This window comes from Anolis carolinensis, chromosome 6 (assembly GCF_035594765.1).
Source record: "Anolis carolinensis isolate JA03-04 chromosome 6, rAnoCar3.1.pri, whole genome shotgun sequence".
Classification (NCBI taxonomy): Eukaryota; Metazoa; Chordata; class Lepidosauria; order Squamata; family Dactyloidae; genus Anolis; species Anolis carolinensis.
The window spans coordinates 101,837,385-102,990,817 of NC_085846.1; the positions used below are offsets into that span (position 1 = coordinate 101,837,385).

A 1,153,433-nucleotide genomic window follows, 5' to 3' on the forward strand; every position below is an offset into this window, starting at 1 on the left:
CAAGAAAAGAATCTTTGATCAAAATATACAGATAGAGATTCCTGAACAACGTATTGATAAATAAAAATATTGCTTCCAACTTACATGGGAGCTGTCTTAAATGCAACAGCCATATAGGTATGAAGAATGCTACATCTATCAAATACAAAATAAAAGGTTTTCCATCTGGAAAAATCACAGGATCCATATGGAAACCTGCTCAGCATCAATGGTTTGTGAAGAACTCGGGACATTACTTTTGAGAAGCATGAAGAGAATGCCATGCTGAAGTAGGAGAGTAGTTACAGGGAAAGAAGTCAAAATGAAATTGCTGTCCTAAATAAGAATTCTGCCCCATCAAATGAAAATTCCCTGCATTTGCCGCATTTCTTAAACTTAAAACTCTAGTTGAGCATTTTAAAATATCCAAAGTAAGGACATGAGTTATCAAAGGATTCCACATACAGAAAATATGAAAGTTTAGACATGAATGAGGATAGGTGGATTGGATGTCTATTGAATAAAGTATGTTGTGGTGGAGGAAGGAATATCCCTGAAAATAGGTTAGAATGACCTTCTGCCCCAGAGTAAGAACCCTTCTACACTAAATTATTTGCTTTGAATTGGATTATATGGCAGCATAGACTCATGTAATCCAGTTCAAAGCAGTTAATGTTGGCTATCTGTTTTGATAACCTGGATTATCAAGAAGGGCTTAAATCTCAGTTCATAGAAGGCCTTTGTTCTTGATATATGAAGATCTGTCTGCACCACTCCATGATCTGATTTTTAGCAAGAGTCCTTTTCTCCTCTTTGGATGTGTCCATACTGGACAATTTGAAGCACTTGGAGGACATTTTAATTGTCATGGCCCCATTGTTTAGAATCCTGGGCATCTAAATCCAGGGAAGTCATGCTCTAGATCCAGGGAAGTCATGCTCCCCCTCTATTCTGCCTTGGCCAGGCCACACCTGGAATACTGTGTCCAATTCTGGGCACCGCAGTTGAAGGGAGATGTCGACAAGCTGGAAAGCATCCAGAGGAGGGCGACTAAAATGATTAAGGGTCTGGAGAACAAACCCTATGAGGAGCAGCTTAAAGAGCTGGGTATGTTTAGCCTGCAGAAGAGAAGGCTAAGAGGAGACATGATAGCCATATACAAATATGTGAGGGGAAGTCATAGGGAGGAGGGAGCAAGCTGCCCTGCAGACTAGGGCGCGGAACAATGGCTTCAAACTACAGGAAAGGAGATTCCACCTGAACATCAGGAAGAACTTCCTCACTGTGAGAGCTGTTCGGCAGTGGAACTCTCTGCCCCGGACTGTGGTGGAGGCTCCTTCTTTGGAGGCTTTTAAGCAGAGGCTGGATGGCCATCTGTCGGGGGTGCTTTGAATGAGATTTTCCTGCTTCTTGCAGGGGGTTGGACTGGATGGCCTGTGAGGTCTTTTCCAACTCTACGATTCTATGATTCTAAGTTTGGTATACACTAAGAGCACCAGGTCCATCTGTTCTTGGAAGCTAAACACAGGTTAGCCCTGGTTATTACCTGAATGGGAGATCTCTAATGAATCCCAGGTCCTGTTAGATATACACAATATAGCCTAAGAAAGCCACCTTGGAATATTCCCAACCTAAAAAAAACCCCTATAAAATTCATAAGTCAACTGGCAATTTGAAGGTACATTCACAGAGAGAAGGTATGAACTACTCCAAACTATAGCTCCCTAGATAACCTTGATTTAACCCCCAATCTGTTCCCCTCGATGGCTCGAGAAACATGCTGCCTCCCGGGGGCAAAAATACACCATATCACTCAGAGGCTCAGCAGGCTCCTAAAGCCCCATCACCCTCCCCACCTTATGTTGATTCATGTAGGTACCAATGACACCGCTAGGCATCCTTTTCAAAAGATCACAAATGATTTTCGAGCTCTGGGAACAAAGCTAAAACTGTATAATGTACATGTGATCTTTTCATCCCTCCTCCCTGTTGTAGGACACGGCTCTACAAGGGCCGGAAAAATAGTACAGGTCAATAACTGGCTCAGAAAATGGTGTCAAGAGGAGCATTTTGGCTTCCTTGACCATGGTCTACTCTTCCAAGAGGATGGACTACTGGCAAGCGATGGGGTGCATCTCACACAAGTAGGAAAACATCTTTTTGCACACAGACTCACAAACCTCATCAGGCGCACTTTAAACTAGATCCACTGGGGGAGGGGAACAACAGCCTGGCGAACACTATATTACCCACAACCACAGGGAACCGCCGAAAGGCTAAACGGAGGGCTGCACAAACACAGCAAGGACCAAGTACAGAGAACACAATAATCCCAAATAAACAGTTTGAGGGGAGGTCACAGGGGCTTACATGTCTTTACACTAATGCTCAGAGCATGGGAAATAAGCAAGACGAACTCCAACTCCTAGCACAGCACCACACATACGATGTCATAGGCATCACTGAAACCTGGTGGGATGACTCCCATCACTGGAATTTAACCATTGAGGGCTATAACCTCTTTCACAGAAATAGAACAAAGGGGAGAGGAGGGGGAGTAGCTTTATATGTCAAAAACAGTTACGTTGCAGAAGAAATGCAAGACTGTAATCCGGGAAACCAGCTTGAAAGCATCTGGATAAGAATCAAGGGAACCGGGACTCAAAAAGATCTTGTCGTGGGTGTCTACTACAGACCTCCGAGTCAGGATGAAGGACTTGATGAAGCCTTCTGTCAACAGCTGACCAAACAGGCACAAAGAAGAGATATAGTAGTCATGGGCGATTTCAATTATCCCGATATCTGCTGGAAAACAAACTCAGCCAAGAGTACAAAGTCCAACAAATTCCTCACTTGCCTTGCAGATAATTTTATGGTCCAGAAGGTAGAAGAGGCAACAAGGGGATCAGCAACTCTTGATCTAATCTTAACAAATGTGGAAGACCTGATCAATACAGTTGAAGTGGTTGGATCCTTAGGGGCAAGTGACCATGTGCTCCTGCAGTTTGCAATAGAAAGGAATGCTGAAACTAAGACAAGTCAAACACGCATTCTGGACTTTAAGAGAGCTGACTTCCAAAAAATGAAGGAATTACTGAGCGGCATTCCATGGACGCCGATATTAAAAAACAAGGGAGTTAAGGATGGATGGGAGTTTTTCAAAAGTGAAATACTCAAGGCGCAAATGCAAACAGTGCCAACAAAGAAGAAAAATAAGACAAGTGCAAAGAAGCCAGAATGGATGTCCAAAGAACTTCTAACTGAGCTAAAGCTCAAAAGTGACATGCACAAGAAGTGGAAAAGGGGAGAAATCACCAAAGAAGAATTCAAACGTATAGCCAACACCTGTAGGGAAAAGGTTCGCAAGGCTAAAGCGCAAAATGAGCTCAGGCTTGCCAGGGACATAAAAAACAACAAAAAAGGCTTTTTTGCTTACGTTGGTAGAAAAAGGAAGAAAAAGGAGGCGATAGGGCCATTGCAAGGAGAAGATGGGGTGATGGCGACAGGGGACAGGGAAAAGGCAGAACTACTTAATGCCTTCTTTGCCTCGGTCTTCTCAGAAAAAGAAAGCCATCTTCAACCTCAGCAACACGGAATGGACGAAGGATTGGGGGAAATCCAACCCCAAATAGGGAAACAAGTTGTCCAGGAACACTTGGCCTCTCTAAACGAATTCAAGTCCCCAGGGCCAGATCAGCTACACCCAAGAGTACTGAAGGAACTAGCGGAAGTTATTTCAGAACCACTGGCAATTATCTTCGAGAGTTCTTGGAGAACGGGAGAAGTCCCAGCAGATTGGAGGAGGGCGAATGTGGTCCCTATCTTCAAGAAGGGAAAAAAGAACGACCCAAACAATTACCGTCCTGTCAGCCTCACATCAATACCAGGCAAAATTCTGGAAAAGATCATTAAGGAAGTGGTCTGCGAACACTTAGAAACAAATGCGGTCATTGCTAATAGTCAACACGGATTTACCAAAAACAAGTCATGCCAGACTAATCTGATCTCTTTTTTCGATAGAGTTACGAGTTGGGTCGATACAGGGAATGCTGTGGATGTAGCGTACCTGGATTTCAGTAAGGCCTTCGACAAAGTCCCCCACGACCTTCTGGCAAACAAACTAGTAAAATGTGGGCTAGACAAAACTACGGTTAGGTGGATCTGTAATTGGCTAAGCGAACGAACCCAAAGGGTGCTCACCAATGCGTCGTCTTCATCATGGAAAGAAGTGACAAGTGGAGTGCCGCAGGGCTCCGTCCTGGGCCCGGTTCTGTTCAACATCTTTATTAACGACTTAGACGAAGGGTTAGAAGGCACGATCATCAAGTTTGCAGACGACACAAAACTGGGAGGGATAGCTAACACTCCAGAAGACAGGAGCAGAATTCAAAACGATCTTGACAGACTAGAGAGATGGGCCAAAACTAACAAAATGAAGTTCAACAGGGACAAATGCAAGATACTTCACTTCGGCAGAAAAAATGGAAATCAAAGATACAGAATGGGGGACGCCTGGCTTGACAGCAGTGTGTGCGAAAAAGACCTTGGAGTCCTCGTGGACAACAAGTTAAACATGAGCCAACAATGTGATGCGGCTGCTAAAAAAGCCAATGGGATTCTGGCCTGCATCAATAGGGGAATAGCGTCTAGATCCAGGGAAGTTATGCTCCCCCTCTATTCTGCCTTGGTCAGACCACACCTGGAATACTGTGTCCAATTTTGGGCACCACAGTTGAAGGGAGATGTTGACAAGCTGGAAAGCGTCCAGAGGAGGGTGACTAAAATGATTAAGGGTCTGGAGAACAAGCCCTATGAGGAGCGGCTTAAAGAGCTGGGCATGTTTAGCCTGCAGAAGAGAAGGCTGAGAGGAGACATGATAGCCATGTACAAATACGTGAAGGGAAGTCATAGGGAGGAGGGAGCAAGCTTGTTTTCTGCTGCCCTGCAGACTAGGACACGGAACAATGGCTTCAAACTACAGGAAAGGAGATTCCACCTGAACATCAGGAAGAACTTCTTCACTGTGAGGGCTGTTCGGCAGTGGAACTCTCTCCCCGGGGCCGTGGTGGAGGCTCCTTCCTTGGAGGCTTTTAAGCAGAGGCTGGATGGCCATCTGTCGGGGGTGCTTTGAATGCGATTTCCTGCTTCTTAGCAGGGGGTTGGACTAGATGGCCCATGTGGTCTCTTCCAACTCTACTATTCTATGATTCTATGATTCTATGATTCTTTTCCAGATGTTTTTCGAAACGGATGGACCCAAAACACCAGCATGTTTGAGCTTACATCACCTATTACCAGGAACTAAGTCTTAAGTGAGCCATTTCACCTTTTTCAAAAGGAAAATAAACAATAAGATGAGATACCACCAAATGATGGTATCATGAGGAAGGCAATATGTGTTGGAAACTGTCCTGAACCCATTTGGGAAGATAGGGCAGTCTACAAATAAAGCTTTATTATTATTATTATTATTATTATTATTATTATTATTATTATTATTATTATTATTTGATTACCTAGAGAATGCCAGAGAGATAGATTGGGACTTCAAGATGGCCATATTTGGACCAGGGCCTGTGTTTCCACATCCCTGGTATAGTATTTTTTTTAAAAAAAAAACTAGATCTGTTGCAGGAAAGTAATGGCAGAGATATATGTCATCCCTGTTCCACATTCCCAAACCAGGTTTCACCCAACTGCTTTCCAGTAAAGACCATTCACACCACCCGCTACAAGTGTCCAGTCATGCAGTAGATGTGATCAGTCATTCGATGATCTCCATGCTTGTAGGAGCCAGCCCTCTGTCTGTCTAGTTCTGGAGATAAATTAATTCTGGGTGGTCCTTTTTTTGTGCTGCACCATTAGCTCTCACTTTTTTTTAACCTCTGATCTCTTATTGAGTGAACTCAGTTGGCCAGAAGCTTGGGACTCTGGCCAGGTTTTCCACAGGAAGGATTCCAGTGTACCTTTGGGGAAGCTGCAATCCTGCTAGACTCAGTGGGGCTACTCCAATACAAGCGTTTATGAAGTCTCCTAAACCTTTAGATGAACTCAGCCTTTCAAAGAAACGCCGGGACATATTTATGATTCCAGGTGGGAATAAGGTAATACTGCGGTTTGCCATGTTTTCTTTCATAACCCCAAATCTACCCTAAATCACAAAAGTAGGCCAAGCTGAACTCTGAACTTCTGTGATTTGTGAATCATCCCTTGCAATTCTTATGTGGAGTTTGTGCACATTGTAGAAAAGAGGTGGCATGGTGGACCAGGGAGACAGCAATGGGAGTTGCTGAAAAAACCAGATGTTTAATGCAAAACCATCTGTTGGATTAGCGTTAAAGCTGAATTCATTCAGCTCTAAAATAAGCTCTGCTGCTTTCAGAAGGATGCATTCTTTTATGTATTTAAAGGCTTTTGACACTGCTGCTCAGAATGTGGTCTGTGGGTCATGTGAGGCTATTTAGTCGGTTCTGGGGGGAAAGTCAGTTGGGTTGACTTTTCCCTAAATCCAACTGAGGCAGTTGCTAGAGCTTGCAGAAGGTCCTCCAAGAAATGTAAATGCCTTATTTGTTTAATCTAATTTTCTCTCTGCCCCTGTCCCAGTACCAAATTGCCTACTTGTCAGTACTTATTATTTGTAAGTACTGCATATACTCATAAGTTGACCTCATAAATAAGTTGAAGGCAAGTTTTGGGGCCCAAATTGATTTTGATTGGGTAAATTCGGGGGTCATTTCACAATGATGGGGAAGCACCTATGTCACCTCAAGGGGCTAGACTAACCTGTCTACAATTTTTTCCACCCAGGTATTCAGAAAGACTGGAAGTAGCATCATGGCAGAGAGAGTAAATGTGGTCAGTGCTTCTTTCAGGTTCTTCTGGGATGGACTAAGCTCTTGTCTTTCACCACTCAGAAAGGGATAGTAACTTTTTTGAAAAGTGTTAAGGTAAGGTACAGCATTCACATTGAACCATGCATAAGTTGCCCCAGGTTTTTGAGCTGATTATTTGATTAAAATATCTAGATTTATACTTGAACATATAAGAACTGCAGTTGTTGCTTTTTTTCCTGAACCCACCAAGAACAGCAAGAATCATAGAATCATAGAATAGTAGAGTTGGAAGAGACCTCATAGGCCATCCAGTCCAACCCCCTGCAAAAGAAGCAGGAAATCACATTCAAAGCACCCCCGACAGATGGCCATCCAGCCTCTGTTTAAAAGCCTCCAAAGAAGGAGCTTTCACCACAGTCCAGGGAAGAGAGTTCCACTGCCGAACAGCCCTCACTGTGAGGAAGTTCTTCCTGATGTTCAGGTGGAATCTCCTTTCCTGTAGTTTGAAGCCATTGTTCCGTGTCCTAGTCTGCAAGGCAGCAGAAAACAAGCTTGCTCCCTCCTCCCTATGACTTCCCCTCACATATTTGTACATGGCTATCATGTACATGGCTAGCAAAATTTTACTTTTCCCTGCTGAGTTGAATGCAACTGAGGTAAGCTAAGGACAAAGGGGGAAAGTAGAAGGAGAGAAACCAGGACATTTTAAAAGAAATGGGATGACAAGATTAATCAGGACTATCTCTGCTAAAACAGGATAGTTGGAGAGTGTGTGGAGGTGCTATGTGGTCTATGGCTTCTGATTTAGTAAAACACACTATTCCATACCCAGTGTATGGAATCTGTATATAGAATGGGAAGGGCAGCTATCTTGTTTGTCATTTAAGGCAACAAAATGTCTTGGTTCAATCCTGTACATCAAGCAAACAATTTAAGCCAACCCCAGAGCAAACGTTTCATGCTTTGAATAGAGGAAATCAAACTCAAGAGAAAAGGGGTTGAAAGGGTTGCAAATGGCTTTGCTGAAAGCCATGCATTGGTAAGGTTTCTTGCTTGTGTAGTGCATGGATATATTTCCCTTCTCAGAAAGAGATATTGGAGGAAACAGACACAGCTATGCAAAGATAATGTTATGGTCCTTAGTCCATTAAGTGGGAGTGTCAAGCACCATGGGGCTTGAAGTGACAGCTCTGTAAATCAGGCTCAGGTTTGATTTACAGTCCAGTGTCCATGTTAGCTAACTTATGTGTGTGCGTACGCCTCTTAAGTGACTAAAAATACGCTCTTGATTAACTGCGCAGCATTTTTTTAAAAACAAATTCTCTTTACCACAAGTACATTTAAATTTTCAGGAACATGTGCAATATCATATTAAAGGCTACATCCCTACAGATAATGAATGTGCACTGTAATATTTGAATAAGTTGTTTTTTTTAGACTACAACTTCCAAAAGCACATAATCCATCATGACCACTTTTTGGAGCTATTGAACTGCTTTGCATTCACAAAAATTCCTGATGATCATGCAGAGTTGGGATGCAGTCAAAAATGTTACTTTCCCTAAACTCATTTTGACATTTCTGTGCTATTAATACAGGCATGGGCAAACTTTGGCCCTCCAGGCGTTTTGGAATTCAACTCTCACAATTCCTAAAAGCATATTGGCTGTTAGGAATTGAGGGAGTTGAAGTCCAAAATGCCTGGAGGGCCCAAGTTTGCCCGTGCCTGTTTTAATGCCAACTCTTTTCTTGATCACACCATTGCCTAAATAATATCATTGAGGACTGCTGCAATATAGCACTCTCTTCAACTCCTAAGTGGGCATGTACTTCAGCACATCTGGAGGCCACCAGATTGGATACCACTACACTGAACGCAAATCCTTGCACGTGTTCATTGGAGTGGGTTGCTTCCACTGCAAATTTAGCTCTTTCCATCCTACTCAGTACAGTGTGGTGGAAACATGTTACAGTCCAAAGCTCTTTTCTTTCTTTTCAAATTATGCCTGGTTATGCTGCCTTTTGATTGTTCAACGCATCAGGGTACGTTTGCAAATTTAATCAAGCAGTTAATTAACTATAGATGGAACAATACTTCAATGAATTCATCTTTAAATAGACTGCAACCCTGATTAATGTATTAATTTATAATGGAGCCTGAACTCTAGCAAGGGGCTTACAAAATATTTCACCATCTTAGCGAGTGACTGAGTCCTATGAGCGAAAGGGTTTCCTGAATATAAGCTAGGCTCAGGTCATTAAAGATTTACAGAGCACTCCTATATACCCCTACTCAGGCAGGGGCTTATACCCAGGTAAATGGGTATTTTATTACCTAGATATATTGCTCATCTGAATTAGAGCAGGACCAATTAATCGGGGGTCCACATATACAATGCTATTTTCTCAATTCTCTGTGCCATGATTCCATTCTATGGAATTGTGGGATTGTAGTCTCGTGAGGCACTGGAGAGAGAGAGACCTTTGACTGCAAATTATAGATACTGCAAATTTCATTTTAGCAACCAGTGAAAATGGAACTATAATGCTATTATTTATTATTATTTATTTAAAACATTTATATTCCACCCTTCTCACCCCGAAGTGGACTCAGGGCGGAGCACAACATATATACGGCAAACATTCAATGCCGGAGCATAAAATAAACCATAAATATACATAAACACTAAAGTCAGTTATCTTCATAAAGTATTAAAACCATTATTTAAAACCTGTAATGCTATAGCCTAGAAGTGTGATTGGACCACAGCTGCTGTACATCAGAGGGGACACTCACCATTTGTAGCCTCCCCTGGAATTCTAGAAGGTAACAGTTACGTATGTGTATCACTTCTAGTTGGCTTTTTAGATGGGGAAATGAGTATTGGTATTTCATGTTTGGATAAGACAACAAAGACCACCCCTCCATGGAGGAACACACAATCAAAGCACTCCTGACAGATGACCATCCAGCCTCTGCTTCAAAGCCTCCAGAGAAGGCCACCATGCTCTGAGGGAATATATTCCACTGCTGAACAGCTTTTATTATTGGGAATTTTTCCCGAAGCTCTTTTCCTGCCATTTGAATCCATTGCTCCATGTTCAAGTCTCTTTAGCAGCAGAAAACAAACTTCCTCCATCTTCAGTTCATTCAAATATTTCGTCATGGCTATCCTTTCCCTTATCAGCCTGTTCTTCTGCAGGCTAAACATACCCAGCTTTCTAAGCGACTCCTCACGGGGCTTGGCTTCTAGACTCCCTTCTCTGGACACATTCCAGGTTGTCAATATCCTTCTTAAATTGTAGTGGCAAAAATGGGACACAGTATTCCAGGTCTGATTGAAGTGGTACTATTACTTCCCTTGATCTAGACGCTATAGTCCTAACGATACAGTGTCAGGCAAGATCAGCCCAAATAGCATTTTAAAAAATATTTCAAAGCATTTTCTAGGATTGTTTATTCAACAGACAACAGCAGTTTTGACCTTAAAAATGAAGGTCCTGAGGGCTTAGAGGGTTAGTAGATGTCAATGGACACCTTCTAAAGTCTGTCTGCTCTACACAGCCTGCAAATCCTACTCCTGTTGCAAATCAACATTTACATATGCCCCATTGATTTAATGGTTTTGCCCTTGCTGGGATCAGCAGTGGGATTTACATCTTTAGGGACCTAGCTATAGAAAACTATGCAACACCACAACCATTAACCACAATGTGAATGCTTAGGAACTGGCGTCATGATATTTGACTTACCTTCTTCCATGAACGACAAGGCAGCTGCGTTTTTTATCACAGGCTCCCTCCTAGCTATGGATGTGAACATCTGCCAGTTATATTTTCACTATGTTTCTCAAAATCCCACTGGCATGCTCATCTTTTCCCAGTTCCGTACCAGGCGTTCTTCATCTTGTCTTTCCCATTTTCTTTGTGCTTACTTTAGTGTTCATTTTCCCCAAAACCTAAGCATCTTAGTGCAATTTCCCCATGGACTAAAACATGCTTGTCTGCTTTTTAATCTTTCCTCTTTATATTTTTATCCCTCCATATTTTTGAAATGCACAGATGGTTTAATCTGCTTTCCCTTCCTTGGAAACATCTATATTTCTAAAGGAAATTATTGTAATTATTCGCCATCAAGTCAAGTTTTAGTTATGTTGAATACAGACATCTCTGAACACCAATCTTCAGAAGCCCTTTTCAGGTCTTGCAAATTTGATTGGGAAACAAATCCATTGATAATGTGGTCTTCCTCTTTTCCTCCTCTTTTCAAGTGTATTGAGCATTCCCATCTTTTCCAATGAGTCATGCTCTCTAACGTTATGTCCAAACTACAATGGCCTCAGTTTAGTCATTGTGGCTTGTAGTGAGAATGACTCAATGAACTCTTGCACCCATTAATTTCTTTTGTAAAGACAAGATTATATAGGGTAGCATAACGCATGCCCAACAATGTTCTTCAATCTTTTTTCCAGCTATTTTAGATAATCTTGAAGCTGTACTTTCAACAGCCTCCTAGGCAAAACAGGACCCCTTCTTAAACATATCCTTCCACTGCATCAACTTACTTTAACTTGAGGTCAAGCATGTCATGGTTTACAAAGGCACTGTGTTGTGTGTGTGTTAACTGGAAAATGAAGTGCATGAAGCCGATTGGCTGAGCTTGCAATGATCTGGCAATTGATTTGATACTGTTTATGTTCTGCTGCTGCAGAACCAGTTTGGACAAGTTTTTCTCAGTGTACTCAGAGAAGCCTTTTCTATTTTGAGGGAGAAGAACCAGGACTGTATTCTTCTCTGAAGCAGATTTGTGGACTGAAAAAGGATTATTTATGACTGTGGACTTTTGTAAATTATCAAAGGGACCATTGTAAATACTGCTGTTTTGATCTCTTGTAATGAGTAAAGTTCCTGTATTTTTGTTCTGCAAACCTGAGTGGCATGTTATTGTGATTCTGGATTGTGGGCACATGTAAGACCTTCAATTTATCATCATCAATCCATAATAAAACATTTTATATATGCAAAGCCTTTTCTCTTGTTATTTTTTCTCTGTCATAAATATTTCCAGCACCAAGAAGAACATGAAGTTGTTCCCTGAAGACTTCCACTGCAAAATAATACCATCTCAAACTCATTGAGGTAGGATGAGGGGTCCATACTCTCTAAGTATCCTAATTTGACATCCCACTTGTCCAGCTGCTTTTGAAATGCCCCAGTTTCTTCTCAGTTCCCCCTTTGTCCGAAGGTGCATCTGCATTGTTGAACTAATGCAATTTGACATCATTTTACCAGCCCTAGCTCAGTGTTGTGGAATCCTGGGAATTGTACTTTTGGAAGGTCTTTACCCTTCACTGCTGAAGAGTGCTGGTGTCTCACCAAATGACAACTCCCAGGATTCCATAACATTGAGCGAGGGCACTAAAAGTGGTGTCAAACTGCATGAATTTGACAATGCAGATGCACTTACAGACTTACTCTTTTCACCACAAAATTCAAAATTAGTTTTCATTCAATCAGCTAGGAAAGCGGAGAGAGGAACTGGGCTCTCCAGCTGGATCTACGCTGCCATATAATCCAGTTTCTAAATCCAGATTATCTGTTTTGAACTTGATTAAATGAGTCTACACTGCCATATAATCCAGTTCAAAGCAGATAATCTGGATTCAGAAACTGGATTGTATGGCAGTGTAAATGGGACCTCAGCCTTCCCATTCAACTCAAGCAAAAGCAAGCTGCTGCCATCTTTTCTGATGGTGTGTTTGTCCTTGTTAGTAACTTTTGCCATCTTGACAACATTGAGATAGTTTGCTCACATGTTGGAGGGCATGGAGGTAATTGAAAAAGCAACAGAGGAAGGTCATGCTATATCTTGACTACAGCATTGTTTCGCTGCATGGGGGAGGGGGGGAAGACTCACTTTGTCAGCTGTTTGATGCCAACGAGCTCCTTGCTTTAAAACTGGGAATTATTGTCCCAGGCTTTCACAACAGATACCACAAAATGTCCCCAGATGTACATGAGGTGTTTTCCAGACTGTTTTACCCTGGAAGCTGAAAGATTACTCCAAGGTGTCCAAGTATTTGGATTGAACGCTTGAACGAGATGAGATTCTTTCCTCTCCATTCTGTTTTTATTTCAGTTTCACTCTGATGAGAAGACCCAGTTTTAGATGGAGGGTATGGCATGGTTTCTTGTTTGTTTGTGTCTGCTGATTTTGGCATGAGACGACATCCTGCTTTTAGATGGATGATGAACCTTGGCCCTTGCTACAGCCAGCTGGTGAACCCTCATAAGGGATTACCTTCCGTCAGAACAGATTGTTTTCTTTCTCATGCAAAAGCCAACAGACGTCTACACTAAATAGTCCAAAATACTGGAACTTCAGAATGCGAAAATCGGGGAGCAAGGTAGACAGAATTCAGATTGGGGTTAGGGAGCAAAGCTCTTCCATTTCTTGCAAACAACTACATCAAAGAGACTATACTCATAGGAGTGTCTGCTAAATGAATCTTGCAAGCCTTATCTCCAGATGGCAAAATGGCTGAGATTCTTGGGAGTTGTAGGCCAAAACACCTGGGGACCCACAGGTTGAGAACCACTGTTGCATACGCTGTGATTCTGACACAAAATATTATTTGCCCGCCTCTTTCAGTGGTGCATAAGACTACTCCTGTCTCATTCTAATGTCTTGTTTAAATCCAGTGACTTCCAAATGCTAGTCTGAGAGTTTGTCAATACTACCCAATTATAACAACTTGGCACCACTTTAACTGACATGCTTCCTTCCTATACTATCCCACTTTGCAACCTAGAATTCTGTACCAGGGGAGTATTAATGGTGTGGCATCAGTAGGGGAGTGCACTAGAGAATTTAAGTTATTGATCAAACTATAAATCCCAAGATTTTTTGGCATCAAGCAGCGATTTTTAAAGTTGGGTTAAAAAACAATGAAAAATCAACAACAGTGTTCTTTATGAATATGTACATTGAAAATTAAAAAACACAGAACTTGAAAGAGTTTTTCGTCAAAGTGCTAAATTTATGTAGTGTGCAGACCACATGTGTCAAAGGCAAGGCCCGTAGGCCAAATCTGGCCCGCCATGTCATTTTATGCGACCCATGAGGCTTTCAATGCCAGACCATCATATATAGTTAAGTTTATATATTACAAACAGCCCTTTAAAGACAACTGTAAGGCTTATGTGGCCCTCAGTGAAAATGAGTTTGACATCCCTGGTGTAGACAAACTGTAGGAACCTCGAGGCAGAGCTTGGAAACATTTTGCATAAAACCTTCCAGTATGAGAAAAAAAAATCCAAACCAATTATTTTTCCCCCAAGCTTTGGAAGTTATCCTTGAAGAGAGAAAGCACAAAATCCACAAATCTTTCTTCTTTCCCAAATATCTTCTTTTCATACTCTAAATATTTCTCCAGATATCTTCCATTCTGCATTTTCCTTCTTTAGATCAAGACACGGTGAACATACTGTACTATTTGCTGTCTCTCTCTCACACATCTGAAAAGAGTTGCGGTGTTTGTCTTGCTGATGGCAATGTAATTAAAAGCTGTTTGGCAGGCACAGATGTCTCTAGTAGCCATTTGGCGACGGCTACTGACAGCACTCCTCTGCTCAGCTTTGGCTGTTCTCCTAGATGTGGGACAGTTCAGAGAAACACACATTTGGCTGACTCAGGGAATAGCAAGGCGGGTTTTCTGTATCAAGCTTTTTGCATGGCGAGCCTACCGCCGTGACATTACAGAGCAATTTGGCTCTCTTATCACACTTTGCCATGGCGTGTCCAGATAAGATGCTGTAATAGAGGAATTAGGGTCTAGCATGTTTTATGAGATGTTGTATGCTATTCTTTCTCTCCCGGTTAATAACAGGTTTTTCCCCAGTTCACTGGGATACTGTTTTGACATCCAAGAGCCTTCCTTCATATCACAATTTGTATAGGGATTTACTGCCTTTGAGCTAAAGAAGAAGCCAAATGGGATTATGTATGATAGTTATCCAAGGTGCAATACACCACAAAGGGGGGGGGGGGGATTCTACAGTATTGGCAGCCCTAAGATCAAAAGAAGAGACCTATTAGAACAGACCAGAGGCCTATTGAGTCCATCAGACTATTTCCTACAGAGATCAATCAGAAATCATGGGACATGTAGTCCAAATAAAGAAACATTTCCAAGTTAGATGGCTGGAAAACTCGCAGATAAGATGGGTAGGTAAATGGAGACAGATAGGAGATTGTTCTACCAAGATGGAGGGAATCTTCAGGTAATGGGATGGAGTTGGTTTGGGTAATCATTGCTAAGTCACTGCAGGTGCATCTACACCAGTGGTTTTTACTCTATGGGTCCCCAGATGTTTTGCTCTTCAACTCACAGAAATCCTAACAGCTAGTAAACTGGCTGGGATTTCTGGGAGTTTTAGGCCAAAACACCTGGGGACCCACACGCTGAAAACCACCAATTTACACTGTAAATTGAATGGAATTTGACACCACTTTCTCTGCTCTGGCTCATTGCTATGGAATCCTGCATGTTGTAGTTTGGTGAGGTACTTTGCAAAACTACAACTGTCCTGATTTCATAGTACTGAACTATGGCAGAGAAAGTGGTGTCAAACTGCATCAGTCCCTCAGTGTAGATGCACTTGTAGTGACGATCAGCAATTACTGATATCAGCCCCATCCCATTGCCTGAAGAGTTCTTCCTTCTTAGTAGCATGATGCCTCCTGAAAGTAACAGCCTCAAAGAGAACAGAGATTTATGTTGAGCAGTATCACTCATGCTCACTTTTTTTATGTGAACTGGAGCCAAATCCATTGCACTCATACTTGCCAAACCAGTAGTTTGTTGTTATGTGCCTCCAAGTTGTTTTCTACATATGATGACCCTAAGGCAAATCTATCAGGGACGGGGTCTTGGTAAGAATTGATTAGAGGGTGTCTTTGCCTTCTTCTGCAGCTGAGACAATGTGGTTGCGATTCGAGAGACTTAGAACCCTTATCTCTAAAGTCATAGTCCAACACTCAGACAAGTTACTGAATTTTTATTGACTTGAATTGGAACCAAATAGGAGAAACTTCAGTCATAACTGAACTGGAACTAGAAATTGCATCTACCCATGCCCAGCATGAGGGCTTTGATTCCCTTTGTATGAACATAGCAATGGCAATTCCCATATCATTAAAAGAGGTTGGACAGATATTTGACTTTTTAATTTACTCAGTGGGAAAGGGAGTTCTTCATTATCCAAAATCAATCATATTTTCCCTTTAGAAATTCTTTGACTGCCATTTCATTTGTTAATTTACTACCTCTTTTTGATTTAAGCTTTTCCATAAAGCTCACTTTTCCATATAACTAAAAGCATCGAGATCCACATGATCAAATAAATACCACAATATATGCCCATTTGGCTCCCATTGGTAACTCCCCAGTTAACTCAAGGGGGGAAATTCTTGCGCTCTTTGTATCGTCATGTTTTGCTCGTATTAGAGATCCAAAGTAAATATCTATTAAAGCCATTTGAGAGCATGTTTTAAAGCCAGAGTAATTTTCAGTTGAAAAGGAATCAGAGTGAATATTATTAGTAGAATTTTGTTACTTTCCGATTTTCTGCACGTTGTTAATAGTGTACCTTCTCCACTAGTTAATTTGCCTCCCCTTTCCCTAGAAAAGAATCCAGGTTTTTAAAAATATAGTTGTGTAAGAGTCATTTCAAGTTAGAATGAGATTAAATTGTATACCACAATCATTCAATGAAATGGCATGATTAATATTCTCCCAGACACTGATATATATTTGGGCTGCTTTCCTACTTTAATATAAAGTATATCCCTCTGAGCACTAACTTCTAAATAATATTACTGAACAGAATGTCAATAACAGTTTTCCTTGTATCGCTTGCAGGAATATTGAGGCCCTGCCATTCCTACTGAAGAAAGTTTTCTAGGCAAATTACCCATAAACCTTGAAAATAGTACTATGGGTCTAGTAAATTATATTTGGGAAATGTTGCTATAGGATGACAACAGAGATTAAACATCTCATTTCAAGAACATCTTTGGGAACAATGATAAATTATAGCCTGCTCACAATCACACAGAAGGTAGCACAGAATACGATATACGATTGGCCCTGACAACTGCAGAACCTGCTTAAACGAGGCAATAAATTTGCCTAAATGGTGGGAAAGAGGAGTTAAGAATAAAATATTTTGTATTAATAAGCTCCAGGCAGATAGTTTAGAACAGGCATGGGCAAACTTTGGCCCTCCAGGTGTTTTGGATTCCAACTTCCACAATTCCTAACAGCCTACCAGCTGTTAGGAATTGTGGGAGTTGAAGTCCAAAACACCTGGAGGGCTGAAGTTTGCCCATGCCTGGCTATATATATATATATATATATATATATATATATATATATATATCCCTTCATTCTGCTTTACCTGGAGAATTCAAACATCTGTCAACTTTGCTGTCTGGAGTGTTCTCTGGAAGGCATAAAACAGGACAAAAATATTTTAAAACCCAAGCTCCACGTGTAAGAAGCAAGAGTAAAATGAAATTTCATTTGGGGTCCAGAAAGCTCATCTGGGGAGCCATGTTCTCATCCCCCCCCCCACACACACACACACACACACGCACATCTATAATCCTTGATGTCACTCATCCACACTTAGCACCTGAACAAAGCAAGCAAAGAGACAGCTCACTTCATTGTAATCTGGGGGGGGGGGGGGGGGGGGGTTGTGTCAAGAGCAACTTGAGAAACTCAAAGTGCCTCATGGGAAGCTGGAGCTGACAGACGGGAACTCACCCCACTCTCTGGATTTGAACCGCCCACCTTTCCGTCAGCAGTCCTGCCGGCACAAGGGTTTAACCCACTGCATCATCGGGGACCCTATTGTAATCTGTTGAGACACCAGCACTCTTTAGCAGAAAAGGCTTTTACCTTGTAAAAGTACAACTCCCAAGATTCCGTAGTATTGAGCCTGGCAGTTCAAGTGGTGTCAAACTGCATTCATTCTACTGCGTAGATGCACCCATGGTTGGTCAGATAGCCTGGTTCTAAACCACATAGGGACAGTTGTGTCATCAGAAGTCTCCAAAGTCTCCAATGGCCATTCAAAAAATCACGCAACACCCTGGGTCTGTGTTAGACCTTTTTTTCTGAACAGAAAATGATCTTGTGGATACTTCTGGTTTCGGTGAAAGAGCTGGGTGTTGAAATATATATACGCTTATACACAAGCACAGCATCCTTCTCCAACTGTCATCTTTCCATCAGCCTTTAAATGCACAGCTTTTTCTCCCCTTCTCCCACATGATGTCTTTGTTAATACACCTGTTTGAAGCTGTTCTCTAAAAGTGACATTTTTATTCGATCATACTTCCCCCCCCCCCCCCCAACCCTAAATATTATATAACCAGACCGGATGAGCTCACAATGCAGATTAAAAGGAGAAGTGAAATCCTGGGACTCTGCAGTTGGTGCAGCGATTTTCTGACTAAAGTGAAATCCTGTAAGTAAAAAAGAAAACATGTATATTTATGCCATGACATATAGCATTAGAACATCTGAAAACTTCTGACTAGTTCCAGTATCATCTTTATATTCCTTTTCATTATTTAAAAAACTGTCACTTTTCCTTCCTGCTTAAGATAATACCAAGCTGCAAGAAAAAAAATACATAAAGTAAAAGGTAGGCATTAAAACTCCCATCCGTTGAGCTCTTGTAGCAAATGATTTAGCCTGATTTTAGATTTTGGAGTTTTTACAATTAGGTTAACTTTTGGCTGTGAGCTTCTCCATCAATCCATCATTGGGTAGTAATTATGAACAAGAACCTATTCAGCGACCAATAAGCAGAGCCCAAAGATAGACTATAAAATATAATTAAATTAATTAGTCAATGAATCATTAATTGAATCATACATTGAATGAGCCTAAATTAATATTTTTTTTTTCAATCAATCAATAATCACCTGCTGCTGGGTGCTATATAAACCGGGATCTACAATGGTCATAATGTCTTATCATCCACTCTACATCATGTTAAGATTGGTAGAAAAGCTTCTTGAATGACAACTCTCATCACTTTTGATTGTCTGCCATGCAGACTGGGGATAATGGGAATTGCAACCCAACAACACTTGTGGCTCTGAGTTTGGGGAAAGACCAAAGGGCATTTTAAAGTCAGACATAATATCTACAAGCCTAAAGGTATTCTGGCTCTGGGTTGCATAGTTATGGTCCAGCTTTGGAATCACATTCCATGTTTGAGTTGTTGTGTCTGTTTTTGGGTTAGCTGGAGCAATATTTCCCAATATTTCCCTCTAAATACATTGGACTATAAGTACCAAAATCCACACCAGGGATGGTCAATGTTGAGCATTCACAAAGAGTTCACGCAACCATTAGGCGCATAGGAGCTGGTTGTCATTCCTGTGTATCTCTTCCTAGGATTACGTGCAGACACTGCTGTACTCACAATTACATGACTACGCTGCCAAAAAAGAAAGTGCTTTCAAGTGTTTGCTAAGACATGGGAAAATTTTACTCTGGAGAGTGACACCAGCTGCATACATTCAGCAAAGACACACACACACAGAAAATCCAAATGCTACTATAATCTGTGCTGGCCATCAGGTAACATCCTATGTTGAGCAGAGATTTCGCTGGAGGCAAAAGTCATTTTCGAGAAGTCTGGAAGGCAGAAGGTTGCGGAAGTTTGCTCCAGAGTTATTTGTCACTTTTGTTTGACCCCTTGTATTAAAATACCATTTTAACTCATCCCTGCGAAATGCTCGCTGATTGATGAAAATGCAGCCCAAATAAATAACCTACCACCCATTTATTGGGGGAGTCACTCCTTTGTGAGAGCCCTGTGATTTCATGTTCTCCAATGTATCACAGAAAAAAACTGGGAAATATGTGGTTAAGTGACATCAGAGGGTGTTCAAGATGACAAAAGTTATTAATAAAGAAATACAGACAAGATGGAAGATGCTGCAACAGTTTGCGTTTGCCTGGGTCTACAGGGAAGGATAAGGGCCGTTCTGCCTTCTGCTGTGTTAAACTGAATGCAAACTCCTTTTGCACTTTGAACTCCACTTATATCAATTAAAGTATGCTGAAGACAAAGGGGGAAGGTGAAAGTAGAGGAGAAACTAGGATTCTTTAATAGCTGGAAAAACGGGATAATGGAGGATTAATTGGTATTGCTCCTTCTTTCTTTTTTTTTAAAGGGAGTTCGACAGCTGAGGGGCCACCACTGAGAAGGCCCTGTCCCTCCTACTCAACTGAGAGAATTGATGGGCATATGACTGATCCCAGAGCTGCCTGCAAAAGAGATAGATAATCCTGATCTTTTGTGGTTTCAGATGGGCCACAGTTCCTATGATAGTGTTTTGGAAAGATGCATTCAGAGGTTTGCTAACCTCTTTTCCTATGGCAGAGAAAATGTGCCTTGCCCAAGGACTCTCAATAGACTTCTGTGGCTGAGCTTTAAACCCTGATCTCTTGGAGTCTTGAATTGACTCCTTCTGATTCTCTAGGTTCCTTCAGCATATCAGAGAATTGACAGAAAGGGAATGAATCTCTCTTGTGCCCTATTGAGCACAGTCAGCCCTCCGTCTCCACAGATTCTGTATCCATGGATTCAACCAATCATAGCTCAAAAATATTCTGAAAAGAAATCAGAACGTAAACCTTTATTTTCCTGTACATTAAGCACTGTCCTGCTGTAGCCTCCCACCATCACACTCTTTTTTGAGTTGTTCGCCATTTTATATAAGGGATGCCATTTTACTACACCATTGTATATAATAAGACTGTGGATTTTGGAATCCTGGAACCAAACCCCAGTGGATACGGGGGGCCACCATAGAGAATTAATTTGATAAGAGCAGACATACAAAACTATCTCAAGCCTGACAACCACCTGATTCCCATCCTTAGCCCAGCTTGCAGCCCACCGATTTTCACAAGGAAATGTATCTACTCTGGTTATAGGTGCTTCAATGATGCCTATTGTAATCTGTTAGTAGGTTCAATTCTTCATTTATATGAAGCGCACCACATAAAAATGTAGACATTTGGAAAGCAAGGCATGTTGCATTTCACAATGACTATCAGAAATTGAAAAATGTATTCTGGCATCAAGAATTTTGAACTTGCTGACACTCTTTTCTGTCTCTGGATAAGAGAGATCCCTTTTCCTTACCCAACAGATGAAAGAAAGGAGAGGATATGCATGTTACCCTGAGAAAGGAAGTGTATTAAAGGGCCAGCGAGACTCCCCTTTGTGAGCTAACAGGTCGATTTATGGAAGAATTGCAGCATGAATGGGGAAATGCATCTAGCTTTGAACAAATGATGCTGCCTTCTATGAGTCACTCAAATTGTTCCGTATTGACAATCTGCTGGCAATGATTTCAGAGAAGTATCTATCTACTGGAAAAGCACAGGTCAAGGCAAAAAATCCTTCCAGAATACAACTACCTTTTGTTTGTCAGTCTTCCCTGAATGATGCGATACAGTTGTGATAGAGAAAATTGTGGACTAAAACAACTTTGCTGTTATGGGAAATGTGCTTGTTGAAAAAACTCTCCCTGCATACATACAAGGAGAATTTGTATAGAAATATGTACAATATGAACAATGTATGCTTGAAAAAAAATAGTACTCTGGGGACGATATTTGATGTTTGGGTAGAAAACCAGAGTTGGTTGGGCACCATTTTAGTTGGCACAATTTATCTATTCTTCTCAGATGCCTGTACAATTGCCTGGCTTATAGAAAGCATGTGAAAAACCAACCCAATGCAGGTGAAATGATTGGGAGACAGACAGAAACAAAGGGAAACTGGGCCTTATAAGTTGGAACTGGGCCATATAAGTCTGTCTCCTGCCTATTAAAAAGGGATTATAAGGGCTACTTCTGTGAATAGGAGCCAATCACTATCAGGTCATTATAAGAATTCAGTACTTAACTATAGCTCACACCTGGGGCCCTCAGCCCTATCTCAGGGCCTCTTAGAGAGAAGGCTGTCCAGATCAAGAGGCAATGGGGGTTTTCATGCCCATCCAAGAGATAAAAAGTCACTTAAAGAAAAGGAAGGGCAACACAAAAGGGGACATCAGGCCAGGTAGAAACCATACAGCAGGAAGGGTAAATAGGGCCTTTGAATTGCATGCTATGTTAGGCACCTTAAGCATCATTAATCATAATTATTAACCATGAAAGGCATTGGGATTGCATGAAGTTCCTCAATCATTTGTCCAAAAAAACACAAGAGCCACACTAACCTAATTGCCTTTCCTCAGTAATACGGAAGGGCAGGTAGGGATGTTGTGTGTTGTTTCACTGTTTTGCGCTTTGCTACCGTGTTTCCCTGAAAATAAGACAGTGTCTTATATTAATTTTTGCTCCCAAAGACGCACTAGGTCTTATTTTCAGGGGATGTCTTATTTTTCCATGAAGAAGAATTCACATTGTTGAACCAAAAAAAATAACATTTATTATATACTGTACAGTAGTTCTCATCACAAACCAACATAACCGGAAAAACTGTGAATCCTATTAAGAATTTCTTGTTACTACCATTATTTCCATGTACAACTGGTATGTACATTTACCAATTCTGCATGCTCTGGTGTTCTGATTGGCAGGCGCCGGGCATGCTTCCAAACAAAAACCTTGCTAGGTCTTACTTTCAGGGGAGGTCTTATATTTAGAAATTCAGCAAAACCTCTACTAGGTCTTATTTTCCGGGGATGTCTTATTTTCAGGGAAACAGGGTAGTTATTGGGCGTCATGCCACCAAAGGGGAGAAATGGGAAAGGGCAAGGAAGTGCAGGGGATGCTGCCAAGGACAAGAGGACAAGCCAGCCAGGTCAGGAAAGCATAAACCAATTTGGCACAACCTACTCAGAAAAAATGAGAGGATTCGCATGAAGGGATGACAAAGAAAGGGAAAGGGCCCAAGGCCAGCAGCCCACATTGGTCCTCCAAAGATCATCTCAAATTGTTACTGGGAAAAAGTTGAAATCCTGGAGTTACAAGCAAGGAGACTAATCAGTTGTGATGCTTTGCCTCCAGCAATGTCAAGAGGTACACAAACCAGCAACAGACATCAACGTGGAGAAGAAAACACATAAGGCACCATTGGGCATAAAAGCCAGCGGCTCAAAAAGCTCAGAGAAGGCAGGACTAAGGAGCAAGAAGCCAAAAAGAAAGAGAAAAGGGCCCAAGAAGATATGTTGGATAATGAAGGACATCAACAACCAGACATTGGCAGACTGGACCATTAAAACAAAGGAAAAGAGGGAGTTCAAAATGCAAAAGTAGTTTTTACTCTATTAATTCAGCAGGAGAAAGCAGACCCTTGCCCTTCCCAGTAGACTTGGGCAAAGGGAAGTCGGTACAGCCTTTCCTAGCATCAATTGTGTGTTCTTCCTCATTAGTACCTTTTGCCATCTTGATCACAGCCTGACATTCCTTAGATACAGTTGCCCCAATTTGCATCTGTGAAATATCGAAGGGGATGCTGTACATCCCTCCCCAATTTCCCCAAGTAAGATCGTACTCATCATACAGGCAACTATGGCTAGAACGTTTGTGGCAGTTTAACTATTTCTTTCTTGAGCCTTTCTGAGGTTGAAGATTCAACTTGCTCCTCTTAAAGTTAGGAAGGCTTTATTCAGCCTATTTTGGAGCAACGTAGTCTCTTAGTGTGTCTCCTCCTGAGGGCCTGGGGCTTCCCAAGGGAATGGGCATGCATTAAAATAAAAGAGACAAGAGAGAAAGAGAGCAAGCGTGCAAAACACATTTTTGCCTCCTACATAACTCCTGTGTAAGATTGCCTTAGGAAATCTTTACCGTACTACTTTATTGATGCCAACTGATCAGAAGATGGAAGATTTCTGAGGGATTAGAAAAAAGCAAATGCTGAAAATACCAAGGCCACGAAGAAATGTTGTAAGGTCCAGTTCTATACATGAGCGGCCTATTAAGGGATAAGCATATGGAGCGGGGAAATCTCAGGGATCAGAAAAATAAATAGAATGGATAGTTTTTCTGCTTTGAAGGTAAAGGTCATCACTCTGCCATCCAATCTCTACATCCAAAGCTTTTGAAATTACAGTCACAGATCCATTTGCAGGAGGTAGGATGGCTTAAAGCGCCAGCTGTTGTCCCTGGAAACTGCGAAGGAAACGTTTGCTGTAAGAAGAAGTTATGCACCGTGTTGTCAGGCTAAGCAACCAAGAGGTCCTCTTGACTCAATTTTGTAATTGCTTCTTGTCAAATATGTCATTGTCAGAAGTCATATATAAAATATGCTTCAAGCTGGGTGGGTGGAATATTGTGCACTTCAGTCCCTGAAAGAAAAGAAACCCAGGTATATTATTCAGAAAGCATACAATAAATGGCTTTTTCCCTAATTAGAAATTTCCATAAAGCCTCCAGTAAGCTTTTGAAGTTAGAGTCTCCTAAGTTCTGTGCCAGGCCTTTGGCTCTCACTGGGAGCTGGATGTATTTCTGCTGAGTTAGACCATAAAATGGGCCAACCCCTGATGGCAAAGAATATAACTGCCTCCTTTATTACATTTCGCAAGCAGGGAGATCTTTTAGAGTTTTGTTGAATGTATTAGAAAGAGAAAAATCAGCACAACGGTAGTGGGACTCCAGTCATAGTCTTAGTAAAGATGGGAAAGCTGCCCCTGTTTGCCTTGGAGAGACTTTGAAATAAAACTCTGGGATTTCATGGGAATGGGTGGTGGGGGGGGGGGGGGAGAGAGAAATCATTCCATTTGGTTCCTGAGCTAATTTGCCAAAGGACTCCACTCAGACTGGTAACTGGGGTCCATTACAGGGCTATACAACTACAAAATTCAACTTGCTGCAAATGCTCCATTGGCCGTTGGTTTGTTTCCAAGCATGATTCAAAGTGCAAGTTATGACCCTGATGCTCAACAATGGTCCAGATTGAAAAAGATCTTATTTCCCCATAGAAGCCTCCCCACATAAACCTGCAGGGATCCTTACCACAGTTGGGGTCTAGAAAGGCTATCAAAGCTATGCCACACTTGCTCTTTATATTTTAGTTTTGTAAATATGCCTTGTTGAAATGCCCTCCTGTACCTCAGTTACAGACTACCTGGTGCCTGTGAAGGTCACTGCTCTCACCTGTGGACTAGTTTCGGGAGTGATCAATACTCTGTCCTGTACAAACACTGCTTCCTAACTTTCCTGAATAAAGGTAAGGTAGACCATCCTCACAGAAAATGTCAAGAAATGTGGTTTATGCTAGCTTTTCAGGGTGTTTTCTTTACACACAGGCATACACACACAATTGCCAAAAAAGGTTGAAACATTTGCTCCATTTGTAATTCTTTTGCTAATTGTGTGGAAGAATGAATTATAGCAAATGCCACTTTTCTCCTTGCTTGTAGTATTATTTTACAACAAGCTGCAGCTGTCCAAATCCTCTCTTCAGCACAACCATTAGAGAGGCAGAAGTCTTTTTCTTCACTGTCGCATTTAGTCCCCAGGAAGGCCTCCTGAAAGATTTTATCCTTCTCTAGTTTCAGGAGCAGCAAGAGAGAGCAAGAGAGGGCAGTGGGGTGACGGAGCCTACATTTGGAGGATTCAGTCCTGAAGCCCTTCCTTTTTGTAGGGATGGGGAACCCTTTGATATCTATATAGGCAAAGAAACATTTTATATATGAAATATAAGTTCCTGCTATCACAAGTAGGATAAGCAGAGCTCGTTGCATTTTTGAAAGGAAATACTGTAACGTTAGGTGCCGGCCCCTGCTTTTTCAAAGTTGCACACTTCTCAGTGGGTGACATCCTGTTAGTTAAAACCGTATGTCCACATCTCACCTTTTTTTGGTTGTGGTTTGGGCATTGCAGAGGTCAAAGTTCCCCTTCTTTCCTGGGGCAACTAAAGCCACATGATTCCAAGACTTACGTGAAGGAAGGAGAATCAAAGAGGTGTTCACCGTAAAGACACTACAAGTCAGAAATAATGTCAAGGCGCACGGCAAGAAATCATTTGTAAATGTACATTTATACCTATAAATCAACATGTGTGAATTTTATGCAAATCTGCTGTCTCCCCACCCCAAGTCATTTACTTTGCTGTGTGTTTGGGGAGGGGGTAAGTGTCCATACTCAGTATTTCTCTTTCTAGTTTTTTAGTATAAAATTGCTGCAAAAGGCAGTGATGCTCAACCTGTGGGTCCCCAGATGCTTTTGGCCTACAATTCCCAGAAATCCCAGCCAGTTTACCAGCTGTTAGGATTTCTGGGAGTTGAAAACCAAAATATCTGGGGACCCACAGGTTGGGAACCACTGGCCTAAAGGCAGGACTCACTGGCCAGCATACATTTTGGTGCCTCAAAAATTAGCTGTTTCTGAGTATATTTGACCTGCTGATTCCAAAAGTGGTGCCAGTTTCCACTATCAGCACTATTTCTGAGATGCAGAACTATGCCATCTACCTGTCACCATCTATCCTCCCAAAGAAAACCATAGCCATATCTAAGAAACAAGAGCTGGTATGATCTATCCAAAGAAATGTTCTGAATCAGTGCCCCAAATAACCCCGGGATCAGGCCTAAACATCAAGACACCATGACTTTTTAAAATTGGGCTGTGTAATCCTCGCACAAAGGTTAGGACTTACCATTGAAGAGAAAAGCTGTCATTGATTTTGTCGTCTTCCCCATTCACTTTCCAAATTCTCAGTATTTCTGATCTCGTAATTGTGTGTGCTGCTTAAGTGAGTTAAAATGCACGGAATCACTCTGTTAGTCTCACTTGAAGTTGAGAGATTAAAAATGAGTTCACTGTTTGATCCTGTGCTTAGGATTTCATTTGTTATTTAATTCATTTCTATGTCACCACTCTTAGATTTATCTAGGATTGGCAGCCCAGGTTTGTCCTAGGCTCTGAGGGTTTTAAGCCTAAATGTGAGATCTAAAGATGGCCCCTGGTAATGTCATGAAAGTGTTATATATTAGGTATCAACCACATTTGTTCACAACTTGTCACTTTAACACACACACACACACAGGGTGAGAGACGGGAGAACGAACACTTGTTCCTGTTTGGGATAAGGCAGAAATGTTAGCTATGGGGTTATTGGGAGATTAGGAAAATAGGATCAGAGGCCTTTAATCTACCCTTTTTTCCCCTTTAGCTAGAAAGTGGATGTAGAGCAGAGCAGAGGGTGAGCCCTGGCACCACAACAATTGATAGGGAAGGAGAAAGTTAAGAGCATAGAATTTGTGCATAGAGCACCTTTGCACATTCCAGCCACAAATCAACGAAGCCTTGTGTATTGCAGCAAGTTGCTGCTCTCTTAGCTGAGCTGGAGATCTATTTGCACAGAGCCCCTTTCCTCTAGCCAAGAGCTGAGCCCACCAAAACTGGAGAATATGTACCCTGATTTCTCAGCTGGAGAATGACTCACAAAAACTGGAAATTTAGGGCCAGGCCCTGAAATGTGGCAACCCTAAGTAGGTCCAAAATGTGGAAATGGGTAGCCTATTTTTTTTAAAAAAATCCAGGTCCCAAGAACCCACAATAAGGATACCAGAATCCAGACAAACGCATGCCAGAGAAATCAACTCTGCACTGTGAAGTAGACTGTCTGGGGTACTGTTTCTTTCAGAATTGCTTCATTGTTCCAGACTTCTTGGAAAGCTTTAGATCTGTTTCTCTTTAGGGGGAAGAAGTTGCCCGCAGTGGTGCAAGAGTTTGGTCCAGAATTAGGAATTTTTTCAGTGTTCTTTCTCACCCTCATGTGTTTTGAAAACCTTGAAGTGAAGAGGCTGCATGCCAACAGACCGAAAACTGGGGATCAGGCCACAAACGGGGATTTCTGAAGGAAGGAGTGTTCATCTCTGGTTAACATTTATGGAAACATTCTTGTTCAGCTCCATTCCCACATATTCAGAGCTTTTTCCCTGTTGTGAAATTCCCTAATGCTGTGGTATGTGTGCAAATGCCAGGGCCGTGTTGCTGGGGCCAAGTGGCTGTGGTTGTTCCCCACCCCATCATTGCCATGTCAGGGGATATGGTTGCCAGGTTTTCTGCAAACCAATAGAGGCCATGTAAGGCAGGCCTAGAAAAGGCCATTTCTAGTCTTGCATGAGGAAGGTTCTTGTGAACCACGGGGCTCCCATGAGATGTCAAAGCTCACAGGACCCAAATCTAGCCTTGCCAGGCCAGTTATCACAAGGTGAGAATTTTATACCAGGTGGAGAAGCAGTATCACGCCATTTGCAATACCAGCAAATGGACCCCAGCATTTGGTCAGTAACATTTGATTGTTACATATATGCCAAATGCTTGGAGGTTGGAACCCGATTAGGAGAGGAAGTCAACAGGCAGAAGTGAAATAATTGGCAGCATCCATTCTGCTATTAATACCACTCACTCACACTCACACTCTCTCATGTCTTGGAAATGTTGCTTTTGGAGGCATGCATTTCCCAGAAATTAGCCAGTGTGGCTAGTGGACACCAAACTAAAGGATTTCTGGTAATTACAGTCCCCAAAAGTTATTTGTCCAAGCTCCACCCTCTGCAGCAGCGTGGAACCAGGAATATGCCACAGAAAAGCAGATAGTATGTCACAAAAAAAACTATAGATAAAAACAAGTTTTGTTCATTTACCACTGAGTTTTTTTTATATCAAGAGATAGAAATTATGCCCTGAATTCTACTGAGGAAAAAAAACTATTGTGGATATTACAACTGATTCTTTATTGCCTCAGCCACTAGTTGGAATGCTCTGCCCTCAACTACCAGATACTACAAAAGTTTTCAGCAAAAAACTTAATTTTCCCCATCAATGAAACAAATGCAATTAGTGCTAAGTGTGCAATCAATATACATTTATTTCATGACAGGATAAAAGGATCTTGGCTTCCCTCTCCAAACTGTATTGCAAAGAAAAATCTTTTACTGGTGTGAGGTACCAGGTCCAGAGCTTGTTTGCATACGACTGTCAGAACACCCCTTTTTGTTCTACATTCTATAGATGTATAAAAGGTAAAGGTTTCCCCTGACGTTAAGTCCAGTCGTGACCAATTCTGGGGGTTGGTGCTCATCTCCATTTCTAAGCCGAAGAGCCGGCGTTGTCCATAGACATCTCCAGGTCATGTGGCCAGCATGACTGCATGGAGCGCCGTTGCCTTCCCGCCGGAGTGGTACCTATTGATCTACTCACATTTGCATGTTTTTGAACTGCTAGGTTGGCAGGAGCTGGGGCTAACAGCGGGCACTCATTCCACTCCCGGGATTTGAACCTGGGGCCTTTTGGTCCACAAGCTCAGCAGCTCAGCGCTTTTAACACACTGTGCCACCAGGGGCCCCTATAGATGTATAGAAAACAAATAATCCCCCCCCCCCCAAAACATACATTCCCAACATTTATCTCAACCATCTGTCTTATCTATCTAAACCAATATTGTCATGTTTGCTATTCCTTGCAGGCTACTAGTTCATTGACAGATCCCCCCTTTCTTGCATACGGATGTCTCCAATGTCTGTGGGGTAGACAGTCCACTCCGGGTACACCCAAAGTCTAGACCAGTGTCTTCAGTGGGAGGCCACCCCCAAAGTGGTTTGTTGGACAAGTTCCAACAATTATCCATTATAGAGAGATTTGGAGAATAGTTCTTCAACAGGCCTTACAACTTCCTCCTGTAGGAAAAGTGGAGGTCTGGCTTGTTGCAAACACAAATTGGCTGCCCCTTCATCCGATTTGCCCGCCGCCCTCTGACCTCATGAATGAGCCAAGAAGGGCAGGGGTCCAGCACATACATGACGGCTCCCACCTCTCCAGGGACCCTGCCCACATCCTCAGGCTGTACAAATTGAATGATATCCCATAACACAAGACAAGCTGAGACCAAGGTTAAATCTTCTGGAACAACATCCTAAATTTGAATGGATTCAAACAGTTTTATATCTATAATTAAGAGAATGTTGTGGAAATATTTCACCGTGAGCTGCTGAGCACTTAAATATTCATTATATTTTATTTGAGAAATGTATACGCCTCCAAAGACAGCTTAGAAATATAATTCAAACAATATATATTTGGGATGGGGAATAGACTACGATACAACTGCTAGTCTCAACTGGATTAGACCCAATGTATCAACTGCTAAACAACGGATCGATATTGATGTAAATCCTATCACTTCAGAGAGTCTAGTTGGAGCTTGTAATTGGTTTTGGGCCTCACAAAACAGTCCAATTACAAAATTAAAACAATGTTTCAGTTTAAAAGCCCATTACGGCACTTTTAGTAAAATACAGGTTGAAGGAAATAGAGAATCCAAAATTAGGCCATTAGAAGGATGATCTTTGTGTGTAAGGGTTTGAGTGAGGTATGTGTGTGCATTTCCTTTGTAAATTTAAATTATGTTGCTTGAAGGTTCGTAAATTATGAAAACAGCGCACCTTTCACTTGTATTGACAAAACTGCAGAATAGTTTAATAAAAATGCTCCCTTACCACTCAGCACAAATAATGGAAAGGCAGGGATACTTCATCTCCAAAGTAGCTGGAACTATACAAATATTTCTTGATAATAAAGCACCAACCCACTCCTGAGAATGCAGGCCTAGGTTTGCTGTATTTTCATTTCACGTTTGTGCAAAATGAAAAATAAGAAGATGGAACATTTCAGCGTCATCAATTGCACTATAAGAGGAAACACTAGACTTCCATGCACATTTACATAGTCCTGGTGGGAATCAAACATCCCATAACCAACATAGGCAATGGTGATGGGGATTGCAATATAACATCTGTAAATCAGCTCCTAGCGTAGAACAATAGTTGATTTCCATGGAAACAAAATCCAACTAACAGTTGAGATCCAACCCATGACTTCTAAAACCCAGAAATGGTGCTTGAAATTAGGTATTCCAGTGTTTTCCTCAGAGCTTGGCAAATTTATTTTTTCACTACCATCCCCAGAATCCCCATGCAGCATAGTCAATGGCCATTCTGGCTGGGAAATACTAGGAGGAAGAGTGCAAAAAAAATAAAATAAACCTAAGCTCTGTTTTTATGTAGAAACTATATACACTTGGTCCTCCATATCCATGGGAACTGCATTCTTGGATTCAACTAACCACAGCTAAAAGTACTCTTTTGAAAAATCCCGAAAGCAAATTTTGATTTTGATGTTTTATGTCAGGGTTGTTATTTTGCTACACCATTGCATATAATGGTCTTTAAGCATTCAAGGATTTTGGTATCCATAAGGTGTCCTGGAACCAAACTCCAGTTAATACTAAAGGCTTACTGGAATCAGTGGAGCGCAGAACAAAGAGACATCCAGAGACTTTGGTAAAACTATATACAAGTTTTACTGTAAGCAATAATAAACAAGACAAACAGACTTGCAGACGAACACAGGACTCTAGGCAGACAGCACTCGACTCAACTCAGAACTGAGCAGAACTGATGCAATCAGTAATGCATACACACTTGTGTCTGGACACTCCCCAGTTCCAGCCACACATCAAGGACATCACAGCTTCTTAGTAATTAACTCTTTCCAATCTATAATACACTCTGGATGATCAATCAGTATGCAATACAGGCAAGACACAAATTTCCTTTAAACACTATCAATACACAAATCCCACATTAACAATTTAAACTCCAAATATCATGTGTAGTGGAGTTCAAGCAGATGGATGCTTTTTCAGTCTGAAATACAGAAATGTATTGCTTTATAGAAAGCCAGAGACCTTCACACACAGCTCTGTCTGTATTAATTCATGGTGACTTTCTCGGGTTTTGAACAAGACAGCTCTAATTGTGTCTGCACCACCAAGCTACAGGCCTTTTCAAATATACCTACAGCCCCCTGTGTGCGAAGCATATGGTCTATAATGAAACTTTCAATATCAGAAGTTATTGGAATAGGTTCTGAGTTCAAAGAAAGAAATTAGCATCTGACATGTTGGCTTGGTCAGAGGATTAGACATTTTGAGTCCCCTTCGTGGGAAATAAAGAGGAGTATAAATAAATATCATCATCATCTAAACAGCCTAAATGGACCCATCTAATTTTGGAAGCTAAGCAGAGTAAGCCATGTTAGTGCTGTGATGGAAGACCACCAGTGAATATCAGGTGCTGTAGACTATGTTTAAGAGAGGGAACTGGCAAGCCACGTCTGAGTATTCCTTACCTAATGAAATCCATTGGATTGCTAGGTTGACAGGTAACTTGAAGGCATGTACATGTACACACATTTTGGCTTTGAAGTCTTGTTCTTTCCAAGCTTTCCTGTCTTGGATAACAGAGAGTGTAAACAGGGAGAAACAAAATAGTTATGGGTTCTTGGTATTAGATGTTGTTGGTTCCAGGACCCCCTGTGGATACCAAAATCTGTGGATATTGAGGTCCCATTATGCACAATGTCATAGTATAAATCATCTTATATAAAAAAAGCAAAATCAATGCTTACTTTTTTATTTAAAGCTATTTTAAGCCCTGGATGCATAACCCATGGATACAGAGGGCCAATGTATGTAGTCAATACAGCTTTCACCTGGGACAGAATAATGACTTCGGAAAAAAAAGTGATAACAAAACTCTATAGACATATACTGGAATGGGCTACTGAGGAAGAAACAGTCAAGGAATGTATGACAAAATGGGCAGTAAATTTTGGAAGAACAATTAGAATGGAGCAATGGGAAACTATGTGGAATCGTAAAATGAAGCAAATGTATTCATACGATCTGAAAGAAAATTTGATCAAAATGTTCTATAGATGGTATATAACGCCACAGAAACTAGGTTATTACTATAAAGACATGAATACCGCCTGTTGGAAATGTAAGCAGCATGAAGGAACTTTCTTTCACATGTGGTGGACGTGTGATAAGGCGAAAAAATATTGGAAAATTATATATGAAAGTATGCAAAAAAATTTAAAAACTAACTACCAATTCAAACCAGAACTTTTCCTCTTAGGAATCACGGAACTGAAGCTAACAGAAAATGAGGAACTGTTAATTAACTATATGACTACGGCAGCAAGGATCACATATGCAAAGTACTGGAGACAGGAGGAAATACCGGATGCTGACCAATGGCTACTCAAACTAATGGAAATTAAAAACATGGATAGGCTAACATATATAATAACAAAACACCAAGGAGTGCCCAAGAGATGTACAGACTGGAAACCAATTTTAGTCTATATACAACAAAGAAGAATGACAGTATGTATGTAGTGAGAAAGACTGAGACTTCAACTATAAGACACAGACTGATAACATTGGAAATTACGGAATATGTAAAGACAAGCTGACAACACGAATAGGTCGCGGGACTAGAAAAATTTTGCTATAGAGAAGCAGATCCAGAAATAGAAGGAAACCAATGCAGGAGTAAAAACCTGAGAGACAATCTGGTTTAGATATGGATGGAAGTCAAACCAGATGTGTGTGTTTTTTTTTGGTGTGTATTTATGTGTATTTTATTATATTTACAATCTCTTTTTTTTTCTTTTTTCTTTTTCTTTTTTTCAACCACTAACCTTACATCTCCTCCCCTACTATCCAATTTCCCAATTTCCTACTTTCCTATAACCAAAATGTTCCCCCACTTTTATTGTTATCTTATGAAATATAAATAAAAGTTTAAAAAAAAATACAGCCTTCACCAATCTGGTGTCTCTCGGATAATTTGGATTATACATCTCATCATTCCTGCAACTATGGCCAGTGAGATGATGGAGGTTAGAGTTCAAAATACCTAGAGGGCATAAGATTGGGGAAATCTTAAATAAACCGTATTCTCAAGGGCGCTGATCACAGTTGATTTTTCCATTTTGAAAAAAATGTCTTGGCTCACTGTTTGAATATATTTCTGGACAGTGAGATATTGAAATGGTTTGTAACTGAGTATCCCCTAGTCTTGTTTGAAACTGAAACCCTTTAAAATGCTCATTTGGGCAAACATTGTTTACACACACACCAATTCCCAAATAAGAAAATTCTAATAATAGAACTCTAATGGTAGTTATAACAAAGGTCTGGAACTGATGATCCTTTAAGGTCTGCTTCTCATCACACACTGGTTTGGGCATCAGTAGGACTAGGATGACTCAGTGGAAATACTGCTGAGTCATAAGGAGGAACAGAGACCGGGAGAGCTGGGCTCATCATTTTCATCTGGTACTGACAATAACTGAAGGATAGAAGGCACTCATGTTCTATGGTGTTGCTATGGGTAGAGAAATACGGCCTGGAAAAAAATATTTTTTCTGCTATTGCATGTTTCAGATGTAGTAGTGATCCTCACTTTCTCTCCTGCAATCTGCTTGATATTCATGAGGCAATTCTTCAAAGCCAGTTTGGTACAGTGAACTAATTCAGGTTTGCCTTTTTTGCCTTTTTTTCAACTTTATCAGTTTGTACCCATAATTTCTGGCATGATACAAAAACTTCTTGAAGCAATCCTAAGTCTTTCACCATGCTCAGTGTAATTGAAGCAATTGTGTCTTATATTATAGGGGTCTTCAAAAGCAACTGGACTGAAATTTCCATTATACTTCACCACTGGCTAATGCTGTCTAGGGAGTTGCAATCCAACAATAGTCAGAGAGATCCATGATCCCTAACTATATTATAGGAGGTAAGATGGTGTGTAAATGACACAAAGACAGTTAATGGCCCGCTAAACCTAGCTCTGGATGCCTATTATGAGTCTCAGCCTGTTGTTGATAACATTATTTGAACCAAAAGCAAGGAAAATAATCCAGAATTATTATTTTTGTTGAGTTAAATTCTGGGAAACAAAAAAAAACCCCTCTTTCACATTTTAGATATTGTAAAATTCCATTTTAAAAAAACAGATTTCTTTAAGTTATCATTTTATTATCATTAAGATGTATGTTTTTTTAGAATTTACTTAAGTAAATTGTTGAGTTATGTAAAGTGAAGATTTTAAAAACAACCTTTGCATGATTGTAAGTTGCCCTAGTGAGTCCATCCCTGTGTCATGGAAAATACTTTCTAAAAGGCAACACTTTCCAAGAACAGTATCAACCCAAAAGACCAAAGTCCCCCTTTGCCCACCAACGTGATCTCATAGACTCAGGTACCAGCAACTCTAAGTTTGCCTGTGTGTGAGGTAAAATACAATACAGGAATGCATGGGGAATGGCTCGGTTTTGCCGTTCTTTGCGAATGAAGCACCCTTTTGTAATAAGGTGGCATTTCCGTCCCTGATCTGCAAAGCGAGCCCGTCGAGTTCACAGCAAAAGCTGGCATTTGTGAGATTCCTTTTCTTTCCTTTTGTTTTGTTTCATTCTTCAGCCGTGCAATTCAGCTTTAACTGACTTAACACAACACACTCAAAACTTTGTTCCCTGACTCAGGAGCAGCTGCAAAAGTTCTTCCATTTCCCACATCGAACCCATGCTGGCTCACATTCCTGGCACGTCCAGAAGTGGAGAGGAATCTAGGAGAACAAGAAGTGCTTTCGTGGGGCTATCTGGTTTCAAGGCAGGTGGAAGGAAGGTGGCCGTGCTCCTCCTGAAGAGCAAAACAGCACTCCCTTCCCAGAGATCAAGGGTGGCTCCCATTTGTTCCTTCACTCTAGATTGCCCTGGAAAAGTTATATTTTTTTAATGAAAGAAAATATCCACAAACCTTGCCAGTATCCTTGTGTTACACTTTCCTCTCCTGACTAAGCCATTAACAAACACATTTTTGGAGTTCCTCTAGACAGTGAGAAACTATGATGTATAAAATAGCTCTGTGCTTGGACTGTTCTTCAACAAAGGAACTTGTTTGGAAAAGAAAGGATTGTGGCTTGAGAAATACTATGGAAACCCAATCAGGAAAACGGATGGAATAGGGCAAAAGGAAACCTCTTGGTCTCATCTGTAAGGATTATTATAATGATGATTTTGCAAACCCTGGAGTGGCTGCTTTCTAATCAAATTCTGGTCTGGTCTGATGACTATTCTTTTCGTTATTTTTTACATACACATCACAGCTTTCCTCTGGTTAGCTCAAGGCAGTTTACATGGTTCTCATCCTTTCTACTTTAGTCTTACAATAACCCTGGGAGATAGGCCAGGCAAGAGAGATTAGCCCAAGGTCAACCACTGAGTTTCATTGCTCCTTGTGAACAACCACTCCGATCTCCAAAGTCTTAATTCAACACTGGCCAAAACATCACACTGCTTTGCAAGAAGCAGAAAGCTATTAAAGGGAGAGAGAGAGAGAGAGAGAGAGAGAGAGAGAGAGAGAGAGAGAGAGAGAGAGAGAGAGAGAGAGAGAGAGACAGAGCGAGCGAGCCAGGGCTGTTTATCTGAAATGTTTACAACTTCATCAGTTAGGAGAATTAAGAGGTCCTAAATAACAGAACTGTTGGCAGAAATGGAATGGCAATATTCTGAATTGACTACTTAGTTATGATTGTGTAACATCTCCTGGCTTGACCTCCTCTCCATACTCCACTTTAAACAGCTAGATTTAGTGAAGGAAGTCCTCAAGGAGGATGACATTTTCATCTCCTCCAATCAGCAAATGAGGATTTATAATAGGGGTCCTGGTTCTACATAAATACAGAACAGATATAGATCTGTAATTCTGTGCAACAAAACCATAACTTCAGTACTGAATGCCAGCCAACCTTTTAGCCCACTGCCTTCACCAAAGCAGGGTCAACACCATAGTATTATTTTTATCTGGTCTGGCCAACCAAGAGGCATTCACATAGGCTATTTATGTTGGGCATTTTGAGTCCACTTTTTGGTCAAAATTATTCCCCAAATCACTTTCATACAATTAATAAAAGCAATCCTTGCCCTAGTCAAGCTTATAACCTAAAGCAGGACCCAAAACGGAAAAAAGGGCATGAGAAGTGAGAGAAACAAGAAATTTGAAGACTTATTTCTTCAAGGATTGTTCATTGTTTTATATTATTTGCATCCCACTTTACCACTAAAAATGCACTCCAAGTTGGCTAACAATGTTACTAAATAACAAACGAGCAATAAGATAATTAGAATTAGATAATAAATCTATTTTAAGGCAATGTTTAACATTAAAATGGTTTGGAAGGCCAATTTGAGATGTTGCTTTCACACATTGCCTGCAAGCATATAAAAAAGAACCGATCACAGGTCCAGGGGGATTACATTCCACAATCTGAAAGAAACACAGGAGAAAGCCTTCTTCTTCTACATGTCAGTCAAATAGGCCTCTGTAAATCATGGCATTCCCAAAAGAGCTTCTTTTGGTGTTCTAAATATCTAAACATGTTCAAAATGAAGTAGCATGTGATTTCTTAAACTCAGAGGCCCCAAGCTATTTATAGCTTTGAATCTTTAAACGAACATCTTGAATTGAGCCCAGAAAGCAACTGACAACCAGTTTATGATCTCAATGCCATGTTGCAATTGGCTGCTTTATTTGTTGCAACTGAAACTCTTTCCTGGACAGTCTTCAAGGATAGCCCCACTTAGGGTCCTTCCACACAGCCATATAACCCAGAATATCAAGGCAGAATAACCCATATCTGCTTTGAACTGGGTTATCTGAGTCCACACTGCCATATATTCCAGTTCAAAGCAGTTAATGTTGGATTTTCTGCCTTGATATTCTGGGTTATATGGTTGTGTGGAAGGGTGTCCTGTTTTGTCTTTCAAGAACAGCCTTAAAACACTGTGGTAAGTAAATGAAAACTGCTTTACTTCAGCAAAACATAAAGTACAACACACTCAGTGGAATAATGCAAATTGGAAGCAAGGAAGTCTTAGGGTAAATGCAGTTCTTAGTCGCTGTTAAATTCCCAAATCAAATAGCAGTCTTACTTCAGACAAAGAAACAGCAATAAATCCTTAGAAGCAGTTTCCCAGATACAGACTTGAAGCAGGCACAAGGGGCGCAAAGAGTCAGTTTGTTACTAGCAAGAGCTGGCTGCACCTGCTTCCACTTTATAGCCCTGAGTCCCCTATTCTAGCTGAATGACGTCTCTGCTCTGTTTCCTTTCGCCTCTCCTGAAACGTGGGCACTTGCAAAATCTCCCCCTCAGATTCCAACTCACCCTCAGATCCATGAACACTTTCCTGCTCCCCTTCCTCTTCTGAAGAAGATGAATTCCTAACAAAGGGCCCTTGGAGTAGGAGTAGTTAAGATGACACAAGTAAAAATAGGTGTCTGTTTCCAGCTCAACTCTGAAAACGTCATAGCTGGTTGACAAAGTCGTGTTCAGCTGCTATCATCTAGGAATCCAGCTTCTGGATAATAATGTGCTACTCAAAAGGAATAAAAACGTGGGGTTTTGTGTTTGTTTTTACAAAACTAGATTCCCTGGAGAATAAAAATTTAACAGCAAAAGAATATTTAATGGACAAGTAGTCTGAAATATTAGGAAAGGTTTTTGTTTTTGTTTGTTTTTTTTGTTTTGTTTTGTTTTGTTGGGGTTTTTTTGCAGCCTGAGCTGCTGGCAGTAGAATAGACAACACTGGAAGATTATGGACTCTCCTTTATTAGAGATTTTAAAGGAGGGGTTGGTTTTGAAAAATGGATCCATGCGTAACCCTAGTTTCCATGTCAATGAAGGGGTGAGCCTCCTCTGGGTTTTAGCCTCAAAAGGAGCTATCCAATGTACTGAACCTATTTAGAGACTAGAGTTCAGCGCTTTACATAATTCCTTTAAAATTCAGAATTAAACCTGGAGCTGATTCACTGCCCATAGCTGCCACTGTGAAAACAATTATTTTCTGAAACAGGGTTTCCCAGGTTTCTGATGGGAGGGGACAGCTTTTTTTCTTAATATTCTAGGTACTGGTTCCATATTTGTGCCCACTGGCTAAAACCCTTTCTTCTTTTCTGGGAATCATTCATGGAGCAGTAACCATGGACCACCAACAGTTCACCATACTGTTCTCAAACAGATACCTTTCGCCAACTTGCCACAACAGTGGGTTGGTGGGATGAATAGTCCAAAAGTGGACAAAACCGAGTCCCATGTTTGACAAAGCTGGTTATTCTAGATTTGGGCCTGGGTGATCATAGACAGGTAAGCAACATGAGGAACTCCTATTAAGGGGTTGCAGCATTAGGAAGACTGAGAACCACTGCCTTAAAGAGATTCCAGTCTCTTGTTAATGTATCTTCTTTGGATGCAGTAGTTCTATTTTGGATCATACAGAAAAGTGAGACACTTGTGAGCATCCTTTACCACCCACAGAGTATAGAGCCCATAGCTTAAAAATAAGGTCACTTTGTTTGTTTAGGCATTCTCCCTGTTTGCTGTTTGTAGAGGAACAGAACAACTCCAGGCCCACTTTTCAGACATTTACAAGAGACCTGCCGTGAACCTAATATTCACTAATGAAATCCAGCAGATAAATATTAATCTCTCTCATTTTCTTTCCTATGAAGGCAAGCCATTGTTCCTAGCCCATATATTTATTTAAAAGCAAGACTTCCAAGAATGCATGTGAATATACTTTTTGCATGTTGTCAGCTAAGACTTATATTCTCATTCTTTGACTTCTGCCAGCTGGTTTAGAGGTTGTCTCTGCAGATAAAAACATCTTGTCTCCATAACGGCAAATAAATAACTCCATAGCAGAGTAGGCTTCTCATTCAGATATCAATCTTCAGATTGTCAGAGGCTACCGAAATGCTTAATTAACACATCTTGCCTATCGCCTAGTATTAAACTTATTTTTATTACTTGTATGATGTGGTGTGGAATTTCTGCCAGGGCTGCAATTTAATCAGTGCCTGACAGTTGTTACGGCTGTCATGGTTTTCCCCGTCCCTTACAGGAAATTGGTTAGCCACAGAGCTAACTTGAAATAGACATTGCACAGAATGATTGTAAACTTGGTTACTTCTTAAAATGGACCCTGGGAAACAGATTTCTGCAAGTTCTATGGTGTGCAATACTAGAAAGAGGATTTCTCCTTTTGCCCTTTCTGACTTCCCACCTTCAGAGGAGGCAATATCTCTTAGTGTCAATCGTGTCATGGATATTATATTTAATTTAGGAGCACCTATAGCAGGTCCTTGTGTTATCAGATGTTTCAAACAACAAGTCCCATAATACCAGATCATGCTATGCTAACTGCTTTTCTACCTGGAAATAATAGGATCTGGATAAGCTGGATAGACACAAGCTCCCTGTGGACCAGAGCTTGGGAATATTTACTAGTTACTCTCCAAATTCCCCACTGAAAATCTGCAGTCCAAATAAATAAATAGACTTTTCCCAAACTCCTCTTTTATGGACTCGAGTCCTGACACCAGGGCACAGTTAAATAAAGCAGCAGTTCTGGGCAAATTGTCAGCATGGACTGTTTTTTTGCTCTTTCTCCCATTCCCCAGCCAAGAGTCCCACATAATGCAGTGGAGGTGAGAGAGTCCTTTTCAGACATCCCATATTCACAATTAGCCATCCAGAAATGGGGCTTGCTCAACTGCTTTGATCCAATTGGCAACTTCTCACATTTGTTTCTATTTATTCCTTTAGGTTTTTCGATAGGGTGGGGGGAGGTAGAAGTTTTCCTCCAAGAGAGATTTTTCTCTTTCATTTCAAAAAAAGAATTCCACTTAAAAAACTAATTACTGATGTACAAACGTCTGGCCATTTTGAGCTTCAGTGAATTAAAGCCTGGCAAAAGAAACAGCAAGCTTGGACTGCAAATGCTTTCAATAAAATGTCTCTTTTTATGGGCAGAACCATGATGAGTTTTCTCCTAGTAATCCCCTTTCAATCCCAGTTCCCATGAGAATCTACACTCGGAAGGTGAATCACTCTGAAAGGAGCAGGCTTGGGAGGATGGGCACCACTCCTGGCAAAGAAGGCATCCAGTGTGTTCTGGAGCTGGAAATGTGTCGTTCAGCTCTTGTTTCAGCTCTTTAAAGTACCCAAGACATAGCCTCAATTTCCTCTCAATGTTCTGCTGTTTTATTTTGATGCAATGTGTACAGGAGTGCATGTGACCAGATTATGTAGCAACACCTTTAAATATTTTTCTATTTGAGACCTAACTTTGTTTGTTTGTATCCATAACCTGTTCTCCAGCCAGGTTGGGTTTCAGAAATAGCTTACAATTAAAATCCAAATTAAAATACAATATAACTAGGTATATGTTGATGCGTAATCAAGGAGTCTCCTCCGCCCTCAGGCACTCCGTGTTGGTTATTTGGATAGTTGCATCCTAAAAGCAACTTTTCCAGGTTTTTCCAACAAATACAGAACCATGTCCAGAACCATGGCATTTAAACATATGTCTTGGAGCCTCTGGTGGCACAATGGTTTAAACCTTGTGCCGGCAGGACTGCTGACTTGAAGGTTGGGTTGCTGACCTGAAGGTTGCCAATTCAAATCTGGGGAGCACACAGATGAGCTCCCTCTATCAGCTCTAGCTACTCATTCGAGAATATGAGAGAAGCCTCCCACAAAGATGGTAAAACATCAAAATATCTGGGCATCTCCTGGGCAACATCCTTGCAGATGGCCAATTTTCTCACACCAGAAATGACTTGCAGTTTCTCAAGTCACTCCTGACATGAAGAAAAAAAACATATGTCTTAACCAAAGTCTGAACTATTAGAGTTAAGAAGAGATAAGTGCCAAGTAGGAAATAGGTTAATTGGGAAAGCACAATGGAGGATAAGAATAGAAGGGAAACACTAAAGCAGTGGTTCTCAACTTGTGGGTCCCCAGATCTTTTGGCCTTCAGAAATCCTAACAGCTGGTAAACTGGCTAGGATTTCTGGGAGTTGTAGGCCAAAACACCTGGGGACCCACAGGTTGAGAACCACTGCACTAGAGTCCTGAACAGAAAAATACAGGAAATATGTGAAAAGTCAGATCTGTAAGTAAACAACCACATCTGTTAGAAGAAACTTGGTGAAAGTAGGGGTGAACACTTGGCATTTATTATATACATATGATAGAAGACCATTTACCATGGTAGCTAGAACATCTAGGATTTTAAGTTTAAAACATCTGGAGATCCAAAGGTTCCTCAAACCATGTGTATGTGTATCACATGTATTTTTCTAAAGGATATCATCTAGTACTCAAGAAACAAAGGAGGACCTTGGGCTAGAAAGAGTGCTATTTTAATACTTCTGAGAAGATTGTAGAAATGTGACCTTGTAGCTTGAGAAACAGCATTTTGCCAGATCCACTTCAGGGCTTGCGATATTTATCTTAGGCCTAGCTATTCCTCCTATTCTCCCCTATTGAAGACTGCTGCCACACCACCAACAAAATAACTAGAAATAATAATCACTTGGCAGAATGGAAGACTTTGCTCTCTGAAATACAGCCCTGCCCAATGGCACATCCATAAGATCAGGAATTTGATAAAATTGGGATTTAATTAAGAGCTGTTGCAAATTGGTGAATCTCAAGGAATACATTCAGCATCAGTGCTGAGCTACAGTTAGGGGTTACAGGTCTATATTAGACGCCACTGAGACCTTGAAGAATTGCCTCACACCTTCAAAATATTGCCCTAATGCAGTTTTGCCACATTTGGGTGACTCTGAACCATTAACTCTGTCAACCTTTCAGTAACTTCTTGCAGAAAACAAGAGTTCTCTTCTGTGCTCAAAATGACTTTGGGACCTAAAAATCTTGCAAAATTGACCTTCATATTCCTTAGGTGGCATTTGGGGGCAAAAAAAAAAGAATGTGTTGCACGTAGCCCACTATTCCTGTTGAGCCTGCATTATTATTCCCTTCAAACCATCATTTGAGAATAAGTGGACACTATAAAAATGAATGGCTCAGAAGCATGAACATGTTATACCCATGTAACCTTTCAGAAACCTTTCAGAAATAGATTTTCTACTGAGCCATTGTTATTATTATCAAGTATTCCAGTCAGAGTGCTGAAGTACTTGATCAATATTAGACAAATTCAACTTTAGGACTATTTTGTTTGGATCCATTTGATCTCTGTGGAATCTGCATCCTGGAAACAATAGCTGTGTTTACTAATGATGGCCATTTTAGCTAACCCTAGTTCGTAGCCAATTCCATGCAAGCAGTCAAGTAAAAATACATTTCATTTCAAAAAGTACTGGGTTAAACTGACTTGGGAAGTAGGAATGCAAGGTCCTTTGTAATGCTAGGAGGTCCCAGGAAATTCTTGAGGATTAACCAAACATCATGTGGTTTGGTAAAATAACATTGGTTTCTACGAAAACAGATCCTAGGACTTTCAGAGAGGTTTTTTTTTTTTTTTTTGTCTAGAGGTGCAACTCATTTTCAGTTTCAGATGCATATTTATCTTCCAGGACATCTTTAATGGTCCAAGAAATGAATGAACAACCCTCGCTTTAGAGTCAGAGAGGATTTTGTTAGTTCGCATTTTAAGTAGCAGTTTTTGAGTGTACTCAGAAAGGAGGCACCATGGTTACTTATTTAATGTGTTATTATTGTGTTTTTGTTGATAGCAATGGTGAGTGATGCTTGTGTGATTTTCTGCCTCCTCTTTGGCTGGCTTTGGGCATTATGCACCTTTATCTGGTTGAACATGGAGCATGATTAGTTATTTTCCTCAGGCAACATTATTTGTTAGATTTGTATCCAGCTCTCCTCCCCAAAAATGGATTTGAAGTAGCCATAATGTCCAGTGGTCCAGCTGAAACCACTGAGATAATAGCTGCTTGCTTGGTCTGTCTTGCTGACCACAGTAGTATCTATTTCCGTGTTTGTTTCTTCAAGAAAACACTTAGCACTATACTCTTTATGAGTGGTTTGTAGGAATGTTTATAAGGTGGAGGCTAGGGCAATCCACTGGGTGACCTTCAGCTAGTTTTATTCTAGTCTAGTCTAGCCTCAGAAAAAGGCTTTAAAGGCACACACCATCTGAACAAAAAGAAAACCCCATACGGTGATTGGGTCACCATGAATAGTAAATGGCTTGAAGGCATACAGCAACAACAACACAAAACTTAAGTATCACTGATTCTTGTAAGATGAAGGGATGCCAGCATTGTGAAACAAGTCTGGTCCCCATACTCAGGAAAATTGCAACAGGCAGTTCTGGGCTCTGATCCACTATGATAATATTCACCTAATTACATGATGCAGGTTCCAAATAAAGGTCACAAGCAACACAAAAGAGAATGGATTCCATCTGTCTTCGACCAAAGGGCTCATGATATGTACCAAATTCAACACACTTCTTGTAAGCTAAAAAGGAAAAAGGAAGAGGAAATGTAGGGGCAAATGGAAATACAAGAATATGCTATCAAATATTTAGGATACCTTTAACTGGTCAACTGAGCAAAAGTAAGCTGAAACATAAATACTAGCAGGGAAGAAGCTTGAGTGAGCTACACATCTGGGACAGGATAAAGAGGGATGCCAGATAGCTTGCTGGGGACAGAGCAGTGAAAGAGCCAAGATGGAGACAGAAATGGCAGTAAGCTTTCAGAACCAGACGTACTAGAGAGAGAACAGGAAATGAATGTACTAATCACTGAGACTGCAGCTAAATAAGCTGTCTGAATACAGCAACCAGTGTGACAACCATTACTAGAGACAGCCAAGTTTGGGATCTAAGCATACTTTCAGTCTATGGAAAAGAAACTGAAGAGCAGGGGACACGAGCAATGGTTCCAAACTTTTGGTCCTCCAAGTGATTTGGACTTCAACTTCCAGAAATCCCAGCCAGCTCACCAGCTATTAGGATCTGGGGGAGCTAGAGTCCAAAACACCTGGAGGACTAAAGGTTGGGAACCACTGCTCTAGAGTACTGAACAGGAAAAGACTCCGTATGGCCTAAACACACAAGACTACTGATCTTGGAAGTGAAACAAGGCTAGCCCTTGTTACTACTTGGATGAAAGACTGCAAATGAATACCAGGTCATTATTGCTGCTGTTGTTATGTGCAACCAAGTTGTTTCTGATTTACAGTGACCCGATGGTAACTTATCGTGTGGTTTTCTAGGATTGAGAGTGTGTGATACATCCAAGGTCATCCACTGCATTTCCGTGGCCAGGTAGGGATTGAATCCCAATTTCCAGAATCATTTTCCAATGCTTAAAACAGTACACTCCACTAGCTCTGAATACTGGGTACCGTCATCTACCCTGTTTCCCCGAAAATAAGACATCCCCAGAAAATAAGACCTAGTAGAGGTTTTGCTGAATTGCTAAATATAAGGCATCTCCTGAAAGTAAGACCTAGCAAAGTTTTTGTTTTGAAGCATGCCTGCTGAACAGAACACCAGAACATGCAGGATCGGTAAATGTACGTACCATAGATTGTTGTAGATGGAAATAATGGTAGTAACAAGAAATTGCTGATAAGATTCACAGTTTGTCTGGTCATGCTGGTTTGTGATGACAACTACTGTACAGTAAAGGTTCATTTTTTTGTTCAACTATAAATGTGAATTCTTCATTGAAAAATAAGACATCCCCTGAAAATAAGACCTAGTGCATCTTTGGGAGCAAAAATTAATATAAGACACTGTCTTATTTTCGGAGAAACAGGGTATATATTAGAGGAAGGAACTGTTAAAACCACCTCTGAATTTTAATTGCCTAGGAAAAAGCTATGAAAATGTATATGATCTCCATAATTCAGCAGGTGGCTTGAAGACACACACACAAGGTCAGGAACACTCAATGGAAAATGTACCCTTGTGTTTTCTTTGGTGCCCTTGTGGTGATCCATTGAAGGGTGCAAACAACCAGTCAAGGAGAATCCTGGTGTGAATTCCCACACATTACTGCACTTAGATGAAAGATTTAAGTGACGTAGAGACAATTATAGAAACGTAAGGGCCTCATTACATACAGCCCCTGAATAGAAACCCAGAGGGAACAAAATGGGTTCTGGGAGAGAAAGTTTATATATGTAAAGAAAAACAAGTTTTCCCTCATCCCCAGTATATTGCCACCAAGGGAACTGGGAAATCACCAAAAGAAGATTTCTCATCCTTGCTGCAGCGGGTCATCCAAAAGCCCCAAAGCATAGATAAATTTGCTCAGAGTATTTGTCTTGTACTACAAGAGCACAATTTTGATTATATAAAACATCCAGATTTTCTGAGAGCAAATTTGTTTTTCTAACATTTGGACATTGCAAAACATTTCAAGGACTTGTGCTACATAAATCACACGTTTGTAAAAATGCTAGCTGTAGCAAGCAAGTCATCATTAGTGCCCTCAGCTTTTGGGAAGACAAGTTCATTCGAGTGCCAGTGTTCCAGAAATGACCTGGGACATCTTGGCCATGAAGCCCACACAGACCCTAAACCACAGATCTAAACCGTCATAGATTCAGTGCATGAAACCATACTGTACAGTAAAGCTGAATTTTACTGAACGCATAACAAAGCATTGCTATTTTTAGAACACGCTGCTCTTAAGTGGACAGTTTAAAGAGGAACCTACAAAAGTTACATGTACTTTCTGGTAGTAATTACCTCCTACAAATGTGACTCATTCCTGCAGTTTGAATGTATACGGTTGATGTCCCAAAATCAGCAGTCTTATAAATAAATCTCTGAATCACAGACTGAAAGCCTTAAGTGTTCAAATATTTCTGGCTGCTCTGGGAGGCAGTTTTTAGTTTAAGCTTTTAGCTTCATAACAAAATTCCAAAGTAACAATGTTGATATTTAAGGTAGGCAAATGCAGATAAAAGGCAGGCTGTACTTGGAGATGTGTGTAAGCATCTTGTCCTTTCGCTTGCCTTTTGCATATAGCTCTGTAAACACAGTGAGCCTTGCAAAGTTGAGAGGGGAAGAATGTTGTGGCTAGAATTGTTTCATCAAGGAACGGAGCTGTAACTCAATAATATAGTGCATGGGATGTCTGAGGTTCATTTTTCAACATCTCCTCCTAAGGTAATGGGCAATGATATATCAGAGCTCACAGGGCCACAGCTCCAGAATTTAGAAGGAAAAATGAAAGGATCTGCTTTTCCCACCACCAGACACATTTACTTTCCTGTTCCCTCTGACCTAGATGTTATCCTCACAGGGGTACAAATTATTTGTTTTAGTCACAAAACAATACATATATAAAGATATTTGGGGTATGGTTTGGCTTTGAGTGAGAAATATCGATCCATTAACTTTATAAAATACTAGCTGCGCCCGATCACGCGTTGCTGTGGCAAAGTGGTGGTGGTATTGGTTAAAAATTGTTGTGTAATTTTTATTTGACTTTATTTGCGTTTTTTATTAATTTTATTGTAAGTTATATTTTTATTTATTATATTTTATTATTTTCTTGTATTATTTTTAGTTATTTTCTGTTATTATAGTATTTTATTGTATTAATTTTTTAGTGTTTTTTATTATTTTTATTGGGTTGCTAGGAGACCAAGTTGGAGGAGCTTAGCCTTCTAACTGGCAGCAATTGGATAAAAGCAATTCTTCCTCTCTCTCTAATTAGGACTTTATTTTTCTTTTCTTTTTGTTGTATCAACCTAGAGGCGTGGATGATGGGTTGTGTTGTCAAATTTCGAGGTTGGGGGGCCTGTAATTTTGTTGTTTTGTGAGTCGCCATGATGCCATAACTCTTTTATATATATAGACCTGCTCCTCTTGGAGATAAAGACTGATTTCGTTTTTATGACGCAGGAACTGTTTTTGGATTCTCCTTGCATGTCTGGCTATAAGACTTTAAAGGACCTCAAAAGCTACCATTACCTCATTGATAACAGGATTGGGTCGGCACTTGGTTACATTCTTGAAAATTTATTGCTGGTCTGAATAGACCAGGCTAGTCTAGATGGAGCATTGGTTCACCTTTAGATGAGGCAGGTTCATATGTTCATTTGCTTCAGTAAAATATATTACATAAGGAGGATAGGAAAGAGGGCTGTGAAGTAAAAGGAAGTTTGCACACTTTTCTTAGGACTCCAAAAACATACAAGTAATAGGATTGAGTGGGGGCTGATCTAAAACACAAAATGGAAAGCTATCAAGATAATACAGCTAACACAACCATTGAGGAAACTGGTATGTCCACATCTGGTGTGTCCATATCTTGTATTATCTGTTCAGAAAATTAACAGCAACTCAGAGCTACAAGAATTGCCGAAATGAGGGTGTCTGGAAGATGCAGATAACCTTTCCTCAAGCAACATGAGTAAATCTTGCTCTTCATACTAGACTTACATGTGAGTCAATGAGGAAGAGATCCAGCATAGGATGATCATAAGCAAATGCTGATTGCGGGTGCTGAATGTTTTTGGATGATATCCAACTTGTTTCAACACTCCCTTTTTCTTTCCCTTTCCAGATCAATCATGTTGATCAGATCATTGAAAATGCCAGGAATTTTTGTTTTCTTTTCTTTTCTGGTTTCAACATGAAAAATATTGATTCAATCTTTAATATTTTCTCATCTTAATTATAATATTTCATTCGGCAGTCACTCTCGCTTTAAACCTTAGATCCAACCTAGAAATCTGCTATCCACATTGTTTATCTTCCTCACCATTACAATCATGTACCATAGAATCCCACATCTTACAGATGAAAAGAGTAATACTATTGATACTTACATAAGTGCAGATTTTATTTAATTTGCTATGGGATGTTGTTGATGATATTCGTATCCCGCTTTTATCTCTGTGACTGAGAACAAAAAATTATGCTGCATTGGCTGGATTACTCTTAAGGCTCTGTTCTGTTTTCCTTCTGTCCGATCCCCCTTCTCTCCCCACTCTTTTAGACGGCAAGGCACTCTGGACAGAGACCCCTTGTTTTATTTTTTGTAATGATATCTAGTATAATTATGGATGTTTGAAAAACAATGAATAAGCAAATCTGTTCTGCTGAAATGTATCCTGTTTTCTCAAGAAGAAACTGAGAACTTGAGAACATCCTGTATGGAATGGGAAGACCTCTAAATTAGAAAGTAATTAGAAAGTAGATTCTTACTCAATTGTGTATAAAGCTGTTGACTTAAAACAAAACTTTTGTTTAAAGTTTGTTCGTGTGCAAATAGCATATGGTATGTTACATTAACCCATGTCTTTTCTCAAACACATACATTTGCCCATTCTGTAGGTCTAAAATATGCTCAAAAATGCAGTCCTAAAACTGCTGAAGAAATCCATTTTTGCATGAGTTCTAAGAAGAAGAAATAGCATTATGTCTTAACTATAAGGGAAGAAATATGTGCATATGCCTTCAAGTTACCTGCCAACATATGACAACCCCATGGATTTTTTAGGCCTTTCATTATCTTAACAAAAAAGGGAGAGGGGACCTTGACACGCACTTGTTCCAATCTTAATGCTGGTCATTAAATCAATGTTTGACTCCTTTTGGAATTCCTTGCTGCCTTGCAGCTATTCTGTGTCGCGAGATTTGCCCACATGTCATTGAAGAATCCAACAAATTATTATTATTATTAAGAATCCAACAAAACACCAAGAGCTCTCCATCTGCAATTAGCGCCAAAGACAGGGAACTGCTACAAATGATGGTTCCTGCTAGTGGCTAAAAGTATATCACCAGATCTTCAGCATTCTCAACTTCCCTTCTAATGTCACCTATTGTTCTGCATTTTCTGTAAATGGTGTAGTAGACTTAAATGGCTATCTGGTTTATCAAAAGGCATTTCCTGCTTCCACTCACAGACGTCCACCTGGGTAAGGAAGCATGAAGGAGGCAGTTTGCTTTTGGTCCATTTCCCAATCCAGCCACAGAACAAGTTATGAAATCCTTCTTCAACCTAATGCCTTTCAGCTATTCTGGACTATAACACCCACAACCCTGACCACTGGCTATAACTGGTTGAGAATGATGGAGCTTGGGAATGGTATGTGTATGCCTTCAAGTCACCTGTTGACGTATGGCAACCTCATGAATTTCATAAGGTTTTCTTAGGCAAGAAATGGATATTCAAAGGTGGCTTTGCCAGTTCCTCCCTCTGAAATATAGCTTACAGCACTTGGTATTCATTAGCGGTTTCCCATCCAAGCATTAACCTGGTACTGGCACCTAAATGGAGCAGCAGGAATTTATAAACTGTTGCCTTAACATATAGTTAAAGTGGAGAGCTGCTTCATTACCTGACTCTGACACCAGGATTGAATTCCCTGCTGAGTAGTGCATTAACAAGGTTGAATCTCTTCCCATACTGTCTTCAATGAGATGTAGTTTGCTCCATAAACTTTTATTTAAATACACGCCAAATAATACTGATATCAGAGCAGAAATCTTTGTTTTCTTTTGATTTGATTCAGGTTTGCAGCGATCAGCATTCCTTGCTCTCAGTTGCCTTTCTTTTCATTTTTGTTGGACAATTTCATTTGTTGAAAGAATGGATTTAAAGGAAATGATTCCCAGTCTTTGTATATATGAAGGTAAATGTTCCAAGGCAATATTTTGGCCATTTAGTCTCATCTCCGAGAAAAGGGACAAAATCTCAGGTGGTTATTCGTAGTCATGTCTTTAAAAAAAAAAAAAAACCAAAGACATCCATTGCAGCCTATCAGTAACATCTGAACTTCAGAAGGCCTTATAGTTCCAATAAGGAACTAAGAATATGGTTAGGTTTGGCTTACGCAGCAGAACGGAGGTGGCAAAGTCCTGAAAAGGTACAACTGAATACCATTTATATGTCATTTGCATTTTAGGGGTACTCTTTGTTAGAACTCGGAAAAGTTTTTCCTTTATTGTACAGTGTCCAGAATCTTCAACCAGCAACCCTTGGAGGTGTGTTTTGGGAATTGTTGTTCTCAAAAGTTATTTTTTCCATTTCTGCTATTTGTAAATCCATAAAAAATTAGAAGTGCCATAAGCATCCAATTGGATGTACTAACAAAAGTTTTTAAAAGCTTACAAGCAGAATGGGTGCACATAGGGTAACCATATCTCAGGCCCTGGACCTTCGCCTCCACCAGCAAAAAGGAAGACTCTCAGGGCAACAATGCTCCCTTGAAATGTGTGTTTGCCTGTGTCTTCCTCATTACTTTGGCTATGTATTTATTTGAATGGCACTCTCTGTACAAATGTGGTTGATATTTGATGTATCATACTCAGTGATATCACCAGTGCCCAGCTCTGACCTCTGAGGGAGAGAAGAGCCACCAGACACAACTCCATCATCCCTTAGTCAATATAATTAATATAATAATAATAATATTTTAATATAATTTACAATAATATATAATATTATAATATATTGTATATGCATATAATATTAATATTATTTTGTAATACAATATAATACTTTTTCTTTTTTTCGTGTCAGGAGCAACCAGAGTTGCTTCTGGAGTGAGAGAATTGGCCATCTGCAAGGACGTTGCCCAGGGGACGCCCGGATGTTTTGATGTTTTTACCATCCTTGTGGGAGGCTTCTCTCATGTCCCCGCATGGAGCTGGAGCTGATAGAGGGATCTCATCCACACTCTCCCCAGGTGGGATTCGAACCTGGCAGCTTTCAGGTCAGCAACCCAACCTTCAAGTCACTTAGTCCACTATGCCATCTGGGGGCTCCAATATAATACTAATAATACAATATAATAATATTAATTATATATTATACATTACATGTAATATTATTAATAATATTACAATATATAGATATAGTACAATATGGTAATTTATTGCCAGTATTGTGCTATGCTAATAATATAATATTGTATGTAAATTTAATTTGTAAGCTGCTCTGAGTCCCCTTCGGGGTGAGAAGGGTGGGATATAAATGGATTAAATAAATAAATAAATAAATATTAGTCCCATCCACTGGTGACAGGACCTTCCTCCATTCCTACTGCCATCCCCTTTTTATTCTGGGGCCGGTCGTTTTTAGATTGTAACCCTGAGGACAGGAAGGATATACAGTAAATACTCTAAATCAGTGGTTCTTAACCTGTGAGTTCCCAGTTGTTTTGGCCTACAATTCCAAGAAATCCCAGCCAGTTTACTAGCTGTTAGGATTTCTGGGAGTTGAAGGCCAAAACATCTGGGGACCCACAGGTTGCGAACTACTGCTCTAAATAAATAGATAGACGGATGGATGGATGGATGGACAGATTCACTCAAATAATAGGTTCTATTTGTTTGGAAAAGAGAATTAGCCTGATCTCATAAGAGACAAATCTTTTAGGTTCAGTCGTCTCACTCATCATGTTGAACACATTCCTAGAACAGAATAGCTGTTAACTGCTTACTGGGATGATCTTTTGATGCCAGGACTTTGGCATCTAGTTTGAAGTTCTGGTTTTCAAAAGTCCTATAAAAGCTTTGTGCCAGATTGTCTCTCATACCTTCTTAAGATAGCCAGATGCATCTCAGGCTCTGCTTTAACTACAGCCTTATGAAAGGAGGCAAGACATGCAGCTAGAAAACAGAGAGCCTTTCCAGTGGTGGCACCCTGTCTGTGGAGTGTCCTCTCCAGAAGCAATGACCCGATACCTACATTATGCTCTTTTCAACCTCAATAGAAGACCCTTCTCCTATGCATTTTAAGAACTTTGTCTTTTTTTATTTTTGCACATTTGATTCATTCTTGTTATTGCTTCAGTTTTATCTATTATGTCATTTTTATCCTTACGCACTGTTTACCTCCATTGCTTTCTGATTTGATTTGTTTTAAATTTATTGGCATATATTGTGCCACCTAGAGAATTTTAAAACTGTTTAAAAAATAGATTACAGCTTTGTAAAACCTTCACGTCTTTCCTTCTACCCATCCAGGAACAGTTTTATCTCCATCTCTAGTATATTTTTACATCAGAGATACTATAATCATCTCACATTAGAACAGTTACCAGCCAAGCCCAGTTGCGGCATTAAAGACAATAATCTTCTCATAAGAAATGGTAAAGGCTGTGAGGTTGCTGTGATAACAGGGATCAAGTGTCCCTTTCAACTAGACTGGGGGAGTCCCAAATGGTTTGGGATAATGGCTTAAGTGAGCCAAGAGAGAAATTGATAAATTACCTAGACAATGAGACACTTCTGTCTGGGAAGCAGTTGCTGTTTCTATCTTCTCTCCAGATAGAGCATTAATTCCTTTCCTGATACTCTCAAGATCTCATGCTTTGGCCAGTGTCAGATTAATGTGCTGCACTTCAAAATATTTACAGTACAATGTCCTTAAAATGAGCCCAGAAGAGCATTAGCACTAGGATCACGGCGAACTTGAGAAAAGGAGCCAGGTCACGAAGTGTTTATTGTATAAAGTTTCCCAAACATGATTTGACAGACTACTAGGAGGCACAGGATCTTTCTTGGGGGAATTAAAGTATTTTTCAGTAGCCTACAAAACATATTGTTTGTGTAAGTGTGTGAAAAAGTCTAGAAACAGAATGATTCTGTTCTTGTTGCCATCGTGAGCCAGTCTTTCGCTTCCTTTCTTCCAAGAATCAGTTAATGAAAAGGTGCCTAGCAAGGGCTAAAGGCTATCAAGTAACTCCATCATTTCCTCTAATGCAGAAAACAACTACGATGGAACCAGGAGCCATTTTTCAGGTTGGCCAGGTATCCAAGAGCCACTCCTTTTGGTTCTTTGGATTTTTCACTTAAGGAACTGAAAAAATGTTTTAAAAAAATGTTTACATGTATGTACATTAATCTGGGGATGCGGAATTAATGGGTACAGATGCCCGACTGTACATCTGTTACATATTATTAACTTCATTACATGGATTGTAAAATAAATGACCTAGATGTGTTTTCTTTTTAGATTAATATTGCATCCGACATTGCTGTCAAGTTCCAGGGCCCATCCAAGACACTTTGGTGTATGAAGCACAAGAGAAGATCGAAGCCCATTCATCGAAATTCCATAGCAAGAACTGATTGGGCCAGCAGATGAATGAAGCCACAAGGGCTGTCTTTCTCTGTGGGCATGTGTTAGTGATTTCCAAAAAAGCAATAAGGGAATTTGAAATTGGTGACATGCAGAGTTGACAATCACAAAGTAGCTATTAACAAGTTGGTGTTCTAGGTAAAGGTAAACCTTTCCTCTTGACATTAAGTCTAGTTGAATCCAACTCTAGGTGTCGGTGCCCATCTCCTTTTCTAAGCCGAAGAGCCGGCATTGTTCATAGACACCTTCTAAGCCATGTGACCAGCATGACTGCATGGAACACCATTACTTTCCCATCTAAGCAGTACCTATTGATCTACTCACATTTGCATGTTTTCAAACTGCTAGGTTGACAGAAGCTGGGGCTAACAACGGGAGCTCACTCCGTCCGTGGATTCAAACAACCGACCTTCCGATCAGCAAGTTCTGTAGCTTAGCAGTTTAACCCACTGTGCCACTGCGGCGTTCTATCTAAATACTACTTGATTAATGTAAATTAGCCATGTGTTTCTTTATAAAATTGGCATATTGTCCATATTTATACATTTACATGATGCACACATTTCTGCTTTTATGAAGAGCCTTCACTTCAGATACAGGTTTGGCATTTTGTTCATTCTATATAAAAGAAACAAGTTTCCAGCCCTCAAATAAGGGACACCATTTACAATAAGGGAACTTGCCAATCTAATGAAGGATAAGATTTTTGGACATCAAATAAAGTACAAACCTTATAGTAAGGGACATCTGGCAACCCTAAGATGTAAATATATGTCTGTGTTTTTGTAAATAAAAAATGTATAGATTTCCAAGGGCTTTATTATAATTCAAAAAGTACAAGAGGTAAGAGACTACTTAATCTTTTCCTCTTCTTGAATGTTGTTTGTTATAATCGAAGCACCTGGAGGCTACCAAGATGGGAAAGATTGCTTTGCAAATTTTAATTTCTGCTGCACACTCTGTAAATGTTTTCTTTGCAAAGTGTGAATTGATCCCCAGTATGAAGAGATCCTCATGTTGAATATGGAATCTAAATATGCTTGTCTGAAATGACAATAAATTATCTTCTAAACCTGTTTGTACTTTACATATTGTAATAGTTGTTTTTCTAAAGTATAGATCAGAGCTGAATTATAAACTCAACAGATGTTTGTTTGTTTTTTTGTTTTTTTGCTTTTAACTGTGGGGAAAGGATGTCTTCCACTGAGAAAAGGAAGGAAAAAATTCCAGGAAACCCTTGGATGCACATATCGGAAAGCTAGATCTGCTGCTGGTTGGGTGGATTTTATTTGACAGACTTTTGAAGTGCATATGGAGAAATACTTTATAGAGTACCATTTAAGTAAGAGATGCACTATGCCTACAGGAATAAGCTTTTAAATGTGCCAAAGCCTTTGTAGTCGTGCATATTGCCTTGGTGCAGTGCTGTATATTTCCTCCGTGATTTATCATAATGTCTCAGGGTAGGGCTTGTCTTGCTGGAGTATTAGTGTTCATGCAAGCCAGTTTTTGCTATGGCTTTTAGCTTGAGGCTGCAAATTACATAACTTTTCTCTTTTTTTCCTTCTACAAAGCTGGCTTTTTAAATGGAGCTCTCTGTGTTCCAGTCTTTTGCTATAACCATTTTCATATGACATTTTCTGGTGTGTAAAACAAAGAGACACTCTAGAGAGTTGGGCGCTAGTAATTATTTGGGATGATTTTAAAGAATTATATAATTCCCCTCCATTGTACTATTTTTAAAGTGGCGAGTAGAAAAACGGTGAAGTCTGAAAGCAACTTGGTATCTTATAATTGTTGAAAAGCAGATATGGGGAGGCTAAAAGGCATATTATTCTTTCCATTTGAGATGTGTATATTGCTCACTAGTAGTAAAAGTAGTGGCAGATGGTAGTTCCTATTGCAATGGGGTGGGGGTGAATCCATGTCAGATTATAGTCTGGCATTTCAAGAAGACATCTGAGAAACTGAATCCATTTGGTGACAGAGTTCATCTTTGATAGCTCCTTTCAAGTCTAATCTAAAACCTTGTAGTAGATTCACCACCCTTCTGATATGGACAGCTACAGGTAGTTCCCAACCTTATTTTGACCAGCGACCACTCTCCAATATTAGTGCCAAAAGGGTTACGAATAAGATTTTGATCAGCTTTAGATTTGGTTTAGTTCTTTGATTCAGATAATTGCATCGGGCAGACCACATCAGCTCTAGTTTCTGATACAGAACATATGCCATCCAGTAGTCGCCATCTGCTTGCCCACAGAAAACCATATTTAATAATCTAGAGCTGATGTGGTCTATCCAATGCAATTTTCTGAATCAGCACCCTAAATAACCCCACTTCCGGGCATCACATGGAACGGCTCCACTCAGAGGGAGGGAGGGAGGGAGGAGAAGCAGGAGTCAGGAGGCTTGTTGTCACACCTTTCGTGGGTTATCAGCCTTTCCCCTCCCGACATCCCTATTGCCTTGGCACTCGTGTTGCAACGGTGTAGTAATGGTGAGGCCGTGGACCATATTTTAGTTCTTGGGGACCATGGACCACAGGTTGGAAACCACTGAGTTAGGGGATCAAGGTGCCCCTCTCTCCTACGTTTCAGATCAAATTATTTTGCAGAACCTATTGTTTTCTAGCCAGGTGCAGACTACCATAAAACCGCTGTTAAAACAACTGGGGGCACAACCTTACCTTCAATAATGCTCTCTTGAACTCTGAGTAGATAGTCATACTTTCGGCATTCATATAAGGTATGAGGTTTACATCTACTAAACTTTACAACAAATAAACTTCGTAGTTCGTACGTAGGCCAAAGGTAATAATCTCTTTATTTTAAAACAAGGGTCCTTTTTTTACAGAAATGCAATATTTTGGGAGTGTCCAGTTGGACGCCCAAAGTGGATGGGAACAAGTGATGAAATGAATGTTCTCAAGTGTAAACATAAATGCAGAGGAAAAGTTATTATTTTGGATTACAGTTTCTATAGAATGGGATTCTAAGAATGCAGTTCAAAAAACAACAAGGGTATAGCTATGGACAGAGTAAAATGAAGGTGTTGTCTCCCAAAATAAGAATTTTGCCCCACCGTGAAAATTTCTTTCACTCCCCATATTTCTAGCATCCCAAGACAGATACTGAAAATTATTTCCACCTGGAAGTCTTTTATCTGCTGCATTCAAACATCTTGGTCAAACTGCCTCACCCTTTTCTTTGGATGACTCAAATGTGTTTATAAATGCTCACCTAGAACTTAAGGCTATTGCAATGCTAGAAATTAGGAGCCAAAGAAAAATTTCATGAGGGGGGCAGTAATTTTATTTGGGAGAGACAATGTCCTCTGCTGCAGCCCTGACAATAGCTAAGAATGTTTTTGTACAACTGGACTGCTTTTCCTTTTTCATTTAGTTTCTACTCATAGTACTAGCAGTGCAAAGAAATCCTATTTGAGAAATACAAGACTTTAAGTCTACATGGGTCCTGGGTGTACAGTATTTCTATTTTTAAAATTTGTTTTAGCAGCTAATAATCGTCCTTGGCAAAAAAAAAAATAGATAAGGAAGTGGTATGTGGGCAGAAAGCATGAGGGAGAATGTACCAAGATCTGCAGAAGTAAAGGAGACTGAGTACAGAAGCAAAAAGGAACAGGGACAAACTAACAATTTGAGTCAACATTAACAAGGAAAGGCTCCCTGAAGGGAAAAAGGTCCTTTTCTCATGACTTCTTTGTTTATTGATTCAGATGAAAGAGGAGAGATTCCACACCAAGTTTGTTTAATTAGAATGGTGTTCAGAGATTTACAGTTCAAGCATTTGCATGTTAAAAAATCCAGAAGAAGCAAACCTTTTGTTTTGACTGCCTCTTGTTTAGTCTACCTTGACTGTTTTAGAAGTTTCCTATCAAAGTTGGAGAGCAGCTGGAGAAATGCAAAAGGACAGACTCTGCCTTTTTTGTTCACTTACATCAGGAGTGACCAACTCTTGGCTTTCCAGATGTCCTTGGACTGCAGCTCCCATCAGTCCTAGCAAACATAACCACTGGTGAGTGATGATGGGAGCTATAGTCCAGGAACATTTAGAAGTCCATGAATTGCCCACCCCTGACTGTCTGCCTTCTACTTTGTGCTAATCAGTTATTTAACTATTTTGGAGCACACACTGGCAAGCTGTATATCTGAATCAATTAGATGAGTATTTTGATGTCATTAAATCACTACAAATTCACTTATTACATTCTTAGACAGGGCTAAGTAGTCTGTGTTTCAGAAACATTTTCAGGAATGTCAAAAAAAGAGCACGCATTTCAAACATTTGTGAAAGCTGACTTCTGTGGTTCTCACTGAGTGATAATATTTACATAAACTAGATAGTTCTCCCTTTTAAAATGTAATCCTTGATCAGGTTGGCTCTTTTGCAATTAAAACAACAGAAGGCTATTTTAAAAAATGTATTGGGGGACATTTTTTGTTATTATTTAGTTATTATTTATTTCAGGCATTTATATCTCATCCTTCTCACCCCCAAGGGGGACTCAGGGCGGCCTTACAATTAGCAATCATTAGATGCTGAACAACATAGTATAAAAACATAGTATATAGTATATCTAATCTATATCAATCTGCTTCTAACAGTACACAGATTGGTCTTGAAACTGATATTCCTGAATTTGCTCTGAATACTAGTAGACTTCAGCAGTTCTTCTGGTCCATGGGATTAGGATTAGACAATTTAGGATACATTTGAATATACCCTTCCTGGAAGCAAGAAACACTGAAGTTAACAGGATTTTCATATGAACGGACAAAAAGGAGTGCACGGCTATTAACAGTCTACAAAGAGAAGAAATATGTCAACTGTCAAGCTTTGGCATCCTGTGATTTTTGTCCAAAAAAATTCAAACGCCTTTTGTGGACATGTAATCAAACTTAAGAAAGATGCATACATATTCAGTTTTCAAGTTACCCGAAACTGCATATGTAAATATGTCATCCATTTGTCATAATAACACTTGTGAATTGGATTTTCTTGGTCCTGAACTGTGTCTCCATTTAACTATAGAAACATCACATACTTATTTGCCCTTTGTGTATATTTAAAGAGAGAGAGAGCAGATGTGTTTCAGGCCTAAACCATAGATCACTGAAACTAATGGGAATAATAATTGGTTTCAGTTGGCTTTTGATCAGACTCTTGGCTTTTGAGTCCAGCATTGTGCTTTTTCATCTAGAAGTTACTTCCAAAAGAAACATATTTCAATTTATGTATTAGTATTTTATTAAGGCAGACAGGTGGATGAGTAACTACTGCCAACATTTTCCCTACAGAAAATAAAGTTTTAATGAATTGGTCGGTTACAGTGCAAAGCATAAGAACACATTGTTCCATGACATACTATGGATCTGGAAGAGTAAATCAAAATTAGGCATTTGGGATAGTAAAAGAAAAGCAGGGTGGGGACAAGGGCAAAACCCAAGAAGTTAGTTCCTTCAAGGGAGAGCACCAACAGCTTGCAATCAGTAAATAAACCAGACTAGAATAATTTACGTAATTTTATATGAAATCCCACATATAATTTTAACTGGTCATAACAGGGCTTTTGATTTCAGTCAGCCCAGGTTGGGGAAATTGTAGATCCATGACCATAAATAACCCGCAAAAGATACAAACCAGAAAAACCTGCAATTGGAGATCCCTTGCAAAAAATGTGCAAAAAACAGCAATTTTTTTGATCAACTCCCAGAACTGCAGATGACATGACACCAATTCTGGCCACACTGGTTAGGTTCATGAGGGAGGAAGGGAATGGCCTCTGCCTCCTTTGCAGTTGCCTCCATTTAAAGACCATTTAACATCTGATGATCCATTGGACCTCAAGGGTTTATTGATCTCTATTAAACATTTCTTTACACTGAAGTTCTACCACTATCACCCTCCCGTTTACCCTTTCAGAAAGGGATGTGCCATTTAAAGTTTCAAACTTATTTTCCCCAGAACTTTAGAAAAGCATGCAAATCCCAAAGGTATTTGAGATCTATATGTCCTGCAAAAGTAAGGAGAAAAGCAATTCTTGTACACACTTGAATTGTGGCGGGTCTGTCCCATTGATTTCAATGAGATCTATAAAATGTGTACTGTTATCCAAAATTTGACATCGTAACAATGAAATACAGTATTATCTGAGGCTTACAATGGGACTGTTTACAAGAGGGAAATATTAATGGAATATAGTTTTTGTGCTCAAGTAAAGCCCCTTTCAAGGACAATCCATATATCATACCACAGATTTAGTGTGGGGAGAGACAAGGACCATCTAGTCTAGCCTCTTGCCACACAAAAATAAACAAGGCACTCCCACAATAAAGCCATCCAACCACTATTTACAGACCTTCAAGGACAAAGAATCCAACTCCCTCCAAGATAGTCTATTATACTATCAACTAGTTCGTACTGTCATTGGCAGTCTCCCATTATCTCTACCTTCTGCACTAACCAAAACTGACCCTACTTACTTCCCATGATCGGAGAGGATATGTTGCCTTTAGTATATTTCAACCATCTACAGAAGTAGAGAGGGGGGGAATCTAAGTTCAAACTATAGCAATATTACAATGATCTTTCATGCTGAACAGAAATCTATAAAATCTAAACACCTAAAATCAGGAGAATTGAGAGGTATTTTGAATTACTTGATCACATAAGAACTTCATTTTATGTAATCAAGTTTACAAAGAGTTCATTTCCCACCTCCTCCACTCCAATAATATTTTTTCTAGAGGAAGGTTTCCTGGTTCACCAACACCAGGCATCCTGCCTCTCAGAGTGAGTGATTAACACCAACTTCCTCATTTTTCGTTTTTGTCTTTGTTAAGAGGCTCCTTTCCTTCAGTGAATAATATTCAGTAAGCAATGGGCATCCAGAAGGCTGCACAATTTTATGAGGTTAAAAAAATACTTAGGAAGAATGCTATTTTTGGAAAATTATTGAGATGTTTCTGCATTGGCTATTCCAGTGCTTTCAATTTAAATAAAAAAGGATTATGCAGTTGGCATTAGCACATTGTTGCTGAAACGTTGACACAGTATGATCCTCTTTTCCACAGTTTCACCTACCTGTGCTGACACCATACATGTTTGTGAGCCTCTGTAGGTCCTCCAGTGTGGTTCTATAGGAGAGCTTTCCAAACATTTCATGTTGGTGACACGCTTTTTCAACATGCATCATTTCGTGACATAGTAATTCAGTTTTACTAGCAAACCAGAAGGTAAACCAACTTCTTATAAGAGATATGGACTCATACATAAATTGCAATAACAAAATGTGTGGGGGCACAACATATCTCATGAAAAAATGCATATAAGTGCTACATATTTCACATAGACTCAGGGATTTATTACATTCGGCTGATGCACCTACACACTGCAGCTGACACATGAATGTGTCATGATACAGAGTTTGGAAAGCTCTGTTCTACAGTATTCTTCTGGCCCAAGCATACCAACAAACAGCACTGGAGTACCCAGAGAGGTCCACAAACATTTCCCCTGATGATACAGGGGTTGTCCTGTACCTACCTTTTTAGACATTCTTCCTCTTCTCTAGAAATGTTGGCACTTATACATGGAAAGTGGAATAAAATGTTCTGGTATGTTCTGTTTTCCCATTGTCAACTAAGTTGAAAGGTGGAGCTTTTCTAGAAGATACAGAGGCCCCATCTACCCTGACCATTTAATTAGAAGTTAGCGTCAAACTGTAGTGATGGGTTACCTGAAGCTTTTATTCCACTTGAGTTTAGACTACCACTCTGGACACCGGGGTTCAATTCTCCACTCAGCCACAAAAACCCACTAGGTGAGCTTGGACAAGTCACAGATACTCAGCCACAGGAAACCCCATAATAGAGTCACCTTAGGATCATCGTAAGTCAGAAACAACTTGAAGTCCACAATAACAGACTTCTAATGTAAATAAACACTAGCATTCATCTGGGAGCCATGGGTAATCAGGAGATGAATATAGGAGGGAACAAGGAATTCTATGCAGATGTCTATGCAGAACCAGTGGAGGAGAGATGAAACACTATTCTACTTTTACATTCACTAGCATAGAAAGGCAATTTGCCATCTTTGCTCTGACAGCATTCACTTGGTTGGAAAAGGGGTTTTGGTTTAGTAACTTGGGAAGAGGGAACTTGTTTACAAGGCTTTTCCCTTTCTTCTCCCACTACTGCTAAACGTACACCACTAGAAATGTTCAGTCTTACTGGCTACATACTGGCTTTCCCCCAGTGCAATTCATCATCTGCTCTATTGCTATTCAGTGACAGCTGGCACTGCTCTGGGGCATGATTTCCACCACAGTTGCTATTGCTGGGAAGCAACCCTGGAAACTCCCCAGCACAGGCAAGGCAACTTGTGAAGCAGTTGGAAAGCAGGAGACCAGAAGCAGGTGGCATGTATGCCAGGGAGGATGCGACCCATATTGAGCTTGACAAGGGACAGTGACGGGGTGTGAGTCATGTGCCAGCAGAGCAACAGCAGTGGCATATTAATTGTCATTAAGGAGACCAAATTGTGGATTCTGGAGAACAACGCATAATAAAAAAAAAACAAGAAAACTACCTGAAAAACAGAGTAAGTTTCCAGCTACTCTGTTGTTTTTACAAAACTCATATATACTACAAAATCAGATTATCAAAGCAAAGTTAAGAGTGGACAGATCACAAGCTACCAGACAAAGCATGAAATGTGGTTGAGAAGTAAATATAATAACATCTTTATAAAGACATGAACAAGAGCCTCTTCTGATTTCAGTGAGTGGGCAGCGGGCTTACACAGGAGAAGACAGTTCTTAAGTTATTCTGGTCCCAAGCCATTTAGAACTTTAAAGGTCATAATAACCATTGCTTTAAATTGGGGACTGGAAAGAAAACCAAGGACATGAGCTCTGCTGTAATGCTCCCAGTATGTTGGCTTCAGTCACGAGTTTTCCAGAGATCTGTAACAATTGAAGTATTATCATGCATTGATACATAAATTGCTTAAACCTTTACTACTGCTATCTCAGGAATTCTTAACTCATATTTGAGGAAAGGATGGACCCTTGAGTTTGTGGATAACAAAGCTGTAATTCTGTGCACATTTATGACAACAGAAACCTCACAAAACACGGAATTTTCTTCTAAATGTGAATAAGAACAAAGTATACAAATATATTCATGCTTATCTTTTCAACCACCATGAAGGTACTTATTTAATTATATCTAAAATTATTGGAAATTACCGTTTTTTCTTTTGCTTGGTCTCCATTATAAATAAGTGATTCAGCCATATACTTGCATTGATGCAAGGCTAGTTTCACTAGCAGTTGCATGTTTTCAAATGTTGAACATCTAATATAGTCTTGGTGTGACCACAGTTATGAAAGAGTTTGCCCAGCCACTTGCACTATGGTGTAAACTAAGACAACTGCATTCACTATCATTTCTTGCATTTGGGACTATGAGTTTCCTTACTTAGAATGACAGATCAGAAATTCTATATCCCAGAAGACTCGGGTCTGACCAGGTAGCACATAAGCAGCTTCCTTGATGCTCCAACAATTGTCCACACTTTCTCTTTCATCTATCTATCTATCTATCTATCTATCTATCTATCTATCTATCTATCTATCTATCCATCCATCCATCCATGCATTCATTGTCTGTCAGTTTGTCAATTTATCTATTGATAGTCTTGAGGGAGCAAAAAAAGCATTTAATCTGGACATGATTATGTTCTTGGACATTTCCTTGTCCATGGAAGCACGGTATGTGACAGATGATAGCAAGATTTCTGACTACAGAATGATAGCTATAAGCCAACTGCAGCTGCTACAAGTAGGCAAGATAAGACTGCTGTGTAAACACAGATGTCTATTCTAAACAATGTAATGAACTATATAACACAATAGTGGTATTCTAAGTTACAAACAAGGAATTATCTTTTTCCCAGATATAGTAGTAAACATATCTACTCACATGTTCGCAGTATCAATATGCTGCTGTGGATTTTGTGGTGCGAGCAGCCATTCATGGTCCCCTAGTGATCAGGTATTTATATCTGGGAAAAAGATAATTCCTTGTTTGTAACTTAGAATACCGCATATCTTGGGGTGCTTTGACATGTCTATTTTCACAAGGTCTATACAATTGATGATTTATATGTTATAAAGAGCACAACATTAGACAAATTTCCTTTTATTTTTATTTCTGTTAAGAATTAAGAATACCTGATGCAGAGCCATCAATAAAGAAATAATAAAACTTTTGCCGCTTACCAGGAGGGTTACCGAAACTGGGATAAAACCCGGGAACCAGTTGTAAACGGCATGCAAACGGTGTGAACGGATATATTACCACCTACTCAGGAGTTACATCAGCATTGACTCTGTCTACTTGGCTTCACTATTGATCCAAAACCTGTGGAGTCCTGAGGAATCCCTCCAGAAATTGCAGAGACTCTGAATCAGTTTGCCTTTTAGCCAATCCAAACCTTTTAGGACTGCAGAGACTTATATCATTTTGTTTGATTTATAATACTGAGTTAGATACTTTTGAGTTATATACCTTAGGACTGAGTATTGTTTCTGTGTATGTTATATGTATATGATGCTCTAATATACATATTGTGTACTAAGATAAGACTGCTTCCAACCCCACTCTGGTGGTAGGGTGCCGTGGTGCCAGATCCAGTTTTGGAGAATGTAGAGCTGGTCCTTTCAAAGGACTATGAAGTAGAAGCTGAGAAGGAAAGGTCCAGCTCAGTTGTTGAACCGGCTTCACTCCCCAAGTGGCAGGAATCACAAAGTTGTTGATGCCCATGTAGCTTTTATGAATACCATTCCTTGGTTCCCCCTTCCAGGTAGACTAACAGGATGGGATTATTGGATCCAATTCTATGGATCCATGCCTCATATTAGGCAAACTCTATGAACACAGAAAATAATGTCGTAACTTTTTGTTATCTAATGCAATGTATGTTTACTTGTTCCCTTTACTTGTACCTTGCTTGACCTGCAAACCAAGGATATGAAATTTGTGGCATGAAGTAGATTCCAGTAATTTCAGAGATTAAAATGTAAGAAAACCAATTAAATCCATTCTGTTGAATCTCAGAGACATCGATTTTGCTTTGCTCTGTTCAGGTCTACTGACTTAAAGTGAAATTATTGACTTAATATTGAAAAAGTCATTCTGTAAAAAATTAGAAATATGGAGACAAAAATAGTTGGATTTTTGGATGAAAACTGAGAAATGTTGTTCAAATACAGCCACTTACTCCTTCCTAGCAACTTTTTCTAGTCACTTATTTTCTGAGATTTCAAAAGACTGAATGGTTAGAGAAGAAGAGGATCTTATTTTCTTTCCCACAATGCTTTAGATTACATGAGAACGTCTCGATCATTGCTAATTTAGGCATACCTAACTTTTCTTAGAATATCTGGCTCAGGTTGATTCAAAGTATGTGTCTGTGTACATCTATTGTTTATGGCTATGCAAAAAAAGTATGTATCAATGCAAAAGTTTTTTGTTTGTTTTTTTGTAAAGTAACTGTTCCATGGAAGTCAAGTGAGCTTCATCCCTTTTGGCTTTCCAATGAGCAGCTACAGTTGTTTTTTGTTGGACTTCATGTTCTTAAGACCAGGAGTGGATGTGCTGAGACTTTCAACTATCTTATGATTTCAAAATTATTTTAGATCACTTGTTTCAATCACTTAAAAATGCTTTTCTCATATAGTTAATATTTTAAATATTTCTATTTGTTGAACACTCCAAGGATGACAGCCAACAATTAATGTCTTTAAAATGGCCTAGAGGACATCAGAAGGCTTTTTCAGTGGAAGATATTATTTTTAAAATATTTTATTGAGGTATGAAAAGAAGTGCAGCCGTCTGAGCTCTGGTTATGTAAGTATGCAATTTCCAAACCACATGCCTGCCCATTATAATGGATGAATAACATTTTCAATGATACCTACTTTCAAAAAAGAAGTTTTTTTAAAAAAAAATTAAGATTTGAAGAGTTGAGAAAGCCTACTGTATGGAAACTGTAATTAAGAAAATAGTTTCAAATGAAAGCCAAACAAGAAACATCATAATATTCTGGGAAAGCAATTAGTAAGAATTACTGTGTATAAAAGAATGAAGCCAGAAACAGCATGCAGATTGCAGAAGGCAACAAAAATATACCATATGGAGAAAGAGAAAATACATCCTCAACACATTAGTGTTTAATAACAAGGTAATGACAGTCCTTACAAAGAACAAATAAAATGTTTGCTTTGCATCAAACCTCTTTGTTTACAGCTACATCTTGAAATAAAACCATTTATCTTCAGCACATTACATTATTTGATCCTTTATAAGACAGGTTACTACTGATTTTCCAAGGAGAGCTACATATTGAGGCAATATGAGAATTACATTTTCTAGCAAGACCCAAGAGTGTTTGAAAGGCTGCAACGGTTATATTGGTTCTGAGAAAGATATGTGTATTATATTAAGGACGGTCATTTTAATGTGGCACAGGTTTTCATAAACAAGAGCCTATTTATTTTAAAAAGCGAAGTGGACTAGAATGGTGAGAAAATCAGGATTAGACATAGACAGACAGTATAGGTATAGTCATGAACAAAACTGTTCCAGTATGACTCCAGCGCCAGACAATAATCTACATGGAAATATATGCTTGAGACACTGAAGAATTTCAGTTTCAGTTACATTCAGCTTCAGTTACACAGGGAAAATTAAATATCATTTTATGCTCTGATGGTGATCTGCACAGGTACAACATTAATATCAATAGCGTATCTAGGTTCCCAACAGAGGGTTAATTTGATTTTTAAGGGGGGTAATTTGAGATTGAGTTATTAACAGTGAACCTTTTGCTTTTCTTACGGTTTTATTGATTTATTTATTTACTATACTTTTACCCCGCCCTTCTCACCTCTGAGGGGACTCAGGGCGGCTTAACAACATGGCCAATAATTTAGTGCCGTTTAAAACCATTACAAAGAAATTACAGAAAAGTCATTTAAAAATACATATTAAATTACAATAAAACACAGCTAAAACCATTAATATTACATGATCCAAAAGCAAGGTCCGAGCTGTTCCATTGGTCAAATTTCGAGTCTTTTATGTCTATTGTTGCATCAGGTTTTCAAAAGCTTGGTCGAAAAGCCATGTCTTTAGTTTCTTGTGGAAGATCAAGAGGGAGGGGGCTGATCTGATCTCCCCGGGGAGGGAGTTCCATAGTCGCGGGGCCACCACCGAGAAGGCCCTATCTCTCATCCCTGCCAGCTGCGTCTGCAAGGCAGGTGGGACCGAGAGCAGGACCTCCCCAGATGATCTTAAACTCTGAGATGGTTGATAGGAGGTGATACGTCTGGAAAGGTAAATTGGGCCAGAACCGTTTAGGGCTTTATAGGCTAAAGCGAGCACTTTGAATTGTGCTCAGTAGCAAACTGGCAGCCAGTGGACCTGGCGCAACAGGGGGGTTGTGTGTTCCCTGTACGCAGCTCCGGTGAGTAATCTGGCTGCGGCCCGTTGGACCAATTGCAGCTTCTGGACAGTCTTCAAAGGTAACCCCACATAGAACGCATTGAAGTAATCTATTTGAGATGTAACCAGAGTGTGGACTACAGTGGCCAAGTCAGACTTCCCAAGATCTGGGCGCAGCTGATGCACAGTTTTAATTGTGCAAAAGCTCCCCTGGCCACCGCCGAGACCTGGGGTTCTAGGCTCAGCAATGAATCCAGAAGAACCCCCAAGCTGCGAACCTGCATCTTCAGGGGGAGTGTGACCCCGTCCAACACAGGCTGTAACCCTATGCCCTGTTCGGCCTTGCGACTGACCAGAAGTACCTGTCTTGTCTGGATTCAATTTCAATTTTAGGGTCTTCATACACAGTATATAAATATATATTGTGACATACACATTTTAAAAATAATAATCAGAATGTACACAGTGGTCAGTTGGTGACAACAGAGTGAGGGAAGAGAGGAAGGAATGGGGAGAGCACCATTAACTAGAGAGTTCATAAGCCCAGAAAGGTGAGGCCACCTTCATTCCAAACACCCCACTCCTCTCAGTGTTCTTTTAACATTACAAGCTATACAAAATGTGCAACAATGTTTTTCATGGATGCTATGTGCTTTCAACTCTAGCACACAACAGTAGGATCAACTGTTCTTCTGATATAAGAGAACCTCTTTTATTAAGTCTTTACAGCAACAGGACAGAAAGTGTCATGGAAGCATACAGCTCCCTCGGTTCATTACAAAACCCATAGATCATCAGGCCCTTCATCTATTCAAGTCTGAAGCTCACACAGGATTCAATTGGAGGAAAAAGAACATGGTTCTCCCCTTCCCCATTCATGTACACAAAATTGTTCTGCCTACCTGCAACCAAACACAAATAAGAGTAACTCTGAACAGAAACATATACGATTGTATTTCACATGTTATATGCAGGATCAACATGTCTCTTGGAAACCATGTTTAACCCACATACTATATATTTCAAATAGGTTAAGGCACCAACAAGCCTGTGCAACAGTTTTAGCATGTGCAAGATCTATGCATGATATGCTAAGAGCTAAGTTCTATTCACCTGTGCACTATGTTTTCTTGAGTCAGCAACTGGCTCCTATTAGTTGCTAATTTCCCTTATACCAAGGATGACTCATTTAATTATTCTGAACTAATTTTGTACACAATTGTTGCTTCCAGAGTAAACAACACTTCAGAGAATAATTACTTATCCTCACAATGACTGAATGGCAAAATATTATTTGGGCTTGCCACCAGGTCAGAGCTTACTATATTAGAGCAGGACGGAAAGCATTCATGTAATACAATTGTTCAGAATTTGTTCATGATTTATCGGTTACAGTAAAACAGATCCTCACACATTGGACACACATTAATAAACTCTATTATCTCTGTTACTGAAGTCATAACATCCTAACATTTTTTTAAAAAAAACTATTACAATATTCATGAAACAGTACAAAATTAATTTTAAAATTCAACTCAGTTTGAATACATATTCCACATGAATATTTACTATGGGTCAAGAAAATCTCCCACATATTTAAATTCTTTTTATAAAATTTTGATGGAAGTTAAAAATTTGAGATCAATGTTTAATGGAGGGGTTGCAGAATCAAACAAAGATTAAGAAGCATTGTTCAAAATGGTTTCAAAAACTATTTGCATTAATGCTTGATCATTAAAATTAATCAGAAAGAAAAGCAGCTAACAGCTCCTGCGTTTTACTGGAAAGAATTTACAGCCCCCCCCCCCCCCCCCTTATCAGTAAAGATGTTGGAAACATTTTTTAGATCCAGATTTTTGCATGAACCTTTCAATTCACAAGGCAATTGGAATTTACTAAATTGAGGAATTCCACAATTCCTGTATTTTGCATCCAGTTTGTAACTAAAAAGAAATGAACCAACATTTGTACATTAAGGGAAAAAGTAAAAATACCTGTGTGTACTGGGGAATGTATACAAAAAAAATTCCATTATATTAGGGGAAAATATTTGTAAAAACGTACACACTAGGCAATGTATATACAAAAATGTTGGTACTGTATTAGAAAAAGATGGACTCTACTATATATAGTCATGCTTTGGTTAATTTCATGTATAAGTCATGGGCAACTTTTGGAGTCAAAATTATGGGTCTTAATATGACCCGTGCATAAGTCAAGAGTCATTCTATGGAGGGGGAAAAGCATAAATGTCTCCTCAGGGGGTCAGCTTCATGGTGCTTTCCCCTCTCCATAGAATTTATCCACATAGGCATTCAAAAAGGCCAGAAATGCCACCAAGGTGGAGAAAGTAGATGGTATTGGTGCTTCTTTAGGATTCTCCTAGGATGAACTATGCTCTTGCCTTTCCTCATTCTACTCAAGAGAAGGGAATGGTTACTACTTTAGTAAAAGTTAAGATACAGTACTCACACTGACCTGTGGATAAGTTGACTCAGGTTTTTTGGACTGAATTCCTAACATTTCTAGACGTACACGACTATATAGGGTTGCTTTAGTGCCAACTTTCAGCAAACAATGAAAACATAAGTCAAAACAAACCTGTTGAAGAAAATGAGAAATGTGGGAGAATAATGTGTAAATTCAGCAATTCCTGCTATTAGCCATTTGCCCAGAAATATGCCTCCACAGTTCTACCACATAGCTTAGAAGGGGAGCACTATGGGGCAGCATTTGGGCAAAGGATGCTGCTTTTATTATAGAATAAGACTTATTATAACCGAGAGAAAAAGAAAAAAATTAATCATCACAGTTTTTCCCCATCTCACAACTGGATTCCATGGACAATTATACAGAGAATGTATTATCTGTGTAATTGTCCCTGTTCTTGCTTGAGGCTTAAAGAGGTCTCAGCAGCATGGTTTACTGCTTTAAATTTCGTTTTAAAAATACTAAAATATCTAATCTTCCTTGACCAATAACTAGGGAGAAAGAAGTGTGTTTGAACTTTGTGATTCGTTTATATATGTAGGTCCCATGAAGTGCAAACGTACCTTTTTATGTGACTTTTTTAATGCAAAATGTATGCTGACGATGCTATATAAAATGCTAATGTGAAAAAGGTAATGCTTTGCAACTTTTCCATCTTTAGGGACTTGTTTAACTTAAACAGTGGCATATTAAACATGAAACAATTCTAATATGAGTGTATTTGTTCCCAAAGGGTTCCATGTTATGCCTGTGCCCCTGCAGCTTACACTTAATTCTTCAGAAAGCCTGAACTTGGAACAAAAAACCAATCTGCTTTTCAGAACATTCTACATAAGTACATTTGCACTTGTGCTTGTTACTATGGCAAAGTGTGATGTGAACACCCACCGCTGACTCATTATAATCCTCATCTACCACCAGTAAAGAAATGGCCCATGCTTTGGCTCTGTGATCCCTTCCCTTTGCAGAGGATGGACAATGGCAGTAGTAATGGCAGTAAATGAGGCAATCATTATGGTCCTTCAAGTCAACTCTTAGAATGATCCTATCCTAGGGTTTTCTTGTTGAAACTTATCCAGAGGTGGCTTGCCATTGCCTTTCTCTAAGTAAGAGGCAGACCCAGGTTTCCATGGCTGAGCAGGGTTTCAAGTTCCAATCTCTAGGATCATTGTTTAGCACTGAAGCAGCAGTCTGGAAGTCTTGGAGAACCAACATCTCTGTTCTATCTTTCCACAACAAATCAGAAGATGAAACCATGCCTGCTAAGATATTTCTTTGTAGTGCTGTCTTTTTGCTCATTGATCATTATATCAATTGATAAAATTATACTCAGTTGCTATCCCTTCTTTATTTTTGTATCAAAAACTTGGGGGCCATAATCACACAGCACTGCTGCAAGATGAACTTTCCAAATGTCAAGCTGCATATAATGGTCACTGGCATTATAGCTGGGGCATACATATAGTTGAGGCATGTTAAACAAACCTGGTATATACTACAAAGGAAAACTCTTTTATCTACTGACTAGTGAGTTTGCAGAACTTGATTAATTAATAACACCAGTTATGGATATTTCATTACAATAATCTTTTAAATACGCATCTTAAAGCCACATTCTAAAGAAATGTGTTATTCTTCAACAGCTTATCTGTGTTTCTACAGTGATATTTTCTAAAATATATTTTCATTGCAGCATCTCAGATGGATATCACCTGTTTCTTTTATCAGTTCTTGCATTTCTCTTATCAAACATTTTTGAGCTTCCAGATAATATAGCACTTTCTTACAGCTCTTCAAATGTCTAGACAAGGTTAGTTGATCTTTACTCCAGCTGAACCAAGCACAGCAGAAAGAGTATTACTTTAAAATGGTCTAGTGCAAAAGCCATAAATGGCATTTTAAGCACTTTAAACACAGGTAGAACGGCTTGTCTGTAAGAGTTGTTTAACAGCGGATCAGACTATCTAGGAGGAGTCTATTTTTGGAGGTCTTTGAACAGAGCTTGAGAGTGATTTGTATGTTGCTGCATAGCAGGGGGTTGGATGAAATGGTCCTTGGACTCCCTTCCATCCTGTGTCTGTATGTGCCTAGTGATTTATAGTGACTCTATGGATTTCACAGGGGTTTCCTATGTAAAAGATAGTCATAAGTGCTTTGAAATGTCCTTTTTCTGAAATACACAGCTATAATCATATGATAAAATGGATTACTACTATTTCTTAACTTTGTCATGTATTCATGTAACACATCTGATAGCAGACTCTATTCTTGAAACCCTTAAAGAATTTAAGAGTAGTCTTATACCTGAGAAGTAGAAGTTATGTGTCTTACCAGGCTATTGGACTGCTAATTTAGCCACCCTAGCCAGCAAAGCCAGTGAAGAGCAAGTCTCATTAAGCTCAAATTGTATACTTATAAGTTGATAGATGTGCTCTCCAAATGGTGTGGAACATGTTGTACATTTTTCAAGTTATGGCCAAATGCAACAGCCATCAGTATTCAAAATGAAACCTAACAGACTAGTGGCACAGCCAATTAAGAGAAGTGTTCCACTGTACACAAATCTGGTTCATCAAGAAATATTGTTGCTCAATTCATCTGAGATGTGAAAAGTGCTGCTACCTCTCAGAAAACACAACTCATCTAGTAGTTTTTATGTTGTTAAGGACTCTTTCATTCACATGTGTGAAATGCAAGACCCATGGGCCAAATCTGGCCCACCACATCATTTTATGTGGCCCACAAAGCGTTCAATACCAGGACAAAATAGTTACATTTATACAGTCTTACAATCACAGATGGCCCTTTGAAGGCAACCATAAGGCTGATGTGGCCCTTGGTGAGAATGAGTTTGGTACCCCTGTCTTAGTTGACTGTATTGAAAAAATACTGTTCTTGTTGAGAAGGCAGGTTTTTGAACAAAATGTAATTCTGAGTTAACTGTTCACAAAAAAAGTGCTGAAATGTGAAAACTCATAAAAATATGCAAATCCTCTTGCCAAGTGGGAAGACCTTTGAAATCATTCATTCTTGCATGCAAGAACTAAGTAACAAAAACATTAATCCCTGTCTAGAAATAACCAGAACTTTAATGTGTTATTTTTCTGCCACTTCTGAAAGTTGAGTATGGCGTTATAAGTTAGCAAGGAGCAGCAATTGACTATTTGGTGGAATTGTTGCTCCCATTTGTGGGTGGAGTGGTTCATGACTCCTTGTAGGTCACTAAACAGGTTTTAGGGACCACGTATACACTGGAAGCTACATTTTTCACATCACTGCACTAAACTATAGCTTATACCAATGGGACAGAACAACTATAAGCCTCAGGCTTATGTACCATTTTTTCACCATTTCCTCCAATGCAGCCATGAAATCATGAACACCAGCAATATTCCATGGTTTGGATTCATGTACAAGCAACAAAATCCCATGCTTGACCTGCTGCATGTCTTTTTGTTCTTCCCATGGCATGCTGTGTTTGATGTAAACATCTTGGCCTAAATTAAGCTAAAATTCCCTGATCAGATTTTGACTGATTCTTGAATTGGCCAATGAACATTAACCAACAATTTTCCAGTTTCAATCTCCACATCAGCACTTGGGGACCACCCTGGTTTACAAACCCACACAAAATATAACAATATAACAACTCATTTCCATATGTTGTTATACTTTCTATTTTAGCTTAAATTTGGGCCTGAACTGAAATTTCAACTAGCTTTTTTTATAAAAAAAAAATCCAGAATAATAATCAAAGCTTGACAGTGACTTGCTGAAACCACAGTTAATTCTCTTCATGGTTTGTTCTAGTACACATTTTCCCCCAAAAAAAGTCTTTAGTGAAATCCAATCTTCTGGAGTTTTTCATCTTTGAAGACTGTGTTTCTAACCCCCCAACCTGTAGGCTTAGAGAAAGATTTCATTATTAATAACAAAACCTTGACATTGGGCTGAAGTAGCAATGGGAGATTGAACTTAATTAGATCTATAGTCTCGTCTGTTGCCACCACAATTTACCTATTCTTCAGATTCCTTTCCTGAAAAACATTTCAGGCGCAGGTACCTGCCCTATCTCTTCCACAGAAAACATTAAGGCAAATAATTCATTCAGCACTTTTACCATGTAATCTTTTAATACATCTTCAACTCCCTTTTTGTCTAACGTTCCAGCTGTTAATGAATAAAACCAATGAATGCTTACAAATTCCTAAGAGTTCACTGGCATCTACGTTCTAGAGGCATTTTTTAAAAAGTTCTATAAAGTAATTAATGTTGACTATGCAAATTATTCTATGGCAATACCTAGACTTTTAAGTACATGACAAGTAAATCCCTGTCACTAATCTATAGAGGAGGCGGAGATGGCAATTAGACCAGATGAAGCTGCATTACAGATCAGAAGGAGGAATGACACTCTAATATAGTGCTTTCTAAGAAGGAGAACAACTTCATTATCATCCACCTAAGAAGATGAGCTTTATTTTCCTTGTGAAGCCCAATACTGTGCATGCTTACTCAGAAAGAACTTTTACTAACTTATTTATCAAATGACATTTTTCTCTAAGAATGCAGTTTCCTTCTGGATCAAAGTCCCTCTAGTCCAACCTTTAGTTTCCTACAAAGTCGCAACCAGAAATCAACAGTCACCTCCTCCAATTAATTTTTAAATACATAAAATCGAGCCTTCACATTCACTGGGATTTGGGGCAGAGGACCTCTTGAAGCTAGGAAAGGCACAAGTATAATAAATACTATTTTTTTTATCTGAGAGAACACATCTCAAGGAAACTCTAGGTCATCCAGAGATTTTCCATAAAATCATACTGAAGGATCTAGATATTCCTAAAGTGTCCTCTCTAGAAATCTCTAGAGCAGTGGTTCTCAACCTGGGGTCCCCAAACGTTTTTGGCCCAGAAATCCCAGCCATTTTACCAGCTATTAGGATTTCTGGGAGTTGAAGGCTAAAAACATCTGGAGACCCCAGGTTGAGAACCACTGCTCTAGAGGATGTGTATAATATGTACACAGGATAGAAATAAATTGGGTTTTTAGACTTGCCTCCTATCTCCAAGCTGCTTTGCATCTCAATTAAGAGAAAAAATGGTTATAAATATAATAATAATAATAATAATAATAATAATAATAATAATAATAATAATAATGTTACATACAAATATGCAAAAATCTGGAAAAATACAAAACACTCTCAAGCCTTTTGGATAAGGGTTACTCAATCTACATAAAGTCCCTTCACCAGATTGCAATAGCAAAAATGAGTTTCCACAATCCTCCAAAATATGAAATTGCCTACATAGCTCAGTGAACACAAACTTGGTTTCATGAACAAAAGTATGAAACTATTGTGTAAAAAGTTACTCCAGACTAGATCTACAAGGTGTATATGAAGAATAAATGAATGTCATGTTTAGGTTTGGCCCCCATCTCCAAGATTATCTATATGTAAGTATTTCAAAATCGGGGGGGGGGGGGGGGGGGGAATCCAAAGTATGGAACAGTTCTGGTCCTAAGCACTCAAGCTTAATAATGATATTAATAAGGTACATGACATGCATAATAATAATAATAATAATAATAATAATAATAATAATAATAATAATAATAATTTTTATTACCTGCCTCTCCTCGTGGTGGGTTACATTTCTAAAAACACATAACAATCATAAACATTATATAAAATATACATATTAAAACGTATTTTGACAAAATACGTAGATTACAATACACAAAAATTAATGATTAAAATGTGAGGGTTCTGTGGCTGCAAAAACACAAAATAATTTTAAAATATCATGTTTAGGTTATCTGAGCGTGTGTGGCGTTCACATTGTAGCGAATCAGATCGGACACAGGTATGTGCCTATATAAAGACTTACTCCATGGCAGTGGAGGCCGCAAAGAAAGCTTTCATTGCAGCCAACATTTTGTCTGCAAGGAATCATCCAGCCAAGCTGTTTTGAATGGTCAGAAGCTTGTTAAATTCCACCTCGTAAGACGGGATCACTGACCATTGGCCAGCTAGCTGTGTAGCATTTGCTCAATTTTTTGCGAATAAAGTTGCTCTGATCTGTTCCAACCTGGACATCACTTTAACTGCAGTCTCTGAAGATGTAGAATGATCATCTGTTTGTCTGATTTCAATGGATTTATTTCAATTAGTGCAACCCGAGGATCTGGACAAGATCCTTGGAGAGGCAGGAGTGACCAAATGCATCCTGGAGCCCTGCCCATCCTGGCTGATAAAGCAGATCAGAGGGGGTTTGGGTGAAGTTGGTGGTTAATGCCTCCTTACAGGAAGGCAAGATTCCAGCCAGCCAAAAAGAGGCTGTGATGAAACCGCTGTTGAAAAAACTCATCATTGGATCCCACTCAACTGAAGAACATTTGGCCAGTTTCCAATCTCCCCTTGTTGGGCAAAGTCTTGGAATGTGTGGTTGCCTCACTTCAGGTATTCTTGAAAAAACTGATTATCTAGATCCGTTGCAGTCTGGCTTCAGACCAGGTTATGGAACTGAGACAGCCTTGGTCTCAGTTGGACGATCTACGCAGGGAACTTCAGTGGGGAGTGTGTCCCTGATGGTTCTCTTGGACCTCTCAGTCTTCGATACCATAGACCATGGTATCCTTGCGGGAATGGGACTTGGAGGCACTGTTTTACAGTGCCTCCAGTCCTTCCTGGAGGATTGCACTCAGGTGTTGTTGGGGGACACCTGCTTGGCCCCGCAGCCTTTGTTCTGTGGGGTCCCGCAGGGTTCAGTACTGTCTCCCATGCTGTTTAACATCTACATGAAGCCACTGGGAGAGATCATCCAGAGTTTTGGAATTCGATGTCATCTGTATGCAGATGACGTCCAACTCTATCACTCCTTTCCACCTGCTGCTAAGGAAGTTATCCAGGTCCTGAACTGGTGCTTGGCAGCTGTGACGGTCTGGATGAGGGCGAACAAATTGAAATAGAATCCAGACAGGACAGAGGTACTCCTAGTCAGTCAAAAGGCTGAACAGAGTATAGGGTTACAGCCTGTGCTGGACGGGGTGACACTCCCCCTGAAATCACAGGTCTGCAGCTTGGGAGTTCTCCTGAATTCATCACTGAGCCTGGAACCTCAGGTCTTGGCAGTGGCCAGACGAGCTTTGGCACAATTAAAGCTTGTACGCAAGCTGCACCCGTACCTTGAGAAGCCAGACTTGGCCAGGGTGATCCACGCTCTTCTTGCATCTCGAACAGATTACTGCAACGTGCTCTACTTGGGGTTGCCTTTGAAGACTGTTTGGAGCTTCAAGTAGTCCAATGGGTGGCATCCAGATTGCTCCCTAGAACGGCATACAGGGAGCATACAACCCCCATTACATCAGCTCCACTGGTTGCCAGTCTGCTAGCGAGCACAATTCAAAGTTCTGGCTTTAGCCTATTAAGTCCTAAACAGTGGTTCCCAATCTTTTTTTGACAAGGTCCCACTTGATCAGGGACCACTGTGACCAGGGACCACTCTCCAACATTAGAACCAAAAGGGTTATGTATCAGTTTTTGGTCAACTTTAGATTTGGTTTGGTTATTTGGGGTGCTGATTTGGAAAATTGCATTGAATAGACCACATTAGTACTAGTTTCTGATGCAGAACATACAGTATGCCATCCAGTAACCATCTGCTTGCCCAGATTAATAAAATTAATTAAATAAATAAATAAAGAGGAAGGATGTTTGCGGACCGGATTTTCTTTCCCGCGGCCCAGCAGGCCCACCGGTTGAGAACCACTGCCCTAAACAGTTCCGGCCCAGCTTATCTTCCCAAACGTATCTCCCTCTATGAATCACCTTGGAGACTAAGATCTTCTGGGGAGGCCCTGCTCTCAGTCCCACCTCCTTCACAGGTGTGACTGGTGGGGACGAGGGACAGGGCTTTCTCACTGGTGGCCCCTTGTCTGTGGAACTCCCTTCCCAGTGAAATTAGATTAGCTTCCTCCCTCCTGACCTTTAGAAATTAAAAACTGGCTGTGGAACCAAGCTTTCTGAGAGTAGCACAGTACAAAAGGCAGCCATGAAATGATTGTAACACGACTGAAACAGCTCCTGGATTATGACTTTGAATCTTGTGTTGTGTTAAGAGTTTATTTTAATGTACTGATATGTCACGGTTGTTGTTGTTTTTTTTTTTTTGCGGATTTTAATGTATGGCGCATATTGTATTTATGCTTATGTTTGTTGTGGCATTGAATTATTGCCAACCTGGAAGCCACTCTGAGTCCCCTTTGGGGTGAGATAGAGCAGAGTAAAAATACAGTAAATAAATAAATAAATAAAATCTGTGTTTAGACTGGAATCCCATTTCCAAGGTACATATTATTATTATATTTATTTATACCCTGCATTATCTCTCCTCAAGATGACTCAATGCGGCTTAATGTAAAATTATTAGCATACGATTTAAAACATACAAATATGTAAACATTAAAACAGAATTAAATATAAACAGTATTTTAAAAATTCCCAGTTAAAAACCATTAAAACATATTCAAAGTTAAAATATTTCAGTGCGGGGGGCACCCAAAATGCAAAACACTCTCAATAATAATTATAATGAAGAAGAATGAATACATTTTCTTTGTTTATTTGAGCATTAGAATAATAATATTAATAATACATTTGTTTATTTATTTGGGCATCAGAATAATAATAATTACTTAGGCGATCCCTCATTGTCTGAGTATGATGGCCTTCCAAGGGTTTTATTTTTCTTGGAAGACACCTGTGCATGAGTTTTTTTAATGTGTGGAGGTCGGTGCACAGCCAATCAACACACAATATTCACAGAGTGAGGGTCCCAACCAGTGGCATGGTTAACATGATGACGGTGGCTTCTCAATCACACATGTACTATGCTATCTTCCGCCTGGTCTGCCATTGAATTCTTCGGATTGTGCTTGGGCTGGAACCTCCCCTGTGGCCCCTCCTGGACTGACTCCAATGGTTACGCCCACAGGTTCATTGGAACACACAAGCCCCCTCACCACAACAAGGTGACAAACCATCGAGGGGGCTTGTGTATTCCAATAAACCTGTGTGCGTAACATTTTATTTGTTTATTTGGACATCAGAATAATAATTATACATTTATTTGTTTATTTAGTTGGGCATCAGAATAATAAAAATACATTTTATGTATTTATTTATTTATTTGGGCATTAGAATAATAATAACAACAAAAACAGCAATAATATACTTTATTTGTTTATTTGGGCATTAGAATAATAAAAAATTGTTTATTTAGGAATTATAATAATAATAATAATAACAACAACAACAACAACAACAAAACAACACATTTTATTTGTTTACTTGGGCATCAGAGTAATAATATTTGGGCATTTGAATAATAATACATTTTATTCGTTTATTTGCAAATCAGAATAATAATAATAATGCATTTTATTTATTTATTTGGGAATCAGAATAATAATGCATTTACAGTATTTGTTTAAGGTAAGGTAAGGTAAGGTAAAGGTTTTCCCCTGACGTTAAGTCGTGACCGACTCTGGGGGTTGGTGCTCATCTCCATTTCTAAGCCAAAGAGCCAGCATTGTCCGTAGATACCTCCAAGATCATGTGGCCGGCATGACTGCATGGAGCGCCGTTACCTTCCCGCCAGAGCAGTACTTATTGATCTACTCACATTGGCATGTTTTTGAACTGCTAGGTTGGCAGGAGCTGGGGCTAACAGCGGGCGCTCATTCTGCTCCTGGGATTTGAACCTGGCACCTTTTGGTCCGCAAGTTCAGCAACTCAGCGCTTTAACGCACTGTACTTGGGCATTAGAATAATAGTATTTGGGAATCAGAATAATAATGCATTTATTTGTTTACTTGGGCATTAGAATAATAATATTTGGGCATTTGAATAATAATACATTTTATTTATTTGCAAATCAGAATAATAATAATACATTTTATTTATTTATTTGGGTATTAGAATAATAGTAAAAATAATACATTTTATTTTATTTTTTAAAATAATTTTTATTAAGTATTTTTGCATACAGGTTTAAAATACTGGGGTTCAAAAATGGGAGAGGGAAGTAGGGGTAGGGAGGAGGGGGTGGGGCTGGGAGAGAGGGATTATAGAAGAAGGGGGAGGAAAAAGGGGAAAGGGGGAGAAAGAAAAGCAAAGGGGTGGGTTTTAGGAGGGGGGAGGGGGCTAGAGAGAGATTTGGGAGGGTCGGTTGAGTCTTTAGATGTCAGAGAGTGGTCCCCTTGTGGTGTCAGCTATTCCGTGGGAAACTGTCAATTTGGGTGGGGGGTCAGTTTGCCTCCTGAAGCCACATGTTGTATTGCTAGGTTTGTATATTTCTGGTTGTTCTTATGGAATTTCTTCGGGGTATGTCCGTCTTTTCCTTATGTATTCTTCAAATATTGACCAGTCAGTTTCTTTTATTGGTTGTCCATGGTGTTTCTTCATCAGGAAGGTTAGTCTGTCCATGGTCTTTATTTCTCATACTTTTAATAGCCATTGATTAATTGAAGGGATCTGGTTTGTTCTCCATAATTTGGCAAAGACAAATTAGAATAATAGTAATAATAATACATTTTATTTATTTGGGCATCAAAATAATAATACCTATGTGGGCATTATGATAATAATAATAATGCATTTTATTTGTTTATATGGTCATTAGAATAATAATAATATATTTTATTGTTAGGGCATCAGAATAATATTTGGGCATAATAATTTATTTACCAAGCCCAATTTATTTGCCATTTATTTACCGAGCCCAATTTAAGGTGCAGGTGCTTACCTACAAAGCCCTGAACGGTTTGGGACCATCCTACCTCCATGACCGCATCTTTGTCTACGAAGCCACGCATTCACTTCGGTCATCTGGAGAGACCCTGCTCGTGATCCCGCCTACGTCATAAGCGCGGTTGGTGGGGACACAAGACAGGGCCTTCTCTGTGGTGGCCCCCCGATTCTGGAACACCCTCCCCAAGGATCTTAGACAGGCCCCTACATTGGCAGTCTTCAGAAAGAATTTGAAGACCTGGCTGTTCCAATGTGCCTTCCCAGATTAATAGGAAATCTCCAATACCAAGTCCCATAAGTTATTAGAACTAAGATCGCATATCGCACTCTGCACTTGCCCTATAAGTCTTATATATCACCTGTCACATCAGCACTTTTAATCTTGTACCCATTACTCTGGCCCGGCCCAGTTCTATTGTGTTCTAGCGTATTGTTATTGCTTGTGGTTTATACTGTTTTGTTTTAATTTGCCTTTTGTTTTGTATTGCTACATTGTGTGTTGAGGCCTTGGCCTTTGTAAGCCGCATCGAGTCCTTCGGGAGATGCTAGCGGGGTACAAATAAAGTTTAATAATAATAATAATAGTAATAATACATTTTATTTGTTAGGCATTAGACCCAAAAAGGCTTCCCTAGAGGCCTGCCATTGCAATACCAAAGACAGGCCTCTTAGCTCATGAAAAGGGGGGGGGGGTCCCCTTCCTTTATCTTTCGCCCCTCCCTTATATGATGTATAGATATAGATATAATAGAGGTTGTATATTGACAACCCCTCCCAATTCCCCCCTACAGTAGGCCCGCTGCGCCCCTTCCTCCGCCTTCTCCTCCTCCTCAGCGCCTTCTCATGGTTACCTGCCAGGCCTGAAAACTTTTCCCTCTCCGCTGGTTCGAACGGACGCGCTGCCGTAAAGCGGGCCCGGTCTCCCGTGGCAACGAGGTTCCGGCGGCATCGGCGGCCGAGCAGCCACTAGGTGTGGGAAGGTGATGTAAAAAAGTGAAGAGAGAGAGAGGAAAAAAAGGGAGCGCGAGGGGAGAGAGAGAGAGTCTGTCACACAGAATAACACATACACAGAGCACACCACCCAGTGTCGTAAAGTGTGAGGGAGGGGGGGAGGGGGAGGGAGGGAGGGAGGGAGGGAGGGGAGGGAGGAGGTGACTGGAGCGCGGAGACACCAGCGAGAGGATCATGGCGGATGGCCCCAGGTGTAAGCGCAGGAAGCAGGCGAACCCCCGGCGCAACCACGGTCAGTTGGGCCGCGAGCGGGGCTCTGGTCTCCCATGGATCTGAGGGGAGAGGAAGGGGGAAAGAGAAGGGGGAAAGGAGAGAAGTCGAAAGTAATTCCCTCGCTCCCTCCGCACCGTTAGGTCCGCTACCTGGGCTGTGCTGGGCTGTGCTGTGCTGCCGTCGCCCGCCTAGCGGTGCCTCCGCTCTCGCTCTGGCTCTGGCTCTGGCTCTCCCTCAGGCCGAGGACCGTTACTCGCCGGCTGCCCTTCCTCCCCTTCTTCCCTCTGTCCATTTTGTCCCTCCCTTCCTCCCTCCTGTGAGGGTGCTTTCGGGGCTGAAGGGAGAAGAAGGAGAGGAAGGACGAGGAGGAAGAGGCAAAGGAGGCCGCAACTTGGAAACTTATTCCCTGCCCCGAGGAGGGTCTCGGGCTGGATTTGCGGGGAGAGAGAACGGAAGGAGAGAAATAATAACTTTTTTCTCTCAAGGGAAGAAGAAGAAGAAGGGGGCGACATTAGGGGGATCCCCTTCTTCTTCCTCCTCTTCCTCCTCTTCTTCTCTTCCTCCTCTCCTTCTTCCACCCTTTCTTCCTCTTATTCCTCCTCCTCCTCTTCTCTTCCTCCTCCTCCTCTTCTTCCTCCTCTCCTTCCACTTTTTCTTCCTCTTCTTATTCCTCCTCCTCTTCTTCTTTTCTTCCTCTTCCTCTTCTTCTCTTCTCTTCTTCCTTCTCTTCCTCTTCTCTCCTCCTCCTCTTTCTCTTCTTCTTCCTCCTCATCTTCTTCCTCTTCCTCCTCTTCTTCCACCTATTCACTTCCCCTCTTTCTTTCTCCTCATCTTCTTCCTCCTTCTCTTCTTCTTCCTCTTCTCTTCTTCCTCCTCTCGTTGGGAGAGCCCGTCTTCTCTTCCCTGCCCCCGCCCCACATCGCACACGTACGGCTCTTGTTTCGTTATTATTATTGTTGTGATGATTATTTTCCCCACCCCGGCAAAGAGTTTTGTCGTTGTTTGCGGAGACTGGGAGGGCAAAGGGGGTCGGGGTGAATAAGCACAAACAGTTGGTGTCTCTATATCGTATGTGTGTGTGTGTACGCTCTCTCTCTCTCTCTCTCTCTCTCTATATATATATATATATACACAGGGAGTCTGTATGTGTATATATATGTGTGTGTGTGTGTGTATGCATTACACTCCCCACCCCAACAAGAGTTTTGTTGTTGTTTGGGAGGGCAAAAGGAGTCGGGATGAATAAGCACAACAGTTGGTGTGTCAATATATAGTGTGTGTGACATATATATATATATATATATATATATATATATATATATATATATATATATATATATATATACACATATACACACACACACACACACACACACAGAGACTCATTATACATAGAGTGAATATGTGTGTATATATATATATGATACACACGATGAGAGAATATATATGTATATATAGAGAATATATACACACTAGAGTATATATATATATATATATAATGCATACACTATATATGTAGAGAAAGTGTATAGTTTGTGTGTGTACATGCCTAGAGGTGTGAGGAGAGGCAGGTCAGAAAAAAAATCGTTATTATATTAATATGTGTGTGTTCATGCATGTATATATGTATATGATGAGCCGGGGCAAATAAGAACACCTTGGAAATGTGTGTGTGTGTGTGTGTGGAGAGTTTGTGTGTATATATAATGCTTGTGTTTGTGTGTATAGAAAGTGGGGTTGAACAAGCACAAACTCTTTAGAAATATGTATGTGTACAGTTTGTCTATGTCTGTGTGTGTATACATATGCATGCAAAGCGAGCCGGGGTGAATAAGCAGAAACACTTTGAAAATGTGTGTGTGTGTGCATATAATTATTTGTGCATCTCTATATGTGTGTAGTTTGTGTATATATGTAAATCTTTGCGTGTATATATGTTTGTTTGTGTGTTGTTTGTTTGTTTTGCGGGGAGTGTGTGTGTGGGGGAGAGAGAGAGAGAGAGAGAGAGAGAGCGTGGCGTGCTTTGGCCCCGGCAGGAAGAAGGGAAAGAAGGGGAGTGGAGGCCAAGCACTGTTGCTTGCTGCAGTGGGTATTGATTTTCCTTTTTTTGCTTGCTTATTTATTTCTTTTAGCGACGGAGGGGAAAGGGGGGAAGGAAAGCTCCCCCCCCCCTTGCGCCTGGAAAGGGACCCCCTCCCCTCCTTTTCTCCTCCCCCCCTTCACTCCCCTTTACTTTCGCCTCCGCCTCTTTTAGTGCCTGCAGTGCATGTTGATTTATCTCCGTAGCCATTGAACATATTGTTTCTCCTCCTCCTCCTCCCCCCGCCCCGCCAGCCTCCGGCTCTTGGCAGAAGTGTTAGAAGTGGGCTTCATTCCCCCCTTTTGTCAAAGGGGCGGAGGAGGGCTCGCCTGTGGGTTGGCGGGGGAGCCAAGTTGCTCCCTTTCCTCGCCCTCTTCTTGGATGTCGAGGTACCTGTTTGTGTAATAATCCTCATAACGGGTGGAAACGGCTTGGCCTCGACCGCCCCTCCTTCCCTGGCTGCTTGCGACCGACTCATACAGCCTTATATAGGAAGGACGCTTACTTTTCAGTTTTCAGGGCTGCCTTTTGCCTTTCCTCTCCCCCTCCTTCTCTGAGCACTACTTTGAAACGAGTTGGGAAGCTTCCTTGAAGTGTGTGTGTTGGGGGGGCGGGTAAATGTGCGAAACTTCCCCCGTTGTTTTGTAGGGGCTTTGGACCCATTGCGCCTGTTGGGAAATGTGTAGTCGGAGGCTTTCATGGCCGGAATCACTGGGTTGCTGTGAGTTTTTGGGGCTTTATGGCCATGTTCCAGAAGCGTTCTGTCCTGAAGTTTCACCCACATCTATGCTAGGGCATCCTCAGAGGTTGTGAGGTATATTGGAAACTACATTCTCCCACCCCAAACCTTCCACAGATATATAAACCCCCCTTACCTAGTTTCCAATATACCTCACAACCTCTGAGGATGTCTGCCATAGATGTGGGCGAAACGTCAGGAGGGAATGCTTCTGGAACATGGCCATACAGCCCGGAAAACTCATAGCAACCCCATAAGGGGAAAGCTGGTGACTTCATGGGATGGTTTTGTAACCTTTCTTGGCAATTCTTGAGCTTTGTGTGTGGCATTTCCTGTACTCTGTATACGGTTGTGTGGATAGGAAGCCTTTTGGCCCAGGATCATAATGTTGGTTTTTTTTTGCACTAGTGTTTTTTTTCTCTCTCTTCAAAATAACTCCCAGCAGGAATTATGGTTTTCCCCAGAGCAGGGAGGGCGCCACAGCTTCACCATACTTAACGTCTGAAACACGCACAACATAAACATTGCCTTTCCAGCCGACTCACAAGTTGATCTAACGGTTCTGAACCATCACCAGGCTCCTGTCCCCATCCCCACCCCACCCCCCCCATGGGTGGGTTTATAGAAAGCGAGGATCAGAAGATCTGTTTATGACATTGCAAATGCTAATAATGCCTTGCTTTAGACCCCTTGCTTGTTTACCTTGCTTAAACCTTGTTTAAGGTTGAGGCTGTATTACAGGTAAGTCCCGAAACTGCACCTCTCTCCCTACCTTGTTGGAAATGTTAATGATAGAGGAAAAGGGGCTTTTCGTGGCTGCTGACGACATGTGTGTGACATGCGAACCTGAACCACCCAGTCTCTGGGCAGGAGCTGTAAACATGTTTACCTGAGCAGGAGAGAAAATGGATTTTCCCCTAAAGATGCTCCTGATGTGGACTATCATGCCTCTAAAGCATATCAACAGATGCTTTGTGCCTGCTTGAATACCTTGCCTTTGAAATCGAGGGGGAAAGGGAATCTGAAGGCTGCAGCAAATGGCAACTTGTGCAGGTAGAAAAAAAATGGTGTGAGGTTTCTCTTGCATGCATGTCAGCCCTCTCCTGTCTGCTGCGTTCATTCTCAAGGGAGGGATTTATTTACCATGCTTGCTGTCAGTGTTTTTCCTTTGTGCTTAATATTAGAAAAACAGATTTAAGGCTGTGTGCAGCACAAACGTTCCCCCTGCAGTATGCATGACTTGTGGAAAACAAAAGGTGTGTGGGATACAATACCATTGTTTTTTTAAATTTTGTGATTTTGGGTTGAAATCATCATACCTGTGTTCACAGGTTTTAAAGAGCTTCCTACATGTATTATTAGGTGGTTCTAACTGTCACATAACATTTTAACAGATAAATAATAACTTGACTTTCCCTGTGTTAACCATCATTGGATTGGCTAGATAATAGATGCCAGATAATAGAGATTTCTCAGCAGTAGGTTCCTGTTTGACTTGCAAATGTTTACTGATCAAAATTGCTGGGGGAAGTTAACCCTTAAACCTTTGCCACAGATGGACAATTGAAATTGCTTCTCTGCCAAATCTCTGTCATAAAGAGGATGTTGATCTCTTGCCTTTGGAAGATAGGTACCATGCCTGCAGCTAATCCTATGCAATGATTTTTCTGCCATGAGATTTAAGGAGGACAAACTGTGATAAACTGACTTCCCTAACTGTTTTTTATCTAGTAACATCAAGTTATGTACTGCTGTTTTAATGGAGTAGTAGTAGACATCTCCTTTAAAGGAAAGATTTTAATAAAATGATATATTAAAATTCTTTCTCCCCCAAATAAAAATGTTTGTTATTTTTGTGTGTTAACACAGATGTAGCTGAAATATATGCCATTTTAACTCTCTAAATCTGTAATCCAGTACCTATTTACTTAGGAGTAAGATGTGTTGAATTCAGTAAGAATTACTTCTGTATACAGGATTATGATTTAAATATAATTACTTTGCTATACTCTTCTTGATTGGCTAACACACAGTACTCATAAGAGTACTAATAGTGCCATATTACTGTCAGAGGCATCTATAACCATGTTTAACATTTTGTGTCTGTTAGGCTAATTCTCTGTCAGGTATACATTTTAACATACTCCTATATAGTTAATTTACCTTTAAACTATCATTCAGTATGAATTTACGATTTTTGTGGCAATTTTTCTCCATCGTATTGATGTTAGAATGCGTGGTTTACCTACTCCTTTCTTTCAGTAGTTCATGGGGCAAGTAGAGTGTTGTGCTCAGGCTACTTCAACTAAAATTGCTTTTTTACTTTGTACAACTTATTTTGGAATGTGCATAGTCTATTAAATAGATTTGTAATGCAGCTCTCTGCCAAATAGGCCCTAAAGTTGTCCTGTGGTACGTATACACAGTTGGGATATGGCTGAGCTTCCATATAAAGACCTTTCCTTCTGAGGAAAAAAGGGAAATAGTTGATGTTCTATCTGATGGTGTGGCAGAGAACAATGTTGTTGCAGATGTATCTGTGTTCTCACTGACCAGATGTAGTGCTATAAAAGCTCATACCTGCATGTGTATATTTGTTTGCTGGAAATACACTAAATGATTTTGGCCCATTACCGACTACCTAAAACATGATCGTATTTATAGAATTATTTTTGAACATTTAAAGAGCTTATTTTCCATTCCCACTCATTACTAATAGACCTGTAAGGTTGGAGATAGAATTTTTCCATTTTATTGAGTGGGATAAAGATAGGAATAATTTTTCTAAGATAACTTAGGGAGTTCATGACTGAGTAATGTGGAACTATGTACCAGGGCCACTGAGCACTTGCACTGGGAAAAGATCAGATGTTTCTTTAAAGTTACTGTACATATAAAGAAATCGTGGAGCTCTCTGGAGTCTTACTAAGAAAAAGCCTATTGTTTTGTAGATACGGACTATTTCAGCAGATTTATTGGATCCAGTCTGCAAAAGCCTATGGTACAAACTTCTTTTTCTCGGTCTCAAAGATTCTGCAAGATCCATTTGCATGTTGATATAGGTTTGCCTTTTAAGTACAGTGAGCCTGCTATAACCACAAAGGGTTCTTGGATTCAGATACGAAAAAACATGGATGATTGCACCCCATATTCCCATATTATTGAATGGCAGAAATGTGAGCACAAGCACTCCAGCATGTCTGCATTCATGTCATCACCATTTATTAATATGAGGTGTGACAATCCATGATTGGTTGTATTTGCAGATCCGGGGGGCCCATTATGGTACTATAAATTAACAGAAAACATATATATGCTGAGATTTGGCAGCAGATATTAAAACTATCTGCTGAGATACCAAAATATAATATGAAAGTATTTTCTTTTTCTTTTATCTGTGAAGTCCCAGGAATTTTACCTTCACTGCTTTTTCTTAATCTAGGAACTTCCTTGCTCACAGTGCAAACCACTATTCTGTATAAGTCCTCATAGTGCCACTGATAGATACTGTATTTTCCACCAGATGTTTGGAGACTATCAACACTAAAGTTATAATTATTTTATACAATCCTATATCATAGAGGATGTGTTCTCACATAAACAGGGGTCCTCAAATGTTTTAAGCAGAGGGCCAGTGCACGGTCCCTCAGAGTGTTTGAGGGGCCAGACTATAGTTTTAAAAAATACAAACAAATCGTATGTACACTGCATGTGTCTTATTTGTAGTGCAAAAAAAAAAAAAAAACCAAAACAATGAAAGAACAATACAATATCTAAAAATAAGAACAATTTTAACCAACAAAAACCTACCAGGATTTCAATGGGAAGTGTGGGCCTGCTTCTTGCTGATGAGATAGTCAAGTGAATTAGAATTGTTGTTATTGTTGTGTACCTTCAAGTCATTTCAGACTTAGGGTGAGCCTAAATCTAAAATTGAGGGCAGGGGCCAGATAGATGACCTTGGAGGGCCGCATCCGCCCCATGGGCCTTAGTTTGGGGACCCCTGAGTTAAATCATGATTTAGTGTTTCAACAACAGGCCTGGGACTTGCATGCTTTCCTATTCTTTGGAATGGCTAAAGGGAAATTGAAAATTTCTGCTTTTGTTTTAAGAAACTGCCGTTCACATCTCATCTAAAATCTAAATATTAGTTAATTTCAACTAGTCAATTTAAACAAGCCAGCTTCATATATGTTGCCTTGAAATTGATTTGTTACAACCATTAGTTGTTAAAGTTAATCACTATTCAGGTTTAGCATAACAGAAAATAGTTTTATGTTTGCACATGTCAGACCAACTCATAATTATAAACCTTGCTCAAATAAAAATAATCTGTATGGGAAAACTGCCTTTCTGTTGAACTTCTTTGATGCTTTATGAGACTTTGCATTCTTTCCTTTGCCTTTTGGTCTCTTCCTTCCTTAAGAAAGTAACAGGTGCCTGGTTTTTTCTGTCTTTGGACCAAATTTCTTTTTTTATCTCAGCATACCCCTGGACTCCTCAGTTCCAACTAAAACTTTCCTCAATTTTATGGTGAAATCAATCCTTCCCTTTGCATTGTTATATGATGTGGTGCGGAACAGTATGTGGCATATATTTTTTGTGTAATCTTCAACATGTCATTATTTTACAATCTCAGTTTCCTGTCTATATATGATAATATTGCAACAAGGTGTTGAAAACAAATGCATGCAATTTCAGTGTTTGACTCCACTGAATGAGTTTGTTAAAATAACTGGCCTTTTTTGTGCCAACCGAACTTAAGTGTGGCTAGTTAGATAAATGAGATATATAGCACAATAAAATGTAAAATCAAAGCTCTTTGGGCATTTACAGAGCAATTAAAAATTGATAGCAATAGAATTATCACATCATAGTCAGATTTTCTCTCTAAAATAGTAATGCCTTGACCTGCTAACTAAGCCCTAACAAAAGACAACTCTTAAAGCAAGAGATTTTGAAGTTGAAGTGATGCTTCTGAAAAGGCCCTTTTCTCATCCCTGTTTACTGCACCACCAGTTGGAGCAAGGTCTTATCCAAGCATTTCAGGCTATGGGCATGAAATATGGATAACGTCATTAATCAGATAGCCTGATCCAAACTGTTCAAGACTTTTACACAACTGTCAATCTCACTTTTAATTTTAGAGGAGTTGTATGCATTGCTGATGTATGCATTTTGATATACTAATACTGAATGTACAGTATAATCACCGATTGTTCAGATTACATTATAAAAAGGTAAAGGTTTCCCCTGACATTAAGCCTAGTTGTGTCCGAATCTGGGGGTTGGTGCTCATCTCCCATTTCTAAGCTGAAGAGCCGGCGTTGTCCGTAGACACCTCCAAGTTCATGTGGCCAGCATGACTGCATGGAGCGCCGTTACCTTCCCGCCTGAGCAGTACCTATTGATATACTCACATTTGCATGTTTTCAAACTGCTAGGTTGGCAGAAGTTGGAGCTAACAGCGGGCGCTCAGTCCTCTCCCCGGATTCGAACCTGCGACCTTTCGGTCTTCAAGTTCAGCAACTCAGCGCTTTAACACACTGCGCCACTGGGGGCTCCGATTACATTATATAAATATTTAATTTCTGAGCCCACTCTTTAAAAGTTCTAAATCTGAACAATAGGACTTATTTTGTTTCTGATGGTTTCTGTCTAATTTCAGTTTTATTTTTCTACGATAAAAAGAAACCTATACTTTCTTAAGATATGGTAGCTTTACTTATATTTGTAATTCATGTTTGAATAGACTGAAGGTATGTATCATTCTATATTACGGCAGTATATATTGCAGCATATTATGTCCTAAAGAGTTGAACTTTTTAAAGAAAATAGCATTTATGTAGGCATAATTCTTTTTGATTTACTTCTGAAGGAGTGGAGTAAAAAGGAATGTGATATGAACATTGAAAAGAACCATGTGATCATTGCTGTTCTTGCCTTAACACAGGTGTGAACAAGGGTTATTTCCGGGCTATGCTTCCCTGTCCTGTATCCAGAAATTAAAAATGGTCACCAACATAGCAAATTTTGCCTTCCAGATGTATAATTTTGGGACTTCTAAGGTTTCAAACTGAGCACAAGCTTTCCAGCTCATAGAATGATATCACATTAGAGTTCTAAAGCACAGACCTGTATTTCCCAATTGCCCAGTTTGCTCCTGCAGAATTCTGGGAGATGTAGTTTAGGGAAGCCAGCACCTCTCTGGCTGAGAATTCCAAAGCTCAGCCGTAAACTACATTTCCCAGCATTCTGCAGGAGCAAACTGGGTGATTGGGAAACAAGGACCTGCGCTTTAGGGCTCTAATGTTATATCGTCTATAGTCATTGAGTGATTCTTTGAAATATTTAGTAGGAATCATAGACAAGAGCTATCCAGTCCAACCCCCTTCAATGAAGGAATAAATCAAGGCACTCCCAACAGATGGCCACCCAGCTCTCCAAAGATGGAGAGCCCACTACCTTCAGAGGTAGCGTCTTCGACTGTTGAACAGCTCTTACAGTCAAGAAATTCTTCATAATGTTTAGGTGGAATCTCTTCCTATAGTTCGAACCCATTGCTCCATGTATTAGTGTCTGGAGCAGCACAAAACAAGTTTGCTCCATTTTGAATATGACATCCTTTCAGATATTTAAAGATGGGTTATCATGTCACCTCTTGTCTTTTCCAGGCTAAATTTTACCAGTTTTCCTAAGGGGCTCCTCATAGGACATGGTTTTGATATCCTTTACCATGTTGGCCGTTCTCCTCTAAACAAATTCCAGTTTGTTAGTATCCTTCTTGAATTGTGGTGCCCAGAATCAGGCCTCACTTGGGCACAATATTAAAGGTGAGGTCTGACCAAAGCACAGTAGAGTGGTAATATTTATTGCCGTGATCTAGGTACTATAAAGCCGTGACAGTTTGAAGACATGCAATAACAAAGTTCTTCAGGAGTCCACAGGAAACACTATGTAAGCAACATTAGTACAGTAGAGTCTCACTTATCCAACGTTCTGGATTATCCAACGCATTTTTTTAGTCAATGTTTTCAATACATCGTGATATTTTGGTGCTAAATTTGAAAAATACAGTAATTACTACATAGCATTACTGCGTATTGAACTATTTTTTCTGTCAAATTTGTTATATAACATGATGTTTTGGTGCTTAATTTGTAAAATCATAACCTAATTTGATGTTTAATAGGCTTTTCCTTAATCCCTCTTTATTATCCAACATATTCGCTTATCCAACATTCTGCCGGCCCGTTTATGTTGGATAAGTGTATAGATAACTTATATCTTTTGGAAGAATGCCAAAAATGAATATAGCTAATATTGTAGTCTTAAACTTGTCACTTTGCAAACTCTTCCAATGACCAACCACAGTGATACACTGTGCTGATTTAGTTTGTGACTTTAGCATATCTGCTCTACAAACATAGTAGGAAGAAAAGTCCTCAGAACTTAGTTCTGACAGTATTATCAGTATTTATGTGCTACTTTTGAACAACACTCTTTATACAGTGGTATAGTAAATGGTGAATTATAAAGCCAAGCAAGGTAAAATATTCAGATTTCATTGTTGTGATTGTTTTGTGCCAACTACAGTGTCATATAACGTAATCCTGGTGTTGATAAGTGGGTTGTGTCTTCTAACGTTCTTAACAGATCCATTACTGGATCTAGCAGGTATAAGTGTGACTATCTAAATTGTAATTCTGTGCAATCTGTTAAAGCATAAATTGTTCCTATAGCAACCTCATTGGAAGAAGTCCAGTTAAAAAAAATTCAAATCATGTCAGTGCTCAAGAACAGAAACTTTTCTTCCTTGCTGTCTGTAACCATGAACCATATAATGTGAAGCTGGCTTTTTATGTTAGCTTTTAAGATCACATGACTAGGATTGTTCAGTGCTTAGTGCTTGCATACTAACAGGATTATTTTTCTTAGTTTTCTTTGTACATATTTGAAAATAGGAAATATTTTGATCATGACAAACTCTTTGAAGTAATTATTTTATCACATTGCACAATTTTCTTGTCCTTCTGACGACATTATTCTAAATATTTTGTGACTATAGGTTACTTCTGTACTGGAAATATGTCACATATGTTAATAAATAATAATAATAATAATAATAATAATAATAATAATAATAATAATAATATAAGAAGACTTTATTTATAACCCACCCTCTCTCCCCAAAGGGACTCAGAGTGATTTACAAAAATAACAAAAATGCCATCATTCAATGCCCAAAAACAGATAACAACAATCAAGGCAAAACAAGAAATAAAATAAACTCAATATAACTTATAAACAATGAATATATCTGTCGTTAAATGTTTTTGGAACACTAGTATTTTGGAGTTTGGATGGTTTGATATTGTATCTGTATTTATTGTTGAATCAGGCATTGAATGTTTGCCTTTTTTGTGTTGGAATCCTCCCTGAATTCCTTTGAGGAGATAGGGCAGAATATATATAAAGTTAATTCATTATTATTATTTATGACTACTTTTATCCCATCCTATGAGCTGCCTCATTCCCTTACCTATTTTAGTTGTGCATGACACTGTAGAAATTAAACCATGAGAGTCTGGTTCAAATTTAGAAAGTGACTTCCTTTTTAAATAAAATGTTTGTGTAGATTTCAGGTAGGAGGTCACATGCCTTTTGTGGGGTGGCAAGCTACTTTGACAGTTAGGTATTGGTGGGGTGAAGGTGGGAAGAGAACTGCAAAACAGTACCAAGAAATTGAAACTTTGCAGCATGGGGACCACAGCTGAGGCTTTTCCTCTAATGACTCATCTGCCTCAGGTTCAACCACAAGCAGGTGGGGTAACCTATGGAGCTGAAACCTTTCTGATTTAACTCCTAGCTGTGTATCATACAGCATTTGTCCTACTGATATCTGCTGTCTTCCAAACCCAAGGGGTACTGTCTCAATACCTAAACCTGTTAAAGTAGTTTAACATTTGTGTAAATTAACATAAGAATAAAGTGTGTATGTATGTTGCTTTTACAGTAGCTGGGAAACAGCGTGTTTATTAAATTCATCTGTTCTCATGAGGCATTTACCTTGACTTCTTCCATCTGCAGACTTCAAGTGGCTGAGGGGCTGTTCTGAGTGGGGAGTAGGGAGTTTGTTTTTTGAAACCCTGTATGTATTGTTTGAAGGCCAGCATGCTATAGTGGTCTGAGCATTAGAAACTATTATGGAGTCCAAGGTTTCAATTGGCCATGGAAACATGTTGGGTGACCTTCAGCACGTCATATGCTCAACCTCAGAGGAAGCAAAGGCAAAAACCCTCTGGGAAATCATGCCAAAAAATCCTGTCATAGGTTGGCACTAGGGTTGCCATAAGTTGGAAGTTACTTAAAGGCACTCAACAACAATGTATTGTTTGGTATACCTGTTTTGTTTCGTTATTTGTTTTTTTGCTTTGGTTTTTGGTACAAGTGAACCCAGAGAGACACCTCTTCCTATTTTCTTTTTTTGGAAGTAGTAGTCTTGGAAACAGAAGACCTAAATATTTGTGAGAAAACAGAATGGTTTTGATGACGTGTTCGTGCTCCTCTTCTGCACCTGTTTGTTACTGTACCTTCAAAGTGCTGTTAAAATGCTTGTCTAAGTCTGGATAAGTAAAACCTCCCTTAACTGTAACAAACTTGCATGCAGTTGTGCCTAAATGCACCAAGTAATATGAAAACAATGAGCAACAAAATGAATGAGGCATTTACACTGTACTTGACAGCTTATTCTATTAACAGTTTTGAGAGAGACCCATGCTTACTGTAAAACACTTGCTGCTTGTTAGTTATCTATCTGAGTACAGTAAGTGAGAGTTTTTACACAACAATCCCTAGTGGTGACTAAATTTCATGTGCACATTACCTTCTTATTTCTGATCCTTTTCAGTGTAAAATCATTAGTCTCCCCTTGTTACAGAGTTCTGTTGAATAATATCTTTGTCTTTGCTTTTTATTTTGTTGAATACATATCATATAGCCTCTAAAAATCATTTTCAAGCTTCTAATTTTATGTCTTTCATAAATTCATGTTCTGTGACCTACAGGGACAGGTGGGATGTTGCTTAAATATCCTGTATACAGGCAGGTCTCAATTTACATTACCCCATGTACAATATTTCAGATTTACAACATTCTCCAGAAATCAAATTTTATTCACAACATATAGCATTCCCAGTGCACCTGTGGGGGAGAGGCAGCATGGGTTGCTTTGGAGTTTGGGTGTAAGAAAAACTGATTGGACTGGTATTTTTTTTCTTTTTTATCTCTCTGCTATGGAGGAGCAAGGAGGGGGAGAAAGCAACTGCAATCTCGACATTTCCAGAAGGAAGGGGTTGCCTGCTTAGACAGGGTGTGTGTGAGGGGGAGGAAAAAAATGGAATCCTAAGGGTTTGGTGTGGCTGAAGGGGAAGGGCTTCCTCTGCTTGTTCTTAAGGATAACTTTATTAAGCACACTGCAGTAAAAATGTCAGGAATCCTGCAGTTACTGAAAGCTTGCTTATCACTGTGGACTGAGTGGGGAAAAAGAAATCAATGGGAATTTGGTTCAAACTTTTGTTGCTGCTGTTTGCTGTCAGGTTGTTTTTAATGTATGGCAAGTTTAAGAAGAGTCATGGAGTTTTGGGGGAGGCAATATTTATTCAGAGGTGGTTTGCTATTCCCTTCCTCTGTCCTCCCCTTTTATTCTTTTTTAGTCCAGGTGATTTCTATCAGATGTGCTGTCTCTTCTGTTGTACCTTCTTTACCACCTGCAGAAGACACAGCTGGGGAATGTACTGCCTTTCTCTTTCCCTTATCTGCTTGTTCTTCCTGGGAGGCCTCATGAAGAGGACATAGTAGAAGAACACAGTTCTTACAATTTGCTTTCTTTCTATGTGCTTCTGTGGAAAAAAACTGAAAAAAGGCTAGTTCACCCCAGCCAAGCCCCTTTGGGTTTAGTTGTTCTGTCTATTCTTGTCCCTCTGGAGAGCACCTGACATTTCTCTAGCCAAGAATAAATGAACACTGGTGTTTTATGCTTTAAACCTGTTTAGAATGGGTAGTGTGTTAAGTAAAATTGCCAACTCTATGGCAACTTCAGCTTTGTCAGAAAGCAACCCCCACCCCGCTCTCCAATTATTCCCTGTGAAATTAGCTCTCCCTCATTTACATCAGTATGTATCAGTTACATCTCAAGTCCAAGAATACAACCCCAACATAAACTTCTATGCATTTCTCTACTTTCCAGATGAGCAATTTGATTTCAACAAAAACTAGTAGCTATGTTGAGTATCATTAGCATATAAATATCTGTTCCAGCTAAAGTTACTTAAAATGTCTGTTAAACTAGCTGTGAAAGAAATAGAGTGTGGGATTTTGAAACCCACACATTAGCTCAAGCAGAACATCCTTGTCCTTCATATAAAATTTAGACTCACTTGTTGACCCTGTGAAACTATTTGCACAGAGGGTAACTTTCAGGGAGAAAAGCCTGCACAGTTCAAATCTCCATCACCTTTTATAATCAATTTTCTAGTAATTGAAGTTGAACACTGATAGTGAAGCACGCTTAAATGAGAATGGTACCTCTATCTGCAACACTTTTTTCAGCTCATCTTTCACATCTGCTACTTCAGCTACTAATATGTTGTTGCCATTGATTAGAGCAAGATCAGACCGAAAATCATTCAGTGCAACCTGAAACAATGTGCTTCATGTTTCCTGTGTATCACATTTCTTCTTCCTCACTTCCTCAATTCAGGGTGAAAGAATTTAACTTTTTCTTTATAACTCACCATGTAGCCAATTTATGCAAAGCATGACAACATAATCTGAAGCTATAAAATGTCACAAGTACTGTTTACCAACCAGGTCCATGAAGATTTTTGTACTTCTCTGGAGTTCACATTTCAGCTCCCCTCTCTGCAAGATGAAGGACAAACAGCAATGTTTTGAAGTTGACATAGGTTAAGTTTCCACGTGTAGTTCCACATTCTTACTTCTAGCATGATTCAGTAATATTATCAACTTCCTTCCTGTAGTGTATTAATAGCTATATCTTGAGAAGCAAAAAATCTCTGGCATTTTTATATTAGATAAACTTGAAAAATTGCTGGACTGATCGCAATGATGCTACATAACTCAATCACAACTAATTTCTTATGGAAAACAGTTTTAAGTCATTGCAGAATATTGTCATTTTTGATATTGACCTACTTTTCAAAATTCATAAACAGGGTCATTGGAAATTTTTGCTGCAGTGTCTTATTTCTGAAGTTTGTGCTGTAAAAACATGGATACTGGAGGTCTGTTAATATAGAAAATATTGTTTGTAACCAATCTTCTTTAGCAACTAATTATGGCAACTGATACCTTTGTATTCCCAAAATGGGTCACCTTAATTATAGTGATAAACTGTTATTGTGAAGCTTGTGCTAAAAACGAAGTAGCATAAATGAACAGAATTTTGTAGTTTACTTAAGTAACAACAGGTCTTATTTTAATTGGGAGTTCTTTTGTTTCTCTTCTTTAGAAAATCTTGTTTGTTCTGTTGAAGTACTCAACTAAAATTGTGTAAAGTATGTTGCTTGTGTTTAAATATTGTTACTAAATACAACATGAAAACATTTAATATTTTTGTAAAACTCAAGATTGCCTTTACAATTAATTGTTGTTAATATTTATTTTATATCATATTTTTGAGGATCTGAGGATGGCATAGAATACAACTTAATACAATTATTTTATTTTATTTTATTTTAGTTGATGTCATTGGATTCATGTGTTTATCCAGTTGATTGCATGGTTCCTGAGCTAAGGTTTGCTTCTACTCCAAAGTGCATAGAGAATCAGTTTGTATATGAGCTCATTAAAATCCATTAAACTTAAGTAAGCGTTCTTCACATATTTGGGTGAAGGCTTAAAACAGAATACCTATTCTGTTACTACAGTTATGAATATATGTGTATATTTTGCCTGTAATATAACCTTGGGGTCACCAATTTAGCAGCTGAACTAGAACTGCTGGGATAGTGCCCCCCCCCCCAGAGTTGTGAATAGAGAATCCCTTTTCTTGAATACAGAAAGAATGGTTTAACTCTTTCGACCCCATCATACAGGCTAATTTGCCTAGCTGCACTCTGGCCCCTCTCCCCTTTTGCCATGGAGCCCATTACACGACGTACGTGTACAGTAGAGTCTCACTTATCCAAGAGTCGCTTATCCAAGGTTCTGGATTATCCAACGCATTTTTGTAGTCAGTGTTTTCAATATATCATGATATTTTGGTGCTAAATTCTTAAATACAGTAATTACAACATAACATTACTGCGTATTGAACTACCTTTTCTGTAAAAATTTGTTGTATAACATGTTTTGTTGTTTAATTTGTAAAGTTATAACCTAATTTGATGTTTAATAGGCTTTTCCTTAATCTCTCCTTATTGTCCAAGATATTCACTTATTCAAGGTTCAGCCGGCCCGTTTAGCTTGGATAAGTGAGCCTCTACTGTACTTCCGGTGAGGCTCCATGGCGAAAGGGGAGAGGAAGCTTCCCATGTTGCATTTGCACATTGTTAACTTGGAATAAACACTTGCATATTGTTAACTTGGAATAAAAACTTCACTGAAATATACTTTACTGGTCTTTTTATTGTGTCAGAACCTATCCCTATGCATTCAGTGTTATCTTTGCCTCTGATAACAATATGTTAAAGAGGTAATGCCCAGGAACACACCTACTTACCTGGCTCATACTTGTAAAGTGATTGTAAGGGAATGGGCCTATCCTGCCAGGCTAGTATGTAGGAAACGTTCTAGGCCCTGGAAGAAAAGACCCAATCCAAACTAAAGGAGGAGGGAACAGCCTGCTCCTTATATGGTAGTGGTGCCTGAAGGTAGAGGGCACCAGTGAGAGGGAGAGTTTGGGGAGAGAGGAGTCTGAGGAGCAAGAGGAAAGGGTTTAGAGGTCGGAGAAAAGAACCTCTGTGAGGGGGAAATCAAAAATAACCTTCGGGGGGAGAAGTGCTATATTTTAGAGAGTCTCTAAGTCACAGAGGGCTGAATTTAGGAGTCTCCGGAAGGGAGGACTAAAGGGTTTTGGAAAAGCCCAATTAGTTCTTATGTGAGTGAACTTAGTTCTGTGGGAGACAAGTTAAAGAACCATTTTCTTTTAAGGAAACAGCTTGATAATCTTCTGAAACCATTCCGCATCTGAACCTCTCCTAATATCTGAGCAATCTTCTTGTTCTAGTTCAAATAAACTTCACAAATCTTTTCCAACTTCACCACAGGTATTCAGTGTGTCTTTCTGTGCGTCAACATAAGAAGGGGGCCTGTCTGCATAATAGCCATCACTCCTTAAGTCAGAGTTTCCCTGACTCCATGAAAACTGACTCCTGTGGTCGGTAGGCCAGTGGGACAGGGAAGAGTGAATGGCGTGGTTGTAGACCAATACAATTAGGTTGGTGGCCGCGAAGTTATATCGTGATATAATCAGGTGATCAGTGGTTGGGATCGACCATTGTAGTGATCATGGAGGGGATGTCACTTTCCTTAATTGGTATACACACATTATTTAAACAGTAAATAATAAATAGAATTCTGCAGTTTTTTAGAGATACACATTATCCAGAGTTCCAAGTTTCAATAACTTGCTTATTAATTATCCTATATACCAGGTATGGACAAACTTCAGACCTCCAGGTGTTTTGGACTTCAACTCCCACAATTCCTAACAGCCTAGTGGCCTTACACATGAGGTTGGCTGAACATGAGTATATATAGAGAACACCTTTAGATACAGAAGTAGCTCTTAAACTTGAGTCTTCATCAAAAGAATAGCATTCAAATTAATATGTACGTATGCAAGCAGCCCCCCCCCCCCCCAATGCTATTTCATCAGATGGTGGTTTCTGCAGATGATTCGTGAGAATGTTCTTTCCTCTTACTTCCCTTAAGGGTAAAAACTTTTAACAAATGGCTTCTCTTGCCAAATGAACATTTTGTGGCTGGTAACAAAAGTCCAACCTATCTTCAAGTGAAATAGAATAAAAAAATAACATATTAACTTAAATTTCTCCATTCTTTTCTGACAGAGCAGAGCACTAAACTTCAAAGACATGTTTAAATAATTGGGATGGTCAATTATCAGCAGCTATTGCACACATTAAAATCAATAATGACCTTTTATGTGTCCTGCTAATGTGATACTTCAGCTCTAAAATACTGCTATTCAAAGTGACGGTCTGTGGGCCAATGTTAATCCAGATCTAGACCATGGCAAATCTCCAGGAAAACTGTAAAGGTAATAATAATGTAGAAGTTTGGTATTGGTCCCAGGCACTGGGGCAGGGGAGAAACTGCAATCTATTGTCACAGATTGAGAATCACTGCAGTACTGCTCTTTTCTATTTTGCTAAAGCTAATTGGAATCCAATCATCTTTTGAAATCGATCATATGTGTTTTCAATCGCTTGATCCTATGGATTGATGGAGTTTATGCAATGTATGCATGCAAACTACTAGTATTTGCCTGCAGTTCCTATGTAAAGGCTTATCTGGTCTTTGAATAAATCTTATCCCATTCTCTTTACAGGAGTCTTAAGTAGTATTTGGTTCTTGCTTGCTTGTCTTTTGAGTATCGAATATCCAACATACAACCCTTTTCAGTGTTTCCCTAAGTTCATGGGCATTTATATAAAAGCAGTACAACTTAGAGCTTTCCTATGACTTGCATCTGCCTTAGATAAATGTCTAGCTGCCTAAAACCAAGTGTTCAGAGGAGTTTTGCATACTCATAATGACTGGTAACTGTTCTGTGCTGAGGGAGCTGCCTTTAAAATGTTGAAAGACAAAAAAAAGTGTTTCAGGAAATACACCCGAAATATAGACAGAAGAATGAATATTTGATTGATAGAGCCTATGATATGATGTGTGTTTTTCATTTATAGTTAGCTGTTATTACATAGGGATTCAAGGAATACTTTTTTGTCAGATATCAAGATAACATGGCTTGTATTGATATCTGAGTTTTGTTTAGACCCTGTGAACAAAGGTCACACTTGGAGTTGTTTCAAATGTTTCAGATGTTTGCACATTAATGTACCAGCTGTGGTGTATAGGTACAGGAACACACCTACTTATCTGGCCCATACTTGTAAAGTGATCATGGAGGGGATGTCACTTTTTTAAATTATAGTTTTCTATTTATTTTATTATACATTCCAGTATTACAATGTATGTATGTGGCCCCCGGTGGCACAGTGTGTTAAAGCGCTGAGCTACTGAACTTGCAGACCAAAAGGTTGCAGGTTCGAATTCGGGGAGCGGAGTGAGCGCCCGCTGTTAGCCCCAGCTTCTGCCAACCTAGCAGTTCGAAAACATGCAAATGTGAGTAGATCAATAGGTACCGCTCCAGCGGGAAGGTAACAGCGCTCCATGCAGTCATGCCGGCCACATGACCTTGGAGGTGTCTACAGACAACACCGGCTCTTCAGCTTAGAAATGGAGATGAGCACCAACCCCCAGAGTCGGACACGGCTAGACTTAACATCAGGGGAAAACCTTTACCTTTACTATGTATATGGCTGTATCTCTTATAAGGGGTTGGTTTAACTTCAAGTTTGCTTGTAAAACTGAATTCTCTGAATTCTGTGTCACAAAATGATGCATGTATAAAAATGGCGTGTCATGAACATGAAATGTTTGGAAAGTTCTGTTCTACAATACTGTTTTATATAACTCTTTTTCTTTGCTCATCCAAGCAGAGTAGGTTGCTGCCAGTTCCAAGCTTGCTGGGGAGTTGCACTTTAAAAAATTACCTTTTCTGACTTACAGACAAATTCAGCAAGAAAAAACCTATAGAAGCAATCTCGTTTGTAACTGCAATTGAAATGAGCTTCTTAACTGATACCCCCCACCATAGTCAAAATCAAGCACCCTACATAATTGGCAATGTATATTTCCTCACAAGTACCTACTCAGTCTTGAGTTAAATGTTATACTGGTCTGACTTGCTATCACTGGCTTTCCACATGCTGCCTTCATTCTCCCCTGCTGTAGGTAAAGGTAAAGGTTTCCCCTGATGTTAAGTCCAGTTATGTCTGACTCTGGGGGTTGGTGCTCATCTCCATTTTTAAGCCGAAGAGCCGGCGTTGTCCGTAGACACCTCCAAGGTCATGTGGCTGGCATGACTGCATGGAGCGCTGTTACCTTCCTGCCGGAGCGGTACCTATTGATCTACTCACATTGGCATGTTTTTGAACTGCTAGATTGGCAGAAGCTGGAGCTAACAGCGGCCGCTCATGCCACTCCTGGGGTTTGAACCTGGGACCTATCGGTCTGCAAGTTCAGCAGCTCAGTGCTTTAACACACTTCGCCACCAGGACTCCCCGCTGTAGTCAGTCATTATATTCTGAAATGTTATCTGACATGGTTTTTATGGGACCAAAGAAGCCTGCAGCCAAGAAAACACACATAGTGTGCAGACTCCAATACAGAATATAGCTCTATGCAATTATATCTAGAAATCCAAGCATTTTTACTATATAACTACTAGAAGATAGCTGCCTTTTGTCCTTCCCTCTGCCATGGAGTGATGCCATTATATTATAGTTATACCCACTACAATTGAGTCCCGTATGAGTGCAAGTATTTAGCTACTACCTCTTTCCTATAGGAATAGGAAATCCTTGTTATATCATAACCCCATGATGTGACTTGATTTAATTTGGTTTGATTCAGCTAATCACCTGGATCTAAAAGCTGCCTCTGCATATCTGATTACGATATTCCCTCCGCTTTTTTCACAATTTGCTGTGTCATGCATTTTTTCCATCTTTGAAGTCTCATTTGTTAAAAATTGAAGTACAGTACGTATTTGATTTAAATAAAGAAATGCATACATTTTGAGTGAAACAGAATTTTGGTCAACCCAGAACTATGAATCTATAACAAAAGCAAGATCTTTAACGTGATATCTTGACACTTGTACAAAGTAGAACCAAGGACAAAGACTTTCTCAATAGCATACAGAAATAGGATGCTTTATGCATACTAGGTGCTACATGTGCTCAGCAAACGTGGAGGCAATAAAATTCCTGTTGTCCTTTAGAGTTTGAAGGGATTTAAGATTTCCTTCCAATTTTAAATTAGGGAGCAAACCCACTGCCACAGATTTGGGATAAAATCCAGTGCTCATCCATGATTGTCTAATGTTAGATTTTGCTGAATCACAGCTGACACTGGTTAGGAAAAGAACTAGAATGGTAAAGAACGTGGTTTGCATATAGGCATTCCCAGTGCATAATCCCAGGCATCTTCCATTGAAAGGATCAAACAATAGGCAAGTGAAGGTTCTCTGATATTTTTTTCTTGTTGTGGTGCTTGCACCACCACCATCTAACTTTCATTTCTATTTTGGCTGTACAAAAGCCATTTCAGCTAAAGGACACTAATATACTCCCAAGTGCACCAAAAAGGAGCTGGCTATAACAACACTGCTCAGATCCAGATTATCGAAAGGACCATTACGTTCTTTCATTTATTTCCTGGGATTCAAGGCATCTTCCAAAAAGTATATGGAGCTAAAGAATATACCAAATTCCAAAAATATAATTAAAATTCCATAAAATTAAACCAGTTTTTTTTAAAAAAAAAAATTTTTTTTTAAAAAACAACAAACAAAAAATAAACAGCACAGTTCTGTGAGATCCAGTTCTCTTGGACAGTCAGTCTTCAAAGGCCTCCCAATTTTTTAAAAAAAAAGTCTTAACGTCTTCTGAAAGATAGCAAGGACAGTATCAGGTTAACTTCTCTTGGAAAGATATTTTTAAAATGGGCAGACTCATGGGAGAGAATACAATTCTTTATAATCTGGACCTGAGTTGAACAGGAATTTAAAACTAATAGCCAGTACTTTGAATTGTACCTGGAATTTTTCCAGCAACCAGTGGAGCTACAAAAAGACAGCTGTGTCTTCCTGTAGCCAGGTGCAGTGAAGAACCTGGCTGCAGCTCTTTGGACCATCTGTAGTTTCTGAACACCCTTCAAATGGAGCCCCATGTAGATTGTTATTATAAGAATAAAGTTATTATTAGAATAAAGTTATTGTGTTACAGAAATCTAACTGGAATGTAACTAAGATATTTATTTATTATTTATTTATTTATCTTATTTCTACCCCGCCCTTTTCCACCCCGAAGGGGACTGGCAACCACCAGATGCCTTGAAAAACATACAGATAATGACTTAAAATCAACTAAAATTTAAAATTAATACATAATAAACATTTAAAGCATTTACAGATACCATATATGTCACCCTGGCCAGTTCAGACATCTTGAGGAAAGAGTGTAGCTGGTGCACAAACCTTCACTGTGCAGAGGCACTCCTGGCCAGCACATAAATTCTAGGCTCAGTGTTGAATCCAGGAGGACATACAAGCTGCAAAACTTCATCTTCACGGGGAGTATAACCCCATCCAACATAGATTGAATCCCTATTCCCTGATCTGCTTTCAATTGACCAGGGTCACCTGTCTTTTCTGGATCACCTGTCTTTTCAATTTGTTTACCTTCACCCAGTCCATCTCTGAGGCTAAGTGTCATCTTCATAGTGATAGCACCATAGTATGGTGACAGAACTGACTCCTGTGAGAGCCCACCGACTGACAGCTAAAGGGTTGGACACAGTCACTCAAGACTACATTCTGGGTTCACCTCTCCATATTAAATTATGTCTGCTCCATCCTTTAAAATTTGATATGAGCCTAGCCAGGCTCTAAGGTCTTGGGGTTGGGATGCTTCTCTCAATCTCACTACCTTCCAATGCATGTTCAATAGGAACCAAGGGGGCAACCCTCTCAGTAGCTGTTTCCTGGCTTTGTAACTTCCTCTTTTTATAGTTGGCATGGCTGCATCAAAGCTGTCCTTCTGTCAGCAAGTAAAGTTTTTTTTTCTATGTTCTGACTGGGGTTTTTTTTTTTCAGATTGACTGCCAGAGCTTTTAGTATTATGCTGTTTTGCTGATCTTAATGAATCTTAATGTTTTAAATGGATTCATTTTAATTGGCATTAATTTTTAATTTTTGCTCAGTTTTATCACAAAATAAGGAGACATATGGAAAGTGGAATGGGAAAAGTGTGGAGAGAAAGAGATAACCAAAAGAAGCAAATGGGGAGTGTTGAATATGTTCCACTTCATTATCCAAGCCATTACCAATCTGTGAGTAACAATAAACATACTAAAGTTTTGTTGCTGTTCATCCTAAATGATAATAAGCAATGAAATAAATAAATGGCTAGAAATCTTTAGAAGAGAACTGAAAGAATTTTCTCTTCAGAAAGCAGGTAGAGTTGAAGAGATGATGCCAAACACCATACGATTCCATAATAACCAGGGCTTCTAGAAAGCTGATAGATCGCTTCCTTTTCAGACCAGAAATGCCCTGTTTCCTTCCTTTTTTGCTCAATTGTGTTCTAGCTGTTCTACTAGCTTCCCAGAACCCTCTCTATCTTATTTTCTGTTCCCAAAGACAACCATGAAACAGTAAGCAGATACAAATACATATTATATATTCCTCTAATTCTAATCCTTCTCCTTAGGTCCTCCTATCTTACTGAATCTTCCAGAGAGAGCCATCCATTGTAATACATTCTAGCATGCTAAAATAATTAACTTGTTAAAGTACAGGATTAACTCTGGCCTTCTAGTGTCTTAAGTCATGTTAGGGGGAAAATCTAATGAGTTAATAACTTAAGATAATTGACTAGTTATTTCAACTCTGTGCTCTGAGGGAGGGCACTTGTTCCACTCTTGTTCCACTCAAGTTGAAGACTTAGACAAGAGCACTTGGGGGACACAGATATCCTTTTTGCTGTTATCTTTTATTTATTTAATACAATCTTGTTTTTGTTTCTGGCCTTCAAAGTCAGTTCTCATGGCAAGGGTGGCATTTAGACTTTAAAGAGACATTTGGGGTTTCTCCAGCTAAAGCTTCTTACATCAGCCAGTGTTACATACACTGAAAAATCAAGCACAAGTGTTTCAGGACTGGGATTGAAAAAGTATTTTGTACAGACCTGTGTAATCAAGGCAATAGTTCACTGATTTGAAGCAAGTTGTAATAATTCTGGAAAACAAAGCACCTCTCCTAAATGATTAAACTGCTATTGATGCACACCAAGAAAGCCATATTCAATTAGCGGTACTGTAAATCTTGGTCTTGGTCAGATGTTTACAGGTGGTTGAACTCATATTTCCAATCTGGTCTAGTTGTGAAATTACAGCTCAATTCAAATTTGGAGTTTGAAATTGGCTATGTATATTCATAGCAATGTCCAATAGATTATTTGAAAACATGAAAAATCTTTGCCATTTGGCTTTGCTAGAGGCGTGATAGTCTTTCTGCTTCATTTCCTGCTGAATAGAGCCTGAATAAGTGCTTTGATTACTTTATGTGACCTATGACTTGTACAACCATTTAAGAACTAATTAACCTGCTTGATTTTACTGGAGCCAATCCATAAAATTTAGGTGACTTTTCAGTTGTAACCGTGCAGTTGAAAATGAACATGAAGTTGAAAAATAAGTATGAAATACAAGTGGTTATTCTCCAGACTTATTTTTGATGTCTTATAGATAAATCTACAGTGTTTACTAGAGAGGCATGACGATTTTGTTCAGCATTTTGAAGCGAGCCCCCCCCCCCCCCCCCGATCCATGGGTGTCGTTGCAACTTTTGAAACTGGCAATACAGTTGTTGATTCTACAAAATGCCAGAATATGTATTTCATGATAAAATAAGGAAAATATATTTTGTTAAAAATATATTCTAAATTACATATCTAGGTTTGATTTTTCCAGTGTTTTTTTTTTTAAAAAAATACTGTATATAAAAACATTCTTGGATAGATTTAGGAATGAATTTACATGAAACTGTCATGGACTGGAAACAGATCAATTCATCCATTCCCAATATACATTATTGTATACAATTTTAACTGTCATATCTGCAAATTAAAAAAAATGCTGCTGCCTCACAGCCCATTTGTTTGGAGGGGATTATTACAGGTGACTGGTCAAGTGGGTATTTAGAAGCCTCTTAAAATTCATAGCTTGTGACCATTTGGTAATTAAGTAGAGTCATGCAGCAGTATGGTCCACTTGCTCCTTTGAAGAATTTCTTCAGGTGGAAATCTCAGTCCTGATTAGTTGAAGTTTTTTTTTTTTAAAGAACATATTCTAGAGTCTTTCATTTTAAGCTTAAAATTTTGATTCTATAAGCAGAAAGTACTTGAACTGTTTGTTGTCAAATGAATGCTCCACAGAACACAGCTCTAATACAGGACTAGGCCTTTTGAGTTTGGATTTTTGTGAAGTATTTAGAAGTGCATTGTAACATTGAGAAGCCTTGTACTGAATCAGACACTGGTGTACCTGCCTTTCAGCATTGTGTTCAGAGCTGAGCACTTCTCTCTGAGTTTAGATAGGACTCTTCCCCAGCCTTATTTGGAGATAGCAGTGAACATAGTTCAGCGTACTTTCATAGATTGTACTTTACAAGTGAACGATGGGTTTTTGGAATGTTTGTATCAAGTTATTAGAATCTGGAGGTTTTGCAAGACTTTTAGAGAGAGAATAGAATACGTATAAGTTGATCAGAGTGGCTTCCTCTTTTCTTTTTGCTAAAAAAGCGCTTCCTTGGTTATATGGGTAAATTAAACCTGCAGTGGTTAAAAGTAACAGTTAACAGATATTTTAATGAACAAACTTCATTTCTGCTTCACTAAAAAAATTACTGTTCAATCAGTCAGAAACTCATTAAATGTATAGAAATATATAGGCATATTTTAAACAGAAACTTTGATAGCACGAGTAGAAACAACCTGGAAAGATTGTGGATAGGCTCCTACACTGAAAAAAAAGAGAGCAGTTCAATATATTTCAGAAAACTTTTTATTCAAAGGTAGCACTATGCACATGTGAAATGAAACAACCAGGTCAGGTAAATCTTGCAAAAATATTTTGAATTTTCTCCAAGCCTTTTGAAAACTTCTTCCAGAATGCATCCCAGGATTACTATTAAACATACCTGAATAGTTGCTTTCCCATTTTCTTTCTGCTTTGCTCTTCATATGCTCAGTGAGTGATTCTGGAGGCAGCTCTTTGCCTGTTGAACATAAGCACACAACTACAGTCAGATCGCCAGACTTTCCCAGGTCAAGCTTTATTGCATTATTTACTGCAGAAGATCTATCTTTTTCCAGCCTTCCCTCAACATCCTCCTTATGCCAAGCTGGGGAAAAAAACCTTTCAGCTAAACAGAAAATAAAAAAGGGGGCTGGGATCCTGTTAAAAGACTTTGTAAAAGGGTCCTTCTTTTTCAGAGGCTTTTAAAGCTAAGGTATGCTTTTATAGTACACACATTATTTATTTTAAAAGCATCAGATATCTTTTTACCTGGATATCTTCTATCTTCTATACACATAATAAAAATGAAAATCTGTATATGTGTATGTGGCATGGGCGTCCATTTAGACAGACAAGGTCCCGCCTCCACAAACAGCTACAACTCCCAGTGCTGAGGAGCCACCACTGGCCCGCCCTCCAAGGAACATTGCAGGTTATAGGATGCCATTAACGTCTAAGAGTCCTGCCAATATCCTCCACAAGCACCATACTGCCCACCACCCAAGTGAAGGCTTTCATATGGGGACAGTTTCATCCTAGATTTTCTGTTTTTCCTCCACCAAAGACTCTTCCCAGTATCCTTTTCTCCCTCCATTGCTGTAGAATTTGCATGACCCCGCCCACTGCCTCTCCTATGGCACACAGCAAGCAAAGCAGGAGTTTAGTGGACTGACCTGATCCTCACCAACAATGGACCTGGACCTAATTTGGCACACAGAACCTCTATGACCAATTGAACATACTGGAGGGGTTTGAGGGGAACTAACCTTCATCTGGAGACACTATTTTTTTTTAATCATGTCACAAGCGAATTGAGAATATACTGCAAGTCGCTTCTGGTGTGAGAGAATCACCCATCTACAGAGACGTTGCCCAGGGGATGCCTGGATGTGTTACCATTCTGTGGGAGGCTTTGCTCATGTCCCTGCATGGGAAATTGAGGCTAACAGACAGGAGCTCACCCCGCCTCGCGGATTCAAACCACTTATGTTTAGGTCAGCAGTTCAGCCTGCACAAGGGTTTAACCCATTGCATTACTTTCTGCGACTTTCAGAGACGCTGTGACCCCCACGGACAATAGACCGGGACCAAACTTGACCCACAAAAACCCCATGACCAACTGAACCTATTGGAGGAAATTGAAAGGGACTGACCAACCATGGTGAGAGCTGTAGTTTACCTACATCCAGAGAGCACGCTGAACCCCACCAATGATGCATCCAGAGAGCAAACTTGCCCAACATGATAAACTTTAACCACTGATGGAATTTCAGGGGATTTACCTGGCATGATGTAAGTTGTAGGTCACCCACAACTTTATGAATTTTGGACAATTAAAAATGGACTTTTTCAAATGACCTGGGCATTTTTTAGTCCACAATTTTCCCATTACAATTGAGGGGGTATTCTGCTCCCCTAATCCCCACAAAAGCAAAGTTGTGTTTTGTAGTACCTTGGTAAATCTGAAAAATGGGATTTCGGTTGCAGAAATTAGTAGTGCTCAAGTGCCATGTACACAAGGGAGAACTTCATAGTTCCTGTTCTGAATGAGTAAGCTATTCTAACTAACAGAAAGTTTTGTTTTTCTAATGTCAGTACATTGTACTTTGTATGATTCTTTATAAAATAGAGGCTAAGGCAGTTTGCACAGGTAAATATTAAATTTTAGTAGAATAAATTTGACTCTAAAGCAGGGGTCCCCAAACTAAGGCCCGGGGGCCAGATGCGGCCCTCCAAGGTCATTTACCTGGCCCCCGCCCTCAGTTTTATAATATAATATGTTTATATCAGTTTCAATAATATATATTGTATATACATATAATATTGATAATAATATTATGCTATATAATATAACATATGGTATAATAGTAATACCATATAATAATATTAATTATATGTTATATATTACATATTATATAATAGTATAGTGGTATAGTTCAATATAGTAATATATAATGCTAATATTGTGTTATGCTAATAATATAATATATTGTATGTACATACAGCTGCTCTGAGTCCCCTTCAGGGTATAAATGTAGGAAATGTAGGGTGGGATATAAATGTAGTAAATAAATGCAGTAAATAAATAATTAATTTTAGACTTAGGCTCAGCCAAAGTCTGAAATGACTTGAAGGCACACAACAACAACAATCCTAATTAACTTGACTATCTCATTGGCCAGTAGCAGGCCCACACTTTCCATTGAAATCCTGATAGGTTTATGTTGGTTAAAATTGTTTTTTTAAATATTGTATTGTTTTTCGTTGTTGTTGTTGCACTACAAATAAGACATGTGCAGTATGCATAGGAATTTGTTTTGTTTTTTTCAAATGATAACTCGGCCCCTCAACAGTCTGAAGGATTGTGGACCGGCCCTCTGCTTCAAAAGTTTGGGGACCCCTGCTCTAAAGTGTTTAATACGCCAAAATAAACTTTGACAGTAAGGCATATCAATCATACAGTTCTAGGGAGATTGTGTTACAATTCATGAGAGTTTAGCTTTATTCTCTTCAATCAGTTCCATAGATTTCATGCAATATTCTTATTAATATTTAAGAATAGCTTTTCAGAATTTATATGGGTGAGAAAGGAGGGAAGATTGCCAGGAAGATTGCCATAACTTTCATATATAAATTGTATTTTAAAGTTGGTTGGAAATATCTCAGACAATGTTCATAAACTAAAGAAACATGAATGATACTTTGGCCACTGGAGGGCTCCCATATTTTTCCTGTTTTAACAGTGGATTCTGAATGCACAGATCATTGCAGTATTTTGAGTTGAATGATTTAATTATCTATATGCCTATCTGCTATTTCCAAAAGTGCACCTTTTGTAACATTATCTCAAATGGGCTGGACATTTTCTGGTTCTCATAGATATGTGACTTTTATACATATTTACTGCTTTCTTCCCAACAGCTTTGAATGACATTTAGGTCTCCTAGAGACTCCATAGTGATCAAGCTGAAGGAGATATTTGAAAAAGACCATTTGATTATGATTTAAGCCTTGGTTTCCAACCTCTAGTTCCAATACTCTTACCATACCAGATCCTTAGTTACTCATCTCGGACAGAAAAAAACCACAGCAATATAGAACCTTCTGCTGTACTGGGCCATTGGTCCGGCTTTTCTGATGTAATATTATCAACTTATATGATACAGAGTCTCCAGAGTAGGGTTTTTCCTAGTTCTGCCTGAAGATCTATGGTATTTCTTGATAATCTCTAGCATAGTGTAGTGGTTTGAGCAATTGAGACCAAAGTTCAAATACTGCTCAGTCATGGTAACATTGGCCACTCTCTCAGCCCTTGAGGAAGGCAAATTTGATATATTTGTAATAATGGTGACTTCATTGTTTTTATTTAAATTACTTTTTATAGCTGTTCTTGAGATCTACAATGAATTAACTTGTGTATAATGAATCCTTTCATTGCTTTTGAATGGTTAGAGATGTGCAATACTTTAAAACACTCTTTTTTAAAATAGATACAATGCTACTGCTCCTCTAACACCAGTAGCCTTTCTTTTGAAGTGTATTTGTACTTCTGTTCCTGGATTTTGATAGTATCATCTTTGAAATAGCTGAACAGCAAAGAAGTATCTTTCTAATTGGCCTTAAGAGACCAGCTGATTGAAATGTACATCTGCTTTGTAGCACAACTATTTTTAGAACTTGGAAGTTTTTATCTGATATCCTTTCTTGTAGATAATGGCTGCAGGTTAATTGGGAACACTCTTTAAAGATTTTAATGAAATTCAGGTTAAGCATGGTTAAATGGCTGAAAGACGCGCTTCATGTTGATTAATACCTTTTAACTATATTTCAGTTCTGCTTTTACACACACATGTGCACACACACACTTTGACATTAGCATTGTAACTTACTTGAAGCAAGAACCAAAGAAGCCTCTCTGCCTGTCTGCTCCAGTTACCTGGCTCAAAAGAACAATAATGTTGCGGCAATGCTGTGAGTGATGGCTGTAGCTTGGCAGTACATGCTTTGAATGCATTAAGTCATAGTTTCAATCTCAGGCAATTCAAATGTAAAGGATCACTTATAGCAAGGTTGGAATGATCTATCCAAGATACGATAAACTGCTTGTAGCTAGTATACTGATTAGATGAATTGACAGTCTGAGTAGCTGCAAAGCATTTTCATATACCAGATGTTATTGGTGTCCCTTGTTTGGAGTGTCATTGTTCATGCTGTAAAAAAACAGTGCACATCTTTCTCTTTTCTGTTAAAGAGCCTTTAGGGTCTGCTTCTTTGTCATCGTTCAGCCCTGTTGTGCCTTACAGAAGTATTCTCCTTGGATCTTTCTATGTATTATTGTGTTATAACATGAAATAGAAATGGATTACAATGACATACTTAGCATATATAAGATATTCAAAACCATTAAGATGTACATTATATTTATTGCACAAACATAAAGTAAATGAAAGCAAACTAGCACTTGTTGATTTCATAAGAAATCACTGTCTTTGCTATGTGCCTACGTGAACATTGTCACAACCCATTATCGCAAGAAATTACAGGAGTAGTGATGTGAGGGTGATCTGGCTATGACATCTGTCACCCCATTGATCGCCAGGTTGATTCGGCTGATCTGGCTAGCTAGGTGGGTGTCCCCTTCCTCCCTCAGTGCTTCATGTGCGTCCCTCCCGAAGCTGCGTGCTTGGTGGAAGAGGATAACGTCCCAGGTATAAAAGGAGTGTACCAAAGTCTCCAGTCTTCGGTCCCGGGTATACTATATCTGCACTCCCCTGCTAGAACCTCCAAACAAGCTCAAGGTCCATTTGTAGGAGAACATAGGGTAGTCAAGCTACAGGAATAGTGAAATAAAGTCCACCTAGAATCATAGAATAATAGAGTTGGAAGAGACGACATGACCATCTAGTCCAACCTCCTGCCATGCAGGAAAAGCACAAAGTATCTCTGACAGATAGCCATCCTGCCTCCAAAAGTTTCCAAGGAAGGAGCTTCCACCACACTCTGAAGCAGAGAATTCTACTGTTGAACAGTTCATACTGTCAGGAAGTTCTTCCTATGTTCAGGTGGAATCTCCTTTCCTGTAATTTAAACCCATTGTTTCAAGCACAGCAGAAAACAAGTCTGCACATTCTTCCTTATGACACCCTTTCACATATTTATACATGGCTATCATGTCTCCTCTCAACCTTCTCTTCTGTAGGCTAAACATATCCAATTCTTTAAGACGCTCCTCATAGGGCATGGTCTCCAGACCTTTGATTATTTTAGTTGCCCTCTTGTGGACACTTTCCAACTTGTCAATATCATTTTGAACTGTGGGCCCAGAATTGGACACAGTATTCTAAGTGAGGTCTAACCAAAGTAGAATACAAAGGCACTATGACTTCTCTCAATCTAGACATTATACTCCTTTTGATGCAGCCCGAAATCCCATTGGTTTTTTGAGCTGCTGCATCATACTGTTGGCTCATGTTCAACTTGTTGTCCACAAAGACTCCAATATCTCTCGCGTGGACTGTTACCAAGCCAGGCATCACCCATCCTGTATCTTTGCATTTCATTTTCTCTGCCTAAGTGTAGTATCTTACATTTGTCCTTGTTGAAATTCATTTTGTTAGTTTTGGCCAGCTCTCTAATCTGTTAAGGTCATTTTGAATTCTGATCCTGTCCTCTGAAGTATTAGCTATCCCTCCTAATTTGGAGTCATCTGCAAACTTGATAAGCATTCCCTCTAAACCTTCATCCAAGTCATTAATAATGATGTTGAACAGAACTGGGCCAAACAATCATGAAGCACAAGGAACTCAAAATAAGATTGGAATGAAGTAGTGCAAAACCTTAATCAGGGTTGGGCTATAATAAAGCTATCCCAAGCTAAGAGGTTCATCAACAGCACCACTACATCTGTTGTTAAAAATGGGAAGACCCTTTGATTGGGTAAGGAATGTGTTTGTCAGTGAACCAACCAAGGCCCCAATCTACACTGCCATATTTATTTATTTTTATTTTCTATAAATGCATATATGATGATATATTTTTATGACTGAATGTTTATATTGTTTATTTGCTTTGTTAATTTATTGTTTATTATTTCATGTTGTTGTCCATTATTTCATGTTGTAAGCCGCCCTGAGTCCCTATGGGGAGATGGGTCGGGATATAAATAAAGTTTGTTAAAGTTTGATGATAATGCAGTTTGAAAGTGCACTGTATGGTCAGTGTAGACTCATATAATGCAATTTCAAACTGCATTATATGACAGTGTAGTTGGAGCCCAAAAGACAGTGAAAACTCTGAATGATGTGAAAAAATCATCAGCTGAGGCTGAAGAAACTATCCATCAGATAACAATCACAAGAATACTCCGCAAAGCTGGAATTTGTGGAAGAGTATTGAGGCAAAGCCATTGCTGAAACAAACCCAAATCAAAGTTGATTCAGCTACTGCAAAAATGCATAGTAAATATGTAGAGAAAATCAGTTCTGTAGACTGGTGATACCAAAATTGGACTTTCGGGCCATGCCATAAAGTGCTATCTGTAGCACAAAGTGAACACTACTCATTGTCCTGAGAATATCATCCCCACGATGATGCATTATGTTGATACTTTTCCTCAACAGGAACTGAGAAACAGGACAAGTTGAAGGGATCCAGAAACAGGACAGTTCTGAAGGAAAATCATTTTAGTCCACAAGGGACTTGGATCTGGAATTATCCAGCAGGACTGTGGCCCTAAACAAAGGGCTAAAGTAGAATTGGAGTTTAATTGGTATTTGAAAGCAAGAACTTGATATCTTAAGAAGGCCCAGTCATAGTATAGACCTCAGTCAGATCAAGATTAAGACTGACGAAATCTCCCTATTCAGCCAGACTGAGCTGGAGCAATTTTACAACAAAGAATGGGCAAAATGGCAGGGTCAGACGTACATAGCTATTCAGCAGCCCCTGATATACTCTATCATACAGGGAAGCCAGTGGTGGCAATGCTGCTGCCTCAGAACTCTTGTAGATCTATAGCTGAGTCTTTTCAGCACTCAGTCGAGAATTCTTGACAAAAAGAGATGATGGGATTGGTCACCAGCTCTGAGTGAGTGGTAAGGGTACGTCCTCTCTGATGTGCTGGCTCTTACAAAAAATTAAAACTTAACATGCAATGGTATCAGCAGCAGAACAATACATTCTTTTGTGTACAACTTACTGAGATTTTGTGTTCATATACATTCTGGAATTTGCCTTAGAGCATTAAAATGAAATGTTCAGCTCCCATGAATCTATTTGTCTTGTTTGTTGGCTGAATGCCATAAGGATAGTTGCTGTGTGTGAAATGGCAGACTTGTCTTCCACTTAAACCTGTCACGTCAGATTTCTTTGAAGTGGGTAGAAAAGGCAGTCTCCAAACCTTTTGGGTATTGGAATAGGAAGATGTTAAATGCAATAGAGATGCACCATATTTGCAAAATTAACATGGTTTAGTTTCCCTAGTAACAGGCAATATCTGATGAAATTATAGTCAGTTGATAAGACTGTTCAAATACTAATACAACTTTCTGGCACAGGTTACTTGTTGATTGAACATTGAGAGGGCAGCACTTGCCTTAGAAACACATATTGAAATGCCTAGCAGTGTGGGAATAGTTCTGTTGACACTCTGTACATAATTCTTCATGTGCTTCATAAAGTTTAAGATGTTGATTTGACTCTTTTCTTGAAACTTGACATTACTTCTATCAATTGGCCCTGCTTAATTATCTTCCTTAATTACTGCAAAGTTTCTGATTTCAGTTCAAATAAAATTGAAAACTACAGGCAGTCTCCGAGTTATAAACATCCAACTTACAAACGACTCAGTTAAGAACAAGGGTGAGACAACAGGAAGTGAGAGAAGTCTACCCCTTGGAAGGGAAATTTACTCCTGAAAGAGTTGAAATCTTCTGAATGGGGGCAGAGACAGCAAAACAAACACCACGGGGTATTAACCCTTCCCTATGCTATCCAGCGCTGAAAAAGATATATTTTTGGGTGGAGTTGCACTTTAAAAATGCACCTGTCTGACTTACAAAATAATCAGCTTAAGAACAAACCTACAGAACCTATTTTTTCGTAACTTAGAAACTGTCTGTATTCTGAATCTGACCTCTATCTCAAATTGGTAAAATGTTATGAAACACCAGCATGAACAACGTTTTTTGCCACTGTGCTAAATAAATATCTCCATCAGTTTGGGAAGAAGGGATATGTCATGTCTTATCTTATTTGTATTAAATACTAAAACAATTAGATATTACTGGTGGAGCAACTAACATTTCGAACCTATGGAATGAAAATAAACTGGGTGGTTTTCTGTTTCAACTCAAATCTTTATTTTTTACTTCATATTTATGCATAAGTAAAATCTTACACAAAGCATTAATTGGTCTGAGCATAATGGTTGAAAAATTGCAGCTTTGCAAAAGGATGTTCGTATTATTCTCTTTTATTCGGAGATAAGCACTCTGGGTGGCTTTTTGTCACTTTTGTGGTTTACACGGTGCATTGCCCTTAGATTAGACATGTTACAGTGTTGTTGCAGGAACCTGCTGTTCTTATGCTGAAGGAACAATTATCAGTTTATGTGCATTTTCAAGTTTTGTTGACAACCATTGATGATTCACATGTGGGAATTACTGGAAACTTTGAAGCTTAAAACTATTAAAAACTTTTTTGCAGAAAAATAGAAGTTGAAACATATATATAACACTTGCGCAAACTTGGTTGACTACTTTAGCAGCAAAAGTGCTTCATTTATAACTTAGCAGGTAAAATTATATTACTCAGCCTATTTATGATATTTCAAAATATGTAAGTTTTATTAGATAATTGTGTGTATACATCCTACTAAAAAGAGTGCTACACTGCTGTCAACTTGTCCTATTTAAGTATCTTATTTTTTTTCATTTGAGAAGAAAAATTATACATTAAAATTCATAATTCAAAAAATAAACTGCATTATTTTAATAAAAACAATCACAATCTCAAGGATAAAGCAAGCCGCATATATGAATGTGAAATGTGACTCGATATTGAAAATATCGAACTCTTCAGTAATTTATTGCAAGACACAAAGATCTTATAATGTTTGTGAAGTTGAGTACAGAAAATGTATCTTGGATTTGAATATTATGTATGTCTAATATTGCACAGAAATTTCATTTCATCATCCCTATACTACTATACTTACACGTCTTTATATTATGCTGTTCCTAGTATTTTGAGTGAATAAAACTCTTTTTAAAAGCATTTCAGTGATTACAGAAAAAAATGTATTATCAGAGTGTTTTCCCAAGGTGTCCAATTTCTTTTGGGGGTAGGGGGAATATCCTTTCAGCCACAAATATTGCTGTTAATTCTTTTCTCCTGGGCTTTTATAGATGTACTTTAGATAATATGTCTCTCAAACTATTAAAGTAACATTCATAACCAATATGGCCAAATTAAAAAAAAATCATATATTTCAAAGTTTTTTGCCAAAAATATATTTTTACTTTGAGCAAGTTATTTCTAACCGATTTCCAGACTGGATAATCTGTATGTTAAGAATATTTTGAAAATAACTCTTGATAGATTGAAGAATGTTTGTGGAAGTCATTATACATTTTACTGTTTGATAGAATTAGACATCAGCTGTATTCAGACAGAATTCCATGGTTTAGTGCTAGAAGAACAACACAAAGAGATCTGCCTGCCTTAATATTGCCTTCTCTTTCCTTTCACTGCAAGGAGTTCAATAACATCTGGTGCTGTTTTAGATTACTAAAGTTTAGCATGCTATCTATCTAGTTAGTAATATGCTACTTTCCCACAGTGAACTGTGGACAAAGGGTCACAATAAGCAATTTTTAATAAAATACAACATTACTTTTGACAAAGCAGTGTTACAAGCATGTCAAGTGTAATAAAGTGAAATAACTCCATAAGCATAGCATAAATTCCATATTACAATTACATACTCTAAATATAATGCATAAGTACAAAGTGAAATAAAAATAAACTGGAAAGTAACCCAGCCTCATTGCTAGCTTTTCTTTCTTTTTTCCCAAGGAGCTATAGAAGCCTAAGTTAAATACTATATTTAGAGATTTTAGGGATGGGGTCTTCTCACTCAACTAACACACCTACCAACATTTCACATATGAAAATTTGGGCATGTGTGGCCAAATAACATCAGATTGAGTCAACCTGGGTTATTAATGAGAAAGAATACACAAGCTAGGAGAGGCTGCCATAGTTTTGCTTTTGCGTTTTTAACGGTTTGCACCAGCTGAAGTAAATGTAAAAGGATTAAAGGGGGAACTGGGAGGAAAAGATAACAACTGAGACATTTTTAAAGCAGCTGAAAACGTGGGAATTGTAGAGGACTAATAAGGACTGTCTCTATCAAATCAGGATAGTTGGAGTATATGGGCTAAATTATAGACAGCTGTGTCCCTCTTCTCTCCTCCTAGCCAAGTCTGGGAAACAGCTAGAAGGAAATGCTTGAGATAATGGTGGTAACACCCTTTTTCCCAGACTTCCAAATGGCCTGGCTGCTAGTGCTGCTCATACTTGTTCATGTTGACAAAGACATTTAAAATGGGATTAAAACTTGCATGGAAAATGTATTAAATTACACATAGCCACAGATCTTTATGTATGCATGCTGAAGTTGCTTTCCACCAAAAACAAGGTGCTTAAGGCTATAGTACAGATTTACAATTAAAACATAAATTTAAATCATAAAAACAACTATGGCAACAATAAAAAGAAATTTCAAAATCAATTAAACATCCTTTAGTATCAAACCAGCTTAAATACAGGATAAAAATATATTTGACTGCCAGCAAGACAAAAGAGAATAACCCCATTATTTTCTCTCTCTTGACTCTTTTTCATTTTCCTTAGCTGCTCTGAATTGTGGTTGTTTCTGAGCTGGGCTTTGCACAGCAATATTTATTAGACCAGTCCAAGAATGGCTTATGGAGTGCAAATGATGGCTTCCAGAATATCTTTTTCAGAATTTATTTTTTGAATCTTGGGTCTGTGGCATGTTGAAAGACATGCATGCAGGGCAGGTTGATGAAGTAAACCTTTTTGGTAATAATGTAGTTACTGCACTCCTCCCTCATGATTTCTGACTACATATATCCCACCAAAGCAGCTGTATTTTTACCAGTCTACTGTTACTCCATAAAAGATTGTGATTGTAAAGAACTTGACCTTGTTAGGCAGAATTTGGTACAAAAATTTACTTTCAAAAAGCAGTAGATCTTCCTGGCATTTATATCTTATTTACAAGTTTTTGAGGGTACGTATTTTCAAAAACCTTCATCTCACTATGGAGGGGGGTGCCAAGGATTAGAGATAACATATAAGAAATAATTTTTTGAAGTTAATCATTTGAATGTACTTGCTTAGATGAACTAATTTCTGCTTGTAGAAGTTGTTGTGTTTCTCTAATACTGTAAATGATACTGTGTGATTTAAACTTAGCTAGTTTTGCACAGCAGGAAGTACTTTCTAAAAATATTTCTTAAGATTTCCATATGCTTTCAGGGATTTTCAGAAATATCTATACTGCCCTCCACTGTTCTTCCAACTTTAAAACATTCTTGCAATAATCCAAGAGTCAAACTGAATCCTAGTTCACAAATCTGATTTTCTGATTGCAAGTCCTGGATAGTATATTTTATTAAAGGGAATGTATTTTTTATCCAGAACTGAACTGTTTGATGTATTTGCCTGTCTAATAGTTCTTTGCATGGATTTCTTTTTGCAAAGACCAAAGAGTGGGTTTAGACATGTCTATACTGCAAACCTTTCCAAATATGCTTTAGAACAAATCCTCCAGAATTTGGTTATTTAGAGTTTCATTGTCAAGCTAAAGACCCGACTCTTCTTAAAAGTGTTCTTACATGTATTGTGAAGCTAAATTTAACAGAATCAAATTGGAATTTCTATACAAAATAAAACATTGGTTACAACAATGGTTCTCAACCTAGGGTCTCTAGATGTTTTTGGCCTTCAACTCCCAGAAATACTAACAGCTGGTAAACTGGCTGGGATTTCTGGGAGTTGTAGACCAAAATCATCTGGGGACCCCAGGTTGAGAACCATTGGCTTACAATATACATACAAACTCTAAAAATGGTGACATAGCCTGTTTTTAAGGAAGAAAATAAAAATAAAAATGAGGACTTAAATCACCATTTGTCTCATCAGTTTCTTTTAATCTGTATTTGCATCCACTGGATTTTTGTGTGTGTTGTAGGTAGTGATACTGGTTTGGTCTGGTTCTTGTTTTGTTTTGTATGTGAGATTGAATTGAAGAGGACATCCTTACCATGAGTAGTTCCTGCGTAATTGCCATCAGTACCCTCCATTTTCTGAGCATCCCAAGCTAACACAAGGGCTGGATTCCACCAAAGGACCTATCCCTTATCCAGTCCAGAGATCTTCCCTTCTCACATGGAAAATAGGAACTCTTCACAAGTGCATCAAGGAGGCAGGATACAAAAAAGCATGAGCGAGAATGTCTGAGGCCCCTTTCTACACTGCTGTTTCATCCAGATTATCAAAACAGATAATCCACATTATCTACTTTGAACTGAGTTATATGAATCTATACTGTCACAAAATCCAGTTCAAATCAGATGATCTGGATTTTATATGGCAGTGTAGAAGGGGCCTCAGTTTCAAGTATCTTGGGCTCATCTCTGAGCCTGGATTTCCAGGTTTTGGTGGTAGCCAGGAAGCCCTTTCGCAAATTAAAACTAGTGCCCCATTTGTGTGTATTTCTGTAGATATCTTATCATACAGTTTCTGAAGGTACTTAATGGAAACACCATTTATATAGCCTGCCTGTAAAGACCAGAACCTGTAGCTAGTTCAGGATGCTGACATCTGACTGTTGACGGGCTAGTTGCAGAAAGTACACAACTCTCCTCCTATAACAGCTCTGACTACTGATTTTTCTTTTTTTATGTGTGTGTGTGGAGGGGGTGGGTTATATTTCAACGCTATATGGCATAATCTCCCCATATGAGCCAGCCCAGAGATGTGCAGGACAGGTCTTTTTCTCTATGTCACCACCATCCTGTGTGAGTGTTTCGTGAGAACATGGGAGAGGGCCTTCTTAGTGCCTATTGCAAGATTATTGAGTGCCTTAATCAGACAGTGTGTCATTTGACATTAATAATATTATTGTTAGTGGAGTGTTGTGTGGTTTCCAGGCTGTATGTTCTAGCAATATTTTCTCCTGATATTTCACCTGCATCCGTGGCTGACATCTACCATAAAACTTCTACCTTAAGTGTGAGATAATGTTATGTAGTGAAACTGCTCAGATATTTTTCCATTAACATTTGTTTGGTTTATATTTAATCTTAATTTAAAATTTCCTTCAATATCTATGTACTTATCTATGGATCTTCCTAATATTACAAAACCTGTTCACTTGCATAGCACTGTAAACTCAGACCACTAATGATAGCATGATCTGTTCAATGTATGAATCATGAAGCATGTTAAATATACAATACTCGGTTAAGGTAGTATACACAAAAGATATATTTCCCAGTTGATTTATTCTGTATATTACTTTTGCTGTGGAGGAGAGATATATGTATTACGAGCACAGTAAGGCATATAAGTGTTAAAGGAAAGATCAGCTGTTTTCTGTAAGTTTTTCACAAGTATTCTCTCTTCCTAGTTAACAGTGAGCAATTTTGCTCACATCAACTGAGAAACATTGGATTCATATGCTGTATGAGCTATCTCAAGTAGATGTTCTTCTTGATTAATAACCAAGATTTCTACTTGAAACACTTGTACTTCAGCATTGTCCACTATATACATTCATTAGGACCCAGACCTAGTAGTGTAGTACAGAGCCATTGAAACAGATTTGACTTAATTTAGCTATGACATAAGTTCCATTGATTTAAATGGGTCTACTGTATGCATGACCAAATCTGGATTTGACACACTACCTGGATAAATCTTTAATTATAGAAAATGTGACAATGCTTGTGCATTTCAGGATGATTTGACCAGTTTGTACTGATAAATCCTTAACTCAATCATTGGCTAATAAGATTTTGCTCTCTCTTTAAACTAATTGTGTTGAAAATGTTCAGTCTTCTATATTTTTTAACTTGAACTGGTTATGTTCTGAAATATTTACTTCTTTTTTCATTTCAGAATGACCTTATTTAAAAATGTATGAGGCTATTTATAATTGACTCTGTGGCAGTGATTAAAGAGGTGTGAATAATAGGTTATTGGACGTTGACAGCTCCTTGTTTGCTAGACTGCTGTTAGAACAGTTATGCTGCTCAATCTTACCTCATTTATTCTGAGGTGATATCTGCATTGTGACATGTGCATAGTAAGTTTATGTATTCCTGGAAGGGGGTTGAGTTTGGGGTTAGTGAATTTTATTTTATATTAACATGAATATTTCAGTGTCAGTTTTCATTTATGGGTCTAATGATAATGTGATGGTACTTATTCTAATTTTGCCTTAATCTACAGATTAGTAAGTAAATGTGAAATTTGCCCTTGAAATATACTTGATTTGGAATGTCTGATTATATATCTATACTGCAGTTCTTTTACCCTGAAACACTGGTTATTTGGCTCTTTTGTCCTAACCAAAATACAATTTTAAGTTAATTAAGTTTCCCATCAATAAAGAGGAACTGTAATAGAAAAATAACCAGAAAGCAATTAATTACTTGATTTGGTACTACAGTACTTTCTTTTATCCTTGCATATTAACTGTCTTGTAAAGTCTTTCATGTTGCTCTGAGCCAATGATTTTCCTTGTATGAGAGGGAAGCAAAAAATTGACACCCCCCCCCCAAAAAAATGCTGGTTTCATTATACACAAATGGGTGCGGTATATCTGACCACTGTAGCACCGCTTCTGATATTCTACAATGACTGCTCAAAAATACAGCAACTCTTGTTCTCTTCCTCGCCATGGTAGAAAAACCAATGGGGATCAGTGCTTCTTTTATAGTTTACCAGGAAAGACTAAGTTCCTTTCCTTCTGGTCTTCAAAGTAGGGAGGAAATATGCAAGTGGAGGATCACTCTTCCCCACTCTTGATAGCCAAGGAGGTGACAATGGCAATAGCCACAGACAGACAGCATTGGGTGAGATAGAACACGGCTTTAGCAAAGGAGTAATACTGCACACGTGAGTAAGCCACCACTTCAGACTGTGTAATTCATGTGTTAAAGTTTGTTGTAATTTGAATGACAACAAGATCTAACATATAAATCTGCACTCTGTATGAATAAAATATTTGACCCTCTAGAGACACTTTTTGAAACTATTTTGATATGTGGACTTTGTATTAATGCAAATGTATGTTGTTCACCTGCATGGCATTAGTGATTCCATTTAAATTTGATATAAATATGGAACTTTTTATTTCAGTTTTCTTTTAAACTCGAAAAACATATTTCTATTATTATTTTAGAATGCCTAACTCTAAAATACATGTAAACGTCTTTATTATTTCCATACTTTTAAATACACAATTTACAGAGGATGAAAAAAACCTGGCTTGATATTAACCACCTTAATCTTTAAATGCCTGTTTAAATAAAAAGGCCTTAGCCTGCTGCCAGAAGGACAGCAGGGTGGGGGGCCATTCCGACTTCCCTGAGCAGGGAGTTCCAGAGTCGAGGGGCAGCCACCGAGAAGGCCTGCTCTCTCGTTCCCACCAACCGTGCTTGAGATTGAGGTGGGACCAAGAGAAGGTCCTCTTGGCATAAGGACGGGGCCGCTCGCACCATCCTTGTGCCAGGAGGGCAAGACATGTGGTAGCTCAGAGTGCTCCAGAGGGCTCTCAGCTGCTGCGTGCCTTCCTCCCCAATCCTTTCTGCATAAGGATGCAGCGGGTCACTGTGTCCTTATGCCGAGAGGACAGGAAAAATGGGGAGGGCCTGAGGTAAGTGCACAGGGGGGCGCATCCGGCCCCCGGGCCTTAGTTTGCCCATGCCTAGTCTAGGGTCATAACCAGCACTTTGAATTCTGCCCAGTAACAGACTGGCAGCTAGTGATGCTGCTGCAAGAGGGAGGTTGTCTGCTCCCTGTAGCCAGCCCCACTGAGCAATCTGGTTGCAGCTCTTTGGACCAGCTGAAGTTTCTAAACATTCTTCAGAGGTAGCCCCACGTAGAGCTCGTTACAGTAATCCAGACAGGATGTAACTAAGGCATGTACGACCATGGCCAGATCTGGCTTCTCAAGGAATGGGTGCAGTTGGCTCACAGGCTTTAATTGTGCAAAGGCCCTCCTAGCTACCGCTGACACCCGGGCCGCCAGGTTCAAGGTTGAGTCCAGGATAACCCCCGAACTGCGAACCTATGTCTTCTACCCCTCAGAGAGAAATCTACCCCTCAGAAAGGAAATTCGCTCATGAAATAGTTATCATGGGGAAAAGGTGTCTCCACTGAAGCTGTAGCACCAATCCTTGTTTCCATAACAAGCCAAAGTTTACAAAATCAAATTATCACAGGGACAGAGGTGAAATCTTCTGAGCAGAGACACAGGACAGGTAAACAAATGCCACAGGAGTGTTAACCCATCACTCTATGATCCAAAGCTAAAACACATATATTTTTGACTGGAAAATACCTGTTCCAACTTACATACAAATTCAACTTATGAACAAACCTACAGAACTTATCATGTTCGTAACTAGGGGACTGCCTGTAATGTCCTTTGGACTACATAAAGATGGGCTCTCAGAGTTTACCAGGCAAATAGGAACACACTACAAAATACTGCACTATATTTGTGTGTGCGTGTGTGCGTGTGTGTATTACCTAAGCTGTAACTGAAGATGCTGAAAACAAGTAGCCCCTGGTTTAGCTTAACTAATATTTTGAGCACATTTTTGTTTGTTATTTTTTTTCTAAAACTATTCAAATAATCAGTGTGCATGGAGTCAATTGAGCATTTGGCTTTTGCAGAGATGGGAACTTCAAGAGAAGAGGCTTAACACATTTCATTATCTGTTACTTAACTTGGAAATCTAATTCGTTAACGTTAATGTTGAATGGGGAAGACTTTTAACATGTTACGTTGCCATATTGTTTATCACTGGTGTTGGCATTAGTGCTCATAGGGCTGACAGATAATATGACAAATAATAGTTTGGCTGACATTCTGGTACACAGTTAACATATTTTGTTTTATCTACACGAGTCTGTTTACATAGACTTGAATATTAGAATACAGGTGATATTGCCATTTAGAAGTTGTTGTCATAAATGAGCTCAGAATAATTGAATGATGTTTGTATTTTAAATTGATGGGTAACCTGATTCTTTACAAATTTTAAAAGGGCCCTGCCCTGTGACTTCTAAGCTGCAGTGTGAGTGGAAACAGTATACAACCCTTCATTTCTAAAATTATTTCACCTACTCATCATATAGTTAGTTTGTAGTACAAGCACAATCAATGCAAAATAGAGAGTGTGGCTGTTTCTTTAGCCCTTTTGGAAAGCCTTTCTGCTTTCTATATTTCCCATATCTCTATAGAAGTACTCCTATATCCACCATATAGGACATTATTCCTATGTGCTATATACATACTTTTAAAGACTTATATGCCTAATGCTATCCTGGTACAAGGAAAATGGTCACCACACAACCAATTGTAGAAGTCTACATTTCTTCTTTGTAATGTGTAGGATGATGTTATCTATATATATAAAAGAGTGATGGCATCACGGCAATTCACAAAACAACAAATGTACAGGCCCCCCAACCTCAAAATTTGACAACACAACCCATCATCCACGCCTCAAGGTTGATACAACAAAAAGAAAAGAAAAATAAAGTCCTAATTAGAGGGAGAGCAATAATTTTTTTTATCCAATTGCTGCCAGTTTAGAGGGCTAATCTCTGCCCACTTGGTTGCCTAGCAACCAAGGGACAGCCAGGTTTCAGTTAGGGGACAGGCAGATTTAGGCCTCACTTAGACTTCTTCCACAGATTATCAGATTTGCACTGGATTATATGGCAGTGTAGACTCAAGGCCCTTCCACACAGCTATATAACCCATTTATAATCTTATATTAACTGCTTTGCACTGGATTATCTTGACTCCGCACTACCATATAATCCACTTCAGTGTGCATTTTATACAGCTGTGAAGAAGGGGCCTCAGATAATCCAGTTCTGAGCAGATAATATAAGATTAGAAATATACAGTAGAGTCTCACTTATCCAACATAAACAGGCTGGCAGGATAAGTGAATATGTTGGATAATAAGAAGGGATTCAGGAAAAGCCAATTAAACATCAAATTAGGTAATCGTTATACAAATTAAGCACCAAAACATCATATTATACAACAAATTTGACAGAAAAAGTAGTTCCATGCGCAGTAATGCTATGTAGTATTTACAGTAGAGTCTCACTTATCCAACACTCGCTTATCCAGTGTTCTGGATTATCCACCGCATTTTTGTAGTCGATGATTTCAATATATCGTGATATTTTGGTGCTAAATTCATAAATAAAGTAATTGCTATATAGCATTACTGTGTATTGAACTACTTTTTCTGACAAATTTGTTGTCTAACATAATGTTTTGGTGCTTAATTTGTAAAATCATAACTTAATTTGATGTTTAATAGGGTTATCCTTAATTCCTCATTATCCAACATATTCGCTTATCCAACGTTCTGCCGGCCCGTTTATGTTGGATAAGTGAGACTCTACTGTACTGTATTTACAAATTTACCACTAAAATATCACAATGAATTTAAAATACTGACTACAAAAACATTGATTATGAAAAGGCAGACTGAGTTGGATAATCCAGAACATTGTATAAGCGAATGTTGGATAAGTAAGATTCTTCTTTAATATGAAATAATTACTGGGATAGAATAATGCAGAACAATATAATCTCTAAAACTAGGACAGTAAATAAACGGGAATTCCACACAGGAAACAATCAGGGCCAGCTAACACCTCCCAACAAAGTATTCCCATCATCAAAGTCTGGCAAATCCTGTTTTCTCAGGGCCACAGACAGTAGAAGCACATAAAATATCGCAAACAACATCACTCTGAAAACAAGGGTATTCCAGACAGGAAACAATCAGGGCCAGCTAACATCTCCCAACAAAGTATTCCCATCATCAAAGTCTGGAAAATCCTCTGTTTTCTCAGGGCCACAGACAGTAGAAGCACATAAAATATCGCAAACAACACCACTCTGAAAACAAGGGAATTCCAGACAGGAAACAATCAGGGCCAGCTAACACCTCCCAACAAAAAATTCACTCAGGGAGGAAACAGCCAGGCTTTAAAGCTGCAAGGCCATTACATCCTAATCATTTTTCCTAATTGCAGCATTCATACTTGCCTCCAACAAACAAAAAAAACCAATCAGAAATATTGTATATTCACAACCTTTAGGAAATAATATCCCCTGATGGCGCAGCGTGTTAAAGCGCTGAGCTGCTGAACTTCTGGACTGAAAGGCCACAGGTTTGAATTGGGGGAGCGGAGAGAGCCCCCACTGTTAGCTCCAGCTTCTGACAACCCAGAAGTTCGAAAACATGCAAATGTGAGTGCATCAATAGGTACTGCTCCGGCGGGAAGGTAACGCCGCTCCATGTAGTCATCCCACATGACCTTGGAGGAGTCTACGGACAACGCCGGCTCTTCGGCTTAGAAATGGAGATGAGCACCAACCTCCAGAGTCAGACACAACTGGACTTAATGTCTGGGGAAAACCTTTACCCTTGACCTTAACTACCACCAATTCCTCAATACTTTATTTCCCATACCACCAGACTTCGCCACAGCAACGCGTGGCCGGGCACAGCTAGTAGGTATATAGTTTATAGGAGCTGCTATCAGTCTTTTTGTGTAATACTGTTTTTTAAAATAGATTGGCAATATTAGGTAGGAACCCTCAGTAGCACAGCGGTTTAAGCTGCTGAACTTGCTGACCGAAAAGTCGGTAGTTCGAATCTGGGGAGCAGGGTGAGCTCCCGCTGTTAGCCCCAGCTTTCCAACCTACCGTGTTTCCCCGAAAATAAGACAGTGTCTTATATTAATTTTTGCTCCCAAAGATGTGCTAGGTCTTATTTTCAGGGTATGTCTTATTTTTCCATGAAGAAGAATTCACATTTATTGTTGAACAAAAAATGAACATTTTTTATATACTGTACAGTAGTTGTCATCACAAACCAGCATAACCAGACAAACTGAATCCTATCAAGAATTTCTTGTTACTACCATTATTTCCATGTACAACTGGTATGTACGTTTACCAATCCTGCATGCTCTGGTGTTCTGTTTGGCAGGCGCTGGGCATGCTTCCAAACAAAAACTTTGCTAGGTCTTACTTTCGAAAGAGGCCTTATATTTAGCAATTCAGCAAAACTTCTACTAGGTTTTATTTTTCAGGGATGTCTTATTTTCGGGGAAACAGAGTAGCAGTTCGAAACATGCAAATGTGAGTAGATCAATAGGTACCACTCCAGCGGGAAGGTAACAGTGCTCCATGCAGTCATGCCAGCCATATGACGTTGGAGGTGTCTGTGGAAAACATCAGTTCTTTGACTTAGAAATGGAGATGAGCACCATCCCCCAGAATCGGACACGACTAGATTTAATGTCAGGGGAAAAACTTTACCTCCCTAGCAATATTAGCATGCCTAGAATTGAAGCGGGTCTTTTCCGCAGGCTGTCTCCATGCACTTATTAGCACTCTTACTTGTGCATGTACTTGTAAGCAAATATTATAATCTATCTAGGCAAATCAACCGGCATATTAATTTTGATTTCAGGTTCCACAGTTTGGGCGATTGTGAATTGTATTCAGCAAGTAGTTCTTCTAATCGAAGGTTAAGTCCCCTTTGGGGAGATAAAACGGGGTATAAATAGTAATAATACAGTAGTAGTAGTAATAATAATAATAATAATAATAATAATAATAATAATAATAATAATTGTTTTTTTCTCCATTTGAGCTTCTATGGACAGAGTTGTCAGATTGGAATAACAAATAAGCATCTTTTCCTGTAGTTTTATGGAACAAGATTGCAGGGATAATGTCTTGTGAGGAATGTAGTAAAGAAAAGTGAGTATCGCTACTCACCTAGTTCCTGGAAAGAAAGAGAAAACATGGAACTCTAATGAGAGATAATTCCAGAATTGGGATTAGTCAGATTTTACCAGCTGTTCCTATAATGTTTAGCTGTTCTGAAAAAATATAAGTGGCCGCAGATTTTGTTTTCAGTGCATTTCAATACACCCTTGGAACAGAAAGTGTTTAAGGAAGTAGTTAAACTGAGAATAACTTGAAGGCTTTTCTTCTTCCATTAATAACTTTAACATACTGTATTACCAAATGTCTAGATTTAGTATTTGGTACTCTTACTAGAAGTTAACCACTACTGAACAGCATAGATAAATTTATCTTTCTTCCTTGTGTCTTTCCAGTTACCAATTACAACAACATCGTAGAAACAAATTCAGATTCAGATGATGAAGACAAATTGCACATTGTTGAAGAGGAAAGTATAACAGATGCAGCAGATTGTGATAACAGCGTGCCAGACGATGACTTGCCAAAAGACCCTACAGTATTACCAGAATGCAGTGAAAGTGCAAACAGTTGCTGGGAAGATGACGGTATGTGTCAAGATATGTGCCTTCACCTTATATTATACCTAATTTTATAACATTTTATTGCACTGAAAAGATTGTTTCATTCTATATTAAAAATGAAAGAAAGGAAAGTGTCGTGATGATTAATACAATAAATTGAAGACTAGTCATTTAACACCCTAGTTCAAACAACACTTCCTACATCCACCCCATGTAACTTGTGAAGAAAATTAACACTGCATGAGAGATGTTACCATCACATACCATGTTTCCCCGAAAATAAGACAGTATCTTATATTAATTTTTGCTCCCAAAGATGCGTTAGGTCTTATTTTCAGGGGATGTCTTACTTTTCCATGAAGAAGAATTCACATTTGTTGTTGAACAAAAAAATGAACATTTATTATATACTGTACAGTAGTTGTCATCACAAACCAGCATAACCAGACAAACTGTGAATCCTATCAAGAATTTCTTGTTACTGCCATTATTTCCATGTACAACACTCTATGGTACGTACATTTACCAATCCTGCATGCTCTGGTGTTCTGTTCGTTGGGCATGCTTCCAAACAAAAACTTTGCTAGGTCTTACTTTCGGGGAGGCCTTATATTTAGCAATTCAGCAAAACCTCTACTGGGTCTTTTTTTCTGGGGATGTCTTATTTTAGGGGAAACAGGGTAGAACAGGTAAACTATAAGTTCCCCAGGTCAAGAATTTGAGACATACTGCACTGTGAAAAACTACACAAAATGCATTTTGTAGATAAGTGAGAAGGGGACAGGAGGCACTTCAAGTGACAAAGTACAAGATTGCTGCTATAGATGGTGAAATGAACAAATTTTGGGTTTGCCACATTCGCATTTCCCTCTTCAATAGTTCATTTTGATCTGTGTTTGCATCAGTTTGTGAACATGACAAATTCATCCAAATAATTTGATTATTTTCTGAACATTTTTCAAATATAAGTAGACATCATTTAACAAAGTAGACATGTTTTTGTGCATTTCGTAGAAGAGGCAGAGATAAAATGGAAATAAAAGAGATAAGTTTATCCACACCAAAATAAGAGATGTTCAAACAGTTTCAGTAAACCTTTTGTACAAAACGAAGTTAAAAGCATGAACATGTGAAATGGTCTGGTTAGTGTGGCGGGACCAAAGACTTTGTGAAAAGGAGCTTTACCATCAGATGCATTAACTGAGGTACCTCCCCACCCACCCCCCACCCCCCCGGCCGCCAAAAGAAAAAATACTTTACCTACTATGCACACTTTTGCAATCATTTCTCCTTGGTATAAGTTATTTATTATTTCACATGCAAGTTTTATGCACACTATTTCTTAAAGTTCATACTTTTGAGTTGTGAACTGCACAGTGGGGAAAAGTCTGGGTTTATTTATTTATTTGAATTTAGTCTAATTTGCTTAGAGGTTTTTCAAGTCCAAATTTAGTGAGTTTGAACAAAATGCGGACTTGATGAGGTGCTCCTATGTCTCTGTGAATTGATTGGCTGCTCAGTGTGAAAAATAGGCTGGACAGCTTCACTCCAGCAATAACAAAACAGGTCTCACTAGGCATGTTCTGTAGTTTGACTGCTTTGTGACAACAAAATGGAAAAGGCTACACATCTGGAACCTATGCATCCCATACCTCAGGAGGAGAAGGAAGAAAGTCTTGTTCAGATTTCTGTAAATTCCCAGGACTCGAGTATAAGACGAACGTGGAAAATGGAGCAGCTACTGATAAATTTCAAAAATAAAAAATAGATACCAATAAAATTGCATTAATTGAGGCATCGGTAGGTTAAATGTTTTTTAATATTTATATAAAACTCATTTAAGATAATAATAAGTCTTTAATAAGATAAGACCGTCCAACTCTGATTACCTATATACTCAAGTGTAAGCCAATCCGAATATAAGTTGGCCATGACCTTCACTTGAGTATAAGCCGAGAGAGTCTGAAAAACTTGGCTTATACTCGAGTATATATAGTATGTGTTTTTTAACTTTTGTATTGCTGTTTTTAAACTGTTTGGTGTTGATAGATGTTAGCTGCCATGAATCCCCATGGGAAGAAAGGCAGGATATAAATAATAATAATAATAATAATAATAATAATAATAATAATAATAATAATAATAATAATGATGTCCTTTATTCATACACTGACTTTCTCCAGAAGTGGGACCGAAACTGGTTCACAGATAAAATTAGTTGAAAACAATACAACTAAAAACAGTATAAAATTATTTGGGGAGAAAAGATACAAAAGGTAAAAACACACTTGAAGGTTCAAACTATTTTGTTTACTTTTTCAAAGCTTGTTGTTTCATTTCACGTGGTCATGTTAGTTTTAAATTAAAACATTTGCTGAAACATGTGGAATTGTTCATCTTTTTTGTGATGTAGGAATTGATACTTACTCTTTCCATGTTATGTCTACCTCTGATACCCAATTTTCTGTTCAAGAAGTAATGCTCAGGAACATATCTACTTTGTTTACTCAGGAGTAACTGTACCTAGTTTAAATTGCCATCAACATGATTATTTCAATTTATATCTCGACTCCACCCACCCCCTTCAGATTATTTGTGGTTGAAAAAAAGGTGGGAGTAGCTGTGGGGAACAAGCTGAATGGTTTACTGGTGTCATCTACTCGCAATGTAAAATCCCATGAATGAGGCAGAGAGATTGCATATTAGAACTCTAGTGTGGAGGGACATTTATTTCCACTTTAAAATACATATTTGCAATTCCCTGCAGGACAGTGATATGAGAGGGCATTATCTATGTATTTGAGACATATATATTTATACTGTATATATCTCAGGCCAACTTTCAGTGGGGAAGTTGGATCTTGTTTGAATAATATGACCTTAAATAATGGCTCTTTTAATAAAAGTGCTCATCTAGTAGCTAGGTCATTTTCCAGGTAAGAAAGTAGAATTTCTGAAATGTGGATGTTGCCCAGGAGTAGTTTCACATTCTCTAGTGTCATGTTCAGGTTTGTGCTTAAACTTAATTTAATTTCCAGTCATATGTTTAACGCCAAGGCTATTTACAGAGGTATGCTGTGAATTTTTAGGAGTTGTCATGCAAATGGCATCAGCATCAGTTCCAAGTCCTTTTCCATAGTCATCCCTGCTCTTTCTGGTATGCTTTTTTCTGCCTTTGGTGGTCAAATAAGCAGTTTTAAAAATATATACAACAGTAAGGATATTGGATTAGTGTGTGGCATTTCACATATTATTCCATTCTCCATGTCTATGTACTTGTGATTTAGAAGATTCCAGATTTCTGCTACCCTGAAAACTTTTTTGTTTTTGTTTTTTTTATTATAGGATGACATATAACATGAATAAACAATACTTATTATTGAGAGGTGGAGTATATGTATCTATAGTCAGTGGAGGGTTGGTATTCAACATAAAAACTGCAATAGTTTTTCAGATTACTTCTAGCATTTCTTAGAATTCAATTTTGGTAATTCTATTTTACAAAAATGTTAATTATGGTTATTAAATTGATTAGCATGTATATTGCATACTTATTATATTTGAGTCCTGTCCTTCATTCAGTGTTTTCCACATTTTCTTTTAGCTTCTTGGTTTTAAGATTATTAGAAATCATACACCATTTTTCTTATTGCAATAAATACATACATTTAGTAATCTGAAAATTTCCTTACACCGTATCTGTTTTTCCTAATATGAGCAAAATGTGTATAAACAGCATATATGTTATTCATGACAAAGTGTAGAACATCTTATAATTAATATGCAGAAGAACTATTCTACTAATCTCTTTCTCCTGTCTTCAAATAATACAGGTGGTTGGCTCTATAAAAGTGTTCACAAAGCATGAGGTTTCTCTAGGATGAACGGATCTGATTTTATGTTTGAAATTTATATATTGTAATTTATATTGTATTTTAATAGTTTTTAACTGTTTATGCATTGTTTGATATTGATTTTATATGGGCATCTAATTGCTGTAAGCCGCCCTGAGTCCCTTCGGGTGAGAAGGGCGGGATATAAATGTGAGAAATAAATGAATAGCCTGAGGGTCTCTTTCCAGTAGGATTTAACATGGAATGCTAAGCAGTGCTTTGCTCTTGCCTTATGCAATAGTCTAGTTAATGAGCCAAGGCCATGGGGTTAATGGCAACCACAATTCTTGTTGCTTGATTTCCATTAAAATAGCAAAATCTTGTGTTTCTAAAAGCTGGATGACCGAAAACTTCTGCTCACATGATGACCATGGGCATCCACAGTGTTTCTGCCTCTTGGGGAGTACTTTTGACTTCATGAGTCTAAAATGTTTCAAGTGAAAGAGTTTCTGAATTTTGCAAATCTTCTGTTTCATTTTAGGTAGTAAAGAGGCAAAAGAAATCCTGGGGCCTGAAGCTCAAGTTGATGAATCTGCATGTGCAGGTATTTTCCTCCAAATTCCTTCATTTCTGTTTGTGATACCAGCATATCTTTGAGTTTTGCATCATTACTTGAGAAGGAAGTTCCTTCAGAAAGGAAGAAATTCTTCCTTTTGATCTCCTTTCATCTGTCTTGCTATCCAGCGGTGTGGCTATACACACTATACTTGAGGCTTAAGCTGCAGAAATACTGCTATTGAGGATGCTCAGCTTACGCTCCCATTAGAGCAGTTTTGAGGCGTTGCTAATAAATTATGCAATGCAATCCCTTCTCCTCATTGCTATAACTGCAGTCTCTTAGCTGCTTTTTTGGTTCAAGGAGCAAGTGCACTAGATGAACAATTTATGTCTGGTCTGCTGCAGATAACAACAGAGTATTGAGTAGCTGAGGTAATATTAGCTATAATGTCATAATACTACATTTTACGCTCAACAGTGTTCATAAAATTAGCTTGCATAATCAGCCACCCTTTAACAGGACAGGTTTATTTAGTCCTTTTCTTTTAAGGTATTCATATGAAAAATAATGAATCATTTCATAAAGTTTTAAACTAGCTCTATATCATAATTCTTGGCTGAATAATGTACTCTTCCATCATATATGTGATCTCCTATTGTCTTGATGTATCCTTTGAGCTCTTGCGTATATCTTAAGAATATACACACTGATTATGCAGAATCCAAAGTGTTAGAAGAAAAATAAGAAATTTAATACACAAAAAAGGAAAGTATTCTACCAGAATGCAGTTTTTTAGATTTTTCTCTGGTATCATAAAAGGCAATGAACTCTCTTTAGAAATTAATATTCGTTACTAAATATTGGTTTGCTATTACATCTGTTAATGCTTTACATGTGGCTCCTCCTAGCTAAAGAAGATGAATGTGATTCTGATGCAGAAAATGAACAAAATCATGACCCTAATGTTGAAGAATTTCTGCAGCAAGAAGATACAGCGGTTATCTACCCTGAAGCACCTGAAGACGATCAAAGACAAGGCACGCCAGAAGCCAGTGGCCAAGATGAAAATGGTAAATACTGCCAATTTCTGATTCTATGAAGGTTATTTGGAAACTTAAATTTTAAATAGTACATCTATAACAGTAGAAGCATATAAGAACTGAACCAGATTGAGATATTGGTACCTAGACTAGCAGAAGCTATGTCTGTGCCCTATCCTCCCCGTAGTAGCTGCCCTGGCTTTCTGAAAATGGTACAAAAAGTATGTGTAACCATGATGAATGGGGTAAGTCGGAGAAAGACTGGATAAAGGCAGCTTCCATGATCCTATGGATTCATGGGAGGTAGAGGTTTATGGAATGTGTCTTCATGGAAGGCAGATCCTGGGCCTAGCCCATGATACTGTAAGTGCAGAAAAGATCCCCTTGGTGCTCAGAACTTTTATTTATCCTTAGGATGTCCTATTTAGAATTTTTCATAAATTCATAAGGAATCCATACATCTTGCCACCGTAACTGCATATTGAAGAGATCTTCCATGGTCTGTTGGTCTATAAATTATGAAATTACGAAAGAAACGGTTCATGTTTTAGCTGTATACTAGCCTTTAATATCCTCTGAATCCAAGTATGTATTTGAACCCAGAGGTTTTTTCTCACACACAAGTCCAGCACGTTGCTGTTCACATTTCGAACAAATATTCAAAGCTCGATTATACATTTTTGACAACTTTTAATGTAAGCCACTTTGAGTATCCTTTGTATGGGGTATAAAGCAGGATAAAAAACATAGTAATAATAATATCAACTTTTCTGGGATCGTATACTACCAGTACATCGTTCTATAAAAGATTTTTATGATTGCAATACTATGTGAACTTTAAGCCCATTAGGCACATCATTTTTCCTCATTTTATCATACACTTGCACTTTTTCATCATTGGTACCTTGGAAGGAAGTAACTAATTTATGAGCCTAGCTAGCAAACTATGTTCTGGAGTACCATAGTGAAAATCTTGGCTGTCATCTTCATGGAAGTATTGATTATTGTAATTCTCTATATGGTAGGAGTGCAGAAATATGGACAAGTATTTCCTTACATTCCAGTTGGATGATTTCACCAAATATTATCCTAAGAATTTAGAACTTTTTGACACCTTGCATAAGTCCGACACCCATCTGAGAGTCACATCTAGAATGTTATGATACATTAGTTTCTACCCTGTTCTTTAATTAATTCCAAAGGAAAAATGTTTTTTCATTTTTATTCAGGCACGCCAGATGCATTTTCCCAGCTGCTTACATGCCCTTACTGTGATAGAGGGTACAAACGCTTTACCTCTCTAAAGGAACATATCAAATATCGCCATGAAAAAAATGAAGATAACTTCAGTTGTTCTTTATGCAGTTACACATTTGCATACAGAACGCAACTTGAACGCCATATGACATCACATAAATCAGGAAGAGATCAAGTAAGTGATTCTGTTGTATATCCAATTATCCATTGTGTGGTTAGATACTTACAATTATTTTCTTAAATGTTATTGGTTTTGTGTTGTGTGTTCCAGTTTGATTTTATGTATATCTAAAAACACCATGGTCATTGCAATGTCTTATACAAAAGTGTGTTCAGTCATCTCTGTTATCCTTTCATAGTCTCACCGACTAATCAACTTAGTCAGTTCACCATGCTTTATCATTTATAAATTATAGAGTTGGAAGAAACGACAAGGGCAATCCAGTCCAGCTCCCTGCCATGCAAGAAAAGTACAATCAAAGCATCCCCATCTGACGGTCATCTAGCCTCTGTTATGAAGATTCATAATATTAAATATTCACTTCACCCTATCCTTTCTGCAAGAAATACTAATGGTTCTGATTTCCTTGTCTGAAATGTATATAGATTCTTCATGTAAATATGAAAACCATTATTTTTCTCTAAAGTGATACAGTCTTCAACCAATCCATGAAAAGGGTTTTAATTGTTTAAACATTTTTCTCTGTGGCATAACAGGCCTTTCAAACATAATGTGTCCAACTCTCCAAACCAAATCCTTTTAGAAATCATGAGTATGCTACAATTTGTGTGCTCCACTTTCTTGCATCAAATTTTACCTTGACCTCCATTTGAGTGAACCACAGCTTGCTTTTGCAATTGAAATAGCTGAACTTCATCTTGGACACCAAAAAATTGAATTAAACTACTTCAAACCATGGTTTTATTCCTTCATTTACAGGAAAAATAATATTTGCTAAAATCATGGTTTACTTAAAAGCTGTGTTTTAGTAGCAAAGCACTGTTCACCGGAAATCAGAAGTGGAGTGGTTGTTTCATCGAATGAGAGAAAGTATTGATGATCAGATAGGAAGTTGGGAATAGAGACATTAGAAAATGTTACATCAATTCCAAACTGACTGGGAATGGTACATCAGAGGTAACATGCACCAAAAGATGCCGATTTTCAACATTCCAAATTAAAAAAAACAGACTCCTAAACAATGGGTCCAAATATAGACATTGTCAAAATGTATAGCCACTTCAAGAGTTTAGTATGGTATATGACAAGGATCCAATAATTCATCAGCCCAGCTACTGGCTGATACTACCAGCCTAACCCACATTCTGTGAATAAAGTTGATAGGAGTGGCAAGAAACTCAGCTGTGCTGCAGTACAACTGATAAAGCAGTCCTGCCATGTAAGTATGTGGAGCAATATTCCAAAATTGTTTATAGTACTTCATAGAAGCAAGCTAGGCCCAGTACTTCCAGCATCATAGGAAAATAACTGAAAATAACTCATCTCAGTGAACCAGTATGATCACTCAGTATTGTCCCAGATGATGAACACAGTCTGTCCTGAACAAATCTGTCTTTTAAAAGTACATTCCTGGGTGCTGTGTTACATCACCACCCTTTTGAACTCTAGAATGGCTTAAAACCATGCTAATTTTCTTTCTAGTTCCATCAGCACTTGCAAAATCAGTGTCCTATTTCAATGACTTTGAATGCCAAGGTGGCCATAGAAAAATTGTATATAAATATAAGGCTATATTTCCTAGTTATGGCTCAGTAATAGATTTGAGAGCGTGACATAGTTCTGCCACAGGACTAGTGCAAAGTTTTGTATTCAGATGCTAAGCTGCACCGCTAATTTCATCCAGGTGTAAAATCTGAGCACTTGCACAGTCATCACTCAGGAACAAAAGATGATAATTCTCTTTTGATAGGTCTTCAAATGTGTTTTAAATTCTAACAGCTGATTTAGCTGTCAGAGCTCTTCCAGCAGGTCATTCCACAATCGTGGGGCGGCCAAAGAAAAGTTCCTCTGGGTGATGGTCACCAGCTGGGTTCTGGTGGGCTGGAATAGCCTCCCCCTAGAAGACCTCAAAGTTCAGGGCAGATTGTATGGGAGAAAGCAGTCCTGTAGGTAAGCTGGACCTAAACCATGTAGGTCTTTAAATGTCAAAACCTTTAAAGGTTGCAGAGATGATCAGACAGACATCCAGCATACAAACAATATACAATAATTGGATATCAGTAGTTGGTCAAGATAAAAAGAGTGTTACGCCCAACTAGAGTAGACTTACTGTATTATTGGACTTACATAATTATTGACTTATCGAATTGTCATTAGTTCAGCAAGTCTTCTCTAGCTAAACTAACAATAATTCAGTCTTCTGAGTATCTCAGGATTGTACAACTGATGAGAACTTTGATATCTTTTATTCAAGACCTTACATGCTGGACTTTAATTTTATACTTGGCTATTCTAGGGATGGAGCCCCCAGTGGTGCAGCTTGTTAAAGTGCTGAACTTGTGGACCCAAAGGTCCCAGGTTCGAATCCGGGGAGCGGAGTGAGCGCCCGCTGTCAGCTCCAGCTTCTGCCAACCTTGTAGCTCAAAAACATGCAAATGTGAGTAGATCAATAGGAATCGCTCCAGCGGGAAGGAAACAGCGCTCTGTGCAGTCAGGCTGGTCACATGACGTTGGAGGTGTCTGCAGACAGCGCTGGCTCTTCCGCTTAGAAATGGAGATGAGCGCCAACTCCCAGAGTCGGACATGACTGGACTTAATGTCAGGGGAAAACCTTCACCTTTACCCTACTCTAGGGTTAGATTAGAATCCAGTGGAATCATCCCCGAGGGATGAGCATGTTAGGGTTTCTTTTTTTTTTGTAAAAACTAACATTGCCATAAAATGAAAGGGGTAACATTAAGTCTGTCTTGTCTCTAGATGATATTGAAAACAAAAAAAATTGTGTGGTTGTGTTCACAGAAACTGACATTGACAGTTTGGCTCACTTTTTGGAAGTTCTCATTTTTAAGAATAATATCTTAAATATAAAAAAATCAACATGAGCTGTGGTTTGGAGCTCAGTTACTACATCTGATGAAATGGGCTGAAGGCCATGGAAGCTCATGCCAAATGTGTTAGTCTTCATGGTGCCACAAGACTTTTTGCTAGTTTTGCTGCCAAAGATTAACAAGGCTAACCTGCTGGAAGGATTCTTCATTTTTCACAGAAATCACAGCTCCTGAGGCTGATTGGCTGGCAATAGAGAGCTATCATACCTCTAGTTTCCAAGATGCCAAACTAATTCTGGTAGTTGTGTATGTCAGCCCCAGACTGATTATAAAAACTGCATGTGGTGTACCTCAGTGTACTCTTCAACTTGCATTCTTAAATAATCATGACTGCATCGTTAATGAATGTATGAACAATGATATTAATTCCTGAAGAAGACCAATTTCAGAATGAAAACAGCGAGACAAATTTTGTTTTTAATGTTTTTGCCATACTTTTTATTTCTGCTTTTACAAGTAACCCTAAATTGCAACCATACTATGTGGCCCTAGCTGGGGGGGGGGGGGGGGGGGGTGTAAAAATTCAGCCCCTCCCCAGATGTGTCAGGTTAAAAAAAAAACCTGGTTTACTCATAAATTGGTTAACAAGTTAAAATTCATGAATAAACCAGGTTTTTTTTAACCTGACACATTTCAGGGAGGGGTTGAACCCTTAACCCCCCTCCCTCCTCTGGCTATGGCCCTGGGCCCTACCATATATGTTATATTGTGTGATGTGTAGTGATTTGATTTGATTCTTTAGAATCAAAATTCTAAAAAATTTAAAATTAAAAAACTAAATGGTTTATTTGTGTGAAACCTAAAATTTGTAATGTGCCTCTTTATTTTTCTGTCCATAAATATCATCCAAATTTCTTCCACTCTTGGCATTGGAAACTTTTTGGCTAAACATTTTCCAGTTACAAATCCCAAGGAATCTTTTAAATAGAATGTTGTATTCTCATAAGAACAAATTGTCAGTATATGCTTTTCTTTATTACTGCTTTTCCTGCTCATTTGTTACAATGCACAATTAAGGTGTTAAGAAAATGATTACTGTATGCCTTCTGAATTAAGATATAGCTGATTTAGCTATTGATAACAGCCCAACCCAAAATAAATTCTTAGTGCTTTGGCTTTTAGGCCTGTTCCTGGGTTATTTGGGGCACTGATTTTGAAAATTGCCTTGGATAGACTGCAACAACACTAATTTCTTAGATAGAATTATGGAGGGTTTTGGCAGCTGGTAGATGACATATATATCCCCAAAACTAGAGCTGATGGAGGCAACTGGTGCCACTTTTGGAATGAGTAGGTCAAATATACCCAGGGCTAACAATGAGGCAAAATGTGTTGGCCAGCATTTCATCTGATTAGTAGCATTTTGCTATTTATATTTCATTGGCTACCAAGAGTTGCCAAACAGGGTCTGAATTAGTGCCTCTGTCTGAAAGTCTTAAATCGCCATCTCTAATCCCAGACAGAAAGGAAATAGCTCGCCATCCCTTTTGGAGAAGAGTGACGTACTGATGGTGCCCATCCTACCCACCATCATAGGAGAAGACAGGAGTAATGCCTGTATTCTCACTCCAAAAGGAGGGTACACTGGTGACATCCAGAAGAAAAATAAAAATGAGGAGAGAGAAGCAGCCATAGTGCCTGCCACCACGAGTGGCTGCTTCCTGAAGTGACTGCTTTTTGAATGCCTGGATCTGTGCTCAGTGCCAAACATTGTGGGAAAGGTCAGGAAAATCTAGAAAGTCTCTAGTCGCCCCTCCTTCCCTTTCTCTGAAGACTCAGAACCAGCCATTCATGAAGCAACTGGTGCTGCATGGAGAGCCAAATGCCAATGACAGCAGGAGCTGCTGGATGCAGTCACCTTTTCCTACTTCTTTGACAAAAGCAGCAGTGGTAGAGGACTTTGAGCCACGAACCATGTGAAGTGACAATGTTATTGAGCCTCAAGGCAGAGCCAGATCTTACTAATGCTTTGTGAATTTAGCAGCCTGAAAAGAGGCAGGAGAGTGTTAATACTGTAATGTGAAAAGGCATGTTTACAGCCTCCAGTCCTGGTTCAAAGGCCTCCATGTGTGCTTTCCCTTACTGCCAACCTAGTGGCAGCTTCTATAAGCTCTACAAGTGCTCAGGCAGGAAGGACTAGTGCAAACCTCAGTATCTAAGAAATGGGCATAGATAAAACACAGAAACACAAAAATGCTTAGGGCTCAAGCTCTGGTTAGCTAGATGCTTTTCATGTCCATATCATTAGAATCAGTGGTAGGTAATGACATAACTTCCATAGTTTCCTTGGGTCTACCCTAGTTGGGACTAACAATTGGATTTAAGCCCGTGTTACAGATGCTCTTAATTGCATTATGTTAGGTGACTGGGAGCTGTAGGTCATAATTTCAGTGTAGCAACCTTAATTCCACTTGTTTCTTTGTCGTTGTCAGGTATATTGGGCATTCTGTCATACAAATTGCAGGTACAATTCAATTCCATTAAAGTTAATGGGGAACTTTTCATTGCAAACCATCAGTAAATGCTGTTCACACTAAATGTAGATTAGTATTTATAGGGACACAAAGCAGTCACAATTAAGCACGTGCAAGTTCCATTAATTTCCGTAGAGAACCTAAGCATATGCCATCAGTGTCAATGGGACACATGCTACTCAGTCTTTTTGCTTAGAAATCATGTGGTATAAATCAATGGGATTTTTTTTTAACTGAATGTTGGCTAGATTGTTCTCTAATAAATTCATACTAGTAGTAAAGTAACACTAGCTCTGAACATTTTATTTCTTCTCACTTTTTAATGTCAGCTAGTTTTATTTTTTAAATAAAGCACATTAAAAAGAGATAAAAATATACTAGCCTTGGAAAATATGTGACCATTCAGTTGTTTTTGAGCTGCCTTTCCTATAAGCCCCAAATCATTTACTGTTCTAAGGCCAGTGAAAGTTGCTGTATAATCTGGAAAGCCACACATTCACACCACGCTGCACACCATTAATCTGGGCTGTCCCAAATTGGACATGGAATTTGGTGAACTGAAAAAAAGTATCAAACTAAACATAATAGGGAGTAGTCATTCCAGGTACAGCAACTTTTCTAAGAGTGCATCTCCACTGTAGAATTAATGTAGTTTGACGTCACTTTAACTGCCATAACTCAATGCTATGAAATCATAGGAGTTGTAGTTTTACAACTCTCTTTCTTTCTCTGCCAAAGAGACTTGATGCCTCACTACATGACAACCCCCAGAATTTCATAACACTGAGCCATGACAGTTAGGGTGGTGACATATTGCATTACTTCTACAGTGTAGATGCACCCTAAGACTGATGGGATTGCACCCCACCCTTCTTTGTGTAGTGCTCAGTTGAAATACCTTCTTGTGTAAGTAAGTAAGTAAACTTTTATTACGGTCAATGACTAGCTCATATCAAGGGTACCCAGTCCCGTACATCCATATGAAACCCGAGGGGTTATATACTTCAAACTTCAGTAATAATAAAGAACCATTATAAAATTGAATCATTGACAAAATTTAAAATCTAAAAACCACATACAAGTACTATTAAGACCCAACTCAGCCCACAGAATCATCCGAGGAAAGTCTAAAGGGAGGGAGTGGGGATGGCACCCGGGGGAGGGAATACCCATAACTAAATAACAGTCTATAACTATAAATATCGGTCTATATCTGCTCTCCCATGTATACTCTATAGGTGTCGTTTCCAACCTTCTTGTGTTATCTCCTGTTCCTGTAGTGCTCCGCATTTCTATATAGAGACATTTATATATATTGCACTGGTTGAATTATATGTATCCCTTAATTCATATAATCTACCATATAGGACCCAATTCTGAATTGCCATATTGCATGTCATGACCATCCAGCTTCCAGTTGTGTGAATTAGAGCCCCAGCAAGTTTTGAGCTGGGGAGGCATTCAATGGCTGACATAAAACTAAACTATTAAGTACAGGTGTGGAAAAGCATTTGATGTATCATCATTCTTTTTTTTTTTCAGGAAAGACCTCAAGAACCAAGATGAACAAAAATGTATAAATAACATAATTTGTTAAAAAATCATAACCTCAACTATATGTGTGTAACAAAAATGTTTTAAAGTGGGGAAATAGAACGTACTTTCCATGGAGAATTAAAACACAACTATCTTTTATTATACAGGATGAGCATCCCTCATCTGGAATTTCAAAATTCGAAATACTCCGAAGTCCAAAATTGCCCACACAGTGACACCTTTGTATTCAGTGTACACCACCTTTGTTTCATGCACAATGTTATTTTAAAATACTGTATAAAATGACTTTCAGACTACGTGGAGAAGATATATATATATATATATATATATATATATATATATATATATATATATGTAATGCACAAGTGCATTTTGTGTTTAGAATTGAGTCCATCTACAAGATAGCATATTATGTATGCATATGCAAACAGATGAATTCCAAATTCCAAAGAAAAAACATTAGTAGATACAATACAAGCACTTCAGATAAGGGATACTCAATCGATATATCTATTGCAGGCATCTGAGATTTCTCTCTGTTAGCTATGGCTATCCTAAAATAAGTGTGACACTAACACAAAGTTTCATTGAAAAAAGTTACATATGTGACAATAGACCCTCTTTTAAATGTAATGATTAATTTGGGGTGACATCATTTGTTACTATCAGTCTTTAGTTATAACTGCCACTAACTTTTGAAGTATGTTTCTGTGCACTTACCTGGAGAATGCTTTGTGACTGAGTACATTTGTTACTGGCCCATCTTCCCTAGAGCAGTCCTGTGATGTCGTTACATAAAGGAATTCAAGAGCAACAGTAAGAGCTGGAAGCATGTAAATGGAAAAATCAAGTTAAATAATTAAAATTTAAATAGGCTGAAATGTTTCTTTCTCTCGTAACCCAGATTCTTTGGTTGTCTTTTACAAACAGAATGAGGGAATGTCTTGCTGAATTTCCTAGGCATGTAAAATGACGATTTTCCTGAAATTTTGATACAGGGCGAAGTGATTTTTGCAGCTTACTTTTCTAACTTTGCCTACTTGTTTTCTTACTTGTTTATTTTTCACAAGCAGTACCTTCAATCATCTGATGATTTATTTCACTCTATTAAAATTTGAATTTATCTTTTTTTTCTGTAAATAAAGAGATTGTCATATGCTTTGTTTTGCCCATTTTCCTTTGTCTGCTGATTGATCTTCCCATTCTGCTTTTACAGAGACATGTGACGCAGTCTAGTGGTAACCGAAAATTTAAGTGCACTGAATGTGGAAAAGCTTTCAAATATAAACATCACTTAAAGGAACACCTACGCATCCACAGTGGTAAATATCCTATGCTCCTTGCCAGTGTTGTTCTAGTTTTCCTGTTACTTATAGTGCTATCTGTCTACCTCTACATTGCAATTTAAAGCTGTTTTATACACAGGTAGTCAGTAATCAGATAAAGTAAATGAAGTAAAAGCATATGGATAATATAAGGAGTTTCTATACAAGATAGAGCTACAGTAGAGTATCAAAACAGTTTAGCTGTATAGCTGCTATATTAGCTAAGTAGCAAAAATATGATTACTCTGTATGATGATATGTCTTGCATTTTGCCATTTGCTAAAGCTTTGTTCTTTGGGAAAGAAGTATGAACAGTAACATGTTATTACTTTAGCTGGGCTGGTGGATGTATATTATTCTTTTAGAGGCTTAACTTGAATGATGTAGAGTTCATCTAAACATTTCATCATATAGAGCAGTGGTTCTCAACCTGTGGGTCCCCAGATGTTTTGATCAGCAAGTTAAGCAGCTCAGCGGTTTAACCCGCTCGCCACCGGGGGGGGGGAGGCGTGTCTGTGTGTGTGTATATGTGTGTGGTGTCACACTGTCTCATAAGTACAAATGCTATAGATCAGGCATGGACAAATTTCAGCCCTCCAGGTGTTTTGAACTTCAACTCCCACAATTCCAAACAGCCTACCAGCTGTTAGGAATTGTGGGAGTTGGGAGTCCAAAACATCGAGGGCTAAAGTTTGCTGATGCCTGCTATAGATCCTAACCTTTCCAACTATGTCTTAAGTCTCATACAAGCTCTAGGGCTTGAAGCTATTTCTCCCCCTCTCTTGGTTCTTTGGAGCCGAGCTCCAACTTGTTAATTGAAATTGCTATAATTGTAAACTTAACTAAGATTATATTATCATGGTATCTCTTGTCTGTTTATATTTATATAGGAGAGAAGCCATATGAGTGCCCAAACTGCAAGAAACGTTTTTCCCATTCTGGTTCCTATAGCTCCCACATTAGCAGTAAGAAATGTATTGGTCTGGTGCCTGTGAATGGACGAACACGAACGGGACTGAAGACATCTCAGTGCTCTTCACCTTCCCTTTCTGCATCTCCGGGTAGCCCAGCAAAGCCACAAGTACGACAAAAGATAGAGAACAAGCCCTTACAAGAACAACTCCCTATAAACCAAATTAAAACTGAACCTGTGGATTATGAATTCAAGCCCATAGTGGTTGCTTCAGGAATCAACTGTTCGGCCCCTCTGCAAAATGGGGTTTTCAGTGGTGGTAGCCAATTGCAGGCAACCAGTTCTACTCAGGGTGTGGTGCAAGCTGTTGTTTTGCCAACCGTTGGTCTGGTGTCTCCAATAAGTATCAACTTAAGTGACATTCAAAATGTACTCAAAGTTGCTGTAGATGGCAACATTATAAGGCAAGTATTGGAGAACAGTCACGCCAATTTTGCATCCAAAGAACAAGAAACAATCAACACTGCATCCATACAACAAGCTGGACATTCCCTCATTTCAGCTATCAGTCTTCCTTTGGTTGACCAAGATGGAACAACCAAAATTATTATCAACTACAGCTTGGAGCAGCCCAGTCAGCTTCAGGTTGTGCCACAGAACCTGAAAAAAGAAAACTCTGTCCCAGCAAACAGCTGTAAAATGGAGAAGTTACCAGAAGATCTTAGAGTGAAGTCTGAAAAAGAGAAAAGCTTTGAAGGAGAGACAAAAGATAGCACTTGCCTTCTAAATAATGACTGTCCAGGAGAGTCTAATGCACTTCAAGAATCAAAGCACTATAATATCAAAAATCCCACTCAGCTGTCTCAGCTCAGTGACGTAGAAGCTGAGAAGTCCAAATCGGCTGTTTCAACAGAAGCAGGAGAGGCTAACCTTTCCCCTGGTCAACCCCCTTTAAAAAACCTTTTATCCCTTCTGAAAGCCTATTATGCATTAAATGCACAGCCAAGCTCAGAAGAGCTCGCAAAAATTGCAGATTCAGTAAATTTGCCATTGGATGTAGTACAAAAGTGGTTCAAAAAAATGCAAGCTGGCCAAATTTCTGTACCATCATCTGGACCATCTTCTCCTGAGCCCGACAAATTAAAAGATACCATTGATCAAGATGACCATTCAGGACTTACAAATGAACACCAGGACATCACGTCTGGTTCTGTAAGCCCTCTCAAGGCAGATAAACCACCAACTGTTTCCACAGGATCCACTCAAAATGGCTCACAGAATAACACACCACCCCCATCACCCCTTAACCTCTCTTCCTCTAGAAATTCACAGGGTCATTTGTACCTTAATGAAGATGCCCAAGAAGAGCCACAAATAGAACCTCTTGATCTTTCACTACCAAAGCAACATGGAGAGTCATTGGAACGATCTACTATAACTAGTGTTTACCAGAATAGTGCTTATTCTGTCCAAGAAGAACCTTTGAACTTGACTTGTGCAAAAAAAGAACCACAAAAAGACAGCAGTATTACAGACTCTGAACCAGTTGTAAATGTAATCCCACAAAGTGCCAATCCCATTAATATTGCTATACCTACAGTCACTGCCCAGTTACCTACAATTGTTGCCATTGCTGACCAGAACAGTGTTCCATGCTTACGAGCTCTTGCTGCCAATAAGCAGACTATTCTTATCCCACAGGTAGCTTATACTTACTCAACCACAGTTACTCCTACAGTTCAAGAAACACCAAAACAGATGCAGGCAAATGGAAGTCAGGTACCTAACCTTATATCTGTTTATATGTAAACAAAGGTCCACTTTAAAAGGTCACAAATATAGTTGAGAATTTGCGGTATTTGCTTTGCTGTTTTTATTGTATGTGGCCAGATAAAAGATGTTAATTTTGCCCATGCAAGGATCATATAGACTAGATGTCATTCAGTTATATCATGTAACCTGTTATCAGAAGAACTGGACACAGATTAGATCCAAAATTAGAAGCTGATGTTTCATGTAATATCACTCTTGCTTGTGGAAATGTCTACACAATGTTACTTTCAGGCCTCCAAAACTGGTGATATCACAGACATGCTTTATTTTGTATTTATTCTATGCTAATACACTTCCAAAAAAGATCTCAATGTAACACTAAGCATGTATGATACTTTGTCTGTCTCCACAAAATGACTGCTTTTATCATTATATAACAAAAAAGATAGTCTGCCAGATATTCTCCTGACAGAATCCCATTTAAAACATTGGAACACATTATTGGAAAAATATTGGTCCCACCAATAATTGAATTGTTTCCAGACTTTTTGGCATTGTTTCCTCCATAGCACTGCTTTGTAAGAGCTGTTTTTCTCTTTGTTGTCTTTATCTTTATTGTTCTTTGCTTCGTTTGTTACACTTCCGCAATATCTCATATTCTGTTTGGGTGAGCCAAATGATTTTTCTACATTGCCTTGTAACTATGTTATGATGTTGTCAGAGGCAAATAGTTTAATGGCAGTAAGGACAGATGAAAGTAAAAGTAATGTTTGCACAAAGACATGTGAATGTGGGACATGGGATTTGGGTATGTGATTACTCAGGTGTGTAACGGACAGCACAATAAGGCATATCAATTCTAGCTGCAAAAGCCATCACCACTTTCTCAATACAGATTGGCTTTGGAGGACTGTAGGGCTTCTGCTATCATCAAGTGTTCATCCATTTGAAATATGGAAGCCGACCCAGGTTATGTCCAGCCAGGAAGCAAAGGAGAAGAGCCTCTATTGCCACATCAGTTTCTGCTGTGCACTAATACCCCTAACAAGCTGAGGGATAAATGTCTATGCTTGCAAACCATAAACCCATTTTGTAAGGTTCTTTTTACACAGCATGTGTGGTTGAGGGCAGAACCCTGTCAAACGAGTCTAGTTTTTATTTGATTTTCTGCTCATGGGGGAGTTCTTATTCCTACATGAATATTACTTAGCTTTCCCACTCATCCAGCACGATGCAACTAATATTATTATGCATCTGGTCTAAAACTAAATCTAATCTTACATTATTAGGGAAAAGACAGTTTGTAAATGGCTGATTATGTAGTGAGCACATTCTTATAAGAATTTATTGTTATCTGGTTTCTGTTTTTAGCTTCTTGATAACATTAGAAAATGCTTGCTTAAGCTGAAATTTAAATGATTTTCTGGATTTCGCCTTAATGTTTGAGCATGAAAGCCTAATGCAGATGCATTAGAAATGCATACAGATTTGTTAAGGGGAAAGTATGTAATACTTAAACAAATATTCAATGTTTCTAGCACCATAAAATGAAGGGATTTTTTTCTTGATAAACAACAACAACAAAAAAGCAATGTGATCTGGAGCACCAAAATTATATATTACTATAAGACAGAGTAAAAGAGATATTAAGTGGCAGATGACCCAATTACCTCAGTCTGGAAACTCCTTTTCTGTGAAATGCTTTTTGTATTACATTGCTATTTTACTATAGCTTCCACTTACAATAGCACTACCTGGAAGTCTTTCTTTCATATAAATATCTGCTACTGTGAATGCACCATTTTGTGGCTTTTACAGAACTATTAGGAGGGTTTGTAAGAACAAAGCTATTGCACTACATAAATGTTGTCTTAGATTCCAATGAGTTGCCAAAGTGTAGTAAAACTAAGCATTGATTTTTCCCTTTATTATACAGCCTTCCATGAACATTGCATTTTAATCAGTTTAAGAATGTTGTTCCTTGACTTCTTAGGATGAAAGACAGGACACTAGCTCAGAAGGGGTATCAAATGTGGAGGATCAGAATGATTCTGATTCCACACCGCCGAAGAAGAAGATGAGAAAAACTGAAAATGGAATGTATGCTTGTGATTTGTGTGACAAAATATTCCAGAAGAGTAGCTCACTCTTGAGACATAAATACGAACACACAGGTATGTGAATAAGAAGATCAATGTCAAAGGCTTATTATTGTGGTGTAGATCAGCCTCCTGGTATGGACAAATAAAACTAATAATAAATGAATTAATATAATAATAAGTAAAGGTAAAGGTTTCCCCTGACGTTAAGTCCAGTCATGTCTGACTCTGGGGGTTGGTGCTCATCTCCATTTCTAAGCCGAAGAGCCGGCGTTGTCCGTAGACACCTCCAAGGTCATGTGGCCGGCATGACTGCATGGAGCACCGTTACCTTCCCGCCGGAGCGGTACCTATTGATCTACTCACATTGGCATGTTTTCGAACTGCTAGGTTGGCAGGAGCTGGAGCTAACAGCGGCCGCTCATGCCGCTCCCGGGGTTTGAACCTGGAACCTTTTGGTCTGCAGCTCAGTGCTTTAATGCACTTCGCCACCGGGGCTCCTCAATATAATAATAGTAATAACAATAATTTAATTTTTTTACCTGCCTCTCCTTGTAGCTCAGGATGGGCTACAACATAGCTAAAAGCACATAATTATTATATAAATGCACATATTAGATCATATTTTTACAAAATGCATATGTGAAAATACACAGAACAATGATTAAAATATAGTGGACACAAGACACGAGTTTAAAATTCATAATTAAAACTGGCTGGGTCATGCATAACAGTTAGTAGGCCCAGATGGGAACATGCACCTTTCATGTCAAATCAGCCAACAATGAAATCTGATAAGCAAAGTACACTGATGGAAATTGTCATCCAGGTACATATTTATCATAATGGTTTCAAGAATTTTTTTCAAGAACATAGCAGGGTGCATCTAATTCATTAATTACCAGCATCTATATTTGTAAGAGTAGGGAGAGAAATCATATGTTGGTTAAGTTGGCTGTGACACCCAAAAGTAACACAAAGTCACCAGTCATATTTATTTATCATCTGTATTCCTCACTCAGTTTTAGACTAAGAGATCATGAGGAGATCATACTAGGAGGAAATGCCTGATTTCTTAAACTACAGTAAATTATTCTACTGTAAAAGTTAGACATTAATTTTTATATGTCTAACTTTTACAGGAGCCGGCACCTATATATTGCAGCCCCTTTATATAGTTTCACTCGTAGTCTGTACAACAAGTTATCTCTAATTGATCTGCTTTAGTTTTTCACATTGATACTAATTAATCAAAATTATCTATTTGAAACTATCACTTAAACCACTGATTTCTCAATCTTTCTCTAAGGAGAATTAACTTTTTTTTTAATTAAGTTTAAGGTCTTTTTCTTTTGCACCATTGTTTTTTCCCCCCAAAATTAGTTTTACTACCAAGTTTGTTATCTTTGCCTACATTCAGATAATTTTCAATTAATGATGGCTACTTGGATTGCCTATGGTGTTGCTGTAATCTACTGCTCCACTGAGTAGATTGCAATCCCACTTGGGTTACACTAGAACACAAAACGGTTGTGAGATACAATTATTTTTCTTTTTCAGGTAAAAGACCTCATGAGTGTGGGATCTGCAAGAAAGCATTTAAACACAAACATCATTTGATCGAACACATGCGATTGCACTCTGGAGAAAAGCCGTATCAGTGTGACAAATGCGGCAAGCGATTTTCACACTCGGGGTCTTACTCTCAGCACATGAATCACCGCTACTCCTATTGCAAAAGGGAAGCAGAGGAACGCGACAGCACAGAGCAGGATGAGGCGGCACAGGAGCACCTGAGTGGGGAGCATGGCGAGGCTGACGCTTCTCCCTCACCGCTCGACTCCGATGAGAGAGAGAGCTTAACGAGAGAGGAAGAGGAGGAGGAGGAGGAAGAAGAAGACAGTGAGAAAGAGGAGGAGGAGGAAGACAAAGAGGAGGAGGGGCTGCAAAAAGAAAAAGAATGTGAAAAATTACAAGAGGAGGAGGAAGATGAGGAAGAGGAAGAAATAGTAACTGAAGGTAACTTGAAAGTTGAAGAAACTGTAAATGAAGAAAGCAGTATTAAACAAGAAGTTGTACAGAAAGAGGAGCCAATGTTAGATGGAGCAGCAAGTGAAGCTTAACTGAGGATGTGGTTTTGTACAAGGAAAAGAAATCTCAACCGGTAATGAAGTTTGTTCTATACTCTACATGCTTTTCATGGAAGCACAGTAGCCTGTGCACTGTGAGTCCTGTTCACTACTGTGTAACAAAAATGAAAAAAAGAAAGAAACAAGAAAATATAAAATATATATATATCCAGGTGTGCCTGAACCTCAAACCTAATAATTTTTCACACAGTTTTCAAAGTTAGGAACAAGTTTGTGACCTGAAACAGATTAGAAGAACATGGTGGCTCTGGAAGCAAATAGTTAACATGTTGTAGGAAACATGTTTTATTTGATATGTGTTGGACATCAGTTGGTTTTTATCAGTATTATTTTTTTATTTTTTTGTTGTTGTTGGATTAATTTTTCAATTGTACAATTGGGAGAGATTTATGTTGTTGTTTTTTTAAAGAAAAATATCAGTGAAAAATTCTGCTAATTCCACTTCAGTATTTTATTATATTTTTTAAAAATGTGAGAACTTCTGCACTACAGAATTCCCTTAAGCAGAAAGGTATGATGCAGTTCCAAACAGTGCTTGACTACCTTTGTAAATTCAGCATAGAAGGTAGCGGTTTATAACATTTAGATGTTGTTCGTAGATACATTTAAAGTGTATTGTTAGCCTTAAGAAAGCAGCTGATAGAAGAACTGAAGTTTCTTACTCATGTGGTTGAAAATGTAGTTTGAAAAGATTGTGGTGGGCTTCTGATTGCAGGGACTAACAGTGTTAATACTGGTGAGGACAGCCAAGTTGTCAAAATCAGTGTTTGTAATTATGTTCTGGGCTATGTAGTAAAACACAAAAAAATATGAAGGATATGACATGAAGCTTTGTATCTCCTTTGGCCTTATGCAAGACCTTGTGTGCTGTAAGTGCCATTTCTCAGTATTTTAAAGGCTCTGACTAGCCTTTCTCCAATGTGTGGCCTACAATAACTAGCATTTGTTGATTTGTATTGAACTTCTGTAAATTAAATCATGGGGGGAAAACACTCAGCCATTAGAAAAGTAAAAGCACTGGTACATTTCATAATGCAATTCTTCAGTATTATTATTTTTTCTTTAATAATTTACTTGGAGAATTTCTCTAGAGTAATTACGAAGGGAAATGTCTAATCTGTTTTATCGGTTCACTTAATTTCAGACACATACGTAATATGTTATTGGGCTCATATGTTTCCAAATGTTAGTTATTCTGGACCCCATTTATTGACAATGTTAGCTGATTTTAACCTATCAGTATTATTTTATTTCTTTTAGTTTCTAGATCTGTGCAACATTTTGTACTGTATGTTTTCAAACCTGGCAGTATTAATACCCTTCTTACTGACATATGTACCTTTTTAGTTTTAGAAAACTTTTATATTTATGTGTCTTATTTTTATATTTCTTTATTTATTACACAGTGTAGTGTATAATACGGTAGTTTGTATTAATACAATAATATATTTTAGTATGAAAATTTGGAAAGTTGATAAGATTTAAAGTAGAGATGCAATTGGTTCTCTTGCATTGAGATTTGATTTAACAGTGTTATGTTAACATTTATACTTGCCTTGGACTGTAGAAGAGAGGAATTAAAACGGGAATGTATCAATTTTACAATTGCAATCAATTCATTTTATCTTTTCCCAGTTTTTAATATAAAGCTCTTAAATTTTGAAATTCACTGTGTGTAATAGCATGATGCTCTGCGGTTTTATTAAGAGATTATCCTAACCATAAAACACTCATTTTCTTAGGTAAGCCAAGCTAGAATAATCTTCTAAACAGTGTTGGGAACAATGTTTAACATTTCTGTGCCAATTTGTTCCTGTTTTCATGTATGTGAGTTACAAATCTGAAACTTTTTTTTAAGTTTCTTGTTACATCATGGTCATTTTCTAGTTTTTTACCAGACTCCCCATCTCACAATAAAAAACGTCAACAAGCCTGACTTACTGTCGTTATTGCCATAATAAAGGAAAAGGATTCAACTGCTGAAGTGTTGAAATGAACAACAAAAAAATCTGTGAAAAGTACATTTTAAACCAATCTGTTCAAATCCGTTGATACTGGAATTGTGTCTAATAGCACCTGCTAAGAGCGCCAAGCACAAATTGACTATGAAAGGAGACAACAGAAATCCTGTTTCAATATTTATTTTGTCAGAAACAAATTGAGGGTACAGTTAGAATGTTTTAAAAAACTCAAAGTTAAAAAATTTCCTTTGATCAGAAGCTGGCCACTTGGAGTGCCTCTGGTGTCATTGTAAGAAGGTCCTCCATTGTGTATGTAGTGGAGTTCAGACTGCATTTTAGTAGGTAGTCTGTGGTTTGCTCTTCCCCGCGCTCGCATGTCGTGGACTCCACTTTGTAGCCTCATTTCTGAAGATTGGCTCTGCACCTCTTGGTGCCAGTGCGCAGTCTGTTCAGCACCTTCAAAGTCGCCCAGTCTTCTGTGTGCCAAGGGGGAGTCTCTCAGCCGGTAATAGCCATGGATTGAGGTTCCAGGTTTTAGACTGCCACTTTTGGATTCTCATTTGCTGAGATGTTCCTGCAAGTATCTAGCATATTTTAGCCTTTTTATTTATTATTTATTTACAGTATTTATATTCCAACCTTCTCACCCTGAAGGGAACTCAGGATGGATCACAATGCACATATACATTACAAACATTCAATGCCATTAGAGAGATGACACATAGACAGACACAGAAGCCATTTAACATTTTCCAGCTTCATGAGGGTATGCTCGATTCCGGCCACAGGGGGAGCTGTTTGTGACACCAAGTCCTTGATGGAGACTTCCTCATTCCTTTCTGCACGCTGCTAGAAGTTTTATGGTGTCATAAATTAGTTAAATTAGCCTCGCCGCATAAAGCGGTACCTAAATTTTCTACTCTACAGATTCAACTGTCTTTCGAGCTGTTTAGGTCAACAGCGAGCTAGGCTATTAAATAATCAGGGGCTCATTCCGACCCGGGTTTTCATCACATGACCTCTTGTTCAGTAGTGATTTATTGCAACTGGCTACTAACCAGTTGCGCCGTAGCTCAGCCCCTTACTGCAAATCGCTATGTCTTTAGAGAGTCTAGTCAACCTTTTAGAAGAGAGGGATTGAAGAAAAGCTGAGACCCTCCAACAAGTATTGCAGCAAAGAAGGAATGATGTTTGGAACTATCTTTAAGACTTAAATTCCCTTCCTCGGGTCTTTGATTCACAACCAGAACTGATATCTTGGCCTGGCTCCCATTTACAAAGGCAACAGAAGTAACTTCGTAAAAGTTGGGAAATGAGAGTATTTGGAAACAAATGTCCTCTGTTGTTGTCTACTGAATAAATACTAGTGACATCTGTAACTCACTCCACTTCTGATTCTAGTAGCCATACTCACTACTCAAATATGGAATCTGGTAAGTTTTGACAAGAAAAAAAATCCTAATATTGCATCCTTATGATAACTTTAAATAATCAGCTATGTGGTAACTATATAAAGTCTTTGTTGTTGCCTATGTACTTTGTCTAGCAAAAAACCCAACTAGATATACAATTAATATTTTTTCTTCCACATTCACTTTTATCAATCTGTTTGTTTAAATATTTGTAGCATGAGATTTCAGAGTGGCAAACAGTAAAACAATACAGGCAGTCACTGAGTTACTAACACCCGACTTACAAACTACTCATAGATAAGAACGGGGGTGAGAACAGGAAGCGAGAGAAATCTACCCCTTGGAAGAGTCATCATGGTGAAAGGTCTCCACTGAAGCTTTATCACCAACCCTTGTTTGCACAAGAAGCAAATTTTTTTCAAAATCTAATAATCACAGGGACAGAAAGTGAAGTGAAATCTGAATGGGCACAGACAGCAAAACAAACACCACAGGGTTGTTAACTGTAAATTACTGAACCATGTCCAAATTGAAATCAACAGATAATTTAAAGAAAATACAAGACATATCCAAACAATACCAGTAAGAGTTTAAACTATGCATGTACTTAGAACTAAATCAGATCCCAATGAGTTTAATAAAAAGCAATATTTGGTGTCAAAAAGAAAGTAATGTTGGTGAGAATTGGGTTCACTGGGGATGAAGGGATTCTATACGTGGAATGCAAATGCACTGATTTTCTTCAATCCTATTTTAAACCAATGTTTTGACTATATATACACGAAAGCAATTGTTAGAAAGCAAGGCTGGTAATTAGATGAATATAGAAATCCAAAAGGTAAGATTGGAGGGTTGAAATTGAAATAGTGTCATGTATATTGTCTTACATTCTTTATTTTAAAAGTTCTACATGAATACCTTGAACATCGTAACTCCAAAATAATGAAGTCTTGAATTGCCAAACATAGGGTTTGTATCTTCCTCTTCCACCACAGGAACAAGCTGTCTTGTCTATATATCGCAACAAAACTATTAAGCATGATAGGTTATGAATAAAAACAAAGGAGTGTAATAATAAAGCAACTTTTTAAACTTATATGGTGCTTTGAGGTTAAGGAAGAAGATTCCATCACGCATCCCATCTCACATCATGACTTCTTGTTTTCATTTGTCATCTCTTTTGCAGAGTTTACCACACAATTGGGGCCGTTGTTTTCATGATCTGTGGCCAGTTTTCATCTACCTCATCTCTGACCCACAGTCACTTTGTTTTGTTTTTATTTTATTGGTTCATTTTCAGTGATTCATTTCTCGTCCTCCGAGTTATTTTCAGCATCTTTACTATAAGTTTTCGAATTTCCTATACATTCATTCTGTCATTTTTTCAATATAGTTCTTCAAGACATTGCAATTTCTTCACTATAATGTTTTTGCCCATACTTATGCATTTTCAAAAAAATCAAGTTGCTTAATCCTGCTGTAAATGGGTGGTTATTTCGCATGCGTCTTACGACCTTTTATTTCATAATACAGCTTTGAGAGGAGACTTGTCATGAGAGCTGATCAGATTGGAAATCAGTCATTCCTATCTTACTCATTAGAAGAGCTTTTAAATTGTAATTACAATTCTGCTATGGCATTCAACAAGTCTTCAGTATGACAGATTATTTAATAAAAGCAGGATAATGCTAAAACCCTCTATGGCATCTTTTCATTCTCACTTCACAACTATGCAAATTCAGCATAAATTGGCTTTGCTTTCATTTGAATGAAGTATTCTTCAAGATATTTACACCTATGTATTCTGCCAATCAAAAATTCAATCAGAATTGTAAACTCTTGATTTACTTTTTACTTTCATTCAGATGGCAGCTAGGTCATTTTCACAGACAGGAGCTCTTGTGTTAGAAACAAAAATAAATTAATTAAGGATCTTTCTCATTCCTGGATTCATCTTAAATATTTATCCTAAATCAAAAATCAGAAGAGTGCCCAATAGAACACAAGCTTTTCATCAAATGCATCTTATGTGTTAGGTAATCCTTAATTGCCAAACCTGGACTGCAAAGAATCTTCCTCACAAGTAGTAGTAGATGTTGATGATGATTATGATGATTGCCTGTCCTTATTGATCAAAGAAAATTCCAAAGTCCACAAAACACTCTTCCTTAAGTGTCCTTATTAAGCACTAGTGGCTATTATCAAAAGAGCATTGTTGACATCTCTCATGTATCTACACTAGTGGTTCCCAACCTGTGGGCGGCTGCCCACCAGTGGGCTGCGAGACCTAAAATAAGGGCTGCAGGACATGGAGGAAATCAACTTTAAATGATCAAATATGGTTTTCTGTGGGTGAGCAGGTGGCAACTACTGGATGGCATATTTTCTGTATCAGAAACTAGAGTTTATGTGGTCTGTCCAATGCAATTTTCTGAATCGGCACCCCAAAGAACCAAACCGAATCTAAAATTGACTAAAAACTGATTTGTAACCCTTTTAGTACTAATGTTGGAGAGTGGTTCCGGGTCAAAGTGGTCCCCGGTCAAGTGGTCCCTGATCAAAAAAGGGTTGGGAACCACTGATATACACTAATGCCAACAATATGTTGTTAGTGTCAGTCTTTGTGACCTAAAAGCCAGAATGATCTTGGTGCTGTATCCAGGAGTAATGCAAGTATCTCATCAGATATTGCCTTAGGATTTATATGGTACCTCCTTGCATAATAAGTTTTCTTGGAGCCCCATCATGGCAATCAAATAACTGCCAAGCACAACTCCATTCCCCAATCCAAAAGGGTAGACATCAATTCATTCAATTTATATCCAGCCAAGCCTCCGATGACTCAGTGTGTTAAAGCGCTGAGCTGCTGAACTTGCAGATCGAAAGGTCCCAGGTTCAAACCTGGGGGGCAGAGTGAGCGCCCGCTGTTAGCTCCAGCTTCTGCCAACCTAGCAATTCGAAAACATGCCAATGTGAGTAGATCAATAGGTACCGCTCCGGCGGGAAGGTAACGGCGTTCCATGCAGTCATGCCGGCCACATGACCTTGGAGGTGTCTACGGACAACGCCGGCTCTTCGGCTTAGAAATGGAGATGAGCACCAACCCCCACAGTTGGACACGACTGGACTTAACGTCAGGGGAAACCTTTACTAAGGCAGCTTACAAAATTTAAAATAGTTGACTAAAATGTACATTACAACAACACTACCATTTACAACAAAAACGGTAGAAACATACCTTTTCCACCATATAATTTAAAATCACTCAAGGTGAAAAAGGTAAAGGTTTCCCCTGACGTTAAGTCCAGTCATGTCTGACTCTGGGGATTGGTGCTCATCTCCATTTCTAAGCCGAAGAGCCGGCGTTGTCCGTAGATACCTCCAAGGTCATGTAGCCAGCATGACTGCATGGAGCGCCGTTACCTTCCTGCCAGAGCAGTATCTATTGATCTACTCACATTGGCATGTTTTCGAACTGCTAGGTTGGCAGAAGCTGGAGCTAACAGCAGGCGCTCACTCCGCTCCTGGGATTTCAACCTCGGACTTTCGGTCTGCAAATTCAGCAGCTCAGTGCTTTAACACACTTTGCCACTCAAATGCCTGTCTAAATAAGATCTCAAGAAAGACAACTGGGATGGGGCTTATTGGACTAGCCACGGACAGGGATTCCACAGCCTGGAAGCAACCATGGAGAAAGCGCTGTCTTGTGTCCTTGCCAAAGAAATGTGTACAATGGTGGCAGGACCAAGAGAAAGCCCTCCCTTGAGGATCCTGGGACTCAAGGTGGTTCAGATGTCATCCAGGGGAGTCGTGAAAGCCCGCAGCCACAATTGCCACACTCCAAAATTCACCTTTATGTGTGATTCACATCAGAGAAGGACTCTGTCAGAATCGCTATTAAATTCAAAATAATCCAATCAAAATGTTACTCTACTCTGCTTGGCTTGATCTAAAGTACTCCAGTTCATATTTTAATATGTTGGCCAGGGCAACTAAAGGGACAGTGTATACACAAAGATGAAAATGCATTTAGCATTTATGGGAAAGAAAAATGCAATGTATGAAGACATTTTGAAAAAACAGAAACAGATGCACCCGAATATCAATATTCTTTTCAAATAATATCAGCATACTCAAAACTAAGATTTTAATATAAATTGCCAAACACTGAAACAGAATGTAATTGAAGGCTGGGACAAACACTTTTAGAACTGATGTAAAACTTAACATTGAATTAAAGTCCAGGTCCTTTAAAGCATATTAAGCTATTGGACCTTTTAAGGAGTCAGTCTGTACATTGGCTGATTATCTATGTCCTAAATGTCCTCTCTAAAATACTGAATAAAATTTAATGATGTACATTTGGTATGACATCCCTTTGGATGGAATATGTCCTGCGCTTCCTATGCATTCTCCCCTACTAGGATTATTCATACTCTGGCAGTGGTTTTGTGTTTTTGGCATTTAAAACAACTCCACCACCTGTGTGTATGTTGCTGTGTTGGAGCCAAGAGGGAATGGAAGAGAGTCTCATTTCTAATCTGAATACAGTTGCTCCAATCAAAACCTCTAGTTCTTGGATCACACATGGTCCATGCAAATTGGGCACAAGTTTCAACTTTTTTTAATCATTCTGGTGTGGCGATATAGAAGTGAGCTCAACAGTTCCACACTTTCCTCACCTCCATATAAAAGTGTCCAGAGAAACCATTTTTCCATCTTTCATAGACGAAAATAGAACACTGAAAGCCACGTTTGACTTAATTATTATTATTTCCCTATTTAGACATTTATTCAATTTTTTCTACAGTGTTTTGCCATGTAAATGCAATACAGGCTGAGTATTCCTTATTCAAAATGCTTGGGACCAGAAACATTTGGGATTTTGAAATACCTGTCTTTGCATACATGTACATAACTAAAAGCCTTTGAGATAGGACCCAAGTCTAAACACAAAATTAATTTAGTGGAATATCCACATTAGACACATAGTCTAAAAGGCTCATACACAATATTTTTAATAATTTAGTACATGAAACAAAATGCATACACATTGAACTGTCCAAAAGCAAAAGTATAAGTGTCTCAGCCAACCATGTGGACAATTTTGGATTTTGGAGGATTTGGGAATTCCGGACAAGACATACTCTACTTGAACCCAAAAGCAAGGTTGACTGTCTCACACCATCATGTGAATTAATAAGCTAATTTGTCTGTCCTGTTTTGTTATTGCAGCTTTTCCATCATACAGGGAATTCTGAAGTGAATTATCTCATATGACTAATTCACAACTGTTAAATGAGACTGTTGAACTCTGGCTTTCTCTTTTGCAATTAGCATTCTGTCAAATGATATTTAACAGGTACGTATTTGTGTGACCAACCCTTGAAGCTGATGTATCAAATGCACTTCTTTTAAGCTGATGCATACAGGGCGCTGAAATTATGGATCTATTCTTTCTACAGAAATGTTTCCTGGCAATAAAGTAGACATTATTTGACAGGACATACCACATGTCCTCATGGCAAGGGCTCGATCAGTCAGCATCTTTGTTCTTATGGACCCTGGTTCACATATCATAAAACAAATGTTCCGTTTGCCAAAGATTGGAGCTGATCTCCTATAAAATCCTATTTAGCGATGGAGGAAGAAAATTTTATAAAGACTGAGAAAATGATCTTGCCTATTTCTTCCCATTTCTTCACACCAGTGCATTATATATATTACTCATATTTTCACGAGGGAAGGCTATACATCAAAATTATGGTTACATCTTCCAACATTACACATTACAAAAAATTCATGTTAATTTGCTATAAGCCTAGGTTAGTCTGATATTTCATCTGAAGAGAAGCAGGGATCTTAAGATATTTTATCAAGCATTGTTTTAAAATGTTTGTGGGTAAATACTGTAAACTGTGTTCCTGGTATCAATGGATGAATAAGATTTAATAGCCTCTGTTTCTATGGGTTATATATGCAGTGATAAAGAAGACCATTTGCAATAACAGAGTGGAAGTCAGTCTGGGTTAATTGGTGCAGTGGAACCACATAATGCATTCAGACATAAATAATTGCTTTGAATTTCATTATTATTTGCTCTGCTTTATTTATACGTTGTCCTCAAGATCCATCCTTAAAACTCCCTTGTCATGTCCAGCAAGATTCCAAATAAACAACCAGAAGCGATCAGACTGTTTTGCATCATGTGTAACATCTTCTAAATCAATATTTTGAAACTCTCCTCAACTGGCCTTCCTCTCTCTCCTTTCTTGATGATATATGATGGCAAGTCAAGAATCAGCAGTACATCAACACAACTTTATGGTTTAGGAGTTTTGATAGATTTATGGGCTCTGTTATAGTTCAGCTGCCTTGCTTTCAATTAATTGATTAAACTGATTAAATAGCAGCAGCTCTCTATTTCTTAATGTAAGAGGTATGTTGCAAGATACTCAATTTTTGTTGGCTACAAAACATAGACAAAATGTTCTCAAATGCATTCCTGAATTAAGTCATCACTTTATATAAGGAGAGATAGACGGAATCATTGTAATTGCCTTATTTTTTTCTAAGGCAGAACCTTTGTTTAAGACAGCATGCTTCATATTGATGCTCAAGCTGTAATATTCAGTTGATATTCCCAATCCCTGTTGGTTTATTTATAACCAATTTACCAAAAAGAGCATTGATGTATCTATTAAAGTAGGAGCAGACCACTTTTTCAGGTGTAGGAAACTGAACTGAAATCCTTTAGAGACTTCTGTGGCATCAATTAGCACCTATGGTTTCTGATGCCATTACCTAAACTCATTGTTCAGTTTCCAGCCAAAGTTTGGCTACAGTAACAGAGGCTCTCAGTGGTGCTGGATCGTGCTAGAGAGCAGGGACTCCCAAATTTTGGTCCTTCAGGTGTTTGGGACTTCAGCTCTCAGAAGCTTGGTCAACAGTATGGAATCCTGGGAGCTGAAGTCCAAACTTTGAGAATCACTGTGGCTTTTGCACCATACAGTTCTGCCAATCCATTGGAATGTTCATCTTTATTCTTTCTGGATGTAAGGATGAGAAGGTTTATAGGGACTGTACAATCACCAATTTTCTTTAGAAATATTTCTCTGGCAATGACAAGCAAGAGCGTCAACTGTTTTGCTGGTTCATTGACCAGTTGTTTGTATTTTGTTTTTCTCCATTTTAAAGACAATTAACTATGATATTTCTACCACAGTACTTTGGGCACAGTTGAGTTAATGATTCCAGAAAGTAAACAGCACTGGGCCTTGTTAGTCCTTGGATGGGAGACCACCAGTTGATACTGTTGTGATTTAGTTAAGACTGTGGTTAGAGAGTCTGTTCCTGGTGAGGATATGCTAAACCAGGTCAGCCAGGACAGAGAAGACAAGCTACAGAGATTTATGACGATTTGGCCAAATAGGATGCAAGTACAAGGAATTTGATTCAAATTGTATAAGCATGAAATCACAGAAAAATACAAGACATCTTAGATAGTTCTGACAGTTATTCAGAATTTCCATTCCCTCCCTTGATTGACTGAAAAAGAGGCAGGCTAGTATCTGCTCCCAGATTGGCCGGGGTTCCCTTGATATCACAGCCTGCAGGAGGAGTTTTCCAGGATGGAAAAAATAGCAGCCAGTGATTGGTCAGTTCAAAGAACCAATCCATTGGAAAGACGCCCCCAGGGAGGGCACAGTCCATGAGGAAACAGTAGTGTGGATATGCAGATGCATCTCTGATTAATTCAAGTGTCCGGTTCCGTGCATGGTGCTGAGCCCAAAATACAGTTGTTGGGTTTAAAAAATCAAAGACTTGACTTGGCATAGAAAGTGAATGAATGAAACCCCCTCTTCTGCTGGAGCAGCAGACTCTCAGCCTCAGGTTAAATGGACAAACACCCTGAGTTTATTTTGTTGGTACAAAGGATCATCTATCTATGCATACACACAATTGTTTTGATAGTTAGCTGGCTTGGGAAATAGCTGGAGGGATCTTGGCCAAGGTCCTCTTTCCCAGGAGATTATGCAAACGGGGCATGAAGAGATGGCTGCTTTTAAGTTACATTTTGATACATATATTAGGAACAGTTTATTCACTCCATCTAGTCGGAATTGACAAGTGAACAGTATATAAAAGATGCAAGTTATATAAAAATCATCAAATTAATACATTTTATTAAAGGTTAGACACAGTGGAATTTGTAGGGTACAGCTGCTCCTAGTTTATTCCAGAGCCTCTAGCACTTTAGTATTTCGCAAATCCAGATATCCAAAAAAAGGTTTTAAAATAAAATTATTATTATTATTATTTGCTTGCAGTCTCTTGATAAACTATACATCTTTTGTGGGATAGGGTAGCATGGCTTGACAACAACACCTAGGTAATGCCTCGATCAGTCAATGATGTCAATCAAGGTTTAAAATATTGGCTAGATGGACCAGTGGTCTGGCTCAGTATAACATGTTTCTAAATATCAGTGTGGGAAACTCCAGCAGGTCCAGGGAACTTTCCCCCCTTCAAGCCCTGAAGAAGCCTCATGGACTTCTACGAACAGCCTTAAAGTGAAGTGGCCAGCAGACCATTTCTGGTTGTGACAATCAGGGACATTTAATATTAAATACTATATTTTAAAACCAAATTACCACTCATTGAGGCTTCCAAAAGAGGGCATGCCCCAGAAGAGACCATAGTGTTGTTGAAATTGTCTGTGTAAATAGAAATTGCTAACAACTCAGGCCAGACTTCACAGTGCCCACTTTTTTCACCTCTTGTACATCAGTTCAATTTCTGGGCTGTGACTAGTTCTTTAGATTGACTAACAAGAAGTTTGGATATTACTTTCTCCTTTGAAGTGCTTTCTCTTTTTCAGCCACAATGAATGAAATGAATGGGAATGTTTTCCATGGTGAATACGAGAAAGATGTCATTGCGTAACTCCTCCATAGCATTTTCTAAAAAAATTAAAGCATGAACATCTATGCTCTTTTCCCATTGTCTGTAATTAGACCAAATTAATATTCTCAGCTTGATAGTCTCTTATATAGGTTTTTATATTTTAGTACAATAAAATATATTGTCAGAGGAGCAATATACTGCAAATTAATCAGTTTTAATGTCTGTGAAATTGTTTCTGTGTGATCATTTGGTTAGACGGATCTTCCTTGACAGTCTACAAGAAATTCCGATATTTAAACTTTCCAGTCCTGAAAAATCGCATGTATTCACAATGTGGAGATAAAATGGAACCCGGTGAGATGTTTGAGTGCCAATCAAATTAATATTGGTTCGGAATAGGCCCCCCACATGCTGCTAACTCATTACCTGCAGCTAAATTGCAATCAGAAAAGTGCAACAGTTTTTCCTGTCTGGAGGAGGAAGGGAATTGGAATCAAGTTATAAAAATGTTTTTTCTCCTTCCAGTACTAAGCCTCTGTGGGGTTTTAAAGCACAAATGTGAGTAAACCTGAACCCAAGGGAACTAGCTTTCAGAAAGCAAGCCGTAATCCAAGTAGACATTATCTCAGACAGTGAAAGCAATGGGAATTGAGTTCCACTCATAGGAAAATGGAAGAAGTAGTCATTAAGAGTAAGGTAGAAGCAGGGCCTGATGCTTTTCCTGAAAATAAGGGGTGAGGTAATAAGGTGTGTGTGTGTGTGTACTTTTTATTCTACAATAGCAATTTCCTTGTGAAGGTACTACAAAATATAGAGGTGATCTTATAATGACCACATTCATTGTATGAGCAGCTGCTTATATGGTATTTGGAATTTCCTAATACGGTATAACCCCTATATCCATGGATATAGGTTCCCAAACTTGCAGTGGAAATGGAAAGTGGATAACAACAAACCCTATTAAAATGAACAAGTTTTGCCTGAGTTCTTACCTGCAATGACATTTAAAGCCCCAGGTGTCTTGGGACCTTGTTGCTTGAGGCCTCTCCCTATGCCTGCCTGCCTGCCTGAGGATTGAGGTCTGTTGGGGAGTGTCCTCTCAGTGAAGATGTGGGAGAAGACCTTCTCGGCCATGGCACACAATTGTGGGATGCCCTCCCCTTGGAGGCCCAATTGGTGTCAAGACTGGCGTCCTTAAGTGCAGTGTAAGAAATGTGCTATTGATACACATCTGCATGGTGTGCAGCAGTGTGAAGCGTGTTGAAGGAAGTGAAGGGGATGGGAGGTATGACAGATAGTTTAAGGTGCAAAAGAAGATAAGTTCATCAACAAGAGGTGAAAAGAAAGGGGGGGAAAGATGGAAAGGAAGATGTGACGTACAAGTGGCAGTGAGTGCATGTACACTGTTGAATTATTGCCGCTGGGCACCACTTTAACTGCCATGGCTTGATACTATGGAATCAAGAAAGCTGTCATTTCACAAGGTGTTTATCCTTCTCTGTCAAAGGGTGCTGGTAACTTAAAGGTAAAGGTAAAGGTTTTCCCCTGACGTTAAGTCCAGACATGACTGACTCAGGGGGTTGGTGCTCATCTCCATTTCTAAGCCGAAGAGCCAACGTTGTCCGTAGACACCTCCAAGGTCATGTGGCCGGCATGACTGCATGGAGCGCCGTTACCTTCCCGCCGGAGCAGTACCTATTGATCTATTCACATTTGCATGTTTTCGAACTACTAGGTTGGCAGGAGCTGGGGCTAACAGCAGGCACTCATTCTGCTCCCGGGATTTGAACCTGGGACCTTTCGGTTTGCAAGTTCAGCAGCTCAGCACTTTAACACACTGCGCCACCACCAAAGTACAAATTCCAGGATTACATAGCAATGAGCTATGACATTAAAAGTGGTGTCAAACTGCATTAATTCTAAAGTGTAGGATCACCAGAGTGCAAGAAGCAAGAGAGGAGCATGACAAAGGTATTAGGTCAAGTAAGGGAGGGAAATATGTGCAATGGCAGTAGAGGTAGAAGCATATGGTGATGGAAGTGGTGGTAACACAAGATGAGCCAAAGAAGGGAGAGTAATGCAGTTGCAGAGCAAAAAGTCAACACTGTGAGACGAGAAAGCAGAAGGGAGAGCAAAGAAAGAGGGTGCAAGAAGTAAGACAGAGTCAACTACAAGGTAAAGCAAGTGTTTGTACATTTGTCCTTGCTCTCCTTCTCATTTTCCCCTGTGAATCAGATACTCCCAAGGGCAAAAATGGTACAGTCAACTGATCAGAACAGAATCATTGACAAAATGTTATTGCCACCACACCAGGAATTTACACAGCCATTTCACACGATTCCTGGCTTGCTGTTAATCTTCAAAATAAGTATTTAAAACCGATTTGCTGAAAGGCAGTGATGCCCCAAGGTCATGTGGTAAATTCCATGACCAAGCAGGAATTTGAACTTGGGTTCCAAGCCCAGCCCTTAGAAATTATTGTAGACTAATTTTCTCAGGTGAGTAGTTACTATAAAAAATAATACCAAGACCAGGGCAGTGGTTGTAAACAGGCAACGATTAATGTGCTGCATTTGCATAATTGGAATGCAAATCAATAACACGCATCATTAGAAATAATATGCAAATTAGATATCCAGCTTTGGAAAACTGGAATAATGTAATCCTACCGTAGTAAGGTTAAAATATTCCATTTGTCCAGTGGAGGATGCTTTCCTTGTCAAGATGAAGGAGATCTTCCATCAGAGAAAGGGAACCTTGGGATTGAACCTCCTATGAATAAAGACTGCAGCAGTCTGTACCAGATAAGATAAAGTTTCCTCAAGAATTGTTGGCAGTAACCAAGGCACTCTTTCAGTACTGGGACTCGGACCAAGGCATTCATTTAACTGACAGATATTATGAGAAGCCAAATAAGTCACACATACATTTAAAATTGAAACTAATTAATGTCTTCAGTCCACTCCCTGACCCTAATGTAGGAAATGGAACAGGATTTTTTTTTTAAAAAAAAAAACATGTAAAATGTGGCTCTCTGTCATTGAATGGTCCTCCTGGGTTTTTGGGGGTTTTTTGGTTGGAAGTCCTCCAGCAAAGACAGTACATAAAAGAAAGGATTAGAAGTGTGCTTTCCCAATTTAACTGGCAATTTATAGCTATCCTTGATTTGCAAACGATTCTATCTTAAATGTGAGATAAAGCTGTAAGACTGAAAAATACTGTTGCTGTTGTTATTGTTGTTGTTATTATGTGCAAGTTATTTAGACTTATGGACTAAGGTAACCGTATCACAGGGTTTTCTTGCCAAGATTTATTCCAGTGAAGTCTGCCATTTCCTCCGTCTGAAACTGTCAGGACACTAGAGCTTGGATCCACTTTAAATCCACTTCAGGAAGGGGGCTTTAAACAGCTCAGCTAGACAGGTCCTGGGCCTCAACAAACTGCAAATCCCAGAATTCTGCAGGAGGCAGAAATTGGATTTAAAGTGGATGCATGCTCAAGTGTGATGAGGCACTGAGAGAGTTAAAGTCACAAACTGGATTTCTATGGCTGAACTGGCATTCAAACCCTGGTCTCCAGCATCAGAGGACTTTATCACAGTAACCCACTATTCTGCCCCAGTCAAGTTAAAGTGAATTAGGACACACGTGACATTAAACACTTTCAGTATTGCACCTTTCTTCAGTAGCGGAAACTGTGCCAGTTTGCTGATCCATGATCCCACAATCAGACTTCTGCACATTTTTGTAACCCAGCCTTTCTGTTCCTTTATTTTTTATTTTTACTGCAACTGAGGCATACAAAACCAAAAAAAAGCAATGATACAGTATATGGAATAAAAGGGAAACGGGCAGCTTTGTAACATCAAGAGGGAGGAGGAGGAGGATTACTGTACATGTCAGCACAGAAATGTGCACAACCTATTACACCATGGTAGGTAGTGGCAACGTTGCAGAAGCTACTGGTTGCTATTTACCATCAACAGATAAAGATGGGAGAATCACAGGTGGAGGCAAACTAATAGTGGGATGTACGTATACTGTATCATGTGTTAGAGACAATACTGAAGATGCTCAATGCTGCAATTCTAATTTGCCCGCCTGCTGTGATAAAGTCCAATGCTCAAAGCACCACACCGCATTAGCTCCCTACTGTTATATGCCTTCAAACTCTGACTTAAAGTGACCCTACCTTTGGATTTTTTTGGCAAAATTTCTTCACAGGAGGTTTCCCTTTGCCTTCCTTAGAGGATTGGAAAAATTACTTTTTGGATTATGATTAACAGAATGTCCCAGCTATCAACTAGTTGTAGTCTCCAAAGTAACTCGTCCTCCACCAAGCTCTGTCTTTTTCATGTGCCAGAAAAAAAGCTCTGGCAATCTCAAAAGTATGGTCACATGTGCCAAATAAAGATGGTCATAAATTGATAAGTAGACAGTTTGATTATGGCACATTATGTTGCCCAGATGACTCATGGAATACAATACACTGATTGAAATTGACATCCAAGGAGGAGCTCTATCTCTGAGGGTTTACTGCTCTTTCTGTGCTTATTGAGACTCGGAATATGTTAAGTTGTCATACCAGAATGAAGACTCTGTTTTTCTCATTCCCACACCTCTGCTTTTTATTTCTTGTGTATCTTGCTCCAAAACTGGGAGGGAAATTGTGTTGAAGACAAGATTAAGTTTGCCACGGTCATCCTCAATTCCTTCTTGGCATCCCACACTAGAAAACATCATGTTAGTTAGAGTGTGGATATACTTGGCTTGAATAATGTGGCTGTACCCTTAGATCTTTCCAGAATGGTTAATGTCTTTTTCTTTTCTTTTCCAACCCCCTTCCTTTGTTTTTCTTTATTTGAAGTTCTAGGAACCAGAGATGTGCTTAACCCACATTGCCCTTTCTGTCCGAAAGCAAAAGGGAAATGTTTTTAAAATGTTAATGTATTGCACAACAAATCAAAGATTTCTTACCTACACACAGAGCAGTGGCTCACAATTATTATTTTTCTCTCTACAAAGCAATATGCACACATTTGAAGCCATATGTCATGAAAGCCTGACAGAAAAACTGTAAGTCTAGACTTAAATCTCTGAATTTTTGCTTTGCTCGTTTTTGGCACATAGCCAACAACAGCAATATATGAGCTGGCTTGAAACAGCCACCATCAGCAGCTGCACTGCAAATGCTGGGCACAATCCACCAAAACATAATGCGTAATCTCTATTTGTATCACTTGCATGGTGGGACACTAAAGACACCATTCATATAATTATGAGAGTATTAAAATTATGAGAGACCACAGGGTCATCTCCATCCATGTGGCAGTCCTGGGGATGGAGGGGGGCAAGGTTATTGCATCCCTTCTTCACATGTTGATTTTTATCTAGCAAGTGCATAAGGCTTATCTCTCAGTCCTATTATATGTAAATTATAATACTGATCTACTTTATATGGATTAATAAAATGTTTGAAATATCTTATTTTAAAAGTAGACATGTAAGTGATTAATCCTATGACTGTATTGCTCACTAGCCTTGTCAGTTAGATGTTTCATTTATTCTCATTTCCTAAACACTGCAGCTCTTTCATATACCAGATCTATGCACTTGGCTAGTTCTTCCTTTGGCCGTGGGAGAACAAGAAGAAGAAAGAAGTATGGTCACAGTTTAGCCAAGAAGAATGATTTATTTATCGTGTCAGAAGCAAACCGAGGGTATAGTTGTAGTGTATTTAAAAACTCAAGCAAACTTAAAAACTTGGCATTATACTAAAAGTTCTTTGGCCAGTAGCTGGCCACTTGGAGTGCCTCTGGTGTTGCTATTAGAAGGTCCTCCATTGTACATGTGGCAGAGCTCAGACTGCATTGTAATCGGTGGTCTGTGAATTGCTCTTCTCCACATTCGCATGTCATGGACTTCACTTTGTGGCCCCATTTCATAAGGTTTGCTCTGCATCTCGTGGTGCCAGAGCGTAGTCTCTTCAGTGCCTTTCAAGTCACCCAGTCTTCTGTGTGCCCAGGAGGGAGTCTCTCATCTGGTGTCAGCCATAGATTGAGGTTCCAGGTTTTAGCCTGCCACTTTTGAACTCTTGTTTGCTGAGGTGCTCCAGCGAATATCTCTGTAGATCTTAGAAAACTATTTCTTGATCTAAGGCATTGGCATGCTGGCTGATATCTGAACAGAGGATGGTCCGGAGATGTCATTGCTTTGGTCCGTTCATTGCTGGCTGCTATTTCCCAGCGGATGTCAGGTGGTGCAATACCGGTTAAATAGCATAATTTCTCCAGTGTTGTGGGGCATAGACATCCTGTGATAATGTGGCATGTCTCATTAAGAGCCACAACCACTGTTTTAATGTGATGAGATGTGTTCCACGTTGGGCATACGTACTCAGCAGCAGAGTAGCAAAGTGCAAGAGTAGATGTCTTCACTGTATCTGGTAAAAGAAAAAGAATGGAGAAGAAAGACTGACTTGGGTCTATTTGTTAGGCTACAGCAGCAGTGTGGGTATCTGGAAGCTTCCATTTTTCTTGGCTTCCTCTTTCTGGGCTCCCTTGCTATGTGACTTTGCTTCCTCTTTCTGGGCTCATTTCTGCCATTACCACCTGGATAAAATGAACCTACCAGTGTGTGTGGCTGTCGGTGTGTGTTTCCCAGGCACCTGATCTGCAGAGCCCAGTTTTCCTTCTGGCACACTGCCAGAAGCTTTGGTTTAGGATGCTTTCCTTCCCGCCTTTCCTATATTATAGGCCTGTTTACTGGCATTTGTCTGAACTCTTGTTTGTGGTGTTATTTTCCTGTTTATTAATGCATGCCCAATGGTTGGTAACTTAATTTGAGGAACACCTGTCACAGGGTTGGGGTGATGCAGCAAGGAGCAAGGTGGAGGTTCAAGGTAAGTTGGGACTTGCAGCCTATCATCCATCAGTACATGGAGTCCAATTATAGGATGGGGTGGAGGGTAGAGGCTTACAGGTAACACTCACATTGAATGGACATGCCTCGTCTTCTAATGGTGGAGAATCATGCCCAAATGGCTTTGCAGTTAGTATTTTCTTTGTTGATTCCTGTTTCAGGTCAGGAGTCCAGTAAGCGGTGAATGCTTCTGGTCATTGCCAGACACTGGATGTGTGCCTCAGGACAGGCCAAGCTATACAACTGTAACCCATAAAAGTTCTGGCCATTTCCTGCCAGCACTTGTGTGGTCTAACTGTGTGTGATATGCGGATTGTGTTGGCCTGCACTGGCCTCTTGCCACTAGACTTGCAAAGCAATCCCTACACTTGTGAGCAGCTTTTTGCAACCTTGGCTTTGTGCATCCCTGAAACCTGACACCTCTAGTGCAGTTTGATTTTGTTTCCTTCCAAAGTGCTTAGATGTCTGACGAAGGTGTCTTGACATTCACATTCATTATGGGGACAGACTGTGAAAATACTAGTAATTTAGCTCAAATCTCTTTCATACTCTGTCACATGCTAATGGAGGAATCCCACTCAAACATTTGCAAATCAAACTTGCTAACAGCAGCCTTCACACTTGGTTAACAGACATGGGTTCTTTTTTCCACCCTGGACATTCCACAGGTATATATACTCCTCTGCTTTTACCACCATCAGATCCTCTGAAGATGCCAGCCACAGATGCAGGCGAAATGTCAGGAGAAAATGCTGCTAGAACCCATCCATACAGCCTGGAAGCCACACAATACCCCACTATGCTGGTATTCTTATTTAAAGGGCCTTGGGTCGGTTTTCTCCTGTTCCTCAGACTGGCTATGGTTTTTCTGTTGGGACAAAACCACTGAAAAGTTCCCAATATTTTGAACAGTGGAATCATATATTGGGAACCAGATCGGCTTCATTCAGTCTCAGCTGGAGGGAGTCTGTAAATAAGCGTATCCTTTCCCTTCATGTGGTAAAGAAACATTTGCTCTGGAGCAGATGTGGTTGGGAACATATTTTACCGTCATATTCCTGGCTTTTAGAGTGCCGATGTTTTAAACGTGAACATTAAAGACTGCTTCAGACTGTGAAGGCTGTGATAATTATTTCGTTTCTCAGTTTATCACTCCTCCTAGCAGATCTCTCCAGGGATGCGACTGCAGAGGAAATAAAAAGAGAGAAGATGAGAAAACAGAGCAAAGAGAAGAGTGAGGAAATAGGTAATGCTACCACAGTACAACAGGACATGCTGTGAAGATCATGACTGGAAGAGATCTGTCAGAAGCAGACTATTTTTTAGACCTGGAAAGTTCTGATTTATAAATGTGTATATTGGTATTATTTACACATTCACATAGACATATATACACAGATACATAAATACATTTCATCTTTAACAACTGAAGAAGCCTCATGTTTTTGCTCGTGCTATATTTTTCAGTTCTGTTTGTTAGTCACTTCAATATATATAGAGGGAGAGAGAAGGGGGGATTAAATGCATTCTTCTGGGATCCAGAACAAATATGAGGTTTTCTCTGCAAATTTATTTCATTTTTGCCTCCCTCTGGCTTGCCCAAGTCAACTCATGGGTTTCCATGAGTGTCTTCAGAGTCATTACACTACTCTGGCTTTTACTTTTTAATCATGCACACAAGCACACACATATATATATATACACATCTACATACTGCATTTGTTTTAGTATAATAAGAGAACAACTCCTTCGTTTCCATTGGTCATGCTGGAGTTGCAATCAACACTACCTAGAATACTGTGGGATTTCTGCCCTTGTGCTCTATTGTGGTCTTTGCCACACCTGGATGATTTGAGTCAGGCAGCTTCTGATGGGAAAGACTCAGTTATGCATGCTGACTCCACTTTTCTAGTAAGCTGTAACACTCACCTTTGGGAAACATGTACATTATTTATTATGTATATCAAGGATGGGCAACTTGTGAGTGCCAGGTATGATTTGATAAAAGTTCCTATCATACTGTGGCCCAAAGAAGCCCGCAGAGAAACATGATTTCATTGAGTTCATATCTATTAAGATGACACTTTAGGTTATCGGCACTGTTCTGAGTTCAAATTGTTCTTTTATATACTAGTGTTTTTATTTTGTATTGTACTGTGTGTTTATTTTATGGGTTGTTTTAAGCACCTTGTGCCATATGTAAGCTGGCCCGAGTCCCTTCAGTAAGATGGATGAGGGGTACAAAAATAAATGATGATGATGATGATGATGATTATTATTATTATTATTATTATTATTATTATTATTAGGAGTACTTGAGCAAAATGAGACCTTGGGTGCATCTACACTGTAGAATTAATGCAGTTGGACACTATGGCTCAATTTAATGGAGCACCAGAATTATTTGGCAGAGAAGACGAAAGATCTTGCAAATCTACAGCTCCCATGATTCCAAAGCATAGGGCCGTGGCAGTTAAAGTAGTATCAAACTGCATGAATTTTACAGTATAGATGCATCCTCAAATGTCTGAGAACATCTGGCCCTTCTAAGCCATCTAAGTCTTTAGGAGAAAATACTGACATCCTGAATTATACATAGAAGCAAATTGATACAGCACATTTCATTTCCAAAGCATAGGGCCGTGGCAGTTAAAGTAGTATCAAACTGCATGAATTTTACAGTATAGATGCATCCTCAAATGTCTGAGAACATCTGGCCCTTCTAAGCCATCTAAGTCTTTAGGAGAAAATACTGACATCCTGAATTATACATAGAAGCAAATTGATACAGCACATTTCATTTCTGTCTTGGGTCAAGGGTGGAGATTGATCTTTGCATGTTTTCTAAGTGTCTTTCCTGCCTCACAGATATCAGTATTGTGTTACTGGGCATTCAACTAGTCTAGCAGATATGGCGTGCCGGTTTTGCTTTTATTTGGCTTTTTTATGCCAGTGGGGCTCAGATGTTCTTCACAGTGGAGGTTGCAATACATTGTTGTGGATTTTTTAAATGTATCTTAGATGTGAGAAACACCACAGGCTTAAAAGTTGCCATCAGCAGCCTTATTTCTGGAATTCTCCCATCCACCTGCTCGTTTCTAACAGAACAGGAGAAAGAGAAGTTTATAAAGAGGAATGCGGTGGGGTGAGGGGAAGATGTGTGAAGACAAAAGGTGGGCGTCAGTTGAAAGCAATGGAAAGAAGAAGAAAAGCAAAGAGAAAAGTGTGAGAAAGAAAAGAGACCAAAAGCCAGCCAAGACTTCAGAGCCCCTGGGCTCTAAAGAGCGTGTGATGTATGTTTATTCTTACCACAATGTTCCCGTTTGAAATGGTTGAATCCACAGCTGTTTTGAAATCCCTCGGTACTTTTGAGACAAATGATCCAAGTCAGACTGTGCTAACAGGGTCAGCTTGGAAGCCAAGCGAGAGCTGTGACTGATGTCAAATCACAGCAATTCCATCCCTTTCCGCATCAATCACTGCTCAGTGGAAATCCTGGGGGACGTCAGGCTCTCATACAATACTGTTTACATTAGAAGATGATGTAAAGCTCCTCCTGAGCTCCTCTCGGATTATAATCCAGGCCAACCGGACAGGGACAGGTTATTGTTGCAGCTGTAGCGGGACTGGCGGCAGGCATCAGAGAGCAGCTTCCCTCAATCCATTTCTGAAAGGACGACCAATGTTTTTATAGAACAGGCCCATTGTGTCATCTCTGGGGGGCAAATATTATCTCTCCTTTCCAATTACTAGGGAGCGCCCCAGGGGTGAATGTATGCCCCAAATGCTCCTTACAGTAGCTGCTCCTCACATTGCTGTAATTGCTAAAAGAGCTTGAATGCCTTTCTTCACAATAGCCATTGTAATTCGTTTTAAAAAGGAGTTCACTGTCAGGAAAATAATATTTTGCTCCAGAGATTCATGCCCTAAGGTGGCAAATGTGCCCTAAATGCCAGAGCCAATCTATCTTGGAAGGTCTCTTTTCTCCTTTTCTTTTCTCTCTTCCATTATTTCTTGTTCTCCTTTCTCATTGTCCCATATTTGGATGACAATCTTCACCAGAAAGGCAAATACAGATTTGTGTCCGTGTACAGATTTACAATAAACTCTCAATTAACTAGAACTCAAGCTACAGGCAAAACATCAAAGAAATAACACTTTAAATAAAAATGAAAATATTTTTTAAAAATACAGTGATATTATTTTTATAATACAGTAAAACTGTATTACATTAGGTTTTGTCTCTATTTGCTCCTATTCACATTTAATTGTTGTATTGTAATACTAATATCAAGTCAATACTTCCCCGGTGGCGAAATACGTTAAAGCACTGAGCTGGAGACCGAAAGGTCCCAGGTTCAAACCCCAGGAGCGGCGTGAGCGGCCGCTGTTAGCTCCAGCTCCTGCCAACCAAGCAGTTCGAAAACATGCCAATAGGTACCGCTCCGGCAGGAAGGTAACGGCGCGCCATGCAGTCATGCCGGCCACATGACCTTGGAGGTGTCTATGGACAACGCCAGCTCTTTGGCTTAGAAATGGAGATGAGCACCAACCCCCAGAATCAGACATGACTGGACTTAACGTCAGGGGAAACCTTTACCTTTTTACAGAGTTTATGGCATGGTATAGTATGGGGTATAGCATTAGCTGCACATATTTTTAATAGTAACTTTCAATAGTATCCAGAAGCTACATTTATCTGGCATCTACCAATTCCCATCAGTATTGGTTAACTAAGAGGCTACTATAAGGGTGTGTGTACGTGTGGATGCTTTAAGGATCAATTTAAGAATTAAAAACAATAACAGCAGCAAGTAAACAGTGTAATTCTATACTGGATAGATTCAGCGGAATGAGCTTTCGTGTAGCCTAGTCATTGTGGATACAAGTAAGGGATGATGCATTATATGGATGATGCATTACATGCATTATATGGGTCTAAAATTGCTTATATAATGCAATTCCAAACTGCATTAAATAGCAGTGTAGATCCAGCCTCAGTCAAAGCTTCTTTAACTATGGGTCACAACCCCTGAAGAGTCGGAAATGACTGAGTGAATGAAGAAGAAAGACCCATCAATGTACTCCACACATCCCACAATCACACAAGGTAGAAGGGGCTGCGGATGTTGTTGAAAGAGAAGAGGGGCCAAGGCCAAGGCCATATGGATGAGGGAGAAAGAAGGAAGAGGAGGAGGAGAGGAGGAGGGTGTGGGTTGAGGAACGGCAGGAGAGATAAGAAAGGGTGAAGGAGGAGAAACCGGAAATCCCAGCAAGCCCTTCCAGACATTCACTGCCCTTCTTTTTCCCAAACTGCACCCCTTCGCTTGAAGGAAATCAGATCATTTATTTTGTTATTTTAAGAATTGCACCTTTATCTTCAGCAGAGCTTGGCTTGGAATAGGGTGATCCCTCTGTATCCACAGATTCATATATCCACAACTTGAATATACACACACACAATCATATCCTTTATTGTGTCATTTTATATATGGGATACCATTTTACTACACCATTATATATCATGGGACATGAGCATCCACAGGTTTTGGGAAACAGAGGATCCTGGAGCCAAACTGTCTAGCAGATACTGTCTTTTACTTGAGGTCTTGGTTTTTATATACTTGGGAATTAGACATGCCCTAATTTTTATTGCCCTCTGTATCCACTGATTTAACCATCTGATATTTTTTTAAAATTTGATTTGTATATCTATTTTATATACCTGTATACCCGGAATCACATAAACATTTCTCCAGTGAAAAAGGGTGACGAGTGGAAAAAATTAAGAGACCCTGGTCTAGATGAACAACATTTCTGAGTTTGCATAAAGCTGATTCCTATGTTATCTACTCTACCTGTTTAAGTATTAACTGTTAAAGTGAAAAGTTTGCTTCCCTGTGTCCTTTACAATACTACTGTTTAATGCCTGCAAATTTATCACAATATTTTAGATTCAGTCAGAGCTCTGTAACAGCAGTCAAAGCACACCTAGCTACTTCTAGAAGTATTTTCATTCTTTTTAAAAAAATATTCAGGAAAAACACATTGAGATGTTGAATTGCTTTAACTGCGCAGAGAACGGCATAAGGTGACTTGGCAGTGTTATCTTAAAACACACACAGGGTGATTCTTCACCTTGCCATATGTTTGATCAGACATTTGTTTGTCACCTGAACAAACTGCATAGCACCCTGGAAACTTCATAAAAGCTGCATTCAATTTGCCTGAAATGTAATTAAAACGCCACATTTATGTATTTATTTAGCCAGCATTGCTTCCTCCTCCTGGCCTTTTATGTGTTCAGATCAGCACAAAACTCTTTCCTGATTTAGGGTATCCATAGGCATATCTACATAAGATATCTACATAATATCTACATGCACACTTGTGGGATAAGTCATATTCATTGAAATGGATGTTTTGCAAGGGGGGGATACCTAATCAGTTATTCTTAATAGCATGAAACATAGCAGCATGGTGCTGCTGTTTAAGAAAAAGCACATGCAAACAAACCCCCATGGGTTCCCAGTTCTAATTTCATGGTTCTTTAGATCTAAGTGTAAGGCTGGGGTACAAATTAAAACTATTTTATACATGAATGGGACAGACAAGGGAACAGCAATCATTGTTGCCCCCATTATGTCTAGTCTGAACCTCATCCTCCCCTTTTCTGCACTTAAACAGGTGACAGTCTTCTAGTTGCTGCTCATGAGATGAATTCTCCACTTATTTGATATGCACAATGTGATGGTAGGAGGTGGTCGCTATCTAAATTGACTTGCTTCGGACTGCTGAATGGATTAGAAAAAAGTATTTGATTTTTGCATATTAGAAAAAATGCAAACATCTTACATGTAGTAAACTGGGTCATTTCAAAAGAGCATTTAAAGCAGTCATCACCATTATTATTTTTATCTTATTACATGCAGAGAATTGTTTTAATGTGACCACAGACATTAAAAGGGTCACTTTTCATCTTTATTTAGAAGTGATGACATCCAGATTCTTGACACTTTAGGTACCATATATTTTTTTCTGTGTATTTCATGAGTCCAAAGCTGCTCCTTCTTGTGGACTGACTTCATAAAGTCATTAGATGATGCTTTAAACTGAAACAGATTTTTGGTCCAGTTTACTCAGTATTGTCTACTATCAAATGCCTGATCACCATCTTCCAAAGCAGTTACTTTAACTCCAGCTCAAGAACAAAAAATGGAATGTCAGTGGATAGCAAAATATATTTAAAGATGGGCTTAAAGCTAATCTTAAAAAATGTGGGAAGAGAACAGGGAAGCCCTGGCACCAGGGCCGGCCCCACTAATGAGGCACCTGACGCCGCCGCCTCGGGCGCAGGCCCGGGGGGGCGCCGTCAGGCTGGGCGGGAGGCGGGGCACCGCCCTGACGGTGCCCCGCCTCCCGCCCAGTGCGCCCTGGCCCGTCTGGTCTTTTCTAGTAGGCCAGACTTCAGCGGAGGTCCCTGCAGGCCGCAATCGCGGCCTGCAGGGACCTCCGCTGCAGTCTGGCCTGCTAGAAAAGGCCAGACGGGCGAGCGGGAGTAGAGTGGGAGGCGGAGCCAGCTCTGACGCCGCCCCCCCCGCCCAGCGTGCCTTGGCCCTGCCTCCCACGCAGCGTGGCCCCGCCCCCTCACTATTCGCCCTGGCCCCGCCTCCCACACAGCATGGGAGGCGGGGCCAGGGCACACTGGGCGGGGCCAGGGCGCGGGAGGCGGGGCCAGTGGCGGGGGCGCTTTTCAGCGCCCCCGCTTCACACCAAAAAATATCTCCGGCCGGCCCTGCCTGGCACTCAAGCTGGAGGTCAGCTGTTATCAACAATGTTATGGATTTTAAGGAGGCACAAATAAGTGCGAAAGGGAGAAACGTGCCAAAAGGAAGATGCCTCAAGTAAACCTTTTTTGGGATCGACTTCCACCTGGAAACCTGTCTTCATCATGAAAGACCATGCATATCCAGAACAGGTCTCTACAGTCACTTACAGACCCATCGAGAAGACTCTATCCCTGGTAGACTATAATACTTGACAACACGGGATGATAGATAGATAGATAGATAGATAGATAGATAGATAGATAGATAGATAGATAGATAGATAGAGTAGATAGATAGATAATGTCCAAAACCAACGTTTCAGCCAGAAGTCCTTCTTAACTCACCTTGAAGATGCCAGAAATTGACCATGATATTTTATATAGAAAAAGAATATGATCTGTCAGTCATGATGAGGGAGTTCTCCATGGTTCAAAGAATGACAACACAGAGTATTGGATGTGTTTGCATCATGAAAGGGTGACACACCTTTCCGTCCTTTTGGAAATATATGATATAAAGCAGGTAAGCATTCCTGATACATCTTTTCTTCCCATATATTTTTACACAACACGGTTGCTGGCAATCTATCAGGAGAAATATTGAAATGTTTGACAATTATTCTACATTGGCTACAGGCTGGATATCTCTCATTCAAAATGCTTGGGACCAGAATTGTTTTGGATTTGTGATTTTTCACTGATTTCACTGATATATACATAAAGACATATCTTATGTTTCCTATACATTTTATATACCATATTTTAAATAGCTTTATGCATGAAAAGGTGTTTATGTACATTGAACCATCAGAAAGCAAATGTGTCACTCGCATGATTTTAACTGTTTATTTTTTAATACAGTACATCCTATTTTAGTGTTTATATGTTTTTTAAGTTGTAAATTATATATTCTATTCTTTCGAGTGTAAGCTGCTTTGGGTGTCCTTTTAGAGCAGGGGTCCTCAAACTTTTTAAGGCGAGGGCCGGTCCACAATCCTTCTGACTGTTGAGGGGCCGGATTATCATTTGAAAAAAAATACAAATTCTGATGCACACTGCATATGTCTTATTTGTAGTGCAACAACAAAAAGGACAAGAACAATGAAAGAACAATGCAATATTTAAAAATAAAAACAATTTTAACCAACATACATTTATCAGGATTTCAATGGAAAGTGTGGTCCTGCTTCTGGCCAATGAGATAGTCAAGTTAATTAGGGTTGTGGTTGTTGTTGTTGTTGTTGTTGTGTGCCTTCAAGTCATTTCAGGCTTTGGGTGAGCCTAAGTCTAAAATTTATTTATTATTTAATAAGTGGCACAGCTGGTTAGTAACCAGCTGCTATAAATCACTACTGACCGAGAGGTCATGAGTTTGAAGCCCGGGTCGGGTTAAGCCTCCGACCATTAATAGCCCTGGCTTGCTGTTGACCTATGCAGCCCCGAAAGACAATTGCACCTGTCAATTAGGGAAATTTAGGGACGCTTTATGCGGGAGGCTAATTTACAACACCATAAAACTGCCAGCAAAACACGAGGAAAGGAATGAGGAAGTACAGCCACAACTGGACAGTGAAGCAACAGCTCCCCCTGTGGCCGGAATCGTGAAGCTGGAAAAATGTTAAAAATGCCCCTGAGTCTGTCTAATGTATGTTGTTTGTCTGTTGGCATTGAATGTTTGCCATATATGTGTTCATTGTAATCCGCCCTGAGTCCCCTTCGGGGTGAGAAGGGCGGAATATAAATACTATAAATAAATAAATAAATAAATAAATACTGCTTTTATTAACTACATTTGTATCACACCCTTCTCACCCCAAAGGGGACTCAGAGTGGCTTACAAATTATATGTACATACAATATATTATATTATTAGCATAGCACAATATTAGCATTATATATTACTATATTGAACTATACCACTATACCGTAATATTATTAGTAATATTATATGTAATATAGAATATATAATTAATATTATTATATGGTATTATTATTAGTGTTATATTGCATTACATTATAATATTATTATCAATATTATATGTATATACAATATATTATATTATAAAACTGAGGGCGGGGGCCAGGTAAATGGCCTCGGAGGGCCGCATCCGGCCCCCGGGCCTTAGTTTGGGGACCCCTGTTTTAGAGAGATAAAGCAAGATAGATAAAGCATCATCATCATCATCACTGTGGACAATTTTGGAGGACTTTAGAATTCCACATTAGGGATACTCAGCCTGGATCTAAAAACAAGGTCCATCAGCTTGCACCATCATATGGTTTAATGAGCTAATCTGTCTGCCATGTTTCTTACTTTATCTTTTCCATCATGCTACATAATATACCATATATCCCTCTACAGTGAATTCTTCTCATATGAGTAATCCACAACTTTTAGATGATATGGTTTGAGATTCTGAAGGATTTTAAAATTCTGGGTAAGAAAGGCTCGACCTGCATTTAGTTAATGTCTCCTGCAATCAGGGAGTTAGGATTGGATGGACGTTGTAGTCTCTTCCAACTAATGATTCTACGAAAAGTGAGAATTTCAAGGTAAAGGAGGAACAGAAGGTTTTGGCACAGAAATGTCACAAACAGAGGGAACAGAACTTGTAGATAAGAAACTTTCACAACTTGTTGCAAAAGCCAGCAAAGAAAGAAGTATAAACAGAAGATGCTGATTAGAAGAAGTTCAATAGGTTTATGAGAGAAGAAAAAAATATAAAAGGCCAGATTTAAGGCAAGGGGAGACTTTTGCTTTTTGCACTTCTGTAAAATGGAGGTGAGACAACAGGAAGTGAGCCAACTCTACCCCTCAGAAGAGAAATTCATATTGTACCCCAGACCTGAAGCCAACTAAGACCAAAGCATCACACAAGAGTCCGGAGTAAAGGCAAACAATTTATTGTAAAAACACGCAAAAGAGATATAGTAAAAAGCAGGGATAAGGTAAGAAGGTGTAGAATCCAAAAAGTCAGCAATCAATTGTTTCTTGTAAATCCAAAGACAAGGCAGTTCAAGAATAGTCCCAAAATCCAAAAGCAACTTAAATCCCTAAGCAAAACTTGAACAGAGAAAAACTCCCAGAATACTTGAATCTCAGAACCAAGACAAGAACTAGAGAATCCAAGCTTGGCTATAACTTGAAAGCCATGTTGCCTGAACTGAAGAACAGAGTGCCCGTTAGCTCCTAATAAGCAGACATGAAAGCATTACGTCTACCCTGGAACTTTTGCTTCCCATAAAGGCACGTTGACCGAGGAAGCTGGCTATCTGCTTAAATTTGCAGATGAGCCTCCTGGCTTAGGACACTTACGTCAATGTCATTAGGTGTGTTCCCATGAGAATTTCCCATCAATTCGTCTTCACTAGACTCCTTATCCGTAGATAATGATTCCAGCTCCCTTGACTGGACTTGAAGGTCTTGAGGTTCCCAGGCAATTCTCAGGCCCATCTGTGCCTGTCTCTCTGTCTAAAGCAGTTTAACTTTTTGGCTCTGCATCAGAATGAATCCCAGGAAAGCCCACAATTCCATCTGAGTCTAAAGTCATCAGTGAACTCATCAGCCCCTGCCTGCTGTGACTGCTGCTGGGCTACAATTCACTCCTGGAAGAGTTATCATGGGGGCTCCACTGAAGCTTTATCACCAATCCTTGTTTCCACAACAAGCTAAATTTTACAAAATCCAATTTTCATCGACAGAAAGTGAGGTGGAATCTTCTGAACTGGGGCACAGACAGCAAAGGAAACTCCACAGAGATGTTAACCCTTCCCTATGCTTTCCAAAGCTTAAATATATTTAGCTGAAGTTACACTTAAATAATGTACCTGTTCCGACTTACATACAAATTCAACTTAAGAACAAGCCTACAGAACCAATCTTGTTCATAACTTGGAAACTTCCTGTACAGGGCAGTTACAGATATGTAATTTTAGGTTATGAAACTATAACTGCACTATTGAATGCATTGTGTTGTTGAAGGCTTTCATGGCCGGAATCACTGGGTTGCTGTGAGTTTTCCGAGCTGTATGGCCATGTTCCAGACACAGTCTCTCCTGATGTTTTGCCCACATCTATAGCAGGCATCCTCAGAGGATGTGAAGTCAGGAGAGAATGCTTCTGGAACATAGTTGTACAGCCCGGAAAACTCACAGCAACCTATTGAATGCATGTTTTGCTTTGTTTTCATTGTTTGCATTTCACCTTCTGTCCAAAAACCCATGCAGTGATAATTACCTCAAAAGGTATGGAAAACTTAACTAACAGATGGTCATCTCACAAGTAAATATTGGAGCATTTAAGATGCACGGCTTAAATTGTGAGCATACAATTCACTAAGTAAAGTTCATTGCGCAATAAGATTTTATGAATATTTGTTAATAGTGTGTCCACGTTCATGCAAGCCAAAGTCTATGTTAGCCATGTTTTCAAATTTTGAGGATGTGTTATCCCACAGGCAATCAAAGAAATCAGCCTGTATTCCCCCAAATGTTTGTTCTCATGCAGACCTTTGGGCATGTTCTGCTTCAGGATCTGGTGGTTCGGGTAATAAATCAGGGATGATCCTGTATTGAGAAGAAATGGCAAACCATGATTTAAAAGAGCCAGAATGTGTAATTTGCAGCTTGTTGACTGTACTTTATGGAGATGTATTCGAACATAACAGGAAGCCAGAAATCAATAAACCATATGGCTGTCCACATGTCATGAAATCTAGCTTTCCATGAGTCAAAACAGCTCCTGGGTTTCATTTTGATATCATTCTGTTAACTGGAATTCAAACAATCATTCTCAGTTAACTGGAACTCAAGCAACTAGAACTCTCAAGCAACAGGCCTACAATCAAAAGAAATAATACTTTAAATCAAAATTAAAAATAAAATCAATTCCATAATAGAGTAAAATTAGTTTTCATAACACAGTAAAACTGTAACATTAAGTTTGGATTTATTTGTCTTAATTGGCTTTATTTGTATTGATTTTATTTACTGTATTTCAGTATTAATGTCCAGTTGACTGCTGAACTTGCAGACCAAAAGGTCCCAGGTTCAAACCCCGGGAGTGGCGTGAACGCCCGCTGTTAGCTCCAGCTTCTGCCAACCTAGCAGTTCGAAAACATGCCAATGTGAGTAGATCAATAGGTACCGCTCCAGCGGGAAGGTAACAGCGCTCCATGCAATCATGCCGGCCACATGACCTTGGAGGTTTCTACAGACAACGCTGGCTCTTCGGCTTAAAAATGGAGATGAGCACCACACCCCAGAGTCAGACATGACTGGACTTAACGTTAGGGGAAACCTTTACCTTTACCTACTTATTTTTTGGTCTTTTGAGAGTATGATTTAAAAACAATATACTTGATGGGAGAGTAGATCTTTTTGGGCAACTTAAAGCTATTGGCAGGCATGGGCAAACTTGGGCTCTCCAGGTATTTTGGACTCCAACTCCCACAATTCCTAACAGCCAGTAGAGATGAGCACAACTTTGGTGGAATATTGGATAAAGACATTCCCATTTAAGCTCTCACGTTTCAGTGGCACTGCTTATTTCACACAGACTCAGAGGTTTCTCTTTATGTTTGCATTACACAACTATGTCGGGGATTGCTGACATATTCTATGTATGTTAACTGGAAAATCAAATGCATAAAGTCGTTTGGGTGAGTTTGCAAGTACCTGGGGAATTGGTTTGTAACTATTGCTATCCTGCTGCTGGAGAACCAGTTTGACCAGGTTTCTGTGTGTGTGTGTGTGTGTGTGTGTGTTTCTTCTGAGTACTGGCTGGAAAGAAGATGGCTCTGTACTCAGAGAGGCCTGACTATTTCTGAAGCCCCATTTGCTTCTGATCTTTACTGAAGCAGATTCATGGACAAAGAAAGGATTGCCTATAACTGTTGATCTTTGTAAGCAATCAGAAGGACTATTGTAAATACTACTGTTCTGTTGATCTCTTGGATTTAGTCAATGTTCCTGTGTTACTTTGTTCTGCAAAGCTGAGTGGTGCATCATTCTGCAGGGTTTTTCTGGGCTCACGGGCACACGTAAGAGCTTCCTTCTATCATCCATCAATCCACAACAAACTACACTCTGCAGTCAACACACTGCTATAACACACTGCTGGTAGGCTGGTAGGAATTGTGGGAGTTGAAGTCCAAAACATCTGGAGGGCCCAAGTTTGCCCATGCCTTGTTTAAACACTAGTAAAGGTAAAGGATTTCCCCTGATATTAAGTCCAGTCGTGTCCGACTCTGGGGGTTGGTACTCATCTCCATTTCTAAGCCGAAGAGCCGGCGTTGTCCGTAGACACCTCCAAGGTCATGTGGCCGGTATGACTGCATGGAACGCCATTACCTTCCCGCCGAAACGGTACCTATTTATCTACTCACATTTGCATGTTTTCGAAACTGCTAGGTTGGCAGAAGCTGGAGCTTCTGTCATTTAGTTCTGTCATTTAGTTGGCAGAAGCTGGAGCTTCTGTCATTTAGTTCAGCATTTGTCAGGTAAATAACCACCGAAATCTGTTCTTCATCTCATTTAAACTGGTTCGCGTTTGGTTCCTTAGCAAAAGCACCACCTGAATCATCCTCATCCCTATAGTATATTTTAAAATGCAGGTGCTACTTACCCTAGTAGCCAAACAAAACAAAATCTGAGTTGCTAGGTATGTGGCAAATTTTGGGGTTGTCTTTCCAGTCTGAAGGAGAGAGCCTTCAAGTGTTTCAACGGGGCCTGCCCTAAATTAGAACATCAAGACAAAAGCGGACATCTGAATAAGCACAGTCTTTTCAACGCCTCCTCTCCCTCAGCCAACTGAATGGCAGATAAAAAAGGAGGCCTGAGGAGAGTGTGGAGTGCATTATTTATCTATCCCCAGGGGCCCTATACATTGGACCAGGTTGGGCTTTTACATCCAAGGCTGCAGGAGGGCCGAGCGGAGCCAAGAGCGGCGGCGGTGCTCCCAAAGCAGAGCTTTAGAGGCCGAAACAGCTTGCTCCCCTTTCTTCCTCGGAGGCCATTGTGAAAGGGGCCCAGGACAGAAGGCTTCAGCGCCATCCCGGTTGCCTTGGCAACGGGGCTCCCTAGGAAGCAGTGTGTAGGCCTCTGTGTATTTGCTCTCTTGGTCGCAGAAGGACCAGCCAGTCCAGATCCATCCTGCCATATAGGAATACACAATCAAAGCTCTCCCCACAGATGTCTGCTTACAAACACCCAGAGAAGGGGACTGTGCCACACTTTGTGCCACAAACAGTTATAATAGTCAGGAAGCTCTTCCTAACGTTTAGGTCAGGCACGGGCAAACTTAAGCTCTCCAGGTGTTTTGGACTTCAACTCCCACAATTCCTAACAGCCGGCAGGCTGTTAGGAATTGTGGGAGTTGAAGTCCAAAACACCTGGAGGGCTTAAGTTTGCCCGTGCCTGACCTAAGTATCATACTATATTATAAATCCATAGTGTAGATCACTACACTTTGCAAATTGTGTCACAACACCATAGTGTGTTGCCTGCAAGGTGTGGTTGTGTCATGCAAACCTAATGAGAAACCTCTGAGGGGCCCTTCCACACAGCCACACAACCTAGAATATCAAAGCAGCAAAATCCCACAATATTTGCTTTGAACTATGTTATCTGAGTCCACGCTGCCATATATTCCAGGTCAAAGCAGATAATGTGAGATTTTACTCAGCTGTGTGGAAGGGGCCTCAATCTGGGTGAAATAAGCAATGCTTATTTATCTGCTATTCCACCAAATATTCAAAAGTTGTGCTCATCCCATCAGCCTCACACATCTCATCACAATGGTAAGTTATTTTATTAGTATCATACTTTATATAGTATGTGTGTGTGTGTGTGTGTGTGTGTGTGTGTGTGTGTATATATATATATATATATATATAGCACATATTTACTGATTGTTACTCATCAATGACAAAAATATTGGAAATATACCTCACTGTCTTACAAATCACATACAGTAGAGTCTCGCCTACCCAACATAAATGAGCCGGCAGAATGTTGGATAAGCGAAAATGTTGGATAATAAGGAGGGATTAAGGAAAAGCCAATTAAACGTCAAATTGCGTTATGATTTTACAAATTAAGCACCAAAACAACATGTTTTACAACAAATCAACAGAAAAAGCAGTTCAATACATGGTAACGTTATGTAGCAATTACTGTATTTACAAATTTAGCATCAAAACATCGCAATGTATTGAAAACATTGAGCACAAAACATTGACTGCTAAAAAATTGACTACAAATAAAGATAGAATTGCATAAAATGGACTTACAGTAACACATTGTTAGAAGTTAAATCCATAAAAAGTTCAGTCCTTACTGCCTAGAGAAATATCTGCGGATCCAGGCGGGAGGTAGACTGCATTAGATAATCCAGAATGTTGGATAAGCGAAGGTTGGATAAGTGAGACTCTACTGTACCTTTTAAAATATAAGTGAAAGGTTTTCATGTGATATGGTATGTCCCCATACATTCCGTCATTACAATTTTATGTATGTTTCCATATCTTTTATAAGGGGTTGGTTGAGCCCCTGGTTTGCTAGTAAAACCGAATTACTGTGTCACAAAATGATACATGTCTAAAAAAAGAGTGTCACCAACATTTAATGTTTGGAAACTGTTTCTAAAGTATAATTCGTGCAAAATTCATTGCTATAATGGGAGTAACAAAATTTCGTTACTATTTTGTTATAATAATTGTGCATAGTTACTATAATTGGGGAAACTTCAGGGGCTCCTTTCTCCCTCAACTTTAAAGCTATTGAGTGAAACTTGCTACAATGGTAGAACATATTTCCCACCAAATTTCAGAACATTTCATTCACCTGTGGATTTTTGGGAAATTTTCAAAAATTTCATAAACAACATTTTAAAAAACTACAAGAGTTATCTACTTGAATTTTATATACAATGCACAAGATAACCAGGGCATCCATCCTGAGAAGTTTCAGAAAGATTCACACATCTACAGATTTTTGGGGATTTTTAAAAGTTTATACAAGAACAATTTATCCCTCCAAAAAGCGACAACAGCAATTCCCTTGAATGCCTGTCTGTCTTTATGACACACAACCACATAACTTCATCTTAGCACAGATTTATACTATTACTTACTTACTTTAATCCTCTTTGGAGATTCTGTAATTTTATTTATTACTATTAGACTGACTCTTAATGGCTAGTGTCATTGGGGCTTTCAGATGCTGAGCATTCTGGGAAATGTAGTTTACGGCAGGGCCTTTTGCATTCTCCCAAACTACATTTCTAGGAATGCTCTGTTCTCAGTCTCCCACCCATTATCTTTGCTAGTCCCACCCCAAGTGACTTTGGTTATGGCGATCGAGCCAAAGAAAAAGGATTGGTTTCTAATACACTTTATGTTCTCTTGGCTTTACCAGGGTTGCTCAATGTTTATACTGAAAATTAAACTGACCTTGGGAGGCATCCGAATGTTACAGAATCTTAACAAAAATTATTAGTGAGTATTTTCTTAAATTTCACCCCCACCTTTCCTGCATGTTTCTAATATCGATTCGTATGCACAAATCTAACAAATTTGATACGAAAAATGAATTAAAAATGAAATTATGCACACCCTTAGTAGGTAAATAGGCCCTGTTAACATTCCTATCTAGATATGTAGTTCTTTGAGGACAGCCTTTTCTAACTTTTTAAAGCTTGACTCTCCTCCTGAATTGCTTAAGCTCAGGCACTCTACTGAACTGCGGCTACTGCTGTTGCTGCTGCTTACCATTTTGAATGCCTTTTCTTATTTTTGCAATGAGCCGCACCCCACCACACACACACACACACACACACACACACACACACAGCATGAAGGTAGAATGAGGCCTAAAATTGAGCAATAATGCAAACTGGCTACAAACAATAACCTTGGCCAAAGCAACTACCAAGCCGATCACTCCTTCCAGCCCAATATACTAACAACACTGGTCAAGACAGACTTTATTTTATGAATCAGTGTTTTATAGGACTTCAGACCTTCAGATAAAACACAAATTACACATGAAAGAATAGCATGTGCCTGTTGCTGGAACAAATCTCACCAGTATGGTCATAAAAATATAGTCCCACATTTACATTTAGGTTAAGCATATAATTGTGATGCTTGACTAGAGCAGGACAAACAAGGATGAGAGGAACAGAAGGGGGGCGGGGGGAAAGAGCATTTACTTGTATTGCAACCGTTAGTTGCATTAGCAGTTAACCAGGTGTAGGCTGTGTGAATATCTTAGGTCTAATTTAATTTAGCACTTGCATGAAGTGTATGCTATTTATAAGCTAGCAAAACCAAATGCTTCCCCAGCACTCATAGCAGGTGGGAGCCAATTTAGTTCCAAGCCAGTGCACGTGGTGCATAATTCACAATTTTGTGTTGTTGCCTTGGATGGCGAATCCGGGAGACTTGTTGCTGGACAAACGCAAATAACTCAACTTGCGTCAGGAAGACATCAAAAGCTGCCTTGTTGAATGAATGGCCCTGAGAACAATTCCAGGCATACAGCTCTTCATCTGCATAGTCCCAGGGACATGAGAAAATTCAAAGTGGTTTATATTCCTGTTGGATATTTGTCCGATGTTGAGAAAAGATTCTAGATCATTCCCTGGGACAGAAGGAATGGGTTTTACGTAGACCATGATGGGAACTTGGGAGAGCAGTAGTGGATAATCTGTGCTCTGTGACTGATGAAGGTTATGTCTGGGGATGGAGCTGTAGCTTCTGGCCTTAAAGCAGAGCTGCGTCTAGACTCTCCGACTTTTATTAGCTCTAATTCAAGCTGGAGTCATTTGTGGCTCCAGCAGAGTAACTAAAGAAACAAAACAGAAGCGGGACAGAAGGATGATAGCTTTAGACTGGAGGATTCTAGCCTGCTGAAATCTCAGTGGGAGACAGAGCCAGTACCATCAAGTAAAGGGTAATAATTAGATTGTAAGCAGAACAGGAGAGCTGTTGATTTTGGAGAGAATATTTGGCACATTGGATGAAATCAAATTGCTCTTACAGGAACAATTGTTTTTCATAATAGCTGTAACATTTGACTAACATACAGAAGAGATCAATTCAAAGCAGTTTGTATCTCTTTGTATTAATTGGTTTGTAATATTTACGTTCCAATCTTGAATCAATTTGTTCTTGTTGTTGTTTATTCATTTAGTTGCTTCCGACTCTTCATGACCTCATGGACCAGCACACACCAGAGCTTCCTGTTGGTGGTCGCCACCCCCAGTTCCTTCAAGGTCAAGCCAGTAACTTCAAGGATACCATCCATCCATCTTGCCCTCAGTCGGCCTCTCTTTCTTTTTCCTTCCATTTTCCCCAGCTTCATGATCTTTTCCAAGCTTCCCTGTCATCTCATTATGTGGCCAAAGTACTTCATCTTTGCCTCTAATATCCTTCCCTCCAGTGAATCAATTCACTGATATTTAAATTGCACAGGGATTACCATACAAGGAATATGCATTTGAGAGAAAGGCTCACTATAGTGAGTAGGTTGACATGTTCCCTATCCACACTAACCTTCTACTTCAGGTGAAGTTCTGTTTGGATCTAGTTTATGGTTACTTATTTCCAGACAAATAAATATAGAATCAAGAGGCATATGACATGAAGAGACATGTTATTAAGCCTTCTGATATGTTTCTCCATATGAATTTGAATTATTGGTGAATTATTTGCTGCTGTCTTTGCTGCTGTCTTACACTTGTTACAACGGGGGTATATAATTGGCTCCTCATTTTCTCAGTCTTTTTGCAAACTTCTCAAGGCTTGAAGAGACTACAAGCTTAAGAGGAAGCTTATAAGTCCCTATTGAGTCTCCTAGTTGGAGAGAAAGGCAGGGTATAAATAAACATAATAATAATAATAACAACAACAACAACATAGGGCAGCAATGGAGCTAGTCCGCAAGTCCTGCCAGCTGCCCACTTCTGCCTTATAAAGAAATGTAGATTGAATCTGCAGATCATATTATATTTTGGGGGTGGGCTCAATATATTTCCAGTGTTTCCACTTTCATGGAAGATCTGTGCCACGGAAGTGGAGGATCGACTGTAAATCAACCAAAGAGCAAATCAAGCCTGAGCTCTCCCTAGAAGCCAAGATGATTAAACTGAGGCTGTTGTACTCTGGACATATCATGAGAAGATATGGCTCACTAGAAAAGACAATGTTTGGTAATGTGGAAAGCAATAGAAAAAGAAGAAACTGCATCCCGATAGACTCAATCAAGGAAGCCACAGTTCTGAGAACTTTGAAAACTAGCATTCTTCAAGATCCAGTGTTGCCATCAGAATTACATCACTGTAAGTACATTGATACATTATTGCAACTATGATGATATCAATCCATAATTGTAGTTTCAACTGCCATGTCTCCCTGAACCTATCTTTGCAGCCTGACAGTGTCTTTTCTGAAGTATTTCCAAGGCACTGGAGATAAGGGTGTTGGGAAATGGCTTCTGAACTACACTCCCTTTCATAAGGTGCCTTTCAAACAAGCAACTGGAGAGACAACCTGAAATCCAGCCACAACTGCTTGTCCCATGGCATCCCACAACCAGGAGTACAGTGCAGATGTCCTAGCACCCCAATCTTCAGCACCCCAAAAACATTTCAGGCAAAGTGCTGATAGGCTGCAAAGGCAGGCTTTTGGGGTCACATCCAGTCATTCATGACCATGAACTTGAAGTCCCTGCAGTTACAATGTCCAGATTATTATATTGTTAACTTCTGAACAGGATACCTGCCATTGTTTTTACTTTTTTTCTGTTGTATTTTGTTGAGTGGCTTCCCAAGGTCACATCTGCACTGTCATATAATGCAGTTTGAAGTTGCATTATATGGTCAGTGTAGACTCATATGATGCAGTTCAATGCAGTTAAATTGATTGTATGAATGTACATTGACCATATAATTCAGCTTCAAACTGCATTATATGGTTGTGTAAATGGTGCCTTAGTCCCATATTGAAGAAAGTTGGGATATTTAGTAATAAATAATTACATTCTCCAGTGACTTCTGAACATACTGAAAATGAAAATACTCCATGTTAACATGACACCTACAGAATGCTCTAAGGAGACGAGAGCTCTAATCCAGTGATGGCCATCCACTGGAGCAGCTCTAAAAGGGGACTGGATAAATTTATAGCATAAGTTATTCATGATACTACTCCAATGCCAGAGATAGCATGCCTCTGAATATCATTTCCAGGGAGTGTGAGCAGGAGGGTGCTGTAGAAGTCATGTCCTGCTTGCGAATTTCTCATGGGCAATCACTTGACCCCTATATAAATAGAATTTTGGATTAGATATCCTTTTTTTACAGATTGCAAGTACACAGAGTACACAGATAGCACTAGTTGTGGTTTGAGCCATTGCTGTTCTTAGCAATACTTTTTTTTGGAACTGCTGAAAAAAGATACTCACATTTCTCTGGTTCATTCAGTTATTTCTTTCCTGGCAGTACAGAGAAATTATGTGATTACATAACATAGCTTTTAGAGTCTATTATGCTTTCCTCAGTTAACTGTCGACTTCATTCACGTTCTTTCTATGCACACATTTGTCCTTTGGAAATGTCTAAAAGGACACTGCTTACCAGGAAAGTTAGGAGGCAGGAAAGTGGGAAATGGGAAGGAGACCTGTTCTGTTTTGTTTTGCCTTTGTTTTCTGAAACTGTTAGATATGGACCAGGATATATATTCCCATTATGAGAGAAAGATGGATATAAAGCCAATAAACAAACAAATATTCAATTCAAGAGTTGTGGTCCCCAAATGACCAGTCAGTGGTCTCTTCACCTAATCTGTTGAAGCATAAACTTGGAGGAACTGGAAGTTTGCACATTACTCCAAGTTCCTTGTAGGAATTGAGGAATAGAAATGTGATAGAGTAAGAAAATAAAAATAGTGATTTTCAATACCTCCTTTATGAAGAGAGAAAGAGAAAATTGAATTTCTTTAAAATAGTTTGGCCAAGGGGTGGGGAGCTAATCATTGTTCAATGCACCCAAGACAAAGGGTCTGAAAGGGATGTAGCTATGGGAAGAAATGAGGGTATTGTCCTCAAATAAGAATTCTACCCTCCCAAATGAAAAAAATTCCCTTGGGACCTTGCAGTAAAAACATCAGTTGAGAATCAAGAAATAATGTGGACACACAAAAATGGGACACACAGCAAATGGAGGGATTCTAGGTGTGAACGGTTGTCAAGATCTCACTCTGTGCAAAGCTAGAAATGTGGGGAAACAGAAAAAAATGTATTTGCTGGGGCATAATTCCTTCCCGCTTTTTGCCCCATCCCGTAGCTATAGCTGGCCAAACTTTCAATAGGCTATGCAGACAAACTGTTATTACATTGACGCTTCAGGCTGAGGGTGTTAATCTACTCACATCTAAAGCCCAGTCTGCGTTCTGCTTGTAACTGCTTGGCCCCATAAACGTGACTGTCATGCTGCCTTGGTCTTTAAATATCTGAACTCGAAATAGATGTCTGTGCAACATGTTGGGCCTGGCCCCATTGTTTTGTGAGGCAGTGTTATTCATTTAGCTTTAGCCAGCTGCTCTCTAAATTCAGCTTGGAGGAACGGGCTGGAATTTTTAACCAGACAGACAGGCTCAGAGGTTACAGACTATTCTCTAAGTTGATAGGAATACAGCAAACAGACACCCGCTGGGAATGTGTGTGGCCTCCAGAAAAAAATATTTGCAAAGTAAGATGATTTTCCCCTCCTCATAAATGATGAGATGAAACTTTATTTTCAGCACTGGAACCCTAGTGCCTACTGGATGTTGGACAAGGCGCGTTCCAGCAGGATATGGTAGTGTGAACAGATATTTTTAACCAACAGGGCAAGGAAGTGCACTCTTGTTTTGTTGAATGGGAAGCAGAATCCAATCCACTGAAGCAGTTTTGAGAAGGCTTCCCCCTCGTGGTAGACTCACAGCACTGTCAAAATTTTCTGACTATCTGATTCCAGCCTTAACAAAAAAGAGTTTCCTGCAATAGCCATAGAATGATACTGCATTATAAGAAAGTAAAAATGTGGATCGTCATCATAGATACAGCTACAAGGGAAATAAGGAGGATTTACACATACCTTACTACTACATGTTGATGATCTTTTATCCAAAGTGCTCATGTTTTGGATATTCTTTTTTTTTTCTTTCAAATTCTGGAATACACGTACAGTAGAGTCTCACTTATCCAACATAAACGGGCCGGCAGAAGGTTGGATAAGCGAATATGTTGGATAATAAGGAGAGATTAAGAAAAAGCCTATTAAACATCAAAATAGGTTATGTTTTTACAAATTAAGCACCAAAACATCATGTTATACAACAAATTTGACAGAAAATGTAGTTCATTATACATTAATGCTATGTAGTAATTACTGTATTTACAAATTTAGCACCAAAATATCACAATGCATTGAAAACATTGACTACAAAAATGCGTTGGATAATCCAGAACGTTGGATAAGTGAGACTCCACTGTATTTTCAAACGAGGTATCTTGGAGTCCAAACATAAAATTTACTGATATTTCATAGATACTTTATACACATAGCCACATATCCTGAAAGTCACTTGCATAATTTTGTGCATAAATTAAAGATTATGTACATTGAAGCATCAAATGTGCCACTATTATAGGATTTCAGAATTCCACATAAAGGTTCCTCAGCTTGTACTGATACCTGGAATTTTTGCACCTGAAGAAAGCAGTTATGTTTTGGAGTAGAGTTCCTCTGTTTAATACTTTGAAGGAAAACAAAGAAAAGGAGGCAGAAACAATACTGCCCTTTCTTTAAAAAAAATATTGCTTTAGATTAGTGTTTATATAACACTGACATTGCGCATTGTTTCAAGATAATCATCCCTTCCTCTCTATATGCCTGGCTGTGAATTGAAGTTTGAGACAAGAAGTAGGAATGCATTAGTCAGGAGAATCCCTAGTTCATAAACAGTCTGTCTTGTCCATATTGTAGACTTTTCTTAAATTTAGACTTTTCTTGAACAGAGTGGAATTCTCACATCTTATCCTTTCCGAAATTGAAACCTTTATGACCAAAACCGGGTCACAGTTCTTTCTTCACCTGCAAATTGTGGTTCATTGAGTTGAAACAAATGGGAAGGGAAACATTATTTTTTTATAGAAGACCACATTCTCCACCTTTATATTCTTATTTTTATTATTTTTATGAAAGTGCAAAACCATATAAGAAAGAAACCTGAGTGCTTGAACAATATAAGAGCCATGAGCCAATTGTGATTCTGCCCCTCTGCCCATTAATTTGTAGTTGCCCAAGGAAATGCCCATTGTTTGTGGTCCTTTTCAGTATCTTTGTGTGGGAGGAATTGAAGTTAGGAAAAAAGAACACACGCACATACACGCACACACAAACTTTCCATAGCATAGGGAAAGGTTAACATCCCTGTGGAATTTTTTTGTTGTCTGTGCTCCTGTTCAGAAGATTTCACCCCACTTTCTGTTCCTTTGATAACTGGATTTTGAAAAATTTGATTTGTTGTGGAAACAAGGATTGGTGAGAAAGCTTCAGTGGAGACACCTTTTCCCCATGACAACTCTTCCAGGAATGAATTTCCCTTCCGAGGGGTAAATTTATATCATTTCCTGTTGTCTCAGCCCCATTCTTATTATATGAGTAATTTGTAAGTTGGATGTGTTGTAACTCAGGGACTGCCTGTACACTGAAAAAGAAAGTTATCTGATAATTTAGTATAATTCTAGATTGATCTTATGGTGGCGAAGCAAAAGGAATGGTGTTTTTGTAATGTTGACAGATTTTAGTAAGAAGTTTCCATTCTATTCCCCCTCCTCAAAAAATGATTTCATAGCATCCCTTTGAGGTTTGAGACTTAAAGCACTTTGGAGTGTGCTGTGTTGTTTTGCCTTGACAGAATACTTAGGTACTTTCAGAGTTTCATAGCACAAGCATTTGGCCTTGAGCCTTCCAAAACAAAAAGTGTGTCTAAAAGAATCATATTTTTCTTGAGGCTCCATCCAAGACTTTGATCCATGCCAAAATATTGTCATACAGTCTATCAAAATAGAACTGGTGTGAACATCTGCTACGGCCTGACGTATGAGGGTGAAGCTTGGTCTCGGGAAAAGGATGCTGAGTGAGTAAAGCAGGAAGGAAGCTAGTAATAGATTGGCTCCTCATCAGATACAGTCTCAGTCAATGGAAATATTGACAAGAAGGCAGAGAAGGAACAGAGTTGCATGCAAAACACTGGAATACAAAGTATGGGAACAATGGGGTATGACTAATGAGACAGGAACATGCTACCTATGAACAAGAGGTTGACTTTAGCCCACTTATTTTAGAAGTGTGGATTTAATTAGTAAACACCTGAGATTATCCTATATAGTCATATATAAGTCTAGAAATTTCAGTTACAAAATCAATCTAAAAAACCTGGGTTGACTTATCTACAGGTCAGTGTAAGTACAATACCTTAATTCTTATCAAGAAAGGAACCATCCTCTTCTCTACATGGTAAAAAGCAAGAACTTAGTCCATTCCAGAAGAACCTAAAAGAATCACTAACCTACTCTACTCTCTCGGCCATGGCACTGCTTCTGCCTTTTGTGAATACCTGGGCAGGGAAATGACATCAGTGATCAGAGGCGGAATCCCCTCGCCTCGAAATAATCCTCAGCTTATCTATGGATCATATAAAAATCCATAATTTGCCCCCCCCCCCAAACCTGCCCTCAACTTATACCGGGGGTTGACCTATACATAATATACATAGCTGCTGTATGTAACTGGTTGGCTGATATATAGATATAATCATTTGAAAATCTAGCAGAGGGAAGGTGTTTACGCTTTGTCATTTTTATATACATGCCTTCCACCAATTTTATTTAACTGTAGGCTCCTCTATTTATAAGGTATCTGGATTAACAATGGCAGGAGTGATAAATATTTATCAGCACTACCGTGCTCCCATCCCAAAGGCCTGAGTCTCCTGTCAGGAAAGCGTCTCTAAAGGAAGCGGCGTGGGAGCACCGGGCCGATTAGTGTGCGCTGTCTCCTGCCAGTTCTTCCATTACCGATCCCCCCAGGGCCACATAAAAGATTTAAAAACAAAACACTCCAGACATTTCCTTATCAAATAAATAAATAAAAGCTGTCTTTCTGACTTCAGCCACTTCTTTGACAGGTGTGGAACATGGAATAAATAGAGAACATAGCAATGGTGGGGGGCATTTGTAATGGGAAGGCTTCAATTAAACACCTTGAGAAATTAAGAGTTGGAGGAAGAAAGAAAATGAATAGGTACATTAATAAAAGCGCAGGGAGGATAGTTTTTGGCACATTCATGTTAAAACATATGTATTTATTTATTTACTTGCTTCCTTGCACTTTTCTCTCCAAACTGGGGTTCTGTTGTCGATGATGTTATTATCATTATTGGCTGAGATCATGTTAGTAACCACTTTAGGGTAGTTATGAAGGACCCAAAGAATTGTCCTTTGGGACCCATCTTGAACTCAGAGAAGCTGCTCCAAGTAATGGAGGTCTGCATCATGGATAAATGGGATGCTTCGGGATAAATCTACAGATAACAGGAGACTAATCTCCATATGCTTGTACATGGACTGAATTTTTCCTTTAAAAAGTCCAAAACATTTCAGCCTGCACATAAATTAATTGGCCTTGTTCAGGGGCTAAATGAAGATAAACATTACTTATCAGTCTAGTAAATGGAGGATGTGAACATGTAATATCTGAAATTTCTGCTAGTGATCTAATTAATAGTATGCATTTTATTTAATTAGCTTAACATCTATTGCTAAATAACTTTGTGTTGGCCCTTTGTAAAAGATTTTAACTAAATATATATATTCCTGTTGAAGACTGCGCAAAGGCTTTTCTTAGTTAAGTATACCAGATAGCTGATACAGGATTCTAGCCAACATTAATAACAATGATGATGATGAAGATGATTATGATGAAGGGCATTTGATGTTTCCATGTGAAATACTGATGCATGTTTTTGTGTTGCATGTCCATATTTCTGTATGGCATTGCTCTGCATGTGGAGGAATTACTTCTAGTAATTTGCTCATCATTTTATAATGTATTTATTGTCTTATAGTCTGAATATGTATACAATGTTCTCTATGCCTTGTATAGTTGGGATTTCTATAGTTTTTCTGTGCAAATGTAAATATATAAGGCATTTAAACTCTTTAACTGGGATATTTTTCAGAGAGATTTTAACTGTTGAGCTGTAAACTGCAAGCTCCTGTGGCAGAATCTACACAGCCCTCAACATCTGTAACATGTTAGCTACAATAATAAAGAGATCTAACCTATAATCACAACAAATTATAGCATGGCAATACCAAAAAGGAGGAAAACCAAAGTTGGAGAAACCCAGATGTGCTTATGTGGGAAAATAAAATCAGTAAAATAATCTAAGGAAGTAAACTCTGCTGCATCGCCAAAGGAAAGAAAACAACAATAACAAGCCGAAAACACAATAACATGATTCTCCAGCTAATCTAATTAGAGGGCAATTTTTGCTTAAGGTATAACGATGAGAGCAAATCTAGTTAAAGTGAAGTCTAGATGAAGGTGGTGGCTCTAGACAGAATTGCTTTAGACCTTCCCAGAGTCATGGGCATATCCCAGAATGACTCAAAGGTAAGGGAAATTGAATAGACTTCCAAGGCCCCTTCCACATAGCTGAATAAAATCCCACATTGAACTGGAATATATGGCAGTATGGACTCAAATAAAACAGTTCAAAGCAGATATTGTGGGATTTTCCGCCTTGATATTCTGGGTTATATGGCTGCACGGAAGGACCCGAAGTTTCTTCTGGGGATGGGTGGGTTTGCAGTCAATATTTTGCAGTAGAAACTGGCTTTGACAATGGCAGTGTCACCATAGCTAACACTTGATAGTACTGCACAGAAAGAGGCACCGTAAATCCTTATTGAATTTCTTTTGCTATTAAACCCTATGACTAGGTAATCCAAAATGAAAAAAGAGATAATGCCAGAAGATGACACTTCCAGGTTGCTTCACAGTTGTTTCAAAACACAGAGGCACAATCTCCTCTAGTACAAACTAATCAGTCAACAAACACAAGATGAAGACTCACAGATTGGAAATGCTCAATATATATATTCCAATTACCAAGAAAAATATAACAGTGGGACACCAGTGACCACTATTGCATCACTGGTAAAGTTGAAAGGAATAGAAAAAGAAGAAAAAATTCAGGACCTGCCTATCTCCGTGATCGCCTCCTCTCCTATGAACCAACGCGAACCCTAAGATCATCTGGGGAGGCGCTCCTCTCGCTCCCGTCTTTGTCTCAAATGCGGCTGGTGGGGACGAGGGAGAGTGCCTTCTCGGCAGTGGCCCCCCGGCTCTGGAACTCTCTCCCTAAGGAGATCAGGTTAGCTCCTTCTCTGCCCATTTTCTGTCGGGAATTGAAGACATGGTTGTTCCCGAGCGCGTTTAAATGAACAGGCCCAAAAGAGCTGTTATTAGAATACTTCTTTCTGTTTTGAAAACATATGGCACTTTATCACTGCTACTTATTTCCATGATACAGCACTTTATGAACCTGTCCCCACTGGGTTGCTTTTAATTACTCTGATTTTATCTGCTTGGATTTTGATGTATTTGTCCATTATTTTATTTTGTGTATTGTTGGAATGTTTTAAGTTTATGTTAAATATGTTGTTGTTGTTCGGGCTTGTCCCTGTTGTGAGCCGCCCCGAGTCCCTTCGGGGAGATGGGGCGGGATATAAAAATTAAGTTTATTATTATTATTATTATTAAATGTTTAGACTAAAATCAAGGAAGCCACAGCCTTGAATCTGCAAGACCTGAGTGGGGCTGCTGTTGATACACAACAAGTGTTTTCACCATCATTATAATGCCATTCTCCATTGTGCAATACATGGCACACTTCCCAAACCTCATGGTGTTTACCCTCTAATTTTCTAGATTTTCTTTTTCAGATACTAAATTAAAATACCTCAAAACCACCTTGAAACATAACACAAAATATAAAGCGTAGCACACTTCAGTTAAAAGATCTTTCTGCCACAGTAACCTAAGACCAAAGGCCTCCTTAAATGAAACATATTTGCCTAGAGGGCCAATTTGAGCCTTCCATGACAGGGAACCCCTTAACTTGGAAGCATCTATCGATGAAGCCGTCTTCCTCCTCCTCATCAAATACACCTGGTAAGGTGATGAGACCGATCTTCAGAGTTTGAAGGCTCATTGAAGGTGGCAGGCCTTTCATATAGCCTGGACTGAATTCGTGATGTTTTAAATATTTTTCCATGCAGTACACATTTTGGTAAGTGCTAATCTCACAATGCTGATCTTGTTTGGAGCGGCCTTATCCTATAGAACTGGCCATGCAACATTCTTTCTTTCTTTCTTTCTTTCTTTCTTTCTTTCTTTCTTTCTTTCACTTTTTGACAATTGGTCAGTGATTCTGTTGAAAGGGAAAAGTGTGCTCTAATTTTTCTGCTAATCTTCATTCACAAGGGCACACTGTGAAACATTTAATTTCTCTAATTACAACTTAATTAAACTTCATTTGCCAGTCAGCGCTGACAGATCTCTACAGTAGGGAGTAACGAGTTTTTCCTAGCATTGTTGGTGGTGCATTTCAAAATCTTGTTAAGAAAAATATTGAATGAGTGACCATGCACTCTTTATAGTCTCACGCAGAGGTGCCTTTCAGGAGGTCAAGGGTAGGAATCAACCTTCATAGATCATCATTCAGCATCCTTCTGAATGGTGCCCCATCCTCCTTTTTCTCTCTCTTTGCTCCATGAAACAGCGTGTGAAATAAGTGAATTTCTCTGTCTCCGTTGAATGTGATAGCAGCTGGAATGTGTTTTCAAGTTTTTCTAATTATCCAAGCAAAGCAAAAGGAAACTCTGTTTGAAACAGAACAGGAGAAACATATTTTTTAAAAGTAGGGGCACTGTCTTTTCTGTTGGGTTGCAGAGGTTGAAATGCTTCTTGGAAGAGGGAGACAATGCAGCATAATGCAGTCCACATGTTGCAAATGCAAGGCCCATGGGCCGAATCTGCCCTGCTACGTCATTGTATGTGGCCTATGAGGCTTTCAATGCCAGGGCAACATAGTTACAAAGTCACTTTGGTAGCCTGGGGAACCTGGAGAGTGAGCCAGATCACCCCCAAAACCTCACCTAGCTCTTAAGTTATGCAGGTCAGTTAAAAATAAAAGACACATAATCTACTACTTCCTCAAAGATGAGGGAGCTGGCCTGGCATGCTTCACCAAGACTTTGCTGCGGGGTGATAGCTGTCCAACCTGGGTTCGGGCCTTCCCCCTTGATCTGGTCATGTAAGTGTTATTTATTGTTATAATTGTATTATTTTACTTTGTTTAATAATGTTTTATTATGTTGTTATGTAATGTTTGTGTTGCTTTTATGACTGTAAACCGCCCTGAGTCCCATCCAGGAGATAGGACGGTATATAAATAAAGTTTTATTATATTATTATTATTCCCAGATGGATGCTGTGTTAGTAAGCAGGTGAGGGAAAGTGAGGGGGAATAGTGGTGGTCTATAAAGACCATCTTAACTGGACTAGATTACCTACTAGGGAAATGACTTACATTGATTGTGTGTGCCTGAGTTTGAAAACCCTGGAGGAACTGATGGGCACCCTGCCGCCTAACAGACTTGCAGACATACCACTAGAGCAGTGGTTCTCAACCTGTGGGTCCCCAGGTGTTTTGGCCTACAACTCCCAGAAATCCTAGCCAGTTTACCAGCTCTTAGCGTTTCTGGGAGTTGAAGGCCAAAACATCTGGGGACCCACAGGTAGAGAACCTTCTGGTCAGGGTTAATATCACAGCTACAACCTACCCCTGAAATTTACTGCAGATTGGATCACTGGGAAATCATATCTGCAGTGCTCTTCCAGTCGCAGAGCACTTTGGATGCATCTGCAATGTGTAATTAATGCAGTTAGACCCCACGTTAACTGCTATGGCTCAATGCTATGGAATCTTGAAAGACGTAGTTTCATGAGGTTCCAGCACCATTAGGCAGAGAAGATCAAAGAGCTTGTCAAATTACAATTCGTATAATTCCACAGCATTGAGTCCTGGTAGTTAAAGTGGTGTCAAACTATTAATTCCACAGTGTAGATGCATCCAAAGTGTCCTGTGACGAGCACTGCTGATATGATCCAATTTTTCAGTTGGCGTGTAACCAGGTTGAAAGGGTAGGTTTTGGAGGCACATTTTCCACTTATAACTGTAAACATGAATAGTCTGCTGTTACAAAATTGTAAATCCAGTTTATTATCTGGTAGCTACTGAACAGGATGCCTGTCAGCCTTGCATAAAATGTACGGTTTTGCATTGTATTTCTGACTAAATCCCCTTCCTTAACAAAGAAAGCATTTGAGGTTCCTGTGCAAAACTAGCTTAGTGACGTTAACTGCTTTATAAATACTTACAATAGCTGGAAGTAGTATGATATCCTGGATTCTGGAACTTTGAATGACAAGTCTAAAAACAGACTTTGAGGGTGAAGAGATAAAGGCACTACTGTGTTTCTGTGCATTTGAACTGCCCAAGAACTGTTCATTGTTGAACATTTGGCTGCAGTAGTATATTCCCAGAATTCAGAGACCTTTATCCCATACTATCAATAATGTTAAACATTTTATTTTTAGTACCAAAAATGCACAACCATTTCTATGTTATCAGGGGATCCAAATTTCTTTTCTCAGAGTATCATGCCTCATTCCCAAATGCCATGTGTATTTAGACTGCTTTCTTCAGGATGACATTTCTGTTGCAGACTTATACAGTGCATAGTGCAATTCTGTGTGTGCATAAAATAGATGAGAGATTGTGAGTAGGGACTCACAATCTCTCGTCAATTTTATGCACACACAGAATTGCACTAGAATCCAGTTGGGAGACTGGCCAAGATGACAATGGGTTTGGTCTAGATCCATCACACCTTTGTGGTACAAATGGACAAATGAATACATTTACATACATACATACATACATACATACATACATACATACATACATGCTTTGACTTTTATATAAAGAGAAATCATTATTTTTCTTGAAAATTGCCATGGAAGGATTTCTTCTTAAAAATGGGAAATATTTGTGGGAAATTTCAGTTTTTCTTCCAACTATTTCAACTGCAAACCTGACACCATGAATACTGTGGGATCAACATGTCTCTCTAGATGCTTCTTTCAGTACATTCAGCTATAATAAAATATCTGGACACATCCCCACTCATCTAGTTGGAACAATGTGGAAATTGTTTGTTTGGTTTTTTGGGGTAGGGATAGGAGGAAGGCTACACTGCTTACAGGTTAAATTTGGGCAGGGGGGAGAGTAGCATTGGGAGACTCCAGACCAGGGGTCCCCAAACTTTTTAAACAGGGGGCCAGTTCACGGTCCCTCAGACCGTTGGAGGGCCGGACTATAGTTGAAAAAAAAACCCTATAAACAAAGTCCTATGCACACTGCACATCTCGTATTTTGAAGTAAAAAAACAAACAAACGGGATGAAATACAGCCTCAATGTTAATCATAATCATAATAAAAATAATAAAGAGGGTTGGAAGAGACACCTTGGGCCATCTTATCCAACCCCCTTCTACCTTTGTGCACCAAAAGCACAAGCAAAGCACCCCTGACAGATGGCCACCCAGCCTCAATGTTGTTAATCATCATCATCATCATCATACATCACACAGTCCTAAACACCGGGGAAGTGTTCAACTTGTGATTTTGTGATATGAAATCCAGCATACATATATATATCTCGTTTGCTGTGTTATGCTGTGTCTTTGTGCCAATAATAATAATAAAGAGGTTTGGAAGAGACCTCTTGGGCTATTTAGTCCAACCCCCTTTTGCCTTTGTGCACCAAAAGCACTGGCAAAGCACCCCTTAGTAAATTATTAATTAAATAATAATTAAAATACTATTATAAACAAGCAAAGCTTTAGAAGGTGTGCAACAGGTGAGGAAAGAGGTGGGAAAGGTGGAGGAGGGAGCCGCCGTCGTGGGGGCCAGATAAATGGCTTCGATGGGCCGCATGTGGCCCCCGGGCCTTCGTTTGGGGACCCCTGCTCCAGGCCATATCACACTACATTGTTATAGCACTATTAGAATCATAGAATAACAGAGTTGGAAGAGACCACATGGGTCATCTAGTCCAACCCCATGCCATGCAGGAAAAGCACAATCAACTATTCTTCCGCTTTAACTGCTATAGCTGCCTCCTGTGGAATACTGGGCTTTGTAGTTTAGTAAGGCCCAAGAGTTTTCTAAGATTTCTAAAGGGTCCACCTAAAACTACAAACTCCATGATTCCATACGAGGCAGTTAAAATAGTCTTAATTGTGCTATAACAGTGTAGTGTGATATTATCCATAGATACAGAGATGCGATACACATACGTTTCGCAGTCCATGATTTTGGGCATATAGTAGTTAAATAGCTGAATATGCATAGCAGTCATTTGTATTTTGATCATGAACTACTGTCAAGTGTAGCCCTTTCCTTTCTTATGGCCAACAACAATAAAAATCAACCCACTTTAGTACAAGTTTTGTGTTCATTTCCTTGTGAGTCTAAATCCTTGTAACTGTGATCCAACTGACTAATGCTTGCAGCTGTGTCATGTTGGCATGAGAACAGCTCCATCTGCAAGAGGTAATTAAGCCTGCTAATGCAGCATTAGCACAGCTTTAAATGTAAGGTTTAACTGTTAAAATAGATAGCACCTCCTTGTGGAAATTGATTCTGCCTGACATGCTTCACAGAGACTAGATGCAATGGTTGTCTACAAAGCAACATTGGCTTGTGATGCAAAACTTAGATCGTCTATAATAACCATATCTATTGTTGCATTCCTGCAGATGTCAGTATAGTATAAAAATACAGCTTGAAACTAAGAGTTAGAACTTAATAAGGCTGGTGCCTTTTATGGATATTTGGAAAGTATATGGAAACATATGGGAGAAAATGCAACTATGGCTATTGCAGCAAGGAAAACAACTGCAAAAAGCAGTTTGGTGAGCAACAGCCTCTCCCTAAAACTGCAAATCCTATGCTTTAAGAGATGTTGCCATGATATTAAAATAGAATCATAGTGCTATCATTATGTAGTATGAAAGGGGCCCCTGGTTGTATATAATACCTCAATTTTAGTTGTATAGGTGTTATTATTTTGCATTGTATTTCAATACTGTATCTGTTTGTAAATGCCTAGATAACTTGGGTTATTGGGAAGATATAAAAATACGGCAAATAAGTAAAGAAAGTGAGTAGGCAAATATGTTGAAGCTTCCAGTGATGACTATATAGCAAGATGGCATTAGGTTGGTAAAAGTTTTCTTTTCCTCACCACCTGCATGATATTATTTTCTTTAGATGTTGCCAAAGAAAATAAAAATTGTCATCTCTGCAACATAAACATATGTTTGCTCAACATTTTGATGGATCCCATTTATTTACAAGAACACTCCAATCAATAACGAAGGGAAAGATTTGTCCACATGCATTCTTTGTGCTCTTTCTCCTAGTCTGGATTCGCCTGTTTTGCTTTTTACAAACCATTTCCCCCAAAAATGTAACTTTATTTTCCTATTTGTATCTACACAGCAGTTCCCTATATTGTTTGTAATGTGAAGACACTGACCCACCCAATGAAAAAAATAGGAAGGGGAAGGAGTTGGAATACCTTAGGAATACATTTTATAAAGCAGTTACAAGTAGTTAGAAAGAAATGTCACCAGCCTCTTAGATGACACAGGAGGATGGTCAGTAAATAGCAGGTCGTTTTTCATGTGCTGATCTTTGAAAGAAGACAGCTTTTCTTCTAATGCCAGCTGCATTTTCTCTGCATGAAACCACAACTCTTTTGATGATGGTGGAAAATATTACAAATCCTCTCTCACCAGCCAAATCTTGCAGGCAGCTGGATAACCAAAGTCGTGACATCGCTACTTCCAAGTCATAGACTTAAAGGAACCACAGAACTAATCTATTGTAGCCTCAAGGCCACAATTTTGTGTGCATGGCTTATAATGTAAAATTCCGCCATGCTGTTGACAAAATGGCATTTAAAGAGGCCTCTGTGTAGCAAGGCAACAAGAGTGGGCAAATTTCATAGCTGGCTTTAGCTTCTCCCCTATTCAGCCCCTATTGGAGACCTGCCCGTGTGCAACAAATACAAAGAAAGAGAGAGATTATTAGCTCACTGCTCCTGGCTGTAGCACTCATGGGAAGCTCCCCCATTGCAGTCCCTACAGGTGACAGCATTTTCCTTGTTTTGTAGTAATTTCAGCTAGGACCACAGTTAGGAGGTCTGTGCCCAGTGAGCACCTGCTAAACCAGATCAGCAATGACAGAGAAACAAGCTCCCCATGTTGAAGGCAAAGCCACAGAAGTTTATTATGTTTCGGCCAAAAAGGATGCTGTCAGGACCATGGGGCAGAATGAGGATGAGGAGGAGGAGGGTTTCCTCCCAGCAGCAGAATCTAAGCCCCAGGAAGATGAGCAACCTGATACTGCTGAGAGGGACCTTCCAGGAATGGAAGTTCCTGAGCCTGAGCAGGAGGAGGAGAAAGAGCAGAAGTTAACTCTGCTCAGTTAGCTTCAGCTCAGGGTTGATGCCACCCAACTGCGGAGGTCCAATCGGCTGACTCAAAAGAGAATCTTGCAGCTGTAAGGACTTTTCAGGGGAAGAATAAAGGGCTGGCATTTGTAACATTTCATTGCTGGAAGCAATCATTGTGCTGGTGACCCTGTCCCTAGAACCTCGGACCACACTTTTTAGATATCAGATGTGGACTTGTTGGTGAAACTCTGTGTACTGGACCTTCTGGAATGGACATTGGAATTTGCTTTGCTTGCTCCTGTCACTTGGACAGACTGCGGCTTTGACCTCGATAGATGAAAGTCATAGAATCATAGAATAGTAGAGTTGGAAGAGACCTCATGGGCCATCTAGTCCAACCCCCTGCTAAGAAGCAGGAAATCGCATTCAAAGCACCCCCGACAGATGGCCATCCAGCCTCTGCTTAAAAGCTTCCAAAGAAGGAGCCTCCACCACAGTCTGGGGGAGAGAGTTCCACTGCCGAACAGCCCTCACAGTGAGGAAGTTCTTCCTGATGTTCAGGTGGAATCTCCTTTCCTGTAGTTTGAAGCCATTGTTCCGTGTCCTAGTCTGCAGGGCAGCAGAAAATAAGCTTGCTCCCTCCTCCCTATGACTTCCCTTCACGTATTTGTACATGGCTATCATGTCTCCTCTCAGCCTTCTCTTCTGCAGGCTAAACATGCCCAGCTCTTTAAGCCTCTCCTCATAGGGCTTGTTCTCCAGACCCTTAATCATTTTAGTCACCCTCCTCTGGACGCTTCCCAGCTTGTCAACATCTCCCTTCATCTGCGGTGCCCAAAATTGGACACAGTATTCCAGGTGTGGTCCGACCAAGGCAGAATAGAGGGGGAGCATGACTTCCCTGGATCTAGACGCTATTCCCCTATTGATGCAGGCCAGAATCCCATTGGCTTTTTTAGCTGCCGCATCACATTGTAGGCTCATGTTTAACTTGTTGTCCACGAGGACTCCAAGGTCTTTTTCGCACACACTGCTGTCAAGCCAGGCGTCCCCCATTCTGTATCTTTGATTTCCATTTTTTCTGCCGAAGTGAAGTATCTTGCATTTGTCCCTGTTGAACTTCTGCAAGATACTTCACTTCGGCAGAGTACTAACAATGTGCTAGCAATGTGCTTCAAAAAGTATAAGCATAAACTCACAGAAAAATATATGACATTTTATACAATTCTGACAGCAACAGATTTCCCACTCCTTCCCCTGATTGGCTGAGAAAGAAGCAGGCTAGGATCCATGCCCGGATTGGCCCGAGATTCCCTTGACATCACAGCCTGCAGGAAAAAATTCCCATGGTTGGAAGAACAACAGCTGGTGATTGGTCAGTTGGAAGCATATCCACACTACCATTTCCTCATAGACCAGTGGTTCTCAACCTTTGGGTCTCAAGTTGTTTTGGACTTCAACTCCCAGAAATCCCAGCCTGTTTGCCAGCTGTTAGGAACTGTGGGAGCTGAAGTCCAAAACACCTGGAGGGCCAAAGGTTGGGAACCACTCTCATAGACTGTGCCCTCCCAGGGGGACATTCCTGCAACAGATTGGTTCTTCTAAATAACCAATCACCAGCAACTTCCAAAGTCTCCTGAAGAGTTAATACTGCCCAGGTTTTCCAATTGCCCACCCTTGATCCTATAGAATGGAATTAGCACCATATGGAAGAAAAGCTTTTAATTAACTGATTAATAAATCAAAGCTAAATTCAAATCTTGATATCTCCAGTTAAAAAGGATCACGCAGAAAGTGGTAGAAAATATTTTTGTAGGGCTATTGACAGTCTAAGAAAAAAATACAGGATTGGAGGAATAAATTATCCTAGTATCAGACAGCTTTTTGTGTATGGAAAGAACAGCACCTTCTTATTTTCCTATCCAGTTTCTTCTATCCAACCCCATCATTTTTCTAAGAGAAAATATGCTTCTCTGGGTACCTGTCACTAGTGGGATTTAAAAATAAGAGTTGTTTACATAAGGTCAAGCAGATATTCCCACCAGTTCCAGTTCCCTCTACTCCAGTGCACTGTGTTGAATTTTCCTTGGATAACCCACCTCTCCCCCTGACCAGGACTTTCCAGAAAGTGTTTTGTATTGTCCGTCTCTGTCACTTAGGCAACCTGCAAATTCTGACTGCCTGCAGTTCCCCAGGGTGAATGCTAATCTGCTTTGTTGCCAGGAAAGGATGGAGTTGCCCAGGCCGAGTTGTATGATGTCATCTATGCCTTGCCCAGCTTTGACTAACAACTGAGCAAAGTGTGAATGACATCATAAGCTGGGCTTGTACAATAGCGGTTCGTTCATGTACCAAGGAGCAGCAGGGCCAGAACAGAAGATTTGCAATGCATGAGGCATTCCCTTATTCTGCTTTCTCACCTCTCTCCTACCTTGCTTTGTATCTTTTGTCAGATATGTATGTGTTATATGCATCCATGATGCTCACCTGGAAATGACCCATGAAAACTTGGCAAGCCTACCCACAATGCCTGTTCTGCAGGAGACTCATAAGAGTTCTGCCAATTGCTTTTTGAAAGCAGAAGTATAATTTCTAAGATGCGGAAGAGAGGAAAGAGAACCAGCTATCTTTGCATCCTACTATCTGAACTCCCACGGCAGGGCTGATCATAATCTACACCAACTTTAATGGTCACTGTAGTGGTCTTCATATGTCCATGGCCCCATCTAATTCTACAGTGACAGCAGTGAGTTAAACCACTGAGCTGCTGAACTTGCTGGCCGAAAGGTCGGTAGTTCGAATCCGGAGAGTGGGGTGAGTTCCTGCAATTAGCTTCTGCCAACCTAGCAGTTCAAAAACATGCAAATGTGAGTAGATTAATAGATACTGCTACGGTGGGAAAGTAACGATGCTCCATGCAGTCAGGCCAGCCACATGACCTTGGAGGTGTCTATGGACAATGCCAGCTCTTCAGCTTAGAAACTGAGATGAGCACCAACCCCCAGAGTCGGACACCACTAGACTTAATGTCAGGGGAAAACCTTCACCTTTACCTATGGACACATATTCATCCATAAACCACAAGTTTATGTTTTGTCTGAATATGTAAGCAGAACACAAAGATAAAAAATCTATAGTGAATTCATTTCAAGCTGTATTTCCAAATGAAAATGTGTGTTTCTGATCTTATTAGATCATAGTAACCATGAAAAAAATGAAGTTTATGCTTTGTGCTGAGGTGGTTGCCTTGAACTGGATAAATATTTCAAATCAGCTTGTGTTGTCACGAGGACCAGGGTTCACAAATATCCGCTTTGTGAATTATGGGAATGAATGTTCTATTGCTTTGACCTTTGGAAATGGCTCCAATGTGATTGGCCGGGCATCCTTACCCTTCCTCCCAGAGGTCAGGAAGGTTGTAAACATAGAAGCAATGGCATAGCCAGCTAATCAAATTTCAACTGTCTGCATGCAGTACAAGGCTGTCACAAGAAAGTAGAATTTCATCCTTATTAAAGGTTGCCTCCTCAGTACATAATTGTCTATGTCGCGGATGTGTGCAGTGACACCATGCAAGAAAACTGTGCAGGGTTTTTAAACATGTAGTGCTTTAAAATATAACTAGACCATTACCTGTTTACAATGTAGTGTATTAGGAGGAGAGGGAAAGAGGAAAAGAGTGGACAGCAAAAGCAAAATATGGTTATTCATTCCCAAGCCCAGATATTGCATTGTTTATTAATAATATCTGTGTGTGTGTGTGTGTGTGTGTGTGTGTGTGTGTGTGTGTGTGTGTGTACAGTATTTGCTGTTGTGCTGAGGTTTTTTTTAATGGAACAGTCACTGCCCTCAGGCTCACAATCTGTTAGGCACAAAAGGAAAAAAGCAATGGCAGAGGGAGACCAAAGTTGAGCATCAGTTCTTGGGTTTTTATAATGAACAGGAGATAGATAAAGGTGAAAGGGAGCCAAATGGCAGAAAGCTCTCTGCCAGTCAACTCTACTGTTCCATCTTTTTTCTTTCTGCTATGCTATAATCAGTTGGAAAGGTTCGTAATAGTTCAGCAAGGGAAAGATACAAAGAAAAGCAAAAATCACAGCGTCAGCACTCGGTTCTCCACATTAAAATATATCTTTGGACAGTCCATTTGTTCAGGCTGCTGCAGAGGAAGAGAAGGAAAACATGGCACTCTTTATTTAGCTCAACTACACTTTTTGGTTGTTCCTCTGCTTCAACTGTTTCCTAAGAGTTTCCTCCACCACCACCCCCTTTCCTTTCCTGCCTTATATTTTTGATTGCCTGCCACACCTTGAAGATCAGGTAAAAATGTCTGAAAATAAGAAAGGTCCTAGCTGAGCCCAAAGAGTGAACCATGGTGTTCTGCTTCTATTTCCGTTCTATAGCTTAACTATAGTACTCAGTTTCTGAGTTAGCATTCATATCGGCTTGGACTGTGGCGCAGGCTGGAGAGCAAGCCAGCTGTAACCAGCTGCAATGAATCACTCTGACCAGGAGGTCATGAGTTCGAGGCCCGCTTGGAGCCTATGTTTGTTTGTCTTTGTTCTATGTTAAAAGGCATTGAATGTTTGCTTATATTTGTAGTGTGGTCCGCCCTGAGTCCCCCTCGGGGTGAGAAGGGCGGAATATAAATGCTATAAATAAATAAATAAATGAGTTCTGCTGCCACCTTTCTTCAAGTTTACCAAAGGGAGTTTATTCCCATGGAAGTTATGTCAGTTTTATATCAGCAGTTATGTGTTAACTGTACTTCAGAAGCTTTACATCTGACTTTGAGCAGATTAATTCTACACTGTAGAATTAATGTAGTCTGACAACACTTTACCATGGCTCAGTGCTATATGCAATCCTGGGATTTGGTAAGGCATAATCATTCTTTGGCAGAAAAGGCAAAAGACCCTGTAAAACTACAACTCCCATGACTGCATAACATCCAGTCATGGCAGGTAAAATGGTGTCAAACTGCATTGTTTCTATAGTGTAGATTCACTCCATTTTAGGAAGTAAGATTGTTGCTTATCCATATATACTCGGTCTGGTGACTCAGGGTATAAATGAGGTTACTTGGGAGTTAAGTCCTACAGGAATCAGTAGCTTTACTTTTGAGGACATATGAGCAGGATTGAGCTGTATTTCTTTTCCAAACTCAGGTAATTTAGAAAAGCATATCTGTGTGTGTGTGATCATACCAGAGATAAAAGGAAGAACTTCACAACAGGATAGTTTAACTGTGGCATTTACTATCCCCATAAGTAGTGACGGCTGCAACTTGGACAACTTATGGAAGGTGATTGAACAGACCCAGAGAAAATAGGAGTAGCAGTAGATACAAGCCATGATGTTTCCTCCAGTACCAGAAATATCATTTCTTTGAATATCTGTTTCTGGGGAACACACGGGTGAAAATGAAGTTGTATTCATAGGAAAGCTGTTGGTTGCAGTGTGAGCAGAGTATTGGACTATCTGGTCCTTGGTTTGCTGCAGTGGGGCTTTTGCTCATCTAATGAAGCAACGAAGGAACGCCTTTTTAATTCCGTCCCAGAGCAAGCTACCAAAAGGTGTATCCAACTAAACATGAGCATATGCTCATTGTGCAAGAAAATCACTTAGCGTGCAAATTGGAAAATACATTTCTGCCTTAGCAATAGGATTGTTTCTCTGTTAAGATAACAGTACTTGAAGGAGTCCAATAGCAGGGGCATAATTAATGTTTACTTATAATCAGCATCTTTCTGTGCCAGCAATCATGGCAGGCTGAAATGAAGCAGAGGGAAGGAGCAACCCTGCTGTTTTCAGCTGTCTGGAGCAATAATTACCCAGTGCCACAGCACCTCTGGGAGTCTGGCACCATTTATCCTCCCGGAGTGTCCTCATTGGGCACCTGCCACGAGGCAATCTCCAAAACAGCCAATCCATGAAATCGCTTTCATACAAAAGGTGGAGAGAATCACAGCACAAAAGAAGAGAAATAAGGGGCTCTTCTCTGTCTACGGAAACGCTTGGGTTGGTGCCTTAAATGAGGTTAAAACGAGCTCTAATCAGAGACGTAAAAACATAACAAGACTGCTTAATCTTGTATAAATACAGCACAGAAGCAAGAGAGGGAGGAGAGAAGAATCAGCGTATCCTGTAGGGTTTCTCTAGAGAATAATTATTAGTTAGGCACTGAACAGACTGCACCGGGAGGAGGCTGCTTAGCATTCATGCCCTAGTGACTTGGGCACAGAGTCGCCGGCTAATTTGAATTTGAAGGTGGGCTTTCCCCCTTCCTCTCTGTCTGCGCAAAAGCACAAGCATCCTGATTCTTTTCCTGGACAGTGATGGATAAAATCAATAGCCTTCTCATCTGTGGCCTCGATGGGGTTTCATATGCAATGTAACTGAACGGTTATTTTTTTTTCCTGAGACGTAACAACATCCAATTCCTCTAGGAGTTCTAAGACTGCAGCCTTATATATATATATTTACTTGGTAGTAAGTGCCAATGAGGTCAAGGCAGCCCATTTCTGAGTAGATATGCTGGCTTTGCATGAACAAAGGTAACTAGCAAGGAGGGTTTTTCAAGCATAAGAATCACTTTTCCCAAAGCATATAATCTACATTTAACCCAATTTACCATTTGGTGATGTGCTAATACAGTTACTGCAAGATTGCTCCAGCTGCTCATCTCTAGATACACACTTCTAGGACGCTTCCTTTGGGCCTCATTCCCTGCTGAATTCAGTGAGGTTTCTTCAAAGCAGCAGCAACTCTGCTCGCCCATCAGCTTGTCTAAGTAGTGCTTAGAAAACTATATATATTTCCTCAACTTCCAGTATTTGCTAGAGGTGGGACCCAGATTTAGTTAGGTCTGAAGTAGATCACCTGACATTTATGGGCCCCATATATGACAAAGTGAACTTTAGACCAACAAAATCCATGCCATAATAAAGATTCATAAGGGTGAGATTCATCTGGCCTTTCAGATGTTGTATTGCAACTCCCATCATTCCTTACCTTTGGCTAGGATTGCTTGTGTTGCTAGAACTGACAGTCCAACAACACATGGAAAGCCACATGGTTTTGTTTTTGTTGTAACAGACTGTCACAGCTACTTGTCTAGAAATTAAATCCCACAAAATTTAGTGGGTAAATCTGGATTCATCCTATTGACTCCATGGCACCATAATGTTCTGAGATACTAGGTAAACTCATTTGGGCACATTAACATAGTTACTGTATGAGCTAGCCTGAGTCTGAGTGAAGCAATTATTCCATCAACACAATATAATTCAATTCTTAGCTCAGACTCTAGTCCAGGGATGGGCTAACTTCTGCCCTCCAGGTGTTTTGGACATCAAATCCCACAATTCCTAACAGCCTTAGGCCCCTTCCTTTTCCCCCACAACCCTCTTAGGTTAGGGTCCTTACCTTTAGGTTAGGATCTTTCCCTTTATACCTATTTATTTATGTATTTATTTATCATGTCAGAAGCAAATAGAGGATACAGTTATAATGTATTTAAAAACACAAAGTTAAAAACTTGGCATTATATTAGATTTTCTTTAACCAGAAGCTGGCTACTTGGAGTGGTGTCACTGTGAGAAGGTCCTCCAGTGTGCACGTGGCAAGGCTTGGGTTGCATTGTGGTTTGCTCTTCTCTGCACTCGCATGTCGTGGACTCCTCTTTGTAGCCCCATTTCCTAAGATTGTCTCTGCATCTCGTGGTGCCAGAGTGCAGTCTGTTCAGCACCTTCCACGTCGCTCAGTCTTCTCTGCACCCAGGGGGGAGTTTCTCATCTGGGGTCAGCCATGGATTGAAGCTCCGGGTTTTAGCCTGCCACTTTTGGACTCTTGCTTGCTGAGTTGTTCCTGTGAGTGTCTTTGTGGATCTTAGGAAGCTGTTTCTTGATTTAGGGCGTTGGCATGCTGGCTGATATTTGAGTAGAGGATGGGCCAGAAATGTCAATGCCTGGGTCCTTCCATTACAGGCTGCTACTTCCCAACGGATGACAAGAGGTGCAATATTGGCTAAACAGTATTATTTCTCCAGCAGTGTAGGGCGTAGACATCCTGTGATAATGTGGCATGTCTCATTAAGAGCCACATCCACTGTTTTAACATGGTGAGATGTGTTCCACATTGGGCATGCGTATTCAACAGCAGACTAGCAAAGTGCAAGGGTAGATGTCTTCACTGTGTCTGGTTGTGATCCCCAGGTTGTGCCAGTCAGCTTTCATATGATATTATTTCTAGCACCCACTTTTTGCTTGATATTCAAGCAGTGCTTCTCATAAGGCAGAGCACGGTCTAGAGTAACTCCCAGGTATTTTGGTGAACTGCAATGCTCCAGTGGGATTCCTTCCCAGGTAATACCTGAAAATATGTATTGTAGAATGCAGGTGAAGGTGAAAGCAGAGGAAGCAGGAAGGATCTCCTGTATTTGGGTCAAATGCTACGAAAAACAGATTAGCATTCAAGACCTGGCCTAATCTCTGAAGAAGAGTTTGTATAGTCTTTGGGGGGGGGGGGGGGGGGAAGCAATATAAGAGATGACTCCTTCTAGTTAAGTCCATTTGCCATATTCTGGCACCTTCCCAGCAGCACAGAACCAGGAGGGCATGGTAAATTGCCTTTTTAATATCGAAAGCATGTTAATTCTATATTTGTATTTACTGAGAACTGAGTAAAAGAGTCCTCACACAGATAAAACATGGATAGATAAAACACAGAAAGAACAGAGATATTACAATATAGTGCTAATTGGTGCACTAGGGCATTGCTGGTACTTAAAAGACCGGGAGCACAAGTGCAAAGGGTATAAATCTGCTTTAAATTTGCACATGCTAATTTATATCTAGACAAATTATAGATCTAAATTATATAGATTTTCATCAATACGCAAATCTGGAAATAAGTTACTCGAGTTATTTATATTTCACAGAAGGCAAAGTCAGCCAATTAATGTCTCATAAAAATCACCCTCAAATAAATTATTCAATGAATTTTCACCCTCTCCAGATCCTACCAAATGATTTGCTCAAATTAGAATGATTTATTTTTAAATTCAAAAAAGGGTAGGCAGGCTTCACGAGTCCCTTCATACACAAAAATAAAAGGGGCATCTTTTGAACTAAAATGAAATTTAAAGAACATTAACCCAAAATAAACCAAGGCTGAATCAGGAAGCTTGAGAACACAGAGCTAGGGAGTTTGATCATCTCTCAGAAGTGAGGAATGCCTTGGAGGTGGCTTTATGTCCTGTCAAAGCATGTAAGTTCAGCTGAAAGCTACAGCTCAACTGCTGGATCTATCCCGCAAGGACACTTTGGATCCACTTTAAGATGATCAGCCAAGGCAGAAGTCTCATAAGATCTGCTGAAAAGGCACAGGAAAGGCCATCCTTTTGGGGCTGCCAAGAGCTAAAGGTTACATCCCAAAAAGAGGGGAAATGAGATGACCCCATGATACCTGATGGCATGTGCTGGATCCTGGCCTTATTTCAACCCCAGGGAGGCAAAAATGAAAACTAAGGCTGCACATATCTAGACCTCTTAACTTAAAATGGGGAAATTGCAACCTGGTCCCATGTGCAAAAGGTGCTGTCAAATCAAGTTTGTCAATAGTGGGCAATACGGATCACAGAAAAGTGCTAGATTTCCATGTCATAAAACATCAAAATCCCATGAAAAGGTTTTTTGTTTTTTTGTTTTTTAAAAATGACTTGCTTTGCTTTTAGCCTTAGTAAAAGGAACCCCCAATCACGCAATGTACCCTTGTGTTGGCAGGACTGCTGACTGACAGGCCAGCAATTTGAATCTGGGGAGAGCGGGTGAGCTCCCTCTGTCAGCTCAGGCTCACCATGCAGGGACATGAGAGAAGCCTCCCACAAGGAAGGTAAAACATCAAACATCTGAGCATCCCCTGTGCAATGTACTTGCAGACGGCCAATTCTCTCACACCAGAAGCGACTTGCAAATTCTCAAGTCACTACTGACACAAAAACAGCCTTAGTAGAAACAAACAGAAGATACCAGACATTTTCTACACCATAAAATAAATGTATCTTGAGATGAAGTTAGAAATTTAAGCAAATGATGAATATATGATATTTTATACTGCTTCAAAATAGATATGGGGTACACTCTACTGACAGTAGGATTATATCAGTGTTGTTAAGGGTATATATACAAGGTGGATATAAAATGAATTTGCAGTAGTGTTGTTTCCCAGCGGGCTAACTGCCCATTCATCTCTCTCTGCTATAAATACCTTTCGGCTATGCATGTTTGAGAGTAAACTCCATTGAACGCAATGAGCTTTATGTCTAGTTGTACATGCATAGCGTTCTAAACAGGAAGGGGAAATTGTTCTCTTCCAAGTCCGTCTGATCAGTTGAGCAGCTCTCGTTTGCAGCCCAGGCTCATTAGCTGGCAACTGGAGGAAGTATCCCAGCCCTTTTTATACCGTCTGCAGGCCAAGCAGCAATCCCTGAGCGTTTGCCAGGCAGAGCACATTCCTGCTTACATTCTCAATGAAGAGATTGTACAAATAAGGAAGCAAACAATCTCCAGTCACACTGACTTTCAGAGCAGGCAAAATAACAGGTGGGTGAGTAAGGACAGGTTGCTCACCTGTAACCATGTTTCTTCGAGTGTACTCTGTGAATTCACACTAATGGAGAAGCTGCGCCTGCGCAGGTTCCGACGGAAACTCTTCCAAGCTGAAGTTCAAATTTTGGCGGTAACCACGCCCCCCCCTTCCCAAGGGGCATATAAGGCAGCCCCAGGCGCTCGCTCTCCAGTTCCTACGCCGCCAAGGCAACGAGAAAGGGAGAGGTTTGCCAGAGGGGAAGGAAGGGCGGGTTTGTGTGAATTCACAGAGTACACTCGAAGAAACATGGTTACAGGTGAGCAACCTGTCCTTTTTCTTCGTGTACTCTGTGAATGCACACTAATGGAGACTGACACGCTAAGGTCCCGGATGGTGGGACAAGGCAAACTCGACAATCAGTGAATGTCCAAACATATGTTTATTAGGACATATTGAGATAACAGTCCCAAGAGACTAGTGCAATAAATTGTCCGAAAGGACCAGTGCAATGCAAACATGAGCATAGTAGAAGAGGAAACATAACATAGAAATTATTCAATAAACATAATAGAAACACGCAATTGCGTATAGTGCATATAAACGCTCTCCCAGGGGGGAGAGGGGAAAGAACATCATGCCCTTTGACATACCCGCCAGGATCAATAAGGCGCTACAAAGCAACAGAGCAACTGCTCAACACAATCAGGGAAAAACATATCCCTAGAGGTAGGTATGGGGAAAAAGACCGGCCCAAACTTGAAGGAGAGGTATAGAGAGTCACCTGCGGGTGAGTATAAGGAGAAAAGACGTTTGAGAGTCAGGAGAGGCAAGATGAGAGTACTGATCTTGCGAAGGCCGAGTCCTTTAAGGCTTTATTGTCCAGCCTGTAGTGAGAGACAAACGTAAGAGGGTTTGACCAGATAGCCGCTTTGCATATGGAGTCAAGCGGAATACCCCTAAGGAAGGCGGTCGAAGCCGAGAGGCCCCTAGTCGACCTCGGGCGGATGGATGGAGGAGGAGGTCGCTTGGCTAGTTCGTAGGCCAACTCAATGGCCTGAGCGATCCAGTGGGACAATCTTTGGGAAGAGATGGGATTACCCAACTTGTCCTGGGCATAGGCGACAAAGAGTCTTTGTGTCTTACGGATGCCCTTGGTACGGTCCCTGTAGAAGAGAAGTGCCCTTCGAACGTCGAGAAGGTGCAGTTTTTGCTCGAGAGGAGAGGAGGGGTTAGAGAAGAAAGCTGGTAGGACAATGTCCTGGTTGAGGTGGAAAGCTGACACCACCTTAGGGAGAAAGGTAATGTCCGGGCGAAGAACAGCGCGGTCATGGTGAAAACGTAGATAAGGCTCGTCGACCCTGAGAGCAGCAAGCTCGGATGGCCGTCGTGCCAACGTGATCGCCACTAGAAAGGCCAGCTTCCAGGAAAGCAGACGGAGATCGGTCGAGGCAAGCGGTTCGAAGGGAGCAGAAGTGAGTTGAGAAAGTACAAGTTCGAGGTTCCAGCCCGGCGTAGGTGGTAGCGACGGCGGGCAGATGTTATTGTAGCCTCGGAGAAAAGTTTTGATCAAGTGGTGAGAGAAGAGAGATGGCTGACCGTGGCGTTGAAAGGACCAGGAAAGAGCTGCGAGATAAGCCTTAATAGAAGCGAGAGAGAGTTTCTTCTCGACGAGGGTCATGAGGAAGTCGAGGACCACCGATACCGAGGTCGGAAAGGTGTCGACATTACGGGATCGAAGGAAGGCGTGAAAGCGAGAGAGTTTATAGGAATAAGCCTTGGTAGTAGACGGCTTATGGGCTGCCCGAAGGACATCTTGCAGGTTCTGCGGAAGGGAGGCTAGGTAAGAATCCTCCATGCAGTGAGATGAAGGGAAGGGAGGTCCGGGTGAAGAATTTTGCCGTCCTCCCTTGAGAGAAGGTGCGGCGAGGGAGACAGAGGGCGAAACGTTCCTCTGGAGAGACGAAGAAGGGCTGGATACCACGGTTGGTGGGGCCAGGCCGGAGCTATGAGAATCGCTGTGACCGAGATCGAGAGAAGTCTTTCGAGAACTTTCGGTATGAGGGGAATCGGTGGAAAAAGATAAAGCATCTCCGCCGACCAGTCCAGTAGAAAGGCATCCCCTAGACAGCCGGGGAAGGAGTTCGGGGGCAGTCTCGCTCCGTAGCGGGGTAGCTGAGCGTTGTGGGGAGACGCGAAGAGATCCAGAGTAGGGCGTCCCCAGTGGAGGAACAGACCGTCGAGGATCTCGGGATCGAGCTTCCACTCGTGAGAGGAAGATGTCATCCTGCTGAGGGCATCTGCTAAGTCGTTTTGGGCACCCGGCAGGTGGATTGCAGAGATGTGTACGTCATGGGCTATGCACCAAACCCAGAGACGGGAGGAGAGGAGCATCAATTTCCTCGAACCCGTACCGCCCTGTTTGTTGATGTAGAATACTGCTACGAGGTTGTCCGATTGAATGAGGATGGACTTGTGACGGATGAGGCGGGAGAAAGCTTTCAGGGCTTTGAGAATGGCGAGAAGCTCGAGGAAGTTTATGTGGTTGGCCCTCTCGGATGGGGACCAAAGATCTTGAACCGTTAGACCGCTCATGTGGGCTCCCCAGGCGTAGGTGGAGGAGTCCGTGGTTATGGTTAGCGACGGCGGGGCTGGATGAAATGGGAGGCCCCTGCACACGTTCTGGTGAGACGTCCACCATGAGAGGGACTGGCGGACGAACGACGGTACCGACAAGTACTTGGAGTTGTGGTGGTAGAACGGCTTGAAAGTGTCTATAAACCACCTTTGTAGGACCCGAAGGCGCAGCCTGGCAAACGGGGTCGTGAGAACCGTGGAGGCCATGTGGCCCAGAAGGACTTGAATGGCACGGGCTCTGACCCTCCGGGCGGATCGACAAAGGGCGATGTGGTGGCGGAGAGCTAGGAATCTGTCGAACGGTAGTGAAACAGTCTCTGTGACGGAGTCGAAGAGGGCCCCGATGAACCGGATTCGGGTTGACGGGGAGAGATTTGACTTCTCGGAGTTGAGTTGGAGGCCGAGAGATTTTAGAAGACGCAGCGTGAAGGAGACGTGGTTTTTGAGAAGAACCGGATCGGGCCCGACGAGAAGCCAGTCGTCCAGATAAGGAAAGACCGTGATGCCATGTAGCCTGAGGTGGGCCGCTACGGCGGCGACGACCTTGGTAAAGACCCTTGGGGCCGTAACGAGACCGAAGGGTAAAACGGTAAATTGGTAGGTTTGGTCGAGAACTTTGAAACAGAGGAACCGTCTGTGCGCCTCCCGTATCACCACGTGGAAGTAGGCGTCTCGTAAGTCTATGGAGGCAAAGTAGTCTCCCCGCTGCAGCATCGGGAGGATAGAGGCAATAGAGACCATCCTGAATTTGGAAGGGCGAATGAATATATTGAGGGCCCTTAGGTCCAGAATGGGGCGTAGCCCGCCCCCCCTCTTCGGGACTGTAAAGTATCTGGAGAAGAAACTTAAAGGGTCCAGTTCGGGAGGGGAGGGACGGATGGCGCCTTTGGCCAGTAATGCATCGACTTCGGCCAGTATCTCTGGAGAAGGAGTTGAGTAGAGAATGCGACCTGTAGGTGGGAGGTCTGTGAACTCTAAGGCGTAGCCGTCTTGGACAATGCGAAGAACCCATGCATCTGAAGTAATGGACTCCCATTGATTGTAAAAGGGGGCTAGGCGGTCGGCAAAGGCACAGGAGGGTCGAGGCAGCGTGGGCTCTACAGCGGTAGCGGGCGAGGAGCTTTGGCAGGGGTTGGCGTCAGGTACGCCGGTTAGCCTGCGGAGGAGCGGGGGTGGTTCGACCGCGTTGCTTTTGCGGATGAGGTCCCCGACGAGGTTGGTGATGGGTTTGATTATTCGAGCCCGAGGGCTGCCTGAAAGAGTGGTGTCTGAAAGATTGCGGCGGGAAGCGGCGGGCGCGGTGCGGGAACCAGCGGGTGCGCTGAGGTTGCGGTTGGTCGCCACATTTAGACGCAAGAATTTTAAAGTCATGATTAGACTTGAGTTTGTCATCGGTACCGGAGTTAAATAGTCCGAGTGCATCAAAGGGAAGGTCCTCAATGACCTGTCTGGAAGATGAGGAGAGACCCGAAGACCTCAGCCAGGCGTGACGGCGGATGGATATCGCGTGGGCAATCATCTTGCCCGCAGTATCACCTGTATGTTTCGCCATTTGTATTTGGTGGTGAGCAAGCGAGTCTGCTTCCTGTTGGAGGGTAGTGAGGACGGAGCGGTCTTCGTCCGACATCTTAGCGAAGAAGGGCTGTGCCTTCTCCCAGATAATCTGCTGGTAGGCACCCATGCAGGCTCCATAGTTCGCCATGCGGCAAAGCAAAAGGGCTCCAGAGTAAAGTTTTCGACCCACGGCGTCGAAGCGCTTCCCTTCTCTGTCGGCCGGAGTATTCGACTGACGACCTGAGGATTGAGAGGCCTTAACGACCAGGGAGTTGGGGTCGGGGTGGTGTTTGAGCCACTCCAAGGTATCATCGTCGGTACGGTACCAAGTCTCGATCCTCTTCGAGGTCGGAGGAATGGAGGAAGGGGTTTTCCAGGAGGCCTGGATAACGTCCAAGAGATAAGGCAGGAAAGGGAGTAGCGTGGCCGGCGGAGCTTGGGCCTGCACCCTTTTGAAAACTGGATCAGACACTGCTTTGGAAGTCTGCTTGATCTCCAAACCCAGGGCGTCGGCCATTCTGACCATTTGATCAGAGAAAGCACGAATATTGTCAGTAGGAGAAGGCGGGTCCGCCTCATACGCATCGTGGGGAGGAGAGAGGTCGAGACCGAGAGAGACCACCGAGGCCGAGAGGACAGAGTCTGGGCGGTCAATATCAACATCTTCCTCCTCAGCCCCTTGGGGGGACTGAGGGGGAGAAGAAAGCACAGTCTCGGGAGGAGGCATGGCCTCGCGGGAAGAAAGGGCCGGGAGCCGAGGATCCTTAGAGGCTGAGGCCTGGGCTGCTCGAGCCAGGCGAGCCGTTTGTCTGCCACGCTCCGGTGTCGAGGTGGGAGGGAAGAGCTGTTGGCGCGACGAGTGAGGCGGCGCAAGGGGCTCCGGCACCGGCACCCTGACCACCGTTTGGGTAGAGTGGTGGGGTGAGTCCTGCAGCTCCCCGTCAGACAGGGGGTGCAATGGAGATTGAGATACATCTCTAGGCCTCTGGGCTGGCACAATTGGAGAAGACCTTCTCGAGGAGGTTGCCGAGGAGGACGGCGGGTCTCGCCTTGAGGAGGCCGAGGAAGAGGAGCGCTGAGTTAGCCGTTTTTTTGTCGGCGGTTGCTTAGATGCAACCCTCAAGGACTTGCCAGGTGTGGGAGGAACCACAGCTGAGTCAGATTGCGCTCGACGAGACTCCTCGTGAGCCCTCTTAAAGGCTATCTTAATGGCAGAGGAGGACGGCGGGGAACCAATACGGGAGCGGACCGAGGTCACCGAAGCCAGAGAGCTCGACGTCGAGGAAGGCCCCACCTTGCCGGAACGGGTGGAAACGGTAGCCGTCGTCACGGTACACGGCGGTTTGGCCGATTTAGCAGTCCTGGAAGCCCTGGACACCTTGGACGAGACCGAGGAGGCTTTAGTTGTCGGGGGCCTAGCTGGTGGCGCCGACATCGCTCTCAGAGCTGAAGAAGACGACGTACCCGACGTCGACGGAGTCGGTTCTGGCGCGAGAGATCTTTCGTAAAGCGCCGCTCTAAGCCTAGCGGCTCTGTTCTTTCTGGCCTGAGCTGTGAGAGCTAGGCAGAAACGGCAGGTACTGACCACATGAGCCTCGCCAAGACAGAAGAGGCACTTGGCGTGGCCGTCCGAGTCAGGAATTTTAGCAGCACACTGCGTGCAACACTTGAAACGAGTAGTAGACATGCGAAGAGTCCGAAGTGAACCTTGCAGCGGAAAAAAAGGAACTGGAGAGCGGGCGCCTGGGGCTGCCTTATATGCCCCTTGGGAAGGGGGGGGGGGCGTGGTTACCGCCAAAATTTGAACTTCAGCTTGGAAGAGTTTCCGTCGGAACCTGCGCAGGCGCAGCTTCTCCATTAGTGTGCATTCACAGAGTACACGAAGAAAAAAAGAGGGAGAAAATGACCCAGTGCTTACCAAAAAGGGGAAAGAAATGCAAGGCAATCAGGAAAAAGTGGTTTTAAGACGCAACTAATTTAGCAATTTAGAAAGATATATCAAAATTGTAAAAGGGCACTACAAAAATATTCTATTCTCGCTAAAATTTTAATATTATTTGCAGCTTAATCTTCTACATGTTTACTTGGAAGCTGGATTCGCCCTGATACATTTTGGTATGTTTGAGTCCTGCAGATAATAATACAACTTCAAATTGAACCTATGGGTCATGTCCAAAAACATGTAATTTACATACTCCAGTAACCACATTTGGAACTACTCTGAATTTGGACTCATGTGCTCCTACTTGTGTGTGCAGATGAAAAGATGGTGCTTTCAAGTTGCCTCTTGATAAAACTCTTGTCTTATATGATAACCCAAAATGTATTTCTTCCTGGTGAAGAAAATCTTAATGCACTGTCATGTCGATTTTCTATGACAACACAGAGATCTTTGGAGACCGCAGAGAAGAAGGATTCATAAAATAACAAGTATTCTAAAGTGGTAAGTGGTTGAGGGAGTCTCCAGCTGACAAGCTTTCAGTTGTTTCGTCTGCCTACATCTCTTTGCACCAAAAAGTATTAATTTATGTACAGCATTTATACTCAGCCCTTCTCACCCTAAAAGGGACTCAGAGTGGCTTACAGAACATACATATGGCAAGCATTCAATGCCATTATACAATTAACAAGGACAGAAAATACACATATAGAGGCAAAGACATTTCCCATCTTATTTCCGGCATCTTGGACACTGTGCTCAACTCTGGCCACGGGGGTTGCTGTTGCTTCGTCTTCCATGCCAAGGAGCTGTATCATCCTCAGACATCCTCCCAATCGATGTCCTTAAGGATGCTTTTTTATTACCTCCCTGCTAAAAGTGATACCTATTTACCTGCTCACATTTCTGCTTTCAATCTGCTAGGTGGGCAGGTGAGCTGAGGCTGACAGCGGGTACTCACCCCGACCTGCACTTGAACTGTCAACCTTTTGAGTATGCTTCCAAATACATTTTTCTGCAAAATAATCTTTAGCAGATCTGTGCATATCTGTCTCTCTCACCCTGATAGATCTTACAGATTTGTTGTGAAGCAAACTGCCCCATGGATCCTCTTCCAAAGAAGACAGAGTACACAGATATAAGCAGGAACAAAGTTGCCTTTGCTTCTCAATGGTTAGAATAAAATTTGAATTGGAAATTACCCATATCCACCAGTTGTACAGGTATAAAATTCACAGAATGCTAAATTCTGCCATAGACTTTCACACTGATTTCAAAAGAGCTTCAGATTATTTGTATTATATTTTTTGAACAATGTTCCTGTCAACTAGATATGCAATCAGAACTCAACAAATATCTTTCAATATCCAATGTTCCAAGAGAAAAATTCCAGAAAAAAGGTCACTTTGTATTACATAAATGGTTGGGTGTCAAATATTTGTTGCCAAGCTTCTCAAAAGAAAGGGAGATCACTACCATCGCTGCTGTGACACATTTTCATCTGACCACACTCTTCCAGATACCCAGTTATATGTCTTGTAAGAAATAAGCTCAGAAAAGGACTTTTAATTTAGCATTAGTGTATAATCACAACCAATGGGCAATAGATTTTTTCCCTCTGGAAAGTAGTGTTTGGCCAAATTCTATTGGCCACTGTTTGGGACTACAGTATACACAAATATGAGAAAAATTTAGCATAGGAGAAGAGTATGAACGGTACTATAGTTCCTAATGAACCCATTAAATGCTTCATTAAAATTTCTAGCCTCACTATAGAGTATAAAAATAATCTAGTTGCCTCTTGGTGTCTGAGGAATCCAGTAACATTTGGCTTCATCCACATCTCCAGGCATAAATCTTTCTGTAGGCATAACTGCTGTATGAAATGCTCATCCTCCCATAAAAATCATCTCATTGTGCTAAAATAACAGGACTTTGGTGCTTGATGGGTTTAGAGTTTTTAAAAATACAAAACCACTAGTGCCATGAAAAATAGCTCTATGCAATTACTTAAGGGAGACCATCTTGTGCTCTTAGGAATAATTCAAGACGACCCTGAATTGAGGAAATCATTTTGTATTCCCTAATGCTTGTAACCAAGAGGCTAAAGTTTTGGTATGGATGTTTGCGACTGGATCGGACTGCAACAAACTGCAACTTTCAATTGTAAATTGCCCTCCACTGTCTGCATTCTTCTAGCACCACCTGCTCTTGCAAGTCTCCAGTAAATAACTTGCAGGAAGTCAGTAGCATAAACAGCTGCTTTCTCAATGCTGACTTCGCCTAATTTCCATTATTTGGAGGAAGGGACAGGAGTCTCAAAAGACCGACTTTTTTGTTGCTTAAATATAAGGTTTCTTTTCAACAAGTAATTTCAAAAGGCATGATTAAATGGAATATGATATACGCTATAAGGCTTTAAAGAGGAGAATGTGGTAGAGCTATATACATGGAGTAAGATTTGTTTCTGTAAAACTCACAAAATGCACATCTGAATAGTCAACGAGAAAAAATGCAACCAGTGATAAAACCTCGTGTGTGTGTGTATGTATATATATATATCTCTTGAAGCAATTAAAACCAATCCAATGTACACGTCTATTACCACATTCTTATTCCTTGCATATGGATGAAGCGAGAAGTTGAAGAACCCAGATTCCCTTCTCAATGGATTCTTTCACAAATGCTCCCTTAAAGCAAAGTTGCAACATGGAAAATGTTCACTTCAGCTCTATTCTTCTTAGGGTGGACTGTTTTGTAAGGGTTGATCCCATGAAAAACAGCCTGGGCAGCTGCTCCTCCATGCAGATTTGCAATTGTGGAAGCTCATTAGGATTCCCCGGAGCAGCTCCCTCCTCGTCTTGCGTGGCTTAGGAATGCCTCATTAGACATTCAGAGCTCAGACCCTTCTTTGGAGCCCTGTGTCCAGCTGGTCCTAGCCAAAGTTTATGGGGTATAAATTAGCCATCGCAACAAATAGCTGCTCTTTTCTGCCTTGGCACAATGCTGCTTTTAAACATACAGACACAAACTCACAAATAACTTAATATTTATACTTATTCGTACCCATAATTGAGCCTTAGCTCTCATAAACTGAGGTTCTGACTTACACAGTTGCTTCCAACTTTTCCTCATTTTCAAAGTCTGTTATGGAGTCATGAATCTACAGAATTGCAATCTGGGCAAGGATGACATAAGGGAATTTCTGAGACTACTATAGCACAGCGTGCAGGACACGATTAAATGCAAGAGATTGCTTTGAGCTATATACATGCAAGAGTGAAGAGTTAAAAAGACAAACTTTTAAATATCAAAATAGCATCGGGGTTTTGTGTTTCTTTCTTCAAAATGCCTCCAGTAATCCATAGCGACTAAACAAGTTAAACTTAATTTGCAAAACTCAAGGTATTTTGAATGTCACTAATTAGCAGTCTCACTTCCAGCACCCTGAGGAAAACAAGGCCGCTTTTTCTAACAAAGCAAAGCCTGAGTTAGCAAAATTCATTTGTTCAGAGGCACAACCACACTTTAGGACAATAGATGCTGATCTGTCAGACCTGACAGCTTTGATATGCTAATGGAAACATTATGCTCTACTTTTTTCTTTTTGAGACACTCCTTTATACCTATGCTTTTATAAGTCTAGTTTGGATTACTTTTCTACATTAAATTATATATTTACCATCACTTCCTATTACTAAAATAATGACTAATTGACATTTTTAAAGCCTTTGAGAAAATGTAAAAGGCGGCAGGCTCTGTTAATTCTTAACACAACATACATCAATTTACAACACACTTTTAATGTTCACAGGAAACGGAACCAAAAGAAAAGCTCCAAAGATAATGTGATCCTTGTCCAGTTTTCTTCTCTGTGCCATTCAGAGAACTGTGAGGCCTACTATGCCAACTGGGACTATTTTTCCATTTATATGGTCCATTTATGCCAGGGCTCTTCATAGAATCATAGAATCATAGAATAGTAGAGTTGGAAGAGACCACATGGGCCATCCAGTCCAACCCCCTGCTAAAAAGCAGGAAATCGCATTCAAAGCACCCCCGACAGATGGCCATCCAGCCTCTGCTTAAAAGCCTCCAAAGAAGGAGCCTCCACCACGGCCCCGGGGAGAGAGTTCCACTGTCGAACAGCTCTCACAGTGAGGAAGTTCTTCCTGATGTTCAAGTGGAATCTCCTTTCCTGTAGTTTGAAGCCATTGTTCCGTGTCCTAGTCTGCAGGGCAGCAGAAAACAAGTTTGCTCCCTCCTCCCTATGACTTCCCTTCACGTATTTGTACATGGCTATCATGTCTCCTCTCAGCCTTCTCTTCTGCAGGCTAAACATGCCCAGCTCTTTAAGCCTCTCCTCATAGGGCTTGTTCTCCAGACCCTTAATCATTTTAGTCACCCTCCTCTGGACGCTTCCCAGCTTGTCAACATCTCCCTTCATCTGCGGTGCCCAAAATTGGACACAGTATTCCAGGTGTGGTCTGACCAAGGCAGAATAGAGGGGGAGCATGACTTCCCTGGATCTAGACGCTATTCCCCTATTGATGCAGGCCAGAATCCCATTGGCTTTTTTAGCTGCCGCATCACATTGTTGGCTCATGTTTAACTTGTTGTCCACGAGGACCCCAAGGTCTTTTTCGCACACACTGCTGTCAAGCCAGGCGTCCCCCATTCTGTATCTTTGATTTCCATTTTTTCTGCCGAAGTGAAGTATCTTGCATTTGTCCCTGTTGAACTTCATTTTGTTAGTTTCAGCCCATCTCTCTAGTCTGTCAATATCGTTTTGAATTCTGCTCCTGTCTTCTGGAGTGTTAGCTATCCCTCCCAGTTTTGTGTCGTCTGCAAACTTGATGATCGTGCCTTCTAACCCTTCATCTAAGTTGTTAATAAAGATGTTGAACAGAACCGGGCCCAGGATGGAGCCCTGCGGCACTCCACTTGTCACTTCTTTCCATGATGAAGACGACGCATTGGTGAGCACCCTTTGGGTTCGTTCGCTTAGCCAATTACAGATCCACCCAACCGTAGTTTTGTCTAGCCCACATTTTACTAGTTTGTTTGCCAGAAGGTCGTGGGGGACTTTGTCGAAGGCCTTACTGAAATCCAGGTACGCTACATCCACGGCATTCCCTGTATCGACCCAACTCGTAACTCTATCGAAAAAAGAGATCAGATTAGTCTGGCATGACTTGTTTTTGGTAAATCCGTGTTGACTATCTTGAAATGTTTCCCCTCGTGACCCCTTTTCACCTGAGAAATAGGTATATAGGTATACAAAACAGGTAAAAACCAAACATTTACTGCTAACAAACCAACATGTGAAAGGCTTGCTGAACAGGCTGATTTTCTTTTTTTATGAATTACACCTGAATCATCTTCTGCAGAGTCCACTATCAACACTGCACAACAGATTCATGTAGATATCTTAAACAGCCACTAAGTAACCATCAGGAACATATTGTGGTCAAAATTTTCAGAACCCCAACGTTGAACTAAAGGAGCCCATTTTGAGTTGGGATCCACAGTTTAAGAAGTTGTGATCAGTCTGCTATGTCCGATAGTATTTTTTTGGATGTTTCAGCACTTTGATAATATTCATCATCCAATCAAGCCATCTAAAATGTGCATTTGTTATATATTTAATATTTCTACAGATCACCCCATGAATTTTAGGACAATTATGGCTGAAACCTCAAACCAGGATTCTAACAAAAAGGGTCAAAATTACTTCAGTTTGCTTATTTTTTATGTGTGTACCTATACATGTGGAAATGCCAGATACCTTCTGTACTAAAATCAAAGGTGGTGACGACAAGCAAGTGGTTTTCTCTAGGGAAAAACCATTAATCTGTTTATGGACTGGGATCACATTTCCCTTGAAAAAGCCCATTTACATTCTGAGAGCGTCCCTTGGCTCGGCCTGACTCTTAGCAAGGCCTCTTGGGTATTCAGAAGTGCTTTTATCAGAGGCAGCAGCCATGCGCCTTCTGGGGGATAAGGATTTTTCCACTGCCATTCAGGCCTTGATAGCTTCGGTTACTGTCATCCACTTCGAAAGGGCTTGTCCTCAAAAACAAGTTGCAGGTAGAGAAGCATGTTATAATCATCTCTAAGTCTGTAGTGTTACAATAATCTTGAAGACTGGAATAGAAAGCATTTTATATCGCTCCTTGCTCAATAGAGAAGTTGGCTGCCAGATTTGATTCTGAGTGCTAGCATTATAAATGCCTTCAGCATCCTGGTCTCAGCATCTCTTAAGGAAATCCCTTTTTAAAAATCCAAGTCGCGGTCGCTATATGGCAGTATAGCCACAATTTGGGAGTTAGATAATCCAATAAAAAGGCATGAACAATAGTCATTCCACTTCTCCAACCAGACAATGGGAATAACATACAGCATTAAGAAAAAGGTTATTGTATACTCGGTATCCATGGTTTCAAGAGGACAAGATACTACCCAAATGTAGACCACCAGATTCCAAAACAGCTAACAGTTTTATTTATTCAGATTCCATGTAGCAAATGTCAGATACAGCAGTTAGTCTAGAAAAATACATTTTAAAAAATCTTCCGCGGACCATGTCTCCTGTAACAAAATCTCCTGAAACCTATTTTACAAATCAATCTATAATATTAATGTAAAAAGGAATCTTGAAATTCAGCATTTTCATTATATCCAGGTATCCATCTATTCAAACATAGGGTTCTGTTATTTATAGGCGTTAGAATTTGTAATACATTTACCTAATGTAGCTCCTATACATATTAAATAATATCAGAGGCATTGCTTGTAGTGCATTAACCACTGAAGCAAACACACTCAGTGTTATTCCAGTACCGGTGGCATTGCAATTGCTTGCATGCATATGTAATTGCCATTTAAAAGTACAGCTTCCCCAAATAGTTCATGACTGTCTGGAAACTCTTGAAACACCATTGATGGCGTAATAATATCAGTTACTAATTTGCACATGATAGCAATAGAAGACCAGAAAGTATTCTGAGACAGTTCCACTTCTGTATATAAATATTATAAAATCCAAACACAGTACGGTCTTCACATTCAAATTCACTACCACAGGTTCATACCAACAATTCAGTGTACTCTTCAAATCAACCTTTATAAGTTAGGATTGTTTGGTAAGATTTCATTTTAGATAAAAGTGTAGACCAAACATATCCTGGAAAAAAAAAGATTTTATTAGTTGAAAGATCTGATTCATCACAGACCATATAGTATATATCCTCCGTTGGATATAGGTACCATTTCAGTATCTGAAGCAATGCTACTGTGCATTCAAGAGAGCCAGCATGAATCTGTGTAACGAAGTTAAAACAATACCAAGAACAAAAAAGCAGACCTCTTGTGAGGAATTTCCACTGGCCACTGATAGCAATTATTTAAATCTGTCAAACAAACAGAAAAAACCCTGTGGACAAGATATAGGAATTATCTTACAGGCTGAACATATAAGCATACGTTGAAATTATTCACTAAAAATGCCCATGGAGGTTTTCCAAGTCAGTTGAGGGGCTTTATCTTCCCCAAAAGCAAGTGGTGAAACCAATGTTAAAAATAAATGTAAAACGCTATTCCAGATGATCCAGACTGACATTCAAATTCAGCTTCTCTCCCTATGGACTCCAGTGTGTATACATCTATATCAGATCTGAAGTTTTAAGTCTTACTGAATATATATATACATATATACATATATACACTTTGAGATAGTCACAATAATTAACTGTAAGTAAATTCAAAGTTTTTGTATTTTCCACAAAATTCAGCTAAAACAAAACACTCTTCCCTCTCCCACAAAAGTGCAAAAAACATCAAGTTGCTGCTTGGTCCACAAATAGCGCCACGTACAAAAGAGATGCGGTTTCTGCCAAAACAAAAGTAATAATTGTCGTCTTCCTCCTAAGGCCAATTTCACGGGGAAATTCAGCGTCCGAAGATGGAGTTCAGTTCTAGTAAGATTAGCTCTACAATCTGGTTCTGATACACTGTATGAACAGCTATGTTACATGTCTCTTTTTCTGGTTTTAACAGGGTTGGGCCAAAGACGATGGCTATGCTCTGATAGGTCATTCGGTTTCGCTCTCCATTTTCTACAATTCTGGAAAAAAGAAAGGGATGTGTATTTCAGATACTAAAACGAAAAATAACATAGCAGCTATCTAAGTAACTTTTGGATTACACTGTCCAGCACTCATTTTGGTGCCTCAAACGACAGACCTATTCCTATGTATACTTGACTTGCTGATTCCAAAAATGGCACCAGTTTCCCCCTATTAGCTCCAGTTTTTGAGATACAGAACATATGGATCTGTCAGTTACCATCTACTCGCCCATAGAAAATCATCTAAGAAACTAGTGCTGATGCAGTCTAGCCAATGCAATGCTCCACATCAGTGCCACAAATATTAGCGTGTATATTAAGTACATTGTTCCAAAGGCTCTGATGGGTACATAGACCTTTCCTACTGACCTGGATTTTCATTGGGATAAATAAAGTAATTTCTTTTTTTAAAAAAACCTACTATTCAATGGCATTCCTTGTTTATATTCTTATAGGTAGGATACCCTATCCATAAAATTAATGGCACAATCCAAGTTTATAGCTCTAGAGCGCTACACTAGCCTGGATGGTGTCATTGAAAATCCTACCTATAAGAACCTCACATTACAGTTAGTTGGACATGGCAGTTTCTTAGTGCCGATGCATTCAAATATGCGAACCAATAAACTACAATGAGTTTTAAAACATTTTCAAACAACTCACTTCCTTCATATCACACCTCCACACTCCTTTATACTGTGCTAGCACTCGGTTTTTGAGAAGCTGAGTGCAAGGATCTAGGCTGGAAGGGCAGGTTGACTTTATTTGTTCATCATGAGAAAGATAACAGTTACTCACTTCTTGAGATGCCTGAAGAGTACTTGCATGGTATCTTGGTTTGGCTTTGGCAACTGTTTGATCAGCTCTTTTACAGCATGCACGCGCTGCCTAGGTTCTTGCTCTGCACAGGAAAGGGAAAGAGGATGTCTGCATCTTTTGAACATAGGACATAAGCTAATATATGCTGCCACCTCGTGGCCAACGTTATAATTACTTACAACAACAAAATAATTGCTGTTGGTCTACTGCAGCATTAACTAGCAAGAGCATTAAGATTCTATAGTATCCCTACAAGCATAAGGCAAGTAACGTTAAGGGGGTATACATTACTAGCAGACACCACACTTTATTCGATGGATGAAATGCTCACCTAAGGCTACTTGTAATTACAATGTATGAAAACACTGATGATATTAAAGATATGTATCTTTCATAATGAGATCTAAACAATCTACCTGCAATGGGTTCTTTCCATTTTTAAAACAAAATATTATGTTGATACAGACAAGAAAAACATGGCTAAAGGCAAGCTGGAATGCATTTCCGTCCCCTAAGACTTTCTGTAGTAGTCATTAAAAATAAATAAAGCTTAAAAGGCTGATTTTTCTTCTGCATGACCTTACCAAGTTTAGAATTCATTAGTAACTGTGATGCTATGGAACCTGCTCTCAGTGAATCCTAGAAAAAATCCGCTTGCTAAAGAAAATAACTGCTCGCTTTAGTGTCCATTTGCATTAAATCTTGCTAGCCTCATCAATCCTAGGCGGAAACTGGACACAGTCACACTGTTTAAATTCTATGTTCATGACTTGATTTGTGCTCTAAGGAATGTAGGTAAGTGACTACTTCATGCATCTGACACCTGTCTACAAGAGTTAGTAATGAAAAATACTGTAGTACTGTACTAACAATGAATCCCAGTGTGGCACAGTGGTTTAAGCATTGGACTGTAACTCTGGAGACCAGGGTTTGAATCCTCACTCAGCCATAAAAACACACTGGCTGACTTTGGGCAAACTGCACTCTCTCAGACTCTAAGGCTGACCTCCTATGAACAGATCATGTCAAGAAGACCCATGAAAGATTCACCTTGGGGTCAACATAGGCTAGAAATGACACACAACAATTACATAATCACTTGTAATTGCAGCATGGCTATTTCCATGGTCAACCAGGAATCCCCACCCTAGTCTCTATGTCAGAACCTCAAACATTTTCATGTTGGTAACATACTTTTTAGACAAGCATCATTTTGCAACACAGTAATTCAGTTTTGCTAGCAAATTGGAGGTTCAACTAATCCCTTATAAGATATATGGGCACATATATAATTTGTAATGACAAACTGTATGGGGATAAAACATACGTTTTTGTTTATATTTTAAAAATATATGATTTGTTGATTATTTCACAAAGACTTGGGGGTTTCTCGTTACGTTTGCGCAACACATCAATAAATTTCAGCCGACACTGACGGGTTGCAACACAGTTTGAAAAGCTCTACTCAAGGTCACAGTCCACCACACTGCTCTCTTAAAGTGTATAGTGCTTAATTTATTATTAGGTTATACTGATAGCACTTTACAAAGCACTTTGCAACATACATTTTTCTCAACCTAACAATAACCCCAATGTTACTGGCATAGTGGTAGTGGGGAGGATAAAGTGAATATACTATGACATTTTAGGGCCAGCTGCTAAGTTAATAGCTCAAATGGGATTCATATGATGTTTAGATCAGTCTCTTATTTTTGTACAAACTACTAATTGAAATTAACTAGACAACATCCACAGGGTGAAAAGATTATTTCATGAAAGACTTACTGATGGCATTGACAAAATCATTGAAATGGCTGAAAGTGAATAGTGGCTCTGGAAGTTCCCTAAAAAACATTTTCAGGGCTCCTGTAATGACATGGATGTCTTCCCATTTACTGTCATTCAAATCCAGTTTTTCATCTGAAAGAGAAAAAAAACACATTGTTGGCTGGTTTAGATGCCTCAAAACGAGCTCCAATTGGCATGATTCATACTATGAAAAGCAATGTTTCAGTGAAGCAGCAAATGATAATGAAAGAATATTAAAGCTAAAGATTTAAAACCTTCTCAAATGCGGTTCAGGTTTTGCTAAGATCATCATTTCACCTCAGTGTTTCAGAATGAAAAGATAATGTGTTAAGATCCGCTGTGTTAAGCATTTATAGATTAAGAACTAACTCATTATAGCTCTTTTTATCAATTAGGAACCGAATTGCTAAATCCATTCTTTAGTTGGTTGTTATTAAGAGGACCTTACCGTGATTAACGGCAAATCTTAACTTCTGTATTACTGCAAGATTTCCGCTAACTCTGTACAACCCATCAACATCCAATCCTGTAAAAATGTACAAATATGTATGTTAAGAGGCTATCCTTTGGCTTTTTAGTTCTGACATCACACATACAGTTTCCTAATGTTTAAAAATGCGACCTCTTTACCCACAGGATTTTTTAACATTTACAAACCAACAAGAATACTTGGCTTCCTCAAGTTTTAAGAGAAAAATTCTAGACATATAAAGAGGAACGATAACTGAGACAAACTTGCATTTCTTACAGAACGTCTATTCTGTCCAAACAGAATTTATTTGACATATATGCAAAAGCTTAGTAAAATCAACAACAACAGTGTTCAGAATTAGTAGGTAAGTTGTATCTTCTTACCATGTTCTTCAACATGGTCAATACACAGCTTCACAAATTTTGGCACCGTGGTGTTCTCTCTTTGACACAAGCTGCTTAGATTGCAACCAAATACTTGATCTGAAAAATGGGGAAAGAAACAGTGTTTGCAAGTGAAGAACATTAGCTTGGATTTTGCTTTTTAAGTGGATCCCGTGATATAGAGCAATTCTCATATATCAGGAAAAGGAGAACTAGAAAACCACAGGCTCATAGGCAAAAGTCTGAGTTGGTCCCCTCTGGCTTGTCCCTGAGCTACAAACATCCAACTTACAAACAACTCATAGTTAAGAACAGGGATGAGACACCAGGAAGTTAGAGAAATCTATCCCTACGAAGGAAAATTCACTCCTGAAAGAGTTGTCATGGGGAAAAGGTGTCTCCACTGAAGCTATATCACAAATCCTTGTCTCTACAACAAGCCAAATTTTTCAAAATCCAATTATCACATGGACACAAAGTGAGATGAAATCTTTTGAACAGAGGCTACTTGTAAAAATCAAAGGTTTCACATTATATCTTTAAAAATTAAATTTTCATTCATAAAGATTAACAAGATTAACAAAGGGAAGCGTTACGTTTGTGAGACTGGGCTGGTGGGTGTACCTGCGTAACAAACATTTGTAAGGATCAGAAAAGAAAGGAAGAAAGGAAGGGAGGGAGGGAGGGAGGGAGGGAGGGAGGGAGGGAGGGAAGAAGGGAGGGGAAAAGAACGGCAGCCGACCACCTACTCAGTGCCTGCCATTTCCTTATTACTTTATTTACCAAATCCAAATATAAATAAATATCACAAACATTGTATTAAAGGGAAGGGCCTCACCTTTGATGTAGCCTTTTTCACGGACTGCTTGTAATGTAGGCCTGCGGGTCAAAAATTTCTTCAGTTTTGTTTTGGTCTTTTTCTGTTCAGAAGAATCAATGCTACCAGATATTTTTATTGCTGAAAGAAAAATGCATTATGCTTTAAGTGATTTGGCTTAATGTGTTGAGTGCTGAAATTGGAATTCTCCTAGGGAGGAAAAAAGCCTATCACATAGCAATATTAATAGGCTATGCTTTGTGCTACCTGTTGCATGAATGCCCAACAAGCAATTTCCACATGTTGATAGGAAAATGCTGAAATGCACACTATAGTTGCAATACTAGCCTTCATATTTGTAATGAATTTACAAAGTTTATAGAAGACTATTAGTATTATGATTCTCACATAATCTGTTGGTTCTATTTTGAGTAGAATCTAACTTCCAACAAAAATTCTTTACTTATGCACAGAATGGAAAGGAAGGCCTGACACTAGTCTTAGAAGGGTCTTGGAATACTGATATAGAATTAGCTTACTAGTGCTTCCTTCAAACCTGATGACACATCCCCTTCTCTGAAATAAATATTAATCACTGACAAAAAGATCTTTAGATTCACTCAGATAAGTAAAACTAGTGTAAATAAACACTGGTTGTATGTCAGCAATTGAAAACTGACCAAAAGCAAACACAAGACACCTTACAAGAACACAGACTAAATTCAGATGAAAAAGAGCAATATCTAATTATCAAGAAATGTTTTCCATTGATAAGATGTTACCTACAAACAATTTCTCATCACTACGCAGAGTCCAGAAATAATTTTTTTGTAAAAAAAAAGCCAAAGCAACAGAAATGCAACATACAACGAAGTTTTTTGGCATCTTTGTGGTCCTTTTCCTTGTCTTGTTTTTCCACCCCAGGAGAATCTGGCACTTCATCCTCTAATACTTCATCGGACTCTGAGGCCTATTGAGATGAAGAAAAAGATTCCACTAAGGATACTCTACGTAATGAAGAACACTTTTTAATAGTACATTCAAATTGCTGCTTCATAATGAAAGATATCATGATTTTATAAGTATTTCAATTTATTTAATAACTAAACATTAACTTTCAATAGGTTCTCACCCTCATAGTATACATGAATTGCTTCTGTCAGTTGAAGTTTAAGAAGTTCTGTCCTAGTCTACAACTCAAATTCTTCAAGTAAAACTTATGATCCAAAGTACATTTTGCAAACATTATCTCGGTATTCCTAGCAAACTATCTCCAGGTACATTGTAGTTCAGGCACAGTAACTTGCCTATGACCTTCTAGAATAGGCATGAGCAAACTTCGGCCCTCCAGGTGCTTTGGACTTCAACCCCAAGCTGAAGTCCAAAACATCTGGAGGGCCATACCTATTCTAGTAAATACATTATATCAATGGTCTGGGGTGAAGGAAGGCTGTGCCCTTCTCAACATGGACTGCAATGAGCATTTTGCAACCATCATTTATGGGTGGGAAACCTATAGCCCTCTTAATAAAACCAAGGGGCTGGGGAAAACCTAAAACTTGGGGTTGATTTCTGGGTAGCCTTAAAACATTAGTAGGCTGTACTAAAAGAGCTGTGACAAACTACAGAGGCATAGGGCAACATACCAGAGAGTTTTGGTGCTGAATACAAGCCAATGGCTGATGCTACACCTTTACCCAGCTACACCTTTACAACACCAGCTATCAAAATGATTTTGATACAGGAACATGCACCTTCAAGAATCAACTCAAGGAGAGAGGGTACCCAGAAATGATATTAGATATAGCTATTAGAAAAACACAATCAATAAGCAGGAGTGAGTTATTAAAAGGACACCCAAAAAAACAGAAAATCCGAATTGTTTGGCCTCTAACTTTTAACACCACATACCTCCAACATACAGAAAATCCTATCCAAACACTGGCATTTAGTACAGGACATTCCAGGTTGTCAAACAGTACCCATCATAGCCCACAAGAGATCCAGAAATTTGCAGGACATTATGATTCATTCAGATTTTATAACATTGAAGACAGACACCCAAGAAACAATTAAGGGAAACTTTGCATGCAGGCGGTGTGACTGCTGTTGCCAAATGTTAAACCACAAAGCATTTCATACATCCAACTTGTAATATCACAGTCTCCGTACAGAATCACACAACATGTTCTTCAGAAAACGTAATATATGTACTCCAATGTCCCTGCAACCTTCTATACATTGGTATGACAACCAGGCCCCTAAAAACTAGAATGTATGAACACCGCTCCTGTATTAAGAATGGAAATACTGACACCACCTTATACACACACCTTACGGAGAAAACACATTCCAGTCATAGATTCAAATTCTGTGCTTTGGAAAAATTACACGCTAAACCTCATTCAGATATGAAGAAACTACTTCTGCATATCTGAATGAGGTTTAGTGTGTAATTTTTCTGGATCTTTAAATTTAAAAATTTGGTTCCCCAGGGCCTTAACGACAAACTGGATTTCACTTGTTACTTGTAACATGTATTTAAGGTCTATCAGGATTATGAACAATTGCTTCTCATAGAATTTCCTACAGCAGAGTCAGTGATTGCCTAAAGAAATGTAAGCCATGAGAACATTACTTTGATTATTTTGTATTCAGTTATGTATTTTTCAATGTTAATATAATGCCACAATAGGGATGCTATGGCATATCTATTTTATGTATGTTGTTGTTCTCTTTATACATGTAAATATAGTGCCAGAGACTTATCTCCTACTGGAATTCTAAGTTATATCTAAAGGAACAGAGAAGAATCAAGCACCCGAAGGAGGTGTTCCAAACACTGAAACAAGGAATTTTCTACCCAGGATACCTTGTTGTAACCTTGGTCACTGTATAGAACCCTTCTCTGATACAACCATAACCTTGGATGCCACATATGGTCCTTCAGGATACCTATAAGTGACTTTTTAAATCTTCAGACATATTCTGTCAATATATTGGACTATTGTGTTTATTCAGAGGAGATTCATGTCTCCCATTTAAAATCTATATGAATAAGGACATTTATTCAGGATAGAGATAAGCTGATAAGATAGAGATAAGATAGAGATATAAACAATAAACCTGTCGTGTAATAACACAATTGATGTTTCAAAAATAACAATAACATAATACTTCGTATATCTTATAGATATCTGTGTTCTAAATATACAATACTACATCTTTCTCAATCCATGTAACAGAGATGGGCCTTGATAGTTTCACAATTGTAAGCAGGACTGGAAATAATTGTTGGCTAAAGTCATCTCAGGCAGAAGGCCAGACTTAGGCTGTTAAGTCAATGTGACACCATGACCTGCCAAGCCTTGAAAGCTCTCCTCTCTCTGTTAATATCAGATATTTAGCTGAATCATTCAGCTAGATATAATCTGCATAGGCTCCTTTCCAGTGCCAGATATCAATTCCAAACCCTGTGCAAATCAGGAAGCTGTTGGCAGCATCCCAATGAAGCTATGCACTTGTAACATGATGCTTGGGACTGTGTTCTGGGTTCACTGCCAGTTTACTAAAGAGCCATTTATGAAAGCTTCAGTAAACAGCATTAAGAAATTAAAGTTGAAAGTAAACAATGTGATTTTCCATTCTTGTGATAAAATCCTTTATCAAGCTGCAAGGAGTGTTTTTTCTCCTTTTTATGAATAAAACAGGCCAATGTTGCTCTTTTATATTCTGAGTCCACATAGGTACTGCATGTAAGTCTAAGCCAAAAGCAACTAAGTCTCTATTAGAAAGATGTAAATCAATCATAAACCTCTTTTCTCATATTATTTGCTCTTCAGATCTTAAAAGGTAATGTACAAACCCTGAAGAGAAAAAAAGGACCATAAAGATATTTTTTCAGTATTTTAAAAGTATCTCTGTCTAATCATCATTCCATTTTAAAGTGAACCACATGCACAACACCTTAATAGTTCACATCCTACATCAAATGAAATAACCCATTCTTTTTTAAAAAAAAAATCCTGCTTAGAATATCTGCATAATTTCCACCTCTGCAACAGAAGAAACAAATTGTGAACAACCAAGTGCAACCTCCCCCCCCCCACTCTAAATCATAATTCTATTACAAAATATGTAATCTTGCAGTTCACAAAAAGTTGCAGGGAAGACAGTTAGGTAGGATTCAAATACATACGTGTTTACTAATAGCATAGCTAAGAACTTTAAACCACTCAGTAACAGAAATGTCATTGTCTGATTGAATTAACAGCTCGGTTCCTTGTCTGGTTTTCACCTTCAAAAATAAAACAAAATTCGGTGTTAGAATCAATACACTGGACATCCATTCAATGTTTCCCCACAAGATATAGCCAAATATTAAGTAGTACCCAAGGACATAGGCATGTGAGTCTGTATCAGAATGCAAAGGAATCTTATAGCGAGACTGAGAGATAAATATCTGTAGCATGCTGTAACCATTCTAAAATACTTGTTTCTGCCTCTAATTTTGTTTTTTTGTTTTTTTGGACATCTTACAACAGAGCTTTCCAAACTGTGTGTTACAACAGGCACAATTCAATGCCAAACATACATAATATAAAAAATAAGAATTACTTTCAAATCACATAACTGAAACATATCAATCTTAAAACCATTATTTTAAAAATCACACAATTCAAACCAAATCCCTGAAGCCATTCCAGTTGTCAATAAGCAATAAATCATGTATTTTTAAAAATATAAATGAAAGGTTTTCCTCAGATATGTTGTGTTCCCATACATTTCGTTATTACCATTTATGTATGTCTGTATCTCTCACAAGGGATTGGTTTGCTAATAAAATTGAATGGCTGTGTTGCAAAATGATGCATGTCTAAAAAAATGTGTCACCAACGTAAAATGTTTGGAAAGCTCTGTCTTACAGCAATAAGAGCAAACATGTATAACTAATAGCAATGACAACATGTATTGTTTAAAGAAAAATCCTCTATATCGGGGTGTCAAACTCATTTTCACTGAGGGTCACATCAGCCTTATGGTTGCCTTCAAAGGGTCACTGAATCCATGGACAGAGAAGCCATAGATACAGAGGACAAACTATAATTATTTTATGTAGTGGTCAAGTGCTCTTTAGTTTTTATCCAGTTTGGATCCCCAAATGTTAGAGGATGACAATTCCCATCACTTTTGATTATCTGCCATGCAGATTGGGAATAATGGGAATTGTAACCCAAACGTATTTGTGTCTCTGCAATTGGGGATAGGATAAAGGACATTTTTAAGTTAGACGTCATATCTACATGCCTTGTAACTAAATTCAAATACCACTGTCCTGGCTAAAAAAAAATTACTTGCAGCCTTTCAGATGTTATTGTATTTCAATTCAATATTCCTTTCACCTCTTTAATCAAGTCTGCAAAAATGGCAAAAAGGGAAACAATTACCTCAATCACATTTTTCTTGCTAGACTTCTCTCTTGTAGCCCAGTCAATAAATGCCCCTCTCAGATCCACTGTGAACTCCGGCTTAGATTGGTTTCCTCCAAACTTCTAGGAGAAAAAAGGGAAGCATTTAGGGATTTGCGAACTTGAGATTCTGCTCATATGATCACCCTAGAAAACTTGAAACAGTTCTGATGACACAGAGAAATTCATTATGAAGTTTGTCCAGTTTGGAAAACTCACTTCTTAAGTATGTTACATGTTTGTGAGCCAGAATGTCTGTTAAACCAGCTGCTTACAATACTGCAGTAATTTCCATGGTTGCAGCTGCATTTTTAACCTACTTTAATCCCTTTCTCAAAGCTACTACTACTCCACATGATCAATTCAGAAGGTTTCGCCACAAAGCTCTTATGGATAGTTTCTGTATTCTTTTGGAAATACTATAATCTTCAAATACTTACCCAACTAGTCCCACCTCCTTGAGTCTTGGTAAACAACAATGATGGTCCCTGCAATACCGCCCACCATGGCATCCAATTCTTTCTGCAGAAGAAACAGAGATTTGTAAATAATCAACTATCTAATTAACCAATGCTGCTTGATAGCTTTAGTATTACTTGTTTTAAGGAATACTATTGGCAATGAAAAGCTAGTCTTAACTTCTTACGCCACAAGAGCATGAATGGTATGTAAAAAATGCTAAATGATCGAATAACTCATTACAATAGCTCAGTATTAGCAATCTTTATTTCAAATGTTCCTCTTACCATTCTAACAGGTTCCAAGAACCATCAATAACTACAGTTTTCAGCATAGAAAAGAAGTCTATCAGTATGACTGCTAAAATAGGAGAAATCATGAAGTGGTAAATATATGTAGTAGTTGAAACCGAAAATTCTTCTGCAAAACATGTTCCACAAAATGATTTAAAATTATGAACAAATGAGTAATTTCTACTGAATTCAACAAATCTTGCTGATACAGTTTTATTGACAAAGATGCCCACAGCTCTATATCACTTTGAAACTTTAGCCTGACCAATACAAAACTGTATTCTAAATAATAGCCACTATTTATCTAAATTCTTACCGAATATTCAGGGTTTTTTCCTGAAATAAAGGTTGGTAAAGCTTGAATCTTATTTAGATGTCCCAAATAGAGCTGAACTATGGAATCAATGTGTTTTCCTAAGTGATTAGAATCATTTATTCTAATTGAGAATGTTAATAGCATAGAGGCCTAAATTTATATTAGTTTTTATCTAAGCATTAAAAAAGTCTAAAGACTAGATCTAACAAGCAGAAATATTGTAATGATACTTGCCGAAGTTTCTTCCCATTTTCTGTAATTTTTGTCACATTTAATAGTCCATACTTCTCTTGATCCTGAAGGAGGAAAAATAGGGATCATTGAACGAGAAACATCTTTGTTTACTTACAACATGAAATAATCTCTCTCCTATTACAAACATGGCCATGAAGAGATAAATTAACTTGAACTACAGGAACTTGGTTCTTGAATAAAAAGTGCAATCCTTTATATTATTTAGCTCTGCCAAATATTTTAGATCTGAATGCATTTTTAAATACAGAAAGAATCACAGCAAATGGTAACATATATGAATACCTTTAATACATTAATAGCAATATGTCTCAATATGGTTATGGCAATTTAATAATACAAAAATCATACTGACTGTGGCTTGATGCTTAGGAGAAGAAGGAGAAGAAGGAGAGGAGTCATTTTCAGAAAAAATCTTCGAAGCAACTTGAGAATCCTACAAAATAAGATACACTGAAATGACACCAATACTCCTCAAGATTCACTTTCAGCAATATGACTGAATATGATGCTTGGTATGAAGAGAGTGCAATAATAACCATGTATAAATTAAACTAGCACTAACAATTCAGCACTAATTTTCATGTACAGTTTTTCCTTCCATAGGAAAGCTACTAATCATTAAATATTGTATATAAATAAATCATGCTTCAGATACTAACTTGCTTTGGGGATGTTGGAAACAAATATGCAGGATTAGGCAAGAGAAGTTCAGAGGAATTAGTTGGCAACTGTAAAAATATAAAAACTATTTTAATATATTATTATTCTTTCATAGTCTAACCTTTTACAATCCAAAAGGAAACTGATTTGCATACATTCGGATGCGAGTCACACCCTTTAATTAGCTGCTCTCAAAAGATTATGGGTGCTGGAAACAAATTAGGTGCAGGCATTTTTTTCTGCAGGCTATTGATGATTATTCTTTAAAAAAACACAATATAATTTGAGAAGCAATAAGTAATATGAAAATTAGCACTTCATAGTTACAGTTCCTTCCCTAAACCAGGAGCACTGCAATGCTGACAAGTGCAGCTAGTGTGATTGAGTATGCAGGACCAGAACTTGGAAGATTCAGCTTCTTGTCTTGGATTCAGACTAAGGCTGGATTGGATGGCCCTTGAGGTCTCTTCCAATTCTATCATTCTATGATTCTATGATTAATCTCATTGAGAAATTAATATTGGTCAGGCCTGATATAGAAGACTGGATGGCCTCAGCCCAGCCCAGCCCAGCCACTGTATCTCAACCTGATCCACCTCACAAAAAATTGTGAGGATAGCCTGGAAAAGCAAGACACAAACAACTTTAAACTTATTGAAGGAAAAGCAAGATATCAATGTAACAAATAAACATAAATTATAATATTATAATAATATTATAAATTATAATATTTAATTACTAGAAATTCTTTTAATTTCAATTGCAGATAAAGAGTTATACCATCATATCCATCACATAAAAAATCCTTGGCATTTGTGTTTGAGTACTAAATGTACTTCACATATATTACTGGAATAAACTTGGACATAAAAGAGTATAACCTCTAAAGATCCTTGTAGCATTGAGTATATGCCATTTCAATTCCAGGTTATAACACACCAAAATATGGAGAAATCAGGAGAGGGTGTGTGCAAATCACTAACATCAAGATGTGAGTGTTGAGGCTTTGCAGAAAAGAGGTGATTTGCCCCTGCCTCCACCCACCATTAGTTCTGGTCCCTTCCACAGCAGAATATCCCCAAGGGAAGCCAATCTTAATGGATAAAAGATTAAATATTCCAGTTCTAAACAAAGTAGGCCTATGAAATGTCAGTAATCCACTAATGAATCTGAGTCAAATAGCCTCCAAGAGTCCTCAGCTGCCTGACCCTCAAACTGTAAGCAGTATCCTTAATATGCAAGGAGTACTAATGGACATTTTGCCCTTTGTTTGGATGTTCTAATCTTTGAGGGGGGTGTACTGGTCATGTTCAGCCTGTACAAGCATTTTTTCAAAAACACAGAAGTAACTAGACAAACCTTTAAAAAGTGAGGCTAAAGGCTTGGAGTACGCTACTGACCACAAGGAAGGAAAAGATCCTGAATTCCAAAATTTCCAAACTATTAAAGAGGGGGAACACAGGGAACTACAAACTTCCGGTGTCCTACGTGGAACCAGTATTTTCCCCAAATGACAGAATTCCTCACTTTAAAACCCTCATCTGTCATCTTACATTAAATCTTCAATGGGTTAAACCTTGTGCCGGCAGGACTGCTGACGTGAAGTCTGGGTTGCTGACCTGAAGGTTGCCGGTTCAAATCCAGGGAGAGCACAGAGGAGCTCCCTCTGTTAGCTCCAGTTCCCAATGCGGGGACATGAGAGAAGCCTTCCACAAGGATGGTAAAAACATCAAAACATCGGGCATTCCCTGGGTAACGTCCTTACAGACAGCCAATTCTCTCACATCAGAAGTGACTTGCAGTTTCTCAAGTTGCTCCTGATACAAAAAAGCCTCTCATTGTTCTATATGATGTTTTGAGATTATTTCATATTGTTTCAGATGCCTTAAGGCATTTTAAAATCCAACAGTGGCATTTAAAATTTTAAAAATAAATGTCCTGCTATAGCAACTACTGACTTCAGGGAAAATAAAACCAAAAAGCGGTCATTACAGATATAGTTAGATGGCTCCCATTCCCAATGCTCAGAAATAAGGAAAAGGGAAAGTGTGCCTCTCCCCATCTCAGACATATATTCCCCTCTACTCTAGGCATTTTTTACTTTCATGGAAATAAACACTTTCCACTGACTTGTGCTGGACAAAGCAAACACAGTTTGCCATAGAGTATTCTAATAAGCACAATGTAAAGCACAATATATACAGTAATTACTACAAAACATTACTGTGTATTGAAATACTTTTTCTGTCAAATTTGTTGTATAACATGATGTTTTGGTGCTTAATTTGTAAAATCATAACCTAATTTAATGTTTAATAGGCTTTTCCTTAATCCCTCCTTATTAGCCAACATATTCGCTTATCCAACGTTCTGCCGGCCCATTTATGTTGGATAAGTGAGACTCTACTGTAAGACTAAGGCATATGCTTTGACATTACATTGATAAGTAAGGTTTTTAATAAGGAAGTTACCAGGAAAGGTGGCAGCACTTATGCTAAAGTCTACACAAAAAGGCCATATTCCTGTCACCTTTTCTTTCCTCCTTCTGAATTAATAACTTTTTAATTCAGTTTTCAGTAATTGAAGTAAATGGAGGACTAAGTGGAAAAGGAGGGGTAGGAAAAGAAACCAAGACATTTTAAAAGCAGGTAAAAAAGTGAGACAACAGACGATTAATCAAGGCTATCCCTGACAAAATTGAGACACTTGAAGGGTATTGCTAAGACCAAAAATGTGTACACATAACTTTTTCCCCAATGAAATCCACAGGATCTATTTGTAAGCAGACATATGCAGAATGCAATACATCTCACAATGATTTGCAATTAGCTAACAGTTTGGCATCAGGGATCTTGTACTTTTAGCAAATGCTATTTTTCAATGAACACACAATATCACTTTTAGATATTCCTACCTTGTCATTTGTGTCCAACATAATTGAGCTGTGCCTCCATTTTGTTAAAACGATTGGTTCCTGTAGCCTTCTGTCCAGACTCCTACTTTTAATTATCTCCCTTGGTTGTTGTGGTGAAGCGTTATACTAAAAAAGGTGAGAAAAAGGAAATGGAACACTGTAGGTGTGATCAAAACTGAACTGCCAATGAAATTGAAGTGAAATATGCAGTTTCTAACAGAACTGACAAAATATGTTTAGTGGCGTGAATTCAGCACAATGTTCTGTTATAACATCGTTTTATCAATTGAATGTAAGGGGTCTGGATAGAACCTTGAGTACGATAGAGCAAACTCTCTCCCTCAAAACCACACAAGCTTAAAAAAGCCATGGATCTGCTCCTATAAAAGCTGTAAGTCTCCCAGGCTACCCTTTGACAACCTGAATATTGAAGAGAAGCATTTACAATGAAGGTTAAAAGAAAATAGATTCAAAAGAATGCCAAGGCATGCAAGAATTGGAGAAATGAAGAACTGAGGAACATATTGATGTCCCACTCCATATAGAATCTATTTGAAGTCCCCACAACCCTACTTGTAATAGAAGCAACTTTATAGAACCAGTAATTTCCCAGATATCTTTGAAAATCTGATGGTAAAAATAACTGAAAGAAAGGGTTGTTGTGCGTTTTCCGACCTGTATGGCCATGTTCCTGTCATAGATGTGAGCGAAAAGTCAGGAGAGAATACTTCTGGAACATGGCCATACAGCCCGGAAAAGACAAGTAACTCTGTGATTCCAGCCATAAAAGCCTTTGCAACAAACTGAAAGAAAGATCTACTGTGTTTTATTTGATCAGTTACTGCAATTATTATAACAACATATATAGGTTGGGCAAATTTCTACATTTGAAGGGAATAACCTAACCAAAACAAAAGTGAGCCACATACTGTACAAGTTCAATAAACACCTGAAGATCATAGCAGCTCAATGCAATGTAATGTGTAAGGCATATGCTTCCAGTTAGAAACTGTCAGAGCAGTAACAGTTTTATAACCCAATAAAGAGTAAAGCAGCAATTTAAGACAAGCCAAGTACTACAAAATTACAATAATTAGTTACAAGACAATACAATGGTTAAACACTCCACCTTTATCAGGACATACCGTATTTCAGAAAAACACTGAATGACATGGATATTTTAAAATGAAGTGCTTGCTACATGCTTGTACTATATCACTGACATATACTACTTCAAGCATCCACACAACACATTTTTGGCCCTGTACCCTACATAAAATTGAATGTCCTCTCTCTCCCCAAAGTCAATAGCATTTCCTATAGCAGCAATTATTTAATAATGTGGGGATGGATTCATCTAATCTCCTAAAATCCAAAGTTGAGTGGGCATTTTGGGGTGCGAATTTCAGACGGGGGTGGGGGGCACAGAAAGATTGGCGATACAAAATGCCCCATGCTCAGTTCTAGAGCTTCTCCATATTAGAAGCTCAAACTTAAATCAATTTATAAATAATTTAAAATCAGCTGTGATTTAATCCATTTAAATAATTTAAACCAATTAGGAAAATGTTAATTTGAGTGACTCAACTATTTCCCACAGGCATTCTTTACATATTTTCTAAACAACGATGTGAACATGATCTCCAAATTATGTCTACTTGTAAATGAACAGGATGTTATTGATGCCATCTAATTCTTAAAGCCAGACTATGTATCTCTTTGTCACAGTATACATTCTAAACGCCTTAAAATCCCATCTGATGTTTGGAAGCAAAGTGGGGTTGGTTAGTATTTGGGATGGGAGACTACGAACAAACAGGCTATATATCAGATGAAGGAAATGGCAAAACAACATCTCAGGATTCTTTACCCTAAAACCCCTATGAAATTCATGGGGAATACCATAAGTTGCCAGGCAATATGAAGGGACAGGGAGTCTGATAGGACTGTTCCACTTTTGTTGTTAGCTGAGGAATGTGATCAAATTACAAAATCTCTGAGATAAAGCAAAATGGTTTCTACGTGAACTTCATAGCTTTAATCTAATTCTCAGATACATTCACTAGGTGGCCTCAGCATGCCACTATCTCTCAGGCTCCCTCTATATTTTATAGTATGGAAATAATAAAATTCTCTTATTTTACAGGGTTGCTGTAAGGATTATTGACCTAGTTAAGTCCTATATAATGCTAACTATGTTTTCTTCGATATAAATTGGCAGAACAATATTATTAGTCTTAGTCTTTCACTTATCAAATGATTTGCTTACAAGTTAGGACTTGCTATGTCTCCATACATTCAAAACAGGCTAGGCAATATTTATGTGAATTAATGTAATCCACATAATTTCACGCATTATGTTATCCATGCCAAGCTTTGTTTAAGCAGTTAATGAAGAGTTCTTAACTAGAATCTGCGGATGAGTTTTAAGGCATCCAAGAATATACTTTTTTTCTTTCATTTCTTTCCTGTTACTCTAAACTTTTCCTATCACAGTGAATTGCAAGGGTTAAAGGGTTGATCTTTTCATGCTACTAATAGGCCAGAAATTGAGATCTTTGATGCTATAAAGTTACGAATGTGTGGTCATCTCAGAAACAGATCATATTCTACTCCTGACTTGCCATATTGGAATATGGACTCTGGCTTGAAAGTACTGTATCTCCAATCACCTGTCCTGTTATTTTCAAGTATTTCCTGCATTCCTTCATGTTTCAAATATATATCTCATGCCTATTCCTAAAACTGGAACAGCTTTGAATCAACCTGCATGCATTCTACAGAGCTTTTTTGATGATTCTAACCTATTTTCTTCTGAATATTTTGCTCTACTATCATAATGGCATCATGAACATATAAATATGTCGGAAAGCTTTAAGAAAAGGTAATGCATCCAAAAAAAGAAAACCTAATTCCAGCTCTCGTAAATAAAAGTATGACACAGCCATCTCTAGGGTTATGTAAATATAGGAAACAAACAAAAATGAATCTTCCAGCATACACATAAAAACACAGCATATCCAATAAAATGATTATGGTTTCAACTGCTGCTTCTATGGGGCACCAAATGCCTATATTATTCTTCATGTACTTAAGATTCTGGTTTTGCTAAAGTCACTGTTTAAGAATTCAACACCTAAATTCAAAAGTACCAGAGGATTATCTGTCATTTCCCTTTTTTGTGACATTACAATAGCAAAGTTCAGATTTAACAAACAATGGGGTTGTTGTTAAAATCATGAGCTGCAGCATGGTTTGAACTTTCAGCATTTCCATCTCTTCTTCCTCCACATTCCCACAGAAGTAGAACAGATTAGAAGGAACTGAAACCCCAATAAAAAGGTACAGTGTCTGTCTGCCTGGCATATCTTTGCGGCTGAAGTCTGAAAAGTAGGAGTTTTCTCCCTCAGCCTGATCTGACCCTCAGATTGACATTAACAGTGGCCTCCTCTTGAAAGATTTCCATAACCTACTTTTCTTAGCACCAGCTTGGAAAGGGGGTATAAATACTTTTCTTAGCACCAGCTTGGAAAGGGGGTATAAATACTTTTCTTAGCACTAGCTTGGAAAGGGGGTATAACTATTATATGATGCAAAGTTGCTACATATTACTCTAAATAAGCCCAAATGTCAATCTACAGCATAATAAAATGTCATGGATAAGGCTACTACTTGTTTCAAGCTGTCCTCTCAGCTTCAGCCCAACACCTAAATAGTAACTGCAGGTGTTCTGCAAGCCACTGAAAGCCTGAACCTGGAGTGGTCTGTGTATATTACAGTCAGCCCTCCATATCCACAATTTATCAACCCACAGAGTCACCCAACCATAGCTCAAAATTAATCCTTCAAAATCCAAAAAGCAAACCTTGATTTTGTCGCCTGCTGAGCACGATGCTGATGTACTGGCATATCCTGCTGTAGCCTCCCACTATAGATCCTCAGGTTCTCTCCAGCACTTGTTTGAATTGCTTTCCATTTTATGTAAGGGGCACCATTTTATTACACCATTCTATATTATGGGGACTTGAGTATCAGTAGATCGTGATATTGAAAAGTCCTAGAATCAAATCCCAACGGATACCAAGATCTACTGTACAATGAGTTTTCATAAACTACTTTTTCTCAAATTCATTCCCCTTCAGCCTACATTTGGGTGTGGATGTGTAAACAGCATTTTCTTCAGAATTTGCATGAAGATGATTTGTCTGTAAAAGGTTTTACATTAAGTAAGAGTTGTATAACAATAAGCAAGAATTCCTCTTTTTTCCCCCTCAAATAGAGCCTATTTTTGCTATTAGGTAGAAGTTGATATAATAATTAAATGTATTCTAGAAATGAATCATGCATTAGTTGTACTGTGTAACTAAAAACACTGATGTCCTTTTTTATTACTCACCTTTGGCAGGGCCCATTCTGATCGAGATCCGTCTGTATTGTAGTAGTATGATCGACCTTGTTCATCTACATGTTTTATCCACTGTAGAAAAAAAATATCATTACATATTGCAAGAATTAAGTACATTTTAAGTATGAGAAGAAATGGAAATGCCCATAGTTTTCTACTCCTCTGAAACCAAACAAAGTAAGAAGCTTGATTGTTACTCCACAAAGCATAACATAAAATTTAAAGTTTTTTCATTATGCGACCAGAGCTACTATATTTTACTGTCTTTTATTTATTTATTTATTTGTAATATTTATATCCCGCCTTTCTCTGCTCCATTTCACGATTTCCAGATAAAATTATTGCACTCTGCTATTTATCAAAGGCCTGCTCCCACAGCCACGTTTTTACTCTCTTTCTAAAGGTCAGGAGGGAGGAGGCTGATCTGATATTGCTAGGGAGGGAGTTCCACAGCCCGGGGGGGGGGGGGGGAGCACCACTGAGAAGGCCCTGTCTCTCATCCCCACCAGTCGTGCTTGCAAAGGAGGTGAGATCGAGAGTAGGGCCTCCTTCAACTATCTTAAACTCTGAAGTGGTTCATAGAGGGAGATACATTAGGACAGGTGGACTGGGCTGGAACCGTTTTTCCATTTTTCATGAGTAGTCACATTGAACTAAAGATCATTATGAAATTTATAATTTCACTACAAAGATGATCAATTTTAAGGCCTGTTTTTAGATGACAAAAAAAAATAAATGTAAGAAATGCTATTATTCAGTTCAGGACTTCTTTCATACAGCAAACTCCTAAGGATCAGAACTTCTTCACTCAATATATTATTACCTTGCATTTGATAGTGTTATTTCTCATCTGAATTATATGTCAGTGTGTGGTCTGACTTCCGAGTTGTGTGGTACACTTTAGGTATTTTAGAATCCTTTCAGCTCACTAATGTCCACAAATTACAGGTGCATAACTAAGGGTCCTTCACTGGCATAACTAGTCATGTTAAATGATCTTGAATTAGTGTTGTTTAAGAACATGAAAAAGACGTCAAATCATTATAAATTTCACTTAGTCCAACATTGTCTGAGACTCCTAAAAAAGCACAATCAACATGTCAAAAGTTGGCTACTAGCCTGCTAATGGATTGCAATTTACCTTCTAAAGACAAAAAGTTGCTGGAAGACAAAAAGTAATTATACTTCCATGGACACAGAGAGTGCCTATAAAATCCAAAAGACTCTTAAAGTATGCCGCAGATGCCAGACTAGGACACCCTTGGGAGCAAAGATTTTAGTTTGCACCGCACCATACATGCATTAAGCATGTTGGAGTAAACAAAGAATTTATTAAAAGCAGCTATGAACTGAGCTGCATCATTTTTGTGCTGTTGCAAATAATGTCTACAATACAACACTGCAGCACATAACAAGAAAAACTAGATGTCAGTTCCCTTTTTACTTGTGATGGGAAAAGAGTTTACTTAGAGATAAAGGTTCTACTGCTTGTGCTGATTTAGCAAAGGGCAAAAATGAACAGGAAATGGAGAAGCATTCCCATTCCTCCTTCAAAGAACAGTTATAGACAAACTACAACACTCATTTAGTTTTCACCAAGAACAGTGCTAAAAAGGAAAGAATAAGTAAAGGAACAGGGAATTAAAGAACAAGCCTAATTTAAGCATGAGCCACAAGTAAATGTTATGATAAATTACATTTCTGTCAGTCAGTGGGCAATTTCAGTTTACTAGAGAATGGCCCAGAGTGGCTGAATAAGGAGTTCAGAGAAGTTTATCATTCCAGCACATTTTGTAGCATCTATCTACTGAAGATGGCATTATCAGGGACATATTCCAAAGAAATATGAGAAAAGACAGCCTGCTTTGAAGATCTAATAGACCTATTTGTCTGGAAAGCCACCAAATTTCATGCTCCCCTGGATAGAATACACTACAATACCCAGGGAGGAGAATCTAAACACTAGCCGTGTATGCTTCTACATTTCGGTCTACAAGGCCTGCTTTCCTGATGCACCAACAAAAGACACAACTCCCTGGCAATTTGTAGACATCTATAGCCATTCCCTCACTGTTCCTAGTCTTTACATTTCCAAAATAATTTCAATGTTTAGAAAGGAGAAGATGGGTTTTCTCATAGAGAATCCCATTATCAAAATATACTACAGTGTTCCATCACTTATCGCTGGGGTTAGGTTCCAGGACCACCCGCAATAAGTGAAAATCCACGAAGTAGGGACACTATATTTATTTTAATAGTTATACATTATTTTAGTAGTTATACACTATTTAAGTCTTTAACAACCAATCGTGTGTTGATAAATCGCCTCCTTCTCCCATTGCCGCTTGGGCTACTTTTCTCTCCCTTTGGCTTCTCCTTCCTCCCTTCCTTAGGCTGCAAATTGAAATTTTTATGGTCTATAATGGTCTTCTAGATTTTATTGAAAAACCGCAAAACAGCAAATCCAAGAAAAGTGAACCGCAAAGTAGTGAGGGAACACTGTATTAGCTATTCTCTCTGTCTTTCCTGTTCCCCTGCTTTTAATGAAAGAAAGAAAGAGTCGTATCTGCTCAGCTCTGGTATTTCTAAACCCACTGCTGAACAAGGTAAGAAATTAGGTTGATGCTAACCACAAGGCTTCCAAAGAGACATGTAGTATAGAATTTAATCAGATCATGGGAATATTCCCTATAGATCATACCCTCACAATCTAAGAAAATCCTACCAAGTACTGAGCTCTCAGTTAATAGAACTTTACTCTAGAGGTAAATCGTTCAGTCACTCCTTTCTTGTTTCTAGGAGGAGATAGGGAGAGAAGCTGTCACTCAAATTATTCAAGAATACCATAAGAAGAACACAGGTCTGCCTTGTCTTATTATCAAAAGACTCAGGCAACCCAGGACACTGTAATTTTCAAGAATGATCTAATACCAGCCCAAAGACATTTGACATGTTTTCAAAAACGTTTTTTCTGATTCCGATATTAAATGTTACATTTCTGAATAATTAGCAGGACAGTAATCTCTTTATTTCTGCCAGAGGAAATTAGGCACCTCCTTCAAACACCTTATTTACAGTTACTCTCATCAACACTGCTCCTGAAACAGAGTCAAGAGTTGAAATTACTGTTGACAGCTTTATCCAGTTCATTGATGAGAAAAATAACAGCAGTTTGCCAGATCAGAAATGGAGTTGGAATTATGTAGTCAAAAATAAGGTTGACTACCTGACAATAAACACTGACAAGACTTTGTTGGATTTATTTTTCAGGAGAAGCAGGATAGTCATTCTTAGAGAATATAGCTAGAAACAAACAAACAAAACAAATGGAAAGAAGATGCCAGGAATGAACACATTTTTACAACTTATGAAATAAAAACCGCATGTATTTGATTTCTTACCCACTATGTTTCTATGAGATTAAAAAAAAGTAGGTGATGAAGAAAAGTGTGTACCTTTTCATTAGTATAGTCACTGGTATATAGCGTTTGACCATGTTCATCCAATTCTTCTGACCACCCTTTGGGAGGAGAACCATACTGACTATCTGACTGGCTGTTATAAAAACTGTGGGAGTTTTCTTGTGGTGGAAGAGTCTACAAATGGTCAAAGATACAGAAGTATTGAGATGTAGTATCAGTTCAAATTCTAGAAGGGGCTAGCACTTATCTAGAAGTCAAAATCATAAATTGAGAATTTAAATTTTACAAGAAAGAAGTGGAAATAGCCACACTTTAAGGAAAAGAAATGACTGCTGAACTGAAAGCTTTTGAAGCAGAGGGATCGGATAGGACACTTATAGGTTCAATTGTTGTCAAATATAAAAAAGAATAATTGTTACTTAGCTTTCAGTTAGGGAAAGACATAAATCCTGATGAAGTCAACTTGTAGACTCTATCTACTGAACTATATCACAAATAGCTCCAATGACAAATGAGGATATAGACAGCAAGTTTAAAGGACAAATCATGGACAAGAGAGGAGTGACTAATTCCTCTCAAATAATCAAATAATCAAGTCAAATAATCTCTGCAGCTTTCACCATAATAGGCATTTTAATCTCTTTATTTTGGAGGTGATCTAGAACTCTGATTTCTATTCCCCCCCCCCCCCAGTTTCTTAATAAAAACTAGGGAGAAAACTGCTCTTGCCAAACATAACTCTAAAGCCTGATTAATACATGAAATTACCACTAGTATTCCAAAAATTCAAAACTGCTGCTCAAGGAAAACTTGAATGATATCCTGAAAGGGCCTTAAAATAGGGAAGAAATAGTATTACGAAAGTTACCAAAAAAGGACACATTCTAAGTGCTATAGACTGAAAGTAAGACATCCCAAAGAACAGAAAAAGGAAACACGTAACTCAAACAAAGCTGAAAAAACAATTTAAGTGTAACAAGTATGTAATGCTATCAAAAAACACATAAGCTCTACAGAATTCTGAAAGCAGAACTTTTTAAGAACTTTTTAAAAGAATCTAAATAAAATATAAAAGATCAAAACATGGACAGTTCAGAGAATCAATGTATAAAGGATATTTGGCTATAATGTATGAGGAAAAATGTATGTCTAACAAAGGTAAATGAACTGTTGATAAAGGACAGGTAAAGAGCGAAAATAATCAGAATATTGAATATTTAGCACTTATGCTGACAGGTGTTCAAAGAATATCACACACAATAATGCTCTCAAGATTTGAAACTCTGACTGGTTTGTGTTTGAATAATGAAATAAGATGTGACAGCTCAGATCAATCTGAAGAAAAATAATATGCAGCAACAAAAACTTTCTGAAATGTACTACACTAGAAATCAAATAAGTTACTGCATAGTGGTGGTGGAGGTACGGGCATTTCAGATTTGGCTGCAGAACATGCTACTTACAGTATCTGGACAACATACCACACAATTCAGCAACTGCAGCAACTACTTCTCTTCCTAAAGTTGGAGCAGATCAAACAGGACACATGGAAATCCTGCTTTCCCCAAAAAAGGAAAAGCTGTGCCTTAAACAAATCCTACACCAATATTAGGTTTCAAGGAAGAATTAGGGTTTCTATAGTGAGCTGCACTTAGTAACTGGCCATGGATTAGTCACTTCATTAAATATTTAAACCATGGATGGACAACACATAGCTTGCACGCTATATACAAACTGCCTGGATCACACAAATTCTGATGGCACTGAGAAATTATGCTGTTAATATTTGAGCAGAATGCTGACACAATATTTTTGTATTCTGGAAAGGAAGAAGACACTCTGCCCTGCCAACTGGCTGGTCTCTACAATATAGGAGGAGATCCTGGTACCATAGAGATCAAACAGAGCTATTACTGGATTTCAGAGGAAGCAATACTGTAGCCCTGTCTGACTTTTGGCAGGTTCCTTGTAGCTCTGGAGCCCACAGAAGATAACACAAAGAAGGTGATGTAAAGCCATAAACTTCAATATACTATAACTCCTCAAAAAGCACTTTGTGAGCCAGAGAATTATTCATCAGCATTAGCTAGCAAGAAAGCATCCATTTTCAAGGCCAAGGTGAAAATAAGGTGCAATCCAGAAGACGATGGATCCAGAAACTAATACCATGTAGAACTAACTTCAGTAACCACAATACTGTAGTTACATAGCTACCTATATTCAAAGTTCCCTAAGACTGGAATTCTGAAAAATATGCTTTTTGCTATTCTTATTTTTATATGGTTTGATGTTCTTAGACTAGAAAAGTAAAGTGCATTCAAAACCATGCCACTTTCAATGAAGAAGGAAACCCAGATGCATGCACTGTAATTAGTCTGTTGGTCTAGCACCTCTTTTACTACATAATTCGAATTTGTATCATTAATGTAAGTAACAATATGACTGACCTAAACAAGAAAGTGTCACTGTTCCTTCATTTGCCTATGGAAGCATGATAGAATTAAAATAAAAGCTCAAAGAACTAGTTCAACTACTCACATAAAAACTCTAATTGGGGAAAAATCAATGGTTTTTATAAATGCATATAATTCACCTGTACTCTAAGCTTACTAAGTATTGGTTCAAACTTACCTCATGATCTACTTGGTTCAAAGTGTCTCCTTTACTTATGCTTGGATCCCGAGTCAAGCGTGGCGGTTTCCAGGTTCTTTCCTGTGTTCCTTTGTTGTAATAGTAACAACGTCCTGTTGAGTCTTTATGAGTCTCCCATTCTCCGTTAATTTGGATTGGAAGAGTTGTAGGTATAGGTGGGAGTGCAGACTGAGATATTTTCAGTTCTTGCAAATTTGCATAAACTGGTGAATCTGGTCTTCCTTGGCTTGGTGGTGTGGTTGGCTATAACGTAAGATAAAAAGGTATGAATTGATTTGATAGAACTGAATCAATAAGTAAGGAAACTCTATTGGCATTCTGAATACAAAGAAATACATTAATTCAAAAATAGGTCAATGTGAAGGATTATATTCTGAAAATAAATCGTGATTCAATCTGGATTTGCCAAGTATCATTTTATTATAGCATCAGAACAAAGCTCTAATTTTGTGAGATATAAAAATCAATTTCATATGGCGATTATAAAATATTTATAGTTGGAATGTCATTTCTTGATATGTGATGATTTTATCATACTTCAAAAGAAGAATTAACTGTTTAAGACATGTAATCAAAAAAAGATGATAGTCTTAGTCCCAAAGGTGCTACTGGATTCCTTTATGCCTCTTTATAATAAATTATATAGCACAACATGCATTATTCATGGACCAAGTGCACAAGGAAAGCTTTCTTCCCAGTCAGCCTCAAGCATGCAACTGGATTATTTTATGTCTTTTTATGGTAACACGAAAATTTCATTGAATATATAATGATTCTTGTATAACCTGCCTCAGAAACGATTTTCAATGTTTACACTCACAACCCATAGCCAACCCATAACACCAAAAAACTCTCTTGATTATTTGTTGTTCCTGTTATTGCTGTCAAATCAACCTATGGCGATCCTATGAATGAGACTTCCAAGCATCAACAACCCCACTCAGTCTTGCAGAATGAGTAAAATGGCTTCCATGATTTGAATCTACCCATTCGAAATGCAGTCTTCCTTTTTCCCCTTACAAGTGGAAAGACTCAAAAAAGGCACAGTCCGAAGTCTGCCACCAGGTTTCCAATATTACATACACACATGTAGCTTTTGGCATTATATTTCATACTCTATATGCTATACTCCAAAGCTTACACTCAATACTTCATTGATCTATTACCAAGCCGCAATGTTGATAATCAAATAAGCCTGGCCTATTACACAATTATTAGGAATGTGCAAATTTTTAAAACGTTTGTTAAGTAATAAAAAATTCATTAAATCTGTACATCCAAAACCAATAACCAACACATGGGCGTGGCCTGTGCCAAAAAATTTAGAACTTAAGCTTACCCAATACATTTTTGTTTGTCTCGAAAGGCTCCCTCCCAAAGTCAGTTTCATTTATATGGCAAGCAAGCAAAGCAAGGCCAAAAAGGCTCCCATTCCTTTGAAAATTAATGGTCTCTCACCATTAGGAGAGGGAAAGGAGGGAGAAATAAGAGTTCCCTGGGAAGAAGCATGGAATTCTGGGAAAGGTAGTTTGGAAAGGTGAGAAGCCATATGCCAGAGAATTCAAAAACCCTTTCCTAAACTACATTTCCCAGAATGCATCAGCATCAGAAAGCCTCAATCAGGATAGGTGAGAAAGAGAGATTTGCCCCTCGGTAGCTAGCCAAAATTCCAATAAATTGGTTAATATTCTGCACTATGATTTTTGTTCCTGGATTATAAATGTGATTTCCTAATTGGCTCTAGCATAAAAAATGGGGAAAGTTTATTAGAATGCAAAAACTTGGTCTTTGTGGGAGGGACATGGAGCTATAGCGCTTTTGTTTTTCAATGAATATCTGATCATCTAGTCTCAAACAATTCAACATACTTTGTGCCATACAAACAAAATAGAACTACTTTCAAAGTAAGGACTACACCAGGGGTCCCCAAACTAAGGCCCGGGGGCCACATGCGGCCCATTGAAGCCATTTATCTGGCCCCTGAGGCGGCAGTTCCTCCTCCTTCGCCGAGGAAGGTGCGTACGGCACGGAATAGGAGGGAAAGGAGCGCTCCTTTCCCATCTCTTCCCTTGCCTGGTGAATGCCTTCCAAAGCTTTGCTTGTTTATAATGGTATTTTAATTATTATTTAATAATTATTTTAAGGGGTGCTTTGCTAGTACTTTTGGTGCACAAAGGCAGAAGGAGGTTGGACTAAATGGCCCAAGGGGTCTCTTCCAACCCTCTTTATTATTTTTATTATGATTATTATTAACATGGAGGCTGTATTTATTCCTGTTTTGTTTTTTTTTACTTCAAAATAAGATATGTGCAGTGTGCACTGCATAGGAATTTGTTCATAGTTTTTTAAAAAACTATAGTCTGTCCGTCCCTCCAATGGTCTGAGGGACTGTGAACTGCCCCCCTGTTTAAAAAGTTTCGGGACCCCTGGACTACACCATTAAACAGGAAATAACACTTTCAAAATAGGAACATGTTTTCTTTATTATAAAAAGAATGTTTTTTATAAAAACTTTGAAAATTCCCCAAAGATCCGTAGATAAGTGAAATGTTCCAAAATGTAGTGGGCTGACAGTGAAAAATGTGTTCTACTATTGTAGCAAGTTTCACCCCAATAGCTATAAAAATGAGAGCAAAAGGAACCCCAGAAGCCCCCCCAGGTGCACAATTACTGTAACAAAGTATTCCTACCCCTATTTATAAAGCAGGCATGAAGGACTTCATCTCCAGAGTGGTTCTAGACCTCCAAATTCCAATTCAAATTAGATTCACGTACTATAAAAAGCACTCACATAATTGCTAACTACCAAAAAAGGCATCCTTCATGCCTTCCTCTAATTTACCACCCTTTGTCCTCCCTGTTGCTGAATAGCCTTGGTCTTTGTCCTACCTTCTTTCTAGTAACACAGTTCCTCTTATCTCTAATCTCTGTATGATTTGTTCTCCCAACTAAGCTATTTCATTTCTGCTATAGAAAATGAACAGTCAACAATAGTCACACCTCTCTGCAAACCAATCAGAAAATGTGAATACAAATACAATTGTTTCCATCAGTAGTTCAAAACAAGATCAAGACAAGGCAAAAGTCAGAAATCAATGCAGAAATCTTTATTTTAAACAGCAACTACAATAGCAAGACTGCTTATAGCAAGGAATTGAAAAAGGGAAATGAATATACAAATTGAAGAGTGGTATAAGCAAGTATGGAAACTGGGCATAAATGATAAGCTGACATGCAAGTTAAAAGTTAAAAGAGGAATATGGAAACAAGGTACTTTTGATGATGTTTGGAGAAAATTTATTGAAAGAGGATTCAAAAAGAACGATGGAAAGTTACGTCCACAAGAGGAAATGAAATTTTGAACAGATGATATATAAAAGAAGTGGTTCTGGTGGTGGGATGGGACATGGTGGCGAGGGATAGAAAATACATGTTAAGTGTGAAAACAACAGTAGATGAAAAAAATTCATGAGATGTAGTGTAGATTGTATTGAATATTATGTGTCTACTGTGTAACAAATGATGAATAACAAATGTATTGAATTATGATAAAATAAATAAAAATATTTTTTTAAAAGCAACTACCAAAAAATAATGCCTGAAGATCAGACTGGTGATCTGTACAAGTGTTATCTTTTTTGCCTATCCATGATGTATTCCAGTAGTGTACCTAGTGCTATGGAATTCAAGGAGGCACAAATGGAGGGTGAAAAAGAGAAATGTGTCAAGAGGAAGGCACATCAAGCCAACCCCTGCCTTCCACCTGGAAATCGATGTACTCACTGCGAAAAAACATGCAGATCAAGAATAAGTCTCCACAATCACCTACGGACCCACCACCAAGACCCTACACTTGGAAGGCAAACATACTCGGCCATGACCATGATTGCCAATGATGATGATAGTAGAAAATTAGTTTATGTGCACACATGCGCTCCAGATTTCAAGACCGTATAGTCTTTTTCTAGATTGTAACAATGGCATTATAGAAACAATAATACAAGCAGAAAGCTCACCTCCATTCATCAAAATAGAGACACAAACCCCAAATATCCTAGAATCCCGTCACTTGAATCTTCTGTAAATATTTATTGCCAGCTTTGCAGAAACAGCAGTTATATTTATTTTTCCCAAATTCAATTTTCTTTTTCTTCTTCAGACTTCAAGTCAACTCATTTGAAATGGGGATGGTTCTGTGGATACTATGGGCTGCCATACAAACAAATAAATGGGTCCAAAACGAATCAAGACAGACTTCTCCCGTGGAAGCCAAAATGACTAAACTGCACTTTGGAAGCATTATGAGAAGATATGACTCACTAGAAAGTACAATACTTCTTGGTAAGACAGAAGGCAGTAGGAAAAGAGGAAGGCCACAATACAAGTGGAAAAATATGATCAAGGAAGTCACAGCCCTGAGTAAGTTTATTGCTAACAAAGACAATTGGAGACCTCTTGGTCATAATAATAATAATAATAATAATAATAATAATAATAATAATAATAATAATAATAAAAAAACTTTATTTATACCCCGCCACCATCTCCCCAATGGGGACTCGGGGCGGCTTACATGGGGCCATGCCCAGGACAATACAATATAGCAAAATATAAAAACAACATATCATAATACAGTTAAACAATACAATAAATAATCATATACAGTACAACACAAAATCAAAAAAAGCAATATAACAGGGCAGGCCGCATGAACACTCAGTTAAAACTTGGGGTGAGAAAAAGATAAGAATAAAAACCACGAGGAACAGGGACATGAGATAGAAGAACAGTCTAGAGGATAGATGTTGGGGGGAGTAACAAAAGAAGTGTATAACAGTTAATAGGTTCACAACAAGCTAAAGTCAGCTGAACAATTAAGAACAGTAAAAAATTTCAAAGTTGTAAAAAATCTTGTAGTACTCTAGTAAAGAGATGGGGAGAGCACAACAGAAATTTATTTTCAGGCCAGGCTGTTTCTCTTCAGTCATCAAACACAAGGAGGTGCAACTGATAAAACAAACATCTTTTTGTGTACTAAAAACTTTGACTGAGAAATCTTTAGCCCTAGTATGGTATCAAAAAGCAATTTCAAGGCATACTTCAGCTTCTACAAATCCCCCACTCATTTAGAATTATTTCACACAATATTTATACATTTTGGTTCAATGGTTTTCATGTAAAACGATGTTCTTATCCTAATAATTCCCTCAAACTGGCAAAATTCCTCACAGTGGCAACAAGGCTGAGAAAGAAACTACAGTAGAGCCCCAGTTAACCGAGGCTCTGGGTTATCCAAGGCACCCTTCCCTCTCCCTCTCCTTCTCTCGAGTTCGAGAAAAAGAAAGGGAGGAAGAAGCGTCCCGCGATAGCTGCTGCCTAGCAGCTATGGCGAGGCGCTTCCCAAAGGACGTGGTCTCACCCAGGAATGTCCCTCGGCGAGACCTTGCCCTATCCGACCCGTTCAGTTATCCGAGATGGGGCCCGCCCCTTTATCTCGGATAACCGGGGCTCTACTGTAACATCAGATAGTGGTATTACTTGAAACCATGTATATTAATTTTGGACAGTGAGGTGGGAGAATTTATTAATGGCTGTTGTTCACTGATAGATCCATGGACCGTAATAAATGTTGTTTTTGTTGTTATCCCAATAATTTAAAAATACTTTTAAAAGATAGTATAGTAAACAAACATTGTGACTTCTTTAAAGTTGTTTATTTAGGTTCTAAATCATTTTTTAAATATTCTTATTTATTTTTAATCTATTGTTTATTGCCTTGGGACCCTGTTGGACTGAGAGGCATACACTTCAAACAAACAAATACATAATATAGCTTGTGTATAGTTTATCTTTTTAGGCACAAGCCACACTGTATGATTTTAAATTCTCCATATGCATTTTAGAAAACTTTAAATGTTAGCAAATTAAGACACAATTCTAATTCACCAAGATGGCCAAGAGCCAGAAGAGCCAACACTAAGGTAGCTGGGGTTATGCTTAACGCAAGCCACTCTCACTTGGAAACTTCTTAGGACTATTTGTTTAAAACAAGTAAAAGGTTGTTTCAAATACAGGACGTATGTCCCTCAGCTGAAGAAGAGTTGGATCTTGTATTACTAGACTATTCCCTCCCTCAGCCCCTTTTCTCTCCACCCCTTTTTTGGGTCTTTTGCTGGTTGTTCTTCAAGATCAAGCAGCCAGAGGGAATTCTGCCGGCATAAGGGCAGTTCAACCAGCACAGGACCATTTCAACTGGCACAAAAGACTTTTCTGTTTTAAATAAGTTGTGGACCTTAGAACTGTATTTTAAAGGAGAAAATAATCCTAGCTGCTTCTCTTCCCTCATCCCTTGACAGACTCAGACACAAGTATATTTTATACAATAGTTGAAGTGGATTACATCTACAGTAGAGTCTCACTTATCCAAGCTAAATGGGCCGGCAGAACCTTGGATAAGCTAATATCTTGGATAATAAGGAGGGATTAAGGAAAAGCCTATTAAACATCAAATTAGGTTATGATTTTACAAATTAAGCACCAAAACATCATGTTATACAACAAATTTGACAGAAAAAGTAGTTCAATGCGTAGTAATGTTATGTTGTAATTACTGTATTTACGAATTTAGCACCAAAATATCACGATATATTGAAAACATTGACTACAAAAATGGCTTGGATAATCCAGAAGCTTGGATAAGTGAGGCTTGGATAAGTGAGACTCTACTGTATTTAACTTCTAGTCACTTGCTGTTCCTCAATAGCTGAATGAACTGTCTGTTCTGCTGGCCATGATATCCATTCAGAAATATCCCAGAAAGAGGGTCAATGACTAGTTTTTAGCTGTTTTGTGTAGGAGAGCTGTTTTCTGCCTTCTCTCAAGACTTGGGATGATAACCACATTTGACTGATAAAGCTGACACTGTGTTTACTGTCCCTGACACAAGCAGCAACCCTGTAAAAACACTGGTCTGCCTGAGACCTTGGAAAACGACTGATATTCTCAGCAGACAATATTAACTCAGACAGAGCAGTGATCAGATTTCATATAAAGCAATTTTATGTTCCAGACAATGCAGAGTGACTGTATTGTTGCTATTGCGGTAGCTGTTAACCAATAAAAAGCAGTGAAATAGAATTTGAGATAACTAAGCAGAAAGTCAAAATGACCTTAACATATTGGACTGCTAACAAAATTACCAAAATGAATTTCAAAAATAATACAAGTTACTGCATCTGAACAAGAAAAATTGGGAGATGGGAAACTCCTAGTCTGACATCTATCCATGTGAAAAGACCACAAGTTTAACATGAGCCAACATTATAATACAGCCAAACAAAAAGCCAACATAATTCTAGGCTAGATCGATAGAACTGGTGAACCTTCAGTACTTGAAGAGGCTTGGTTCCAAGACCGCACACAGTTTTAAAAAATAATGCTCTATTATGCTTTGGTGAGTCCTCACTTATATAACCCAGATCTCCTATTTGTGAGTGACAGTATTGTGCAGCAATGCACTAAATCAGTAGGACCACCAATACCAAACACACAGCATTGGCCAATAGTATGCCAACTGTTCCCAACTATAAGGCCTCAGGAAATTTGATTTAAACGAAGATTCAACTTCAGAAAGGCATATTCTCAGACATATTAGATGATAAGATCATATCGGTCACCCCAATCCCTGAGGAATACGAGCACTTTATCAAAATAATAAAAACCTGCTCACAGGCTTCTATACTGAGAGGATACAGAACACACTACCTTCAGGGCATTACTCCTGATACAGCTGCTCTGTTGGAAGACTATTACAGGCTCCACAACGAAGATCCATTTAGTGAACAAATTCTACAGGCAGCACAGAGCATTTTATCCTCCATATCTGAAGCCAAGAAAGAACAGTGGATAAAGCTGATAACAGAAGTTGAGATGAGCAGGAGCAGTCAGAAGGTGTGGAGGCTGTTAAGATGGTTGAGCAATGATCCCTCATAAACAAATACCCATACCAACAAAAAGGTAGGTCAAATAGTGCATCAGCTTCTGAAGAATGGGAAACCCAACCTTGCCACCAAAGTAGGAAGAAAGCCAACAGACAACCATAAATGAGAATAGCAACCTACATTAACCTTTTATATATTCTGAACTGGAGATGGCTCTCAACAAATGTAAAAAATATCCAAACAGCTGGCCTGGATGATCTACGGATAGAAAAAAAATCAAGAACTTTGGCCCAAAAGCAAGTTGCTGGCTGCTGAAGCTGATGAACAACTGCACTGTATCCTGTCAGATTTCCAAAATCTGGAGGAAAACAAGAGTCATAGCCAAGTGGGTGCTAGAAACAATATCATACAAAATCTGAGTGGCACAACCTGGGAATCACAACCAGATACAGTGAAGACACCTGCCCTTGTGCTTTGCTTCTCTGCTGCTGAATACGCATGTCCAGTGTGGAACACATCTCACCATGTTAAAACAGTGGCTGTGTATCTTAATGAGACATGCCTCATTATCAAGGGATGTCTATGCCCGACACCATACTGTTTAGCCGGTAGTGCACCACCTGACATCTGCCGGGAAGTAGCAGCCAATAATGAAAGGATCAAGGTAGTGACATCTCCGGCCCATCCTCTGTTCGGATATCAGCCAGCATGCCAACGCCTTAAATCAAGAAACAGTTTTCTAAAATCTACAGAGATACTTGCAGGAACACAACAGCAAGTGAGAGTCCAGAAGTGGCAGGTTAGAACCCAGAACCTCAACCAGTGGCTGAGATCGGATGAGAAACTCCCTCCTGGGCACACAGAAGACAGGGCAATGTGGAAGGTGCTGAACAAACTGCACTCTGGCACCACAAGCCAACCTTAAGAAATGGGCTCGATGAAATGTGAGTGTGGAGAAGAGCAAACCACAGACCACCTACACCAGTGTAGTCTGAGTCCTGCCACATGCACAATGGACCTTCTTACAGCAACAGCAGAGGCACTCCAAGTGGCCAGCTACTGGTCAAAGATTATTTAGTATAATGCCAAGTTTTTTTAAACTTTGTTTGTATTTTTAAATACATCACAACTGTACCCTCGGCTTTGCTTCTGATACGATAAATAAATAAATAAGTCCTCATTTAAAATCCTGTATCCAGAAGCAAAGTGACAAGTTTGAATGTTACCAAAATAGCAAAAGATCTGCATAGGAAAGATTTTCCTATGAGGAAAAACATAAGGGACTTGGGCATGCTTAATCTGGAGAATAAATTATTAAGAGATGATAAAACATCCATCTTTAGATATGTGAATGGCTTTACATGAACAAGACAGGGCTACTCTTATTAGTAGAGGGCCAACAGATTACACTGAAGGATTCCAACTAAAAATTAGGAAGACTTTACTGATGGTAAGAAGTATTTAACACTGGATTATCTTGGAAAATGGACAAATCTCCAAACTTCACTGGAAATTTTTTAACAGGGGTTAATGGATACTTCTCACAGGTGCTTTCGTTTATATTCCCAAACTAGGAGACAGATGGATAATTTTATGATGCCCCATACAATGTATCATGCAATTCCTACAACAAATATTATGTCTATAGCACTCGACTATTATGTCCAAGAACTCTGTCAATACTCTACTACCTTTTTAAATTTCTTCTTACTGTAAAGCCATGATTAATTTGCATAAACAATAAATTTAGCATATCAGATTCACTGGATTGAAAGCAACCAATACTAAGAATTTTCTTGTTTTAATCCATCAGGAAATATGCTGTATGAAAAAGTAAAATTGATGAAGAACAGCTATCTGAAAACTAGCTTAATATCTAAACCTAACTATCTTGTCTACTATTTTTATTCACCTGCTAGTAATCACTAAAGTAGTCCAACAAAAATATTTTAATAGTATAGCCAGTCAATACATTTATTAAAATGAACTACACAATCTGTATGGCAATCTTACTGTTATTATTCATTACTTGGTTTAGAAAAAAACAAAGCAAAGGGTTGCTCTTAAAAAAAAGACACAAATAACAACTATCTGAAACCACTATTTATTTTGGTCTCCTCAGTATAGAAACCTATCAGATCAACAGTACTCTACATCTGAGATGACAACAATTAGTTCTCTAAAGCTGACAAAGCAACATGGAGTAATTGGTGCCACATCATTCACAGATATTCACGTGGTTCACTTATAAAACCACACTCAGCATTCAGAGGATCAACTGCAACAGCAACTCTCTAGAACATTCCCATTTAAAACCTAAAATAATAGAACCTACTTTACAATAAAGCATTCTCACTCATGTATTTGTGTATCGAGTCATTGAGGGCTGTCAAAGAGTCTCAACCAAAAACTTCTGCATTCAAGAATGCATTAATTAAGTCAATTTCATTTCAAAGTAATGGTGATGAAGTCAAAAATAATGGTAACTTCTGGCTCCAAGGGTCAACTACGTCAAGGCAATCTCATCATGGGTGAACCAAACCAACTCCAAATGGGCAAGGCTACTCCACTACTGATTTGTTTGCCAATGTGCCATTCATACACATACAAACACACACCCTCACAAACATTGGAAGGATTTTTAAAAACCTCAACTGATTCCAACTTAATAGGATTCGCCTTTTTAAAGCTTCACTGCAGTAAGGAAAGAGTGGCTCAGGAGGAACAGCACTAGGGAGGATAAGCTCTTCCTTCCCCACGTTTTTAAAAACCTTGTTTATTTCCAAGAAGAAAGGGAAATCCTTTAACTCTGATGCAAGAGAAATGCTGCAGAGAAGCTTGAAATTAATTAGGGACTGCCTGAAAATTGTGTCAGCAGCAGGCTCTGCAACTCTGGACTAAGGCTTCCTTCCCATGCCTGCAAGTAATGTCATTGCACATACTACTGCAAAAAAGAAGAGGGGAGCACAGATACTAGTCCCATTTATAAAGCAACATCTGAAGGATTTTTTAAAGTATCTTTTAAGTCTTCAAACACCTTTAAATATTCAACCAAGTGCGGAAACAAAGAAAATGCCAAAGATGGAAGGAAATTAAGTAGCAACTTGCACACCACAGTAGCCCTGCTGGTTTACTGAAAACCGAAATGTACGTTTCATTGCTACAACACTGTAAATGACCACATCCTGCTTTAAGATGACAGTTGATCTTTTTACTTTTTTGGCGGATGGGAGAGCAGGCATATGATTCAGTTGTAAGTGCTGAAGCACCTCAGATAATCATTACACTTTTAGAGCTATAATGTGAACAAGACCAACTTTCAATTTCTTAGTACAGAAATGTATTAAAAGTTAAATTATTACTTGATGTCTGAAAGTGAATACTACTCAACTGTAACTGTTTCTCTGTACAGGCTGAGTTTCTCTTTGGATAACAGAGGCTCAATCTGTACAATCTATACACATAATAAAAGTGAAAATCTGTTCACACAGCCTCCGACCTCCACAAACAGGCAATAGTTCCCAGTGTTGAGGAGCCACCAAGTTACTCCCTCTAAGAACATTGCAGGTTACAGCAAGCACATCCCTTTCTCTTTTCATTCGCATGACCCCACGCACTGCCTCTCCCACAATCCTTTCCTACCCTTTCCTATGGCACACAGCAAACAGAGGAATTGATCAGCAACTGAACATACTGGAGAGAGAGGTTTGTGGAGAATTCACAATGATTTACAGGAGTTGTAGGGACTGGGATGTATAGTTCACCTGCTATCTAAAAGCACTCTGAACCCCACCAACGATGGACCTGGAACTAACCTGGCACACAGACCCAATCTGGCCAAATTTGCATAATGGCAGGGTTTGGCGGTGATTGACCTTGACATCCAGGAGTTATAGTTCACCCGTATTCAGAGAACCCTGAACCCATCTGATGACAGATCTGGACCAAATTTGGCACACAAATTCAGTATGGCCAACTGAGAATACTAGTGGACTTTGGGGAGTTTAACTCTGGGAGTTATAGTTCACCTGTATTCTGTGAGCCCTCTGAACTCCAATAGCACAACGTATGACCAAACTAATATTACCTAACATCCAAAAACAAACAAGGCCCTTTTCAAATAACCCAGGCATCACCTGGTACCCAAGCTAGTCATTTAATAAAAATTATGTTTTTAGGTAACTGAATGGCTTTAGCCTGGAATCTCATGTTTTCACTAGAACAGCCATCTCCTTCACACCTGCCCAAAACATGCATAGAGGACATGCAGAACTTGGCTGTCTGCCTCAGCAAGTTGCAACTACTGTTTAGCAGTTAACTACAATGACCTTGTGCTGTTCAGCAGGATTTGCTAAACAGACGGTGTCTTTAGTAACAGCTGTCATTAAGCTTCAACAAAAAGAAGGAACTAAATTTCCCATCAGTACGAAGTTCTTAGTTATTATAAATGTTGTTGATTAAGTCTGGGGTTGCTGTGGTTTTTAGTTTGAATATGTATGTAATTATTTTAACTGATTTTTTTAAATACCCATGATACTTAATTCTGTTTTAATACTGATATATTTGTGGATTTCAAATTGTACCAAAATGTTTTTAATGTAAACCGCTTTTAGTTTCCTTGTGAAGAGAAAAAGTGGGAGTATAAATAAACATAATAATAATAATAATGTCTTTCAGTCTGCAAAGGAACACAAACAGTTATTTATGAACAAACCATAAAATATGTTAGTCTACAGAAGCTGTACAAAAATATTAACTAATGGATAGATAAAGCAGAAGTTCATGTGCTCAAATCATTCTTTGATCCTATTCTCAAGTAGTCTGGTATTGATATGAGCATGGCTGGGGATTAATGATGATTTATCAAAGCATCCAAAAAAAATGAGAAATAAGTTTCTTAAGGATTATAGATTAGCTACAGAAACTTCCCCCTTTCCACTCAAATGACCTTTAGTTTGGTATCCTAAATGCACAACCTAAAACCAAAGCCTTGAATAAAATGACCTACATTAATTGTTACGCACATGCAAACTGAAAGCACATACACAAGAAATCTGTTGCCTTATCAATTCTTGCATTTATGTAATAAGATTTTTTTCAAAAGAGAGCCTATAAAACATGTCTCAACATGAAACCAAATTTTAAAAATGCATAGTCAGTGCTCAATATCCACAGATTCTTGATCCATAAATTCTGCCTTCCACAGCTTGAAGATGTCCCTCCCCACCCAAAAATTCCAAATAGCAAATCTTGATTTTTGCCATTTTATAATAAGTGACACCTTTTTATTGTGCCATTGTATAACTGGGACTTGAACATCCAAGGATTTTGGGCTAACAAGAATCAAACCAATGGCCCACTATATATTGACAAATAAAACTACAGAAATGTATCAGTTCTAGCAACCAACACTACAGTAGAGTAATTAAGACACATAAAAACACCAAAAAAGTGTAGAAAAAACTAAGTTGTGTGTTCAAAAAAAGTTTTCCATTTTGGAAATCAGCTATTTCCTAAACAAAAGCAAACTGAATTCCTTGGTATACCCATCAAAACTGAGAGTACAACTTAGTCAAAGCCTTTAATTATACATTTTACTTTGTAACTTAAATTAGAGCATATAAAGCCTTCACTTTAATTTTATCATGCTCACACTGATATACAACTAAAGTATCATTTATATCCCACAGCAGTACTGTCTCACATTAAATCCATTATGTTCCTCTAGTATAGCCTCTATCAACCTTTGTGCCCTGGAAGAATGTTTTTCAAGTTTCAGTAAACATCTGCATAATAATTACAACTGAAGGATGGTTTTTTTCTCATTCACACCTTGCAATCTCTTCATTAAACTCAAGGTTAAAACCCTCACTCTCGCCTTAATCTCAGGATGGAGTCCAAGAGTATGCTCAAACGATGAACCTGAGTTTTCAGCATAAATTGAATTGAATCCCTGTTAATCTGCCTTCTGACTGGCCAGGAGCACCTCTACCTAGTCTGGATTAACCAAAGAACTGAAGGGGAATGTACAGAACCTAAGAGGGCAAGAAATCAATAACAGCTGGTTACTATACCAAGCCAGAATGTTTGGATCAATGTATTATTACAAAGCCTTTATGCTACCTATGAAGATGGTCCAAAATGTTGATACACAACCCATGCATGTTTCTATATTGCAGCACAGTGTTCTGTTTAAAAAGGAAATCGATTTCATTTGTTCCTCTCTGTACATATACAGGAAAACAAACTTTTCTCAGTGCAGCATGAAATAAATCAATGCTTCTATGCTTTTGTCTGGTTCAGCAATTCTCCCAACCTCCCTTTTAATACATACCAATGGAAATAAAGAAATGCACAAGATAAAGGGGCACTCCAAAAACTAACCACATTTAGGAGATGGGGAAGTCTTAAGCCAAGTGCCCATTTAAGATGGGTAGTTACAGTGCAAAGTACTTGTATACAGTTTTAATCTTAATGTTTTCAGCTACATGAGATTTTTAAAAAATGAATCTTGAAAGCCATGTTCAGTTTCCAACTTGGGGAAAAGGAGGGGCATGAATAAAGTGATTGGTACTTGGAACATAAAGCAAAGGTATATTAAAATCACCCAATCACCATCACTGTTGATCCTAAGAACATACAATGTGCTAGTTCCTGGAGCTAATGTATTAGCTGCATCCTACTGTCTAGACAACATTTGCCAGTGTCTCACACTCAAAGTCTGTATTAATAATATGCACTTATCTGTTACCATAACGCTCAACCTCAAACAGCTCAAAAGTAAAGGTCACTAAAATACCACTTTGATACATTTAAAGATTTAGGGGGAAATACCTTAACAGATTATAAGCATTTGTATTAAGATCTTATTTAAATCAATGTGGTTTACAAACAGAACCAGTTCTTATAACATTTTAAAATAAAATAACTGATATAAACTGGACTTAATATTTAAAGCCTACTTTAAACAACCTACCTATCCTAAAAATATTGTTTATCTTACTCCATTTAATACAGGTTCTCCTGCTTCAAATGTCATTGAACATATATACAGTAGATTCATCTAACTGATCTGTGTCAGAGAGAAATGGAATTCATTTCCTTGTTATCAGGCACAGCTTTATATAATGCCAATGATTTCTCTGTGTGCTCACACCCAACAGGCAAGCAAAATGTAGTAGCAGGCTTAAATTTGTCATCCATCTAGAAAAAGAACTCCTGTAATTCATGGCACAGCAGGCTGAAAAAGACCTTCCCATGTTTTTCTTTCTCTCATCAATGCTTAAAATAATGTTGTACACATATTTTTTGCGTTCACTCTATGAACAACGAATCAATACAAAGTATTCAGAACTTTGTATTTCTTTTAAGGAAATTAAAGTCATAAAATAGTATTATTAATAGAAAGGAGTGGTAACTGTAGTTGAACTACCTTATATAATGATAAATCGTGTAAAATATGAAAAGGCGTCAAGTAGCATGTTTGGGAAAAGGAAATTTCTAACCTAATTTTTTGTGGGCTGCAGTCTGACTGATTGAATCTAAGAAGATGGACTGCAGTCCATAACAGCTTATACTAGAAATCTCTCATTCCCAGTTATTTTTAAGGTGTTATACTGGATTCTTTTATAAATACATTTTCAGAATAAAATAGACTAAGGCTATCTCCATGTGATGAAAGCCTTGTGAATGAAAATGGGGTTACAATGGTATACCACCTGGCACTAGGACTATTTCCTAAATTTTATCTCTTTCCAAGTTCGCATTCATTCTTCTCAGTGATTTCCTGTCTACACCTTTGGAAAAGCTGAAACAATTCGAGGGAAGTTGTTACAAACACAATTCCTGAAAGTACACTAGAGTCTCACTTATCCAAGCTAAACAGGCCGGCAGAACCTTGGATAAGCAAATATCTTGGATAATAAGGAGGGATTAAGGAAAAGCCTATTAAACATCAAATTAGGTTATGATTTTACAAATTAAGCACCAAGACATCATGTTATACAACAAATTTGGCAGAAAAAGTAGTTCAATACACAGTAATGTTATGTGTAATTACTGTATTTACGAATTTAGCACCAAAATATCAGGATATATCGAAAACATTGACTACAAAATTGGCTTGGATAATCCAGAAGCTTGGATAAGCGAAGCTTGGATAAGTGAGACTCTACTGTAGATGGAAGGAATAAGTAGACATCACCTCTCCTTTTAAAGTTCCTCTTTCAAAATGTGGTATTCACTAATTTGTAATACGATAGAGATGGATTATTTATCAACCTAATCCTATTTACGCCCTTCTGATATTCCTTTCTGCTATCCTTCGCAATAATCTCACATATCCCACATACAGTCAATTCTGTAACCTGTATTTCACATAAACAAGGTACCTGCATAACAGATAAATGAAGAGACTAGATAATTAAGCAGTAGGTGAGGTATGGCAGTGGGGGATAGGGAAAGAGATAGAAGATAAAGAGGATCTGAGCCACTTAACTGTACGAGAATAACCTTCAAATAGTTCCCAGAAAGTGGGCTATACACTGAAAAAAATATGGCCATCAAGGCCACTTGTAAAATCCATTTTATGTGCCCACCCTTGATATTCCATTGTGATGTTCTGCAAAGAGCAATGACCAGTTGGAAGCAATAAATGTGCAACTTTGCCCTAGGTCCAAATATGTTTTCTAAGTCTTAACATTTTCTAGTGAAACTGTTATCAACAGATAGCTGGCTACCAAGACACACATGTTCAGAAAAATTGCTATAAACTGAAAAACTGATATGTGGTTTATAATACTGACTTTCCCCCTCTTCTCATAAAAATATCATATGAAAGTATGTTGCTATGATATAGAATGGACTAATACAGAGAAAATGGAAAGACCATACTCAATGTTGTTGTGTGTTTTTCGGGCTGTATGGCCATGTTCCAGAAGTATTCTCTCCTGACATTTCGCCCACATCTATGGCAGGCATCCTCAGAGGTTGTGAGGTACACAGCCCGAAAAACACACAACAACTCTGTGATTCCGGCCATGAAAGCCTTTGACCATATACAATAGCTGAACAGAAATCTTTCTGTGAGATTTCATTAAATAAATTCTTGTCAAGGAACAAACATTTAAGATGTCTCATCAGCATTTAAATATCCATAACTAAAGGATTTTAGAAAGAGCAATTACACTGGACATGGACACAAACTCATACTGATCTTGAAATAAACAGAAGCAATTCTGAGATACAAAAGAAAATGGATCGTCATAATTTCTTATATACAATGAACAAAGATTCAGTCCCAAAATTCAATTTCCTCCTGACATTTTATGCAGTTGTAACAATATTACAATATATGTTAGATTAGTTAAACATTACATTTTAGTTGTAGAAATGGGAACAAAATCCAGGACGACAAAGTATAACAGAAATATTTTGGAAGAGTTTCACACCAAAACTATTATTCTTAGTAGTTCCTAATTATCCTGCACGCACAAAAGTACATATTTCACATATGTAAATTTATATAAGCATTCATACAAAAGTCACCAAAATGCCAACACGCGTACCCATAGCAGGAAGTTTAAACAGGAAAACAGAGTCATCAAACTTACTTGAAGTCTTTGCATTTCAAGAATTGCTATAACTTCTTTTTTTCATCAATTCGCTTTTTTTAGTCAAAACACCCCCTGATTAAACAAGATAAATGCTACCTAAAGGAAGTGCAGCAAGAATCTATTTCACTGGGAGATGAACATATAGGCAACGCTAATTAACACTCACAGAGAGAGCCAAAGTTCAAGAAGTCTGCTCCTTGGACTCCCAACATAAAAATCAGCAGCTGCCAACGCAGCATTTTGAAAACACTAATACTGAGAAAGGTTACCATGTTCAGTGTGTTCATGAAGATACGAAAAGGTTGGGCCTGATTAGACATAATAAAATAATATGTGGGTACCAGCAATTTTCCTTGCACCTTTAGCCTTAAACTCATGTTCAAGCCATATGAATCATATGAAGTCATACAAAGAATGCAATTTTTATAGACTTCCTGTATTGAAAAAACTTTACTAGTTATGCTATTCTATTTATCATATGCTATTAAATAGACAAAGTTTCTATGGTGCTTCATAAGCTATCTGTGTGAGGTACTGCCTCCCCCCCCCCCCCCAAATATATTTATGCCAGGGTTAAATATCATATTTATGATGGCTACAACTGTTTCTTTCTTATCTGAAAAAATGAGGCAGATCAGTCCATGCAAAGACCACTTTGAGTAGCACTGTTTTAGTTTCACCTTTCTTAGCTGTTTGAAGTTAATTAATAACTCTACATATGGTATCCTAAGCTGCTTCAATGAGGAGATGAATACAATATGAACTATATGCAGTAAGGTTGTTGCTGAGTAAAAACACTTCATCGTACACAAATAATAGAAAATCCATTTCAAATAATCTGTTTTTAGAAAGAAACTTTGCAAACTGAACTCCTTTGGCTATACAGTCATTCCTCCATATCCATGAAATCTGATGCCACAGATTAAGATATCCACAGCTTGGAAATATTTTTTAAAAATTCCAAAAAGCAACCTTGATTTTGCCATTTTATATGAGAGGCACTTTTTTACTGAGCCATTGTATATAACAGGACTTGATTGTTCCTTTTATTAATACATTGTTATTTATTTTTATAAATATAATGTACAGTATAGGTTTATATAATTTATATGAATAAATATTTGTATAATTTATATAAAATAAAGTGTGTTAAAGCAATGAGCTGCTGAACATGCAGACCGAAATGTCCCAGGTTCAAATCCTGGGAGCAGTATGAGTGCCCACTGTTAGCTCCAGCTTCTGCCAACCTAGCAGTTCGAAAACATGCCAATGTGAGTAGATCAATAGGTACCGCTCTGACGGGAAGGTAACGGCGCTCCATGCAGTCATGCCGGCCACATGACCTTGGAGGGGTCTACGGACAACGCCAACTCTTCAGCTTAGAAATGAAGATGAGCACTAACCCACAGAGTCAGACATGACTGGACTTAACGTCAGGGGAAACCTTTACCTTTTCCGGTAGGTTTATATAATTTATAGGAATAAATATTTGTATAATTTATATAAAACGTAAGTAAAATGTATTATTTGAATAACCGTACAACTTCTTTGCTCTGATGCTATTTCAAAAATAACACAGGGAGTCCTGAAACCAAACTCCAGCATATTTGCTGTTAAATAAGGATCGCTGGTCAACCTACCTATTATCCATTCAGTTATAAGTAAAGTGTCATGATACATTGGGGAGACAAAGAAGCCTGCTTTATTAATACAGATACACTAGGAAAGCAATGGTTTTAGCTGCACTCAATAAAACATCTGTTATCAGCAAAAATTAGGCTACTCCACTTCCTCCTTTCCAGCAGCTTAACTTCAGGGAACCATTTAACACTTTAGCTGCCTTCCTAGGCACACACTTGTTCTAGCTTTCAAAAATAGCATTTCTTTACTGACAAGGACAAATAATAGACTACAGAATAAATAAGAGCCTTCATTTTTCATACTGTTGTAATATATCAAACGATATTGTAACACACTGCATTAAAACAATCATCCACTACAAATTGGGGGTGGGTTGGGAATTCTACATAGTTTCACAAGGAACCTGTAAGACAATAAATAACAAAGAGTTATCTTTTGTAGTGTTCACAACATTAAAAAAGGAAACATTTTATTCTTTGCTCTGATTTTGTTTTAACAACTAACTAGCAATTCCAGAAGACCAACAATGCCAATGGGGGGGAGAGCAAAAAACTGATTGAGAATCCATGTTCAATAATGATATGGAATCTTTCTGCTTCCACAGCCATCATTTTTATCTATGTTATTGTTCGTGACAGAAAGAGATTATCATCTGCCACTTGATACAAGATAAAGAGTAGTTCTCAAAGCCATATGTCAGCATCTACAGCTGATAGTAATTAATAATAGTCTTGTTGACTCAGAGTACAAAATAGGACCATATATATTTTCATATATAAGAAATACATATTTAATATTATATAGTAGTGAGTATTAGCATTTAAGAAAGACCATTGCGACCATGAACAAATACAAACTATAAAAAAGTTCAAGATGAATATGGAATGAAATTTTCAAGTACTAAACATGATAGACAAATATTATTTGTAATTCCAGGGGACTAAATATCCTAAAACCACTAACCCCCATCTGATTTTGGAAGCTAATTTGGGCCAGCCCTGGTTAGTACTTGGATAGGAGATCAGCAATGAATTATTTGCTGCTATAGGTTAAATTTCAGAGAAAGTAAGAGGCAAAACTATGATATTAATGGGATTGCCAAGAGTCAATAAATGACGACACACATAAACCAAAATAGGCTACATCATTTTTGAAAAGCATTTGTTTCTGCATTTAACAGGGACTGTTACAGCCCACCTAATATAAACTTAATTGTGTCTCAGAAGGACATGTGCTCCTTTTATTCTGCCCCTTCACCACCTATGTAGCGACACATGATGCAGTGCAACCATGACAAGAAACTTTGAATTATATAAAGTACTTAAAACTAAGATTTAGGGTAGGGATTCATTTGAAACAACAGCCAATATTCACTCATGTTCCCTTAAAATATATAAATGATGCGATGTATCTGAACAAGGTTGTAAATTTCCAAGGTAAGCTTGCATGGATAGGAAAGAATCTATTTTCAAGAACCTTCCACACAAAATTCATCAAAGCAAGACATAGTCCTCCTTGTGATAATCCCCTTTAGTACTTCACAGTTTATGCAAGAGTCAATTACTAAAGAGGATGGAAGGCAGAACAATCTTTTCAAATAGGTCAGTGTCTATATTTATAATAATTAACACAGCTTTCTCCTAACAGTAAGTTTTCTAAAAATGAGAAAAGGTAATATTTTAGCATGACTAATAGCTTGCTTTCTCTCACACGCAAAAACCACCAGGTAAACATCATACAAAATTAGCTGAACAAATCACTATATTTCCAGTGTGTGCAAGTTTTCCATGTATTCATTTATCGATCTGTTTTATCCTATTTCTACATAGATTTACCTTTTATCTAATATAAAAATTGCATTTTTCACAAACACGTATTACAGAATATAGGTTTTATCCTAAAATACACTTATGTTGTATGCTTTAACAGCTACAAGCTGTTTCATCCTGATGTAGCTTGGGAAAAAGCATAAAAATATTAACAAAATCCACAGTCATCGTTAGAAAAAATTAAGCTAGCAGCAAAGCATTAAATACAAGTCATACCGAACATGCAGTCATGCATGAACTCTATTTACATACATTGTAAGGCATTCTGTACAGTGAACAGAGACATATTTTCAATTAGCTGAGTTGTATTCAAAAGGAAAACATTTTTAAAAGCAGCTCTCCAGAATCAAAGATGACCAAAGCTACCTGCAGATATTTATACTATTTATAAACTCTCCCTTATAAACAAACAGTGTCTGAGACCTACAGAAGATCTGTAGTACAGAGAAACTGCAGCTAATTCCTGAGTCCTCACTTTGTATGCCAGAGAAGGAAAGCAAGAAATTATTCCCCTGGGGGGATAGGGCGGGTTACAAATAAAGTATTATTATTACTATCATTACTATCATTATTATTATTATTATTATTACTAGCATTATACCAAATTAGATCACAGTCCCATCTCAGCTTTACATAACTAGCATCAGGTTTCCGGAGTTTCATATAGTCTTAACCAGAAACTACTAAACATGAAACTTGTATTTGGCCACTGACCTATGGTCTTTCCCCTTAAATACAAGTAGAAAATGTTAGTGAATAAGAACTGAAGGACTAACAGAAGCTTATACTATATAAATGCAACATTTGTGCAGATCACACAATTGTAAAAAATATAGAAATGCATGTATAGTTAAACACTTGTACATAAATATTCAAAGATGGATGAAGAGTCTAATATAGCTGGCTAGTTATACCCTGAGTCTATCCATAGGGTAGTGATACCATTCACAAAATGCATCATAATCAAGCCCTAAAAATCCAACTGAAGAAGAAAGAAAGAAAAAACCTAGATAAAGGATGATACGTGGGGCCACCTCATTGGCCATACTTGTTAAAAGTGCATTCAGATCAGTTTTGGAGTCTGGCATTACACCAACAGTTGCCAAGTAAATAACAGTTTGCAGATGTGGAGAAACTCTTAGGAACATACAAAAGTTATTTTCCAAAGTTAAATATGCTTTGCCTCAGTGCACCTTTAACATGAAATCATAGTTAGGCAGACCAGATATTTTTGAAGCCACTTTGAGCTAAAATTTCAGTCTGTTTCTGGAAAAACACAGGTTGTACCATCGTACGTAGATACACTACAATACAACAGTTAAAGCTCTGAAATTGAGAACAATAGTTCTGGGAGTCAGGGTTTAGCTGCTCTTGAGACAAATACCCAAACTGTAAATCATAATCAAACCCTACAAATACAACTGAAGAAGAGGAAAGAAAAAAGCCTGACTAAAGGCTGACATGTGGGCCATCCCATTGGCCATACTTGGAGCCAACTTTGCACTTGCAGAGGGGTGGAAAGGAAAGATTTCACCTCCCACCAGGTTTTATGTGTTCTTGAAAATACCTATCAAGTCTTCAGCCCTTTCTAGAACAGTGAAAGCCAAATAATGAAATCTGATGGGGATTCACCACTTCCTTTGCAGAAATCCAAACTAGTCCAAATGAACATAATGTCAATCTGAAGTGTCAATACTTTTTCTCATTTCTTCACCAGAATTAAATGAATACCTCCAGAAAAAATGTTGGAACTATCATGTTATCTCTCAAAAGATGTAAGGCAGGATTTATATACTCAGAGATGCTCTCATAGGTCACTGACACTGCAAATAAGCCTCCCAAAATTCACATTTTTCTGTATAACAAAAGTGCCTTAAATCCTCTTTAGAGATATAAAATTGAAATCAAAAGAAACATTTCCAGATCCTTATAGCAAAGGAGTAGCAATAATTCTTTAGCACAGATGGTATACACAAAGGCACATCATACACATCCATACCAGAGGAACTCAGTCAGTTGACGGCTTTCGCAATAAAGGGAGTTCCACTTAACCTCCTTATGTCATAACACAATGGAGTGAATGAGTTTTAACACACAGTACATATAAAGGAATCAAGAAAACATTGGCTGACATTTTAATATAGAGTACAGTGTCACTCCTTTACTTGAAACAGCTGCTGTGTTGTTGCCTTTGCGAATTTACAGATTTAAAAAGGATATGGGTCACAATGGTGATTATATGTTTTTAAATTTGTTATCAGTTTTTCATTCTGACAACAGATTACGTATTTGTTAATATGCTGGCAATCTCTTTGCAGCAACCTTAGAGTGGGCTTTCAATTGGCCAAGGTAAATAAACTTGGTTGCAAAAATGAAAAAAATAAGTAAAAGGCAGAATAATCCTTGTAATTAAAATTTGGCTTGGACTGAACAAAATTCCAAAGATATCCATAATGTACAAGGGAATTTTCATTCACCCCATCCAGGTTTTTTGACCATAGGCGCCCAATATATTCACATAAAAAAGGGAACAAACCAGCAAATGTTCAACACCACCAATCTTTTCCTACATAAATGATGCAATAGCAGAGAGAGTAGTGGGGCTGTAGAGTAACTTTTTCTTTGACCCATTTTCACAGTGAACTTACTTATGGGACTTTTTTCATGAGGCAAAGTACTTCAGAGGATTTTGGTGCTGACTGACACATCAGGATCCAGAACTCTAGTACTGGATCCTGGTCATGTTTGGTCATAATTTTAATAAATGAATTACTGTGAATATAATGTTTATTTCCAAATAGTTAATTAGCAAGTAATATTTGAGTAGCTACACTGCAATGCATTGTGTAAGCTTTAATATGGCATCACACATATGCTAGAAAAGCAAACATCCTCCTGTATTTTCAAAAGGTATCAAATAGAAATTCCAAATTAAGTATGTAAATAGACAAAGATTTAAATCCAGGACATTAATGATTCTAACACCAGAATCTGATCATGTTCTACACACAAATCTTCCTAGGACAATATGGTCTGAAATTCCCTGTACTATTCACACAAACAAAGAGCACAATGTCCAGTTGCAAGGTAAGAATACTCAGTCTGGGACTTTGTGTTCTGGCAGCATACAAACATAAGAACAGCTTGCTAAGCCCTTAATTTCTGAACAGCTGATTTCTACTACACAATGGTCATTATTTAAAGATTTATAGAAAATGTGGGTTTAGTACCAGTAAATCGAGCTGATGTTCAAATTTTTGGGCGAGTTTAATCTAGAAGAAATAAGTTTTCCCACTAGTGAGATAAATTTCTGTTGCTGATTCAGAGACTTTCAGAAAATATTTCTGACTTTGTGCCTGGAAGAGAGTCAGTGTTGTTTTGGTTTGATTTAAATTTCCTCACCTTGATAATAATTGTATTTATTTTGCTGAGGAGACCATGCAACAGAATCACTTTAATAGCCTATGGCATACAGTGAGAAAACTGTATTAGACAAAGAACAAGGATACTTGCTTTCTTTTCAAAATAATGATATACAGCTGCGAGTACAGTAGAATTCCCTTATCCATGGATTCTATATCCACAGCTTCTCTTATCCACACTCCTAAATACTATCCTGGAAGTTTTTGTGGGCTTCTCTAGCGCATTACCATGATAGATTTTCAGCCCAAGCATAGTCAAAATATAGGGCTCTCTATAATCCAATTTTAGGTATCGAAGGGTCTTGGACCATATCCCTTGCAATACTAGGGCTGGATCTACACTGCCAAATAATGTGCAGTTTGAATTGCATTTTATGGTCAATGTAGACCCATATAATGCAGTTTGGTCTGCATTATATGGATCTAAACCAGGCATCTCAAAACTCCAGCTCTCCAGCTGTTTTAGCCTCCAACTCCCAAAAGCCCTAGACAGCTTGTTCAATGGTGAGGAAATTCTGGGGCCTGGAGGCCCAATCAGCTGGAGGGCGGAGTTAGGGGATGCTTGATCTACACTGACCATGTAATACAGTTCAAACTGCATTATATGACAGTGTAGAAATCCAGCCTAGGATCATACTTTGTATCACCTCAAAATTCACAATGAGAATTAAAATATATTTTAAATGGTGTTATGCCATCCTGCCCATAACATAAGGCTAAGTATCATGATAAAATTATAATTGCAAGAAAGCACCCAGTCCTCCTGTCCACTAACAGGAGAGTACTACAAATAACACCTGCTACCTGCACTATATTCCAAAATCCAGGTGGCTTTTGTTGAAAAATCAGTCTTCAAGGTACTTCTTATTCTTTCCGCAAAGTTTAAGTCAAATTTGTTCCTACATCATCCTTTGCTTTAGTGTTAACTGTTCACAATATTAATCATATCAAGCACCTACTATTAATCCATTGAATCTCAGGGTTTTACTCCACTGCAGCTAATGTCCATGCATACAGATAAACATATATATTACAGCTCAGAATATATTCCTACAAATAAGTAGTTAAGAATAAACACCACAGAAGCCTTGGGAGTTAGAACAAAATAAAACCCAAATGGTATACCTAGCAAGTATCCCCAACACTGTTCATTAGGAAATCCTACACAGTATCAGGACTATTTTCTTTTTACAATTTCAAACTTCGAGAAATTAAAGTTAAACTTTCTGGAAATTTTAAAATGCAAGCCAATCACAGTCTATGTCTTAACAAGAAAATATTCACTACTCCACACTTGCTATAAACCACAGTAACTATTCTAACTTTATTTTTAGTCTTTTATATTTATTTATGATAAACAACAAATCAATATAACCAGCGTGGGGGGGGGGGGGGGGAGAACAAGAAAATAAAAAGATAAAAACCAGCAGCACTCACTATTATAATACATAACACACTAATTCACTATCATAACCCATGTTAGTAAAACAGGATCTGAAAACTGACATAGCTCTACCTCAGTGGTCTTTAAATTTAGCATATGAATAAAAAATGAGTGCTATGTGTACATAGCAGGATATTATGGAACGACATTTTAAAGTGCATTTTTCCATGGAGTAGAAAATATCTATTTGAAGCAAAAACCATGTATTGCAATGAACCTTGTCTTACCTGTGTTTGTTCTGTGGAACTGCTGCTGAGTTCATCTCCAGATTCTGAATCTTGATGGAGTTTTTCTGAGCTTTCTCCTGCAGAATCACAGGATAGCTCTTGCAAGAAACTAGTCTTTTCTATTTCCATACAATCAGAACAAGGGAAATGAGACACAGAGAAACTCTTGTTCTGAATGGAAACTTTAGGAAACTGGAATTCACTAAATTTCCCATTATTCTGTGCAAGGTCCAGGCTGAGACCAGTATTCTGACCCGGACTACTGTTTGGTCCCAGATTCTGATTGGCATCCCGAATTGGTCCCAACATTTGTACTGGAGATGATTTTCCAAAACTAGAAAGCTCTGGAGACTTGTTCACATTTTCTGTTGACCTCTGTAACCCATGCATAAGTTTCAGAGTGCTATTTGGTAGCACACTCAGTTGCTTAATAGGTGGCATTAGTGCTTTGCGAGTTACTTCTTTGACATACTGTGCTGGCACATAGAAGGGTTTGGAATTTTCTTCCTTTTTCACTTGCCACCAATCATCATTAGTCTTCTTCACTAAAATATATCTCTCTCCTTGCTTTATCACAATCCTTTTATCCTTTGCTTCATAGTCATAATCATACTCAACTTCAATGTATAATGGACCTGAAAGATTTTTTCCACTCTTGTCAGCCATTTCTCTTTAAAAACGATGTTCACCTTTCCAAGTGAAAAGTTAGCTGCATTATGGTTTTTCTTCCTTTTGTATCTCAACAGAGCTGTAAGGAAAACACATATATTACCAGTTTATCAGCAGTAAATTTTAACTATTATCCTCTGTTGATTTCAAATGAACTAACAAAATCTTTAACTTTATTTGTTATTTCCAACTTTATTTTGCATTTTTGACAAACAGTAATAAAAATCTGTTCATTTTTGCATGCAGTATAAATTATGTGAAATCTCTTAATAGCAAAAAGTAGCTTAACTGAAAAATTTATGGGATAGGGAAGATTCAAAGTTATTATTAACAAATACTTATAAATATTTAATACATGAGAACTCAATAGCATATTTCCCTTTTGTTGTTTATGATTAAAGAAAAAAATTAGGCATTGAGCAATGTTAACATACACACATGTGCACTCTCTGGAATAATCGTAAGAGGAGGGATTACAACCTGACCTTTGATTTGACAAGTGATTGATCCATTCCTACTGCCCCATCTGACTTATTTAAAAAACAATGCCTTTCTAAAATGAAGTGGGGAAATCCATTTAAACTTGACTGTACTCTCCCTGTGATCTACCATCATCCCCATTGCTATGCTTTTACTATAATTTATTTTAAGTATTTTTATTTTACTCATAAAACACATTGAAAGAATTTGCATTAAGGAGGAAGGATATTAATATAATAAATAAGTATTTCCATGGTACCATCACTGATTACAACCCATTTTTAGAATAATCCTACACATGTAGGATGTTAATGTTACTGAACTAGTGAATATTCTCTTACTGCCTAACCTTGATTTGAGAATAACTGCACAGTAATCTCAGGAAAGTAATATATATTCTGCCAAACACATACATTGGGCTGTAATTTTCCCCCATTTTACAGACCTAAAGTAATAAATTTAAACAACATTTCTGGATATGCATGTTTGTTGGCAACCAGCAAAGAGCAAGTGGCTAAGCCTATTGTTTCAGTTACTTAGCAAGGTGGATCAAGTCTTTTTTTATCCTAAGACAATCCCTTGCTTACGTAGAGGATTGATTTAGCACAAGTATTATTAAACGGGGGGGGGGGGGGGGGGGTTGTTTTGTTTATTCTGTCTTCTGTTCATAAAGCATAGATGACTCATGGACTGACAGGGGGACAGGTCTCCCAACTGTTTCAAGGTGAATACATAGACAAGCAGCGACAATCATTGAGGCTTCTTCAGCACACTTTAATTCTCAGCATTTTTCCATAATTTTCCGTTTTCCATCAAGCTAATAAATCAGAAATAATCAACAAATCAATTGAATTATATTATCTATGATGAAAATCATCTTGAGTTCTTGGGATTGTAAATTTACTCTCTTCAACCATGCTTAAACAGCACATGCAGAAAAGAATTTTAACAAGATACGGGTGACTCTAGATGTATATTGTAATCAGATATAGAAACAAGTTCTCAAAATTGCAGTGATCTAAACTGTTTTAACAAGGATTAAAGAGATCAGAGTTGTTAAATATAGATCAACCAGTCACCAGCTGGAAGACTTTACTGGAACGAATAGAACAGGAACTGACATTTGGGTCTTAATAACTTCCAGAATTCTTCTATATTTATAGCACCCTTCTTCCAGGGACCTTAAGGAAATATGCACAGACCTCCCACTCGGCGTTTCACTACACCAACTGATCTGGTTCACTTCTGCAAGTTAGATGCATTTTGTGTTTTAAGGTTATCATATTAATGGAGACATCAGCTCAACTTTCTTGGGGCCCATGTTTCATAGAAAGACTCAGAAAACCCATGCTAGAAAAGACCCAGCACTCCTATGACATCTGGATAGGGACCTCCATATATAAGCCTGGCCAAGATGATATGAAATGAGAGATTTCTTTATGTACCCAGGTCACAAGCTATATAAACAAAGATAGCCTTGCCATGATACTTGAGATAGCAGACCACAAAGAGTGGAACATGGGTCTCCTTAGGATCTCTTTCAACATCCCCTTTTCTTAACTACCACTGCTTGTACTTGCAATAGTTAGATCAAGGCATTGCTATTTCTCACCATCTGTACCTCTGGCCCTGCACCCAGAAAATGTCAGTGTTGGGAGTATAATACCATACTGAGAACCTTGCCAGATTGTGACTGTGTTTTGAAAATGAAAAGAAATTATTTTAAAGCTTCATAAATGAAAGAAAACATCTGTGTCCTATCATAATTACAAGAAACACTAGAACTGAAATAGAGTCACAATTATTTCAATTATTTCCTCCTGTAAGAGAGCAAGCAGAGAATCAAACCCATTTACAATCTCCATATTACGATATCTGGAATAATAGAATATGCCATACTCACCCCCTGGTATATCCACTAGGATTAGGAAAGACTCCTGCCAAAAAAATCATCAAAGCTACCACCAACAAATGTAGACTATTCTGAACAGATGGATCAATGGTCTGAGAGCATAAAGTGATTTCTAATATTTCATCTTCCTATATGATCTAGAAGGCCCTTTTTATGTTCAAGCAAAAGCCATATTCTAGATAATCACTTGATGAATAAAGAAAAACATACATGCCTGAAACAGACTGGTTGTATCTACACACAAAGCACACTCTTACTTCCTTTCTCCCTTCATGCAAGCCAAGAGACCTGAAAATTCTAATTATCTCTAACTTTCCATTACATATAATCAAGCTTTAAACCAGAGTTTGAAGTTAATTTACAAATCTTGTGCTTGTTCAAGAACAATAAGCCATACTTCACACATAAGAAAACTACTGTGAATTTCAGCTTCCTTGTTAGTATTTCTGCTTGTACAAAGAGGCCAGATATGTCCTCACACTCACCCTGCATATCAACTTTTAACTGCAGGACATACGTGAAAATAACTTTGTCTTACTACCCATTGATTTTGCTGTTGCATGTACATCATTTTCTCCTTGCACTTGTGCTACTAAAGCATTCAACATACAATAGGAAAGATTCCAGAAGAAACATGTAATTTAACATGTAAGTTATTAAAACATTTCTCAGATGTCCTTTCTTAAGAGTCTTGCTTTGGCTATTGCCAGTGTTGGAAAGACAGGACTAGAACACATTGGTGACAGGAAAATAAGAGGTATGCATCATCAATATTATGAGAGTTCTGGATTGTAATCCTCAAATCTCTTAGTACTGGGATTACATCCCATTGAATTCAGTCATGCTTATTTCTAAGCCTGAATGCATAGGATTGTTCTGCATGAATCAGAAGGGGGGAGGGCTTCATACAGCAAGTGGCATTATAAACTAATTTGTATTTTCGAAGTGTAGATGGAATGTAGGAGGCAATAAAAGCACAGTACCGTGACTTTAAAACCACACAATTCACTAATCTTATGCAAGACAAGGATGGGTATGCAAGATTTGAAATCAGTAAAAATTCGTATAATTTTCAAAGCAGAAAATGCTTTAACGAGACAAATCTTTAGCACCTTCAGAAATACTATTATTGTGTCATAGCACAGCTATAAAAGCTAGTGATCTTCTAGATTACTTCCTTTAAAATGAATCCTTTCATTTAAAATCGAAGTATTTTAAAACCAGTTAGAATGGCTAACGTAACTGGTGTCATATCAGAATTAATAGCCAAGAATCTAAGGCACAAATAATAAAATGTTAAATACGGTTCAGTATGGCCTTATGTTCAGTCTAGTACAATAGTTGTAACTTGTGATCTGCAGATCTCTTAAAGAACGCAATGTCCTCCCAGAAGATGAACGAAGGCTTGAGAGTTTTTAAAACAAATAATGGACATTTGTTTATTTCTTTATTGAATGTATATCCTGCCTTTCTCTCAAAGTGAGATCCAAGGCCATTTTATTGTACAATATCGTAAAGTGTCAAAAATATGAAAAGCTGATTGAAAGCAAAAAAATGTACTCAGCACTTGCTAACTCTGCACATAGTGCAAACATGCAAGTTAATTATACAGAATGGCTGAAAGAAAACATGTGATACTTCCTTCTACTGTGTATACAACTAGATATAAGGCTTGTAAGTGAAATACAGCAGCCTTCTCATTAATTACTTAATTAAAATTAACAAGTAATATTAGGACATATTGTTCTTGTAATTAGGATGTGGTTATTTTTGTTATTATTATAATAAATCCATATAGAATAATTCCAATAAAATTATAATAAGCGTGCATGCATTTACCTATTTCTTCTCTCCAAATTTGAAGACCTTTGATAAGCAATTTTAAACATTTTATGTATTTCAAGTTTTAAATCTTAAGTCTTAACTGTCCTCAATCACAAAAGATTTTTACTGTGGTCTCTGATAAAAAAAACATTAAGAATCTCTGATCAAGTATAGTAAGTCCCCAAATTATTAACAAGATAGGTTCTGCAGGTTTGTTCTTGAGTTGAATTTGCATGTAAGTCAGAACAGGTACATGTTTAAGTGTAACTCCAGCCAAAAAAAAAAAGTATTTAGCTTTGGATAGCATAGGAAAGGGTTAACTCCTCTACAGTGTTTGTTTTGCTCCCTGTGCCCCTATTCAGAAGATTTCACCTCACTTTCTGTCCCTGTGATAATTGGATTTTGAAAAATTTGGTTTGTTGGGGAAACAAGGATTGGTGATAAAGCTTCAGTGGCGACACCTCTTCCCCATGATAACTCTTTCAGGAGTGAATTGCCCTTCCTAGGGGTAGATTTCTCTCACTTCCTGTTATTTCACCCCATTCTTAACTATGAGTTATTTATAAGTCTGATGTTTGTAACTCGGGGACTGCCTGTATTAAATACTTTTTCTGCAAACTGTCCTCCTGAAAACACACATACACTTGTTTCATTCTTATACTGCAGGGTGTTTTGCTGGCAAACATTATTCCTCACAGCTGCAATGAACACATTAATGATGTTGTGAGACAAACAAAGTTAGTCATTGAAGCTCTGTGGGGGGACACTTGGATCCTCATTGTCATACGTTCTTACCAACTGAAGATCGGATGAAGTAAAATACAGCCAACTGCTATATAAAGAATAGATGTTTTCTGTAATGTTGTCACTAGTCACAATCTCACGAAAAAGCTTTAATTCAAGCACATTTCCGTTAAACACACGATTTCTGGGTAAATATCATGAGAACAAAATGCTAAGTTATCTCCCTGACACAACAGCTCTGCCCTTTATTCAGAGTCTTATATATCTATAGTCTCACTTCAAGCCAGGATTTTTTACCAGTAAAGAAGCGCAAAACAAAACTGCATTACTCCCAATGTTTATATCAAAATTTCTGACAATGATAAAGTAGACTGGATTCAGCTGGAGAAAGAATAGCAACATTTCTAGTCACCATGGCAGAAAACTAAATACAGCAGGCAGTGCCAAATCCATGGTTTTCATAATAGCGTTCTCTTCACATTTGCTGAGGGAAATCAATTTCACACACTAGCATTCCATCAGAATACTTTTTGTTGGACAGCTTGCATGAGTCATTTGTACTCAATCTGATATGAAATCATTTCAAAATGACACAAAGACATAAAATGCATATGGCAAGCACAGACAGCAGGAACTAGTTACCAAAAAGCAGGTCTAAACTTCATTTAGTGTGTTAATAACTTAAAGACAATACATTGTGTTTTATTTAGGAAGCTAAGCAGAGTCATTCTGGACTAGTCCTTGAATGGGAGATTGCCAATGTATATCAGGTACAGTAGGCTATATTTCAGAGGAAGGACTGGTGAAACCAATTGAGTATTCATTGCTCAAGAAAATCTTATGAAATTTATGAGATCACTGTAAGTCAACAGGTGACCTGAAAGCACATGCATACACACAAACACAGAGAAACAAAAACAATCTTTTCTGAGCAGCCACACTTTCTCAACAACCTGTCCTTTCAAAATGAAAGGTAAATTTTGGCTTATCAGCTTCCATGCAAGTTTATTACCAACAGGTTTTCCACCTTCTCAGCAGCATTTAAACATACCATGAAAATTATTTTTAAAAGCTGTCTTCAAAACCAAATAAAAAATAAAAGCAAACAACAATAACATCAGCTACTTAGGGAGCTGAAAACTATCAACAACTATAAATAGCTAGGAAAATCTGTGCCTAATATAATATAGCTGACTCAAAATAGAGAGTAGGCTCAAATCACTATAAAGCCTATTGGAGAGCCTAAATACCTTGAGATACCAGATCCCATCTCAACTTGGGTGTTAACTAGCATCTGCCCTGGTGAGGACTTTATGGGAGAGAATAGAGGAATATTACAGTTCAGAATATGGCAGCGGCAAACTACCTCTAAGAATAATTTGTCTAAGAAAACCCTATGAAACTAAAGGGGATGTCAAATATTGGTTGGTAACTTGGGGGCACACACACACAGAGGCAGCTGGTAGGACAAAACAAGACTGCCACAACTTTTCTGCCCCAAGTCCTCTGCAAAATAATCACTAAGCTATTTTCCACCACCTCCATACTCCACACAATGACTTCAAAATTTACCTTAAAAGGTGGAATGATAGTCTGCAAACCATTCTTACTTTATTTTGTATATATGTGCTTGAATTAATCATTTGATCAATTAAATTCTATCTACACTAGTGCAACTAAAGCAGTGGTTTCTCATCCAGTGCTGTTCCCCGAGTCACTGGCTGCCTGTCCTTGGCAAGTTTCTAAGAAATAAAGAAACAATTATACTTAAGGCACACAAATTTAGAATCAGACATAGTGGGGAGGAAATCATTTCCAATCTTCCACATAAGAAAAACACAGAACACAGAGATATAAAACATAGACAATCTTGACACCAAAACGTATTTTCTTCCATAAGTAAAAAAAGATTACAGTCACCCTCACTCAGCATCCCTTCCCCTATCAGCAAGTTAAATTAAGGCTGCAAGAGAAGAGGATATGAACCACACACACTAATGCTTCCAGATACAAACCAACCAGTGGCTGGTGAAGCCAAAAAATAAATAAAAGGATCTCCCTGCGGGAACATCTTACCACCAAGGTTTCTAACATATTTCCGGAAGCAGGTTGAACTAGTTGCAGAAGAACAAGGAACAACTAAAACCAGGCCTAAACAGCCAGAAGGCTGGGATTGCAGTTCTTTTGCCCTGCCTCACTTACATTCAGATACACACTCGCATAGCTCACCAGATAATTATAGAGCACCAAGAACTCATACACATTTACACGCAATCATCACCATTGTGAGTTCAAGCAAGTTTTCTTAAAATCACTGAGCAAAGATATAAATATACCTTAGTATCTCGCTGTAAGACAATGACAGAGACAGCAACAAACCTTTCCCCTACAAGACCTTGATTTGATCCTTAAAGCCCTTCCAACAAGCACTGAACAAGGAAATCTGGAAGGTCACTGTCTCCCCACCGTCATCGAGACAACAAAGCATTAACACACCCTAACATCACACAAAGTGTCCTTTAAATATGCCTGGCAAGCTTCCAGTAATTAATTGTTAACAGGAGTGGGTTTCAGTCACTCCTCTCACACCTTTCTTATTCCACCTGTAGCTAGTGTGGAGATAGTAACTTGTCTTGATAAGGATAAAATTGAAAAGGTGTGTGTTGCAGTGGTTCCTAAATCTTGGAGGACTACACTACTTGTTCATATGGGCAAGGCTGAGGAGGACACGAGTCAGATTCTCAGCAAATGAAAGGTGGGGGACATGTTTCTGTGTAGGGCCTCCATATGTGTGTGTGTGTGTGTGTGTGTGTGTGTGTGTGTGTGTGTGTGTGTAGGGGGGCTCTATATGTGTGTGAGAGCACAGGCTGTGTGTGTTTTTGTTCTCTTTGTGTATGTGTGTGTGTAATGTATCCATGTGGGTTTAATGTAGCATCTTAATCCTTCATCTAAAAAGTAGTAACATTGCTCCGGCTGTTAGGAATTGGGAGTTAAAAGTCCAAAACACCTAGAGGGCCCAAGTTTCCCCATTCTTGGTTTAGGGGATCAGTATGCGGGTAGATGTGTGTGAGTCAAGGCTCTGTATGTTGTTATGTTGTGTATATAGGGAAGTAGTTCTCAACCTGTGGGTTCCCAGACGTTTTGGCCTTCAACTCCCAGAAATTCTTACAGCTGGTAAACTGGCTGGGATTTCTGGGAGTTGAAGGCCAAAACACCTGGGTACCCACAGGCTGAGAACCACTATATAGGGAGTCCATGTGTCTAGCGAAGCCTATGTGTGTGTGAGTACAGATTCTCTCTGTGTGTAAGAACTGCGTTTGGTGCATGTAGAGCAGGCATGGGGCAAACTTGGTCCCTCCAGGTGTTTTGGACTAACACTTCCACAATTCTCAATTAGGAATTGTGAGGATTGAAGTTCAAAACACCCGAAGGCACGAAGTTCACCCTATGCCTGTTGTAGAGCCTCAATGGAAGGCTCCATGTGTGAATGTGAGAAGACACTGTATTGCTGTGTGTGTGTTAGGGCCCATGTCTTGAGTAGAAGGTGTGTATGGGTTTGCGTGTGGCTGTTGTTTGTATATGCATATATGTATGTGAGTACGGACTCCATGTCTGTAGTGTTGTGTATATATGTGCTGGGGGTTGGTCTCCATATGTGTGGGTTGCGTGTTGTTTGTATATCCATTGGTATATGCATCTATAACTGTGAGTAGGCACTCCATGTCTGAGGTGTTGTGTATGTCTGTGCTGGGGGTTGGTCTCCATATGTGTGGGTTGTGTGTATGGCTTAAAGGGGTCCCCAAGCTCTCCCTCAGCTCTCCAGATAAATAGAAAGACCCCTAGAAACCGCTTTTTCGCCTCAAGCCCCCCCCCCCCCCCAGCTCTCCAGAAAAAATAGCACCCCTAGAAACTGCTTTTTCGCCTCAAGGCCCCCCTCCAAGCTCTCCAGATAAATAAAAGGACCCCTAGAAACCGCCTTTTCCCCTCAAGGCCCCCCCCCCACCCGTCCTCTCCCCCTCCCGCCTGTCTCACCAAGGAAACGTCTCCTTCTGCGCCCAGCTCGCGCTGCCTGCTTCCTTGCTTGCTTGCTTGCTTGCTTCCTTCTCATCGGGCCCCGCCCCCTTCTCGGCCTCCTTCCTCGCGACCCAGCCCGAAAGCCACGCCCACCCACCCCCACAAAGCCACGCCCCCTCTCTCGTCCAGAGTCAGCCGCAGGGCACGGCGCGCGCGCGCGGCTTAGAGGCCGCAGAGGTCCCCCGTCACGTGACGAGGGAGGGCGGGAAGAAGGCGGGAAAAGGGATCTTTGCAGAAGTACAAAGTACATCCAGTAAGTATGGGAACCAACCAAACACTTAAATACTTTTAAATCCCCTCCTTCTAAAAGGTCATCCACATTCCTCTGCCGTAGCAACAGCCCTTGGGTGAACTACACACCCCAGAATGTCCATTGGGATGTTGCCATGGCAATTAAATGGGAACCATTTAATGTAATGTGAAAAAAGCCCTGCATCTGCACTATAGAATTACTGCAGTTTGAAACTGGAATCGTGGGGCTTTGTAGTTTTACATGGCCTTTGGTTCTCTTTGTCAAATAGGGCCGATGCCCCCAATTGCATGGCTGTGAGTCATGGCAGTGTGGTCAAACTGGGTTAATTCTGTAGTATAAATGCACTCTTATAGTTGTGTGCTCTCAGGTCATTTCCAAGTTGTTATACAATGTTTGCATATGTATATAGACCAGGCCTGGGCAAACTTGGCCCCTCCAGGTGTTTTGGTCTTCAACTCCCACAATTCCTAACAGCCGGAAGGATGTTAGGAATTGTGGGAGTTGAAGTCCAAAACACCTGGAGGGCCCAAGTTTGCCCAGGCCTGATATAGACACTCTTATAGGGGTGTGTGTGTATATATGCATATGTATGTATATATATATACATATGTTCATACACACTTTCATTCTCATGTATATGTGTGTGTATTGATATTATATATATATATCACTTTATTTTTATCACATCTCTCCCTATAGGGACTCAAAGTGGCTAACAATAACGTGAAACAACACAATAGAATTTTAAGGCAAATACATATAAATACAAACATTTTAAAAAACATTTAAATATTTGTATCACAGATAAAAAAATTGTATATATCATGTATGCATACACAGTCACAGAGATATACATATGTGTGTGTCTAAACATATATATAGGCATATATATCCACATGTATATAGAATCATAGAATTGGAAGAGACTTCATGAGCCATCCAGTCCAACCCCATTCTGCCAAGAGGCAGGAAAATCGCATTCAAAGCGCCCCTGACAGATGGCCATCCAGCCTCTGTTTCAAAGCTGCCAAAGAAGGAGCCTCCACCACACTCTGGGACAGAGAGTTCCACTGCTGAACAGCTCCCACAGTGAAGGAGTTCTTAATGTTCAGGTAGAATCTCCTTCCTATAGTTTAAAGCCATTGTTCCGCATCCTAGTCTCCAGGGCAGCAGAAAACAAGCTTGCTCCCTCCTCCCTGTGACTTCCCCTCACATATTTATACATGGTCATTATGTTTCCTCTCAGCCTTCCCTTTTGCAGGCTAAACATGCCTGGCTCTTTAAGCCGCTCCTCATAAGGCTTGTTCTCCAGATAATTTTTGTCACCCTCCTCTGGACACATTCCAGTTTGTCAACATCTCCCTTAAATTGCGATGCTCAGAATTGGGCACAGTGTGATTCCAGTTGTGATCTGACCAAGGCAGAATAGAGGGGTAGCATGATTTCCTTGAATCTGGACACTATACTCCTATTTATGCGGGCCAAAAACCCATTGACTTTTTTTGCCGCCACATTGCATTGTCGGCTCATGTTTTGGTTCATGTTTAACTTGTTATCCACGAGGACACCAAGATCTTTTTCACATGTACTGCTGTTGTATACACACACACACCAAATGCATAAAGAGAGAATAGAAAGCAAGACCAGATAAAACTTACATACAGACTATACAGACAGTAAGAAATATTTTATTCATGTGGGCCATTGGTTCAGGAAACTCAACAAGAATCTAACAGTAGATATGACAATCAACACCTTTTGTGTGATAAGAAATCATTATCACAAACCTCTAGGGATAACTGGCAATGTCCTACTGAATTACAGTCTCTGACTTTAGCATCACTTTGCTTTTCAGAACACTTCAATCTGTCACTGATTTTAAGGTAGATTAGGGAAATTGGGGACTTTGAGTTCCAATTCACGGTCTACAAAGCTCATGTTGTGATAAATGTGTTCTTAGAGTTGTAGTTGAAAGGGATAACCTTGTGTGTGTGGCTTTTTAAGAGACCAGGACTATTTTCTCAGTATCCAGGGTGCTGTGACTTGCCTCTTTTGTGCAGATATAAAGTGAATAGTATAATTTAATTCCTTTTCAAGTGAGTCAGAAGAACTCTGCCTGATTTCCCCTGAGTTGATGCATGTGTGGGGGTGTTTTGCCACATTAAACCGCAAGTGAGAAATTCATGTGCCGGAAGCCTTCCTGTGCAAAACTTTTGTCCCCCGCACGTCCTCTCCAAATGTGAAGGATCAAGAGGATCTCCTCTTGATGTAATCCAAACTGGCTCATAGAGGGATTTATATTGGATCACAATCTTGAACACGTTGAGGCTTTATGCAGCCAGTTAAATCAGTTCTTATCCTGGACTATATCCAAGTTATAGAAAAATATATAAATTTCTTCATAGCCTTTCCTTGATCATCCACTTCCTTTTTATAGTCATTCAATGATCATTTGGGATGATGCGTTTTAACAAGTCCAGGTCTGAAACCTTGGAGAGCTGCCTTCTTCTTGTTGTTATACATATAGAATGTCTGATATAAATCAGTTTCTCTGATACTTCCCAGCTTTCTAGTTTGGAGCATAACCTCATTGAGAATAGAATATACTTTATTTATATTCTCCTTTATCTCCCTGGAGGGACTCAGAGCAGATTACAGTACACATACAGACAAACATTCAGTGTCTTTTACATAGTGAACATGACAACATACAATACACAGACAAGGTAAAAGCCTTCCCCTTTTTTCATCTTTAGTGTCTGCACTACCATGGCCCCCTGGAAGATTGACTCATATCTATATAATCGCAAGATCACCTATATAAGTGATGGCATAGGTTCATCTACACTGTAGAATCGATGCAGTTTGACATCACAATTCAGTACTAGGAAATAATGGGCGTTTAGTTTGGTGAGGCATGACCACTCTTGGGCAGAGAATGCTAAAGACCTTCTAAAACTACATTTCTTATCATTCCATAGCATTGAGTTGCGGTAGTTAAAATGGTACCAAACTGCATTAATTCTACAGTGTAGATCAGGCATGGACAAACCTTGGCCCTCTTGTAGGCTGCTAGGAATTGTGGGAGTTGAAATCCAAAACACTCGGAGGGCCAGAGTTTGCCCATGTGTGGTGTACATGCACCTCGTGTCATCACCTATAGATGGGACTTTACTTTTATGGCAATCATTATCAGCAGGATGGGACCACGAAATGGGCCTGGGCTTGCAACTATTGCATAATTCTTCAAAGGAAAGTAATGATTGTGTAACTGGGGGCAGAAGAGCCATATATGGTGAGTTGCCTTGGGAGTCTGTTCCCCAGTTGGTACATTTTGCTTTCCCTTTTTTTTCTTTTTTTTTCCTGCCTTTTGTCAGTTCCCTCTCCTTTTGTTGGGTGTTGCTGTCTGCTGAGCAGAAAGATCACTGCCTCCTACTCCTTACATCTTTCTGCTGTCACTTACACTGAAGAACAAGGGCAGGAAGTTGCGAAGGCTATGTGAAGACAGCTCCTGTTTTGAGGAACAAAATATCCCTGACTGCAAAAATTTTAAATGCACTCACTCTCCGTGTGATTTCTCTGCAAAATCTGACCTCCAAATGCTAACATTCCTTCATTTTCACCTCCTCCTCTCTCTTTTTCATTAAATTCCCTCCTACTCACATTCTCTGCTCCAGCTACATTAACCTAAGACTCAACTACTCAGCACCCAGCATCCAACTGGCACTAAAAGCCATTTAAAACGATCTGTTTCGCTTGTATCCAACATGGTTTCTTAACATCACCCTGGGAGTTTTACCTTATTGTGTATTCCGTTTCAATGGGATAAAATTAATAATGCAGGCTGGCACCTTTTCTGTTTAGCCCAATCACTACTTTCCGATATGTTGCTAATGGGGATTTACAATACAATATCTCATTTTACAGGCTAAATAGTTCTATGTAACTGTTGCTGTACCTACCAAAGAAGGGGAAAACATTTTGGAGAATGCCTTCTTACACCATAAGCAGCATAAATTTGCATTTGATTGTGCACAGATAAGTACATGTTTTACAATCAAAATTCTGCTCATCATCGATAACAAATGTGTTATTGTTTACGTGTCTATTCAGTGTAAGGTGAATCAAGAAGCATCCATCTTGTGGTTGACATTCCTTGCGGCAAATAATTTTATTTATTTTATTTTTTAACAGTATTTATACCCCGCCCTTCTCACCTTGAAGGGAACTCAGAATAGCTTACAGAACACACATACAGCAAACGTTCAGTGCCGATTATACAGTGTACAAGGACAGACAACACAAACATAGGGAAAAGTAGTTTCCCCATATTTATTTCCAGCATCTTGGAGGAGTTTTCCTCCCGATCAATATCCTTAAGGGAGCCTTTATTACCTCCCCTCTAAAAGTAGCACCTATTTATCTACCTGCATTTCTGCTTTCGACCTGCTAGGTGGGTGGGTGAGCTGGGGCTAATGGCGGGTGCTCACCCCAACCTGGGCTCCAGCTGCCGACCTTTCAATTGGCAGGATTTTTCTGCAGCACAACAATTTAGCCTGCTGTTTTAAGCCCAGCCCAAGATGTGTAACAATGACATCAGATGCTTTGATTACCACCATTTATGTTGTCTTTGCTAATGTATATATAGAGCAACACACTGCCACAGTCCCGAACTTTAAATTGTCAACACTTCTTAAACTCTGGAGCAACAGTTGAACAATTGTAGTTGCCTTCAACAAAGGACTAGATCAGGGAAAGGAATATCATGGCTAAATTCAACTTAAAGTTATCTCCCTCTCTATTCTATCCATGTTCATTGATTATTTCATGTCTGTTTCGCTTCTTAGTTCTTATTAGAGCCAGTTCCTTCCAATTCCAGGAACAGAAAACTAAACGACCTAGCATATTTTCATGGCCAGGCAAATTTTCAAAATAATTGTCTCTCAGAGTCCTAGGGTTCATCTACACTGTTGAATTAATGCAGTTCGACACCCCTTTCACTGCCCTAGCTCAATGCTATGGGATCATGGGAGAGGTAACCTTAAAAGACCTTTAGCCTTTTCTGCCCAAAGAGTCAATGTTGAAGCCATAAGATGAACTCCAAGTCAGCATCTAACAGGAAACAATGTTCAAAGCAGCCATCAAACCAAGTCTTATTCTTCCTCCCACCATTTGCTTTGCTTACTGTTCACTCAAGTTCTGGAGGTTGCTAAAATATATTCAATAATTTGGCAATTAATCTTAACGATGTAGCCCAATTATGGATTCAAGTCCCGATAAAGCATTTAGAGTCAGTTGTACATCCAGTGATTTAGGCCAAATGCCAGGCTCATACCAATAAGCTCACACTTCTGCAATTTTGATATGCCTTTTGCCTCCAGATTCCGTTAACTACAATCTGTGTAGCAACTTTCAAGTCATCTGACTTGTGCTGACTTTATAGATTTTATAGGGTTTTCTTAAGCAAGGGGTATTCAAAATGCTTTTGCTATTCCTTCCTCATGAAACGTAGCCCACAGCACCTGGTATTCATTGGCTATCTCCCATCCAAGTATTAACCCAGGCTGATCCTGCTTAGCTTCCAACATCGGACAGGATATAATGCTCTTAGTATATTTATTTATGTCTAACCACAATTTAGTATTCCATGAATCCAAATGCTAAACAATAGTTAGTCTTACTCTGGTACGGAAACAACAAGCCAACTTGATAAGATATAATAGAAAGTTGGTTTATGTGCATGAGACATAGTAACCAAAATTTAGGCCAATTTTAGACATAACTGTAAACTGGCTAGTTAAAAAGTATGAGATGATGTTGGACACACACTGCCATGTAATCCAGTATCTGATTCCAAATGATCTGCTTTGAATTGGATAATATGATTCTACACGGCCATATAATCCAGTTCAAAGATGATCATCTGAATTCAGAAACTGGATTAAATGGCAGTGTAGATGGGGGCTGAACATTCTGGTCTTCTCTGAGAAGGAGGAAAAAGGGTAAAATACAACGCCAAGGCTCATCTTTGTCATAAGTTATTGTTACATTCAAATAAAGTAAATGCTTTTTTCTTCATGCATTGTGACTGCTGATTATAACTCTGTGACTGTCTTTTGGGATGAAAGAAGGGGTAAAATGAGTGTGCAATCCATAACATGGTGATTCCATGTCCTACTATACGTGAGTCTAATTCACTTATTGTATAATAGTTCTTCATCTTCCTTATAGACCAAAATCAATAATTTGTCACATAGGAAGTGAAAGAGGATAAGAAAACGTATAGTGGTTTTGGTTAGGTACCAAAACAAACCACTGAGTAGTTTCAAGTTCAACAGACAACCATATAATAGTGCAGAGATTTCAAACTCTATAGACTTTTCATTGGTTTGCATATAAATAGATAGTAGGGCCACCAAGACTATCAAAAATCTGGAAATCAAGGAATGACTTAAGGAATCACCGACAGGTGATATGATAACTATCTTTAAATATTTGAAGAAATGCCACGTTGAAAATGGAGCCAGCTTGTTTTCTGCTGCTCCATATACTACAACATGAACCAATGGCTTCAAACTAGAAGAAAATAGATTTTATCTTAACATAAGGACATATCTTGGGGTTGCTTTGTGCTAAATGCAATTCGGAACTAAATTTATATGGCTCAGAAGCAGCTTCTGTTAAACTCTATACTTGGGGTGCATCTACAATGTAGAACTGATGCAGTTTGACACCACTTCAACTGCTATGGCTCAATGCTATGGAATCCTCAGGATTGTAGTTTGATGAAGGACCAAACTTCTTTGGCTGAGAAGACTGAAAACCTTGTGAAACCACAAATCACCTAACCCCATAGCATTGAGCAATAGCAGGTAAAGTGGTGTAAAGCTGCATTAATTATGCAGTGTAGATGCAGCCTTAGTTTCAAATAGGATCTGGATACAAAGGGTCGACTCTTTTTTAATATTACAGTGTCAATAAGCCTCTATACCGTGGGTTGCTGTGAGTTTTCCAGGCTGTATGGCCATGTTCCAGAAGCATTCTCTCCTGACATTTCTCCCACATCTATGGCAGGCATCCTCAGAGGTTGTGAGATCTGTTGGAGACTAGGCAAGTGGGGTTTATATATCTGTGGAATGTCCAGGGAGGGAGAAAGAACTCTTGTCTGCCTGAGGCAAATATGAATGGTGCAATTGGCCAACTTGATTAGCATTGAATAGCCTTGCAGCTTCAAAGCCTAGCTGCTTCCTGCCTGGGGAATCCTTTGCTGTAGGCGAAACGTCAGGAGAGAATGCTTCTGGAACATGGCCATACAGCCTGGAAAAATCACAGCAACCCAGTGATTCTGGCCATTAAGGCCTTCAACAACACACCTATACCATATTTACTGATATTTGGAAGGTCTTTTTTGGCTCATATAAGACTAACTGGTTAGACAAATCCTCCCAGATGTATATATTTGATTCAGTTGCTTACAGAACCTGCAAATCTCAGGACCTTCTTGGTTTGCCTAACTGTATACCACTGTTCTTTTGTACCGCGAGGCTTCCGGTAGTCTAGTTAGACAAAAATCTTATTGAATGTTTAAAATGTGGAATTAAGAAAATGGATGGCAAAGTAAGTACCAGGGCTTTGAGATAGTTAAAGCAATTAAATTAAAGGGGTTGAACTGCACATGCTCTATTAATCCCATCACAGCTTCAATAACAGCATTAACATCTTAATTGCTCATGATCACCAATAAAGGGAGGAAGGAAGGGAGAAAGAAGGCGCAAAATCCACTGAAGGTGACAGCTGCAACTTGCCAAAGACACTGCCAAGAAGAGACACGTCAATATAAGCAGTTTGCAATAGAGAAAAGCCAAACTTTTTCATTTAAAAAACCCTTCTAAAATCTATTGTAAGAAATTTCCTCAGTGGATGAATCTTCTAAATACTGTCACAGTGAACAATAAAAAGCATGTTTAATTTCTTCATACTCATTTTTCCTGCAGCTGTTCCACTGACAATGATATGAATTGAAATGTGTCGCAAGGAAATAAAATGTGTCCCTTCCGCACATCCAGCTTGATGGTTTTGTCATAAGCATCCTGTGTTTCTCATATAGGGGTCTATGCTATGTATTACGTTAATCATGCCTTTTTAAAAAATGTACGGTACTTCAATTTACAAATCTTCTTTTGAGTGAAGATCAGCTGTAGGGCTCCCATCTGGTATGGATTGTGGCTGATGCAAGTTTCCTGATGCAATTTTCTGCCCCCATTGCTTTCCCCCCAAAGCAGTTTGCTCAACATACAGTGCACTGAGTAGCAAAAGAACAGCGTAGATCTGGGTCAATACAGAGAAATGGGTGAAAGAATTGGGAGACATATTATTCCTCCATAAGATAGAAGGAAATCATAGCAGTATAAATTAAAATGGCTTCGCCCATTCTGTTCAACTCTGGGAAATCTGGGTTTGTCTTCCCTGGGGAAGTTAAAGAGGAGATGACCCAATTCCATGCTAAGAAGCAATTTACTGAAATAAGCTGTTGAGATCGCATACATTTCATATATAAACCCCACCTTTAGGAGCAATTTTCCTTATTCGGTCCTTACCAAAAATGCTGCCTTTCCTGATTTAAAGAAGCTGCCTAAATAAACTAACAAGCAAATAAGCTGGCGCAAAGAGACATATTTGTTTTACATTTTTGGAAGTCATTTAATTTTCTTAATTTGTTTTAAATGAGTTATTTTAACCATTTTTATAGGGAATGTGGCACATCGGAGACAGAAAATACAATTCTTTGAAAAGTAGCTTTCTGGAACTGTTGTGGAACTGTTGTCAAAGGTTTTCATGGCCGGGATCACTGGGTTGCTGTGAGTTTTCCGGACTGTATGGCCATGTTCTAGAAGCATTCTCTTCTGACGTTTCACCCACATTTATGGCAGGCATCCTCAGAGGTTAAGGAGCCTGAGTTGTGGGACTGGTTGAGTTGTGGGATTATTTCAACACCTACCTTTAATGTCACTTTGAGTCATGACCAGAGCTGTCATGGCTCTAATCTACGCAACTCTGAGATTTGCAATTTGGTGTATTTAGACAGAGAATTCTAAATACAATAGACTCTCAGGCCCTTTCCACACAGCTGAATCAAATCCAACATTTTTGCTTTGAACTGGAATATATGGCAGTGTGGACTCAGATAACACAGTTCAGGTATTGTAGGATTTTCTGCCTTGATATTCTGGGTTATATGTCTGTGTGGAAGGGCTCTTAGTTAACTGGCACAATAGGGATTGATAGATGCCAGGTAAATATATTTTTTTCTTGTTTAAGACTTACTATTGAAAAAGGCCTAACTAATTCTATACTCCGTACTATACCATACTGTCAACTCTGTATTGACTTGATATTAATATTAAAATACAGTAATTAAAAGTAAATAAAGACACACACAACTTAATGCACTACAGTTTAACTGTATTACAAAAACAACTTTGTTAATACAATATTATTGCTTTTTGTTTTTGCCAGTTACTTGAGAGTCTATTGCACTTAGAAAACTACAAATCCCAAAATGGCAGTGGATGTAGCCATGGCAGTTACACACCAGTAACTGCTATACATGTGGTATAACTGTGTAATGTGAAAGAAGGTAGTGTGACTGTGTAGTCACCTGAAAGTCCCCTGGGCAACATCCTTGCAGATGGTCAATTCTCTCACATCAGAAGCAACTTGCAGTTTCTCAAGTTGCTCCTAACATGAAGGAAAAAAAACCTGAAAAAATGGGTGGCTAAATGACACGTGAGTGTTGAAGCAATCCTAGCACAGCCTTACCAAATACCTTCCTTCTACTTGTGGGTTTTTGGTCCTCATTCCAGCAGGAGCAGAGCTGAGGTTTGTGGTCATAAAGCCTTTATGAACTGTTATCACATTTGTTGCTAAATGTACCAGAAAAAGAGGGTGGGTAACTGGATTGTGTTATGAATTGATTGCCATTATTCAATGCTGGAAAAGGGAGAGTTAGCTCAATTTCGTACTACAGTCAGCCCTCCACATTTGCTTCGTATAATAAGAAGTAGACAAAGTAGTAGTAGTAGTAGTAGTAGTAACAGAAGCATTTGTTACAGTGAGATGCAACACATTTAAAATACATTAAAACATGTATATTAAAAGACAGACAAGACTATGGGGAATCCCCAGCAAAAATGGAAAAAATGGGAATAAGAAACCTCATTCTATAGGAGACCCTAATTACTATTTACAGTTGTAATTTATAATAATTCCTTCCTGTTTCTGAAGAGTAAGTAGAATAGCTACCAGTCACTAATCAATGTCATAAAACATACTTTCCTCTCATTTGCCATGTTGTCTTCTAAGTACCCGCAACAAAGGGTACATCTGCACTGTTGAATTAATGCCATTCAACCCCAGCAAAACTGCCATAGCTCAATGTTATGTAAGAACGGGAACTTCAATTTTACAAAGTCTCTAACCTTCTTTACCAAATAATCCTGACGCCTCCCCAAACTACATCTCCCTTGAGTCTATAACATTGAGCCATGGTAGTTAAAGTAGCATCAAACTGCTTTAATTTTACAGTGCAGATGCATCCAAAGTATGAGGCACAATATGTCGTTACATGAAGTGTGTGATATTTATTTTCTACCATTTATTCAGGCTATACCCCCATAATTAATAGGTAATGTTATACTGTACCACAAAAAGAGTGGACATCTCTTTTATTAAGTTGCAGTCATAAATCACTGTTTATATCGTACTTACTAATAAATTCAACTAATTAAGGGATTAATCAGAAGCAGGTATCTGTAACTACCATAGTTACTTTCCAGATCTGGCTGGAAGATATTAATATACAGACTCCCACTCTCCTTCAAAGAGGTATCTTCCCTTAACTCAAGTGCTATGGCATATAATATGTAAGTATCTAATTTCCTGGCATTTAACAGAAACAGCTTAATAAAGTAATTCTAGGAGTGAAGGATGTCTGACAAGTTCATTCCTGAGCTCTGACTGTACCTCATCAAAAGGCAAAGTGATTCAGGTGTCTACACCCAGTTATTTAATCCCCTCAAACCATTTACCCAACTCCCACAGCCATTGCATAAATTAAATTTCAAGCCCTTTGGGATGAAAAGTGCTGCATAATGAAAGGTGGTGTCATTTTGAAGGTTAGAAAGGATCAGATACAAGACTGCAGTAGCAAATCTATTGGGACATCCTCACAGAGATTTTTAATGGCTCCCTCCCTGCTCCGCGCTTTAAAGTTTTCGTGTTAACTTTCATTTGACACAGTTTCTAAAGCACATCAAGAAAATCTCCAGAAAGTATAACATCCAGTAAGTGATTTCCTTCTCTTATTAATGTCTTTATGGCAAGTTTGACTTCAGAAATGCAAGATTAAGTGTTTTATCACATGATGTCACTATCCTAAACCATTTATGTGATCAGGGATAGCAGTAACTTTGAGTCTCCTTTGGCAGATAAAAACTGGGTAATAATAATAATAATGATAATAATAAAACTAAAAAATATACGCATTAGTGAGAGAGCAGGATAATCCTACCACTTGACATTATGCCAACACAGATCTAGATCCTGGTTCATTGCACAAAGTAAGTGATGGGACCGTGAGATGATCGGGTTTTTGCAGGGAAATGACAGATAGGTTGCCCATAGCGTTGTGTGAAAGAAGCCACTAACAAAGGTAATGGTTCTGCTTCAATGCTTTGTGCAGTAAAGTCCAAAATTACATCTTGGTGTCTGTCCACAAGAACCAGCTTCATACTGCGTCAGATCATTGGTCCATCTTAGTAATGTCCTCATACTGACTGGTGGCATCTTTTCATCATTGCAAGATTACTTCCTAGACTTATCTGGTAATCCCCAATGATCTTCGATCCGAGTACTAGCCAGGCTTCACCATGATCCATCAATGACAAGTTTGGGAATGTTTGGGTTGATAAACACCCACCCTTCCCGAGTTGGAGAACTCTTCTATCATCCTTGACCATAGACAATCCTATCTGGGACTGGACAGACTTTGGGTTTAATCACAGCTGGATGGGATAGATACTCCATCTCTGAGCTAATGGTCATTGGAGTATTCGATTTAGCAGAGAACAGGCTGTATGGTTGACAGCACAGGATGGTCGCTGGATGGGATAGCCACTCCATCTCTGAGCTAGTGGTCATTGGAGTATTTGATTTAAAAAAGAACAGACTGTATGGCTGGCAGCACAGGATGGTCTCAAGCTCTGAGGCTTCCAAATCTGAGATGGAAAGACAGCCTCTGGTGATGTCATTAAGTACCAAACACTATGTATGCTTTTTATTCAAGCACACACATACACTGCGGAGGAGGACAGGGGGGAGGGTGCATATTTTCTTGTTTGGGAAATTGAGAGAGAAATCATAGCTAGAGGGAATGTTCCCAGATCAAAGAGAAATAGAGAGATTATTCCTTCCCACTTATTTAGGGAAATAAGGAACACTTAATCCTGTTTACCTTCTTCTAACCAAAAAGTGGATGCAGGGCAGAGAGCAAATCCTGTTGCCATCGTGACTGGGAGGGAAGGAGGAAGCTAACAAGGTGCTTGTACATTGTCTCTTAGAAAGTCCTTGCAAGTTACAGCAACAATTCAATTAGTCCTTGAAAAATGTAGCAGGTTGTTGTTTGACTAGGTGAGCTGGAGGTTTGCATCCAGCCCTTTCCTTTTGCCAAAAGCCCAGTCCACCAAATCTGGAGGATTCCCATTCTCATCCCTTGCCTGGAGATGGCCCATGAGAATGGGAGACTCAGGACCAAGCCCTGAGATCTGGCAAGCCTCATAGGACAGCCTTGGGCCCAGACCATAAGTAGCAGTTGCAATTAGGATAGGTATGCATGATCAAGATCAGCAAGCATCCATACAATTACGATGGAAGGAAATGAATTTCATGCTCAAAGATGACAAGAGCAACCAATGCGGTAAGAACCATGCAGATTTCTTGAAAACTGGAGTCTCCCAATATTGATATACTGTACATAGATTCATTGTTCCGATTCATGTTGTTTGTTTTTATTCTGGCAAAACTCGAAGTGGGTATCTCTAATAATGTTAGAGCATTGCAACTGGTCCTACTGGCCGGATAATGAATGCCAAAACAAAACAATACAATTGACGTTTGGGTAGGATTGCTCCCACACTGTCCTTGACACTATTATCATTTTTTAAATTATCCCACATTTTCTATCTTACACTGTTGAAAGACAAGTCAACACCAACCAGATATGAGTCCATAGCAAGAAATAGCTTCTCTTTATTTGGTAAAGACTACTATCCTCCTGATAAAGGATGATTTGTGTTACTTCTGTTTAGTGGTGAGCAAGTTAATGGAACTTCTGCATAGTATATATCTTGCATCTGAGAGTGAGATGTGAATAATAGTGAGATATGAATAAGAAAGGATAAACTGAATTAGTTCCATTACTCATGCAGAAAAATATTTATGATGTTTCAGCCTTGAAAGTGGCCTATATGAGCTCTATTCAGGAACTGGTGGTCAGATAGCCATGAAATGGCACCACCTTTTAATCACTTGGTTTATCATCTTTGGCCTCCTAAATGCACTGTGTCTTTCAGTGGGTTTTAACAAGCTGTTGCCTGTATTGTGACACATATCCCACCCCTGAGCCAGAAAAGTAGGAAGTGTCATTTTAAATCAACTGAAAACACAAAAACAGCATCGAGCTATAAAACAGGCACCCCTGAAGTTGCTGTGAATTGGTTATTTCCGAACTATTTACCAAGATGTTATTCCTAAAGCCAAGAAGTGAATCAGTGTTTTGTAACTAATAGTAACATGCTGCTCAAAGATAATTCTGTTTGTCCCTGTGATCATGTTTCCCCAATAAGAAAGGCTTGGCCGTACGTTTTTGAGGCCTGATGCAAGGCTATCCAGGGAATTCAGTAATGTTTATTCCTAAGTAAGTTGCATGGACTGCAGTCTTTGCTGTTGTTAATTAAGCATTATGTATCACCATGAGCATTGAAAGAGACAACACCTTTTCCGTTTGCTTCTTTGCTCAGTTCCTTGGCAGCTACATCCTTCACACTGCTTTAGATCAATATTTATGCTGCTGCTCCATACATAAACAATAAAACTATCTCCTCCTCTAGGTTCTCTTGAACAGCACACACAAAAAGTATTCTCATGTAATTTTCATTGAAAAAAATGTAAACTACTTTGTTTCCCTTTGGCTATCAGAAGAATGCTTTTAGCTTATGTTTAAACTTCTTCTAGGATATCTCAGGCCCTAGACTATCCCTTTGGAATAATTTCCTCTTCCGCCTCATTGAATAGAAGAGATAGGATGTCAGAGGAGAAGATATGGAGCTCAGCACTGCTATGTTTGAAACCAGAGTCTTAATGCAGAATTTAAAGCAGCAACCCAAGGTGTTGAACCCAGAATTGGCACAGCACCTTGAATGGCTGCATTAACGTTCAGGCTGATATTTGGAGTAGATTTAGCACTCAAATGATGTCATCAACCATCACTGCTGTAGGCACCACCCATTCAGTTATGTCATGCAATTAACTTATCTAGTGAGAAGTTCTAATCTACAAGACTTCATGTTATGAGAGCCAAGGTTCAACTATAGGCAACCATTGAGGGAAATCCAGAAATCATTCAGAGCCAGAACCAAAACAAGTCAGTGTCAGGTTTCGTGTGTGTGTGTGTGTGTGTCAGGAACAACTTGAGAAACTGCAAGTCGCTTCTGGTGTGAGAGAATTGGCTGTCTGCAAGGACGTTGCCCAGGGGATGCCCAGATTTTTTGATGTTTTTACCAACCTTGTGAAAGGTTTCTCTCATGTCCCTGTATGGAGCTGGAGCTGACAGAGGGAGCTCATCCGCGCTCTCCCTGGGTTGGATTCGAAATGGCAACCTTCAGATCAGCAACTCAACCTTCAAGTCAGCAGTCCTGCCAGCACAAAGGTTTAACCCACTGCACTACTAGGGGTTCCAGTGTCAGGTAAAGAACAGATACCCAGGCAAAGTCCCAATCAGAGTCTTGATTTCCCAGTTTTAGTTCCAGAAGCTTATGGTAAGAAGTGTCTCCTGCTTCCATCTCCTCTAGAACTCCCATTGCATCCCATGAAAATTCTTCGCATATTTTTTCCCATGCATATATCCAATTCATCTTAGTTCACACTTACAGCACTGTAGAGCAGAGCTTTGCAGACTGTGTGTCGCAAAATGTTAGTGTGTCAGCTGCTGTGTGTGTTGTGCAAACATAACAAGAAGCCTCTGAGTTTATATGAAATAAGCAATAAATCATATATTTTAAAAGGTTTTCATGAGATGTGTTGTGTCCCCATACATTTAGTTATTAAAATCTATGTATGTGTACACATCCCCCTCGATGGATTGTCACCTTGTCATGGTGAGGGGGCTTGCGTGTTCCAATGAACCTGCGGACGTAACCGTTGGAGTCATGTACTCCAGACCAAACACAATCTGAAGACCTGAAGACCTCAATGGAGAATCAGGTGGAAGACAACATGGTACACGTTACAACAGCTGTGAAGATGGAAGGTGGCTACAACAGATTGAGAAGCCGCCGTTGTCGTGTTAACCACCCTCTCTGAAGACTGTGTGCTGATCAGTTGTGCACCGACTTCCACACATAAAAAAAACTCAAGCACAGGCATCTTCCAAGAAAAATAAAACCAAACCAACCACAGTCACCTATGTATCCACCACCAAGACACTACACTTGGAAAGCCATCATACTCGGGCAATGAGGGATCGCCTAAGTAAGTAAAGTAAGTAGTGTGTACCTCCTGTTTGATAGTAAAACTGAATTACTGCATCGCATGTCTAAAAAGTGTTTCACCAATATGAAATGTTTGAAAAGGTCTGCTCTAGGGTTTTGTGTCCATTTCATTTGCTGGCATTAAACATCCTGGCACAATCTGAGGTGGGCATTGGGTCAGTTATTGCTGCAAGTTATTACTGCCACATTCAATGAATGTGGCTAGATAAATATTTGCAAAAAGCCAGGAATACAAGAGAGAAAGAAAACTGGAGATTGTCTGGAGATTTGTCAGATAAATGGTACCTTAGGTGTTGTTCCGTCCCCCAGGACGATGGTTTGCCTTACCTATTGGTCGTTTGTTTGTTTTCCCTCCTTTACATTTTGTTTGAGCCTCTGGCTGCAAAAGCCTAGGAAAAGTGGCTTGGAATCTGCAAGAGCTGGCTGCAGTTTTCTTTGCAGTGATTGGTCAAAGAGTGCAACATCTTAGGACCGCCCTTTTTACCAGGGTCTAGTCTCCATTTTGGAGCTTCATTCTGGCTATAGTCTTCCAACGTGCTGGAGCTGTGCAAAGCTAACTGGGACAAATCATCCTCAAAACCAGGCCAATCTAAGCCTATCCAAATTAGATAAGTATTGAATTATACTGATCTGGAATAGGAAATCTAGTTAGAGGAGCAGGGTTATTCTGTCGCTTCTAGAACTAATCTTTGCTGTAAAGATAGGGAAGGAAAGAGTTTCTCCTTCTAATATAGGCAGCGTGATTAGGGTATAGTGGTTTTATAATCACCTTTGCTTTCTGGAACCAGGGATAATTCTGTACCTAAAACCTATAGAAATTTGTTTCATTTTCTGCAACTTTAAGATCTGTGCCAGGTTTACAACCTTGTATGAATAAACATCCTTTTTTGAAGTTATCCAGACTCAGTCGTTCAATATCTATAGGACAGCTTATAGGGATTTGCAGTTCGCCCGGATAAAGGACAGCACGTTTCAGTTTTATAGTTTTTTATTGTCCGGCGGACGGCACAGGTGTGCATGAGCTGATCCGTATCCTAAATGTCATGCTAAAATGTGCTTGGCGACTCACACTTATCTGCATGTCTACATAGTAATGGCAGGAGCAAAGGCTGTCATAGCTAATAAGCTTGGATGCAGAAGAACATAGCTTATAAGTGTGTATACACACACACACACCTGTACAAAGTTTGAAAGGTGCCACCCATTGCAAATATTTGGTTAATAAGTACCAAAGTTTGGGCTGGAGTTAACCACTGAATGAGTGGCAAAGCCTTTGAGTTCACAAATTGTTGATTCTCTTCTCATCCAAAATCGTTTGCAAAATATTATGTGGATATTGGTATAGATCAGGCATGGGCAAACTTTGACCCTCCAGGTGTTTTGGACTTCAACTCCCACAATTCCTAACCGCCTACCGGCGGTTAGGAATTGTGGGAGTTGAAGTCCAAAACACCTGGAGGGTCAAAGTTTGCCCATGCCTGGTATAGATGCACAGCATTAACCCTCTCCCTTCAAAAAAGTTTTGTTAAATCTTTAGCAGACTTTCTTTTTTTTCAATTCTCACACTAATCAGAATGATTTGGGCTACTCCCCTGTTGTGGAACTGGTTTTGCTTACCTTCTTCATATACACTATTTACATAAGTACTTTGAAATTCTGAAAGGGGAAAATGCCACAGAAGTGCAGTGTAGGAAGTTTTGTTTGTACAGTATTAGCCATCCCAACCTTTCTGTGCTGAATCAGCAGCACAGTAAACAGCAAACCTTGCAGCCATTATTAGCCCGACTGATAAAAAGCACAGGAAATAAAGCAATTTTTATTTGATGAAACTGGTTTACTTCTTGGTGTGCTGTAGAAACAGCAGAAGCCATCTAAGGTGCTCCTGTGTTTTCCTGCAAGCTATTTGTTTGCTACAGAAACGTACTAGAAAATGTAGGGTATGTGCTTAGACTTGTGCTATACAAAACAACCAATTTTCAATAGTTTCAGAAGCAACTTGAGAATATACTGCAAGTCGCTTCTAATGTGAGAGAAATGGCCACCTACAGAAGTGGTTCTCAACCTGTGGGCCATGGCTCAGCAGTGGGCTGAGAGGACCAAAATCCGTACCACGAACATACTTTCTGTTTATTTATTTTATTTCCTTTCCTTTCCACAGAGCTGACCATTGCATTGGATAGACCACATCAGCACTAGATTATTAAATATGGTTTTCTGTGGGCGAGCAGATTGTAACTACTGGATGGCATATGTTCTGTATCAGAAACCAGACCTGATGTGGTCTATGCAATGCAGTTGTCTGAATGAGCACCCCAAATAATCTAACCAAATCTAAAGTTGACCAAAAACTGATTCGTAAATATTTTGGTACTAATGTTGGAGAGTGGTCCCTGGTCAAAGTGGTCCTTGATCAAGTAGTGGTCTCTGGTCAAAAAAATATTGGGAACCGCTGGTCTACAGAGACATTGCCTAGGGGACACCCAGATGTGTTAGCTGGGAGGCTTCTCTCATGCCCCTGCAAGCTAGAGCTAACAGATGGAGCTCACCCCATCTCACGGATTTGAACCGGCAACCTTCAGGTCAGCAGTTCAGCCAGCACAAGAGTTTAATCCAAGAGTTTACACCACAAGCGTTTACACCGCGGTTCCTTAAAACTACCAATGTTATACAAAATTATATTGTGTCATGTTACAGTTAGCTGCATTGAATCACTATTTCAGAAGAAAAGGTGGGATAGAATGAAATTAAAGTAAAGTAAGGAAGTATGTGTGTGCGTGTGGAAGGACACTTATGAATTACCTGGCAAACCAGCAATCTTGTGTTACTAAAATTATGGGAAAGCATTGCACATGAAGTACAGTAGAGTCTCACTTATCCAAGCTAAACGGGCTGCCAGAACCTTGGATAAGCGAATATGTGGGATAATAAGGAGGGATTAAAGAAAAGCCTATTAAAGATCAAATTAGGTTATAATTTTACAAATTAAGCACCAAAACATGTTATACAACAAATTTGACAGAAAAAGTAGTTCAATACGCAGTAATGTTATGTTGTAATTACTGTATTTATGAATTTAGCACCAAAAATATCACGATATATTGAAAACATTGACTACAAAAATGCATTGGATAATCCAGAATCTTGGATAAGCGAGTCTTGGATAAGTGAGACTCTACTGTAGCTAATTAACCAGCCAATTCTGTGTCACTTGAGGCCATAATCCTCAAATTGTTTCCAAAATCAAGCTTCACTTGAACTCCACATAAGCAGATGTTGAAAGAAGTGGTCAAAACAAGCAAAGGGTACAATTGTTCTTTTCAACTGGGAAAATGTCCTTCCAGATCTAAATCAAGTATGAGAAGAACTGCCTTTCAAAGACTGACATCATTAGGTTTCCTTCCCCGATCTGCTTCTGTTGGTGTGTTGTTTTCCTCATAATCTTGGAAAGATCTTAGTCTGTCTGAGCAGTTTTTGAAAATATATATTGTCGAAAGAAGAAAAAATGGTTTTAGATCCTTTGGCCAGCAGATGTTATGATAACACCGTTTTGATATTTTTAAACAGGAAGGTGTTTTTCATCTAATAATAATTTGTTTTTATTTCTACAAATTGAGCATTGAAAGACCTGTCTATCCCATGCATGGGAAAACTTGGGCCCTCCAGGTGTTTTGGACTTCAACTCCCACAATTCCTAACAGCCTACCGGCTGTTAGGAATTGTGAGAGTTGAAGTCCAAAACACCTGGAGGGCCAAAGTTTGCCCATAGCTGATCTATCCTTTTGACTCATTCATATAAAATTGGGTCAGATGTTTGCTTTGGACTATGAACACTTATGAACTTATGACTATCAGCCACACTGCTGCTCTTGGCTCTATGTCTTTTGTGCAGTTCTGGCAAAGCAGCCCTTCTGGATCTTGGTGGCCCCAACCGATTGGGCCATGTCTTTGTACTTACATTCGTAACCAGCCTTAAGCTCTGTTACGGCTGCACATCACAAGCTGCGAGTTATGTGATGGCTCTCCATCAGCGGCACACGAAAACACTACAAATTAGAGGATCCCCTGCAGGAGTTCTACTTATCATAGCTGTGATGCATAATTCACTTTGATGTGATCATAAGCTCTGATGTATAATTTATCTTGCCTCTCTTTCCTCCACCAGGTTTCTTTGTTCTTCTGACTTGGTCACTTGTGTAAATAAAAATGGCTTTCTTCCTCACATTCAAACAGGAAAGAGGCCCTACTACTTTCTGAGTAGAGAAAATATTTATTAAGGAAGCAGGATGGTTGACAATGTCCCTCAAAGCAAAAGCAGTTCTGTTCAGAGTGAGATATTGGAATAATGTGTTGTTATTGATTGCCCTGTACTATGCACGTACACAGCACATGTGGATTATGCAATATTACTATACAGTAGAGTCTCACTTATCCAAGCTAAATGGGCCGGCAGAAGCTTGGATAAGCGAATATCTTGGATAATAAGGAGGGATTAAGGAAAAGCCTATTAAACATCAAATTAGGTTATGATTTTACAAATTAAGCACCAAAACATCATGTTATACAACAAATTTGACAAAAAAGTAGTTCATTACACATTAATGCTATGTAGTAATTACTGTATTTACAAATTTAGCACCAAAATATCACGATATATTGAAAACATTGATTACAAAAATGCGTTGGATAATCCAGAACATTGGATAAGTGAGTGTTGGATAAGTGAGACTCTACTGTATATTAAAGTGTTAGAGACTAGGGGAAGTAAAGGAGAGAATTCCAAGAGAGCAATAAAACAAGCCTTTTATTGTTATCACAGCTGATGATAAGGCAAACAGCCATAGGCACCCACTCTCAATGAGTCTGTACTATGCAAATTGTCATCGCAACATGTGCGTAGCAAACAAAGAATATATACCTTTGGCTTATCTAAAATTGACCAATGGCTGAGGGTCTTTCTCACCTTCCACACCTACTTGGCATAAATGATACCTGTGACCTCACTTGTTTACTCTGCGCTTTCTTCTCTCTTTAGAACTTCCTGGAGAAAGGCACCAGCTCACAGGAAGGGAGGGGCATATGCAGAGGCAAAGCTACATAGGCAAAAGTTTACTATTTTCTGGCTTATGGTCCCTTCAAAAGTGTGTGTTTTAGCAATTCTGATCAGTGTTTCAGCCCCACACAGTAATATCTTGTCTTCAGCGCTGTATTGTCTTTCCTTTTATACTAGATTTAGTTTGAGTCTGGAACCCGGTTCCATATCTTAGAATATTTCCACATGAAACCACATTAGTAGACATCTGTACTAAAATATTGCTTTGAAGTAGACCTAAGGAAAGTTGTGCTTTGGACTACAACTCCCAGAAACCTGGCTTTTGATCATGCTGGCTGGGAGATCATGGGAAATGTAGTAGCTCCAAAATAATTATTCCAAGCTCTGTTCAAACAAAGAAGACACCAGGTTTATGGCTTTTGAGCACAAGACATCAAAATAGTTAACTATCTGGAAGAAAGATTATGCAGGAGGCAAGGTGCCAAAGAAAAGGGAAAGGATCGTTCTGTCCAAATCTGCTGGCTGCTAAACAAGGGCAGTTGTTAAAAATTCTGTCCAGCTGAGACTTGCTCATGGTTGCTGTCTTAACACTGTTTGTAAACCTAGAAAAGATAAAGCTAAGCAGCTCTGGTGCCAGAGGGGAGGAGAAGATCTTTTGTAAATATTTCACAGGCACCTGTGGATGTTCATTCCCACTAGGCCACACAGCTGGCTGAACTTTCTGACCACATTTTATCATTATTATTACCAGGTGAGAAGAGACAATTTCTCACATAGAGGAATATCTTCCCCCTGCCAGCTTATGTATTTATAGTGTCCCTCTCCCTGTAATCTCTCAAATACTTTTGGAATCAGTAAAATAAATGTGCAGGGACTCGAGTCTTCTTCATTCTTGTTTACTACTTGACCAATAAGCATTTTACAATCCCCCAAAATTTAAAAATACTTTTCTCAAAAGTAAAGTGCTTAACATAAAATAATGTGTTGATTATTTAGATATAAAAATGTCATCAGTTCTTGAATCAAAAGCCATACCAAAAGTTCCCATGAAAACATGATCTCCTATTATACAAACCAACCAAAAGAAGTATTCTTGGTGTCTTGGTTCTTAGTAGTGTTCCTGGTGTTATTTGGGGCCCTGAATCAGAATATTGCATTGAATAGACCACATCAGCTCTAATTCCTTAGATGTGGTTATCATGATTTTCTATGGATGAGTAGATGGTGACTGGTATAGGTATATGTCCTGTATCTCAAAAATTAGAGCTGATAGGGGGAAACTGGTGCCATTTTTGAAATCAGCAGGTCAAGTATACTCAGAAATAATAATATTATAACACTTTATTTATATGCTGCCCTCTCTCTCCAAGGGGACTCAAGACGGATCACAATATACATAACATTCAATGCTGTTTGGACAGACAGACAGAACAGACAGAAAAGTGGTATGTTGTGTTGAGGTCCAGCTTTGATGCCTTGGAGGATATGCTTGGATTCAGCCATTGGGGGGGGGGGTGCTGTTGCTCCATTCTCTATGACGAAGAGCCATTAGGACTTCCTCCTTCCTTTCGGTCCTGGCATTTATGGTGTCGTAAAATACCTCCCCCGCTTAATTAGCGATACCTAATTTCTCTACTTACATCTCTAAGCTGTTTTTGAACTGCTTAGGTAAATAGTAAGCTGGACTTGACAGTTGGGTGCTCACCCCGACCAGACTTCAAACTGGCCACCTTTTGGTTGATTGATCTTATTACTGCTGGTGATTTACCAGATGTGCTAAAACCTAACCCCCTAATAGGAAACAGGACTAACAGTTGAGGTACCAAAATGTGTGTTGGCCAGGGTTATTGTTGACAAGGACACTTGCCTGAGGACCTCTTCACACTGCCCTTTTGGGCCGTGCCGTTGCGCTGACAATTGCCAGAGAAAGGGAAGGTGTATGGTGTGGTTCATGGCATCCTTGCACCCTCCGTCATCACATGGAGGAGATGGGAAAGGGTGCTTTGGCATCAGATGGTAGGTGGCAGAAAGGGCGGCAATGTGCATTGCCCCGCTGTCCTTTGTCCCATCACACGGCAAAAAGGGCAGGAAAGTGCAGGTAGCTCCATTGAAGCTACCCAAACTTAACTTTCCTCCCCATAGTGGAGGAGAAAGTGGTTGTCAGAGCTTCTCCTTCACTTTGGGAGGAATGTGGGTGGGGCCTGCCGTACGCCGTGTGATGGCACATGGTAGGCTTCGTCCTTGCACTAATTAAAAGCTGCAAAATGGGGCAAAAATGCTCCATGTGGAGAGATTTATTTATTATTTACATCACTTTTACCCCGCCCTTCCCACCCATAGGGACTCAGGGTGGCTTACAACAATCTGCAATTTACATTGCCCAGAACACATTCAATAAAAAAATAACATCAATAAACATTACAACAATACCACATCAATTAAAAACTATTAAACTCTATTAAATTAGATTCTAAATCCCAACTAGAATAAGCCCACAGATTTAATGGGATGCATATAGACTGCTTCAGCAATTGATCCAATAACCCTCATCTTGTTGGTTTACCAATTAGACCAGTAGCAGCACTAGCTGGCTTTGTCATATCATGGCCAAGCCAAGGAGGCATTCTCTCCCCACAACCCAATACTTGGTCCTCCACCTTACTGTTGATGATACTTGTTGTCAATACTTTGCTCTGGTTTTCTTGATGTTATTTGCCTTCAAGTCATTTCTGACTTATGGTGACGCTATCATTTCGTTTTCTTGTGCTAGATTTGTCCAGAAGGGGGGTGATTTTGCCACCTTCTGAGCCTAAAAATGACTTGTTCATAGTCAACCAATAGGTTTCCACAGTTTAGCAGAGATTCAAACCTAATCCAATGTTCAAACCACTACTGATTGTTGTGGCCCTTGTTTTGATCTAATGAAGCAGGAGGAGGGAACATGTGGTCCATTAAGATGACTGCAAATCCCATTGCTCTAGACAGGATAGCAAATGGTTGGTGATCCAGTCCAACAACATCTGGTGAGTCACACATCCACTTTTCCTGTGATGAAGGTTTTTCATCTGGTGACATGCCCTTTAAAGCCATAATAGCTGGCTACTTTAATGCTGTAATAAGTCAGCTATGATTTAAAGATGCTATAAAGCTTTTTGCTAGATTTGCTGCAGCAAATTTTAACCTTAAATAATTGGGTCCAGCCCAATTGATATTTATTCAAAATGAAAAATATTTATTTGAAATATGTGCTTGTTCAAGCAGCTCAACCTGATGATGTCAGGCCAGTGAACAAAAAGCTCCATGTGCTACTGGTTTATGTTGCAAGCAATGTTACTGTATTTCATTTATTCTAAGATACACTTTTCCCCATATAAACATCTCTAAAAATAGGATGCATCTTCAAATCACAGGTGCTTTCATATATAGATTTTTTTTCTTTTGGTGGCACTGAAATTAGTGCACATCTTTCAATTGATAGTGTCTTAGAATCGAAGAAATACGGTATTATTCCCAAACTAAATTTATTGTTCCTTTTCTGCTGCCTCTGCCAGAACCCAGCTGTGTTGCCCGGTATTGTACTTAATCGAGTTATCATGCTCTAAATATGCAGAGGTCAGCTGGCCAGAAATATGAAAGAGAACAGATGGAAGCAAATCAGCCCAGACGTGGTACATTTGGAGTGCACCGTTCTTATGACCGTATTCATCACGACACCTTAAAAGTGTTTCCTGTATCAAAACCAGTAAACCACAGTCTGCCATGGCTTTTCTCTAAATGTGTGTTTTAATAAAACAATGATACAACACATAGAAACACACCAAGGTCAGGCCAGGATATAGTGGTAACACAGTGAACCACTTCTGGTTTTTCATTGCATCTTGAACATCTAGAATTTTTACTTCTTTGTTTACTGTTCAGGAAACAGGTTGTGGATCCATGTCTGCTACTGAAAATGTTTCTAGTTTTGTTGCTCTACAATAAGGATGTAATATCAGTCCTTCCAGATATTGTTGGACTATGACTCCCACACATTGGCAGCAATTACAAATGATGTGAAGTGATGGGAGTTGCACTGCAACAACGAGAAGAACGCAAGCTGCCCATTCCTCTGCTCTCCTTCTAAAAGAAGTGTTGCTATTGGGTATCCTACAAATAATCTAAAATTAACTAAATGCAGCATAAATCAATAAATGATATGTAGCGCACCATGGAGGAAACGCATCTCCCTGAAAAGTGCCAAAGTACAGGCATAATTTAGCAAAATACATCCAAGATTCATTTTTGTAATTTTTCCTCATATCCCATCTTAAACCACATCTTCCCAAACCCAAACAGATGGCCTTAAAACAACAGCAAATACCAGTTAACAAGGTTAGCCATGTTTTTCAGGTTCTTTAGATCCCCGACAAATAATCTTAATAATGCAGTGCTATGTTTCCATCTCCTCTCATCTTTTAAAGGCCAAAAAGACAAAGAAGCGTGTCTAGTGCAAATCCCACCAACAAGAGGATTAGAGATGAATTATGCATTCCTCCCTCCCCTGCACGCATGGCTCCAATACTTTTTCACAATCAATTATTTATTGTTTCTATGTCACAGTTTCTCTTGGAACATAGCGCTTTCTCCCCATTACAGCAATGGGAGCTCCTGGTTTCATGGTAATGTTCCACATCATCAGAACATTCCTTTTGTCCTGCTCATCCATTATGACTTATTGCCATCTGCCGGAAAGACAAAGTCGACTTCCAGATTCCTGCAAATAAAGTCACAGAACTCAAAGAGTAAACAGAATGAATGCCTATCTTTTTCCCCCTTTCCCTTGTTACCCAGGTTTCAAAATATAAATATTATATACTGGACAGCATGGCCTCCCAGCACATCTCTCTCTCTTGGATTCCACTTTTGTTCACAAGTCAGCAAGTCATGCAACTGGAATCCAACAAAAAGGTGTACACAAGCAGACACACACACACACACACACATACATACACATTGGCAAGACAGAGAGTTGGCAGCTGACTTCATCTGCTGTTTCAACTGAAGAATATATATGTCCCACGGGGCTACGAGTGACTCACATAAAAACACCCATATCGCCAGAATGACGGGGTCACTGCTTGGCTTTTCATCACAGCACGTTACAATTTAATTAGGCTGGAAGGCAGAAAAATCTTCTCTTTCAAAGATCTTTAAGTAAAATTATGCTTTTTATATAGAATTTTCACTCTTACCTAAACTGAAGCCAGCACAGCAGAACTAGCACAAATAATACATGTAATACAGTGGTTCCAAAACTTTTTTGACCAGGGACCACTCTCCAACATTAGTACCGAAAGGGCTACAAATGAGTTTTGGTCAACTTTAGATTCAATTTGGTTATCTGGGGTGCTGATTTAGAAAATTACATTGGATAGATCATATCAACTCTAGTTTTTAATGCAGAACATATTCCAGTAGTCGCCATCTGCTCACCCACAGAAAACCATATTTAATAATCTAGAGCTGATGTGGTCTATCCAATGCAATTTTCTGAATCAGCATCCAAATAACCCCAGGAACATGCTTAAAAATGAAGACAGCAAGGCGCCCCTGCTTCCAGGCGCCACATGGAACAGGTCCGCTCAGGGGGAGAGAGGAAGAGGAGAAGCAGCAGTCAGGAGGTTTGTTGTCATGCCCTTCATAGGGAATCAGCCTCTCCCCTTCCAACATCCCCATTGCCTCGGCACTATAAGAGGGTTCCGTAAGACCAGTCACTCTTTTTTTGCAATGCTGTAGTAACGGTGAGGATGTGGACCACATTTTAGTTCTTGGGGACCACAAGACCACAAGTTGAGAACCACTGGTGCAATAGAAAGGCAACAAGCAGTGCAGGAAGTTCCCTTTTCAGCATCTCAACTAATAACAATGGATTGCTTTACCAACATCCTAACAAGTAATGGAACCAAATGACTTTTAAAAAGTAAATTTCCAAGTTCTGAGATCAGAATACAGCCTACCCTTCTCAGAATGCTATAAAAACACATTGGGACCCCAAAGAAAAGAGAAGGAAATGAGCAGTGGAGGTAATGGAGGTGACTCTGGAAATACTGAGAACATGATCCAAAGCAAAGGATCTGGATAATCATCATGGAAAATTATAAAACTGCATAAGCTCTGGCCCAGGTTTTGCCTTTCAGGTCATAATCTCATATTCAGTAAAGGTCTCCAAGGCAGAACTTGGGTATGAAAGCACTGTGCCAGATAAGTTGGCTCAAGGGGAATGCAGCTGAAAACATTTGCTTTCGGCATCTGGACATTTCATTCAGCAGCAATGCTGACAGTGCATTAAAATGATGAAGAGAGGAGATCAATGATATTCCAAAACTAGTCCTATAGATACAAATAGGGGGAAATGTGTCATTTTCTTTAAAAATTTGTAGCACTCTCCACCAGACTTAGAGATTTAACTAGGAATGGATTTTAAGTCTTGCTTTTTCCCCCTGAACACACTATAATTTCAGGCCCACGGTCTGCAAAGCAAAGCAAAGCTAGAAGACAAATGGCTCTTTCAACGGGCCGTTTTCCCAGACTATTTTTTCCCTGAACATCTGCTGTCATTATCTGGCACTTATGTGTAAAACTTCTTGGAATTTCACAATGAATTTTTAATCCCCATGAGAAGCTCTGGGGATCAAATGAGGTTTATTAAGAGAAATGATACTCTTTCTGTCATAGGAATGCCTCCTTCCAATGTTGTGTTTTGGTGCATTGGGAAAACAGTCAGTGGGTGTAGTTGAATTACATTATGCTCGTCCTCCACTGTTTTGGAACAGAATAGGACACACACCCTTATGGTATTCCTAATTGCAATAGCATTAGCCATCAGCCCTTGTCAGCTACAGAGAAAGGGTGCAATCCAACTAGGGGTTATGATGAATTGTATTTGTATGAAAGTCTCCCAGTACGTTTAAAATTTGCTTTTCCTGGGGCTCCTACAAAACTCTTAGGAAGTCATAAGAGAATAGATGCTCTAGATAATTTAAGAAGATGGGAAGAATAAAGATTGACATGCATATATTCTTGAAAAGTATATTGTGCTGATGGAAATCCTGGGATCCTGAGGGGCTGCACTTCCCCAATATTCCAGTTTTGGATTTGTTGGACCATTGGGGGGTGCAAATAGCCACTTCTAAACCCACCTCCAATATGACTTGGGTCCTTAAGAGTTTTCTTCTGAAACTGGAAGGAACCAGATTGTCACTTCTTGATTTTGGGGAATGAAATGCATCTAACATTACAAAAAAGGATCGTGCCTTGAGCTCAAAAATATAACCAAGCCATCTCTCTGGCCCAGTTACTGTTGTAGGACAATCCCTCGTTCTACTCACCATGCCTATCTATAAACACATTCCTTCAGGCATAGGGACTATATATAGAAGCGAGTCCCTAAGATACCTATGAACCTTGGCTTAGAACTAATTCCAAGGCTCTTTGATGACTTAAGCGAGGAACATACAGGGATTTGCTAACATTGGAGCAGCATCTATCAGGTGTGGGAGATGGGTTTTGTGACATACACTGAGGAGAATGAAGGCAGCGGATTTGAGAGGCAGGTTTTGTGATCTATGCAGGCCAGCAGAAATGCAAATTACGTTTTGCACCAATCTCAGGTCATCTTTAGTGATGAGAGAGAGATAGGCTTGAAAACTGCATTCTCTTCTATATGACCAAATAGTAAAAAAAAATTGCTATGATATACACAGTTCACATAACAAAATGTCACATGCTAGCAAATGATATATGAAATTGCTGTATTATGTTCCAAGAGAACATAATATAGTAATATTATAATAATCTATATATATAAAAGAGTGATGGCATCGGGGCAGCGGACAAAACAACAAAACTACAGGCCCCCCAACCTCGAAATTTGACAACACAACCCATCATTCACAGCTCTAGGTTGATACAACAAAAAGAAAAGAAAAATAAAGTCCTAATTACAGGGAGAGGAATAATAGTTTTTTTCCAATTGTTTAGCTTAGAAGGCTAAGCTCCACCCACTTGGTCTCCTAGCAACCTACTCAGCCCAGGGGACAGGCAGAGTTAGGCCTCACTTAGGCCTCTTCCACAGATTTTCAGATTTTAACTGGATTATATGGCAGTGTAGACTCAAGGCCCTTCCACACAGCTATATAACCCATTTAGAATCTTATATTATCTGCTTTGAACTGGATTATCTTGACTCCACGCTGCCATATAATCCACTTCAGTGAGCATACTAAACATAAAGACAACCATACAACAGATATTCAATACTACCACTACGTCAACAATTTCTCACCAACACCACCAGACAACGCTACAGCAACGCGTGGCTGGGCACAGCTAGTATAATAATATAATAATGATAATAATAAGAGAACATCATGGTCCTTGTAGTAACATCTGTGCTCATTTTGGAGTGCAGTGTTCACCCGAGTTCAGTCTAAAGTTCAAAGCCCACCATGACAAAAACAATCGACAGAGTTCAATCCCTTCAGTCCTATTCTGGGTAATATTCATTCTGGAAAGCAATGCCAGAAGGTTTCTCCAAGCCCATGAGGAGGATGGGGTGGGATAAAAATAATGAAGTTCATATGCATGCCTTTAAGGGGGATTCGTATATTCATACTAGCAGTGAAAATCCCTGGAAATGGCTGATTAGAAAGATCTCTAAAACAGTTAGAGAAGAAAAAACACCCAGGGCTCATTAGACAACTTTCTTGTGATCTTAAGGACAGAGGGCATGGCAATGAGATACCGTAAGTGCTTGAGCAGTTTAAGTCAGAGGCAAAAAAAACCTTTTGACACATAAACTCCAAAACACCAGAGAATTAAAATATGACTGTTGCTATAGCTTATTACAAAATCTACTAGGAATAGAGCAGCCATTACATCAGAAAGAATAAATAATGTGTTTGCATGTTAATAAGGAGCACATTAAAAGGGAATTTAAATTCAATGTGTTTCTCACGATGTTGACACATCTGGTTTCCTGGGGTTTCCTCATGTTTTGAAGATCAAAGCTGCCCTATAACCAAGAATGATCCGGGAGTGCTAGCATTTATATGATTTGGGTCTATATGAAAATCCTGTTATGGCTGCTAAGTGGACGAGAGATCAATACTCCACCTCTTTCCAGGAGCATCACAGTACAAGTAGCTTGTGGCTATATCTGTGAGTCCTAGCAGCGCCCTGGAACATTTCCTCCAATTACACCCATAATAATCCGGCCTTGCTCTTGACTTTGAGGAGGTGGTTGATTGCATTTCACTTCTCATTCCATGCTCTCCATACAAGAAAAACAAGGAAAAGAAGAAGAAAACAACAAAGCTAGCTGCACACCCAGGATCCAGTGGGCGGGAGACAAAGCAACTGTTTGTAATTCATGCAGGAAAAAAGCCTAGGAAACGCAGAAAGGATCACAAAGTAGTCACTCCTTGCCATTTAACTACACTGAGAAAGACACCAGGGTGATGTTGGTGTAGACTTTGGGTAGACTTGTATTGTATATTGGCATTGGATTTTGCCAGATTGTGAGCTGCCCTGACTCCCTTCGGGTGAGAAGGGCGGGATAGAAATGAGGGAAATAAATAAATAAATAGACTTACTCCTGATATCAAGGGGTCACAGTGGCGCAATGGGTCAAACCGTTGAACTGTTGAATTTGCTAAACTAAAGGTTGGCAGCTCGAGGTCGCAAGTCTGGGTGAACTCCCACTGTCAGCCCTAGCTCCAGCCAACCTAGCAGTTCGAAAACATGCAAATATGAGTAGATCAATAGGTACTGCTTCAGCAAGAAGGTAATAAAGTGCCCAAGCAGCCATGCCAACAACAAGACCAGGAGGTGTCTACGGACAACAGGGTTTTTGGCTTGGAAAATGTAACAAGAGCAGAAAGTTGGGCACTGCCTCCAGAAAGCCGGAGATGAAAGGAGAAGCCTTTACCTTTGTTCTGTGTGTTTGTATGTCATTGTTATTCCTCTGTAATAAAGGCATTGAAGGTTTGCCTATCTGAGTATGTTGTAATCCACTCTGAGTCCCCTCGGGGAGATAGAGCGGAATATAAATAAAGTGTTTATTATCATCTGGGAAATGTCCCAGAGAGTAAACTCAACTTTGTATCAAATTTAGATCTTCAATCTCATGTTCTCCAAAAGTTTAGAAACACAGTCACCACCCCTGACCAGGGATGATGAAAGTTGGAGCCCTACAACATCTGGAGAACATAATGCTGGGAAAATCTGCAAGAGCATACAGAATTTCAGGGAAAAGAGAGAGATGCAGGTGGAGAACAAAGTGAATAAATGTTAGGGACTCCTGTCAAAAGTATTAGAGTTTATGACCATTTCCTCATTGAATGCACTTTATTCGATATAGCCACTGGGTTTATTCCCTTCTCAAGTTATCCTCCCACTAATCTGTAGCACTTTGTCACCTACCTCAGGTTTGATATTTATACGGTGCACTTTATTCAGCCAATTTTTAACTTTTGTGCTTTAATTATGTTATTAAGTTTGCTATTTTACCTGTATATGTAAATGTCTGGTTTTATAGTTGCACATGTCTTTGTACATTTGATGTGTTTTATATTGTTACTGTTTTTATCTGGGTTCGACCCTTGTAAGCCATCTTGAGTCCCTCCAGGGAGATGGAGGCAGGGTATAAATAAAGTATTATTATTATTCATCATAGGAGCCCCAATGGCGAAGTGTGTTAAAGCACTGAGCTGCTGAACTTGCAGACCGAAAGGTCACAGGTTCAAATCCCGGGAGTGGAGTGAGCGGCTGCTGTTAGCTCCAGCTTCTGCCAACCTAGCAGTTCGAAAACATGCCAATGTGAGTAGATATAGGAAGAATGGCCATCATTTTCTTTCTGAGGCTCTTGTTATCTTCAGAGCTGGGGAAGGAATATTTCAGGAATAGTTCCACTTTCCTTCTACATCACAAACCTTTCAATGCAAACCAGTTATGATCCTCTGAAAATTAGGCTGCCAATGGAATTATTGACTGACATTTTCTATATGCAATCTAACAATGCTCTCTAGGTCGATTATTGCTTGCAGGTATTTCCGGATGTTACCACATGATATGTGGAGTTTTTAAAAGTATATTTTTACTAATGTAGTTCAGTTATTGTTTCTAACATATTGGAATTGCAACTATTGACTCGTAACATTCTTATATAGCAATACACAAATAATGTACTACCTTAGGTAAAGATAAAGATTTCCCCTGACGTTAAGTCCAGTCGTATTCGACTCTAGGGGTTGGTGCTCATCTCCATTTCTAAGCAGAAGAGCCGCCGTTGTCCGTAGACACCTCCAAGGTCATGTGGCCGGCATGACTGCATGGTGCGCTGTTACCTTCATGCTGGAGCGGTACCTATTGATCTACTCACATTTGCATGTGTTCTGTTTTAAATAAACCTTTAATTTGTCAGTCAGCTAAAGACCTCATCGTAGAATTCTGCATCAGGTTTATTCCTAATTTAATGGACAGGAAGTTGCATGTATTGAGACACTATGGTAAATGCTATCTTAAATTTACATCCACAGATCAATTTATCTCTGTTAGACAGAACACTTCATCAACATCCTGGCAAGCTAAGGAATTTCTCTGAATCAAACCAAATTAAAATGATTATCCCTAAACAGAGTAAGTCCGAATCAATGGAACATGTTAATTCAATGGTTATGCTAACCCAGGCATGGGCAAACTTCGGCCCTCCAGGTGTTTTGGACTTCAACTCCCACAATTCCTAACAGCCTACCGGCTGTTAGGAATTGTGGAAGTTAAAGTCCAAAACACCTGGAAGGCCAAAGTTTGCCCATGCCTGGGCTTACCCCATTGACTGTATAGCTACGCTCTAGATAGCAAGATGCATTGCCTAGGACAGTGTTTCTCAACCTGGAGTCAGGACCCCTGGGTGGGGGGTCACGAGGGGGTCCCAAAGGGGTTGCCAAGACCATCAGAAAACACATATTTCTGATGGTCTTAGGAACCTCTTTGGCAGAGAAGGCTGTATATTTCTTTGCCTGTCCTTCTCTTCCTTTTTGAGACAGATGACAAATCCTCCCACCAAAAGCCCAGTTTGCCCAATTCTATCATTGGTGGGGTTCAAGGGACTCTTTGACTCTATAAATCCTAGCTTCCAAATGTCATGGTCTATTTTCCCCAAACCCCACCAATGTTCATATTTGGGCATATTGAATATTCATGCCAAATTTGGTCCATACTCATCATTGTTTGAGTCCACAGTGCGCTGTGGATGTAGGTGAACTATAACTCCAAAACTCAAAGTCAATGGCCGCCAAACCAAAGTATTTTCTGTTGGTCATGGGAGTTCTGTGTGCCAAGTTTGGTTCAATTCCATCGTTGGTGGAGTTCAGAATACTCTTTGATTGTAGGTGAACTACAACTCCCAAATGACAAAATCAGTCTTCCCTCCCCAGCCCCATCAGTATTCAAATGTGGGCGTTCCGCATATTTGTGCCAAATTTGGTCCAGTGAATGAAAATACATCCTGCAGATCAGATATTTACATTACGATTCATAACAGTAGCAATATGACAGTTATGAAGTAGCAACGAAAATAATTTTATCGTTGAGGGTCACCACAATGTAAGGTGTTGCGGCATTAGGAAGGTTGAGAACCACTGGGCTAGGAGAAAGGCATGAGTATTATCTGGAGACAAGAAGAATAGAGAAGTGAATGAACAGGATTGCTGTTGCAAGATTTAATAAAAACATGTTTGGGAAAAGTAATCTCCTGCCAACCTAGCAGTTCGAAAACATGCAAATGTAAGTAGATAAATAGGTACCGCTCTGGCGGGAAGGTAACGGCGCTCCATGCAGTCATGCCGGCCACATGACCTTGGAGGTGTCTATGGACAACGCCAGCTCTTCGGCTTAGAAATGGAGATGAGCACCAACCCCCAGAGTCGGTCACGACTGGACTTAACGTCAGGGGAAAACCTTTACCTTTACCTTTACCTTGGGAAAAGTAAAGCAAAATGGCTGCCTTGTGGTTTTTCTATTTGCTATCACTTTCCAAAATCTGTCTCACTTTGTGATCTTTCTTCAGTATCTTTACATGTCTGAAATCTAACAGAAAGTGATTGATCTTATAGAGAGAGAAAGTACCCAAAGGATTATCTGAGGGCATACTGAGATAATATTTTATTGGAAATGTCTAAATGGAAGATGTCAAGGGAGCTACACATCAAATACCAAAGCTGACTGAAACAAGAGCAGAATAAAAAGAGAACATTAGCAACGAATACAGAGCTTGGTAACATGAAACAAGGTACAAACAGAAAGTACAAAAAGAACAAACATAGTTCAACCAATTTACATAACTCGAGGTGAAATCCAACTGTTAGTCCCAGCTGGAATAAGCACATTAAATGAGTGAAATTTACATAAATGTCAACTTCTCAAATCCCCATCAGTTTAATGGATCTAACATAGGTTGGGCTAACAATTAGGTCTAGGGTATGTAACTTATTTGAGATTGTAGCTATTTGGGAAATATTCCAAAGAAATATTCCACCAGACTCCAAATTTCTACCATTGCAGTAACTTAAAACTTACTTGAGCATTTGTGACGGATACAAAACCTCCAGCCCAACCTGTTTGAGGTCTCCGTATTAATTCCCCTGGGGATCAGGAGAGTATTCCTATGAATCACAGCTATGCTATTCTTCCTGATTTGAACTCCACATGCTCTTCTTTGACTCTGCCAATTCGTGAAAAATTATTGCATCAGTTAATTGCAAGTAAAATTACTTCCTTTTGCCTTTGTTCCTGTTAAAGCTACGGAGCAGTTCTGTCACAAACAAGAAGGCATTACACAGCAAGATCGACAAAGATGCCTGCCTTGAGATAGACATATCCCTTTATCGTGGAAAGAGGGCTGAACTTTACCAATGTTCTTGCTACTTTGGGAGCCACATCGGTTGTTTAGTGTGTCTAGAGATGTTACCTTGAAAATATCTTAATTGGAGTCCCTTAGGCAAATCACATCCAGTAAGTCTCAAGGGAAGGAAATGAAACCTTTCCCTGGAACAAATATTTCCAGGAAAAGCCAGATAGGTTTGCCTTAGTGTCACCAAAGGATGGAAACAACAATTCAATACTTCTTGGTGTCTGTACTGACATGAAGGACACATCTTGAATCAAATGTGGATTGCTTCCTGTTGAGTCAGTGGAATTTTCTGAACTAATCTTGCACTGGGTAGGATGCTGTGGCAGTTGAATATTTTCTTTGGAAACGCCATTGTAAGCCACTGTGTTGTACAACAGACTTTTGGCACATTAACCCTCCTATTTATTTATTTACAGTATTTATATTCCGCCATTCTCACCCCAAAGGGGACTCAGGGTGGATTACAATACACATAACATCGCAAACATTCAATGCCATTATTAGATATACAACATAGAGACAATAGAGGCAAGTTAACATTTTTCCAGCTTCTGGCTTCATGAAGGTATGATCAATTCTGGCCACAGAGGGAGCTGCCACTTCATCATCCACTGTGACACTCAGTCCTTTTTGATGGTAGTACTTCCTCATTGTTCTTTCTCATGCCGGAAGTTTTATGGTGTCGTAAATTAAGTTAAATTACCCTCCCCACATTAAGCGGTACCTAGATTTCTCTACTCACAGCTGCAACTGTTTTCAAACTGCTTAGGTGGGCGGCAAGCTAGGCTATTAACAGCCGGAAGCTTAATCCCAACCCGGGCTTCGAACCAATGACCTCGTGGTCAGTAGTGAATTATTGCTGCTGGCTACTAACCAGCTGCGCCACAGCCCGGCCCAGCTGCGCCACAGCCCCACAGTCCTACTCGCTTCTTTGTGTGTTGTTTGTATCAACTTCTAGTCTTGGAAATAAACCCACATGCCCTAATTTTTACATGCCACCTAGCATAGCAAGAGAAAGTCTAAAGTGTTAGATAGTGATAATAATAATTGAACTAATTCAGTATGTTGCAGCTGATAAGTGTTCAGCTTGGATACAGGAAACATAACTTCACATTTAAGCACAAGCTTCCTTAAATAGAATGCTCCCTAGTTTAGATGTCTTGAAAGCAACATCTATTTTGGAAGAGGATATGTACTCCACCTACACAGTAGTTCAATGACACATAGGTGACTGTAAATCACACGTAGCTTGTAATGTGTGTTGTGGTCGCCAAAGGAAAAACAGATCTTAACATGTAAGAAAGGCAATTGCTTTTCCAGCTCCTGATATGACTAATAACTTTGCCCCAAGGAAAATGAAACACTTAAGCCCATGTGATACAGAAGCACCTCAATCATGCAAAATCCCACTAGCAAGTTGACAATAGCATTGTAACCTAATTCTATTGAACTACAATGCCCACCATCCCCAAACAACATGGATGCTCCCAATCCACACTTTTCTAAAGTATTAGGTTGTGTAAAGCTGGCTTACAGTATAAAGCAGGGGTCCTCAAACTTTTTAAGTAGAGGGCCGATTCATGGTCCCTCAGATTGTTGAGGGGCCGAATTATTATTTGAAAAAAAAAGTCAAACAGATTCCTATGCTCACCGCACGTCTTATTTGTAGTGCAAAAAAACAACCCAGCAACAATTACTTATTTATTTATTTACTACATTTATACCCCACCCTCTCTCATCCCCAAAGGGGACTCAGAGTGGCTTACAAGTTGTATGTACATACAATATATTATATTATTAGCATAGCACAATATTAGCATTATATATTACTATATTGTACTATACCATTATACCATAATATTATTAGTAATATTGCATTTAATATATAATATATAATTAATATTATTATATTATACAATATTATTATATTGTATTATTATTATTATTAGCCGCCCTGAGTCCCTTGTTAGGTGAGAAGGGTGGGGCAGAAATATTGTAATAAATAAATAAATATTATATTATATTGTATTACATTATATTATTATCAATATTCTATGTATACACAATATATTATATTATTGCCATATCATTCATTTACAATATTTAATTTACTATATTGGTAAAGGAAAGAACAATACAATATTTAAAAATAAAAATAATTTTAACCAACATACTGTAAACTTATCAGGATTTCAGTGGGAAGGGTGGGCCTGCTTCTGGCCAATGAGATAATCAAGTAGGATTGTTGTTGTTGTGCCTTCAAGTCATTTCAGACTTTGGGTGAGCCCCTGGTATAAAGCATAAAGCGAGGCCAATAAGTGTGGCCTCACAACTACATTCCCCATTGCTATTTCTTACCAGATTTGCAGGGAAAACTCTCGCTTCTTTTTCAGACATCATACAAATGGTTCTTTCCATGTTGAAGAGATGAAGGAAAAGGACCACCAGAATATGTTTTCATACATGTTCACATGGATATGTAGATATCCTTGGAGGCACATAATATGTGGTGAAGAGACTCACAGCACTGCTATTAGGCCAGGTTTGTTTGGTGTTTAACAATGTAGGATTGTTGCATGATTCAGAAACAAGTAGTTTGAGAGACCTTCCTAACTTAGACATTATTTGGTGGGATATGCAGGGTGTCTACAATTCCATGAATTCTATTTTTAAGGTTTCTGTATTGTTTCCATCTCTACTCTAGTGACTTTCCCGTTGGTACAGGTAAAGGTAAAGGTTTTCCCCTGACATTAAGTCTAGTCGTGTCCAGCTCTGGAGGATGGTGCTCATTTCTAAGCCAAAGAGTCGGCGTTGTCCGTAGACACCTCCAAGGTCGTGGCCGGCATGACTGCAAGGAGTGCCGTTACCTTCCCGCTGGAGCGGTACCTATTGATCTACTCACATTTGCATGTTTTTGAACTGCTAGGTTGGCAGAAGCTGGGGTTAACAGCACCTATGTAGTCTGCAGGAACTGTACCATTTTCATATTTAAAGGTGGTTATTTTGTTCATTTAACACAGACACACTGGCATAGACTACTGAGCTGCACATTAGTCCTAGTAGTCCAAGGTATAGTTGTAGTCATTAAAACAAATTGTTATTACAAGAACAATAATAAAAACTGAGGCTCCATGTACCTGCTCATTCAGAGCTGCAATAAAATTCAAGTGTTTCCAGCCCATCTCTGGGAGATTGTCACTAATTCTGAATTTAACCATCCCTGCCTGACTTCAGTCACTGAACCTCTACTCCACCTTGTGGCCACATTGCATTTTTTCTCTTTTAAAACACTTGGAATAGTACTTTTCCTCCACTTGCTAGTTTGTTGGTCTTCTGTGTATGCCCCAATTCCTAACTCCCCTATTAGATGTTTGTACATTAAATCACTTTTTCATAGTAACACTGCAGTAATCCTGATGCTTAGCTCCGACTAGAGTAGACCCCTTGAAAGAATTGTTGAATGGTGAGACAACATATAAATCCTTTTGATTCAGTGGATTTTCTATGTGAGCTGTATCATGGAACAATGTTGAGCATATTTGCATCCAGGTCAAGAAGTAACAATCTGGATCTGAACAAAGGTGCATCCATACTGTAGAATTAATGTAGTTTAACAACACTTTAACTGCCATAGCTCAGTGTTACCAGGTCTAAGCAGAAGATGAAATGACAGTAAAGTTTTCCTCAGTTTTCTCCACCTCTCCTCCATTTCCATCAGTTTTACATAGTTGTTTGTCATAAGATAAAACTATCCACTTAAATCTGTTTTATCTGTGTAACACAAGGAGGACCAATGGTTTGCCACAATCTGAAGAAAGGTAAAATTTATTCATGCAAATTTTACATGGCCAAAAGATGCAAGTTTTAACAGTGTGTATAGCACAAACAGGACTAGGTTGGTGCTTTGATAACGTATACTCAAGGTTGTTTGTTCTTCATTGAACTTGGTAGAAATAACCCAATTTCATTCCTCCAAACTCACCTTAGACAGATTAAGATAAATGCATTTTGTATTATTTTACTGTAGCAAATGAATTAATGTACATAGCAATCGTATATATTTACTTTTCATTGAATGCAGTGAGGCTTACTTCTGACCAAACTGGGTTGTTAAGTTTCAGTGCATCACTGTAGGATTTAAGAGTAATCTGCAAAGTAGTTGAAATACCAATGGTGGGCCAAAGTCCTTTTCAAAAGCAGTAGTAATGAAAGATTATGTTTTTTTATTGTGTCAGGAGCTATTTGAGAACATACTGCAAGTTGTTTCTGGTGTGAGAACTAACTGGCCATCTACAGAGACATTTGCCCAGGGGATGCCCAGATGTGCTACCACCCTGCTGGGAGGCTTCTCTCATCTCCCCGCAAGCTAGAGCTGACAGATGGGAGCTCACCCAGATTCAAACTGGCAATCTTCAGGTCAGCAACCCAACCTTCAGGTCAGCAGTTCAGCCAGCACAAGCGTTTAACCCATTGTACCACTGCGGCTTCAGATGATGCTGAGGATCTACCACTATTAGCATTTAAACTTGGACACATGTAAAAATAAAGCTAAACCACAATTTGTTATACATGGTGCTTCAAGATCATAGTTGATATTGCAAATTAATACCGGTATATGTTCCACTGGATAGGAATATTGCACATGCTAGTTGGGATGAATCAATAATCCTGAAATCGTTAATCCTTAATGGTGTGAATTTGTGCAAATCCCAAAAATCATTGCCGAACAGATGCCATTCTGCAAAAGCCTCTGTAGAAACCATATATTCTTTATGTCATCCAATGATAAAAGCAAAAAATCGTGTTTACAAGCCTTAGGGTGATGTTTAAAACAGAAAAGAAATGGATGTTATATTTCCTTTTCTGCCTCTCTTCCCAAGTGGGTATGATTTGGTTTTGATCTTTATTCCCTGCAACTCTTTCCGAGCTCTTCTTGTCCCCTGGAGGAACAATGTGTGCCTTGTTCCCATTCAGCGACCTGACGCACAGATTAACACGCTTGAATGACTATTTCACTGCACTCCATTGTGCTCATTCCCCTCCATGGGCAATGCTCTCCGGGAAGACAGAGAAGGCAATGGGACTGGCCTTCAGCTGCCATGATAGACAGCCATCTCTTTGGTTACTACTCCCCACACAGAAACATACCCCGTTCATACAGAAGATCAGAAATTGAAATGTAAAACAGACATTGTTTTTAGAAATTGTAGCAAACATTGAAGAAATCGGTTGAACTTCCCGTGCACAGTGATGTCCTTACACAAATTAGGAGTTTGGATACATAGTTGCCTGCCACTGATACAGACTAAGATTCAATCAGTAAAAGCTTCTCAGGATTTTTTTAAAAATGAGAAAGTATCTCTACATGAATTATTTAACTTTTAAGAACAGGTGCTTAAGCCTGAGTTTTCATCATCATTCCCACCTGTTCATGTTAGGTAAAGGTAAAGGTTTCCCCTGACATTAAGTCCAGTCGTGACCGACTTTGGGGGTTGGTGCTCATCTCCATTTCTAAGCCAATGAGCCGGCGTTGTCCATAGACACCTCCAGGTCATGTGGCCGGCATGACTGCATGGAGCGCCAATGTTACCTTCCCGCCGGAGCGGTACCTATTGATCTACTCACATTTGCATGTTTTCAAACTGCTAGGTTGGCAGGAGCTGGGGCTAACAGCGGGCGCTCATTCCGCTCCCGGGATTTGAACCTGGGACCTTTTGGTCCACAAGTTCAGCAGCTCAGTGCTTTAACACACTTGGCCACCGGGGCTTTTAAATATATAGTCACGGACTGTCTTGCTTCATTGGCTGCATGCATGCTACTTTGGAAGCCTATTCAGATCATGAATGACACAAACATGTTTAAGCTTAAATCATCAAGAAATTCATAATCCAAGGCATCATACTATATTCTGTAACAGATGCAAATATTAATTTTAAAAACATCTATTTCAGACTTATTCTGGCAAAGTGAAGGCTGTACAAGGCTTGTGGTGTTCTTTAGAGATGATGTTTTACTCTCAAATGCCCTGAGTGCAAATTCTACTTCACTTTCTAAAACTGTAGGTTCATCTCCAAACAGTTCTTCCTTGAATGAATACATCACATTTTCATCTCTTCCATATAGTTCTTCAGTTTATTGTTTCCACCGGCTTGTTTCCCCTACTTTTGGTTTAACTTTCCCTTTGGTTTCTCAGATCTTGTGGAAGCTTTTCTTGTTCTTCCTTTTTTCTTGTCATATTCACTTCTTCTGTACTGATTATTATAGTAGCTCTCTTTCTCTCTGTACACGTTGCCAAACACTGTTGGACTACAACTCCCATCAGCCCTAATCACCAGTCAGTCACGAGGGATCATGGGAGCTGTATTTTATAACTGAGGATGGCGGGGAAGGAATCTGATCACCTTTGAGCTAAAGCAATATTGGAACTTTCCAAACTTGTATTAATTAAATTTGGAGGAAGAGGCTTGTGGAGAATCCCATCCATCTTATTACAGAAAAGTTTTTGAGAAGTAGCAGTTGTAGAATGAATTACAAAGGACAGCAGGTGGAAACAGCATATAGAGCTAGAAACTGGAGTATTTTAAATAACTATTTTTAGCATAAAGATTTGGAATGGTATTTACAAACATTGTTCTGAATAAAGGTTGTTCTATTTATTTCCTTCAAGCTGGGATTTTGCAGCTGAAACTTCCCCCCTCCTTAGCAGTAGCTGGAATAAGTCCTATCTGCTGGATTTCCGTTTGCCGTGCAGCTGTTAAAAGCATAGGAGCCTTGCCTCAGGAGGACAACAGAAACCCTCTTCTCTACCTTTTATGGATAGTTGTAGTCTAGACAGCCTTCTGAAAATCCATCATAAGTGAAGGTCTTTCAAGGTCTTTCATAGGAAATGTAGCTGTTTGCAAGGCTCAAATGTTTTGTTCATATGCATTATTTATCACCCCAATTAGAAAAGAGGCAGCCATGAAAGACATGCTTTTTAGTTTTTTCAATAATTTAAGACTGGTTGCTCCTCTTCTGTCAGCTTTCCCCAAAGATGCAAGCAAAAATTAAAGAAAATTCTGTTTCTACGGTTACAAAGACCTGCCTAAATCCAGAAGAGTTTATAATCAATAAAATATGCCAGATGCCTGCTGAAGTCAGGCACTTTGAGTAGCCATCAACTCTTTTAAAAAGCCATTCTATCACCTTCTTCCTTCTATCAATCTCCACCTGGTAGTGGCCATTCATTCCATCAGGTAATTCCAGAAGAAAAGGAGGAATGCAGGGCCATCTAACTTTGCTAAGACACAATCTGCAGCTATTTCCCACCCCCACCCCCTTGACCAATCTATCTTATCGCTGAAACAACTAATGCCAGAGTTTGATTCTCCACCACCACATTACAATATATTTTTCTTTACTTTAGATATTAGGCTTTTGGGCAGGGATATTACTACTGATCTTTGTAAACCAACTTATGCATATTTTCAAAGGAGGATATAACGACGGTTTAAAATTTTCTTAAAGAGAAATATGAGGCTCAATTCCATTAGGCTATGAATTAGGTGGCATTAAATGTGACTGGAAGTGACAGTCTTGATGTGAACTCAGGATATAATACCGCTTTGTATTTGAGATTAGAAAATTGTTCCAGTCCAGCTCCTGCCAGTCTCCATGTTTTGACTGCAAATGTCTAAACAGGAAAGGGAGATGTGTTTAAGTGCATGCAACTATAAAGCTCCCCAAGACCGGGAATTGTGTTTTTGAGGCATCACAACTACAGAGCTTTTGAATGATGTCAACTAATGTAAATTGTTTCCACGGCATACTTCCCCCCTGAAAACTGGGAGACTGAATGAAGTATGGAGCATGCATCCCCATTCCCCTATTTAACGTACCTTTAAATATCTAGACAAGTTTTTTGGAAATACAATTTTGCAATTGTAAACAGGGCCAAGAGCCTATTTTAAACTTTGAAAATGAAATATGAACTTTATTCTACAACTTTATTCACTTTGGCTTCTACTGATTACTTTTATCTAGTGCACAACCTACAATTCTTGCCAACCTTACAAACACAAAAAATTGCTTTAATTCTAGTCTTCACTATCAAGGAACCCATGTTCTGCTAAGGATGGGGAAAATTTTGGCAATAGGTGGATGTTATTCTAAAACATGTGGCAGTCACTATTTTTATTCTTCCCAGCAGCAGTTCTAGGTGAAGATACCAGAAACCATCTCAGTTCCTGGTACAGCCTCATCTGAATGCCTGCAACTTCCTCACCCTTACTGTAAGACCAGATGCAAATTACATGGTTCAAATACAGTCACTTTTTTCTTTCATCTCCTACATGCTGCTCTGATTTGTTTAACATCTCTCCCAACAAAGGGTTATGAAGAAGTCAAATGCTAGTCACCTTTGAAATTGGCTAATAAATGAAGGTACATGAACAAACATTTTAGCATTTGCTTTTGGGCATCATGGAATCTTTCGCCTTTTACAGTAGACAGTGTCACGGTTTCAGTGGCTCTGAAATCCAGAGCTACATTTGGTTGCAACAGTCCATAAACCCTAATTCGGAATCTGACTCTCCCTCTTACTCTCCATTCAAATCGTAATTGATTCCTTCCATTTTCGACTTAATAATTGCCAGTCCCTTCCTGTGATTCAAAATGACCTCAAGTGAAAGTATGTGGTCTACTCAAGATGGAGACCACCACCATCTGAAAAAACTCCTCCAAGAAGTTTTGCACGTTATTCATGTGTATCTGCTGGGCTGATGTTTTAAAAGGCATTCAAGTAGGCCGGGGTGAATTCTGAGAAAGCCTGGTCAGTTTAGCTCAACTAGTTAGCAGTCTACTTGCTGAAGGAAGTACTTCACTTTGCAAGATCAGTTGCAGACCTATCCTTGCAATGTGTAAACAACTAACATCAACTACTATGCAGAGGTCTCAAGACACTTCAAAAGGGTCAGTTTCTCTTCACTGCTTTTCTAGCACCAAAGGTATTAAATCTGAATCTGTGCCGCCTTTCTTTGCTTCCATCATTCTCAAAGGTTTTAAAAAAGTGATTTCCTAGTATAATTAATAGGAAGGGCCATTGCACCCTCTAGTGGATGGTATTTTTAGCTTAATGGTTTTTAATTCTGTATGAGTATGTTGTGTCATAGTAATTATGCCGATGTTTTATTATGGTTGTGTTATATGTTTTTGTGTTGGTAATTGAATGTTTTTCTATGTTGGAAACCGCCCTGAGTCCCTTCAGGGAGATAGAATAAAACTTTATTTGTATACTGCTCTATTATTATTAATTCCTTGCAAAGCCATTAAATATTAGCTGGATCTAGTTCCTCAATATAAACCTCTTTTTAAACAAAAGAAGTCTAAATACATACAAATTACTTGCAAACATTAAAGCAGAGTGTTGTCGAGGGCTTTCATGGCCGGAATCACTAGGTTGCTGTGGTTTCCGAGCTGTATTGGCCATGTTCCAGAAGTATTCTCTCCTAATGTTTCACCCACATCTATGGCAGGCATCCTCAGAGGTTGAGACCCCATAACCTCTGAAGATGCCTGCCACAGATGTGGGCAAAATGTCAGGAGAGAATGCTTCTAGAATATGTCCATACAGCCCGGAAAACTCACAGTAACCCATTAAAACAGCTTCAGAATCGACAATTATTTTCTGGGCTACAGTAATGGGTATTTTTCAAGTCAAGACTCAGCTCTTTGGTATTCGTAAACCGAAGGGCCTAGTTTTATGTTTGAGGGTAACATGAGTGCAATTCAAACTATTCCAACAAAGATAATTTAGTTGATTCAGGTACTGTGCTGATTAATAACTATGAAAATCAAATAAATAATTAACACAGTAGATGCACAGGTTCGATAAAATTAACATATTGTGAATCACTCCCAAATATGGTAAAAGGTCAATTCAAGCATGAAATAAATACAAAGAAATACAGAAAGATCCATGTATCTGTGGGGGATGCATTACTTAATTCTGCATGGATATGTGAAACTGCAGATAATAGCAAACCCTATTGAAATGAACCACCTCTGACCCAAGAATGCCATATAACTGTGCTGCATGGATCTAGCCCAGAAACATATTTTGTTAGATGTGGATAAACAAAACCAGATACCAGTCCCGCTGATAGAGGGGTTGTACTATACCTATTCTCTACACCTAAAAGGAATCAGGACTGCAAATTGATATCTGCAAATTTGATACCTGTTTAAAAAATTATAAAATGAAGGCCGATATACACACATTTGTATCAACATGTCATACTCATACGATCTTTTTACATTTTTGTGGCCATTTATATTACTATAGCAAGAAAGATATAAATCACTGAGGTTCATGCCCACTTCCCAACAGTGGGACAGTGTATATAACTGAGAATTATATATTGATCAATCGAAGTCCCCTCCATATTGTTTACAACAGGAACAATACAATGCCATGATAAGGGGTTTATTTATTTATTGTGTCAGAAGCGAACCAAGGGATGTGAGAGAAGCCTCCCTGCAGGATCGTAACACATCCGGGCATCCCCTGGGCAGCGTCTTTGTAGACGGCTGTTTCTCTCACAACCAGAAGAGACTTGCAGCATGCAAACAAACAAACAAACGATCAAGGTGATCTCAACTCTAAATCCATTCTGAATGTCATCACCAAGCTTCCCAATGGACCCAATTCCTGTAGATCAGTGGTTCTCAATCTGGGGTCTATGAAGGACTGAAGAAATGTTGTGATTTTTCAGTTAAATCTAAATGAACAAACAAGTGAATGAATGAAAGAAAGCCAAATAGGGAAATGAAACAAAATCTTAATTTTCCATGCTTCTTTTGGAAAATTTGAAATTTGAAGGAAACTGAAATAATCATTTGATGCAGTCTAGTGCCTTAAATCTTGAATCAAGTCTTGGGGTCTGCGGCCACAAAAGGTATTAAAAAGGGGGTCCTGTGGTCAACAATAATGTTGAGAACCACTGCTCTAGATTACTCCATTTAAAGAGGCTGCTGTTCTTTTAATATTTAGGCTTCAGCCCTAAAACACTGGTATAGTAACCAGGCAGTAGGCATGCTTTTGTTGAACAAATAAAATAAGTTTATTAAATACAATTTAATATCGTTATGGATCATTACCATAAATCAAGTAGTGTTAACACAATCCTCAATCCACCCTCAGTATCACTCTTCCGCAATCAGATTGTCTCCCCTTTTAAATGTCTTTGTCCAAACTTTAATCCTGTTTCTCATCCATTTTTAGTCTTTTCCTATTATCCTTCCACTTTCTGCCTTTACTCTCTTCCAACATCCGCCAACCATATTCCTTTGCTATCTTGACTTAACTTACCCCTCTTAAATTACCCTACAACAAAATATAGGAAACACGGCCATAATTTATGCAATATTACAGTTACTACTTTAAAGGTGATGTGGGTCTCAATGAAGTTTGCTAAAAAAAATTCAAAGATTTTCTTTATTTAACACACAAAAACATTTACAGCATGCAGGTTGTTAACTATATGGCATCTTCTCCAAACCATTTATTCTTCAGTGCATTCTCATGAATTCAGAACAAACAACTGTGTCCACAGGAAAAACATTTGTCATTGTAAGTCTAAATTAGAGTCAAAGTATTTTAGAAGATTATGCAAATAATTTAGCTGGTCACCATGAATAAATAGGAGTTCTTTATTGTCACTCAGTTCCCGCCTGAGGCCATTATTATTATTTTTAAATGACCTGGAGGAATGAAAGAGCAAAGGACTTTAAAGTGGAACAGCAATGCATTTGAAATTCTATTGCAGATTTAAGGTTTTAAATTTACAAAACCAGGTGCTGTCTTGACCATGCAACCTACCACAAGTGATCCAAGAAACTGAAAAGGGAGTTCTTTTCAAAGTCTAGATTGCGGTTCTTGGTAAATGTTGTAAAAGGTTAAAATAATAATTAAAAAACAAGTATAAAAAGGATGTACAATTTGAGCTACATGCTAGCTACAGTTTATTTCACTGCTTAATTACACAGCCATGTCAGCACCAAAACCCGTGATACATTACTTACAAGAATGCACTACCATAAACAGCCATGAGAAAATATCCTGCTTCATTTGAACAAAATGCCAGGAAACCAGACTTGGAACTGTGTAAAATGATCTGGGACTGAAACTGTGTGCCTAATGTTAAGAACTGACATAGGCCATGGCAAATGAAAACACAAATATTTCTTAAATACCCCCTTTTCCCTTTGTACATGTCCCCTCTTACTTTCCAAAATGTTTCATCTTCAGTTTGGAGTGTTTTAATTCAAGCACAAAAAAGGGCAGGCCTACATTACGACCATTTAAACTAGCAAGGGTCTGACGGATTAAAAAATTCAACTTCTAAAGACTATTATTTAAAAAAAGACACGTCAGAAGTTAAGGAATAGAAAAAAAAACATTCTATCTTTTCTATTAGTAACCGCCTCCATAATACAAATACTTTAATTTGTAAAAAAAAAAGTCAGTCAAAGAGCTACAGGAAACCATTCCCTCCCCGAAGTGCCTGTGAATGTTCAGTACTAAGATATAAAACTGGCATCAACATACTCTGGAAAAGCAGTTATTCAGAATGTCTTCACTGTTGCAAAAGCTGATTCTTTTGCTTCCTACTTAACCTAGTGACTAACAAGAAAGCATTCTAAAACCTTTGGAATTTATCAAGCAGGAAGTCCCCATCAAAGGCATTATTTGAACTTCATGGCATGTAGTTTTCAAGTGCTCTTTTAGGGAAAGACTCAATGTTGTGAAGCAGGGTTAAGGATGTTGCTTGTGGGGGGGAAATTAAAAGGCAGCAAGATGTCTGACAAGATCTCTGGAGAAATGGCTATTTAAATAAATCTATTTTTACAAGAAAATTACAGTACATTTTCAGTGTAGCTCAATTCCCATAATCATTTGACATGTCTGGCCATGTTACAACACTTTGCTTGTTTCATTCAATTTGGTTCGTTCCAATTAGTTTATCAATTTACATTCACTTTGACTTCTAAGTTGGATAAAATAAAAATGGTGGATCAATAAAGCTAGAGGTGTTCTATAGTGTCCCAGTTTCTCATTACAGCAGAGAACCAAATTTGTATAGCTCTGGTCACCACTAAGAGGCTCATCAAGATGAAGCAGAATGTTTTCACCTCATCACACTATTTCTGTGTATCGTCAGGAACAGGACAGACGAAAGTCATTGCCAAGTTTTCCCATATAAACTTACACTACTTGCTATACAGTATTAACTCATTATTCCGATAACAGTTTTAAACAAACAGTTAAATAAGCCTCACCAAAACAGAAATTTGTAGTTCCAGGTTTCTGAGACTTCAGTGCCTAAAGGCAGTCTTTCTAATCAACCCGCAGGATTTGCATACTGTACAAATAAGTTTAGTCTCATACGCTATACAGCCATTTGGGCAAATTTAATGTACAGTGCTGCTCTATTTCAAGAGTGGGCCAAGTAGTGTTATTTAAAGTGGTAAAATTGAAACTTACTTCAACATTGTTCCATAACCCTAGGACCATTAAATATACATAAATTAAGCAAAGAATTTGTTTAAACTAAGATGTTGCTTAACATACATTCAACTTGGCACAGTGCAGACTAAATTTAAGACGTGAAGGACAGATCATGTAATGAGAGCTACATTTTAAGTTACACGTCAATTTTCCAAGAGGAACAAGCTTTTTCCTAGTTCTGTTGGGAATCAATCGGCCAAATTCATATCATGAGGAGAGCTGTACAGACCAGAATAAGTTTATACAATTTTCAAAAAAGAATCCTACAGTCCCCAGAGAGAGACAGATAAGAGATCACGGTCATGGAATGACTCTCAATGCGCGATATCCAGTCCTCTTCTTGCTGTATGTACTTTTCAGCATCTGGAAACAGCCAGAGAAACTTATGTGGAAACAGAAAAATAACATCACAAAAATTCTTCACAATCTGATTATAAGATAAGAAAATAAACAGTGTTCTTAACACAATTATTTATAGCTCTTTACATTCACACTATTTACAACCTAACTTTACCTGAAGATTTTAGTAAAGATGGTGTATAACTAGAGTGTACAGAAAATTAGGGCATCACAATGTTTTACTTACAATACATTATAGAAACGCAGGTACACAGACTATACAAAAGTCATTCACTGAAGACATTCTGAAGGAGAATTCTCATCTAAACTGATTGCACTTAATATTTCAATGTAGTTTTACAGGATTAATTTAAAACACGCTTAGTGTTACTTGTAGAACACCCAAAGACCAAAGTTAGTCTTGACTTGGTAGGTGACAAGCTACCATGATAATCTATGGCAAGCACACAAAACTGATAAGAAATACTAAATTAAAGATGGCACTTTTCGCAGAATAAGTAAGTAGAAAGCCTACCTTGGTAATGTCAAATTACACTTTCTCCTGCCGTGCTCCACCTCCACGTAAAGCAACTGGCTGGCTGTTTTGAGTAAAAGCGCCTCCTCCACGAATTGCACTTGGATGAGTTGGAGAAGCTGCAGGATGCTGACCTGGACGAATAGGCTTTGCTGCATGAAACAAACCTCAATGTTAAATTCTCAGGCAAAGCAACCTGGAAAATGCTTAATGAAACATAATATATAGGAGCAAGAAAAAAAAGAATACTTTTTTAAGACCTAGGAAAGTGATAGACTCATTTGTATTCAAGATGATCTTTTATAACTGGTTTGCCAATACATTTACAAACCTCACAGCTGTGCTTCTTCATTGTCCCAATTTTATTGTTTTATTCCCATGAAGGGAGATAAGACAACTGACTAAAGAGTTTTGTGACACTTTAAAGACCAGTCAGCAAATTACGGCCTAAGCTTTCAAAGGCTATTTACTTCAAGAGTCTCTTGGAGCAGGTTCTAGACAAAGATACTCCATCATGACTGTTGATCTTCTGACATCCCAATAACAACTGGCTGTTTATTATTACTGATACTTTTACTATACTGTTGGAAGCTGGGACTAAATCCAGCACTATGTTTGTGCTGCAAGAGCTGGAAAAGACTTAGGACAGTAGAGTAGACTACAAGGTAAAAAGGAGATTTTTCAGTCATTTAGGTCTAAGGAAGGTCCTTTTCCCTTCAACAGGAAGCAATCCTGAAGCAAAACATGAGAAAATGCCCCAGGGTGAGGAGCTGTGTGCCAACCATAGTCCACACTTTCACTAACCATACTTTAGACATTGAGTTTCATGAAGAAAGTCGTAAGAGACAGGCAGCACTATGCAAAAAACAAAACCTCCTGATCTATTTAACTAAGAAACTAGTATTTTACTTTTTTCAGTTCTCCCTTCTTCCCAATCTTCCTTCCTCGAGTGATGTTTTTTCACCCTCAATGTTAATCCTGCGTAATGGACTGTCTTATTCCTGCCCATTCTAAGCTGTTCTGAGGGCTATTTCAGCCAAAGAGCAAGATACGAATTCTTTCAAAAGAAATATGGTACTTATTTCTGCAACCAACAAGTACTCTGTGATTATTTATACTTCAATCCTTTTCAATAAAGACTCCGATAGGAATTTAAAGTAAATGAAAGGATTGAAATCCTAACAGAAATTACAGTTAATCCTGTGCTTTCTCACCCTTTCAAAACAAAACCACTGAGTGACCAAGAACCAGGGCCTGGCAATCAAGTGCATGTTCAGTTAGAGGACTAATGCCTCCTTTTCTCTACTAACCAATCTGTGCAGAATGTGCCTTTCTGATCATGTTCTTTGACCGCACAGCTTCCTTAATACGATCTACTTCTTGTTGATATCGTTTGCGGTCACGAGAGGCATTCTCTTTGGCTTCCTTTAGTGCTGACTCCAAAGCTTTAACTCTTTCAGCTGTAGCTCTAAGTCTTTTTTCCAGTTTTGGAAGCTCACAGCGAAGATCTGCATTATCTCGTACCAGCTAGGAAGATAGATAGATATATATACACACATATATATACATATATGCACACATAATATATTACCTTCATAGATCTTAGTTGTGCCCTCTCGTTCTTCATAATCTTGCATAACGAATATAACTGTTTGCTCATTATAATGCTATAACTTGGGTAACAAATATTAAGTGTAATTAAGAATTATACTAGCAGATATATAATTTTTTACTGCATATTTCGTACTTCCACAGGCAATCATCTTTCCTGGAAGAAGCAAAAGGGCTGCTGACTCAAAGTACCCTCATGTTGCTGCTTTCTCTCATCCTTCTATCTTGGTAATCAGGATGCTACATAAATATACTGGTGGATCGTGATGACCCAAAAGCTTTATACAAGATTTTGGCCTAAGTTCTTATTTTTACAAATTGAAGATAGCATAGTTTGAACCAAGCAAAAATGTCCCAATTTAATTTTATAGTCATGTATCAACAATCACTGGTGGAAATTCACGGACATCAATCCATAAGCCAAAGAACTTTAGGGCCTATAAAATAGACATCTATTTTAAATGCTATCGTTATAGAGACTTTGACATACTTTTTTCGGTTATGGAAGCCTTAGATATTTAAGAAGATTACTGTTACCTGTTTGTGGACTTTTGTGAGTTGTTCAAGATTATTCTCAAGAAAAGAAATCTTCTGCTTCTGGGCAGCACTGCCACCAGTGTCATCAGAGTCAATCTCAGCACTCTATGGAAAGACACACAACCCAGGATTTTATTTCTCAGGAACATGAATAAAGTATTGACGGAATGAAAGCAATAATTAAGTTTTATGTTACCTTTTTGACTCTTGTAGCCAAATCTTGAACAAATAGTTTTCTAAGATTGTGCAAGGTCTGAAGTTCTTTGGCCTGAAAAACATAAATATAACTTAACTGTAAAGTTCTTAATTGAGAAGTTCAAGAATCTGAAAGATATGTTCTGAATATACGTAGCTTACCACAGTCTCTTCCAAACCCTTCAAGTCTTGTCTTGCTTGTTCTCGCCTATCTTGCATAACCCTGGAGTCACACACACACAAAAATCATTAAAATAACTCACTTTTCCTTTGACTCAAATTTACTTCCTATGATAAAACCAGACACAGACAGACCAGCTATGTTCAAAGTCTGCTCAAGTGAATTGGGAAACTCTACAGAGTGGGATTTCGGGCAGCATGAAAGGCCACAGGGGAAGGCAAGACAATTTCAATGCACTGGTGCATGTCTGTCAGCACAATGCTGAATTCAGGTTAAACTCTGTAGTCAACATTATGCCATTTCCTCCCAAATAGGCTCAAATGGTGAATTACTGTATATACTTGAAGATAAGCCGAGTTTTCAGCCCTTTTTATGAGCTGAAAAACTTCCCCCAGCTTATAATCGGTCAAGCCGGCAGCAGAGCCTGGAGGCCGTTGCTTGCAATATATGACATATTTATTTCTCATCTTACCCTCCCTTATCAGTGTTGACTTTTCCAAAGCCTCCCTCGCTCTTAACCAAGGGAATGTTTTGAAAAGGGAAAGAATCCCTTGCAAGTCAGGAAGAATATATATATATATATATATATATATATATATATATATATATATATATATATACACCCATTAATCTTATTAAAGCATTTTCTCCTGAAATATTTGTTAATTTCTGCTACAGATATATAGGCATTTCCCCCTGCAAGCCCTTACAATCCCTATCTACCTTTATATTTGTATCTATCTATCTATCTATCTACCTACCGTGTTTCCCCGAAAATAAGACAGTGCCTTCTATTAATTTTTGCTCCCAAAGATGTGCTAGGTCTTATTTTCAGGGAATGTTTTATTTTTCCATGAAAAAGAATTCGCATTTATTGTTGAACAAAAGAATGAGCATTTATTATATACTGTACAGTACTTGTCATCACAAACCAGCATAACCAGACAAACTGTGAAATCCTATTAAGAATTTGTTACTACCATTATTTCCATGTACAACTATCTATGGTACGTACATTTACCGATCCTGCATGCTCTGGTGTTCTGTTTCGCGGGCATGCTTCCAAACACAAACTTGGTTAGGTCTTACTTTTGGGGGAGGCCTTATATTTAGCAATTCAGCAAAACCTCTACTTAGGTCTTATTTTCAGGGGATGTCTTATTTTTGGGGAAACAGGGTATATACATTAATTTTATATATGAATGTCCCCCTCACATGTTTGCAAGTCTTTGCAAATCCTATATACATATAGATAGCTAGAGATTTCCATGCACCTGTATATCTGTATCTATGTGTATACATTATTTTATATATGAATTTTCACCTCACATGTCTGCAAATCTTTTTCAAATCCTATACAGATATAATTATTTAGAGAGAGATGTCTAGATAGATATATATGAATATATAGGGCTTGCAAATATTGCAGGGGAAATGCACACGCACACAGATTTCCAGATAGATATAAAAGTAAATATATAGGGCTTGCAAATATTGCAGGAGGAAAATGCACATATATAGAGAGAGGATTTGCAAATGTTTCAGGGGAAAATGCATATGTGAAATTTAATATAGAATTATAGATCTATATCTAGCCCTGCATTGTTTATGTAGGCATTGAATGTTTGCCTGTTACTATGTTGGAAGCTGGCCTGAGTCCCCATGGGGACATAGGGCAGGGTACAAATGAAGTTATTATTATTATTAATTATTATTATTATTATTATTATTATTATTATTATTAAGTTATTAATACCATATTATTTTGTTGACCCTACTTTCCCACTTACAGAGCAAGTTTACTGTTTTTCTTTGAAATACAGTAAATATTCAAAAACTTTTAACCTACTGATGCCTCAATATAATTTCATTGGGATCTATGTTCATTTTGAAATTTACCAGTAGCATTTTCCACCCTTGGCTTATAATCGAGTCAATAAGTTTCCCCAGTTTTTTGTGGTAAAATTAGGCGCCTCGGCTTATATTAGGGTCAGCTTATACTCAAGTATATACGGTATGTCATTTTTACTTCAGACCAATCCTTTCTATCCTGTCTAGCAACACATTTCAGAACACATTTATACAATCCAATCCTGTAACTAATAACTTTGGGGAAACTTTTTTTTAGAGTTAAAGAACAGATACCCTTAAAGTAGTTCAGCAGCCTCCACTGCAATACAGGGTCTCTGTCATTTTCCAATTACTGCCATTAAACAGAAAAGCTCAAAGAACACTAATATTTTACCCATACTTGCACTGTATTAAATGCACAAGAGCAGGAACTTATTACTCAAAACATGTCAGAATGTGGTTTCTTCAGATCAATGTTAGACATTCTGAAGCGCGAATTGTCTCGATTAACTAGTCCTACTTACGTAAGTTCATGCAGTTTTCTGCTTTTCTCCTGATCTGTAGTTTTCAATTTATCATGCTCAATTCTGAGTCGTTCTTGCTCAAGCATCATTTTCTGATTTTGACTGGACACACAGAGGGAAAAAATTAAAAACATCATACAAGATCAACATATCCTCATCTTGTGAGGTGACAGAACAGATAATTCAAACAGCTCTTTTTCTGCCAATAAACAAGATCACAGGTCACAGAAGATAATATTCTGTTAGGGAAGACCACAAGACTGTCTACCAATACCTAGAATGAACAGTGAAATTTAGAGAAATTCAAACAACAGAAAATCCATGCCAATTTTAACTATGAATTTTTAGTACTGTTTGTATTTAATTCTGTATTAATGTTTTGTATATTTGTATATTTTAAATTGTATACTAATGCTTTTATGTCAAGCCGCTTTGAGTCCCCTCTGGGTGAGATAAAGCGGGGTATAAATGAATATAATAAATAATAATTTTAATTATACATTTTGATTCCTAAAACGTTAACATTAAAATTATATTATTTTGGGAAAACACAGCAAAATTAGATATGAATCAAGGCTAACTGATATTTATTTATTTATTGGACTTGTATACCGCTACTCCCAATTTGGCTCGGAGCGGTTCACAAAATAGATAAAACAATACAGTTAGCATTAAATAACAATAAGAACAGACATAGCGCCAAGTTTTCACCCTACTCTTCCACTATAAAATTAATTTTGCCCTTAGAAAGAGACTCAGAGTGCTATTTCCCTTTCTCGCATAGCATTGAATCTAGTAGTTTTTGCAAAACTTACTCTTGAAGTTCAGTAATTAGTTTTTCCTTAGATTCAACTTCATCTCTCAGGCTGCTAATTTGCTTCTGATGGGTCTCACGGTGACTTTGAATCTGCTGCTCAACAGCTTGCTAAAGAACCAAATGTTCTGGTTACTTTACATTACAATCAGAAATTACATTTTTTGCAAAGTGTATTATAAGATGCCAAGACTTCACTTGCCTTGACTTCATTTGCAGTCTGAACCTTGTTTAAATGTTCCTTCTCCATTTCATGAACTTTTTCTGGTGAGAAAAAGGAAGCTTTCAGCAGGTTGACAGAAGCAGGTGTTTATCTCAATCTATTCAATGGCGATTATTAAAAGATCTTCTTCGGCCACTCCAAAAATAATATGCAACTTATACAAATAACTGGCACCTTAAACAATAGAAGATCATTGCAGGACAAGACTAATGGATGATCTTGCTGAGCATTCTTTTCAAAAAACCAGTCAGATGGTTTTCAGAGCTTAAAAAATGTACCTGTTCTGACTTACACACAAATTCAACTTAAAAACAAACCTATCTCGTTTGTAACTTAGGGACTGCCTGTACATTTCTAACCATGAACATAAAAGTAATTCATACTTTGTGCTCGGAGTTCAACCAGTTCATCATTAAGGGAATCCACAGATTCTTCAAGTTGTCTTTTCTTCTGTTCCACATTCTGAAGGTACTCTGTAAGTGACTTGATCTTGGCTTCATGCTTCGAGGATAAAAATATTATCAGTATTACAAGAAGGCAGATAAATGGAAGAATTTTGAAATATTGGTACTTTTAATCTACAAAATCAAAATTTACTGACAGAAAAGCACATACAACAGGAAATACCTTCATTATATGTGAAAATGGTACCGCCTTTAAAAGCCACTCCTAAACTACACTTGTACCAAGACAAAATCATTTGGAGTCATTTTTCTAAACAGTAACATTGATCAGGCTATTTTAAAGTAAGGTGTTTCAATATATGTATTTTATTGTATGTATTTTATGTTGATGTGTTTTGACTGTGCTGTATTAGTCTTGAGCTATGAGAAGCAGGTAACGAAATGTTTTATTTGTGGTAGCAGTATTAAAAGAAACTAATTAATAACTTTGGTTGAAATAGCAAAATCCTACATAGTAACATTTGAGAAATGTAAGAAGACACACTACAGAAACTTGTTATTTGGCATCTCTGCCTTTTGGAGTTCACTAGTACTTGTGCTCTCTTCTAATCTTATAGTCTTAATCTAAAACAAATGTAACTTTGGCACATTAATAATCTATAGTAGTGAATATTTAGAAACAAGATGGTAAACCAGAACCTATATGAAGACAAAACAGGCAAGCAATCTCTTTACTGTACAACACACTGTGGCATTAGTCCTGCCTTTTGATAAAGTTTTTAGAAGTACAATCTTCCTACACATCAAAAAAAAATTAAGCAGATATTACTTAACTGGCAGAGACAAATAACATTTACCTGTGATATACGAAGCTGACAGGCTGCAAGCTCTTTTTCATTTTCTTCCATTTTCTTATTGCTCTCAGTTTGTGTGCTTTCTAACTGCTTGCAGCGTTTTACCATAGTTTTCACCTCAGATTTCATTTTGCTGATGTAGAGTCTTGCAACCGTAAATTCTTCGTCTATCATGCCAGTTCCTTCTGGCTGCTGTGAAAGAAAAACTAGTGTTTAATTCCAATCATTTCAAAATCTAAAAATTGTGCATCAAATTCCAAGTTCAGCAAAGTGGGATTTTTTTCTATTATGTGCCTGCCAGATCAACTGTAACAAATGCAAATCCTCCCTGCCATCTCATTTACATGTAGAACACTGAAAGGAAAGCAAACTGATTTTCTGCAAAGTTACTATTTGTGGCAGATAGCAACTTTTCTTGTCTAACTTTTGAAATTAAAATATATTAGCTTGAGAACCTATCAAGCTATTGGCTAGTCCTTACAGCTACTTTTTGGCATTATTTTTTTTTAAAAAAAATAAGTCATTTAATGTCATTCCTTCATGACAGCTTGCAACACAGATACAAACAAAACTCAGATTAAAAAGGAACTGTAATAAAAGGCACTTCTAAACAATTAAATAAGCCATCCTACTAAGAACAGCACTGATTTAAAAGAGAACGCCTTTCAAAATAATGATACCTGAAAGCAGCATTCCATGGGCACTTGAGTAAGTAAACAAAAGGCAGCACCTAAGAGAGGTTTTGCTGCTTTTGGCATATAAAACAGCACAAATTTTAAGCTCTTTATTTTAAAAAAAGAAAATGTTGCTATCCACAGCAATGTTAAGCCAGCACCTTTATTGCTCTCAAAATATTCCCTGTAAATTAATCAACAGCACCAATATTTGATGGAAAAGAAGCTGACAACTATACTTGATAGGATCACATATACTATACTGGAAAATAACTACATATTCCTATGAATTTGCATTCACTTATATTTGCAGACAGAGAAATTATCATAACTGTTTCAAAAGCTGGAATCTAGGGTGGAGGGTAAGGAGAGGGGCTAGAATTCAGAAATGTAGCTCAGTTAGCAATTACCTTCACATCGTTATTTCCGACAGCAATCCCTATTTCTGCAAGATCTTTCAATAGCGATGCCATCATTTCTGTTGCACGTTTCTTCTGATGATTAGTCATTTCCTTAAGTTTTTGAAGTTCAGCATCTATACTAGCTAATGTTACCTAGAGATGGAAGAGAAAGATTTATGAAATATTAATTCTCCACAAAAGATGCTAATATAAAAATCTAAAACTACTGAAATGCAGACAACAGTGAAAGGATTTCTTGACCAGCAGTTTGGAGAATAGATCAATTGCCTTATTGATACAGTTCCTGCAAATCTACAGAACAGATTGCCATTTATTTACTTCTTTTTTGTAAGTGTACTAATAATGGATGGGATTATACCAGGAATAAATTAGGAATGTAAGAGATCATTTTTGAACAGTGGAGCCCCCGATGGCACAATGGGTTAAACCCTTGTGCTGGCAGGACTGCTGACCAACAGATCAGCAGTTCAAATCTGGGGAGAGCAGAGTGAGCTCCCCATGCAGGGACATGAGAGAAGCCTCTCACAAGGATGGTAAAACATCAAACATCTGGACATTCCCTGCGCAACGTCCTTGCAGACAGCCAATTCGCTCACACCAGAAGCGACTTGCAGTTTCACAAGTTGCTCCTGACACACACGCACACACAAAAATTAGAACATAGAAGAAATTACAAATGCATGTCTGAAACACTGATATGTTTGTAGTGTAAATGGCACAACACTGTGCATACAGATTTATACAAATATTCAGTATATTGTTAATGCTGCACAAAGGAGTTATATTGCAGGCCCTTATTCTTTTTTTTGATTTCTTACCGATTTCTGATTCAATTCATCACTAAGCAGCTCATATTCTTTTGCCTTGTCTTCTACTTCCTGCGACTTTTGATCATAGTTGACAGCAAGCTCCTCAAGGGCCTGAAGTACTTCTTTTACTTCCTCTTTAGAGGCATCGTTTTCAGCTTGAAGGCGATTTAATTCTGCTTGCATATTATCTTGGTCCCGCCTGGTAGAAGCCAGAAGCTACACAAAACATATGTCGATAGTGTACTTTAAAGCAGCTTTTCAATTAAATCTAAATATGGATTTATAATTTATTCCTTGCAGAATTTGTAATGCAATTATCTGCAACTAAGCATATCCTTGCCTATATCCAATCCTGTTGCCCCCGCTGGCGCAGCGGGTTAAACCACTGAGCTGCTTAACTTGCTGACCAAAAGGTTGGCAGTTCAAATCCGGGGAGCAGGGTGAGCTCCCGCTATTAGCCCCAGCTTCTGTGAACCTAGCAGTTCGAAAACATGCAAATGTGAGGTACCGCTACAGTGGGAAGGTAATGGTGCTTCATGCAGTCATGCCGGCCACATGACCTTGGAGACATCTATGGACAAAGCTGGCTCTTGGGCTTAGAAATGGAGATGAGCACTAACCCTCACAGTCGGATACGGCTATACTTAACATCAGCGGGAAACCTTTACCTTTATCCAATCCTGCTAATGCTCCCACAGAAGTGGTTATTATGAGCACTAAGCAATTGGAAAGCAACCACTTCTCAGTTTTAAGGTCCTAAAAACCTGTAACTATTTAAATGGCAAGAAAACGCACCAGAGTAGATTTCAAGCACTGGAGAACAAGGACAATTGAAGACAGCAAAAATGGAGATGCTACCGCTAGAATCGATGCTTAACTCTTGTGGGCTTTTAACTAGTCCGTTTACTAAAAGGGTTTGTCATAAGACTGACTAGCAAATCCTGAAACACTAAAAATCTTCTAATAAACAAAAATTCATGTAAGTCAATGGCCTTTAAAGGTATTTTTAAAAGAATCTGCAAAATATTGATAACAAGGACTTCATTTCTCATACATCTATAACAAAATCAGACACCCTACCGATAAAACCAATACTAACTAACATATGGATCATTTATCTGTTCTCATTGCTATATAATTCCTTGTTTGCTATATGCAACTAAAATAGAGAAGCTTACCTCTTCCTGGTCCAACATCTGTGTTTTTAGCTTTTCTACCAATTGGCTCTGTTGATTTATTTCTTCATCCTGATTTTTAAAAAAAGACATTTTTTTCTATAGCTTATTAAAAGGCTTCCCATTGATTTCAGAATGTTGGATTTAACTCCTTTCATTAGCATCAAATGCTTATGGTCAATTATACATGTATTACACATGTATTATCATTAAAGAGAGCAGAATACAGTTAATTTCTGATCTTCTAATATCAATTATCAGTTTATTTTACTTTGTTTCCTAATACACTGTGATATTTCTCTTTCAAGAACAATCTACTGAACCAGAATGCACAGGCATACATGTTTATTCTGATGTTCCACTAAATTCATTAAGAATTACTTCAGATTTAAATGTAGAGAATTTCACATTTAGACTTTGTGATTCTAAGGAAACAGAAATACAGTATAAGATAAAATACATTCAAGCTCAAAGCTTACCTTATCATCTAACTGCTTATACAACTTAGCGATTTCCTCCTCACACTTTCTCCTTTCAGCATCAGTAAAGTTGCCAACCACTCCAATAGTTGCAGTTGGTGTATCATTAGTTATAGTAACATCCTTATCCACTGCAAAGGCTTCCAAATTGGCTTTTTCCTTGTCGAACTGTTCATCAACAGGTACAGTCTCTCCTTCAAAACAAAAACTTCCATTTACATCACTTGCTGGAAATATGTGTACAAACTGACCCATTAGAATGGTTTGGACATGAGAAATTCAATAAACAGCCATCCTTTACATTTGTAAGATCAAAACTCACCCTAAAATTATCTCTTGCTGAATTGAATAGCTCAGCTTTGATATAGTTTTGAACCTATTCTGAGTTTTAAAAAAAACAAACCTGCGTAGCATTTAGTAATAGCAGATATATCCTAACAAATAGTCTTGGGCTGTTATGATTGTAGAAACACAATGTTACACACCTAGCCATAAGCTTCCCTGAATTTTAATATGCTTCCAACATTTTTACTGTGACGTACCAAAATAAAAACACACCTGGCTTTGATATGTGTGACACAACTCACCATTACGCCACCTATTGAGTTCATTTTCAAGCCACTGTATGGTGTTGCGTAGTGTCTTGTTTCTATCTTTTTCTCTTTCATACTTTTTCTTCCACTGCTCTGCGGTTAATTCTACATTAACACATACTGTGTTCTTGATAGTCTTCGCTCTAGAAAGGCAGATTAGAATTCAGTCATGTTCAGTGATACAGGATACTTGCCAGCTCATATGGGAGCTAGGTTTTGATCTACACCAGGCATGGGCAAACTTTGGCCCACCAGGTGTTTTGGACTTCAGCTCCCACAATTCCTAACATTTGGTAGGCTGTTAGGAATTGTGGGAGTTGAAGTCCAAAACACCTGGAGGCCTGAAGTTTATCCACACTTGACAGTTTACATTCTTAAACTCTTTACTCACCTTTGACCAAACAACAGTGTAGATTTTGTTTCTGATTCATTATAGGATGATGGTGAGCAGCAAATGACGATTGTGGTTCTGCAGTTGCCACCTAATGAATCTTGTAAGATTCTAGTCATTTTACTATCGCGATATGGAACATATGTCTGTAAATAAGAAAAAGGTATCCAAAGTTTAATTTATAAAAACTATTTTTGTGGATAGGTTTAAACTTTAAACATATTCAAAAGAGAAATATACTTACACTGTTTTCAGCTAAAGCAGAGATGACATTTCCAAGAGCCGACAAAGATTTATTGATATTCTTAGCTTCATCCAATACAGCACCTTCTGCTCCTGTTTTACTAACCTGACAAAATAGCACAACATAGCATAAAACAAAATAACATGGAAATTTTAAGGAAGTTTAAATGAACTATGTTTTATTAGATGAACCTTTGGCCTAAGTTCAAAGAGCCACAAACAGTGTGCAGCGGTTCTTCATAAATATAAATATAATATATTGTATGTATATATATTTGTAAACCGCCCTGAGTCCCCTTTGGGGTGAGAAGGGCGGGATATAAATGTCACAAATAATAATAATAAATTCTTTCCTGTTGAAACATATCTACTTCAATAACAGAAACTGAAGATCAGGCTAAGAGGTGATGAATCTGCTAACATTTTAATAAGGACAGATCTAATTGTAAAATCAAAGCTCCTGTGGTACATTACAGTAACAAGACTAAGGACCCAAAATGTTCCACCCCTTAAGAAAAAGATTGAAATATATTAAATTATCCCTTCACCTAGAAAGACCAATTTGCTATACATATTACTCCCTCACCTAGACCCATTTTATAAGTGGCTTTTGAAAACAAAGACATCTTACAGGTAGCAAATTTGTCTAGATTTGGATATCAACACGGGAATGTTTTTGAACATCTAACTTCTGCTGATCAAGTACAATCCTGTGAAAGTTTTCTTTACAAAAAAGAAGCATCAATTCATGCAAGCACCTTTACTGTTTGAGAACAATTTAAACAATTATATTATCTGGCAAAGTAGACTTAGAATAGCTTTCAAATTAAAATGGATGTTTTTCATTCATAGCACTTTCATTCTGAATTTACTCAGCATCAGAAGATATATCATACTTGAACATTAAAAATGTAGACATTATGTCTTCTGTTGGCAAATAACTGAAAAGTGAGAATTTCAACTTCTAAATCAATCAATATCTTGTAATCTCTGTTACTAATTCACAGAATGTCATGTTCTATTAGAGAAATCTAAATTATAATATTTTCCTGATATACAGGCAGTCCCCAAGTTACGAACAATATGTGTGTGAGTTTGGTTGGAGTTACACTTAAAAATTGACCTGTTCTGCCTATATATAAAAGCTTTGGATAGCATAGGGAAGGGTTAACACCATTGTGATGTTTGTTTTGCTGTCTCTGCCCTTGTTCAGAAGATTTCATCTCACTTTCTGTCCCTTTGGTTGGACTTTGAAAAATTTGGCTTGTTGTGGAAACAAGGACTGGTGATAAAGCCTTAAGTAGATGCAGATTTTTCCCAGGATGACTCTTTCAGGAGTTGATTTCCCTTCCTGGGATCTCTCTCATTTCCTGTTGTTTCAACCCCGTTCTTAACCATGAGTTGTCTGCAATGTTAGGAATTGTAAATTACCCCGCATTTTTTAAGTGATCATTCCTCTGGCCTAACCACATGTGAAAGTGCTGTGTCACTGTAATCAGGGTGTGGAGGCTGATGTAATAGGGGAGGTATCAAAGTTGTGTTCTCCCTAATGAGGTTTGATGAGGAATGGATGGTGGTTGTTGGAGAGATGCTGCCGGAGTGGAGAGAAAAATTGTAAAGTTTGCATATATTGTATACACAGTATATATTTCTGCAACAAAGAAGAGAAAAGCCTTCCTGTGTATTTTTGGAAAGAACAACTGTGTCTGTATGTTCCTCTTACTGCAGAAGTCTACTACACCTGGTTCTGTAACTGGAGTCACTGGAGTTCCTTCCGCACTATCAGGTTTTTTTATTGTATAAATTCTCCGACATTGGCTATGGGCCAAATAAAACAACTGATATGCAAGTCGGATGCTTGTAATTTGGGGACTGCCTATTCCAATCCTTATTATTTTAGAAATTCTCAAAATGGTGCATTCTTGAATCAGAATAGTTAAGGATTTAAAGGCTGTAAAGGCTCTCAGATTACATAAAGTTATTCTGAATTATCACGTTATCTTAATTTTAACAACAAATGACAGAAAAAAAACACAACTAAAGACCTATTTCTGCTCATTAGCATATGGAGAGGAGGAGGATTAGTTAATGAGAGAACATTTCTGGATCCTGATTGAGAAGCATGCTGTATCTGGGCTCTGTTAGTCTATGTCAGCCCAATTTACCACCATAGGTTACATAATCCAACCCACACAATGGTGTTGAACTTCAGTTGGCTTTTGTAAATTACTGTAAACATTTATTTAGATTTTATGTCACTATAATAATTCTTGTTTGATTCTGTCTGACTATATTGGTTTAATTTATCAATGTTATGTTTAATTTGATGTTAGGTTTTTAACTCTGTTTCCATATGTTTTATGAAGGCATTGAATGTATGCTGTTGTTTGTTGGAATCCACCCTGAGTCTCTTTGGGGAGATAGAAATAAAGTTGTTGTTGTTGTTGTTGTTGTTGTTATTATTATTATTATTATATTGATAGACTGAATGAAGTGAGAGCTCATTTTCAGATGATTTGATAGAATAAGTATTCTCATACAATTATAAAAATATTTTTCAAGTACAAGCTTCTCTATAGAAAATAGCAAAACTCATAAATTCCCACTGGCTACCCTTGGGACCATATATGAAAAATAAGCAAGATCTAGGGGGAAAGAAGTTTAAATTATGTTAATAGGTGAAAAGCATTACAAAAGGAATATACCAGCAGTGGAGAAAGCAGACTATGGCTAGTGGTAAGACCAAATACTGAAAACGAAGATGCTTTGTTCAAATAGTCATTTCAAAATATAAAAGTATTACCTTTTCACTCCCTGCCAAGTCAACAAGGTAGAGCTTTCCACTCAATTTCTGCTCTGTTTGAGTATTTTCTTGTTTTACATTAATGAGAAAGATGCTATGACTTCGAGAGCTATGTTCATTCATGTCTGGAATAGAATTTTTTTAGAAATGTAAAAACATGCATTCTTTTAGTTTGAGAACCTAATAATCAAAATAGAAGAAGCCATTTGGCTAAGCTACAAAAATCACCTATATATTTGCTTCAGAACCGGGCCAAGAGAACTGATATACTCTGTTTCCCCAAAAATAAGACAGTGTCTTATATTAATTTTTGCTCCCAACGATGCGCTAGATCTTATTTTCAGGGGATGTCTTATTTTTCCATGAAGAAGAATTCACATTTATTGTTGAAAGAGCATTTATTATATACTGTACAGTAGTTGTCATCACAAACCAGCATAACCAAACTGTGAATCTTATCAATAATTTCTTGTTACCACCATTATTTCCGTGTATAAATCCATGGTACATACATTTACCAATTCTGCATGCCCTGGTGTCCTGTTCAGCAGGCATGCTTCCAAACAAAAACTTTGCTAGGTCTTACTTTTGGGGGAGACCTTATATTTAGCAATTCAGCAAAACCTCTACTAGGTCTTATTTTCAGGGGATGTCTTGTTTTCAGGGAAACAGGGTAGGTCTACCCAATATAGTTGCATACATCCTTCTTAGAGTCATATTTATTTTTCTTAGTAGAAGCAGAAAAGGAAACTGGTACTTCATTTCAAATAGCCCCAAACAACACCAAGTTTTTTTCTTGACAAAACAAATACCCCACCAACAGCAGAAAGGTTTCACACTTTTTTCAGAATGTGTAGAGAATTACATTACTGATAATGCATCTCCTGCTTCTAGCCAATTTGATGATGACAAATCCAACTTTTCTCCTCTTGCCCCTACAGAGAAATTTAGCTGTCTATGTTCAAAACCTCATGATTTGCAAATGAGGAAAAAGGCCACACTTAACATTTATTTTATATTTTCCCAAATAGGAAAAAGAGATCCTCTTTATTTAGTTCAGAACAAAATTTAGTAATTTTTCAAAATGCTAACACAGAGAACCTTATGTTTAAATATATATGGAAAAATGTATCACTTACTTGTAACGGCTACATGTCTGTTTGATTTTCCTTCATCTATAGTATCCATAACTTCATCTGGACTACATACAAAACGTTCAGTACAACCCTTTGAAAATACAAACAACATGTGATTAACAGATAAACAAGATCTCCAAAGTGCTAAAATACCTACCTAGTTCTTATACTAACCTTCACATAAGGTACTCTGTTTTTGTCCTCATGAACAGAAAGATTGGTCTTTGAGACTGAAAGAGAAACAAGTATTAGAAAAACTAAATTTCCTTTAAACAGAAAAGAGAAATATTTTGAAATCCTGATTTTGGCTGTGATAAACCAGATATCTTGGGATACCTCACATACAAGGTAAAATTATGATGGATATCCAATTTTGTTCTTCAGTAGAAATTCTGAATATACACTTTGTCCTAAGATCAAGGTTTAGTTAGCTGTCCTCACCAACAGCTGTTGATAAACCTATGCATCATAAACTTGTCTATATCTGTTTTAAAGCTAGCCTAGCAGTCATCACCATAATTTGTGGCAATAACTCTATAATGCAATGAGTAATTTATACAGCAGACCCTTAGATAACTGGCACCTGTGAGGATTGGTAGATGTCAGACAAATGCAGTTTCTTGTTGCTTGAGAATTATAAAAATAGATCCATCACTATACCTCATACTATACCATGCAATAAATCTTGTATTGACTTGGTATTAATATCAAAACACAATAAATAAAAGCAAATTAAGACGAAGACAAACTTAACTTCATGTAACACAGTTTTGCTGTATTACTGTATTAAAAAACAGGTTTTTTATTTAAAGCATTATTTCTTCAATGTCTTTGCTTGAGAGTTCTAGTTGCTCGAGTTCCAGTTAACTGAGAGTCTAATGTATACAAAATTGCTGATAATGAACTTGTTAATGACTAGCTACATCTCTTTCACTGCATCATGTCATTTTTTAAGGAAAATGCTTTAGTGAATTTTAAATTCTGCAGTTAAATGAGAAATATATACTCTCTAAATATATACTCTTAGCATATCCCAGGTGACATTTTCAGTGAACTTTCCATTAGAGCACCTTCTTTTTTCATAGGTTGTCATATCAAATATAGATCAGCTGATATATAAGTGAAGACATTTTTTCTCTAGTGTGTACTTGTGTAACGTTATTACAACTTGACAGATTCTGACAGACAGGAGGACAAAGTTCATGTTATTTATATTAAATGCATTTCCAGCTCCAGGCAGCTATATGCACTGAACAAAAGCTAATAAGCCTTGGAAATGTATTATTGATATCCCCACCAACAGACTACATAATTCTTTTTCTAATAATAGAATAATGTGACCTGCCTTACAGATTTGTTATAAAGGTTTCTAATGACATATACAAAGCTCTCAGAGTAGTTAGGATATATTTGACTTGCAAAATACCTTGTGCAAAAGCAAGCATCACTAAATTGACTTGGACTTTCATATAGTATTTAAAGGAATACTTTGCAGTACCATACACACATTACCAAACAAATGAAGACACGATATATTTGTATAATGTACCAAAGGTTTAACAAAGTGTTTTATTACACTTTAATTGCTAGCATTCTGCATTCACCATAGTACAAGCACAAGGTTTCATTATTAAAAGCCTGAGGCATCTGCCACAAGCCATGAGCTTTTAATTACCTTCTATTTTATAAACCAAACTAAATTTCCTTCTGCTCATTATCTCTTTCATTTTCTGACCTCTGTCACCTCTCACACTGTTACCATCCACGCATCTCACTACTTCCTCCATATGAAAGTACTACCCTCAAAATGATTCCACACTATCATGCATTGCTCTTAGTCTTCCCTTTCTTTCTGAACAATTTGGTTCCATTACACCATATTAGCAACACAAGAGTCGTGTGCCCTTAAAGAAAAAAAAATGCATATACTCACCATCCAAAAGATCCCTTATTTTATCCAGATAAATTTCAAAATATGATACCTGAAAGAATATAGAAATCTTAGGTCAACACAATACTCTTTCTACAGACAGTCAACTATTATTGTGATGGTACATATCTGTAAACCTGATTTTATTGCTGTCCACAATAATCTTTATATAGTTGAAACACAGTACACAAATATATTAATGAAGGGCTGGACAACGTATGGCTCGTCATAGTTATTCAACTTCAATTCCCATCATCCCTTTCTATTAGCTATGCTCATGAGAGCTGAGGAAGTCACAGTTCAGCAGCTTCCGGTGAGTCAAAGGTTGTTTGAGGTATGTCATTGTGGGACTTCTAAATTAAACAGGACACATCCATCTCCAGTTATGTCCTATACTGATGAATATCTTGAATACAAATTGAAAAAAATTACCTTAATATGAAACTCCAGATTTTCATCCATAGAATAAATATAATTGAAAATATCTTGAACTATCCTTGGAATGATCCCCATTCCATCTGGATCATGCAGTTTCCCCTTAATATAGAACAAAGATGAGTTAATTCTTGTAAAGTCCGCTTATTCCAAACATTTAAAGCGTTGCTAACGAGAACATTTTAAAAATTGTAACTAATTTATAGGATAAACTAATGACTATAATGATGCACAAATCTAATAGAACTCTCACAGTCATTTCAACTTTGGAAGGTTGCTACATGTTAAATTTTCTTAGGGAAATTTATGGAATGCACAAACCAATCATTCATGTTTTTAGTCAGAAATTTAGGTTTATATCCACAGCTTGAAAAAATGTTTTTAAAAAGCAAAGGCTACTGACAGTATCAAACTGCTGCTGATACCAAGGGCCCACTGTACTCTGTAAAATAGGATACTCTCTCCTCCCTCACTTTTGTTTGCCTAACCCATCTCACACCAATTACTGTTCAACATTAGGGTATTATATAATGGATCTCACAAATCAAAGCAGATTCAAACGAAAAGTGCATACAAAAGCAATCTCCATTTATGCACAGGACTCGATGGAATTATTATCATTAGGCTCTTCAATTCCCACAGAGGTATGAAAACCCACTGGGTGACCTTGGGTAAGTCACAGAAAAAGGCAAAAACAAAACCCTCTAAACAAATCTTGCCAATAAACTCCTATAATTGGGTTGCCTTAAGTCAGAAACAACGAACATATAAACAACAAACACCTGGAATATATACCTTTGGATTCAGAAATATGTTTCAGTTTTACAGAGGGGACTGAGGAAACACAGTAACATCTTACCTCCATAGTGTGAGTCTTCCCAGATGACGTTTGCCCATAAGCAAATATTGTACCATTATATCCTTCAAGTACATCTGGGAGAAAAGAAAATGCATACCAATGTCAAAATTTCACAAGAGCTCACATAAAGGCCTCTTGAAACCAATGTTTTTCCAGATGTTTTTAACAAGCCTTGCAACAAGGACCACATAATCTTGAGTGTAAGAAAGGAACCCTTCATACCTCAGTTGCTAATTCCAACTAGAGTAGACCCACTGAATCACAAGCTGAATAATACATTAATTTATTTTATTTATTCATCGTGTCAGAAGCGAAATGAGGATACAGTTATAATGTATAAAAAACCCACAGAGTCTAAAAAAACAGTTGGCATTATACCAAATTTCCTTTGACCAGTAGCTGGCCACTCGGAGTGCCTCTGGTGTTGCTATAAAAAGGTCCTCCATTGTGCATGTGGCAGGGCTGAGATTTCATTGAAATAGGTGGTCTATGGTTTGCTCTTCTTCACACTTCCATGTTGTGGACTCCACTTTATAGCCTCATTTCTTAAGATCGGCTTTGCATCTCATGGCACCAGATCTCAGTCTGTTCAGCACCTTCCAAGTTGCCCAGTCTTCTGTGTGCCCAGGAGGGAGTTTTTCATTCAGTATCAGCCACTGATTGACGTTCTGGGTTTTAGTCTGCCACTTTTGGACTCTCACTTGCTGAGGTGTTCCTGAGATCGTAGGAAGTTGTTTCTTGAATTAAGATGTCGGCATGCTGTCTGATATCCAGACAGAGAATAGGCCGGAGATGGCAATGCCATGGTCCTTTCATTACTGGCTGTTACTTCCTCAAGTATCTCAGGTGGTACAATACTGGCTAAGCAGTATAATTTCTGCAGCGGTGTAGAGTGTAGACATCCTGTGATAATGCGACATGTCTCATTACAGGCCACATCCAGTTTCAATGTGATGAGACGTATTCTATACTGGGCATGCGTATTCAGCAGCAGGGTAGCAAAACGCAAGGGCAGATGTCTTCATTGTTATTTGTGATCCTCAGGTTGTGCCAGTCAGCTTCCATATGATATAATCTCTAGCACCCACTTTTTAAACAATAATACATTAATACAATCATATAAATACCCTTTATTCAATTAAAGCAATCTAGTTAAGATTTGCAATTGTATTTAAACCATGGATCTAGACTTCTGTCTTCCTTATTTTAATCAATTTCACAAACGGTTAAACTATGTCAGGTTAATGGAGAATAAAAACTGAAGGGGAACTCCAATTTATTGCAAATCACTGACTAATTCCAGCACATACTACTACTACTACTACTACTACTAATAATAATAATAATAATAATAAACCTCATTTATATCCTGCTACCATCTCCCTGAAGGGACTCGGGGCGGCTTACAAAGCCACTCCAAGGTGTACATATAACATACAGCAAGTAAAAAAACCGTACATAAGTATAAACAAGTCACACTGAAAACATTCTGAAGTAGTGTCAGATTTAAGAAGCAAACCCGTTTTTTGTATGACCTGAACTATATTAATCACCTACTCTCCTTGCTATGATTTGTAGCTCAAAATCACAGATAAAAGATAAAATGGTTGGAGCATTATGTTCAAAATTTCATTTTGTCACTCATGCTTTCTATATGTGATTGTGCATGTGTGCCTAGATGTACATGTCAAGTACTCACCTTTGACAATCTTTTTTGCGCAGTCGTTATATACTTGCTCCTGTGATGTATGTGATTGGAATACACGATCAAATGCATAAGGCTTAGACTGGAAAAGAAAAGACTGCAATTAGAGCAAACCATTACCATTTCAGATAATATGGGCTTTAATATTATTTTTTTACTTCATAAGTCTTTAAAATAAACAATAGGGATAGGTGAGATATTGTCATTTTTAAAACGTACTATAAATTCTGGTAAAATGCATAGCTAATGCATGCAGTTTTTTTTAAAAAAAGGGATTACATTCTGTATTTTTAAATTGTCAAAGGTAAGACAGTTAAACTAACAATTATTCCAAAACAAATTCAAAAGGCTCTTTTGTATAATTCACTGACACATGGAGTATATTAGAAAAGACTGAAGTTTTTCAGACTCAAAGATATGCTGCTTACACACAAGAAACTATAAAGTCAACTATAAAATACAGATGAGAACATGTTTTTAGAAAAGTATCTGCTAAGCCAAGTCTTCACTCGTGTGCTCTTAAATACACACGAGTTTAACTCCAAATCTATAGAAAATGGAATTCAAATGAGTTCTATGAAAAATATGACCAGAAACAGAGTTTACAAAACTTACCTAATTGTGTTTTTAAGTCGTTATCTAGTAAGTGTCATAAAGCTGGCAACAGCAATCACTAATTCTGAAAATTACCCAAACTATGATCCAGTGTACAGTGCATTTTTATGGCCTAAACATTTGAGCTCACAAACTTACTTTGAATAATTTCAATAATATCTCAAGTGCAAACATTCTGTAGCTTGTTTTTAAGAACAAGTATAAACAGTATTAGCAAAATACATAAGCTTCAGAAACATTTTGTCTGTACAACATTTTCTGATATATAAAACCTATGACAAAATGATTTTGCAAGATGAGGTGCTCTTCATGCTCTATAAGGTAAAAAAAAAACTCAGACATGCAATTAGCTGGTAGACTTCTTGCAAGCATCCCACATTTCAAATGTCTGCCTGACTCCGATTCACTTGTTCAGTGAATACATTTAAGTGAAACAGAAATAATATTTCTCAGACTTCCCATCCGGCTCTATTCCCATTCTTTCTGAGGTGTGCTTCTACTTTATTCCAATCTCCAGTATATAGAGACTATGCACAATTTGAAGGACACATTTTTGGCAAATCAGGGTAGATGAAGCCAAGAAGCACTTGACATACAACTGCAACAAAATGCTGGAAACAAGCCAGTCAAAATTCCAAAAGAGAAGTAAAAACTTGGTCAGAAAAATATAAAGTCTGTGAAAGGCACTTTCAAGATTTAAAGTATCACAGACATCTTCCATGTGTTTTAGTACACAGAAATAATATATCAGAATTGACTGTGCTAGATTTCTCATTTTCACATCCACTCATTAGACAATTCACTCTATTAAACAGAAAACTTCAACATTTGCGGGGGGGGGGGGGGGACTAAACTGGTTTCAAAACTTTCAAATGTATGCCCAATGCGGACCGTGGATTAGGATTTGGGAGATCCAGGTCCAATCCCCACAGAACCATGAAAAGTGTTCAATGTTCTGCTGAGCCACCCTAATGAAGGTGAGTGATGATAAAAAGGGAAAGATCTCCCTCCCTCTCTATGAATCTATAAGTTTACTAGAATGGGGAGAGAAATTGAAATAATAAAACCAGTTGCCTTCCTAGACAATGATAGCTCCATTTCAGTTATCTACACACTACCCTAGAAATTATCAGGCTCATGTAATTAGGAGCTGCCATTGACAACTGTTCTGAAGCTACTTAGTACAAAATACATTTTCCTGATTTGGAATAGGAAAGCATCTCTGTACTCTTTCAAATGCAACATTGTCTCTTGCTTTGTTTGCAAACTCAACTGTGACATAAAGAATTGATCCTTAAAAACACTTGTAACCTAAAACCAGGTTATTAGCCCTGACTATTCCCCAATGTCAAGAGTATTTTTCCAGTGCGATAAACCAGGCCTTTGCCATTTGGATCCCTTCAGATGTCATCCTTAAGCCCCACCTAACAATAATCACACATGATGAAAGCTACTTCATGACATCTGGAGGAAGTGAAGATGAGGAAAGCCAATCTAAATAACTAAAGCGTGATAACTATGAAGAAAGGGATTCCAATATTGAGGTCCCCAACATGCAAAACACTTCACAAGCTGATTCACCAGGCACTCAGGCCTCTTCTACACTGCTAATCCACATTATCTGCTCTGAACTGGATTATGAGTCTACACTGCCATATAATCCAGTTCAAAGCAAATAATCTGGATTTTATATGGCAGTGTAGAAGGGGCCTAAGTCATCTTTACAGCTTCAGGAATAATGTCTTACTTTTCCAAACATTTTAATATTTAAAAGTTTAATTTATTAATTTTAGGCAATTATCCAGTTTCACTCATTTTAATGTTTCAATTACTCCTATATACTTTACTGTATCATTGTATATATTTTATTTAAGCATGTTATATTTGAATAGTAGGATCTCTATTAAATCATATAAGGGCAGTGCTCGCATATAACATCTTCAAATAAATTTAAATATTTCCTCATGATGATTATACAAAAAGTAGAAATTTCTTATTTGAACTGAGCTGCAAAAATCTCTATATTAGTCCAGATTACTTCTGTAGTCTCTGTTCAAAATAGTATTTTATACTGTGTTTATCATGACTTTTATGTGCCTTCAAGTTGTTTCCTACTTAAGGTTTCCCTAAGGAAAACATATGATGGGTTTTCTTGACAAAGTTTGCTCAGAATGAGTTTGTCTTTGCCCTTTTCTGAAGCTGAGAGAGAAGTTTGCACAAGGTTTCCATGACTGAGTGGGAATTTAAACCCTGGTCTCGAGTTTTAGTGTAATATTCTAACCACTACACTTCCTTTAAAAAGAAGATACTTCATACAGAAACATGGTGAGAACAGAATTATTCAAAAACAGCTCCAAATGGGCCTCATTTATTATCCTAGTAAGGATGGGAGTTTCAGGGAGAGCATGGGGCTTGAGCAAATCACACTGAGGAAACTTCATTGTGCAACTTCAGCATGTGGGCTGGAGGTTTCCCACTGGTGCTTCAGGAGGTTCACTAATTAAATTCGAAAAGTCAAAACATTAATTACTTATTTTTGCCCTAGATTATCATAGCTGCACCGGAAGCTATAACAAAGGTAAAGAAAGATTATGTTCTGCATTTCACTTGAAATTTTGCAGCAATTTGCAAAGTGGGGTGAAACTAACATAAGAAACTGATATAACTAAACCCCTTCAGGAACATAACACAAACATATGAAAAAAGAGGGAGAGAAACTACTTAAACTAAAGGATAAAGAACTTACATTGTACTAGCTGTGCCCGGCCACACGTTGCTGTGGCGAAGTATGGTGGTATAGCAAATAAAGCATTGAGGAATTGGTGGTAGTTAAGGTAAAGGGTAAAGGTTTTACCTTACATTAAGTTCATTATAAATGGGTTGTATAGCTGTGTGGAAGGGCCTTGAGTCTACACTGCCATATAATCCAGTTAAAATCAGATAATCTGTATTTTATAGGCAGTGTGGAAGAGGCCTAAGTGAGGCCTAACTCTGCCTGTCCCCTGGGCTGAGTGGGTTGCTAGGAGACCAAGTGGGCAGAGCTTAGCCTTCTAACTGGCAGCAATTGGATGAAAAGAATTATTCCTCTCCCTCTAATTAGGACTTTATTTTTCTTTTCTTTTTGTTGTATGAACATAGAGGCATGGATGAGGGGTTGTGCTGCCAAGTTTAGTGTTTCTGGGATGTGTAGTTTTGTTGTTTTGTCCTAGGCCGAAATTTCATTACCCTTTTATATATATAGATGTAAAAGAGACAGAAAGCAAATATAGCTATTTGTGATGGGTCTGCACAATAAAGACAATTTTTGACCGTGTTTAATAGATTTTAGATAAAAGAAAGAGAAACTTAACTGGAGTTATTTTGCCTTGCAGCAATAGCTACTGGCTAACACCCAAGCTTGTCTGTTCCTATCTCGATTCCTAGTTGCTGGAGTTTAAATACTTTTTAATTTTATTGCTCACTAACATCAAGATGTTTTTCAACTCCTGCGCATCATCTGAAAGCTATATCACGAATCCCATGCCAATAAGTATGACCTACATGGAATTACTCTTTCTCGCCCAAGGCTTGGTGAGGACACAATGTATTCTTTAATCTCTTGGAATCTTGCCATATGCTTTATAGCCTTTATATTGTTCTTCTTCACAGCAGCTACTTGAAAATAAAAGTATAATTTATATTTTACATATGGTTACAGAAAAGGGAGATATTGGATTTCTTTCACCCATAGCTGAGCTGAGATATGGATCAAAACTAATGCCTAACAGAGTCAAAAAGTCTTTCCCATTGATAACCACTGGTAATACAGGGCCAAGCAATGTTTGCCATTCTTCTATTCTCCCCCATTCTTTCACACAGCTCACCTAAATAAAAAAATTAGCACTGTAGATGGTTCCATATTCTTACTTCGTCCTATAGTTGAATTAATTTTATAGGTGAAGCATCCAATACAACGGAGTGGCAGGCATACTATGCTGTAAAATGAAATAGGTAGGCTTGCAGTGGCTTTTTACAGATGAACCTCTTCACTGGTTAGCAAGCCAATTACTAATTACCTGGTCTATTCCCATGTCAGGAATACCGGGTACATTCTCAATATATACTGAGTAAAACAAATTCAGACTCTATCTGCCATCTTAGATGAAGTTTTATATTGTACATGCAAACTTTCAGTTCAGAAAACTGTTTTACCAAATTGTCTGCAAGATGCCAAATGTTATTTTTAGATAGGTAGGTGTTAAATTGAAATAAACAAACTGAAGGACTACAACAGTGGTTATCAACCTGTGGGTCCCCAGATGTTTTGGGCTTCAACTCCCAGATATACTAGCAGCTGGTAAACTGGCTGGGATTTCTGGGAGTTGTAGGCCAAAAACCTGGGGAACCACAAGTTGAGAACCACTGGCCTACAAAAAAGGTTATTGGAATCCATTAAAAAAAACACAACTCCAGACTGAGGCCCCTTCTACATTGTCCTTATATCCCAGGATCTAATCTCAGGTTAATTTGCTTTGAACTGGATTATATGAGTCTCCACTGCCATATAATCAGGGATAAACAGATAATCTGGGATCAGATCCTGGGATATAAGGTCCATGTGGAAGGGGCCTGAGGATGGTGGTAAAAGCTTGAAAGCATTATTGAAAATATTTGCTTTCTGAGGGAAAAAAACATTTACCCTTACTCTACAAACTAGCACTATTAGTACTACCAATGTAATTCCTTTTCCCAAAGCTTTATTCTCTATCTTAAATAGAGATTTTAGCATCAACATTCTATTCAGTCATTACAGCAGAGCACATATCTTCTAAAAATACCAATAAAGATTACTTTTGAAATATTCTTACGATCGGTTTAATCAGCACTCTGAATTTACACATTTACTAAAAGGAGACTTGACTTTTGAATATTCTCCTACTAATTTGCATAGTGTGTTAGATTTTATCATCTCTACAATGCACAACTAACCAAATTCAATTGTTTTACGTAAATAATATTTGTCAAGTTTAAATTGATACAAGGCTATCAGTCATGTGGCTAAATCCAGACACTCAAGAGTAGATCCACATAAATGAATAGAACAAGTCAATCACACTCAAGCTCACCCCAACTGATTTTAACTGATATTGTTTTGAGTCTGGATCCAAGCCAATGTAGTTTCCACTTAACATCTGCAGTATGCTTTCAAGCCAACTGTCAAATACTGCTTTATAGTCTGACCACCTCCTCAGTGTACAGAAACTGTTCAACTTTACAGTTTGATGTTTTTCAGATGCTTAATTGCTAAAGACAGAATATCTTTCTTAGCATAAAAATATCAGCTGCTATCCACCTTCCTGCAGTGGAAGATAGACTATGAAACTGTCAAGACAATTCTTAGAGTGTGCTGAATGATCAATGTCAGTGCCAGTATTTTCTGTCCTTAATTTCTTTTCATGCATCGATGTCTACAATCCCATCCCCTACCATGTATACTGCATACATACTGAAAAGGTTGCATGCATCTTGCAAAATAGGCTACTGTATTTGAGAGCTTGCTGTTTTATAAACAACTCTTTGTTGTTTTTGCTTCTAACATATAGCTTAGTACCCCCCTCCCAAATACAGTGTTTTAGGCTTGCAATCCTGGAAAACACGGCAACAAAAGGTACTCATTTTGCTTTACACACTTGTGAGTGAATGCCCAAACTGAATGCTCACTCAGCAGCTAAATTTGTGACATCTGTTATAAGACACAAAATACTTAAAAGTTCAAAATGGTCCACATGGGTGGCTGAGATAGTGACACTTTTGCATTCCAATGGCTGACAGTACACAAACTATTAAAATACTGCATACATTATCTTTAGGCTATATGTATAATGTGCATATGAAATGTAAATTAATTTTGAGTTCAGTTTTGGCTGGCTTCAGGAAGAGCACAGATGCCCTGTTGCAACCACTCCAATGGCTGCCAGTCCATTTCCAGACGCAATTTGAATTATAGGTTTATAAGCCCCTATATGACTTGGATTCAGGTTATTTGAAGGACCACATCTCTACGATAACCTGGAGAGGGCCCTGTCCCACTGCCATCTCAAGCTCATTGAGTGGGAATAAGGAAGAAGGCCTACCAGACTCTGGAACTCCCTGCCTAGAGGGACCATCTGCAAATTTAATGAGTGTGCCTTCTATTCAGCCATCCAAGCCATTGATAAAGATGTTGAACGGCTCTGGTCTCATGAAAGACCCCACTGGTCACCTCTCTCTGGGATGCACAGAACCATTGGGCATGAGCACCCTTTGAGTTTGGCCAGCCAACCAATCCCCATCTACCAAGCTTGCAGGAGAGAGAAAGAGATAAGGTTAGTCTGGCGTGACCTGTTATTGGGAAGCCCTTGTTGACATTTTGTGACTGTTTAATATTCTGCTCCAGAATCTTTCCTGGTATTGATGTCAGACTGACTGGGAGGTCATTATTTGCCCCCCCCCACACACACACACACACTTTTTCTAAAAAGATGGGACTGGTGTTTGGCTTCTTCCAATCTGCTGGAACATTTCTTCAAAGAAGATTGGCAGTGGCTATCCCTCTCAATTTGCTGTCATGCACAAATGGGATAAGTGAGCCTTCTATTCCATCCCAAAAGCCCAAATTTCAAACACTTCTGGTCCCAAGCATTTCAGGAAACATGGGAGATTCAGGCTGTATGGATATGGGCAAACTTCGGCCCTCTGGGTGTTTTGGACTTCAACTCTCACAATGCCTAACAGTGGGAGTTGAAGTGCAAAACACCAGGAAAGCCTAAGTTTGCCCAGGCCTGGGCTAGACAATGCTACTGTTAGATGGATTGGGGATTGGTTGACTGGCAGAGCCCAAAGAGTGCTTATTTTATTTACCATATTTATATCCCATCTTTCTCTGCATCCCAGAGAGAGGCCACCAGTGGGGTCTGTCATGGGATAGTGCTATTCAACATTTTTATCAATGACTTGGATGGCTGAATAGAAGGCACACTCATTAAATTTACAGATGACATCAAATTGGGAAGGATAGCTAATAGCCCAGAGGACAGGATCTGAATGCCTGATCTACACAGCCATACAATGCAGTTTCAGGATGCAGACTGAACCAAATTATATGGCAACGGAGTCTCATACAAGGCATTTAATCTGCATTCTGGAACTGCTTTTATAGGATGATGTGGATCCAGGTGATACACAGCGAGGCCTTTTACACAGCTGAATAAAACCTCATATTATCTGCTTTGAACTGGGATAGACAGCAGTGTGGACTCAGGGCCCTTCCAGACAGCCCTATAAAATGGCATATAAAGACAGAAAATCCCACAATATCTGCCTTCTACTGGGTTATCTGAGTCCAGGCTGGCTAGAGGGAAGATATATAGAGGGATCCCTCATGCCCAATGACTTTGTATTTGTTGGTTGGGGGAAAAAATGGATGTAATACACTGTTACATTGCTCTTTGTATAATAACTCTAGAAACAATATTCTGGGAGCCCTTTTGGAAGAGAAGGAAGCATGGCATCAGTCAGCAGTTATCTGTGACTCGTTAGCGAATTATTCAAAAAATATAGCATTAAAGGCAGCCCAAATAAATCTGAGTAAAATTAGTAAAGTCCACAGCAGTGGCTAGAAATGGAGATAGTTTGGATGATACAAATCAGGCATTGTTATTGTTATCACATCACTATTACTGTAATTTTAAAGAGACAGTATATGGAATAGGTTTTAATGTTTATATTGAGAAGTGCTTATTGTACTTTTAAATGCTGTGTATTATTTGATGCCATGGCCTATGGCTGGTACAATAAACAATTCATTTATAACAGTCCGCATTGCCATATATCCTAGTCCAAAGCAGATACTGTGGGATTTTATTCAGGTGTGTGGAAGGGGCCTCAGATCACACAATTCAAAACAGATACCCTAGGATCTTTTGCCTTGATATTGACGGCTATATGGCTGTGTGGATGGGCCCTAGTGTTCTTTAGTCCCTCCCTTCGGTTCCATAGAAGGCCGGCTCTAGCCTCCATGCCGGGCATGAGCAAATTTGGGTCCTCCAGGTGTTTTGGACTCCAACTCTCACCATTCTTGAAAGCCTCAGGCCCTTTCCGCGGCTTGGGGGGGGGGGGGGGGAGGAAAGGGTCTGAGGCTTTCAAGAATGGTGGGAGTTGGAGTCCAAAACACCTGGAGGGCCCACGTTTGCTCATGCCTGCTCTAGGCCCCACCAATGGCTCTTTTCCCTCCCTCAATCCATCAACCCATCCCCTGCTTTCGCCCCATTGAAGGTCTCACAGCCGCCGCCCAAGCTCTTCTTTACCAGAGGCCTCTGCCCGCCTAAGCGCTTCCCTCGCTGCTTCAACTCACCGCAATGACCACGGTGTCCTCGGACTGGAACTTGGCGATGTACTTGTCGCCTCGGGTCACTTCGGAATCGTTGAGGGGCCTGAAGCGACACATCACTTTGATGTTGCACTCCGCCGGGTCCGCCATCTTAGGCCTCAGCCGCCGCCTCCTCCTCCTCCTCCTCCTCCTCTTCCCTCAGCGTCGAGTCAGGCCCAGCGGCCGCCTCGCCCCGACGTAAGACAAGAAAATCCTTCCCCAGAGTCAGGAGCCGAACCACGGTCCGAAGAAGGGCGGAGGGCTCCCGCTCCGCCCAGGCCTCCTCTCTCTTCCTCCTCCTGCACTCACTTCCTTTCCAATATGGCCGCCATGGCGGCACCTGCAGCCGGCGAATCCGGGCCCTCCCCTTCTGCGCGCGCGGAGGGGGCGTGGCTAACAGCCGGGCAGGGAGAGAGGTGACGTCACCATCCGCAGCGAGGACCGCCGCCTCGCGGGTACTGCGCAGGCGCAAATCGATCACAACAAGCCTTCCACAGGGAAATCCTGTCAGCAAGTCCGGGAGGAGAGATGTAGCGCGCAGGCGCAAAAGGAAAAGGCGAGAGCTGTGTTGCGCATGCGTTGACTATTTAGCGGGAAAGCGTGGCCAGGATTCTCTCTCTTCCTGGACTTCTAAAATCCTTTGAAGTTAGTGCGGTCGCTAGAAATCGATAGGAAATTCTGATTTCTTCCACGTAGAGATTGCGAGGCCCTTCCCACAGAACAAGATAGGATAAGGGTGTATCTTCACACTATAATATTATAATATACAGTAGAGTCTCGCTTATCCAACGTTCCGAATTATCCAACGCATTTTTGTAGTCAGTGTTTTCAATACATCGTGATATTTTGGTGCTAAATTCGTAAATACAGTAATTACTATATAGCATTACTGTGTATTGAACTACTTTTTCTGTCACATTTGTTGTACAACATGATGTTTTGGTGCTTGATTTGTAAATTCATAACTTAATTTGATGTTTAATAGGCTTTTCCTTAATCTCTCCTTATTATCCAACATATTCGCTTATCCAACATTCTGCCAGCCCGTTTACGTTGGATAAGCAAGACTCTACTGTACTAATACTATGTTATATTAATAATATATTGTATGTATATATATAATATTGATAATATAATGTAATACAATATAATAATACACTATTATAATTGTATATTGTATATTACATGTAATATTAATATTGCAGCATAGTGGTATAGTACAATATAGTAATTTATGATGCTAATATTGTGCTATACTAATAATATAATATATTGTATGTACATATAACTTGTAAGCCGCCCTGAGTCGCCTTTGGCGTGAGAAGGGCAGGATATAAATGTCACAAATAAATAAATAAATATAATTAATGCAGGGTTGCTGGGTTGTATGGCCATGTTCCAGAAGCATTCTCTCCTGACATTTCGCCCACATCCTCAGAAGTTGTGAGATCTGTTAGAAGCTAGGCAAGTGGGGTTTATATATCTGTGGAATGTCCAGGGTGGGAGAAAGAACTCTTGTCTGTCTGAGGCAAGTGTGACTGGTGCAAATGGCCAGCTCGATTAGCAGCTTCAAAGCCTGGCTTTGATATAACAGCATATTATTTGAGAACACAGAAATGCTGGACCACTCCAACAACACCATGTCAGACTACACAGATAAGCTATTGAAATCCACAAGCATGTAGACAATGTCAACAGAAAGGAGGAAACCATGAAAATGAACAAAATCTGGCTACCAGTATTTTTTTTAAAAAAAACTCTAAAATCAGGACAGTAAATAAAGAACAACACTCAGAAAAAAGAGGAATCCCAGACATGAAACAATCAGGGCCAGTTAACACCTCCCAACAAAGGATTCCCCCAGGCAGGAAGCGGTCAGGTTTTGAAGCTGCCAGGCTATTCAATGCTAATCAAGCTGTCCAATGCAACATTCACACTTTTCTCAGGCAGACAAGAGTTCTTTATCCCTGGACATTATTTCAAATATGTAAACCACACTTGTCTAGTTTCCAACAGACCTCACAACCTCTGAGGATGCCTTATGTGGGCGAAACATCAGGAGAGAATGCTTCTGGAACATGGCCATATAGCCCAGAAAACTCACAGCAACCCAGTCATTCACTTTCTTCCTTAACTGGAGAACAAGGTGATTTACCAAATTATAATATTGCACCCTTCTGATTTACACAGTGGTCAGATGCTGTTCAAATGAAATCTTAACCATAATGTAATTGCCTTATCATTTTAACTGTCATCCAGGTAGATAGATAGATAGATAGATAGATAGATAGATAGATAGATACACACATACACATACACATATACATATAAACCCTGCAAGATATTCTTGGAATTTAAAATGCCATCTGCGCAGAGTTTATAGGTGGAAAATCAGTAGAACAATTTGTTTGGAGTATTCATCTTGGTTTCTTTCTCTTTTTTTTTTTGCAAAAAGGCTCCATTTTCCCCCCAACTCAAAACAACCAAACCCTTGTGTTCAGCCCATCAAATATCCTAATGGCCTAATAACCCCTAAAGGAAAACAATGGCTGTTGCTTACTTGTAGGGAAACCTAATAGTATTGATATCAAGGGACAGTTTTCTACTTTGGCAACAATATCCTCCTAATAAATATATTATTACTTGAATGTAGTCCTTGGAGGCTAATTTCCCCCATGTGATATGCTGGTTTTCTTATCCACTGCCCTGTTGTAGAAAAAAGAGTGTTTGTGTGTGTCTTGTTCTGCTGAATTGTGCCAATGTATGTTAAGTCTTCATTTATTAGACCTTTTACCAGTTTTCCATCAGATAAAGCAAGCTGGACTCCCCATTGTCCAGGTAAATGTCTTTCTTTAGAAGATATGATGCCTTATCCTTGTACTAGCACCATGTTGTACGTCATATTTTTTTGATTTACTTAGAATACATGCTGGAATTTATATTTGCCTTTGAATTCCACTGGATGTTCATTAATGGTTAGATCCATACTTATTGTGTACTTATAGTTGACATATGGGATTTCACTGTACAAATGTTAAACTATGCAGGTGTATGTGGATTAACGCACACAGCCGTGATCCATTTTACTGAAATCTCCTAATGTTGATGATATGGTTTTGGCAGATTGGTTGCTGTTTGTTCATTAGTGATCTCCCTTCACTTTGGAGTATGATGTTTTAATATACAAAGGGACATGGCTTAATGCACTAAGGCAGGTTTTGGTCTTTGCCATGAAGATCTTGTTTCAACATATTCTTCTGACTTATGCAGCTGAAGCCTTAAGCGGTGTTCTCTCTTCATCTGAGCAGAAGGAGCTCTACTTCACAACCACAGAAATGCTGTAGGCAATCATTATTCACCAGGCGGTGGGTGTGATCATACCTTTTAAAAGGCCACTGTTCTTTGATGGAGTATGAGCAAATATTCTCAGAAAAGACAAAATTCTAAAGATGTGTTCATGCCTTCCATTTTAATGAAATGCACCATCATCTTCATCATCATAGACTATATCTTGTGGCTGAGCATGGGATTGTCTTCGAGAAGTAGAGTCTTGGCAATGGGTCCATAAGTGACTGTAGAGACCTATTCGGTCTGCATGGTCTCTCACAATGAGGACATCTATTTCCTATTATAATCTCTAAGACTCATGTGCAGAGCAGTGTCTCGAACAGAACTTTGCACATCTGGACACTATTAGTGACACCCAGAATATAGCCACCTTGGTTGGGATCTTCTGTGAGCAATAGTCTAATGAAGTATATTTTCCAAACTCTGGATATGGCAAATTTGTAGTTGTCCTTTTATTTCTACAAATTCGGTATCCATGGATTCTGCCATCCACAGCTTGAAAATATTCTTTTATAATCAAAAAGCAAATCTTGATTTTGCCATTTCATATAAGGCACAACCTTTTACTATGCCATTGTATACAATGAGATTTACACATCCACATATTTTGGAATCCACAAGGGATACCAAGGCACCACTATATAGTACGCTACATCACTGTGAGACTGATCGGTAGTGGATCAGCTGAGGATGAAAAAAGGGACTTGGAAGAGGACTGTTGCCCAGAACTCCAAAAACAAAGTCCAAAAGAAGTTACTAGTTGTCAGTCTTGGCTGCAGACTGCTTATAACTTATCATTTCCATGGGGATAGCACATCATGCATATTTGTAAGGAAGGGATGGATATCAGGCCACCTGTTGGCTGTACTGTTGTTGTTATGCACTCCAAGTCATTTCTGACTTGTGACGACCTTATTGCACACTTATTACAAGGTTTTCTAAGGGTGTATGACTTGCCAAGGTCACTTTGTGGGGTTTCGGGTAAATTGAGCAAGTGAATTGAGCCTGGTTCTCCAGAGTCTTAGTCCAATGCTCAAATTACTACTCCACGCTGACTCTCCATGAGCTGCATAGTGTGATCCAAACCCACACCAGGTCCACTATTAAGGCAAATGGCATAGAAAAGGACAGTTATGCCTGCCAGAAGCATCCAGGGGATGTGGTTGTCCATTTTGATGTTTATATTTAGTTTTTCAGGAGCACCACACAGCACATCTTAAACATCTGGTTTTGAATTAAGGGGGTAGTTGTCACAAGCACTATCCCATCACAGGAGAGTTTGCAAGCCTAGGATCAGTCAACTGAGGGCCAAATCTAATGTAAAACCTTATAGATCTGTAAGCTAAATAGATTTAAGGAAAACATAACTACTTTATCCTCATCCAAGCGGTTTGGTTTTTAATCGATCGAGGGTCTTAATCTGGAATATTTTTGACCCAAATATGAATTCCACTCTTTTGCATGGCATGAAAATGTTCTGTGCCCACAAATATGTTTGTGAATACAGCATGAAAAGTGTTGTGTGTTTTCTGGGCTGTATAGCCATGTTACAGAAGCATTCTCTCCTGATGTTTCGTCCACATCTATGGCAGGCATCCTCACAGGTTGTGATACCTCACAACCTCTGAGCATGCCTGCCATAGATGTGGGCGAAATGTCAGGAGAGAATTCTTCTGGAACATGGCCATACAGCCCGGAAAACATACAACAACCCTGAAAGCCTTCCACAACAGCATGAAAAGTATTCTATAATACTCAAATATCAAGGCCTGGAAACATATATTTACATGGAATGTAAGTCATATTTGTTTTAAGTAGATGTCAGTCATCCTTGTTTGAGAAAAAAATGTAGCTAACAACAATGCAGTTAACTTGCTTGAATAATTTGTATTGCAGACTGGAGGGTTTTTTTTAAATCTACATAGCAGCTGGCTGAAACTCAGGAACAATATTTACAACTGTTGTCAAATATTTACTGACTGCTATAAAATACTTATCTTGTAGATCTAGTTCTCTGTGAATTCTGCAACAAAACATGTGGCCAATTTACACTTTCCCAGAACAATCGCATGCATGTGTGTCTGTGCTTTCAAGTTGCCTGTCAATTTAAAGTGACCTCATGAATTTCATAGGGTTCTGCTGGTTCCTTCCTCTGAAATATAGCCTACAGCATCTGATATTTGTCAGCCATCTCCCCTCCAAGGACTACCCAGGTTTGACCTTGCTAGGCTTCCAAGATCAGATGGGATCTGGTGCCTTTAAGGTATTTAGGCCCCTTAATCTTCATTTAATTCAGTGGTATTTACTCCCATGTTAATTGTGAAAATCAGACTTGCACACTTTCATCAATTCATGCAATGAACTTTGAAATCAAAATCTATGTTTGTTGCTATTGCTGTATATTATAGAAACAACCCCTTTAGGCTTACATGGCGCAGGGATTCTGCCAATTTGGAGAATTGCTGTAGCTATGTAATTATGTAATTATCCTGTCAGAATTGGTTTGGCATCAGCAAGTTTAATCTGATGTAAAAAATAATTTGACTGAATTGTCAGCACAGGTGCACATACAGACTGAAATGGAATTTGTTTCCCTCGCCCTGATCTAAAAACAAGTCTGCTAGATTAATCATTATGTCGTGATATGTTAAAATTCAGAATACTACAAGCAAACAATATACTTTATTCAGGATACTTTAGAGAGCTTACTAGCATTTAAGGAATGTTTGATTTCCCTAGTTAAATAAAGGTTTTCCCCTGACATAAGTCTAGTCGTGTCCAACTCTGGGGGTTAGTGTTCATCTCCATTTCTAAGCCGAAGAGCCGGTGTTGTCCGTAAACACCTCCTAGGTCATGTGGCTGGCAAGACTGTGTGGAGCTCTGTTACCTTCCTGCTGGAGTGGTACCTATTGATCTACTCACATTTGCATGTTTTCAAACTGCTAGGTTGGCAGAACTTAATTTCCCTAGAATCTACAAAATATAATGTAAGCGAATTCAGAGAAATATGTCTGTGAGAATGGGAAATATGTGGCCCTCCAGATGCTGTTTTAATGCATGACCCATCAGAGTTGAAGTCCAGCAACATCTGATGGGCATACATTTGTAAATTTGGTGTAAATTGACTTTAATCAGGGATTTGGCTAGCCTTCAAACACTTTGCATTGTGTAGTGTTGATGTTATAACCATTACTTGTAGCCTCCAAAATTTAATTTATCCAAAAATGAATCCCCCCTAGGTTCCTTGTGTCTTACTCCTAAGTAAATGGGCATAGGATTGCAAAGGTAAACTACAACCTTATTTATGTCTACTTCTTGTATGGGCGAACCCATCCTTGCAGAGCAACCCCAACCCCTGGATCAGATGGTAGGTGAGATGAGAGGATCTCTTTCATGCTCTGCAGCAGAGCTTTTCAAACATTTTGTGTTGGTGACATACTTCTTAGGCATGCATCATTTTGTGACATACTAATTCAGATTTACTAGCAAACCAGAGGTTAAATCAACCCCTTATAAGAGATACAGGCAGATATATAAATTGTAATACAAATTTTATGGGGACACAACATATCTCGTGAAAACCTTTCATTTATATTTTTTAAAAATATAATTTATTGCTTATTTCACATGGACTCAGAGGTTTCTCATTACATTCGCACAAAACACACACTGCAGCTGACACATTAAGGTGTCGCAATACACAGTTTGGAAAACTCTGATCTATAGCTACAACATTTTGAATCCACTTTAGGAGTCCTAATATGACAAATCTTGGGGTTTGTTTATTATATTTAGAATTATTTGCCAAAGAGTTGCACTATAAAATAAAATAAAAATTTAATACCCATGATTCCATAGAATGTGACCCTGGCCACTGAAGTGTAATTATTGTGCAATAATTGTGTCCCAATGCCAAGGGAGGGGAGTTCAATCGATCATGGTGGGATTCCCGCTGGCCTAATGGGTCACAGTGTTTTCATAAAAATCCCATGAATGTAGATGAGCCACTACTAGCAGGTGCTACAACAGATTGTTCAAGGAAATAGTCCTCTGGCCAGTGTAATTGGAAAAGGTGTTAATGGGACTTACAACTTTTACTTATGACAGATAGGATCAGAGGGTAGGGAAAATAAATAAGCAGATTTGGTGTTGTGTGCCATTTCCAGTGTTTGGCAACCCTTGACAAGCTTTGTTCAGACAGTTTGCCTCCGCCTTCCTCTAAGGCTGAGAGATTATGATTTGCCTAAAATAATCCAATGGGTTTTCATGTCTGAGCAGGGATTTGAACTCCGTTCTCCAGAATCATCATTCAGTTCTGAAGACTCTACACCATGCTGAATCTTGAGTGGTTAGATAGATGCTCTCTTTTTTCACTTTGATGGGTCATAGTTGAAAAAGATAACTCTTTCAGCAACAAACATATTTTTAAAAGCAGATCCAGATTCCGTACTCACTGTGGCAAAACACATCTTAGGAAAATTAATCTCCCTTCTCCTTCCCCTTGTTAAGTAACACAAGATGTACAATGATCCTGTTTTCATAACCAGTATACTCAGTACTTTTCACTGCAGCAGTGTATATATAACTAAGCAAAAACAGGCATCACATGAATTTGGTTCCTTGCCTGACCAGCTTTTTTGTTTTGTTCCTGAACTATGTTTGTAAGATGTTGGTTTTGTCTGAATGGACGAAAAAGAAGGACAAGCTGATTGTGATATTCCTCAACAAGATTTAGTTAAAACTGCCAAAATCCCCCAGCCAAATGGATTAGAAACAGCCTAGAAGTTATCACAAAAGCTACATATTATGCATGGAGAGACAGTTGTTTCAGTGGTGGCTTTCCATGTGAGCCAGAATCCCAATTTTTCCACATTTTGGTTTGTATAGAGGTGTTGATAAATATAAAGATACCTAAGTTTTGTGTGGGTTTTGTTAAAGTTAAAAACATTTTTGTGCTTATACTCAGAACATTATAGTAATTGGCTTATTGGACCAGAACTATTCTGCATCACTCTATGCTGCAGTCTTTTTCTATTCTTTTCCCCCCATAAAATGATGTATTTGAGTATATAGAACCTTTAGAAAGTAAAGCTACTGCTATATTATTTACAAGATAGAATGTGCTATTTCTTTCTCCATCAAACCTGTGGGTTGTTGGTTAGGTTGGGCACTGGCTATTGCTTCTTCCTTGATAAGTCAGCTACTGAGCTTGAGAGGTCCTGTACTATTGCTTCCATTTCTCAGCACCAAGGCATAGGAGTGGTTACTGTGTTTACCTCCAATGCATAGGAGTGGATACTGTGTTTACTGAATAGGGAATGTTCTTTAACTGTTTTAATATTACTTTGAATCATGCAGCATTACAGGTAGGACAATAAAGCAAAGACTAAACCGTAGAGTACTGATTACATCGTTATAGCTCCCATGAGATAAAAATCTTCCATTAGGTTTTTTATCAGATCCATTTCACCTTAGAATTAACTGTGTTTCCATTGTTGATATTTAGAACTTTAGATAGAAATGGCATGACCTTCTAATTTAGTAAGGTCAAATGTATTGTGTGTATTTTTAATGAGGCACATTTTAATATAAAAGAAAGATAAGGCCGGGCTGTGGCGCAGCTGTTGAGCAGCTGCCTTAAATCACTCTGACCATGAGGTCATGAGTTCGAGGCCAGCCCGTGGCGGGGTGAGCACCCGTCAATTAAAAAAAATAAAAAATAGCCCCTGCTCGTTGCTGACCTAGCAACCCGAAAGATAGTTGCATCTATCAAGTAGGAGATAAGGTACCACTTATAAAGTGGGGAGGCAAGATTAACTAATTTACGACCTGGAATGAGGAAGTGCCGTCAGTGTGGATGATGAAGCAGCTGCTCCCCCCTGTGGCCAGAATCGAACATCCCCTCAGAAGAACGTTAACTTGCCTCTGCGTGTGTCTCTCAGTCTCTGTTTGATGTGTTTATGGGCATTGAATGTTTGCCCTATGTGTGTTATAATGTGATCCGCCCTGAGTCCCCTTCGGGGTGAGAAGGGCGGAATATAAATACTGTAAATAAATAATAATAATAAATAATAAGGGTCAGTGGCTTTAAAGATTATTCAATTGAACAGTGAGCCTGCCAATATGACGTTAGTTGTTTCTCTACAAGGACCCAGCAGCATTACTGCTCATTGCAGTTTACTGCAAAAGGATGTTAGGATAAAATAAACAAAATCATTTTAAAGTGCATACTAATGCATTAAGATGATTTTCTTAGATGCCATTAGTGTCCTATGATAAGCATCCTTGGGAATGAAAAGCAATATTTTAACACAGACTGAAATAACTAATTAAAGATGATATTATTTGCCTTGCCCCGTCAAGCCAATTACAACGGAAACAACAGCTATAAGATAATCAGCTTTGTCTATGTGTTGACTTATGAAGGCACTGCTAATGGTAGAATGTATTTCGCATTTGGCAAAAATAATACATTGTCATGCATGGTTTTAGGAGAAGATCCAAAGAGCCACTTTAAAAAAGACACATTGCCAGGGTACATCTCTGATACTTGAGAGGAAAGAAGAGAGGCTGGATTGCTGTGAGTTTTCCAGGCTGTATGGCCACGTTCCAGAAGCTGTATGGCCATGTTCCAGACAGGACTAGACTTAATGTCAGGGGAAAACTTTTACCTTTACCTATGGCCATGTTTCAGAAGAATTCTTTCCTGACGTTTTGCCCACATCTATGGCAGGCATCCTTTCAACGAAGAGAGGCTCTTAGTTAAATCTGCGAGTTCCACCCTGAATCCTGTGTCACTTTAGCTAATTATGTGCCTAATGTGTATTCTAGTACAGAAATATCTAAAAGACCAAGCATGAGAAATAAGTGACTCCCTCTACCCCATATAGTTTAAGAACTAACCTTATTTGTTTGTTGGTTGTTTAGTTGGTTGATTTAGCAGACATTAAAAACTGCTTTTAAATATCTTCATAAAGGTGTCTATTCAGTCCAAAAGTATGAAAGGTGTGTAGAAATATGGTTACCTCACATTTTTGTTGTTGGTGTGCACCCAGCCATATTACAATGTGTGCATATATGCTTGTGCTCTTCCACACAGCCATATTACCCAGAATATCAAGGCAGAAAATCCCACAATATCTGCTTTAGGTTATCTGAATCCACACTGCCATATATTCCAGTTCAAAGCAGATATTGTGGGATTTCCTTCCTTGATATTCTGGGTTATATGGCTGTATGGAAGGCCTCGTTGTTCTGTGTCTTCAAGGTGACTGTGACTTATGGCAGCACTATGGTAGGCTTTTATTGGCAAGATTTATTCAGGTGAAGTGTATAATTGCCTTCATTGAAGAATAAGACAGACTGACATGCCCAGAGTCACCTAGTTTATGTTCATGCTTTTTATTTCATGGTGGTTATTGGGTTTTTTTTAGTATTGTAAACTAACTAAATTGAGATTGTTCGCCATATAATGAGAATGACTCACTCAAAAAGCCAGCGATGCTTGATAAGCTAGAAAAAAGGCCATTGGCGAAAAGGAAAGACCACATTCATGTTGGATAGACCAAACTAAGGAAGTCACAACCCTGGATCTGCCAAACAAGAGCAGCCCTGCTGATCATAGGGCAAGGTTGGTTTTTAGCTTGGATGCTTCTGCAGGATGGGTTTTGGGGCAACCTTAAAAAGCCAGTTTTGGATCTCATCCTTCCAGAAAACACTTTAGAGAGAGCAAGAAGAGCTTTGCATGCTGGGAGATCTCAAATTACTCATGTTTAGAAGTATTCCTGGTAACAGGATTGGGAAAGGAGCAATAGAGAGATGTGGCCAATTTGGATGTGGGGAAAGGAGCAATAGAGATGTGGCCAATTTGGATGTGGTTCATTGGACTCTGCATCCAGTGGCTTCACACTTCCATCGTTAAACCCTTGTGCCAGCAGGACTGCTGACTGAAAGTTCGGAAGTTTGAATCCGGGGATCGGGGCGAGCTCCCATCTGTCAACTCCAGCTTCCCATGTGGGGACATGTCACGCACCAGGGCAGCGGAGCACCAAGAACCCAACACGGAGGCCAATAAAACTATCTAATATCTTTATTAAGGAAATATATAAGGAGGATAAAAACAAGTAGAGAATATAGTCCAGAAACAGACCTTTCAAAGGAGGCCTAAAATAGTCCAGAAATAGTTTGTCCAATAAATGATATTAGAGTTCAAAGGTAAAATCCAACCGAAACACACACTAATGCCAAGCAATAGTGTGGGGAATGGTCCAAAGTCTTTCAAGGCACAAGGTAAATCCGCAGGGAAGCTGAGAACAAGGCTTGAATCTGGGAAACAAGGTCCGTGGTTCAAAACAAGGCAGGCAGTCCAAAACTTGATTCAAGGAGCATAATCCGTGGCTAAGAATAAAGCAAGGCAATACTTGGATACTTGGATAGGCGAGGCAAGGAAACTGGATTGCGTACTTAGCAAAGTCCGCACTAGGCTGGGAACATGGAATTCACTCTCGAAGCTGAGCTGTTGTCTCCGCAAAGAATCAACAGAGTTTGATACTTTTATCTGGGTCTCGTTTCCCACCAAATGGGCGTCCTGCGTTCTCTTTCCCTAGAGAACAGGGAACGAAAACCCAGCTTGCAGGTGTAAGACTCCCTGGATTTTCCCAGGGGAAACATGGCTAATCAGTCTTGCTTGGCAGCAATTCGGGCACTCCTCCGAATTCTCTCTCTCGCTCCCCTATCCGCCGAGAAAGATTGCTTTCTAGCAAAGGGAGGTGAGCGTTGATCAAGGTCAGTTTTAATTGGTTCTTGGACAAGAACTTCAGGCAGCTGGAAAAACTCTGGCTCTGGCTGTTGATCCGGAGAAAACCCCATGTTTTCATCCTCATCTGTCACAATGACACTAGGCACAGGACTACAAGGCCCATGAGGCATCACAGGACACGAGAGAAGCCTCCCACAGGATGGTAAAACATCCAGGCATCCCCTGGGCAACGTCCTTGCAGACGGCCAATTCTCTCACACCAGAAGCAACTTGCAGTTTTTCAAGTCTCTCCTGACATAAAAAAATGGGGTCACCATCAATCAAATTTGACAAGACAGCGATTAACAACAATACTAGGCAGTATATAAATATTATAAGGAATAAAGAAAAATATTTCTACAGTGAGACATAACTTTAAAAGGTTACAGTTCTCATTTTACAAAAATTAACTTCAAATCTTAGGAAACTGAAAAAATAGCTCCAAGATAGCGAGCCTTAGTGTTTACCTGGAATACATTGTTCATTCTACCATAAAAATAGTGCGTAGGATGTTGTTTTGTTTTGCCTTTTCAGCCTATGCCCCTAGAGAGTTCTCTTCTAAGATCTTCTGGGAAGCCATCACCTGCATTTCTAAATGAAACCTGTAGTAATATCTTTGTTTAGATTTCTGATGAGCCATTTGGAGATATGCCACACCTATCACCTACGCACAGGCTACAACAATTACCTGGCTGTAATTTCTTAGATCCTACTTCAAAACCCATTGTTCACGTATCTAGTCTCTAGGAAGACAACCAGGTAACTGCCTCTGAAACGATCAACTTACAGATTTCATAATTCAGTAATCGGTGTTCTTATACACTTCAAAAATGTAGTCAGTCTTTATATACATTTTCCTGTCTTAGACCTTTGTAAACAGAGATTGAAAGAAATGTATATCCTTTTGCCAAAATGGCAAACTATTCCTTAGTCATTGGAAGATAGCTATTGAGAGCAATCAGCCAACTACATGAAAAAATGGAAAGGGTTTGATAAAGTAGGCAAATCTATTGAGACATGTCCATTAAAGTAGCCGTACTTTAGTACTAGCAGTACTTTTGCATCCATTACGTTCCACACCCCAAAGCATATAATATTATTTATGAGAAGATTTGCTTAAAAGTGGAACAGCCATTTTTTGTGGTTTTGTAACCACAATGCAGAACTAAACCTTTTTGGTGGAGAAGGAATATCACAGGATTCATGTGCTCTCTTAGGGCTCATCCAGACAGGCTTTTAACCTGAGACATGTCTCAGTTTTACCAGGCGTCGCCAAATGATGCCTCCAGTACAACTGAATTACTTTCCTACTTCGTTCCAAATTAATTCGATTCCTGGTAAGACCCAAATCTAAGGTAAGAGACGGGCCTTACCAGGTGTGAGCTCTGTGTGGATTGGGCCCTGGGACCGCGTCACATGATCCCTGGGCCCAATGCACACAGCCATCTGATTTTTTTGAGCTCCAAAAGCCCGAAAGACCAAGAGGGCACACACCCCTCCCCCAAAACACTCAAACAAGCCTTAAAAAATTTAACCAGGCCACTGTTAAGGCGGTCCTTCAGTCCTCCTGGTGCATAGAAAAACCTGAAAAGGGGCGGGGGGGGGGGGGAGAGCAGGAGCAATTTCCATTACATTTTTTATTTTAAGTTTTTTTGTGGGGAGGGGGGCTTCTGGGTGGCTGGATGCCATTCTGCTAGTTACCAGGATGGCATTTAGACAACCCCCAAGAAAGCCAGTGGGTTGTTTTTTTTTTGTTTTTTTTTTTGTGTTTTTTTTTGGGGGGGGGGGAACAGAAATGCGCACCAAAGCAGGTTTTTAAAACATTTCTGTCATGTGTGGAAGCGACCTTATACTTCTTCCTGACACTCACTATGGGTGTTGAAGCAATGACAAGGTGGAGAGTATATTTCTCAAAAAATAGAACAAATAAAAATAAATGTTAGCTCACTTATTATTATTTTTTTTGTGAAAACTGGAAAATAAGGGTGATTTTAAAAAGAGGTTAACTACAATGAAATTATAATCAGGAAAACATAGGTCTACAGTGTACCTTGGGTATCCATTGCGGTTTGGTTCCATGCAGATACCAAAATCTGTATCCACATGGATACATGAAGTCCCATTATATATAATCTATATATATATAAATGTAATGTGCATTTTATTGTGGAGTAAACAACAAAACTATTGAACCAAATCATACCAAATTTGGCCACAAAAGACATAGTCATCCAAAATATGTCTTTCAAACAAAAAAAAACCTTAAAAATAAAGTCCAAATTAGAGGACCAGGAAAAGCTGTCTCTCCCCCCCCCCCCCAAATGCCAGTTAGAAGGGTAGGCCCCGCTCACTTTGTCTCCTAGCAACCCACTCAGCAACAATGGAGCTCAGGGCCTAACAACAACAACCAGGGCCAGCTAACACCTCCCAACAAAGGATTTCCCCAGGCAGGAAGCAGTTAGCTTTGAAGCTGGAAGGCCATTAAATGTTAATCAAGGTGGCTAATTACACCATTCATACTTGCCGCACCAAGACTATTAATTGCTATTCAACCTTGCCAACCAAGAATTCCACAAGGAAGAAAGCAGCCAGGCTTGCAAGCAGCGAGGCTATTCAGTGCAATTCAACCTGGCCAACCAAGATTTCCCCTAGATAGAAAACTTTCAGGTTTTGAAGCCACGAGATTACTCCATCCCATTCAACCTGGCCAACAAAGGATGCCCCTATGTAGAAAGCTGCCAGGCTTTGAAGCAGCGAGGCTATTCAGTGCAATTCAAATTGGCCAAAAAACCATTCTCCTAGAATGCAAGTACCCAGCCTTCGAAGCAGAAAGCCTATTCCATTGTATTCCAGCTCACCAAACAAGGATTCGCATAAGAAGAAAACGGCCAAACTTTGAGGCTGCAAGGCTATTCACTGCTATTCCCCTGGTAAACAAATGATTCCCATAAGCCACAGCAACGCGTGGCCAGGCACAGCTAGTGGCATAATAAAAAGATGTCTACATTAACCATATAATGCAGTTTCAAACTGCATTTTATGGCAGAGTAGATGGAGCCCATGGGGCAGTTGGAAAATTATGCCTTTGCGGTCTTAATGTAGTGAAAAAGCCTAAAACCCCATGAGCCAAACTGGAGTGGAAGGCTTTTTCCAATCCTGCAGTGCTAGTATGGGAATCTTTTGACAATGCAATCAACCTGTCTGTATAATTTTGAAATGAGCTAAAGACCCCAGAGGAACAAGAACACTGGGCAAATGCAGTGCTGGTCAATTTTCTCTGCTGTTCTGCATGGTGTTGTCCTTGATATACACTATCAATCACCATTAAGATCATAACAGGATTTCAACAATTATCCCAATGACTGCACTCTGTGTTTTTCAAGGCGTGCTGTCTCATGATCCAGTCAGCTGCTGCTGTTAGTCTCACTGTTCAGTTTTTTTCCTGAGACATGAGATAAGTGTATATCAGGATTGTGGAGTAGTTTCTTCTCGGCTTACCTCATTTTTTAAAAAACCAAGTCCTATTTCTAATTTTGACACCGCTCTCTCAAGAAAGGTTAGTTAACAGATCAAGAGGCCATCCGCACAGCACACCTATAGCAGTTTGACACCAATTTAACTGCTGTAAATCCATTCTGTGGAATCCTGAGATTCAGTTTGTTGTAGTACTAGTGCTGTGGCAAAGGTGGTTAAAAATCTCACAAAACTATCAGTCCTAGAATTTCATAACATTGAGCCAAGGCGGTTAATTTGGTGTCAAATTGTAATGATTTTTACAATGTGAATATAGCCCAAGGATGCATTTACACTGCAAAATTTATCCAGTTTGACACCACTTTAACTGCCATGACTCCCCATGATAGGTTTAACTTAGCTCGGTTACAACTTGAAGGTACACAACAACAATAAAATATAATTAGCGGTTCCTAGCTAGCTGATGTGTGGATACTGTAAACATACAATTTTGACTACAATGTAGGAGAACAGTGATCTGATTCCACTCAGGGCCCTTCCACACAGCCATATAATCCAGAATATCAAGGCAGAAAATCCAACAATATCTATTTTGAACTAGGTTATCTGAGTCTACACCATATTCCAGTTCAAAGCAGATAATGTGGGATTTTATTCAGCTGTGTGAAAAGGGCCTTCGTTTCTAGCAGAGAAAACAATAATCATATTCTGAATTCTACTGACTTTTCCTAACTCATATTTTTTTAATGATACAACTTGAGTTTCAAATTGAATGCCTTGGAGCCTTCCTTTCCTTGGAATTTTACCAGTTGGCTTCTCATGGAAAAGATCAGTTTCCGTGAACGACAGCCAATACTACTATCAGTAATGGGCAGCTGCATAAGAGGACTGAGCAATTCCCAATTGGTGTATCTCACATTTTTAGCAGTGTTATCACTAGGATTGATACTTCTCAGTGCAGTAATCCATGATGCCATCTCCATGGAGCTTCTCTCATACCAGCTACACCACAATATTAGTAGTTAAAATACCAGAAAATTTGGCAGAACCAAGTGACTATATATATATTTTAAAAACCAGCAGCAACCATGTGCAGACAAAACCATGTGATTTGAATTATCGTTGTAATTGGGTAATAATGACAACATATACATTAGAACAGGTATGGGCAAACTTGGGCCCTCCAGGTGCTTTGGACTTCAACTCCCACAATTCCTAACAGCCTACCGGCTGTTAGGAATTGTGGGAGTTGAAGTCCAAAGCACCTGGAGGGCCCAAGTTTGCCCATGCCTGCATTAGAAGGTTCAAAAAGAACATTCGTGTAGAGTTTTAGCCTAGTAGATATATCATTACTGTACATATAAGTTGGATTTACGGAAAATGTTTTTGTGGTTATATTGAACTATGGGGATATTTAAAAAAAATAATAAAAATAGTACATTTTGTTGAAACACTGCACAAAAAATGTGTAGGCCGTCATTGGTGGTGTCACCCGCTCTGATGATGTCACCCGGTGCCATTTGCACCTCTTTGCACCCCTCAAATACTCTTTAACCAACCAGCACCCAAAGCTCTAGTCAACTTGCATGCTCAGCATTGGAGGCCTTGAGTTCTGTTCATGGAGGGAAATAAATAACCTCCCAGTAATATTGGGCAGTACCGTGCAAAAAGTGATTTCTCACTGTAAATTATGGCTCAGAATATGTTTCTGTGGTGCAATTTTTCTAGCAGACCATTTTGTGGGGTGGACGAGGGACATTCCTTGAATGTAATGAAAACCGCTGGTCTCAGCGAACCTATCACATTTCTATAGGCATGTTTAAAACACTAAATGCCCTTCCACACAGCCATATAACCCAGGATGCCAAGGCAGATAATCCACAATGTCTGCTTTAACCCGGGCTATCTGAGGCTCCTTCCACATCGCAAAATAAAATCCCACATTTTCTGCTTTGAATTGGAATATATGGCAGTGTGGATTCAGAGAACCCCGTTCAAAGATATTGTGGGATTTTCTGCCTTGATATTCTGGGTTATATGGCTGTGTGGAAGGGCCCTAAGTCAACACTGCCATATTATCCAGTTCAATGTGGATTTTATACAGCTGTGTGGAAGGGATCTCATTTGCTTCATTTTGATTAATACCAAACCCATTATTTATCCTGAGCTTTACTATCCACTCTGCCTCAATGCATCACATATTTTGTGGATGGCTGCCTAAGATGAACCCTCCTGTCATCTCCTCTCTGCTTGTTTAACAGATGTTGTTGCCATTTCACAAATGTCAGACAGCTTAATTTAAATTTTGATGAGTTCATTAACTATATTGTTCTGTCACCAAAGGCTTGTTTTTCTATTTTAAGGAGAGCAGGGGATCCGGAGATGTGTGCTGTGCTAAAACTGACTAGGAATATCTCCCATGGCGTCCTTTTGAATCAATTTCGCCATTCTTCTATGCTGTCATTCCAAAACTGCATTTGAATCCAATTTCTGAATGCATAATCTTTTCCCACAAATATATGTTATGCCTTGGACATCTTGCCATTATCTACAGTTTTTTAATGCTCTGTTTTTTAACCCTCTATCAGCTCCAGCTCCATGCGGAGACATGAGAGAAGCCTCCCACAAGGATGGTAAAACATCAAATCATCCGGGCGTCCCCTGGGCAATGTCCTTGCAGACGGCCAATTCTCTTACTCCAGAAGCAACTTGCAGTTTCTCAAGTCACTCCTGACACACAAAAAAGCTCTGATAATTATAATCCCTATATATTGTTTTTTATTTGTTTTTGTAGCCTAATATTATCGTTGCTGCATTGATTTTTATACCCGTTATGCCTATTTAAATGGGTCACAAGACCTTTTTGGAATACATGTTCTAATGCTTTTGAAGCATTTACTCTTCAATGCTGTCATTCACTGATATGAATGTATTATTGTGAACAATTTTATTGTAATATAGGCAGTCCCCAGGTTATGAACAAGATAAGTTCTGTAGGCTTGTTATTAAGTTGAAATTGTATGTAAGTTAGAACAAGTACATTTTAAGTGTAACTCCAGCCTATCTAAGCTTTGGATAGCATAGGGAAGGAATAACACCCCTGTGGTGTTTGTTTTGCTGTTTGTGCCCCTGTTCAGAAGATTTCACCTCACTTTCTGTCATTGTGATAATTGGATTTTGAAAAAGAATGGCTTGTTGTGGAAACAAGGATTATAAAGCTTCAATTGAGACCCCTTTTCCTCATGTTCCCTTCCGAGGGCTAGATTTCTCTCACTTCCTTTTATCTCATTCCCGTTCTGTTGAAAATAGCAACCTCTCAAGCCTCTCACTATTTGATATATTAATATTTGCTAACCTGTATTCTATGTTGATTTGCCAGTTTGACTTACCTCTTTGGTATGGGAGGAGTTATAGACATGTGATTGTACTGAGCGTGTTCAGACTCAGGACTCCATTTTGTATTCAGTATGTGTTTGGTCTTCTATGAGTGCATATTTTAAACTAAAAGGTTTTAAAGGGAGTGTATATGTTTTGGACATTTTCAACTTCAAAGAAACAACCATCCTCTGCTAACCAAATATATATTTTTGTAGTGCCATGTCTTTGTCCTTGGTAGTTCAAAGACATGGTTCTTCAGTTTAACATCTGAGTTACCTGTGTGCCATTATATGAATGCTTGTGAATATCACTTGTCCAAAGAATGGACTTCTAACAAGTTCATGCTTTTCTTGACTAGTGGTTTTCAAAAGGTAGTCTCCAGATATCCATGGAGATTCACATTTGCCAAAAGGATATGTGCTCAGAGACTGGGTGCAGTTATTTTCCAATATGTTCTTAACTAAGAGTCATTTATAAGTCAAATGTTTGTAACCCGGGGACTGTCTGTAATGCAGTTTCAAACTGCATGATATGGTCAGTGTAGACTAATATAATCAATGCAGTTAAACAGTGTAATATTAATCTACACTGACTATAAAATGCAGTGTAGATGGGGTTCTTGTTTCATGTCACATTTACATCTCGATATTTTGAATAAAAGGTTTGATGCGGTACTCTGAACTGCTATTATATCTACTCTTATTCTTTCAATGTTCTTTCTGCCTCTGGTATCAAATTTCAGATAAAGAAGAAATGCCCAGGAACATATTTACATTACTAACTATACGTGTGATACATTTGGAAGGGGCTTGATCTTGAATAAGGAAATTAAACTAAGGCTCCTTCCACACAGCTGCATAAAATCCCACATTATCTGTTTGAACTGGGATTCATGGCAGTGTGGACTCAGATATTCCAGTTCACAGCAGATATTGTGGGTAATTTTGCCTTGATATTCTGGGTTATATGGCTGTGAGGAAGGGCCCTAACTGACTAAAGCCTAACCCCATCTAGAAAGCTGAATGTCAAGTCAACACTTACATAAATTCTGTTGGTTTAATGGATCTAATCTATCCAGGTATTCGCAGCAGAATTTATACTTTGATTTAATCTAAAACCAATGTGTGGTAGAAATTAAAGCTGATTTGATGTTATGGATCAACAACAGCTGTATCCACTGCTGACTTTCCTTTGGGATGTGTCTATAAGGACTTCCTTGAAGAACACCAATGGTTGCACTGCTGGAGAGGAGACCTTTGGGTTTCAGTGTGAATTATTGTTGTCATAGAGTTGACTTTGACTTTGAATGAGAGAACTCTAAGACCCCAGTCATCAGTTGTCCTGATAGTTTTGAATGCAGTCAGAAAACATGAAGTTCAACATCTCAGATATGTTTTGTATGTGAATTATTTAGGATCAGAAATGACATATCTGCCAGAACTAATTTCTCTCTTAGCAGCTGGAGTTGGGGCTGGCTGACAGCATATCAACTGAAATGCCCAGAATGAAAGTGGACAGCTTTCCCTTAAATACAGCACTGCAAGACGCATTTGTTGGTTGACTGACATCACAATGGCATCTGTGGAAACAGTGTGGGATTCAAGAGCCGCACCACAAATGCCAGAGAGAGTGCTTAGTGGTACTCATTTCAAGCGGTAGTTTCCCACCACACCCTCTTAACCATTTGCCATTTATGAATGTATGAATCATAAACAAATCAAGCTGAGTAATCTAGTACACATTCTTTTTTTGAGCAAATAACTTTCATTAAACATTGTTATTTCAAAAATGCCTGAATCTATAATATCAAAAGAACATAACTTTAAAAATGTTATTTTCAAAAACAAAATCTTGCTTCAGATATATGGATCTGTAACTGTTTTCTGTTCAGTTACAAATCCAGACATGGAAATAGACTCTGGCAATAATAGTGACATCACAGAAATAAACTCCATAAATTCAAACAATGATAGATATATCTAGAATGGCACTTCTAGAATGTGGGATGGCTGCGTCTCTTCCATGATCAGCCATCTAACCCTATGTCTGAGCATTATTCACTTCTTGGCCATGCTTGTCAGTCTCCCAGTTGTTAGATCAGCTGGTTGCATCTTAATAGGGTTTATGTTTCAAGAGTGATATGCAGTCCCTTACAGATATATCTTTAATGTCACCTGAGTTAGATCAAAATGTAAAATCTTTTAAAGCCACACTGATTAAAGTGGTTGTCCATGGATTCTTATAAGTCCCTTGTGAATTTCCAGGAAAAAACCCACCAGGATCAATTGTAGACATTGGGCACAACTATGGTATCCATTCCTGACATATTGGGAAACCGATATCAAAATAGCCCGAGAAACTCTAGTTCAAAGGAAAATAAGGAGGAAAGCAAACCAATATTGTCATTATACTAGTAAAGCTAGATCTTTGAAAAGCAAAATAAGGACAACAACAGATTTGCAAAATAGGCATTGTAATTCAAAATCTGCATCATGATCCTCAAGACTTACAACCAGAGAATACTAAAAATAGTATAATAAAGCTTGTTCTGTAGACTAGGGATGATAGTATTTTATTGCTGGTCATTACCTTGAGCTATATAGCCCCCAGTGGCGCAGTAAATAAAACCGCTGAGCTGCTGAACTTGCTGACCGAAAGGTCGGCGTTTTGAATCCGGGGAGCAGAGTGAGTTCCCACTGTCAGCTCCAGCTAAACTAGCAGTTCAAAAACATGTAAATGTGAGATCAATAGGTACCGCTCCAGCAGAAAGGTAACAGCACTCCATGCAGTCATGCTGGCCACATGACCTTGGAGGTGTCTACGGACAACGGCGGCTCTTTGACTTATAAATGGAGATGAGCACCAACCCCAGAGTCGGACATGACTAGACTCTGGGGAAAACCTTTACCTTTACTATAGAGAGGCTAGGGTCCAAATTGTAATTCACCGAAGTCCCCATGACCAAATTAACAAATCATAAATGTTAAATGTTTGTGTTGTGAATGCATCCAACATCTGTAGTGTATTTCAGAAGCAGGGGCATGATGCACTATTTAAAGTTTTTCCCTCTGTGATAATGCAGATCAAAACATCTTCCCAAATTAACACCGAGAAGGGAGGAACATCATGCCATTTATTTTTACTTGGACTAAATTCTTTCAACTGTTAATAAATATGTTTTTTTTAAAATAACTATATATGTCTTTATAATGACCTTTCTTCAAAAGCCTTAGAGTGCTGCAGTTGTACTAGTTTAAATGTCAACACTCCAACGGCAACAAAGAGTTTTGTAAGAAAATTTTGTGAACCATTATAAAAAATTCCTTCTAATGGTGAAATTAAATACATATTGGTTTGGAAACTGGCAGCCCCGAAATTAAGTGATAGATTAAGTCAAAGTCTGGCAACATTGTCTTACACTTACAGAAAGCTAGCAACCATTGGGCCAAGAGAAAAGATGGCATAAAGAGTAAAAAGAAACTAGACATTTAGACAGACAACAAAACTTTTGGACCATTCTTCTGCACACAATGAACAACACTGAGCAAGAAAAGGTGCAATTTCATATTGTAAACTCTCTTACATTTCTCTGAACTGGGATAGTTCTGGTTGTTCCCACATCAACACTGGTCTCCTTTTTGGCATTTTAATTATCTCAAACCTTAAGCTTTAAAGCATTTGAGGGTTTTAATTTTTAATTCATTTGATTTTTTTGCCTTTTTATTTGATCAGAAGTCTAGGAATACTATAACTACCATTTACTGAAGATTGTCCAGGATGTTTATGGTGGGTGTCCAAACCATTAATGAAAAGTAGACACTGAGCTGGATATGTTACACAATTAAATGTTCAAAAAAGTAAAAATTAAGAATAATACTATGCCTGCCTGTCAATGGCTAATTGATGGTAACTTCTTGCAAACGGTAGTGTGCTCTGTTGCCACAAGATGGCAGGGTTTTGTGTCTTTAGATTTGTTTCCTAAAATGTTTCTTAAGGGAGTGTATTCAGGAAAAGTAAGAAGGTAGTAGGAGATGACTTGTAACCATAGCGCTACAGGAGTTCTTGAAATATTTCATAAAATATAATATTATTATTATACACATGAATTCCTAGCAGTTTTCCAGATTTGTATTTTAACAATTCCCTCTTTTTTAAAAAATGGCAATGATGTTTCCATACACCAAGAGCTAATAGACTGTAATTTCAGTGACTTTGTCAAAATAAGCAATATTACACACAGGTGGAAATCAGCAGTGGAACTCACTGTCTCGGGGTGTGGTGGAAGTCCTTCTTTTGAGGCTTTTCAATGGCTGAATGGCCATCTGTCAGGTATGCTTTGATTGAACTTCTCCTGCATGGCAGGGGATTGTACTGGATGATCCATGTAGTCCCTTCCAACGCTTGGTTTATGTTTTTGGTTTATGATTTTCAACATTCTTTATCGGGTTGATACTCTGCTTAGAGCTCCTTAAGAGTTGCAATCCAAACAACGTCTTGGGGGGTTTTAGGAATCTCACTTCTGATTTAACCACCAACAGTAAAATGCTATCCCAGTGACAGGAGTAGCAAGAGCCTTGCCCCTTGAGCATTACACTGAGAACGGAGGCAGAATTCCTTCCCAGTTTTAAAAAGTACCAGATGTAGTTGGAAATAGATGCAGAACCTATATGCAAAGAATTTGTTTTCAAACTAAAGATGAATCTGCACTATAGAATGCAGTCTGACAGCACTGTAAGTGCTATGGCCCAATGCCTTGGAACCATGGAATTTGTAATTTATTTAGGCACCAGCATTCTGGAAGAGAAGGCTAAAGACCTTGTAAAACTACATCTTCTGTGATCTCATAGCATTGTGCCGTAACAGTTAAAATGTTAACTGTTAACCCTAAACCTAACCCATACCAAAAACGGGAAATGCTAATGAATGCTCAAACTTTCACACAGTGGTACTTATTTCACATGCCAGTTAAGGTAATGCTCAAGATCTTGCAAGGTAGACTCCAGCAATACATGGAGCGAGAGTTGCCAGATATACCAGCTGGGTTTAGAAAAGACAGGAACGAGAGGCCAAATTGCCATTATCTGATGGATAATGGAGGAAGGCAGGGGATTTCAGAAAAACATCTATTTCTCTTTTACTGACTATTCTAAAGCCTTTGACTGTGTGAATCATAATAAATTGTGGCAAGTTCTTGGTGTTATGGGGATACCAAGTCACCTTGTCTGTCTCCTGAGGAATCTGTATAACGGCCAAGTAAGAACAGACCATGGAACAACAGACTGGTTCAAGATTGGGGAAGGAGTATGGCAGGGCTGTATATTCTCACCCTACCTATTCAACTTGTATGCAGAACATATCATGTGATATGCAAGGCTTAATGAATCCAAGGCTGGAGTAAAAATTTCTGGAAGATGATACAACTTTGATGGCTGAAAGCAAACAGGAGCTGAGGAGCCTTATAACCAAGGTGAAAGAAGAAAGTGCAAAAGCTGGGTTGCAGTTAAACATCAAGAAAACCAAGATTATGGCAACCAGACTGATTGATAACTGGCAAATAGAGGGAGAAAATGTGGAGGCAGTGACAGACCTTATATTTCTAGGCACAAAGATTACTGCAGATGCAGACCACAGCCAGGAAATCAGAAGATGTTTACTTCTTGGGAGGAGAGCAATGACCAATCTTGATAAAGTAGTGAAGAGTAGAGACATCACACTGGCAATGGAAGTCCACATAGTTAAAGCAATGGTGTTCCCTGTAGTAATCTATGGATGCAAGAACTGGACTATAAGGAAGGCTGATAGACACATTTGAACTGTGGTGTTGGAGGAATATTCTGAGATTGCCTTGGACCACGGGAAATTCAAACTAGTCCATACTCCAGAAAATAAAGCCTGATTGCTCACTGGAGGGAAGGATACTACAGTCAAAGATGAAAGTACTTTGGTCACATAATGAGAAGACAGGATAGCTTAGAGAAGAGAATGATGCTGAAGGAAATGGAAAGAAAAGGGAAGAGGGGCTGACCAAGGGAAAGATGGATGTGTGTTATCCTTGAAGTGACTGACTTGACCTTGAAGGAGCTGGGGGTGGCCACCATCGGAGCTCTGGCATGAGCTGGTCCATGGGGTCACAAAGAGTTGAAAGCAACTGAACGAATAAACAAGAGTCACCATATGCCAGGGAAGGACTTGAATGTGCATAGCAACAATAACAAAGTCACCCCGGGAGTCTTTCTGCATCAAGGGCAGGGTAGAAATACTCTAAATAAAACAAAGAAATACTAGCCAGAATGATGAAGAGGAGTTAATGCTTACTACATTCGTAAATTCTCCCAAGCAAATCTCATTCACTCTTCCAAATCAAATTCTCAACCTTTAATGTTGGCTAAAACCATCTGAATTGGATGAATCCACCACAGCATTGCATTGTGTGCCTGCTTGTCATGTCACTGTTAAACACAAGGCTCTTTTAATCCTTATCCAACATCACAGCAATAGCTGAACCTCTACAAATTCAAACCCAGGTTTTAAAATAAAAACAATCCAAAATTTGCTACTTTCTTCATAAATATGGAAGAACATACTTCAAAATCCTCTTTCTGGATAGAAGTATGTTCTTTCATATTTATGAAGAAAGTAGCAAATTTTGGATTGTTTTTATTTTTAAAAGGTGGAATTAAATTTTAACACATCTCTACACATCCCTTTTCTTTGAACGGTTAGCATATACCTCTTTCTCTTTCCTTTCATGACTCTACACCCACCATGTACTTTAAGACAAGAAATTGAAAAACTCACATAGTTTCAGTCACTGAGAATGAAGAAAAGGAGGATCAAGCTCTTTGTAATTCAACAATGCGTTTTTTCCCCCAAGTGCCATGGAAACGAGAAGATAAAAAATGCTCCAAAGCAGCCCCTGCGATGCTTCCACTTGATAAACAAACCAACTGATCACGGAAACCTCTTATCCCTGGAAAGGAAGACAATTTCCAAGTGCTACTTCTGGTCTGATTCTCAGATCTGACATAAAATAAATTAGCTTTGTACAAAAGATTTGCAAAATCGGCACAAGTCATCCTCAAGTCGTTCAAGCAATGACTCCTTGTACCTCCTTCTGTTATCTCGCATACCTCCTGACAATGAAATCACTGAGCCTGAAAGTCAGATGGGTACCGATATTGTTTCATTTTGCCTGTGACAACAGGCTGATGAGTTGTGGAATCCTTGTTAACACTATGGCCAAATGTTAACAACTTTCTAGTGCCATAGAAAGGGATGCTTTGTATTTAATGACATATGAAAACTAGGAATGGACTGGGAGAGTGAATTTTCCCTTGTTTGAGCAGTTATCATAACTGTGGGCGGTACTGACGGACATTTTCTTTTTCTTTGTTCACTTCTGTGCTACATAATCCATAGGAATTCATTTTCCTTCTATCATTGTCTGCGAGGGAATGTTACATTCCATCTATTAAAGGGCTGGAATGCTTTCCCTCCATATATCATTTGCAGAATCATTTACCACCAGACTATTCATCCCATCTGCTTCATTGCAGAGGTATAATGGCACCAGCATTCACAAGGTCAAAGCAATGGGAACTGACTCCACTGGAGTGGGGCAATGCATCTACTCTGGATTTAAGATAGAATTTGAAAAAAGTCATGTGATGGCCTCAAAACATGTTCAGGTTCTTGGATAGCTCATTTAAAGTTCATACGGAAGCATACCAATAGATTCCATAAAAATAAACAAAACAAAAAAAAGAGAGGAAAATATTAAGCAAATGCTATTGCCAGTTGATACGTCCATTGGCCACAAGCCATTGTAAACTCTCAATTAGTTGTGTGCCCAGAGGCTTGATATCAAGAACAAACTGAAAAGATTATGCAATCTGATAAATCGCTGTTAAGCACACTGATTTATAGCAAATGTAAATGTATGCCAAAGTAGTTCTTTTGATACTGTTTTCTTTGGCACACAGTGGGAAAACCTGCATTATAATGGCGACATGCAAAACACAGCTGCAATTTCCACCTGTTTGATTATTGTTAGTTTTGCTAGGGGATAATTTCACAGCTATGTTAGCTGGGTAAGAAAGTGTTTATAGCAAACAGAACCAAATTGCTACGATTAGTGTGATTAAATGCCGTGTCTTCATGGGTAATTGCAATTAGGAAAGGCTGACCTTGTTTACTGAATTTTCTATAGCCACAGGAAAAAGACACCAGTTTATCATCTGTTCAAGTTTACTTAATTAGCAATACTTGCCATGTGTGAACAGAATACCTATTGCAGAAAAAGCAAATCTGTGGACAAGAGGGACTACAAAGAAAAAGGCAACTGTTCTGCTGTGGTTTTGCAATGTATGGATTTGCTGTCTATGAAAACAATTGACTGGTTAATGAGGCTAGCAAAATAGAACGGCAGAAAGTGCTTGCTGTCAAACTGTCACTAAAATGACATAAAATCTACTTCTCTGCTATTCATTTTCCTTGTATTGTTTTCATTTTGTTCTACATTTGGAAAGGAACAAATCTCACAAATTCCATGTTAGTTGGCACAGTGACAGACACTACCCTCCTGAGTTGCATAGTGTCTCTAAGATGGAAGAATTTGTGTTACTGATACCAGATGCCAAATCTATAGGTTTTGTCACAGTGCAATGTATGAAATGACTTAATGTGAGCATATTGATTAACTTTTTATCCCAAGGGTTAGCATACTTTACAGTTCAAATATGTATGGTGCTGTTTCCAATGTCAGCACTAGCCAGAATGTTTCCTACTAAGTAAAAGGTCCTCCAGCGTTCTGCTATCTGAGGGGCCAGATGGTCAATTGCCATTTTCAAAAGAGTTGGATTTGTCTGGAAGTTACTGGGTGCAAACAAGTGCATACATTCTCAGGACTCATTGAATTTTAGGCTAAAATGTAGAATGAAGTCTCACTTGTCTGTAATGGAACCACAACACATACCTTTTCCCTCTTGTGCTACAGACTGTATTTACAGCTTTGCTTCCGACTGCCTTTCTAGTAATTCATTTTGCAAATATTCTGGTAATTCTTACTGAAGTGTACAGAGAGCACTTCTCACTCTTTAGTGGGTAGTCCATTAAGAACATTCCATTTCAATGGCAGGTGAATTTGCAAGAGTTTAATCCTGCCCATCATCCGATGGCTCATTTGAAGTTTGAACTAAACCCAGATTCACCATCCCACCAATGTTGAGAAATCTTAGGACCTGGCATTATTACTTCCAGCTTTCCAAATCTTTTTGTTGCTGAAGAGTTCTTTCGTGAACATCATATGCTGAGTGGAAAGTTTGGAAAGTGACTTTTGAGTTGAAACATGTTAAGTTGAACATTGTTAATTCAAATATTACTGTTATTGTTGTGTGCCTGTTATTGTTGTGTACCTTCAAGATGCAGTTTACAGTATGCCTCTCATAGGATGTTCTTGGCAAAATTTGTTTATTGCCATTGCCTTTTTCTGAACCCGAGAGCATGATTTGTATTTAATGCTACTTGGGGAGAGCAAAGTTGTATTTTCCAAAAACTAGGTGCAGCTGGTGTAGGAAGGGGAAAATGGAATACTCATTTAATGAACCTTCCGTAGTTGCCCATACTTGCCATATATAGTGCCTACATTCTCCACAAAACTATGAGCTAAGAACTTAAGCAGGTCAGTTCTCTCTCCTATTGAGCCTTTCCAACCAACTCTTGACAATCTGTAATTCTGCCTTTGAAAGCACTGATAAGTCCTTGTTAGGCTGTTTGATTAATGTATGTTAGTAATTGTACATGATGGAAGTATCTCCTCACCCTGCAAAAGAGCAGAAGTTACTTTTTTGAGGGAGTTTGACCCCAATTAACTGACAAAACATGCAAGGGACAGATCACTTCCCATGGCTGGTCCAAGTAAGGACAAGTCAGAGTTGCAATAAAATGCTAAAGCTTAGAATATCAATGTTCAGATTTAAAAGATTCTTCATCCCACTTCCACTCTTTCTGCCTTTATTCCATGTACACTGCCCATGCAGAGCATATGTTAAATTTGTGGATGGTATTTCCGTTTTCTAAAATTTTATTCTTCAAACCTCAAATTTTCCCCAAACATGTCCACCTCCTCCTCCTCCCAAGTGCTGTCATTTTGATTACACAACTAATGGCATGTTTTAGCTAAATAGTGTTTAAAATAGTTATCTAACTTTATTCTGTTTGTAGAATTTGTTTTTCTAAATGATGCATTTAGAAATATATAAAATGCCACTCAAACCAGGAATCTTTCTTCCCCAACACTTAAGGCTTCTGTTTTTTTTTACCTTTGTAAAAGTGAAGTCAGAACACATTTGGGACATTTTACTTCCTTTGATGATTGGTGGCCTGATTTAATGGCCCTGAAGAAATGAAGCATGGTAGCAGGACAAGAGGTAGTGTTATCTGATGATTTTAAATTGTTTGATCCAACTGTTTATTGTTTTAATTGTAAACAGAGCAGTATAGTGCTGAATTACTCTGCAGACCTTGAGACCAAGTGGATGGGATGGTCACCAATTGAATAAGTGAATAAAATGGGGTATAAAACACACGACACGCTTGTCTGTCAACATGTAATGCCCTGGGTTTATTTTGTGAGTGTTCTATCACAATTTTCCAGGTGGGATTAAAAACCTTAAGGATAATGTACGCCATTGGAGTGGGCATTCAGGCTTCGGTACTGACAAAGCACAAGTAGTAGAGTCTTAAGTACCAGTCTCTTCACAGAAGAGAGGGCAAATATTTCCAAAGGAAGGCACCCGACAGTTGTGGTTCTGGCCTCGCAGCCTTCTGGAGAATCTTAAACGGAAAAAAAGCTGGCTGTTTTCAGAAACTGGAATGATGATACACGTACAGCAATTACTGCATTTCTTTCTCCCTTATAGCCTTTTTCTTAAGAACAAGTAAAGAATGAAGTCTTTTAACAATTATACAATAAAAAAATATAATTTGTGATCAAAAAGAAGGGCAAGACAACATAAAAACTCCAGTTGTAAGGACTCCATTTGCATACTTGATTCGACACCACTTTCTTTTTTTGGTGCGCAAGGAAATGGGACAACAGAGGGGGCTGTATGAAGAGCAGCAACATAACTTTTAGTGCTTTAAGTACCAGAAACTGCTCACGTTTGTGAGCTAGTCAGTTGGTAGAATCCATGAGACTTCATTTTTAGCTTGTTACTTGCCTTATGATATTAAGAACAGGAAGATCCCATTGAATAGTACATTCCCCATTTTTAAATTGATGCCTTTTAAAAAAATTCTGTATGTATGTCACCATTTTTCACATGATACACAGAAAACTCAAGGACCCAGAGGGGGAACCAAGTTATGTTAATACCATTTACAAAATACCAAGGAGTCCACAGCTACCTAACACATTTACTACAGCACAGGAACCAATGAAGGTACAGTGTACAAAAAACTGTAAACACGGCACAATAAATAGATAAAACAGCAGGTTCCGCACCATGCACATGATGTGATGACACTTCATCTCTATACAATCTCACCTTCTCACACTCTTACTTTGTTGCAATTGTCCCTCCCGCCCCTCCCCTCCCCAGCCCCAAGTGCAAAGCATCACAAATGAACGGTTCTGTATTCAAGTAACGTATATACAAGGGTATTACAAATATGCAGTACTGTACAGATAATTGCTGTAGTCTTAATTTACAGGTGTTGATTCCTTTCCTATTAACAGTAAGAAAAGAAAAACCAAAGCATGAGAGATGTGCATTGCTGTCAAGTCCCCACAGCTGCCATGGAAACGCAATAGGCTGCATTTCACCATCCCTTGCATTCAAATTGCTACTGATGCATAGCACCTAAACAAGTTCCCAAAGGCTGCAGTTCCATTACTATAGAAACTACGTCACCTCCATTGCTACTGTATTGTCTGCTATATTGTTCAGTGCTGGCTTTTCTGTTTCATGGTTTTCCCTGTGGAAATAAGAAGGAAAGGGGGGGGGGGGGCAGTTAATATCAAAGTAGGACAAAAGAACCAAATCAATCTGTGAAAAGCCCCATTAAAAACACTGCTTCTATCTTTACAGTATCAATTTGCTTTAATCATATAATCTCCCATTTCTGCTTCACGTGCAAATGTAGACAAAAGGTCCATACACAAATATAAGATCTGATGGTTTTTAAAATTTTATTAAAAATATGCCAAAATGATACTCAAGACAGTTAATACAATACACACATAAAAGTAATACTGAAAAATCAGTCTAAAATACCATAAATAATATAACATATAGTAACAAAAAAGATCAAATAGATAAGCAATATAAAGTAGTTAAAATTCCTGTCAACAACAACCTAGTTTAAATGACAAAGACCTATTTGAATATTAATTATTTCTTTGACAGGGACTGTCAGAGCCTGAGAGTGACTACAAAATTTTAAAACTTAAAGGAGAAAAACCTTATAAAAAGCTCAATTAGGCTCAAAGGGGATCAAATACGGCATGACATAGGGAGGAAACCTCAACAACCAAGCTGGAGGGGGTACGGAATTGTGTAGGAAATATGATGGCTGGAAGAAAAGATGTTAAAAATTGATCTCATTGTCTAGATTCATACTGAGAAGCTGCCTGTAAACATCTCAAGGGACACAATAAAATGCTGCCAGGAAAATATTTAAGATAGCTGTATACAAGTGAGTCCTTTTAGCAACTCCTGCCAAAATGATGGGGAAAGATTCCAACATTTGACCACTGATTACTCTCCACAAGCACAGAAGGCCAACCAATTGGGAAGAATGGCAGGGTACAAATAAAGTAAATAAATAAAACATAATTTCTTTAAAAAACCAGTAATTCCAAAAGCAGAATATGACACTGCAAGGATCTGCAAGCTTTTGTGTTTTTGTGCAAACCTAACAAAGTTCCTCAAAGTGTTGCCATTTATTCAGAAGTGGATCTTGTCCATCTGAATGGTACTGGCGAATAAAGGTTTCAAAATTCAGAAGGAAACTCATGAGACCCCACATTGTGGACTTTCTAATTCAAATTTTATATAAGCAGTAACCAAAGTGTACTTGGAAGTCCAAATACATCTGAAGAATTAGATATTTGGATTATCATGAAAATCGTCAAAGATTTGTCCTCTTTATGACAGGATTATTTTTCAGCTGTTAGGAGAAGTCTCTGGACCCACTGGATTTCCATCACAAAGGCTTACCTTGGTACTGCGTCCACGGAGGATGAAGCTGGCACCTTGGGCACCTGACAGTTTGCTGCAGCCAGCTTTAAGGCAGATGATGGAACAGCACTTAAAGTCCTAGGTATGTGTCGTGCATTGAGCGTAGTAATCGAATTTGCAGTGGCAACAGATGAAGGTACAGTTAATCGGATGTTGTTCCCAAACAGAACCTGAGTTGTTGCAGAATTGGCAGCAGTTACTTGGTGACTCAGTGCACTGTGGGAACTTGAAGTCTGTGTTATATTTGAAGGCTGTAACAAGGTGGAACCTGCCGTTGATGAGGAGCTTGTATGTACAAGTGCTGTAGGCGTACTACTGCTGAGGTGTAAGCCCTTATATACTCCTGTGAAGAGGAAACAAAACATAATTGACATCTTTTTTAAAAAAATGTCCATGCCCATATACCAATGCAAACGCTTTGACTTGGAACATAACATGCAACCCAATCTTTATCCTTTCTCACCTGAGGCTTGAAGGATGCCATTCACCCCAATTCCAAGCACCACATCATCCTTCATTTTGAATCCCATGAGCTGTTCTGATGTAACTAGTGCTGAAGCAGCGAATTGAGCACTAACAGAATCCAATGTCTTGGAAATAAAACCCTTTAACGAAAGAAAAGGAAAAGTAACCAAAAAAAATAATGCTGAACTGTAACCCAAATATTTGTGTAAAATCAAACTAGTGGAACGAATACACTACTAAAATAATGGTAAGGTCACAAAGTTTGAATATAATTAGACAAAAATAAAAATTGCCAATTTCAAAGACAAAATTAAACCATTATTTTTACTTCATTGCAGAAACAACACCACCAATATCAAAAATCTTGGGCTCCACAGAAAGGGTATTTCCTTGATCTTGGGGACAATGTATCAAAAGCTGTTATCCAAACCTTAAACGCAAAAACTTTAGTGGCCAGACCAAGCTTTATCACTTCTGATATTTGCAGAAGTGATAAAGCCAGGCCTTTGTACTGTAGCATCAATCCACAACCATCCCCTGATCTTAAGACAGTTATTAAAAAACAAAATGAAACAAGACATTCAGAAAGTCAAGCACAAGAAATCCTAGAAGTGATCCCTATTCTTATTAATAGTATTAAAATCAATGTTAACATATTAATCTTTAAAGACCAGGGCATGTTGAAAAGGTCACTGGCATTTCGCAATAGTTAAGAGCTATGAATTTCAAATGGGAAAAATACACACACCAAACAAAGAAAACATGCAAGTCTAGATTACATATGTTATCTGAAGCTCTTTATGACACATATAACTAAGCCACCTCTTTTCTGTTAGGAGGGAGCAGAGGCAATGCCTACTATACTCACCTGTAGCATCCCTTCTAAACACTTTAGAGTATGGCTAAGATGTAGATTCGAGCGAAAGCCACTTTCCTGTTGGTTAGTTGCAAGGTGCTATGGCAACAGTTGACAATTAGAGATGAACCCTGGTGGAAAAAATGAGGGATAAATCATAATACAGACAACTCCCTCACCTGTGAAGCGTTCGCAGAAGAATTACTATTTGCTTGCTGCTGATGAATTTGTGCAAGCTGCTGTTTCTGCATTAGTGCCAGTTGCTGTTGATGTTGCTGGTATTGTTCGGCGGTAAATGCTGAACAAAATATAAAATAAAGAGAATACCACATCAAAATAAGGAAACCTTCTGTGTCTATTCCTTACACTAAAAAAAGAACACCGTACAGGTGTGAAGTGCAGCAAATTTATTTAGTGCTCTCATTCCAATGGGAGCTGATAATAGCCATACTTGCATAGTGTGTATAAGGAAAAAAAGAAACTGGCTTGCGCTTGCAGAGCAAGTAGTTGCTACATTATAATCCCTTTGCTAATAGAATTTGTAACCATAAATCTGTCCAATTAATTTATTTCTTGCTTGTAATTTAGATAGTATCTACATTTAATCTAAAGAATTTAATTTAGTAAGAATACAGTAATTCTGTTTCCTTCAATTAACCCATGGAAGAGGTTGAGATCCTGTCAACAAGAACAGAATTGGTCAAGCTAAGGTGTAATGATACTAAAAAAACTAGACTACACAACCTAGTTTTCAAATGTAGACTTCTAAACATGGGAAATGGATCATGTTTTTATTTCATTTACCTTATTGAAAAACTTGATGTTGCAAACTTTTAATGTGAATTCAAGATAAAGAATCAGAATTACATGCTAATTTCAGTCTTTTAATCTAATCTTCAATTTCTGATTTTGGTAGAGATTCAAAATATGAGCACAAATATTTTAGACCCTTCTATATCAGGTACCACCATCTTGAATCAAAATCTTCTAAAACAGTAAGACTCACAGTATCTCCAACCACATCAGTTCAGGATGCCTGGCACTACAGCCCAATCATTCTGGTAACACTTTAGAGAAGGCTGGCATAGGTTGTTTCCTTTATGCTCCAATTTTACATAAGCCATTTAGTTCTGCACAACTACTACCAATTAATAGAGATGAATTTCAAGTGCAGAGAAAGAAATATTGAAAGAAAATACAATGAAGATTTATGCACATTTTGTTCAGCCATAGATTAATTCATAACTGGAACATTTCAAATCAGAGCATACATGTTCTGTTGCCTACGTGTAATTATAAAAAAGTTCAAATGCATGGCTCTTACTATGCTAAAAGACAGAGGGCTACCTAGGCTTTTAAGATTCCCCCTCTTCTGCGCCAGACCTATTCAAATAATGACATTTAGACTTCAATTTACACTGCAAGCACAGGAGTTTGACAGCCTACAACACTAGATTTATTTAGATATAGATCTGCTCGTCAGCTTAGATCAGTTCTCATAAAGAGACCTAATTTAAATATCACTCGTGACTCTAGTCTTTCAGGCAGAAGACATTCTTTGCTTTCAGGTATTACATCAAAACGTTAAGCAAAACTATTTGAATTATACAAAATGACTGAATTAAATGGAAAAATGGTACAAAGCTCCACAAATAAATTTCCTTACAGATATGTATAAACAAGAAAATTAGATCATGGAATTAATCTATGTTTCAAATTGATGTACTGTTTTCATAGGTTCTACTCAATGAGGAGGTGAAACAGACAACAGAAATACTTGGGACAACACTAAAGTAGCATCAGCAAAATGTTGGCTGGAAGTAAAACCAGTTATTCTCGAATTTATCTATAATCATGTGTAGGTATATCATCACAAGAAGAAAAGAAAGTAGTCAGTGAAAAACAGGCAAGCTAGCAAGTAATGACTTATGGAAATGACCACTACCTGGTTCACATTATTACAGACTGGTTCACATTATTATGTTTATTTAAACTCCGCTTTTTCTCTTCACAAGGAGACTCAAAGAGGCATATGGTTGTTTATATTGAGTAGACGTTGTTGTTGTTATATGCTTTCAAGTCATTTTTGACTTATGGAGGCATTAACGAGAACCTATCATGGGGTTTTCTTGACAAGATTAATTCAGTGATTTCCCACTGCTTTCCTCTGAGGCTGAGAGTATGATTTGCCCAAGGTCACCCACTGGGTTTCCAGGCCTTAACAGGAATTCAAACCATGACCCTTCAGGAACACTGCATAGATTTACTGGAAAACAATACAACATAAATTTGCTCCAAACTAACATCTATATTTTGGTTGGGTCATCAAAAGATACTTCAGACACATAAAAGCTGACTCACATTCCCCATATTCATATGCTGTTGAAATTTGCCTGCAATTTCATATGTGTTTTCTGTGTGGCTTGTGCAGCTTCTATTTGAGAAACGAATTCTAAGTACCCTGGACCATACATACCTTAACTACGGACTCTGGTCCAAGGAATATTACTTTATTTTAATATTTACACTTTTACTATATGCAAGATGTCAATCAAAAGACATAAAAGAGACTGGTTCCTGTACCCATGGAAAAGCTAATCATGTATATATCCAAGTGAAGAAAATAACAGAATTTGTTCAATTTATTATTCCTCCAATTATAGCAGCAGTTAGTATTATACACCTGTTTCTAATTGCTCTAATTATAACAATGGTCAGAATTATACATCTATTTTGCATAGTAACATATGACAAGATTTACTTGTGAAATGCCTAGATGTGTTGGAGGAGGTTGTTCCCTGTATGTTATTTGTGAAATGTAATATCTATGGAATACACATTTGAATTGAATTTCCACTTTAACTGTAAACCTCTAGAATTAGGTCATCAAAATCCCTGATTAAAAATTAAGTTCCCAAAATAACAATCACTGATGGCTATGAAGGGGTAAAATTCACAAGTATATTGCCAAGGTAAGAATGGGCAAACCCAAAATATTTATGTAGGTTCTTTCAATTATAAAATTTACAACTGACATGGCACTTTCAATTTTTGCACTTTTTAGATTTTACTGTTTATGTAACACTAACCTGAATTTGTTTGTAAAGGTCAAAGGTTAAAATAGACTAAGCGAGCCTCTCTAGATACTGCTATGCTGTGACCTATGTTTTAGCTGCATAGAGGTGATGGGAGAAAAAAATTTGACACTTTTGAAAAAAACTGGGGCTTGGTTTTTAGAAATTTGGATGGTCTTATTTGGCAAAATTCTAATTGGGGATTTTTATTTTTTGCCATGAGGAAAAACAGGAAAGAAATAAAATTATTATTATTTTATTTTTTTGGAACAAGTGCCTACTGAACATTTTAAACAGTGCCCTAAAATACGTTTTTGTCTATTAACTAGTCTCTAGGAAACTCAAGCAATATTTGTCTTTGAAGTATAGGATGCCTTGCATTCAACTTCTAGTGAAATAATAATAATAATACCCCACTTTATCTCCCCCCAAAGGGGACTCAAAGTAGATTAACATAAAGCATCAGCATAACAATTTTAAAATACAGTAGAGTCTCACTTATCCAACACTCGCTTATCCAACGTTCTGGATTATCCAACGCATTTTTGTAGTTAATGTTTCCAATACATCATGATATTTTGGTGCTAAATTCGTAAATACAGTAATTACTACATAGAATTACTGTGTATTGAACTACTTTTTCTGTCAAATTTGTTATATAACATGATGTTTTGGTGCTTAATTTGTAAAATCATAACCTAATTTGATGTTTAAAAGGCTTTTCCTTAATCTCTCTTTATTATCCAACATATTCGCTTATCCAACGTTCTGCCGGCCCGTTTACGTTGGATAAGCGAGACTCTACTGTATACAAATATACGAACATTAAAACAGGATTAAATATAACCAGTATTTAAAAAATCAGAATTAAAAGCCATTAAAACACATTCAAAGTTAAAAACCACAGCACCCCCTTAATTGACCTTAAACACCTTCATATTTAAACGCCTGCCTGAATAAAAAGGTTTTAGTCTGCCACTGGAAGGACAGCAGGCAGGGCGCTATCCTGGCTTTCCTGGGCAGGGGGTTCCAGAGTCGAGGGGCAGCCACTGAGAAGGCCCTTTCTCTTGTTCCCACCAACCAAGCTTGAGATGGAGGTGGGACCAAGAAAAGGGCCTCTCCTGAAGATCTCAGGGTAGGGGCAGATTTATACAAGGGGATGCAGTTGGCCAAATAGCCTGGACTTGAACCATCTAGGGCTTTAAAGGTCATAACCAGCACTTTGAATTGTGCCTGGAAACAGACTGGCAGCCAGTGGAGCTGCTGCAACGGGAAGTTGTCTGCTCCCTGTAGCCAACCCCAGTTAGCAACCTGGCTGGAGCTCTTTGGACCAGCTTGAAATTCTGAGTACTCTTCAGAGGCAGCTGCACGTAGAGCGTGTTAAGTATTCCAGATGGGATATAACTAAGGCATGTACCACCTTGGCCAGATCTGGCTTCTCAAGGAATGGGTGCAGTTGGCACACAAGTTTTAATTGTGCAAAGGCTTTCCCAGCTACCGCCGATACCTTCATACTGAGTCCAGGACCCCAAACTGTGAATCCTGTGAACGTCTTCAGGGGGAGTGTAACCCCATCAAGCACAGACATGATCAGAGGCTGACTTCTAAAAATATTTCCCCACAAAGCCCAAGAAATAAATTTAAGACAGCTTTTGTTAGTGGATTATTTCAATAATTGGCAGGGGGAGGCTGCAAGCAACTTAATACAATGCTGTATTTTCAAACACATGCAACATTTTGAAGCTGCTTTAAGAGAGGCAAACTTCCAGAAATTGAAAAAAATCATTAGCTATTTTTTAAATTAATGATTATATCCAGATGTCTGAGGCAAGTAACTATGGTGGAGTATTTTTCTTAAAATCCTAAGTATGAATTTTTCATATAATATTACTAATATGTTTTCTGCTTTATTCTTGGCAACAGAAAAATACAAAATAGGAATTTCAGCAATTAACTTTTTCACTATGCAACATGGGGTTTCTGTTCATTTGAATACTGGCTGCATATGGTACAGTTTTCAGTTCCATGCTTGATATATCCTACAAATTTTCTTTTTCAGATTCAAGTAGTGAGACTCCAGTTACTGTTGCTACAGAGGATGCTCTATCTTGAGATTTTTGCTTGCAATTGTTCTCTATATGTTTGAGAACATTGGGGATATCTTATTAAAATATTTGTGAGTACGAGAATCTTCTATTATACTATAAATGCTGAAAATACTTTGCTTCTGACCAGAAGCTCATTCAATAAGTAACAGAATTATAATATCTGTTTAATACTTGGAAAACTGATTGTGCCTCAAGAATGATTTTAGGAAATAATTTTAGAGCATATAAAACATATTTTCACTTGGTCAGAATGAATTTAATTTTGTGCATAAGAGCTCAAGTGTATCAGAATAATCCATGCCATATCAACAGTTCCCCATGTCCTACCAAATTAGTGCCAAAAACAAAACAAAAGCAAACACCCCACTTCAGTTGGTTGGTTCAGGGGGCACATATGTTTAAGAAGCAACATTACCAGCAGTATGTCAACTAGTAAGATGAGTAAATGGAGGCTTTCAAGGAATAAATAATTGCGCAACATAGTTTGACAATTTGAAATTTTGAAAAATATATCAATCATTCATGATATTTCCTTCTGTAATCCATTTCAGATTTATCTTTTGCGCCAGTGTTGGTACACTTTTCATAACAGGCTTTCAAAATTGGTAGAATTAATGCAGTTTTGACACCACATTAACAGCCACAGCTCAATGCTATGGATACCTGGGATTTGTAGTTTGGTGAGGCATCTACACTCTTTGACAGAGAAGGCTAAAGGCCTTGTAAAACTACAGATCCCATGATTACATAGCACCCTAGTATTGCTCACAGGAGGAAAAAAACAGTTAAAGGGACTATTAAGTCTCTAGATTGAAAGACCATTCTGTCAGTTACAATGCCAAACCAAAACATCCCAACCAGGTCTATAGTTCAAACTTCTATTCTGTAAGTTCAATAAACATTTAGCTTGCTATGTAATATTTCTCTTAAGCTTGTCAAAATATTATAAAGTGAAAATTATCAACAAGCTCAAGGAAGTCACATAAAATTATCAGTTAGTGAAGTTCTTTCTATATATGATACCAACATTAAATTAACTGTGGCAGATCTACACTGATCCATAACCCATGGACAACTGGGTTATCTCCAGCAGTGACATTGAGTCATCCACCGCCTTTGCATGCTGGGATGCTGGCTGGGATGTCGGAACCCCCTCCTCTCCCTCCTTCCTTCCTAGCACATCATGGCACAAGACAATAGACAGATATGATCCGTCTTGCAGCTGGAGAGCACCACAATATGGAAGATGGGGGAGAGGTAACTACTACCCTATGGAGTGGCAGTGGAGACAGTTGTGGCTGGTTCCGTTTTGAAACCAATCCAACTGTTCCCACAGACCCTAAGTCAGGGGAAAGTCCAAATTCTACCAACTTTGGTTAATGTGGGATGAGGCTGCATTAAGATGGCCTTGCCTGCATCAACTCTATGAGAAGACCACCATGACAAAGAAGGGGGGGAGTCCGGCGGTGCTGATCTTCATCTGCAACAACCTATGATGCCAATGTACTTGGGGCCTTGGTTACTATTTGAAACCTTTCACCAATTGTTAGTTAAGAGGTTTTATCAGCACACATACTTAATAACGATGTATATTATGATCAAAACCAAATAATCATTCCATATGCCTAACACAGGTTTGGATTTATGTTCCTTGAATACTAATTTTCTCTTCGAAGCAACATACCATTTAATGGCAATTTCGAAAAGACAGGAAATATATGACATAATCTCCAGAGGGTACAGTGTAAAGGGCCCCTGCTCATCTGACCAAACCCAGCTTCCTAGGTTGTGATACATATCAAGAATAGATTTATTCAGCACTTGTCTGAAGCAGGACAAGATAAATTTTATTTCTGCTAATACTAAATGTTATATGCCGATTTATATCCTATGCTATGCAGAGTAGTACCTCTAGATCCAATATTTAGGAAACCTTACACTATAATTTCAAGATGAGAACAGCATTATATTGTTTGTTAGATAGCATGCCAAGAGACCAGGGTTTGAACTCAGCCAAGGAAATGCACTAGTTGACCTCAGCAAAGTAACTATCTCTCTGTCTCTGTCTTACAGCAATATTCCTTTGAACAAATCTTGCCAGGAAACTCCTTTGTCAAATCACCACCAACTCTTAAATTGACTTGAAGGCACATAACATTTGTAAAAAGATAGTTTTCTTCCCTTTGATGTAAGCAGTTCACTGGAGAAAGTTGGACAAAGTTGTCTGTTAAGTTCTTTCCACTATTTCACTGACATTACTACATATGATTTTTAGCACTACTAATTGTACACTGAAAGTAGAGTCCATACTTTTTCAAATGCAAGATCACAGCAAGAGGTTACTAGTAGGAATGAAACCAGAGTTCTAACAAAATGGATACATAAACTCTTTTAGAAATACTTCTTTAAAACTATGGTTAAATTATAAGAGTATAATGAAACTGCTTTATCAGATGAATAACAGGATTCTCAGTCTGACATAGAAGCAAGCCATACGAGTATATCTTTCATCTAACTTGAAGCGGCATAGGTTTTTTTGACACTGAAGAATACATTTATCAAAATTTAATAGATTGAATCAGGTTGGCTGAATTAGACTTCTTTATAACATTCTTTCTATGGCAATCCCTCCAGCCTCCTGATAATTCTATAAAGGAGGATTCCCTGAAACTAGACAGAATAGATTCACAGAAGACAGATCTGTGAATCTTTTCAATCTGATTGTGAAACATAGATCCACATGTGTATCTAGCAGAAATATTATAGCTCATGTACCAAACAAAGTGTGGAAGCTTTCCCTATTGCCAAATGATTAGCTTTCTACCTATGAGATATCCTAAAAGCACCAGATCCTGTCTGATAATAGAGGATAAGCAGTTTCTGGTTATTATTTGGGTGAGAGAAGGCCAATGAATACCAAGTACTGTAGTTCAGGAGAACGAAGTAGTAAATCTACTTCTGAGTATTCCTTGCCTAAGAAAACCTCTATGAAATTCATGGAGTCAAACTATGTTGATAGGTGAGTTGGAGGCACATAACACATGAAGGAGACTGCCTAGGTAATGCTTGTGCTAGCATCACATCAAACTAAGCTGAAGAAAACCAGAATTCCGTCTCTTGTGTCAACAGATTCCTGTCAATATTCTACATATTTTTGTAGATCAGTCTCAAAATGCAAACTTCTATTTCACTTTTTCCTATACTCAAGATATATTAACCAGACTAAAACCTTTTTACCTTTAACATACTATTCTAATTTCCAAATACTTAGGATGCAAATTATTCAAAGCTGTTAACTGGAAGTCTAACTTACATTTCTATGGCAAAACAGAATATGAGTAGGAAGAAAGGATGTTAAATACATCTACAAGGTATACTCAAAACTTCCTTAGCCTGTAATTTTCTTAAAATGATGATCATAAATGGCTATACTTCCCAGTATAATCTAGCACGAATATGCAATTATCACAATTATATTATGACATGATTTCTCAAATAGCAACTCATACTTCGGGGGAGGGGGTACTCCAGTCCACAGGTTACAAACTGATTCTCTATAACAACTGCTGCCCCAAAACTGCTATCTTTATTATAACGTGGCCTGCTCTTACATTCTCTCCCTGGCCATCCAGGTGGCACAAACTACAGGTCACTTTCAGGTTTTAACGACATGCACAAATTGTAATTTTGATGTAATCACTAATTAGGATTTTTCTAAGCAAAGGAGTACACAAATGGGGTGGGAAAACAGAGCTGAGAAGAGAGCATGTTTAGAGCAAAAGAGAAGAGCATAGATCTGAGAGCCATGCCAAGGTTGAGCCACTGTGTTCAAAACAGCCACTTATTCAACCTCAGGAATTAACATATGAATAATGTTGACTTTTAAGATTTCAGATGTTATTATCACCATCTTGTACTTCACAACGCTATGCAAACAGAACGGTTGTCTTGGAAACAGTTCTGTTTGTTTCAACTATAGACAAAAGAAGGATAAAGTAACAATGCAAACCTTGCTTGTTTCTACGGCATTTGCAGGGACTTGTTTCATAATGTGTTTAAAACTGGAGCCTAAATACTTATTTAGGCTGCAGCAAATTCCCCTTAAATTCAAACTATTTATACATATATTTAGAACTGTAAATGTTATAATAACTATTCACACCTGCCAGAAAGCCCTAATAAGCAAAGGAATTGTGCTGATTATTCTAGGTACAACAACAAAAATGTACAATAGCAGCAAGTTCTCTCACTCAAATAATGTCCTTATATTCTGAGTCAGTTAAAGCTTTCTTAATGTAGGCCCTACACAACTACTCAGAGCAAAATATACAGAACACTAAATTCTGACACTATTGCTTGTAATGGTATATATCTGGTGCTAATTTGCCTAATTACAGAAGTCGCCAATAATAATAAATGTCATGAATTCTTAAAATAATTAGATTATCAAATGTCTTAATAAAACCTCTAGGGACAACACTGTTGATACTCTTTTATTCTGAAATCATACAAGTTTTTCAAAAGACAGAGATATTCATTGCTACTAAAGAATTCAGCAGAATTAAAGACTGATGAGTCCTCAGCCTGATAATAGCTTCAAAGAGCAAGAATTCTACTACCAGAATATGAATATTAATGACAACATATACATCATCATTCTGCACAAGTCTGGAAATTGCTGCTAGGAACCATTCTTTTGGAAAACTAAACTAATAGGTTGCCAACAATAATTACAATCCACGTTTTTTGCTTGGTTATATACCAAATGCAGAAAATGCTTACGTAATCAACAATATAAAATGCTAGAAAACCTGGCCCTTCGAGTGTTTCAGTATAATATGCCTATTACTTAGGCAGAGAGTTTTATTCTTTACTTGCTATTCCACTCCATAAGGAGCCGCGGTGGCGCAATGGGTTAAATCCTTGTGCCAGCTGAACTGCTGACCTGAAATTTGGGTTGCTGACCTGAAGGTTGCCAATTCCAATCCGTGAGACAGGTCACCCTGTTTGTCAGCTCTAGCTTATGGGGACATGAGAGAAGCCTCCCAGCTAACACATTTGGGCACCCCTGGGCAATATCTCTGTAGATGGCCAATTCTCTCACATCAGAAGTGACTTGCATATGTTCTCAAGTCACTTCTGACAAGATTTTTAAAAATTCCACTCCATAGAGCTGGCACTGGAAGTCTGCCAATTACCCTACTTTCTATAAAGTTAGAGGCAACTGCCATATTAGATGTTTTCAATTACTTTTTTCCAGCTTTAAAATTCTAACACACAGTTAAGAGAATCTTGAGGTAGACCTGCTCATAGTTAGGTGTTCAATGTATAATGCTGGCTCAATTATTTTAACCTATCATTGGTCCCAGCAATTGCTTACTTTAATGCCTCACATTTTTACACTTTGGTTTGATAAATCTGATTGAAAAGCAAACAATGAATGCTCTATATCGTGAAATATTAATAAAATAGCACAGCCAGGACAGCAGTGAATACATGAAGGTAGGCATATCAGATTAGATTGATAAAAAACATTTAAAATATGTAGGTTTGATGAAACCATAGTTTCAATAAAGGAAATAGAATAATAATTCGTCATGACTAACCTGACCAAATCTGGAACTAGCATACTATTAAAGTTTAGATTTTAGTATACCAATTGCTTTATGCAGCAATAGAAACAGCCAAGAAAAATGAGGAATTAAACAGAAGCTGAAATATTTTTGCCAAAGTTATTTTTAGAATTAAGCTTATCAAAATCAACATACCAAAATGTGCTGAACCACTGCTACTTTTACTTTGTATAGAGGTACTGCATGTCTGGGTCCCAGGTTGTGTTGTGCCTGTTCGATTTACACTCCTGTGTAATTTCCTATAGGAAAGTTCATCACTGTCACTGTCATGTAGGGGTGGTGTCCGAGGCCTAAAATGCCGCCATCTACATGATTTAATATTAACTAGTATCTGACTGAGGTCTTTAGAGCAAGTTCTGTCCGAGGTATTTGTTTCTGAGGTATTGGCTGATTGATTGATTGAAGAGTGTAGTTGTGAGGAAAGCATTTCTGAATCCAGCTGGCAAAATACACTGTTGTTTTCTGAATACGCTCGGTCCAGTTGTACCCTAAAAAAAGGGAGGAGGCAACAATTAATTTTTATTGTTTGATACTTAGAATTACAAAATGTCTATACATCAGCACCTTCAGGCAGACAAATTTGGCAAATTTTGTGCCAAAAAACCTTCAAAATCAATTATTAATACAATGTATCTCTAATGTATACAGACATATCCATATTATTAAGAGCCATATTTGAAACAACCAATTAACCAGTTAATTTCTTACTGGAAAAAAGTATTACCATCATAGTATCATTACCTATATATCATTAAAATCTGGTTTCTAGATAATATTTTTATTATTAAGGTGTCCTATAAAAGCATGTAAAGATCTACAAGGAATAACTGTAAACTGCACATCATAAACTGACTTCAGGAACTATGAGGAGGTATCAAATACCTTTTCTAAAAGATCACAGGAAGATTCTGTCTTAAAAATATGCCTGAGATTTATATGTTTCCCTCTTCTACCCCTGAACATTGTAATTCCTTACTTTTTATTTAGGTTTGAAGAAAACCATGGTTTGAACTGTTGAATGAAAAGAAAAACCTGGTTGGTCTGAAACCAGATTGGGAATCAGAAAAATAGCACTCAGAAGAAGTTGATCGTCTACTACAAGCACCATAGAGCTGATAGGTGGTGAAATGAGAAAAAATAAGGTAAGGGAGTGATACACATTGTAAGAACTTTCTTTGTGAACTGAAGAGTACTCATGGTTGGTACTATTTTCAGAGTATGAATTACTATCTTCTTTTATAGAAACCGTTTACTATACTAATTGTTCAAGCTGCCTGTAATTTAATAGACCAAGCATGTACCATAGGCTTCCATTCATTTCCAGGTACCTTTAGTGTTCTCTGTTATTACAGCTTACTTGTGCAGCTACGATTAGCGCTAAACTCCAGAACACATGATTTGAAACTGCTTTGAAGGAGGTGTGAAAGTCATGACATAGTTAAGGTTTTAATAGTGATTTGAGGAATATACTGTAATTCAACTAGCAGACAAGCTCTGCATACAGAAATATCAGAGTAGAGTCACCTGGATTCTGGTAGGTATGGAAAACTTCCTGACTTAAACCATAATAGCTACCTACTCGGCGGTATCAAAAGTATTAGGAAAGATGGACTTACAATCTGATTTAGTAAAGGATAACTTCTTGTTTTCTTATGAAAAAGTGTTCCTGCATTCCTATATACAAAGGTGTGGGGTGCACTACAAATTTCACATGAAGAGATTAAAAAATAAAAAGTTGGTTGACATCTTTGTAATTGTTTTAAAAACCAAGCAAAACTAAATTACAATAATTTAATGCAATATTCAAATTCTGTTTTTATAGTAATATGTAACTAGCTAATTGTAAGATAAAGAAACCTACCTTCCACCACGTCCAACCCGTCTACGTGAAAACCCAATGCACCTCTGTGGCACAGTAAGGGTTGTTAAGCAGTATCTATAACGCTCATCCCCTGATGTTCCCCCTTTAGGACTACTCCATGGCCAGTCACCAGTTTGGTCTAAGTGAGGCTAAAAAAACCACAAAAATTGAGAATTAAGTCATGCTACTCAAATGAATACTGGCTTTCAAAAGTGCTTTAGAAACTAAAGACTTACGGCATAATACTGACAGCCTGCCTTCCTACGGAAAGCAAATTGACCATCAGGATCATTTTCTTCCTCAGCTTCCGAAGAACCCGACAAAACCTTTAAAACATTCAGGAAGAGGTTGCGTAAGAATAAGAACCATTTTTTTCTTTTCCCAAGCCAATGAAAATACAGAAGACGTACTTGAGAAAGAGGTTCCTCGTCAGAGCTGGGAAAATCATATTGATTCATATCTTTAGCATTAAAGACTGGCAGTGCAGCAGGAGTTGTCTGTTGAGTAGCAGCAGTAACTGATGAAGGTACGATTTTAGGTTTCTTCTCATATTTTCTTTTGGGTCGTATAGCATCAGCTTTCTCTTGCTGGAGGAAGAGAAAACAGGTTAACAGTTTTATATTAAGCTACAAAATGCTTGGTCAACAGAAATATAATAAAATGGAGCCAAAATACTAAGTTTTTTGTATTCCTTCTGTACTCCAATTATTTGACCAGATCTAGATTTAGAGGCTGACAGGAATCTGCCAACAAATTATTTGTATTTACAATTTCGTACACCAAAATTTTACTACTTTTAAAATAATAATAAATACAATAAATAAAATTCATGATTCCTAAGACCAACTGCCTTCTACTAAGTATAGCAAATGGGGTAATACCCACACAACAGAGACCAGTAACCCTATATAAATCTAGAATTTTAAGTCACATAATCAACCTAAAAAACTTGAGTTGAGTTATCCATTGATCAATGTGAATATTGTACTGTAACTCTTATTTTAAAAGGCTCTATCCCTTATCTGAGTACATTAGTGGAAGACCACAGAGGTTAGTCTGTTCCAGAAAAACCTGAACAAAGCACCATCACCCTCTATTCTCTCTATTGTGGTGCCACATCTTGCCTATTTTGAATGCCTCGGTGAGGAAATGGTGGCAGCAGCCAGGAGGAGGTGACCCCTGAGGCAGCATTGATGCTTTCCCTCTCCATAGAATGACCCTTGATCTATCCACAGGCCATATCAAAATCCATAATTTGGGCCCCAAACCGGCCTTTGACTTATACATGAGTATAAAGAGCACTTTTATATTTCACTGGCTATTACAAAAGGATTGATGTGTTTCTAGGAACATTTACTGCATGTAATTTCAAATGGCATTTTCCTGCACCAATATCCAATAATGTACTACACGTATTTAAAAAAAGAGTTAGTCACCTTGTTCACTTTAAATTCTTTGAGTTCCAAACTTTCTTGGTGTTTAAACTGAGTGCTATTAGGAACAGGAATAACAGGGATGGCATAGGTGGGCTTCGTGGGCTGTCGCTGTGCCATTACCTCAGACATGATATCTCCATTATAATCACCCAAATTATATCTGTAAATTAAGAATGAATACTTTAGATGCCACAGCTTTAGAATGTATAATATCTTATTATTTTTTCAATCTTTTATCTCAGGGAAGTAAATATGCATACAAAGACTATGAACCCAAGTTCAAAAGGAATTATTGCAGTAAATGTATTACAGAGGAGAGCAAATGATGTATATTCACTACCCTAAATCCAGTTTACTAGTATTAAGACAAAATGATAGAACAGAGTCTGAATAAAGTGACTTTTCTTATGGAGTAAGCTGACTGGTACGGATTATGAGTTAAAATTTAGTATATATACAAAGGTAATATTCTATATAACAGCAACAATAATAGACAGACGCTTCAAATTTATACTAGTGTTAAGAAACAATACTGTACATGATTCACAGGAATACAAAAATCTGCCTTATACCTGCAACATTAACAAACATTTAAAAAATCACACCCCACAAAATTGAAGCATCCTTTACCTCTTTTCCATAATTTCCAGTGTTAAATGCAGCAACTCCCTCTTGCTCTTTTCCCTCCTTTTTATCATCTCTAAAATGGTGACTGCACGACTCAAATCCCGACGCAGTTTAAGCATCTTTTCATAAGAAGCTTCATCATTCTTTCGATTCTGCAAAATATATAAACACATAAATAAACAAGGCAGGCAAATATCTTTAACTTAAATTCAAAGCAAGCATTGCCAGGTCATAACAAGGTCCATAGCCATTATTTTATTATTATTTTTACAGTGCTTTTTTTGAAATAACCTGAATGTGCAAGAATTTTATAAATATACAAACTTACCTTGCGAGTCTGCATCTTTTCTGTTCGCCTCCTAAATGCAACGTAAGGGTCATTTGTGCTGGAGCCATCACGCTTCTCCTGTTTCACTGCTGGGATAAGAGAGGGACCTCGACAGTTTTTCCTCTTTTTGATCCAGTACTCATATACTTCTCTAATCAGTTCATCATCTTCCTTCAACAGTAGTTTGGCCTCCTGCAGGCTAACTGGCTGAAGGCAAAACACAAATGTGTCATTTTCATATATTAATTTCTTGAGGGAGGGGAGGGATCATATATTTGAAATGGTGTTGTACCTGCTGACCACTCCCCTTTTCCAACCGATCTATCATTTCTTCAAATTGCAGAGGAGAAATATCAATTTTTTTCTTCAGCTTATTCACAAAGGCCTCATCTTCTGAATCCAAGTCATAATCTGGTTGCTCAGCATCCAAACTAAAAGCTGGGGAATAGAAAAGTAAGGTACATTTGTATTTAAAGTTAATAAAGAACAACACTCTGAAAACAGGGGAATTCCAGACCTGAAACCATCCGGGCCAGCTAACACCTCCCAACAAAGGATTCCCACAGGCAAGAATCAGCCAGGCCTTGAAACTGCATGGCCATTAAATGCTAATCAAGGTGTTTAATTACAACATTAACACTTGCCTTCAACAGTCAAGAGTTCTTTCTCTCATTCTGGACCTTCCACAGATATATAAACCTCCCTTGCTTAGTTTCCAATGTACCTCACAACCTCTGAGGATGCCTGCCATAGATGTGGGTGAAACGTCAAGAGAGTATGTTTCTGGGACATGGCCAAACAGCCTGAAAAACTCACAGCAATCTACATTTGTATTTTGTCTTTCCAAGTTTTTTTCTGGCCAAGAGTTAGTAAGATGGCAGAAAACAAACTATTAGAACTGTTTTATTGAGCAGATCAACTTAGCAACTGATCATTTTATAGGGGCCCAGTTAACATACACACTATCACGCCCCTATGTTAAACAAGAGGTATTTAAAATGGCCAATTCTGGGAGTTCTAGAAATACACATGTGGTACTGAGTACTGTAAACATACACGCTGTATTTCTACTGAATTCTGAGAATGCTCATGTAAGTCAAATTGACTATTTCTAAAGCCCAGTTAAGCAACTAAGTGTAACTGAAGATACATTATCAACACATAAAAGGGGACATCATGGGCTTTCATCACTGAGCTAACTTTGCAGAAAATGCTATTTAACTGCCTAATCCTCAGTCTGAGTGGCAAGAGGACACTTTAATGTTTGTTCCCTGTTCCCAACTCTTAGAATTTATGTCAAGATGGAGGCATTGGGAACAAATAGCTGAAGTGCTACATTACTACTGCAGATAAGAAAGTGGAGTGTCTCTTTGGGGGGAAAACAGCTATGTTCGGACTATAATATGAAATTACAACTTTCCTGTCCCTGTAATACCAAAAACCTCGCAACAACCATAACTTGATTTTGAGGGTGGGGAGAAAACAGATCCCAAAAGACAAATCTATTAAGTAAATAGCTGTATAAGAAACCAACAGCCCAATTCTAAAACGTCAAAGCAACAACAAACCTTGCAGAGAAAACACTGTAAACTTCCTTAGAAATTAGGTGTTTATTTTGGAATGATAAAACATGCTAGTATTCTGAAAACAATGGAAATGTGCTAGCACACTGAGAAGCACCGCCCAAATGCAAGATAAATTAAGATTTCTTTATGTAACAACCATCTCTTCTTTTCTCCCTTGTCTCAAAAATGTTTTTTTTTAAAAAAGCATATTGTTCCACTGAATCCTAAAAATCTATATGTACAGAAAAGCACATTATAAATATACAGTAGACTCTCGGTTAACCACAACTCAAGCAACCAAAACTTGAAAGCAATTGGAAAAACATTTAAAATAAAAAAATATTTTTAGTTAAAATATATGTAGGTTTAAGTTAAGTTTGTGTTTATTTGCTGTTAATTACTATATTTCAGTATTAATATCAAGTCAATATAGAGTTTATGGTATGGTGTACTATGGGGCATAGTATTAATTAGGTCTATTTTTAATAGGAACTCTCAAGTAACCCAAAACTACAGTTATCTGGCATCTACTAATCCCCATAGATGCCGGTTAACTGAGAGGCTACTGTATCAACATTTTCAAAATTTAAATAATCAATTTTTGAATTCCATGGCCAATTAGAAAATATTTGTAGCCTAAACATCAGAAAGCATCTGTGCAGAAACAAAGAAGGAAAGACCATACATTCAACAGTGGCACCCATGATTCTGAATGATCTATTTCCAAAAACCTGAGGCATTCTGGAAAGAGTAGTTTAGAGATTTCTAGTGCCATGAATTAATTGCCACTCCTCCCGGATTACATTTAGCAGCAAGAACTCAGCTAATAATAATAATAATAATAATAATAATAATAATAATAATAATAATAATAACAACAACAACAACTTTATTTTTATACCCCGCCCCATCTCCCCGAAGGGACTTGGGGCGGCTTACATGGGGCCAGGCCCGATAAAACAAACAAATAACAGTAACAAAGCAATAAAACAATTATCCCAGTAAAAAACATCAACATCAATAAAAACAATCATTAAAATCAACAAGCAGGATACAGTGTTAAAAACAGGAGACTAATTCGTAGATCCCAGGCGAAATGCAGAGTGTTACGAAATGGGAAAAGGAAATTTCAAGTTGAATGGGCAATAAAGTGCGGTATAAAATGGCAAGACAACAACTATTATGGAATGGACAGATAGATCAATCCAGCAACAACTAAACATCGAAGGCCTTTTGGAAAAGCCAGGTTTTTAAGCTCTTCCGGAAGGAGAGGAGGGTAGGGGCCTGCCTGATCTCTCTAGGTAGAGAGTTCCAAAGCCGGGGGGCCACGACGGAGAAGGCCCTCTCTCTCGTCCCCACCAACCGCGACTGTGAGGGTGGTGGGAGCGAGAGAAGGGCCTCCCCCGACGAACGAAGAGAAGGTGTGGGTTCATAGAGGGAGATGCGGTCTCTAAGGTAGGTGGGTCCCAAACCGTTTAGGGCTTTGTAGGTGATAACCTGCACCTTGAATTGCCCCTGTAATTTGCTCCGGTTAGAAGCCTGGCTGCCGAACGCTGTACTAGTTGTAATTTCCGGGCCGTCTTCAAAGGCAGCCCCACGTAGAGCGCATTGCAATAGTCCAGTCTAGAGGTAACTAAGGCATGGACCACCATGGTCAGATCAGACTTCTCGAGGTACGGTCGCAGCTGGCGCACAAGTTTTAGTTGTGCAAAGGCCCTCCCGGCCACGGCCGACACCTGAGCCTCAAGCGTCAGCCCCGAATCATTGAAAACAGGCTGCTTGGAGCAGGGAGTATAAACTAATTGCCTTTGTTGCTACTACTACCACAGAGACGGCAATAATTATATTTGTCCTGTCTGCTACAACTGGGACAAAGTAAAATAGTTAATATAGCACACCATTATGTTAGTATGATCCATCAATAGAATTCTGGCTAAGAATTTTTAAAAATTAAAATTTACTACCCAATGACCTAACCAAAATTGCAGCAGAGATATCTGAATGAAACAACAGAGCTACATGCAGAACTGATACTTAGTTGGTTTAATTCTTGCCAGATTATATCAGAGAACATGGCAAATTAAAGATTTTGAGACCACTTCCTTTCTTGAAGTATTTATTTGTTTCCTCAATCTAAGACATTACTTAACAAATATATGTGCTACTTTATATAAAGGAGATGTCAGAGCAGTTCAAAAAACAATACAAACAATACAAAAGAACAACAGAAATAATGACAGTTGATGAATCAATGGCGAAAACCGACAGGGAACTTCTGCTGATAGAAGTGCTTCTGTGAGCAGAACAAAGAAGAGACCCCCCCTCTACCCCAATTATCCTTCATAGGCTCCGAAAACCTCCTCTACAATATTGAAAATTCCTCTAGAAATGATTTCTGAGCATTACTGAAGGCTGAAATGGGGAAAGACAGATCATGCTGGTGTTGTAAAGCCAGAATGACCCTGCATTTAGGCCATTATTTTATGAACTGCTTTTTGTATTTAATGAACTCATGCAATTATAAGTACAAACATTTGCTGCAATAAGCCCGTTAGTTTCTTGTTATTACGAAACAACTCTTCTGAAACAACAACAGCGATACCCTCCTCTGACAAATCCAACCAAGATCCCACACACTGCATTATTTTTATAAAAATACTCACGCTGTATGTGAATAAGCTGCTTTGGCATCTTAAATTCTCCAGGGTATATGGATTCATAATAAGCGATATTACTTTCGGCTTCTGGGACTGGTATAACCATATTATCCCTCTTCTCTCCATAAACCTGCTGTGCTGAAATGGCCCGTTGAAGATGATGTTCCTGCAATTGAAAAGAAAATTATGAGGAACACTGGAAGCTAAAAGACACTCTACACATAAGTCAGTATAGGGCAATGTGAGCAGATTTCATAAGAATATTAAAATTATTTTAGCTAAGTGAAATAGAAGATTTGAAAGCAATATGCAAGAGGTTAAACAGATTCTCACTCTTCACTGGTGCGATTATTAGCATTCTTATTTGGTAAATGTTGCTAAGTGCTTAGGAATGGCAAGCCAAAATTGAACACAAATATTATCTTAAGACTTTATGGAGAAGTATTTCAGAAACATGGCAAAAATACAGTAAGCCACAGTATTCTACTGTTAAATATACTCTCTTACATTGTTTCTTCTACTCTATGGAGCCTCTCAAATATCATTAATTGAAGTGCCAGTATTATTATTAATTTGCTATGTATTTATTTCTATCCCAGAGCGGGATTCAAAGCAGAGTACAACATAACAAAGACAGATTACACAACATAAACCCCGACATATGTGAAATTAGCAATTTCCTATATTAAAAAGTCTACATTCCTGGCTCACATAAGACAAATAACATAAAAGCATAATTTCACATTCTAGTTTAAACCCCCATATGAAAATTTGATTTCTATGAGCCATAAACACACCATTGCCGAATCAGTAATCAGCTCAACTGCAGTTAAAGGAGAAATCTTCTCCTGAGAGAAAGGGCTTGGTACAATCTCAAGCCAGGATGATGTCTTATAATTTTTTGTCTACAGAAAGTCCATCAAGAAAATGCACAAGTTCTCTTTACAATTTTTTCAACTATGCAATAGAGCAGGAGAGACAACCCATGGACTTCTAATTGTTGCTGACATGCAAGTGCCATCTAAATCTCAGCCAGAAGGAATGATAAGAGTTGGAGTTCCACACTACTGGAGAGCTCGCAACTGTCCATCCTTACTTTAGAGCAGATGTAGACAAAATGCATGTAGATCATCAGATGCTGTTATATTATAGCTCCCAACACCCATCACCTCACTACTGACTGGGCTGGCTAGAGTTGCTGGGAACTGTAATATAACAACACTTGGAGGACAGTATCCAAAAGTAGAATTCTGTTGGCTGAAGAGCAGGATTAAAAACCAGGAAGAGGAGGCAATTCAAGTATAACTATTCTATCACCTCATGCACTTTTCACATTTGAATGTAGAGAGCTAGGTCACCCTTCAGAGGAATTCTTGAGCAGCATGAAGCAAAAACAGGGAAGGGAATTTTCTACTCCAGCTGCGAGAAGAATCCTGCCTTTTAGTCCCTGATGCTTAAAACCATAGCACCACACCCACTGGCAAGTCTAAATTTGCACTGGCTTAATTTATAACATTTCAAACATATGTATCTTAAGAATAAATCAAAGTCTCACCCACAAACACAGCTCTCCCACCATGCCTGAGTGAGGCAAAACAAAGAGAAAGAGCCAAGAGAACAAGAGTGAGTTGAGAAACTGACTCTTTGTGGAGTTAGATACAGAGTTCTCATGGTTGTGTTTTTTACCTTCCTAGGTTGGGGGAATAGGAAAAAGCAACTGCACAGATGAAGTAAAGGGGTTTCTTTTGCCTGCTTAGAAGGGAGAGGAGGAAACATGAATCTTGCGATTCTTTGGAAGAGATGATTTCCTTTGTCTGCTTAGAAGGGAGGTTTGGAGAAATCAACTTGAATCTTGAGATTTTAGTTGAGCTCAAAAGGGTTTCCTCTGCTTGCCTGGAAGCAGGGGCATCTTTGTCTAGCAAAATTGCTGGAAGGAGCAAAAAAGGAAATCAATTCTCCTCGCCATGTGCTTTCTCTACCTGGAAGGTCTGATGCAGAAACCACAACAGAAGAACAAAAATACTCCTAGTTGATGTTTGGCAGTATGCTCATCTGTGAATCAATTTTTGCCGTATAGTAAGCCAGATCCCCACAACAAGCCCCCCCCATTCTCAAAATCAATCAACCAAACCAACAACAACAAAAAAATCCAAAGGTATGCTTCGCTGAGCATTTTCACCATCACTGAAATATCCTTATGATATGAAGAAACCAGGGGCACACAACCTCTTTCAGGAAATTTAGATTATAAACCTTTCAAAATACTTCCAAATTCTTACATTTCCTTCTTTACTATTTTCAAAATTAATTCTAAAATTATATGTTTATAATATAAATTATATATATAAATTATATATTTAAGCTTCTGCCACCAAACATCATGCTAGTATTATGTTTACAAGTTAAGTAAATTTTCCCTTCATTAAATGCAGCCTATTTTTAATTAATTACATTAATTATTATAGAAATTGTTCAAGAATAATTTGTATTGCAGTAAAGTTTCTATCATTACTTTATTTATCCCACTGAAATAAATTCTGCTTATGTAAATTAAGTATAATGCACTCTCTGGCCAAGTCTTCATGATTGTCATGATGACTTTAATTGAAAAGTCAATTCAACCTGTGCTTAAGTGTAACCATAAATGTGCTTAGGAGTAGTGTCATTTTGTATAAATACAACTATAATGTACACCACTGATCCAGTCTAAATAGCACTCAAAAACAATATGTATCCAATTTTAAACACAAAGTGACTAGATCTTGTTTAAAAGTATTCCAAAAGGCAAAAAATCTAAATGTTTTTAAATTAATCATTTTATATCAATTTCCTAAAGCACTGCTAAACAGATATTGGTGTTTCAAACCAAACTGATTTGATGCAGTGCTGCTCTTGAGAATGGTTGGCAAACATGTTATTGACAATTTGAGACATGCATAAAAGTACAAAATTGTTATACTTGGAATTGTTCATATATCCAATACAGTACAGCTTGAATATTCCTATCTGGAATTCTAAAATCTGAAATACTTCAAAATTGTTCATATGGCTGGTTGAGATATTGAAATCTTTGTTTTCTGGTACATAAACTTTATATCATGCACATTTTTTAAAGAAATACTGTGTATATAATTACCTACAAGCTATATGTATAAAGCGCATGTGAAACATTACTTTCATGTCTGGACTTGGCGCTCATCTCTACATCATTATAAATATGCAAGTGTTCCAAAATCTAAAATATGGAACATTTCTGATCTCACTCATTTTGAATAAGGGATACTCAACCTGTATTTACAGACTTTTCCATCCTTCCTTCTGTTCACATACTTGAAAGTTCCTTGACCTGCACACTAAAATGCTAAAAATAAGCAGCGTATTTACAAAAAAAAAAAAGTCTAACAATGGCCAAAGGAGGAGTTTATATTGTTACAATTCATAAACAGGCATCACCTTTTTGGCATGCCTCCAACTCATCTCTTAACTTCAAAATGCAGCAATCTAAGAGTTAGGGGGACTTTTTACATCAGAAAAGCTCTAACATAGTTGCTAATGTAAAACTTATTTGTAAGTGCCTATATTATGGCTAATGTATGTAAATTCTACAAAGCAGGTACAAGATATATACAGAAAGTTTGGTCAAACACAATTAAGCCAGAGATCCACAAAAACTCTAGCTTATTAGCTATGAGCAGATATTCAGCAGTAGAGTAGTGGTGTGAGCAGTGAACTATGGAAAACAGAGTTTGATTCACCACTGGGCCGTGGAAACCCATTAGGTGACTTAGGCAAATAACATTCTCTCAGCCCCATGAAATTCAAAGGCAAATCTCTCTGACCAAATCTTGCAAAGGAGCCAGCCTTAGGGTTTCTATAAATTGGAACGCAACACCAACAACAAAGGTTCACGGTAAAGGTGTCAGCAATGTTTTCTTGAACATATTACCAATATTTCTTTCCCTTTCTGTAAAATATCCAATGAAAGAGGCTATTGGTGATTAGAAATGCAGGGGAAAGGATGCCAGAAGCATGCCAATACATTCAAAATCAGAAGCACCATCAGGGTATTACTATTTCAATCAAAGCAACATTTATTTATTTCCCACATTTGTGCTCCACCCTTCTCACCCCGAAGGGACTTTATACGCTACTTTGAATTGTGCTCAGTAGCAGACTGGCAGCCAGTGGAGCTGACATAGCAAGTGGGTTGAATGCTCCCTGTTGCCGCTCCGGTGAGTAATCTGGCCGCCGCCCATTGGACTATTCAAAGCTTCCAAACAGTCTTCAAAGGCAGCCCCATGTAGACTGCATTGCAGTAATCTATTCAGGATGTGACTAAAGCATGGACCACCATGCCCAAGTCTGACGTCCCAAGGTACGGGTGCAACTGGCGCAAAAGTTTTAACTGTGCAAAAGCTCCCCTGGCCACTGCCGAAACCTGAAGTTCCAGGCTCAGCGATGAATCCAATATCATTCCCAAGCTGCAAACCTGTGTCTTCAGGGGGAGTGTAACCCTGTCCAGCACAGGTTGTAACCCAATATCCTGTTTGGCCTTACAAATGACCAGAGTACCTCTGTCTTGTCTGGATTCAGTTTCAATTTGTTCGCCCCTCATCCAGGCCGTTACAGCTGCGAAGCACCACTTCAGAATCTGAACAGCCTCCTTAGTAACAAATGGAAAGGAGTGACAGAGTTGAACATCATCTCCGTACAGATGACATCGAACTACAAAACTCCAGATGATCTCTTCCAACGACTTCATGCAGATGTTAAACAACATGGGGGACAAAATTGAGCCCTGCGGGACCCTGCAGGTCAATGATTGCGGGGCCGAGTAGCTGTCCCCAAGAACACCTTCTGGGAATAGCCCTCCAGGAAGGATCAGAGCCACTGCAGAACAGTACCTCCAAGCCCTATCTATCAGAGTTTCATGACATGAAGTAGCTTTTGTGCTCTGATGACAGCTGAGGACTTCTATCTAGTCAGCAATGGTTCCCAACCTTTGGTCTTTCAGGTGTTTTGGATTTCAACTCCCAGAAAGAATTGTGGGAGCTGAAGTCGAAAACACCTAGAGCACCAGTGCTCTAGTGAAACTCCTCCAAATATCAAGCATCACTCCTAAGCAATCCTTTTTGAAGAATAATTTTTAAAGGTTTCTAAAACATAGGATAGTGTTTAAAGTAGTTTGTGTGGAAAGACAGGGCATGGGAGGTAATATTTGAGAAACTATGGTCACTGATATTCTTGTCATTTCAAAATTTCAAATTAGCATCTGAAATTGAACGAATAAATTGTATTTTTAAATTAAGCCTGTGCTGGGAGAAAGGTGGGATATAAATAAAAAGAAATAAAATACATCAACCTGGGATCCATTCACACCACAGCATTGTGAAATATGTACTTTGGACAGATTAAATGAGAAAGCAATGATAGACTTCTGAGAAAAAATAGCTACAGAGGTTTCTCTAAACATTGTCAAATGAAATTTTGAGAAAATGTGGGAGTGGGCAATTTATAGGGGCAAAGAAAGCTATCAGTACATGCTTACAAATTCAGTGTATTTACCAACTGCACCACCCCTTTAGGGAAGCTATAAGGCATTTTTTTTCAGATAGAGGGAGTTGTGAAGATGTTCTGGAAAGCCACAAAACCACTTGTAGATGCCTTATACCTTTCCAAACTAGATGCAGTTCTCCAAGGTCATTTACTTAGCCACTGCCCTAAACTTTAGACTTAGGGTCATCCTAAGTCTGAAACAATTTGAAGGCACACAATAACAATGCCAAAAGCAGACTCACATTTTCGATTTCAAAAGAGGCAAGTTTATGTTAAAATTGTTATTAATTATAAATATTGCATTGTTCTCTCACTTTTTTGCACTATGCATATGTGCAGTATGCATAGGAATTCATTCATATTTTTTCAAACTATAATCCGGCCCTCACAACATTCTGTGGGATGTGAACCAGCCCTCTATTTTAAGTTTGAAGACCTCTGCCTTATGCAATTCACTGGCCATAATTTACTCATCACATTTTTTCAAGATTTTAATTTAATTTGAGATTCTTTAAACACTGACTTTTAAATAGCACATCTCTGTTGTCATTGCAATTGATCAAGACAGACAGTTCAGTAAAGTTATCTCCTGGGCACACACAAGACTGGGAGACTTGGAAGGCACTGAACAGACTGCGCTCTGGCATCACGAAATGCAAAACCAACTTTAAGAAATGGGACCAGAAAGTGGAGTTCACGACACGCGAATGTGGAGAAGAGCAAACCACAGACTACTTATTACAATGCAGTCTGAGCCCTGCCACATGCACAATGGAAGACCTTCTAATAACAACACTCCAAGTGGCCAGCTACTGGTCAAAGAACATTTAGTATAATGTCAAGTTTAAAACTTTGTGTTTTTAAATACATTACAACTGTACCCTCGGTTCGCTTCTAATACAATAAAGAAATCTCTAAACTAGGTTGAACAAATTGCAGTCCAGGTCCCTATGGGAATAATTTTTTTGACCCTAAATGTGCTCTAGAGCAGGGATTTTTAAACCTTTCCACTCACAACCCCTTTTGGTCTGAGAAAATTTTACATGACACCAGATATATAGGTATATAAAATAGCTATAAAATTTAATGATAACAAATCAGCATTTGCAAGGCTTGCTAAACAGGCTGATTTTTCTTTTTATGAAGTACAACTGAAACATCCTCTGGAGAATTCACTGTAAACACTGCACAACAAATTCATATAAATGTCCAAAACAGCCACTACGTGATGTCTAGAAAACTTTTACTGTTGCCAAATTTTTCAGGACCCTATTTGGGGTCAGGGCCCACAGTTTAAGAAGCAATGCTCTAGGAAATGTAGGGATATTTTTGTCATTTTGGGGAAGTATGTCGTCTATTTAAAAACAGACACCAAAAAGAAAGGATTTGGTGCTGGGGAGCTTAAGCCCTCCAAGGTTTCACACAGGACCTAGAACAACTCCTAGCCTCCCAACCTTGCCCCAAACATGAAAAAACTCAACATCTGTCATATGTCTCAAAGATGTAATTTACTTACGGAGAAGTACAGCTGTATATGTTAAATATACAGTATAGTGGGTCTAAAGTCCTGTTGAATATAAACTGAAATTAGCTTTTTACTATCATAGTTGTATGTATAATGTATAATTTCTAAATTAAACTCATTTTTATTGTTGGGAGTATGGTTTTATTATGCCAGACTAAATCTTCCAGATAGCGAGAAGGAATGTTTTGATCAGCTGATGCCAATAAAATTATTACCTTTTAAAAAGTAACTGGAACTGATGTGTTTGAACTGAGAAAAGTATCCATTTGTAAGCAAACACCCAGATTCTCCATGATAAAATAATACAACCAGAATTCGATTACAGAATAAGTTATTCTACTATTTTTCTACTTCAACTTATACAAATGCAGGGTATTCTCTCGAAGCATCCACAACCCCATGACCCAAACAGATACATGAGTATATTAATTCATCTCTAAAGTGAAAGGAAAATGTGGAGTTTCACAATGGAATGTGAGAAGCATGAATCAGAGGAAGCTAGATATTGTAAAATATGAAACAGAACATAAAAATATTGAACCACTTATAATGAATGAGCTAAAATGGACAGGATTGAGATATTCTGAGTCAGATAATTACAACGTTTTATACAGTAAATGAAAAACCAAGAAAATGGAATGGCATAATATTGAGGGGAGATGTAGCAAAAGCAGTCAAGTCTGAATGAATTATATCAAGAGTTCACAAAAACCCCATAAATATAAACATAATCCAATTACAGAGTGAGAAGATGAAATGGAAAGACTCTGTCCTGGAATCGAAGAGGAAACTGATCACCCATCCAAACAGGACATATTGGAATATAAAAGTAAGGAATGGTATAGAATTAAAGAACGTCTTTTGCCTTCTTTCTCAAACAGTTCTGGTTCCTCACCAAACTAGATTTCCCATGATTCTGTAACATTGGACCATAGCAGTTCAAGTGATATCAAACTGCATTAATTCTGCAATGCAGATACACACCTAGGCTCCCTAAACAAGGAGTTCCAAAATCTGGAAGCAGCTACCAAGAATCCCATCCAGCTTGTTTCCCAAAATACCCGAAAAGGCATTGGGATAGAGAAAAGGACCTTTTCAAAAGATATTACAGCTCAAACAGGCTTTATAGGAAGAGAGGCCTTCAAAAAGCCCGGACTTATGTGTGTAGGGCTAATTTACCATTGACTATGAAATTTGGAATTTTAAGGAACCTTGTAAAATAGAATATAATTATCTGGAATAAAAGAGATTAACATGCAACCAACATTTTGCATATTGACCTCTACAACATTCAATATTAAAATTGTATGTCAGAGGATATCACAGGGATTATTTGCAGATTATTAATCCAAAATAGTAGCTCCTGAAAACAATATTAGCACATACTGTGAAATGCAACGAGAGTGCTCTGAAATATATATAAAGCACAACAACGAATCCCCTCACATATCAGAGGGGAAAATAATTTCTCTCCCATTTGCATGTTCACAGATTTGCACCAGCCTTGATAATTTCTGCTGATACTGTATATACAAAAAAGTTAATACATCAAACTACACTACAATTAAATTCACAGACCGAACATTCAAATTTTTATCCCTAAAATGTGCTATTATAACTCATCAGACTGCTTTGGAACATAGGACTCCCAAACTGTGAAGGATACCAACTGTATGAACAAAGCATGAGTCTTAGGCCCCATACCCACACAGCTGAATAAAATCACACATTATCTGCTTTCCACACTGGAATATATGGCAGTGTGGACTCAGACAAACCAGCTCAAAACAGATACTGTGGGATTATCTGCCTTGATATTCTGGGTTGTATGGCTGTGTGGAAGGGACCTTAGAGCTGTGGTAAGTTACTGATGTCACTGATTTCATTGGGATTGGCCTTAATAATTGTTGTCATCAGTATCACTGACTGAATTATGCAAAAATTATTTCCTTAATGACTTCAAAGGGTTAACCAGTTTTATCAGTATCTTCTAAAAACAGAAGCTAGGAACACTATCAAACTTTATGGGGGAAATCTCTTCCCTAAAACTCAAGTACTAATTAGTGTCTTGGTTCAAGTTAGGACAACTCAGCATGGGAAATCCTGATTACAAGATTACAAGTATTAATGTTTACATAGCTGTATATAGACCAAATGCAGAACTGGAAAAGAACTCAAGGAAAGCAGCAATGATAAGAAAAACAAAAACAACATATAGATTTGAGGGATGAGAAATGGATTATAGAGCCCTGATGCCTTGCTTTTGCTACATGGGAGTAAATGAAATACAGTAGAGTCTCACTTATCCAACATTCGCTTATCCAACGTTCTGGATTATCCAACGCATTTTTGGAGTCAATGTTTTCAACACATCGTGATATTTTGGTGCTAAATTCATAAATACAGTAATTACTACATAGGATTACTGCATATTGAACTACTTTTTCTGTCAAATTTGTTGTATAACATGATGTTTTGGTGCTTAAATTGTAAAATCATAACCTAATTTGATGTTTAAAAGGCTTCTCCTTAATCTCTCCTTATTATCCAACATATTCGCTTATCCAGCATTCTGCCGGCCCGTTTATGTTGGATAAGTGAGACTCTACTGTATACATTCAAGTGGGATTTATTTCCAATGAAATACAAAAAGGACTGGGACAGAAACAATTATAATAATGATATTGCAATCCTCTTTTTCAGAACTTCAAAAGTTCATTTTACATTTTACAACTATAACACAAGCATCTCAAAGAATTTAGCTAGATGGTAAACAACATAATTAGAGATGGGAAGGCCTGAAAAAAAAAACAGAAAAATTGGGAGGGGTGTTCCTTTTTTCCAATGCCCAGAAATATCGAAAAGTGTGTAGAATATGTTCTTTTCCAATAAGTAATATATTTGTGTCATGGTATTCAAACTATATAACATGAAGACCTTACTGAAAGATCTTTGAGACTTTTTGTCTACACATTTTCCCCAATTTTTCTAGAAAAATGGTTTTGGGGAAAAACCGAACCCCCGCCAATTTTACCAGGTTTTTTTCCAGGCCTTCCCATTTCTTAAATATAATATTCCAACACATACATCTATATCATGCATCTTCTAACTACGGTCCTCCAGCTATTTGAGTCTCAGACTCCTGACCATTTTAACAAGTTAGCTAGGGCTTCTTGAAATTGGAGGCTCAAACAGCTGGAGGGCTAAAGTTTGAAGATGACTGATCTATATTCTAGTGCACTCAAAAGAAAGCCAGAATCCTTGCAAAGTGGGAGATAAAATTACTACAAAGCAGGGACTTGGTAATAAGTATATTTTTTCTATACACCAATGTATATTTATACTGACAAAGATATTTGGTCCCTTGTATACAGGTCAGTAGGCCTTAAAGGCACATACACACACCCATCACTTCCGTAAAATTAACATGAGCAATGGAACTTTCAGAGTGCACCTCGTTCTTTCTTTGGTATCAGTCCTGTTAACTTTAAGATACAAATATTTTATTTAGACAAAATAAATACATAGTTAATTTAAACATAAGACAATTTAAAACATGATTATGGGAGGGAATGAACTTGGAGCCATATATATTATCATGGGTTTGGAATATGTATTCTACATTGCCATATATCCAGATTATCAAATCAAGGTAATCCACATTATCTGCTTTGTACTTGATTGTATGAGTCTACAACGCCATATAATCCAGTTCAAAGCAGATAATCTGGATTTTATATGGCAGTGTAGAAAGGGTCAAAGTCACATTGAAAACTATACTTAAATGCAAGATTGAAAGGTCAACTTTAAATCAGATGTCTTCTTCAAATATTATCATCTACCAATTTGCTAGGAACAGGTGAACCAAAATATAAGAGTTGTAGTAACCACCAAATCTCTAAACATGAAAGGCAACTTAAAATACAACCACTTGCATACCTGATGAAAATACTGAAGCATAAAAAAATGCTAATGGCAGCGAAGCCTATAGAATTGGGAAAAGGAACATGTGCGCCTTCATGTTTTATCCTGCTGCAATTCCCATAATTCCTAACCAATAAATCCAATGCTCATGCATGATGGGGCGTAGTTAACAACATCTGAGCAACCACACATTTCTGCTGCAAAAGCTCCCCCTCCCCAAAAGTCCAAAGACATACAAATCAGGAAAATTATGCTTCTAAAGTTCAGTGAGTCTGCATATTACACAAGGGATCAATTCCCTTCACATAATACAGTATTCCATACTCTGGATCCTTATTTTCCTTATCTGAATTGAACAATGAAGCATAGCATAATATAATTCTGGAGGACCATGAAATGCCAAGAGAAGTGTTTGCTCTAGGCCTCCAACGTGATTCTATGGTCAGCATCCGGTGAAACTTCCACTTAAAGTTGACCATAGAATTACACTAGAGGTCTAGAAAGAACACGTCTTTAGACAGTTTCTAGATCAGGCATGAGAAAACTTCAGTCCTCCAGGTGTTTTGGACTTCAATTCTCACTATTCCAAACAGCCTATGGCTGTTAGAAATTGTGGGAGTTGAAGTCCAAAACACCTGGAGGGCCAAAGTTTTCCCATGTGTGTTCTAGATCCTCCAGATCAATTATATGTTATTCAAAGCTCTTCATGTATAAATGAAACCACATTCAATAACCTTGCAGAATAATTGGGCCCACTATACTTGAGGCATCAAGACCAAGTTTATATAGAACTATAAAGCACAAACCTTAATTTAATATGATCAAGCAATATTTGCTCACAAAAAGTTAACTTCCTAGCTACAAACACTGATTCAGGTTCACTCTGGAATAAACAATATATCAGTACACTTTGTTCAGATGTCAAAAGAAGGTATTCTTTCCTGGTTAGTTTTATCCATTCATACGGAAGAATGACTGATGAAGCTGAGTGTATCAGAACTATATTTATACACAGTAAGCAACAATAAGCACACCATTATGTGTAAACACAACTGTTGAGATGTCAGTTTTGAAAATGTTCCCCTGAAGGCACACAGTGGACAGAGAGAGAGAAGATGGTTTAATCAGGTTTCTGACACAGTTAAGAGTACATAACAATGACAGGAGTAAACAACAGTGATGTCTCAGTTTTCAGTCATTGATGCTTTCTATTTGTACCTATATGATCAGGTTTGAGGTTGTCAGTCCATTAAACTACAATATCCAAAAGAAAGGTTAGTTTGCTTTATACCAGCATTTCTCAAACTATGCTCCTCCAGGTCTTTTGGATTTCAGCTACCACAAATCCCTGCCAGCGTACTAGCAGTTAGGAATTGAGGGAGCTGAAGTCCAAAACATATGGGGGAGCACAGTCTGAGAACAACTGTTCTATAGAAACACTGCATTAGAAGTTGCATGTTCAATGTCATTCAAAATTGCTACAATATGAATAATCTGCAGTTTTGCTTCTATAATGCCATGATACTAGATCATTTACAAATCATTCTATACTAATTACATTTTTTAAATTTTCAACCAAAACTTCTTTTCCTATTTGTAGTATACTAATCTGATTGAACAGTAGGTTCCATATTCAAGTACCTGTGCATTCGCTATGGTCCACTCCTTACTCATAACAATTCCACTTGAACACTTTTGCATGAACAGCTCAGAGCTGCAGAAAAATGTCTTGAGATCTTATGACCTTTCAAATGTTGTTGCAACTGCAACTCCTATCAATCCTAATCAACATACCACTGGTGAGATATTATGAGAGGGACAACGCAAGAACATCTACCCCTCTTACTTTACATTAATGTTTATTTTTGTTTTGGTTAACACACATCAGTTAAATAAATAGCATCAGTGCACACAAATATTCCTTCTCCTCTGCAGATCTCCAAGCCAGACTGAAGAACTAGATGAAGTCTGCCTTGACCAGGTGACCAAACATGCAGAAAGAAGAAATATAGTACAATGTTTCCCCCAAAATAAGACAGTGTCTTATATTAATTTTATCTCCCAAAGATGCGCTAGGTTTTATTTTCTGGGGATGTCTTATTTTTCCATGAAGAATTCACATTTATTGTTGAACAAAAAAAATGAACATTCATTATATACTGTACAGTAGTTGTCATCACAAACCAGCATAACCAGACAAACTGTGAATCCTATCAAGAATTTCTTGTTACTACAACAATCTATGGTACGTACATTTACTAATCCTGCATGCTCTGGTGTTGTTTGGAGGGAATGCTTCCAAACAAAAACTTTGCTAGGTCTTACTTTTGGGGGAGGCCTTATATTTAGCAATTCAGCAAAACCTCTACTAGGTCTTATTTTCAGGGGATGTCTTGTTTTCGGGGAAACAGGGTAGTAATGGGGGACTTTAACTACTCTGATATTCATTGGAAAACAAGCTTTGCCAAGAGTACAAAGTTCAACTAATTCCTCACTTGCCTTGCAGACAATTTTATTGTCCAGAAGGCAGAAGAGGCAACATGAAGATCAGCTATTCGGGATCTGATCCTAACCAACACTGAGAATCTAGTCAATGGAGTGGAAGTGGTGGGACCTATAGGTGGGAGTGACCATATGCTAGGGAGAAACTAACCGAAGTCAAACACGCATTCTAGACTTTAGGAGAGCTGACTTCAGAAAATTTAAGGAAATACTGAACATGATTCCATAGACAGGAATGCTAAAAGAGAAGGGAGTTAATGATGGATGGGCGTTTCTTAAAAGTGAGATCCTGAGGCACAATTGCAAACAGTGACAGCAAGGAGAAAATATAGGAGAAGTGTAAAACAACCAGAATGGATGCTGAAAGAACTTTAAACTAAGATTTAAAAGAGACATGCACAAGAAATGGAAAAGGGGGAAAATCACCAAAGAGGAATTCAAATAAATAACCAACATATGTAGGGAAAGGGTTTGTAAGGCTAAGGCACAAAATGAAATCAGGCTTGCCAGAGATTACAACCAATAAAAAAGGGTTCTTTGGTTATGTCAGCAGAAAAAGGAAGAAAAAGGAAACAATAGGGTCTTCTGCATGAAGAAGGTGTTGAAATGTTAACAGGACATAGGGAAAAGGCAGAGCTGCTCTACACCTTCTTTGCCTCAGTCTTCTCCCAAAAGCAGATTGGTGCTCAACCTGAGCAATACGGAGCAGACGAGGTAATAGGGGAAATGCAATCCAAAATAAGTAAAGAAGTAGTTCAGGAATTCCTGGCAACTCTTAATGAATTAAAGTCTCCAGGGCCAGATGAACTACATCCAAAAGTATTGGAGGAACTAGCAGAAGTAATTTCAGAACCACTGGCAATAATCTTTGAGAATTCTTGGAGAACAGGAGAAATCCCAGCAGACTGGAGGAGGGCAAATGTTGTTCGTATCTTCAAAGAAGGGGAAAAAAGTAAATCCAAACAATTATTGTAGGTCAGCCTGACATCAATACCAAGAAAGATTCTGGAGCAGTTTATTAAGGAGGCAGTTTGCAATCACTTAAAAAGGAATGCTGTGATTACTAAAAGTCAATATATTGTTGTCACAACCTGTTTCCAGGCTTGCCTCAATTGGGGGAGTAGTTGTTTTGCAGAGTGCCTTGCCACTAGAGGCGTAGGGTTTGGGTGAGACTTCTATTAAAGCTGTAAGGATGCTTTGTGGGGCAGAGCTGACGCTGGAGCTGGGTAACGCAGTGGATCGATATTTATTATTAGCCGACCCTGCTAATAGTCTGCTTTTAATTTGTTTTTATTATAACATGTTTTTAACTTGTTCTTTTATTTGACTTTTATGGGAACTGCAATTCCCCTTTTCGGGCACCTGTGCCCATTTTCATATATTCTGGTCATAGACTGTAATAAATTGCTGATACTGATACTAAAAGTCAACATTGATTTCTTAAAAACAAGTCATGCCAGACTAATCTTATCTCTCTCTTTTTTTTTTTAGTTACAAGCTTGGTAGATACAGGGAGTGCTGTGGATGTAGCATATCTTGGTTTCAGTAAGGCCTTTGACGAAGTATGACCTTCTTGCAAGCAAACTATTCAAATGTGCACTAAGCAATATTACTATTAGGTGGATCTGTAATTGGTTAACTGATCGAACCCAAAGGGTGCTTCTCCCCAATGGTTCGTCTTCATCCTGGAAAGAAATGACTAGTAGAGTGCCGCAGGGTTCGGTCCTGGGCCCAGTACTGTTCAATATGATTCCAAATTATACACCAGAGGAGAGGATCAGAATTCAAAAGGACCTCAACAGATTGGAGAGCTAGGCCAAAACTAACAAAATAGATTTTAACAAGGACAAATGTAAGATACTACATTCAGGCAGAAAAAATGAAATGCAAAGATGCAAAATGTGATACCTGGCTCAACAATAGTCCATGTGAAAAAGATGGAGTCTTTGTGAACAAGAAGTTGAACATGAGCCAACAGTGTGATGCAGCAGCTAAAAAAGCCAATGGGATTTTGGGCTGCATCAAAAGGAGTACAGTGTCTAGATTGAGGGAAGTCGTGGTGCCTCTCTATTCAGCTTTGGTTAAACCTCAACTGGAATACTGTGTCCAATTCTGGGCACCACAGTTCAAAAGAGATATAGTAGAGTCTCGATTATCCAACCTTCACTTATCCAACGTTCTGTACTATCCAACGCAGCCTGCCTTTTAGTAGTCAATGTTTTTGTAGTCAATGTTTTCAATACATTGCGATGTTTTGGTGCTAAATTCATAAATACAATAATTATTACATAATGTTATCGTGTATTGAACTGCATTTTCTGTTGATTTGTTGTAAAACATGATGTATTGGTGCTTAATTTGTAAAATCATAACGTAATTTGATGTTTAATAGACTTTTCCTTAATCCCTCCTTATTATCCAACATTTTCACTTATTCAATGTTCTGCCAGCCCGTTTATGTTGGGTAAGTGATACTCTACTGTATTGATAAGCTGGAAGGTGTCCAGAGGAGGGCAACTAAAATGATCAAAGGTCTGGAGATCATGCCCTATGAGGAGTGTCTTAAAGAACTGGGTATGTTTAGCCTGAAGAAGAGAAGATTAAGAGAAGACATGATAGCTTTGTATAAATATTTGAAAGGGTGTCATAAGGAAGAGGGAGAGACTAGGACTAGGAGCAATGGGTTCAAATTACAGGAAAGGAGATTCCATCTGAACATTAGGAAGACCTTCCTGACCGTACGAGCTGTTCAACAATGGAACTCTCTGCCTCCAAGTGTAGTGGAAGCTCCTTGCTTGGAAGCTTTTAAACAGAGGCTGGATGGCCATCTGTTAGGGGTTCTGTGATCGTGCTTTTTCTGCATGACATGGGGGTTGGCCCATATGGTCTCTTTCAACTCTATTATTCTGCGCACCTTGCAAATTTAGGCTGCAATTGTACACTGTTCAAATAGGAGTAGGCCCTTCTAAACTCAGTGGCTCCTACTACATCTTTTTAATTTGATTTTATTTCATTCATTTTTTTTCTCAGAAATAAGTATTACTACTTCTTCCTAAATTGAGTTTGATGCCACAAGGCTACTACCAACATGCTTGTATCTCTGTGTGTCAGGATACCAACACTCGCTATTTTAATAAAATATGCATTTTGTTAGCATTTATCACTCAAAAACAAATATTACTGAAATAAATGTAATCTTTAAAATGCCACTCCTAAAACGTTCCATTATGTTCAGTAACAACTATATTGCATGAATATCCTATGAATTTTTTTCGGGAAAACTACGTATATTTAATGAAAGCTTTTAAAAGTTGCATCCACAAACCATTCATCAGAGCTTTACATGATTGTAGAAGTTCCTACAAATTAGCAAGTATACCCAGGTGTATCCATGCACTTTAATCCACACATCTGCAATTCAAGAACTTTAAACTGTCACAGTTCCGGAATATTTGTACATTTATTCAAAAGATGTCATTTAAGGAAATTATGCTTTCTCACTGCACATTGTATGGACGATACTTAAAAACTCAAGAGAATGCTGTTCAGACACATTGAACGGACTTCCTTCTTAGACAGAAAGGATTGACTCCAGTTTAGACTCTAAACTTAATCTCCATGTTAAGTTTATAGGAAGTTAATAATGGTTTAACAAGATGCAAAACTGAGGGGACCTGTCACATCAGACATATTTTGCACATCAACACAAAAAAACACCTCCTGCTCTGAAATCCTTTGTGTATTAATCATTGAAAATTCTTGAACAAGCAAAAATAATGATGTGGTTATTCAGATTTTACTTTAACATGTTGAAGTCATAGTTGTTATTCTCACACTTTCTACATTTTTAAAGCATAACTTTCAGTCAAAACAAAAACATTAAATAATTTGGGCATGCTTTTATTTTTAACTATTGTTTCCTGAAAATAACACTACACAGTGTGACAAGAGGATCTACTTGTCCAACAGTTAAAACAGTATTATCTGGACAGAAGAATCACAAACAGCATGTACATCCCTTATCTGGAATTCGGAAATAAAAAAAAATACTCCAAAATCCAAAACTGTGCATGTGGTGGACTCAGACAGTGACACATTCACTTTCTATTAGTTCAATGTAAACTAACTTTGTTTCGTACACAAATTATTTAGCATATATTAGGTATAAAATTACTTCCAGACTATGTGCATGTGAAACATAAATGAATTCTACATTTAGACTTGGGTCCCATCTCCCTGATATCTAATTATTTACAAATAATAATAAGGTACAAAAAACATAAAAAATAAACATATTAGAAACAGAACAAAGATTAAAACATCAATACTAATAAAAAAGTAACTTTAAAATTCAAATTTTAAAACTGGCTGCAAATACATGTACTCCAATTTCCAAAAAACCCTTCAAAACCCCAAACACTTCTGATCCCAAGCATTTTGGATAAAGGATACTGACTCTGGTGGTGAAACAGCATTTAGATCAGTGGTTCTCAACCAATAGGCCCCCAGGTGTTTTGGCCTACAACTCCCAGAAATCCCAGCCAGTTTACCAGCTGTTAGGATTTCTGGGAGTTGAAGGCCAAAACATCTGGGGAGCTACAGGCTGAGAACTACTGGTTTAGATGGTAGCATCCTGCTTCATGAAGCTTTGTCAGCACTACAAAGTCCCAATCTAAATAATGTGAATAAGCAGGTATATTTACATCTACATTTGACAGCTCAAGAGCCTTAAGCTATGCTATGAAACTCGCCCAATTAATTCAAGACTCTCCCTGGGAAACTGTCCCATACAAATTGAGTTCTTGCACTGCATTATAAACTCCAAATAATGTGATTAGGTATAGGTGAGAGCTGCCTTGGAGTGTGGTGGGAGCTCCTTCCTTTGATGTTTTTAAACAAGAAGCTGGATGGCCATCTGTTGGGGGTGCTTTGTGCTTTTCCTGCATGGGAGGTGGTTGGACTAGATGGCCCATGTGCTCTTCCAACTCTATGATTCTGTGATTCTATGTATGTTTATGTATACATTGATAGCTCAATGTCCCAAATTGCACCAAGAGACCAGTGCAACAAATTCAAGGTGAACTCCCTGGAAAACTGTCCCATATAAGTTCAGTTCTTCGATTGGTTACAGGAACATCTAGAAGTGAGCATATTACATCTATTCTAAAGTCATTCCACTGGCTGCCAAAGTATAAAGTGATGGTTTTCATCTTTAAAGCCCTACATGGTTTGGGTCCAGGTTACCTAAAGGATCACCTTCTCCCGTACAATCCACCCCACACACTTCGGTCTTTAGGGGGCATCTGCTCCAACCAGCCAGAGCTTGATTGGCAACCACCACTCAGAGGACCTTTTCATTGGCTGCCCCAGGGCTGTGGAATGACCTGCTGGTAGAACTCTAACAGCTAGATCAGCTGTCAGAATTTAAGACACAAGTGAAGCCTTGTCTCTTTCGGCAGGCCTATCCAGGCAGTCTTTAAACACAAACATGAATTTTAATGCATGTCCTTTGTTTAATCCCAGTTTTCTCTGTTTGAATATGTATTCCATAGAGATAGGTTTTGGTATGTAACTTTTACGGAGGTATGTTTTAGTGTGTGTATTTGTAGTGTTTTTGCTGTGTTTATGTATTTTAATTGTTTTGTGACCTGCCTTGAGCCACGAGGAGAGGTGAGTAAGAAATAAAATTATTATTAGTTCTTGCATCGCATTATACCAGGAATGAGCAAACTTTGGCCCTCCAAGGAATTGTGGGAGTTGAAGTCCAAAACACTACATTGACAGCTCTAGACTCCTAAGTTGCATCAAGAGAACGGCACAACGAATGCAAGGCGAGTCCCTGGAAAACTGTCCCATATAAGTCTTGTTCTTAGACTGATTACAGGAACATCTAGGGCCCTTTCCCCACAGATGAATAAAATCCCACATTATCTACTTTGAACTGAAATATATGGCAGTATGGACTCAGATATTCAAAGCAGATATTGTGGGATTTTCTGCCTTGATATTCTGAGTTATATATGGTTGTGTGGAAGGGCCCTATGAGTGAGCATATTACACCTATCCTCCAAGGAATTGTGGGAGTTGAAGTCCAAAACATTACTTTGACAGCTCAAGCATCCCAAGTTGCAATAAGAGAACGGGCAAACTTCGAATCCCCCCCCCCCCCCGGAGGAATGGTGGGTGTTGAAGTCCAAAACACTTTGGAGGGAAGAAGTTTGCCCATGCCTGCACTATACACTCCAAATGTAAATAATGTGAATAAGCAGGTATGTTTTATGTCTACATCAGACATGGGGCTAACTCCCTCCAGGTCTTTTGGACTTCAACTCCAACGGCTGTTAGGAATTGTGGGAGTTGAAGTCCAGAACACCTGGAGAGAGGGCTGAAGCTGTAGAGCAGTGGTTCTCAACCTGTGGGTCCTCAGATGTTTTGCCTTTCAACTCCTAGAAATCCTAACAGCTGGTAAACTGCCTGGGATTTCTGAGAGTTGTAGGTCCAAACACCTGGGGATCCACAGGTTGAGAACCACTGCAATAGAAGAAATGTGTTGTCGAAGGTTTTCATGGCCGGAATCACAGTTGTTGGGTGTTTTCCGGGCTGTATGGCCATGTTCCAGAAGCATTCTCTCCTGACGTTTCGCCCACAACTATGGCAGGCATAACTCATAACCTCTGAGGATGTCTGCCATAGGTGTGGGCGAAACGCCAGGAGATAATGCTTCTGGAACATGGCCACACAGCCGGGAAAACACACAACAACTCAGAAGAAGAAATGGTGAAATCCGGGGATTGTGTATCCACACTCTACTTCAGGCATGAGCAAACTTGAGCGCTCCATCCAGGAACCATTGCTGTAACGGGAACGCGTCCCATGCAAGCCTGGGAAGTGAGGAAGGAAAACACGCGGGGCGCGCGCACGCGCAGCACATGGCCAGAGCCTGGGCTTCCTTTTCAGCTTGGCTCGCGAGGCGCAGGCGCCACCTAGCGCCCACTTGCCCGCGTTCCTTCCCTTCTCGCGCCAGGCCAGGCCCAGCCCTTCAACGAGCGCCTCGACAAAATGGCGGCCGCGTCACGTGACGCCCTTTGTGCCTTTCGGGGGCCTTTCGGGGGGCGCGGGAGGGGGCGAGAGAGGCCGAGGGGGCGACCCCGAGGGCGCGCGGAGGGGCCCCGGCGAGGTCTCCCTTCCCTCCCTCGGCGTGAGAGAGACAGAGGTCGGGAGAGGGGGAGAGAGGGAGGGGGAAAAATGGCGGCCATTTTGTGCCTGCGCAGAGGCGGCGATGGCGGCGGGAGGGGTTTGGTTTTCTCTCACGTACCGACTCCTCTTCCTTCTCCATGCCCGTGGGCATCTGCGGCACGGCCCGGTTGATTGAGGCATACTCGGCCAGGTCGGGCAAGTCCTCGCAGCGGAAGACGGGCAGCGGCTTAGACGCGTCCAGCGCCCGGGCCCGGAACGACAGTTTGCTCATGTTAGTCGGCGGCAGAGATGGCGGCGGCTGTGGAGGAGGCGGAGGCGGAGGAGGGAGGAGGACGACGACGGGGGGAGGCGGCGCTGCTGCTCCGCGCTGAGAGCCGGGCCCGGCCGCCGAGCGCTCGCATGGGGGGGCTTTTCCGCGGCGAGGCCAGGCCGGGCCGCCGAGTGCTCTCCTCCGCCGCCGCCCTCGCCCTCGCCGCTCCGGCTCCGCTCAGCGCGCCGCGGACAACATGGCGGACATTAAACCTCCTCGACTGGCCGCCTCTTCCAGCCAACCCCAGCGCCACAGCCATTCCCACACTGCATCGCGCAGGGGCGCGGGCACGGCGCCGCCAGGAGGGGGCGCGCGCACCAGGCAGGCGCGGGCACGAGGAAAGGAGGAAAAAAACCAAAACTCCAGAGCTCGGGAGGGAGGAAAGAGAGCAGCCTGGAGGGATGGAGACAGAAGGAACTCCTCACCGCCACTGGCTCCCACAAAACACACTTTGGCAGCGTTGTCTTTCCATTTTTTACATCTCTCCCAGAGAATTTTTTTAAACCCAACGGTCTCCTCCTTCTCTGTGACATCAAGCCGTTCTATAGAATTGACGGGGGAACCTTGTCTGGCTTGAAACTTCTAAGACGGATTCCTGCTTCGCCCAAACTTTTTTCCCCCCTGAGTTGCTGTGAGTTTTCCGGGCTGTATGGCCATGTTCCAGAAGCATTCTCTCCTGACGTTTCGCCCACATCTATGGCAGGCATCCTCAGAGGTTGTAAGGTCTATTGGAAACTAAGCAAGGGAGGTCCAGAGTGGGAGAAAGAACTCTTGTCTGTTGGAGGAAAGTGTGAATGTTGTAATTAATCACCTTGATTTTCCCCCTTTTTAAATCCAGACATTATTATTATTGTGAAAGGCTTTCATGGCCAGAATCACTGGATTGCTGTGACAGGAGTTGTTTCTCCCACCCTGGACTTTCCACAGGTATATAAGCCCCACTTGCCTAGTTTTCAACAGACCTCACAACTTCAGAGGATGCCTGCCATAGATGTGGGTGAAACGTCAGGAGATAATGCTTCTGGAACATGGCCAGACAGCCCAGAAAACTATCAGCAATCCATTATTATTATTATTATTATTTTAGGAGCATAGGATGCTCCTTTATATTGCTCCACGTCTAAGAACCAGTCCAAGTTGAGCATCCTTTAGAACATTCCTGGGCAAACTTCGGCCCTCCAAGTATTTTGGCCTTCAACTCCAATTCCTTATTGCGGAAGTTAAAGTCCAAAACACCTGGAGGGCTGAGGTTTGCCCATGCCTGCTCTAAATTCATAGAGTTGGAAGAGACCACATGGGCCTTATAGTCCAACCCCCTGCCATGTAAGAAAAGCACATCTGTATCCCTGACAGATGGCCATCCAGCATCTATTTAAAACTGGTTCCCAGGTGTTTTGGACTTCAATTCCCAGAAATAGCAGCCAGCTTACCAGCTGTTATGAACTGTGGGAGCTGAAATCCAAAACACCTGGAGGCCCAAAGGTTGGGAACCACTTATTTTAAAAGTTTCCAAGGAAGGAGCTTCCACCACACTACGAGGCAGAGTTCCACTGCTGAACAGCTCGTATACAGGTAGAAACTCCTTTCTTGTAAAATTGGAGCCAACTTCGACTCTCCAGGTGTTTTGGATTCCAACTCCCACAATTCCTAATAGCCAGTAGGCTGTCAGGAATTGTGGGAGTTGGAGTCCAAAACACCTGGAGAGCTGAAGTTGGCCCATGCCTGGTCTACAGTGCGTAGATGGAGCCCTTAGGTTGCAACCACTAATAATATGAAATTTCCCCCCCACCACTAATTTTCCCCCAACTACTACTAATATGAAATGCTAAACTAATATTTCTTATGTCTTTTGAATTAAAACCTTTCATTTTAAACTTCAATTATAGTTTTAGTTTTTGACAGGCACATAACCACACACAACTTCCAAAATGGTGCTGTCCGTCTAATTTGAGAAGTGTAATAGGGAATTAGAACATCTTAAATTTACTCTCTAAAAGCTGGGGTAGACCAGGCATGGGCTAACAGAGGAGTCAATAGAGCAGTGGTTCTCAACCTGTGGGTCCCCAGATGTTTTAGCCTTCAGCTCCCAGAAATCATAACAGCTGGTAAACTGGCTGGGATTTCTGGGAATTGTAGACCAAAACAAATGGGAACCCACAGGCTGAGAACCACTACAATAGAAGAAATAGTGAAACACAGGAATTGCGTATCCACACTCTACCCCAGGCATGGGCAAACTTGGGCCCTCCATCCAGGTGTTCTGGACTTCAATTCCCATAATTCCTAACAGCCTAGCTGTTAGGAATTGTGGGAGTTGAAATCCAAAACACCTGGATGGAGGGCCCAAGTTTGCCCATGCCTGGCGCAGACTGTGAGAGCTTATGACAAAGTATTCATTGCTTAAGAAAGAATCTCTACTCACAGAAAACACACAGGCCAGGAAGCGTTTCTGGTTAAGCTTTTCTTCAACATGGTATGTGTTTGTTATGTACATGTCTTTCGTCATATTCCAGAAGCACTCCGACACAGTAGTGCCTGACCAAACGTTGGTTTATTGTAACTTCAAACGAGTGTTTAAACTACAGCCATGTAAGAAGACAGATGAGGTGGACTGTCCTTCACGATCTTTGTCACTGCGATTTCTATGTTTAATAATTTGGTATAATACTAAATCTCTACAATGCATTGTGCGCCTCCTAATTTCTGAGACCACGTAAAGGAGATCCTTGTATTGAGGCACTGGTCTGCAAGAGTCATTTCAGTAGGACTGTGGGTGACGGGGGCCTATAAGACAGCCAAAAGATGAACAGAACTAAAGTGAAGTGACCACAAGTCCATGTTGCCTTTTGAAAAGCATGCTTTTTAAAATATAAAAACATTGGAGGAGTCACTATAGTCTATTCAGAAAGTGAATCGCTGCTCCTGGCATCTTCCAGGAGAAGCAATTATTCACCCTTTTTGCCTGAAAAAAGTATGGCACAAGCACGCTTGAGACCAGAAGACAGAAAGGCATGCAATCCCATGGGTGGCCTTCAGGCTTTTGTGGCTCAGGATGACACATTGAACTGATAGAAAAAGCAGGTACAGATATTTAAGATACCGAAAAAATACTGAGAAGAAATAACGGAGTAGTTTATAACTGTAATACAGTAATAAGTCTTGGGCTATCTTAATCTTTCATAATGCATATGTTAAAATTGCAATCCTGTACAGCCAGCCCTCCACATTCTTTAGGGTTAGGAGTACAGTGGCACCACAAAACTGGAAAAATCAGGAAGAAAAAAGTTTTTTCACCTAAAATAACACCTCTCTTGCAATCTCTAGAGCTTCCAGTGCAACTCTCTATGGCCATTTTCTGCTAGAAATTAGTCATAAAATCACTCTGGAGGACCTACAAATGCCTAGAGAAGTGTTCTCTCTAAGGCTCTCTAAACCTGTGGGTCCCCAGATGATTTGCTTTCAACTCCCAGAAATCCTAATAGCTGGTAAACTGGCTGGGATTTCTGGTAGTTGTAGGCCCAAACACCTGGGGACCCACAGGTTGAGAACTGCTCTAGGCGAAAGTTGACCAACAGAATCACACTGGAAGACCTAGAGATTTCTAGAGAGAACATATTAATTAAAACACTAAATAATCAAATTTACAAAAGTGAAACCCACAAACATAGAGGGACGACTGTACACCTTTACGAAGGGGTACGGATTACTGAGCTTTTGACTAGGAACACAAACACTAAAAATATACTAATTTCTGTGCAAATATTTCACATTCAATTAAGAAAAGCCATCTACCTATTAAAATATAATATGTCAAGCTATTTTAGCAGACAGTACACATGTGGAGGAAGCATGGGTCCCAGCAGCTTAGCAGTCTTAAAGCAGGAGATAGACTACATAACTCATTGGTTTATATCCAACATTTATTTCTATTTTTTAATGTTTCATCTAGAATGTCACTACTACACTCTGAAGTCACAATGTTTGCAAATTGGTCTGGAAAACTGGAGAAACGGGAATACCGAGAGTCATCTTGGCTTCTGAAGACCTTCCAAGTTTTAAAGCAGTAGGTAGACTGTAATACAGCAGGTATACGTACTACGTTCTAAGGAGTGAATGGTACCGAAATATATACTAACTGTGCACAGTACCAGTGGTAGAGGAAGCATTTCTAATTCAAATCATTATCACTATATACTCTGAACATCATTAAATCATTATTAATTTCAAGGAGTTTTAATCATCTTGTCCAGTGTTCCTAATGTAGTGTCTAGTACACAAAGTAGGCTGTAGTTGCTTTGTGGATTATGGGGAAATGCACTGAAAGCATGCTATTTATAAAGAGATGCTTTTTGAGTTGTAGTACAAGGTTTTCAATCATAATTGCAAGAACAACACACTACTGTTGTTCATGCAAAGACTGCACCAATTTACTCTGCTATTTACCTTATATCAAAGATTTCCATATGATAACTAAATAGGACTTGCAGGGTTTGGCATGTTTTATGTTACAAAGACAAATAATGTACCCTGGTCACAATTTACACAACCTTAGGTATTGCTTGTGAGTGATTTATATATTAATTAAAAGTTACATATTTTGTTAGGGTTATTTGCTCCATATCAAAATATCTATACTAAGTATGACATATTAGGGGAAAATAATGTTTTGATATATCTAGGAGGAGACATACAACCTGTAGTAAAACTTTGAAATATAAATAGAATTGCAGAAATTAGATTAATCTTGGATTGACCTTGATTAATCTCTGTATTTAAATCTGATCTTCTCTGACATCAGTTCTGGAGGAACCCTCGGTAACCTTTTACCTGCCTTTGGAACTTGACAGACCTAATTTTGTTCCCTCTCATGTTGCATCTGAAACAATTTAAGAAAATTACCAATACAAGGTGTCTTTCATAAGGACACTTGGAATAACTATTAATAGACAGGATTTCAACTCTTAGTTGAAAGGTGGGTCACAGAAGAGAAATTCAATATTTACTAAGTCACTAACTAAAGATGCAAATTCATATGAATTTGAAGGCTCAGCCTTCTATAGTAAGCAGGAGTGCATTTGCACACTTAAATGTTAGTGCAATAATTACGCCTATTCTTGGAAATGACTGCTCTGGCCAAAAAAATACATAGTTTAGTTACATCCCATTCAGATTATTACAATACATTCTACAGAGCTGCCTTTGAACATTGTTTGGAAACTTAACTTGATGCAAAAAGTTGCAGCCAGAGTCTTAACTGGCCTGGTTAGAAGAATCATGCAACTATCTACAAACATCTCAACGGGCTGCAGTTTGTTTCCAGGTACCAAACGGCTGCTTATAGGGCTGTAAAGGCCTATATTTGTATCTCTTGGCATGAAACTATTTGGGCGCCAAGATCCTCAGAAGAGATCTTTCTTTCAGTACTGCCACCTTCACTGGTACAGCTGATGGGGACCTAAGGAAAAGCGTCCCCAGTGGCTGCCCCTAGTCTCTGTTTACTAGAGAGATTGTGCTCTTCTTGTTATCTTATCAACAGACAAAGCTTTTTTACTCTAATAAACATTTAGAACATAAAGTTTTTACGGAAAGGATTTTTAAAATTGTTTTAACTGCATCATTTTAAATTGCTGTTTATCCTTTTAAAATCTACATTTAGATTTCTTCTAATATTGTTAATATTTTTATTTTTTAATTTTGACATTTTCTATGCTTTTAACTATATTGTGGTCATTTTAAACTGTAAGCCACATTGTGTGTTATTTTAGGGGGAAAGAAGAGGTATGGATCAAAGTGATAATGGAAACCTTTTGTGGCTGCAGCATTCTGTTCTCTTTAATGAAGAATAAAAACACATCTTACTAAAGCACCATCTATACTGCCATATAATGCAGTTTTGCTGCATTGAATTGTATTATATGAGCCTACGCTGCCATATAATGCAGTCTTGCATTTGGTCCCTTCCAGACAGGCCCCTTCCACACAGCTGTATAAAAGCCATATTGAACCAGATTATATTGCAGTGTGGACTCAATTGATCCAGTTCAAAAGAGATATGGTGGATTATCTGCCTTGATATTCTAGGTTATATGGCTGGGTGGAAGGGCCCTAAATCTGTGGTTTGCACAACTAACCTACTCTTAATCTGAGCAGGAGTATTTTACAGCCCATAGGTTCTTGTGGTGCTAAAGATGTTACACGTGACAATCATTCAATAGAATTCACAAGCTGTACTAATTTTCCCTAAACACAGAAGTATTACAATTAGTTTTTCTGCTCAACATGCTTATCAAGCGTGAGCTAGACCGAGATTTGGGGAATATAATAAATATGTAGATAAAAGGGTTGTCCACATATTAACAATATATTTCATTTTAAAGTGAATCGTGCTCCCTTTCTTTAAATGACTTTAAATGACTTCTATTTTTATTATATAAATGTAAATGTAGACACATTGGTGTCCTTCGGTATAATTTTTGGGGAGGTCAGGGTGCATGATCTACATGATGCCTTAACTGTAATACAGCAAAGGACTGATGGTATTGCTGAAGCTAAAACCCAAACTGGCAAGTAAGTTAACAATATGTCTATTTTCTGCTTTCCAGGTAATCCTGTATTAGAGTTAGTACAAAATGGTGCTTACTTCAGAACAAACATACATAAGCACTAGCAATATAAACTTTAGGTCAGTGGTTCTCAACTTGTGGGTCCCCAGATGTTTTGCCCTTCAACTCCCAGAAATCCTAACAGCTGGTAAACTGGCTGGGATTTCTGGAAGTTGTAGGCCAAAACACCTGGGGACTCACAGGTTGAGAAGCATTGCTTTAGGTTATATGTCTCAGGCCCTTTCCACACAGCTGAGTAAAATCCCATGTTATCTGCTTTGAACTGGGATATAGGGCAGTGTGGACTCAGATAACCCAGTTCAAAGCAGATATTGTGGGTTATTCTGCCTTGATATTCTGGGTTATATGGCTGTGTAGAAGGGACCTAAATATACACTGGCTAGAGCTATCCCTGTCTTTATCCTCTGCCACTGGTACATAAAAGGCCAATTACTATTCCACAGGCCAGTTTGGTTTGTATCCAGATAAAGGTAGTCTTATTCTGCTGTACCTCTCTCACTGATTTTAATATAAAGTTTAATATCCACTATAGTCTGCATCCTATCCATTTTGTTGAGATGTATGCTGCACTGATAATAGCTGAATTATTTCAATGTATAAGATTCTTAGGAAATACAGTTTGTTTTGTTTCATTTTGTAAAGAGCTATATATATCCTTTATACTATATAAGCAGTCCTCATGACTTCCAGGTGCTATATCTTGCTGAACTTCACACACACACACACACACACACACACACACACGTGTGTGTGTGTGTGTAAAAGTAAAAAAATCTTTCTTCTGATTGTGTATGATGGATTGTTTTATGAATGATATAATCCCTCTTCTGAATCAGGTAACTAAGGGCCCTTCCACACAGCCCTATATCCCAGAATAGCAAGGCAGAAAATCCCACGATATCTGCTTTGAACTGGTTTATCTGAGTCTACACTCAGATAATGTGGGATTTTCTGCCTTGATATTCTGGGCTATAGGCCTGTGTGGAAGGTCCTAAGATTAGTTTGAAGCACATTGCTCTTGCCTTCTCATTTCTTTTGTAATTGATTTTTTTAAGACAATGACTTGTATTAATTCAATCATGCCAGCTCTTTAAAAACTATTTATTACCAATTCTATGTTGCTTTTTGTTTAAAAATTTCTTTTCTAGGATATTGCTGCTTTTTTTTCAGACAGAAGACTTCCTTACAATTTCAGCTAACGTGCAAGCATCTGTAGAACAATAAAATTTTAATCTATAGATGTGCTAATCTAGAGAATTTGCATCGACGGGAAAATTAAGAACATATCACTGAAAATACATCATTTTTCATATTTTTAAATATTACCCCTTAAAAATATAACCCAGTTATTTTTAAACTATGTGCTAATCAACATTTATTTTAGTTGGGAATATATAGGGATTGGGAATGTTTAGGCATCTTGGTGGTGTTAGACTGTAACTTCCACAGTCCTAGTCATTTCAGTCCATGGTGAGGGATGATTGCAACCTAACATTCAGTGCACCATACATTATTTTTGTGGTCTCTGTGCTGAAATTTTAATGGGAGGACACGGATGACAGTTCGAAGAACGACAGTTATAGGTAAGCAACTTATTATTCCCTGTCCTTATTAGTATCTTAGTTTGTTCCCTTTTTACTACCTTTTTATACCATTGTGGGAGCTGTTTTTTAAACATAGAGATAATTATAATGGCTATTTCTACTACTACAATTGTTGTAGTTGTTGCTGACAATTATATTATGTTCTAATTAGAGAAGCTGATTATACAATTGTAGAGGCTAGGTATTTTCCAATCAACTGAATATTTTTCTCACAGCAATCCAAAATATTTTTAATTATGACTGCCCCCCCCAAAAAACACACAAAAAGTCATCAAAGTGGTAACCTTATTCTCCCAATGTAAATAATGCCAGATACAATACCATTTTCTTGTACTTCATTATAAAAGATAATTACATTATTTTTTTTCATTTCAGGAGCGACTTGAGAAACTGCAAGTCGCTTCTGGTGTGAGAGAATTAGCCATCTGCAAGGACGTTGCCCAGGGGACGCCCAGATGTTTTTGATGTTTTTACCATCCTTGTGGGAGGCTTCTCTCATGTCCCCACATGGAGCTGGAGCTGATAGAAGGAGCTCATCCGCACTCTCCCCAGATTGGATTCAGACCTGGCAGCCTTCAGGTCAGCAACCCAACCTTCAAGTCACAAGGCTTTAACCCACTATGCCATTGGGGACTCCATAATTATGTTATTAACTTCAGTTACGGTAAATCAGCTTTTCCTCAATCATAGAAATTAATGGAATTCCATGATTACATAATGGCTGTTAAAACACTGAACACATAAAGACTAGAGTTAGAAAATTGCACCCAGTATTTACACTAAGAAGCAAGTGTGAAGAAGAACATGAAGGGACAAAAGGAAATTGTTTTAGGAAGAATAAACATTGAAATGAATGCAGCTGAACATGATTTTAATAGCTGAGTATATGAGTCAGAACTAAAATCTGTAGACAAATGCAAAATTTCTGAGAACCTTCAGGGTAAATTCTCTGATTACTGGGAAAGTTAATGTTTCAGAATGAAAAAGGAACCAATTTAAGGCATCTCTCATAATTAATCTGGTATGCAAGCTTGTAAATTTTTTTTTTGGAATTTGGATGGTGCCTACTAGCCTAAAATTAAAAAAAATATTTAAGGAAACACATATACTATCAAAGAATATGATTTGTCGTGAGGTCTCTTTCTTTGGAGGTTTTTAAAACAGACTGGAAGATAATTTATAGGTGATGCTTTATATGTTCTTACATGGCAGAGGATTTGACTGGATGGCTCTTGTGGTCTCTTTCAACTCTGTATCTAGATTAGCTAAAGAAGTATTGTTCAGAGGCTCTGGCCATGTTCTTTTGTAAGAACAAAAACAGAATCCAGGTGATTAGGATAATACCATATTCTCTTTCTACTGCCTAGGAGCAGGCAAGAATAAGAAGCAAAATCACATCTTATTGCAGTATATGTGAACTGAGGCTCCTGATTTATCATTTGCCTAACTATACAGAGAATGAAACCAAAATGTAAAGCTGTTTCCCCATTCCTAGAATATTTGGAAGCAATATTCAAATTCCTGAAAGTTTGGGAGCTTAGTTTGAACATAATGTTAAACTGGCTAATTTGTTTGTACTTATTGGTTGGAAGAGATAAGCAAGACTAATCAGGTAGCATCAGCACACAGCTTGTCAATAGCAAAGCAGAATGTTGGCTTCTTGTTACATGTGATTACATATAACAAGGATTTTCAACAGCTTGTATTTCTGAATACAGGCTACTGATAATCCTTGCCTACTACTTTATTAGAAGGATCCTAGTCTAGTCCAATGACTTTTTGTGCAAGATGTGATATTATAACCATAGTGTTCTTCCAACTGTTAGCAACTTAAGTAAAGTATAACTGTCTGTTGACTTTGAAATACGTATAAACAAAAAGGGGAGAAATTGGCTCTCATCTTTGACAGGTCTGCCTGCCAACAACATCCTTTTTGAGGACACTACATTTTCATCCTTATCTCCCTTTCAGATATGCATATTTTCCCCAACTTGCATGCAACAGTTTGTGGTTACTAAGTTGTGCCTCTATTTTGCTATCTGGACTTTTTTTGTGTGTGTGTGGGGGGGGGGTTCTTTGCCCCTTAAACTTTTATAGCTAAAATACACCAAAACCATCTCTTTCTCAATGCTCCTTTTTTGTCTTGTTTCTTATAGATCCCGTATTTGCTGATCCCATTTTGCTAAAGTTCCTGAAGACCTCAGAACTAGTCTCACTTGCCTAGACACATTTATTCACTGCTCCCTCAACCTGGGAGTCTGGGAAGGTTGGGTCAGCCCAGCAATCATTTTCAGATATCTCATTTCTGCTGACATCTACCAATTAGGTTTGCTATTAGATGGAGAAATATGGAAATTAAGGAGATAATACATTCCTATTTGCTGATGTTTTGTGCTGTGTTACAAAAGAGTGCTACTGTCTATTGTTATTTTGCATTGCTATCTTGGATTTGACTGGATAAAGGTATCAGCATCATGATTTGTATATAGCTTAATGCAAAGGAGACAGCACTTTCTCTTATTTGGTTTCTTTTATGTTCTTAATGTTGGCTGACATGAGAGAATATCTGGTTGTTATATCCTTCCTGTTGTCTGAAAATACTGTAACAGATAGTTTAAGTCCCTAGTTAATGTATCCTTCTGTTTCTAACCTTGCTGACAGATTTATTCAGAGATTTTCTAAACATGTCATCTCTCCCCTTAATCTCTTCAAATTTATTTTCTTATTAGGTATGCCTGTTCTCAGAAGAACTCACTATAATGATGCTCAGCCACTCTGAAAATTTAGACTGTGCCAGGGAACCTCTGTCCCTCTGGATGGTGAATGATTCCTCCTGTGGACCCTTACAATTGGCCAGGCTAAGCAAACGTTTATGGGAACTGGTGTCCAGTAATGTGAGTACCAAGACCCCCTGGTTTCTGCCAGGATGACAGATGCTGAGAAACTATTTTGGTTTCTACACTTACAGTCCCTAGTAATTTTTAGAAAATAGCTAGAGTTGTTTGTTTAGGCAGAAATCTAAAGGCGTGTTTTTTTTCATCCCTCCTCCTCATTTATTTATGTACCCAGGAATCTAGGAGTTTGCATTTTTAATGGTTAAGAATTAAGAATAATATGGTGACTATTCAGAATGGTAAAAATGAGGGTAATAAGTATACATGGAACCAAGCTGTAAGTCAGGACTAACACAGGTATTACATGTCTCAAACAATGAAAGGTTTTTTTTTGCAGACACCATTCATTTCCGGGGTTTCTTCATAGGAATTTAAAGTTGGACTCTCTCACTTTTTAAATGGAGCTCCTAAGAAGGCCTACTCTGAAGATCCCCACTGCTGCACAGAATTCTATGTTTATGGAAGCAGGAAAGAAACAAAAACCTAATGTAATACCTTATATAGTATTTGTTTAAATTGAACATACTAGAGGAGCTCATTCTTATTTTAACTTATTTACTTAAAAACATCAAAGGTTCTTTGAATCTGAACAGATGCATTATGCTCTTTCTACACTTGAAGCCATCTTGAAAATGATACAAAATTATGCACTGTTGTTATATAGAAACTAGCTGTAAAGAAGCAGTTATCTCATATAACCAAACATTTAGGGAATAAAATATCATAACACCATTCAGTTTTGATAGGAACAAAGTTATATTCACTAGGGAAATATACACACACTATAAAGTTTACTTCCCAATGTGGAAGAACCACACAGGGCTCAAGATCATATTTATCCCCTCTATCCATCGCTACATATTTGCTCAGCCTGTATGCACCAGAGTAGTCTTTGAAGTAGGTGGTGTACACAGGCCTACCATGGGAATCCAGTAGCTTCAGTGTAAGGAATGTTTAATGCTGTAATTCTGCACACACTTACCTGGGAGTAAATACCACTGAATACAAACAGTGCAGCTTATTTTTGAGTACACAGTAGGACTGCACCATAAAGCTACTCAGATAGTAATGAAAAGGGTTATAATATAGACATTGTAACAAGATGAAAATAAATAGAACTGCAATTTATCTTCTCATAACTTAAGCATTACTCATTTATCACTCAGCATCATCAGTCACAAAAGATCTGAGAACACAACCTTATGCCAGCAGTGCCAGATGATCCTCTAGCTAATAAATGCTGAGAAGCATGCACAAATGGACCAGTCTCTGCCAGTTCTTTTCTGTTTACTTATGCTACATCAGGGATGGGTAAAGTATGGCTTCAATATTCCCTAAAATTGCTTATGATGGCTAGGTCTGACTGTTCCTGCATTCTAACATTCTACTTTGCCTACCTGTACTTTGTTATCTGTGATTTCCCATTTTAAAACGCAGGGGCAATCAGTTCATTGTTGCTATATGTTGGATCCTGCCAGATGCAACATTTGTATTTTATTATAACAAGGATATTCTGAATTAAAGCCTGTATCACTTCAGATCATAAGCACTCACCATTATCCAGAAACAGTCCATCTTCAAAATCAGTATAAATATAATTGTAGTTCTTCACAGCAGGATGAAAATGTATTTAAGAAGTTCAACGATTTGTAAAATTGAAGCCATTAAATCTATTTAAGAACTAAATACTAATGCAAATAATAGATTTGATTCTTACTGCTTTGTTTCTCTAAAAGTAAGCCTTCAGCAATGACATGAATGAGGGCTATATGGTATACGTGCAGTGTAAAGTATGTACCATGTTCTTATTCATATATAAATACCCAATTTTTAAAAAATAAAACGGATGCTTATATTTATACTTTAATATACATCACTGAAATATAAAATATTATAAAAGTATAATATTATATTTCTAATATTTTATATTTCAACTATGCATAGTTTTAATCTGTTGTTTTTAGTAAATTCTAATCCTATTATTGGAAAAGTAGGCTTTCAGTAGGTTGCAGTGTCCCATTTTTGATGAAAAGGGAGAATATACATATAAAATAATTACTACTACTACTACTAGATAACCTAAAGTCACATCTGATCCACATCCTGAACGCATGCAGGTTGTTTTGTGGTTATTCAGGCAGAAGGTCTATATCCTACTGAACAGGTTGCAGGACAAAGCCACACTGATCACAAACTCAAATAAAATTCTGCCCCAGACCACAACTTGTTTAGACTGCTGAAATTTTCCCTTCCCGGCCTTCCTTTCTGCACTATGTTCACTCATTTCAGGAAGTTTGCATTAAACTAGTGTTTTCCATAATCTATGCTTGAAGTTATCTTTTGAATCAGTTTCTGAGACTACAATATTTTTTAGTTAATGTCATTTCAAAACCTCCAATATCTTGCCATCTTTCATTTCTTGACTGTTTGATACATGTCTATTTTCACTGCTTTCTTCTGCATAAATTAATTGGGGTCCTATGTCACTATGTCTCACTCCTATATCTTGTCATATTAGTGCCTATACTAGGTAGGAGCAATCCTCCCTCAATTGGTACCGCATACATTCATGTATAAGTTGACCTCATATTTGTTGAGGACAGGTCTTGGGGCCAAAATTATGGATTTTGATATGACCTGTGGTGCAGCAGGTTAAACCATTGTGCTGCTGAAACTGCTGACCAAAAGTTCAGCAGTTCAAATTCAGGGAGCTGGGTGAGCTCCCATTGTTAGCCCCAGCTTCTGCCAACCTAGCAGTTCGGAAACATGCAAATGTGAGTAGGTCAATAGGTACTACTCTGGCAGGAAGGTAATGGCACTCTATGCAGTCATGTTGGCCACATGACCTTTGGTGTGTCGTCTCTTCGGCTTAGAAATGGAGATGAGAACCAACCCCGAGTTGGACACAACTAGACTTAATGTCAGGGGAAAACCTTTTACTATGGATGTCATTCCATGGAGAGCGGAATGCACCAATGTTGTCTCGGGGGACGCCTATCCCTAGTCACTGCTGCTGTTTTCCCACCCAGGTATTCAAAAAGGCCAAAAGTGGTGCCACAGCGAGAGAGTTGGTGTTTTTTTTAGGTTTTCCTGGGACAGACTAAGCTCTGTTATTTTAGCACTCTAATCAGACAAGGGAATGGTTCCTTTTTTAAAAATAAGGGTTAAGGGTCACACTGAACCATGGGTAAGTCAACATGGGGTGTGTGTGGTTTTTCTGGATAACATTTCTAGACATACACATATAGGGTAGCATATTTATTAAAGAAAATGCAGTTTCTGTACCAACCCATATACTGTATTAAAAAGCTCTTAACCCTCTCTTCATTGTATATTCAGTTTGACTGTTCTTGCCTTTAATTATTTTCTATTGTATAACTTACATTCTGCACAGAACACAATACCATGTAATTAAAAGAAAAGGGTGGATAATAGCTATCCAAGGCTTCCTTTAAAAACAAGTATTAGGCATCGAGTACTGTATACTATTAAATTGGTCATATGTACATGTTGTGTGCCTTCAAGTTGGTTCTGACCTGTGGCAACCCAGAGACAATATATCACAGGATTTCTTGGCAAGACTTGTTCAAGGGGTGCCTTTGCCTTCCTCTGAGGCTGAGTGTCATCCAATGGGTTTCCATGGCTGAGCAGGGATTCAATCCTTGTTTCCAGGACTATAGTTGGAGCCCCTGGTGGTGCAATGGGGAGAGTGGATGAGCTCCCTCTGTCAGCTCCACCTCCCCATGCAGGGAGATGCGAGAAGCCTCCCACAAGGATGGTAAAACATTAAACATCTGGGCGTCCCCTGCACAATGTCCTTACAGGCGGCCAATTCTCTAACACCAGAAGTTACTTGCCATTTCTCAAGTTGCTCCTGACAGGAAAAAAGGACCATGGTCCAAAGCCCAAAGAACTACATTGGCTCTTGTGTTGTGTGCCTTCAAATGAGCTGACAGCCTATGCTATCTACCAGTACTTTTATTGGGCTTTCTTAGGGAATGAATATTCAGAGGTGGTTTTGCCAGTTTCTTCCTCTGAAATATAGTCTCCCATCCAAATACTAACTAAAGCTGGTCCTACTTAGCTTCCAAGGTAAGATGGGATCTTCTGCCTTTAGGGTATTTTGGTCCATATGTACATAGGTATTTTTTCTGAGATGCAATACAGGTTGATACAGCTTTGCTGGTACAGCCTATGCACTTGATCTTTGGTAACTACTGAACCCAAAAAGAGACCTTTGGGTAGATACTATATTGAGATTAACAAAGGACCTGCTTATTACAGTTAGCACCAATATTAAAAGATATAGAACCATGAAGCTTTGATATATCCTGCATAAGGACCTGGCTGTGCTTAATTTATTTCAATTTGATCATGTCATTCAGGCCTGTAAACTAAATTAAGTTGCCTTACTTCACTGGTCAACACTTGGCTAGACTGACCAAAGTCTCAGGTCCATATGTTGGTACTTGAGTTCCCAAGACAGCAGGAAACGATTTTCTGGTTTTTACACATGCAGAAGTTATATGCTATCACCTTCACTGCAGATATTTCCTGTATATTGCTTTGAACCATTTGAGGGAAAAAGAGGAACACAAGAGTAACAATGCAAAAACTGTATGTTTCATTGTGAGTAAGTGTAAATGGAGACTTTCCTCACAGGATGGAGTGGGTGGAGAGAACAAATAATCTCTATTTGAACATGAATAACAGCTGATCCACCAGGGCCAGTCATGATATATTCACACACCTCTTTTACAGCTGTATGTACAAAGCACTAGGAGCTGCACCCATGTATCAAGGTGCCTGCAACACTGTATGGTGCAATCATGTGCTGCACTGCCCCATTAATGCGATGGAGGCTGCATGAGTTGCATTCTCAGATCTGCAAGAGAACATCCATGTCTGGCCTTTTCAAACAACCATTGTTAATCCAATGGGGCCCATAGCAAGTGAAAGCACTTTTAGCTGTTCATCTGCCCTCAGTTAAACTGATATTTTACTTAGATTCTCATGTGGAAATCCTCAGCAAGCCATTTCTGCAACTAAATTGCCTTCATCAACAAAGAACCGACCTTTGCTGAATGTTTTTACTTTGAAACCTTTAAACGGATAATGTAGCATTCAGCTCTTTGTAAAGAAATTTTGTTTCAAGGACAGGAAAGAATTATCTCAGAGCAGAGGCTAGAAATATTTCTGGCACAATATAAAAAGCAACAATGTCTTCTATAATCCTTGTGTTCAGCTGCATGTGCCACAGAATTATATAAATAAATTACTCATACAAAAGACTTCAGAGTATCACTCTGAGGAATTCCTAAAGAAAGAAAAATAAACATTCCTTTGCAATACTTTAATAGATTCCTTAACCTGTTGCATTTTCTAAGATATTTTGGTCATTTCAAAACTATGCATTTATAAGGTAAGCCATTTTATTGAATGGTTTTAGAATGTGCAGCTACATTTTCCCAGCCATTGCTGCATCTCATTAATACATTTTCATTTCATATATGAATACAGATATTTGCAGGGGACACTAGTGTATACATTTGTGTCTTTAGTTAATGTGTTTGTGGTTGCTAAACATGGACATACACACACATATATACACATACTAAGCATGGAGGTCTGCTTGGCAATTTGTATTAATGCTTGCATAATACCTGTCTTGTAAAGATTAATTTCCATATATAGGTAAATCTCAATTAAAACATGATCATCTCTAAAATATTCTTAAATATATAGCATTTTAAAGAAAGGGCCCAGCCCACAAATTTTGATCAATTTACCTACCTTTAAAAATACTCTTAAGCAAGGAAAAATGGGTTTACAACTCAACCAACATTTTTTCTAAAAAAACCTAACAATCTGATAATGAATATATATGGCACAAAAACTAACTATAGATGTCTGTGTATACATACATACATATACGCACACGGGCACACTTCACAGAAAATATGTAATCAGAATATGGAAAAATTCATTTTTAGAGCAGGGGTGAAAACATTACTAAATATTAGCATAAGTCTTCACATATTTCAAGAGGTATTTTTTAATCATGGGGCAAAATCTGAACCTTGCCTCTAGCCTCACAGAACAACAAAGGACTGTGACGACACGTCTGTTATGGTGTACAGTGTACTTGGGATACATTGATTGTAATACACAATATATATATATATATACAGAGCGACACACACACACAATGTGCGACATGATTATATGTTATTTTCCATGAGGAGAAAAGGAAATGACACAAAATATCAAACCTTGCCCCACCTTTCTTGCCCCCCCCCCCCCTTTCTTGGTGAAACGAACATAAAATTGTTTAGGAGCACCACAGCGCCACCAACACAGATCAATACAAAACAAAAAAAAAGATTTCTCACCGTGTGCCAAAAAAAAAAGCCTATAAAAATGCCCCCCAAAATTACAAAATGTCTCCCAAATGCACCTTCTCAAAAGAACACGACACCTAGACGAGGTCTGCTCATTCAGATCCTTTCTATAAAGAAGGCTTTAAGATGACTGACCGAAAAGGAGCTGATTGGCGAATAAAAAGGCCAATGTTTAGTAACAGACATAACTTAATTTAAAACCCTCTTATGTCAGTCTCCTTCTTCATCACACTAGGGGCAGTTCCTCTTGCACTTTTCCTCAAACCCGTCCACCCATTCACACCCCCCCCCCAATCATTTCGGAACATACATTTCCCAGGGCGCATTCCTTCCTCTAAATAAGCCACATATTGTGACCCCCCCCCCTTTTAAAAATATTTTGCTCTACACGCATTCATTAGAAATACAGGAGACCTCAGCCCCTCCGCCTTGTCGGTATTTCCGAGTCCCTGATTGCTCTAGAAAAGATGTAAGCACAATGTATGGCTGCAGTATAGAAATACAATTGTTTCCTAATGGTCTAAAACAATAAGGGCAATGAGTTTAAACGGGGGGGAAAGGCAAGCCTACCTTTGATGTATCCCCCCCACCCCCCTTAAAAGGATTAGAAAACTTACCTCGCCAAGAAGCAGACAGCTGCCTCCCCAGCACGACTGTAACCAAATAGGCTGGGCATAGTTGTTTCTGGCTTGCAAAGGCAGCCCAAGGAGCCCCAAACATCTTTAAAAGATCTTGGCGAAGAAGGGAGGCGATCTCTTGCGATGGGCGGCGGATTCCGAAGGTATTCCCCCCCCCCTTCTCCTCGGTATCTGTGGAGGCGTTTGGGGGGAAAGAAAGCGGAGAAATATCCAAAGAAGATTAAAAGCAAAGGCAGCAGCAGGAGCCAGAAGACTCTGGGGTTAACAACTTTGTAATGGCAAATAGGCGCGCGCTGATTGGTTAGGAGGGCAGTGTCCCTACACTGTCTGCACTATCCCCCGCGCGCCCGCCCTGCCTCCCTCCCTCCTGCAGCCTGGAAAGAAAAAATGCAGAAAGGCAGTGTGCCATTTTATACAGGCTTTTTAAAACACACACACACACATACACACACACCCCAATCTGTGCACCCCAAAAGAGCAGGCGGAGCCCGGGAGCCCCACCAAAGCGGCAGCTCCTGAAAAGATGTTGCCTGGATTGCCCCTCCTAACATAAGCCTGCCCTTGTTTGAGATGGAAACGGAAGGGGAGAAAGAAAGAAAGAGGGAAAGAAAGAAAAAAAAGAAAAGGCACGTGCACATATAATATCCCACTCCTTTTGGCCTCTTTCCTTCTATCTTGTTTTAAAAATCCAGGATTGGATGCCTCCCATGTCCTTGTATGTATGAAGAAGAAAAGGCACATGCACATGTAACCCACTCCTTCCCACACATGGGGCTTTAGGCCCTTTTTTGCCTTCTATCTTGTTCAAAAAAATCCAGTCTGAAACGCCTCCATGTCCTTGTCTGTATGTGTTCCTAAAGACAGGAGAGAGAGTGAGGAAGGAAGAAGGAAAAAAGGCACTGGCACCAATAGCCCCTCCTTCCCACACAGGGGCTTTGGGTCTCTTTCCATATTTCTTTTCAAGTCTCAAATGCCTCTATGAGCTCCTCTTTCTCTCTCCACCAATTTTGAAAGAAAACAGAGCCAAATTACTTTGCCTGGCACCTTAAAAAAGGCCAGTCACGCCTGGAAGAAAAATCTATGAAACTGAAAAGACTACAGAAAGAGGAAAGGGCAGCCTTTGTTTCTTTTATGTCACTAATCTGCACACCTACCGTGGTGCCAAAGGGCTGAGGATAATTGTGAGATACCTTCATTGTGGGAGGCGTAGTTCTCCCACAAAGCCTGTTCAAAAACCCCTCCTCATACTGACTGACAGAAACCTACCATGCTGCCCACAAACAAAATGGCTGTGGCACTGAGTTTTTTTGGGATCCTCCCACCATGCTCCCCCCCCCCCCCCGAAATCCAAAATAAACCAGCATTCAAAAGTACAATGTACAGTCCAGACAACACATCGTCTCAGGAAAAGGGGCTGAGGAATCTTGTCAAAATGTGCTGTTCTGTCCGCAAGGGATTTTTAAAACCTTGGGCATGCAATCCCAGGGAGTCGACTTGGCTGTGTAATGTGAACTTCCTGCTTTACATATGCATAAGGTCTTTCACCTCTCTTGGCCAGGTTTCAAGTTAAGGGCGCTGGGAAATTTGATGCTGTGTGGCTTTTCAGTGGCTGAGCTGAGTTGCTGCAAAAGGGCTGGAAAAAACGGTATCCTGGCCTCACAAAGAATAAAAACTAACATTTGGCATGTCCAATTTTCTCTGAGGTTTTTATTTTTTGGAAGGATTGTCATATAAAAATGTCATTAAAGGCAATTGGCTCTGCATAAATAAAAGCATTAAACTTTCTTTCCAAGCATTGTACATTATATATGAAGCTTAATAATTACTATTAAGCCTCCTTCTATACTGCCATATAAAATCCAGATTATCTGCTTTGAACTGGATTATATAGCAGTGTGGACTCATATAATCCAGTTAAAAGCAGATAACATGGATTATTTGCTTTGATAATCTGGATTATATGGCAGTGTAGATGGGGCCTGAGTCACAGGTGCTGCATGGATGGGTAAAAAGGTGTCCTGGCCAGCTTTATTCTAGGGCGTTTTAGGAAATTTTATAATTTTTACAATTTTATTAGCTGGGATTTTATGTGCTGGGATTTTATGTGAGTTGTTGTTTTTATACTTATGTCACTGTGTATATACGTATGTATAATTGTTTATAGGCAGCACTTGGAGTGTTTCTGTGAGCCGTCCTGAGTCCCTTCGGGGAGATTGTGGCAGGGTATAAATAAAGATTTATTATTATTATTAAGAAAAAAACTAACATTTGATCTATCTAATCCTCCATTTCTTTTTAATCTTTGGAAGGGTTATCACTTATACATGTGATCATAGAATACTGGCGCTGCATAAATACAAACATTACACTTTTTCCCAAGTACTGGCAATGTACAGTAGACTTTCAGTTAACCGGAACTCATGAGGATTGATAGATGCCAGATAAATTTAGTTTCCGGTTGCTTGAGTTACTATTAAATAGGCCTAGGTAATGCTATACTCCATGCTATACCATATTGTTAGCTCTTTATTGACTTAATATTAATATTGACATACAGTAATTAAAAGCAAATTAAGAGAAATGAAGACAAATGTAACCTAACTGTTTTATTGTATTATTCCATCAGTTTTTTATTTAAAATATTATTTCTTCTATTTTTCCAGTTGCTTGAGAGTTTAAGGTGCTTGAGTTCTAGTTAACAGAGAGTCTAATATATATTACATTTGCAGTTTAATAATTACTATTTATTTGGGAACAATCCTGAGGATCAGAAGCTGTTGTTTAGCAATTAACACCTAATGCCTGGTTACAATAAAGAAAGTATATTGTTTATTAACATTAAAATAAACTCTGAAACTACAAACATAAACACTACTCTTCATATGTTTAGACACCATAAACTTCTGAAATTACTCCACACGGATGGCTTTCATTTGTCTTCAAGTAAAACAACTTTAGTAGGAAGCCTCCAATTAGGCAGCAGTTGCCTTTGAAGATTCCCAATTCTGAGGATCACAGCTTTATAGAACAAGCCACACAAACCGCTTTGAAGGGGTTTTGCACTTGAAACTAGTTTAATTCCTCTGGTGGTAATAAACTACAATGCGACTCAAGTTGGCTAAAGGCGTTTCAATGGAACAGACTTAAAAGCAAGGGCCTTCTTAGAATTCTATCTAAAAAAACAGATTTGAAGTGGCTATTTTAACCAATGCAATGCTATCCACATTTGCGTGATTGAAGCTCTAGCTCTATAATTTCTGTACAGTGCAAGCTACTCTTCCCATGGAAAGCCTATAACCATCCTATTTTTTAAAGGGCTGAACATGACAAAATAGAAAATATTTGGATTTATTATAGCTCATCTATATATTGCTACCTTCCCAAGTAACAGTTTAATATTAATTTTAGCTTCTTTGGGATTGGTGACCTCACAGAAAGGGGTGGTAACAGCCACCCCTAACAAATAAATTAAACCACTCACAGTTGTTAATGTGGAGAAAGAGCGCGTAAACTAGAAAAGGCTGCAGCAGATTGCTGTTGCCTAAATATAAAGGGAAGAACAAGATTTCACCCCTTCCTCTCTTCTTCTCCCTGACAAGTTAACTGAGTGTAATTTTTTTTTTAATTTGCACTTTGAACTCAGTTTGCAACTAAGGCTGAAGCAGGAAATGGCAGGAGAAAAATACTGGACATTTTTAAAAGCACCTTAAAAATTAGATGACAGATAATAAATTGGGACAGTTGGAGCATATGTGTTGTCAGCTCTTGGATAAACTGCTCTCTACATACAAGGATGCATAAGATAACAAATTGGTATTTACATCAATCATGGGTTGTGATTGAATTTGTTTGTAATATGGCCCAGGAAATTGGTCTGTTGCAGAAGACATCTACTATAGGTCATTGGGGGAATCCCACCTGAACAACAGCCATGATGAAGGTTTGCTTTGATCATCTAAGGGGCATGAGCTAATGTTGCCTTTGCCTTAAGATTTTATTGCTGCATCCTATTTAAGATCTACGTGTAATAAATAAATCATTGCTTTGGAGCACCTGTGACCTCTTTCATTTATTCTAGGTATAGCTGGCTTGAAATGAAGTGGCGCAGATCCCTGGAATTGTTACAGTTGGTATCTGGATATGCAGGTCTTTCTTGAAATAAATTACCGGTATGCTGTTTAATGTATACTTCTGGTCAAATTCATTCCATACCCATGACCTAATTGTTCCCATAGAAAACAGAATATAATGTATGACTTTAATTTTTTTAATAAAATATATGTGTTATACAAATTGTTAACCAAAATAATTTAAAATGTAAATGTAACCAATTGAATACATTACAGAAAGTAATTCAGAAAGTCTAGAGAGTGGGATTCAAATCCTCATTTGGCCATGGAAACCCACTAGGTGAGCTTGGAAGAATAACTCTCAGCCTCAGAGGAAGGGCAAAGGCAAACTCCCTCTTGTCTGAACACATATTTCCAAGAAAAAATCTGGGGTAAGGTCACCATAAGTCAGAAGTGGTATTATTTTCCTCCTTTTCATTTTATTTGAGAATCCATATTTACTACCATGAAGGAGCAAAGATAATTTATGTTGCTGTATTTATCTAGTTTCTGTATACAAGCAGAATCTCAGCAACTTTGAATCCATGATTGTTACACAGCTGTGTATTGTTACAGTAGAGTTTATTTCTCTGAAAGTGACTGAAATAAAGTTACCAGTATCTAAAACAATTTTGAATAATATTATTGGAGTAAAGTACAAGGGTCATCCAGTCCAGCCTCTTGCCATGCAGAAACACACAATCAAAGCATTCCTGACAGATGGCATTCAGCTTCTGTTTCAAAACCTCCAGAGAAGGAGACTCCTCCACACATGTATTACCCCCCAATAATAAACAAAGAACAGCAACAGTTGGCCATGGATAACAAAACATTAATGGAGTATCCAAACTTTTAACTAAATATGTTCTTAAAGACCTGGGAAGAAACATGCTACCTTAGAACAGTACAATGTTAGAGCTGATTAATCTCTGCTAAAAGAGCGTTTCATATAGTGGACATAGCTCAGGGAGAAAGGCTCCTTGACTGTATGCTTAGCGTCATCAGGCTAGAGATCTAGTATAAGGCCCCAGTGATGCCAGGAATAACATAGAAGGTGATCCTAAGCTATTTATATATCAATACTAGTAACTTGAATTGAACCAAGAGACCAAGATGGTAGCTTTTACAACTCAATCTGAAGAGGCATTATTCTACTTCTGGTAGCTCTAAACAAATTATAATGGGGTTTTGGTGAGATTTGTTCAGAGGAGGAGCCCCCGATGGCACAGTGTATTAAAGCACTGAGCTGCTGAACTTGTGGACTGAAAGGTCGCAGGTTTGAATGTGGGGCGCGGAGTGAGCACCCTCTGTTAGCCCCAGCCTCTGCCAACCTAGCAGTTCAAAAACATGCAAATCTGAGTAGATCAATAGGTAACGCTCTGGTGGGAATGTAACAGTGCTCCATGCAGTCATGCCGACCACATGACCTTGGAGGTGTCTACGGACAATGACAGCTCTTCGGCTTAGAAATGGCGATGAGTACCAACCCCCAGAGTCGGACACGACTGGACTTAATGTCAGGGGAAAACCTTCACCTTGTTCAGAGGGGATGACCTTGTTCTTTCTATGAGGCTGGGTATGGCTTGTTCAAGATCTTCAGGTGGGCTTCCATGGCTGAGCAGGGAGTCTGGTTTCTAGTATTGACATCCATTACATAATACTGGAACTCTTAAAGAGGCAAACCACCAGGAAAAATATCTAGTTCCTATCATCAATCTAGCTGTCATATTTTGCAATATTTGTAGTGACTATGAAGGAGAATTTTGTAAGAGAGCATTACAGTACAGGTTGAGCATCCCTTCTCTGAAATTTGAAATCCGAAATGCTCCAAAATCCAAAATTGTCCATGTGCATGGTTTAGATAGTGACAGCTATATTCAGTGTAAATAGTCTCAGTTTCATGCACATATTTAAAAGGTTGTGTTGCCATGTCCCAGAAGCATTATCTCCTGACGTTTCATCCACATCTATGGCAGGCATCTGTTGAAATGGTCCACATGCTTGTGGATTTCAATGGCTTCTCTGTGTAGTCTGACATGGTGATTGTTAGAGTGGTCCAGCATTTCATGGTTTCCTCATAAAGGAGGAAACCATGAAAATGAAAGAAATCTGGCTACCAGTATTAAAAGAAACTCTAAAATCAGGACAGTAAATAAAGAACAACACTCAGAAAACAGGGGAATTCCAGACAGGAAACCAGGGCCAGATAACACCTCCCAACAAAAGATTCCCCCAGGGAGGAAGCATTCAGGCTTTGAAGCTGCAAGGCCATTAAATGCTAAACAAGGTGACTAATTGCACATTCATACTTGCCTCAAACAGACAAGAGTTCGTTCTTCCACACTGGACATTCCATAGATATATAAACTCCACTTGCCTAGTTTCCAATAGACCACACAACCTCTGAGGATGCCTGCCATAGATATGGGTGAATTGTCAGGAGAGAATGCTTCTGGAACATGACCATACAGCCTGGAAAACTCACAGCAGCCCAGAGTTATCTCTGTTATCTGTTTATCTATGAATGAAACATAAAATAATTTAATGTTTAGATTTTGGCCTCATTTCTAGGATATTTAATTATGCAAATACAACTATTTAAAAAGAACATTCCAGAAACACTTTTGGTCCCAAGCATTTTGGATAAGGAATACTTAACCTGTACTCTAATCTGGAATTAATTTGATTTGGGGTGACTGCAGCAAAGCCTACATATGACATAAATATAGATGGCAAGCCAATAAAAATAGAAAAATATACTTATAAATATGGCACTATCAGCATATCTGGCAAAAGTGCTGGATTAAGGACCACCCCACCCCCCAAAACGATGAGCCTGATTTTGTAAGTGCACCTCTTTTAAAGATAGACCAAACACACAATTCTGAAACAGATGCTTCGCTTTCTAGCAGTACTTATGCTTTGAGAAGATTATATTTCAGTGTTGTTTCCCCCACCCCTCACAGCTGCTACAATATATTACTTCTATTGTCTTCCTAGGATCAGATGAGAGATAGATCTGGGTATTATCTGCATGCTGATGATGTTGCGGCTCAGATCATCAGATGACCGTGTCCGCCATTTAATGTACAAGTTGAACAGCATGAAGTAAAAGACTGGGCATCGCAAAACCTACTGGTTCCTGTACTAGAAAAGAAACAATGGTGCCCCTGTATCATCTTCAATAGCTTCAGAATTATAGCATTTTGGCACTACATTAACTGCCATAGTTCTAAACCAGTGTGACAGCAAACCTAAAATCCCAGGATCCCAGCTATGGCAGTTAAAGTGGTGTCAAACGGCTATGCTTCTGCAGTGTGGATGGTCTCAAAGGGTGCACCTATAAAGCAGTTTGACATCACTTTAACAGCTACAGCTCTGTCCTATGGGAGAGGAGCCTCTGGTGGCACAGTGGATTAAACCCTTGTGCTGGCAGGACTGATGACTTGAAGTTTGGGTTGCTGACCTGAAGGTTGCTGGTTTGTATCCAACCTAAAGAGAGTGCGGATGAGCTCCCTCTATCAGCTCCAGCACCATGCAGGGACATGATAGAAGCCTCCCACAAGGATGGTAAAAACATCAAAACATCCAGACATCCCCTGGGCAATGTCCTTGCAGACAGCCAATTCTCCCACATCAGAAGTGACTTGCAGTTTCTCAAGTCGCTCCTGACACTGAATTGCTGGTTCAAATCCAACCTGGTGAGAGCGTGGATGAGGTCCCCCTATCAGCTCCAGCTCCATGCGGGACATGAGAGAAGCTTCACACAAGGATGGTAAAAACATCAAAACATCCGGGCGTCTCCTGGGCAAAATCCTTGCAGATGGCCAATTCTCTCACACCAGAAGCAACTTGCAGTTTCTCAAGTCGCTCCTGACATGGAAAAAAAAAATCCTATGGGATCCTGGGATTTGTAGTTTGGAAAGGCATAGCCCTATTTGGGAGAGAAGGCTAAAGATCCCATTATTCCATAGCATTAAGCCATGGCGGTTAAAGTGGTATCAGACTGCATTTTATTTCTACCCCGCCACCATCTCCCTGAAGGGACTTGGGGCAGACGACAAAATACAGCAAAGTGCTGCATATAGATGATACATAAATCTGAAACAATAAAACCACAGAATTACAACCACACGTACACATACTGTAATTACAATGTAAAACATTAACATTCATAAAATGCAAGTTGTATCAATTGACCTAGCCCAGTGCTGACATGGCGCCCACAATAAGTCCTCAGACTAATCCTTAAAAACCTATATAAAATCAAAGGCTTTTAAAAAAAAGCCATGTTTTTAAGCTGGAACGGAAGGCTTGAAGTAAAGGAGCTAGCCTGATCTCTCTAGGGAGGGCATTCCAGAGCTGGGGCGCCACCACCAAGAAAGCCCTTTCTCTTGTCCCCAACAACTATATTTGAGACAGTGGTGGGACCGAGACAAGGGCCTCCCCAATGCCCGAGCTGGTTCATAGAAAGAGATGCGATCTTGAAGAATTTTCTTCTTCTTAGGTGATCCCTCGTTATCCGAGTATGATGGTCCTCCAAGAGTAGTGTCTTGGCACTGGTACGTAGGTGACTGTGGGTCTTGAAGACAGGTTGGACCTGAAGCGTCTAGGGCTTTTTCAGACCATCCACATTGCAGAAGCATGGCAGTTTGACACCTCTCTAACTTCCATAATGCTATCCCATGGGACCCTGGGATTTTAAGTTTGCTGTGGCACTACATTGTAGATGCAACCTTAAGCTATCTGGTGTTTATGTAGCAAGTACTATTTTCTGAAATCCTACCAGGAACTGGCAACAATCCAGGGCCCACTCCTTCGAGGGCCTTTTCAGACAGGCCTATACTCCAGGATCTGATCCCAGGTTTTCTGTTTATCCCAGACTATTTGGCAGTGTGGACTCATATAATCCAATTTAAAGTTTAAAGGGGGGGGGGGAGTTGGCCCAGGCCTGATATAATGTAACATGGAATAATATTACAGTAGAGTCTCACTTATCCAAGCTAAATGGGCTAATGGATAAGCGATTATCTTGGATAATAAGGAGGGATTAAGGAAAAGCCTATTAAACATCAAATTAGGTTATGAATTTACAAATTAAGCACCAAAACATCGTGTTATACAACAAATTTGACAGAAAAAGTAGTTCAATGCACAGTAACGTTATGTTGTACTTACTGTATTTACGAATTTAGCACCAAAATATCATGATATATTGAAAACATTGACTACAAAAATGCCTTGGATAATCCAGAACCTTGGATAAGCGGGACTTTACTGTGTTTTAATGTATTATGACAATAAAGGTTAAGGTAAAAGTTTCTCCCTGACATTATGTCCAGTTGTGTCCGACTCTGGGGGTTGGTGCTCATCTCCATTTCTAAGCTAAAGAGCCGGTGTTGTCCGTAGACACCTCCAAGGTCATGTGGCTGGCAAGACTGCATGGAGCGCCGTTACCTTCCCGCTGGAGCAGTACCTATTGATCTACTCACATTTGCATGTTTTCGAACTGCTAGGTTGGCAGAAGCTGGGGCAAACAGCGGGCATTCATTCTGCTCCCCGAATTCAAACCTGCGACCTTTCGGTCCACAAGTTCAGCAGCTCAGCACTTTAGCACGCTGCGCCACTGGTGGTCCAAAAGTTATATAATAATAACACAACATAATAATATAACAATGTAATACAATATAACAATAATATAATAACAGTCTCATCTATAATAATAATGTGATAGAATAATATATTAATATTCTGTCATTAGTTTTGAAGTCTGTGTTAACTGGTTGATTTGTATGTCTTGTGTACTTACGTTTATTATTGCATTATGTTTAGTTAATGCATAGGAGCCCCTGGTGGCGTAGTGGGTTAAAGCCTTGTGACTTGAAGGTTGGGTTGCTGATCTGAAAGCTGCCAGGTTCAAATCCCACCCGGGGAGAGCGCGGATGAGCTTCCTCTATCAGCTCCAGCTCCAAGTGGGGACATGAGAGAAGCCTCCCACAAGGATGATAAAAACATCAAAATATCCGGGCGTCCCCTGTGCAACGTCCTTGCAGACGGCCAATTCTCTCACACCAGAAGTGACTTGCAGTTTCTCAAGTTGCTCCTGATACGAAAAAAAAAAGTTTTTGCGTGGCATTAAGTTGTTGTATGGTTTTCTGTTATGTTGGAAACCGCCCTGCGTCCCTCGAGGAGATAGGGCGGTATATAAATAAAGTCTTATGAAGCAGAAAACCTGGGATCAGATCCTGGGATATAGGGCCTGTCTGGAAGGGCCCTATGTGACACTCATACATAATGTTTGTTTGGGCTGTTTCCATCTGATACATATAACACTGGCGATACTAACCTGCTGTTGGTTTGGTCCTATGCTGTGAACTGGCTAATATAGTAGGCCTGGGCCTACTTGGGCCCTCCAGGCGCCTTGGACTTCAACTCCCGGCATTCCTAACAGCCCCAGGCCCCAGGGGCCTGGGGCTGTTAGGAATGCCGGGAGTTGAAGTCCAAGGCGCCTGGAGGGCCCAAGTAGGCCCAGGCCTGGTCTAGATTGAATGGAATCAGCTCTGCCACTGTTTCAGCCAGTGACCTTTCCAGCCGTTGGAAAACAAATGGCTGTTAACGGCGCGAGGGGCGCGCATGCGCGTTCTCCGCCTCCCTCTCGTGCACGCGCCCTTTGTTTCGGCGCCGCGCCTCATTCCTCAGAAAGAACAGCAGCAGCAAGGCGCCCAAAGCACGGGGCTGCAAGGAAGTCGGGCAGGAGATGAGTAATAGCACCTTGTGGAAATACTTAGTTAACAGCCAAAAGGAAGAAGCAGTCGCCTTGTTTTCGTTTAGGTGGGTCTTTTGAAAGTGAGCTGAAGAGGCACAGGCAGAAAGGCAGATGGAGATAGACATAATAGGTGCATATACACCAGGCATGGGCGAACTTGGGCCCTTCAGGTGTTTTGGACTTCAACTCCCACCATTCCTAACAGCCTCAGGCCCTTTCCTTTTCCCCCTCAGCAACTTAAGGAAAAGGAAAGAGCCTGAGGCTCTTAGGAATTGTGGGAGTTGGAGTCCAAAATATCTGGAGGGCCCAAGCTTGCCCATGCCTGATATACACAAGCACACAGAAATGGAGATATATAGGAAAAATACAAAACAACACATTTCTACTTTTAAAATATGATATTTTGCACAATCTTCTGGTGGATGTAATTTACTTTTAATGTGCAAATATTGCATCTAATTGTGCTAGGTAAAAGTGTAGAGAATTTTTCATCCTCAAAAAAAATAAAAACAATAAAAAACAAGGGCTCCTTACCAGGAAATTGTAGACATGGTAAGATTCATTGCAGTTGAAGGCTGTTTTCATACAAAATGTGCATTTTGTTTTGTCATTTTGTTATAAATACCCTATACCAAAGGAATAGGGTATTTTTATCTGTGCATAACATTCTATTCTTAGCCAGATGTGCTACCTATAACTTGGTTTTTTCTGCATTTCTGTGTATGTGTATATGTGTATATGCAACTAGCTGTATATGTGTATATATCTATATATATCTATATATATACTGTATATCTATATCTGCATTTCTGTGTATGTGTATATGCATCTATCTATCTATCTGTGTATGTGTATATCTCTATATCTATCTATATCTGCATTTCTGTGTATGTGTATATCTATATATTTATCTATATATTCATTTCTGTGTATGTGTATATGCATCTATCTGTGTATGTGAATATCTATATATCTATCTATACAGTGTTAGGTTCCAGGATTACCCGCAATAAGAGAAAATCCACAAAGTAGGGACACTATATTTATTTTGATATTTATACATTATTTTAGTAGGTATACACTATTTTAATTCATTATCAACCAATCATGTGTTGATAAATCGCCTCCTTCTCCTCCTGTTGCCACTTGGGCTCCTTTTCTCTCCTTTTGGCTTCTCCTTCCTCAGGCTAGAAATTGGAATTTTTAATCTATATCTATATCTATATATATAATAAAAGTCAATGTTTGTTTGCGAGTATGTGGCAGCTTTCTGATTGGCCGCCACTTTCACAGGCCACTGTGACTGCCAGGAATCACTGACGTGGCCCAAATTTGGCACACATAACCCCTATGACCCATTTTCTGTCCTGGTGCCGTTTGGGGGATGATGGGCCATGGAGGATGGGATTTGCACTACTTTCAAACACTTTCACTCCCACACACTACTGCAATGCCCACCAATGATGGAAATGGACCAAACTTGGCACACAGAACCCCTCTGGCCCCCTTTACGTCCTGATGTATATTAGGGCAGGATGGACCAAGGATGATGGAATTTGCAGTACCTTCCCTCACTTCTACACATCACAGCAACTGTCACAAATCACACAACTGAACCAAACCAGGCACACATATCCCAAATGACACACTTCACATGCTGCAGCAGTATGACGGAGGATGGACCAAGGATTATGGGATTTGCAGTACCTTCATCCAGTTCACCTCCCACAAACCTCTGTGATGTCCATCAATGACAAAACTGTATCAAACTTGACACACACGTGCAGGATAGCCCACTTTACATCCTGGTGCAGTTTGGGGAGGAGGGACCGTGGATGATGGGACTTGCACTATCTTCACTCACTTCCTGGGACTACTGTGACCCCCACCAATGACTGATCAAGACCAAACTTGGCACATACAGCCACCATGGCCCGCTCTACATCTTGGTGAAGTTTGAAAGAGCTTGGGCCTTGGATGATGGGACTTGCAGTATGTTCACTCACTTCCCGAGACCACTGTCACCCCCATCAATGTCTCATCAAGACCAAACTTGACACAGACAACACCCAGGACTCACTCTACACCCAGGTCCAGTTTGGAGGACGATGGACCATGGACGATGGGACTTCCAATACCTTCACTCACTTCCTGAGAGCACCGCGACCCACACAAATGCCTGATCAAGACCAAACATGGTACATGGAGCCCCCATGACCCACTCTACATACTGGCTGTGTTTGGACAGGGATGGACACTGGACGATGGGACTTCCATATAGGAGTTGGAGCTCACCCGCACCCACTGAACCCACCTGACATTGGATATAGCCTACACTTGGAACACAGGCAAACAATGCCTTTCTCAAATCACCCGGGCAACGCCGGGCCTTCAAGCTAGTATATATGCGTTGCCCGGGTGATTTGAGAAAGGCATTGTTTGCCTGTGTTCCAAGTGTAGGCTATATCCATGGTCTGTTGTTCCCTCAAATGATAGGAGGACGTAAAGTGGGCCAAATTGCACCTATATGTCAAGTTTGGTACAGTTTCATCAGTCATGGGCATCACAGTGGTCTGTGGGAGGTGAATTGGATGAAAGTACTGGAAATCCCATCATCCTTGGTGCATTCTTCTGCAAACAACACCAGGACATAAATTGTGTGACATTGCACCTGTGTGTCAAGTGTGGTACAGTTTCGTCTTTCATGGGTATCACAGTGGTCCGTGGGAGGTGAATCGGGTGAGGGTACTGCAAATCCCATCATCCATGGTCCATGCTGCACCAAACCGGATCAGGACGTAAAGGGGGCCACATTGCACCTGTGTATCAAGTTTGGTACAGTTTTGTCGTTCATGGGAATCACAGTGGCCTGTGGGAGGTGAATTGGATGAAGGTACTGCAACTCCCATCGTCCTTGGTCTGTCCTCCCCCAAACTGCTGCAACATATAAAGTGTGTCATTTGGGATATATATACCAGATTCGGTTCAGTTGTCATTTGTAGCAGTTGGTGTGGTCTCAAGAAGAGAGTGAAGGTACTGCATGTCCCATCTGTGTGCCAAGTTTGGTCCAGTTCCGTCAGTGGTGGGCATAGCAGTGGCCTGTGGGAATCGTAGTGATTGAAAGTACTACATATCCCATCACCCATGGTCCATCATCCCGCAAACGGCACCAGGACATAAAGCGCATCATGGGGTAGGCTGTCTGGAAGTCCCATCGTCCAGTGTCCATCCCTGTCCAAACACAGCCAGTATGTAGAGTAGGTCATGGGGGCTCCATGTACCATGTTTGGTCTTGATCAGGCATTTGTGTGGGTCGCGGTGCTCTCAGGAAGTGAGTGAAGGTATTGGAAGTCCCATCGTCCATGGTCCATCGTCCTCCAAACTGGACCTGGGTGTAGAGTGAGTCCTGGGTGTTGTCTGTGTCAAGTTTGGTCTTGATGAGACATTGATGGGGGTGACAGTGGTCTCGGGAAGTGAGTGAACATACTGCAAGTCCCATCATCCAAGGTCCAAGCTCTTTCAAACCTCACCAAGATGTAGAGCGGGCCATGGTGGCTGTATGTGCCAAGTTTGGTCTTAATCAGTCATTGGTGGGGGTCACAGTAGTCCCAGGAAGTGAGTGAAGATAGTGCAAGTCCCATCATCCATGGTCCCTCCTCCCCAAACTGCACCAGGATGTAAAGTGGGCTATCCTGCACGTGTGTGTCAAGTTTGATACAGTTTTGTCATTGATGGACATCACAGAGGTTTGTGGGAGGTGAATTGGATGAAGGTACTGCAAATCCCATAATCCTTGGTCCATCCTCCGTCATACTGCTGCAGCATGTGAAGTGTGTCATTTGGGATATGTGTGCCTGGTTTGGTTCAGTTGTGTGATTTGTGACAGTTGCTGTGATGTGTAGAAGTGAGGGAAGGTACTGCAAATTCCATCATCCTTGGTCCATCCTGCCCTAATATACATCAGGACGTAAAGGGGGCCAGAGGGGTTCTGTGTGCCAAGTTTGGTCCATTTCCATCATTGATGGGCATTGCAGTAGTGTGTGGGAGTGAAAGTGTTTGAAAGTAGTGCAAATCCCATCCTCCATGGCCCATCATCCCCCAAACGGCACCAGGACAGAAAATGGGTCATAGGGGTTATGTGTGCCAAATTTGGGCCACGTCAGTGATTCCTGGCAGTCACAGTGGCCTGTGAAAGTGGCGGCCAATCAGAAAGCTGCCACATACTCGCAAACAAACATTGACTTTTATTATATACTAGCTGTGCCCGGCCACGTGTTGCTGTGGCTTAGTCTGGTGGTGTTGGTCAGTCTACATTAGGTTGTATTGATGCTGTGACCTCCACCCTTCTTTATACTCACATTAGTAGTAGTATTTGAAGTCTGTTACCTTCTTCAATTTTTGTGTTGATTGATAATTGCTTGAGATCCCTGTTGTCTTTGGTTTGTTGTTAATTGTAATGTCTGATTCTGCTGAGTGCGGTTTATATTTTTATTGTGGTTCAATAGTCTTTTTTTGTTTTACCTGTGTAGGTGTTTATTATTATTGTTGTTGTAGTGATTATGAAGGTTGGATGTTAGATGCTACTGTATTGTTTTTTGGAGGCCCAGTGTAGCACTAACTGGCCTCTCAGCCTCAGTGCCTGGCTGTTTCTTGCCTGTGATGGTGTTGATTCTTATTGTTGTTGTTGTTGTCATTGTTATTATTGTAATTGTTTTTTTGAAGGCCAAGTGTGACTGTAGGGATTGGGGAGGTGGATGAGTTGTGTTGTCAAATTTTGTATTTGTTATAGTCACAATGCGTTGTTGTGAGTTTTGTGGGTCCGGATTGTGGTTTTGTGGTGTGGTTGTGTTGTTACAACTGAGAGGCAAGGCTTTTGTGTTGTCTTGCCAAGTTTTGTATTTCTGGGGCGTTTAGTTGTGTTGTTATAGTCACGATGCATTGTTGTGAGTTTTGTGGGTCAGGTATGGTTTTGTGGTGTGGTTGTGTTGTTACAACCGGGAGGCAAGGCTTTTGCATTGTTTTGCCAAGTTTTGTATTTCTGGGGCATTTAGTTGTGTTGTTATAGTCATGATGCGTTGTTGTGAGTTTTGTGGGTCCAGTGTGGTTGTGTTGTTACAACTGGGAGGCAAGGCTTTTGCATTGTTTTGCCAAGTTTTGTATTTCTGGGGCGTTTAGTTGTGTTGTTATCGTCATGATGCGTTGTTGTGAGTTTTGTGGGTCCGGATTGTGGTTTTGTGTTGTGGTTGTGTTCGTACAACTGGGAGGCAAGGCTTTTGCGTTGTGTTGTCAAATTTTGTATTTCTGGGGCGTTTAGTTGTGTGCCAAGTTTCGTATTTCTGGGGCATTTAGTTGTGTTGTTATAGTCACGATGCATTGTTGTGAGTTTTGTGGGTCCGGATTGTGGTTTTGTGGTGTGGTTGTGTTGTTACAACCAGGAGGCAAGGCTTTTGCATTGTGTTGTCAAGTTTTATATTTCGGGGGCGTTTAGTTGTGTGCCAAGTTTCGTATTTCTGGGGCGTTTAGTTGTGTTGTTATAGTCACGATGCGTTGTTGTGAGTTTTATGGGTCCGGATTGTGGTTTTGTGGTGTGGTTGTGTTGTTACAACCTGGAGGGAAGGCTTTTGCGTTGTGTTGCCAAGTTTCGTATTTCTGGGGCGTTTAGTTGTGTTGTTATAGTCATGATGCGTTGTTGTGAGTTTTGTGGGTCCTGTGTGGTTTTGTGGTGTGGTTGTGTTGTTACAACTGGGAGGCAAGGCTTTTGCATTGTGTTGCCAAGTTTTGTATTTCTGGAGCGTTTAGTTGTGTTGTTATCGCATGATGCGTTGTTGTGAGTTTTGTGGGTCTGGATTGTGGTTTTGTGGTGTGGTTGTGTTGTTGTAACCTGGAGGCAAGCCTTTTGCATTGTGTTGCCAAATTTCGTATTTCTGGGATGTTTAGTTTTGTTGTTATAGTCACTGCGCAAACAACTTTATCATTTTATATATATAGATATAGATATAGATATAGATTAAAAATTCCAATTTCTAGCCTGAGGAAGGAGAAGCCAAAAGGAGAGAAAAGGAGCCCAAGTGGCAACAGGAGGAGAAGGAGGCGATTTATCAACACATGATTGGTTGATAATGAATTAAAATAGTGTATACCTACTAAAATAATGTATAAATATCAAAATAAATATAGTGTCCCTACTTTGTGGATTTTCACTTATTGCGGGTGATCCTGGAACCTAACATTGTATAGATAGATATATAGATATTCACATACACAGATAGATGTATATACACATACACAGAAATGAATATATAGATAAATATATAGATATACACATACACAGAAATGCAGATATAGATAGATATAGAGATATACACATACACAGATAGATGCATATACACATACACAGAAATGCAGATATAGATATACAGTGTATATATATATATATATATATATAGATATAGATATATAGATATATAGATATATACACATATACAGCTAGTTGCATATACACATATACACATACACAGAAATGCAGAAAAAACCAAGTTATAGGTAGCACATCTGGCTAAGAATAGAATGTTATGCACAGATAAAAATACCCTATTCCTTAGGTATAGGGTATTTATAACAAAATGACAAAACAAAATGCACATTTTGTATGAAAACAGCCTTCAACTGCAATGAATCTTACCATGTCTACAATTTCCTGGTAAGGAGCCCTTGTTTTTTATTGTTTTTATTTTTTTGAGGATGAAAAATTCTCTACACTTTTACCTAGCACAATTAGATGCAATATTTGCACATTAAAAGTAAATTACATCCACCAGAAGATTGTGCAAAATATCATATTTTAAAAGTAGAAATGTGTTTTGTATTTTTCCTTTCACTTAATTATTTGGAATAACATATATTTTTTAAAAAAACATCTGCTCTCCAAAAGTCAATACAGCTTCAACAATGAAAACAGCAAAAGAACAAAAAGTAAGAATGAAAGAAATACTAGCCGGCTCTTCATCTCCTGGACCAAAGAAAAAAGAAAAACCAACGCATGAACCTCAGCCAATGGTTATAATCCCTACAGTTCCCACAGAGTCTATGGCAAAATATACTTTAGCTCTTCCATCAGCAAATAAAGATAGAATGCTTGATGAAATGGATATGCTTCGGAATATCACAAGCAATCTAAACGAGGTAGGTTATGGTAGGCATTCTCTTTTATATCATGTTAGTGTTTATGTGCAAACATTTGTCTGTATTGTATTAATTTTTTTACTCTTGAGCAGTAGTACAAGAGATAAATAACTTGTTCCAGGAGGCATCTTGTGTATTTGTGTGTAAGTGAGGCCCCTTCTACACAGCTGAATAAAATCCCACATTTTCTGCGTTGAACTGGAATATATGGCAGTGTGGACTCAAATAACCTAGTTCAAAGCAGATATTGTGGGATTTTCTGCCTTGATATTCTTGGTTATATGGCTACGTGGAAGAGCCCTGGACACCATATGTAGGTCAAGGCCAGGTTTGGGTCCAAAATTATCTTGCTTCCACCTCCATTTCAAGCGTGGTTGGTGGGAAGGAGGGAGAGGGCCTTCTCGGTGGTGGCCCATCGGCTCTGGAACTCTCTCCCCAGGTAGATCAGACTGGCACCTACCCTGTTCACCTTCCACATGGATGTTCCAGTGCGCTTTTGAGTGAACGATCCCACCAGATACCGAGCTTGTTTACAGTGTCTTATTGCACTTTTCACTACTCCTCATTTTTATAGATCATCCCTTCGCCCTTTCCTGATCGCCTTTATACTATTTATGAGCCCTGTCCAGAGTTCTACACAAGTTTCTTTCTCTGCACGTGTATTTTATGTCTAGGTTTTTGCAAAGCATTTGATGTGTTTTATGTCGTTTTATATTTATTTTGTCATATTGTTTTAATTCATAGATTGTGTTTTAACCTATATTAATGTTGGGCTCGTCCTCATGTAAGCCGCCCCGAGCCCCTTTGGGGAGATGGAGGCAGGATATAAAAATAAAATAAAATAATAATAATAATAATAATAATAATAATAATATATTTTATATGATCCATTTAGAAGTCAAGGGTCACTCTGCAGAGAAAAGAAAGCACCAGCATTGATGTAAGGGCCAATTGCCCCCGATTACTGACATTTTCCCACCCAGGACTCTTCCACACAGCCATTTAACCCAGAGTATCAAGGGAGAAAATCCTACAATATCTGCTTTGAACTGGGTTATCTGTGTCCACACCGCCATATAATCCAGTTCAAAGCAGAAAATGTGGGGTTTTATTCAGCTGTGGGGAAGGGGCCCCAGGCATTCAAAAAGGCCATAAGTTTGTGTATAGCAGAGAATAGAAGAGGTTGGTGCTTCTTCCAGGTTGTCTCAGGAAAGACTAAATTCTCACTTTTTGCCAGTTTTCTCAGAGAACAGATTTGAGAAGTTAAGGTATAGTACTTACATTGACTTGTGGGTAAGTTGACCCAGTTTTTTTGGGTCAAATTTGGGCTCCAATTTCAAGACTTGTTTATGAACATATACATTTTTGGTTATGACTACCCCCTGTGCTCGTTTACTAGTTTAGACGGGTTTAGTAAGCCTGCTTACCTATTTATGCTTTTAATTTCATCTCTAAAGTTGGTGAAAATATAATCTGGAACAATCTAGTAGTTTCAGTGGTTTACAAATGAATGGGTGGTATCGCATGATCAATGCATTTGCTGGCAATATCCATTAATTTTCTTCAATCTCATTGCAGGATTTCTAGTATTAAGGAAAATGTTAAATGTATCTCAGATTGGATAGTTTCCTAATTAATTGTTCTAAATAAGAATTCCTCTGACTGAATGTTTTCCTTAACTGAGTAATGCAAAATAATTAACAATAAAGACAGACAATAATAAATGGCATGGCATTCTAATACTCCAAAAGTAACTGGAGTGGCGCAAATGGGCTAAACCCTTGTGCCGGCTGAACTGCTGACCTGAAGGTTGGGTTCCTGACCTGAAGATTGCCAGTTTGAACTGCAAGATGAGGTGAGCTGCTATCTGTCAGCTTTAGCTTGCGGTGACATGAGAGAAGTCTCCCAGCTAACACATCCGGTCGACCCATGGGCAACGTCTCTGTAGACGGCCAATTCTCTCACACCAGAAGCGACTTGCAGTATGTTCCCAAGTCGCTTCTGACACAATTAAAGAGACTCTAAAAGTTAAGTTTGTTAAAACTAAATCTTATGCTATTAATGCTTTTGTTTTTTGTTTTTTTGAATATGTGCAGTGTTATACAGTGAAATGTAACTTTAAAAACTAGATCCTGTTTCCACTTTCCTGGCTAGTAGGACTAGATATAAATAGACTCCCTTACTTAAAATCAATTTCTTTTTTCCAGTTCTAGCCAATAAGTATGCCTCGCCATTTTCTCAAGAAATAGCAGAAAATAGTATTCTCCTTTAGCCACAATATTCTTGTTTGAGCCCAACAGGAAGAGATTAAATCTCTTCACATTTGAAAGGGCTGGAATGAAAGGAAATTAAAGTCTACCTTGAGAGGAGGAAACCTTTTAAGTCTATTCTTGAAGAAATAGCATAGCTACAACGAGAGCAGTAAAAAAAGCACAATTATGACACAACCTTATCATAACCTGCTCATCACTGCCCACATGACAAAAGATGAGACAGGAAGAAACATAGACTATTTTTCTGTGAACAGTAGAAGTGCTTATCATGCTAATAAGTTGTTTCAGGTTGTTCTGGTCAGGAAATGCTTCACCCACACAATTTAATGAGCATTAATATTAGTAGAACAGCTTAATAACAGTATTATGACATGATATCACAATACTATCACATTACACCATTGCCTTAAAATTAAATTAATAATTAAAATACGTTTTGGGAAAATTAACACTGGGGTGATATTACTGTGTCACCATAGAGAGATCTTAATAGTGACTTATAAAGGTTCCAACAAGTCAGGATTAGCCTATCATTGAGCTAGTAACAGCAAACTATATGTGTGTATGTGTATTAATAACTAAATCCGATAAGGGTATCATGAATATAGATGATAGAAATCAGATCAGGAAACACAGTTATTCTCTTGAGAAATCGTGACCTCCCTATCCAAGCATGAGATGTAATTTGAATCATCCCTGCCAGAGATCTCATTGGGAACCTCCAAGGGACAAATGCTTAGACCACACATGCACCATACCTATCATGCAGTCTTCTCTCACAATGAAGCAGAATGTGTGCTCAAACTGGTTATTGAAACAGATTGGGAAATAGGGTCATTAATAGATTATTTCTATCTTGGAAAACCTAATTCCCAGTGGCTCTGTAACACAGCAACCACTGGGAGAGTCACAATATGTCAGGACCCAGGCTGCAGAGCACCAATAACCATGCGCAGAGACCAGAATCTATCTAATATCTTTATTAAAGGAATATATAAAGTCAATAAAAACAAGTGAAGAATATAGTTCAGAAGTAGACCTTTCAGGAAAGGTCAAATATAGTCCAGGAAATCAATGTCCAATATGAGATATTAGAGTCCAAAGTTATAATCCAATAACCGAAACACACACTTTGCCGAGCAAGGTCCTTTAGTCCAATGGAGCTTGACAACAAGGCTGGGAAACAAACTAGATTCTTGGCAAACAAGACTTGATACGAGGCAACAAGAAGCAAGAAGCAAGAACAAGGTCCGTGGCGAGGTCCGGGGAACAAGGCAGGCTTGGAACTAGAACAAGGTCCGTGGCAAGGTCCTGGAAACAAGGAACTGGAGTAGCGTAGTCCACACACGATCTCACTCCTGAAGCTGACGAATTGACTCCGCAAGGATTTCTTTGCGGTGAAACACCTATATAGGATCTTGTTTTCCCGTCAAGGAACACTTTCCCTGGGGAACAAGAAGTGAAACCCAAACTGTGTCCAGATGCATGACTCCTTAAGATTTCCCAAGGGAAACAGGTTTAATCAGCTAATTGTCTGGCAGCGATTCTGGCGCTTCAGCGCTTCGCCTCCCTAGCGCCTCTATCTCTATTATAATTATCCTTACGAGAGAACGGGGGAGAATTCTGCCCAAGGCTTGTTTGGCTGACTTCTTGAGGGCAAACATCCTGCAGGTGCAGGGCCTCCGATTCTGGCTGAATCGGTGGGAAACCCAAGTTTTCCTCTTCGTCTGCCACAATAGTACTAGGAACGGGACTACATGGCCCATGAGTCATCACACAATATCATGTGATAAATTTGAGGAAATGGTACAGTTTATCCACCACTATAACACTATAACATTGTGTGATACACCTGTGTCACTACTGCCTTGCACTAGTAATCTTTTTCAGACTAGCATGAGTAGGAAGAAAAACTTGTATGTTCTTTGACCTCAGAGTCATGTACCCACTTAATAAAAGATAATTGTGTTGCTTCATGAAAGAAAAATAGATTGCCTTCTTGGTACTCTTGCCCCCATTATTATATAAAATGATGACTCTTTGGATCCAGGCTTCTATATATAACAAGTAAGAAGTATAGCTAACGAATGATTAATAAAAATAATTTGAAACTTTCCATAGCTCGTAAAAACCATGGAAGACGTGTATACAAAGGGTGAAGAAATGCCAAAAGAGGAAGGAGAAGGAGAAAGAGAAGAAGCAGAAACACCTTTTGTATGTTTTGTAATTCACATTATATGCCTCTTAAGTAGTTTCTACAAAGGTACAGATAACTGCAAATGACCAATAATGCAGAAGTACATTATTTTATCAAAACATTGTATTGGTGATTTAAACTAAGCTTTCTCGAAAAAGTGAGCTTCAGTCAGAAGGCATAGGCAATGGCATAATACAGATCCCAGGTTAGCAGCACTGCAGCTATGACTTAAACTGTCTTCTGCTGCATGAAGCATCAAGTTACTCAGTTCTATAGTCTACATGAGGGTATCTCTTTCCAAAAAGGCCACCTGCTGGCAACAATCCTCAACTGATGAAAGATATTCTGCACCATGGAGGCAATCGGAGCCTCTTGTCACAGAGCTACATCATTCAAAGATGTAGCTTGGTTAATCTGGATAAGTATGCAAAGGGATCTTGTAACACCTTTTATACTGAGAGAAATAAGTCCTGTGAGTATTAATAAAAATGCAGAACTCGTCATATGCTGATGAAATAACATTAAGTTATTTTCATTGTCTCTGACTCACACCAATGGGTCATCTGTGTCTGTAGTGCATCATTTGGAACGTCTAGAACTATTACATGAACATTTTCCTTTACAGAAAAGCTGTGCTGTGCTTTATTAGGATCAGTCTTTTAGTCTCAAGTTAAATTCTTCTTCCATATATGGATTCAATTTACATGAAATATCACTGTCCTCCTTGTGTCAAAAATGGATTGTTCCCAGGAATGAAGCTGGCCATCATAGATGTTTGCAGTGCTCTCCAGTTTAACTAGATAGGATTAGTGATCTCTGAGGTTTTCTGATTCTAAAGGTTGGAAAATATGGAAATCCAGTATTTTTAGATAAAGAATGATTAGTGATGTCTCATTCTATGATTCTACGATTCATGAAATCTTAAGAACACAGTCCCTGGAATGGAGAAATTACTGTGCATTTTTTCTTCTGAGGATAGTAGAAATACACCAACAGCTTTTAAGGGAGTCATTCTGTCAGTTCATACTTGTAAGGTGATGACCTGAACTTTGGTCCATAGACTGCAGATGTGGCATTTGAACTATAGGTGCTGCAGAAAGTTACTTGACATTATGTTGCTCATCCCTTCTTGCCTGCCTATTTGATCACTGCTCCAATAAGTCGGAAAGAAGCTTTTATGTGAAGCTTCTGAGAAAACTTGAATTTGTTCTTGCCATACATTTTTCTTCCAAAAATACTCTATAGAGAATGTTCCATATTCTCCATTGTATTGATGGAACAGTATGATTTTTTTTGAATTGGATAAATAGAAAACTCATAGAATCACAGAATACCTGTGATGTACTTTCATCTTGGGAATACACCTCAACAAACTTCGTTGAACTTATTCTATATTAAATGGGCATAGACTTCTGGCTAAATAAACTTTCACCCCCCCCCCCCCCCCCAATTTTACTAAATAATTCAGTAGCGATACTACTTAATTTCACAAAAACATCTCAAAGTAGTATTTTGAAGCTGGGAATAGCTGAATAATTGAAGTAAAATTAGTAAATAAACTTCACTAATATGTTTTCACCTGTGCTATCAGATTTTAAGAGAAATTACAGCAACATATATTCAAAAGTAATTTCTTTCTGTCATTAGAAAGAAGCATATGAAGATATGACCACTTTCCTGATATGTTGTACACACCTTAAAAATCAATTAGAAACTGCACTTCGTGAAGAAAAACAAGTATGTATTATGTATAACTATTTTTGGAAAGATTCTTCTGTGTAGTGTAATCCTTTTTTCTCATCTGCTGATTGATATGGTCTATGATGCAATGGGTATGTATTAACCTGTCTCAGGTATATAGAATAGTCAGGTACATAACCTACATTAGCTGATTAAATGATTGCTTTATAATAATTGAGGCCAGTCAATAAGAACTGGGTATAAATACAACTGGACAAAAACTTGAGTACTGTCAAGGTGCTAAGCAGCTGACATAGGTCCTGTCCCTGAAGTGCACTCCAGGATAGGAGAGGAGTATTATTTTCCTTTCCAAGTAGAATTATTGAGTACTGCTACAGTTCAGGAAGGACAGGATTATTGGCAGTTAATTCAAGCGGGCTGAATAACTTTGTTCTTTCCTTCTCTCGCCTACTCTGGCCCCATTTACACTGACCATTTAATCAGTTTTAAATTGTTATTAAAGAAAGTGGTTTTGCTGTGCAGATGATTTAATAAAAATCCTGGAACAAGATTGAGGCCTGGATAGTGATTATACCAATCACACATCATTGATGGGAAAGATTAAGAGCTTTCTTTTGTACGCTTTTGTGGGAGTATGTTGTGTAGCTGCTGCAGTTCGAAGCGAGCTTCAAACTGCATTAAATGGTCAGTGTAAATGGGTCTTCTGCTAAGTTTCAAAATAGCTGGGCCTTTTGAAATACATGCATATATCATATATATGTATATATACATATCTTGTGGGTTTCCTGTATGTATTATTTGTTTAATTTGGTTATCCATTGAACATTCTGCCTATGTGTTGCAGCATTAGTAAACTTATAGGAACACATAGTTACAAAATATCTAATGTGAAATCAGTGAGATCCTAAGATAAGGGAAGGAACCTCCCCTTTTAAACACCACCACCACCTCCGTATCCTCTCCAGGGACCCCTGGGGACTTGATGATATTAAGGGTGTTGTCATATCACCTGGCCTCTAGAAGGCTTGTAGCGAGAGAGTCCTGGTTTCAGCTTCTTTTCACATATTTACCTTTGAAGCTGGGAAGTATTGATAGTTGGTATGTTGGGCCTAGCTTGAGAAACATGGTATCATCAATCAAATGCTTTATTGTGTTATGAAACCTCAGTATTATTTTTCAATTTTTTTGTAGAAGGGTGATTTTGAGGGGAAATGTGGGTTACCTGATGTATATGGTACACCAGTCAAAATGTATTTGGAATTGCATACCATTAAGGGTTACAATGTATGTATTCACATGTTAGTTGTTCACAGATAATTTTTCATGCTATAATTTTTGCAGAAATTTATTGTTAAATTATCTTTCTTTATAGATATTAGAATCATTGCTTAAGGTAAGAAATTGTTCAAATTTCAATTTAAAATCTCTCTTTTTTTTGGGGGGGGATATATGGCAATCTGTAAATATCTAAATGTACTTATTTGTTTTTCTTTTAGTGGTTTGAAAAGGAAGTACAAGAGATGGAAGAGGTAAACTAAAATGTAGAATTTTGATTTTTCTTATTATTATTTTTATATTGCTATTAGGTGAGATTTAGGGATTTTCCCTAAAAAGATCATAAGCTCCATTTACAATGGTGATAAAATTAAAATGACATTGTTTTTTGATGTCTTAAATCAGAAGTCTCCAAACCTTTTAAACCAAGGGCTAGTTCACAGTCTCTTGGACTAGTGGGCAGGGGTGGACTATAACTTGAAAATTTTTTAGAAAAGAATGCACTCTGTGCATGCTACACACTATGCACACTGCACACATCTTGTTTGTATTGGAAAAAATCATTAAAGAATGCAGCATTTAAAATGAAGAACAACTTTAAGCAACATTAATGTAGCAGTATTTCAATGGGAAGTGTGGGTTTGCTTTTGATTGATTAGATAGTCTTGTTGGGATTGTTGTTGTGTGTCTGCAAGTCGTTTCAAACTCTATTAGAGTTTCCGTGTCAAGATTCATTAATTGTCTTCATCTGAGGCTGAGAGTGTGTGACTAATTTTAACAGACATGTTTTATAGTAAATAGTAGTTGGAGAATCCATCAATATTTTCTGCAACTAACTCATTTCCACAAAAGATGGAAGAACTTTTTGCATCCATATTTGTGGTGCATACAGCAATAAAGAAGCTCTCCAAAAGTTCTTCCCTTTATGCACCTCAACTCTTATTTCCATACGTAAGAGGGATTCATAGTTGGAGTAGCCTCTTCCTGTGGCTGGACTTTCCACCAGTGCCCTTCTTTCCTGTCTTAGACCTCATCTGAATTGACTGTTTAATACAGTTTGAAGCTAGCTAGCTTCAAACTGTGATGGCTAGACAACAGACTTTCAGAGAAGTGTGTGAAAGAAAGTCCTTAATGTGCACCAGTGCTTTGTGGTTGGTGTGATCACCATCCAGGCCACAAACTAGTTCCAAGATTTCCTATCTAATTATCTGCATAGTGAAACCACTTTCTTCGATATTGGTTTGAAACTGTCTTAAATGGTCAGTGTTGATGGGGCTTTAGCCAGGAAGGCTGAATTTTATTATTCTCCTTGGTCATTACCTGCATGGCTGCCATCACCTTTATTTCTCTCAAAAAGCAAAGAACCCCACTAAAAATAATAATTTGAAACCACAGTCCCTGTAGACATCTACTTCGCGCTTCTTCTCTTGTGCTTCATTCTTTCAGTTCCATAATTGTGGATAGGGCTGTAGTGTGCTACAGGAAGATCACAACCCCCTTGCATTCTGGGCACAATTTAAAGCGCTGGCAATGACCTATAATGCCTTCTGCTTGGAACAAAGTTGCTGGTGCAATAGGGAGTGTGTGCTGAAGGAGGGGCTGACACTCCTTTATCCCTGGCTGGAGGTAGCCGTAGACATCTCCCAGCTTAAGTCAATAGTAAAGGATGATAAAAATAGAAGTCTAACAATGTTTAGAGGGCCAGATTTCTTTTTCTTGCTTTGAAATAGATAAAATAACTTAAAGCTCAATTTTGTATTACCAAGGTTTCTGCCCTAATGTGTGTTGCTCAGATTACATATATTTCTTGTCCATGTTTTAATTAAATAATAGTATTTCTGATATGTGTGCTATTGTGCAGATGCACGGACACACATTTCAGCCTAGTATGTTAAACATGTAAATATATTAATGTGCAGCTGAGATATAACTCAATCTGTAAAACACTCAATTGAGACAAATCAATGAAAATGACAGGATATTATTCAAGTAGTTTGCAAAAACATCTTTTAATAAGGAAAGATTTTTTTTCGAAATACTTTGATATTGTTATGTTTCAGATAAGTATGGAACAACTTATTCCAGATTGGGAAGTACCAGTTGCTGATAAAACCATCACAGCTAACATTACTAAATTACGGGTTCGCATCCAAAGACTTGAAGACTTGAAGGGTCGTGTTCAGGAACTACCCAAGCTTATCCAACTTTCTGCACCCAAAATGTAAGAGGGTTGAGAATAAGAGAGAGATTTGGTAACAGTAAAATATAGATTATAACATTAAAATATTTGACATTTTCATTTGCTAATATGGAATTGCCATATTGAATTTATAAATTCTTAAATATTGCTAAAGTGTCCCTCCTTAAAAGTCTAATTAGATGTTATATATGGTCTGCTGAATACATCATTCCAGTTATATTGAATCAAAGAAATGCATAATTTGATGCTGTTTCGCTAGTTTCAGGGTCACTGCAAAAATAAATCTTCTGTTACACTTATATCCCTAAGCACTTGAGTATGTAAGTTTGTTTGTAGTTCTTCTCCCTCCTTTTGTTATCCTCACAACAACACTATGAATTAGATTATCCTGAGAAATATGTGATTGGCCCAATGAATTATCCAGTGAGATTCATAGAGAAGTTGGGCTTTCAGGTTAGGTTTTTCCATTTCAACTTTAGTTTTGTACCCAGCACATTATACTGGTTTATCTATAATCAACCATACCAGCTGTCAGCATGGGATTCAGAACCATATTCATTCTTCTGAATGTCAGACTTTATGATGCATACAATTTCAGACATTTTAGACAGAACACTGAGTGTTTCTCCCTGATATCTGAAATCATATATACTATATTTTAAGGAAACATTAAGGATGTGTTTAAAGATTCTCACACAAATGCAATATATCTGTAGTTTAGATGTCTCAACATATGTTTTGGCAGTCTGTTCCCGAAATGCTAAAGGACAGGATGCTTATTATAGGATTTAGAATTTTTATAGTGTTTATTTGCTGATTTTTTATCCCTATATGAATAAATACAAAGATAGCAATTATCTTTAGAATTTTGTTTGAACTGGCATCAAGGTTTTTTAAAATTAGAAATAACATTTACAATATTGTATATTTTGACAGAGATAAGAAAAAACCTCCCATACCTTCTGTTCCTAAAGATGCAAAACATGTTATTGAAGGTAAGGCATATGCTTTGAACAACTGTGAGCCTAAAACAGTGAAAGATAAACTTTGTTAGAAGGAACATGACTGAGTGAAATGAAGAAAAATAAAATGGCTTAGCTATTAATAATGTTGTATGGTACCTACTTTGGTTAGAGAAAGCAGGACTGAATAAGTAGAAAATCAGTGACTTTGAAAAGTATAAGCAGTGTGTCAGAAAATTTGCTTTACATTCAGGAGGTGAAATTCCTTTTTTCTTGACTGAAAGACTGGGGTCAGATCATATACAGGATCCCTCTTGCCGATTACTGATTGGTCTTGGTGGCGTGATCCATTCACTAATGAGATGGATCTATCGATCTGCTATACCAGGTCTGATGTAGTGTGATGCAGACTGGATTGGCCCTGAGATGGGTCAGCCAAGCACCTACTCAGCCGCTGTGGAGACTGGAAGTATACATGTTAACATAATTGGTAGTTATGCAGTTGAATGTTCTCAATAAGATGTTAGTCATACATTCTAAGATTGTGAACATGTTACTCCTCTGCAAATGAATCCACACCAGAACTATATCTTAGTTTCAGTGCATGGTATGCTGTGCTGATTTAACCCCAGTAGTATCACATGTACCTGCTATAATCCAAATACTTTCAGTGTATTTGAATAGCTGAAGGCTCATAGAGCGTCTGAAACTGAAGCATCTGTGTAGATATGCATACATACACAGAACTAAAAAAGAATGATAACATATGGTAAACTCCTTTGTCACCTCCCATCATTATTGTTGTTGTTTTTATGGTCGAGAAAGAGTACTTTGCTTGTGAATTACATACATTTGAAGATTGATTGAAAATTTTATTTTAACTAAATAGTTTTAAAATACTTTGTTTCAGAACTTGCTATGAAACATGGAACTGAGGATGTGATGAACATGGTACAGGTTTTTCAAGATGATACAGGACAACCACGTAAGATTTTAAAAATTTGACTGAAAAGTGAAAATATTTGGTTAAATGTCAACCATTTTTCAGGCCTTTTTAAACACAATTGTTCTCCTGAATTTGTAGAATTTTTTATTCTTTACAAGATATGCAACACAGAAAAAAAAACATTTATCTGCATACACGATCCAGGGCAGTTGTACATACTTGAATCTCTTGTTATAAGTAGGGATTGAGTGCATAATGCATTGCAAGGAAGTTGTACATACCTGTAATCAATATGTTGGAATCACAGACGCCTTAAAGGGCCAGACTTAAAAGTGTTTTCAAAACAGAGTTTATTGAAACAAAAAGAAAAGGATGCAGGGATACTTAATGCAGCTCTACTGGTCAAAAACTCAAAAACCCAAACCAGGCCTTGTTCAAAAGGGTAAACAGAAATGTAATACAGATCAACTGGATGCAAAAAGCAACAAGTCAAACAAAGTGCTCTAAGGCAAAACAAAAAGGCACAGTACACAAATGGTTAAGAGAGGGAGTTGCAAGAAGAGAAGCGTCGTCAGCCGAAGTCCAAGGTCGAAGCACGAAGAATCCAAAGCAGCGTTGCTCCAATGTCTGCAGAAGCAGCGTCTCCAGCCAAACCGGTTCAGGTCCAAACTGCAGATCCAAACATGAAACAGGCAGCAGCAAGACTACAAGAAACTTTCCCAATACCCAGCACACGAACACACATCAACAACTTGCCTTCTGCAAAGACCCCTCACCCCTGAACTCACTTTTATCTACAAACCATCAGAGGATGAACCGCCCACCGCCCCATCACCATCTCCCACAGCTGCTCCCAGCTCTTCATATGAATTATTTTGACTCTCCCCCCAATTCCTCCATCTCCTGTCAAGACTTAGATCCCCCCAAGAATCAGTTGGATCCCCTGATTGCCAGTCTTCACTCCCAGAGAACCCCATAAAGGTACCACTAGTTGTTGGTGCCTCACAAATAGCTTGCACTTCTCTTATCTTAGTCCAATCCATGGTGTCTTCTTCTCCTTCATTCATTGACCCATCATCCCCAGAGAATCCCTCAAATGACTCCTCATCTGTAGGTGCTGTAAGTATGTCCTGGATCCTCTTTTTCTGCTGCTCTTCATCAGATTCCTGCTCCCGAGTAACCCTTTCCCCCCCCTCTGGCACCCATACTACTGTTTGTAAGTTACTCACAGGCTCTACTACAACACAATAAGACCTGCAAAAACGCAATGCTGTCAGGTTATGCAGTGTCATGATCCACATTGACATAGATTTTTCACATTCTCACCTTGAAGGTATAGCAGATGAATTAAAGTAGTTTGCTTGTACAGTCAATCAAAATTAGTTGTGGGATGTGCAACTCCCTCCCCTTTCTACTGTTTGAAGTAAATTGCATGGATCCTTGGAAAGAAGGTGAACGATATGTTTCAGTGGCAGATCAAGTGGTTCTTTGTCAACCTGCACTTGTAATTGAACAAAGGAGCTTGCTTGTACTTGCTCCTCTTTTCAGTTAGTTGTAATATTCTGTTTGTGGTGTGTGAAGAATGCTTTCAGTAATGAAACATAGGCCTTGATGACCTATATGTCATACATATATTCTGTATATATTAATATTTGCATGTGTTGGATTACAAATCAAATCTATTTAATTTGTAACATTAATTATTTTATGTGTTATTGTATCTTATTGTATTATTAACTTGGAATTGGTGGAAGACATTGTGTGTGTATGCCTTCAAGTATAGCAACTATGGTTTTCTTAGGCATGGAAGTAATATTTAGAGGTAGTTCCTTTTCCTGAAATATAACCTACAGCACCTGGTATTAATTTGACGTATTTTGGAAGCAAACCTGAAGGCTCTAGGCTTAACCTTTAACTAACTTTGGTTTTTCTTCAGAAACAATTGAAGTGATGAACCATCGTATGCTAGAAATAATGAAAGTATTTGAAAGACAAACAAACAAGTTACATAGGTAATGTATTGCCATTTTACATAGAAAAAGATCTTATATTAATTATATGTAATGAGCATTATATATACCCTGCCAGGCTATCTCGTAATAATGAATATTTCCTTTTGGTTGGAAGGTCAGTATTTAATGTTGATTTCTGAAATGAAAAAGTAAAGTTTATTTAGTTATTTCGTGTCAAAAGCATTGCATAAATAAAAAGTAAAGTGAACTGGAATTACACCAATCTATTTGTTTTACACAAAACATAGATTTTTTCTTCGTGTACTCTGTGAATGCACACTAATGGAGAAGCTGCGCCTGCGCAGGTTCCGACGGAAACTCTTCCAAGCTGAAGTTCAAATTTTGGCGGTAACCACGCCCCCCTTCCCAAGGGGCATATAAGGCAGCCCCAGGCGCGCGCTCCCCAGTTCCTTTTTTTCCGCCGCAAGGTTCACTTCGAACTCTTCGCATGTCTACTACTCGTTTCAAGCGTTGCACGCAGTGTGCTGCTAAAATTCCTGACTCGGACGGCCACGCCAAGTGCCTCTTCTGTCTTGGCGAGGCTCATGTGGTCAGTACCTGCCGTTTCTGCCTAGCTCTCATGGCTCAGGCCAGAAAGAACAGAGCCGCTAGGCTTAGAGCGGCACTTTACGAAAAATCTCTCGCGCCAGAACCGACTCCGTCGACGTCGGGTACGTCGTCGTCTTCAGCCCTAAGAGCTATGTCGGCGCCACCAGCTAAGCCTCCGTCAGCTAAAGCCTCCTCGGTCTCGTCCAGGGCGTCCAAGACCTCCAGGGCCGCTAAGCCGGTCAAGCCACCGTGTACCGTGACGACGGCTACCGTATCGACCCGCTCCGGAAAGGTGGGGCCTTCCTCGACGTCGAGCTCTTTGGCTTCGGTGACCTCGATCCGCTCTCGTATCGGCTCCCCTCCGTCCTCCTCTGCTATCAAAATAGCCTTTAAAAGGGCTCACGAGGAGTCTCGTCGAGCGCAATCTGACTCAGCTGTGGTTCCTCCCACACCTGGCAAGTCCTTGAGGGTTGCTTCCAAGCAACCGCCGACAAAGAAACGGCTGACTCAGCGCTCCTCTTCCTCGGCCTCCTCAAGGAGAGACCAGCCATCTTCCTCGGCAACTTCCTCGAGAAGATCCTCTCCAATTGTGCCTGCACAGAGGCCTAGAGATGTTTCCCAATCTCCATTGCACCCCCTGTCCGACGGGGAGCTGCAGGACTCACCCCACCACTCTACCCAAACGGTGGTCAGGGTGCCGGTACCGGAGCCCCTTGCGCCGCCTCACTCGTCGCGCCAACAGTTCTTCCCTCCCACCTCGACACCGGAGCGTGGCAGGCAAACGGCTCGCCTAGCTCGAGCAGCTCAGGCCTCAGCCTCCAAGGATCCTCGGCTCCCGACCCTCTCTTCCCGCGAGGCCATGCCTCCTCCCGAGACTGTGCTTTCTTCTCCCCCTCAGTCCCCCCAAGGGGCTGAGGAGGAAGATGTTGATGTTGACCGCCCAGACTCTGTCCTCTCGGCCTCGGTGGTCTCTCTCGGTCTCGACCTCTCTCCTCCCCACGATGCGTATGAGGCGGACCCGCCTTCTCCTACTGACAATATTCGTGCTTTCTCTGATCAAATGGTCAGAATGGCCGACGCCCTGGGTTTGGAGATCAAGCAGACTTCCAAAGCGGTGTCTGATCCAGTTTTCAAAAGGGTGCAGGCCCAAGCTCCGCCGGCCACGCTACTCCCTTTCCTGCCTTATCTGTTGGACGTTATCCAGGCCTCCTGGAAAACTCCTTCCTCCATTCCTCCGACCTCGAAGAGGATCGAGACTTGGTACCGTACCGACGATGATACCTTGGAGTGGCTCAAACACCACCCCAACCCCAACTCCCTGGTCGTTAAGGCCTCTCAATCCTCAGGTCGTCAGTCGAACACTCCGGCCGACAGAGAAGGGAAGCGCTTCGACGCCGTGGGTCGAAAACTTTACTCCGGAGCCCTTTTGCTTTGCCGCATGGCGAACTATGGAGCCTGCATGGGGGCCTACCAACAGATTATCTGGGAGAAGGCACTGCCCTTCTTCGCTAAGATGTCGGACGAAGACCGCTCCGTCCTCACTACCCTCCAACAGGAAGCAGACTCGCTTGCTCACCACCAAATACAAATGGCGAAACATACAGGTGATACTGCGGGCAAGATGATTGCCTACGCGATATCCATCCGCCGCCACGCCTGGCTGAGGTCTTCGGGTCTCTCTTCATCTTCCAGACAGGTCATTGAAGACCTTCCCTTTGACGCGCTCGGACTATTTAACTCCGGTACCGATGACAAACTCAAGTCTAATCATGACTTTAAAATTCTTGCGTCTAAATGTGGCGACCAACCGCAACCTCAGCGCACCCGCTGGTTCCCGCACCGCTCCCGCTGCTTCCCGCCGCAATCTTTCAGACACCACTCTTTCAGGCGGCCTTCGGGCTCGAATAACCAAACCCATCACCAACCTCGTCGGGGACCTCATCCGCAAAAGCAACGCGGTCGAACCACCCCCGCTCCTCCGCAGGCTAACCGGCGTACCTGACGCCAACCCCTGCCAAAGCTCCTCGCCCGCTACCGATGCAGAGCCCACGCTGCCTCGACCCTCCGGCGCCTTTGCAGACCGCCTAGCCCTCTTCTACAATCAATGGGAGTCTATTACTTCAGATGCATGGGTTCTTCGCATTGTCCAAGACGGCTACGCCTTAGAGTTCACGGACCTCCCACCTACAGGTCGCATTCTCCACTCAACTCCTTCCCCAGAGATACTGGCCGAAGTCGAGGCATTACTGGCCAAAGGCGCCATCCGTCCCTCCCCTCCCCAACTGGACCCCTTAAGTTTCTTCTCCAGATACTTTACAGTCCCGAAGAGAGGAGGCGGGCTACGCCCCATTCTGGACCTAAGGGCCCTCAATATATTCATTCGCCCTTCCAAATTCAGGATGGTCTCTATTGCCTCTATCCTCCCGATGCTGCAGCGGGGAGACTACTTTGCCTCCATAGACTTACGAGACGCCTACTTCCACGTGGCGATACGGGAGGCGCACAGACGGTTCCTCTGTTTCAAAGTTCTCGACCAAACCTACCAATTTACCGTTTTACCCTTCGGCCTCGTTACGGCCCCGAGGGTCTTTACCAAGGTCGTCGCCGCCGTAGCGGCCCACCTCAGGCTACATGGCATCACGGTCTTTCCTTATCTGGACGACTGGCTTCTCGTCGGGCCCGATCCGGTTCTTCTCGAAAACCACGTTTCCTTCACGCTGCGTCTTCTAAAATCTCTCGGCCTCCAACTCAACTCCGAGAAGTCAAATCTCTCCCCGTCAACCCGAATCCGGTTCATCGGGGCCCTCTTCGACTCCGTCACAGAGACTGTTTCACTTCCGTTCGACAGATTCCTAGCTCTCCGCCACCACATCGCCCTTTGTCGATCTGCCCGGAGGGTCAGAGCCCGTGCCATCCAAGTTCTTCTGGGCCACATGGCCTCCACGGTTCTCACGACCCCGTTTGCCAGGCTGCGCCTTCGGGTCCTACAAAGGTGGTTTATAGACACTTTCAAGCCGTTCTACCACCACAACTCCAGATACCTGTCGGTACCGTCGTTCGTCCGCCAGTCCCTCTCATGGTGGACGTCTCACCAAAACGTGTGCAAGGGCCTCCCATTTCATCCAGCCCCGCCGTTGCTAACCATAACCACGGACTCCTCCACCTACGCTTGGGGAGCCCACATGAGCGGTCTAACGGTTCAAGACCTTTGGTCCCCTTCCGAGAGGGCCAACCACATAAACTTTCTCGAGCTTCTCGCCATTCTCAAAGCCCTGAAAGCATTCTCCCGCCTCATCCGTCACAAATCCATCCTCATTCAATCGGACAACCTCGTAGCAGTATTCTACATCAACAAACAGGGCGGTACGGGTTCGAGGAAATTGATGCTCCTCTCCTCCCGTCTCTGGGTTTGGTGCATAGCCCACGACGTACAGGTCTCTGCAATACACCTGCCGGGCGCCCAAAACGACCTAGCAGATGCCCTCAGCAGGATGACATCTTCCTCTCACGAGTGGAAGCTCGATCCCGAGATCCTCGACGGTCTGTTCCTCCACTGGGGACGCCCTACTCTGGATCTCTTCGCGTCTCCCCACAACGCTCAGCTACCCCGCTACGGGGCGAGACTTCCCCCGAACTCCTTCCCCGGCTGTCTAGGAGATGCCTTTCTACTGGACTGGTCGGCGGAGATGCTTTATCTTTTTCCACCGATTCCTCTCATACCGAAAGTTCTCGAAAGACTTCTCTCGATCTCGGTCACAGCGATTCTCATAGCTCCGGCCTGGCCCCGCCAACCGTGGTATCCGGCCCTTCTTCGTCTCTCCAGAGGAACGTTTCGCCCTCTGCCTCCCTCGCCGCACCTTCTCTCAAGGGAGGACGGCAAAATTCTTCACCCGGACCTCCCTTCCCTTCATCTCACTGCATGGAGGATTCTTACCTAGCCTCCCTTCCGCAGAGCCTGCAGGACGTCCTTCGGGCAGCCCATAAGCCGTCTACTACCAAGGCTTATTCCTATAAACTCTCTCGCTTTCACGCCTTTCTTCGATCCCGTAACGTCGACACCTTTCCGACCTCGGTATCGGTGGTCCTCGACTTCCTCATGACCCTCGTCGAGAAGAAACTCTCTCTCGCTTCTATTAAAGCTTATCTCGCAGCTCTTTCCTGGTCTTTTCAACGCCACGGTCAGCCATCTCTCTTTTCTCATCACTTGATCAAAACCTTTCTCCGAGGCTACAATAACATCTGCCCGCCGTCGCTACCACCTACGCCGGGCTGGAATCTCGAACTTGTACTTTCTCAACTCACTTCTGCTCCCTTCGAACCGCTTGCCTCGACCGATCTCCGTCTGCTCTCCTGGAAGTTGGCCTTTCTAGTGGCGATCACGTCGGCACGACGGCCATCCGAGCTTGCTGCTCTCAGGGTCGACGAGCCTTATCTACGTTTTCACCATGACCGCGCTGTTCTTCGCCCGGACATTACCTTTCTCCCTAAGGTGGTGTCAGCTTTCCACCTCAATCAAGACATTGTCCTACCAGCTTTCTTCTCTAACCCCTCCTCTCCTCTAGAGCAAAAACTGCACCTTCTCGACGTTCGAAGGGCACTTCTCTTCTACAGGGACCGTACCAAGGACATCCGTAAGACACAAAGACTCTTTGTCGCCTATGCCCAGGACAAGTTGGGTAATCCCATCTCTTCCCAAAGACTGTCCCACTGGATCGCTCAGGCCATTGAGTTGGCCTACGAACTAGCCAAGCGACCTCCTCCTCCATCCATCCGCCCGAGGTCGACTAGGGGCCTCTCGGCTTCAACCGCCTTCCTTAGGGGTATTCCGCCTGACTCCATATGCAAAGCGGCTATCTGGTCAAACCCTCTTACGTTTGTCTCTCACTACAGGCTGGACAATAAAGCCTTAAAGGACTCGGCCTTTGCAAGATCAGTACTCTCATCTTGCCTCTCCTGACTCTCGAACGTCTTTCTCCTTATATTCACCCGCAGGTGACTCTCTATACCTCTCCTTCAAGTTTCGGCCGGTCTTTTTCCCCCATACCTACCTCTAGGGATGTGTTTTTCCCTGATTGTGTTGAGCAGTTGCTCTATTACCTGGTACCGCCTTATTGATCCAGGCGGATATGATGTGTTTGTCCCTCTCCCCCCTGGGAGAGCGTTTATATGCACTATATGCAATTGAGTGTTTTTTTCTATCATGTTTATTGGAAAATTTCTATGTTATGTTTTCCTCTTCTACTATGCTCATGTTTGCGTTGCACTGGTCCTTTCGGACAATTGTTTGCACTGGTCTCTTGAGACTGTTATCTCATTATGTCCTAATAAATATGTGTTTGGACATTCACTAAGTTGTCGAGTTTGCCTTGTCCCACCATCCGGGACCTTAGCGTGTCAGTCTCCATTAGTGTGCATTCACAGAGTACACGAAGAAAAAGGACAGGTTGCTCACCTGTAACCATGTTTCTTCGAGTGTACTCTGTGAATTCACACAAACCCGCCCTTCCTTCCCCTCTGGCAAACCTCTCCCTTTCTCGTTGCCTTGGCGGCGTAGGAACTGGGGAGCGCGCGCCTGGGGCTGCCTTATATGCCCCTTGGGAAGGGGGGCGTGGTTACCGCCAAAATTTGAACTTCAGCTTGGAAGAGTTTCCGTCGGAACCTGCGCAGGCGCAGCTTCTCCATTAGTGTGAATTCACAGAGTACACTCGAAGAAACATGGTTACAGGTGAGCAACCTGTCCTTATTGGGCCCACATGTACATATTGTATGAGCAATTGATTTTCTGTTTCATGTGGTATACTTTTATGCTTGATATTTGTGATGCATCAAGTTTTTGCATCTTAATTAGATTATTAAGGTTTATAAAGAAAACAAGCTAAAACATATAATTCATGCTTTTCAGAGTTTCAAATGAACAAGAGGTGCTGGAAGGTGTGAGTATGCTGTACTTTTTAAGATTCTGGAAATGATTCAGAACTAATAATTTAATCAATTTTGAAACAGGTTCATGACTTAATTCTAAGCCATTCCAGGAAGTTTCAGTCTGTTAAGAATTCCACTTTTATAACTGAGATGGTCCTAAGGAGGGTACAGATGGCCACTTAAAGAACCACAGTGACAATTAAACAACCTGTTATTTAAAAAACCAACTCATTATTATTTTTAGATATTACTAGCTATATTTTCGTATTTTAAGATTTTTTTAAAACATGGAAAGGACCCAAATCCTGTAAAATGATTTCTCAAGAGTAACATTTTAGGAGTAAACAGTACTTGTTAAGCAAACAATTTTTAATGCTGCTCTATCATTGTTGTTACCTTTAAAATAACATTTCATGCTATTACTTGCAACATGTTATTTCATAATGCTTGTTCCTACAAGTTTCAAAAGCACATCTAATTTCTAATTTTAATGAAAATCTTTTTTCAGTAATTCTTTTTCTTTCTTTGTGTATTTAGAAATTACGAAAGATTCAACTAGAATTTCAAATGCTAGCAGAAGAGAAAGAGATAATGGAGGATGAACTTCAAAAAATGAAAGCTACTGAGGTATGAATGAATATCGTAACTAAGGTTGTAAGTACAAACACATTTGCTTGGGAGGGACTTAATTCTTATGACTGAGTGAGTTTTTTTCCTATGGGCTTAGAACAGGCACGGGCAAACTTCAGCCCTCCAGGTGTTTTGGACTTCAACTCCCACAATTCCTAACAGCTGGTAGGCTGTTAGGAATTGTAGGAGTTGAAGTCCAAAACACCTGGAGGACCCAAGTTTGCTCATACCTGGCTTAGAAGAACAATAGATTAAGTCAAATGTGTTATTATTCCCTCTATTGTGGAGGAAGTTTAGAGATGTCATGAGAGGTATCTTGAGATAAGATGTGGCTGGGGTTTTGTTATCCAGATCATAATTCCAGTGAAGGCAATATGCCATGAAATAACCTAACAAATGCATTTCTGTTGCCATCAGAAGGTTTCTTTATCTCAGTAGCATCTTTGTCAGCCAGGGCATACATATTTTGGATTGATGATTTATTTAATGATTTTGGGTGCATTTAGTCTAGACATGGGCAAACTTAGGCCCTCCAGGTGTTTTGGACTCCAACTCTCACAATTCCTAACAGCCAATAGGCTGTTAGGAATTGTGGGAGTTGAAGTCCAAAACACCTGGAGGACCCAAGTTTGCCCATGATTTATCTAGATTGTAGAATTAATGCAATTTGAAACCACTTTAATTGCCTTGGCTCAAAACTATGGAATCATGGGGTTATGGTTTGGTGAGGCCAGCACTCTTTGACAGAAAAGGCAAAATACTTCGTAAAGCATCATCTTACATCATGAAGAAATCACATGAGCGATTTAATTAATGCTGAAATGCAAGCCAGAGCTCAGTGTTCTCTAAATATTCAAAATATTTTAAACTCAAAGCAAAGTGCATTTACTTGAGCTAATTGGTATAATTTGTCACATTTGTCTAAAACAATTAATTTAAATAATTTAAGTATTTTCAATAATTTAGTAAGTTTAATGAATTTCCAATATACAGTTGGTTCAGTGATGCAAGTTCTAAGTCTTAATGATAGTATGTTGAATCCATCACAATTATAAATTTCTAATCATCAAATTAATAAATCAATTTTCTATATCCTTAGATCTCTGTACTAAGATCAATTTAGCTCTAACATATGTTTAAGCTAAAAAAAGAAGAAGCAAAAAATCCCATATTCATGATTACCAATTGTATCCATATATTTTGGCCCAAGTCCTCCTATACCATCAAGATAATTTCCGAAACCGCTTGAAAATAATATTTAACTCAAAATGACTTCAGTTTTAGCCGTTATGCAAAGTTCCACATGAACTGAGTCTAATTTAGTGTATTCAAGAACTGCCAAAACTTTTAAGTAAAATTTTATTTAGGCCTCTTTTTTAGTGCATCCAAATAAACACTTTCTAGCGCACCCAATAAGCACTGATCCAAAGAGACACCAGAATTAACAGCTTTGAGATATATCAAAACAAAAACATCTCTTTTTGTTTTTCTCCTTAGCTTTTTTCGTTTTAGTGCTATAGTGACAGCTTAAATACCTTAAAGGCACCAGATCCCATCTGATCTTGGAAGCTAAGCAGGTTGAGCTCTGGTTAGTATTTGGATGAGAGACTGCCAGTGAAAGACAAGAACTATCAGAATCACCTATTATGACCCATCTGCACTGCTCTATAATGCAGTTTCAGAATGCAGATTAACTGCATTAAACAGGAGTATATAGCATTGTACATACATATAATCTAGTTTAATGCAGTTCAGACTGTATTATATGAATCTACATTGACCATATAATGCAGTTTGAACTATATGGCAGTGTAGATGAGGCCAGAGTCTTCCTTGCCCAAAAAAACCCTTAGGAAATTCAAGAGGTCACTATAAGTCAGTGTGAAACTTCAAGAGACATACACACATACAAAGTGTACTACTACATCAGGCAAATGGCACTTTAACAGTATCACAGCAAACTTTAAGAAATTACATATGTGTGTGATGCGTCTTGATAAACGTGCTTCCAGTTATGTGGCTGCAGAAAGTACTAGTAATGAAACTACTAAGCTAACAACTTGAAATTCATTGTATATCTTTAACAGCCAGACAAATCGGGGGATACAAGGAAAAAAACATTACCAAAAATAGAGAGAATGAAACCCGAAGAGAAACCTCCTGCTGCTCCAGAAAGGTAAAGCCAATATTATAATCTTTAAACCAGGCATGGGCAAACTTGGTCCCTCCAGGTGTTTGGATGCCAACTCCCACAATTCCTAACAGCCTCAGGCCCTTTCCTTTTCCTTGAGGCTGGAGTCCAAAACACCTGGAGGGCCAAAGTTTGCCCATGCCTGGTTTAATAGAAGAGTATACATTCCAGGAGCTGTATACTGTTCTTCAAAACCTTCTGGAAACTGATGAGTAGGATTGGACTAAAGGCTGTCCACTCCTTGTTCCAAATATTAATATGTATAGATATGTTTTATTGTGTGTGTTCTGGTGCATTAATATGTTTTATAAGCTAGTTTGGAATCCTATTTATTAGTTACTGGGAGAGATATTTTCTGGCATTGTTCAGTAACTCTAAAATTGCCAGTATAGTCATCACAGTTAAATACCTTTTCTTCTGTAATGAATTTGCTTATATTGTTAAAAATACAGGGTACAAACTTTTCCTACAAAGCAGAAGGAACATCAGAAAATGAAAGAAGACCTAGGGAAAGCTCAGGTAAGCAGCGTAGCTTTTTGACAAAATAAAGCTTCCCTATAATTGTCTTTATCTGTTGGAGAATTTCACAATAAAGTATATCCTCAAAATGGGCTGAAGTAAAAGAAGAAACATTCCTACTTCAAATACAATTACTTAATCTAATCTTCATTTAGGTTCTACAGAAAAGGGATATTAGTAAAGGTTTTTCCCGTGACATTAAGTCTCATCGTGTCCGACTCTGGGGGTTGGTGCTCATTTCAATTTCTAAGTCGAAGAGCTGGCATTGTCCGTAGATACCTGCAAGGTCATGTGGCCGGCATGACTGCATGGAGTGTCGTTACCTACTCACATTTGAATGTTTTCGAACTGCTAGGTTGGCAGAAGCTGGGGCTAACAGCAGAAACTCACCCTGCTCCCCGAATTCGAACTGCTGACCTTTTGGTCAGCTAGTTCAGCAGCTCAGTGGTTTAACCCGCTGCCCTACCGGATTCTTCATAATATCATTTATTGTAAATCTAGACATTTTGGTCAGAAATTGACCTACAAAACCCAGGTTGAGTTATCCATGCGTCAATGTAAGAACTGTGCATTAACTCCAATAGAAAAGGAACTATTTCGTTCTCTGAATAGACTGGCAGAAGAACTTAGGCCCTTTCTACACAGCTGTATAAAATCCACATTATCTGCTTTGAGCTGGATTACATGGCAGTGTAGACTGAGATAATCCAGTTCAAATCAGATAATGTGGATTTTCTGCATTGATACACTGGATTATCTGGCAATGTAGAAGGGGTTTTAGTCAATCCCAGGAAAACCTGAAACGGGCATCAACCACTTATACTCTCCGCTATGGCATCACTTCTAATCTTTTTAAATGTTTGTGTGGGAAATGGCAATGACAGGTCTTTGGCGCTTCCATTAAAGAGCTCTGAGACATCACAGAAAAGCCAAACGATCAATTCATCTCTTTTATTGGAGTAATACATGTGCAGAAGGAGTAGAATATATTTTATATTTTACAATTTAAATATAAAAGAAATTCTTAAATATAAACGAACATGTAAAAATAAAACTTTGATATTGTAGGCAACCATTCAGTCGCTTGAAAATGAGAAGAAAATGCTTGAAGAGAAGCTGCAGAAAGTAATGGAGGTACTACTTTTAGCACATTTTGGTCTGTAAATATTGTAAAAAGATAGTAAATGAAAATAAGTTCTCCAAACTCAATATGGAAAACTCAAGTAATATGTGAAATGTAACCCTATGTCCACTGTACTACTCTTGATCCTAATTAAATATATAGGACTGTATTACAGTCCCAGTAGACTGTAGTAGTCCTCAACTTGTGGATCACAAGGTGTTTTGGCCTACAACTCTCAGAAATCCCAGCCAGTTTACCAGCTTTTAGGATTTTTGGGACTTGAGGGCCAAAACATCTGGAGAACCACAGGTTGAGAACCACTGGAGTAGAGTTTGCAACAGAAAGAATGACTATGGCAAGATTTAGACTTTTCTTATATCTTACAGTTGCTGGTTCACCAGGTCTTCCTAACCTGCCCATTTCTTGTCTATCCACTGCATCACTGCTCTTCTGTTAGGCAGTACAGTAGAGTCTCACTTATCCAACGTTCTGGATTATCCAACACATTTTTGTAGTCAATGTTTTCAATACATCATGATATTTTGGTGCTAAATTCGTAAATACAGTAATTACTACATAGCATTACTGCGCACTGAACTATTTTTTCTGTCAATTTTGTTGTCTAACATGATGTTTTGGTGCTTAATTTGTAAAATCATAACCTAATTTGATGTTTAATAGGCTTTTCCTTAATCCCTCCTTATTATCCAAGATATTCACTTATCCAACATTCTGCCGGCCCGTTTATGTTGGATAAGTGAGACTCTACTGTACTTACTTTTTCCTCAGATTACTTTTGAACAGTTTATCTTCTTATTGCCCTTTCATTCTTAGTGCTTTTTTATTAGTCATTTAAACCACCTGTATGTAGGCTGAACCATAGGTTGTTTTTTTGCCTTTTGATATTCAACCTTCAGCTTGTCCTGTAAACTACTTCTTTAAAAATATTAGTAAATATACTAATTACTTTGTTCTCCAAGCAGCTGAGAAGTTTATGAACATTTTTGTGCCATCAGATAATCAGATATTAGAAATGTCTGTCGTGACATAGCCGCCTCTTAAAGAACCACACACAATAAGAAAAGTTCACAAATGTTTATTAAATGATATTTCAAACTCAGAAACACTTAACTTCAGTGTTTCTTCTAAAAGTAAAAGTTTTAGCTCAAAAAGAGGTCAAAAAGCAGGAACAGAAAAATAATCCGGATTATCCGACTTGATAATCCAAACCAAATACAACTGAAACATCACCGGAACTAGCGCCACGCAATGCTGTGATGCTGAGGGCTAGTGAGGAGCAAACGCTCTTAAAACGAAGCAAACAGTACCGTAGTCAAAAGCCAGACCAAGTTCCAAAAAACCGAAGGGGAATCCAGAAACGCCAAATCAGGAGCAAGCACTATCGTCAGGAGTCAGACCAGGTTCAGAAGCCAGAAACGCCAGACCAAAACGCCAAGCTGGGAGCAAACATCGTCGTTGTCAAAATGCCAGACCGCATTCAGAAGCCAGAAACGCTGAAGCAGGGACGCCAAAGCAGGGTCACCAAAGCAAAGCGCCAAGTTGGAACGCCAAAGCGGGAATGCTAAAGCAGGGACACCAAAGCAGAACGCCAAGCTGGAAACACCAGAGCAGGAACGCCAAAGCAGGAACGCCAAATCAGGAACGGACGCTGTCGTCAGGAACCCAACGGGATGCAGGAGCCAGAAGTAGCCAGGAATGCCAAAGCCAGAAACGCCAAAGCCGGGAACGCCAAAACAGGAGCAGACGTCGTCGCTGGAAGCCAAACTGGAGTCAGGAGCCGAAAGAAGCCAGGAACGCCGAAGCAGGAATCAATCTGGATTAACATGAAGCTGTGCAGCCAGGACCCAAGGAGAACAGGCAGCGACAAAGCAATGTCCCCAAACAACACCTTGCCTTCTGCAAGGCAACAACTCTCTCAACTCCATTTTTAACTTACTCATCGGAGTCCGATGATGATGGGGCCTCCGCCCTGTCCTCATCATCCACAGCTGATCTTGTTCTCATTTGTGAACCTCGCCTCTCATCCCTCCAATCCCTCCATCTTCGTTCAATACTTAGATCTCCCCATGCCCCTGGAGTATGAGCAGCTTGCCAGTCCCCCAATGCAGCCCCATGAGCTGGCTCAGCATCCACATTAACTTGAGTCCAATCCACATTCTCCATCTCACTCCCAAACCCATCATTCCCAGAAAAACCCTCAAAAATATCATCCTCCGTGGGAGCAGTGAGTATATCCCGGATCTTCTTCCTTTCTCTTTCCTCATCTGACTCCTGCTCTCGAGTAGACCTTTTAGTTCCTCTATTCTCCGTAAAACCATCATCTTCCAGCATGGACTCCTAGTCACTAGAAAACCCATAAAACGTCTCATCCTCCGAAGAAGCCATAAGTATTTCCCCGACCCGTTTTGCTTGTTGTTCCTCGTCAAGCACCTGCTCTCTATTAGCCCTTTTTCTCCTTCTAGCACTTTCACCAGTAGTACCATTACTGCCCCAACTACAACAGTCTCCCCCTGCCTTGCTTCTTTAATACATTTCATGCTGCTGTACTGTGGGCTTTATGCTGAAATGCTGATAAACTTTATATAGACATTGAAAACTTTTCTTACCATGCACAAAATAAGTACATTACAAATTATTTAATCAGAAATCCTATGCTTTGTTTTATTTACTAGGAGGCTGGGTATGCAAAGGGTCAACTTGCAGAAATACCCCCAACTACGCCAGACTTCCAGTTCCCTTATAAAACAATTGTGGAAGATGACAAAGATGTTCCAAAGAAAGGCAAAAAGCCAACAAAAACTAAAGGCAAAGGAGAAGATGTAAAACTGGCTTCTAGCGGAACAGACAGAGCAGTCCATAAGCAGCAAAAAAGTGAGCCAGTAAAACCAGGTGAAATGCTTCCAGGAAAGGGTCAGGACCTTTCTGAAACAAAACCTAAGAGAAAAGTGAGTGGGATGCTAGAAAAAGAGCCTAGTCCTCCAACTGACAAAAAGGAAGAGTCAAAGAAAATGAAAGCTAAAGCAGAGACAGTAAGTAATGTTTATAGAGTATTTTTAAAAAAAATTTAATAGAGTGTTTTGAGTGAAGAATTGTTTACACATTATTTCTTTAATTCTTAGACACAGTTTTCCTCCATATAAACATCTCTAAAATGGGCTGCATTTTAGAATCACAGGTGCTTTCCTTATGCAGGCAGTCCCCAAATTACGAACAAGATAGATGGTGTAGGTTTGTTCTTAAGTTGAATTTGTATGTTAGTCAGTAGAAGTACATTTTTAAAGTGTATATGTATATGTATATGCTATCCCTATGCTATCCCTATGCTATCCAAATCTTATGTATATAAGCTTTGGATATCATAGGGAAGGGTGAACACCCCTGTGGTGTTTGTTTTGCTGTCTGTGCCTCTGTTCAGAAGATTTCACCTCACTTTCTGTCCCTGTGAAAATTGGATTTTGAAAAGTTTTATTCAATGTTAAACAAGGATTGGTGATACACCTTTTCTCCATGATTACTCTTCCAGGAGCAAATTTCCCTTCCGAGGGGTAGATTCTTTCTTTTCTTGTTGTTTAGCCTCCCTGTTCTTAACTGAGTCATTTATAAGTCAGATGTTCGTAACTTGTGGATTGCCTGTATATAAATAAAGCTTTTCTAGGGTTGCTGTGAGTTTTCCGGCTGTATGGCCATGTCCCAGAAGCATTCTCTCCTGATGTTTCACCCACTTCCATGGCAGAAATGCTGGCCCACTCTAATAATCACCATGTCAGACTACACAGAGAAGTCATTGAAATCCACAAGCATGTGGACAATTTCAACATGAAAATGAACAAAATCTGGCTACCAGTATCAAAAAACCCTCTAAAATCAGGACAGTAAATAAAGAAAAACACTCAAAAACAGGAATTCCAGGCATGAAACAATCAGGGTCAGCTAATACCTCCCAACAAAGGATTCTCCCAGGCAGGAAGCAGCCAGGCTTTGAAGCTGAAAGGCAATTCAATGCTAACCAAGGTAGCCAATTGCAACGTTCACACTTGCCTCTAACAAATAAAAGTTTTTTCTCCCACCCACAGATATATGAACCTCACTTGCCTAGGTTCAAACAAACCTCACAATGCCTCTGAGGATGCCTGCCATAGATGTGGATGAAACATCAGGAGAGAATGCTTCTGCAACATGGCTATACAGCCTGGAGAACTCACACCAGTGATTCCAGCCATGAAAGCCTTTGACAACACAAAGCTTTTCTTCTTTGCGGTCTCTGTGAACTTACATGTGTGAGTGTTCTGTGCATGCACAGAGCACTTTGGAACATTCTAGACCAGGCATAGGCAAACTTTGGCCCTCTAAGTGTTTTGGACATCAACTCCCACAATTCCTAACAGCTAATAGGCTATTAGGAATTGTGGGAGTTGAAGTCCAAATACCTGGAGGGCTGAAGTTTGCCAATGCCTGTTCTAGACCACTAAATTGATACTTTTTTTGGGGGGGGGGAGCTCCACTTTTTGGGGGGGGGGAGCCCCACCCACTCTCCCCACCCATTCTCCCCAAAGATATAAATAGGCCATTGTGCCAAAAGCTTCCGTTTCTTTCTTCTACTGTTGCAGCAGCACAGTCAGAAACCTTGGCTTTTTTGCATTCTTTTTCTCCAAGCTCTCTTCAGATTTTATGGCTTAGTTCACCTTCTTATGATTAGTAGCGTCTTAGAATTGAAGAAATATGGTATCTTTCTCCCACAACAATGTTGCTTCCCTTTCATTGGACTTTGTGTGAGTAAGCATACCTTTTGAAATACGTTCGTGTAGCAACAAGGCAGCTTAAGACTTTGGTTAAGCAGAAGAATGATTAATATATATGCGACATATACGTATAGGCCTATAATTTTATAATAATGTTTTTGCCTTCAAAGGCTGATTCCAAAGGCGTGCCAAAATCTAAGGACTCTGGGGAAATGAAAAAGCATCGAAAAGGGTAGGCATACTTGAAATTTCATACTATAGTGGTAAAATTACATAGAGCTGTTTTCCAGTATTTCCTACCAATGTGCTAGACACTCTTGGTGTTTATCAGCTTTGATTTCATGTTTAGATGTGTTGAAAAATGTTGAGCAATATCTGACTCCAAAGGCATCCTGTTGTCTCGAAGAGTCTTGGAATCACAGCTAGAAGCCACAATGACTTCTTCGTTTTGTGGCTTTAATTTATGGTTCCATTTGCAGAATCACACATATAGATTTAATATTACTATTTTCTAAGGACAGTTTACTTGAACCTTGTAAGCTATAAAAAATTTCTTTGACTGTTTTTTGCAGAACATTCCAAACAGGTCTTATTTTAAATATTGTGATGTTTTACATTAGGCTATATGTACAGGCAGTCTCAGAATTGCAAACATCCGACTCAGAGTTGCAAACAATTCATAGTCTCCCCTCCCTGCCTACCATGAAATCTTAGCACCGAGCCAAAACATGTCTGTATCTCTCCACCCTACTTTCCTTTTTTTCCCCTATCGATATCTCTCCAAACCCCTTTTCCATTTTCTTCCTATGGATCCCTCCAAACCACTTTTGATTCTTTGGCAGAGAAAGCTAAAAACCTTGTAATCTTGCAGCTCCCAGTATCCCATTGCTATTGGATCCTACGGCTCCCAGGACCCAATAGCAATGAACCAGCCCAGTTAAAGTGGTGTCAAACTGCATTGATTCTGCAACATAAGTACACCCCAAGGAAGCTAGTGAACACTAGTTGGCTGTTGTAAATTAATTATGGATGTTTGTTCAGATTTTTATGTTATTATGTAATTTTGTTTGTCTACGTGTAGTTTAATTTATTGATATTAGGTTTAATTTACTGATTTTTCTCACTTCCTGTTGTCTCACACCCGTTTGTAACTATGAGTCTGTTGTTAAGTCAGAAGTTTGTAAATTGGGGACTGCCTGTATACACTCATATCCCTCTTCAAACAGCATTTTATGTGAGTCAGAATGAGCTGTCTTTGATTAAACTCAGTTATTGTAGTTTCTTCCAGTTGCATTGAAATGCTGGTATATAGGGAACCTGTACCGTATGTTCTAAGTGCGTATTCTCCTAGTTCTTGTTCTATTTATGTTGGTGGTGAGCAACATTAACAACACTGAGAACCCCAACGGGTATTTTTAAATGGTCACATGACACTGTACTTAATTTTCACAAAATTCAGTTGACTATGTGGTATTTCATGATGTCTAAGTATTTCCTAGATATGTTATTGCAAAGTTATTTCACTCTATAATAGTGTAAATTGTATATTGTATTGTTTTTACTGTTAGAAAATGATCCTTCAAATATACAAAAAATGTGGGATGAAAAAATCATATTCATTTCATTCAGATTTTCTAAAATATCTCTTAACAAAGATCAATCAGGAATGATCACTTCTTAGGTTGAACCTATTTGACAGGGCAGAAAAGCCAATTCTGATCTAGAGTGAAGTACTCTGATCAGCATTGTCAGAGGCTGCACTACACACTGCCAGACTGCCTCAGCAATTGGATGGTGGCTGTATGGCTGAGCAGTATCTGAAACAGTTTAGCATCACTTGCCTGTGACCCTTATTTTGCCTCCCTTGATCTACTGTTTGCAGTGTCCACAAAGCACAAAAATTAACCTGGACAGTACTTGGCACCTGGATTGATAATATCCAGAGTACCAAGGAGATGCAAGAGAAGAAAGAGGGAAGGGAAGAATTGCTTCCCCCCCCCCCCCCCTCCATGCTTCCTTCTCCATTTGCTTTGGCACTCTGGATATCCATGACTCCGTGTGTCATGTAACCACCAGGGAGATGACCCTAACATGCCAGTAAAGATGCACCTTTAGTGGTTGTTGGTGTTGTTGGACTGAGCTCTGCTTTATTTATTTATTTCCATCATTTCTATCCCGCCCTTCTCACCTGAAGGGACTCAGCGCGGCTTACAAAACTGGCAGAATTTGATGCCAATACACAACAATACAAAAGAATAAAACATAAGCAATTAAATACAGATTTAAAATAGTACAAAATATTTGAGCCATTCATTTACATATTGTTACACGATTATTGCATTTCAGTATCGTAGCTTTGTGGTTCTAAGATAGCAACTAATGACTTACATTTGTCCTAATTACAGTAAATCCATTGAACTTATGAAATATGTATTAGGTTAGTTTAATTGATTCTGTGAGTTTATTCTAGGGTCATCTGTTAATCCTACTTGTTAAGGCCAATAGCAAAATATTTGTTCATATATCCCCCAACCAAGTACTTTGCTTGTCCTTCTCCTGGACTCTGTGGTTAACTTTACTTTTCTCATTTGTGGACTCCCAGCAGTTTTAAATTTGACAATATGTCTCCATTGATTTATCACAAAAGAAGAACCACTTATGAAGATTTAAACCTTTAATACTCAATTTCTATCTGGTTTTTTTTGTCTGCAGTCTTATGTCTTGAGTATCTGTCTATTGATAATATGATTTGCTTTTATTTTGTAATTTTTCAATTTTTAAATATATATTTTTGTCTTTTAATTGATTGTTACTTTGGAAAATATTAGAGAAAATCTAAATATTTAAAAAAGTAAATAATAGGTGCTGGAGGAGATTGGAAGAAACAAGTCTCTAGATGTTCATGCAATTTAGATATTTACTCAGAGCATATGTAGTGGCATTTCTTTTATATTGTGTTTTTAAAAAGAAGATTATGAGGTCACACTACTGATTGCTGCTTTTGAAAGATTGCATTCCAAATTAGACCTAATGCTAAACATATTTTGGATGTTTTTAAATTTGCAAATACTATAACAGGCATAGGCATGGGAGTGGTGGTGGGGAGTCAGTGCTCAAGCAATGGTGCTACAAAAAAGTGCCACTGTAGCTGGCATTAGCCACTTAAGAGAAGTTACTATTGGCAATATGTATTTCTATGATGTTCCCCTTCTTGATGTTTTACTAAACCAAATGGGAAATTGGATAGTTTTGTATATACCAAAGTTTTAAAAATAACATTAGTCTGAATTTCCTTGTGTAAGGTGGTGAGAGATGCTTTCAACTTTAACATAATAAATATAGGAAATATTAACTCTTAAGGGCACTGAAACAATATCCTATTAAAATTAATCCCGGGTTGCTCTTTAGGTTCTAAAAGAATTCCTGAAAACTTTTGAAGAATACTTCTCAAACTTCCATGCGGCGTGAAATAAAACCAAAACAGGATGCCGGGTCTTGCTGCTGAATAAATAAGATGGTTTGAGCTCCAGTATGTTCTGCAGTCTTATTAGGCATTAAGGAGACATCTAATAGGAATGTTTGATTCAGCATAAACAAATAATACATTCACCTTTCACCATTTGCTTTTAGTCTATGTGCATTAATTCATCATTTGAGTATGCATTGGCCACTTTTCCCAATCTGGCCAGAGTCTCACTTATCCAAGCTAAATGGGCCGGCAGAAGCTTGGATAAGTGAATATCTTGGATAATAAGGAGAGATTAAGGAAAAGCCTATTAAACATCAAATTAGGTTATGATTTTAAAAATTAAGCACCAAAACATCATGTTATACAACAAATTTGACAGAAAAAGTAGTTCAATACGCAGTAATGTTATGTTGTAATTACTGTATTTACGAATTTAGCAGCAAAATATCAGGATATAGTGAAAACATTGACTACAAAAATGGCTTGGATAATCCAGAGGCTTGGATAAGCGAGGCTTGGATAAGTGAGACTCTACTGTATTGCCATTGTGGTGTCAAATTCTGAGAGAATATAAAGAATTTTGAAGTGCCTGGCAATTTTTTCACAGCAAGCAACCAAAGTTTCATTCCTAGTCTCTGGGACTAATGCCAGCTGGCTTCACAATACATGGGATAATTCTGGGCAGCAAGCAGGGGCGGTTCAACCATTAGGCGAAGTAAGCGGTTTCTGAAGGTGCCATCGCCTAGGAGGCGCCATTGAGGCACCTCCACCCAGGCATGGCCTTCTTGCCTCCACAGCCTGGCCTGCCTCTGCGGCCGCGGCCTAGCCTTCACCCTCAAGGCCAGATCCCCAGGCTGCCTAGCCATGTTCCAGAAGCGTTCTCTCCTGACGATAAACCCACACCTATGGCAGGCATCCTCAGAGGTTGGGAGGTCTGTTGGAAGCTAGGTAAGTGGGGTTTATATATCTGTGGAAAGACCAGGGTGGGAGAAAGAGCTCTTGTCTGTTTGAGGCTAGTGTGAATGTTGCAATTGGCCAGCTTGATTAGCATTTAATGGCCTTGCAGGTTCAAAGCCTGGCTGCTTCCTCCCTGGGGGCATCCTTGGTTGGGAGGTGTTAGTTGGCCCTGATTGTTTCCTGTCTGTATTTCCCCTGTTTTCAGAGTGTTGCCCTTTATTTACTGTCCTGATTTTAGAGGTGGCCTTTTAATTCCTATGGATTCCTAAGGACCCTCAGGGCTCTTCCACACAGCGATATAACCCAGAATATCAAAGCTGAATAACCCACAATATCTGCTTTGAACTGGGTTATCTGAGGCCACACTGCCCTATATCCCAGTTCAATGTTTGGTGCTAAATTCGCAAATATAGTAATTCCTACATAACATTAGCATGTATTGAACTGCTTTTTCTGTTGATCTATATACAGTATATATAAAATGGTCTGTCCATTTTTACCTTAATCTAAACAAAGAAACTATAACACCCAGAACCACGAAACTTAACAACACAACCCAACCCCCTTGTGGCTGGGTTTAGACGACTAAGCCACAATTCACATCAATATCCGTGGCCAACACAAACCGAAAACCCCCCTAAAAACCATGTGCACTTGCACGGGACAGGCCCAGCACGTGAAACTCACCCCCCCTCCTCCACGCTCCTTCACTCGCCTCTCCATAATAATAATAATAATAATAATAATAATAATAATAATAATAATAATGATAACAATAACAATAAACATCGCATCACAGAATCAAACAGTTACAACAGACCCCTAAAGGCCATCCAGTCCAACCCATTTCTCCCATAGAGGACACAATCCAAACACTCCTTGCAGATGGCCATCCAATACCTCCACAATAATAACAATAATCCCATCAGACAATCATACAGTTAGGACAGACCCCTAAACCCTATCCAGCCAAAACCATTTCTGCAATAGAGGACACAAACCAAGCACACCCAACAGATGGCCATCCAGCCTGTAAATAATAACAACAATAATAACATCATGGAATCCTAAAGTTAGGAGAGACCCCTAAGAATCATCCAGTTCAACTTCCTTCTACCAATCCAAACACTTCTAACAAATGGCCGTCCAACCTCTACATAATAATGATAATAATCATACTTATAATAAAAACAATAATAATCATAATACTACCATACAATCCAAGAGTTTGGAGAGACCCCAAAGGGCCATCCAGTCCAACCCTTCTACCATGCAGGACACAATCCAAGCACTCTTGACAGATGGCCACCCACCCTCTACATACGCCACATGTAATGTTGTAAAACATGTTTTGGTGCTTAATTTGTAAAATCATAATGTAATGGGATGTTTAATAGGCTTTTTCTTAATCCCTCCTTATTATCCAACATTTTTCCTTATCCAACGCTTTTATTTTTCAGTGATTGGTTTGGGGGCGGGCCGCCAAAATTCTGTTTGCTTACACTTGAAAATTACCTAGGGCTGGCCCTGGCAGCAAGTCAATTATGCAATGCTATAAAAGTGATTTTTTGGTGGGGGAATACTTTCCATAGCTCTAGGAGAGTATCTGTTATGACATAGAATTTGTGTTAGACTTAATACTTCATTTGCTTATAAGATGCTCTCAAGCAGCCACAATGAACTAAAAAGACAATGGGAAACATGGGGATATCACAATACCTTCTCTAAATTACATATCAGCTGCTCCAGATAATGTCCTTTAAATATTGACATACAGTCAGCTAACCAAAAACATAGTAGAAATTCTTGTCAAGTTGGTGTCAATAATAGCTAATAATAGCAAGAACATGCACTCAGATAAGGATCTTGAGTTGTGTAACATTTAGCAAACTTTGGGACAACCCAAATCATATCCTTATGTCTCCAGGAGAGTGTCTTCTACTTCATGGCATAGAATAATGTGTGGCTCAGTGCTTCGTCAGGCATTAAATTGTCAGGTATCCAGTGGTGGTGGTGGTGGTGATGGGGTGGGGGGGGGGAGTCAGTGAGCATGTATTGTGCACTTTAGTTATAAAAATTGTACAAAGGCAGAAATATTATTCAAGAGCTCAGAATATGCCATTTCCTGTGCAACGTGAGGCCATAAAGTACTGAGAATTAGAACAAAACAGGCTACCTTTTCCTTGGCCTGCTTCTATTTGTGGGTATCCTATGTGGTGCTGTGTCAAATCCTATGACAGTGCAATCGTGTTGTTTTGGTCCTCTTTCACCACAATCACTGCTGCATGGAAGAAGAGTCAAGGCTTTGGAGGTTGAAGATTTCTCGATACATTGCTCCATATATTGAAATCCATGTATAATTAGCTATCCCCAAAAGTGTCAAACTATAAGCACATTAGATGCACTGTTGACTGATAACTATCACAGTGACTGTTAATATTTCCAAAAACAGTAGTGCTAATAAACATTTGGGCTGCTCAGAAAACATGGACTTTATGATTCTCCAAGCTGACAAACAGATTCATGACCCTTATCAATAAGTCGCATGGATTCGCCCCACATGAGGGTTAATCCATGGGCTCCTAGTGGGAGGCTCGGAGAAGCTGCCACTCCATGCCATTGCCTGTCTTACCTTGTCCCTCATCCCATGGGGGAAGTGTTGCTGCCCAGCTTCCCGCCACTGCAGGGAAGGCAACACAGGAATATAGCTGGGTGTGCATTGCTTTTGCTCTCTTTTTGGCATGGGGTCTGACTAGAAGCGCCTGTGCATCGTGTGTAGGGCTCCATGCCGAAAATGAAAAGGAAGCAGTGTACGAGGAGCAAATGGGCCCGTCTGATGAGTTGGTAAAGCAATGTTATAGTCAAAATGTTTTGATAAATGATAAACACCAAAACATTTCCAAGGCAACAAAAAACAGAACAATGATGGTGTGGTGGTTTAATCATTGGACTACAACTTTGGAGACCAGGGTTCAAATTCCCACTCAGTAATGGAAATCTACTGAGTGATCTTGGACAAGTCACACACTCAACTTCAGGAAAGTTAAAGTGAAACCTCCTCTGAACAAATGTTCACAAAACCCCCACAGAACCCTGTGATAGCTTTGCCTTGGGGCACTGCCAGACCGTGTCAAAATGCAAATTTAAAAAGCAGGGCAAAAATCCCGAGACCTGACAGCACAAGTCCACGTGTTTTGCAGAATACCTGCCATATCTTTAAGGAGGAAGTATGCTATGGATACCAGGCCAACTCACATATGACCTAGAAAACAGAACGAGTGTTCTCCAAATTCCTTGCTTCTTTCCAATTTTTTAACATTTATATTGTACAGTATAACCACCACATGTTCCAAGTTCCGATATGGACATCATATTAAATGAATTACTTTTAGAAATAACTAGAAAGAACTCCAGTGATTTGTTGGCTTCATTCACACTTCCAAAATACTGTTAATAATTGCAAGGTATTGGAAATAAATTTAGAAGTAAAATTTTGCTGCAGTAATGGCAAGTATAGGCCTTCAATAGGGTCAGTGTGGCATAGTGGTTTTAACATTGGATGAGGACTCTGGGGACCAAGGTTCAAATACTACCCGCTCATGAATGGAAACCCATTGGGTGACTTTGGGCAAGTCACACTCTCGCTCCCTCAGATGAAGAAGGCAAAGGCAAATCCCCTCTGAACAAATGCTGCCTAGAAAACCCCACCACATGTTCACCTTAGGGTCAACATAGATCGGAAGTAATATGAAGGCACACAGCAACACACACATTAAGGGAATCAATATCAATTTTTGGCATTTAATTAAATGAAAACATTGTGGAAGATTTTCCCGTAATTGTTTTAAAGTAGAAACATGTTTTACAAAATACTAACTGAACAACTGAATTGAAACACTTTTGTTAAACAGAAAAAGAGCACCAAGATACTTCCTTTTTGGTGCACAGAAACTAGAATAGGAGCAATGAATCCAGTTTTTATACAGTTGAAAAAAAATAAACAACTTTGATTCAAAGAGTAGTCCTAAACTCAACATCTTGTCCATGGTTGTACAGTTTGACAAGAGACTGATGGACAGAAAGCTACCATCAGGAGTGTTTCTGCCAGTGATAATATTTTGAAATGGGCATTTTGAAAATGGGATGACATGAATATGAACTGACTTTGGATTCAAAGGATACATACATAGTTTCTGCATTCTGTTTGATTAGATTTTAACACTTCAGGTATGTCAACCTAACTTTCCTCTGGATTGCTATTTATGGAAAAGGACAAGGGATAAAAAAATTGTAAGATTTATCAGGCTGAGAAACCTCTTGACATCATGTCCTAGTACACTTGATGTCCTAGATGGCAGAACATGGGGCTAGTCTTCATTTATGACCATTCTGCTCTACTCGTATGATCTATAATTCTGCAGTAAACAAAACCTATATAATTCAAATGTATCAGAATTCTTTATAACTCTTATTTGATAATATTGTTATTTCTTAAAGTGCAGGGAAATAAGTATTAGAACGCTCACATTTAGAACCATTGCCTCCTAGGGTAGAAAAGAAGCACTTGCCTGAATCCAAAGAAGTTGAGAAAGAAAAATTAATAGCAGTTTTAGATAAGTCTCCTGATGAAATGCTTTCACCAGACTCAAAAGAACAGAAAACGGAAATTACCCCTTCTCCTGAACTCAGTACTGAAGAAGAAGGGAAAGTTCCTGTAAGTGAAGAGAAAAGTTTCGTCGCTTCCTTCTAAATTTGAAGTGAAAATATCAACTGGACTGGAAGAAACTATGGGCCCATTCAGACAGGCTAAAAAACCAGGAACTGTCTCGGTTTTACCAGAGATGTCCAAACAATGCGTTTAGTAAAACCAAATTAATTCAGAATAATCAGGGTTTCACTGATTTTTTTCTGAATTAATTAAACACCTGGTAAGATCCAGATCTTAGGAAAGATTTGGGTCTTTCCAGGTGTGGGCCCTGTGTGGATTGGGCCCGGGGTCTGCATCATACAATCCCTGGGCCCAATCCAGACTGCTATCTCGTTTTTTTTGAATTCCATTCCCCTCCCCTCAACCCCCAAAATAACTCCTTAAAATAAAATAAAAAAACTTACCGGCCACTATGTTCCTCCTTGCACCTTCCTGTCATGAGGAAATGATGCACTAGGACACCTACTCGCACCCCATCTCCTGGCGCATAATTTTCTCACTCAAGCGAGTGTTTGAGAAGGAACATAATGGTGGCCAGTTAATGTTTTATTTTAGGGGGTTATTTTGTCAGGCATTGGGATGGCATGTAGCCACCCTCTCCAGGAAAGCCTGGGTTTTGGGGGGCTTGTGGGAACTAAAGCCCACACCGAAGTGGGGTTTCTAAACACGCTTTGGCGTGGGTTTTACTCCTGTCTGGACGCTCCCTATGTCTAAAAGACCTCCTTCATTTGGAATGACTCCTGTAATAAAAGGGACATTATCAGCTGCTTTCTCTCCAAAAAGGGAATGTACAACTGTGATTGCTGCAAAGGAGAGGATGTCTGTCTTTGTCAAGGAGTACAGGGTGCAGTATTATCTCTTGAAACAACTCAGTATATTTGTCTATAGAGTTACATTCAAATAGCAGTGAGAGAAAGTATTTATGATCAAGATAGCTGCTGGGTGAGAGAGTAGTGAAATCTTGTGGGTTTGAAAATAACAGTATTTTGTTTTGTTTACAAATACTCATGCATTGTTAGTGTATTCTGACCAGACAGCAGTCTTAATTTTTAGTTCAAATTTTCTAAAGCTTTACGTAAGACTTTCTTCATTGATCCATTTCAGTAGCATATTGATTGCATAATGTAGTATTAAAATAGAATAGTAAGGTAAAATTATGAGCGGTACCTACAAGCACATGATTCCCCAAAGTTGTATTTATTATTGTAGTTAAAGTAACACATTTTCGGCACGTACCAAAGGATGACTTAATTTTTTTTGGTGTGTATTAATTTTTCTTATTTTTCATAGTCTGTCATTTTAGAAAAAAAATTTCCGAGATTTCACAAAGATTCAGTAGAATTAACAGGTAATTATTATTTTTTTGTGTTTGAGTTGAAACAACTGTTCATAAAGGCACGCGAAAACATCTCTCAAGCTGTTTTTAGAAAACAGGAAATCACTGATACAACGATTTCTAGATTTTAGAATTTATTTTAGTTGCAGGTTGAAAACTGACTTAAGCAGCTGAGGGGGAAAGGAAGGGGCCTGAGGCTGTTAGGAATTGTGGGAGGGAAGGCCAAAGTTTGCCCATGCCTGCTATAGAAGCCTGCCAATGTGGCAATCAAAATAGTATGAGCTGAAAACAAGAAAGCATAATAAATATTTTGTCCCATACCCAAAGTGCATGCTATACTTTGATATTTGTTTATGCCATGTATTTATCTTGAGACTGAATGTTTTCCTTCCGCCTGTGCTACTACAGCTGTAGAAAGCAGCCTTGGGAGGTTCTTAAATTATAACTTCGCAGAGAATCTTTTTCTCCATGCAATTTAAGCACTAAAATAACATAGGACAAGTGATGAATCCATAAAGGAATGATATCACCCCACTGGAAATAGATCATCATATCTGATGCCATGCTCTTGGCACGAAATATAATTTCTTTATCTGTATAAATAAAATATGCACACATTTGAACAAAGTAAATGAAAATTGCTGTTTACAAACGTACAAATAACATTGTTCTAGTGATAACTTTAGTTTTTGGGGTTCTTTCGAGTCATAATAAGAGAAAACAGCAGCAAAATGCTTTTCTCTGTCATTTTTTTTAAACAGAGGATGAAGTCAAGGACTTGGTCAATAAGAAAATGCTTCAAGTTGCAGATCGTCTGATAGCGCTGCAAGGAATGCCTGAAGCAGAAACTTTAGCAAAATTTCTGCTAGAACCTGGCAAAGGGATGGGTAAGTATCGATTAGAGTTCCTTAGAATATGAAATCACAATTGTAGCAACATTACAGTCCCTGTGATGGAAGCATTCATATTCTCTGTTCAACCTCAATTAGCTACTTCTGTAATTTTGATACCAGTTCTACTGTCATAGTTCAATGCTATGGCACTGTGGGAGTTGTAGCTTAAAGAGGCATCAGTAAAGCTCTATGATTCTATAGCATTGAGCAAAGCCAGTTAAAATGGTAACAAACTGCATTAATGCTGCAGCGTAGATGCACCCTTAGAATTTATGGGGTAAATCCATTCTTAAACAATTTGAAGGAGCAATCCGCTACTTTTTAAAAATCGTGTCAGAAGTGAAGTCGCTTCTGGTTCGAATCCATGAGACAGGATGAGGTCCTGTCTGTCAACCCTAGCTTTCCATGCGGGGACATGAGAGAAGCCCCCTGCAGGATGGTAACACATCCGGGTGTCCCCTGGTCAACGTCTTTGAATACGGCCGATTCTCTCACACCAGAAGCCACTTGCCTCAATCCACTACTTATGGGTTATCTATCCTCTTGTGCCAAGCCGATCAAGCAAGCTAAACCGTAATACATGTTACTCCTGTCAACCAACTGGATTTACTTAAGTGTTGATTTGCCATCCAAACAATTTATTCAGTGGATCTGTAGTGGTTGGGGCCAGCAGTTGTATTCTTCTTACTAATTTTAAAGGAAACATTCTGTAATTGTCCCAGAGAGATGGAAAATCTCACAAAGTTTCCCTTCTGTCTTTAGTGGAAGTATAGCAGCAAATATAACATTTTATTAATTATTAGCATGTGACTCAAAACCTATCAGTAATTGTATTTCCCCATGATTCTAATCTTTCTATTTGCCACTCAAATCGAAGAAATATCAGATAGACAGAGACTGCAATTACTGGATCAGCTGATTATTCCAGATGGGCTAATGCAAATTGGTAAGTAGAAAGACAGTAACATCAAAAGCTAGCAAGTAATAATCGGTAATCTTGAGATATCGTTGTGTTACGTTTGCATTTATTAATTTGTGAATCTCTCTCTCACACACGCGCACACACACAAATATACATAATACTATTGACTACATCTCACATTGTTCCATAAATCTGTTAAATGGAAGTTTTGGAATGTTTGTCTTTTTTTTTAAAAAAACAAAGTACAATCTAGTACTCAATGTCTTTCTAATCTTCCATTTGGATTACTACAAAAAATGGCTTGTATGACCGATTGTGCATCAGGTACTAAATACAGTTTCTGCTATCTTTTCAAACTGCTTTGCTTCAAAATGCAAATTAATACCAGGAAGATCTAGATCAGTGGTTCTCAACCTGTGGTTCCCAGATGCTTTGGCCTTCAACTCCCAGAAATCCTAACAGCTGGTAAACTGGCTGAGATTTCTGGGAGTTGTAGGCCAGAAACACCTGGGGAACTACAGGTTGAAGACCACTGATCTAGATAAATCAGGTTTTCTCTTTCCTCCTCCATAGTGAAAGAATGTCAGTCAGACACTACATTAGAGGCACAACTAACTCCAGACAACTGTGCGTAACAGTTAATTCTGTGATTCATTGAATGTTTGCTTAGGAACAAATCCCAATGAATGCAGACTGTGGGTTCTAAAAACTGCATTTATGTACTGATGTTATTTATATGTTTTTCACAAAAATTGGTTCCAGAGTGGGATGCAATACATGCAATACAGTCTGAGATAATTTTCTTCTTACTAAAAGAGTGAGAATGTTATTTTTTTCTGTGATAATATGACCCCTTAGATATTTCACTCTTTGTAGGTGAAACAGATGATGAGCAAACAGAAAAGAAAAGAAAATTGTTTGGAAGTATTGCAGCAACACTACAACTTTTGCAGGAAATACATGCTCCTGAAGATTGCCAATCAGGTAAAATGTATGAGTCAATTGCAGGAAGTAATAGCTTGGGTCAAGACATATATTCTGGTATGGTATTGGTAAAGCCAAGGATCCTGCAGCATCAGCAACATGGAATGGACGAAGGATTAGGGGAAATCCAACCCCAAATAGGGAAACAAGTTGTCCAGGAACACCTGGCTGCTCTAAACGAATTCAAGTCCCCAGGGCCAGATCAGCTACATCCAAGAGTATTGAAGGAACTAGCTGAGGTTATTTCAGAACCACTGGCAATTATCTTTGAGAGTTCTTGGAGAACAAGAGAAGTCCCAGCAGATTGGAGGAGGGTGAATGTGGTCCCTATCTTCAAGAAGGGAAAAAGAAACAACCCAAACAATTACTGTCCGGTCAGCCTCACGTCGATACCAGGCAAGATTCTGGAAAAGATCATTAAGGAAGTGGTCTGCAAACACTTAGAAACAAATGTGGTCATTGCTAATAGCCAACACGGATTTACCAAAAACAAGTCATGCCAGACTAAACTGATCTCTTTTTTCGATAGAGTTACAAGTTGGTTTGATACAGGGAACGCTGTGGATGTAGCCTACCTGGATTTCAGTAAGGCCTTTGACAAAGCCCCCCATGACCTTCTGGCAAACAAACTAGTAAAATGTGGGCTAGACAAAACTACGGTTAGGTGGATCTGCAATTGGCTAAGCGAACGAACCCAAAGAAGTGGAAAGAAGTGACGAGTGGAGTGCCACAGGGTTCTGTCCTGGGCCCGGTTCTGTTCAACATCTTTATTAACGACTTAGACAAAGGGTTAGAAGGCATGATCATCAAGTTTGCAGATGACACCAAACTGGGAGGGATCGCAAACACTCCGGAAGACAGGAGCAGAATTCAAAACGATCTTAACAGACTAGAGAGATGGGCCGAAACTAACAAATGCAAGATACTTCACTTCGGAAGAAAAAATGGAATGCAAAGATACAGAATAGGGGACGCCTGGCTCGATAGTAGTATGTGTGAAAAGGATCTCGGAGTCCTCATGGACAACAAGTTAAATGTGAGCCTACAATGAGATGCGGCTGCTAAAAAAGCCAACAGGATTCTGGCCTGCATAAATAAGGGTATAGCGTCTAGATCCAGGGAAGTCATGCTACCCCTCTATTCTGTCTTGGTCAGACCACACCTGGAATAATGTGTCCAATTCTGGGCACCGCAATTGAAGAGAGATGTTGACAAGCTGGAAAGCGTCCAGAGGAGGGCGACTAAAATGATCAAGGGTCTGGAGAACAAGCCCTATGAGGAGCAGCTTAAAGAACTGGGCATGTTTAGCCTGCAGAAGAGAAGGCTGAGAGGAGACATGATAGCCATGTACAAATACATGAAAGGAAGTCTAGGGAGGAGGGAGCAAGCTTGCTTTCTGCTGCCCTGGAGACTAGGATGCAGAACAATGGCTTCAAACTACAGGAAAGGAGATTCCACCTGAACATCAGGAGGAACTTCATCTTGGAAAGAAGAACAGCCCTCACTGTGAGGGCTGTTCGGCAGTGGAACTCTCTTCCCCGGACTGTGGTGGAGGCTCCTTCTTTGGAGGCTTTTAAGCAGAGGCTGGATTGCCATCTGTCAGGGGTGCTTTGAATGTGATTTCCTGCTTCTTGGCAGGGGGTTGGACTGGATGGCCCATGAGGCCAACTCTACTATACTATGATTCTCTCCAACTCTACTATTCTATGATTCTATGAAAACATTATGGCAAGTGTTCTGAGAGTTTCACTGTTCACAGATAACATATTAAAGATCTCCTTGTGTAAGGAGTAAAGCAGCAGCAATAATGAATGGTGTTGTGAGTCTCTTGCCACCCGCTGTATTTGAAGTTCACCATCAAACCCAACATCTATCCTTCCCAATTCAGGCCAAGTCCATCATAGAATCATAGAATTGGACACAGTATTCCAGGTGAGGTCTGACCAAGGCAGAATAGAGGGGGAGCATGACTTCCCTGGATCTAGATGCTATATCCCTATTTATGCAGGCCAAAATCCCATTGGCTTTTTTCACCTCCGCATCACATTGTAGGCTCATGTTTAACTTGTTGTCCACGAGGACTCCCAAGATCTTTTTCACACGTACTGCTGTTGAGCCAGGCGTCCCCCATTCTGTATCTTTGCATTTCCTTTTTTCTGCCTAAGTGAAGTATCTTGTCCCTGGTGAAGGATTTGTCCCTGGCGAAATTCATTTTGTTAGTTTAGGCCTATCTCTCTAATCTGTCAAGATCGTTTTAAATTCTGCTCCTGTCTTCTGTAGTGTTGGCTATCCCTCCCAGTTTGGTGTCGTCTGCAAACTTGATCCAGAGCCACCTCTCCCTTTAGTGAGGATTTCTTAACCTTAAGGGATTATTTATTTTATTTATTTTATTTACAGCATTTATATTCTGCCCTTCTCACCTCGAAGGGGACTCAGGGCGAATCAGATTACACATATAGGCAAACATTCAATGCCTTTTAACATAGAACAAAGACAAACAAACATAGGCTCCAAGCGGGGCTCGAACTCATGACCTCCTGGTCAGAGAGATTTATTGCAGTTAATTGCAGCTGGCTTGCTCTCCCGCCTGCGCCACAGCCCGGGCCGAACAATCCACTTCATTGAAATGGAAAATGATCTTGGCTAGAATTAGTCATTTATTATTGTGACTGGCACAGTTTTAGATGCTAAAGAAGACTGTAGCTCCTGATACAGTTTTAAAATATTCCTGTTTTCACAGAGGAAGAAAGGAATGAGATGGCAGAGAGAAGAAGAGTTTTATTTCAAAATCTGAAATTAGACTTAGAAGATCTTCGACAAGCACAGGCTATGGAAGACTTTAAAGAAGACATTGGTGGGTATCACATTATATTACTTACATCTCAAAAGCATAATACAAAACTGTCAAAGTAAAATGCATTATTATGATTATTAATTAGTTCAAATATGTACACCATATTTTAGTCTCAAAAGTCTCAGAGTGCTTATGGTTAGAAAGGTAAAATGCATACAATAAAAGAAAATAATAAATTCAGAAAAATGCAAAGAAAAAAACAACACTGCAAAATAGAACAACAAAGTTATTCCTGGAAATCAGTTTAGTCATGAAAATCGCCCTATAAAATGTGTAAATCAGTTTTCTTATTAGAAGTAGGATAATTGCTTGCTGAGCTCCTTAGGAAAGTGTGCCAAAAAGTAACATTTCACAGAATTAAAGGACTTCTTACTTGTCACTGTCCGTAGCACTTCAGAAGACAAGAGTATTTGTAACAGGAGCTTTCCAATAGATGTTAAGATTTGGGTGGGAATATATGGGTATTTTTAGTTCTGAACCAGAGGTGCTTTATATAAACACAACTGTGCTAGGGTACTATTTTGTGTAGTTTTGGCACCAAAATTATGAAGTGTTTTCTTTATCATATTCTGGGGGCCCAAACTATATCAAGGATAGCAGAACATACATTGAATAGAAACTGAATATCCCAATCCATAGTTCTCTGTCATTTGGATAAAGTCAGGTTCAAGGATGATCCACCTGAAGCTGTCAAGTTTCTGGCTAAAGCATCCGCAGTTTTTCCACCTGGCACTGTAGCCAGGAGCAGACATCAGTTTCCTGAAGTGTTTCGTCCTTTGGAATATTAGACAAGTATGACAAACTTGAATTCCAGCACTGCTCATTGTTAAGGCCAAATTAAATATTTGTAAAATTGGATTAATAATGTATAAAACTTTGATGTAAACAGTAGTTCACAGGGGCCGGGCTGTGGTGCAAGCTGTTAAGCAGCTGCAATAAATCACTCTGACCATGAAGTCATGAGTTCGAGGCCAGCCCGTGGCGGGGTGAGCACCCGTCAATTAAAAATAAAAAATAGCCCCTGCTCGTTGCTGACCTAGCAACCCGAAAGATAGTTGCATCTATCAAGTAGGAAATAAGGTACCACTTATAAAAGTGGGGAGGCAAGTTTAACTAATTTATGACCTGGAATGAGGAAGTGCCGTCAGAGTGGACGATGAAGCAGCTGCTCCCCCCTGTGGCCAGAATTGAACATCCCCTCAGGAGAAAGTTAAATTGCCTCTGCGTCTGTCTGTCTCGGTCTCTGTTTGATGTGTTTATGGGCATTGAATGTTTGCCCTATGTGTGTATAATGTGATCCGGCCTGAGTCCCCTTCGGGGTGAGAAGGGTGGAATATAAATACTGTAAATAAATAAATTTCTGGGAAGGATGGGAAAGATTGTGTTGTCGAAGGCTTTCATGGCCGGGATCACAGGGTTGTTGTATGTCTTTCGGGCTGTGTGGCCATGTTCCAGAAGCATTCTCTCCTGACGTTTCGCCCACATCTATGGCAGGCATCCTCAGAGGTTGTGAGGTATGGAGAAAACTAAGCAAAGAGGTTAATATATATCTGTGGAAAGTCTAGGGTGAGAGAGGTCAGTGTGAATGTTGTGTAGTTAATCACTTTAATTAGCATTGAAAAGCTTATCTGCTGTCTTCTTCCTGCCTCTGGGGCATCCTTTGTTTAGAGTCGTTAACTGCCCTTGGTTGATTCATGTCTGGAAATCCTCTGTTTTCAGAGTATTGCTTTTTATTTACTGTTCTGATTTTTGAGTTTTTTAATACTGGTAGCCAGATTTTGTTCATTTTCATGGTTTCTTGGTTGGGCACAATCAAAGCCCTGACAGACCGTGCACAAAGAATCTGCGAACCTCACCTCCTCCAAGGTGAACTCAACCACCTAAACTGGGCTCTACAGGCCAATGGATACTCCATCACAGACATCAGAAGAGCTGCAAGGCCAAGAACAAGCCATGAGAGTCAAGACAAAGATCCACCCAGAGGAAAGGTGTTCTTACCATACATCAAGGGAACTACTGACCGCATAGGGAAGCTGATGAAGAAGCACAACCTACAAACTATCTACAGACCCACGAAGAAAATCCAACAAATGCTACGGTCAGCGAAGGACAAGAGGGATCCTCTCTCTTCTGCAGGAGTCTACTGGATACCATGCAGCTGTGGACAAGTCTACATAGGGACCACCAAACGCAGCGCCCAAACAAGAGTCAAAGAACATGAAAGGCACTGCAGACTAATTCAACCAGAGAAATCAGCCATAGCAGAGCATTTGATGAACCAGCCTGGACACAGAATACTATTTGAGAACACAAAAATGCTGGACCATTCTAACTACTATCATGTCAGACTACACAGAGAAGCCATTGAAATCCACAAGCATGTGGACAACTTCAACAGAAAGGAAGAAACCATGAAAATGAACAAAATCTGGCTACCAGTATTAAAAAACTCAAAAATCAGAACAGTAAATAAAAAGCAATACTCTGAAAACAGAGGATTTCCAGACATGAATCAACCAAGGGTAGTTAACGACTCTAAACAAAGGATGCCCCAGAGGCAGGAAGAAGACAGCAGATAAGCTTTTCAATGCTAATTAAAGTGATTAACTACACAACATTCACACTGACCTCTCTCACCCTAGACTTTCCACAGATATATATTAACCTCTTTGCTTAGTTTTCTCCATACCTCACAACCTCTGAGGATGCCTGCCATAGATGTGGGCGAAACGTCAGGAGAGAATGCTTCTGGAACATGGCCACACAGCCCGAAAGACATACAACAACCATGGGAAAGATTTCTAGCTGATGCCTGGGAAGGCCAGCCACCATAAATGATGAGCTAGATGGCTCAGTAATCTAACTCAGAATAACTTAGTTTTACATTCATGTGGATTTTTTAGACAGGAAAATCAGCGTATTGTCAGAAAAGAGAAGCTTATTGCTTGAAAGATTAGAATCAAATATGATGGAGTTGAAAGAAGCGCAAGCTCTTGCAGCTATTGAGCCATCAGAAATGAATGGTAAGTATTATCCGATGTTTGTATTTTAATATTTCACCTATTAATTTGGCACCACCTATTTTTCCATGCCTTAGTCCTATTTTCAACTTGAACTAGGTCTCCAAGATTGTTTATCATCATCGTCATTTTATTTTACCCCACTATTTCTCTCTAAAAAGGGTCTCAAAGTGGCTTACAGTAAAATTAATACAATACAATTTAAAACCTAGAAATATACAAACATTAAATAGGATTAAATATTAATGGTATTAAAAAGAAACAGTTTAAACCAGGCATGGGCAAACTTTAGCCCTCCAGGCGTTTTGGACTTAACCCAGTAGGCTGTTAGGAATTGTGGGAGTTCAAGTCCAAAACACCTTGAGGGCCAAAGTTTGCCCATGCCTAGTTCAAAACCTTGAGACCGATTAAAGACAAATGTAGATGCAGTTTGGAGAAATATGAAATACATTTTGCCATTTTGAAATCTAACAAAACAAGACTTTAGAGAGAAAGTGAAAGAAAAGTATAATGGCAGATTGCTAACTAGTGTAGTAGAAAAAGGAGTAATTTTAGCAAAACAGAGCCAGAATTGGTAGTGGGCTAGTCTTATTATTAAACAGGAATCATTGAATATAAGAGCCCAATTTTTTATTGTGTCAGAAGTGACTTGAGAAGATACTGTAAGTCATTTCAGGTGTGAGAGAATTGGTCGTCTACAGAGATGTTACCCAGGGTATGCCCGAATGTGTTACCATTCTCCTGGGAGGCTTCCCTCATGTCTTTGCAAGCTAGAACTGACAGATGGGAGCTCACCCTTTCTCGCAGATTCAACCAACAACCTTTAGGTCAGCAACCCAATCTTCAGGCCAGCAGTCCAGATGGCACAAAGGATTAACCCATTGCGCCACTGTAGCTCAATGAAGGGAAGGTTAGATCGTGTGTGCATTTGGCCAGATTGTGGGTAAATTGAAAGAGAGGTATATCAGAATTTAGAAAAGGATAAGCAAAACTATGTGAAAAGTGATTGCATATTTCAATCATGAAAAATTAAAATTGCTGAGTATTTCCCTGCACAAAAAGGATTTGCAGTCTTCATTCCAGGAACATCAGTTTCAATTATTTTTGTATAATATGGCAGAACCATTTTACAGTATTACCTGAGCCAGATGTTTCAACTGTGAAAGTAATAAGTTGATGAATTGGATTTATAATGGTTTTCTTTTTGAGGTTGCTTTGTGTTTATTTTGAAGGGTTACACACTCAATAATACAAATAAAATGTTTGCTTTTTGATTGTTTATCTCATATATCTCATTATAAGGTTCTGTCAATAATTTAAAAACTGTTACATGCAAAAAATGTTTTCCTTTCTACAGAGTACAGAGTAAAAGAACTGTTACAGGAAAGGGAACAGCTGGAAGCAAATCTAGAAGAAAATCTAAAGGATCTGCATAAAATAAGGACTCCTAAAGTTAGCTTAACAGAAAATGGCAAGTATGACAGATGTCAAAGATACATGTTAAATTAGGGAGGTTCTTATATGTAAAAATCATATCTGCAGTTCTGCCAGCTTTAGAAAAAGCTATGGGAGATCTAGAAATGGATATATATGCACATCCTGATTTAGTTCTGGTTGTGAACAGGTGAACACAGAGTTTGGAATCACAGTTAAGAACGGGGGTGAGAAAACACGGAGTGAGAGAAATCTATCCTTAGAAAGGGAAATTCTGAAACTCCTGAAAAAGTTATTATCATGGGTAAAAGATGTCTTCACTGAAGCTTTATCATCAATCCTTGTTTCCACAACAAGCTAGATTTTTCAAAATCTAATTCTCACAGGGACAGAAAGTGAGGTGAAATCTTCTGAAGAGAGATACTAACAGCAAAACAAACACCACAGGGGTGTTATCCCCTCTCTATGCAATCCAAAGTTTTATATATATGTGTGTATTTAAGTTGGAACAGGTACATTTTTAGGTGTATATATATATATGGAGGTACACCTAAAAATGTACCTGTTCCAACTTAAATACACATTCAGCTTAAGAATAAACCTACATAACCTATCTTGTTCATAACCTGGGGACTGCCAATCATGATTTCTCACAAAAACCTATTTGGTGAAGATTTTTGTTGTCCTTCTTTAATAAGCAATTATTACTGTTATCGTTCAAGATTTAAAGTTAATATATTCATATGTTTTGCCTCCTAAACCTGTTAAAGTGTTTCTTACCTTGCAGCAATGGAAATGAGTGAGCTCACAAAACAAAGAAGCATCCTGCTTGAAAATTTAAAATCAAATTTGAACGAGTTAGAAGAAGCTGAAGCTCTTGCAGTTACCGAACCGGGCAGTGTGAGTGGTAAGTACAGTATCAGTATAAGATCAGATATAGAAGGCCTTCTTGCTTCCTGCTGTCACATCCCTTGGTAGACTGCTGGCTGCTCCATTTTCTTCTTTCACAGCCACATCCTAGGTACTAGTTAATAAGCCATAGGATGCCCTGTCATCTATACAAGAGGATAAAAGATGGGTGCCTGCTGCAGTGGGCTTACCACTGGCAGGGTTACTGCCAAATCTGGGGGGGAATGACATCAAAGGTGGGTTTCCCCTTTGGTGGAGCTGCTTCAGAATGGAGGAGCAAGGGTTGGACCAGGAGTCAGGCCCTTTGATTGGGAGGGGGAGGATTGCATTGAGGTTTTTGCAACATTTAAATAATCTACCTGCTGGCAGAGGGAATGGGTCACATGGAGAGTGTAGGAGGGGAAGCAGCCCATGGAGCAGCCATTGGGACAACAGTGGCAAAGGAAAATATGGTATGGGGAGACAGTCTTATCACCATGGTAGAGGGGAGAGACATGATGTTTTGTTAAAAACTGGTCCCCACTTCACATAGTCTGAATAGTCTGAGCAACAGGCCTTGGCCTAAAAATGATCAATTCCAGGTCAGTGAATTAAAAACACCTTCAGTCATACACTTACTTTGTTATATGCAATAGAAGTACTATTCAGTTTGAACTTGATTGTTTACATTAAACATACAATGCATTTATGTTTGACAGATGAAAAGATGAACGAGCTACGAGAGCAAAGCAGGCATTTGACTGCACTTCTTGAAACAAATGAACAAGATCTGCAAAGGGCACAGGTTTATGCTCCAGGACTTGCAGAGCAAGGTGTGTGTCCTATGTACTGTTGTCACTAGAACTTCATCATAGAATTCTCATTCCTTGTTGTCAAGAAACCCATTTTCGCAAGGTTATTGAAACAGCACCCTTGCGATAATGAAAGGATAAAATGGAATCTGAAAACTATGATTATCTTTGGGGTGCCTTTGTGGTCCCTGTGAGGGGGGAATACACATTGTGATACCAAGAGGAAGGGGAGGAGGAGCTGGCCTCACACACCACTTTATTTACCCTGTGAGTCCTGACACCTTCTCCACTTCCTACATGCTGCGAGTGTCTGTTTTATCTGGGCAAAGAAAGAGAGAAATGGAGGGGACACATGACAAACAGAAAGATGAGGAACTGTTGCTGTGGGTGCTCATATCATCACTTACTCTATGGATACAGTTCATCCTGTTCTTGTGTGCCACATGTTTCTATCTCCCCTGATCTGTCCCCATCTTGTCCAGGAGGAAAAGAGTAACCGGATCCCCAGGGTCTGTGCCATTGTGGGCACAGGGTTGCTTCCTCACCTTCCTTCATGGTGCAAGTGTCTGTCTTACCTAGGCAAAGGAAAGGAAATGCTAGGAGAAACAGAACCACATGGCATGAATGCCTCTTGAAAAGACTCCTGTTCATCTCTTGAGGACAAGGCTGCCATATGAATGTTTCATGGCAAGCAAGCCCCTTTTCAGGAGTTGGGCATGGCCTGGGCAGTGATTCCTTGCTTCACTCCACTTCCTGAGGATGGGGTTGCTGTACAAGAGCAAGTTCTCACAGCAGCACCAAATTCGGGAAATAGGGACAGTGTTCAATCTCACAAATAATCAAAACAGAGTATTAAGTTCATGAAAGTGGAGGGGGTGACTGCATAAGCAACTGTTTCCTAATAGCACATGCAAGGCACTGACACCCATACCAAGATTTGGAAACATCTAGTTTGAACTATAGTTGTCCCTCTACTTTAGTGGAGGTTATGGATGCAGCTGTCCTGCAATAGTGGAAAAAATGTGAATAACTAAACCGGAGAGTGGGGGGAACGAAGCACCATAATTGGGAGTTTTAGTTTTACAAGGCCTTCTCTGCTAAAGAGTGCTGATGTCTCACCACACTACAAGTCCCACGATTCCATAGTACTGAACCATGGCAGTTAAAGTGGTGTTGAAGTGACCAGAAAAGACATTTTCACCTGCATGATGCCATTTGAGATAGTAGGGGGCGCCATGTCATCAGGGAATGAACAGTATGTTCCCTCTTGATTGCTTAAGCAATTTTAATCAATAGAGAAAAGTTACTGTTTTGTAGGTGTCAGGGGGCGGCAGCAATTTTTGTTGGAGTGATCCACTCAGAGGCCTGACTAGCCAAAATAAAAATGCATTATTCTTTTCCCACTTCAAGTAAGGCTTGTGGTGTATTCTAAGAACCTACCATAACAGTTTCAAAATGCATTAAATCTACAAAGAAGAGGCACCCATAAACAAAGTATGTAGCACATATGCTTACATAAACAAAGTATGTAGCACATTCACCCACATTCACATAATTTTCAAGGGATCCAGCTTATGCCATTTTCAGTTTATGTGTTGCATTAGGAACACATGTTTTACTACTGCTTTCTCCTACCAAAAAAGCATGCATTAAAGAGTAAAATTTGAATTATTATACAATGCCTTTTGATTTTTAATGATAGGAGTTCTCTTTCTGAAGGAATCTGAAAGAAAGCTCAGAAAGGATTATGATAGGTCTCTGAGCATTCCTGTAGGGTTCATTGCTGTTTATCATAGTGAGTCTCTGATATGTTGTTATGGTGAAATTATATGTGATTTCTGTTTGCAGAAAGGGAATTGTATAAAATGCATAAACTATCTGAAAAGAAACAATTGTTGTTAGAAAAGTTGGAGTCCAATCAGAAAGAGCTACAAGAAGCTCAGGAACTTGAGGCTATCCAACCAGGGAGTGTCAGCGGTATGTATGTTATCATCTCTCATGCTGTAATTATAGACTTAAATATAGGTATTTGGAATTGAGGTACTGCTTTACAGATATGTGTTTTTTCCCCATAGAATCTTATTGTTGGAAGGCACCACAAGGACCATCTAGTCCAGCCCCTGCCATGCAGGAATATACAATTACAGTAGAGTCTCACTTATCCAACACTCGCTTATCCAACATTCTGGATTATCCAACGCATTTTTGTAGTCAATGTTTTCAATATATCGTGATATTCTGGTGCTAAATTTGTAAATACAGTAATTACAACATAACATTACTGCGTATTGAACTACTTTTTCTGTCCAATTTGTTGTATAGCATAATGTTTTGGTGCTTAATTTGTAAAATCATAACCTAATTTGATGTTTAATAGGCTTCTCCTTAATCCCTCCTTATTATCCAACATATTCGCTTATCCAACGTTCTGCCGGCCCGTTTACGTTGGATAAGCGAGACTCTACTGTATATTCATTTTTCCTGCTTGGATGGAACTGATCTCCTTTGTTAGTTTGTGCCTAGCTCACCAATCTGTAAATATCATTTTGAATTCTAATCCTGTTCATTGGAGCATTCACTAGTTATTTTTGTGTAGGTTTACATTTTGTTATTAATTTTTTGTAGCACATAAGCTGGAGGAGTTGTCTGAGCAAAGGAAGCATTTGACTGCAGAACTAGAAGCAACAGTGGATGACATGCAAAATGTGATTCGTTATGCATCTGAAAAAGCTATATATATACCACCTATTGGTAAGTACAAGATAAAATAATTTAATCAATGGCACTCTGAATGTGGGTTAATTGCAATTTCCATCATCCTCTGTCATTGCCCCCAAAACCATCAAGTATTTAAAGTTGGACATGTGTGCCAAGTTTGGTCCAGATACATCTGTTGGTTATGTTGGGTATGTGTGAAATTATATGTGATTTTATAAGTGAATTTTTTATTAGATGGCTTTTAAAAATTCTGCTTGCAGAAAAGGAATTGTCTAAAATGCATAAACTATCTGAAAAGAAGCAACAATTGTTAGAAAAGTTGGAGTCCAATCAGAAAGAACTACAAGAAGCTCAGCAACTTGAAGCTACCCAGCCAGGCAGTGTCAGTGGTATGTATGTTATCATCTTTCATGCTGTAATTATACTAAATTATAAGTATTTGGAATTGGGTACTATTTCACAAGTATGTGTTATTTTCATAAAATCTCAGAGTTGGAAGGCACTACAAGGACCATCTAGTCCAGCCCCTGCCATGCAGGAATATACAATTACATTCATTTTTCCTTCCTAGTTGGAACACCTTACACATATCTCCTTTGTTAGTTTGGACCCAGCTCACTAATCTGTAGAGGTCATTTTGAATTCTGATCTTGTTCATTGGAGCATTTGCTAGTTCTTTTTGTATAGGTTTACATTTTGTTATTATTTTTTGTAGCACACAGACTGGAGGAGTTGTCAGAGCAAAGGAAACATTTGACTGCAGAACTAGAGGCAACAATGGATGACATACAAAAAATACCTCGCTATGCATCAGAAAAAGCTATATTTATATCACCTGTTGGTAAGAGCAAGATAAAGTAATTTGCATTTTAATCAATGGCACTCTGGGTGTGGGTGGATTGCAATTCCCATCATCCTCTGTCATAGCCCCCTCCCCAATTCCCTCCAGTTTTTTCTGTTGGTCAAAGAAGGGGGGTCTGTGTGCCATGTTTGGTTCGGATTCATCATCAGTGGGGTTCACAGTGCTGCCTGGATGCAGGTTGGATTACAGCTCTCATCATTCTGGGTCAGGCTCACTAAACCTCGCCAGTATTTTCTGTTGATCATTTTGGTCATTTGTGCCATGTTTGGTCTAGATCGGTCTTCGGTGATTTTCACAGTGCTCTCTGGGTGCAGGTTGACTCATGCTGAGTCAGTCCCAAAAAACCCTCCAGTAATTTCTGTTGGTCTTGGGTGGGTTGTGTGCCAGGTTTGTTCCAGATCTGTCATTGGTGGTGTTCATAGTGCTCTCAGGATGTAGGGTGGACTACAACTACCAACATGGTGGGCCAGTCCCCCCAAACACCTCCATTGTTTTCTGGTGGTCATGTTGGACATGTAGCAAATTTGGTCCAGATCCATTATCAATGGGGCTCACAGTGCTCTCTGGAATTTTTCCCTGGATGTGACGTGAACTGCAAATTCCCTCATCCAGGGCCAAAACCCCTGCTCAAATCCCTCCCGTATTTTCTGTTGGTCATGGAGGGTAAGTGTGAAATTATATGTGATTTTACAAGTGAAATTCTTTTATTTGACGTTTTAAAATTTCTGCTTTCAGAAAGGGAATTGTCTAAAATGCATAAACTATCTGAAAAGAAGCAACAATTGTTAGAAAAGCTGGAGTCCAATCAGAAAGAGCTACAAGAAGCTCAGCAACTTGAAGCTACCCAGCCAGGCAGTGTCAGTGGTATGTATGTTATCATCTCTCATGCTGTAATTATACTTAAATATAAGTATTTGGAATTGGGTACTATTTCACAATTATATGTTATTTTCATAAAATCTCGGAGTTGGAAGGCACCACAAAGACCATCTAGTCCAGCCCCTACCATGCAGGAATATACAATTACATTCATTTTTCCTTCCTAGTTGGAACACCGTACACTGATCTCCTTTGTTAGTTTGGACCCAGCTCACTAATCTGTAGAGGTCATTTTGAATTCTGATCTTGTTCATTGGTGCATTTGCTAGTTATTTTGTATAGGTTTACATTTTGTTATTAATTTTTTGTAGCACACAGACTGGAGGAGTTGTCAGAGCAAAGGAAACATTTGACTGCAGAACTGGAGGCAACAATGGATGACATACAAAAAATACCTCGCTATGCATCAGAAAAAGCTATATTTATATCACCTGTTGGTAAGAGCAAGATAAAGTAATTTGCATTTTAATCAATGGCACTCTGGGTGTGGGTGGATTGCAATTCCCATCATCCTCTGTCATAGCCCCCTCCCCAATTCCCTCCAGTTTTTTCTGTTGGTCAAAGAAGGGGGGTCTGTGTGCCATGTTTGGTTCGGATTCATCATCAGTGGGGTTCACAGTGCTGCCTGGATGCAGGTTGGATTACAGCTCTCATCATTCTGGGTCAGGCTCACCAAACGTCTCCAGTATTTTCTGTTGATCATTTTGGTCATTTGTGCCATGTTTGGTCTAGATCGGTCTTCGGTGATTTTCACAGTGCTCTCTGGGTGCAGGTTGATTCATGCTGAGTCAGTCCCAAAAAACCCTCCAGTAATTTCTGTTGGTCTTGGGTGGGTTGTGTGCCAGGTTTGTTCCAGATCTGTCATTGGTGGTGTTCATATTGCTCTCAGGATGTAGGGTGGACTACAACTACCAACATGGTGGGCCAGTCCCCCCAAACACCTCCATTGTTTTCTGGTGGTCATGTTGGACATGTAGCAAATTTGGTCCAGATCCATTATCAATGGGGCTCACAGTGCTCTCTGGAATTTTTCCCTGGATGTGACGTGAACTGCAAATTCCCTCATCCAGGGCCAAAACCCCTGCTCAAATCCCTCCCGTATTTTCTGTTGGTCATGGAGGGTAAGTGTGAAATTATATGTGATTTTACAAGTGAAATTCTTTTATTTGATGTTTTAAAATTTCTGCTTTCAGAAAGGGAATTGTCTAAAATGCATAAACTATCTGAAAAGAAGCAACAATTGTTAGAAAAGCTGGAGTCCAATCAGAAAGAGCTACAAGAAGCTCAGCAACTTGAAGCTACCCAGCCAGGCAGTGTCAGTGGTATGTATGTTATCATCTCTCATGCTGCAATTATACTTAAATATAAGTATTTGGAATTGGGTACTATTTCACAATTATATGTTATTTTCATAAAATCTCGGAGTTGGAAGGCACCACAAAGACCATCTAGTCCAGCCCCTGCCATGCAGGAATATACAATTACATTCATTTTTCCTTCCTAGTTGGAACACCGTACACTGATCTCCTTTGTTAGTTTGGACCCAGCTCACTAATCTGTAGAGGTCATTTTGAATTCTGATCTTGTTCATTGGTGCATTTGCTAGTTATTTTGTATAGGTTTACATTTTGTTATTAATTTTTTGTAGCACACAGACTGGAGGAGTTGTCAGAGCAAAGGAAACATTTGACTGCAGAACTGGAGGCAACAATGGATGACATACAAAAAATACCTCGCTATGCATCAGAAAAAGCTATATTTATATCACCTGTTGGTAAGTACAAGATAAAGTAATTTGCATTATAATTAATGGCACTCTGGATGTGGGCGGATTGCAATTCCATCATCCTCTGTCATAGTCCTCTCCCCCAATTCCCTCCAGTATTTTCTGTTGGTCAAAGAAGGGGGATCTGTGTGCCATGTTTGGTTCAGATTCATCATCAGTGGGGTTCACAGTGCTCTCTGGATGCAGGTTGGATTACAGCTCTCATCATTCTGGGTCAGGCTCATCAAACTCCTCCAGTATTTTCTGTTGATCATTTTGGTAATGTGTGTCCAGATCAATCTTCGGCGATTTTCACAGTTCTCTCTGGGTGCAGGTTGACTCATGCTGAGTCAGTCCTGAAAAACCCTCCAGTAATTTCTGTTGGTCTTGGATGGGCTGTGTGCCAGGTTTGGTCCAGATCTGTCATTGGTGGTGTTCATAGTGCTCTCAGGATGTAGGGTGGACTACAACTGTCATCATGCTGGGCCAGTCCCCCCAAACACCTCCATTATTTTCTGATGGTCATGTTGGACATGTAGCAGATTTGGTCCAGATCGATTATCAATGGGGCTCAAAGTGCTCTCTGGAATTTTTCCCTGGATGTGATGTGAACTGCAAATCCCCTCATCCAGGGCCAAAACCCCTGCCCAAATCCCTCCCGTATTTTCTGTTGGTCATGGAGGGTAAGTGTGAATTTATATGTGATTTTACAAGTGAAATTCTTTTATTTGACGTTTTAAAATTTCTGCTTTCAGAAAAGGAATTGTCTAAAATGCATAAACTATCTGAAAAGAAGCAACAATTGTTAGAAAAGCTGAAATCTAATCAGAAAGAGCTACAAGAAGCTCAGCAACTTGAAGCTACCCAGCCAGGCAGTGTCAGTGGTATGTATGTTATCATCTCTCATGCTGTAATTATACTTAAATATAAGTATTTGGAATTGGGTACTATTTCACAAGTATGTGTTATTTTCATAGAAACTTAGGGCTGGAAGGCACCACAAAGACCATCTAGTCCAGCCCCTGCCATGCAGAAATATAAATGTTTTTAAATGTTTAATGTATAATATAAGTTTAATTTTTTTGGAATTGTATATATTTTAAGGCATTGAATAATTTCCTCTGTGTAAGCCGCCTTGAGTCCCCTTTGGGTTAGAGAAAGGTGGGATATAAACAGAGTACATAAATTAATTAATATATGTACAATTTACCTTCATTTTTCCTGCCTAGATGGAATACCTTACACTGATATCCTTTGTTAATTTGGACCCAGCTCACTAATCTGTAAAGGTCATTTTGAATTCTGATCTTGTTCATTGGAGCATTTGCTAGTTCTTTTTGTATAGGTTTACATTTTGTTATTAATTTTTTGTAGCACACAGACTGGAGGAGTTGTCAGAGCAAAGGAAACATTTGACTGCAGAACTAGAGGCAACAGTGGATGACATACAAAAAATACCTCGCTATGTATCAGAAAAAGCTATATTTATACCACCTGTTGGTAAGTATAAGATAAAGTAATTTGCATTTTAATCAATGGCACTCTGGATGTGGGTGGATTGCATTTCCCATCATCCTCTGTCATAGCCCCCTCCCCAATTCCCTCCAGTATATTCTGTTGGTCAATGTAGGGGGTTCTGTGTGCATGTTTGGTTGATATTCATAATCAATGGGGTTCACAGTGCTCCCTGGATGCAGGTTGGATCACAGCTCTCATCATGCTGGGTCAGGCTCACCAAACCTCTCCAGTATTTTCTGTTGATCATTTTGGTCATTTGTGCCATGTTTGGTCTAGATCGGTCTTCGGTGATTTTCACAGTGCTCTCTGGGTGCAGGTTGACTCATGCTGAGTCAGTCCCGAAAAACCCTCCAGGAATTTCTGTTGGTCTTGGGTGGGTTGTGTGCCAGGTTTGTTCCAGATCTGTCATTGGTGGTGTTCATAGTGCTCTCAGGATGTAGGGTGGACTACAACTACCAACATGGTGGGCCAGTCCCCCCAAACACCTCCATTATTTTCTGGTGGTCATGTTGGACATGTAGCAAATTTGGTCCAGATCCATTATCAATGGGGCTCACAGTGCTCTCTGGAATTTTTCCCTGGATGTGACGTGAACTGCAAATCCCCTCATCCAGGGCCAAAACCCCTGCCCAAATCCCTCCCGTATTTTCTGTTGGTCATGGAGGGTAAGTGTGAAATTATATGTGATTTTACAAGTGAAATTCTTTTATTTGACGTTTTAAATTTTCTTCTTTCAGAAAGGGAATTGTCTAAAATGCATAAACTATCTGAAAAGAAGCAACAGTTGTTAGAAAAGTTGGAATCTAATCAGAAAGAGCTACAAGAGGCTCAACATCTTGCAGCTACCCAGCCAGGCAGTGTCAGTGGTATGTATGTTATCATTTCTCATGCTGTGATTACAGATTGAAATATAAGAATTTGAAACTGGGGTACTACTTTACAAGTATGTGTTATTTTCATAGAAACTTAGGGCTGGAAGGCACCACAAAGACCATCTACTCCAGCCCCTGCCAATGCAGGAATATAAATGTTTTAAAATGTTTAATGTCTAATATAATTTTAGTTTTTTGGAATTGTATGTGTTTTAAGGCATTGAATAATTGTCTCTGTGTAAGCTGCCTTGAGTCCCCTTTGGGTTAGAGAAAGGTGGGATATAAATAGATTAAATAAATAAATAAATAAATAAATACACTATTTACATTCATTTTTCCTGCCTAGATGGAGTACCTTACACTGATCTTCTTTGTTATTTTGGCCCCAGCTCTCCAATCTGTAAAGGTCATTTTGAATTTTGTTCCTATTCATTGGAGCATTCACTAGGTATTTTTGTGTCGGTTTATATTTTGTTATTATTATTTTTTTTGTAGCACACAGGCTGGAGGAGTTGTCCGAACAAAGGAAACATTTGACTGAAGAACTAGAGGCAACAGTAGATGACATGCAAAAAATGCCTCGTTATGCATCAGAAAAAGCTATATTTATACCACCTGTTGGTAAGTGCAACATAAAATAATTGGCATTTTAATCAATGGCACTCTGGATGTTGGTGAATTGCAATTCCCATCATTCTCTGTTATTGCCCCCCTTCCCCAAACCCCTCTAGTATTTAAGGTTGGCCTTGATAGGTATTTGTGCCACATTTGGTTCAGATCCATCGTTGGTGGGGGTCAAATGGCTTTCTGGATGTGGAGAGACTGCAACTCCCATCATGCTGGGTCAATCATCCCCAAAACCATCCAGTATATTCTATTTGCTATGAGGGTTGTCTTTGTGCCAAGTTTGGTCCAAATCTGTTATTGGTGAGATTCACAGTGCTCTCTGGATGCGGGGTCAACTACAACTCCCATGATGCTTGATCAGTCTGCCCAACTCCCCCAGTTTTTTCTGTTGGTCATGATGGTGGGAGTTTGTGTACCACGTTTGCTTCAGATTCATTATCAGTGGAGTTCACAGTGCTCTCTAGATGCAGGTTGAATTACAGCTCTCATCATGCTGGGTCAGGTTCATCAAACCCCTTCTGTATTTTCTGTTGGTCATGATGGTGGGAGTTTGTGTACCACGTTTGCTTCAGATTCATTATCAGTGGAGTTCACAGTGCTCTCTAGTTGCAGGTTGAATTACAGCTCTCATCATGCTGGGTCAGGTTCATCAAACCCCTTCTGTATTTTCTGTTGGTCATGTTGGGTATGTGTGAAATTATATGTGATTTTACAAGTGAAATTCTTTTATTAGACTGTTTTTAAAAATTCTTCTTGCAGAAAGGGAATTGTCTAAAATGCATAAACTATCTGAAAAGAAGCAACTATTGTCAGAAAAGCTGGAATCTAATCAGAAAGAGTTACAAGAAGCTCAGCAACTTGCAGCTACCCAGCCAGGCAGTGTCAGTGGTACGTATGTTAAGTCCAATTGTAGACTTAAACATAAGTATTTCGCATTAATATATTTTACTGCCAAGCAGTCCACTGTATAAGTGTGCTTTCTTTTCAAAGAAAAGCTATCTAGTCCAGCCCTTGCCATGCAGGAATATATAATTACATCCCTCTTAATAAATGGCCATCTGTTAAGAGAGACCCATAAAGATGAAAAGTCCACCACTCCCCAAAGAATTCTGTTCCACTGTTGAATAGCTCTTACATTAAAAAAATTCTTCCTAATGTTTAGATTAAATCTTTAGATGAAATCTTTTCTTGTAATTGAAGCTATTGATTTTAGTCCCTGCACAGCAGAGCACAAGCTGGCTCCATCTTCTACAATACTTCATGTATTTAAAGACAGCTATATAATGCTATCTCTTGTCCAAGTAAAACATGCCCAGTTCTCTAAGTTGTTTTTCATGAGGCTTGCTTCCAGACCTTTGGTCATCTTGGTCCTTCTGCTTTACATACAGTTTGTTAATATCCTTTTTGAACTGTGATGCCCAGAACTGGACACAATATTCCAGATAAGGTCTAACCAAAGCAGAGTACAACTACTATTTCCCCCTTTCTGGACACTATACTCCTGTATTTTCAACTCAGAGTTGCATTGAATGTTTTGGCTGCCATATCACATTGTTGACTCATGTTTAGCTTGTCGTCTACTAAAACTCTTAGATCTTGCTCACAGGTAATGCTTTCAAACCATGTGTTTTGGGGCTCCACAAGAAACTTTGGTTTCAAAAAGGGCTCCATGTCTGAAATTTATTTTAGAACTCCTGAGCTAGAAGGATGCTGTGAGTAGCAAAGGATTTAGTGCCATGTATCAATAGTGTTTGCATTATTATCTAACACACCTGGTTGGACTTTCAAAAGGCATGCTGTATGGATACCTGCCATTGGGTTATCAGCCAGTTCTTCTAATAATAATAGTAACAGTAATAATAATAATAATAATAATAATAATAATAATCTGCGCACACCATCCGAAAATACACCACACAGGCCTAGACACTTGGGAAGTGTTTGACTTGTGATTTTGTGATACAAAATCCAGCATATCTATTTTGTTTGCTGTGTCATACAATAATAATAATAATAATAATAATAATAATAATAATAATAATAAAAAATAGCTATCCCCACTGCTTTTCATTATTGCCATGATGCCTCTGTAAACAATCTTACAAAAAACAAACCTCAACTATCAAACCTCCAAGAAATCTCACAAAATTTCACATCTGATGTACATGGATGACCTGAAGCTGTATGGGAAAACTGAAACTGAAATTGAGTCTCTGACTGTCCGAATCTTTAGCGCTGATATCAACATGGAGTTTGGTCTAGAAAAATGTTCAACAGTGGCATTGAAGAAGGGAAAAATCATTGAAAGTGAAGGCATAAATATGCCTAATGGCCAAATGATAAAGTGTCACCAGCCAGAGGCCTATAAATATCTGGGCATACTACAGCTGGACAACATCAAACATGAACATGTAAAAACAAAGAATGGTCAGCAAAGAATACACTCAAAGGGTCAGATAAATTCTCAAAAGCAAGCTCATTGGAGGCAACATCATCAAGGCCATAAACACCTGGGCCTTACCTGTCATAAGATATACTGCTGGCATCATAAATTTGGACGCAGGTGGAACTGGACAATTTGGACAGAAAAACAAGAAATCTCATGACCATTCATCATTCACTTCATCCTCACAGTGATGTTGACTGGCTATATTTGCCTAGAAGATCTGGTGGCAGAGGACTTTTACAAGTAAAACAAGCAATCAAAGAAGAAGAACATGCTCTGGCAGAATATGTAAAGGAAAGTGAAGAACCTGCTTTGATTGAAGTCAAAAATCAGAAACTCCTCAAAGCACAGCAGACAAAAAATCAGTACAAGAAGACTGCACTACAGACTAGAGCTGACAGTTGGCACAACAAAGCATTGCATGGGCAGTTCCTTTACAAAATTGAAGGAAAAGCTGATAAGGAGAAGACCTGGCTATGGCTCACCAAGGGGACACTGAAGGAGGAGACAGAAGGCCCGATTCTTGCAGCCCAGGAGCAAGCAATCAGAACAAATGCAATTAAGGCCAAGATAAAAAAAAATCAGCTAATGAGCCAAAATGCAGACTGCAAGGAAGCTGACGAAACTATTGATCATATCCTCAGCTGCTGTAAGAAAATCGCACAGACAGACTACAAACAAAGGCACAACTATGTGGCCCAAATGATTCATTGGAATCTATGTCACAAGTACCACCTGCCAGCAGTAAAGAACTGGTGGGATCACAAACCTACAAAGGTTGTGGAAAATGAGCATGCAAAAATACTGTAGGACTTTCGAATCCAGACTGACAAAGTTTTGGAACACAACACGCCAGACGTCATGGTTGTGGAAAATAAAGTTTAAATTATTGATGTCGCCATACCAGGTGACAGTTGGATTGACTAAAAACAACAGGAAAAAACTCAGCCGTTATCAGGACCTCAAGATCGAACTGCAAAGGCTCTGGCATAAACCAGTGCAGGTGGTCCCTGTAGTGATCGGCACACTGGGTGCCGTGCCAAACGATCTCAGCTGGCATTTGGAAACAATAAACATTGACAAAATTACGATCTGTCAACTGCAAAAGGCCACTGTACTGGGATCTGCACGCATCATCCGAAAATACGTCACACAGTTCTAAACACTTGGGAGGTCTTCGACTTGTGATTTTGTGATACGAAATCCAGCATATAGATCTCGTCTGCTGTTTCATACTATGTTTTTGTGTTACTAATAATAATTTTATTTCTTACCCGCCTCTTCTTGTGGCGGGTTACAGAATAATTAAAACACAATTTTTGTAAAAATACCACAAATACACATATTTAAATGTATTACTATAAAAGATACACATTAAAATGTATTTCTATAAAATACGGATTAAAATATACAATCATATAGCTGAAATGTCGCATCATGTCAAAACAATTTAACACATCCCTTTCTAGATTAGCTACATGTAAACTGGGCGGTAGCCAGAGAGACAGTTATTCAGCATGACTTAGTGATCCAAGAAGTATAAACGTTAGGGAGTAATATTTGTCATAGCTCAGAAAATTTTCCAATATTTATCCCCTTATTTAAAGAATATAGTTATTTTTGTTTAAATTTTGTTGTGAAAATTGTGTAGCACACAGACTGGAGGAGTTGTCCGAGCAAAGGAAACGCTTGACTGCAGATCTAGAGGCAACAGTGGATGACATGCAAAATATGTATCATCATGTTTCAGAAAGGGCTATATTTGTACCACCTATTAGTAAGTACAAGATATATAAATTTGCATTTTAATCATGGCATATTCCTTAGGTGTTATTTTAATTATCATGGCAATGAGTGAGAAGCATAATCAGTCTGTTTTCCAATCATCTCTGACTCCAGGCATTCTCAGAACTTGATAATTTAGCATGACTCTACCTCAATTCTTTTTCTTGGGATGGCACGAGGAGCAACCCACAACTGCTGGGATTCCTCCCATGTGCCATCTGACTAGGTGGCCCAAACCATAGCTATGGGGGAACACCTCCAATTCATTTTAAAAATATGTATGTATTTTGTATTTTATTTGTATCAGTAAAGTATGTTTGAAAGTGCCTTGCTCCTAAGCACAGTGTTGGGATGGGTGGAGAGCTGTGTTATCTTGTAGAAACCAATCTTCTAGAAATTGTGGTCTAACATTTAGTGTAGCTCCCTATTTTATTAATATATAATATCTAATTATTATTCCTTTTTCATTGATACATTCTTGCAATTGCACTCATTTTTTATACATTAAATTTCATAATTAGCAAAAACATTTAACAAAGGTTCCTTTGTGGAATTGTGTATGTAATATTTAATATTTAAGCTTATAGATTATACCAGATGCAGTTAATTTGAGAATAAACAGAGCCCGAAAAATTGTAAGTGGTTGGTTGTTTAATGGAATTCAATAACTTAAAAACATTGCTCCAAATGTTCAGCTAATCATTTGATGACTATGCAGCAAAGTTTAAACAGTTAACAAGTTACTAGTGACTTTATTCGTGGGGAGTGTGGTACCCAATGAGTGACACCTTCAGAGAGAGATGACACCTGGCTGCATGGTGGCTCACCTTCCATATCAAGATCCCTGGTTGTTCTCTTCTTCCAGCTGGCTACTGAAATGACTGTTAGGGGGTTGGGTCCTACTGTCACCTAACGGTCCATTCCAAGTCTGGCAGGGTTTCTGGTTGGGCCAGAAAAGTGAGACAGTGGCAGTGGCAGTGGCAGCAGCAGTGGTGGCTATGGAACCCTCCCCTTGTCCAAAATGAAGTGCAGGGCATGGTAGCAGGGAAAAAGGCAGACAGTATAAGGCAGGCAGCGGTGTGTCAGGCCAGCTCTCCTTCCCACTTGCTGTTGCTTCTCTTTCCACCACTTTCTTCACTGTGCCCTTTCCCCAGGGTTGCTCATTCTGATTGTGGGCGGTTGGAAGAACTCCTTACTGGGGGGAGAGTTCAGGCAGGGTAAAGCAGCTACAAGGACAGCAGTGGCACCTACTCTTCTTTTCCCCTCCTTCTCAGCTTCTAAAGGGCCTGGGGTTCCCCAGGCCACCCCTTCTGTCTAATTTTTGCTCCAAGATGGGGAGAGAGAGCAACCAAATTCATATTCCCCCTTCTACTAGCTTCTCCCAGTTACTGAAACTGTGAGGTGCCTAGAGGTGACACCCTAGTGATGGCATGACAGATCACTCAACTTTTCTTAGTGGCATGGCTAGCTCTGGGTAAGGTTTAAATGCAATTTCTGGTAGGTCTTTGAGCATTTCTGTGGGGTTCATCATAGTGGATCTCCGAAATGTCATGATGAAATTATATGTGAGTTTACAAGTGAGATTTTTTAAGACGATTCTTAAAAATTCTGCTTGCAGAAAGGGATTTGTCTAAAATACATAAATTAGCTGAAAAGAAGCAAATGTTGTTAGAAAAGTTGGAATCTAATCAGAAAGAGCTACAAGAAGCCCAGCAACTTGAAGCTGCCCAGCCAGGCAGTGTCAGTGGTATGTATGTTATTGTTTCTTATACTACTATTATAGACCTAAACATAAGTATTTAGAATTAAGATGCTTACTGCAGCCTGCTTTATAAGTGTGCTTTCTTCTCTAAGAGTCATAGAAAGGACATCTAGTCCAGCCCCTGCCATGCAGGAATATACAATAGTATCACTCTTAACAAGTGGTCATCCAAGTGGTGCTTAAAGAACTCCAAAGATGAAAAGTCCACAATTGTAAATAATTCCGTTCTAGCATTGAACAGCTCTTACAGTAACTTACTCCCTAATATTTAGGTGGAATCCCTTTAGTAATTTGAAGCCATTGATTCTTGTCACCAGTGCAGCAGAAACCAGGCTGGCTCTTACACTCAAGCATTTAGACAGCTATAATGTCTTCTCTCAGTCTTCTCAGCTTCAAACAAAATCTGACCAATTCTTTAAATTGTTCCTCATAAATTTCTTTAACTGTGATGCCCAGAACTGGACACAGTATTCCAGTATTCCTAAGCAGAAAGGAGTGACTGTTATTTCCCTTGTTACATTATACTCCTGTAAATGTAACTGAGAATTGCATTGGGTATTTTCGCTGTCATATCACATTATTGACTCATGTTTAGCTTGTGTTCTACTAAGACTCCTAAATATTTTTGCAGGTACTGCTTTCACACATATGTCACTAATCTTATATTTGTGTATTTCACTTTTCTTGCTTAGTTGTACTATCTTAACATTGATCTGTGTTGAAATAGATTTAATTAGTTTAGGGCCCAGGTCTCCAAAGTCAATTTGAATTCTGGTCCTGTCCTCTGAGGTATTCGTTGAAATAATGTTGTGGGTGGCAAAGGAATTGGTGCCTTGAATCAGTTTCGTTTGCATTATGGTCACACACACCTAGTTGGACTTTCAAAATACATGTTGTATGGGCACATGCTATTGAATTATCAGCCAGTTTTAGAAATATTTAGCAGAAATAACCCAACAATTTAACATATCCTTTTCTAGATTAGCCACACACAAACTGGGTGGTAGATAGAGAGGTGGTCATTCAACATTACATAGTGACAAATTATAGGCGTTAAGATTCATAATACTTAAGAAAATTTTGAATATTCATCCCCTTATTTTAAGAATGTAGTTATTTTTGTGTAGATTTATACTTTGTTATAAATTTATGTAGCACACAGGCTGGAGGAGTTGTCTGAGCAAAGGAAACAGTTGACTGCAAATCTAGAGACAACACTGGGTGACATACAAAATATATATCGCACTGCTTCAGAAAAAGCTATATATATACCACCTATTGGTAAGTACAAGATAAGTAAATTTGCATGTTAAGAAATGGTATTTGTGATACATATCGCTTTAGAGTTATCTTAATTATTATGATGAGAAGCATAATCTGTTGTATGCCCATGCATGTTCCAGCAGCACAATACACAGAAGTATAATCAGTTTACTATTTGATCATGCCTGAATTCAGACATTCTCAGAACTTGATAGTCTAGCGTAGTGGTTCTCAACCTGGTGTCCCCAGATGTTTTTTGCCTTCATCTCCCAGAAATCCTAACAGCTGATAAACTGGCTTGGATTTCTGGGAGTTGTAGGCCAAAAACATCTGGGGACACCAGGTTGAGAACCACTGGTCTAGCATAAGTCTACCACAAAATGTATTCTAGGGAGAGCACGAGGAGCAATCTACAACTGCTGGGATTCCTCTCATGTGCCATCTGATTAGGTGGTCCAAACCATAGCTATGAGGGTATGTCTCAATTTTCTTTATGTGTATATATATGTATATGTATATGTATATGTATTGCATTGCATTGCATTGCATTGCATTGTATTTTATTTGTATTGATTGATGAAGTAAGTTTGAAAGTCCCTTACTCCTGAGCACAGCATTGGGATGGGTGTGGAGCTGTGATGTCTAGCAGAACCCAGTCTTCTAGAAGTTCGAGTAGAATATTTCGAGTAGCTCCCCGCTTTATTAATATGCAATATTTGATTATTATTCCTTTTTCATTGATACATTATTTCTATATTTTACAAATTACATTTCATAATTAGCAAAAACATTAAACAAATAATCCTCTCTGGATCCCATCTGTAGTATTTAATATTTAAGTCTATAGATCAGTGGTTCCCAACTATTTTTGAGTTGTGACCCCATTTTAAAGAGACAAAGTGACCTGAGACCCTGATACATTAAAAATAGGCTTTTTAATAGGGTAAACGTAAAAATGTTGAAAATAGATTTTCAGCTTAAAACGATTTAAAACAATGACATTTAAAGCAATGATTGAAATTGTAATTCATTAACAAGCTTAAACATTTGCAATTTCAGTTTTCGTTAATGGCAACCTTGATTCATTCTCAACATTTAATCTGTTTCTTGTTTTGGTTTTCAGTTGAAGAAGGGTTGAAAATCTGCTCTCACAAAGATATTAAAAACAAAGGGGATTAAAACTTGAAATGCAAGCAGGGTGACATTTGGTTGATGTGATTTTTGTTTTCCCTTTTTGAAATTTTCATAGCTCACTATTGCCTGATGATCCCACAGAAAACCATTTGCAACCCCATTTGGGAACCACTGCTATAGATTATACTAGATACAGTTCATTTGAGAATAAGAGGATGAAAATTAATTGTTGGTTTTTCACTACAATTCCATAACTTCAAATAATTGTTCCCAAAGTTTATCTAATCACTTGGAAGGCCATGTGACAAAGTTTAAACAGTTAACAAGTTACTAGTGACTTTAATAGTGGGGAGTGTGGTACCTACTGAGTGACACCATCAGAGAGAGATGACATCTAGCTGCATGGTGGCTCACCTTTCATATCAAGACCTTTGGTGGTGCTCTTCTGTCAGCTGGCTACTTAAACGGCTGTTAGGGAGTGAGGTCTTGCTGTCACCTGATGGCCCATTTCAAGTCTGGCAGGGTTCCTGGCTCGGCCAGAAAAGTGAGACAGTGGCAGTGGCAGTGACAGTGGTGGCCACGGATACATCCCCTTGTCCAGATTGAAGTGTAGGGCATGGTAGCAGGAAGAAAGGGAGACAGCATAAGGCAGCCAGTGGTGTATCAGGTAGCAGGGCCTGGGCAGAGGTTGTACTGGCAAAACAGGTGGGAGAAATGGGCATGTAGCCAGGCCAGCTCCCCTTCCCCTTTGCTGTTGCTTCTCCTTCTATCGCCTTCTTCACTGTGCCTTCTCCCCAGGGTTGCTCATGTAGCCGGGGGGGGGGGGGGCTTGAGGGGCTTCAGCCCTCCCCCCCCCCCCGTGAAATTCTCAGGGTGGTCCACAAGAAAACCTTACATTTAGTATTTAAACTGTTATGTTTATTCATATCATGATCTGCTCACCATGCTCAATATATCCCATATGCATGGGGGTATTGGGATAACGATACAAAAGGTTTGCTAGGGTAGACCCTCTCCCACTCAGACTCAGCCCCCCCCCCCAAAACCAAAATCCCAGCCCCTCCCAAAACAAAATCCTGGCTACGGCCCTGGGCTGGGAGATCCCCAGGCCACTCCTTTTGTCCAATCTTTGCTCTAGGATGGGGAGAGAGGCAACCAAATTGAGATTCCTTCTTCAGCTAGCTGGTGAAATAATATATGATTTTGTAAGTGAGATTATTTTTAAGATGATTCTTTAAAATTCTTCTTGCAGAAAGGGAATTGTCTAAAATACACAATCTATCTGAAAAGAAGCAACTGTTGCTAAAAAAATTGGAATCTAACCAAAAAGAGCTACAAGAAGCTCAGCAACTTGCAGCTACCCAGCCAGGCAGTGTCAGTGGTATGTATGTTATTGTTTCCCGTGCTGTAATCACAGACTTAAACATAAGTATTTATAATTAAGATACTTTACTGCAAAGCAAGGGTATCTCTTTTCTTGTTAATTCTGAATTCTCTCCTCCAGACAAAACATGCTCAATTTTCTAAATTATTCCTCATAACGCTTGCTTTCTCTACACACAGCTTGTTAACATTCTTGTTGAACTGTGCTACCCAAAACAGCACACAGTATTCCAGATAAGGTCTAACCAAAGCATAATAGGGTACTATTACTATTTTCCTTGTTCTGAACATTTTACTCTTATAGGTGGAACTCATAATTGCATTGAATGTTTTGGCTGCCACATCACATTGTTGAGGTTTAGTTTGTAGTCTACTAAGACTTCTAGATCTTGCTCACAGGTACTGCTTTCACACACGTGTCACCCATCCTATATTTCTACATTTCACTTTTTCTGCCTTAAATTGATCTCTGTTGAAATTGATTGTATCAGTTTGGCCCAGCTCTCTGAGATCATTTTGAATTCTGATCCTGCCCTCTAGAGTATTAGCTAAAAGAATGTTGTGGGTGGCAAAGGAACTGGTGCAATAGATCAGTTTTATTTGCATTATCATCAAATATATCTAATTGGACTTTCAAAAGGCAAGCTGTCTGGGTACAAGCCATTGGATTATCAGCCAGTTCTAGAATCTAGAAATGTCCCTCATGTCAAAACAATTTAACACATCCCGTTATAGATTACCCACACGCAAATTGGGTGGTAGATAGAGAGGTGATCATTAAGCATTACTTAGAGACCCTAGATGAATGCTAGTTAATAAGATTTTAATATTCATCTCCTTATTTTAAGAATCTTGTTATTTTTGTGTAGATTTACATCTTGTTATGAAATTTATGTAGCACACAGGCTGGAGGAGTTGTCTGAGCAAAGGAAACAGTTGACTGCAGATTTGGAGGCAACAGTGGATGACATGCAAAATGCATACTGTTATGCCACAGAAAGAGCTGTATTTGTACCACCTTTTGGTAAGTACAGGATAAATTAGTGATGCCATGGAAGGTTGCTTAACTTTTCTTAATGGCATGGCTTGCTCTGGGGAAGACTTATATACATCATGAGTGCACATGGTTGTCTTAGATCTAATGCCAATTCTCTATTTGAGTCATATCCTTCCCTAAGAAATCTCACTCAGCGTTTTTCATTATATGTAGTAATATAATATTTGGCTCATAAGTGATAACAAACTTTCATATTTTTAAATCAAAGTGCATGAGATTTGGTTTAACAAATCATTTTTAATGTATATTTCTGGACAATATTATTTTTGACCATATTTTTCAAGAAATTATGCAGAAACATTTCTGCTTACAGCAAGAGACTTAGATGAGCTCTCCGAGACGAAACAAGATTTGATGGGAAAGTTGGAATCAAATTGGAAGGAGCTACAAGAAGCTCAGCAACTTGCAATTTTACAACCAGGAAGTATCAGTGGTATGTATAACATGGAGTTAAGATCCTGTTTTAATTTTATTTATTATCTGCCTGAGTTTTTCTCAACTTCCATCTAACTTTAAACAAGGCTCACTAAACTGTTTAAAATGTAATTGTTTAAAACCTTTCAAACATCAAGAGTAACAATTAAAAGCAAAGAGAGTGGAGGAATTAGAATTCCAACAATCTTATTAAACATATTCAAAAATGAGGTGAAATAAAAATGCCTGCTGCTTAAAATTGGTAGATATAGGGCTAAGTAAATTATTTCAGGGGTCAATTTCACAGCTGAGATTCTTCCAAAGCAGTGGTCTGGAGTTTGCACTAGACTTCCTCAGGTGCTAGGAGGAAAAAAAGTTTCCTAATCAGTTTTACTAATTACTATAATGTTTATTTATAATGCAATTTCCCCTAAAGGGCAGAGCATCAACTATCACTAGAAATATACATAAAATTTCCCATATCCATTAACTACTACATACCACACAAGCTGAATTGACAAGTACTGGGGGAGTTTAGAATTTAAATTTCTTCTATCTGTTTCAGCTTCTGGAAAACAGCTCTTCCTGCTCTACTTAGCCCATGTTGATAATGGAAAATTCAAACAAACAAAGAAACAAGGGGAGGGGAGGGCAAAAGCAACAAACGTGAAACCAAGGCACAACAACCCACCTAGAATCTATCTGAGTCTTGCTGCAAAAGCCATTTCAGTTTTCTAGGCGAAAGTTTATACAATCCTGTCCTCTAGTGGTCACATGCCTTGATCTGAATCACTACCGTATTTGTATTATTCTTAAAGATAAAAGTTTGCCCCTAAAAAGAGCCCAATAATCATTGTTAATAGATTTGTTGCATTACTAAGAGAATGTTTGTGAAGGCACTGAGGCCTTTATGTGTTCTACAAAAATGCTGGTGTGCTATTGAGTTATTTATGGGTAATACTATATATTTATTACAAAATTATTTTGAATGCAATTATTTCAATCTACACTGGCATTCTGTTATAACAAGATGTACAATAATTCTCTAGATCATAAGCTGCGGGCATTATTTAACCAAAGAAGGGAATTGACTGAGAAACTACAGGCAGCGGTGCATGACATAGAAAAGGAACAGAGGCTTGCTGTAGAAGAAACAGGAATTATGCTGCAATCTGGTAAGAAGAGAATAAAAGATTTTACACAGACAATCTACGTGCATATTGTTTCAGTGCTGGCTCCATAACAGTTTTGATTATTGAGGCTAATTTATTTAAATTTAATTGCTGGAGTTCCTATCATTTTATGAGGACAATCAGATCATAATTTGAATTGATGATAAAATAATTCATTATATAATAATAATAATCATCATCATCACCATCATCTATATATATAAAAATGTTATGTTAATTTTATTTTGGAGTAAACAACCAAGCCAAATCACACCAAATTTGTCCACAAAAGACATAGTCATCCAAAATATGTATTTCAATAAAAAAACAAGAAAAAATAAAGTCCTAATTAGAGGAAGAAGAAGAACTGTTTTTTCCCATTGCTGCCAGTTAGAAGGGTAAGCTCCGCCAACTTTGTCTCCTAGCAATCCACTCAGCCATTTAATGGCGCTCAGGGCCTCTTCAATCAGGACTCTTCCACACTGCCTATAAAATACAGATTATCTGATTTGAACTGGATTATATGGCAGTGTAGATTCAAGGCCCTACCACACACCTATATAACCCTGAATGCCAAGGCAGGATAATCTGCTTTGAACTGGATTATCTTGAGTCCACACTGTCATATAATCCAGTTCAGTTTGAATTTTATACAGTTGTGTAGAAGGGGCCTCATATAATCCTGTTCTAAGCAGATAATATAAGATTATAAATATAATATATAATAATGACTATGGTATAATAATACAGAACAATATAATCTCTAACATCAGGACAGTAAATAAAGAACAACACTCAGAAGACAAGGGAATTCCAGACAGGAAAAAAATCAGGGCCAGCTAACACCTCCCAACAGAGGATTCCCTCAGGCAGGAAGCAGGCAGGCTTTGAAGCTGTAAGGCCATTAAATGCTAATCAAGGTAACTAATTGCAGTATTCATACTTGCTGCACTGAGACAATTCATTGCTATTCGACCTGGCCAAACAAGAATTCCACAAGGTAGGAAGCGACCAGGCTTGCAAGCAGCAAGGCTATTCAGTGCTGTTCAACTTGGCCAACCAAGATTTCCCCTAGATAGAAAACGTTCAGGTTTTGAAGCCACGAGGCTACTCCATCCCATTCAACCTGGCCAAGGAAGGATACCCCTATATAGAAAGTGGCCAGGCTTTGAAGCAGCGAGGCTATTCAGTGCAATTCCAATTGCCCACAGCAACGCGTGACAGGGCACAGCTAGTAATAATAATAATAATTTTATTTCTATCCTGTCCTATCTCCCTGTGGAGACTCGGGGCGGTTTACAACAAACATGCAATGCCATAAAGTGCAGGGAGAAATCAAAACAACCAAAGCAAACATAAATCAAAGAACATATGAAACATCCATATCAAGTGGTAATGGAAACATTATGACAAATTAGACATGCAATAATTAAAATTATGTTTTAACAGTGTCTGTGTGCATATTCCTTCAAGTTGACTGTTGACTTAGGGTGACTCCATGAACTTCATAGGATTTTATTAGGCAGGGAATAGTCTAAGGTGGTTCCATCATGTTCTTCCTCTGAAATATAGCCTGCAGCACATGCTATTCATTAGTGGTCTCCAACCAACAACCAGGGCACACTTTGCTTATAGCAACATAAACCCAGATGGATAGATAGCTGGCAAGATAGGATAGTAAAAACGAAGGAGAGAGGAGTCAATAAATATAACTGCAAAATAACTTTGGACTCCTGCCTCTAAAGCACATAGGAATATAACCCTGTGATTGTGGATTGTTCTGCTGAACATAAGCAAATAATATTGGATTGCTTCACCATGCCATCCCGATTATGACTATTTATAATAAGTAGCAATATTTGGGGTTGTTGTATGTCTTTCAGGCTGTGTGGCCATGTTCCAGAAGTATTCTCTCCTGACGTTTCGCCCACATCTATGGCAGGCATCCTCAGAGGTTGCCTCACAACCTCTGAGGATGCCTGCCATAGATGTGGGCGAAACGTCAGGAGAGAATACTTCTGGAACATGGCCACACAGCCCAAAAGACATACAACAACCCTGTGATCCTGGCCATGAAAGCCTTCGACAACAGTAGCAATATTTCATTCTTATTTCTGGGCTCATCAGCAGGATGGTTACAAAGAACAGTAATTGTATTGCCCTTGTGCTTTTTTTTCATTTTCTCATGTCAGAAGCAACCGGAGTTGCTTCTGGAGTAAGAGAATTGGCCGTCTGCAAGGACGTTGCCCAGGGGACGCCCGGATGTTTTTGATGTTTTACCATCCTTGTGGGAGGCTTCTCTCATGTCCCCGCATGGAGCTGGAGCTGATAGAGGGAGCTCATCCGCGCTCTCCCCAGGTGGGATTCGAACTAGGCAGCCTTCAGGTCAGCAACCCAACCTTCAAGTCACAAGACTTTTATCCCCTAGGCCACCGGAGGCTCCTAGTACAGCCCTTGTGCTGTACTTGTCATATTCTCAGCATGATAGAACTTGATTTATGTGCTGTGTCTTAAATTGTGTGGGGTTCAATGGCAGAGAAAAGGGTGACTTGTTATTTTTGTAAAATAATCCAAGTTTTGAATAGATTATTTAATTTTATGTGACATTCTCATCAACGATGCAATTTGAAGTTCATTCAGAAATCTTTCTCTGCAGGAAAGGAATTGTGTGAGCTGTCTGCAAAGAAGCATGAATTACTGGAACAGATGAAATATAATCAGAACGAGCTACGAGAAGCTCAGGAACGTGTAGCTACACAACGAGGCAGTATTAGTGGTATGAACTGTATGATTTTCATACTTTTCAGTCCAGTTTCAGGTACACTGGCTACATATCTGCTGTTGAAGAGTGTTCCCTTAGATAAAGCAAATGTATTCTTTCAAGCTTTTTGATACTACCTGTGTCTCCCGCTGTTCTGTTTTAAAGGCGACTTAGCATTGTTATGCTAAACAACCACATTAAAAAAAAGAAAGAAGAATTTTTTATAAAGTAGTCAATAGGCACATTGGCTTTTTTATCGTGTCAGAAACAAACATATTGCAAGTCGCTTCTGGTGTGAGAGACTCAGCCGTCTACAGAGAGGTTGCCCAGGGGACACCCGGATGTGTTACCATCCTGCTGGGAGGCTTCTCTCGTCCCTGCATGGGAAGCTAGAACTGACAGACAGGAGCTCACTCCGTCTCACGGATTTGAACTGCCAACCTTTAGGTCAGCAGTTCAGTCAGCACAAGGGTTTAACCCATTATGCCATCGCAGCTTACAGGCACATTGGCTAAAACATAATTTAAAAACTATCCCAAATGACAGAATGATTAAAAAACAATTAAATAATGAACCATTTAAATGTGTCATATTTTTTCTTTAGGATTACTTTATTTGTTTTAGCTAGAAGACTCCATGAAAATTCCCACATAATTATGTTTTTTCCTAGTCAGAATGATAGGGGAGACTATTTTATAGTGCAGCTACTTCAACATACAGTACATCAGAATTTCACTATGGATTTGCCTGGCATTATTTTGTAGAGAGTAAACTACAAGAGATAGTTGAGCAAGGAAAATATTTGAATGAAAAGCTAGAAGAAACATTGCGTGATTTAGTAAAAGTTGAACGCCTTGCTTCAGCGAGAGCACTGGCTGGAAAACCTGAGGGTAAGTAAATACTAAATGGCCTTTAAAATCGATGTTTGTTTTGCTGAGCACTAAATTGAGCACGAAACTGAACACACAACAATTTCTGAGGTCATTAGGTAAAGGTAAAATTTTTCCCCTTGGCATTAAGTCTAGTCGTGTCCAACTCTGGGGGTTGGTGCTCATCTCCATTTCTAAGTCAAAGAGTCGACATTGTCTGTAGAAACCTCCAAGGTCATGTGGCTGGCATGTCTGCATGGAGTGCCGCTATCTTCCCGCCAGAGTGATAGCTATTGAACTGCTCACATTTGCATGATTTCGAACTGTTAAGTTGGCAGAAGCTGGGGCTAACAGTGGGAACTCACCCCGCTCCCTGGATTCGAACTGCAGATCTTTTGGTCAGCAAGTTCAGGAGCTCAGTGGTTTGATCTGCTGCCCCACCGAGGGCTCCACTGAGGCTATTAGACAAAGTAAAAAACAGCTACCTCTCTGTTTTGCCTGGATCAAGAAGGATTGTTTCCTTCTTGCGGTAAACAACTTCTACAGGTTCATACAGTACCAAAGTGGATTTTTGGGTGGAAATCGTGTGGCATCTAGATGTAGATACATGCCAGAGAGGTGTTTTTTTTTTCAAGATACGTATATACTTTAGGAAAAGGCCCTAGAATACACCCATTTCCCAAAGTGTCACAACAGTTGTGGCCTATAATGTCCATTTTACAAAGTTTTCAGAAAGACCTGAAGACATTCTGGCTTTCTCAAGTTGTGTTTTTGAACTCAATCGTTCAATATATTTTCTAGCGACAATTATTTATTGAATTTCAGTATTTGTGAATGTTTGCTTTATTATAAGCTAGCTTTAATTAATAAATACTGGTTATAGCTAATTGTATTGTATTTTAAAATATTATTATGTAACTTTTGTCATGAGATAATTTTTAAAATATTTCTGTCTGCAGAAACAGAATTATATGAGCTATCTGCGAAGAAGCAACTTTTACAGTCATATTTGGATTCCAATTGGGAGGCTCTACAGGAAGCTCAGAATCTTGCTATTACCCAACCAGACAGTATCAGCGGTATACATGCTGTTATTTTTTTGTGCTGCTATCTATTCTTTTAAACATATATACTCTGAATTATGTAAATTTGTTACAACTGAACTGGTAGATAATGCTAAGGAGTCATTCATAAAATAATCTTAGAGATGGAAGGGTCACAAGGCCATATGGTCCAATTTCTTGACATGCAGGAAAGCACAACTAAAACACTTTTGAAAGATGCCCATTCAGATGTAGATAGAGTCTACATCTCAGGCAATTTGTTCTACTGAGAAACAGAAGTTTTACTTGGTGCTTTCTTGTATTTGAATCCATTGATTTGTATTCTAGTCTGTGAAGCAGCAGAAAATATTCTCACTCAATCTATAGAGGATCTCATCACACTAAAGCTTGGATCCACTTTAAATCCACTTTAGGGATTTAAGTAGCCAGACAGGTCCAGAGTCTCACCAAACTACAAACCCCAGAATTCTGCAGGAGGCAGAAAATGGATTTAAAGTGGATTCATGCTCTAGTGTGATGAGGCTCTTAGTGACAAGATAGCTATCATGTCATCACAGTTTTCACTTCTCCAAGCTAAACATACTCTGTAAGACTGCTTCTACACAGCCACACAATCCAGATCAGAATGTGGATTAAAGAAATCCACTTCTACTCCAGAGACTTTTAGCACTCACACAGAACCGTGAAAAAGCTCCTGTGATGTCCACAAAGCCTTATACCAAATTCGTTCAACAGAATGAGATATCTTTTTCTTACCACAGGGAGAGAGGGAGGGAAAAAAGTGTTGGCTTACCTTCCTGAGAGCACCATATTGGTTCCTTTATCTGAACTTTCCAGAGGTTGTGCTGCTTACGAGAGTGCATGTTCCTCCCAGATTTCTGCTCAGCACATCCACACATTGATCAGTTGCAGCATATTTTCACTGATTTTGGAATTTCTCTTTAGTTTTTTTTATCATATCTTTTCCATGTGGATGCCCATTTTCTAGCTACCTCCCCCCTTATAAATCCACATCATCCAGGAGCTGTAGAATTGCCTGCTGTAGACAAGAATACATAGCTACAGTAAGAATCAGATGAAGTAGAATCCCATTCCATCCCAGTTCAAGCATTATTATATTGTTTACTGCAGGCATGCTTCTGTAACCTTATACCAAAAATTTGTGTTTATCAATATGCTGTCAAAAAGCCTGCAGCTAGACAGAGGCCAAATAATAAAAGTGAGCCAGGTAGTCACAGAAAGACTTATAAAAAGGGAATTTCTTTGTCAGAAGCTTTGTTAACTGAGGTTTGCCTGCATTTCAGTTTCCAGATACAAGCAGTCTTTGAGTTACAAACATTTAACTTACAAACAACTCATAGTTAAGAAAAAGGGTGAGACAACAGGAAGTGAGAGAAATCTGCCTCTAGGAAGGGAAATTCGCTCCTGGGAGAGTTATCATGGGGGAAAGGTGTCTCCACTGAAGCTTCATCATCGATCCTTGTTTCCACAACAAGCCAATTTTTTCAAAATCTAATTCTCACAGGGACAAAAAGTGAGGTGAAATCTTCTGAACAGGGGCACAGACAGCAAAACAAACACCACATGGGTGTTAACCCTTCCCTATGCTTTCCAAAGCGCAGTGTGTGTGTGTGTGTGTGTGTGTGTGTGTGTGTGTGTGTGCATAGCTAGAATTATACTTAAAATGTACTTTACTACATAAAAATTCAACTTAAGAGCAAACCTATAGAATCTATTTTGTTTGTAACTTGGGGACTGCTTGTACTTGATCTGTAAATTGTATTGGCATATTCAACATACATTCTAATTGTTTTGAGTCATCCTACCATTTTTTGTAGAAGACAAAGTTCGGGAGCTTGCTGAGGAAAGAAAACAGTTGACTGCAGAGTTGAAGACAACTATGCAAAAACTACAAGAGGTGGAACGCCGTGTTTCTAAAAAGGACCTAATGGAAAGAACCATTGCTGGTAAAACAAGGAGGCACATATGTCATACCTCTAGAGTAGTGGTTCTCAACCTGGGTTCCCCAGATGTTTCTGGCCTACAACTCCCAGAAATCTCAGCCAGTTTACCATTTGTTAGGATTTCTGGGAGTTGAAGGTCAAAAACATCTGGGGACCCCAGGTTGAGAACCACTTCTCTAGAACATTCTGGATGCTGTAAGGCACAACTGATCCATTTATATGCATTCACATATAAGAATTCACAGAACTATAGTTACACCTAAGCAACCTATCCGTACATTTTTGAGTCCTGGAATAAAGGAGAACATAGTGTTAGCAGAGAGGCATGTGATGACTGTTTCTTAATATATTTTTTCACTACCTGGTTATCATAGCCTTTTGTTAGCAAAGGCGTGTATGTGGCCAGATGGAAACTGCTACCAGAGTTGGAAAGAATTCTCAGATGGTGAAATTGTGAAGATTGTTTCATTCATGAATGTGTCCAGCATTGTGCATATCAGTGCCTTTGAAAATAGACCCCACAACACTGCCAGATACATTTGACATTAAAATGTGGTGCCTAATGAAACCATCCTGCAGGTAAAATAATGTATCCTGAAACAAGGAAGGCTGCTTTACCTTTATTTAATAGTTTCTGTTGTCTTGTCTCAGTGTAGCTGCTTTCTACTAGACACGAAATCCTACATATATCACAAAATGAAATAAACAAGAAGAAAAAACCCAATCAGAAAAAGAAGGGCTATAGGATTTTGAACCTTTATTTACATCAAAGGCAGTGTTAAAGCAAAAAACTTATGTAATAAAATTTGATAACTGATTTTTGAATGATTTGCATCGGAGATACACATTGTCTATTTTACCCTTAATATATTTTAAAAAAGAGGCCAATGCAAAGAAGCTGTCAAATATACCTATATTTCTCAAAAGTCTCCATTTAGAGGCCAGTGTCTTCATATGTGTCAGGAACCATAGGTAGGTTTATCTTTGACCAGTGTTATTAAATGTTTCAGAATAAATGGAGATTTAGATAATTTAGATTATTTTGAATGAATTTTTCTAGGCTGCTGACAACATAGATTAAAAAAGATTATTTAGACCATAACCAGGCATTCTCATTTCCTCTGTTAGTGGTTTTTTGCCCTGCCCTAAGATGTGCAGTCTGTGATGGAAGATGAAAAAGTATTTGCCATTTCTAAAAAGAATCCAATTTTAAACATGTTTTTCTTCATTTTGCAAGATTGGATATTTGAAACTGTTTCTTCAAGAACATTTGTTTTCACAGACCGAAAATTATATGACTTATTTGAAAAGAAGCAGCTGTTAAAAGCAAATTTGGAATCTACTTTGAACGAGTTAAAGGAAGCTCAGGCTCTTGAAGCTGCTCAACCAGGCAGTATCCCTGGTAGGTTATGTTCTGGTTACTGATGCTCCCAGCTGCAACCTGAAATATATTTTGTCAGAAGGTGGCTGTGACAAAAGCATTGCAAACTGTAGATGATTGTTTGTCTAATAGTAAACAATGTGCCATACAATAAGTAATTACCATATTATTCCACACAAGGTAACACTAAACAATGGAATTAGAACTATGTGGCCCTACAAATGTTGAATTGCAAAATCAAAGGTCCTCACCAAGTGGCTGTTCTGGTTATATGCCATTGATTATTGCAAACCAGCATCTAGAGGACCATATAATATCCACTCCTGCACCACACCTCTTTCCTTTGGCATAGCTGTAAGGCAAAACTTTCAGTTATGTTGACTGCTGTCTTTCATGGTAATTTGTACAAACTGGTTAATTTCAGATTTTCAGCGATGTTTAATGGAAACTTCATATCACAGTAAATTAAGTTAGGTTGTAACCCTTTACCAATCAAAATACAGTTTTGGGTCTAGACAATATTATAAGTGGATAATGTACATTTTATTTAAATAATCTCAAATAGAATCAGAAATGTCTAATCTCCTTCTGGTCCTGCTGGAGGAGGAGAGACAAAAATGGGGGCTTTTTACATTCAAATATAGCCAAAACCAGGAAGGGTCTTTGCTTTACATACAAAGATATTACAGTTCCAAAGTAAAATGTTGTCAAAAAGGAAAAAAAATTGGAAGATGGGTTTATCACAATATATGTCATAATAGTGTTTTATTGTTTTTCATGGCCTCTGTCTAGAATAGAACTTTCTTAGATGCATGCCTAGCCACAAGTAATTCTAATATATATAATAAATAGGAAGTGAAGAAGGTACTACATAAGTGTCAAACATTAATGTTTCCAGATATTCAATTCATTTTTCCAAACACATCTTTCACCAACACACCAACATTAGTTGTACTTTTGTATGCAGTTTAGTTAATAGATCATATTAATATTTTGTTATGAATTATTCTGAATTTGTTAAATAGCGAAGAAACTGAAGGAACTAGCTCAGAAAAGAGAACGTTTGACTGAAGATCTAGAAAAAACTGTTCAGGATATACAAAAAACAAAGCTTTCTTCTTTAGGAAAAGGTCAAATTGAGAGACCTGCTGGTAAGTACAGAGCACATTATGTTGACTTTTAAAACATGATTAGGATTAAGGTTGTAATTGCTTCAGTGTTCCAAGCCCACTTATTACTCTCATTAGTCTGGTTGTCAGATATTGATGTATTGCCCTGATATTTCTATCATGCCTGGACTGAGTTGCAGTGTCTTCCTTCTCAAACTACAACTGCCCTAGGTGAGATGATGATGATGATAGTAATAATAATAATAATTATTATTAATTATTAATAATATTATTAATATTTTATATTATTAATTATTAATAATAATATTAATTATTTCATATTTCACTCCATCTCCCTAAGTGGACTCAGAGTGGATTACAGTACATATAGCAAACATTCAATGCATTATACAATTGACAAAGACAGACAGTACATAAGCAGAGACAAGGCTTCCCTCTTTTCATCTCTAGCATCCGGTTGTGCTCCACTCGGCATAAGCAGTTGAGGGGAGAAAAGAAAGGGCCTGAGGATATTAGGAATTGTGGGAGTTGAAGTCCAAAACACCTGGATGGCCGAAGTTTGCCCATGGCTGATCTAGAATGTAGTTTGTTGTCAATCTTCATTAACAGAAGTAGCATTCCTGCAAAAGCATAACAGAACATTTTTTTTACATACAAGCTCTCCAGCAGTGGTGATCAATGTGGGATTAATCAAGTTCATTTTGTGCTTCAAAATGATTTCAGGGGTTATTAAAGATGCATTTTTGTGTTTTATCAGAAAATTTACTAAGAAGACCCAGAGAAGACTTGGTACTTCCTATGGCAGTTTTTCCTTGGACCTATGGAGCCCATGTTAAAACCTGTGCTTTAACCAATCTTAGTGGGGCTTGAAAATATGTATTAGAGACTTAAATCAAGTTGTCTTCCAACACAACCAAAACAATTTAATGTAGATTATTTCTTACAATCTAGAATCTTGTCAAAAGAAGAAACACATATTTTTTTTAAAAAAACTGCCAGCTTTAAAATATTTTTTTCTTTTAAGCAACTTTTTAAGCAATAAAGACATAAAACAATATCCTCAAGAAATGCTTTAAAATTCCTTTTGCAGAAAGAGAATTATATGAACTATCACAAAAGAAACAGATGTTATTGGAAAATCTAAAAGAATTACAAGAAGCTCAAGCTTTGGCAGCTACCCAGCCTGGCATTGTTGGTGGTATGTATGGTGATTTATTGTTTCAGTTAAATGTTTAATACTTAATCTTAGAACTAAGATGCTTTAATTGCCAAGGCCAATTTGTGGGTATATACAATTTTCATTCCAAATTAAAATTTGTGAAAGTTGGATCTGCCCAAATAAAAAAGCTGTTTGGATGAAGCGTTTCTCAGCTCCCTGATAGACATGTGGCAGGGAATTCAAGCATCTTGGTAAGCCAAGTTCAACACAGATAAGTCTTTTGTGTCAGTAATCTACATTATTTGCTGGGAATGCTGACATGAATAAACTGAAAAGCATGGTGAAAGACTTAGTAAACACAGTAGTACAGTCCAGCTTTATAGAGTTCTACAAAGAAACAAGCCAAAATAAGCCAAAAATGTGCCCCAGAAGTAACCAGAGATTGAATCTGTTTGACCTCTGAGTTTTCTAGTCTATTTTCAGTTTCAAGTATTGGGTTGGTGGGGATGATGATGTTAAGAAGGAAATGTTTGAGATCATTTTTGCACCTGGGGGCTCAGGGCTTGGGGACTGCAAAAACTGCTAATTGAAATCAAATCATTTCAGATAATATTGAATATTAACAGCAGGGTTTATTTAGTGTCATTATTTCAAATAAAATTAATATCTTAATGAATTTGTCTAAACTCATTTTACAGAAGAAAAACGAAAGGAGCTAGCTGGGCAGAAAAAACGATTAGCTGCAGATCTAGAGGCAACTATGCATGATATACAAAAAGCACAGCGTGCTTCAGAAATGCCTGAAACACTAATAGATAGGGGTAAGTTGAGAATAAAAAACTTTTATTTTAAAATAGACTATATGTAATGTAAATATTCATAGCTGGCTTTCTGTCTGCTATATTTTGTTAAATAGATAAAGGCCTCTCCTGTGCTACCCATGGGGCCTAAAATCATGGGTGAATGTCCCCCAGTGTGTTTGTATGTCCCTCCAAAGCAGTGGTTCTCAACCTGGGGTCCCCAGATGTTTTTGGCCTATAACTTTCAGATATCCCAGCCAGTTTACCATCTGTTAGGATTTCTGGGAGTTGAAGACCAAAAACATCTGGGGATCATAGGTTGAGAACCACTGCTCCAAAGTATCCTGGAGGTGCTGATGTGGTCCTAGCCTCCCACAATTGCCTACCCTGGTATAAATAATAAAGTTAGATAGTGTTTTTGTTGTTTATTCATTCAGTCACTTCCGACTCTTCGAGACCTCATGGACCAGCCCACGCCAGAGCTCCCTGTCGGCCGTTGCCACCTCCAGTTCCTTCAAGGTCAAGCCAGTCACTTCAAGGATACCATCCATCCATCCATTTTGCCCTTGGTCAGCCCCTCTTCCTTTTTTCCTTCCTTTTCCCCCAGCATCATTATCTTCTCCAAGCTTACCTTTCTTCTCATTATGTGGCCAAAGTACTTTATCTTTGCCTCTAATATCCTTCCAGTGAGCAGTCGGGCATTATTTCTTGGAGTATGGACTGGTTTGATCTTCTTGCTGTCCAAGGCACTCTCAGAATTTTCCTTCAACACCACAGTTCAAAAGCGTCTAGTATCTTCCTTTGCTCAGCCTTCCTTATGGTCCAGCTCTCGCATCCATAGGTTACTACGGGGAATACCACTGCTATAACTATGCGGACCTTCGTTACCAATGTGATGTCTCTGCTCTTCACTATTTTATAAAGATTGGTAATTGCTCTCCTCCCAAGAAGCAAACGTTTTCTGATTTCCTGGCTGCAGTCTGCGTCTGCAGTAATCTTTGTGCCTAGAAATACAGCCTGTCACTGCCTCCATGTTTTCTCCCTCTATTTGCCAGTTATCAATCAGTCTAGATAGTAGTGTCTACTGAAATTCTCTCTCTTGATGCTGTTGTGTTGAGAACACTGAATCTGATATGTATTCATGGGTCTGGTATCTTCTCACTGCATCCCGATTCATCCTGGAGTTTACTGACACTCATTCTGTCTTTATGAAGTTGTAATTGCAGTCCCAATGCCTACAGGTTAAGACATTGATTTCCTTTGTAAAGTTACTTTATGTTCTGAGAATAAATTAAGTTTTTTTCTTGTCTACAACAACTGATAAGGAAGCAATTATTATTGTAAATTTTAAAATTCTGGCTATTTTTTTTGCTGGGTATTTCTGGCATTTGTCACTGAGTGATTGTAGAACATTTAATTTTGCAGAAAAGGAATTACATGAACTGTTGGAGAAGAAATACCTGCTACTAGAAAATTTGGCATCCAGTCGGAAAGAGCTACAGGAAGCTCAAGCACTTGCAGATGCCCAGCCAGGCAGTGTCAGTGGTATGTATGCTATCATTCTTTATGCTGTCAATTGACTTGGATGTGCATTTTCTTCAGTTTAATTCAATTTTTTACCCATGCTATTTTTATTCACACAAATAGACTATGATGTATCATGTCAATAACAGCCATGCTCTGCATCTTAAAATGACACATTTATTTTATATGTGATTTTAAAATATTTGCATCCGATATTGTCATTCCAAGGAAGCTATTGTGTTAGCAGTTCTGGGAGCAGCTAATAGTAGTTGAAAATAATGAAGCTATCAATTGAAAATGAAATAAATATGAAAAATAAAACAACCAAGCTAAGTAAGGAATATAATTGGACAACAACATCAGCAATCCAAAAGACCAAGCTGTAAAAGGATAAAACCTTTTGGACAACAAAAAGGGTAGTATCAGGAAGACAAACAGCATCAGTGATTTATCCAACCACAAACACATCCATGAACATTCAGATTTTCAGTAGGTATCTGAAAATATTGTTGAGGTTAGATAGCCCTTTTATTAATTATTATGATAAGGCTTTAATCTGTTTAGGATTTGTAACAAATACCACTTTAATTGGACAGAATTGAACAGATAACTACTGCAGAGCAAGCAGGCTGAGATATTGTACATCAGTTCATATTCCTTGACAATGTTTATAAGTATTTCCACATAGAACACGACTGTATTGCAGTGGATCAACAAGATGCGCTAAGTGTGAATATTAAAAAATTATAAATAATAAACAGGAGTCACAGTGTTGTATTTAGAGTATAATATTTTATTTTGTAGATCATAAATTACAGGTGCTAGCTGAGCAAAGAAAACAACTGACCAAAGAATTAAAAGCAACTGTGCGCGATATACAAGAAATACAACGCCATGCTTCACAAAGAGCTCCACCTAAAAGACCCAGTCGTGAGTAGTGATGGGAAGAATGTCTAAAAATATTGCTCAAAAATAGCTGAAAAACATGTTTATTCGGTCTTTAGAAATGCTAATGAGAAGATTCCTCGACTGGTGAATTTTTGCATTAGTGCAAGAAACAGCATTTTCTGTGCAAAATTTCTGTGTTATTATTTTCTGCACAGAAACCCCTGTGCAAAAATACCACTTGTGAATTTTGTACTGAATCCTGGACTGTGCATCTTCAGGGACTATTATAGCAAAAAGAAAAATGCTAGAATCACTCATTTCTTCCTTTGAGAAGAAAAGTGGAAAAAAATTACATACCAAGTAATGAGTAAAAGTAGATGGACTTGAGCTTCCTATTTCTTTTTTAAAAACTACAGTGTAAACCCAATTGTTGGCATCAGCCTTGATGCTTTCTAGAGAGAGGAAGGATATTGGCACTTAGTACATTGGGCCCTTGATATCTGCTGCAGTTTGGTTCCTGACCCCCCTTCCCCCATGGATATAAAAATAGATGGATGCTTAAGTCCCATTATTTGCAATGGCATAGTAAAAAGGTATCCCTTATATAAAAGAGAAAAATCAACCTTTGCTTTTTTGGATTTTTAAAAACTATTTTAAAGCCATGGATTCAGAATCTGTGGATTTTTTAAAAAAATCCAGAAATGCTGAAGAACAATCCAGAAATCCTGAAGATGCCATATCAGCATTTTATCATAATTATGCTAGGTATTTGTTCCCATGTTCTCTGACTCTCAAAACATCTAGGGAGAAATGTTGCCCTGATTTGATTTCCTTTTGAAAAAGAAATGGCTCATATTATTTTTATAATGTTGGATTTATTTACAAATATGCAACTGGAAGTAGGGAAACTGAGTGGTCTGGTATTTTGTTTTCAGCCACCACGACTTGCTGTGAGATTCATTTGGATTTGCTATGTAGTTGTATGAGTGAGCAATATGGACATTTGAAAGCATTATTCAATACATTATTTTAAAAATGCCTATTTTCAGGAGAATTGTTTGAACTATCTGAGAAGAAACAACTCTTGATAGAAAGTTTGGAATCCAAGCAGAAGGAATTACAAGAAGCTCAAGCTCTTGAAGCTTCCCAACCAGGCTCTATCGGTGGTATGAGTACAGTGATTTTTCATGCTTTCAGATGCAATTTTAATTTGCTTTCAGTAGGGTCTAGTCTAAATATGACAAAATATGGATCCATCCCATAATGCTAACTACACTTCTTAACTGTTATGTTTAAAATATATTAATATTTTATTCAAATTATTTTGTAGAAAGTAAGCTGCAGGAGCTATCTGAGCAAAAAAGACGATTGGCTGTAAGTCTAGAAGCAACTGTGCATGACATACGAGAAATACAGTGTCGTACTTCACAACCAGTTATTCCTGAAAAGCCCACGGGTGAGTGAAAAACATTATAAGATAACATAACCAAACTTTGAAAAGAAAAAAATAATAATATTTGAGCTTCTTTTTAAGAAATAATTTTAATATATTCTGATGTATAGAAAAGGACTTCCATAAACTATCTGAATGGAAACAACTTTTATTGGAACATATGGAATCGAATCTTAAAGAGCTACAAGAAGCTCGAGCTCTTGCAGCTACTGAACCCAGCAGAATCACTGGTATGTACATGCTGATTTCTAATGTTTATTTTGCGCAAGCAATGTTAGAATCTTGCAGTTTCGACTGAGATTAAGTATAAATTTAGGATCACTATCCAGCATGTTAAGATTAGAGTTTGCTGCTATAAACTAGCAGGTCAAATAAAATTGAACAAATAGATGACTTATATAGAATGAATTAAAAAAAAGGGAAGCCAACATAAACCTCTTACAGAAATTAAGAAAACTGTGTGCATGGTTAATGATAACAGTATAGAATAAATATGTGATCGGAGGGAGGGGTGAGGTGTGGGCTACACAGGTGGCTTTAATATTTAAAAATTAATTAAATGTTATTTTGTAAAAGGATGCATATAAGAAGACATATGTCAACAGCATGTTGAATGAGAGTGGAATGTATCATACAACATATGTACAACTGTTAAAGCTGTTATGTATAACACACTGATATTTAGTAGAACTGTACAAAATAAAATATATCGTCACATTAGTAAGAAGAAGAAAAAAGTCTTTATCAGAGATGCCTCTTATGTTCTGACCAGAGCTTGAAAAAGCAATTGCCCAAAAAGTAACTTTTCCAAGCCCTGGTTCTGACACGCATGCTAGGGAAAAACAGCAGCTGTGGGATTATCTTACATGATATTAATTTCAGATTAGCTGGACTGTTGTTCAGAGCAAATGAAACTGTATAGGCAGTATTACTTATGTACAGACTTAAATTCATGGATGAGAAAAATTAAGACTTTTCTTTAAGGATCAGAGTAAAGTAGATTTAGAATGTGGTAATCTAAATCTGTCCTCCATTTGGTCCCAAGAAGAGATAGCAACAAAGAAAATAGATTTTACTAAAAGAGCAGATGATAGCTAATGAGACTAACAAGATTGGCAGAGCAATTAGACCTTATTATTGTCTACAAATCTTTTCAGAAGAATATTTCTCTAGTCATTTTGGAGTGAAATACTGATTAGGACAGGCATTGAGGTAATGATCACTTGAACAATAGAACATTAATCTGAAAATACATTTTAAATTACTATAAAATATAATTGAATAAAAAATGGGAAAAAACATAAAATGGTATGTGGCATGCTCTCAGGTACATGAAAATAGGACTGCAACCAAAGTCTGGATCCAACCAGTAATATTATTTATGTGGTGATTTCAGAAATGTGGAACCTAACTAATATTAAGTAATAATTGAGCTTGTTTGAAATGTATTAAATCATGCAGAGAGAAAAATACAGGAGTTAAATGAGCAAAGAAAAATTTTGACTGAGAACTTGGAGGCAGTTGTACAAGATATGCAAGAAATGAAAGCTCATTTTTCACAGACTGGAGCAATAATAAAACCCATTGGTGAGTACAAAGTAAATGACTTTTATAAACAAAAATCACTAATTTATCTTAATGTACACCTCATTTAGTTATTCTGATTTGCTACATATTGGAGATATTTTTCTTAGTTCTCTTTCTACACTACATGGTCGTAACTTTAAATCTAAAACTATAGGAGAGTAGTTGGAATGTCATATAACTTCTGACCCCAGTGGTTTCTGGTTAGGAGACTGGGGTTTGGTCAGGAGAGGATGAATGGAACCAATTGATAGCTGATGGTTATCTTGATTATTCATGCAGAGTGATTACCCAGTCTGCTTTTGTTACCTCTTTATCAGTAGAAGGAGGCTTAGCTCCCCATATACAGATTCTATGTCTTAAGAATACTATGGTACTAGCGTCTCAAAAATCTAATTGGTGAGTGGCGTCTGTGGGAATTTTAATGCTGTGAATATCCAACTTAGGTCCAACTTGTATATTTATAAAATGAATACAAGTAATACTAATATAACACGCCTCTTTAGATTTCCTTTCAAAGAAAATTGGATCTCAGGTGGATAGTTTTCCCTTAAAATTTTCACTACTCAGAAATGAGTGCACACATATAATTTTTTGAACACTCTCACAGACTGCTTCTCATGTTCAAATGTTTATAACCTTGTCATTGTAGTAAAGAGAGCATTTCAAATGTCTGTTTTAGAAAAGGATTTAAATCAGCTTTTGCAGAAGAAACAGGCATTTCTGGAACATTTGAAATCAAATTTAGAAGAGCTGCAAGCAGCACAAAAACTTGCAGCAACTCATCCAGATGAAACCAATGGTAAGTGTTTACTTGCTTGAGGAAGTAATACCTTATGCACCTTTTTGTTTAATAATAAAACTTAAATATAATTTATATTATGAAATGAACAAAGTACATGAAGGATCATTCTTTCAGGGGAGGTGGAAAGCAGTTTATGAGAAACAGATGGAATTTAGACGTATCCTAGTGTACAAATGGACTAAAGGAATCAATTGCTAGCACAAAGTTTTGTGTCTTTCTAGCTACATTATTTTAGCCATTATCACTTTATTACCTTTTCCCTGGTTCCAGTTATAGTTCTTGTGTGTAATAAATGAAGTTTTATAATACATATATTTAGAAAATGTAAAAGGTTTGAGATCTAATAGGCTTTATAGTTTTGTGAGATGTTATTGTATGTATATATATAGTAAATAAAAAGATCATCTGATATCTTAACAGTAATAGTTTCAATGTTTATCATAAACACCTAGAAACTCAAATATCTGTAGATATACAGGCAGTCCCTGAGTTACAGACATCCAACGTATGTATGACTCCTAGTTAATAATGGAGGTGATACAACAGAGAGCAAATCTACCCCTAAGAAGGGAAATTCACTCCTGGAAGAGTTATTCTGGGGAAAAGATATCTCCACTGAAACTAGATCACCAATCCTTGTTCAACAACAACCCAAAAATGTCTAAATCCAATTACAGGGACAGAAAGTGAGGTGAAATCTTTCAGCAGGGGCAGACAAAAAAAACAACAACAAAAAAACCCACAAATGTCACAGGGGTATTAACCTCCTCCCTATGTGATCCAAAAGTTTTTAAAAGCATCATATATTTTTGTCTGGAGTCACACTTTAAAAATGTACCTGTTCTGACTTACATACACATTCAATTTAAGAACAGTCATAATGAGCTTTGTAACCTGCCTGTGTCTGCCTGCTTGTATTTTAAGACCACTGGGACAGGCTGTTCTCTTAAGTGTTATCAGTGAAATTTGTAATAGCTAGTAAAATAACATTTTATTTGTGATATCAAACTTTTTCATTTGTTTTTATTAAAATATTTTTTGCAGAGCAAAGGATTCAAGATCTTACTAATGAGAGAAGGCTTTTAGCTGCAGGGCTGGAAGCAATTATTCAAGATTTAGAAAAGGTACAAGAGGTAGTTGGAACAAGAAACAAAGGTAAACGTAGAAAAGTGCCTTAGGAAAATGTTATTTACTTTCAGAATGGATTTTTACTACATTTTGACAGCATAACAATAGTATTCGGTGGCTATTTGCACTCTGTTACTCATCAAGAGAAAGGTTCATCCTGTGGTTTTAGAGCAGGGTTTCTCAAACTTTTTCAGCCGAAGACCCTTTTTTGAAGCAAAAGTTTCTCGTGGAGCTTCAAGAAATGTTTATACATTATATTATAATATATTATATATTATTTTATATCATATATGTGTGTGTGTGTGTGTGTGTGTGTGTGTGTAGCCACGATGATACAGCAGATTAAACCACTAAGCTATAGAACTTGCTGACCTAAAGTCGGCGGTTCGAATCTGCGGGACAGGGTGAGCTCCCATTATTAGCCTCAGCTTCTGCCAACCTAGCAGTTTAAAAACATGCAAATGTGAGTAGATCAATAGGTACCGCTTTGGCGGGAAGGTAACGACGCTCCATGCAGTCATGCCAGCCACATGACCTAGGAGGCATCTACGAACAACGCCAGCTCTTCAGCTTAAAAATGGAGATGAGCACTGCCCCCCAGAGTCGGACTCGACTAGACTTAATGTCAACCTTTACCCTATATATATATATCTCAAACATGGGGCAAACTTTTGGACACAGGGACCACCTTGTGTTTTAAAATTTGACAAAGAGGCCAAGCCAGTGGCAGATGGAGAATGTTTGTGTGAATTAATTGATAAAAAACATGAACAAATTTCTATGCATCCTGCACATATCTTGTCTTTAGTGCAAAAAAAAAACACAATAAAAAGAAAGAACAATACAATATTTAAAATGAAGATAATTTTAACTGTAAAAACTTAACAGCATTTCAGTGGAAGACCCCAAGGGCCATCCATTCAAACCCCCTACTGCCATGCAGGAAAAGTACCATCAAAGCACCCCAACAGATGGCCATCCAGCCTTTGTAATAGTAGTAGTAGTAGTAGTAGTAGTAGTAGTAATAGGAACAACCCTAGGGGCCATCCAGTCCAATCCTTTTCTGTCATGCAGGGAAACCACAATCAAAGCACCCCCCAATGGATGGTCACCCAGCTTTTGTAGTAATAGAAATAGTAATAGGAGCAACCTCAGGAGCTGTCCAGTCCAATCCCCTTCTGCCATGCAGGAAAAGCACAATCAAATGTCCCCTAACAGATGGCCACCCAGCCTTGGTACTATTCCTATTATTATTATTATTATTATTATTATTATTATTATTATTATTAATAATAATAATAATAATCTCCATTGCTTCCCCCTGAAGAAGTTTGAGAAGAGGTTGGGCTTGTCAGAATGCTCAGATATAGACATTTTTTGTCAGGGTTGTTCATGATCCCATAGGGACTGACACATTATTGGGAGCCTTGGGTTGAGCCATAGACAGCATAGAGTTGATGTAAGAGATAATTCAAATATATTTGATTGCTATCCCAAATATAGAAAATATTTGGAGTTATATGAGTCCACTTTTCTTCAATGAAAAAGTATTTATTGGCTAGTATTAGGAAAGTTTTAGGAGAGAAAATCCTTGATTAGCCATTCTGTTTGTAGAAGAAATTTTGGAAGAACTATCGGAAAAAAGGAGAGTAATTTTGAAGGATCTGGCATCAAATGTGAAACGTCTGAACAAAGCAAAGGTTCTTGCTGCTGCTGAGCCAGATGATGTCAATTGTAAGTATTTTACTTGATTTGACAATTCAATTCGTAGTTGGATATCTGTTGTCAGTTTAGGATTCAGTCTTCACCTGTGGGCAACATGAACTACTAAAAATGACAGAACCTAACTAAAGTAACCAGGGGTTTATTTCTGGTTTTGAAAAATGGGTGTTTTCTTTATATCCAGTTGTGGGTGGAATGTCAGAAACATGTTGCACCTTGTGTGCTTTCTTTTTCTAGGCAAGTCAAGACGTTTTTGTTTCAATAAGTCTTTGAGCGCAGACTCCTTCTACCCTGCCCTATATCCCAGGATCTGATCCCAGATCATCTGATTATCACAGACTATATGGCAGTGGAAAGTCAAATAATCCAGTTCAAAGCAGATAACATGGGATTAGGTTATGGGATATAGGGCAGTGAAGATCCAGCCTCACTTGAAAGGACTTTTCATAATGTGTTGTGTTGTTTACTGTATATACTTGAGTATAAGCCTAGTTTTTCAGCCCTTTTTTTAAGACTGAAAAAGCCCCCCTCGGCTTATACTCGGGTGAGGGTTCTGGTTGGCTTATATTTGGGTCAGCTTATACTCGAGAATATATGGTACATTTATTAATTTTCTCTATTATTGTTGCTACTATTACATTTATTTTACTCTATTTTTATTATTATTAATACATTTATTATTTCACTCTGATCATATTATTATTATTGTTGCATTTATTATTTTACTCTATTTACAGTAGAGTCTCACTTATCCAACATAAACGGGCTGGCAGAACATTGGATAAGCGAATGTGTTAGATAATAAGGAGGGATTAAGGGAAAGCCTATTAAACATCAAATTAGGTTATGATTTTACAAATTAAGCACCAAAACATCATGTTATACAACAAATCTGTCAGAAAAAGTAGTTCAATACGCAGTAATGCTATGTAGTAATTACTGTATTTACAAATTTAGCACCAAAATATCACGATGTATTGAAAACATTGACTGCAAAAATGCATTGGATAATCCAGAATGTTGGATAAGTGAGACTCTACTGTATTATTACATGTATTATTTTCCTGTAATTATTATTATTACATGTATTATTTTACTCTATTATTATTAAAAGGATACATAAGCACATTTACATTGAAGAAGATGAAAACAATGATTTGATCAGAGTTGGACAGTCTTATCTTAAATTTGAGCTTTATGTAAATATTCAGAAACATTTAACCTACTTGATACCTCAATTAATGTAATTTTATTGGTATCTATTTTTATTTCTGAAATTTACCACCCTCGGTTTATACTTGAGTCAATGTTTTCCCAGTTTTTTTGTGGTAAAATTAGGTGCCTCGGCTTATATTTGGGTCGGCTTATACTCGAGTATATACGGTATATTTCTTGAAAATGCATCCTCTATTCCTTTTAAGTTGCGCTAAAATACATACACAGTCTGACACTGGTCTAGATAAAAAGACCAATTCAGTAGATTCCAGACCACTCCTAGGTTGCTTATAGATTACTTGGATTACATGAAAGCCACATATACACTGACCATTAAGGTTGGTGTAGGTGTGGAGCAGTCCCACAGTAGCCAAACACCATATGGGAGTTATCCTGGGTAATGCAGAGCAAGACCATATTAATGCGGCCTTACATCCCCCAAAGTTGGGGGAGTGCAAATTCTGCTGTAGGTTTTGGACCTTTGGGCTGGGACATAAAGTGAACCAGATGCAACTGTCCTCACTTTAACCCCATGTTTCTTGGACTTTGGCAGCCCAGTGACATGAGATGGCAGTTCCCTCTGCTCCCCATATTCTGTGGCCTCTTCTAGACTGCTGTATAATCCAGATTATCCAAACAGGCAATCTACATTATCTGCTTTGAATTGGATTATATGAGTCTACATTGCCATATAATCTAGTTCAAAACAGATAATCCAGACTACGATTTCTGCATGGTGTGATTTTAATATTGAATGTAATGTTTTAAATATTTAATACGTCTCAATTTTAATTTAATTTATTTTTAAGTTTATGCTTTGCATGTGTTTTAAGGCATTTAATAATTGCCATATGTAAGCTGCCTTGAGTCCCCTTCGGGGTAGAGAAAGGTGGGCGGGGTATAAATAGGGTAAATCAAATAAATAATAAAATAATCTGGATTTTATATGGCAGTGTAAAAGGGACCTGTGTCGCAGTGGTTACCAGTCACCACACAGGTGCTACTTGTTCTCCAACAGTCTAAAAACTCACTAAGCAATTTAACAATAACAATAACATATTTAAGAATTTAGAAATCAGAACAGACACAAATTTAAAGCCTGTATAGGGTTGGGCACAGAATCCAAAGGCTTTGATATCAAATGGAACAAAGAAGGCTGGTATGTAACATAGATCATTTACATTATGCAATATTTTCATATGTTTTATGTACCTTCAGGTTGTTTCCAGCGTATGGCAGTCCTAAGGTGGGTTCTCTTAGCAAGATTTTTTCAGATGGTTTGTTTTGCCTTCTTCTGACACTGTGGGGAAATGATTTGCCTAAGGTTACCTACTGGGTTTCCATGGCTAAGCAGGGATTTAAACCTGGTATCCATAGTCAGAATCAAATGTCCAAACCTATGCTGGCTTTCGGGGTTTTTTTAATACAAAATGCCTGATACATTTTGAAAGAGAAAATAACATGAACTACCAAAATATTCTTGAATGTAACTTGTGCTAATTTATTTTTAGATCAAAAGGTAGAAGAACTCACTGAAGAAAGGAGGCTTTTGGCTGTCGGTTTAGATGCAATTATGCAAGAAATAAAGGATCTGGTTTTAGATACAGCAGGGGTATTAAAACCCACTGGTGAGTATGGCTCTCAAAATATAATCAGAAGAAGTGATCACTGTTAAGCAATAGGACTAGCTGACGTTTAATCTCAAAATGGAATATGTTCTCTTTTCTCCATTTGAAGACTTGTGTTTCCTAGATGTGACAAATTGAAATATTACGGAGATTTTCTAGTCTGATGCTATATACTGTATCATCTTCTTTTTTTCTGCAAAAACAGTAAGGGGTTCAAAGTCCTTCGAAAAAGTCAGCAGTGATTTTTCTCCAGTCAAAGCAGACTCTTGTCAAAGTTTAGTCTAATGACAGGACAGTGTTGCTCTCCGTTTTCCCTGACACACACAGGGTTAAAGTGTGTCCCTCAGATAAAAAGAATAACAAAAGACTTGTGATATTTACATATCTACAGCATCCTCACATTCTATTCATTGTACCTGTCTAGTGCTTGCTCTTCATTACTGTCTCTCAGGTATCTTCCATATCTTCTCTTTCGACATTGATGTAGCTATTTCTAAATGATAAAGTTTTTAAGATAAAAATGCTGAACTTTTTCTCTTTACAGAAAGAGAATTAGATTTGTTTGAAAAGAGACTATTGTTTTTTGAAAATCTGACATTAAATGTGGAAGAGCTGAAAGATTTGCATGCTGCTGCAAACGCTGAACCTGGTGGTAAGTAAAGTGTTCCTACTACATTTCCCCAGTGGTCTTTTATGCCTGGTAAATAGGATAGAACCATGTGAGCACTGTGGCTACTAGAGCGTGAGACAGCAGAATGCAAGTGAAGTAAGAATTATCCCAATTGTTGGGTGTATATTCTGGTCAGTGATCAAGGCAAAAAATACCTCTAGTAAATTATACATTCATGAATTATTTAATAGAAACCAATATACAGAACATAATTGCACCTAATAACTTATTTACAAGGATTAATTAAACACAAGTTTCAGAAACCAATTAATTCATTATTTAATATTAGAGAGGTGAAAGCACAAGCACAAATAATTCAGAGCCAAACAAGCAAAACATTGATTAGTAATACAGAACATAGCAGAAAGGCATCACCATTGCTAAGATAGTTAAATAATAAAGAACGGACAAAGTGTACAAGGAAATGAAAGCTTTTATAAAAGCAGAACACTTCTGGGTCAGAGATGGAAGATGTTTTAATCGGGTCAGAAGTGAATTAAGAATATATTGCAAGTCACTTCTGATGTGAGAGAATCAGCCATCTACAGAGACGTTGCCCAGGGCATGCCTGGATGTGTTACCATCCTGTGGGAGGCTTCTCTCATGTCCCCACGTGGGAAGCTGGGGCCGACAGATGGGAGCTCACCCCATTTTGCGGATTTGAACCACCAACCTTCAGATCTTCAGGTCAGCAGTTCAGCCGGCACATGGGTTTAACCCATTGCAGTACCGCGGCTCTTAGAGATGGAAGATGATCTACAGAAAAGTGATGATCACGTGGGTAGTGGAGGAGGTGATTCCTCAGACCTTGATTCAGATAGGGACAATATTATGCACAGCTGCTTACAGTATTACAGTATTGGAAGTACAGTTTAGAAGTTTGTTGAGGATGGTGATCTAGACATTAGCATTATCTGTTAGTGACTCCATTGAGATAATGAGGAAGAAAGTACAACTATAGAATAGTAATGGTCTTGAGAAGGCCATTATCAAAATTCCACTGATAGAGTACACCCAATTGAATAGTACAGTTATTCCAATATTAACCCAAGAAGAGAGCATGGACAAAGTCTGAGCTGTTTATCAGCTGTCATCAATCTGATCTCTGGAAGGACAGGGGCCAAGTCAAAATAAGCAGTGTTAAATATTGCAATTTGCTGGGTTTCAGCGTCTTTGTATGCTAAGAGATCAAAGGTATGTTTGAAACCAATAAACAAGTACAAAATATTTGATTTTATTAAGAAGGCTGTCATTTGTTTCTTCTAATTTCTGGATCCTTTTTTCATGCAGTGATCATGTTTAGCATAATGGGCTCAGACACCTCAGTGCTTTTTCAGGCATTTTTTTCCAGTAATGATAGCTCTGGTGTTTATCAAACAGTTAAAAAATTCAAACGGTTTTAAAATACCAAACGGTAACATGATCATTTATTTTACACAGAACAGAAAAAGCAGGAACTAGCAGAGAAGGTAGCACTTTTGAATGAAAGTCTTGAAACTATGCTTCAAGAAATGCAAGAAGAACAGACTTCTGATGTATACCGAAGTGCAATGATGGGTCCAGACAGTAAGTGGAAATCAGCATTCTGGAACTGAACTCAGCTCTCCTCCCAATACGTCCGATTTAGCAGCAGCCTTTTCTCTCCATGGCCAGAGAATCAGGGACAGAGTGACATGTATAAGAGTCATAGATGGGATTAGATAAAAAAACTTGGAAGATTGGGTGGCAACTATAGGAGCTGTGCACTTAAATTGACTGAAAAGATAAAATGTAAAACACTGAACTCAAAACAGAAGGAAACACTTCTCTTTTGGACAACAACAACAACAACTTTATTTTTGTATCCTGCCTCCATCTCCCCAAAGGGACTCAGGGCGGCTCACAAGGGGACAAGCTCAGTCAACATAGTTTTAAAATATAAAATATAAACATACTAAGTACACACATGGTATATAGAGTGCATAAACAGTAACATAAAAATAGAGAAATAAAAACATTATAACAAAATAAATCAGTCATCAACCAAGACATTGAGCTGTGATGATCTAATAAGCCGTTTCTCTGATGCCTTGATGAACACAATTGTGTTTTGCTGTTTATAACTGCGGAATCAAGTAACAAACAGAGATTATAAATTACCGAAGATATTAGTTTAATATCCTGCAGCCTTGTTGTGTACTTTATTGACATACTTGATAGTAAAATATGTCATGTAAGATTTATTGTTCATTCTCCATCTAGATAATTCACATTTTGTTGTGTATGAGTGAATAAATAATTTAACCATAAATAAATGCTAATATTGGAAAACTATTCTAGATTATCCTGTTAATTTTCTTGAATTTCAAAGCTGCACATCCATATGTGTTCAGGCAAACTGTAACTGATTCAAGAGCAAATATTCTAACTTATTTTTTGATAGATGTGGAGGCACCATACTTATGGCACAATGACTACAATGATATGGGAGTATACATATGTGAGCATACATACAGAAACCCTATATATATATATTTGTGTGTGTGTGTGTGTGAGAGAGAGAGAGATATATGTTTATTAGGGACTCTGAACACCACTTTTCTAAGAATTATCATGGATTTTGCGTAATACTTGTGTTGAAGAAAATATTAAGTAATACTTTCAGTTATTAACTGCATGTATTATTTTATTTCTAGGGAAAGACTTTAATGATTTGATAATGCTTTCAAGTTTAGAATCAAAACTGGATGAACTAGAAGAATCAGGAACTCTTTCATCTATTCAATTGGATGGTATAAGTAAGTACAGAATGAAGAACATGTATATACTTTTAATAGGTACATGAAGCTGAATTAATCTGAATAGCTTTTTTAGACAACTGTTCTTAGGCTAGCTGAAGAAGCAGTACACACGATGGACTTGTTAATACAATGTTCTGTACAGCATTTGGACCCACAGTGTTTGCGCTTGGCTGCATAGGTTTTGGGAGAGTGATGTTGGAAAAGTGTTGCTATTTGGAAGCAGTGGTGAGCACAGTCATGATATCCAGGAAGAAATCCACACAGATAATATATTAATGTTGTGAAATGGGTCCAATTGATTCCTATCCACATATGAAAAGATTTCTGGTGGCTGCAGTTCTTTCAACTCATTTTACAATATATAGGTTTCCAACCTGGGATTTTAATCTATTTCTGAATGAGCTAACAGATGAATATTTTGAGCCACTGACAGTTTCATTGAGAAGTGTTTTTCTAGTGAACGAGATGTAAGCGAGAAGAGTTTCAGAATTAATGGTTTTGTCAGTCCATCCCATTTTTTTCAGATTTGAGGATGAGAGGCTGGTTTTCAAGTTGGCTCCATCAATTTATACAGGTGTCAATGATACAATATATTTTAAAAACTCCAGTTCAAAACCAAGATACGTTTTGGAGATATGAGACATGCTCTTAGAATATATTCGAGAAATTCAAAGGTTGTTAGACAGAGTGTTATGTTCATTTCAATCAGCTCAAAGACATTAGGATACAAGGTATCAAGCACAGTTATTATCATGTTGGATTAGGGGTTCTATATTTTTGTGCTATGACTGAGGTAAAACTCAACACACTCAATAAGATCAGTGTTGGTGCAGGCCCGGCCCAACATGGGACACTAGCCACGCCCCCGCGTTGGGCGCCATGTTCCCAAGGGGCGCCCTGCCCCTGCCTCCCGCATCACGCGCCCACTGCAGCGGGAGTCCTTCCAGGCCGTGGCCTGGAAGGACTCCTGCCGCAGCCTGGCCAGTGCAGGAGGCGGGGCCAGAGCTCCCCGCCTCCCAGGGGCTCAATAGCGCCCCTGGGAACATGGCGCCCAACGCGGGGGCATGGCTAGCGTCCCATGTTGGGCCGGGCCTGCACCAACACTGATCTTGTGTCAGTGCTGGCCAGAGCTGGCCAGAGCTGACCTCGCCTCCCGCCCATGCGCCCTGGCCCCGCCTCCTGCATGGCCCGTGCTGTGGGAGGCGGGGTCAGGGCGTCTGCGCGTGGCATGGGAGGCGGGGCTAGGTCTGGCTATGCCTCCCGTGGTGCGGCGGGGAGGCGCAAAACTTTTTGCGTACCCCTGGAAATTTCCTCGGCCCAGTCCTGTGTCGGTGTCTATGCTGTATTCTGTGACATCTTAATTGCAAGATGTATGTGAAATGGAAGGTTGGTCAGAACCAATCATGTTTATAAAACATTATAAATATAAATTGGGCAAATTTAAGTCAGCAAAGGAGCCCTTCAGGAAGTTGGTCTTGAAGTTAGTGGCTTACATTAGCACCCATCCATTGTTGGAAACTTGGGTAGGTTACTAACTGGAGCTGCTTACAGGGAGCGATCAACCCCCCTGTTCATGCAGCTTCACTGGTTGCCGATAATATCCCGGGCCCAATTCAAGGTGCAGGTTATTACCTATAAAACGTTCGGGACCTGCCTATCTTGGTGACCGCGTCGTCCCCGATGAACCTATGCGATCTCTGAGATCTTCTAGGGAGGCCCTGCTCTCGCTTCCGCCTTCCTCACAGTTATATTTGGTGGGGACGAGAGAGGGGGCCTTCTCGGCTGTGGCCCCTCGGCTCTGGAACTCCCTTCCCTAGGGAGATTAGGTTAGCGCCCTCCCTACCGTCCTTTAAGAAACAATTGAAAACCTGGATGTTTGGGCTGGCCTTTGGAGAGACAGCTATTGGATTATAATTCTATTCTGAATGTTATTAGGTTCCTTTCATCGGGGTATTTTAATCTAATGATTTTATCTTATATTGCTGCTATAGTCCCCCCCCCCCCCCCCACCTATGAAGTTGACTGAATTGCATTGGTGGTTGTTTGATATTATTACTGTTGTATAAACCTTTGTTTTAACTTCTGTTTTATCATCTTCTTGGGTTTTAAACTGTGTATATTGTTAATGTATTTGCGCTGTTACTTTTGTAACATTGTGAGCCACCCTGAGTCCCCACGGGGAGATGATGGCGGGGTATAAATAAAGTGTTATTATTATTATTATTATTATTATTATTATTATTATTATTATTATTAGATCCTAAGAATTGCTATTTTTGGAATCAACAAGTCAAATATACCCCAAGAAAGGTCTAACATTTGAGACACCAAAATGTATGTTGGCCAGTGTAGTCTATGTTACCTTTTCTTTAATCAACAGCCATAAACTATTGTAGTTGATAATCTTTAAAACCCTTTTTTTTCCACTGACTACATTAAAATTAGTTATTTTTGTAGGGAAAAAAGTGCGATTTTTAAAAGAAGAGAAGAAAAAATTGATTGATAAATGGCAGGTGCCTGCTGTAGAACAACCAAGAGCATATGCAGATGATAGTAAGTACTTAAAATATCTATATCTCTGGGCTACTGGAATTTTTATGTGGGAAAATGAAGTAATGGTGCTCCATGCAGTCATACTGGCCACATGATCTTGGAGGCATCTATGGACAACGCTTACTCTTTAGCTTAGAAATGGAGATAAACACCACATTCCAGAGTTGGAGATGACTAGGGGAAACCTTTACCTTTACCTTTACCTATGTTTCTTTTTATTATTCTCTCTTTGTGTCTATGGAGTTACTGGGAGGTTTTTAACTAAGTGATTGTGCTGAAATTTCATGGGAAAGGTGAGGTTTGTTATTGGACTTCCCAATGTTTGGACTAGCATGGACAGAATAATCTGTGGTAGGAGTATGACTGAGGATGATTCACCTGTGTATAGCAGGCCTGTAGCGAGGGGGCGGTTTTAGGGGTTCAACCCCCCCCCCCCCAAAATTTTTCAGGTTATAAAAAAAACCTGGTTTACTCATGAATTTTAACTGGTTAACCAAATCCCCATGCTAAGTCTATGAGACACAAAACATTAAGTGTCCCTCCAGGCACTATCTCAAGCAGATATTGACAGGTTTGTAGCGGGGAGGGGTGTGTGCTAGGGGTTGACCCCCCCCCCCCGAAATTTTCAAAACCCCTCCCGAATTTTTTTTCTGGCTACAGCCCTGGTGTATAGGAATTATTCAACCAGCTTTTAAATTAATGTTAGGTACATGCTTTATACTATGGTTTTAATTGATGTATACATTTTTGTATATTTTGATTTTTTTATATCACTTTAGTTTAGTTATATTTTATTGTATCAATTTATTACTCTGGGAAGTATCTTGGTAGGAGATTTCTTTGAAAAACAGAATAAAAAACATTAAAGCAAGTAAACAAATGCGTATTATGTTCTTATCACATGGAGTGTTTCCATGACATGGTTTCAAGTTTCTAGAGGAGGGTGTCCCTGGGATATCAGATGTGATTGATATTTAATATTTTTTTTAATGAAGGAAGCCATAAAGAAAAAGCGGTAAAAGAATTCATTGAACAAAAAAAGGATTTATTTTCATACCTTCAATCAACTATTAGGGATCTGGAAAAAAAAGGCATAATTCAAGAAAAAGGTATAGTTCGAGAAAAAGGCATAATTCCTGGTAAGTACAGTTTTATTCTTGATCATTATAATGTCATTTTTCACTAATCACTGACTTTTTTCAAAAAAGACAAACCTTTACAATTGAATTATAATCCTTGCCAAAAAGAAGTTTTCTACAGTCCTACAGAATTGGTTTGTTTTTATTATAGTTAAAGTCCAGGATTCTTTTTAGACAGCTCAGTGTTCATAATAGCTTTGTGAGCTAACATTGCATGTGAGAAACAGTGCTTTTCTCAAGGCCACTAATAAGCATTATAGATGATGAGTACTGCCCACATAAAACTGGATTCAGGCTTAGAACTACTTTGAGTAAATCCATTGACATCACTTGGACATTACCAGCAAAAAAATTCAGTTGCAGTTTGCAATATCCTGCCCTGGTTTGACCCCTATTTGTATCATAAGGACCCCTTATCTCTGGATTGAATGTGTATGGAAAGTGTTACAATATCTTCCCCACCCAAAGTAATGTCAGAACAAAAGGGTCCTGTCATATCTATGTGTGTGTTATATTATTTTCAGACACAGAACCTGCAACTCTGGCTTATTCTCCTTTTTGACATGTAGGAACCTATCAACTAATAGGCCTTCTTCCTGCCGATCTTGCCATTCACCTTGTACTCTTATTTTTGGAAAATGGCAGTTATAACTTTTGGAAAAACACCTTTTGGAGATCATAATTTCTTAGAGAAGCATGACCTTACAGAGAAGAGCCAAAAACCCTTTAGAATAGAATCTTCTCTTGTGGTATACAACCAGATATAATTATTCAAGGCAATAGTTTCAGTTGTTAGGCTGAATAACCTATTATCTCTGAACTGTTAGGAAAACAGTTTTACCAGTGCATAAAAAGCAGAGCTTTAGAAGTGCCCCAAAATATATAATCTCCCATAAAACAACTTGCTTTATATCATGCACTCAAGAGGCAAAAATGAAGTAGACTTTGATAAAAATAACATATTTGGTTTATTCACAACTTTCATGTGTTCAGCATACACAGATACAAAACTTACTAGTCCAATTTCAGATATGTTCCCTGTGCCATCTGACCAGGGCATCTCTTACAATAAAATAGCTATCAACGGGTCACATAGTCAAAAGGAGAGAGAGAGAGAGCGAGAGCGAGCGCGCATGTGGTCTGCAGCCCCTTTAATAATTTCTCAGGAACCATAGAGTAAAGGAAACTGCATACTAGAACATACATACAGGAAACAGTAAGCAACAGGATCACAGATTACTACAGAAGGCTTGAAGAATGTTGTCATTTCCAACACTTATTAGATGACACCTTTGTCTTATCCCCTTCCTTTAGTCATGCCCTAGTGAGTGATCATGAGTGAGCGAGGGAACTTTGAATGTCTCCTGACACACAGACACACAGGACAGAAGGTGGATTGTACTTTGGTATCTGATTCAGAAGATCTCCAGCATGGGGCGAGGGACAAGGAGAGAGCCAGGACAGATGGGTGGGATTGTGGCCCTCCAGGTATTTTGGACTTTAACTTTCACAATTCCTAACAGCCTACCAGCTGTTAGGAATTATAGGAGTTGAAGTCCAAAATAACTGGAGGGCTGAAGTTTGCCCATGCCTGATGTAGCATCTCCATCCTTTGTCTAAAACAGTGGTTCTCAACCTGTGGGTCCTCAGGTGTTTTGGCCTACAACTCCCAGAAATCCCAGCCAGTTTACCAGCTGTTAGGATTTCTGGGAGCTAAAGGTCAAAACCATCTGGGGAACCACTGGTCTAAAAAGTAACATTGCTCTTTTCCTCATCTGTCTTTGGCCCTGATTGAATGGCAACCCCAGTGCAGCGGGATTGTTCATTAGAATATTTCCATCAGACCTGGGCGACGTTGAAAAAGGGCTATGTGAAGAAACATGGTGTAGCTGTCAGAAATATTTTAAAAATAGGTATTTTTAATTACAAAAATCTGAGTCAAGCACTAAAAGGGTTATATGAATGCAGTGACTCAGCAAAAGTTGCAGTTCTATATACACAGGTGTGCCTGTAGCTTAGTAGACCTCAGTGTTAGTCAGCCTCGGTGTGAGATGGTCTGGTGTGAGATGCTTCAGTGAGAGAAGCCCCAGGTTGAAAGCCTCATGTGTGAAGCTCCAGTGTGAAGGCTGTTGCGTGTAAAGCTATTGTGTGAAGCTCCTGTGTAAGTCTGGTATGAGAGACTCTGTGAGAGTGAAGCTATTTGTCTGCATGAGAAAGAAGCCCAGCGTGTAAGCAAAGAAGGAAGTATAAAGAACTTTATTCATGTGTGTCATGTAAATAGTGCAACCATATTATTTTGCTACAAAGAACAGCCTCCTAAGGAAAAGATAACTTTGGTCTGTGTGTTTTCTTAAATGGCTACTGGTGCTGGGTCATTTTGCTGCTAATAAGTTACTCTGCTATATGTTTATGGAGAGGTTCTTTTGTTAATAAGCCCACTCACCCAACAGTAGCATCTTATGAAGGGAGCATTTCAACAGTGTTTCCAGAGCAGTGACAGAGGGAACATTTCACTGGTTCCTGTAAGAGTGGAGAAAGTGGGGTGGGCAGGGTGGCTACCTCACACTCCTCACCTGAGAAAGCCACTGCCTAGCCTTAACTGAGAACCTTGTGAGATAGACTTATCATGAGAAATATGGCTTTTAAAAACATTAGCAAGACTGGAAATTAATTTTAGGTGCTTCTATTAGGTTAAAAAAAATCAAACCCGTACTGGGTTGTTTCTCAATCCAAATAGAAGAAAGCAGAGAAATTGGGTTTCTTTGACTTTTGCTACTCAATTATATTGCTATTTATCTACATTCATAAATCAAATCTGAGGTAGGCAGAGTTAATTGATTAGTTATCTTGAGTTTGTGAGAAAGGCTAATATGCTAAGCCAGGCATGGGCAAACTTGGGCCCTTCAGGTGTTTTGGGCTTCAACTCCCACAATTCCTAACAGCCTATGCCTGTTGTAGGTTGTAGTTTGCCCATGCCTGTTGTAGGTTGTGGCTGTTGACAGTCTCCGATCTGCATTTCTTAGCCTTGCCAGCCCAGTTCAAAACACAGCTCAAGAACGAGGTAGCCACTGAGAGTGGAACAGCCATGCTTGTGCTAAACCTTCTCTTTATATTTGTTTTTAAAATCTTTCTGCATATAAAGTTGCTCAGGGTAGGATTCTAAAAATAGACTTTTAATGACATGAACAACACTGTATTTGAAATTGTGCACTATGCAGATACATTTGTTAGAAGAACTTGTACAGCTTCAGAGCACACCAATGAGAAGCTTTAGACATCTGCTACAGAATGTCTCAAATGGTTGTAAGGATGAAGACAAAAAATATGGTACTGATCTAAATCAGTTGCTTTTATAATGAGGCTGTATTTTTCAGTGTTTATTTAGTGTAATAATAAATATTCTTGAAGGAGAATAATTGAATGTATAAATGTTTTTGTGTGCAATTACTTCAGATGGTTTTTTATATGCAATACACCAAGGTTTTGAAGACACATCAAAAGAAAAAATGGCATTACATAAATATTTAATGACAGTTCCAGAAGATCTTCTGGAAAAAGAGGCTGCTGCTTTAATGGCTGAATATGGACAAGCAGGTGGGTGTAAAAGTGCGCCTCCTCTTCCTGTTCCCTAATAATAATAGTAATGATAATAATAATAGTAACAAAACAATCCCCTTTAAAAGATTCCTCACATCTTTACAGAATTTTTTTTACTTAAGAATTGTGTTGTTTTTCTGTATGAGAGGTAATCTACAGTTTTTCCTTAATGTGTTGTAATAAACTACTTCTCTAGTACATAAACACCATAAAAGGACTGAAGTATAAAGTCCAAAGCCATGATGTAAGTTAATGGTCCTTGCCTCACTGTTGCAACAAAAATATATAAAAATATATAGACAACACATCAAGGAATAACTGTTATCGATGTCGTGATTGCTTTTCAAGACATGGAGGGCTTGGCCTTTTCAGTCATTTGTTATATTCAATTCTTTTTGATTTTTACAAAGATTTTATTTCAGTGTCTGTATTGTTGTTGGTCTTGGTTTGTTGGACTCCATTTTGGTGTTTACAGAAAAGCTGTATACAAACACTATACCATACATACTAAATCGTAGTTTATCAGTCGTATCAGTGGCACTGGTTCAACTCTTTATTTTTCAGGCATTTTGATGGTATTCAGAATTTATCTATATTCCCTACATGCTGTTTCAAAAACTATAGGATTTTGTGTATACTTTTTATTTCTCATGCCATCACGAGAACAATTACAAAAATAGCCATGGTGTTCAAATGTTTTCCAAAAGCATCTTGTGCTTGTAATCCTGTACAGCTTGTATAATCAGAAACTTTGTGTCTAGATGAGAAAACAGCAAAACAAAGGGCTTTGGCTGCAAAGCTAGAAGCAAATGTTAAAGACCTGAAAGCTGTTTATGATAAGGAGAAATCGAAAAAAAAATATGCTGGTGAGTAAAAGCAACTCATATAGCATTTTTTAATTATTCAGTTACTGGAAATGCCATACTTTCTTGTGATTCTATAGAAAAAGATATATTTAGGGTTGACTAGAGTACTAAGAAATTTAACTCAGAATAGTGGGAAGCTGTGGTTTCTAACTATCTGAAAGATATGGTGCACCTATTGCTTGCATTTTACCCTCTTTTCATGTCCACGTTGCAGATTTCTTTTCTGCCTGATTTTAAACGTAAACCATGACATCCAAATTTGGGAAAGTGTGCTTTGTTAAAGCAAGAACAGGGGGATTATTATCTACAGAAATTGTTACACTGCATCTTTATCCATCTTAGCCAGCACAGCCAATGGCAATGAATGTTGGGTGTTGCAGTGTTAACATCTGGAAAACCTCACTTTGATCATATCTGGTTTAAACTGACATTTGGTCCCTTTCCCAGCTGATGTTGGGGGCAACAGCTTCTTTCTTTGTACATACATAGTTTCTGACTCTTCTGGATATTATTATTGACATTATTTGTTTATTACTGGACAATATGGAACAAAGTTTAAAGCTGCAAACTTTAAATGTAAGAGACATTGAATTACTGCAAGGGACTGTTGTCCATTATTTAACAGTGTTTTGTTTAGATTAGTACATGGGTCTACTGCATGTTTATCCTTTCCATGGCATACATGTATAATCTCTTTCAGAACCAGGAACACTAAGCAAAAGAAAAATGATCTCTGAGCCAGTCAGTCAGCAACAGGCCGTGAAACCATCATTGTCTGGGCTGCGAATACAAATCCTCAAAGCACCTAGTAAGAATAAAACATTTTGCTTAAAATATGGCTTCCTGAAAGTGCCCAACTATTTCTAAAGTGTATGATTTTTCACAGAGGAGCTGGGAGATAATGTTGTGACAAGAGAACAAGAGAATGCTGTTTGTAATGAATCTATAGCCACTTGTTTTCTTTTCTAGTCACTGACGGCTGAGCAAATAAGTATGAGCTAGCGATTCCACCACCGAAACCTTTAGCTTTAGTTGGTTGTAGTGTAAATTTCATTGATTTCATAGGTCAATTTTAACTGGGACTAAAATTAATTTTATATCCAAGTCTGTGTTGGGAAGAATACTTTGTTGCATTATTATGTGTGTTTAAGTGTTTATTTTGTTGTATGTCAATGTTACTATCAGTTACTGGAGGGATATAAATAATGAAAATAATATCTTCATATCTGAGCATTTTTAAATCTGAGTATTGTATAAATAATAATAATAATGCTAATTTAATCAAATATCATATTTATTCAATTGAAAGACCATTGATTATAAGGTGCAGCCTTATAAGATGCACCCTAATTTCAGTACCACCACCAACAAAAATACATAAGATACACCTGAGCAACGCCCTTGCAGATGGCCAATTGTCTCACACCAGAAGTGACTTGCAGTTTTCCATGTAGCTCCTGACATGAACCCCCCCCCCCCATTTTAAGATGCACCCCATTTTAAGAGATGCTTATATAGGAAAAATGTGTCTTAGAATTTAAGAACTACAGTAATACATATAACCATTTCCAAGTTGATAAAATGTATATAAATGGTCTCAGTAAAATGAGTGTGGTATGGAGTGTACACTTTTGGTGTGCAGGTAATAATAATAACAACCCCATCCAGGACTGGTTGACACACCTCCATCCCCAGATTAGGACCCTTGAAGGGAAGCATCTCTGTTTTATCTGGAGATGTCTTGTCAGATTTGTCTCCATGTGGCTGGAGATGGCATTCATTCAGAGAGACAGGCTATCCTTAGGTAAAGCTGTTTTTGAAGGCATGGAGAAATATATTTGGATGTCATCAGGATACTGATAGCACCCCACCCCACACCTCCACATGATCTCTCCCAGTGGTTTCATGTAAATATTAAAAAGCATTGGGGACAGAATGGCACCTTATGGGATGCCATATAACAGCTACTTTTTGAGGGGCAACTATCCCAAGCACCACCATCTGGAACCTGTGTGTGAAATATGACTGGAACTACTCCAACACAATCCCTTCAATTCCCAGCCTCTCCAGATATTGCTCTACACTTGTGAGTTTAATTATTGTTTCTTTTACCAGGGAAGTTTGCATGAAACCCTTAAGCCATGACTGTGCTTTCTAAATCTTTGGATACAAAATTGCGCATACCATTAATTTTGTGTACATACTTTCCCCGTGTGCTTACCCATTTAGTGATTGAGAAAGGCAGAACTGGCAGTGCTTCTCCATATCACAGAAAATCAGAAATGGAAGACGATACTTCAGTCCAGGAAGAGCAGGACATTTCTTCACGTAAGTAAGACTGAATTCTTATCGATGTGCCTGATTGAACCACTCGGGAGTCCTCCATATTCACTAGGAACATTTTGCACAGGGCCGCTGTAAAATTAAGCTAGGATTGATGTGGCCAAATTCACTTTACATAGAAAGGGCTAAAGCTGACACACCAACTGAAAATGAGTAAAGCTTTTTCTGGCCATAGCAGGCACTGGGCCATCCAGGAACAATCCTGGGTCTAGGGGTCCCCAAAGGTTCTAAACCAGGAGTGCACCTATCTAGAATGTGCAAGCATTGAATGTATAAGCATTCTCATTTAATTTAAGTGTATAATTGAGAGATCAGTAATTCAGGTCCTATGTAAAACAGGAGTTACCATGCAATGTACATTCAAACATATCCATTGCCTATGTAGCTGCTTAATTATTAGAGCAGTTTTATCAAATTAAGCAAGATAAGCTGCAATTGAGCCTCCGGTGGCGCAGTGTATTAAAGTGTTGAGCTGCTGAACTTGCAGACTGAAAGGTCCCAGGCTCAAACTCGGGGAGCGGAGTGAGCGCCTGCTGTTACCTCCAGCTTCTGCCAACCTAGCAGTTCGAAAACATGCCAATGTGAGTAGATCAATAGATACCGCTCCGGCAGGAAGGTAATGGCGTTCCATGCAGTCATGCCAGCCACATGACCTTGGAGGTATCTACGGACAATGCTGGCTCTTCAGCTTAGAAATGGAGATGAGCACCAACCCCCAGAGTCGGACACGACTGGATTTAACGTCAGGGGAAACCTTTACCTTTACTAAGCTGCAGTTATCATTTTGAAAACATGAGCTTGAAGTCAATCGCTCCAATGTGGAGAAAAACATTGCAGTAGCAATGATATTTCTCCTAGTTACTGCAAGTGTCATTTTGAAAACAAGTTATGCTACTTAAGAATTAAATTTGAGAAAGGCATCTCTAAGGTGATGGGAGGGGCTGCTTTGGAGTTGTCCTCAGACTGAGCATGCTCAGTGTCTCCATGGCCAGGGCTGAATGCCTCAAGTTGCAGAAATGTCTTAAAGATACAGTCAGCATAAAAATGTTTACGTAGTGCGTGTATGATGCCAGAACTATTTAAAAAACAAATGATTCAGTGTCTCAGCAATAAGTGAAAAAATTGTATAAGGTAATCACGATAGATTATTGTAACCTGCCAGTGCTTAATTAGCTGTATCTTGACCACTGTCCTTGCAGAAAGGGAGATCAAATTAGCATATAAAAGGCAAGCTACACCAGAGGAGAGCAGAAAATCATCGCTGCAATATCAAGAAATTAAAAGCTTTTTGCCACAATTGCCTGGCCTTTCAGATTTTGAAAGAAATGCAGGGAGACAGAGTGGTAAGCATAGATATTTTGGGGAAAGTTGTGTGTGTGTGTGTGGGGGGGGGCCTTGAAGAGTGAGAGGATGACAGAATCCAAATTGAGGCAGCCAATAAAGGTAAAAGTGTATGGCAAGAAAGAGCAGAATTCAAGATAAAAAAATACACCCTGTAGTTCGCAAAGTCAGTCTTCTTTGAAGTGAGATGTTCACATGCTGGAATTGCAGGGATTGAAATGAGAGGACGAAAAGACAGTAAATATCTGTCAATGATGGGGATTGCTAAAACAGAGAAAAAACGCCTTGTATTAAGACTGTAAATGCAATATCAATTGCACCAACTTTCTCTTTCCCATTTCCACTGCGGAGAGGATGAGATACAGTTGGGGAAAATGTGACAAATCTCAGAAGACTGCTACTTAGTTCCAGAAGCTTTTGGGCCACATTATACCTTATTAAGGTCTTCCTACAGACTAAGGTCAAGATCTCATATTGTAGCAGTGAACTACACTATTTAGATAGACTGATGTGGGGAAGATAGGACTGCACCCACAGGTTTTCCCCAAAGTGATATAAGTTGCTGTACAACTTGGGTGGAATGCTTATGTAAGCCCTAGTTTCTCCAACAAAAAACTAGAATTCAAACACTTGCATGGTTAAGTTTGTGTAAAGCCCTGACAGGATTCCATCTTTCTTCTTTTGCTGAAAGGCATAATCCGAAAGCGAGGGTAAATGATGTCTGATACACTCTCGTTTTAACTTCCTAAGCTTTTGTCATCGATAATGGGTCAATTCTTTCTCAAATGTATGCTTTCAGCTGGGGTAGATAAAAGAGGGGTAGATGAATAGCATTTTCCTTCATTTATTTCTTGCTGCAATTCTTTGGAAGTTCTCACTTTTGGACAATATTATGCATTCGCAAATGCTTAGCAAATCGAGAATGCATGCAAGCTTCTGTCATGTAAAAATGAGCTGGAGAACATTTAAGAGATTTAGCACATAGAAAAATGAGAAATTGAAGGAAAATAATATAGTTTTGAGATATGATTGGGAAAGGGCATGAATAATAAATGAACCTTTGCACATATGATACTAGAGGAAATTAGGTTCAAGGAAGAAGCCCACTGAAAAAACATGTGTCAAAAATAGGACAATGGGTTGCATAACCTCTAATGCTCAAGCTAAAAGTAGTCCCAGACTCCAAATGGTATGTTAATATTGTTGAGACATTGCTGATTCAGTACAAACTCTCTAAAACCATATCTGGATAGTGTATAGTATAGACAAGGTGTTATGATTGAGCCTCATGGCTCTGTTACTGACAGGCGTGGGCGTAAGACTCCTCGAGAGTCGGATACTCTCGAGGAGCGAGAGAGAAAAAGACTGCGAGACATATTTGCAGCACCATCTGACGAAGAATCTTTCGAAGGGTTTACGGAGAGAATGGAGGAAGGGCTGGTTAGCTCAGAGGAGGATGAGATGGATTGGACTCGGGTAAGGGAGGAATTGGGTGCCACTGGCCATGATGGGACAGAAGATGAATGGGGACCTTCAGGATTAGACCCATGGCTTAGCTGGAGGGATGGGACGGGATCCACAGCTGGAGATGCTGTTGGGCGTAGTCAGAGGTGTTCCAGCTCTGACGAGGAAAGTGATGAGGAAACGCCCGGGTTAAGGAGGACAGCTGACAGTGATGAAGATTTGTAACTGGCATAAAATGGGGCTTGGGAGCAATTGCAAATTGCGTCGGGCAAGGTAATCTGGGCAAACGCTTGGGATCCGTGTGTGTGTGGGACGCTTCCCTGAAGACTTGTGTGCTTTCCTGTGCTGTGACGTAAGTTGATTGAAATCCAGGGTCAGACGGCGGGAGGGATTGTGTGGGCATTTGTTTGTGCAAACCTGTGTTTACTCTTATTAGCTTGACCTTCCGTCGTCTTTCTGACGGACGCCATCTCCTGCTTTGAGAACCCGGACTGAACTGACCACGGCTTGTCTTCCCCCCTTCTTGGACTTGGAAAAACTACAAACGTCTGCTTCTGGCTTTGATTTACGGAACGGAACTGGTCTACTCTACTTCTACAATCCTTGGCTGAATTGCTCGTGTTGGAGATCCTGTCTACTGTGTGTGTGTGGGAGCGACGCAAGTTACTCTAAGCACAGTGCTGGCAGCAGAGAGGAATCTGCTGCCAATTAGTTGCATTCTTTGTATCTTTTGTTCCTTGGCTTTCGTTCTGTTAATACCTAGGCTGAAGCAAGCAGTTTGTTTTTACCCGGATTAAACTCCGGTTTAATCCGGTTTATCTTTTGAACATTTACTTTTGTCCCTTTTTGCTCCTAAAGGCAAAAACTGCCTGGCCCTTGTGTTTTTACGGGCATTTTTGAGTTCTGTAATCTAATAAACTCTGTTACTTTGAATCTTGTGGCGTTCTGTCCTTGACAGATTGCCCGACGCCCATAAAAAGTTTATTGCAGCAATAAACCCGTCAGGAAGACGATGGATGAGTTAAGAGCCAAAGTAGACCAATTGCAAACGGCCTTAAGCCAAACAGCTTTTGCTGTGAAAGGACATGTTTTGACTCCTGAACGCTTTGACGGAACCAGGTGCAAGTTGCCAACCTTTTTGGCACAAGTGGAGCTTTATTTTTCTCAGCTCAGTGCTCATGCTTTTCCTACTGACACTAGCAAGGTGGCTTTTATTTTGAGTTTGTTGACCGGTCCCGCAGGACAATGGGCCACTAATTTAATTTTGGGAAATGACCCAGTCAAGGACAATTTGAATAATTTCAAAAGGTTGTTAACTGATACTTTTGGGGATCCTCTCCGCACGGAGAACGCTGGGTGGGCTCTGTATCGGTTGAAACAGGGAAAGGGGACTGTTTTGGATTACTTAAATAAGTTTAACCTGTATCGCCACCAGCTGGATTGGGGGGAAAATGCATTCATGCTTTTATTTACTGCCGGGTTAAGTGATATGCTCCAGGATGAATTAGCACGCTTGGAGCCGGCTGAAAGCTGGGACGCCTTAGTAGCTAAGGTGTTGCGTTTAGACGCAAGGTTCGAGGCTCGTAAACACTCAAAAGCAATGTGTGCGCCACCTATGCATGTAACCAGGGCACCTGTGGTGATGGGGGAAGAGCCCATGGAGCTTGGGGTCTTTAAAAAACTGTCTACAGAGGAAAAGAGCCGTAGGAGGCAGCTGGGCTTGTGTTTGTACTGTGGGAATGCTGGGCATTTTGCCAAAAATTGTAATGTGAAACCTTCCCAGCTTTCGGGAAAAGGCCAGCCCTAGTGCGACGTGAGTCCAACGCACTAGGGCTCCTTAAGCAGTCAACTGAGGGGAGGAAGCATGTTTTCGTACCCATTACATTATCTGTTGGGGGAAGGGAACTTGTTTCTACTCTGGCACTGCTGGACTCAGGAGCTACGGTCTCCTATGTAGATATTGAGTTTGCTAAGAAGCATGGCATTCCTAGAGTGCGCAAGGCATGCGACGTGTGGGTGGAGGGAGCAGATGGGAGACTGCTGGAGACTGGGGTGGTTAACCAGGAAACCTCAGCAGTAACGTGGGAGGTGCAGGGAGTAACGGGAACGTTTGTGTGGGATATTACGAGCTTGCCTAGATATGATGTGATCCTGGGGATGGATTGGCTAGCTGTAGTAAACCCACAAGTGGATTGGGCAACACGTAAAGTGATCTTAAAGAGGCAGGATTGTTGCACTCTAAACGTTACTCATGCTGATATGGAGGGAGTGCCTGCTGAGTATGGGGAGTTCTCTGATGTATTTTGTAAAAGAGAAGCGGACAAATTACCACCGCACAGGCCATATGATTGCGCCATCAAGTTGGCAGAAGGTGCGAAACTGCCAGCAGGGAGGCTGTATGCCTTGACTGTACCGGAAAGGCAAGCTTTGCGAGAGTTTTTAGATGACAATTTAGCCAAGGGGTTTATTCGCCCATCTAGTTCTCCAACTGCGGCACCAGTATTCTTTGTAGCCAAAAAGACTGGGGAACTTAGGCTGGTCTGCGACTATCGGATCCTAAACAAATACACCATTCGGGATAGGTACCCGCTCCCTTTAATCTCGGAACTGTTATCAAGGGTGCAAGGGGCTAAGGTCTTTACCAAGCTTGACCTGCGGGGGGCCTATAATTTAATCCGTATACGGGAAGGGGATGAATGGAAGACGGCATTTAACACGTGTTTCGGATGCCACGAGTTCCGAGTCATGCCTTTTGGGCTTTGTAATGCTCCTGCGGTCTTCCAGAGGTTCATGAACGATGTGTTCAGGGACCTAATTGATCAATTTTTAGTGATTTATTTGGATGATATCTTGATTTTTTCTAAGGACGAGAAAGAACATCGTCAACATGTCAAGCAGGTTCTGCACCGACTGCGGGCTAATGGGCTTTTCGCCAAGGCTTCCAAATGCGTCTTTCATGTGCCTGAAGTGGAGTTCCTAGGTCATGTAGTGTCAGGTAGGGAACTTAAAATGGACCCACATAAGGTTGACGCCGTCAACTCATGGCAGGAGCTGAAAACTAAGAAGGATGTACAAAGGTTCTTAGGTTTTGCTAATTACTACCGGGAGTTTATTCCGAATTTTGCAAAGCTCACGGTACCTTTGACGCAGCTTCTGCGCAAGAAACAGCCATTTGTGTGGGGGCGGGAAGCTCACGAGGCGTTTCTACAACTTAAGTCTAGTTTTCAATCGGACAACATACTAACCCATCCTGATGTTGACAAACCGTTCGTGGTAGAAGCGGACGCTTCTAGCTACGCGTTGGGGGCTGTATTGTCTCAGAAGGATTCCTCAGGGACCTTGCGTCCCTGTGGATTTTACTCGCGGCAACTAACACCCTTCGAGCAGAACTATACCATATGGGAGAAGGAGTTGTTGGCGATTAAGGTGGCGTTTGAGGTGTGGCGGCACTGGCTTGAAGGGGCACGGCACCAGATCGTGGTCAGATCTGATCACAAGAATTTAGAGCACTTGCAAACAGCAAAGAAGTTAAACCAGCGTCAAATCCGATGGGCTTTGTTTTTCTCCAGGTTTAACTTCAAGGTGCAGTTCGTAGAGGGGAAGGCAAACTTGCGGGCCGATGCTTTATCCCGCAAGCCGGAGTTTAAGACCAATGAGCAGGTTGTATGTCAGACCATCTTGCCTACTGCCTCTCTGTGTGTTGTAGATAATGAGCTCGGGTTACATGACCAGATCCTTGAGGCTCAGAGGGATGATGTGTGGACACAGGAGCAACTGATGCTGCTCTCAGCAGGTAATCGTACCATACTGCCGCATCTACAAGATCAAGACGGAGTATTGGTACGCAGGGGGCAGGTCTACGTACCAGTGGGGGCCCTCAGGTTGGAGGTGATTAGAGCCCACCATGACGAACCCATGGCTGGGCACTTTGGCAGATTCAAGACCGTGCAGCTCATTACCAGGAGCTATTGGTGGCCAAAGATGCGGCAAGACATTCTGCGCTTTTGTGACAGCTGCGCCGTTTGCCAGCAGAGTAAGACGCCTGTTGGGCGCCCTAGAGGGTTGTTGTCGTCTTTACCTGTTCCGGACAGGCCATGGCAAATCATTTCCATGGATTTCATTTCAGATTTGCCTAAGTCTGGGGGTTATACTTGTATTTGGGTGGTGGTGGATTTATTTAGTAAACTGGCTCATTTTATTCCTTGTTCAACCATTCCGGCGGCCCCTACGTTGGCCTTACTATTTACTAAGCACATCTATCGTTTGCACGGAGCACCCGAGGTGATTATTTCAGATAGGGCTCCGCAATTTGTGTCACGCTTTTGGAAACATTTCCATGAGTGCTTGGGGACTAAGTTAAACGTTTCTTCAGCCTTTCATCCGCAAACGGATGGACAGTCGGAACGGGTTAATGGGCTCTTAGAGCAATATCTGCGTTGTTTTTGTTTAGATCAACCCACGGCTTGGGTGAAGTGGCTACCGGTGGCGGAATTTGCTTACAACAATGCGGTGCACACATCTAGTCAGCATACGCCGTTTGAGCTAACTTATGGTTTTCACCCACGGGGAGGTGTGGCGCCGTCGACCAATGTGGTCTCTTCGGACCCTGTGTACCGCTCTACGGAAATGGCTGCATTGCATGATGTTGCCCGTCGCTTACTGCTGGAAGCTAAGGCAACGCAGAAGACTCAGGCTGACCGCCACAGGCAGGCAGGGGAGGAGTTGGAAGAAGGGGATTTGGTGTGGTTATCTTCCAAACATATTAAACAGGCTGGGGGAAAGTTTGCGCCTCGGTATTTGGGTCCCTTTCCTATCGTTAAAAAGATTTCTTCCGTTGCGTTTCGTTTGCGTTTACCGTCTAGTTTAAAGGTCCATCCAGTCTTTCATCGTTCGCTGTTGAAACTTGATACCTCTAGTCGTCGTGGTGCTATAGCGGAGGGTATCACTGCCACTTCTCCGCCATCGGGGGAGGAGGCCTTTGTGAGAGGGGATAGTGTTATGATTGAGCCTCATGGCTCTGTTACTGACAGGCGTGGGCGTAAGACTCCTCGAGAGTCGGATACTCTCGAGGAGCGAGAGAGAAAAAGACTGCGAGACATATTTGCAGCACCATCTGACGAAGAATCTTTCGAAGGGTTTACGGAGAGAATGGAGGAAGGGCTGGTTAGCTCAGAGGAGGATGAGATGGATTGGACTCGGGTAAGGGAGGAATTGGGTGCCACTGGCCATGATGGGACAGAAGATGAATGGGGACCTTCAGGATTAGACCCATGGCTTAGCTGGAGGGATGGGACGGGATCCACAGCTGGAGATGCTGTTGGGCGTAGTCAGAGGTGTTCCAGCTCTGACGAGGAAAGTGATGAGGAAACGCCCGGGTTAAGGAGGACAGCTGACAGTGATGAAGATTTGTAACTGGCATAAAATGGGGCTTGGGAGCAATTGCAAATTGCGTCGGGCAAGGTAATCTGGGCAAACGCTTGGGATCCGTGTGTGTGTGGGACGCTTCCCTGAAGACTTGTGTGCTTTCCTGTGCTGTGACGTAAGTTGATTGAAATCCAGGGTCAGACGGCGGGAGGGATTGTGTGGGCATTTGTTTGTGCAAACCTGTGTTTACTCTTATTAGCTTGACCTTCCGTCGTCTTTCTGACGGACGCCATCTCCTGCTTTGAGAACCCGGACTGAACTGACCACGGCTTGTCTTCCCCCCTTCTTGGACTTGGAAAAACTACAAACGTCTGCTTCTGGCTTTGATTTACGGAACGGAACTGGTCTACTCTACTTCTACAATCCTTGGCTGAATTGCTCGTGTTGGAGATCCTGTCTACTGTGTGTGTGTGGGAGCGACGCAAGTTACTCTAAGCACAGTGCTGGCAGCAGAGAGGAATCTGCTGCCAATTAGTTGCATTCTTTGTATCTTTTGTTCCTTGGCTTTCGTTCTGTTAATACCTAGGCTGAAGCAAGCAGTTTGTTTTTACCCGGATTAAACTCCGGTTTAATCCGGTTTATCTTTTGAACATTTACTTTTGTCCCTTTTTGCTCCTAAAGGCAAAAACTGCCTGGCCCTTGTGTTTTTACGGGCATTTTTGAGTTCTGTAATCTAATAAACTCTGTTACTTTGAATCTTGTGGCGTTCTGTCCTTGACACAAGGACTTCAAAAAGTGTAAAATTATTAACTTAAATCTACCATTGCTTTTTCCAGTGGATATTGCTCTGCAAGAAATACTCAATTTAAACAAGATTTTGGGACAGAAAATAAATCTTCAACAAGCACTGCAAATTGCTCAGCAACAGTTACAACAACAGCAACCTTATAGCCAGGGTAGGTCATAAGTTAATGATACTATTCTCTACAAAGGCAGCCTTGAGATTTGTTATGTAGCATTTCTTTTTTCTTCAGTGAATACAGTAGTTCTATTTAAAATCGAAATAACACAGAATACTTGTAGAATATTTTAGCCATCAAATCAATAGCCAGTAATTGTTTTATTTTGAGAATATGTATTATTTACTATCCAGTTGTTTTTAAGGACTTGAACTTCGACATATTTAAGAACTTGTTCGAGGCCTGACTTCAACTCTTTAGTGTTCTACAAAAGTGGCCATTGTACATGTAGATGATTTCAGTTTTCAAAATATAAAATCATTCTGCACCATTTTATGTGCACATATTTTAATTTATTCTTCTAATGTTACAATATTTTAAGTGAAATGATTTTGAATTTGCAAATAAGCCTGGGAAATGGCTGTCTTATAGAACAAGACAGGAAAGGATGATGAAAGTAATCATGGAAATCAGTCTTTCAAAGACATGTAGCAGGAGTAATGGAACAATGAAAGGTTGCAAACTAATTTACCTGTAGAGAGAGAGAGGGCACTTGTTTTAAATTGTGTACCTTTTATACTTGGTCTTCGTATCTTATTGTTATGTTCTAGCAATTATCACATGACCAGATATTTTGAAACATAAATCCATTTAAAAATGGTTTTGTTGTATTTGTACATTTTTAAACTTGAACCCCCAGAAACTTCAACAGTTTCTGTGTCAAAGCAAATTGTTTTCTTCAACATGGCTGTGCCTCATTAGAACCCTTATGGTCACTTTTTGACTTTTCCCATTCACTTTTATAAAAGTAATTACAGAACTGGTTTCACACACTCTGTTGTGCATCACAAGTAGAAAGTTTTCTACTGGTAAAATCAACAGAACTGGTTTTAATTTTAAAATTTTGTGATCATTTGGATGGTTTTAAGAAGTGTTTTGAATATGTTTTCAGATGCATTTTTAGTTCTTATATTTCTACTACAAAAATGGGATGGAGATGTGATAAGTAAGTAATAATAAAATCTAATAGTGAACTATTTTTCTCTGCTAATGTTAGATTAAAAAAATTAGCCAGAATTTGAGGGAATGTTACATTTTTGAATTTTTAGGAAATGGATAAACATTAAAAAAAAAATCTTTCAGAACGATTGTGTTCCCTCTCTTCCTCTCCTTCCTGCTCTCTCAAACACACTGATTTGTTGTGTTTTAATTTATAGCTGAAAGGATCAGAAAGCTATCATTGACTCCCCAACTTCCTGGCACAACTAGATTCCATGAGTATCCTTCGCAGCCCTCAAGACCAGGTAACCTAAGGAAGTTTAGTTTTGCAGTAAAAAAGCGATCATATTCATACTACAGAAAATGAAGAGTTGTAATTAATCTAGAAATAACTATTCTCAGTGGATAAAGGTTGACCGAAAGGTTGGTGGTTCAAATCCGGGGATTGAGGTGAGCTCCCGCTGTTAGCCCCAGCTTCTGCCAACCTAGCAGTTCAAAAACATGCAAATGTGAGTAGATGAATGGGTACCGCTCCGGCAGGAAGGTACCAGTGCTCCATGCAGTCATGCCGGCCACATGACCTAGGAGGCGTCTACGGACAATGCTGGCTCTTTGGTTTAGAAATGGAAATGAGCACCAACCCTCAGAGTAGGACACGACTAGACTTAATGTCAGGGGAAAACCTTTACCTGTACCTTTACCTAATAGATAAAATAGAAAGTATACATTTATTTGCTGTAGCACAATTAAAATCTCGTACTTGAATGATAGAGTGGGGAATTAGGCTGTGAGTCAAATCATAGATTTACAGAATTGGAAGAGGCCTCATGGACCCTTAGTTCCAACCTCCTGCTCAATGCAGTTCTCCAGCTAAAGCAGACCCTTTTGAAAGATGCCCAGAGAAGGAAACCACACAGTCTCTAGGCCAGGCCAAGAGGCCACAGACCTCTTGGGAGGGGGGAGTCTATGGAAAGATTTCAGGGGGGATGTGAAAAACTTAGTCTTCATTTTATATCACATTACAGTTGTTCTTTGAAATTCTTTGAAATTACAACAGTTTTTTTGGTCTTCTGCTAGATCACACATAATCATAGCCCTGCTATGTACAAACTGTATTAGGTTATCAGATAATAAAATTGTGGGAAAGTTGTAAAATGTAATTTTGAATAATTCTAAAATTTAATGTAAAGACATACCAAAGATTGAGTATCATAAGACTAACTATCTGTTGCTACATGCTGAAAAGGCGCCCATGGTTTTCACCGGATTGGCATAGGGTTCCATGGAACAAATTGATTCAGAACCTCTGCTCTAGGAAGTTGATTCCATTGCTAAACAAATTTACTCTCAAGATATTCCTTCTAAAGTTTAATTAAAACCTACTCTTTTGAAACTTCAAACCGTTTAGACCTCATGGGGATGAACAGACTTGTTTCCTCCTCCCTGTGGTAGCCTTGTAGCCTTTGAGTACAATCATGTCACCCCTCAGCCTTCTCTTCACTTAAGCTGAACATGCCCAGATCTTTCAAACTTTCCTCGTATATTTTATTCTCTATACCTCTGATCTAGAATGTAACTAATTACTATCACTTTTAATCAGTTACCATAGATATTTATGGATTCAAAACAATATTTTAGTAAAGCACTGTATACTGTCTATGTATTTCCGTGCAGTGTGGGAAGCAAGCCAATTACCTCAAAAGGACTATGCCCACAAGCTGAATCTGTTAAAAAGAAAGATGTTGGGACCAGAAGTGAAAGGTAATTCATGAATTTGAACACAATTTTTGCCTTCTCCTACTTTATTTATATCCTGCCTTCCCCTGACATGGAACCCAATGCAGTTTGCAAAGCAAAACATTAAATGATATTTAAGAAATATGTACAAACTATTGGCATAAGCGACTACAGTATGTCTCTTTCTGTTGGCTCACAAAATGAGAACCATATATTAGTGAAAAGTGATGAATAGCTGTCTTTCCAGATGTACTCTCTTGTTCCTTTCAAACCTTGCAGAAAATTGGGAAAGGTACTATTAATAATTTATGAACTTCCTCACAGTCCATGTAGAAAGTAATTTACATGCTTAATCTGTAATAGGGACACAATAACAAAGGAAATGTAAGAAGTATTAATAGCATGATGGCACTGGTTAATTAGTTCAGTTAAAATTATTTTATTTTGAGAAGTCCATGGATAATACTAATTTTAATTCTAGGACCATTCCCCAATGTGTTGCTTCTATTATCAGCCATTTCACATCCTGCATTGCAGGAAACCTATAGCAGATTCTTGTCCTGGTTAATATATTTCTATGAAAGTGCTTAAGCTTTTGAGCACATGTGACTCTGGTTCCTATCATGTTCAGAAAAAAAATTCTGTGCAAGACAATGTACTGTTCGTGGACAAGCACATACTGTGGAAAAAGTGTGGAGGAAGACAGTCTCCCTGCTGTAAACAGTCTTCTAGCAGCTAGGCTTCCCTTCCACATGTCTTGCGACCCCTTAACAGGTTTGCCTTCCCCCTTTCAGCAAGGGTGCTTTAGTTACTGGTTTGCTCGTCCTGTCAGGCACTTCATTCATTCACTCATACACTCAGTTGTCCACCCCCTTTCAGGCATGGCACTGCATTCAGCAGCATGAAGCTACATGCCTGAAAACAGAATGGATGTGCCAGTGAGTGAGTGTATGAAGTGCCACCTCACTCACATTCCCACTTGCCTTTCGGGCATGGTGCTTCATGCAGCTGAAGTATCATTGCTGAAAGAAGGCAGGCAAGTGGGTAAAGCTGTTTACGGCAGTAAGACACATGGAAGGGAAGCCTAACTGCTAGCAGACTGTTTACAAAACTGTTCCTCAAAACTGTGTGCTAGTTGTTTCTCTGCAATCAGTACATTGGGGTGACAAATAAAGGATAGAACTATTATATGAGGAACACAAAAATGCCAATTTTGTCACCTAAAATAGGGCAAAAATGCAACTATTATGCAATGAAATATGGTAATATTGTTATTGTTGACTACATTGGTAGAAGACAGAAGGGCATTTGAATATGAAGCTTCATTGGCTTGCAGATGCTAAATTCCTGTTTCAAATTGCAGATTAATATTGCACTTAGAATATAGAAATATCTTGGTTGAGTTAAAACTGAACTAGTAGTACTGTGGAGCGCCACTTAGAAGCATTCCAACTTAAAAGATGCTATGAATTAAAAGCCATCACTTGGCCTGGGGGTCACTTTGACATATGAGCAGCATTTTGAGTTAAGGGCTAGCGCCAGAGGGAGCTCTATGTGAGAGTACAAGGTTTTAAGCTTTCAAGGGAGCAGCCTTCCTGCCTCGTACCTCGTACTCTTATCCGCCTTGGGAGATTGCTGTCTGTTTTGCTCTTTTCCACTTTGAGGAACTTTGGGTTATTTGATTTTGTGTGGATTTTAATCCTGGTATGTTTGACTTCACGAAGAGAGCAAGGGAGGGAGGGATGCTGGAATGAATACAGTATGAAGAAAAGGATCCTTCTGCCTTTTCACTTTGTGCTTCCTTGCCACAACTTTGTGCTTCTACCATTTTAAAGTTGATCTTTCTTTTTTATTGTTCTGTGTGAATGTGCTATTTTACCTTGCTGTTACAATGGCCAGCACACATTTTGTTGCTTCAAATGTACTTCTTTGCCACAACTTTGTGCTTCTACCGTTTTAAAGTTGATCTTTTTTATTGTTCCATATGAATGTGCAGGTTTTGTCATGCTGTTACACTGGCCAGCACACATTCTGTTGTCTCAAATGTGCCTCCTTGCCACAAATGTGTGCTTCTACCATTATAAAGTTGATAATTCTTTTTTATTGTTCCATGTGAATGTGTATTTATACATTATTTGTTATTTATAAAGTACATTTTCTTATTTAAAAACAAAAATGGTGGGTTGTGGGGGAATGGATTAATAGCATTTCAGTGTCAAAATTTGCTTTGAGATAAAGTGATTTTTAATTAAGAGCTCAGCCATGGAACAAATTAAATTCTTAACTCAAGGTATCACTGTATTGCTAGTCACTTTGGCAAAATTTGAGTGCTGCTGGGAGAAGAGAGGTGAGTGGACAGAGCTGCATCCCTGCAGATCTGGCATAGAGTCAGAAAGGAAAAGGGTCTTTTACAGAAAGCTTTCGGTTATCCATTATTTGGTTATTTAGATAACCTCTGTTGTTCAGCTCAGACCTGCTGGAGCCTCATCAATTCTCAAACAGGTAGGTTGTTTAACTTCTTTAACTTAAAGAACAATTGTCTTTGACTATGTAAAAATGTGTTGTCTGCTCCCAAAGTTCTCAGTTCAGTTCAGCAGTTTTCTCATTAGCCCCCCCTTTTTTTTTTGCCTGAACTTTGACATTCTTCACCTCCTTTGTTCTCTATAATGTGGTTTTCCAGTTTCCATTTCTTTTCAGATGGTGTTTTCAGGCATACAATTCATTGTCAGATTCCAGATATACAATTCATTCATTACAGTTTTGGGGCAGTTGATGAAAAGGTCCTCTGGGTGATAGTCGCCAGTTGGGTTCTGGCTGGCTGGAGTAGCCAACCCCAGAGGACCTAAGTGTGAGGGGTGGATTGTATGGGAGAAGGGGATCCTGTAGGTAACTTGAACCCAAGCCATGTAGGGCTTTAAAGGTCAAAACCGACACCTTGTACTTTTCTCAGAAACTAATTGCCAGCAACTTTAGTATCGGAGTGACTTTAGTATGGGTATTATCTATCTATCTCTATCAATCTATCTATCTATCTATCTATCTATCTATCTATCTATCTATCTATCTATCTATCTATCATGTCAGAAGTGAATTGAGGGTACAATTATAATGTATAAAAAAATCACCAAGTTAAAAAACCCCACAAACTGTGGGTATAATAAGCTTACTCCTAGATGTTCCTGTAACCAGTCTGGCTACCGATTTTGGTCCAAAGATAGGACAATGTAAAGTGCATTGCAGAAGTCAACTTTGATATTGCCAATGCATGCACTACTATCTTTAGTTTCTCCAAATCTAGGAAGGGGCATAGCTGGCATATCATGGTAGTAAGCATTCCTGACTGTGGCATCTACCTGTGCTGACATTTGGAAAAATGAACCTAGAAGCACTCCCAAGCTGCGAACATAGTCTTTCAGGGGGGATATAACCCTATCCAGAACTGGTTGACACACTTCCATCCCCAGATTAGGACCCTTGACAGCATCTCTGTTTTGTCTAGATTCAGTTTCAGTTTGTTCTTTCTCATGCAGCCCATTACCTCCTTCAGGCATTCATTCAAAGAGACGCACTATCCTTAGCTGAGGTTGTTTTTGAAGGCATGATATTTGGATGTCATCAGTATACTGATAGCACACCACCCCATACCTCCAGATGATCTCTCCCAGTGGTTTCATGTAAATATTTAAAAGCATTGGGGATACAATGCTACCTTGTGGGATGCCATATAACAGCTCTTTTTTGAAGGGCAACTATCCCAAGCAGCACCATCTGGAAACTGCCTGCGAGGGATGACACAGTGCTTTTGATTCCCAGCCCCTCCAGGTATTCCTCCACACTTGCAGGTTATGAATTTGTGATTTAATTATTGTTTTTTAGCAGGGAAGTCTGCATAAAATCCATAAATTATTATCACGTATTCTAAATCTTTGGATACAAAATTGTACACACCATTTTGTGTACATACTTTCCCTGTTTACATACTTTCGTGATGGAGAAAGACAGGTTTGGCCCTACTTCGCCACATTAGAAAAAAGCAGAAATGGAAGTTGATACTTCGGTTCAGGAAGAGCAGTACAGACCTTGATGTAAACAAGGCTGCATTCTCATTTATGCCTCAGACTTACGAGCTGTTTAAAAAAAACAACGTTTCAAGTTGTCTCAGCAATAAGTGAAATAAATATTATAAGATAATCAGGATACATTATTGTAATTTGTCAGTGATTACCTGTATCTTGACTATTGTCCTTGCAGAGCATGAGATCAAATTACTATATAAAAGGGAAGGTACGCCAGAGGAGAGTAAAGAATCATTGTTGCAATATTCAGGAAATAAAACATTTTTTCCACAAATACCTGGCCTTGCGTCTTCTGGCAGAAGTCCAGAGAGACCGAACGGTAAGCACAGATATTTTGGGAAAGTTGTGTGTGTAGGGGTGTGTGACTTGAAAAGTGAGAGGATGACAGAATCCAAATTGAGGCAGTGAATAAAGTGTATGGCAAGAAAGCAGAATTCAAGAGAAAAACATTAACCCTTTAGTTAGCTAAGTTGTGTCACTCTTCTTTGAAGTGAAATGTTCACATGCAGGAATTCTAGGGACTGAAATGTGAGGACAAAAAGACAGTAAATATCTACCAATGATGGGGATTACAACGAAAGAGAAAACCCGCCTTGTGTTAGGACTTCAAATGCAATATTGGTTGCACCAACTTTCAGTTTCCCACTTCCACTATGGAGAGGGTGTGATATTGTTGGGGAAAATGTGCCAAGTCTTAGAAGTTAGTTACTTAGTTCCAGAAGGGTTTGGGCCACATCAAACCTAACTAAGGTCTTCTTACATGCAAGAATCAGTTATTCAAATCCCTGTATCTGTTTTCCATTCAGGGACTAAAGTCAAGATCCAGTACACTATCTAGACCAGAGGTTCTCAAACTTTTTCAACTGTGAGCTCTTTTGGAAGCAAAAGTTTCTTGTGGAGCCCCCCCAAAATCTTACAGTTTAGTTTTATCTGTCTATGTTCTGTGGGGCATATTACACACTATATGTATATGGAAGTACAGATAATAAGGTATATATATTTGCTAGGAACAGAGTTGGGGTGAGCACTAGCACTCTTTGGCAGAGAAGGCCTTGGAAAACTACAACTCCAATTATTCCATTAATGCACATGGCAGTTAAAGTGATGCCAAACTGCTTTCACAATGCACCCTCACTACCAACCACATTTTGGAATTGTGACATTATTGAAGGAGAGAAAAAAGGGGGTGACAGTTTTGCAAAAGAGCAGTCCGATCTCCTGCAGGTCAAGCAGAGTCAGGGGTATTAAAATGTATCAATATAAATATAATGATACATTTTAATATCACTTCATACTTGAATCACAAGACACTGTACTTAAATTATGTAAAATGGATGGATAGATGGATATACCGGTAGATAGGTATTGCAATTTGGAATCACTTTCACCACCATGTCTCAATACAAGGGAATCCTGAGAATGGTAGTTTTACTATCTTTAGCTTTGTCATCGAAATAGTGCTGGTGGGGGGTGGCAGCAGCATGTGCATCAGGTCCTTCAGAGCAGCAGGGACGGGCCCTTCGTCGTTCTCCTCGTTGTTCTCCTCAGCAGCAGAGGTGGCAATGGTTCCCTCCCTCATAGTCTGGCATGGAAGTCACAACTTTACAGCATGCTGGCCAAGTGATCCTGATGGTCCTGTGGTTGCCAGGATCACGTGGAAAGCATGGTGAAAAGGAGTATATGGGGAAGGGAAGGAAGGGAAGTGATGGGCTAGAACGAGATGAGGTGCCCATGGAGCTCCAGAGTGACTCATGCAGAGCACAGTTTGAGAAACGTTGATCTAGACTGGTGTGGGGAAGATAGGGCTGCTCCCAAATGTTTTCCCCAAAGCGATATAGGCTGCTGTACAACCTGGGTGGAATGCTTATATAAGCCCTAATTTCTCAAACAATTAGAATTCACTTGCAGAACGACATGGTTAAGTTTGAATAAAACCCCAACAGGATTATAACTTTCTTCTTTTGCACAAATCCTATGTAAAATCATACTACATATTTCTGACATTAATATTGAAATCTGAAATATATACAGAAAGGCAAAATCATTTTACATTTCTAAGCTTCTGTCATCAATGTTGGGTTAATTCTTTCCCAAATGTATGCTTTCAGCTGGCGTACTTCTTGCTGCAATTACTTGGAAGTTCTCACTTGTGGACAAAATTATGCATTTGAAATGCTTAGTAAACCCAGAATGCATGCTTCTGTCAATGAACTGGAGAACATTTAAGAGATTTAGCACATAGAAAAGTGATAATTTGAAGGAAAATAATATAGTTTTGAGAAATGATTGTGAAAAGGCATGAATAACAATGAATAATAATAACCTTTGCACATATGATACTAGAGGAAGTTAGGTTCAAGGAAGAAGCCCATTGAAAAAACATGTGTCAAAAATAGGACAATGGGTTGCATATCCTCTAATCCTCAAGCTAAAATTAATCCCAGACTCCAAATGGTATGTTAATATTGTTCAGACATTCATGTGCAATTTTGATTCAGTAGAAATTCTCTGTAACCAAATCTGGATAGTATATAGTATAGAGAAGGACTTTAAAAAGTGTAAAATTGTTAATTTAAATCTACCATTGCTTTTTCCAGTGGATATTGCTCTGCAAGAAATACTCAATTTTAACATGATGTTACGACAGAAAGCAAAACTTCAAAAAGCATTGGAACGGTTGCAACAACAACAGCAAAATTATATTCTAGGTAGGTCATAGGTAAATGATAACACTCCCTACAAAGGCAGCCTTGAGATTCACAATGTAGGGTTTTTTCCTTCAGTGAATACAGTCATTCAATTTAAAATCCAAATAACTCAAAATACTTGTAGAATATTTCAGCCATCAAAGCCAGAAATTGTTTCATTTTTGCATAATATGTTGATTTTAAAGACCTGAACTTCAACATCTTTAAGAACTTGTTAGAAGCCTAACTTTAGCACTTCAGTTCTGCAAAAGTGGTCTGTGTGCATTTAGTCCAGGCATTGGCAAAATTTGCCCCTCCAGGTGTTTTGGAATTCAACACCCACAGTTCCTAACAGCCTACTGGATGTTAGGAATTGTGGGAGTTGAAGTCCAAAACACTTGGAGTCCCGATTTAGACGATTTCAATTTTCAAAATATAAAATCATTCTGCACCAATTTTTGTGCACATATTTTAATTTATTCTTCTAGTATTCTTCTGGAATGCTTCTGGAACATGGCCATACAGCTCGAAAAACTCACAGCAACCCGTTACTTTTAAGAGTTTGCAATCATTTGGATGGTTTTAAATTAAATTTTAAATTTGTTTTCAGCTGTATTTGTTCTTATATTTTTACTATAAAATGGGATGGAGATGTGATAATCAAGTCATAATAAAACCTAATATTGAACTATTTTTCTCTGCTAATGTTAGATTCAAAAAGTTAACCAGAATTTGAGGGAATGTTACGTTCTTGAATTTTTAGGAAATGGATAAACATTTTTTTAAAAAAATTCCATTAGAACGATTGTGTTCCCTCTCTTCCCCTCCCTCCAGCTCATTCTCTTTCAGACACACCAATTTGTTGTGCTTTAATTTATAGCTGAAAGAATCAGAAAGCTATCATTATTATCTCCCCAACCTCCTGGCACAGCTAGATTCCATGAGTATCCTACGCAGCCGACAAGACCAGGTAACCTAAGAAATTTTGCTTTTACAATAAAGAAGGGGTCATATTCATACTACAGAACATTAAGAGTTGCAATTAATCTAGAAATAATTATTCCTAATGGATAAAATAGGAAATATACATTTATTTGCCATAGCACAATTAAAACCAGGTACCTGAATAGTAGAGTGGGGAATTAGGCTGTGAATCAAATCATAGAATTACAGAATTGGAAGAGACCTCATGGACCATTAGCTCCAACGTTATACCCATCTACCTTGGGGAAAGATCCAGCCCAGTAATACACAAAGAAGAGGTTCTTGTAGATGTAGATATTATAATAATACATTTCTCCCTTACTTTTAATGCAGTGGTTCTCAACCTGTGGGTCTCCAGATATTTTGGCCTCAACTGCCAGAAACAGCTGGCAAACTGGCTGGGATTTCTGGGAGTTGTAGACCAAAACACCTGGGAACCAACAGGTTGAGAACCACTGTTTTAATAGTTGTGAACCTAGTTTTTACATTTATGCATTTGCCACCACTGTCCCTTTTTATAAAAAAATGTAGAGTGTTGATAGTTACGTACTATCAATTATGTATTTTGTACCTCTGTAGCTTTTATTAGCAAGAGATCTATAATGTTGCTAATTTCTATCACATCTATAAAATCAGTATTTTTAATCAGTTACCATAGATATTTATGAATTCAAAACTATATTTTAGTAAAGCTATGTATTTCCATGCAGTATGGGAAGCAAATCAATTACCTCAAAGGGACTACTTCCACAAGCTGAATCTATTAAGAAGAAAGATGTTGGCACCAGTAATGAAAGGTAATTCATGAATCTAAAAACAGATTTTTGACTTCTTCTGACATAGGAACCAGTGCAGTCTGCAAAGCCAAACATTAAATGATATTTTACAAATAAGTACACAATGTTGGCATAAGCAACTATGTCTTTCTGTTGGATCACAGAATGAGTGCCATATACAGTGTTACCTTGCATTAAGAGTTTAATTTGTTCCGTGACTGAGGTCTTAACTCAAATTGCTCTTATCTCAAAGCAATTTTTCTAATTGAAATGTATTGAAATGCTATTAATCTGTTCCAGCCCCCCCAAACCCCCTCCCCAATGTTTTTGTTACATGTTTTAAATAAGTAAATGTACTTTATAAATAAATAATGTATAAATGTACATTCATATGGAACGATAAAAGAAAGGTCAACATCTTAGAAGCACAAAGTTGTGGCAAGGAAGTACATTTGAGGTAACAAAATGTGTATTGGCCAGTGTAACAGCAAGGCAAAACCTGCACATTCATATGGAAAAGGAAAAAAGAAAAATCAACTTCCAAATGGTAGAAGCACAAAGTTGTGGCAAGGAAGCAGAAAGTGAAGAGGCAGAAGCATAATTTTCTTCATACTGTACACATTCCAGCCTCCTTCCCTCTCTTGCTCTCTCTTCCTCTCTCCCTTCATGAAGCCAAACATACCAGGAATAAACACCACACAAAATCAACTAACCCAAAGTTCCTCAAAGCGGACAAGAGCAAAGAGGATTGCAAAGCAGACAAGAGCATGAGGCCTGGAGGCCGCTCCCTTGAAACCCTAAAGTCCTGTACTTTCGTGCTAGTGCTCCCTCTGGTTCTAGCTCTTAATTCAAAACAATGCTAATATGTCAAAGTGAAACTTTACCGAGCAGCAGCTCTTAACTCAAATACTTTTAAGTTGGGGTACTCTTAAGTTGAGGTTCCACTGTACTGGTATGTAGAAGAGCAAGTTAGTATGAAGCTTCATTGGTCTTTCAGAGGTTTAGTTCATATTTCAAATTACAGATTAGTACTGCATTTAGAATATAGAAATATCTCCATTGAGTTTAAACTATAGCTAGTTAACACAGCAGTATTACTAGTCACTTTGACAAAATTTAATTGACATTTTTCCTTATATAAAAATCAAACCAGAAAACTTTCAAAAGGTATAATGAGACAATGTATTTTGTGTATAGCTGCGTGGGGAGCTCCAGCCTCCAAAACGACAAGTACTCCAGCCAATCAGGGTGAAGAAAAGGTAAGTGATTATGGATTATTTTGGAAACAGAAAACATCTGGCAGTTCTGCAGCTGCTGTCTTAATGAATATAGGAAGAAGTGTCTTGGAGCAATGACACATGGGGCTCATATAAAGGACAAAATAAAAGGCATCTATAAAAAGCAAAACCCATGAATAAATGTTATTAATTTACAGGCCCATTTTCAGTTTTAAATAATCTGCAGCCTTTTTCTGTTGCCAAAAAGTATAGAAAGGGAAATACATTTGTGATCATAAGAAAGTATTTCCTGCTTTTAATAAAATGTGTACCAACACTTAGGCTTTTCAGAATCCTAATTAATATAAAGGCTTGATTTAATTATACTAGAGATCTATTTAATTCACTATTTGTTTCCAGCAGTTTGTCCAAGCTGGTTCCAAAACTCCAACTCATAGGAATCTTGGCACTCACCCTGCTCTTGTTCCGCTAATTGTTCTGTTGCTGGGCCTCAGGTTGACTCTTTCAGTGTGAACTTATGGCTGTGTTGCTGTGTGGGGTCTTTATTTTTTCATATTGCAATAATAGATTTACTGACCACAGCAGGAAGGCATATTAATGCAAATCTTCTGTTCCCTAAGTTCCCCAGAAGGATAGGCGATTCCCTCTTCTTTCTCAAATCCGAAACTACTATTGTCTTTGAAAGAAACATGGTAGCATAGGGAATATCCAGCATTACAAAATAGATAAAACAACTATTCATCTAAAATATCAAAATATTATCTAGCATCACAATATAGGTAAGGCTGCAGATGCGGTTTTCCACAGAAAAGAATGTTAAGCTATTTTCTGAGCAGTTTTACACATGCCCTTAGGGCAGAGCTTTCCAAACATTTCATGTTGGTGACACACTTTTTAGTCATGCATCATTTCATGATACAGTCATTTGGTTATACTGGAAGTGATGTGGAATCGGCTATTTTGACCTGATTATGCTTATTGTGCAGTATCTGTATGATCCTTTGGCCACAGTGTGCATACATGAACACGACGGAAGGGGAATATACTAGTGCACCATACAAATTGGCTCTTTTGCTGTGTGAAAATGCATAAAAGTTGGTATTGTTTATTTCACATAGACTCAGAGGTTTCTTGTTACATTCATGCAACACACCTACACACTCCAGTGAGCATACTAATGTGTCACAACACACAGTTTGGAAAGTTCTGCCTTAGGGAATAGAAGGGTACATACCATATTATTGTAGATTGCTCTTCTGTGGTACATACCACAAGGGTAATCCTGAAGAGGTGCAGAGGAGCAATTCACAAAATTTTTGGATATAGCACTAGTAAAATACAAAGGACATTATAAAAGAAAACCTCCATTTGGCAAGACACTTCTTTTTTTTATTGATCTGTTGCAAATCCTACTGCCTGCTTGAGGGGAGGCTATCTAAGTGGAAAGGAGAGGAAGAGTAATTAAAAACATTCCAGTAAATATCATGTTCCTCTAGACTTGTTTCTTCCTCTGCATTTCTTCGTGGTAAGTAGCGAATACGGTATATACTCATGTATAAGTTTACCTCATGTACAAGACGAGGAGGGATTTGAGAGCCAAAATTATGGATTTTGAAATGACCCATGAATAAGTCAAAGAGGGGCACACCAATGCCACTGAGAGGGACAGCCACCCCTAGCACCATTTCCATGCCCAGGCATTCATGAACACCTGAAGTACCTCCATGGCAGACAATAGAATGGGTTGAGTGCTTCTTTTAGCTTCTTCCAGGAAGGACCTAATCTCGTTTTTATCATTGCTACTCAAAGAAGGGGATGGTTCTTTTTTTTGTAAGAGTTAAGGAGCAGGATTCACATTGACTGTGGATAAGCCAACCCAGTTTTTTGGAATTGACTTTTTTACTAAAATATTTTAGACTTATACATGAGTACATAGGATATTTCTTTCTAGCCCAGCTTAGAAATGTGACATGTATGTGATAACAGAACATAAAGCTTTACATTGTCATGTTAAATTGTGCTCAGCAGTATATCGATTGAGTTATAATTAAAATTGTTCTATATAATTATTTCATTTTTAGGATTCAATTGCTATTTTTGGAAAGGGATGGAGCCCCAACCAAAAACAAGCCACGATCCCAGCAATAAAGAAAAGGCTAAGATAAAACTAATTCTAATTGTTGTTGAAATTCAGATTTGCTGAATTGTTTAAAAGAACAGTCAAAACATACAGTGAAAAATGAATCTCTTTTGAAATCTATGGAGAAAGTTAACTGAACTGGAGCAGAAGCTAAATACATGAAATGTAAACCATCAGAACTCATGCAGATCACAAAATGTTAATGGTTTCAGCAGAACACAATCGCAACAGTCCTAATCAAAATTACAGCTTGCTTTCTTTTGTGGCACTTTTAGTTATGTAATCAGGTGTTTGAAACAAACCAGACTCTAGAATTCTCTGAGATCATTCATGAAATCTCTGAAGGAGCAGGTTGTCTTCCACTTACCATCCAGGAGAGGTAAGAACATCATATGAATAAAAGTAGCTTCCCTTGACTCTCCGTCTAGATCCTTCTTTGCCTTTGCATCTTTATTGAGTTTTAGGTCTTCCAGACACTAAGTGAAGGTCTGATGTGTCCTTAAAAAATCTAGCTTGGTTCCAGCCTGTTGAAATATCCTCAGGCATCTACTACATTATCTTTGTATTCAAAGAGGGAGGCAAATGGAAAGTAATAATATATGTTAAGGTCAAAAGATGACATTCTTAACTCGATAGAGGCACTCTATCAAGGGGAATTAATGGCCTCCACAATGGAGACCTAATTCTTTGTCCCTGTTACTCATGCAGTTCTGCTGTGATGTCAGCGGAACTGCATGAGTAACATACAAAGTCCTCCCCTTTGACCTGGTAGTGGTTAATCTTCAAATTCAATGCATTCTCCTGTTGAATCCCCACTGTAAAATAAAAAGACCAGACACAGAGGTATGGAGAAATAAGAGGCCATTTATTGACCTATTTCAAACTGGTAAATGGAACTAAGTAACTTTTGTGGGGAGAGCATTGCGACATGGGCAATGGCATAAGGCCAAGTATCATTCTCTGACTACCTGACCAGCCAGCCTCTGGGCGAAGCACCTGACATGGGGGCACTCCACAGAGATGCCTTGATATCCCGGCCAGTCATTACTGGAAGACCATCCCAGGGGTCCTCTCTCCTGAGCCTCAGAACCCAATAGGAGAGAGGTAAGCCCCCCAGATAAGCACCAAAGGGTATATTTTGGGAAACCCCTTAAGCTCCAGAACCTATAGAGGCCATTGGAAAGGTCCCCCTTCACCCCAAAAGGGTGAAGCAGCTGAGGGGGGAAAGGAAAGGGCCTGAGGCCAGGAATTGTGGGAGCTGAAGTCCAAAACACCCGGAGGGCCAAAGTTTGCCCATGCCTGATTTAACATGTCGTAGCTCGTGAATTATATTAGGGCTGCATGTTGCATTCTATCTCCAGACTACAAAAAACCAAACTTGAAAGAAACTGAGTTTGAGCTAAAACTAACTTGGATGGCCACCAGAAACAAAAAATATATTTACATGCTAAGGGGTGGAATTCTATTCCACTAATGTTTATTAAACAGACAAGCTTTCCTTGAGATTATTGTCAGTGGAAAAAGCACAATAGAAAGACATTTGAGTATGTTTTATATTTTTTATTTAATAAATAACTTCCATGATAGCACTGTAAAAAGTGAACATTTGTTAAAATAAAAGGCACTTAAAATAAGGACGTGGCTAGTATTCAGAAGGATCAAAGGCAAATATACATGGCAGAAACAGTTATCTGGCTGACAGTCATGGTACATGACAATTAAGTAATCTTAGTTCTCTGCTGCAAATCTACAACCGAGACTGTAAAAAAAAAAATCAAGATGTTTTGACAACAATAATCTTACACATAATGAAAGCAAAACACATTTTTAAAAAGGTGACAAAGCACCAGGCTTTAACCCAAATAAGAAAATTAAACAAGCGCATTAAAGAGTTAAGGCCCTAATACATTTCGAATATCATCTTGGCAGACTAATTTTTAGTTCTAAAGCCAGACTTGAATTTACAAAGAAGTTCTGAGGTTACTGTGCAGCTACAGCATGAAAAAGAATGGCACAACCGGTGAGGCTATTGTTTTGGGTCTATTTTTATATTAACATTTGACAGATTAAAATGCTTATGTACATAATAAATTGTCAATTTTACTGCATGATTTCCATCTTGTACCAAATGTATCCAAATGAGGTTTAATTTTCCAAACATTCCATTCAATATTCACAAGCTAAAGTTCTGTAGTTCAGAAAGAATTACGTGGCTGCACTTTAGCAGTGCAAACCAAGCCCTGATGTGCCTATAAAGTTAAAAACCAATCTACCTTTAATACTTAATGGCTAAGCAGAGCCCCTCCTTTTGATTGCTTTAGCCATTTCTCTCCAGGCCCAGGAGGGAAAGGTTCAAAAAGGCACCAAGTGACCTTAGCTGAGGAGGCTACGCAGTCTCAAGTTTTCTGTCAGTCCCCTGGCATTGTTCATTGCAAAAACAAAACAAAAGGAAAACACTTCAAAAATAAAAAAGCATACTGTACATTTTCAAAGTCTGCATAGGAAACAAACCTAATATGTAAGAAATGAATTAATAAATCCATTGCAGTACTGCCCTAAAGCTAAGTTACTGTGACTACAAAATTGCTACATTGCATACAGTGTTGAAGTTAAAAAGCAGTTTTCATTTTCCCTCATATTTTGGATTCACTACAGTTGTCACGGCACTCTTGTATATAGGATTTTCACCCTAGAAGGAAAGCAAAAGTAAATTAATATTAAGGTGACAAATTGCTGAAAGAGCTTTTTAAAGTTCACGTATTGGCAATATTTGCAGACATGGCCAAACCAATCCAGAGTCCCTTATGCATGTTCAACCCTTTGCTCCCACAAACCATCACTAGGTAAGTATTTAATTTTGGGGGGAAAAAAGTGACTGTGGTAACAACTTAATCTTTCATTAAGCCTCAAGTCTATTATAATTTATTATTTTAGAGTGTGCAAGAGGGTTAAGAAATGACGGTTTGCAATATTCCTTTGGTAGCACTTTTAACTGAAATATATACATTTATTTACATTAGTAAAAAGCATAATTAAAACATATGACAATTATATGAATGTCAGGCTTTAATTCATGCCTTTCAGAGGCCTCCACTCACTATCATGCACATGGAATTATATCAGGGTCTTTGGGCACATTCTTCCCAAATGCAAAACAAAACTGACACATCAAAAACATTCAGAAACTGGCAGCTTCATGTATATGGTTTTCATAATTGTTTCACTAATCCAAAACCGACAGAGGTGTGCAAACGTTCATGTTGTCTAGAATTCTTCCTCAGGGTAGGTGATACAAAATATAGGGGATAGTAGAAGAAGGAAAGTCCCAGAGATCAAGGCAGCTGAAGTGAACATGAGTTTGCAGGTTTGGCTCAGTTTCAGAATTGAAACTGCAAACCAAATGAGCTCATCACTGCACATCAATAAATATAGTATCCAACTGTTGATTTGAGTGTTTTTGCTCTTACAGACAAACATAGTTTCCTTTTGTATTCTAATGAAGATCAACATGCAAGATTCACAACAGGATTTAATAAGCTATATATATAGTGAGCTAACAAATAGTCAAGGATGAACACAATGTTCATCCTTGACTATTCAAGTGCAGAGCTGGAAAACCACAAAGCAGGCAGAAAAAGAAGGGTTATTACTCAGATACTAGCCCTCTGTGAATAAGCTAAGGAAGATAAGATTGGATTATACACAAAAATCAACCATTACTGTATTGAGTAAGGTGATTTTCCCCCAAGGGATATTTTATAGCAACTGAAGTGCTGGATACAGTATGACTTTCATATCCACCGAACTGACAAATGAGTCTGGCTTCACTTACATGCATTTGAAAAAATATGTTATCTCTAGGCATTTTTGAGTCCTCTAGTGTGACCGCATCATATATTTGGGCAAGAAGGCCTTCGTTTCAATAGGGTTTGCTATTATCCATGGGTTCATGTTTGAAAACGTATCCTTTGTGGATATGGGAGTCATACTGTACTGGCTGGAAATATGTTGGTATAGTTGACTAGTGTAGTTTAATATGCAAGTGAAAAAAGCAGAGGTATACTCTTGGTGTAAAATAAATATGGCAGTGGATAACCTTGTTGCTCAGGGGTTCTGCTTTGCCTTTCCCCACAATTGCTGCACTACTCTGGAAAAAATAGAATTATTTCCACTGTTTTCACACATGAAGACATAGCTAATTTTAAGCAGTGCCAACACTGTACTCTTATTTATTTGGCTTTTTTAGCTGCCACCATACATTGTTGGCTCATGTTTAACTTGTTGGCCACAAGGACTCGCAAGATCTTTTTCACACATATTGCTATAGAGCCAGACATCCCCCATTCTGTAGTTTCAACATTTCAGCTTGTCTTTTAATAGGCCAATCAAATGTTTCTATGCTCATAACCATGTGACATGTTAATGTACATATGTGCTCTAGAATTATTTCAGTTTGCTTATGGCAATGATTAAAAGCATATTCTAAGAAACTCTCACAATGTGTAAGACTATGCACATTTCTTTTGTCAAAATATATATTTAAACAGAAAACGTTAAGGAGAATATCTAGCGAAATGTTTTATTTATTGGGACAACATTCTGTTACTGTCAGATATATGTCCCTATTTCAAGGACAGTCTAGGTTTCCTTCACTTAGTACTTGGGAAGCATCTCTTTTCATAGCTTTCTGGTTGGAAAAGTGCTAGCTGAGCGATGCTGTAAACAACATGTTTACAATGTTTCTCAACCTGGGGTCCCCAGATGTTTTTGGCCTACAACTCCCAGAAATCCCAGCCAGTTTACCAGCTGTTAGGATTTCTGGGAGCTGAAGGCCAAAACATATGGGGACTTTGGGTTGAGAACCACTGTGTTAAGATATGGCAGCAGAACAACCATGGTCAGATGCAAGAGTAAATTGATCATGGAGATAAAACTAGGTAGAAACTGTATCTATGCAGTGGGTATTTATGTTTCTTGCCTTTTAGATTCACCTGGTTGTCTTTGGTAAAATGGATGTTTAATGTCTAGCCAGGTCCACTGCAACTATTTTGTGATGCTGCCTAATACATTTTCTTCACCGTTTCAATTTATGACCATAGGCCCGAAAACATTAGGGGGCATTGGCATGTAATGTGTTGCATTATCCAGAAATGAAGCAAGAATAAAGCATTCATGTCCTTTATTCTTTTCCACTGAGATGAAAGAGACATCATCATATGGACTGTGGCCATGCTTTAGTGACCTGGATTAGAAAGCTAAAGTATCTTCACATTTGCTTAAAGCCCCACGGTTGGAAAGAATCCACTGTACGAATAGTTGTGCTATTCTCCCTTCACATGGGAACATCTGAGGAGATTGTGGGCAATGCAAAAAGGTTTTTTTTTTAACATATCCCATCTTTTTTTAATGGAACTACTTGCCAAGAAACAAAGATTCTGTACGGACACTATATGGTGAGGCAAAAATTGGTGGCTCAGTTCAGTGGACATCTGAATTTCAGACTTAAGATTTTAAGTAGTTGCCCCCCCTCCTCTTTTCTCTCCCCCTATTTTTTTAAAGCAGCTGGTAAAATGTAAGAGTCAAGCAGTGGTTAGTTTAAGGTGCATACAGTGTGGCTGAAGAAAAGAACATGCATAGAGAAAGAAATGGAAAAGAAAATACGAACGGAAACTTAGAGACCAGCTTTACGTCCATAGTTTGGATTCTTGAAATTATTAATAGGACTCTTGTATATTGGATTTTCTTGCTGAGATAGACAGAAAAATGATGAATGTGGAATACAGAAGAGACAAAGCATTCTCAAACATAAAACAGGTCATGCTGTATCTATATAAACTTGTTAGTGTCTTAAAATATTTTTTCTACTAAAGCTTGATTCTTTTAAAGCCCTGCAGTTTACTAAAGATATACTGTGAAGGAACAACATTGTCTGCATGTGTGGGGAACCTCCTCATAGAGTGTGTTTGCATCTTCAGTACAATACAATTTCTGGATACCAGTTTTCAAAGTAAATTTAACATTTAAATAAGACATAACATATATTCTATATTTCACATATGTATCCTCAGCATATCCAAGCTACTTTATGACAAAAGGAAGAGCAGATACTTAATGAATGCAGAGAAATGACAACTATCTAGTTCTCTGACCAACTACTGTGGTCTTTATCTGGTAAATATAGGTAACATAACTGAAGAATTAAGTCTCAGAAAAGAGGCCATCCAAGTTATTTAGTCCATAGAACACTCTCTTCTCAAGGGATTGTTTGTGATCTATAGAGAAGAATGTTCTCTTTGACTACTTTTATCTGATGCAAAAATAGGTTGCACACTCCAAAAGCCGAATCACAATGTGACTTACTGTATCCCATTTTGCATTCATCTTTTCTTTCTCAAATTTTGCAAATTCTCTTCTGTCATGAATGATCATAAGCAGCTTCCAAATCAGTAGAAGAGCAAGACCTATAAGAACAATTCCAGCAACTACACCGGCAACAATGGGAATGATATCCGGACCTGTTGGACATTCTGGGGGACAAAATCATTGAAGTATAATGTAAAATCAGTGCTACAGAAATACATAGTACTTGTAACTAACAAGATATCCATAATTTCTATTGCCCTTAGAAGTATAAAAAGAATGCTCACTTATGACTTTAATCCTGACATTGATTATAATATAGTAAACTGACCAAGTTGTTTTTTAAATGTAAAAATCCTCTGACAAATGGTAACATGTAATCCCCTCAAACTGTGTGTCCTCAGGTGTTTTGGCCTACAACTCCCAGAAATCCCAGCCAGTTTACCAGCTGTTAGGATTTCTGGGAGTTGAAGGCCAAAACATCTGGAGACCCACAAGTTGAGAACCACTGCCCTAATCTATTTCTGCAACCCCCAGATACCACCACCAAAACAAACGATTTTAAGACTTTAAGACTAACAATTTTGGAGGCTTCCCTCAATGTTTTTTCAAATAAAGAGTCACCATCTGGTCAGTACTTTTTTAAGAAAAATTGAATGGGGATGGTTGCAGTGTGTGCTGCTGAGTGTAATCCCACCAAACTATCCCACTATTCCCACCAAAGTTGTCCACCACTGACCTAAAGGATCATCTTGAAAACATTTTTTCATTATTTAGTTGTCACAGTCTTCCGAGAGTAAATTTAGGCTCAAACTGCCTGCAGGCGAGAGTATTAATACCTGCATACAAACAAGTGCTTCCTTTCCCCGACGCTGATCAATTCAAACAGTGTCCCTTTGGGAATACTAGTGTGAACCCAAATTACATTAATAGAACTACAGGTTTTGCTTAAACCGCTGGATATTTACAAAGCACATGCAACTTAATTAAGAAAAGGGGTTTTTTTTGTGTCAGGAGCAACTTGAGAAACTGCAAGTTGGTTCTGGTGTGAGAAAATTGGCCATCTGCAAGGACATTGCCCAGGGGATGCCCAGATGTTTTACCATCCTGTGGGAGGCTTCTCTCATGTCCCTGCATGGGAAGCTAGAGCTGACAGACAGGAGCTCACCCACTCCCAAGATTCAAACTGCCGACCTTTCAGTCAGCAGCCCTGCCTGCGCAAGAGTTTAACCCACTATGCCACTGGGGGCTCCAGAAAGGGGTAAAAAACATTATTTTAATTTATTTCTGCATTTAATATTTTATATATTTCTTGGCATCATTACCATAATCTTCCCAAGGCTCACAATATAAAACAGTAAAAGTTTGCATTAGAATTGCTATTGAAATATAATATTATATCTGAGAAATGGTTGAGGAGTACTAAGTAAATACTTCACATGAAAAGGAAAAAAAAATACCTGGTGTCTTCACCACATGAACAACAGCTTTGTTGTTTGAATCAACTGAGTATGTGAAATAAAACCAGCAGTCATCAATATCCTTCTCCTTGCAATGGGTCAGGGCCTCATATTGCCCAGGCTGTGGCAACTTCTCTCTACGGTCTACCAGTATCAAGCTAAAATGTGAACATTCTTCCTCACAACGCTCTTTCTTTTCTCCTTTGTTAAAAGCTTTGCACTGGACACAATCCCTATGACAAAACAGATATATAGCAATATAACATTCGTCCAACTAACTGATATATATTGCATCTTTCTCTCAGGTCAGGAGTCAAGGCGGCTTACAAGAGATTGAAACAAAGAACATGCAAAGTCTACCAGCCCAAAAATTACAAAAAGCAATTCAACTATTATTCTATTACGAGGGTTATCCAGAAAGTTCATTACGTTTTGGAATTAAAAATAAACGAAGTATAGGAGAAAACATTTACCATATTCAGTTGAAAGCCAGACCCAAATACTATTTCTCACCATAGTCCCCACTGAAATCTAGGTAGTTATCATAGGGATAAAAGTGTTTGAAAAGCCCTCTTCCCCCCCCCCCCCCCAAGATTCCCACCTGGCTTGCGTCCTGAACCAGGCTGGCTTCCCTTCCCTCAGCTGTCAAGTGGTGCGCTCAGCTTTCCGCACGATCTTCCTCGATCGCTCTTTTGTTTTGCAGATGATTGCAAGGAAGGTGCTCTTCTAAGGTTTTGCAAGAAGCACACCTTTCCTGTCCCAAAAAACCTTCCTTGCAAGCATCTGCAAAACAAAAGAGCGATCGAGGAAGATCGTGCGGAAAGCTGAGCGCACCACTTGACAGCTGAGGGAAGGGAAGCCAGCCTGGTTCAGGACGCAAGCCAGGTGGGAATCTTGGGGGGGGGGGGGGGAGAGGGCTTTTCAAACACTTTTATCCCTATGATAACTACCTAGATTTCAGTGGGGACTATGGTGAGAAATAGTATTTGGGTCTGGCTTTCAACTGAATATGGGTAAATGGTTTCTCCTATACTTCGTTTACTTTTAATTCCAAAACGTAATGAATTTTCTGGATAGCCCTCGTAAAAACACAAAACAATGTAATATGAAAGGTAAAAGCATGGTGCAAATCAAAAGCCTGCCTTGATAAAAGAGTCTTTGTTAGCAGAAAGAGAGCCAAAGATTGGAAATGGAGCCGGCGTCGAAGAGATACAGGAAGCATAGAGATTTACAAAAGTCTTACTTGTGCTCTGCACACACTCCAAGGCAAGTCTGGCACAACTCGCATGTTGGTCCCTGAAATTTGGAATCCGTGCAGTTGCAGACTCCACACTCACAGATCCCTCTGCCATTGCAGATTTGACCATTGGCCGCTTCGCACGGGGTAGTATCCAGAGGGCACTCACACGCGGAGCCTGTGTAATTGGCCCAGCAGTCACACTCACGACATTTACATTCACCATGTCCTAGTTAAACACAGAAAAGGCATTAATATATTCTTTCAGTGAAATAAGTGGCATACATTTATTGTACCAGGAGTAAATCTCTGTCAGCTGAGCCTACAAGATGACTCTCTCCTTTTGATTCATTTGCTGAGAATTAAAATAATTTCCAAATTAGCAGATATGGATAACAGATGAGATAAGAAAGCAAGCAATGCCAGCTTAACTCTTAATGCACAATGTATTTGCACTGACATCTGTATTGCAAAAGTGTTCAGGTTTCTTTGCCAAATTATGATATCACTATATACCAAGTTGCATGCCAAATACTTAGCCAACTAATGAGATCTGCCATTAGATGTTAAAAGGCAAATATAGCATGGTATCCAAAAGTTCTCTTTTTGCAAAGGAAATTACCTTCTGATTCTATCCCGAACCTTGCCTTCTATATAGAATAATAAGCTATATTCCTGCATCATATTCCAAACATACCAGATTCATATGCAAGGCACCTATATTAATTAAAGCTTTCTGAACAAAGCAACATCCCACTGAAGTTCAGTTCGTAATTTGATAGATTCATCTCTCATTTATTAATATCTGCAACTATAATAAAATGTTTGTTTGTTTACAGCTTCTTTCAAAAGTTCAGTTGGTGGAAAATCAGTTAATTACCTCCACAAATCAAACCATCCGATCGATCACAGTTGAAATTATCACACTGGCAATACTGGCCAGAGTAGATTTCATTTGTATTCTCTCTTTTCTTGCAGACACACTGCCCACAGATACATTCCCCATTGTTACTGCATATTTCGGAACTGTTGGTTGCTCTGCAAGTTCCCGACATGTCTTCACTGTTCACTTCTTCTATGCTGCATTCACACTGTTTCCCAATGCGTCCTGGTTTACACCTAAAAGGAAAAATTGGCTGAGTTGTTGGAAATGGGATTTGTGCAAGCATACTCTACCCTTGTATCTCAAAAAATAAAAGCTTCAAAGGATGTATTAGTGCAAACATATAGAAAACTACAATTTCAACACAATTCATACAAGAGTCAGATATTTCCAAAGGCTATAAACAACTGATGCTTTTTCCACTGTTTATATTCTTTTGAGGAAAAATACAAAAAAGTTAGGATAAATAAATATATACCTGCAAGCGCCACATTCAAATGTTCCATTTCCATAGTGGCAAAGGTCACTGTCAGCAATCCCTTCATTGTGACAGTCACATTCACAGATGAACTCCAGATTAATTTCTACCTCTTCGGTAAAACCTAGCGGCTTGATCTTAATGGTTTCACTTTGTCCTTTTTCCGGACACTGGCTGGCTGTTACTTTAATTTCAAACCTAACCTGTAAGCAAAGCAAATAAGACAACATAAGCGATGTATAGGTATTTTATTGTAACAGATTGAAAGGGGGTGGAGAAGATTATACAGGACCATTCTTATGTTATGAGGCATCCACAACTTACACGGAACAAATCAAATTTTGCATGTATTCCCAATCATATAAAACAGTACCTCATCTCCAATTGAAATGTTGGAGCACTTTCTTCCTTCATCCCCTGTACCATTCACTCCGTTCTTGCAGAACGATTTATATTCAATTGCGACTTCTTTTGGCAGTTTGTTGTTTTCCAAAATAACTTCTGAAGACAGTGACTAAAATAGAACAGTGGGACAGTTTAAATGGAATCAGGAAGACATATCTCTTTAAATCATGTGCTTTCAAGGGACTATTCTCTTTTCTGTCACAATTAGTCACATACTGGTGGCTGTGCTACAGTTTTCCTGTAGGATTTCAGGCTAAAAAGAATCACATGTTCCTGTTAAGATCAGTGCTGTTCTTTCTCCCTTGCAGAAACAAAAACATACACATACATATATATGTATGCAGTCAGGCCTCCACATTCACTGGGATTAGAGGCATAGGATCCTCATGAAAGTGAAAAACCACAAGTATATTTTTTCTATCTGAGAGATAAGAATACCTAGCGTTTCCATCATGATGCTATAATCACCCTTCACCAAACTCCAGTGGCAGACTCAATTATTCCTTAAAAGGTGTTCTCTATAGGAATCCCTAAGTTTTCCAATATGACTTTATGATCAATTTATGGTTGTAGTTGACTGTAATGTCAGACTGGAAAACCTAGAGAGAACATTTTACTCAAATCCGCAAATGAGGAGGATTTACTAATTTGTATTTTCTTGTATATATGAAACATATCTGCTTCAGAAGCCTTAGGCTTATCTGTTCTTGTTTTCCTTGTCTCTAACATAGCTGAATCTATCAAATTGTCATTTTAAAGACATGCCTTCTTGAATAAGGAGAGATGTTTTTTAAACTTTAATCTTTACTTATGAATGATAAACCAAATATATAACAACAAAATAATAGAAAGGGGAAAATCCACCCTGAAGACAGTGGTTTCAATGTTCCAGAAATAAGAGGCAAGTTTGCCAAGTTTCTGCAAGTTTCAATAAAAGAAACAAGGGTTCAATCCATGAATGTTCAAAGCCTCTTATGTACTTACTTATTACATTGCAGCATAAAATGTTATAAATGCTAATCCTAAAGTCATGGAAGATGAATAACCCCTAGGAGCAGCTCGTCAATGGATTTCACCTATTACTTCCAGGCCTCTGCAAAGGTTCATGGTGGGACAGTTTGCAGGACAGACACACTTTTCAAAACACTATCTCTATTTTACATGACCTTACTTTCAGCAGCAATCCCATTACAGAGTGTTACAGTAAAAACCTTATACTGTCATTCTTTTAGGACTTATTAGAACAGCTATACCCTACATGTAATTCATATATAATGGAGGTGCTGATCAAGAGAGACAGGTCATATCCTTCATAAAACTAATGCTGCATTTGGCAGGAAAGCGGAAAGTGACTCACTGTAGCAGACTTACATTGTATGCATCAATAATCAGCTGGATCACGTTGCTGGAATTTGAAGAGAGTGTTCCCACTGCAGACTTTGGAATCAGATTCTTCAACTCCTTTACATACGAAAAGTGAAAACAGTATTACATTAAAAATGTAACCAGGACACAGAGATTAATAGTTCAGGTTGTTGGATATCAGGCTCAGTAGGCAGACTTAAAAAATATTCTTGATATAAAATAGTGCTTCCATTATTCACATTCGAAGATTAGAATAAACATACTATTTAGATTGGACACCACTAGGGAAGCACAATAACTGTTGCTATCCAATGTTTCAGGTTTCCTGTATATTCCAAAAGTTTCCTTAAACAAGCTATTTGTAAGATTGCAATTAAGTATTCAATAAATTCATAATAGATGCACAACAGAATAAACTTATGCTACTCAATCTTTACCTTATAAACAGGTTGAAATTCTTGGGTAACAGCAAATATGATCTGAATATTATTGTCACTTAACTTCTGAACAAGGTGAGCAATGGAGGGATAATCCTGAAAATGAAATTTAGGTAATATTAAGAAAAAAGTATGTTCTACACATTTTAATGTCATATGTAATATGCTATTTATGCAAGAAAAAATAGATCAAATGCTGGTCAAAATGTATTTCTTTTTAAAAGGAAATGAAGCTTCAAATATACTTTTGTCTCTCTATCTGTAGAAACACCCATGACATACAGACAATAAAACCATCTGGGAGTCTGTTAAGGATTATTAAAATTTTATTAAATTTTTGAGAGAATTAATCTACTGTCATTGATAAAACATCTAATTATGCTTATCTAATTAATTCACGTGAAAATATTGCCTTCCTGATAACTTTTTGGACCAGGAACCAGTAGGAGCTGTTTGGAATCGACAGTTAAAGCACAATACTGTACTATCTCAAAATGAAATAACATGCGGAATTCAAAAATATTTATGCATTTAACACAAAAGTAAAGGTGGCATAACAGCTTGTGCAGATCTTTCTTTCAATGCACCTGAAGAATCTGCATTCGTATTTGGATTTTCCTCAAAACATTACACTATGGAACATGATTTTTGTTCCTGGGTGATAAATGTCATTTTCTAATTGCTTATATCATAAAAACATGGAAAAGGTTTATTAAACTGCAAAAACTTTGTTTTTGCGAGATATCCTGCAGCACATTTTGCTATAGTTTTTCAATGGATATCTCAGAGTCTAAACCAATTTCACATAGTTTTTGGCAGCCACAAAAGGACAGGTTGCTCACCTGTAACCATGTTTCTTCGAGTGTACTCTGTGAATTCACACTAATGGAGAAGCTGCGCCTGCGCAGGTTCCGACGGAAACTCTTCCAAGCTGAAGTTCAAATTTTGGCGGTAACCACGCCCCCCCCCCTTCCCAAGGGGCATATAAGGCGGCCCCAGGCGCCCGCTCTCCAGTTCCTACACCGCCAAGGCAACGAGAAAGGGAGAGGTTTGCCAGAGGGGAAGGAAGGGCGGGTTTGTGTGAATTCACAGAGTACACTCGAAGAAACATGGTTACAGGTGAGCAACCTGTCCTTTTTCTTCGTGTACTCTGTGAATGCACACTAATGGAGACTGACACGCTAAGGTCCCGGATGGTGGGACAAGGCAAACTCGACAATTTAGTGAATGTCCAAACACATATTTATTAGGACATAATGAGATAACAGTCCCAAGAGACCAGTGCAATCAATTGTCCGAAAGGACCAGTGCAATGCAAACATGAGCATAGTAGAAGAGGAAACATAACATAGAAATTTTTCAATAAACATGATAGAAAAAAACACTCAATTGCGTTTAGTGCATATAAACGCTCTCCCAGGGGGGAGAGGGACAAACACATCATGGTCTTTGACATATCCGCCAGGATCAATAAGGCGGTACCAAGTAACAGAGCAACTGCTCAACACAATCAGGGAAAAACACATCCCTAGAGGTAGGTATGGGGAAAACGACCGGCCGAAACTTGAAGGAGAGGTATAGAGAGTCACCTGCGGGTGAATATAAGGAGAAAAGACGTTTGAGAGTCAGGAGAGGCAAGATGAGAGTACTGATCTTGCAAAGGCCGAGTCCTTTAAGGCTCTATTGTCCAGCCTGTAGTGAGAGACAAACGTAAGAGGGTTTGACCAGATAGCCGCTTTGCATATGGAGTCAAGCGGAATACCCCTAAGGAAAGCGGTTGAAGCCGAGAGGCCCCTAGTCGACCTCGGGCGGATGGATGGAGGAGGAGGTCGCTTGGCTAGTTCGTAGGCCAACTCAATGGCCTGAGCGATCCAGTGGGACAGTCTTTGGGAAGAGATGGGATTACCCAACTTGTCCTGGGCATAGGCGACAAAGAGTCTTTGTGTATTACGGATGTCTTTGGTACGGTCCCTGTAGAAGAGAAGTGCCCTTCGAACGTCGAGAAGGTGCAGTTTTTGCTCTAGAGGAGAGGAGGGGTTAGAGAAGAAAGCTGGTAGGACAATGTCTTGATTGAGGTGGAAAGCTGACACCACCTTAGGGAGAAAGGTAATGTCCGGGCGAAGAACAGCGCGGTCATGGTGAAAACGTAGATAAGGCTCGTCGACCCTGAGAGCAGCAAGCTCGGATGGCCGTCGTGCCGACGTGATCGCCACTAGAAAGGCCAACTTCCAGGAAAGCAGACGGAGATCGGTCGAGGCAAGCGGTTCGAAGGGAGCAGAAGTGAGTTGAGAAAGTACAAGTTCGAGATTCCAGCCCGGCGTAGGTGGTAGCGACGGCGGGCAGATGTTATTGTAGCCTCGGAGAAAGGTTTTGATCAAGTGGTGAGAAAAGAGAGATGGCTGACCGTGGCGTTGAAAAGACCAGGAAAGAGCTGCGAGATAAGCTTTAATAGAAGCGAGAGAGAGTTTCTTCTCGACGAGGGTCATGAGGAAGTCGAGGACCACCGATACCGAGGTCGGAAAGGTGTCGACGTTACGGGATCGAAGGAAGGCGTGAAAGCGAGAGAGTTTATAGGAATAAGCCTTGGTAGTAGACGGCTTATGGGCTGCCCGAAGGACGTCTTGCAGGTTCTGCGGAAGGGAGGCTAGGTAAGAATCCTCCATGCAGTGAGATGAAGGGAAGGGAGGTCCGGGTGAAGAATTTTGCCGTCCTCCCTTGAGAGAAGGTGCGGCGAGGGAGGCAGAGGGCGAAACGTTCCTCTGGAGAGACGAAGAAGGGCCGGATACCACGGTTGGCGGGGCCAGGCCGGAGCTATGAGAATCGCTGTGACCGAGATCGAGAGAAGTCTTTCGAGAACTTTCGGTATGAGAGGAATCGGTGGAAAAAGATAAAGCATCTCCGCCGACCAGTCCAGTAGAAAGGCATCTCCTAGACAGCCGGGGAAGGAGTTCGGGGGAAGTCTCGCCCCGTAGCGGGGTAGCTGAGCGTTGTGGGGAGACGCGAAGAGATCCAGAGTAGGGCGTCCCCAGTGGAGGAACAGACCGTCGAGGATCTCGGGATCGAGCTTCCACTCGTGAGAGGAAGATGTCATCCTGCTGAGGGCATCTGCTAGGTCGTTTTGGGCGCCCGGCAGGTGGATTGCAGAGACCTGTACGTCGTGGGCTATGCACCAAACCCAGAGACGGGAGGAGAGGAGCATCAATTTCCTCGAACCCGTACCGCCCTGTTTGTTGATGTAGAATACTGCTACGAGGTTGTCCGATTGAATGAGGATGGACTTGTGACGGATGAGGCGGGAGAATGCTTTCAGGGCTTTGAGAATGGCGAGAAGCTCGAGGAAGTTTATGTGGTTGGCCCTCTCGGAAGGGGACCAAAGGTCTTGAACCGTTAGACCGCTCATGTGGGCTCCCCAAGCGTAGGTGGAGGAGTCCGTGGTTATGGTTAGCGACGGCGGGGCTGGATGAAATGGGAGGCCCTTGCACACGTTTTGGTGAGACGTCCACCATGAGAGGGACTGGCGGACGAACGACGGTACCGACAGGTATCTGGAGTTGTGGTGGTAGAACGGCTTGAAAGTGTCTATAAACCACCTTTGCAGGACCCGAAGGCGCAGCCTGGCAAACGGGGTCGTGAGAACCGTGGAGGCCATGTGGCCCAGAAGGACTTGGATGGCACGGGCTCTGACCCTCCGGGCAGATCGACAAAGGGCGATGTGGTGGCGGAGAGCTAGGAATCTGTCGAACGGAAGTGAAACAGTCTCTGTGACGGAGTCGAAGAGGGCCCCGATGAACCGGATTCGGGTTGACGGGGAGAGATTTGACTTCTCGGAGTTGAGTTGGAGGCCGAGAGATTTTAGAAGACGCAGCGTGAAGGAAACGTGGTTTTCGAGAAGAACCGGATCGGGCCCGACGAGAAGCCAGTCGTCCAGATAAGGAAAGACCGTGATGCCATGTAGCCTGAGGTGGGCCGCTACGGCGGCGACGACCTTGGTAAAGACCCTCGGGGCCGTAACGAGGCCGAAGGGTAAAACGGTAAATTGGTAGGTTTGGTCGAGAACTTTGAAACAGAGGAACCTTCTGTGCGCCTCCCGTATCGCCACGTGGAAGTAGGCGTCTCGTAAGTCTATGGAGGCAAAGTAGTCTCCCCGCTGCAGCATCGGGAGGATAGAGGCAATAGAGACCATCCTGAATTTGGAAGGGCGAATGAATATATTGAGGGCTCTTAGGTCCAGAATGGGGCGTAGCCCGCCTCCTCTCTTCGGGACTGTAAAGTATCTGGAGAAGAAACTTAAAGGGTCCAGTTCAGGAGGGGAGGGACGGATGGCGCCTTTGGCCAGTAATGCCTCGACTTCGGCCAGTATCTCTGGGGAAGGAGTTGAGTGGAGAATGCGACCTGTAGGTGGGAGGTCCGTGAACTCTAAGGCGTAGCCGTCTTGGACAATGCGAAGAACCCATGCATCTGAAGTAATAGACTCCCATTGATTGTAGAAGGGGGCTAGGCGGTCTGCAAAGGCGCCGGAGGGTCGAGGCAGCGTGGGCTCTGCATCGGTAGCGGGCGAGGAGCTTTGGCAGGGGTTGGCGTCAGGTACGCCGGTTAGCCTGCGGAGGAGCGGGGGTGGTTCGACCGCGTTGCTTTTGTGGATGAGGTCCCCGACGAGGTTGGTGATGGGTTTGATTATTCGAGCCCGAAGGCCGCCTGAAAGAGTGGTGTCTGAAAGATTGTGGCGGGAAGCGGCGGGAGCGGTGCGGGAACCAGCGGGTGCGCTGAGGTTGCGGTTGGTCGCCACATTTAGACGCAAGAATTTTAAAGTCATGATTAGACTTGAGTTTGTCATCGGTACCGGAGTTAAATAGTCCGAGCGCGTCAAAGGGAAGGTCTTCAATGACCTGTCTGGAAGATGAAGAGAGACCCGAAGACCTCAGCCAGGCGTGGTGGCGGATGGATATCGCGTGGGCAATCATCTTGCCCGCAGTATCACCTGTATGTTTCGCCATTTGTATTTGGTGGTGAGCAAGCGAGTCTGCTTCCTGTTGGAGGGTAGTGAGGACGGAGCGGTCTTCGTCCGACATCTTAGCGAAGAAGGGCTGTGCCTTCTCCCAGATAATCTGCTGGTAGGCACCCATGCAGGCTCCATAGTTCGCCATGCGGCAAAGCAAAAGGGCTCCGGAGTAAAGTTTTCGACCCACGGCGTCGAAGCGCTTCCCTTCTCTGTCGGCCGGAGTGTTCGACTGACGACCTGAGGATTGAGAGGCCTTAACAACCAGGGAGTTGGGGTCGGGGTGGTGTTTGAGCCATTCCAAGGTATCATCGTCGGTACGGTACCAAGTCTCGATCCTCTTCGAGGTCGGAGGAATGGAGGAAGGGGTTTTCCAGGAGGCCTGGATAACGTCCAACAGATAAGGCAGGAAAGGGAGTAGCGTGGCCGGCGGAGCTTGGGCCTGCACCCTTTTGAAAACTGGATCAGACACTGCTTTGGAAGTCTGCTTGATCTCCAAACCCAGGGCGTCGGCCATTCTGACCATTTGATCAGAGAAAGCACGAATATTGTCAGTAGGAGAAGGCGGGTCCGCCTCATACGCATCGTGGGGAGGAGAGAGGTCGAGACCGAGAGAGACCACCGAGGCCGAGAGGACAGAGTCTGGGTGGTCAACATCAACATCTTCCTCCTCAGCCCCTTGGGGGGACTGAGGGGGAGAAGAAAGCACAGTCTCGGGAGGAGGCATGGCCTCGCGGGAAGAGAGGGTCGGGAGCCGAGGATCCTTGGAGGCTGAGGCCTGAGCTGCTCGAGCCAGGCGAGCCGTTTGTCTGCCACGCTCCGGTGTCGAGGTGGGAGGGAAGAGCTGTTGGCGCGACGAGTGAGGCGTCGCAAGGGGCTCCGGCACCGGCACCCTGACCACCGTTTGGGTAGAGTGGTGGGGTGAGTCCTGCAGCTCCCCGTCAGACAGGGGGTGCAATGGAGATTGAGAAACATCTCTAGGCCTCTGTGCTGGCACAATTGGAGAGGATCTTCTCGAGGAGGTTGCCGAGGAAGATGGCTGGTCTCTCCTTGAGGAGGCCGAGGAAGAGGAGCGCTGAGTCAGCCGTTTCTTTGTCGGCGGTTGCTTGGATGCAACCCTCAAGGACTTGCCAGGTGTGGGAGGAACCACAGCTGAGTCAGATTGCGCTCGACGAGACTCCTCGTGAGCCCTTTTAAAGGCTATTTTGATAGCAGAGGAGGACGGAGGGGAGCCGATACGAGAGCGGATCGAGGTCACCGAAGCCAAAGAGCTCGACGTCGAGGAAGGCCCCACCTTTCCGGAGCGGGTCGATACGGTAGCCGTCGTCACGGTACACGGTGGCTTGACCGGCTTAGCGGCCCTGGAGGTCTTGGACGCCCTGGACGAGACCGAGGAGGCTTTAGCTGACGGAGGCTTAGCTGGTGGCGCCGACATAGCTCTTAGGGCTGAAGACGACGACGTACCCGACGTCGACGGAGTCGGTTCTGGCGCGAGAGATTTTTCGTAAAGTGCCGCTCTAAGCCTAGTGGCTCTGTTCTTTCTGGCCTGAGCTGTGAGAGCTAGGCAGAAACGGCAGGTACTGACCACATGAGCCTCGCCAAGACAGAAGAGGCACTTGGCGTGGCCGTCCGAGTCAGGAATTTTAGCAGCACACTGCGTGCAACGCTTGAAACGAGTAGTAGACATGCGAAGAGTCCGAAGTGAACCTTGCGGCGGAAAAAAAGGAACTGGAGAGCGGGCGCCTGGGGCCGCCTTATATGCCCCTTGGGAAGGGGGGGGCGTGGTTACCGCCAAAATTTGAACTTCAGCTTGGAAGAGTTTCCGTCGGAACCTGCGCAGGCGCAGCTTCTCCATTAGTGTGCATTCACAGAGTACACGAAGAAAAAACAAAGTTTCTGAAGTATAAAAACTACTTTCAGAGTAAGTACCACACAATTCAACAGGAAATAATACTTTCAAACCAGGAACAGAAAATTTTCTATCCTTCAGGGTGACTATGTTCTGCCAGAAGTGACCATAGGATTTTACTGGAGAACCAAGATAATCTCACAAAGATCATTTCTCTACTCAATGCCCAGCATAAAGTGACCATATAGCCTGTAGGATCTAGGGATTCCAAGTGAGGTATTCTCTCAGGTTTAAAAATAGCATTTTTATTATTGTTTTTTCCACTTGCAAAAGTGGAGGGTCTAGTGTAGTGTCTGGTGCCTATAGTGTAGTGTCTGGTGTCTGGCATATAAATATGTGTACACACTGGAGTATTAGATAAACAAGCATTCCATTAAATATACTTACATAATAATGGCTCATTGTGTACATATTATCATCTAAATGACATTGTCCATCATTTGGCAAAACAATTCCACCAAGTTTCCCATCTCCAGCAAAATGGAATCCAGCATCCGTGGAAAACACCAGCAGGCGAGTGACATTTCTCCATCCGATTTTTGACTTAGAGAGAAAAAGAACTTTAATAAATAAGTACAGGTACACTTCAGTTAATGAAATAGATGTGTTCCTGGGCAACAACAAAATTAATACCAGAGGCAGAAATAATATGGAAAGAATAAGAACAGGTTCCAGCAAACATGTTATTGAATACTAATTACATGCACATATGAAATGAAACAAATAGGACAGATAATTCCAGGAGTTACTTTTTATTTTAAGAGCCCCTACTTTTCTTATAATTATCATGGTCTTCTATGAGGGGTTTTCAAAATGTTTCCACGCTTTTATATTTTCATTGGAAATCGTGAGGGCAGGAGGAAGAGTAATTGTTCATATTAAGAGTATCATGTGACTAGTCTGTCTGGCAAGCTGGGTGTAAAAGTTTTCATGCTGTGGTGAAGATGCCTGAGAAGTTTATAAATTGCAGTAAAGAGGAACAGTGTCATGTATCTTTGTAGGCAGGTATGCCAGGAGAACAAATTCATCTTTGCATCTGCATTCAATATGGGGATAAAGTTCTCTCCCGTAGAGTAGTCTATGAGTGGATTGAAATGATAAGAAATGACCATACTAGTATTAAGGATGTAATGGCTTCTGGATATCTGGCTACAGTTATGACCATGAGGAATGAAGAAAGAACCCTCAAACTGATTCATATCAATGAATCAGTGCATCAGTGGCAACCAAAAAGCATTTTTTGCTCAGGTATTCAAAAGTTCAATGCTGGGAAAAATGTTTCACAGAGGAAGATGACTATGTAGAAAAGTGATGTAAATTGTTCTTGAGATTCTTACTAAATAGAATTTTTTAAAGTGTGGTAGTGTTTTGAAAAACCCTAAAAAATCAAGTCTAGAAAAATTCCAAAACTAAATTGGGGTATGGGGGAAGGAAAAGTGAAGCTGATTGATAAAATTAGGTGTGGGGAGGATGTTACATATAAAAGTGGGAAGTCATTTTTACTATATTTTGCATTTAGAAGCACCAGAGGGGGCTATATAGAATCATTGGGACTTTATGGCCATCCCTACATTAAAGCATATTCCAAGATCTCCTGGCATCATATTCTCTCCTCATATAACTGGAATGAACATTTGGATATTGCTGGTTTTAGTACATTACCTCGTATTTTGGTCGCCTTGTGCAACCTGTGGTGGGCCACTGGGTGGAAACTGTAGACCTCTGGAATCTGCTCATTCCTGCATTAAAATGCTCAAGGCAGTAGGGTGTGTCCAAACCACCAGCCATAACAAAGAAGTTTGGGATATAAGGATCATTGGTCTGACTCTGTATAACTGCTTCATATGTTCATGTCAATCACTGAATTTAGGAGCTGCAACAAGCCCAAATGGACTTGCAAGAACTTGATTATTTTGAACGCACCCACAGACTTCCTTCATAACATTTTAATGCTTTACTGTTATAGCTCATGGTTAAACTGTAAATTATGGCATTGTAAGATTTGCAAACTTTTCTCCTGCTTTCCATTTCATTATTAATAATCAACATTAATAATATATATTATTAATGTGTATATCTTGTTCTTTATTATGGTTCACTAAAAAACACAAGTGGTTCCAACATTTCCATCCACGTTTGCATGGCAAACTGAAATGTAATAGATCCACTGAATCCTCAAACCAATTACAAGTATGCAAGCCACCTGCACTTACAACAGAAGTTGAAATAAATTAAAATATACTCACTCCACAAACAGCAACCTGCATTATGGCATCAAATCCACCTTCCGGAGAATCCAAATTGCCAGATATTTGTTGGTCACCTACAAGTTTATTGAAGAGACTTCCATTGCTGGTAAAATTGAGTACATTTCTGTAGCTAAAAGGACTGGTACAGTTGAGGTCACCTGTGCAAGGATTCCTGATTTTGGCAGGTGTGGTGCTGATGTAAGGCATTACAGTTTTTTCAACAAAAGAGCCAAAACCTAGGAACAAGACAAAAGAAAATAAAACACAATTATCTTCCTGATTGCATTAAAAGACCCATGTGGAATAAGATAAAATTGTTGATAGGTTGCATTTCTTTTTCAAAACAACGTTTTATTCCCCTACAAGCCAAGGGGAGTTTGGACAACCAGAAGCAAAATACATGGAGGCAACTAATTGAAAGACCAAAGAACTATCTGGTTCCTGTGAGGGTTTCTGGAATGTGTGTATATGGGAATCCAGCATGGAAGGAGTAAACTAGGTAAAGATTTTCTCCTGACATTAAATCTAGTCGTGACCGACTCTTGGGTGTGGTGCTCGTCTCCATTTCTAAGCTGAAGAGCCGGCATTGTCCGTAGATGCCTCCAAGGTCATGTGGCCAGCATGACTGCATGGAGAGCCATTTAAGTAAACTACATACTTAAAATTAAAACAATGCTATGGAATCCTAGGAGCTGTAGTTTTGTGAGACACCAGCACTTTTTGGCAGAGAGGACTGAAGACCATATAAGGCTACAATTCCCACGATCCCATATCACTGAGCCACAGCAGCTGAAGTGATGTCAAAATGCATTTATTCTACAGGATAGATGCACTCCTAATGGGACACAGCAGACAACAAAGCAAGCAATTTATGGGTAAAAAAAGCACAAAGTTCTAATGATCAAACATAATACTTACCAATTCGAAAGTCTGAAGTGATGTTCTTCATTTTACTCATTAGAGAAGTTCCAAGGCTTTTGACATTTTCCAAGTCATCTTTCATAGAGTAAGAGAGGTCCATAAGGTAATAAAGATCAATAGGGTAATCTTCAGCTCTCTTAAACTTTAGTGAAAATGTTTGTGGTTCCCCTAATGCAAAAAAGAAGTAATAATGGTAAGACAAGATTGCATTTTATTAGCAGTCAATAAATAATACAAAAATAAATGCTTTGCCTATGAATGTTCTTCCAACCCACATCTTAAAACAATTATCAGGCAGAAATCATCTTAGAGAAAAACAATTAATTGGTTGATAGATCTTCTATCAAATTTCTGGATTATAAATCTTAGAAGTTAGTCATCTGGTAGCCTAATTTCTTCACAAATATCCATTAGAAAGATTATTCAGATGTGAAAACCAACTGTGTAAAAATGCTTATTAATAAATTAGAACCTAAAATTTCACATAACCATATCAAGAGACTGGAATTTTCACAGATGGGCAGAAAATTAATGTTCTGGCTAAATAGGCAGTGGCAGTAATTATAAAGATTTTGTGAGTTCCAATAACTACATTATTAACAAATTATTCTCTTCATTACTGGCAAGTAACATCTAATGACCTGCTTTGCAAAATGCCTTCTTTTTGGAGCCACAAATATTAATGAAATTGTGCATCTCCAATGTGAAACTGCAGATATTTTAATTAAAATAGGACCGGGATTCATGTGACCCTCCAAATGTAGTTACATTGCAAGCCTCAGTAGCATTAAGCGGCACAGTCAATGATGAGGAATACTGGAATTAATAACCCAATATCCATAACTCCCACGTCTAGCTAAGAGGCTCAAACCAACTACCTCTTGATGTTGTGTTGTTGCATGCCTTCAAGTTATTTCCAACTTATGGGAACTGCAACACTCCCTATCATGGGGTTTTCTGGGCAGGATTTGTACTTTTGCCTTGAACAAGGTAAACCAGTGTGTTTCCATAGTTGAAGAGGGACTTAGTCCCTGGTGTCCAAAGTCATAGTCCTAAACTCAAACAACACTGGCTCCCTAAAATATTTATATCCCAGCTTGTATCAGAATATCTCAGGGTGGATGTAAAGTATGATGGGAGCATTTATCCCTTATAGTATTGGTCCAAGAAGCTAAACAATCCCTAGAACACGAACAATGGCTTCAAACTACAGGAAAGGAGATTCCACCTGAACATTAGGAAGAACTCTCTAACTGTGAGAGCTGTTTAGCTGTTAACTCTGATCTGGATTGTGGTGTAAGCTCCTACTTTGGAGGCTTTTAAACAGAGGCTGGATGGCCAACTGTTGGGTGTGCTTTGAATGTGATTTTCCTGCTTCTTGGCAGGTGGTTGGACTGAATGGACCATGAGGTCTCTTCCAACTCTAAGATTCTATCCAGGAGATCTCTGTAATATTGGGTAGGAATCATGTGCCCATGTGGATTTAGTTGGACTGCAAATTGGTAGCAAATGTAATGATAACAAATGCCAGAAGCTGCAGTCAAACAACACGCGAGTCCCACCGCTGCTTAAAAAGAATCCAAAACAAAATCAGATCACTTTAGAACAAAGAATTGTATTTAATGCAAATTTATCAGAGGACACTCATAAGCAATTGGGAGGAGCTCAAAATCTGAAAATGGGGAATAGGTTTGATGGAAACAAAATGTGCCACCAAAGTGCAGAAGCCCTAAATATTTCCTGTTTTTGAGCAGCACTCTTTTATTTTCTTGTAAATATGTTATAGCCATATAAAAATTCAGAATTTTGAATTAGCCTCAATTTGACCTGACATTTACCTATTAAAAATGTTCGATTTGCAAGTTTATGTGATCCTCTGCCTGCCATGTTCTGACTCCAAAACTAAACAGATAATCAGCTTTCCTTCACTTGTATCTTAAATCATTAACATGGAAATATTTCTAGCTTAAATTCTAACTATGTTCAGCTATGGTTCACTCCCATTAACCTTAGAACTAAGGCTGCCAGAACAAATATTGGATTTTTCCAAAACTTGTACAAACACACAGACGCGTATTTATATCCACAATAGTAAACTATATATCCCAGATATAAAGATTTCTCAACCCCCATGCTTAGAAATTTTCCTTGCATGAACCATATGGGCACAAGAAGAGAAATGATAGAAGATTCAGATATTTATTTATAGTTTACTTGGAGAGTACATGGGGATTAGTATGTTAATGAACAATCCATATGAAGTTTTTATTATTTTATCTACGAATTAGTCCCCTGTTTTTAACACTGTATCCTGCTTGTTGATTTTAATTATTGTTTTTATTGATGTTGATGTTTTTTACTGGGATAATTGTTTTATTGCTTTGTTACTGTTATTTGTTTGTTTTATCGGGCCTGGCCCCATGTAAGCCGCCCCGAGTCCCTTCGGGGAGATGGGGCGGGGTATAAAAATACGCAACATACTTAAGTGCTAAAACTACAAAATGAAATCAAGCACCTCTATCAAGATTGAAACACAAAAGAACAACAAAACTGCAGAAGACATTTGTCACAGAAATCAATGAACTAGGAAATGGTAACGTTCTCCAGATATTTGGAATCATGGGCAACTCACATCCTTCTTGATTATCCACTCACTACTCTACTTAGAGCCACATTTTGGAAGATAACTCTTGAAGCCTTTTAATGAATATCAAGACAATATAAGACATCGGTGATATCCTTACCTATCCGTAGCTTTAACCGTACTTGCTGGGGCTGAATCTGGGTAATGTCTTCTGGCCTAAGACTCTCAGCAGCTCCTTTGACACGATTTGTTACTTCTTTGTTTTTGAGCATCTCTTGAGAACCTCTGGGATTTTCTATTTCACCAGGAGGGCAGCCCTTAGTTTTTAAAACCTCCAAATCATCACATCGTGCTGAAGTAGATTCTCCTTCTTGTAAGAAAGTCTAAGAAACACAAACAAGATCAGCTTAAAATTATTAATGACTGGATATTTTGTACCCTAATTTTAGACAGAATAACTAAAATCAGTAATTCCACTCTTTTGAAGAAATTAAAGCTCCAAACCGTGGTTCTAGCAAAGGACCCCACACACCTGAGAGATGATATGTACCCAACGACTGTGAGCTTTAAACTATAACTTAAAATGAACAAACCTTTTTCATTTGTACAAGAATGATAGCATAATCAGAGCCACTTCTATCAGGTTTGAATTGTCATTATTTATTTTCTCTTTAAGAGCAGTAAAATTTAGTATATTTTTAAAATCTTTGTAGGAACACGAACTTCAGAATAAGACCTTCCTTATACTAGGTCAGACTCTTGATCTAGCGAACAATTACTCTTTTCCAAGTTGGAAGGTGTTTCTTTTCAACTATATCTATCTGATGCTTTTGAAAATGCAAATATCAGAAACTGAACCTAGGACTTCCTGTATAAAACCCAGTGCCTCTGCATTATGATTCTTTACAAATACAGGCAGTCCCTGAGCTATGAACATCCGACTTGCAAATCTATATATATAAAAGGGTAATGAAATTTCGGCCTAGGACAAAACAATAAAACTACACATCCCAGAAACACTAAACTTGGCAGCACAACCCCTCATCCATGCCTCTACGTTCATACAATAAACAGCTCCAGCTACTCCAGAACATGGCCAGGCTTTGAGACTGCAAGGCTATTCACTGCTATTCCACCTGGCCAACAAAGGATTCCCATAAGCCACAGCAATGCGTGGCCGGGCAAAGCTAATGACTCATTTAAAAAAAAAAGGGGGGGGGGTGAGACAACAGAAAGTGAGAGGAATCTACCCCTTGGAAGGAAAAGTAACACCTGGAAGTTATCATGGGAAAAAGGTGTCTCTACTAAAGCATTCTCAATTAACTTGATCCAGCCCTTGGAATGCAACAAAGAGTCACACCATGATTTCAATGACCTCATCTGCAAGAATCAATATGTCCTTCAATGGTATTTTGGAACAAAAGCCAAGTAAAGAGAACCACTCAATACAGTCTAAAACATTTTACATTTTATCCATATATTTTGTGGCTGACAACAATTCCTGTAATTGCCACAGAAGTGTGGTAACCAAAGCAGGAACTGCTGCTAGCTATCTCTGCAAGTTAGCCTACTTCACATATATTTCCTTCTAATCATGTATTCAAGAGAGAAAACTGAAATTACACAAAGCAATCTTCCAGCTTTCAGATGATATGGGATGCTAACATGAGTAACCTGCAGATATAAGATGTTCAAATTAAGCTTGGAAGAAACAACTCAGTAAGTTGAAGGTTTTTTTCTGGGATAAAGTAGTAGGAAACTACTCAGCATCTCAGTGATGAGTAGTCTGTAAAACTTATGCCTAGGCCGTGCCATTTCAGTTCACAGTAGTGGAGATTCTGGTGTTGGAATACCTTTCTGGAAAAAGAATGGGTTCAGGGGTCTAGTGCCCTGATATTACAACCCATACAACCATTTCCCAGCTCTGTGAAAATAGATGCACAGAAACTAGTATCAGAACATATGGCGTTTCAGAACTGAAAACAGACTTAAAATGTATATAAAATCCTTTGTTTTCCTGCCCATCCTCTTTGTCTGTATCTAAAGTTACTGGTCTTCTAATGTCACCGGAGAATATAATTAAATCCAGACACACAGACTCCGAAGAGCAATGGTTTTTAAATAGCTATGAGGGAATGCTCTATATGGAGAGTGGAGGGAATGGAAAATGGCTGTCCAACTGGAAAAGAAAGGGGACAAATCCCAAGATTAGCTATGCAATTCTCTCTTTGTTAATTCATACCCTGATATTTGTTTTTAAAACACACATTCTTGTCCATCTGCTCCCTTATTAAAAACAGAAATGGTTTCTAGTAGCAGAATCTGTTGTCATGATCAGTCTGTCTAATTCTAATGGATTTCTAGCCCTTTTCACCTGAGACTAAAAAAAACCCCAGCAGATTGTTTCAAGTATACATGTCAGTTCCACGTACTTGTGCAGTACACCCTCTCTCCACATGTATATATATAGGGGTCATATGGGGAAACCACAGTGTGAATGAAACTATATAGGGAAACAGATTTCAGCTTCAACAGTCATTTCCACTAGCTTTGTAAAATGGAAAAGATAGAGGGACATGTATAGAACAGAAACAGAGCTGCAGCACAGTTGCATTATGCTATTAGGTAACTTAAAAGCAGTATTTTGACATTAAGAAACATTCCCACTTTAGTTTATTAAATCCTTCTAAACTGGTGCATAAATGCGAAGGCTTTTGAGCATCTCCTCCCCTCCCATTCTCATCAAGGTCAACCTGCTCTTATTAAAAGTCTCCTGAAGGAGGACATACTTGTAAAATACTAATAGCTGTGGCTGGAAACCAAATACATTACATTTGTTGGACTGAATCCAGACTTAATCACACTTAGAGCAGATGCACTGAAATGAATGGAACCTGGAGTCAATAACAGCCAAGTATGACGTAATCAGGAACTAATTCATTATAGTGTGCTTCATGTATCCACAGATTCAATATTCATCAGAGGGTGGAGTTGGGTTAATCAAACCTCCCATTGGACTACTATAAGCTACTGCACCTAGAACTGCCTTGGAAGATAACCCAGAGGTTTCAAACAGCTCAATAACACATATCAGAATATTAAGATATATATAGCAGAGCAAAGGCACACTTTAATGATCCCATAGGAACTGCACTACTCACTTATGATGCTGGTGCTTTCATCCAAAGCCCTAAATAGCCAGGGTTCCAAATACGTAGACTGCCTCTCTACAGATCTGAGTATCCATTTCTGTAGGTCTAGTCAATGCTTCTGCTTATTGCATGGCAACTTAAGAAACAGCATTTTCTGTTTTGTGCTATATATGATATGATAAGTATGATTGTCTTCCAAGGGTAGAGTCTTGGTGGTGGGTCCATAAGTGACTGTGAAAACCTATTCTGCATCTGCATCTTTCACAATGAGGGCATCAGTTTCCAGATGCAAGGTGGTCCCTACAAGGTTGGCTTGGAGCACCTTTCTCTTGACACGTTTCTCCCTTCCATTCGTACCACAAAATCCACAGAGCACTGTTGGTAACCTCCAGCTAGAGAGCTCAAAAGTCGGCTTCCCAGTTCTCTGTGTTTATTCCACATTTTAAAAAAGTAACCTTTAAATCCATCTTTAGCTCTTTTGTTGTCCACTGACATCCTGTTTTCCGTTCTTGAGATCCTCCTCAGGGATGAAGCCATACCAGAACTTTTAATCTGCCTTGCTTTGTCACTGCATTCATGGCTTTCTCTGCTAATATCTTTTGATTAAAGAGTTTTAAGTATTCAAAAACACGGAATAAAAGGTATATTTAATAATCTCTTCCCAGTCCCTCCTGTCATTCTCTACCAACGTCTTAAGACTGTTCAGTTTGCTTTGGATCAATCATAACACACTTCTCATACAGTCAAGTTAGGAAAATGTATTTAACAAGTTTGACCAGATACAATGTCTCCACAACCTCTTTATAAGGATTTCTATTACAAATTGCTCATATCTCCTCTGCTATTTACCTAGAAACTGACTAAATCCAATTGTTTTCATTTGCAGTTACAACTACTTTGTTAATGGAAAAAGATTCTTAGCATTTTGTTTAGGACTGGTCACAATTTAGCATAGTAGAGAAATTAAAGCAATACATACTATATTTTTGCACCATCCACAATTTGGTCCAGCTTGTATACAATCAGCGCATGACTTTGCATTAGCTGCTATACAAATATTTCCACCTATAAGAAAATATTAATAGATTAATTTGTTTTGTTGAAATTATAATGGCACACTATTAATTTCAATCAACCCTACAAAGATATAACTTTTGTGGATTTGATTATTCTCAGATTTGATTAATATGTTCTCTTTAGGAAACTCAATATCTCACTATGTATATACAAGTAGTTTCTTGCATAAAATATAAATAATTGATGGTCTCAAACTCCAATTGGTAACACCTGGTAAACTATGAAACCAGTGAATAACAACAAAAGCAATGACAAATATTACTACTTACCTTGTTGGGCAAATCCATAGACTATGAGGCAGTTTAATAATCCAAAACACAGGAGAAACTTTATCTGCAAAATAAAATAGAGCAACATTAGTTTCTATTTTTTCAACTATTTACACCAGTTGTAAAAAATGTATCAGAGTCAGCTACTACTGTGAATACACAGTTTTATTCACTGCATTTTGAAATGATACAGTATCTTTACAATCTTAAAAATCTTACTATAAGGTAAGCATTCCATTACCAAGATACCAAGAGGACATATCTGCTATCCAAGACGTTTCTAAAAGTAAAATAAAGATCTCCACATTGCATTTCATCTGAGAATGTCTATGTTCTCGAAAGTTCCTAAATAAACTACCAGTAATTCCAAGAGAAAATGTTGCACCTGAGGACTTTTACTCTATGTTCTGTCAAGTTTCTATTTTTATATGTAAAGGAACAACATAGGTCATAACCAAATTAATAATTTTGGTCCCAAAACCTGCCCTTGACTTATTCCCTGAGCCTGATTTATACATAAGTTATTGCCTCTTTTAATGGCCATGTTTTACTCTGTTGAAGCTGTGTTATTGATCTACTGTGATTGTTACATATTTTATATTGTTGTATTTTATATTGTGTATTATATACTACTGTGATAGTTATGTATTTTATATTGTTGTATTTTATATTGTGTATTTTATACTGTTGCATTTTATTGTATGTTGTTGCGCTTGGCCCCATGTGAGCCGCCCCGAGTCCCTTCGGGGAGATGGGGCGGGATATAAAAATAAACATTATTATTATTGTTGTTGTTGTTGTTGTAAGTATATGCAGCAGTGGGTTCTTAATCTGTGGGTCCCCAGGAGTTTTGGCCTACAGAAATCCCAGCCAGTTTATCAGCTGTTAGGATTTCTGGGAGCCAAAGGCCAAAAACACCTGGTGACCCTAGGTTGAGAATCACTGTGTTAAGAGATGGCAGCAGAACACTCATGTCAGATGCAAGATTAAATTGATTATGGAGATAAAAGTAGGTAGAAACTGAAACTGTGTGTATCTATGCAGGCCAAAACATCTGGGGACTCAGGTTGAGAACCACTGATATACAGTATGTAGATTTTTCTGTAAGATGTAGTTTTGCCTGTTTTTTACTTTCTCTTGGCCAAACTTTTAGATAACTTAGGGCTTTCAGTTCTTAGGGGCATAAACACAAATAACTATACCTTTCTACCCTAATTTTGTAACAGAAAGTACACATGCCATGCACATATTCTTCCATCATATTGGAAAGGCATTTATATCTCCATAGGAAATGTACATAGTGCCTTCTTCTAGCTAGTTAGAGAGAGAATCACTGCAGAAGTTCATGTTCTGCTTCTTCTGCAGCAAATTTGACTTTTCCCATTATTTTTTATTCCCATGCCTTTCAGATCAGTGAAAGTGATCCCACAACCCAAAAGGATGACACAAACCTTATATTAAGGCATTTGTGCATGTAACTGGTATGTAGATCCTGCAGTACATGGTTGAGACACTTTAAGGTGAAATAGCCCTACAAGTTACAGTTATTTCAAGAGAATATTCTGCCTGTTTGATGTCACCAATCCAGTTATGTGGTAATGTGAATATGGTCTCAGGTGGTGCAATAAAGGTGTAGGAGGAAGATGAACTACCAGACATCATAATACAGATTTTGTTGCATTTGTTTATACAAGGAGCATCTGTTCAGACACAGTATGAATCAGGCTCAAATGGTGGCTTGCTTCTGTGAGCAAGGATCAGTTTTTGCACCTCAGAGCAACACTCCTTAATTGAGTCAATCCACACACCTACCAGGAAGCAATGAGTAATAAAGAAACACATATGCATATGGGCAGCAAGTCTAAATTACTTCTTAGTAAGAAGACTCACTTGCAGGAGTCAGCATGATGCAATAGTTTGAGCATTAAACTATGATTCTGGAGACTACGGTTCAAATCCCTGCTCAGTCACAGAAACCCACAGGCTGACTTTGGGCAAGGAACACTCTCTCAGCCTCAAAGGAAGACAAAGGCAAACCTCCAAACAAACCTTGCAAAGAAAACCTAATGATAAGTAAGCCTTAGGTCAACATATGTCAAAAATGACTTGAAGGCACACAATAAGACTCACTTAGCCCTTCTGAATACAAAATCCAAATCAAGGTGATACTTTTCATTGTGTAGACCAAAGGGCAATGCCTTATACTAGCTTTTGAAGTTCTCTGGCTTCTTCATCAGGCAAAAAATTATACAGAAGAAAACTGTCAATTCCAGGTTTGTCTAAGATCTCTGGTTTGTGTTTAAGAGAGTCTTGATGGGAAGCTAATGCAGGTAGAGGCGCCATGCCTTCTTGGTCCCAGTAGAAAAAGGAAGTGAGAATAAAACTCCCATCTCCAATGGCAGCAGAAATAACAACATTAATTGCTTTAGAGATCTAGACTGTCACTGTCCTCTGCAAATATACAAACCCCTTTCTAGGCAGAATATCTCAAGAAGCATTTGTACTGTTATAATTGGAAATACAGTTAAAAGTATCAATGACAGCCAAATTCAGATTATTTTACTTCTGTTGGAGATAGAACCTTCAGAGGCAATGTATGTAGACCAGGAAAATGTGCAAAGAAATCTGATGAAAGTTTATACAGTCTACAATCTAATATTTCATAAGAAAATCCAGAGTTCAAATGTCACTTCTATTGAATTTATCTAATGGATTTAGGCACTCCACTTTCAGCCTCAGAACTCTCCCGTGCAATATGTACCTGCAAAATGGGTAAACTATCTCCATCTTGCATCACAAACTATACAGCTAACAAACTATACAGGTCTCATCCACTTATTCAACAGAGTAAGGACCAGGGCACTTTCAAAAACCGAAAACAGCTGAAAATCATCCCTGAGTCTTTTATATTTTAGCTTGGAAATGAAAGCCTGAACACTAGATCATGCTGAGTTGACTGAGAGATTTAAAAGAAAACCCAGTGTGCAGAGTAGGCATAGAACATGGTTGAAGAAATGCACCAGGATCAACTGTGTTGTTGTTGTTGTGTGAATTCAAATCATTTTAGATTTATTTTACGGTAAGGGGGAAAAAGACCTCTCACCTGTTGGCATTGATATGGCTGATTTAGTTTTTCTTCTACTGAGCCCACTATCAAATACTTAGAAGCCAACAAATTACTAGGTGACAGCCACCTGTGAGAAGGTAGACAAGACAGATTCCTTGCAAGCCTGTATTTATTTATTTATTTACATCATTTTTACCCCACCTTTCTCCCCAGGGGGACTCAAGGCGGCTTACAATAAATAGGCAAAAATTCAATGCCTAAAAACAATACACAAAACAACAATTCACATAAAAGCAGATACCATTACAAAATAAAATCACATTATATAAAATTTTAAACATTAAATGTATTACTGTATGCATTAAATGCATAGGCACAGTTACATATACCTAATCAATACTTTCCTAAATTCTGAAATTATTTCATACCAAGAGTTGAACAACTAATTTAATTTAGCTTCTTTTCTAAACTGTCTGACAACTGGTATACAAAGTGCACACACATGCTAGACAATTAGATGAGGCATAAAGTGTTAACTTGGATTTGTAGATTGTGTTTTTTTTTCCACCTCTGGCAATCATTTCACACATTCAAAATATCCACATGTTGGGTAATTGAATGAAGTTCTGTTACTTTTCAAATCCCTAGAAGCTATTCTTCCACAAATGAAGCTGTCTAATCAGAATTAGAACTTTGCATACAGTCGCAATGTTAATTGTGTAGTACCATTAGCATTTGGTTATAGGCTTCTTATTATCCTATCTTCACTACCAATGAATTCTGACACATCACCCCAAGAATCATGACAGGGACATTTAGCAGAACATTTTCTCATAATTTCTCGTCGAAAGCAGAGACAACCCTTTATGCTTTAATGCAGCAGTTCTCAAACTGGGGCTCTTGGGGTTCTGTGAGAGGTGCTCAGGGGCTCTGCGGGGGTCCCACCTCCTCTGGAGTTTCTGCTATTATTATTAGGACAAAGGCTGGATGGCCATCTGTTGGGGGTGCTTTGATTGTGTTTTTCCTGCATGGCAGAAAAGTGTTGCACTATATGGCCCTGGGGGTCTTCCACTAAAATACTGTTCAGTTTATATTAGTTAAAATTGTTCTTCAATTGTTAAATATTGTAATTTTTGCAGTGTGCAAAAATACTCTCCATCCATCTGCCACTGGCCCGGCCCATACCTGATATGTATACATTATATATTATATGTAATATAATATATAAACATTTCTTGGGGGTCCACGAGAAACTTTTGCTTCAAAAAGGCTCCATGGCTGAAAAGGTTTGAGAACCCCTGATTTAATTAAATGACACCTTTCACATTATTTCCCTCCAATAGCTCCTTCTAGAAGAGGGTGTTCAGTTGTATATAATGTTCAAATCCACATTAAGAAACACAAAGTTGGATTTAAGTTGGATTAAGATACTGTGGCTTCTTGACTTGTATAAAGGGGCCGGGCTGTGGCGCAGGCTGGTAAACAGCTGCTGCAATAAATCACTCTGACCATGAGGTCATGAGTTTGAAGCCAGCCTGTGGCAGGGTGAGCACCCGTCAATTAAAAATAAAATATAGCCCCTGCTCGTTGCTGACCTAGCAACCCAAAAGATAGTTGCATCTATCAAGTAGGAAATAAGGTACCACTTATAAAAAAAGTGGGGAGGCAAGTTTAACTAATTTACAACATTGGAATGAGGAAGTGTCATCAGAGTGGATGATGAAGCAGCTGCTCCCCCCTGTGGCCAGACTCGAACATCCCCTCAGGAGAAGGTTAAATTGCCTCTGCGTCTGTCATCTGTTGTCTCTGTCTCGGTTCGATGTGTTTATGGGCACTGAATGTTTGCCCTATATGTACATAATGTGATCCGCCCTGAGTCCCCTTCAGGGTGAGAAGGGCGGAATATAAATACTGTAAATAAAATAAATAAATAAATAAATTATAACTCAAAAACATTTATCTAATTAGTTATGTGATGAGCTAAGTAAATCAGGGATGGGGGTGGGAGGGATTTAAATTAAATTGAACACATACTATGGCAGAAACGCCGGCATTGGGAGTCTCCTCCAATTATTGCCAACACAGGGCAGGATATAGAAGAGCTGAGGTTGCTTGGTAATAGTCTGGTTTTTTAAAAAAATAAAAAAATAGGGTGGAGTGTGTCTATCCTACAAAACACAGTCATTACATTTTCAAAGTAAAGTTTTTTAAAAAGGAAATGTTCATCCAAGTATACATCGTATTGATTGCTTTCTTTCTCTTCTGAAAAAGGAAGTTAGCAATTTCCTTTAGCAGTCTGCTTTTTCGATGTCTCCACCCAACAGATGCTCAGTGGGAGAGAAAACCTACCCATCGACCTAAACTATTGATATTAGATAGATACTCATTTCTGAACTGAATCACAAAAGCACAACTTCATTTTGAAAAAATGTGCTGTTGTATTAAGACTGTCTTGTAAAGTATCTTTCTTTTTATTTTCTTAGTGCTAAGGATGCCCAGTTCCTCCCTGGGTGAGACTCATCCATAGGTAAAGGGTAAAGGTTTTCCCCTGACATTAAGTCCAGTCGTGTCCAACTCTGGGGGTTGGTGCTCATCTCAATTTCTAAGCCAAAGAGCCGGCGTTGTCTGTAGACACCTCCTAGGTCATGTGGCCGGCATGACTGCATGGAGCGCTGTTGCCTTCCCGCCGAAGCTGTACCTATTGATCTACTCACATTTGCATGTTTTTGAACAGCGAGGTTGGCAGAAGCTGGGGCTAACAGTGTGAGCTCACCCACTCCCCAGATTCGAACCGCCAACCTTCAAGCAGCAGAGCAGTTTAACCCACTGCACCACTGGGGGTTCCATATAATGTTACAATTATGAGTGAACTGGAATGCAAGTTTGGGGTCTGTCATGCCTTTCTCCCAAACAGCCACCAGAAAGTGGTAGATGGTGGGGGACATAGCATATCACCAACAAGACCTGGAGGGTCTTGGAGGTGATGGAGGGTTTGAATTTACATAGAATGTCTGCTCAGATAACAGACACTCACTTCTCAAAAAGTCACTGCCTAATGGAAATGACTATAGATAGGGTGGAACTACATACAGATAAGACTTAAAATACCCAGAAGGCACCAGATCCAATGTCATCTTAGAAGCTGGTAAGTACTCGGATGTGGGAACACCAAGAAATACAAGGTGATGTTGGTTGCATTTCTGAGGAAGGCAATGGCAAACTACTTTGGGCTATTCCTTGCTTTAGAAAACCTAATGAAATTCAAGGTGTCATACACCGACAGTCAACTTCAAAGCTCAAGTACATAAACAAACAATAGATGGAATGGATAGGCTCTTAAAGGCCGATAGTTCATATAAATATAGGAGAATCAATTGCCTGATGCTCAAGTTGGCTTTAGAAAAAGCGGTGGATTTTTATAGCAATTTTCTCCCAAGCAATATCTTCCAGATTTCATAGATTATATTTGGTAGCAATTAATCATTATGATTATTATTATTATTAAACTTTATTTGTACCCCGCTAGCATCTCCCGAAGGACTCGATGCGGCTTACAAAGGCCAAGGCCTCAACACACAATATAACAATACAAAACAAAAGGCAAATTAAAACAATTAAAACAGTATAAACAACAAGCAATAAACAATACGCTAAAACACAATAAAACTGGGCCGGGCCAGAGTAATGGGTACAAGATTAAAAGTGCTGATGTGACAGGTGGTATATAAGGCTTCTAGGGCAAGTGCAGAGTGCGATATACGATCTAGTTCTAATAAAGTGCTTATGGGACTTGGAGTTGGAGATTTCCTATTAATCTGGGAAAGCACATTGGAACAGCCAGGTCTTCAAGTTCTTTCTGAAGACTGCCAATGTAGGGGCCTGTCTGAGATCCTTGGGGAGGGTGTTCCAGAGTCGGGGGGCCACCACAGAGAAGGCCCTGTCTCGTGTCCCCACCAACCGCGCTTGCGACGCAGGCGGGATCACGAGCAGGGCCTCTCCAGATGACCGAAGTGAATGCGTGGGTTCGTAGACGGAGATGCGGTCACGGAGGTAGGATGGTCCCAAACCGTTCAGGGCTTTGTAGGTAAGCACCTGCACCTTAAATTGGGCTCGGAAAGTAAATGGCAGCCAGTGGAGCTCCTTGAACAGGAGGGCTGACCTCTCTCTGTAAGGGGCCCCAGTTAACATCCTGGCTGCCGCTCGTTGGACCAGTTGGAACTTCCGAGCCGTTTTCAAGGGCAGCCCCACGTAGAGCGCATTACAGTAGTCCAGTCTGGAGGTGACCAAGGCATGGACCACCCCGGCCAGATCAGCCTTCGCGAGGTACGGTCGCAGTTGGCGCACGAGTCTCAATTGTGCGAAGGCCCTCCCAGACACCGCCGACGCCTGAGCCTCGAGCGTAAGCGATGAATCCAGGAGGACTCCCAGACTGCGAACCTGTGGCTTCAGGGGGAGTGTAACCCCGTCCAGCACAGGTTGCCACCATATACCCCGGTCAGGTTTACGATCGACCAGGAGGACCTCTGTCTTGTCGGGATTGATCTTCAGCTTGTTCCTCCTCATCCAGATAGACACAGCGGCCAGGCACTCGTCCAGCACCCGAGAGGCCTCCTTGGAATTAGGTGGAAAGGAGTAGTAGAGTTGTGCGTCATCTGCATAGAGGTGACACCCAACTCCAAAACTCCAGATGACCTCTCCCAGCGGTTTCATGTAGATGTTAAAGAGCATGGGAGACAGAATAGAGCCTTGCGGGACCCCACAGCTCAAAGGCCAGGGGTCCGAGCAGGCGTCTCCCAGCTTCACCATCTGGGATCGACCCTCCAGGAAGGATTGGAGCCACGACAAAACCGTGCCCCCGAGACCCATCCCAGAGAGTCGTCCCAGAAGGATACCATGATCGATGGTATCGAAAGCCGCTGAGATGTCCAAGAGAACCAACAGGGTCACACTCCCCCTGTCCAGCTCTCTATGGAGGTCATCCACCAAGGCGACCAAGGCTGTCTCGGTGCTGTGACCAGGCCTGAAACCAGACTGTGACTGATCTAGGTAGTTGATGTCATCTAGAAAGCCCTGGAGCTGGTAGGCAACCACTCGCTCCAGGACCTTACCCAAGAAAGGGAGGTTGGAGATTGGTCTGAAATTGTTCAGCACCGTGGAGTCAAGGGAAACCTTTTTAAGGAGTGGACGAACCACAGCTTGTTTCAGATGAGATGGAAAACCCCCCTGCTCCAACGATGCATTAATGATCAACACAAACCAATCAACCAGCCCCTCCCTGGCCGATTTAATTAGCCAAGATGGGCAAGGGTCCAGAGCCGACGTGGTTGATAATGATAATGTCGTAATTCAATATGCCTCTTATTTGTATTTCTATCTTTACAAATCAAGCCACATATGTATGGCTGATCATATAAAATTTGCTAGATAAAAACAAAAATACCACATTTCTTTGATTCTAAGATCCCATTGATTTTTTTTTGTGTGTGTCAGGAGTGACTTGAGAAACTGAAAGTCGCTTCTCGTGTGAGAGAATTGGCCATCTGCAAGGACGTTGCCCAGGGGATGCTTGGATGTTTTGATGTTTTTACCATCCGTATGGGAGGATTCTCTCATGCCCCTGGATGGAGCTGATAGAGGAAGCTCATCCGCACTCTCCCTAGGTTGGATTTGAACTGGCAACCTTCAGGTCAGCAACTCAACCTTGAAGTCAGCAGTCCTGCCGGCACAAGGGTTTAACCCACTGTGCCATCGGAGGCTCATCTCATTGAATGTAAAAAGCACACTAACTTCAGTTCCACCAACACAACATATATACATATACACAGTACATGCAATTCTAAGATGCACTCTGGTATTAGAAATGTTAATATGGTGGTAAATGTGTCTTATAATCAAAGAAATAGGGTAGTTGAAAAACATGAACTTTTAATCCAACCTTTCTTTCTTATATACAGTAGGATCAATTTTTTTTCTCAATGTCACAGAAGGCAGGATAGATTCTGAAATTTACAAAACGCCTACCAAGTTGAATATTATGATTTAGGGGGTAGGGGTTTACCAGAAAAGCATGCATTACACCATTAATCTCTAGGGGCATAAGCATGCTCCGTTCTATTATATATTATAGCCCTATAAAATATCTATATAGAAAGAAACCTGTTCTACCATCATACTCCAAGATCAGCATTATACTTCAACAATTCATTAACTATCTCCAGTTAATAAAGAACACTCAAAGCTTTCCAAACACTGGTGTGTCACTATGTAGTCCAGGAATTGAAGGACTCCAGGCTACAGGAGAGCTTTTTAACGCCTGGTCACATAGTCAACAGAGAAGAGTTTGAAACCTGATTGCAGATTTTTGAGATGTAGAGTTTGTATTTTACGCAAACAAGCTTAATGTTCTTCTTTGGTATTTTGTATTTTACAGAAAAACCGGAAGGTACCAATACACAAATAAAAATATTAATTAGAGAACCAATCAGCAGGACCAGTATGAGAATGCCTCTATGGACCAGACTCATCCCCAAATGAGACATCCAGATCTTAATATACGTTAGTGATCACTAAGCTACAGCAATCCCTCTGTATCCATGAATTCTTTATCCGCAGATTCAACCAACCCCACTGAAAAATATTCAGAAAAAATATCAAACAAGCAAATCTTAATTTTGCTATTTTATGTGCAAATCTTTCCCTTCCCCCTCAATCCCCTAAGGTGGTTTTTCTTTTTAGGCTATTTTATGTATGTAATATTCAATAAAAATTTATTTAATTTTTTTTGCTATTTTATATAAGGACTATAGTTTTACTAGGCCATTGTATAGAATGAGAGTTGAGTGTCCATGGATACTAAGTGCCCACTGTACAATTCAAAGACATATCCATGTTAAGCCTGGATCAGTATGCAAAAGCATCCTGTAGCACATTTGAGACCAACTGAAAGAAAGAAGTTAATGGCATAAGCTTTCAAAGGATAAATTTATTTTATCTGATGCTTCTCCTGGGCCATTCACTCCATGCATTTGATGGAGTAAAACTTGGAATCCTTAGGCTACCAACTTCTTTCTCGGTTACTCTCAAAGGTGAAACAAGATCCCTTTGCATTAAAAGTCAGATTGCAACAACATGTTCTGAAATGGATTGATCCTATTCAGGTTTGCAGCTAAGCCACCCAGCTTTAAAGAATACTTCATTCCATTTCACATATTTTTCAAAGTCAATCTGCAATCTCTACACACAAATATGCTTATCTGGAAATGAATGCTTTTGCTCTGCCAGATGATTCTAGGGATGTTTCCTCCTATTTTTCTTTGTGCTTCTGAAAACTTGGGAGTATCTCTTGGCCCAAGACAATTACAGACATGAAAAAAAATCTCACAGCATATTCCAACAAACTTGGGAGTTTTACACTTCTGATTTCAAATTTCACATTTTCTTAATATGGCCAAATATAGAGTTTAACTTACACAATGGAAAATGAAATCACATTTTGATCCTGGTTTGTTCGATCTAAGGGCCCTTCCAGACAGTCTCTATATCACAAAATCTGATCCCAGGTTTCCTACTTTAAACTGGATTATATGAGTCTGCATTGCCAGATAATCTGGGATAAACAGAAAACCTGGGATCAGATCCTGGGATATAGGGCCTGTCTGGAAGATCCCTAAGCAATAGGCTTGATCGATCCACGAAAAATTTGATTCTAAACTCGTTTCAAAACTAGAGGGGGGCAGCGTTTCGTTTCTGAAGGTATTTCCGAATTTTGCCCCCCAAAAAATTTGAAATTAACGAAAATTCGTTATTTTCTAAATTAATTCGTTAATGGCGGACGCGCATGCGCAATTCCCAAAAACAGCACAGAGGGAGGGGACTTTACAGGACTCTCCCACCCTCATTTTTTGAGTGATCTTCTTCAAACTTGGTACAGTGGTAGAACACATTTAACACTGATAGCTCACCAAAATTTGGAACGTTTCCCTTATCCTCTGATTTTTGGCGAATTTTCATAGCTTTTATAATAAACCATTTTTTAATGATTGCAGAAATCTGTTCTTGGTTTGAAAGTCTTATTTCCTGTTAAATTGGGTTGTCTTTACTGTGAAAGTCATTGTTCTACTTCAGAAACTTTGTTTTTGTGGCTGAAACTTTGTTAAATTGGTGTGTGTGTGATATATACTGTGTATATATATATATAGTCCCTGCATATGTGTGTGTGTGTGTGTGTGTGTGTGTATAGGTAAAGGTATCCCTTGATGTTAAGTTCAGTCATGTCTGACTCTGGGGGTTGGTGCTCATCTCCATTTCTAAGCCCAAGAGCCAGTGTTGTCCATAGACACCTCCAAGGTCATGTGGCCGGCATGACTACATGGAGTGCTATTACCTTCCCGCCACAGCGGTACCTATTGATCTACTCACATTGGCATGTTTTCAAGCTGCTAGATTGGCAGAAGCTGGAGCTAACAGCGGGCACTCACTCTGCTCCCGGGATTTGAACCTGGGACCTTTCGGTCTGCAAGTTCAGCAGCTCAGTGCTTTAACACACTTCGCCATCGGGGCTCATGTACATACACATACACACAATGTGGAGAATATGTGGAAAGGTAGATAGATAAGTTGGGAGCCACAGCGAAGGCACCTTCCTGGGAGCAAGGTCTAATAATAATAATAATAATAATAATAATAATAATAATAATAATAATAATAATAAAAAATCCCTTACAATATCCAAGATGGCTCACTGCTACAGAATCTTGGGAGGTTTAGTTTGGTATGGTACCATTATTGGCAGAGAAAGCCAAGCTGTAGGAGTTGAAATCCAATCATTTATCCTCCCTATAGAATCAATTTTATATGCATTTTTAGCTACAGAAAAGCTAAAATCAGGACAGTAAAAGAACAACACCCAGAAAATGGGAATTCCAGACAGGAAACAATCAGGGCCAGCTAATACCTCCCAACAAAGGATTCCCCCAGGTAGGAAGCAGCCAGGCTTTGAAGCTGCAAGGCTATTCAATGCTAATCAAGGTGACCAATTGCAACATTCACACTTGCCTCCCACAGACAAGAGTTCTTTCTCCCACCCTGGACCTTCCACAGATATATAAACCCCACTTGCCTAGCTTCGCACAGACGTCAAAACCTCTGAGTATGTCTGCCACAGATGTGGGTGAAACGTCAGGAGAGAATGCTTCTGGCACATGGCCATAGAGCCCGGAATACATACCACAACAGTGTGATCCCGGCCATGAAAGCTTTCGACAACACAACCACAGTATCCATTCAAGTTCATGTAGCGTGGTATGGAGACCTGTATTGGGGGGAGGGAGGGTGCGAATCTGGGCCCCTGGGAGTCGTAGTCCTCCCTCCCTCCCTCCCCGGGAGCAGCCGAGGACGGGCCTGGCCCACACCCCCTCGCATCCCGGGCCTCTTCCTCCTCACCGCCGGGCCCCTCTCTGTCTCTCTCGGTCTCTCCATTCCCGGCTCCATCCGCCGCCTTCTCGCCTCACAGAGAGACACCAGGCCTGAGCTGAGGCGAGGCGGCGGCAGCCATTTCCCCCCTCCGTCTTCCTCCTCCTCCTCGGCCTCCTTCCCCCTCGCCCCCTCCCATTGGCTGAGCCTGTGACGCCCCTTTTCTGAGGGGCAAAAGGAAAGGGCCTGAATGGTGGGAGTTTGGGTGATTTGCAAAAGCTTTTTTTTCCTAACGAAAAAAACGACGAAATAAGAAAAAACGGCCTCTCGCGATTCGAAACCGCGATATCCAGACGTGTGGACAATCAAGGCCGTATATTGCTTCAAAACAAACGAAAATAACGAAATAACGGGTAACGGGGAAATCGAATTATTTGAGCAAGCCTACTAAGCAATCCACTATTCTTGTTTTAGTCGCTGTGGGGAACTGCCATTTACTGGAATCTTTTGCGGTAATCCAGGCTTTCAACAAATCACCTTTAAAAATATGTAGTCCCTGCTGGCTGCAATTTTTAAAAACCTTGTCATCAATACATTATTTGCTGTCTTAGAAAAAAATGACTGCTTACTCATTTCCTTGAAATACGTTTTTGTGACGCAAGAATGAGTAATCTATTTTATCATAATTTGGTTATAGCATAGACCCATCCTAAAAAGTTCAGTGTCTCTTTTATGGTTCCTGGGTTGAAGGAAGGGATACAGACTTCCCCAACAAAATCAAATTATGTTGTTCCTTCTCCATGATCCCTTTTCCACAAAAGTGAAGAGAAGGAAAGAAGGGAGAAAGAGCATCTGAGTTGCTTTACAGCAGATTCTTGGTATCCGCTTGACTTTGGTTCCAGGATCCTCAGTGGATACCAAAATCCATGGAAGCTCAAGTCCCACTAGATTCAATGGCTTAGTAAAATGGAATTCCTTATATAGGATCACAGAATCATAAAGTCGGAAGAGACCTCGAGGGCCATCCAGAAACAAAGAACCCCTGACAGATGGCCAGCCAGCCTCTGCTTAAAAGTCTCTACAGAAGGAGCCTCCACGACACTCTGGGGCAGAGAGTTCCACTGCTGAACAGCTCTCACAGTGAGTAAGTTCTTCCTAATGTTCAGTGGAATCTCCTTTCCTGTAGTTTGAAGCCATTGTTCCGTGTCCTAGTCTTCAGGGAAGCAGAAAACAAACTTGCTCCCTCCTCCCTATGACTTCCCCTCACATATTTATACACGACTATCATGTCTCCTCTCAGCCTTCTCTTCTGCAGGCTAAACATGCCCAGCTCTCTAAGCTGTTCCTCAAATGGCTTGTTCTCCAGACCCTTGATCATTTTAGTCGCCCTCCTCTGTATATTGTATACTGTGAATGGTTGATTCCATGGATACAGAAGACCAACTGCATATCTAAACTGACTCACCATTCAACAATTGGTTCAGCAGGTCAACCCTAACTGGAACGAAACAATGTTTTAACCTAGCAAGAAATGTATTAAAATGTGGGAGACAGACAAATTAAAATCAACAGTAATATATCTATTAACTAAACTGGGTTTAATCTAGTTTTAAGACTACACTGTATGAAAGTCATATCTCAATGATTCACTTGATTTTTTAAAACATTAAATATTAAACTCAGGCGGAAATGAATCAGTGACTTTTCTACAGAACACAACCTTAAGTATCACCACATGATCTGCATCAGCAATCAATGCCAAAATATCTACAATAGATTATCTGAAAGGAGTGCTGAGTTTTACATTTTGTTCATGGAAATAGCTGCTTGTCTATGGGAGACAAACCCTTAAAAGCGATATCTTTAAGGCAGAGGCCACAATGTCACACCCACCAAGGTCCCTTGATGCCTCCCAATTTTTATTTTTAAAATCTGGATGCCTGAATGATTGTCTGAGTTGGAAAAGAAATGTTGAATGTGCTTGCACATTGGATAAATGGAGGGCATGACAACCAGAAATCTCTAGTCATGGTGTAACAAATATCCACAGACGGCTGCTTTATCCAAACCCAAACTACAATTTGTAAAAATAGTGTGCTTGTAGTACTCGATCCATTTCAAGTTTACACTATTGTGGTTCGAGCAAAAAATGGTTTCTGATAAGCACTGGCTGCTAGGTAGCAAACTGTGGTTTTCAGTAAATTAGGAACAACATTGGCTTTCTGCTAGTGTGGGGGCAAGTAGGAGTTCCGAAAAACTTTGGATCCTTTAAATCAGTGGTCCTCAACCTGTGAGTCTTCAGATGTTTTCACCTACAACTCCCAGAAATCCCAGCCAGTTTACCAGCTGTTAGGATTTCTGGGAGTTGAATGTCAAAACATCTGGGGACCCATAGGTTGAGAACCATGGCTTTAGATCAAAACCTTCCCCAATCATCTCCCAAAATAGATGTGAAATTTGTTGATGATGCTAACCTCTATCAAGCTGACTTCAATTTATGGTGATCCTATGAATGAGGGGCCTCTGAGTCTTCATATCATCAACAGCCCTGCTCAGGTCCCACAGGCTGCTTGATTGAGTCTATCCATCTGGAATGTGGCCTTCCTCTTCTTCTGCCACTTTCTACCTTACTAAGCATTGTTGTCTTTTCTAGTGAGTCATGTCTTCTCATGATATGCTCCAAATATGACTACCTCAGTTTAGTCATCATAGCTTCTCAGGAGAGATCTGGCTTAGTTTGCTCTAGGACTCATGTACCGTAGAGTCTTGCTTATCCAACATAAACGGGCCTGCAGAACGTTGGATACGTGAAAATGTTGGATAATAAGGAGGGATTAAGGAAAAGCCTATTAAACATCAAATTACATTGATTTTACAAATTAAGCACCAAAACATAATGTTTTACAACAAATCAACAGAAAAAGTAGTTCAATACACGGTAACGTAATGTAGTAATTACTGTATTTACGAATTTAGCACCAAAATATTGCAATGTATTGAAAACATGGACTACAAAAACATGGACTACAAAAACGCCAACTTCGTTGGATAATACAGAATGTTGGATAAGTGGAAGTTGGATAAGTGAGACTCTACTGTATTTGACTTTTTTATATCTTAAGAACTCTTCTCCAGCACCACATCACAAATGAACTTTCTTTCTTCCTATTCAGCTTTCAATGCATAGGAAAAGGAAATACAATGGCATGGTCAATCCTGACCTTAGTATTCAATTATCTATCTTTACACTTTGGGATCTTGTCTAGTTCCTCCATAACTGCCCTTCCAAGTCCTAGTCTTGTGATTTCCTGATTGCGGCCTCCATTCTGATTAATGATTGAGCCATAGCATAACTGAATCATGGGATAATCCCTCCTTTTTTTTCTTTTCTGAGTTTAGTTCTCCAAATGTCAGTAAAGCCAGACCCACAAAGGTTTCCAGAGTAGCTAGCAAGATCTACCCTAAATATCTCTCCCTTTAGGGAAACATTTCTCTCTCCAGGTTCAGAAAGGGAGAGCCAGAAAGCTGACTGGCCTCCGACACCATCTATGGGATCGTTGTATTAGAGCCTTAGAAACATAAAAATACAATAATAAAATTAACCAGCCCAGGAAATAAAAGTTTTAAGACACAATTAAAACATCAACTAAAGAAGGAGAAGGTGTACAAGCTAAAGGTCAACCACTGAGGTTCATGGTTATAGATAGAAATATGAACTTGGTAAGTGGTGAAAACAGTGGGGATGTCTCCATTTTTGTCTAAGAGCACTGCTGTGAATTCCAGTACTATCGACATTAATGTGATTTTTCTGAAGAGCTTGGTTCTGCTGACATCAATAACGAATAGCCTGCTAATTGATGAGCATGTTCTTTATTAGTTTTATTGTTATTTTTGTAACTGTAAGCAATTTTTATGAAGCAGGGGTGCTTGAAATAATAAATATATAGCCTAAGTATAAGTTGAGAGTCTATGATATTTAGTGTAAAATAAAAGCTGTAAGAAGCAATAAAGAGTAACACAAGTTATTAAAGCAGAAGCCTCCACAGATCACAGCTCAGTTCTGCCATGTGCATAAAGTGTTACTTTGATTGCATTATTATATAAATCGGTGTCAGCATAATCTTTCCAATAGTAGTTCTTCAATATGGGAAACATCGATTCAGGCTTGAGCAGAGGAATTCTTTGCTCAGCTATCAAACTCCCTTTTAACCCCTATTTACTTCACAAGAGGGTTGTGCGGTTAACAGCATGAGAACTTTAGTTTTTTAGAGGTATATGAGAAAAAGGAAATCATATAGATTATTAATAGCAAAAATATTTCTTAGCCATTGCAGCTGGGCGGGGTATAGAGATCAAAGAGGGAAACTGAAAAGTCCCTATAAGGGCATGTTAAAGATCGAAAAGCATGCATAAGTGTGATAATAAATGAGAAACTGTTACCACAAAATACACAAACTGCTTTGAGTTCCAGACTTGGAGAAAGATGGCACATAAATAAATGCAACAACCAGAATAGCAATAACAAAATATTATGGCAGAGAAGACCAGGCATCACTTCTCCAGGAAATAGCACACAAAAGCATCCTGAGGTGTCAATTACATGCAGTCGGAAATAATCTTCTACTCCAGGATACCTTGTTTTAAATCCCTGCTCAATGAAGGAAACCCAGTTATACGCTCTCAGCCTCAGAAAAAAACATGGCAAAAGCCCTTTGAACAAATCTTGCCAAGAAAGCCCGGTGATAAGGTCGCCATGAGCCAGAAATAACTTGAAGGCACGTACCAATGTCACCGGCTGAACAACGGTTACTTCTATGTCACTAAACTTGGGCATGGATTGTATGATTTAAGTCCATGCTAACTTCCAGCAAAATTAATGAGAGTGCCTTATAATCATAGGATTGGGCTGCTTAGATTTGCATTGCATACTTGCCTAAAGATATGCTACACAAGCATATATTCAGTCATGTTTAACACAGCTTGCTTCCAGGAAAAAAGTGCATTAGATCATGGGCTCAGTTGCAAACTTTAATGAAGTACAACAAATCCTCCTTGTAAGTTAGGCAGATCCCTCCCACCAACTGTGTAAGTCCTCTGAGAAAATGACATGGCATGCACTTCCTGCCCCTTCTCTACAGAGTGGCCTGCTTTGTTTTCCTATCCCTTTCCTATAGGCTGCAATTAACTCCAGCAACTTATAACCAAAGTGAAGTGTACAGGAGTGGAAGAGAAAGGGGGGGGGGGGAGAATCAGATTACCTTCTAGGGGTGCATCCACATGGTAGAACTAATGCAGCTTGACAGCACTTTAACTGCCCTGGCTCCAAGCTAGGGAATTATGGGCCTTCTTTGGCAGAGAAAGCTAAAGACATTGTCAAATGATACTTTCCACAATTCCATTGCCTTGAGCCATGGCAGCTTTAGTGGTGTCAAACTGCATTCATTCTACAGTGCAGATGCACCCCAAAACTTCTCAAATTACATCCTGCCCTTCCCTTTCCCTCCTCTTTTCCCTTTCAAAGGCACATTATGCTAACATCACTGATACCAAAATGAACAAAGGTTTGAAAGCCAAGCCCTAGTCAGAGGAGCGGTTGAGGGAGATGGATATGTTTAGCTTGAGGAGGAGACAGAGAGGGGACATGAGAGCCATATTTAAATGCTTGAAAGGGTGTCCCATTGAGAAGGAGGAAGCAAGCTTGTTTTCTGCTGCTCTGGATACTAGGGGCCCTTCCACACAGCCATATAACCCAGAATATCAAGGCAGATAAACCACAATATCTGCTTTGAACTGGGTTATCTGAGGGCTCTTCCAGGGCCCTTCCACACAGCCATATAACCCAAAATATCAAGGCAGAATAACACACAATATCTACTTTGGTCTGGGCTATCTGAGTCCACACTGCCATATAGGTAAAGGTAAAGGTTTCCCCTTATGTTAAGTCCAGTCATGACCGACTCTGGGAGTTGGTGCTCATCTCCATTTCTAAGCCGAAGAGCCGGCATTGTCCGTAGACATCTCCAAGGTCATGTGGCCGGCATGACTGCATGGAGCACCGTTACCTTCCCAACAGAGCGGTACCTATTGATCTACTCACATTTGCATTTACTCTATTTTTTTCATCATTTTTAAATGTATTTGTTATGCAATGCTTTTGACACGAAATAAATAAATTTGGATGTTTTCGAACTGCTAGGTTGGCAGGAACTGGGGCTAACAGTGAGCGCTCATTCCGCTCCCGGAATTTGTACCTGGGACCTTTTGGTCTGCAAGTTCAGCAGCGCAGCACTTTAACACACTGTGCCACCAGGAACCTTATTTATTTAACTGCCATATATCGCAGTTCAAAGTGGATAATGTGGGATTTTATTCAGCTGTGTGGAAGGGACGCCCCAGACTGGTCTTATATCCCAGGATCTGATTCCAGGCTTTCTGCATTAAACAGGATTATGTGAGTCTCCACTGCCAGATAATCTGGAATAAACAGAAAACCGGGGATCAAATCCTAGAATATAGGGCCTGTCTGGAAGGGCCTTAAATCCACACTGTCATATAACCCAGTTTAAAGCAGATTTATACTGTTGTGTGGAAGGGGCTTTAGGGCCCTTCCAGACAGTCCCTGATTGCAGGTTTTCTGTTTATCCCAAATTATCTGGCAGTGTGGGCTCATATAATCCAGTTTAAATCAGAAAACTTGGGATCAGATTCTGGGATATAGGGCCTGCAATGGATTCAAACTGCAAGAAAAGAGATCACAATTAAACAATAGGGAAAATTCCCTGACTGTTATACTAACTGTTGGATAGAATATCCAGCCTCTTGGTTTGATGGAGACTGAAACTGTATGGCCATCTGTCGGGAGTGCTTTGTGTGGCAGCATGGACTGGATGGCCCTTGAGGTCTCTTCCAACTCTAGTGATTTAGGAGTGACAGAAGGGTTGTTGTATGTTTTCCGGGCTGCATGGCCATGTTCCAGAAGTATTCTCTCCTGACGTTTCGCCCACATCTATGGCAGGCATCCTCAGAGGTTGTGAGGTATGGAGCAACTAAGCAAGGAAGGTTTATATATACAGTAGAGTCTCACTTATCCAACACTCACTTATCCAACGTTCTGGATTATCCAACGCATTTTTGTAATCAATGTTTTCAATATATCGTGATATTTTGGTGCTAAATTCATAAATACAGTAATTACTACATAGCATTACTGCGTATTGAACTACTTTTTCTGCCAAATTTGTTGTCTAACATGATGTTTTTGTGCTTCATTTGTAAAATCATAATCTAATTTGATGTTTAATAGGCCTTTCCTTAATGCCTCCTTATTATCCAACATATTCACTTATCCAACATTCTGCCGGCCCGTTTATGTTGGATAAGTGAGACTCTACTGTATCTGTGGAAAGTCCAGGGTGAGAGAAGAACTCTTTGTCAGTTGGGAGGACAGAAGGCTTTGCAGCCTCGGCTCCCTATGGAACGTGGAGCCACAATGAATCAGTTCGCCCACAAATCCTGCCTTTGCGGCAACACTGTTGCCTCAAAGGGACGTGGGGTGAAATGTCCCGGTATGTTTCAAGCAAATGGGAAGGAAGGAAAGGCAGGAAGGCGAGGCAAGGACTGGCATGGTCTCCAGCAATGCCTCCGCCACGCCTTGGCCTCGGGAGGGGAAAAGGAGGGCAGAAACGCGGCGCCCATTTCCTTCCTTTTCTGGGTTGGGAAAAGAAGGGGCTGCAAAGACAAAAGTTGCACTAATTCATGGAGCGAACTTGGGCCTTTTCTCTTCAGGTGTTTTGGACTTCCACTCCCACCATGCCGAACAGCCTCAGGCCCCTTCCTTTTCCCCCTCAGCCGCGGCTGAGGGGGAAAAGGAAGGGGCCTGAGGCTGTTCGGCATGGTGGGAGTGGAAGTCCAAAACACCTGGCCAAGTTTGCTCAGCCCTGAGGTAGCCGCACTGTCCTCTTACTTGAGCCATGGCGGTGGTGACTCTTCTCTTCTTCCTCCTGCTTTCCTCTCCAAGGGAGGCCCAACTCTGCGCCTCAAGGCTGGGAAGGGCCAGAAGCGCCTTCTTTCCTCCCTTCTCTGTTCTCCGGAGCCAGGCCGGGGAGAGGAGGGCCAGGCCCTGCTCGCTTCTCTGGCCGCCTCCGGAAACGCATTCCTGGCTGCTGCCGTCAGGCTCGGGGCGGAGCGCTGCGTGGAAGAGGAGGCGTGGGAGTGGGGCTTCCCCTCTCGCCGCCCTTGAGACTGAAGGAGACGCCTCCAGGGCAGGTTCTGCTTTGGCTCCAGGAAGCCGACTTTGGCCGCAACTCCACCAATGCAGCGCCACACCGCTTTGCCTCAAGGCTGAGGGAGCCTGGGATTTGTAGTCTGGCCTTCCTTAGGTAGAGAACTTCCACAACAACTTCTACAATCCCCTGCCATTGAAAAGGGATCCCTTCTCCTTTGTTCGCGCTTTAGGGAGAGCTAGGCCTCACAAGGCGCCAAGGCCCCTTCTACACTTCCCATATTACCCAGATTTTATTTATTTATTTATTTATATACAGTAGAGCAGGGGTCCTCAAACTTTTTAAGCCGAGGGCCGGTCCACAATCCTTCAGACCAGGGGTCCCCAAACTTTTAAAAATGGGGGCCAGTTCATGATCCCTCAGACTGTTGGGAGGGCCGGACTATAGTTGGCCAGGTGGCCACCAAGCAATAATAATAATAATAATAATAATAATAATAATAATAATAATAAGCAGCCCAACCCCTTTCTGTCTTTGTGCACAAGCAAAGCACCCCTGACAGATGGCCTCCCAGCCTCAATGTTAAAAATAATAATAATAATAACAACAACAACAACAACAAAAGAGGGTTGGAAGAGACCCCTTGGGCCATTTAGCCCAACCTCCTTCAGCCTTTGTGCTGTGGGGGCCGGATAAATGGCTTCGATGGGCCGCATGTGGCCCCCGGGCCGTAGTTTGGGGACCCCTGCTTCAGACTGTTGAGGGGCCGGATTATCATTTGAAAAAAAATACAAACAAATTCTGCACACTGCACATGTCTTATTTGTAGTGCAAAAATAACAACAAGAACAATGAAGGAACATTCCAATATTTTAAAATAAAAATACTTTTAACCAACATACATTTATCAGGATTTCAATGGGAAGTGTGCTTCTGGCCAATGAGATAGTCAAGTTAATTAGGATTGTTGTTGTTGTTGTGTGCCTTCAAGTCACTTCAGACTTTGGGCGAGCCTAAGTCTAAATTGTATTTATTTATTTACTGCATTTATTTACTACATTTGTATCACACCCTTCTCACCCCAAAGGGGACTCAGAGTGGCTTACAAATTATATGTACATACAATATATTATATTATTAGCATAGCACAATATTAGCATTATATATTACTTTATTGAACTATACCACTATACTGTAATATTATTAGTAGTATTATATGTCATATAGAATATATAATTAATATTATTATATGGTATTATTATTAGTGTTATATTGTATTACATTATAATATTATTATCAATATTATATGTATATACAATATAGTATATTATAAAACTGAGGGCGGGGGCCAGGTAAATGACCTCGGAGGGCCGCATCCGGCCCCCAGGCCTTAGTTTGGGGACCCCTGCAGTAGAGTCTCACTTATCCAAGCTAAACGGGCCGGCAGAAGCTTGGATAAGCGAATATCTTGAATAATAAGGAGGGATTAAGGAAAAGCCTATTAAACATCAAATTAGGTTATGATTTTACAAATTAAGCACCAAAACATCATGTTATACAACAAATTTGACAGAAAAAGTAGTTCAAGATGCAGTAATGTTATGTTGTAATTACTGTATTTACGAATTTAGCACCAAAATATCACGATATATTGAAAACATTGACTACAAAAATGGCTTGGATTATCCAGAGGCTTGGATAAGTGAGACTCTACTGTATTTATTTATGGTGTCAGAAGCGAATTGAGAATACAATTTAGAGATGTGTGAGATATTTGTTTCATCTGTTTCATTTAGTATCATCCATTCGGATTCACGAAACGAAAAATGCCATTTTCGGACGGGACGAAACGAAAGGCGGCACGAAAAAGAAAGCTGCATGGTCACTGTGCTTGCTTTCATTTTCCTTCAGTTTGAGGCTGCCTAACAATAAGCAGGTACTGACAGAGGGCTGCTTCCCCATTATCGCTGATGTGTACCAATGGGTGTTAATAATAATATTAATATTAATAACAATACAGTAGAGTCTCACTCATCCAACATAAACGGGCCGTCAGAAGGTTGGATAAGCGAATATGTTGGATAACAAGGAGATATTAAGGAGAAGCCTATTAAACACAAAATTAAGTTATGATTTTACAAATTAAGCACCAAAACATCATGTTATACAACAAATTTGACAGAAAAAGTAGTTTAATATGCAGTAATGCTACGTAGTAATTACTGTTTTTACGAATTTAGCACCAAAATATCACAATGTATTGAAAACATTGACTACAAAAAATGCATTGGATAATCCAGAACGTTGGATAAGCGAATGTTGGATAAGTGAGACTCTACTGTAGTTACTCTGGGACCCTAAGCTGGGTCTGAGAGAGGTCTGCTTCCCCATGACAACTGATGTGTACCAATGGGTGTTCATAATAATAACAATAGTTACTCTTGGGCGCTAAACTGAGTCTGAGAGGTCTGCTTCCCTATGACAGCTGATTTGTACCAATGGGTGTTAATAATAATATTAATAATAATCTCAGTAGTTACTTTGAGTCCCTAAGATGGGTCTGAGAGAGGTCTGCTTCCCCATGACAGCTGATGTGTGCCAATGGGTGTTAATAATAATATTATTAATAATATTATTAATGTTATATTAATATAATTATACCTTATACTTCCTAGGAGCCCTATTCAGAGTTCTACACAATTTTATCCTATGAATGTTTATTATTATTGTCTTGGTTTTAATTCTGTTGATGTGTTTTATTGTTTTATGTAGTTACAATGTTTTTAATTGATTGTTTTGTGTTTTAACTTGTGTTGTTAGGCTTGTCCCCATGTGTGTCACCCCGAGTCCCTTCAGGGGGATGGAGGCAGGAGACAGAAATAAAATTATTATTATTACAATTATTATAACAATAGTACTTTGTGGAAGACCCAAATGTTTTAAAAGTTGGTGGGCTAAAAGGTGTCGAAATGCCCTCCGTGTGTGGCAATAGTGACTCTAGTCCAAAAACTGAGCCGGGGGGGATGGGGGACAAATACAAAACTGATATAAAACTAATGAAATGAAACAAAACAAACAGCGATTCCATACAAATGCACACCAGTAGAATACATTTATAATGTATAGAAAAACCACAAACAAAGTTAAAAAGTTGGCATTATACTACATTTCCTTTGACCAAAAGCTGGCCACTTGGAGTGTCTTTGGTGTTGCTGTAAGAAGATCCTCCATTGTGCATGTGGCAGGGCTCAGGCTGCATTGTAGTAAGTGGCCTGTGGTTTGCTCTTCTCCACACTCGCATGTTGCGGACTCCACTTTATAGCCCCATTTCTTAAGGTTGACTCTGCATCTCGTGGTGCCAGAGCACAGTCTGTTTAGCGCCTTCTATGTTGCCCAGTCTTCTGTGTGCCCAGGGGGGAATTTCTCATTCAGTATCAGCCACTGATTGAGGTTCCGAGTTTTTACCTGCCACTTTTGGACTCTCACTTGCTGAGGTGTTCCTGCAAGTATCTCTGTAGAACTTAGGAAGCTATTTCTTGATTTCAGGCATTGGCTTGCTGGCTGATATCCAAACAGAGGATGGGCCGGAGATGTCAATGCCTTGGTCCTTTCATTACAGGGTGCTACTTCTTGACAGATGTCAGGTGGTGCAATACCGGCTAAAGAGTATAATTTCTCCAGTGGTGTATTATTAATGACAAGTTTTGGGGCTATTTTTCCTTCCCTGTTCTCTCTATATGTGTTGTCTTGAAGATTGTTGAAAATTTTCATGTAGAACATCCAGCCTAAAGAGTTATTCCAAAGTATATTATTTATCATTTCTTTGGTATGATGAGTATACTGGCTAATTATTTTTGTATTCCTGCCCCCAACAGACACTTCTACATCGTGGTTGAAAAAAACCCCCTCCTGGTCTTTTCATATGGAATAACACTAAAGAGCCTTGAGAAGGTGAATTCCCTTCCCTGTTTCCCCTGTTTTTCTTCTGAACTGCACTATCTATTCCAGACAATTAAGTAGTTTACAGTGTGCCATAAAATGTATACTAAGCATAGAAACAGTAGCCTTAATCACCATTAGCAGTAGTTTCTATTATTCCTAAGGTCTGTTGATGATCAAGAAACGTGATATTTTTGCAGCCTACTGCTTTCATTGTTTTCTGGAAAACACAGCCAGCACGAAGTTTGGCATTGGGCCTTAGTAAAATACCAAGGATGCTTGCTTAGCTTGCCTGGATAAAAACAGAATATTTTTTGCTATCATAACACAACTGACCAAATTTTGCTTCTCAAGTGACAGTTTAGATTGAAAGGCAGCCATCCTAAAGACTGACTGAGATTTATAGATATCTCCAACTTTCCACTTTCATATAAACAGTAATATGGGCTGCATTTTCTTAGAAGTAATTCAGGCTGGCTGTTTCTAATTACTATTTCCACTAGTGTAGGTTAAATATTTTAGAGTTTGAAAGAAACTGGGAAATCATACTAATGCTCAACATGAACCCAATATTTTGGGTTTACAAAAGCAATTCAAGATTTTTTTAATTATCACATTATGGCATTAGTATCAAGAATATCTGAATGTGTGTTTGGATGGCATATTACTCATGTTTCTCCACATTTGATAGTAAAACTGTGATTTAATTATATTCTTAGTTTGTGAAGTGATATATTATTGCTAAGTGTGTCCCAAGCCCTATTAGCAAATTGTGTGTATATATATGTGTGTGTGTGTGTATCTATCTCACTTCACATTCACAGTTCTTTTAAGTTAAAAAAAAGATCATGCCTTAATAAAGAATGTTAAAGACTCAAGAATACAAAATAATCATTTTGGGGATGGTTCCATTACAAATATGCACAGCAGTTAAACCCTGAAATTAGTTAAAAGCACTATTTATGATAAAGTTAGAAACATAAATATTAGACTACAGCTGTGGTTTTAAATTACTTTCACCAGCTCTGCTATCTCATACATTTAGCTTGTGACTGTACAGGAAACCATGACATTCAAAATAACCCGCTGCATGTAAAACAAACAAACAACACTAGTTCCTCTCTCATTTCTTCTCATCTATTCCAACAGAGCTACTGATACTGCATGAAAATTATTATTAGATTTCCAGTGATTCAAAATCATCTTCTCTGTTCATGTCACAACAGTTCATTTCAAAGACTTGAGAAATTTCCCCATCAGCTTAACCCATGAATTTCATATTTGTTTGGGAGAGGAGCAAGTAGTCATTTTGTGATGAGTGGAGGTTGAGTAAATATTCAGTTTGATATACTGGTATTAAGCAGTGATGTTAACCACTATATCATTATGGTTGATTGCAAGTATTGTATGTTTTCTTTCCCATGGAAAATAATGGCGTATATTGCTTTATTTCCTCCCTATCTAATCGATTCCTTTATGTTTCTGCTCTTTTGTCCCCCTTCTCTACATATATTTCCCTCCTTCTTCCATTCCATTCTCTCTGTAACTCATATTGCCTTTCTCCTACTCTAAGTTTTTGCTACTCTCATCATCTCCTCTTTCCTTTTCTTTTCATCTAACTCTTTCTCTTTTACTCCCGATGGCAACAATATTCTTGAAATGAGGATTGGGATACGTTGAACTCACCAGTCCCATTAAACTGGTAGGGCTTGCCTCTAAATGCACATGCATAGATAGGATTGCTCTGTTGGTCTTTGTTAACCTGTTGTTCTGTCATTATTACCCTTGTTGTTCTTATCATTGTCATCTTCATCTCCCAAATTGTTGTTGTGTGCCATCAAGTCATTCCTGAACTATGCCTACCCTTAGACAAGCTTGTCAGAAGTTATTCTTGGCAAGTTTCCTTCAAATGAGGGTTGCCATCCTCTGAGGCTGAGAAAGTGTGACTTGCTCAAAGTCACCCAGTGGGCATCATGGCTAAATGAGGATTTGAACTCTGGCCGCCAGAATCATAGCCCAATGTTCAAAGCACTACACCACATTGGCTCTGTCCCCCAGATAATTGGTGTATATCGGTAGCATTATCAAGATTTTTTTACAATTAAGGGATCAAGGAAAGAGCCTACAACTGGAGTGTACGGAAAATGTGGGCATGTAGTTAATGGAAATAAATATTTCAAAACAGTTTGAATATCCTTTTGTTTTTTCAGGAAAAAATATTTTGTCAGATGGTAGTTCCTATGTGTTGAAATCAATTCTGACAAAGATGAGAGAAGTTTGTTTGTTTGTTCAAAGCAAAACCTAGAAAACTTAATTTCTAATAAGAGAATTATTTGCTCATTTGCTAGAATTGGGTTTTTCTAGTATGAATGACTTACTTATGCTATTGTTGATGAGTACTGTAATTAAATCACCGGGGCCTGCCCATTTCATTGCACCTAGCCCTGGTAAGTTCACCAAGTACTAGCCCTGGATCTCGGGTCCTATCTTCACTGCCATATAATGCAGTTTGAAACTGAATTATATGGTCAGTGTGGACTCACATAATGCAGTTCAATGCAGTTAAACTACATTATATCACTCTGCACTGACCAAGACCCCATCTACACTGCCATATAATACAGCTTAACTGCATAGGACTGCATTAGGAATTCTGGGAGTTGAAGGCCAAAACACCTGGAGGGTTGAAGTTTGCCCATACCTGGTGTAGACTCATGGAATGCAGTTCAATTCAATTAAACAACCTAACGAAACTGCATTATTTGGCAGTGTAGATGGGGGCCATATAATGCAGTTTCAGACTACATTATAGAGCAGTGTAGATTGGGTCTCTGGGGTTTGCACTCCTGACTTGGCAGGCCTTGAGTGTAAGTATTTGACACATTGACCTCCAATACACAATAAAAGCACTAAACTCACTATGATATTCAATATATGCTTGTTTACAAATGATATTTCGCAACTATCTGAGAATCAATAGAAGCCTACGGTGCTTCGGGAAGTGGTATATGACATCACTCAACAACATCAATGAAATCTGAGTTTTATAAAAATTATAGCATGATGTCTGTATCCACAGAGGGATATGTTCATCCATGTGGAGACACAAAGCCATGAGTTATGGGGAATCCTATTGAAATGAAGGACTTCTGGCTCAAAAACTATAGTGTCAAGCTGTAAGATGTAGAAAATTCTACACATTTTGTCAGGCATGGATCAATGAAACTGCGGTTACTAGTCCCACAGATACAGGAGTAGTATTATTTTGATTTTCTCAAGTTCTGCATCCTTTGCCATTCCTCATGAAGGCAAGCTTCCGATTAGCACATTCCATTCTTTATATGTTTCTGTTACAAAGGCTTGTGTTGGGTTTGTCATAAGCTGCAACCGTCCCTTAGCAGTAAGCCTTGCTGAGTTACACTGAGTCACTTTTAAGGGCAGATTTATACACCAAGTTCTCCAGCATCTGGTTAAGATCATAGGCTGCTTAAACAATAGAGCCCGTCCCAAGGTTTTAAAATGTCAGATTCTCCCCCTTATTTGAACATTGGATTCCTTGCTTGTAGATATAAGCTATCAATCATATCAGCCGATATCTTAAAATGTGAAAAATATGCAATTTGACACCACTTTAACAGCCATGGCTCAATGCAATAGAATAATGGGAGTTGTAGTTTTACAAGGTCTTTAGTGCTTTGAGCCAGAGTGCTGGGGTTTCACCAAACGACAACTCCCATGATTCCATAGAATTGGCAGTTAGAGTGGTGTCAAATTGCAGGATTTTTTTTTATTGAACTAAGCAGAGGAATTTCAAGAATGGATGGCTTGAAAAGCTGTGACATTCCTCAGTTATTATGAGATGCTTATTTAAAAGGAAACTAATCAATTCTGGCATTATTTACTATACCAGTATTACCATTTTCTTGCAACTGATAAATGTTTGTTTCCATTTTTTTAAATAAAATGGCTGCAAATAAGAACGAGCATTTTTGCGATTCTTAGACGTGTAATACAGAGGACAAAAAGAATAGCTGTAAGGCATGTATCTTTCTAACTCGTGTTTCATAACCCTGCAAGTCAGGACAGCTCTCCTGAATGTGATGCCAAAGATAGTCAGGTATAGTATTTTTTTTAAATCAGGTGGATTGAAACAGGAACAAATACCCTGAAGTTTTTGCATCTACATTGTAGAATGGATGTAGTTTGATACCACTTTAATTGTCATGGCTCATTGCTTTCGAATGATAGAAGTTGTAATTTTACCAGGTCTTCTGCGAAACCGTGCTAGCGCTTCACTAAACTAAAACTCCCATGATTCTATAGTATTGAATCATGGCAGTTAAAGTGGTGTCAAATTGTATTAATTCTACATCGTAGATACATTATCACTTACCTTGAGTCCCATTTTTTTTGGAGAAAGGTGGGATATAACATCAATAAGGCAGCCAGTATAAATGTATATTATTGTTTCTTCATCCCAGTGAGCTGTTTAAGTTAGAAAGGACTCTGTCTTGTATTTAAGTAAGCTGTATACTTTTTAAATGTTTGCTGAAAATAGTTTTTTTGGAAGGTAGCCTACCAAAGCATGGTATTAACTGCTGTGCACTAAAGGTTAATTTTAAATCCATATTTCACTTCCTGCATAAAAGGCAAACCCTGGGAGTTGCTTCTGCTTATTACATTAGCCAAACCAAAGGCGAGGCAGGTCAACTCTGAATTCCAGATGCAAAGTTGGGAACTGACCCAGTTGAACTGACCTTCTCCCGCCTACGGCTAATTCGCTCCCTCTCTAGTTTGGCACTGAAATAAACACATCAATGAACACAATGAAATGTTCAAAGAAATTCAACCAAGAAAGGTAATAAAGAAGGAAGAGAGAAATTCTAGTAGGCTGAAAGGATAGCGCACATAAGCCTCTTTGAAGCATGGCTACTTGTTTTGTATTATGACTCCCAGAATCCTGAGGCCAGCTTGGAAATTGCCCAAGCTTTGACTCATTTATTGGTTTATTTATTTATTTATTTATTTACAACATTTATACCCCGCCCTTCTCACCCGAGGGGACTCAGGGCGGCTTACAAAAATTGGCAAAATTTAATGCCCAAAATGCAGTCATAAAAACAAAACAATATAAACAGATCCATTAATAACATTGTTAAAACACATGATAAAACCTTAAAAACGTATATATAATTAATTCCATTCGTCCGAGATCCTCATGCTTCATCCTTAAATCAGGCCATGTCAACTTTGTCATTTACTCATCAAAAGCTTGGGCACATAACCATGTTTTCATGACCCAGTTTTTCATGGTTCAGTTTTTATTCAGCCCTTCTTCCAAGGGACATTAGGTTGGTGTATATTATTTTCTGCAGTTTTATCTTGGTTGGTGTATATTATTTTCTGCAATTTTATCTTCGCAGCCACAATTTTGAACAAAGAGAGCTGTGTTAGCTATTAGTCAGTTGTGTAAAGTTAATGCAGTTTGATAGCAGTAAAATCAACAGTCTTGTGATGCCTTAAATATTAACATGTTCATTGTAATTTGAGTTTTATGGATGATAGTGAGGACAGCCAGGTCTTGTGAGTTTCCATTTTTTATTGGCCATCTTGGTTCAAATTCTTCGTCTATGTAATTGATTTGTTGCTACGATTTGGGATGGTTCTCCAGAAGTTCCACATACAGTATGACCCCCATATATGTGGAGAACATATTGGCAACAGATAATGGTCCTATTGAGATGGACTTCCAGCCCAATATTATAGAACCACCCTATAATGCTTGGAGAGGCCATGTTTTGTCAGTAGTGGATAAATAGAACCACATTTACCAGTCTCACAGATAAAGGGGCTCACCAAATTTCCTCCTTCCTTCCTAGTCACTGTAATGTCAGGGCTCATCCTCTGCTCTGCATCCCTATTCAGGTTAGACCTATATGAACAAGGAGTTCTCCTGTTCTATTTCTGAGGCGGTAATAAACTATCCTGTACTCTCCATAGAAAATTACAGTTAAAGACATTCAAGATACACAAAAATCGATTTGTTTTAAATGTCACATGGAGGTTGGTGATGCTGAATCAGAAGTACTGAATGCCTTTTAAACATCTAAACCAGGAATGGATAAAGTGTACCAAATACACAATTTTCAATGGAAAAATAAATAAAATGTAATTAGGATTCAAGAAGAGAAGAAAAGTGGAATTCAGCAAGGAAATATAATGAAACAACCCAGGTTGCCATTCTTCAATTCCATTTTGGCTTCAGGGCCTGGATGAAGACGCATTTGGGATTATGTCTGTATAAGGAATCTGGTGGAAAGAGAGCTTTGGATGCCAGATGCATGGCTTTTTGTGTGTGTATGTGCACAAGAGAAACTCAGAGCCAAGTCTTTATTATTCCAGGAACAGACCTGTGATTGATTTCTTGGTCTTATTTCAATGCTTCATGTAGCTGTAGGGTGAAGGGGAGAAGCTTTATTAATATCATGGCATGGAAATTGAGGTGTTTCACCTTCCCCAGAACTCCTTTTCCTGCTCAGAATCTCTATTCCATCTCTTCTGTTGTTATTTCTTTCTTTCTTTTTCTCCCATCATGGTAATGAAATTTAGATCATGATACATTAGTGACAAAAATCGTGGAGTCCTTCAGATGTTGCTGATTGGCAATTTTCAGCATTTCTTGCCAGTGGCTATGCTGGCAAGAAATGCTGAAATGCAGCATAGGGTTGCTTGGAGTGAAAATGGAAAATGGCTCCTGTACCATTAATGTTTGTGTGGAAAATTTTAGCAGATGTTGCTTATTACTTGATTGGGTGCCCAGCAACACCTGCTACAATGCTCTCTTGTACATGCAGCATAGAGTTGCCTGGAGTGAAAATGGAAGAGGGCTCCTGTACCTTCAATGTTTGTGTGGAAAATTTTAGCAGATGTTGCTTGTTACTTGATTGTGTGCCCAGCAACACCTGCTACAATGCTCTCTTGTACAATGCAGGGACACATTTCTGGACTTCCCATTTTTTTGTGTCTGGAGTGACTTGAGAAACAGCAAGTTGCTTCTGGTGTGAAAGAATTGGCCTTATGCAAGGACGTTGCCCAGAGGATGCCAGGATGTTTGATGTTTTACCATCCTGTGGGAGGCTTCTCTCATGTCCCCACATGGGAAGCTAGAGCTGACAGACAGGAGCTCACCTCGCTTCTCGGAATCGAACTGCTGACCTTTCGGTTAGCAGTCCTGCTGACACAAGGATTTAACCCATTGCACCACCGGGGGCTCCTGGACTTCCAATGGGAACATCAAATGGCAGGTACCCTTGTTCTTCTTTAATCATACTTTAATATTTACAGTTGACCAATTAAGTAATGCTGATATTTGAAGCAAAAAATCTCACAAATACAGTAGAGTCTCACTTATCCAACACTCGCTTATCCAACGTTCTGGATTATCCAACGCATTTTTGTAGTCAATGTTTTCAATACATCATGATATTTTGGTGCTAAATTCATAAATACAGTAATTACTACATAGCATTACTGCACATGGAACTACTTTTTCTGTCAAATTTGTTGTAAAACATGATGTTTTGGTGCTTAATTTGTAAAATCATAACCTAATTTGATGTTTAATAGGCTTTTCCTTAATCCCTCCTTATTATCCAAGATATTCGCTTATCCAAGCTTCTGCCGGCCCATTTAGCTTGGATAAGTGAGACTCTACTGTATTACATTAACTTTACTCTATTTTTATTATTATTGATACATTTATTATTTCACTCTGATCTTATTATTATTATTACATTTATCATTTTATTCTATTTATTATTACATGTATTATTTTCCTGTATTTATTATTATTACATGTATTATTTTACTCTATTATTATTAAAAGGATACATAAGCACATTTACATTGAAGAAGATGAGAGTAATGATTTGATCAGAGTTGGACAGTCTTATCTTAAATTTGAGTTTTATCTAAATATTCAAAAACATTTAACCTACTGATGCCTCAATTAATGTAATTTTATTGGTATCTATTTTTTATTTCTGAAATTTTCCTTAATCTCTCCTTATTATCCAACATATTCGCTTATCCAACATTCTGCCGGCCCGTTTACGTTGGATAAGTGAGACTCTACTGTACATGTTCTTTCTTCCTGGTCCTGAAAAAGACAATAATAATTTGAAATCTTTAATAATTTCCTGCCCTTCCAGGACACATCCAAACTCTGTTGTTGCCTCCCCACTCAACAGGTGCTTCAGTTGCCTTTAGTTTTGCATTTTTGGTGATGCTTATTGTTTTTATGCTGGGAGGTTGGCCACCGGAATAATCCAGTCTCCTTTGGCGCTCTGATATCTGTTATTTCAAAAGGGCAGCAGTTGTAGCAAATTGGACAAAGACTTTTCTTTGCACCTAACTGCAGCGTGAGCAATTTTATGCTAATGGCTTGCTTTCTTAGCCACATTTGACAAAGCAATAAATCTGTTAGCCTTTACAATCCTGCCCTATTCAAAGCATGTAAAATAGACACAATTCAATACCTATGGATAATAGGGAATACACATTTTTCTGAGTATTCTTTAAAAATGAATGGAGTCACCACAGGAAACGTGCTTTACGACATTGTTTTTTATTCCAAACTTTGTACTGTTTTTTTTACTTTACTAGCTTTGCCTGGCCATGTGTTGCTGTGGCTTATGGGAATCATTTATTGGCCAGGCGGAATAGCAGTGAATAGCCTTGCAGCCTCAAAGCCTGGCCGTTTTCTGGAGTAGCTGGAGTAATACCCTCAATCAAAGAGCCGCATTGAAGCCTGGCTGCTTCCTTTGTTGGGGAATCATTGTTTGGCCAGATTGAATTGCACTGAATAGTCTTGCAGCTTAAAAGCCTGGTTGCTTTCTACATAGGGCATCTTTCGTTGGCCAGGTTGAATGGGACGGAGTATCCTTGTGGCTTCAAAGCCTGTGGGTTTTCTACCTAGGGGAAATCTTGCGTGGCCAGGTTGAATAGCATTGAATAGCCTTGCTGCTTGCAAGCCTGGCCGCTTTCTACCTTGCGGGATCCTTGGTTGGCCAGGTTGAATAGCAATTACTAGTCTCAGTGTGGCAGGTATGAATGCTGCAATTAGCCACCTTGATTAGCATTTAATGGCCTTGCAGCTTCAAGCCTGTCTGCTTCCTGCCTGGAGGAATCCTTTGTTGGGAGGTGTTAGCTGGCTCTGAGTGTTTCCTTTCTGGAATTCCCAATTTCCCTGTTTCCCGAGTGTTGCTCTTTATTTACTGTCCTGGTTTTAGAGATTATATTGTTCTGTATTATTCTACCACAGTAATTATGTCATATTACAGTAGAGTCTCACTTATCCAACATTCGCTTATCCAATGTCCTGGATTATCCAACACAGTCTGCCTTTTAGTAGTCAATGTTTTGTAGTCAATGTTTTCAATACATTATGATATTTTGGTGCTAAATTCGTAAATACAGTAATTACTACATAGCATTACTGTGCATTGGACTACTTTTTCTGTCAAATTTGTTGTATAACATGATGTTTTGATGCTTAATTTGTAGAATCATAACCTAATTTGATGTTTAATAGGCTTTTCCTTAATCCCTTCTTATTATGTTAACTGCCCCGAGTCCCTTCCGGGAGATGGAGGCAGGATACAAAAGTAAAATTATTATTATTATTTTTATTATTATTATTGACGTCACTAATGCTTCAAGGCTCTCCTTCTTCATAATTCATTAGGTCCTAAGAGTGGGAAATGCTACATTTTATTATTCCACTATTTTATTATTGCCTAATTGAAACAAAGTTTAGTTTATAAAATCATGTTATTGCCCAATGTAAAATCTATTCTTCTAAATATGTTGCAAAGCAGACATGCTTTGGTCTTTAAATGTATTTTTCAAATTATTACTCATGAAATGCTTAATTTTGACATGGATATGGATGTTATTATGTCAAAATGTAGCTTCATAATGCTGTGTCATATGAAGGATAGTCTTGGCTTGTCTTATACAAATGGTTTTGTAAAACATGATTTTGCACAAGCCAACAAGTCTATTCTGGTAAGAAGTAAAATTGCCTCAACATGTTGCACTGATAAGAATATTTGTTGGTATTAAGTTAAAAAGGGACTTCTGGTGTGAATTTTGAGAAATTGAATTCTATGGCTGTAGCAGGAAAAAAAAACCCAAACAAGCCATCAACTTCCCTTCTCTTTCCATTGGCAGCCATCTCACCTAAAAAGAAGCCAATGGAAATAAGAATGGAAGAAGGAAATTCAACTACTACTAGTTTGCTGGCTGGGGGATTCTGGGAGTTTTAGTCCAAAATAATTTTTTCAAGATCTGGTTTCCCACCATCTTTCCTTCCCATATATTTCTGCTTCTGTGTCATGTCTTTTTTAGATTGGAATTATGCTGTCTGGGGATCCTTTCATTGGTTGTGTGTAATATCCTTCAGGAGTCTTTTCTGGCTGAGAAAGAGTCCTGTTCTAATGCTCAAACCATTCCACCTCACTGGCACTAATAATATACAAAACACCTAATTAAAACATTCTGCCATAGTCATCAGTTGTAGCTAAAAGCAAATAATTGCCCAACATAGTCTCTTGTGAAAAGAGTAACCATAGAGAACACCTTCTCTTATGTCCTATGTCACTCCAGTGACATCATCCACCTTCTATTTTAAATTAAGTGAGAGGGATGGATAAACTGCAAGACAAGACAGCTTCACATATTGTAGTCCTTTAAGTTATGAATAGACATTCTGGAGTTCCCTAGAACCTCTGTTGGTTCTCCTTGTGCCAGATTAATGCCTAGATGCAACACTTCCGCTATGCCACTGGCTGTATGTCGTGTGCACTGTTCACAGTGGTTTCAAGGTGGGGCCATTTTATTTGGCCTGTATAGACAAAGGGTCAAACATTTGGAAGGACACAACACCACTATGGAATTAATAAACAGGGCTAGTCCTACCATTAGGTAATTACCATCATTGGCGATCGCTCATGTCCAAGTATGATTGCCTTCCAAGTGTAGGATCTTGGCGGTGGGTCCGTAGGTGACTGTAGAGACCAATTCTGGACCTGCATGTTCTTCTGTAGTGAGGACATCGATTTCCAGGTAGAAGATGGTCCTGGTCAGGGTTGGCTTGACACACCTTCCTCTTGATTTGTTTCTCCTTTTCACCCTCCATTCGTGCCTCTTTGCCTTCCATAGCACTGTTGGTCACAGATGATCTCCAGTTAGAATGCTCAAGGGCCAGGGCTTCCCAGTTCTCTTTGTCCATGTGACAGTTTTTAAGGTTGGCTTTAAGCTCATCTTTAAATCTCTTTTCCTGCCCACCAACATTTCGTTTTCCATTCTTGAATTAGGAGTATAGTAACTGTTTTTGAAGATGGTGAGCAGACATTTGGACAATGTGGCCAGTGCAGTGACGTTGATGGCGGAGGATCATTCCTTTTATGCTGGTGGTTTTTGCTTCTTCCAAAATGCTGACATTTGTCCGCCTGTCTTCCCAGAAGATTTGCAGGATTTTTCAGAGGCAATGCTGATGGAATTGTTCCAGAAATCGAGTGTGATGTCTGTAGACAGCCTACGTTTCGCAGACGTATAACAGGGTTGTGAAGACATTAGGTAGTGTGAGGCAATGGTTTCAGTTATAAAGCTGTTGGGAAAATTTGGGAAGTCTTTTCAGGTGTTTCTCCTGACCCATTCCCATTTTCTGGAGGATAGTCCTGTGTAGACTATATAGCCTTTGTTGTATCCCATAAATTGAGTGTCTTTAAGAGTTGGAGGATCCAATCTCAGTCACCGGTCGTGAGGAATCCATGGAGTTGCCACACGTCAACAGGTGATTTAAAGTCACACACACACACAAGCTAAATGCAGCTTGCCAATTATGGAGACAGAAAAATCTGAACATTTTTGCTAATGTTCACCATTAATATTCACACATGTGTGTGTAAATGGGTGTCTCAGGCAGCAAAACATGCTCATAGGATAACGTCTCAGCTGAATGAGCCCCGAGTTTTCTAGCAGCTAAAAAGGCCTGGCAGTGAGCTCTGGGCTCAGAGAAACATCCGTCAAATCACTAGCTCAAGAGCAATAGTTCCACTAAGGCAACAGGAGAGTTACAGAGTACATAGCTAGAGATTGCAGCCTTAAATGGTAAGTCTCAGTACGGCACAGAGAGTGCTTTTTTTCAGACCCAGCCAAATGAAACAGAGGGCTGGAGTGCTTTGTAATAATACAACATAATTCATTCCTTTCTACGGTAGTTTGGAGCTCTAAGTATTAGGTCATCTTTTCCATACTTTTGCCAAAGCAGGATTATTGCACAGAGAAAGCTTTCTGAGGCTTTGTTTTAAACCTCTCTGAAGATGGGAGGCATATCATTTCTCTCGGAGGTTGCTCTGCAGTTTGAGAAACCTACCCTTTGGTAGTTGGCCAGATTTAGTCAAAATTAAGAAAAAAAATCTTGAATTTCTGTCTATATTTCAGAGGAAGAAGGTGGCAAACCACCTTTGAATATTTCTTGTTTAAGTAAATCCTGTGAAATTCATTGAGTTGCCATAAGTAAACAGGTGATTTCAAGTCACATACACACACAAGCAAGCTAAGTGCAGCTTGCCAGTTATGGTAACAGAAAAATCCTAATGTTTTTGCTGCCTGAATTGAATTGGATTGCAAAAAGAAGACGGATATCAATCCATATTTGTAGCCTGTGTTTAGCTTAGTGGCATACATTTTGTGCATTTCTAGTATAAAAACTGCACGTTTTTCAGTGATTAATGTAAAATAGACAATGAATGCTAATGCCTACCTTTCTCCATGACAAGAACAGCTGCTAGGTTAATCAACAGCAACATACATTATTTACTGGTTTGTTTCAATATTTTGCTGTTGCTAAATAGTAGGGTTGTGCATGGATTTGTTTTCAAAAATGGTCTTCAGTTGACCTTGCTGGTTCAGATGCTCGTAACAGCATAGACTCCACTGCCGTTTATTTCCAGCTGCAACAGAATGATGGCTGCCGAAAAATTGCTGCTTTTGGTTTCTTTTGGCTACAAGTGGAGTGGGGACGGAGACAGACATTATCCCCCATACCAAGGGCAGTACAATAGTTTAAAGGGTGCAGTGTAGGCCACATGGAACACAATTCTTTCCTTTAATAGAGAGCAATTTTGTAGGTGGTATTTATTTGCTGTCCCTCCATATAACTCATAATCTACCACTTGAGCCAAAGTTCTTATTTTGTTTAATGGTAGAGCTGGCTCTGTTTCAGTGTCAATTTGATAGCAGTTTGGTTAGTAATGATTACTTCCATTCCTATATGAGAACACGAACATCTTATGGCTCTGAAACGGTTACTTTTTGTTCAATAATGTGTGCATGCAAACAAAAAATGTTCATGCTATTCTAACCCTAGCATTACTTTTGTAAGCTCACTAGAGCTTGGAAAAGGTTGTGTGTTTTCCTTCCTCTTCTTTGACTATCGCAACTCAAATCTCGAAAATTCAGACTTGTGGTCCAAAAAAAAGTCACTTGCAAACTCTGCTTATTTATTGCCTTTCAGTAGCTGCGAACATAATACCTTTTCTTCAGGGACAAATGTGAGTTTTTTAGAAACTGCAAATTAAGAAATTCCATCCAAAAATACCATTAATGACATAGAATATAAATACTTAAATTGGACTCTATGAACCAGCGAGAGTTTCTTTACAAACTGCGTGCATTCAATGGGTCTACTCTAATTGAGATTATTTTGTGAGATTTAATCTTTGGTCTCTTTCTCTAGATTTGGAAATTACTGGTGTGAATATATTACTCTGTTTTTAAACAAAAGCAGCTGAATGGAACGACAATCTAAAATGGAAATTTGTGCGGAGGGAGAGGAAGTGTTAATGACCTTCTGGGTCATTTTCCCTTCTAGAATCACTCCCACATATCTTTTTTTTTTGCATTATGATCTGCTTTAGATTGCCACTTCCTGTGGTTGTATTCTGTAAAAAGAGCTGTTTTTGAAAAAAAGAAGAAAAACTAATGGAAAAATGTGTACGCAACTACAGTCGGATGCACTTTGATTCTCCCAAGGGTTTTGTAAGAATATATGAGATGAAATTTTTTTTAAAAAAATCTATATGGAATTAAAGGTAAAGATAACGTCTTTATTTGAATCATTACTAAATGTTTAGAAGCGTCTCCCTCTAGAGGAAAAATGGAGCAAATGCTGTCTAGTATTTAATTCCATTAGCTGACGTGAATTATAGACAGATTTTGCAGAATGCAAAGGAGTCTTTGATTCTTCATTCCTGTATTCATTGACAGCTGTAACCAGATACCTGTATGTTATTTGTTCAGCTCCCAAAAATCCTAACAGCTGGTAAACTGGCTGGGATTTCTGGGAGTTGTAGGCCAAAACACCTGGGGACCCACAGGTTGAGAACCTCTACCTTATATGTTCTTGTGTGCCTTCAAATTGTTACTGGCTTGTGATCCCATCACAAGGTTTCCTTGGGCAAGATTTGCTCAGAAGGTTATTGTCTTTGCAATCTGAGGGACTATTGGGCTTCCATGGTGGAGGGTGAATTCGAACCCTGAAGCTAACCACTATATCACACTAGCTCTTCCATGATCTCTATTTTCCAAAATTTTGGTTTGTTCTTTAGTCTTCTCTCATTGGTTATTTCCTCACTACCATTTGTCTTGGCTTGGACTGCTTTTCATGCCTTGTATGCTTTGCCCATTCTTCTGCTCTTATGGGCTTGTTTCTTCACTCCTTGTTTCCACACCTGTGCTTGCCACCCTGGAACAGGACGTGGGGATGCTATCTGTGACCATCCAGACATTTTTTCACTCACAGCTCCCATCAGCTATAGCCAGTACAGTCAGTGCTGAGCAATTGTGGGAGTTGCAGTCCAGAACATCTAGAACAGGGGTTCTCCAACCTTTTCAGCAAGGAGCCCTTTTTGAAGCAAAGGTTTCTCATGGAGCACCAAGAAATATATAGTATATTATATTATATTTAATGTATATATATCAGGCATGGGCAAACTTCAGTATTTCAGTGCAAGTCCCCAGGGGTTATCCATTCAAATCTCCTTATGCCATGCAGGAAAAAACACAAACAAAGCACCCCAACAGATGGCCATTCAGTCTTTGTAATAATAATAATAATAGCAACCCCAGGGGCCACCCAGTCCCAACTCCCTTCTGCCATGCAGGAAAAGCACAATTGAAGAACCCCCAGAGCAGTGGGAGGGAAATTGGGGTTTGGAAGCAACAAGGCGAGGGGAATTCATGCCCCATCTGCACTGCCACATAATGCAGTTTGAACTGCATTATATGGGCAGTGTAAACTCATATAATTTGATGCATTAGAATGCCAAACTCATTTTATTATCAGGGTACTGTATGAAACATCCTCCAATCCATTTCAATACAATTAAAAATTGCAGGTTATGGTATCTCCCAGCCAGCATATCTTGGCAGGAGGATACTGGGAGCTGTAGTCCAAAGAAATGCCTCTTCCAAGCCAAGAAAAAACTGCAGCTGCTCTATCCTTACTTGTTTAACATGTTTTTTTTTGCATCAAGCCACAATATGAAAGTACAGTAGAGTCTCACTTATCCAACATAAACAGGCTGGCAGAATGTTGGATAAGCGAATATGTTGGATAATAAGGAGGCATTAAGGAAAAGCCTATTAAACATCAAATTAGGTTATGATTTTACAAATAAAGCACCAAAACATCATGTTAGACAACAAATTTGGCAGAAAAGGTAGTTCAATACGCAGTAATGCTATATAGTAATTACTGTATTTATGAATTTAGCACCAAAATATCATGATATATTGAAAACATTGACTACAAAAATGCATTGGATAATCCAGAACGTTGGATAAGCGAGTGTTGGATAAGTGAGACTCTACTGTAGCAACAAAATTTGGATTGATGAGGGTTACAAATGAAATATTATGTCATTCAGAGCCCATCAACATCTGTGAGAAAAGATTTGCTTGGAAGCATTCTGAATTAAAAATAAACAATTAGTTTTTAAGCATTAAATTAACAGGTTCATTTAAGGAACAAGCGAAGTAGCAACTTAAATTAGCTTTAAACTTTCTTGGGTTTTGGCTCAGCTTCTGGCTGCAGTCGCCCTTTGTCTTTGAATTAATGACAAAAGCATCCCACAGCATTGTGGCCAAGGGAGCCATATGTTTGGCATACTGTTTCAACTAGAAATGACCTTGGACCGTAACACTTGTAGCTCCGCCAATTTTTATGTTTACTCAACTGTTCCGTCCCTTTTCTTCTCTCAGGGAAATGTAAAGGGACTTTTTTTTCCCTCTCGAGACAACTTTTAGAAGTTCCAAAAGCAGCCCTTTTTGGCTTCTGTGTGATAATGTAGCCTGTGTGAATCTTGCTATTATAACTTTTATCTTCTCATCTGATCTCCTGCAATCGCCTTCTTCATCTTTGCAATCCTGATATTCCTTTGATGCCATTGGCCAACTTGCTTTGATGTGCTTGGAGACCCAACACATGACAGAGAAACCATGGCTTCTCTCGGTGTCATTTGACAGCTGCAGTGATGCTATTAGAAAGAATGGAGATGCTTGGTTGAGGAATGGAATACAGGCATAATCAGGCCTCCACATTTGCAGGATACACTTTTGCAGATTTGATTATTAAGTATTTCTAGATCCTCCAGTGTGGCCCTATCATCAGATTCCTCAAGAAGGACCATAGATTTATGCTGAAGGACCTAGAGATCCCTAAAGAGAATACTTCTCTAGTGATCAAAAGATGCCTATGATGATTCCTAGAATATAGCACATACACATACATCCAATGGAGGGGATGGATTTATTTATGTAGGGCGAAGAAATAGATATATCAATCTACAAATGGAAAAACTCTGGGGAATAGAACAAAACAACAAATATATGTATGGTATGTATCAAAATGACTTCACTATATAAAATCTAGAACCAAAGGAACAAAAGTATAATGATGAAAGCTTGTTGCAAAATGTGAAATGAATTGTGAGGCAACTAACCAAGAGACAAAGGTTATTTTTATATTCATTAGCCCATAACAGCCAATATGATTTTCAGGACCTAAAGGATGAAACTTTCCAGCACTTGGTGTACATATAAATTTTCGACATGATGTGTCTGGAAAAACATAGTTTTTCCAGGGAGACTCTATTGTAACTTCTAGCAGAAGCATACCATAGAATTGCCTGATGACCGAGAACATTTCTAGAAGGACCATCCTCTGTTGGATGTGGATAGGTGAATCCATGGGTAACAGTCCCATGGGTATTGGGAGTCATACTATATATTATCAACAATGCAAAGTTAAATGAGTTTAAAACACATTTGAAGCATGATAAAAGGATAAAACACAGAACATCCCATTAAAAGCTATTTCTTCCACATGAATTAAGAGTAAAAAACCTCCCTAAATAAAAAGAGATCAAGAGGGGGCCAACTGAAACCTCAATGGGAAGAAATTCCATATCTTAAGAGAAGTCACCAAAAAGGGTCATGTAGGAAGATACAATCTTTTAGATAGCCTGGACCCCATAGCCAATTAAGGCCTTACAGGTCATTTCAGCACATTGAATTCTGCCTTGAAATAGACTAGCATTATAAAGCGGAGGTGCCCGTTTCCCTATTAGGTGGCTGCCTCTTGCAGAATTCTGGGAATTGTAGTTTAAGGAAGCCAAGGGCCCCTCTAGCTGAGAATTTCGAAGGCCTTAAACAATTCTGGAAGAGGTAGTCACCCGACAAGGAAACAGGCGTCTCTGCTTTATAACACTAATGTGATCTCGTCCTGGTAGGTAGGCAGTAAAGTTGTTTCAACAAGGGAATTACACGTTTGTGGTAACCAGACACAGTCAGCAGTCTAGCATTAGCACTTTGGACCTGTTGACATTTCCAAGAAGTTTCCAAAGGCAGCTCCATGTAGAACGTTTTACAATAATCTAACATTTCTGTGTCACCATTGCCAGATCTGACATCTCAAGGAGAATACATAAGCTATGTTGACAGAGGCATCAGAGGGGAGCTTGGATAAAGGGAATTATTTAGTTGGAACTTTGCACTTTGGGTTCTATCACTTCCAAGCTGTTGTGCTTTAGAACACTAATAAAAGCTGTTTTACATCACTTAAGTAACATTCCACATCTGTTACGACTTACATTGGCCACATTTTCAATGAGTGAAGGTTACTAAAAAATCTCTGTTGCTTTTGAATGAACTGAAAACATATCTGTTTGGCCCATTTGGTTATTCCTGCTTCTCCGAGCAGATAAACAAATCATGATATAGCGAAATTTTGGACAGAAGTTTTGAATCATAATTGTATCAGTTTATAATTCTGTCCTGAAAAAAATCCATAGATTTATACCTATGGTATCTATATTTGTATACACACATAATACACATGTATTCACAGATGCTATAAGTCTGCACCCTTGATCAGCATTGTCAATTTGACCACTTCCACCAGTTCAGACATCTTCACTGTCCAGCCTTTTTTTTGCTGGCACATTTGGGTCTTTCTGAACACAGATAACTCTTCCAACTGTAATCATGTATTGAAGTGTTCTTCCCAGTTTGGGGCTCTTTTTCAAAACTGGAAATGACTCCTATAGGATGAACAACTCATGGACTGAGCTAGGAGGGAACCATCATTATGTGGGGAGATGGGACCCAGATTCATCCATGAACCTTCCCTCTATTCTAACACATACAACTCTCCCTTTCAACAAAAGGTAAAATGTAATTGGGCTCAAGTGAAATAGACATCGAATTGCATCTCCCACCTGAGACTTTTTTTTGTCAGCCTGCTTAATGGTAGGGTTGACCCTGACCTGTGTACAAATACTAGTGCCAGGTGTGAAAGCCTTGTGACTCTAAGCCAGTGGTTCTCAACCTGTGTGTCCCCAGGTGTTTTGGCCTACAACTCCCAGAAATCCCAGCCAGTTTATCAGCTGTTAAGATTTCTGGGAGTTGAAGGCCAAAACTTCTAAGAATCCACAGACTGAGAACCACTGCTCTAAGCCAAGCTAAATATGTTCTCCAATAATTATTTTTGTTCATTATTCTGTTCAATGCATGACATTGGCATATGTAATTATATCCAGTATTTTATCCTGGCTGAAACAGTATGTTTACTTACGTTAAATCTGATTAATGGTGCAGGATTCTTTTGCCTTTATCACAGAGGCACTTCCTAAATCAAATTACTCTTTTTTGCAGATTTTATATTTCTTTGTTCCACTGAACATGTGATATGGGTGTTCAGGTTTATCTAACATGGCTTCATCCCAAAGAAATAATTATTTTCCACTGGCAATAGGCTTCAATTTCTTATTTGTTCTTCTGCCAGTGATGCTTTTAGACCAGGAGAGAGCAACTTTGGAGGTCCGGAGGACATTTTTTGCTCACCTGAACATGATCAGTTACATAAACCCTTCCAAATTAACTGTCTTTGATTAGACTTTGGCCTTTAAACAAATGTTGGTTGTGTCTCAACTGCCATAGTTACATCCTAGAGAATCCTGGGATTTGTAGTTTGAGGAGGCAGTAGAGCTCCCTGGCTAAGAATTCTAGATACCACGATTCCATAGAGCAGAGCCATGGCCAATAAAGTGGGAATCAAAGTGCTATAATTGTGAAGGACATTGTCCCTCTCATCAAAAAACTCAAAAAGGAAGACCCAGAAAATTATAGACCAGTCAATCTGGCTTCAATTCCAGGAAATATATTAGAGCAGAGTATACCGGAGTCTGTTTGCAAGGGTCTTGGTAACAATGCAGCAATGAGTAGTAGCCAACATGAGTTTTTTCAAGAACAAATCCTGGCAAATTAACCTTATACCTTTTGGTGATTGGATCGCTAGATTAGGTAAAAATGCTATGGATAAAATTTATCTGAATTTCAGCAAATCAGTTACAATCATTATATTGCAGCCCCTGGTGGCACAGCGGATTAAACTGTAAGCTGCTGAGCTTGCTCTCCAAAAGGTTGGTGGTTTGAATCTGGGAAACAGGGTGAGCTCCTGCTGTTAGCCCCAGCTTTTGCCAACCTACCAGTTTGAAAACATGCAAATGTGAGTAGATCAATAGGTATTGCTCCGGCTGCAAGGTAACGGCTCTCCATGCAGTCGTGCTGGCCACATGACCTTGGAGGTGTCTAGAGACAATGCCGATTCTTCAGCATAGAAACGGAGAAGAGTATCACATCCTAGAATTGGACACGACTGGACTTGATGTCAGGGGGGAACCTTTACCTATTACAACAATATAGCATTTGGATTGTTTATAGCAGTTGTTTATAATGTTATTTTTTGATTTTCTAGTTCTGTGACTTACCTTTGGAGAAAGACTGGATATAAAACCAAAGTATCCATTCCAATAAGTATCTCCAATAGCACCCATGTGTCTGGAAGGTACCACAGCACTCTATTTTTGCTGCTATAGGCTGACACAGTTATCCAGCTTTGAACTAGATGTCAAGCCATTTTAAAATATGTTGGTTTAACATTATCTTAAAGGGTCTATTTTGGGAAAACACACAATCAAAACATACATACTTGAACCCAAATTTATTCCCTTGCCAACCCTGAAATGTGCTGGATATCCTCTCACTCATTCTTCACTAAGTTAGGTGTTAGTGTGATCAAACAAAATTGCATTCCAGTGTATTTTATTTATGCTATAAATCAACAATACTGGCAAAAGGAAGTAATTTAAAAAAGATCCATGCTTTCCTCAAGGTATGATGATTAGAGAATTTTATTGGCTTTCACTAGGATCTTGTCATATATATCTAAAGACTTTGATACATTGCCAATTAAAGTGATTCATACACAATATTAGAGCAAATGTACTGTAACTGTTTATTCGCTGCTCTATTTGTATCCCCATCTATGACTCTATAGAGTCTCTACAGAACTCTTTTATATATATGTTAGCAAAAGGGCTATTTATACCAGTGAGCAAGTGGGCTGTTTTTGTTTGTTTTCCACAATGTATGCATTGTACTAGGCAGCCTAGCATCAAATTGAGTTTGAAAGCGCTGCAATATTGAGACAGTCAATGTTACTGTTCAGAGCAGCTGCTGATTAAAATGCCAGGCGTCTTGTCATTTCAATTGTGTATATTTTTAGTTCAGCAACGAGCACACTGTCTGAACTAAACAACAGTCTTAAATATTAGTACCAATAGTCTTAATTTGTATAAAGTGCATTGCTTTGACATTGGGAAAAACTGAATGCACACTTCAGGATAGAAGGAGATTCCTTCTTTTTTTGGCTTAAGGAGGGCTAAATTGACTACAGATAGCCTGAATACCCTAAAGCAGACATGGGCAAATTTTGGCCCTCCAGGTGTTTTGGACTTCAACTCCCACAATTCCTAACAGCCTACCGGCTGTTAGGAATTGTGGGAGTTGAAGTCCAAAACACCCGAAGGGCCGAAATTTGCCCGTGCCCACCCTAAAGGTACCAGATCCTGTCTGAACTTGCAATATAAGAAGAGTTAGCACTGGTTACTCCTTGGACGGGAGATAGGTGTTTATTTAGGATGTATTTCAAGGAACCCACTTCTGATTATTCCTTGACAAATCAACCCCTATTAACTTCATAAAGTCACCATAAGTTGAGTGGTGATTTGAGGGCACAAACACAAACAGGCAGGATAACAGGGCCATATGTCAGAAGTTGGTAGGGCACATTTAAAACTCCACACTGTCGACGGGGAGCCCCCATTCTCTTTATTGGTGGCTATTCAGGAAGTTTTCCCACCAGTGTTATAGAACAGAGGCTATTGTCTGTCAAATGTCTGAGTTGCTCCTGCAAAATTCAGGGAAGTGTAGTTCAGGGCACAGCCTTTGGAATTCTCAGCTAGCATTGGCTTTCCTAAACTACATTTCCCAGAATTCTTCTGGCGCAGATCGGATGATTGGCAGCATTCTATAACTCTGGACAGTTTTTTTTTCCATGTTAGGAGCTATTTGAGAAACTGCAAGTTGCTTCTGAGAGAATTAGCCATCTGCAAGGATGTTGCCCAGGGGATGCCTGAATGTTTGATGTTTTATCATCCTGTGGGAAGCTGAAGCTGACAGATGGGAGCTCACCCCACTCCCTTTCGGTCAGCAGTCCTGCCAGCACAAGAGTTTAACCCATTGCACCACCGGGTCTCCACTCTGAACAGTGACAACTGCATTGTTAGTACTCACACCAATTTACACAAATATGTCCTATTCACTCTATCTCACAAACACATCTAGCATTTGAAAATAGGAGGACATATCTTTACAGATTGTCCCATTCTCTAATGACACTGAAATGACTTTTTTTGGGGGGGGGGGGTCTATCTTGCTTAAAAAGTAGTTTGTGGGGTAGGCTTATAAAATGCATCTAGTGAGAGATACAATTGACCCTTTGTATCTGCAGATTCTGTTTGCATGGATTCAACCATCCATGGCTTGAAAATATTCCACCTCCCCAAAAAACCCACTTAACTTTTTGTGTTTTTTATAAGGGGTGCAATTTTGATATGCCATTGTATGTAGTGAGACTTAAACATCCCCCAATTTTCATTTCCACGAGGGTCTTGGAAACAAATTCCAGAAGATAACAAAGGCCCACTGTTATTATCTCCTGATACTAGTATGTCCAGTCAATATAAAAAACATACCGTATATTTCGTTACCGCTATGGGCCATTTAATTCTGTGGCTTTCTGACCTACAGTGATTGTCTGCCATCTAGTGCTCTGTATGGGAAAGACAGGTTGCCAAAATAATTATCTCAATCCAATATTTCACGTGGCTGATCTTCGAAGTGGTTTGCTAAAATTACCCAACACATTTTATGGACCAATAAAAAGGTGTTAAATTGCTTGGCAATTTTTTATTATAGCTTTTATAAAGATATTACTCTACTTTAACTTTGGATCTTACCACCCTATTGGATCAATCAGTTTTCTTTCCTTTTTGTCCAAAATGAACCAGTTATTCAGTTACAATGTACTTAAAACATATGAAAATAATCATGTGCATAAATCACGCCATAAGTATTTCAGAATTAACATTTGGTTATCATTGAGTAAAAAGATATCCCAAACAATCCTACATTTTAAAAACTACCATGCCAAGAATTAATATCAGTCGAGCACAAAGAAAAATGGCCAAGGTCCATGGAATTCCTTCCTGCAAGGCATTAAAAAACAGCTCTTCCTTGAGACAGATATATAGTATACTATCATGAGAAAATCTATGTGCTTGAAGGTAGCCTGCTTTGCCCCACATTCGCTCTAAAGCCCTGTCTACACTGCCATATAATCCAGTTTCTGAATCCAGATTATAGAATCATAGAATCCTAGAGTTGGAAGAGACCTCATGGGCCATCCAGTCCAACCCCCTGCCAAGAAGCAGGAAAATCGCATTCAAAGCACCCCGATAGATGACTATCCAGCCTCTGTTTAAAAGCCTCCAAAGGAGTTTCCACTACACTCTGGGGCAGAGAGTTCCACTGCTGAACAGCTCTCACAGTGAGGAAGGTCTTCCTAATGTTCAGGTGGACTCTCCTTTCCTGTAGTTTAAAGCCGTTTTTTTGTGTCCTATTCTCCAGGACAGCAGAAAACAAGCCTGCTCCCTCCTCCCTATGACTTCCCCTCACATATTTATACATGGCCCTCATCATGTCTCTTCTCAGCCTTCTCTTCTGCTGGCTAAACCTGCCCAGCTCTTTCAGCCGCTCCTCGTAGGGGTTGTTCTCCAGACCCTTAATCATTTTAGTCGCCCTCCTCTGGATACATTCGAGCTTGTCGCCATCTCCCTTCAATTGTGGTGCCCAGAATTGGACACAGTATTTCAGGTGTGGTCTGCTTTGCACTGGATTGTATGGCAGTGTAGATTCATATAATCCAGTTCAAAGCAGATTCTGAAACTGGATTATATGGCAGTGTAGATCCAACCTAAGTGATCAGTGTAGCCGCATCCTGGGATATTTTAAAATCAGCTTAAAAAAGTGAAACAAGACATTCCAGGTATGTTCTAATAAATACTATAATTTATTAAAGCGTCACTATATTCAAAGGTTCTAGTAACTTCTAAGTTTGACTGTGTCCGTTTATTGATTCTAAAGCTGCTCTTGAAAACTCACCCAGAATGTCTCCGAAACTGGTAACAGACTTTATATATCACTCCTGGTTTTGAGTTTTCTAAGGTCCCTTCCACACAGCAGAATAAAATCCCACAGTTTCTGCTTTGAACTGGAATATATGGCAGTGTGGGCTCAGATAACCCAGTTCAAAGCAGATATTGGGGGATCTTCTGCCTTGATATTCTGGGTTATATGGCTGTGTGGAAGGGCCCTTAGTTTATCAAATGCTTTGTTTTTTAAATTATAGGTTTTTCCTTTAAAAACCATGAAACAGTTTCAAAACAACATAGGGAGCATTTTATTCCATGAATACATAGGTAAAGGTAAAAGTTTTCCCCTGACATTAAGTCTAGTCGTGTCCGACTCTGAAGGTTGTTGCTCATCTCCATTTCTAGGCCGAAGAGCCAGCATTATCCGTAGACACCTCCAAGGTCATGTGGCCGGCATGACTGCATGGAGCACTGTTACCTTCCCGCCAAGGTGGTACCTATTGATCTACTCACATTTGCATGTTTTCAAACTGCTAGGTTGGCGGAAGCTGGAGCTAATAGTGGGAGCTCACCCCACTCTCTGGATTTGAACTGCCAACCTTCTGGTCAGCAAGTTCAGCAGCTCAGCGATCTAATCTGTTGCACCACCGGGGGCGCTCATGATTACATACAGCCCATTAATTTATATCAGTGCCAAGTAAGCTTTGATAGATTCTACATTTTCTTCTGGCCGTGCTGGCTAAAGATGATGTGGAAATCTGGTCTGGACCAGCTATTTATTATTGCTATAAAACTTGATGGACATTACTCAGTATCTAATCAAGAATGTATGGAATATTTGTTATGTGCTTCCAAGACAATTCTGATTTATAGTGACCTGATCACAATGGTATGCTTTTGGGGCTTTTTTGGGCAAAATTATTCTGAGGAGGTTTATCACTGGCTTCCTCTTTGGTTGAGAGAGTGTGACTTGCCCAAATCCAACAAGTTGTTTTCAAACTCTAGTCTCTTAGGGACCTAGTTCAACATTCAAACTAATACAGAACACTAGCTCTGCATATAAATCTCATATTGTAAGGATTACTTTTTTCTCATATTTGGCCACTGTGTGGCCCCCTCCACTTACAAATGTAAGTATCTGTGTGACTTTACCTTCTTGTTATATAGAAAAATATGTTAACATTGGCCCAAAAAAGGATTCACTAATTCAAAGGCAAGAAGAGAAAAAAAAATCTAAAGGGTTGAGAGTACAAAATATGTAAAAGGTTAGTTATAGAAACTGTGGGAATGTCACTTATTAAATATGTATTTGCTCAAAGGCATGAAATATACTTAAAACATATGAAAATAATCATGTGTAATCAGATAAATCACATCATAAGTATTTCAGAATTAACATTTGGTTATCATTGAGTATAAAGAGATCCCCCAAAATTCTACATACATTGTACTTTCTCTTTACTTTGAAAGAGGCCGATCCAGCGGTTTCAGAATTATGCCTCAATAATGAGTGATAGATGTGTGAACTCTCCTGGAAACAATTTGAGGACTCGCACATGAAACAAACAGGACACAGTCCTAACTGATATATAATTGCTTTCCAGGTGTAACAATTTCCTCCAAAAATTCCAAAAGCAAATCAATCTTTCTCCAGCATTAAAAATAATGGCTTCATCTCTTTTCTGCAGCTCTAAAAGAATGTGGATTTTCCTTCGAACTGGGAAGACAAATCCACAGTGATTGCCTTAAACTAAGGAATAATACTCTGTCTTCTCTGTCTTTATAACCTATTTGCTCCTCTCATGCATTAGTGACCCCATTTTGTGAATAGACAGTCACCATTAAGTTCATGGTATCCTCTTTCTTCACTGTTTTTAAGGCTATCAGTGTTGCTGGCACACATAACATGATGTACAGCCCTTGGGAAGGCCATATGTGTAAAGGATAGAGGAGACTTGTCAAAGTAAGCTCCATAGATGTTGGCGTATTTTACAAACTAGTAAGTACATGTCAAACTATAGGCATCTTGCACCTCTGGCACAAAATCCCTAACTGTTGTAGAGAATTTGTTCTGTGTATTTAATATATGTATTTGGAGATATATGTTTTATATGATGTTTATGTTGTAACCCACCTCCAGCCATTAGGAGAAACAGGTAATAAACAACAACAAAAACAATAATATTAGTACTATGCTGGCTGTTGTATTGGATCACACCTCATACACTTCTCAAGTGTCTACGACTATGTGATGTATCGGCGAATAATGTGTGCAGATCCGGGTAGGGTGGCCTTTTGCAGCTGACAGATGGTAATTTTGTTAATGCCAATTGTGTTTAGGTGCTGGCCAAGGTCTTTAGGCACTGTGCCCAGTGTGCCGCTCACCACTGGGGCCACCTTTACTGGCTTGTGCCAGAGTCCTTGCAGTTCGATCTTTAAATCCTCGTATTGTGTCAGCTTTTCCAGTTGTTTCTCTTCAATCCTGCTGTTGCCTGGGATTGCAACATCGATGACCTATACTTTGTTTTCTAACATGATTGTGAGGTCAAAAGTATTGTCAGTCTGAATTCGGAAATCCCAGAATAGTTTGATGTGTTCCTTTTATGTAACTTTTCAGGCTTGTGACCCACCAGTTCTTTATCACAGACAGATAGTATTTGTGGCACAAGTTCCAGTGGATCATTTGAGCAATGGTATTATGCCTCTGCTTGTAGTCCGTCTGCACAAATATGTGATCCATTGTTTCATCTGCTTCCTTGCAGCGTCTACACTTGGGATCTGTAGTCAACTTTTCAATTCTGTCTTTGATGGCATTTGTTCTAATTGCTTGTTCTTCGGCTGCAAGAATCAGGCCCTCAGTTTCCTTTTTCAAAATTCTATTTGTGAGCCACATTCATGTTTTTTCCTTGTCAATTTTGCTCTCAATTTTCCCCAGGAACTGTCCATGGAGAGCTTTCTTTTGCCAATTTCCTCTTCTACTCTGCATTTTATTTTTACGCTATTCACTCTTTGTCTTTTGCACTTTAAGCAGTTTTCTACTATTGATTTCCATCAGTGTCGGTTCTTGATTGTCTTTCACATAATCTTATTATTATTAGGGGCTGTCTTCACGTGGCACACTGGTAAACTGTTGCGACTTGAATCAAACTTGGCAAGATATTGCAACATGTCCTCCGACATATCACAGATGAAAACCAGGACATAGGTAGCCAAGTAACATCAAAGTGTGGTCAAGATGGGCAAAAGTTTTTAATGAGGAACAAACCACAAACTAGAAGAAGCTGCAGCAGTTTGCTTTTGCCTGAACCCAAAGAAAATAGTGTTTCTGCCACCTTCTCTATTTCCCTTGAGGTAATTGTTTGAAAATACTTTTGCATTTTTAACTCTGTTTGCAGCAATGGAACTAGGCTGAGAACAAAGGAGGAAAGGGGGAGGAAGAGTGAGAAATTGAGGTATTTCAAAAGCAGCTAAAGGAGTGGGACATTAGAGGCCCCATTCACACTGCCATATGATGCAATTTCATAATGTGGTTTAGCTGCATTACATGGCAATATAGACTCATGTGAGGCAGTTCAGTGCAGTTAAATTGCATGATGAAATTATGTTATATAGTAGTATAGATGGGGCCAGATAATTCATTAAGGGCACTTCCAGACAGCCTCATAATTCAGGACAAGAAGTGGGGCAAAAAAATCACAGTATCTGAAAGCAGTCTAAACACGGAGCTGTTGGTCCAGGCAGATAGTCCTCTGGCATCCTGAAAGATTTGTTTGTAGTGGATTTTAGAAACCTGCAAAATGGATGTAGGACATTCATCAGAAGTTTTTTTTTTTAAAAAAATTAACTCTCTGAGATGCACTGAGCCTCATAAGTGCTAATGCAGATATACAAATATGTACAAAAAAACAGATTTGCCATCGTCTCTCCTCGCCCCCTTTACGTTTCCTCTCTTGGACACCCTTCCTTTTGGAGTCGCTTGCTTGCCATGCTGGTGCCCGCTGTAAATTTCAAGCTCTGTTTAATTTCATAAATACGAGAGCAAAGGAATCGATGTAGAGTTCTCATGGGAATTCTTTTCAAATTGTCTTCTATTTAGCTACATGTGTGTCCATGACTCCATCTGTTTACAGCCCTCATCAGCTGTTCTTCAATTTTAAAATGCGCACATGCACTGAATCAGTCCACACCAGTGTATTGCAACAAATTTGTGTTTTTCTTGAGTGTAGGGATATACAGTAATGTGATTATGCACATTTTCAGCTGATCTCGGATTTTAAGTGCACCTTTTAAACCCATGTTTTTCAGCCGATGATGCAATTCAGTGTGCATTTTTGGCAAGCGACATCTAGCCACCCCCCTTTTATCATGGTTTCTCTCAGACTTTAGGGATTATGTAGAAGTCTAAGACTGTCCCTGCAGTCAGTAAGCTGGAGAGTATATTTCAGCACAGGTGCATAAACCACAATCTGCAGGTAGTACAGGGTCCCTGGACCCCACTTTTGCAGTTCTGGAACTCCTCCCCAGTTTAATAAAAGTTTTGCATAATTTCCTGACCAATGTTGCCACCTTTAACTTCTATCTATCGACATACATTGTACAGCCATTCCATTTGTCCTTCTCTAATGCATTTTCTATGGCAAGAATAAAGAAGGATGAAATTATGGGGGAGTTCAAAATGGAAGATGCCATTGTTTCAACAGCCCTCTTATAAAATCATGTAAAGAGGCAAAGCAAATACAATAAAAACTACTGCCAGAGCTATCTTTAAGGCCTAGGAAAACGTTTTCAATTAAGTGTCCAATTATAATTCTTTGTTTCTCCATGTCAAAGGAGTGGCTAAGCAAAGGGAACCCCAGGCTTGTAGAATGTGGTATATGAGTTAAGGACTTCATAAATCTGCCAAATGAAAGTGCTTATAAGTTTTAATAACGTTTGAACAATAATCCTGAGAAATAACATGTGATCTGTTATAGATTTTACCATAATCACATGTATAATTCAGAGCAGATGGCATGAAAGATTGGATTGCTTTTCGCATGTGTTACATATGAAAAATATTTTATGGGGATTTCGGTGGTTACTGAAGTCAGTTTTCCATTGTCCAGTTTGTCTTTATTCTGACTGTGCAGTGTCAGTTATGTATTTATTTGATTATTTGTCCATTAAAGAGGGAAATTATCATCCTGCCCACATTAAATATGAGTGTAAGCTATCAAAAGCATTTTGGAGAACATGCAAGCACATCTGTGGATGTGTATAAATTCTGGGATTTGCCCTGTTTTATTTGCCACAATTGTCTGTTCCATTTAATATCCTTGAGACTGAAACCAGCAATTTGAACCGAGTATATTGCTTTGAGATAAGCAAGATACAAAAAAACTAGTTTTTGCCAGTCAACAAGGAGGCTAAAGATTTTGTACTGGCAGAAGCTTCCAAGAGATTTTTAAAGGTAGGTCAAATCAGAGGGAAAGCCTTATTGTGTTCCAGATGGAAGTCATCAAGGTTTGAAAGAGCAGCAACTAAAGACAAAAGTGTGTCTTGCATTCATTCTACAGGATAAATCTGTTTCTGAACTTTTTATTTATGTTCACTCTGGTCCAGATCATCTCACAGGGTGGTAGGATTTCATGCTTCTTCTATCTGTTGCTTTTGTCCTCACACATCCAGAAAAAAAACAAAAACATATCTATTTCAATGGAAGGTTCTTCCCTGTCCAGAAAGGAGGCAGCTATTGAAGGAAGTCGCTTGGTTAGAGAAATGTATAAACCAAGGTAGAAGACCTTAGGCCTTGAGGTGAAATCTGGCTTCCTTGGGATCCAATCTGATTTTCTGGACTTTTAAAAATATCCAACAACAATAACAACAACAACAACAACAACAAAACTTTATATATTGCTCTATCTCCGATAAGGACTCGGAGAGGCTTACACATAATAAAAACAGTCAATACTTATACATAATCCAAAGTACCAAAACCAATATAATAGCAATTTACAGACATGTTTAAGATTCCAACATTTTAAAACGGTATAATACCTAATAAGGGCAATTGCTGATCCTATATAAAATATATAAAATTGACAAGACGGCAATATGGCCGAAATAGGACTTGTGGTAAAAAAGGCATAAAGCCAGGGTAAAATGTGACTGATAGCAAGGAACCTAGGCCAAAATTCCACACTTTGAACTACTGTATAGCTATCAGGTAGGACTAATAGAAGTAAGCACCATAACAAGATCAGAAGAGCGGATAAAGTACAGGACAAGTGGCTAAAGTGGCACCTGAGGCTACAGGATTAATCATTTCCAAAAACCTGTTGAAACCACCAAGTTTTCAAATCCCTACGAAAAGATGTTATTGATGGTGCTAATCCTAGCTCTTTGGGTAGGGTGTTCCAGAGGCAGGGAGCCACCACCGAAAATGCCCTCTCTCTTGTCCCCACCAACCGTATCTGGGGTGGCAGTGGGATCGAGAGGAGCACCTCACCAGAAGATCTAAGAGTCCACGCTGGGGCATAGGAGGATCTGCGATCGCAAAGATAGGTGGGGCCCGAACCGTTTAGGGCTTTATAGGTCATAACCTGCACCTTGAATTGGGCCGGGTAGCTGATCGGCTGGCAGTGGAGCTGCTTTAGTAAGGGAGTTGTTCGGTCCCTATAACTAGCTCCTATCAGGAATCTGGCTGCGACTCTTTGAACTAGCTGAAGTTTCTGGGCCGTCTTCAAGGGCAGCCCCATATAGAGTGCGTTACAGTAATCCAGTCTAGATGTAACCAAGGTGTGGACCACCATGGCCATATCAACAAACCATCCCTTGTGACTACATGGTTTCCCAGATTTGGTGTGGGCTTACAGCCATTCCGAAAGTTCCTCTCATCAGTTTAGTTGCTGCCAAGAAATTTAAACTAACATATATTGGTAAATTTTCCTTTTGCTCCCTGAGATTGAATTCAGACCTTGAGCTGAAAGGAGTTTTGCCTTGATTTGAAGATCCCTCTGAAACAGAGTCGTAATCTAGATTGAAGGCAGATATGTATTTGGGCATAAGTAAGGATGTGAGGGAAAGCTACAACCTGCCGAGTAAAGATAACCTGTCTTTTGGCCTTTACACAGAAGAAATGGGAAAATGTTGTGCTTGAGATTTTGGGGAGAATGGTAGTTGGTACAGACAATCATTAGTACAGAGGGATAGTTTATTTATTTTTTAAACTGTTGTGCCTTTAAAAACATTTTGTACTGTTTTTAATTTTTGAAATTGTGTTTCTTTGTTGTTGTTTATTCGTTCAGTTGCTTCCGACTCCTTGTGACCTTATGGACCAGCCCACGCCAGAGATCCCTGTCGGCCATGGCCACCCCCAGCTTCTTCAAGATCAAGCCAGTCACTTCAAGGATACCATCCATCCATTTTGCCCTTGGTTGACCCCTCTTTCTTTTCCTTCCATTTTCCCAAGTATCATGATCTTCTCCAAGCTTTCCTGTCTTTCCTGTGGCCAAAGTACTTCATCTTTGCCTCTAATATCCTTCCCTCCAGTGAGCAGTCGGGCATTAATTCCTGGAGGATGGACTGGTTGGATCTTCTTGTGGTCCAAGGCACTCTCAGGATTTTCCTCCAACACCATAGTTCAAAAGCATCTATCTTCCTTCGCTCAGCCTTCCTTATGGTCCAGCTCTCACATCCATAGGTTACTACAGGGAATACCATTGCTTTAACTGTGCAAACCTTTGTGCTAGTGTGATGTCTCTACTCTTCAATATTTTACTGAGGTTGGTCATTGCTCTCCTCCCAAGAAGGAAACATCTTGTAATTTCCTGGCTGCAGTCTGTGTCTGCAGTAATCTTGATGCCTAGAAATACAAAGTCTGTCACTGCCTCCACGTTTTCTCCCTCTATTTGCCAGTTATCAATCAGTCTGGTTGCCATAATCTTGGTTTTCTTGATGTTTAACTGCAACCCAGCTTTTACACTTTCTTCTTTCACCTTGGTTATAAGGCTCCTCGGCTCCTCCTCGCTTTCAGCCATCAGAGTGGTATCATCTGCATATCTAAGGTTGTTAATGTTTCTTCCAGCAATTTTAACTCCAGCCTTGTATTTCTTTAACTGATTTTATTTGTGAATCCCATTTCATGAGAAAGGCAACATAAAACAAACAAACAAACTTTGGCTAAAGCAGCCTTTCGTAGGACATCTACTTGGGTACCAGGTGCTGTGAGCTATATTTTAGAGGAAGGAACTGGCAAAACCATTTATAAGTATTCCTTGCTTAAGAAAACCTAATGAAATTCATGGGGTCACCCTAAATTGGCAGGTGACTTGAAGGCAATACAGACTCCAGCTGAAATCCATTGGAAGTACAGTAGAGTCTCACTTATCCAACATAAACGGGCCGGCAGAACGTTGGATAAGTGAATATGTTGGATAATAAGGAGGGATTAAGGAAAAGCCTATTAAACATCAAATTAGGTTATGATTTTACAAATTAAGCACCAAAACATCATGTTCAACAACAAATTTGACAGAAAAAGTAGTTCAGTACACAGTAATACTATGTAGTAATTACTGTATTTACGAATTTAGCACCAAAATATCACAATGTATTGAAAACATTGACTACAAAAATGCGTTGGATAATCCAGAACGTTGGATAAGCGAGTGTTGGATAAGTGAGACTCTACTGTAGCTGGTTCACAGTGGTGGAGACAACTTGGCACCCCCTATTTTTGTCCCTTTCCTTCCTTCCCATAGAGGTTTAATTGCATGCGAATATTCTAGCAGGGAAGGTAGCATATGCTAAACTAGGTCAACAGGAAGATTAATGGTGTTGTTTTGTATAGCTTGCAGGGAAAGAAAACCATAATACTTAAGGCATCCTTTCTAGTTGTGCTATTGTGCTTGAGATGTAAGTATCTCTTGCCTTTGTTTTATTCAGGACAATCGTGAAATATTTATTAATGAAAACAAAATTAAAAGCAAATATCACTGATATATTTAACCTTTTTAAACAAAAGAACTGATGCAGGAAATTTTCAAACATTTAGAAATGGCTTAAGCCTTTCAAGCACTTGGGTTTAATGAGAAGTAGGTTTGTTAGTGTAATACAGTCGCACACACCTTCTGAGTCCTTATAAATAAATTAATTAGGGACCAAGATTTTCGAAACTATTTCAGTTTCAGTTAGAATCAGGTGTGCATACCCGAGTCACTTATTAAGCTGCATTTGAAAGTCTCAGCCTTAAAGCACTATTCTGTGAAGGTTGAAGAGAAAGAAATGAGGAATATGGAAGTGGTTTTCCTCCCTGCATTTTCTTTTTCTATTCATCTGGGCTCCAATTTCTTTCTTTTCTGAGGAAAGTAGCAGTGTGTCCTTGCACAGACAGGCTTAGGGTGGTGCCAACAGCTCTTCACAATTCCGGGAAGACCGAGGCGAAAGAGCTCTAATGAATATGTTAGCATGAAATGTATACCTGGAGCCACCTGCTATCCAATGAACTGTGTCAGTGCCTGGCACAACTTAGATCCCAATGGGGCTCCTTGTCACTTTCCCCTCTTGTAGAAACCAAGTTGCTTTCCATAATGCATTTTGAGCCACCTGTAGACCTGTCCAGCTGTGTAACTTGTATAGCAATAAACATTCTAAAGAAGCTCGAAGAGGAAGTCATTTCCAAACATGACTTCTTTCATACAGAGATGAAAATGATGGTTTACATTCCAGTCCTTGCAAATAAAGGTGACTCAGTTGTCCAAATGGCTGATCAGCAGTATCCTTCAAATGCTACACTTGTTTGCTCAGAAACCCCTAAGAAATAGTTTACAGGCTTCATTGAACAGCTTCATAGAGAACAAAATACTGGGCATGATCCAGCCAATAGTCAACGTTCTTACACTTCAGTGTGGGTTTTTTGACATAGAGTACTAGAAACAAGGAGCCCCGGTGGCAAAGTGTGCTAAAGCACTAAGCTGCTGAACTTGCAGACCGAAAGGTCCCAGGAGTGAGTGCCCGCTGTTGCTCCAGCTTCTGCCAACCTAGCAGTTCGAAAACATGCCAATGTGAGTAGATCAATAGGTACCGCTCCAGCGGGAAGGTAATGGCGCTCCATGCAGTCATGCTGGCCACATGACCTTGGAGGTGTCTACGGACAACGCCGGCTCTTCGGCTTAGAAATGGAGATGAGCACCAACCCCCAGAGTCAGACATGACTTAACGTCAGGGGAAACCTTTACCTTTTTACTAGAAACAGTAAAATGTGCTGAATGATCTGGAATTAATGTGCATGCTCAGCAGCAAGAGATAATAGAGAGCGCATTGTTCAGCGTGACCACACAGACACCACCATGTTGGAATGCGAAAGGCCACAAACTTATTGGTTACAGTTCTAGAGGCTTGGCTTTTCCTGGACACGGGCCTAGATGTTGGCCAACCTATCTGCAGGCCAGTGATCTCAAGTATCAGTTCACCTGTTGGGAATAACCTGAAACAGGATTCTACCTGAGTTAACCCCCACCGCATGGCTCATTTGGAAACAAAGAACAATACAAGGCCACCAGTTTCCAAGTTGGTTGTGACTTTTGTCCTTTTTCCTCCAAAGACTTCCAACTGGCTGAGATGGGCATTCTAGTCTCTCCCCCATTACTGGATTCATTGCAATGGATAACCACGAAAGCTGTGAAGGCACCATAAATGGGAGGTATCTAATTCAAAAACACAAAAGATGGAACAAATTGACTGCAATAATGGTTAAGGAAGGATGAGTGGAAAGAAATTCAAAAGCACAGATGTGGTCTCAGCAAGGGAGGGAAGAGGTTTATCTTCCCGTAGCTGACCTGATTAAAGGTGTCGAGATAATCTGGGAAAGCCTAGCCTTCAATCAAGCAAGCTAAACTTAACTGGCCAGCCCAGTTAACTGGTCAGTTAACAGTTTGCTGGTCAGAGACCAGCAAAAATAGCAATGGATGGAGGCACTAGAGTTCCAAACTAGATTTTCCAGAGTCTTTACTGATCTTGTTACTCAGTACTATATGCCAGTTGGGATCCCAGGTTAGACCGGGGTCATTTCTTACCAAGAAGGAAATCTTATTGGTTCAATTACTACATAAAACTAAACTATAAGACAGAACTCTACATGAAGCTTCACATTTCTTTGTTGTCTCCTTGCCCTTCTTTCCCCATGATAATCATCTTTGTAGTTTCCATGCTGGATAATGGAAACAGCAATGCCAGTTTCTTGGAACCAAAAAGATTAAAAGAAAAATATGAAAATCATACTCCTCTGACTAAAGACCAAATAGTCAAATGAGGTTATAATTCAAATTAGATAACATCGGCCACTTAACAGTTGCTAAAATACAGCAAAGCAGTTTAAATGACTCAAGCAGTTCTCTCCTCTAAAGGTCAGCGCAATTGCTGCCTGTGTTTCTTCTTCTTCATTTTGTTCCTTGTGCAAATTCAAAAAGCCAAGGAAGTTGCTGTGAAGAGAAGTCATCCCATGGAGAAACAGTTTGTCATTCCATGAGAACTATAAGCATAAGTAGTAAAAAGAAGTATAAATAAGAATAAGTTGAAACACAAAATCATGGAGGGAACTGTAAGGACCTTCTAGTCTAAGCTCCATATTTTACTTTACTGGGTTATTGGGAGATGCCACCAAATCACATGCATGGAATTACTGTACTCAATTTTCAACGGTCATCCTCTCCATTCTTACATCCCCTTTTCAACTCTGATGACTGACAAAAGTGATGAATTATCCTGTTAGCATCCAGTATTCACCCACAGATCTGCAAACATGAAATGTCTTGGGATCTCGTAATGACATTGGCAGAACGACATTGTGGTGCTGTAGCTTGGAGTGTGATAACTTATACAGTAAACTAACTTAACCATTTTAGATGCCACCCTTCCTGTAACCTTTGTGTGACCTGCATGTAGCTCATTCCTTTTCAGCTCCTTTTGTTTCTCTAACCAGTGGGCGGCCAGAAACAGGAAGCAGGTCACTTTATGAGTTAGCCCTTCCTGTAGAAATGCCTTTGATTACCTGACTGGGACTTTGCTGCTTGTTTGTTTCCTTCGGACAAAAGATAAAACTGTGATAGTGGAAGTTGTAGTCAAAATACAAATGGCAGGGAAGCATGACGTGAACAGGCACTCTAGGAAGAGGGACAAGTCAAACAAAGCTAAAGTTAGCCGCAAAGATAGCAGGTTGCTGTTCCATCTGCCTATATGTTTACGCTCAAATTTATAAAGAGGATATGGCTTCCCTCTTTTGCAATTGCACTTTCTAAATATGAACTCTGGAAAAGCTCCGAAATAGTTGTTTTCAAACTGCAGCCTTGAAACCATAACCATTAAAATGCTCTATATAGCCAAACCGCTCCTTGCGTCTTATTATTGGCTTGGAAGATAAAATATTAAGGGAAAAATTGTTTTTGTGTGGGCCCAAACTGCAACAATGGGGCATCACTCTCAGGAGGGTTCTGGTAGACCCACTGATTCGCCCCTTGGACATCGGGCTGAGTATTGACATTCAAGAGTCCCCAATTCTAAGTCATGCTTATTCTACCTCCGAATCCCACAACAAGACTCCAGTCTTGTTTAGTCACCTTCCCATTCATGTTGATGATAAATCAACTGACCCCTCTCTCCCATTAGTGGAGAGAAGCTCCGTCTCTAAACAAACAAGTACCCTTGGAGGCTCTCCTTGCCAGAACAGCTGACTAGTCCCGGCAACTGGCAATTCCACCCAGTTTATCCATCAGGGGGAAGAAGGCTTTCATGGAGGTGGCCCCATTGAGGTGATATGGGGGAGGAGAAAGCACGGTCACTATCGACCCGGGGAGAAGCGCAACAGAGTTTTTGCGACCCTGGAGAGGTCTAGGTGCGGTAGTCTTCAGGACAGACCCCCCAACCTCAAGGTCCTGCTTTTGAATGCCAGATCCGTCAACGGTAAAACAGCTATCATCCAGGATTTGATCCTGGATGAGGGGGCGGATCTGGCATGCATCACCGAGACGTGGCTGGATGAGCTGGGAGGTGTGAATCTCTCCCAGCTGTGTCCTCCAGGTTTCGCGGTGCATCAACAGGCCAGGGTTGGGGGGCGGGGAGGAGGAGCTGCGGTGATCTTTAGGCAGTCCATCGCCCTGATCAGATGCGCCGTTCCGCAATCTCCGAGGTTCGAGTGTGTTTTCCTGAAGGTGGGAGCCCGAGACAGCTTGGGGATTCTGCTGGTGTACCGTCCACCCCGCGACCCAGCAGTCTCTCTGTCTGAGCTAGCAGAAGTGGTCTCCAATGCGGCTCTTGTCTCCCAACAACTGATAGTGTTGGGAGACTTTAACATTCATGCTGAGACCACATTGACAGGAGCAGCTCAGGATTTCATGGCTGCCATGACAACCATGGGGCTGTCTCAAATTATATCTGGGCCCACACATCAGGCAGGACACACCTTGGACCTTGTTTTTGTTGTGGACGGTGGGACAGTCAGAGTGGAAGAGCAAAATATTCTTCCATTGTCATGGTCTGACCATCATCTGATCTGTTTAAGTATCGCCGTTTCTTCTAACCTCCGCAGGGGTGGTGGACCCATTAAGATGGTCCGCCCCAGGAGACTGATGGATCCGGATGGACTTCTGAGGTCTCTTGGGGATCTTCCTGTCTTGGAGACTGGCGATCCTGTCGATGCCCTGGCTGATCGCTATAACAGGGAGTTGGCAAGGGCACTGGACACGATCGCTCCCGAACGTCCCCTCTTGCTACGTAGAGCCACGTCGACTCCTTGGTTCACTGAGGAGCTGGCTGTGATGAAGCGTGTGCGGAGGGGACTAGAGTGCATCTGGAGGAAATCTCGGGATGTGTCTGACCAAGCACGGGCTAAAGCCGCTATTAGGGCTTACTCCGTGGCTTTGCGAGCAGCCAGGAAAGCTTTCACGACTGCCCGCATAGCGTCTGCGGCCAATAGGCCATCGGAGTTGTTCCGAGTTGTTGGGGAGCTCCTACGGCCTCCTGAGACACAGGGGCTTCCCGATGACTCGGCAACTAGGTGCAGCGATTTCGCTCACCATTTTGCAGGCAAAGTTGCTCAGATACGCCTTGAGCTAGACTCCAGTTTAATTGTAGTTCCAGAGGAGGTAACCGAGGTACCTGTCTGTTCGATCTTATGGGATTCTTTCCGGCTTGTTCTTCCTGATGACGTGGAGGGGATTCTCGGGTCTGTGAGGGCGACCACCTGCGCTCTGGATCCTTGCCCCTCCTGGTTGGTCAAGCTGGCCAAAGATGGGTTGTTGGATTGGTTTGTGACCATAATAAATGCCTCTTTGGTTCAGGGGTCAGTTCCATCCTGCTTTAAGCAGGCTGTAGTAAAACCACTATTAAAAAAGCCTTCGCTTGATCCATCTATTTGTAACAACTACAGACCAATCTCCAACCTCCCATTTTTGGGCAAGGTGCTGGAGCGGGTGGTTGCCAAGCAGCTCCAGGAGTTTCTCGATGACACTGATTTTCTGGACTGCTCGCAGTCTGGCTTCAGGCCTGGGCACAGTACCGAGACGGCTTTGGTCGCCTTGGTGGATGACCTCCACAGAGAGCTGGACAGGGGGAGTGTGACCCTGCTGGTTCTCTTGGATATCTCAGCGGCTTTCGATACCATCGACCATGGTATCCTTCTGGGGAGGCTCTCTGGGATGGGGCTTGGTGGCACTGTGCTGCAGTGGCTCCGGTCCTTCTTGGGGGGTCGTTCCCAGATGGTGAAGCTGGGGGACTCCTGCTCGGACCCCTGGCCATTGACCTGTGGGGTCCCGCAGGGGTCTATTCTATCCCCCATGCTATTCAACATCTACATGAAACCGCTGGGAGATGTCATCCGGAGTTTTGGAGGGCGTTGCCATCTCTACGCAGATGACACGCAAATCCACTACTCCTTTCCATCTGAATCCAAGGAAGCCCCTCGGATGCTGAACCAGTGCCTGGCCGCTGTGGCGGACTGGATGAGGAGGAACAAGCTGAGGATCAATCCTGACAAGACAGAGGCCCTCCTGGTCAGTCGCGCGTCGGATCGGGGTATTGGGTGGCAACCTGTCCTGGACGGGGTTGCACTCCCCCTGAAATCACAGGTCCGCAGTTTGGGGGTCCTCCTGGACTCAGCGCTGACGCTTGAGGCTCAGGTGTCGGCGGTGGCCGGGAGGGCCTTCGCACAACTCAAACTTGTGCGCCAACTGCGACCATACCTCGTGAAGTCTGACTTGACCACGGTGGTGCATGCCTTAGTTACCTCTAGACTGGACTACTGTAATGCGCTCTACGTGGGGCTTCCCTTGAAGACGGCCCGGAAACTACAATTGGTTCAGCGCTCGGCGGCCAGATTAATTACAGGGGTGAGCTACAGGGAGAGATCTACTCCCCTGTTCAAAGAGCTCCACTGGCTGCCGTTCACCTTCCGGTCCCAATTCAAGGTGAATACCATCATTTATAAGGCCCTAAACGGTTTGGGACCCACCTACCTTCGTGACCGTATCTCCTATTATAAACCTGTTCGATCCCTCCGCTCATCCGGGGAGGCCCTTCTTTTGCCACTGCCTCTATCCCAGGCCCGTCTAGTGGGAACGAGAGAGAGGGCCTTTTCTGCTGTGGCCCCCCGACTGTGGAATTCATTGCCCTCTGAGATCAGGCAAGCCCCCACCTTATTGGCTTTTAAGAAAGATCTAAAAACATGGCTTTTTCGATGTGCCTTCGGGGAGTAAATGTTATATACCTTTTTGATTACTCCCCTTGGATTTTATCCTTTGGACTGTTTGGACTGTTCCATCTTATACCCCTGTTCTCTTTATTTATATGCCTCTCTCTCCCGAGTTTTTAATTAAATGTTCATGTGGCCCGCCCTGTCTGCTCTGATTTGTGTTGTAATGTATATGATTATTTTTGTACTATTATATTGTGTTATGATATATTGTCTTATTTTGTTATATTGTATGGTGTCTGGGCATGGCCCCATGTAAGCCGCCCCGAGTCCCCATCGGGGAGATGGTGGCGGGTTATAAATAAAGTTTTATTATTATTATTATTATTATTAAACATATATGGCTCCCAGTGCCCATGTAACAAGGGGTGCTTCATAAGGTAAGAAGCTGTATATGGAGATTAAAAGAAGAAAGATGGTACAAGCAAGGAGGCAAGCTCTAAGCCCCAAAATGAAGAACATGGAAACATTAATATTTGTATGGATAGGTTCAAAATTAAGAGCAAATGTTCATAATTATTAATGCATTCATTTTCACTTTTACAAAATTAAATAAAATTGCAACATATACTCCCAGTTGCTCCAAACAGCCTCAAGGTATCTTCCAAAGTAATGAATTCACTTGAAGCAAAATGTGAATTGTTACTCAGAAACGCTGAGATAGTTGCCACAGAGTGGTTAAATAATGGGCTTTAAAATAACTTTTCATACTAATGGAATGTTAAAAAATGAATTAGAATCGTTACCCAGTTCCATGGCATCCCAGCATAGGCTAGTGTGGATATACTTCTATTTTTAAATACATATATATTTTGTGAGGCAATGAGCAACAAATAAAAGTATATAAAAAGTACAGGTATGTTCAATATTATTAAAAATCTTTTAAAAATCTAAAAACTATCTACAAATATTTTTTTGAAATAAATAAATTAATTAATAAATAAATAAAATATAGCAGTTTCAAGGCCACATGAAAGAATATGTGGAACAACACTGAAAGTTCAAAAAAGATGGAGCTATTTACCTTCCTTTTACATGGAGTTCCACACTATAAGTTCAAACACCCAGGTTCACTGCAGTTGGAAGGTTGTCTGTCTTTACAACACACGGCTATTTCTGCTGACAATCTTGGAGTTTTTAGCTTTAACCTGGCTTTGCTTCGGGCAAGGTTGGTGCATATAGTCATCTTTTAGGGATTAGGGGTTCAGGGCCCGTGCAAAAGTGGATAAAATATGATCAAAAACAAACAAACTAATAAACAGGTATCTAGGTTCTTCAGTGCTACTCTGTGGCCAACCTCCAGAGGGAGATGACTATAGGATTGCACTGCAAGACCTACAAATTCATAGAAAAAATTATGTCTAGGAATCTCTAGGTCCTCTACCAGATCTCTGTGGTCAACCTCTGGCAGGAGTTGAGCACATATTTGCACTGGAGAATCTTGAAATTCCTAGAGATAACATGTTAATCAAATCCAGACAAGTGAAACCCATAAATGTGGAGGGTCAACTAAACTCTGGAGTTTGTTGGAAACTCCAGAATATCTTGGGGATTCAGAGCAATTTGGACAGCTGAATCGGGTCTGATTTGACCCAGTCCAATGTCCAGATGGGAAACCATCACCATCACCAATGAGTCATGGCTGTTACTGCCATCCCAACTCCTAGCTGGCTATAGAGCACCATGAGAGCTCCCGGTTGTTGTGGATGCCTCTGTCCTTTTTCTTTCTGATCTTGTAGGCACCATGTTCTGGTGTCAGCAGAGGCACTTGTGATGAACAGGAACTCTCATGAAGCTCTGTGGTCAGCTAGGAACAGTGGCAACTTGGAGGAGGTAAAGTTAGTGTCACGTCAGAGAAGTGGCTGCACTCCCTGGTTGTATAAACAGTGACCCTGTGCTCCAATGTACATTTATACCAGGTTAAATTGTCTGGAGTTGATGAGTCTTCTTATATGTTAAGGCTAGGGACCTCATTACATGTAAGTCTAGAAGCCAGGGGACAGTGTGGGAAACCATGGGGGAGCGACCAACTTTGTCCCCTTACTGTGGTTGGCTGTGGGCTGCCATCCCAAGAGACTTCCCGGCTGTCCCTGGCTTCTTCAATGAGGATACAGGCTCACTCTTAGAGTGCTGCCAACACACTGTTGGGATGGAGCCCAATGGAGCACCGCCAGAAGTGGTCGTGCATAATATGATGGGCTCCAGTGGACTCTGTCCTGGCAGCATGCTAGGACAGGGAAAAAACCACATCTGATGAGGTTGTAACTCAAAAGTAGCAGAGCCTGTCTGAATAAAAACAGCTTGTGCTTGAAATTCAGTTTTCATATCAGCTTGGGTGTGGGGTGAGTGAGATAGTGCATTACTTGTCTCAGCAGAGGGTTTGCTTTTTAAGAAGCCTGGGAAATAATAGCCACAACTGGTGTTTGGATGAACACAATGAAAATGAAGATAAAGAAGTGGAAGTCTGCTCTTTTCTTTTGCCCTCATAAAAAGTCTTCAGCGCCACGGTGGTGTCTGAACTCATAAATAAAATACAAAAGAAACTTGAACTTTGGTCTTCAACAGCACAAAGTAAAATGTCAATGCATTAGATATTTTTACATGATTGGATATTGAAAATGTCTAACCCCCATTTTTAAAGGAGAAGAGAAAGGTTTAGCACTTGGTCAGCACTGTAGGGAATCGGGATTTTCATTATGCTGAAATGGTACCCTGAGAGTGACTCATTTGTATCGCATTTTAGAAGGAAAGGATATTACAATTCAGATAAAAAAGTGTTCATCATATTTATATTAAAGAAGGGTACTTATCCAAAGGTTTCCTGAAACAAGAAGGGGATGTGGTTATTACGTTAAATGATGGCAAGAACTTCTTAGTCCTTCCTTCCTTCCTTCCTTCCTTCCTTCCTTCCTTCCTTCCTTCCTTCCTTCCTTCCTTCCTTCCTTCCTTCAATTGCCATCTTGGATGGCAAAGATGTAGCAGAACTGTGTATTCTTGTTCCCCTTTCAAAAATATGTCCATGGTTTTTAAAACTTGCTCCTAGCTTTTAGCCAAGTGTTAATTTTAAAAAAAAAATCTTCCTAGACTGGAGCCCCCGGTAGCACAGTGGGTTAAACTGATGAGCTGCTGAACTTGCTGATTGAAAGGTCAGCAGTTCGAATCGGGGGAGCGAGGTGAGCTCCCGCGGTTAACCCAACTTCTGCCAACCTAGCAGTTCGAAAACATGCAAATGTGAGTAGATCAATAGGTCCGGCGGGAAGGTAATGGCACTCCATACAGTAATCCTGACCACATGACCTTGGAGGTCTCTATGGACAACGCCGGCTCTACGGCTTAGAAATGGAGATAAGCACCAACCCTCTCGAGTCAGACACAGCTAGACTTGATGTCATGCGAAAACCTTTACCTTTCTAGATTTACTAGGGAAGAGTGTCAATGTACTAGGAGGTGAGTACCATTGTTGCTCCAGATGTTTTTGGACATTAAGTTCCAGAAGAGTCAACCAGCATGGCTTGCCAGTTTAGGTATTCTGAGGGTCATGTTAAAAACCTTTGGTGTACCAAAGATTCGTCACCAACCTCGTTTTCATTGCTGTATGACTACCATATTTTAGGGGGATACATTCCTGTACTTCCTTGAGAAAAACAAAACCACAGATAATAGTTAACCCTATTGAAATGAATGACTTTCAGCAGAGGCATCTCAATGAATCATGCTGGAAGGCCTAGAGCATGCCCATAGAGAACATCTCTCTAAGCATTGCTAGGTCCTCTAGTGTAACTCTGTGAACAATTTCTGGTGAAAGCATATTATAGAATCATGCTGAGGACCAACAAAATCCCAGGAGATAACTTTTTTGGAGATTGATAAGTGAAACCACAGGTACAGAGGTTATACTGTGTCTTTGATGCAACATCTGTGATGCTCACAGTCTTTAAAAGAGACAGTCCTTCCAAGACTTCACATGTCCTTAGGTGCCTCTCAAAGATTGGAAGATGAAAACTAAGACTGGACACCTGCATCAGGAGACATATGTGGCATGCAGCTATGTCTCCATATCTGTCTTCCAGTGATCACAGCACAGGCATTTTTGTGTTATTGGAGAGGGAGGAACCAACTGTTTCCCTTTAACCAAATGTGCTGCAGTGGGCATCTAAAGGAACCTCAAAAGTGCTTCAGGAAGTCCCTTCAGGAATGCGATTTCCTGCTTCTTAGCAGGGGGTTGGACTGGATGGCCCATGAGGTCTCTTCCAACGCTACTAGTCTATGATTCTATGATTCTATGATTCTGCACATTACATCCTTGCAGTATACTCTGCTATATGAAAATGGCCAGACCCATCTCTTCTGATCCCTCTGCTCTCCAACAAACATGGACATGCCTGTTTGATAAACATTGTTGTTGTTGTTTGCCTTCATGTCACGTCAGACGTAACTCTAAGGAGACCCTATAATAAAGTTTTCTTGATAATATTTTTTCATAGGGGGTTTCCTTTCGCCTTCTTCAGAGGCCGATAAAGTGTGATTTGGCCAAGGTCACCCAGTGGGCTTCCATGGGTGAGTTGGAGTCCAGTGCTCAAACCACTACATACAACATCCTGGCTCTTTTTGTGAGGAGAGCATTATTTAAAAGGAGCCTTCTTGTTGTGTTAAGAATTCCCATGTCCAAGTCAATTGTCATTGAGTTACTCTGATTTTCACCACCTTAATGCATTTATAGGTTTCCAGCCATAAGCTTCTCTATGTTCTAAACTAGCAGATTGAAGAAAAGAGCTATGTGAAACTTTTAACTCTTTGTGCTAGTTTGCAACACAACAGCAAAGGGGGTCTCATTTAAAAAGATCTCATACCCACCCATTCAACTTTAGTTTCCAACTAGATTATTTAATTAAAGGGCAGACTTATTGGGCATTTATTGCTTGTTTGTTCTGTTCAGGTGTATTTCTTTGCATTGGTTAAATCCTTGAATTGCAGTTTGTTTGATTGTTTTCTCAGAGCCCTTGACAGCATATTGAACAATTTAGAGGGCAGATCAATCCTGGTTTCAGCAATTGTCCACAAAGCTTCTCTGTCTTTTGTTCCTTGCTTCTAAAATGCAGCGTTGTTTATCCTGTCACCCATTCAAGAGTGCTATGAAAGTGTTTCAGAGATGTAAACAGCTTTGTAATTAAAGTAATACAGGTCGCATTTGAAAATACAATATAACATTTATCCAGCACTATCTTGATTGAGACATTTTTGCGCACCCTCTCAGAATGTGCTCGTGGGGTAGGTCACTATTATGCAGTACTTACAGTGAAAAAAACAAGGGAAAATGACACAGAAGGACTCTGTCACAGAATAAGGCATTCATCCATTTCTGCCAGCTCCAGGCTCCACACAATCTGGAAATCATTTCCTTTAACGGGGAGGGAACATGTAACTCTCCAAATGTGATTGGACTGCAGTCCAGAAGAGTACTAGCAGCTAGCATAGCCAAATTGCAGTCTCTCATGATAATATATTCACCAACTATGGAGTACTGTGAGATGTTCTTATGTTAATTCAGTATAAAGCAGGATCCCATGTTCACCTATCTAGTTGCAGCCCGTTAACAGGCAAACTAAATTAAAGGTGCAAAAGTAAATTGTAATCTAATAACTAAGTGGAGAGTAGAGGAGAAGTCATATTACCCTTCCCAGTAGGCTTGGGCAAAAGCAAACTGCTGCAGCTTTTCCTCATTTTTTTTTTTGCAACTTTAAATGTTTAATTAACAGCATTTCCCATCTTGACCACACTCTGATGTTGCTATGGATATACATACTCCAGCTTTCATTTGTGACTTGAGTATAGGTGAGCAGTCATGAGTTGGAGCAGCTTTGGGAAGGGTCACTCAGGGTGCATATACACTGTAGTGTTCAAGCAGTTTGGCACCACTTTAACTGTCATATCTCAGTGCTATAGAATCCTGGAAGTTGTAATTTTACAAGGTCTTTAGCCTTCTCTACCAAAGAGTGTTGGTGCCTCACCAAACTACAAATGGCAGTATCCCATAGCATTGAGACATAGCACTTAAGGTGGTGTCAAACTACACTAATTCTATAGTCTATATCAGGCTTGGGCAAATTTGAGCCCTCCGGGTGTTTTGGATTTCCTAACATAACGGCTGTTAGGAATTGTGGGAGTTGAAGTCCAAAATACCTGGAGGGTCCAAGTTTGCCCATGCCTGGTCTATATGTAACCTTTCTTAATCGTTTTCCTGCTGGACTTTTTGTGTTCTGAATAGTTCTCTGGTGTTCCAAATATTCAATGTATTGGTCTGGAATGAAGTTATACACCCCTCTCATTAAGTCTGCCCCAAACCCTTTTCTTCCCTTTCTAGCAAAATTGCCCTTGTAATTGTGTTTCCTGGGTTTTTCTGTGTATATATCCTTCAGATCTCTGGAGCGAGGTGAAGTTAATTTTCTGCAGGTAAATCAATGGCTTAAGAGTCTTAAAAGCCCTCTCAGCCAGGATCTAGCACCAGATTGAGTTGTAGTCTTTCAAATGATAACTGCTCTTGATTGCTTTTTTCCTGAAGAAGAAAAAAGGAGGATAATTGTGTTCTTAATGCAGTTGTTTACAGTTTGCTTTTGGACTGTCTGGCAGACAACAAAAAGAGTCCCTCTTATGTGCTCTGAAATAGGTCTCTGAGGCTTCTGGGTGTGTGTTTGTATGTATATATGCATGTTATTACGTGTATTTTATGTGAATGAGTGTTTCGAGAGGAATCCAATAAATACAATTAGCAGTGGTTAAACTATAGATTTCTCTGATCTATAAGTTGAATAAATAATTTTGGGGGAAAAGATGGGATAAGACTGCTGTGAAATTCTAGCCAACTCCTCCTGTTGCTTTGTAGTAGTGAAAGAAAAATAATATTCAGGAAACTGTAAAGTTTCCAGCAGATTCTTGAACACATATTATAGTTGTCACTGCTTATAGCACTTAATAATGTTTTTTTGAGATTAGGCTGTATTTACACTGTAAAACCAATGCAGTTTGACACCAGGCGCAGCTGGTGGGGACGAGGGACAGGGCCTTCTCGGTGGTGGCTCCTCGACTGTAAAACTCCCTCCCCAGCGATATCTGGCAAACCCCATCCCTCCTGGGATTTAGAAGAAAACTAAAAACTTGGCTCTGCGCCCAGGCATCCAGCGAATAAACTCATTGGCTGTTGTAATCGGGTCGCAAATCTGTAATTGTAGCAGTAGTGAATGACTGAGGATGGTGCAATATCGCTGCCTTGCAACGTTTTAATTTTTGTATACTTTTAATCATGTTTTTATCATGTTTTAATTGTTTTGTTTTATAGTATATTTGTTGCTGGCCCTCGTAGCAGAATGTAAGCCGCTCTGAGTCCCCTCGGGGAGAAGGGCGGGGTATAAATGCATGTAATAAATAAATAATAAATAAACTGACATGGCTGAATGCTAAGTAAAGCTGGGATTTGTAGTTGAGTAAAACCAGCACTCTTTGGTGAAGGCTAAAGACGGTGTAAAACTACAACTCCCAGGATTTCATAGCGTTGAGAAAGGGTAGTTTAAGTGGATTGTTGACCAGCCCTGGAGAGCCAGTGTTGTCTAGTAGTATGAGCATTATACTATGATTCTGTAGACCAGTGTTCAGTTCCCCACTTGGTTACCTTAGGCAGGTAACACACTCTCAGCCCCATGAAACCCTGTAATAGGTTCTCCTTAGTGTTGTCATAAGTCCAAAATGACTTGAAGGCAACACAACAACAGATTGACCTATTTTAGCAGGCACCATTTTAATTTGAGGGGAGTCATGTGGCAAAACCATTGGATACATTTGAGACAAAGATTGACAATGTATTCTTCCACAAATCTCCATGCAGCTGATGCATATTTTTTTTTTCCGTGTCAGGAGCAACCGGAGTTGCTTCTGGAGTGAGAGAATTGGCTGTCTGCAAGGACGTTGCCCAGGGGACGCCCGGATGTTTTGATGTTTTTACCATCCTTGTGGGAGGCTTCTCTCATGTCCCCGCATGGAGCTGGAGCTGATAGAGGGAGCTCATCCACACTCTCCCCAGGTGGGATTCGAATCTGGCAGCTTTCAGGTCAGCAACCCAACCTTCAAGTCACTTAGTCCACTACGCCATCTGGGGGCTCCAGCTGATGCATATAGCTGCTATATGCATCATACTATATGCAGCTGATGCATATAGTAAAACACTATGCTGTGGCACCCATTATAGCAAATTACCACATTGCCCATCAGAGATTAGGAATATGTGTCCTTCCAAATGTTGTTGGACTCCAGTTCCTGTCAGCCCTACCCAGTATAACCAATTGTGGAAGTAGAATCCCTATGGAGAGAAAGACTGGGTATAAATAAAGTAAGTAAGTAAGTAAACAAATAAATAAAAGAGAAAGATAGATGTCCACAACATTTGAAAGAACACATTTCCTACCTCCAACCACATTGCAAATAGTAATCTGAATCCACTTTTGGTTTCCTTATGGAACTATTAAAAGCACTCATGGGGACCCACCAACTTGATGCTGTTTATGTAACTGCTTATCCTGGAATGGAAGAAACACATGCAGACAGGCTTTGTCTGCTGAATCTCTTTCAACAACTTTCAACCGTTTCTAATTGTAAGTAAATAAGAGGTTGGAGGGAGTTCAGGAACAATTATTGGAGGACAGTAAATGGAATGAGTGCGCTCTGCTTGAGATTGTGTGCTGACAACCATTTGGCAATGGACATTTCTTCTGCATCAGTGCTAAAGTTGAGGAGTTGCTTTGAAAACAATCGCTGTCATTGAACAGCTAGCCTGTTGTCATAATGGTGTTGCTGTTACCAGGGCATAGTATTAGGTACATTGATTGTCATTTTCAAGGAACAGATATTCTGTAATGAAGGCTGGCTGATTATCTGAAGATACTTGTCAATTGTGAACATGTCTTGTCATGCAAATGGTATAATGGATATGTAAATCATAAGGCTTGAACAACAAAAGAACATATGCACAAACTGGGTTTTTTTTGTTGCTCCTGGAGCTTAAAAATAAATCCATCTGCTTATGATTTTCTTTCTTAGATGTGGAAGAATCAAATGAGCTGTTATTTACAGGTGCTTTTGCTTGCATTCCTGTAGCTAGAATGAGGATGTTGATATAATTAGTGTCTGCATCAAGCCGCATTGGCACTGAACTACTTTTCCCTCTCATGTTAATGGCCTCAGTATCTAGGCTCATTATTTTGGATTGATCTTTTGGTGGACCGAGAACACAGCTGACCAGTAGGTAGGTTAGATCTTTTCTTGGCTTGAATACAGCACTGAGGAAGCTGGAGGTAGCCAAAGAAACCTGGTGAAAATAAGAGATTGCTTAAGGACTTTATCACACCAACTGACTATTCCCCTACTGTCATATTAGCATACCGACCGGATTGAGCACATTTAGTATTTTACTTCTTTTCAGTAGTGCAATTGTGCCAATTAATGATTCCATGGTCATAACCCTGCCTTCCTGCACTACTGTGTTTCCTGTGTTTATTATCTTCTTGACCCAGTTGCACAATTCCATCGTTAAAATGGCATATAATACAGGGTAAATGGTGAGCATGGGAACAGTAAGAGGGAGAGTATAGAAAAGGCGAATCCTGTTTTCCTGATATCACGTTGCTGCCAGTATGTCGGCACGGAAGTGGAAGGGACCGATTGCACTAAGGCAAGTGATGGGAACATTGCAGGTTTGGAAGCTATGGACAGCGGATGAACTCGAGAGTCCTTGAGATCTCTTCAAACTCTATGATTCTATGACTACATTCTTCCATATGGGCTTCCCTGACTTTGAGATTGTCAGAGAAAGTCCGTTTCTCTGTTCTACCACATTCCGAGATACATCTGGTGAGAATATGGGAGAGGGCCTTCTTGGTGACTGCTCCCAGGCTTTGGAATCCCATTCCTTGAGTGGTTAGATCAGGTATGGGCAAACTTCGGCCCTTCAGGTGTTTTGGACTTCAACTCTCACAATTCCTACCGGCTGTTAGGAATTGTGGGAGTTGAAATCCAAAACACCTGGAGGGCCGAAGTTTGTCCATGCCTTGGTTAGATGGATGTTTTCCTGGCTAATTTTCCAAAAGCAGTATGCAAAGGGACATTAGAGACTGAGGCGGGATCTACACTGCCTTATAATGCAGTTTGTATCTCCATTATGGAGCTTCGGTGGCGAAGTGTGTTAAAGCACTGAGCTGCTGAACTTGCAGACCGAAAGGTTCAAATCCTGGGAGCGGGATGAGCGCCCGCTGTTAGCTCCAGCTTCTTCCAACCTAGCACTTTGAAAAGATGCCAATGTGAGTAGATCAATAGGTACTGCTCCAGCGGGAAGGTAACGGTGCTTCATGCAATCATGCTGGCCACATGACCTTGGAGGTGCCTACGGACAACGCCGGCTCTTCAGCTTAGAAATGGAGATGAGCACCAACCCCCAGAGTCAGACATGACTGGACTTAACGTCAGGGGAAAACCTTTACCTTTACCTTTTATCTCCATTATATGGCCAATACAGATCCATATAATGCAGTTCAATGTAGTTAATTAACCATTTAATGCAGTTTCAAACTGCATTATAGGGCAGTGTAGTCCCAGCTGGAGAAAACAAAATTGATAGCATGAGTTTTCATAGACTAAGTTTACTTCCTTAGATACAAACTTGATTCTACAAAAACTTATACTATTCTTTGAATTCTACTTTCATTGGCAGGTTTGTTTTGAGAGGATTTTGATGGTTAATTCCTCAAGGGGAATGGGCCAATTCAGAATGTACTGTATTGTCTGTATTGGTTTTTAAGACACTTTTAATGGTTATGTTTTTAACTGCTTTGAATTCTGTTGAATAAAGTGTAATGATATCTTAAGCTCTTTATAATGTAAATTTTAAAGCAGTTTTAAAGCTTTTTTGTATTATACCTTTTATTAAAATTTAAACAGAGGGTATTGAAGAGTACAACAGAGGTACTAAATATTCAAAAATAGAAGAGATGAAAGAAGATGAAAAAGAGAATACATGAATATATACATATAATAAAACTTCTATACAACTGACTACAGTTTAAACTAACCTGACACTCCACTACACTATAAGTAAGATTATATTAAGACACTAAACTAAACTCTAATTGCTAACTAACCATGCTGAGCCAGAGGGGAGTTGTGGTTTGAGTTTGACACTAGAGGCCAGGTTTCGAATCCCTGTTTTGCCATGACCTTGGGTGACCTTGGGCAAGTCACACATTTTTGGCCCCAGAAGAAGCCAATAGCAAGAAGACCCTGTGATTTTTTTTGCAATACGTTCAAAACAACTTGAAGACACAACAACTGCTGCCTTGGAGTATGGTAGATTCTCCTTCTCTGTGGGGTTTTAAGCAGAGGCTAGATGGCCATTTGTTGAGACTGCATTGATTGTGTTTTCCTACATGGCTCGGGGTTGTTTATGTGGTGACACTGAAGTGAACTTAGATCAATTTCAATGCTCAAATATATTTGGAGTGATTAAACATTATCATAAGGTGGTGGCAGCAAAGGAGGATTCTACAGCAGACTCCTCCAACGCAGATGCTTTCAAAAGTTATGTATTACAGTTCCCAACATCTCCAGAAAGATGGGAAATCAGAGCTGGTCTATCCCAGCTGGAACATCTAGGGTTGACAAGGTTGCTTTAGAGATGCAGGCAGTGCCTTGGGCCTGGATCTGGAAACCCTGCTGTCAACCACCCTCCCTTTCTGACCCAGATCTCTGTTACGCAGATGGCCTTTCTTGCCATGGTAAATGTCAAGCAGAAGCTCGTACAGGAGCTTCCCAGTGACCCTATCAATGCAACCCATTCAACTGTTTGACCTGCTGCTGCTGCCCATCAAGATGAGAGTGGCGCAGTCATCACTGTGCAGTCGTGCCCTTGAAGCGTATCAGTGCTAATTCAGAATGAAGGCCTGCACGGAAATGTCTAATTTGCAGCCACAAAAGCCAAGTTAGCAATGACGGCTGACAAAGGCCATTGAACGGGAGCGTCCTCCCTGCAGACTATGACAGTGGAAGTTTTGTTTAAGCCTCCTTCCCTCCATAAATTTCTTTCTTTTTGGAGGATGCATGTGTGATGGTACAAACTTCAGAGTTAGCAATCCAGTAACCTTACAGACATTGTGGCATAGCAGCTCCCACCAGCCCCAGGCTGCTTGGCAAGTGTTGAGGGATGAGTAGTTCATTAAAATCTGCAGGGTTACAGGTTCCCTACCTTGGGTTAAAGCTGTTGCTTAAAACCACAAAACTATTATAAGCAGCACTATTTGCCAAGTTTATAATTCACACTTACAACTCATCCTGGCTATTTTCAGTTGTAGCTTGATTCTTTTCTTCTTTCTGTTCCATTTGAACTACATTTGTTCCTCAGCATTCTCAATATCAAATGTGGGGAGAGATGCACACATCATCAATTATGTGACTCCAAAATTACAGAAAGTTTTATATATTACTTACAACATGTAGAAGCCAGGCATAGGCTAATATCTGCTCTGCTGACCAGTGTTTTCTACAAACAACTGCATGCCTTACCACCTTGGTGTTTGTGACCTAATTCAGAGTGCGCTGAGGCAAAACAAAGCTACAGAAATGCAAGTCACAATGGAGGTCACAGTATCATTTGGAGAAGACATGCACCATGGTAGAAAACAGAATTTGGAACAGTGCACTACCTTCTATGTAGCCTCCTCCCACCCCATCAGCTTGCCACCTTTGAAAAATTATGAAAAAAGGTCAAGAGTCCAGAAATCTCCAAGACTGTTGTAGACCAGCCTCAGACTGATGGGATCAATGATGTTTTAGAGAGGATTGTGGGATTGCCTGTAGAGTTTCTGGGGGCAAGAAGTGATAAAGATTTAAGTCAAGGAAATGATGCTTCTATCTGTGAAAAAGCTGACTGTGAATCTTTCTGTGAGAAAGTTGTCTGTGAAAGTGCATGCCTTCAAGGTCAGACCAAGCAGCCAGAGACATTAGATAAGGAAGAGTCCAGCGGAGAAGTAAGTAGTACCGAAGCACCTGGAGATATGGAAATCAGCACAGGCCTTCATTTACAGATCAGAGCAGACAATAGACATCACAGAGCAGAGTGTCTGCATGGGAAAGCTGGGGAGAGATTTCAGGGAAGACTAAATGCTTTCATGGGCGGGTTTTGATTGGCAAGTTGTTTACCTTCAAGTTAGTTAAGGCAACGTAGCGTTTGGCATAAGATGCTAGGCCTGAGTTCCTGGTCCATGTTTCAAGTCAAGCCTTTGATTTTGGGATTCAAGTATATTGGTAGTTTCTAGGTTCCTGCGATTATATTCATGATCAAGTTTTTCTAAGGATATTTATGCTGTTCTTGTGATTTTTGGCTATTCCTAGATTGTATTACCTTGGAATCTGTTTGAGATATTTGGACTCCTATTGAATTATTCCTTATTGTTAAACCCTTTTTGGATATACTTCTTCTTTCTCTATACCCGAATTTTTCCCCAACATTTTTGATATATTTTACAATAAACTGTTTGCTTATATTCTGGACTCTTGCATGGTGCTGTGATCATAGGGGTTTCCAGGCCTGGGGTGCAACAAAGACTTATTTCTCAATTTAAATGATACCCTCTGTGATGCCCACAAAAGACTCAAAACTGCATTTTTAGGATACTATTTTGGAAAAAACTAAGCTGATTTTGTAATTCATAAGGGATTGGTGTCTGCTACAAAACAGGGCAAGTATGGACCCTCTATGGTTGTCTGCCACTGGACCAGAAACAATGTGGTGTGGTGGTAAAAGTATTGGGTAACAGCTTGGAAGATCCAATGTCTAGTCTCCGCTGTGCTATGAAATCGCCCCTCTGACCTTGCAACAGTCATTTTCTTTCTCCACTTAACCCACCTCACAGGGTTGTTGTGATGGTGAAATGTGGAGGGACAGAGACAGCTGTGGTGCCTTGAGGTGATTAGCCATGCCACTAACTGTCCAAACCAAGAAATAAAAATCACAACAAAAGAATCAGAGAGAGGGCAAGTATGCTATATCTTTAACTAGATGTACAAAAGATACGGACGGTCTAGGAGCATAGCAACAGTTTCACCTGTTGAATTCCTGCCTGATGTATAGCTGCCAAACTATAAGGCACCAGAGCCTGTCCAGTGCAAAGGTGGCAGCCTTATGAATAGACATTAGTTGCCAGTTTCTCCTCCCTGCCAGCCCTGGTTTGTGCGTTTGGCTTAGCCTGGATCCATTTAGCACCTTGCTGTTCCCTCTAATGCTTGGTGACATGTTTCATTATGCAATGCATTGGCAGTTGGCACTTCTACTCAGCACGAGAATGAGATTTGAGCCTTCACAAAGCCAGGGTGGTAATGTATGCGTTGCCCGTGCCAAAGTGGAGACTATGGGTTGTAAAATGGCTTTGATACCTTATAAGTGGGAGTTAGCTGCCAAAAATCCCATAACAATGAAATATCATTTCAAAGCCGCCGGGTCTCCTCCCTCCATCTCCATTCCCCAAAGCTCTGTAAGTACAAGGAGTCCTTAATGAGGAGCTGAAGATCATTATGCAGGCAGGTGCCAAATGACAATGACAAGGATTTTAAATCAATCTCTCCCATTACATACTCACCTGCCAGCCGAGAAGGCTTCACCCCTTTTATTTCACACTGCCAAATGTCATGGGGGGTCAGACCTGTTAGCACGGCATTTGGGAGGGGGGCGTTTGCTAATCAACCTTTCACACAAATTATGACCTTTTTTGTTTCCCTGCTGACTGAGGCACTTTAGCTGTCACATGCGTTTTCGTAAAAGGTCTGTTCCTCCATTAAGAAGAGTGTGTTTCTTTTATTAAAATCAAAGGGAGCTGCTAGTCGAAGTAACAAAGTCATGCTGCATAAGTCTGCCACCCAGCCTGTCCTCAGCCCTGAAATCCTCAGGTATCATGAGGTTGAGGGAATCCAACTTCTACTTTCCAGGGCTGAAGTCAGACCCACCTCCCTGGTCAGTGAACCTTTGGACATGAAATGAAACGAGATAGGTGAGAAGGCGCTGTCCTTTGCCTCTGGTACAAAATTACTTGGGGTTTCTTTGCTTGGAAGAACATAAAGGCTTCCTTCTGCAAAAATAAGGAATTGTGGACAAATACTTCGAAAATACAATTTTCATTTCCACCATCAATTTTCACATTGTTGATTTTTTTTTTTGCCCTCAGCATATGGGCAGCATGTTTGTCACATGTTTATCCTCCCCTGGACACTTTATGCTCAGGATATGCCTTTAAAAACTGTTTCTCTTTGTTCACTTTCCAACTAAACTAAAAATGGTCCAAGGGGCCCCAATAGCATTGCCCTTGTACATCCCAGAAGGTGCTTGGGGGACATTTGGGGATAATTTTCATTTTTAGAAGGTAGAATTGGAGGATTCAGCCCAGTAGGATCTCTTGTGGAGCTAATGTGGGCCCTCTAGCTTTCACAAGTTGGCAGCCCTTGATATAAAGGATAGAATCATAGAATCCTAGAGTTGGAAGAGATCTCATGGGCCATCCAGTCCAACCCCAAGAAGCTGGAAAACCATATTTGAAGCACCTCTGATAGATGGCCATCCAGCCTCTGCTTAATAACAACAAAGAAATGAAAGGTATGCTCTGTGATGAATGCTTTCTCAAAATGAAGCAACAATAGATCAACAGACCTAGATAAACAGGCAGACAAGGCCATGTATGAATTGATTGTGTGTTCTAGAACACATCTCAGAGTCCTTTGCAATGGATTGGGTTTCTGTGGGAGGCCAGTAGATGTAGCAAGTGTTTCCTGAAGCTGGAAACTAGTGACATATTTTTCTCCTTTTCTCTTAATATTAGAACTGTAAATCAGCCAACTGAATTAAACAGGATTGTCACAGGGCTGAGAAACGTATGGAATGTGCTGCTATAGAATCGTAGAATCATAGTTGGAAGAAACCTCATGGACTTTCCAGTCCAATCCCCTGCCAAGAAGCAGGAAAATCGCATTCAAAGCACCCCCGACAGTTGGCCATCTAGCCTCTGCTTAAAAGCCTCCAAAGAAGGAGCCTCCATCTGATCCTACAAACTCAAATTGCTCTGAAGTGTAGTAATGGTTGCAACACAATCCTATGCACACTTACTTACCTTGGAGAAAATCACAATGACCTCAGTTGAGGATTTTCACACAGGATGACACTGTGTATACCACTTCATGGGATGAATTTCTTTTGCTGCCTTACCTTATCCACAGATCCTTCATCCTTGCTTCCCATGTTGGTGTTCAAGTCAACTTGAGGCAAGTCTGTTGTAGGGGTTTCTTGGCAGGATTTATTCAGAGGAGGGTTGCCACTGCTTTCTACTCATGCTGAGAGAATATGGCTTGCCTAAGTTTCTGCAGTGGGTTTGCATAGGGATTTGTACCCATACCCATAAGGGATTTGCGGCCCTCAGTTGTGGTGAGCTGTATAGGATATTAAATATGAGTAAAAATCTGTACCATATTCAATTTGAGTAAACTTCCAGTCTAAGAGATGGGGAGAATTGCTATCTTGTGTTTCACTGTATCTGACAAAACATATTTGCAGAAGTTCCAACTCCTAAACATATTTATCGGAAATTACATCCTTCAGTGTTCAGTTTAGATGGGTGTTTATCAAGACTGTTGGCTTTGCAGGCAGCATTTGGGAAATCTTGTTGGTTACACAGATTCATTGCCCAGGGACTTGGAAGGGAGAGGGCCTTTTGTTTGGTCTGAAAGGTATATGATGCTGTCATTTGCAGTATTAATGGGTGCTTTGAGAGACATGTTTGCTATTTCTCTGCTGTGTGGTGAGAAAAGTGCATTTACCATCTGTCTCCATGGAGAGAAGCAGGTGGGTGCAGAGAAACTGGGAACTAAATAAAGTCTTGAGAATTTGGCCTCATTCGGAGAAGCTCCATGAAATTCTCTATGGGGTTCTCTTATGCATTTTTGCTGGAATGCATAAACTTTTGCCAAAGGATATTCTTATTCTCACCTCATTTCATTAATCTGTTAGATGCTAGAGCTCCCGAAAGCATCAAAACTGATTAGATATTTAAAATGACTACAGGTGATATTTTTTCTTTTTCTTTTTACTTCGTTCATGCTTCATTTTACTTTGTGAATATCCACCCACTCACTCCGCAGAGTAATTGTGCATCTCAAATCAGCCATGGGAAAATGAGTTTCGTAATGCTCTAGGTTGGGATTAGAAATTCATGGCATCATTCTTAAAAGATTAATTCATAGAATTGAAGAATTGGAAGGCACTCCAGAGGCCCTCGAAACCTGCTCTCTACCAAGCAAATACTAGAAAGTTCTGGATTAATCAGGAATATGATTCACATCTTCCACATAGTTCTTGTGGCTGATAGAAGTGGCTTTCACTCACTTAAATCACCAGGATAGAGAGGAAAGGGAGGGATGAGCTCTTACCATTCCCAGTAGACTAAGGCAAAAGCAAACTGCTGCAGCATCTCCTAGCCTGTGTATTATTACTTATTTATTACTTTTGAAATCTTGGCCATAATCTGATATTGATAATACGTGTTCCAATTTTTATCTGATAAATGCTGGAGGCTGTGGGTCACAAGATTAGCACAGGGCAGAACTGTGCAATTCGATTGACTTTTTTGTTCTGTCATGTATTACATAGGCAGAAGTGGACAGTGCATCTGTTCAATTGATCTCAAATAAACCCACGGTCTTAGATGTCTTTGCACTAATGCCCAAAGCATGGGAAATAAACAAGATGACCTCGAACTCCTAGCAAAACGAAATGGTTACGATGTAATTGGCATAACTGAAACCTGGTGGGATAAATCCTATGATTGGAATATAGCAATATAGCAATATAGCAAACAGCAAAACCAGTTTGAAAGCATCTGGATTAAGAGAACGAGGGCTGAAAAATATATAGTTGTGGGGGTCTACTATAGACCTCCAAGCCAGACAGAAGAGCCAGATGAAGCCTTCCTTGACCAGATGACCAAACATGCAGAAAGAAGAGACATAGTAGTAATGGGGGACTTCAACTACTCTGATATTTGCTAGAAAACAAACTTTGCTAAGAAAAAATGAAATGCAAAGATACAAAATGGGTGATGCCTGACTTGACAACAGTCCATGTGAGAAAGACCTTGGACTCTTCTTAGACAAAAAGTTGAACATGAACCAACAGTGTGATGCAGCAGCTAAAAAAGGCAATGGGATTTTGGGTTGCATCAAATGGGGTATAGTGTCTAGATCGAGGGAAGTCATAGTCCCTCTCTATTCCGCTTTGGTTAGACCTCACCTGAAATACTGTGTCCAATTCTGGGCATCACAGTTCAAAAGAGATATTAACAAGCTGGAAGGTGTCTAGAGGAGGGTGACTAAAATGATCAAAGGTCTAGAGACCATGCCCTATGAGGAACTTCTTAAAGAACTGGGTATGTTTAGCCTGTAGAAGAAAAAGTTGAGAGGAGACATGATAGCCATGTATAAATATGTGAAAGGATATCATAAGGAAGAGGGAACAGGCTTGTTTACGGCTGCCCTTGAAGCTAGGAGCAATGGGTTCAAATTACAGGAAAGGAGATTCCACCTGAATTTTAGGAAGAACTTCTTGACTGTATGATCTGTTCAACAGTGGAACTCTCTGCTTCAGAGTGTGGTGGAAGCTCTTTCCTTGGAAAATTTTAAATAGAGGCTGGATGGCTATCTGTCAGGGATACTTTGATTGTGCTTTTCCTGCATGGCAGGGGGTTGGATTAGATGGCCCATGTGGTCTCTTCCAATTCTATTATTCTATGATTCTCATTTGAATTGCTACTTATTTGTCTCCTGCCATTGAACAGACTAATAGTTATTTTTTTACATACCAGGAACTGCTCCATCCAGAGGATCTGAGAGCCTTCAAAATTATATTGATGACTCAATTGGTGAGTTTTGCTAGTGGTCAGCTAGAAGAAGTAAGCTATAACTGAGCAACATGCTATTCACAAAGCATTGTCCCTTGGTTCAGACATTTTAGAGCATTCTGAAAGATTTTTGTTTTTTCTTCCCCTATAGTGTGCAGTTTTGAGCTCTTTTGCTGCTATGCACTACTTGGACTGAACTAAGGTATGTGGAATTGATAGTGAATAGATGTCCTGCCACACTGAACAAAGTTGGCTAGCCTTTGTTTTCCTCTAAATACAGAATACAAGTATTTGAGTGATCTCGGAACTACATCTGCGCTACATATCTACTCCTCCTCCCAGATGTAGACATTTCTCTGTTCTTTCATGCACATTCCATTTATCTCTTACAGGCATCATTACCAGCCAACATTAATTCTGTCCCAATGTTTAGCTATGTAACTTTTTTGTAGCTTGGCCATGAATCTAGTCTGCATGCTTTTCTTATCTCTTTCGTTGGAGATCCCAGACAATCATTCTTTTGGTCTTTCTGCAAAGCTTGTCATACCTGTATCATTGCTAAAGCCATTCCGTTGTTCTGAGCCTGAGAAACTAATAAATCTTTTAGATTTCTGTGGTCAAGTCATGAGGATCTCTGAATGCTTAAAGTATCCTGCTAGTCAAGATTTCCACTGTTTCTCCAGCAGCTATTAATAACTGGATGAGTTTATAAGAGTCTGGAAGTTAAAAAGAGAAAACAGATGATGAAGGAATGAGCCAAAAGATGCAGACATTTGTTGGCAGAAAAGGAGAATTAATAAAAAAAGAGGGCTTATTCTTCTGTTAAATCAGCCCTTACTCCAATCTGGACAGAATTTGTTGCATCGGCTGACGGTACACATGGTAAATCATTTTTGGGAATCTGCATCCACAAACCTAGTGTGCACATAGCTTTGCACCATGGATATTCTCAAAAAGTTCATGCATGCATGTTGGGCCTTTGTCAAACAGGGTGAACAATTTAAAAATTAGAATTTTATTCCATCTTTCCATTAAGAAAGTAATATTAACATTCAAGGTGGCTACTAACATCCTAAAAAACAAGATAAAAAACAAAGGGATTCAGATCAGTAAACACACTGTCCTCCTTCCACAGGGATATGAAAACCTGGCTGTTCCAACAAGCATTTGATAACAATTAGTCCCTAGATCTAAATGCCCAGTCCCTAGGTCACCAGATAGTACTCTGTTCTCTGCACCCTATCCATTTCTCTGGCCCTATCATAGGGTGTTTTGCCCTATCCCATGCCCGACCTGATGTAGTCATGCCTATGTCATTGGTTTTTGTTGAACATGGCTTGATGGAGCCTCAATGTTGCTGTTTTCCATTATGTTAATTGTGTTTTATACAGATGTTTTTATTTTAGGATGTTCTTATTTTATTTTACTGGTGGTTTTGTTTTAATGGATTGTTTCTTTTATGTATCTTGGACATTCTGTCCCATATGTAAGCCGTCCCGAGTCCCTTCAGGGAGATGGTGGCTGAGTATAAAAATAAAGGTGTTGTTGTTGTTGTTGTTGTTGTTGTTAATGCTAGGAATGGCGTTGTCCTCAAGCCCTCTTTGCTAGCAGGAAGAATGGAAACTGATTGCCGCTCAAAAGAAATGCATTCCACAGTGTTAGAGCTCAGAAAATAGGCATTGCATCAAACAAGGTTTATGTCTTTGGAAAAAAGGTCTGGTTGTATGAAAGCCACAAACAGGTTGTGTGAACAGTTTCATGACGAAAAATCTCATAAACCAGGTTGCGATCCAATTCCACATTTATTTATGATGGTACAAGGTGCTGAATTGGAGATCTTCTCAAAGCTGAGTTGGAGTTGCTTGGGAACAGATGTTTTTTGGATTTTAAATACCTGTACAGTGGGACCTCGATTTAAGAGCATCCCAAATTTAAAAGTGTTTTGAGTTAAGAGCCATTGCTTGGCTGGGTTTCACTTTGATATACGAGCAGTATTTTTTAGTTAAGAGCTAGTGCCAGAGGGAGCACTAGTGTGAAAATACAGGGTTTCAAGGGAGAAGCCTGGTGCCTCGTGCTCTTGTCTGCTTTGAGGAATTTTGGGTTAGTTGATTTTGTGTGGTTCTTATTCCTGCTATGTTTGGATTCATGAAGAGAGAGGAGAAAGCACAAGAGAGGGAGGGAAACTGGAATGAGTACAGTATGAAGAAAACAATGTTTCTGCCTCATCACTTTGTGTTTCCTGGCCACAACTTTGTGCTTCTACCATTGTGCCACAAGTTGATCTTTCTTTTTTTCATTGTTCCATGTGAATGTGCAGTTTACCGAGGTTCAAGCTCCTACCCTTTCATTTTGGGATCCAGGCTCTGGCTGACACAAAATAGAAATCTATGACAAATGAGAGATAAGCCATCTTCTTATGGGCAAATTCTGTTCTTAGTTTTCTACTCCGTTCTGCAATTTCCTGTTTACACTCACAGAGAAATGGTGCTGCTTCTGCTATCTTTCTCTCCTCTCGACACTTTTCTGGTGGATAAAAAAGAAGGATGGATGCATAATTGGAAAAATAAGGGTCAGTATGGATTATGATGTCACCTGGGTGCTACATAAAATTCTCTAACTGAGGCAGGGTGATCACCCAATGATTGTTTCATGTGGAATCACACCCAGATTAAAAAGACTATTGACATCTTTCATTTTGTGATGTTGTGGGTTAGAGCATTGAAATAAACTTTGCAAAAACATCAACAAGAAAACGGATGCATCTGTGACATCAAATCAAAAATAATGAATTGCAAAGTTTAATTTGGATTTCTAGTAACTGTGTTGAGTTTAATTAGTGCATGAATGAGGAGGAATTTAAAGAGACATGTGCTGTCAGAAGCTATTCCTGTCAAACACACTCTACAGTAGTGTAACACTGCATAATTTTGTTTTCCGTGCCATGTTGGGTTCAAGCCAAATCATACAGATGTGTTTCAAAATTTTCCTTGCTTCATGTTTCCATATGTAATATAGAGAATTTTGGCCTAGAACTCTTGGACATAGTCCTCAAGCACATTAACAACCTACTGCTGGCTTTAGATCTTCCAGGAGAACTGTCAGCTGAAGAGTTATTGGTCGATTTTTTTAAATTCCTGAAGCTTTATGTCAAGAATTATTATCCAAAGTCCTCATATATGACATTTTGAATTGTATTAGCCTTTGAATATGGCATTTTGAAGAACTGAAACAATTCATCAAGGGAGCTTGGATCAAGATTACAAGGAACCATCCGTAGCATCTAAGTGATTGCTTTGATCTTTCAAAGACATTACTCTGTGTCATATTGTCTTCCATAGTAATCTATATGTAGGATCTTAAGTACTGATACAGATGGTTTTGTGTATTATGGTTGGATAATACAGCTTGTTCTCTCCAGAACTCAATTCAAGGTGTTGGTTTTTTTTTGTGCATAGTTTGATAGTAATTTAATCAGCAAAAAAGTAATTCTACAGGTTTCCTTAGATATTGTTGGTACCGAAGGTTATAATGGTTATAATCCAAAAAGCTTGAGACCAAAAATGTTTGGGATAATAGGATTTATCAGGTTTTGGAAAACCAGGATTCACATATGTACACAATGAGATATCCTGGGGATGAGAGACAAGTCTAAACACAAAATTCATTTATGTTTCATATGTACCTTTTACATAAGGCAATTTTACGCTATATTTTAAATGATGTTGTGGCTGAAACATAGTTTGCTATACTGAACCATCAGAAAGAAAGGTGTTGCTATCTCAGGCACTTATGGGGACACTTTTGGATTTTGGAGTACGAATGACTCATACTTTACGGAGGTGAGACAACAAGAAGTGAGGGAAATCTACCTCTAGGAAGGGAAATTCACTCCTGAAAGAGTTATCATGGGAAAAAAGTGTCTCCATTGAAACTTTAGCACCAATACTTATTTCCACAACAAGCCATTTTTTTTTCAAAATCCAGTTATCACAGGGACAGGAAATTAGGTGAAATCTTTTGAAGTGGGGCATAGACAGCAAAACAAACACCACAGGGCTGTTAACACTTCCTTATGCTATCCAAAACTAAAAAGAATATATTTTTGTCTGGAGTAGCACTTAAAAAAATTACCTGTTTTGACTTACATAGAAATTCAATATAAGCACAAACCTACAGAACCCATCTTGTTTGCAACTTGGGGACTGCTTGTATTTTCCATTGCAAAAATCCAAAGAAGGGATGCTCAACCATTTAGTAAAAGTAGGACTAGCTACAGTAACGGCTAAAGCAGCAAGAGCTTAAGCATCATGTTGATTAGTGCCGTTATTCTAGAGGCCAGTTTCTAGAAATATCTTCACACCCACCAGGTTTTGCACTACAAATTCTAGGATCTCTGACATTGGGTCTCTTGGTTGGGACTTGTGGAAACTGTAGTCTGGAAAATTTGGGGGGCCAAAAGTTGTAATCTGCTGCTCCAGACCAATAGTAGTTACCAATCAACACTTCAAAGATGCCTGCCATGTTCAGTTCATAGGACTGCACCGAAGTCTTTCGCCTGAAGCCTTTTATTATAATCAGGGGAGGACAACTCATATTTTTATCATTGACCTGTAACTCTGGTCTTTGTCTGCCTTTTATTATTCATAAATACTCTAATTTAACAAAAAATCAATTCATTAGTTTAAGTTTCCCTTGAGCCACAATTTCTAAACTTGGTTCTAACTGTTGGATAAGTGTGAAATTTAGTAACATGAATGGTACTTCATCCCGGCAGTCCAGCTAATTCATATTACAGCTCATAATTACCTTATCCTACTCTTTGTGCTGAATAGCTTGTCGGTTCATGAAACAATGATTTGTTAAAAGCTTTAATTTCTTCCTGCCTGTTTTATTTCATCCCTCCAGTTACCTGCAAAACCACAATTTTAAAAATCTGAAGCTTTCATTAAATTATAATACCATATATCTTTCCAACTCTCTGCCTAGAGGTTATCTCATGAATATCTCAAGTCCCCTTAATTGCTCTACCACAGTGGTCTTTATCTGGAGGTCTCTGGCTATTCCACAAGGAAATTCCAGCAAGAAATTAAATGGAGACCATTGTTTCAGTCACATTAAAAATACCCTCAGGTGGAGACATGAAAACATACTTTTTGGCTAATAACTCCCAATGACTATGGGACTGCCTCATTAGCACAGGGCTAGATCCAGCCTTAATTTTGCTTTAGATTTGCTGCATTGACACAAGTGGAACTTTAATCTGAAACACTTAAATAATCTGTCAAGCCCCAATGATTTCAGTGGATCTGCTCTAACATGACTAATTACCTCACTAGACTGTCCAAATTCGGCAGCATATGCCGGTTCCTCTTCAGTTTTGCCACAGATCCCACTGGCTCCCATCCCACAACTTCTGGCAGAGCTCTGTGGCAAAACTGAAAAGGAACCAGCATAGGTCACCACAGCAGCAATGTGAGAGACTTCCCATATTGCATAGAATCAATGATGGGAAGCCAGGCGGTGAATACTTTCACCCATGGGATGGCCTAAGGGCAATGCAGGGCATGGGGTGATGGGTCCCCCCCACCGGGCACCACTGGATTCACCACAATCTGTGGCAATTCCGGTGGCAAATGTGATGAGGCCCTAAATCTGGATTCAACCCATTCTCCCACATCCCTGTCAGCATTCACCTCCTTTCTTGTGCAAAATAATTGCTTGGTAATAAGTGAAACTTATAACAAATTCTCATTTAAACATTCATCCCTTCTTCTTTTCGAGTTGCTCAAGTGGTAGGTAGATTTTACTGAAAGATGAGTCACTCAGTCACTGAATGAGCTTTATACATTAGTAAGGAATAGGAATTCATGTCTCCCCAGTTGTGGTCTAGCTCTTTAATTACTATGTCATGCTGCCATACTGCTGTCAAGGCGATGATAAGAAAAATGGCTAGAATTCTATATATGTTACATACCGCTTTCTTCGAGTATAATGTGCCATCAACACACATCTCAATTTTGAAGGTGCACATTACAAAAAAATAGATTTACCCTCGAATATAATGTGCCCAATAATGCAGGCACAGTGCACTAAGTAGGCAAGTGGCATGAATGAGGCCATCTGGGAAGCTGAGCTCCTCTGTCAGGTCAAGGTTGCCGACTTCACCAACCTTGTGAAGTTCCCAATGGATGTCATTCATGCGCCCTTCAAATCTGAGGGGGAGGTTTTGAAGGCCTTGTGAAGGAGGCCAGTTGGGAATCATGCAGAATTGAGCTGGGCTGATGGTGGTGGTGTTGAGAGACCCCGAGGGCTTCCTGAGAGGCAGGATCTGTGGCTAAGAGGCAGGAACAACTGGATTACGAGTCAGGCACTCCTCTTCCTTCTCCATGTGCCATAGACCACTGAGGCACAGCCTCTTCACATCCTTCCACCTTTCTGTCCAACCTCTGGGAGTTCTGGATTCTTCTGGGCCTTTTCATGAAAGTAGGTTTGTACATTCTAACATGCCATCTGATCTAATGGGCACCTCAATTTTGGTAATGCAATTTAGCCCCTGGTGATGCAGCAGGTTAAACTGCTGAGTTGCTGAACTTGCTGACTGAAAGGTCAGCAGTTCGAATCCAGGGAGCGATGTGATCTCCCGCTATAAGCCCCAGCCAACCTAGCAGTTCAAAAACATGCAAATGTGAGTAGATCAATAGGTACTGCTCTGGTGGGAAGATAATGGTGCTCCATGCAGTCATGCTGGCCACATGATCTTGGAGGTGTCTGCGGACAATGTCAGCTTTTTGGCCTAGAAATTAAGATGAGCACCAACCCCCAGAATTGGACATGGCTAGACTTAATGAAAACCTTTACCTATCTTTACCTAATTTAGCAAAAAAAAAAGTGAACATTAGACTTGAGTAAATATGGTAGCTAAGTTAGTGGTGTATCTAAATCGCATATTCTGGCCTGATACTTACTGGTCTCTTATTGATTGGAGCACAGTATACAGATGTTTCAACCCTTTCTTCCACCAACAGTCTTCAGTACACTGGGATCCCTTGTCATGATTTCACCTTACACTAGAAACCACTGCTGGAAGGAGTGTGAAATCATCAATCTGCTGCATCCTAATTAACAGGAGAACAGACCTCCATTGCTTGCAGTGGCTGCACCCTAGTAAGTCTGGACTTTGGGACTTCTACAATCTTTGTGTATTCACTACACTGTTGGGATTGTGAATATAAATAAATTATAAATGCACAACTCTAGGTTATGCATGTGTAAATGAGATGTGACTTCCAGCCATTGTTTCCAAGATCTGGTGTCGGGTAGTAGTTCTATGCCACCAATGGTAGCTCTGCCAGATTTATGTTTTTCTGTAATTCAGTAGACTTTTGCAAATAGCTCATCTGCAACCAGAAAACAATTTAAATGCAAAGGTTTTGTTCTCTGGGGAGTGTCAATCCCATCTATAATACATGAACTGCAATTTAGATTGCCATACTATAGTGTAGCCTAGGAATTCAATAAAGTTTACTTCTGCATAGGGATGTTCTGCTGACTTTCAGTTTCAGGGGATATGAATATTCAACAGCTAATATAAAGAAATGTAATGTTCATCTTCAGGTGCATTTGGAAGTGGAATTTCTTACAGTGGAACTTTGATTTATTCTTGGTGACAAGTTTTGTCTTAACAAATGATATCCTATAAATATGCTTTGAATGGGCATGTTTTAAAACCAGTACAAATGTAAGCATAATAAAAGTCATGAAGGTATGGGGTATTTTATGAAAATGTTTAATTCAACTGTTTCTTTGGAATGTAGTAGTCATTGTCTGGAAATTTAAATTACAATTCAATCCTATGTTTGCTTGTTTTTAATGCTACTCAGTGTCCGAGAATACAAACGTCATTTAAAGTTAAGGCTTTGCTGTTCATTTTTGAAATAACAATTTAAAAGTGTCATATTGTCATAGAAAATAAAAAATTTCTGTAAAAAAATTTGCACAAAGTTTTATAATGATACAAAACATGAAGCAATAACATACCAGTAAAATGAAAACCTTTCACTACAGAAGATTTTTATAGGATTTTTTTTATAAAGAAAAAAATACGTTATTTTACACTTTCAAAATTATGAAACAATCTAAAACAATATAAACTGAACATTTTGTAACACTGCCTTTACAAATTAATAACTTTATAAACATATAACTTTTAAATATATTTATCAGTGCAAGATAACTTTTTTCATTTAACGTTGCAGTATCACTTTTCCTTTGTTGAAGGGCAGTTTTGATTCAACTCCTATTTGAACAAATAGGTTCTTCAGTCTCTGCTCTAGTGTTTGACAGACACTGCAGAAATCCCTAACTCACTTCTCCTGGGTGTGTTTGACTACAACTCCCATAACTTCCAGCTAGAGATAGACATATGAAGGTAGCAGGCTTGGAGGTTGAGGCTGAGTATAAGAATGGATTGTCTTACTCTTCCCATGCAGTTAGTACTTCGTTACACTCAGGTTGTGATGATTGCTGGCTTCCATGCTAGCAGGACAGAAGGCCAAAAACATCTGGGGACTCCAGGTTGAGAACCACTGGTCCAGACTAAACCCCAAAAGGATTCATCGAACAATTGACATGGAAGATGCTAGCTGCCATGGGGCACATTATTGTGTATATGTCTAGAGATTTTAGTCAAAAGGTACACCCCGAATCCTGGATCAACTTATCCATGGGTCAATGTAACTATTTAAAAAAAGGAACAATCTCTGTCTCTAAGTAGAAAAAAGAAAGACGAGAGGTTAATCCTTTCCAGGAAAACCCAGAAGAACTGACCTTCTGCTTCTGGAGTTAAGTCCAGGATGAAGAAAGTTTTATTTGTGTGCAACTGGCACACAGAGAAACAAATTAAGGCGATATGGGGTGGAGATGGTTGGATTCAATCCCAAACCAACTAGAACAAAATAAATAGCTAAACCCACATCAATTTCAACAAATTGAAATGTGTGTGGAGGTAGGCTGGACCAAGTGTAGTTAGCCTTCTAGGAATGGAAGCATTTGTTTTCAAACAGGGAGGTGAGGGAAGAGATTCACACTATCATGTTCCATGATGTCCTATGAAAGCTGTTCATGGTAGTACATATAAAGGTCCAAACAACATTGTTTAAAAGCATTTGGTAGCCCTGTGTGCTTCCTTAGACTTAAGTCCCACTGAGCAGAGCAGAACTTACTTTTGAGTAAATATGCAGAGGATTGGACGGTGAGGCCAGGGGCAAGGAACCTGTGGTCTTCAGATATTGAATGACAACTCCCCTCATAACTTAAGATTCATCATGTCATCTAGGGTTGATGCTGGGTGGAATCCAACATCATCTCCTTGTGTTAGATACCCTGGTACAGTGAAGATGTCACCTCTGGCTTCTTGCACTGAATAAGCATTGAATAATAGTACAGGTTGTACTCTACTGGACTGGCAGTAGTTCACACTTGCGTATTAATTGTCTGTTGCTTTGTATCAACTAGTAATTTTTAACGTGTGTGAATGAGCTATAACAAAACAAAGCTTTCATATAATCAGCATCAGCTCAAGCACAATAATGCTGCAAGGCGACAGTTCACAGACTACTGAAAGTTATCTAGAGTTAGAGGGCTGAGTGATGAGAAGTTCAATGGTAGATTACATGCTCTGCATGCAAAAGGTCCCAGGATCAGTCTTTTACATCTCTAGTAGAATCAGAAATGACCTCTTTGTTTGACATCACAGAGAACTGCTACCAGCCAAAACAGACGTCGCTCTGCCAAAAGGACTCTGTAGAGAACTTGTGAACAAGTCCATTTTCATTTTCAAGAACCGTGATTGCCCATTGCTTCTGGAGTTCTGCCAGAGACAAGCTTTTATGTATGGCAAGCTCCACTTCTTAAATGATATTCGCATGCTTTTAAGTCGTTGATCTTAAGATGCCCATGTGATAACCATTGTTAAGGCAAAGCTGATAATTACGCAACTAAACATTAAATGATCCAAGTGAAGATGAAATTTTTTTGAGCTGGATCTTCTCTTTGGAATAATTAATTAGCAGAGTGTTTCAACCCATGTAATTTGGATAATGCATTTAGGAATTAAATCTGATGTATACAATACTTTTCCCTTGTGGTAAATGTTTAGCCTTGAATTCTGTTGGTTAGTTTTTTGTAAATCTGAGTTAAGTCCAGCTTTTATAGCTTCATTTTGATTTGATGGCTCCCAACTCTCACCACGTAAGGGCACATTTGATAGAAATAATTTCCATTGCCGTTAAACTGAAAAGGACAAAATCACTTGATGATTACTTAACTCCCAGTTGTCATTTAAAAACTCAATTACATATTTTGGAGAATACTTAAAATTCCTAAATGCATTGCATCCATTGTTGCTTTCTTGATATAGATGCCCATTTACAGTATCACACAATCTGTGTCTGAAAAAGAAAGAGAAATATAAATGTTCTACACAGTGTGATCTGATTTTGACTGGGCTTGTACATTCTTTACAATGTTATGGGTTTTTAATCTGTAATATTTTAACCCAGTTTCGTATTAATATGTTATACATTGATTTATTGATTTTTACCTTATCCATTGCTGACCAAGCCAACACAGCACCACTGGTAGCAGCATCAGTGTAACTCGAATTAAGGTGAACATGTCCTACATTGAGATAACCACTCTTACATTGGATAGCATGGCTAGTAGATGGCAAGAGACATTCTTTGTTTTGCGAAATAAAAAAACCATATTTTGCTATCTATTAATATGAAAGCCTTGCACAGAATTAAATGACCGATTTCATGGCTTTCAAAAGGAAAAAGAAAAGATACTGTCACTTTATGTTGCTAACAAGAAATCCAAAGTTCAACTCTGGTGTGTACAGTTAAGAAATCTCCCTTAATTAAAATACGGAAAAGAAACCAACAAAACAAAACGCGAGATCTAATAAATCCATTTTTTGCCATTACCAGCGAATTAAAGCTGCATTTTCCTTTCCTTGACAATGGCAAATACTTATGCAACAATCTACTTGAGAGAGAAGTAGAGAGAGATAGAGAGCTTGAAAGAGAGAGAGGAAGTGAGTGATTATATTTGAAAATACATTCTATATGAAAGAACAATAAAAGGAGAAGGGGGAAATATTGCAGCTTTGTACAAAAATGGTCCAGAAACATTAAATTGAAATACAGGAAGTGGAAGAATCAAGCCACGCTAATTTCCTTAGCCCTTGCCTTCCCAAGGTTTACTTACACTAAAATATACTTTCTTGTTAGTCAGTGAGCCCTCAGGCTAAGTAATAAGGACTTTAACTGGAGAGAGACAAAGGTGGAGTTAATGTTAACACAATGAGAAGCAGTACAAACAAAAAGGCACTTAGAGGACACACACTAGCCAGTGCCAAGGACTTTTGCTTTGTTTTCTTACAATTAGAGGCAGTACACTCGGTTTGCCGGTTGTTTCTGGATGATGGCACGTATTTCTTGTATGGAATTCACAAGCACAAGGTTTAGTACAACATTGAGAAACACCAATAAAATTCTGACTGTATTGCTTGTTAAACAGAGCTGACACACTATACTAGTACTGATGCTACAGTACTTTTTTTGTTTTGTTTTCAAAAACACCCTAACCCTCCTTTGCCTATGCACAACACAAGCAATTATACACAAATACAGGTTCAGGAACCCACTAAGCTGCTGTTACGTTGATATTTTTTCTGGGCACTGAGCTACAGACAGTATGTCCATCCAAAGGACCCCCACCAAAATACACTTTGTGACAGCATCTTGGATTTTTGCACAGTAAGAAATAATAATAATAATAATACTAATAACAAAAATATACAACAGGGCAGAGGGTGGGGAGGAAGGCAACAAAACCAAGACGGGAGGAAATTGGGGAAGGGAGGGAAGGAAGGAAGGACAAAAAATATATAGGAAAAGAAACATCCCCTCTTAAGTCAATCATACTTGGTCTCAACACCAGCATTTGATTATTTCAAATCAAAACAGAAACAGAAGTAGACTGTACATGATTCAGATTGTTTAACACAGATTGTTGTCCATGTTTTAGTACATCTGTTACACTCACTGAAGCTCCTGAGAAAAGCTTGGCTCAGCGTCCTCAACGCAGTTTTCAGCCTGTACAGTAAAAGAAGATCCACAGTTCCCCAGCATAAGCTAGCGATATGTCCTTCCATCTCAATTCTCCACGATCTCTTTAGCTATATCCTCCTCATGCCTCTGAATAAGTATTCTGTGCATTCAGTTTGTCTTTTTTCAATTTCACGCCATCCACAAGTTCGAAATTGTAGTTCTCCAGTGCAGATAAGTTCCTATCCGACATCCCATTGTGCCAACAAGCGCAGTACAGAATGACTCCACAGATGGCCCCCAGAAGTACTCCAAGCGAACTCATGGCGATAATGGTGATGAGGATGGGGTCAAGCGTCTTGAGGACATTACCTGGCTTTCTGGAGATGTCATCGTAGGGCTCCCCGTTTCCATGGTAATCTGGAGTAAACCCTGCAGTGGAATAAAGAAGAGCCGCTCTAATGGGATGCCGAGTAAATACACACAGGGATAAAAGAAAACTGGTTTGGAAAGCACGTTGGGCTCTATGGAGACAGTTGAAAAGGTAAAGGCAGGGCTGAAATTGGAGACCATATGTTATTTACTGAATTACTGTTTATTTTAAAGATATTATTTTACTATTACTTACTAGCTACTAAGGCAAACAGCTCTGTTTCCCTAAATTGTCTGCTATGCACAAATGCCGTTTTATACAGGCTCAATTGTGTTTGGAGACTGGTTTAATCATCAGGCTCTTAAAAAACAATGCACTTGTGCACTTTTTTTTTTTGGTGTCAGGAGCGACTTGAGAAACTGCAAGTCACTTCTGGTGTGAAAGAATTGGCCATCTGCAAGGACATTGCCCAGGGGATGCCCGGATATTTTGATGTTTTACCATCCTTCTGAGAGGCTTCTCTCATGTCCCAGCATGGGGAGCTGGAGCTGACAGAGGGAGCTCAACCGCATTCTCCTTAGATTCGAATCGGCAACCTTCAGGTCAGCAACCTCACCTTCAAGTCAGCAGTCCTGCCGGCACAAGGGTTTTAACCCATTGTGCCATCGGGGCTGCACCACTTGTGCACTTGCAGGGGTATTGTTGACTATCCCGAGATCATGCAGCTTTTAGATAATTTTTCCAGGCTCTAGATTATATACATACATAACATATATGAGACCTTCTGCATGTGCACTAGAGCTTCTTCCTTTTTAATTATGGAAGTTAATTTTCCTAGTTTTTCCCAAGAAGTTATTTTTAGGTGGCTGGAAAGAGGAGGACATGAAAAGGTTGGAAATGTGGGCATTTGATCATTACTCTGAATACAAAGGGCCCCCTACGTAGTGTTTTGAGTTAACATAAAGAGGCAACAAACCAGATCCCATTCTTGTGGACAACACAAGGGTATAAGCGTTACAATTTTATTTGCATACACCTAATTAAATAAGCTTTGTGGTCTGGGTTACTATCCTTTGCAAATCCTTTGGACATTAATCTTGTTTCCTTAATGTTGCTTGATATAGAACAACACTGTTGAGATGAAACTATTGGAAGTAGCTCTGAGCTCAGATGCAAGGCAAATAAGTCCTTGTTGTGCCCTTCTGAACAATGTTCTGCTCTTGCTGCTGCTGATTTCCCCAGACAGTGTTTGGAACACAACAATTCAGTAAAATCAGTATACACTGCGACTAATGGTGCCTCTCTCACACCACCTGCTGCCATGCCCTTAAAAAAAACAACACGCAAACTATAATTTCTGTCTCCAGGCTTAACATTTCAAGGAGATTTTTATACTTTTCAAAAACATGCATAAAAGCTAAACAATGTCTCCATATTAGTAAATAAAATCTATATAGATTCATGTAGAGGAGGCATTTTTAAGGACAATTACTGAAATGGAGACCAAAATAAGTTAATGCAATGCACAGATTCACACAACACTCAACGAAGTTTTTTTAAAACAAAAAGAGCGTGTTACCTGTTTGATTAATATCTGGCTCTACTTCGACTATTTCATTTCCTGCAAGCAACGAGAATTGACATTGATTATTAGGGTGACAAAATACTGATTGGCTTTCATGCTGGCAATAATGGTATTTAGGATTTTCCTCCTGTCTCGGAGCATGATTATGTCAGCTTGACATAACTGTTCATTAACCTGGTCTCCCATATTTAGCAAAGAAGAAAAAGGGGATTAGAAGTCCTCCCTCCACCCCAGCTTGGCTCGTTTTTAGAGTTATCAGCAGGGAGTTTCTGTCTCTGGAAAATGAAAATCAGTAGGCAAAATTAGCATGTTTCTTTCAATGCATTCATAATCTTGGAGCCCAGTGCTGTAAAACCCATAATCATATACCAGCAGCACTTAATCACAAAAAATAATACTGCTGGCTGCAATGCACAAAGAAGGATTTCAGAACAGTCAGACTTGTGGTTTGAACTGAAAGGTATACATCCTTTGATCACAATCACACATAAATTATTAGACCGAAGTGAAGTTAATTGTGGAATCGGCTTGTAAAGTCTAGAATCTAAACTGACAGGGAACAAAATTCTTGACAGCTCTATTTAAGTACAGATCTCTTATAAATAACCAGTTTTTCATGGGACTGGATATTGTGTCACATTCCTACTATTGTGCATTCTGTGCACAGAACAAGATGTAAGGATGGCAGAAAGGTACCTTTAAAAAATAACCAATTTATTGCATAGTTAGGCTGCAGTTTTGTGGTCCTTGAAACAATGTCCCAGGATTCATAACGTAGTGTAGCTTTCCTTTCATGGACAAGGAAAGACAGCAATAAACCACAAAGTGCATTGATATAACATCCCAGGTGAGAGCTAGTTTGGTGTAGTGATTTGAGTGTTGGACTGGGATTCTGGGGGACCAGGGTTCAAATCCTTGTGCAGCCATGGAAATCCAATGGGTGACCATGGGCAAATCATACAATCAGTCTCAGAGGAAGGCTAAGAGAGTGAAGCCGTCTCTGACAAATCTTCTGAAGAAAACTCTCTGATAAGTGTGCCTTAAAGTAACCAAAAATGGAAAATAACTTGAAGGCCCACAACAACATCATCCCAGGTTCAATAAATTGCATCTCTGCCTAAACAGTACCAAGTAGCAACTGGATTCTCTCTGTCTGAAATCCTATAAAGCTCTGAGTAGAAATACTAGGCTATATGGATAAAGAACATGATCTGGAGATGTGATGGCTTGAACTTGAGTATGTATACTATCTATTAATGACTTCTTCAGGGCCATCTCACACTACTTTATGAAGTCTGGAACACATTTCCGAAGATTATACAACTTCAGCCTAATTGTCTTTGTGGTCTTAAGGCAACGATAGCACAAGTTTGGAGAATGACAAGACTGATATGGTCAGATTCCAGCATAACTATGAAGTTCATATATAGTCTCAACCTAAATAGAATCAACTGCAAATCATCCCATGGAAATTGTCCAAAGGACTGAGCTATCAGCAATCTAATAAATTTCAATCAGATAAACATTTGCATAATGAGGCAAGAAAATAGGATCCTTGTATTTGTTACCAAGATGCCATATCAAGAATTTGTTTTGCGTGCAATGTTTTGTAGTTCACAGCAAGTTATACTTACTTCGGCATTCCTCCTGGGTGATGTGGCCATCAAAGTTAATGTCATCAACTGCAATTCCTCCAGTTCCTTTTCCTATTTCTCCTTCTACCATCACCTGGTAAAAGTATTGTATTTGTACAAGTTAGCTCTAATGGCCAGCAGAGCTTAGGCATTCCTATTATTTGATATCAATGAAGAGCATAAAGTGATACCATTTGACTAGCACGTGTCAAGATTAAGTCATGCATTTTCTTCTTCTTTTCTAATGTAACAAAAGAATGGAAATATAAAGTAGGAACTCTGACATGAGGGATAATTTGTAAAAATAGGTTTTCCTTCTCAATACATCTATGAAATATAATGCAATTTCCACATTACTTAGACTTAGCTGACCTTGGACATTTCCATATGATAAAGATCAAATCACCTCAGATCTTCCCTCATGCTATTTATGTTATCATCTGATCATCGTTAATGGAACATAGGAATTAGTAGAGAGATGCAATGAGCATGTTGATCAATATACATTTGATCTACACATATCTCTGAAGGAGGGACTGCTTTCAGCTTCACAAATGTAAATGTCCTAAGGCTGTTCGGAGGATTTCTGTATGTGATCAGTTCATATCTCTCGCAAAAGTGTTTTGTCTTTTTGTATTAGGAGGCAGTGATAGGGATGAGCAGGATGAGAAAATGAAGAGTCAAAGACAAAGAGACATATCATAGTTCAGTATTACAACATGGGCTTTATATGCAGAAGGTCCCAGATTTAGTCCCTGGAATCTCTGCTTGAAAAATTCTAAGGAGACCTTCTGTACACAAAACAACATCTCTTTCAAAGCTATATATTGGTACTTACTTACCTGGTAATGTTTGGCAGATTTATGAAGAAATACTCGCCCTTCTTTCCAGAAATTTCCCTGATTTCCACTAAGCGTCCACAAGACCTGATCATATTCTTTTGGTGTCTGGTACCGCAGTTTGATTCTTAGCGTGCCAACATGGTGGCCTGACATGTGATACCAAAAAGTCATGCAGAGTGCAGAGTTCTGCGGGTTGATGATGGGACTGATGAGCCGTGCAACTTTGCCTTTCTGGTTTTCATCAGCTTGTGAGTAAATGAAATTGCCATCTCCTGCTGTGACAAAAATACTGCATTAGAAATAATGGCTCACTTTTGGCTCTCTTAAACCTGATAAAGCTCAAGTACTCTGAAACTGATCTGGCCTTATCTGCAGATTTGTTACAGAACTACAAGTCTGCAAAGAAGACTTGAAGGTCACCTTGTAATGAACTCTTCTCTAATCTCCCCTTTCCAGCAAAGTCAACATTTTACTGGCATGAACATTCTTGATGCATCATCCCATGGGGGACAATGAATAACTCAGGGGATAGTATGGACAACCCCCCCTCTGAACAAATCTTTCCAGGAAAATTTATTTATTTATTTATTTACAACATTTATACCCCGCCCTTCTCACCCGAGGGGACTCAGGGCGGCTTACAAAAATTGGCAACATTTAATGCCCAAAATGCAATCATAAAAACAAAACAATATAAACAGATCCATTAATAACATTGTTAAAACACATTATAAAAACCTTAAAAACGTATATATAATTAATTCCATTTGTCCGAGATCCCGTGATAGGGTCACCAAAGGTCAGGGAATGAATAATACCAAGGTGGATAGCTATTTGATATATACAGTTGGCTCTCTGTATCCACAGATTCATGAATCCAAATATTCCCTGACTTCAAAATAGTAAAAAAAAATTAAAAAGAGACCTTGATTTTTGCCATTTTACAGAAGGGAAACCATTTTACTCAAAGCCACTTTGAGTCTCCATGTGGAGAGAACAAGCGGGATATAAATAAACATAATTAACATAAATAATAAACATAATAGTAATAATAATAATAATAATTATTATTATTATAATAATAATAAATTATTATTGGGAAACAATAGACATTGACAAAATCACGATCTGCTAACTGCAAAAGGCCACCCTACTGGGATCTGCATGCATCATCCGAAAATACATCACACAGTCCTAAACGCTTGGGAAGTGTTCGACTTGTGATTTTGTGATATGAAATCCAGCATGTCTATCTTGTTTGCTGTGTCATACAATAAAATAACAACAACACACAATTTTATATAATGGGACTTGAGCATGTACTGATTTTGGTAGACCGGAACCAAATGCCAGCAGATACAAAGTGTCTACTGTACTAGGATAGGAACCCTAATGACTTTTCACACACATTTTAGTCCTGTTGTAATTAATACTAAAATTAGCTGGCGAACATTTGATACATTCACGAGAAGAGCAAATGTTCCAAAGGAATTGAAGAAATCTTATCCCCGTATCTCAGAGGATTATGCTGACTCAGTCTACCCACTTGCATTTTGATAATGGCGACAAACAGTGCTTCTGCATTTAATTAATTAATTTCAATACATTTATGCTCCACTTTTCTAAAATACTTAAAGTGGCTCTTTGTGTGTCACAGTGTGAAACGGCAGCTGATTTTCCTCTTTAAATGCTAGCAAAATGAGTCTGAGCACTGCCAAAAATGTCACAGCAGAAAAGAAGAAACCAGACTCACAATGCTTCCAAGAAAACGTTTCCAGATTACAGCTCTTGGAATGTAAAAAGGCACCTGAAACTCTAAAGCCTAGTGATAACAAAACCTCATTTAAGAAATGTCATTTTCTTTCCAGGCCTTCAGTGAGAGGACAAGTTGTGCTTGTCTCTAGACACTCATGGCAAAGTTCAAATATTTTTCATTTCAAGAATATTATTGCAGCGCTGGGTCAGGAACTCTGCCTTCTTTGTCTTAATTAGAGCTCAACTTATGCATGCCTTTTAGATTTTGTCAGTCCTTGGCTAACATGGCTTTTAACCTCCCTTCAATGTCAGATCTTACTGAGTCATTTCATTTTACTTTGCATGATTTTTCCCCATTATCACAGCCTTCATTTCAGTTAACTGCCTTTCGGTTAATTTGATGCCATTTATTTGTACAGTGCCATTTATACTCAAAGTATTTTAAGTTTTCTCCCCCGTTCCCTAAAACTAAATGTACTTGTCTTAAGATTCAATTGAAAGTGTCTCTAAATTTAAGGAGCCCAATTTTGTCTAATTTCCTTGTCATTCTCATTAAATAAAGGAGTTGGAGGGGGGGGGGGCTCTGAAAGTGGAGATGTGGGGTGTTATTGCCAGCATTTTTGACTCATCTACATAATGAAAAAGAGAACAATAATTGAGATATATGAAGGTCACAAAATGGCCTTTGCTCAGTGGTCTTTGAATGTGTCGCTAAAATAACAAGTAGGAAACATGTGATGGATTGAAATTTTATTAAATAGGGACGTTTGCAAATGGGCTTCTAAAAGTACCTTGAAAATAGCCATTATATGTAAACGTCCTGGCCAAAGCTTGGGAAGTTGCACACTTCAAGAAAAAAGGGCTTCAGTACAAATAAATCTTGCCATAATTTTACCAAAACAGTTCTGTCCTTTACATCATTGTGGAAAATTGTAAACACAATGCACCTTTTCCCCTTTTCTTTCCATCCCACTGCACCCCAGTTTGGATGTGAACCCTACTTTACCTGTGTGGTCTTGAATGGGCCCTGTTTTGCTGGTAAGCACAGCCCACCTCAGGTCCAGTTGGCCATCATGCTCCCAACGGCAAATTGTCTTCTGAGAACTGTAGCCAAATCCACAGTTGAAACCATAGGCTGGGAGTTCTTTAGGAACAGCATGGGAGGGTTGGTAGCAGGGGAGGAAGAGAATGAATAAAAAATATGCATATAGGTGAATTATTGTGTCATTTGTTTATCCTAATCATTTCAAAGGTTCTGATAAAACCTATTTTATTAAAGTGAGGTCTTGTATCATTGACTGGGTTGCTGCTAGGTGAACAAACCTACAGCAACAATTAAACTAACTTATGTTTACAGTCTCGAATGCAAGAGAAGCACAGATCACATTTCACTGGTTTGGGTGTATAGGGTGTATCCTTTATCCAAAATGCCCAAAACAAGAATTATTTTTGATTTTGGAATACCTGTATTTGCATATACATACATAATAAGATATTATGGAGATGGGACCCAAGTCTAAACATGAAATTCATTTATCTTTCATATACACATTACACACAGAGACTGAAGGTAGTTTTTTACACAATATTTTAAAATATTTATTTATTTAATACATTTATATCCCGCCCTTCTCACTCCAAAAGGGGACTCAGAGTGGCTTACAAATTACATTTACATACAATATTATATTATTAGCATAGCACAATACTGGCAATAAATTACCATATTGTACTATATATATAGAAGCCCCGGCGATGAAGTGTGTTAAAGCACTGAGCTGCTGAACTTGCAGACCGAAAGGTCCCAGGTTCAAATCCCGAGAGCGGAATGAGCGCCCGCTTTTAGCTCCAGCTTCTGCCAACCTAGCAGTTTGAAAACATGCCAATGTGAGTAGATCAATAGGTACTGCTCCGGCGGGAAGGTAACGGTGCTCCATGCAGTCATGCCGGCCACATGACCTTGGAGGTTTCTACGGACAACGCCGGCTCTTCGGCTTAGAAATGGAGATGAGCACATGACTGGACTTAACGTCAGGGGAAAACCTTTACCTTACTACTATATTTATATATTGTAATATTATTAATTATATTACATGTAATATATAATATATAATTAATATTATTATATTGTATTATTAGTATTATATTATATTACAAAATAATTTAGAGCATGAAAAAGTGTATGTGCATTGAGCCATCTGGAAGCAATGGTGCCACTATTTCATGCGATTTTGGACTTTTGAGGATTTCTAATTTCAGAAAGGGCTTATCAATCTGTAATAGCAAACTAAGACATGGAGGAAGGGAAAGAAAACCAGTGCCTTTCAACATAGTGCCCTCCTCCCTGGCATCAATGTCCTCTTCCTACTGGAAGTGGTGGGCATTGAGTAACACAACCAGAAGTGTCTGTGGTGGCCACCCTCAATTTGCCTATTTTTTGATATCCCCATAATGCTCCAAATGTAGTATTGTTCCAAAGCATTGTGGAAACAATAACATGGCACCTCTTCAGTTTCATAAAGTGGCCATTTGGTAAACCTGGGCACAGAAATATGACAAAGTGGGGAAGAAGCTTATGAAGTCTGTGACAACTGCCAGGAAATTGCTAGCGACTTCTATTATACTTAGAGAGTTTTGCTTAAAGTATAGGAAGATGCCAAAAGAGAGAGTGAATGCACAGTTCTTGAAATTCATTGCAAACTCGTTCACAAAGTTCTAAACCAAAGTTGCAAATTATATGCCCCTGAGTCCAGATGATGTTGAACTGTGACTTTCAGCATTTCTCACCATTGGCTAAGAATGCTGATACTTACAATATCACAATATCTGGAGGGCTGAATGATTACTATCCCTCTTCTAAACCATGGTTAAGCATTTCATCTGAATTGTGTCATGCAGCCACCCGCTACTGATATTACTTTAAATTGTTCAGCTGCCTATCTTTTGCATTCAGCCATTGTATTTCCTCCCATGTAATTAGATTTTAAATGTTATGGCAGAAAAGACTACTGGTCCTTTTGCATTTTTAAAGGAAACACACCACAGTTTGTAACCAAGAATAGATTAGCTGAGCAGGTAAATTTTATTCAGGTAGCTTATATTCATATAATTGATTATTAATTACTATCAATTACTCTAAATTCTATAGATTATGATTCATTTTAGGAAGAAAACAGTATAGTATCAAAAGCAGCATGTTGTGTCAGCTTTTGAGTGTCTGCTTGAAGTTGACTTTGAGCTATGACATTGAGAAAGGGACCAGAGCTGAGCATTAGAGCACACGCTTTGCATGCAGACAAGTTTATTCAATGTAATGGAGGCTGTCCAGAGTCTTTCCAATATCAGAGACTGTTCCATACATGAAAATACTATTAGGAAAATTTCCCGATAGACCTCAATCCAATTTGGCAGTCACAGAAAGGTATTCTGTTCTACATTTAAATAATCTATTTCCCCCATCTGCTTCCTGAGCATATGCCTCAAGAGTTTCTCAAAATTCCAGCAAGACTCTTCCCTGTATTGGAAGAATGTTTGTTATGTGATATTTGGTTTCATTATACTTTGGCACCTTAATTCAAGTATGGAACCAAATTCAGGAACAGTTTGGTTAAATAAGTTGGATGTGCACCTGGATTCTGCTTTTGCATTCAGATGTGTGCCCAAATGCAGATGTTGAGAGTGCTGCTGTCAGCTGGACTTGTATTTGGATTCAAAGCCTACACCACATTATGGTACAACTCGTCAAACATAGGTATATTTAATTCAAGAACTATAGAGGCACGTGTGTGTTGGTCTAAGCAGCTTTTACAATACCATTAAAAGAATCACTAACTCAAGAAGAATTCCCAAGGCTCAAAAAATGTAGAAATAAATAAATGTTACACCTTTAGACTCTTGTCTCTTTGAGACACTAGTGCTTAAGTGTCCTGCTTTTACATGATAATGAATAATAATGTAGGTACTAATTAATAATCATACTTAAATAAAGCTTTCCACATGCTGTTTAACTGACCCACAAGATGGCAGCATTTAAATGACTAAACCTAAGAAAAGAATGAGACAAATGTGGCCTAGAGCCAAACAAATACAAAACAAGCTTCAAAAGAAGCTCCTTGTAAAACAAGGGAAGTCTGGTGCGATGTTGCTTATTTTGGTCAGGATGAGATCATATCTTGTTTTCAGCATTTCACCAGTTCTGCCCAATGGTCTTACATGAGACAGTTTATTGTTTTTTAAGTAGAGTCTTGAATTTGAATAGGAAAATAAAAATCCACTCAATAGAATGGGTAAAATTCCTTTGTGTTTTCCAAAACAGTTTCTAAATATAATAAATTCTTTTCTTGTAATAGAGAGTATTTGTAATGAAGTGTCTACCTTAAGTATGGACAATTTTGAAATGATATTCTTAACAATTAAGAGGGTCAGTGCCCAAAGACATAATTCTACTTCTTTATTACTTATCTTTAATTAAAAAAGGGAAAAGAAACTCCCATGAACCTCACGACAGGCTGAGCAACTCATGTTTGAAGAACTGTCTTGCTTTCATGATTAATTGTGTTTTGGCCTCAGCTAGGAAGAATGATAGCGCAACAATTCAATACTCTTTCAACAGGAATGACGCAGTGAAGGGCAATCCTACGCTAGAAGCATTCCTGCGATATTGAAAACATGATACATGGTACTAATGGACTCTGACCCACAGCTGCCTTCCTTGCCCATAATATTTTTTTGAAAAAATTAAAAATGGAAGACATTGGGGGGAAAGAGAAGGAAAATTTAATGAAATGGAGAAAAGCAGATAATATGCTAAAAAAGAACAAACACAAGTTACATATTGAGGGTTAAATATGGGTTAACAATAGTTGGCAAGTTTTTGGTGGTATGGGATACCAAGTCACCTTGTCTGTCTCCTGAGGATTCTGTATAACGACCAAGTAACAACAGTAAGAACAGACCAGGGAACAACAGACTGGTTCAAGATTGGGAAAGGAGTGCGGCAGGGCTGTATACTCTCACTCTACCTATTCAACTTGTTGTAGAACACATCATGCGATGTGCAGGACTTGATGACTCCAAGGCTGGAGTTAAAATTGCTGGAAGAAACATTAACAACCTTAGATATCCAGATGATACCACATTGATGGCTGAAAGCGAGGAGGAGCTGAGAAACCTTATAACCAAGGTGAAAGAAGAAAGTGCAAAAGCTGGGTTGCAGTTGAACATAAAAAACCAAGATTATGGCAACCAGACTGATTGATAACTGGCAAATAGAGGGAGAAAACATGGTGGCAGTGATGGACTTCATATTTCTAGGCACGAAGATTACTGCAGATGCAGACTGTAGCCAGGAAAACAGAAGACATTTACTTGGGAGGAGAGCAATGACCAATCTCGATAAAATAGTGAAAAGTAGAGACATCACACTGGCAATGAAGCTCCGTATAGTTAAAGCAATGGTATTCCCCATAGTAACCTATGGATGTGAGAGCTGGACCATAAGGAAGGCTGAGCGAAAGAAAATAGATGTATTTGAACTGTGGTGTTGGAGGAAAATTCTGAGAGTGCCTTGGACTGCAAGAAGATCCAACCAGTCTATACTCCAGGAAATAATGCCCGACTGCTCATTGGAGGGAAGGATATTAGAGACAAAGATGACAGGAAAGCTTGGAGAAGAGAATGATGCTGGGGAAAATGGAATGAAAAGAGGGGCTGACCAAGGGCAAAATGGATGGATGATATCCTTGAAATGACTGGCTTGACCTTGTTCTTGGGCAGATGGGAACTCTGGCGTGGGCTGGTCCATGAGGTCACGAAGAGTCGGAAGCGATTTGAACAACAACAAATAGATGACAAAGACTGAACATTACAGGTATATCATAGGTTCAGTGGTATGTAGTTAAGCCACGCAGACAAGTTTATATTACTAGATAGTTTGAGCATGAGAATGAAACATCAGATAACCACTTCTGCAGAACCAAAAGTAACTATCCTCATTGCTCATGATGTCTGCCTTTCCTAAGCAGAAAGAATGCTATTTGAATGTGTTATTGAAATAATTTGATGCTAATTTACAATGTTCTCTTTGTGATTTCAACACAAACTCACACACATATAGGTGCATGGAAGTACATAGTTCCAAACATACATAGGTCACTTTTTTCACCCCCAGTGGGTTGGGTGCTAGGGGCTGATAGTAGCCAGAGTCAAAGCTACCAGAAAAAAGAGTTCAAGTTTACTTTCCCATTTCTTTCTCTTTCATCACAGGCATGAAGAACTACCCCACCTTTAAGAATGTGTTGTATAAAATCATTCATCCCCATAAGGGAGATCAAATTTAATCAGTCTTCCCCTCCAGATTCAGGGCCCATCCAACTATTACATTTCCCATAGGAAGGAGAAAGACTCTGATGGTAATGCGGGGTGGGAAGCTGAGTGAGAATCTGTTATAGCCTTCATACTGATAGAGGTGTTGTTGTGGTGCAGCAGGTGTTTGAAAATCCATGATAATCTTCCTTGCTTAGCTGCCCCCACCTTCCTGATTTTTTTGGGGGGGGGGGGCAGGGGGCGGGGAAGAGAAGCTAAAAGGTAAGTCTGGTATAAAAGTCTGGTATAGTCCTCAAGTCCATTAAAGAACTGGAGGGAAAACAAACAGGGGCTAGATGAGGATTCCTTTCATTAGTGTGTTTGCACATTTGAATGGCCCCTTACCTTTACATTCTTTCAATTTGCCTACACAACACACTTACACACACATACCTTCACAAAGACAAGCATGCTATTATTACAAACTTGGTGCACTGCAATACTCAAGAACAGTTCACTAGATGAAAAACACTTTGAAAAACGTCAGACACACCATCCAAACAATACTTAATGAGAGAGCTACTGTCTTGGTTTAATGCAGCTAAAAGTAATCTTATTCAGTACTGTTTCTGCTTTGCTTAGTAAAAGAACATATAGTTTCTGGAATATTCCAGAAGTAGAGAGAAAAAGCAATAAATGCCAACGGCATCAACTTCCTAACAAGCTGTTTACATTAGAGTTGATGGGTGATGGTCTCGCAAAATCTCTTTAAAAGTGCAGACGGCTATATGGTATGGTGTAATTAAAACAAATCTGGCCTGTGAGAGTAGCCAACAGCTGCATTTCTTGGCCACATCTTTCTCACAGCTGGAATTGCTAATACTCTACAGGATACATCCAGCAGGCGACTTCTTTGTGAGACCATTCGTCTTTCTTAGTCCAGAGCTTTGACACATTTTGACAGTTCTACTGTTGGTAATAAGGGACAGGGTGCAGCAAATCACATATCCATTTTGAAACTCTGGAGAATCAATGCCATTTTCAAGTGTTATGTTATTATGGCCATCATAAGGAGGCCCTTTTTAAAGCACCCCACATGGAAGTTACCTGTCACCAAGTGGCAGCCACTCAGCACCCTGATGGAGCAATTTCCGCTGTGCCGCCACAAAAGTTACTTTTCAAAATAGTGTGGAGAACATTGATTGATCTGAGTGAGTAGGAGCTATAGTGGGCCAGCTGTTAAAGAGAACAATGTGGAAAAGCAGCCTTAGAAAACGATTAAGGCTACATTCTTATTCACACTTATTTGGGAGCTAGTCTCTTTGAATCCTGTAGGACTTAATGCTGATGAAACACACATAAGGGCTGGGGCTCCAAATGGTGTTTGTCAGGGAACAGCCTGGACATGGACTTTTAAATGTTATGCCCTATGCTTTTGATGTTGGTTGCTGGGAAATTTTAGTTCTTTTTTTAAAAAGTAAACTTCTAGTCCCAGTTTTCCAAATGTTGGATTTGTATGGTCACTTTGATGTACTTCTTTATCACTAGTCAGTACATTCTGCTGCTCTCAATGAACACATGCTTTGCTTATTCACTTAAAAAGCAAGATTAAATTTAAGAACGTGAATTTGACATGTGCTGAATTTACAGTTCTTGCATGAAAGAACGGAGGGAAAAAGCATGTATGGAATTTAACTTCAGCCTGGCCCACAATGCTGAACAGGCTGTTACCCTCCAATTGTCAATGACATTCAGCTAATGCTAGCAGTTCTTTATGAAATATTCCTTGCCCTTATTTCTTCCAGTAGATATCTCCCCACCCCCATGTTATATAGTGATAATTTCTCCTCAATTTTTATAATTGACTGTGCTAGTTAGGGCTAACTGTGTTGCAGTCCATCTGCATGTTAAGGACCAGATATTCTCCTCCTTGCCATAGTGGTAACTACTAGAGTTGGGCCTGAATACAATTTCATTTGGGTTTTTTAGGGGTTTTATGTTGTTCCGTCCATTCAGATGGCACAGAACGGTAGAACCCCCTTGGAACAAAAGGAGCAGCAAAACAGAAAAAAGGGGGAAAGGTAGCTCTTTGTTCAGCTGATTTTTGATGCTTGGCTGTAAGCCCTGGCTGGCAGAGCCTACAGCCAAATGCCGGCTCTTGATGCTCATAGGCCCTGCCTGCCGAGCCTGAGTGCTCAGCGCTTGACTGTAGGCCCTTCCTGCTCAATGTTGGTCGGCTCAGCAGGCAGGGCCTACAACTGAGAGTTCGATGATTGTAGGCCCAGCAAGCAGAGCCTACAGCTGAGTATTGGGCCTGTTTGAATATAAGTTCTGTCTGGTAAGCCCTGACACTTTGCCACCCAAGGCCAGAAAAATCTTCATTTTTTTTGGACCTTGGGCGGAAAAGGTCATTCATATAGTTGCCCGTTTCCGGAAGCGGCAGACAGAAATGGAAATGGGGCCTTATGAATGGTTCAAATAGAAACTGATAGTGATTCCATCCAAATGCACAAGACTAGTAACAACTAGAAAACACACAAAACAACAGGAGGATAGTTGGAGTTGCGTGAGTTCACAGATGACCATGTGAAGAACTGTACTTTCAGATGAGCAACCTGGACTCCTTCTCCATGTTCTCTGTGACTCACACAAATGATTGACTAGCAACCTACTACCCCTAGGAGCAGGGAATGTCATACCACATAGGAAAAAAGCACAGCCCAAGTTCTGCTTGAGATATCATGTCTCGTCTGTAGTGAGAAATAAAAGTCAAAGGTTGAGATTAGGTGGCTGCTCTACAGATACCAAGTGGAAGGAGCCCTCATAAGAAAGCTGCCAATGCAGCAATTGTTTCTGTCTTGTAGTGGCTTCCTCTCCAGTTTGTAGGACAGATAAATAGCTGCAAACCATTTAGAACATCTTTGGGGTGAGACAAACAAACTATTCTTAGGAGAATAGTAAAATAGGAAGAGGCTCTGGGATTTCCTAAACTAACTATTTGGTCTACATAAAAAGTAATGAACAGAATGCCCCAAATCAGTGGCAGGATTCTGCCAGAAAGAATACAGTATTCTGGTTTAGATAAAATGCTGACACTAACATTAGTAAAAAAGAATTGTCTGATCTGAGCACCACTTTGTCTTTGCAAAATCAAAAATAATATACTTTTGAGTTCAAAGAATCCATCTGCTCCACTGGCTGCAGAATTTCTATTAGAAAAGCAGTTTTCTAGGTATGTAATCTGAGGTCACAGGAGACTACGTGCTCTAAGGGTGAGAAAAGACAAGTCACAGTCTCTAATGTGATGTGGGCCCTACTGAGTGCAGGTTTTTATATACCTTTAGAAATCTCATGCATTTTTGGAGACTTAAATAAATAACCTAAAGGCATCTATGCAGGGTCAACCCTGGTTAGTCCTTGGATGGGAGACTACCAATGAATACCAGATGCTGTAGGCTATATTTCAGGAACTGGCAAAACTGCTACAAGTATTTCTTGCCTATAAAAACATGGATTTACTCCATGTAAGTAACATTGGATTTAGTCTAATATTTAGGATTCCAGACCTACTATGAATAACACAACTATAATTATAATGCCAGAACAACCTTTTTTTTACATCTTGGTGGTGTAAAAACAGATATAAATGTGTTTGTCTCAAGAAATGAGAGGACAGGATGTCTCTCACAATAGCATATGCTGACTGAACAAACTGAGGAGGAAGAAAATATTTTGAGGGAGAGGAAAATATTCACCTATGCGACATGGAAACTCAGAGGTTAAGAGACACAGCCTTGGAATTAATTACTTTTTCTTTTGGCTGATCATGCCTGTAACACTGTTGTCTTTCCGGGAGCATAATCGTTAGTACATTTATTTTTTTGCTTGTAGCAACCTCTCCAGTGTCATATTGTAAAGGAAACCCTGGTATACATATCCACACCCTGTTAATAAATTACTTTGAAGCCTATGCCTGATTGTGGTTTAAAGGAAATGGGAGAAACTGAAGAGTGGCCTTTCCCCTCTCTATAATTATTAACACAACAAACTGAAAAATGCTGATTATATGCTGAAACTTTTGGGTGAACTTACTTTTTTTTCTTTCTCAAACAAACCCCAGTACAGTAGAGTCTCACTTATCCAAGCTTCACTTATCCAAGGTTCTGTATTATCCAAGGCAGTCCGTCTTTTAGTAGTCATTGTTTTTGTAGTAAATGTTGCAATGTTTTGGTACTAAATTAGTAAATACAGTAATTACTACATAACATTACTGTGTATTGAACTGCTTTTTCTGTCAATTTCTTGTAAAACATGATGTTTTGGTGCTTAATTTGTAAAATAATGTAATTTTATGTTTAATAGGCTTTTTTTCTTAATTCCTCCTTATTATCCAAGATTTTCGCTTATCCAATGTTCTACTGGCCCGTTTATCTTGGATAAGTGAGACTCTACTGTATTAAAAATAGTCAGAATTCATAATATGAAACTCTGTGAAGCTGCAAATTAAAAGCTATTAGCTATTGTATTGATTGAGGGAACAGGACCAGCTGCCAGCAACAGCTACTTTCCTTTCTGCCCAAGTTTATGGTAGCAGTCTGCATGACCTCTTTTTAAGAATTCTTGCTAGAAAAGAGGAGTGTAGAACTGCTAATTCTGGGATTTGTGTACACTTAGGCATGGGATAGCACCCTCACGTTTGCAAACACTGCTTTGTTTGGTTATATTTTGCAAAATAGTAGAACCTATAAAAACATAGTTTCTATATTTCTTTATAGTACTATTCTTCAGTTTGCAAATACACAGTGTAGCATAGATAGGCTTGATTCCCACCCCCTATACGCTGTGATTCAGTCTGTGAATTTTTTGTTAGTACTGTCACAATTTGGCATGGGCAGATACAGACAGGAAGTTAGTTCTGCATTTCATATACATGTGGATGAAAGGAGTAAAATATTTACTGTACTGAGCTTGGAGACCAGATGCTACTTTATACTTAAGAGACTTGAAAGAAGAGAAAGCCAGAAAGTCCTGCAATTCATTATATTTGTCTTTGGCACAAGAGTCAATTGTGAAATATACAGTAGTGTAACCAGTAACAATTATATGAGTAAAAAAACCCATACCTGGCTGCACCGTAGTGTCAATTGCTGTTGACCTTTCTGTGATCATAGCTGTGGTACTGCCTGAAAAGGAATTCCATATGGTATGTCACACAAAGCAGCTAAGATAGACACATAAATCATAATAAAAGTTCTCTGTTTGTACACATAGCTATATGAGCATGCAGGCATGAATTCACCTAATCCTACCAGGTGAAGCAATAACACCTTGTTTGTTCACATTTTTAAGAGAGATGTTTGATGAAAAGTATTGCCAGTGTTGTTATCCTGCATATCAGCAGAAATGGATATCTTCTGATAACTTATTAACAGTTAACCCTGTATTTAACATTTCATTACATACATTGCAAAGACAGAGACATTGGACAATTAAAGGAGAGTGGAACACAGAAAGGTGCAGAATGCAGACACGGTGTTTTCTGATGTTATTCTTACCACTGCTGATATTTAAATAGATAGATAATAATGCTCTGAACTAAACTGTGAAGGCTTTAGTATCAACAAAACCTAAAATGACATTATGGCTGCATCTATGGGTGATTCTCTCTTTGCTGCTTGTGTAAATGACCCATTCTGATAACTCGCAAGGAGCCCTGTGGCCAGTGGAGACCAGCAGCAGTGACATGAGGATGAGCCATCCCCTTTCCTGCACCATGAAAAGGTCACGGCAGTGGTATCTGACTAGACAATTAACCTGATTCAACTATCCAGATGTCAAAAGATCCACGGGATATCCCAAGAAATTCTTGCAAACTCTAGACTATGCCTAAAACAGAGCAAAATTGGATTAAGGGTAGAAACCCAAGAGACTTGCTGTAAGTCCCCATGCATCATGTAGACAACCAATGCCAGGTGAGATCGGTTTTTTATGTAGACAGGTCCTAAGTTAGGTTTTAATTGTAGATGGAATATGTCCAAATTGTTCAGACCTCATCTAGGAACCATGGCAGTAATCCTGTCCTATGAGCAGCTTTGGGTTCTCATGGAAAGTGTCGAGTGGGTGCCACATACCACTCTTTCACTTGCATCCGATGCGAGACAAATGATTTGTGCAGATGTTTCACATCAAAATGATGTACGTAAAGTCTTATTTCTGGATAAGGACCAATCATGCAAGCAATGCTTTTAATTAATTAACTAATTAATTAATTAAGTATACCTTTCCTCCCAAAACTGTGACCCAAGATGGCTTGCAATTTGAAAACAATTTAACTTGTTTCACCCCAAATAAATGTGCAAGGTAAATACACCTGTGTTTCATTATTAATACACATTCACATATTGAGCCATTTTTTCTATAGTTTTGGAAGACAAACTTTTCTCTTTTTGAAACATATAGAATAAAACATCCTTTTTAAAACGGAGAACCAAAGCAGTATCAAGCAGTAAGCTGCTGATTACTACCAGCCAGGCCTTCCTCCCAGCCCTGCAGGGAAGCGCTGAAGTGCTACAGTGAGTATGATTGTGATGGGGTTTAATGAAGCTGCTTTACTTCTGCGCCTGGCAGTAGCAATGATGTAATAAAGTATGTGATGGGGATGTGAGATGTGCACGTTATTTATATCTACATCTCCAAAACAATAGATAGATAGACCAAATAGACATGTAGCACCAATGTTTGTCTTTACTAATAGAAATTCTTAATTGAGTCAGAAAAAGAAGCAATTAGCTCTAAGTTCAATTGCAATTATGTACTTAGGCAAGTTTATGTTGATGTGCTTTGATAATTACACTTTTCTAGATTTGTGCAATTTAATAGAACTGGAAGAGCACAATGCCTTAACACCCCAGATTATTTTTAGAGGTGATTAAAACATTCTTTGTACTCCCTGGTTTCTTTGTAAGTGGCAACATGTACAAATTCATTGACCTGCTGTGCAGTAATGTCGTTTTTAAAGTTCATGTGTGTCTTTCATCATATATAGATACTGCACAAACATATAGCCTTGTACATCCAATTGATTCTATATGTGACTAATCTAACCAGTTGTTCAGCATCTGACTTATGGCTAATCTATTATGGAATTTTCATGGAAATATTTTTTCAGAGGGCATTTGCCCCTGCCGCCTTCTGAATCTGAGGCTCCATCTACACCAGTGGTTCTCAATCTGTGGGTCCCCGTATGTTTTGGCCTTCAACTTCCAGAAATCCTAACAGCTGGTAAACTGGTTGGGATTTTTGGGAGTTGTAGGCCAAAACACCCGAGGACCCACAGGCTGAGAACCACTGATCTACACTGTTGTACAATGCAGTTTCAGAATGCAATTTAAGTACATTAAACTGGATCATATAAATCTACACTGTCATATAATGCAGTTCAACTGCATTCTGAAACTGCATTACATGGCAGTGTAGATGGGACCTTAGAGCAGGGGTCCCCAAACTAAGGCCCGGGGGCCACATGCGGCCCATCAAAGCCATTTATCCGGCCCCCACCTCCTCCCTCACTCGGTGCGTGCCTTCCAAAGCTTTGCTTGTTTATAATGGTATTTTAATTATTATTTAATTAATAATTAATTATCAAGGGGGTACTTTGCCGGTGCTTTTTGTGCACAAAACCAGAAGGAGGCTTGACTAAATGGCCCAAGTGGTCTCTTCCAATCCTCTTTATTATTATTATTATTATTATTATTATTATTATTATTATTGACACAAATACACAGTATAACACAGCAAACAAGATATACATGCTGGATTTCATATTACAAAATCACAAGTTCCCAAGCGTTTAGGGCTGGGTGCTGCATCCAACCCTTTTTATTATTTTTATTATGATTATGATTAACATTGAGGCTGTATTTGTTCCTGTTTAGGATTTTTTACTTCAAAATAAGATATGTGCAGTGTGCATAGAAATTTGTTTATAGTTTTTTTTTCAGCTATAGTCCGGCCCTCCAATGGTCTGAGGGACCGTGAACTGGCCCTGTGCTGGTACAGCTGTACCAGAACCTTCTATTTTACTTTCTTGCTGCAAATGTTTGCAGCCATAGGACAGGCCACCTGTCAATCACCATTAAGTTTGGTTCCGCCCCCTGTTCAGGGCTCTGGGAGGGAAGGAGCCATTTTTAAGTTAGTCTCTCTTAGGAAGCTCAGCTGTAGGACATAAACCAGCTCGTCCCGTAAAAGGCTTCCTATTTCAAGACCTCCAGGGATAAAGAATACCAGGGATAAAGACCTCCAGGGATAAAGACCACCGGGGTTAAAGACCACCGGGGATAAAGAGCACCAGGGTTAAAGTATACCAGGGATATTGACCGTCCCAGGATACAGAACTACAGCACAGAAACATCTGAAAGCCTCAGCTGGTAGGTCTACTCAACAACCAGACGCACTTGGGAGTTGGCAGTGGGTCCCAGACCAGCTAGGCCCAGATAATAGATAGCCTGGGAGGGGTTATAAGAGGGTTTCACCGTTATTCAAAAGCCTATCGCCTGTCCTGTGGGACAAGACTCCTTGAAGATTTATTATTTGTTTGTCAATAAAGACTTTGTTATTTCTTTAAAGACTTCAAGGCCATCTTTTCAGGAAAACTCCTCAACGACCCTTCTTTTAGGCCCCTGGCTTCCCGCTGGGCGTAAAGCATATGTCCTACATAACAGACAGTCAGTCACAGGCCCAGTGCGTGACAGAACATTGAAATAGGGAGCTGGTGGCTTCTGCCACCCGGGAGTAAAGTAAAGGACTTGAAAAAGCTAAAAGACAGTGCATAAGGGAGCCAGTTCAGGGCCATTCCAAGCCTCCATTACCTGCTATCCATGTGAATGTGTTCCTGCATTTTCGGCCATCTTGGAAGACAGCCCATGTGACCAGAAGGGAGGGGCCGGTGCATTCCTCCTTTCTTCCAAGTTTGCTACATTTGCAGCAGCCTCTGCAAAAGCAAGCCTTCCACAACAGTTTGCAACATTTTGCTCCAGCAACAGAAGCAAGCCTTTCCCGCCCTTTTTGAAGCAAGGCCTCACAGTTTGCTACATTTGCAGAGTTCCAGCCCTGCAGAAGCAAGTCCTGCACAGCATTTGCTACATTCGCTCTGCAGAAGCAAGCTTTCCACAGCAAATTGCAACATTTTGTTCCAGTAGCAACAGGACTAAGTCTGTACAGTGCTTGCTACTTCATCTACCAGGTGCCTGCAAAAAGGGGTTTTGCAAACTCCTTGGTGCTTGCAGGAGTTTGGTTTGCAACTGATTTATTGCTGAGTTCTTATTTCTTGATTTAAAGTAATAAGTTTTGAGTGTGCTTTGTAACTGCATTGCCATTTGGTTTGCTTAATTTGTGATTATGGCTCATACCCTAGGCTCTGCAAAATCAGAGGGAAAAGCTTATAGTTTGAGATCTCAGGGTTCAATTCATCCTACCCAAAAGGCTTTAGACCTGCTTTTGCTAGAAGAGGCTCAGCTGACAAATAAGGCTGAAAGCGTCTGGCTTTCTATTGTCAACCTTGATGGTCATCTAGAAGGTTCTAAAGACACTAGGGACTCTCAATGTATCAGGGCAAATATCAAGGTTCTGATTAACAAATGGAGAGCCCTAGTGGATGGCATCACACAGGTGCTTGGCAAAATAAACAACCAGGAAGCAGATCTTAGAGCTCTACAGTTTCTAAATAGTGTTAAACATAGGGAACTAAGTTATGCACACCTGTTTCATGTAGCTGACTTCAGCCCCTCCCCCAGAAGGGACAAAGATGGTCAAGCTACACCCACCCGTAGTGTGAGCCCCGAGCTCCTTAAACATTCCCTACAGGCCTTAAGTTTGAAGGATAGTCAGGGAGGCATGTCTGCCCATAGCAAACACAGCCACCCCAGCAAGAAGTTTGGCAGCAGACATAACTCTGCGCCTGGATCTTCTGTTTCAAGGAGCAGCTCCTCATCGATGGCGGCCTTCTACAACAAGGAAGCCAAGCGCATGGAGCTGCAGGAGAAGATCCTCGAGGCGGAAGCTGAGGCAGCAGCAGCAGAGCTAAGCCTGAACTTCGAGCAGGCTCAAACTGAATTAGAAGCAAAGTTAAAGCTCACACGCATTCAACAGGAGGCAGCTCAGAAAAGGGTCCGTGCCAACATCCTGGCGAAGGCTCTGCAAGGAGAGTTGTCTCAGGAAAACTTCAACCGTTTACCAACACCACCAACCACACCTCTTCTGCCAGCCCACGTTGGCTTCCAAGACAACAAGCTGGTGCAGGTGGACAGTGTCATCATGCCACGCAGGCAGGTCGAAGAATCCAGGGCCAGGAGCCCACAGCCACCAACTCAGGTTGCGAGGCCAATAGAAACTAGGGTTTCGCCCATACCTGAGATCACAGATGTTCCTCTGAAGGGACCTTCTAGTTTTGAGAAGAACTTCACCTTTACCCCTGACCAAACACCCCTTCCGTTTCTTCAGACTCCTCAGTCACAGCTTGAGTCTCTGTTTAGAAACCCGAAGAAGGATTTGAGGGACAAAGGTGTGGAGAAATTCTCTGACCGGCCAGAAGATTTCCTACTTTGGAAGAAGACCTTTCAGCGTGCCATACAGAACTTAAGACTTACCTCTGAAGAGGAACTAACTCTTATGGTTGCCTGGCTTGGTCCAACATCAGCCCACCAGGTGAGAAGAATCTTCTCAGCCCTCATCGACCAACCAGAAAGAGCACTGGACACTGCATGGACAAGGCTTAACCAGCGTTATGGGTCCAGCACCCAAATTGAAGCCTCGCTGATGGACAGACTTCATAAGTTCCCGGTGCTCAAACCTAAGGACTTTGAACAGCTTTGGGACCTATCAGACTTATTGGTTGAGCTTCAGTCAGCTAAGGGAAACCCACAGCTTCCAGGGTTTGCCTGCCTGGACCAGCACTTGTCCCAAACTGCCATCACTCAAAAACTGCCCTTTTTCTTGCAGGAAAAATGGGGCAGGGAAGTCTTCAGATACAAGCAGGCTAATCATCAGGTCTACCCACCATTCACTCATCTTGTGGATTTTGTTACAAATGCCGCCATGCAATTTAATGACCCACAGACAGGATTTCCAACTCTTTATGGGGCTCCAAGGACAGATAGGCCCATCAAAGAACCCAAGGAACCTGCAAAGGACAGTGGCACCAAAAGAAACATCGCCGTCAAGACTACGGAGACCATCCCGTCTCTACCTGATGCCAAGATGACACCAAAAGAAGTTTTGTGCCCACTGCACGCAAAGCCCCACAGTTTGGCCGACTGCAGAGAGTTTGCCAAAAAGCCTCACCCAGACAAAGTCAAGATCCTCAAGAAATCCAGGATCTGCTTCAGGTGCTGCGGTACAACTCCCCACCAATCAAAGTCATGCAAAGAAAAGGTAAAATGCGAGGTGTGCCAATCCGTCAGACATTGCTCAGCGATGCACGACAAGGACTTCGTGCCCTTCAAGGTCAAGAGCGGAGCAACCAGTCAATGCCCCCCAGAAGTGCATCCAGAAGATTCAGCTGAACCTTCATCGGGCACTGAGGCACCCTCTGTGGCCTGCACTCAGCTGTGCGGCAGCCCAAAGAAAGTTAGGATTTGCCATCCCATCTGTTTGGCAGATGTCTATCCCGCCAGCAAGCCATGGATCAAGAAGAGAATGTACGTGGCCCTTGACAACCAAAGTGACGGTTCACTGGCCACCCCTGACTTCTTCAGCTTCTTCAAAGGGCAATCAAAGACTATTGACTATTGTATTTCTACTTGTACGGGCAAACAAAGAAGACAGGGCCGTGTTGCTTCTGGATTTATCATTTCGCCATGTGGCAAAGACATTCATTTTGAGTTACCTGACCTTATTGAGTGTGCGTCCATCCCACGAAATAAGGACCAGATTGCTACCAGAGAAGTGGTGCAAGCGCATCCTCACCTGACTACAGGACCTCATTCCTCCCTTTGAGCCGGGCATCGACATCATCCTGCTCATCGGATCCAACTGCCCAAGCCTGATGAGCGTCCGGGCTGAAAAGAGAGTTCCTCCTGGTGCACCCTTGGCACAGAAGACTCCTTTAGGATGGACCATACAGGGACCTGTATGTGTCGACAGAATGCATCCTCCATCTTCTTTGTGTCCAGATCAGCCAAACACTCTCAGCTGTGGCAGAGTCACCCTCATGCAGAGTTGCCTCAGTCACATCTCTGTCTGCTGCCAAGGAGTTTCATCTGAGTTCTCATCCATCTTCGACGTATCCCGGGATGACGAGAACACAGCGCTCTCCCGAGACGAGCAAGCGTTCCTGAACATCATGAACTCCGAGGTCACCCTTAGTGAGGAAGGGAATTGGATAGCCCCTTTACCCTTCAAAGCAGACCGGCCTACGCTACCTTCCAACAGACAGGTGGCAGAGAAGAGACTGCAGTCTTTGAGACGCAAGATGCAGCGTGATCCCAAGACCAAGCAGCAAATCGTTCAGTTTATGGACGACATGTTCACAGCAAGGTATGCTGAGCCATCCAGCCCTGGCTCAGACAGAGAAGAGTCTTGGTTCCTTCCATTCCATAAGGTTACTCACCCTCAGAAGCCGGAAAAGGTGCGCATTGTGTTTGACGCCAGCGCCAAATGCAAGGACATCTCATTGAACGATGTGCTCTTGAAGGGACCAGATCTTCTGGACAGCCTTATTGGAGTCATACTAAGATTCAGGGAATCAAAGTATGCAGTCATCGCTGACATCTTTAAAATGTTTTATGTGTTCCTGGTCACACCGGAGCATAGAAAGTTTTTTAAGTTTTTATGGTTTGAAGACGCCCAGGCGCAAGATCTACACCAGTTGAGCATCCCGCGTCAATTCATGGCCAGGAGCCCTTTACAAAGCTTGCACACCGAACTCCACATTTTCTGTGACACTTCAGAGAAAGCCACTGCAGCTGTGGCTTATGCAAGACAAAGAGACTCTAGTTCTTGCGCTTTAGGTTTTGTTATGGCCAAGGTCAAAATTGCTCCATCTAATACCACTATCCCTAGGTTAGAACTGTGTGCAGCCGTGCTAGCCATCCAAATAGTTCAGATAATTAGGAGAGAAACTGCACATTTCTTCTCAGACACTTTCTTCCATACGGATAGTATGGTAGTGTTAGGATATTTAAGGAACACTACTAAAAGATTTAAGGTTTATGTAAACAACAGTCATTTGAGTTCTGAAAAGGTTACATGGCTGTTTATTGTACAGCATGCGTTTCACATGGGGGGGGGGTGTGGGAACATATGATTGATTTGTGTAGAAAGATACTGGACGCTATGTTTTTGAACTGTAAATATTTGACCCACGATGTTCGGGTCACCTTGATGGCAGAGGTGCCAGCCATTGTAAATAGCCGTCCATTGGTGCCCATCACCACAGATTCGGACAACCCACAGCTTCTCACTCCTGCATCCATTTTAACTCAAAAGACATCTGAATGGCAGGAGATTATGTATCCTGTCCCTGAAGGATCTTACAAAGCACTCTGGAAACAAACTCAAACTCTTGCCAATCAGTTCTGGAGACGCTGGAAGGCAGAGTACCTGGCTCAACTCCAGAGTCACAGGAAATGGAAAGACTCTAAACCCAACATCCAAGTTGGAGACATTGTACTTCTCAAAGACAAATCCTTACCTCGTTTCAAATGGCCTTTGGCCAGAGTTGTAGAGACCTTGCCAAGTCCGGACGGATTGGTAAGGAAGGTAAAACTAAGAGTGTGCCAAAATGGCAATGTTTCTGTTTTACACAGACCAATTTGTGATATTGTGTTGTTGTTCAATGTATAATCAGTTCATTACCAAATTGGTTTGTTAATGTTTTAGTGTAGATTTCTCATCATTAAGAAATCTAGGCCAGGAGTGTGCTGGTACAGCTGTACCAGAACCTTCTATTTTACTTTCTTGCTGCAAATGTTTGCAGCCATAGGACAGGCCACCTGTCAATCACCATTAAGTTTGGTTCCGCCCCCTGTTCAGGGCTCTGGGAGGGAAGGAGCCATTTTTAAGTTAGTCTCTCTTAGGAAGCTCAGCTGTAGGACATAAACCAGCTCGTCCCGTAAAAGGCTTCCTATTTCAAGACCTCCAGGGATAAAGACCTCCAGGGATAAAGACCACCGGGGTTAAAGACCTCCAGGGATAAAGACCACCGGGGTTAAAGAGCACCAGGGTTAAAGTATACCAGGGATATTGACCGTCCCAGGATACAGAACTACAGCACAGAAACATCTGAAAGCCTCAGCTGGTAGGTCTACTCAACAACCAGACGCACTTGGGAGTTGGCAGTGGGTCCCAGACCAGCTAGGCCCAGATAATAGATAGCCTGGGAGGGGTTATAAGAGGGTTTCACCGTTATTCAAAAGCCTATCGCCTGTCCTGTGGGACAAGACTCCTTGAAGATTTATTATTTGTTTGTCAATAAAGACTTTGTTATTTCTTTAAAGACTTCAAGGCCATCTTTTCAGGAAAACTCCTCAACAACCCTTCTTTTAGGCCCCTGGCTTCCCGCTGGGCGTAAAGCATATGTCCTACATAACAGACAGTCAGTCACAGGCCCAGTGCGTGACAGAACAGGCCCCCTGTTTAAAAAGTTTGGGGATCCCTGCCTTAGAGAGTGTGACTTATTCAAGCTCACTAAGTTGGTTCACATGACTAAGCAGGGATATGAATCGTAGTCACCACTACTCCACATTGGCTCTCTCTCTCTGACCCAATCTACACCAAGTAACATTATGAAATCTTGTATTAAAAATTAGTATTTCAGAATTCACAAAACTGAAGCAACCATAGTTTTTAAAATTCAGAAGAGCATTTTGTTACTTTTGGATTACTGCCTAAATGAGAAATAAAGTCAGTGTGACCAACTTTAATTTGTAATTTGTAAAAAAAAAAAAAAAAAAAATTGTAAAAAGCCCCCACAATGGACAGATTGCTTTGTTGTGAGCATTTAGGAAAATGTGTTGTGTTTGTGTAGGTCCCCCTCTTCCTGTTTAATAGCCCACTAAAAGGGGAAATAAGACCCTCCCCAAGCTTCTGAACAACGCCTTTGCTACCTGGTGAAGGTTATCTAAATTCCTTGGAGTATGCACTGCCAGATTTTATTGGGTTAGAAATGTAGCTTTGCAAGCTGTACGGATATATAGGCAACTATAAATGTTTAGCCTTCCAGCTCATCAGGGAGTGATCGTGAAAATAATACATAACAGAATGAAATTGAGGTCACTTATTTGTAGGTATCTAGGTCTGGTTGTAAAGAGGTCCTACATAGCAGCTCAGACATATAGTCTTTTGGGACAAGAGAGTTCCAAATAGCTACTTCAGTCAACCTCATTATATGGCACATAAAAGAAACAGATATACTCTGGTCTTCATAAAAATGAACCCATGAGAGATTTCTGCTTTCTGCAGGTTCTATTTCCTTCTAGCGGTATATAGATTTCATTGTGTCTTTTCAAAGGATTAAGAAGGATGGACCACTGGTCAATTTCAGTTTAGTCAGGGTTATTTCCTCCCGGTCCCAATGATCTCATTATTAAATGGAAATGGAACAAAATCTACCCCAGAGTAGAAGGTCCAGTGTTGAGAAAAGGAAAAATATAACTCAGCCAAAATCCCCATAGCACTAAATAAAAAAGTAATTAGCTATATCTTGGTGGTTGTGGTGGTGGTATCCCTGAGTATTTGACAATCTATACCAGGAATGAGCAAGCTTCAGCCCTCCAGGTGTTTTGGACTTCAACTCCCACAATTCCTAACAGCCTACTGGCTGTTAGGAATTGTGGGAGTTGAAGTCCAAAACACCTGGAGGGCCAAAGTTTGCACATGCCTGATCTATACATTGTGGCTAAAATTAAATTTAAAAGTCCTAAGATTTTACTACAATCTGTAATTGGTGGATTAATCAACTAAAATTTCAGGGGGTTAATCAGTAGAAGCGTATTTTAACCGATAGACTCAGAATGAAAATCCAAGCTGGGTTTTTTCCCCCAGAGGCTGCTGTGTTGTTAAAAAAAAGATGGAAAAAGATAGAGTTTCCTTTTCATTTCAATTTAATTTTTTAATCTTGATACTGCCTTTCTACACAGCTGTACCCAAAGTGAGTTATAACACAATAAGAGTGGCAGCTTTTGTTTAACAAAAATGTACCTTATTCCATACTTTCTTCACTATCTCTCCAAGGTGCAAAGAAAGGAGACTGCAATCGAACGGATTAATTAAGAGATTAAAAGGCAAAGAAGTGAGCAACTCAAAGTTCTTTATCAGGCTGAAAGCCTTGATTTTTTTTTTACACACATCAAAATGAATGGATTTGCACTGCGAGCACACTTTCCTGTCTAAACTGAAAGAATATGCTCTGACTGTGATAAAGGCAACTAAATACTGTAATTGTCAGTTGATGTGAATGGAAATGGTGTTGCTGTGAAATGTGGATGATTTTTGCACCTGTCAACTGGAAGTCATCACCTGTTCCACTGTGGCAGTTGGCTTGGTCATCATCACACTCGTCCACAAGGTTGCTGTCAGCCGTGGTTGGGACTGAAGTAGGTACTGAAATAAACCCAGTGTGACTCAGTTAAAACACACTCTTGGACCAAAGAGTTGACTCTATGATGAATGCAGTGCGTCTTACAGTAGCAAGACCTTTCACTTTGCACAGGAAACTTTCCTTCCTTTTTATCATCTTCCTATTCCCTGTCCTTCACCTTCCCATTAACATGATCTGTTGTTTTCAAGATGATGACCAGAGAGGAAAGAACAGGGAATCCAGTAAAAGAAAAGCTTATGTGGAGGCAGCAGGAGCTGATACAGCTATTATTGTTGGTATTTGGAAGCTTGGAAATAAACATACTTAGTTTATCTTGGAAAAGATTACTTATTCCTTATTCTTACTAAATTTTAAGTAGGCTAAAATAACAATCTTAGACTTTCAATTTTAAGTTCCACTCAAACCCAGAAATGGTCTCTTCCAACTCTACTATTCTATGATTCTATGATTGGTCCCATTGGTAGAATTAACAGATAATCCAAGTCGAATCTGAATTTATTGTGCCTGTTGTAGAGATAAGAGCTCTCAGCTGAAAAGAGAACAGTATGATCTCCTTATCCACTGACTTGATGTCCTTGGTTTCACTTGCCCATGCTTCAAAAATATTCCTTCTTGGACCTTTTTAGGTCTTCCATGGCTATTATATTGTATGCTTCTATCCTAAGTATGGTCTAATTATAGGTTTTGCTATTATCTGAGGTTTCAGGTATTCATGGGGACACGGGAATGTATCCCTGGTGGGTATGGGGTGATACTGTACTGCAACTCCACTATGTACGAGGAGATGTGTCACCAATGTAATGAATGGTGAACCCCCTGCTAGAGCAAGAGCAACCTGTGTCCAGCAAAAGGCAAAGTCTGGGTTAGGTTTCCTATAATTATGCCAAGATATTTATTTATTTATTTATTTACTACATTTATATCCTGCTCTTCTCACCCCGAAGGGACTCAGAGCGGCTTACAAATCAAATGAACATACAATATATTATTAGCATAGCACAATATAAGCATTAAATTACTATATTGTACTATATCATTGTAATATAATGCTATATTCCACCCCAATTGTCATGGAATATTGTGTTTTGTAATTTGGTAAAGTACTAGAGCTCTCTCACTGAGAATTATAAATGTCCTTGTTCCAGAATTTCATGGGATGTTGCTGTCATAGTGATAGACAGACAGTGGTATATCCTATCTAACAAACATTGAAAAGATGTAAGGGGTATCATAATTATAATAATAATAATGGCTACTAGACAAGCAAGAAACCAAATGTATCTCACTCTGTGGTATCATGAGCAGAACTACATGCAGGAAAGTAATTACTGTCTACAGATTAATCTTAGGTTGTGTAATTACCTTCAATTTCACAGCCCAGTAGTTCCATCCTCAGTCCCAATCCACCATGGGTGGCTCTTTCAGGATAAACACGAATGAATCTGGTTGTTATAGGTTCAAAGGTACGGAGTTCAGGAGTATCATAGTTAGTGTTGCCTTCAAATACCTGCAGAGGGTAGATGCACACACAAACACATTTTGTTTAATAACCACATGGCAAGTGTACAACCTACTAAGATTTTTAATATTTCTAACCTTAACTCCGACTCTCTCCACTTGCCAAGAGGCCGGCACATTTTGGTCGTATTGCAAAGATGCAATTTAATCTTTAGAGATAGTAGGGTAAGACTGATTCCTGTAAAACAAATCCTAGGAAAAGCTATTTGCTTATATGGTTACTACGTTCAGTCCTTTTTGAAGGTGCATGAGAATTAAGTCAACCATAGAGGCATTTTTCATGGACATTATTGCACTGCTGGTATCTCCGCAGCACAAACCTCAGTCAGGATGGAACTAATTTAAGGCCACCCTTTTGAATTTTGCTCTATTAAACAATTAAAATCCATGATCTATTGCATATACAATTTAAAATCTATGCTTTTGATACATACTTTCTTTTTACTTCTTAACATGTCCAAGATCTGATTACAAACCTGACATTCCTCACTCTTCATGTAATCTACTTCTGCAATGTATGAAGCACCCTTTAGTATGTTACAACTCCCACTTTAGAGGTTAATCATATGCATATGACCTATAGCCAGTATTTGATGATACTATCATCAAAATGTAAGTTTTATCAGCGCCGTAATCCTGATGCTGGAATCTCCCAAAATCTTTTGTCTTAATTTACCTGACATTACTGCTTTTGATTCTGTATTATGAGAAATTCTAAATTCTATTCCTGCACAAGCTAGTCAAACCTAGGCTCCTTAGAAATGAAAGATGCACAGAAATATGGAGAAAAGAAATGTAAAACATATGCATATGTTTTACATTTCTTTGAACAAAGGTTGGCTTGATTACAATCACAGTCTTTTGGAATCTAGACTGAAAAAATAATGGCATTTTAGGGAATCTCCAGATTTTAATCTTCCTTCTTCCATACTATACTTTGACAAGCACTTCAGCTGTCATAAACTGAAGTCCTTGAGGAGCAGAACAGCACATTCCTTCTTAATGACCCAGAAACCAAGAAAGTAGGGGACAAAAGAGGGGAAGAAAAAACACCCAGACTGCACTTCCTTTTCATCCATAGTAAATGTGAAAGGGGGGGGGGGGGGTTGTTACAGGAAAAGACCAATTACTGTTCTTATACTTTGTTTGTATTACTAGTTTCTCCATCAAAATGAATGTATAGGAATGCACTAGATTCTAGCAATTCCAGAAATGGCACCAGTTTTGTATATTAATATACTGACTTCTCAAACTATTGTGTCACTATTTATTCACTGTGTTTATCCTTTGGTGATATAGAGAAAGGGTGGATCTACACTGAGGAATTAAAGTTTGACACCACTTGAATTGCCATGGCTCAATGCTATGGAACTATGGGAGCTTTCATTGTGCAGGGTCTTTAGCCTTCTCTGCCAAAGAGTGCTGGTGCCTCACCAAACTACAAACCCCCAGATTCCATAGCATTGTGCCATGGCAATTAAAGTGGTGTTATGTTGAATTAATTCTAAAGTGTAGATGCACCTTAAATCAGAAATGGTAAACCTCTGGTCCATGAGGAAATTTTGACCCACTAAGTCAGCCTATGTGGTCCTTAGGATGATTCTATGCTATGCACTATGCATCCCCGAAGCTCCACCAACTCAAAGGAAAGATCAGGGGAGCAACAGATCCGTAGCTCTAAGGGTCCATCTACAGGGCCCAATTGAGTCATTATGGGGGTGGATGGACCTCATGGCACCCACATGATGCATAGGACTCAGTGCTGGAGAAGGCCATTGAACATGCCCTTGTCCCATATTTTTAAAAGTTGCAGGATGCTCTAGAACTTCCCTGAAGCTTTGGGGCTTGCCTGCATGTTGTGCTTCCTATTCAGAAGCAGCCCAATGTTGTTCACATAGCAATCCTGCTTTCCCTGGGCATGCAATTGTTTTGTGCTGGAAAGGTAATTTCCTATGCAGTAATTAACATTTTTTTCTGTGCAGAAAATAGCTATTTCCTTTGCAGAAAAATGCTATTCACACAGCAATCCCACTACACAAAATAAGCATAAGAATTTAACATTGAAAAAGTTTGCCAACTACAGCCTTTTCTGCACAGAAAATGTTGCTTTCTGTGCAAAACAATTACGTGTGATTTTTACTATTTGCATTTTAAATGTCTCATCCCATTAAGGTTTTAATGCGGACAGAATTCTGGGAAATGTAGTTTGGGTAGGAGAGGACCTCTGTGGCAAAAAATTCAAAAGGCCCTGCCCTAAACTACATTTCTCAGAATTCTGCTCACTTCAGAAGGCAGGGGTTGCCCATGTTAAAGCCCAATGTGATGAGGGTGTATATATTGGTTTAAATCTGTAATTTAAAAGGAAAATTGTTGGATAGTAATTGAAGATGGAAATGCATAAAGGAATAATAAGCCAACATTTGCCAGATTGGGCACTAGAACGAAGGTTGTAGAAACTGGGCTACATTAATTCTGTGTAGTACAACTACTTATTCAGACATAATAAATACTGTGCATTTATTCCAGAAATCCCCATTTATTCAGATATAAACGTATTGAAAAGCTATGTTTAGGACTACAGTCTCAGTGTCTCAAAATCTAATGGAATCAGTCGATTTCTTAAGAGCATTCAGTAAATACATCTCATTAAAGAGGATTGGGAGGGAGTGGTTATTTATCTCTAACTAATTCAGAGTTATTAGGATTTATTTTACAGTCAAATGTTGGTTCAAATATCACAAAAGCCCCCTGTTTTGAACAGGCTTTGAAGTGGAATGCTATTTACAGCATAGGTGCAGGCAATTGTAACTATGGAATCTAGCTTTAATTATCATTTAAACAGCAATATGTAATAATGGAAACTTTTCTATAAAAGGTTTCAGAATGATGTACTGTCACACAGGCACATAATTCAATAGTCATTTAATGGTCCCTTGAATCCTAATTAAACTGAATCATTGTCTTGTGTCAGCTGTGTAGTCTAGACCTATCTGTGATTTAATTATCACTGTTCATTCATATGCACCAATCATTTCAGAATGGAGTAAGGAGAGGAAAGATGATATTATTTCATTTACTGCTAGGTTTATTGGATTCCTTCAAAGACACTGAAAACATATTGATAACAGGGAAAAATGAAGCTATCTTATATTAAATTATGTAATCAAGCATTGTGTTGGTTACTAGTATCCAATCAGGTATTACATCACCAGCCATAAAAATCTAGTCCAGAGCCTGAAAGACTTACATTTTGACTATAACTCCCTGAATCCCTCAGTGGCTAAGATAGATGTGAGATATTGGGAATTATAATCTTAAAGTAACCTTTTCAAGTTTTCATCTACTCCGACTAGTAGTGCCCTTGCAGGGTCTCTGAAGGACAGTTCTTGGCATGTAGATGATCCAATCTCACTTTTTAACTGGTGATGACACAGGTTGAACCCGCTACAGCTGTTCTACCAGTGAATTATCTTACCAAGAAAAAGGGAAGTTTTTAGAGGTTCCAAAAGAGGAATGAGATTGTGGTTCCAGATTATCATAAATAGGACAGAGGGGACATGTCCAATAATAATTGCAAAATACTAAAAGAAGAGGGGAGGTAATGGCAAATGATTGGAAGAGAAAGATTCATGAAGTCTATAGAGAGCTATTAATGCAACCCCCCCCCCCCCAAAAAAAAAACAAAAAACAAAAACCAACCCCAAACATTCCAATATGACTAGGGAGCAGTTTTGTCATTTTAGACTTCAAGTGAAATACTTTGGGAGTTGGTTCAATTCAAAATCCCAAAAGAAAAGTGGACTGTCAACACTCATTAGAAAAGATGTGGAGAAGGACAAAGTCTCAATGTGTGGAAAAAATATTTTGTTCTTGCAATTAGTTCAATGCATTTCAGCCTAACAGGAGGTCTTCTCAAACTCTCAATTGGCAGGGATACGTTTTGGAGACACTCTTTCTGGAATCCCTGTTGGCAGCTTCAAAGTTGTATTCCCTGAAGAAAGTCATTAAATATTACTAAACTTAAATGCATAAGACTAACTGCAAGAATAAAATATTGTTTTCAATACCCTGAGACTGTATCTCCCTTCAATCCAAAACCTGCCAAAGTATGTCTTTGCATCTCAAGGGCCATTTGGTCCATATATTTTATGTGATGAAAAATATACAGAATTATAAAATATGTATTATAAGCCTGAAGCCTGAAATAAATGAAAAAGGAATAAAACCAAACCAACCACAATTTGTCTAGAGAGACTGTAACCACAAACCAAGATAACTTTTTAAACCACTTATTGAAAATTATTGTGAATATGATGTAAAATCACTCTATTTAACATTCTTGCACTTACGTAACCTAACTGGGATTTCTAGATGGAAGTGAATTTAAAGTAAAACACAATTACATGCACTTGGTAAAGGTTCTTTTCACTCATTTCTAAAACTTAAAATGCTTGATGGACATCTTGGGTGACTGAGAGAACCAAAATAATTTAAACATGAGAAAGGAAACTGCAAGCAGGTTTTGCTCTTCCGTAGTTTTCTCTGAAGCATTCTGGAAGGACCAAGATGCTTTGAAAGTTTACAGCTTGCTAATTGTATAGGGGGAACTGGAGCAGAGGAAGGAAGTTCATATTGTGCGAGTGAGGTGTATGGTGCCATTACTCTAGTAGCTCTAACTTTGTACCAAAACAATAGGATTTTCTGGAAAACTTACTTTTGTGTATTTTTACTATAGGTCTAAGCTGAGAGCAACAAAACAGCCCAAACAGTTGTTGGGAGAGAGCATTTATACAGAGGCTGTATACAAGGCCCTATAGAGGTTGCAGTATTCCTGCAGCATCTGTGATGCTGTATGGAAGACATCCTCTTGTGGAAAATTTTCCTACCTCCTTATAAACTCCCTTTTCTTCCAAATAAGTTTAATGGTGGCAGCAAAACTATGCAAAACTTTAAAAAGGCTATCAAAGTGCCAGAACAAATTAGCAGATAGGGTTCAGCATTGTTGATACTAGAACCCAAAGTGTATTCACCACTCTACTAACATGGAAGCCACCAACTGCAGCTGAAGGTAACTTGTAAATTTGTTTAGTGTTATAAAAATATTTTAAAAAATTGATATGGCACGCCTACGGTTTTCATCAGGATTTCACTGTGCTGGTACGAAAGGTTTTTCCCCTGAATAAAAACTGGCTCCACCTCTGCAGTTATTACAGCTACGGGGGAAACAATGCCATTGATACCAGCGGAAGCATTATTTTACATCCTGACAACTGCTTGGGATTTTTTTTTCTTGGAATGACTAAACCTTGCCTCTGCATATGCTATGGCTCCATTGAACATTCCAGTGTTCCTTGGACCACTGCTCTGTGTGTGTGTGTGTGTGTGTGTGTGTGTATAAATTCAGGTGTGGTTGCTAACAATGGCTAGTATCCTGTTCAAGAGTTTCCGAGGTGCTGAATTTTGAGTCAATTGAAAATTATAATAAGACCACTCTCCAAGTCGTGGAAAAAGCTGAGACAAGCAGCTGTAATAGAGTTACTGGTTTTTGGAGTAATACTGACTGAAGCAACAACTGAAGCATCTATCATAATGGAGGATACATGCTATTCAAATAATCACAGAAACACAGAATTGGAAGAGACAACAAGGACCAAACCCCTTCTTTGCAGGAATCAAGACATTCTAGTCCAAGGATTCTCAAACTTTTTCAGCCACGGAGTAAAGGTTTCTCATGGAGCCCCAAGAAAGTTTAATATAGTGTATTATATATTGTGTTATATATAATGTATATATATCAGGCATGGGCAAAACTTTTTGACGTATTGTGTTTTAAAATTTGACAGATGGGCCAGGCCAGTTGCAAATGGATTGAGAGTGTCTGTGTGAACTAATTGAAAAAAAAAAACAACAACCATGAACAAATTCCTATGTACACTGTACATATCTCACTTATAGTGAAAAAAGGAAAGAAAGAACAATACCATATTTAAAATGAAGAACAATTTTAACGAACATGAATTTAACAGCATTTTAGTGGAAGACCCCAGGTGCCATCCAGTCCCACCCCCTTTGCCATGCAGGAAAAGCACAATAAAAGAATCCCTTGAGTGGTGGGAGGGAAATGGGGTAATGGAAGCAAGGAGGCAAGGGAGGCAGGGAATGGGGAGAAGTTGAAAAGAAGAAAGACAGCTTGGAAGGGAGGAGGAAGAAACCACAGAGCCCCTCAGTATGCTTCGCAGAGTCCAAGGGCTCCGTGGAGCACACTTCTGAGAACTACTGATTTTGCTAGTTTAAAAACTCCAAAGAAGTTGATCCCACTGAAGTCCAAGGGAGCTCATTCCATTTGTGAACAGTCTTAGCATCAGAAGGTTTCTCCTAATGTTTAGGTGGAATCTCTTGTCCTGTAGTTTGAATTCATTGTTCTGTGTTCTAATATATGGAGCATCAGATTACAAGCTTGCTCCCTCCTCAATATGACACCCTTTCAATTATTAAAACATGGCTATCATACGGCTTCTTGCCCTCTTCTCCCTAAAACACACCTTTTACCATTGTGGTTGCCCTCATTGCACTTTCTCAGCTTGAGTCTCCTTGAATATCTTGTACAGAAAAATAATGAAAACATTTATTGAACCAACTGTACAGTGCAGCTAGTTGCTACTGCAAAATCTATTGTCTTGTGCTCGACTTCAAGCAAGATAGTGAATAGGCTGCATTTCAATTCAAGAAGCAAAACTACTTTTAATTTATTATTTTAATCAATGTAGTTACCCTTGCGTACAGCCAAGCTCGATTAACATTTTAAAAATACCTAGGTCCTGTTTTAAAATTCACCAGCATCTTAAATCCAAGGAAATTATCAAATTTCCCCATGGAAGAAACATATTTAAATGTGTTGAATATTTTAGTAGGATTATACGTGTTATAAAACATGATTTTTTTTAAAAAAAACTAATCTCTGAAGCTTATTTCTGTAAGAAATTAAAACTCTGGATGGACTTAATGTGTTTGCCAGTGTTCATTTTTGTCAAGACTGGTAGTTTTGACAGTGAAGGCAACTGCCTTGAATTTAATATTGGGAGGCCAAACAGCAGAAGGTATGGCACATCAAAAGCATATGTTGCTCTCTCTTTTCCCCAAGGGTTCGGGAGGATATGTCAAAACAACATGCATTTATTTATTTATTTATTTATTTTACAAAAAACAAGTGGTTAGCTCTCATTGCTAGATTGATTCACTCTTCACACTTTACAGTGAATATTTTACTTGCAGTATCAAGGTCATTTGAAAGCAGACTTGCTTTTGCATTTATTTCCAAGAGAAAATGAGAAGGAGATGAATGCAGCTGTTCTAAACCACCCAGAGTGGTTTAGTGATTGCCAGGTTGGATTGTGGTCATGGAGAACAAGGTTCAAATTCCTATGGAGGTGACCATGGGCCACTGCAAGAACCACACATCATTGTGAGGAGAAAATAAAATAAAATGGGGAGCAGCATTATTCCTGGAGAAGAACAGGGCATAGACATAACTAGTCAATACAATTTGGAAGAGCTAAAACACTCTAATGATATGGCAAAACTGTGTCAACAAACTGTAAGGACGTTTTTGGTGATTTCTTTTGCCGCAAGGGTGAGTGGGTGCGATACAAAATATGAGGAAGGTAGACATCTATGCATGGAAAGTAATAAAGCAGGAATTTGCTTCCATTTACCACTTTAGTTGCTTTAGCTGTATCAGTAAAAATATAAAGCACTCATTGCACACACCATCACAACCCTTCTTAGAGTAATCTTCAAATGTGTAGGTGCATTCATAATAAATATTAATCCTCTGAAATTGACAATGCAAGAATGATCTTGTAATGATCTTCAACATGCCACATGTTTGAGTTAGACTGAAAATAGGCCCTCTGAACAAAAGTTAACTCTGATATTTGACAGAGACATTTCTTCTCATTTGTTTCTTGATGTAACACAACATATAATCCAGCATGTTTACATAAGGCAAAGAAAAATATGGATTTGTTCATAGAATAGCAGGGTGACATACAAGATGCAAGGCCATTGTGATATGATCAGTCTAGACCAATAATTTTAAAATACAAAATCAGAACGGGTATAAAAGACTGGCAAAAGGTGTGCATCTAGATAATTTTCGGAAGACAAGAGAATCCTTTGCCAGGGTCCAAAAGACATGGCTGACTTGAAACCAAACAATTTGTGCTTTGAAGACAAACTCAACTGCAATGTGATGGTCGAAAATCCCAGTGGAAGGCACTCTAAATGAATGCTGAAGTGTTTCCCCCTCTCGCAGAATACCTGCCAATAATCATAAACAATATCTTCTATATGCATCTCATTCCTGTTTTCATCTTCTACACAGCGACAACACTTTGACTCTTTTCTAATTATGCCATAAACGGTCTCATACCAAGACAATTTAGTCCAGCATTGTCTCCTCTGACTACAGCAGCTTTTATATCACTTGCTACCAGATCATTTTAAATTGCAGATGCTAAGCACTGATCCTGGGACTCCCAGCATTCAAAACACAAGTCTGCATGCCAATTTCCACAACTCTTCTTTATCACACACTGATTACAACCTCACCTTAGCCTTCTTTTTGCTGGCATCCATAATCCACTTCCAGTCTGATCCATTGTAGCTGTACCCAAGCTTGAATTTCCTCATGAAGACTTTGTTCTCTCTGTGTTTGCCTCCCTGGACAATGATGCCTCGTACTATCTTCTCTTCACCGAGGTCTATTTGGAGCCATTCCTTTGAATAAGAGTGTGTGGCAGGAGGGGGTAATGCCCATCCTACCCGGCTAGTTATAAGACGGACATTTTCAGGGCTCCAGTTTCTTTCAAATTCATTTGAAGCAGTAATCTGAGAGTCCGTTATTAGACCTGACACCATACCCAGCATGCCAGAGCAAGGATAATCTAAAGAAAAAAGACAAGTGGGGGTGGGAGAGGAGGAGGAAGAATAATGTATTTATATATATAGGGCATTTAAGTGTTCAAAGCACTTTACATGAGCTTTGTAAGTAATTCTTTCAATAATCACATACAATAGATCAGTGGACTGGATGAGATTTGATCTACTTATAGGACAATCATATATCCTATGAATGTGGAGCATTCGATTAATGCTGTGAGCCAGAAACTAAAGGAAGAACTACTTGGCAACATTGGGGGAAAGGTTAGTGGACAATTGCCCCTATCATCTAACTCCATGCTTATCAAGTCCAGAAATATGTACAAATTTATTTATTATTTTATTTATTTACCATACTTGTATCCCGCCTTTCTCAACCCTGAAGGGGGCTCAAGGTGGCCTTACAAAAGCAACAATTCAGTGCCATATGTATACATATATCAATGAATAAACAGAACATTAAAAACCAATTAAAACATAACATTAAAAGCAAGAATTAAAATCACATCATCCATGTCATATTCCAAGGCCAGTCTGAGTCATCATTAAATTCATGTATAGTCTGTTATTGCACTGCTCAAAAGCCTGGTCCCAAAGCCATGTTTTTAGTTGTTTTCTGAAGGTCTGGAGGGAGGAGGCTGATCTAATTTCACTGGAGAATTTCTGAAAATGGCATTGAATTTTAATTGTTTTTGAAGTGTTGCGGTGAGGGTGTTCAATGGATTTGCAGAAATATGTAAAAGTGGGCATCTCTCCTTGGCTAGGTGATCCTACAGCACAATCATTTGCCTGTTTATTCAGGCATAAGTCTCACTGTGCTCGGCAGATTTTATTGTAAGGTAAATCTGCAGAAGACTGCAGCCTTTTTCTATTTATTTCTTGTTCTGTAAAAATATTTGTAAAATGAGAATAATGTCGGTTCCATTTGTAAGAAAAAGGTACCATATTTCTTACCTGTTATTTTGCATCCATATACTTCAAATCTTAGTGATATCCCGGTTTCCCAGCTTGCAGGTTTGATTCGAACAAAACGTGTCAGGACTGGTTTGGGAAATGGTCTGTAAGCGACATCAGTGGGATTGATGTTTCCGATGAACACCTACAGAAAAACAGGAAGCCATAAAAGTACTCTTGAATATATCTTTAAATAAATGATGGTTAATAACAACAAATAGGTTGTAAGGGATACGGGTAAAAAAGCATCACAGTAATTGAGTTCCTGTGACTTGTGAGGACTTTGTTCATGTGTGCTTTTGTTATCAAACTTATGGTGACCCTATTAATGTATTTACTTGTCAAGGTTTATTCAGAAGGGTTTTGGCTTCCTCTGAGACTGAGGGAAAGTCACTTGCCCAAGGACAACCAATGGATTCCCATGCTTGAGTGGGGTTTCAAACCCTGATGTCCATAGTCATAGTCCAATGCTCTAACCTAAGCATGGACACACTTGGGCCCTCCAGGTGTTTTGGACTTCAACTCCCACAATTCCTAACAGCCAGTAGGCTGTTAGGAATTGTGGGAGTTGAAGTTCAAAACACCTGGAGGTGCCAAGTTTGCCCATGCCTTCTCTAACCACTACAGCGCTGGATAAAATGAAAGCCATGACCATATATGTCCTATAAGTAGATCAAATCTCAAGGGTGTTAATGGTTTTTATTCCTGTTTAACTGGTTTTTAACAAACATTCTGTAGTATTTACTTATGAATTGGTATGTGTTTTTAATCTGTCTTTACTTAAAGTTTTGTAAGCTACATATGTCCCAAATTGAGGCAGGATATATACACATTTTCACTGAACTTCTCTCATCAAGTCAGAGAAACCGTAATGCCATACAAAGATAACATGCATCTGTTTTGATCGTTTAAAGAATATCTACAAAAGAAACCCAAATTCCCCATTGACTGAGTTTAAGGAAGGTGAGTAATTTCCTTCTTCATTAAACAATGCTAAACACCAATTTCCTGCTCTTATGCATTTTGCCTTTTATGGATAGTACTTCTTACACCTTCTCCGAGTTTCCTGTTTTGTCCTTTGCACAGAAAGGAATACACCAAAGGAAGTTGGTTATCTCTTCAAACGAACTACAGCCTATCAACCTGTGCACTTAACTTATTCTTCACCTTCATGGCAGAATCAACCCACTTAAAATTATTTGTTCTCTTTTACTGCACTGAATTTTCCATGGCTTGCACCTTCTATATTTGATCTGTTTTTTCCACTACTGTCTTGTTAAGAATGGCTCTTTCTTTCTAAATGGGAAGGAAGTGGCCATGGAAGAATATTAGTATAAATGTCTTGCAAACATTGACTATCTTTACTATCAACCATCTGTTCAAGTTATTAATATTAATTGCACAGGGAAGCTGGGCCAAGGACTGTTCCGTCCCCCAGGACGATGGTTTGCCTTACCTATTGGTCGTTTGTTTGTTTTCCCTCCTTTGCATTTTGTTTCAGCCTCTGGCTGCAAAGCCCAGGAAAAGTGGCTTGGAGTCTGCAAGAGCTGGCTGCAGTTTTCTTTGCAGTGATTGGTCAAAGAGTGCAACATCTTAGGACCGCCCTTTTTACCAGGGTCTAGTCTCCATTTTGGAGTTTCATTCTGGCTATAGTCTTCCAACGTGCTGGAGCTGTGCAAGGCTAACTGGGACAAATCATCCTCAAAACCAGGCCAATCTAAGCCTATCCAAATTAGATAAGTATTGAATTATATTGATCTGGAATAGGAAATCTAGTTAGAGGAGCAGAGTTATTCCATCGCTTCTAGAACTAATCTTTGCTGTAAAGATAGGGAAGGAAAGAGTTTCTCCTTCTAATATAGGCAGCGTGATTAGGGTATAGTGGTTTTATAATCACTTTTGCCTTCTGGAACCAGGGATAATTCTGTGACTAAAACCTATAGAAATTTGTTTCATTTTCTGCAACTTTAAGATCTGTGCCAGGTTTACAACCTTGTATGAATAAACATCCTTTTTTGAAGTTATCCAGACTCAGTCGTTCAATATCTATAGGACAGCTTATAGGGATTTGCAGTTCGCCCGGATAAAGGACAGCACGTTTCAGTTTTATAGTATTTTATTGTCCGGCGGACGGCATAGTTTTGAGGTAGATCAGCGGTTTTTCCGCTTCAGCTAGCTTGCACGGCTTTATAGTTTTTTATAGTTTAGGAAGTTTTAGTATAGGCTGCGGCTTTTCCGCCTGAGCTCAGTCTGCATACCTAAAGACTCTACCAGCGTCTGAGGCAGTGGAGCCCGCTCTCAGACCTGAAGGAGTCAATTAGTGGGGCTCTATTTCCTTGCTATTTGGCTCGCGTGTGCGCACGTAGCCCAGTGGCTTTCTGGGTTTGCACAGGCTGTGCAGTTCCCAGCAACGTCCAGGGCTCCCTCGGCGGTAGACCTCGAGCCGCGGAGCACCAGCGACAGTTCTTTGGCTGGCTCTGAGGCGTGAAGCCCACCAGAACCAGGCTAGAACCTGGACAGGCCTGGCAACGCTGCTGCGAGTTCGGCCGGAGCACTCAACCGGCTTTGACAGCCTCTTCATCAGGAGTTCGGCCGGAGCACTCGGCCGGCTTTGACCTGCCTCATGGTCCGGCGGTGGTGACCTGCCTCATCGTCCTGCGGTGGTGACCTGCCTCATTGACCTGCGGCGGTGACCTGCCTCATCGTCCTGCGGTGGTGACCTGCCTCATCGTCCTGCGGTGGGGACCTGCCTCATCGTCCTGCGGTGGTGACCTGCCTCATCGTCCTGCGGTGGTGACCTGCCTCATCGTCCTGCGGTGGTGACCTGCTTCATCGACCTGCGGTGGTGACCTCCCTTCACAGCGGGGAGGAGGCGTCTCTTCTCTCCTTTCCAAAGCCAGCCTCGGTGCTCCTTCGGCGGCAGGCCTCGAGCCGCAGAGCACGAGGTGCTTGAAAATTTGGCGAAGTCGCCATTTTGGCAGTTTACGTCACTCGGGCAAGGGAGGTATCAAGTGGCAAGTTGCTGTCAGTTGACATTTTGCAGCTTGCCCACCAAAGTCTGGCGCCAAAGGTCACAATCTTTGTAAAGTATAGTTACTTAGTGATATATATTGCTATGGTTGAGTGCTGTGAATTGTATTATATATTGAATTTGCTTTTATTGTAAATTTACTTGCAGGTATATTGCATTTGCCTTTGTTGTAAATTTACTTGCTATTAAGAATACATAATGTCTATGCAATTTCAAGATGATACAGATGGTATACCTCCTTCTGAGGCTGAAAGTAGGAATGAAAGGCCCCAAAGGATAAAGCACCCTTCAGCCAAGATGCTAGCCCATCTAATAGATGAAAAGGAGCTCCTCCATGTGAGGTTAGGTTCGGCATGGGAGCGCATTGTAACATTAATGGGCAGAATAGAGAGCTTGGGTATTACAAGGGTGCCATCCATATTACAGACAGACCTTGAAGAGACCTTCGGTCTTTGGAGGGGTTTGGTGTCTAAGATAGTCCAGGTCCTCGAGCGCATTAACGCCAAGGATTCAGAGTTAGAAATAGTGAGTGTTTTAGCTGACACTAATGAGAAAGAAAATAGGGTGAGGGCAATCCTAGCTTCCTTATGCAGCCATGAGACCAATCTTTTAAAATCACCTGCTGTGGCACTTAGTCTTAAGTCTAACCGCTCTAGCCAGGTATCTAAACTAAGGGAGTGTGCATCATCTAAACATAGCCACTCTAGCAAGTCTTCTGCTGCTGGGAGTGCCATCTCTTCCCTAGCTGCCTTGCACATTAAGGAGGCTGCACGTCTGGAGCTAAAGAGCAAGGTAGCGGGGGCGGAGGCTGATGCTAAGGCAGCTGATCTCACCCTTCCCTTTAAAGAAGAAGAGCAACGACTGCAAATAGAACAGGCCCGTAGACAAAGCGAAATGCAAATGGAACAGGCCCGTAGACAAAGCGAAATGCAAATGGAACAGGCCCAAAGACAAAGCGAAATGCAAATAGAACAGGCCCGTAGACAAAGCGAAATGCAAATAGAACAGGCTCGTATAGAGATGCTTAGAATAAAGATGGATGCCGCAGCCAAAAGGGTAAGGGCTGAGACTTTGGCCAAGGCCCTAATTGAGCCACTCACAGAAGAAAATGTAAGCCAGTTACCAATACAGGACCCTTCTGCCAAAGTGTTTGCGCACCTTGGCAGCATGTACAGTCAGTTTTCGGATGAGGAACAGGGAGACTTCTCTCCTTACCCAGAGCAGGGCCCCAAAGTCACTTTTGAGTTTCCTGCAGAGCAGAGCGTCATAGCGGGGAGCTCACCCTTGCTCGAGCTACCTGTGCCTCCTGCTAAAACCCTAGGTCAGTCAATCAGGGCCTCAAGGCCGAGCGCTAGTTGGCCCCTACAGACAGCTGCACAGGGAACCATCGATTCGTCAGTGGTCGATGTCATCCCTCCAAGAGGCCAAAGGTTGACGCAAGGTACACGGTGGGAGTCCACTCCACAACAGCAAACTCCTCAATTGTTCCCTTCGACGCCGGAGTCCCAGCTTGTCTCCATCATCAGAAGCCCCAGAAGAGATCTTAAGGACAAGGGTGTCGAAAAGTTTTCGGACAAGCCTGAGGAATTTCTTCTCTGGAAGGCCACCTTCCAGAGAGCAATCAGAGACTTAAAGTTATTGCCTGAGGAAGAACTGACTCTTCTGGCTGCATGGTTGGGCCCAGCCTCATCCTCACAAGTTAAAAAGATCTACGCAGCCCACGTAGCCGATCCCGACAAAGCCCTGGAAAAGGCCTGGGCCAGGTTGCAGCAGAGGTATGGGGCCAGCACAGAGATTGAAGCATCTCTTATGGACAAGCTCCAAAGGTTCCCAGCTTTAAAACTCAAAGACTTCAAACTCTTGTGGGACCTCAGCGATCTCCTTGCGGAATTAGAGTCGGCCAAGGAGAATCCAGAACTGCCCGGTTTGAAGTGCCTCGATCAGCACCTGTCCCAGAGGCAGATCTTGACCAAGCTGCCCTTCACTTTGCAAGAACGCTGGGGACAGGAGGTCTTCAACTACAAGGAGGCCCACTCCCAGGCATACCCTCCATTTTCTCATTTGGTCCAGTTCATCACCAGGGCAGCCAGAGAAAGGAATGATCCACAGACGGGCCTCCCCACCTTATACCAAGGGACCCAGCCAGAGAAGGCACCTGAAGTGGACAAGAAACCACCTAGAGAGGCCAATAGACCTGTCAGCGTAAAGGCAGTCGAAACTCAACTCAAGACTGACGAACCCAGGTCGGAGGTAAAAGAGTTGCTTTGCCCTATTCACCAAAAGCCTCACAGCTTGGCCAACTGCAGGGAGTTTAGTAGAAAGACATACAAAGAAAGGCAACAGCTAGTTCAAAAGCAGGGAATCTGCTTTAGATGCTGTGGAGCAACTCCACACTTTGCATCCAACTGCAAAGAAAACATCAAGTGTGAGAAATGCAACAGCCTCAAGCATTGCACCGCAATGCACAACTCCAATATCATCTCCCACCCCAAAGAGAACGCTTCACCAAAAGAAAAGTCAGCAGTCGAAGACACCGACAAGCCAGCCGCACCAGAGATGCAGGTGGAAGTTTCAGCAGTCGCCTGTACAGAGCTGTGTTCTGACTCGCACCAGTACAGAGTTTGTCATCCTATCTGCCTAGCGGATGTATATCCAGCCAAGAGCCCTTGGCTTAGAAAGAGACTCTATGTGGCCCTGGATTCACAGAGCGACGCCTCCCTGGCTACTCCAGAGTTCTTCCGCATGTTTGACCTTAAAACCAAGATGGTCGACTACACTATGACTACGTGTGCAGGAAAAAAGAAGTTGCAGGGTCGCATAGCATCTGGCTTCGTTGTCTCCTCTTGCGACCAGAAGAGACAGTTCAAGTTGCCAGACCTGATTGAGTGTTCCTCTATTCCCCGGAACAAAAGGCAGATTGTCACCAGAGAAGTTGTGGAGGCTCATCCACACTTGCGAAGGCTAAAGAATGCTATACCAGCCTTTCGGCCAGATGTGGACATTGCCCTTTTGCTTGGCTCGGACTGCCCGAGCTTGTTCTGTGTGAACGACCAAGTTAAAGGACCTCCAGGTGCACCTATCGCACAACAATTGCCATTAGGCTGGACAGTCATAGGCCCAGTGTGCATAAACAAGATGCACCCACTATCGTCGTTGGACTCCAATCAAGCACAGGTGCTTAAAGGTGGACGTCCTACACTTGTGCGCAGTTGCCTAAGTCATATCTCGGTCTACTGCCAAGCAATAGCTCCAGAGTATTCCTCCATCTTCAAAGTCTCTGAGAGAGACGAAGCCACAGCGCTCTCGAAAGATGAGCAAAGGTTTTCGGACATTATGAATGCTCAAGTCTCACGAAGTGCAGAGGTGAAAGCCTGCAAATCAACCACAGAAATCAAGATGGGCCAAAGATCTTGTCTGGAACGACACCATTTTGAACGTTTTTCAGAGTGGCACAGTCTTCAGAGAGCAGTTGCTAGGCTCATACATCGCTTAGTCTGCAAAGATAGTCAGCCTTTGCAAGTTCAGGACATGCTGAAGGCTAAGGGAGTAATACTCAGGTCAGTTCAGAGGCATGAGTTTAGTCTAGAAATAGCCAGGTTAGAACAAGGGCTTGACACCCCCAGCCGGAGTTTTTTGTGTGAGCTGAACCCATTTCTGGATAAAGAGGGCATTTTAAGAGTGGGTGAGAGGTTAGCTAAGGCTAAACTCAAAGTGTGTATAAAGAACCCTATCATTGTACCCCCCAATAGTCATATTGCTTTGTTGTTGGTTCGTCACTACCATGAGAAAATCCATCATCAAGGTAGAACTCTGACTGAGGCGACCCTTAGAAATGAAGGCCTGTGGGTGGTAAATGCTAAAAGTTTGGTCAACAGTTGTATTTTCAAATGTGTTAAATGCAGGCGCCTTAGGCGAAACTGTCAAAGTCAGTTGATGGCAGAACTACCTCAGGATAGGACTTTGACAGACCCACCTTTTTCCCATGTGGGAATCGATGTGTTTGGTCCTTGGGAGGTTGTCACTAGGAAAACCAGGGGTGGTGTTGTAAATAATAAAAGATGGGCAGTTTTGTTTACTTGTTTAGTAATACGAGCTGTCCATATAGAGGTTGCAGAGGGAATGGACACTTCATCATCCATAAATGCCTTGAAAAGGTTTGTAGCCCTCAGAGGGCCAATTAAGTCAATTTGGTCGGACTGTGGCACCAATTTTGCATGTGCAGACCTTAGCCAACCACTTCTGGAAGAGGTGGAAGGCCGAATACTTAAGCCAGCTTCCAACCAGAAGACTCTGGCAAACCCCAAAGGACAATGCCAAGGTGGGAAACCTTGTGTTGCCAAAGGACAAAGACTTGCCCCGCTATGCCTGGCCTATGGGCATTATACTAAAGACCTTTCCTTGCCCTGACGGTAAGGTTAGAAAAGTTCAAGTAAAGATTCATAGTAAGGACAAAATGTCTGTCCTGGACAGACCAATTAGTGACCTCGTGTTGCTTATTGGAGATGTTTAAAGTTTTATACTGTTGTATTGTTGTGTATACAAAGGTGTTTGTATGTTTTTGATTGGTAAATTCCCACATCCTGGGAATTTAGCGGGGAGTGTTCCGTCCCCCAGGACGATGGTTTGCCTTACCTATTGGTCGTTTGTTTGTTTTCCCTCCTTTGCATTTTGTTTCAGCCTCTGGCTGCAAAGCCCAGGAAAAGTGGCTTGGAGTCTGCAAGAGCTGGCTGCAGTTTTCTTTGCAGTGATTGGTCAAAGAGTGCAACATCTTAGGACCGCCCTTTTTACCAGGGTCTAGTCTCCATTTTGGAGTTTCATTCTGGCTATAGTCTTCCAACGTGCTGGAGCTGTGCAAGGCTAACTGGGACAAATCATCCTCAAAACCAGGCCAATCTAAGCCTATCCAAATTAGATAAGTATTGAATTATATTGATCTGGAATAGGAAATCTAGTTAGAGGAGCAGAGTTATTCCATCGCTTCTAGAACTAATCTTTGCTGTAAAGATAGGGAAGGAAAGAGTTTCTCCTTCTAATATAGGCAGCGTGATTAGGGTATAGTGGTTTTATAATCACTTTTGCCTTCTGGAACCAGGGATAATTCTGTGACTAAAACCTATAGAAATTTGTTTCATTTTCTGCAACTTTAAGATCTGTGCCAGGTTTACAACCTTGTATGAATAAACATCCTTTTTTGAAGTTATCCAGACTCAGTCGTTCAATATCTATAGGACAGCTTATAGGGATTTGCAGTTCGCCCGGATAAAGGACAGCACGTTTCAGTTTTATAGTATTTTATTGTCCGGCGGACGGCATAAGGACTGTAGTAAAGCCATGGCCTTCTCCTTTAAGAAGACAAACAGGATGAAATAGCAAGGCTGCTATCTTTTGTACATGATAAGAAAGTGTAGCCAAAGTACAAGTGTTGCTTTCTGCAAGGATTTTTGGAAAAAGCTAAGCATCAACACCAACAGCAAGGAACCTTTTAGACCACTGGTTCTCAACCTGGGGTCCCCAGATGTTTTGGCCTTCAACTCCCAGAAATCCTAATAATTGGTAAACTGGCTGGGATTTCTGGGAGTTGTACGCCAAAACACCTGGGGAAACACAGGTTGAGAACCACTATTTTAGACTTTGCTTAATCTTGGTGCCAGTATCAAATCAATCAACAGATGTATACCTCTTTCAATGATCAAAGTCTGTCTGTTGCTGCAAAAAACATAATCTTATGCAAATCCTTCTCTTAATAACATGCATACATGAAAAGGCTGTGACTTAAAAAGTATTTATAACCGGACTAACTTTGTGAAAACTGTGGCAATGAACTGGTGCTGTATTTGCCAACTGCCAGACCTTTTAATTCAATACAGGCTGTCACCAGGTTGTGAACAAGATCAGTTCTGTTGGTTTGTTTATAAGTTGAATTTGTCAGAACAGGTACATTTTTTAAGTGTAACTCCAGCCAGTTTTTAAAAAGTTTTGGATAGCATGAGGAGCATTTGTTTTGCTGTCTGTGCCCCCGTTCAGAAGATTTTGCCTCACTTTCTGTCCCTGTGACAATTAGATTTTGAAAACTTTGGGTTGTCATGGAAACAAGGATTGGTGATAAAGCTTCAGTGGAGAAACCTTTTCCCCATGATTACTTTTACAGGACCGAATTTCCCTTCTTAGGGGTAGATTTCTCTCAATTCCTGTTGTCTCAAGCCTGTTCTTAATGATGAGTCGTTTATAAGTCATTTGTAACACTGGGACTGTCTGTACTCTTCTTTCTGTCAGGACTCTACCATAAAGAAGGACTCAGTTCAAACAATTTGCCATATATACTTCTTTTACTCGGTCACTCTTCTGGGTAATAATATAATTTTCTCTTAGGGCAAACAGATGTGAAGTTAAGTTGGTTGTTTTTTAATTTAACAGCCATACAAAATGCAGTTATTAAAAAGTGGCAGAGTGAATAGTGCCACAATACTTTTAGGTCAGGTTACTACCCAATGAAATCAGATTTTGGAAAGGTTACTCTTCTGGATTCAGAATCGCTCAATCAGCAAACAAATGACTGGGAATGGTGCTCTAAAAACCCCACATTTAATCAGTTGAAGGCTGCTTCCATAGCTAGTTGCACAAATAAGAGATATTAAAAGCTAGCTGATGTCTTCTCACACAATGCCATTTTGCTACTCCCTCTTGCAGCCGTATTTATACAAGTTTTTATCTGTCAATACCATTCATCTTCATCCTGCCTTATGGCAACCCCATGAACAAGAAATACTCACAGGTGGTTTTGAAAGTTTCTTCCTCTAAAATATAACCGACAGTAGCTGGTATTCATTGTCAGTTTCCTGTCCAAATACTAACCAGGGTCAATCCTGCTTAGCTTCCAAGATCAGATGGGATCTGGTGATTTTAGGACATTTAGGCAGTTCACAAATTAAATAATAGTGAATCTTGCATGTTAGGTCCTGCTGAACCTAGACCTTTATAACAATATAAAGGATCAAAACTTTCTTAAAGAAGACTCTCTGAGGTTATCAGCAGCGGTCTTTCTCATCTGCGAACTGTCAAAAGCATTTAGGCTGGTCATAAGGGTCATAAACTTCTTTTAAAACGCACAGGTAGTTAAGATCATTGCATGGATGAAAACCCTTACCAATGGTTTATTGTTTCCATCTTTAACAGAAATCCAGTCTTCTCCATTAGAACTGATATCCACTCGGTATGTTTTCAAAAAGTATTTTTTCTTTGTTTCTTTTGAAATGGCTCCTTGGGTTCCAATGGCAGAAACGAAACGGAGGAGGCCTAAGTCCACCTGAAGGGATAAACACGGAGAGCAGTGAAATGTGACTATTGGTCCTAATGTCTCATGCTTTGATCCAACAAGTGTGACTATTTTTCATACACAAAAGATCCCTCCTTTTGTAAGGCGGGAACTGCAATTGGAACTGGAACTCATACATGTGGGAAAAGAAAAGAGTTTCCCACTGCTGTTCCAAGATAAACAATACTTGCATGGGTACATGAGCATAACCTATGAAGTGCACCTGATGTTTTCATGTTAATCTGCATCTACAGAATGATGGCTAGTAATGGTGCATGTAGCTGTCTAGTCCCAACTCCCCTAAAACTCCACCAAATTTCAAAAGGCTGTCTGGAGCTACAGTCTATGAGATGACAGGGGCTACAGCTGGAATGGAAAACCATCAAATCCCCTTAAAATGTGTGCAGGAAACCACGTTGTGTATGAATGCCGAGGTCTCTATGAATCCCACAGCGACAGTTTGCTGGAGAAGCAAATGGATCAGGAGTTAAATGAGAGCAGGAATTGAGGCTAAAACATTGTCTTCTGTATATGATTTTTTTAAATTAGGGAGACATGGAAGAGATGTTATTCATTTCTGCGTAAGACTATTTCACAACCAATCATACCTCTTTATCTTGGATTCCAAAATATGTGAAAACATTTATTTAACTAGCCATGAGGAACAAACACTTAAATAAAGGAATGCCTTAAGTATTGCTATAATCAAAACCAAACATCTCCTTTTGTTTTAAAATTGTAGTATTTAAGGACTAGCTATACTTGTTTGAGATCAAATTTTCTTTAGCCAGGTTCCCTCCAAGTATCATGCAGATGTTGGCATAGCGCTTTGACTCTGCATGTGCTAAAATGCCTTTTGCGCGTCACAAGATTTTAAATTATTTTTGAAACATGCAGGATGCAGATTGTATGTCTCTAGTGTCCCACAAGCATCCTCTTTCCTGGAAGTATGTCATGCATCCAAAAGCAAGTGTGGGGGTGAAGAGGGTGGGTGGATGGGTTAAATCAACATGCTTGGCATTCTCTTAGGGAAACTATGAAGGAAACCTGACTGAAGACAGAAGGCTGCTGTTTAGATTTGCAAGGCAAATATGCAAGTCCCCAGACATTAAAAAGCCAGTATCTTTGTGAAACAAAGTGCTGATTTTTGTGCCTTTGCTAAAACCTTTTTACGGCTATCAAAACCCAATCTTGCACATTAGAACTGTCCATGAAAATTCATCCTGTGTCTAACTATTCAGGAGAAAAGCCCAAACTGTATTGGTGGTGGGACACCAGCGTGGCCTTAAGATCAAAGTTGCCAGGCAAAACAAACAATTGAATAACAGTTTCAAATTCCTATGAGCATCCCTGTGCTTTTGTGAAGTGCTTGCTGCCTTGTTTACTGCTTCACTTGTTGTTGTTGTTAATGTTGTGTGCCTTTAAGAGGTTTCTGACTTATGGAAAACCTATCACTGGGTTTTTTGGGACTGAGAATTGCCCAGGACTATACAGCAGATTCTCATGCCAAGCAGGGATTTGAAAACTGATCTCCACAGCTGTAATCCAACACTCACATCACTATGCTAGGCTGGCTCTCATCTCCTCCAATAAGCAATATTAAAATTAGTCAATTCCGTCCTGTCTCTGCACCAAATGATTTTAGAGCAGAGCCACCTTGAGTACTTAAAGATGGAAAAGAATATGAAAGCAAATAAATACAATTGTTTCCAAAGTGCACACACACCTCGTCTACCCTCCCTTTAACCAAGGATGCCTTGATAAATAAATTCAACTACAGTGGAAGCATGCCTTTGGCCTTGTTGCCATCCAGGATGAAGGCATGCCCCAGAATGAGGTGTTTGATGCATAGAAAATAGAAAAGTTACTTTCTTGGACCAGGACTCCCTGAATAAGTATGGGCAATGGCTGTGGGTGGCAGTTCTCATTGAACGAGTACCTTTCATAAACTCTTCTTATGCAAACCCAGAGGTGGTGATGACTATACATCTTGTTTACATGTCCAAAAATGAGAGGTTTTGCAGGGCCAGAAGTGGTGGCAAATGCCATTTGAGAGCTGTCCCTGGATATTGTTCACCTTTGCTGCAAAGCTTTGATTAGAAGGAAGGAAAACACTATTGCTCTTACAAATTGAGAATATGAGGTAGAAGAAATCTATGGTGGGTTGTGTTTTTAATGAAGAGAATTGCTGTTTTCAGTTGAGTCTAGTTACAGCATTCAGTTCCTGGGCGAAGGCCTCTTAAAAAACTAGGTATTGAGCTGAGTTACCTAAATGAAATTTTTACCTCTGAAAATTCAAATAGCTCTTGAGTTTTGAAATGATTGAGTTCAAGGCTCATACTGTTCAATGTGATTTTGAAATAGCACTAAATGGAATTTTCGTGTAGGGGATTTCTTTCCTTCTTCCTCTTCCCTTTTTATTTTTCTTTCCCATTAAAAAAATCAGAAAGTGCTTCATTTTAAGTGAAGTCAAGTGATGGTCTGTTCTGAGGGTTCTACAAATTAGAAACCACAAAAACCCTTACACTCTGAGAAGCAGAAAATGACTACTTTATTATCTTTATCATCATAAAGAATTTGATGTGTTCCAATGGCCTTTTAGAGTGTTAAATGGTTTAAAATCTTGTAGGCATTAAGTTGGAAGTAAGCTCCACTGCATTTGATAAGGCCTACGTCTGAGTTGATATATGTACAAATGCATTGTTAACATGAATGAAGCTCTACTGTCACTCCAAGCTATTCCCTTCAGAAAAATACATCTCTTGTACTACAAAAATACTCAGTAAACACATTCTCCTTAAGTGGTTACACTTACAAACGGATAAACAAACATCCTTGCAAACTGCTCCTTGCTTCATGCTAACTATGGCCCTGCCTCTCCTTTCCTCCTTTTTAATTTCATTTTTGCAAGAAGAAATTGTCTAGACCAAGGGAAGTCATGCTATCCTTTTATTCTGCCTTGGTCAGACCACACCTGGAATAATGTGTCCAAATTCAGGCACCGCAATTTAAGGGAGATATTGACAAGATGGAATATGTCCAGAGGAGGGTGACTAAAATGATTAAGGGTCTGGAGAACAAGCCCTATGAGGAGCGGCTTAAAGAGCTGGGCATGTTTAGCCTGAAGAAGGGAAAGATGAGAGGAGACATGATCTATATATAAATATGTGAGGGGAAGTCATAGGGTGGAGGGAGCAAGCTTGTTTTCTGCGGCCCTGGAGACTAGGATGCAGTGGAGCAATGGCTTCAAACTTCAGAAAAGGAGATTCCACCTGAACATTAGGAAGAACTTCCTAACTATGAGAACTGTTCAGCAGTGGAACTCTCTCTCTGCCCTGGAGTGTGGTGGAGGCTCCTTCTTTGGAGGCTTTTAAACAGATGCTGGATAGCCATCTGTTGGGGGTGCTTTGAATCCGACTTTCCTGCTTCTTGGCAGGGGGTTGGACTGAATGGCCCCCGAGGTCAACTCTGATTCTATGATTATATCCTGTTCCTATCACCTCCGATTGGTTTCCTCTCCCCAAGACTATCTCCCACAAACTTTATGACCAGTTGGTAGAAAATATCCAACAGACGTAATGCTGGTGGTAAAGAGAGCTCATACTGGAGTTCTGTATTTGAGATCCCAACAAAATAGGGAATATACCAGGAACCATGCAGTTTCCTGAGGACACTCCTGTGTGTTTGTGGGATAACAGTTCCAGAAGTACCGTATAAGACATGCAGGAGAAGGGACATATATACAAGTAAACAAAAAGTCCTTTCAAACTTCATGTGTGAAAAAGGACTAGTTGTAGCTAGATAGCCAAACTTACACTTATAGAAATTAGAGCACCTGGCAGGGGGATGGGAATGTGGGTGAGGGACTTCTTCATGGCTGCCTCTACACCAGTAGGTAACTAAGAAGGTTCCCTCATTCCTGTCCTTTTGTAATCCAGTTTTGCCCATTCCATTTCAGCAGACCTTTGGAAACTCATATACTTGGTTAGAGCTGTGTTGGCGACTTAAATGTTTTATATGGTTTTGATTCTATAGACTGTTTAATATTATTTTAATTTCAACATTTCATGCATATGTTTCAATTGTATTTATTTTATTCTGGGAGCCAGCTTGAGGCCCACTCTTTGGAAAAATGTAAGATATAAATAAAATGATTGCAATTCCATTGACAGCTGCTTAATTCCCCAATATTGTTGTTGGGCGCCTTCAAGTCGTTTCCAACTTATGGCATTTCGAAGGCAACCCTTTCAGTTTTCTTAACAAAATCTGTTCAGAGGGGGTTTGACGTTGCTTTCCTCTGAGGTTGAGAGAGTATTACTTGCCAAAGGTCACACAGTGGGTTTCCATAACCAAGCAGGGATTCTCAAGTCACTACACCATATTGGCTCTCTCCCTTGCCCTGGCTTTAATTCCAGACTTTTCCAGTAGGATGTTAGGAATTGTGGGAGTTGAAGTCCAAAACACCTGGAGGGCTGAAGTTTGCCCATGCCTGCTTTAAAACAATTAGAGTAAGTTAAATTGCTAATATTAATGAGTAACACCAGCATATGGAGCATAAACAAATAAAAAACTGATAGTGTATAGGACTGGATGTATACGCTGAATAAAAGAAGGTGAAAGACAAAACAGTTCTTCTTTTTCCATCAGCCTTTTTATTTGGGCTCAGTGAGAGCAAAGTGGCTCTTTGTATGAAAGGACTACTGTCAATTCCCACAGTGAATCTTGGCAGCTAGTAAATACATTTTTACAGCTAAGATCTTATCATATATGCTGCACAGGGAATGTTTGTGTATATACACTAGGTCTGCAGAGTTTGTGTAACTCAGGAGTAGCTTGCCAGGTGTCCCTTATTGTAAGATGTCCCCTATTTGAGAACTGCAAATAGGGGACTTGTCCATGCTAAAGCTTTTATTTCATCTAGGATTCCAAAGTGTTTATTTTCATATCGAACACACATGATGGCAAAGCATCCCATATTTTGGGCAGTGGGCTCTTGATAAAGATCTATCCACATTTATCAATGTGGGAAATGTGTTAATTTGTATAGCGAAATACATGGCTATCAGTATTTACATTTGGTAAAAACCTGTTAATGGCTACTTTATCAACCTTGGAATAATTTCAACAGCACCTTATTGCTATTATGAAAACCTCTGCCAGCTTGTAGGGTTCCTAAAAGCTATTTTAAAGAACACACCTATTTTCCCTCCTAGTAGGGACTTGGAAATCAGGGCAAGGCGATCATCTGGTACTTCACAATACAAGACTAGAAGATGGTGATTGTTTTGGTATACACATTTCGTTTAGAATCACTTCTAAAGTAGGGCATTTAGCTACTGTGCAGTAAATCATCTAGCAAATGAATGGAAATGGATGGTTAATGGCTTATGCACAAGACAGGCTGTGAAATGCATCTTTCCGTCTCCAATAATCAAACAAACATAACCAAGCCATGAATGCAAAAGACTCATTTTCAAAATGAAAATCTGTTGTGCACAATAAAACACAATCCACTGAGGCTACAATGGCAAGGGAATGGTTGCCATTACCAGTCGTTTTAACACTCTCATGGTACAGTTATCTGTTCTGCTGCCTGAGAAAATAAAAGATGAAGGGCCAACATTTGATTAACAGGAAGCTTTTTGTTTGTGAGCATGTCTTGTGGCTTGGAAACCAGCAGAATCTGTCATTTGACCTCTTATATGTCAAAAAGTCAATATTTTCAGAGAATGGTGTCATTTCCTTAGGTAGCAAGCAATGGTCTATGTCCAATTAACAGTTATTGTATATTATTGTTCTAGTGTCTGTTGTACTACTCATGCTTACAATCAACTATATTTTATTTTCCTGACAAGATACCACCTTTTTTATTTAGAATTTGGATTTGATTCAGTTATGTTCAAATGCCACAGTGAGCCCCATTTGTTCACTGAAGTGCCGCTTTCACAATATCTCTCACCGTACATGCAAGGAGATGAGGAATTCTGAAGGAAATGTGGCTGAGAAAATTGGTTCGTGAAGATAAAATAAGTTTGGTATTTTTTTAAAAGGAAGCAATATCCACAAACAAGCATATATATTGGGGCAGAACTTGAAACAGACACTTTTTGAGTTCTAACTCCCCAAATCCACCAGACATCATGACCACTGGCTAGTCTGGGCAGGGATTCTGGGAGTGGTAATCCAAATATTTCCAAGCTCTGGAGCACTAACTATGTCACTTTGTAGGAAGTCACCCATTACCGTATATACTCGAGTATAAGCCGACCCGAATATAAGCCAAGGCACCTAATTTTATCACAAAAACTGGGATAATCTATTGACCCGAGTATAAGCCGAGGGTGGGAAATGAAGCAGCTACTGGTAAATTTCAAAATAAAAATAGATACCAATAAAATTACATTAATCGCGGCATCAATAGGTTTATTAATGTATATATATGGATACAGATATACAGGTACATGGATCTATATGTATATAGGATTTGCAAGGACCTGCAAACATATGAGGGAAAAATTCATATATAAAATTAATGTATATAGATAGATAGATACAGATATATAAGTACATAGGGATTGCAAACGCATGCAGGGGGTTAATGCCTATATATCTGTAGAAGAGATTAACAAATATTTCAGGGGGAAATGCTTTTATAAGATTAATGGATATATATTTTTTTTCTTCCTGGCTTGCAAGGGCTTCTTTCCCTTTTCAAAACATTCCCTTGGTTAAGAGCGAGGGAGGCTTTGGAAAACACACTGATAAGGGAGGGTAAGAGAGAAATATATTATATATTGCAAGCAATGGCCTCCAGGTTCTGTTGCCCGGCCTTGACCCCATTATAAGCCGAGAGAGGCTTTTTCAGCTCAAAAAAGGGCTGAAAAATTCGGCTTCCCTTCCAGTATATATAGTATTTGAGGAATGGAAACTTGGTGGACCTTGCAGCTTCCAACATTTTTCAAAATTGGCTGGGCTGGTTAGGACTACTGGGAGGTGCAGTCCAGCAATATTTTGAGAGGAACAAGATCCCCATTTTCTGTCAGCGCTTGCTTGGGCTCTGGAAAGCTGGTTTTTAGAGGCCTTCAGTGATCCCGTGTATACTTATATAGTCAAAGTATACTCTTTTTCTGCTCCAACGTGTTGGACTTGCCTCTCACTGTAGCGGAGTCTAATTTTCTTTCCAGAAAGGAGAACAAATCATCACTCAGACTAGAGTTATTACTAATCTTCAGTTAGACCAGAATGGATGGTCCATTTCACATGCTACCTTTGTCATTGTCTTATTTTCAAATAAATAGGAAAATGATCTTTTAGCAATGAAGAATGTGTGCGTGCTGTAAGGAACGGGACACGGGTGATTTTTCTTTCTGTCAAAAGCTAATACTGTTGTGCATTTCATTTCAGCACACGCACAAAATATATGCACGTGAAACTTTCACTCACAACATGATTTTGTCATGAGGATGGCATCCCTGTAAAAACCCACTAACATAGCTACTGGTGTGTTGCTTTGTCCCATTCATTTCTTCTCAGCCCCTTCTGAAAAATGGAAATAATAATGGTCTGTTTCATTGGGTTGTTGTGAACACTCTATGCGCTAGAACAGGGATGATAGATAACAACAAAAGGAAGACTTATTTTCACATGAAAATGGTTTTGTAATTGAAAATTTCACTGCAGATGAAATACAGAAAGGACCTTTGTCACTTGTCATTGGTATGCTCCTAAGCCTTGTCACCTCCTAAAATTATAAGGGAAATCGACTATCTTTTTGACAGGGAAAAGAGAATGCGTGTGTGGGCTGTGTCACATCTGGATTCATGGCACATTCTCCTACTCTTATGTTAATTTTTTTGCATAAATCAGAAGCAACTAATTAAAAGAGAAATATTTAATTCTGACATGTTCTTTGAACTGGCATTCCATCTGGTTCTGTTTTTGCACAGTAAAATCTGCCGTAGCTGTAAAAATTGGCAAGCAATACTCTAGTAAGGGGAGACAGTACAGCAGGTTCATACACTAGCTTGAGACAATTCCAGAAATTCAGCATACCAAACTGTTCCAGCATGAAAACTATAAAAATTAAATGTGAAAGAGAAAACAAATGCTATTCCTATCCTGGGAGAAGACAGTACTGCTGGTATACATTAGTTCTGTGTGGTATTTTTAGTCTTAGCCTTTGGAAAAATATTTGGTTGAGAAGCAACGTAGAATACAATACATCCCACTGAAACTCACTAAATGTGCTTTATGGCTTGATTTCACTGGCCATGTAAGCAATGGAGAAATATACGATTAAGCGGTAGTCCATCTGCAGACAGGCCTCAGGAGATATTATTTTTAGAAGAATCTGAGAATATATCCCTTTCCCTAGTTTACCTCCTGCTTGGCAAAATCTTAAAACCTGGGCACGAAGGAATAATACATTCCTATGACAAAGACTGCGAGTGCGGCAATCTAAAGCAATCACCTTCTTATGTAATTGGAAAGTTTTCTGCAGCAAGAACAGAGGCTGATTAACTCCTGGCATCTTAGGAAAAGATTGCTTTCCCTCTACAAGGACCACAGCTTATTGTAAAATATTACTTCTCTGAAGCCAAAAGCTTTGCTTTGGCACTACATTAGCTTGCAAATGTACACCTAGGACATTTCACAATCGCTGGGTCAACAAAAGAAAGAAATGTGAACAGGCTCCCCTCCCTTCCCTCAGGCTAAAGTTCTTAGAAACCCTTGTTAAGCCATAAATTATTCAGAAATGTAATACTTTTAATTAACATTTTTGAATACTTTTTTGTGATTTAGATTTAATTTCAAACCGTAGCTTAATCCTGCCATTTGGAATGCAGACAAGTATTTTGTACAGCCTGGATAAAACCTGTCTGGAATGGAGTTCAGAGACCATGGGACTGTGAAAGTCTCCTGCTGAACTGTATTCCTGCAGAAATGTACTCTCTGAAGAGGGAGTTTAAAAAGCCTTAGAAACTGCCAACAAGTGTTTCCAGGTCTCTCTGTTCATTTTCTCATAGGAAGTATTGCCATTTACATCTTTTCTGCCCATCACTTTCATAACAAACAAGCATAACTTATGGTTACAAAAAAGGCATCGATGGCTGGCAGGAACTACTGCTTTCTCAATTGTTGTCATGTTCATTTCTGTTGTGTTATTATATACCTTAAGCACGTACAAGAAGTAGGGATATGCATGGCACTCCTGGGCTGGCATCTTGTTGGTTTGTCCCAACTAGATTTACCCACTCCATCAGCTGTTGAATGCTAAGTCAACACATAGGTAAATCTCACAGATTTAATGGGTCTGCACCAGTCAGGACAAACAATAAGGAGCCCCCGGTGGCACAATGGGTTAAACCCTTGTGCCAGCAGGACTGCTGCCTGAAAGATTGGAGGTTCAAATCCGGGGAGTGGAGTGAGCTCCCGTTTGTCAGCTCCAGCTTCCCATGCAGGGACATGAAAGAAGCCTCCCACAGGATGGTAAAACCAATTCTCTCACACCAGAAGTGACTTGCAGTTTCTCAAGTTGCTCCTGACATAAAAAAGGACAAACAATAGGATCTAGATGTTGGTTTGTTCAGTTCAGCACAGATTAGTAGTTTGATATCTGAACACATTATAAGCCAACTGAGATTTTTCCCCCTAATTCTACTACTAGACATCATTTGAGCAGGAGAAGCCAAGGACTGAACTGAAAAACGTATTCAATGGAAACCGCATCTCCACCACATATCCACCAGTTGCTCCTCCCCATATCTGTATTGATTGCATCAGATTTTTTTTTTCGTGTCAGGAGCAACTTGAGTTGCTTCTGGAGTGAGAGAATTGGCCGTCTGCAAGGACGTTGCCCAGGGGACGCCCGGATGTTTTTGATGTTTTTACCATCCTTGTGGGAGGCTTCTCTCATGTCCCCGCATGGAGCTGGAGCTGATAGAGGGAGCTCATCCGCACTCTCCTCGGGTGGGATTCGAAACTGGCAGCCTTCAGGTCAGCAACCCAACCTTCAAGTCACAAGGCTTTAACCCACTACTCCACCGGAGGATCCTATTGCATCAGATGTAAACAGCTGTGATTGTTTGTGCTGCAGAAAACTTAAAGAGATGAAAGACCGTGTTGTCAAAGGTTTTCATGGCCGGAATCACTGGGTTGCTGTGAGTTTTCCAGATTGTATGGCCATGTTCCAGAAGCATTATCTCCTGACATTTTGCCCCCATCTATGTCAGGCACGCATAGAGGATGTGGGCAAAATGTCAGGAGAGAATGCTTTTGGAACATGGCCATACAGTCTGGAAAACTCAAAGCAACTCAGATGGAAAACTATTTCTCCTGCAGGACATGGAATCTCAACAGGCATGGCCATGAGATCTTAGAGTATTGTTCTGATCCCAGAGTAAGCAAGAAGTCTGTCCTTCCAGGCAAACACTTGTCTTATGTTTTTTTCCTACTATGAATGTTTTAAAATCAGAGTATGTTCTAAAACAAAAGATGCAGTTCTATTAATGAAGTGAGCTGTGTTGCTATGCAAGCTATCTGGATGGGTGATGGCCTAGAAACCATATGCGAACTGCTCTGAAGGAAGAGCTGCACAGCAATGTGATAAATAAATGAATAAACTTGATATTCACACTGGGTTGCTACTAAGAATAGTTTCAATATGTTCAGAAAAGCTAGATAGTGAAATCTAGAGATGTTTCCTTGTTCCACCAGAACAAGGCAGAACACTTCTAGTCACTCAAGAATTCAATTTCTTAACCTTTTCTCTTAGATTGGCCAGACAATGCCTGTTGATTCTGGCGGAACTGATATGATCTCAGTAAAAATGTCATATGGATCTGAAAATTTCATGTGGACTTGAGCTACAGCTTGTGAATTAATCACTCAATGGGCGGATGTGTATCATCTGGTGAACAGCACTGGTTGTACTACACAAAGAATAAATTTGATCTGGTGGATTCGGCACAGGAGGCCACACAGAAGAAAAACAACAGACTACATAGGTACCAGCTGCTTGTCAGATGTTAACTTTAAACATCCAGTCTGAATTGAAGCCTGGACTTCCTTCTAATAGACACAAGAGATGGGCTTCAGTTTGTTTAATCAAAGCTGGCTTTTTTTTTAAAGCTGCTGGAAACTGTTGTTTGTCAGACAGATGTGTAGGCACAAATGAGACCTTCTAGAATGCATTTTAAAGTAAAGGAAAAGAAAATCATTTCAAGGCTTATAAAATGAATTGTTTCTTAGTCCTGTCTCTATTGACGGCAGGAAGTAACATTAACAACAACAATGAAAATTCAAAAAAATATGAGTTTACAGAGGCAGGACGATGGCATGAATTGGCTTTGAAAGAATAGGTTATTGACTCAATGAAGCAAAGATCATTTGACCTGCTATGCCCTACCAGTACGAGAGTGCAATAAAGAGGGCAAAGTTCAAGGAAGGAATAAAGGAAAGCTGGAAAACACATGGATATGGACAGTGTATGAACAGAGAGTAAGAGACTTAATGGGATGTGCTGAGGTCGGAATAAGACCCAGATGGCCTCCGAACTCTCCTCCTTTCTTTCATAGTACAGATGTGGAAACAAGTCTGGGGAGAAATACAAAAGTGGAGCCTAAATGTGATGGCAAGCTGCTCTGTAATTAAATCTGCACAGTAGCAGATGTTGCACTATCAGTGTTTTCTTGTTTCCTGACAGCCTCCTTGCACCCTCTTCTTTTCATACATCTGACCTGCTATCACTTTTCCAGAGCTAGTGTCTTTGGCACTAAACAATGCCTAGGTTTCAGGCTGTGAATCCGCCTTTCCCCTTTTATCATTTGGGTCCTAATGGTGAAAACACTAATTAGCAACCAGCAGATCTTGCCAAGGCTGCCAATATTCTGATTTCTGACATGCAGAAATGAAGACTACCTGGGTTTCTATTACTTTAACAATAGCCACAGAAGATTTTCCTATCACTCTAATACAGGCAAGGGCAAACTTCAGCCCTCCGGGTGTTTTGTACTTCAACTCAAGTGGCTGAGGGGGAAAGGGCCTAAAAGGTGAGGAATTGTGGGAATTGAAGTCCCAAACATCAGGAGGGCCGAAGTTTGCCCACACCTGCTCTAATGTCAAGTTGGAAAAAGTTGTGCTCTTTGAATTCATAGAATTGTAACGTTGGGAAGGGCTCTATAATTCTATTTTCATATACATTATATTGAGTAGATGCTGGACAACTTCAAGGCAACTATAGTTGTGACAATCATGTCATTGGCTTATTTCAATGTTAGGATATATTTCCTATTTCCACAGATACCATTTAAGGCAGGTGTGTGTATTCATTTTTACATGAGGAGGGATGAAACCTTTTATATCCTCCATCAAGAGCCCATGCATCTCCTAGTTGGAAAATCAATTAAGATCCAACTTCAGATATCAATTGTCAGGTGATAGATATTTGAAACAAATAATATAATTACACATATAGATCTTGGATCTTGTCAAGCAAAGTAAATCCACCAAATCAGTTACTAAAATGGTGAGTCAATGCTTAGGTAAAGGTAAAGATTTTCCCCTGACATTAAGTCTAGTCGTGTCCGACTCTTGGGGTTGGTGCTTATCTCCATTTCTAAGCCGAAGAGCTGGTGTTGTCCGTAGACACCTCCAAGGTCATGTGGCTGGCATGACTGCATGGAGTGCTGTTACCTTTCCGCCGGAGCGGTACCTATTGATCTACTCACATTTGCATGTTTTTGAACTGCTAGGTTGGCAGAAGGAATCAATGCTTATTGGTCTTATTTTTGATTCCATGAGTCTACCTAAATCCATGCAAAGGAGAGGATTTGGGCCAAGATACAGTAGAGTCTCACTTATCCAACACTCACTTATCCAACATTCTGGATTATCCAACACATTTTTGTAGTCAATGTTTTCAATATATCATGATATTTTGGTGCTAAATTCGTAAATACAGTAATTACTACATAGCATTAATGTGTAATGAACTACTTTTTCTGTCAAATTTGTTATATAACATGATGTTGTGGTGCTTAATTTGTAAAATCATAACCTATTTTGATGTTTAATAGGCTTTTTCTTAATCTCTCCTTATTATCCAACATATTCGCTTATCCAACGTTCTGCTGGCCCGTTTATCTTGGATAAGTGAGACTCTACTGTATAAGGTCAACTGAATACAACGAGACTTAACATAAACAAATACACAAAGAGGTGGTTTGTTGCAGTTTGCGTGCATATTACTTAACTGTACAAAGATCCCACTTGGCCACCACGCTCACCAAGAGATGCAACAAAAGCAAAACATTCCCATCACATGCACCAGCTGTGGCATGTTCCGCTTTTTCACACAAAAACTAGACAACTACATCTGCTCCAAATGCAAACAGATGACTCTGATGGAGCAGAGGATCCAACAGCTCGAGCACCGTATTAAGACCCTTAAGGACATTCAGGCACTCGAGCTCTTCTTGGACACTGCACAACACGCTGCTGTAGATCAGCAGCCTGCATCACACCAACACCACCAAGACCATGATCAGGAACCTTATGGGGAGATCAACTCAAAGGTAGACAACCCTCAGGTTTGGAAGGAGGTCACCCATAGAAGGAGACGCAGGACCAGGCAGCCTCCGCAGAACTCCTCTGCTCAGCTGCATTTACACAACAGATTTGAAATTCTTACATCATTAACATACAATCAGGAAACACATCTTGTGGAGGACCACAGTTTCTTAGATACCACTCAGTGGACCACCCTGGATCAATGCGCAGGGGATAGCCCTGACGGGGACAGTGCATCACCACAGTCACACTTATGTAATCATGCAAATGCTCCATCCCCAATCATAGACCAGGAGCAACAGGAACATCCTTGGGAGAGTAATGGGCTCTCGGATGTATCTCAATGGATTGTCATTGATGAATGCACTGGGGATGTTGAGGAGGAGGACAACACTTTACACCTACATGATTCACTTCAACAGGAACACTCTTCAGGGGACATACACACTGTCTTGCACAAAAGGGACCCTGTCAATCGTCAAAGGAAACAGGTCTTGGTAGTAGGTGACTCCCTCCTTAGAGGAACGGAAGCCATCATTTCCAGACCGGATGGGATGGCTCGAGAAACATGCTGCCTCCCGGGGGCAAAAATACACCATATCACTCAGAGGCTCAGCAGGCTCCTAAAGCCCCATCACCCTCCTCACCTTATGTTGATTCATGTAGGTACCAATGACACCGCTAGGCATACTTTTCAAAAGCTCACAAATGATTTTCGAGCTCTGGGAACAAAGCTAAAACTGTATAATGTACATGTGATCTTTTCATCCCTCCTCCCTGTTGTAGGACACGGCTCTACAAGGGCCGGAAAAATAGTACAGGTCAATAACTGGCTCAGAAAATGGTGTCAAGAGGAGCATTTTGGCTTCCTTGACCATGGTCTACTCTTCCAAGAGGATGGACTACTGGCAAGCGATGGGGTGCATCTCACACAAGTAGGAAAACATCTTTTTGCACACAGACTCACAAACCTCATCAGGCGCACTTTAAACTAGATCCACTGGGGGAGGGGAACAACAGCCTGGCGAACACTATATTACCCACGACCACAGGGAACCGCCGAAAGGCTAAACGGAGGGCTGCACAAACACAGCAAGGACCAAGTACAGAGAGCACAATAATCCCAAATAAACAGTTCGAGGGGAGGTCACAGGGGCTTACATGTCTTTACACTAATGCTCAGAGCATGGGAAATAAGCAAGACGAACTCCAACTCCTAGCACAGCACCACACATACGATGTCATAGGCATCACTGAAACCTGGTGGGATGACTCCCATCACTGGAATTTAACCATTGAGGGCTATAACCTCTTTCACAGAAATAGAACAAAGGGGAGAGGAGGGGGAGTAGCTTTATATGTCAAAAACAGTTACGTTGCAGAAGAAATGCAAGACTGTAATCCGGGAAACCAGCTTGAAAACATCTGGATAAGAATCAAGGGAACCGGGACTCAAAAAGATCTTGTCGTGGGTGTCTACTACAGACCTCCGAGTCAGGATGAAGGACTTGATGAAGCCTTCTGTCAACAGCTGACCAAACAGGCACAAAGAAGAGATATAGTAGTCATGGGCGATTTCAATTATCCCGATATCTGCTGGAAAACAAACTCAGCCAAGAGTACAAAGTCCAACAAATTCCTCACTTGCCTTGCAGATAATTTTATGGTCCAGAAGGTAGAAGAGGCAACAAGGGGATCAGCAACTCTTGATCTAATCTTAACAAATGTGGAAGACCTGATCAATACAGTTGAAGTGGTTGGATCCCTAGGGGCAAGTGACCATGTGCTCCTGCAATACAAAGGAATGCTGAAACTAAGACAAGTCAAACACGCATTCTGGACTTTAAGAGAGCTGACTTCCAAAAAATGAAGGAATTACTGAGCGGCATTCCATGGACGCCGATATTAAAAAACAAGGGAGTTAAGGATGGATGGGAGTTTTTCAAAAGTGAAATACTCAAGGCGCAAATGCAAACAGTGCCAACAAAGAAGAAAAATAAGACAAGTGCAAAGAAGCCAGAATGGATGTCCAAAGAACTTCTAACTGAGCTAAAGCTCAAAAGTGACATGCACAAGAAGTGGAAAAGGGGAGAAATCACCAAAGAAGAATTCAAACGTATAGCCAACACCTGTAGGGAAAAGGTTCGCAAGGCTAAAGCGCAAAATGAGCTCAGGCTTGCCAGGGACATAAAAAACAACAAAAAAGGCTTTTTTGCTTACGTTGGTAGAAAAAGGAGGCGATAGGGCCATTGCAAGGAGAAGATGGGGTGATGGCGACAGGGGACAGGGAAAAGGCAGAACTACTTAATGCCTTCTTTGCCACGGTCTTCTCAGAAAAAGAAAGCCATCTTCAACCTCAGCAACACGGAATGGACGAAGGATTGGGGGAAATCCAACCCCAAATAGGGAAACAAGTTGTCCAGGAACACTTGGCCTCTCTAAATGAATTCAAGTCCCCAGGGCGAGATCAGCTACACCCAAGAGTACTGAAGGAACTAGCGGAAGTTATTTCAGAACCACTGGCAATTATCTTCGAGAGTTCTTGGAGAACGGGAGAAGTCCCAGCAGATTGGAGGAGGGCGAATGTGGTCCCTATCTTCAAGAAGGGAAAAAAGAACGACCCAAACAATTACCGTCCGGTCAGCCTCACATCAATACCAGGCAAAATTCTGGAAAAGATCATTAAGGAAGTGGTCTGCGAACACTTAGAAACAAATGCGGTCATTGCTAATAGTCAACACGGATTTACCAAAAACAAGTCATGCCAGACTAATCTGATCTCTTTTTTCGATAGAGTTACGAGTTGGGTCGATACAGGGAATGCTGTGGATGTAGCGTACCTGGATTTCAGTAAGGCCTTTGACAAAGTCCCCCACGACCTTCTGGCAAACAAACTAGTAAAATGTGGGCTAGACAAAAGTACGGTTAGGTGGATCTGTAATTGGCTAAGTGAACGAACCCAAAGGGTGCTCACCAATGCGTCGTCTTCATCATGGAAAGAAGTGACAAGTGGAGTGCCGCAGGGCTCCGTCCTGGGCCCGGTTCTGTTCAACATCTTTATTAATGACTTAGACGAAGGGTTAGAAGGCACGATCATCAAGTTTGCAGACGACACAAAACTGGGAGGGATAGCTAACACTCCAGAAGACAGGAGCAGAATTCAAAACGATCTTGACAGACTAGAGAGATGGGCCAAAACTAACAAAATGAAGTTCAACAGGGACAAATGCAAGATACTTCACTTTGGCAGAAAAAATGGAAATCAAAGATACAGAATGGGGGACGCCTGGCTTGACAGCAGTGTGTGCGAAAAAGACCTTGGAGTCCTCGTGGACAACAAGTTAAACATGAGCCAACAATGTGATGCGGCTGCTAAAAAAGCCAATGGGATTCTGGCCTGCATCAATAGGGGAATAGCGTCTAGATCCAGGGAAGTTATGCTCCCCCTCTATTCTGCCTTGGTCAGACCACACCTGGAATACTGTGTCCAATTTTGGGCACCACAGTTGAAGGGAGATGTTGACAAGCTGGAAAGCGTCCAGAGGAGGGCGACTAAAATGATTAAGGGTCTGGAGAACAAGCCCTATGAGGAGCGGCTTAAAGAGCTGGGCATGTTTAGCCTGCAGAAGAGAAGGCTGAGAGGAGACATGATAGCCATGTACAAATATGTGAAGGGAAGTCATAGGGAAGAGGGAGCAAGCTTGTTTTCTGCTGCCCTGCAGACTAGGACATGGAACAATGGCTTCAAACTACAGGAAAGGAGATTCCACCTGAACATCAGGAAGAACTTCCTCACTGTGAGAGCTGTTCGACAGTGGAACTCTCTCCCCGGGGCCGTGGTGGAGGCTCCTTCCTTGGAGGCTTTTAAGCAGAGGCTGGATGGCCATCTGTCGGGGGTGCTTTGAATGCGATTTCCTGCTTCTTAGCAGGGGGTTGGACTAGATGGCCCATGTGGTCTCTTCCAACTCTACTATTCTATGATTCTATGATTCTATGATTCTATGACTTACTTCTAAGCAAACATGGATAAGGTTGTACATGCCTAAGTGTTCCTAGACATATAGGGAAGCACATATTGAGAACTTCAGCCCTAATGTAGGGGTTCCTAGCATTGCAGTTAAAAAGGTAATATAGAAGATGATGGGAACAAACTGTTACTGGATACTGGAGGTCCAATGCACATTAGAGCAGAAAATCTCAGCTAAACAGAAAAATTGTTTTAACTGAAACAAAGCAGGATCGAGTCTTTCTTCTCAACAATGCCTAGAAAATAAACCTCCTTATCTATCGTAGTCTTTCCTTCTTTCTTTTTCTCCCCTCATGCACAAAACAAAGATATAAAACCAGCATTATGCTCTTTCCTTCTCAACTGAACAGTCTGTGCTGCTTGTTATAATTTTCTGGAGTGGTTCTGTGAAATGTGAAATGACACGAACTGAATAGATAACTTGTGTTCATGAAAGTGGGTTTGTTAAGGGGTGGGGGGAGAAGGTGCAGAGAGGAAATGAATTGACAGTAACCTGGCTTTCATGTCAGTGCACTCCCTAACGATGAGTAAGGCTGACAAAGAGGACTGTGAACTTCTGCTTTCAGGCAACCTTTCAAAGCCAGGGAAGACTTAAAAGCCACTCGGATTTATAGGTTTCATCTTATCCCAAGCAGTTGTTGTAAAATGCATTCATATATGGAGTGAACTTCTCCTCCAACGTGGAGTGGGTCGGGGGAAAGCAAGCAAAAACAGGCAGAGCAGGCTTTGCATTGCATTGAATATCCCTTTAGGCTCTGATGTGATGCATTTAGGTAAGTTCCCTCAGTGAAGCCAACCTAAACACCTGAATAAAAGAAGTGTAAACTTATTGGGAAACAGGACATGTTGTGTGCCAGCCATATTGGAAAATGTGTGTGTGTGCTAGTGCGCTTGCCATAGAAACAGACAGCAGTACAGATGTTGGATGCCATATGATAAACTGCAATTATTTTCAGACCTGCTGTTTGAATAAATCCCTTTTGCAGCAATGTTTATCAGCCCCACTCCCCACTGTAGTTATAAAGCTATAAATATTAAAGCAACATGGATTGCTCGATAATTTGAATGGAAAAGGAAGGAAGCTCTATTTGGGGGCATCCTTTATTTTGAGGAAGTACTCTATACCAATAAATGCTTTACACACAATCAATAATATTTGTGCAAGAGACAGAAATGTAAGCATTATTGATGTTTTAATCAATGGAAGCTGTTGGAGGAATTAATATCACCTAAACTGTTATCTCCAGTAGGGTTTTGAAAAGCAACAAGAACGGGAAATTAGGTTCTTCCTCATCTTGATTCCACCGAAGTATCAAATATCTGACCTATGATTAAAAAAAGCTAAGAAGATATTTTAATATTAAAAGGTAATTCATGAAGCTGCCAAAGAGCCTTCTGAAAGGTGATTGGTCACCAGAGCTCAATGCAGCAAAGCAGATACGTGCTGCCCTATCTCACTGTAGTTTTAAAGAGCAAAGGGGAACTAAGCAATGCGGGCATGGTGTGTGAGAGCTCACTTAAGGGTCTCTTTAGGTTTTCATTGCTAAGACTGGCTCTACCCCAGACATGAGCAAACTTTCTAACTTGGGGGCCCCATGATGGGTTGAAGTGGGGTGGGCGGGCCAGGAGGGAGGGGATTCTCCCCAAGCCCCCTCCCTGTCCTTTCTTCCTCTTCTGCTTCTCTTTCGGAGGCAGGATTAGCCTTCATCAGGATGAGATGATGGACGGGAGATGAAACATGTATCCATTAGATCCCATGTTGCCTACACCTGAAATATAATCCTAGAACTGGAAGAGACCCCCAAGGACCATCTAATACAATTCCCTGCGATGCAAGATGGCACAATGAAAGCACTCCTAATAGAAAGTCTCTGCTGAAAAGCCTCCATCACACTCCAAGGCAGTCTATGCCACTCTCCAGGAGCTCTTACTCTCAGGAAGTTCTCCCTAATCTTTTCAGTCAAATCTCTTTCTCTGCCATTTGCCCACTATCCCCCAGCTTAAGAACCTCCATGTGATGGTCCTTGGGGGTCTCTTCCAGTTCTAGGATTATATTTCAGGTGTAGGCAACATGGGATCTAATGGATACAGGTTCTTAAGCTGGGGAACAGTGTATCCATTAGATCCCATGTTGCCTACACCTGAAATATAATCCTAGAACTGGAAGAGACCCCTAAGGACCATCTAATACAATTCCCTGTGATGCAAAATGGCACAATGAAAGCCCTCCTAATAGAAAGTCTCTGCTGAAAAGCCTCCATCACACTCCAAGGCAGTCTATGCCACTCTCCAACAGCTCTTACTCTCAGGAAGTTCTCCCTAATCTTTTCAGTCAAATCTCTTTCTCTGCCATTTGCCCACTGTCCCCCAGCTTAAGAGCCTCCATGTGATGAGGTCCCAAGAGCATATGGTCAGAAAATCCTTAGCTCAATGCACATAGGAAAAAGATGCTAATAGGTCTTGTTAAGTTTCTCACAGCTGAAGAAATGCTTTGCTCTGGAGACTTGCCAAACCCAAGCCTGGAATCTTTTAAAAGCATTGGAAGTCCTATTTATTTGTAGGATTTTGGCAGCACGGATAAGACAATCTGGACCTACATGCATGTCAATATTAACACCACTTGAAAAAAGTGTTTTTGCTGCTGCTGCTGCTGACAACAGATGCAGCTCTGCATAGATGTCATGGTTTATTTCCACTTAAAAGCTGACAAAAACCCTCCTCAAAAAGGGAAATGATCTATTAGGTTCCAAGATTAGCTTCTAATACGCAGCATTCCTTGCTGTTCTCAATATGCACTGCACAATTCTTAAATAAATGAAATAGATGTTTTGTGCTAGTGCTCATGCTCATTACTTTTGTATTCTTCTTTCAAAATGGGTTGTGGCAGTGCTTCTTACTTTCCTTACTTAAAGACACCAGATCTCATCTGATCTTAGAAGCTAAGTGATCTCCTCTTTCCAGGGGCTTGGCTTCCAGATCTTTCACTATTTTGGTTGTCCTTCTCTGGACACATTCCAGCTTCTCAATATCCCTCTTGAATTGTGACGCCCAAAAATGGACAGTGTTCCAGGTGAGGTCTGACCAACGCTGAACAGAGTATTATGACTTCCTTTGATCTCAGAACTATACTCCTTTTGACACAGCCTAGAATTGTATTTAACAGTAACAAAGATCTGCTTTGTTTCTGCCTAAGTAAATAGTTGTTTTACTATATTTGAACATGTTGATTGTTTTTCTTGAACCTTAAGTAAGCAGCCCTGGAAACATTTTATTTGAAGGTCGAGTCATAAACAAACAAATAAGCTGCCTAGCTAGCAATTATACTGGAAATTCGTAGGACATGTGATGATTTGTATATACTATGAAAAGCACAGAAAGAAATTGCAATAAACATTTTGACTTACAACAACATAAAACAAAAAGGTTGATTTCATGCATCTCTAACAATCTGGTAACAGGCCTGGGTTTTCTGTCCTTTTATATGGAGCCTATTTACCATGGCCACTTGTCAGTTGCATAACTGTATGCAAACTCATTGCAGCCATATAATTATAAATTCTAAAGTTTAACATCCTATGCTTATGATATTTCTCTTCCTCCAACTCCCTTCTTATTCACAACAAGAACAGTGGCACGGTGAAAACCTCTGGCTAAGAATGAACAAAAATCAGCAATACATCAGTCCAAAAAACAAGAAACGTATGGTATGAACTATGTTTACAAACACATAGGCTTGGTTCAAGGGCTTCTAAACCATGACATAAAAGTTATATAAATGTAGTGGCTTCATTTGTGCTGCTTAAATGTAACTGTTGGTCTAAAATATGTGCACTAAATGTACTCTGTAAAAAATACAATTACTGCTGCCAGGAAAAAAAAATCTGCCATCCGTTTAACAGGAATGTAGTACTGAAACCCCAATCATAAAATCCTTACATGTTATGGATTTGATTAACATTTTACTCCCTTAGGATTCCCAATTGTACAATAACAGGAGTTCCTTAGTTTTTAAATACCACAGACAGGAACAGATTTCACTAAAACCAGATGTGGAACCCTTGTGTTGGCCTTCTTACTGGTTTTGAGAGCTAGAACTGTTGGTAATTGATACCTATTAGCATGTTTGTTGTTTAGATTGCAGAAATGGAAACATGATATTGTTTTTCCCATGAAAGGGTATGGTAATGAGGGGCAGTTAGACATACACTTGAACTGCAGTTCCTTACACTTGATTAAATTAAAGGGTTTTTTTTTGGGGGGGGGTCCTCATAATAATGCGACTTTGCCTTAAAAAGGAACCTAAACACTAGCAGAATATGAAATCTACCAGGTCTTGGTGAAGATAAAGAAGCAATTAAAGCTCCCTTTGGATTTTGTCCCAAATGGAATGTCTTTTGGATATTTTGCAGTGAAGCAATGTGGCTACCAAATACTAGAACTGCTATGGTGGTGGGAATAGGGTTTCAGACCAAAAGAGCAACATTTCAAAGCTTGGATTACATCCAACAACTTTACCTACTTTTGACAATGTATCTCACAAGCCTTCTGAAAGATAGGGACATCTCTGGAGGTATTTGCTGAAATGTTCATGAACACAGATTTGGGTATTCATCCTGACTACATATTACTGACAGCCAGAGACTGGTGCCAATTTTTCTGTGCATACATAGCATCCTGTTGACAAGTGTCTTTTAAAACACAGTTGATATGTTTGGATTGTTATCCTATACTGATTTTTTTGCGATTCAAAGCTGATGGAAATTTTACCGTTCTCTGGCTGTAAATTAGACTTCAATTACTTGAAGTTTGTTGTGTTGCAGATTTAGTCTTTGGGGAGAACAGACTAATCTTTTCCTTCAATTAGATGAGCTCCTTCAATTGTGCTCACCAAGAATTAATCTTTCTTAACACATATGAGTGATTTAAACAGAGATCCCTATTTATGTCCAATGTCACGTTCCTGAAATGTGGGGCCCATCATGTATCTTGCTAAATGTAGGTTTATACTTCTGCTAACATGCCAGTCTCATGCATATTTTCTCCCTTCTTTCCCCCCATGTTTTTCATTAAGAATAATATATAGGGATGAATAAACATACATAAATTTTGTTATCTAAGGATTCAAGGTGTCAGGTACTTTAGTGCATATTTGTTTCATCTTTAATCACGCACAAACTTGAGAATTATACATTTGTTGGAGTTGGTGCAGGATTCACATGAAATTGAAAAAAGCGAGTAAAGAATCCTATTTTTAAAGATAAGAGAGAACACTTTTTTAGGAATCTCTAGGTCTCCTAGCATAAGTATATGGTTAACCTTTGTTACATTGTGACCATAGAATTGTACTGGAGGACCAATGAATGTCTAGAGAAGTATAGAAATAGTCTCTCTAGGAATCTCTAGGTCTACTGGAAGTGTACCACAGAGTCATGCTAGAGGATTTAGATCAGGTATGCAAACTTCGGCCCTCCAGATATTTTGGACTCCAACTTCCACAATTCCTAACAGCCTCAGGCCCTTTCCTTTTCCCCCTCAGCCGCTTAAGGTTTGCCCATGCCTCCTATAGAGATTCATAGATTGCACAAATTAATTGAATCTTTGAATAATCAAATCTGCAAAAAAACTTTTGTGGAAGGTCGACAGTTGTTCACATTACTCATATTTAACAGGATTGAATCTACAAAGGTGACATGCCAAAATTAATAGCTGATTCTGAAATACCCTCTTTTGTACAATACTCTTAATCAGTAGCTTGATACATTTTGTTTGTTCTATGTCATGATAATGCTACACTCGAAATGCATTTAGTTCATGTTTCACACCATTTGGCATCCATATTATTACTTCTTATCACCTCTTCTGGAAATACTCTTTCTTTTAAAAATCTGTTTTCATTAGAATTTTACTATATTTAAATATCTACTTAGTAGTGAACACATACAAATTACAATTTGAGAGATATTTTTCTTTACTAACATATGCATTAGTCAATATGAGCAGAACATAAATTTTCTTTTGAAAAGAATGGGGCTATAAAAGATACAGAATGATTTTTTTTATGTTTCTTAGCCCTTTGTGGCTATAAGTGGCAGTGATTAAATCCAGCATCTAGAGTTAAGGTTTACCAGATTTTCCTACTTTTTATCCTTGGAGATTAAGAATCAACTGATTTCTGTTTGTCGTACTGAAGTGTGATTAAAATTATCATTTACAATTAACTGGTTTTCAGAAGCTCGGGATGTGTTGAGGCTCATAAGCAGGACACTTGAGAGTCCCAATGTTTACCAAAGGATCAGGAATGAAAGATTTCCCCTGACTTTCTTCCCCTTGCTGATTGCCACTCAACATGTTTTTAAGCTTTCTTGCAGACAGCAACTCTCACAGGAAATGCTGATGTGAACGCTCTTATCGACGGCTAATGATGCATTATTCTTATATGTCAGTTAGATATTTCCTATGGAAAACAATAAAAGTGCAAAGAATGCCCCAGCTAGTTAGAACTACTGCAAGCTTTTAATGCCGCATTAATAATCCAACAAAAATGAACATTTCTCTCTTGATTCCTACTATCATCAGCTGCATTTAAATCTCAACTTAAGGGGAAAAAATGAAGTTTCTAATTAAACAGCATAGGGAAAATGTTATGTTATTTATTATACATAAGTCTTTGAATTCTCATCAGACAGTTAAAAATACATCCTAACCATTTAAGGGTATTAATTTAGTCCAGGTGTGCAGTATTCACACTGATAATTTTAATGTAACCATACATAATAGAAAAATTGGGGAGATAGTTTTACTTTTGACCACATCAGTGCCACGAAAACACAAACCTACTGAGGAAGAGATCTGTTTCCTGCTCGTTGCTTTTCTCAACCATGACAAAATGCTATACAGCGGGGTTGTTATATCCATGGGGCTTTGGTTCCTGGATCCCACACAGATGAAAATACCACAGACCCTCAAGTCCCCTCATAGTAAATAGTGACAACGTTGATTAAGAAACTTCAGCAGTTTCCCAAAAGGGCTGCTGCTTATGCAGTCTGTTTTCCTCAAAACCCACAACTGTGAATCCAAGAACTGTGGCAAGACTTTCTGAGATATATATACATACACACACACACACACACACATCCATGTTGGGTTGAATGTATAGTTACATAGCCCGTGGTTATGGTGGGCCCACTGTATTTCAGTGATCTGGAATGAACGGGGATCATGAAGGCATAGACTTGAATCCAAAAAAGTTACTGCAGCAGCACAAGGTCCACTGCATAGCTGAAAATGACTTGTCAGGTCAGAGGGGAACGTTCTAGTCCAACCTTCTACTGTGCAACTGGTTTATAATATTGCAGATTAAACATTTTAAAAGAATTGCTAAAAATTTAGTATTGGGTCCTTGCCTTGCTCTTGCTTGCTTCCTCTATTAGGTAGGGACAACGAGAACCACAGTAATATCACAAGCATGATATTCAGTTCCACTGGGCAAAGCAGATTGCAAGTTTCCATTATTGCATGCACAATAGTTAAATATGCCAGTGATATTTTCTGTTCCATCACTGACATACTGGATCACCACTCCAATCTCTTTTAAAAGTCTAAAGCTGTCCGACACTACATCAGAAATCTTAGAATCATAGAGTTGGAAGAGACCTTGTGGGCCATCCAGTCCAACTCTCTGCCAAAAAGCAGGAAAATTGCATTCAGTGCACCCCCAATAGATGACCATCCAGCCTCTGTTTAAAATCCTCAAACAAGGAGCCTCCACCACAGTCCGGGGCAGAGAGTTTCCCTGCTGAACAGCTCTCACAGTTCGGAAGTTCTTCTTAATGTTCGGGTGGAATCTCCTTTCCTGTAGTTTGAAGCCATTGTATGGCATCCTAGTCTCCAGGGCAGCAGAAAACAATCTTGCTCCCTTCTTCCTTTGACTTTCCCTCACATATTTATATATGGCCATCATGTCTCCACCTAGCCTTCTTGATTATGAAAACCAGGGAATGTAGAAAGTGCATAGAGAAAATATTCAGACATAGTACCAAAGAACTGTTCTTTGGAGAATACAATTTAGAAAATTCACACACTAATACAATGTACAGTTTTAATTACAATTTTTGAATTGTGTGCATATGACCAGAGCATATTTTATTTTGTCCAAAAGGTTGCATGCAAAATGTGATTCAGAGGATGACCATCAATTAACACTTCCTGTGATATGCATGTGACAATTTTAATAATCCATTTTCTGCATCTTCCTGACAAGTGGCATTGAAAATGTTGTTGCACAAAAGGTACACACTTACAAACTAAATGCTTTTTATAGTTATTTGGCTCTTAAGTTCCCCTCTCTGTACACTGGGTTCTATACTCCTGCATTTCAGATTTTATTTTAAAATTTATTTTAAACTTACAAAGCCAACCACAATTTCCTCTTTCTTATGCCCTCTGGTCACATGCTATGTCAGTGTTTGATTTATGGGTACAAGTTCTCATGTACGAAAAACAATGGCCAACATCTCATGGTGCCACTGTGCAATCTAGTTCCAGACTATGTACATAAGTGGGAATACAACACATTTTCCATTTGTGTAACTGGTATTGGAAACAGTTGGCTGAATTGATTGCACAACTGGTTGCATGTCTAAGGGCAGTAAGAACATGTTTGCTATTACTTGGGCAGATGGAAAAACAACAGAACTGTACTGGCATGCTATTTTCCTTTACTGGTACTATAGACTAAGGCCAATATACTAATCCTTCTCTTTGTTAAACCTTGTGTAAGATTTTGGCCTTTAAAAGTAAAAAATCTTACTAGCACTTGAGTAACATTCAACTGAAAGCTAGGAGAGGCTGTTTAGCACATTGTTTCACCTTAAGTGTCTGTTAAACTAATATTGACTTTTCCCACTAAAGCAAAATCTCTGTTATTTGTACCCAGAAGACTTGGCAGGAAGCACCAGCATAAATCTTGACACGCACACATAAGCAACCCCCCATCTGGAAATAGGCCCAACACTATGGAGAATATGTACCTAACAAAGGGTGTTCAGGTGCAGTGCCATCTCTATTATGCAGACATATTTTTACTGATGTATCCCAGTGTATTTCTTTCACAAGGCACCATCTCAGTTTTTCCTTTTTTATGTCCCCCTGACAGAGTTGCAAGTTTTATTAGTATGGGTTGACAGTTTTTTTGTACCTGTATCCATTCTCTGCTGGAGTCTTCTCCAGGTGTCCATCCATTTTCAGGGTAATTTAATCGGGACCTTTCAGAAGACCAGTTGGTGCTATACTGGGAAGAGGCACTGATTTGGTCAGAATGAATTTCACCAGACTCCATCCCGAGTGGTTCGGCGCACTGGAAATCTGAAAGTAACAAGGTGTTCAGTAGCACAAACTTTCCAAAGTGAAGGACAACTATAACAAAAAGCAATGGCTGCAGCCCATTGGCAACTGAAGACACTGACAAATAATGGCACTAACATTACTAGCTCATTATTGCATGAATTCAATGAAGTCAAATTGTTTATTGCTGGCAGGTTTTGGTCTAATTCTGATACTGTGTTTTGGAAGCATGCAACATAGTGGCATTTATATTGTAATGTCAGAATAATCAGATATAAAAATTAAACCAGTTCATATTTTGATAATGCTAAAAATGAGTATTTATTTTTAATGTGGGATTGCTCTCGACTCCTGAGATGTTGGCAGTTTTCAACACAACCGATATATAATTTTCATTTCAAGATAAAAGAACAAAGACACTAATTTATTTTCGTTTTTCACAAACATGAAAACTGCCAATAGCTTTCTCCCTACTGGATAAGATTACAAGAATCTCAGTATAATCTGATTCTTCTCTCGTAATTTTGAGACTCTGATGTGAACATTACATTCATGCAAAAACATTGCACTTTGTGTAAAAATGATATCTTGTGTGACTTCAAGTCATTTCTCACTAATCTTGCCTTTCTCCTAGCATGGGACCCAAAAATGGCTTAGAATAAATAAAAAATACAGGTGAAACAATGAATAACACAAACTTTTTAAAAAAATCTAAATAATCTGATGAAAACATTTCAAATGGTTAAAACACACCCAAAGCACAGTACAGAACACCATATTAAAAGATCAATTTTCCAGCACCAACTGAAAGTGGAAGGTCTTTTTAAAATCGTGTCAGACACAAATAGAGAATATACTGCAAGTTGCTTCTGGTGTGAGAGAATCATCCGTCTTCTACAAAGATACTACCCAGGGGATGCCCAGATGTGTTACCATCCTACTGGGAGGCTTCTCTCATGTCCCCGCATGGGAAGCTATAGCTGACAGACAGGAGCTCACTCTGTCTCACGGATTCAAACTGCCAACCTTCAGGTCAGCAGTTCAGCCAGCACAAGGATTTAACCCATTGCGCCACTGTGACCCCTAGCTGAGGGCCTGCATAAAAAGGATCTTTAAACGGCTTTCCTATCAAAGTTCTATTATGCTCTATCTACATGACATTATGTTGGATATGAGCATTTCATATACAAGTATTATTTCCAGATTTAGTTGGATTTGTGAGATCCAGTTCTTTTGGCAGGGTGGGGGAATCAAATGATTTATTAACTTTTAATAAATTAATAAATTAAAAGTGATGCATTTTTATTATTGCAATGGTCAGATAATGGTGATCCTACCTAATAGCCACCTCCTTTCCATTTTTTTAAAGATAATAATGGAAGAAGACTCTAATTCTTTCAGCACTATATTGGGGCCCCCGGTGGCACAATGGGTTAAACCCTTGTTCTGGCAGGACTGCTGACTGAAAGGTCAGCAGTTCGAATCTGGGGAGCAGGGTGAGCTCCTGTCTGTCAGCCCCAGCTTCCCACACGGGGACATGAGAGAAAACTCCCACAGGATGGTCAAACATCCTTGCAAACGCCCAATTTTCTCACACCAGAACTGACTTGCAGTTTCTCAAGTCGCTCCTGACACAAAAAAGCACCATATTATTTCAGTGCTAGCACTATACTAGCACTGATGCCTCAAAAATAATACAGTGAAAGCAAAAATTTCAATATCATACCAACATCCGAAATGTTTGAGGTTTTCTCATAACATCCAGCAAAATACCCAGTGAACAAAAGGGAAAACAATTAAATATCATTTAAATGCAGCAGAGTGCCCGAGGCCGTCATACACTTCTTCTACAACTATCAGTCCCTATGACAAGCATTAAATTCAAACAAAAAAGGGGGCACTAAATCTAAGTGTAGCAATACATATTAACAAGAGACCTGCTGCGAAATGTTTTAAACATCAGGAAGTAACGGCAATGTGACAAGGGTATGATTAACCTTGCGTTCCCTACAATTTTAATTCTATTTGAAGATTTTAAAAAGCATTTTATTTTTAAATATATATATATAACCAAATGAGGTTTGGTCATCAACATTTTTTTGAGAGAGAAAGGATTTCAGAGAGGTTTAGTAACAGACAATCATGAATAAATCAGACTTCTTTATTATGTAGAATTGTACAGTAAGACATGAAACTATGAATTACGGTATTGTCCATCCCTCTACTTGGAACAGTGATAAGCAATGTTTCTTTGATCATAGAGCAATTTGTAAATAAGAGGAGTAATTTTCTGACAGTTGCAGTTGCTGGGCCATGTTGTATCCAGCAAGTTGTGCCATGCAGTCTAGAGTTGCTGAATCTAAACTTAGGGCCTTCCACACAGCCATATAACCCAGAATATCAAAGCAGAAAACCCCACGATATCTGTTGTGAACTGGGTTATTTGAGTCCATATATATATGCCATATATTCCAGTTCACAGCAGATATTGTGGGATTTCCTGCTTTGATATTCTAGGTTATATGGCTGTGTGGGAGGACGCTCAGAAACAGGACAGATAATATCCTCATACACAAAGTACCCAGAGTTACACCTAGTCTCACAATGAGAGATATTGCTTTAGACAGCAAGAAGTTTCACTATAATAGTAACTTAATGAATATTTCATTATTTTTGTACCGCAATTTTTAATTATATTACTAATTATAGAGGTGTCATTTTACTAAATGGTGGAACAAGAATATCATATGCTTCAAAGTAAAAATTTAATCCAGGTAATTTTTAGTTGAGTTGTTTTGAACTAGCTAATAAGTACAGTAGAGTCTCACTTATCCAACATTCACTTATCCAATGTTCTGGATTATCCAACACATTTTTGTAGTCAATGTTTTCAATATATCGTGATTTTTGGGTGCTCAATTCATAAATACAGTAATTACTACGTAGCATTACTGCATATTGAACTACTTTTTCTGTCAAATTTGTTGTATAACATGTTTTGGTGCTTAATTTGTAAAATCATAACCTTATTTGATGTTTAATAGGCTTCTCCTTAATCTCTCCTTATTATCCAACATATTCACTTATCCAACATTCTGCCGGCCCGTTTATGTTGGATAAGTGAGACTCTACTGTAATAATGTTAATAGTTGCTACATTCCACATACTCTAAACTTATCAAAGATTCCCTTGTGCCTTTTTCTGTTGAGACAGACCTTTCTGAATACTACTACAACTAGGATATATTTATCCTAATGCATATGCATAGGCAGGTGTGCACATGCCACCACGTCAATTCAGTATAAAGACTGAGAAGGAGGAAGAGTTATGTGGCACACTTAAAAACTAATTAACTTGTTTTAACATAGGCTCAGGCAGATTTAAGCCAAGATGCAAATGGGCTTATACTGTAATAAATTGGTTCTTCAACGTGCCATAAGCCTCTCTATTCTTTCTTTCTTTATATACTGAAACTGACTGTATGGCTAATGTATGAGCAATTTCAGTGAATAGCTTAGAAATTATTTGGAAGCTGCACAAAGCTTGAACTGAAGGCAATGCTCTCTTTGCAAGGCTCCTAGCTGCTGGTCATACATTCAGAAACAATGTTTGGTCGATTGAAATTTTGGACCAAATATATTGCCTTTTCATTTTTCAGCTTTTCTGGGGGCCTTTGCAATAATCAGATTCCCCAAATATGATACAATGGGTGTCATTTGAATATTAGACCTAGCCGGAATAGACCTTTTGAAATTACTAGAATGTTAGTCACATCACATAAATCCCATTGCCTAACAGATACTGTTTATTACAGTTCAGCCCAATGTGCTAAGAGGAGAGGTTTTTGGCTTCATAAATCCAAATTTCTCACAGCCTAGGTCTTGGTTTAGCTTTTACTATTTTGACCTGTTCTCCATTTCCACTCGAATGGGGGAGGTTTTCCACAACCTCCTGGCTTTTCAGAGGATAAATCTGAGAGGAAATGCCTTGTAGCATTGACAATCAAAGGTTACCCACTTAAAAAACAGGCAGACAGACCAATACACAACAAATGTCAGAGTCCTTATTTAGATAAAGTTTTGTTTAATATTTCATATAGCACCCAGCAGGAGGTGAGCCCTTACGGAGAATACGTGATGCATTGCTCTGTAGGATGTTTAAACACTGACCTTCTGATACACTGTTTTGCAAGGCAGTGTAGTTTGCAGAGAATCCTTCCTTTGCTATTGCACTGTCGGTGTAGAAAACCATAGAAAGAATGCCGGTTGAAGAGCGGATACGACCTGGTGTGTTTTGCCCACAGTATCGGCCTATGTGAGGCCCAACTAAAAGGAAACAAGAAAGCAATGGTTAAGTCTCTGAAAAAAATACAAGACTGCATACCATAGACCCCTGAAGAGAGGCCTTTAGAGGAACTAGGAAGTCCCCTACAGCGGTCCAACTTTATTAACCAAATACGATTTATTGTTCCACCCCATGACGACATCATTGTTCTTGAAACAGTCCAACTACATATGCTCAAGGATTTTGTTTAGTCTGTATTTTGAAGAACAGCTGGCCTGAAGCTCATTTTCCTGACTGATAAACACATTGGAATGCAGTTATCTTTCAGATATGTACATTTTTAAAGTATGAAATACAACACGTTGTACTCTTTTTGGCACTGAAAAATCCTTAGATTAATGTAGAAATGGCACAGAACAGATTCCTGAATGATCCACACATGAAACTGAAAATAGAAAGCAAAGGCCCAGAATAATAGTGAACCTTTGCTTCCCATTTTCAGCTACCAATGTACGTTCAGGAAAAACAACAGCAGCATATATTTCCAAAGAATGTATTTTTTATGATAATGACTGTAATTAATTATACACAATTACAAACACAATGAAATATCCTCCAGTAGGAACACTGGAGCCTTGCCGATAACAAATGGGTGATGTACACCATCCTTTCAAAAATCTACAAGTAAAGACATGTGAATTATATTGAAACAAACAATTCGTAAAAGAGATAAACTGCACTCTACAACATTTCACAGATGAAAACAAGATGTATGCTAAGCAACATAAGAATGTGTTCAAAATGGCAAACATTATTAATGACAAAGAAGGCACAAGCTAATTTGCTTTTGCCTGAGCCTACTGGGAAAGAAAATATTCTGCCACCACCTCTTTTCTTGCCCTTGCTAAGCTCACTGAGTACTTTTGCATTTGAACTTAATTTGCTACAATGGAGACAAAGACAGAAAGTAGGGAGAAGACAGAGAGTGACTGGAACACTTGGAAAAGGGGACTACTGAGGATTGATTGGGACTGCCCTCTCCATGCCAATCGGGACAGTTGGTATGAGCATAGGATGCAGGCAAAACAGAACAAAAGTGTAGTCTCTTAAAACAGATAATCAAAATGTATTTAAGATAAACTTGGAAATGTATTGGATACAGGTTTCAAGGGAAATAGTTTAGTCACCATTTCTCTTGAAATTAGTAGGATTTCTATTGGCCATAGCTGACATTGACTTCAACAGGGTGTAAGGTTGACTAGCTACCTAGTGAGAAACAGATGTACAATCAGTATAGTGCCATGACATGTGCCACACCTGGAAGTTGTAATATGACATGAGATTGTATACAATATGAGATTGCATGCAACAATCTCTTCATTTGATGGCTTTGATGAGACTGGTGTGTCTATGTAACATTTTCGAGTCAAGTTGTAATACTGGTAAGTTAAATACATCATATATTGTTTTCAGGGCCTATCTTTCTGTTGTTCTATTTGTGTATACATCATGGGCGGGAATCAGTTAGTGCTCCAGGTGTTTTTGGATAACTCCTGGCATTCCTAACCATTAGCTATATTGGCAAATGATGCTAAAACATGAAGGTCAACAGCATCTGGAGGTCAAACAAATTCCTATTCCTGCATCCTCTAAATACAGGGTGTGCCTCCCTAGGATCCTGTATTTTCAAAACCCCATGTTTGCAGGGCAAATGATAGGGGTTGTTTAGCAAATTCAGAGACATGCTTGAATGGCTCCAATTGCCCAGCAATCAATGATTCCCCCTCCACCTTGTCTGTTCCCATTTCCTTCAACAGCTTGAAGCTTGAAGCTTTCCCCTTTTGATCATACTTACTGTAGCTTGTGTCACTAAGGAAATAATTCACACTGAGTATGAAATATTTTATTTCCATTACGATAATATGCCTCAGAGGTATTCACTGAAGATGTATGCCATGTGAAGTCGCCTCTGGAAAGTTTAAGAATAACAAATCTTTTGCTAGTAAAAATCCGCAACAGGATTGGCTAAAGTTCCTAAACCTAAGAGCCTCTTACCACAATTTCCATATGGCCAGGAGCCAAACACTAGACAGATTCTGTTCTTTCCCAGCTATTTGCTATTTGCACTCACAAGAACTAAATCAGCACTTACTGCCTCTCTTCTCTCGGGGGCTTTCCCCATAAGGCTTCTGCCTCATCATAGCTTTGACACACACTGTTCCAGTAACCCAGAGGTGAGAGATGGGTTATATGCTCTTGGCATGCAGATGCAACTTTCAGCAGAACTAGTCAGTATAATGGGCCCTTGGTATCTACTGGGGTTTCATTCCATGATCTCTTCATGGATACCTCAATCCAAGGATGCCCACTTTCCATTATACAATAGCATAGTAAAAATGACATCCCTTATATAAAATGGCAGAATCAAGATTTGCTTTCTAGAATTTATTTTTAAAAGATTCCAAGCTATGGATCATATGAATTCATAGATACAGAATCCATGGAAACAGAGGGTTGACTACATATCCACTGGTGTGGGATGACAGGAGTTGTAGTTCAACAACACTTGGAAAGTCATGCATTCCCTATGGCTGGAGTAATCATTTGAATCTCTAGAAGTTAGATATGAGTAGGAGCCACATGCTCCAGCCACAGGGTTGTAAATGCATGTTGTGCGGTAGCACACTGTCTCTCTTCCATCTACTTGTAAATGCCAATCCAGACAAAAGAACTGCTAAATGTGTTTGAGTTGTGATTACTCAGTAAGAACCAGCAGCTCCGCTGTGAGACTAAGCATTCTATTAAACACTGCTAAATTAAATAGTAAACTACTTAGTACACCAAACAGTACCAGACTTCAAATATCTGCACAGGATAAGCTACTGCAGAATCAATGAAAAGCAGCCAACAGAAAGCCTTCAGTTCTAAAGAGCTATGGCTCTTTCTATGCCATGGCTTCATTCTCGGGATTTATAGTTTGGTGGGTCTGGAACTCTCTGGCAGATAACTTGAAATATCTCACAAAACTACAATCTATGGATGCCACCAGGTAGTGTAATGTTAGTAAATGTGGTATCAAAGGGATATAAATGTGTAGCGTGAAACCACATATTGCTATGGTTTCAGAAAGCTCATAGAATTATGCTTGGAGAAGGAGAGAGAGCGAACAAATATATGTGACAAGAATTCAATAACATTATTACATTAATCTTGAAATGGTGTTGAATTTCATCAGATCTTGATTATCTCCAGCAATAACTTCTCATTTAGAAATAATTTCCCCCCAGAAAGTTCTATGCTCTTCACATTTTTCTCCATCTCTTACAAAGCTAAGATAGGGTGGACTGATGCCATTGAACATCTTGATAAAAGCAGATATTAGTATACTGCATGGAGCAATTGGCTACACTAACAAGTATGCTTTCTCAAGGGGATAATGAGCATAGTTCCAAGTTGGCTTTTGTTTGGAACTGACATTTTTCTTCAACAAGGTACATATGGGAGCTTTCACATTTGATGTGTTATATCTGCACATAAGAGACTTAGAAGAGCAAGGAAAGAAACTACAGGCAGCCCCCGAGTCACAAACATCCAATTTACAAATGATTAATAGTTAAAAAGGGGGTGAGATAGTGGGAAGTGAGGGCCCTTCTACACAGGCCTCAATCCTGGAAGGAACTGGGATTGAGGTCCCACACCCACCCCAAACCTTAGGCTTTTCTTGGGGAGGTGGCTACACAGAGCCAGCCCCCAGCCTTCATTTACCTCAAAAATGTACATGAAGGGCCTGGCTAGATGCTCAGGCCCCTCTGGTGAAAGCTCCTAGTGTATGAAAATGGTGCGTCAGGAGGTTGGAGAGGGATTGTGAGTGTGCAGCCAGGTCCTTATGTCTTTGAAATAAATGGGGGGGGGGGGGCGCTAGGAGGTGATGGTATCATTTTGCTCCGAATCATGATCGCAGTTAAGATTGACCTGTGGGATCATGGAAGCCCACACCTGGAAAGATTCAGACCTTACATTAATGTCCATATCTTTCCAGGTGTCAAATTCATCTGGAGTAAACTGGGAAATCCCAGTTTACTCCGGATTAATTCAGGTTTACCTGAGGCATTATTTGGACACCTCAGTTAGAGACAGGTCCCACAGTTTGGGCATATCTGGAAGGGTGCTGAGGGAAGGGAAATTCACTTACATACAACCCATAGTTAAGAACAGGAATGAGACAACGGGAAGTGAGAGAAATCTCCCCCTCGGATGGGAAATTCACTCCTGAAAGAGTTATCATGGGAAAAACAGTTCTGGCCCAACTTATCTGTCTGAACGTATCTCTCCCTATGAACCAGTTAGAGTGTGAAGATCTGCCAGGGAAGCCCTGCTCTCGGTCCCACCTCCTTCGTAAGCGCGATTGGTGGGGATGAGAGATAGGGCCTTCTCAGTGGTGGCCCCTTGGCTATGGAATTCCCTACCCAATGGTATTAGACTGGACCCCTCCCTCCTAGTCTTCCGGAAAAAGGCTAAGACCTGGCTCTGGATCTAGGTGTTTGGGGAATAATGCAACATGGAATTGACCTGAATGCAGAAGCATGAAGGACAACCATGGGCTTAGGGTTATGTTTTAACAGTTTTATTGTATTCATATGTTTATCTGTTTTTATCTACTGTAATTTTTCAGCAATAGTAAGTTTCTGAGGTATTTAAATGGTGGTCCTGGTGTGAGATGCATGAACTTACCATGCTGAGCTGTGAGAAAAGCAAGATGGATGATAAGTAAAATTCACAAGAAATGCAATTTTGAAAATGTCCAGCGGTAGGCAAGTCAATGAGATGGGACATTTGCCCCTTACACCTCCCATGGAGATTCTTCTCTTGACAACTTTCAGCACTTGGCATCAGTTTAGCCTTGATCCTTTCTTTCCTAATGGTTTCTCCTCTTATGTGATCTATTGTGGATCAGTTTATTTCAACTTATGACAGGGAGCCTCTGGTGGCCTAGGGGATAACTTGAAGGTGACTTGAAGGTTGGGTTGCTGACCTGAAGGATGCCAGGTTCGAATCCCACCTGGGGAGAGCGCGGATGAGCTCCCTCTATCAGCTCCATCTCCATGCGGGGACATGAGAGAAGCCTCCCACAAGGATGCTAAAAACATCAAAACACCCGGGCGTCCCCTGGGCAACGTCCTTGCAGATGGCCAATTCTCTCACTCCAGAAGCAACTCAGGTCGCTCCTAATACACACACAAAAATCTACTGTAATGTATTTATACAGTGTGTATTTACAATGTGGCACCGAAATGGCCAGACTGTAAGCCACTCTGAGTCCCCTTCGGGGTGAGAAGAGTGGGGTAGAAATATAGTTAGTAAGTAAGTAAGTAAGTAAGTAAGTAAGTATATAAATAAATAAATGTCTCCACTGAAGCCTTATCACCAATTCTTGTTTCCATGGCAGCTCAACATTTTCAAAATCCAATTATCACAGGGACATAAAGTGAGGCGAAATCTTCTGAATGGGGGTACAGACAGCAAAACAAACACAGACAGCAAAAGGAACGCCACAGGAGTGCCATCCAAAACATACATACATACATACATACATACATACATACATACATACATATAGAGAGAGGCTGGAGTTACACTTAAAAGAGTACCTGTTCTGATTTACATACAAATTCAGCTTAAGGACAAACCTACAGATGTTATCTTGTTCATAACTTCGAAACGGCCTGTATCCAGGAATCTATGATAGGGTATGGCACGCTCTTAGAGAATAATAATAATAATAATAATAATAATAATAATAATAATAATAATAATAATAATTTTATTTTTGTACCCCGCCACCATCTCCCCAGAGGGACTCGGGGCGGCTTACAGAGAGAAGCCAATATGGTTTCAACATTGAGCAATGACTCTGGAGACGAGGGTTGGAATGCTGGCTTGGCCATTAAACCCATGAGGTGACCTTGGGCAAGTCACATTCTCTCAGCCTCAGAGAAAGGGAAAATCAACCCCTTCCTGAACAAATATTTCTAAGAAAACCCCATGATAGGTTCGCCTTGGAATTGTCATAGGTCAGAAACAAATTGAAGGCACACAAAACAACAACAAAGCACTCTCTTTATTGAACAACTTTGTATGGCCTACCTACAGCCACGGAAAAGGCCTGGCAGCTTTTACCACAGGAAACTCTTCGTTTGTAGCTCCTGTTTCCCTAATCCTCCCTAACATCCTCTGTCAAGTTTAATGTTTTGTCAGGCATCCAACTAGTCAATATCCACCCTTCTCCTCTCATTGTCTTTCCTCCTACAGTCCGATGGGAAATCTGCCCTTGCTCCTTTCCATCAGTTCCTTGATAACTGTAACCACTGGCATTAAGGAGGAAGACAAAGGAACTCACTGAATACTATACTGTAGTACTTATTGTAAGCCAGCATCTCAATCCAAATCCTCATTTCCTGCAGACAGGAAGCAACTTGCTTTAAGCAGATTCACACTTTTAAAATCCAGTGAGACTTGCAAATTTATAATTTTTAAAGACATACGTACTTGATAATTTAAAATGTCAGTATGTTGAATATTGCTGCTAGAAATCACAGCTGAGTTCTCATATCTAGCTGTGTCAATTCAGAAGCCAAAAGCTTTGCAGACGATGATATAAAGTACTATTGAATTTTCTTACACAACATGTAAGAGTTTGCCTGCTGTGCTAATGCAGTATTGATCTGATCTGAACTGGATGAAACAGAGGTTTTTAGTCTTCCCATATAAATACAGAGCATACTTAAACTTCTCTCTTTTTATTTTCAATTTCGGGCTACCAATGCTGCGAATGACAATAAATTACTTAATAATGTGTAAAAGGCAACCACACTAAATGGCTCACTGTGAAGAAAATATCTTGACCAATAATTTACGAGATTATATCTCTACCTGCTTAGCTACAATGTGGCAGACTTCTTTTTCTCTTTTTTTGGAAGGCTCCTATTAATCTTTCTTTGCCTTGTAATTTGTGAGCTAAGGGTCAAATGGATTTCAGCACAGCAAATCTATTCATAGCTGTTTAAATTGGAATTATAGAATTGCTAGGATCTTTTTGAAGTTATTGCTAGACATTATTGTATTTTAAGACTTTCAACATTTGGTCTTATCCTGAGAGCACCAGTTCTGAGACTATGAGATTTAGAGAATATAAATTTCCATTTAGAAAGAAAGAAAGTAAAAATGCCCTTTGTTCACAGAGAGTTTTTGAATGGTCTCAAAAGCTGAGCAGGGTCAGCTCTGGTTAGTCTCTGGATGGGAGACTGCCAACAAATACCGGGTGTTGCAGGATATACTTCAGGGGAAGGAACTAGCAAAACCACTTCTGAGTTTCCCTTCCAAAGAAAATCCTATGAAATTCATAGAGTGGGCATAAGCTGATAGGCATACACAAGGTACATACACAAGAGGTTACAATCTCAACAAGAACAAGTATACAGCAGGAAAAGGTACTACTATTTGTTTTTATTCAGTATTCCGGAATTCCAGTATTCCGGATGATGCAGCAAACCAAGATAAGTGCTCTTGACTTCAGTGGTAAAACAGACGTATAATTATATTTTCTACCGAAATCAATGAGGTTCAGAATTCCATATAGTTTACAATTCCATATTTCTACATGAATATACAATTCCGCATTACCTTTGTGTAAAGGTCAGTCACACCTGTGGCTGGCATCACTATTAGCTGCTCAGCCAAAGACAAGCACTCTTCAGTGAGAAATGAGGCACTCATCTTTTACACAGACATCAGTGGGGTTTAAGATTGCTTAGGGACTAGTTGCTTCAGGGGTCAGTGTAAGTTGAGGGTCACTATATGCTGAAGTCAACTTGACTGCAGTTATCAACAACAACAGTTCCTCCAGTGTAAGTATGTAAGTCTGTATTAGTAAAGACAGTTCACTCCCTTCTTTGAACAAAAAAGCACTCCACACACAAGGAAAAACCCCTCTGTGAAGGAAATAGGAAACTCCTTCAAGAATAGGACCGTGATTTTTGCCTGGATTATTCCAAAGATTAAACTTCTAGCCTGACACTTAGCTTTCTTCATCCAGCATCTTGCTTTGACATGGGTGAGTCAGAGCTCAGTAGCTAGAGCTTAAATGCTTTCCTTGCTTCCCGTGGCAATATCATGAAACTGGAGGATAAAATATGTGATATTCCATAATTAAACTGAATACAGAGTAATATGAAATAAATTCCATTTTTGCAAAATATGTCTATAAGACCATTGCTTGTCAGTGACCATTAAAAGACCACACCTGAACATGGCTACTCTGAATCACTGTGAATCAGGCCTTTTAGCTTTGTTTTTATATTAGCTGAACGAAGGAAGATAGACGCTTTTGAACTTTGGTGCTGGAGGGAAATATTGAGAGTGCCTTGGACTGCAAGAAGATCCAACCAGTCCATCCTCCAGAAAATAATGCCTGGCTGCTCACTGGAGGAAAGGATATTAGAGGCAAAGTTTAAGTATTTTGGCCACATCATGAGAAGACAGGAAAGCTTGGAAAAGATCATGATGCTGGGGAAAATAGAAGGAAAAAGGAAGAGAGGCCGACCAAGGGCGAGATGGATGGACGGTATCCTTGAAGTGACTGGCTTGAACTTGAAGGAACTGAGGACGGCGATGGCCGACAGGGAGCTCTGGCGTGGACTGGTCCATGAGGTCACAAAGAGTTGGAAACGACTATGCGACTGAGCAGCAGCATAAAATTTAACAGGTAAAAAAAAGCTTATCTACAAAGCCCTAAATGGTTTGGGTCCTGCCTATCTTTGTGACCACATTCCCCCTATGAACCAGTGCAGACTCTAAGATCTGCCGGAGAGACCCTCCTCTTGGTCTTGCCACTGTCACAAGCGCTGTTGGTGAGAACGAGGGCAAGGGCGAGGGCAAGGGTGGCCGCCCGGGTTTGGAACACCCTCTCCTGGGAGATTAGGCAAACCCCCACACTGTCTGCCTTCTGTAAGGACCTAAAGACCTAGACAAGCCTTTGAGAACACCTAGTCTCTAGTTGTGCTACACAACTGCTATGCAGCCTTGCACTACATCTCATGCCCTCGTCCCATGGCTGTACTTTTGCACTTATCCCATCCCTGCCCATTGTTTATAGCCTGGACATGATTACAGTTGCTTACCGCTAGATGAGCACTATTTTAATTGAGTTTTAACTTGTTTTATATGCCTATTTGTTTTATTTAATTGCATTTTATATTGTGTTTTATTTAATGTTCTGTTTTTAGGCAATTTGGTGCCGTGTGTAAGCTGGCCTGAGTCCCTTCGTGGAGATGGTGGCAGGATACAAGAATAAAGTTATTATTATTATCTTCATGCTTTGCTATTTCTTTATAGAATTCAGCTTTTTAAATGCTCAAGAGAAAGATGAAACACTTCTCTTGGTTAAAATGAAACTAATACATATCTACATGTATGTGCATGCACATACACACTCCGGAATAAAGATATACAGAGGAATCATTGCAATTACTTATAATACTGATGACAGCAGTAACGCTTTGCCTGCAATGTTCAAATGATATGTAAAGTTTCTCAAAGTGCCTTTTGAGCTTCCTTTAGGCATTCCATAGGTTAAGCTTCAAAGAGATGTTGTTTGATGAATATGTGTAATTCATCACATCAGTCCTGCATGGTTTGGAGCAAGCTATTTCTCTGAAAAGCATCAGTGGTTTGCTTTCAAGCTGGCTGTTTTTATATATACTTTCTTTTGCCTTAGGCTTCAGCATTCACTTTCTGCACACCAAATCATACATGTATAACTTTTTTGCTTAACTATTGACTGATGCCACTTTGTACTCACTTCTTATTCCATTCCAGTTGTTTGCAATGACTATAGTATTTTTTCCCCACTGGATTTTCATCCAAATGAATGGTGTGGGTAATAGTATGGTCTTTCCAGATGGCTTATCAAGGTTTTGAATCTTTATCTACATGAAAGTAGTAACCATAGTTACTCCAGCCATTCTGTAATCTGAGCAGTTACCTGCCCTGAAATATGTTGGTGGACTTTTAGATCTCTCGAAGCATCAGCCACAGCTTGTGAAACAAGATGGCTTTCTTGACAAGACTTTCCAGCATGGCTGTAGGGTCTCTTGTCTTTGAGCTTGTTTCTGCTTCTCAAGGATCGAAGTCATCATCCAAAGAAAGTAATCTCACACACTAAAGAACACTACACTATACCTTTTCAGTGTAGTTGCCATAATCCTTCACCAATAGCCGACTTGGGCTGGGGGCCACAAACAAGTGCAGGGTCACTGTTTCTAACATGTGTCACAGAAAGAGAGCAGCCAACTTTCAAGTTTAGTTTGCTAAAGGGAGAAATCCCCAGTAACTACTAGGCATGTGTGATCCATGAAAAAATGGTTCTAAACCATGTTGAAAAGTATGGGGCACTGGTGCTTCATTTCTAAAGTTCTTCCCGAAGTTTTGGAGTAAAAATTTTGAAACTCTAATGAAACTTATGAATCTTCGTAAGTACTTTGCTAATGGCAGTCGCGATTGCACAATAGGGAAAACATCACTGGCAGTGGGGAAACTTCAGAGACTCCCCTCTCCCTCATTTTTAGCTATCCTGATGAAACTTGCTACAGTGGTAGAACACATTTACCACTGTTAGCCCACCAAATTTCATGACAATTGACTTATCCATGAATTTTTGGTGAATTTTAAAGGTTTTAAAAATAACATTTAAAAAAATAAATTACAAGAGCTAGCTCCTTGCATTTTCTATCCAATGACACAAGATGAACAGGGGAGACCTTGGGAGACATTCAAATGTTACCTATTTTTTTTAAATGTCCTGTAAGTGATTCAAATTCTAAATTCCTCCCCCACCTTTCCTGCCTGCCTCGGAACTCACCTTCGTATGCCCAAATTTAACGAACCAGATCTAAGTTCCGATCTAGTCCAAAATCATGCTCAAGCCTAGTAATTACAGTACTATGAACTGCTGTTGTTAATGCTATCACACATAGTTGCTCTACTGATTTCAGCCAACCATTTGAATAGGAAAAATATTCAATTAAAACATCTTTTAATATGAAATATTAAATAATACGTACATGTGCTAAACCATGCATATCTTGTGAACTCTCTCATCCCGAGAAATATATGCCAAGGAGTTATAAAATACATATTTTAAATACAACAGTTCTGATTTTTATTATGAAAGCAAAAGATACTTTTAATCCAAAGACACATTGGGAAAACGCTAATGCTTGCTTATAATAGCTTCTGTTCACTCATTTTTTTTTGAACCAGAAAATTACTACTATAGTGGCAATAACCTTGACACTAATCTCTTTGAGATATTTCAAATAATTTGGCTGACTGGACTTTTTCTCCACACATGAGTTGAAATAAAAATTTCCACAGGAATTCACACTCGAAAGCATTTTGCTGCGGAGAAAAGCCTATTATTAAATTTAAAGTCATTGTTACACTACTGCTACAAGGCTCTTGTAATGGACAGGTTAAATATTAGATAGTCTTCAAGTCATTCTTTTGTTTGCTTCTTTGTTACAAAAAGGGATTTCAGAGAAACATGATGAAGCTATTTAATCTCAAAAACAAACACATGAAAACTTGAGAACTAGATTGCTATTTACTTTCAAAGGTCTAAAGCTTCTGTTAATAAGATGCTTTCTCAACAATGCATAAGCAAATCCTTGTTAAAATCTGCCAGGGAACAGCACATCTTTTAAAGATGATTGAAAGAAGTTCTCCCAAGCTAACAGTTTTCAGCCAAGAAGAGCACAACTAAGATTAAATATTGATTCTAAGAGAATGAGCCAACTTTTATCTTGCAAAGAATAAATGAAGGCAGAACTGTAGATTTTATCCATGCAGACTAAGAGGAGAGGAGAGATAGGGTATATTTGTTGTGATTTTTGAATTCTTTCTGATATTGTGAAAGCAAACAACTACAGAGAATTTTTTTAGTATCATGTAATAAATACATGTGGAAAATAGAGAAAAAAAACCCTGATGGGACACTTCCCTATTAATCTCTAGGGAAGCTTTTCACAGAGTTGCCCTGGAGGACCCAGAGACCCCTTGAGATAATATATTACTCAAATCCATGAATAACGAAATTTGTTCAACAAATATGGTGACCTCGCTGTCCTCGCTGTAGTTTGACCAGCACTAGTGGCTAGAAGGCTTAAGGAAGGGAATGTACCACAGTGTGAATGTAGGAGGGTCCTGTTTCCTCTACAGAGTTAGCCAAGCATTTTTGGGTACTCTGGGGTAATAATAATAATAATAGGTAAAGGTAAAGGTTTCCCCTGACGTTAAGTCCAGTCATGTCCGACTCTGGGGGTTGAGGCTCATCTCCATTTCTAAGCCAAAGAGCCGGTGTTGTCCGTAGACACCTCCAAGGTCATGTGGCCAGCATGACTGCATGGAGCACTGTTACCTTCCCGCCGGAGCGGTACCTATTGATCTACTCACATTTGCATGTTTTCGAACTGCTAGGTTGGCAGAAGCTGGGGCTAACAGCAGGCACTCACTCCGCTCCCCGGATTTGAACCTGGGACCTTTCGGTCTGCAAGTTCAGCAGCTCAGCGCTTTAACACACTGAGTCACTGGAGGCTCCAATAATAATAATAATAATAATAATAATAATAATAATAATAATAATAATAACTTTATTTTTGTACCCCACCTCCATTTCCCCAAAGGGACTTGAGGTGGCTTACATGGTACAAGGTGCCTAAAACAATACATAAAATAAACAGACAGTACAATACAAAATAAAACTAAGAGTATATAAAACAACAATTTGAACTCAGGACAGCACCCAATAACCTCTAGTATTATCTGTCGTAAAAAATGGCCAACTGTAAACAAGAAGAAAGGAAAGGGATAGTGCAAGTTGTAGCTAAGGAACAAGGGAATGGGATAAAAGTGCTGTGCTATATCATAATTGCAGACCAATAGGTTAGACATTCTCAAAGGCCTGTCTAAACATCCAAGTCTTCAATTCCCTCCGGAAGGAGGATAAGGCGGGGGCCTGCCTAATGTCTCCAGGGAGGGTGTTCCAAAGCCGGGAGGCCACCACTGAAAAGACCCTCTCCCTTGGCCCCACCAACCGTGCTTGTGACGGTGGTGGGACTGCAAGAAGGGCCTCCCTGGCAGATCTTAACGCTCACACAGGTACAAAGGGGGGGGGATGTGGTTTAGATCTTTAGTCTAAAGTAAGTAATATCCTTCCTAGCTCTGTTATTCTGGACTATGTTTTAATCAGTCTCCCATAGCTTCTTGGGTAATAGGAAAGAGGGATTCTCCTCTTTTGGTGCATTAATTTTGATTGATGTATGAAGGCTTAATTATGTGACAGTAATGCATTTATCCTATGTCTGTTGTGTTGAAGCTCCTGTTCTGTTCTGTTCAATTATGATGGATTTTGACAAGTTAGTGTTTGCTGTGAGCTGCTTTTCACATAGTTTGTTGCGAAAGAATGATACAGAAGGCAACTAACTAACCAACCAGCTTATTTGATTCATGAAGATTTGTTTGGTTTTATTAAAAAAAAACCTTTAGGAACATTTAGAAATAGGAGTTGCAAGTGATGGTGCAAGTGATGACAAAGAAGAAAAACCTATGATGGGGTCTTCATAAATTAGAGTTAGAATCAAAGTTGGACCACTTAATCCAATACCTGACCATGCAGGAATACACAATTTAAGAAATCAAGAGACAGCTGAGATCTCCAAAGAAGGACTCTCCACCATTTTCTGAAGCAGTCTATATCCACTGTCAAACAACTCTTACCATGAAGAAGTTCTTCCCAATGCTTAGGTGGAATCCCCCCCCCCCCTTTTTTTTTGTAATGTGGATTCACTGGTTGATGTTCTGGTCTCTTGAAGGCATAAAAGATCAGAACATCCCTTGTAGGTGGTGCTGTGAAGCAAAACACTACTCTTAACTTTCTGTAACAGAAAGTATGGATGGAAGCACTGCAAAGCCTACTTCTTAGATTACCTTTTCTTGTGCAACGCCTACTTCTTACATTACCCTTTCTCATGCTGGGATCCTGGTGCTCACTTTACCCATTCTCTAAAACCCACTCTTGATTATTTTAAGGGAAACAGAGTAATTTTGAAAAGTAACAATGGTATGTGTCTTTAGGTCTCAGTAGTGTGTAGATGGGACACAGTAACTCCCCTAAAGTAGTAGTTAGACAGAAAGAGTTTCATTTTCTAGGCTTAGGGGCTCAATATACTCAGTTCTTTCTTTTACAATCATATTCTTTGGAAGCGTCTCTGAACTTCAGCACTCTTCCTCCTAACCTTTTTCCTCTCAGCTGGTCAGGAATCACACTCTATGTCAAGCTGCCCAACAGTTTTGCTACTTTCCCATCTCTCTCCAGCTCTCTTTCACAACATTCTGTGGCCTCTGAAAGGTTGAATACAGGAAAGAACAGGTTCCACTTCAGTCTATCACAGCATGGCTGTGAAATGGATAGTAACTCCCACTGGTTAGCAAACTGAGCCCAATGACATTTAATCAACATAAAATTGATTACTATCTGAGCCTACTATCTTTCCCTGTGCAGTGTTCTGAACAGTTTTCAGATCCCTGGAAATAAAATACAAAAGATGTAATTTCCTTTGTCACTTTTTCTGGTCTTTGGACTTTCTTTCAAGTTGGAAAAAGAGAGACAAAAATATATCCCCCCAAAGGTGCTTCTCTTCCACTGTTCATTGTGCCATATGCACATAAAGCTATTGAAAGGCAGTTGCTTGCACATCACTATACAAGTCCCATGGCTCCATGAGATCTAACACTGGCACCCTAAGGGCTAGTGCTCAGCCTAACAGAATCCTAATGTTAAAGTCTATTAAACTAGTAACAGCAGCAGCAAGCCACAGGATAACACCATAAAATCCTTCAGTGCTCTCTTCATTAGTGCTAACAACATGCAAGATAAATCTCAAGAGCCTGCATCGGTGAACGTTTGCCATAAATGAACCAAGTGCAACTTCACTGAAATGAAAGGTGTTTCTACACATATGAATTTTAACATCAGGATGACTCTTTTAGAGCAAAATTTCTTGTTATCAGAAACACAGAGCTGTCACTGGAAATAGAAGCACAATGCCATGTGCCTGTCCCCCTTCATAACATCTATTTCAATTGACCTCATGTCCTAATGTCATTATGCTGCGAGAGTTTTTCCAACCCTCCATCCTTGACTACTACTGATGGAGGCAGTGAAATGTTCAGTTTAATGATAGTAAGACACAAGGGGAAAGTTGTGTTTCATCTAATGGAGGGTGTGGGGAACAATACAGGACTGGCATTTTCTGCAACAGTTTTGTGCTTCCGATAACACTGCTTGTCAAATGGACCTTTGAGCCCGTTTCAAGCATAGTGTCTCGCACAATTAACATTATTCTCCATCTTTAACTTTTAACTGCCTTTGTTTCAAGACAAGGCAGGGCTTCATACGTTAAAACACAATATGTTCTCTTCATCATGCTATGGAAATACAATCTTATGGCATGCAAACTCATTTTCTGTAAGTGTATCTTACCTTCAGGGAATCCATCCCAGATTTCTAATCGGTCATAGCGACAGAACACGCCTCCTGGAGGATTTGAGTCCGGCTCCAGTTCAAAGCTTTCAAATTCTAGTATTATCTCTGACATCTTTGGTGCAAAAACAATGTAAGTGCATTCAAGGCTATTGGGATATTTTTCAGGGAAACCTGGGGACCTGATCACCCCACTCATAGATGTAAAATTCCGGGAGCATTCTGGTCCTGCAGAGGAAAAGAAACAAATAAACACATTATAAGCTGACATCATTATGGTTAGCTATAAAAAAACACACTGAACCATTTAATCTTTCCAAACAGCAGAGTTGCTTTTCAGTTGAACACCCAGCTTACTCGATTCCTTCTATTGATAATTGGTATTAAAATATATTTCACTTTTATTGTATGAATTCCAATTTTCAATTTGTAGGAGAGTGATTTGAAAAAGAAAATTTGTGCTGGCTCTGAGGAAGGGGGGGGGTGTGGAATTATGACAAAGTCATATGGGAACAATGAATGTGCGAGCGGCAGAAATCTCGACAGCCCCTGGGAAATAATTATAGTCCCCTCAAGCTTAAATCTTTAAATCTTAAGGTTGACAGCCCTTTATTGGTAAAATAGAACATTTTGGAAGAGGTGGGGAAGGGATTCAGTGCGTGGAGCAGTGGTTTCAGATTCCTAGAGCAGTGACTCAGTAACTCTGCCAGATGTGACCTATGCCTCCTAGACAAACTAAATGTGAAAGGTAATTCGTACTTGTACCAAGGGTGACTGACTCATTCTGAGCGGTGTTGACACAGGTGCACCAGTAAAGTGTTGCTGTTAGTGAAGGCATGATAAACTGTGTGATTACTGGCAGTGTCAGTGGAATCCAACTAATATCAGTGTTGACACACTAACTTTTGGCTTATAACATCAGCCATGTTGTAGTCTTAGATGACTTCCACCAAATATTTACATTCAGAAATAATAGGCATGCCTCATATATGTTTTCCTGCAGTATTAAATAGCAACATTGGATGCTTAGTCTTACAAAAATATGTTTTTGCACTTGTTGCTCATGTTGTATGCTTGGATTCTTTACCTATGTAAAACATCACTTGATAAGCCTTGTTTTTTTAAAAAATAAGCAAGATAAAGCATTATGCATCATTATCCATCTGGCTCATCGAGGGAAGACGATGGTATATCCTGATGCTGGATACCACACAACATATTACTTGTTGAAACACGAACTACATATATACTTGTAAATATGAACATATATGGGAATGCAGAAGCCATTTGTCTCTTTTACTATCTATATGAGATAGCAATGGTACATAGGTTCAGCTGTGCAATGTTGATGATGTACTTGATGGGAATACAAATTTGAACACATAATTTCACTGAAAGTAATGGAGAACAGAAGTTAAGTTCCACAGTTTATTTGTATGTACAGTAGAGTCTCACTTATCCAAGCCTCGCTTATCCAAGCCTCTGGATAATCCAAGCCAATTTTGTAGTCAATGTTTTCAATATATCGTGGTATTTTGGTGCTACCCTGTTTCCCCAAAAATAAGACAGTGTCTTATATTAATTTTTGCTCCCAAAGATGCGCTAGGTCTTATTTTCAGGGGATGTCTTATTTTCCCACAAAGACGAATTCACATTTATGGTTGAATTTTTAAAAAATGAAAATTTATTATTTACTGTACAGTAGTTGTCAACACCAAACAGCATAACCAAACTGTGAATCCTTTCAAGAATTTCTATATTATATTTTATTGCTATACTGTTTTAAAGTTACTATTTTAAATTTCTGTTCGTATGTAAATTTATGTTGTTGTTGTTTGGCTTATCCCTGTGTAAGCTGCCCTGAGTCCCTTCTGGGAGATGGAGGTGGGATACAAGGATAAAGTTATTATCATATTATTATTATTATTTCTTGTTACTACCTTTATTTCAATGTACAACAATCTATGGTATGTACATTTACCGACCCTGCATGCTTCCAAACACAAACTTTACTAGGTCTTACTTTCGGGGGAGGCCTTATATTTAGCAATTCAGTAAAACCTCTACTAGGTCTTATTTTCTGGGGATGTCTTACTTTCGGGGAAACAGGGTAAATGCATAAATACAGCAATTACAACATAACTGGTATTGACATAAAAGTATTGAACTACTTTTTCTGTCAAATTTGTTGTATAATATGAAGTTTTTGTGCTTAATTTGTAAAATCATAACCTAATTTGATGTTTAATAGGCTTTTCCTTAATCCCTCCTTATTATCCAGCCTGTTTAGCTTGGATAAGTGAGACTCTACTGTACCGTAAAAACTCCATAACCCCAGAACCCATATCTGTCTGTGATTTCACTTACCTCACCTGGGGTGATCTCTCTAGGAATTTGCTAAGTTCTCCAGGCAATTCTATAGTATACTTCTCCTGTAAGTTGCCATAGAATTACCTTAGAGTATCTAGCATATTCCTAAAGAGAATATCTAGAGAGGATACAAGGAAATCATAATATTTAATAGTGTTCAGTCACATCTGTTTCAGGGAACCCATCACTCATGGATATGGGGGCATTACTGTTCTGGTAGATATTCAGAAACCTGCTTCCATAACCTAATCTTTGTTTCTAAATGGGAGCAGCAGCATTTATCAAGATTCTTCCAGAAGTCATAGTTTAAAAACTGCCACAGGGAGGGTAAGGAGTTGCTAATGGAGTTGAGCTATAATACTATAAGACTTTTTAATTTTCAAAGTTAGGTAGAAATGTTTGAACAAATAAAAAGTAAGCAAGTAGACATTGTGATCAAGTGTATGGTACACAATCAAGTTCTATCACTTCATAACAACCCCACTTATCTTGATTGAAACCCCACATTACCGCTGCTCAGAAAAAATGTTCATTTTCACTTTGATCCTACAAAGTTAAAAAACCATATACCTCTTGTTTGGCAATGATCAGATTATTTCTGTATTTTGCTTATAGTATTTAGTCATCCAGAAAGAACTGATTCATAAGAAGGAAATGTCAGTGACTTGCAGTAAGATTGAGAGTAATTTATATTTTCCATATCTACTGTAAATCCAAAGCTACAGTCACAATACTGTGAACATGTGGAGTTGTGATGATGTTTGAAATTGGCCTTCTTTGCCACCTTTTGCTTTTCTCTAAACTTTGTCTTTATTTGTCTTTAATGGACAGATTAATGGACAATACCTTTACCACATATGTTTCTAACATAAGATGCCAAGGTTGGAGACATTGGCACTTTTTTGCTTTTGTAAGCACGATTTCAAAACAAACATTAAAAGCAGTATTTTGGGGACTTTTGCAACCTAGTTTATTGCAGAGAAGTAATTTTTCCAAGCTCTGTTGCAAAATCTCTTGTCTAGGCCAGAAGAATAGCTAGGGGCTCCATTTCTGCAGCTGGATCCAACAGTCATCAAAGAGATGTGCTACATCAAAAGTTTAGCAACCTTCTTATAATAAAAATAAAGTATAGGTCTACACCAGCAATTGTATTCTCTTTGGAAATGGTGGCAGGAAGCACTATAAATGCTTAGATCCAGTCACTGATACAGGTATTTTCCCAAGAGAAGAATAGTCTGTTAGATAGATAGATATATAAATAATGGCACACCATGGGAAATGGATTCCTTCTGAAATGATATAAAACATGTTGTCTCTTCTTGATCTGGACATCATCCAGGTAGAGAGAATGTTCAGGAGACAATTAAGAAATACGGCTTTGTGTCTGTTCCTAAACAGGCTCTGAGACATATAAAATAGGAAATCCAGATCATGACAAAGAGGTTGTATTTTGCCAAAATGTACATTCTAAGCTTCCCTTGCTTTAGCCAACTCTGATTTAGGAAGCTAAATTACAATTGAAATAAATGTTTTGCATTTAGCTTCAAACACTGAGATAAAGAGACTGTTTGTGGTCCTGCCTTTCTCAGCAGAGTAACAATATAATGTAAACACTTCATTGCCTTTATTGCCTTTTTAGATCACCTTCCTGGCCACTGAACTACAATATCTCTTTGTGACATACTCTCTGATAGTCCCTATTGGCAGGGCTTGGTGTGTGCCATCAAGTCATTTCTGACTTATGGCAACCTTCAAACCTCAAAATCACAGGGTTTTCTTGGGGACATTGACAAGAGGGCGTTTGGCTTTGCCTCCTTCTGAGGGTGTGTGTGACTTGCCTAAAGTCTCCATGGAATTTACCTATGGGATTCGTCAAGCATCGTGGTGAATGTGGCGTGGGGCATGGTGAACCCATCGCTCCATACTGAGCTTTTTCTTTACTCCATCCCATGGGGGGAAGTGTCCACCGCCCAGCTTTCCCATTGTTGGCTATGCAACACGGAAGACTCCTGTTCATACTCTATTATACCACAGAGTCTCGCCAGAAGTAGTTTGATATTGTGGGATGGGAGCCGGAGGGCTCTGTGGTGCAAGTATAGTAGGACCGTCGTAGTGCAATGCTCAAACTCTTAGCTCTATTTGGCAAGAATAGTCCCAATTCATTCTCTGTCATCCCATATTTTCAGCTACTTTAAAATGCCCCGGTTTCTTTTTCTTTCTTCATGTTCCACCTTTGTCCTTGGTTTACTTCCATTGCTGCAAAATCAAATTCAAAGTGCAAAAGTAGTTTGCACTCAATATAAGTCAGTGGAGGAAATGACAGAAGTAGAATCCTGCCCTTCCCTAAAGATCCAGGCAAAAGCAAATCATTGTAGACATGTGTACAAGTTTTTATCTGTGAATTGATCACTACCTGGATGGCATTACAGACCATTTAAGATTGAACCCACAGATTCCACATCCTTGGAGAAGTTCTGGCGACACAGAAAATAAGGCACTTGTGGTCTTGTCACCCATATTATGTGAAATATTTAGTGGCCAGTTTCACAAGTCTTTGGCTGCCATTATCAAGGAAAAATGTCACTGATCTCAATGGGACATTTTCTGAGTAGGCAAATATGCTGTTAAACTATGCAACTTAAACTAGCTTTTAAGAAGCACTTTCAATGTAATGTTTTCTAAACTGATTTTGATGAGCTACCTTTTAAAAACTTAACTGTCATTTTGGACTCTCATCCATTTTTTGATCATTTAATGTGCACACACTGCTTTCAGCAGATACATTAGTTTAATGTTAATTAGAAAAAAACCATAATGTTGGGAAAACAAGAAATGCAAATTCTGTGATTTCACAGCAATTGTAACTCTTGAACCACACACGTATATGTAATCCTTTCCATTTCTGAACATGGCAATATCATTTCCACTTTGATATACTGTGACATAAACCTGAGTTAGAATTACTTTGGGAGCTATAATTTTGAATGTTCTGACTTTTGTGTGTGAAAGTTCTCATTTATAATATTGCCTTAATGTAACTAATGCCTTTCAGAGAAAGATTTAAGGGATCGTGCAAGAAAATAAATTTAGGGATTTGCAGAGATCACTGAAATATCAAGGAAAAGGGGCCCCTTTGAAAATGCTTGCTTTTGCTAATAGCTCATCTAGAAGTTCTTTAAGGAGTTTGCTCACTGCATACCAGCCATTAAAAGTGTATTGCTTAATTGGTAAGGCACTGAAACGGCAGCCCCCAAGAATCTGAAATGCTTTTGTTGTGGAAGGAAAACTTTTGTTCCTATAAAAGTTAACACCCTGGGGGTTTACTTTATTCATTAATTATCTAGTTTGGGTTAAGGGCCTTCATAGTTACTGAATGCGCAATTCATTAGTCTGCATCCAAGGACAGCTAAGGATTGTGCCAAAAAGTGATCTCACTACTACTTTGGGCCATTTATTCTACAAAGCATTTGACCACAGGGTACAACCATTTGCCAGTCTTTCTAACAGGAGGAAACCTTCTTGCCCCCTTCGGTGTTGTGTTCTGTTTCTAGAAATGCCTGCATTTGTCTTTCTTCATTTAAAGACAAGAGGTGATGCTTGACACCAACTGCAACTACTGCTCTTCTTTGGTCTCTTGAGAAGAACTCCTTAAAATTACTCTGAGAAACTTCCTTGCTTGTTTAATCTAAAAGATGTACATGATAAGCTGCTGTTTAGGTGAAAAATTTCCAAGGTAGGCTATGTGAATCTTAAGACCACATGAACAATATAATAACACAAATAATAAAAACAAGGATGAAAACAGGATAGCCAATGGAAGGCAGACAACAACATGTATACTACTATATTCTATTTCTAGGTAGTGATCAATTCACAGATAAAACCTTGCACACATTCATGGAGAGCACATGTTTAGCATCTGCCTGTGAGGATGGGTTCCAATATTCATAATTTCCTGTGGCAATCTAGAGCAGACACCACAAATCACAGACTACAGAGGTTATCACATCAATAAAAATTGAAGTGTAATAAATCATTCAGCAAAATAAATACTACCATGAAAGAAAATCAACAGTTACAACCTCATCACACTGCAACAAATTGCCCCTTTGCAGCACTTTGGGAAGCTGCTGAGTGCCATCACATGAATGGCCAAAGTGCCAAGGAAGTATTGCAAGATACTTCCTTTGCCACCATGCTTGGGTAAGTGTTTTTTGGGTAGCTCTGACAGAGATATCTGCTTGTTTTACCTAGTTTTTTTAACCTAGTTTCCCCATTTGGAATGTGTCCAGAGGCGACTAAAATGATCAAGCCCTATGAGGAGTGGCTTAAGGAACTGGACATGTTTAGCTTGTAGAAGAGAAGGTTGAGAGCAGACATAATAGCCATATATCAAGATGTGAGGGGAAGACATAGGGAGGAGGGAGCAAGCTTATTTTCTGCTGCCCTAGAGACTAGCACGTGGAACAATAGCTTTAAATTATAGGAAAAAGAGATTCCACCTGAACATTAGGAGGAACTTCCCCATTGTGAGACCTGTTCAGCAGTGGAACTCTCTGCCCCGGAATGTGGTGGAGGCTCCTTCTTTGGAGGTTTTTAAGCAGAGGATGGATGCCCATCTGTTGGGGATGCTTTGAATGTGATTTTCCTTCTTGGCAGGGGGTTGGACTGGATGGCCCATGAGGTCTCTTCCAACTCTAGGATTCTCTGATGGGGGAAAGAGCAATATGGCAACAGGTATTGCTGCCCTTTCCTGTATCTTATATGATGGGGGAAGGAGGGAGGGTGTGCAGAGGGCACTGTGCATCTGCCTTTTTGCTGGCAATTGCAGGCAAAACAGCTCAGGAGGGAGGTCTTTTGAAAAAAAAACTAAGTGAACTGTATCCTAAAAACAAACAAACAACTGGAACAAGAAAAAACATTGATGTGACATGTCTCATCAGCAGCACAGGAACAAATTCTATCAGTACTAGATGTAAACAACAGCTTCACCAGTTCTGTTCCTAAACATACTTGTATTTTTTGTACTGATTAAAAAAGAATATTTGGAATTCTGCAGTTCTTTATTTCAGCTTATGCATGGACAATTGTCAGAAAAACCCTATGAAGTCGAAATAAGATAAATGCACACAGAATATTTCTATCCATGGTTTCTACATACATAACAAGGCGGCATACCTCTGAATACCAAATGCTACTGGGAAACAATATAGCCTATAATTAGTCTTGAACAATAGATTCCCAAACTGGTGTCCTCCAGATGCTCTGGTCTACAGCTGCCATTGTGAACTGGCTGGTGGCAGAGGCTGTAATCTATCACAATGGTACTGTGTGGTGATGGGGGATGTAGTCCAATAACACATCTGGAGCCATCAGCTTGGAAAAGACTGCAATAAATGATGCCAATCTCCATAATCCTTGTCTCTCCAAACAAGACTTCATTATACATTTATTGAGACTGGCAGAACGACAGCAACTCGCTGAAGAGTATTCTCTGAGCTCTACATGGTGTATCCCAGGTGTCGCACAAACTCCACCCATCAATCTGCCATAAAGTGTTTTTGAATTCCCCCTTTTTCCCAGAGAGCACGTCTCTTCCGATTGAACAATCATAATTGTTAATTATTTTATATAAAAAATAATTAGTATGGCAGAAACACCACAAGCAAGGTTTCTTACCTCTTTTGAAAATTTCATAGCGAATGGAAAAGCCCGCTCCGTGAGTTTCGTAATCAGAGACAAACTTGATTAAGAGGTGCGGTCCTGTAGATATCACAGGAGGGGGGGCAATCTTGCCACAAAACTTTCCCCATACTCGCCCATTTGCGTTGTCTCCATCAATCACTTCAACATAATCGTACCTGGTAGATAAATTGAAGAAAGAAACTTTTAACTTCCAGGAAAGAAAAGAGAGCTAATTAATTTAGGAGCCATAGCCATACAGCATACATAATGAAGAAAAATGCTTGCCTGTTTGGAAGCTGCATTATGCTGAGATGTAAGCAAAATGAAATAATTAAAATGGACTACATCATGTCTGTAGACATCATCTGGCAACATGGAACTATTAGGAAGAATGGCGCCCATTATACTTACAGACAATGTCCGCTAAAGTAACCAATTAACAAGAAAAAGAAAATCTCATGAGCACAATTCTGTATTATTAAATTGCATTCCTTTGTCTATAGCAGTATTGTTATCAATACATAATACACAGAGTTCTTTTCATATGGAGAAATTCTTATCTGAATTCTAAAATGTCTTTTTTTGGCTTTCATTTCAGCGCAATACTTTAATATTTGTAGGCAATGCTCCAAACACAGGCCTAAAGAATAATAAATGAAGCCGTAAATATTTAACGTGCTTTCCCACTCCATTTTTTTTGACAACTCTATATCTAAGGACACATCTTTATTATATCGTATCACTTTAAATATAAGGCTGGATCTGTAACAAAAAAAGGATCTGGTTTTACATTTTGTATTAGCACTGGGAAGTTCTAAGTGAATGGATTGATTTATTGATATTCATACAGTGTATAACAATGGAAACTGAAGTCTTTTTATTCTATCATGCTATGATACAAATAACTCAGATGGAAACCATGGACCTGCTTTATACCCAATCAGGCCATTAGTCCTATCAAACCTATTAAGGTCTACTATGGCTTGAGGCAGTTTTCTGAGGCCTTAGAGCAGGAAATTCCTAGCTCTGCTTTTCAATAATCTACTCAACAAGAATGCTAGAAACTGACTTCAGAACACTTTCCATCCAAGAAATGGGGGTTACCAAATAATAATACCCTGTTTTATCACAAATGTCTGTTTGCTAGCATGCAAGAATGAAAGGAGTGGATGTAGGATTTCTGAGTTATGGTCAGGATTCTGAGAATGACAGTAGTTCTGAACAACTCGTGAGACCTAAGACCAGTGGTTCTCAACCTCAGGGTCCCCAGATGCTTCTGGCCTACAACTCTCAGAAATCCCAGCCAGTTTACCAGTTGTTCAGATTTCTGGGAGTTGAAGATCAAAAATATCTGGGGACACCAGGTTGAGAACCACTTCCTTAGACCTTTATTACTTGAAATCTATCACCACAAAGTACAGTAGCCCTCAAAGAAATAATGTCTAGCATAGTGTCCTAGATACTGGCATGCTGCCATCTAGTACATCAACATGGAGGAAAAGTAACATAAATAAATAAATACATAAACAAGGGTCCTCTTTTCTGCCCTCCTCCTTGGTTTCATTTCTATCACAGTTATAAATACTTCACAGACACAGAAAGAAAATGGTTATTTGGGTGGAGGCAGGTTTGTGGACAACGTGTTTAAGGGTTATAAGAGTAAGAGCTTTGAGTTCATGAATGGCCACAGTGGTGGGATTGCATGTGATTGTAAGGTAAGAGGTTATGTTAATAGCAGCAGTGCTGTTGATGAGGTCTTCCATGTGGGATATGGTTTTGCTGAGGAGCAAAGCTATTGGGCGGCAGCAGTAATGGGAGATGACACTGGTGGAAAATTCCTTAGAGACAAGGGCAGTGGCACCCATATCTAATGCTTAGTACTGCAGAAGAGGCAAAGTAGACCCCCCTTTTGTATGTCTTTTACCCTACAGCCTAGAAAGAGATAATCCAAAATGAATCAAGAGCTAGTGCCAAAAGAGGAAACTCTCAGGTCAGATGTCATTCAGCAAGCCACTGGAGCACACTATGAGTAGTGCTGTGGCTAATGATGCAAGTGGACTCAGGCTGATTTCAATTTTCAGCAACTGAAATTAGCTGATGGCAGAGGGGAAAAGTATGAAGTGCAGAGAGAAACTGAGCTACTGAAATAATGATTTGACAGATGATTACTTGGGATTGTCACTGCCACATTGAGACAGTTGGATGGTAGAGAAACGGGTGAAATAGACAACCACACTTGCAGAAATAACTATATGCCTTGCATGTATGTGCATGCGCATAGTGGTTATCGGCTATTGGTCCATCTAATTCAATGTTATGAATTCAGACTGGAGACTGCTCATTGGAGTTTCAGACAATATTCTTTCCAAAGCCTGCCCGAATGCTTGGTGATTTCCACCCAAATACCAGACCCAGCCCTGTTTCAGGAATTCAGTAAATTAAACTGGGCATGTTCAACATTGACACCATTAAACTTAGGGTTGCACTACCATAATACTTTGAACACACCCAATAAGTAGTCTCTGATGCCATTCTTCTTTATATGATAGAACCTTGATGTAAGAGTTTCCCAACTTAAGAGCATTTTGAGTTAAGTGCCATTGCTCTCCCCAGGTTTTGCTTTGACATACAAGTAGCATTTTGAGTTAAGAGCCAGTGCCAAAGGGAGTGGTAGCGCGAGAGTACAGGGCTTTAGGGCTCATGCTCTTGTCTGCTTTGGGAGACTGCTGTCCACTTTGCTCTTGACCTCTTTGGGGAGCTTTGGGGCAGTTGATTTTGTGTGGTTTTTATCCCTGGCATGTTTGACTTCATGGAGAGAGAGGGAGAGAGAGTAAGAGAGGGAGGAAGGCTGGAATGAGTACAATATGAAGAAAAGGGTGCTTCTGCCTCTTCACTTTGTGCTTCCTTGCCACAACTTTGTGCTTCTACCATTTTAGAGTTGATCATTCTTTTTATTGTTCCATGTGAATGTGCATTTATACATTATTTGTTATTTATAAAGTACATTTTCTTATTTTCTTATAAAAATGGGGGGGGAGGTCGGGGTCCAGAATGGATTAATAATATTTCAATTGGAAAACTTGCTCTCAGATAAGAATGATTTGAATTAAGAGCTTGGTCACATAACAAATAAAACTCTTAACTGAAGACGTCACTGTATTGTTTATTGCCTTTTATGTATGGACGGATGTTCTCTGGCTTGACGTCATTTCCATCTCTTCTACCTTTTCCTCAATTTTCTCAGCTATGTGGCCAAATACAAAAGACCACAACCTCATATTTTTCACTCCAAAATATACAATTCACTTTAATAAGATTTCCCTTTGGTGATGTTGCTTTGCAGATATTCTAAAAATAAGATTCTATACTGACTATCATTTATTTACTGATTTAAAATGTCTCTGAATGATGCTTCAACTCAATGATTGTTTAAAGTAATTGAAAATCAAACCATAAACAGAATAAAATGCAGTTGCAAACAAAAGATACAATTGATAGACTAAACAACAAAAGACTAGAATATTCAAAAAGAAAAGATCAGTGTCAACCAACAAAGACTACAGCAAACTATACTTAATTTTTACTAGTCCCTTCTCCTTTATTTGACACAGAGTTTTATTATTCCTTTAAGCTCTTATCATTTCTAAGCCTGACTTGGAAGTATTACTGAAGCATTTTGCCTTGAAGTAGATTAAAACCACAGCAATCCCTTGGCCTGCCATAAACAACCCATTTACCCATGTGTAAACAACAAAAGGTTATGACACCTTTAAGACTAACACATTGATTACATCATGAACTTTTGTGGATCACAACATACTCTCTCAGATGTACAGGAGCAACTTCCCAATAGTCCCTTGCTTCCCAGTAATAGTATAAATTGATGGTACAGCCTGCTCATCATTTTGTATTATGTCAGCGATAATCCCTGATCACATTTCTGTTTCCATTCCTTTCTTTCAAGTTTATGTTATTACCAAAGTTCAAGACTAGTAGTTTAGAATATGAATTCTGCATTTAGTTTTAAATACTAGACTACATTACAAATAAAGTGGCATTTCTCCAAGACAATTTTCTTTAGCTACAGATACAAAAATAGAATCCACAATATTCTGAGCATGTTTCATTAGCATTCAGCAGATGCAACTGCTAAAGCCAACTTCTTTATACATGGCACATGCACAAAACCTTTCATTGGCTGCTTGAAATCTATGACTAGACTAACCAAAACACCATTTATTTTGTGAGGATCTTCTCTATTAGAATTATACTTTCCTTATTGTTTATTGCAAGCATTTGATGTGGTTGCCTTTCAAATCTAAAACTCCTATTCCTGAAAACACTGATATTGATATTAACTCTGCTGTACTGTTAGGAACTGTACTTTATGCAAGACATGAGTGTACTTCCATGCATTGCAAGAGAACATTTTGAATATGGAAAACAGCATCACACACAGAAGATATGAAATGCCTTTTATTCATCTCTTGGTAAACAGAATACGGATCCCCTGGGTGGCACAGTGAATTGAACCACTGAGCTGCTGAACTTGCTGATCGAAAGGTAGGCGGTTCTAATCCTGGGAGCGGAGTGAGCTCCCGCTGTTAGCCCCAGCTTCTGCCAACCTAGCAGTTTGAAAACATGCAAACATGAATAGATGAATAGGTACTGCTCCAGCAGGAAGGTAACGGCGCTCCATGCAGTCATGCCGGCCACATGACCTTGGAGGCATCTACGGATAATGCTGGCTCTTCGGCTTAGAAGAGCACCAACCTTCAGAGTGGGACACGACTAGACTTAATGTCAGGGGAAAACCTTTACCTTTACCTAAACAGAACAAAATCTAAGTTTTAAAAATACAACTGAGCCCAGGACTGTTCAGACTTTAGAGATAATATAAGGACAAACTGTTCTTCCTAGTTTCTATCCCAAAAGTGGTATCATTTTTTCCTTCTCAGTCTCTCTCAAGGCCTGCTACCACTGAGACCTTCAGACACAACAAAACACAACAGAATGGCCTACTCTCTAACGGTTTCAATGTTGATCATGCAATTTCTGCTTCTCCTTACTAGAGTCTTTCTTTGGTTTATGCAACCCTCCCCCTCCCACCATTTAGACCAGGCATGGCCAAATTTTGGCCCTCCAGATGTTTTGGACTTTAATTCCCATAATTCCTAACAGCCTACCTACCGGCTGTTAGGAATTGTGCGAGTTGAAGTCCAAAACGCCTGGAGCGCTGAAGTTTGCCTATGCTTGGTCTAGACTAAATACCATACTAACTTTTGTTGTTGGTAATTCCTCTAGAAGAGATTCCTCTAGTGAGGGATATTTTATATTTTAATCGCAGAGGTTCTCGTTTTACCGACACCATGTCTACGTTCATAATATTTATATAAGTGCCCCGATGGTGGGAGTTATTTTAATTTTAGAAAATATATGCAAACATGCAGTGTAAAGAAGGAAAGGTTGTATGTGTGAATAATATATCTTAAGATATGTATCCATTCTGAGAGTTAAATAACCCCTTAATGAAACAATATGTAAAAAAGAAACACTTTAATACTCATCTGAGTTTTTGTTAACTCAGCACAAGAGATCTGTGGATTGTAACTGGCTTTTGTGTTTTTCCAGAAAGGAAATAGCTGAGCCTGAGAGCCATCCATCTTCCTCAAGTCTGAAACTTGAGGAAACCAGTTTGTAACAAATCGGAAAGGTGGTGGAGACGCAGACAGTTCTTCCCCTCTGTTACCAAGGCATTTAACATATATAATCTTCCCCCTGACTAGGATTATAAATCTTCACTTATTTTACTCTCACTTGCAAGAATGCAAGTTTTTGCCTTGCTGGGTGAGAATAATGATCTGGTTTTTTTTTTGGCCATTTAGCATTTTTAAAGAAAAAAATGTGTTTGAGCTAATCCAGTGTTTTATATAGGAGTCACTATTCTTCTGGACAAAACCCTCATTTCTGGGCAAACACCCAACATTTTTGTGTAAATGAGCTTCACCCTTAATTATATTTAAAAACATCACAACAATCTACCATTTTTTCATTGGGGTATATATTGAGACACCTTTTCTCACAAAGAATGAGACAATTTGCAGTACATTAGTCTCTCACTCATCTAACATTTGCTTATCCAACGTTCTGGATTATCCAACGCAGTCTGCCTTTTAGTAGTTAATGTTTTTGTAGTCAATGTTTTCAATACATTGGTATTTTGGTGGTAATTCGTAAATACAGTAATTACTACATAGCGTTACCGTGTACTGAACTACTTTTTCTGTAAAATTTGTTGTATAACATGATGTTTTGGTGCTTAATTTGTAAAATTGCTTAGTTTGATGTTTAATAGGTTTTTCCTTAATCCCTCCTTATTATCCAACATATTCGCTTATCCAACGTTCTGCTGGCCCTTTTATGTTGGATAAGTGAGACTCTACTGTATTATTTATGCTCCTATCCTTGACCCAGTTCTGTTTTAAACATTCACCAACAGTTGAAGGTGCTTCTACATATACTTGTATGAACTCAAGAACAGATAATTCAAGAACTGTGCCTATAACAGGGCTTACAATTTGATTGCAGTGATTATGGGAAAATGTGGGTGCTGTTAAGGTGATTCGCCTTAAAGAAAAAGTTGGGAAGTCATGACATTTCATTTCATTAGGGCTTATTTTTTAATATTTAGACATCGACCAGAATAGAAACTGTTTCAGTAAAAAAAAAAAAAAAAAACAACATAAAATTCTTTATGTTGCAGTAAAACCTTTTAAAATTCATTATGGCATTTTATCCAAACAATCACATTTTCTTTTTGTTATCCTATTATAACTGACATTAATATGTTGTATTAATTTGTTCTAGCCATTTCTTTCTATTGCTATGCACACTGTAATGTTCCAAATTATATCTATGTGTGGAGAGTGTTTTTCTTTAACTGGCAGTAATGTAAACAGCATCTGACAATTTTGAAGTAAGCCAAGGAAACAAATGTCTTTTCGATGACCAGTGCCACCCTTAACAATGCAGTTTCAAACTGTCTGGGGCCCATTAGTTATGTTTACATGAGATCTCAAGAGACAACTGCAAAGATGATATCACTAGTTAAAGTGGACAGCTAAAGGCTCTCTAAATTAAAAATGACATTACCTCACCGGTTAAAATTGTATGCCAGCTTTGGTATATATCAAATAGAAAATAAAGCTGACACTGATGGTACTGTAAGCATTAACATATGTGAAATATTGTGCTAACAGCATTTCCTCTTCTATGTCTGATGTTTTAGTAGCCATTGATCAGCATATTAGCTTCGCTGTCCTATTTCACAGACAAGGAAACAAAAAGGAAATGTTCAGTTAGTTTTGCAGATGTTTCATGCGGTTTTGCAGGCCTGCAAAGAGATCAGAAAGGTGGATTTTTGCTACAGTTGCCTTCCTGTTTCAAAAATAAAAACAAAAACCTCAAACTGAGATTTGTTATGCTCATTCTATGTCTAGGCTGTTGAAAAATGTTCAGTTCAGATAACAGCAGCAATATTTCCAGAGTTTGGGGTGAGGCATGTGAGTTTCATGGCTTCACAGATTGCTCATGAGTGCTGATTGTTTACGTAGACATCATTTCTCTTGCTCTGAATCCTAAAATATTTATTGTTAACTAAAGTTAACTAAAAGAAACAAGGAATATAAAGCAACCAGCTGTTCGCTAAATTTAGAAAACCAGCTGCTTGATATGCAACCCAATTGAGGTTATAACAGTAGGATTTGAGATGATTAAGAGCTGATTTGGCAGCTCCCAGTAGTTCTAGCCATAGCAGTTCACAACCAATGGTCAGGAATGCTGGGAGATACAGTTCAACCACAACTGGTGAGCTGCAGGACTTTCACTGCTGATGTACAATTACCAAACTGAAATGGTAACGAGACTGACATGTCCAGCTCACATTGTCCAACCCACAAGAAAACAAAAGGAATGGAAAATGTAGCCCGTAATCTGCATGCAAGATCAACTCCCCACCTCAGGCACTCAAGTCCCTCCAAAACCCCAAAGCTTCTGTTGCTTCTTCTTGTTGTGTACTTTCACGTTAACAATAAGCACCTATGGTGACCCTATCAGCCATTTTTTAGCCAAAAGCACAAAAAAACAAAACAAAAAAAAACCCTGCCCCAGGATTTTGAAGTAGACTGGAAATTCTGGTCTTCTCCACAATATGCATTTGGAGGAGGTTTGCCATTGCTTTCTTCTGAAGGTGAGATGCTGTGAATTGCCTCATTTCCCCCAGTGAGTTTCCATGGTTGAGCAGAGAGTTGAGCCCATCTTTCCCAAAGTACCAGACCAACATTCAGACGACTAAATCATGCTATGCTAGCCCCCCCCCCCCTTCCCAAAAATCTTCAACATATGCACAAACGCAGTAAGTGAAGTTGTGGTAACCTTTAAAACATTTCCAGTCTACCTCAGGATTCAATTTTTGTTGTTTGACTGGAAAATAACTGAAAACCCAAGATTGTAAACTAAACGGGAACCTCGGGGCCATTCCATACAGTCATATAATCCAGAATATCAAGGTAAAAAATCCCACAATATCTGCTTTGAACTGGGTTATCTGAGGCCACACTGCCATATGTTCCAGTTCAAAGCAGAAAATGTGGGATTTTATTCAGCTGTATGGAAAGGGCTTCATTTGCAGGCTGAGTATTTTCAGCCAAATACTAGCAGGTGTGGCTTGCTGTGGGCATGAAGATTGCCCCCTGTTCTTGTTACGCTTCCTTAGTCTTGCTTTACTATGGCTCACTACTTTTCAAAAGATTTGCTGTGCAGTGGTATATATGGTCTGCCTTGAAATCAATTCAAGCATGAGACACATTGATCCAGTTTAGATGACACAATGCCTGTTATAAAGAGTGTGTTTACCTGTTACAAGAGGTCTTCCCATCCCTCCCCCAGGATCAAACACACCTAGAAATAAGGGGATGGTAGAAAATTCATAAAGAAGGAAGGTTAAAATGTTTTTCTTCCACTACTCACTGAAAATTGAACATTGAGCCAGTCACTCGAGTATTTGACTGGAGTTTGGAGGAATTAGGTTCAAGTCTCCAAACAGCCACTAAAATTATTGATTGATGTTTGCCTAATCACTGTCGAAGTAATGTAGTTTGATACCATTTTAACTGCTATGGTAGGATGCTATGGAATCCTAGGATTTAGCTTGATGAGGCACCAGCACTCCTGGGTAGAGAAAACTAAATACCTTGTAAAACTACAGCTCCCATGATTCCACAGCATTGAGCCACAGCAATTGAAGTAACGTCAAAGTACATTAATACTACTGTCTCACAATCCTTACAATCTTACACAGTTGTTGACAGGATAAAGTAGGATAAAAAGTAGTTGTTGTGAGGATTAAGTGAACTCATTGGAGGAAAAGCAGGATATAAGGTACCAAACAAAAATTTAGATTAATGAGGTGTATGTGTTGTTTTATCCTTGGCTATCGGTAGAAATAAGCTTAACTAACATTGATGACCAGACCTAGGACCGACCTGGTGACAAAGTGTGTTAAAGCACTGAGCTGCTGAACTTGCAGACCAAAAGGTTGCAGGTTCAAATCCCGGGAGCAGAGTGAGCGCCCGCTGTTGCTCCAGCTTCTGCCAACCTAGCAGTTTGAAAACTTGCCAATGTGAGTAGATCAATAGGTACCGCTCCGACAGGAAGGTAACGGTGTTCCATGCAGTCATGCCAGCCACATGACCTCGGAGGTGTCTACGGACAACGCCGGCTCTTCAGCTTAGAAATGGAGATGAGCACCAACCCCCAGGGTCAGACATGACTGGACTTAACGTCAGGGGAAACTTTTAGCTTTACCTAAGACGTATGTGTTGTTTTATCCTTGGCTATCGGCAGAAATAAGCTTAACTAACATTGATGACCAGACCTAGGACCGACACTCAAGTACAATAGGACTCCACCAGTTTGCCCTTGAGCTTTTTACATTTAATTCCTTTCCAGAATCAACACCTTCCAGAATCCTACAAAGGCCATTGTTTAGAGCCAAAAGGATCTCCACGATGCCTGTCAATTCCCTTGTAGACACAAAAGAAAACTCAAATGCTTTAGCACTCAGTAGAAACAGCCAAATTGTTTTCACAGATGTATTCAAATCACAAAGAATGTGCTCCAGCCTATCACAAATTCTGTATATTGTTTGACACAATTATTGCTTTATAAATTCTGTGATGGCCGCATGACAAGCTGAGCTGTGTGAGTCTGTAGATGGGGAAAGGGAAATTGGGAACAGGCAATGGTCTATGAAATCTTGCATCATAGAGACTGCAATTCAATAATTATAATTTCCTTAAAATAAATTATTCAGTATGAAAAGTATCATTATAGCAATGAATGAGCATCTAGTTTATTGGGAGTTCTAAATACAATCACACCTGTTATTTCAACATTTATTTTAAAATAGCACCGAAGATCGAAGTGTAACAATACAAAACAACAAAAACAGACAAATGCATCATTACGGCTATTGTTACTGAAGGAGCTAAGAAAAGCAGCTTGCATGTCCCTCTGGAGCTGGTACCAGTTCCACCCCATAAGTTTGTCATTAGGAAATGCTGTGCCAGGGATGCAGTTGGCACACTGGCATTCCTCTAAGGAGACTAAATGTGTCACTTCAGCAGCATACCCAGACTGGATTGGCACATATCCCAGGATGCTGAGCTTGCAACTGTGGATCTCTCAGCCAGCAAATCGTTGCTCTGTTATCGCTATCAATGGCATGGCAAATATTTTTACAACATTATACCTCCATGGGGTCCAGAAGAGCACAGATATCTCAGCGTAGCCAAACGCCACTTAAAGCTTTGCGTTGTAAACAGCAGTGGCATTTGGGGAAACAGGAGAAACGAAACCTGACTACTTGTGGCTTTTGTGTTTGGGTACATGCCCAGATAATGGTAAATAAACATAACCGTACAATCCCTAGATCCTCCTGAGAACTCTCATTTCCATATTCTTTGGAGGCCCTAACACTGCAGAAACACTTTCTTGTTTTAAGACAGGCTGCATATGGCTCCCTGTTATACAGTAAGCAGCTCAAGGGCAATGTGAGAATTTCTTCCTGCCATCTCAACCACTTTTCCAATTCCACAATCAGTGCTACTACTAGACAGTCCTAATTTTATGGTTCAGTAAAAACAATGTCTGGGAAAGATTCCCATCAGAATTATGAAAGAACGTAGTATTCCTCTAAGGATTCTTGCACAAGTTTTGCAAAAGACCAGCCCGTAATGTGGAAATCATTGAGTTACAGCTTTGGAGGGTGGGGTGGAACGATCACGAGGCAGTAGTTCACTGTTTTCCTTTTCTTTTTGTGTATCCTTGAAACTAAGTGAAGAGCAAGACTACCCCATAATACAGACTGGAAATTATTCCACATTTTCAGTTTACAAAATGAGATGGAAATCACTTGTCTGTATATATTTTCATATCAATCTCACACATACAAGATTTCAGCAATCTCCAATTTTCACTTTTCATCCTACATTTTCAGCTACTTTTAAAATGTCCTAGTTTCTCGCTCCTTGTTGACCACACACTGATACTGCCTGTCCCCACTTGTCCTGGTTTTCATCTGTGAAATGTTGGCGGATCTGATTTTAAAATCCTGCCATTGGAAGTAAAAGAGACTCTCCTGCAGAATGCTGACTGGTCCAGATGTCATCTACTGATGTCACCTTCTTTGGAGGCTTTTAAGCAGAGGCTGGATGGCCATCTGTCGGGGGTGCTTTGAATGTGATTTTCCTGCTTCTTGGCAGGGGATTGGACTGGATGGCCCATGAGGTCTCTTCCAACTCTATGATTCTATGATTCTACTGTACCAAGGTGCTTAGAGTTGCAGAGATTTCTAGGCCAATTGCCAATGGAATCTTACTCCTTCTGGGCTTAAAGTCTATCTGATATATAAACTAAGAAATGAAATTAATTTAATCAACTTGTGATAAACCCTTTTGGTCATTGTCCTCTGAGTAAAGCAACTCCTTCCCATGGGCTGATTATAACAACATGGCTGGTAATGCCCAGTAGAGGAAACCTAGCTGTCTCTTCATGAACCCATGGTTTAGCCTTTAGACAGTAAGGATTAAAATTGTGTTTTTATGACTGCATTTTCAAAATAATAGCATACTTATTTATTTATTTACTACATTTCTACCCCACTCTATCTCACCCCAAAGGGGACTCAGAGTGGCTTCCAGTTTGGCAATTCAATGCCACATAACACAAAAGCAAATAAATATGCAACACATTAACAATAAAATCATAATTAAAACCATACATATTCATTTAAATAACTGATTTAAAATCATTGCCTCTAATCTCGTAATCAGTGTACAAGCTGCTTCATTTGCATTACTTTGTGGTTGTATACACACTGTTGATACGCTACTCCTTGCATGCTTGTTTCCACATCCAGGTTTTAATTTTCTTCCTGAAAACCAGGAGGGAGGAGGCCAATCTAATATCAATGGGAATTGAGTTCTATAGCTGAGGGGCCACCACTGAGAAGGCCCTGTCTCTCGTCCCCACCAGTCACGCCTGCAAAGGAGGTGGGACCGAGAGCAGGGCCTCCCCAGAAGATCTTAATGTCCGCGTTGGTTCATAGAGGGAGATACATTTGAACAGGAGAGCTGGGCCAGAACCATTTAGGGTTTTATAGGTTAAAGCCAACACTTTGAATTGTGCTCGGTAGCAAATTGGCAACTAATGGAGCTGACACAACAAGAAGGTTGTATCCTCCCTGTACGCTGCTCCAGTGAGCAATCTGGCTGCTGCCCATTGGACTATTGGACTCCTTGGAACAGTCTTCAAAGGCACCTCCACATAGATCACGCTCCAGTAGTCTATTCAAGATGTAAGAAGAGCACGGACTACCATGGCCAAGTCTGGCTTCTCAAGGTACGGGCGCAACTGGAGCACAAGTTTTAATTGTGCGAAAGCTCCCCTAGCCACCACCGAAACCTGGAGTTACAGGTTCATTGATGAATCCAGGAGAACTCTCAAATTGCGAACCTGTGATTTCAGAGTGAGCGTAACTCTGTCCAGCACAGGCTGGTAGGTAAAAACTGAGGTAAAAATGGCTTCCAAAATGGAGTCTCAGTCTGAAGAGTCTCCGATCTCGTCACATGGTCTGTAGTCCCTCCCACATCTCAAACAACACAGAGTTAAGGGAAAACTGCATATCAATATACACATACAATATAGTAAGCAATCTCAGTCCCAAAAAGTAGGTTTTTAGTGTTCATGTATTAAATTATACATGCCAATAAATATTTGACACCTGTCTTTCAGACACCAGACATAAGAATGCAGCTCAACTGAAGTAGATTTATTTCTTAACACAAAATGGAACTATATGTGTAATTATTTCTTGTACTTTTAAAATTTGTACCTAAATGTAATCATAGGCAGCTACTGATAATGTTAATGTTTGTACCCAGGGTACAATGTGCTTTCAAGTCAACTCCAATTTATTGTGGCCTTATTGTAGAATTTCCTTGGCAAGATTTATTCAGAGAAAGTTTGCCATTTTTTCCCTCCTCATCTGAGACTGTAGGACTTGCCCAGTCATACCTAGTATTTTACCATGATTGAACAGGGATTTCAACCCTTGTCTCCTGAAGTCCTAGTTCAACCCTTCAACCATTACATCATGTTGGCTCCCATCCATGCTGTTTTTCTTTTCTAACTGCCAATGCTGTTGTTTCTTTGCTGAAAAAACAAACAATGCTGCCACTAAAGCACACAGGATATAGACAAGAAAGGGTGAAATACAGATGTCATTCCCAAGTACCATGACTCCAGTCTGTCAGATAAAAATAATACATGTTATGAAACCCAACTATAATGAAGTAATACAGTGGATGTTAGTGAAAAATATCATGGAACATTTCAATATAACTAGCCCCTGAAAAAACATTAATTATCCATAAAATACTAGAAGAAAGGTTTGCTGCTTCTATTACATCAGTAGGCTCACATTGAAGTACTGATGGATGCATAAGATTGTGGAATTTATAGCTGGCATTGGACTGTTTGGATGTCAGAGTTCCCAAACTCAATCCAGGATTGTTAACAAGTCACATTGAGGTCAACCGCAGCAGTATCAGTTTCCCTAGAAAGACAGATATGGATTCATAGGAAAGGCTCACATTTGATTTAGAGATCTCTCTTCATGAGTCCTTACTTGCCATAGATGTAATCAGTAAGCTATACTAGCTTTTTTATATATATAAAAAACAGAACAAAATAAATATGGTTTTTAGTGGATGTGTTAAGAGCCCTGATCACATAAAGTTTATATCATTACTGCACAGGTTTTAGTTTGGTTCCCCCCCAGTCCACTAGTTTCACACATGTTTAAGCCTTCAGTCAGTGCTTCTTTATCACTGGCTCATATTTATGGTGAAATTAAATAGCTTAAGAAGAAGCAAAAAAACAAAAAAAACAAAAACAAAACAAAACCCCAAAAACCCATAGGTGACATAGGTGTGCAATCTTTCCAACCAGTAGATGGTGCTGTATTATTCCTTGCCATTTAATATTTTGCATAGAAAAGTGTAACAATTTCATTTCAGTTTGTTTTTATTCAAACTAGCCAAAATTCACAAATCCCTTCAAATTTGGGCTGGAAAGAATTTGAGGTTTTTTAAAATAGAAAACGTTTGAGTTGCTGAAACTGACAGTTCATCCAGATAAGCAAGTAGATTTAGATTTTCTTCTGCAGTTTGGCCATCCAGCTAACTTCAAGACTGGGCTAGCATCAATTTAATACAACCTAACCACTAACTGAGCTACAGAAATCATTAAGCAAAGACCACAGAGATCAAGATTCAAATCTCCATCATATCATAAAACTTATTAGGTCACCATGAATGACTATAACATGGCATTATCTTGCCTCATTTCCAAAATATGGTGTGTGTGCGTGTTAGATATTGTTTTTTTCTCTCCCACGTGTGAATGCTACAGGATCAACTTCTCAATACTGGTCTACATATGATAACTTAACTCCATGTTGGTTATCTAAATCCAAAAGACTCTTGGCTATGTAATACAAGTTTTCAGAAAAGATTACTCGCAGATACTCATGTATAAGCTGGCTGCACGCAGAAATTGAGGGCCAAACTTACGGATTTTGCTATGACCTGTTAATAAGTTGAGGGTCATTCAATAGAGGGGGGAAAGCCAGCCATGCCTAGCCGCCCCCGCCACCACCATTTCTCCTTCCAAGCATTCAAACAGGCCCAAAGCAGTGCCATGCCAAACAGAATAAAGAGATTTTTTTGCTTCTTTTAGGTTCTCCTGGGAGCCCCTGGGGGTGCAGCAGGTTAAACAGCTGAGCTGCTGAACTTGCTGACTGAATCTGGGGAGTGGGGTGAGCTCCCGTTATTAGCTCCAGCTTCTGCCAATCTAGCAGTTTGAGTAGATAATAGGTACCCATACTAGGAGAAAGGCAAGATTAGTGAGAAATGACTTGAAGTCACACAATATATCATTTTTACATGAAGTGCAATGTTTTTGCATGAATGTAATGTTCACATCAGAGTCTCAAAATTACGAAAGAAGAATCAGATTATACTGAGATTCTTGTAATCTTATCCAGTAGGGAGAAAGCTATTGGCAGTTTTCATGCTTGTGAAAAACGAAAATAAATGAGCGTCTTTGTTCTTTTATCTTGAAATGAAAATTATATAACTGCCAACATCTCAGGAGTCGAGAGCGATCCCACATTAAAAATAAATATTCATTTTTAGCATTATCAAAATATGAACTGGTTTAATTCTTATATCTGATTATTCTGACATTACAATATAACTGCCACAATGTTGCATGCGGGCCCCAGGTGGCACAGTGTGTTAAAGCGCTGAGCTGCTGAACTTGCAGACCAAAAGGTCCCAGGTTCAAATCCCGGGAGCAAAATCCCGGGAGCTGTTAGCCCCAGCTCCTGCCAACCTAGCAGTTCAAAAACCTGCAAATGTGAGTAGATCAAAAGGTACCGCTCTGGCGGGAAGGTAACAGCTCTCCATGCAGTCATGCCGGCCACATGACCTTGGAGGTGTCTACGAACAACACCGGCTCTTCGGCTTAGAAATGGAGATGAGCACCAACCCCCAGAGTCAGACACAACTAGACTTAATGTCAGGGGAAAACCTTTACCCAAGCTAGGTTCTCCTGGGAGGGACTAAGGTCTTGTTTTTTTGCCACTTTACTCAAGGAAAGGGGTGGTTCCTTTCTTGCCATTTGAAGTAAGGTAGAGTACTTACATTATGGATATATCACTCCAGGTTTTTTTGATTTTTTAAAAAAGATTTATACATGTATATGCAGTGCTCTGTGCCCTTTTTAACAATTTTAACTAGCACTGGAATTGACAATACAGTAATTGAATTCCTTAATTTTGAGGACAGAGGCACTAACTAAACTGAGAAGCTTTGTTTTAGTGATGAAAAAAACATTACAACAAAGGCCCTGTGTGAGAAGAAACTCTTTTCTTCACTAAATCTCACCATTTTTCTCTTTGCCATGATACATGTACTCTTTTCTATGTAAAAATAACTCTCATCATTATGTAAGAAATCTTCACAAATGCAAGAAGGGACAAGAGGGTGGAAAGTATATGCTTAGCAGTTTAAAGACTTCAGAGTTGATGGAGCTTTCCAGTGTCAAGCTGGTGAAGTTCAGTCTTTATAGGAAAAATTCACATGCCTTTAATTACTCTAAATCCAGTCCCAAGTAAAAATGTGCCATCTGGAAGATATTAGAGTCATTTACAACTTGTTCGCCTCCCTACTTTGCTGTAAAATCTTAGTTTCTGCCAACTTTCCACTGTTCTCTTCAAAATAAAAAAATGCAGTCTTATTTTATTAGCTGTATATTTCAGAAGTCAAAAGATTTATGAAATTACCAAGTCATTTTTGAACATCCTGATTAATTTTTTATTCACCTACTCTCCAGTTTCATTGCATTTTTTGGTTTTATTTTATCCAGGTCATTACCTTTTTTTTAAAAAAAAGAAGAAATAATAATGGAATTAAGCCAGTATCTCCCTAAACACTGAAAAATCCTTATAGAAATATGAACGGGATGGTGGAAGGAAGAAATAGATGGGTGGGAGTCTCATTATTATTTGCTTGTTTGTGTAACAGGCTCACCACCAGTATTCTCAAAGCAAAAGTTTCTGGAAAAGGATAATTTTTTCTTTTCTTATTCAGAAGAAACATATAAGTAACTATATATTTGTAATCTTAGCCCACAAGTATATAGTTCACTGTTAAAACCGATCTTTTAAAGGATTTATGGACATAGACATCACCAGAAAAAGGCAGCTGACCTAAAGAAAAGAATTAAATGTTGACATAGCACTTTGGATTGTATGCACAAGTCCAGATGTTCAACTCATCTGTTACATCTTGAAGCTCTGTAAACATGTGGGCTACGAGAACACTATGGTCTTGCAAGAAAGCTCCAAACTGGAGCAAAAGAACAACACAAAAAGGGATCAAGAAAGTAAAATGCCATAGTATTCCTGCTAAAACTAAGTAGACTAAGCAGTGTCTGAATGGGTCCAGGAAGCCCATCCATACAACTATAATGATTTATTCTATGAATAAAGTTGCCACTGCCTTCTTGACTGTTTTAAGTTTCAGAGTCTCAAAACAGCAGTATTTCTATTTGTGGAAAGGGAATAGCTATGATGGCAGTGGGCTCAATACAACCTGGGAGAGGATTTCATATGTCTCACCTCTGAACAATCCCATTGAAATGGCTGTACAGAAAAATCAGCTGCATAAAAATCATTGGGTGTGGAGGGAGGGAGCGAGATGAAAGTCTCTCCCATCCCTTTTGTTTTTGTTGTGCCTTCAAGTCCTTTTTGACTTATGGCATTCTTAGGGTGAACCTATCACAGGGTTTTCTAGGACTGAGAGAATGTTATCCAGGTGGTAATAAAATCCTGTTCTCCAGAGTTGTAGTCCAACACTCAAATCGCTACATCAAATGGTTGCCTCCCATCATGACCTCTATGTAATTCTCACTGAGACTGGGACCATCATTAGCATTACCCTTCCATGCCTCGATTAATCTTCTCTCACTCCATTTTTTCAGCTGGTTTTAAAATATTCAATTTTATCCTATTTTCTCCCACCGTATTCCCATCTTCTTTCTTTAAGTAAAGGTAAAGGTTTCCCCTGACGTTAAGTCCAGTCGTGTTCGACTCTAGGGGTTGGTGCTCATCTCCATTTCTAAGCCGAAGAGCCAGCATTGTCCATAGACATCTCCAAGGTCATGTGGCCAGCATGACTGCATGGAGCGTCGTTACCTTCCCGCCGAAGCGGTACCTATTGATCTACTCACATTTACATGTTTTTGAACTGCTAGGTTGGCAAAAGCTGGAGCTAACAGCAGTGCTCACTCCGCTCCCGGATTCAAACCTGCGATCTTTCGGTCTGCAAGTTCAGCAGCTCAGCGTTTTAACACACTGTGCCACTGGGGGCTCCCACTTCTCCCTTTACCTCAGCTTATTTCAGCTATGTCTCTCAGACGGCGTGATTTTAACTGTTAGGTTTTAATGTTATTGTTTAATTTTAATTTTGAAAAAAAATTAATATGTTGGATATATGTTTTATATGTACTGGACAAGTGCCTGTGTAAGCTGCCTTGAGTCCCCTTCGGGGTTGAGAAAGGCGGACTACAAATGTGGTAAATAAACTGGTGCAAACTGAATTTAAAGTGGGGGGAAAGGAGAGGAAGGAGCAGAACCTTGTTCTTCCCCACAGGCTCAAGCAAAAGGAAACTGCTGTAGCCTTACCTAAACTGTCTCTTCTTCCCCATTACTTATGTTTGTCATCTTGACCATATTAGGATGTTGTTTTGCCACATTTGTTCCAATTTAATCTGTGAAATATTAAAGGGTATGCCAAACCCCCTTCCTGCCCAGCTCATTAGTTGGACTAGGAATGGTGGATATTATGAATTGCAACTATGAGGAGCCTGAGCCCGCACATCCAATAGTGAGGAATGTTGGGAGTTCCAGTTCAGCAGCATATGGGGCTGTGCAATCACATCTCTGTGTTGGCAAATGAGAACACGTCCCAAGCCATATCAAGAGCCGCCAAAAGCCACATGGAGCCTCTGAACCATGTGATTCCAACTCGTGCTCTCCCATTATATCAATAGCAAGATCCCTCCAAGGTCAGCAAATGAATTGTTAGTTGCTATTGTTTAGCTGCTCCTGTCCTCCCACTGTTAAGTATTTACATTTCTTTTTAGCAATTTGCTGTATTTTCACTATTGGATTTATTGGGTAAGGCACTTTGGAAATAACTGTTGAATGGTAGTATACAAATATTGGAGATACATGAAACAAAATCAGCGAGAGAATGCTTGAGTATTGAAATAAGAGGAGCTGCTTAGTATGATAAAAAAAAAAACTCTGGAAACTTTCAAGTGTTGAAATAAAAGCTATAATATGCCTTGGATGAGGAGAGGTTTAAAAAACAAGAGCCAGCCAACCAATTAGTGCAATTTTCTGTAACACAGTGAACACAACCAATTTATACATATAAAATAAAACAAAAAACCACCACTAAATCCATTAAGTGTTGCTTTTGATGTGCCTGACTGATTTAATGATTTGCTTTTGGTTTGATGCTGTTAACATGTAGTGCTGAATGTACTAATAAGGTCTCTTAATTGGTATGTATGGAACCATTGGGTTCTTTCCTTAGAATATCTAATGAGTGCGGAAAATAAAATGTGAGCCAAAATGAGATCTGTTTCTCATGTGATCCTTGACACTCAATAACAGTTTAGGACAATATTTTTGGTTTTTTAATAACCACATTCTGCATCAACTGAACATTTTAGTCTTTTTCTTAAATTGGAACTTTGTGACATGGGTGGTCATAAATTAAATAACTCAACTGAGAAAATATATTTATATTTATTTTAAAAATACATAAAAATACCATTCAAGCTTTTGAAATTTTATTCTCGGTTAGAATCATAGAATTGGAAGAGACCACAAGGGCCATCAAGTCCAACCCTCTGCCATGCAGAAAAAGCACAATCAAAGTATCCCTGACAGATGGCCATCCAGCCTCTGTTTAAAAGTTTCCAAAGAAGGAGCCTTCACCACACTCCGAGGCAGAAAGTTCCACTGATGAACAGCTCTCACAGTTAGGAAGTTCTTCCTAATGTTCAGGTGGAATCTCCTTTCCTGTAGTTTGAACCTATTGCTCTGAGTCCTAGTTTCCAGGGCAGCAGAAAACAAGCCTGCTCCCTCTTCCTATGATGTCCTTTCAAATATTTATACATGGCTATCATGTCCCATCTCAACCTTTTCTTCTGCAGGCTAAACATACCCAGTTCTTTAAGATGCACTTCATACGGCATGGTCTCCAGATCATTTTAGTCACCCTTCTCTTCCAGTTTGCCAATATCTCTTTTGAATTGTGGTGCCCAGGTGAGGGCAAAGCAAAATACAAAGGCACCATGACTTCCCTTGGTCTAGATACTTTACTTATTTTCGTGCAGCCCAAAATCCCATTGGCTTTTTAGCTGCTGTGGGTCCCCTAGTGGCACAGCTGGTTAAACTGCTGAGCTGCTGAACTTGCTGACCAAAAGGTCGGTGGTCCGAATCTGGGGAGCAGGGTGAGCTCCTGCTATTAGCCCTAGCTTCTGCCAACCTAGCCATTTGAAAACATGCAAATGTGAGTAAATCAATAGGTACCGCTCCAGCAGGAAGGTAATGGTGCTCCATGCAGTCATGCTGGCCACATGACCTAGGAGGTGTCTATGGACAATGCCGGCTCTTCAGCTTAGAAATGGAGATGAGCACCAACCCCCAGAGTCAGACTCGACTAGACTTAATGTCAGGAGAAAACATTTACCTTTACTATCACACTGTTGCCTCATGTTCAACTTGGTGTCTTTCTCACATGAACTGTTGTCGAGCCAGGCATCACTCATACTGCATCTTTGCATTTCATTTTTTTGTGACTAAGTATAGTGTATTACATTTATCCTGTTGAGGTTAACCAGTGCCTTCCATAATCATTATCTATGCTTAGTAAAGCAAGAGACATAAAGGAACTAAGAGATTCACATGCTGTATACATACAAAATATAGGTAGTTTGCAATTGCCTTCCAGAATACTTGGACCATGGTAATCTATAACACAGCGATGCGGTTAATGAAAATATAGACAATTCCATCACTGAACATTAAACCCCACTAAGAGCAATGACTAATCACTGAAAATGTGTTTTTAAAAAACAAAATACTTGGGTTCAACTCCTGTAATGAATTCCACGTAAGCTGACTTCAAGATATATGTATGTACATTGGTCACAGGAATACATCATTAGTATGAACTAGCGACTTCCCCCATATGACTTTATAGCCAGTTTGTTTGGCATGCATCCCTCAACCAGTTACTGCAGACCTCGTGAATAAGTAGAAGGCAGTTTGGAAGTATCATTTATATGACTGATAAGTAAGTCAAGGTCATTTTGCAGAGAGGGGAAAGAGCCAGAACTGCTTGGGCGGCCAGCTGTGCATGGCTGCTGCCATTTTCTCACCAAGGCATTCAAAAAGACCTTTTGCTACTCTACACAGGGAATGAGATGTTTCTTTTTTATTTTCATTTTGATAAAAATCAAGGTAAGTGGATGAACAAAAAAGGAACATTTTCCTTCTCTCAGTAAAGTGATAAAAAGTGAGCACTTAGTTTGTCCTGGGACAATATAAAAGAAGTGAAAATCCCTTCTATTCTTGCCTCTAGCATGCCGATTTTGGCCTTTTTGAATGCCTGGGTAGGAAAATGGCAGCAAGAGCAATGGCTCTTTGGTACTTCCTCTGAAAGAACACCAAGAGAGTAGAAGGGATTGGTGCTTCTTTTAGGTTCTCCCAGGATAACTAACCTCTTGCCTCTTGCCACTCTACTCTGAGAAAGGAATGGTTCCTTTTTTCAGAAGGTATATTGACCCATAGATAAGTTGCCCCAGGTTTTTTTTTGGGGGGGGGGGTGTCAATTTTTTAAACTAAAATGTCTAGACTTATACATGAATGTATATAATACCTGGAATTATGCCCCAGTGAACTCAGGATGTCACTTCTCAGTAGACATGCATATAAACTGCACTGTCTATCACTCAAAGATTAGCAATGTAAACATAATCAAATGAAGTCATAATATATATTGCAAGCAGACAAATACTTTTCTTAAACCCCATGTAGTGCTTACTCACATTATCTTGATTTTAAAGTACAGCTTGCTGTAACATGGTACCAAATCATAATTTCAGTATATAAAAGCTAATCCTGTTGAGTAGTTTTAGTGCCGTTTTTACTGTGTGCGCTGTTTAATCTGAAATGTAAATATAGCTCCAGTTATAACTGCATTGATATTATGATAAAACATCCCATAGAAATTTAAAGCCACTAAACCTAAGTTCAGCTTCTTTGTATCATATATCCCTGGAATGTCACAACTTTTATGAGTTATGTGACCTTGTGATTTATATGGGCCTTGAGAAATAACTATGTGTTTAGAATGGGGGGAAACCAAGGCCAATAAAACTTCCCAGTAGCCTAAACGCAGGAACAGCTTGTTAGCTAGGGTCAGCCGCATGACCCAAAATGTAGTGACAGCTCATTGTTATGACTGCAACAGGAGATGGATTCAGACCTGATTAAAAAAAAAAAAGAAATATATGATTTTGCTTCTCAAAACAGTTTTATATCTTTATTTGAAACCGAGATTAGCCAAATATACTGGAGAATTCTTCAGGCTTATGAATTCACTTGTTTTCTTTTCAGAGTTAAATTTAGTTTTCCCATAGAGAAAATCAAGTAAAATAGTGGCCATCTCCTTCATTCATTTTGGAAACAGCATCAGATTAAAGGCCTTAAAGGTCCAGCATTCAGTTCTTACAATCGCTTGCTGCATCCATTTGGAATGGCTACAAGTAGAGCATGATCACAAGTAGCACCCCTCGTGCTTCCCAAAAACTTTGGATTTAAGTAATTCAGAAACAAACTGTCTAGAGACTCATTTTGGGTTACTGCTGTTTCCCTTTTTCTCTAATTAGCATTCCTATTCTCCACAAATAATCCTGATTTCATGCTGTTAGTCTGTGCTTGGGCATTTGTGGGACTCTAGAATGACTGAAATCCAAAGGAATAATTGGGCAGTACATAAAATCAGATATAATTAACTTGCAAGGTGTTTATGTCATGGGTTCTAAAGATTGTCTATACTTCATTCTTTCTATGATTTTCCTAGACTTTTTAACATTGTGCTGTTATGACCAAAGTTTAATTTTATTATACCCATTGGCTATAGAAGATAGCCTGGCTAACTTGGTAAACCAGCACTAGCGGAGAACCATTTTTATGTTACTTCACAGGGTTTAGAAATGGCAAGCTTTGATAGTAAAAGTAGTTGTTTTTTAATGTTTTTAATGTGGACATCACTGCAGCACCTATTTAAAATTGTTAATAATTTCCATTTCTTCTGAACATTTACTTTGTGCAGAATAGGTGCTCAAGAGTATTTCCTTTTGAAATTTTACAACGTAACATAGTTCGATTTGTTCCACTGTAAAAATATCTAAGAGACAGTATCCTGTTCTTTATTGCATGTCTGAAACGGTAATAACCTCCTCTTGAGACACACACAGAAATCCCCATTTAACAAATAAAATATATATAGTCATCATTAGTTGTAAACCTAATTTGATCTCTCGGGAAATATAAAGCCAGGGGAGACTAGTTTCTTTCCTTTTACTTTCCCCGTCAGCAATTAAAAGTTTAGAAACAAATTTGAACATTTTAGATGGAAATTCTAGCCACATTTTCTTGTGAGTAGGCTCCATTGAAATCAACAGGGATTTTTCATGGGGACACACATAGGATTGGATTTTTAAAGTCCTATTATGCAAGTCACATATAATGCAGTAGTTGCTCTTCCTAAATCAATTTCTCCCCCTCCCCCCAAATTTCCTATTGGCTTCTATAGGATTGCAATTGGGTAGGTGAATTAGGGCCCCTCCAGACAGGCCCTATATCCCAGGATTTGATCCCAGGTTTTCTGTTTATCCCAGATTATCTGGCAATGTGGACTCATATAGTTCAGTTTAAGGCAGAAAGCCTGGGATCAGATCCTGGAATATAGGGCCTGTCTGGTAGGTCCCTTAGTGCTTCATTACACTAGAGGATGAATCCACTTTAAATCCGGTTTCTGCCTCCTGCAGAATTCTAAGGTTTGTAGTTTGGTGAGGCCCAGGACCTGTCTGGCTGAGCTGTTTAACCCCCTCCCTAAAGTGGATTTAAAGTGGATCCAAGCTCTAGTGTGATGAGGTCCTTAACGTCTGAAATGAGCAAAGTTACTTGGTATCTAGAATGGTTTATAGGTGCATATGCTCCTACAGTAGTAACCTGAAATATCATCTATTCAGTGTTTATTTTGAAGTCGGGAAATACTTAACACATAGGTTAGTGATGTTCAGCCACCCCCATTGTTTTTTAGAAACAGGCAGGCATGGCATTTTGCTTTGGCCTTCTGTTGACATTTCCAGTGGATTTTTCACAGATTCCAAGAATTTTCCTGCATAGTCGCATCTAATCTAGATCCACTGTCATACATGTCAAATTAACACATATATATTTGGTCTCAGTATGCATTAGCTGACACTTAAACCACATGTTATCTGTTGTTCTGCCAGAGACTCAGGCAGTATAGAGATATCTCTCTGAAGTTCCCAACAGTCTCCTTGGGACTGAACAAACCTGAACAGTTTAAACAAATACAGATACATCATCCTATGCAACTTCATAACTTACAAACAACAACAAGGTGCATAGAAGAAAATATATACAGAGATATGGGAAAAGCTCAAGGATTTAATACTTTTTAATTTCAGCTTTGGTCTATTGTTACATCCTCTTTGGAGTTTTAGGTGCCACGCTTTGTTAATGAAAGAAGCAAAAGCTTTTCAAACACCCAACCAGCCATGCTCAAAGTACAGAAATCATATTTTCTTTTTCTCCCTGAAGCTTCTGTATTTTAAGTCTACAGTACTATTATATCTTCTAAATCTGAAAAAAGGGTTTGAACTAAATACTTAATTATACCTGAATCTTTCTTACAGTTTGACATAAAAAATTAATGAGAACAATGAGATCTTGAAGAACACGCCCGGCTTGCGGTCTGCCAATCTGGTTTCTGACACAAACTATCTTTCCAATTACATCAAACCTCCTTATAATAAGCATCATTACAATACCATCTCTTCATAACACATCCATGCTTGGGGGCATAGACTTGTCTAAATGAGCAGGAACTTACGCACAAAACTCCCATTAGTGTTAATAAGACTTGGCTATGTAATTCCCAAGAGACTGGAAAGAGACTATTGTGCATCTGCTAGAGCTTTAATTATAATGGGTCTGGAGCCTATAGCCTGTGAGGCTGAAAAATCTTAAGTCCCATTGACTTCAACATTATGTCTTCTCAGTGAACCATATTCACAAATGAATACATGAGTTAAGGGACTGTCACTGTGTTTTTATTTATTTCTAAGCCAAGAAAGATGTCTTTTTTACTGCAGTCACATAGATGCCACTGCCTCTTATTTCAGTGATTTCACTGTTGATCTGCCTATACGCTAAAACCTGAAAGAAATGCATGTACAGTAAAGCAATGTTAATGTCTCAAGAATTTTAAACCAACCAAACTCACCCAAAAGCTCAATCTGAGCAACACATAATAAGGACGTTTTTCTTGGTGTTTCTGGAAAAGGAAAATATGCTGCTTTTCTTTATGTTAAGTAAAAAAAGTAAAAAGTGCTGAATACATTACACTACAGTCAAAGTACTGAATGTGCTTATGTTTACCATTTGAAAGATTTGAATTTTCCAGCACTGAATACGATTTTCATGTTGTAGAAAACCTGATGAAATTCATGGAGTGGCTGTAACTCAACAGGTAACTTGAAGACACATACACAAATGCATACTCACAGACTTCAAGCTTTCGGGGCCTATTTGTCTAGGGTTTCTTTTCCCCTAGAAATGTGAAATTCACCAAATGGACCACGGGGGAAAAGAAGCCCAGTTAAAATTAACCTGGTTTGAGTCTAAGAATTTGGTTTGCGGACCAGAACTCAACAGAACTCACAATTCTTTTGCACAAGAACCAGTATTATCAAGCTTTTTTCATGTACACAGCATAATACTGAGTGATGGTGGCAGCGAGTCATTTTATTGCCACACTTACTAAACACTTGAGAGTCTGGCAATAAATTATCCAAGTATCTATACGAAGATTCAGATACGAAGATTCAGATATGCTTCAACACACTCCTTATCCAGAATGGCCCTGACAAATTAATACACATGAATAACCCCGTCTTTATCAATCCTGTCACCTTTTTGAAAAAGTTCTTATTTAGTAACTGTACTGTGTATTGAAAGGTACAATATATTTGTCTCCAACTGTTCTATTAATCTGTTATACACAGTGATCAATTAAACTGTCATGCTGAAGTGCCCTTTCCACACTTACAGATCACAGAACTTAAGCACCATCTTCCTCACTCAACCAGTTTGTATCTCCATCCATAAAGCCAGTTACCTACTACAGTAGAGTCTCACTTATCCAACATAAATGGGCCGGCAGAACGTTGGATAAGCGAATATGTTGGATAATAAGGAGAGATTAAGAAAAAGCCTATTAAACGTCAAAATAGGTTATGGTTTTACAAATTAAGCACCAAAACATCATGTTATACAACAAATTTGACAGAAAAAGTAATTCATTACACATTAATGCTATGTAGTAATTACTGTATTTACGAATTTAGCACCAAAATATCATAATATATTGAAAACATTGACTGCAAAAATGCGTTGGATAATCCAGAACGTTGGATAAGCAAGTGTTGGAAAAGTGAGACTCTACTGTATTTACTTCCTTCAAACCCACCAGGGCACTGGTGGCACAGAGTGTTAAAGCGCTGAGCTGCTGAACTTGCCAACCCAGCAGTTCGAAAACATGCAAATGTGAGTAGATCAATAGGTACCGCTCCATGCAGTCATGCCAGCCACATGATCTTGGAGGTGTCTACTGACAACGCCGGCTCTTCGGCTTAGAAATGGAGATGAGCACCAACCCCCAGAGTCAGACATGACTGGACTTAATGTCAGGGGAAACCTTTACCTTTACCTAAACCCACAGTACTGAAGGCAGGGATCATGTTCTGTAAATTGTATACTTTGTAAACTGTGCAAAGTGCAGGGGACCTGCTAGCTAGACCCCAGTAACTTGGTCCATGTCCTGCTGGCCATTTAAGTACCCCAAATGCTGTAGCTAGAAGGCAGTTCTGCAGAATGTCAAGTGACGTGAGGGAGGTAGTGCATATCTTTACACTTTTCCTATTTGCACACCATTTTCTTCAGCCCACCAGCACTGACAGCCCTACAATAACCACATCAGACTTGAAGAGAAGCAGTTTGGGATCAAGTAACATCACCTGTGCACCACGAGGATTAAATATGCTAATCACCTGCATAAGAACTCTGTGGAAAATGCCTTCCTGATCTGTAGCACTCACAAGCACAGTGATAATTACTAACAAAAGGTTTTCAGCAATCAGGACTCCATTGCAAACATATGTACAACTACAAGGAGGTTATATAGCACATCTGTTGTTGCATATCCATTCACTGTTTTAGCATATGTATGTGAAATTTTTAAAAATGGGTTTCTTAAAGTTGATTTGCTTAAAAGAATTACAGATATGCTCTGTTATTTTCTTTCAGGGTTTATCAGCACCACTTACGGCACATTTCCACTGCTTGTCAAATTACCCATATTTCAGTCAATGCTTAAGGAACCTATCACAAATCCTACTGCTTCGGCATGCTTCAAATATCTTTGAATATTTCATTAAAATTTACAAATGTGTGCCTACATATTCAATTGTTGCTCACACGAACTGTGAAGTGGCAATGTAGCAAAGTAGAAATCCAGCTTCTGAATAAATTGTCATGAACAAATAATAGAAAGAATGGAAGAAGTAGAGGGAGTCTGCTTATGAGGTGTGCCGTACCATTGTGAAAAGCAAGAGAGCATCACAAATAAGAGTTTAAAACACAGCCCTACTGCTTGACATTTAATGGTCTTTTTGATCATTCTCTCCACTGGTTCCCTGTGTTGTATGCCACTGTGGGGTGCAATACATGGAAGGTGATGGATTAAATACCATGCTTATTCTGCCAGTAGCACTTTTCGTGGGAGGGAAATTATGTGTGCCTTTACAAAGAGTACGCTCCCTGGGTATCCAAGGCAGGCAACCTTTATCTAGAACATCTAAAAGCTTTTCAAGCACAAGCCAATCCATAAAGCTGCCAACTTTGAATTTTCAGCTATTATCAAGGCATTACTGTTTCAACATCTTTGTCAATTCAGTCAATGCAAATGGGGACCTGAGACTTTAATAAAGTAGTCTGTATTAAAACATATTTAACAAACTCTAGCCGATGGAAAACAAGCCATTCAGTCCCTTGCCTTTCCTTTGCAACTGTTTTGCTTACATATCATGCATTACTGTAGGATGGAACATCTTTTATTTTTTAACCTCTAATCTAATCAAGGTTGGATTGTCAATTATGCAATTAGAACAATTGACCTTGGGGACTAAGAATCTCATGCTAATGGTAGTGTTCTGCATGCACAAATAAACAAACAACTTTCTTGTACAGTGATGCTGTCTAGGCAGAAACCTCTTGGTGAAACAGGAACTACACATCTCTCTCTCCTTGCCCTGCTGTAGGTTGGGCTCACTGATCATCTACTCTATTTTCCTCCTCTGATGTGAATGAAGAGGTGAACAGCTAGTCGAGGACACTTGTCTCTGAAGTGCCAAATTCAATCATGCTAGTTGGAGCCAAAGATGGTGAGATGCTTTGGAATTTTCTCCTTCATTGGATCTGAAAGAGATTGGCTTTGGTCTCAGGATAGGGTTCCTCTGGATTCTTCAATGCAAAACTGCCTCCAAATTGGAAGCATGTCCTAAAAGCACTCCCTATTTGGAACTACCTGTAGGCTAAGCACCTTGATTTTCTTCTAATGCTCCTTAATTTAAGGAAGATATGTATTTATTTTAAGATACAAAGAAAATCATTCTGGAATAATCTATGAAAATTAGTCAAGGAGTTTGATTGGGTCTACCACAAGTTGTTGGGGTTCAACACCAAATATTTCTCATTGGCTCTTCTGAATCATGCTCCTGGGACTTGTAAATCAGCCATATATGAAGGGCATCATAACTCTCACATTTGGACTAGACAGTAAGCAGAACAAGGAACCCAGCTTGGCTATGAGGCACTGAGTTTGGGAACCCAGGAGGGGTGGCCTTATTTGCTTAAACAGGTTTCTTATCTAGAACTCCTTTTACTCATGTTCTTTAATAAACTATTTCCCAAAACAACTTGGTTCCTCAGTTTAACAGAGGTGAGGGCAGAATTTATTCTCTCCCTGTTAGACAACGCTTCTCAAGCTACCCTGAAAAAAATGTAACTGAAAATGGCACGAATTTACTTCTATAGGGTAGACAGACATTTAGGGGACTAGAACTATAGAGAGAATTCTAGGTACACCATGAGGCTACAGATGAAGTTTTCCAGCATGAAGCAGTTAAAACTAAAGTTGAATGAAACTGATAGAATGGCATCTTGTGCAGATATGGTTCAAGTAGATTCAACAACAATACAGTTGGTATATGAGTTTTCAGGACCATCATTGCTGCCATTTCTACAGAGACACATAAACTGGTCTATTTAAACCTTGAATGCTTTTATTAAAGATGTTCTTCTCCGGGACCTGTGAAAGGAAGCCATTGGATCCCACCTGTCCATCTTCATCATACCTGCAGATTGGACACGAGAGCTAGGTCAAACACTTTTTTCAAGACCTGCCCTCTATCTAGTCATAAGGCACATATCCCACCTCTAGTAAATATCCTTCTCATGCTCTTCAGGCATGTGTGTAATGCTCAGAACCCATTATAAAGGACATATTACTTATCTATTATCTTGAATCTGTGAGGAGTTGTTTGCATGAAAATGACAACTTCTGAAGATAAATAAAATCTCTGTTTTTGTGGTAAAATTAGAAGCCCTATATGGGAGATTTGAAAGCTAAAAAAAGAGGAAAGGGTCTGATCGCAGGTCTCCACTCTCATATCTCATTTAACCTTGAGTCACTTAATTCAAACTCCTGGATAACTTGAGCTTGGTCTCCTTTAGGTCTTATTAAGTATCACACAGGCTCACTTTCCACTAAATATTTTCAAGACGAGCTCATGATTTGTGATGTTATATCAACAGGATTTTTTCACTCCATAGTATGGATCCTTATCTATTTTTCTATCCTCATCTTCCCCACAACAGCTCCACTTGACCTATTATAATAGTAAAAAGGGACTTAAGTAAGAATTAATGCTTTTCTTTCAAATATTTGACACCGTGTTGACCTTTGACTCTTTCACATTGAACACACCTCTCAGCATCCTGTGCCAGAAAAAACAAGGACTGTTTGCTTCACAGTTTTTACAATGTGCCTAGGCTAATTAATGAGCTTCCAATCCCAACTTGGCCATACAAAATGTACTAAGTTCTATAAACAGATTAGGTTTTGGTATACCAGATATAAATAATATATAAACAGAAGTATGCCATGGAGCAGTTTTACCTCCTCCCTTCTCTCGTATATTCGTACAATCTCAATGCCCTTGTGGTTACATGGATCTAAGTAACAAAAGAAAACAGTGCCAATTCCATCATGAGCAAAAACTTTATTCTGATTTCCACTGGGAAGTTAATCTGGCCCATTATGTTAAGTGTTTGCCATCTGCTAAAGCACAGAATAAACCACCAAAGGGGAAAAAAACCAAGCTAAAGCAGTCCATTCACATAATAAGCATGTGAACCTAAGAGAGTCATGGGAAACTATCATTTTTCACATATGCATGTGAATCATTTCCCACACTTTTTGTGGACAGAAAAATGAATGAAATGAGAGACAGGATATGTTAAGTGATCTCCAAGATTAAGTGTTTTTTTGTTGTTTGCTTTTGAACAAAAATTATTTTTGTGAGATAGACCCACAGAACATGCACATTTTGTCAGAACTTTTATGGGATTAGAATGCTTTCAGGGGATTAAAATGAAACCATTTTACTTTTTAAAGACTGGTTCTACCTCTTTATACAGGTACGGACTGTTTTCAGTCTCTTAATATAGTCTTCCCTTGCACTGAACTCTGCTCATCTACTGCATAATAGTGAAGTTCTTTAAAAAGTCTACATTTCTAGCTACTGCAAAAACAAAACACAAGTAAAATACCCATGTCTGGCAAACTGCACGAACTATCAGTACAACATTTCAATGCAATGCCATGAATTGCCTATTTACAGCTATTAGCAGAATTGATTTTGGGCTAATTTAGCAAAGAAAGGTCCAGTGTGGGGTATCTGTTGGTAGAACAACAAAACCCACCAGTAATGGGAGAGGCTATTGCCTTTTCCCAACTACCCTGTGCTCCAGAGGGCCAAGAACTTTCCTACAGCTGGTTTTCTGACAGCTTTTTGGGTTGCTGGGTAATAGAAAGGAGTTCTGTCTGGACAGCACCTGCATTATCTTGCGTTTAAGCCTCTCATCTTGTGACATTTATAAAAATGCAATTATTGGAACAGTAATAATTAGAATTGGCTGGTCAAGTTCTTCTTTTTTAACAATGAGCCATCTGGAAAAGGCAATTTAATATTTCCTATTAGCAAGTGCTTTAATTATAAAACATGTTATTACTAACTTCAGTTACGAAACATGATCACAATTAACCTGCTAGTCTGGGTTCAATAGAAATGCTATTAAATACAAATTGCCACACATGGAGTCAGGACCAGAACATTAGTCAATGCAAATGCTCTATTGAAGCCTGTGTGAAATTTTCAGCTTCTGGAACTTTATTGAATCAGTGGAGTGTCTTATAAAGATTATAGTGATCATATGTTTGCATGAATTTCATTGAAGCTGCCATAGTAATTTTTAACTTTTGAAAACAGTTACATATATCTCTTAGGCAAAAGTTAGTGTTAGTTTTAGAATCTGAAGTTTACCACACTTTTATATTAAAAAAGCACAAGAAGCAATTTAAAAAATCACTTGATTTCACCATCATTTGAAAAACAAGATTGTTTATCTGATTTCTTTAACAAACTAATTTAAATAATTTGCTTCTACAACCTAACGGCAGTAGATCCCATCTGGTCTTGGAAGCTAAACAGGGTCAGCACTGGTCAGTGCTTGGATGGGATGCTGCCAATAAATACCATGTACTGTAGGTGACATTTCAGAAGAATTATCAACATGAATCCAAGACGCTGAATTCTACCATTCAAACAGAAGTTAGAGTTCAAGGGTTTCTTTGAAGTTCAAACTAAAACCCAGGAATGGATACTGCCCTATTGACATAGAAACCACTAAGCGTCACTCCTTAGGATTGAAATGAGTTGCCAATGATGTGAAATGAAAAACAGACTCAAATGCAATGTATGTATGGTTTGATAACTTTATATCACTATGGAAGGACATGAAAACTTTCCCCAAAATTTACTTAGACTTTTAGGCAGTGTTTTACTTTTGGAAGAAAGGATGTTTCTTGCTTCCAAACCTACACTTATTTTCATAATATTCATATATTGTTCATTGTACTTTGAGAAGACTAATTCTTTGGAAAGACCAACTAGACATTTTCAAACAAAACTATACAGGAAGAGTCTCCTGTTGTCCTTCCTTCATGAAAAGAAAGTCATGGCATCTATTCATTTTGCAATAGCAATATTTAATTTCAAAAAGACTGTTGTTGATACCATAGTGGTGGTTGATTGGTGGTGTCTTGTCTTGTCTTGTGTGTTTGTGTTTTTAACAACTGAATGAAAAGGCACCAGTAGTAAAATAATGTATTCAGATCATATTTAATGCTAACATGAGATGTAATTTAATTGACTAGCATCCCATATACGCTCCGGCATTGCTGTTGTTCATTGGGACACATTCCACATGGCTAGCTGAGTACTACAAAAATGCAGAAAATAACTTTATTATGAGAGAAGTGGAGTTTGAGCTCTTTGGCTTAGATTCTCAGAAACCAAGGATACATTATTGTGATCACCTCATCAAGTGCTTCTCCTTCCTGTATTTGATTACTATATCAGATAATTTTCCTTGCTAGGAAGCCCAAAAGCATACTTTCCACAGAAACATTATGCCTTTTATTAAGTGAAAATATAACAATATCAACTGTATAGAATGCTTTAGGAAGCATGCATATTATGAATGATTTAAATATATCAGTATAGGTTCACAAAAATCTGGAAGTAAATCTGATTAGGCATGTAAATCATGATACCCCACTGCAGCCCACTTACCACATGAAATTTCAACTTCAGCATCAGATAAATATGTAATAAGATTACCATAATTTTATACTGACCAGATTTATATCTTCATAGCCCTCTCAGGCTCCTACATTGCTTAGTTATTAGCAATTGCAAACATGGCTCAGCTATTAGCAGTGGGGTGTCTTCATCCAGTTCCTATCGTCTGATCCTGTTTTATTTATTTTGGAGGAACAATGAGGATAAAACTTCTCTGCTGGACTCTGACATGATGTTTACAAAGGCAGATGTCTGTAGCAATCAAGACGCGGCTGGGAGAGGCGGAGAAGGAAGATGCTGCTACAGTTACTGAAAGATGCTTTCATCAGAGTTGTGACTTGTATTCAAGGGCTGCTACAACAAGGCTCTTTCAGAAAATACAAAGAGATGAGAGTGGAAAGCCCAAAAAGAACTCCAGACCGCAAAATATCGAATGTCTTTTCTTTTCCATTATACAAGAAGAGGGGGAAGAACTGGTCCTACTTTAGGAACAATTACTGGTTGAGCAACTTAATTTATTAGGGTGTTATACAATGCCTTAATACAGCTAGATATGAACAACAAGTGTGAACAACCTCTTTGTTCTCCTCCCTTGGTTTTGCCAGAATGACAGCTGAATGTCTTCAATCTATCAGAGTTTCTTATTTTTACCTGAATCAGGAAATGATTGTGACCAAGGTTAAAACAAACCAGAATTTTAAAGCAGTATCAAACTGTGATTTAAATGTTGGCTTGCTACATATGTGGTAGCAGAGCCGACCCTAGGTAATTTTCAAGTGTAGGCGAACAGAAATTTGGCGCCCCCCCCCCAACCAATCACTGAAAAATAAAAGTGTTGGATAAGCGAAAATGTTGGATAATAAGGAGGGATTCAGGAAAAGCCTATTAAACATCAAATTACATTAAGATTTTACAAATTAAGCACCAAAAAATCATGTTTTCAAAGAAATCAACAGAAAAAGCAGTCTCAACTGCGCCCCCCGTATGTTTTGCGCCCGAAGCGACTGCTTAATTCGCCTCATTGTTGGACCGGCGCTGTGTGGTAGCTACTGTTTATAGGTTTGGGGGGGAGGAAAACTGTGTTTGTTTGTTTATTTATTTATTTAATTTATATACCGCTCTTCTCCCCCAGGAGGACCCAAAGCGGTCTTACACAATGGCAGAATTAGATGCCACATATAATACAAATGTAGTAAAACCAAACATAAAACACAATTAAAAGCTGGTATCCAAATCAAATTAAAACAATAAAAACCATGTGACCATTACAACAGGGGCAGTAGAATTGAGCCAAAGTCAGAGCCAGCCCGTGTTTGACTTCATATTAATTATACTTTATTTTTCTTTCCCGTCACCATCTCCCTAAAGGGACTTGGGGCAGCTAACATGGGGCCAAGCCCAAAACAAAAACAAAATACAAGTTAAAGCCAATATCTATAACTAAAAACCAATGAAATGACAATCAAATAAAATCCACAGAATCCGTCAGGTCATATCAACTCATATCCTAGGATGGGCCAAAAGCTTGGTCCCACATCCAGGTCTTCAGCTGCTTCCTAAAGGACATGAGGGGGATTCCCTAATCTCCTTTGGCAAGGAGCCACCACAAAAAAAGTCCTGTCTCTCATCCCCACCAACCGCATCTGTGATGGCGGCGGGACTGACAGCAGGGCCTCACTTGTGTTGGGAATTGTTGAGCCGCTAAGCTCTAATCACCCTCTTTATAAATTCCCATTAAAATAGCAGAGTAAAATGCAGCAGTGAGACTTACGCACAGTGTGAGTTTCGGAAGGCCTCTTTGTCTTCAGGAAGGCAAAGGGATGCAAAGTTAGCTTTAAAGTTTAAAAACATTTATTGAGGTAAAAAGAAATCCATTGATGGATAGAAAAGGTTCGGAGCTAACTATCTAATCTAATCCTGTTCTACTACACATAGACAGATTAAAATAACAAAGCTCTAGATAGCTACATCTTGACTAATAGAGGACAGAGTGCGTCCTCTCTGGAACAAAGCAGGAAGCTGGAATGGCGACCGAACCTTGTGGGTCTGTTCTTCTCTAGGGCCATAAACATTCCAAAAGCCAAATTGGGGGAGTTACGTCAAAGCCCTAGCAGAGATCACATTTCTAGAAACATCAAAGGGTGGGGTTGACCCAAACAGGACGGGAAGGAGGAAACAATGGTGAAGCCTAATCAAAGCATACTGGGGAAGGTGTCCCTAACTCTTTTCTAGGCTTCCTATTTAACCATAGAGACTTAAGCAGTACAGGATGACTTTTTCCAACAATTTGAAGATCTTAATCTGTGGGACAGCTCGTAGGGGGAGATACGTTCTGAGAGGTAAATTGGACCAGAGCCATTTTTATGACATCCTGACCTACCATAGCACATCAAGAAAGAACTGGAAAAGGAAGGGAAAGCATGAAGATATGTTGAAAAATACTCCTGTGTATTTTTTCTTATTGCTAAGGATGTGTCTACACCTGGCAGGATAGCCCAGTGTAAATCTGCCCTCAGAGCAGCTGCAGGGTCCTTCTCCAGATGGCCTAGGCCACACTTGTCTTGCCAGGCTGTTACCTCCTCTGTGTCACCATTGCTCTTAGCTGGCCATGGAGCTCAGTCTGAGCTCTTGGCCACTGTGGATGCCTCTGCTGATATCAGAATTGGTGCCATTTTCTAGTAGAATTGTCATTGACATTTAGAAGAATAGCAGATGCCAAATAGAAAGACAGAATCCTAATTTTATAAAGTTCTTTCCTGTACCCCAACAGTAAAACAGCAGGCTGATTCAGAGCTGCTCAATTATCCATAATAGTCAAGGAGATTCTATTTTTTTTTCACCCACACCAACCAAACCATAACAGGAATGAAGAATTCTTCATTAGTGTTAAGTATGAGGTAACATTCCACAATCCCTTCCCCATACGTGTATTAGCCCACTCAAACACTAATACAGACAACACACATACATGAAGTATTCTCAAAATATTGCATACAACACTAGGTTCTGTTTATGAGGTTTCTCTTCGTGACAAAATCGGAAAAAGAGCGTACAAACAATAATTTCCTAGTAACAGATTGAACAGAGACCTTTTTTCTGAGATTCTATGGAAAATATTGAAAACGTATGTCATCTAATGTAATTTGAATGTAAGTAGGGAATATTCTAGCTATACTACATAGTGATGACAGCTAAATAGCAGAGGCATATTTATCTGATAAAATGTAACATATGTGCATCTTTATATTTTTAAAGTATAAAATATACTTCAAATTTAACACAGAACCGGACTCTAGTGAGAAAATGTAGAATTATGAGACTTTAAGACACACATTTTGGCCATCCTCCTGCTTGTGAGTCCCTTTTGAGATGGACCCTTCTCTTGTCCTTGTGTTCTGTGCTAAAACCTTGTGCACACAGCAGGCGTCAAGCCCCCTCCTGCAAGTATTTGCTTCTTTTTAGCAAAGGAAATAATAATACTAATAATAATTTTCTTTCTTACCTGCCTCTCCTCATGGTTTGAGGCAGGTTACAGAATAATTAAAACACATAAACATTATAAAAGTATTGCAAATGCACGTATTAAAATGGGAGGAGAGGGGCAACGTGCTGTGGCTGCTCTCATTTCCTATGGAAAGGTAAACTCACATGAACCCTGTTTGAGAGTGTTCCCTCATTTCTTCCCCATGCAAACTGAGCTGAGACCAACTGCCTCTCTGTTATCTTAATAAACTCTCCTCCCTATCAAAAAGGCAGGCAACAGCAGAAAGAATTTATCCCAGGGCTTACAGCCAGCAACAGGGGATGTGACAGACCTATGTGCACATGTAGCATCTGAGCCTCTTCCACTACATGCTTTTGAGCTCTATAGGACATGTAGCTCGTGGTTCAAAATGTTGCTTGTTCTAACACCACTTCTATCATAAAGCTACATCATATGCAGATGACTATTCCATTGCCTTTCACTTTGGGGATGCAATGCATTCCTACTGCCTGGAACATTAGATGTATTTCAAATGTCACTGCCCTCCCCATATTCAAAAATTCATATTGTCATAATCCCTTCATTAGGTGAAACAAGGCATAATATATATAAACTTGCAGGACTCTGAAGTGCCTTTATGTGGCAAAGGGATGAAACGCAGATGAAAAGCAGGCAAGAGAACGGAGAGGAAGAAATTACTTATCTTAAAATCAAATCATCTGCATTGTGTATGGGTTTATTGGTGGGCAGAATAAACCGTAGGGTTTGGGTTTGTCAGGTATTAGGTTTCGCCCTGTATTGTCCTTAAGCTTGTTGGGAACGGGAAAAGCAATAAAGGTAATAAACCTTGATTCTCCATTTTGAAAATACCAAATAACTTCAACTTAAAGATGCAATGCAACATTCAGGGGCCCTTTTGTAGGTATAGAACATCAAGTCCCTAGGAAGCCTTTATATTGCCAAGAATGGAGATGACTTCAGCTGCTGGACCAGGCCAGTAGAAGTCAGTCAGAAGTAGCCAAGCTGGGTAGCTTTACCTTTGGTTGGAGAGAAAGAATACTGAGAAAACAGGGCATGTATTTCATGAAGCATAAAACTCTCTTCTAGTATAGGGTGCCTCTGAATCTATGGAGCATTCAAGATGAAGCCTGATTAATTATTTTTGAGTCTGCAATTGGTTTTTGCTGTAACTCAACTCAACATACAATTGAACATGCCTTTGTCTCCTTTCTATTGCATCTCTTTTACATTGATGATGAAACCCAGAAGTCTTGATAACTTCCATATAGTTGTGTGGTTTTTCAACTGGCCTAATAAAATGGCTATAATTGAATATTGCGATTTGTATTTGGTCATCCAATGTAGTCTCACTCAGGCTTCACCTACTTCAGTCACATCAGAAGTGTATCCTTTTCTCTTTTTGTTGGTTCCCCCTGCTTATCTTCATTGCCATTTTATCTGAAACAAACACTGAGGAACTACACAGAAAGGGGAAATCATATGACAGTTTCTACAACTGTTTTGAGAAGGCCTAAAATAATGCAAGGGTGATTCATATGCTGTTTGCCTAGCAAAAAAAAAACCTATAGCATTATGTAATATTAACTTCACAAACACAAAAACCAATCCAAATCCAACAATTAAAATGAAATAGATCACACAGTGGAAACAAGTCATGTGAGAGATACAGTACTTCCAAACAGAAGCAGCTTTTAAGAAAATAATAGGTCTACAAGTTCATGCTGCCCAAGATGGCTTTAAAGTGATCCCAGTTCCCCACACACATGAGAACATAGGCATAACTGTGTCATTGCTATTAGGTTCACAACTCCAAAGGAGAACACTTTGTTAATGTAGTATGGACTATTTCAGACCATGAACACACACTTGAAATTACTTGCAAATGGAAGGCATTTGCTGCTCAGCTTTCAGTTAGAGCTTGAATCTTTTACAGTCTTCTCATAATTGTCTCTTGTGAATAAGATTTCCATTTCATTTTTGTTTGTTTGAATAACTTTTTCCCAACTTCTTCTCTAAACTTAATTGGGAGAGAGAGAACCTGACATGACTTTCCTCCCTGACTAATAGAGATCAATGGCTTGGTAAGTTATTTTTTTGACTATAACACTGCAAATCCTACAGTCAACAAGGCTAAAGGCCATGCTGCCTGAAGTGTTCAAAAGGCTGTATTTAAAAAAGCAACATTTCCAAGCTCTACATAGATCAGGAAAAGGGAATATACTGAATTCACACACTGTCATAGCCACAGAGCAAACATAATTCTATATCAGCTGATACAATTGTGCTTGAAAGGTCCATGTATGTATTATTTATTGTAACATTTATGTTCCATCTTTCCTCTAAGGCATTCAAGGTTCTCTTCCCTATTTTATTCTGAAAGAATCCTGTAGTGTAAACTAGGTTGAGAAAGAGAGAGATTATCCACTGGGCCTTTTTCCTGGCTATGGGTTTAAACTCAAATGCCTCCTTGGATACATTAAACTGTAGAACCGATACCACTATAACTGCCATGCTATGGAATCTTTGGAGTTGTAGTTTGGTGAGGAACCAGCACTCTTTGGCAAAGACGGCTAAGACCTTGTAAAACTTCAATTCCCATGGTTCTATAACATTGAGCCATGAAATCGAGATGTTCAATTTTCCATTAAACATACTAATATTTCACAAGGGGAGTTGCAATGAATTTCTCCAGCTACAGCCCACGTTACAGTTGCTGGTGAGGGATGGCATCGTAATATGTTGTCTTCTTAAAGGTAACTTTAAGTTACATGGTGTCCCAAGTCCCTAATAGGTAGTGCATCTGACAAGCCAGCAAATTTGTCAGCATGCTCTTCAGTATCTTAATTTGGCAGCAACCATCCCAATTAATCCTCTGTCCTCCTACTTTTTTAGCTGCTTCTGAAATTTCCTTGTTTCTCTCTCCTATTTTCCCACTTTTGTCTTAGTCTTACATGAATTGCTGCAAACTGAGTTCAAAGTACAAAAGTAGTCTGTGCTTAGTTAACAGAGAGGAGAAGAGCCAGCACAAACTTGCCCTTCCCAATAGGCTCAGGCAAAAGCAAACTGCTGTTGCCTATTCAAGCTTGTATACTCCTAATTAATAACTTTTGCCACTATCACTCTGTTGTTGCTTCATTGCTCAACCATATGTGTCCCAATCTTAATCTGTGACTTGAAGGTTGGGTTGCTGACCTGAAGGCTGCCAGGTTCGAATCCCACCCGAGGAGAGCGCGGATGAGCTCCCTCTATCAGCTCCAGCTCCATGCAGGGAAGCCTCCCACAAGGATGGGAAAAACATCAAAAACATCCGGGCATCCCCTGGGCAACGTCCTAACAGACGGCCAATTCTCTCACACCACAAGCGACTTGCGGTTTCTCAAGTTGCTCCTGACACACACACACACAAAAAAATCTGTGAAATACTAGAAGGTTTGCATTCAGTCACAGGATCAATCTGTATAAGTATATTAAACAAATGATTGGATATTTGGGATTGTTTTTGGTAGCAGGAAAGCACCTTAATAATTTAAAATTATTTAACATGAAGTATTGAAATTACTAAGAGCACAACCAAGAGTAACCAATGAACCTATCATTAGACTGAAATTCAATGGAATCAAAAATAACCATGAAATTTTGTATTTTCAAGATACTCTGAAATATACTGTCTGGGTTTAGCTCATTTATTTCAGGATGTTATGGAGAATAAAGTATTTGAAGCTTCAAAAATAGCTCTAGAAGAACATTTAGCATTCGTTGGAAGGATTTCCACTGCTGGCAAAGAAAACTGATTTGATATTATACCCATAAACCCTGACCTAAATTTATATCCCATTGAACTAAACAGGAAAATAATGTTAAATTTTTTAAAAAAGATTCTTCCAAATCACAGACTCCTATGATCAGGTTGATTGTAAACAAACAATTAAGAAGCAGTTGAAACATGATCTGAACACTAATCCTGTCTTGCATTCTCTCTTATACCTAATTATCAGCTTTAAGATGGCTATTATAGCTTGATTACTTGATTTAATTCTAGAACTCCTGCAAAAACTGGTGTGTGTGTTTTGTCTATGTGAATAATACATACTGTTTGTTAAGTCCTTGTGCATATTATTGTCTCCTACTAACACTCAGATCAAAAATAGAGACTACAACAAAGTGTATTGCGTTTATGGAGTATTAACAGCATCAAGAAGCAAATTCTTATTTTCACCAGTATTATTTAGGCTGATATTTGGTATTCATCAGCACACAACTCCAACTACCTACAGTTTAAGTGAATACCTCTTTTTTAAAAAAAACATACAGAGGAAAGAGTTGTTTAAATTAAATCAACACCAAGAAACATAATCATATGAGAGGAAGGAGTCCAATTACTATGTATTTCAGGTTAGAGAGAGACCCTGACCCTTTGTTATGCTTTTTAACAACTGATCTTGGTTTCCTTGTTCACACCAGGCCTTGTGTGGTCTATATTACAAACATCTAGAAGCTTGATGGAAAGGTTTCTTCTTATATTAATTTAACATCAAACTTTTCCCCCAGCTCTGTTGATTACAGGGCAATACATGAATATAAACAACGACATTTTATATTCTGTTCCATCCAAGGCAGCTGAATCCTTTTACCGACAATCAAGTTGCATTTAGGCCTGCCAAAATCAATGAGTGTAGGAAAGTCTGTCATTTAAGTGGTTTGGGGATTATTAAACTCATTACTATAGAATTACTACAGCTATATTAAAATATTCTTTGGCTCATTCATCCATAATAAATGAAAGGAAATACCTGTTCAATAAAGAGGCACAAAGGATCAGTATTTGGCTGTAATTTGACCAACACCTTTCTTAGCAGCAGCTCAATGCAGACAAAGATACTCAGCAAAAATGCCACTTAAATTAATCTGACAATGGAAGCTATTCACAGCAGTCAAAAGCTTGATAAGCAAGAAAATAATGCTTATTACTGCCAGTAGTTAGAAGTATAATATAGTTTCCAAGTTCTTTCAACTCTCATTTTTTCTCAGAGGTATATGAAAATTAGGTAAGCTGAGTCTTACAAACCAAGGACATACACTTCAGTGCTCTTCCTAATGATCCACTAGACTGACTCTCCTATTATCTGAATAGCTCAAGAGATATCAATGGTTCAGCCTAATATATCTGGAAAAGAGCAATGCACATACACTTTCTGGAAGACAACTGCTGGATGAATGAGCATATTATGCATGGGAGAACAAGGTCTGACTGCCTTGCATATAGAATCATGGAATAATAGAGTTGGAAGAGGCCACATGGGTTATCTAGCCCAACCCTCTGCCATGCAGGTAAAGCAAAAGCAAAGTATCCCTGAAAGATGGCTATCCAGTCTGTGTTTAAAAGTTTCCAAGGGAAGAGCTTCCACCACACTCCGAGGAAGAGAGTTCCACTGTTAAACAGCTCGTACAGTCAAGAAGTTCTTCCTAATGTTCAGGTGGAATCTCCTTTCCTTTAATTTGAACTCATTGCTCTAAGTCCTAGTTTCAAGGGCAGCAGAAAACAAGCCTGCTCCCTCTTCCTTATGCCATCCTTTCTCATATCTACACATGGCTATCATGTCTCCTTCATTTGAAGGTTTTAATCCATGTGCAAAAGCCTCCTTCTTTCAGGATCTCTGAATCCATATGTCCGGGAATGGGGAACATGCAGTCCTCCATTTGTTGCAAGAGTCCAATTCCCATCAGCACTGAACAGCGTAGTCAATGGTCAGGGATACAAGAAGCTGGATATGGAAGGACAATATATGGACTGTTTTGTGAAGTCAGAACCTGAAAAATGTATTCTATTTTAAATCCAAAGTTCATATGATTTTACACATGTCGTTTTTGTTGCAACAGAGAGAGGTCCATGGCCCATACTTAAAATGAGCATGTATAGGAAGGGAGAACAGGTTGCTAGTGTTACTCAATTTCCCAAATATTCATCTGGCAACTAATATATATCAGCTTAGTGTGCATGTTCATGTCTTCTTTATTTAAAACCCTGTCCTTCCCCAGTATCATCCAATGCAGCTGACAGAAATCAGTTAAAAGAATAAACAATAAGAATCTGTAAATTAGAAGATGGATTAAAAAGGCATCCGATCAAGTCAGCTGCTTGTGGCAACAGGGTTTGGGAATACAGAAGGGCAGCAAACCAGTAACTATCAAAATGGTTATTACTGATTTTTGTTATTTTAGGAAGGAAAAGAGTTATTTGTGTGTGTATATAGGGGGTATTTGTTATTTTCTATCTCAAAATAACTTTGCTGTCTTTGAGTTCATTGCTTCTCAAATGCTTATTCTTTGGTTTTTGACTTCAACTTCCAGAAGACTGAGCCAGCTTTGAAGATGAAGTCTAAAACACCCAGAGATCCAAAGTTTGGGAATAAACACATAATATGAATACCTGGGAAAATAAGAGAGCTTTTTACTTATACCCCAAGCCCAATTTAAATGTTTTCCAAAAAATTCCAAAGAGTCCCTCAAAAGCTTGTCTAAAAGGGGAGGTCAGAGCATTCACAAAGCTGAAAATACTTTTAGAAATCACACAAACAAGGCTTCTCTTGTATTTTTCCTTATTTAAATCAAAATTTCCAAAACACTTAGAATTTGAATATAAAGGAAACAAAGCCAAACAGATTTTCCAGAGAGAGAGAGAGAGAGAGAGAGAGAGAGAGAGAGAGAGAGAGAGAGAGAGAGAGAGAACAGAAATTGTTAATATTGACAAACTGAACGTAATTTTTTGTAAATAATGATTTTTTTCCCCAAAAATATGTAAGAAACAATCAGAAATAACTCATTAATTAACTCATTAAGTTATGGATTCATTTGATTTTTCAAACAATTTGCATCAGATTCTCCAACTAATTATGAAGTTAAAAACTATATCTCAGTAAACTAAGTTATTGGAATTCATTATAATTCATTAGAGAGTGATTCTCCCTCTGTCAAATTCAATACAATGGGAAATCCAGGAGAACAAATATTAAGATTGGAAGAAATATATCACATGGCTCTGTTATTAGGAAGGCTAATCTAGGGAACCATAGAAGGAAAGGAAGAAAGAAAAGTGTTCAATTAGTTCAGTGCAATAAGAAAAAATGGCAAAGAATGGAAAAGAAAGAAAAGGCGAGTTCTGGCATGGAATGGCAGGTGCATGGTAGTCAGGGCATTTCAGAATGTCAGTACTTCTAGGTCTGAAAAGCAGATGTGTCCCCTGTTCCAAGCTTGGACTTTTATGGAAGGAAAGTTTTTAGAGTGTTTCTAGGTGAACAGAGAACATTGTGAATTTTTCCAGGAATGTGTACTCCTGTTTACAGGACTGGTTTGTTTTAATCTTACAGTTGCTTATATAGTCTTGGAGAGTTAGGTGAAAGGTTTTTCTCATCCCTGCTACCACTTTTTTTTCTCTCTTGACTTCTTCCTTTCTTTCCTTTTGCTTTCCATTATACTTTTGCCCGTTCTACTTTCCTTCCTCTCTCCTCTGCAATTATAATTATGAAATTAAAATAAGGTGGTTGCAGAGAAAAGTGTGATTGTTAAATGCCTATTTATCCTAGTTAGAATGAGATTCACGCACATGGCTCTTGGTGAGTTATCCGCCCATCCGTGTTACTGTAATATGGAAAGCAGCATTGTACAAGAAATCAGCCACCCAACAGGAAAGATACTGTAAATGTTAATTTTTTAAATCTTGAAATCGTTAACAACAGCACCATATCATACATAAACAACATGCATGCATACACATATGATGGACAAGTCAAACAATATTATATCTGCTCTGTTATTATCATCAGTCAACTTTAATCTCATCAAATCATAAAATCAGGTTTGTTTGACAGTACCCCTTTTTAAAATATAAAACTGACTGACATTAATTACATTTTGTGTATGACATATAAATCTGAGTAGTGGTAAATAAAATGGTAAGGACAGAGTAGCCAGACAGCATAATACAGATTGTCTGATGAGTTGGGCCCATTCCAGCAATGTGCTGAATATAGCTCAGATTTAATTAGTAAAATGAGTGGTGGTTGAAGTCAAGTCTAAGTATAGCCTCTCTACACTGGTAGCTGTTCAGGCCCACAAAGAGCAACGTTCTTAGAGGATTAACACTATGTTGGGTCTCAATAGGATCAAGTAAAAATGCTATCTAAACTTAAGTAGGACTGGAACCTTTCCTGAATCAATGCACTGCAATGAATAAAGTTAACAGAACACTACAGCTATGCAAGGTTAGTTACATTTGAACTTTTACAGTCCCTGGCTGATGAGCACTTGGCCAAGGTCCAGTGAACTGGTGAGTAATCCACAAGTCTTGCTTTGGAGAAATGATCCATCAACGGCTTATTTTACTCTAACTTCATGCTTGACATTTCAGTGTATGCTATCATATGCCAGCATTCATTGTTTTTGCTTATCAAAAAGCAAATTTGTGTGACAGTAATCATATCTGGCCATCTACAAAGTTGACCAGTTCCCCTCTTTCTTCAACTGCATTTATGAGTTGCATGTCTGCATATCACATAAATACGTATTTGCTGAAGTTGATGGAGCATGTCTGAGTCTGAAAATAAGAGCTCATAGTAAATCCAAATTCATATTTGGGCAGGACTGAAGCAAGTCCTAGAATCTGATGCCAAACTCTGCATGCATAACCACAATGGCATTCTGTACTTTCTAGTCTGGCTGCTTGGCCTTGAACTGGAGAAACACTATGGTCAGAGTAAGGGAAGTACACATTATTTCCCTCAAATAAGTGGTTATGAATCTGCTTACAAAAGTCTCATTTTGAAGTTATCTAGGAGTGATTGCATTAATTCTCACAAGACCTCATTACAGGCAAGTGAGACAACCGGATGTGAGAGAAGGGAAAGTCACTCCATAAAGAGTTATTTCTGTACAAGAGTAAAGATACTGCATTAAAAGTGGTAACTTCATCTGTTTTGGATTTTTAGTTCATTTATGTTGATGTAAACAAGTATATTTAGCAATAGTGGTGGGTTTTTTTTTTAAAAACCCCTGAATAATTGTAATTGATAACAATTTTAGTGCAGCTCTAATGTTAGCCAAGTAACTAATCCCTGTTAAAACCAATCTAAAGAACAATTAACGATCACACCCTTCTTTCTGCACTTTCAATGTTTCCAAATGTGAGTGCATTTTTTGTTTGAACTGCTCTGACAACAGGACATGCACACTCAGTAATTGTCAAATAAGAATGATATTGCTCTCTGCATATCTAAATCATGTCCAATTAAATAATGGGATCTAAAAAATTGTACCTACACAATTCCTGTAAAACAATACTGTTAACTCTGTTAACTGTTAACAGAGTTCGTCATATGGTTGGACCAAAACCGCCATTTGGCTTTTTCTAGCCACCCTGCCCACCACTCTAAAACCTTGTCGCCTGAAACTTCACATTCATTTTCTTAATGTTTTTAACCTAGTGTCTGTGAAATTTTTATTGCTCCCAAGCTGACGACATCTGATCTGAATGTAACCGCACACCTCTTTGCTCAGCAGCATTTGTCACAAACTATTATAAATTATCATGCTGATAGTTTGCATTGCTGGGAAACCGGAAAAGTTCCATAAATTCAAAGCACTGTGAATCAGTGGCTTTCTTGTTTATTATCCAGATATAAAGTTTTACAAGGCTACATGTTTGCAGTAGGACATTAGAGCAAACAAATGGTAGAGTATGCAGAGCTTCACCCTGAAAAACAATTGCAACTGGCAAGCAACATGAAAAAAGACCTAATAAGCCAATGCTTAATCTTTTCCTTTATCCATTTTTTACTATATTCTGTCTCTTCACAAACAGGAACTATCAATATTAAATGCATTTGCAACAATTCACAATCACTTGACATGTCACATTTATCTTTTGCAACAAGATCCCAAAATTTGCAGGAAAAGAATTTTAGCTATTGACCAGAGTGCTATTGACTAATGTTATATTTCTTTAAAAAAAACTTTACCAACAAATGACCCCAACACCAAAGTCTGCAAAGGTTACATGAAACTGTTAAATATAAATCTGTTCTTACAATGTCATCACAACCAGTGTGCATCCAGTGGCCAAACATTATTGTTGGACTTGGAAGACCTAGATTTGATGTGTTCAATCACTCCCATTAGGATGCTGGTAGCACATTGCCACTGTATTACCCAAATATGCCTCCTTTACCACTCTGTCCAACTTTTGTTTAGTGAGCCACAAAGAGCAGTCATACAATCATTAATGTATTTGACCTGGGAGGTCTAAAGCTGAATGGGCAAACAAGGTCTATAGCTGCATTTTAATATATGTCTGCTGACTGCTTTCATGGTAGTGGGCGTAAACTCCTCCATGAAAGACAAATGAAATGTCACCCTGATAGTCATCTATCAGGGTAACAATCAGTGGGGAGTAGAAAAAAGAGAACATTATTCAATCCCCCTCCACTGTAATTTGCAACTAACATTTTGCATTTGGAAATTCCTACTTATTAATGCTCGGTGGCACAGCGTGTTAAAACGCTGAGCCGCTGTACTTGCGGACCAAAAGGTTGCAGGTTCGAATCCGAGGAGCGGAATGAGCACCAGCTGTTAGCTCCAGCTTCTGCCAACCTACCTAGCAGTTCAAAAACATGCAAATGTGAGATCAATAGGTACCACTCCGGCGGTAAGGTAATGGCACTCCATGCAGTCATGCTGGCCACATGGCCCTGGGGGTATCTACGGACAACGCCGGCTCTTCGGCTTAGAAATGGAGATGAGCACCAAGCCCCAGAGTCAGACACGAGTGGACCTAACATCAGGGGAAACCTTTAACTTTAACTAATCTACGTTATGGAAGGAATAGATGGACTCTGTGGAAGCTGATTCAGGATTGTGGCTAACAATGGCAGCCAGAGTTCTCGGAAAAGTTATTTTTTATTACAATACCCAGAATCTCTTGTTCATGCTTACTAGCAACTTTATTAGGACAAAGCAAAATAAAATAAACTAAACAAAGTCAAATATGCACCTTTTTGTCTTCCCCCATCAGAAAGCAAAGTTCACTTACCTATGATATAATAGAGGAAGAATTTGGTTAAGAGTGGGGGAGAGAATTTGTGGGAATGAGTCTGAATATGGAAGAAATTCCTCTTGAGCAAGTAGGGTTTTTTTTTTTCATGTCAGGAGCAACCGGAGTTGCTTCTGGAGTGAGAGAATTGGCCGTTTGCAAGGACTTTACCCAGGGGACGCCCGGATGTTTTGATGTTTTACCATCCTTGTGGGAGGCTTCTCTCATGTCCCTGCATGGAGCTGGAGCTGATAGAGGGAGCTCATCTGCGCTCTCCCCGGGTGGGATTCGAACCTGGCAGACTTCAGGTCAGCAACCCAACCTTCAAGTCACAAGGCTTTTATCCCCTAGGCCACCGGAGGCTCCGAGCCAGTAGGTGAAACCAACTGAGTCCAAGCCAGAATTGGTGAGAAAAAGAAAGACAGAGGCAAGACCCTAGAGTGGAAGCCATTAGAAGATGGGAGGGAAGTAGAGCTTAAAAAATAAAGAGTTGTAGCAAATGCAACAGTTAAAGATCCAGCAGATGAGAGGAAGGAAGCCCTCAAAGACCATAGCTCAAGCTGAAATAAGAACTGCTTAAATCAACTTCAACATCTCACAGTGTTTGTGTGATGAGAATGGATCAGGGCCATGGATATCAGCAATGGTAAGCTTTTCTGAGATAACGCACACATGACCATCACAACCACCATTATATTTAACTGGGAGCCCTTCCATACAGCCCTATATCTCAGAATATCAAGACATGAAATCCCAAAATATATGCTTTGAACTGGAATATATGGCAGTGTGGACTCAGATAACCCAGTTCAAAGCAGATATTGTGGGATTTCCTGCCTTGATGTTCTGGGATTGTGTGAAAGGGCCCTAGGTTGGATTCAGATACAGTCATGCCTAAAGTAAATCTATTATATCAATGACACAAGTCAGTCATGACCAGGGTCTCATATACTTAATAACATGTACTCACTGTACTGTCTGTACCTCCAGTCATTTATCGTGGGGTTACCTTGACCAGTCTACTATTCACATGGGCCAGTACTGTCATAAGCAAGGAGGAGGAGGAAGATCTGCTTCCTCTTTCTTCCTGTTTGTGTGGGTGCTTCTGATGATAAAATGATGACCCAGTAGTACTAATATGGTTTTGGCCTGGCTGGACCATCTGAACTAAAATTCACTGCCACCTTGGCTTCAGGAAGATATGTGTGGCCAGTTTCAAGGCTAGACCTTAGCATTTCTGCTCTGGACTGGCTTTGGATTAAGTGGCCTGTTAGATGAGATCTGGAGCCCCTGGTGGCGCAGTAGATTAAACCATTGAGCTGCTGAACTTGCTGATCGAAAGGTTGGTGGTTCGAATCTGAGGATGTGAGCTCCCGCTGTTAGCTCCAGCTTCTGCCAACCTAGCAGTTTGAAAACATGCAGATGTAAGTAGATCAATAGGTACCACTCTGGCAGGAAGGTAACGGAGCTTCATGCAGTCATGCCAGCCACATGACCTTGGAGGTGTCTAGACAGTATAGAAATCATTAGATATACAGTAGAGTATCACTTATCCAACATAAACGGGCTGGCAGAACGTTGGATAAGCGAATACGTTGGATAACAAGGAGAGATTAAGGAGAAGTCTACTAAACATCAAATTAGGTTATGATTTTACAAATTAAGCACCAAAACATGTTATACAACAAATTTGACAGAAAAAGTAGTTCAATATGCAGTAATGCTACGTAATTACTGTATTCATGAATTTAGCACCAAAATATCACGATGTATTGAAAACACTGACTACAAAAATGCATTGGATAATCCAGAACGTTGGATAAGCGAATGTTGGATAGGTGAGACTCTACTGTATAACTAAATAAGCAAATAAAATATACAATGACTTTCTCCAAATACATTTATATTCTGTCAGAAGTTTTCCCTGTTACTTCTGTGTTTGGATAAACATTTCCATACATTCACAGTGCAATACTTTTAAAAATCCCAGCAATAAAGTAGTTGCAAATCTTTAGATTGTGCTATTACATATATTATCCATGCAGCTGTGACAATAAACTGAAAGTTTAGAGTTAGGAAATCACAGGTTGCTTAACACTAAAAATCCCATGACAATTTGACTCATACATTAATCTATTGCCTCACCACCAAATATCTGGTGAAAGGAATATGAATTTCTTAAGAAAGCAATGAACTTTGAGACATAATAGAGTTTTTAAAGTTTTTTATGAAGAAATAACTTTTCATCGAGATACGCTCTTAAGGGTTTGCCACAAATCTTCTCACTCAAATTTTTATGGTCAAATGGTGAAAATCAAGGGATCTGGACTGAAAAGCAGAAACAAAACAACACAGGAAGCATTTAAGTCATTCACTGGAAAGGCCAATTTAAAGTGTTCTGCCTATCTCGATTCTGTCCATAAAATTACTCCATCTTTTCCTGACAACAAAACTGCCCAATTAGAGAGAGGAAGAAAAGACATCAATTAGGTGGGTTTCAAAGACTTGGACAAAAAAAGGAGCAAATGCATGAATGGAAAGAAATATGCCCAAGGGAAAAGTATACCTATAATATGTCATAAAGTGTTATAAGTATTTCAAATTTAAATACAGTGGTCTAACAAATATATCATAATACACCACCCAGTGTCCCTGAAAAAGCAATAACATTGATATGAAATATGTCTGCATTTGCCACTCCGAATAGCAAAGTTAGAAGAAAATAAATTGATGAACCCTTTCAAACAACTAATTTCATGACCTCTGCAAACAAGAGATCTGAGCTCAGAACTTCTGGGTTCAGAATTTAAACCTTACAACTCCAGACAGGCCCTATATCCCAGGATTTGATCCCAGGTTTTCTGCTTTAAACTGGATTATATGAGTCTGCATTACCAGATAATCTGGGATAAACAGAAAACCTGGGAGCAGATTCTGAGATATAGGGCCTGTCTGGAAGGGCCCTGAGAAATCTTACTCCATTATCAACTGCTTCCCTCAAAGATCAAATCAAAAATCTGCTCCTTTTACTATTCCACCAGCCAGATGTTGATACTGGATGTGACTCAACCCACCAGGTAGTTGATTTCTAGGATCCCTGTCAGCATTGTTGTCAAGATTTAATAGTTACTCAATGGCACAAAAAGTGTTGTATGCAGTAGTTTTAGAGGGCAAAAGTACAGAGAACAGACCAGGGGAATATACATTGAAGTTAGCATTTTGCTTGCCCTGTACTTCTTTAAATGCAAGTGTGTGTCTGTTCATCCAAGGATGTCTGTTATACAACAAAAAGGAGATGTAGCATTGGCTCTGGATAACATGGATAGAACTTTAGGGGCCCAGGGCCACTACTTGCTGTGTGTGGCTATTGGGGCCCTTTAGCTAAAGGGATTTGTTTCTTCTCTTGTAAACTATCTGCTGCATCAGTTTTTCATCAAGAAAGCTTGCCTTCTAGTAGTGGTCCATGTCAGTTTTTATGTATCAAACAAAGTCTTGAAAAGGCTTGGAACTGTAAGAATTGCCAACTCAAAACAAGGGATGGAAAGAATAATTCACAGGTTTAAATAAATGGGGGTTCCCAACGGTTGGGAAATCCTGCCAGGATGGATAATATCCCAGTAAGAGTAACTGAGAAAGAAGTTGGTAACATAAATTTAGTAGACTGAGTCTATTTCACCAGATTAACATTCCATCCAATAAAGTAGACTTTTAATGCATTAAAGCTTATGCTACCAACTTCTTTCTCTATTAGTTTCAAATGTGTTACAATATCCCTTTGCATACAGATCCAGACTAACACAAATATGTATTAGTATCTCTACCATAGCAATTGTTTCACAATTTTCTTCCATGACTCAACTATCCCAACATGTTGTGGATTAATTATTCTGAACAGAAAATGTTTTGTTTCTTTTGCATGAAACCTTTTTTTCTGTAAAGAAAAGTGTTTCATGAATTTTTTTGCAAAATTAATGGTCAACTATACTTTGGGACATTCATATATATGGAGAAGAATGTGAATGAATGTTTATTTTCTCCTACAGCAGTAAGAAAAGTACCACAATTATTACTCCTGTATGTGAGGATGAAATATTTGAAGATTTTCCACCACCACTGACATTAATACTCTCCTTTCCAGTTCTGCCCCAATTACTTTTCAAGTATATCATTGTAAATAGATGGAGGAACTGGCACAGGAATGGTTTTGCTAGAGAAGGTGGAACATTGTCAGCTTCTCTTTTACTGGCCTACAATAACATGTCCTACACAAGTCGATTAGACTTTTCTATGCCACCTAACTGAATTAAACAAGGCAAAAGACACATGAGACTAAAAGTTCTAGCAACCTCAGAAGGAAAGAATGGCTGTTTGTAGGTATTCAGGAAAATAAAGACATTTCTCTTGTTTCCACTAAACCCTTCCTAATGCTATTTGCTCTGTAACACAATAGTATGTTTTCTTTGTGATATGGGTGAGCCTGTGTAACCTGGCTTGACCTTCCCCATGTTTGCTTGCCTTCCATTACCTGGATCACTTGCTCCTTAATACCAGAAATACTCTGTTAATTTAGCCATCTATTCTCTATACATAGCAATCTTAGGTCCAGCAATCCCTACTGTACAGAACTATAAGCCACCTCTAAAATATATAGACTGTAGCATTGCTCAGGGAAATGGTGTCTTCTGATAAGGTGATTCTGCCCTGGATTTTTGATTGAACTTTGAAAAAGCCATTCTAGATACTTACTCAATTCTGGGGATAGGGTCCAACTTCTTGAATAACTTCTTTAGGCTTTGGACTAAACCCAAATTTACCATGCACGGGCTGGGGAACCTATGGTCCAGCAGATGGCCCCAGCTCCCATAAGAAACAGTCAGAATGATCAACAGTAAGTCACAGATCTCTTCATAAATACAGCACTGGTGCTGGTTGTTTTCCATATCTTTGTGTCATGTAAGCACTCATCCTTGTATATACACAAAGATATAAACATTGCTTAATATACTGATATATCACAATAATATTTTTAAAGTTATTAGTCATTTGTATTACAAAACTCCTAATTAAAGATGGGGTTTTATGTTCCTTTTAGAAGAGATTTGAGCTATAACTTTGATCTTGCTCTAGTGTAGGAGCGGTTAGCTTATGTCCTACAGACATGTTCTAAAAATATAAATTCCAAAAGTATCATATGTTGGTTTCATCAGATTCTTCCAAGAATAATTCAGAAATACTTGACTAACTATGGTATCCAAAGTTGCCCAATTGTGTTTATAAGCTTTGTTTAGAGCAGGGGTTCTCAACTTGTGGGTCCCCAGGTGTTTTGTCCTACAACTCCCAGAAATCCCAGCCAGTTTACCAGCTGTTAGGATTTCTGGGAGTTGAAGGCCAAAACATCTGGGAACCCACAGGTTGAGAACAACTGGTTTAGAGCACAGCATTTTTTTTTTTTGAGGAAGCCATTATAGCTACAAGCCAAAGATGGTTTATACCAGTAGCAGTGGCTCTCAACCTGTGGGTCCTCAGATGTTTTGGCCTTCAACTCCCAGAAATCCTAACAGCTGGTAAACTGGTTGGGATTTCTGGGAGTTGTAGGCCAAAACAACTGGGGACCCATAGGTTGAGAACCACTGGTCTATAGGGACCTGGGTCATTTGAGTTCAAGTCTCTACTCACTGGCACTGAAGGAATTACTGCCTTTCACTCCGATATGTAGATATCTGCCAATCTAGCCCTCATACCATGAGAAGCATTTTATTCAGACTGACTCAGCTACTCAAAACAATTTACCTCACACAGTTTTTCTTTAAGAAAATTGATACCCCATGCCCTCCAGTTTCCATTCAACTCTTGAATTCCACGTGATTTTTCTCCCTACTTACAATACACAGCAAAAATAGCATACGTGTTACACTTTTAAATCCATTATAGTACCCCATGGATGCACACCCTCTGGCAACAAAGCAGAATGAACCAAATACAATTTGTAAAAGTAAACAAATGGCATTCCTTTTCCTTAAACATCATGAATGTTCTGAATCGCTGTTACAGTTACAGAAATTTAAGAGTGGTCTCAATCAGTAAGACATAAGTTAATGCTTATTTATCCCCTGCTCTTCCTGCAGCCACAATCCAACTGCTCTACATCCCCGAACAGCTGACAGGAAAGTTTCAGAGGAAATAACTGTTAATGAACCCATGTTTTCAACAAAGGAGGCAGCAGATTACAAGATTGTATCTAACCCAGTCTTGCAGGGTGCCTGACATGCAGTAAGCACTTGCTTTAATATCTTTACCACAAACATATGATCAAGTCTGGATTTGAGTCTCAGAGGGATTCATTCATTTTACACATGTAGCTTTTGCACTCATCAGCTGTTTCATCTCCCCACCCCCCTCAAGGCAATGCCTGGATGTTTTTGTCCACTAGATGGTACTATGGTTCCCTTAACAGACCACCTCACTTACTTGCATTCTCTGTCCTCCAAATCGAAGTGAGGATTGAAGTTGATCATAATTCTCTGGTAGGGTTGTGGAGCTTGAATCAGCCATTCACATTTTTGGCTTGGATGATAAGTGTTAGGATAGCCAGGAGACGTGAGATAGCCAGGCTCTATGATTTTTATATTTTCTCCACATTTATCTGCAATGATAAGGGCAGAAAATCTATTCAGTTTACAGAGTTTGAACAATCAAACCTCTTCATCAGTCATTTCATTCAATTTTTCAACTATTTGGGGTTTCAGTACTGTGTTTGCCTTTACTTATTTTTGCATACGCTTTTTCATTTATAATTTACATCCCATTTTTGCTTTTATATAAGTTTCAGTCATGATTTTCTTGAGTAATGGTTTTTTCTTTCTCCCTTTGCACTTTCAAAGGATAGTTTTACAGAACTTTATCAAAACGGATATTTTAAACAATTCTTTCAGATGATTATTTATGATGCCTGATACATTTCTACAAAATACTTTATTGTTACAGAAACCAACAATGTTATGTAAGATGTTTTAAATGCAGGGTGAACATAACAGCAGTGATGAGCAACCCTATCCTCATCTTTTCAATGCTGAGTCTGCTCTATATCACTAGACAGCAGAGCTTGTCTTCCGAGTCTTGTACTTGTTTACAGCAGGCTTCCTCTTTCTTTTTTCTTATCAAATCCCAGATCTAAGCAATTTGACGTTATCTGTGCTCTTCAGGTCCAGACTAGCAAAGAACAAAGTTTATTTATTGAAGCAGTACTGATTCAGTTGACTCATCTAAGGAAGTCCCCCTCCTCTGCCAAACATATACACTTCTTGAAAACCAGATAAGAGTCGTGGAACAGAAAGGAAAGCACCCCAATTAAAAACAATCATATCTAATGGCAAAACTTTTGCGCAAGTTTCCACTCCTCCAATTGCAAGTTATCATATCTTGAGTGAAAAAAAAACTCTTCAGGAGTCATTTTAGAGTCAAAGAATTAATGGAATAAGAAAAAGGACTAAAGTAATCCAGTCTCCCAGGTCAACTGTTCTATTGTTCTGTGAAGGTTTCCATTGTCACTTTTAATTATTAGGTACTTCTTTCTTGCTCTACAGCTCCTGCCAGCAAAACTTTCCTCAAATATTTCCTGCTGATAGCAGATGGATATGCAAAGGCAGTGTGTAATAAATGACACCGTGGCATGTATCACATTTTCTCAGTAATGGCATATCTAAATTGGTGTTCTGTACCTAATAGAATTCTTATGAAATGAAAATGACACTATTTGTTCTCGACATGAAGTTATAGATGTGGAGAATTTTTATTATAGGAAAACCAGGTCAGATGGAAATGAAAGATAAAGTGCACATCAAAAATGTATAAACTGCAGCCATTACAGGAAACATTTGCCATAAATTACAAGGGAGTGAGATAGTGTATACCTCAGTGTATTTTGTGCGAGGAATTATTATATGAGAGTTTGCTATAAGCTACCATTCATCTGTGCTTTGACATTTTGCATTGCGTGCCTCTCTTGCCAAGAACAAAAGATGCTGCCAGGAAGAGTTCTCAATCTGTGGCCGGTGAGAGTCACCCATAAGCCTCTTGCATGGGCTTTCAGAAAGCAGCCTCGCATGATTTGCTGTGTGCAGCAGACTTGGAAAACCCATCCTGCCTCATTAAGTCCACTCTACTTCTATGCAAACAACATGGAAGAATCTGGCATCTGTTAAATGAGTGAAATAAACCAGTGCTGTTGCGAGTCACTTGACAGAGTCACTCCAGGAAGCATTTAGGTGGGCTCACGACCAAGAGCACTTTAAAAGGTAACTCCTGGGAAAGTGATAGCATAACAAGATAATATGGGGAACTGCTAGACTCCCTGACTCTGTGCAATCTCTCTCACACCTGATTAAGCTGAGCAGTGCCTAACTACTTGGGACCATTTAGTTAAAAAGGTTAATGAATTTGTTTAGCTGATACTACAACTGGATAGATGTCAACATGGCATCACTGGGTCTACGAAGTAGCAGCAAGAGTATATTAGTGTTGGTGACTCTATTACATCATGCTTATAATTGCTCGGATTAGACAGCAGCTCTTCTTACCATTGGCTCGGCATTTCAGAGAATGATATTATATTAGCACACAAAAGCTCTTGGCACACCTTATCCACTTCATGAGTTTGGTTCATCCTCCCTTATTTACTCAACTCCATTAATTCACACTGACCATGAATCAATCAATGCAAACATACAGTGTGATCCCATTATCTTTGCAAAGAACGATTTCAGGTTGAAAGATGAGGTCTAGTCAGTTACGCGGTTGGAAAAGATTAGGCCAAATTGGGTCTCAGACACAATTCTCAAGGATTTATGCCCAATTACTTCACCAAAAGCCCCCTCCCATTCATGATAACAGGATAAAGAACTTATTTCTTGCTAAATTAGCCAACTTCTTCAAAATATATTGGAAAAAGATTAATTCCAATCATAAAGTGTTGTTTAAATCCCTTCCCCTAAAACACACTCCACTTGTGGTCTCTTATTAAAGCAATATACCATGTTAAGTGGAGTGTGCACCCTTATTTTAATTAGTTTGATTGAAAACCAAGTCAGACCAAAAGTAAATATTTGGCAATTTGCTAATAATAATTGCTCAGGATTTGTTTGAGGAGGGAAAATTCACAAAAACTTTTTGTGCAAGTTAAAGGTCAACCATTCTCAGAATGAGAGCATCTTTCAAAGCTGCAAAATGTAGAGGTATATTCTGGGTGTGATAGCAATGTTGAATGAAAGAAGCCCTCATTGTTAAAAAAAAAAAAGCCCACTGTCAAGCACTGCCTCAGAACCAGATACAAAGCCGGAGCAATAGGATTTCGATCTTAGATCTGGTCCTTACAAACATCCGCTCATAATTCCAGAGACTGACACCATGACAAGTATCTTGTAAACTCAAGCTCTTTTGTTTTGGCATATAGAAAGTTAAAGAAAAGGACATGTAGGGCATATCCTTCTCAGATTCTACACACAGATCCAAAGAATGAATGAATGTATGAATAAAGAAAAGAGTCCTCCCTCTTTAAAAAAAAGTACTCATCATTTGTCCAGTTTTAAAGGAGAAACCTTGTGTAATTGCCAGATTATCTTGTGAGACTCAGCTGTGGTGTTATACCAGGCATGGGCAAACTTTGGCCTTCCAGATGTTTTGGACCTCAACTCCCACAATTCCTAACAGCCTACCGGCTTTTAGGAATTGTGGGAGTTGAGGTCCAAAACATCTGGAAGGCCAAAGTTTGCCCATGCCTGTGTTATACTCTGTTATGAATGAATCAAGGAAGGAGGGGTTGAGAAACAATATGTGAGACTAGGTGTTCCTGTTTCTGGGGGTCTTTCCATACAGCCATATAACCTAAAGGAAATAGCACAATATCTGCTTTGAACTGGAATATATGGCAGTGTGGACTCAGATAACCTAGTTCAAAGCAGATACTGTGGGATTTCCTGCCTTGAGAGCCTCGAGTTAGCAGTCCGAAGCCTGCCTTTTGGTGGGCTTCTTAATTGACCAAGGAAGGAGGCCACTTACCACTCTTCAAAGCCCTGCCAAGGCTGGCAGTGAGGGCAACATAGTTCAGGAAGAGTCCCCAATCCATCTTCCTTTCTTGGTCCTTGAGAGCTGAAGGAAGAGAACAGAGTATCCCTGTTTCAGCACACAATCCCGCTTGGATCTTAAATCCTCCAGTAAAGGCAGTTTGAAAAAATGCAAGAAATCTTCAGTAGCAGCAGCAGCAACAACCAGAGTCCCGTTGGTGGCCAAGGACACTCCTCTCTCCTTGTGTTGATACTATATCTCCTCAAGTCTCCCGCATCCTGTCATTTAGCTCCAGTTTCCTCTGCCTTTTCCCACACTTGTTCCTTTTCCAGGCGTCACTGCCTTTGCCATTCCCAAATAGACCAGACTTGGAAGGAAGGGGGAAAAAAGCCGGTGGAAAAACTAACAAGGAAGTCACAACAGTGGAAGGAGAGGAGGAGAAAAACAAAACCCTTCACAGCTTCCAGGAGAAGGAAGGTCTCACCGGGGAGAGTCTGCTGTGCAGAAGAAGAAGGGGAAGCGATGCCAGTGATGAGGAAGGAGGAGGCGGAAGGAGCGACTTCTTGCCCAACTTCATGCTCTCTCCACCTCTCAATCAGCTGGCATTTGGAGGCAAGAGGGGCACCAAGAGATCCTTTCTTGGAAAGATGGTCTCAGAAGGAAGGAGAAGGAAGAAGATGCTGCTGCTGATGAGAGCGATGCTTTCTTCTCCACACGGAGTCCAATGCGCGGCGGCAATGTGGGTTTGGACACACTTCTGCCAAGGAGGGAAGCAAGGGAAGGAAGAGCACCACCCACTCTCACCCACGCACCCACCCAGTGGCTTTCTTGTTGGCTCTGCCCGCTGTAATCCAGGAGGTAGCAGCAGAGCAAGAAGTAGTAGTACCCAGCGTCCGGGCGGCTCTTCTCTTGCAGCCTGAGGAAGAGAAGCGCAACTCGGTGCCAATAATAAGAGAGGAGCCGCCGCCTCCGGAGCCGCGAGTCCCCGCCTTCTCCCACCCGAAAAAGGAAGAAGGATCAACAAACAACCAGAACGAGCCCACCAATCCACCAATTCGTGGAGGAGGGAGTCGGAGAAGGGGTGGGGAAGGAGGGACGGGCAAGGCAGGAGGAGGAGGAGGAGCAGCAGGGGCACAAGGAGGGAGCCGCTTCCCGGCGGAGAGTGGCCCAGTCTCGGCGCGGCAGGTGAAGGAGAGCCGGGAAGGTGGCAAGAGGGCGCGGCAGAAGCACAGAAGCACCGCGTTGCAGGAGACCTCCCCCAAAGGGCCATCTAGTCCGACCCCAAGGCTCAAGCAAAACACTCCCCACAGATCGCCATACAGTCTCTGATTAAAAACCTCCAGCGAAGGAGACTGCGTTGCCGAAGGCTGTCATGGCTGGAATCACTAGGAGCCCTTCCACTCAGCCCTATATCCCTGAATATCAATCCCACATCAGAGTATGGACTTAGGTAACCCAGTTCAAAGCCCCGGTGGCGAAGTGTGTTAAAGCGCTGAGCTGCTGAACTTGCAGACCGGAAGGTCCCAGGTTCAAATCCCGGGAGCGAAGTGAGCGCCCGCTGTTGCTCCAGTTCCTGCCAACCTAGCAGTTCGAAAACATGCCAATGTGAGTAGATCAATAGGTACCGCTCCGGCGGGAAGGTAACGGTGCTCCATGTAGTCATGCCAGCCACATGACCTTGGAGGTGTCTACGGACAACGGCTCTTCGGCTTAGAAATAGAGATGCGCACCAACCCCCAGATTCAGACGTGACTGGACTTAACGTCAGGGGAAACCTTTATCTTTACCTAACCCAGTTCAAAGCAGATACTGTGGGATTTTCTGCCTTGATATTCTGGGCTATAGGGCTGTGTGGAAGGGCCCTGGGTAGCTGTGAGTTTTCCGGGCTGTATGCCCATGCTCCGGTGCCCGCGATAGCACAGGGGGTTAAACCGCAGAGCTGCTGAACTTGCTGACCGAAAGGTCGGCAATTCCAATCCGGGGAACAGAGTAAGCTCCCGCTGTTAGCCCCAGCTTCTGCCAACCTAGCAGTTAGAAAACATGTAAATGTGAGAAGATCAATTAAGTACCGCTCCAGCGGGAAGGTAAGGGCTCTCCATGCAGTCATGCCGGCTGCATGACCTAGGAGGTGTCTGTGGACAACGCCGGCTCTTCGGTTTAGAAATGGAGATGAGCAGGACCGTAGCCAGAAAAAAATTTCGGGAGGGGTTTTGAAAATTTCGGGGGGGGGGGGTTGAACCCCTAACCCCCCCCCCCCCTCCCCGGCTACAGGCCTGGAGATGAGCACCAGCTCCCAGAGTCGGACATGTCTCGACTTAATGTCAGGGGAAAACCTGGTCATGTTCCAGAAGCATTCTCTCCTGACGTTTCGCCCACATCTATGGCAGGTATCCTCAGAGGTTGTGAGGTCTACTGGAAACTAGACAAGGGAGGTTTATATATCCGTAGAAGGTCCAGGTGGGAGAAAGAACTCTTGTCTGATGCAGGCAGGTGTGAATGATGCAATTAATCATCTTGATTAGCATTGAAAAGTCTTGCATCTTCAAGGCATGGCTGCTTCCTGTCTGGGGGAATTCTTTGTTGGGAGGTGTTAGCTGGTCCTGATTGTTTCATGCTTGGACTTCTCCAGTTTTTTTAGTGTTCTTTATTTACTGTTCTGATTTTAGAGCCAGATTTCTTTCTCCCACCCTGGACCTTCCACAGATTATAAACCTTCTTTGCCTAGTTCCCAATATACTTCACAACCTCTGAGGATGCCTGCCATGGATGTGGGCGAAACGTCAGGAGAGAATGCTTCTGGAACATGGCCATACCGTCCGGAAAAGTGACAGCAACTCAATGATTCCGGCCATGAAAGCCTTGGGAAAACACATCAAAACACTCCCGACAGATGGCCATGCAGCCTCTGATTAAAACCCGCCAGGGAAGGAGACTCCGCCACACTTCGTGGCAGACTGTGTGGATGGAGGAGAGGGAGGAGAGAAAGCAAGCAGACGCGCCCTCGCGGAAAGACTGGGCACAGCCCTAGCTGAAATTTCGCCCAGACTAGCCACAGTCCCAGCCCACCTGGGCAGGTAAACCATTCGCCCCTCTTCACTCCATTAATCCCCCCAGGCAGTCACAGAGAGGGACCCTTGTGCCACCCAAAGGGCCAGGAAGCGCTGTCTCGGCTTCCGAAGAGCGCGCCACAGGAAGCATTAATATTAACGACTCCGCGGCTCCCTTTGGACACTCTCTCTTTTCTCCGCCCTCATTATTCACTGTCTGTCGTCCCATTCATTAAGCCTCTCGCCCGGCACCCACTCGGGAAGGCGCCTCCACGGCTCGCTCCTTGAGGACCTCGGCATCTTTCTACGGCGGGGAAGGCAGACCCTTGCTGTTCCTTAGGAGCACCGCCCTCCTTGTCTCTCACAAACCTCAAAGACAAAATACTGGCTATGTTTTGTCCAGGGCGCCTTTCTACTTGCCACATACAGCTATGGAGATTTTTGGAGGAGAAGTGGTGAAAGGTATCAGTATATAGAGCACACCCCATTATTATTATTTGAAACAACAAGATGAGTCCACAGCAGACACTCTGCTGGCTGCTGTATTGGATCACACGCCGGACACTTCCCAAGTGGCTAGGACTGTGTGATGTATCGGCGAATAATGCGTGCAGATCCCAGCAAGGTGGCCTTTTGCAGCTGGCAGGTGGTAATTTTGTCAGCGCTGATTGTGTTTAAGTGCAGGCCAAGGTCTTTAGGCACTGCGTCCAGTGTGCCAATCACCACTGGCACCACCTTGACAGGCTTGTGCCAAAGTCTTTGTAATTCGATCTTTAAATCCCTCATATCATGTCAGCTTTTCCAGTTGTTTCTCTTCAATCCTTATTCAATAATTAATAATTAATTAATAATTAATTATTAATTCAATTATTATTATTATTCTGCTTTCTTCTCTTAAATGAGACTCAACCAGAACAGCATCACCACATTAAAATACTAGTACAACCCCAGTAAGAGTGTTACCCAAGGAGACACAGGAAGTGGACCCTTTGAACAATTCTGACTCTTCTTCTCAGATTGATATCCTGGACCCTACATTAGCCATATAATGAGATTTGTGTAGACGGGGCCTTGACTTACTCCATGTGAATTTTTTTCATGTCAGGAGTGACTTGAGAAACTGCAAGTCGCTTCTGGTGTGAGAGAATTGACTGTCTGCAAGGACGTTGCCCAGGACACGCCCAAGTGTTTGATGTTTTACCATCCATGTGGAAGGCTGAACATTAGGAAGAACTTCCTCACTGTGAGAGCTGTTCAGCACTGGAACTCTCTGGAGGCTCCTTCTTAGGAGGCTTTCAAGTAGAGGTTGGATGGCCATCTGTTGGGGGTGCTTTGAATGTGATTTTCCTGCTTCTTGGCAGGGGGTTGGACTGGATGGCCCATGAGTTCTTTTCCAACTCTATGATTCTATAATTCTCTCATGCCCCCACATGGGGAGCTGGAGCTGACAGAGGGAGCTCACCAGCTCTCCCTGGATTCAAACCACCAATCTGTTGGTCAGCAGTCCTGTCGGCACAAGGGTTTAACCCATTGCACCACCTGGGGCTTCCCTGTGTATAAAAATGTATGAATAGGCTTTTCACCCCCTGCCCACAAACTATCCCACCTCATCTCAGTGGCCTTTACAGGCTTGCTGTATCACATTTTTTCTAGGGGGTGTCTCAGGCCTGTAGCTAGAAAAAATGTGTGTGTGTGTGTGTGTGTGTGTGTTGAAACAATGCTTGTTTTTAGTGAATCATAAAGAGTAGCTCCATAACACGAAATAACTTAAATTCTATGACTCATTCTATATTTTATATAAACTTAATTAAATCAAATTTTTATTTAAGCTCCAAAGTTTCATATCTTAAAAAACCTTGAAAATGATTCTTGATTGGTACTTCAGTGGTTTCAAAAGAATCTCACAACGCCTGTTGAATACACTTGAAAACTGTTAATGCACATTGTCAGCAATCAGGCTCCATAAAAGTGACCTTTCATTTGTAGCTGTTGACACTGGCAATGTTGTAGAAATCTAAAGAAGTTTCTTCACGTTAAGAAAAAAACTGTCCATCACAGACGAATTATGCTTCCAATGGTTTTTCTGCAGGTGCAGTCCTTTTCCATTTTCTACACCAAACTCTTTGATCAGTATGTCAGTATCTTGAAGACATTCATAATGAAGTTCTGTGTACTTGCAGTTCCTGAACTACTTCCCAGTGCCCTGTAAACCTTTCTTTAAGCTGACTGCAGAAAAAGTCCAGAAATGGAACCTACACATTTAGCCTATAATATTGGTGTTGGTGAAGTTGCCTACATGTTGCTTCACAAGTCTGCCTTGAACAGATGTGAGGAATTCTAATTTCTCCACCCATAGACTCCACTACTGATCTTGCTGTGTCAAAGATCTCCTGAAATTCTTTCACAGATTCTGTGCACATCTCCCTGGATTTTTCTAAGAGACTGTTGACATGTTGCAGACTACAACATATCTACTCTTTGTAATGTTTTGCTAAGCTAAAGGGATGCTGATAAAAGCTTTATTATTCAGAAGAGCTAAAAGAAGGCCCAGCTTGGGAAAAAATCTTACAGTTGTAGAGGACTCTCTTTTAGCTCTTCAAGTGTTCTCCCCACCACACCGTACAGTTCAACAAAATATAAAACTGTATCACGCCGCTCAACCCATCAGGTTTCACAAAGCGGCAACAGGTTTTTTGCTCTTGATTGAGGGAAGCAGGTTTTTATACTTTTCTTCAAGAGTTCCAGTCTGATGGATGGTGCTCTGAAGAAACTGAACACAGATTATGTTGTTTTTTGGCAGGTGGAATGCTTGCAAGTCTTTGCTAAGGCTAGATTTAGTGAGTGAGCAGTGCAAAGGATGTAGACAGCCACTGGATACTTCTGCAATATAATTGCCTGTGCACTACTAATATGACCACTCATACTAGCAGCTCCATCATAACCCTGTCCACACAAGTATTGCAAGTTCAGCCGAGTTTTTCAGATGTTTTCAAAATAATTTGTGCTAGTCCTCCACTTGTCATTTCACTTATCTTCACAAAGCCTTTGAAGTTTTTCACTGTGAATTAGCAAGTGGATAATACAAGTTGTTCTGATGGTACTCTGTTTTTTAGTGTCCATTGAAGACTTGTTTTGTATCTTTCCATCACACAAATAGTTTAGCAACCAATGCACCAACCTTCTGATGACCACCTTTATCCCCAACTTCTCCAAACACCACTAGCTATGTGTTACCCAAGGCACCCTTCCATGTGTCACACTCTTCTCAGTTTTTTGTTTTGTTTGTTTGTTGAGATTAATGCAAGTGGCACAAGATGTAAGTGGATAAAGCATGGCCAACCTCAGCAAGGATGCTTCCAAATGAGATGCATTGGGTGTGCTTTTATCTACTTTAAACCATTTCCATTCTTCTCCTCAGCTTCATACTCCTTCTATCTGTGTGTGCGTTCATTATTTTTTTCTGCCCACAAACTCTCCTGTCTTGTCTTGTCATGGGATGCATCTTCTAGACTGTAGGATTAATGCAGTTTGACACCACTTGCACTACCATGGCTGAATGCTATGGCATCGTGGGAATGGTAGGTCTACTCTTCCAAATAGGGCTGGTGCCTTGCCAAATTACAACTCTGAGATTCCTATAGCAGTGAGCCAGGGCAGTTAAAGGAGTGTCAAACTGAATGTTAACAATTATATGACATGGCTCCATGCTGAATGTTATTTATAGGACAGGGCTCAATGCTATGGAAGCATGGGAGTTGTAGTGTGACAACAAGGCCTTCAGCCTTTTCTGCCTGAGAGTGTTAATGCCTCATCGATCTACTACTCCCAGATGTCCATTGTGTTGAGCCATGGCAGGTTTAAACCACATTTATTTCAGTGTAGATCAGGCAGGGACAAACTTCGACCCTCCAGATGTTTTGGACTTTAACTTCCACAATTCCTAAAAGATGGTGGGCTGAAGCCCAAAACACCTGGAGGGCCAAAGTTTGCACAGGTCTGGTGTCAATGCACCCTTGCTCTCCTCTCAAATTTATTAACAATCTATTTCACGTCTTTGTTTCAAGGCATTTTTAAGTACAGTAGAGTCTCACTTATCCAACATCCGCTTATCCAACGTTCTGGATTATCCAACGCAGTTTGCCACCTGCCCCGATCCAAAACTGTTTCTCTAGACAGCAAGGATTGAACTTTTTATGGATTTAATTTCCGACAATGTTGCTACTGTACGTTCATTTTATGCAATTCTATTTTTATTTGTAGTCAATTTGTTAGTAGCCATTGTTTTTGTAGTCAATGTTTTCAATATATTGTGATGTTTTGGTGTTAAATTCATGAATACAGTAATTACGACATAACGTTACCATGTTTTGGACTGCTTTTTCTGTTGATTTGTTGTAAAACATGATGTTTTGGGTGATTAATTTGTAAAATTATAACATAAGTTGATGTTTAATAGGCTTTTCCTTAATCCCTCATTATCCAACATCTTTGCTTATCCAATATTCTGCCAGTCCGTTTATGTTGGATAAGTGAGACTCTACTGTACTTGAAACAGCCTTCTTTTGCAAATGGCCAACTGTGGTGTCAAGGTGAGACTCTTTCGTCATTAAGGAAACATGGGGTGCCTTTTGTGAGGGAAATGTCCCACTTTTCCCTCAGTGCTGACTGAGGGCCCTTCCACACAACCATATAACCCAAAATATCAAGGCAGAAAATCCCACAATATCTGCTTTGAACTGGGTTAACATATATTTCGGTTCAAAGCAAATAATGTGGGATTTTATTTAGCTGTGTGCAAAGGGCCTAACTTTTGTGAGGGAGAGATCTTTGGAGATGTGAGTGAGACACAAAGGGAAGGAAAAGAGTCCTCTATGAAGGGAAAAAGGAAAGTGTGACTGGCTGCCCTCTTCAATTTCTCTTGGCTCTCTGAAGAGAAAAGCTGAGGAGGAGCTCAAGGGAGTGCCTCTTTCCCACCTTCCCTTTTGACTATATATATATATATATATATATATATATATATATATATATAGAGAGAGAGAGAGAGAGAGAGAGAGAGAGAGAGAGAGAGAGGAGCTCCTTGAAAGAATGAAGCGAGTCCTGAGGGGAGGGCAGGGCTGAAAGGCGAGGCTCGGCATTTTCTGACTGAACCTCTCTCTGGGGCACAACCTTCCGTTCTCATGGCTGCCTTGGTGGTCGAGGGTCTGCCAGGAAAAACAGAAGAAGAAAAGTATATCAGTATTGAATATAGTTTCAGTCCAAAACACAAACTGTGATGTAAAAACCACCCTGGACGAGAGCAACGCCTGCCTTGTCTGCTATGGAGGGCTGAGAGGTTTTCATTCCTGAGGAGATTGTTTCCCTTCTCAGGTGGATCCAGTAAGAAGTCTCCTGAGAGACTTTATTTCTTCTTCTTAGGGAGATTGTTCCCCTTGCAGGCTGGATCTACATTGCCATATAATCTAGTTTCTGAATCCAGATTATCTGCTTTGAATTGGATTATATGAATATACACAGAAACTGGGCTATATGTCAGTGTAGAAGGGGCCTGAAGTGGATCCAACCTGACAGACTTCTCTGCCAAGGAAGGCTCTTTGAAGACACAATTTTCTTAATGGCTTGAAATCCACACTGTACAATGAATGCAGTTTGAGAACTGCCATGGTTCGGTGCTAGGAAACCATGGGAAATGTAGTTTTATGAAGTCCCTAGTCTTCTCTGCCAAACTACAACTCCCACTACTCTGCAGGAGACATGGACAAACTTCAGTCCTCCAGGAGTTGTAGGCTGTTAGGAATTGTGGGAGTTGAAGTCCAAAACACCTGGAGGACTGAAGTTTGCTAATACCTGCTCTACAGCATTGAGTCATAGCAGTTACAATGGTGTCAAAATGCATTGATTTCTACAGTGAGTGTAGATGCACCAAAAGATGTGAAACAGAATGTTAATTATATGAATTTATTTACCTTTCAAAAAAAAAAAAGCAACAAATCTGACTATGTCTTTTGTAGGCTGCTGCTTACTTGTGTGTCACAAGCACCTTCTTTTCTTCTTCTTTAAAAATTGCCTTCAAGATGTGAAATAGAGAGTTAATGACAGGAATACATTTATGTTTCCAAAACAGATAAATCAAGTCTTTTGCAGGTTACTGCATGAGCTACAAAGAAAACTTGAACCTACAGAATCATCTACACTATAGAATTAACGCAGTTTGGCACCACTTTAACTGCTATGAGTCAATGCTATGGAGTCCTGGGAGTTGTGGTTTGGTGAGGCTCGGCAAAGAAGGCTAAAGATCTAAAACTACAACTCCTAGGATTTCAGTAGCATTGAGCCATGTCAATTAAATCTGCATTATTTCTATAATGTAGAACACCCTAAGGCAAAGAGTGATTTATTAACCCTATCCTGGGTACAGTACAACCCCTTATTGGTTTGGTGGGATTGGTATCTACTTTTTTCATTTATCCACGTCTAACAAATCTTTAGGAATTTACTAGGTCCTTCTGCACATGTCTATGGTATTCTTGAGCCAGAAATCCTTCGTTTCAATAGGTTCACCATTATCTGTGGTTTTGGTATCCAAGTGAAGTCGGGAATGTATCCTCCCCACAGATACATGGGTTGGGCTGTATTTATTAAAATAAGGAGGGAATAGTTGTGTCACTAAGGGATACAAGAGGGTGCAAACCACATGCGGGTAATACAGGCATGGGCAAACTTTAGCCCTCCAGGTGTTTTGGACTTCAACTCCCACATTTCTTAATGGCCTACTGGCTATTAAGAATTGTGAGAGTTGAAGTCCAAAACACCCGAAGAGTCAAAATTTGCCCATGCCTGGGGATAACACCAGAATGACTGTCTTTAAAATATAATTATAAGGCCAAAACTCTGTGCTCATTTACTCTTTGAGCCTTCTAATGCACATGCACTCATTATTACCCAATTACAATGACACTTTGAATCACATGGTTTCATCTGCACATTATTATTTTTTATTGCTGATGGTTATTTATACAATTTTCTCATATTGTAGTTACAATATCATGATCTGGTCTGGTCTGGAAGGAGAGACAACCCTCATGATGACACTGGAATGGAAAATTAAATAAAATTGATAGCAGTATCTACATACAGAGGAAATGACACATTGAGCACTGAGGCTCCATCTACACTGACCATATAATCCAGTTTCTGAATTCAAGTTATCTGCTTTCAACTGGATTATATGAGTCTACACTGCCATGTAATCTAGTTTAAAGCAGATAATACGCATTTAGAAACTGGATTATATGGCAGTGTAGATGGGGCCTGAATTTACCTTAAAGAAGAAGGTAGGAAAGGGAGGTCACATGCTATGAGAAATAATTGAATCCCATTTTGATTGAAAGGAGGGGTAGAAATTAAATAAAACCTTCTAAGGTAAAATAGTTTCAATCTTGAACATCTCTATTGCCTTAGATTTGTCACAACATAAAATCCTGTCCACACAAGAGGCTGTTAATTGTGTTCAAAATAATTTTCAAACAGTTGTAAGAGTTGGCAGACACAGGCAGACTAACTACAAACATTTCACATTTGTGTTTAAATTAGCATATGTAGCATACTTCTCTTCATTTTTGTTCTATGTATAGTCTCAAGCCCACCAAATCCTAAAACACTGCCAAGTCAAATCTGTACATTTCCCCTTTTGAGAAAACCTTTCCTAACTTGTGCTTTTGATCACAAGCACACCTTTGCAAGTCAAAGGGAGGACCTGAATTGTAGGTAGGAATGGAAATAATATTTGGAAAAATAAAACTATGGTGGAAAAATGTATATTTTGGATGTTGAAAGACTGAAATAAAAAAGCATTCTAGAATCACAATATCTCCAGTTTGGGACTTTGTGTACATTTCACATATGGGTTGTGTGTGTGTGTTTGTATGAGTAGAAAATGGTCTTATGCAGGAAAGAGAAAAAATATTTTTTGAGTTTCATTAGTGAAATTCATGCATGCTAAGTTCAACTGCAACATTTTCTGCTCAGAAAACAGCATTTTCTGTTTCCTGTACAGAAAATGCCATTTTATATATCAAAAACCATGCATGAAATGTTCACAGAATGAGTCCTAGACTACAAGTAAACTTCAAAAACTGTTTTTTTTCCACAGTGTGAAGAGATTACTAAAGAATTAGATTCCTAATTTAAGGTACATGATCAAAACTATTCTCTTTGACTCATATCCCATTGCATTCATAACTGTCATAGCTTGATATCATTATCATGTCAGTCTCTTCCGTTCTTTTCAAATTGTATTCTCAGAGCTTAGTCCTGTCAAATTCTGCAGCCTTAAATCAGGCAAGTGCTGGGCTCAGTCCCAGCCTTGTCTTAATTCCTTATTTTTAGTTCATCTCTGAGCCCTTCATATATAGTACTTACATATTCGCTGGATATATTGTAATACATATTTTATAGATAGTGCATCAAGCTCCTTCTGTATTTTCCATAAGTGATGCTCAAATAAATTGGTGATGGGTTAACACAGTGCTCTGATGATTCAAATCCAACTGTTAAGTGAACTTTCTGTAATAATGCAAACCAATGAATTGAAGCTTTCCCCACAGTTGCTAGGCTGGCACTCTCTGAGGCTTATTACTGTGGAAGCATATCCAAAGTTAAGGCAACATATTGCATATTTAAAGCAGATTTAAAAATATGTCTACTAAACAGCACCAGAAGCTTATTTTAGGTATGGTTTCACTTACTGAGCAGACATCTGGAGAATAAGTGTGTGGTATTAAAAAGTTATACCTATCATCTGAAAATCATGGCTTTCTTCCTCTTCAGTTAACTTGGTTCTATCTTGCAGTCTCTCTGAAGCCAACTGAGAATAAATGAATACTCAATCAAAATATACAAAGCTACTTTAAACTAAAATCCATCTGGTTTCTGGTGATAGCTGTTTTCTTGCTTTTGCAGTATGAACTTCTATTTTCCTACAGTTCTTGTACTTTTATGCTTTGCTTATTATTTTTTTAAAATAGCTTTAACTATAAAAGACACTTCTGACTAATGATATGTCCACCATTTCAGTCACTTTGATCAATGACTCCACAGAACTCATTCTAATTTTGTGTCTTGTATAATGTTTTCTAAATGTACATTATGGCTGGAGGTACTGCCACCTGTCTTTGTTTTCATTAAGTCCTATCTCCATAGCCCCTGGCTCCAGCTGTGTAAGCACCAGTCAACAGCCCACCACTGAGATGGAAAGAGGAGGGAAAAGTAGCCAAGCATATGGAGGATCGGCTGAGTTCTTAATTCCAAGAATACAAAGATGGAGTAAAGCCAGTACACAAGGTTTTATTTATTTATTTCCAAAAATACTGGGAAAGGTGGCAAGAGATTTGCAGAGTTCCAAAGCAGCTGTGATGCCGCCAGCCAATTCAAGGTATTCCCTGTCTTCACACAATTAGCTGCCATACACTGTTGGCATTTGTAATGATGCTGGACACAAACAGTGGGAAAGAACGATTGCACTTTTGTTGAACGTTTTGCTGATTATCCTGACATGCTGTGTTCAAAATTTATATATCTATCTATTGTCTGTGTGTCAGTCTTGTCTGTCTATCTACCGAGATCATTTATATCTCTCCTGCAACTAAAAAGGCCAACAATGGCTTGTAAATTGCTCCCTGCCCTCAGGTATACAATCTGTCTTAAAAAGGCACACCTCACAAGGAAAATGGGATGGCAGTGGGGGAAATTAAGCCCAGAAGAGGCTGGCTGCTTTTTTCTCCATCAGAGGAGACAGCAGATGTAGTTGGTTGTAGGGAAGACATCTTACCAGCCACTGGGACCAAATAATTGTTCCTGAAAAGCTATAGCAATGGTAACTGGGATGGAGGGAGTGCCTCTTATCAGTAAATAGGGTAAAGGTATGAGGGCGCTGTGCCTGGCATATCAGCAATCAGAAATTAAATACTCCACTGAAATGTATGTGTTTTCCTCAAGCCTTTTCATTTCTGCCCATTTGTACTACTGGATACTAGCCAATTAGCTTGGAAAGCTGCATTAGCATTACCATTTTGATGCTATTGGAGGTGCACTCTAGATGTTTTGGAAAGCCATTGGAACTGGAATGTGAGAATGGAACCAGCCAAAAACTAATCTATGCGAAAGCTGATGAAATAGATAAATCAAATTTGAGTGTTCCTTTGTTTGTGTAAATAATGGAACCTGAAAGCTCTGGCTAAGCCAATTTAAATCTTAACTGGAGCAAACTAGACTAGAAAAACTATCCCTTGTATTTCTAGTTGCATTGGAGGGTGAGAAAAGAGTGAAATATTGCATTCAGTCATATGAACCACAGCAGTAGCCAGAAGCAGATCTAGAACCGGTTTACCTTACAATTCACCGTTCAAGATGGGTTTAAAGCACTCTTTTATAGGGATTTTAGTAATAAATGTACATTCATCACTACTGATAATAATAATAATCAGCATACCATTAGTGCAAAAATTCCTTCCCAATCCCACTCCTGTCTTGCTATATATTGCTTGCTTAATTGTAAGGTGCTGTTGAACTTTTCATCTTAACTGCATGGAAAATGGTTCTTTGTATTAGTATCTGTTTTGACGATAAGGTCTTACTTACGCAGAGATTTACGCAGATGTGTGCATGGGCACACACAAATTAATAATACAGTGATATTTGAAGCAAGCACTGTATGGTGCATTTATCTTTGTATTAGCCATGCTGATAACCTAATTGTAATACAAACATGTTTCATAATATATATTTATATTTCTCAGAAGGAAGCCCACTTAGTTGCATTTGGAATATTCATTTGGCAGTTTCTGGTTTTAGCTGGTTGTGGGTAGGACTACATGGTGAGTGTTCCATTAGAAAGCAACGATGGGAAAAATGGTGGGATGCTAGAAGTGACATTTTAGTATTTGTTCAGCTATTATTCAAATTAGGATAATAAAAGCCATAATTAGTCAAAATAAATAATTAGCCAAAGAATGCTCTGACCTCATTATCAACTTGACATAGCACTCCAGCTAACATTTTTCAGCTGTTGTTAGAGAATATCATTTCTACAGTCTTATTGCGATGCCCATCATTTCCTTTGGAAATGTGAATGAATGTGAACTCCCAATGTACTATTTAACTAATTGTTTGTTTACACATTATTTTACCCACACTTCAGAGTCAAAGAAAGAGAAGGCTTCCAAAGTGGCTTAAAAATATTAATAAAATACATGGCACACAGTCTCTGTCTTTACACAACCAAGCAGATACAACACAGGAGGAAAAGGGGATGGTTAGAAGAAGGAAAAAAGTTATGCCCAGGGAATTGGACTGGACTCCATAAAAGCTTGTGCCAAATTAAACTCATTAGTGTTTAAAATGTCAAAGAGTCATTAACACCAGAGTTCTAGAGACATAATATAAAGCAATAGATTCAAATTGCAGAAGAGATTCTACCTAAACATTAGGAGGACCTTCCTGATGGTTCGACAGTGGAATATGCTGCCTCTGAATGTATGGTGAAGTCTCCTTTGCTGAAGGTTTTTAAACAGACTGGATGGACATTTGTCAGAAGTGCTTTGACTGTGTGTTCTTGCATGGCAGGAGGGTGGAGTAGGTTGCCCTTGTGATCTGTTCCAACACTATGATTCCAAGACATAATAACAAAAATCATCAGGATTCTCCTGTACCATTCTCATAGTACAGAAGCATCTAAATTGCCTTTGGGAGATGGAAGAGCAGGACCTGATGTTCATTTGCTTGTCTTCTTCCTTGCTTAGTGAAGAAGATTAGCATACACTTTCTGAAATGATTTTAAATCTCTTTGCAAAGGATTGAAACAATGATAAGAGTTTGATGTACTCATAATGCATGTACATACTTTTCTGTCTACCTCTTCTTCTCCTGTCTCCATGAATAAATTGATGTTGAATTTTAGAGAGGGAAACAGTGTACAGAGAAGGAAGGCCCTCTCCCATGACTGGCCTCAGTGTATTGCCCAGACATAAGTGTGCAAAAGTATTTATGTTCCCAGCATACAAAATATTATAAACATTCACAAAATGAAGCAAACTAGGGGCATCGATAAGGATAAAGGTGAGGAGAATTGTCTCATCAGTACCTATGTTAGCAATCTTTCAAAAATCCAAAATGTTCAATATATTTGTAGTTTTATTTGTTGGTTGGATTTCTACTCCGCCTTTCTTTCAGAATGGAATTCAAGGCAGTTTGTTCATGCAGATCAACAATTAAAATGGCAAAGAATGTAAGTATTTGCAGAAAGTAAGAACCCCGGTGGCGGAGTGTGTTAAAGCACTGAGCTGCTGAACTTGCAGACGGAAAGGTCCCAGGTTCAAACCCCAGGAGTGGCATGAGCGGCCGCTGTTAGCTCCAGCTCCTGCCAACCTAGCAGTTCGAAAACATGCCAATGTGAGTAGATCAATAGGTACCGCTCTGGTGGGAAGGTAATGGCGCTCCATGCAGTCATGCCAGCCACATGACTTTGGAGGTGTCTATGGACAACGCCGGCTCTTTGGCTTAGAAATGGAGATGAGCACCAACCCCCAGAGTCAGACATGTCTAGACTTAATGTCAGGGAAACCTTTACCTTTACCTTGACGTGGTGTAAGAGTTACAAAGTGGTATAAACATGGTAAAAATGAAACAGAACTGTAACAAGTTGGAAGAATAATGCTATTACTGCATGTGATAAAATCTACAGTGAAATCCTATATACTGGTAAGTCTTATAGTGTTTAAAATACAGTAGAGTCTCACTTATCCAACATAAACGGGCTGGCAGAATGTTGGATAAGCGAAGATGTTGGACAATAAGGAGGGATTAAGGGAAAGCCTATTAAACATCAAATTAAGTTATGATTTTACAAATTAAGCACCAAAACATCATGTTATGTAACAAATTTGACAGAAAAAGTAGTTCAATATGCAGTAATGCTATGTAGTAATTACTGTATTTACGAATTTAGCACCCAAAATATCACGATGTATTGAAAACATTGACTACAAAAATGTGTTGGATAATCCAGAACATTGGATAAGTGAGTGTTGGATAAGTGAGATTCTACTGTATACAAGACTGTGGACTCTGTGTGAAAAAGGAAAGTGTGTGCATCAACAGGATATGTCTGATTTTATGAAGCAATTCAGTAATTAAAGAGTAATTCAAGCTTCAAAACCCCCTGAGGGAGGGGCACTTTCACACTAAGAACTTGTGATGATCCCCACTCACTGCACACAAAGCTAGAAGAGTCCAGTGTTACTGCTTCTAGTCTTGTAGAACATCTCTAGGCTACACCAAGGCCAGCAGCCAGCTCAGTGACATTTAAGCGCAATCTGTTAGAACAAGATAAAAAGAGGCACATGCCTGGAAACTATAGAGATTTTTTAAAAAACCATGAGAGGAAGGAGGAGGAGTGAAGCATGCAGAATCTATTTGATCTTGACAGCTCTATAAATAATGACTACATGAATCTAAGTCACCCTACCTACCTACTAGATATCCCAGTTGTGTTAGGTGCTAAAACCCTTATTTTAAACAAAATTGATTGGAGGTGTTTGTAACAACTTCTGTTGGAAATTGACCACAAAATTGCCCTGAAGTATTCCTAGAGATGGGTTGTCTCTAGAAAACATGTGGTCCTCCAAGGCGATTCTATGGCGAACTTCCAACAGGAGTTGCTATAAACATTTCCAATCAATTTTCTGAAATAATTTGGTCATGAAGTGTCCCTGTAGGACTTAGAAATTTCTTGATAAACCTTACTTCAAGTAAAAAGGTATTTTTTAATTCACAGTTTTCCACTTTCACAGGGGCCCTGTACCCCTAATCCCAGCAAAAGTGATGAGACTACTATTTCTTTGATATGTGATGATGGCAGAACCTTGATAATAATTGCTTACAGTGTAACAATTTGGCACACCAGTTCTGCTGCCTAACTAATTGAAAGAGCTGACCTCGGGCATGGCTCAAATGTGGGCAGATGTCATTCCCCTCCCTTTTTTTCTTTCCCTCCACCTTTTTAAACTTTAACCCAGTGGTTCTCGACCTGGGGTCCCCAGATGTTTCTGGCCTTCAACTCCCAGAAATCCTAACAGCTGGTAAACTGGCTGGAATTTCTGGGAATTGTAGGCCAAAAACATCTGGAGGTCCTAGGTTGAGAACCACTTCTTTAACCCCCAAGAACTACCAAACAAAGCCTGGGACAAAAGGCATACATTGTTTCTTCTGAATGCTATAACTGTTTTAAATCTTAGTAATTTTTTCAGGCATTTGTTTTGATTCCTAGAACGGAAAAGAATGTACAGTATAGTTTTTCCACACACAAAATTGCACTCCTATCACAAGCTTTTAAAATTATCATTGTTTAAATAATATTATTTGGAGGCAGGGATATTACTTTGCTCCTGCTTAAAAAGTCAGAAATCTTAGCTGATTGACTATATCGCCCAGAATCTAGATCTATGTGTTGCCTATCCCTGATTAATTCACTTGGCACAATTCATCTGGAATTTCTGCACTGTATCACCTCCATCATGGTAGCACAACATGTTCTGGCATATGCGATTTAATCTGTGGGAGGCCCTGCATTTTGGGCAGCAGGTTGGGCAAGCTGGTCTATTCCATTTCAATAGTATACGTATTTCTGTGAACAATATCTTTTTTTCAGCTCTAGGATTTTTGTTTTGATTCAAATTCCTGGAACATTTAGCCTTAAAACCCCCACAAAACTGCCTTAAGCATAACCATGTAATAGAAAAGGCAAAAGTAATGATAAAAAATAAGCATTTCACTTATTAAACAATGCATTTAAACAACTTTGAAGTTTACCCTTTCCATGAACTTGCATAAACTCTGAAATAAATAATTTCAAAATGAAGTTTGGCAAGTGATTAATCATGACAACAGGCTTATTTATAGGGTATTCTTTTGAAAGCAAAACACAATAAATTAAAGCATCACTTGCAGTAAAAAAAATGCAGCGTGTTATTATATTAGAGAAGCAGGGACAATGCTGTTGATTTAAAATGAAGATTAGCTATTATCTCAGTGGTTTGAGCATATGAAAATGCTTTATGCTGAATAAGATCACTGGTCCATTTAATCCAAATGGCAATCCTATTCAGACTGGTACTGGCTTTCCAATGTCTTTTGCAGGCATCTGTCTTTGTATTGGTCAGTTTTATTCCTTCCCTGTTCCACCAGCTGTGCTTTCAGTTCACAATGTCTATTGAAATTACTGCTGATAGTAACAATCAGTAGTAGTAGTAGCTATCATTGTCGTAGCAGCACAAAATATCAGTAACAGCAATGGCATACACGAGCAATGGGAGCGGCAGTGTATGTAATGCAATTTACTTCTATAATCTTGCTTGTGACCTTCTCGTACCACTTTTAAGTCTCTGACTCAATCACTTTTATTTGCTTGAGTCTAATATGGCCAAGTGGTTTTTAGAGATATTTGCTTTTTTCCATATGATTTTTATTGCAAAGATATGGGAAAGGGTACAAGGGTAGATATGGAGTGGGGCATTTTTAACATCTTACATCTTTGTCTTTCTCCATTGTTATCTAATACAAGCAAAGTTTCTATGATGTTAAACAAGAAAAGCAGGGGGGGAAAGAGAACATTTCTTTTCTAATCTAAAACAGAAGGATAGAAAAGCGGGTGTATGGTGTTTTGAAACAAAGGAGATAGAAAAGTTCAGAAATAGAAAGTAGAAAGCCCTAACTAACACTTCCTACTCTGCCTCTGCTATCTTCTTCATAACAAAAAATTCTATCCTTTCCCCCATAATTCTTCTTATCTCTGGTAGATTAACTTTTCAGTATCCCTTGGATATTATTGGGTATCCTGTTATTCTTGTCACTAGCGTCTCTATTTTTTCTTTTCTTGTTATCCCTACATTCATATACTACTAATTTCCCCTTAATGCTGTAAAAAATGCTAATTTTCATTTTCTTTTCTTCTTTTAAATAGTCAATAAAAGGCTGCCATTCTTCTTCAAATTTGGAAGCATCTGGTGAAATTTGAAGAAGAATGGCAGCCTTTCACTGATTTAGAGATATTTGAAGTCAGCTTCCATATGAGTTATTTTCCATGTCAGAAGCAACTTGAGAACATACTGCAAGCCACTTTTGAGTTGTGAAGATATTTTATTAAATACCAACAATTTCTAAGTGAAAGTGTTCTGGTACAAGAGCTTAGCATTTAAGAAGAATCCTGCTTGAATAGAAGTAGGATATATTTTGTTGTGCCTTCCTTTTGTTTCTGACTTAACAGTGATCCAAATATGACCCTTTCTTTGGTTTTCTGGAGTAGAGAGTGTGATGTATTCAAGGTCACCCTGTGGGTTTACATGGCTGAGCAGAGAATTGAACCCTGGTCTCCAAAGTCATAGTCCATTGCTCAAACCACTATGACAATAGGCCAATGTATTGCTTCCGGGAGGTTGGTCAGAACCAGAGCATAAATACAAAAGATTTCTATTATTGTTTGCTTTCAAGAAATGGTTGTTAAATTGGATGCTGTTTCCTTTAACATATCATCACTTATAGCTGTTTGCCATGGGAACTATAACACAGTTGCTGCAATCAGAGCAGATAATCCAAATTATTCTGATACCATGTGTACCATATTTCCTTTAGAGATCTGAAAGTGCTTTATAGAGAGTGTCCTGCCCTAGATCTCCCATTCAGACATACTTTTGGTCTCATTACCAACAATACTAAAACAATGTATTGTCGAAGGCTTTCATGGCTGGGATCACAAGGTTGTTGTATGTTTTCCGGGCTGTATGGCCTTGTTCCAGAAGCATTCTCTCCTGACGTTTCACCCACATCTATGGCAGGCATCCTCAGAGGTTGTGAGGTACCTCACAACCTCTGAGGATACCTGCCATAGATGTGGGCGAAACGTCAGGAGAGAATGCTTCTGGAACATGGCCATACAGCCTGGAAAACATACAACAACCCAATACTAAAACACTGAAGGATAAAGTAATATTGAAATTGCAATACCATAGGCCTTTTTTTTTTACTCCAATGGTAAAATTCTCATTTTGAATTCATAAGAAAGAACAGTGGGTCTCAGATAATTAGATAATTAACTCAAATCATTAGCTTGTTATTATCAACTTTTAGTGTGCTTGCTAAGGAAATTAAATATTGCTGTTTATCTTTCAGTGAGGCAAACTTTAGAAAAAAAGGATGCAGCTGTTCTGTTTTAAGTATAGATCTCCCTTTGAAGATATGGAAACATTAAAACACAAAATATAAGAAGTTAAAACTCAGAGTAAAAGAAGTAAGAACTGTTTGCTTTAAGTTTGACTTTGGTTAGTTTGACAAGAAAATGAATGTACCCCATCTATTCTACTTACCTTTGTACATTTATACACTTCCCTTGCACCATTATTGAACATTATACCTACATTTAAATTTTACATAATAATTCCAGTAGGGATACAGTTCTATTAGGGAAATGGAAGCTATCATCATGATTCGGCATGTTTTAATGCATCCCCTTCAGCCTGAACACAGCAATCACTGTAAACAAGCAGTTGCACTGCATTCATTACAGATCAGCTCCCCTTTCTCTGAGTCATATTTCATCTCCTTGAATAGGTGTTCTCTATCATAATTTTGTCTGTCACTTATTACGGCTGATGTTAAATGGCTTTTCAGCTAAATGCCTGTTTATGTTATTTATTAACTAGAGTACATTTGCAGTGATATACTTTCATGTTTCAGAATGGATGGATAAACCAACTCCTGTAAAGCGGCACTGGTCACAGCTTAAATAATGTGGGAGGGTGAAAGCCTTACAGAATTGCTCTACATATGGGGAATGTATAGGAAGAATTATGGAATAATCTGAAGGACCAAGCAAGGCGTTAGCAGAGACAATAATATAAAAGCCATGGTTAACATCTTGAAGGGAAAGATTTATTTCCCTATGTCTCAGATAGCTGTTTTCCTTGGTACATGGGATCACTTAGGATTTTGAAATGAATACTAAAAGACAAATGGAGCACAAATGACAAAAAAGTATGGTGGAGCACACTGTGGAGCATCATGTCAGCAACATAGGAATGTCAGTAAGAAAATTCATCTTTTCCATTGCCATTGTATCAGCAGAAGAATCACAAGCTGGTGTGATGGAACTACTGTTTGCAAAGAGATATTGTCAGAATTGGAGATAGGAACAGTCTAGTGTGATTCCTGCTAAGACCTTTATTACCAAGAACCTCAGAACTGCTTCAACCTGGACTTGCATTTTCACAGGGAGTCCATGCTTGAGGTATCAAAGACGGTTACATCTTGGTTGTGTTTGTAGAGCTCTAGGCTTACTCCCAAGAATGTTAACAAGTTTTGGAACCTGACTAATGTGACTTCATTAGGACAGATGAGTTGAAATGTCTGTCTTTTAGTACAGAGTCTTGGTGGAGAGGGACCACATTGTCTTAAAAACAGACAAGGATATGATTTTCCCTTTTTAAAAAAAAGCTTTTTTTCCCTTGCAGAAATTATTTCTCTATTTCCAGGCTTCCCACTTTTCAGGAAACATTAATACAAGAGAGCTGACTCAGTCCTAGTTTGTTTTACAGGAAGCACTACATCAAGAATATGTAGGGCAGGCATATATTAGTCCAGTGATATACTGGCATAATTTCTTGGTTGCAATGGTGGGCATGGAGTACTCATCTGGTTTCTCCAGAACAATTGTTTCATTGATATTGGAGTCCACTAGGAGCACATTCTGTGATGCTTCAATATCACAATAGAAATAATTGAAGCAATGCTCCTACAGCATCAGCTGCTGGACTGTTCACATTGTCCAAATGCCCAAATGCTCCCAAAGCAGTCACTATATTCCCAACTCAAGAATGGAAAACAGAAGGTTGGTTGTCAGGAAATGAGATTTCAAGATGGGCTTAAAGCTAACCTTAAAAACCATGGCATAGACACTGAGAACTGGGAAGCCCTGGATCTTGAACGCTCTAACTGGTGGTCAGCTGTGACCAGCAGTGCTGTGGAATTTGAAGAGGCACGAATGGAGGGCAAAAGGGAGAAATGTGCCAAAAGGCGTGTCAAGCCAACCCTGACTGGGACCTCCTTCCAACTGGAAACTGATGTCCTCATTGTGGAAGAACATGCTGGTCAAGAATAGGGCTCCACAGTCACTTATGTATCCACCACCAAGACACTACACTTGGAAGGCTATCATACTTAGACAACGAGGGATCACCCAAGTAAATAAGTAGAAATCATTGCTATCTGTTCAACCACAGAGGTTGTTGAGCATATAGGTGCTACATCAATTACTCAGTTTTATTTCTCTGATGCAGTACCAGATAGTCTCAGCCTGGTTGGTTTCCTAGTTGAGAAAGACAGAATTCTGGATGACTCTAACACACCCTGTCAGCCCTCCAACAAGGATAGGTATTGCAGCATGTGAGTGGGTAGAGGTACGTCAAGTTGCTATAATTGAATCTTGGTTATACATGTCAGGTCAGCCTGCTCATCAAGAGTCAAATCATGTATGAGTGATATTTTATTGTAGAGTGATTCAGTGGATGATTGGCTTACATGACTACCCACATCCTGAGGAAAAGGTACTGAAGAGACAGGAATGACATTCACTAGATGCCTGAAAACCTCTCCACATCACGATATTTCTTGCTTCCTGTCTCCATGCTTCCTCTTACTAACCACGGAAAGAAGAGTGATATGCTTCTTTTGATGCATTTTTTCTAAACATATTTCACCTTCCAAGAAGTCATTTGCATCCACGGACTCATGGTGTCTGAATATAATCAAGAACTGATTTCATCGGCATCGTCCAGGTTGCCATAGCAGCTGAAACTTACTCCTTTTTTGAAAATGTTAGCAGCACCCTTGGCTTGTGTTTACCATATAACCAGACACATTATTAGCTTAATGAAGGATCTCTTCAAGAGGCTCATTCCAAATTTGTAAGTTATCTGTCCAACAAGTATATCACTGCTGTGTGCTCAGTGTTATTCACAAGGGCCATCTGGACATGCTTGACAAAGACTACACATCTTTTGCCAATGAACATCTTATTGGCCGTGGGGAAGGAAAACAGTGCTTCTCTAAATGTGCCCTGTGATGCTGGCTTTCACATTTCAACTGCTCTCTTGGCTTTACATTGCTGTGGCTTTTTAAAACCATCTAACAATTTATAAATATACTTCTGCCTTCTTCTCATGCCTGAAACTAGAGAATCATATGATGCTTAGCATTCCATGATTCTTTTCCAGTTCTAATTATTAACTGTTGTTTGTGTATCCCAGAGAGAGCTGTACAAACCCTGCCACTTGCATGTTGCTTCTGTGACTGCCATCTTGGCTCGCTCTTCAAGGATCACGTAAACATTCAATTACTTGTCCTGCTACCTTTGGATTGAATTCTGTCGATTAAAAAAACAACAACAAGTTTTTAGAGACTGAATACAATGTGCTAATGAGAAAAGAAGGGGGAAAGTAGGATGTGATATAGTAGTTATGGTTCTCAGAGAGGTGTCAAAACAGACAGTCAATTTGCTTCCAAGCAACCAGAAGGTAGTTTGCTTCTGATCGGGCAGAAGAAATTGTTGCAGCATGACAGTGGAAATAGCTAAAGGTCCATGGCACACAATATATGAAAAACTGCAAGAATATATGGACAATGAACTTAGAGTAAACCCACTGAAATCAATGAGACTTAAAGTAGTTGTGATGTAGTTAATCGCATTAATTTCAATGGAGTCTGTTCTAAGAATGCTAAAGAAGACCCAATCCACTGCCAGTTTATTTTTAGTTAGGATTGCAAGTTCAATTAATTACTGTGAGTCTGTTCTATACTATGACTTGATTCTGAAGCCAAGCCATGATATGCAATAGCAATATGCCCAAAGAAGTGATTTTACAAAAGATTTTTATTTTCAGCAATAGGATTTTAGGGGCCATAATTGTCTCCCCTAAATAATGTTATCTATTTTCCTAGCAGGGCTTGCTTTACTCCATCATCAATTCCTTTTTATAGCTGTTGGAAGAAGATGCTGCCTAGAACTTTGACCTTTGTTAGTGGAATTCTTAGTACAGTAGAGTCTCACTAATCCAAGCCTCGCTTATCCAAGCCTCTGGATAATCCAAGCCATTTTTGTAGTCAATGTTTTCAATATATCGTGATATTTTGGTGATAAATTCGTAAATACAGTAATTACAACATAACATTACTGCGTATTGAACTACTTTTTCTGTCAAATTTGTTGTATAACATGAAGTTTTGGTGCTTAATTTGTAAAATCATAACCTAATTTGATGTTTAATAGACTTTTCCTTAATGACTCCTTATCATCCAAGTTATTCGCTTATCCAAGCTTCTGCTGGCCCGTTTAGCTTGGATAAGTGAGACTCTACTGTACCAATAGCAATAGACCCATTGAATCGATGTTATTCTCACTATAAAAAACCCGATTCAGTTGGTCTACTCTAACTGAGATTAACAACAGGATTCAGTTCATGATGTTTTCTGTTTGTCCATATTTTGTTGATTTTTACTTTGGAAATTTAGCTAATCATCCTTTGTTTTTCATGGAAGGAAATTTATTATTTCTACAGCTGATGTATACATAGGCAGGATGATTATCATCATCATCTGAATGTGATTTCATTACTCAACATACTTACATTCCTCCACTCTGCCAGTTGAGTAGTGAAACATTGAACTTCCAGACAAAGGAACATGTTCTTTATGAAAAAGATGCAAGGAGATTTATTAAACTCTCCCCCAGGGCAAAAAAATTATCAGGCAAGTCTTTCTTACTATTGTTATTTTCAAATACTGTATTTTAGTGCTGTGTGGCTCCACTCTTGAGTATAGCTTCTTTAGCCACAATAGTAACCTATTGCCTTACTGACTCCAAAATGAGAATACTGTCAGCCACAATCAACTTTTCATTCAGAAAAAAAGATAATTTAAACATTGGCAAGAAATAGTACCTTAGTAGAAAAATATAGATTTTGCTCTATCCTTTTCAAAGAAGTTGATATATTGATTTAGGTTGACCTTTCTTCTCTCTTCATCATGAACAGGCAATAAGGATACTTTTGCTTAGTTCTACCAGTATCTTCGATGCTTAAGCCACAGCTATATTCATGCAGCAAATAGGAAACATACATGGAAGAGGAGGTGAAATTGCACCTCATAACTATTGTGTCCTATCTTTGGTGCTTCAATTGAATCTTATGAACAATACCTGTGTACATCCAAGATGTACACATGTATGCTCTCTACCTTCAGGACTTAAGTCATGAATGGCATGAACGGCATGAACGGGACTTACTGTATGATGTCACGGTTGTCATTAATTAGTCCTATATCGCTTTTCATTATGCAATCCTATTTTTCCTGTAATTGCAGTATTTCTAAATGGAGGAAGCTCTCACGAGGACACTAGAACTATGTGACTATATAATAAAGAAAAATAGGGAAAAAACCCACACTGCACATGCAGTGTTGGGCAAATACAGATAGGAAGTGAGGCTGTATGGAAGGTTAATTGGAGGAGTTTGTATCAACAAAATGTCAATATTGTGCAATTGCGCTGAAGTGTGAAAGAGATTGTTCCAATCATAGTGCCTTCTGCTAAGCTTAACCAATGCAATTGTGACAAACCAACATGCTGGTGTGATAAAGTCCATAGACTGTTCAATGAAAAATGCATTGTGATCAAAATAGAGCTGACATGTTCAATCACCATGTTGTATAAAAACAGACACATGAACCGTTGTTGGAATTTGAGCAATTAATCATTTATACTTGAAAGTAAGCTTTCAGCATCTTGCTTATGCAATATGATGAGCTTATAGGTGTACCTTCACCACAGGTTTCTGTATCACAGATTTAAAGCAATTTTCCTTCTATATAGCTTTGGCTTATAACATGAATCTGAAATGCCATGTAATTTTGTAAACATCTAGACTTATTAGTATGCAAACACTACCTCAGGCTGCTTAATTCACCTGATCAGAAGGACTTGTCATAAACTGTGCAACAGCAGTATTAATCCGTGCACCTTAATCAGTATTTGTAATATTACTACTGCTGCTATGATTAGTGCTTGCAAACACCCTCACCTTCCATCTATGCAAGCAGATGAAAGTACTTGGTTTGTGTCTAGCAACTGCATGGTATATTTCTGGATTGTCTTATTTTCAAAATAATACCGTCTACATCTACGGATGCTGAAAATTTCTCTCTCCCCAGCAAAACAAACAAACAAATCCAAAGCAAGTCTTGCCATTTATAAAATTTTACTACAGCATCCTCTATAATGTGATTTAAGAGCAACCACAGATTTTAGTACCCATCCTGGAACCAAACTCCAGCAGATGCCAAGGGCCCACTGTATAATAATTTAATTATCTGTAGACTATTCAAGAAGGACTCGGGATAGAATTATAATGATCATCAATTGTTTTAGCAATAGGCGGGGCTTCTATAGTTGATCGTAGCACATATGTAAAAATAGCCCAGATACTTTGGTATCCCAACTGGTTTCCAGAAAGGAATGTTTCTAATATATGTTATAATATTAGTCTGACAGAAATGTCTTCCATGTTACAGATGTAATATTGGGCTTAAATGGATACTTGCTACTGAACAAAATGGCTAATTTTTATAACAAAATGATTTTTAAATAGCTTGGAAGTTAAAAAGTGAACATTGTTAGATGGACAGTATTCTGCCAAGCACAAGGGTGTGATGATTGGCTTAAATGAATAGATATCTTGCCAGCATTTTCCCTCCCCTTGTAAAAAGGACTATATCCAACTGATAGTTTCAACTAGAGTACATTCATTGAATCAATAGGATTACATGCTTGCTCACTGATCACATTCTCATTGATTAAATGCATTAATTTTATTTGGCACTAACAACTACATTTAGCTCTTAAGAAGCTAGTGGGTATGTTAGAACAGTGATGCCATTTATTGTGTATCCAAGACAATGGATAAATTACAATGTAACACCAAGCAGATGTGTACATGTATGAAGTAAAAGCATAAAGTTTGTCCTTAAGCTCTCTATATCCTCTGATCCATACAGATAAGATACATTAATAAAAGTATTATCACATGTTATAAGAACCTTTTTAGAAAGCCCTATAACTGTCCTATTTCTAACATATATGTTAAAATTAACTAAGATAGTGTAAATAAAATATATGTAGAATTCAGATGCTAAACAATACTCAATGCCGACAGTAAAATCAAAGACAGAATAGGAAAACAATAGAGTAAAAGTTAAAGGTAGAGGTAAAGGTTTTCCCATGACATTAAGTCTAGTTGTGTCCAACTCTGGGGGTTGGTGCTTATCTCCATTTCTAAGCTGAAGAACTGACATTATCCGTAGATGCTTCCAATGTCATGTGGCCAGCATGACTGCATTGAGCGCCATTACCTTCTCGCCAGAACGGTACCTATTGATCTACTCGCATTTGCATGTTTTCAAACTGCTAGGTTGGCAGAAGCTGGGGCTAACAGCGCGGGCTCTGGAGTAAAAGTGGTGAGTTCCTAAAGCCAGAAACAACAAGTATCTTCTCAAAATTAGCAGACATGTTGCATGGTAGTGCTCACAAAGTAAGTCACTTTTCATCTGGGTACACATTAGAATTGATGCACTGACACTGCTTTGACTGCCATGGCTCAATGGTATGGAATCTAGGATTTGTAGTTTACTGAGACACCAACACTCTTGGGCAGAGAAGGCTAAAGACCTGTAAGACTACATACTGTATCCTAAGATTTTGTAGCACTGAGCCATGAAAGTCAAAGTGATGTCAAACTGCATTTGACAATGCACTACTTAGTATGCCTACCGAGTAGATCACTTAATGGTGAAATGCTAAGCTGATTTTCTAGAAGTATTCATATACAATGCATGTTTATAGGACATTCCTTTAATGTTCACTGCATCCAGTTCATTTAGACTGCTCCTCTCTGCATAGATTCCTGAGAATCAGCTTCACTCAACTTAATAAATGTATCTGCAAGGGATATTTTCCAAAACCAGCCCTTAAAATACAAATAATAGCAAACCCCAATCTTTACTATACAGGCAGTCCCCAAGTTACAAACATCCAACTTACATACAACTCTTAGTTAAGAAAGGGAGTGAGACAAGAGGAACTGGGTTAAATCTCTCCCCAGGAATGGAAATTCACTCCTGAAAGAGTTATCATGGGAAACGGTGTCTCCACTGAAGCTTTATCACCAATCCTTGTTTCCACAACAAGCCAAATGGTTAAAAATCCAATGATCCCAGGGACAGAGAGTGAAGTGAAATCTCCTGGACAGGGGTATAGACAGCAAAACAAACACCACAGGGGTGTTAACCCTCCCCCTGTGCTATCCAAAACCTCTGAAGATGCCAGCCACAGATGCAAATGAAATTTTAGGAGAGAATGCTACAGGAATATGGCCATACAGCCTGAAAAACTCACAAGCAACCCAATAACAATATATTTTTTGACTGGAGTCACACTTACATACAAACTTACATACACCTGTTCTGACTTACATACAAATTCAACTTATGAACAAACCTACAGATCCTAACTTGATTCAGAGTGGTCTGTTCCCTTTGGCCAATCCGTCATGTTTGGCTTGGTCAGATGGCTGTAATGGTAAGGGCCTAGCCGTCACATTGTTTATCTATTACAGGACCACGTGATAGCCAATCATGGCTTCTCCTCCTGTATTTGGCATCAAGTGTGCAAAGAGGCTGCCGTGTGCTGCTCACACAGGGTTTCCCTGTGAGCCCTGCCTATTGGACCAATCCGAATAGAAGAATGCCGCAATGTGTCTTACACACTGCTTCCTTATCCCTGTTGCTGAAACCCAGACTTCATTGAAAGGCTTCCTTAATCTTGTTCCTTCAAACCCAGATTCCCTCAAAAGACAGAAAGGAAAGGATCCCAGGAATGGTGCTTCCTTAACCCGTTCCTCAAACCCAGACTCTATTGAAAGGCAGATTGGAAAGGACTGCAGGAATGGTGCTTCCTTGATCCCATTGCTTGCCTTTAGAATCCCTTGAAGGCAAGAAAGGGTCTCAGGAATGAAAAGGGAAGCCAATTGGCTGGATCTTCCCGGATCTTTCGGGAAACCGGATTGCCCTCCAGCCAAATTGCGCAAGCCTAATAGAGTCTTCAACTGAAGGACCTAAACAGGTCCACAAACACTTCTATTTGTGGATCTCTCCAGTGCTATCCTATGGTATGCTTGAACCAGAACAATACAATAGAATTGCACTGGAGGGCCTAGAGAGGTCCACAAACACTTCTCAGGAATATATTTTTTGGAGTTTTGATAAATGAAATTATGGATTATTGGGCTCGGGCTGTGGCACAGGCTGGAGAGCAAGCCAGCTGCAACCAGCTGCAATGAATCACTCTGATCAGGAGGTCATGAGTTCGAGGCCCGCTCGGAGCCTATGTTTGTTTGTCTTTGCTCTATGTTAAAAGGCATTGAATGTTTGCCTATATGTGTAATGTGATCCGCCCTGAGTCTCCTTCGGGGTGAGAAGGGTGGAATATAAATACTGCAAATAAATAAATAAATAAATAAATAAATAAATGTTGAGTTCATAGATAAGGAATGTGGTACTACACACATGAAAAAAAATGCCAGAAAATTGTATGCCAAGACATTTTGGGGGAAGGAGCTAATTAACCGTAATGGCTTTTTCCTCTTTGGATTTTAAGTTATTTCTTATTTTAACAATATGCTCCTCTACAAATGCTGGTTAGGTTGTTATTTTACAGGACTGTGGAAACAACTTTAGTGTTTTAAGTCTAAGATACATCACTACAAAAGAATCTGGCATTTTAATACTGACTCAAACAGTTTGAGCCACACTACAGCATTTGTCCTAGTTTCCATAGTTGTTACTCTGTTTTCTTTTCCACTTTCAAAAAAGAAAGAACGAAAAAGCCCCAGCTTTTCTCATAAAAGCAGGCTATTTTTCAAGACAGTTTAACATATATAAACAAAATCTGTTGCAATAACTGTGAAATCATTTGCATTCATAATTATAGTTGCTTTTCTCATAAATTGCAGCCATATCCGAGAACACATTCAAAAATAGAAATACATTATTTATGCTTTATTGTTTGAAATGGATTTCTGTTTTATAAAGCTGCAGAGATAAGGAATTAAATTTACTCAAAACAAGAACCCTGAAATAGCATGATCTGGCAAGGTGATGACAGATCAGAATAATTATTACTCTGGCTTCTTCAGACAGATAGAAGCATTAGGACCTTTGAAATCAGTATCACTGGGGGGAAGAAAAGAAAACTCACCTAGCAATAACACCACACTGTATATACATGGGATTACATTATTCCAGTTGAGGGCTTCTACTCTACGAAAACATTTGAATTTTTCATAAGGTTTTACATTTTTGATGAAAATATCTTACTGTAGAACTGTTTCTAGATTCAAAAATATGTCTGTCAGAGAAAGAGTCAGATCTGTGGTTTTATAAACCTCTTAGAAGTGCTGATGGATATTCAGTAGATCAAACGTCCCAGTTGTTTTATGCAGCTCAAGGAAAAGAAAACCAATTAAGCAAGAGGAAGTCCAAGGAATAAAAAAGTCCACCTTGCTATGCCTATACTATTACATTTTTGACTTTTCATTGCAACTGTTGTCTGTGCAGAAAATGAAATATTTTCCATATTGTGTAACTGGAATGATATCTGAGACGATTAATCCAAGATGTTTCTGAAACATCCTGAATAGTGAAGGTAAGTACATATCACTTGACTACCTTGTACAAAGGATGTGTATACAGTTCTAGGGACAATGCCATAGAAATGATTTCTGCACTCTCTATTGTCATGAAACATCAGTGATTCTTTGAAAAATGGCTGCCGTCAGAGCAAATAAATATATATGAATAAATATAGCTGAGTGTTCATAGAGATACTAGAAAGCACTGGGAATGTTGAATATGACATTAGATTGATATTTTTTCTGCAGCAACTAGTGATTTGCACAAAATGTAAGCCAAATGTGAAATATTTAACAGTCATGTGATAGTGCTGCACTGAGGAAGGGATAAAAATGTGGATAGCACCAAACTAGATTAAGCAGACTTTATTTAAAGGGACATGAATCAGATTTATAACCTTCTAGAGATATTTATTTTCTTCCTCAGACATTTGAAGCGTTCCACAGAGGTGACCATGAAATTTAGCTTGACAAGCCAGATAAAACACCAGCTCATACCTGAGCTATACCTGATGTTCCAGGAAGAGAAATGTGGGGAAGTTTCCCCATCCAAAATCTGTTGATTTTGTCAGAGCTAAATTATCTTAGATACGTTAAATCTTTCTCCAGACGTGCCAAACATCTTAAGACTCACTATATTCTGCCTACAAAAGTGCCTTGAAGTCTCCTAAGGATGAAGACACACACCTGTCCCTTCCAACTATCGACCTCGCCACATGGGCTGCCAGAATCGCCACGTGTCATGCCGAATCTGGTGACTGTCATTGGGGGTCGTGAGGAACCTATTGCCCACACCCCACATCGCCCAGCTTGATAGGAAGTTGATCCCATGGGGGAAGCTTTGAGCACACGGCTTTCCCCCCATTGCTTTCTGCGCATCACAGGAAGCCTCCCATGTTGCTGCTGTGGTGGGATACATTGGCTCCTCTCTAGATGACCCACGGAGCCCCACTGGAAGTGCACCATGAGAAGGAAGCTGGTGAGCTCAGTGGATCATCTTGGGTTCAACTGGCATATGCCGCTGATAAAAGCCCTGTCTGATGAGTTCATAAATGACAATTTATGCATACCTTCTATCACTGGAGAAGGACTAGCAAAAGAAGATACTTTCATGCTAACCTAACAGCTCATCAAGATTAAATATCCTTCACAGTCCCAACACAGATTGTCCAGTTGAAACCAGTGTGTTTCCTTGACCAAATTAGAAGATTACATTGCATACCTGCTTTAATGGATCATTTAACTGGGAAGGCGATTACAGTCCCATGTATTTCACATGTGTCCCACACTATCTTGAGCATGGTTAACAGTTTTTGTACTTTAGAAACTTATATATTAGGGTTTTAACAGCATGCAAGCTGTTTGTGATCCTTCATGGATGTCTGAACAGTTCCAAAAAGGTCCTTCCTTCACCCTATTGCCATAGTAGTCACAAAAAGCCCTGTGATTATGCTTCTAAAAAGGTAGGAATGGTTTTATTCTGCACCACGCTATTTTGTAGGATCAGGTTCCTAACAGCCTCAGAAATAGCAACCACAAGTCTCCTGGAATGTCAGTGGCTTATTCAGCATTTTTATATATGCTATTGTCATAGAACATTTAATGTACAACCAAGGATGATTATCATCCTTGGCTGTACATTGAATGTTCTATGACAATAGCATATATAGAAATTACTGTCTTATAGTTTATATTCTTGGATTTCATTTCTAGTTATAGTGGCCTCTTGCCTTTGCATTTCAGGGAATCCCTTCTCTGTATTATTCAGCATTTTTGTCAGCTGTAGTGGGAGGCTGAATCCACTGAAAGATTTGGGGGTGGGGGTGCAATCCTTTTTTGCATAGAATTATCAATTACTCCACAAACTTGCTGCCATGTGAAATCATGGATTGTTTCATCTCCCCACAACATTCATTTTTATGGCCTTAAAGCACCCCTGCGAACAAGTTCCACTTTGCTGAGGTTGCAACCTAATATTCTGTGCAGACCTGGCAGTCTTCCAGGAGGTAGAATAACAACCACACATGCTTGATCCAACCAGGGATGTGTAAATTGGTTATTTGGATGAGACCCAATTATGACAGATCATATCTCAGCTGGTAGCAGCAACTCTATGTCATGTCCTTCCTACTGAGAACACAAGCATGTCTGTGACAGATGGTTGACAGTGCTTTGCGAGTACATTACTGAGCCATCCTGAAATCTAGATAATGTGAGTTAATTTTGAATGGAAAAAATCCATTTTTCCACCCTCGGTTGATTTGAATCTTAATTTGTTGGGAGAAAAATGGCTTTCATTGTATATCAAAAAAGGGTGTTCAAATGGGTTTTGCAAGCAAGTAATACTGGTGTAGTTTTAGGGAGCTCTAGGTGGATGCCTGCTGTTCTTGTTTATCATTTAGATAGTTTTTTAATGAGCAAAGTGTGTAACACTATTTATTGTTTTCATCCTCTGAGGATCATCCTATTCCTCATTTTAGAAATGGCTGAGGCAAGGGGCCTAAATACCCTAAACTAGAGTTTCTTAAACTCAGCTCCTCCAGGTGTTTTGGATTTCAGCTCCCACAATTCCTAACAGCTGGTAAATTGGCTGGGATTTATGGGAGCTGAAGTCCAAAACACCTGGAAGAGCACAGTTTGAGAAACACTGTTTGAGAAACATGCCAGATTTTCTCTGATCTTGGAAGCTAAGCAGGGTTAGCCTTGGTTAGTACTTGCATGTGAGACACCCAATAAAGACAAGGTGCTGTAAGCTCGATTTTAGAGGAAGGAATGAGCAAAACCACCACTGAGTATTCTTTGGCAATGAAAATCCTGTGAAATAAATTAGGTTACCATAAGTCAACAGGTCACTTGAAGGCACACATACCCAGCAACAACCCTTTGCAAAGTAAGCCCAGATTTAAGACGGCTCTTCAGCCCTGTGTTCCGTTTCTCTCTCACACACAAATGATTGGGGCAAAATGCCTCTATAGCAAAATCTTTTCATTCTTGAAATAATCTCAGATTATTAAATTAATATTGCAATACTCACGTATGAAAATAAAGGACCAATGATGTTTAATGAATAAGTGGTAGAAAAAGGCATACATATATGTAGGTAAACTGTACTATATATATATATGTATGTATGTATGTATGTATGTATATGTATATTTAAAAACCCTTGAATAATATGGAATTAGTCTTTTTGCTCCTGGCAGTATAACGACTGAGGCAAAAGATTTTGTAAGAGTTAGAATAATGAGCTCTAGTATTTTGGGAGCTTTTGATGCATTACAGTCAGTGCTGAATTTATGGAATTGTGGGAGTTAAAGTCCAAAACACCTGGAGGGCCAAAGTTTGCCTATGCCTGCACTAGAACATGCATCCACTTTAAACCCAGTTTCTGCCTCCTACAGAATTCTGGGGCTTGTAGTTTAGGGAGGGGCCTTTGATCTGCTCAGCCAGACAGGTCCAGGGCCTCACAAAACTCCAAACCCCAAGATTTTGCAGAAGGCAGAAACCGAATTTAAAGTGGATCCATGCTCTGGTGTGATGAGGCTGTTGGGGTCTCAGATTTTAAAAGGTCTCTAATACAAAACACAAAAATACTGTTAGAACCATATACTTTTTTTGTGAATGCTTTGAGATATTAAATATCATACAGGTTGCGGTCAAAACGTATCTCACCCTGGTACAATGCATTTGTTTGAAGAAAAATCAGTTTTGCTGCCATAACTGACAAATTAGATTCTTTTAGAGCAGTAGTTCTCAACCTTTGGGTCCCCAGATGTTTTGCCTTCAACTCCCAGAAATCCTGACAGGTAGTAAACTGGTTGGGATTTCTGGAAGTTGTAGGCCAAAACACCTGGGGACCCACAGGTTGAGAACCACTGTTTTAAAGTCACTGGCAAAGCCCCCTTTAAAAGTAATGGTTCTTGATAATGCACAACTGTCACCATCTTGTTTAGCTTTGGTAGCTGTTGACCCAAATATCCTGGTTAATATTAAAAGCTAAGTCAGTTTTGCAGATGTAAACTCTTTCCTCAGGACACCAATATCTAAATGTTTTTGAGAATCTTTGAGAACAAATATAGCAGCTGGTATTCTCGAAGACAAATTAGACAATTCTAAGGTAAAATATGACTGTTCATTCAAAGTACTCTCAATTATTTGACTTCTAATAAGTTGATAGACAGTAGAAGCACATTCTAAATTCTACTTCATAGTCAGTGCTGCCACTTGGCAGATACTAGAAAATATCTGAAATATCTGTTGAAGAAACTATGGCAAGTTGTAGATCTCACTAAACGTTGGAACCTATCATATCATAGTTACCAGGAAAAGTTTACATTACTCACTGAATAAACAATGGTTGTGTAGGCTAATCATGAAAGAAAAGCCAGTAAACTGTGTACCATTTTCCAGAATGTTTTAGTGGATTCCTCCTTGCTAATTTGTGCTTATGTTCAAATGTTTATTGTAAACAGATCTGTCCCCATGAATGAAGGATACCGAGATGCTGAAAGTGGGGAAAGAGCTAACATTGCTTAGAAGATTCAAAGCAAGCACAATATCGCATTATAAAAGCAGTGATCCAATTGGTTAGAGACACATTCTGTTTTCTCTTTGATTTTTCTACATTTCATTGTATTGCAATCTAGAATGGAAATGGCATTTACCAGTAGCAGTATTTTTTATTCACTTAACATTTGTGCCACTGTAAAAATATGGTGCTCCTTCACTTGTTGAGTAAGTATCTCATGTGCATCAATTGGTAATACAAGTGGAATTTCAAGTAGATATTAAATCAGTTACATTCCTAGATTGTCACACAACAAAATGTGGAAAAGGGAAAGGGAAATAAATATTTCTACAAGACACTATATACAGTATCACAGAATAGCACAAAGATAAAGAGACCTGGAACTCTACATCTGCAGTCAAAATTTATGTATCCTAGTCAACCAATATCCATAGTAGCTTAAAATAACGTGATAGAAACTGGTTAGCATGCACAGCTGGTCTGCTGAGTTGCTGTAATCATCCCCTCATCAACATAATCTGAAAAGAATGCTACTTAGAAAGATGTAGATACAACTTCATTGGGATTTTGATACTAAAACAAGGCTTTAAACAGGCTCCTAAATCCCTTCTTGGTATGCTGGGTCCATATACAAAAAGAAAGGAACACTATACTTTCAAAATGTGCCATTCCCAGGTGCTACAAAAGATCTCCATTGCTTGCCAATTAGAGCAAAAGAAACAAAGGGAACATTTGGCCATCTTTCCATAACGTGTGAATATTGCCTCCATCTTGACCAAATTAAGCCTCTATGAACTTGCTCTTATCTAAATAATGTCCTGATACAGTAAAGATGTTACACCATCTGGGCCTGATAAAAAGAAGGCACAGAACTGCATCTTGTCATATCTTACTGACTTATCTGCACAAATTGTTTTACTGCTTTCTTTAGTTTCCAAAACCTGCAAGAGCTCTCTCTCACTTCCTTTCCAGGTAGATTCCAATTGTTTAAAACTTTGATCTCCAGAATAAGAAAGAGCAGAATCTCTGCAGGACTAATCCTACTTGCCACTACTAAGAACATCAAATATCCAAAGCACTAGACTGAGTATAGAAAATTAAAATAGACTTTGCCATGAAAGTCTTTTGGTCTTTTGGTCTTTTGAAGTTGGCAGAAATGTTACAGCTGTCTTCTGCAAGGTGTGGGAGGTTACCTTTCTGCTTTGTTCTTTGATAGGAATATACCACCAATAAACCTTTCCTTATCCTTTGTTAACAGGGCCCATAATAGGGACAAAGTAATAGCTGGGTGTTTCTAGGATAAGTGCAATTGCCTATATAGCTTCTTCCAGATGTTACATAGGACATACTACATATATATGTACTTGGGGTGCATCTACTCTAGAGAATTTGGCACCACTTTAATTGCCATGGTTCAATTGTAAGGAATCCTCGGAACTGTAGTTTGATGAAGCACTAACACTATTTGGCAGGGAAGGCTAAAGACCTTGTAAATCTATAACTTCTATGATTCCACAACATTGAGTCATGATAGTTAAAGTGGTGTCAAACTGCATTAATTCTACATAGTAGGTCCACCCTTGATTTATTTATGAAACTTGTCTCATGGCTACCAGATAACTGCAATGTTCAATATCCTTCAAATTTATGTGTGATCTACCAGAAGGAGTACTCTTTTTTGAGATCTGTTCTGTGTGTATCAGAAAATTCTCAGAAATTTTCTGCTGTATTCTGTTGAATTGGCACCACTTTATCTAACGGTAACTTGTATGGTGAATGCAAAGGAGACTAATGTAACAGAAGCAGTGTTACTGATAAAGAAATGAGAAGCATCGGCATGCTTGGGGAAATCCTGGGGTTTGCAGAAGTACAATAAATTCCTTCAAAACAACAAAAACAATAAAAAAATACCTTTAAAAAACCCAACTCACCAGAAAACCCTCCACAGTTGGGGTGTTCATTGGCATTTTGATTGTATTCATATTGGAAAGAATGTATGAACATAATTGGAAAATAAACTAGTACCTTAAGAAGTGGTCTGGTAGAAGGGATGTGTAAATACTATATGAAATTCAAGCTGTTGATCTACATGACTTCTCCAAGCCTTAAGAAAAGATGATTAGGACCAGTTTCATACTATATTTTTGCATTACATGTTTAGTCTCTGCAACTCAGATTGGCCTGGTCAGTGCTGTGGTCAAAAGTCTGTATTTTGTCAGCTGTGCCAAAAAAGGTACAGAGGTCATTTGTCTGCCTTCTATTTAATTCAAAAAATTCACTGTCAAAAATTAGGTTATCTTTGACTTCTACTGTAGGGCGATTTTTATTCTTCCTGATTTGTAGCCTGCATTCATGACCTTCAGAGTATGTAGAGCCTGAAAAACAGTGTTTGTTTCATCTGGCATTAAGCACAAAGGTTATTTCATACATAAAAGAGCTGAGGAACATGTATAGCTTCAAAAACAAGGGAAAGGGGCAGTTACTTATGGCACAACCTTCTTATTGTAAACTACTCCTAAATCTGAGCAGTGGCTTTTCTCTGTGTCTGCAGATACAAGGAGTTTGTTTGCAGGTTTGCGTGAGAAATACAAATGTCTTGTATTAGCCACCGGGGCTTTCACTATTGAATTTCAGAACCTATTTCCAAAGTTGTCATTGGAGTTCTGAACTGACAGCAGTGGCAGTTATAAAGGCCAGCGAGCAGCCTAACTCAGCAAAGTAGGGATGGTTTGTTCATGGAGACAAACAGAAAAATATAATGTGTTGGAATTTATAAAGCAGTTTTCAAAGCCCTCAAGACTGGGAGTGCCTTAAGCAAGAGAATTTGTAGAAATGGTGGTAATGCATGGCCAAGCCTTTGGCTAGAGGCTTAATGCGTAGAGAAGACTTTTTTTATTTGAAAGGCAGTAGGAGGAAATTTCTCACTTTCAAAGTATTATCTGTTTGAAGGGATACAAAGTTCAAGGCAGGTATAAAGACAAAGGGAGATCAGGGATGTAGAAGTTGCTCATCGGTAGTTAGGTCATAAACAGAAAACTCCATATACCACCTGGGCGCAAGCTCTTTGATCACTGTCTAATAATAATAATAATAATCATCATCATCATCATCATTTGTAGCCCACCCTATCTCCCTGAGGAGACTCAGGGCAGCTTCCAAACAAAAAGTGGCAAACATTCAATATCACAATGAAAACAAAAACCAAATCAAACCAATGAATGAAACAACATCAATATATGCTTATAATAACTAACCAAAAGTAAGTCAATTAAAACAAAATCATTAATTAAAAAGCATAATAAAATCTTGTTGAACACATTTACATCATAATAAAATCTGACCACTAAAGTGCACTAACAGCGTAAAATGGTTTACAACCACCGACAGAGCCAGGGTAGGTTTCCAGCATCCAAAGGAGGTTGTATATTAAGTTAATTTACTCCTCCTCCTCTCCATAGGCTGAAGTGCAAATATGGGTTTTTAAAAGTATTAAAGGAGATGAGAGAGGTGGCAATTTTTATTTCTTTGGAGAAGGAATTCCAGAGGCAAGGGGAGATCCCAGAGAAGGCCCCCTCTCTCGTCCACACCAACTTGAGATGGAGGTGGGACTGAGATCAGGGCCTCCTCTGCAGACCACAGTGTCCATAATTGTTTATATGTGGAGATGTGGTTAGTCAAATAGCCTAGGCCCTAACCATTTAGGAGTTTAAATGTAATAACCAGTACTTTGTATTTAGCCTGGAAGTGGACCGGCAGCCAGTGGAGCTGCTGTAGAAGGGGAATGGTCCTCTCCCTATACGACGCTCCAGCTGCTGATCACTGAACCAGTTGCAGGTTCCAAACTATCCTCAAAGACAGCCCCACGTAGAGAGCATTGCAGTAGTCCAGATGGGATGTGACTGAGGTGTGGACCACCATGGCCAAGTCTGGCATCTTAGGGTTGTGTCCATAAATAGACCGTCTCTTGCAGGTATCGGGAGAATATGAATTCAAAATGCACCCTGACACCCTTTTGATGAAAGTTGGGCCTCTGTGATCTATGGGGTTATGAAAGAGCTTGCACTTGGAGCTAACATGCAAAGATTGCTTTCTTTCATAAGTACTGTGACTTGGAATGGAAAGATCCATTCTCTGGCTGGCTCATCTGACCCCTCAAATTGGCATATATTGAAAACATATGCTGAAAACAATGAACCGATTGGTCTTGAATTTGCCACAAGACTCCTTTTTCTCCTTTCTACAGACTAACAAAGTTATCTCTTTGATAATTTTCATAGCAGCTGGTATTCAAACAAGGTATTTCAAAGGGGATAGTTCACATGTTTTGCTTTCTGCGCCTGCTCAACACTCATCAAGTGTTGTAGAGCTGGCAATTCAAGATGTATACTCTGGTGTGAATCAGGCAACACTTCTGAGCATGTGAGCCATTATGTTCCATAGAAACTATAGTTTTCCTGCTTTCTGAAACAAAAACCTTCAGGATACCATAAACACTGTATATCCATTTTTTGGTACTTAATCCCCCCCCCCCCCCCCCCGGAAACAAACCATTTAACAAGCTGGCCATTAGTTTCTGATTTAAATACAAACAAAAACAGCTACGCCATGGACCTTCTTGCTTTGTAGGGGTTCCAAGGTAAAAATGCTAGTATAAGCTTCAAAATAATTAAATATTAAGCTCTAAAAATTGCAAGTACACAATGGCAAGAAGATCAATACCTTAAGCAGGAGAAAGAAAGAAAAATAGAACATCTGAGATAATAGATAGCAATTTGATATGAAAGTACTGAAGTGTGTCTATAAAATATATTAACCAATGGTTTTGTGGTGTTGTTTCTCTATTTTCATTTTCCCTCCCCCCCTCCCCCTGGCTTTCTTTGCAATATTACACTTGGCAGCTTGCTTTTCTTCTCTTTCTACATCTATTTGTCTTATGCCAGTTTCTCTGTCATTCCACATTTTCCACATCCTCCTTCATCTTATCTTTGGCTTATATCAATCCATGTCTTTCAAATTCTATTTTCTCTGCCTGCCTTGTAAACATAAAAGTGGTGACTGCTTTCACAGCAGAACTTTTTCTCCAACTTATCTTTCCTAGATAAGCACAATTTGATAAGAACAATAACCATTTTTTTCTTTCAGATAATACTACTAATAATAATAATTCCATCAAAACACATACAACTATTGGTACTGGTGGTGGTTTTTTTGTTACTGCATTTCAAAGTTTCTCCTAAAATTCATTTCAAAAGGAATTGCAGAGTGACTCATTGCTGTCAAGTTCCTGTAATAATTCCTTTGATAAAATAACAAAGATGCAATTACTTCACATTGGGATAGAAACATAATGATGAGTAATGTCACTTCCTTTTTAACAAAAAGAATAGTTCAAGTCCTGGCCATCCAATTTTCATATTTTAAAATCATAAATGTAGTCTAAAGAGAGGAGAGGAAGAATAACATGACCATAAGGCTACCAAATTATTTCCTCCAGGATTCTCACATTCCTATTAGATATCTGATGTTTCTGTCTTTCCCCATTGCTCCCTTTCCACTCTCTTGACATCAAAATGAAGAAGAAGAGAAAGAATAAGAATCATACCAAAAAAGCCATGAATATATCTCCATTTCTGTCATCTGAAATATTGTAGAGACAGTCACTGTCCAAGATAGCTCTAAAGCAAATGAATGATTCTTTGTGTTTTCCCAACCCTATACCAGGGCTAAAGTGCCAGGCAGAGGGATTGTCCAAAAAGCTTGAATTTCTTTTGCCCCTAAATGCTCTCTTGGGGACATGGGGGCAATTTCACCATGCTTTGGCCCTCTTTGTTGTTTTAGGTTCATGGGAAGCCATAACAGGGAGTGAACCAGAAGATCATTTCCAGGATATTTTCTGTTATAAAAAATGAATGAATGAAGCTTTATATATAGTTTGCCCTATCTCCCTGAAGGGACTCGGGGCAGCTTACAACAAAACAAACAATGGCAAACATTCAGTGCCGACATCAGTACATAAACAGATAAAAAAGAACTCAAATTATGAAACAACACACCAAGACAATACATTGCACAATCCACATAATTATAACCATATTGAATCCTTAAAATCTCATTAAAGGTCTATAAAATGTCTCTAAAAATGTCTCATTAAAAGTCTCTAAAAGGGCTCTCATGGCCTGAAATAGATTGGAGGGGAAGGAAAAACTTGGTGAAATTGCCTACTGTGCCTCCCAGAAGGATATATGTAAACATTTGGGGGCAAAATGTGATTTTTACAAAAGGGAATTGGCAACCTCCAGCAGTTGCTCTTTTCTGTTTTATATAAATGTTCCCTATTATTTGACCTATGTCATTCAAAGGATGGTTGTGAGGAACCTCTCAGAAGGACTATAGCTGTCCATCTAGGTTCATGCCTACAGGTACTGGACCCTGTAAGTAGAGGATGAATAAAGTCAACTTTAATATTTACCAAATACACCTAGCTGCTGTTTTCATCTGTGAAACTGTTGTATGGAGATTTGCTGAAATGTGGACGAGAACTTCGGCATGGACCATAAACACTGGATCCAAGTTTTGTGAGCTTAGAAAAATTACTTCTTTGAGTTCAAAAATTCCATAATCTCCCAGCCAGAACATCCTTTTTTTAAATCATAGTGAAAACGCATTGTTCCATGTTATGCTCTTGCTGCACAGAGGTGTAAAAGCTGTTCATTTCTCTTCTGCCTTGGCATTATTTCTATCATTATAGAAATAATAATGCTGTTGGGGGCTCTCCCACCACTACGAGACAAGGCATTCCTCCCACTTGGGACATAGACATAGGTCCACCTTGCAATAATGTCTTTTTGAGGGACCAACAAAAAAACACAAAACTCTGGTGTCTGCAAGAGGTAGAGTGAGTAGTCTACATGTTCATCTTCAGATGGTATGTGAGCAGTAGTATATGATGTATCAGTTTCAGCAGATTGTGAGGCTGCTGAGAATAAGAAAGCCAATACAAACAGAGCAGCAAAAATAGTTTTCACATCAGTATACAAAATATCCAACTGAAATTTCAAATCTGTCACTCCCATCTTGATTGTGATTTTCCTGCATGGCAGGAAGTTGGACTAGATGGCCCATGTGGTTTCTTCCAACTCTATTATTCTATCATTCTATCTCTATATTCATTTTTTCCACACAATTTTATCGCTTTTGGACATCCCTACTGTCATTGACCTCATAAAACCAATTTAGAAACTTACATAGTAAGTACCAACAGTTCTGGTCAAGTCAAGAAGAGATTAATAGGATCAATTACAATTGGCCCTCTACATTTGTAGATTTGATGATTCATGAATTTGACCAATATGTAGGAATATCTAGGCTCTTCAGCAGGACTCAATAGTCAATTTCTGTGAGCATTTGACCACAGAGTCATGTTGAAGGACCTAGAGAAGCCTACAGAGGTGGTCTAAGAGGTAAAAAGAGCATTTTAAAATATTTGTGAGTGGTCTGTGCCTCTAATCCCAGAGAATGTGGATGGCTGACTGTATAGTCATTTTCTTTCTGCCCCTATTTAATAGCTGCCCCACTTTTATTTTTGTTGGAGATACCTGAGGAATTAAATTACCATAAATCTTTTCAGATTGCACATGGAGCTATTTGATCCACACCTTTTGGATTAATGTGGAGATTAAGATTCAACAATTTCACATTTCTCTGCAAGGTTTAACATTGATCCTGGAGGTTAAAACTTACCCAAGTGCTATATAACTTCAGATACATATTTTGCATGAAAGCATGCCTCAAAAGAGTCTTATTTTTAGATACCACATACATTTCTGTATAGATTAATATAATATCCAGCTACGCAGTTTGAGAAGATTTTTCAAAGAGTTGAATGCAGTAATAGCACAGAATTATGTTGTAGGTAGAAACATTTCAGAAAGTGATACAGACTGGAAGAAGATTCATTTAGCCCTATTTTTTTGCACCTGTTCTTGAGAGATGAGAATCCCTTCTTTCTAAACTGCTGTGCTCTTATGCAAATATAATCCATCCTTGCTCCTTTCTCACAAGGCCTGACTTTGACTGCAGAGGCAGAGTGGCTTCAATGAAACCAAAAACCAAAACCTCATTTCCTGGTAATCAAGAATAATTTCATTTTCTGCAATGTTAGAATATTTTAAAAGGGCATTTCAGTTCATTTTAATAACACTTTTTAATTTAAAGACAATTTCATTTTGGGCGCATCTTCCCTGCTGTACTAATGGTATTTTAAAAAGAATATGCCCATTAACTTTTATAGTGTCATCATGACCTGTAAGTACTCAAATGTGTCAAATCAAGACAATGTCATTACTTCCAAACTGCCTGATGCCAAATCCATTAATAGCTCATGGAGAGTCATTATGGAGTGTTTGTAATTTTTGAAGTTTTTTTGTCATCAACTTTGCTCTGTTGAGACTTTTTTTTTGGGGGGGGGAGGATTTGACTGAAATGTTTTGTGTGAGCTTTTAACTTCTACGGTTTTGAACTCATGACTTGACTCTTATTGCTTGCCTTTCCTTCCCACACCAACTTTTCATTTGTGAAATGAACTGGTGCAAACTTTATAAAGTAAATGTGTTTATAATGAATATAGGTTAAGCCATGCTGGCTGCATGCAATATATTCGCATTAAGAATTTTGAAGTCATAAAAGTTCAGAGTTCATTTTGCCTAAAGCGTTCTTTCCTCTATAGAGGTTTCAGAGAGGTACAGTAAGATGCGACTGGAATAGCTAAAATTGGAACAATATTCTAGGTTAGCGCTAAGATAAAAGGGATTAAAATGGGACTTTGAAATATAGCTCTGAATGCAGACGTAACGTGGAAAACATTTTCAAAGAAAGAAAAAGGATTTACATGCTACCTAAGGATTAGGGGGATGCTGTTAGAAGGAGGTTCTTGGAAGGTTATACCTTTTTGCTAAAAGAAAGCCACAGGGGGAAAAACCCAAAGGTCAAGGAGTCTTTCACAATCTGCAAAATAGGATTTGTTTATGCTTAAAATTTGCATAAATTAGGCATGTAGGCCAGCATGGTGTTTTAGAACATAGTAAGGAAATAATGCAACATATAATTAGTAGCAATTTTTGACCGAGAGGAGTTTTAAGAAAGATTAGAGACCCTGCTCTCTTTTTGTATTGGGGCAATGTGAGACCAGTTTGACTGGAATGTAAAGAACAGGAAGCTTAAAATATACATGGAAAATATTAATGTTTTGGAAAAAGAGCTGTCTAGACTGCTTATGTTTCATTTGTATGCCTCCCAATAAACATGCAACAGATCCGCTTGGCAACTCACGCAAATTTTTTGCTATGCAGGTTGAAAAAAGAATCAAGGCTTTCAACAGAATGGAGACCAACACATTCAAAGGCAATAGATTATGAAAACATAGCTTGATGGTCTATGAATGGCTATTGTTTAGTATATGTCTATACAGCACTGACTTCCATAAGAAAATGTGTATGCCCAATGTTGCATCCAACCCAATAGCCAATATGTAAATCGCAAGATGTAATCATACATTTCAGAGAATGGGAACTTATATTGACAGCATGTGTATGCATGTACGCCAAAGAGCAATAGAGCATATCATGATAACCAGTGTATCCAGATCAACATGCCTGCAATCTTGAGCATAATTACATGGGAGCAGGCACTCAATGTTGGTCATAGCTCTATTAAAAATAGAATTACCCAGAGTTCATTGATTAAGCACATACTCTGAAAGCAGAAGGTCCCATGTTTAGTCCCTTGGAAGGCTAGGAAAGGATCCTAACTGTAATGCCTCCATTAAGTCAGTGCTAAAATCCCTGAGCTTTATGGACCCATCATCTGATCTGGCAGCTTCTCTTCTACATTCCCAGGCTTACTCTAACTGCTGACATTCAGCTAGTAAAACACACTCAACTTTAATAAAGGGGCTTCAGTTAGCTAAAATGCAACCATTAGCTTTTATCTAGAGATGCAAATAATCTTGAAGAGAAGAGTAAGTGTTTCAATTGCTAGAGTAAAGTAAAAAAAATACCATCAAAGAAAAAAGAAAGATGTATCTGGCCTCTGCTTAATTATTTTCCTCATTCTCTGACATCTCCATACACTATCCTGTCACAAATAACAGCAAAAGTTGAAAACTATGCGAACACTTCCTTTGCTTATCAGAGGAAAGCCTACAGTTAAGGAAAATAACACCACCATTTTTGCTTTGAAGAAAAGTCCCTGAGTACTACTTGTCTACTCTTCCACTCTTCTTCACTCCTGGAACCCCTCCTGGAAATTAGGAATATAAAAGTAATCCAGCATTGGAGAAAGATGGGCAATTATGATAATACTGTTTTTATTTGTGGACCAAATAGCTTCGTTGAATTGTGTGCTTTCAAGTAGTTTCTGACTTACGATGACGCTAAAGCGAACCTATTGCAGGGTTTCCTGGAACTGAGTGTATTTTAATGGTTGAGTGAGGACTTGAAGCCTGGTCTCCAGGATTGTAGTCCAACATCACCAGGCCGGGTCTCTGCTTCATCTAATACAGTGTTTTTCAAACTGTGCTCCTCCAGGTGTTTTGGATTTCAGCTCCCAGAAACCTCAGCCAGCTTAAAGGATATTAGGAATGGTGGGAGCTGAAGTCCAAAACAGTTGGAAGAGCCCAGTTTGAGAAACTCTAATCTAATATATAGTTCTATTCAGGCCTTAAATTATATATGAATTTAAATAAATCTACATGAAAAATGGAGAGCTCTTCTCAGTCAGGAAAATGTACTTTTCCATTTCGAGAAGTGTACACCCCTCCTTGTGTGTTTACTTGAACTACATGACATAATACCTGAACTGGACTTCTAGCATTTCCAGCTTTTCTGTGAGTATTGGGTCCCATATTGGGAGAAAAGAATGCCAACTAAGTAAATATATAAATAACTCTATTTTAGGATGAGAACAAAGAGATAAGATTTCATAGCCACAGAATCCACCAGAAATCTACAGATTTCAGTTTTTGTATGTTTCCTTATGTCTACTACTGGCCAGCTTTTGCCAGAGTTTGATACATTCTGAAAGCATTCTCAATCTCTGGCGAGAAAAGGTCCACTCTTTTGATGCAGGTAAGTTTTGTAGCCATGGTGTAGGTCCTTGATGGTAGTATGATGGTAGTATACATGTAAGGTATAAAGCCTACTGGCCATTTAATTGATCTGAATTGCTTAGGGAAGGGAAACAACCGATCTATGGACCATCTCTGGAACATGGGATTTCCACATCAGTTCTGCAGAGACTCTCAAGTTCCTTCTCCTCCCTTTTCCAGCATTAGAGACAGGCTCTCTATAGCACTAATTATTGCTTCATTATTGTTTGACATATATGTTACAAACTCTGAACAAGTTTAAAGATGCTGTGCACAATTACGCGTATCATGTAGTAAAAGAGCAGGGAAACTGTTCAATCTGAGAGGTCTCAGGGGCCAGCTTGCATGGGGACAGAAGTGAGACAAAATTACGACTACCGCTGCTGCTACTAGTATTTATAACCCATTTTTTCTCTCCACAAGGAGACTCAAAGAAGCTTCACACCAATATATTGTAGCCAAAAGTTTGTACTGTGGTAACCGTGCTTTAAGTGATGCATTGCAACCTTTCAGAATGGGAAAAAACTGTGTAAAAGCTGGGATACCATAAAAATTGTGTTATTACGGGGAAGGAAGTATGATAATCTGGGGAGCCTGAAAACCCAAATAATGAGCCCAGGAGGGTTACATCTGGCAGCAAAACTCAAGATCATAAATAGGCTGTAGAGGATGAACAAAGAACCAATGTTGCTGAACTGAAACTCCAGTTATCCCTCACCATTGACTAGGCTGCTGGAGACTGATGGGAACTGGAGTCCAAGGATATCTGAAAGGTCATGGGTTTTCTAGCCCTGCAGCAGAGCCAGTATAAATCTTTAAAATGCACGGCTGGAATCTTGCAACCAATATTTGCTATTTGCTATATGTTTGTGCTTGTATTTTATTTTCCCATCGTGTTTACAGCCATAAGATCAGTGAAGAATTAATAATGTTCTATCCTTTAGGGTATAGCGTCCATGAGGCATTTCACAAGTTGCAATTTCAAGAATTGCTATGCTGTCCTATCTGGAATATTAGCACTACATTTGTTGTTCTTGCAGAATGGTTCAGTAAGTTAATTAGCTAATTTGCTTAACACCCTAGCAAGCAGGATCCATCACTTAGTTCAAATTGTTTTCTTAACCTGCTTTTAAAAAAGTTTATCTGCAGCAGTTTCCAAACTTCTTGAGATGCTTCTCCAAGTCAGCTATTTCCCAGATGACATTTCCAGTGCTTCTTTATTTGCTACAAAGCCAGAGATTCTCCTATTATTATGTGTAAACAGATTAACAATCTTTTGGGTTCTACTTGAATTAATAGATCTTGTTATGCATGTAAAGTAGTAAGAATAAAGAGCTGATTTTCCATAATAGAACATTTATTCTTATCACTTCTGGAAATGAGGAACATGTATCAGAAACAGCCAGGTCATATAAGTAGTTCAGCGCTGTTAAGAGCATCTACACTCCAGAATTAATGTAGTTTGATACTATGGCTCAATGCTATGAAATCTTGGAAGTTAGTTTTGTGAGGTCTTGAGCCTTTAGCTAAGAGTGCTGGTTCCTCATCAGAACACATTTTGTCTAACCTCAAATGGCCAAATTATGTTACCCATTTAGCAAACTGTCTACACCAGTGATCCTCTTTTTACCTTTCCCCCCAGTGATGCAGATTGCTCTTTACACACTCCATTCAGCAGAAAGAAAATTTTGCCTGTTTGTTCATTGGAAAAGATCCATAGGCTGTGTAATTGAATAATTAATTCCATCTTATAAGGGCAACCTATGCCATCCAAACAGAAGACCAAAGCTGGAAAAGATCTCTAGTTCAAACTCTCTGGTAAACCATTTTAGGCGTGATAATATTATAATATCACCTATCACCTAAATCTAATTGTTACCTATGTGCCCTTATTGATATATTTATTTATTCCATTCATTTATGTTCCTCAATAATGTCGCTCAAGGTAAATTATAATTTCTTTGAAAAATACACAAATTATAAAGTAATATGAATGTTTAGAAAATGATAAAGCAATTGCCAAAATTAAAATTCACTACAAGATTATATACAAAACAGTACAACATTAAAAGTTATCACAGTCAACTTCTGAAAGATTAATGGAAAATGAAAGAGAGCAGATAAAGGAGGGCAAAGAAGTAGCCATTTAACCTTCCTAGGGAGGGTGTTTCAAAGCCCTGGAGTACTTACTGGGAAGGCCCTCTTCCTTGTTTTCATCAAATGAGCCTGAGAAGTATTGGAATAGAGAGAAGGGACCCTCTTGAAATTCTTAGAGCTCCGCTGATCTCATCATATAGGTAGATACAGTCTTTCAAATAGTCTGGAGCCCAGTCCTTATAGGATCTTTCACTTCACAGGGGGCAACACAACTGTGATCCTAAAATAAAGTGGTTCTCAACCTGTGGGTCCCCAGGTGTTTTGGCCTACAGCTTCCAGAAATCCCAGTAGTTTACCAGCTGTTGGGATTTCTGGGAGTTGAAGGCCAAAACATCTGGGGACCCATAGGTTGAGAACCACTGCTATGATAAGTGAAATCTGCATTGGAAGTGGGTCTCAGAAGTAGATCTATCCTTGGCTTATTTTTAGAGGATCAGACCTGAGACAGAACTTGGATAGATGTACAGGAGTCCTGGGGCACATCCATAATGACCTGTTATTCCAAAAAGAAGGCAGATCAGCTTCATGGTGGCTTCATGATGCATAGAACTGATTTGGCTTAACACAGGCCAAGATTGGTTAATGCATCCTTGAACCGCATTATGGTTCAAGGCTGCATTGAACCATAATTCAGGTTCAAGGCTCATGGGTTGCTCTGAATTCTTCCCAAGAATTCAGAACAAACTAACCATGACTTTGGGCCGATATTTGCAGTTGGGCCAGTTTCCAGACAGAACTGGTCTCAAATGATGACACGGCGAGTCTGCGTTTCCTGGGCTCTGGTGGTCCAGGAAGTTGGGATGGCACTGACTGTTCCCTTCCAGTTCTTGTTGTCATGGTGGCCAGTGGGTGCAACATGGTTTGGGTCCATCTTTTGTCGCCTGAAGTTATACTAGCCAGAGTGATGAAGCAATCAACGAATGGAGGCAGGAAAGAAGGGGCTATTCCTTCTTTCCCCCTTTCCTGGGCCAACATCATCCCAGCTCCTTCTACTTTCTGCAGTAGCCATTTGTCACCCTGGGTGAGGCTCAGGAGAAAGGGTCCCTGTAGAGCTGCCCCTGGGATCTAGAAAAAAAGTACCCATGCTGGCCTTGGAATATTGAATGTGTAATGTAAAAAAGCAATTGCTCTGCCACTTTAACCTGGTATAAGGTAGCTTTCAATGTTTACTGCTTCATCTATTTGTGTTGTAATCATTGCCAATGTTACTGTACATTGGCATTTTGAGGGATAGGATTGATAATTATGAATCAAGTCGTAACCTTTTCCACTATTATATATAAATTTTGATCATGCCTATGCTCGTAAACTCCCTTATTTCCAACTTTAATCCCAGTGCTGTTTTTTTATGGTATCCAGGTGATTACATGAGGATTGCCATGATGTCTAATGATCTCTTCACACTGGCCAGCAGACTCTCCATGCATCATAACGAATCCGGCGACCACCATCAAGAGGTGTGGGGAACCCCATGGCCTGTATTGCCCAGCTTATCAGGAAACTGATCCCACGGGAGGAAGTGTTGTCAAAGACAGAACGCCACAAGATAAAAGGTAACAAAGTTTATTAGAGTTACAGAACCAAAAATGCCCGTAAAAGACAAGGGCTAGGCAAACACTGGCCTTAAAAGTAAAAAGAGACAAGAAAAACGTTCAAAAGATAAACCGGATTAAACCGGAGTTTAATCCGGGTTAAATCAAAACAGCTTGCTTCAGCCTGGGAATAAACAAACAGAAGCTGGTGAACAAAAAGTTCAAAGGAATGCAACTAATTGGCAGCAGATGCTTCTCTGCTGCCAAGAGCTATGTTTGAGTAACTTAGAGGTTACTCCTCCACACAGCAGGCAATTTCCCGATACAAACACAGCAGACGAGGGCAGAAGCAGTCAGTGAAGTCCCAATCCGTTCCGAAGGTCCTAAGGCAGATGCAGACGTTTGTAGTTCACCAGTTCCAACGATAGACACAGGTAGGAGAATCCGAGGCCGTAGTCAGTCAGTCCGTAAGTCCAGAGTAAGCAGATGGCGTCCGTCAAGAAGACGACGGAAGGTCAAAGCTATTAAGATTAAGCAGAGGTTGCACAACAAAACCCCACACAATTCCTCCCGCCATCTGAGCCCAATGTCCAGGATAACTTACGTAGTCAGCAAACGAATCACACCCGTCTTCAGGAAAACTTCCCACACAGATCCCAAGCGTTCGTCCAGATTACCTTGCCCAACGCAATTTGCTATTGCTCCCAAACCCCATTTTATGCCAGTTACAAGTCCTCATCGCTATCAGCTGTTCTCCTTAGCCCGGGCGTTTCCTCATCACTTTCCTCATCAGAACTGGAACACCTTTGACTACGCCCCACAGCATCCCCAGCTGTGGATCCCGTCCCATCCCTCCAGCTTGTCCACGGGTCTAATCCTGAAGGTCCCCAATCGCCTTCCATACTATCATTGCCAGTGGCACCCAAATCCTCCCTTACACGAGTCCATTCCATGTCATCCTCTTCCGAGCTAACCATCTCTTCCTCCATTCTCTCAGTAAACCCCTCAAAAGAATCCTCTTCAGATGGTTCTGCAAAGATATCTCGCAGCCGCTTCCTTTCTCGCTCCTCGAGAGTATCTGACTCTCGAGGAGTCTTACGCCCACGTCTCCCAGTAGTAGAGCCATGAGGCTCAACCATAACAAGTGTTGACTATGTGGCTTTCCCTTATTGCTTCTGGTGTAACACGGGAAGACTCCTATATTACCACCGGGCAGTATATGCCTGTTCCGCACTAGTAGACCCACAGAGCCCCATGGGAAGTTCTTCTGCATTGTGAGATGGGGCTGACGGGCTTTGTAGGTCAACTAGGGCTGAGGAGGTCGTTAATCTGCCCTTAGAAAGTCCAAGGGTAGAGTAGTTATGGATCAAGAAAGAAGATCTAGCTCCACCTGAGATGTGCAAGTGATAGAATGTACTTGTTGTTCTATTTGCCTTAGCTAATATAAGATGTCATTGACAAAAAAATGATTACTATAAAGGCCTTCTTACATCTTGGCAACCCAGAGTTGCTGTAATGGTGCCTTTAGGACATTGGCAGCAAGTGCGGAATGAAACAAACATATTTTTAATCCAGCAGTTAGAGTAATGCCATGTTACAGCCAAGAATTGAGGTCAGCGTGTTTATTGTCTTTAGAAAAATCTCCTGAGTAACATAATCCAAGCCAGGTGACCATTCTTCATTTACTGGTGGTTCTGTTGAAAGCACATTCTTCTGTACTGGCCTATTCATGAAAGCGAAGAAGTGAATTTCCCTTCCTTCCCAAGTCCAGCTATGATCTACATGATGAGTAATAATTCTGGTTTATTAAATTAAATATTGCTTTCTATTACTACTAAAATCATAGAATTATAGAGTTGGAAGGGGGCCCATATGCCATTGAGTCCAACCCATTGCTCAAATCAGCAATTAATTCAATTATATAAAATTATATAATTAATAAGAGTCAATAAATAAGCCAACACTAACTCAGTGGTACTATTTTATGTATTTAACTACTGTATTGCTACTTTGTATTGCCCGCTTATGTTAGCTATCCCCAGGTTTGTTGCTCCATCCTCCTAAATACATATAACAACCAATATAGGATTTATGAATCATTAAAGGCACCAAATCCCATCTGCTCTTGGAAGTTAACCAGTGTCAATCCTAGTTAATATTTGAACGAAAGATTAGCAATGAATACCAGGTACTGTAGGCTATATTTCAGAAGAAGAAACTGGCAAAACTCACCTCTGATTATTCCTTACCTTAAAAACATGACATTCATGAGGTTACCATAAATAGGTAAAAGTAAACTCTATTTAAGAACCTTAGATCATTAGAAAGCTTTAAATGCCAAAAATAAAACTCTTAACACCAAACAAAATAAAATAATTTAGCAGATTACATATTTTTGCATAATGTTATGGTCTCCTAAACTTGATATTGTTGAGAGATTCTGCATATATCAATCCATCCCTGACTACAATACCTAGAAACTATGTTGTCTGGGGACTTATTGGAGGTGTAATATAATGCAATTCAATGGCACAAGACGGCTTTGTGCAGATGTAAGGAAAACCCTAACAAGAGCAAAAGAGGCAGAATATAAGCTTACACACAGTTGCTGTTATGTTACCTTATAAAGAACTGCTATGCTACAACTGTTATACTAACTGTTAGTATTCCAGTTAGACTACCTTACGCCAGACAAGGTGGCAATGGGTTAAGAAATTGGGGTCAGTCGGGAGTATAATGATGGAACTAAATCAGTTTCATTGCTGTCTTCTTTTCAGTATTATTTTGGGTATTAAGGCTATTGAGCTGGAAATCCTAAATATTATATTTCACTTTGGGTATTTGAAATGTGCAGATGCACCCAGACATGCGTATGTATTTGAATTTCCTGAAAGGTTGAAAATATGGCTTGTGGAATGGTTTGGTAAATCAGCACTGACAGAAACATATCAACAGAGTAAAACAGTTTGCAAATTCATTGTCATGGTGTTGGGACGAACGCCAGAGTTTCACTAAGTTCAGGTATTAGAAGCAGCCTCTACCAGCTTCAATTACCGTCATGCTGGAGTTGCACTGGGTTAAAGCAGATACAATGTTTTGACCTATATAGCAAGGACTCAATTCTAACTTAAAGCCATACATATGTGTTCCCAGAGGGAGATTCTCAAGACTTTGCCTCAGGCAATCTGAATGTGCTGGAGGAAGAACAGCACAGACAACTTCCTACTAATAATGTTAAACTACAAATTGAGGAAGAGTAGACATATTGGGAGCAGTTCACTTGAATTTCTTCTACACCAACTCCATAGGGAGTTGTTTTTAAAAAAGCATGCTGTTTGTACAGCTTCCATTCATTGAAAAAGGACTTGTAAAAGGAAACTTTCTATAGATTATTAGTAAAACTTTAGTAAATTCTCTCCTGTTTCTCTTTTCCTGTTGAAAGAAGGGGATTTATTTCAGGAGAGTATTTTCTCCAACTTAAATATTGGCAGTGTCTTAGAAAAAAATGTATTCATTGTTGCTTTCCCCTCTCTACTTTCTGCTTTTGTGATTTCCCCTCTCTTTGTTGAGATTTCAGCTAGGACCGTGGGTAAAGAGGTCTGTGCCTGGTGAGCTTCCCCTAAACCAGATCAGCCAGGACAGAAAACAAGCACTCCAGGTTGAAGGCAAACTACAAAGGTTTATTAGTTTTGCCAAAAGGGATGCAAGTACCGGCCAATGCTCAAAATGTACAAACAAAACTCCATAGAAAATGCAAGTCATTTTATGCAGTTTTGACAGCTATTCAGACTTCCTGCACTTCTTCTTGGTTGACTGAGGAACTGTGCCAGCTAGGATTCACACAGGGATTGGCCAGAGGGTTACCTGGCATCACTGACAGGAGGAGAAGATCTCCATGGTGGGAAGAAGAACAGCTGATCATTGGAGGGCTTAAAGGTCCAATCTTTTGCAGAGATGACAAAGTGGAGAGTGTGAAACAGAAGGGGGTGATGATATGAATATGCAGGTGATTTCTTGATTGACTCAAGTGTCCAGTTCTGTAGAAACAAAGGGGCAAGACCAAAAGGATAAAAGGTGACAATTCCAAATAACCAGGAGCTTGGCTGCCTGTTCAGAAGACTAATGCATCCATATTTGTTTAGCTTTCTCTTCTGTGAGAAACAGGTAAACATCTTGAGCCATCTTGGTAACAAAAGTGTCATGTGTTTCACATACATACACAAAAGGATCTGATCAGGCATGTATCGGGGGGGGGGGCTTGAGGGGCTTCAGCCCCCCCCCCCCTCCGAAATTCTCTGGGTGGTCCACGAGAAGGCCTTACTTATTATTTAAACTGTTATGTTTATTCATATCATGATCTGATCACCATGCTCAATATATCCCATATGCATGGGGGTATTGGGATAAAGATACAAAAGGTTTGCTAGGGTAGATCCTCTCTCACCCAGGCTCAGCCCCCCCCCCCCCCCCCGAACCAAAATCCCAGCCCCTCCCGAATCAAAATCCTGGCTACGGGCCTGGATCTGATATTATCTGACTTTGGAGATTGCTGGAGTGACATTTTGTTAATTGTAGAGCAATCTCCATTCCGAGGAGCTTATGCAAACGGGGCATGGGGGCAGCAGATGCCTTCAGGATACATTTGATAGACGTTTATACATCTAGAAATTGATACAATATATCAGCAATACAAGTTGCACATGAAATATACATTTATTTAGCTTTGCTAGAGTTTGGGATACAGTTGCTGCTGGGTCTTTCCAGAGCCTCCAGAGGCTTCAATATTGTGAAATTTTGAAAGAGTGGAAAATGTTTTAAAAATAAGAAAAACAATTCATATCTCTTGCTTAATGTCTTCTTATTGATCATAAACCTTTGGGGAGGTTGACATCTTAACTATGTCTTCTTCCTCAATGTGACACATTAGTGATTTGACCCAACAGCCCTGGCATAACACAAGTCATCAGTTTTCGTGGCTTGGCAACACCACCAATATAAAATTAAACCAATTGTTTAATGTTTGCTATGTCACATGACTAATGCAAACCAAGCAAAAGTATCATGTAATAAATGGGCTGCTTTATGATCCATCTGGCAACGTATTGGTGTCACTGAAGGAAAATAAGTCTTCCCAATTTGGAAAATATTGGGGGAATTCTTTTAACTAACACTCGGGATTTGGGGTCAGCAAATCCATTACTAATTTTACTGCCACTTTTCATACAGCTCTTTCAAGCTGAACACTTTCACTGGTGTAATATCTCTAAGCAAGGGTAGGCAATTGTGGAAGGTGAAGGGGGTGCATTGTAGAAGATGAAGGGTGTGTTGGTGCAGTGGTGGCCCCAATGTGTCCTCAGACTAGCCAGTCATGTGGATGGGTAAAGGGCTCCTGGGCTGCTCCTGAGCTGTATTAGAGTAGCTCCAGAGTGCTTTACGAAGATTTGTAAGGTAAGTGTAGAAACAACTTAAGTCTCTCCCTTATTTCTTTTCCCTTCAAATGGAACAGAAAGCATTTCTTTCTGCTCACAATGTAGGTAATATGAAGCATTACGAGTTGATAGACAAAGATTTGGCTGGCTGTCTCTAGTCAATAAGCAATCTGCCTCTGTAACTTTTCACAATATAGACTGTTTGCCTTCAAAATGTCCTTGCTTCCCTGGCTGTTCTTACCAATAACACACAGGCTCTCCTATGCCTCAGGCTTTATTGAAACCTACTTTGAGCTTCTTTGAAAGGAGCTATGCTGATTCATTATGTTGATTGACCTTAACTTTTTTTGTGACACCACAGCAATTTAAGGGGTGATAGGGGCTCATACACTCCAGAAATAAATTTTTACCATATATACTCACTTATAAGTTGACTTTATGTATAAGTCAAAGACAGATTTTGGGACCAAAAATATTGATTTTGATATACGCCATGGCTAAATCTAAATCAAGGGTCATTCTGCAGAAAGGTGAAAGCACCAATGCTAGTTCAGGGGGCTAGTTTATTTTGGTTGCTGTCACCAGGCATTTTAAAAGGCCAAAAATGGTGCCACGATGGAGAGTAGAGAGGGTTGGTGCTTCTTTTAGATTCTCCAAGGATGGATTAATATCAGTTAAGGTACAGTATTCACACTGATGGGTGTATATATCAACATTGCATTTATTCACATAATTTTAATGAAAGAAGTTATTCGGAATAGTAGGTAAAGGTAAAGGTTTCCCCTGATGTTAAGTCCAGTCGTGTCCAACTCTGGGGATTGGTGCTCATCTCCATTTCTAAGCTGAAGAGCTGGCATTGTCCGTAGACATCTCCAAGGTCATGTGGCCGGCATGACTGCATGGAGTGCCGTTACCTTCATGCCGGAGTGGTACCTATTGATCTACTCATATTTGCATGTTTTCGAACTGCTAGGTTGGCAGGAGCTGGAGCTAACAGCGGGCACTCACTCCACTCCCTGGATTTGAACTTGGGACCTTTCGGTCTGCAATTTCAGCAGCTCAGCACTTTAACACACTGAGCCACTGGAGGCTCTGTTCAGAATAGTAAATGTTATTTATTTAAATAATTTGATCATTGTTCAAATAATCTATTTTTGAATGTTCATGAACATTCCAAAAACAGATGAAAAATGGCATCACTTATCAGATAAATTATTCATTGTAACTGATTAGCCTAGATGTATTGCCATCCTACCTCTGTGCTGTGGATCATACTTTTGCCATACAGAAAAAGAAAATACATTCTAATTTGTTTTCAAAGAATTACAAATTATTTTAGGCTTTTGAGAGAACTTTGAGGACATAAACAGTGTCCTTGTAGCCATCCAAATAAAATCTGAAAGCTGCAGTTGGTAGAGTCTCACACTGCTTTCCCATTGTAGCTTGTAAGAAGAAATTGAAATAATCTGTCATGTAGATTATAGCATAAAATTAAGCTAAATAAGTCAACTCAGTCAGTCACTTAGAGGGAATACTGGTTGGTTCTTTTGATCTTTTTTAATAATAAGATTTAGAGTGGGTAGGGAAGACATCAGTGCATGAAGAAGTTTGTGGCAGCCTAACATTGGGGTCGGGGAGAAATTTGGAGGCACTGGAGTGGTGCCTTTTCCCTCCTCACACTTTTCGTTCTAGAGGCTCCCTCCCTCTCTTGGATATGAGAGCCAATAATTCACGGAGATTTGGGAATATTTAAAATGGAAGAATTCTGGTTAAGAAATGCTCTGTATATGTTATCTGCGAGTGATCTACATAATGATCTACATTATGAAGAGGTTTCCTGTAAAATGTATAAAGCACAAGCCCCCCCTCCACCCTGAAATTCTTTGGTGTGCTCCATTAACCAATCTGTGTTTGTAGTATGATCCTAAGTGCCCCTTCAATTTCTGAATCCAGCTTGGACATATGTTTTTGTTGTAGAATTTTCAGCAACAATTTGATTGCATGGGAAATTAATGCAATGGTTCTTTGGTTATTGAGATTCCTATTGTCCCCTTCCTTGGAGATTGAAATGCATATTGAGTGTTTCCAATCCATGAGCTATTGTTTCATTTTTCATACATGTGAGAGATTTTAGTTAGAACTAAAGTAGATTCTGCCTTTGTGTATTGGAGCAACAATATTGAGATGTCATCTGTTCCTTGTGATTGATTTCTCCCAAGTGCTTTAAGTGCAGCTTCTGCTTCATTTTGTAAAATTGTAGGTTTATCTTCAGATGGTTCTCTCTTGAATGAATCTGTCATGCTTTCATCTCTTTTATATGGTTCTTCAGTGCATTGCTTCCATCATGTTTATATTTGTAGTTGGTCATGTAATGTGTCTCTCTGATGGCCAATAATAGTCATGGGCTGGGGGTCACAGCAGCATACATGTCAGTCCTGGGGGGATTTGGTTTGGCTACTAAAATGAAACACATAAGCAAAAGTGGAGGCTAATGAAAGAACCAAAATCATTGCTGTGTGTATTTTGGAAGAAGCTTTCAAGTAGTCTCTTAAAGATTCAAAAGGTTTTTTCCTAGCTTAGGCAAGGCTTACTTGACCTGGTTATTTCATTTCACATGTGCCTATTTTTAGTGTTGACTCCAAAGTTTGCAGAGACATGTGGAGCTGCTCTTCTTTTTTTGTGACGCGGGAACATATCCCTATTTGTTCCGTGTTATTTCTGCCTTCATACCCAATTTCTTGTTAAAGAAGTGATTTCTGGGAACACATCTACTTCATTAACTGTGGTATAACTGTATAGTGATACAAAAACAGCAGGGAAAAATATTGATTACATGCCTTCCAGAATAAAAACAAGAAGTATTTTACAGCATATCTAGAAATAGGAAGAGAAGCAGATGAATAGGTGCAAGCACTGAGCCTGGGATTGAAATGGAGGGAAGTTAGACCAAGGAAGATGTGGTTATTGAAATCAATGACTTTTAGTAATACATATAGCACCAGTTGCTGGTGGAGATATATAATTCTCTGGGAATCATGCCAGGTGGGGATTGTGTAAGGGAGTTAGCCCTCTTCTGCCACGAGGCAGTTGTGAGGAAAATCTCTCCTCTGATACTTCCATTTACATTGAGAGAAAATGTTCCGAAAGCACTTTTCTATATTATACGTTATATGCCCTTTCTTTCTTTCTTTTTTAAGCAAGCAAATCCACCTACTTGCAGGTGTCAGTTTTGCATGAATTCATCTTTAATTCCATTCCATCTACTTTATGCATTCATCTGAGAATATGTATTTCCCCCCTTGAAATGCACATTTTAAATGCAATTCCATAATGCCTGAACAACCATGTAAGAACCTTTGGGAAACATGGAAGCTAGTAGGTGAGTTCTGATTAAGCCAGAGGAGTATAGATCGGGTCACTTCGTATGAGATTTTACTAAGACTATATTCTTTTGGGGAGGAACATGTAATGGAAACAAACAAACTCCTACTTTTTAATGAGGTTAGAAATAAGGACAGAGGTTCTGGATAACCTGCAGTGGATGCCACAGTTGTAGAAATGAAGAATCCGAGCAGATAACTTGCCAAGCATAGACAATATATGTCACAACCCCCCAACTATCTCAATTTGGTAGAGACATGGACTGGTTAAACTTTTGTCATTCCATTCTTTGAGCTTACAGGCAGTTCCCGAGTTAAAAATATCCAACTTGCAAATGACTCATTGTCAAGAATGGGAGGCAAGATATCAGAAAGTAACAGAAATCTACCCCTCCTGAAAAAGTTATCATGGGAAAAAGGTTTCTCAAATGAAGCTTTATCAGCAATTCTTGTTTCCACGACAAGCCAAATTTTTTAAAAATGTGTTCAGTGTGCATATGCTCTTTGCACTTAATTTATTCAACAGCTGAGAGAGGAGAGAAAGGGCTGGAATCTTGCCTTTCCCAGTAGACCCAAGGCCCTTCCACACAGCCATATAACCCAGAATATCAAGGTAGATAATCCACAATATCTGCTTTGAACTGGATTATCTGATTCCATACTGCCATATAATCCAGTTCAATGTGGATTTTATACAGCTGTGTGGAAGGGTCCGCAGGCAAAAGCAAACTCCTCCAGCATCTCTCAGGTTGTCAGTTCTTCCTTATTACAGCTTTTGCCATCTTGGCCACACTCTGCTGTTGCTTAGCCATATGGGACCCCATTTTCATCAATGAAATATTGGAATGTAAAGTAATTTTTCTACATAACAGTGAAATGCCATTTTTACATCTCTCTCTCTTTCCCATGGCACCTTACTCAATTTAGATGAACCTTGAAATCACAGTTTGAAAGAATCAACAGCAGTGCGTCTCGAATTCAACCTTCTCTTTCACATTTTCATATGTGTGAGGAGGGATTAGAAACTTCACTTGCTAAATCACAGCATATCGTCATTTTATGTAGCTTCCAATTTTAGCACATTGTGGTTTGTTCAAACCACAATTTGCATTTAAACCAGAGGCAGTCCAATAGTCATGGTATCTGATTGTAATGGGATGCCTCCTGGCCCAGAGCTTTGAAAAATTACTTTTTTGGGCTACAGTTCCCAGTGTGGCCAACCTCACAAACTGAAAACAATTCAAAAACATACGTATTACCAACTCTGATTGTTCTTTGTTACATTTCCTTGTACCTACTGGGTTTTACTGCTCCTCATGTGTTTCTTTTTTACTGCTCATTTCCATACATAAAATGTCTTTTCTTTATTTTGTGGCTGCTTCCCCTGATTATATCACACTGTGGCCTCTATATAATGCTCTTTTTTCTTTTATTTGAAACAGCGGGCAATTTCAATTTTTTTTTTTTAGTTAAATGAGCAAATGCCTGAAGGAAGGAAGCCAAAAGTTGACATGGTTTTCCCAAGTCTCTCCTACAGCTTTGGCTTGAATCCTTAGCTGACTTTTTATTCTGTTGGTTTTTGTTTATTACCCACCATGGCAGAATATTTTGTATGCTGCTTGGCATGTAATAGAATAGCCTGAAGTTGAATTTCTTGTGCGAGCTTCCAGTTCTTGTTAGCGTCAGTGAAACTGGATTGGTTCTTTGCCATCATTAAAACAGTAAAGTATTACATCTGCTTCTCTTTGCATGACAAAGTGACTACATAAAGCTCAATATGGGTTTTATTGTCCATTGGTCTTCCTGTGTCTTTCTCACAATGCTGTACACCTTTTAAACAGCACAGCGCCATCCACAACTGAGCAATCTCCCACAAGCAGAAGGAGGATTTGCTGGCTATGAATCTGCAGGTAGTAATTTTAATAGCTGCTAATGTGAATTAATAATTCTAATAGCTTCATTTTGATGCATTATCAGAGTTCAAGAGAGAAGGTTGCCATGGCTCCTATATTTTATCATTCACAGCTGTGCAAACTCTTTTAGCCCGGGATTAGTTTTTAGTACAAAAAGACCAACTCATTCATGACTTTTCCCTGAATAGTACTCTCATGGTCCATTCCAGGATGTACCTACTGGACTCACAGGAAATTTATTCATAGGTGAAAATAAACCACATAATTAACAGCTTAGAAAAGTCCCACTAGACAGAGAGATAGCTTGAGTAGGCAACAGTTATCAATACCTTATCATATATATCATGATGAGCATGCCAGCTGTATGAAATACTGTAGGAAATCCAATAGCCCAAAGAATTCCTGGAAGAAAAGTCTAGGATACATTACATACTTTTAGAATAAATGCAGTCACCTGAAAATGTAGTATACAGTTGATCGAGGAAGACATTATTCCACAGCTGGGTATGACTTGAGTGCAGATTTTCACATATTGGCCAGTGTTGCTCTGAGGACAAATTTGTACTTAAGAAAAGCCCACCTTTGAAAATAGTGTGACCCAGAGTGGGTTTAATCTGGTTTAATCATATTGAGCAGGTGCGGATGGTGCCGGGCCCTGGGTGACTGTTGAAAATGGGAAGAATCCCTACCAAAGTAATCAAGGCAGAAGTGAACAGTCAGTTCTATAGCCACCTACCCACACATGGTCTAGCAGAGAAAATAATCAAGAAATGTTATTTTTAAAACATGTAAAAGTATTTTTACTTACAAATTACTTATCTTCTAGTTCTGTGTTTCTGTGATACCATTATAGTCAAACACATGGTCTTATAAAGGAGAGAGACAGAAGAAATATTAAAATGGCTGTAGGTTAAAAGTAAAGTCTAGTCGCGTCTGACTCTGGAGGTTGGTGCTCATTTCCATTTCTAAGTCAAAGAGCCAGCGTTGTCCAGGGTCATGTGGCTGGCATGTCCGCATGGAGTGCCGTTATCTTCCTGCTGGAGTGGTACCTATTGATCTACCCACATGTGCATGTTTTCGAACTGCTAGGTTCGCAGAAGCTGGGGCTAACAGTGGGAGCTCACCTCACTCCCCAGCTTTGAACCACCAAACTTTCGGTCAGCAAGTTCATCAGCTCAGCAGTTTAATCCACTGCACCATCAGGAGCTGTAGATTAGATTGATGCAAAAGTATGGGTGTGAAAAAGCAAGAAGGTAGGAAGTTAGCAAACATGCAGGTGAGCAATTAGTGAATATAGATAAGATAAGTCTAACATGGTGTTGCCTTTACATCCCTATATTTTTCCTCCTTGGCAATCCAATGAAAAGGACCACTATTTTTGATTGTCAGTGTGCTTTCTCTGACATCCCTACCAAACTGCCAAAAATGCATGCTTTTGTGGACACCCAAGTAGTTTCCATGAACATGATTTAGTCGCAAAAATGACCTTTCAGGGCCCTTCCTCACAGCCATATAACCCAGAATATCAAGGCAGATAATCCACAATATCCACTTTGAACTGGATTATCTGAGTCCACACTGCCATAACCCACTTCAATGTGAATTTTATACAACTGTGTGGAAGGGGCCTCTGAAAATGTTTAACAGCTGGGTCCTCTCATATGTTGCAGTGGCCTGGCTTTCTTGCTACTAGTACTATCTCAAATAGTACTGTCAGGATGATATAACAAATTGTTGTGTGATAGTAAACCCTGTGAATCTGTTTCCAAGAATGCAATTGTGAATCTCTTCCCAAGAAGGCATTCAGAGCTGACCTTAGAGGTTTCAATTCCTATCTGAATTTTAGTTTGATCAGCAAAACAATATTTAAAATCATGTGCCAATTTTTTTCCAAACAATGGTGTTTTCTTGTTCTTTTAAATTTTGATTATTCATTAGTTTCTGTTTCTGGTTGTCCCCAGCCAATTGTTTTTCCCTGATTTTTCCCCAACAAAATTAACTGCTTTATGAGAAAAGCAGAAGCTGAAAAGTTTAAGTAAATGGTTTTAAACCTATTTCTGTCTTAAGCCTATTTCTGTCTTAAGCTTATTTCTCTCAATTCCAAGCCTAATTTCAGATGCAGGTACATGCATTTTAAAGCAAAGGTGGAAAACCATGTGTATTGTGGGCTGGAGGAAGCCCTTAGGGTTCTTTTGTGGCCTAGAGATTATTTTTGAGGTTGAAAAAAATGTTTTTTGGTGTGTGTGTGTGTGTGTGTGTATGTGTGTGTATGTATGTGTGTGTATATATATATATATAGAGGTTGAAAATACATTCTAGGGCCAAACCTTGGCCAATAAATACTGTTTTGGGATAACACATATCTCAAATAAGAAGAAACAAATCATAAAGTGAGTGGGAGTGAATTTCGATCATTCAAAAATGTCATATTTTTGTCCCTTCCAGATGCATCAGTGCAGTCTGCTGAGGATCTGGAGCAGTCAAAATGCAAGGATATTTTTCATCAGACAGATACACATACATATACACTTATGAAAGCCAGCATGAGATGTGGGATTAAATGTTGGACTTGCTCAGCCATGGAAATGCTTTAGCTAATCTTGGGCAAATCTCACTCTCTCAGCCTCAAAAGAAGGTGATGGTAAACCTCATGTGAATGATTACCGCTAAAAAAATAAATTAAAAAAAAATCCTTGGTTCGGGCTGCCATAATACAGAATGGATTGGAAGGCAATAGCAACAATATACATACTTAATTAATATTGACCTTATCCCAAAGGCAGAATGGTCTAATCATATACATTTAGGTCGCATTTAATTTGACCGCAAGGCAAAATGGTATACAATACAAAGGTGGACAAATGCAAAGGTTGGTGTAGCATGGATCACATCAACTTACCTTCAAATCTACCAGGGCCTGCATCTTCCTGTTGTTACCACCAAAACTGTATAGTGTTTAAACAAATATGAGGCACATTCTCCCTGCATGTCTGGTGCTATTATGGAGTTGTGGATTTATTATTATTATTTTGCTGTCACATCACCAAACTAATAGCAGATGCGATGGATCCAAAAATGGGGTTGTTGGCTTGGGTCCGATGGATTGTTGTGCTGAGTTGTATATGATCCCTGCATCATGTTTTTAAAATTTTATAATTTTTATAATTAAAACAGGGGCCAGGAAAAGTGTGGACATGGGCTACAAATGAGGTCCCAAAAATATCTTGAGGCAATTTTGGGATTGAATATAATCTGAACATAACTCACACTTCCACAAGATGGCTTTAAAATAGGATGGAACACTTTCAACCCATGCAATTCTGAAAGTTATAATTGAACTTCACCTACCATGGTTCATTCCAAGGAAATCTTAGGATTTGTATTTTTCCTCCAGAGAGCTCCAACGCTTCATCACTACACAAGAAAGCCCAGATTCCATAGAATGCAATCACGATAATTGTCTAGTGAGAAAGTGTCTTGTTGTATACTTGTAATCAAAACTATATACAAAGCAATGGCAGATATAAATATCAATTTGCATCCCAAAATTTGAGATGCAGAGATCTCATCAAGGGGATTTATTCAACTCCCAAACCAAAATGGGCTAGGTGGAGCAGCAGGTTAAACCACTGAGCTGCTGAACTTGCTGACCAAAAGATCAGCGATTCGAATCCAGGGAGTGGGATGAGCTCCCACTGTTAGCTCCAGCTTCTGCCAACCTAGCAGTTTGAAAACATGCAAATGTGAGTAGATCAATAAGTACCGCTCCAGCAGGAAAGTAACGGCACTCCATTCAGTCATGCCGGCCACAAGATCTTGGAGGTGTCTATGGACAATGTTGGCTCTTCGGCTTAGAAATGGAGATGAGGATCAACCCCCACACTAGACTCAATGTCAGGGGAAAACCTTTACCTTTACCTATATGTATACACATGTAATATTTCAATATAATTATGCAACGGATTTAGGATATTTTCAGCAAGGAATTACTGTCATTCACATGACCCTGGCAAGAGTACCCATAGGATATAAATATTTTCAAATACATGTCAGGTTCATTAATACCCTTTTATGTATATATATATTTAAAACTATTTGGTGTCTATATAAAAAAATATGGAAATTAAGAAGCCTGTGTTGGAACAAATGTGTGCAGATCTCATAACCTAGAAGGATACCTCAGTGGCTTAAGAGGAATATTTGCTTTGGGCTACAAAAATTGAATGCAGTGGCTGCTGGTGGCTCCATTGTCAATGGGGGAATAATTCCACTCCATGTTTTACTCTTTAATTTTTAGCTATTCAAAGTGCTGAACAGTATACTCAAAATAAAGTCAGCACATTGAATAGCTTTTCTCGTAAAAGCGCAAATTCCTTGTTCTAAATGACATTTATAGCCACCAGTTGCCACTGTCTGAATATTACTTTGCATATTGGCTAATATTTTGATTAGTGTTGGAAGTGGGATTCTCTATGTTTTTGAAAATCAGAAGCATTTCCAAATGAAGATGTTACGAAATAATTTTCTATTTCTCAATTCCACTTACGTGCCAGTATGGCAACTATAGCCATCTGCACATGCATTTTTCCCTCCAGCGATAAGTATATAAGTGGATTAGAAGATTTCCAGATTTGGACAACTCTAATTAAATTACTTCTAACTTTTACTGGGCTCTGCAGATCAATCTCTCTTTGACCTTCACAGTCCATCAATATAAGTGAAAGGGTGAAAAAAAAGCTTTTTCATATCTCTCAATTTTTAAAAAGCCTCTTTTGTTTAAGAAAATCAAAACGGATGGTTAGATTCACTTGCCACTTAACCTTCCACATCATAAATTAATATGAGTTTAAGAAAACAAAGTTTTTCTCCCAGTTTCCCCTCACCCCACTCTCTACAGTTGGTTACTTCAATGGCACAAGAACTGACTAAAGAAATTTCCCATGCTATCGCTTAAGCTTTTGCATACATCATTTCCTATCTTTCTTAAAAAGGGATTTAAATGTATGCTGATGCCTTTATCATCTTGACAGTTTTAGGATAAAAGTTCTGTCCCATGCAAGATACTAAATGTGCATAAAGAATATTCTTTTTGCATCCCAATGTGACAGATCATTTTGCTTCACACTAGCAAACTGGTTTACTCCAGGGTCAGGCGGTAATGTTCCAACTTCATCGATATTGTTGCAGTTTTACAGCAAAATGTTAAAAATAACCAAATTTTGAATCAACTATCTTACCAACCTTGAAAAAAAAATGCACCCCTATCCTAAGTGTATAGTTCTTTTTTAAAATAGTGGCATATACAGTATTTCCATTATAGGAAACATTTAGAAATCTAAGCAGAAGTAACTGTTTACTGTTCAGTGGATTCCTCCTTTGACTAGTGTCAAATGACTTAAGACAGACTGCCTGAAAAAGTATGAAATTTAAGGTGGTTGTTAGTGGGTTTTTTTTTAAAAAAAAACCAACAGTAAGATTTGGTCATGGAATGGTGCAGAGAAGGCAGCAACCAAGCATACTATCTTTGTAAATACTGGTGATGTCAAATGGGATATATGTCAAGTTTAAGATTCACTACCAATTCCTTGAAATGGCAGTAAGCTGGGACATTGCAAACCCATATTTTCTTCTTAATGTATGACTCTGTAGTTCATGTTGATTCTTGTAATGGGATTATGAAGGCAGGTATCCTGTTGATATGGGCAAAATGTTAGCCCATCCTGATTCTTGTGCTAGCAGGGATACAATGGTTGGATGGTGGTGATGACATTCTTCCTGATGATGTCAAGCTTTGTGGAAGAAGATATCACTACCTACTTTTGCAAGATACTGCTCCTGGCATATTTCTTTCTCCTCAACTACTTAATGGCTTCACAGATAGGACCAGGTTCATTCCAGCTGTACATGAGCAACGTGGGAAGAAGCATCAACCTTATGTTGGATTCAAAAGGTGCTTCTTCTTCTCTTAATGCTCAACCAGAAACCTGAGACAATTAGGACTTTTTCATTCCACTTTAACTGTAAATATTTTCTCCCAGCAGAATGCACATTTATATTTGATTTCCTCAAATATATGTGTGTTTGGTGTACACTTTCCCATGATATGCACATTTTTGAATATTTTATTTTTGTAAACTGCATTGAAAAATTCAGAAAATTGTAATTGTCAAGCCTAAATTCAGATGTTTGTCTCAACTATTCTCAGTTACAACTAACCTCCCAAGTCAATGGGAATTACAAAAAATGTTGACTTGCTATTAGAAAATTTATTCAATAAGCTCACTCTGAGAATTGCACCTGGATTTAGGCCAATACTATATGTTTTGAGTCAGGCACTGGTTTGGGAAATGCATATTAAGTATATATGTATTAAATGTGAACCAAATGCATTTCTTAGACTAACCTTCCTCAATCTGTGAACATCTTTAACCAGTCTAAAACACACAGAATGGAAAACGGTCTCCTTTATAATCCACTTGGAAGTAGGGTTCAAATGCAGGCTGAAATCCCAGGATCTTTTTTAAATGAAATAAATTGCATCCATTTTTTTTCTAACAGAACTGTCATTCTATATAAACTGTCTTTCACCATGCTACATTTCAGGCATACCGTTTGTGAAAATTCACCATAAATACAACCCTATATAGATGTAGGAAGCTACCATAAAATGTCCATTAGTAAATGAGAGTGGCTGATACAGTCATGTGAGAAGTTCAAGGACGCAATCTCGTTAAACAGCCATTTTGCATACAAAGTTATTATCGTCTGGTACAGCTTTCCAATAACATTGATGTTCTCCAGTACAATTTATTAATGGTCTCCTTAATAAAAAAAAAGGTTGAGGAGGGAGGTAAATTGAAAGAAGAATCAATGTAAAGATAAAAAGAAAGCTATCAACAGGGGGTCGGTCATAGTTCAGGCTATTCTGTATATTTAGTTTATATTGAGAGGAAGTTCCATGCATTTCCAAGAGGGAAATTTTCTCTTCTGAAGTGTTCTTTGAACACTCTTCTCTTTCATTTCATATTTTGGGACTGCATCAAAACAACTCTTCCAATCAACCACAATGTTCAAATAATATCGTGTTTGGATTACAGGCTGCAAATTATTTGTAGAAGGTATAGTCAAGGTCAAAGAAACCCAGCAATTTCACCCACTGCAAGAACAATGAATTTTGTATACACACCGACCTTCTGATGTCTCCAAATATGTCCTTAGTTCCCAGGTGACCATCCCTTTGAGGTTAAAAAGAACACTTTGAACCCTCAACTTTCTGACCTTCTAAAGCTGGAAAATTTGAAAGGAAAATTAGAAAGAAAAATATGAATGTTTGTTCTGCTTCCTAAGAGACTCTAGACTCTCAGAAGGGTAAAGATAGAAATATTATTGTATGAAAATTCAGCATGTGGAATGGTAACAGATGGGCATTAATCTGCCAGTAATTTACTTGATGAAGAGAAGAATACAATTAAGAGGGAATTCAAAGAAAACACGAAGCTGGCCTTTTTCAAATGGAGAATACGCTAGATTCAGCTTGGCCAGGATGGTTGCCATATGACAGTGTGCCATTTAATGATGAGAAGTTGATGAGAATAACATATGAGTGTGCCTGCCTTATGAACAATGATTTAGTTTACACTCCCTTGCATTTAGAACAACAGTGGCAGAGTCATGGGGGAAGGCGGTGGAATGAGGCACAAAGCATTTATTTCATGAACGTAGGAATGAAATGAATATGCAAATTTTGAATGTAGCAAACAAATGTTCTGTAGGAGTCATAAATATTTTCCCCTTTCTCGCACGAAGCTGCCATTCCACAGCAGTCGAGCAATCACTGGCAGCAGATACATACCAGCATGAGATCCCTGCTATCACCCACCTCTCAGTTTTGCACAATTGTGTCAATTCGCAGATTTGTGGTCCTTCATTCCTAATTCTGCATAACCTTGCAATGCTGCCTTCTTGTGCTTGCAGTGCTTTGTAATTTTTAAAAATACATCCTTCAAAGTAAGTTTCAATTCCAAATAAATTGAACAGTAACAAGTACAGTAGACTCTTAGTTAACCAGGACCCATGAGGATTGGTAGATGCTGGATAAATGTAGTTTCTGGTTGCCTGAGAGCTACTATTAAAAATGGACCTAACTAATATTATATCCCATACTATACCATACCATGAACTCTCTATTGGCTTGATATTAATATTGAAATACAGTGTTTAAAGCAGAATAAGACAAAGATAAACTTAATTGAAGGTAATATCATTTTACAAGGTTTCCCTTTGAAATAGTCTAGTCGAGTCCAACTCTGAGGAGTGGTGCTCATCTCCATTTCTAAACCTAAGACCTGGTATTGTCCGTAGACTCTTCCTAGGTCATCTGGCCAACATGATTGCATGGAGCACCATTACCTTCCCGCTGAAGTGGTACCTATTGAACTACTCACATTTGCATGTTTTTGAACTTCTAGGTTGGCAGAAGCTGAGGCTAACAACAGGAACTCACCCTGTCCCACAGATTCGAACCACTGACCACCTGGTCAACAAGTTCTGCAGTTTAGCAGTTTAATTCACTGTGCCACTGCAGCCCTTGTATTATAATACTATTTTACTGTATTATAAAAACAACTTTTTATTTTAAGTATAGTATTATTTAATTGGCTTTTTTGTCAGTTGCTTGAATTCTGCTTGCGTGACCTCCAGTTAAATGAGAGTATGCGTACTACAGAAAATGTCCTTTAAAACTGGCTTGGGAATCGTAGGGGAGGAATGGGAGAGAATAAGACCCCCACCCTATGAATCAAGCACAGAAGCACAATGGTCCCTATCAAGTAAGTGATGGAAACATGGTGTGATGATTAGCAGATATTGACAGGTTTTATCCATAAATAGCAGGAGATGTATTCATCATGAGGAGGAGTCAGACCAGAAACTGCTTCAATGCCAGATTGACTCTGGCGCATGATTCCTGGAGCAATGTACTTTTGAAAGGACTAAAAGAGAAAATGATAGCTTAAGGGTGAGATAAGGGGTGTCATATGGGATATATGACGAGACACTGACAGGTTTCTGGTCTACTTTATTTGGCTAGAATTTCATTGACGATGACTGCAGATCAGGGTTTGAATGCCCAGGCAGCTATGGAAACCCATTGGATGACCTTGGGCCAGTCACATGCAGCATATAGCAATACAGAAGTGGGTCAGGAAATCATTGTACGGATCCTGGAATTGTGGCATGATCAATAGCAGGGGATGAGTTTGTACCAATAGGTAGTGATCCGACAATGGGTAACGTATGCCATTGTAGGATAGGGACAGTTACTAAAGATAACCATCCTGCTTCTATGCCAGGTTGCTAACTCTGTGCAATCAAGACTTTGGTCTCACCAGTGTTACAGGCCTGTGAGAAAGCATTCTTGGCAGCTGATCCAAGACTATAAAATATTCTTCCATGGGAGGCTAAGCTAGCTTCGGCCTCCTTTTTTATTATTAGGTTTTTAGCTGTCTTTTGTTTTAAGCTTTGCTTTAAGCCACCTTGAGTCTCATTTTTGGAGAAAAGCTGCATGGAAAAATCCAATGTAATAGAGTGCAGTACAATACGATTTCTACCAACTACAGTTAAAATTTCATTGAATTGAGGCACCTAATTCCATCAGGGCCTTCTAAAACTCCAAGCCTTAGTAAACATCTGTTGTTCCTAATAAACTAGGTAGTGACTTATAACAATTACCAGGACTATTAAGAGAAATGTTATTCAGATTTTTAGCCCTGCACAGCAACTTGTCAATAATAATAATAAAAAAGTGTAACGGTTGCTGAACAATTGGAGCCTAGAGTTTTATAAACCCAGTCAGCATATTTCACCATATTCATTTCCCTTTGGAATCAATTAAAAAAAATCATACAAATCAGTCTCATCTTAATTTAAAGGGAATATATAAACAGAAAGTTTGCACAAAGCATTTTTTAAAAAATATTAATGATACCAAATGAGCTAAAGGGCCTGTAATAAACTGTTAACTTCAACACCTTATGAACTTATTAAACTAGAACCTTGTCCTGATGTGCTTAAATTATTCATAATTAAGTTCAAAAATTATTTTGATGGATTTGTTAGAAGATGAAAATGTGCTGCTTTCAATAATTGTGAATTTTATTACCCCACCCTTCAGATCCATATTCTCTACAAAACTTACAAAATATTTATCAGCTAATAGTCAAAGCCTGAAGAAGACTTAAACCATTCTACTCACATACATTTCCTTACTGAATATAAAAGGAGGAATAGCAATTTTCTATTGCTACCAGAAAAAATATGTTACATTTGTATTATCACATTGTGGTATATTAATTGCATTTACTTTTAATCACTTTGCTGTCTTGGGTGGTCTGTGGACAAAAAGGTGAGGTATAAATCTAATTTCTTATTAACAAAATAGATAAAATGGATTTTATTGTGGCTGATACGTTTGTATTTTCAATTTATATAGACATAAAAAACAGCGAAACAAATCTATATACATATATATATGCATGAACCAGTACAATATTTCCTAAAATCTATACAATATTTGTGTTTGGTTATGCTCTCCCCTCCTCCTACCCCTCCCAATTTAGTGATAAAATATATTTTAGTGCAGTAGCTAGCTAGCTATGTTTCTGAGCCATTCCCTAAGATGTGTGGGTTTTTTTGGATTGCCATGAAATGCTTGCCTAACTAGAAGACCTTGTTACATGCGCTGCCGGAGTTGGCCAGTATTGCCGTGGATCATGGTGATTCTGGCGGTGCCCCCTCAGGGGGCATGAGGACCTGTCATCCCATGCCTGCACCATCTCGACTTCCTCCCTACATGCGGCAGTGGCCCAAACAACATAAGGACAAAATATAAGCAACATAATACAAATCACAATATAAAAAAGATAAAACAGTAATACAATATATCAATTAAAACAACAATACAGGATAAAAAGTTGCATTTAAAACACATAAATGGTAAGACCGTAATAAATACAGCATAGATTATTAAAAACCCTCTGGGGCTGATTAATTAATGACTGTATCTCTGAAGGCCTGCCAAAACATCAAAGTCTTCAGTTGTTTCCTGAAGGAAGGTAGAGAGGGAGCCAACCTAATCTCCCTGGGGAGGGAGTTCCAGAGCCAGGGGGGCCACAGCTGAGAAGATCCTCTCTCTTGTCCCCACCAAATGCAGTTGTGAGGAGGGCGGAAGTGAGAGGAGGACCTCCCCGGAAGATCTCAGCGATCGGGTGGGTTCATAGGGGAAGACGTGGTCACGAAGATAGGCAGGTCCTGAACCTTTTAGAGCTTTATAGGTAATAACCTGCACCTTGAATTGGGCCCGGAATATTGTCAGCAGCCAGTGGAGCTGCTTGAACAGGGGGGTTGATCCTGTTAGTAACCTAGCTGCCGACCGTTGTACCAACTTCAGTTTTCGGACCGTCTTCAAGGGCAACCCCACGTAGAGTGCGTTACAGTAATCCATCCTTGAGATAACCAGAGCGTGGACCACCATGTTCAAGTCAGACTTCTCAAGGTACGGTCGCAGTTGGCGCACTAGCTTTAGCTGTGCAAAGGCCCTCCTGATCACCGCCGATAGCAATGAGTCCCGGAGGACCCCTAAGCTGTGGACCTGCGCCTTCAGGGGGAGTGCGACCCTGTCAAGCACAGGTAGCCACCCTATACCCTGATCGGTTGAACGACTGACCTGGAGGACCTCTGTCTTGTCAGGTTTAAGCTTCAGCTTGTTGGCCCTCATCTAACCCATTACAGAGGCCAGACACTGGTCTAGGATCTGAGGGGCTTCCTTAGAAGTAGGTGGAAAAGAGTAGTAGAGTGTCATCTGCGTAGAGATGGCACAGAACTCCAAAACTCCGGATGACCTCTCCCAGCGGTTTCATGTAGATGTTAAAAAGCATGGGGGAAAGAATAGAACATTGCGGGACCCCACAGGTCAAAGGCTAGGGGTCCGAGCAGGTATTCCCCAGCTTCAGTTGGGTTGCTTCTTCCCAAATATCATTTAGCAGCCATTCTACAAGGCCGAAGAACTTCATGACACAAAGAACTTGTGCCTGGTTTTCGTGTTTTCCTTTTCTTTTCATCTCACTTCTATTTTGTGTTGTATTTTTTAACAGAATTGTAGATCACGTTGACATCTTTTCCAGCCATAGAACAGAATAAAATGCATAGAGATAGAGCATTTTACTTCTATTGTTAAAAAAGTGGATTTCTGTATCATTCAAACTAGAACACATTCCTTCTCCTGTGCCTGATTGTTTTGTTTTGTGCCTATTTATGAACAACAAAGCACTTTCGATTGCAAAAAGCCTTTTCACCATTAACCCTGAGTTTTTAAAGCTGATGAATTATAAACATATATTTAACTGGGACCTTAAAGTTAACCTCAGTGTTTCAAAACACTTTGGGATTAGAAACAAGTAATTAAAAGCAAAGGCCCCATAAACACCCATTTTAGCAATATCCATTTGTCTTTTTAACAGCCAAGCCAATACATTTTTACTTTCAGGCCACTTTTTGCAAAAAGAGACCTCCAAGCATTTTCTAGAGCCATTTGAGGCACTCTTTATGGTTTACACCAAAGCTTAAGAAAATAATCTAGTAAATGGGTAATATGAAAAATGGTCTAAAAGAGTTACTTTTGAATTCTGAAGCTCTATCAAAGCAGCAATCTTACAGTATTAAAGGCTGTAGGTTTCTGTTGGTGTTGAGATTCAAATTTGTGAAGGCATTTTAAGTTTAGTTAGAGGAAGATTTAAGAAGGAAATGGAATACAAGATGCTGGGGCTCATGTATCTTATGTAAAGATAAAACAAATGAGTTAGGTCCTGATATCAAGAAATGGATGGATAAAATTGAAACCCTAAGGGTACTCAAAATGTTTTTTTTTTAAATTTAGCTTAGCAAATTTTGAGCTATATTTTGAACTATATTTCTTCTTCATGGTCTAAAAACATTTTAGTCTTGAAGGTACCACAAACGTAGTTAATTTTGGTATAAGAGACTGGCATAGTTATGTTTCTTGAAATTCTCTCAGATGACTATAGAGCCCACTAGATAACATTATCATGTGCTTCCTAGTTTCACCAAAAAAGAAATATATTTCCCAGTGCCATAAGTCAAGAAAATCTTTATTTTTCTGCACACTAGAGATTTCATTTCTCCACTTTTCTCCAAAATATGTCATGTGCCAGAATTTAGCTATGTTTTAGTTCCACATTAAAAGGTAAAGGTTACCCCTGGCGTTAAGTCCAGTCGTGACCGACTCTGGGGGTTGGTGCTCATCTCCATTTCTAAGCCGAAGAGCTGGCGTTGTCCGTAGACACCTCCAAGGTCATGTGGCCGGCATGACTGCATGGAGTGCCGTTACCTTCCCACCGGAGCGGTACCTATTGATCTACTCACATTTGCATGTTTTTGAACGGCCCACATGATTTTTTTCTAAACAAAACACAGAACTCCCATCGAGTACATATGGGTACTTTGTTCAGGCATGGAGGATTGGGCCAATATGCCTTCATGTTCTTACTTAATGTTGGTACTGAATTATTAATAGTGGGTATGATCAGAAGTGTAAAACAAGGTGGAAGGGGAGCTAATTGGTGTGAATAATGAGGATAAGTTTCCCCTGGCCCAACCCTATCATTGCATAGCTTCAGATATCTGATTCAAGTAGTAGATTTTGGTTTTCAGCAAAGGAAATTGTTAGCTAGCTGTTCGCTAATTTTATTGCATAGTTGTTATTTTATATTGTAATTGTGTATTTATATTGTAATTTTGTGTTTTTGCTGACGAGAACAGGAATAATTTTTGTGGGATTTCTGGCAGAAGTCACTTGACTGGCTTTGGTTATTAGGAACCTTGACATAGGCAAGTAAGAAGGGCCATTTGTTGCTCTGCCTGGGGCAGTAAAATATCTTAATCTGGGCCTGCTTTCCTCTTTCTGCTTCCATCATTGAAAAATATGGTGTTGTTTCTCTGTGGTGGAGCAGAACAAGCACTGAAGCCAGTTGGCCTGATACAGAGATTTTTCTTTGGCATGACTGCAATCACGCTGCATCATGAAACTCATTTCTGTGTACAGATTGGGGCCAATGAGGGCAAACTAAGTGGAATCAGGGCTGAGAACAGACACATACAGAAAGTGACAATATAACAACATTAGTTGTGTTTCAGTAAACTGATATTTAGAGGCAGAAACATTAAGATATTTCTGTCTAGAAGTGCATATGTCTGTAATGCAAACAAGCAAGCAGAAAAGAGACATTTCCATTTGTAATTTGCAAATCACGGTTTGGAGCATTTAGCAATCTATATTACCTTGGACATCAATTAATCTTACTAGAGGCTCATTTTAAGCTCTGGGTTCTGAAAATTTTGTTCTCCAGTTATTTTGAATTCCTGTTTGTTGGCTAAGTTGGCTAGGGGTTTCTGGGAGTTTAAGCCCCAAACACCTGGAAGACCAAAGTTTGGGAACCATTTTTTTAAGCAATAGAAAGTGTTGAGCCGCTGATTCACCCAAAGGTCTGCTACTAAATGTCACTAACCTAAATGCTCCCTTTTCACCCATAACTTCCTTTTGTCGTCATTTTTGTAAATTGGTGAGACTAATTTCATGCATAATCCTTTTTTTGCCACCACATTTGTAATTGGGGGACCAGATTTCATACATAAGCATCTTTGGCAAACAAATTTGTAAACTGGTAGACCACATTTCATACATAATCTTCTTTTGCAACCAGGTTTGTAATTGGCAGGCTGGATTTCATGCATAATCCCCTTCACGTTTGCTGATCCCTATCAAAGAATCTAGTATAAAATACATATTGGCTACTCATGTCTTTCTCTAAGGCCGTACAGAAGGGAATGTCAGTTATTCAAGAACATCTGTTCAATATTTTCTATTCACTGTAATAGGAGTTATAGAAGAAGGTTCTTTTAAAGTACAAAGTAGGCTTTTCCTGGTGGCTCCTCAAGCTAACCATTAGAAGATATGGTGTTGCTATTTTGTATTTCATTCTTAATTTTCCCAGCAAGGAGAAGGGTGAAAAACAAGAGAGGGGTATGAGAAAATGATAATATCTGGTAAAATACAGCAAATGTTACAGGACAGTGGCAAGATTAAAAGCATTGCTGAAAACGGTCCATTGTCCTTCATCTAAACAGGTAAAAATTTGCAGCTCTCTCTAGATGACAGTAGCTTCATACTGGTGTTATGTGAATGCATGGACAGAAAGCCAGGTGTGATGTCTATTCTAATCTCCTTGTGAATCTTTCTCTGTACAATACAGAGATTTATGTGGGGATTATAGTGGCCTAATATGGGCTCATGCTGTCCCACTAGGAAACTTCATTAGTGAGAAGGTAAGAAAAAGCTGACAGAGTTGTGGTGAAGTGGAAAAGCTGTGGTCTATGCTGTTGTGCTAAAGAGGACTTTAAAAACATAATACTTAATGCATGTGGAAAGCTGGACATACACAAACTATTTATTTATTTATTTACCACACTTGTACCCTGCCCTTCTCACCCTGAAGGGGACTCAGGGTGGCCTTACAACAGGCAGCAATTTGATGCCATACACAAATATGCCCATATAATAAACAAATACAATTAAAATCCAAGCAGTTAAAACATCAGTGATTAAAAACATCAGTTAAAATCACGTGATCCAAATAATAATCCAGGGCTGTTCCATTTGTCAATCACATTAATTTGTGGACATTTATTGCACTGTTCCAATTACTGGTCAAAGGCTTGGCCCCAAAGCCACGTCTTAAGTTTTTTCCTGAAGGTCAGGAGGGAAGGGGCTGATCTGATTTCATTGCGGAGGGAGTTCCACAGATGAGGAACTCCCACTGAGAAGGTCCTGTCTCTCGTCCCCACCAGTCATGCTTGCGAGCGGAGTGGGACTGAGAGCAGGGTCTCCCGTGATGATCTTAGCTTCCGAGGGAGATATGTTCGGACAGGTAAGCTGGGGTGGAACCATTTAGGGCTTTATAGGGTAAATCCACCACTTTGAATTGTGCTTGGTAGCAGACTGGCAGCCAGTGGAGCTGATGTAACAGGGGGGTTGTATACTTCCTGTACATCGCTCTGGTGAGCAATCTGGCTCCAGCCTGTTGGACCACTTGAAGCTTCCAAACAGTCTTCAAAGGCAACCCCACGTAGAGCGTGTTGAAGTAGTCTATTCGAGATGTAACGAGAGCATGGACGACTATGGCCAAGTCTGAGTTCCCAAGGGACAGGCACAACTGGCACACAAGTTTTAATTGTGCAAAAGCTCCTCTGGCCACCACTGAAACCTATGGTTCAACAGTGAATCCAGGATCACTCTCCTTTGCCAGCATTTCCAGTAGATGTTGAGTTTCCAAACATAATAGAAATATAGAGCATCAGATTTTTCAACAACTATAAAAAATTATGTAGCAGATTATTATGTAATGTATTGCTTCTGGTACTGTTGTTATAATTATACAAGTTTAAGCTACAGATCTAGCTCTACTCTTGAAATGAGATATCTAGTAATGCTGGCAATAATGTCCATCATATGTTTCTCTTTGAGAGCTATCCATACATAAATTAAGTTTTCCTAAGTGATGGAGCCAAGTGAGGGTCCTGTGAAATGGGCTATTAGCCACATACATACTTGGGTAGTGATCAATTGTTTTAATGATAAATTCCCCATGCAAAGTGGGGGAGCCTGCTGACAGACATAACTACAAGTTAACAATGGACTATTTAGACTTGCAAATGATGGAACATCTAATTATTCCAAAATAGTATTCTACCAGTTAGGGTATGATCATTAAATCCATCAATCTTCAGTTTCTATGCATGAAACATTTATCATGTCTTCTACAAAAAACAAAAAAGCAAAACTGGAGTCAGTCATCTAAATATAGATTTTGGACCATCCATTTCATCAAGGCATTTCATTGAAAAGCCTAGAATTTCATTTATTTTCTGCTACAGAGATAAAGTGTTTGTAAATGACATGATAAGGCCTAAAAGCAGGGGAGGGGGAGGAAGTAAGATTCAGCTCTGGGCAAAGATGATAAATACAACACCTAGTTTGAACACCAGGATTATATTGAGAGAAAAATGAGATATCAAATGCTAGCTGCTAAGTTGATGATAAGACGTCTCGCTACCTTTGGATTTTTCATTAAAGTTATAACCCAATAAATAATTATCTGAATAGTTCCTTCGTTTAAAAATAGCTTGGGACCATGGAAGGATTGAGCAAGGAGGCTAAAAATCCCTCTGCCCAGGATGAGTAGGTAGGAAACAGTATAACTGTCCTTAAACCTAGGAAATGATCGGGCTGTCTTGCTCCCTGTACTTTGAAAACAATTGAGCTGTGGAAAGAAGAGCTGAGCTAAATACTAACAAGAATGGATAGAAGGGGAAAAATCAAAGGTGGAGAGTGAAGAAACTTTGGTAGAGTTTGTTATTCTACCATTTGATAACACTCACGAACTATAGTGGGCCCTTAGTGTCCACTGAGGTTTGGTTCTAAGAGCCTTGTGACTACCTATATCTATGGAAAGTCAAGTGCATAGTCAAATGGTTTCCCTTATATTAAATAGCAAAAAATATTGCTTTTTGGATTTGGGGGGGGGGGGGGTATTTGTGAATGTCAATTCATGGATACAGAGGCCTGACTATATATCTTTTCAGTGCAAATGGGATTCCTTTTGAATGTATTTTTGATTTAATACTGATGTGCCCTAAGACTCCTAGCTTTAATGATCTTAACTGAATACTGGACTGCCTTCAGGCCAGCAGTCAGGGTCTCCAATGGCCACATTGGAAATTAAAGAATGCACATGCTGAATCACAATTTAAGGCCATGTGGAAGTACATCTGTTTGTCTTTTGCTAGCTCCAAGAGTTTGTTTAGTTCTCTTGGGTTTAATTATTCTAAAAACAGTGAACAATATTCAAAAGCACATGTAAACACACACCTTTAAATGCCATTCCCCAGCATTGCACCCCATTTATTTGTAGTAACAAGTCCTTAGGATTAGTTTAAGAGCCCTTCTACAAAGGCTCAAAACCCATGATGGGTTTCAGATTAACCTGAGGTGTTCAAATGATGCCTCAAATTAATCTGGATTAACTGGGATTTCCTGATTTACCCAGGATTTTAAAAACACCTGAAAAGATCTGGGCTTTATTGCAAAGTCTGGATCTTTTCAGGTGTTGGGTCTATGGGGACTGACTCTTGGGACCTCCTTCTGCAATTGTGTGTGTGTGTGGGGGGGGGGGGAGGGGGGTCAATCCCATTGCCATCCTGGTTCCCCTACCCTTTCCTCCCAGCCCTCGGTTTCCCCTGTAAATTTACCAGAAGGGCCTGGCTGCATTCTCAAGCCCCTCGGAGAAAGCTTGACACATCAAAATGACACATCAGGCACTTTCTCTGAAGGGCCTGAGGATTCAGCCAGGCTTCCCTGATAAGTTTACAGACAAAAGGGGGGGGGGGCCTGGAAGCTGGCTAGATGCCATCTCGGGTTGACTTCTGGTTGACATGGGAGGACATGTTGCCACCCCCACTGCAAACTTCCTGGATTTGTGGCTTCTGCGTAGCCTCAATCCCAAGAGGAACTGGGATTTTTGGCCTGTCTATAAGGGCCCTAAAGGGTTATAGGTTCTAAGTGCAAACACCCATGTAACAGTGTAATGTTCCAATTTACGCACTGGACAAATACAAATTTGTGGTGTCCCTGTAAATCAGCCCCCGGTGGAGTAGTGGGTTAAAGTCTTGTGACTTGAAGGTTGGGTTGCTGACCTGAAGGCTGCCAGTTTCGAATCCCACCCGGGGAGAGCGCGGATGAGCTCCCTCTATCAGCTCCAGCTCCATGCGGGGACATGGGAGAAGCCTCTCACAAAGATGGTAAAAACATCAAGACATCTGGCCGTCCCCTGGGCAACGTCCTTGCAGACGGCCAATTCTCTCACTCCAGAAGCGACTTGCAGTTTCTCAAGTCGCTCCTGACACACAAAAAAAGTCAACTTTAAAGGGAATCGCTCACAGAGTTGTGTTGGCAAAATTGGTTCAGAGGGTTTGCCTTTGCCTTCCTCTGAAAATGAGAAATTATGACTCTCCCAAAATTATCCAGTGGGTTTCTAATGGCTGAGAAGGAATTCAAACTCTGATATCCATGGTCTAGTGCTCAAACTACTTCATCACGCTGCCTTTCATTACTGTTATCACAATGGCTGTCCATGTCATCCCGACTTCTGTGATTTAATGACTTTGAGATGTGTGGCACTGCAATTTACATTACCCCTCAGGATGCTGAGGATGAGAACAGCTGTAATTCAAGTCACTGGGAGGACAAAAGGTTGGAAAAGACTGACTGTAATGAACAAATGTCACCGTGCTTTCACATTTCTCCAAATACAGTAGCCAGGCCTGTAGCGAGGGGGGGTGGGTTAGGGGTTCAACCCCCCAAAATTTTTCAGGTTATAAAAAAACCCTGGTTTGCTCATGAATTTTAACTGGTTAACCAAATCCCCATGCTAAGTCTATGAATCGCAAAATATTAAGAGTCCCTCCAGGCACTATCTCAAGCAGATACTGACAGGTTTGTAGCCGGGGGGGGGGGGGGCTGCAAGGGGTTCAACCCCCCCCACCCCGAAATTTTCAAAACCCCTCCCGAATTTTTTTTTTCTGGCTACAGCCCTGACAGTAGCTAACCAAGTGTGTAGTAAAAACCCCATCATTTGGTAGAATGATAAATATGAGCATGGTTTATTACTAGACCCATAGCATGCTCAATATGGGAAGGGGGCTAACAGGGGCATTAGCTAGGAGATATATGTGCCATAGATATATTATAGAGTGAAAATGAAAGCCACAAGGAAGGACAAAGGAAAGAGAAATTGCAGGACAGAACTCAAACTTTTGACTACTATTCCATTGCTATTCTCCTGCTTCCTATTACAAGGCATGTTGAAAACATGGAACCAATAACTGACAAATGGATCCCATGAGACATTCACTGACAATCGCAGGCCAGAAGTGCAGAGTGACATCTGACACATTCTTTCTTTGTGACCCTCCAAGAAGAGGCAGATGATGCCTGCAATCCACACTAACTAAAATGGCAAAGGATTCCTCAAGGACCTCACCTGCCCTTGGTCTAGACTTGAGGATATGAAGGCACTGAATGACAGCTACCAGGCTAGAAACAGAAAGAAAAGTGTCATTGGTTTTTTCACAGAGATGAAGTTTATTTATTTATTTATTTATTTGCGACATTTATATACCGCCCTTCTCACCCCGAAGGGGACTCAGGGCGGTTTTGAGGATGTGCTCCTGGACACTGCTGCAGTCTGGAATTGTTGAAGTAATGATGGGTCCAGAAATATTTGAAGGCATCTGAATGACACAAAAGGCCAAATCTGATCAATAATGGGCACCTCTATGTGGCTAAGGTAATATGAGCTGACAGCTATCATTATTTCAGTCTTGTCTGGGGCAGGGCTGCTAATTGTTCAGTCCTGCTGATGATTGGAGGCTGGAGGTTATCTCCCTGTCAAGAACGATGAAGCCAGAGAGAGAGAGAGAGAGAGAGAGAGAGAGAGGGAGAGAGAGAGAGCAAAAAGAAGGAGCTCTACTACCAGTATTACTCCCATTGGCAGATTATGGCTGATGCTGCTTGTTGCCCAAGGTATTGTGTACTGTTATTGTTTTGCTTATAAAAAATAAAATGAAATAAAAATACTCAACAGCTTAGGCTTTCTGAATGTAATTTCATTCCACAACTCTTATGATCATCAAGGTAACTAATTTGAATAGGAAAGGAGTAGGGAATATTTGGAAGATTTTAAAATGTGTGGTTCCAGATGAAATGAAAGGCTGTATATTCCAATACAAACCTGTCAGAGTTTAAAGAACAAGGAAGGCTGTCTCTTGATCCCACCACCATCACAGACTCGCTTCTTGAGGAAAGGAGAGGGAGCCTTTTTACCAGCTGCTCCCATCTTCCAGAATACCCTTCTATGGAAAACTTTATGGTTTTTTTCTTCTCTGCCAGGCATTCCTATACAACAGTGTTTCTCAACCTGGGGTCGAGACCCCTGGGGGAAGGTCGTGAGGGGGGCATCAGGGGGTCACCAAAGACCAGTATTTTCTGTTGGTCATGGGGGTTCTGTGTGGGAAGTTTGGCCCAACTCTATCGTTGTGGGATTCAAGGGGCTCTTTGACTGTAGGTGAACTATACATCCCAGCAACTACAACTCCCAAATGTCAAGGTCTATTTTCCCCAAACTCCACCAGTGTTCAAATTTGGGCAAATTGAGTATTTGTGCCAAGTTTGGTCCAGATCCATCATTGTTTGAGTCCACAGTGATCTCTGGATGTAGGTGAATTACAACTCCAAAACTCAAGGTCAACACCTACTAAACCCTTCCAGTATTTTTTGTTAGTCATGGGAATTCTCTTCCAAAATTGGTTCAGTTCCATGGTTGGTGGAGTTCAGAATTCTCTTTGATTATATGTGAACTATAAATCCCAGCAACTACAACTCCCAAATGACAAAATCATTCTCCACTCCCAAACCCACCACTATTCAAATTTGTATCAAGTATCAAGTATTTGTGCCAAATTTGAATGAAAATACATCCTGCATATCAGATTCATAACAGTAGCAAAATTACAATTATGAAGTAACAACGAATATAATTTGATGGTTGGGGGTCACCACAACATGAGGAATGGTATTATGGGGTCGCGGCATTAAAAAGGTTGAGAACCACTATACAACAAGCAAGCTTTTAAGCAGGAGAAGCAGGAAAACATTTAATGGGGATATTTCATTCTTTTCCCATTTTGTGTTGTTTTAAAACGTGCTTTTATATTATTGTATGCAGTTCTAATTATTTTAATTTTTATTGTGAATTAAAAAATGTTTTGGAAGCCGAGTTGGGTCCCACTTTGGGGGAAATGCAGTAAGTAAGTAAACAAGTAAATAAATAAATATTAGCAAGTTAAAAGACCCGTTCATGGATACAGTCATACACACATACACAGAGGGGGGATGAAAGTTCATTTGTTGAATGAATAAATCCCTTTTAAAATGTCTCATAAATCTTGGAACACATAACAAATTACATTTAATTGTTGTTATTCTCAAATAACAATAGAAGCTTGGGTTTTTCATGGCCACTTTAAATTTGCCTTCGACAGACACATGTAAAGTTAAACGTTTACTGTTCAGATACTTGTGACTTGCCTTGCCAGTTCCGATGTCATAGAAAGAACTAGAGACTGAGATATCTACTAAAGAATGTTTATGCTACACACAGGAAAAGCAAAGACAAAGCTCCCATTAATATGTGACATGCACATGAGTCACAGCAAATGAGGTGAGAGGTTAAGCCATATTTCAAGCTGTGCTTGTCCTTATGCTTTTCTGTAGAGAGGGACAACAAGATCCCAGCGTTTTATTTCACATTTTCTGGTATAGTCCTTGATCCACTGGAATTTGAACTGAGGCCACAACAATAACTTTTAAAATTGTTTCCAAAAATATCCCAGGATCTGGCTTATCTTTTGTCTGTACTTGAACAAACTGCCAAATAATTTGCTGTAAGTTCTTAACAGATGACTAAATTTGCATGTACATTTAGAATAGTCTATGAATACCATTCTGTTTAGAGCTTTTTTGTTTAAATCCAAAGATTAAGAAGAGAACCGATGAAGAGTTATATAGTTATGATCAGAGGTGAGGTGGGGAGTTTCAAAACATTATAATCATCAACAAAAGATTATAACTATTGGGAATAGGATCGTGCTAGATTGAACAGAATTGTTCATTCCAAAATGGACAACTAACATAGTATTGAGTACAAAAGGCAACCAGCCTTAAAGGTTTTAAAAGAATTGGGCTAGTTTATGGTGGAAGGGTAGCTTTTTAGAGGACTGCAATCATTTTCATTCTCACTGTGTGAAACGCCCCCTCCACACACACACTAATTTTTGTAAGCTACGTTTAGAGTCTATTTCTTTTCCTTTTAGATTGTTTTTATTGTTTGAAGGACTGATGGATAAAACTGGGGAGAATATCTAGAAGAACTATTCATTAGTAACAGAAAAATGCAGTGCTCTTTTATACACATTCTTATTTCAAAAGGGTACAAAGATACTCCCATACAGGCAGTCAGAATAAATTGCTATATTCACACCATGTGTTGAGCCTCTTAAGAATCCAATCCATGCAATTGTTGCTTGAATGTAGAAGGGCACAGAGAAACAAGCTGAGATTATGCTTAGCTAACTGTAATTCGCTAGGAAATAAGCAGAACACTAGGGATTTTTCTTGTTAAAGATTATCAGCCGTCCCAAAGACAATTTTTCTTTAAATCATCAGCATTCAGCAACATGGGAAGGGAAGTATCATACTAAGAGTAACCATAGTCTTTTAAATTAATCAGTTTTCCATTTTCCCAGTCAACTTTTAAAAGCTAATTTGCCTGTGTCCCAATTCTAGGGGCTCCACATGAACCCTATTTATACATGAGGACAAAGCAAACACGAATGAGTCAACTCCCATGAAAAGTAATGAGGCAAGTTCTTTCAAAAAGTATTTATTTTGCTGGTACTTTGCCACTCCAGACATTAAGTTCACACAATTCATTCTTCTCATGTGTCATATACAGCCATACATATCAATATTTGACCTTGTTCAGGGTCTCTCTGCCAACACTCTATCAATGTCAGCTTTGCTCAGCGGTGGAAGAAGAATGAGACACAGTGAGGCAGGAGACTTTGAAAAGGGCTGCCCTCTCCGAACCAAGTGCATTGATGCTTACCTAATGCTCTCCTGGTGGCCAGTTCAAAAGCTATATAGACACATGCTTACATCTAAAATAAAATTCCAAGCAAAATAAAAGCAATATCTCAACAAGTCTAGGTTGGATTGATGTTTTGACAAAAAAGCAGACCAAAGAAAAGAGAAGATTTATGACGGGCAACAAAACTGATGAAAAATAAATATTCCACCAGCTGATAACAGGGAAGCCAAAGGAAATCAAAGGAAGTGTCAACTGTGTGATTAATTCAACATCCATTCAACACACATACAATGCACAGCCCTTGGCACAAAGCTATAAAAATGTACCAGTTTGATCAGCCTTCCCTTGAGGGACCAAGGGAAGATGAAACCATTGAGTGTTCTTCATATTCTCTGACTTCATCCCTGGTCTGACATGGAGAGCAGGGTGAGTACAACGAAGGTGAAAGAAACAGTGTGCTTAGAACTTCCAGGGATCCCCTCACACTACAAAGTTCCATCAATATATATTTATTTATTTATTTATTTATTTATTTATTTTGGGTCAGGAGCAACCAGAGTTGCTTCTGGAGTGAGAGAATTGGCCGTCTGCAAGGACGTTGTCCAGGGGACGCCCAGATGTTTTGATGTTTTACCATCCTTGTGGGAGGCTTCTCTCATGTCCCGGCATGAGTTCCATCAATATGATCTCCCCTTAACTATGATTATTCTATGGAAATCTGGGATTTGCAATTTAGAGTGGTTTATTCTCAATCAGCAAATTTGAGTGTCCCACCAAACAACATACCTCAGAATTTCATTGGGTGTTGCCATGACAATTAGTGAATCATACTTCCATGGTTGTGTAGTGGAAAAGGACCCTAGGAACACTTGACGGGGTAAATGTGCCCTCTTTGGCGAAGTTCCAGATGTACATCTTGGCCATCTCCCTGGCACAGAAGTACTTTCAGATTGTGGACTAAAAATACTTACCAAGCCTGTTGAATGTAAAGGCTATCACTAAGGGCCACTCTAACATAAGGCACCATCTATATAACGAAACATGGGATGTTGTAGAGAAAGTCTTATCAGTCATATGGAAGGAGTTGGGGCTGCAGATGTGCTTTTTTTCGTGTCAGGAGCAACCAAAGTTGCTTCTGGAGTGAGAGAATTGGCCGTCTGCAAGGACGTTGCCCAGGGGACGCCCGGATGTTTTGATGTTTTTTTACCATCCTTGTGGGAGGCTTCTCTCATGTCCCCGCATGGAGCTGGAGCTGATAGAGGGAGCTCATCCACACTCTCCCCAGGTGGGATTCAAACCTGGCAGCCTTCAGGTCAGCAACCCAACCTTCAAGTCACAAGGCTTTTATCCCCTAGGCCACCGGAGGCTCCAAGCAGATGTGCTTGGAGATGCAGGAAGGAAGAATTTGAATGAGAAGTAATTCACACTTGTAAATTACGTTATAAGGTGCTCAAAAGCATGGACCCCCTCCTCCGTTTCCATAAATTGATCTGAAGCTATGACTTGACTGCCTGCTCACTGGCAACACTGCTACTACACTCTTAAAAAGCAGGCTATTAAAGTTCCTAGAAAGATACTATGTGGTAATGCAACATCTTTCTAGAGGCATGGTAGAGAAAACGGTATGTTACGAGAGTCTAGAGAATTCGGTCCATTACTCTTTAAATGTCCATTTTTGTTTGGAAGGAAGGTTTACTAACACACATATGTGTATGAGTGGGCGAGAGGACACACCTACCCCTGAACTTATTGTTCAATAAGATCTTCCTGGAACTTGCAGATTTCCTAATTACTGGCTGGACTCTTCACTTCAGCTTCCTGGTTTACTTTTGATACTGAGGATATCTCTGATAGTTGCCTACAGCTCAAGTTTGACTTGATATGAGATGCAGAAATTGTTCCTCCGTCATTCCTTGTTTTACTATGTTGAGTTGGTAAAAGCATAAGAAAGCGGAAAGTGAGAAGAGCCCAGAAGGTGGAAATCTTTCCCACCTCTCTTGTCTTTTTGAATCAATTGCTTGGAAAGAGGAGAGAAAGAGAAACGTCTTTTCTGTTTACTTCCCTTTTTCTGAGCAAGAAGCCTGTCAGAGAAGAGGAACTGATAGCAATTGGTGGGCAAAGCAGTGGCTCCCCTTGAGAGGCATGATGGGATCTGAAAGCTACATCTTGCCAAGCCCTATCATATACAAATTAAGAAATTATGCTAATGAAACTAGGGACAAGCCACTGTCATCTGTAATGGGCATACAACAAACAACACCGCATATAAAAGAAATGCCCCCAGAGTCTAACCTAAACCTGTCAATTAGAGCCAGCCTTAAGCTGAATTTTTTTGCTCTGAAGCCAAAATCTTTCCTAGTCTGAGATTATTCAAATATGTGGTTTTAGCCAGGGGTCATCTCTAGTGAAATAAATGAAGAGAAGCTGACAGATGTCTCCCCTAGATAGCGAATAAAATGAAAGCTTTCAGATACAAAACGTATTAGTAATTAAGGTCTAAATCATTTTGTAAGAAATTGTATGAAATACTGGATTTTTAAAGTATGAAAAAATGTTCTTTTATTATTTTTAACTTTTTTTTCTCTCTTTCTGTCACACATGCACGCCTAAGAAATGTTAACAATTATTTCTTCCATCTGTAAAGATTTTCAGCATAAACATTGTTATAGGAGTTCTTCTTAATACCAATTGCTTTGGGATGTAACTGGGAAAGGAGTGTTGTTTTTTCTGTTCAGCTTGTGGGCTTCCCATGAGGATTTGGCTGGCCACACTGGGAACAAAATGCCAGAGTAGGTAAAACTTTGGCTCTTCTTATTTTTCTTATAAAGAAATATATACTGTATAGCCTGGGGAAATATTTCCCCAAAGACATGAGGCAGAATCCTGGTGGAGACTGAAGAATAAGAGGATTGAGGGGAAGAGGCACTGAATCACTTCTGGATGCCAAATTAAAAGAAAAAAGAAAGGAGGAAGGTTAAGGGGGTGAAAAAAGGAAAGTGGCAACACTTTAAAACTAACTGTTTTTTATTTTAGCACAAGCTTTCATTAATATAAATTCATTTCCTGAGATGAAGTAGAAAACCCTATGATAGGCTCATATTAGGGTTGTCGTATGTTAGAAATGACTTAAAGCCACACAACTACAATGGAGTGATATTAAAGATATTTATGCAAGCATACCCCCACAACGACATAAATATGTTTTATACTGGAGGCTACGATATCACCCTGAAGATGCCATATCTCCATGGAAGCTCATGGTAATTTTTTTTTAAAAAGTTCATTGTGCCGTCCGCCGGACAATAAAAAACTATAAAACTGAAACGTGCTGTCCTTTATCCGGGCGAACTGCAAATCCCTATAAGCTGTCCTATAGATATTGAACGACTGAGTCTGGATAACTTCAAAAAAGGATGTTTATTCACACAAGGTTGTAAACCTGGCACAGATCTTAAAGTTGCAGAAAATGAAACAAATTTCCATAGGTTTTAGTTGCAGAATTATCCCTGGTTCCAGAAGGCAAAAGTGATTATAAAACCACTATACCCTAATCACGCTGCCTATATTAGAAGGAGAAACTCTTTCCTTCCCTATCTTTACAGCAAAGATTAGTTCTAGAAGCGATGGAATAACTTTGCTCCTCTAACTAGATTTCCTATTCCAGATCAATATAATTCAATACTTATCTAATTTGGATAGGCTTAGATTGGCCTGGTTTTGAGGATGATTTGTCCCAGTTAGCCTTGCACAGCTCCAGCACGTTGGAAGACAATAGCCAGAATGAAGCTCCAAAATGGAGACTAGACCCTGGTAAAAAGGGCGGTCCTAAGATGTTGCACTCTTTGACCAATCACTGCAAAGAAAACTGCAGCCAGCTATTGCAGATTCCAAGCCACTTTTCCTAGGCTTTTGCAGCCAGAGGCTCAAACAAAATGCAAAGGAGGGAAAACAAACAAACGACCAATAGGTAAGGCAAACCATCGTCCTGGGGGACGGAACACTCCCCGCTAAATTCCCAGGATGTGGGAATTTACCAATCAAAAACATACAAACACCTTTGTATACACAACAATACAACAGTATAAAACTTTAAACATCTCCAATAAGCAACACGAGGTCACTAATTGGTCTGTCCAGGACAGACATTTTGTCCTTACTATGAGTCTTTACTTGAACTTTTCTAACCTTACCGTCAGGGCAAGGAAAGGTCTTTAGTATAATGCCCATAGGCCAGGCATAGCGGGGCAAGTCTTTGTCCTTTGGCAACACAAGGTTTCCCACCTTGGCATTGTCCTTTGGGGTTTGCCAGAGTCTTCTGGTTGGAAGCTGGCTTAAGTATTCGGCCTTCCACCTCTTCCAGAAGTGGTTGGCTAAGGTCTGCACATGCAAAATTGGTGCCACAGTCCGACCAAATTGACTTAATTGGCCCTCTGAGGGCTATGAACCTTTTCAATGCGTTTATGAATGATGAAGTGTCCATTCCCTCTGCAACCTCTATATAGACAGTTCGTTTTGACAAACAAGTAAACAAACCCGCCCATCTTTTGTTATTTACAACACCACCCCTGGTTTTCCTAGTGACAACCTCCCAAGGACCAAACACATCGATTCCCACATGGGAAAAGGGTGGGTCTGTCAAAGTCCTATCCTGAGGTAGTTCTGCCATCAACTGACTTTGACAGTTTCGTCTGAGTCGCCGACATTTGACACATTTGAAAATACAACTGTTGACCAACCTTTTGGCATTAACTACCCACAGACCTTCATTTCTAAGGGCTGCCTCAGTTAGAGTTCTACCCTGATGATGGATCTTCTCATGGTAGTGACGAACCAACAACAAAGCAATATGGCTATTGGGGGGTACAATGATGGGGTTCTTTATACACACTTTGAGTTTAGCCTTAGCTAACCTCCCTCCCACTCTTAAAATGCCCTCCTTGTCTAGAAATGGGTTTAACTCACGCAAGAAACTCCGGCTGGGGGTGTCAAGCCCTTGTTCTAACCTGGCTGTTTCTTGACTAAACTCATGCCTCTGAACTGACCTGAGTATTACTCCCTTAGCCTTCAGCATGTCCTGAACTTGCAAAGGCTGACTATCTTTGCAGACTAAGCGATGTATAAGCCTAGCTACTGCTCTAAGAAGACTGTGCCACTCCGAAAAACATTCAAAACGGTGTGGTTCCAGGCAAGATCTTTGGCCCATCTTGATTTCTGTGGTTGATTTGCAGGCTTTCACCTCTGCACTTCGTGAGACTTGAGCATTCATAATGTCCGAAAACCTTTGCTCATCTTTCGAGAGCGCTGTGGCTTCGTCTCTCTCAGAGACTTTGAAGATGGAGGAATACTCTGGAGTTATTGCTTGGCAGTAGACCGAGATATGACTTAGGCAACTGCGCACAAGTGTAGGACGTCCACCTTTAAGCACCTGTGCTTGATTGGAGTCCAACGACGATGGTGGGTGCATCTTGTTTATGCACACTGGGCCTATGACTGTCCAGCCTAATGGCAATTGTTGTGCGATAGGTGCACCTGGAGGTCCTTTAACTTGGTCGTTCACACAGAACAAGCTCGGGCAGTCCGAGCCAAGCAAAAGGGCAATGTCCACATCTGGCCGAAAGGCTGGTATAGCATTCTTTAACCGTCGCAAATGTGGATGAGCCTCCACAACTTCTCTGGTGACAATCTGCCTTTTGTTCCGGGGAATAGAGGAACACTCAATCAGGTCTGGCAACTTGAACTGTCTCTTCTGGTCGCAAGAGGAGACAACGAAGCCAGATGCTATGCGACCCTGCAACTTCTTTTTTCCTGCACATGTAGTCATAGTGTAGTCGACCATCTTGGTTTTAAGGTCAAACATGCGGAAGAACTCTGGAGTAGCCAGGGAGGCGTCGCTCTGTGAATCCAGGGCCACATAGAGTCTCTTTCTAAGCCAAGGGCTCTTGGCTGGATATACATCCGCTAGGCAGATAGGATGACAAACTCTGTACTGGTGCGAGTCAGAACACAGCTCTGTACAGGCGACTGCTGAAACTTCCACCTGCATCTCTGGTGCGGCTGGCTTGTCGGTGTCTTCGACTGCTGACTTTTCTTTTGGTGAAGCGTTCTCTTTGGGGTGGGAGATGATATTGGAGTTGTGCATTGCGGTGCAATGCTTGAGGCTGTTGCATTTCTCACACTTGATGTTTTCTTTGCAGTTGGATGCAAAGTGTGGAGTTGCTCCACAGCATCTAAAGCAGATTCCCTGCTTTTGAACTAGCTGTTGCCTTTCTTTGTATGTCTTTCTACTAAACTCCCTGCAGTTGGCCAAGCTGTGAGGCTTTTGGTGAATAGGGCAAAGCAACTCCTTTACCTCCGACCTGGGTTCGTCAGTCTTGTGTTGAGTTTCGACTGCCTTTACGCTGACAGGTCTATTGGCCTCTCTAGGTGGTTTCTTGTCCACTTCAGGTGCCTTCTCTGGCTGGGTCCCTTGGTATAAGGTGGGGAGGCCCGTCTGTGGATCATTCCTTTCTCTGGCTGCCCTGGTGATGAACTGGACCAAATGAGAAAATGGAGGGTATGCCTGGGAGTGGGCCTCCTTGTAGTTGAAGACCTCCTGTCCCCAGCGTTCTTGCAAAGTGAAGGGCAGCTTGGTCAAGATCTGCCTCTGGGACAGGTGCTGATCGAGGCACTTCAAACCGGGCAGTTCTGGATTCTCCTTGGCCGACTCTAATTCCGTAAGGAGATCGCTGAGGTCCCACAAGAGTTTGAAGTCTTTGAGTTTTAAAGCTGGGAACCTTTGGAGCTTGTCCATAAGAGATGCTTCAATCTCTGTGCTGGCCCCATACCTCTGCTGCAACCTGGCCCAGGCCTTTTCCAGGGCTTTGTCGGGATCGGCTACGTGGGCTGCGTAGATCTTCTTAACTTGTGAGGATGAGGCTGGGCCCAACCATGCAGCCAGAAGAGTCAGTTCTTCCTCAGGCAATAACTTTAAGTCTCTGATTGCTCTCTGGAAGGTGGCCTTCCAGAGAAGAAATTCCTCAGGCTTGTCCGAAAACTTTTCGACACCCTTGTCCTTAAGATCTCTTCTGGGGCTTCTGATGATGGAGACAAGCTGGGACTCTGGCGTCGAAGGGAACAATTGAGGAGTTTGCTGTTGTGGAGTGGACTCCCACCGTGCACCTTGCGTCAACCTTTGGCCTCTTGGAGGGATGACATCGACCACTGACGAATCGATGGTTCCCTGTGCAGCTGTCTGTAGGGGCCAACTAGCGCTCGGCCTTGAGGCCCTGATTGACTGACCTAGGGTTTTAGCAGGAGGCACAGGTAGCTCGAGCAAGGGTGAGCTCCCCGCTATGACGCTCTGCTCTGCAGGAAACTCAAAAGTGACTTTGGGGCCCTGCTCTGGGTAAGGAGAGAAGTCTCCCTGTTCCTCATCCGAAAACTGGCTGTACATGCTGCCAAGGTGCGCAAACACTTTGGCAGAAGGGTCCTGTATTGGTAACTGGCTTACATTTTCTTCTGTGAGTGGCTCAATTAGGGCCTTGGCCAAAGTCTCAGCCCTTACCCTTTTGGCTGCGGCATCCATCTTTATTCTAAGCATCTCTATACGAGCCTGTTCTATTTGCATTTCGCTTTGTCTACGGGCCTGTTCTATTTGCATTTCGCTTTGTCTACGGGCCTGTTCTATTTGCAGTCGTTGCTCTTCTTCTTTAAAGGGAAGGGTGAGATCAGCTGCCTTAGCATCAGCCTCCGCCCCCGCTACCTTGCTCTTTAGCTCCAGACGTGCAGCCTCCTTAATGTGCAAGGCAGCTAGGGAAGAGATGGCACTCCCAGCAGCAGAAGACTTGCTAGAGTGGCTGTGTTTAGACGATGCACGCTCCCTTAGTTTAGATACCTGGCTAGAGCGGTTGGACTTAAGACTAAGTGCCACAGCAGGTGATTTCAAAAGATTGGTCTCATGGCTGCATAAGGAAGCTAGGATTGCCCTCACCCTATTTTCTTTCTCATTAGTGTCAGCTAAAACACTCCCTATTTCTAACTCTGAATCCTTGGCGTTAATGCGCTCGAGGACCTGGACTATCTTAGACACTAAACCCCTCCAAAGACCGAAGGCTTCTTCGAGGTCTGTCTGTAATATGGCTGGCACCCTTGTGATACCCAAGCTCTCTATTCTGTCCATTAATGTTACAATTCGCTCCCATGCCGAACCTAACCTCACATGGAGGAGCTCCTTTTCATCTATTAGATGGGCTAGCATCTTGGCTGAAGGGTGCTTTATCCTTTGGGGCCTTTCATTCCTACTTTCAGCCTCAGAAGGAGGTATACCATCTGTATCATCTTGAAATTGCATAGACATTATGTATTCTTAATAGCAAGTAAATTTACAACAAAAGCCAATACAACATACCAGCAAGTAAATTTACAATAAAAGCAAATGCAATATATAATACAATGCACAACACTTAACCATAGCAATATATATCACTAAGTAACTATACTTTACAAAGATTGTGACCTTTGGCGCCAGATTTTAGTGGGCAAGCTGCAAAATGCCAACTGACAGCAACTTGCCACTTGATACCTCCCTTGCCCGAGTGACGTAAACTGCCAAAATGGCGACTTCGCCAAATTTTCAAGCACCTCGTGCTCTGCGGCTCGAGGCCTGCCGCCGAAGGAGCACCGAGGCTGGCTTTGGAAAGGAGGAGAGAAAAGACGCCTCCTCCCCGCTGTGAAGGGAGGTCACCACCGCAGGTCGATGAAACAGGTCACCACCGCAGGACGATGAAGCAGGTCACCACCGCAGGACGATGAGGCAGGTCACCACCGCAGGACGATGAGGCAGGTCACCACCGCAGGACGATGAGGCAGGTCACCACCGCCAGGCGATGAGGCAGGTCACCACCGCAGGACGATGAGGCAGGTCACCACCGCAGGACGATGAGGCAGGTCACCACCGCAGGACGATGAGGCAGGTCACCGCCGCAGGTCAATGAGGCAGGTCACCACCGCAGGACGATGAGGCAGGTCACCACCGCCGGACCATGAGGCAGGTCAAAGCCGGCCGAGTGCTCCGGCCGAACTCCTGATGAAGAGGCTGTCAAAGCCGGTTGAGTGCTCCGGCCGAACTCGCAGCAGCGTTGCCAGGCCTGTCCAGGTTCTAGCCTGGTTCTGGTGGGCTCCACGCCTCAGAGCCAGCCAAAGAACTGTCGCTGGTGCTCCGCGGCTCGAGGTCTACCGCCGAGGGAGCCCTGGACGTTGCTGGGAACTGCACAGCCTGTGCAAACCCAGAAAGCCACTGGGCTACGTGCGCACACGCGAGCCAAATAGCAAGGAAATAGAGCCCCACTATTTGATTCCTTCAGGTCTGAGAGCGGGCTCCACTGCCTCAGACGCTGGTAGAGTCTTTAGGTATGCAGACTGAGCTCAGGCGGAAAAGCCGCAGCCTATACTAAAACTTCCTAAACTATAAAAAACTATAAAGCCGTGCAAGCTAGCTGAAGCGGAAAAACCGCTGATCGACCTCAAAACTGTGCCGTCCGCCGGACAATAAAAAACTATAAAACTGAAACGTGCTGTCCTTTATCCGGGCGAACTGCAAATCCCTATAAGCTGTCCTATAGATATTGAACGACTGAGTCTGGATAACTTCAAAAAAGGATGTTTATTCACACAAGGTTGTAAACCTGGCACAGATCTTAAAGTTGCAGAAAATGAAACAAATTTCCATAGGTTTTAGTTGCAGAATTATCCCTGGTTCCAGAAGGCAAAAGTGATTATAAAACCACTATACCCTAATCACGCTGCCTATATTAGAAGGAGAAACTCTTTCCTTCCCTATCTTTACAGCAAAGATTAGTTCTAGAAGCGATGGAATAACTTTGCTCCTCTAACTAGATTTCCTATTCCAGATCAATATAATTCAATACTTATCTAATTTGGATAGGCTTAGATTGGCCTGGTTTTGAGGATGATTTGTCCCAGTTAGCCTTGCACAGCTCCAGCACGTTGGAAGACAATAGCCAGAATGAAGCTCCAAAATGGAGACTAGACCCTGGTAAAAAGGGCGGTCCTAAGATGTTGCACTCTTTGACCAATCACTGCAAAGAAAACTGCAGCCAGCTATTGCAGATTCCAAGCCACTTTTCCTAGGCTTTTGCAGCCAGAGGCTCAAACAAAATGCAAAGGAGGGAAAACAAACAAACGACCAATAGGTAAGGCAAACCATCGTCCTGGGGGACGGAACATTCATCTTAAAGTTACCAATATGTTTCATTTTTTCTCTCCCTCCCTTCCTTGTTTTTAAGTGGCAAGAAATGAATGTGGCGATTAAAAAAAGTCAAAATTTGAAGATGAAACTGCTGAAGCAAAGTGATCAAATTAAATGCAGAAAGGAACTGGCAATCCAGGTTCCTCTGTGTTTTGACTATGAGGTAGGCAGCCACTCAGATGTTGCCAAAAAGGAAGAAGTTCATCGCTACTACCAGGACAATAGCCGATGCAAAATTACATAAACTTTGTATCTACTGATTTTCATTTATAAAGCCAATTTTAGGGTGAAATACTATAATTTGAATACAGATTGTTATAGTGGCAAAGACTGTAACCAAATGTCCTGTGTGGCTGCTCATGCAACAACTTGAAAGTATCCTTTTTATGGAATACCTTTGGGACCAACCTTCAAGAGCTCATGTCAGTCCCTGTTCTGCTGTCTGCTGGTGATGGGAGGATGAAGGAAGAAGTGTGAAAGGCATAAAGAGACATGGTATAGAAATGTCTTTGGAAGAGACCCCAAAGGCCATTCAGTCTAACAATCTGCCATACAGGAACATACAGTGAAAGTACTCATAACAGATGGTCACCCAGTGTAAGTAAGATAATAGTAGGGCATGGAATAATTCCTTTTTTGTTCTGCAGTGCCCAGAACCCTGCTGCCAGTATAGACAGGAGTTTTCTTGGAGCTAGAGTTCAGTGGAGCCCCCAGTGGCGCAATGGATTAAACTGCTGAGCTACTGAACTTGCTGATTGAAAGGTCAGCAGTTCGAATCTGGGGAACGGGGTGAGCTTCCGCTGTCAGCCCCAGCTTCTGCTAACCTAGCAGTTCGAAAACATGCAAATGTGAGTAGATCAGTAGGTACCATTCTGGTGGGAAGGTAATAGTGCTCCATGCAGTCATGCCGGCCACATGACCTTGGAGGTGTTTACAGACAACGCTGGCTCTCTGGCTTAGAAATTGAGATGATCACCGACCCAGAGTCGGGCACGACTAAACTTAATGTCAGGGGGAAACCTTTACCTTTACTAGGTCTTTAGTATACTGCAGTCTAATCAATTATGTTTATTTTTATTTATTTTTTTAAAAAATAACCTTACACTGAAATCCTACACACATTTACTTTGGTTAGATATGGCAAAATTTTACTGTTAGCTCTTCCATAGTGAATTTTGTGATCAGAGTTTGGGAGTGCTTTATTATTAATAAATGCATATGGTGACTCTTGCTTTCCTCAAAGTAATGTATAGTAATTATATTCCGTGGGATTCAAGACATGATTTTAGTCATCCACCTTTGCAATATTTTGACAGGTTTTGCTGTCAGCTGTGTCATTCTCTGTCTGAATCACTCCAGCAGTATGTTCCTCAAATTTCCCGTTAGCTTGTCTTTTTATGCCTATGTAACTTTATTGTAATATTTACTGTTCCTCTGCCTTTTTCGTATCTTCTTCAAATGGGGGTGAAAATCCCCTGACATGTTAGCATAGCAATAGTAAATGAGCTTCTAATGTTGATTCTGTATTTACATAAGCTATTATAAATTGAAGTCATTGTATATAGGCTCTGATTATTAATCACCCAATTCAGCCATATTTTATGTGTGACTAAACAAGAAACAGGGGAGTGACCTCTTTGTAATTGCTTATCCAGTTTAACTTGACTTCTCCAAATAAATTCATTGGCAACCTTATTCTCTATAATTTATCAGTTTTAAAGAGAACCTTCTGCTCATGAAGCACAAAGAGGCAGAAACAATTTATATATGTTATTTTACATGTTGTCCAAATTTCACAATACCCGCTCAGTCCGCTCAGTTTGGTCTGGCTACCTGATCCCCCCTCCCCCCGGCAAACTCCCAAACTTTGAAATTCGAAATGCTAGGAAATGAATCATGTACATGCAAAGCCTATGCTTGATAGATTATAGTTAAAGAGTTTGTGCAGCATTAAATAATCTGTTATCTTTTTGTGTAAAATTGGAATGGAATTTATTGCATGGAAGTAGCCAACCAGCATCGAAACAAGTGATATCCATTGTTTCCCCACTTTCCATCTTTATCTTCAGCTTACAGATATATGTCAGTAAATGTGTTTCTGGTCATTAGTGCTCTACAGAAAGGTTGATACCAAGATAACTTTAAAATAGTTGAAAAACAATGCAAACAATAACGATGGGGGAAAAACATGTATCTCACAATTTAATGAAGTTCTGCATTGACTAGTTAACATTCAACGTAGCCAACTCTTTCTCCTCCCTCCAGAATGACTTCTTGTAGCATCTCAAAAGTCACACACTTTCCTCTGACTCTGTGCTATTAGAGGAAATACATTTCTGTCCCTGCGGAGTGAAACAGTATTCTCTCTAGACTTCTTATAGTTGAAATTGCTTATTTAATAAGGCTAGGTTGTTCCAGAGCCTATAACACAGTCACACCTTTCCATCAAGTGCAATAAGGTGCCTAAGAGTTAGTTGCACAAGGTGCCCTAGGTAAGGGAGAAACCTTATTCACCTGCCAGCCAAGTTCAATGAGCTAAAGTAGACTATTAGTGAAATAATAGAACCAGAACAATAGACACATCTTATGTGCCAGGATAAAGACAGAAATAGTACCTTTATTCAGATTTTCACCTGAACATACAAGGTCATATGAGTGTAGGGAGCAAAGAAGTACCTGATTATCCTAATTATTCTGAGGCCTCTAAGGACGTTTCTATGCACAAACTCCTACCCTCTGAATTTCGAGTAATTATTATTGTTCAGGTTTTAAATTGCTGTTGATGTTGTTTTATGTGGTTATAATGTTGTTAATTTTACTTATCTATGTTTTAATCTATCTTGATTGGGCTTGTCCTCATGTGAGCTGCCCCGAGAACCTTTGGGGAGATGGATGCGGGATACAAAAATAAAATTGTTGTTGTTGTTGTTGTTGTTGTTGTTGTTGTTGTTGTTGTTGTTGTTGTTATTGATGCATGTAGAAGTCCTATTCAGATTTTTATGCTGAAGATATAGTGACCAGTGGTGAATCCATCCTTTCAGTGGGAGGGGTTCTATATGTACCCAACTCTACCTTCTCACTTTAGCCTTTGTGTGCTCATGTTCGTCCCAATTTTTAAATTTTAAAACAGTAACAACAGTCAATTACAGAACTGATGTCTCATTTACATACAGTCATTCTTCCATATCCACAGATTCTATGTCGATAGGTTCAATCATTCACAACTTGAAAATATTTTTCAAAAATCCAAAAAAGATTAATAACAGGAAGATGGCACACTAACTGGGATGTTTTAAAAACAGCTGAAAACGTGGAATGCAAAGGATTAATCAGGACTGTTCCTGTTGAATTGAAACAGTTGAAGGGTGTACCTTTTTTGAAGCTAAAGAACCCCAATAATTCCTTAGAGAGATGTTCTAGACTCCTAATGATTTTGATGATCAAACTTCCTGGCTGTAACATATGGGCTATTTTATGTGGTTTTGTCATGGTTTAGCCCCTTCATAACTTCTTGCATTTTATGCCATCATCTTGATGAACAAACAATTCTGGAGAACCTAAAATTGTGCACACTATTTTGTGACATTTTACTGGATCTTAATACCCAGCAGTGGCTATCAATAAGCTTACAAAATTACTTCTGTTCTAATTAAAAAGGTAAAGGTTTTCCTTGACGTTAAGTCCAGTCATGACCGACTCTGGGGGTTGGTGCTCATCTCCATTTCTAAGCCGAAGAGCTGGCGTTGTCCGTAGACACCTCCAAGGTCATGTGGCCGGCATGACTGCATGGAGTGACAATACCTTCCCGCCAGAGCTGTACCTATTGATCTACTCACATTTGCATGTTTTCGAACTGCTAGGTTGGCAGGAGCTGGGGCTAACAGCGGGTGCTCATTCTGCTCCCGGGATTTGAACCTGGGACCTTTTGGTCCACAAGTTCAGCAGCTCAGTGTTTTAACGCACTGTGCCACCAGGGGTCCCTGGTCTGTACTAATTAGCATGCATTAAAGGATTTCTATCTTAGAAATTGAGATATTAATAATAGTGATACATCAATTCATCTTCACTTCAGTTCTTATAGATGTAACAGTTTTTACAGTCAGACCATGCAGATTTTGTCTAGTACTTTTTGGATACTTGCAAGAAAATAATAGAAAAGTCTGTTCACTCTCTATTTGTGACCCTCATATGTGTTCCTTGCAAGCATCTTTTTCCACCTTGGAAAAAATGGAAGGAAAAAAAAAGCTTGTGCCTCAAGCACTGCTAGTAGTTTTCAAAGAAATGAGGTTAGGTGCCCTCTTGCTTGGATGCCAATAAACAAAAAAGTTCACATAAAATCCATGTAATCCAGGGTGGCTGGCAATTCTGCTTGGGGAAGGTTTAGGACATAAGGAGCTGAGATATTGAATTCATCTCACTCATCTTAGAGGGCAGTCCCTGGAGACCCACAACACAGTCATTAACCCAGCATCTCACATAAAGGTCAGTTGCTTTGCACCAGACAAGGGGATAAAAATAGCTTCTCATAATACAAATGAAAAAGGGGGTAATAAAAGTTCACTTCCCAAAGCACTCCGAAAGTACACAAATAGTCTCTTTCTTATCATTGGATGAAGCATTTTATGGTTTTCAAGTCATTAGCTCTTAGCATGGGGAGAAAAAGATCCATGTTCTCCAGAAAATAATTTATCATCTGCTTCATTGAACTGTGGTTAAATGTATTTAAACACAGTAACAGCACTCAATGCACATTTACCTGGGAGTAGGACTGAGTACAATTGGCCTTTATTCCAAGTAAAGATGTATAGGGTTGAACAGTGTGTACAATAAAACAAATTATAGGGTTTTAAAAAATTGTCCTTGAAAAAATAACAACATACTTTGTTACCAAACTTTTTCAGATAATTTAGCCTCAAGGGAAAAAAAAAGAAAAAACATACATTGATGGTTGCTATAGTAAAAATCTGGAAAGAAATGTTGAATTTGTGGAAATGCTGTTAGTTTTTTCCCCGTCTTGGTTAAAAAAAAATCTCTTTCATTCTGTTCCAGTTTAATCTCTTGATGAAACCTTTTGAAATATCTTATGAATGTTGATTATGTATATCTGTTATCTGTTAGTAGAGAAGTTTGAGAAATTCCAGCATTTATTTACCATGACAGTTTTGTTTGTTTGTTCGAACAGCTTAAAATCCAATGTGATTGACTCCTTATCTACAGTCTGCGGGAAAGAACATCAACAACATGGCTTACATGGAAATAACTGGGATGATCTGTTAAATTATGAATAAATGTAAGCACTATTTTGTGGGCCTAATTACAAAAATAATGAGCAAAGCATCAAAGAAAGCTTTTTAAAATGTTAATGAAGGATTGTTCTGCCCTCATTCTCCATCTTCTTATTGCAAGATGCACTTATTCAACGTGAACCTATTTTTTGTCTACTAATCACCTGATAATAGCAAATGGAGGGAGAAATAGGCATGGCCTTCCAGTTATTTGGAACTTCTGTTTTCTGAAAAGGAGAAGTTGCTTGAAGCCCAGGAAAAAACAGTGTCAGCTGATAGTATAATCATACTTCAACAATGCCAGTGGAATAGCATCTGCCATCATAGCTGAGAAAGCCCTTTGCTTCAGCAGAAAGGAACAGCAGCATTGGAGAACATTTTTCAGCTTAGAATAATCTAGAACAGCTAAAAAGTTGCCAGTCCTCACTATCTGCCACCGGAACCATTTGCCTCATTCTGTTTAATGGTAAACTAAGCAAAATCTAAGAAAGTACATTTTTTAAAATAAGGTATCACATAATATAAATTAATAGGAGCCCCCAGTGGTACAGCGGATTAAACCACTGAGCTGCTGAACTTGTTGACTGAAAGGTTGGCAGTTTGAATCTGGAGAGTGGGGTGAGTTCCTGCTATTAGCCCCAGCTTCTGCCAACCTAGCAGTTCAAAAACATGTAAATGTGAGTAGATCAATAGGTACCACTCCAGTGGGAAGGTAACAGTACTCCATGCAGTCATGCTGGTCACATGACTTTGGAGGTGTCTACAGACAACGCCGGCTCTTCGACTTAGAAATGGAGATCAGCACCAACCCCCAGAGTCGGACACGACTAGACTTAATGTCAAGGGAAAACCTTTACTTTTACCTTTTTTATAAGACTAAAAATAATAATAGGCATCCTATGGGTATTTTGGATAAACGAGTGTGGCATACACCTGTGTATCTGTTTTGTAGTAAGGAGATATGTTGCCTGGCAGGGAGGACTGCAAGGTGCAGACCTGCTCCCCTAGCATAGCATATATCAGTACCAATTACCAGTAGTTCAGTGAATAGACAGGATGACATCTATACTTCAAGCATTGGTAGGAAGGACAAAACACTGAACCCAGATAGCAGGCTTCAGTCAGAGCCAGAGTGAGGCTGGCAATTCTCTGGAAGCAGAGCATGGACCATAACATGCTGACCTCAAAGCACTTTATCACATGGTTCAAGCATACTGGCATTGCAGTTGGACCAAAGGTAATGTTCTCTATTGGATGCTGCTGTGTGCATTCCTTTGCCAGTCTGCTTCTCTTCGTGGTTCTCCCATTCCTAGCTAGTATTGGGTAAAAGCCATCAATAGCTCCCAGTCTTCCTATGACCTGCCTTGGAGTGATGGGTTCCTCTGATTCTGTGTTGATATATCAGCAATAAAGAGAGGTCAGGGGGTAAAATTCTCCTCCTCCCCGCCTCACTTTTCTAAACTGGTTGTTTTCTTTTCTATATACTAGTTTATGTATCCAACATTGTCTGGATTAGGTATTTTGTAATGCTGTTTATTAGGAATAGTCATGGTTTGATTTTGGATTAGGAACAGCAGTATCAGAAGATGGGGTTATGCAGGTGTACAGATGCAAGATCGCAAGATAATGGATTGGAGAATTAGCACAATTATGCTTAATGTTAATGAAAATGAGTGCGACATCAAGGTGCTCAAAACAGTATGCATATCCACTATCAACAATAAGGTGACTATGTGTTGTCGAAGGCTTTCACGGCCAGGATCACAGGGTTGTTGTATGTCTTTCGGGCTGTGTGGCCATGTTCCAGAAGTATTCTCTCCTGACGTTTCGCCCACATCTATGGCAGGCATCTTCACGACCTCTGAGAATGCCTGCCATAGATGTGGGCGAAACGTCAGGAGAGAATACTTCTGGAACATGGCCACACAGCCCGAAAGACATACAACAACCCAATAAGGTGACTAAATAAGTGGGTTATTATGATTTACCAAAGGTATTAAACTACTTTATCCTTTGGGGGCATTACAGACTAAAACAACAACAGGCAAGGATACAGCCTGCCTCAAAAGGAAAATGCTGGAAGAATGAGGAAAATGCTGTAACTCTGTACAGCTAGCTATAAAGTAGGACAGCCGAGGGTGTGTTTGTGCTGCAGGGCATCAGCTTCACAATCTATGGCACTGTGTGGAGTCTGGTTCTCTATTTGTCTGGACCTTGGCTTGCATTTTGGACTTTTCTCTTGGATTGCTACTATTTCCTAACTGGCTTTTGACCCTGCTTGGACTGGTGTTTGTGTGTAGATGCTGGGCTGCCTTGGCCACTCATCTTCCCTTTTGGAACGTCTCTATATGACCTTGGACTGGTTTGCTTCTTTGTTGTTTTGTTTCTTGTGCTAAGGGTATATTTTCTGGGGTACTTGCCACCTGAAACAGGACATCCATGTTTTGTTTTGCATTAATAAATCTTAACATAGATAGATTTCGAATCCTTGGCAAAGGGAAGAATAATAGCAATTGTTATGCTTCTTTGCAGAAATGATTTTGAAGCCTTTCTTCCCAATTATCTCCACAGCTCACTCTTCTCTTGCTGACAATTCCTGCAATCTACAACCTCAGCTGACACCTTCACTTTGCCTAATGGCCACATGCAGCGTCTCAATAGTAATACTGAAGACATAGAAAGGTAACTTTTGCAGACAATAATTCTTGTTCTGCCCCCATGAGCTATCTTCCGGAAGATGCCTTAACCTCATCGGGAACAGATTGAAATTATGTAGATGAACAATTAACAAAGAATTTAATAAAGCAACAAAAGTCCAAATTCTCACTCCTCCTGGGACTAACAATTAGAAGTCTTTTAAAAAGGGCAGAAAGCTTGACTTAATTGTGGTCTCTGCTTATTTTTGTCTTATTCTGTGTCTTTTATTCTTTATCTTCTGTTCAACTGTTTCTCAGTGGCTCAAACTGTTCTGTCTCCTCCATGTTGTCTGGATCATGTTTGTGAATATGGAGAAAACTCATAAAAAGATTCTCCATAGCAGTTGATAATGCTGTGATCTGCCTGTAGTGTGATCCTCATGATCATTGCTCTTTAGTGATTTCATTAGAGGAAGCAGGCTTTAATGTACTGTATGCAGGAGCCCTTGTTGGCTCAGTGGGTTAAACCACTGAGCTGCTGAACTTGCTGACCAAAAGGTCATCAGTTCAAATCCGTGGATTGCGGTGAGCTCCTTCTGTTAGCCCCAGCTTCTGCCAACCGAGCAGTTCGAAAACATGCAAATGTGAGTAGATCAATAGGTACCGCTTCGGCAGGAAGGTAACAGCACTCCATGCAGTCATGCTGGCCACATGATCTTGAAAATGTCTACGGACAACACTGACTCTTCAACTTAAAAATAGAGATGAGCATCAACCCCCAGAGTCAGACATGACTAGAATTAATGTCAGGGTAAAACCTTTACTTTTACCTAGGAAAAGAAATGAGTGTTTGAGAAAACATCTTGCTCACACAAAGAAATAAAAGACTGGAGCAGATGACAATCCTGTCATAACCACTGCAGTTCAAGGTTGAAACATTTCACTCAGGTTTTGGCAGATAAAATGCCTTTCAGTTCACTTTTATGCTTCTAAAAAGGATTTTATCTTGAAATATATTTCCCCTTCCTTCACTAGAATGCAGACTGGTAATAGCCTATTGTTACTCTTTCTTCAATTATATGGCTGAGCTGAGAATTGATCTGAGTGGTTGATCATTGCCATTTTAATGATTTTATTAGAGGAAGAAGATTTTAAAGGGCTGTAAGTAGAAAAAACAAAATACAGAGAAATAAAAGAGTGGGGCTAATAGTCCACAAATAAGGGCTCTATGGTCATTGGGCATCACAAAATATCCTCCCCTTAGCCAAATGGTGATACATTTAGCTATAGTAATGAAACAGGCATGATACTGCTGTGATTAGTGTGGAAGTTTTATTCTCTCTTGTACTCTTTTTTAAAAAAACTTTCATCTACTTACACTGTGCAAATGCAGTTTTACAATTGTTTCTTTTAAGCAAGGTACGTTTTACCGCTTCACAGAAAGAGCTGTGAACAAAATTGCTCCTTAGGAGCACATGAACTGGCATAAAAGAGCAGAAGGAGTCATTACAGTATGTCAGAAAAGTACACGTTTAGGGCTGCCATAACTACTGACAAGAGTCTTAACTAGAAAAAAACAGATTCTTTGGAACTGATGGAAACTATTGTGAAAGTGCTTACATTGCTTGTGGTGTAACTCCTTTAAAACATCACTGACATCTCAAAAAAAACAAAACAATACTGCTACTGACAGCAAACAACTATATAAGGTAAGTACGTATGAATTGTGCAAATTGTGTAATCCCATATTTTTCCTGAAATTATTTATTTATTTATTTGCAGTATTTATATTCCGCCCTTCTCACTCCGAAGGGGACTCAGGGAAGATCACATTGTACACATATAAGGCAAACATTCAATGCCATATAAACATAGAACAGAGACAGAGACAGACACAGAGGCAATTTAAACCTTCTCCAGCTTCCAGCTTCCTGAGGGTATGACAGTGTAATGCATCTTGCATGGATAACCCATTGCTGAATTCATATCAAATGTAAAGTCTTCTAAAAGACTGAGATGGTTATGATCATTATAGTAGGTTACCATTAAGTCAAAGATTGGGGAACACTTTTCTGGACTCACAGAAGATTGTTGATTTAGCTGTTCTGTTACTGTTGATTTACATTATAGAATTAATGAAGTTTGACACCACTTCAACTGCCATGGCTCAATGCTATGGAATCCTGGGAGCTGGAATTTGGTGAGGCATATCACTATTTGGCAGAAAAAGGGAAAGACTCTGTAAAATCACAATTCCCATGATTCTACATCATTGAGCCATGGCAATTAATATAGTGTCAAACTGCATAAATTTTACTGTGTATAAATGCCCCCAACATGGTGACAGGAGCAAAAAAAAAATCATATCCTTTAAAAAAGAACAGACAGACAAATATTTGATTTGTTTTTAAGCAGAACATACTTTCTTGAACCTTTACACCTTGTTTTGAGAGGAAATTAAAGTTTTTTTGACCTGCTTGTAACCCTAACTCTTAACAAATCAGGCAGGGCAAGCTATATAGAGCAGGATCTATTGGTTTTTCAGTTCTCAATTCTTTACATTAAATAGCTCGGAAAAATTATTATGAACTAGACCTTCCAGGATTTTCTGTCCAGCATGGCTAGAGAATACTGGGAGCAGTAGTTTAAAAAGGACATTCCCAAATTTTGCTGCAGATACCCCTTTTGCAACTAGTCTATGGGTCAAAGAATGACAGTGATTTGGATCTAGGATCTACCTTCCACTGTTGGAAAGGTTCCGTTCATGGGTACTGCATCTAGCTGATTTCTGAGGATTTTCCTTGAGATCCGTAACCTTTCTGAAAAATTTGAAGCCATTTTGGTGGATTTAAATATAAGCCAAGCCTTTGAAAATGCACTATTACAATTTGGTTTGGCATAACAGTATCATGTTTGATGTATTAAAATATAGTTTATTCATGATTACATATTTAAGTTCCTTTTAGAATATTATTGTTACAAACAGAGCTACAAGGTCCAAAAACTGGATGAATTTATTTATTACAGTCTCAGACCAGAAGTTTGAAATGTTAAAACATCAAAACCAAAGTTTTTAAAACATTGAAACCAGAAGCTCAAATCATTAAAAATAGAAAGTCCAAAATATACAACCAACGTAATTGGCTCATATTTAAAACATATCCATGACAAGTCTAAAACTTGGTATATACAAATCCATGTGAAATCCGAAGCATGGTTTACAAATGACACTTGATTAAAATCTGTGAAAATTGATATTAAAATGTGTAGTTTAAAACATTATCCACTAAAATCATGTACAATCTGACTCCTTAAATTTATAGCTGCAGCACAGAACTTAGCCACTCTTAAAGTGAGCCATGATTCCCTATCCTCTATTAGATATTTTAAATAACATTTATCAGAACTGTAAGGAAGGCCTGGGGGCATTTCATACCAAAATGATTTTAACTTCTGTTTTATCATCTTCTTGTGTTTTAAACTGTATATACTGTTTAATGTATTTGCGCTGTTACTTTTGTAACGTTGTGAGCCGCCCCGAGTCCCCACGGGGAGATGGTGGCGGGGTATAAATAAAGTTTTATTATTATTATTATTATTATTATTATTATTATTATTATTATTATTGTGTTATGATTCCATTTTAACATTGAATGCATCCTTGAAAGGAAACCAAGCCACTCCCCACTCTGTTGAATATATATGCTTGCTACATGTTTGTCTCATTTGTATAATGTAGTTTCCTGCAAACACTTAAATGAGTTTAAAACACATACTTTATTTTTGCAGAAAGATATGCTGAACTTGGTGGTGTTACAAATAAATATATTAATACTTTTCTAAGGGGCTGAAATGCTTTTCAAAGAACAAAAATACTTTTGAATGTGATTACACTAACTTGTACGTTTTGTGTGTGTGGAGGTTAAGGAGGATTTCAGTACTGTACTAATTGCTCAAAATATAGTGGGGATTAAAAAGTACTATAGATCTAATTAAGAAAACATACATTAATATGCCTCATTATTAATGCTAACGTCAAATGTTTTAACAACTGCTGACTGATATATAAACTTTTGTTTATTTTAGAATTTGACTGGAATATGATCCAGAATGATTTTTTAAAGAAATTAATGGATTTAAATGGCAAAATTCACAAGTCGACAATCTTTTTCCAGGTTTTCCTACAGATGCTATTGTTCAAGATGTCAGTCAAGAGATTTGTGAGGCCAACCCCTTTGACCTGAATTACTCTGATCCAAATATGAAATACTTGAGAAGCCAGCACCTTTGACCTGAATTACTCTGATACAAATATGAAATAGCAGGAAGGGTTATAACCTGTAGGCAAAGTCTATTGGCCTTCTCCACAGAGGCAAATAGCTAGGATTGAAGTAAGATTCAGCTACTAATCTAGTCTTTTTTATCAGACAGACAGAAGAGGAGATACAGTAGAGTCTCACTTATCCAAGCTAGACGGGCCGGCAGAAGCTTGGATAAGCGAATATCTTGGATAATAAGGAGGGATTCAGGAAAAGCCTATTAAACATCAAATTACATTATGATTTTACAAATTAAGCACCAAAACATCATGTTATACAACAAATTTGACAGAAAAAGTAGTTCAATATGCAGTAATGTTGTGTTGTAATTACTGTATTTACGAATTTAGCACCAAAATACCACGATATATTGAAAACATTGACTATAAAAATGACTTGGATAATCCAGTGGTTTGGATAAGCGAGGCTTGGATAAGCGAGACTCTACTGTACCATTTTTCATTTTTTCAAGCAATAAGATGTCTTGGGGCAGCCTCGTAAAAAGACAGTATCATCCAATGTACCTGTATGTAGAAATTTCACTTAGGAGATAAATGAGCCGGAAGAACTTTGGATAAGCAAAAATGTTGGATAATAAGGAGGGATTAAGGAAAAGCCTATTAAACGTCAAATTACATTATGATTTTACAAATTAAGCACCAAAACATCATGTTTTACAACAAATAAACAGAAAAAGCGGTTCACTACATGGTAACGTAATGTAGTAATTACTGTATTTACGAATTTAGCACCAAAACATCGCAGTATATTGAAAACATTGACTACAAAAACACTGACTACTAAAAGATAGATTGCATTGGATAATACAGAACATTGGATAAGTGAAGGTTGGATAAGCGAGACTCTACTGTATAGGGCAGAATAAACACATAAAGCCCTGTTTTTCCAACACCTCAGTGTCTCTGTATTTTCCAGTATTTGGAAACAGATGGGCCACTTCACCCTCAGTAGTGTAGCTGGTCCTGTCTTCCATCTCTTCTCTGGAATTGTCATATATCTTGTATTTGAGTAGCAGAATCAAAAGCATCTTTCAGGGAAATTATCTAACAATTCACCAATAACTGTCCCTGTAATCATACTTGCTGTGCCACCTTTTCCTGAGAGATGACAATTAATAAAATGGAAATTGCTCTCTGAAGCATAGAGGTGACTTCATCAAGGACTCACATGCCAATGGACCTCCTCTTCATTTCTTCTCCTGACTCAGTTTACACTCTATAGAAACCGGTGCCTCTGCCTGACTTTGAATGCCCTTGACACTCTCTTAAACCACACTCCATAAAACAGAAACTCCAGCAATTACCCACAGATCACAATACCCCAGGAGTGACATAAATATAACAAAAAATTAATTAACCCCACCAACAAAATCACTGGCTTCATTGCAGGCTGAATTTGAAGTGGCTGGCATATAAATGAACAAGTCAATGTTGTTGGTAAAGTTTCTAGACTCTCATGTTATGAGAGCAATATTTATGGAAGAGGGGATTTATCAAATAAAGACAATAAAGACCAGGTCTAAATTCATAGGCTGAGACTGATAAAATAGTACCACAATTATTATGAGCATCTTGGCAATGCAGAGCAGATATACTGCGCTGATAAAGCCGCAGATATATTTGTCCTGAAAGGAGGTATATATGCATTTCCATCTGTAAACAATAGCAATAAAACACAGGCTGAAAGAGAATAAATGGGAGACACAGAGTTACATGTAACACTGAGATGGACAGAATTCTCACATGGAAAATCTGCAACAAATCACAAAGTAGAAGAAACATTTCAAAAATATTTTTTTCTTTAACCCTCACATTCCCAAATGAACAATTCTCAATTGACACATAAATGGGTAGTTGTGTTGGTGATGAAGCAACATTCAACAAAATCCACAAAATAGCAATGTCTTTTTGGGGGCCCAAAAATGACATTGCTGTTTCATGGAGTTTGAATTTTGTTATAATTCTCAGTTGAGCTACTCTTTAGACTGCCATCTTATGCACACTTATTTGGAAATAATTCCTTGGACACATTCAGTTTGCAAATAAATATGTGTAACATTGACCTGACAGAGCTTCTGAAAGTAACCTAGAACACAGGAAAGATTCTTCTTTTACTTCCTTTCTTTTAATCCTTGTAAGTCATGAGTTGTGTCTGCCACAAATCATATCTGATTTGCTCAGATGAAAAATTGGCATATTACTCTGGATGGCCTATGAGGTTTCTTCCAACTCCATGGTTCTATGATTCTATAGGTAGAAGAAGCTACTGAAAGTCCTCTTGCATGCATTTAATTTCACAAAATTATGGTCCCAAGAAACATGTCTTTTATATTTGGATATATTTGGCTTCAAAGGTTAATTCTTGGGCTATGTCTTCTTTTCACAGGAAGTTGTTTATACTTTGAATATGAGTACTACACACAACAAAACATCCAGTGGTGAATAATAGAAATGCTTAATAGAAATGTAAGGATTCAGGATGCTGCCTTATATTGAGCCAAACTTTTCTGCCCATCTAGGATAATATCACCTGTAACTGGCAGCATATTTTTTTTCCAAGCCCATAAATATTAGTTTTCCAGTACAAACCTGGGCCTGCTAAGATATCTAAACCAGGCAAGATCACTTATATTTAGGATTATATAGTGACCATAAAGGACATAGTGTTTCTTGGGGTGCTAGAGAATCTATTTTTTTAACAATGCACAAACATTTGCAGCATTTGTGGATATTTTCCCATTGTTTATGGCTTTTTGGATTTCAGCCCAGTGTAAAATAAGCACCCACTTTACACAATGGCAATGCTATTCATTAACTGCTGGTGACAACTGGCCATTTAAATCTTTATGCACAGAATGGCAAGCTGTTGGCAGAAGCATATAGAAACACGCCAGAGCCATAAGAAAGTCATCCATACTCTCCAACATTACACACACAAAAATCAAGACCAAGCAACATCTGGTATGGCCACTTCTTCTTCTCTCTTCCCATTGAATTAATTAAGTATGAACTACTTTAGCACTTTGAAACCAGTTTTCACCAGTTAAGCTGAGGGCAAGGACAAGAGGAATGAGCATTTTAAAAGCAACTGAAAAAGTTCAATGTCAGGGATTTAATTGGTATTGTACCTGCCAGTTTTGGACAGTTGTAGGTATATATATCTTTTCCTCAGGCAAAGTTCCAATGGCTGATCCAAATCACTTCTTAGAACCTCCTCTGAGAATGTTTCCCTGTTTCCAAAGTTTTCCAAGATACACTTATGAGAGCTTTCCATGAAGAACTAGGCTCTCAGTTCTTATAGTGCCATCACCTGACATAAAAGGGATGAATCCCATATGGTTTGGATTGGTGACTGCTAATGAATATCAAGTGCTGTAGGCTATATTTCAGAGGAAGACTATGGAAAACATTCTATATGTCCCTTGGCTAAGAAAACCCTATAATAACTTTAATAATAATAACTTTATTCTTGTATCCCACCATCATCTTCCTAAAGGGATTCGGAGCGACATACACATGGCACAAGGTGCCAAAAACAGAACATAAAATAAAACACAATTTAAAATACAGTTGAATAAAACATATAGGCATATTAAACAACAACTTAAAACTCAGTTAAAACAGTGTTTATCAACCAATGGCAGTTAGCTACTGTAAACATGGCCAGGCTGTAAACGATTGGAGAGGAAATAGGATAAGTGAAAAGCTGCAACCATGGGATGAGGGCATGGAATGAAGCTGGGGGACCACCACCAAGAAGGCCCTCTCCCTCGTCCCTATGAAATTAATGAGATCTCCATGTCGATAGATGCCTTGAGGGCACAGATATACATTCAAATTATGCAATGCAATAAAAGCCTTTACTAAGTGGGCTAAGTGAGGGTGCTGAATTTCAGTGTCCAGATGAATCAAATGGTCAAGCTCATCAGTCTCTTGTTGTGTTGCCCCCTCTCTCCCAGTTCACCTAAGACTGGTTGAATCAGTTGTGGGTGATTGGGGCCAGGACCTCAATGTCCTCAGAAGAAAGTTAAAAGCATATACCGCTTTGGAGAACATGGCCTAGGGCAAGTAGTGGGTGAGATAGGCAACAGTAGCCAAGAAATAAAGATAAGTCCAAAGCTACATAGGTCATCAAAGGTCAGAAGCCAGGAGGTCAGAATGAAGTCTGAGTGAGAAAAAAATCAATCAATGTCAAGATAAAACAATGGATTAGACTACGGAAAAGTGGACTCTAAATACTAGAAAGGAAAAGGGCCTAGCTGCAATAGTAAGGTAAACTAAGAGAAGTAGATAAAAGAAAGAATTATCTCATAATACATTCCTGAAGACAGAATGGGAAAGTGGATGGAGGATTGGATCATTCAGATACTGGAGTGCTCACAACGGCCTATCAGAATCTACACTGACCATTTAATTTGTTGTCTAACTGCTGCTTCAAATTCAAAGACAGTGAATACCTACAAAAGCATATGAAAGAGAGCCCTTAATGCAGATTAGGGCTCTGTGGTTTGTCTAATCATCATCCAGGCTCCAAACAGGTTCCAGGATTTCCTACCCTGTTTCCCCGAAAATAAGACAGGGTCTTATTTTTGCTCCCAAAGATGCACTAGATCTTATTTTCAGGGGATGTCTTATTTTTCCATGAAGAAGAGCTCACATTTATTGTTGAACAACAAAATGAACACTTATTATATACTGTAAAGTAGTTGTCATCACAAACCAGCATAACAGAGAAACTATGAATCCTATCAAGAATTTCTTGTTACTACCATTATTTACATGTACAACAATCTATGGTACCTCATGCAATTTAGGTTTCACAAGGTTTCCACACTGATTTCTCTCTATTCTAGTTTCAATGTAGTCATGAATGATGAATAATATAATATACTATAATAATAATATGATAATATAATAATAATAATAATAATAGAAAAATATAATATAATGATTTAAAATATATTAATAGGATAATATAATAATGGGATATAATAATAGTAACAGAATATGATGATAATAATATGGCAATAGAATAAAAGTATAAAATAATCAGTTTCATGGCATAGGATAGGAAGATGAGAGGAGAATCCCAATGCGTCCTGTACCTTTAAGGAGCGAAGCCTTGGGGAGGAGTGGAAAGCCCTCTTCCTTCCTTCCCTCCCACCCTCCCTTGCCCGGGCTCCAGGAGCCAATCAGAAGCCTCTGGGAAGCAAGGCAGCATGGCCAGGAGGGAGATGGAAGGAAAGAAGAAACGGCAGCAGCCACGGAAGGTTCTTCAAGCCTCAGCTGGGGGACAGGCAAGGCAAGGCAGGGAGGGAGGGAGGCACAGAAAGCAATCACTTTCCCTCCCTCCCTCCCTCCCTCCCTCCGGTGTATGAATGAGTGCTGCTTTAGCCCTGCAGCCATGCTTCCCAATGGAACTCTGCTGCAGCCTTAGTTGCTAGGTCTTACTTTCAGGGGAGGCCTTATATTTGGCAATCCCCCCAAAACCCTGCTAGGTCTTATTCTTTGGGGAGGTCTTATTTTCGGGGAAACACGGTATGCAATCATCTGCACAGCGAAACTTCTTTCTTCAAGTTTGAAACTTCATTAAATGGCCATTGTAGTTGTGCCCCGTGTCTAAACGTAATAGTGCCACTAAAATGTGTCTGAAATTGGAACTGGGCTTGGGCTATAAAAGTTAAGTTTATAGAAAGAACTTCCTAACTGTGAGAGCTGTCCGGCATTGGAACTCTCTGCCCTGGAGTGTGGTTGAGGCTCCTTCTTTGGAGGCTTTTAAGCAGAGTTTGGATGGCCATCTGTCGGGGGTGCTTTGAATGTCATCTTCCTGCTTCTTGGCAGGGGGTTGGACTAGATGGCCCATGAGGTCTCTTCCAACTCTATGATTCTATGATTACGTTATGGCCATTATCATGAGCCATTGTTACCACCATGATAATTTAATATTGATATACATCTGTTACCTTTAATACATGTAAACTGGCATGTAGTGTTATCATAAATAATTTCTATATAATCAAAAAAATATATTTCTATATAATACAAAACGTTTCTAAAATTCCTGATTTTGAAGTCCTGCAATATGAATTCTTCAGTAAGTCCTTCCCCTATCTCCCACACATATTCATGAACTCCTGAAACTGTACTCCAATTCCATTGGGGTGCGGGAGGGCCTAAGGCGTGCCAGATCTAAACCTCCTCCAGTCTAGGGACTGGAGGAGGGACAACCTATCTCACTGTTGCCCCAGCTGGTGAAGATGGTCAAGTGCCAATTGAGCTGGCATGGGTCATCTGACGGTGATATGTCTTCAAATCTATGGATGTGGGAAAGGATTTAGGACTATGATTAGTCTTGCTTAACATTGTGGCATTATTATGGTTGTGTCCCTGAGCTGAAACTGGTTTGGAGTCGACTCTTCTGCAAGTAGAACTTAACCAGCAGAGCAGGAGATCTTTGAGAGAAGAGGAGTTTTCTGGTATAAGATTTCTACCAGCAAAAGAGCCTTGTGCTTAATTCCAACATCTATAACTGGCACATGTTTGACTTATATTTGCTCTGCCTGTTTTACTACTTTGTTTGATTTACTGTATATACTCGAGTATAAGCCTAATTTTTCAGCCCTTCTTTTAAGACTGAAAAAGCCCCCCCCTCGGCTTATACTCGGGTGAGGGTCCTGGTTGGCTTATATTTGGGTCAGCTTATACCCGAGAATATATGGTACATTTATTATTTTTCTCTATTATTGTTGCTACTATTACATTTATTTTACTCTATTTTTATTATTAAAATGTGGCGCAGGCGGGAGAGCAAGCCAGTGCAATTAATTGCAATGAATCACTCTGACCAGGAGGTCATGAGTTCGAGCCCCGCCTATGTTTGTTTGTCTTTGTTCTATGTTAAAAGGCATTGAATGTTTGCCTATATGTGTAATGTGATCTGCCCTGAGTCCCCTTCGGGGTGAGAAGGGCGGAATATAAATGCTGTAAATAAATAAATAAATAAATAAAATACATTTATTATTTCACTCTGATCTTATTATTATTATTGCATTTATTATTTTACTCTATTATTACTTGTATTATTTCCCTGTATTTATTATTATTATTATTATTATTATTATTATTATTATTATTATTATTATTATTACATGAATTATTTTACTCTATTATTATTAAAAGGATACATAAGCACATTTACATGGAAGAAGATGAGAATAATGATTTGATCAGAGTTGGACAGTCTTATCTTAAATTTGAGCTTTATGTAAATATTCAAAAACATTTAACCTACTGATGCCTCAATTAATGTAATTTTATTGGTATCTATTTTTATTTCTGAAATTTACCACCCTCGGCTTATACTGGAGTCAATGTTTTCCCAGTTTTTTGTGGTAAAATTAAGTGCCTCAGCTTATATTCAGGTCGGCTTATACTCGAGTATATACGGTATCTTCTTTGAATTGTATTTTTTGAAAGGAGATTTGGCTTCCACACATATCTGCCTATTTAACATTTGTTGTAATTTTTAACGCAGGCATTTTATGCACAATGACATTAATAGAAGAAGAAGAAATCAACATATGTATGACCGTGTGCTAAAACAGAGGTGTAGGTAAAATCAGAGTGCAGTATAATTTAGTTCATTAGCCAACAATGTAAATTGGAAGTGATCCTAACTGGGTTGATAATGAAAGGAATAAAAAGAATTTCTCTTCTTCCCTCTCTATCCCAAAATTTTACAGTTTGCAAATTAAAAGTCTTATTGAGGGTTATATGTACAAAATATTTATTCATAGCACTACTAATTTAAAATACATCTTAAAGGGGATTTGATACCCCTTGTTTTCTAAATGACGAGACACTCTAAATATGTACATGCATAAATATATTCCCAGCTCCTCTGACCTCTTGTTCCCCCCATAATAAATGGGCATACATTTCCGAATTTATATTGGAAATACGAAACTGAGGATCATAGTAAACTGTATTGAAATGAATTACTTCTTCTATACCATAGAGCCACACTGGAGTACCTGGATTATATTTGCTAGGTGCTCCAACATAACTCTGTAGTAACTTGTGTCAGAGGCATACCATGGAATCCCACCTGGAGGCCCAAAAAGATTCCTAGATATGACATATTTTGTTGAGTGCAGGGAGGTGTAATCATGGGTAAAATAATGCAGGTATGAGGGTTGTTCCATTTTTGTTTTCCTTCTTATTTGCCTCAAAGACTGTTTCTACTGGAACTGTACATTACACAAAATGTGAGGATAGACACGTTATTTTCAGTGAAATAATAAAAAGGAACAGTCAGGGAGTTGCAAATAAAAAATAATAACAAGATAAAGCTCTAAAAAGGTAGTATAATTTATGCTCCTTATTAATATCCTTGCTTTTTATTTTATATTTGTGAAAATGGGGGCATTTACATTTTATACAGAACTGAGGCAAAACTCTGAAAAGCCATCAGCAAGCTTTAACTTGCCGGGGATATATTTAAATTGACTTTAAACCATAAATGTTTTAATCTGGGTCTGGGTAATGCAGAACTTTTATTGTCTCATCCTCAGACTCTCTTGAATTGAAATGAAATATTCAATGGCAAAGCATTGCCCAAGGTTTATAGACAATATAACCTTTCCATCTCTCACCCTTATTTTTGCTCTGATGTAACCTTCACCTAATAACGTCACGGCTGAACTTTGATAACAAGCACCATAGCTTACTTTGTCCTCACAGGCCAACTATATGTAAATTTATATAAATTCACATGCAAATTAAGTGTAGGCCTCAGGCTCACAGCATGATACTGTATGAAGAATTTCATGTCACGAGAGCTTGACTTTTTGGCTTGGAGTCGTTTTTATTAACACATTTTAAAGGGGCATTGATGTTATTTTAACTGCTGTGTTGCCCTCCATTGCTGTTTAAGGTCCCCAGCTCCCGAGCTGTAAAAGAAAAAGAGAAAAAGAACAACAAGCCTGAAATATTTGAGCATAATCCACAAGATGAGCTCAAATATAACCTTATACACTAACTACTTCCACCAACATCCATATTTAACAAACTCTTGCTTGATGATTTCCATTTCATCCAGATTTTTTAAAGTGCAAAAATAAACCCTTTAAAACCAAACTGATTCCACTCGCTACCCACCAGTTCTTACGACTGGGAATAGATGAGACGTTTGCCTTTTGATTCTTTCTTGTAGGCTTGTTTAGAAGAAAGGAAAGCAAGAATTAAAGAAGAAAGGAAATATGGGTAAGCAATGAGGGAAAGGGTACAGTACTAGTGTAGGGAACCATTGGGTTAGCTTTTCATCCATGCTGTTTTCATACCAGAATCATAGACTTGGAAGAGACCTCGTGGGCCATTCAGTCCAATCCCCCTGCCAAGAAGCAGGAAAATCGCATTCAAAACACCCTTGACAGATGGCCATCTAGTCTCTGCGTAAAAGCCTCCAAAGAAGGAGTCTCCACTACACCCTGGGGCAGAGGTTTCCACTGCCCAACAGCTCTCACAGTGAGGAAGTTCTTCCTGATGTTCAGGTGGAATCTCCTTTCCTGTAGTTTGAAGCTGTTGTTCCGCGTCCTAGACTCCAGGGCAGCAGAAAACAAACTTGCTACCTTCTCCCTATGACTTCTCCTCACATCTTGACACTATACTCTTATTTATGTAGGGCCAAGATCCCATTGGTTTTTTTTTTTTTGCTGCCACATCACGTTGTTGGTTTATGTTTAACTTGTTGTCCATGAGGACTCCAATATCTTTTTCTCATGTACTGCTGTCGAGCCAGGCGTTCCCCATTTTGTATCTTTGCATTTCATTTTTTCTGCCTAAGTGGAGTATCTTGCATTTGTCCCTGTTGAAGTTCATTTTGCTAGTTTTGGGCCATCTCTCTCATCTATTAAGATCATTTTTGATTCTGCTCCTGTCTTTTGGAGTATTAGCTATCTCTCCCAATTTGGTGCCATCTGCAGACTTGATGATCATGCCTTCTAGCCCTTCATCTAAGTCATGAATAAAAATGTTGAACAAAACCAGGCCAGAACAGAACAGAAATCCCCATGAGTAATATGCAGTTTGCCTCCAAAGTTGTGATTTACATGAAAGGCACTTGTAAGGCAAACTGAAATTTTAGGGTGACCTTTGATGGAGAACAATTAAGTGTGGATCGTACTTTCTTCATATGCAGTGGTCTGGGCACCTGATGCTCCTATTTCATGAATAGGAGGAGGAAACAAACCTTGGTTAGATGATCATATAGGAGGTGGAGGAGAGGAAAAGGAAGCAGAAGAAGCAATAAACATTAGATGATCATATAGGAGGAGGAGAGGAAAAGTAGCAGTAGGAAGTAGCAGATGAAGAGAAAACAAACCTTAGTTAGATGGTCATATAAGAGGAGGTGAAGGAGGCGGAGAGGAAAAGAAGGAGTAGGGCTCCTTCCACATAGCTGAATAAAATCCCACTTTATCTGCTTTAAACTAGAATATATGGCAGACTCAGATAACCCAGTTCAAAGCAGATATTGTGGGATTTTCTGCTTTGATATTCTGGGATATAGGGCTGTGTGGAAGGGACCTAAGAAGAAACAAACCTTGGTTAGATGATCACATGGCAAATGTGTGATCTCCTTCAAGTTTATCTATACTTCTGTTTATTACTTCCCTGCTCATTTCATTCATGTATGTAATCCCAGCTGCAGGGGGAATATATATGCATAATCATGTGGGAAAGGCTCATTTATCTTTTTACTCCAAAGAAGTATATGCCATAAATTTAGTAACATTATACAGAAGCAAATCCCAGCAGTGTGTGGTTGCACTATGGAAAAAAATAACTTTTCTCACTCCCCCCTGTCCTTCCCAAATCCTATCAACGTTCTCCGGGTAGCATAAAAGATGAAGTAGGGAGACAATTAAAACTCAGTTACATGAAACACACCTGTTATATAATATGCCTAGAGTTTGGATGCCTGAAATTAAGGATAAGATGGTCACTTTTCTCACACAGGTGGACAGGTTGAATTTTAGTTCAACAATGGCAACAAGCCAGCATGACTTCCCCTGCACTTAAAAGCAACAGGGCTGCCTTATGTTGTGCCAACTAGCCCTCTTGCCTTCAAGTGCAAAAAGAGGGGAGAAAAATTAGCACTTGGAATTATATGGTGCCAACTATGATTGACTATTGCAAACATAATCATAATTTATGTCCCAATACATCTTTAGCAAAAGTACAACAAATTATATATTAAATTTGGCACACACACACATCTATTGGGATTCTATTGGAGGGTATAGTTGTAGGGTCCCAGGTTCAAACCCCGGGAGCGGCGGGATCGGCCGCTGTTAGCTCCAGCTCCTGCCAAAAACATGCCAATGTGAGTAGATCAATAGGTACCACTCCGGCGGGAAGGTAATGGCGCTCCATGCAGTCATGCCGGCCACATGACCTTGGAGGTGTCTACGGACAACGCCGGCTCTTCGGCTTAGAAATGGAGGTGAGCACCAACCCCCAGAGTCGGTCACGACTGGACTTAACATCAGGGGAAACCTTTACCTTTACCTTTATAGTTGTAGGACTCTTCTGGTTTTGCTGTTCAGTAGTATTTTAACACTTTGATACAAACTTGAAGCTTGAAATAAAAAAAAAGATGCAAATACAATATAGAAGTTCCGCTACAAAGAGTTTACTCTTTTGTCCTTTGTAAGTTTAACTTTAAATTATTACAACTTTATTCAAGGTGAAAAGGGTCTACTTCTTAGCCCTAGCAACCTCAGCTCATCTCCAGCTCCAGATTTCCATCTTTCTAATCTCAACAAGTACGTACAGACCCTTCCTTCAGTTTAACCTTAGGGCAAATTAATAATTCAAGGGGTTATATCAGCACTGCTGGCGATGCAGTACTGGAGAATGTGGGAGAGTATGAATCTAAGGAACTGTGCTGAATTTTTCAGAGCCACGTGTAGATTTACTCCCAAATGGGGTAAATCTATAACATATAGAAAGACATAGTTTGCATCTATGGGGTAGAATTAATAAAGTTTAACACTACTTTAACAGCCATGTCTCAAAGCTATGGAATCACGGGATTTGTAGCCTTACAAAATCTTTCTCCTTCTCTGCCAAAGAGTGCAGGTGCTTCACCAAATTGCAACTTCCATGATTTAATAGCATTGAGCCTTGGCAGTTAAAGTGGTGTCAAACTACATTAATTCTATAGTGTAGATACAGCCATATAAGGAATATAAGGATATTCTGGGAGATTTGAGACATGGTGGGTATTATTTAAAAGGTCTGATTGAATTTTTGCATCTTTATTATATTTTATAAGTTTTTTTCTTTGAAAAACCAATTCATCCTCCCAAGCATTTGCAGTAGGGCAAGAGATATATATGTGAATTTAATAAAATTGTCACAGCATTTATTGCCATTGTAATTGTAAGAGCCACACAGAATGCATATTAAAGCACCCTTAGCAATTCTGTGAAACCACCCTGGCCCTTAGGGAGATTTCCCAACATCTAGAAATGAAACAAATAACATTCTTGGCCACTTGGCAAGAGAAAGAGCTTTCTCTTTCCCTGACTCCTAATTTTAATACAGTATATTATATCCTGTCTGATAAATATTGTCAGATATATAAGAATCTATTAATCAAGGAACCCATTAAAAATGTTAGTTATGTTCATCCTACAGTTTTATCACTTGTGAGTTATTAGGCTGTAAATTTTATGAACAAAACTTGCTGAGAAAAGCCAAGATAACTGGTATGTATAAGGAGCATTAACTGAATGGAAAACCAGACACTGAGGTTTGGGAATGTACATGGGGATCAGACAATGGAAGTTAATTATTCTGTGATGTCCAGAATGGTGTTGATTTGTAGAATTCCTTTGCTGATGACTGCAATGTTATGACCCAGAACTATTTCTTCTTATTCTTCTTGGCAGATTGTGCAGTTGTTGAAGGGTTCACTCCTATGCTTGTTTACTTGTGAGTAAGTCCTGCTGTGTTTAGTGAACACACAAAGGGATAATTTGTTACTAACGAAGAGAAAGAAGTCTGTTTTATGGAGTTTAGTTCACAAACAGAGCTTTATTTGATGAAAAAGACTCAGAGCTTGTCTACATAAACCCCAAACCCTGGGCTCACACCAGAATGAAGGCTGGCAGTCTTCACAATGCACAGCTACTTTTGGTGACTATCCTGCCCTGTTTTGGTCAACTTTGAGCAATACTCTGGAGTTTGCTGGAAATTCCAGAGTATTCCATGGCTTTGGGGTAATCAGGACAGCTGGATCAGATCTAATTTGGTTCAGTCTACTTTCCAATGCGATCACCCTTTTCCTCCACTCATCTAGGCAAGAAGGGGAATCATGGTCATGTTGCCATTGCCACTCCTAGATGGACACGGAGCTCCATGAGAGCTTCTAGCCATTGCCAGTTGCTTCTGCTCACACCAGAATGGGTTGTCTGCATGACCAAGAAGAAAAAGGGGGAGATCCTGCTCTGATATTGGCAGAGATTCCTGAGAACCAGTTGAGCTCCCCTCTTTCTTCCTGATCTTGCAACTGTCCAGTTCTGGTGTCAGCAGAGGTACCAGCTATGGCTCATGGATCTGATGAGGCTGGCACCAAATTCTGAACTGTTGAGTTAACCTGGACCTTCAGTGACAGAGATAGAGTCAAGAGTATTTCTAAGCTGTTAATATGCTTCTCCAGAGGGCAAGCAATCCCATCCAGAGCAGGTCATTTATCAATTTATGAGACTAGATAACCATTTATGGACCTGCCATTATATTAGGTCTTCATTCTATTGTATTGGTCTTCATTCATTACAGCATTCAGGTACTGCACCAGCACCTGCATAATCCCAGGTGGGTCTGATAAGGAGAATTAGAAATGATTGTCATCAACATACCGATGGCATCTAAATCTAAAATGCCATATGAATTACACTAGTAGCTTCATACAGACATTGAGATGCGTGAGATGGAGTCCTATGATATCCCACATCAATGGAGCAATCATAATGTACTATGGTTTAATTATTGTTTAGTAACCAGAGTATGAAATTAAAATATGTTCTGGTTCAAAAAAAGGAGTGAAAAGAAAAGAATATGTGGGTCCATGGCTCATTCTCAACCATGGTTTATGTGAACATGAGTTGAGATCCTATACCAGCCAGGTGGGCCATATTGTTCCACTTGCAATGTCCTGCGGAGGTGCTGTTTTTGGAGGCACCTTGACAATAGCTGAGTGCATCCCCATGACTACTTAGTAACTGGGAGAGGCACGCCAGCCCTTTTTTCCACTATAGGAAAGAATATGTCTTTGGTCAGCCTTGGTTCAAGGTTGAACTTTTTGTGCTCATTGAGACTCATTAATTCTTGCATGCTATATGATCTACAATGCTAGCTCTTTGGCAGACTGCTTTAATCGCTCCCTTCAGTGTAGATGAGACAGACTTTCATTGATAGCTTTGCACTACAGGTCCAGAATACTCAACCAAATAGCCCTTTATTTCCTCTCTTATTTTGTGAATTCTTTCCATGGCTTCTCACAAATGTTTTATGTAGACATTGTCACTCATCTAAATCCTACCAGACCTTGAACAATTTTGAAGTATGAATCTCAAAAACCCCCAGTCATCGTGGACTTTGGGGGTAAGGGAGGGAGGTTGTCTGAGAGATTCTGGGAATTGTAGTCCAAAAAGTAATATTTCCAAGCTCTGATAAACACTTGTTCCTATTCCTGGTTATACTTAGGTTGACCTTTTGAGTATCTGCCTTGGCTGGTGCTGGAATGTATATTCCAAAGAGACAATATTCCATATTCCAATGTGCATGTAGTCCTCATCAGCTCTTGTACACCAGCATCACAAACCTGGAAAGAATGGCTGAATAGAGAATTTTACAAATGCTAATGGAGGATGCTCATAATTACCTTAGCCGATTACAAATTTTGCTGAGGCTGTTCACCCATCATTGTCAACTAAAATCCAAATATATGAGCTATTGTGCTACTAGAATTTCTTGTATCTCTGTGCTGTATGATATAATTCAAAGAAGGGTTATATATTGTGTCTTTTTAGTAGAGCAATCCAGTTGTTATTACTTTTTGGTCAGATTTTATGACCTTGTGTTTTAAATAAAATTTCAAAAGAATACAATAATGGACAAAGGTTCCTATTTGTGATGGGTTTTGACCAAACTACCTTTGCTAATTACTATTTAAATATTTTTGCATATTTAGGAGCACTGAACTATGCAGGACTATGAGGAATAGGGTGGCGTTATCCCCTTTCAAAGAAAAAAATCATTCACAGAAAAGGCTAGCACAAAATGGCAATTATTGTGCTCACGGATAAAGCATAGGAGTCTTTTGTCTCCTTTAAAAGTGAGTCACCATTTACTCCCATTTTTAATTCCCAGAGAACAATGACATATTTTTCTCCCCTTTAAAGATTAAAGTTCCATTTGACCTTATATTTTATGAAAGTGGCTTTAAAAATGGTACACCCTTGATATCATTATGTCTAGAAACATGCTGATTTATATCTACCAGGATATGCGTGTGAGGCTGAATGCTAGTTAAAATAATAAAGTACCCCCTTATCCTTGGGTTGCAGTAGAGAAAATAGCAGGTGGTCATTGTTTACAATGCTAAAGCATTCATTTTAGACCCAGACTGAGTGCTGGGCTGGAATGATTTCGCTCTTAACAAAGAGGCCAAAAATCTTACTCTTATTGTTTCATTTGAATGAAAACTAGTTGTTTGTGCACCTTGGACCATCAATTATAACATATTTCTCCAGATGTATTAACTGGAGACGAGGAGGCAGTGAATTGGGAGAACAATTTTTTCACAAGACCAGGCTTTTCACATCTGATTTTACTAGTGAGAATGAAAAGTCAAGCAGTGTCTTTGATAAAAGATGTCAAGAGGAGAGACAGTGTGATAGTGAAGGAATTGACAGGGGACAGTACTCCAAACACCCCAATGTCAGCACCGTCCCAAAGTTTATAGCAGTGATTACCACCAAACACTCAGACTGAAATCCAAATAAAAGAAGGAGGCAATCTGTAACCTCTAAAATTACAGAGGATACCACTCTATATGTTTTGAGTAAGTCATTCAAGGACCTTATTCTGTAAGATTTCACATTTGTGTTTGGAATGGTAGGAATTCTAAGGGACTAAATGTTATCAATAAAGCAACATACTTAGGATGCACATGAACATAATTTCAAACTGTCAGAGCTTGAAAAAGTACTGCACACATCCATTGATCTGTTGTGGTCATACTATCCAGGGGATTTTGGGAGTGGTAGTCCAAAAAGTAATTTACTTAACTTCTGCTAGGGAATAAATCTTACTGGATGTAATGGTAGTTACTACTTGGCTGAAAATTGAATTTAGCCACACAATTTGTAAAATATTCACACACACACATACACACATTCAATTCTGTGTCATTATTCTTTTGCCCAACACCATTTAAAAGAGTTTCACTCTGTGGTCAGTAATTCCTGCTGTTTCACTCTTCCTGGGCTCCTTGCATTTGTAATCTTGCCCAATCAGTAATCACTGTGTGATCGAGATTTAACGTGGCATTTGAAAGAAGGCATCTGAAATCAAGGAAACAGAAAATGAATAAGTCAACATCTTTATAGAAGGGTTGCCAAAATTGTTTAAAAGAGAGGAAGTTATTTTGCACTAGTAAAAAAAGTTGTTATAAAATAAAAGAAACAAAAACAGAAGTAGTTTTAGCTCAGTTCTACTTTTCTCATTCTGACTTCAGAGCAATGGCATGTGATGAACCACGGGATCGAAAAGCAAACAGCAATGCAGTTCAAATATCCATTGTGTCATAACGCTTTAGAAATCATTGGCGCAATAATCTAAAAAGAAGGATGTGGTCTAACCGAACCCACAGAATGTCCAAGAATACTGAAAGTGGGTTGCAGTTTTAACACTCACCACAAATACACACAGAGACTGGCTATTTTACACACTTCTTTGGCATCAACTGTGATGTTTTTCCATCCTAAGCAATTTTGCTATTGAATGTTATTCTTTATTGAGAAAATTGAAAAAGTGGGGGAGTTTTTTTTTCCTTACAGTTTTATCCAGGAGATGCTTTATCCACAAGAAATGGAAAGAATCTCAGACAAAGTGCAGACTCGATACAATAACAAATTCATATGGAGAAATTGCTTTAGATGTTTTACTTGAATGCTGTTAGAGGTGGGCTTATGTACCTTAAGAGAACAATGTGCTCATCTGTGATTTGATAAAACTGGAAGATCAAAATATATTATAGTCTTAAGTGGAATGATCATATCCCCAAAACTACACAACTAATGCTGACGCAGCATCTGAACACTACTACAACCACCAGCAGATGCTATTCCTAAAAGTCCCACTTGGCTGACCAGTGTTGAAGACACAAACCCAACAATACATTAGACGTGTTAATGTTTAATTCTAAATTATATTGGATTAGAAGTAAGTGCCATACTTCTGTTTTACTTTCCTTTTAGTATTTGAGTTCCATTTGCTTGTTCTTCAACAAATAGCTTATGTGGAGGCTTTGCAAAATGTAAGACCTATTAAAATGTCTCTTCTTTTAAAAATGAGAGGCCTAACACTTAACAGATCAGGAGAAACTCAGTTCTGTACATTTGTTTTATCTAAAATATGTAGTAACTTTGTGTGACTTTCATAACCCTTTATCTGTTTGTTTCTATTAGTTTAAAAAACGATTTATTCCATGCCAAATGGTTTTAGAGAATCTCATTTATTATTCCACCAAATCCCTATTTTGGCTTCCAGTAAAAGCCCATCTGCTGTGAAGCTTTCTGGTAATTTAGAAATTCTGACACCTGAAATGCTGAGGCGATGTGCTTTGCTTTTCCAAACTGCGGATTGTTTGTTTCATTTTTCCAGTGAAGATAAGAAGGTGGCTGATGATAAAACTTTTTATTGCTCATGCTTAATGCATAAGGCATTCCTTCCTAAAACTATTAGACCACTTTCATCTGGGGCAGCTTTTAAGTAATAAACCAAAGAAGCAATTTTTCTTTTGCAAAGTGTTTGATTTTTTGTGTGTCAGGAGCAACTTGAGAAACTGCAAGTCGCTTCTAGTGTGAGAGAATTGGCCATCTGCAAGGACGTTGCCCAGGGGACGCCTGGATATTTTTGATGTTTTTATCATCCTTGTGGGAGGCTTCTCTCAAGTCCCCACATGAAGCTGGAGCTGGTAGAGGGAACTCATCCACGCTCTCCCTGGGTTGGATTCAAGCCGGCAACCTGAAAACACTGAAATGGCCCAATTCCCTCTCTTTCATTTTTTCTCTGCCAGGAATGTAGTGTGGGATGCAGTGGAATTTTAGTCACACTTAGTCTCAATGGGAAATTTTAGTTCAGTTGATGTTAGTTTAACCCTCTCCATGTTTGCTAAGCTTCACAGAGTTCAGTGGGTAGGACCTCATCCGACAGGTGGAGGAAAAGCAGGGGAAAGCAGAGGGAACAATCTTATCCTGTTCCCTACTATCTTTCCCTGTCTTCTGGGATGGCCAGCCATCCCATGTCCTTTCTGTGTCTCCCCCCGTCTTCCCACTTTCCCCTGTTTTTCAAGTTTGGAATCAGGTAACACTCAACTTCTGAAGACTGTCTTCGGGGTCCCTTTCCATGCCCTTAGGATATGGAGCACCACGGAGTACCACCAGAAGTGATCTTACGTCACGTGATGGCCTCTGTGGATCTCCATTTCCGAAGTGCATGGAGCCTGAAGTCCCTAGACCTGTTAACCTAAACACCCTATAGCAAAACCAGTTGCTCCTAAACCAGTTTCAAACTGGATTATAGTGTCAGTGTAGAAGCGCTTTTACACTCTTTGCTGTCAAAAATCCTGTGAGAGGGTTGTCATGAGTTGGAAATGGGTTGAAGACACACAACAACAAGAAGTGAGTATACGACTGAAACCTAAAGGGCTTGAAACTGCTCTGGATCGAATTCATCATGCAAAGACAATGAATACATGCAACTTCCATTGTCCCCTTTGTGCATTAGCTATAATTACTTATTGCTATTCCAACTATCTCAGTGGTTCTCAACCTGTGGGTCCCCAGGTGTTTTGGCCTACAACTCCAAGAAATCACAGCCAGTTCACCAGCTGTTAGGATTTCTGGGAGTTGAAGGCCAAAAATCTGGGGAACCACAAAACATCTTGAGAACCACTGAACTATCTACATGAATCTGCTTTATTCCATAAAACCTGCACAGTGGTTACAATACAATGCAATATATTGTAATCGCTGTTTGCATTGCATTGTACTGTATTAAAGACACTTACAGAAATAATAGCTTTTATTCCTGTAAATAGCAATAAAAAACATCATTATCAGAAATGAATATTGGAATGTTGCCACCTGCTCCAAGCTTTTAAAGATAGGGCAAACTAAATGTTTTCATAAATTAAATTAAATTGTTCTCTTATCATGAAAATTTTTATCTTGTAATGTTTCAAATGCTGTGCTAGAAATTAGTTTTAATGTTGCCACCTGCTCTCAGCCATGAGAGTCAGGACAGGTTAAACATCTAAATAAAGCAAATTGAATTAACTTGTCCTACAGGAATCCAAGGCAAACTACCCACTGTTCACTTTCAACATGTATATTCTGAGTTACATGTAATGAGATGTCTCTTCATATGATTGCTAATCTGTTAGGATTTTAATATTTTAATGTAGATGCTTTCTGAAATAAACAATTTCTAATTTCTTTTGTTTTATGGACTTCTTTCTTGAAAATGATCTTTCAGAAAGTGCAGTTTGAGATCCAAAATTTCTTAGGCAAAGGACTTGTTGAAAATAGCTTACAATTTTGAAGTTTGCATTGGGAAATATAACTTATGCAGTTCTTTTAGCATGGGTATAGGCTTTCTCTCTCTTTTAGACTACAGGTTTAGTAATATTTTAAGACAGAAATACTATAGCTACTTTTATATATTTTACAATAGATTGGAACTCCATTGAGGTTAACCACCATATTATCTGCAGAGCAATAAGGCAGGTGCAAATTTATAAGAGGAAGGATAAGGGAAGAGAACCATATGTCACTGTTTGTAGGGGGAACCTGTTTTTCTTTTCTTTTCTTTTCCGGGGTTGACATTAGGAGTTATGTTAGAAAAAAAAGAGAACCCACCTCAGAGAATTTCAGAGGACTATAATTAGACTGAGTTATTTCTGCATGTAAATTCTGGTAAGTAAACCCCACTAGGTTTACAAACTTGTCTGCTTTCCTGATATATTCATGAGAAGTGAAGCAGTTGCCAATAATATAATTTTCTTTTGGAACTAGCTTTTTGAGCTGATACTGAGCCCAGCCGTGAGGATGAAGAAAGACTTAACAAGAACAGAGCAAAAATAGCATATTTGAGAAAGAGGTCCCACCCTCCCAGTTGATTTGACTTTAATTAGAGTTTCTGTGGTCTTCTAAACACAGCATGGATTTCATCTTGGAAAAATAAAAGCTCTCTTATGTGTGTATTGTGTAGGGTTTTAGTTTACAAAACACATTTGCCAGGATATGCTCATGAGATGTAACACCTCATTTTCACAAAAGTCCTAGGAGATAGCAGGTGCTTTTGTGTTTTTCCTTGTGTGCATCTGGCAAATTCACATCACTGGAATAGTCCAAACTGTACTTAATCCCCAAGTCAAATATCGAGAATGGTTGGTAGGGATTTTCTCTTTTCGCAGCATACTACTTGGTTTCACACATTGCTTCGGATGATAATCATTTGTTGGACTGAATAAACTGGATTTTTGTTTGCTTTATAGGTTCTCTGTTTCCTCATTCAGCATTGCAGACCACTAACAGCCTCATCAGATGGGTAAAATTGCCCTTTGTACAACATTTCAATTTCACTTGTGGCACGTAGCCTGCTGGCGTCAGTCTACTTCTGGCGGGGCTCTGTGCTACAAGTGAAGTGGAAACATGGTAACCAGCCATGGTGACAACATGGGAGACTTCCCATGTTGCATAGAAAACAATGGGGGAGCCGGGGAGTGAATGTTTCCCCCTGTGAAGGGGAAGGCGGGCGATGAGGGGAAGGCGGGCAATGCATGGCAAATCTCAGCTTTAATGTGATGAGGTCCAAATTTGTGGCCCACTTTTACTTAGCCTGTTCAGAGCTTGGCCATTGGTCATACTGGCTAAGGTCCTCTGAGATAAGGTTGCCATATTATAACCCTTCAAATCCTGGCTGCTCATTTGCATATTATGCACATTATTATAATTATTCATAACATGCATTCTGATTATGGAAATTCAATTCCGTAATAATTTTTTTGATGTCACTGTCTTCATCCGTGCTATCACTACCCTTCGGAAAGCACTAGTAGAATAATGCTGGACATGAAACGACGACATAAGTTCAAATTGTTGTTTGTTCATGGAATTTGCCACATGGACTTGGACTAACATTATATGACAGTAATTTTACCTTTTAAGGCTTTTTTCTCCCTTCAAACCAGGAATTTCTGGATTTTCCAGGATAAATGGCATTCCAACTCTGAAAGTTGTAATTCAAAAAGAGTATTTCAAATTTTGAGGCTGTCTATATACTCTATCACAGTGGTGGTGAACCATTTGTCATCACTGCTCTATCAGATATCATTTCTGTTTTTTGTTTGTCTGGCTCCTACTAAAAAGTTTTCCACCTTTGTTTTAGTAGGTTCTCTCAATTTCCAGCATTTTTGTATGGAAGCCCTTGGTTTTGACTATTGTTCAAATTGTCCCTAGCTCACAATTCTTGGATCCGTGTTTCTGTAGCTCTGAGAGAAACTTCTTTATGTAATTCATTAACTTTATATGGCATGAAGTCATATTGGACAAAGGACTGTACAGTGACCCATTAGGGATGATGACAGGGTTTTGTGATCTAAGGTGAACAGAAAACAAAAAAGACACTCAAGACCATTTTATGCTAGAGGTGGTATCTTAATTTTACATGTAGATTTGGAGCATATTGGATCTGCATGTTGTAATGTATCATATCCTACTTGGGAGAAAAACAATCCTGATTGATTTAATGAGATTACCAAGACCTGTGTGATGTCTACTTTTTAAAGTTTTCTATTTTGATATTTCTTTAGATGTTGTTTGTGCATCATATAATTTATTGAATAGGCAAGTTAATACATTTTTTTAAGGAATTAGTATATACATTGCAAATTGTCTTGCTAAGATTCTGATTCTGAATCACATTGAATAGTTCACAAACCACCTTATCACATTGAGTCGCAGGACACTTCAGTCTTTATCCAAAAATTGAGAGGCACAACCTCTGAGGATGCCTGCCATAGATGTAGGCGAAGCATCAGGAGAGAATGCTTCTGGAATATGGCCATACAGCCCGAAAAACTCACAACAACTCAGCATTTCTTTAATTTACAGTTTTTAACTTTATTGGGGATCCTCTGCCCTTAACCCCAGCAAATGTGGAGGATTGATTGTGTGTCCTCTACACTTCCTACAACCCTAAATTCATATTAAGGAGAAAGTAGCTTTTTAAAACTTTATTCGTTTTAGACATAGAGAACCAAAATGACATGCCTGATAGGATTGTGCAATTTGGCACAAAACCATGCCGTTTTTCAGTCCCATTTTCAGTCAGCAACTTATTCTGTTTACCGGGAAATTGCTGAAATTTGGGAGACAGGGTGTTCTGTTTTTGTTCAGGAAAGATTTGGCCCATTGACTACAATGGGGAAACTATAGAGGCTAGTTTCTCTGTCACTTTTAGACCTATCTGTATGAAACTTACCTCAGTTGTAGACCACATGTACAGCTGCAAGCCTGCCATGTTTCATAACAATTTACCAATCTATTTTTTTAAATTATTTTAAGTTTGTACCATAACATATTTTAAAATAAGACAAACCACAAGAGAGGATTCTGGGAATTGTAGTTGCCGGTTGTGTTTATTCTCAGCCAATCAGAGCATGGAAACAACCAGGTATTTTACTGGCTGAGAAACACACATCCTGTTTTTGGAGATTTAGCAACTGAGTCACCGAATTTTCCGAATCAGTTTCTGTCCAAACGAATATGTGCACAGCCCTAATGCCTGACATATTGTCAAGAAAAACCTTAGAATTCTTTCTTTTTAAAAAATAAGGGAGTAGACGAGAGCCGCTCACGGTGACATTTCCCTTACCATTGGCAAACAAAACATGAGATAGTTGCTAATAAGCTTAATAAATTATTCTAAGTTGTAATATGTTTCTGTTATAAAAGAGAACTGTGTTTGTTGCCTATTTATGACTATTGAGGAAACCCTTTTGGGAGATACTGGAATGAAATGTTAGCTATGCGTTGCAGAAATAGCTTAAGAATGGTCATGAGACTATGAGTAACGCAGAATTTGTCCTGGCAAGTAGTCAGACCATGTTCTGAAAAACTCAAGAGTCATGAACTTTCCCAATAAATAAATACCCTGCCCTAATAGTTTACATACTTTATTCACACAGCTCTTTTTTGCTGTTAAGTAATTCAGACAGCATCCTAAACTTCTATCTCAAGATGCATGGAAGGAATTATTTTTTAAAAATATCAATTGATACAGCTTCTACGTGGAGAAAACAGTAAAATTTCCTGCATGAAGGAACAGAACCAGTGTGGTGTTGGAAAAAACGAATTAAAGTCTTCACAGAGCCATAACATTCACCGGAGTATACACAGGCATAAAAAAAGAAACAAACCCTGGGTCACTTCAAAGTTACTTCAGGCTGTTCTTATGATGTGCATGAGCTTTCAGTGAATATCATAGGTTTTGCAGGGTTAAACTGGATTTGCCAAACTTTGGACAAGGTTGGGGATATTTCAAAGTTTGCTCTACACTGATAGGTCTTTACTGAGAAGTTTCTCATCTGTGTCTCTTTACTCCTATTTCAGATCATTTCTTGTAAGCATGTGGCCCACTTTGATAGCAGTGCAGTGATGGAATTGGAAAAAATCACTGGGATTAAATTAGCAGCATTTTTGATAGATATTATTTCCTCTTCAATTGCTCTACAGTAGTGGTTAGTTATTTTTTTGCCAGTGGTCAAATCATCTACTACTACTGCTAGTTATATCTTTGATTGGCCACGTGCCAATTTCCTTTTTCCATGCAGTCACAGGCATGTGTAGATAGACTGGAATAATTCTTCCACAGCAGAAAAATACTATGTAAGTCAGCCCTTACTGTTAAAGCACAATAACTGACTGTGGTTTTTATTTCACCCAGGAATAAAACTCACTTTGGTCCTTACTTCATTGAGGCAGTTTCTACAGCTATGTAGTTACTTTACATCTTGGAAAAATCCAACAACCTTACTCACAAAAGGAGTATTGGTCCAATAATGGAGATGGGGAGGCACTACAAAGATTTCCATCTTTTCCACTACTGTCTGTTGAGTCTGTGAGATTTCTCTCTGCAGGGAATAATAGGCCCTAATTGGGTATATTTCCTTTGCTGGTACAAAGTGTTGTTTCCCTTTCTTGCTTTTTTGCTCTTTAGATTTTGGACCTCATTAAAGATGTCAGACAGGCGTCTTCGGGGACTTGTCTTCTCTATATTCCATTCAGAAATAGCAGTGTGAATTTTCACACACCACCTTGTCAATGTTCTCTAGTTGTAGGGGAAGAATGAAGACTGAGGAGTGAGGGATAAGTTCAACGTCTATGCCCTCTGAATCTTTGGCCTCTCATCTTTTATTAGTAACCAGAGTGCCAATTAGTGGTGCTTGTTCCTGTAATGTTGACACATGTCCTCTTGGAAGTGAACTAACACCATCTAGGTCACCGATCAAAGCCATTAGATGAGCTGGATATGAAAATAGCGATCTCACAAAAGGGTTTTTATCCTATTTCCAGTCCCTTGAGCCATCTATTCCCTTAGCCCAGCACTTTTTAATATATGTGCTTTCCTTCTGACTTCTACCCACCTCCTGTGTATTCCGACACTACACAGCTGACAATTGTGACACCTGTGGTCTTATTCAAAGATGGGACTATGACAGGTTCACTGGGAAGTGGACTGATTTGTTGCTTTGGGGCTGGAAGCTCATTCGTCCATGAAACCAAAATATTATACACAGAATGATGGATTTAAAGCACTGACATTTTTTTCCTTAAGCTTGCAAACACTGCCACGCTTCTCTTGCAAGTATTTGAGAAAGTTTAGGATACTCTTTTTTTTTACAGCCATTGCACAGACTGGATACTTCAAAGCAAGATAAAAGATCAGTTTCCTTAATGTTAACATTAAATAGACTGGTGACTTGTGATGATTCTTCCACCATCAGTTTCTGTATGGAACTTTGGTTCCAATGTGGGCAGAAATCACGTGGATAAGTCTTACTTATGCCAGGCCTGGCAACTTAGTGGGAGGCAGTGGCAATAACATTAGTGAGGTAGTGAGCCCATTCTTGGTTTTAGGTCAAACTTTAAAAAGTTATCCAAGGGCTGAACCTATTAAGAGTATCAATTGAATAGCTCAAATAAAGGTCAGAGTAAAACCCTTTGAATTTATATTGCAGTGGAACCAATTGCCTAAAGAGGTTGTAGAGTCTCTTTCTCTGGAACTCTTTAAAGAAGCTGGCTGAATAGTTACTTGCTGGGGAAGCTTTATCATTGAGCAGGGGATTGGACCCACATGTCCACAAGACCCCTTCCAACTTGTAAGAATCTGTATGATTTTGTTGTCCCATTGATGTGTGAGGCACCTGCCACACCTTTAGCAATTCAAGATCCTTTGCCTGTTGCAACCAGATGCATAAAACTCAGGTTGGAAGCTGAAGCTAGGGGAAGGCCTTTGACCAGTCATAAATGATAGAAATAAGGGATAGGATTAGAATTGATGAATGATGAGCAAGATGGAACAGGGAAGTAGGAATAAGGGTGTCCACAAATGTGGACAACACTGTTGTGCCTAAGTGGTAAGAAGTTTATTTCAATGTCCAATACTGATTCTTGGAAATTACTGGGCAAATGCAGGGCTGCAAAAAGTTCCATGGTGTCACGTGGACTGATATTTTTCCCCTCTAGCCTTTAATTCAATATTTACTAATAGCTCCTGCTCTCTGAAGGATTGTGATTATTGGAAATACAACTGCATATTTTCACTTTCACCCATCCCTATAGATTCGTGGTCAACCATAATTGCCTCAACATGGTCTGATGTATCAGGAAATTAGCATGGATTGGTGGTTCTTTTTTCTTCACCAGGATCAGAAACAGGGATGTTTATGTAAACCACTTCTCAGTTATTACTCTTCCAAATGCTATGCCATCAAGTCCTGCTAGGGCTTGAAGTTTTAAAATGTTAAGCACTGGTGAGCCACACCAGCATCTTCAAATGATAATGTTTATTTCTTGAACATGTGCCACATCTGAAATTAAATATGAGAAAGACTGAACTCATTACAGCAGTGAGAACAGGATAGAAAAACATTGCTAAAGAAGAAATATATCTGGTTCATCTTTTTCTTTTCAGGCAGTTATTGCCTCAACATTCAGCCTTTTAGATGGCCAAGGAAACCACCCATTCTGTTTATATGTTACAACCATTTCCTTTTTTCCTTGACCAATCTGAACATTCTTATTCAGCTTAAAACTTTCACAGCCTTTCTAGTAAAAGCTGGCTGTATGACAGACAATGTAACTTTGTCTTGTGTCAAGGAATTATGGAGGAAGTAGACAATGTAGATTGCTATACACTATAACTGTAGACATGAAATAGGATGGAGTATAAAATACGGTTTGATTTCAACACTCTGATCTCAAAATCAAATGGAACGTGTTAACTGGAACCAGATGGCAGATCACCTATGGCTTGGGCAATGTTACTGAACATGCCATGTTTAGAGATGATGTCAGAGGAAATTATGCCCAGTTTTGTTCTCAGTCTTGGAAAGATTGTTAAAACATATGCATTTGGCATTCTGGAGTAGCTAGTATTAATCCCCCAAGTCAACAGCAATATCCATTCCAAGTTTTAAGAGTGTGTAATGAAAAATGTGTGAATCTGTGTGATCTGGCTTTGTGGCAAAGTACAGATTTCTTTAATTGCCATCTTAAATAGTTTGGCACCTGGCATCACCATATTTGTCTTAATAGAAAAATGGATTATTACTGATTAAAAATCAGCCATCTACAAATCTGGAGAAGAGGACTGGGAGTAGGCATATTGGCATATTGTTTTATAGAAGTGTTCCGTTAAGAGCCAACAGCCGTTTTGTTCAGGTCCAAAAATGCACTGAATTTGTTCTGCCCCATGTGCCCACTCAAATTCATTTTCATTCACTTAAGATGCATTCACAAGGCGAGAGAAGCATTGTTTCATAAACTGACCCGAGGCCAAATTCAAAGCCCATTGATTTCAGCAAAAGTTGGATCGCATCCTAGACGCTTTCTATACTGATGAGAAGTATGGGACCTATCTGAAGCCTTTAGCAAGTTAAAGAACTTGGATCCTAAAGAGGCCATTAAATGGCAATTGAAAGAAAGACCCAGAGCAACTACAATAATATATTGAGCAGATATTATGGATTCATTATATGCAGTAGACAACTGGATTCTTTTTTCACCCGCTTCCCTGCCTTGTTATGAGGAGAGTTCCCAGAAGGGAGAAATCAATTAAGTCTTTCTTTTGCCAGTGAGCATTCTAGGTGTTCTTTTAATGGGCATTATTCATGCTCAATTATACATGAACTCTATTGTAAGACAAATGCCATTAACGAAATTTATTTATTCATGGGACAGCATCCATAATATACACTGCCCCAGTTCTTTCTCAAAGTTGAGTATTGATCATTGGCTTTAATCAGCTGTACCAAGGGATCCAAAGTATTCAGCAACCAGAGTGTCTGAGCATCAGCACTTCTCGCTGGGTTCCTGCCAGGCTAAAAGGGAACACTGAGGCTATGTCAAGCTGTACTAAGTGGAGACTTGCTTTCTGTACATTAAGATAAGTGGCCTCCCCATCCCATCTGTGATGAATGATGATTAATCTGCCCAATTTGGCTTGTCATTACACTCTTTTCCAACTCATCCTGAGGACCTTTCCTACCATATCTTTTACAGAAATGTGGTGAGGAGATCGCTTGAGGGACTCCGGGCAGACGCCTGCTCACCTTAATGATATCGACCAACAGTCTCTTTGTGTCTCCAGGTAAAATCTTCTAAAAGGAGAATAAGTACTGTCTGTACTGTATGCTATAGAAGACATGATGCTTAGTCCATAACCGACACTCTGTCTGGACGTAATTTAGAATGCACACTTCTCTGTTATTATTTATACTGTTTAATGAAGGCCTGCATGATTAAAGTTTTCTCTCAGTCTACTGCAATTCAGCAAGTTCACTCTACCTCCCAGTTGCCTGCAACCCAATGAAAATTTATCATTCTGACCTTTTCTTTCTGAATTTTGCATTATCTTATGCAAATTGCTAATACAAATAGCAAAAGACAAGACCTAAAGGCACCAAAATATTTCAGAGTTTCACAGGAGGGTGCCTCCAATGAACCATTCAGCAAACTGTGCTCCCATGTTACCTCTTCATTTGTCCAATATACATATACTATTAGGGTTACAAATGTAAGTATATTTTCTAGAAAGTGAAAGGGTCTTTTTCTTGTTGTAAACAGGGACAGAGCACAACTAAACTCACATTCTTCTATGAGTGCAGCTGCTGAGAAATTAGGAATAGTTTCAGATTAACACAGACATTAATTGCAATTTATATTCACTTTGATTACAGGTATTTTTTAAATCAGAAGATTTACTTTTCAAATTCTGACAAGGCGAAGTCTGGAAACAGAGGGAAACATGCCTGTGAATTGAGGTCAATATTTATTGTACCACCGAAGCTACTTTGTGACATTGCATGGCCAAATCTGGCTAAGTTGTTCCATCACAAAATTAATTTTATGGGAAGGCCGGATGCATTGGCCTCAATCAGAACTTTTAAAAAATCACATTAACGGGGAACATATTTTGGCTATATGATATTATGTCATCATTGTGATGTTTGTATGCCCTTTCGGTTTAGGAACTGTCTACTCTCCAATGTTTCATAGATGAGAACTGGGACACACATAGCCAAGCAACATCAGAATGTGGTCAAAATGTTAAAAGTCAGTAACAAGGAAGAACACATCAGTTATAAGAGGCTACAGCAGTTTGATCTTACCTGAGTCTAGAGGGAAGGGCAACATTCCAAACAGTGGCTGTAACAAGGGACATAATTTTGATCGTTACTTTACCTATAACTATTTATCAATGCCTTCATTGTATCATTTGATTCACTGGGATTGCATAGTTATGGCATAGTCCTTATAACAGAACAGGACAATAAGCAAACATAAGGAAAGATATTCATTCAATTGCACATGGTGGTATTCAGCAGAAGTGTTAGAGCTGAAACATGTAACCAAAACCCAGAATCCATAAAAGCAGCCCACTCTATATTGTTCATTTTGTTGCATCACTGTTCTGTCCCACGAGATAACCTTCAGGTGCCCTATTCTCAGCAAGAACAGAGTTGGAAACTCACAACAAAAATGTGTAACAATATATAAAAATAATTTAATTGTATTAAAAGATCAGTACTCTAACTTCTCCCAGGGTCTGGCTAATGAACAAATACTTCAAAGGAACAGATGGGCCCTTCTAGACAGGATCTATATCAGGTTTTCTATTTTAAACTGGATTATATGAATCCTCATTGCCAGATAATCTGGGATACACAGAAAACCTGGGATCAGATCCTGGGATGTAGGACCTGTCTGGAAGGACCTTGATAGTCTCTTGATTACTTCTGAGTTTTCTTGCTAACCTTTGACTTCTTAACCTTACACTGGAGTTTCCTAAGCTTTAAATATGAAATATGTTTCAAACTATAGACTCCTGGTACCCTTTGACTTACTAAAATGGCTGCAAAGGAGTCGCTGAGGACTAGAAGAATCCAATCTCCACCTGGGGAGAGGGCAGGTCTAACATTGGGTCCTTCCCACAGAAAACTATACAGAATATAACCAGGGCCGGCCCAAGGAAATTTTCAAGTGTAAGCGAAACAGGATTTTGGTGCCCCCCCCCCCAAAAAACCCAATCACCGAGAAATAAAAGGTAGAAGGTAGAGGTGAATAGAATGGATAAAAGAGTTTACCTTACAACCAGAAGTTTATTAACAACATTATGTTCATATAGTAACATTACATAGAATTAACACCAATCTTGCATTTTAATAAATAAATATTTTAATAAACTTTGCAACAATTTTAATTTTTTTGTTATTTCTAGTCTACAAGTACTACACAAAGGTTTCCTGGTCATGATATCTCTTCAGAAGATTTTTCAGACTTCGGACTAGCTTCAGATCAGTTTTGTTTGGGAGAATGGAGCCCCAGAAGAATAGACACTTCCTTTCTCAGGAAGTGAACTCTTGTCCTTAAGAAGTGCCACGCCAGCGTGGACCATTGTAATGGGTGTAGCAAAGCAGGGGAAATCCAGTCATGAATCAATCAGGGCCAGCTAACACCTCCCAACAAAGTATTCCCATCATCAAAGTCTGGTAAATCCTCTGTTTTCTCACAGCCACAGACGGCAGAAGCACATACCATATCGCAAAGAACGCCACTCTGAAAACGGGAATTCCAGACAGGAAACAATCAGGGCCAGCTAACACCTCCCAACAAAAAATTCACTCAGAGAGGAAACAGCCCGGCTGTAAATCTGCAAAGCCATTACATCCTTATCATTTTTCCTAATTGCAGCATTCATACTTGCCTCTAACAGACAAAAAAAAAACAATCAGAAATATTGTATATTCACAATCTTTAAGAAATAATATCCCCTGATGGCACAGCATGTGAAAGCGCTGAGCTGCTGAAATTCTGGACTGAAAGGCCGCAGCAGATTTGAATTGGGGGACCAGAGTGAGCCCTCACTGTTAGCCCCAGCTTCTGCCAACCCAGAAGTTCAAAAACATGCAAATGTGAGTGCATCAATAGGTACTGCTCCAGCGGGAAGGTAACGCTGCTCCATGCAGTCATCCCACATGACCTTGGAGGAGTCTACGGACAACACTGGCTCTTTGGCTTAGAAATGGAGATGAGCACCAAACCCCAGAATTAGACATGACTGGACTTAATGTCAGGGGAAAAACATTTACCCTTTAGGGTTGTTGTATGTCTTTCGGGCTGTGTGGCCATGTTCCAGAAGTATTCTCTCCTGACGTTTCGCCCACATCTATGGCAGGCATCCTCAGAGGTTGTGAGGTATGGATACCTCACAACCTCTGAGGATGCCTGCCATAGATGTGGGCGGAGGATGCCTGCCATAGATGTGGGCAAAACGTCAGGAGAGAATACTTCTGGAACATGGCCACACAGCCCGAAAGACATACAACAACCCTGTGATCCCGGCCATGAAAGCCTTTGACAACATGTTTACCCTTTACCTTAACTACCACCAGTTCCTCAATACTTTATTTCCCATACCACCATACTTCGCCACAACAAAGCGTGGTCGGGCACAACTAGTATATATAATATATAATTATTAAAACTATAAATCCCAGCAACTACAACTCCCTACTCAATTAATTAATTAACAAAACATTCAGTCACCAACTACAACTCCCAAAACAAGGGATTAAACATTAAACATGTACAGTAGAGTTTCACTTATCCAACATAAGTAGGCCGGCAGAACATTGGATAAGCAAATATGTTGGATAATAAGGAGAGATTAAGAAAAAGCCTATTGAACATCAAAATAGGTTATGATTTTACAAATTAAGCACCAAAACATCATGTTGGACAACAAATTTGACAGAAAAAGTAGTTCCATGCATAGTAATGCTATGTAGTAATTACAGTGGAGTCCCACTTATCCAACACTCGCTTATCCAATGTTCTGGATTATCCAACACATTTTTGTAGTCAATGTTTTCAATATATCGTGAGAGGGCCAGCTAACACCTCCCAACAAAGTATTCCCATCATCAAAGTCTGGTAAATGCTCTGTTTTCTCACGGCCACAGACGGCAGAAGCACATAACATATCGCATAGAACACCACTCTGAAATCAGGGGAATTCCATACAGGAAACAATCAGGGCCAGCTAACACCTCCCAACAAAAAATTCACTCAGGGAGGAAACAGCCAGGCTTTAAAGCTGCAAGGCCTTTACATCCTTATCATTTTTCCTAATTGCAGCATTCATACTTGCCTCTAACAGACAAAAAAAAACCCAATCAGAAATATTGTATATTCACAACCTTTAGGAAATAATATCCCCTGATGGCACAGCGTGTGAAAGCTCTGAGCTGCTGAAATTCTGGACTGAAAGGCTGCAGCAGATTTGAATTGGGGGACCAGAGTGAGCCCTCACTGTTAGCCCCAGCTTCTGCCAACCCAGAAGTTCAAAAACATGCAAATGTGAGTGCATCAATAGGTACTGCTCCAGCGGAAAGGTAACGCCGCTCCATGCAGTCATCCCACATGACCTTGGAGGAGTCTACGGACAACGCTGGCTCTTTGGCTTAGAAATGGAGATGAGCACCAAACCCCAGAATCAGACATGACTGGACTTAATGTCAGGAGGAAAACATTTACCCTTTAGGGTTGTTGTATGTCTTTCGGGCTGCGTGGCCATGTTCCAGAAGTATTCTCCTGACGTTTCGCCCACATCTATGGCAGGCATCCTCAGAGGTTGTGAGGTCTGTTGGAAACTAAGCAAGAGAGGTTTATACATCTGTGGAAGGTCCAGGGTGGGAGAAAGAATTCTTGTCTGTTGGAGGCAAGTGTGAATGTTGCAATTAATCACCTTGATTAGCAGTGAAAAGCCTTGCAGCTTCAAGGTCTGGCTGATTCCTACCTGTGGGAATCCTTTGTTGGGAGGTGTTACCTGGTTGTTTCATGTCTGGAATTCCCGTTTTCAGAGTTTGTTTCTTTATTTACTGTCCTGATTTTAGAGTTTTAAAATGCTGTTTGCCAGATTTTGTTCATTTTCATGGTTTCCTCCTTTCTGTTGATATTGTACACTTGCCTCCTCCTTGCCCAATTCTCCCTTCCTGGACGTGGCCGCAGGTCGCCAGGGCGAGCTGCGGCCACATCCAGGAACGAAGGGAGGATTGGGCGATCTCTGCTGTGTGCGTGCACACAGCAGAGATCGCCCAATTCTCCCTTCCTGGACGCGGCCGCAGGTCGCCAGGGCGAGCTGCGTCCGCGTCCAGGAACTAAGGGAGAATTGGGCAATCTCTGCTGTGGCGCTATGGGCTGCTGTCGACGCCTCGACAGCGCCCCTAGCGGCCAGCGCCCGAGGCCGCCGCTTCAGCAGCCTCATATGTCCAACCGGCCCTGAATATAACTATATTTTAACTACGTAGACAACTGAGGCTTGACAAAGAAAACAGTCAAAGCCTCTGTGGGGCTATGACAGACACCATGAATGAATATGTTTCCTGGAACTGTTGCAATGAGTAGGATAGAATTACATTATTTACAAAAACACACTGTGGGGCCTTGGTCATCATTTTATGGGCTAAATCCAGTGGTCACTCCCAAATGGAGTAGGTCCATAGAATGAATGGCAGTATGATAAGCCAACAAGCATACAAGTCAATTGGTCTATTCTAACATTTGGATTTAAGTGAGGGGTAGAAATTGTGTGGCCTTCCAGATTTTGTTTCAGTGCTACTTTCAGCAGCCCTACCTCACATAGATAATTGAGAGGAATGCTGGGAGTTGACAAGTACATTTGGAGGGCCAAATAATTCTTACCCTTGAGGTAGACCTATGATTTGGCTTTAGAACCAAAGTTCTCTCAGTTCTTAATATACCCAAACTTTAAAAACTCTAGTCTCCATTAAAATGATACTATTCTTGACAACCCAGCTCATTTTTCTATTACTGACATACATGCTTTTGCAGCTCTCCTCCCTTCTTTCCCAGCTTTTTGCAAACATTATGACTATCTTCTTTGCGCTATAGAGGTGAAGGTCTTGTTTCACAGGTTCCGCATATGACAACATTTAGTTGTTGTTATGGAAATGAACTCAAATATCATTCTCCTTTTGTTAGATACAATCTGTACACTTTACAAAAGCTGTTGACCATTCTTTTGTAGCCTACACAGAAATCTCCCCCCACCCATCAACCCTGTGTACCTTTCTGCATACTAAGCAGCACGTACTCACAGGCCAGTATGAAGAAGTTGCAACCTAGCTACGATTTTAATCATAAATGGGATGCAAATATTATTGCTCCTCAATGTTTTATAAAGATAAAGTGCTGCATAGCTATGAAGGATTAATGTCACATTATTACAAGTACCATGGGACCCAAACCCTTCTTTTGATTATTCTGTGTTTTGTCGGGCAACCTGCCCTCCAGTCTGTACATCCCATTTGGCTGATTTTTAAGAATCATACCTGAGCATCTAATAAACCCTACCCTTATGTCATGGCTGTATTATGCTGGTAATCATACAGTGGGAAAATGAGAAGACTTGCCTGGTTTTTTCCAGACATGGATTTCTCTTTTTAGCTGAGATCTCACAGTAGAAGAAAGCAGAACATTATTCATACATACATATAAACATACTATGCATTTACTTATGTGTAAAATAAATAGGGAATGAATTAGGGGAATACCTTCCCAACACAGCCTTCATGAATGTGGAGTGAGGGTGGGTTGTAATTCTTTGCTAATTTCAATATAAAATAAATTAATTTTAACAGTTTTCTTCTTGCTGCAAGAAAGTTTTCGAAAACTGAATAATTTTCAAAAACTGTTTGTACTTTGGCATTTATCCTGCACAAATGTCACTGGTTGAGATTTATTTATTTATTTATGCACAGGAATCAGCATTATTTTGAGACATAAGACCTCATCAGATGGAAGTTTTTCTCCATTTCTACACACTTCAGATATGGAATCCCACGGAGCCCATCAAATGACGCAGGACTGCTTCCAGTGTTTGCCCATAGCATTCTGTATCTGCAATATGTAGAAATGGGAGGATTTGAAAGATAGGCAGGAATCAACCCCACTCTTCTCCCTGCATGTAGAAACACTTAAAAATTGTATTTTTCCTTGAGATGGGATTTATCCATTTATATTCCATTTTGTGACGGTTCAGTGTGAGCGTGCATGTGGGCAATCTGCTAATGCCCGTTGATGCACATTCTGTTGCCATTAGTGGTTTAAAGGCAGCACAAGTCCCACTGAAAGAAGTGGTTTAAATTTCCTTTCTTCATGTACATTAGAGCTGGCTGGGTCTGGGGTTCCCCCTTCTTCCTCCTGCCTCCTCAGAAGTAAGAGAGAGAAAGCCTTGGTCCAGTGGTTCTCAACCTGTGGGTCCCCAGATGTTTTGGCCTTTAACTCCCAGAAACCCTAACAGCTGGTAAACTGGCTGGGATTTCTGGGAGTTGTAGGCCAAAACACCTGGGGATCTAGGACTTTTTCTTTCTTACTTTTGAGGAAGGAGGAGAAAGAAGAAGGGAGAGCTCCAAACCCAGCTTCCTTAAAAGAGGTAAAACAGTTTTTAAAAAGAAATACAGATAGAGCCAGATGGGTCTGGGGCTCTCTCTCTCTCTTACTTCTGAGGAGGTGGGAGGGAGTAGAATCATAGAATAGTAGAGTTTGAAGAGACCTCATGGGCCATCCAGTCCAACCCCCTGCTAAGAAGCAGGAAATCACATTCAAAGCACCCCCGACAGATGGCCATCCAGCCTCTGCTTAAAAGCCTCCAAAGAAGGAGCCTCCACCACAGCCCAGGGGAGAGAGTTCCACTGTCGAACAGCCCTCACAGTGAGGAAGTTCTTCCTGATGTTCAGGTGGAATCTCCTTTCCTGTAATTTGAAGCCATTGTTCCGTGTCCTAGTCTGCAAGGCAGCAGAAAACAAGCTTGCTCCCTCCTCCCTATGACTTCCCCTCATGTATTTGTACATGGCTATCATGTCTCCTCTCAGCCTTCTCTTCTGCAGGCTAAACATGCCCAGCTCTTTAAGCCGCTCCTCATAGGGCTTGTTCTCCAGACCCTTAATTATTTTAGTCGCCCTCCTCTGGAGGCTTTCCAGCTTGTCAACATCTCCCTTCAACTGTGGTGCCCAAAATTGATGCAGTATTCCAGGTGTGGTCTGACCAAGGCAGAATAGAGGGGGAGCATGACTTCCCTGGATCTAGACGCTATACCTCTATTGATGCAGGCCAGAATCCCGTTGGCTTTTTTAGCAGCCGCATCACATTGTTGGCTCATGTTTAACTTGTTGTCCACAAGGACTCCAAGGTCTTTTTCGCACACACTGCTGTCAAGCCAGGCGTCCCCCATTCTGTATCTTTGATTTCCATTTTTTCTGATTCAGCTGGCTTCATTTGTATATCTTTTTCAGCACTGACTTACCTCTGAGGAGACGAGGGAGAAGGTAGACGACATTTGCTCATGTGGTGGGAAATGAAGGGGATGGATGAGTCAGAAATGGGATGAAGTGATCCTGTGTGATGGGGTGAGTAAATTATCTGTCTTCTTTAGAGATGGAACACCATGCTAAGAATATGATTCCACCTACTCCCCCCACTCCACCCAATGGGATGAGGTCTCCAGTCTGGAATGCCTTGCCAGCCTATATGAGAGCCATGCGTGAGTTAGGGCCTTTTACCCTAGCACTCAAGACCTGGCTCTTTACTAAAGCTTTTAATCTATGTTAATTTTATCAATATTTGTATGTATATATTTTTATCCTTTACAATTTTATCTTGTAAATCGCCTAGAGCATCGTGGATGGAGGGCGATTAATAAGTAATTAGATGATGATGATGATGATGATGATGATGATGATATTTTCTACATAGAAAAATGCTATTTCCTGTGCAGATGCTGCCTCTTGTTTTGAATGGTAACATCATGCAATCAGATATGGAGTACCATCAGTTTCCACATGGGGCTGAGAATGTACTTCTGCATGCCCGATGACCCCACATGTGCAACTCTGCTGATATAATTTTGAACATAATTAGGACATTGTACATCAGGCAAAATGGCCCAATCTGCTCTATAGGAGAATTCTAGCATGCATAAGACTCCAATATACATACATGAGTCCCTATTTCTTATCTTTAATCGGGAGCTCTTGATTTTTTTTTTCTGATCTCCATCCTTGAATGATAAATGTGACTAAAGTGTAGAAAGGCAAAAACTCCTCTCTCTCTCTCTCTCTCTCTCTCTCTCTCTCTCTCTCTCTCTCTCTCTCTCTCTCTCTCTCTCTCTCTCTCTATATATATATATATATATATATATATATATAAAAATTTATGTCTGGAAATGAACAAGAGAAGAATCTGGGAAAACATCAACCACTAGGGAATAGTCTCTGTCTGGCTTCAGTTACTTAGTGCTTTGCTGATATAAAAGCTGCAATTTTACTTTATGTTTCTTCTCTAAGCTGACTCAGAAGCCTGTGTGATTTGACCAAAGCAATGGACAGATCTCTGGGTTACAGCCAGCCTTTTTGTCTGCAGAGATGGAGAATAGCCATTAACTGCACATCCCAGCAGACAGTCCTAGATATAAATTGACATCTTTACATTTCTCTTATTCATTGAGTTTGCACTCTGCATCTTGGAAGCTAGGCTGGCTGCCAGCACAACAGCCTCCATATCTGGCTAGATGATTTTTTTTTTGCATTTTTGCTTCTTCCATATCTCTGCACCATATATCCTGATAAGGTGAACCAGAAGATTTTTGCAACATTGAAGTCATGCTAAAAGAAGTCTCATCCAAACCTGATGTTTATTTTTATTCATGGGCCACAAAATTACTTTTGCTTTTTATTGGCTGAGAGAAAAGAGTAAAACTATTTCTTAATTCTTGTGTAGAAGGAAGTGGGATTGGAGGAAGAATCTATCTCTGTGTTTTCCTAAATATTTTTTATAACTGATTGGGATATTGTACTGCATACCCCAGAATTTGAAGTAATGTTTTTTTATTAGTTGTCCAAGTAAGTACTGAGTTTCAGGTTGAAACCAGACAAGGGGCATATGTCTTCAGGACATATTGGTACATGACTCAAAATTACAATTTTTTATTGTCATACAAGTAGCGCTGACCAGCTTCAAACAACAAAATTGAAATATCAAGTAGAAGTCTTCTTCAAATAGAAAGGGGACACAATATAATTCATCAGATTTTTTAAATGCTAGAAACCAGAAGAAGGCTTAAGCACTACAGGTAAAATTATGAATGCAAAAAAGAGGGGAGTGATGAAATAGGAGGTCACATAGATCCCTTTGGGAGGATTAGGGCCTCTTGAAGGGTATCACATTATCGCTGCACACATCGGTGTTGGTTATATTCCACCTGACAGTTCTTACAGTCAAGAAGTTCTTCGTAATGTTCAGGTGGAATCTCCTTTCCTGTAATTTGAACCCATTGCTCCAAGACTTAGTCTCCCAGGCAGCAGAAAACAGACCTGCTCCATCTTCCTTATGACATCCTTTCACATATTTATACATGGCTATCATGTCTCCTCTCAACCTTCTCTTCTGCAGGCTAAATATACCCAGCTCCTCATAGGGCATGGTCTCCAGACCTTTGATCATTTTAGTTGCCCTCTGGACATTTTTCCGCTTGTCAATATTGCTCTTAAATTGTGGTGCCCAGAATTGGACACAGTATTCCAGGTGAGGTCTAACCAAAGCAGAAGAGAGAGGCACCATTACTTCCCTCGATCTAGACATTATGTAATCCCATTGGCTTTTTAGCTGCTGCATCCCATTGTTGAGTCACGTTTAATTTGATGTCCACTAAGACTCCAATATCTTTTCTATATATATTGTTGTCGAGCCAGGCATATAGTGGCTTGATTTTTAGGTTTTTAAAGCTTTCAGTAGTGGCTGGTACCTCTTATATCAGTGTGGCAATGGACTCATTTTGGTTTTTAGTCTGACCGATAAAGTTACTGATGCTATTCCAGGGAGAGACTTCAGCATTTTGGGTAGCTCTTGGAAAGTTCAGACTAAAACTCAATAATATATTCACTTACATTCTGTGTGGCATATGAGTTCCACAGCTTAGCACCAAACATGAGCCAACCCAATCGAACATAATTCTGCTCCTGTAAACAGTAGAGTCTCACTTATCCAACACTCGCTTATCCAATGTTCTGTATTATCCAACGCATTTTTGTAGTCAATGTTTTCAATACATCGTGATATTTTGGTGCTAAATTCGTAAATACAGTAATTACTACATAGTATTACTGCGTATTGAACTACTTTTTCTGTCAAATTTGTTGTATAACACGATGTTTTGGTGCTTAATTTGTAAAATCATAACCTAATTTGATGTTTAATAGGCTTTTTCTTAATCCCTCCTTATTATCCAACATATTCGCTTATCCAACATTCTGCTGGCCCGTTTATGTTGGATAAGTGAGACCCTACTGTATTTAAAATGCCATGGATTTAGAGCTTGTTAGCCATGTAAATTCCTGCTTGTGCTATTCTTATGTGCAAAAGCAATGAACCATAAAGTGTTTTTTGTTCACCTGTGAAATGGATATGATATTTTTCTGTCAGTCTTGTGAGTGTTTTTGCTTATGATGAGAATGGTTATTTTTGTGTGGAAATGTGCCAGTTGCATACATTGTATAAACTGCAAATGTAGAAAAGATTGCATAGATAAACTTCAAAAACCATGGCTTTGCTGTATGAACTTTTAGAATTATTAGGTATGTAGATTGGACTCTTCTGATCAACTAGCCAATTTGTGTGTGCATGTATTTGGTTCAAATTAAGAACAAACAACCATTTTGTACTGAAATATTTTTTCATCAATAACAGAAACCTTTTTGAAAAGTGAAGCGGTTTTTGCCTCATTCTCACAGTGGAGGAAAGAAGTGTTGCCAAAATGAGTGATTTTAATGACAATGGGAAATTTTACATACAGTTTTCACATTTCAAGAGCTTGCTTTTGAAGCTTGCTCAGGGCAGTTTGCACATACAAAAGGCAAATATTTGATGCCGTATACAATCATAGAAACAGTCCAAAAAGGTTGTTTTTTTTCCACACCATTGAAAAATGCTATATACTGCAAATCTTATATGCATTTATCCACCCAACTGAGCACAGTGAATCTTATAATCAGTGGTGGCTAGTGACGTACATGTTAGTGGAGCAAAACCTTAAAATGATCTTTCAATAAGTTCTCCAAAGTATCAAATCTTTTTGAGGGACTCAGGGTTTAGGACCTGATATACCTCCTTTCAAATATTAGCTTAAAATCGCTGTGGATAAACTTTTGCTTCAAAAAGATCTCCATGGCTGGAAAAGTTCAAGAACCCCTGGTCTAGAGCATAATAAAGTGGCACTATTGCTTCTCTTGATCTAAACATCATAATTTTGCCGATGCACAGAACTACTTTTTCCCCTTTTTGCACCACAGTGTTGATTTGTGTTAAGCTTGTGATCTAAAAGGATCAAATCCTTTTATTGTGTATTGCTCTCAAGCCAAGTATGGTCCATCTTATAATTGTGTAATCCCACCTTTATCTGTGCAAGTGTAGGATCTTACATTTCTCATGGAGCCTCAAGAAATGTTATATATTATATTATATTATATTATATTATATTATATTATATTATATTATATTATATTATAATGTATATATATCAGGCATGGGCAAAATTTTTGACCAACATAAAATTAACAGTATTTCAGTGGAAGAACCCTGGGACCATCCAGTTCACGTTTCTTCTGTCATGCAGGAAAAACTCAATCAAAACACCCCCAAAATATGACAATCTAGCCTTTGTAATAATAATAATAATAATAATAATAATAATAATAATAATAATAATAATAATAATAATAATAATTTTATTATAGACATTGCAGTACCAGGAGATAGTAGAGTACAGGACAAAGATCTGGAAAAGATCACAAAATACAAGGACTTACAAACTGAAATTGGACGACTATGGCAAAAGATAACAACAGTAGTACCAATAGTGGTTAGTGCTCTTGGAGGCATTCCAAGAAACCTCAAAAAGTACTTGAAAAGCTTTAATTTGGACAGAACATCAATCCACATGCTGTAGAAGGCAGCACTTCTCATAACCACGCACATTATATGAAAATACCTCTAATATCCTAGGCCCTTGGGAAGATCCCAATATCTAAAGACGAATCCCAGACACTTGGACCTAACGTGCGTGTGTGCTGTGTTGTTATGTACATGTAAACAACAACAACAACAACAACAACAACAACAACACAAAAACTGAAACCCCAGGGGCCATCCAACTGCTTTCTGCCATGCAGGAAAAAACATAATGAAAGCACCCCCTGAGTGGTGGGAGGGAAATAGGGTTTTGAAAGCAAGCAAGGCAAGGAGAAAGGATCAGGCCTGAATCTTGTAACAGTGATTCCAACTACCTACATCTGCAAGTAGTTGAATTAGATTGCTGGCTCTATGAATCTTAGGGCCCTTCAGACAAGCCCTATATCCCAGGATCTGATCCCAGGTTTTCTGCTTTAAACTGAGTCCATATTGCCAGATAATCTGAAATAAACAGAAAACTTTGGACCAGATCCTGGGATATAGAGCCTGTCTGGAAGGACCCTAAGTTACACTCTGGCACTGATGTGGAAGACAACAGCCCCCATAGCTCACTACTACATATGAAGGATCACATTGTAAACTCTGTGAAGGAAAAGTTGTAAATTAGAGACTGAGTTTCAGGGAAACATTTTTGCAATATTGCAAAAACACGTTGCTAATATTGATAAGAAAATAGGAAAAAGCATATTTTTTTCCTGCTTCCCTGCAACCATAGATAATTCTTTTCGCCCATCAAGTGTGTTCCCTTAGGATTTAGTTTAGTACTCCTTATCTTCAACTGTAATTTCAGAGTGTTCCCTAATTTTAATCCCCATATTTTTTATCAGTCTTCATCAAGAACATTAGTTGAGAAATACATCAGAAGTGTAGAGTGTGAAGAAAGATGCCGTGAGTCATGCTGTTTCCTAGAAACCAGACAGCAAATAGCTTTCAACAACTATTTGAGACTTTCAAAGTACCCTTCAGACCAATACTCTTTCTAGATGTAATATACTGCAACATTACCTGTAGTTTCAACTGCCCAGCAAGACTTGCAAGGCAGAGATGAGAAGCCGCCGTTTTTCAGGCAGAGCTTCTTGGTAACGACATATTGAGCAACCAGAGAGCTGGAAATGAGTAGCAAGGGGACAATGAGGCAGAGAGAACATTGTTAGTTTAGCAAAGAGGGATTGTTTGCTCGCTGCAAATATTTTTTTATGACTCTATCAGGGCAAAACTGACTCCCTGAGAAGACTGGCTCATTTCTGGAGAGAATACAAAGCTATAACACTTCCCCCTTTAGACAGCTTCAGAAACTCTCAAGGAGAATATCACAATGAGAAGAAGTACACCTCAATTCAGTTGTGTAATGAACATCATCAGGCAGTGGTTGAATGAATACGCTGAGATATACTCAAATTGTTCTGCTGAAGTGGTGGTAGATTTAAAGTTGTTGGACTATAGCTCCTGTAAACCACAGGCAAGTATTGTCAGGGGCAAAGGATGATAGGATATGATGTTCCCTAACATATGGAGGACCACAATTTATCCACCTCAGTCATAGTAGGTCATCTAAATATTATTCAGTTGCATGCTTATTCTATTCTATTTCCACAACATTTGATGTTATGACCTGGCTATAAATAAATGCATGGAAAATCTTTTCTATGTACCGTATATACAAAACCACTTCATCATATCAGATCTGATCTTTATTTGAACTACAGTAGAGTCTCACTTAACCAACACTCACTTATCCAACTTTCTGGATTATCCAACGCATTTTTGTAGTCAGTGTTTTCAATATATCGTGATATTTTGGTGCTAAATTGTAGCAATTGTATGTAGTAATACAGTAATTACTACATAGCATTAATGTGTATGAACTACTTTTTCTGTCAAATTTGTTGTATAACATGATGTTTTGGTGCTTAATTTGTAAAATCATAACCTATTTTGATGTTTAATAGGCTTTTTCTTAATCTCTCCTTATTATCCAACATATTCGCTTATCCAACGTTCTTCTGGCCCATTTATGTTGGATAAGTGAGACTCTACTGTATGTCACATTTCCAGAGCCTCAGTTTAAACATAGATCAAGAATGTCAGCTCTATCATAAAGAATGGGACTGTTTTTAAGCACTGTTACTTTCCTACCACATGCACCATATACATCTGGGACGAAAATGTGAATGGCAGTAACAGTGTCAGTGTAGTGACATATCTGTTCCATTCTAAAGTATGAGCTTTAAAAGAGATCCGAAATACGTTGAGTTTCAGTGTCAGTGTGGTGGCATATCTATATCAAGCCCTATCCTCAAAGAACATTCAGCACCATGGACAGCTTCTACCACCCCCATCCCACTGACATGGGAGACCGCAATTGCCATTGTGTGGGTGGAAATTTCCAAGATGGAAAATATGGATTGCAGGCAACATAGAGTTCCACCTTTTCTTTTTTCAGAAATTACAACTCTTTTCATTGTGCCTGAACACGTGTAAAGGATATGGGGCGTAAAGGATGAGTGTGACATACGTTCACTTGTATTCATTTACTTATGTTTGTCTAATGCATCCAGGAATAATGATCGACTAGGGCTCTACAACTTTTTCTCTCTTCAAAAGAAGCCATTTGATTGTATTCATGCATATACATGAATACACATACTTCTTGTTAACATAGCATGATTGCTGAGATGGAAATGTGTACATACATCACAGTATTCTTTGATGCTTTAATAAGTCTACTTTGATGCTGTTATTATGCAACCACCATTAAATCATCAGACTATGTTAAGGGGAGAAATATTGTGGACATCTGAACAAATTAAAGTACAGTTCAAACACCAAAGCATAAGGGCACATCCAAATGTAATTCCAGTTGTTTATCCCTTATTCAAAATGCTTGGGACCAAAAGTATTTTGCATTTTTTTATTTTGGAATATCTGTGTATACATATACAGTAGAGTCTCACTTATCCAAGCTAAACGGGCCGGCAGAAGCTTGGATAAGCGAATATCTTGGATAATAAGGAGGGATTAAGGAAAAGCCTATTAAACATCAAATTAGGTTATGATTTTACAAATTAAGCACCAAAACTTCATGTTATACAACAAATTTGACAGAAAAAGTAGTTCAATACGCAGTAATGTTATGTTGTAATTACTGTATTTACGAATTTAGCACCAAAATATCATGATATATTGAAAACATTGACTACAAAAATGGCTTGGATTATCCAGAGGCTTGGCTAAGCGAGGCTTGGATAAGTGAGACTCTACTGTACATACATAATGAAGTATCTTGGAGATGGGACCCAAGTCTAAACATGAAAATATTCATGTTTATATAAATCTCAGATATATAGCCTAAAGGTAGTTTTAAACAAAATATTTTTAATAATTTTGTGCATGAAACAAAGTTTGCATACATTAAGCCATCAGAAGGCAAACATATCAATATCTCAGCCACATGTGAAGAATTTTGAATGTTGAAGTGTTTCAGAATTCCAGATAAGGAATGCTCAATCTGTATTGATAAGAAGTAATATTTATTAAAGGGTGTTACTCTTTTAATGGAAGAGATCTAGGCATTCTATCTTAACAAAGCTGTTGAAGTTCCTATTTCCCTGCAGGTCAATTTTTCAAAGGCAAAGTTTACTTTTTTGGTTACGAATGAGGTTACTCCAACACAGTAAGCAGGAATCCGATCCCAGTTTTATAAGATGTGAGCAAACCTGATCTGGAAAGGTTTGGGAGGATGATCTATTTGTACTCTGTAAAGATGGCATTTTATCTCACCAAGCCAATCTCCTCTTTCTGTTTGCACCGAAGTTGAGAATGTAATCCTCTCTTTGTGATACCGCAAGCATTCCCACAGCAACAGATTATGATGTCACGAGCAAAGATTTACAGTCCCCTAACACCGATGGATAGGAAGAACGCCGTTGTGAGACAGTCCAAGCTGCAAATGCTTCCCTGCAATAATTGCCCTGCTGGGAGGAAATCGGATTTCAAAAAAGTTACATTTTAACAGTACAAAGAATGTGTTGATAAAGTGTGGTTGAACTTGAGATATTCATCATGAGCTCTGAAAGGTATTTGTAAATCTAGGAGAGAGGTTTCAACAAGTGTTTCCAGAATCCCCAAAATGAGTAATAGCCTAACCATTTCTCACACAGCAAATCATAGAATCAACTCTAGTGCAATCTGTCTTGTGGGCCCCTACCATTTTAAATCAAGGGACAATAAAGCAGTTTTTGACCCTTACTGGTTCATCATACGTAAAAGAAACTGTGATGGTACAATCTAGTGTGTGTTTGCCCAGGAGTGGATGCCAATGTGACTGGGACTCCAGCCTCAGTTTCTACATGTTCCACATTTCTTCCATTTTTATTTTATACACACTCTGGAAGGTAAAAACTACTGGTAAGGTAAATGAGTTTCTACCACTCATTTACTGATGTCACTTTTCATTACAATTCCAAATATGTTTACTAGAACTTAGAAAATTCTTGTTTTGAAACCGCAACTCACAGAAAGCCCTGGACAACAGGGCAAATCTCTCAAATAAATATATTTATTGTAGCTTGTTTTTTTACTCTAACTTCTGTAGGGAGGGTTTCTATGGCTGATCCCAAAATATATCACCACTATAAATCATATATTGCTGCAAGTATATCTTATCCTCTCATTGCATGTGGTTTGCATTGTGATTCAGGGGTGGTTTCCAATGTTCTTTTCTTCACCATTGTTGCCACTGCCTCTCTTGTGTCACAGGGCATTGAAGAACAGAAACAAAATATTGGGGAAATTGCATTGTTTAACAGTAGGTTCAGTCCTTTCTGCTGGGGACAACTCATAAGGTGGTGTTGGAGTCTTCTATCTGACAACCTAGCCATTGGTTGGGATTCTTCCCCAAGGTTCAATTTTGTCCTGTATGCTGTTTTAACATCTACATTACCGCCATGTTTAATGGCTTTTCTGATTTGCCACCAGTTTTCAGCAGCAGAATGGAATGTCGATCTTTCTGGCCCATGGCAAGGCACTGAAAATTACCCAGGGGTTGTCCACACTTGCTCTTAATCCTGCATGAAGTTTCTTGTTATGCTCAATGTGGCACCATAAATGAGGATGCAGGGCCATAGTGGGACCAGAGAAATATCCCATGGAAAGATAAATCCTAACACACTTCCTCAAATACTTTGAACTTGCCTTTAGCCTTTGATTCAGAGATATTAGGACAGTGTGCAAAACACAATCCCCATAAGATCAACAACTGAAGTATCATACAAAGCAATGTTATGATAAAGAGCATTACTCTTGTGACCAAGGCAGGATTCAGGAGGAGCCCAACAAGTCTTCTGCCTTAGATTCTCATGAGTCTACACCTGGGACCACTAAAACAATAAGACAGTAAAGCTAGCACAAGCTGCATTTCAAATTGGGAGATGATTCTTTAAATAACTGGCTATCTCCTTTTTTGTGTGATTAATGTGTATTTTACACAAATGTTTTGATCGGTATATTTTATGGAAATGAATTTTGATTTGTGTTTGTATAATTTTTTATTGTATTTGTGTGTTTTTAACTATGCTGTGACGCACCTCAAGCCATGGAAAGAAGTGGGTGAGAAATTAAATTATTATTATTATCATTATTATTAATGTTTTGAATGTTCTGTGTGGCATGCAGCAGATATGCCAATTGATTGCCATTGGAGGTTCTCTGGCAATGGTCCTGGACAGGCGAGATTAGCCGACACATCTGGATTCTGAAACAAGGCTGCATTAAAACACTATTCCCAGGATACCTTATCACTGATAATTTTGCAAACTAAATCTAAGTGCTTTTAAGGAAATATCTGTTTGATCAAAGTTTGAGGGCTTAAAAAATGTCTGGTTATGGCACTTTGATTTATTACCAGTTTTTGAAACAATATGGCCAGTTCATACACAGACTAGCATCGAGATGGTAGAAGCCATCTATCAGAGATCTCCTGAGACGTAAACATAGCACAGCTGGGTTTAGATAGAATTTCAAAGACTTATCAGACACATTTTCAGGGTAAAAAATGGTGGGAGAGAGGCAAAAAGGAGCATGGTGATTCCTGGGTAGGTAGATGTAGGACAAGCTCTCTTTTAATGTATTACAACATCCTTTAAAATAATAATATATATGTTACATCTAGACTGAAGTTCCAATGGTTGGGGTTATAACCAAACAAAGATGTTCCTGATCCATGACAGGATTTAAAGAATGGAATTATTTCTCATTGCTCCACTATCTTGTTAAGGCATTGCCATTACTCCCCAACCACTGAAATCATGAGACAACACAACTGTGTGGGTTAAATTATGGGCAACTTTTATTAACTGTTACCAGTCGATCTTTGTGTGAGCTGCCAACCAATTTAAAGGCATGAATTTGGTGTGCAATGAAACCAAGGCAGTGGCCATCCAAGACCTAATCCTCATCAAGCAAGGGCGAGACACCATGGTCCCCGGTTGCAACCAACTGTTACATCCAGGGCGACCATTCAGGGAAATGGGTGGAGAATTCCATCCCAATTCCAGATGATATTGAGACCAGAACTCCCCCTGCTCAAGACCACTAGTGTTCACCCTAACCCTGGTTCATTTAACCACATTTGAGGGTTCCCACCCATGGCCTACACCACAAAGGAGTGCTGACTGAATGATAGTCAGCTACTTCACCTTTAATCAGATATTTTCATTGGCCTCTAGCCTTGGTGAGTCAGCTTGGTGCTGTCAGATATTATAGAAATTGCCAACTTTGAATTTTTAAGTATTTTAATTTTTTTAGTGAACTTTCGGGAGCTTGTTAAACTGAGGTTCATGTTTTTATGGTTGAAATAATGTTTATGTTTTTATAATTAGATATAATTTTATCATGTAACTGTTTGTGCAATTTTAGGTTTTATTTATGATTGGTTGTTTGATGTCGATTGGTGTTGGGATTGGGTGGGTTGTTAATTGTATCCTTGTCTGCTTTTGTGGTGAGGCATTGCATGTTTGCTGATATGTGCTTTTTAGTGTGTTGTAATCCACCCTGAGTCCCCTTGGGGAGATAGGGAAGAATATAAATAAAGTTGTTGTTGTTGTTGTTGTTGTTGTTGTTGTTGTTGTTGTTATTATTATTATTATTAGGTAAACACTAATATATCACCTATCCCTGTTTTCCCACATGATGCCTATTTAAAACCCACTCACCCAATTTGCCATGGGTTAAACAGTGTAGGGGGACAATTCCTACCTGGCCCTCGTAGCAACCCATAAAGTACACTGTTATGGGTTGGGTGGGTGGGTCAGCATCAAGATCAAGAATGAAGAAGAGAGTGGGGAGCACGACCACACTGGCCTTGCCCACAACAAGTCCCAGCCAGGACTATTTAATATCTCTTCCTTCACTGGAAGGGAGCAAAGTCTTCCTGCCCCATGTTGAGGGGGAGAAAGCAATTTTGCTAATGGGTGACCAATGGATCTGTTGCAAAGGGAAAAGGTGCTGAATCCAAATTTTGACTATTTCTTCTGTAAATACTTTTGATGGTATAAGAATCTAGATAGGTCCTCTACAACCTGGAGCAGTCGGAGTAGCTGCAACTGTATACTTAGTGGTGGACAGCAATTAATCTACTAAGTACCAATATTACTCGGCTTGTTCGTTATGCTGCTCTTGTTTATCCAAAAGAGATTTTATGAACAGATTCTACTTGTGAACATTTTTTTTCTGAGATATTAATTGCAAAGGCGATGTTATGAAGCCCAGAGACATATACTTGCTGGCATGTGTCTATCAGGGTTATCAGCCATGGATGGAATGGACCACATCCTTTGGGATAACTCACTGAATAATTTCTTAAATCACTAAATCTCCCTAGAAAGCCATAGGAATGATTGGCCTCAACAAGGAACCTTGCTTGCATGCTTTCCCTCTCCCTGCTTTGATTTGCCCCGGCCTTTTTTCTCCCTTAGGTAACTTTTCCCTCCTGTCAAAAGAAGTTGTCTTGGAAGCAAGGCACCTCCCTGTGGTGTTTCACATTTTCTGTTCTTCATTCAGCCTGACCTTTTTCTGTGATGATTCATTGATTCTGCAAGCATTTCTTGGTTCCCAAGCTCTGCCCATCCCATTTGCTGCTTCTCTCCCTACACCTGCCTGCCAAAGGGATTAGCAGGGATGTGTTCTGGTTGTTCAGTGTGAGCCACATCCTGCTGTACTTCTGAAAGCGATAGAAACAGGGATCAGGTTCCCAAGTGGTATTCTTTTTACTAAGCCTATGAAAAGAAAACATTGACTGCTTCACAAAACACCTGCAAGCTATTTATTATATCAGGAAAGGTGTCAGATATTGCTAAGGATTTGCTTTCAATGTCAGCCCTTTCAATCCATCATCAGCACAGTACAGATTTCACCTTGCATTGGCTTCATAGGGCTAACAGGTCTTGGCCAATTAAAAGAAACATTATTTAGTGTTCCAATTTCTTTCATGAAATTGATTACATCCCAGACACAGATCCAGACTGCCCGCTGGACTCCCATCCTGCTGAAGCATAATTCATCCACACCTGCTTGTACAATATAGACAGGAAGCGGTATAGCTACTTATGTTCAGTTAGGGAAGAAAGAAAGAAAGAAAGAAAGAAAGAAAGAAAGAAAGAAAGAAAGAAAGAAAGAAAGAAAGAAAGAAAGAAAGAAAGAGAGAGAGAAAAGCTCAAGTTAGGCATTAATATGGATTCTATGCTTTGCTGCAAAATAAAAAAGTAAGATGAAAGAGATAGATAAGAAAATACTTTGGGGCCTTTCCACAGACAGGGCTTGGAATAATTTCTATTTCTGGCAGTCACACTGCAAAAACAAGATATACAAAGTTTATTTAAAAAGTTGTCTGTCAACAAACTACTACACAACAGAGTTCACACAAAGGAGATCAGATGCAGAAATGATAAAGATCAGGAAAAGCATTTCTCCCGGAACCTACTTGCATTTGTCATTCTTGAAAAGAATGTGTTGAAAACGCAGATATGTACAAAAGAAATAGCAAGGAGCACATGATATTTACATGGACAGATGTAAATGGATTTGGATGTAGGTGGATTTAACATCTTGACAGGAATGGAGAGACTATTCACTGTTATTTGTTTCCAGAACTGAGCTTGTTGCTCAACTACACAATTTTTAAAAACAAAAATCTGGGAAATTATATTGCCAGATATTTCATTATGGGACTAAATTTTAATAGCATGTAAGAATTAATACAAAAGGGCTTTAATGTTGGATTTACTGTGGAGGAAGCAGTTTTGACTAATCAGAATGAACATGTAGAAGGTAAATGCTGCTTTTAATATTTGTTTCCAATTAATTAAATTTTAAGATGGCATGAAATCTTGGCTTGCTTAGAGGAGTTGGACTAAAAGCCAGCCATGCCTGAAAGCAACTGAAGGCTCTTGGCTCAGTGGTAGGCTAGATCAGTGAGTAGTTAACTTGTTCTTCCATGGCCTTCAAAGGCTTTGTTTAAAGAATCTTCCATCTTCATATACAGCCAAGAAAAGACAGATTGGAGACTGTTAGGCAAGAATTACCGTGTAAACACATAGTTTACATGTCATAGAATAATTTCAAATGCCAGCAAGAGCATACTCAACTCTTGTGACCAAGGCAGGCTTCAGGAAAAGGTCAACAGGTCTTCTGCGTCAATTTCTCCTGAAAGTCCCCCCTGTGCAGGGTAATCTGCTATATTGTAGCATCTTACAAGATGGTGTTTTCACAATACCCTTCTTATTACAGGAGCAAGATGAACTGATTACTACATCTAGACTTCAGCACTGCTGATTTCTAGTATTGTGATGGACTGCAGTTAATATCATCCAAGGACCAGTTTTGCTAAGTACAGAGATTCCTATTGCCAGAAGGTTGGCTATCAGGTCATGAATGAGTTAAAGCAATTATGAACATATTTATTTATTTATTTATTATTCAAACTTATATGCTGCCACTCCCCTAAGTCAATTATTGTGACACTATGTAGATCACAACTATTTCACACCACCCTTGTGCTCATAATGCTCTGAATCATATTCTGGCAGAAGCGGGAATTTAATATAATTGAAAACATTTCCCCATGTAGAACTTTTCTTTTTCAAGCAGAAATCTATCATTGGATCTGAGAAGAGTTGTGCACATTATGTTGTCCTATTGGAAGGCTAATCATTTCTCTATCATAAACCTCCAAGAAACATGATTGTATTGGTGCAGGATGAGATTCTGATCATTTCCTGAACAAAAGTTTCTGCAACTGTCAATGTGCTCAGACTATTTGAAAAGATAAATCTGGATGCTTGTTTTCTCCAACACAAATTTGGCTTCTACAAGCATCTTGAAATTGCATGTGAGCAATTATTCTAATTGTGGACCGATGTGAGTTGAGCAAATTTATTTTTGAGGCTAATATGATTGGTATCTGCCTAGGGCAGCAATGCATGTCAAAACATGAGCAAGAACAGGTAGGAACCATTTTATTAAACATTGAGAGCTTTCCAAACACGATTGAAAGGTGCTAGCATACATACAGGAGAGACCACACTCCAGAGGCAGAACACATACTTTTTGAGCAAAGCTCCCCTGATTCAATCTCTGACATTTCCAGTTAAAAGAATACTAGGTGGAAGTTGATGGGGATGGGGAGGTCTGCTTCATTCACTGTCAATCATGTTAATAATAATACATCCTCCAGATGTGTCAAAATATGCCTATGTAGTCCAGTAATAATGAGAGCATGGTCTAAAATGACTGAAGGGATCTGGGTTGGCAAAGACTGAGGTAGGCAACACACAAGATGTAGACCACATGTCTACTCACTGTTTCATTTACCAGTCCTCCCCACTCCCAGCATCTAAAGTTGCTGTTACTGCTGTATTTCTCGAAAGAATACTAGTACTGCAGAGAAGAATCCTTTGTTTCTATAAGAAATTTAAGTGGCACAATGCCATCAGCAGGTTGACCCTGATTTCTACCACTAGTCCAGATTAACAAATGCTTTGAAGCTGACTCAACGGATCATGGCTGGTATTTTGCGTTGCAATTGTGGATTTGTAACCTAGCGAGTTATAGATTCACACCTGTTCCATATTCAGTAAGCCCGCATTCATAACTTTGAGTGTTACAGATCCTTAACTGTCCCATGTTCAATAGGTCTATGAAGTGAGAATAGTGGCACTATTGCTACAACTGTAAATTCCTCCCCAGCCCACCTTAAGAGCCAGCTGTCACAGTCAATGAAGGAAGTCATTTCACCTGCTGATCAGGACATGACTTCTTGGACATGGAGGTGTCCAGGTTGCACTCACCAGTGAGGGAGGCTCCAAAGAGGAACTAGGACAGGGCTTGTGCTTTTGACTTTCACATCCTAACATGCTGGTGAGAGGGAACTGGAAACATCATCTTTCTTGCACCCTAATCAGCATCTTTTTTTTAAATAAAGAATTTTATTAAATTTTTTATACTACATCGAAAGAGTGAGAACAACCAAGGTATAGAAAAGTAGGGAAAAGAGAGAAAGGTAAAAGTCTACAATCTACAAAAATATACCCCCACACACAAAAAAGCAAAAAAAAAAAAAGACTTTCATTCCATCTTCTTGGATAATATTTTCTTATACTTCAATAATATTTTTTCTTGCTAAGGAGAAAAAAAAAGCAAAATTGTCTCTCGTAATCTTCATTTTCTCAAATTATCCAGATAGTCCTGAAGATCGTCCCAATTCGTTCTTTTCATTATCTTGCCTGTATTTTTCTTCAACAAAAAAGTCAATTCGTCCATATCCTTTATTTCTCTTATCTACCCTAATCAGCATCTTAATAGATGCTGTTAAAGTGGGCTTGGTGGGGTTGTTGGGCCAGGAGTGTTACTTAGTCATGCATTCATAATTAAGTAACCAATGTAGATCATTGGTACTTCTTCTTTGAGCCTGTTCACTTCTCCGCCATGCAACTAGCAACTTCAGTAGATTTTCACAAATAGACCAGTATGGGTGCAAAGGATTAATTCTCTCGTTCCATTCCAGGGGTCCTGACCCTTACCAACTTACCCATAGTGCTATTTTAATAGTAAAAAAAGAGTACAGAATAAATTTTAATTTTAATGACAATTTTAAAAGACATTCTTTGACTCATTTTAACACCAACATTTAGCAGTCTGAATAATGATTACATGTTGTGCTACTTTAACTTGGATTTTTTTTGTTGATAGAGATTGAGCCATTTTTGGATTTTTAATTGGGATTTTTATGAATCTAACAGTGACATGTCACTAATGTGTTATTAACAATTTATTTTATGATCCCATTTTCCAATATTCGCTTAAACAATTACAAATAACACTTTTGTTTCTGAATTAATATCCACATCAAAGTGTCTACTAGGCCTGTGTGATCAATGAAAAAAATGTTTTAGTACTCATTACTACATTGGGGGGGGGGGGGTGGTGAATCATTTCTAAAGTGTTTCTAAAATATCGTAAGGGGTCCGGTTCATTTCTATTTAGAAACACCCAACGTTCGTTAATATTTTGTTTAGTTAATCTGCCCATTTGCACCAGTGGGAACATTTCAGGGCTAGAGCAACCACAGAGGACATCCAGTCCGTCCCCATTCTGCCATGCAGGAAAAAAAATCCAAAGCACTCCCAACAGGTGACCATCCAGTCTTTGCAATAATAATAATAATAATAATAATAATAATAATAATAATAATAATAATAATAAGAACCACAGAACTCTAACCTGATTCTGCTATGAGGAAAAGCCCCTTCAAAACAGCAGCAGGGAGGCCTTGCAGTGGCCATGGTCTCTCTCCACATGCAGAGCGAGTGTCCAAGGCTCCATCTACACAGCCATCACCCTCTCAGAATGACAGGAGGAGGTAGCATGGCTGGCTGTTGCTCCGATTGCAAAACTCCGGGGCTCTACCTCCTCTCTCCCTCTCTCCTTCAGCCCTATAGCCTGAGGAAAGCATGTAATGGAGTATATTTGGCTGCAACTCCCAGGAAAGTTTGCTTGCACTCAAAAACATGCTCACTCATGGAGACATATGAACACTAATGAACTTCTTCCAAAACATCGGAAATGGGTGATTTGAATAGTTTGTGTTCTATGGGGATGCAGCTCCAGCTTCTAAAATCATATTGTAAGTACAGATTTAACAAAACACTTGACTTCCAACCCACAAACAAATTTTTGCATAGCCCTACTGTCTACTTTAACACTAACATTCCAAAGCTATGGCAAAATATAAGGGAAATACGTTTTTACCCTATTGTTGTTACTTGATTCTTCATAACACGGTTCTGTCTTAGGGAAGGAGACCAGAACAGAAATGCCCAAACAATTGTAAAAACATCTGACTGATTAAATATGGTAGAATAGTAAAAAGGTTACCAGACCCATTGCACAAGTGTCTACTTACACTGCAGGCCAACAAAATTAAGGTCGGCAAAAAACCCTCCTCCTCCTCTGAAGTCCAAGACCAAACAGTGGGCATGTGAATTAGGCCTGGATCCCTTCCTAGATGTACAAAAGGACAAGTCAGTGTTTAACAGTCTTAGGTAATTAACACACTGGGAAACAATTGCTGCATTTTACTTATTCCACTGAAACATTTTGGTGAATATCAGCCAAAAGAAAAGATGAATGTTCCTTACTTCAGTTCTTTCTCAGAGTTTAAGAACAACAAGCCTTGGCCATTAGCCTTCTTGAATGGGAACACAACTCCTTAGCAGTGCTAAAAGGCTTGGAGAAGGCACATCGTGTCATGGGAAATAACAGGAGGACAAATTTCAGTTCCTCACAGACCTGTTTCTATCAAGTAGGCAAAATGAGGCATCTACCAAAGGAAGCAAATTTTCAAGGTCATGAAAGGACAGAAGCCAAGGCGTCCAAACTGATAATGTTGTAGGTAAAGGTAAAGGTAAAGGTTTTCCCCTGATGTTAAGTCCAGTCATGTCTGACTCTGGGGGTTGGTGCTCATCTCCATTTCTAAGCCGAAGAGCCGGCATTGTCCGTAGACACCTCCAAGGTCATGTGGCCAGCATGACTGCATGGAGCGCCATTACCTTCCCACCGGAGCGGTACCTATTGATCTACTCACATTGGCATGTTTTCGAACTGCTAGGTTGGCAGGAGCTGGAGCTAACAGTGGCCGCTCTCTCCGCTCCGGGGTTTGAACCTGGGACCTTTCGGTCTCCAGCTCAGTGCTTTAACACACTTCGTCACCGGGGCTTACTAATATTGTTGTGCTTTGGACATATCATGAGAAGACCTGACTCATGAGAAAAGATAAGACAATGACACTTTGTAAGGTAGAAGAGGAAGACCATATTGCAGATAGGAAGCCATGACTGAATGTACAAGACTATTTTGAACAGAGTGACTTGGAGGCCTCTCATTCATAAGTTCACAATAAGTTGACGTCACTAGATGGCACCTAAGAACAAACAAAAGGTAGACATTCATATATTACTACTGCTAGGGATGAGGAGAGAAACTGAGGGCCCCTCCAGGACAAGCCCTATATCCCTGGATCTGATCCCAAGTTTTCTGCTTTAACCTGGATTATATGAGTCTGCACTGCCAGATAATCTGGGATAAACAGAAAACCTGGGATCAGATCCTGGGATATAGGGCCTGTCTGGAAGGGCCTTGAGGATGTTTTGACATAATATTCCAGAATTACTTGGTGGCCTTTCATCTCCTGCCACTACCACCCACACTGTGTGTATGGGAGATGAACAGAGGATTCATCTACTGTAGAATTATTGCAGTTCGACACCAATTTGACTGCATAGCTTTGTACTATGGAATCCACAAATTTATGGTTTGGTGAGGCATTAGTACTCTTTGGCAGAGAAGGTTAAAGGCCTTGTAAAACCACAACTCCCATGATTCCATGGCACTGAGCCATGGCAATTAAAGTGGTGTCAGACTGCATTAACTTTACAGTGCAGATCCACCCAGAGAGAATTCCATTTTCTGCTCCTCTTCAGATAGAAAAATGTCTTGGGCAGCAGATGCAGAAAACATGAAGTTATTATACTCCCTGATGTATTATTGTCATTTTAAAAGCACATTTTCTAACATATTTTGACAGTATTTTACATCATGACATGACACTGCTTCTCAACAGAATGTTTAGGGCACCCCTTTAAAGCATTGCCTCCCTAGTTCAGCATAAACATTTCCCAAACTCCTAGAGAGCATGTAAAATATGTAGGTATCAAAGACTGGATGTTCAGCAAAGTGTACCCAAAGGGGGAAAAAAGAACCACTACTGATTCCTTAGCCAAGGCATCAGATATACCAAAACATGCTCAGACAGGGAGCAGCACATTCATCTTTTCAAAGTGACTAGATTATCAAGCCCTTTATGATTTCTAGTCATATACAAAATTGTTGAGTGTTTTTTCACTCCTTCCTCACTTCTCAGACTCCATTCAATTGTTAATAATCATGTCATTTTCTGAAGAGTTGGCACCAAAAACTTTATTCTTACCACCGAGAAACTGCAGCAACCAACAGGCTTAAAACACACACATACACAAAACTGTCATTATATCAAAAAGCTACAGCCTTGATGTCTGTTAAGTAAAGGTTTATTTTACACTCCAAAAGTCAATCTGCACAGATGACTAGACTCCTTGCAGAAGTGTACAGCATGCTCCTGTCAAATATTTGAGAAAATAAAAGTTGGTTTCAGACAAATATTTACCTTTTTGAATTTCAAAAATTAGTTGCCCTTTTCTATATATGAGAAAACATCTCTTTCTTTCCCACTCTCTCATTTTTTTAAAAAAAAAGTTATCCTCTCCCAATTGCTATATCATTTTAGTTACATCAGAAAATGGCAGCTGGACCAGTTTCCTCTGCCTTTCATTTCCCAGCCAAAATGGCATCTCTTATTTTCAGTCTATAACAACCATGAAGGTTGATGGAGGTCACCAAAGCATCTGATAGTTTGCAAAGAAAATTTCTAGAGACAATTTGGTTCACAGTGTGTGTAATTGGCCGCCTGAAATCTAGCACACACGCTGCCTGCCTGTTTGATTGTGGCTCCATTAAGTCTAATCCAGGTGCAAGAATCTCTCCAATCGATGTAATCATAGTCCTAGGCTTGGAAAGTTAGAAAGAAACTGGTTGAAGTGTCTGAACTTCTCCTGCAGGTAATCTGCAATTGCAGGGCCTCTTCTTCTTTTTCATGACCCTAATGTGGGGCCACCTTCCATGTAACCCTTTATGTGTTAGAAATCATTGCCCTCAATTGCAAAAATGGTGTAAATGCCCATTGAGGTTGCTCTTAATAACTTTCCACATTTGAAAAGAGACCTTCAAATGCCCAAACAGATCACTACTCTGATGAACCTGGGTTGCTTTTGGAGAATGGGGAGATGTGTGGAAATGCTGTAAAAGAAGCTGACTCCATTTAAGCATCATTCTTTGGAAACAGAGGTTGGAGAAAATATGGAAAACAGCCTCTTTAAATACGTAGCTGGTGTTTACTTATCACCAAGATAGGGGATTTTATTCCCCCAAAGCAGGTATGAGAGTTGTGTTGGCCTCCTGATTTGTTGGACTGCAATTTTCAACAATCCTAGTCATCATAGCCAATGGTAAGGAATGCTGAGAGTTTATTCATTAAAAATACTAATAGGGGATTTATTCCCAGGCTAACTACAATTATGTGAAACAATGACTGAATGACATTAAATTACAGTAGAATCTCACTTATCCAACATAAACGGGCCGGCAGAACGTTGGATGAGCGAATATGTTGGATAATAAGGAGAGATTAAGGAAAAGCCTTTTAAACATCAAATTAGGTTATGATTTTACAAATTAAGCACCAAAACCTCATGTTATACAATAAATTTGACAGAAAAAGTAGTTCAATACGCAGTAATGCTATGTAGTAATTACTGTATTTATGAATTTAGCACCAAAATATCATGATGTATTGAAAACATTGACTACAAAACTGCGTTGGATAATCCAGAACGTTGGATAAGTGAGTGTTGGATAAGTGAGACTCTGCTGTATTTCATTTCTGGTCCTAAAATACCATAGAATTTTCTTGGAAGACCTAGAGATCCTTAAAGAGGTATCCTTTCTAGGAATTTGCTAGGTCTTCCCATGCAGAAGATGTTCCACAACTGAGGCACCACTGCAGAGAAAGCCCTCTCCGTGTTCTCCTGGGGCATATTGCTCCGAGTGGTTGGACACAGTTCTACTTCAATAAAACTGGTGGGCTGCTAAATTTCCCTTCCTGCCCCAGAATCACGTTTTGTTGCAATATCTGCACACATAGGCATACATTGCAAAAAGTTCATTGCTTGTTGAATAGAAGTTTTAAGACAACATTATTGAGTTGAAATACTTGCCCATATACAGGGGTTGTTAGGGTTTTTTAAATATCAGGAAACAGTTGGACAAAAACTGTTACAACACTGTACTAGCCAATGTCATATAATGTGAGTTGGGGGAAATCCCATGCTGTTTGTTCTGTGAACTGTGACACAGAACTAGAATGAAATATATGGGTTGTTAGTGGGTTGGCCTCTTTTGAGAAAACACTGAAATTCTCATTGGGATCAGGAAATACAAGATATGTATAGCAAACACTAATCCTGATGACAGTGCTAATCCCACTGCTAACCACAATACACTGGAATTCTCAACGAGGTGTGGAAATGTACCACAACTCATTCAATTGAATTTTTATTTAGGTCATTGCGCATGAGAGTTTTTAAAAAGTCATATGTAGTAATAGCTCCATGTTCATGCTGAGTCCACTATCTAGAGAATGGCCAGATGATTAGATGGGCTTTACGCGCCTCCTACTTCTTTGTCCTATGAACTTCTGATCTATTGATTGCTCAAGTGGTTAGAAGCATAATACCTAGTAAAGAGATGACCATACAGTAAGCAATTATCTGTTTTTCATATAAGAAACTGAAACTAATGCCTGTCAGATCATAACTGCACCCCCTATTTTACTGGACATGAGCTGAATGGAGAGAAGAAAATATTTTCTTGTGAAGGAATAGAGCATGGTTGAATGATGTTTCTGTCAGTTTTGGGCTCGGGTCAAAAGAAATTACTTTTTGATACTTAACTGCTGTATAAGTCAACCTCATGCTTAAATTGATGGCAGGTTTTGGTGGCAAAATATGGATAAGTTGAGGCCATTCTGCAGTGAATGTAAAGTACCAGCTACCCCTGGTCATAGCCACTGCTGCGATGGCAAAGAGAATAGAGGTAGCAAGAACTTATTTTTAGGTTCTCCTGGGATGGACCCAATTCTCACTTTTCACTATATTACTCATAGGTGTTTTTTTTTTTAAAAAAAATTAGAGTTAAGAAACAGTACTTACATTGACCCGTGAATAAACTGACAAAGTTTTTAAAGGTAAATTTTAACTGATATTTCTAGACGTATATACAACAATTACCTGATACAGAGTACTTGCCTGCAGTATAGTGAGAACAACAGCCACAATTCTACTATATATATATATATATTTCATTTGAGAATTAATTTATGATTGCACATTCTGTCATTTTCAGATCTTTTTAATTTTACACAAGCATAGCTTAGATATTGCATATACAATGTTAATTTGTAGCTCAACTTATGGCTAGGTGTGTATAGCATTGTACTCTACAATTCAAATATTTTGACACAATATGTATTAGGAAGGTTTCCTGAAATCTTCCCACCTACCCGATTCGTTTCCAGCTTTATCTCAGCTACCAGCTACTCTGTCCAAGCTCTGCTCCTTTCCAAAATGACAACATCATGAGTAATCATATCTCCTTCAACAGAGGTCACAGGTAAGAGGAAAGAAGAACATACGCAGTTGAGGCATATGTGTTTGTGATGCCACGCCACATCTCCTGTGGCATATTGCACATGCTGTTCTAATATAAATAGTTCATCATGCTAGCTCATATTGTTAGAGAAGGTGGGAGCAGGCAGTTGGTGAGGAAGGAACGATGACTTTGACTAAATATAGCTCTTTGATCAAGAGGGACCAGCTTGCCTTTATTTGGAGATGCTACCATGATGAAAATGTTGTCACTATGCAGACGTGTACCAGCCTCCGCATGGAACATGGGCCTTGGCAGCACAGATGGCAAGATGTCAAAGGAGAGCATCTAATGCTATGCCAAGGGAAACTGATGGATAAACATACATTTTTTCCTTTCAAGTGAGTGTCGACCTAGTGACCCAGGATACTGGTTGGAGATCACATGCAAATTCATTTGTGAATGTTGAGAGAACTCACAGAATGCGTTTCAAGATTATCTCAGGGCACTGTGCCCTTTGTTTTTTTGCTTCCATTTTTTGCGTGACTCACCACTCTGCCCCCTCACTTCCATTACGCTGTTATTACAGGAAAATGAAATGTAGGAAGCCATCTCATATTGAAACCAGTGCTTGAGAAAGTATATTTTTGGAAGGAATTTCTTAGAATCCCCCATAGCATAGTCAGCAGCATGTTGGCTGGTAGATGACAATGACGATTTTTATTTATTTATAGACCACCTTTCCCCCAGTAATGATACATAAAGCATATTGCAATTTATTAAAAACAATATGAATTAAACATGATACAAAACCAATCCTAAGTATAAATTAGCTTTTACATTTATAAAATGAATTAAAAGTTCATGTTTTTGACAAAACAGCATAGCACACCATTCAAAGCCACCAGAGTTCATGTCTAAAGGCCTGATAGAGGAAGAGTGTTTTCACTTGATGGCAGGAGACCAAGGAGATAGTCATCGTAACCTCTCTAAGGAGGGACATCCAAAATCTTGGAGCTGCCAGTGAAAAGGTCCTCTCATTTGTTCCCACCAAAGGAGCCTGAGAAGTTAGTGGGGCAGAGATAACAGTGTCTTTGTGGTAATTCTACTGAAGTAATTGCATCTAAAACTTTACTTTGTACACACCCTGACTCATATCATTGGTAACTAGCAGCACCTTTCACAGAAGTTTTCCCCAGACTAAGCTGGCGATGCCAGGCAGGCCTGTAGCGAGGGTTTTTTAGGGGTTCAACCCCCCCCCCCCAAATTTTTCACGTTATAAAAAAAACTGGTTTACTCATGAATTTTAACTGGTTAACCAAATCCCCATGCTAGTCTATGAGACGCAAAACAGCAGATATTGACAGGTTTGTAGCGGGGGTGTGTGGGGGTGTGCTAGGGGTTCAACCCCCCTCCGAAATTTTCAAAACCCCTCCTGAAATTTTCAAAACCCCTCCCAATTTTTTTTTCTGGCTACGGCCCTGAGGTATATTATATTACCCCTTGGGTCCCCATACTTTGAAATACACTACAGAGATTAAAAAGAAAATAGGACCAGCTTTCATATGTGAACCACCTATTCATCTCAGGAGTTGAAATACCAGCTCAGGATTCAGAGAAGCTATCAGTTGGACAAAGGAAGGACCTACTTCCCCGCTCCTTGAAATCCAATGTTGTAACGGGCCTAAACAGGTACCATATTTTGAGAAAGGTAAATCAAGTTGCAACACAATCTGTCTTTAATCTGTTGGTTGAAACCAGAGCTTTCTCAGCTTTGCCATAGGGCCACCTCAGGATATTTCTCCATGTGAGCTCAGATAACCTTGCACAGTACCCAAAGCCAGGGAGATTTTTGTGCACTTGAGGTAGAGATTCTCACAAACACTTATCTCTATATCTGACACTAAAAGTATAAAAATAACAAATTAGATAACTTATTTCATTGTTCTCTTCACTCAAAGGCCCAAATCACTTTGTTATTCCTGACTAGACCAATTGAATCAATGAAGTTTATCTATCTATTGATTCATTACCCAGCCACAGATTCTGTTGGGTCTTCTTTAGCTGAGACCAGACTAGATGTGGATTGATTCTATCAAAAAAGCCTCAGCTCTCAGTTCATAAGACCTGAGCAGAACTGTTGATGAATCTTGGAGGTCTCCATTCACTGGGTCTCCATAAACAGAAGTCATCTTCATGGAATAACAACTTCTTGAGATGAGATTAACCAACACAACTCTATTAACAGTCTACTACTTTAAGTAGCTGAATACCATATTGTGAAAGCCAAAGGCTTTTGAAGGAAGGCAGGGTAGAATTTGCATGTATACTTAGTAATATGTTCTACATCTCTAAAGACACGTAGCTTTCATTAGGTTAGCAAAGCTCTTAAACAGATACAGATAACAAGGTTTACTTACTGTATATATTAGGCACGAAAGTTTGACATCATTTTTTGCATAGTTGCTTACTAGGAGAGTTATCCAGCATCCTTTGAAACATCTGGTACAGGTACCATTAATCTGATCCAATGTGACAAATCTTATATACTTCTTCAATACAACTATGACATTCAAACAGCTGTTGCAGTTTACGTCAGATAGGATGACCAGATGTCCTCTATGTGTGCCATTCTATACATTTCTTCCCATTGCAAAGCAAATATGCTGAAGAGCTGGGTGATATTTTGTAACTTCTACCTTGAAAAATGAGGCACATAGATTTATCACTACACACAAGGTCAATCGGCACCATTTTGAATTTGCATTCACAGCAAGTATTTGTAGAGAGAACAAGTCCTACATACAATTGGTTGTCATTAACATGCTATTAAATTCAGGAATGGTTACTCTGAATAAGCTTGCAAAAGAATAGCTAATATATTTTTATAAACCAAACTCAGTGTATTTGTATTGTTTACTTCTACCATAAAGCTATTTGCTGGCAATTATATAAAACCCTTGACAATATTCTTAAATTATCAAAGAGTTCCAACTGGATAGCAAAGACCGAATAATGCCTTTGTGGTACATTCATAGAAATACGTTCATGCAGGAAGAGAAGAATGCAGACAATAGAGTATTGGAGTAATTACTCATTTAAGTGAACCTTTTTAATAAATTCTTTAGGCATGAGTGCATCATATGTAAATATTTATAGGGCTGTTTTTGGACTCCCTCAAAAATAAAAAGTCACTGTGTGACTGTAAATTGCTCTTACAAATTCCTGTAAGCATTGGGCCAAATCATTCAGCACTTCTGGACTTTTGCAGCATTATTCCTGGAAATGCCAGCTGCAATGCACACAATCTACCTAATACAAAGCAATCTCTATATTTAACAGGGTACTCTGAATTAAACTGGCTTGAAGGTGTTTTATACATCAGTACTGTACATCTCACTTTATATTGCTTTCAATGACTGTATCAACCTTGCTTTTTCTTGGCAGAGGTGATCAAATGCACCAGGACATGATCCATTTTTATTTCTCTATATCCCTGGTTGACAACACTGCACTACCATGCTGAAACTGGAGGTGATATAACACAATTTTGATTTCATTTTTGGCCATTTTGGAGGATGAATGAGGGACTGGAAAAAATGTAGGAAGGCACTTACTTTTTTTAGTTAACAAATGTGGTTGTACTTTTTCAGATATATTTCATTTATGGTTACATAAGTGAAGTTCGTGGATGGTACACACTTTGGGATGGTTGTTTACAAGTGCCTTCAGTGTACTATTTTATTCGCAAAAAGGCACATGACTGTTGCTATTGTGTGCCTTCAAGTCATTTATGACTCATGAATGGTGACCCTAAGGCTACCTTATCATGGGGTTTTCTTGGCAGAAGTTTATGTATACATATGAAGAAGCAAGAGAAAGCAGTGGCTAGCATCTTGGTAAGTATTTATATCATCGTACACTGATTTAAGGTCATGTAAATTTTGTGCAATGCTCATATTTTCAAAAGGGGAATAAAGCTGTAGCTATGTCTCAGATTTGTTGTGTAAATAGAACCAATATCATGGTTGGTGTGCCTACTGTCCACTGCCCAGTGGTCATAGAGCTATTATAGAACCAATTGAACATTAGGCATGAGAATGCTATGCGACTTGCTGCACAATAAGAACTTCCATTGCTTTGGAATCCATATGGGAGAAAGTGGGAAATAAATAAAATACAAATAAATAAATAAATTGCATCACAGGACACTACATTGAACATGCCAATATGCATAATCACTATTTACTAGAAGAGTTGTAGTTCTGTGGGACAAAGCTACATCATCACAAAGTTATGAATCTGATGAGGATAACCCCAGGCATGACATCTGAAATCAAATATACCTGTGAAAGATTCCTTGTACATATAATAGTACTTTATTGGGTAATTCATGTATTAAATTGTTCAATGCATATTTTAATATCACTGGTTCTACAAGTGATTTCACAGTCACACAGAGTTGGATGGTGTATAACTATAACTCTTGGCCATTGTATGCAATAATGAACAAATGTAACCAAATGCAAAAACCTGCAGTCTGTTAAACACAGTAATGACAATAGGACAAATAAAAAGTGCTTGCTTCATGCCAAAATATGTCTTTACTTTCTCACCTTCAAAGCTCTTAACACCTGTTATTTGTCTCCAGTCAGTGACATTGGGATGTCTTTATGTTTTTCTTGGACCTCAAGATCCTAGCTGGAAGCTAAATATAACCTAGAAGTTTCTCATAATATTTTTGTAGGAGAGAAAGAAAGAAGAAAACAACACCAACTCCAAGGATCTTATAAACTAGGGCAAACCCCACAGCACTTTATCAAAATGGCATTAAACATCTGACTAATACCCAGAGAAAGAAGAAGATTTGTGTGTAAATATTAAACACCATTGCCTGGAGAATTGAATTGCAAAATCTTCAGATGTTCTATTGATTATTTATACCCCTCTTGGGCCATTACTCATCTTGTTTAGTTTGAGATCATTGGAATCAATGCTCCAAAGCCTAGATGCAACAAAGTCTTGTACAGATCTAGATAATCTGCATAATTTATTCTGCTTGTGATATTTTGCAGAATTATCAATGCCACAGAGAAGAAAAGTCAAATTCACTGGCTAGAATATATCATGTATATCAAAGAAAATGCATAAGTTTCATTTGCACTGTTTGCCTTACTTGCAGCCCCATTCGGTGGTCTGGACCACCATGGCAATGACTAGTGCGACTTTAGCAATAGAAAAGCTAGGTTTCAATGCTTTGGGGCAGGAAGCGGAGTGTAGAGAAATGAAATGCCTTGGGCAAAAACACATTCTAGAATTGTGCTGATGGCTTCTGAATGACTCCATTATAAATATTAATAGCATTTAAATACATTGCTGGTTATGCAGCCATTCAGCATCTGTTCCCCCCATTAAGTGACATTTATTAGTTATGATGTTTTTCGCACAATTGGTTGACAGTTATCAGCCTAAGTTGCCATTCAGAGATCTGTGAGGAAAGCACCTATGAGAGTATCTAGGACACAATGTCATCCTGAGCAGGATCCAGACAGACTTTGTCATCATTAGAGTAGATCCACTGAAATCAATGAGACAAGTAAGTCATGGCTAATTTAAGTCTGGCTGTAATTTGCCACACATAGTGCATTTTCAAGGCAGCCATATCATTGCAACTCCTGTAAGCAATGAACTTTCTGACATATGTATCTGTGGAATTTAGTGTGGAAGCTTGTATTAGAATGACATCCTTTTTGGTGCCTTTCTGGACATATTTACTCAGAAATAAGTTCCATTACATACCATGGGGGCTTGTTTCCAAGTAAATGGTTATCCGATTACAACCCAAATTAGTAATTTTTCTTTCTTTGGAAACCAAGAGAAGTCCGGCTTCTCTTTTTCATAAGGGTATACTTGCAGTTTTCTCTGTATGAGGAAAGCTGTTGCAGTGTTGTGTATGACTGTGACCTTGATACAAATACATGACATTCTGAAATAACAGGGAAGAGAAGCAGATTTTAAAGAAAATGCTCAGCACATGCAGTTCAGCTCACCCAGGGGAACTCCACTGTTTTAAAAGTGAAGGTTGGCTTTAGCCTTAAACAGAGTCATGGCTAACAAGTTCCAAAGGGTTTATTCTAAGTACGATTAACTTTGAAGCCAACTCTTCCTGACAATTTTGCAGGAAAGAGGTCAGATGGACTAGATTTGCTTTTCTGAACCTGAAAGTGATTTTGGCACTAGGCTCCTTGAAAACCTCTTATGGAGAGAGTGAATGTGTTGGATTATGTGGCTGCTTATTCATGAATACATCAGGAGATGTTATGAAATATAAATGTAATAAGTAATAATGGGCTCCTTAGCAGACAACCACATAGAGCAAAATGCCAAGTTTTGAGTAATTTAAGAAATTTTAACAGGAAATGAAAAGCAATCACATCGCTTTCCAATTAGGCTCACCCAGTTCATACTTAGAGGGTCAGATGTGGTGGATTGTCCAAATAAATTGGAAGTTTAAATTCTGGGTTGGATTTCAGTCAAATCCAGATCCAGAACCTAACATAATTATTCTCTCTTTTTTGACACAATGCCCACGCAGTTTAAATAACAATTCTTGACACTCCACAGCAGGTACCAAGGTCACAGTGTCCTTATGCCCTTCTCTACAAAGAACAATTCTTCCTTTGAAAGGTAATTATTTTAAAATCACCTTTATTAGCAGAGGTCTCTAGACCAGGTTACAGTGGTGGAACTCAGGTTCTCAAGTTAGATATAAAAAATCATAAAAGGAAAAGCAGGAGACTTGTCAAAAGATGGCAGATTGAACATACACCCACATACATATCAGGGTAATGGTCTTCCTTACCACAATGATATGTGTTTAGTTTCTCTTTAAATTTCAGACTTCAATCTTTTTGGTGTGTATGTATCTGGCCATTTTGCAATGCATGGACTGAGTTCATGGTTAAATAAGTGGGGCTTCCCAAGTATAACCATTTCACATCAGCCTAAATTCAATTGTTAGAAATAAAGAAGAGCAATTGAATCAAATAGATGTACCTATGGGTTGACTTACCATTCAAAAATTGATTCGATTGATCTATTCTAAATCATCATCACCATCATCATCATCAGCATCATCATCTAGTTGGACTAGCCATGCAGTTGACCATTCTTGAATTGCGTGTAATTGCTCCTCAGTGCATCAATGTACCTTCACTGGGAAATGGACACTGTCTCTCCCCTGTTGAACAACAGGACAACAAATAGTTACGTTTTCAGATATATAACTGGTTGTACAGCATTAATATTCAGGTGAAGAGTACCATATAGTTGTGCCAGTGTAGATTTGCAAGCACAATGTAGGATCTCCACAAGACAGAATCAAGAAATGAAGCAAGTAATCTTGGGCACTACAAAGATTTCTACATTTCCATGTTAGTTCTCCAAGAAGACTTACAAAAATTAGAACAGGTATATATGAAAGCTAATATTATTAAAACACGTGAAATGATAACTAGAATTAAAAGCATTTTAAAAATATATCCACTGAAGGAATATGGATAATATCACATATTATTAAGAACCCTTTCTTCAGTTCCCCATAAACATTTTTCCAAAGACATATTGAAACAACAAAGTCTCATCTGCTGCCAGGATGTGTTGTCCTGTCCTTTCCTAGCCTTTCAGAGCCTGCAAGCAGCCACTGATAAGGCTCTGTCTCTCTTAGACGTCCCTGTGGTGGGATGTAGGTGGGATGCAGAGAAGAAGAAAAGGCAGTCAATTTCTCCCTTTATATTTTTGCAACTGTGGCACTTATTGTAAAGGGATTTGGTTTCGTGCCAATACGTTTTGGTTGAGGGCTAGCTTGGGGATCATTTGATAGAACTGAAATTTGCCTTATTTGGGGACATTTCCATGTTATTTATTCATATTGTTTACATGTGTTTGGCCTGATAACAGTGAATACATATAAAATAAGCTCCCAAGAGGCACCCAATGTTGTTTTTGTTTATTTGCACATGGCCTCTTTGCTACCAGCCAAAAACAACTGCCCAGAGCATTTTGTCGAAAAAGAAGGCAATGCACTCAGTCTAGTTAGAAAATCATTCTAGGCAAACTCAGCTAATGCAAACAATGCAAGAAAATGTAGCAAGTAACCAAGAAAAATAAAAAGAAGAAGAGGAGAAGGAGGAGGAATATGGGGGGGGGGGGGGGGGAGGAAAGATTGACAGAAGTAATAGAAAAGGAATGGCACAATTTGCATTTTGGCGTTGGACCTACACATGACTGGCTTCAATTCTGCCCACAGTTGCCATTCTCCATGATCCCAGAGGAAGAGACTTCTGGAGATGGAGGATGACAGTATAAAAAACAATGCTTGATGGAGCAATATAAGCAAAGAGGTTGGACTCAATACTAGTTGGCCCTGTTCTATCGATATTTTGATGGGTCAAAACAACCCTAATACAGTTGGAAAAGAAGGTGATTAGAGACAAAATCTTTGAGATGGATTCATCTGACAACTTGCAGACTAGTAAACAGCAGGGTTTCACTATTTGGTATTATCTACTAAAGAGTGACCAATATTGTCAATAATATCTTCAAGAATTCACATCTGTAGCCCATTAAAAAAAACATTTACAGCCCTGCGTTTCCAGACAATGCCATCAGGCTGGCTTGAGGGAAGATACAGAGATATCCCTCATGCCCAACGACTTTGTATTTGTGAGTCGGGGAAAAGAGAAGATTTAATACACTGTTACATTGCCCTTCATATAATGATCCTAGAAACAATCTTATGGGAGCCCTTTTGGAAGAAAGGACAGCATGGCAACAGTCCACAGTTATCTGTGACTTGTAAGCAGATTATTCCAAAAATATAACATTAAAGGTTGCCACATTTGCAGTCGCAGCCTAAAAATTCCGAGCTAAATTAGTAAAGTCCACAGTGGAAATGGAGATAATTTCCATCAGACATTGTTATCGTGCCGTTGCTACTGTAATTTTAAAGAGGTAGTATATAGAATAAGTTTTAATGTTTATGTTGGAAAGTGCTTATTGTACTTTTAAGGTTGTATATTATTTAATGTCATGGCCTATGGCTGGTATAATAAACATTTCATTCAATACACTCCCATAATCACTGGGGGAATTCAGCCCTCCAGAGAGAAACAAAGACTGAGAAAGTCTTTATTCCAAAATAAATGGATAAGTATTCTCAACTCTGAGGGAGCCACAAGACATCAGACAAATAATTTGTTTTATGAGTTTTTTGTGTTGACTATATTGTAATTTCTCTATTTGTATGCTTTCAAGTTGCCTCTCAACTTATGACAACCCCATAATTTCATAGGAGTTTGTAACACAAGGGGTATTCAGAGACGTTTGCCATTGCTTTCTTCTGCAAAATATCTTGGTGCTACCTTTCCATGCTCCAGTGAAGTAACAAGCTATGCAATGTCAATAAGGTCCCCAAATCTGATATTTGTTGAATAGCTAGTAGGCATGTGCGATTAATAAAAAAATGTTTCAAAAGTCATTTCAAAATTAGGAGGTGCTGGTGTTTCATTTTTAAAGTGTTTCTTAGGTATATTTAGTGAAAATTTCATTACCATAACCAGAGTAATGGAATTTTGTGACTTTTTCATTATAGTAATTGTGCATAATTACTATAATTGGGGAAACTTCAGGGGTTCCTTTCCCTTCATTTTTACAGCTATTGAGATGAAAATTGCTACAATAGTAGGACACATTTACCAGTGTTAGCCCATCCAGTTTCAGAATGTTTCACTTATCCGCAGATTTTTGGGGAATTTTCAAAGTTTTTGTAAACAATTTAAAAAACTACAAGAGCTGTCTCCTTGAATTTTCTATACAATGACACAAGATAACAGAGGATCATTTTCCCACCCAACCTTCAGAAACATTTATACACCTATTGATTTTAGAGAATTTTAAAAAAGTTTTGATGAAAACATTTTAAAGCCACAACATTGAATGTCTTTCATATATTAACCAATAGAAACCAATATTAATCAATTCTACATTTTCATAGAATCCTAGAGTTGTAGGGGACCCCCAAGGGCCATCTAGTCCAACTCTCTTGGGAAGAAGGGAAAAATATATATGCGTAGTGTTGTGTCTAATGATGCAACTGGACTCAAACTGAAAAGATATTCTGCTGCTGACATGGAAACTTAGAAGTCTTTCATTCATCGGTCAAAACTATCTTGACAGCAGTTGACAAGAAAGTTCTATAAAGTGCATCATATTCCTTGTCCATCACCCATCCAAGTAATAACCAAACCTAACCCTACTTAGTTTCCAAGATAAGATGGGATCTGGTGCCTTTGTGATATTTAGGCTTTTATGTTAACACTAGCTTTGCCCGGCCACGCATTGCTGTGGCGAAGTATGGTGGTATGGGAAATAAAGTATTGAGGAATTGGTGGTAGTTAAGGTAAAAGGTAAAGGTTTTCCCCTGGCATTAAGTCCATTATAAATGGGTTATATAGCTGTGTGGAAGGGCCTTGAGTCTACACTGCCATATAATCCAGTGCAAATTAGATAAACTGTGGAAGAGGCCTAAGTGAGGTCTAACTTGGCCTGACCCCTGGGCTGAGTGGGTTGCTAGGAGACCAAGTGGGCAGAGATTAGTCCTCTAACTGGCAGCAATTGGATAAAAACAATTATTCCTCTCCCTCTAATTAGGACTTTACTTTTCTTTTCTTTTTGTTGTATCAACCTAGAGGCGTGGATGATGGGTTGTGTTGTCAAATTTTGAGGTTGGGGGGCCTGTAGTTGTTGTTTTGTTGGTCGCCGTGATGCCATCACTCATTTATATATATAGATTTAATGTCTGATGTTGCTCTATGGATCTGTAACTCCAGAATTCTCTCCAACAGGTGCTCAATATTTTTAACTTTAGGACTCTTTCCTTTGGTCTCCATTTGCACAATCACACTGCCATATAGCTTCAATCCTAAACAAACCTGCATGAAAATATATTTTATTGAACTCGTGAGCTGACTTCTAATCAGATATGCATTTGATTTTATTATAGGATTCCACACAATAGCTTGCATTATCTACATCTCCCTTGATTATAAAATCTGCTATATTCAAAATAGATTACAGTACTACATATTATGCTCAAAAAAAGAGTATGCTCAAAGATTATTTTGTTTGAGTTACATTACAGAGTCATGCCTACATGACTGAGCATGGGATTTGTTCTCCTTTTCTTCCTCTGCTCACATCATTATTGGTTTATGAAGATTCAGTTATCTACCTTAAGGCTGTCAAATGATATTCAAGATAAAATGAAATCTGATAATTACAGATGCTCGGCCTGTTTAGCACATCAGAAAAGGCAGTTTGTAAAGGAATGGAGAGAATCAGAATCTACAGAATCCATCAACACACACCTAATTCCTGTACAATGCAAGCTTGAACTTAACCCAACCCAATCAGTTCTTTATGGCTGCATAAGCTTGTTGCACCATTAGATTTCCAAAAAAAGCTATCCCCATCAGTGCATAGCACAGATGTAAATCAGTCCAAGTGAATTAAGTTTTGCTCAAGGCACTGTGTACAATTATGGCATGGCTATTAAAGCCAAGACAGTAAGACAAGGGAAATGACACTGGATCGAGCCTATTAACTAATCAAATCAAAACTACTCTCAGAAGAATCAGCAGACTGATAGCAAATGCAAGAATCTGATTGCCTGTAAAAGCATCCAGTGGGGGCCCAAAGTGACTGTTAAAACCCTTCATTTTGCCCTCTTTGCTCCAGAATCTTGGAGCATTGGCACTAGAAGTGAAGATGTGGAAGCTGAGAAAATAGAAAATGAGAAAGATAACTGTAAGGAAGGGGTAGGGATTCAGTTTGGAGTTTTAAAATGAGAATTAGCTAAAAATTAATGGGCTTTTAAAAGAATTTTTTTTTCGTGTCAGGTGTGACTTGAGAAACTGGTTTGAGAGAATTGGCCATCTTCAAGGACTTTGCCCAGGGGACGGCTGGATGTTTGAGTTTTACCATCTTTGTGGCATGAAGCTGGAGCTGACAGAGGGAGCTCATCCATGCTCTCTCTGGGTTGGATTCAAACCAGCAACCTTCAGGTCAGCAACCCAACCTTCAAGTCAGCAGTCTGCCGGCACAAGGGTTTAACCCATTGCGCCACCAGGGACCCCATTTTTAAAAAATTGTAACAATACATTCAGGTTTTTAATTTTAAAAAAAAGACAAGGGAAAAACAAAACTTACAAAACTGTTTGTCCAGGTCCAAGGCTTTGAATCCTTAAAATTAATAATCTGGTTTTATATTTTGTATATAGGGTTGGTGAGCAGAAACACCTTAAAGCTTTAAGAAATTGAATGCAATGGTGGGTGTTAGTCCCGTGTCAATGAAGTACTTCATCTGACATGAAATTTAGACTAAACTTTATAAGAATCATTCAAGGCACTGAACCTTTTCCAAAACCTCTGTATATTTGTATCATTGGCTCTTCACATTTGTGGATTTGGTTAATATACTCTTTCTGGGAATTCGTAGGTCTTCCGGTCTGATACTATGGTCAACTTCCAGGTGATGATTCCTAGAGAAAACAGTTCTCCAAACATTTGCAGGTCTTCCAGTCTGATTATATGGTCAACCTCCAGTGGAAGCTATGTGTGTAATTCCAATGTCAGTGGAACAAAAGGCCTTCTAAATTTTTATTTGAACTTTAAAAGAGCTAACTCAAGTGCCCATTTGGGGGACAAACTTAGCAATATAGGCCCTTCCACACAGCTGTATAAAATCCACATTGAATTGGATTGTATGGCAGTGTGGACTCAGAAAATCCACAATATCAAGGAAGATATTGTGGATTATCTTCCTTGATATTCTGGGTTATATGGCTGTGTAGAAGGGCTTGGAAAGCTCTTTTCAAGTTCAGAATGCACAAGTAGACTCAATGCAACAGTAAGTGAAATCGGCAGATTTTCCCATTCCTAATAAGGGCTATTGGTGTGCTGGTTGACGAAATAGAAGTAATACAGGTTTTGATTTAGGGACCTTCCAAATAGGCCTTATTTCCCAGGATCTGATCCTAGTTTTACTGCATTCAACTGGATTATATGAGTCCCCACTGCCAGAAAATCTAGGTTAAACAGAAAACCTGGGACCAAATCCTGGGATATAGGGCCTGTCTGGAAAGGCCCTTAGACCTCATCTACACTGCCGTATAATCCAGATTTTCAAAGTAGATAATCCAAATTATCTGCTTTGAACTGGATTATATTGGTCTACACTGCCATATAATCTAGTTCAAAGCAGATAATCTGTATTTTATATGGCAGTGTAGACGGAGCCTCAGAAGAAACTTTTCAAACCAGAACAGGATCCTGTGACCTCCAATAATTAAGCACATGCCTTTGGACAAAAGGAGAACATGGAGGTAATAATCTTTATTCAGTTTTGCTCCCCAGAAACTGACAATTGATCCTGATGTACAATTAGTTCTCTGCTAGCAAATAATATAATATGTCCTTTGCTCATAAAACACATGGGCATAGTGGGATTGCAGAAACATTGACATTATCCATAAAATCATGGTCTCATCATGTAGCCATGGCTCACTGGCCAAAGGGACACACTGATGGACAATTACAAAAAAAAGACAGCTGTTGGTTATTCTAAGACAATCATAGTTTTGTCTCCCTCTGCACACATATTGCCTCAGTACCAAAGATTTAGGAAACACTTCTGTATGATAAGATGGTACAGAAATCTAATTATAGCTGATCACAGGTTGGCTCGATGAGCCGTGGTGTACAAGCGACTTGCAGTATGTTCTCAAGTCGTTTCTGACATGATAAAAAAGGTTGGCTCCAGTACTAGGTACAGTAAGGGCATCAGATACTGTTGGACAGTGAACAGAGGTAAGGGGTTGGAGAAGATTGCTATATGTGCTGAGCAGCCTGCTCTGTACCACTAAATTGGTTGTGGAAGAGAGCTTTCCTTCCAACTAGAGACTATCACATGGAGGTGGTATGTTGCTGTGCAATACCTATTTGCCAGCCTGCCATCTCCCACAACAAACCCACGAATATCTGCTCATCATGTCACAGTCTGTGGACTCCCCTGTGTAATGATCTGCAGTCATGCACAAAAGTGGTGTTGAGGGCTGGGGTGGGATTGTGCACCTATGGAACAGTGGGATGCTGTCCTATCCTCTTCCAATAGGAAATCTGGCCAAGGACTCGTCAAATTGTGAATCATTGCAGTTGGAGAACTATGCAAGCATGATGAGAAGGTCGACCATTCTGGTAAATTACTGAATTAGTGAGCACACAAATACTGCAAGAGCATAGTTTCATACGATAAAAGTCCTACTCGTCTAGCCAGTTCCTGTATGTGGAATGGGGGAAAGTACCATTTTGTCCTTAGGCCTAAAAGCAAAATATAGTAGACTGGCACCCATAGGGATTGGTAGGTGCTGGATAAATGTATGTATGTATGTATTTATTTATTTATTTATTTACAGCATTTCTATTCTGCTCTTTTCACCCCGAAGGGAACTCAGGGCGGATCACATTGCACACATAAAGGCAAACATTCAATGCCATAACATAGGACAGAGACAAGACGCAGGCACGGGCTGGCCTCGAACTCATGACCTCTTGGTCAGAGTGATTTGTTGCAGCTGGCTGCCACAAACAATTACTGGTTGTTTGAAAGATACTATTAATAATAGACCTGACTGATACTGTATCTCATATTATAAGTAAAGGTAAAGGTTTCCCCTGACGCTAAGTCCAGTTGTGACTGACTCTGGGGGTTGGTGCTCATCTCCATTTCTAAGCCAAAGAGCCGGCATTGTCCATAGACACCTCCAAGGTCATGTGGCCGGCATGACTGCATGGAGCGCTGTTACCTTTCTGCCGGAGCGGTACCTATTGATCTACTCACATTTGCATGTTTTCGAACTGCTAGGTTGGCAGGAGCTGGGGCTAACAGCGGGCACTCATTCCGCTCCCGGAATTTGAACCTGGGACCTTTTGGTCAGCAAGTTCAGCATCTCAGCGCTTTAACACACTGTGCCACCATACCATAAAGTCCACATTGACATGATATGAATATTGAAATACAAAAATACAAAAGCAAATTAAGATAAATAAAGACAAACAATGGAACACAGTTTAACTATATTATAACAACAGCTTTGTGAATGCAGTATTATCTCTTTGATATTTTGCCGGGGGTTTGAGAGTTCCAGTTGCGAGAGTTCCAGTTAACTGAGAGGCTACTGTACCTTACATAAGTCCAGCACCTGATGCTGGTTGCAGATCAACAGAACATGAAAGTCTCATAGGACAGGATGAATGTCTCCCTTTTCTCCACAGAAGATAATGGATGCTTTGTAGTTGAAACTTTCCGGCATCTCTGCCCTTGCCACATGTAAGAAAACATTGGATAACTCCATTGGTATTCACATAAAGCAAAGGGGTTTGAGTGCATATCAGAGATGGAAAGAGTCCTTGTTAAAGATGTGCAACATCAAAAGCTCACTGGCAGAGCTGCTGAATGTGTTGTTTCTTTCTGACCTCACACTGTCCAGCCGCAACAGCTAAAAGCCTCACTTTGTTATTTACTAGCTTTTAAGTGTACAATTTTTGACAGTCTTCATTACTCTTTAATAAGCTTCTTTTGTAGCCAAATCTGCTCCTTAGACATTCCACTAAGAAACTGCGGCTGCTATTTTTTTTTTTGTCTAGGTGAGGTTGATTGCAATTCATTTAAAATATGCAAAGAGATACTTTGCTTTGAAAAGGAAACATCCCTGTCTCATTCCTTTCCAAAATCGCTCCATACAAATTCAGGACATTTCAAAGTGGTAGGTCTTTTAAAGTTGCCAATTATTAGGGTAGGGCATGTCTTCTGGCAAATTAATTTTTTTTTACAGAGAGAGAATTAAAAAAATGTTTTGTGTTTCTTAGCACCAGCTTCCAAAAACAAAACATTCTGCTTCCATTGTGGGAGGTGTAATTGTGGTAAAAATAGGGTTGGGATCAAACAGTTGTTCCCTTCCCTGTGTTTGAATTTGGATGGAAAGTTATGTAACAATGAGGCAGAAGGGGAAATCCATACATGATTTCTGTCCTCCCTACCCGTCATTGTATATGTTTATGAGTTGATGTTTTTGATCCCCTGAAAGAGGAGGATGTTGTCATGGAGACATTGTCATGAGGCATCCTTGACAATATTTGTTCAGAGGGGGTTACCTTTGCCTTCCTCTGAGGCTCGCCCAAGGTCACTTAGTGGGGATCCATGGCAAAGTAGGGATTCAAACCCTGATCTCCACAGTTGTAGCCCAATGTTCAGACGCTCCATTATGCTGGCTCTCAAGAGAAAAAATACAGGCAGCAAAATAATGTAATCTTGAAACATCTCTTATTTTGTATAAGCCTTAATGTTCTACAGTTAATTTATTATTATTTAGACGGGCAACTGTGGCCCGTAAGATGTTTTTAGCTGACCATTTCTAGCAGTTCTAGATAGCAAAGCCAATGATGAAAGATTATGGAAATGTGTTCCAAAAACACATGAAGGACACAGTTCGTCCATCCTGATACCCCAAGAAGCTCTTTAAAAGATCAATAGGATCCATGGAGCTTATCAACTCTTTGACCAACAGTGCGTTTTATCAAACTGGGCAAATATTATTGGGAAATCACTTTTGCCTTCTTACTCCCAATCAAGAAGGATGGTCTAAAAAGTTTAATGATATAATGTATAGGTAAAGGTAAAGGTTTCCCCTAACGTTAAGTCCAGTCATGTCTGACTCTGGGGGTTGGTGCTCATCTCCATTTCTAAGCCAAAGAGCCGGCGTTGTCCGTAGACACCTCCAAGGTCATGCCGCCAGCGTGACTGCATGGAGCGCTGTTACCTTCCCGCCGGAGCGGTACCTATTGATCTACTCACATTTGCATATTTTCGAACTGCTAGGTTGGCAGGAGCTGGAGTTAACAGCGGCCGCTCACTCCGCTCCCGGGATTTGAACCTGGGACCTTTCGGTCTGCAAGTTCACCAGCTCAGTGCTTTAATGCACTTCACCATATAGACTCATATAGACTCATGTAATGCAGTTTAATTTCATTGAACTGTATCATGAGAGTTTCCTGCTAAGTAATCAAATACCGTATATACTCGAGTATAAGCCAAACCGAATATAAGCCGAGGCACCTAATTTTACCACCAAAAAAAAACAACAAAAAAACTGGGAAAAGATTGACTCCAGTATAAGCCGAGATACCAATAAAATTACATTAATTGAGGCATCAGTAGTTTAAATGTTTTTGAATCTTTACATCAAACTGTAATTTAAGATATGACTGTTCAACTCTGATTAAATCATTATTTTCATCTTCTTCATTGTAAATGTGCTTATGTATCCTTTTAATAATAATAGAGTGAAATAATAAATGTAATAATAATAATAATAATAATAAATTCAGTAAAAATAAAAGTAATAGAGTAAATAATAAATGTATTAATAATAATAAAATAGAGTAAAATAAATGTTAAAGTAACAAAAATAATAGAGTAAAATAATAAATGTAACAATACCAATAATAATAGAGAAAAATAATAAATATACCATATATACTTTAGTATAAGCTGACCTGAATATAAGCCCACCAGGACCCTCACCCGAGTATAAGCCGAGGAGGTTTTTTTTTCAGTCCTAAAAAAGGGCTGAAAAACTAGGCTTATACTCGAGTATATACAGTACTCCCTGCATTCAATTTCTGAGCTTGGTTTCCCAATACCTTCTTTTCCAACCTTCTTTTTGCCTTGTTCGCTATTTCAATTCTTATCTGGCCCATAAACCCAGTTCTTCTAAGCTCCAGAATGTTCTCTCTTTCACCCTCTTCCCAATATTATTAGTCTGCTGAACAACAGAGTCGTGTTGCATTTCTTCTAATACTAATATGGATTCTCCTGAGGAAAGATACCTTCCTGTTTTTCCTGAATGTGACAGTGGAAGAGGCATCCATTCTAATCAATCCTAATACATTTGAACAACCCAAATGAACTAACGCATAGTGGATTGGGGAATCTATTCAGAGAGGGAAATGTGCAGCAAAATCCAGCTAATCAATATCTTAATAAGTTAATTAGCAAGTTAATCCGAGTTTGAAAACTTTATGGTTGCCAGGATGTTGCCAACTGTCCCTCAAATGCTGACCCAGCCTGATCCTGCTTAGTTTCAGAAAGGTAATTGGATCATGTGCTGTCAGATCTTACCTTGAGACTCTGTTTTTCAACACTAGGATGTGACGGAACCCATAGTCATGGTCACAAAGTGATGCTAAAGAATTTTCATTCTAAAAGGAAATGTGTTTCATCAACAATATGGTTCAATATGGCACTATAATTTGAAAAGAAAACCTTCCCATTGCTTAAAATATATCCCTCAAATCAATTACAGCATGTTCTCTCCTATACAGTACTAAGGACGTTCTGTTATGTGACCATCCGTATTTCTAAGCTAAGCAACAAGGACACCATATTCTTTGAAGTCTTAAGCCTGTGAATTTTATAAAGTCTTTAACATTTCTTCAGTCAGAGGAGCTTACATCCTTTACATGATATTTCCAAGGATCACATTTCACAAATCCAAATCTTAGTATAGCCAGACTTCATTAGTAATCGCCTAGATTAATGAGTGAACTTTCACCTCAGTAGAGGCGCAGCAACCGAGAGGAGGGGAAGATTTGATGAGTTGGGAAGGAGGGGAAGGAAGGGATTTGCTTTAACATGCAGATGTAATTGTTTGGGCTGTAAGCTAAATTAAATTAAGTTCAGAGGGTAGTATCTGAAACCTGATGCTAATTATACTTTTGAGTTTCAACTCATTAAGTTTATATAATAATTTTGTGAATAAAGAAAATCTGGCACACTATTTACTTTGCAAACCGGTAGAAGTCTTGGTTTCTACACCTTTGCATAGCATTAAAGTGCAGAGAGAATTTGCACCTCAAGGTCATATTCCAGCTCCCAGGATATTTACCAATGTCAAGGACCCCCACCCATATTCTGTAATTTATTTGCCTATTTCTTTTAGATAATTTCTTTTAGTTTACACAGATGAACTCTCCCTCCCACCACACAGAGAAAGAAGACAGATGCACAGCTCCATCATGCCCAGACCCAGAAGCAGATGAAAGGCTCTTGCTCAGGTATGGGCAAACTTTGGCCCTCCAGGTGTTTTGGACTTAGACTCCCACAATTCCTAACAGCTGGTAGGCAAAACACTTGGACTGCCATTGCCATTGCTTTGTAGAGAGGGAAGAAGAGATAGTATCTGATGGATTTAATCCCTATGCCAGTGTCACTCCCCCGCCCCCTTTTCAATGTATAGACCACATGAAGACAACTGAGCAAACAAGAAGGTAACCTTTACTGCCTTCATTCTCTCCTCCTTGACATATACAATCACTTGTAAAAACATAGCTGGATATTTCCCTAGAGCCTTCTTCTGCCCTACAATGGTAGCCTTTAGTCCTCACCACAGAATTAGTCACTGCTATGTCAAGTCCGATTACTTTGCTTCTTCACATCCAAATATGGCCCCTGCTAAACATTAATTGCTGACCATAGCATTAGTCATATGTGAAAGCCACAAGAAGGGTGGCCTGATCATTTTGGTTGCAATTTCCAAGTCAATGCAACAACCCCCATCCCTCTGAATGGAAAGTAATTGGTGGTTTGCAGAAGAAGTACTGGTGCTTTCTCAGTTTACCAAATTACATAGCCAGCTTTTCATGGTGGGAAAAATGCCATTCATATTAATTTTTATTTTGGTTTGCACACAGCCTTGAATATTTTTGAGAGAGGGTTGAAATTCTGCCAGCATTTCAGCACAGCAACGTATAGCCATCCAGCATTTTTCCTCTTCACATGGGAAAAGGAATGCCTTTAAAAATGTTTAGACTGTATTATTAAATTTGATTTTCATTTAATTTTGTTAGAAAGAAAACTGTGTTTGAATTAGAGCCAGATTATTCTCATATGCAGAAAGGGTGCAAGTGCATTTATTGGAAAAAAAACAATGCACGAGTCAATAATAAATATGCAGCAGTCCATGAAAATATTCTCATTTTCCTTACCTTAGAAGGGACATTTTGTAAATGTTTTTATGGGTTTAGGAGGTGTTTATATGCTCATATGCTAGTTTAAACAGAAAGAACTTGGAAAGAAGAGAGTGGTACGTTCTTTTCATGGTGTTTGGTCCATATGTGCTTGGTATAGCATGGGACAGGTAGGTAGGAGGATTGGAAACAGAATGTGAGAAAAATGGATCCAGTACTGCACTCCACACCTTCAAGCTTGCATTCCACTTTCTAGTTGTGTTAATACAAATGGAAAGGCTTCCATCTGGAAATCTATGTTCTCAGCGTGAAAGACCATGTGGATTTAGAATAAGTCTTCACAGTCATTTACTGATCTACCTACAAGGCTCTGAAAGACAATCATACTCAACTATGAGGAATCACCCAGGATTATGAAAAGGCTGCTGTTCCAACTATCTGCTTTCAAAGAATCTCTTCACAGAGATAAATATGTCTGCCAAGGAATCCTAGACGTGCATACCTGGCCAACTGTGAAAGGCAGAGAGGTTATAATACCCCCTAGGAAACCTTGGCAGGCTGTACCTGCTCCAGCAAAAAAGATGACAGATAGATACCAAACTCTGTTAAAGTTATGGGCAACTTCAACATAGGTTGGGCCTCCAAAAAGGTTTCTCCTGGATCTAAAGTGACTCAGAAAGTCTCCAAAATGTGGTGGGAATGCATCCTCATACCCATTAGTGAACATTTTGAAACATTTCAATCAAAAACAATTTTTGATAAATGTTGTAATTTTGTTTAAACTCTGAAGGGTTAAAATATGGAAATGCCCTCCACACCTCATTGGTGGGTCTTCTTGGGCAAAAAAAGGTCCTTGAGGAGTCCTGGGTGCCAATTCCTTGAGGAACAAGTACCATTTGAAAGACGCACAAGCAAATACAATATTTCACAGAAACACTTGATAGGTGGTGGATGGCTGTTTCCAGTAGGCTTCTGTGTTGGGAATCATCCTGGACTACTCAAGTCTAGATGTAGTTAGATAGATGATAGAGTTAGATTGAGGGAATCCTTTCCCTGTTTCCAAAGCATGCCTAGACAGGCTTTACTGTGTTTTCACTCTATCTTGTTTACGTCACATCCCTTACTTTGAAGTTAGTAGAAATGTGAATCTTTAGGGACACTAACTTCTCATTGGTCAGAATGTTTTATGGCCCCAATAAACTGGACCATGAGGTTGGAACCATTTTGGTTCACTCTTCTCCCTTTGTTCTTCAAGCTAACAAGAAGCATCCTGCCATCTCTCCTGGCAAGATGTAACTATTTAGATGTTTGTTATTTTTCCTTTCTTAATTTTCCTTAGAATCCAGTCTAGAGTAGACTAGACAGCTCCCAAGCCTTTCTATCTACAATGGAGTTCTTTTTACATGAATAAATACTTTCTGAACTTTTATTGAGACTCTGCAGTCCATTGCAATCCTAAATAGGCAAAGGCTTCATTTTGCTCGCCCCGTGTAAGTAACTGTTGCATTTGCAAGCTTTGCTTTTGCTACTCTGCTGATTTTGGTGGAATTTCCCCCAGAGAGGGTTAAATTGAGTCTAACCACTCAGAGATTACCACAACATTCTGAACATCATCTGCCCAACTCTTTGGGATAATTCTTGCTAAGATTGGTGAAACTTTTCAGGTGAGAAGTAGACATGACATACCATGTATGAACACATAGCAGCTACACATGCTTTTTTTCGTGTCAGGAGCAACTTGAGTCGCTTCTGGTGTGCGAGAATTGGTCGTCTGCAAGGACGTTGCCCAGGGGATGCCCGGATGTTTTGATGTTTTTACCATCCTTGTGGGAGGCTTCTCTCATGTCCCCGCATGGAGCTGGAGCTGATAGAGGGAGCTCATCCTCGCTCTTCCCAGGTTGGATTCAAACCTGGCAGCCTTCAGGTCAGCAACCCAACTTTCAAAACACAAGGCTTTAATCCACTACGCCATCGGGGGCTCCTAGCTACACATGCTAAGACCTTTTCACTTTCTTATCATCTAATAATCTTCAAGACAGGGTGTGATATCCAAATTTCTTTGTTTTCACAAGTAGCAGGCAATGAAGTGGAAACTAGGAAGGGGACCAGTGGTACTAGACTGATAACTTGACATATGGAAGACGGAAGAAGAATAGCTGAAGGGACTGATGCTTTTGGTGCCAGCCATGTGGCTCTCATAAAGCCTACTTGCTTTCTAGCCTCTCAGATCTAACAGATGGTGTGAATAAGTGTCACAGCTGGGAATTCATTGGGTTAAGAACATTTTGAAGTCATGAATAACTTGTTCTCTCATTCTGAGTTCTATCATGTGTCAGTTTAGTCAAGTCGCTTGATTTTACAGAATACAGAGAAGGCTTAATTTAATCCTAAAGTCCAAACAACCCCCTAAAACATTTGCATTATCATCCTAAGGGATGGTCCTTGAAATCTTCCTACAGTTTGTAGGAAGACTACCAATTGTCATTTATGAAATGTAGAGATACAGTTTGTTGACATTCCTGAAGATGGATTCCCATATTATTTTGTAAGTAAATACAGAGTAATGTTTTGTATATTTTATTTGGTTTACAGTGCTGTTCCTTATATATCCTAATTTTAAGAGTATGCTGGCACAAAAGAGAAAAAGAGATAAAAGAGTGATCATTTTTCTTGTTTTAATGCATGTTTTTTCTATAATGATTAATGTGCATGTATTCTTGAAAACCACATCAATGTTTTCTTGCTGAAACACACCAAAGTTATTTTGCAAATACATAGCATACATTTTATATGCTGAGGCTGTGCTCATCTCTTGTCTCTTTCATAGAATCATAGAATTGGAAGCGATCACATGGGCCATCTAGTCCAACACACTGCCATGCAGGAAAAGCACAGTCAAAAACACTGATGAATGGCCATCCAGTCTCTGTTTAAAAGTTTCCAAGGAAGGAGCTTCCACCACACTCCATGGCAGAGAGTTCCACTGTTGAACAGCTTGAATGGTCAGGAAGTTCTTCCTAATGTTCAGGTGGAATCTCCTTTCCTGTAATTTGCAAAGATTACTTTTATTATATGAATTATTGAGACTTTAATCAATTAAATTGTTGAGCAGCACATTTCCTGTCTCTCCCTTTTTACAATAAGGCAATGCCTTCTTAAAAATAGACTGCATATAGTTAAGAAAATTAATAATACATGAAAATTAATGTCTGTGAGATGGAAATATGATCAGGTGCAAGCAAACTTTACCATTTCTTAGCTCTTGCTGTAGGTGGGCAAAAGAAGAAATTGAACTATATTGGCTCATGTTTCAAAATTACAGATTTAAATGGTGGCTTACTGATGAGCTCCCATGATATTTTAAAAGGGATGAGGACATGAAAATAAAGGCACAGTTTCAACAAAAGTTAACACAGACAGACACAGTGTAAGTCAACTTACCAGGGATGTTATTTCATATGAGACCCAGGGAGGAAGGACGTCATATTATCGTGGCGTTATGTCCCGTAGCATTACACAAGATATCCTTCATTTCTCATTCCTCTTCACCTTGTCTTTTCTTGCCAGTTATACCAGAATTATCCATTTTCAGATTTATTCCACAAGTGAGTGCACTCCCTGCCCACTCCATTTTTAAACTAAAAAAGCTTAAGGATGGATGAATCTGACGGTTCCCTCTAATCCAGCTACTCTAGAGTAGATCCAAGCAGCTGATCTTACACCAGATACCACTTGGGGGGAACCTGACTTAAAAAAATTACCATGTCATTACTGTCATAACTCAATAACAGGATGCCAGTTGACATCTGGCAAGCTGACATTCAAAAACTATTCTTTTGCACCATCTTTTTATGCAAAAGGTTTACTTTTTCTAAGGGAGTCTATTAACAACAAAAGCTGAACTTAAAAGAAAAAAAGGAATGTTTCTGCCTAAGTAGCCCATTTTCTATCTCATCGGCTCAGTGTACAGCAGCATCTGTAATTGCAATCACCACCCAGGGGCTTTGGCAATAAATTTCAAGGAGGGCAGGACCTTCCATTATAAATGCGAAGATGGCTTTAATTAAAAAAAATCAATATATTATTTCCAATCACAAGAATCCTGTGCCAGATGCAAAATCAATCCTTTCTTATTATAGTGCTTATATCCACCTAAAAATGCTCTATTGCACAGAGATGTCATTACAGGAAAACCGGACTCGCCTCTTAGGGAGATAGAAAGTTGCAGCGCAACAGCAAATTGCTCATAATAAATTGTTGCATGAGTCACAACCTCTTGGATTCGGAAGACAGGCGGCTCTTTGCAAGGGTCACCTTTCCAAAGGGGACTGTGGGGCCAGGACATTTGTAGACATGGAAAATGGGATAGGGGACAAGCAATTAGGGTATTTTCCATTTGTTAAGGAGATGTCAGTTAACAAAGCTGTTCAGCGAATGCAGAGATAATGAAGATAAAGAGGGATGAGTTAGGGCTGGAGACAGCTTCCCCCACCTCCACACTGAAAGCTCAATATGCAGACATCAGTAATGATGATGGAAGAAATGAAAGGAGAACAACGCAATGTGAGTCAAATTTTTACCCTTCCAAAACCAGTCAGATGAGCTTCAGGTGCACTTATTGAAATTCATTCTGGTTTCTAGGATTGTACTACTTTGGCTAATATTACAGTACTTTCTTATACAACAACTTAGTTGCAAAAGAAAATGATGTTAGAAAAAAAATCACACTGTTTGTAATTAGTTCTAGCTGAAAACCTATAAACAAAACATTCTGCCATCCAGAATTAGATCATTCAGCCTTGTTAGAGCAATTTTCATTATATTAGAATGGCAGGTTGCACAAACAATGCAACCAAATAAAGAGTGATATTTCAGGGATTACTGGCAGGTGAAACAATTGTGAATTAGAGAGCAAACTCTGTTTCACTGGATTGGGCCCAAGTTGGAGTACAAAACTATCTAATGCCTGGGGTCATGACTCCCAAAATACCTTATCATTGCCCATAGGAATTATAGGCCAAAATATCTATAAGGTCACATGTTCCACATGATTAACCTAAATACAACCGGTGAACAAATCTATACTTGATATACAGTGTTCCCTCACTAACTCGCGGTTTGATTTTCACGGATTTGCTGTTTCTCGGTTTTTCAATCTATATATATCTATATATATATAAATGTGTTATGACCGTTTTTACCTTAAAGTAAACAGAGAAACTACAACACCCAGAACCACAAAATTAAACAACACAACACAACGCCCTTGGGGCTGGGTTTCAACAACTAAGCCACAATTCAGATCACAATCCATGGCCCACACAATCCCAAACACACCCAAAAACCATGTGCGCTTGTGCAGCCCGTGAAACTCCCCCATCCCACCCCCCTTGCTCTATGCTCGCTCGCCTGCTCCCGCAACTGACACTGTCATCTACAAGATCCCGCTCAGAGCACCACTCGCCTTCCCGCCACTTCCCCACACGCTCTGAGGTCCAAGGGGAAAGGAAGGAGGGCCAGCTACAGGAAAGACAGAGAGAGAGGATGCCGAAACCGGCGGTTTCTCCTCAGGGGAGTGTGGAGGACACTGTGCGATACCTCCTGAGGCTTCATTTCGAACGGACAGGCCAGAGCAAGGTACCATTCCCGGCTAAAGACCTCCCGATCCTGGGGGGGGGGGGACGAGGGAACGGGCGCATGGGAGGCCAGGAAAGACACATTTGACAACCCTTCACAGCCGCCGCCGTAACTACCGCCCGCTTAATTTCCTGCCAGACTGGAGGCCGGAAACCTCAACTCGGCACCCTAACTAAGGGAAGGGAGGTGCATGGCGGGGGCCAGAAGGGGGATAGCTCAGCACGCAGAACCACAGGAAAACTGGGGGGTAACCTTCACTCATCTGAACCTCCCAAAAATGGCCGCCATTACTTCTAACCATCAGCCCCAGTTAGACCCTCATGCCAGCATACCTCCTACAAACCCCTCTCTTCACCCTTTCCACCCTCCTCAGATCTCCAACCTTCCTTCGACCATACAGTGGGACACAATCCAAACACTCCTGCCAGTTGGCCATCCACCCTCTACATAATAATGATGAGCATGACACTCAATGACAAATTGTGAGAAAAAAACAACTCGGATCTACAAGGACAGTAAATAAAGAAACACGGGAATTCAAGACAGCAAACCATCACCCCAGCTAACACCTCCCAACGAAAGATTCCCCCAGGGAGGAATCAGCCACACTTTTAGGCTATTAAATGCAAATCAAAGTGGCCAATAGATTCAGCCACAGTGAAGCGTGGCCGGGCACAGCTAGTAAACTCTAAAAGAATATTATAAATCATAAAAAATTACAATTTACGCCTAAGGAAGGGAGGAAGGAGAAGCTGAAGGGAGAAAAAAGGGGCCTAAATGGCAACAGAAGGAGAAGGAAGCGATTTATCAACACATGATTAGTTGATAAAGACTTAAAATAGTGCATAACTACTAAAATAATGTATAAATATAAAATAAATATAGCATCCCTACTTCACAGATTTTCACTTATTATGGGTGATACTGGAACGTAACCCCCGCAATAAGTGAGGGAACACTGTATTATAGTTTGTTTGTCTACACACACCTTCAAATCGTTTGTCCATTATGGTGACCCCTATGAATTGCATGCAATTTCCTTTAGTAAGAAATACTCAGAGGTGTTTTTGCCTGTTCCTTTCTTTGAAATGTAGCATAAAAGTCATATTAAATCCTCGATAGATTGGAAAGCCTTTTTGCGATTGATATTTTCAAAATGTTTGTGGTGTTATGCAAATTATCTAGCCATATCATCTGATATTTGTAATTTGATGAAACAACAGCACTCTTTGGCAGAGAAGACTAAAGATCTTGTAAAACTACACCTTCCGGGATTCCATAGCTTTGAGCTATGGCAGTTAAAGTGGTGTCAAACTGCATTAATTCTACCCTGTAGATATACCCTTTTTGCCTGGATCAGCAGAAAATAAGCTCTTTCCATCTTCAGTATGGTGTTAAGGCAGAGACTTAGAAAGGAAAAAAAGGTAATCCAGACCACAAGAGCATCAGAGGTATATCTGGGGTGTTTATGGACTGATTAATCGGAGATGTTTGTGGACTGATTAATTTTTATTCTTTCCTTTCCTTCTTTAATCAGAAGCTTTGCCAGCACTGTATCAACTGACCATATTTCTGGGCAGATTGCCACCAAGAATGATGTTCCCTTATGATGTTCCAAATGGCGTTCCTAGGGGAATTCATCTACTCATCCTATGTATTTTGCAGAGAATAAATCATTCCCCCCCCCCTTTTTTTTAACAGAAAAAGAGGCCAGGGTGGTGATATTTGTCCAAGCTGAAGTGGCAGATCCCCTGCTAAGATAGCCATGAAATGATAACCATTAATTTTTGAGATATAACATCATATCATTGATAATTCCCAAACCAGGGTACATGAGTCTAAGAAATTGGTCCATTTCCAATGTGTTCTTGAATATTGATTTTTTTTAAAGCTGGCCTAATCATTTTCCGCCAGCACTTTGGCAAAGTGAAATTCCCAAGAGTGTCATATGTACAAACCATTAGCATAATGGTGTTACAAAGAAATGTTGCTTTTATGAAAACCATTTCTTTCTATGAGGTGTCTGGCCTCTTAGTCTGCAGTACCAGGCTGGCAAACTCTGAAAAAATGAAGAACAATTTTTCAGCACTCTTTTCTGGGAGAGAAGATGTAAAAATGGACTAAGCTAAAATTAAGGTTGACAAGAATCCCTTTCAAAAGTACTCTGTTGGGAAAAATAACTGAAGACTGTTATTTATTAGAGATTTCAAGAAATCTCAGACTTAGTGCTACTGTAGTAAATAGCAATTTGGTTTTAAATTTATAAGACCAGAATATAAGTCTCCAGTGTTTTCTGTGCCATGCATTTTCTTTGGAAAGTTGCTATCTCTCAGGGTCCATTTACATGGGTCAAATGAGTCGATTTCAGGATGAATGGACTCCACAGCACCCACATGCAGGATGCTTCAGTTTTGGGTCAGCATAAACAGCCAAACTTGGGGCTCAGGTTCAGGGCATTTGCTGCTTTGGGTACAAAAATGGTGCTGGTAATCGCTTAGCACCTGTAATGATGATAGCCAAAGTAACAGATTGCCATTACAGGCTCTGAGGTGTGAACAGTGCCATTTTCATGCCCAGTGGACACCATGAAGCCCAGAATGATAGGGTCAAGGCAGAAATGGGGGTCCAGCAGCACCAAACCAATTCTGGTGCTGCTGGGCCATGTGGCCACCATCCAGCCTCTGAACTGGTTCTTTACCTCTTGTGATGTCTTGTGATGGCTGGCATGGGGCTCCGTCCCCAAATCAAGGTGGAAGCATCCTAGGATGCTGTTTAAGTGTGATGAGGTCATAGTAAAGGTAAAGGTTTTCCCCTGACATTAAGTCTAGTAGTTTCTGACTCTGGGGGTTGGTGATCATTTCCATTTCTAAATCATGTCTGTAGACTTCTCCAAGGTCATGTGGCCAGCATGACTACACAGAGCGCTGTTACCTTCCCACCAGAGTGGTACCTATTGATCTACTCACATTTGCATGTTTTCAAACTGCTAGGTTTGTAGAAGCTGGGGCTAACAACGGGTGCTCACCCCACCCCCCCAGATTCAAACTGCTTTTGGTCAGCAAGTTCAGCAGCTCAATGGTTTAATCTGCTGTGCTACATGCCCATTGGTGACCTGTATTCAGTAAGATTAAGTAGTCATAAGAGTTCTAGATCATGAACTCTTAACTGTAATTTTGAATACCAACAATTATTCTCATTCATTTCTGCCCCTCTTTTTTAAAAGTACAGTACTCAAGATATTGTATTTAGTAACCGCATTACTGCTTTGGATGTGCTCTTAATCCATTACTTGGCTAATTATACCAACTTGCCCATGAATGCCTTTGGCTCAGCAGTAATATATTAAAAATAATGAAGGTCAAAAGTGCATTAGTTAAAATGCTTTCACGATGGCTCCCACTGATTTCAGTGGGCTTCAGATTGTGTTCTTTTTCTGGGATTGCCAGTAATACTCTGCTGTCTTGTTCAGACTGCCTTATTCATGTCATTTGGACCAATATGTAGGTGGGCAAAAGACTGTTTTTATAATCACATTTCTACCTCCCTCCACCTCTTATTTCCAGATTCCACTGTATAGTCTTGCTGACCAAGGAAGGCCTCAGACTGCTGTGGAAAAACCTCCCCCTTTGGTTAAAACCCATTTGCAAACTGCTTGCATCTCATTATTGCCTGTTTACTCAACTTAAAATAAATCATTTTAATTCAATACAATTACTCCTGATTTATATCAGTTTAAAGTAATTGTGGGCTACAGCACCAGCTTACCAGAATTATTTTCTCTAGATATAGATCACAGGCCTTAGATATGAGAGGAGGGGGGCAATCCAGCAACTAATAGAAAATACAGACAGCTATAAAGACATTGTTTGCAAGAGAAAAATGCATTCTGGTTTCTGCAGCCATTCTTCTACTTCAGTTACGTCCATGATACTGACTGTCCGTTTCTCAGAAGGAAGTCTTATAGAGTTTGCCAAGTTTAATTCCAAATAAAGGCATCTGAAAATTGCATCAACTCTAAAAGTTAATTAACTATGATGAATCTGAAAGTTTTCATGCACAGAACAGTGGATATGATGCATAGCATATCCTATTCCAGTGTAGATGCACCTTGAGTCAGAGAGAAAAGTGAGATATAATTAAAGATGATGATGATGGTGGTGATGATGATGATGATGATGATAATAATAATAATAATGATGGCAGTGTTGGCCATCAGAGTAGCTGCAAGTTAAAGAAGCTAGGCATTGAATTTTTGCCTATTTACTGTAAGCCGCTTTGAGTCTTCTCGGAGAGAAAGGCGGGGTAAAAGTGATGTAAATAATAATAATAATAATAATAATAATAATAATAATAATAACAACAACAACAACATGCAAATCTGGGAGACTCTCACCCACCCCTTCAGTAACCATAAAAGAACTGGAAGAGAAAATCTAATGCACAACTATTCAGAAATAATTAATATTTTTTAATGCTAGCAAGAAGAAAATGGAAACACACCCAGTGCTTACGACAGCCAAGTGCCTTTGAGAATGTGAATAAATTAAAGGAATAATTAGACTTAATTAATAAAAATGCGGGGGATACAGTTGTCATGTAGAGCTGAGCCTGTTTACTAAATTCAAGACAGAGGTGCCTGCTTTCGCAACAGAGAAATAAGCTGCTGAATAAAATGGATTTCAAGTGGGAGCGTTGATAGAAGGCCCAATTGCCGAAGTACCACCAGCCACTTTTCTAATACCTTTCATCCTCAACAGGTGTTTGTAACACCTGTAACAAGGCCATCCTTGATAAAAGCGCCTCATAACTTAATCCAAAGTATATTACATTCATAAACACATTTCTATCCTCTTCTATCCTCTTCCCCCGAGACACAGAAATAATGCACTATTAAACTTGCATTGCTTTTTTCTGGCAGGAGAACATTAATAGTGCAAAAATAAATAGCTCCCTCCTCTGCAAAATTCCCCAAGGAAGATAAACGGAGAAAAGTAGGATATGTACATAAGTGTGTGTGTGTGTGTGTGTGTGTGTGTGCGTGCGTGCAAGTGCATGCATATAACTTTCTCTGGGTATGTCAGAGTAATATATTTGTTTGCGACAGTAGATTTATTAGTTCAACATCCAGGGCTTAATCCAGCAAGTATGTGTTAAACCCTCACTGCAGCCACACATTTCAGCCTTATTAGCATCAGCTGGACAAGGCATATGGTGAAAACTAGGATCCAGGCAGTATCTTTAATAAACCCAAGGGTTTATGTCTTCCTACCAGCTCCCCCCTTCAACCCCCACATTCACAATTTTGAAACACATTTTAGTTTCAAAAGAGGCCATCAAGTGTTTTGGGAAATGTGTTGCTTCATGATTGTAAGGTCAGATTGTTTTGTTGCATGCAAAAGCTTACTCCATATGCTCAGTCAATCACTACCAAGGACACTTTATACTCTACTAGTCTCTACTCTCATCTCTATTTTTTTTTTGCCTTTTCTAAATCCCCTTGTTAAAATTAGGGGTGATCATTTCTGCTCTGGGTTAGATGCCATTCTTTGCTTGATATTGATATTTTCCTTCTATGTATATTGTATACTGAATGGCTGAAGAGCAGTTTTATTAAGAATGAAATATTTCCATGTATCATAAAAGTAGTCAGGGATTTTCCCTCTCTTCGGCATAATCATTTGGGCTATAACTTGTTGAATAATTGTGAGAGATAATATTGGAGTGTGCATCTATACTGTAGTGTTAATGCAGTTTGACATCCTTTTTGGACAACCAAGGCTCAATGCTATGGAATACCTAAATGCAACCTGGTAGACCCAAGTCAATGGGTGCAGCTTGGCATCACCTCCCAAAATTGCATGGGAGGTGATGCCAAGCTGCATTATGCCAAGTTTGGTGAGGCACTAACTCTTTGACATAAAGGATCATGTAAACTACAACTCCTATGATTCCATATCATCGAGCCATGGCAGTTTAAGTGGTGTTAATCTATATTAATTCTACAGTGTAGGTACATCCTGTACCACATAGGGCAGAGCAATCAAACTGTAAAGGGAGAAGCTGAGCAATAACCAGTCCTACCTATCCCTGCAGAATCTATCAGAGAAAGAAGCAAACTGAATCTTCCTTGTAAATACAAATAAAAGTAGCTTTACTGATAAATATTACTGAACAGTCACACATATGGTCTTTGAGATAGGGAAACAACGTTGCCTATTAGAGTGATGTTGGAAGACAGTAGATGTGGCAAAGCAAACAAGCATGAAGCAAGCAAATATGCAAACTAGCAATTAGTGTCTATAAGCATGCAAAGATTGCTCATTCTGCCACAAACAGTTTTTACAACAGCTGCAAGAATATTCATTTTATTGATATTATTGTTTTCTCGCATAGATGCTTTCCAGTCCTTCAAGTATCCCAGAGCAGCTAACAAATTTATATGTATAATATACTTATGTGGTGCAGTTATATTATATTGAAGTAGCATAAAATACTAAGTGATTTGCTCCTGCAAGGAAGAACTAATAATTTAACTAAAGAGATCTCACAGGGAAAAGAAAATTTCCTGCATGCAATTTCAGGAGGGTGTGGAGAAGCTAGGAGAGAAGAAGCTAGGTGAGGAATGGGGAATCTTTTGCCTTCCAGGATCTTTTCCAAGATATCCCCCCTCTCATCCACCCCCATGCAACTTCGGGAGGAGGAAAGGAGCCAAAAATGACTTGGAAAGCTATAGCCTCACCATGTGTGTTCTGACAGCTGATGATGCAGGCATCATTGTTATGGACTGTCTATCAGATCATAGACTATGATGATGGACTATGTTTTGATAGTCCATCATCCTGTGTCCTCACTTGCTTACTGAGCTGTCTCTCATCCCTTTTAACTCAAGGAGGACATGAAATGCGTGAGTTTGGAGCAGAATTAGGTATACTTTTAGTTCGTAGAAATAAAATGAGAAACAAACTTGAGAAGTATTCTCATTGGTGCTACTGGGCACTGGAAAGGTTCCTTTCTCGTGCCCTTTCCTTGATTATTTGAATATCTCTGGCTTATTGTAGGGGTGGTAGAATGGCAGCAAACAGCAATTCCCATCTGTTAAAAGCAATCTTTAGCACAATCCTAATCAGGTCAACTTAGAAATATGGTCTATTGAATTCAATGTGTCTTATAGTTGAGTGGATGTAGAACTGGTGGCTCAGACAGCGTTTCTGAACATACTTTCTAGGAAGCCAGATTGAATATAATGGCATATTTATAGAAGAAGTGAGCAACTTTGAGAGGTTAGTACAGAGGATCTCAGCCTGTGGGTCCTCAGATGTTTTGGCCTTCAATCCCAGAAATCCTAACAGCTGGTAAATTGGCCGGGATTTCTAGGGGATGTAGGCCAAAACACCTGGGGATGCACAGGTTGAGAACTACTGGGTTAGGGGGTCACATTAGACTTCTAGAATCTGTGGATCCTTGTGGAATCTGATTATTTTCCATCAGAGGTGGACAATGTGTAGTCAATGGGGTTCATGTGGTATGGCCAGTGAAGTCCTCCAAAGGATCTCAAAGCCTAAAGATCCCTCATTTAAAAAATCTTTGGACAGCTGGATTTGGAAATATTTCTTTGTCCCCAAACACCCAATGTGCCCAAATAATGGTGATTTCATTCATCTGATTTTCCAAACATCCCAAACAATTTTTTAATGGAAAAAAGAGTCAAAATGGAGGCCAAAAGTGTGGCAATGGAGCCCTGCTGGGTGGGCAGAAAATGGAAAAATTAACTTCATCCCTTGTATACTTCCCCAGGCCTGTAGCAAGGGGGGGGGGTTTAGGGGTTCAAACCCCCCCCCCCAAATTTTTCAGGTTAAAAAAAAGCCTGGTTTACTCATGAATTTTGACTGGTTAACCAAATCCCCATGCTAAGTCTATGAGACGTAAAACATTAAGAGTCCCTCCAGGCACTATCTCAAGCAGATATTGACAGGTCTGAACCCGGGGGGCAGGTGGGTCAGGGGTTCAACCCCCCCCCCCCCCGAAATTTTCAAAACCCTTCCCAAAAAAATTTCTGGCTACGACCCTGTACTTCCCTCCCCTATTTTTATATAATATACCTTCTCTTTGTACTGTTTTTAATCTATGCTTTGAAAGTAATGTTTCATGTGTTTTTAAAAATTCATAGGCAGTTTAATATTATTTTAATATTAACATTAAGTGCAGTATTAGCTGTCTGTAATTTTACCTGTATCATTTTGTAATCTATACACTGTCTTTCTTGGTTGGGGAAAAGGACTGGATACAAATAAAGTGATGGATTTACTAACTATTTCCCCTACATTTTACTGCTTATTTAGTCCAATGAACTTCATTATTTAAAAACAGTAACAATAATAAGTCATTGTATTGGTAAGATCCTGCTTAGCATGAACTTGAAGCTTTACATCAGGAGTGGGCACTGTATAGCCCTCCAGTTATTGTTGGATTGCAAACCCAGCCAAAGTAAAGAATGCTGGGATTTGCAGTTCAGCAACATTTGGGAGTAGAGCTACACTTTACCCGGCCTTGCTTTGTAGCTGTATTGCCTTTCCTGACTAATTATCTGTAATAAGCACTCAGACACCAAGAGGAATCAAGTTGAGAATATGTCAAAGGCAATAAATGGCAGCTGAATTAATGGAATTCATTAATACATAGATTTTAAAAGTTAAGACAATTAGGTAATTTCAGATCACTACTTGCTCATTTTCTAATTCATTAACTCTGAGAAGCATCCATATACTAGAAGCAGCCACTCTTACAATAAAGCCAAGCTTTAAAAAGGATTTGTTTTCAGCAATGCTGAGGAGATAAAAATGAGATCTTTTTTGGGAGTGGGGGAAAGCATAGTAAAAATGGACTGAAGGGAATAGAAATAATTTATCAAGCATAGTTGGAGAAAGAAAAGCAGCAGGTGACCTTATGATGGAATCCCTCTTTGTTTTAAAAGAAAGGCTCTGACACACAATCATACAAACCTTCCCCTGTTTTAGATAAGGTACTTGTTGTTCAAGTTGACATGATATCACATGATAAAAGTAATATAAGACAATGAGAAGGTTGCATTAGGAATTGGTACCTCAAGTGCATGTCGGAGAACATAATAAAAATGAAAGAGCAATGAAATCAGAATCCTGCCTCCAGTGGCCTGTTCAGGGCAAACTTCCAGAGAAAATACACACAAGGTCCAATTTCATCTGTGCTTCAAGCATTGCTTTTGGGGTGAAAAAAAAATCTAAATTCTCTGTCAACTTGCTTGAAAATAGGATAGATTTTGCATGGAAAAGTATTATACAGACACAGCTGATATTTTCATATAATAAATAAATCCCATTTGAATTGTAAAATTTATAACACAAATACCTTTCATTGTCATGGTTAGTATGAATCCGACACATTACTTCCCAAACTGCACCCAATTTGGGAAATGGTAATAATAACTGGCTATAACTGGTTAAATAACTGCTTATTTGAAAGTAGTTTCTTCCCCAATAACAAATATATTACTAGGAGAAGCAAATGCAATGAAGTGCCTTGGGGGTTGGGTGAGGGGATTGAATAGCTGTTGAGAATTATGAACAGAACTCTACATGGCTACATTTCAGTGCAAAAATCCTATTTGTGGTGTCTAAATGGCAATAAAGAGGGAGCTAAGCCGCCTTGAATCCCCTCGGGGAGAAAGGTGGGGTAAAAGTGATGTAAATAAATAAATAAGCAGATCGCCATAGGCAAATTCTTCTACTTGGTGCCCACTTGTGAGTAATATTCTCCCTCGCATCCCTCCCAACCTTGTATCTCTCCATGTCAGGACTTGGAGGAAGCATCTGTGAACACAAGTGGTTTTTGTGGAAGAAGATTATCGGGGCTCCAGCTATCCATAATATAGTTTCTTGCACTTTAGCCAGAGCCAATCCAACATTTTGTAGCTACAGATCAAATAACAAACATATCAATGGATGGATCTACCACTTTAGTTTGAAACCACTTTAACTGCCATGGCTCATAGCTACAGAATCATGGGAACTTTAGTTTTCTGAGGTTTTATCCTTCTCTGCCAAGGAATGCTAGTGCTTGACCAAACTACAGTTCCCATGACTCTACAGCAGTGGTTCTCAACCTGTGAGTCCTCAAATTTCAGGATTTCAACTCCCAGAAATCCTAACAGCTGGTAAACTGGCTGGGATTTCTGGGAGTTGTAGGCCAAAACACCTGGGGACCCAGAAGTTAAGAACCACTGTCATTGCCCTTAACTTTCCACCTTAACTTTCCACAATCACTTTCCTTTCCCATTAGACCCAAGAAGCCGATCTTAAATATGACACCACTTTGGGGGGAGGGGGGAGATCTGACTTTCCCCTCTAATCCAGATACTCTAGAGTAGATCCAAGTAGCTGTTCTTATACCAGATATCACTTAGGACAGTGGTTCTCAATCTGTGGGTCCTTAGATGTTTTGGCCTTCATCTCCCAGAAATCCTAACAGCTGGTAAATTGTCTGGGATTCCTGGGAGTTGTAGGCCAAGACACCTGGGGACCCACAGGTGAGAACCACTGCTCTACATCATTGAGCCATGACAGTTAAAGTGGTGTCAAACTGCATTCATTCTACAGTGCAGATGCTCCCCTAGAATCATTGCCATATTTATACATGAGCCATGCGGTTCATGAAATCATTTCATGACTTGCCTCAAATCTTTCTTCATTACGGTCAAAAACCAGCATAGTTTCATTACTTATGATGCTTTCTTTTAAAAGAATGAACAAATTGATCAAGCTTCCCAAACATTTTAGGCCATGCTTTGGCAAACTGTCTGGCCACAATTGTATGTCATTGAACCCCTGTATGCAATTACACTAATCAAGTGAGGTTCTACAAAGGACCCAGAGAATGTAAATGGAGGGCAGAGCACAGTTCATAGAATTCATGGCTTCCTCTAACTATGTTGAGATGAAAGGCGGAGAGCCTTGGGAGTAATAGATGAAGATGCTGCGGTTTGGCGAAAGAAAGACAGAGTGGTTCTTTGCCAAGCTTTCCTGTAAGAGCTTAAAGAGAGATAAATCTGTACAGCAGAGCAACAGTCTCAAGCAGGAATGGGAAAAGGGCAATCTTTTATTGGACTGCAATTCCAAGCATTCCTCGCCATCAGATATGCTGGGAAAGGCTGATTGGGGCTGCAACACAACGCCTTTCCCAAAGCCATTTTGAAGGAATAGAAAATAATTATATAGTAAATAAATATTGCTATATGTAATTTCCAGGCTTCAAAATTACTGCATGTATATACTTATGTAGGGGTCTAGAAATTTTTGTCAAAATTTGACCCTAAAAAGGGGGGTTGACTTATCCATGGATCCATGTAAGTACTGCACTTTAATTCTTATTAAAAACAAAAGAAAAAGAAAACATTCATTCTCCAAGAAAACCTAAAAGAAATGCTGACCCTGTCTATTTTCTAATTACCATGGTACCATGGTAGATAGAGACTATTTCTGGTCTGTTGTTTTGCCTTGGTAGAAACCTTGGGGGAAAACCTTTACCTCTGTTTCTGTATTGTATACCGTTGTGTAAAAGGTATTGAATGTTTGCCTCATATGTGTTCTGTAATCTGCTCTGAGTCGTGCCGGGGAGATAGAGCGGAATATAAATAAAGTGTATGGAATATGGTGGCAGCATTGGCTCTTTCACCTCTCCACTAAATGATCCTCAATTTATCCATGGGTCATATCAAAATCCATAAGTTTGGCCCAAAAACCTTATCTCAACTTCTACATGAGATTGATTTATACACAAATAGACACAGTATATCCTGCAGAAGAATAAATCCTGCTTTAAGGAGCCCAATCAATTCAGTAAACTAGTCAGCCTGCAGTATTTTAGTTTAAACTGATTCAAGTGTTATCAAATGCATTGGCAAAAAAAGTAATTTGAAATTTATTTATTTAATATTTATTTGCGATATTTCTATCCCGCCTTTCTCTACCCCAGAGGGGACTCGTGGCGGCTTTTCATAGAAAGCAGCTATTCAAATACTTGACAACAATACAACATTAAAAGACATTTAACAATTATAAAATTCAGGTAAAACCATTCAAACATTTAAAATCACAGGGTTTTTTTTGTTTTGTTTTTTTCATGTCAGGAGCAACTGGAGTTGCTTCTGGAGTGAGAGAATTGGCCGTCTGCAAGGACGTTGCCCAGGGGATGCCCGGATGTTTTGATGTTTTACCATCCTTGTGGGAGGCATCTCTCATGTCCCCGCATGGAGCTGGAGCTGATAGAGGGAGCTCATCCATGCTCTCCCCGGGTGGGATTCGAACCTGGCAGCTTTCAGGTCAGCAACCCAACCTTCAAGTCGCGAGGCTTTTATCCCCTAGGCCACCGGGGGCTCATAATTAATCACATGATCCATAAGCATAAACCAGGCCGTTCCAATACATTTTTTTCACATTTAGAAACGTTTAGATTGGAGAAAGGGGAGGGTTGTTTAATAGCCATCAAAGGTACATCTCTGACACATCTCATAGTCTACATTATTATTAACCAGCTGCTGGAATATTTTCTAAATAACAGAAGATTTCTCTCTCTTTGTTTCTGCTGTTCCTGATAATTGCTCAAGTCCTGATGGATATACTGAATGCAATCTGACACTCTGCTAAACTTTCCATAGAGACTATTCTACCTGAAGTCTGGTTTGAAGTTAAAACAAGGAAAAGCAGAGAATCTGATGTTAACTTTAATGGCTAGGGAGAGGTTACCTCTTTGCAGTCTTTTCTAATACTTTGACAACCTATTGCATTTCTATTTCAGATATAGTAAGTATATCTGTACATATACATTAGGTAGTGTATGTCCATTTTAGGCAAACCCATATCTTCTTTTGTTATCTTCTTTTTTATTGATACATTCCCTCATTTTTCATGATATGTAAGTGACCACTTTAATTTCGCTCGAAACCAAACAGAGCTTTCCAATCTATTTTGTTAAAGTTCTCTTTGTGAACATTCTCTGAATGGTACACAGAATTCTAGGCAATGTATCCAATGTCAAATTGTGCCACAGTGCAAAGAAATTGGAAAATAAATAGGAACAAATGGGACAATAAAATGAATGGGACTTCATACATTTCCCCCATTTATCCTCATTACCAGAATGAATAGAATAGCATAATAGGATTGCCTTGTTTTTACATCTCTAGAGATGATTTCTGACTCTTCCACAGTTGAGAACTGTATCATTATAGACTTCCATTTACTGTAGGGGCTTGGAAAGATGGCTAAAATCCCATAATGCAAAGTTGCTTTCACATCAATGAGAAATCTAAGAATCATTTATACTGTAGAATTAATGCAGAAAGTTTAACTGGCATTGCTCAAAGCTCTAGCATCTTTGGATTTGTAGTTTGGTGAGGTGCCAGCACTCTTCGGTAGAGAAGGCTACAGACAATTCCCATGATTCCACAGATGTGGCTGTTAAAGTGGTATCAAATCTCATTAATTCAATGTAGTATAACATAAATGTTAAAGTGACAACTCAGTATATAAAACAATGACTTTTTAGAGTATTTTTCTAGTACCTTGGCATTTTATATCAGCCACAGTTGTTGACATACTAATGAATGCCATAAATCTTTTTCCATTGTCTTATTTTATATTTCTTGCTTAATTAGTAGGGTGAGGATTGAAATAATTCTAAGTAATGCCTGTTCAGAAATATTATATGGAGGTCAACAGTCTCTTTGGTTGATCTGAATATGTTTGGGTTAAAGTTTAATGTTTTTTTCATTCCTCCAAATCTTGCACAGTCAGTCCAACAAAATATGTGCTTGCTTCAGAAGCACTGCTGCAAGTATTGTAACCAAGTATTGACATTGGCACAGCTCCTGTTGTATCAGGCACAGGCACATGGAGGTCCAGAAGCAGAAGGACAGCAGGGGAACCCATGGTGTAGCATTCTATTTCAACTCCTTACTGTCATGGGTTGTGAGCTGCTATCCCATGACATTTCCCTAGTGTCCCCGGCTTCATTCCATGCTGGACTCCATCTCTATGCATTGCCGGCATGCTACCAGCACGGAGCCCCACTGGTAGTAGCCTTGCATCATTTGCTTGGCTACAGTGGACTCCATCCTGGCAGCATGCCAGCAGCACACAGAGATGGGGAAAACCACCCATCTGATGAGGTCCTAGTTATTAATTGGGTTACTCTCAACAGCCATGTTCCAGGAGGAGAAAAGGTGATTTTACTTACAATATAAGACTTTACAAAATAAATAACGCAGTCGACTCTAGACAATTCACTTTGTATTAAGCATCAGCAGTTTTTAAAAGAAACATACTGTAGTTAAAAAAAACAGCAACAAGGTAAGACAGGTGGATTGAAGGAAGCCAACCGTGGTAATTGAGTTCTGAGTTACAGAATGAAGACAAGCTGTAATTTAATGAGGAAACGAAGAAAACCAGCCGACCAAAAGCTAAGTTCTTCTGCAACATTGATTTCATGTACCTCAATGTTTGCAGAACAGGAAAATGAGCCAGCGGTATCATGTGGCTACCGAAAAGGCTAACACGATCTTATCCAGTTCATGGGAAGCAGAGGAGTTCAGTGGCATTTGCTGATCAAAACACACTTAAAGTATTATCTCCACTTGTGCATGCCACTTTTTGAAAAGACGTTCGCAATAGAGTGCTCTGGGAAGAGTAATCAGGATAGTTGGTGGACCTGGAAGTCAAGTCCTATGTGGAACAACTCTAAGACCTGTTTATGATTATCCTAGAGAAGTATAAGAACAGACAAAATAGAAGTTTTCAAGAATTTGGAAAAAACTGTCAGGCACAGGGCCGAGTTGGCTTACTATACATGATCATGGATTATTCTAAAAGTCTTGGGTCAACTTATCCATGGGTCAATATCAGTACTATGCTTTAAATCTTGTAATAAAAAGGAACCGTCCCCTTCTCTGAGTGGCAAAAGGCAAGAGCGTACTCCATCAATGAAGAACCTAAAAGAAGCACCAACCCTCTCTGCTGCACCTGAATGTTGCTTCGTAGTCTTCCAAGACCGCACAATTTCTAAACAACAAATACATCTAAATTAATTTCTGTAAGTCTCCTCAGGAACAAAGTAGAGTATGACTCCTCTACCTGCAGAACCAGTACTCATCATCTCACCTATCCACATCCTACAAAACATGTCATATCTAGGAATTTTGTAGGTTCTCTAGGTCCTATGACATGCTTTTGCCAAAAATTACTAAGAAGTTTCTTAATCCTCCAGCATGACTCTATAGTAACTTCTGGAAGATATTGCTCATTTCAACAATGGAATGGTTTCCTGGTTCCATGTAAGTTCAGGAAAGTTTCCACCAGATATATGGGGGCCTTACTGAACAATTTATTCTCAATGATTTCCTCAAAATAATGGTAATTGCCATCTGAATCAGGTCCACCTGCATCTCTAGGCATTGATAAAGCCTCTGCTCTTGTGAGGGATTTGCTTTAGTATTAACCCAGAAGAAGAAGAAAGTGTTTTTAGTTTTTTCTGTCATTTTCAGCAGTGACTGAACATATCTAGAATAATCCTGCTCCATTCTTCACTCCTTCAGATGAAAAGATGGCAATTGTCAGGGTGTTATGGCAGTATTAACACATAATATTGCTCTCATCTCTCCCTTAGCCTCAACTGCTGCTTTAGGGTTCTGTACAAAGAATAACATGAAAGACCTCCAGGGTAAAAAAAAAAAAAAGCATGTTCTCTTAGGAAGCTTAAGCGAACACTGAAATTAAATGTCTATGTAAACTTTGGCCCATGGCTCAGTTATCAAAGACCACATGCTCGCTTTGACTGCATACCCTTTTTAAAAAATAATTCCTTCTTTACCGAGTTATACAGAAATGACTGTATGCACCATGCAAAGCATGATTATTTCTGTCTCACTGTAATAACAACAACATCCATAGGACCAAATAAGTCCCTTAAATTCAAGGGTGGTTTATCGATAAACGATATTGTACACTTATTTTTAGCCTACTGTCAAAATGCAGTGATAGAAATTAGTGAATTGAAGTCAATTAAGCAAGGAATGATGTTGGAAATTTGCCAAGTGAAGAGGACAAATTAAATTTACCTTTAAAAAAATTAAAGCAATTGACTTAACTTGGAGTTTTGGCATTAACTTTTTGCCAGCATATTAATTAAGTTATTAATTAATTAAAGGAGCCAACAAACTTTGCATTAACCTTTCTTTACACCAAATCTCATTATCTTGGATTTTTGCAAAATGATATCTGCTAATTTATAGTTCCTCGGGGTTGGGGAATTACAATGTTTTGGTTGCATGTAATAAAGGCAGCTTGGAAAGGAAGATGGCCTTCTGTGAATCTAAAGGGTCCTTTTGTGTTCTGCAGCAGTCATCTCACGGTTGATCCTTTATGTGTCCCAGAAAAATTGAATTATGAAACTATTACCCCTGAGCCTTTTACTGGAATTCATAGGGAAATGAATCAGTGAAGTAAAACAAATTAGAAGATAAGGAATGGAGATTTCAAGGAAGGAAGATCAGAAAGCAAGAGAGGGAAATGGTTCCATATGATTTTTTTTTTAACAAAAAGCCTAGCCATCTGGGATTTTTGCAAAACTTAACAGTAAAAGAAGGTTTTTTGATGGGGTGGGTGAAAAATTGGGATTTCAAAAATTAATGCAGATTCCTTATCTCCAGAAATAACAGGACAAATGAGGCAAATAAAGGATGAAAATTTTCACTTTTCTTCTGGTCAGAGTTCTAGTGTAGCAACATATTGTAAATTTAAAATTAACTGAATGGTTACAAACAGTCTTCTTTCAACAGAAATGCAACTGAATTGCATTAAACCTTCACATTTGCAGGTTTAACTTGTGTGGATTTGACTATTTGAGAATTTGATTCAAATGTTCTCTCTAGGATTGTAGGCTACATGCCACAACGTCTTGGTTGAACTGTCAGATGCCTGCACAAGGAGTTTTTCTCCAAATATTGCTTTATAGCTCCAGAAAGAAGGATGGGATGTTTCTATGAAATAGGGATTTCTGTATCTATAATTTACTGTAGATTTAATACAGTGCTCTTATAGATCTTTTGGTCAAGATCATGCCTTTCCTCCCAGATGGCAAAAGCATGCTACCTGCCTGAAGAAGCTTTGTTGGACTTTGGGGCAATAACATGATACATCCTCATAATGCAGCACATCATCTACCATAAGGAATGTTGGCAAAGCAAAAGGCCATCCATAACATTTTATCTGCTATGGGATTTCTATCACTCACACTGATAGCCAATAAAGTATTTTTCATCAGTGATTTATTTTGTCTTGGTATAATGTGAATCCAATTAGGAACCCTAGGATATATCTACACAGTAGAAGTCTACAGTTTGGCACAACCTTAATTGCCATGGTTCAGTGCTATGGAATTATAGTTTTACAAGGTCTGTAGCCTTCTCTGTTAAAGAGTGATGGCACCTCATCAAAATGCAGCTCCCATGATTCCATTGCATTGACCTATGGTAGTTAAGGGGATATAAAATGACATTCATTCTACAGTGTAGATCAGTGGTTCTCAACCTGTGGGCCCCAAGGTGTTTTGGCCTACAACTCCCAGAAATTCCAGCCAGTTTACCAGCTGTTAGGATTTCTGGAATTTGAAGGCCAAAACCTCTGGGGACCCACAGGTTGAGAACCGCTGGTGTAGATGGACCCTTTCAGTGGGTCCAGTCCCAGTTAAGACCATTTTCCAAATAGCTCTTTTCTTTGGAGTTTCATCTATTAGCAGTGGTCAGTGTAGATATGTTAGTGTGTTCACTTAAATGAATTACATAAGGAGCAGCCCTGTCTGGTTCATCTACTGAGTAGTGATTGTAGCACCAAAGCTGCCAGAGGGACCTTATCAAATTTGGACATCTGGTCCTAGATCCGTGTTTTTGTCAGAGTGGCCCAATCCAAGCACAACTTACCAAGATCAGAGGCTCATTCTGGGAGCCTGCACTGACTGTAGGGATGTGATCCACCAACATATTTTCACATTTGGAAGCCAGATGTGGGAAATGAATAATGGCAATAGCAACCAAGTCACCTCTCTGTATTTAGGGGTAAGATCCTGAACAGCTTTGTTTTCCTTCAGTGCTCAGTTCCATCAACAGTAATCCTCAGCTGCATCAGCAACATAGCTGGCATAGCTGTAGGTTCCCACGTGGATGTGGTATAGCTCCTGCTATATGAACTGAAGGTGCACAACAGAGGAAACCCACTTATTTCTGTGTTGCTTGGACATCTTAGTAAAGGAGTTGGATAGTCATGATTGGGGTCAGATTGGTTCATCCCAAGTCAACTAGAATGGACACATCCCTGGGAAGGAGATGGCTCCAACAGAAATGTATACCAGCATATTTTATTTTATTTATTTACAGCATTTTTATTCCGCCCTTTCTCACCCCGAAGGGGACTCAGGGCGGATCACATTACACATATAGGCAAAATTCAATGCCTTTTAACATAGAACAAAGACAAGACAAACACAGGCTCCGAGCGGGCCTCAAACTCATGACCAGAGTGATTCATGGTCAGAGTGATTCATTGTAGCTGGTTGCAGCTGGCTTGCTCTCCAGCCTGCGCCACAGCCCGGGCCTGACCATATTACTCATAGCTAGTGATGAGGGGATCATGGATGTTGGATATACCTAAAGAACCCCATATAGTCAAGTTTTCTTGTTTTTAAGACAATATTTCATTGTGAAAGATTTGAGAATTCATAGAAAACCCTGCCATTGAATATAGTGTAACTTGGAGAACTAACTTTGGCACCCCTTGTGTTCTGGAAAATTCTTAATTATATAACGCAAAACTCCTCAATAATTAAAATATTAAAGTATTTGTATCATCTTTTGAATAACACTTGAGATGGCAGTGTGAAAAGAAATCATTTGGGAAAACAGGTAACATGAAAGAACCTGCAGTTCTTTAATGTTATCCTGATCAGATCAGCTTCAGCAAAAAAAACCTCACTAGTAGGAACAGAAGAAACCATGGCCTTGGATAGCAACATAAATTATCACAGCATCTTAAACTATTCAGGCTCAGTGCACATTGGGTGAAAAGGTTTGGATAGCTCCCTTTTTGATGCAAATCAGAATATCTTCTTCAAACCTTCTCCCTGTACAAAACCTAACCACAGTAGCAAATTTTTAAAAAAACCATTAGAATATCTCATAAACAATACACATCCAACTCATTTTCCTTACACTACTGGTATTTTCTGCAAGTTCCTGGTGTAAATGCACATCCCAGAGCCTTTGGAAAAAGGGTCCAGCTTTTAAAATTGTTTACAAGGGTTGCAGCAGTGTTCACTGAAATAAATGTACTGGAAACAGCACAACTAGAAAATGGTTCGAAGGCTATAAAGTTTGCATAAAGAATCCATTATGAAGGTGTGCCAATGGAACGATTGTTTGATGTTGCGTTACAAATGTATTGTTTATTCTTTATTTTTTAAGAGTCAGTTGATCCAGTGGGGTTTTTGCATTTAAAGAGCATAATGAAGCTGAACTATTTCCAAGTTGTGGGAGGAAAGCAGCTCATATTAAACATTTGTAAAGAATTATTAAAACCTGAAAACAACTTCTTAATGCAATGTCTGGATGGCTTTTATGTGAGGTTTTTGATTTCACACATATTCTTCCAATGAAATATAATTCAAAACCACTATTGCATTAGCAATGGAAACAAGAAAGAACAGGAACAAATGAGAGAAAGCCAAATACGTTTAAAATAAAAATGCCAAACATCTGCCTTTCAGATGAACAAAAGACATGATCCAGATTTGTTTTTAATGAACATGGGGAGTCCCACATTACACACATGGAGATCACAAGCCCTTTGTCACATATTAAAGGCACACTTGTTCATTTCCAATTTGGCTTGATCCTGATGTGTTACTGTTATGTGGCAATGCATGAAATAAAATATTAATGTCAAGTGGTTCTTGCAATAAAATGTTGCAGTATTCCAGTTAGTGAAATCCGTTCTCATGCTCCAAGCTCAGTATTTCTTTTCTGAAATGGCTGGAATCAGGAATGTTTCGAATTTCAGATTTATTTTGGATACTGGGATAGTTGGAAATATATATAATGACACGTCTTGGATGGGACCCAATCTAAACATCACATTTATTTATGATTCATATGCACCTTATACACATAACCTGAAGATGCTTTTGCACACATTTTTAATTACTTTGTGTAAGAAACAAAGTTTGTGTACGTTGAACCATCAGAAAGCAAAGATGTCACTATATCTTTAAAATGAATGGATCAGTCAATATCCAGGCAGACAATTTTGGAGTAGTTCAGACTTTGAAATTCCAGAAAAGAGGCGGCCAACTGTTACAGCTTTCCAAATTTCCCATCAACAGTCAGCAATTTGTAATGACTCTATGTTCAGTCTTCACTGACCTTTTTGAGAGGTCCCTTTCAGATTTTTCCAAATATTTCACTCTCCCTCAACCCCAAGTTCTTTTGTTTCTGGGATTGATTCATTGTGTGCCTTCAAACAATTTCTGACTTATGTTAACCCAAAGGCAGTGGTTCTCAACCTATGGGTCCCTAGATGTTTTGTCCTTCAACTCCCAGAAATCCTAACAGCTGGTAAATTGGCTGGGATTTCTGGGAGTTGTAGGTCAAAGTACCTGGGGATCCACAAGTTGAGAACCACTGCCCTAAGGAAACCTATAATGGGATTTCCTTTTTCAGGGGGACTTTGCCTTTGTCTGTGACTTCTCCAAAGTGATCCAATAGGGATTTCAGTCCTGATTTCCCAAGTCCTATTTCCAACATTGAAAGTATCACACCACACTGGCTCTCTAATTTTGCTAATGTCTCCTTTTTATATCTAGTAATACTGATTTCATGACACAAAAAGTAGTATTCTTACCTGAATATCATTAATAGTTGAGCAAAATTCAGAATAACAGCAATTTCTTTTTCAAATGTAAAAATAAGTAAATACTATTCATTCTAAGAATAGAATGAATAGTATCAAAATCCATGTAGCAAAAATGGAAGGGATAGATGAATCATCTCATTTTTGCTTTCTGCTACTTCTACATGTTTCTACCCATAACTATGTCTCATCCCATATCCCCTTTAATATATAATTTTATAGATTATAAGATGCCCAAGAAGCTACATGTTTACATTCATGCATTTCTCTCTCAATAGACATTTCTACATGTAATTAATCTACGTTTATATATATTTAAAAATATACATCAATATCAATTTATCTAAAAAGATATTATTTTACCACACACATAGTTCACTCAGAGAAATAAAAAAATTAGTTATATTAGCTATATTCGAATCCATTCATTTTGAAGATATGGATCCTCTCATTTTATATTGGAATTTGCAAATGTTAGGTTCCTCAAGAAAATCTAATGGAGGCAGTTTATTCTTCACAGAACTAGGTATCTCCAAGATGTTCAGGAAACAGCTACCATTGAGTGTCACCAACACGTCGGCATCTGGAAAAGTGGTTGGCAAAATTATAACACCCCTTGGTCATCTTGCTGCAAAGTAAAAACCTTCCTACTGGCTTTGCATTCTGCTTCCTTGAAATTTTTAAAGTAATAACTGTCATTACTGGCGAAATATGTCAGACCGACAGCTCAGGAGACCTACATTTTTAACCCATGGAAAAGAAGAGTAGCAATTCCAGCCTGTCTCATCATTCCCCACCTACACAATGTCTGTTGGAGGAGCAAAAAGGTTTCCATGCTCATTTTGTCCTTAACATTGTCTATTGTGATTGCAATGAAAGGTGGTGATTAGCACTGATTTTCCTCACCAGAATTGAGCTAGGAGATCACATTTTATTTTTTAAAAATAAAAGAATATTAGGGCTGTGCGATCAATGAAAAAATTAATCATTGCAAAATTAGGGGGTGCCAGTGCTTCATTTCTAAAGTGTTTCTAAAGTATAGTTAGTGAAAGTTTCATTACTATAATAAGAGTGATGAAATTTCATTACTTTTTCATTATAGTAATTGCGCAAGTGGGGAAACATCAGAGGCTCCTTTCTCCCTCATTACAGCTCTTGGGGTGAAACGTGTTTGTGCCGTCCGCCGGACAATAAAAAACTATAAAACTGAAACGTGCTGTCCTTTATCCGGGCGAACTGCAAATCCCTATAAGCTGTCCTATAGATATTGAACGACTGAGTCTGGATAACTTCAAAAAAGATGTTTATTCATACAAGGTTGTAAACCTGGCACAGATCTTAAAGTTGCAGAAAATGAAACAAATTTCTATAGGTTTTAGGTACAGAATTATCCCTGGTTCCAGAAAGCAAAGGTGATTATAAAACCACTATACCCTAATCACGCTGCCTATATTAGAAGGAGAAACTCTTTCCTTCCCTATCTTTACAGCAAAGATTAGTTCTAGAAGCGACAGAATAACCCTGCTCCTCTAACTAGATTTCTTATTCCAGATCAATATAATTCAATACTTATCTAATTTGGATAGGCTTAGATTGGCCTGGTTTTGAGGATGATTTGTCCCAGTTAGCCTTGCACAGCTCCAGCACGTTGGAAGACTATAGCCAGAATGAAGCTCCAAAATGGAGACTAGACCCTGGTAAAAAGGGCGGTCCTAAGATGTTGCATTCTTTGACCAATCACTGCAAAGAAAACTGCAGCCAGCTCTTGCAGATTCCAAGCCATTTTTCCTAGGCTTTTGCAGCCAGAGGCTCAAACAAAATGTAAAGGAGGGAAAACAAACAAACGACCAATAGGTAAGGCAAACCATCGTCCTGGGGGACGGAACACTCCCCGCTAAATTCCCAGGATATGGGAATTTACCAATCAAAAACATACAAACACCTTTGTATACACAACAATACAAACACTAGAACTTTAAACATCTCCAATAAGCAACACGAGGTCACTAATTGGTCTGTCCAAAATGGACACTTTGCCTCTGTTGCAAGTCTTTAATTGAACTTTCCTGACCTTACCGTCCGGGCAAGGAAAGGTCTTTAATACAATGCCCATGGGCCACGCATGGCGGGGCAAGTCTTTGTCCTTTAACAACACAACGTTGTTAACCTCAATGTTGTCCTGTGGGCTTTGCCAGATTCTTCTAGCTTGAAGCTGGCTTAAGTACTCAGCTTTCCACCTTTTCCAAAAGTGGTTGGCCAAGGACTGCACCTGTTTCCACAGGGCACGGTGAGTTCCGTCCGGAACTGGCAACATGACGTCCTTCCATCCTGGCACCTTTTGTGTCAAAATAAGTGCAGGAGTCAGTGGTTGTAAGTTCTCAGGGTCACTGGTAAGGGGAACCAGCGGCCGGTTGTTGATAATTGCGGTAACTTCCGCCATAAGTGTCACCAAAACATCATGCGTCAATGACCTATGACTCAAAAACATGGCATTAAGGATTTTGCGACTAATACCAATCATCCTCTCCCAAACACCACCCATATGGGAGGCGTGAGGAACATTGAAAGTCCACATAATTTGTTCAGTATTCGTAAAGTTCTGAACCTTTGGGTCTCTCCCAAACCTAGACACACAATTGAGTTCTTTGGTCGCACCTACAAAATTAGTGCCACAGTCCGACCGAATTGACTTAATTGGCCCTCTGAGGGCTATGAACCTTTTTAATGCGTTTAAAAATGATGAAGTGTCCATCCCTTCTATGACTTCTATATGGACAGCTCGTATTACTAAACAAGTAAACAAAACTGCCCACCTCTTGTTATTTACAACACCACCCCTGGTTTTCCTAGTGACAACCTCCCAAGGACCAAACACATCGATTCCCACATGGGAAAAGGGTGGGTCTGTCAAAGTCCTATCCTGAGGTAGTTCTGCCATCAACTGACTTTGACAGTTTCGCCTAAGGCGCCTGCATTTAACACATTTGAAAATACAACTGTTGACCAACCTTTTGGCATTAACTACCCACAGACCTTCATTTCTAAGGGCTGCCTCAGTTAGAGTTCTACCCTGATGATGGATCCTTTCATGGTGATGCCGAACGAGCAGCAATGCAGTGTGACTATTAGGGGGTATGATGATGGGGTTTTTTATGCACGCCTTGAGTTTAGCTTTGGCTAACCTTCCTCCAACTCTCAAAATACCCTCCTTGTCTAGAAATGGGTTTAACTCATTTAGAAGACTTTGATTAGGGATGTTGAGCCCTTGCTCTAGCCTAGCTATTTCCTGCTTGAAAGCAGATCTCTGTACTGACTTGAATATGACGCTCTTAGCCTTTATCATATCCTGGACCTGTAAAGGCTCACTATCTTTGCAAGCTAAACGATGTATAAGCCTAGCTACTGCTCTAAGAAGACTGTGCCACTCCGAAAAACATTCAAAACGGTGTGGTTCCAGGCAAGATCTTTGGCCCATCTTGATTTCTGTGGTTGATTTGCAGGCTTTCACCTCTGCACTTCGTGAGACTTGAGCATTCATAATGTCCGAAAACCTTTGCTCATCTTTCGAGAGCGCTGTGGCTTCGTCTCTCTCAGAGACTTTGAAGATGGAGGAATACTCTGGAGTTATTGCTTGGCAGTAGACTGAGATGTGACTTAGGCAACTGCGCACAAGTGTAGGACGTCCACCTTTAAGCACCTGTGCTTGATTGGAGTCCAACGACGATGGTGGGTGCATCTTGTTTATGCACACTGGGCCTGTAACTGTCCAGCCTAGTGGTAGCAGCTGAGCAATGGGCGCCCCTGGAGGTCCCTTAACTTGGTCGTTCACATAGAACAAGTTCGGACAGTCCGCACCAAGCAGAAGGGCAATGTCCACATCTGGACGGAAAGCAGGTATGGCATTCTTTAATCGTCGCAAATGTGGATGAGCCTCCACAACTTCTCTAGTTACAATTTGTTTTTTGTTCCGAGGGATGGAGGAACACTCAATCAGGTCTGGCAACTTGAACTGCCTCTTCTGGTCGCAAGAGGAGACAACAAAGCCAGATGCTATGCGACCCTGCAACTTCTTTTTTCCTGCACACGTAGTCATAGTGTAGTCAACCATCTTGGTTTTAAGGTCAAACATGCGGAAGAACTCTGGAGTAGCCAGGGAGGCGTCGCTCTGTAAATCCAGGGCCACATAGAGTCTCTTTCTAAGCCAAGGGCTCTTGGCTGGATATACATCCGCTAGGCAGATAGGATGACAAACTCTGTACTGGTGCGAGTCAGAACACAGCTCTGTACAGGCGACTGCTGAAACCTCCACCTGCATCTCTGGTACGACTGGCTTGTCGGTGTCTTCGACTGCTGACTTTTCTTTTGGTGAAACGTTCCCTTTGGGGTGGGAGATGACACTGGAGTTGTGCATTGCGGTGCAATGCTTGAGGCTGTTGCATTTCTCACACTTGACGTTTTCTTTGCAGTTGGACGCAAAGTGTGGAGTTGCTCCACAGCATCTAAAGCAGATTCCCTGCTTTTGAACTAGCTGTTGCCTTTCTTTGTATGACTTTCTACTAAACTCCCTGCAGTTGGCCAAGCTGTGAGGCTTTTGGTGGATAGGGCAAAGCAACTCTTTTACCTCCGACCTGGGTTCATCAGTCTTGTGTTGAGTTTCGACTGCCTTTACGCTGACAGGTCTATTGGCCTCTCTAGGTGGTTTCTTGTCCACTTCAGATGCCTTCCCTGGATGGGTCCCTTGGTATAAGGTGGGGAGGCCCGTCTGCGGATCATTCCTTTCTCTGGCTGCCCTGGTGATGAACTGGACCAAATGAGAAAATGGAGGGTATGCCTGGGAGTGGGCCTCCTTGTAGTTGAAGACCTCCTGTCCCCAGCGTTCTTGCAAAGTGAAGGGCAGCTTGGTCAAGATCTGCCTCTGGGACAGGTGCTGATCGAGGCACTTCAAACCGGGCAGTTCTGGATTCTCCTTGGCCGACTCTAATTCCGTAAGGAGATCGCTGAGGTCCCACAAGAGTTTGAAGTCTTTGAGTTTCAAAGCTGGGAACCTTTGGAGCTTGTCCATAAGAGATGCTTCAATCTCTGTGCTGGCCCCATACCTCTGCTGCAACCTGGCCCAGGCCTTTTCCAGGGCTTTGTCGGGATCGGCTACGTGGGCTGCGTAGATCTTCTTAACTTGTGAGGATGAGGCTGGGCCCAACCATGCAGCCAGAAGAGTCAGTTCTTCCTCAGGCAATAACTTTAAGTCTCTGATTGCTCTCTGGAAGGTGGCCTTCCAGAGAAGAAATTCCTCAGGCTTGTCCGAAAACTTTTCGACACCCTTGTCCTTAAGATCTCTTCTGGGGCTTCTGATGATGGAGACAAGCTGGGACTCTGGCGTCGAAGGGAACAATTGAGGAGTTTGCTGTTGTGGAGTGGACTCCCACCGTGCACCTTGCGTCAACCTTTGGCCTCTTGGAGGGATGACATCGACCACTGACGAATCGGTGGCTCCCTGTGCAGCTGTCTGTAAGGGCCAACTAGCACTTGGCCTTGAGGCCCTGATTGACTGACCTAGGGATTTAGCAGGAGGCACAGGTAGCTCGGGCAAGGGTGAGCTCCCCGCTATGACGCTCTGCTCTGCAGGAAACTCAAAAGTGACTTTGGGGCCCTGCTCTGAGTAAGGAGAGAAGTCTTCCTGTTCCTCATCCGAAAACTGGCTGTTCATGCTGCCAAGGTGCGCAAACACTTTGGCAGAAGGATCCTGTATTGGTAACTGGCTTACATTTTCTTCTGTGAGTGGCTCAATTAGGGCTTTGGCCAAAGTCTCAGCCCTTACCCTTTTGGCTGTAGCATCCATCCTTATTCTAAGCATTTCTATTTCACCTTGCCTTTGGGCCTGTTCCATTTGCATTTCGCTTTGTCTACGGGCCTGTTCTATTTGCAGTCGTTGCTCTTCTTCTTTAAAGGGAAGGGTGAGATCAGCTGCCTTAGCATCAGCCTCCGCCCCCGCTACCTTGCTCTTTAGCTCCAGACGTGCAGCCTCCTTAATGTGCAAGGCAGCTAGGGAAGAGATGGCACTCCCAGCAGCAGAAGACTTGCTAGAGTGGCTATGTTTAGATGATGCACACTCCCTTAGCTTAGATACCTGGCTAGAGCGGTTGGACTTAAGACTAAGTGCCACAGCAGGTGATTTTAAAAGATTGGTCTCATGGCTGCATAAGGAAGACTGATTTCCTTTTGGCTCAGACCTTAGATTAACAGATGGAGAACTAAATTCCAAGGCATCTAGAATTGCCCTCACCTTATTTTCTTTCTCATTAGTGTCAGCTAAGACACTCACTATTTCTAACTCTGAATCCTTGGCGTTAATGCGCTCGAGGACCTGGACTATCTTAGACACCAAACCCCTCCAAATACCGAAGGTCTCTTCAAGGTCTGTCTGTAATATGGATGGCACCCTTGTAATACCCAAGCTCTCAATTCTGTCCATTAATGTTACAATTCGCTCCCATGCCGAACCTAACCTCACATGGAGGAGCTCCTTTTCATCTATTAGATGGGCTAGCATCTTGGCTGAAGGGTGCTTTATCCTTTGGGGCCTTTCATTCCTACTTTCAGCCTCAGAAGGAGGTATACCATCTGCATCATCTTGAAATTGCATAGACATTATGTATTCTTAATAGCAAGTAAATTTACAACAAAGGCAAATGCAATATACCTGCAAGTAAATTTACAATAAAAGCAAATTCAATATATAATACAATTCACAGCACTTAACCATAGCAATATATATCACTAAGTAACTATACTTTACAAAGATTGTGACCTTTGGCGCCAGACTTTGGTGGGCAAGCTGCAAAATGCCAACTGACAGCAACTTGCCACTTGATACCTCCCTTGCCCGAGTGACGTAAACTGCCAAAATGGCGACTTCGCCAAATTTTCAAGCACCTCGTGCTCTGCGGCTCGAGGCCTGCCGCCGAAGGAGCACTGAGGCTGGCTTTGGAAAGGAGGAGAGAAAAGACGCCTCCTCCCCGCTGTGAAGGGAGGTCACCACCGCAGGTCGATGAGGCAGGTCACCACCGCAGGACGATGAGGCAGGTCACCACCGCAGGACGATGATGCAGGTCACCACCGCAGGACGATGAGGCAGGTCACCACCGCAGGACAATGAGGCAGGTCACCACCGCCAGGCGACCGTCCCGGCCGAGCGCTTCTGGACTCACCACCTCCGTGTAAGCCCAGGACCTACTGCTGGAGCTCCGCGGCTCGATGCCTGCCACCGAAGGAGCTCGGGGTAGATTGCTGGGTTTTGCACAGCCGTGCAATTGCAGAAACAGCCGCAGGGCTACGCGCACACACGCAAGCTGAAGAGCAGGATACTGCAGAGGCTGAAGAAATGGAGCCCCACTCTCTCACTTGCCTTTCGGCCTGGCAGCAAGCTTTCACTGCAACAGACCACAAAATCAAAGTCTCTATGGCCGTGCAAGCTAGCTGAAGCGGAAAAACCGCTGATCGTCCTCAAAACTGTGCCGTCCGCCGGACAATAAAAAACTATAAAACTGAAACGTGCTGTCCTTTATCCGGGCGAACTGCAAATCCCTATAAGCTGTCCTATAGATATTGAACGACTGAGTCTGGATAACTTCAAAAAAGATGTTTATTCATACAAGGTTGTAAACCTGGCACAGATCTTAAAGTTGCAGAAAATGAAACAAATTTCTATAGGTTTTAGGTACAGAATTATCCCTGGTTCCAGAAAGCAAAGGTGATTATAAAACCACTATACCCTAATCACGCTGCCTATATTAGAAGGAGAAACTCTTTCCTTCCCTATCTTTACAGCAAAGATTAGTTCTAGAAGCGACAGAATAACCCTGCTCCTCTAACTAGATTTCTTATTCCAGATCAATATAATTCAATACTTATCTAATTTGGATAGGCTTAGATTGGCCTGGTTTTGAGGATGATTTGTCCCAGTTAGCCTTGCACAGCTCCAGCACGTTGGAAGACTATAGCCAGAATGAAGCTCCAAAATGGAGACTAGACCCTGGTAAAAAGGGCGGTCCTAAGATGTTGCATTCTTTGACCAATCACTGCAAAGAAAACTGCAGCCAGCTCTTGCAGATTCCAAGCCATTTTTCCTAGGCTTTTGCAGCCAGAGGCTCAAACAAAATGTAAAGGAGGGAAAACAAACAAACGACCAATAGGTAAGGCAAACCATCGTCCTGGGGGACGGAACAGTGTTACAATGGCAGAACACATCTACCACCATTAGTGCATCAAGTTTCAGAACATTTCACTTATCTCTGGATTTTTGGGGAATTATCAAAGTTTTTATAAACAACATTTCTAAAAAGAAAACTACAAGAGCGATTGCCTCAAATTTTCTATACAATAACACAAGATAACAAAAAAAAATTCCTCCAACTTTCAAAAATATTCATACATCAATGGTTTTTGGGAATTTTAAAAAAAGTTTTGTCAAAAATGTTTTTTTTAAAAAAGCCACAACAGTTATCTCATTGAATGTCTCTCATATTAACCAATAAAATGTCCATTTAGGGATTTCTTCCCAGCCCAGCACAGAGATTTACTTGTTAGAAATATCAGTCAGTCTTTGCAGATGTAACAATTTACTGGAACTCTGGCTGGCTGCTGCTACGGAGGGACAAATCTCTCCCCTATGCCAATTGGGGCTTTCTGATGCTGAGCAGAAACCTGGGAAATATAGTTTAGGGCAGGGCCTTTTGAATTCTTTGCCATAGGTATCGTTGCCTTCCCAAACTACATTTCCCAGAATTCTGTTCCTTCTCAGTCTCTTTCCCAGTGAACTCTGCTTTCTCCCTGCTGCTTTGCTCTCCTAATGGCGAGAGGCCATTCATGTAAAGAGGAATGGCAGCCTCTTTGGCTTTGCTTTGCTCGCGTACGCTGAACATGAAATTGACTTTGGAAAGCTTCTGGGGTTTACAAAATTGAAACAAAAAGGTATTGGCTAAGTTTCAGTTATTAAGTTTTGGCACAGGCCATGCCCATGTGTCGGATATCGAGTTGTAAGTATGAATTCAACTAATTTGATCTGGCTTACGACGACTAACAAAAATTTTGCACAGCCCTAAAAGATATTGAGACAACCAAAGAACTCTACCGTAGTTCTTTAACATACATTTTCAGCTTGCAATAACAAGACCTTTAGAAATCTTTAGCGGTCCCCAAAGAATGAGGAAATTTGACTACTCTACTGTGTTCTGGGAACTGTGACGTGTCCTAATTACTTTTGGCCTTTGGAAATTGTTTTAGACTGTCGAAACATCATCCAGCACATTATGAAAGTGAAGAAAATGAGTTCAGTACAGCAGAGGTCTCATGGGCATTGGAATGAAAGCTGTAATCAAGACTCAGATTCCATTTACAGATTAGGAAATAAATGAGATCCCCGTTCTAGGTCTGAGAATGGAATGGGTTAGTCTCATGGTTTCAGAACTGAATTTTCAAAATATAGTTGGGATGAGCAAAGTAATGCTAAATGTAAAATTTGATGGGGGGAAAGCAAGCATTTAACCTCCAGAGATCTCACTTTTGATTAGTATTTTTCTTCAGAAATGTTAGTTTTAGGGAGATACTAAGGTGAAGTAGACAGGTCAAGTTGGTCATAAAGTTGCCAACTTGATAATACTTGGTTCATTTACATTAAAGCTCTGAGTTGTATCTGAAAAAGAGTCATACCTTTTGCTGACCAACCCACAAAATAACACAACCACACACCAAAGTTTGCTTGATATATATGGGCAGTTTACTAATTAGAACCTATTGAATTTCCCTATGCAAACAATCTAGTGGGGACAATCCATTGTGGGATAGCTGGGGCAGTTGGTCTTCCCTGGACTGACTCCCTGGCTTACTCTGAGCAAAACACCTGAGTTCCAGTGATAACCCACAAACTGGGTTGCTCACCAGCTGGCTGTCTACAAGAGCACTAACCCAATGATCTGATCCCCAAGTTGGTTGACTTCTAGCAAGGGATAATTAATCAGGCCAGTCCCAAGGACATTCTCCTTCCTTGCCCTGAGTTATATGACAAGTAGGGTGGCTCCAATGAAAGAGGAGGTGAGCTCTTGCATTGCTTCTGGCTTCACTCCTTTCTTCCCACTCCATGACAAAAATGTCTATAGTGCTTGACCTATGGCCTCTGTTCATAGGAGGTCAGCAAAAACACTTCCCTTCTCTATGTCACCAACGTTGTCGGTAAGGCTCTGGATAATGTCACTTTACAAACCAGGATGTATGAATCAGTAGCTATGAAGACTAAGACATTCTATAACATGTAGTCCCCTCAAAATAAATTTTCCAAGCTATAATTTGGAACTGGACACATTTCTGCCGAATTGGTGCCATATGTTAAATGCTTCAATGGATTTAATGCATCTGCTGTTTTTCCCCCCTAAAATAAAAATTGAGGTAGGATCCATCAGATGCAGGACAATAGCATAGGAGGGTGGGAAAAATAACACATTCTCCTGCTGCCATTGTGATGAAAAGTATGCATCCTGAACACTGTCACTAGCTCAAGGATGGAATTCCAGCTTGGCAAAATAATAAGTGATTTTTATTGAGGCAACAACATGGAAAGGAATTGGGTGAACTTCCTTCCCATGGGTCTGGTCCCCAAACTACCCACATGTCTCTTGTTTTTAAAAGGAAAGCCACACAGAGAAGTGCTGACTTAATGCATTTAGGCTGAAATACTATGTACATATTCTTCAGCGTTTAACTTGACTCAGTTAACTTCAGGTAGATACTATTAGACAGATACTCATGGACTTACAATATTGGGCCATCCTCTAGTTTGGATCAAAGAATAATAAAGAATTGTGTGATCTTTTTCAGAGCACATCCTTACAGCAGTTCCAAACAGTATCAGTTAAATATTCCAATAGCAAGATACAACCAAGAGAAATGCTAGGGAAAGTGTCTTACAGCCTCTGCAAACAAGAATAAAGTGCCTAGAAGTCGCAAGTTTGATTCCTGTACAAATAAATTTATTTTGCAGATCTAGATAATGTTTTTCCCGTCTCAATGTATTTCTAGGTTACTCCCACCATTAGCAAGGATCCCCCCCCCCAAGTCACTCTAATCAACCCAGTGTTTTCCAGGTTACCTATTCATGTTATACCAAAAGTAGTTGGCATATTTGCTACAAAGGAAGACAGGTTGCATGTTTTAGGGTATGGAACTGTTTTGGGCTTTACTTTTATAGCGATAGTGTTATAGGTAAAGGTAAAGGTTTCCCCTGACATTAAGTCCAGTCGTGTCTGACTCTGGGGGTTAGTGCTCATCTCCATTTCTAAGCCGAAGAGCCGGCATTGTCCATAGACACCTCCAAGGTCATGTAGCTGGCATGACTGCATGGAACGCCATTACCTTCCCACCAGAGTGGTATCTATTGATTTACTCACATTGGCATGTTTTCGAACTGCTAGGTTGGCAGGAGCTGGGGCTAACAGCGGGCACTCACTCCCCTTCCGGATTTGAACCTGTGACCTTTCATTCTGCAAGTTCAGCATCTCAGCGCTTTAACACACTGTGCCATCGGGGGCTCCTAATAGTGTGTATGTATGTGTGTGTGTGTATATATGTGTATGTGTGTGTGTGTGTGTGTGTGTGTGTGTGTGTGTGTGTATATATATATATATATATGATAAATGTGTTTCCAGGACCCAGTATCAACAGGGATCAAGGAAGGAAAATTCAGCAATAAAAGAAAATGAACCTACTTCTTAACTAGTGTAACATTACTAAAGCACATCAGTGCTCTGACTATAACATCTGAATAATAATTACAAAATTTTCCCTTAAAAGTATTTAAAGTCAATAACTGAAACATGGCTTGAATCTAGATATGACATGTGAATATTGAAAAGGGAAAGAGGAAGGGCACAAGGAAAGGAGCAATCCTGGAATATTTCAAAAAAGAGATTGTGTGCATAACAATAAAAATGTAGGTACGTAAAGACAAAACATAAAAAACTTGGAAGTCCTAATACTTTTAGAGACTTTACAATTTTTTTGGAAAAGCCCCAAATTATAGGTGACATTTTAATATTGTTATGTTTAATTCTGTTTCAATATTTGCATATTTGTATATTTTAAATTGTGTGGTAAAATTTTTAATGTAAGCTGCTTTGAGTCTCCTTTGGGAGAGATAAAGTGGAGTATAAATAAACATAATAATAAATTTAATAATAATAAACATAATAATAATAGTAATCTTTTCTCCCAATGTTATAGCAGAAGTTTAGACCTAGAAATAAAAAGGAGTGAGATGAGTACTTCTTTTCCTTTGTGCTGGATGCTGAATTGAGTACTTTTTCTAATAGTGAACATGGGTCCTTAGATTTCTGGAATTGTGCCTCCAGACGTCCTTGATAAACGTCTTTTCTTAAGAACAATGTTTGGAGACAATTTCTTATTGCAACACTCATAGCTCCCGGTGGGAGTTTAACCTTTTAACTAGAATAGTTGTTTGGACCGAATTCATGATGACAGAACCTTCTCCATCTTTTTGCCAGGTTTCCTCCCAGGCTGAGAATTTGATTTCTTTAGTCTTTCTGCAGATGAGAAGCCAGCTTTCCTTTGAGGATGGACACACTCCATTCTCCTGTCACCCGAGATCTTACTGAAAAATGAAACTTTACCTCCAACAAATTAATGGTTCACACCAACAGCTTTATAAAGCAGAAGCAAGCCCAAATACTCAACTGAAACTAAATTGTCATAATGTTTTGTGGGGGAAAAATGTCCCTAAAAGAAGCTGATTTGGTTCATAGCTGTAACTTGTCAAAGAAATGTGAAGATTAAAAAAAAGTCCCTCCCAACATCTGGAACCTGTTAATTTATTTGGAATTTTAAAAGGGTTTTATCAGTTTTCCCTCAGTGCTTTCCCCTTGCCCTCCCTGCAATTTAGTATGTTATTGACCTTCAATATGAATACACTTTGAACAAACAGTTTTTTTAAGTTCTCCAAACTTTATTTTTTCTCCTGGGTTCATTTTAGTTATTATCCACTTTTTTTATCAGAAGACCTTTGGCTTTTAGCCTTTACTGAATGATAAATCTCCAAAACTGCAGGTCTGGCAGTTTGTTGAAAGACATTTTTAGTTTAGAAAATGGTAACTATGGAGAAATAAAAGAAAGGACTTTCCCCCACAGAATACACACTTAATGTGTAGTATCAACTGCCACAAGATGTGATGATCAGCATGAGTTTAGATGACTGAACAGGTAAGGCTGCTTCTGTTAGAGTTGGGAGGAGTATAAAATGGTGGGCAGTGACATTTTTTCTATATCAGGAGTGACTTGAGAAACTGCAAGTCGCTTCTAGTATGAGAGAATTGGCTGTCTTCAAGGACGTTGCCCAGGGGACACCCGGATGTTTTGATGTTTTTACCATCCTTGTGGGAGGCTTCTCTCATGTCCCCACATAGAGTTGAAGCTGATAGAGGAAGCTCATCTCCCCGGCAATCTTCAGGTCAGCAACCCAACCTTAGAAGATAAGGACTTTTAACAATTGCAAAAAGGTCTAGTGTAGCTTGCATGACAAACTACAGCTGCAGAAATGTATGATTATTAAAAGTGCAGTACTAGCCTTGCCTGCATTTTCATTTGATCCCCCCATCAAAGTCTAAACCAGTTTTTCCTCGAAGCAGTTTCTTTAAAAATTGCCTCCCCTTCAAGTGCTGTCTTTCTTCCATGTGAAATCTTTCATTGATAGTTGCTTATTTTGTAATGCTGTAGTTGCCTTCAGTTCGAAATAAATCTGCCCTTCCTTCCTTCCTTTCTTCAGGCTCTCCTCCTAATTACTTGATTTGACTTTTACACTTGTGCTACTTTGCTGATACATCAAGTCTCTGGCAAGTGCATGAAAAATATCCTCTGGTATATTTTGATGTCCCTTTGAAAGATGGAGAAAAAAATCTTTTCTCATGGCCTCTTGTCCCTAGAAATCTGCAAGTTTCTTTACCTTGGCAGCTGCCCAAGTATCACCATGATGTACCATTTTTCTTGGCTTAGACATTTGAAATGAGTTTTTTAAAAAAAATTCCAACATAACTTTTTTCATTCCACAGCTGCAGGATACTGACCACAACTTCTTGTGAAATTTAGCTGTGTTCTGTACAAAGGGATTCATTCTGAAGGCAGTTTCGTAAGCCAAGCCAGAATTAGGGCTGACGATGAGGTCAAGTGGCTCTTGCCACCATGCAGTTATTGAGCAGGGGGACACTAATGTGTCAAGCCTTTAGAGAGTTAATATATGTGTACTTTGTGACACATGTGTCTTATATATAGATATATGAGTGGTAACTAATTATCATCTTCCAAAGCTGAGAGGCCACCATCTAAGCACACCAAGACAAAACTTCTGTGGTCCACCTGGTAGCAATTATCTCAGGCCCACACTGCTTGGTGCGTTTCCACAGGATGGTTGGGTTTACAGTTGTGGATGTAGCAGCTGGCTTGAAGCAACTTGAGGATGAGTAGGTCTAACATTTTTCTCCATCTTCAACTGTTCAAAAGACCATTTGCAAAAAAGCTCACTTTTTCTTGCTTACCAAATAAGGTATACTATACCTTAATTTCCCTTCATCTTGCCATCTCACCATTTTTCTACTTTTAAGCAATTTAGTTTGTCAGAAATCTGAGACAGCAGAGAACATTGCAGTTGATGCCTATACGCTATGGTATTCTGTACAAAGTAAAATGTATTTGTTTTATACAAAGTGCAAGCAAGCCATTAAAATCATATTACTTACAGTGACTGGATTTGAGAATTTCCACCTGTGATTGAGATCTGGGATGAAAATGTCTGCTCCTGGAGTTGACTCATTCACAGGTTTCCTTATAATGTTCTATTGAGAAATAAATTTGTTCTGAAAATAAAATTTCCACGACGTAAAAGAAGCATATATGTGAGATATAATCCAAAGACACAGTTGTGCATGTTCTAATACGGTAACAAAGGAAGTACCATTTTCTTCACAGCTTGAAAAATAACTACTTAAAAATAACAACAAACAATGTCTTCCTCATCTCTCCCTATGAATCAACAGATTAAAATGCAGCAATTAATAGACACATAACACAGTAAAAACAGAAACACCAATTTAAAATACATAATAAGTTAAAAGAGATTAACATCAGTCAAGAAAGCATCCATATTAAAAAACAATCAATTCCTAATTTTAAAATTTGTAATTTAAAAACCATTGGGATAGGGCTGCTGGAAGAGAATAGTTTTAGTGTTGTTTTAAACACAGATATGGTATTGAGCTGTCAGAACTAGTCCAGCAGTAGTTGGGGGGGGGGGGCTGTTGAAAAGTCTACTAGGTTAACAGTTGTGCCTAGTCGTGGCCAACTGAAGTAAATGCCCTTATCCAGAAGACTGAATGGTACAATGAAGATTATATGGGATAAGGCAATCCTGTAGATAATCTGGATCCAAACCATGTAGGGTTTTCCACAAGTTGGGGTAACTGAATGAAAAAGTTCACTGTTTAACAGATGCTCCTGGTCCCAGGCAGCTGATGTAAATGCCCCTGTTTTCAAGACCAGAGTGTATAGCATAGGCTGGATGAAGGCAATCATGCATATAACCTGGACCAAAACCATGTAAGGCTTTAAACATAGGATCCAATACTTTGAACCTAGCTCAGAAACTAAATGGCAGCCAAGGGAGCAATTTTAATATAGAGGTAATAGTACCAGTAACCAATCTGGTGGCTATGTTTTGCATGATTTGAAGCTTCTGAACTTGGTGCAGAGGCAGCTTAATGTAAATCATATTGCAGACATTCAGTCTTGAGGTCACCAGTATGTTTAGGTCCTCTAGGAAGAGGGCAAAAGTTGATAATGGGTCTGATAGCACTCCTAGCCATCACACCTATCTGAGCTGTCATGAGTGATGGATCCAACCAGCCCTGAAGCTGTGAACACGGTCTTTCAGGGGGAATGTTGTCCCATCCAGAACTGGTTGACATGCCTCCTACCCCTTTTTAGGATACTTAACAATAAGTAACTTCATCTTGTAATACAGACACAGACCTCTTTGTCCACAGTCTTAGCTGAAAACATTTCAAAGGCACAGGGACCAAGCAAAATATTTCTGCAATAACAATCTGATATAGAATATTTATAACTCTATTGCTCAAAATGTGTTGAGTTTATGAATTCATTTGAAGAGCCTCCTATGCAAGGCCATTAAGTTTTAAGGTTTAAAATTTTATGAATTATTTCACCTCCTGCTGTTATATTGATGATTGAATTATTTATGAAGGGAATTCTTTTTCTGTTTCTGTGAGTGTCGTTAGTACTCGTGTTTTGTCTTTAAGATGAAACATGCCTTGTGCCAAAATAAATGCATTGCAAACTTCAGAGGAGCATAAAATGCAAAGATAACTATGTTCCAATTAATGAATTAGAGAATTGGGGGAGCTGGGGTGTCCAAGGATTTGTCCTCTGTCCTCCATGATCTTCTAGGGACTGTCCTATCCCTTCTGAATGTGCATTGACAGAGCCCAAATGTGTTTTTTTTTTTAAATAGTGGATTTGGGTTTATTCTCCTGGACTCTGAGGACAACCATTCTGGCTGTAGAGATCATTTACAGCATGTAGAGAGCAACTTGCCTGAAAAAATGAGGATTCAATGAAATTCTAAATCACCTCCTAGTGTTTTTCTATACCTTTGCCTTAAATTATCAATATTTTCATAGCACTGCACAGCAGGGTGGACTTTTCCTTGAAAGGTCATCTTGCCTACTTTTTTTACACTGAGACAGGACCCATCAAAATCTAAGTTTTATGTTTGTTGGTTTTTATTTCGGACCTAAACAGTCTGTTTATGAACCTTTTTGTCTGGGTGAAAAACCGAATGGCTTAGTTGAAGTGGGACTACACTGAAAATCAATTGTTAGTATTGCTATAGAATTCGGTAGATACTTATGCTAGGAATTGCAGTGGGGCTTTAGCCTGTTTCCTGGATGTTCCTAGCGCCATTCACAGCGGTTTTTGTGATTCATTGAGAGCATTAAACTGTGATTTATTAACCATCAATAAAATAGACTGGGCAATAGTAGCATATTATATCCAATCATTAGTAGAACAGCAGAGTCCACAACTATTGTGAATCATATTCAATAAAAAGAGAATTGGATAATAGTGAGAAGAATGCAGACAGGCCATTCTTATGGAGCCTTAGAATCTGAAGTGAATTTGAAATGAATTAACTCTGTCCCTAGATTTTTCTCCTTTCATTTCCAATAGAACAGCAGGTTGGAGTGTGTGGAGATATATTGAAGTGACTTACAAACAGAATGTAAATATAAAATGAGCAAAACATTTTGACTTCTCTCTTCTTGAGCTGCTAAAGATAAAACTGAACTGCATCCAAGGTGGTATTTTATAATATTCTGGTTTCAAAATTCTCCAGTGATGGTATTATTTCCGCCACCCCCCACCCCCCCCGCCCCCGAGTGATGCCATATAGTATTAGTGTATTGGGTCTATAAATCCAGAAGGTCTCCCCTTTAACCAAAATGCCTGAAGGAGATTAGTCCCAAACAGAGACAAACCAAGAGTCAATGATATTCTGAGTTGAAATGCCTGGTCAGTTGTCGCTTTAACTTTCTGGTCAGTTGTTTTCCCCAGATATTAAAGATGACATATGTGTGTGTGTATTTGGGGTCTTATGGAAACTCTTTATTAGCTATATATGCCAACACAACAGCAAATTCAAACCACTTTTAGGTCAACTAAGATTTTGTTTAGATGACTTGGACAAGATATTGCTGTTATTAAGAAAACTAGGTAATAGGGTAGAGAACAATTCACTTGTTAGAGGACTGAGAGGGAAGCAGTATGTAACTTGGGGAGGGGAGGGAGAGTGGATGGGATAAATAAAAATGTAAATAGTAATTCATAAATGTATTATGATAATGTATGCCATGTTCAATAACATATTTTTTAAATTAAATAAAAAGATGGGGAAAAATAAAACAAACAGAGTGTGTGTATGTTCCATTATCCCTACCCCATCTCCTAAAATAGATCCACCAGTTAAATTGGGATATTTTAGGTCAATAGATATGTGAGTTCTGTTTAATTAATTAATTTATTTATATCCTACCTTTTGCCCAAGGTGGCTTAATGGAACAATTCTGACAATAACAATTTTCTTGTGTGTGTCAGGGGCGACTTCAGAAACTACAAGTCGCTTCTGGTGTGAGAGAATTGGCTGTCTGCAAGGATGTTGCCCATGAGACGGCCAGATGTTTTGATGCTTTTACCATCCTTGTGGGAGGCTTCTCTCATGTCCCCGCATGGAGAGCTGGAGCTGATAGAGGGAGCTCATTCGCACTCCCCCCGGGTTGCATTCAAACCGACAACCTTCAGGTCAGCAACCCAACCTTCAAGTCATCAGTCCTGGTGGCACAAGGGTTTAACCCACTGCGCCACTGGAAGCTCCATTATAACAATTGGAAGATCTTGACCCATTTGACTTAAATGATCTGCTTACAATAGGCCTTTTTATTTGCTTCTGTCACAGAACCCAAGAATATATATAAACACATTTAAGAACTTGAATGAGCAAATCTGCACTTAAAAAAAAGAACTGTTATATCTGAGAGTATACTTTCTGGTTTATGGATACAGTAGGAGACCCAAAGTTTAGGTTTCATGTTTTGCTCTGAGCCCCATAGGCTATGATTTTGGGAGGCAGGGGAGATAAGCAGACTATTCTTTAGCACATATAACGGTCTCTCCTTTTTTGGATAGAATAAATTGCATTTTCCAATTGCATGGTAAAGATAAGCTTATGTGATTTATGGTAACATTTAGAGAAATTCATTTGATAGCTTAAAAGCTTTCTATATAATAATGTTAGTTCCTCCTAACTCCTAAATAAGTCCTCTCCCTCCCTGCATCTCTTTATTTTTAAAAAGAATATGTATGCCTGCAATTCAGCCAGCACCAGAGGGACCTGGGTCTTTGTACAAAGGCTGAACTGTGCAATTGAGTGGCGTTTCTGGTAGCATGCTCAAGGGACTCACAGAACTGCGGTTTCATATATTTAAAATAAAACATCTCATTTTATGCCTGGTCCTTTTAATGTTTTCTTGTTGCTATATGCTCCTCTGAAACCAAAGATATTGATATGTTCTACCCAGTGGGGAAATCAATACAAACTTTAATCACAAAATTAAATAAAAACCAAAAGGAACTGACATCGCATGGTAGCAGTGACTGGTGGGACGGCAGCAGGTCTTATGATTCTGATGTGAAAGGACTACATTGAATCAATACCACCGATGTGTGATTTAAGGGACATAATGCATGGTGGTGATATACATCGACCTGCCTAAGACTTTAGTTTCTGTATATTATGAATGGAAGGTCCAGAGATAATTTTTCTACCTCTTGGACTGTCTATGTGGATTACACCAAAATGCAATTCCAGAATTCAGGGGGCTTTTGCAACCTATTGAAAAGATGGATTGCTTGTCCTATGGTCCTTTCACATTACACAAGGATATTATAATTTAGCAGCATCCTATGGAAACTTGGGATTTGCAGTTCAGCAGTAGCATTGGTGGGCTCCTGGTGGCTTTGTGTTAAAGCGCTGAGCTGCTGAACTTGCGGACCAAAAGGTCCCAGGTTCAAATCCAGGGAGCGGAATGAGCGCCCGCTGTTAGCCCCAGCTCCTGCCAACCTAGCAGTTCGAAAACATGCAAATGTGAGTAGATCAATAGGTACCGCTCCGGCGGGAAGGTAACGGCGCTCCATGCAGTCATGCCGGCCACATGACCTTGGAGGTGTCTATGGAGAACGCCAGCTCTTTGGCTTAGAAATTGAGATGAGCACCAACCCCCAGAATCGGTCACGACTGGACTTAACGTCAGGGGAAACCTTTACCTTTACCTTAGCAGCATTGGTGCTTTCACATCTCCTGTTGACTTATGGCAAGCCCATGAATTTAATAGGATTTGCTATTGTCCTTCAATCATTTAGTGCCACCTGTTCAGAACACACAATTAAAAAAAACTTAAACACAATCTGCATATATAACCACCAAACCAAAAACATCAGCCTAAGGATGGAAAAAGCAAACATTTAACTACTTCTCTTCAAAATTCATTATTGCTGTTGCTGGAGGAACATCAAGAGGAGTGGTGGTTCTCATGAAGCCCTTCCTTGATTTGGGTCTGGTGGGAGGAGGCTGATAATCATGCAATGGGTGGCTTTCACAAAGTTCGACCTTATTTCTCTCACCGTTAGCAGCAACTTCCCGTCGCACATCGGGGGGGGGGGGGGAATGCCAGCTAACTTATAGAGTTTATCAACAGGTGTAGGTTTAAGGCATCCTGTGGTTTGACCTATAAAGGCTGTTCTTATGTTCTTACATTCTTTGAGGGTAATAACCTCCCTTTTCCTTTTGGGAAGTACTGGAAACTGTACTATTTGGAAGTGACATGGGGGAAGAAGAAAGATAAGAAAGGAAAGAAGGCCATTGCATTTGCCACATTAGTAAAATGGTCAAGAAATATTCATTAAACTTATTTATTTCTCTGACAGAGCCAGGGGTGAGGAGTACAGGACAAGTTGTTCATCTTCTGTCTTGCCAATTTGATTGCTCTCCTTGAGTCATCTGTACTATTGCTCACATTTCCAAAAACCTTCAAAACCCTCCTTTGAACTAAAATACTTTTTTATAATCCTAATCCTATAAAGGGGCCCCTGGTGGCACAGTGTGTTAAAGCACTGAGCTGCTGAACTGGCGGACCACAAGGTCCCAGGTTCAAATCCTGGGAGCGGAATGAGCTCCTGCCAACCTAGCAGTTTGAAAACATGCGAATGTGAGTAGATCAATAGGTACCGCTCTGGGAGTACCTATGAAGTCATGCCAGCCATGTGCTCCATGAAGTCATGCCAGCCACGTGACCTTGGAGGTGTCTATGGACAACCCCAGCTCTTCGGCTTAGAAATGGAGATGAGCACCAACCCCCAGAGTCAGACATGACTGGACTTAATGTCAGGGGAAAACCTTTACCTTTACCTATAATCCTATAAAATATGCATTCTCCTATAATAGTTGATATATATTTTGTACTAAGGCATAAATGTGTGTCTGTGTTTATTGTTAGAAAATTATTATTTTTATTTATACTCTACCCCTTGGCCTCTCCAGGGATCATAGTGTTTTCCCCAAAATTAGAATTCAAGGTAGCTAATTAATTAAATGCATTTCATTTCTTTCATGAAATTTATTTTAGGAGGAAGTTAGTCCACCAACTGTCATAAATTCTCAACATTGCTGGGCCTGTTACAGGTTCAGATCCTGTTTATCCGTGTGATGGGGACATTTTATTTCAAAATACATCATAGTAGTGAAGTCTTATGATTACTGAAAGACTGCTGAGAATGAGTTAAGCATATATTAATTATACTTGACATCTTATCCAATGAAAAAGGAGTGAGTAAGAAGAAATTAAATATTATGTATTCCACAAATCACATCAGATTTTTCAGAAGAGAGATCAGGCAAAGATTTGCTATGATCTGCCAATAATTGAGAACCAGTCAGCATAATAATGTTTACTGTTCTACCTAAAATTAAAGACAGCTTCATAGAAACATAGAATCATAAAGTTGGAAGAGATCACATGGGCCATCTAATCCAACCCACTGCCATGCAGGAAAAGCACAATCAAAGTACCCCTGACAGATGGCCACCTAGCCTCTGTTTAAAAGCCTCCAAGGAAGGAGCTTTCACCACATTCTGAGACAGAGAGTTCCACTGCTTAACAGCTCTTGCAGTCAGGAAGTCCTTCCTTATGTTCAAGTGAAATCTCCTTTCCTGTAATTTGAAACCATTGCTTAGAGTCCTAGTTTCCAGGGCAGCAGAACACAAGCCTGCTCCCTCTTCTTTATGACACTCTTTCACATATTGATACATTGCTGTCATGCCCCGTGTCAGCCTTCTCTTCTGCAGTCTAAACATGCCCAGCTCTTTAAGCCACTCCTCATAAGGCTTGTTCTCCAGACCCTTGATCATTTTAATCACCCTCCTCTGGACACATTCCAACTTGTCTCTTTTAAATTGTGGTGCCCAGAACTGGACACAATATTCCAGGTGAGGTCTAACCAAAGCAGAATAGAGAGGCTGTTGTGGCTCAGCCTCTGTGTGATTCTGATGAAGATTCTGGGATGCAGTTTCAAGATGATGGGATTTAGGTTCAGGATGACTCTGATGGGAATTATGGGATTCAGGTGCAGGGTGTTCCTGCTGTGGAAAATGAAGAGCAGGGAGACTTTCCCACGGGAAGAAATGATGTTGTTAATGAGGATGGTTCTCAGGTGCAAGAAGCAGGAAGGGAGATCAGCTCCCAGCCTCAGCCTGATAACATTAACGAAGCCTGTGGCCATGACAATGGGGCCGCATCTCTGGATCAAGTTAGTCGTCTGGAATTTTGGGGGTTGCACAGAAGTCTTAGATAGCAAAGAAGAGGGAGGTCAAAGGGCAAATAAATGCCTTCATGTTATGCTATTAAAACAGTCGGCTGAGAGGGAAATCTTCATCAAAGCAATTTCCTCACTTGAATCAAGAACCAAGACTGCTTTCCTGTGTTATCTTATGGCTTGGATGTAACCTCGTTTCTGGGACTTTGATGTCTATTGAAAGGACTCTGCTTTATGTCTATTGTTCCCATGGATTTGTTTCTTATAGCCTATCTTTTGGAATTATACTTTTGCCTTTTATGAACTGCTTTTTCCCTATTTCCTAATAAACTACAAAAGATTACATTCTGTGTGCAGCCTGGTGTCTTTAGCAAGGTGAAGCTAACCTGAGGTGCGACAGAGGCATCATTACTTCCCCTGATGTAGTATATTTCTTTTGATGCAGCCCAAAATCCCATTGGCTTTTTAGCTGCTGCATCACACTGTTGGCCTATGTTCAACTTGTTGTCCATTAGGACTCCAAGACGTTTTTTCACATGTGCTGTTGTTGAGCCAGGTATCACTCATCCTGTATCTGTGCATTTCATTTTTCTGCTAAGTGTATTATCTTACATTTGTCCTTGTTGAAATTCATTTTGTTAGTTTTGGCACAGCTCTCTAATCTAAGTTTGTAAACCTATCCAAAAAAGAGATACGATTAGTCTGGCATGACTTGTTTTTGAAAAATCCATGTTGACTTTTAATTATCACAGCATTCTTCTTTAAGGACCTCATCACATTGATGAGGGGCAGTGGGGCAATTTTCCAACCTCCATGGTGAATCTGCAGGGCAGTGGGACGATCCCCTTACCCCGCCTTGCCCACACATGGGGAAGTGTTGTTGTGTGGCTTCTGCTTGCACTGGTTCTGTTGATCCCTATGGAACACAGGACTCCTCCTATATTTTGAGGAAAGCATCCTACCATGCTGTCAAGATGCTTCTTCCATGGAGCCTTCCTGGAAGTTGCCGTATGTCGTGTGATTGCATTCAGCGGGCTACGAGGAGGAATTGTCCTGGCAGCTTGCTATATTGGTAATTTTCCTTCCTGTAATGAGGTCGTAAGTGATTACAGACTGCATCCTTAATTATCTGCCCCAGAATCTTTCCTAGTATTGATGCCAGGCTGACTGGACAAGCATACCAAAACTGCCAGGGGTCTGTGAGTTCTCAGTCATCTGATCTAAAGTACAATTTCTATAATATCAAAACTTCACTTTCTCTGGTCTATTTCCATATTCCACTGCTGGTAAGCTTTAGAGCTTTAGAGTTGTTTAGAACGGATAATGTTTATTGCAATCTTTCATTTCTTTGGTATTTGTAAGTAAGTCTTCACCAAGCCAGAAAAGACTCATAAGAGACTTCCACGCATGTTTTCCGATCCCAACTCAACACACCGAGCTGTCAAAAGGGCTGGAGATAGGCTAAAGATAAACAAGTGAACTTATGTTTCTGATTGACTATGCTGAATGGAAAACTCTTAGATTGGTTTTTCTCTTCCAGCCCAAATCAAGATGCTTTAATCTGGAAATGGGTATATTGGAACATGACACATTTGTCTAAGATTTTCATGAGAAAACTTTTTTAAAGTTTTAAAACTTAATTTCTATTCTAATAATATCAGAACTAAGAAGATTGGATATGTTGAATGATCATATTGTGCCTTTGAAATCTGAATCATATAGAAGAAGATAGTATTGGGAAACTGAAATGTAATTGAAAAAAGAGGGAAAGGATTTGATGTGGATAGATTTTCATTATGTTATATAATTTATGAACAATTACAGATTTTAAAATTGCAGCATATTATTCATATTTTAATAGTTCATTTTGGCTTTTGAATGAAAGCATACCCAAAAAATGAAATCTTATGCAGAACAAAAGCTTGAGGAAAGTACTTCTTTAGACTGTACAGGTTGAGTACTCTTTATTTGAAATGCTTGGGACCAGAAGTGTTTTGGATTTCAGATTTTTATTTCATGTTATAATACCTGTACGCACAAAGAGATATCCTAGTCTAAATGCAACACTCATTTATGTTTTGTATATATCTTATAGTCATAGCATGAAGGTAATTTTATACAATATAATTTTGTGCATGAAACAAAGTTTTTGTACATTAACCACCAGAAATCAAGGATGTCACTATCTCAGCCACCCATGTGGACAACTCTGGATTTTGGAATTCCAATTAAAGGATGCTAAACCTGTATTTTCCAAAAACCCAGAGCAAGCAAGGCATATGCCATGGTGGCTTGAAGACTTGGGAATCATTGTCCAACTTTTCTATGTCTATGCAGAGGGTATACAAGTCTTTGCTTGACTGTGTGCTGAATATATCTAGCTTTCCCAGAAACCTTTTCTCTTCTCCTTTCCAAAGTGCACCAGGTTTTCTCACTATCATCTTTAAGCACCAGAGCATTTGTTGCCTTGCATCTCTTCTGATTCTCATATGATTCCTGTTGCTACAAAGACCACCATTTTACATTGATTCTCGTCTATACATTCCATGAATTGAAGTATGTCCTCCTGTCCACATTCCTGATATTTGCATAGGTGAATGGGGCCCCTTTCTACTTTCAGATGTATTTATGCTGATCATTCATGAGACAACATGTACCAGTGTGTACAGCTGGGTTTGAGGTTACATGAAAGCTCTTTGGGTTACGATTGAGTACACATACAAGCCATTTTGATGCATTCAGATGAATATAATAATGAGGAGCATGGCCTCTCTTCAGTATACATTTTTATAGAACATATCAAGTGGAACTGGCAACAAAGGTTAGTTCTTCATCCCATTCTTGCAAGAATATTTATCCATTGCCTGTGTGTGGCAATTGAAAGGAGACTAAAATGTCAAATAATGTGTCCAATAGTGTCAAAGTCCAAATGATGCTACATTGACTGCAGTGTTTATTTACAGGCACTTAATTTTATCTATGAACTTTTTTTTTTAGAACTTCCTTGAACTCCTTGTGTGCTGACTTTCTGGATGCAGAATATTGTCTGGTTTGGATAGTGTAAACAAGATCATATCATCATTGCTATGCCTGGTTGTTATTGATTTGCAATAGCTGATCTACTTTAGACTTTGAAGATATATGATTGGTTGCAAGACATTATCATTAAATGTGCTATTACACATTTGGCTATTGGTGATCTTTGTTTTCCAATTTAAGTATAACATTGGGATTACAAAGCTTGTTTCCAGACTTCTGTATTCCACTTCCATTTATTAATATGTCCTTATCTTCATATATTCTCCTGTTCTTTTGTTATCAGAAATCCGCTGTTACTGTTCAAACTTAATAACATTTATTGCATTAGTGCCCCTGGGATTAGGGTATTGATTCATTATTACTCACACATTTGTAAAAGCACAAAGTTGTTGTCTATATCTTCCCTGTCTAAATGGCTAATTTACAGCTAATAAATTTGTTTCCAGTATATTGTTAATTTGATTCTGCATCATGGTTTGTGTTGTTGATTAATTTTAAGCATACTTGTCGCTGAGGCAATTTCTTGGAGCTATAAAATGTTTCCTCTACTATTTCCCATCATGTGGGCTTATAAGGTTTTTAAAAAAATTACAGGTGACTGAATGATAATAGGATGCAAACACAATGAACAAGATTCAGTCATCCAAAGCAAGCTATGACTATAGCTGGCATGAAACAGTGAATCATAGTAAACTTGCAGCCAAAAAATAAATGCTCACTTTATTTCCTTAATATCTATTTTATGCATGTAGCAGACAGAACAAAGAGAGATTGTCCATCAAGGTGTAGCTTGTTGCTGTGGCTTATGACTGGCGGTCATAATTCCAGCTTCATCCTGCTGGCCCTAAAATGGAAAGCCATAAAAGATGAGACAACAAGAAATAGGGAGGTATAATAAGAAAGACTAAAGCCCTATGTAGGTTATTCAAACAGCACTGAAATCATTGTGTTGAAGAGAGGACAGGATTGTGTCCACTACCCTTCCATTCATGAAATGATATACGTACAAGGTCCTATGGGTGTTCAGTCTCATACACAGTTTTCGGCACATTCAAAATCCATTTGTGTACAATCAAGCCCATTTGTAGAAGTTCTGGTGAGACTATCAGGGCAATGGTAGGCCAAGCAGCTGCCCACATAAATCCTTCCGCTATGTTCTCATTTTGATCTTATTTGAACATTTGCTAGGTTAATATTAGATATACAGAAAATATATTAACCCAAAACAATATCAGACTTCCTTTTTTAAAGATAGCCCCTCAAATCAAGAGCTATTGTAGGGTATAAGAGCTAAATAACAACTAGACACACTGAAATCAACTGCACTTATTACTCAACACTAAGTTCATGATAACGTACATTGGGACTGACATTGGATTGAGTCTTAAATCTGCAGTTACGTGTTCACTTTCCTGGTTGTGAGCCCTACCAAACCTCTGAGATTACATTGTACAAGCACTTTAAATAAGTAAATCTCAGAACTGGAAGAGGCCACAAGAGCTACATTTGTTTTGGTAATCTGAACTTATAGGTTTCTGTTTTTGCTTCTGGAGGAACAGAAAACAAGCTCACTGCATCTTCCACAGAACATCTCTTTAGATATGCAAAGCTGGCTATCATGTTGCTTCTCAGACTTCTCTAAGCTAAACATACCCAAAATCCATAGTTGCTTTCAGTCGTTGATAATTTCAATCACACTTCTCTGGATATATTCGTGTTTGTGAATATCCTTCTTGAATTGCAGTGCCCAGAATTGGACACAGTATTATAGCAGAATAGAATGGCACTCCTACTCCCTTCATTGGATGTTATAGACATGTTGATACAACTTATAATTGCATTGTCTTTTTATTTGCCACATTGGGCTGTTGACTAGGCTATCAAGAATTTTGGAAGCCGAAATCCCAGTCACCTGGGGAACCAAGGTTTGAGAACTACTGATGTTGACAACCAACAAAAAGAAAGTGACAGAAAGGATACGGTTGCACATAGTATTGAAAATATCCTTCTGAAATCTTTAAAAACAGAAAGAGAATGTGTATGAACCTTTTCACACAGGGATAAAATTGGCAGCATGCACTGGTTTAGCCCAGGTCAGCTATGGAGCCTGTAGGGTCCTATCAGAGGCCGCTGGTGTGGTTCTGTGGGTGAAGGAGGACAGAACTGGCACATGCCACCACCAGGGTAACATGGGAGGGTTCCCATGTTACCACTGGAATTTATGGGGGGAAGTTGCATGCTCCACACTTCCTCCATCTGATCATCCTCAGCTGAAGCCAGCTGATGAGGGGCATGGTGCGCTGGGTTCCCCATGCCCCTCGATGAAGTGGATCACCCCTGGCGGCTTTTACATTTTATTCTCTTCAACATATATAAATATATGGTATGCATGGTGTAGTAGTTTCTGGAAATCAGAGTTTAAAGTGTTGTTTGGCCATGAAACTCATGGGGTGAGCTTAGGCAACTCACACTCTTCCAGAGGAAGGCAATTGCAAACCTCTTCTAAACAAATCTTGCTAAGAAAACCCTATGATAGGTCACCATATGTTTGAAATCACTTGAAGTCATGTTTCTTCTTCCACTTCCTCCTCCTCCTCCTCCTCAACAACAACTACAAATGATCACCAAAGTGAACTTGAGATTAAGCTGGAGTCAAGCTTTTTTTCAAGTGTAGGCAAACAGAATTTTGGTGCCCCCCCCCAACCCAATCACTGAAAAATAAAAGCGTTGGATAAGCGAAAATGTTGGATAATAAGGAGGGATTAAGGAAAAGCCTATTAAACATCAAATTACATTAATATTTTACAAATTAAGCACCAAAACATCATGCTTTACAAGAAATCAACAGAAAAAGCAGTCTCAACTGCGCTCTCGTATGTTTTGCGCCCAAAGCGACCGCTTAATTCGGCTCATTGTTGGACCGGCTCTGGCTGGAGTCTACTCTACAATGCAGTTCAACCTAATTCAATCATTTCTTCTTTCCAATAATCCAAGCTTGTTCTGAACTAGTCACATACTTCTTAACAGGATCTTTGGGATACTCTTGTTATAACCCGTCAAATGAATTGATGTCCTTTATCCATTTTCAGCATTTAACATTTGTAAGCCCTATATTGTAAATGCATAGCTAGGCAAGGCCACATTATTGAAAGCATTTATAGATAATAAGAAAGGTGAGCTTTGCTGTGGTTTAATATTCCCTGTGGATGTGTTTGTTTGTTTATGTTTGTTTGCAAATCCAGCCATTTACAAATCAAGGACCGGAAACAGACACTTATTTTTGAACTTTGGTGTTATTAGTTGCCCTTCTGAAAATTAAAATCCTCATTTGCTTTCAATGTTGAAATTGCTGCTACTTTGGGATGTTGCTCATGCTCCTTGCTTTCTTAGCTCTTTAACTTTGGTAATTAGTGAGCCAGTGATGGTAAATAATTAAATTGATGTGCACTTTACACTTATCTAGCTCATTCAATCAAAGGGCTACGCTTTGCTACTTGCAGATAATGTTCTCGTCATCATGGCAAGAGAAAGTGCATTTTATTCTCTTTGACAATGTTTTCACCATGTAGTGGGCTGTAGATAAATGCATGATGTTAGCCATCCAAAAGGCACAATGTGTTATAGCTGATTTGGATCTAAGTGTTGATAATAATCTTTCACTGTTTTTATTATCACTTTTCTAGTATGCTAGATGAAACACAAGGGTAAGTTGTGTTTCACTTTTTTATACTCTTGGATACAACCACACACTGCCATCAGTCATACTGATATCCTACTGATATAAAAAAGTAAAGTAAAAATGTACTAATTCAATATAAACTGAAAGCTGTTTTTGCTCTTGGCAAATTAATCCAAAGTGGAGATATATCTCAACAAAGAGCAACTGGATTGATAACTGAGTCTTCCTTCAAAACTGGTGGTCATGGAATAGCATCTTCCATTGTAACTGAACTGGCAGCCTGATTGTTTGGGGTCATCGCGAAAGTTGTGGATTCCTCACATCAAGGACCTCAATGTGATGAGATCCTAAGCTAGTGGTTCTCAACCTGTGGGTCCCCAGATGTTTTGGCCTTCAACTCCCAGAAATCCTAACAGCTAGTAAACTGGCTGGGATTTCTGGGAGTTGTAGGCCAAAACATCTAGGGACCCATAGATTGAAAACCACTGACCTAACCCTTTTGGCCCCATCTTCAAATCTATCTTGAGCATCGGGTCTATTTCTACTGGTTGTCACTTCACTGGTGGGAAAGGGCTGGAAACTCCATCTTCCTTGTTCCCCAGTGAGTAGCTGAAAAGATGTCTTCACTTGTTGCAACTGCTGGCAATAGTGCCACAACCATGACTATGTAGGCTTCTAGGATATGGAGCAGTTATAGCTTTGTAATCATGAATTCATAAGTGCAATGCAGATTGTTAACCAGAATTTTACATTACCATGAATGTTTGGCACAAAAAGGAGAAATTTATTTTGTTTTTTTTTAACCAAAGTGATTGACTTCTTGTTGGCAATTTCTACAATTTCAACAAAAATGATTCCCTAGAATTAAATTCTGGAGCCAACAAATCTTATATTACCCAGTTCTTGAAGAGAAAGCAAGAAAAGGTTTTTGCTGATGTAGATGAAATGGAGTACCACCTCCCCTGCCAAATCATGAGGCTGTTTCATTCTCTCAGGAACGAGGGAGACAAGGGCAAAATTAGAGATGTGATTTTTCATCTTCATTCTAGTAAGATCTGTAGTATAGCAATGAATGATAGCTGTTAAAATGTGTCATTTAAAATTAATTTAACTGTTAAAATATGCTCCCTCCCAGGGGAAACATAATCAAATAGATCTACCAATCTACCTACCTACCTGCAGCACCTTAGTACTTAACATAATGTTAACCTTTCCTCAATATCCTTCTGATTTTTACACTGGGATGTCCACACTGATGATACACCATTGTATTGTATCAATTTGCAACCTTCACTTGCTTCCTTCTTTTTACACAAGGCAACTGCAGGGCATAGCTTAGTGCCTGTGAGCCATTGGGTAAGAAGTTCAAATGCTCATGTCCGGTCAACTGTCTCACTTTGCCTAATAGTAGGGCCACCTCTAACTACTAGTTGTGGGACTTGATTTGGTTGTCCTGTCTGGGCTGGATCAGGATCATGAAATTCAGATCACAACTGGAACTGAACTGGATGGCTGTCACAGTACATCAGTCAGCATGGTGTGCAAAGAACTGAATGGGAACTCAATACCTTTTTGGAAACAAGTCAGTTCACTTATTAGTTTAATAACTGGCATATTTTATCCCATATAATCTCAACATTGTTTAAGGACCAAAGTTGTGTCACTCTGCAGCTGAATTTTGTAGTTATAGAAACCGATGCTTGGTAATGAAAATTGTACAAAGTCAAACATACACAACCCACTGAGCACAACATGTTCAGAGCTTTATATTACTTTGTGCGTGCTATTTGTCACATACTTTCCCTTGGCGAAAAGCATCTCACTAAATCCTCCCTTCTCCTGCCTGGCTAAGCATGAACCACTGTCTGGAATAAAACCCTCAAAAATAATAGAAAAGATAAAGACATAACAACTTAATAACAATAACATCTACCATGAATCTCATACCATAGGTTTCCCTAGCAGTAAATTCATTATGTTTGAAGAGGCTACTATTGCTTCAATTATATTGATGCCATCATGTTACTACTTCTCCTGCTGCCTGGAAGATATATTTGACTGAATCTCACCTGCTGAAAGACTGCATGCAGGCAACAATGCATACTCAACAAATAGTGATGGTGTCTAGCCAAAGACAAAATTTGTTTTTATCACCTGCTGATGGCTTAGATGGAGAGATAATCTCTAGCGGGTTGTTTGATCTCAGCTTACTATTTAGGCAATGATATTCAACTGCAGTGACACAAGTTAGTATTAACTATCTATTAGGTAAGTCATTGCATTCATTTCCCCAGATCTCGTATATCTTTTAGATCAATCCAAATGTCCCAGCCTTCCAATTAGCAAAAACAATGAGCAACCCAACAACTACCTGGGATGCCTCTGCTTGTCATCTTCTTATCCAGGAGACTCAATATTAATATCTCACACAGTGGCCAGTTTATAGAGTCCATGCAGTTCTCTTAGTTCAGCATCAGTAGGTCTGGTCTTTTTAAAAAACAAAACCAAAAAAAAAAAACCCCATCAGCCTCAGCATTATCCTCTTCCCCAGCATCTTAACAAATCTCCAAATGCCAAATTAAAAATGAAACAAGTTATCACAGAAGATAACAAAGTGTATCCTTCCAAATATTGTTGGAGCATAGCTCCCAGCATTCCTCACAATCTTTATTCTGGCTAGAAGCTATACTTACTTAGCTTGCTGTGCCATTTAAAAGATAATCTTGCTTTGTTCTTGTGGGAGGTATTGTATTGAGGATATTTTCTCAAAGATATTAGGGCATGTTGTAATTCTGTATTTCTCAAGATTGGGTTCTCTGGGTGTTTGGGACTTCAGCTTCAAAAATGTCTTAGCACTGGCTGGCTGGGGCTTCCAAGACCTGATGTTCCAAATGCAATATTTTTTATATACTTTTTATTACGTTTTTCTCATGTTTTTATCATGTTTTAATTGTTTTGTTTTATAGTATATTTGTTGCTGGCCCTCGTGGCAGAATGTAAGACGCTCTGAGTCCCCTCGGGGAGAAGGGCGGGGTATAAATGCATGTAATAAATAAATAATAAATAAATGCCTAGGAACCCAACTTTGAGAAGCCCTGATGTAGATATATCAAAGCTAATGCAAGACATTTTGCTGCCTGATGCCAAGCAACAAATGATGTCCATACCCACTTAAGTCAAGGTTCCATAGGACATGACGGCTGAGAAATTCTGGGAAGTGTTTTCCAAAAGTAACTCTTGTAATTTCTTCTCAAAGCCAGCCAAGCTATCCAGTTACATAAATCCTGTTCCCATCATAGTACAACAAAATAACTAGTGCTTGGTATTCAAGAGGTCTCAAACATGTTTTTGAGAATTTTTCATCAAGATACCCAATGTTAGGGCTGGCCCTGAGAGGAACATAAGAAAAGAAGAAGACAGAATCTGAATCAATGCTAATCATCAGAAGGCTAAATCATCTGTTCTCTGTCATATTTTAAAAGCTGGCTGATATGCCAGACTACAAGTATGGTTTTAACTACTCTTCATTCAAGCTAATGGTTTATAAGTGCTATGGGTATATCTGTGTTTGGGGATTCCCATCATCCTACCTACAAGCTTTCTGAATCTAGCAACACAAGAGCTGTGTGTGAATCACATGATTTGTCCTATTTTCAAGCATTGGTTTGCTCTCCGCATATCTGCTGAAAGATACAATTCCTTTGTCTATATTCAATTCAGTAGCATCACTAGGGTGGTGCATGGAATGCAAGTCACACTGGATGATACCATCAGTGACACTAAAATGATTGTTTATAAAAGTTTTGTGCAGTGTATCAGCAGAAATTTACTTTAATAAAAATATTGCTGTAGGTAATCATAATCACAAAAACATTTTTCGTATATGTTCAGCCTTACAAAGCTAAAACTCTATGCTAATTTACTTGTTGAACCTTCAAATGTGCATGCACTCCAGTCAGCGTGATCATTATTATCCAATTGCAATGACATTTCAAATCACATTACTTCATTTGCACATGCTCCAAGCATGTGTGCTGTTTGCTTTGTTGCATTTTTAATTGTCACTCATTTTGTCAAATTTTTGAATAATTATTTACAAGTAACATCTACACAAAACCCTTTAGTAAAGATTCAGCAGGGTTTGGTCCAGGAGGAAATCTATGAATATGACTATGAATTACTGCACTGGGTGGCACTAACCCTTGTGATGCCACTGATTCAATTGGCATGATGTCTAATTGGGATGGAGGGAGGAACCTGTCTTTTGTCCTAGATAACAAAATGTCTTGATTTATCCCCATCAGCTTCTAGAACGGCTTATAGTATAAGATATTATGTGATAACTAAAAGTTTACAATAGAACTTCAAACATAACAAATACATTACTGGGTCACATTATTTTTCCGTCCTCATCCATTTGTCTGAGAGTAGGACAAACCTCCTTATTTCCTATGGGGCAACCCAAGATCATTTGTTAGAATAAATGACAGATGCAAACGGAGCTCAAAGAGAATAAAGGAAAATGTTAATTGTAGCACAATCCTTTTAAAATAGAAAAAGCTTTAACAAGTCAGTTGACTTATATACACGAGAGAATCTTTGCTTTAAAGTCAGTAGCATGCTTTGGAACAGATGAAAGAGATTAAAATTTCTATCTTTTGGAAATTGTGTGTCCTGTTTGTCAAGAACTTCAAATATCCACCCACTCGGAGACTAGCATGGAAACATCTGAACTTTATTCTGTCAAATGTTGAAAATTAAGATGCCTTTTAAACAACTATTCAAGGGACCCTCCCCCCCCCCCTTCTCATATGTGGTGGTTTTTATACAATACTGTTTTTGGACATATTCTTTTAAAGAAAAATCCATTAGAGAGGGAGGAGAAAATCTGACATAAAGGGAGACAGATGGGCCAAACATGTTGGAGTCAGTGGTGGGCTCAGAATGATCACTATGTGAAAGGTCAGAAATGTTCTTTATTAGCCATATGACTTTTATGAAGAGGAAAAATTAACCATCAGTTTTCTAAAAGAAGACTACAAAGGCAAGAACCCAGCAGAATGTTTTTTCAACATTATTGGTGGCCACTTAATATGCATGAAAAAGAAGAAAGGAATTTTGACATGAAAAAGAAGAGATTTTACATTTATGTGTGTGTTATGTGTGTGTGTGTTTAGAAAGATAGAGGGAGGAGAGAGCACTGTGCATCAATCTACTATTGTGAGGATATTTCTTCAACAAAAAGCATTTATTTCTGCACAATGCAGAATGGAATGTCCTGCTTCTTAAAAATGAATTTTGATTAGCCTCTGGCCATCAATGTATCCTTTATTTGGGGGCTTTACAAAATCATGGCTTGGGGACTTAATAGATCAGTTA

The 1,153,433-nt window shown here is 39.4% G+C and overlaps 7 protein-coding genes and 4 long non-coding RNA genes across 37 annotated transcripts; 5 read left to right on the plus strand and 6 right to left on the minus strand.

Moving 5' to 3' along the window:
* The first annotated feature begins 24,969 nt into the window (after positions 1–24,969).
* Positions 24,970–54,767, plus strand: LOC134292499 (uncharacterized). Its single transcript, XR_009999739.1, has 2 exons — positions 24,970–25,091; positions 53,556–54,767. It is a non-coding gene; the product is annotated as an uncharacterized LOC134292499 (long non-coding RNA).
* A 26,864-nt stretch (positions 54,768–81,631) lies between these two features.
* On the plus strand, positions 81,632–153,411 carry zeb1 (zinc finger E-box binding homeobox 1). 3 transcript variants are annotated; one of them, XM_003221968.3, is made up of 9 exons: positions 81,632–81,767; positions 129,259–129,450; positions 133,801–133,863; positions 134,727–134,888; positions 136,088–136,290; positions 144,432–144,537; positions 145,431–147,232; positions 149,220–149,400; positions 150,886–153,411. In XM_003221968.3, the coding sequence occupies exons 1-9, from the start codon at positions 81,710–81,712 to the stop codon at positions 151,446–151,448; spliced, it is 3,330 nt and encodes a 1,109-aa protein (XP_003222016.1). In that variant the 5' UTR covers positions 81,632–81,709; the 3' UTR covers positions 151,449–153,411. The 3 variants fall into 3 exon arrangements, with proteins under 3 accessions (XP_003222016.1, XP_062813681.1, XP_062813680.1); XM_062957611.1 differs by lacking the exon at positions 81,632–81,767 and adding an exon at positions 82,542–82,675; XM_062957610.1 differs by lacking the exon at positions 81,632–81,767 and adding an exon at positions 85,414–85,620.
* A 16,015-nt stretch (positions 153,412–169,426) lies between these two features.
* Positions 169,427–172,063, minus strand: LOC134292479 (uncharacterized). Its single transcript, XR_009999721.1, has 2 exons — positions 171,724–172,063; positions 169,427–170,196 (listed from the first exon to the last, which is right to left on the minus strand). It is a non-coding gene; the product is annotated as an uncharacterized LOC134292479 (long non-coding RNA).
* A 57,346-nt stretch (positions 172,064–229,409) lies between these two features.
* On the minus strand, positions 229,410–292,128 carry arhgap12 (Rho GTPase activating protein 12). Of its 7 annotated transcripts, none has more exons than XM_016994255.2 (19): positions 291,979–292,128; positions 282,318–283,065; positions 256,180–256,443; positions 253,582–253,722; positions 250,118–250,198; positions 245,722–245,847; positions 242,807–242,875; positions 242,500–242,580; positions 242,127–242,188; positions 241,265–241,346; positions 240,804–240,905; positions 239,555–239,653; positions 236,224–236,326; positions 235,378–235,497; positions 234,540–234,638; positions 234,133–234,210; positions 233,661–233,795; positions 231,855–231,957; positions 229,410–231,053 (listed from the first exon to the last, which is right to left on the minus strand). In XM_016994255.2, exons 2-19 carry the CDS (start codon positions 282,981–282,983, stop codon positions 230,879–230,881), a joined length of 2,586 nt encoding a protein of 861 aa, XP_016849744.1. In that variant the 5' UTR covers positions 282,984–283,065; positions 291,979–292,128; the 3' UTR covers positions 229,410–230,878. The 7 variants fall into 7 exon arrangements, with proteins under 7 accessions (XP_016849744.1, XP_008110548.1, XP_008110550.1 ...); XM_008112341.3 differs by having other exon boundaries at positions 240,804–240,908; XM_008112343.3 differs by lacking the exon at positions 253,582–253,722 and having other exon boundaries at positions 240,804–240,908.
* A 38,843-nt stretch (positions 292,129–330,971) lies between these two features.
* Positions 330,972–343,843, plus strand: LOC134292648 (uncharacterized). The gene is made up of 2 exons (XR_009999905.1): positions 330,972–335,365; positions 343,271–343,843. It is a non-coding gene; the product is annotated as an uncharacterized LOC134292648 (long non-coding RNA).
* kif5b (kinesin family member 5B) lies at positions 338,171–371,723 on the minus strand. Of its 2 annotated transcripts, none has more exons than XM_003221958.4 (26): positions 371,350–371,723; positions 362,358–362,445; positions 360,659–360,732; positions 359,797–359,901; positions 359,368–359,416; positions 357,609–357,664; positions 357,438–357,525; positions 356,299–356,423; positions 353,497–353,601; positions 353,253–353,398; positions 352,856–353,004; positions 352,269–352,462; positions 351,793–351,861; positions 350,624–350,830; positions 349,794–349,937; positions 348,713–348,901; positions 347,835–347,952; positions 347,431–347,492; positions 347,230–347,339; positions 346,415–346,516; positions 344,021–344,081; positions 343,860–343,931; positions 343,664–343,768; positions 342,826–343,042; positions 341,516–341,667; positions 338,171–341,004 (listed from the first exon to the last, which is right to left on the minus strand). In XM_003221958.4, exons 1-25 carry the CDS (start codon positions 371,473–371,475, stop codon positions 341,531–341,533), a joined length of 2,898 nt encoding a protein of 965 aa, XP_003222006.1. In that variant the 5' UTR covers positions 371,476–371,723; the 3' UTR covers positions 338,171–341,004; positions 341,516–341,530. The 2 variants fall into 2 exon arrangements, with proteins under 2 accessions (XP_003222006.1, XP_008110547.1); XM_008112340.3 differs by having other exon boundaries at positions 338,171–341,023.
* Positions 371,724–400,961: 29,238 nt separating this feature from the next.
* On the minus strand, positions 400,962–463,693 carry epc1 (enhancer of polycomb homolog 1). Of its 4 annotated transcripts, XM_062958071.1 has the most exons (15): positions 445,035–445,187; positions 424,219–424,378; positions 420,283–420,428; positions 419,991–420,197; positions 419,666–419,814; positions 419,036–419,195; positions 418,010–418,186; positions 417,836–417,925; positions 417,600–417,748; positions 415,874–416,226; positions 405,103–405,221; positions 404,936–405,022; positions 404,066–404,207; positions 403,582–403,945; positions 400,962–402,337 (listed from the first exon to the last, which is right to left on the minus strand). In XM_062958071.1, exons 1-15 carry the CDS (start codon positions 445,185–445,187, stop codon positions 402,265–402,267), a joined length of 2,529 nt encoding a protein of 842 aa, XP_062814141.1. In that variant the 3' UTR covers positions 400,962–402,264. The 4 variants fall into 4 exon arrangements, 3 of the variants coding, with proteins under 3 accessions (XP_062814141.1, XP_008110545.1, XP_062814140.1); XM_008112338.3 differs by lacking the exons at positions 404,936–405,022; positions 445,035–445,187 and adding an exon at positions 463,366–463,693; XM_062958070.1 differs by lacking the exon at positions 404,936–405,022.
* Positions 463,694–474,170: 10,477 nt separating this feature from the next.
* On the plus strand, positions 474,171–615,841 carry ccdc7 (coiled-coil domain containing 7). 13 transcript variants are annotated; one of them, XM_062984369.1, is made up of 84 exons: positions 474,171–474,326; positions 481,193–481,443; positions 485,838–485,930; positions 487,561–487,650; positions 488,987–489,007; positions 489,111–489,143; positions 490,950–491,110; positions 492,026–492,084; positions 492,962–493,036; positions 494,934–495,009; positions 501,461–501,491; positions 502,018–502,107; positions 504,198–504,286; positions 504,754–504,820; positions 505,889–505,954; positions 508,637–508,993; positions 510,874–510,935; positions 519,678–519,843; positions 521,128–521,185; positions 521,935–522,060; positions 522,944–523,012; positions 523,865–523,972; positions 526,713–526,826; positions 529,730–529,849; positions 531,204–531,317; positions 532,068–532,187; positions 532,888–533,001; positions 534,829–534,957; positions 535,606–535,731; positions 535,959–536,087; positions 536,414–536,539; positions 537,296–537,424; positions 537,751–537,876; positions 538,633–538,761; positions 539,088–539,213; positions 539,960–540,088; positions 540,579–540,704; positions 541,460–541,588; positions 542,090–542,215; positions 542,981–543,109; positions 546,319–546,444; positions 548,071–548,199; positions 549,370–549,495; positions 551,864–551,992; positions 552,893–553,018; positions 553,365–553,484; positions 554,515–554,640; positions 557,294–557,413; positions 558,163–558,288; positions 559,227–559,346; positions 561,170–561,298; positions 562,578–562,697; positions 563,702–563,827; positions 564,897–565,004; positions 565,664–565,786; positions 567,191–567,310; positions 568,094–568,219; positions 569,227–569,343; positions 569,508–569,633; positions 569,741–569,860; positions 571,092–571,217; positions 571,897–572,016; positions 573,064–573,174; positions 574,762–574,881; positions 577,596–577,712; positions 578,257–578,364; positions 579,823–579,948; positions 581,058–581,159; positions 583,620–583,715; positions 584,711–584,854; positions 588,308–588,448; positions 589,213–589,317; positions 590,018–590,125; positions 591,547–591,645; positions 592,860–593,003; positions 600,666–600,785; positions 602,006–602,092; positions 603,462–603,548; positions 607,776–607,919; positions 610,198–610,308; positions 611,168–611,257; positions 611,982–612,068; positions 613,245–613,306; positions 615,367–615,841. In XM_062984369.1, exons 2-84 carry the CDS (start codon positions 481,210–481,212, stop codon positions 615,448–615,450), a joined length of 9,474 nt encoding a protein of 3,157 aa, XP_062840439.1. In that variant the 5' UTR covers positions 474,171–474,326; positions 481,193–481,209; the 3' UTR covers positions 615,451–615,841. The 13 variants fall into 13 exon arrangements, 12 of the variants coding, with proteins under 12 accessions (XP_062840439.1, XP_062840441.1, XP_062840446.1 ...); XM_062984371.1 differs by having other exon boundaries at positions 588,335–588,448; XM_062984376.1 differs by lacking the exon at positions 592,860–593,003.
* A 1,129-nt stretch (positions 615,842–616,970) lies between these two features.
* On the minus strand, positions 616,971–665,807 carry itgb1 (integrin subunit beta 1). Of its 2 annotated transcripts, XM_008112336.3 has the most exons (17): positions 665,649–665,807; positions 645,208–645,271; positions 644,841–644,926; positions 640,870–641,092; positions 638,123–638,293; positions 637,202–637,440; positions 635,343–635,498; positions 628,051–628,146; positions 627,620–627,709; positions 626,217–626,357; positions 625,844–626,046; positions 625,363–625,601; positions 624,489–624,711; positions 623,246–623,478; positions 621,786–621,952; positions 621,091–621,171; positions 616,971–618,114 (listed from the first exon to the last, which is right to left on the minus strand). In XM_008112336.3, the coding sequence occupies exons 1-16, from the start codon at positions 665,655–665,657 to the stop codon at positions 621,097–621,099; spliced, it is 2,415 nt and encodes an 804-aa protein (XP_008110543.1). In that variant the 5' UTR covers positions 665,658–665,807; the 3' UTR covers positions 616,971–618,114; positions 621,091–621,096. The 2 variants fall into 2 exon arrangements, with proteins under 2 accessions (XP_008110543.1, XP_003222176.1); XM_003222128.3 differs by lacking the exon at positions 621,091–621,171.
* A 119-nt stretch (positions 665,808–665,926) lies between these two features.
* On the plus strand, positions 665,927–729,783 carry LOC103279094 (uncharacterized). Its single transcript, XR_010007240.1, has 5 exons — positions 665,927–666,063; positions 667,704–667,843; positions 669,783–669,858; positions 728,676–728,732; positions 728,863–729,783. It is a non-coding gene; the product is annotated as an uncharacterized LOC103279094 (long non-coding RNA).
* A 6,698-nt stretch (positions 729,784–736,481) lies between these two features.
* On the minus strand, positions 736,482–905,645 carry nrp1 (neuropilin 1). 2 transcript variants are annotated; one of them, XM_003221986.4, is made up of 17 exons: positions 904,740–905,645; positions 901,155–901,329; positions 846,529–846,710; positions 838,480–838,707; positions 822,770–822,925; positions 818,455–818,621; positions 791,495–791,653; positions 781,320–781,464; positions 780,036–780,370; positions 771,270–771,414; positions 769,826–769,909; positions 758,437–758,496; positions 748,017–748,154; positions 745,256–745,527; positions 744,414–744,507; positions 742,774–742,815; positions 736,482–741,253 (listed from the first exon to the last, which is right to left on the minus strand). In XM_003221986.4, exons 1-17 carry the CDS (start codon positions 904,804–904,806, stop codon positions 740,964–740,966), a joined length of 2,739 nt encoding a protein of 912 aa, XP_003222034.1. In that variant the 5' UTR covers positions 904,807–905,645; the 3' UTR covers positions 736,482–740,963. The 2 variants fall into 2 exon arrangements, with proteins under 2 accessions (XP_003222034.1, XP_003222035.1); XM_003221987.4 differs by having other exon boundaries at positions 769,805–769,909.
* Between the last annotated feature and the right edge of the window lie 247,788 nt (positions 905,646–1,153,433).

Coding starts and splice junctions, on each gene's coding strand:
- zeb1 (XM_003221968.3), top strand. CDS start 81,710: ATGGCGGATGGCCCCAGGTGTAAGCGCAGGAAGCAGGCGAACCCCCGG. Junction 81,768..129,258: donor GAACCCCCGGCGCAACCACG/GTCAGTTGGGCC, acceptor GTGTCTTTCCAG/TTACCAATTACAACAACATC. Junction 144,538..145,430: donor ACACCTACGCATCCACAGTG/GTAAATATCCTA, acceptor ATATTTATATAG/GAGAGAAGCCATATGAGTGC.
- arhgap12 (XM_008112341.3), bottom strand. CDS start 282,983: ATGGCTGACAAGAGTGGAAAAAATCTTTCAGGTCCATTATACATTGAA. Junction 241,347..242,126: donor GAAAATGGGAAGAAACTTCG/GCAAGTATCATT, acceptor TTTCTTCTGCAG/AAAGAATTGGATGCCATGGT. Junction 231,958..233,660: donor TGATTTTGTCAATGCCATCA/GTAAGTCTTTCA, acceptor TTTCCTGTGCAG/AGCAAGAACCTAGGCAGCGC.
- kif5b (XM_003221958.4), bottom strand. CDS start 371,475: ATGGCGGACCCGGCGGAGTGCAACATCAAAGTGATGTGTCGCTTCAGG. Junction 359,417..359,796: donor ATCTGGAGTTTCATATTAAG/GTAATTTTTTTC, acceptor ATATTCTTTCAG/GTATCATATTTTGAAATTTA. Junction 347,340..347,430: donor AGACTGCAAATGAAGTCAAG/GCAAGTGAAGTC, acceptor TTGGTTCTTTAG/CAAGCTGTTGAGCAGCAGAT.
- epc1 (XM_062958071.1), bottom strand. CDS start 445,187: ATGAGCAAACTGTCGTTCCGGGCCCGGGCGCTGGACGCGTCTAAGCCG. Junction 417,926..418,009: donor ACGAGGAACCTCTTTCTCAA/GTACGTCTTCTG, acceptor AATGTTTTAAAG/GTTTTGTCGGGTTCTTCGGA. Junction 417,749..417,835: donor CAGGCTGTCAGTATTATGCC/GTAAGTCTTTAG, acceptor TGGTTTTTTTAG/CCTCACTTAGACCAAACTGG.
- ccdc7 (XM_062984369.1), top strand. CDS start 481,210: ATGAAAACAGCAAAAGAACAAAAAGTAAGAATGAAAGAAATACTAGCC. Junction 502,108..504,197: donor AAAAAATGAAAGCTACTGAG/GTATGAATGAAT, acceptor TATCTTTAACAG/CCAGACAAATCGGGGGATAC. Junction 600,786..602,005: donor ACAGCAACCTTATAGCCAGG/GTAGGTCATAAG, acceptor TTTAATTTATAG/CTGAAAGGATCAGAAAGCTA.
- itgb1 (XM_008112336.3), bottom strand. Junction 641,093..644,840: donor GTGGATGGTGCAAAAATATA/GTATGTATTGCT, acceptor TGTGTTTCTTAG/ACTTTCTTACAAGAAGGAGA. Junction 621,953..623,245: donor TCATGTGGTGAAGACACCAG/GTATTTTTTTTT, acceptor TTTGTCCCCCAG/AATGTCCAACAGGTCCGGAT.
- nrp1 (XM_003221987.4), bottom strand. CDS start 904,806: ATGGATTGGGGACTCTTCCTGAACTATGTTGCCCTCACTGCCAGCCTT. Junction 846,711..901,154: donor TTGGAGGACAGAGAATGCAA/GTAAGTGAGGTG, acceptor TTTATCTACCAG/GTACGATTATGTTGAAGTGA. Junction 758,497..769,804: donor TGATGACTTCCAGTTGACAG/GTGCAAAAATCA, acceptor ATTCCTTTTCAG/GCAGTACCACAGCTATGATC.